Raw genomic sequence first — 1,099,708 nt, 5'->3', positions numbered from 1 at the left:
GGAGACACCCGAGCGGGCCTTCTCTGGGCTCTGGCCTCTCGTGGCCCCTCCCCGGCTGCAGTCCCGTGGCCGGGCGCAGGCTCCCAGCGCCGTCTCCACCCGGGGGCTGAGCCTTTCTCTCTGTTCTCGGTGCTGCCCAGCCAGTGCCTTCGGTCATGGGCGTTAACTGGCTACTTGAGAAAAAGGAAAGGGGTGACCCTCTTCCTCCATTCCAACTGCCTCAGGCCCCCCCACAGCGATTCCCGCTTCCCTGGTCACCGTGGATACCACCGCGAAGTTTACGTGGATCCTCGGCGGGCTGGCTCTGGAGGCCTCAGGTTCCGGCGTTTCATCTCCGCTCCCGGAGGATCCACCGCTCTGCTCTCGGCCGACTGCCGCGTTCAGCCCGGGTCTCCAGCCGCCTGCCTCCAGGAAGCGGGATCCCATCTGGCGAAGCGGCGCTGCCCCTCCGCCTTCCCTCTGGCGCCTGGGCCCCTGGCCGTGGGCGTGCACCATCCCCCAGGAATCACGGTGACATGGCGACCGGGGCAGGCCGAAACTCCTCACGGTGCTAGGACCCTCGGGGCGCTCATCCCGAGTCCTCTGGAGCTGAAGCCCGAGCCCCACTGCCTCCACCCTGGAATGAGTGGCCAGTGCAGACCCACAGCATTCTTTCCCACCTACACCCTTGCTTCTGGGTCGAGACCACTGGGATCCCTCAAAAAAGAAAAGCTGGGTCCCAGGGCTAAGCTCGCAACGCCCAGCACCTTGAGAAGAAGCCGGCCTCTCCAGGACTGGAGTGTGTGCCCTCCCCCCCCCCCCCCAGCCCCCAACTCCTTTCCTCACCAAAGCCGGCGAGCAGACCACGTGGCTCAACGCCCAGCCCCCCTTCAGGGCAGAGGTGCGGCCGCGGCCCCTCGTTCCTGGATGAAGGAGACCAACGCGTTTTGTCCAGTGTATTTGTCCTCAGCCCCTGCCTAGGCACGAAAAATAAAGTACTAGGTGATGGAGGCCAGCAGAGGACCCGATGTCTGTGTGTGTCTCTCTCACAAGAGCAGCTGACTGCTGCCACTCCCTATTTTCTGAGCTTCACCGAGTATTTTTTAAAACCTCTGCTTTGAGGCAGCTCTGCGGTGCTTATCTCTGTGTGTGCGTGAGTGTCAGCCCAGCATCTTTGTCACGTGGTCGAAGCCTCGGGAAGCTGCAGGGAAGCTGGGTTTCCTGAGGCCCTGGGGAGCCCCTACTGCAGAGTCCTTAGTGATTGACATGCTAAGCTTTGGTCACATGCTAAGCTTTGGTTCTGAATTACCAACCTTCTCACTCATCTGTCCATACTCCTTAAGGACCCAAGACAAAATAGTGATTTTTAAAAAATTTTTTATTTCTTGCTTTCTGGTTTCCCTGGTTTGGGCCTAATCTCACCATTTCTTCGCTCCTAGCTCCCTGAGACAAGAGGGGCACTCTTCAGTCTCTGAGGTCACTTTATTTCCTGTACTTTTCCAAGAGGGGGAAGAAAGCGGCGGTGACCTGCGCCTTCCCACCAGCACCTCACACACACCAACCCTGCCCAGGGGTGAAAGTTGCCTGCATGAGTGGGGCTTGGCCCCGTAAGCTGGGATCAGGGCGGGCCTCCGTGCTACGTTAGGGACCCTTTATTGCAAGGCGTTTGGGAGAGGAAGTGCACCTGTCCTAATCACACATTGACGAGGCATTCTTCCTAGGGCTAAAGTCATCTGGGTCACCAAATGTAACTTCTCATCATACTTTTTTCCCTTACCTAAGGGAAGCCTTACCTAAGCTGAAGCTAGTAAGTAGACTCTAGTCTACTAGAAAGCAACCCCCCTCAACGGATGGGATGAAATGTGCTCTTCCAGAGGGTTCACTAGTGGAACCCCAGTGCTCTCTTAGGATGACTGATAACTACTGGTGAGTTCTGTCCATGGCCCCCACCAAAGAGGCCGTAAGAAAATGGTCTTAGGGACACTGTGTTCCCAGAAGGCCAAAGCCTGAGGAGAATGCCCTTTATGATTGAATCCATTTTATATATTCATGAGCCCTCAGTCAACCTGATCAGGGGTATAGGGGGCCGCCCCCTTGGCTTGCCCACTGCTGAGGGTCCTTGTGTGCGTGTCAGCTCCAGCCACAGACCCTGCGAGAGACGGCATAGTCTGAATGTGAGGCCACCAAGAGAAATTTGGAAGCTGCAGAAATACCAACACAGTGGAAAATTAGCCTGTGTGTACTGGATCCTCCCAGTGTGGTATTTTGGTTCTTAGTGGTAATGCCACGGAGAGTTTTGTGTGCTAGGCATGGTCATGGAAGTAAGCGAACACTTGGTCCCTTGATTCATCTCTCTTTTTTTTTTTTGGCTGTGCCCCTCGGCTTGCAGGATCTTAGTTCCCTGACCAGGGATTGAACCCAGGCCACAGCAGTGAAAGCGCTGAGTCCTAACCACTGGACCGCCAGGGAATTCTCACCTCTTTCATTTTTTTTTCTTTTTTTTTCTTTTTTTGTCTCCTCTCAACTATTTATTCTGATTTCTAGACAAGGGAGTTAATTGGATAGGCCCCCGTGACAGACATTCCCTACTCAAATTCATAGCTTTCTGCCAAAACAACATATCGTGTGCTGCTATATTTTCTGCGTCGGAACTGGGAGCTGACGCCCACCTCTTTCATTTCTTAATATGTTCTTACATATGTTTCCAGACCAGTAGCGTTGGCAGCATCTGAGGACTTGTTAGAAATGAAGTTCTCAGAACCCATCCCGGACCTGTTGAATCAGAAACTGGGGAGAAGCCCCAGTGATTCGTGTTTTAACGAACCTCTTGGTAATTCTGCTGCACACTACAGTTTGCAGCTCACTGTGTTAGGGAAAGCCAAGGGTCAGAGTCCCCACACTGGGGCTTTAGGACCAAAAATAAGGTCCTCGGTTATAATTCAGACTTTAACATTAGTTTCAGAGTGTTCTCGTGCTTCCTCACGATTCTGTTCTTCCTTTCATTTAACAGAAAGGACGGGTATGTGTGCCTTTGGGCAGAAGTTAGGGGGGAATGCTTGCATCTCCTAGTCAAACACAACCTTCAGAGAAAAATGTCATGGCTCTGAGATTCCTAGGGGCTTCCCAGGGGGGAGGTAGTGGGAGAGCTCTTCCAGGTAGCTCTTCGGCTGGGTGACGTGTCTACTCAGCCTTTTTCTCGTGATATAATAGGATGAGAATGGCTTAAAAATGTGACTTGCATTTCCATGAAAACTTGTTCTCTTAGCAGCATCCCTTGCCCTTGCCCCAGTTCTAAAGGGCACTGCCAGGTCTGAGAACCTGCGAGAACCTCCTGCCCCCCCCCGCCCCCAACCACCACCACACACACACCCCGGCCCTGCTCAGTCCGCAGGAGAAAGGTTGAGGCAGCGGAGTACCAAGTCGTCGGGGTCATCCATCCTCTCCCCGCACCGGGACACACAACTACTCATGGCGACAGAATAAAAAAAAATTTTTTTTAATCTAAAAGGAGCTTCATATCTTTCCAAACTCACAGACCCCCCTGGTGGGGCCTTGTGGGAGATGAGGTGCGTACAACTGGTTTTGTTTCAAGTTTGCCCGTTTTCCTCATGAGAGCACTTGTGGGTGGAGGACGAAGAACCATCTGGCATTGGGCCTCCTGGGCTCGGGGACCAAGCAGCTGGAAGAGGACGAGAAGGCGAGTGAAGTGCTGCACTAAAGTCACCCCGGGCCCTTCGTCCAGCTCCTGCGGGCTCTCCCCGCATCCAGGCCATGTCTTGTGTCTCCAGACAGAAGATGTGGATGGGAAGGCAGGGGTTCCCATCCCAGTCCCATCCCAGCCCGTCTCTGGGCCACTGCTGTGCGAGGGCCTCCCACTTGCTGTTTTTTGGGTTTTGGTGGGTTTTTTTTTTTAACAGAACAATCTTTTTCTCAAATGAATTCCAGCCCCTGCTGGGTTCCCTTCCTTGTCCCTAACGCACCCGTCCCCGTTTTAGGCAGCGCTGTTTGTGTGATGGAATCTTGTTTCTCAAACGCATGGCGATCCTCAGGTGGAAGGTGGGCAGGAATCTTTGTAACACTTTTTTTTTAAATTTATTGTGCACAAACCCCCAAACCTGGATATGTGTGTGTGTCTGTGTTTATGGTTTTTATCACTGGCCCTCCCTCTTTCAACCTACCCCCCTTTATATCTGATGTAGAGAAAGTGAGCTGTTGTACATAGTTGCGGTAACAATCATAAAGAGAGCTGGGCCGTGCCCTCGGTGATTCATCTTAAATAACAAAGTGGTTGAAAGTTAAGTCCATGCCGGGCCACAGAAGAGGCCTTCCTCCATCACTGCCCGAGGCCCCTCACCCGGGCCCTCTGTCCATCAGGCATGTCTCCTCCCACCAACAGTCTCACCTGTTTGACGCCATTTGCATTTCAATAAAGCTATCTTCTGTGTTGCCCTATTGCTCTCTCCAGCTCCCTCTGTCTGGTTTCTGTTTCCATTTATCTTCTGGCCTGTGCCTTTGATCGGGAAGGTCATTTGCCAAACCCAGAGGTAAGAGCCAGCTGCCTGGATATCTGATCCTCAGCCCTAAGCAGGACCCTCTCGGCCCCTTTGGTTGAGGGTGGGGTGGGGTCCTGCTTGCAGACCGGACGCAGCCTCCTTCACCAGAACTCGAAACGTCCAGCCCAGACCTCGGGGCTCTTTGAATCCTCCCTCCACTGCCTCGATGTTTGAAAACATACCACCCTCTGGACTTGCCTAAGTTTTCTTCTTGGGGTAAAAGTGACTAAACCTCTGAGAAAAGAAGCTGTTCTAATAGAGTTCTGCCTCTGGCCACTGAAAGAAGGAAAATAGGAAGTCCTACTCTGCCCTACCATGGAACTGTGGTGTCCAAAAGGGCATCTTTCCCCCATGAAATTGTGGTGACACAAGCCACCTCTGCCCTCTAGTAGGAGGTGGCAAGTGGGTTTAGAGCTCTCCTCAAAATAAATAAGCAAGGAATCATTCTTTCGGAAGAATACTCAGCCGAGGTGACTTAATTCCTGTGATCAGCTTAGCCTCTGAAGTCTTAGATCTGGGCTAGGAATTGCTAACTGGTTTCCTTTGCCACTTGGGAAGGAGTCGTGGTTCCTAGAAACGTTTTCAAGGCACTTAACCTGAACAGCTTACTAAGAAATGCCTGTTCCCATTTGCTCTGACCCTGGCACTCCAACGACAGCCCCATCCCTGTGCCGCGGCGTGCTTGCCCCTGCCCTGCCTGCACTGCTAACCCCTCTCTCAACAATCCTCTCGGCTTGCGCCAGGCTTTAGGAGTGTCTCTGCATCTTGAGCCATGTCCCCGAGCAGCCCGGGATGGCCATACGAACTACTTAGCCCTCCACCCTGTAAGGTCCAGCCATAATTTCCCTGGAAAAAAACTTTATACTTTCTCAGCTAGTAGAACTTATTCTCAATAGGACTTGTAAGCGCTTACCCCGGACGGAATTCCCTTTCCCACGCTGCTCTCTCCTGGCCAGCCACGGTCCAACCTTGAGGTTGGGTTCATCCACCTGAAAAACCAATGGACTCCCCACTGCCCAGTCGACGCAGATTCCTTCCCCCGACCTTTGGATTCCTGAGGCTAAGAGATGAAGACTCTCACTTGTTTCGGGGCAAAAGCGGCTGGTTTGAAAGAGAAGCTAATTCCGACCCTCTCCTTAAAGCCTCGTCCACCCATCCCCATCCCACCCTCTCCTGACTTAGTATCTTACGCGTGCAGAACCGGTGCACGTGGAGTCAGAGGCCACGAGCTACCCTCCCGGCAAGGCTGCTCAGCCGCCGTTAAGCCGCAGGAGAAACCCCACTTCCGGGCCCCCCGGCCAGGTTCCTGCCGAGACGGTGCAGTTCTCGTTCCCGCGGCAGGTGGCGCTGTCTCCGGAGGCTCGGGCCTCGGCCCCGCCCTCGCGCGCTTGCCCGGCCAGTGCGCAGGCGCGGCGTCGCGGATTGGCCGCGCGCAGGAGCCGTCCGGCGGCGGCGGGTTGGGCCGCGGGGCTGGCGCGCGGCGCGGAGCAAGATGGCGGCGGCGGCGGCTGCTGGTGCGGCCTCCGGGCTGCCGGGGCCGGTGGCCCAGGGGCTGAAGGAGGCGTTGGTGGACACGCTCACTGGGATCCTGTCCCCGGTGCAGGAGGTGCGGGCGGCCGCCGAGGAGCAGATTAAGGTGCTGGAGGTGACGGAGGGTGAGTGAGGCGGGCCGTCGCGAGGGCGGCGGGTCTGGGCCGCGCTGACCACTGGCCGCGCTTCGGCCGGAGGCTGGGCCCGGGGAGGTCGGGGGCCGGGGAGGCCTGGGGCCGCTGGGGCCCGGCCGGGCGGAGCGCGGGGCCGGGGGCACCGGGCCGGAGCGCGAGGCCGGAGTGAGGGCGGGGGCTGGGGCGGGGGCGCGTTCTCCGCCGGACGGTGGGCCTGGGCGCGGCTGTCAGCTGGGGGCCTGGCGGGGCCTCCACATGTTTCCCCGGGAATCAGTCATGCCTGTGCGGCCGCCTCCCCTCCCCGCCGCGTCCCCGCCGGTTTTCGGAGCGGCCGGCACTGTTCGGAGGAGCCGATCGTCCTTTGTCTTTGTGTCTTTGTCCCCCTCCTCCTATTGGAAGCTTGAAAGTGATGAAGGAGAAAACAAGCCGTTGGCTTGAGGTTGTCCTTCAGTTCCTGCCGAGCGGGCCTTTCTCCAGGCCCGGGGCAGCCACGCTCCGAAGAGCATTAGATCCTGAAACAGGAGGAGGGAAATCCGCTCGGGGTTTATGTCAGGAATACGTCTGGCCTGTCGGGGCTTCAGTGGCAGAACTCCAAACCTGCGGACTCCTCCAGCTCAGCAGGACGGTCCCACCACCTCTCAGAGTGTCCGTAGGAGTTGGCTCGCCTATGGACTGAGGGTTTTTATTGAAAAGAACTTAAGACAAAGCGCACTTAAATTTAATTTTATATTCTCCCGCAGCATGAGAGAGCTCTTGAAGAACTAAATTATCTCTATTGGAAATACGTTGAGATTTGGGATCTAGCAGGTTAAGGACCATTTTGAAGGCCCAGTTGTAATTGTCATCGTCTTGTGAAATGTCAGATCCTATAAGAGGAACTGTGCACAGATTGACCTGTAGGAGTTATTACAGCCTACTAGGTGAAATTCCTTTATTCACGCTAACGTGTCTGCCTCCCTTGCGTGTGAAGGAGAAAGGGTGACAGAGGAAAGGAACCTCATCACATTCAAGTTGCTACTTGAATAAAGTTGAAGGTCCGGCACCTTCCCTGAGTGACACCCAGGGTTCCCGGTGCCCCAGGCATAGGTCTGGTGCTTTCCTACAAAAGGTGAACCTTCGCTCGTGTTTGAACTGTCCAGCAGCAGCTCCGATTGGGCTCTGATCCCTTCGACTCTAGCCAACACCATGGTCTCATCTAGGCAAAGTCAGTTATCATCTTCTTGAGATCTTCTTGAAGTTCTACTGTCCTACTTCATCTTTTTGGGTCTTAAAATAAGAAATTAAACAGAAGTGCAGAATTTTGCATTTGATCTAGGCCACAGATGGGAATAGATTCTCTCTCTCCGTCTCACACACAGACACACACACCCCACACACACGCCCCATAAGTTACCGGCAACCTGTTACCAGTGTGCTGCGAGCCGTGGAGAGGCTTTGACACGGCAGCCTGCTGTTGGTGACCCAGTAGGAAGGCATGTGACTCACGGGTTTGGGATGTGATGTGCAAGGTTGAATCAAGTCTGTGGAGTTGAACGTGGTACTTTGGACCCTTTGGGGGTTGTTTGTGTTTTTAAGTAGTCTAATTTCTTTTGTTTATTGAAAAACTATAGAAATCCACCCCTTTCAGTAACCTCTTTTTGAGATGGCGTATGGTGATCCGTTCCTCAGATACAGTACCGTGCTTCTCTCCTTTCCTCTTCTTGTGGCCTTTCACAAGTTGTTTTTAGCTGTGGGGTCCCGAGTACCTCCTGTCGTCTCTTCAGTCTGAATGTCACACATTTCCTTTGCGCGACCAGTTTCTTTTCCTTTAATGAAAGCAGAGTACATGCCTTCCCGGCCTGGCTTTAGCCAGCAGTCTGTCCTGAGGACGCACGCAGGGCATTGCTCCCACTGTTAGAACACCCTGCAGGCCTAGGCGAGCAGCCGTTCCTGCAAGTGAATGAATCTTTTCCTCGCCTTTGGAGCTGCTTCATGTTTCAGTTTTATCCTAGTAGAAGAAACCTTGCTTTCTGGTCCTAGGAAACACATTTCCTTAAAACTTGGAGTTGATGGGGGATCTGGGAGTTGGTGTCTATTATTATGTGTGTTCTTTCAATCCTTTTTTGGTTCCAAGAGGCCCCAAGATTGGATGACAACCAGATCTGGTTGTGTCTAGTCCCTCTGTCCCCTCAAATAGCCACACTGTCTTTAGGAGCCTTATTGCCTCACGTGGGAGGCTGGTCCCAACTGATCCTGAAGATTAACCCATCTATTCCCTTTGACAAAGGGAACAATTTCTAATTTAATTTGGGGGGAAGGACACAGGTCAGCTGTCAACTCTCTGTTAAGTGGACAGATAAGAGAGGTGGCCATGTTCTGACCAAATTCTGGAGTAGAGGAGATTTTAAGAAGCAGTTATCTTAGAAAATTGAGGTGCTGGAGCCCAAAGTACATCCAGGTCATTCAGTCTGCCAGCTGGTATTTTCCGGGAAATAACTTGCCTATTATCAGTTACCATGTTTCCCAGAATGGGAACCTGTCCTCTTAAGCCAAGAAACGGTATGTATGTCAGAGACCCACCTGACTTGTATAGTGGGCTGATTTTGAAAGGATGAAGATAGGCTGCGCCCACCAGCCTGCTCTCCTGGGATGGTCTTCTTCAGTCCCTGTGCTTGCTGTTTTCCCTAGTCACTTGGAATCTGAGGGAAACCCAGCAAACCTTTCTGACTAGTGAAAGCCTATTTCACAGGGCTCAGTGGCAGAGGAGATGGTGCCACTAGCCACCTCCTTCAGACAGCACTCACATCCTGAACTGAGAAACTTATTACTTGAAAGTTGGAGGTTCCTCTGCTATACAGTATTCCAACAGATCATTGGTACCCTTTTGTTTCCTTAGGAAGACTGAGAGTTTGAGTTTTATCAACAGGGTTTGTAGGAATTTAACTCTACCTCAGTAAAGTAAGAATTAGTCTTTTTGATCTGATAGAGCATTCTTCTAATTCCATTTTGTTTACTAGGTGGGATCATATCGAGCATCTTATGAACACAGTAATTAAAGAGAAGGAAAGTTTGTGAACTGCCAAAGGTCTCTTACATCAAAGTCTAATGTTCTCTCAGCTTTATGAGCTCTTTTTCGTGTGACTTATTACGAGATCGTGACTTTTGACAATGTCAGCTCTCTCTTTTTGGTGTATTTATGCTTGACTTTTTTTACATCTTAGAGCGAAGTTATTTGCTTTTCTTTCCTCTCTGTTTACCGTCCTCTAAGAGCAGCCTCACCTGAGCGGTGGAAGGTGTTGCTTTCGTTCTGAAGCTTTAATTCTCCAGGCCAGCCAGTGTAGCAGAGCCTTTCTTATATGACTAGATTTAGGCCCCAGGTCACTTTCTTCTTTTAGTCACTTCTTGTGTCTGTTAGAAATGAAGACATTTGGCCTTGACTTAGTCTCTTCTGTCTTGCTCCCAGCAGATGTGTCACAGAAGATACATTTTTTCTTTCCTCCCACCACCATTATATTGAGCTGGGGAGGGGGCATTATCTCTCCCTCGCTTTTCCTGACATCCAACGCTGCCGAGATATCTGTGTTGATTCCCCATCTTAGGTGCCTAGAGAGATGATCCTGCTGGTGGAAGTTTGCTTTCTGGTTCTCATGGGCGCTTTTCTGGCTCTCTTCCAGTGTAGCGTAAGCACTGTCACCTGCGAAGGGAGCCCTCCAGGATCCAGACGCACTCCTGGGCGTGTGGCGGGCACTGAGCCGAGCGGAAGGCGGCCACGCTCGGAAAAAGGCCAGTGGTGCAGTTTTCTTTTTCCTTTCAGCTGTGGTTTTGTGAAAAACCCTGTGAGAAAGGGGGACTTCTCCAGAGCTCTCCTCAGAACTCCCTCCTTCCCAGACAGTCCCTGTCCCCAGTTCTTCCTAGTAGGAGCCTTCCTGACTGTCCAAGCCTCATGTCTCCAGTCGACCCTTAAGACCAGGAGCATGTGTTTCTCAGTTTATCCTTTCTCCTCCATGCTCTCCTTTGGATCTTCCCTTCTCAGCCAAGTTATAGAAGGATCGTGTTTTTGCCAAGTGGGGTGAAATGAGAGAAAGAGGAGTGAGGAGAACCAGAGAGGGCGGCAGAGACTAAAAGGCTAGAGAGTGATGAAGGAGAGAGAGCAAAAGATTCCTTAGGGTGCCAGAGGCCGCCGTTTTGGGCTGGATTAAAGCTTAATCCAGAGCCACTTAGAGTCAGGGCGCAAACCCAGGTTAACCCAACAGGTCTGTCCTTACTCACCTTGGGAAAGGGGACTAGAGAAATTAAATTTCCTAACGAAAATGGCTTTAGAAAGCTGACTTCATACAGCCCCCTTGAGAATGTCCCCCTTTGGCCTAACTTCACAGATTGAATCTTAGTTTAATCTGTAATTGGTCCTTTTCAAGCAAGACAGAATAAAACAGCTCTGTCTGTCTGTGTCTCTTGTATTTTCCCTGCCTTAATCATCCCAAAGTAAGTTATTCAGCTGTTCTTTCTAATGCTTTCTAAAGAAATTATGTTAAGTTCAGAAAAACTGGAAATCCCCCAACACACACTAAAATATAAGGACTTTTTTCTTTATGGATATACTTAGTTATACTTCATCAAAGAATATCGTATGATCTCTGTTAAGTGAATATCTGTAAATAGGATTGTTCCTACTTCACAGAAGTCGTCAGTGGATAAGGCAGTGGTGTTGATCAGAAATTGAGGGTTTTTTCTGGCTTTTCATCCTGTGAGTTTTGCAGAGCACAGAGTTCATCACCTGCACACCACCACTGTCACGTCTTGTCAGTGATGCTTCATACAGCTTTTAAGTAAATTAAACTAACTAAAAATAAAATTAGATTTTATGATATGAAACTTATGGCGACTGATGTCCTGTATTTCTAATGGGTATGTGGTCTAGACAGACTAAATTAGGTTAAATAAAATAATAATTGATATTTTCCCTCATATCTCCCTGTAACCTAATGCACATGAGCTCTTTGTCTTTGAATTTGGGGGGTTTCCAAACCAGAGTTGATCGTGTCACTGTTTTTGAAACTCTGGGAGCCTGGAGGAAAGAAAATCTATTCTGTTTATCCATTCTGTTTGAAAAATTTGTCTTTAGATGATCCTCTTTGAAGATTTTCTTTCCCATTAAAGCTTTTGAACAGAGAATCATGGTTTTCGAACTTTCGAGCTTCTACTTTCGTACGTGGAGGAAATAAACTTTCAGAGAAAATCCATTCTATAATGCTTGTTGTGGGTATGGGTCCCCTGGCTGACTTAGGTTCCTGGGCTCCCACATGGATCTTAATCTTCTGATGATCCCCCACTCTCACCACCTTTTACAGTCTCAGTGATGTGTGACGCACGGTGCTTGGTGGAAGTTGGGGTGTGATCTCTGATAGGTCCCTGGACAAGAGGAATTTAAAGATTATGTTATAGAATGAAGGGCTCCCAGTTGTCGCGACCCTCAGCAGAGTGCGAGCACTCCCGGCGCTCAGACGGAAAGCGTGTATTCACACTAAGCTTTTCTTCAAAGAGAGTGAACTTGAGGTTCTCAGGTGGATGAGAAAGGACCCCTGTGTAGTTTGCCTGGTCTTCCTGCTGTAATGGCTCTTCTGGTCGGTGGGAGTCTGGATTGACGGAGAAGGCCTGCTTCCTTCTCCCTTCCCCTTCTGTGAGCCTCGGCGCGAACCCGACGGCAGCATCTGTGCTTACTGGGAGGAAATTATTCAGATTAGTTTAAGCTTTATAGTCTCCACTCGTGTTTCAAGCCCTCCTCAAAAAAAGTCCTCATTTACACCTCAGTGTCTTTTTCACACCTTATGATTAAAGATTTTTTTTATCTTGATCTCATTACTTTGTCCCTGTAGTGATGATCCAGAAATTGTACTCTTGGCAGGAACATTAAAAATGCATGTCAGAGTGGTCCATGCAAAAATTATGGAAACAGTGCTGTAAAAGAAAATACTGCATGGCCTGGATAATTTGTGAATACGTTTATAGTCATTCTGGAGGACCTCATATAGGCTCGTCAGAATTGGTTGACAGTATCCAGGGAGCTAAGCCTGGGTAGACAGTGACGTTCTTAGCAGACTTAGGGCCATAAAGTTAGCATCCATTGTCACACCAAGTATCTGAAGTCAGAGGAAGTCTGGGAGCCTTACAGAGCGTTACAAGTGCTCTTTCTCTCTCTCTCTTTTTTCTTTTTTTTTTTGGCCACGACATGCTGGGATCTTAGTTCCCTGACCAGGGATCGAACCCATGCCCCCTGCAGTGGAAGCTCGGAGTTTTAACCACTGGACCGCCAGGGAAGACCCCACACATGCATTTTGGAGTGCTTTTTTCCATTAAACTTGAACATTGGTTGGTATCCAAGAGGCCTTCCTAAGTTATGTCTGGCTCATCTGTGTTTTAGTCCATTTGGAAAGTTGATTCCCATATCTTTGGGTTGTAGGCACCTACTGTTTATTCTGTTAAAAAATGGGGTTTTTAGACTTACCAGAGGCTGAAGTTGCCAGATTAACCCTAAGAATTAGAATGGATTTCAGCATCTTTAGAGGTAATTCTGCAGGTGTGAAGTGTTTGCTTGTGATTTAATCACTTAATAAATGCTTTAGAAAGAATGTGGCGGCTTTTTCGGTGGTCTTGTGAAAATTCTCCTTTCCTGAGTGAAATGTTAGGTGCCGTAAGGTTGTATCGGTAACTGAAGCTTAAAATAAGGGTGTAATAAGAAAGAGTTAAGAATCTAAGAATTCAGTAAGGTAGCGTAAATTAAAAATACAAAAAATTAAAATATAAAAACCAATAGCCTTCATATACACAAACAGTAAAAGGTTAGAGAATATAATGGTGTTTTTTTAAAAACCCTTTACAATAGCAACAAAAAGATTAAATACTTAGGAATAAAATTAACAGGAAACGTGCAAAAACCTATTAGGGGAAGCTTTTTAAACATTCCTGAAAGCCTTAAAAGCAGACATGAAATGGAAAGGTGTGCGCTGTCCTTGGATAGCACAGCCCAGCATTCTAGATGAGTGAGAAAGGTTGATTCTGAAGTTCATAGAAACATAAGCTTGGAAGAAATAGCTCCAAAAACACCAAAAAAGGAAAACTGTGAGGAGGGACTAGTTCTACAAGACATTAAAACATTATGTAAAGCCTCTATAATTAAAATAAGCAGTGTGGCACTGGCACGCAAATAGGCGAATAGAACTGTGGAATAAAAAAAGAAAGTCCAGAAGTAGACACGAGTAACTGTGGAAATGTAGTATTGATAAAGGTGGCATCTCAGATCATTGGGGTAAAGATGGACCTTTTAATAAAGGTGCTGGGACAATTGGGTGGCCATTTGGAATTAGATCAGTATCTCACACCAGACCAAAAATTAGCTTCAAATGATTAGGAATCTAAATATTTAGAACATGAAACCATAAAAGTTTTAGAAGAAAGTATGGGTGAATTTTTCTTTATCCTTGGCATAAAGAAAGGCTTTCTAACTATGACTCAAAATCCGGAGACAGTAAAAGATTGATAAATTTGACTACATTAAAATTTTAGTTTTCATGACAAAAAACACCATATAAAAAGTCAGTACCAACAAAACAAAACTATACCTAGGACTATCATATTCAAACTGCAGAAGACCAAAGACAAAGAGAATATCTTAAAAGGAGTGAAAATAGTGCCTTACCCATAGAGGAACAAGAATTAACAATTGGGCTTCCCTGGTGGCGCAGTGGTTGAGAGTCCGCCTGCCGATGCAGGGGACGCGGGTTCGTGCCCCGGTCCGGGAAGAGCCCACATGCCGCGGAGCGGCTGGGCCCGTGAGCCACGGCCGCTGAGCCTGCGCGTCCGGCGCCTGTGCTCCGCAGCGGGAGAGGCCGCAACGGTGAGAGGCCCGCGTACCGCAAAAAAATAAAATTAAATTAAAAAAGAATTAACAATTACATTGGACCGCTCTTCAGAAGCCATATAGGCGAGAGAAGAGTGGAGTGAGATATCTCAAGTGAGGATAGAAAAATATTACCGCCTAGAATTCTGTACCCACTGAAATCAGCCTTCAAAACTGAAGCATTAAGACTTTCTCAGACAAACGAAAATTGAGGGACTTCATTACTAGCAGACCTGCCCTGCAAGAGATGTGAACAGGAGTTCCTGAGGGGGAAGGGAAATTATACAGTAGAGACTTGGATCTCAAAACAAGCTCAGAAGAAATACATAGAGATGAAATTTTTTTAAGTCAGAAGACAGCTGACAAAGTGAGAGAAATTTTCACAGCATATACCACAGACAAAAGGATAATATCCTCAATATATGAAGAACTCTTAGAAAGTGAGAAACAAAGGACCAAAACCTCAGTAGAAGAATGAGGGGGTGGGGCATGGACAGAGGACACGCCCCCAGGTGCCATTAAGGGCACTCAGACACACACAGACAGGTTAAAGTCCCTCGTGATTTAGAGAAATACAAATTAAACAACATTAAGATATCATTTCTCCCCTATCACACTAGCAAAAATTTTAAAGCACGTTCTGTTGGTGAGGTTGTAGAGAAACACTTTTTTTTTTTAACTTAGTTATTTATTTATTTTTGGCTGCGTTGGGTCTTCGTTGCTGCGCGCGGGCTTTCTCTAGTTGCAGTGAGCCGGGGCTGCTCTTCATTGCGGTGCGCGGGCTTCTCATTGTGGTGGCTTCTCTTTGTCGCAGAGTATCGGCTCTAGGCGTGCAGGCTTCAGTAGTTGTGGCACGTGGGCTCAGTAGCTGTGGCTTGCAGGCTCTAGAGCACAGGCTCAGTAGTTGTGGCGCACAGGCTTAGTTGCTCCGCGGCATGTGGGATCTTCCCGGACCAGGGCTCGAACCCCTGTCCCCTGCATTGGCAGGCGGATTCTTAGCCACTGTGCCACCAGGGAAGTCCTGGGGAAACACTCCTTAACAGTGCTAGTGGGAATGCACATCGGTGCAGTCCTTCTGGAGGGAAATTTGGCCACACCTGACAACACTACAAACGCACTTACTTTTGACCCAGCAGTCCCAGTTCTGGGAATCTACCCTGAAGATACACATTTAACAATATAAAAATACACGCTGCGCACTATTATTTACTGCAACGTTGTTTATAAAAGCAAAATAATTGGAAGCAGTCTAACTGCCCATATGTAGGAAAATGGCTGAAAAAAGTATGTGTATCCATACAGTGGTATATTATGCAGCCGTAAAAAAAGAATAAGGAATCTTGAGGAACTGTTTTGGAATGCTTTCCAGATTATAATGTTAACTGAAAAAAAGCAAAGTGCAAAAGAGCGTAATATACTACTTTTCATGTAGACAAGAGGATACAAGAAAATACACATGTATCTGCTTGTTTATGCAAAAGAAATACCGAAAAGTTAAACCAGAAACTGATTGGTTATCTATGTGGAGCGGCTGGGGAGAGGATGGAAGGAAGTTGTTAGGGATGAGGAGGGAGCATATGCCTTCTTGTGTAGCTTTAACTCTGAGAATCATAATATAGTTTTACATACCCCCCAAAATAAGTAAATAATTAAAATCAAACAATGGAAGGGTACAATTAGTAACACATGAACCTAACTGTATTACAGATGAACAGTGTAACTACTACTAGGTGTTGTGGGAGGAAAGAGCTAACCTAAGTAACTTTGGAAAACAGTATTTTGGTTTTTTGTTTTTTAAATTTTATTTATCTTTGGCTGCGTTGGGTCTTCGTTACTGCTCACGGGCTTTCTCTAGTTGTGAACAGGGGCTACTCTTCATTGCGGTGCCTGGGCTTCTCATTGCGGTGGCTTCTCTTGTTGCAGAGCATGGGCTCTAGGTGCGTGGGCTTCAGTAGTTGCGACGTGCAGCCTCAGTAGTTATGATGCACGGGCTTAGTTGCTCCGCGGCATGTGGGATCTTCCTGGACCAGGGCTCAAACCCGTGTACCCTGCATTGGCAGGCGGATTCTTAACCACTGCACCACCAGGGAAGTCCCTGGAAAATAGTATTTTGACTGTATATTGTAAGACTCAAGTCAAAAAGGACTGTACACAAAAATTATACTCCAGTTAATATATCTGTTTTCCACAAGTGTTAATAGTTCTGTAATTAGTTTCTGTGTATACTAATATTGAACAAATAAGTAATTTTATTGTAGATAATGAGAGCCAGATTTATCACTATCAGAGAAAGCATTACAAATAAGGAGGACAAGCAGAGTGAACCTTGAGATATTGGATTGGCATTTGAGTTACCAGTAGATAGATGGATGGATTGGCAGGCGGATGGACAGACAGATGTATGTGTAAGCATGGGTTAGTATGCATACATGTGTGTCGTACTGCTGTTCTCTGAGAGGGCCTAGGAGCAGTGACATCCCAGAAACAGTGAGCACACCTAGCGCCCAGATCTTGATTTCTAAATAGCATTCTCCACTAAAAAGCACCAGGGCTCCTTGGAGGAAAAGTTGATTCCAGGGTTTAGGCAGAGAAAATACAAGGTGAGCCTAGAATATCCTGTGATAACAGAATATAAGGAAGGGCTTGAAAAACGATGGGAGCATGTGGAAAGGCCTGCAAGAAGGTGTGCTGGTGGCCACAGTGGAACAGCTGAGCAACAGAGCAAATAATGAGAATGTTGGGTTAAAACTCATGGAGTGAAATGAATAAGCATGAGTCCACACGGGTTGAAATAAATAAAGGAGACAGGACAGTGCTTCCTTAGAAAAGAATTGCAAGTAATTAGTAAGTGTAAAGAGAATAAGAAATACAAAAGCACCACAGGACAAACAACACAGTAATAATTGTTGCAGGCAGGATCCACGGATGGGTGCTAAAATCAATCAGTGAGTGTTTGAAGAGAAACAGGATATGAACATAATCTCAAAGTATCTCTCTGAAGATTTTTGTCATTTGTAAAGGGAAAGACAGTACCTCTACAGTGGAAAATCCAGCAGACCGCACATTACCAAGTGGTCATGGTTAACATTACCAGTAAGAAAATTTATCAACATTATAATACGCTAGGGACACAGCATCACTTCCCTGATATTCTTGCCAAAAATGAATAACCTCAATCTGATCATGAGGAGACGTCAGTCGAATGAACATCAAGATGTGTTCTACGAAATACTGACCGTTACTTATCAAAAGTGGTCGGGTCATAAAAGGCAAGGAAAGAATAGGACTGTCACGCATTGGAGGAAACTACTTTAAGTCTAAAAATTATATCAAAGTTAAACATTAAAAAAAATAGGCATAGGGATTTCCCTGGTGGCGCAGTGGTTAAGAATCTGCCTGCCAATGCAGGGTACACGGGTTTGAGCCCTGTTCCGGGAAGATCCCACGTGCCCCGGAGCAACTAAGCCCGTGCACCACAACTACTGAAGCCCGCCTGCTTAGAGCCCGTGCTCCACGACAAGAGAAACCACCACAATGAGAAGCCTCAGCACTGCAGTGAAGAGTAGCCCCCTCGCCGCAACTAGAGAAAGCCCGCGCGCAGCAATGAAGACCTAACGCGGCCAAAAATTAATTAATTAATTTTAAAAAATAGGCATAGGGGCTTCCCTGGTGGCGCAGGGGTTAAGAATCCGCCTGCCAATGCAGGGGACACGGGTTCGAGCCCTGGTCCGGGAAGATCCCACATGCTGCGGAGCTCCTAAGCCTGTGCGCCACAACTACTGAGCCTGCACTCTGGAGCCCGTGAGCCACAACTACTGAGCCCACACGCCACAACTACTGAAGCCTGCGCGCCTAGAGCCCATGCTCTGCAGCAAGAGAAGCCACTGCAATGAGAGGCCCTCGCACCACAACAAAGAGTAGCCCCCGCTCGCCGCAACTAGAGAAAGCCCACGCACAGCAACAAAGACCCAACGCAGCCAAAAATAAATACATAAATAACATTTAAAAAATAGAGCAACCCAAATACAAAAGAGAACAATGTGAAGGAAAACATTTAAAAAGAAATAGGCATAGATTATTTTCAGTAGTTTTTCACCTGCTTACCTGGATAAGCCTTGAACATGGAACATTGCCTGGAACAACTTTTTCCTGATATTAAGCTTTTGTATTGCATATATACCCTTTGGATGGCTATTTCAGTGGAATCTAGTTATGATAGTTAGCACTTACCATGGAAAGTAACTTTAGTTACATCGATAAGAAAGCCAAACAGTGTACTCATGATGGGCAATAAAAATAATAGGACAACAACTGATTTTTTTTTTTCTTGTGATGAAAACTTTTAAGATCTAGTCTCAGCAACTTTTCAGATATGCAACACGGTATTATTAACTGTAGTTGACATGCTGCACGTTACTTCCCCATGACTTATTTATTTTATAACTGCAAATTTACACCTTTTGACTCTCTTCACCCATTTGGCCCACCCCCCCATCTCCAGCTTCTGGCAACCACCAGTGTGTTCTCTGCGGCTGTGAGCTTGTTTGTTTTGTTTTGTTTTGTTTTGTTTGTTTGTTTTAAATTCCACATATAAGTAAGATCATATGGTATTTGTCTTTCTCTGACTGACTTACTTTACTTAGCATAATGCCCTCGAGGTCCATCCATAGTGTTGTAAGTGGCAAGACTTCATTCTTCTTTATGGTTGACTAATATCCTATTTTGTGTGTGTGTGTGTGTATCTGTACTCACATACATACATACCACGTACATATTCTTTATCCATTCACCTATCGGTGGACACTTGGGTTGTTTCCACATCTTGGCTATTGTAAATAGTACTGCGATGAACATGAGGTGCATATATCTTTTTGAGTTAGTGTTTTCATTTTCTTTGGATAAACACCCAGAAGTGGAATTGCTGCCTTAAATGGTAGCTCTATTTTTAATTTTTAGGGGAACCTCCATACTGTTTTCCATAGTGGCTGCACCATTTTGCATTTCCACCAACAATGCACAAAGGTCCCCTTTTCTCCACATTCTTGTCAACACTTGTTATCGCTTATCCTTTTTTAAAAAAAATATTTATTTATTTACTTATTTGGTTGTGCTGGGTGTTAGTTGTGGCAGGCAGGCTCCTTAGTTGTGGCTCCAGGGCTACTTAGTTGTGGCATGCGAACTCTTAGTTATGGCATGCATGTGGGATCTAGTTCCCTGGCCAGGGATCGAACCTGCACCCCCTGTCTTATCCCCTGCAGGGAAGTCCTGTTATTGCTTATCTTTTTGATAATAGCCATTGTGACAGGTGTGAGTTTATCTCATTGTGATTTTCATTTGCATTTCCCTGATAATTAGTGTTGTTCAGCATCTTTTTCATGTGTCTGTTGGCCATCTCTAGGTCTTTAGAACAGTGTATATTCAGGTCCTCTGCCCATTTTAAAATCCAGTTGTTTTACTTGCTATTGAATTGTATGAGTTCTTTATATATTTTGTATATTAAACCCTTAACAGATACATGATTTGCAAATATGTTCTCCCATTCGGTAGGTTGCTTTTGTATTTGGTTGATGGTTTCCTTTGTTGTGCAGAGCTTTTTAGTTTGATGTAGCCCCACTTGTTTTTGTTTTTGTTGCCTTTAATCTTGGTGTCAAATGAAAAAAAAAATCACCAAAACCAGTGTCAAGGAACTTACTGCCTATGGTTCCTTCAAGCAGTTTTATGATTTCAGGTCTTTTACATTCAAATCTTTAATCCATTTTGAATTGATTTTTGTGTATGTTGTGAGATAGTGGTCCGGTTTCATTCTTTTTTTTTTTTTTGCGGTACGCGGGCCTCTCACTGTTGTGGCCTCTCCCATTGCGGAGCACAGGCTCCGGATGCACAGGCTCAGCGGCCATGGCTCATGGGCCCAGCCGCTCCGCGGCATGTGGGATGATCCCCCCGGACCGAGGCACGAACCCGCGTCCCCTGCATTGGCAGGCGGACTCTCAACCACTGCGCCACCAGGGAAGCCCCCGGTTTCATTCTTTTGCATGTGGCTGTTCAGTTTTCCCAGCACATTTGTTGAAGGGTCTCTCCTTTCCCCCATTGTATATTTTTGGCTCCTTTGTCATAAATTAATTGACCATGTATGTGTGGGTTTATTTTTACGCTCTCTGTTCTCTTCCATTGATCTGTATGTCTGTTTCTATGCCAATACCACACTGTTTTGATTACTACAGTTTTGTAATACAATTTAAAATCGGGGAGCGTGATGCCTCTAACTTTATTCTTTCTCAGGATTGCTTTGGCTGTTTGGGTCATTTGTGGGTCCATGCTGATTTTAGAATTGTTTGTTCTGTTTCTGTGGAAAGCGCCATTGGAATTTGGATAGGGATTGCCACGGCAGCTCAGGGCCCAGGCTTTAACCCCACTGATCATAGCTCTCAAGTCGGATGGTGAGCCTGTTGTAACCTGTGCACCTGCCACGACCAAGCAGTTCTGAAAGCTGCTGTCCATTCTCAAAAAAGTGCTGTCCGGTAGGAAGAATGTGAGTCACATGAACGTTTTAATCATCTAGTAGCTAAAGGGTAAAAAAGAAACAGGTAAAATTCATTTTTAATACTGTAATCATTTAACCAAATGTATGTAGTGTATTATTTCAATATGTAATCAATATAAACTTTACTAAAATATTCCACAGTATTTTGTTTCATACTGCGTTTGCAGTCTGGTGCGTGTCTTACATTTCCAGCACGTGTCAGTTCTCCGAGGCCGCATTTCAGGTCCTCAGTAGCCACTTGTAGCTGATGGCTGCCATATTGGATCACGCAGCCCTGGAAGGCAAGATGCAAAAGTTAGGGTGCGCTCTTGGCCTTACATTCTGCTTCCTCTTTTCACAGATATATATTTGATAATTTACTCCTTTGCAAGTATAAATTAGATCTAAATTCAAACCTTTTTTCTTGTGGTAAAATACACTTAATATAAAATTTATCATCTTAACCTTCTTGAAGTGCACAGTTCAGGATATTAAATACATTCACGTTGTTGTACAGCCCTCACTGCCAACTATCCCCATTTCTTCCTGTAAAACTGAAACTCTATACTCGTTAAACAGTAACTTTCCAATTCCCCGTCCCCCAGCCTCTGGCAGTCACCATTCTACTCTCTGCCTTTATGATTTTCACTACTGTAAGTACCTCATGTAAGTGGGTACGTACGTACTTGTCTTTTTGTGACTGGCTTGTTCCCCTTCGTGTACTGTCCTCAGGGTTCATCCATTGTAGCAGTGGTTTTAGCCTATTGCAGAATTTCCTTCCTTTTAAAGGCTGAGTAATATTCCGTTGTACATATAGACCACATTTTGCTTATCCATTCATCTGTTGATGGTCACTTGGGTTCCTTCCACATTTTAGCTATTATGAAATATGCTGCTGTGAACATGGCATACAAATAAATATCTCTTCAAGACAGTGCTTGCATTTCTTTCGGGTATATACCCATAAGTGGAATTTGCTGGATCATCTGGTAATTCTATTTAAAAATTTTTAAGGAGCCACCACTGTACTGTTCTCCACAGCACTGTACCCTTTTGCATTCTCACTAACAGTGCACAAGGGTTCCAGTTTCTCCACATCCTCTCCAATGGCACTTTTCTGTTTTTTTGATGGTAGCCATCCTAATGTATGTGAGGTGGTACCTCAGTTTTGCTTTTCATTTCCCTAATGATTAGTGATGTTGAGCATCTTTTCATGTGCTTATTGGCCTTCATAAATCTTTGGAGAAATGTCTGTTCAAGTCTTATGCTCATCATTTAATTGGGTCATTTTGTTGTTGTTGAGTGGTAGAATTTCTTTATATAACTGGATGTTAGTGGCTTATTACATACCTATTTGCCAGTTTTCCCGTTCTGTGGGTCGCTGCTTTTACGCTGTTATAGTGTCCTATGATGCACAACATTTTTTAATTTTCATGAAGCCTAGTTTTTCTTTTGTTACCCGTGCCTTTGGCGTCACATCCAAGAAATGATTGCCAAATCTAATGTCATGATGTCACGAAGCTTTTGTCCTGTGTTTTCTTCTAAGAGTTTCATTGTTTTAGGCCTTATTAGGTCCTTGACCCATTTTGAGTTAATTTTTGTTATGGTGTGAGGTAAGGGTCCAACTTACTCCTTTCGCACATGGATATCCAGTTGTCCCAGCACCATTTGTTGAAAAGACTGTTCTTTCCGCACTGAGTGATCTATTCCATTGATCTGTACGACCGTCTTTATGTCAGTACCGCCCTGTACTGATGGCTGTAGATTTGTGTGAGTCCTCCAGTTCTGGTCTTTTTCAAGATTATTTTGGCTATTTGGGGTCCCTTGAGATTCCATATGAATTTCAGCATGAGTTTTTCTGTTTCTGCAAAAATCCAATCATTGGGATTTTGATAGGGATTACATTGAAGGATCTAAATTTTAATTTGGGAGTCAGAGTTGTTTGTAGCCTCCCAATAGGCATTTCGAGATTACTACTTACGTTGCTTGTTAGAAACTGCTCACTTACAACAGTTGTATTTTTAGGACTAAGCCTGTGAAGGCCAGATTTTCTTAGACCTAATCATCTCTTCTTTGGTGGTGTACATCTGGACAACTCCTGAAGTCTCACCTTTTAATTTTCCTTTGGGGTTAGATAGCAGCGGTTTTTGGTTAGATACTACGTGCATCGCTACCTTGGAAGGCAAGACGGCTGTGCAGCGGTTGGAGGAAGTGAGAGGTGCTGGACTGTTCATCGCGAGCAGCCCTGCCCTGCTTCTCTTGCTTAGAGGAGCCAATCTAGCAGTCATCAGCACCCTTGGAGCCACTGAATCCTCTGAAATCTTTCCTGTTGGCATCAGGGTTAGAGCTCAGTAAACCGCTATGGCGTTCCTGGGCACTCTTGGACTCACAATAGACTTTTCCCTTCCAGAATTTGGTGTTCACCTGGCAGAGCTGACCGTAGATCCTCAGGGGGCATTGGCGATCCGTCAGGTAAGTCGAGACTGATTGGCCCAGTTTATAAGTAATTTCCCTTTACTTGGTGAAACTTTCTTATGGGAAAGTGAAAGAATAAGGCCACTTTATAAATAACTTAGAATTTTATACCAGATTTAGATAGACTTCAGATGAATATATCGGGCCGTGTGTACGGTTTGTATGTGTGAAGAGAGTCTTTTTCTTGCTGTGCTACTTGGCTTACTCTTTTCACAGCTGGCATCAGTCATCTTGAAGCAGTACGTGGAGACTCACTGGTGTGCCCAGTCGGAGAGGTTCAGGCCTCCTGAGACCACAGAAAGGGTGAGGAGAGGTACTCGACTTGTCTGCCTGTGGAGATGGTGAGGGCCGTTCTCTGACCACAAGGAGCTATCAGAAGGCCGTGGAGTGACTGGTAGCTGGCATTGCAGGAGCCATGCTACAGATGAGAGAGCTCGAGTGCCAGGCGGACCTGGGTGCCAGTTTGCCTTTTACTAGCTATGAAATACTCAAAAAGTATTTTAACTTCTAAGCTTCAGTTTCCTAAATATCTAAAATTCCAACTTTAAAGAGTTGTTTGAGGGTTACATGAAATAACGTTTCTAGTTAGTCCAGTGCTGTGCAACCATGCTGGGCCCCCAAGAAATTGTGAGGTAGAAGGTCTGGAGCAGCGCTGTCCATTGGAGCTTCCTGCGTCGTGGAAACATTCTGTGTCTGTGCTGTCCAGTACAGCTGCTGGTCACCTGTGGGTGCTGAGCTCCTAAAAGGTGGCTAGGGCAACTGATGTGCTGAATTGTTAACTTCATTTAATTTTAATTAATTTACATTGAAATGGCTGCATGTAGCTGGTGGCTACTGTAATGGACAGCATAAGTTTAGAGACCATAGTTAGACTCTCTGGATGAATTACTTGTCCAGTTGGCATATTGGAGTTTTCCATAGATATGCAGTGTCTTGTACACATTGCTTTTCCAGCACATGAACTGGATAGGACTCTGCCACTCACTTATAACCTGGTCTAATGGCAGGTGGGCTTTTCTCCTCTCCAGGCAAAAATTGTCATCCGGGAGCTATTGCCCAATGGCTTAAGGGAGTCGATAAGCAAGGTGCGCTCCAGCGTGGCCTATGCGGTGTCAGCCATCGCTCACTGGGACTGGCCGGAAGCCTGGCCCCAGCTCTTCAACCTGCTCATGGGGATGCTGGTGAGCGGAGACTTAAACGCAGTCCACGGCGCCATGCGAGTGCTTACAGGTATTGGAGACCATCCCCTGGTTTTGCCCCCTGGATCCCACGCATCGCCCTCCCTGCTGCTCCTCCAGCTGTCACCTCCATGGCTGTCCTCCCGAACCGGTGACACTTCCCAGGGGACGAAGTCGGTGTTGTGCTTCTGCCACTGCGAGCCCTTCCCACTCAGGAAAGAGTCAAGTGTGGCGGTTAAGCATGCAGACTTCAGTTCACAGTCTGGCTTAACCTTGACCCAACCTACTTCGTCTCTTGAGCTTGAGTTTCCTTGTGTGTAAAATTCAGGTAATGATGGTGTCCACCTCAAAGGAACATTAGGTGGTATAAGTGAGCTAATCTGTGTAAAGTGACCTGTGGTAGCACACAGTGGATTTTAGCCATCATGATTAGCATCATTATTATATATTATTTTTCTACTTGGTTCAACCAAAGCAAAGTTAAGAATAGTCAAGTTGAATTTTTATGGAGATATAAGAAAGAAGATAAAAACAGTCCCACTCTGCAATCCTGATCTTCGTTTGGCCAGCTTAGAAAAATATGTAGTCTTTGGTGTATTTTCTTTCTTTCTGTTCTGAGAAGTTGAGAGAAATACTTGAACTTTGAGTCCAAGGAGACTTAGTGAAGAGCTCTTCTAAGCTTAGCTAACCTATCAGTCCCTCATAGGACCTATCCTTAAATACCCCCAGGTATGGCCTGAGTCTCCCAGTCTCTTGCAAATTCTGCCCTGCTTCCTGTCCCCCATGTGGGGTCACTGCTCTCCTTTGCTTTCAGGGAATCCTTATGTGGACCTTAGCCACTGGGTACTGATCTGTTAGAAACCACATTGCTTTCTGTTTATATAAGTTTGCGAAAGTCTCACCCCTGTCTTACCACCTCCTCCGTGATCTGCTAGCTTACCTGAAAGGTATTCTTACCTAGTTAGGAACGCTGTTACAGCCTTTTCTGAGTGTCAGTCAGTTTACTAAACTTGGCATTTGGGCCCAATTTTACTAGTCCATCTAATATTGATAGTAGATAATACCAGGTCTATGTCCAAAAGCAAATCGCCCCTCTCCTTTTGTTTCAAATACCCTCTTCCCGTGCCCCAGCTGCCTTTTTGCACCACCCAGTGTATTTTTATTGATTACATGTGACGGGTGTTCAGGGCATAGAGCTGACCTTATTGAAAAGGTCAAATGCTCCTTGCTCAGATGCTCCCTGCCCCGCTTATTGCCCTTGTTTCTCTTGTACGGCGTATTATTCAGGCGATTTCTCCTACCCCTCTCCGTGGAATGAGCTTTCTAGGATTCTTTTTTTTGCGGTACGCGGGCCTCTCACCGTTGTGGCCTCTCCCGTTGCGGAGCACAGGCTCCGGACGCGCAGGCTCAGCGGCCATGGCTCACGGGCCCAGCCGCTCCGCGGCATGTGGGATCTTCCCAGACCGGGGCACGAACCCACGTCCCCTGCATCGGCAGGCGGACTCTCAACCACGGCGCCACCAGGGAAGCCCTCGGATTCTTTACTTACAAGCTCATGGTGCCAAAATATCAATTAACAGACCTGTTTTCTACTAAGGAAAGGAAGCCTATACCCTTCCAGTCTTGCAACACAAAGTTCAGCTTCTTTTTTAAAAACCTGGAGAAAAGAATAGTTGTACGTTTGTATATACAGTTGGCTTGCTCAAGAGCCCTTGTTGTGCTTGACTAAAGAAATCACTGTTCAGTGAGATGACCTTTCTGTCAGCCACACACCTTCACGTGAGGCTGGGCCGCGCTCCGGCAGCTGCAGCTCAGGTGTGCGTGCGGGGAGCAGGGCACTGGTGTGGGGGCAGGAGCCCGGCAGGAGAGCGGGTCTGACTCTCGTCAGGGCGGTTGAAGGTGCTGTCCCAGTCTCTCGAATGTAATAAGGCTTATTCCCATTACACTTAGCTGTTTATCAACGACAGCTAAGGCTGATGGTGTGAAGGAAATGCAGACACAGCCGCCAGGGCTTGAAATGAGTGATCCATGAGCCTCAGCTTTCTCTTCGCTCTCAAAGAGCTTTGGAGACTGATGGCGCTGGCATCCCATGCTTTTTCTGACCTGATGAGTGACTTCAGAAAACTTACTTTGGACTTCAGCTTGTAAAGTGTTGATAAATTGAGGCTATCAAGAGTGATCATGAGAGTAATGAATGTGGTTGGTTAAGCAGCAGAGGCCACTGGGACTCGAGGGCTTGTATTCCACGCTCAGCGACACAATCCAGAGCCCTGCTTGCTGTCTTGGTGCCTTGGGAGGTTTTGGAAGTGAAGGGAAGGCTGGGACCCACATTTGCCTCGCCTTCCTCAAGTCTCATTCCGCGGCCGGGGTGCTCTTCGCCACCGTCACGGGGTGTAAACCCCCTTCTCTTCCTCTGAGGAGTGGCCTGACCTCTAGGTCAGTAGACATCGTCCCCATCTGCAGGGTGGAGCTCAAGCCAGGTAAGTCTGCACAGACTTGACTGTGTGCATCAGAACAGCTCCTTGGGCAGGGTATTGAAAGTGGAACAAAGGTGAGACGCCTCCAAGTGCACCTGGATGGTGACAGTGGGCACAAACTAGATTAATTCCGAATTTTCCTAAGGCAACCTCACAAGGATTCTTACACAGTTCCGTGACAGGTTTTCTTTCTTAATCTCGTGTATTCTCCTTTATCTCTGCGTTCTCTTTCCCTTCTAACCAATAACTGGCACTACTTCCGTACGCCAGGGTAAGTCTCCCAACCAGCATCTTTCCCTGTGTGCCGCCTAGAAGCAGTTCAACAGTTTTCACGCGGAATGTCTTTGTAAAGCGGGGCTTTCTTCTCTGTAGAATTCACTCGAGAAGTCACGGACACCCAGATGCCGCTGGTTGCTCCTGTCATTCTCCCAGAGATGTACAAGATCTTCACCATGGCCGAGGTACGAGTCTCAGCTGTGCCATCCAGCAGGCAGAGCTGCTCGGGCTCTGGCCAGCCGCCCCCGCTCAGGGGGCGCCCGCTGTGTTGGCTGCCGGTCCCCAGACCTGAAGACAAGAACTGACAGAGACTGAGCTGGGATGATACGTAGGCCTTCGCTTGTAACTGCGAGGACAAGCCTGTGATGAGAGCGTGCAGTAGCTGCAGTCTCCCCTCACATCTCACCGCTGCTGCCTTGGTGCTGCCTTGCCTCTCACGGGGCAGCCCACCCAAGCTTGCTCGCCTCAGCCGAGTACTTGGAAACGATTCTACCCCTGCACTGCTCCCGATAAGCCCTTCCTTTACTCTGTATGCGTTTGGTTAACCTCCCTACTCCTCTCCGGCCCCAGCCAAGGGCTGTGTTTTGACGGAAATACGTTAACCGTGTTGGGATTTCAGGCCGTATCCAGCTTCATATTTTTGTCAGATTAACCCACAGAGGCCTGTATGTAAGGCTGATTCTAATAAGTTCTGACATCGTGCTGCCTTCCATTCTCTGGATTACAGAAGAGTCTGTCTCCTGGACACGAGTGATTGACATTTCCTGTCTCTGTACCCCCAGTCCCATGTCAGGATTAGTAGTCACAGTTTAGTCACACACACACACACGCGCGCGCGCGCATGCACGCACGCACGCACGAACGCACACCCACCAGTCTCATGGCTACACTGTAACTTGTTTCCAGGTGTATGGTATTCGAACCCGTTCCCGAGCCGTGGAGATTTTTACCACTTGTGCCCATATGATCTGTAACATGGAGGAGCTGGAGAAGGTGAGTGAGCCTTTAGGTTGGTAACAGACGGCCTGCCTAGAGGTCTTCAGCACAGCAGTGCCAGGACGGACACTCGCCGTGTTGTGGATGCAGTGAATGTTCTGGTTAAGTTCCTCATCTGCGTGTAGCTTAGTTTCCTTTCGTCTGAGCCTTATTTTTTCTAACACCTCCTCCTGCATCTTTTTCACGCTAGTCATCACCCAGAACTTCACTGCTCTTTTATCTCTCTCCCATGTGGAACCAGCCTAGCTGAAAAATACCAGTCCCTGGGATTGAGAAGCTGGCCTTATGTAATAGCTTTGAAGAAGCTCCTGGTGAGGAGCTGCCAGTGTTGGATAAGGACACAGCAGACCTTGGGGACACCTCCAGTGACCTTGTGGCCACGCCCTTCTGATTGAGGCCCGAGCCTGAAGGGGTCTGGAGACAGCGCGGGTCTCGGTGTTTGGTGCATGCACTGAGCCACTGATTCGGGCTGCGTCCAGTACTGACTTTGGTTTCTGCCGCCAGGGCGCGGCCAAAGTCCTGATCTTCCCTGTGGTGCAGCAGTTCACAGAGGCCTTCGTCCAGGCCCTCCAGATACCAGACGGCCCCACGTCTGACAGCGGGTTTAAGATGGAAGTCCTGAAGGTAAACATTTACTGCGATGGAGGTGCTGGGGGTTTGAAGGGTGCTCTGAAAGCAGTGATTTTTCCCCCATAGCACTTGTAACTCTTGGGGTTTTTCTCTTTAACTTCCCAGGCAGTGACAGCCCTGGTGAAAAACTTCCCAAAGCACATGGTGTCCTCCATGCAGCAGATTCTGCCTATTGTTTGGAACACCCTAACTGAGAGCGCAGCTTTATATCCTTTCCAGAAGGCTGACGGGCCTGCCAGCCCCTGGTTGGGAATCTAGCCTTGGGTCCTAACGTCCATGTGGTTCCGCTTGCTTAAGGAGTCTGCTCCTAGTGCTGGGGTGTACAGCACTCCCTTGTAGAGTGTGTCCAAAGCAGACTGCTGATTCTGTTTCTTTACTCTTCATTGTACTTATGTGAGGACAGAAGTAAACTACACAGAGGAAGTGGAAGATCCTGTGGATTCTGATGGTACGTGGCGTGTCTCATCTCAACAGGTGCACCACTTAGTGGGAAAGGGAGCCAGGAAAAGACAGAACAGAGGCAGGAACTTAGAGGCTTCATGCTCTTAAGAGAGTGTTCTCACCGAGTTTCCTCTAAGTGTATTAGATGTGGGGAAATGAGAAGTTGAAAATCATTGATCTGTTCCTCATGGGCATTTGCGTAAGTCTCGTGAAATTGTAGAATTTCTGAGTGGAAGATATGTTCAGTGTTTCTGATTCTTTTTTTGGGGGTGGGGGGTGGTGCCTCGCTGCACGGCTTTTGGGATCTTAGTTCCCCGACCAGGGATTGAACCCACACCCTCAGCAGTGAAAGCGCTGAGTCCTAACCACTGGACCACCAGGGAATTCCCTGATTCTTTCACTTGAAAAGCCAAAGAGTACTTAATAGCCTCAAGTTCCTTTCTTTGACTCCTCAGCCCCTTCTTCCATTCCCTGGAGAATGATAATTAGCAAGTGCTTTAACTATTCATTAACTTACGGAGATGATGTAGTTCCTTTCCAGCGTCTGTGCTTTCCTTTTGCTTTCTTGTCATTAAAAGCTTCTCTCGTGTGTTTCCTGTAGGTGAAGTCCTGGGCTTTGAAAATCTCGTCTTTAGCATTTTTGAATTTGTCCATGCTCTCCTAGAAAATAGCAAATTCAAAAGCACCGTCAAGAAGGCCTTGCCTGAGTTGATTTACTATCTCATCCTATACATGCAGATCACCGAGGAGCAGGTAACAACGTATGGGAGACAGTGACCGGCTCGCATTCAGAGAGTGCAGCCTGCATGTGGGGTCTAAGTCAGGCGACCAAGTGATTTTGAAGAATAGACACCTGAAGAGTAACTTCATGGGAGGGTCTAGAGAGCTCTGATGTCATCATGTTGCCGAATCCCTAGGTGTTGGGGTTTTATCAACTCCTGCACTAGGTAATTGGGCTTTCAGAGTACTAATACTTCTACATCTATAGGACCGCCAACCAAAGGCCCAGATAGCCAGAAAAGCCTACCTTTCTCTATAAATAGTGAGATGTAATAGAGTTCAGATCATTAGCCTGGTTGGTGAACCATTAGACCAGAAAAGAGCATTAAAAAATGTGATAATGCCTGTCTCGTGTGAACAACACAAGGGTGGACATGATTTTCCATTAAATGCCCATCAGACCTACTAGACTCAGCAGATTGACGTATCTGGGGGTAACAGCCACCTACAGTAGGAGGGGCCAGCAGTCAGCCACCTTCTGCAGCGGCCTTTGCTGCTCAGCTTGTTAAAGGGCTCGCTTCTCTGCATCAAAGAGAATAGCATTCTGTTCAAGCTGAGAACAAGAGGCTGAGCCATTCCAGTGTGTGGATGGAAAGGGGAGCACACGGAGCAGACGGGAGCCTCAGGGAAGCCTGACGTCCTCGTCCTTTCAGATCAAAGTGTGGACAGCCAACCCCCAGCAGTTTGTGGAAGATGAAGATGATGACACCTTCTCCTACACTGTCAGGATCGCAGCTCAGGACTTGTTGCTGGTAAGAGGGCCACCTTGACACTTCAGCCAGATGATCCTGAGCCGTTCCTCTTCTTTCCAGATCTCTAACCCAAGCTGAGCAGTGTTGTTGGGTGACTTTGTCGTAGACTTTTGGGGGATAAGAAGAGCATCTCGAGTGACGTCTGAGAGTCCGGAGTTCCAAAGTCACTGCTCCCGGTTCTGATTTACGTGTGGATGTTAGGTGTAAGAATTGTGCAGAGGATAGTGTTCTAATGAGTAAGGATGCTTGAATCAGGAACTTCTCAGTTTCATTCACTCTTCAGCAAGAAGCTGTAGCACAAACTAGACGTTGGCAAATTAAAAAAACTTGCCGAGAGCTTGGACACCCAGGTGGCTGCTCATGTTTCTTTGGCTCTGACTGGAGCCCAGGACTGTCTCTAGGCTGAGGGTCTGTGAAGAAGCTGCCACCTGCCGCCTGTCAGGTGCGAGGCCTGTTCTCGTTGTTTCATTGTTGGTGAGCACTCCTTGTTATCCTGCGGTGTTTCTAAGGCACCTAGGAAAGACCACGCCAAGTTTCAGCTAGTAGATTAGCCTTGTATTTCCACAGTCAGGCTCCCAGAGAATAAATATCTGGTCCCCTGCCATCCAAAGCTGAGTCTCTCATTGACCACTTAGGCTCTGCTGAATGTAGCCAGAGGGAGCTGTCCATTTTGTGAGCTTCACAGCGCTTGGGCACTGTGGAAATATGGGTACTGCTTTACCGTAGAGACCTTAACACAATTAGGGGCTGTATTTTGAGTGTACCTAATTGGGCTCAGCCGTGTGTATGGGAAGGAGTTGGAACCATTCAGTGTGCAATGAAGCTTGCAGTTTAATTTGCACAGAAACATTTGTTAGCGCCTCTCCTCCCACCAGGCTGTGGCCACTGATTTCCAGAATGAGAGCGCAGCAGCCCTGGCCGCCGCAGCAACTCGGCATTTACAGGAAGCTGAGCACACCAAGAATGGCGGCACCGGACATTGGTGAGAGTGGGCGGCGGGTGTCCCGCTGAGGGACGTGCTCTGGGCATCAGGTCGGAGGCAGGCGTGTCCTTGCTTTGCGTTATCTGTTTTAAAGCAGTTCTTCCCATCCTTAAAACAGTTGGCTAAGATGCTTTTACCCCATTTTAAGAAGGTTTGAAAGGAAGGACTTTTGCTTTGTTTTTAATTAGAGAAACCTGTTATTATTAAATTACACCGTTTTCAGTTATAGGTTTAGATCGGAAGAGCAGCTCAGTGCACTTTGGGGTCAGGCTGTGCTGAAACGCCCTTTCCTGAATTGGCTTCCCTCAAGCGTCTGTCGCTTTGACCGTGGGTGTGTGTGACCAGGCTGTGGTGTCCCTTTGGCAGGTGGAAGATCCATGAGGCGTGCATGTTGGCCCTCGGCTCGGTGAAGTCCATCGTCACCGACAGCGTGAAGAGTGGCAGGATCCCCTTCGACATGCATGGCTTCCTGACCAACGTCGTCCTCGCGGACCTCAACCTCTCGGGTAGGTTTCAGCACCGTGCTCAGGCCCACCATCAGCTCAGTTCTGTTGTTCACTTGGGCAGGTAAACCTCGGGGTGACCATTCTTCTTCCACCCTAAAGCTTGAGCTCGTCTGAACCTCTGAACTGCCCAGAGACCTTGACTCAAGGTTCACCCACTGAGAGACTAGGATTGCCTCGTTCATAGTTCTTCATGCTGTTCTCTCACACTGTTCTCCCAGTCAGCGCTCAAGTCCCGGGTGTTTTCTGGCGTCTGAATAGGGTGCAGATTTGGCTGCTCTGCCTTGAGAACTCTGCTGCAAGCTTTGTCATTGCCAAGTCCCCACGCTCTCAGGCAGCCTGTGTGTGGTTCATCCTTCCTGTGTGCTCTTGTCAGTTTTCTCAAGCTCTTCTGTCTACATGATTAAAGTGTCCGTTCCCATGTCCACGTTCGCTACTAGCCTTAAAAAGTAGCCTCGACTGCGTGAGCCTGACTTCTCAGCAGCGCAGGGCAGCGGTTGAGAGGTGGCGTTGTCTCTGTGTGACGATCTCCGTGCCTTGTTCTCACCCTCAGAGCCCCCAGTGCTGTCTCTGCTTCCTCCTTGAGTACTTAAGTCGTGGGACCCCTGCGTCGTCGAGGCCGTGTCAGTCCACTCACTGCTTCCTCTCCGTAGGATGCCCTCTGGGTAGCTTAAGCCATTGGAAAATGTTCTCCACCTCTCCTTAGGCCAGCTGTTATGGGGCATCTCAGGCCCGAGTCACAGAATTAAGATGGTTGAGCATCCAGAGCTCCGGACCCACTGAGCACGTTCCTATTGGTTCTGCATTGACCACGTGCTGCGTTATGTTGTGGTTGACAAATATGTTTTCTTTCTCCTGCTAGAATGTAAGATATTTGAGTACAAGCCACGTCTAATATATCCTTTTGCCCCACAGTGCCTGGCACCTAATGGACATAGTGTAATCACGTGTTGAATGATAGTGTTGGAATTTCTCAAACTCACCAGCACATTTTTTGTAGAACTTGCCCTAGCAAAGCTTTTCTGTACAAGCCATTCGCAAACTTTTTGGTCTCAGGACCTCTTTACACTTTAAAAAATTATCAGTGATCCCAAGGAGATTTTTTTGTGAGTCACATGTAGCAGTATTTAACATATTAGAAATTAAAACTGAGAAGCCTTCAAAATATAAGAAATGCAAGCATACGTTCCATTAGCTGTCAGAGCCATGGTGTCACACATCAGTAACCTCTGGAAAATTCCACCGTGTACTCGAGAAGGAATGAGAATGAAAAAAGACAAATAATGTCTTGGTATTGCTATGAAAACAGTTTTAACTTTGGGGACTTGCAGGTGTTCTTGGATGGTGCTCTCCATTACATGAATTAGTATGTAATTATTTGGCACCGTTTGCTAGGTTCTGTTGAATAGGTTCCATCAACTAAATGTTTATTGTACAGGTAACTAAGTTAAGCCCTATGACAGCTGAATAAGTATAGTCTCTGTCCTCAAGCATCTTATAATAGGCAAGGGGTAGTAATCCTTACACCAGTGCCTAGAATATCAAAACATATATTTGTGTCATGTTAGAAAGCTAAAGACATGGGCTTAAAGTGGCAGAGATAGTTAGGATTACTTCAGCCCAAGAGATCGGTTAGATAATGCAAGGAGAGGTGAGTGTGTTGGCTTATAAACAAAGCACAGAAATGGCAAAGGAAGATGTTAACTTCCTAGGGAGGGGTGTGTGCCTGAGTTTGGAAGGCACAAAGGGAAATGAGTGGTAATGCTAGAGTCACTGATCTGAGGGGACCTTGAATGCCGTGCGAATTTAGATGGGCTTTATTTGGTAGACTATGGAATTTGCTGACATTTTAAATAAAAGCATGACAGAGCTATAATTTACAGTATTCCAATAGTGGTCCAAGAGTAGGAAAAAACTGGCAGTGGAGAAGACATACATCTAGAGGACTGACTAGCAGTGCGGTAAGGGGTGGTGAGAACTGTGGTGGGAACAAGGGTGGGGGGCTTTGTAGTCTAGGAATATTCAAAATGTACTTTGCAAATAGTGAAAAGTGAAACTAGGGAAATGATTCTGTGCCATAGGTCATACATTTGCTTTTATCTTTCAAGATCATGCTTTTTCTCTCCATTACGTTATGTATGTTAGGTGGTATCCAGTTACTGCAACAAACTGAGGAATAGTGGTGGGGAGGAGGGTGGGCAGTAGCAGAAACTTGTATTGTTCAGCCTCTAACTGCTCTCTCTTCCTCCCAGTGTCTCCTTTCCTCTTGGGCCGGGCCCTTTGGGCTGCCAGTCGGTTCACTGTTGCTATGTCCCCTGAATTGATCCAGCAGTTTCTTCAGGCAACAGTTAGTGGTCTTCATGAGACACAACCCCCATCAGTTCGAATTTCTGCAGTGAGAGCCATCTGGGGGTGAGTACGCCACCTTAGGACAACGGAAACTGTTTTAAGAGAAAGTCGCTCAGGGTAGAAGTCCCAAACAGCAGTTGTCCAGTGGATTATGTTGCTTGGAAATTTCTGAAGATCTCCTGCAGAATGGATGTTGGAAGGACAGGGAAAGAAACCATACCAGAAACATGGCTTCTGTGAGTCCCGGATACATCCTGTTCCCTTTTACTCCTCGTTCCTTTTCAATTCACTCCAGCTCTGGAATCATCTAGACCAACTCCCTGTCTTACAGAGAAGCAGAACCTGAGGCGCCGAGAGATAACTAACTTGCCTAGGGTCGCACAGCAGCGGGCCATAGAAGCAGGCTTAGCGTCATTTGGTTGATTGATTGCCTCTGTATTGGAAACCAAATTTGGGATAATGTAGCCTGGAAACACTGCTTATTTTTTCCCAATTTTACCTCTCTTTCTCACAGCTAGTGTACTAGTGGTTTTATTAGTCCTTTATTTATATTCCTTCTCAGACCACAGGGAGTATTGATGTTTTCAGGAGTATTTTCAAGTCCAAACTTACAGAGTCTCAGTTGAATCCTAAGAATTGCTTGAAACCCTAAAAACGCAGAGTTCACCTTCCACCTGCCTGCGCTACCTCCTTACCTTTTGAAGCAGAGATTGAGGTGCTGGCATTACTATATGTCTTTAGAAAGCGTTGCTGGGGGAGGGGGGAGCGGGGGGGCGTGCCGGCAAGATGTCTGAATAAGATGTCCCTCGCTCTTATCCCTCCCACAACAACAATTTGGCATCTGTCCAAGCGAGGAGATTGTCAAACTCAGTGCCATCTCAGGGCAAGGAGAGCTGTTTTGAGAAGACAAGCACACATCCCAGCCACTGACTTGCCGACCATAGTCCCGGGTACAGCCCCATTTGGCTTTGGTTCTGTCATCGGCACTGTACACCAAGGGACCCAGGGGGAATCTCACCCACCTGTATGTCAGATAATAGAAACACAGACCTTGGTCCCAGCTGTGGGTCTTGACGTGGTCCAGGACCTCCTGGAGAACACTGACTGAGACAGTTACCCACAGATGAGAGAGCCTTTGTCGAAGTCCAAGCCCAGTGGAGAAGTTCTAGCACACCACTGGAGCAAAAGAAATCCAAGATGGGACACCTGGGAGAGGTCAGTCAGTAAAGCCTGGAGGAGGTGACTGCTACTTCAGATGTGCAGGCAGCAGTGCAAGACATAAAGGAACATGAAAAACCAAGGAAGCACGATATCACAAAAGAAACACAATAATGTTCCAGTAACCAACCCCAAAGGCGTGGAGATCTGTGATTTATCTGATGAAGAATTTCAAAACAGCCATTTTAAGGAGCTCAGTGAGCTACAAGAAAACACAGAAAGACAATTCCATGAAATCAGAAAAACAACTCACAGACAAAACGAGAAGTTCAACAAAGAGAGACATCATAAAAAAGAACCAAACAAATTCTGGAGCTGAAGGATACAGAGCATGAAATGGAAAATGCAGTAGAGAGCGTCAGTAGCGGAATGGATCAGGCAGAAGGAAGAGCCTGTGAAATAGAAGGCGGAACCTTCAAAATTATCCAGTCAGAGGAGGATAGAGAATGAAGAATGAAAAAGAAGGAACAAAATGTGAACTATGGGATATCTTTAGGAGAAGCAGTCTGCAAATTATTAGAGTCCCAGGAGAAGAGAGGGAGAAGGGGCAAAAAGCTTTTTAAAGAAATAATGTCTGAGAACTTTCCAAATCTGAGGAGAGATTTGTACCTCCTACTTATAAAGCTAATATATCACCCCAAAATTGCAATCCAGGGTCATCTTCTCCAAGACAAAATGTAGTAAAAACTATCTAAAATCAAAGACAGAGGGAATTTTCAAAGCAGCAAGAGGAAAAAACTCTTCTCTCATACAAGGGAACTCCCATAAGGCTAGCAACAGATTTCTCAGCAGAAACTTTGCAGGCCAGGAGACAGTGGGATGATATATTCTAGGTGCTGAAACAAAAAACTGCCAACCAAGAGTGCTTTAGCTAGGAAAGTTGTCCTTCAGAACTGAAGACAAGATGAAGACTTTCCCAGACAACAAAGCTGAAGGGCTTCTTCACCACTAGACCTGCCTTACAAGAAATGCCAAGAGGAGTTCTTCAAGCTGAAATGAAAGGATGCTAATTAATAATGTGACAATATATAACACACTGGTACAGGTAAGTATATAATCGATTCGGAATACTCTGATACTGTAATATGGTGGTGTGTTAACCACCTAACTCTAGTATAAAGGTTAAAGGATGAAAGTGTTAAAAATAACTAGCTAAATACTTTATGATTATCATTACGAATACACAGTATAAAAGGAGTTAGATCGTGACATCAGAAACATTAAAGGAAGGGAATAAAGGGGTAGAATTTTTGTATGCAGTCAAAGTTAAGTTGTCAGTGTGAAATAGACTGTCATATCTATAAAATGTCTTATGGTAGCCACAAAGCAAAAATCTATGATAGACGCACAAAAGAGAAAGAGAAAGGAGTCAAAGCATTCCACCACGGAAGATCACCATTCACGAAGGAAGACATCCAGAGAGAAAGGTCGGGGGAACAGGGGACTACAGAAGAGCCAGAGAACAGTTAATAAAATGGGCTTACTTATCAAAACTTACTTTAAATGGATTAAATTCTCCAATTAAAGTCAAAGTAGCTGAGTGGATTGAAAAAGAAGACCCAACTACATGCTGCCTAAAAGAGACTATAGGTTTTAGTACACACATAGGCTCAAAGTAAAGGGAGGGAAAAAGATATTCCGTGTAAGTAGAGACCAAGAGAGAGTGAGGGTATCTATACTTTTATCAAAGTAGACTTTAATTCAAAAGCTGTAACAAGAAACAAAGGTCATTATATGATAAGGGGGTTAATTCATCAGGAAGATACAACAATTATAAATATATGTGCCCCTGCCATCAGAGCACGTAAATATATTAAGCAAATATCAATATCTGAGAGGAGAAATAGACAACAGTACAATAATAGCAGGAGATTTATACCTCACCCTCAACAATGAATATGCTCATCCAAACAGAAAATCAATAGGGAAACGTTGGACTTAAACTATACTTTCAACCAAATGGACCCAACAGCATACAGAACATTCCATCCAGCAGCAGCAGAACATACATCCTTCCCAAGCATGCATGGAGCATTCTCCAGGATAAGTCATGAAGCAGGTTTTAATGAATTTAAGATTAAAATAATACCAAGTATCTTTTCTGATCACGTTGAGATGAAACTGGAAATCAATTACAGTAGGAAAACTGGAAAAATCACAAATATATGGAAATTAAACAACACACTTCTAAACAACCCATGGATCAAAGAACTCAAAAGAGAGATCTAAGAATATTCTGAGGGACTTCCCTGGGGGCGCAGCGGTTAAGAATCTGCCTGCCAATGCAGGGGACAGGGGTTCGAGCCCTGGTCCGGGAAGATCCCACAAGCTGCAGAGCACCTAAGCCTGTGAGCCACAACTACTGAACCTGTGCTCTAGAGCCCGCGTGCCACAACTACTGAAGCCTGTGCGCCTAGAGCCCGTGCTCCACAACAAGAGAAGCCACCGCAATGAGGAGCCCACACACTGCAATGAAGAGTAGCCCCCACTCACCGCAACTAGAGAAAGGCCACACACAGCAATGAAGACCCAACACAGCCAAAAATAAATAAATAAATAATAAATTAATTTTAAAAAATAATAAAGATATTCTAAGACACACGCAAATGGAAAATACAAATACCAAAACTTATGGGATGCAGCAAAAGGAGTTTTAAGAAGGAAGTTTATAGATAAAAACACCTACATTAAGAAAAAAGAAAGATCTCAAACAACCTAACTTTATACCTCAGGAATTAGAGAACAAACTAAGCCCAAAGGTTGCAGTAGGAAGATGAGAGCAGCAATAAATAAAATAAAGAGCAGAAAAAATTAGAAAAATTCAGTGAGACTAAGAGCTGGTCTTTTGAAAAGATAAACAAAATTGACAGACTTTAGCTAGACTGAAAAGAAGAGAGGGAAGACTCAAGTACAGAATCAGAAATGAAAGGGGAAACTTTACAACTGATAACACAGAAAGACAAAGGTTCATAAGAGACGACTGTGAACAGGTGTATGCCAACAAATTGGATAACCTAAAAGAAATGCATAAATTCCTAGAAACATACAGCCTAACAAAACTGAATCATAAAGAAATTGAAAATCTGAACAGACCAATAACTAACAAGGAGAGTGAGTCAGTAATCAAAAACCTCCCATAAGACAAAAGCCCAGGACCAGATGGTTTCACTGGTAAGTTCTACAGACATTTAAAGAAGAATTAATACCATTCCTTCTCAAACTCTTTCCAAAAAATTGAAGAGGAGGGAACATTTCCAAACTCATTTTACTAGGCCAGCATTTCCTGATAACAAAGCCATGCAAGGACACTACAGGAAAAGAAAACTACAGGCCAGTATGCCTGATGAATATAGACGCAGAGATTCTCAACACAGTACTAGCAAACTGAATTCAACAACGCAGTAAAAGGATCACAAACCATGATCAAGTGGGATCTATCCCTGGGGTGCAAGGGTGGTTCAACATACCATAAATCGACAAATGTCATACACCAATTAATAGAATGAAAAATTAAAAATCCCATGAATATCTTAATAGATGCAGAAAAAGCATTTGACAAAATTCAGTACTCATTCATGACAAAAACTTTCAAAAAAGTGTATAGAAGGAACGCATCCCAACACAATAAAGGCCATATATGACAACCCCCCCCCCCCCCCCCCCAGCTAACATCATATTCAACAGTGAAAGGCTGAAAGCTTTTTCTCTTAAGTTGAAGAACAAGGTAAGGGTACCCACTCTCACCACTCCTATTCAACACAGTACTGGAAGTCCCAGCCAGAGCAATTAGAAGAGAAAAGAAATAATGAACTATCACAAAGAGAAATTTAAAAAACAATCTCCTGTACAATTGCATCAAAAACAATAAAATGCCTAAGCATAAGTTTAACCAAGATGGTGAAAGATCTATACACAGAAAACTGTAAGACATTGATGAAAGATTGAAGAAGACACAAATAGAAAGATGTTTCATATTCATGGATTGGAATAATGAATCTTTTTCAAATGTCCAAACTACCCAAAGCGATGTACAGATTCAGTGCAACCCCATCAAAATTCCAGTGGCATTTTTCATAGAAGAACAAACAATTCTAACATTTGTGTGGAATCACAAGAGACCCTGAATAGCCAAAACAATCTTGAGAAAGAAAAACAAAGCTGGAGGCATCACACTTCCTGATTTAAAACTATATTACAAAGCTACAGTAATCAAAAAACAGTGTGGTATTGGCATAAAAACAGACACAGAGATCGGTGGAGCAGAACAGAGAGCCCAGCTATAAACCCACACTTATATGGTCAATTATTTTATGACAGAGGAGCCAAGAACATACACTGGGCGAAGGACAGTCTCTTCAATAAATGATGTTCGGAAAACTGGACCCTTATCTTACACCATATACTTAGGTCAACTCAAAATCAATTAAAGACTTGAACCTAAGACCTGAAACCATAAGACTCCTGGAGGAAAACATAAAAGTTAAACTCCTTGACATTTGTCTTGGCAATGATTTTTTTGTATTTGGCAACAAAAGCAAAAGTAAACAAGTGGGACTACGTCAAACTAAAAAAGCACAGCAAAGGAAACCATCAGCCAAATGAAAAGGCAACCTACTGAATGGGAGAAAATATTTGCAAACCATTTATCTGATAAGCAGTTAATATGCAAAAGATATGAAAAACTCATACAACTCAATAGCAGAGAATCTGATTTTTAAAAATGGCAGAGGACTTGAATAGATAGACGCTTTTTCTAAAGAAGACATACAGATAGCCAACAGGTACATGAAAGAGCGCTCAACATCACTAGTTATCAGGAAAATGTGCATCAAAACCGCAATGAGGGCTTCCCTGGTGGCGCAGTGGTTGAGAGTCCGCCTGCCGATGCAGGGGACACAGGTTCGTGCCCCGGTCCGGGAGGATCCCACACACCGCGGAGCGGCTGGGCCCGTGAGCCATGGCCGCTGAGCCTGCGCGTCCAGAGCCTGTGCTCCGCAACGGGAGAGGCCACAACAGTGAGAGGCCCGCGTACTGCAAAAAAAACAACACAATGAGCCACCACCTCAAACTTGTTAGAATGGCTATCATCAAAAAGACAAGAAATAACAAGGTTGGTGAGGGTGTGGAGAAAAGGGAGCCCTTGTGCACTGCTGGTGGGAATGTAAATCGGTGCAGCCACTGTGGAAAACAGTATGGAGGGTCCTAAAAAAATTTAAAAATAGAACTACCATTTGATCCAGCAGTCCCATTTCTGGGTATATATCCAAAGGAAATGGAAACAGGATCTCGAAGAGGTGTCTGCACTCCTGTGTTTATTGTAGTATTATTCACAGTGGCCGAGACATGGAAACAACCTGAGTGTGCATCGGTGGTTGAGTGGATGGAGGAGATGTGTGAGTATTCGGTGGACCATAATATAACTCAGCTGCGAGAAGGAGGGAACGCCTGCCGTTTGCAGCAGCGTGGATGGACCTTGAGGGCACGGTGCTGAGTGAAATAAGCCTCACAGAGGAAGACAGATACTGCATGGTATCACTTATATGTGGAATCTTTTAAAAAGCCCAGCTCATTGTAAAGGAGAGCAGGAAGGTGGTTGCTGAGGGTGGGGAACATGGAGAGATTGATGAAAGGGTACACGCTGTCGTCGGTCCGATGACCAAGGGCTGAGGAGCTAACGTGACATATGGTGACTGCATCGTGTAACAGGACGTAGAAATTAGTGTTCTCACCCAGGAGAAGGTAAATCTGAGATGACGGACCGTGTCAATGACCTGGACGTAGGAAATCTTTCACGCTGTGCATGTACGTCCAGTCACCGCAGTGGACATAGCTAACCATTTTATAGGTCACGCCGCAGTAAAGCTGAGAAGAATTTAAATTTAAAGAAATTTCAAGTTTGTTTAAATTTTATATTACTCTTATAATCGGAAAAAATATGTGAAGAGAACTCTCTTTTTTTTAGTAGTTTTCAATTCTCTGACTACATGGGCATTGGTTTTCTGAAAAGGTGTAACAGCTGTCTCTGGAAAAGTGACAAAAGCCATGAACGTGCACAGCAAAGAAATGGACACTCATACCTGATTATAAAATTTTACATCATGTGTGGAAGAGTGGACCCCAGGTTAAGAGCTTCCTGTGAAGGGCTGCTAGCTGTGCTTGCTTTCACAGCCAGGATTCTCCGTTTGGCCCTTTCCCTCTTGTTTTCCAGCCAGTTTCAGTCTGGCTCATACTCTCATCATGTCATTGAAGTGCTCATTCTCATGTCACCAGCAGCCCTTTCCTGGTCATCGTACCACCTTGGCTTTTCTTTCTTTTACCCCAGTTTTAATATATTCATTCGTATCGTAGTGTATGTATTATTGCAAACTGCCTTCAACCATTTCTGAAACAAGATATTGATTGACAGATACTTCCACTTGCGTCTCATTTCTCTAGTCATATTTATGCCAGCCTTTCTCCGGAGCTCCAAATTAATGTATGTGCTTACTGGCTGTGCCAGGATGGGTATCTTACAAGCACCTGAAAACTAACACATCCACTACTGAGCTTACTGTTTACCACCTCCAGGCCTACCCTACCTGTAGTCCCTGTTATAGTAAAAGCACAGATCTTGTACCTTTAGATCTTATACCTAAAGATAGAGGTCTGTACTCCCAGAGATGCCAGCTCTCTGCCAGGGCTGGTGCCTTCGCCTCACCTCCCTTCCTCCCTCTCCACTGTGGCTGCCCTGGCTCGTGTGCTCAGCTTCTTGTGCCTGAAAATTAAAACTCATGGCTCTGGTTGTGCTCTTCGAACTCTGGGATACAGGTACCCAGAAGAAAGAGTATACTGGACGGTCCGTGAGGCCACAGGATAAATATAGAGCATTTTCCTGGGATGTCGGTTTTCCCTGAAGACTGTGGGGTAGGGCAAGGAAGAGATTAGGTGTTAGGAGTAATTTGTAAAAAAAAAAAAAAAAAGAAAAGAAAAAACTTTGATATACAGTGGCTTCCAGGATAAAGTCTAACCTCCTTAGCATGGCATAGAAGATCCCATATGATCTGGCCAGATGATGCACTCTGTGGTCTCCCAGACTCTGTAAGCGCTTAGAATGAGAAGCAGCGGGAAGAGGTAGGGCACAACTCAGTCCCAGTGGAGATGGATGCAGAACCTAGTCTGACGAGCCAAGAGCTGCCCACGGCCAGATGCTGAGCCAGCTCTTAAGGAGGAGTTAGATTAGAGCACGGTGGCATTGAACATAGAGATGTTATAGATGAGGAGCTCCCTGACAATCCAGCGGTTAGGACTTGGCGCTTTCACTGCCAAGGGCCTGGGTTCGATCCCTGGTTGGGGAGCTAAGATCCCGCAAGCCGCGAGGTGTGGCTTAAAAAATAAGGATGTTATGGACCAAAAAACAAAGAATCTGAACAAATGTGAGATCTAAGCCCGCAGGTTTACTAGTCACTGTGGACCTTTGAACCCAGCAGCTGATACAAATAATATGATTGTAAGACACTTAAAAATTAAGTTAAGAAAAACCATTTATTGAGAACCTGGGGTCTGGGGGCCTTGTTTCTGCAGTAGGTTCTTTTAACATAGAGAAACAATGTTTTTTTGGTTTTTTGGGGTTTTTTTTGGTGGTACGCGGGCCTCTCACTGCCGGGGCCCCTCCCGTTGCGGAGCACAGGCTCTGGACGCGCAGGCCCAGCGGCCATGGCCCACGGGCCCAGCCGCTCTGCAGCATGCGGGATCTTCCCGGACTGGGGCACAAACCCGTGTCCCCTGCATCAGCAGGCGGACTCTCAACCACTGCGCCACCAGGGAAGCCCTTTATTGACTTTTATTACCATTCTGGAAATAACAAAAGTAAAGACTTAGATGATACATTTTTAATAATTGTATCCCATTGGACATGGTAAGCAGCACCCAGTAAATATTTATTGATTGAATAAGAGGCGAATAAGGTAGAACTATGTATAGAAAACAAACTTTTTCTAAGAAATAAAACTTCCTTTTTTTAAATCTTTAAATTTTAATTTTATATTGGAGTTTAGTTGATGAACAATGTTGTGTTGGTTTCAGGTGTACAGCAAAGGGATTCAGTTATACATATACATGTATCTGTTCTTTTTCAAATTCTTTTCCCATCTTGGTTATTAAAAGAGTATTGAGTAGAGTTCCCTGTGCTATACAGTAGGTCGTTGTTGGTTATCTATTTTAAATATAGCCACGTGTACATGTCAATCCCAAACTCCCAGTCTATCCCTCCCACCCACCCCCGTAACCATAAGTTCGTACTCTTAAGTCAGCGAGTCTGTTTCTGTTTTGAAAACAAACTTTTAAACCCTGCAAATAGTGCACCAGATTTTTGAGTATGTGTAAAATGTTTATATACATTGATCTCATCTTAGGATGCAAACAAAAAACTCCAAAAAGTATAAAATCTTTGTAACATGGAAGTTAAAAAATAGTCTCCTACTAAATAACAGTTGTATTGGAAAAGATTTAAAAACACTGTTTGGAAAATTATATATATATCTTAGGAATGTGACTAAAACAATGGTCTGAGGAATCATAAGTCATTTGACTTAATATCTTAATAATTTGGATGTAACCATGACTGGGATTTGCTTCAAAACGAAATAGAGGGATGAAAGAAATTTTAAAGGAAATAACAAAGACCAAAGCAGAAATAAATTAGAAGACGTAGAAATGATGGTGGTGCTAGTTCTAAAAAAAAAAGCCACAGAAAGATATAAAAACTTAATGAGCTCTAGAAGTAGCTTCATAAAGCTTCACATGAAAATGCTGTAACACATAATGCTGATTGGAAAAACCAGGAATTGAGGGACCCGCTGGTGAGTAGTTCTTGCTTATTTCTTGCTCTCCAGTTATTGTGACCAGCTGAAAGTCTCAGAGAGCACCCACGTGCTTCAGCCCTTCCTCCCCAGCATCCTGGATGGCTTAATTCACCTGGCGGCTCAGTTCAGCTCAGAGGTCCTCAACCTGGTGATGGAGACCCTGTGCATCGTTTGTACGGTAGACCCAGAGTTCACAGCGAGCATGGAGAGCAAAATCTGCCCCTTCACCATCGCCATCTTCCTGAAGTACAGTAACGGTATGCGCAAGGCGGGTGGGGGGCGAGTGGGCGGGGATCGCGTGAGCGCTTCCCTGGGTCTAATGGTCTTAGCATTAGAAGCAAAGAATGTGACTTTGAATTAGCGAGAGTAGGTCGCGCTATAGATCAAGCAGCACTAAACAGCAGAGATCGTATGCCTGTAACTCTTGCTGTCTTGTAAGAACCGGGAAGAAAGATAACGAAGAAAGCTAACCGGCAAGACGTATAATCTGGGACTTTGACAGTAAAGTAAGGGAACTGAGCAACTAAATCGAAAGCTTCCTGAAAGAAGAGGCCTAGAACTAAAACCAGAAAAGGGAAAGTGAAGAAGGAGGCCCATGGAGAGGTTCATGAATAAGGCGTTCATCGCGCGTTGTTCATAGTAGCAAAACTTTGGCAACGGTAAGAGGTTAAGTAATTACATCTATAAAATGGAATGCTGTGCAGCCGTTAATAATCAAACCTCAAAGGAATTGTTAAAGCCATGAGGAAGCGCTCACCTTGTAGTAAGTGAATAGATTGTTTTCCAAAATGCGTAGAATGTAACTACAAGTTTTGGTTTTGCTTTAGAAAAGGATGTATGTGTGGATATGTATATAGAAAAATTACCAGAAGAAAATGCATCAAAATGTTAAGGGTAGTTATCTCCAGGTGGTGGAATTACAGGTGTATTTTTTCCTTTAATACTTCTCTGCATTTTAAGTTTTTCTGCAGTCAGTGTGTATTAGAAATATTGAGGACATTTGTATCTGAAGAGCGAGTATTGAAGCTTGGAAGGGGGTTGGTTATGTAATGTGATGTCATACCAAACATTTTATTCAATTTGTTTTTTCACTTAAAAATGTGTCCTAAGGAGGGTTCCACACTGCACTCTTAGGTGGTCCTTGTTCTCTCCGCCCGTCACATAGTATTTATTCCATAAATGTCATCATTTATTTACCCATTCTGTTCATGGACCTCTGGCTTGTGTACAGTTTTTGTCTATTACCGACAACACTGCGGTGAACTTCTAACGTGTGTCTTAGTGCCCTGCACACTGCATACGTTGTCTCATGCTAGGTAGAGGAGGGCTCTATATTTTTCTTACACAAAGCAGGTCGAGCTGAAGTTGCATTTCTTCACGAGCCTCTGCTTTTGGAAGGCTTTACCTTTTGCCCTCCGATGGCTTTGGGAGTTCTTGTGCGCGGTGACCACCCCCAGGAGATGTGCGTGGTCCTCGTCGACACGTGGGAACCTGGGAAGAGTCAGTGCTTGGGCAGTTTCTGAGACTGATGTCTTCTTAACAAAGTATCAGTGGGGGCGTCTTTTCCCCTTAAGCATTTGTTTTCATAATCAGTCCAAGTTTCACAAGAATACAGACATTAAAGATTTGTCCCAGAAAAAGAGGCAGGTTTTGTTTTAGGAATAGCTGTTGCTGACTCGTCCCTGACTTCGTGAGATCACACACATGCTGTCTCCCAGACAGCTAGCAGCTCTCCCTGCTTTTCAGGTTACTCCGGTGGCCCCAGCAGGTCCCGGGTCAGTGATGTGTAATCAAAGCAGAAGTTGTAAACATAAGGGCACCAAGCAGGGAATACCGCGGTGAGGTGGGGATGGTGGTGTGCTGAATTGGGCGATTGGGATTGACATGTATACACTGATGTGATGTGATGTGATGTGATGTGATGACTAATAAGAACCTGCAGTATAAAAAAACAAACACAAAAAACAACTAATACTAAACTTTCTTTGGGTTATTTGTATGGAAGTATGTTAGTATAAATGTTTCAGACATTACATGAAATTTCTAAAAAAAAAAAAAAACAACAAAGCAGAAGTTGTTCACTTCGGCTAGGGCCAAACAACAGGCAGCATTAAGGCAGAAGCACACACAGACCACCAGGCGGGGGGACTCATGTTGCCTTCTCCACTTCAGATCCTGTGGTCGCCTCGCTGGCTCAGGACATCTTCAAGGAGCTGTCCCAGATTGAAGCCTGCCAGGGCCCCATGCAGATGAGGCTGATTCCCACCCTGGTCAGCATCATGCAGGCACCAGCAGACAAGATCCCTGCGGGGCTCTGTGCGGTACGGCAGTCGTTACGGGGCCGGGGTGGGGATGAGAGAGCGCGAGCGAGCCCTGCACGAGCCCCCCGAGACCCCACCCCGCTGACGCCGACCAGCAGCGTGATATGTTCACGGGGTGATGTTCCTGGGCTGCTTCACCCACGAGGACAGTGGGTGGTTCTCGAGGCTTTCAGAAGGGAGCTCTTGTTCCCAAGGTGCCCTCGGTGATTGGACAGTCCCGTGATGACACTGTCCCTGGCTGTCCAGTCAACCTCCGCCCCCGCCCACCCCCATGGCTTCTCACGTGATGAGCTGCCGCCAGGAGACTGAGAGTACCCTCTGCTGTCTTCCTCTTCCAGAAACGCGCCTTTCATTATGAGTGTCTCTGGGTTGGTGGGTGGGCTCCGCACAGTAAGGATCTTGTTGTTGGCCCCCCTCTGCCCACCCCAGAGGCAAGCCTGACTTCTCTCCTGCAGACGGCCATTGACATCCTGACCACGGTCGTGCGGAACACGAAGCCCCCCCTCTCCCAGCTGCTTATCTGCCAGGCTTTCCCTGCTGTGGCCCAGTGCACCCTCCACACGGATGACAACGCCACCATGCAGGTATCTCCGCGCAGGTATCACCTCGCAGGTGTCTGAGCCGCGGTGCATGTGCAGCAGGCTGAGCAGTTGGACACCATTTCCTGCCTTTGAGATAGAAACCCCTCAAATCCGTATTTACCCAGAGGACCCAGGAAGGGTTCCGACTGCTAAAACCAAGACGTTCTGTGCGTCTCAGAGGTGTGAGTGCCAGCCATCCTGCTCTCTGTGTCTGGGTGTTGCTGCGGCGGAAGAGCTTATAGACGTACAGACTAATGAAGTCAGCAAAGGGACCGGCCTTTGGAGGTCTGTAGGCAGCCTGGTTGGTGTGAGGCTGCTTTATGCTCACAGAGACCTGCAGTGCCCCCAGTTACTGCTGTGTCTTAGCTCTGTTTTCTCAGGACCAGAGGTAGAGCTTCACGGTTGAAACTCCGTTTGCGTGTCCATTCTCCCTTTGATGAGAAGCGCGCGCTTCTGAGCTAACCGATGCGGCACAGCAGAGACAGGGTGGTGCGCGCCTGTGTCTGCAACGGCGCGGCCCCAACTCCGGCGGGATGAGCCCCCCAGACCCTGCAGACGGAGGGCTTGTGTGCCCGCGGCTGACCTAGTCCCCTCCCTTGTCTCCCAGAATGGTGGTGAGTGCCTGCGGGCCTACGTGTCGGTGACACTGGAGCAGGTAGCCCAGTGGCATGACGAGCAGGGCCACAATGGGCTGTGGTACGTGATGCAGGTGGTGAGCCAGCTCCTGGACCCCCGCACCTCCGAGTTCACTGCCGCCTTCGTGGGCCGCCTCGTGTCCACCCTCATCTCCAAGGCGGGGCGGGAGCTGGGGGAGAACCTGGACCAGATTCTCCGTGCCATTCTCAGCAAGATGCAGCAGGCGGAGACGCTCAGCGTCATGCAGGTAGGACGGCCCCAGCCCCAGAGACGCTGGCGAGGGAACGGCCACGCTGCCCTCTGTTTCCTGCCTGGCTGCCTGAGTCCCTGAAGCAGGTGTCCTCCTGTCCCCCCAGTCCCTGATCATGGTGTTCGCCCACCTGGTGCACACCCAGCTGGAGCCCCTCCTGGAGTTCCTGTGCAGCCTCCCGGGGCCCACCGGCAAGCCTGCCCTGGAGTTCGTGATGGCCGAGTGGACCAGCCGCCAGCACCTCTTCTACGGGCAGTACGAGGGCAAAGTCAGGTGGGGCCGCGTCCTCCTCCTCTGGGCCTTCCGCCTCTTCCCCTGACTTGAGCTACCCAGCTGCCCGTTGCGTTCCTTTTCCCTCTGTTTCTTTCTGGCTAAACTGTATATTCAAGTAGCTGCCCTCTTGAAATTCCCAGAAGATAGTCGTCACAGGTAGAGCGTGTGTTTTTGATCTCTGCTGGCTAGATACCCTCCCCTGCCCGCACCTTCACCCAGCCAAGTGCTGCTGGCGGCTTCCTCTTCTTCACAAACCCAGCTTTCTGACTTTTTGTCCACGGCGTCTCATCACCCCACACTTCCTCTGGTGCGGACGTCGTCGTGCTGCTCGCCCGCTCCGGCTTTGTTCAAGGACAGCTCTCATCCGACCGTCCGTAGGAACACGAGATCCCCTTTGCAGCCAGACTCTCTTCTGTGCCCTAATTAGTTGTGAAAGCACTTGCACGCTCCAAGTGTCGGGACGTAACTGCCTGTCTCCTTGGGGTGCACTCCGAGGGGGCAGCTGATCGGCCCTCTCTGGCTCTTCCTCGCCAGCTCTGTGGCGCTGTGTAAGCTGCTTCAGCACGGCATCAACGCGGATGACAAGCGGCTGCAGGACATCCGCGTGAAGGGGGAGGAGATCCACAGCCTGGACGAGGGCACCCGCACGCGCTCCAAGGCGGCCAAGAGTGGGTGACGCTGCTCCCCTCACACACACGCACTGCCACCCCCACCCCACCCCGCCCCCGGGGCTCAGGACACCTGGGCTGGGAGGCGGTTAAGACATGGTTGTTAGCGAGAACCCCAGGTGAACAGTGGAGCAGAGCGTGGGTCCTGCTGCTGCTGCAAGTGGACAAGAGTCCCAGGTACAGGGACCCCCGGCATCCAGCTTCATTCTGGGCCTTGGATGCCCACTTCTCGTGTCTCTGTGTCTGATTGCCTTTGGCCTGTGACTCGTGATGTGTGGGCAGAGCGCAGAGCTGCCTTCTTTTTTTTTTTTTAATTTACCATCTTAAATTAAATTTATTTTTTCTGCATTGGGTCTTCGTTGCTGCACGCAGGCTTTCTCTGGTTGCGGGGTGCACGGGCTTCTCACTGCGGTGGCTTCTCTTGTTGCGGAGCGCAGGCTCAGTAGTTGTGGCTCGCGGGCTCTAGAGTGCAGGCTTAGCAGTCGTGCCTCATAGGCTTAGTCGCTCCGTGGCATGCGGGATCCTTCCGGACCGGGGCTCGCACCCGTGTCCCCTGCATCGGCAGGCAGACTCTCAACCGCTGCGCCACCAGGGAAGCCCTGGAGCTGCCTTCTTTAACTGCAGGTTTGCGCTCACCTGTGCTGTTTCTCAAACTGCAAGTCCCAGGGCCCGGAGTGCTCCACCCTGTGCAGGTCGCTGGTTTGCGGGCTTTTTTACTGGCAAAGCCTGTCTCCTTTGGTCCCCGAAATCTCTCATTTCTCCTGACTTCTAAACTCCTGTAGCGTGGCACAGAACGAAGCTATTTAATTTTCCGTCGTGCCTCAGGGCTGGGTGCGGGCTGGGCAGTGGAGAGCCGGGGGAGGTGTGGCGCACTGCCTCGCGGGGCAGCGGCCCAGGGACAGTGGGACGTGGAGCCTCCTCCTCCTTCCAGACCCTGAGCGCTGGACCAGCGTCCCCCTGCTGGTCAAGATCCTGAAGCTGATCATCAGCGAGCTGTCCAGCGTCACGGAGGCCAACGCCGCGCGCCAGGCCGCCCCCGCAGAGTGGAGCCAAGGTGCCCGCCCTCCCTGGAGGCTGGGTTGGCAGCCAGGCCCCGGGCTTGCAGATCGCTGGCTGCCTGGCAGAGTCCCCGACGGCCCAGGCTGATCTCCAGGGTCTGCCTGCAGCACCTCGGGGGTGGCCAGGAGGCCAGCGCTTCCGGCTCCGATTGTTCCGCAGAGCCTCTCGGCCTGTTCTCTCCCCCCAGTCGGACCTGGTGGGGGGATCTGGCCTGGTCCTCTACCACTGGGGCCCGCGGGGCTTCTGTGTCCCGGCCGGTCTGGGTGTGGGAGGGAGACGCGTGCGCGTGCGGCAGCTGCTTCTCGGCCCCGTGCAGATGACTCCAGCGACATGTGGGACGACCAGGAGGAGGACGACGACGACGAGGAGGACGGCCTGGCGGGCCAGCTCTTGTCCGATATTCTTGCCACGAGTAAATACGGTGAGCGTCGAGGCCAGCCCCGTGCACGCCGGCACCAAGAGCGGGGCGCCCAGGGAACGTCCCGTGGGCTTGTGCACCCCTTGACCTCAGCCGTGTGGGTGCTGCCTGCCCCCCGGGGCCTGTGCGCCCTGACCCTCCCTGGCTTGGTGTCTCTCCAGAGGAGGATTACTACGAGGATGATGAGGAAGACGACCCTGATGCCCTGAAGGACCCTCTCTATCAGGTCGATCTGCAGGTGAGGGTGTCCAGAGATGGTGTCTCGCCAGCAGCCGTGGCTCAGCGCCATTGCGGCTCGGCCTCCTCTCGCCCGGTGGGCAGGGCTGGGGTAGGGCGGGGACTCTGCACCCAGGGGCTTCCTGCCCCTGCCCCGTGCTGGAATCCAGCTTCCTGGGGCTGTGTCCTAGCGGTGGACTGCAAGGTGTGGTCTTGGGAAATCCCTGTGGAATTCAGTCTCTGGGTTGAACCTTCCCTAGAGCCAAGAACGGGCAAGCATCCCTGGGGCACTGGCACCAGTGTGAAGGCCAGTGGTTCCCGCCCTCAGGGACGCCTCCCTCCTCGTTCCTCCTTCCTCCAGGCGTACCTCACGGACTTCCTCTGCCAGTTTGCTCAGCAGCCCTGCTACGTGGTGTTCTCAGGCCACCTCAACGACCACGAGAGGCGGGTTCTGCAGACCATTGGCATCTGAAACGGTCCTCCTCCCGCCCCGACGCACACCGTTTTGCGGCCCTCACTGGCCTTGAGATGCACTTTCTTCTCAGCCGGGAGCGGCCTCTGCAGAGTGACACTGACAGTACAGACCAGGCTCACCAGTGCCATCACCTAGGAATGCTGGAACAAAGGACGTTTCCCAAAGTACCCTGAAGAAGCCCGTCTCTGGAACCTTTTTGTCCCCAGCTGTGCCCACCTTTGCTCCTAGAGTCCTCTGCTGGCCGGGCCAGAAACATAGCGCCCAGAAGGGTTTTACGTGTTCGTGGACTATTTGGCCTCGCCTGACGAGCACCGGAGGTCGCGACCGTTCATATTCTAAAGTGGACCTGTTTCCTTCCGCAGGCCGCCTGACGTGTTCAGATAGGAATACCCTCGGGAGACAGTGGTGTTTTCTGCCCCCACCGCAGACGTGCTGGGTCTCGTAGGAGCGAGGGGAGGCGGCGCCAGGGGCCCCGTTCCTCCTGCGACACTGAGGCTCCCCGTCGAAGGAGGTCGTGTTGGTTCTGCCTCGCTGCACGGCAGCCCCTCCCCGACGCTGCTCCTCTGTATACGTGCGCGCACGGGATAAGCCAGACACCTGGCAATTTGTTTTTCCTTTTTTAGAAAAAAAAAAAAAAAAATGGGGGAAAAACAGATTTTTTTAAAAAGTCCACCTGACCCAACCATATTTAACATGCCTCTCACACACATCCCCACACAGTCTGATATTCAGAGGCTCCCCCTCTCCCTCAGGAATTCTCTAAGATGGGTAAGTTGTAGCCCTCAAATTTGCAATGTGTATTTTTCTAGGAGAGTAAAGTAATCTTTACAAATGAATTTAGTCTGCATGGTATAAGGTGTCTCAGCACCTCTGCCTTCTATTCCTTTTAGAAGGAAAATTAAAATGAGGGGAAAGGCTTAGGTAGAGCCATGTAGTAGACACCCTTGTGTGTTTTAGCTGACCTAGAGGAAATGACTGATTCTCCCAGTTGGGAATTGTCTGTGGTGGGCTCAAAAGTGAATGAGGATAAGAAATCAGGAGGAGGAAGGTGGATTAGCCTGGCAGCCCCTTTTTCGGTACTGCCCACACCCAGCGCCCCATTTCTAATAGCTGCAGAGTATTCCTTTAGGGTGGTGGTCTCAGCGGGAAAATAGAATATAAACTGAATTTAACTCTCTCAAGGAAAGACCACCCCCCCATGGGCATTGATTCTGCGGGGCTGCCTTGGGAGCCTCGGGACTTGTTGCCGCTAGGTGTCCCTGCTGGTCACTGCCCCCCACCTGCAGTGGAAAGCCTGGGAGGCGGGTGGTGTGTGTGTGTTCCCAGGGCTGCCAGCCAGGCCCTGGGCTCATGCCGCCTCTGACCACTGCTCCTCCCCCCATGATTCTGGGGAGATGACGGCACGTCTGGCCACTGGTGCTCAGAGACTCGCCCCACGGTTGTAGGTCTGAAGACAGGGCTCGGCGCTGAAGGTCCACCAGGCCAGGATGTCCTGGATAGGCACAAAGGAGTGGTCTCGTGCCAGCAGCACAGTGACCGGGCCTGCTCCCTAGGAAGCCTGTCTGCATCCAGTGCCAGAGTGATCCTCCAGCGAGGTCCTTTCCTCCTGCTCTCCTCTCGCTGGTTTTGGGGAGGACCGGGCCTCCTGCCTCAGAACTTGAGTCCTGAAGAGAAGGGTCACGGCAGCATTTAGGGGGCTACCCCCGCCCCACAGACTTAGCGCTGTGGGCGAGAGCAGAGGCAGCCCTCGGCGCGCAGGCGCTTCCTCGTGCTTCCAGAGCGTTGTCACACACGTATCCCGTTTACCTCGACAGCTGCTTCCCACTAGACGTTTCCATTCTATCCTTGAGGAAGAGAGTTCAGAGACTACATCCGTTGTCAGGGCAGGAGGTGAAAAAGACCTGCTGGAGGCCCAGGGAACTGACAAAAAGTTTCTCTCTAGCTCCTCCTTTGTGTCTGTCTTTTTGGCCAAAGAGCTAGCTCCAGTATGGAAAGGGTGGGGCTACCTGTTTGCAAGGAGTTGGAGTTCAAGGTCAGACCGTTGGAGAATAAGAGCCCTTGGCTGTTCTGACATCCTTCAGGTCCCCTGACCCTGAAGAACAGCGGCCAGGACACCAGGGCCTCGCCCAGGGCTTCACAGAGCTCTCAGTGGAGAGAAGCGCACGGGTATGAAAGCGCACAGGCGGGAAAGGAAGCCGAGGAGCACACGCCCCTGACCTTCGAGCGCCCGCTGCTTGGGGAGCACGGACCAGCCAGTGACTCAGGCAAGCAAGATAAGGAAGGTGTAAAAGAGCGAGTGATGTCAAACTGGCCTCAGTGTCTAGTTTTAATAACATACCAGGTGAAATCTGGACACGGTAAAAGCAAAAGCATTAGGAAAGCAAAAGTGGGTGACTGTCCACCAGCTCTGTGCGGATCAACCCATCGGGTGGTTTATGGTGTGCCCCAGGGCACTCTGTCCTCAGCCCTCCTTTGATGTAAGTGGCTGATGAGGGTTTTTTATGCCTTACCTTCCAGAAGAGGGTTTGAGGCCATTTACGGAAGAAATAGGTCCTAGACAAGGGCGGAGGGGGAGGCACTGATCCTATTCTCAGATAGGGTCCAAACATCTCTACAAGCTGCAAAAAGTGGGCAGACTCCCTATGTGAGGTTTTCAAAGATGCGGATTGACAAGAGCATCCATGAAAAAAGCCAAGGATTCCAAAGCACCGCTGTTGCGCAGTCCTGTGCCAGTACTGAGTGTCTGCGATGCCAGGAGCTATTCACGCGTCTCTGCAAAACCCCAGTATACACGAAGGCTGGGGTCGCAGCACAGCATCCAGAGCGTCACGTACAGCAACCTCGACCTTCCTGTGCCTGGCAATGGGCCTGGAGTGCTCTGTCCCGTCTGGTGCCCAACGAGGACTCTGACAGAGGAGGCCCATCTGCAAGGGGAAGGCCAGGTGGACGACCTGGATCGTGTGGAGGAAAGAAGCTGGAAGGGCTGGGGGACTTGGGCAGACAGGACATCGCTCTGGAAGGTTGAAGGCCTGTCCCGTGGAAGACACTAACCCGGCGGACCCGTGGCCACTAAGGAGATGGTAACAGCCGATTCCTGGCTCCTCTGTTTTCCATTGTGTTTCAGCATACATCAAGCTTCTCTCACATGCAAGGCCATCGCCGGGTGCAAGGGGCTTGGCCCCTTCCCCAAGGAGCCAGTCTAGTAGGGGACGAGAAACAGTGCGGTGGCTCTGGGGTTGTTACGAGAGAAACTGGTTCTGGGTTGAGTGCCCACTGCCCGAAGGGAATGGCTGATGGCGATGGGGTGGGCTGCCCTTGCAGGGCGGCTGACAGCTGCTGCTGTTTCAGAAGCACAAAATGCAGGGCTGCTCTACGTGTCACCTGTTGATCTCGTTTAGACCGTCTGCCGTGGATCCTTGACCGTGGCTCGGGGAGGAGGGTGTTAGGGGCAGTCGGAAGCCCACTTAGGACTTACAGGAGGCCCTCGGTTCTCCGTATTTGCGATTCAACCAACCAGGGACAGGGTGATCCTGTAGTAGTTACTGTTGGAAAAACCCACGTCTTAGCGGACCCGCACGATGCAGACCCATGTTCAAGGGTCAGCTCTAACCTTACAGAGTAGGTGCTGTGTCCACCCCGTTTACAGGTGGATGAAACAGGCCCAGAGATGCACGATTACGAGGCTGAGACAAGCGACAACCTCCGGTCCTCGGTTTCCTTCTCTGTGAAACGGGGAACTGACACCTGCCTCGGGGCTGTGGTTACACATAAAGAGGACCGGCTTGAAGACCCTCGGGCTTGGGCGGGGGGCGTCTGCCCCTTGCCTCCCCACCCTGCAGTCGCAGTCGCAGTCGCAGTCGCAGGGAGCTGTGTTTGGCGGTCTCCCTGACTCACTGGGTTAGAGTGACTCAGTTTCACAGATGCTGCTGCTAAATTGGGGCCTTGGTGAGCCTTTGGGAAGACAGCTCTGTGAGGGTCCTGCTGTGGGTGCGGGGGACAGAAACGGAGGCGGCGGCGGCGGCTCCTGCCTACCACCTGCTAAGCAGAGCTTTTCCATGTTGGTCTGCGTGACATTATAAAATATCGATGTATTAATCTACTTTCACTAGGTTTTTTTCTCCACTTATTCCAGGAACATAGCCGAGTTTTTGCACTTCCTTGCCTCAGCAGCTTTTGCACGGGGAAGGCAGAACTGTTTGAGGATAAGCTGCTTCTGGATCCTTGATGGAAAGGTTGCATCAACTGAGATTAGGCCCAGGGTCTTGGAGGAAGAGAGCGGGAGGGGTCCCAGAAGACAGGAAGGGAGCTTCTAGAAGTCCGCGGGCCCCTGAGTCGTGAGGACCCTGCCCTGATCCTAGCAGAGCACCTGGAGTTGTGAGGGCTGGACACGGGGCACCGGGGCTCCCCGGAAGGTCCCCGTGCCTGGGCCGCGTTAAGTCGAGGCCGCTGGACTCGCAGGTCTCCCGAACTCACATCTGCAGAGCCCGCCCCCGTGTTTGCACTGTGTGAGGTCCTGGGACCTTTTTGGGATCCTGGCCGGGGGAGCAAACCATAGGGACAACAGACTGAACTCCCCGCTAGCTGGCAGGATAGAGACTCAGTCTGATCTCATTCGGCTGAAAGAAAGAAGCATGGCCTTCTTGCACCCCTGGTTCCCAGCCTGGCTCCCCTGCCTGACCGCGTGCTCACCGGCTGCGGTAGGAGGGCCAGTTCCGCCCAGGCCCCGCCTGTGACCTGCCAGTGACCTCCAGCAAATCCTTTTTCCGTTGAATAGAGAGAGAAGGACCAGAGTGCCACTGCCGGCTGACCTGCGATTCTGGTGGGTCTGACTGAACCCTAGTCCGTTTACAGCGCGGAAGCCGAGGCCAGAGGGGATGGGCAGTTTCTCCAGTTCGCAGAGCCAGGAAGTGGCAGAGCAGGGCCCCTGCCCTGGCCGGTAGTTTGGAGCGGGGACTCTGCATCCTGCATCCCAACTCGGATGTTCATCCCCTGGGGCCGCTTTGGACGAGCTGCTGAATCCGCAGCCGCCACCTCCTGGTCCGAGGAACGCCTCCTGCAGCGATTCTGACTGCGGGGCTGCCTCACCGCCGGTACCGTGGGGCCCATGATTAGTCTAATACTGAGCCCAGTGTCGTTCTCAGCACCTGGAGCTGCCCTCGCACAGCCGGTCTTGCCGAGGAAGACCGGCCGTTCGCATCTGCGCAGATGGTTCACGCGGGGTCAGGCTGAAAACAGACCCCAGGTGGGAAGGGTCAGTGAGCCCTTCCCCGGAGAGGGAGTGGGGACAGAGGAGAGCTGTCAGCGGAGCCTTCTTCCTCTCTTACCCTCAGTCCCAAAATAGCACTTGTCTGCCCCACCCTGCCCAGCTGGCAGGGCTGCAGGCTGAGTAAGGTGCCATTTAAAGACAACCTGGCTCTCCCCGTCTGCCCCGCTGGCCGGACCTGGACCTCTGCTGCTCCTACAGCCACCCAGGGCAGGCTGGCTACCCCTGCCTGCTTTCCTGAGACCCTGGCTGCCCAAGTTCTGCCTAGACTGTCCTGGGACTCTGCAAAGAAGCAGAAGCCCGGCATTCTGGGAGCGGTAACCCTCCAAAGGCAGTGACAAAATTCCCTCTAGAGAAGAGCGCTCCTTCCTACCTGGAGCTGGAGCAGCGGTGAGGCCCGTCCCCATTACCCGCCCCCCCCCCCGCCCCCTGCACACACACACACATCCCTCCCCCACCAAGAGGACAAATACAGGAGGCAGCATTCCGTTTACAGCAAGAGTCAAGCTTGGGGCTTCCCTGGTGGCGCAGTGGTTAAGAATCCGCCTGCCAATGCAGGGGACATGGGTTCGAGCCCTGGTCCCAGAAGATCCCACATGCCGTGGAGCAACTAAGCCCGTGAGCCGCAACTACTGAGCCTGTGCTCGAGAGCCTGCACGCCACAACTACCGAAGCCTGCATGCCACAACTACTGAGCCTGCGCTCTAGAGCCCGCGAGCCACAACTACTGAAGCCCGCTCACCTAGAGCCTGTGCTCCGCAACAAGAGAAGCCACCACAATGAAAAGCCCGTGCACTGCAACGAAGACCCAGCGCACCCAAAAATAAATTAATTAAAAAAATAAAAAGTCAAGCTAGACACCAGGAAAAACCTGATGAAGGAGAAATGTGTGTTTATCCTGGGGCAGAGGAGCCAGGAGACCCTGTTCCTTCAGTGCAATGAGATTACATCAGGCAGACAAAAGGGCTCCTGGAGGAGCTGGGTGGACAGAGGCCCGCGGGGTGGAGGAGGGCAGAGTGCCCGCAGGGCTCTCCTGAAGAAGAGCCTGACTGCCCAGAGGCGAGGGAAGGAGGGAAGGGAGTCACTCTGGTCTCAAGATGGCTCAGCTTGGACCATGGGCCAGGCGGTCGGGAGGGCAGGAACCTCTGGAGTGGAGGCCCCAGGGCCCCGGGCCTGGGGAGGTAAGGGGGGCCTCGGGGATGCCCAGGTCAGCCTGCTCTGATTTGAAGAGGAGCGTCAAGCAGCGGGGAGGAGGCCCTGGTCATTGCCCCACGGTGGGATGACTCAGCAGAGTACTGCCACAGCCCCGGGCCAAGCCCAAACTGGGTCACGGGCTTGCCCTGCCCTCCCCCCTCCCCCTCCCCGCTGCCCCTGCTTCCCACACAGAGTACTGCTGGGGATAAGGGCTGCGCACCGCACCAAGGTCTCCTCAAATACTGCTCTGGCCCGGCACGGAGCATTTTACACATGTTCAAGGAGAGGCAGGAGGTGCAATGGAAAGGCCTGGGCTTTGACGTCACAAAAGTCAATTCTAAATCCCAGCCCCACCGTGAGCTGGAAAAATTAACTTCCCAACCCAAGTTTCCTCATCTGTACAATGGGACAAACTTGAAACAGGAGGGAAGGGGGCAGGGCACAACCTTTGAAAGAATGGTTGACGTAGCCCGACGACATGACATAAACTGATTAGAGCCAAGTGGGTCCAAGATGGCGGACGAGTCGACTTCCACTAGACCGTGAGCCTCAGGACACGCTCACTGTAACACATCAGCAAGCTGAATGACACGCCCACAGGTGCCGTGACAGTTCCAAGGCCGACCAGAAGGATCAAAAAGTGGGCGGTGGCCCAATTCCTGGAAATCCCCGCCCCTTCCTGAAATAGCTGGAATGCTCCTCCCCCTCATTAGCCTATGAAATTACCCACCCCTATTAAAGCTGACAGCCCTAGGCCCTGGTGCCTTTCTCGCCTTCTGAGATGGCCCACTCTGTCTGTGGAGTGCGCTTCTCTCTAAATAAATCCACTTCTTACCTATCACTTTCTCACTGAATTCTTTCTGCAACGAGACATCAGGAACCTGAGCTTCATTAAGTTCTAAAACCAGGTGTGTGATCTCAGTTGGAAGACTGTGGGTTTTGGCCGGGTTTGAGTCCCAGCATGTGGGTTCAAGTCCCAATCCGAGGTGCATGGTTTCAAACTCACTTGCAGAGTTAGCTGTTAGTATTGCCATTATCATCACACTCAACGCACTCTGCCTCCTCAGGTCCAGGAAAGTGTCTGTCCCGCTCACTGGGGGCCGGGAGGCCAGCTTGTTGAGGGGACCATGCTCCCACGTGCTCTTGCCTGCAGAAGGTCTGGGGAAGCCCCTCCAGGCCTAAATATCTATCTGTACAACCACCTTCCAGGGCCCCCAGCTTTCCCACCCAAGCCTCTTCCTCACTCCCTCCCAGCCCGGAGGCCTGGCTCAGCATGTAGGTCCAGGTCGGTCACGGCCACAGGGCTGGCCTTAGCTCTGGGGCCTTAGCTCCCCGCCTTCAGGCTCCAGCATCCCCTGCTGAGAAGCGCCAGCCCTCCCATGGCTAGCTGTTCTCGCCTCTGGCCTGCCCGCGGCCCCTTCCTCACCCTCTGCCCTTGTCCAGTCACCTCCCATCCCCTGCACTGAAAAGTTTTCCTAGAATTTTGCAATTAGAAAATCACTGATGTCGGACTTCCCTGGTGGCACAGTGGTTAAGAATCCGCCTGCCAATGCAGGGGACACGGGTTTGAGCCCTGGTCCGGGAAGATCCCGTGTGCCGCGGAGCGACTAAATCCGTGCGCCACAGTTACTGAGCCTGCGCACCTCGAGCCCATGCTCCACAACAAGAGAAGCCACCACAGTGAGAAGCCCGCACGCAGCAACGAACACCCAACGCAGCCAAAAAGTAAAAATTGAAAAAAAACAAAAATCACTGACGTAGCTGAGGGCTGGGTGTCCTGATGAGCAGGAACCAGGGGTGTAAACTTTGAGGAGAACTGCTTGGAGAAAAGCAGGAAAATAGCTAGAAAGGGATGAGTTTTGGGAAACATGAGGTTTTGTTTTGCTTTGCTTTATTTCGTTTTAATAGGAGAGATTTAAGATCTTGCTTCCTAAAGAAGGAAGAAATAAAGACACGGAAAGAAGGGATGCTGAAGAGGAGCTCCAACAAATGGGCTCTGAGAGCACGTCGGCGCGCAGCTGGGGCAGGAAAGAGACAGCCCTTCATCTGAGAGTCACTCAGCAACCACGGGGCAGCCCCCGCAGTGAGGGCTAGGGGGGTCACAGGGAGCACAGGGCCCTATGGTCCCCACACTCACAGAGCCTGTGGTCTGGGAATGGACACACCGTCAGGCGTGAGGACCTGGGAACTCTCTCCATACATCCGTCTCTGTGGCTTTTTTTTTTGCGTTACGCGGGCCTCTCACTGTTGTGGCCTCTCCCGTTGCGGAGCACAGGCTCCGGACGTGCAGGTTCAGCGGCCATGGCTCACGGGCCCAGCCGCTCCGCGGCATGTGGGATCTTCCCGGACCGGGACACGAACCCGTGTCCCCTGCATCGGCAGGTGGATTCTCAACCACTGCGCCACCAGGGAAGCCCTCTGTGGCATTTTTCACGGCTTCTGCGTCAGGACAGATGTACGCTGCCCCCCGCCCCGCCCCCATCAGACTACCAGCCGCTTCCTGGGGCAGGAGCCGACCCTCTCCTCACTTCCACTCTCCTGGTGGGGTGCCAGCGCCCACAGGGGCCCAGGACGGGGCAGCACCTTCTTTGGCTGCCCTTCCCTAACCTGTTTAGATTCTGTTGGGTCTTCCACGCCCAGGACACTGGAGAGACTGGCTGTCTGCTGTTGGGCATGGGAGCCAACTGGATTGCTGGACTGATGGACCCTTGTGATGAGAACTCAGGCTTTAGCCTCTCGACAGCTTTCTCGTATAACTTACAGCCGTATTCGTTATATTGATCATGCTGTACATTACAGCCCTAGTGCTTAGTATCTTACAACTGGGAGTTTGTACCCTTTGACTCTTTTCATCCAACTCCCCCCTCCTCTGGTGGCCACAAATCCGATCTCTTTTTTCTATGAGTTTGTTTGGTTGTCTGTAATTGACCTACAACACTGTTAGTTCCTGTTCACAACATAGTGATTGAATATTTCTTTTTTTTTTTAAGCATTATTTTATTATTTTTAAGTTAATTTATTTTTGGCTGCGTTGGGTCTTCGTTGCTGGGCACGGGCTTTCTCTAGTTGTGGCGAGCGGGGGCTACTCTTTGTTGCCGTGTGCGGACTTCTCATTGAGGTGGCCTCTCGTTGCAGAGCACGGGCTCTAGGCGCGTGGGCTTCAGTAGCTGCAGCACGCAGGCTTCAGTAGTTGTGGTTCATGGGCTTAGTTGCTCCACGGCATGTGGGATCTTCCCGGACCAGGGCTCGAACCCGTGTCCCCTACATTGGCAGGTGGATTCTTAACCACTGCGCCACCAGGGAAGTCCTGATTCAATATCTCTGTACGTTCCAAGATGATCACCATGATAAGTCTAGTTACATCTGTTACCATACAAAGATATTACAGAGCTATTGACTATATTTCTCACACCATATTCCTCATCCCTGTGACTCTACTTTGTAACTTGAAGTTTGTGCCTCCTAATCTCCCTCACCTATTTCTTTCCTCTCCCCAAGCCCCCTCCCCTCTGGCAACCACCTGTTTGTCCTCTGCATCTATAACTCTGTTTTTGTTTTATGTTTGTTCATTTGTTTTGTTTTTTTAGATTCCACATATGGGATATCATACAGTATTTGTCTTTCTCTGACTTATTTAACTTAGGATAATACCCTCCAGGTCCAGCCATGTTGTTGTAAATGGCAAAATTCCATTCTTTTTTATGGCTGAGTAGTAGTCCATTGTAGGAGTACACCACATCTTCTATATCCATTCATCTGTCGATGGACACTTAGGTTGCTTCCATATCTTGGCTGTTGTGAATAATGCTGCAATGAACATAAGGATGCAGAAATCTTTTCAAATTAGTGTTTTCACTTTCTTCAGGTAAATACCCGGGAATGGAATTGCTGAATCGTATGGTAGTTCTATTTTTTATTTTTTGGAATCTCCATGCTGTTTTCGACAGTGGCCGCACCAATTTTCATTCCCACCAACAGTGTACAAGTGTTACCTTCTCTCCACACCCTCACCAACAAATTTGTTATTTGTTGTATTTTTGATGACAGTCATTCTGACAGGTATGAGGTGACATCTCACTGTGGTTTTGATTTGCATTTCCCTGATGATGAGTGATGTTGAGCATCTTTTCATGTACCTATTGGCCATCTGTATGTCTTCTTTGGAAAAATGTCTATTCAGGTCCTCTGCCCATTTTTTTAATCTATTTTTTTTAATGTTGAGTTGTATGAGCTCTTTGTATATTTTGGATTTTGACCCTTATCAGATATATCATTTGCAAATACCTTCTCCCACTCAGTAGGCAAAGCAAGCTGGATTTAGAATGCCTCTGCCACTTACTGGCTCTATTACCTTGAACAAACCCTTTAACACCCTTGAATCCTAGAAATCTCTGTCTGTAAAACGGACTGATACCACCAGGGAGCTTAGTTTCGCTCGTGGGATTCCGGGGAGCCCCAAATGAGGGGCCTGTCTGAGTGCCCTGAAGGATGCACACAGAGGAGCTAAGAGAAGCTTTGAATTTTTTCCACAGCTTGGTCCCCTGCATGTTCCTGGTCAGGGAGCCCCTGGAGCAGGGGCACAGCTAGCAATACTCAGTACAAATTTGCAAGGAGACTGATGACTCCCTATGGGAGTGGGGGGCAGGGCCTCCCTATGCTCTCTGGCTACCGCAGTATCTCTGCGGGGCTGCTTTGTGACGAAAGGGGTTTTCACTGTCAAGGGTGTCGGACTGGATGGTCCCCAGGTGGCCCCAGCTGCCTGCCATCCGGACTGGTGAGGCCATAGGCTGGCGCATGCCAGGGCTGTCCACTCGGAGGGGGAAGGGGCCACTCAGGGAGCCAGCGCAGCTGGCAGGGTCCAGGCCTGTGGGCCCGGCGGGGACAAAGCTGCTCTGAGCTGCCTCTCAATGGGCGCCTGTGTTCTGGTGGGGGCGGGGTGACCCCCGCCTCCTCGCTCTCCTCTCGCCGCCGCAGGATGTCCCGGGCTGGACTGGGGCAGAGGAGGTCCCGCACAGGGAAGGTCAGGGTTGGCCGCTGCGCCTGAGCACTCGGAGGTGGCACCAGGATCCGGGCTTCTGGGGGCCGGGACGCCGATTGGGCCGAGGCAGGGGGCGGGCCCGGCCGGCCGCAGCGCCCAGCAGCCACTGGTCCCGGGGGGGACTTGGAAGGAGGAGCCCGCTCGGGGCGTGTCCTGGGCGTGTCCTGGGCGGAGCCCGGACGGGCGGGGCGCGGGGGCAGGGTCAGCGCAGACCGGCCGAGCCCCGCCCAGAGTAGGCGGAGAGGAGCCGGCGGGCGCGCTGGCCCCGCGGAGCTGGGCGGCCGGCGTCGTCCTGCGCGCCCCGCGCCGCTCCCCGCGCCCCGCCATGCCGCCCGCCGGGCTCCGCGGGGCCGCGCCGCTCGCCGCGATCGCGCTCCTGGTGCTGGGGGCTCCCCTGGGTAAGGGCCGGGGGCCGGGGGCGCGGGAGAGGTCTCTGCGCGCGGTCCCGGAGACCCTGGGAGAGCCCGCGCCCCGGAGACCCTGGGGGAGTCCGCGCCCCGGCGTTGCGGGGTCCGCGGGAGGGGAGGGCGGCGGGTGCCGGGCGTGGGGCCGACCCCAGGGGCCGCTCCGGGCAGAGGCCTCTGGGCGCAGGGACCAGGGTGGAGCTCCGGGGAGTGGGAGTGGGGCTGGGCGGCCACTGGGTACCCCCGTCCGTGCCCGCAGCGCTGGCCGGCGAGGACTGCCTGTGGTACCTGGACCGGAATGGCTCCTGGCATCCGGGCTTCAACTGCGAGTTCTTCACCTTCTGCTGCGGGACCTGCTACCATCGGTACTGCTGCCGGGACCTGACCTTGCTTATCACCGAGAGGCAGCAGAAGCACTGCCTGGCCTTCAGGTGGGCTCCGGCCCCTTCCCTCCTTGTCCGCCTCCACATTCTTCGCCCACACCCAGGGCTCCGGCTTGGGCACGAAGCGGGGCTGTAGCGCCGGGGCTGGGGAGTTCCAGGAGGGGCCGGCTAGTTACCGTCATGTGGTTACCGCTGGCTGGGCCGAGCCCTCCCCTTGCTCCGGGCCTGCGCACCCGGGCCGGGAGGTGGGAGACGGGGTCTGATTCCCAGGTCTTCTGCTCACCAGCTGCATGATCTTGGGGAGGACGTGCCCGGGTGGGTCACTGTTTCCTCTCCATGAAAAGGGGGGGACACAATGAGTGGTTTTCAAACTTCTTATTGGAGGGGACGCTGACATATAGAACAGGTATAGGGGGACTGTGATTAAAGAGGGATCTGAGAAAACAGCTCTGGATCACTTCCCAGGGGGCTTTCAGGGCTCCCGTGCTGGAGTCTAACCAGTTAGGTCATGGACGGGGGCACACACTCCACATCTCCGCCGGCCACTCTCTGACCAGCAGGCTGCCTGGCCTTCCGGGAAGTGTGGTCCCCTAAGATCTACCCACACCAGTCGGGCACAGCCCCACCAGGAGACCCACATCTCGGTTTGTGGTGGCTCCCTGCTGGCCAGGGGTCCGAGCCCAGTGTTACTGTCGGCGTGGTGAGGATCCCGCCCTTGAGGTTGGAAGGTGAGGGGACCTGTTCTTTGTCTAAGTCCCAAGACCATAGCGGGCATCGCCTCCGCCGTGATCCTCTTCGTGGCCGTGGTCGCCACCACCATCTGCTGCTTCCTCTGTTCCTGCTGCTACCTGTACCGCCGGCGCCAGCAGCTGCAGAGCCCATTTGAAGGTGCGTCCATGTGGGACGGGCCAGGGGAGCCTGAGCCGGGCCAGGCTGAGACCCACGGTGGGCACCAGAGGTCAAGGGGGTGAGGTTGTGCAGCAGCGTGTGCTTCCAGACACACACTTGCCAGCATGTAACCCCGGAAACAGGAGCGTTCAGGGGCCTGTGTGAACGCTGGACTGGTATGCACGAATGCGCCTGCACCGCTTGCTGGCATGCGCGTGTGTGCCCTGGGCTTGTGCGTGCTCTTGGCTCGTAGGAAGCACTTGGGGTGGGGCCTGGAGCGTGAACATCATCGGTGCGCTCCGTGCGTGCTCGAGGACGTGTGCCTGACTTGGCGTGTGACTGGTGGGCGTGGGAACGGTGACTCCCGCCCGGGGGGGGGGGGGAATCAGTGTGGGGGGACCCCCGTTGGGGGCAGCTCTGCTAGGCTGCAAGAGTCCAGCCCCACAGCGGCCATCTCCTTGCCCAGGTAAGACGTTCCCCAGGCCGTGCTCTCTGGCCCAGGAGGTCTCTGAAACCCCCTGAGGGAGCAAACTGCTGAACCCAGACTGACCAGCGGGGACCACCCGCAGGCTCCCTGCTGGACTCGGCCGAGCAGGGTCTGGGAGCAGAGGCAGCAGGGCCTCCCGGGCCGGAGGAGGTGGCTTCCCATGGAGGCAGGGCTCTGAATACTGGTCCTTGGCCCCCAACTAGGCCAGGAGATCCCAATGACAGGCATCCCAGTGCAGCCGGTGTACCCGTACCCCCAGGACCCCAAAGCTGGCCCTGCAGCCCCACAGCCTGGCTTCATGTACCCACCTAGTGGTCCTGCACCCCAGTATCCACTCTACCCGGCGGGGCCCCCTGTCTACAACCCTGCAGGTAAGTGAGCCCTTTGCTCCCACCTGCCCGCCCCCGCCCCCTCACAACCCGAGTCCTTCTCCCAGACCTCCAGGCTGCCTCGGCCCCGTGGGTCCTGCGTGGCCCTGCGGTCAGGGGCTCCCTTGCGCCCTCCCGTGCCGCCGTGACCCTCACCCTGTCTCCTTGGCTTGCAGCTCCTCCCCCATATATGCCACCCCAGCCCTCCTACCCGGGAGCCTGAGCAACCAGCTGCTGCGTCTCTGCCGTCCCTCAGGGATGCCCCCTCCTGAACCTTCATGCGGCCCGGGGGTGGGCAGGGTCCTCTGCTTGCCAGGCCCCAGACCAAGCCACGCCCTGAGACCTTCTGGGAGCAGAGCCCCAGGGAGAGCAACAGGAGCTGAGCTGGAACTTGGCCGTGAATGAGGGGTGGGTGGGGAGGGCCTGGGATGCGTGGACTATTTTTATCCGGGGCGGGGGAAGGACAGGAAAGCCTGGGTCACAGCCCCTGCTTTCTTTTAGTCCCTTCTCCTCCCAGGACGCCAGCCGGAAGGCTGGGCCGCTCCTGTTTGCCCGCCGTGGGCTGAGGGGGCTCCACCGGCCGTGGGCAGAAGCCCTCCTGCTGGCGCCCCCACGGGCCGTGCCCCGGCTGCTGGATTAAAGCTGTAATGACATGTCATGTGGGTTGTGTCATTGGGCCATGCACAACTTCCTGGCTCTGCCGGCAGCCCCACAGACCCGAAGCAGGGGAGGGCGGGTGCCAGGGCTGGAGCACAGGCAGAAGCCCCCAGGCTGAGGGCTCCTCGGGCTGGTTCCCAGAGCCGGGGAGGCGAATCTTGCCACTGCGGGGAAGAGGGTGCTCGTTGGTTGGTTACAGATTCCCCACGAGGGGCCGGCGAGTGAGGCACCGCCGCCACACAAGGGCCCCTGCCCCCATTCAGTACACTTGGCACACTCGGGCCCCGCCCCCATCGAACCTGGGTGTGTCTGTGTCTCCCGAGGTTGCCAGGTCTCAGCTTCCTCATCTGTAGAATGCAGATGCTGCCTCGGGGCTGTCCTGAGGGTGAACCGTGTACAGGAAGCTTGGTCAGGTCTGCCCTTCTCCATCAGAGGAGGCAGCCTGGGCAGGTGCCGTCAGCTGCCTTGGAGCACCAGGGGAGCCCAAGGCACGAGGCCCCCAGGCCCAATTCTGTGTCTCTACTGGGCCAGGCAGGTCCCCTCCCCCGCCCCCCTTACCTCACCTCCCGAAGACGTAGGCCAGTTTTTAATTCAAGTGGGAAAAGTGCCAACTCAGCTTGGGAAGCCACCCAATCCGCCATCTCCCCCTTACCAAGCCCCTCGGCTCAGCCCCCTCCCCTCCATCCGCGGTCCTCCAGCCCCACTGCAACCTGCTTGCCCTTCAGTTTCCTCAGGCCTCTGGGCCCCGGCAGCCTCGTCTGGATGGCCATTGTGCTAACCATGCCCGGGGCCCACTGGAGGCTCTCGTCACACAGCCCAGGCGGGGAGCTCCTGGGCCAGCCGCTTTGGGGCCAGGGTCAGACCTCTGTCCCTGGACCTGACCCAGATGGAGGGGAAGCTAGGGCTGCTGGGGCCAGAGCTGGGACCACAACTGCAAGTCCACCTTTTCCTTGAGGATGGGGCAGAGAGGCGGGAGGGGCCGCGAGTGTCCTGGCTTCCGGTCGCAGGTTCTGCCGTCACACGCTGGGAGAGGCGGTCACCAGGTCACTCCAAGGTTCGGACAGTCCTCCTCTCTCCTGAAGCTGGGAGGTGGAGGAGGTTTGCAGGATAAGATTTCCGAGTTTCCCTAAGAAATGACGTGCAAATGAAGCAAGGCCGTGCTGGTCAGAACTAATTATCCTTATGTCAACAGCCTGGGGCCAATTAAAAATTGCTCTGTAGTCTGGGAGGGGAGTCAAGTTTATCCCAGTCAGAGCTGCCTCCCGGGACGCTGCCCCCAACACTTCCAGTCAATTAACTCTACAGAGAATTCTCAGAGAAGGGGAGACCGTGACAAGAGTGCAGCTTCCACACGTGGGGAGCAGAGAGGAGGGCCCCGTCACGTTCTCTAGTTTTTAAAACAAGACAGCAAAAAAAAAAAAAAAAAAACAAGACAGCACCCTGTCTCCAAAAGTGCCACGTCCTCTGTGGCCCAGCTCCTCACCCGGGGACGGGGCACGGCTGCCCCTGCACCAGCACCCCGGAAAACCGGCAGACACCCTACAACGTGGGGGGTGGGGTGGGGGTGGGAGGAGCCGTGATCCTCAGGGATCCAGCAAAAGTGCGGTCCTGCTAGCCTGGGAGGGACCGGCGGGGACCCTGAGGGGAGGTCTGGGAAGCCGAGATGGGGAAATGTGGCATCTTACACGAAGCCCGCCGGCCTGCACTGTGGGTGCAGCGGGGAATGCTGTGGTGCTGGGCAAAGCCCAGCGCAGGCAGACAGGGAGAGGGCTAGGGCCCAGGTACTTGGAATACAGTCAGGCCAGGAGCCAAAGGTCAGCAGGAAAGGGGAGCGCCGGTGGGGCAAGGGGAAAGCTGGAGGGCGGGTGGGATAAAGGAGGGGGTGAGGGCTGCAGAAGGGGGCCGAGGGGTGGGGGGAAGGTGCGTGGCCAGGTAGGGCAGGTAGAGCACGGGCAAGGCGGCTGAGGGGGACCCTCCCCAGGCCAAGAGCCTGTCCCCCTCCCCCGCCCTCCCCAGCAGGCAGCTGGCACACGCCTAGCCAGGCTGGGTGATCTTGGTGGGTGACCCGTGTTCGGATCTTATGCTCCTTACAGAAGCCACCTGAGTGGCCTTGGTCCTGACGCCCGGCCTGGGCCTCCTACGACAGGAAGTGGGCCGAATAGCCCTGCAGGCCCGGTGCCTCCAGGGCCTGGGCCCCAGCTTGTACACACAGCCCCCAGGCCCGGCGAGGGGACGGGGAGGGGATGCGGGAGGGGGGCACTTTTCCTGCGGGCAGGGCCTGGGGCCAGAGTCTCAGATGGACCCCTGGACGGGGTGGGGGAGAGAGTGCGGCGGCCGGAGGGCCCTGGGGGAGCCTCCTGGCCCAAGTCGGCAGGAAACCTGGGTTTGAATCCGGATCCATCAGCTGTCAGGTCGTTTGCCCCGCCTTGCAACCCCTCGCCTCAATTCAGCTGATCCCAGAGCACCCGCGCCCCGAGGACTCTCCCGATCGCCCCCCCCCCCCCGACCCCAGGCCTCCCAGCAGTTGGGCCTCGCCAGGTCCAGCTGTCCACCCTCCGGGCTCGGAACGCTGCGCGGCAGAAGGCCCGGAGCCGCGCTGTCCGCCAGGTGGCGCTACGCCCCCACCCCAGGCTCGGAGGGGATGACGTCATCGGCCAGCGGAGGCCTCGGCGGAGCGGAGAGGGGGGAGGGGGAGGGCGGTGCCCCTGGCGGCCCAGGAACAGCAGAAGCTGATTTTCTGTCGGCTAATCTTGAGTTAAGTGTGTCACGCCCTAAAGCGACGGGTCCAGCTGGAGCTCTAGGATCTGGACCCTGGCGGGCGGGGTCGCTTAGGCCACCTGAGCCCCTTCACCTGCCCTTGTCGGTGCCGGGAGGGGGCGTCACCAGGAGCAGCTCGGGGCGGAGCTCGGGATCCTGATGAGCTGAGTGGTCGCGGCCCGTGTCACACTCTCTGGGCCAGGCTTTGTCTGCGACGCGGAGGTGACGTTGGTCCGGCTCACAGAGCTGCAGCCTCGGCCCGCAGACTTGCTGCGCTTAGCTTGGGGGCGGCAGTGTGTCCCCCTCCGGCCCGGCCTTGGTTGGGTTTCTGGGGGACAGGCGCGTGGGTGGGGGGAGGGGGCAGGGTGCGCCCTGGGATCTGAGCTCTCTGCTTCCGGGACCAGGCTGCGCTCTGTTTCTGGCCAGACCTAGCTCAGGGGTCCCGCTTCGGCGCAGGGACGCCCCACCTCCGCCCTGCAGACGGCAAGCTGCAAGAAAGCCTACATCTGACCCACACCCAGGTGGCAGTTCCACAGCGACAGGGGTGCAGCTCTTTTAGCCGATCACACCAGAGAGATGCCTTTGCCTTTGCTATATCGGGGATGGAGGGCGTGGGGGCACCCACGGTGCGGGCACTGCTCCCCAGTGGCCTGGGGCTGATGGGAGGAGATGGCTGGAGCCCGCGGTTAGGAAGAGTCGCAAAGGAGCATCCAGAACGCGCCTAACATAGTCATCCCAGCGCCCTGCGCTGCCCTCTGCCTGCCACCCCGACGGCGGCTCTGCCCAATGAACCCAGGGCCTGGACGGCGGGTCAGCGGGAGCCCCCCCCACCCCCGAGTCTTTCCCTCATGCTCTGCTTTCTGCGGATGGGAGCTTGTGTGTGGCAACCTGGGGAGGCATGGCAGGGAACCTGAGTTTCTGGAGCCCTCCAGGGAGCCCAGGTGAGTATCGGGACCCTCGGGACAGCACAGAGGTGAGCACAGCTAAGCACAGCTAAAGGCTCGTATATATTATCAAAATCTTATGGAAAAACAGATACACAGCTATTTATACAGCAGCAGGTGGGTGTGAGGAAATGTCTGCTTTGGCATCAAACCTTCAGGTCCAGCTGCTGTCTGTCCTCTCCTCATGTCTGGAGCCCACTCCCCCCAGGCTCGCGGCCCCTGCCATGTCCTCTGATTAGCTGGGAGGGGCTTGGGGGTGTCCTCAGCCCCTCCTCCCTCTTCCCTGGGCCCTTGGCCCTCCAGTCTTCCAGGCTTGCCCCACACAGAGAGCCAGCAGCCCAGCGGCCTTGCCCCAAGGGCTCCTCAGAGGCCTGAATCCTGGCCCTAGCGGGGCAGTGGGGCCGGGCGGGTCACGTGGTCCCTGGGAGACATCGTTCCTGGATCCTAGGACTTTGGCAGCTTGCCAGCCGCATGGGCCCCAGGTGTGCCGTCTTCTCAGTCACGTGCTGAAAGGACTCTTCTTGTCCAGAAACCTCAGCTCCAGGTATGAGACATTTGTGGAGAGCCTCAGAGACAAGAAAAGGAAAGCAAGGAGAGAAGGCATCCTTCCCGGAGCTGGCCCAGGCCTCCAGCTCTCCCACGGCAGGGCAGGGACGTCCAGGGCAGGTCAGCCGGCGTGGCGGGCGGGGTCTGTGCGGCCCTGGGAAGCGGGGCCTGGGCAGGCGTGGCGTCGCGGATGGCGCCTGCAGCCCGGTCCTACTGCAGCAGCTTGGGCACCTCCACCTGTCCGGGCAGAGCAGAGCCGGTTTAGAGGAGGGAACCCAGCGGGGGCCTCTGGAATCCCTCTCACTTCCTTTCCTGCTGGGCTCACAAAGAGATGAAGTGTGGACAGAGGGAGCCCTTCCCCTTTTCTGTGAAAACCGGATGTCATCGAATGACCCTGGAGTTACAGTCGAGGTTGTGCAGTGTCTCAGGAGTGACCGTGTAGGGGTGGGGACAGCCGGGCAGAGGACCGAGACTCTACCACCCAGGGAGGCCGAGCCTTGAGAAGCAGGGTCTCCAGGGACGGAGTGCTTCCCAAAGACCTTTGGGATAAACTGACCTGTAGGACTTGGCTGGTCCTGAGAGGGAATTAGGAAAACAAAGACCATTTGGGTTTGGGGAATGGGGGGAGGGAGGAAGGGTCTGAAGCTTCTTCTCCATTTCTGGGAGAAACGGGTTTCACTGCTGGGTGAGGGGCTAAAGGGGGCCACCCCAGAGGAAGGCCAGACTCCGTCGCGGGCAAGGCGGGGCAGCCAGCCTGGGGCAGAGGGCGGTGGGATGAGCCAGCCCCCTCCCGGCCCCGCGCTGCTTGGCGCGGCGGCTGAGCGCACCCACTCACCTTCTTGAGCTGCTTCAGGTTGCTAGAGCGGATGGCGGCCAGCAGCTGGTCCCGGGAGTTCTTCTCCTGGGCGGGGAGGACCTTGTCGCCCATCTTCCGCTGGGTGGCCGGCGAGAGCGAGTTCTTCAGGTTCTCCATGAGGAGCGGCGGGGCCAGGGGCGGCGGCGGGGGCGGGGGCGCGGCCGGGGCGCCCCCTTTCCCCGGGGAGGTCCTGGGAGCGGCCCTGGGGGACGACTGCGGGGAGGGCCTGGGGGAGCCCCGGGCGGGGGCCCCGGCGCGGGGCACCTCCAGCAGCGCCTCGGCCCCGCGGGCCTCCCGCTCCTGCCGGCGCTCCTGCAGCCGCTTCTGCCGCTGCCGGTCCATGTTGCGGCTGAGCAGGCTGGTGACGGTCATGCGGGGCCCGGCCAGCTCGAAGTGGTAGCCCAGCTTGAGCAGCGTGGTGTTCTCCTTGAGCAGCTTGGCCATCTCCATCTCGGTCTTGCCGCCGCAGATGTGGCGCTGATTGTGGAAGCGGAGCTCGGTCAGCGAGCTGTTCTGCAGGAGGGCCCGGAAGATGGCCAGGATGCCCTTGCCGGTGATGCGGTTGGAGTCCAGGTTCAGGCTGGTGATGGTCTTGTTGGCCTTCAGCATGATGGCGATGGCGAACGCCACGTGGTCGTCCGCCCGCGTGTTGGCCAAGGCGAAGACCTTGACGGCCGTGTTGAACTCCAGCGCCTCGGCGAAGCGCACCAGGATCTCGGTGGTGATGCAGTCTGAGTTGTTCACGTTGAGCTCGGTCACCTCCGGGTCGTTGCTCTTCACCCGCTCCAGGGGCTCGTCAAAGACGCTGGGGGCCGCCTCCTCCTCAGCCTGGGCGGGCCCGTCGGCGGGCTCGGTGCGGTCTCCAGGGGCTGATCTCTCTGGCGCCGGGCTCTTGGGCTCTTCGCGGGGGGCCTCTGCACGGCGGGGCTCCTCTTTTCTGGCCTTCTCGTCCTCCGGCCTGGCACCCCTGTCCCTGCTCCCTCTCTCCACCTCCTGGCCCTCCTTCCGGGCGTCCGTGTCCTTCCTCTGCCCCTTCACCTTCTCGGTCCCCTCTCTCTGGCTTGCTTCCTTCTTCTCCTCTACCTTCTTCCCCTCTCCCTTCTTCCCCTTGTCTCCGCTCGCACTGCCCTGCTTCTCCTCGTCCTTCCTGGGGGCTGCCGTCCCCTCCTGCGCCCGCCCCTCCTTCCCGGCCTCCTTCTTGTCCACCGCGGCCCTGACCCGGCCCTTCTCGAGGCCCCTGATGAGCTTCTCCTCCTTGGGCCTCTCTGAGCCTTTGCTTTCAGCTTCGTCCTTGTCTCTTGAGAAGCTTTTCTTCAAACCGCCCCTCTTTGGCTCCTTCCCCAGGTCTGAGTCCCGTCTGGGGCCCAGGGGCTTTTTGCTGGCATCTCTGCCCCTTTCCTCTCCCTTCTTGGCATCTGTCTTGGTCTCCACTTGCTTGTCCTCCTAAGAATTCAGGAAAGAAAAATAAACATGAAGAGCTGGCTACGGAGGCAGAGGAATGAGCCTGGGGACAGCGTGGGGTCACGTATGGAGCCGCCTGGAGCCCCCGGACAGCCTCCGTTGAGGCCGCCGTGCGGGGGCCTGGGGTCACACGCAGAGACCGAGCTGACATCGGACTCACAGAACGTCAGGGTCGTGAGGCCCCGAAGGGAATTCCTGGGCAGCTGTGGCCCTTCCTCCCCAGAGGCTCTCAGACCCTGAAGCGCCCCCCTCTGTCGTGGGTGACCGGGAAGGTGGACCCTGCTGAGCCTCGCTGGACCATCCCTAGAACTGGTCGTGTCTTTGTTTAAAATTTTAGATTTTTGTCCATATTGCGTTCTTCGTGTTAAATTTGATTTTTTACAGTATTCGTTACAACATTAGTTGTCTTGATCTCTGGGCTGCTGGGCTCCCCTTGCTTCCTGTGCTCCGGGCGGGAGCCTCAGGGCCTTGCCCTGGCTCCCAGCAGTAGGTCAGTGATTCTCAGATCCTGGGGTTTTTACCGCCGAGACCTTTTCAGAGGAAACAAAGGTTGGAGGGACCCACAAAGGACTGCTTGTGTTTTATTTCATCAGTTAGGAGTATTTGTAAATTCTGTCTACCATCCTCATCTCGTCGAAATAAGGAGTCAACAATAACGAAGGAAGGTAGACGTAACAGAATAAAGGACATACCTTTGCATCAAATATACGTGGCTTTTTGAAAAGTCCACATGAATTCCCTTATTTTTTAGTAAGCACTTTGCTCAGGCCCAGCCCTCTCTGTGAGGAGCCCGGGGCCCGCCAGGTCAGCTGGCCTCGGGAGAGCTGGACCCACGCTGCAGGGGCGGGGGCCGTGGCGAGCATGCTGCGTTGAGCTAGAGGCTGGAGCGTGAATCCCGCACCTTATTCTGAGAGCCACGGGAGCAGCTGAATCGCCTAAGATGAGATATTAGATTTAACCCTGTCCAACTGTGACAGACCCCAGGGCAGCCAGGCCCCCGGGGACGCCCCGACGTCCTTCTGAAGGTTCTTAAAAGGAGGAGGCTGTGGCCCGAGTGGTGGGAGGTGTTCTGTCTCTCAGGAGCCAGGTGGCTGTGGGGACAGAAGCCCACTCGGCCCACGTGGCCCTTCCTCACGTGTGTCCCGGAGGGAGTGGGGTGCCGGTTGGCCCTATGGAAACAGCGTGCACCTGGACCACAAACACGTGCCCTCGGGGACCAGCCCCAGGGCTCATTTAGCTCTGCTGCCAGAATGCCATGAGGCAGCCACGGGGCACGGGGCCTGGTGAGCCAGGGCCTTGCAAGGCACCACTTCCCCCTCCTGCCTCGCAGGCCCAGCTCGGGGCTCGTGGGGCACAGAGCCCTCTCCCACTCACTCCAGCTCCCAGAACCGGGGTGACCCTTCAGAGCACCTTCCAGGGCTGGGCCAGGAGGGGTGGTGACCGTGCCTTGATTCGAAAGGGAGAGAGGAACTTGCAAATACGAGGCCAGCGAGGGGCCCCGTGGCTCAGCCCTTTTAGGACGTTTGTAAGAACCCACCCACCGTCTGGCCAGGGAGCCCCCCTCCCCCCGGGTTCAGAGTGGTTCCATCACAGATGCCGTCCCCTCGAGGAGCTGCGGGGGAGCTGGGGCCGTGGCCCGTCCCCCAGACGGAGGTCAGGCGCCCGGCCGTGCCCACGGCACACGGTCCCGCTGCCCTCTGCAGAGCTCCCATGCCGCTCGCAGGCCTGGCTTGGAGGGAAACTGGGGATCCAGAGGGATGATAGCTTCGCCAGCTTCAGCCAGCGTTCGCGAGAACCCGACTTCAGACCTGTCTCACTGGCGCCCCCGTGGGGCGGGGGGGGGGATGGGCAAAGGCACCACCCCCTGCTGCCCGCAGAACCTGCACGGCCCGCACCCAGCCTCTCAGGACTGTTTTCCAACATCCTAGCCCTCTCTCTGCCCCCGCGTTGTCTTCACCGGGATTCTCCCCCGACCTCACGCGCTCCCCGCACCGGCTCCTAGTGGGCTGGGATGGGCCACGTGTCTGCTCTACAGGGGGGGCGCCATCCCTTTAAAAAGAACCTAATGAAAAACAGGCCGGGGGTGGGGGCGTGCGGGGTGGCGCTGAGTAATCATCGTTGCCTCCAAATAGCCAGGAATGAGTGGGGCTGGGGCCGAGAGCTCAGACGTTGCCTTAAAAGGAGAAGCAGCCCAGCGTCGTCCCAGGGCCGGGCTTCCGCGGAGCCGAGCTTCTCGGCACAGAGCACGCTGCCTCCTTGCTTGCGTGACGCGGACGCCAGGCCGACTTCTGCTGCTGGAACTGGGGCTGCATCCTGGTGACCTCTGGGGGTGACTCTGTGTTCCTGTCTCTAGGCCCCTCGACGAAGAGGGTTTAGGTCGAGTTGAACTAGGGACCTCCATGGAGCAAAGGTCTGACGCCTCTGGATGAGACTAAGCAGAGTTACCCTCTTCCTTTGGGAAAAGCTTTCGGGTCAGGGGCGCCCACAGGCGTGGTTAGGGACTTCCTCGTGGACGCAGGGGAGTGGAAAGGGTGAACTCGGAAAATCTCTAAGGACCTGTGACAGTGGCAGGGACCTGCCGTGAGTCCAGGGTCAGGGTCAGGGGAGGAAGCAGCTCCTGGCCCCCAGCTCCTCCAGGCCTTTTGGCCTCATGACTTTGCTCTGTACCTTCACGTGGTCAGGACCCAGGTGACGCGTCTTTGGCGGGTGTGGACGGCAGGATGCAGTGTCTTTCCCCACCTTGGGCCTTGCACCACTTCCCCGGGAAGTCTCGTCTGATTGGACGGGGGAGAGCATTTCCCACTTCCACTGCCAAAGCAGGAGAGGAAAGGAAGTGCGTGCCTGTCAGGAAGTCGCTGAAAATGAGGACCCCCTCCCCGCCTGGTGTGCTGCACTGAGCCCCTGGCCCAGCGGTGCCCTGCGAGCTCACGCTGACTGCCACCAGGTCCCCTCTGTCCTTCCTGTGACCCATCACCTGAGGAAGAGTAATCCTGGCCCAAGGCATCTGCAAGGAGGGGTCGCAGGCCCCCAGAGGGCAGGTGGAGCCTGGGAAACGCCTCAGAAGGGGAGGGAGTGCAGAGCAGACCCGCTAGCCTGGAGGGGGCGGAGCCGAGGGGCGGAGCCAAGGGGCAGGGGTGTGGCCACCGCCTGGAGTTTAGGTGCATTTGCTCCTTCCCCAGGGCGAGAGCAGGGTGATGCCCACCCAGATGGTTCTATGTCCCCAGGGCTGCGTGGCGAGGCCCCTGAAGGTCTGTGTCCGGTGCATCCGGGCTGCGGGCAGGGACGCGCTGCCAGAACTCTCTCCCCAGACTTCACTGCAGTTCTGGGGGCGCTGACAGCCTCAAGGGTGTGGAGCGGAGCCCCTTAGAAGACAGCATTTCCCCTGGGCCTTGGCCGGGGCTGCTTCTTTTTCCTCCCTGGTCAAGGTTCCATTTCCCGGGACAGCATCAGGGGGCGTGTCCTGCTCCCGTGCTCAGAGCGCCCCCCCAAACACCTCTCCTTCCTGTCCTGCACCTGCACTCCCCACCAGCCCCTCCGTGTCTCACAGCCCAGCTCGCACCCCCTGCTTCTCCCCTGAAGCCGGCTGGCCGAGGGCTGGGGCCCTGGCCCCCACTCTCTCCAGGCACCTGGTGACCTCTGATGTCAGGCACAGCAGCTGTCAGGGCCGTCTGTCTACAAGGGAGGGCAGGGAGGAGACGGCCATGGGCTGGGGGCGCCCGAAGGTGCCCTGGGAGGGCAGCTCCCTTACAGGGCTGGCGGGCGTGAGGGCAGCACAGGGGCAGGGCCAGGGTTCACGGGGGCCCGGAGAGCTCACTCCCTCCAGCCTCCTGCTGCACGGAGGGCCAGCTCTCTCACTGTTTTCCACCAAGAAGAAAGAGTCTAGATTCTCCCAACAAGAAGTTTCAGCAGAGGCCATTGCCTTTGGGGGGAAGTGGTATTCCTGGGGCTGGCAGTCCTGGGAGGGGCGGCGGTGCCCGTTTCCCTTGGTGGTTCGCGGGCAGGAGCCCCTACTGAGGCCTAGGCCAGCTCACTGGACTGAGCTGCAGGTCTGTAACAACTGATCATCCCCTAGAAGGCTACCGGTTCCCTCCAGGGCTGTCGGGGAAATTCTGCCTATAGTTGCACGGGCGTTCATTGGCTTGGCAGGCAGCTTGCAGGAAACTGAGACCCAGAGGGTGGCTTGGAGCTGGGGGAGGGGGAGGGGGCACCGAAGGAGGGGGCATAGGACTTTGACACCCCTTGGTTAACATTCCCGGAAACATACTTTTTGGGGTGTTCAGGGCTCATACAGACACTCAGCTCCTGCCCATAACTGGTGTCTGGTTAGTCCCCTGAGAACGGGGGCTGGGAGTGGAATTCCCATTGCTGGGCTGGGGTCTGGGCCCCTCACTGTGAGGGCAGCACCGTGGCTTCTCGCACTCTCTGAGGCCCAGGACGCTGCTCCCAACTCTGCAGCTCCCAACACAAGGCCTGCAAGTGGGCAGTGCCTGTCGGGACGATGGCCATGCCAGGCGAGGACACGCTCAGGGCCCTCCGTGCTCCCAGTCTGGAGCCGCATGGGTGGATAGGGTTAGCGCCAGTCCGCACCTGCGAACACAACAAGCTGTGCTGGAGGCTGTGCCCCTCGACTCCCAAAAGAAAGCCTCCTGCCTGCTCAGGACGCCCAGGGACGTGTGTGCCTGGTGGGCCCTGAGCCCAGGGGCCAAGGTCAAGAGGTTAAGAGGAGCCACCCCTGACACCCAGGCTCCAGCCCATCCTGGGGACCGCACACCAGGGACGGCAAGGCACCCACTGTCCCGCCCAGTGAGGAAACCGGCCATTTCCCAGCTTTGGCCGCGTCTGGTGTGGGCACCGCGGCCCCCGCCCCTCCCGGAATGCTCAGCCCCAGTGCGATGCTCTGCAGGGCTGTCATCGTCCCCATTTCACACAGGAAGAAACTGAAACCCAAGGCCGCACAGCTACCCCGGAGGAGGCCGGGCCTCCAGCTCTGGGGTCTGAACCGTTTCCTCCACAGCCCGCCGTCCTGGGTTTCACTGAAACGCTGTGCTGAGGGCTTGCCTTGAGCCGTCCCTCCCGTTACTCCTGACCGTCTGTCCATCCATCCATCCATCCAAGCAGGCAGAGGGAGCTGAGCTCCGGGCTTAGCAGGAGGAAGCTTGGGGACGTGGGGGTGAGGGCCTCACCCGCGATGACCTTCCCTGGTGTCTCACGGGCTGCCTTTCGCTGTCCCTACACGCCTTTATCACGTCGTCAGAGTATCTTGGAAACAAACACGGAAAACCCAACGCCGCTGGACAGTGTGTGGAAGGGGAGCACGTGGGCCGGGGGCCAGTGCTAACGTTTTCCTGGCTCTGCGGACGGCGTATCGGGGGAAGTGAGAGGTTGGAGGCCAAGCTCAGATCTCCTGGGCTCTTCACTGCCCTTCCTGCCATCCGAGGAGTGGATGCCACCGCCGCCAGGAGCTCCTGGCAAGGCACGTGGAGCACACCTGACGTTCGTCCCCTGGGTGCCCGGTCGTTGGCACACACAGAGGGACAGCTCTGCACCGGGCTGGGGGAGGATGCAGGTGACCCCGCGTCCCCTGGAAAGGCTTGGCCCCTGGGGTGCAGAGAGGGCAGGCCGGGAATCCCCCAGGAGCCCGGGACTGGAGTGGGACGGGCAGCCAGCATTCCCTGGTTCCCCTGGATTTCACGTCCAGGCTGGCAGGAGGGGCCCCGTGGCCTCTGCTAAGGTAGGCTGGTGGGGAAACAGCCTCGTGGGAAAGAAGGTCAAAAAAAGGAAGGCTCCCACCTGCTCAAGGCACGCGGGGACGTGTGCGCCTGGGGGCCACTGCTTATTAGATGCTGAAGGAGTCAGCGTCTGCAACCCCGGGCCTCTCCTTCCCCATGTTGCTTTTCCCACATTACTTGGCACTGACACTGAAATTCAGAGGGCCTGTGTGCTTGGCAAGGGCCAGAAATGAAATAGACGGAGGCTTGGAAGTCAGTCCTGAGGACCCTGACCTGCCTTCCCGCCCGGCCCCAGGCCTGCAGCCCAGGACCGCTTAGGCAGACTGCTGAGCCGGGTCAGACCGGCGGGGCAGTGTGAGGCCCGGGCTGCTGGGGGAGGATGCAGGTGACCCCGCGTCCCCTGGAAAGACGGCCCAGGCTCTGCCTCCCAGCAGGGCCAGCGGGGGCCACTTCTACGTTCCCCACAGCCTCTCCTGAGGAAGCCAAGCCCCAGCCGGGGCCCAGAGGCCCTCGAGGAGTCTGCTTAGGCTCCCAGCCTCGAGGATGTCCGGAGCTGGGGAGGGAGGTGGGAGCTGAGAGGCAGCAAGACCAGCCGGCCAGCACCAGAGCCTGCCCCCCAGGATGGCCCTTGAAGGAAGGCGGTAAACAGGGAGGCGGCCCTGGGGACCAAGGTGGGAGGCTCGGGGCGGGGGCCCCTGGCAGCCACTTTATTCCACTTTTATGGCGTTACCCTCCACCTCTACCGCTTTATCCCAAAGGACGGAGCAGCTGGGAGAGGCTGCGTTTGCTTCTCCAAACCAGAGACCGGTTACCTTCAGGCCGAGACCTGACCCCCAAGACTGGCACCCATGGGCTAGTTTCCGGCTGCTTCCCCAGCGGCTTCCCTCTGGGCCACCACCTGGAACGTGGTCCTTCAGGACAAGGCTGGAGCCCCCCACTGACTACTCAGTTCTCACCCCGATCACCGCGGACGCTCTTGTTGCTGAGGAAGGTGCGTGGGTGAGAGTGAGATGAGGTCCTGCTAATGGAGGGATCACCTGCCGGACAGGGACCCTCGAAAAGCTCGAATTCAGAATTTCTTCCTTTTAAGGCTAACATCCCATTATATGTGCAGACCACATCTCGTCTGTGCACTCATCCTCGGATGGACCCTTGGGTTGCTTCCGCCTTTTGGCTGCGTGAATCAGCTGCTAAGCGTGGCTGGGCAGGGGTGTGTCTTGAGTTCCCGCTTTCAATCCTTTTTTTAAAAAATCGTTTTCACATACTTCATTATTTACTTATTTTAAAAAATAGTCCTCAAGTTTTAGGTTGTGCATTTTTTTTCTTTTAAATTAATTATTTACTTATTTATTTATTTGGCTGTGTCGGGTCTTAGTTGCGGCACGCGGGATTTTTGGTTGCGTCGCGTGTTGTGGCGCACAGACTTCTAATTGTGACCTACGAGTTCTAGAGCGCGGGCTCATTAGTTGCAGGGTGTGGGCTTAGCTGCCCCGCGGCATGTGGGATCTTAGTTACCCGACCAGGGATCGAACCTGCGTCCCCTGCATGGGAAGGCACAGCCTTAAGCACTGGACCGCCAGGGAAGTCCCCTTGCTTTCAGTCCTTTTGGGTCTGTACCCAGAAACAGCATCCCTGGAGCGAAACCCAGGTTCTGGCTTCTCTACACCAGCTGCCTGGACTGCTTCACCACCCAACCCTCCTTGTACCGAGTGTGTCAATCACATCCTTACAAAATCCTCAACCGTGGTCACAGCCACCATGCAAGCCCCGGCCTGACTCTCGCCCACTGCATGTCTGTGCTGCTCCGCACCAAGGCTGCTAGACACACCGCCTCCTGAGCCCCAGCTCTGACGGCAGAATGCCCGGGTCCAGCCTTTGCTTTCACGTGAACTTGGGGACCACAGTCCTTCCCGGGCTGTCCAGTGGCTTCAACAAAGTTGCATGGAGCTCTAACAGTGCCCAGCGCACAGGAGCTCCCGGCAAAGTCAGGCGTCCTCATTGAGCGCATGTGCCAGTCTACAGCCCCTCCTGCTCTCCTTGCCCCTGACCCGCCCGACCCCCAGTCTCAGCAGACCGCCTCCTCCACGAACGTCCCCGGAATAAACAGAAACCAACTGCGGGAATCCTCCCTCCTCCTGTCCAGGGCTCCCCTGCCTGGGGCTCTGGCTCCCAGCCCCACGCCCTGCACCTCCGCCTCCCAGAACCCTAACCTCTTCCCCTTCCCTGGCCCCCTCCCATCGCCTTGTAAAAGTGCTCACACCTCTCCCAGCACCAGGACGACCAGATCCTGCCTCAAGCCCACCGCCCCGCCCAGGTGCCCTCTGTCTCTATCCTTTTTACCCCAGCCTCCCCCAAAGAGTTCTTTTTAAATCCCTGTTCATCTCTGGATCCAACACAGTTTCGCCTCAACCCCCAACATTCCATGGAAATGTCTCACCCAGATCATCACTGACCTTGTTGCTAAATTGGATTTAGGTCTTTTATTCCTTATCTTGCTTAGTTGCTTGGAAAACATGTGACACTGTGGACCAGCCCTCCCCTCCCCCCTCGAGCCACCTCCTGGCCCTCTGGCAGCTCCTTCTCAGTCCCCAGGCCGTCCTCCTCTGCCTGCCCCTTAAACGTGGGTCTTTTCAAGGTTTTCCTTGAAGCCTCCTTCATTTGCTCTTTTAGACTCTCCCTGGGTCACCTCGTCCACTCTGATGGCATCAGCTGGGTTCTATGTCCTGGGGTCTCTTGAAGCTGTACTTCCGGGCCAGAACCCCCTACGGAGGTTCGGACCCTAGTAACCAACTGTCTAATGAACATCTCAGCTTACGAGCCCCAATGCACCCCCAAAACTCCACTTCTCTCCCCGCCACCACACCTGCTCCATCTTGGTGGGTGGGTCCCCAAACCCATCCTGATGAGAAGGGGTGGTGTAGCATGTGGGGGGCGGCGTGGACCCCTCTGCCTCACTCATCCCTGCTCCCCTTCCCAAGAGATTCATCCTCCTCACTACCTTCTCCATCCTCACCAGTGCTCCTCTGGCCCAGGCCCTGTCACCTCTCACCTGGGTCACTGCAGACCTTCTCACTGGCCTGCTCTCTGCCGGGACACTCTTCCCACCGCAGCATCGGGACCTTTCTGGAGTACAGATCTGCCAACTCACTCCCTTCCCTGAAACCTTCTGGTGGCTCCCCAGCCCCCCAGGGTAAGCCCTGACTCCCAAGACCTCACCCCAACTTGCATTCCTTCCCACCAGCCCCACCTTTGCCTTCGCCTTCGAGGGACCCAGACTGCGGGCTTTTGCGACGACGTTCTCACTGCTTGGAAAGCTTTTCCTCCTTTTTCCTGGTAAATTCTTACCCTAATTTTGAACCTTGAGGGATCTTAGCTTAGATCTTTAAATCAGCTGGGATTTATTTTGGAGTATGTTAGGAGGTAGCAATCTAACTTTCCCCCCAAACTAATGTCTGAGTTATCTAATGTCTGGATTACTTTTATGATAAGGAAAAAAAAAGTTGTTGCAGAAAAAGAAAAGGAAAGAAAATTGTCTTTAGATATTTCAGTTTCATAGCAAAAAAAAGGAAAAAGAAAAACAAAACAAAAAACCAAAGCCCCTCAGGTCAGCAGCAGCTAGGAGGGACGGATAGGGACAGAGATGGGCGTTGATTCCCCATCACGCAGCCCAGCGGCGCTGTGCCAGGACCCACCACGGAGCCTGACCCTTGCCCGGCCTCGTTCCAGCAACTATGCGGTCAGCGCAGTGATAAATATGAGGGCTGCTCAGAGGGCAGGGGGGCTCGGGCGCTGCCTCCCACCCAGTGTAAACAGTTCATCTTTACCTCCCGGGATGGGGGGTGCTTGGTGAACCCGGCACACGGGGCACTTTCTGCTGGCGTCCAGCGCGAGGCCAGGCCGCCTCTGTGTCCGCTTTGCCCTGTGCGTGGAGGGAGGGAGGCCAGCGTCTTCTGGGAAGCAGGTGACGTGGAGACTCGGTGGTGCAGCCCCTGCACCGAACACCTCACCAAACTCTGCCCCTTGGCAGCCTGAGGTCCTCGAGGGCAAAGACTTCGTGTGAAAGAAACGTGAAGTGCTGACCAGGGGAAGGACACCTGCCGGCGGGGACAGGGGAGACTCTGGGGCCCTTGCCCCCTCCTACGAGCTCCAAAAGCCACCCAAAGAAGGGAGGGGTCTGTCTGCGGTCACCGGCATTTCCCTGCGGGGAAGGGGGCGCCAGGTCAGGGGTGGGTCGCGGCTGCACTGGGCCTGCCCTGGCCAGACCCCCGCGGGCGGTGTGAGGCTGGAAGGAACCACCTCCAGGGCAGAAGGAAGGGTGTCTGGTGGATCTCCTCTGCCCCGAAGGCTCAGCGGCAGTGTCTCTGTGGGCCTCAGGGACCTGTCTCTGGCCGCTGGGTCTGGTGACTCAGGGTAGGAAGCTTGTAGCAAACCCCATTTTTGGAGAAACTGGGAAAGCACACGGTAGAAACAAACAAGTCGCTTTGGCCCTCTGCTGTCCGCCGGGCTCGGCTGCCCTGAGCGCCTGCAATTCGTCCCAGGCAGACGCAAGCCAGTGAGTCTGGAGAAGGCTGTAAAGGGCCGCTCAGATGCGAGCGTTTGCCTCCTGTCCCTCCTGCCGCCCCTGGGACCTCAGTGGGACCCAGGGAGTGAGATGAGCAGTTTGATAATTTTTAAGTAGCTTGTCTCAATTTTAGTGCTTATAATGATTATAAGAGATCGTTTCCTTCAATTTTGACATTGCTTTGTCCCAGTTATCTAGGGTTCATATTCCAACTTTCTGTGGCAACTCTATTTTACATAGTATTTTGAAAGGTAATTGTAACGTCCCTGGGTCCCACTGAGGTCCCGGGGTGGCAGGAGGGACACGCCGTCCTCTTGCCCAGCTGTGAGAGGGGGCCTGGCTCTCCCACAGCTCCTCCCGCCTGTTCTGGACAGAGGCCTGGACTGGGCTCTGCCCCAGGCCCCGAGCTCGGCTTCAGGCTTCAAGTCACCATCTTGAAAAGCTTAATTCCTGGACAAGGGGCCTCACACTTCAGTTCTGCACTGGGTCCTGAAGATTCTGGAGCCCGTGTCGGGCCGAATAGGGAAAGAGGAGGGAGGATGCAGCAGCAGGCGCCACGTCCCCGGAGCGGACCTGGGACGGCAGCCCCACCTCCCTGCTCCCTCACCTGCCTTCCTGACACCTCAGCACCCTCGGCACCGCTGTGCTGGGGCCAAGCTGGTCCCCTGCCCGCCTCACTGCCCTCTCCAAGCCACCTGCACCTGCAACCGGGGCCATCTCTCGGAAATGTCACCTGGTCAGTGGGGCCGGGCTTTTGGGATGAGCCCCAGACCCCTGAGCAGGCCCACAGGCTCTCGTGACGTGGCCGCTGCCCGCGGCTGTGCCCCGCCCCCTCCTGCCCGCACTCCAGTCACCGTGCAGGACACACGGCCTGGCTGCCTTCAAGGTGCTGTTCATGCCGCCCAGTGTCCTGTCCCCCCGCTGCCTGCCTGACTGTCCTCCTCCCCCCAACTTCTCCTCCTCTGCCTCATTCTTCTTTTTTTTAATTAAAAAAAATTTTTTAATATTTATTTTTATTTATTTGGCTGCATCAGGTCTCAGTTGCGACACTCGGGATCTTTGTTGCGGCACACGGCCTCTTTGGTTGCGGCACGCGGGCTCAGTAGTTGCGGCAGGTGGGATCTTAGTTCCCTGACCAGGGATGGAACCCGCGTCCCCTGCATTGGAAGGTGGATTCTTAACCACTGGACCGCCAGGGAAGTCCCCTCCTCCTTCTTTTTAACTTTGTATTTGGGGAAACTTCAACGGTTCATAAAACTAGAGCATAATGACCTCCTGGCAGCTCAGTCATCACTGTCTGCCCACCTGTGTTTCTCTCACCCTCACATTATTTCAGGGCAAATCCCAGGTACATCGCTTCATGCACAGACAAATCAGTGTGTATCTCTAAAAGATGGCAACTTTTGAGAAAGAGAGCTACGACACTGTTCTCTTACCTAAAAGGTTAATAATAGTTAATTCCTCGGAATGGACCATCCACATGCAGCCCAGGCCCTGGGCCGGGAGCCCCTCCCGGGTGGCTGCCCTGTAGCCCTCTCTGCGCTGTACTGGGACTAGATGGTGAGTGGCTTGAGGGCAGGACCGGCCGTTTATTTCTGTCCCCGGCATCTGGCCTGGCCCAGTGCTTTGCATGTAACAAATGTTTGCTGGGATGGAATGAAATATTTCAACCCTACCTGTAGGTTCCAGGGACTGAGAGCTCAGTTCTTCCTGAGGAAACCAAGCCTTTTTTTTTTTTTTTTTTTGAAGCTGACTCTATGGCAGGAAGCCCTCTGGCTCCACCCCCAGGGTCCCACGGAACAAGGTCCCCTCCACCTGTCATACTGAGCCCGTCATCCCAGTCTGACCAGAACTTTGTGGATCCTGATTCCGCTGTTTCCAAGTTCGCACTCCCTCTGGGCCTCAGGTAATCCACAGGTCTGGTGGGTGTGCCTCCCAGACCCCCACGCCCGCAGGACAGGGCAGAAGGGACGACAGCCCTGCGGGCCTCGGGGACCCCCCACGTTCCAGGCCCCCTGTGCCACCGTGAGGGGTCTCCCGATGCCTCTGGACGGAAGGGACCACGGGGATGAGGGACTGCTGGCTCCAGTGCCACCTCCCCCGCTGCCGACTCTTCCTGCAGGTTGTACCCCAGGAAATTGCCACACCCGAGCCTCCATCTCCCAGGCCTTGGGCACCTGCAGGTTGTTCTGGAAAGTTCCCTCTTTCATGCTGCGGGGTCGTCACGACTCCCAGAGGCAGCTCCCTTCCCGCAGTCGAGGTCAGGGAGCTGCAAGGGAGCTGGGACCCCCTTGTAGTAGAGTGAAAAGGCTGGGTCTTCCCGTTTGAGACACGCTGGTGGGGGAGGGTCAGAGCCGGGGACCAGCCTGAGCACTGAGCTGAGCCTTTAAGCCCCAGGACAGCTGGGAGGTGGGTCTAGTCCTTCCACTGCTGGGAGAGAAGTCGAGATCTAGCTGCCGGGGCGGGGGGACTTCCCTGGTGGCGCAGTGGGTTAGACTCCATGCTCCCAGTGCAGGGGGCCCAGGTTCGATCCCTGGTCAAGGAACTAGATCCAACATGCCGCAACTAAGAGTTCACATGCTACAACTAAAGAGGTGGCGGGCCGCAGCTAAGGAGCCCACGAGCCACAACTAAGGAGTCCACGAGCCGCAGCTAAGGAGCCCGCCTGCTGCAACTAAGACCCGGTGCAACCAAATAAATAAATAAATATTAAAAAGGAAAAAAATCTAGTGGGGGGAGGCAGTGAAGGAGGATGTCAAACCCTTACATCAGGGAGGCCACACACCCCCCCAGTACAGGACCCTGTGTCTATGCAGTGGAGGCCGGGCCAGGAGGACATGGGACTGAAGCGTCATCCCAGGGGGCCTCCTTCAGAGGGCTCTCCTGGGACAGGAGACACGCAAGGACTCTCTCAGCGCGAGGGTCAAAACGGGCAAAGCACGGGACTTGTTGGGCGCAGGGTGGAGGGGCTGAGACCAGAACCTTGCCCTGGGGCCAGATCACTCCAGACGCCAGAGTTCACGCATGGGCCTCACATGATGGGAAACGGAAACACACACTTTTAGGCAGGAAAGTGACGGTCAGGTTGTATTTGGAGAGACAGCTCTGGCAGGACGTGATAGGACCCCAGACCGAGGCTGACAGTGACCGCCTTGAGGTGAATTCTATGCTCATTTCTGGGGGACAGTTCATAAGATTTGGTTAAGTGGGGAAAGCCCCCAGGACTTCCAGCTCGGTTGACAGGAGAGATGGTGATGCTTTAAAACCATGACGTGGAGGATGGAGGGAAGGCGGGTGGGAAGTGGGGTGACGGCGGTTTGGGCCGGGATGACGGTTAAATGCCCAAGGAGCTGGCTTTAGTTAAGACCGACGGCTCAGGAGAGAGACCTGGGCTTGAGACGCACATCTGGGAGTGGCAGGTGTGCAAGCAACAGTGAAACCACGAGAATAAATACGGCAGGTCTGGAGAAGGAGCGTTAGGAAGACGGAAGGGATTTGAGGAAATCGCCACATTATTTCATGAAATAAACCCGTGTCCTCTGAGGTTAGCAAGACCCCAGTGAGATACACTTCACACCAACTAGGGTGGCTATGATTAAAAAAAAATAAAAACGTCAGATAATAGCTGGTGTCAGCGAGGATGTGGAGAAACTGGAACTTTCATACACTGCTGGCGGGAATGTAAGATGGTGCAGCCGCCTTGGAAAAGCCTGGCGGTTCCTGAAACAGCTGAACACAGTTACCCTATGACCCAGCAGTTCCACCCCTAGGTCCTATATATACCCAAGGTAAATGAAAACGTGTCCACACAAAAACTTACACACGCATGTTCACCGCAGCATTATTCATAACGGGCAAAATGCGGAAACAACCCGGATACCCATCAGCTGCTGTGGTGTAACCATAAACATTACTATTATTCAGCCATAACGCTAATGAAGTGCCACGCTCCAACGGGGATGAACCTTGAAAGCATGATACGGAGAAGGAGCAGAGCCCAGAGGCCCCGTGCTGTACGGTTCCACGCACATGAGACGCCAGCACAGGCGCACCCTTAGAGACAGAAGGCAGATGAGCGGTCGCCAGCGTCTGGGGGGGCGGGGGCGGGACCTGGGGAGGAGCTGCTCGTGGGTGCGGGGTGTATTTTGCGGCAGATGGAAACATCCTGGAATTAGATAGTAGGACTGGTGGCACAACTTTGTGAATTACTAAAAAAACCACTGAACTGCACACTCTGAAACGTTGAAGTTCATGGTATGTGAATGGGAAGATAATTAAAAGAGACCTTGCTCTTTATTATACAATGATGGGAGGTTATACTGAACAAAATCCTATTGTACGTACCGTGTTTATCTTCTCTTGCTTTAATTTCTAAAGGATAAAGATTCAATAAAGAACTGAAAATTCTTTCGTTCCATCGATGGAACACCGTATTAGACCAGCCCCACCCAATGGAAACATCGTGGGAGTTATACCAGCAATTTTAAATGGTCTAGTAGCCACGTTAATACAAAGGAAAAAGAAACAAGTGAAATGAATTTTAATAATGTGTTTGTTGAAGTTTCAGTGCCCTTGAATTAGAAGGGGCTGAGTCACTAACCCTGCAGATTGAATGTATCAGCACTGACTGAACTTGACCTTGAACCCATCACATCCTTCTGTTTCCCAGCGTCCCAAGAATATGCTCACGCGTGCACGCACACATGTGCACACACACCCAACGCCACGTCAGACTTCCCTCTGTGAAGATATGCATTCGGGACACACGCAGGAAGGGTTGATGACATGATTTCCTAATAAATCCTGTGTTGTTTTAAATAAAAAATACATGTTTGGAGCCCATCTGAAAACGATTTCCACATGTGATCAATGTAAACTTACTAGTGAGCCAGTTCATTCTTCCCGATAGGTCTGGGGTGTCTGTGTGACTCACGCTTGGCTCCCAGCGGCCACACCTCCAGCTCGGCAGCCCCACGTGGAGGGGTCCCCGTGCTGGATCCCGAGTGACTGCACTTCCCGTGTGGGCCGTTTGCTTCCCTCTGTTTATTCCCATTTGTGACGAGCAATAAATGCCCTAAATAGTAAGGGCTCCTGTGAGCCACAAAGACCCTTAGTGACCCAGCGTCCCGGGAGGGGGCGAGTGGAGAGACCACGGCCTCCACCGCAGCGGCTGCAGGACCTGGGGTGGAGGGGGTGCGGGGTGGCGATTCCGGGGCCGCAGGCTGGGTGAGCGAGCCCTGGGTCTGCATCAGGGAGAAGCCATCCTGGGACCACCGAGGGCAGGGTGGGCCGAGCCAGCTCCCGCCCCAGAGCGCAGAGGGCTTCCAGGCGTAGCACCTGCCCCAGGCGGGTGCACGGCAGGCATCCGCCACTCAAGGGGGTGCTCAGAAAGGAGGCTGAGAGACAGACTTTTTCTGTGAACATGAAGTCAGAAGGAGGTGTTCGAGAGCGTCCCTGGTCACCAGCTGGGTGACCTCCTCAGCCCCAGCTCCTTTGTCTGTCAAGCAGGTTAAAGCCTGTCTAGCCCTACACTGCAAGGCTGACAGGAGGGGAAATCAGACGGCGCCTGCGGGAACCCATAAGACCGGACAGGCCGGCAAGCGTGAGGTTCCCCTTTGGAGCCTGGACAGCTGGGGCTCGTGGGCGGATGTCCCAGGACGGCAGCTGAGAGCTCACCTGGGTCAGCTGAGCCGAGACACCCTTCCTCTGCTTTTCTGGGGGAGGGAACCGGTACCAGGAGGACTTGGTACCTTGGGGCGCCTTTGGGGCAGGGCCTCGGAAGCAGGAGGATGGACCAGTGCCCTCCCCTCCTTGACATCCTGCCCACACCTGAAATTTCCCAGGCTGGAGACTTGATTCTCTTTGTCAGTAGGAACAACTCTTTCCTCCCAAGTCCGAGGAAAGCCGGGCACGCCAGTTCTGCCACGGTGCACGCAGGTGACTGGTCCTGGGGGGGCGGAGGGCTGCCCTGCTTGGCAGATGTACCAACATCAGGAATTTGAGCCTCAAGAAGGAGCAGGGGTGGCCTCGCGTGTCCCTGTCCCGGGATTAGCCATCGGGGAGTCTTTTCTCCCCTTCCCTAGTCGGTCTCGCCCATCTGGCGAGAGTCTCAGCTGCGAAGTGTGTCAGTGGCTCTGTTTATCATGGGGTTTGGCTTAGTCTCTCTGGGGACAGGCGCCAAAGGCCAGGGGAAGGAGCCTGCGTCTGCGGATCCACTTGGGGACTTGGAAAGTATATTTATTGGAAACCATGTAAGTGTCCAAATATAGGCAAATGGCTTAACCCAGCCATACGATGGACCATAATACCCTCTGAAAACGATGTTCAGGAAGAATTTTTAGTGACATGGGAAAATGACTACTGTAATATGATAAGCAAACAATAATAACGAGCAGGAATCAGAATGTATGTGAATATGTGTGTTTGTGCATAAAGGTATCTCAGCTACAAAAGGAAAAGTGTGTACGCACGCCTGCACTCAGGAAACGTGACCATGGCTGACACCTTTAGCTAATAAGACAAAGAATTACTGGTTATTTTCTCTATTTCCCCTATGTTTTGATATTGTCTATAATGAGCCTTATGACATTACAATTATAAATTATTGTTTGAAGAAACAGCACCTCCGAGCTCTGTGTACCACTGTCTCCTCCTGCCTTTAAGGCAAGGATTACAGGGACGGAGAGCAAAACAGAAAGTCTCTCTGACCCCCGACCTGAAGGAACCCTGACCATTGGGACACTGGCGTCTTCAGCATCTGGGTCATCAGTAGACACTTTCCTGATGATTTGGAAATACGTTCTTTCTAAGTAATATACAGGGATAGGCACGCGGAAGACTCTGCCGTTGGAGTAGGGGAGGTGATCCATCGGGGGACACTTGGTACGAGGAAAATGGCTTGAAGTCAGCCCTCGTCAAAGGAGGTTCCAGGAGATGCCCTAAGGCGTCCACTGTATGTACTGAATTTCTTTCTCCTCTGTATTTAGAGTGGGACCAGCTATTTAGCATCTTTGGGAGAACTGAGGAAACAGTCACTCAGTTTTCTGCAGGGCTTGGTTCCCTGCAGAGCCCTGGTGAGAAAAGCTGACCGTTTATCTACAAGGACCTGCTCCCGGCTCTGCTCCGGCCTCACAATCCTGGCTTCAGGAGGGCCGGTGTGCATCTGCCTGGGTCAGGACTGGCCCATCCACGACCTTCCCAGTTATCACACCCCCACGTTCAGACCCCCAGCCGCCCACAGGTGGACCTGCGACACTGTGACCGGGGCTTTGCTCCCGCTCCAAGGGGAGACCTGCCTGGAGCCAGTTCTCTGCAGGAGCCATGTCACCTCCTCTGGATCTAGAGGCAAAGCCGCAAACTTCTCCAGACATTTTAGGGGAGAAACCAGATGGTGGGCGCTGACAGCCCCAGCTGGCTAGGTCTGGAGCTAATCATTGATATGCTCTTTAGGGTGTATCAGTGGCCCCCGAGACACAGGCGAACTGGACTGGTCAGGCTAAAAATGTCAGCCTGTGATCTCAGGTCCCTGGAGAGCCATTTAAGAGAGGATCCAGAGAAGGAAGAAAAATGGAACAAGTTAAAAATGAGTCCTTGAGTCTCGTTCTGTGCAGAACAAACTGAGGGGGAAATACGGCAGTGACCTCTCCCAGCGCTGGGGCCGTAGGGTGCAAACTTGTGGACCGATTTCAGTGGCTGTTTACAGAAACTGGAAAAAAGGAGTCACCGCCAAGTCTCTCTCCATTTGGGGATCTGGACACAAAATCATATTTTCCAGTAGTCTCCGAAGAGCACAGATTAATAAATAACTTCTGCAGGTCCAGTCAAGCAGGACGAGAATGGTATTTGCAAACTATTCATCCTCTGTTCATTCAACGTTCAGATGTGTTCTGAGCCGGGCCCTGCACTCACTGCCGGGGAGCGGGGCTGGGTGAGGGTCAGGCCTCGCCCTCTAGACGTGCGGGGAAACACGGCCACAGGCGATGCGGGAACACCGCGTTCCATGTGTGCGGGAAAGTCACGGCTGTCACCGGAGCCGAGCCTCCAGGGAGGAGGATTATCCGGGCTGGCAGGTCAGCACAGGCACAGAGGAAGGAGAGGAAGCCCCTTTGTGGGCCACCGTGGCAAAGGGTGAAAGTCAAGGGGACGAGCATTAGTAGCCGGGAGTCAGGGAGGTGCTGGCTTGCCCAGGGCGCCCTGGGCCGCCAAGGAGTGTGGGTTGGTGGTGGAAGCCGTGCGGAGCAAGGGGGTCTCACGCAGGACAGTGCTGGGGTCGAGATTGCAATCAATGATAAGACGCTGGCAGCTCGGGGAGGATGGATTCCACGGGCAGAGGAGGGGGTGGGCGGCGAGGTCATGACGCGCGATCTGAGCGACTGGGGAGGTGGACCGGAGGGGAGGACAGCGCACCAGGGTTCTGTCGCCAAGAGAAGCCGGGACACGGGCAGGGGGGCTAGGCAGCCCCCCTGCTCACCAAACTACAGAGGAGGAGGAGAGGCGGGCCCGGGCTGGGGCGATGGTTCATTTATTTTTGGACTAGTTGAACCTGAGACACTCGAGGAGCACAAGAGGCAAGTGAATGCTCTAGACTCAGAATGGAGATCTAGGCCAGAGGGAGTGGGCGGGCACAGGGGCTGCGGCCAGAGCCCTGGCCACAGCGGTGTCTGGACACCAGGGGAAGATGGGGAGGGAGCAGCTGCGGAGGGAAGGAAACCAGCGCGTTGGTCAGGATGCCAAGGGACCGAGGTGGCGTCGGAGGGCGCACAGGAGGCACGCGGGACGAGGACTAAAAAGCCAGCCCCCAAGGCTGTCGGTGCAGGGGCCAGGGAGCTGCGGTGAGATGGTGACTGTGGGGCTGCTTCCCGCAGTTTTGTTGTGAAGGAGGAGAGATGGGGCCGGAGAGAGAGCAGGGAGGCAGGCTGAGGAGAGACGGGCAGAGACAGACACGGACAGACAGACATAGAGAGACACAGAGAGACAGAGAGACACAGCGGGAGGGACAGAGACAGAGAGACACAGAGGATGGGACACAGACACAGACAGACAGACACAGAGAGACAGAGAGACACAGAGGGAGGGACAGAGACAGAGACAGAGAGACACAGAGGAAAGGACACAGACAGACAGACACAGAGAGAGGGACAGAGACAGACAGAGACAGAGAGAGAGAGACACAGAGGGAGGGACAGAGACAGAGAGACACAGAGGGTGGGACAGAGACAGAGACAGAGACACAGAGGAAGGGACACAGACACAGACAGACAGACACAGAGAGAGGGACAGAGACAGAGAGAGAGAGACACAGAGGGAGGGACAGAGACAGAGAGACAGAGACAGAGGGAAACAGAGGGAGGGACAGAGACACAGAGAGACACAGAGACACAGAGAGACACAGAGAGACACAGAGACAGAGAGAGACTGACTGAGAGAAAACCGGTGTTTAAGGGAGTAAAGGTTGCAGAGGACACAGGAGAGAACAGGATCCGAACAGTGCCTGGTCCAGAGGAGGGCCGTCTTTTCCATGCTGAGATGGGAGGGAAGGGGAAGATTACATACATGGACGCCTACACGTTTTCAGGTAGCAGAAGAGGAATTTGAAGGTATTCCCACCCGAAGCCTTCAAGGTTCTCAGTGAAACCTGGCGCCAGGTCATCCGCTGAGGGTGAGAAGAGAGCTGGGACAAGAGGGTTCCTAGAGGAAGGCTGGCTTCTGGAAGAAGAGGGGGATGTGCGGAGGTTTTCTGGGCAGCCTGAGGCCTGGCCGCGGCAACGACGACGGCAACGACGACGTACCCGCCACGTCATTCTCTCCAGGTCTGGGGAGCAGCTGTGGGGCGGGGCACATATGCCAGGGGGTTAGTCTCCTGCCGGCCCAGTGACGAAGGTGGGGGCCGAAGCATGAGAACCGAGGGTAATGCTGAGAATGACCGAGTAAGATAGAAGCTAAAGGGGAAAATAAGCAAAGCCGGAAAGCCTTCAAACACTGATGAGAAGTCTGTCCACGCTGGGGCCAAGGATGCAAGGGGCCACCGTTTCTGGGAAAGTTATAGTCTGGGGGTGGAGAGACCCGACCCGGGCCTCACTGCGGCATCCAGGTCTGAACAGAGTGACTGGTGGGCGTGTGGGAGGGCAGGATGTGTCCCAGGACGTGAAGGCAGGCGGTTGCCCTCAAGGATGGGCCCCAGGAGAAATGAAGACGGTGGCTATCACTTACTTAAATGCCTACTGTTTGCAAATTGCTATGTTAGACATTCTGCAAACTTGTGTGCCCCACCCTCACAGAGACTCCAAATTAGATAGGATCACCTCTATTCACAGGCAAAGAAATGGGAACTCCATTATGCGTTTTCTGTGTGGCAGCAATGCCACTCACAGGCACATCCCCAACAGAAATGAAATCGTAAGTGCACCCAAAAATGGACAAAAGTGTTCCTAACAGCATGGGTTGTAATAGCCCCCAAACTGGAAACAACCCCTATGTCTAAACAGTGAAACGATAAATAAATTGTGGCATATTTATACAAGGGGTTACCACATAGCGGTGCAAGTAAACAACAACAAGCAAAGCTACGGACGACATGGATGTATCTCACTAACATAAAGACGCGGGACAGGACACACACTGTGTGACTCTAAATACATGATTTCAAACGGGCGAGCTAAGCCTGGGGTTAGACGCCAGGGCTGGGCTCCTGTGGGGACGGACGGGAGGGGCGGTGGCGAGGACGCCTGGGGCGATGCCGTCAACGCACTAGTTCTGGTTCACTTTGTGGGAATTTGGGAAAGTCTGTATTTGTGTTTTGTACACTTTTCTGCATGTGTTTTATATTTCAATAAAGACGTGCGCTAGAGAAAGCATCCACTCTTGTCAATGAGACACAGGTAAGACACTGAAGAATAAGATGAAAGAAGGTAAACCTGGAGAACGCTCGGAGCTCATCTGAGGCTGCGCGGCTGCTGAACCCTCCGGCCGAGAAAGGAGCCCGGGGCCCCTGCTTGGCCTGCGGCCCAGGGCTCGTCCCACCGCCAGCCAGGCCGAGAGGCCCGGAGCCCCCCACCTCCCGCTGGGCACGATGGCCTTGGGGACAGAGGATCGGTGCCCCGGAGTGACAGTCTACTGGGTCTTGGAACAGCTCTGGCAGCTGTTGAAGCTGATGTTCAAGGCCGGGTTTCATGTCTGGGGCGTCTCGTGTGTCCCTACCTCACCAGGAAGCACTGAGCATTTCTCTTGGGACCTGAGGCATAACCTCTGACCTCTGACCACAGCCTCGCAGCTTCTCCCCTTCAATCCACCCCCGCCTGGCGGGGCGTGTCTTCCCAGAGCAGCCCGGGTACCTGGCCCCATGTGAGAGGCCAAGCTCCCCTCCCCCTCCCCCTCCCCCGACTCGCCTTCCTGACGCATCGTGCCCCCCTCCGCGCCCCCCCCCCCAGTGTGGGAGGTGAGGCCCCACCGTAGTGCGTCCCGCCATCAAGGTCTCCCTCTCTACTGACCGTCCCCAGCAGCACCGAACACGCTGTCATAGCCCTTCTTTTAAAACTCCTCCCGTGATCCGTGTTGACCTCCAGCTGCTCCCCACTAGAACAAAATGCAGAAAAAACAGAGAGCCGTGTCTGTGTGCTCCATCTGCCGGCCCCGCCATCCTCCTCGAGTCTTAACCTTCCAGAATCTCTCAGCAGGAACAGGCGTGGCGCCCCCCCGCCATGAGCCCCTTTCACCTGCTTCTAAGAAACGGCTCCGAGCCTCCGCCCTCCCCCCCAGCCTCCTTCAGGGCTCCTCCCCCTTCTCCAGCGCCTGAAGCGTGGGAAGGACGGAGACCGGTCCTCGGCCCTGGCTCTTCACCCACACTCGCTCCCCAAGTGCCTCTTCCAGGGTTTTCAGCATCACCTCCACACTTCGGGCTCCCAAACGGGCTCTCGCCGCTGAGCTGCAGACTCGCACCTGCGACCCAGCGCTCCCCGTGGGGCTGCTAAGCTCCACGAGCATTCTGCATCTGCTCAAATCCCCTGCTCACGTTGGTGAGCGGCGCCAGATATACCCGCAGCTCAGGCAGGACGGCTCACCTCACTCCTCTCTTTCCCCCAAAGCGTCAGCCAGGCCTGGCTGTGCTGCTGTGAAGTATCTCCCGAATCTGACCACTTCTCGATCCTGCCCTCCTGCCCTCTGTGCGTCCCACCGCTGGCAGAGCAATGGGTCCGCGCATTTTATTTTATTTTTCATGGAAAGGCATTTTATTTTAAATATAGCAGTGTGTACATTTCCTTTTGAAAACGGAGGTCAGACCACATTTCTCCCCTGCTCAAAACCCTCCAATGCCATCCCACCCTGCTTGGAATAAAACTCCAAGCTCCCACGGCTGCCCTGTAAGGCCCCGCCTCACCTGAACCGGCCCCGCCTCACCTGAACCCGCCCCGCCTCACCTGAACCCGCCCCGTATAACCTGAACCCACCCTGCATCACCTGAACCTGCCCTGCATCACCTGAAAACCACCCCATATCACCTGAACCCGCCTCGCATCACCTGAACCCCGCCCCATATAAACTGAGCCCGCCCCGCATCACCTGAACCCCACCCCATATAACCTGAAAACCACCCCGCATCACCTGAACCCACCCCACATCACCTGAACCCCGCCCCGTACAACTTGAACCCGCCCCGTATCACCTGAACCCGCCCTGCATCACCTGAACCCCGCCCCGCATCACCTGAACCCTCCCCATATCACCTGAACCCGCCCCGCATCACCTGAACCCGCCCCATAGACCTTGAACACGCCCCATATCACCTGAACCCCGCCCCCGTATCACCTGAACCCCTCTCCGTATCACCTGAACCCGCCCCGCCTCACCTGAACCCACCCTGCTTCACCTGAACCCAGCCTACTCCTGGCCTCATCCCCGCTCGACTGCTCCAGTTACAGGGCCTGGCTCGCCCTCTGACAGGCTACACCTGCTAGCACCACAGGCCTTGTGTTTGCTGTTCCTTCTAGACCGTCCCGTGGCCGAGCCCTCAGTCCATCCCAGACCTGCTCCCACGGCGCCTCTGGGCAGTGTCTTCCCTGACCCCTGGTAGGAATCTCCCCCCACCAAGACTATTGGTTATATACTCTTTCCTGAAACTAGGTTCTTCTTCTTTGTAACAAACAGATGTTACCTGTGATGTGTGTATATGGTCTCTATGAGTATTATCTGTCTCACCCACTAGAATGTGAGCTCAGGGCCAAGGGCCTCTCTGTCTTACTACTGTCTCCTAGCGTTTAGAAATTGCCTGTTGGGAACTCACAAAATAGCTGGAGAATCAATGATTTAGTGGAATCCGCCTCCCTACTTAGAAACACAAACATGATCCGTGAACCCTGCCTAAAAAGAGTGAAGGCGGGACAGGGCTCAAGGCCCCACCTCCAGGCCCCCAGCCCCCAGCCTGCCAAGTGCCTTCTCTCTTTTGGCCGCGCCGCAGGGCAGGGCATGCAGGATCCTAGTTCCCTGACCAAGGATTGAACCTGTGCCCCGAGCAGTGGAAGCTCGGAGTCTTAACTACCGGACCTTCAGGGTCAGGGAAATCTCCCCGCCACAGGCCTTCCGTGCCCTTGCCTAAACCTCACAACTGCCCTATGGTGGGCTTTACTTCCATCTTGTGGATGGGCATCTCGGGCTCCAAAAGGCAAAGGGACGGGGTCTGAATCCAGGTCCAGCTGCCTCTGGAGACCCTGTTCTGACCTCCAGACTCGCTACCTTCTGCGCCAGGGATGTTCTACCTTTCAGGTCAGGACGGGGTCCCGCTGGCACTGATGCGACAGCCTGAAGGGGCTGTGGACCCTCCTGGGGGAGGCAAGAGGGGGGTGGGAGGGAGAGGCGCGGGGCAGGAGGCCGTTCTATTCCTAGCTGTTTGTAAACACCCTCGGGACGACCAGCTGGTCTTCTCTGCCGGGGACCCCAGAGACCAGGAGGGTTCACAGGCCCAAAACCTCCCCCATCTCCCTTCCCCCAGCAGCGTCCAGCCCCGAGCCTCAGCCCTTGAGCCTGGGGGTAAAATAATTAGGCAGAGGCTAGAAGAAACCAGGCCACGGGCTGGGGGCGGGGCAGGAAGTAAGTAAACTCCCCCTGCCTCCCTCTTTACTGAGCTCCCGGCCACTCTCCCCGACATCCAGTCCTCACTCCCACCGGCAGTAGTTTTTAACCTCATGAGAGATTAAGAAGATTTGGCGAATACCCAGGCACGAAGTCTGCAGGATTCAGGGAGAGGAGGGCAAGGTCCCTGTGCCACTTTCAGCACCTGGTCCAATTCAACCTCACAGTAACCCTCCAAGGTCACCTGACAGGTAGCGTGGTCGACTCAGGAAGCCACGTTAAGGAGGCCTTTGGCCCAGATGGTCCTCAGCGCCGTGAGTGTGCTTCCTTCCTGAGGGGACTCACTGAGTTCTCTAGCTCGTAAGGGACAGGAGCTGGGTCACACCTGGACATCTCGGGCTCCAGACACCGGGGGCTCCCCCCACCCCCGTGTCCTGGGCCAGCAAACCGTGGGGGGACAGACCCGTCTTCCTTCTCCCGTTATGCCAGGAGAGGTCTGGTAAACAAGCTCAGGCTGGTCTGGAAAGGCTATTCCTGTTTATCCGACTTGGCAGGCATCGAATATCAACTACCCCCCCACCCCAGATGTCTGACACAGATGCTCGTCTCTTGGGTGGAGGGAGAGGCTGATGGGAGCAGATGGTGGGTGCGGGCTCTGGCCCCACCCTGGCCCCTTCCTGCCTCAGCCTGGGGACCCCGAGCCCCCAGCCTACCCGATCTGGTAGCAACCTCCCCTTGGTCAGTGGGATGCCCATCCCAGCCCCGCCCACCTGCATCCCCCAGCACTGCTGCACTTTCTGCGTGTTCGGGTCTCCATGGTCCTGCCTCCCTGTCCGCCCGGGCCCATCCAGCCAAGCTGCGTCCCTGCTGCCTCGCTGAGGAGAAGGCAAGCGCCCAGGGGCAGCCCAAGGGTGGCAGCAGGAGCTTCGCTTGCTGAAAATTCATCAAACTGAACATTCTATGCATACAGAAGAACCTATATAATACGTGATTAAGAACAGCAACTAAGACAAACACACGTGGATCCCACCACCTAGTTTAAGAAGTGCGCTTGGGCTTCCCTGGTGGCGCAGTGGTTGAGAGTCTGCCTGCCGATGCAGGGGACACGGGCTCGTGCCCCGGTCCGGGAAGATCCCACATGCCGCGGAGCGGCTGGGCGCGTGAGCCATGGCCGCTGAGCCTGCGCGTCTGGAGCCTGTGCTCCGCAACGGGAGAGGCCACAACAGTGACAGGCCCGCGTACCGCAAAAAAAAAAAAAAAAAAGAAGTGTGCTTTTTCACACTCCGGATGGACAGAGGCAGCTTTCAGATCCAGGGTGGGATTCTGAGCTGGCCGGGCCATCACCGGTGCCCGCTGGTGCCTCCCCATCACGTCTCCTGCCCCTCCGCCCGGCCTCCGGGGCTATTCTGGTTGTGTACGCATTGGGGTTAATCTCCTTAAGCAAGGAGCCATGCCGCCCAGTGCACACGGCAAAGGGCAATGGGACCTGCTGCTGCTGCTGGGCTCTTCCGCTTTCCCGTCGCTGCGGGGAGACCGCGGATGCTGGGCTGGGAGCTGAGGCTGCAGGGGCAGGGGCCACAGGGAGCTCAGAGGCTTTTTGGGCCCAGCAGCTACTGGCTCGTGGAGGTTCTCGAGTTTTCCCCGAGGGAGAACCCAGAAGGGCGTCCTCCGCCCCGGCTGAGCTGCCCTTGCTCCTGCCTGGGCGCAGGTGCTAATCCCAGCCCCCGGCAGGCCAGGGAGGAGGACGGAGAGGCAGGAGGGAGGCCTTCTTTCCCACTTGGGAAGGAAAGAGAACACACGGCTGACCCGCTGGGATCCGGTTCCTGAAACCTGAGCCACGACGACGGTTTCACTGAACCCTTGGCCACACACCTGCCAGGGCCGTCTTCCACCTGGGCGGGAGGACCGGGATGACACACACAGCCGAGGGCTCTGCCTCTTTACAGGGAGGGAGGGGAGCCAGGGGTCAGCTCTGTCAAGCCCACCCTGACCCCCTGCTCACCAGGCCGAGCTAGCACGTGTTCCCCAGAACCACACCAGCTGCACAAGAAAGCAGACTCGGCAACAATGTGACGGGAGGACAGGATGGGCCGGGGTGGGGTTGGCACAAGTGGCGTTGGAGGCCTCAGATCAGGCAAGGTGCCTGACACTGGCAGGGGCAGGGAAAGGCAGGGAAGACTCCCTGGAGGAAGTGGTACCTGAGACCCAAGGACAGATAGGAGCTGACCTGGAGGAAGCAGGGGGTGGGGAAGAAGCAGAGCGAGGTCCCTTCCACAGCGAGACCCACCCAGTCTGCATATGAACCTTGGGGACCCCGCCCCAGGAAGAGCCAGAGTGTAGCACCCACACTGGGCCCGCCTTCCACTCTTGTCTCTACGTATTAAATACAAAACCCACACTGGGCCCGCCTTCTACTCTTGTCTCTATGTATTAAACACAAAAACAAACAGCATTTTACTATGGAAGATCTGAAACATATACACAGAAGTAGAGAGATGAGTATAATAGCACAGTGCGGACTCACCACCAGCTTCAACACGTCAGCAACTGTCTACCAGCGGACAGTCTCATGTCATCTATACCCTGCCCACTTCCCCCCCGGCCGCAGTACTTTAAAGCAAATTCCCTAATCCTAGCAGGGTTTTTCCCATAAGTGTTTTAGTGTCCGCATCTAAAAGATAAGGATCCTTTAACAAGTATGCCCACGGGCTTCCCTGGTGGCGCAGTGGTTAAGAATCCACTTGCCAATACAGGGGACACGGGTTCAAGCCCTGGTCCGGGAAGAGCCCACATGCTGTGCAGCAACTAAGCCCGTGCGTCACAACTACTGAGCCTGCCCTCTAGAGCCCTCGAGCCACAACTACTGAGCCCACGTGCCGCAACTACTGAAGCCCGCACGCCTAGAGCCTGTGCTCCGCAACAAGAGAAGCCACAACAGTGAGAAGCCCAAGGATCGCAACGAACAGTAGCCCCCACTCGCCGCAACTAGAGAAAGCCCGCGCGCAGCAACGAAGACCCCATGCAGCCAAAATAAATAAATTAATTAAATAAATACAAAAAAAGACAAAAGTGCGCCCACAACACCGTCATCAAGTCAGGCGACGCCTGCTCCTTACTCTCTGCTTAGAGGCAGCTCTGGCACCGCCCTCCCAGCCGCATGGCTCCTGGGCTTCTTGACCCAGACAGCCGACACGCTGGAGCTGCAGTTTTGCCTTCGAACCAGCCCGATGGAGTCGATGGAGTCGATGAGGTGGACGCTCCAGCCTCACTGTGGGGATGAGGCGACCAAGGCAGGTCACAGTGCAGGACTCTGGTCCTCAGACCACGGGTTTCAAAGCAGAGCTCGTACCAGGCTCGAGTTCTGCTAAGGGTGCTGACGAAGCCGCGTCCCCGAGTTTGTGCCCCCTCCCCAGGTGACACGGGTGACTCTGCCCACGGCCCGGGAGCCACCGAGCTGCATGGGCCCCCAGCCTGGGGGAGGAAGCGGTGTGGGGTGTGGAGGACCGACAGCCTCCCTCCAAGGGAAAAGGCCTAGGGGTGCCTTCCCCACGGGCGTCATGTGTCCCCTGCCTCGGGCTCTGCCTGCGAGACAAGTGTCCACCTGGTGCTAACCGGCCGGCCGGGAGGGAGGCCTGTGAGGGTGAGCCCCTCACATGCTCTGCGGCCTGAACGCCTTGCTTTGGGATCAGCAGTGTTTCCTGCTTGTGTTTCACCTCCGGGGACCTTCGCAGCTGTGGGCTCAGAGCCTGGGGACTGGGTGCCAGGGGTCCAGTGGGGCGTTGACAGAGATGCCAGCCCCCGGGGAGCGTCTTGCTTCCTTCCGTGCGTCCCAGCAGCAAGTCCCCGCGTCCTCTCATTTCCCACCGAGGCGGTAGTATCTACCCAGTGCGTCGGAGCTGCACCTGGACCTTGCCCACAGGATAATAAACGGTAACTGACCTAAAATGCTACCGCTATGTGAGTTCCCGGTGCACAGCAGAGTGATTTGATAGTTCTGTGTGTTACGAGACGACCCCTACCCTACCAGGCTTTTGGCATAGCTTTAAACACAGGCCGGGGTGGCAGGGGCAGGCCGGGCGCCAGCCCCCCACTTGCCCCAGCCTCTGCCCCTCTGCTGTTGCTTCCCAACCTCGAGGGGCCACGCGTGCCCACCGGCGGGCGCTGCAGCTAGTGTCCCCGCCGGACGCCTCGCAGGAGTTTCAGGTGATGGCGCACAGGGAGGTGGCCGGCGAGGTCCAGGCCGGGGGGGTGGGGAGGCGGCACACAGCAGAGCAGTCTCCCCAGCAGACACTCCTGACCTGGAGGAAGGGTGTCTGCGGAGTCGTCCTCCAGCCGAGGCCAGGCTCCTTTGTCCCAAGAAAACCCACATATGAGCGCACGGCAGAAACCCGGGAAAACCCAGAAAGCCACTTCGCTTAAGCCCATCCTAGATGTGCGCAGACGCTTCCCCAGCGGTCACCCCTGCCCCTCCTCTGTCCCCTCCTGGTGGCAAAACACCTGGTGGCTGGGAAAGAGCTTCATCCCCCAGCCAAGGGGCCTTACCCCCAAAAGGGGGCCTGCTCCCTCAAGAGGCTCCTCCAGAAAGTGCAGACCCCACCTCCCCCGGGAATGAGACGGACGGGAGCTGTGGGTGAAGGTGCAGACCTTGGCCTGTCTCCACTGCCCTGGGAAGCCCATCTGACCAGCTGCCTCACACGGTCCACATGCCACGAGATGCCCAGAGGCCTTGAAAGCGAGCTGTTCTCCCCAAGGACTGGACTGCAAGCCCAGTCTCCCTTCCTGCCAGGAGGGTGGGATGAATGGGAAGGAAAAAAGCCAGGTGTGGGCGTCCGGGTGGAGTCAACCCGACAGTGACCACCCCAAGGGCGTTCCCCTCCAGCTCCCAAGTTGCTAGCAGCCCCGCGTGATACGTGGGTGCAGGTCCCCCCGACACATCCGACCTCTGCTTCATGAGACGGCAAATAGGGGTAAGGGGCTCACACGGCCAGTTCAGGTTATGACAATCGGTTCTGAAACATTCAATCCTTTGCCAGCGAGAACTCTTCTTCTAAGGAAAGAGCATCCTCATCGCGGCGTCGGGGTCTCCCCCCTCCCCCTCCCTCCCCTCCCCCTCTTCTCCCTTCCCCCTCCCCCGCCCCCCGCCCCACTCACATCTATGGACATCTCCCTCTGGATAAGCTTCTTGGTCTCCTTTTCGCAGAAGTTGAGCATGGCTTCCCGGTTGTACACGCCCGTGGACGACTTCTCCGTCTGGTTCCTCTGGCGCAGCCCCACGGGGACGCTCCCGTCTGGGTCCACCACGTCCAGCTCCTTCTCCAGCTCCGCCATCTCCTCAGGAGACAGGGTGGACAGCAGGCTGTCGATGTCGGGGTCCTCGCTCACCTGCCGGCGATACTTGGCTACCTTGGACATCTTGGCAAAGTGGGCTGCTGCTCTCGTGAGGGCTGCGGGGAGGTCCTGGTGGGCCGGGACGGGGTGCGAGCCGATCTGGACAGAGCAGACCCCCAGCTGGTCGAGGACCTCGGCTCCCCTGCCCTGCCTGCTGCAGGTGCCCAAGTGTGAACGGGGGGCAGCAGCCTCCCCAGTCCCAGGGCTAGTGGACCCGGGCTGGTCCAGCCAGCAGCCAATAAGGCCCCATGACGGCCCGGCCCTGAAAGGAAAGGCCAATCCCCGGGCGGGGGCGGGCCTGCCTCGCTGTCAGAGCTGTTTGAAACTTGAGGACATTCCAGGGAATCTTGGAGCGCTGTGTGACCAAATTTAGCACAGAGCATTTAGCCTTTTAAAGACAAGGGGGCCACGCAATGAGAAAAAGATATAATACAAAAATGCAGAGGCTGGCAGAAGCAGGCGAGAGCCACGGAGAGCCAGAAATGCAAGCAGACAGGACGCGGGCTTCACGAGCGGCCAGCCCCAGGCCTGCCCTGTTCGAGTGCACACGTGACGCCTCCACCCGGGGTGGACGGCGCTGTGGTCAGCACGTGCTCCACTGACTCCTTTCTACTGTATTTGGTAGTGTGCTGGGGACTCCCCAGTGTCTACAGCCCCAGGAAGGAGCTCGATTCCAGGAGCCCCGAGCCACCCGGCCGTTCTCTCCTGCCGAGGAGGGCCCAGCATCAGAGGCCCCCGCCTGCCGTGGCCACTTCTTGCGAGCGAGAGAGAGACAGAGAGAGACAGAGAGAGAGACAGAGAGAGAGAGACAGAGAGAGAGACAGAGAGAAAGAGAGAGAGAGGGAAAATAAATCCCCACTGTGTTCCTAGACTGAAAACTGGCAGGCTGTTTGGGCAAGAAACTGTGAGGTGCAGTAGGTCAGGGAACTCTGACAGGGCTGTCGGCCTCCACGAGCTCTTGGGAAGAGGGTTCCCACCTCCCTCCGTCCCGTCGGCTCCTTCCTCTGCCGGCGCACCTCCCGTGGGGGCAGCAAGAGGGGCAGCAGGACCCCACCATGTGTAAATCCGGGGAAATATAACTGGGCTGTTGGGAGAGACCCTATTGCAATGGGTCTGGCAGGTTTCGTGAAAGGGCTTTCACTGCTCATCCCTCCTGCTGCCCTGCACAAGGCGCAGGGACATTCAATCTCCTGCCACAAAATCCCTCTAGAAGCCCTGCTGTAACCCACTGCGTAGCGCCTCCGATCTTTCCTGGCGTCGGTCCACCCTAAGCCAGAGAGAGGCAGTCACCCATCGGCATCCCTGCTGACGCCAGGGACGGTCTGGGAGAAAAACTTGGCCCTGGCGTTGACCGCCGGCTGGTCCCGCTTCAGGAGGAGCTGGGGCTGGCTGGCGGGACTGGAGGGCAGAGGCGAGCAGGCGGGCCGAGGGGAAGCGGGAGGAGGGGCTTGGGGGCTCCTGGGGTTGTTTCTTTTCAGAGGCGGGGCGTCCGTGGGCGAGTCGTGAGCATGTACTGATGAGTGCGGACCACGTGGCAGGCACCGGTCCAAGAGCAAGGGATGAAGCTAAAGGATAGAACATCCATGTGGTCCCCGCCTTCCTGGAGCTTACAGTCTCCCAGTGAAGACAGTTAATAAACAAGTAACTTCGAACAGTTTATGAAAAGAAAAAGAAGAGTTTACAAAATGCCTCAAAAGAGCAGTGCAGGGGCCGCGGGGAGCACGACAGGGAGGCTGGTTTCACGGCTCAAGCTCGGGCTCCCCCGGCGGCTGACCTGCTTGGGTCCTGGGCTCCCTGCTCAGCCCACGTGGGATTCTGACCCAGCCGCCTCCTCCTCTGAGAGCCAGCTTCATCACCTATAAAACAAGGACAGCGCTGGTGCCAGGCTCAGAGAATGGTTGTGAGCGTTACACGGGAGCCACGCGGTTGACACGCCTGACGGGCAGTGGCACACAGTCACTGTCTGTAGGCGTCATCATCACTCACTTCTTCTCCCGGCCCAGGTTCTGTTCTCCACGCCCCACCTCCTCGCTCACCTTTGTCTTTCCGTCCTTCAGCAGAAACCACCTTCAACACACACGCACGCATACAGCACACGCGTGTGTATGCACACTCATCTCCTCACCTCGTTCTCATCATTCACTCATTCATTCATTCAAGGGCGCTATGTTTATATCTCACCCGGCCAGGCGCTATAGGGGGAGAGACACAAGAATAATTACAGTGTGGTCATTCTCTTTTAAATGTGTCATCTATTGAGGTAGAAAACTCCACGTACTAGAAGGCAAGGTGAACCAGGAGGGCAAGAAGCAATGGCCTAGAGCCCGAGGGAGACACGTTAACCTCGTGGGGAGGGTCAGGTGGCCCCCAGGGGGCACGCCGAGGCCTTGGGCTGGCCTGGGGCTCCAGGGCGCGTGGACAGAACTGTCTCCCCCCCAGGCCCTCACGTCTGTCGGCCTCTGCTCTCACTTCCGCCCAGAAGAGACCTGATCTCTGGGGCCACCTCAGCCAACCTCTCGACCCCGCCAGCTGAAAGCAGCTCTTTCCAGCCCCCGGCGACTCTCCCTTCTCCTCCCAAAGCCGAGTCACTCAGCCCCGGGCCACCTGGTTTCAGCAGCCAGTCTCCTCCCCCTGGTTCTAAACTCAGAAAACAAAGCCAGAGCTTCCACACTTCCAGGCAGGACTCCCGGCCTCCCAACCAAAGGTTTCTGCCCAGAAGCCCAGCATGTTCTCTGCTTCTGTCCCACGATGCCAAACAGCTGGCTCTCCTGGTGTGACTCGTCCAAGGCCTTTTGCTCCTAGAACCCAGGCTCCGGGCGTGGCCCGCAGACCCTGAAAGCCCAAAGGCATCACCTGTGGGGCCGGAGGACTTGGGCCCCTGCGGCGAGGGACCACCGCCCCACGCACTCTCCAGGGGCAATGGTTATCCACGCTCAGAATCCACTTCCACCCAAAACAAATTCATCTTGAGTATCAGGATTATGGGATGGCCTTGTCCCCAGAGAAAACCCAGCATCGCTGTGCCAGACGGAAGGGAAAGGGACCCCAAACTCTGGCCAAAACCTGTGTACGTGTCGGGGGACAGGGACCAGAAGCAATTAACTAATGCTTAGGGTGGCTCTCAGCTGGCCGAGTGGCCCCAGGAAAGTCACATTTTCAGGAATACAGGGTGGCAGCATAGTGTAGCAGATAAGGCCACGGGCTCAGGAGTCGAATGACGTGGGCTCAAATCTGAGATGTGTGACTTTGTGTCAGCTATTTAACCTCTCTGAGCTGCAGGAAATGGAAAACGAGAATCTTAAAAGTACCTTGAGAAAAAAACATACTGCACAGGGTTATGAAGGTATTAAATATATCAAACAAGGTGATGCGCACAGAGCGCGCGGCACAGCGTCAGACGCTGTAAGCACTCAGTGTTCGTGCTCAGTATACGACCACACCGGCCTTCTCCTTTTCAGGGAGCCTGGAGGTCTCTCTGGAGTAGCAGACTTTGTCTCTGAAGCAAGCCGCCGGCCTGGCCCCGCGCCTGGGATGGGCAGAAGTGGCCAGAGGAGAGCTTGGAGACAGACCACAGGCCGGACACGTCTTCCTGCAAGGAGGGCAGGGGGAGGAAAGAGGGCAGAAGAGAGACAAGAGACTGCCTCCTCTCCCCACCCATGGCGCCCCAGCCCGGCTAAAACCCCAAACAGGCCCCAGTCACACGCTGGAACCCCAGACCCAGAGCTGGCTGTGGTACCAGCCTCACTTGTCCACGGCAATCTGACGGGCCAGGCGGGGCTGGGGGTCTGGAGCCATGTACATGGCCTGTGACCTCCTGCTGTGTGGAGCTCTTGAGGTCCCCAAACCTCTGGCTCAATGGAGCCCAGCCCACTGGGGGCCAGGACCCCCTAAGTGGCAGGCGCGTTCTGAAAACGTCCACCCCTCTCCGAGGGTGCGGTCTGGGTGGAGAGAAGGGTTCCTCCCTCGCGCCCCTCACCCAAGCTGCTTCCAGCCTGTTCTTTACCCGGTGAGCTCACCGTCTACCGAAAAGCCAGCATCCTTCTGGAAGGAACTCCCTCAACTACTTGAATAAAGTAGAGAAAACTTTAATACATCATTATTACCTGGAAGGTAGACAGTCTGCTCCAGGGAGGGGAGGGAGAGAGCTGTCCCTTCACTATCCTGTAGCATAAATACACCTGCTCCAGAGGAAGTCATGTCTGGAGCTGTCCCAGGCGACCTGCTTACAGCAACGCTCTCGGACAGAGGTGAGCTTCTGATGCTCGGATGTGTAGAAACAGGAGAGGTCTGTGGAGGACTGTCTCCCAACACACAGCAGACCCTCCCTCTGGCTCACACCACCTCCACGGCCGGGAACTTGATCCCCTGAGAAAGCCTCCTTCTCCCGCTTCTTGAGTTTCCTACCCTCCCAGTGGGACCAGCAGCCCACCTGGTGACAACGCTGAGTCCTTCGTGCTCCTGCGCCTCGTCGCTGGCATCCCCTCTCCCTCTGACCCCCTCACCCAGCAGAGTCCTCCCAGTCTTCAGGCTCCAGCTTGACTGCTCTTCCCCCAGGACCCTTTTGCAAGCACACGCCAGCCGCCAGGGCTCTCTCCTGTCCGGATGCCTCTAGCACGCAGCACATTCTCCGTCACATGCTGGCATTTTATAATTTTGACCCGACAGCTATTTCTCAAGGGCTTATTCTTTCTCTCCAAGTACTTTTGAAGACCCCGAGGGGAGGAACCACATGGATACTTTTAGTATTCTCTGCACCCCAGTCCTTACACTAAGGCAACTCTGAGCACAGGGGAAGGGGCTTACAGTTGATTTGGGATTACCAATCCCTGTTACTTTCTCGGTTCAGCACAACCTTTGTACCCTTAGTATCTATCAAATGGCCCTGTCCCCAACCCTAGCCTCTGAAAGTGGTCCTTCCCCAAGAAAAGTGGTCCTTGGTCCTTCCCCAAGAAAAAAGACAAGTTCTACTTGTCCAAGAGCAGAAGACGAAGGAAAGCTCATTGTGGGGTGAGAGACGGACGGGGTGGGCAAGAGGCATCAGAGTCACTGCTGGACCCGCCACCTCACATCCCTCCACGTGGTTTCTGAGGGAGGATCTTCCTTCCTTCACTTTGTTGGGTTGGGGGAATCTCAGCAAAATGGGCCCCGGGTCACAGCTCTTTCAGTTCACACAGGGAGCTGCTTTCCCCAAAGCAACACCCGGAGGACCTGGGTTGCAGGGTTCCAGCGCAGCCTCACACTGGGCCCAGCACACTGACTTTCACCAAACGTGCCCAGGGGTGTTGGGTCACCATCTCAGACTCCCCTCCCCTTCAGGCCAGGTCCCTCTCAAGGACCCCACTTCTTTGCTCTGTTGGTCTTGACGTCATTCCTTCACGTCACTGACCGTTCAGCTCTGCAGACGTCTTGAAGACTCACTACGCTCTTTTCTTCCAAGATGGATAGGGATATTTTCCGGGGGCGTGGGGGGCACGGGGGCAGCTTCCTTCTCTAGCCAAAGGCCAAGTCCTAGGCCTTGCCCAGACCCAACTGTCTGCTCCACCCTGTTATCTGCTGCAGTTACAGAAAACAGAAGGTGAGAAGTCCAAGAATGCTTGCTGGCCACGTGAGGAGTGCCCTCCAAAATGCAAGGCTGCTCCAGGAGAGGGACTGTTGGGATGAAGTGAGCCGGGTAACCAGAGCCTAGAGTCTGGCCCTGACTCAGCTTTGCAAACTCAGCAGCTTGGTATGATCACCGTTCCTGGTGACTGCTTTGATTCAAGGGAACCAACCTCACAAGAGGTGAATGCATAAACCAATATAAACGTCGAGTGGACGGGAATAGTTATGAGCATTCTCTCTTAAAGGAAAATCCATTCAGAAACCAAATAACAATCAGAAGACTGCATAATGAATATGGAACAGGAGCTAAGGGATATTTCCTCTGGGTCCTGGTGAGACCAGAACCTCATGAGAACGCAAATCTCTAGTTACTGAAATACTTCTGCCCGCTAGGACCCTTGCTGCCTGGTGACTCTTTCCAGGTCCCTGGTTGCCCGTCTCCCACATTCTCTTCAGGCTGTCAATTAATTAGAGTGAAGCGTTCTTAATCACAGTCACATTCCAAATAAGCCCTCTTGGACTTAGGCATCCAAATCACAGGACTGGTTTGAACTGTTCTTTTCAGTATGAGACACATTTTACTGACAGTCTTCATTTGCTTCTACGGAGGGTTCAGTTTATTTGCTCACCTTATTTCCAAGATTTTGGAGGGAACGTCACTCTTCCTTGCAGTTTCCTATTATTTATTACACTCACTTTCCCAGGAAAAAAATATATACAAGTTTTAAAGTCAACCTCAAAAGTGCAGGGTGGGGAAGAGGTCCCGTAGCGGCTGTCACATGACAGGTTTTGCCGGCTGCAAGCTCAAAGGGCCCGGGGTCCCCAGCCTTTTGCTACCTCTTCTCTGAGCTAAACACCCCTCACGTCTCCCGGTGATCATTTGGAGTGCGGTCTGAAAGAGGCTTCGTTGTCGCTGTCCCTCACGTCGAGGACCCCCACGGGACACGAAGCTCCAGATATTCACAAACATTTATGGAACATCCACTACAGTCCGGCCCCGAGACTCTAAAGGACTCGGGCACTGCCCGCCCTAAAGAAGCTCCGGGTAGTCGGTGGGGCTTCACCAACTCTGACGAAGTAGGCAGCATTTAATCCACACTTGACAGCCAGGTACTAGAACAAAGAAACGTGTTCGGGAGTTCTGGGAACCCTAGCGGTGCAACACCAGGTTTGTCTTCGGCCACGCCCCGCGGCTTCCGTGACGGGTACCTCTCCGCACCTGGGCGGCCAGGGCGCCCCGCCCCCGCCCCCGCCCCGGGCGCCCCCGCCCCGGGCGCCCCCGCCCCGGGCGCCCCCGCCCCGGGCGCCCCCGCCCCGGGCGCCCCCGCCCCGGGCGCCCCCGCCCCGGGCGCCCCCGCCCCCGCCCCCGCCCGGAGCCTTGCCTTCCGCCCGGAGCCCCGCCTTCCGCCCCGCAGCCCTATTCCAGGCTCCCATTGGCTGCGGCAGGAGGCGGCGAGCCAATCCCCGCACACTTTAACGCCCTCCGCCTGGGATCACTTCCGCCGCCGGGCCAGGCCCCGCCCCGCTCGCCCGGCATCGCGGAGCGGCGGAATCAAGATGGAGGAGTATGCGCGCGAGCCTTGGTGAGCCAGCCCGCTGCCCGCCGCCTGCCCCTCTGCCACTGCCCGGCCCCCGGAGCGAGGCCGCCCTCAGCCGCGGGCTCGGCGGCGCCGGGGGCCGTGGGCACCCGGGCGTGAGCAGCCGGCTAGTCAGCGGGGGCCGCGGGGCCGCGCCGGGTGACCTTGCGGCAATTCGAGGGCGCCCCGGCTCGGCTGTGTGGCCCCGGCCCCTGCCCGGCCCGCGGGTGGGGAGCAGCCGCTCTGCCCGCCGGCGACCTTGGGCTCGTCCTTGCGCTCGGGCGGCTCGGCCTGCGTGGGGAGGGGGCGGTGCCCGGGAAGGGTCCGCGTGGGCGCGGCGGCCGCGGTCCGGGCTGGGGTTTCCCCGTGGGGTAGGGGCGGCGCGGTCGGGAAAACGGGGAGAGTAGCGTGTGTGAAAAGCCGGCGACGGGGGTCCGTTCATTCGGCATTTAGCGGGGGGGGGGTGGTGGTGGTCTGTGCCCCGCGCTCGGTCGGTCCCAGGAATGAAAGCATAGAGGAGTCAGGCACGCACACAGTTGAAGGCTTCGGAGGTCATGAGTGAAAAATCACAGCTTGTTTTTTGGGCTAACCACCTGTGTTTTTTGTAAGAGCAAGAACCAAGGTGTTGTCCAGCTGTGTGTAAGGGCCCAGGGCTTTACATTCTGACCTTCCAGCATTAGCCATGTTGCCTGCTTTGTGCATTTTTTCCTCCCTGAAATAAGATACAGAGTATGTTTCAGCGCCTCCCAGCTCTTTAAATTTATCTTCTCCAAAGGTAGTGGTCCCCCTTCCTGGGTTGTGCTCAGGTGTGCAGGACTCAGCATGCTGTACACTGCTGTTGTCACCTGCTCTTGGGTATGATATCGTGAAACAGGTTGGCATGAGGGGAAGATACTTGACTTTCTTGGGTTAAAGATGTTATGGGAATCATAAATTTTCATCTCCTACTAAATTAGGTGGCCCCTTTGCTTTCTCAGTACATATGTGCTGAAGCAGTACAGTCAGTTGTCTGGTTGGTTTTTTACTCAAAACTGCTTTGATCTTCTGGACTACCCTGTTTTCGTGAAGTCATCCGAGCTCCAACTATAAGCGTCTTTCTCCTCCCTCTGCACCTGCCCCAACACCATAGGCAGCCTGAATTCTTTCAAACCTTCCACCTTTCATTTCCTGTTGTCAGGATCTTACCTGGCATCCTTAATGCCTTTTACACTAGTTTCCTAATTGCTTTCCTTCTCTTCAGTCCTTTTTAATACATCATAGGTACTTAATCGTCCTAAATACTTTTTAATCATGTGTTTTGTTTTCAGAAGCCCTAGTCTATAGGATATAGTGGAAAGAATTTGGGGCCTTTGGCGTACTAGATTTTGTATTTAAATTGGTTCTACCAGTTATTACCTATATGACCTTGGGCAAGGTACTTAATCTGAGCTTCTGTTCAGGTATAAACTGGAGAGGAGACAGGGATACTCTTCTGCAAAGTTAAAAGATTAGGGAGTCTATAAGAAAATAAGCTAGCTTTCTTGAAAATCAGGTTATTTGCACTATAAGACACGTAAAACATTGTTGATACTTAGTAAATGATAACTTTAATCTTGTGGTTAGTTATTGGTTCCCTGTTGCCCTGTATTTGTCTGGCATTTACATTAGAGTCTGGCTTCAACCTTCCTTTTGTGTATCCGTCACTTCCCTGCAGGAACCTTGATTTAGCCAGACTTAGTTCAGAGACTGCATCTTGCCGTTGTTTTGGACGTCCTCTCTTGCAATCCTGCGGCTGCTCTCTGATCTGAATCCTGCTGTTCTTTACTGATTTTTTAAATACTCATTTTCATTCTAACTGATTATAGGATCATTTAGGGTCGATCGTTTAGAGTTAGTGACTCTCCTTTGTCTTTCCTTTTTACTTTTTTTTTTTGGTCGCAGCACGCAGCTTGTGGGATCTTAGTTCCCCAACCATGGATCGAACCTGGGCCCCGGCAGTGAAAGCACCGAGTCTTAACCACTGGACCACCAGGGATTCCCTGTCTCTTTACTTCTATTAATGTTTCTGCCGTTTTGAAGAAATTTTCCTAATCCTTTTTAGTCTCTCAGAGCACTGCTTCTCAAACTCTTAAAGTGAAATCAAGTCACCCGTGGATTGTGCTAAGCTGTGGACTCTGATTTAGTAGGTCCTGAGTGGGACCTCCCCAGAGCCTGCATTTGTAACGAGTTCCCAGCCCCGAAGCCTCAGGCTGACAGTTGGAACATCTGCCGCATGAGATCGTCATTCTGTCCAAACTCCTGATTTGTGTTAGACTTGGAAAGGACAAGGTGTTTCGTATTTCTGTCTGGCAAAGTGAGAAATTACTTATTATTCAGATTCTTCAGCAGCAACGATGCGCTGAACTCACACGGTTACTTGAGCAGTTGGATTGCGCATAGGGTCGTTACAGCATTTTACCCTTGAGACTGGAAAAGACATTTATGAATTGAATTATTCACAGACTTGTTTTTTTTTTTTCTTCTTTTGGCCATGCCGCGAGGCTTGCGGGATCTTAGTTCCCCAACCAAGGATCGAACCCGGGCCACCACAAGTGAAAGTGCTGAGTCCTAACCGCTGGACTGCCAGGGAATTCCCATTCGCAGACTTTTTAAGAAGCCAGATTCTTAGAAGAGTGGTTCTGTTCTACTGATCAGATTACTCATGTCGTCGTGCTGCATGAGTTAGGGTGCTGCATTTGGAAGCCGGGTTTACACATTTAACCTCTAATTATCAGATGTTAGAGGTTACTAATGTGTTAAGTGGATCTGATACAAACTTAAGTTCCAAATGCTAACTTGGACTCAGTAAACCCAAAAAGAAGTTTTAAAATTTAAATAATGTGTCTTCTTCTGCGCCTGTTGAAATTTTATTCTTTGGGTCTCAGCTTTAAATTTTGCTGCAGCTGGAGAGCTTTCCTTGGTCCCCCAGGCGACTGGGTCACCGTTGACTATAGTGTAATTTCCTAATGCGTGTTTTTTCACGCATTGTTTTCACGGTGCCTTTGAATAGATGCACTAGTAGTTGAGCAAATGAATAAAATGCTGTGAACAGTAGGGAGTTGAAGCCATTCAACTACAAGTTCATTCCCTGTAGCTTAGAAGACTTGGGCTGAATAGATGTGGATCTGTTTAGAATCCTTAATCTTTGTCTGTATTTTATGGGCCAGATGTTACTGGTTGCAGTGAGCCCTGCCCTGGAATCTGTTGTATATCCCTTATTAACAAAGAGGGTTTTATGGTTTATAAATGAGAAATACGCTCATCTTTTTTCTTTTTTTCTCTCTTTCCTGTTCTTAGCCCCTGGCGCATTGTGGACGACTGTGGTGGGGCCTTTACGATGGGAACCATAGGTGGTGGGATCTTTCAAGCAATCAAAGGTTTTCGCAATTCTCCGGTGGTAAGTGGATGAATGGTCTCATATCATCATTACTTGAGACCTGTTTGCTAATGTCACTTGGGCCCCATCAGTGGGTTGGAAATGTGTTATACTCCTAATGTATTTTTGGTTGCTTCCTTTTGTTTCCTTATAGGGAGTAAACCACAGACTACGAGGGAGTCTGACAGCTGTTAGAACCAGGGCTCCACAATTGGGAGGTAAGCAGAATGTTTCCATTTGTACTTCAGATGATTTTTTTCCTATTTTTTTGAAGATGAAATTCTGTTTTTTTTTTCTTCTTTTTTAGATTATACCAGTTAGCGATTTTAGTTTGGTCTGAATAACAGCTTGTCACAAGTTAGTATCTATGCGAATTCTTGATTTGTGATTTATTTGGAAAGTTAACTTGAATTGTTGCATCCATTTGAAACTCTGTCCTTCAGAAGCTCAGTGCGGTTTTGTTTCTGTTGGTTTCATTTGATTTTCTCCTGTTATCCAGACAGTGTGTCCACAGCTCAGGTTTGTGAGGGTCAGGAGTGATAGCTTCTGGGTTAGCATGAAACTGAAGAGGATGTGAACAGAAGGGTTAGGGTGTGTGAGAGGGACTGATGGAACTCACGGGGCTTCCTCCAGGTTTAGCTTTGGACATTGTGCCGAGGTCAGTGCAGGGGTGGAGAACGATTATGTCCATCACACTCTTTAAGCTTGGTAATTAATTCAGAAGCTGGGAGAAGAGAGAATAAGAAATCTGGGAGCTTATATTTGCTTGCAAAGATACAGTCAGGCTGAAGAGACCACATATAACACGTGAAATGGACTTAGCACTTTCAGTCGTTCCTTAGTGATTTTGTGCATCAGAAGAAATAATCTTCTCTCTGTTTTTATAGCATTTGTTTTCTTTAGAAGATAGTAGCCAATGTCTGTTGTTTATTCAGTGCCTGCCGTGTGCCAGGCACTCCAGGTGTTTCACAGGATTATTTTATTTAGTCCTCACAGCAACATAGGAGGTGAGTACTATTATCTCCATTTTCCAGATGAGGAAATTGAGGCTCCGAGGGTTGAAGTGATGGTGTATCTGTTTCCTGTTTTTCTCCCTGTAATAATTGTACACCCTGGAAAGTAAACAGTGACTAATTTTCCTTTGTTTTAATGGTTACCGTGTTGTTTAAGAGTGATAAGTAGTAAAAAAAAAAAAAAGAAAAGAAAAGTACACACCAAACCCTGAACCTTCGATAAATGCAGAAGTCATACAGGTTTACCAGGTTTCTTGAGAGGCTGCTTCTATCACATGCATTTTCAGTGAATAAAAAAAACAATCAGGTAACTGTCACAGTCAAGAAGAGCCTAAGGAGATAAGACTACTAAATGTTACGAGGTGTCCTGGAACAGAACAAGGACATAAAAACTAAGGAAATCTGAATTAAGTATGGACGTCAGTTAATAACGTGTCAGTATTGGGTTGCTGTGACAAGTGCACGGTGCTGATGTTAGATGCTGGGGAGACTGGATGTGGGGTATGTGGGAACTGTACCATCTTCACAGCTTTGCTGTGACTCTGAAACTAGTCTAAGAATAAAGGTTTGGTTAAAAAACAATCAGGGTGAAATAGAGGAAGAGTATGTTGTGGTGTGAGTGAATTGGAATCAGGCTTTTTAAGGAAACTACTGAGGAATCTTCATGGAGTCTTGAATTTTAAAAGTACTGGGATGGGCTTCCCTGGTGGCGCAGTGGTTGGGAGTCCGCCTGCCGATGCAGGGGACGCCGGTTCGTGCCCCGGTCCAGGAAGATTCCCCCATGCCGCGGAGCGGCTGGGCCCGTGAGCCATGGCCGCTGGGCCTGCGCATCCGGAGCCTGTGCTCCGCGATGGGAGAGGCCACGGCAGTGGGAGGCCCGCATACCACAAAAAACAAACAAAAAGCACTGGGATGGCACTTGCAGTTTAATTGAGTGGGCGTTTACTGAGCTCTTCCAGTTAAGCTCCTGGGAAAAGGCAGTGTGGGAAAGTCATAGTTGTGTCCTGAAAGGTCTTGTATTTTCATAGCAGAAATAAGACATGCTTTTGACGTGTCCCCATTATGCTTCCAGCCCTTCCTTGCATTTTGGAACAAGATGTTCCAGGCTCATCTTGTACTTTCCCTGCCTGAGTGTAGAGTCATCCGTCCCCAAGGAGCCCTGCTTCCTTCTAGTTGAGAATGGTACTTAGAAGCCAAAGTCTGGGCACTAAGTGTATCATTGCTGTGGGGCATTGCTGTTCCCAGGCCTTCTTAGGAATGTACTGTATATCTATGAACACACACCACGTACACGTACATACACAAGTTTGTATCTGTGTTTCTATATATCTATATGTATTAGGAATCATGGGTTCACACTGATACCTCTAAGTCCAGTCCAGCCCCACAGGTTCATTCTTCTTTCTCTTTTCATATGAATTCTTGGGCTAGGGCACCTTGTAACAGGCCACCCTTCCACATGGGCACACTGATCTCCATGCTTGGGAGTGTCCTTCCTGCGGACGCCTCCTCGCCCTGCTCCGGCTGTGGCTGCCCACACGGGGCCAGCCTTTTGTGTGGACTCAGTCTCCACTCTCATCAGCCACCATAGCTTACTCTGGCAGCCATTCTTGGGGTGGGCAGATATCAGATCCTTGTGAGGGAGTGGGAGAGCCTTGTTTGAAGAATTTGGTGAGATAATTCTAATATACTGGACATATCTCTCTCCCAGGGCACAGAGCCACTGAGTTAGGACAGACTATTTCATCTGTATGTAGCATGTGGTATTTAGTGTTGGACCGAAAACGAGGAGGCTCATGCATAATTTATTATTTTTTTAAAAACATACTTATTTGGCTCCTCCGAGTCTCAGTTGCGGCACGTGGGATGTTCGTTATGGCATGCAGGATCTTTTTAGTTGCGGCATGCGGGATCTTTTTCTTCGCTGCGGCACGCGGGATCTTTGTTGCCGCGTGCTGGATCTTTAGTTGTGTCATGTGGGCTCTTTTAGTTGCTACATGTGGGATCTTTAGTTGTAGCATGCGGGATCTTTAGTTGTGGCATGCGGGATCTTTAGTTGTGGCATGCAGGATCTTTAGTTGTGGCACGCGGGATCTTTTTAGTTGCGGCATGTGGGATCTTTTTTTTTGTTGCGGCACACGGGATCTTTGTTGCCGTTATGTGGGATCTTGAGTTGCGGCATGTGTGCGGGATCTAGTTCCCTGACCAGGGATTGAACCTGGGCCCCCTGCATTGGGAGCATGGAGTCTTAACCACTGGACCACCAGGGAAGTCCCTCATGCATACTTTAACTGGTTGTATCTGCTGGATTTAACTCACAGGGTGAGCTCTGGGGAAGGGTGCTGGTGATGGTCTGGTTCAGGCAGTTGGCGGAACCCAGTTTATTGTCCTTATTGACAAACCCCTGCTTCTGTGAGGTTTCAGAGGGTGAAGGATAACCTGACAAGGGCTCCTCAGTGCAGTTTTTCTTTCTTTAATCTTAATAAAAGAACTCTTCATAGAGTGTAAGTCATGTGTATTCATTTTAGAAGATTTGGAAAATAAAAGCACAAAGCAGTGAAATCGTCTTGTTATCATCTGTCACCCAGAGACGCTGACAATTAAAATCTTGGTGTTGCCTTTCTGTGTTTTGTGTGTACTTATACACGTGTACGTGTGGGTGTTTGTTTTTTATTTCACAGAATAGTCACTGTGTTTAGGAAGAGTTTAAAGTGCAAAGTAATCTGATTTAGGGTTGCTTTTAGTTTCATGCTTGAGGAATGAAGGATAGAAATGAGAGGAAAGGTAATTCCCATTCCCTCGAGGTTCCATAATTCAAACTGTTTGTATCACCCTTTTGCCCTTTATGTGTATTGGCTTACGCCTGTAGTACATCCCAGAATAGCCCAGTTTCTTTTGTTTTCACATCGGTGATTTTCGTAGAGCAGGTGCTCAGTGGCACTGACTGAAGAAAAGAAAAATAGAGGTAAGGTGACGAAAAGAAGGAAGGAGGACACTTCTTAAACAGATACACACTATTCTGAAAGGGGGTTTGAATGGGTTTAGCCCAACTCTTTTAGGCCTGGCTTATTTCTTTTAGGCTTTGGGCCCGTTGCTGATTTCCCTGCTGATGTAATACAAACCAAGCTTTATTAAAAAGATAAGTATTCTGACTCCTGTTCGGTGCTTATTCAAACTTGCTTGCATGTGTGTGTGAGAGTTTCAAGAATATAGAGAGTGTTGTTATTTAAGCTTGTTTCTGACTATTACATTTAAAGGCTAAAATATAAAAAATGAAATTTATTTGTTTTGTTTTTAAATAAAACAGGCAGCTTTGCCGTTTGGGGAGGCCTATTTTCCATGATTGACTGCAGTATGGTTCAAGTCAGAGGGAAAGAAGACCCCTGGAACTCCATCACGAGTGGTGCCTTAACAGGAGCCATCCTGGCAGCAAGAAGTAAGCAGGCCCAGACACACACATTGAAGCCAGCCCCTGCCTGCGCTTAGGGACACTGTAATAGACAGACGGAGCACTGTGTAACTTGGTGTAGTGAGCGTATATGGTGATTTGGGGGGAAGAGTAAAAGGATCTCTTAACTTGGAATGTTGAGGATGACAGAGCCTGGAGCTCTAACCAGTAATCCCCGTGGTTAAGAGCAGTTCAGGTTCTGCTTCTGCCACTTACTAGCTGTGTGACTGGGCAGTTTCTCTCCTCAGCCTCTGGAATTAATCATTGTACCTGTCACACAGCATTGTTATGAGTGAAGAGCTTAGATCCATCTTCTGGGTCTTTGGGACAGAGAGCAACCTAGGATTCCTTTGGGCATAGTGGGTGAGCCCAGGAGTCAGCACCCTCTTCTGTGAAGGGCCAGGTAGTAAATGTGTGGGCTTCGTGGGTTGTGAGGGCTTCCATCACATGTACTCAGCTCTGATGTCATGAGCGCAGCCTAGACAATACGTGAATGAACGCATGCTGTCCCAATACAACTGTATTTCCACCAGCAGGCCGTGGGCTGGATTTGACCTGCAGGCCATAGTTTGCTGACCCTGGTCCTGGTCAGCGAGAAAGGGGGTTTGGGAACGGGGAGTAGCATGGAGCCCTATGGACAGGTCTTTGCTTTATGGTGTCTTACCTTAACCTGGATTTCTGTTAAAGTAATCTCTCTGTTCTCAACGTGCTCAGACGGACCAGTGGCCATGGTTGGGTCAGCCGCGATGGGTGGCATTCTGCTAGCTCTCATCGAAGGAGCTGGTATCTTGTTGACAAGATTTGCCTCTGCCCAGTTTCCCAACGGTGAGTCGTCTTTCTGCCTGACACCACAGCTCAGACGTTTGAAATGGTTTCCCGATGTCTGCTCAAATGTGGCAGTTTGACATCTCTGCATCACACGTGAATACGCCGTGCTTCGTGAGGGTTCTGGCTCCGCACGGGTGTGGGTGCAGTTAGTTGTGTTTCATCTCAGTAACAGAATGCTTTGGCTGATGACTTGCTGTCGATCTTTCCTTAGAGTTCTTAGGTTTTATCAGTGCTCACTTGCTCATTCTAAGAAATTGCCGATCATTTCAGCGGTGCGGGAAGAAGGGTCCCTGCAGACGTGGAACAACGATGGCCGTCAGTCGCCAGCTTTTTACTGCCTGTGTGTGGGGCACTGCTCTAGCTGCCGGGGGCAGTGGGAGCGTCAGGCTGACACGCTCACAGATAAATGAGGTCATCTGGTTGTGCTGCTTCCTTGAAGAAAGTGAAGTAGCAGGAGAAGGTGACCCGTGGTTGGGGCTCACTTAGGGCCGGAAGGAGGGTTCTTCTGAGACGTTGGTGATGTAATGCGTTGCTCCTGTTGCTCCTGCCTGGTGCAGGGAAGGTGAGATGCTGGGTGGTTAGTGGTCCACAGGTGGTCACGACGTGGCCAGGGAATGTCTGCTCTGCGGCTGGCGTGTGCAGATGCTTGTAACTTAGAAAACTTGAGCTGTCTAAATGGGACTGTTCCTTGGCATTGGAAGGGAGCAGAAAGACACCGAGGGTCGTCATGGGGAAGAGCTGACCCGGCGTTTGGGGAAGGAAATACGCAGAACGGTGTGACTGGTTGGAAGTTAGTTTTGGAGCTTGGAAAGGATTCGGCGTAGAGTGAGGGACAGGTGACAGCTCCTGATTCGATTTGATTTCCCTGAGGCACCAGGCGAGGGATTCGGTGTCTTTTGGGCGCGGCTCTGAGGCCTGCTCCCTGTGGCCAGTGGGTGACCCGGGTGGCTCCTGGGCCCTCGGTCCTTGCCTCTGCTTTCAATCATTATTTCTCACTGAATACTCTGTTGTAATGGCCACTTTCTTATTTTGCTTTTTAGTTTAGCACTTTAGTGTGAAAGACTTCACATAAGATTTGAGAAAAGTTCCATGTTTGCAGAAATTCAGAAATTGATAGAACAATAACTCGGTCACACTGTCTTGTAGGATTTAGCCTTGTTTGCTGGGGTTTCGGCTTCTTTCCTCGGAAGGAGTTCTCTAAAAGAAGTGCTTTTTATTTTAGACAGGAGGAGTGTTTCCGAAAGGCTATGTGGGGGCAAAAATCTTTGAAAAGCTAATCATATTTTTCCAGTTAACTTACATGAAAGAGTTCTTAAAACAGAAAGATGAGATAAAACTGTATCGAAATGGTAACAGTGGTTATTTTTGGTTTATCTTTTTCACCCAGTGTCTTCTCCAGCTTTCTGTAATGAACAGATATTTTTAGAATATAAAAAAAACATCACTGGAGTAAAGTATTGGAAAGAAAGCCCTCTTTACCACTGTCCTCTTTCTCTCTTCCTTCCAGATATTTTTTAGTCTGCCTCAGTTTCCCTGAAGAAAAGAGGAGTGATTATTCCCATTAAAGTCTTTTTTTTAAAGAGCCACATTTTTTCTTAGGTCACAGGCCGTCCCATCCTTTGAAAGCAAATACTACAACACTTAGTTCTGCGCAAGCTAGGGGATGGCGGTGTCTTCCCATTTCAGGACCCATTCCTTACCTAGTTGTATAAATTGTATTACTGAGTTCTCTTGAAACGTGACTAAGGTACTTAAACTTTGTGAAAATAATTTTAAATAGCTACTGACAAATACATCAGGAGGTGTGAGAGATTCGTCCAGTCCTGATACGGCAGCTTGTTCAGCAGTTGCATTAAAACTGGCGTGTTGTTTCTTGCTGTAACTACTCCATGTGACTTCGCTGGCGTAGCATTTGAGAGCTGCTCGTTCTGGAGAAGGGCCGCCAGGCCGCCGGACGTTAGCACGCGCTCTCGTGGGAATCGGGCAGCTCGATAAAGAAATTCAGGTTACAGCTCTGATGTAGCACTTTGTTTTCTGAGTTGACTGATTTGCTCTTTACAGAGACTTGTCCCTTTAAATTACATAATATTCAGGTGGTGTTTAAATTCCCTCTTAATTGCAGGTCCTCCGCTTGCTGAAGACCCCTCCCAGTTGCCTTCAGCCCAGCTACCATCCTCACCTTTCGGGGACTACCAGCAATACCAGTAGGGCCTCTCTCCCAGGACTTCTGTAACAGAGTGAGCTGCGGTTCAAGGAAGGATTTCAGAAGATCAAATTCAGTCTGTTTTTAAAACTGTAGGTGGGACAACTATAGCCAAATAGGCTGTGAAGAGACATTTAGCACATTTTTCTATTTAAAGGAACGGGGGGGGGGGAGGGTCTTAAAAGATAATACATTTATTTATTCACACTTGGATTGCGTTTGTGATCAAAATAAATGTCTGAAATCTTTAGAAGGAAAAGCAGTAAGTGCTGAAGGACCAGTGGCAAACGGCAATGAAGCATGACCATCATTTCCTCGGGGACCTCTCTGCCTGGTTTTGTTCTGTTAGTCAAACAATAAAAAACGCCAGGAGATTGCTCTTTCTATTAAGATAAGTTGCAGAGTTCTACTTTTCATCCTTGAATTCAAATAATGCAGAGTCCGTTGAAAGTTGCACCTGGTACAGTCTCCAGGGATTGGTCCACAGCAAACACTTCCGGGCTGGAGGGCTGCGGGAAAGTGCTTAGCCTTCTCCTTGCGAGTAAAAAACACACCACGTCTTGGTTTCGAGGGTGTCGGATACAAAACTCTCTTCACCTCTGAGGCTACTGTGTCTTGATTCTTCATCATCAGAAAAGCTTCCTTCCGGTATACCCAGTTCCGTATGAGAAGGTTCCTGGAGGGTGTAATAGCCCTGGAAAAGTTTGGCGTTTATGGTGTGCTGGCAAGTATAATACATGCTGTTGTTCCTGTGTTGGAAGTCCCCTGAAGCTGATCTTCGTCGAGGGTGTGTTTTGGTGTATGGCCGGGTCTGGAAAATGGATTAGCATTTCGGAATAGGCCATTTTACTGGCTGTGCTGGAGATGCCGTGCGGCCTTACGGGAGGCAGGCTGTTACTCCCCGTTTACCTGCCTCTGTGAAACGGAGAGCAAATCCGTGTGGGTGTGGTGAGCACATGCATGTCTTGGCCCAATGCCACGTACATAGTGAGCATTTAATTTACTAATGCTGGTTTGATCTTTCTTTGTGTGGTAAAATGTACAGGAAATCATATTTATCATTTTAACCATCTGTAAGTGTACAGTTCGTGGAATTTACATACAGTGTAACAGTCACCATCGTGTATCCCAAAACTTCCTCCTCGTCACCAACAGAAACTCCCCATCCCACCCTCCCCCAGCTCCTGGTAACCACAGTTCTACTTGCTGTCTCTGAGTTTGCCTGTTCTGGGTACCTCGTATAAGTGGAACCGTACGATATTCGTCCTTCTGTGTCGCTTTTATTTCGTGGAGCATCGTGTTTCAAGGTCCGTCAGTGGTGTAGCATAAACCAACGCTTCGTGCGATGGCTGAGTAATATTGCGTGGTATGCAGAGATCCCATTTTATTTCTCCATTCCTCCATTGATGGACACTTGGGCTGTTCACACCGTGTGACTCTTGTGAATAACGTGGGCATACAAATACCTGTTTGAGTCGCTGCTTTCAGTTCCTTTGGGTGTAGACCTAGGAATGGCGTTGCTGGGGCATGTGGTAGTTCTATGTTTAACCTTTGGAAGAAGCACCAAACTTTTCCACAGCGCTGCACCATTTGACATTTCCACCGGCAGTGCACGAAGGTTCCCATTTTTCCACATCCTTGCCAACACTTCTATTTTCCTTTAAATAAAAACATTAGAGCCAGTCTAGCATGTGTGACTATCTCATTGTGGTTCTGATTTGCGTTCTCCTGGTGACAGTACTGCGCTTATTGGCCATTTGTGAGTATTTGGTATTTGTCTTTCAGTCTGTAGCTCTTTTGACTTCCAGGAGTAAATGTAAGGAGATGTTATCAGAACAGTTCAAAGCTGAGGGCATGTTGAATCGCAGATAAAATGCTTTACATTTCTTAAGGTCTCCTAAACTTCCTCTTAAAGGCTTATTGGTTTGGAAAGTAAGTTCCTTTCTTGGGAATTCGGAGTCTGTGGCGGGTGTGTGTATGTGATGCTGGCGTGTTTTTGCCATTTTATTGGTTAACTCAGCATATCTGAAGCAATCCTTGGTTACAGATGAATTTTCTGGAACAAGGGGTGGGGGGGGGGGGGAAGAGAAGAAGCTTGAAAAAGATGGAAAGCCAGTTCTTTTTGAAGAACTTGACATTTTATTCCACAGTATGTGGGACGGCAGGTAGAAACCCCGAAAACCTTTCCGGTTGTTTCCCTGCTTCTTGGCCCTCTCCTCCTTGGTGGATGCCCCCTTCCTCCGTCCCGCACTTAGGAGAGCTGCTGCTCCCGGGGAAAGCCTGGCTGCCCACCTACCTGCTGGGGCTTGGCCTGAGCGGAGTGGCTCCGTCTCCGTGATGTGTCTAGCGTGGAGATGGGGGGCTGGTGAGGAGAGGGAAAGGGGAAAGCAAACTTCATGCCTCTTTTCTACTGGAAGCCTTGTGCCATCTGCGTTTCCGGTCACAGGTGTTTCATAACCGCCCAAGAACGTCCTCGTGTGCTGTGTCCTCTGCCTGCCCCTGTTTGTCCAGCGGGCTGGTTCCTTGTGGTCTGGGGACCAGCTCGAGTGCCCCTGCAGCCTCCCGTCCCCTCTCCGTGTTCTGTTGTCACTGCACAGCAGGAGGAGGTGCTGAGCGGTTTGTTTTGTTTTGTTTTCTCTCCTCCACCTTTTCCCCCAACATTTTTTCAATGAAAATATCAAAACTGTAAAGTTGAGGTTCACAGTGAACATACATATATCCATCACCTAGATTCTATGATTAACTTTACAGTACTTTACCATTGTGTACCTGTTCACCTATCACCCGTTTCCTAATAAAATTGAAATTTATGAAATCCATTGATAAGCTTTATAAGATGTGATTAAAAAAATTTTTTTATTGGAGTATAGTTGATTTACAATGTGTTTCAGGTGTGCAGTAAAATGAATCAGTTATACATTGATTTTTTTTTTAAGTTTAGCAAATAATAGAAACCAGGTAGTTTAGATTCTAATAAATATCTTAAAATACCTATTTTGAGATGTTTAATACATATTCTAAAACTAACTTTGGTGTACAAGAACCCAGAATAAAAGGTGAAATCACGAGAATTGTTTTAATTACCAAGATAAATGCAGAACAAGCAGACAGGAAGGAATTTTTCCCTAGGTCTTTTTCTGGAATAATGGAGTGGTTTCCTCAGTTTCAAGGTTGAAATGCTCATCAGAAAGATCCCATCTGCTTCTTCCTTTTTTCCTTAGTATCTGACACTTTGTGTGAAATTGGCCTGAAATAGTGAATTTCTGAGTCAGGGTTGGAACGCGTGGGTTACAGCTGCATCTGTTGAAAGCCCGTCTGTTTTCTTATATGAAATGTCTGCAGATTGTGACGGCGTGGTCACAGCTCCACCCGGTGGTGCATTAGTTTCAGAACACAGTACTTTTGCTGCTGGCTTTGCTTTGTACAGTACGCTATCTTTTAGAGCAAAAGTCAACCACCTAAGGCTCAAGGGCCACATTTATCCGGCTGCCTCTTTTTGTAAGGCCTGTGACTGAAGAATGGATTTAAAATTTTTCTAATGGTTGAAAAAAAATCAAAAGAAGAAAAATGTTTCATGGCACATGGAAATGACACGAAATGAAGATCCCGGCGTCCATAAATACAGTTCTGTTGGTGCACAGCCACACCAGGTCTTCACGTTTCATGAGCGACTGCCCTCATACGACACAGCAGAGTTAAGCGGCCGCGTCAGAGACCTCGGGGCACACAGCTCCTGAGATGTTTGCCCTTTAGAGAAAAAAAATTGCTGACCTCTGTTTTAGAGCAATTAAAAATAAAAAGATTTATTTTATCTAAACTGATTCCATTTCTAGCACTCCTTCTTTTCTTTGTGTGGACCCACGTTCCTCTCTGATATCATAGTCCTGTCTCAAGAGCGTCCTCTAACATTTCTTATAGGGTAGGATTATATGGGTGGATCCAAATGAATGCCTAGGGATGTAGTGGGTGGCATTACAGGAGAGGAGCTTTTATAAAAAGCTCTTTGCGCCCTGAGCTTTTATAGTGGGCAGTAGCATTCCTGCTTTTGCCTCTGAGGGAGGCATTACCTTTATTATACTAGATAGTGAGCGTGACTTCCCTTTGCTCCAAAGCAAGACCCTGTCTCTGTCTTGGAAGGGTGTAAGCCAGTTTACCAGCCTTACCACTGTGGACGTTTAGGGCTGGATAATCAGTTGTGGGGACCTGTCCTGTGCAATGTAGGATGTAGGATCTCTGGCCTCTGCCCACTGGATGCCAGCAGCACCTCCCCTCCCAGTTGTAACCATCAAATGTGTCTCTAGATGTTGTCAAATATCTCCTAGTGGGCAAAACCGGCCCTGGTTGAGAACCATTATGATAAGCAGATTCACCCTTTGCTCCAGAGGAAGTCACCATCTGTCTTTCAGAGTGGCTCTCTATACAAGCATCCTCAACCAGATGGTCCAGAACAAAGGACACTCAGCAGCTCATTTTTGCAAGATGTGCAGAAGTGCACGTGATCCGTGGAGAATTGGCTCCCAACGTTGGCTTTAACTTAATTGCATTGTGGTTAAAGCAATGTTGTTCTGTGTGCCATCGATTCTTGTATTTGTTGGGAGTTTTTCATGGCCTATCTCTGGTTTTGTGTGTTTTCTCTGATTGTTAGGTGCAAAGTTTGGTGTGTGTTGATTAGGTCAAGATTGTGACATTTTTGTACAGATCTTTTATGTCTGTATGACTTTTGTCTGTGTGATCTGTTAATTACTGGGAGACGTACGTAAACCTCTCTGTTGGCGGATTTGCCCATTTCCCTTGTAATTCTGTTACCTTCTACTTTCTGTAGTTTGAGGCTATACTGTTAGGTACATCCCCAACATGTGAGCTAGAACACTGACGAGTAGTTGACATCTGGGTATTTATGAGCTCTGCTTCCTCCAGCCTGGGGTAAGTACTATCCTGTCCAGCTCATTTCCTTATTTTCCTTGATTTTTAAAAATCATACTACAGGGCTTCCCTGGTGGCGCAGTGGTTGAGAGTCCGCCTGCCGATGCAGGGGACACGGGTTCGTGCCCCGGTCTGGGAAGATCCCACATGCCGCGGAGCGGCTGGGCCCGTGAGCCATGTCCGCTGAGCCTGTGCGTCCGGAGCCTGTGCTCCACAACGGGAGAGGCCACAACAGTGAGAGGCCCGCGTACCGCAAAAAAAAAAAAAAAAAAAATCATACTACATATTTTCCCATTTGTTGGCTTGTGAGTTATCTTCATTTTATAGTCCTTAAGTTATTTTCTTTAAAATCTTAAAAAACACATACCTAAGAAAAAAATCTCACATTTATCCCTCTCCCTCTCTTCCTGATAATTCAAGGAGTTTAGAATGCTTCAACTTCAATCACCCCCTCTTCTTATGTACATTTAGTCTAATATTTTCATTTTATTCGGATTCCCTCATGCAAACATGATTAATATATATTTATTATTGTTGCTTTATACAGTGTTTAAATTCTCCCACTTGTTTTGCTCACCATTCCTTGTTTCATCTCATTTTCCTTCTTGAAGTAATTCCTTTAGAAGTTCTTTAGCAGGACTCTATTGATGGTGAACACTGAATTTTTGTCATCAGGAAATTTACTTGCCTGCCTTCTTGGATGATAGTCGGGTACAGTTCTAAGTTGACAGGGTTTTTCTCAGTGTTCTGAAGATAATGCCTTCTGGCCTCTCGTTGCTAATGAGAGGTCTGCCCTTGGTCCAATTTCCATTTGTCTTTTTTTTATAAGTAACCTGTCTTTTTTTCTTTGGGTCTTCTTAAGACCTTTATGTCTTGGTCTTCCTCAGTTTAACTAAAACATGTCTAGGTGTAGGTTTATTTTTATATTTTTCCTTGCAATTTGTTGTAACTTTTAAATCCTTAGAATCACACTTTAATCAATTCTAGAAGATTTTCAGCTATTATTTCAAAATGTCCAAGATACGTTGCATTCTAAGCATTCAAAAGTGAGGGAAGGAGAAAAGGAAGGAAGGAAGGAGAATGGATGGGATGAGACTGCTCTTATCCCCAGGGAGAAGTTAATGCTGAAAGGAGAAACAGCATAGTTCCACAAATGTTTGACTCTACAGCCAAGGATAAAAGGCCCTCAGGACTTCCTTGGTGGTGCAGTGGTTAAGAATGTGCCTGCCAATGCAGGGGACACGGGTTCGAGCCCTGGTCCGGGAAGATCCCACATGCTGTGGAGCAACTAAGCTCCGTGTGCCACAACTACTGAAGCCTGCGCCTAGAGCCCGTGCTGCGCAACAAGAGAAGCCACCGCAATGAGAAGCCCACGCATGGCAACAAACAGTAGCCCCTGCTCGCTGCAACTAGAGAAAGCCCGCATGCAGCAGTGGAGACCCCACACAGCCAAAAATAAATAATTGATGAAAAAAAAAATAAGGATAAAAGGCCCTCCTCCTCCAGCAACACTTACCTGGAAACATCAGGCCCGGTGTCTCCTTGCTTCCCGTAGTCCTGTTCTTCCCAGGTCACAGCACAGCACATGGAGTTATCGTGACCTTTGTCCTTGTCTCTAGGTTAAGTTGTGAGCTGGCCCGTGAGCACCACCAGGACAGGGGCGGTGCCAGGCTTGCTTCAGTTGTATCCTCAGCACCCAGCCCAGTGGCTGATGTATGCCGATGCTCAACAAAACCGCATTGCATAAGGGAATGAATAATTTGAGGGTACATATATTGAATGACTAGTAAGTACCAAGTACTGTGCTCAGTGCCACGGAAAAGTGGTTTTCCAAAGTTGTTGGATTTCACTAGCCAGTAAGTTAAAAAAAAAACTAACATTGACCTTATATGGAATTAAAAAATATCTACTATAAGCATTTCATGAAATAAAATGTATTTTAACAGTGTAAAACTAGGAAGAACATACTAGGATACTATTTCCTTTTATGAAAAACTCCCTACATTCTCTTAAAATTTCATTTCCTAGCTGATCCATAAAAATCTCACCGTCGAGTGGCTCCTAGTCACAGAAGGGCTACTGCAACCGCTGGTACAGGAGAGAAACACAGCAGGAAGTGTGTGTACCTGGCTCAAAGAGCTGTCCCATTCGGGAGTGGGGGGCAAGCGGCACAGCAGACGCCCAGCCTTAAAGGTGCAGTGCCTCTCCCCATCCCTTGGCAGAAGGACAAAGGACTCGCGCGCCCGGAGTCCCGGGAGGACCCCCATCGGCGTGGTATCCCGTGCTGTTTCCGATTGAGCTCTCACAGCTAGCTCGAGAGATGCTATAATTCCTTCTGTTTTACAGGTACACAAGGAGACTCGGAAAGAGTCCCCTTTCTTGAGGGAGGTTTGACACGGCCCAGGATGACACGGCCCTAATAATTGGGCGAGCGTCGAGCTTGCGAACCTCCAACCCGGACCCTTGCAATCGTGCTCAGCGCGGCCTGCCTGGAGGAGTAGGACACGGGAAACCTCAGTAGAGAAGGGACTGGGGAACATCCCAGTGGGATGAATTCGGGCCAAGGTGGATCAAATTGTACCCCCCCACCCCCACCCGCACGCCTGTCGGAAGTCCTGAGACGCCGGTGCAGAGCTGGGAGTGGGGGAAAGTCAAGAAGAGAGGCGTGGCCCGGCCGCGTTCCGGGGCGGGGTCTGCACGGTGGGGCGGGGCCGGCGGCACGGTCCGGGTGCGGCTGTACCGGGGCCTTGGCAATCGGCGGGGCGTGGTCAGCGCTGCGGGGCGTGGTCTGAGCTTTGTGGCTTGGTCATGCCGGTTCCGGGCGTGGTCTGTGGAGCGGGGCCTGCACCAGTGCACGGGGGCCATGGCGAACGGCGGGGCGTAGTCTGAGCTTTGGGGCGTGGCCATGCTGAGTGCCCGGGCGAGCCCAGCGCTGCCTGTTGGGGCCCACTCGGGTGCGCTGCAGAAGCTCCGGGGACCACGACAAGCGGCGGGGCGGGGCCTGCGCGGCGGGGCGGGGCCTGCGGCGGCCCGGTCCAGCGGCGGCGCGGGGCCATGGCGGGCAGCGGGCGTGGGGCCGGCGGGCGGGTGCTGCACTCAGCGCAGGCCGAGGACGTGGCGTCGGCCTCCAACTTCCGCGCCTTCGAGCTGCTGCACCTGCACTTGGACCTGCGGGCCGAGTTCGGGCCTCCGGGGCCGGGCCCGGGCTGCCGCGGGCTGAGCGGCTCGGCGGTGCTGGACTTGCGCTGCCTGGAGCCCGGCGGCGCCGCGGAGCTGCGGCTGGACTCGCACCCGTGCGTGGAGGTGACGGCGGCGGCTCTGCGGCGGGAGCGGCCGGACGCGGGGCAGCCGGAGCCGGAGCCGGTGCCGGTGTGCACGCGGCCCTTCTCGCACTACGGCCAGGCCCTGTGCGTGCGCTTCCCGCAGCCCTGCATCGCCGGCGAGCGCCTGCGGGTGCAGCTCACCTACCGCGTCGGCGAAGGACCCGGGGTGAGTGCCCCAGCCCCGCGCCGGCCCCTCCTCCCGCCCCTCCTCGTGCAGATGCGCCCCCCTCAGCCCCTCCCACCTCCCCTCCCATCCCTCCGCCCCATCCTCATCCAGATGCTCCCCCCACCCTTGGCTCCCACGGCACCGAGGAGGTCACCTCTTCCAGGCTGGGCAGCAGACGGTTCACGAACAGAACTTAGGGTTGTCGCTGCGCTCGGCCTAGGCTGGGCCCTGGTGATGAGCTGCTCCGCTGTCCTCTAGGGCGGCCTGACAGTGCTGGCTGGTTACCCGCTGCTGACTCAGTCCTTTGTTCCAGGTGCCCTCCTAATGCCGCGGGCTGGGACAGCTCGAAACTGGGCAGTTAGTAGTGTTTCCTCCTGCGAAGTCCTGGATTTGATGAACAAAAAAATCTGAGTAAAAGTGAGAACCAGAATTAGGGTGTAACAGGCTTTGTAATAACTTGGCTTTCTCACTGTTGGTTGACTCAAATCTTAACTGGGGGGCGGGGGGCGGCAAATGTTGGCGATCAGAAAGGGGAAGGTCATGTGTCCACATCTGTGAATGTCCGGGCGTGGCTGCCAGTCCTTTCTTGATGGGGTGTGCTACAGGTCTCAGCTGGCTGCCTGCCTACCATGGAAGCTTGCTTATTTGGTTGCATTTCCCCTTTTGCTGTTGGCAGCTCGCTCCAAGGGCAGTTGTTTCCATCTTTCACCATTCGGGAAGTAAATGAACCTTATGATAGAACTTGTTTAAAAAATAAAAGTCCAAAGCAATGTAGGCTGATCTCTAAGGCAGAGGAGAAACCCAGGGACCTCTAGGGATAACGTGCCATCTGGAAATGTGTTTGGTTGCTCTAGTATATTTTGGTTCCTGGTTTGGGGCAGAAATTAAATAGGATGAGTGGAAAAATTAGGCCCTCCTGGGTGTGCCTAACAAAAGTGGCACCCCAAATTAAATATCGGAACTAAACAGCTTTCATTTAAGACGTGGTGGCAGAGATACACGCTTGATGAAGAACTGTCCTTTGCCCTGTGAAGGCTGCACTGGTGGCACTGTGCCTGTTCCTTCCTCTCATTGCCACCGTCCCAGGGAGGGCTCTCACCTTGGACACCGTGGGTCGCAGCATCTCCCTGACTTGGACTCTATAGTGTGTGTCCTGCCAGCCTCCTTCATTTTCTTCTCTTCATGTCAATAAAACAAAGCCGAGAACCAAAGAAAACTCAAGCAAAGATGACGAGAAGGAATTGTGGTTGAGGGGATGATAGTCAGTGTTCATTGAGCTAAGCCTGACAATAGCTACATGAGTTGTCTTTATGTAAAGTCCTAGTACGGTGCCTGGTACCTCTCACTGCCAACTCATCACAGTTGTTTTCATTAATAGGATTTATTTTTTAAAAAGCTGTGTAGAGGACTTCCCTGGTGGTCCAGTGGCTAAGACTCCGTGCTGCCAATGCAGGCGGCCTGGGTTCGATCCCTGGTCAGGGAACTAGATCCCACCTGCATGTCGCAACTAAAGATCCCGCATGCCACAACGAAGCTCCTGCGTGCCGCAACTAAGACCTGGCGCAGCCTAAATAGATAGATAGGTGTCTAGATTACCAGGAAAACTGAGCAGATAGTACAGTCTACATAAGCCGCTTCCACACACACACTGTTTACCCTTTACTGGTGTTTTACAAGTGGGATACATTTGTTCCAGTTAATGAGGCGGTATTGATACTTTATTATAAACTGGGATCCACAGTTTTTCCAGATTTCCTTAGTTTTTTTTTTAAAAATAATAACGGATATTTATTGAGCGACTTTCATGTATAAGGTGTTATTAGTGTTTTTTAAATTTTTATTTTATATTGGAGTATAGTTGATTTACAATGTTGTGTAAGTTTCAGGTGTACAGCACCCTTAGCTTTTTGTTTTTTTTTTAAATTTATTTCATTGTTTTGGCCGCACGGCCTGCCACGTGGGAGCATAGGTCCCCAACCAGGGATGGAACCCTTGCCCCCTGCAGTGGACGCACGGAGTCATAACAACTGGCCCACCGGGGAAGTCCACGCCTTAGTTTTTCATGTGTCTTTTCCTGCTCCAGGGTCCCACCCAGAAGTCCACCGTGTGTTCCGCTGTCGCGTCTCCTTTGGCTCCTCTTGGCTGTGACAGTTTCTCAGACGTTCCTGTTGTGGTGGCCGCGATAGCCTGGAGGAGCGTGATACCCTCTATTGGAATTTGTCTGTTGTTTTTCTCGTGATTAGACTGGGGTTATGGGGCTTTGTTTGTTTTTCATAGACTATTTCTTAGAACAGTTCCGGTTTCGCAGCAAAACTGAGCAGAAGTTCACAGAGATAAGGTGTCATTTTTGTAACGTCGCATTGAGGGCAACAGTATTGACAGGATTTATGGCTGCTGTGCAAATATACCTCCGGTACATTTATTTGCTGTGCAAATGTACCTCCGGTCTCCGGGATGAGGCAGAGCTTGTTGGGTTTCTGCACCAGGACGTTCCTCTCTCTCCCCTGCTTCCGTCTGTACTGGACTCTGGAACGAGACTCATCACACACACACACACACACACGCACACGCACACGCACACGCACACGCACACACACACACGCACGCACACATTCTCAAGCAAAGAAAACCCCAGCATCCCATTGTGTCTCCCTTGTGCCTCTTAAAAATTGGTCTCAGGACTTCCCTGGTCCGGTAGTTACGAATCTGCCTTCCAGTGCAGGGGACGTGGGTTCCATCCCTGGTCGGGGAACTGAGATCCCACATGCCGCGGGGCAACTAAGCCCATGCACCACAACTAGAGGGAAGCCCGCGTGCCGCAACTAAGACCCCCCCCCCCCCGCAGCCAAATTAATTAATAATTAATTTTTAAAAGAACGAGAGACACCTCAGGGAATGTTCTCGTCCTTGAGTGTCGTTCCCAGGGGGGAGAAAATTGGTCTCAAGTGCCTCTGTGCTCAAAGCCCTTCATCACAGCTGCCGGGTGGGTGCCCACCTCTGCCGGAAGCTGCACTCCCCCGCGCCGTCCTCATGCTGCTGCCCACCTCCTGGAGGGACTCTCCTCCCTTCCTTCCTGCCGTCTAAATCCTGCCCACGTTTGAAGGTCCAGCCAGGGAGTTTTGCTTCCCCTATGAAACCCTCCTGGGGTCACCTGACCCTGTTCTAACCTCTCCGTGGTGTGCGGTGCTGACACACACCCTCCTCACCCCCCGCGGTGGCATCTGTGTTACAGGTGAACTTCTCTTCGCTGTGGGCAGGATTTGGGTTTGTAAAAATCGTTCAAATGTGCTCTTGATTAAGGGCTGACAGAAGACAAGAATCATAGCCAATGTCTGTAATGTAAAACACATTTATTCTGAAAGGGTAGATTGGAGGGATGGAGAACACGCATTAATCAGACTCCTTGCTATTAGCTTCTGCTCTTGTGTGTCTTTTATCACAAGTTCAAGAACAGCTTCTTCAGTATTTGTTTTTTGGTGAGAAGTTACTACAGCGGGGGACACAGAGGAGGGAGGCAGGACCAGGGGGTCGGAGGCCACCCCAGGAATGCTTGAGACGGCCCATGGGACACACTGAGGGGTGGCCCTTTGGTGCTGTCCACCCTGGGAAGTGGACGTCAGACCTCGGCCTGGACTCCAGGGGGATTAAATACACAGGGGGAGAGAGCGTCGCAGTCTGAGCTGGACTGGCGGGCGGAGGATCCCGAGGGTCACCTCAAGCCTCCCCTCCGGCCAGCTCCGCCTGGCCGCGCTGTGCTTGTGCAGGATGTCAGTTCCCAAAGGGTCTTGCCTCCTCTTAGGTTTGCTGGTTGGCTCCGGAGCAGACAGCAGGAAAGAGGAAGCCGTTCGTCTACACGCAGGGCCAGGCTGTCCTGAACCGCTCCTTCTTCCCCTGCTTCGACACTCCTGCGGTGAAGTGCACGTACTCCGCTCTTATTGAGGTGAAGCAGGCTGAGAGCAAATGTACCTGCCCTTGGGACTGAAAAGTTCACTTCTATCAGGTCACGTTTCAGGTGGTAGATTATTACCTCCATTGGGGGGTACCTCTGAAAAACTCCTCCACCTGCAGAAATTTGATCTGTGCTAAATCCCATCAGTTTGGCACAAGTTCAGTTTGTTGAAGCCTCTGTGCTTCCCAAGGTGGACCCCAGGCCGCTGCCGTCACCACGCGGGTTGCTGGCCATGCCGCCCTTCTAGCTGATCAAGGGCAGACTCTGTCCAGGCGAAATCTCCTGAGCCTTCTCTCTTGTCAGGTCCCAGATGGCTTCACAGCTGTGATGAGTGCCAACACCTGCGAGAAGAGAGGGCCAAATAAGTTCTTCTTCCGGATGTGTCAGCCCATCCCGTCCTATCTGATAGCTTTGGCCATCGGAGATCTGGTTTCGGCTGAAGTTGGACCCAGGTAGGAGACCGAGACCCCGCCGGCAAGAGTGAACCGACCTCTGAGCACGGAGGCCTCTGACCAGCGAGCGGACCTCCTGGGGTGGCCCTTGGGGTCACGTCGGAGGCTCCCGAGCCCGGGACCTTTCTGCGGGACAGGGCGCGGCCTGAATGGCCAGAGGATGTGTCCTTTCCTCCCCCTCCCTCCTGCCTTCCTCCCGTGTCTGCGCTGAGACCGTCGGTCCTGCAGTGGCTGCGGTCCTGGGCCACCTTCAGAGGGAGGTGGGAGCTCCAGCAGCAGTTTTAGATGATCTTTATTAGCATCTTTAAGATCTAAATTACCTTCTTGCTACTATAGTTGCTTTTTTATCTTTGTAGCAAATCTCCCCATTTTCTCTGGCGCTTGAGTCCTGGAAATGTACGGCCTTGATCTCTCTGTCTCCCTCTGGAGAGGCCCGAGGAAGCCGCCTGTCTGTCTGCTCCAGACACAGAGGCCTGGACCTGTGTTGGCAGAGGGGCCTCCGTGAAGTGAGATGGGTTTAGTGGAGATAAATAAGGATTTTGTACGGTTTCCTGAAAAAGAAATTTGACCAGGAGCACAGGTTTTTCCTGGCTGTCATCTTACCCGCCAGCGTAGCATAGTCCTGAAAAGTGAGAGGGTCGGTTTGGATGTGAAGCCGTGGCTCTTCCTGGCCCCGTTGCGGTCCTTCTCTCTGCCCGACCCTCAGCCCCTGGAGGTGCTGGATTGGCTACACGCCTCGGGCTTCACAACTGGGCTCAGCAGTGGCGCCAGGGCCGTGAGATCAGAGGGAGAGATGGGTGGGGCCCCGTCGGCATCTGCTTCCAGCCACGCGCTAGGAGAGCACCAGCCCTGAGAGACGAGGGGTCCCTTCCTGGTGGACAGGGCAGTAGGTGACCTGCGAGCATGGAAAACAGACAAGGGGAGGAACATCTTTTAGGGTGTTTACTCTTGCTGAGGTTCTGTTAGTAGGAGTAGGAGCTACTAAGGGGAAGTGAGAGAACAGTCTATTCTAAATACACTGGATCACGGAGGTTTTCTCAACCCTCTGTACTGAAGTGATGACACAGTACGTTAATCCAGGTGACAGAACCCGTTTTACTGGTGCTGATGACTTACTCCAGTCCCCCGTCAGGTGGACAGTCCTTGCCTCCTGGGTCACGTCGGAGGGTCTTGAGGGAGGGAGTCTGCCGCGTAGGAGGATCTTCCATCTAGTCCCCGTTACCTCAGGGGGAAGACCCTGGGCAGGAGAGACTGGCGGACATCCCCAGGGGCCCCTTTATGTACGGTCCCTTCTAACCCTTACAGGCAACACTGAGGGACGTATTGCTGTCTCCAGTTTGCAGTTGAGAAACTGTGGCTTTGGTAAAGAGCCTTGTGCAGTCACGTGGTTGGTAGAACTGGAATTCAGAGGCAAGGGTTTCTGTTGCAGATCCCGTGCTTTTTGCCCTCAGAATCCTGGTGATGAGATTCCAGCTTGACTGAGAGCATCCTGGTTTCTTTGACAGATATCTGTGTGCTGGCGGAAACGTCCTGGGCGTCCGCGGCCTAGCCCGTTGTCGCTGAGGACAGGGCTGAAGGCCTTTGTTAGTTGTGGTGCCCTGGCTGGGGATGGAGCAGCTCAGAGTAGTGCCTGGGGACTTGGACTCTGTGCTGGGGTCTTATTCTCAGCCTGGTGCCCTTTTTCTCCATGTGGGTTTCTCCTGGGTTGAGGGTGGCCTGAGGGCTTCTCTACCTCCTCTGCCTTCTCCCCACACCACCCCCACCCCCGACCCCCATTCCCACTCACGGCCGCACCCTGCATCCCAGGCCTGGACGTGGGTATGGCTGTGAACCGGGCGGGACCAGAAACCTCCAGCTGCATGCAGGCCTTCATTCCCTGCCCCTCCTGCTGACCTTCGCCCTCTGGGGGCCTCACTCCTACCAGGTCCTGCTGTGCCTGCGCCTCGCCCTGAAGGGCCGTGCTTTGCTCTCGGGCGGGCGGCAGCCTCTCCGGGGACTTCTCTCCCGCCTGGGTGGTGACTGGTCATCTCTCGCCCACACCCAGGCCCTCCGGCGTGTCCTGCTGCCGCCCACCTGACCCGGGCTCCTGCCATCCCCTTTCTCCACTCAGCGTCTCTCTTTTGAGAGATGGAGAAAATAATGAAGCTGTGCGTGGTACCCGTTCACATTTCTGGTTTCTTGGTGAGAAGCTGGAACGAGAGAAAAGGTGATGCAGGCGTTTGAGAGGTTTCCGTGCGCTCAGCCGTCTTTCACGCACCTTTGCATCTCGCGCCCCTTAAACCGTCTCTCCAGTTTTCCTTTCAGACGCCGGCCCCTCCCTCCAAGCACAGGGCCTCGGCTCTGCTTTGTGGAGATGTTTGGTCTGTCGGGTACGATTGTGTCCTGCACGTCCAAGGTCCCTCCGTCTGCTCTCATCCCCCCATTCGTCCGTCTGGACCCCGACGACAGGTCCTTCCTTTGTTAAAGCCAGTCTTCACCTGACCCGTTGACTCACCCCCACCCCCGTCCCCTGGGCTTTGCTTCATCGTCTAGTCCCGTCTTCAGACCTGCGGCCTCCACCCACAACTGGCCAACTGGCTCTTTCCTCTCCACCCCTGGAGTCCAGTCCCCTAAACTCGCTGAAGCTCCTGAGGTAAGAGGCCGTTGCTCAGCGTGGAAGGTGCAGGGACTCGAGGATGTGCCCTTGGCCTCCGCTTCCCGATCCCGGGCCCTCCTGGCCGGTCCTCGCTGGGCTCCTCGGGGGTCTGGCTGCCCTGGGCGCAGGTGGCCCAGGTTCGGTCCTCGCCCCCGGCTGTGCCTGGGAAAGCTCACGCCCCCTCGTATTGAGCATGTTTCCTGTGTCCACAGCTCCCTAGACACAGTCTGATGGTGTCGCCCCCTGCGCTCTGCAGGGGCAGCTGTGTCACGTGGCATCTGAGGCCCTTTGTGCCCCGAGCTTGGGGCCTCTCCCACCCCCAACCTACCCCCATCAGACCTTGGACTCTGGTCACCCCAGACCCTGGTGGTTCCTCGCCTGCACGTGCAGCTTCCTTCCCGCTACGAGGCTCCTGCTTTCGCTGCTGGGACCCCTGACGCGGGTCGCCCCGCTCCCCCTCCTGCTAGAACAGTCCCCGAAGTTCTGCCGAAAGGAAGCTCTCTTCGTCCTGGCCTCGCACCCACCCACTTGGCCGTCTGTCCCCCGACTGAGGATGTCCGTGTAGGGAACGCTCTGTGGAGCATCGAGGGGCCTTGACACAGCCTTTGGCTGCAGGGCCCCTGAACCTGGGGTCAGCTCGTCCTTGAACCCCGAGAATGGTCTCGGTCCCTCCCATCCCCTTTCAGCCTTGGCTTCCTTCGCACTGGATCTTCTTGATTTTTTTCCCCCGTTACCTCTGTTTCCTCATCTTTTTACTGTGAAAGTTTCATAATTGGAAATTCCTGCAGGACATTGAAGGAATGATGCATTGAGCACCTGTCTGCCCGTCCGTGTTGCTGTACTAGGTTTGCTTTCGTGTGGATCTGTGGGGGTTTTTACTAGACCATTTGAAAGCAAGTAGGTCCGCCTGCCTGTCCGAAGAGTGAAGACAGTTACCACTTTTCTGTTAATGTGAATTGGTTTATCTCTAAGTGTCTTTCAATTCTAAAGATTCGGTTGTGAGAATCCTTTCTAATCTCTCCGGAGGTACACCAGCATTTCCTACCTGAGCCACCGTATGAAGGGTCTTCACACCCATCTCGTCTCCTTACCGCGCACCTTGTAGATGGGGACTGAGGCTCGGCGGGGGGAGAGCCTGTCGCCTGCAGGAGCCCCCAGCCCCCCCCCCCCCAGTTGGTGCACGTGCTTTCAGGACGGGTCCCGCCGTGGCCTCTGAGCACAGTGCTGCCTTCTCTGCGCCCTTGTCTCCAGGAGCTGGGTGTGGGCCGAGCCCTGCCTCATCGCAGCTGCTAAGGAGGAGTATGACGGGGTCATAGAAGAGTTCTTGGCAACGGGAGAGAAGCTTTTCGGACCCTACGTTTGGGGAAGGTGTGGTATCATGTGGACTCTCATGTCTCTGTTGTTACAGTGAGCCGGCCCTCCCCCTTCCCCGGCCCTGATCCGGGGGGCATAGGGGAGGGGGGAGGAGATAAGCCAGGCCTCATCCGCTGTGGCCAAGGAGGGGCCTGGGAGGGCAGGCATTGCGGGGACAGAGGCGTGCCCGTGCCAGCAGTTGCCGGGCTGGAGATGGGGATGCGCTGTCGGGGACGTGGCTGACTTGTCTTTCCTGTTGCCGGCAGCAGCTCCGTACCCGTTTTCTCTTTGTCATCTTCAGACTTGAGGTCCCCTAGATAAGAGGCTCCATTAGGTCTGTGTGACCCACGTGGGCCTCTGGGGAGCTGGGTGTGATGGAGTCAAGCGCGTGCCCACTGTGAGGGGCCTGGGAGGGAGGCGGGGGCAGGGCTGAGGACCGGCTCGCTGTGCCGTGCCGCCACGCCCGTCAGTAGCCCGGATGCAGCTGGGCCCCTCACGGCAGCCTGCCTCTGGCAGGTACGACGTGCTCTTCATGCCCCCGTCCTTCCCATTTGGAGGGATGGAGAACCCCTGCCTGACCTTCGTCACCCCCTGCCTGCTGGCGGGGGACCGCTCCTTGGCCGACGTCATCATCCACGAGATCGCCCACAGCTGGTTTGGGAACCTGGTCACCAACGCCAACTGGGGGGAGTTCTGGCTGAACGAAGGCTTCACCATGTACGCCCAGAGGAGGATTTCCACCGTCCTGTTTGGTGAGCCGCCCCTGAGGACCTGCCTCCGGTCCTGGGCCTGCAAGGCTCCTTCTGGGGAGTGAAGGGAGGAGGGGGTAGTGCAGTGAGCCCGTGACAGCCAGGGAGGGCAACTCGAGACAAAGTTACACGTAAGCAACTGTGCCCACCTCACTGCATGTCACACATCAGCAGGGGCTGGGGGCAGAGGGAGTCTCGAAAATGACACACGGCGGGATGAGCTAGCGGTGGACGTGCCTCCCCCTGGGGCTGAGGCTTCCCTGCGCTTCGCCTGGGGGAGAGCGGCCCGGGCTGGTCGCCCAGGTACCAGTTCGCTTAATGAGCGAGTCGTCAGATCACTGTCCCCATCACCTTAGATTGAGCACCTGTTGTACCAGATCTGTCACGTACCACCTTCCCGGCGGCTGCGTGGAGATACTGTTATTCCCATTTTACCTGTGAGCTCACCGCGACTCAGAGAGGGTAGGAAATGTCCCTCAGCCACTTAGCAGGTGAGGGCAGACCCTCAAGTTGAGCCCAGCTGTGCTTGTCAAATACATTCTCGGGAATTCCCTGGCGGTCCAGTGGTTAGGACTCCGCGCTTTCACTGCCGCGGCCATGGGTTCGATCCCTGGTCAGGGAACTAAGATCCCGTAAGCCACGTAGCACAGCCAAAAACTAAAATGTAATACATTATCAACACAATCTCCATGTTGAAAAGCCATGGTGTATCAGGTGCTTTTGTTATGTTTATTATTTCTCTGATCAAAATCTATTTTGGCACCAGTGGAAAAGCACACACAAAAATACTTATCTGTAATCTCACCGTTCAGAGGTAATCGATGGTTATCCTTTCAAACATTTTTCTACGTGTGTGTGCGTATCATCAGACTGTACGTGGTTTTAGAACTGCCCTTTTTTTTTAATATAATGAAGTTAAATATTTTCCCAAGTCATTAAATTTTCTTCTACAGCTCCAGAGTATGGAGGCTTCATAATTTATTCAGTCAACCTCCAGTTGTTAGGTTGTTTTCAATTTTCAAACGAAATAATATTCTGACAGACATGTTTACATAGGTTCACGTGCGTCTCAGATGATTTCAGTAAAGACAAATTTCTAGAAACATCATTTCAGGACCTGAACATTTTCAAGGCTTTTTGTTTTGTTTGGCATACATTGTCTCCTCTTCCCAAGTTTACACTTTCATCCAGAGTACGTAAAGCAGTAGTGTACCGGCCGCTCGGACCCCCGCACGCAGCTGTTCGTGTGCGCCGTGCGTGCGCCTGAGGGCGCTGAGGCTGGCAGGGGCGGGGGCGGGGGGGGGGGGCGGTCACTGGCCCAGATCAGAGCATCTCGCGAGTGGCGGCGGTGGCTGGTACACACCCGGGCCCTCCCCAACCCTGTCCCCTCAGTTGTTGTTCTTTCTTTCCCACGGCATGTGGGATCTAAGTTCCCCGACCCGGGATTGCACCCGGGCCCTCCGCAGTGAAAGCGCGCAGTCCTAACCACTGCACCGCCGGGGGATTCCCTCCCTCAGTCGTCTTTAGAGCCAGAAGGAGACTCAGATGCTAGAAAAATCTTGGGTGACAGTTTCTCTTGTCTGACAGAACAGTCAGATGAAGAGATTCTATTTTCGTGGGAGATCAAATTACCGTCTCCACAGATAACAACATGCTGAAGGGAAAGGTCACTCACTGTCAGAGGGGTGGTGTGGGCGGGGCAGGCTGAGGAGTCAGCCATCCACAGCCCCCGCCACCCGCCGTGCCTGGGGAGTGCCACCCCCGGGCTTGGGGCCTCCGTCCTCTTTTCGGGGCCTCGTGGGCACCGCGGGGGGTGCCAGCCGCTTTCCTGTCGTGCAGGACCCGCCTACACCTGCTTGGAAGCCGCCACCGGGCGGGCTCTGCTTCGGCAGCACATGGACGTCACGGGCGAGGAGCACCCGCTGAACAAGCTGCGCGTGAAGATCGAGCCAGGTGGGGGCTGCTCTGGCCGCTGCCCAGCCCCCGTCGGGCTGGGCACACCTGGATCCCCCCCTCGGGAGGGAGGAGCCCCCAGGCCGCTCCTGAGCGACTCCGAGATGCTCTGTGCCTCTGGGTCCCCGTCACTTAGTCGTCCCTTTGCCGCCCCTGGTCCACGGTCAGCTCAGCCCCGCGGCGTTTCTAGAGCGAGGTCGCCCTCCCCTCACCGAGGGCGTGACCCAGCACCAGAAAGCTCGTGACTGCTCTGCGGTCATGGGTTTTTGTTTCCTAAGATTTTTCTTCAGTTCCACGTGTGACTAACGTGAACCTTTCTGTGCAGTTGAAGCGTGTGTTCCTCGATGCCTCTGACTCTGACCATGAACTTCCTGTAGTCGGGCAGTCAGTTCTGTTTACTGCAGAACATGCACAGAACCCACCCCGCCCCGGTTTGGGCAGGCGCAGCGCCTGTGGGTGACCCGTGGGGCTGGGAAGGCGTTGGGTGGAAGGGCCCCCCGCGCACAGCGCCCCGGGCAGGGGGCAGCTGCGATCCCCCTGAGCCTGCTTTCTTTGTCCTCCCACTGGGTCCATCTTCAAGTCCCTCGAGAGAGGCCAGGATGGACCCGGAACGTTCATGGCCTTGCTGTTCGTGGGAAGCTGAATTCCGGTCTCTTCCGTGGCTACTCTTTGAATCCAGAGCTTTCTCTGCAGGTGTCGACCCAGACGATACTTACAACGAGACCCCCTACGAGAAAGGCTTCTGCTTTGTCTCCTACCTGGCCCACCTGGTGGGTGACCAGGACCAGTTTGACGATTTCCTCAAGGTACATCAGCTCCGAGGTGAGGGGAGACGAGCGGGGGCCCTGCTGCCGGGGGCTCTGGGTGACCGACCGTGCCTCCCTCCTCACAGGCCTACGTGGATGAGTTTAAGTTCCAAAGTGTCCTAGCTGATGACTTTCTGGAATTCTTCTTGGACTATTTCCCTGAGCTGAAGAGAAGGAGGGTGGATTCCATCCCGGGTGAGCAGAGGAGCCGGCCCACCGCTTCCAGGTGGTCGTGGAGGGTGGGGTCTGGTCCATGCCTTGGGGGGCTGAGGTGCGCCCCCTGGGGGCGGCGTTTTGGGGCAGGCCCAGGGGCCCAGGCTCTGTCCCACAGGAGGAGCTCGCTCACCCCCTGGCCCCCTTTCTCCACTCTGCTCTTCTGCCCCTCTCTGTCCTCTGGTCTCCCCGTCCCTGGACACACGTAGTCAGACCCTTAGCTCTGCCCAGGCCTGCCCCCGCCCCGAGGGGCTCCCAGGGCAGGAATGGGGCAGCGGCCCCGCCTGGGGAGCGCGTGAGAGGCCTGCTTCCTAAGAGAGGGCGAGCACGGCCCGTCGCGGGCCAGGCAGCTCGTTAGATGTGTCCCCATTTCCTGCTGCATGCTGGGCGCCGTCCAGCCAGCTGCCTGCCAGCTAGTGAGGGGTGGGGCCGGGCAGGACCCCAGGCAGCTGGCTCCGGAGCCCAGGGGCATCAGCACGGCCATTCTGGTCGTGGGGGCTGGGCCGCGTCTGTGCACGTGGCTCTACGGCTGATTTGCAGCACAGAACACGCCCACGTGGAAAGGGGCGGCCAGGTCCATGAGACAGCGTCTAGGCGTCACGCTGGCTGGGGCCCTGTGGAGCGGATGACCGTGCGGGGCAGTGGTGCCGTCGTCGGGGGAGAGCTTGGGATGGACGGAGGCTCGAGGTCTCGGGCGCTGCCTGGGCAGGCGGACCGTGATGCTGCTGGGGAATTCTGACGGAATCTTCTCTACTTCTGCCAAACAGGATTTGAATTTGATCGCTGGCTGAACACCCCGGGCTGGCCCCCCTACCTCCCTGACCTCTCCCCCGGGGACTCCCTCATGAGGCCAGCTGAGGAGCTGGCTCAGCTGTGGGCGGCCGAGGAGCTGGACGTGAGGGCCATTGAGGCCGTGTCCACCTCTGCCTGGAAGACCTACCAGCTGGTTTATTTCCTGGATAAGATCCTCCAGAAATCCCCTCTCCCTCCCGGTGAGAAAAAGTGGGTTGTTTCTTCAAGGTTGGAGGGAGACAGACGCTCCCTCCCAGGTGACGCTCGTCCCAGGTGGCTGCGGGGCATGGGAAGGCGGGTGGACGGAAGCCCGGGGCAAGGAGCGCGTCGGCGGAGGGATGCAGGTGCCCGCGCGAGTGCCGGGGGGGCGGGAAATCGTAAAGCCTGGTGCTCGTGGAGTCCTCACCTCGTGCAGGTCATTCTTCCAAGCTCCCCCGGCTATGACGCCATCTGATCCTCGTCGCTGCTCTGTGACCCCAGGGACGGGGGAGCGAACCCGAGGCACAGACAGATCCCACAGCCAGTAGACGTGGGGCTGGGGTCTGGGCCTGCTGGGCCGCAGCTCTTCGGCACACATGCTTTGTTGCTTCTCAGCCAGTAGTATTCACCAAGGGGTGCTAACTCAGAAAAACAGAGCAGGCTGACGTGTAGCAGGTTGGCGGTGGGATACCTGAGGCAGGTGCGCAGGCTTTAGTGGGGTGACCACAGGAAGTCTGTATTAAGGGAAGGGTGGAGGAAGAGCCGTGGGAATTACAGCAAAGTCGAGACGAGGCCTGACCCCCTCGGGCCTGACGAAGCAGGAAGAGGGTGGTCGGCAGCCTCCCTGAAGTTCCTCCGGGTACCCTCGGAGGGCCTCGGGCACACACATGGCCGCCTCAGCTCATGGTGTGCTGGCGAAGTCACTAATGATCCGTTTCTTTTCTCCAGGGAATGTGAAAAAGCTTGGAGAGACGTACCCGAAGATCTCGAACGCCCAGAACGCGGAGCTACGGCTGCGATGGGGCCAGATTGTCCTCAAGAACGACCACCAGGAGGACTTCTGGAAAGTGAGGGACTTCCTGCACAGCCAGGTGGGTGACCGCCACCTGCCTGTGCCCCTTCCGCGCATGGCAGGCAGGGCCTCTCGGACCGCCCTCTCGGGAGCAGGGCTGAAGGGCCTGGCGGGGTCCTGTGAGCAGGCTGTGGTGCCGCCCTGGGGGAGAAGCCCCGGCCCGGGAGCTCCTGCAGGTCAGCCGGGGAGGCCTGTGGGGAGAGAGCCAGACGGCACTGACCCGAGGCAGGGACGGTCATGCGACAGCGGGGCTGGTCTCCGGGAGAGGCCGGAGACCAGGAGAGGTGAGTGAAGGTGAGATTGTAGGCTCCTCCTCTGGGGGAAGCCGGTGGCCTGGGAGGGTCCAGAGGCCTGCTGGACCCAGGTCACCGGGAGCGCTGCCCTGCCGGGGAGGGGCCCACGGCCCTCAGGATGAACCTTTCCACAAGATTCCAGAGCCGGGCTGTGGACAAGCCACGTGCAGACTCCCTCACCTGTTGGCAGGTACCTGCTGGCAGGTTCTCGAGCCCCTGAAGGCTTCCCAGCCTCTGGGTGTCAGGTGTGGCCGTCTCGCGCTGACGTGAAGGTGCGGGTTTCCGTCTACTCGGCTGCAGGCGGCCCTTCTGGGGCCCTGGTTTAGGCTTAGGCTCTGCAGCCTTTGCCGTGGGCTGTTGCCTCGGTGCCTGACCACTTAGAGCTCTGAAAGTTTGGAGTCTCCCATGTGCCAACCCCCTACTCGGTTTTGTTGAGTGTAGACATCTCCAGGAGGGTGAATACCGACACCTCGCCGCGTGGAGCTTTGGCTGCCAAGAAGATTCTGGAACACAAGCCCTCGTGTCTGGGAAGCCTCTCATTCCAGCAATGATACCCGTGTCCCTTTTGGCCCCTGATCACGAGGCTGTCAGATGGGCCCAGGGCAGGGGCTGGGGGCTGCAGACCACCGTGCAGGCTGACGGGCCTCGAGCACGCACGTCTCTTGCAGGGGAAGCAGAAGTACACCCTCCCACTCTACCACGCCATGATGGGAGGCAGTGAGGCCGCCCAGACCCTCGCCAAGGAGACCTTCGCGGCCACGGCCTCCCACCTCCACAGCAACGTGGTCCACTACATCCAGCAGATCGTGGCACCCCTGGGCAGCTAGAGGCTCCCACTGTGGCCTCTGTGTCTGCAGACTGCCAATTCCAGTTCTCATCAGCTTCCCAAGTTCACGTCCCCGTGGGGTAACCTGTTCTCTGGCCTTGGTGTTTGGGACTCTGGGCTTCTGCTCTGACTGGACGGCTCTGGACCCGTCGTGCGACCGGGAACCTCCATACTCTCTGGGCTGGGTGGGCGGCAGGCTTCGCCCTCCCCGCCTGGGTCTTGGGAAAAGCAGGAAGGATTTTCTTTACTCTCTTTTCTTTTCTTTCTTTCTTTCTTTTTTTTTTTTTTTTTTTTGCTGATTCTTGAAGTACTGTGCAAAGGGCTGATTTCTGGTGATTCCTTTTTCAGGTTTAATCATTATTTTAATAAATAAAGTGAAAAGTATCTTGGTGACTGTGAAATCCCTTCTCCCAGGTCCCGCTCTCTGTTCTGAGCAGGTTAGGGGGAGACCCAGAGCAGGACGCTGGCTCCCTGTTCCTAAGGAGCCTGGGCTGGAGGAGGTGGGGTTCCCACAGGAGCATGTGCAAAACAGAGGGCACGGAGGCTGCCTCTTTGAGCCGCATCCCTCCATGCAGCGTCCCACCCGCCTCTTCCTCTTTACCGTTGCTGCTAATAAGCGCGCACTGGAGTGCTCTTTCTGCAGCCTCTCGCCATCCGTGGGCCTCGCGGGGCCTTGCCCTCCCCGGTCCTGGGTGACGGGCTCCGTGTGGTCTGTAGTAGAGTCTGTTCAGAACCTGGCACTAAGCTCTGATTTCCACGTGGGGATCTAGGCAGTTAGTGACTTGGGGTGGGGTGTGGGGCGAGGGGAGGTCGCACAGAAGTATTTCAGGATCTTTGTTTTCCTAGATCCAGGGTCTCCCTGGTGGCTGGCTGCCGGGCGGGCGGGCGGGCGGGCGGTGCAGACCTCCCAGCACGCCCTGCACCGTGGGAGCGAGGACGCGGGCGCTGGCTCCTGGCTGCTCCTGGCCGCTGTTACAGGTGGGGACAACCGGGGGCCGGCCAGACGCCTCCCGCGCCCTGCTCGGTGCCCAGCCGCTCAGCTCTGCGCCCAGCGGCGTCCTTCCTGGTTCCGTGCAGACCCTGGGGCGCCGAGGGGCCCCACGGGACCACTTCCGCAGCCGGAGCCTGAGTCAGCTTCACAGCCAGGCGTCCTGAGCTGTGTCCCCCGCTGTCCCGCCAGGTGGGCCTGCGACAGCGCCTCTCCTGCCCCCTCCACAGCCCTCTCCCAGCCAGGTGCTCTCGGAGGGCTGGCGGGGAGCACGTGAGCCGTCTGGAGCTGGAGCTGGTTCTCCCACATTCCAGGGCGAGGGACAGGGTAGAGGGCGTGCCTCGGGCTGTGGGGGAGGCCCCTGAAGGGCTGGGGAGCTGCTGCCCCAGAGCTCGGCTCCCCACCGTGGCCCGTGGGAGGGACCCTGGACCTTAACGCCCTCCGCTCTGCGGGGCACCCAGCAGTGTCAGACCCCGGGACGAGAGGCAGATTCCTGACACAAACCTCTTAGTCCTACAGAGGGTTAAAGGAAGGGGGGCTGGGGCGTGGCCTTTCCCTTGAGGCCGGGCCTCCCAGGACCTTGGCATTAACCAAGGAGGAGGGGAAAGAGATGCTCAGATGCTGCATCTTTGATGCATAAAGCTCTGAAGGATCAGTAAGTCCAAAGGGCCTTGTCTTCATGGATGGGAAACGGAAGAGGCCCCAGGACCCGTCTGTGCCCCCTCGCCAGCCTGTGCCGTCCCTACGCAGGTCTCTGTGGTCTGCGGGACACGGCCCTTGTGGTTAGGGCTGAGATCGTGGAGGAGACCCGGGTAGGAGGGGTTGCCTTGCCCACAGGGAGGGTGAGGGCCTCTGGAAGGAGCGCCAGTTGGGGGATTTAAACCCCAGCCCCACTTAACTAGCTCCGCGTGGCCTGGGCAAGTCTTCAACCCTCGAGCTGCCACCTGCTTGTCTGTCAAATGGGGATCACCACACACCCTGAGGATTCTCATAAGGGTTAGACGGAGCCCTGCTAACGTGGCCTGGCCCCTGATGAGCGCTGAGCCAGCCCAGGTAGCCGGGCCTCTGACGCTAGAGGGCAGCAGGTAGGTGCCGCTGAGCCGTGTGCGTGGCGATTAGATGGAGGCCAGATAGAGGGGTAAACACGTCCACGTGGGTCCGGCCCCTCCCTCGGCAGCCCCACGCAGTGGGCTCTGCCAGGGGCCGGGTAAGTTCTTTGGAGCAGAGCCAGGTCCTCCAGAGGGGGCTGCAGCGACCCTGATGCTTGGATGGCGTCCGGCAGGCAAAGGATGCCAAGGCGTTGCCAACTAAGTGGGTGCCAGTGGCGGCCCTGTGGCTGCTGGGGACGCTGGGGCCCTGGGCAAGGCTGGCAGGCCGTGAACGTTGCCTGGTGTCTGGAGAGCCTTCCAGCCCGAATCCCGGGCGTCACGGGAAAGATCCCCAAACCTCCATATCTTCCCTCCCTGCTAGGCCCCCTTGTCCTCAGACCTGCAGACGTTTGGGGGCCAGGAGCCTTCCTGACCCAGTTCTGACCCAGATTCCCCGCCCCTCCCTGCTTCAGCCCATCCTTGGCTTGGCCCCCCCCCCCAGAGGAATTTCCTGAGCCAAAGGGTGGCCGAAAGTGCAGATGCCCACCCAGCGTCCACCTGCCACCCGCCCAGGCCACTGCCCTGTGCCCAACCCCAGAGGGTGCGGGATGACAGACCCTGACAATCATTAAACCAGCCGGGCCTGATTTCCCAGCACCGCCGGCCTGGATCCCGGCCAAGTGGCACAAAATATGCAAATCACCTGGGGCCAGGAGCCCAGTCTAAAGGCCAGGAAATCCCCTCGACCAATGAGCCACCAGCTCAGGTTACCGCGGGTGCCTATAAAGGCCCGGGCGCGGGCGGAGCTCGCAGCTTCTGCTTAGCGCAGTGGTGGGAGCGCGGCCTGCGTGTCAGCGCTACCTGGCGGGGCTTTCTCCCTGGATTTCCTCCGCCTGCTGCCCCTAAACCCGCCTGCCACACCCTCGGCTGCCAAGGTAGGACCCCTGCCTGTCACATTCCCCCGCCTGGCCCCGGGGGGATTGGGGAGGGGCCAGTGGAGCTTGGTTCTGAGCCTGCCCAAGCAGGAGTTGCAGGGCTGGGCGGTGTCCTGAGGGCCCGAGAGCCTGTCCCTGCAAAGGACAGAGTGGCCACGACTGCGGGTCCCACTCGTGGGCCCAGGAGGGCAGAGGAGGGAGCCCAGCGGGAGGCCTTGTGCCCCCCACCAGCACACCCTCCGTCCCCCGGGCTCTGAGACCCTGGAGCCCGTCTTGAGGAGAGGGTGTCCTACGAGATGTTGACCTTCACGCCCTTGGGTCCCTGGCTCTCACCGGCCTTGCCCTCCCTTCCCAGGTAGCCTCATGGCTGCAACCTGTGAGATTAGCAACGTTTTTAGCACCTACTTCAGTACGATGTACAGCTCGGATGACCCCAATCTGGCCTCTGTTCCCCCTGCCGCCGCCTTCGGGGCCGATGACCTGGTGCTGGCGCTCAGCAGCCCGCAGGTGCCCCTGGAGGGCACAGGTGGGTCTCAGGAGGGGCTGGGCGTTTGGGGAGGGGGAGACGTCCGCCTAAGAGCCTGGGACAAGTGGGGGATCGGGCAGGGGGAGGGCTGGGGTGAGCTGTAAGAAGCTGGGGTGTTAGGATTTGGGGGCTGCGCCTGGCGGGGGTGCTGACCGGGGTGCTGTGAGCACCGCCGCCCGCCCTGCTCCTGGCTGGGTGCTCTGAGAGTCCAGGCGGGACCCCCGGAATCCCCAGCTGGCCCCAGAAGGGGGCTGACCCGTCGCTGTGCCGGCCCCTTGCAGAGAAGGCCAGCTGGTTGGGAGAGCAGCCCCAGCTCTGGTCCAAGGCCCAGGTCCTGGACTGGATCAGCTACCAAGTGGAGAAGCACAAGTATGACGCCAGCACCATTGACCTCTCGCGCTGTGACATGGACGGGGCTGCGCTCTGCCGCTGCGCCCCTGAGGAGCTGCGCCTGGTCTTCGGGCCCCTGGGGGACCAGCTCTACTCCCAGCTGTGGGACCTCAGTGAGTCCTGGAGGGGAGCCCGCCTCCTGCCCCGCCCCCTCCTCAGTTAGGGAGGCTGGTCTGGGGACTGGGCCAAGGGCACCACCAGGGAGAGAGCCCCAGGGAGGGGAGGGGAGACCCCTGGGCTCTGACCACCTTCTCATCAGCTTCCAGCTTCCCCGACGAGCTCAGCTGGATCATGGAGCTTCTGGAGAAGGACAGCATGGCGCTTCTGGAACCCCTGGGGGACCAGGGCCCCTTGGGTGAGAGCCCCTTCTCTCAACGCCCCCAGCCTGTCCTGTCCCCTCTCTGCCCCACACCCCCAGCTGGGAGAGTCAGGGCCCCCTCTGAACTCTCACCTCCCCCCAGACCAGGGAAGCCCCTTTGCCCAGGAGATGCTTGAGGACTGCAGACAGGCCAGCCCCTTCTACCCGGGCAGCTTCGGCACGGGGGCCCCCTCCCCGGGCAGCTCTGACGTCTCCACCGCAGGTGAGCCCTCGGGCGTCTGCCCACAGCCTCCCCTCCCCAGATGCCCTGAGCACTGGCGCCCCGCACTAGACCCCGGGCTTTCTGGGAGGACCGAAAGGGGCTCACTCTGGCCCGCCCCTCCAGGGACTGGCGCGTCTCAGAGCCCCCAGGCCTCAGACTCCGGTGGAAGCGACGTGGACCTGGACGCCCTGGACAGCAAGCTCTTCTCTGGGGGTGAGCGGAGGGAACCTCCTGGTCCCCGTGGGTGTTCCTCTGGCAGTGCTCAGGGTCTGGCCCCCTGCCCCCACCCCCTCAGGGTTTTCCTGGAGGGGGGTTGTCCCCCAGCAGCCCCTATCCCTCCCTCTCCTGACCTTCCACCTCTCCCCACAGACGGCTTTCCCGACTACAAGAAGGGGGATCTTAAGCATGGGAAGCGGAAACGGGGCCGGCCCCGAAAGCTGAGTAAAGACTCCCGGGAGTGTCTGGAGGGCAAGAAGAGCAAGCAGGGTGAGGGGGGGCCCTGCACGGTCGGGGGGGGCCCTGCACGGCTGGGGGGCCCTGCACGGCTGGGGGGCCCTGCACGGTCGGGGGGGGGCCCTGCACGGCTGGGGGGCCCTGCACGGTGAGGGGGGCCCTGCACGGCTGGGGGGCCCTGCACGGTGAGGGGGACCCTGCACGGCTGGGGGGCCCTGCACGGTGAGGGGGGCCCTGCACGGCTGGGGGGCCCTGCACGGCTGGGGGGCCCTGCACGGTGAGGGGGGCCCTGCACGGCTGGGGGGCCCTGCACGGCTGGGGGGCCCTGCACGGTGAGGGGGGCCCTGCACGGCTGGGGGGCCCTGCACGGTGAGGGGGGCCCTGCACGGTGAGGGGGGGCCCTGCACGGCTGGGGGGCCCTGCACGGTGAGGGGGGCCCTGCACGGTGAGGGGGGCCCTGCACGGTCGGGGGGCCCTGCACGGTGAGGGGGGCCCTGCACGGCTGGGGGACCCTGCACGGCTGGGGGCCGTGGTGGGGCCGGGGGGGTCCTCTCTCCTGAGCTGGGCCCTCTACATGTTCCTGTGCACGGGGCCAGGGTGCGCGTGGTCACTGCCCGGTGGCAGGGCCTGGCTGGTCCTTCATGGTGCATGTGGCGGTGGAGCCACGGGGGCTGCAGGAAGGGTGGGGCTGGGGTCCAGGCTTCCTGCCCACCCCTCGTCCTGCCTGAGGGACACACTTGCTGGAGGGTGCTGGGCAGGCTCAGGCAGGGACAGTGGCTCGGCCGCTGGACGGCCCGTCCACCGAGGGCCACGCAGGGGTGGCCCTTCCACCCACCAAGTCCCTGCCCCCTGGCCTTGGCCCTTGCGTGGGCCCCCGCAGCTCCTTCTCATCTGCACGTGCAGCCCCTCCCACACGCACTGGGCCTGTTTGCTTCCTGGGGTCATTCTTCCCGGGAAGCCGTCCCCTTGTCCCCCAGGCCGGGGCCAGCTCTGTGGTCCTGCCCCTGCTAGGCTCTCACCACCTTTTGCTGTATCTGCTTTTTTACCGCGACCGCTCGAAACTGTGAGCCCCTCAATGCGGTCCCATGTCTCAACCGCTCTTGTATCCCAGCCAGACATTTGATGAGTACCTGAGCGACTTAAACCTCTGTGCCGTGCGAGACGTGGTCTTCCCGGAGCTTCCCCAGCTGTCCCGTGGGGGAGGCCAGGAGGGAGGCAGCCGCCAGTAGGCTGTGCGCCGGGATGGGCAGCAGTCGTGGGGGTCAGGGGTCGCCTGGGCCGCTGACTGATGGAGCCTGGCCTTGCAGCCCCCAGAGGCACCCACCTGTGGGAGTTCATCCGCGACATCCTCATCCACCCGGAGCTCAACGAGGGCCTCATGAAGTGGGAGAACCGGCAAGAGGGCGTCTTCAAGTTCCTGCGCTCGGAGGCCGTGGCCCAGCTCTGGGGCCAGAAGAAGAAGAACAGCAGCATGACCTACGAGAAGCTGAGCCGGGCCATGAGGTGAGCAGGCGGCGCGGCGCCGGCGCCGTCGGAACCTCCCCCTTCCGGCGGCTGTGAGTCCCGTGCAGCGCGGCGCCGGCACCATCAGAACCTCCCCCTTCCGGCGGCTGTGAGTCCCGGGCAGCGAGGAACCACGGGGTCTGGCCACCTCGTGGACTCAGTGGGAGCCTGGCTGGCCCGCAGCACATGCTGAACTCGGTCTGACAGCATTTCTTTGTGTCGCCTGCAAGGCTCGTCCTAAGAAAGGCCCTTGGTGGTAAAAAGGGCAGTAGCCGAGGCCCACACCATTGAAGCCATTAAGTTGCCTGTCTCTGGACCTTGGTTTCCTCGCAGACCATCGCTAAGGTTTCCTCAACCCTAAAATCACGTGGCTTCGTGATGGGCCCAGGACAGAGGCGAAAGCCACACAGAAGCCAGGGCATGGCCCGGTGCGCGGGACAGAGCAGGGCGAAGGAGCAGAGGCTGCTCCGTGCAGGAAGTGGCTCGGGCCCAGGTCGGCCGGGCTGCAGCCCAGCGGGGCAGGTCACCTGAGGATTCCTGGCAGGCGGGCCCCTGCCTGGGCACCTCTGACCACCCTTCTCCCCTCAGGTACTACTACAAACGGGAGATCCTGGAGCGGGTGGACGGCCGGCGGCTTGTCTACAAGTTCGGCAAAAACTCCAGCGGCTGGAAGGAGGAGGAGGTGGCCGGGCATAGGAACTGAGGGTCGGACCGGCCCTGCGACCAAAGCTCGGACCTGAGGCTGCAGCCCCCGGAGGGGACCACCAGGACGCCTGGGCATGCGCCCTGCGCCGTGGAGAGAAGCTGAGGCTCTGGCTCCTGTCGGCCATCGTCCTGGCATCTGGGGCAGGTGGCCTCTGCTCTCTGTTCTCCTCTTGGAATTACAAGCCTGGTGTTTGAGGCCACTTGTGTGCTGGCTGTAGCTGCGCTCGCGGCTCCTTCTGTCTGGGCCGCGTCAGACCAAATCAGACCCCAGTGGCGGACACCTCCCTCCTACAGAGGCCGGAGCGGGCTGAGAAGGCTGGGGGCCCTGGGCCCGGAGAAGGGCCCCCTCTTTCTGGACTGGCTTCCCACTCCCCACTCAGTGCTTGGACTCCGCGGGCGGGGGTCAGAGCACTCCGTAATTTATGTGCTATAAATACAGATATGTACATAGAGATCTATTTTTTCTAAGACATTCCCCTCCCGCCCCTCCCTCACCAGGTGCTGGTGGCCACACTGACTGTTCTAGGCCCTCTGTGGACCAGTGAGGAGCAGGGCAGTGCTGGGACCCTTGGGACGGGGCTCCTGGCTCCCTCCTCCTGTGAATGGGGGCAGAGACCTCCAATAAAGTGCCTTCTGGGCTTTTTCTAACCTTTGTCTTAGCTACCTGTATACTAAAGTCTAGAGCTCTGGCCCGGATGTGGGCAATGGGGCTGGGAAAGGGGATCAGGGCAGGGGTCTGCCGGCTGCAGGTGAAGGTGGAGGCTGAGGTTGGGGGAGAGTGAGGGGACGGGTGATCCTTCCCTGGAACTTGGGCTGTCCTGCCGCCACGAGGCACCAGCGGGGCGACCTGGGCCGAGCCAGGCCTCTGCAGCCCACTGCCCCGCTGTCAGGCCGCCGTGCCCTGGCGTCCACTAAGGAGTCTGGAATTGCGTGTCTGGCCTTGTGGAGTAGGTGTGCATTCCCGCCAAGCTGGCTGCAAGTTGAGTATCTGTAAGATGAATCCAAGCTTCCGTTGCCGGACGTGGAATCGGAGTTATGATCTTGCGGAGGGAAAAGCAAACAAAGCGAGATGAATGCTTGAGGACTCGGGGGAGGAAGGGCGCCTGGCCTGGTCTGCGTGGCACCGCGGGCACCGCTGCCGCCGCGCGGCCCCCTCCCCACGACGGAGACCGACAGCCCGGGTCACAGACGCAGAGGGAGGCTCGGCTCCCCGGGGACTCAGTCGTGCTCCCTGCCGTCTCCCCAGAGGCTTCTCCAGGGTTGGGGCTCCTCTGACGGTGTCCTAGGCAGACTCCAGAAGGTGCTGCTCTGTCTGCACAGAATGACACATCTGGGTTCAGGTGGGGCTGTAGGTGGGGGGGTCCTCGTGCAGAACGTCTCCCAGAGCGGAGTTCCTTCAGTCTGAGGCCTCGAGTTCCGGGGAGCACTTTAAAAAGCCATTTTGTGCGTTTGCAAGGCTGTTTAGCTGTCTTAGAAATATCAGATTATTCACCAAAGGGATGCGGGTAAGAAAGGGATCTGAGAAAAACAGGTGTGTGCTGGTGTGTGCGTGTGCACGTGTGTGCGTGGGGCTCACTCAGGAGGACAGGGCCTGGGGGCTAGGAGCAGTCCTCACTGCCCCGCGGCTGCTTTATCGGGGGTCCTGGCCTAATAGTCGCCTCATTTCTTGAAAATGACCAAGTGCGGGCGCTGTGCTCACCTCTCCGCCCGTGTTATCTGGGGTCCTCGCGCTCCCAGAGGGTCACCCACGTTGCCTGAGTCCCTTCTGAGAGTGGGCAGGAGCCCCGGGACCACAGCACACCTCCGGGACCCCAAGCCCGCCCAGGACCCTCCGCCTCCATCAGCTTCTTCAGCCCCGAAGGAGGCACCGGCGGTGAGACGCGGCCCGGAGGGTCTGCTGGGGAGGAGAGCTGCCCGCGGCCCAGCCCTTCATCCCGTGCCAAAGGGCCCGAGGCAGCAGTGCCCGCACGGCGCGCCGACCTTTGTCCTGCCGTTTTCAGTTTATGAGGTGCTTTCCTCATCCTTTATCTCATTCCTTCCGCACCACAGCCCTCGGAGGGGACTGGGCGTCCCCGTGTCCCGGCTGGGGCAGGAGGCTGGTCCAAGGTCGGCGGAGCCTGGACTCCTGCCGGCGCTTGGGGGCGACAGGGGGCGGGGCCTCGCTCCCTCCTAGGGGGCGTGGTCCTCAGTGTCTCCGTCCCAACACTGCAACCCCGCCCCCCGCCCCCCTCCCCAGGACACTGCAGGGCCCGGCAGCCCTGGCAGCCCTGCCCGTCCCCATCTCTCCGCCGGCTGGACTCAGGTGGGCGTGGCCCACCTCTTGCTGCCCCCGTGGGGTCGGGGGGCTGCTGGGCAGGTGAGGGAGCCCCTCGGGGCGTGCCTGCGGGGGAGGGGCGGCACCGCCCCTTCAGCTCCCCTCCCGCACGCGGGGGAGCCGAGCTTTCCCTGTCTTCGATTCCTTTCGCTCTGTTTACACCCTTTCACCCTCAGGAGCTGTGGGGCCTCCGGGCAAGGCCGGGCTTACTCATCTCGGTGCCTCCGCAGCGCCTGGCACAGAGAAGGCGGTCGATAAATATTTGCTTGGCTGCCCTGTGCCTCTCCCTGCCTCTCCCTGCCCGGCCGCCCCCTCCCCCTGGGCACACACGCACTCAGGCCCCCCAGCCTCACACTCACACACACACACACACACACACACACACACACACACACACACGGCCTCAGCGCGCCCCCTGCAGTGGACGAAACCCCCAGCCCCTGAGTTATCAGCTTACCTCCCCCCTCCTCTCTGAAGCGGTTCTGCTTCCCTTCTCCCCGCCAGGTGGGCTCCAGCCTGCCCCCAAGTCGGGCCCAATGCAAAATGAAAACTCAGCCCCATTGTTAAAAATTATGAACCACTCCCACGTGGCGACAGCAGAGCTGGGCATTCATGGGGCCCTGAGCGACCCCTGAGGGCAGCATCCCTGCCCGTCAGAGCCGCTGAGCCGCCCACCATGCCTCCTGCTACAGGTGCATCTGCAGCAGCAGAAAACCAGGAATACGTGGCCAACTCTTTAAAATCAGAACAATCGGGCTTCCCTGGTGACGCAGTGGTTGGGAATCCACCTGCCAACGCAGGGGACGTGGGTTCGAGCCCTGGTCCGGGAAGATCCCACATGTCGCGGAGCAACTAAGCCCGTGAGCCACAACTACTGAAGCCCGTGTGCCACAATTACTGAGCCTGTGCTCTAGAGCCCGTGAGCCACAACTACTGAGCCTACGTGCCACAACTACTGAAGCCCATGTGCCACAACTACTGAAGCCCGCGCCTACAGCCCGTGCTCCACAAGAGAAGCCACCGCAATGAGAAGCCCACGCACCCCAAAGGAGAGTGGCACCCACTAGTGGCCGCAACTAGAGAAAGCCTGTGCAGCAACGAAGACGTAACGCAGCCAAAAATAAGTAAATAAATTTAAAATCAGAAAAATTTTCACACAATAACGGGATGGTGGCTTCTCTTTAACCAAAAGATCTGGCTGTGCTGAGCCAGCTCCCCACTGGACCACAGTCTGTGGAGGCAGAACCGTGGGTCCCCGCAGCCACCATCGTCACTGCCACGCAGGGCCCTGTGGCCCGTAAGCAGGAAGTCCTCAGCCGGGGTGAAAGTGCCTGACCCCACCTACTGCTTCCGGACTAGGAGCTCGTCCTGCAGCCCCTCTACCTGCAAAACGATGGCTCCTTGAGGCTGTCAATCAATAAACAGGTGATGGGGGGGTCATACCTGGATGTGGGTTCCTGCCAGCTGCCTCTACCATGAGGGCCTGGGACCAGAGCCCCCTGATATGCACTTGGAAGCATCAGATTTTCTCACCTCAAGACCTCTTTTAGCCCAGTTGGTGTACAACATATCAAGGACACCCATACACCCTGGAATATGGGTGCCCTCTGTGCTGGGCATAGCTGATTAACCCAGGGTGCTGAAGAGCCGCCGTTGCCCGGCAGCCTTGTCCCGGCCCGGCCCCTCTCCCTGTGGAGGGATTCATCTGTGCAACACCTCTTCACAGAGTCTTCCCGAAACTGACCTCTTTTCAGGAAAAACTCCCTAGGTGAGCCGGTGAGTCCTGCATCGTGACCAAATCCCAGTGACTGAGGGACAGGACACTAGACCCAGGTGAACAAGCCCTATTTCATAGATGGGGAAACTGAGGCTCAGAGGAGGCAGGCGACTTGCTCAAAGGCACACAGCGTGCAGTGAGAACGTGAGCTCAGTGTCGACAGCTGCCCCCTAAGCAGCACCTACTGGGTGAGGGGTCACTCATCTCTCCTCTCACTGAGCATCTGCCTTGCCACCGGGCTGCGTGCGGGGGGCCCGGGAGGGAAGCGTCACCCAGGACTGCGGAGCCCATGAGATCTCAAAGAACAAACCCCCGTCAGCCTCCCAGCAGGCCTGTGAGGCAGGATGGACCCTCCTCTCCTAGGCGGGGAAACCGAGGCTGTGCAGGGTGAAGAAACAGCCTATAAGGGCCTGAGACCAGGATCTGGAGCCTGGCTTCCTGCGCCTCTTTCCTCAGCCCCACCACGGACTCCGGACTCCGCCTGAAACCCCACCGCCAGATGCACAGTTTGAGAAGCGCCTGGGGTGGGGGCTCCATCAGAGTAGGTTTCAGGATGCTTCCCAGTGACCCTGTGGGAGGATGGAGAACGAGGTGCCAGTTTTTGAGACACTCACAGTAGCCTCCTCATTCTTGTCCCGACTCCCCTCCCCCTCCTCCGCTCCTTCCCCCAGCTTGCCTCCCCTCCTCCCCCCTGCCTTCTCCTCCCCTTCCCCTCCCCATCTTCCCCTCCCCCTCCTCCCCTCCCCCTCCTCCTCTTCCCTCCTCCCCTCCCCCTCCCTCCTGCCCTCTCCTCCTCCCCTCCTCCTTCTCCTCCCCCTCTCTTCCCCCTCCCCCACCTACTCCCCTCCCCCCTCCCCTCCCCCTCCCACCTCTCCCTCCTCCCCTCCCCCCTCCTGCCCTCCCCTCCTCCCCTCCTCCTTCTCCTCCCCCTCTCTCCTGCCCTCCCCTCCTCCCCTCCTCCTTCTCCTCCCCTCTCTTCCCCCTCCCCCACCTACTCCCCTCCCCCTCTCCCCTCCCCCTCCCACCTCTCCCTCCTCCCCTCCTGCTACGTGCAGGGCTGGGCTGGGGCAGCACCAGCAGCAGTTAGCCCAGCTCAGCCACCCGTTACTGGAACCTTCGTGTCAACTCTGGAGCTGATCCAGGAGACCACACCCAGTGTCCCGAATGACTCAGCTTCACCTGCCCACCTCCACACCTGCCAGCCTCAGTGACCCAGGCCACAGCAGGAGGGGAAAGTCCCAACATCCCTTGGTCTATCCTTATCTACCCCATGGGTTTGCAGGGCATGCTGGGATTTATAGTCCTTATATTGCAGGCTTGGTGCCCTGGCTGATTTCTAGCCGTGAGGAAAAGTCAGTGCAAATGCTGGGGTTTGGAGGGTGCAGACAGAGCATGTACACTCTTCCGTAGCATCGTCTGACATGCAAGCAGCTTAAGATCAGGAGAGACACCACCTCTCATATATCAAATTGGCAAAGAGTAAAAAGAAAACCCCTGGTGTCTAGGCTGGTGAGGATGTGAAGAAACTCAAGCCTGCACAAACCGTTGGTCTAGGTGGGAATTAGGAGACACTTTCCGAAGAACAATTTGACAAGCTGTCTAAAAACCTTGAAAAGCATGCATGACTTTTCCCTAGCAATTTCACATCTGAGCACTTTTTTCCAAAGAAAATAATTGGGTAGGTGCACAAAGATACGTGTACCAGGGCTCCCTCTGTGGCGGTGGTGTAATTGGAGACAAATGGTAGCGACCTAAGTGTCACCCAAAGGGGGCTGGTGAAACTCACTGCAGTAGAGATATTTACTCACCTCCCAGGCAGCCCATAAAGTGAGGTTGGGCACCTCTATTTACCGACATGTGCAGCTGTCCATGATGTACCATTAAGTGGGAAGAAAGTGGATTTGCATTCACCGTGTGTCGAATGATACACTTTTGTAAAAATGTTAGTGGTTATCTCTGGGCAGAATCATGGAAAATAACTATATTTTCTTAAAAAAACAGATTCTGTGTATATTACTATAAAAGAACTAAACTATTTCCCATTTTGAAAAAAAACACACACACACAGAAAACCAACTTTAGGTATCAATGGGTGAGAAGAAATTTCCAAAGGCTGTTATTTACACCTACTGCCTCCACGTCTTTCTTCCTTTCAATCACTTTCAATTTGATGAGAGCCTTTGGCTCTGAGAGGTTAGGACTTTGCCCAGAGATTCACAACAAATTCCGGTGTTTTTGTTTCTTCTTTCTTTCCTCTGCGATGATCCCATGGAAGCCATTCTCCTCTCAGTGTCCTTTTTTTTTTTTTTTTTTTTGCGGTACGCGGGCCTCTCACTGTTGTGGCCTCTCCCGTTGCGGAGCACAGGCTCCGGACGCGCAGGCTCAGCGGCCATGGCTCACGGGCCCAGCCGCTCCGCGGCATGTGGGATCTTCCCGGACCGGGGCACGAACCCGCGTCCCCTGCATCGGCAGGAGGACGCTCAACCACTGTGCCACCAGGGTAGCCCCTCAGTGTCCTTTTTTATCTCTAGCATCCCTGTGTGACCTCTGCAGTTTTCGTGTCTGCTGAAATTCTACATCTGTTCCTGCTTGTTGTCTGCCTTTTCCACTAGAACCGTTAACATCTGAGTTATACATGAATCTGGTTCTATTGGTAACTTTGTTTTTTGACAACGAGATATTTTTCCTTTTTTTTTTTTTTGCAGTAAGTGCTAGACATCTGTGTAGAACAGTAGAGGATGAGATAAACAGCATATGTGGCTGGGAATGGGTGTGCCTCTTCTGCTAGGCCGTGTGTGTGTGTGTGTGTGTGTGTGTGTGTGTCTGTGTGTGTGTGTGTGTGTGTGTGTCTGTGTGTGTGTCTGTGTGTGTGTGTCTGTGTGTGTCCAGGAACGCTGAGTTAGCTGGGCAGGAGTTCAGGTCGGTCTGAGCTTTGTGATGGTGATGGTTGGCTGCCCATCCCTTGGTGCTGGGCTTTCTCTGTGTCTGTCCCTGCTGCACCCTGGGCCTTCAGCACCTATGTCCCTCTGCACCTGTGTCATGGAAGGTGCTCTGTCCATGCTGTCCTCTGCGTAGGTGGCTGTTGCTTGGTGACTGATGTCCCGGTGGCACGGTGCTGGGGGTCAGGATGTCCCCTTGTCCTGGTCCAGGCTCCTCCTGGGCAGGCCCCATGTGCCTGGGCCTCCAGGGTAGGAACTTTGCAATGACCCTCCCGTCTGTGGCAGGACTTGTGTGGAGAAGACCTTGCAGGCCTGTCACGCAGGCTTCCTTACCTGGACACTTTTGGCATTTGGGGCTGTCTGACTCTTGGTTGTGGGGCTGTCCTGGCTTTGTAGAAGTTCAGCAGCGTCTCTGGCCTCCACCCACCAAAAGCCCTCAGTGCACTCTGTCCTCCCAGCTCTGGGGACCAAAAATGTCTCTAGACTTTGCTAAATGTCCCTGGGGGCAAATTGCCCAGAACCCGCAGACCCCCAGCTGTTTTCTGCCCCTCCTCCCAGCGCCTGAAGGTCCTAGGTCTCCTTCTGTGCCCATCCCTCTCTCCTCCTCCTCCTCCTTTTCCTGCTTTTCTAGGGGCGGGTCTGGGTGGGGCTTCTGCCTTCCCCGCCCGCCCCCGGGGCGGGGGGTGGGGGGGCTCTCTCTACTCTCCCACCTGCCCTGTCTTTCTCCTGATCCCTGAGGAGGCCTGTGGAGGAGAGCCTCCCTCCACCCTTAGCAATTTGTTAAATACGTTAGCAAAATTCTCATCACCTGGGCTGTCTCCCTCTCGCTCTGCCTCAGGTGAGTCATTCTCATCCCATCTTTCCCTGGAGGGGCCCGTCTTTCCTTGGGCTCTAGGTTACCTAGTTGCCCTGTGACCTCAGCTTTCTTTCTTTCTTCCTTTCTTTTTAAATTATTTATTTATTTATTTAGGGCTGTGTTGGGTCTTTGTTGCTGCGCACGGGCTTTCTCTAGTTGCGGCGAGCGGGGGCTACTCTTCGTTGCGGTGCACGGGCTTCTCATTGTAGTGGCTTCTCCTGTTGCGGAGCATGGGCTGTAGGTGCCCGGGCTCAGTAGCTGTGGCGCGCGGGCTTAGTTGCTCCGTGGCATGTGGGATCTTCCCGGACCCGGGCTCGAACCATGTCCCCTGCATTGGCAGGCGGATTCTTAACCATGGCGCCACCAGGGAAGTCCGAACTCAGCTATCTGATTCTGTAGTTTATCTTTTTTTGTTGTTGTTGTTATTAGGGCCTGAGCTTTCTTCCTCCCGAGTGGAAACACACCCTCCATTCATTCTGTTTCCATATCAGGGTCACCCTCTATTGTATAATGTGCATATTGGTTTTTGGCAGGGTGGCACAAGGGTAATCATTGTGGACTTTTTGGAAAATAAAACTGGAAACAAAAAAGTAAGTCACTTTATTGAGCGGTTACCATATGCCGAATGTTGTTAGTATTTTACACATGCAAACTCTAAATCTTCACAATGCCTTTTGAGGTGGGTCTATATCACCCCCATTGTATTGATGAGAAAACCAAGGCATAGAGAACTAAGGCCAGTGACTCAACGTTTCACAGCTGGTAAGTTTGAAATTGTGCTCAGACTCGAGCAGTTTGATCCCAGACCTTATGCTCTTAAGCATGACGTCTAAATGTCTGCTCACGAAGAAGTGGTTAAATAAATTACAATGAATTCAAAATAATGAGGTAGCTATGTGTAAATGTGTGTGGACCAGTCTCCAAAACAGATTAAGTGGAAAAAGCAGCTAGAAAACAATGTATTTAATTAGTTATCCTGAGTGTCTCTGGGAGGACACAAAAAAAACCTGTGTTATTTCTGGAATCGGAGAGGGAGTCAAGGTGGGTGAGAAGGAGACTTTTTACAGTATAACTTGCTGTACTATTTGAACATTTTACCATATATAAGTATTACTTTCAAAATGCTTTTTGCATTGTTTTAAAGCACAATATCTCATTAACTTCACAGTAATCATGTGAAGTAGGAATTACGATCTCCAATTCACAATTGAGTAAACTGAGGTTTAATCAACTTTAGTGACTTGTCTGTGATTGCACAAACCATGGAAACAGGATTTTTGCGGGGGGGGGGGGTTGTATGCATTTTTTTTGTTTTGTTTTTTGGCCCCTTGGCTTGTGGGATCTCAGTTCCCCAACCAGGGATGGAAAATGGGCCCTAGGCAGTGAAAGCACCAAGTCCTAACCACTGGACAACCAGGGAATTCCCAGAACCAGGATTTAAATCCAGCATCTTTGACCGAAGTCCAGTATCCCAGATGCTATGTACCCTTCGTGCGCTTGTCTTCACTCACCCATCCGTCATTCATAAAATACTTATTAAACATCTACCATGTGATTATCTGAGAGTTGCTGGCCTCAGAGGTGTTCGATATTCTCCAAAGAGAATAGAAACATAAACATTTCCCCCCATCCAGGGCTGACAAAGAGGAAACACAGGGTAATACCCAGTATGGGTCTTGGTAGGGGGGATTGGTGCTGCCTTATGCTGCTTTTAGAAGTATAACAACCATCCTGGAGAACAACTGGGCCAAGGCATTAAAAATGTGCGAGCATCCAACCCGACAATTCAACTTCAAGGACTGTATTTTTTTCAGCTTTAATTTTCTTTATTGAAGTAGAGTTGATTTACAATGTTGTGTTAATTGCTGCTGTACAGCAAAGTGATTCAGTTATACATATACATACAATCCTTTTTAAATATTCTTGTCCATTATGGTTTATCATAGGATTTGAATATAGTTCTCTGTGCTACACAGTAGGACCTTGTTGCTTATCCATCCTATATATAATAGTTTGCATCTGCTGACCCCAGCCTCCCACTCCATCCCTCTCCCTTGGCAACCACAAGTCTATTCTCTATGTCAAGGATTATATTTTAAGCAAATAATTAGATAAGAGTACAAAAACATATCTACAAGGAGACTCATGGCATCTTGATAACAACCAGAACATCCAAAGAGAGGGGATTTATTAAATGAATTACCATATGCATACAGTGGGACACTATGCAATCATTAAAAAATGATACATGAATATCTAATGACACGGAATGTTCATGAGACACTGTGAAGCTGCTTATAAAACAGCACGTGCAATATGTCTCAATTTTAGTTTTTAAATGTAGAGGTAACTGAATGCATAGAAACAGTTTGCAAAGGTATACAACAGCTTGATGACAAAGGCCGTCTGGGGATGGTGGGCTTATCGATGATTTTTACTTTGTTTTTACGCCTTGCTATATTGCCTGAATTTTCTTTTACAAAATGTCTGTACTGCTCTTAAAATAAAAAAGAGAACAAATGTTTTCTCCATTTCGAAAGATAAACATTAGCAATTCCAAAAAATGTGAAACAAACAATACATCCAATATTTGGGATAGGTTAAGTAGGACTCATCTATTTATAATCTAGAATACTACGCCTTATTAAAAAGGGTGATTCATTTAAGAATCTCTGTGCCAGGCACTGATGATACGAAGGAAGCCAAGACAAGGACCCTCCCCTCGTGAGCTCACGAGTGAGCAGATGTTTAGACACACTGGATGACTCGTGCGATGAAAGTACTTACAAAGTGCCATTGAAGCCACAGAGCTCCTGGAAGCAGGAGTGGGTGGGCTCGGGGAAGGTGAGTGGGAACTAGCTGGGCACAGAGATGGGGGCGTCCAGGTAGAAGGAACATCACGTGCAAAGGTGAAGATGCATGAATTGGTCCCGTTTATACAGAGACAGGTGAGAAATTGGGTAGGATTGGAGCCCAGCCTTCCAGGCAGGAGTGGCAAGAAATGAGGCTGTGAGGTGCGTAGATCCTGAGGGTCATGGTTAAGGTGCTTGCAACAGGGTGACAGGGTCATAATTGCTTTCTGGAAACATCCTGCTGATGGCGGAGTAGCGGGAGATCGATGGGGTAAAACTGAAGACAAGGACAGCATCTAGAAGGCTGCTACGGTTCCCAGCGAGAGGGGCGAGGACCCGGGCAAAGTGATGGCAGTGGAGATTGGGCCGGGCGGGCACAGGGCCAGGCAGCCACGGGAGGCCACCTCGCGGAACTCAGCGCTGGGACCTGGGGCCAGAGTCTGGACCACCCAAAGGTCCTGACTGAAGGCTTAGGGAGGTGGGTACCGTTCTTCAGGAGAAAGGGCTGCTGCTCTGACTGCCTTGTTGGATTTGAGGGCTTGGCATGTTCAGGAGGGAGATATGGGCCCACAATACAGGTTTTAGGGTCATCAGGCACACACACACGACAGTTAAAGCTAAGGTCTGGATATCGCTCAGGGAAAATGTGTAGAAAATAGAGGGGAGGGGGTCCAAGGACTGATGGAGGAGGAGACAGTAGGATCCACGAGGTAGGAAGAAAGCAGGACCAGGAGAGGAGGGTGTCCCCGAGGCGGGAGGAGTGCACACTTCAAAAGTGAAGGGAGGGGCTTCCCTCGTGGCGCAGTGGTTGAGAGTCCGCCTGCCGATGCAGGGGACGCGGGTTCGTGCCCCGGTCCGGGAAGATCCCACATGCCGCGGAGCGGCTGGGCCCGTGAGCCGTGGCCGCTGAGCCTGCGCGTCCGGAGCCTGTGCTCCGCAACGGGAGAGGCCACAACAGTGGGAAGCCTGCGTACCGCAAAAAAAAAAAAAAAAAAAAAAGTGAAGGGAGCTTAGGTAACATTTCATCAGCAAAATGCTTATGGTTTGCAAATGGGGTGAGCAGTGCTTTCACTGGGGGCAGAGGCTCCTATAAAATACAGGACTGCCCCCACAGCAAAGACCTACCAGCCTAAAATGCCAGTGAACTGAAATTGAGCCATTGGTTTAAATTCCTGGGGCCTCAGGGCTGCCTTTCCCTAGTTGACCCCCCCCGGGGCTCTTAGAGGATCGTTTCACCCCTTCCCTTGTCCCATCCCCTCCCTTCCGCCCTCAGCCATGGACCCTGCTCCCTGTTTCCCTGAGAAAATGGAAGAATCAGAAGAGACCTCTCAGAACCTCGGACTACGGCATCCTTCACTCACTGACATCCACCTCGTGCCCGCCGCCTTCACCCCTCCTGGCCCAGATGAGCACCGCCCCCACCCCCACCCCCACCTGTGCATGACTCCCCTCCCCCACCATGGGCCTGTTCAAGGACAGGGTCCTGCAGTTCCCTCTCCCGCCCTTGAAATTTCCCCTTTTACTTGCTTAGTCCCACGGGCATATAGATTTCCTCTTTTAAATTCTTCCATCTTAAAAGAACCCCCAGGCGGTCTCTCCCCCGCATCCCCTTCCAGGACCACCCATTTCCCCCCTCCCCTAGGGTACCTGTGGTCTCCTAGACGCACCAGGCACTGACCCCCTCCGGCAACAACTCTGCTTCAGTGCCAGCGGCCACTCCAGCATGCTGAGTGGTGGCTGGTCTCAGGCCTCGCTCCGTCTCTGATCTGGTGGGAGACGCGACAGCGCTCCTCCTGGAGATGCTCCTTGCTGGCCTGCGGGCCACCCCTCCTGACTCCTTCCCCAGGTCACAGGGCTGAGCGCCAGAGCTGGGGAGTGGCCTCTCTCTGTCCTCACACCCTCTCATCGTGATGTCACTTGTCTCAGCAGTAAATGCCATTGAAGCGTTGACGGCCCCCAGCATCCAGCCCCGCGGAATAAATGCAAACGTCTTCCTTCTGCAAAGTTGATCAAGCCAAAGAGGCGGCCTTGGCTGCCCCCTTTCTCTCACTCTCTGTTCTATCCGGAAGCAAGGCCTGTGGGCCTTAGGACCAAAGTACACCCCGAATCCAACAACTTCAGCCACCTCCGCCCTCGGGTCTGCTCGCCTATCCCGGCTAACTGCTCCTCCGCCCTTTGATCCCAGCAACCCCAAACCCGCTGCAGGTCCTTCTCCTCGGAGGGAAAGCTGGGGACCCCACCTCTGGGATCACCCCCTGACTGCTCTGCTCTGCCCCCGACACCTCCTCACTGCCTTGGGCGGTGAGCAGACACTTCTTTCCCCCCCGGAGCCCTCGCTGCGCCCAGGCAGTCACTCCGCACCTCCTCCAACTCTCTGTTTAAATGTCGCGTCCTCTGGGATGGCCTCCCATCTCCTTAGTGAAAGTCGCAGCCCATTCTGCACCTCCTCATCCTCTCTTCCAGTCTGACTTTTCTCCTTTGTCCTGACCCCATCAGACATGCCGTATGAGCAGTTTGGTGTTTTGTTGTTAACTGTCTATCTCCCCACGAACGAACGCGTAAGCTCCGTGAGGGAGCGGCACTTTGCCCGTTTTGCGCCCAATGCCCGTCGCACAGCAGACCTGCAATCCATAATTTATCGAACAAATGAATGTCCCACCTCATACTTCTTAAAGAAATTAATGGCCATCAGTTATCACCTTTGACCCCCTGATTGGTGACCTCTGGCACAGCTGAAGACCTTTAGCTCTGACCGGTGGGTGAAAGGTTGGCCTCTCTGCTCCTGATGGATTTTCTTCTTTGTACTCTTGGGCTGGATGCGATGCGTGTGTGAATCAGCTCATCCCAGGCCTTCCTCCCTGAGAACCGACGGGGCCTGGGGTTTGCAAGGAACGGGTACAAAAAGGCAGAGGGAGGGAAGGTATGGGATGCTGGGGGTTGGGTGGCAGGAGCGGGGGGACGCAGGGAGGGATGTGGGCACCAGGCACGATGGCATCTTGGTCCTGTGCTGGAGCCAGCCCGCCTGGGTGGGGGTCCCGGGCTGCGTACTCCTGGCTCCCTGCCCCCCTTTTCTTGTCTCTCAGATGTGGCTCACATCCCTGCCCACCGTCTGGGCTTGTTCTGCAGATTAAATAGGGTCCTCCACGGAGAGCAGCTGGCGCATGGTAGGGGCTTAGAGCCAGAGGGAAGGGACCAAGGAACTGATGGTCTGTCCTCATTTGGGGAAGGGGGCTGGGGCCACCGCACAGGGCCAGGGGTGTGTACGGCGGAGCCGGGACTGAGGTTGGCAGACTCCCAGTTTAAGGCTTTCTGCACAGCATTTCCTGCGTTCTCTCCATCAGCGTTCAGTTCTCCGGCCACGCAGCCCGTCCCCGCCGGTGCCCCTCCGACCAGGCTGAGGGCCCTTCCGGGCCTCCGCCCTTCCTGCCGTACCAGGGCCCCAGGGCTGGCCGGGGCTTTCCACCAGCCGGCGAGGGAGGGGACTTCAGCCAGGAATGTGCCCTTCGCTTGAGCCCACTGGCCCGGCAGGCAGCAGACCCTGCAGGGTGGGTGACGTCAGCCCTGCGGTGCAGGCCCGGCTGGTTTACCCGCAGGGCCTCGCCCTCCCAGGGAGCTGATGACCTTGCCCGGGGAGCAGAGCAGCGAGATCCTTCACCAGCCCACGGGGCCGGGGCGCACGGCTGGGAGGCACGTCCATACGGTGGGGCACAGAGGGGACCCCCGGGCCAGGGCCGGGGTTTGGGGTGGCCCCTGCTTCCTTCTCTGCAGCTCCGCTCATGAGTATTGTACCGATCTGTCCGTGTGTATGTGACTGTACAGCTGCTGAGGCAGCTTCCTGATGGCAAAGCACGTTCTGCGTTTCGCACGAACTTAGGTGGATGTTTATTCGTCTAACCTTGTTCAAAAAGTATGTTTGCATCTGAACCAAGATGGAGGATAAATATTTTAAAAATACTTTTCGCCACTTAAGATCGCAGCCCTGTATGTCCCCTTTGGGTTTTACGTGACACAGAAAGGACTTCGCACCCCAGAGCAGACCCAGGAATTGAAGTAAGATACTGAAACGGTATTAGCAACTTGAAGCAGAAAGTTCTCAGCCGGGGGAAGATATAGAATTCTTCTCATTAAGAGATGGTGTTCCCCCCACCCCGGGCAATGTTGCACAGAAAAGAATTCGGCTGGAGCTCTTTTTTTTTTTTTCCATAGTGAGTTCATTCACATTAGAATTGTGTCCTTTTCAAAAGAAGATTCCTTGTGATTGTTGTGAATTTTAAACAAGGAACCACTTTTTAAGACACTTTTGGCTCTCGTGTAAATATTCTGTCTTCAGAAATAGATGTACTGACCGTAGAAATTGGTAAAGGGTCCTCTGGCAACGCAAATGCAAATTATATGTTAGAAAGCTAATATTTTTCTCTAGAAATATCACAAGATTCTGGACTTAAAAAACATATATACAGGGCTTCCCTGGTGGCACAGTGGTTAAGAATCCACCTGCCAATGCAGGGGACACGGGTTTGAGCCCTGGTCTGGGAAGTTCCCACATGCAGCGGAGCAACTAAGCCCGTGCGCCACAACGACTGAGCCTGCGCTCTAGAGATCCTGAGAGCCACAACTACTGAAGCCCGCGCGCCTATAGCCCGTGCTCCGCAACAAGAGAAGCCACTGCGATGAGAAGCCCGCGCACCGCAACGAAGAGTAGCCCCCTCTCGCCGCAACTAGAGAAAGGCCGCGCGCAGCAACGAAGACCCAACGCAGCCAAAAATAAATAAATTTATTGAAAAAACCCCAAAACATATATATATATATATATTTAACAAACTATATGCGTATACACATGCATTTTATATACAGTCATTATATATATTACATATATACTTATGCTGTATATCTTTACATAGAATATATATGAAATCTCACATGTCGACATTTCTGGTCCGTTGGGTCGTGGTGCCAGGAGTCGGCCTACTCTGGCCGTGGTTCTGGACTCTGCCTGCACCTCCCACCGCCGGGAGGATGCTCCGTCTCCTTCTGGAGATGCCTGCAATGTTCCAACCCCAGGAGCTCAGCCCCCAGGCAGGTCCCAGCCTCAGTCTTCTGTCTGCTCCAATCCTGCCCTGGGTTTATCTCCTTCACTGACTCAGATCCTTGTGATATGGACCATCAGTCACTGGTTTCTGCTTTTGCTTCTTAGCCGTGTCTGAGTCCAAGCCCTTTGGAGTCCCGGCTTGGGTGCGACCCCTTGAGACAGGTGGGAGAACGTGGGCCCTAGGTGGGGGGTAGCACGCGGATGAGCCCTCAGGCAGCTCCCCACAGAGTGAACCACCAGCCCCACAGCACACGGTGGGAGCGCAAGGTCTCCCTGGGCAGCCAGGCATCTTCTGGTCGATTCCCCACGTGGCGCCCTCCTCCTGCTTCCCTGCATCCTCTTCCTCCTGCTCCAGCACGTTTCCTGCGTTTCCCGGCAAAGCAGGTCCAGCTCTGGGCTTGTCCTTAGCAGGCGGGGTGAGCTAGTCCTCTGCCATCTCCATCTGACGATTTCCTACCTTTAGTCACCCCCGAGCCATTGCCACATCAGCAAACCTCCTCAACTGTGATTTCTTCTAATGTTTTCCCCTGTAAAGAGGCTCCCCTTGAGATAAGTGTAATACGCCAGACACAAAATGACAAATACTGAACGATTCCACTCATGTGAGGTCCCCAGAGGAGTCAAGCTCATAGAGACCGAAAGTAGAAGGGTGGGGACCAGCGGAGGGGAGGGGGAAAGGAGTGAGTGTTTGATGGGGACAGGTTTCAATCTGGGAAGATGAAAATGTCCTAGAGAAGTTGGTGGTGGTGGTTGTACAACAATGTGAATGGACTTGATGCCACTAAACCATACTCTTAAAAATGGTTGATTTCATTTTATGTATTGATATATTTGAACCACAACTGAAAAAAAAACCCAGCTGATAAACATAATATTTTTAAAAATTACTTACTTAATTTATTTATTTTTGGCTGTGTTGGGTCTTTGTTGCTGCGTGCGGGCTTTCTCTAGGTGCGGCAAGTGGGGGCCACCCTTCATCGCGGTGTGCGGGCCTCTCACTATCGCGGCCTCTCGTTGCGGAGCACAGGCTCCAGACGCGCAGGCTCAGTAGTTGTGGCTCACGGGCCTAGTTGCTCCGCGGCATGTGGGGTCTTCCCAGACCAGGGCTCGAACCCGTGTCCCCTGCATTGGCAGGCAGATTCTCAACCACTGCGCCACCAGGGAAGGCCCAAACATAATATTTTTATGTGACACTTGGAAGAATTTAATTAGACGTGGATTGAGACCCTTTTTACTTAAATTTAATTCAAAAGGAAACCTTACATCTCTGTGTCATCAAGGGTTTCCTGTGCTACGTACCATTTTCCTAGGGGATAATGTTTAGAAACGTTTAGAAATGTTTGTCCGTGTACTACGTCGGTCCCTCTTGTGAACAGCTGTGAGTCATCCCGGCGGCATGCTTGCCCACACCTCAGGGTACCCTGGCCTTCAAGAGGCAGCCTGGGGTACAAGGGGGCAGACGTTGGAAGCCTCACATCCCATCCTGATGCTTCCATGTATGAGCTGTGTAACCTCGAGTGAGTCGTCGAACCTCTCTGAGCCTTAGTTTCCTTTGCTGTAAAGTGGAGATGCTAAGGGTTCCTACCTCATGGGCCTACTGAGAGGATTAATGGATGTCGGGCATGTAAGGCATACAGCACGGCACACAGCAGCTCCACTTAAGCCTCTTCTGCTGTTATTATTATTTAATTAATTTATTTATTTTTGGCTGCGTTGTGTCTTCGTTGCTGCACGCGGGCTTTCTCTAGTTGTGGCGAGTGGGGGCTACTCTTCTTTGTGGTGCATGGGCTTCTCATTGCGGTAGCTTCTCTTGTTGGAGAGCACAGGCTCTAGGCGCGTGGGCTTCAGTAGTTGTGGCGCACGGGCTTAGTTGCTCCGTGGCATGTGGGATCTTCCCAGACCGGGGCTCAAACCTGTGTCCCCTGCATTGGCAGGCAGATTCTTAACCACTGCACCAACCAGGGAAGTCCCCTGCTGTTATTATTATTTTAATCTTTATTGGAGTATAATTGCTTTACAATGGTGTGTTAGTTGCTGCTGTATAACAAAGTGAATCAGCTATACATATAGATATATCCCCATATCCCCTCTGTCTTGCGTCTCCCTCCCACCCTCCCTATCCCACCCCTCTAGGTGGTCACAAATCACCGAGCTGATCTCCCTGTGCTATGCGGCTGCTTCCCACTAGCTATCTATTTTACATTTGGTAGTGTATGTATGTCCATGCCACTCTCTCACTTCGTCCCAGCTTCCCCTTCCCCTTCTCCATGTCCTCAAGTCCATTCTCCACGTCTGCGTCTTTATTCCTGTCCTCCCTGCTGTTATTATTGAGCAGAGGGTGAAATGGTATTTGGTCACCTCCTCCAGGGAGCCTTCCCTGACTGCCTCCTCCACTGCCCAGACTGGGTTAGGTTCTCCTCTGTGCTCCCCAAGTTCCTCGGGAATGCCCCATTGTGACATTGTGTCTGGCGGCAGTGAAGGGTAAAGGCTGCTGCATGCAGTCGCTCACAGGGATCTACCTAGGTTGGCCCCAGGGTGGCCAGCATCTTCGGGGTGAGCAGAGGCAGCCCTGTTGCACCACACCATGGCGGGTGTGCAGTGAGCAGCAGCAGGTGGCTCCGGGGTCTCCCAGGGTCCGCACACCAGGCCCCCACCCCAGCCAAGGGCCGCGGGGACCCGAGGGACTATTCCAACCAGCTGACCCAGGGACAGCAGTCACCCAGCACGTGCTGACACCCCCTGCCGTCCCTTCAGTGTCTGGAAGGAAGCTCAGGACTCCCTCCGATACAAGTGAGCACACGACCCCACCTCCAGCTGGGCAGACCTGCTGCGGCAGGATGACAACAGGCGTCCTGACCCTCGGGGTGGGTTTTACTGTTTACAGAGCGTCTGCACGTCCATCACCTGCTCAGGTCTTCACAGGATGACCCCGAAGTGGTCATGGCAGTATCATTATCCCCTTGGGGCGGAAAAATAAGAAACTAGCTCAGGGGCTTCCCTGGTGGCGCAGTGGTTGAGAGTCCGCCTGCCGATGCAGGGGACACGGCTTCGTGCCCCGGTCCAGGAAGACCCCACATGCCGCGGAGCGGCTGGGCCCGTGAGCCATGGCCGTTGAGCCTGCGCGTCCGGAGCCTGTGCTCCGCAACAGGAGAGGCCACAACAGTGAGAGGCCCGCGTACCGCAAAAAAAAAAAAAAGAAACTAGCTCAGGGAAGTGAGCAGACACAGAAGGACAAACGCTCTAAATTCCTTTCACGTGAGGTCCAATTAACAGAGACAGAAAGTAGAATGGGGCCGCCAGGGGCTGGGCAGGGGTGGGTGGGGGGTGGGTGGGGGGGTGGGGGGGTGGGGGGGGTGGGGGGGGAGGGAGTTGGTGTTCAATGGGGCAGAGCTTCAGCTCGGGAGGAGGAACCATCCTGGAGATCACTGAGGCACCTCATGCCACTGGACGGTGCACTAAAAATGGTGGAAATGGTGAATTTTATACCATGTATATTGTACCACAATTTGAAAAAATTTAAAACTAATAACGTAATAATTATGTATTAATATATAGTATACTATAGATAAGAATATGTCATCACATGTAAGTATACACATATATCCCTAACCAGCAGCCTGAGTGGTCCAGGGAATGCCTACGTCAGCTCTTGACTCTCCTCTGCTCAGACCCTCCAAGGCTCCTCTCGCCAGAGAACACTCGGAACCCCCATGAGGCCCCGGATGCTGACTCGCTCGCTGGCCTCCTAGCTGTCTCCTGGCTCGAGGCCTTGGGTGTCCTGTTCGCTCTGCCCCGACTCTCCTCGAGATGCCCCCAGGCGGCTCCCTCCCTGCCTTGTCTTTACTAGATGACCTCTCTGCAGAGGCTGCCCTGGCACCGCCCCCGCCCCTGCAGTGTCAGATGCACAGCGTGTGGACGCATTCCTCTGGTCCAGGGTCTGTCCTCTGGCTGGGATGGAGGAGGGGGGCAGGCAGGACCTAGAAGGGTCCCTGCATCTTTGCCGACTGCAGCAATGTTTTATTTCCTGTGGCCCAAGCACTCACAAGCATGTTACTTGCAGTAGCCCCGCCAGGTGGTAAAGGTGGTACCACTTTCTCATTCTACCTGGGTCCTGGCCAATGTTGCTGAGGCCCTTTTAGATGTCCTCGGTCTCCCGCCCTCCCCCTCCCGGCTCCTGGAAGTGGGGACAGAAACCTACAGCCCCTCCTCTCCCCTGAGCAGCCCCACGGCCAGGTCTGGCCAGTGACTCAGCAGCTGCCTCTCTAGCTGTGTCCTGGCCACAGGCTGAGCTGGATGGCCTTGCCTGAGGCCGGGACCCTGGTCGTGAGCGGGACAGGTGGGCCGGGGGCAGCCCCAGGGGAGGGGAAGGGGGACCCATGGGAGCCACGGGGACAGCCCGAGGCTTGGGGTGGTGCCCCTCAGTGGGGGGAGGGTCCCCTGGTCCCCAGGTGCCGGCCCCCCGGGGTGCGATGTGGGCAGCCCTAGGGCCAAGTGAGGGATAAAGACCCAGGTCGCCTTTGTCCTCCACCTGCCCCTTGTCCCCTGTTTATGTCCTTCCTTCCCGTAAGTAGCTGGGCCCTGGCCTGCTGGCCCGGAGCCAGGCACACCTGTAGGACAGGTTGGGCAGAGACCTTGGGGGTGGGGCGAGGACTGGCGGTGATTCAGGCCCTTGGGGAGCGTGCTGGGTGCCTTTTCAGGCCACCACGGTGCAGCTCCCGCCGCCCTGGGCCAGGGATTCTCAGCTGAGCCCAAGAGGACGAGGGGGTCTGCCTGGGTCGGGGAGTCATGTCCAAATCCCCAGAGACTCTTCATCCTCAGTGGGCGTTTCCTGGAGGAACCGAGGTCCGGGAGAGACAGAGTCGGGTGGGACATAGATACCACGTGAGAGCCACTGGCCCCCCCATGCGAGGCCCCAAAGAGTCGGGTGCCCTGGGCGAGGCAAGCAACAGGTCACACCTGGAGAAGCAGCGAGGGGAGAGCGCGGGCGTGGGGAGGCGTGTCCGGTGGAGAGCCGGGGGGAGACCGTCCTCCCAGGAAGGAGACTCGGGGTGTCCAGCCCGGGGTTATCTCTGGCTGCAGGTGAGGGAGGGTCAGGGGCTCGGGAGCTGTGACACAGTCGGGAGAGAAGTTTCCTCCTCCAAGGGACCGACTGCCCCGTTCACGGAAGATGCTCTTCCGCGCAGTCTCCTCTGTCTCCCGGGACCACGAAGAAGAGCAGACAGTCGCCAAGCATGGACTGACTGCGGCCGGTGGGATCCTGGCGGCGTCCGCTGGGGACGCCAAGGCCCACGGCATCTGTCCCCTGGGGGCTGGCCGCCAGCAACCCCCTTCCCCTCAACACTACTCCTCACAAGGGTCGGGAAGTCCAGCAGGACCCCCTTCCCTTTCCTGTCCAAATCTGCTCCCACCCCTTCCTCCCGGCTCAGCTTCTCAGAAGGGGCGGTCAGCGCACAGAAGCTGCAGGGCCGCGAGGCTTAGGTCAGGGGTCCTGCCGCGCCCACCACTGGGGACCTCTGGGCGGCCCAGCAGCTGGCGCTGTGCACCGAGCCCCGCGGCCCTCCCCACCCCGGCGCCCCGGGGCGCAGCACCCTGATTTCACGCTCCCCGCGCTTTGCCAGGAGCCTTTGCGTGTTGGGGGCGGGGCTTCCTCAGCAGGGCCCTGGAGCGCCCCTCTCGGGCTTCCTTCGGGCGTGGGGACGAGGCTCTGGGGTCTCCTCAGCGGCCCCGGCGAAGGGGTTCCCGCCGCCTGGTAGGGTCAGGCTCGTGTCCCCGGGTCTCCGGTCCGCTGTTCCCGTCGTCTCTTCGAGACCTCGTTTCTGCTCTCTGCTCCCTGACTGTCTCCTCCATGCCCACGGCCCACGGCCACTTCCCGGGGGCCCACAGGGCCAAAGGCCAGTGGAGCAAGTGCCCGGACCTGGGAAAGCAGCCTTGTCGCTGCCCTGCGGCCCCCGACTCCAGCCCCCGTCTCGCCTGTGCTCGGGCCACAGCTGCAGCGACTGCTCCACAGCCTCGACGGCTCTCCCTCCCGCCCCTCCGTCCACGCCCCGCCCCCCCTCGGTGCCTCAGTGGCCTGGCAGCCACCGGGAGCACGGCAGGCTTCCCACAGGGACCCCGGGAAGCTCCCTGCAAAGGACCAGCTGCTGGACGTGGGACCTCGGGCTGCCGCCCCCCCCGCCTTGCCCCGGCAGCTCAGGGTCTAACTGGGATGCACAGTCTTCCTGAACGGGCTCCCTGGGAGGCGCGCCCCTCTGCGGGCCCCTCCGCACGCCCCTCCACCAGGGCTCTCCAGCCCCGCTGCCGCCCCCTGACTCTGCCCACCCCCCCAGGTGCCCAGCCGCTGTGGCTCCTTTTCTGTCTGCCCCTGGGTCCTCTGGTGGTCAGAGTCGATGGTCCTACAAACGGCAGAAGGGACGGGTGGCAGGGGTGGGGACTGGGAGCCGCTCCCCCCCAAGATCTCGTGTGGCTCCGCCACCATCCCGTGAGCAAATCCTACCGTCCTGTCTCCGTGGCTGAGGGGGCGGGAGGTCTCGTGGCCAGCGAGTGCCCTCAGGCCGAACCGCCACCCCCAGCCTCTCCGCCTAGTTGTGCTGAGGGGCCAGTTTGGTTTTGCTTTGTTACATTTTGATTTGATTTTCAAATCTCATGCTCTTGCAAAGCGCAATGAAAATGAATGACTGGAAAAATCAGGAGGAAGAAGGGAGACCTACCAATTACAAGCCCTTTCTGTTGCTGCTCTCATTCTATCAACAGATAGAAAGTTGTTTGTCAAACTGCCGTAAACCTTTCTACACACGGGTCAGCGCTGGCCTCTGCACCACACCCCAGGCTGCACGAAGAAGGTGACCCTGGGTGACCTTCCTCGGAGCTGCGTCCTCAGGAATGACCTCTTGATGGGGGAGGGGGAGGCTCCCGGCTCAGCCCTGCACCTTGGGAGGGGGACTTGGAGTCCCCCAGGCAGTGGGCGTGGCGATGGTAAAACACTGGAACACCCGGACTTTAAATTACGCACTCTTCAGTTTCCGGGGCGTGATCGGTAATCGGGTAATCAGATAATCAGGTTGGTGTTAGGACACACCTGCTGGACCTTGCTGCCTGCAGCCCCCTGGCCGGGAAGACCCACCTTCACTCTTCAGCTCTGGAGTGAGCCCAGTGGTGGGGGGCAGGCGGGGGCTCACCCTTGGAGACCTGGGGGTGGCAGGTCAGACCTGCGACTTCTCTGAACCTCAGCTCGGTCGATGCAGAAATGGGGCAGATAATGCCTTCTTGTCTGCTGACATTCAATCGATGTTTAAAAAAACGAGAAAAAGGTATGTGCAGGAAAATGCTTTATAAATTTGAAAATTACCCAAGGGTCGAGGGAAGATGGCTTTTCACAACCTCAGAGACCCCTTGAGAGCTGTCCCAGGCTCCGATTAACTCTTTAATTTCACTCCTCGGTGTATTTATTAATTCATCCTTCCTTTGCTCATTTAATAAGGATTTACCTGCTGGCGTGTGCTTTCCGCCGGGGCCCTGCAGTCTGTTGAGGAAGCAAAGGCAGCGGTGCACAGGCCCCACCATCGGGAGGTCCCAGGTCACCGGGCTCTCCCCCTGGAGCTTGGTGGGTTGGTGCGGGGGACCCCCAGGTCTTCCTGGAGGAGGTGGCCTCTCAGGGGACAGTCGGGTGAATCGCGCGGCATCCACACATTGGACGGACATGCAGGTGGTACCCGAGCTGGGTGGAGCCCCCCGTGGTAACATGGTGAGGTGTCTGGGGTACAGGGTTGGGAGGAAAAGGCAGACGCAAGCAGGTTCCAGCAGAGCGTCTGTAACTTGGTGCCGTTTCTGTAGGGTCTCCACTTGTTCTTTGCTGTGTCAGAATCGCCCTGTGGTGCAGGGGCGGGGGAGCTCCTCCACAAACCACAGAGCGTCCCCTCCTCTCATCACAGTCCTGTCCTGAGCCGACCCCCCAGCAGAGGAAGCTTGCGGTCACACTTTCCCGACGTAAGCCGGGGTCCTGAGGCACAAAGTCAGAGTCTCGGAAAAGGCTGTGAGGGACCGTCTACCCCACGTGGGCGCCGAGTAATGTCTGGACCGACCTCACCAGTGGGTCAACGGCCGTTACCTCCAGGGGTGAGATTTAAGATGATTTTTCACTTCTTTTTCCTCTCTCGGCACAGTTTGACACATACAGTAACCATATACTACTTTGTAAAAATAACAGTTTTATTAAGATTTAATTCACAGACTATAAAATTCACCCTTTTAAACTAGACAAGGCAGTGTTTTTCGTTTCTTTGGTTTTTGGCTGCATTTGGTCTTTGTTGCTGCGTGTGGGCTTTCTCTTGTTGCGGTGAGCAGGCTTCTCATTGTCGTGGCTTCTCTTGTTGCGGAGCACAGGCTCCGGACGCACAGGCTCAGCGGCCACGGCTCACGGGCCCAGCCGCTCCGCGGCATGTGGGATCCTCCCGGACCGGGGCACGAACCCGTGTCCCCTGCATCGGCAGGCGGACTCTCAACCACTGCGCCATCAGGGAAGCCCCTTCATTCCTTTTTATTATTTCCTATTCTATTCTATTCCTATTTTATTATTTATTGAAATATTGAGGAATATTGCAACCATCTGTTATTGTTACAGATATTGTACAAAGCCCAGCAGGCCTTGACTTTGGCATAAACCTGGGGAAGGTGCCTAAATTGTAGCATCACTCGTGTCTCAGAAGTGTTTCTACTGAGCGTATGTCGTGTGACGTGTTGGAAAGGCCCACGTGAACACACGGTGCCTCGAAGTCAAGGCAGAAAGAGTTGTGTAATAAACAGGCAAAGAGAGACACTGGATAATCTCAGTGCTCTGCAGACAGGATGGCGGGGCAGACTGGGACGTGTTGGGTAAAGGCGTCTCTGCAGGGGCGAGATTTGAGCCAAGACCTGTCTGGGGAGCCGTGAGCCCCAGGACGGGGAGGTGGGCCTCCAGGCCGGAGCACGAGGCGGGTTCTGAGAAGCAGAGAAGCTGAGCACTAAAGCTGCTGGGTGCCTGGGGGCACGGGGCCCTGCAGGCCGAGTGAGGAGCTGGGGGGTCCTAAGGCAGACGGGAAGCCATCTCTTTAAACTGCGGGGTAACCCATCCCACGTATTCTTGCAAAGCTCACTCTGGTGGCCACGTGGAGAGCACAGGTGGGAGTGAGGGTTTAGGGCACACAGATGGGACCGTGGCAATGGTCCAGGGTGGAGGGGACGGTGCTGTGGACCAGGGTAGAGCCGTGGAGACGTGACAAAGGAGCAGATCAGGACTGTTTTGGTGGGAGAGCTGAACAGGATTTGCTGATGTGATGTGAGGCCCAGGAAACTGTCAGCTGTTGACTGAGAGGTAACATGGGGGTGGGGGGAGGGGGGGCGCGGCCCAGCGACCGTGGTCACTGCTGCTGTGCTGTTACCTGTAACGCTTTCCCAGCCCAGGGGGTCCAGATTAGAAGGGCTGGGGCTGGCACTGAGGCCAGACTCGGGTGTGCCCGGCAAGTGTGGACAAGCCCTGAGTGGCTGGATGAGGCCTCAGACAGTGAGTCCTGGGAAAGGGAAAGTGAGGCTGCCCAGGCTTCTGTATCCATAACAACCAGGGCTGCAGCCTGACTCTCCTGGTGACCTGGGACAGGGCCTTCCTTGCTCCCCAGCCTCCTGGGCTACCTGGGGGGTGGGGCGTGGCTCTCCCTCCCGGTCCTTGGCTGCCCGGTGACCATGGGCACTGGTGTAACCTGAGCGCCCTGTGTGTGGGCGGCGTGGCTGTGTGGCCTGGGGCCAGAGTTGGGGGCAGGACGGCCGCTCTGCTGGCGCTCAGCTGGGTGCTGCTCTGCAAACAGACCGCAGTCACGCACCCAGTGGGGCTCAGCTGGGCCATCACCTGGCGCAGTACCCAGGGCCACTGCAACCGTGGAGGGAGGGGCTGGTCACGCTGCGCTGACCGGGGGGTCCCGCTCCAGTCCGGTCAGGGTTATCCCGGGAGACAGGAGGACAGATGAACAAGATGAGTGTGGGTGGCCTGGGGACCCTGTGATTCTCCCTGGAAACACACTGGGGCAATGCAGGTGGGTGGGGAGCTGGTAGAACTGCCTTTTCTGGTTTCCTTCCCTGCAGCCTTTCGTCTGGAGAGATAGGCTCTGCTACAGCCACAAGTGGTTAACGTGCAGAGGGGCTGATGGTCGGGGCTGGGGGCTGTGGGAGGAGCCCCCTATTCTGAAGGTTGCAGGCTCCAACACAGGGAAGTCAGACCCCAGTGTCTGGTCTGCCTCAGCTGGGGGAGTGGAGGGCAGGCTGAACACAGACCCTGTGGCATCTGAACACAACCAGAGACAAGTTTATTGTCACTCAGTAAAATCCTGGGTAGCACTTACATGTGTAAGACAAAGCTGGATGAGGCACGGGTTCTGTCCCAGGGAGCTTAGAGCCCAGTGAAATTAAGCCGCGGGTAATTGATTCCTTCACAGACTGTCCCTATAGCTCCTCTCAACTGCTCTCTCTCTACTCTTCCTCTTGATCCACCCACCCACCCATCCATCCATCCACCCATCCACCACCCATCCACCCATCCACCCATCCACCCACCCATCCATCCACCCACCCATCCACCCACCCACCCATCCACCCATCCATCCATCCATCCACCACCCATCCACCCACCCATCCATCCATCCACCCACCCATCCATCCATCCACCCACCCACCCACCTACCCACACACCCGCCCACCCATCCGTCCACCCATCCATCCATCCACCCACCCATCCACCCATCCATCCATCCATCTACCCACCCACCCACCCATCCACCCACCCATCCATCCATCCACCCACCCACCCACCTACCCACACACCCGCCCACCCATCCGTCCACCCATCCATCCATCCACCAGCCATCCATCCATCCATCCACCCACCCATACACTCACCCATCCATCCATCCATCTACCCACCTGCTCATACATCCGTCCACCTATCCATCCATGCACCCACCCACCCACCCATCCAACCACCCATCGGTCCGTCCACTCGTCCATCCATCCACCCACCCACCCACCGACCCATACACCTGCCCATCCATCCATCCACCCATCCATCCATCTACACACCCACCCACCCACCCATCACCCATACATCCACCCACCCATCACCCATCCATCCACCCACCCACCCACCCATCCACCCACCCATCCACCCATCCACCCATCCACCCATCCACCCATCCATGCATTTGTCAGAGCCCTTACCACACTGACTCAGCATTGTGGGTTGATGTCCTGTCTCCTCCTCCAAAAGCAGTCAGAGATTGTGTACTCAGCAATTAGTACATGGCCTGGCACTCAGTAAGTGCTCAGTAAAAGTTTGTTGAATGAATAAATAAAAGCAAGATTGACTATAATATGACACAGTGTGAGATAAGTGCCATCAGAGGTGTTTTGTGTCTCTTGTTCACCATTAAATCTCAGAGTCTGGAGCATAGCGGTTGCTCAATAAACATTAACATTAAAATGAACAAGCAGGGAGTTCCCTAGTTGCCTAGTGGTTAGGATTCCGAGCTTTCACTGCCTTGGCCTGGGTTCAGTCCTGGGTTGGGGATCTAGATCCCGCAAGCCATGAGCCGTGGCCAAAAAAAAAGAAAAATAGAAAATGAATGAATGAGTAGAACTACGGGGAGTTCCAAGAGGAAAACTGTTAGGTCCTGCTGGCGAAAGGGGCCCAAGAACAGAGAAGAAAATTCTTCAAGGCTTTCCGGTGGTGGATTAGCTGAAGGCCTCTGTGGTGGCCAGAGTTCTGTGAACCCCAGTCTTTGGGACCCACTGCAGAACTGGCCCTTCTCACCCGTGGCCTGTGGAGCTGTCCGTGCCTTGGATCATCAGGGAAATCTTCTGATGCTTGAAGTGGGGCGAGGAAGCCTGGAAGCGGGTTCTCCGCATCGCGGGTGAGCAGCGGACACGTCAGGGACCAGGGAGGAGGTCGCTAGAAGGCAGATGTTGCCTTAGTAGAAGCATTGCATCCAGAGGACAGGCCATTTCCTGAGAAGGGAGCGCAGGGTGAGCTGCAGAGGCTCTGTCAGGAGCGACAGTCTCGGGAGCAGCCCTCTCCCTGCCGGCTGCACCGGGACCAGGCCTGCTGCGGCCGAGGCCACCCCTACCCATTATCCTTATTTGCTCCGGTCACCTCTACCCTCCCGTGACTCCCTGTCCCCACTTAACCCTCTGGCTAGGCCCAGCCCTGGGGGCGCTGCTCCCCTGGTCTCAGACTTCTGCCCTCAGGGACAGAGCGGGGGTGGACAGGCATCCCCCGCCTCAGGAGCCAGCAAGGCCACCTGCTTGCTGCGGCCCAAATTCAAGGAATTATCCTTGACTCTTCTGTACCCCTCACACCTCGTATTAATCCTCTAGAAAGTTTTATCAGGCTTCATCAGGGTACATATTCCAAAGGTACCCAGTTCTCTCTGTCTTCACCCCTCACACCCCAGCCTTGGCCACGCTCATCCCCCACCTGCACTCCTAGCTCAGCCCTTCGACTGGAGTCCTGTCCCCTCTCCCCGCCACGAACACTGTTCAGAGTAGCCACAGTTCTTGTATTTAGTTATTGACGTAGAGTTGATTTACAACATTGTGTTAGTGTCAGGTGTACAGCATAGTGATTCAGTTATATATATATATATATATATGTATTCTTTTCCATTATAGGTTATTATAAGACACTGACTATAGTTCCCTGTGCTACACAGTAGGTCCTTGTGGCTTATCTATTCTATGTATAGTGGTTTGTATCTGTTAATTCCATACTCCTCCTTTGTGCCCCCCTCCGCCTCCCCGCTTTGGTAACTATAAGTTTGTTTTCTATGTCTGTGAGTCTGTTTCTGTTTTGTAAATATAAAAGTCTCTTGAAGGAAAAAATTTCCTGCATAGAATTCTATACCTAGCCCAGCAATTCACCAAGGGTGAGAGTGGGATATACATTTTCAGTTTTTAATAATCTCAAAAAACGTTACCCCCACATTTTCTTTCTCAGAGACCTGCCCCACCAGTGAGGGTCTGAACCCGTTTTGGTTCCTGGTCATTTGTTTTTTTTTGTTTTTTTTTTTTTTTTGCGGTACGCGGGCCTCTCACTGCTGTGGCCTCTCCCGTTGCGGAGCACAGGCTCCGGACGCGCAGGTCCAGCGGCCATGGCTCACGGGCCCAGCCGCTCCGTGGCATGTGGGATCTTTCCAGACCGGGGCACGAACCTGTGTCCCCTGCATTGGCAGGCGGACTCTCAACCACTGCGCCACCAGGGAAGCCCGGTTCCTGGTCATTTGAATGTGACCGCTTTCTCTGTACGTTAGAGAAGCTGGCAGGGTCTCCTTACACCTGCCGTTCTGAAAGTTAGCTATGCCATGCCTTTGTGTATTTCTATTTTCAAACACTGTCCTGTTCACTTGCTGTACCCTTTGAACTTGGAAACTGAAGGATATTTCAGTTCAGTTTTGGGAAGTTTTCTTGGACTGCTTCAGTGATGATTTTCTTACTCCTATTTCCTCTCTTCTCTCTTCCAGGAACCCCTGTTTTTTAGAAGTTTAACTCTCCAGGACTAATTCCCTAATTTTCTTATTTTTTCTCTTGTATATTCTATCTCATTGCCTTTTAGCTCTACTTTCTGGAAGATTCTCTGAACTTTATTTTCTGTCTGTCGAGTTTATTATTTCTGCTTTCATGTGTATAATTTCCAAGAAAATTTTCTATTGCTCCATAACAAACTACTTCAAAACTTAGAAATTTAAAAGAGCAATAGGGGCTTCCCTGGTGGCGCAGTGGTTAAGAATCCACCTGCCAATGCAGGGGACACGGGTTTGAGACCTGATCTGCTAGGATCCCACATGCTGTGGAGCAACTAAGCCCATGCGCCACAACTACTGAGCCTGTGCTCTAGAGCCCGCAACCACAACTATTGAGCCCGTGAGCTACAACTACTGGAGCCCGCGCACCTAGAACCCGTGCTCTGCAACGAGATGGCCACGCACTGCAATGAAGAGTACTTGCCACGAGTAGAGAAAGCCTGTGCACAGCAACCGAGACCCAATGCAGCCAAAAATAAATAAATAATAAATAAATAGATAAACTTTATTGTCTCACAGTTTCTAGGGGTCGTGGAATCCTGGTGGGGTTTGGATAGGTGGGCTCAGGGTTGAGGTCTCTCATAAGGTTTCAGTCTAGATGTTGGCTGGAGGCTTGATGGGGCTGGAAGATGCATGTACCACGTTCTGTTCTTGTAAGTTGGGCCGCTTCTGGGCTTTCCCGCTGCTGTCTTAGCACACAGGAACCAGCTGAAAGAACTCCCAATGGCCGAGGCTGGGACGACCTGAACAGCAAAATACATAAAGTAGGATTAGAGCATAACCCAGTGTATACAGCAAGTATCCACACATCTATTCTGAGATAAATCAATGCTTGTCCTGTTGGATGGCCCTTGACCCCCAGCCCTGGGTTCCAACACTGTTGGTAATAGTGTGAGAAACGTCAGATGAATCCCAGCTGAGGAGCATTTTCCAAAATATCTAACCAGCAGTCCTCAAACTGTCAAGGTCATTAAAAACAAGGAAAGCCTGAGAAAATCTTATAGCCAGGGGGAGCCTGAGAAGACGCGACCACTGAACGTCACGTGGTCCCTGGACTTGGAACAGAAAATGGACATTAGGTAAAAACGAAGGGCATCTGCCTACAGTACAGACTTGAGTCAGTAATCCTGTAGCAGGATTGGCTCATCCACTGCGAGAAATGTACCAACGTAAGATGCTGATAACAAGGGGCGACACTGCACGCGGGGTACGTGGGAGCTCGGCATGATCTCTCAGTCTTTCTAGAAAGTTAAAATTATTCTAAATGCCACTCCTACGTGAAAGTTTATTCCAAAAAAATGAAGGGAGGCCAGCGCTATCCCTTTCAGTTTAATGTCCCCACAACTTCCGATCACGCTTGAAATCTGCATCCTTCAGCCTGGCCCAGAGGCCACCGATTCCAGTCTCCCTGGGGCTCCCGTGCAGGTCACGCCGGGTCTGGCGGGGGCTTCGCATCGACTGTTCCCTCTGCCTCCTAGTCTTTCCCTCTCAGTTTAAGTGGCCCCTTCTCAGGGGTCCCCGACCTCCTCCTGTGAAGTAGCCACCAGTCCCCACAGGGATCCCAGCCGCCGCCGCGCCCTGGTGACTGTCCGATGTTCTTGTCGTTTTGCCTGTTGTCTGCCTCCGCCCGAGGACATGTAGATCCCACGAGACCGGGGCTGTAACCCCCAGGACCGAGAAGATCCGGCACGGGAAAGGCATTTGATTATTTGTTGAATGAAGACAGGATTTTCTGATGTTCTGCTCTCAGGTCCCGTTGCTCTGTTTCGTTTAGAAAATACGGTCGCTCAGTCCTGTTCCCGGGATGATCTGTCACCCCCTATTATTTACTGCCCTGTCTTCTCAGTTATCTTGTGATGTTGCCCTAGTCAGTGGTCTTCAAACTATGCTTAACAAAGTTCTAGTTGTTTCAGGGCCATTGCCATCAGGGAGAGGCTCTGGGGCGACACTGGGCAGGGCGGCTCGAGCCCAGGTCCATTCTCGCCCTGTCACCCGCCCCAACCCCAGCTCTGGGTCTCTTTGTTTTGTGTATTAGACTTTCCTACTGTAAACTCTCATCTAAGAGTTCTAACATACGTTCACACAAAACCTTGTGCATGAATGTTCATAGCTGCATTATTCATAATAGGAAAAAATCCTTCAGTCGATAGATGGATAAAAAAAAATGTGATCTATCCATACAATGGAATATTAGTCAGGCATTAAAATGGTACTAGTCCGCGCTACAACATGGACGAAACTTTTCTTTTTTTTTAAGATTTCTTTGATGCGGACCATTTTAAAAGTCTTTATTGAATTTGTTACAGTATTGCTTCTGTTTTATGTTTGGTTTTTTGGCCGTGATGCATGTGGGATCTTAGTTCCCCGACCAGGCATCAAACCCGCACCCCCTGCATTGGAAGGAGAAGTCTTAACCATGGACCGCCACGGAAGTCCCGTGGACGAACTTTGAAAGCATTAAGCTAAATGAAAGAACTCAGTCGTAGAAGACCACGTGTTGTGTGATTCCATGGATAGGAAAAGTCCAGAACAGGCAAATGCAGAGACGGGAGGTGGACTGATGAGTGGTTGCCCAGGCCTGGGTTGCGTGGTTGGGAAATGGGGAGTGACGGCTAATCTGCATGGGCGTTTCTTTCTGGGGTGATGAAAATATTCTAAACTTGATCGTGGGGATGGTCACATAATTCTATGAATATATTAAAAACCATTGAATCGTATGCGTGCAATGGGTGACTGCATGGTATGGGAGTCAGAGCTCAGTAAGGCGGTTTAGGAAGGTAATTGTCCAGAGCACACGACGCGGAGCCTCAGTCCTCGTCTTCATGCCGTAAAGCGGCCCCGCAGCTGCGTGGCCCCGAGCCGACGATCTGCTGTCACAGACTTGACTGTCTGTGAGAGACACGCTTTGTCTCTGCTCTATGTACCTGCAGCGCCTGCAATGGTGCTTCTGGGGCAATGTTTGCTGAATGAAGGACTGTTAAACTGCCCAGCCCCTTTCAGAAGAAGCAGCCAGCTGGACATGGGGAGTGAGGTCACCAGGCTGCCCCAGAGTGTCAGCTCTGTGGTCTGCCCTGGTGGCAGAGAGCCCGGGTCACACCCTTCCCAGGGGAGCCCGGATCCAGATCTGGGGACTGAGAGAGGTGGAGGTGCAAGCACCTGGCATCTTGGCCCAAAGTGGGCCGACCTGACGGGCGGTTCTCCTCCAGAGCTGTCCGCTGGCGCTCGGCTTCCCCCGGCCCGGTCCTGCGTCCCCTCCCTTCCGTCCAGAAGGGTCAATCCCTGATCAAGTCCCTGTACTCCAGCTCGGTGTCAGCGTCTGCTTCCAGGGAACTCGGTCGGGAGCGGTCCAAGAAGCAGGGGATGAGATGGGGTTCGGGTCTGGGTGCCTCTCTGCCCAGCCAGCAACCAGGACCCCAGCGCGTGGGAAGCAGAGCAGTGGGAGCCCTTGGCACACGCTGGCATAAGCCACGCTCCCCCCGTGGTAAATCAGGAGGGCTGAGGCGCTGGCTCTGGGGAGTCATTGTGGGAAGGCTTGAAGAGGAAGGGAGGTGACAGCTGTGACCCAGGCTGAGGGGGGGTGTGACACAGATGCCACGCCGCACACACTACTGGCCCCTCATTGTCACTCCCTGTCTTGATTTAGTCACCTATAAGGTGGTGGAGATCCACTTGCAGAGGAGGTGATTCTCTCTGCTTTGAGGACCAAACAAGGGAAAGCACTTGGAAGCTTCCAGCACGCTGAGGACGCTGGTGGATCCCCTCCCGGTGTCCACCCTGCTGACCCGGTGTGACCGCCCCCTTTCAACCTCAGGTGCATCGCCATTTGGATAATAAATTACCTTAACACGCCCTCGTTCAGCCCCTGAATTCTGCGCCTCAGCTGTGGCTGCCCCAACCTGCATGTAGGGAACTCTGGGACCTACGCAGCCCCATACTTTGCTAGATGGTCAGTCCGAGTTCCTGAGGACAGTCTGTCCTTTTCCCCGAGGGGCCCCATCCCCACCTGCAGGGCACCTCCAGAACGTCCATGGCAGGCTTGCTGGGGGACTAGGACGAGGCCCCAGGGGCGGGGGTGCAGGCACTGTCCAGTGGGGCCGGAGGAGCTGTCCTGAGCCGGGCTGGCCCGGGCCAGCAGTGGCCCTGATGGGTGGCCCAGCCACACCAGAGCACACCGGAGCTCCCCCCGCGTCACCACCCCAGCCAGCCTTCCCTCCCCTCCCTTTTGCTTTCCTCAGCCCTCAGTTTTATAAATGAAAACGAATGCTATCTTCACTTCAGATCTTCTTCTCTTTGACCGCTGGGGTGCCTCATCCCCGTAAGAGCAAGGCCTTCGCGGTGCTGGACGGCGGACTTAGGGTCCGGGGCTGAGAACACTGGGTGAGGCCAGCAAAGCTCCCACTTGCTCGGCATTTGCCAAACCCTTGCCGTGAGAGACCTGACCGCGCACCCCCGTCTCCCCGGTGGAACCTATGCTGTCCTTGCCCTCACTTTCCTGGGTGGAGACAGACGGAGGCTGGCTGCAGGGGCAGCCAGGCTGTCGGTGACTGTGCAGCCAGGGCTTGGGCCCTGCAGTGACCCCCGGCGCGGAAGCGCGGGGTGCAGGGCAGAGAGCAGCGTCATCGCGCTCCGGTCACTCAAAGGGACGGCGAGGGCTTCAGAGTGTCACTCGACCCCTCACCAGCATTAATTGAGTACCTACTGTGTGCGGGGCAGTGAGAAGGGCCCACTGGCAGCCCTCCCTCCTGGGTAAACAGGGCATCGCAGAGCAAGCCGGGCGCTGGGTGCGGGGATGTGTGAGCCCCGCCGGGGCAGGGTGTGCAAGAGGGCGTGGGGGACTCCGCCGTGTGTAAAGCAAACACCTGACGGAGCGTTTGCCGTGCGCCAGGCCCTGCGCCGGGGGTGGAGCGAGACTCGGGAGTGGGGAGGGGACATCCCAGGCAGCGGGACAGAGTACTGACCGAGGTGTCGGGGCACTGGGTCCCCCGGGGGTGGGGGATGGGGAGGCAGGTGGGGACCAGCATCCCTTGTTCGCTGTGCTTTCCCTCGCGACGCTTCACAGACACTGCGTTTTTAACAAATTGAAGGTTTGTGGCAGCCCTACATTGTCAGATGATGGCTAGTGTTTTTTCTTTTAACAAGAAAGTATCCTTTAATTTAAGTGTGTACATGGTTTTTGTAGACGTAATGTACACTTAATAGAGCACAGGATAGTGTAGACATAACTTTTACAGGCCCTGGGAAACCAAAAACTGCGTGCGCCTCCCTCTATTGCGGTATTTGCTTTAACGCAGCGGTCTGGGACCCAACCCGCAGTGTCTCCGAGGTTTGCACTTTACCCTGTAGCTGGAGGCTGCCTCAGCCTTTTGAACTATGAAGACCCCCTTTTCCAAAACAGTTGAAAAACCCTGTGGGCCCTCCACTTGGTAGGAGTTTGGCTTCCAGCATCTTCACAGTGAGAAATATATGGGCATTTGTGCTTCTCCGGAGGCACCCGTCTCTCCCTTCACTCCCAAAATGTTTCCGCAGGTCTGTGTCCCTCACTCCCCTCTCGCTGCAGCCAGAGCGTCTTTCACACCTGCAGAGCTGGTGCTGGGAATCACACTCCAGCCTACGACAGCTTTCCTTAGTCCCCGGGGTCGAGCCCGAGCTCTGTACCCCAGCTCAGCGGGCCCTGTGGGATCTGAAATTCGCCTGCCTCCCCGGCCTCCCGTGCCCTTTCCCCGTCTCTGCTCCGATCACTCTGGCCTTTATGTACAGACAAACTGCTCTGCACAGGCGCACGTGGCGTCCGAGTCCTACTGCCCTGTGCACTTCTTGTCCGCACTGGCAGCCCCCTGCTTCACTGCGTGATGGTGCAGGGAAGCGGGGGTCCGGCCTGCTTTCCCGGATCCCCACACCCACACTCATGTGCATCCCTAAGCCGTGGGAGGAAGGGGGCAGGGGACGACGGCAGGTGGCACCCGTCCCTCAGGCTGTGTGGGGCTGTTCCCACCTCCTGCCCCTGCCCCGAGGTGTGGGGAGAGTCACCTCCGGCTGTGAAACTGGGCCTGGGCCAAGGCCCCACCTGGTGTGAACGGAGGTGAGGCAGATGTCAGCCTTGGCCTCCTGGACTCTGTTTGAGCTTCTAGGGGGCCTGTGTTGGCTGGGGCGGGCGGGGGCGGGGAGGAGGAGGGGGCAGAGTCCCGAGGGCCTGACCTGCGCTGCACAGGGACCCCTACCCCCTGCCCACGTGGCCGCCGAGTCCTGAAGGTGACTCGGTCCTGGGCCCGAGGGAGGTGGCTTCCCAGGGCACCGTGCCCTCCTTCTCCCTGGCAAACTTCTCTTTCTGCACCCAAGGTCGAGGCAGACGGGGATGCTCTCAGAGGAGGCCTGTTTGGGGGGCCCAGGGGCCCAGGGTAAGACCTGAGCCCAGGCTCTGTTGCAAGAGGAGGCCAGTCCCTGGCCCTTAACAGGCCAGACAGACCGGCTGGGCCCCTGGGCTGAATTTTTTAGCCCTGATCCTGCCTGAGAGATCCTGCTTTGGGGAGGTTCCACCTGTCTGCTGTCTCTCCCCAGACTTCGAGGAGGGGCCCTGGGGGCCTGGGAGTGTAGTCTGGGGATGGGAGGGGCCCTGGGGGCCTGGGAGGGAAGACACACGGCTTCCCCAGCGGCTCCCAGCAGCCTGAAGATCTGTTGTTCTAGAACCTGATAACTGCCTGGGCTGGGCCAAGATAAGAGGCAGCTGTTTGAAGTCCAGAGAGATAACGGCTTTAGAGAAAGTTGATAAGGGCAGTGAGATGCCCTGGGTTAGGCTCACCAGGCTTGCCTGTTTGCCTCTTGCCAGTTTCCACAGCCAGCACTCCACCCTGGAGCCCAGCACGGCTGGAGCTCAGTGTCACTGGTCCCATCAGTCCTGGTGTTGGCATCCCGGCCTGCAGGGCTCTGCTCTTGCCCCGCAGGGCAGCTCTGGCGGCTGGCATCGCCTTTCCGACCTCGTTTCTTTGCTACCCATTGGGCCTCCTTCCCAAGTGGACTCACTCACACGTTCATTCACTTAACACGTATTTCATGGGTGCCCGCTTCGTGCCGGCACAGTTCTGGGCCGGAGATACAGTGGGGAAGCCGCCAGGCAAGTCTCTTCTCTCGCAGGGCTTATGCTCTGGGTGTCGGGGACAATAACGCAGTGATTACAGGGAGTGGTGGGTGCAGTGGGGGAAATGGTAGGAGGATGCAGTGCAGGGGAACAAGGGGAGATGACCAGGTGGCTGTGGATATGGTGGTCGGTATGGCCTTTCTGCAGAGCCCTGGAGGATAAGGAGTTGTGAAGGGCAAACTTTTCTGGAGAGGAGAGAGCAAGTGCAAAGGCCCTGGGGTAGGAGCGAGTGCTATCATCTGGGGGACAAACAAGCAGGGCGGGGGGGGCGGGGGGCAAGAGGAGTGGACAGTGGTGGCAGGCAGATGCCTCTGAACGCAGCTGGGTGGGCCCAGGCGAGGAGTTTGTTGTTATTATATGCAGACTGGGAAGCCGTGGGAAGTCGGATCAGAGGGAATCTGACTTACGCTGTGAAAACTCACTTTGGCTGCTGTGCAGAGATGGGGCGGGAGGGGCAGGCATGGGAGGCTCTGCTCTCACATCTGTTAACTTTTTTTCGGTATGCGGGCCTCTCACCGCCGTTGTGGCCTCTCCCGTTGCGGAGCACAGGCTCCGGACGCGCAGGCTCAGGGGCCATGGCTCACGGGCCCAGCCGCTCCGCGGCATGCGGGATCCTCCCGGACCGGGGCACGAACCTGTGTCCCCTGCATCGGCAGGCGGACTCCCAACCACTGCGCCACCAGGGAAGCCCCAAACATCTGTTAACCTTGAGCAAGACTTGGCCTCTCGGGGCCTCTGTTTTCACAGGTCTAAAATGCAGCTTATTCAACCTGCCTTTCCTGAGCCCCTGCTGTGCCCCGGTGCCACTGTGGGTAGAGGCAGGTGAACGGGGCAGGCTTGGCCCTCCGCCCTCGTGGGGCTTATGTTCTAACAAGGGAGGATGAGGCTGAAAACAGCCAACCTGCAGGGAGGGTCCCGAGGCTGCAGGAATGAGTGGACACTTGGAAGAGGTGACGAGGTGTGGTCAGGAAAGACCCTGGAGGAGATGACCTCAGCCGGAGACCAGGTGCCACCGGAAGGGCCTCCAGTCGCGGGGTCTGGGGAGGGGAGGGGCTCGAGGGGTGACAGCCGAACCCGCTTCCCTGGGCTTCGGGGGTGCTCGACACAGACCAGGGTTTATGAGGGCGGCTAACTCGCAGGGGGCTGGGAAGGCTTGACTTCCTAAGCTGACTGGATGTGGGGACTTGGGGAAAAGGAAGGGTCTAGAAGGTGCCCAGGGTGCTGGCTCTCCGGGAAGTGGGAGCTCTTTAGCCAAGCACTGCGTCCCAGCCCCTAACCACAGGCTGCCCTCGCCTGGGCCCTATCTCCTTCCGAGGCATTGTGAGATCCTCCCCTGCACAGGGCCTGCTCCTGCCGCTTCCTGCCCAGCCCCTCGGCCCAGGCCCGGGGCCTGTCCTCAGAGCCTGGGGGCCCTGCCCGCAGCCCCTCCGCACCCTCCCACCGAGGCTCCCCAGCAGGGGTGCAGACCGGGGACTCTCTGAGGCCACTCCACCTTCTCCCCAGCGCCTGTCCTCACCTCTCTGGAGGTTTTGATGTAACCTCGGGGCGTTGCTCTGGACCTAAGTGTTTACTCCCATCCCAGTCTGTCCCCCTTATCTATTCCATCTCTGCTGGATTGTAAGCTTCCTCAGGGGAGGGACTGGGAGGTCCTGAGCCCGGGTGGCAGCTGCTGGCAGGGAGACAAGTCACAGAGACAGAGCAGGGACCCAGGTCTGTGGCCCACGAGCTGAAGACCTAACGTCCGGCCTCAGCTGCGCCCGTGAACTTGTGGAGTGACCTCTCCTCTCTGAGCCTCGGTCTCCCGTCCTGTGCTCGGGGCTGGGTCAGTGATTGTCATATATTCTGAAATACCAGCAACATCTGTGGATCTCCCTAGGGTGATGAACAGATGCACAAAACTTTGCATGTGAAAGGAGGAGCAGGGTCACGAGCTCTCCATCTGTCCGTCAGGCTTCTTCCCCTCTGATCATGCGACTTTCCTGGCCCAGGGAGCCTCCAACCTGGAAGGAAGGACCGGCTTTAATCCCCACGTGACCTAGGACTGGTTTTTGTTGGGTTCTTAAAAAAGTCACGTGGGCTTCGTTGATGGAGGTAGAGGCGGAATGTGTGGTCTGTATCTCGTGTGGCCTCGGCCTGGACGTGCCCCCGGGTGCTGGCTGGGCGGTTCCCATGTGGGCAATGCAGGGGAACGTGGGGTGGAGCAGAGACAGGGGCGGGAGGAAGCCGGGTTGGAGGCTGCCAGCCAGAGGGCTGCAGAGTGGGGGGTGGAAGAGACTCAGCTGTGTTTCTGGGCAGGGAGTCAGCCGGTGCCAAAGCAAGTGAGGGGAAGAGGCCCCAGTGGGCCGAGGGCCGCCCCCCCCGACTGAGTATCTGGGGGCAGGGGTAGACTTGGGCCAAGCCAGGCCCCACCTTTCTCACCAGCTAGTGCCTCTCTGCACGTTCACACCCAAGGCGCTGGCAGGGGCTGTAACCTGAGCGCCGGATGCCAGGAGGGGACCCACCCGGCCCCCCACCCGGCCCCCCAGCCGGCCCCCCACCGGCTCCCTGCCACTCCAAGGCTCATGCAGGCCTGGCCCAGGGAGGAAAGTGTGTCCTCGGAGGGGGCAGGTAAGGATTAAGGGCTCGTGACAGGCTGTCAGGGTGAGGACAGCACCCTGGTCCCCGCCCCCGCCCCCCCACCCCCCCCCCAACCCGGCTGCAGTGCCCTTTGATCCAGCCTCTGAAGGCTTGATTATGAGACACAGCCCATGTTTCCACAGAAGGGAGAACAATTGTTTGCAGCCCAGACAAAGGACTCTTTGTACAGCCCTGGGACCTGCTGGGGGAGAGGAAGGAGGCGCCCTGGGCGGGGAGGGGGGCTGGGCAGGGCAGCGCTGGGCGGGGCTCCCACCCGGCCTGCCCCTGGCGGGCAAAGGGCATCTTTGTGCCCACTGCCTGCCCCGGGGTCACGCCCAGGCCCGTGCGGGGTGGGAGGGGGCAGAGGGGCCCAGTCTCTGTCCCTGTGGGCGCTGGCCTTGGGGCGCTGAGCCGCCCCCTCCATGGGGGGGGAGGGCGGGCTCCCTGTGGCCAGGTTCCCACAGCTGAGCGCGCAGGTACGAGGCTAGGGGGTGGGGGACCGGGGTGCAGAGTGCCGGCTGAGGAGCGCTTGGAGGACCCTGGGAACGGGAAAGAGAAGGGGGATGCTGGGGGTGTAACTCTTCAGCGGACTTCACCACCTGCTCTCAAGGCCTCCCTGGGGCCTGGGCGTGGACCACCTGCAGATGGTGCAAGACAAAATCAGGCTGTCGCTGAGTCTGGCCGCCCCTGTCCAGCTCTGCCCAGCCCCGCTGTGCCTGCACCCCCACGTTTGTTGGTTCAATCCAGCCCGTTCTCTCCCTGCCATCCCTCTGTCCGTGTGTGAGCAGACCTGGGTCGGTCCTGGCCCTACACCGGCCTCCCCGTCAGGGGCAGCTGTAGGGCGGGGGGCCGGGCTTGGAATCCTATTGGGATTGCAGAGACCAGAATGTGGCTCATTTCGGGGGGGAAGATAAGTAGACAGTGCCCAATGCCCACTCCCTAGACATCACCAGCACGGCCTGCTGGTGACACAGAGTTCACTGCTCACCTGGAGAAACAGTGAGACGACCACCTCAGTGGGGTGGGGGGCTGCGGCCAGCGTGGAAGTTTGGTTTAAGATTTAAGACCAGCGTTTCAGGGCCAGGGGCCTGGAGCAGACCTGGGTAAGGACTGGTGGAAACAGCCAGACAAGTGTTTCTGAAGCAAAGGACTCAAAGACTTTGAGGGAGCATGTGTCAGTGAGTCGACGGGTCTTTTGGGAAGCTCCGCTAGTGAACGAGCTAGTGAACGAGCAGGGCTTTTCCCTGCACTGGGAGCGTCGCGCTGGCCAGACGGTGAGAGCGCAGAGTCTGTGTTGGTGTGACCTGATCACAGGCGTGGGGCAGGTGGTCTCTGCCTTAGGGGTAGGTTTAGGGCCTCAGCTCTCCAGGGTTCGGGGTGGGACGTGGTCCTGCCCAGCGGTGGCCCGGCTACCGGAAGCAGGCAGAGCGCTGGGGGACAGGAACTCTAGGTGACCCAGGAGAGGCCGAGGCCGGGGCTTGTGGGCTGGAACCAGGCCCGCAGGTGCCAAACCAGTCCCTGCCCAGGGACACGGGCATGTTGACTTTGGCAGCCCCTCCCTGGGCCTCCTCCCACCCCAGAAGGGCCTGAAACTGACACTGGGCCTGTCGGGGGCTGGAGACGTTCCCAGCCCGGTCCTGCAGGCGGCCGCCCTGGCAGAGCAAAGCTGGCAGGCGGCTGTGGGGAGGGGCTGGCCCCGGGCCCAGCTGGTTGAGGCCCGCGCTGGGGGCAGCGGGACCACACGCGCGACCTCTTCTTGGTCCCAGGCTGAAGACCCCAACAGACAAGGCAGGGGGAGAGGAGGCGAGCTTCGGAGGCATCAGTGTCACCCTCTGGGGCGCTCGTGGCAGAGCTGGGATCTAGGTGCGTGCCCACAATCCAGCACCGCAGACCGTCTCACAGATGGAGAACCCGGGGCCTGGGGTCTTCAGCAGCTTGGGCGGGCGGCTGGGATGGGATGCAGAGTCAGACTCTGGGTTGGCCGCATCCCCCCGGTCCCCAAGACCTCGGCCTGCAGAACCCGGAGGGGAGCGACCTGGGGGGGGGGAGGGAGAAGAGAGAGGAGAGGGCAGCTTGTCCACAGGGACGGGCAGGAGTCCAGACGAGGGGAAGGATGGACATGCGGTGGGGGTGGGCGTGCGCACCTGTAGGACGCGAATGGTGCTCCAAATCAAAACTCTCCTTCATCTCGGTTGTCCTTCTCGGGAAGAGGTGTGGACAGTGGGGTGCAGACCCAAGAGAGCCAGCAAAGGGCAGGGATGGGCAGAGCCGCGCGCAGAGCTGGGCAGCGGCTTCAGGGAGAGGTCAGTGGGAAGACAGGGCAGGGGGACAGAGGAGCAGGGCGCTGCGGGCGGGTGGGATGGGGCCAGATGGATCCGTTCTCCTCCGGGTCAGCGCCCCACAATGTCCTCAGGCCCTCCAGCTGGTGGCCATGGCGACGGCTGGCCCAGGACTTTGTGTCCGGCCTCTGCTGCCCACGGGTGGTCCTCTGGCCAAGCCTTGGCCTCTCACAAGCTGAGAGATGCGGTGGGATGGGCAGGGGTCTAGGGGTCAGAGACGCTGATGGGAGGAGCGGGTGGGGGGCCCTGGGGGGGCCCAGGCTCTGGGCAGCAGGATATGAGGTCTGGCAGACCAGCGGGGGACTTTCTGTCTGGGGATGGGCAACCGTAGTTTCAGACAAAGAGGAAGCCTGGCTTCTACGAACCCCCGAGGGCCACCCTTCTCGCTGAGGCCGGTTGAGGGTGAGGGAGAGCAAGGGAGGGGAGGGGAGCATGGGAGCTTTCTCAGGGCCCCGGATTCCACCTTCGCTCCACACCCTCTCTCATCTGAGCCTCGGTCTTCCCAAAGACACTTAATTATAATAAGAAAAATCAGAGCAGCTACTGTGTACTGAAAACCCACCTGGGCCGGACGCTCGATTATGTGCCATATTTTAACTTTATCTCTAAAGCTTGCAACGACCTGGCAAGTTAGTTTTTTTTTTTTAATATTTATTTATTTATTTGGCTGCCTCAAGTCTTAGCTGCGGCACGTGGGCTCTTCGAGACATGAGGGCTTCTCTCTAGCTGTGGCGCACAGGCTGCCGAGCACGCGGACTTAGTTGCCCCGCGGCATGTGGGATCTTAGTTCCCGGACCAGGGATCGAACCCCGCGTCCCCTGCATTGGTAGGTGGATTCCTAACCACTGGAGCACCAGGGATGTCCCCAATTAGGTATTCTTGTACCCACTTTTCAACTGAGGAAATTGAGTCCCAGAGAAGTTACGTGACTTTCTCTCTTGGCCTAGGATTCCTTTAAAGCCCATGGGTCCTGGCTGGGGCTGGTCCTTCCCCCAAGGCCCGTCCATCCTTCCCGGGAGGCTTCACACCGGCCGCACTGGGCCTGCGGGTGGCCACCCCCAGCTTCAGCTGCCCCGGCCTGTGTTCTCTCCCCGTGTCCCCATCCCCTGGCTGTTCTGAGCTTCCCCTCCAGACCGCTGCTTCCCTCCTTCTAGGTCTTTCCATTTCAACAGCTGAAACTCTCGACCCCTGAACAGTCTACTTGTTCAACCCGCCCCTTCCTGAGGCTCCTCCCAGGCCCTGTGGCCGCCCTGAGGGCCCCGCTGACTGTCCTGACCTCCAGGCACCATGCCCCACCCCCAACTCAGTAAGTTCCCCTCCCCCGCCCACGGGCCTCCCAGAGGCCCCTCCCCTCAGCTCTGCCATCTCTCCCCTGTTTGTCACCGCTTCCACCACCTGCTGGTTTCTTGGCCTCATTCTTTATGGATTTGGGGGCCTGCTCTGGGATCTCTCATCCTGCCATTATTTGGGTGATTTCATAGACCACGGAGAAACGCCATCCACCCAGTAACCTCCTCGTTCCTTGCCCTCGGCTCCGAAAGTCTTCCCTCCACCGTACGTCAGCTGCCCAGCTCCGTAACCACATCCTGTATTTTGTCATCACTAGGAACTGCCCTGCCGCTTAAATCTTGTATTCAAATGTCCCGTGACCACCCCTCCCCCACATAGTTCTGAAACCTCCAGACTCTGCATCTATCTGCAACTTTCTGCTTCTGTCCTTCCAAATCCAACGCAGACCCTCGGCCTGTCACTCCAGCCCCTCCGAGCCCCTTGTCCTCAGCTAGCCTTTTGCCTAAGTCTTAAGTGTTCTTAACTGCAGACAGTAGCATCCGTTCTATGTTAAGCAAGAGGGGATCTTTTGGCCGATAAAGATGGCTCCCAGGACTGTTGGGAGGGCCCAGATCAGAGTCCCAGCTCAGCTTCCAGGGAAGACCTGTCCAGAGCACATCCACATATCAGGCCCCGTGGAGAAGCTGTGTCAGCCGAGGGCTGCCGCCTGCGGGGCCCTGTCTCCATCCACCAGCCAGCGCAGGTCTGCGAGGAGCTTCTCCATGTCAGGAGAGGGACTGGCCCTCGGTCTTTACTTCAGATGCTTTAGTATTGCTCTGCTTTCAAGAACACGCGTTATTTTTATCATTAGAACCGATTTCAAGCAGCTTTGCCCGTTGTAACCTCTTTCTGTATCCAGTGCAACTTCTTCCACTCGGCACTTCCGCCCAGCGCACCGCGGTTGCCCGCTACCCGGTTTCCAGCCTCCAGCCACGTGCCTGTTCCCCAGTCCCTCCGACCTGCCTTCCATTCTGCAGCCCCTTGTGCCCCTGACCTCAGCACTCTTCCCTCGGGCCCTCTGCGGCTCCCCACTGCCCTCGGGACCGAGCCTGGATCCTGAGCGCCGACCTCTCTGCACGCCCCCTGCCATCTAACTCCTGTGAGCTTGTTGATCCCCTCTCCTGGCTCTGGGCTTTTGTAATGACATGCCCTCTGCTGGGAAGGCTCATCTTTGCCTGATGAATTCCTATCCTACCCTATGGAGGTGTCACCTTAGCCGGCACCTCTTCCAGGAAACACTCCCTGACCACACCCCCTGGATTAGCTGCCCCTCTCAGTTGTTCCACAGAGCTCCGTGCCTCGATGTTTTGTCATCGCCGGTCTCCCCAACCAGACTGCAAGCTCCCCAGTGTGAGGATTGTGTCTTGTTTGCTGCTTCAGGCCAACACCTAGTAGAGCCAGAGGACGTGCAGTGCCCGTGAAACACCTAAATTAACGAACGTGGCCCGAGTCTACCTAGGAAGCACCATATACACGCACAGCAGGTGCTTAGCTTTGTGCCAGTTTTTGTTTTTTAAACAATTTTATTGAGGAATCATTGACATACAATACTCTGCACGTATGTAAATTGTACGATTTGATACGTTTTGACATTTTTATACACCCCTGAAACTAACAGCACGATCAAAAGAGCGGACACGTCCATCCATCCCGAAAGTCTTCCGCAAGGTGAGAGGCAGAACAATGGATTTTAATGTTCCAGGGCACAAAAAGTTCATCGATACGGTTTCCGATTCCTCGTTGCAGCAAACCTCTAAGAGACTCCGTTTGTTGAGTTTTGGTGTCGTGTCAGAGGCATCCACAGTGATGCGAAAAGGCTGTTAAGATACCCCTTGCTTGTGAAGCCCCGTGTCCACGTGAGGCTGGGTTTCATTCAGACACACTTCAAACAGCCTATCGAATGCTGACTCCAGCTGTAATCTATAAAGCCAGAGACTAAAGAGATTTGGACAAAATGTAGAACAATGCCGTTATTCTCACTCATTGTTTTGTTTGTTTGGGAAAATTTAGGTCTTTAAAAAAAATGTTATTTCTGTAACATAGAGTGGGTTTATTATTGTCATTTAAAAATGGATATTTAAAAAAATTCCTTAGTTCTAATTTGATAAATAGCGATAGCTGTAACCACATAAACAAAAGCTCTTCGGAGTCTTCCATAATTTTTAGGGGTTGTAAAGGGTCCTGAGACCAAAACGTTCGATAACAGCTGACATTCAGACCAGTACTTAGGAGAGCAGGCCCTTAGGCTGGGCTGCCTGTGTTTGAATCTGGGCTTCGTTCTTTAGAAGTTTGCAATAGAGGGAATTTGCTGGTGGTCCAGTGGTTAAGGCTCTGCACTCCCAGTGCAGGGGGCCCGGGTTCAATGCTGCAACTAAGATCCCGCATGCCGCAACTAAGACCCGGCACAGCCAAATAAACAAACAAATGAATAACTAAGTAAATAGGGTTTTCCCTGGTGGTCCAGTGGTAAAGAATCTGCCTTCCAATGCAGAGGACAAGGGTTCCATCCCTGGTCAGGGAACTAAGATTCCCGCATGATGAGGAACAACTAAGCCCGTGAGCCACAGCTACTGAGCTCGCGCGCCTCAACGAGGGAGCCCACCCGCCACAAACTACAGGGCCCGCACATCCTGGAGCCTGCGCGCCGCAACTAGAGAAGAGGAAACCCGCACACCACAATTAGAGAGAAGCCCGAGCTCTGCAGTGAAGATCCTGTGTGCCGCAACGAAGATCCCATGTGCTGCAACTAAGACCCGATGTGGCCAAAAAAAATAAGGGGGGAGAAAAAAGAGAAGAAGTGTGCAGTAGAATTTTGGGTAGGTTCGTAATCTCTCTGATCCCTACTTCCACAATATGTAAAATGGGGAGATTATAATGGTACCTACCACAGAAGGGTTTTGAGGACTAAATGCATTAATGCATAGAGAACATTTAGAACAGTGCCTGCCACATAGAAAGTTAGGAATGAGACCTAGAGATGTCTATGAATGTTAGACATCGAGGGGGATCGGAACACGCCACCCCAAAATGTGCCACTTTGGCATAAAGATTACTTTGAGCTGAAGGCAATTGAAAAAAAGCAGACACAGGAAAGCTCTCTGCCTGTCCCCTGCCTGAAATCGGGGCGTAAATTCCCCTGTGAAGGTGCCCGCCTTGGTCCCAGGAAAGGAAGAACACTTTTAGTCGCTGGAAATGGAGATGGTGTCAAGATGCGTCTGCACAAACTAGATGACACTCATCTTCTGTTAGATCCCCGAGATTTACCGCCCCGCAATTTACCTCTTTCTTCTGTCTTCTCTCTTCCCCACAATTTGTTAAAATGGTGTACAAGCCCCCAAGCTAACCACTTCTTTGCATCTTCACTTCTTTTTAAAATTAAGGCAGCTACTTTATTTTGAACAAGAAAGAGGCACGAGCAACTGTAAGCATCTCCCTAATATGCCAGCTTGTCCACCACAGTGCCCCCCAGCCAGCCTCCCCCACGTTTTGGGAGAAAAGCGTCTTCTCTCTGGCCAGTCCTGTTGTCCACTGTCACACATGCACACAAGGCAGGCCTGGCCTCGCCTGGTATCTGCTTAAAGTCCAAGAATCGGGTGCAGGGACTTCCCTGGTGGTCCAGTGGTTAGGACTGCGCTTCCACTGCAGGGGTCTCGATCCCTGGTCGGGGAACTGAGATCCCACAGGCTGAGCGGTGCGGCGAAAAAAAACGCCAACAACAAGAACAAAAAATGAAGAAACAAACAAACAAAAAACAACCAAAAAGCAATAATAAACAAAAACAAAAAAACAAGAATCAGGTCCAGATGGGGCAGCGAAGCGGTTGTGTCTGGGGAAACAAAACTCACTCAGTTAGAGCTGAAGGCGTGAGCTGACACAGGGCCACTGACCACTGATACCAAATCAGAGAAAACAAGTGGATTCATGCAGATTTGCACAGGGGTTTCCATGTAAATACAAACCAGCTTTATAGCTCCTTTCATTAAAACGTATTCTGATCAAATAATCTTGCGAAGGAAAGCTCACCTAGCCTCAAGCCTACAACATAAAAGCAAGGAGAAAATGACATATTTCCTGCGGCTACCACATTCGGGACCTTCACAAGGGGGACCGGGGTGTGCGAGGCCCCAGGGCACTGGCTCTGCTGTCCGTGCCAACACCCCATGTACTGCCCCCGGGGCCTCAAACTGGTCAGCTAGCTGGCTCTGCGCCGTCCACACAAACAGCTGCATAACCTTCACGATGTTCTCATCCAGGTTGGAGCCGAAAAATTCCTGCAGGAAGAGCGACCACGTCTCCTTTTCCAGGAAAATCCGGATCTACTTGTCCCCTCATCTCTCACATCAAAGTATCCACTGCCATCCAAGATGTAGCGAGTGTCCACATCCAAGTGCCCATGCACCTCACAGAACATCTTAGTCTTTTCTTCATAATTTGGTAGTTTATCTTTGTATATGGTTATTACGTCCACCCAAGGGTAGTTTCTATCTTTTCGGATCTTTTCTAGTTCTGGATCATCCCATCTGTCAGCGTCCAGCTTCCGGGGGCCGGGCTCTGTGCTGTGGGGCTGCCTTGGGAGGTCGGCAACTAGTCCGTGTACCAGGCCGGCACCACGGCTGAGCCTGGGACGCCGAGATCACCCTGACCTGCGCCCGACTTGTACCTGTTTTGTTCGTTTGTTGGTTGGTTGGTTGGTTGGTTTGGCTGCACTGCGCAGCGTGTGGGATCTTAGTTCCCCAGCAGGGATCATGCTCTCTCCCCCTGCAGTGGAATTGTGGAGTCTTAACCACTGGACGGCCAGGGAAGTCCCTTCACTTTTCTATGAAGACCTTCATGCATATAAAAATTAAAATATTGACATCAAATAAAAGCTGTATGCCTTTTCTCCTGTTAATCTGTCTTTTCCTAGTTTAATTTGCAGATACCAGTCACGGAACCTAAGAGGGTAGAGGAAGTATTTCTCCCCCCGACACTCTCATGTCAGCAGACAGCCCAGAGAAGCAGACAAAAAGAGTCCTCGAGGTTTAAATCCTTTATTTGAAAGACCTCTCAGCAAGGCTTATCCTACCTGCTGTGGAATGAGAACTGCCCCAGTGACCGTAAAACAGAAGCACACGTTCAGTCTCTGTCTTCAAGGGGTTCGTAACAGGACCAGCCACACGCAGGACGGAGGGAGCCGGTGGGACGTGGACAAAGCTCCAGGACCGTCCCCCACTTACCTACTTGTGGCCCCTGCGGTGAAATGCTTTCATACGTGTTTTCTGACTTTACCCTCACAAGACCCCTGTGCTAGCTGGCAGGGACGGGGCTACGATCCATATTTCCAGATGCAGAACCTGGGACCTAGCTTCTGGGACCGAACATCAGTGGTAAAGATGAGAAAGGTCCTCAGGGGCCTGTATGGTGTTCCTTCTGAAACACTGGGTGATGTGCCTCAGGCAGGAGATGGATGGTCTGAACACCGGGCTGAGAGCTGTCTGTCCTGACCGCAGGGCTGGGACCTGCCAAAGAAAGCCTGCTCCACTGCAGCCGCCTGTGGACCTCACCAGCCCTCATCTCCCCAGCCCACCTCAGCAGGCACCTTCCTCACCCCTCTCCCTTCCCCAGCCCCTTTAAAGCAACCACAGGAGATGCCCGCTCTGCACACTAACATTTTAAGTGTGGCTCACGAGTGCAATCCCGTAACCACCCCACCACGAGTTAGAGCATCTCCTCAGTTGCCCTGGCGCTCTGTCTCCCTGACGTCAGCCAGGGCACCTGATCCCGGAAGCCCAGGGTGTGACGTCACAGGGCTGGACCGGCTCTGCTGGGAGGACGGTCCAGCCTCTGTGACCCAATGGCATGTCTCTCCCTCCCTAAACCTTTCTCCTCCTCAGGCCTGAGGTCGCAGGTCCGCTGCCCCCCGCTGCTGCTGCGTCTGGATTTGGGCGCTTCCCGGGCTCCCGCGACCCCCCAGCTGCCCTCGTCCCAGACCGAGGTCATCACTGCCGCGCCAGTCTGCCTGATTGGCTCCCTCAGGGCCACTGTCTTTTCAGTTCTGTTTTCTGGGGGCTTAGCCCACCCTGTGAGGCTGAATGATGGTCCTGATACAGAGCGAGGTGCCGGGGAGATCCGCCTCGAGGTCCAGGGCGGATGGTTGCCATGATGACTCATCCTCAGTCCCCCTCCCCCTCTCTCCCACCTCACGAAAGCCCCTGGGACAGGAAAGGCCTCCCCATCCGAGTGAGGACTGTGGAGCAGCAGGGCCCCTGCCCAGGGGTGCACGCAGCCCCGGGGGTGTGGGCGGCCCTGGGACACCCTGCACGTTTGAGGTTCACGTTTGTTCGTGTTTGGGAGGAGGGTCTCCAGGTCTCTGCCCCTTGACCCTGGGCACCTGGGGCTGGGGGTTCACTCCCTCACTCGCTCTGGGGGTAACAACCCACCCCTCCCCCCAGGGACTCTGAGACCCTGGGAGCTTGATTGATGGAAATTTCCTCCATGTTCCTATTGAATTTCTACTGAACTCATCTTTGTACATTTACTGCCCTTTGTTCTTGGCCCTCAGGGTCCTGGAGAGGAACTTTCCTCGCAGGGAGGCTCTGCCGCCCTCACAGCCAGCGTGGTCTTTCTCCCCGACAGGTTTCTCTCTCGCTGCCCACCCCCCATCCCCCGTGGCCCCCGCTGGAATGGAGCTCTCCATCAACACCCCACAGCACAGCTGGGAAACGACCACAGGGAAGGGTAACACGAAATCCTTGGCTGGCGAGACAGGGCCTCCTGTCCAGGCCTCTCAGCCTTGGGGAGACTGTACCATTTATTCTTCAAACGCAGACACTCTGGCGGTGACAGGGACACTACGAATGACCAAGACAGGACAGCAGCACACAGCGCGGCTGTCCTGGGCTCCTGGGCTGTGCGGCCAGCCAGGTGCTCTCCCAGGCCCAGATCCCAGAGAGCCCACCCCTTCGTGCATTCGCGCTGTGGACGTTTCCTCTTCCCTCTGCGGGGAGCTCAGACGCAAGAGGTCCCTGGCTCAGGGACGCCTGCAGTCAAACGTGGGAGGTGGCGGATGCTGGGATCAGAAAGGGGATAAGCCCCGGACAAACAGCAAGAAGGAAGGAGCAGAGGGGGCGGCCGGGAGCCCGCAGGAGGCCCTCACCCGCCGGGGACGGCTGTCCGTCTGGGTGAGCCCCCGGTATGAACTGTGAAGAGGCGCGGAGAGGAAGCGCATTGGTTTGGGGTAACACAAAGCTCCGTCCTCCTACTGCCACCCCGAGTGCCGTCTTCCAGAGGCGGTGGCTGAGTAAGCGGAAGGCAGGGACCCTACACTGTTCCGAGCTTTGGCTAATTAACGCTAGAGTCCCCTTCTGGGACATTCCATCGTCCCAAAATTGAGCCCTTGTTGCCACATGCCAGGCCCTGGGCCGGAGTTACACACAAGTCATTCCACTTGATCTTCCCAGCAGCCCTGCGGGGGACCTGTTTACACAGGAGGCTCCGTGAGGCCAGACACCTGCCCAGGGCTCGGCCGAGGTGACAGGCTGAGATCTGCTAGAATGACCCGAAACTCTGAATTCTCTGGATTCCACCGCTCCTAGCCACAATACCAGCAGAGCCAGGGAAGGCCGACTTACGCTACTCCTGACTTGGCCCGGGAGCTGACTCAGTCGCCCGTGGGAGCAGCCCCGGGAGGTGAGGGGAGCAGGAGGTGGGCAGCAGAGGTGCCTACGAAGTTTCGGGGGGCGGAGCTAGGTCGTGGGCCCACGCAAGCTCAGACCCGGATCCCTCGGCCCCCCTCTCCCCGGGTGGAAAGTTACTCCCGGCAGGGTTGGTCCAGCCCAGCCCGTGACGTCACACCACTGGGCGGGGCTTCCGGGGACGGGGGACACCCGGCTGATGTCAGCCCAGTGACCAGAGCAGCCCCGGGGCTTGACGGCATCTCTGCGATGACTGCAATTGCAAGTCTCTTTCCCCAGCGGGCAGCGGGTCTGACCCGGGCAGGGCAGGGCAGGCCTGCTGGGGTTCTGTTCCCGGCTCTGGGATCTGAACCCGCAGCTCAGAAGTCCTGGGACCACTACTATGCTGTGTGTCTATAGACAAGTCACTTGCCCTCTCTGGGCCATCTCTAGGGTGCAGCCGCCTAACTCGATGAAACAAAGAGGTTGTAGGAGAGATTTCTGAGGACCTTTCAGGAGTCCCAAAGGAGGGGGTGTGGGCCTGGTCCCCCACCCTCCCTCCCGCTCCCCTCCCTGGCAGTCGCGGATCGAGAACGTGACTCATGCGCTCCCGGCACCCAGTTTCAGCCTTGGCCGCCCCAGCCCGGGGCCTTTCCTTTGCTGTTTACTCCAAGGAGCAGGTGTACCTGGGTCACCTCGCCGTGGGCGGGAGAGAGGTCGGGCTCTGGGCCCCGGGGACACGGGCGCCATCTGACCCCATCCCTGCGGGTGGCCTGAGGCCGGCACGGGGGTCTGGGCTCCCCAACAAGGGGAGAGATGGGAGGGGCAAGCGGAGGGTGCCGCCCCCGCCAAGGCCCCTCGGCAGGTCTCACCCTCCACCCCCTCCCGCCCCTGCCCGGTGCGGAGTCCCCGGCTATCTGCTTGTAATCTCTCCCCGTCTTCCGGCCTCTGTGGCCATCGTGGTTTCAGTTGTCACACGCGCAGGGACGCACACACACACACACCCCAGAGCTGCTTCTCACGTTGAGCTGGGAAGGGCAGACCCACCCAGACGTGCCAAGAAGGGAGGGCAGGGTGTGTGTGTGGGGGGCAGGGGGCCAGCAGCCCAAGTGAACCTGGGGTGGAGGAGGGTCGGGAGAGGTGCGCTCCGGGAAGCCTGGAAGCTGTGGTCAAGGGCAGTGAGTCTGGGGCCCGGCTCGGCCGCCACCTCTCCCTGTGACCTCGGTCACGTCATTGCTCTCTGATGCCTCATTCTCCCCGTCTGTTCGAGGCGGGGGCTCACTGGGCGAGCTGGGGGCGTGCACGGCCCAGAGCCAAAAGCTCCTCATTTCTGAAGGGGGACAGACACTGTCGGCCGTCGTGGAACAAGGCGACAGCCGGCCCTTCCCGTGTGGGCGGCCCGAGACAACCCCCGCTCCAGACCACAGAGCGGGCGGCAGAGCCAGGCAGGTGGAAAATTCCCCCTGGCGTTCTGCCCAGACGCTGTGCCCGCCTGGCGGGCGGGAGCCGGGTCTAGGGCACCGGCGGACAGTCTGGCAGCCACAGGGAGCTGGCCAGGGCCTCCCCAGCTCAGCGGCGCCCCCCACCCAGACACAGAAATTGTGTTCTGCTCAGGTAGGCAGACGGAGGGCGAGGCTCTCGGTGGTTTGCTGAAACCTCGGAGCCTCTCAGAAGTTGCAGGCCGGAGTCAAGGTGGTTGTACGAGGTCCTCCCCGTTCCCAAGACGAGTGGCCCCAGGACCCTAATGGAGGCCTGGCGGCTGCAGCGGTTTGAGCAGCCAGGCGGACAGAGGGCTTTGTCAGGTGTGGAGAGGCGATGTCCCTGTGTCTGCTCCTACTGGCTGCCGGCCTCCACCTGGTGACCTTGGGCAGTGCACGTCCCTGTCGAGGCCTTGCTTTGTCCATTTGGGACAGGGGACAGCCGTCAGGCCCGCCCTCCTGGAAGGACCTGGGAAGTGAAAAGCTCTGTGGGTGCATGTGACGTGGGACTGGGAGGCAGGATGTGTCCCCTGGGCCGCAAGCCCAGGGGTACCTTGTGTCTGAAAAGCCAGGGTGCAGGACCCTTGCACCTGCCTCTCTCCTCCTCTCTGCCAGAGCCCCAGAAGATTGCCAAGTTACCATGACAACACCTCCCTGCCCATCTCCCTGGAGGCCCTTCCCAGAGCCCGGAGCTGGTTTCTAGAATGTTTACCCACAAACATTTTTATGCTGCTGGTCCGTTCAGGTGGGTCTTTGGGAACTGAGGAAACCCCTTTGTGGCTTTGCCAGGTTTCAGTCAGCTGGCAAGCTGGCCCCTCGAATGGCTCCCATGCGGGGCCGTTGGACCCGGGTGGGCTGCAGCGTCAAGGCGCAGCGAGGTCGAGGTGAACCCACGCCCCGCCAGGAAGATTACCCAGAGGGCATGTCCCACTGACCCGGAGTCAGCAGCCCGCGAGTGTCACTGTGACACGGGGAACATTGTCCGTCTGCGCCGGCAGAGAAGGCAGTAAAGATAACGCAGGGCATGACCCCGGCTCCATGACAGCCGCTCCAGGAACCCAACCGCCGTGACTCACTGAGAGCCAATCAGGAGGCTGGGCCAGATGCCTTTTCCAGCCAGACACACCTGGAACATGCCAGCCATCTGTTGGACCACACCCCTGCCCCGGCCGTTCAGGAGAGAAATATAAATCTCCTTATACAGCTGCATGTGGTGAGCTCTGTGAGTCCGCCATGGAGGGCGACACACGCTGCCCCCGTCCTGAGCACAGAGGCCCACAGAAGCATACACGCGCACCTGCACAAGTGAGATGGGCGCTCCCTCCTGCCCCTGCCAGGGTTGCCGCCATCTCCATTTCCCTCCACCCCCTGGTGGAGATGGGCAAAGGGAAAAGGTCCAGCAGGTCGCAGTGTCCAGTGCCAGCTTTCTATGGGCCGTTAGGCCAAAAGGGGTCCAGAATTCTCCCTCATCCTCTGAAAAAACAGAAAACAACCAACAAAAGCAAACAGGCAAAACGTACCTCGGCGTCGTCCGCGGAAGTTCCTCTGGGAATTCTGGGGTTGGAAGGGACTGAGAGTTCCCCTAGCAAAGCCACGTTTCATAGGTGAGGGTCGGGGGCCAGTGTGGGTCCTCCCCCCAGGGGAGGCAGGGGCCCGTGCTGTTGGCCAGGTGGTCTTGCCCAAGTTCCAGGAGCCTGGCCAGACTTTGGCCTCGTGGGCCCACCCTGGAGGGCGTCCTGGGCCGTGGCGGTCAGACACCCCCAGAGGGAGACCTGGAGAAAGGCAACGCATCCTGGGACACGCCGAGGGCCAGGAGGATGGACCTCCTGTCGGTTCCGCCGTCAGAGGTCCAGGCCGAGACCAAGCGCGGCTGCTGGTCATACGAACGTGGCTGCACGCGGAGGGATGTCCGTACAGGGAGACGGCACAATCGAGGTCGGTTTCAGAGTAACCCTGGAGGTTGAGGAAAGCCGCACTCACATGTCCAAGCCCCCGGGTTTTGGGGTGCTTTTGTTGTGAGTCCTGAGCCCTGAGCATGGCCTCGGCTGGAGGCAGCACGGCCCTGCTGTGTAGGAAGTGACACAGCGTCAGGATGTCAGGGGCTGTGCTGGGCCGGGTCAGCAGGCACCTGCCTTCCTGAGTCTGTGCTCATGTCGTCGCAGCAGAGGACCTCCTCCCAGCTCCTAAGGTTGAGGACCCAACCCAGTGCAGTCTGCAGACCCGCAGACTCTGTGCTGGTCTGGACAGGAGAGAAAAAAAGCGAGTCCAGGGGGAATCAGGAGGGGTCCAGATTCGACCCCCGCAACCAGGGACGTCCAGAGTGGGGGGGTCTTGCCTGGGCCGGAAGCCATTCTCTTCGTCCACAGGTTGTCTCACCCCAGGTCTGGGGCAGCTGGCTTGGCCCTGCTTGTTCCTGCAAGCAGAGGCTGGGCTGCGATTCCAGTTGGGAAAGACCCGGCCGCGGTGAGGGCTCCAAGGTTGTCCCTAGCCTCCCTTGCATACAGGGAGGAAATCCACCCCGTCTTTCTCCCCTCCTTTGAAGCACTGCCCCCCTCTTCACCCCAACCTGGGCAATGACTGAGTAGGGCATGCAGTGACTTTTCAGCCTAGGAGGGTCCCTCAGGTGCTGGGCTCCTGGCCGCGTGGCCCCAGGGACCTCAGCGCTCTGAGTCACAGCCCGTTTCCAGGCAGGCCGGACGGCAGGCCCAGGCCCTCCCAACACGGGGGCTCCAGGGGGACCGCGTGCACGTAAGGGTCCGGGGCCACCCGAGGGTGGCTCTTCGTGGGACCAGGGGATGAGGAGGGTGTGAAGGAAGAGGTGGGCGTTTATGAGGAGCCCACTTTGTGTCGGGAGCGCCCCTTAGCCATGCAGTTTGACGTTCAGTACAACACTTTGAGGGAGGGTTTACAGCCAGGAAGGCTGAGGGTCAGAGGTAAGGTGACTTGCCCCGGGCCACACAGCCTGAACCCTGCGTGGCTCCATCCGGGCTGTGCCCGGACCACCCTCCGACCCCAGAGGGGGAGGAAGTGAGAGAAGCTCTTGGGCTCAGAAGGTCCCCAGAGCAGAAGCCCAGCCATCCTCCCTCAGCACCCCAGCCTGTGCCCTGATGCCAGCCGGGCAGGTGCCACCCCGGGGGGGCCGAGCCCTCCTCCTCGGCTCGGCTCCGTGTTCGTTTGTGCTGAGCCTGGCTGGCAGCTTGTGGCAGGACATCAGGGCGAGAAGGCCGAGAGGACACGGCCTGGGCACCTGGCACTGAATAATCTGCTCGTCTCAGCCCCGCCGCCTGAGGCTGTGTGAGTGGAAGGGGGGCGCCAGTGCCAGCACCTGGGGGCAAGGGGCGAGGGGCCTTGCTGTCTGGAGCTCACCTGTCTCCCAGACCCTCACCACCCTAGCAGAAGCTGCAGTGGCTTCCTGCAGGCCCCCCTGTCACAGTCACAGCCGGGCCTTGGCTCTCCCAGAAGATTTCATTCCGACCCTCCCCGCCCACCCCAGGGCTCTGGAACCAGGTTCCGGACTCCAGAGAGCCCTCTAGCTGCCTGAGGATGGGAACCACGTAGAGGTTTCTGTAAGGAGAGCTACAGAAAGCGCAGGGACTCAGGTGCCCTCCTGCCCGGGATCACCTGGGGGGGGCAGACGGGGAGGAACAGGGTGGGGGGTTGCCCTGCATGGGCTTCCCAGGCTCCTCCAGCCTCATCCCACCCTTGCCCTGCCCCTCAGTCCCTGGTCTTGCAATGCTGGGGACCAGGCTCCCTCCTCCCGCTGGGTGGCCCTCTGCTCCACCAGCAGGTGCGATCTTGCAGGTGGGATCTTTCTGGAATCAACCTTTCCTCCCCACCAGCCACCTTCCTGCTGGAACTTTGGCTCCACCTCCTTTCTGCCAAAGGAGCCTCCCCCCTTCCACCCGGACTCTGCTCCAGGAGAAACCCCTTCTTCTGCTTTTTTTTTTTGTGTGTGGTACGTGGGCCTCTCACTGTTGTGGCCTCTCCCGTTGCGGAGCACAGGCTCTGGACGCGCAGGCTCAGCGGCCATGGCTCACGGGCGCAGCCGCTCTGCGGCATGTGGGATCTTCCCGGACCGGGGCACGAACCTACGTCCCCTGCATCGGCAGGCGGACTCTCAACCACTGTGCCACCAGGGAAACCCATGGGAGAAACCCCTTCTAAGGCTCGTCTCTAGGAAACGTTCTTTGATTTCCCAAGACCGGCCGGTTGGCCCCAGCATTCCCGTTCTGGTCACCCTCACACACCTCCACCTGTTCTACTCCTTATGGAGTTGAATTTATGTCTGCTGACCGCTTCTCCCACCTGGATCCTGGGTGTGTTCTGTCTCCTCCAGGGAACAAGTGGATTTTCCTGGAGTCACATTTCTAATAAAGGAGCAACTTCCACGTTCGAGCCGTCTAAAACTGGACGGGGCTGCCTGGGATAGAGTGACCTCTCTGTCAACGGAGGCTTCAAAGGTGGCCGGTTGTGCATTAGGAGCAGGTGCTTTTGAGTCTGGAACATAGCAGGCATCGGTAAACATCTGTTAAATAAAGGCCAGCATCACTCACTCACCTCCTACAGTGTATAAGTATCTCATAAAAATCTGGGATTTTGTTCTGATGGGGCCAGCCAGTTGGGTCCCAAAGTTATGCTGCTGTGGGAGGGTCCTTACCGGGAGCTGCTAACCTGGAGGGCTGTCTTTAGATAAGAGGACCTGACTGCACCACGGGAAGAGAGCCTCGTCTATGGTGAGCTCAGGGTGCTGAGTGCTGGCCGGAGCTCAGCGGAGGTGCCCTGGGGTCTGGAGGGCGGGATGACACATTGCAGGCCAGATTAGCGGTTCCTCATAACAGGCTGTGCTTATCTCACCGTGGCATCCTGAGCCCTTCCCTGTGTTTGAACATCCCAGCCTTGCCTTGGCTGGGCTGTGGGAGACAGAGGGGAGGTGATGAGACCTGATTGGAACATGAGAGTCTGGGAGAGCCAGCACCGTGCTGGGGAGAGTCCCAGGGAAGGAGCATCTTGGGGTGGTGTGAAGTCTTCCCACTGACCATCTGGGCCGCTGTAAGGCTTCCTTCTGTCGAGGAGGCCAGGGGTTTCCTCGCCCCAGCTCCTTCACTGAGGGGACGTTGGGATCCCCGAGCAGGGAGGACTTGGTGAGTAGTTCTGTGCCTCTGCTGACTGTGTGTTCTTTTTTCCTTACACACACGTTCCAAGCAACTCCTGGATGCCAGGCGCTGAGGAAGCAGACGGGGAGACAGGCCCTGCTCGTCAGAGTTGGGTGGGTCTGAGGTCCAGGAGCTCCCCACGTCAGCATTCCCTGTGTCTGCTCCCTCCTACAAGCTCAGCCTCCATTCCACCCTGTCTGTTCGATGCAGCAGGCGTTCCTGAGGCACTGCATCGAAATCCTCTGGAGGGTTTGCTGAAGCGTGGGGTGCTGGTCCCGCCCGAGTGTCTGCTTGAGCCGGTGTATCAATCAGCTCCCCAAGGCGGGCGATCCAGGGACCACGCTCATCACAGTGGAAACCTTGCCTTCACAATGCCCACATTCTACTGCAACAGTGTCCTTGTGAGCCCTCAGGTCCTGGTGATACTCCTGACCTTTTACCCAAGAGAAGACTGAAGGGCAGAGAGATTCCAGGACGGCACGGCACCGTCTCCTTTTCCCGTGTCCTTCCTCACAATTTATAGCTATGCTATTTGGGGGTTAGTTTTTTCAGTGGCCACCTCCTTCCTTGAATGTGAATCTCGGGGGGCAGAGGTCATGCGCATGTTGTTCACTGTTTCCCGAGTGTCTACGACAATGCCTGGCGCACAGTAGGTGCTCAGCTGCTCCTCTCCGCATTTGGACGAGGAATGGTGACTGATGGCTGGCTCGTCCTAGAGTTGGGAGCGGGTCCTGACCATCTGACTTTTAGAAGCACACCTAACCATGGCCCTTCACCTGTCCCCCAGTGCCCCTGGGCCCCAGGAGCCCGGAGCCCAGAGGGCTGCCACAGTGGGGTCCCGAGGACACCCCGCCCAGGTCTGGTGCCAGATGGAGGGGAAGGTGTGCGGTGGGGGAGGGCTTGTCTCAAATTTACCCCCCGCCCCCACCTCTTTGGCTGCCTCCTACCTCTCTGCCCTTCAATTTCCAAATCTGTAAAGTGAAGGTAATGACAGCACCTGCCTTGTGAGGCTGTGGTAATAAGCGAGTTACCATGGCAACAGCTTATCCTCATCTAGTGCTTCCTGTGTACCAGACACTGTTCTAGTGATGGACATAGACGAGCCCATTTAGTCTGTTACTGTCCCCTCGTTACAGCCGAGGCCCAGAGAGGTTGAGTACTTGCCCAAAGTCACACAGCTCGTAAGTGGCAGAACCGTTGAAGAAGTCATACCTGGACTGTGTGGTTCCGTTCGCTGGACAATGCTGGCGAGTGGAACTTGTTCAAGAAAACGTCAACTCTGAACTGTCTTCTCGGGCGGCACCGCCCGGGCAGCCCCAAGGCCCTCAACCCGCTCCACGCCAGGGGAGAGCCCCACTCCCGCTCCCACCGCCTCCCGCCCCAGGACCTTCCCTGGCCAGCTCACTGGGGAATTCCCAGGGGCCAGGATGGGGAATTCCGGGGATGGAGGAGAGCCCGTCCTAAGGGCTGGGAAATCTTCACCTTCCACGTGGCCTGCCTCTGAGTAGGGGACCAGCTTGGTCCAGGACAGGAGTTTCGGCTGGGGAGGCCGACCTGCGAGGGGGCCGAGTTGGGCACCCCAGGAGGGTGGGGTGGAATGGCAGGTGCATCTCCACAGCCCCCGGGGTCGGCCCGGGGAACCCACCCGGTGGAGACTCCAACAGCCGCAGGGTCTGTGGGCAGGGCTCAGAGCGCAGGCAGCCCTGAACTTCCATCTCTGAACATCTGGTTCCACCTAGTGGCCTCTGACATCCCCACTGCCCCAAAGAGCCAAGGGAGCCCAGGACTGGCAGGCGGGGTGCCCTCGCAGCGGCCAGGGTTTACAGAACTCCTGCCCCGAGGTGCAGTCGGTACGGGATATTCAGAGCAGAAGCAGCAGAGGGCTGACAGGCTGGGGTCGGCGCTGTGCTGGTGTGTGCCTGGCCCTGGCGCTCGATTTCTCTGGTTGCAGTTTCCACATCTGAAAAATACGAGAGTTGGTGTAGAGCCTCTTCCGGACCCCTTTCGAACTTCTGTCAGGCTACGCAAATGAGTGGCTAAGAATTTCAGCTTTGGAGTTGGACAAACCTGCAATTTGGATCCCAGCTGTGTGTCCTTGGGAAAGTTACTTTCCCTCTCTGAGCTGGGGTAAGAATGTAAAGATGAAGTATGATGATTCTACCAAGCGTTTACGGTGGCCTGGCACTGGTGAGTGCTCACTAAATGGCTGGTGATGACTCTGTTTGCCCGAACCACCACGAGGCATGTGCTGGGTTTCAAGGACAGCAGCTAAGTGCCGGGAGCCGCAGGTGTGAAGGCGCTGACTTGCTGCGGGGTGGGCTGGGGGGCAGCCCTCCAGGATTCGGGAAGCACATTCCGAGGGTGGACCCCAGGATGCTCAGGCCAAGGGCGGGGCACCCCGTGCATCTCCTACAGTCCTTCCTCGGCCCTTTCCTGAGGCCGGAGAGGTGGAGGTAGGAGGCCTGGCCTCCCTCTGCCGTGGAGGCTGGGGTGGCGACAACGAAGGGGCCAGTTTGGTCCTTGTCTGATTTCTCGATGGGCCTCTCATCTTCGCTGTGACACTCTGAGGCCCAGACAAGCCCGGCCCTGCAGCCCCCATGTCCCTGTTCCCACACGAAGAATAAACAAGAAGAAGGCTGAAAGGTAAGATCTTCCAGAAGTCCAAGATGCTTCCCTTATCTTGCCTGAGGGTGCATGAGGCTTTTCTTCCTCCGCCTCCTCCGTCCCCTTTCCCTGGACCCCTGTTTTCACACAGCACGTTGGGCCTCTGGGTAGGACAGAGCTTTCTGGTCAGAAGATCTTCTCGGAAAGTCAGTTCTGGGTTGGTCCCACTCCGGGAGCCCCGGCTGGTGTCTGCTGATGGACTGTGAGTGACCTTTGTCTCTGGCCACCCAGATGGCCCGCCTTCCCTCTCTGGCCTCGAGGGAGCGGGAACCCAGCCACTTCCTCTCCTTACTTTCTCTTCATTTTCTCATGAGTGTGGGAGCTCCTGGGGCCTCACCCTGCGCCCTCCCCGCTAAGTGTCTGCACAGCCCTGGGCAGCCGCAGCCCCACCTCTACCCCCGTATCTCTGCATCCTGCTGCAGCCTTTCTCTTAGGCCGCAGGTGACTCTTTCCTTCATCTCTACCCAGACCACTCACCTGCACAAGCAGAGGTTTTCGCCCAACCTCACACCAGACTCCTCACCTTTCCTGCCCAGGTGAGTGTCTCGCTGTCACCGCTTTGACCTGTCCCTCCCACGCACAGCCTTCGGCTTTCCTGGACTCCGCTTCTCACCATCTTCTAGACAGCTGCGTCTTGACAGGTGCCCCTGCCCCAGGCTGTGTGACCCCAGCCGTCGTCAGGGATCCTCCCCAGGGACGTGCTCAAGCCACGTCCTCTGCTCAGCAAGCCGCAGCCCCCCAGTTCCTCCAAGGTAAGGCGTCCGCCCCAGGCCTGGCGTACAAGGCCCTTCCCGGTCCTTCCTCTGCTCGCCTCCCAGGTTCCTTGCCCTCACGCCCCTCCCTGCTCCCTTGCTGGCCGCCTTGCTGTCCTCGCGCTGCACCCTGCTGTCCCTCCCCCGTGGCTTTGCAAATGCTGCTTCTCCCTGAGCACCCTTCCTTCCCTGTTGTCTGTCTGGGGAGCTTGAAGCCGCTCTTCAAGGTCCATTTAAAAGTCGCCCCCTCTGGGAGGCCCTCCAGATGCCTCCAGCCTCCTCCGGGCTCCCTGGGTGGCTGGTCCCTTGCCTTTCATAGCATCCATCCCTAAGCTATAATTATTTATTTACATATTTATCCCCCCCCCCCCCCGCCCCGCACTGAAGGCTCCTTGATGGCAGAGGTCTTTTAGGTTTTTGTACCGAGTGTCTAGAACCCAGCAAGTGCTCAGGAAAGACCTGTTGCTGCAAACGTCCACCCGCCTTGTGTCCAGATCAGAACGCGGTGCTTTAAGTTTCGGGCGGCCGTTCCTTTCAGGGGAACTTTGTGTGGTTCGCGGGAAGCAGGTGGACCCGTGCCCACTGAGAACAGCGATGGTCAGAAGGTCTGGAGTCAGGCCCAGGCCCCGGGCCAGCTGGGCCAGGTTTAGCTCTGGGTAAGTGACTGGCCACCTCTCCAGCCTGAGACATGGGAATGAGGGCGCTCGCCCCGCAGGGCCGTGGTGAGGGTTCATCCAGAAGCCGGCTGAGTGTGGGATCTCATCAGGTTCAGTAAATGACAGCGACAGTGATTATCCAGCCTCCTGAGGAGGGGCCGGCGCCCTGCCTCCACCCCACCCTGCCCCCGCCCCCCAGGACCCCAGCGTCTGAGGCCGGGGGTGCCCGGCCTCTGGGGGCCGCACAGGTCTGAGCGCTGCTGCCCGGGGGGCCCGGGGAGGCGTGTCCTGCGGATGGCACAGAGCGCCCTGTGTCCAGCAGAGGGCCCAGCCCTGCCCTGCCTGGTGGCTTAGGGGTGGGGATGGAGGGGGTGCCGGAGCCGGCTGGCAATGCCAGACGCCCGATGGGGGCGGGCCCACCGGCCAGCTGCCCATCGAGTCGGCCCTGCACTCGGTCCGGCCTCGCCTCCGCTTGTGGGCAGCCACTGCCGCTCATCCGGCCATGCGGTGGCCGTGGCCTCTGGCCATCTTTCTCGCTGTGGCGTTAGCGGCGGGTCCCGGCAGGGTCCCCGGGGGCGTCCCCCTGCGCCGGGGCGGGCGTGGCACCGAGGAGGAGGCCAAGGGGGTGCAGCAGTATGTGCCCCAGGAGTGGGCTGAGTACCCCCGGCCCATCCGCCCCACCGGGCCGCAACCCACCGAGCCCCAGGTGGCCGCCAGCGCCCACCCGGACCGGGCCGTGGTCCCTGGGGGCAGCAGGCAGGAGCCTCGGGGCAACACGACGGGGACGCCGGGCCGGCGGCTGCAGATCCAGAACCCCCTGTACCCGGTGACGGAGAGCTCCTACGGGGCCTACGCCGTGCTGCTCCTGGCCCTGGCGCTGTTTGCCGTGGGCATCGTGGGCAACCTGGCGGTCATGTGTATCGTGTGGCACAGCTACTACCTGAAGAGCGCCTGGAACTCCATCCTCGCCAGCCTGGCCCTCTGGGACTTTCTGGTCCTCTTCTTCTGCCTCCCTGTCATCATCTTCCACGAGATCACCAAGCAGAGGCTGCTGGGTGACGTGTCTTGCCGGGCTGTGCCCTTCGTGGAGGTGAGTGTGTGTCCCGCTAGAGCCCACGGGGTGGTGGGGGGGCGGGCGCTGCCGGATGTGGGCTGCGAGGGTGTGCGAGGCCCCGCAGGCCTGGGGCTCTGTCTCGCTGCTTCTCCCCCAAGACAAATGCAGGATTGGCTCCTGGGAGCTCTCAGGTACCCGAGCGAGCAGGCGGGTGTCAGGGCCCTGGGGTCAAGTCTGTGTCCACTCCCAGGAGTGCAAACACGGAAGGAAAGAAAGACCCTCCCTCACTGTGACTCTCGTCGCCGCCATCACCGTCAGACGTCTCCTCCATCCTCTGGAAGGAGAGAGCTGGTTCTGGGGCTGCAGCTAAAGCAGGGGCTCTAGCGTCAGCTTCTGTCCCTGGCGTATTGGGGCGTCCCTGGGCAGGTCACAGCTCCTCTCCCATTTCACTGTCTCCTGACCAGAGGGTAGACCACTTGGCCCTCCAGCTGCGGCTCCAAGGTGCCCACTGGCCCCACCTCTGGGAACTTCCACGCTGGGATGAGCACGTGGGTGTTGATAGATGTGTAGCTCACACAGATCCAGCTTAATCAAAACAGTGCAAAGATACACCAATATGTGTGCATTTACGTGGGACACAGCGAGGCCAGCATGTCTGCCCAGGAACGGGAAATCAGCCTGCGGCATTCTGCATGTTACTTACGCTGTGGGAGGAGGAAGAATGAGCGCCGGGGTGACTGTGGCCTCCCTCCCCGCAAACGCTGCTTTCCCCCCGAGACAATGGGAGATGCTGAGTGAGTGGGCAGCCGGCCTGGGTGGGGAAGGAATTAGGATCAGCGTCTGGACACTGTCCTTTTCCCAGCTCTGTCCCCGTCCCGTGACTTAGCGATGGTTTCATATCCGGACAGACTGTCTGAGGCTCAGCGGGCGGTACAGCCCTTTCCTGACCTTCCCAGCCCAGGGAGACCACCTAACGGTGGCCCCAAGTTGCTCAGACCTGAAAGAGGCCCTCCGGCTGGGGACAGCCCTTGCATCTTAGTGACCTGGTACTCAGAGCCCAGGAGAGCTGTGGGAAGTCAGAGCCAGGGCCTTGGAACTGGGCAGACTGGGTCAGAGCCCGGGCTCTGCTGAGTGGCCGTGGTTAGCCACTTAGCCTACCCAAACCTCTATTTCCCTCTCTGTGAGTCGGGGCTGACCGCCATCACCATAGCTGAGTGAGTCCCTGAAGGCTCACATGTGTGACGTCTACAAAGGGCTTAGAACTGAAATAATTCAGTACGTGGTGGATTTTACTGGGAAAGGTCTAAGACCCCTGTGAGCGCTTGTCTGCATGGAGCTGGCGGCTGAGGAGAGCCCGGCCCTGCCCCCTGCCCGACTGTGGGTCCCAACACACCTGATATGCAGGCTGCCGCCTAACCCCCTCCACGGCCTGGAGGACAGAGGTGACCCCTGAGCCCTCCCTGGAGGCTGGGATGATGGGTGAGAATGGAGGGACGAATGCACCGCCCAGCACCCTTTTGTAGGGAGGCCCCAGGAGACCCCAGGAGGGAACAGGAGGCAGCTAAATACAGCTTGGGGCCATTTTTGAGATGCAGGAAAGGAGAGGGCGTGTTGTTTAGCCTGAACCCTGGCCTGGGGCCTGCCTGGAGATGGGGCAGGAGCCAGCCGGAGAGGGGAGTGCTTGGACGGAGGGGGAACTGAGCACAGCCCTGAGTGTGCCCAGCCGTCATCTGAGCTGGGAGCACCGCCCCAGCCCCGTCACTTGTCTCTGCCACTTTCTTCCCTGCTGCTCTGGCTTCCTCTCTGCTCACAGGGTGGTTTTCCTGTGTGCTCTGTGAGCTGCCTGCGGGGAGTGGGCACAGACCCACTGCGTCCCCACTCGGGCTGGCCCTGGGCCTCTCCGGGCAGGGCGAGGAGGGTGGGAGAGTGTATGCCCTGCACCCTCTGGGCCACTCCCCCCATGGACGTGGTGGGTGAGGCCATCCAAGCACCCGGCAGGCCCAGAAGCCCTACGTCTCCGTCCATGTTTGTCCTCAGAGACGATTTCCCAAAGTCTCAGGAGCACAAGGGGCTGTAGGGCCTAGGTCGCTCGTCCCTGGGCCCAGAGGCAAGGCAGCGGGCGGCAAGAGTTGGGCGGCCGGCAGGGGAACCTCAGCTCTGCCGTCCACCAAGGCCCTGGTCCCGCCTGAGCCCGGTCTGTCCCGTCAGACCCTGGCCATGAGATCTGAAATGCCCCTGAATGGCGGTGCCACCACTGTCCTTCCCACACCTGCCGTGCGCTTCCAGTCTGAGCCAGCCCCTCGGTTGCCTGGGGCTGACCCCCGCCTCTCCCTCCACCACACCCCCTCGCAGGTCTCCTCTCTCGGCGTCACCACCTTCAGCCTCTGCGCCCTGGGCATTGACCGCTTCCACGTGGCCACCAGCACCCTGCCCGAGGCCAGGCCCATCGAGCCATGCCCGTCCATCCTGGCCAAGCTGGCGGTCATCTGGGTGGGCTCCATGATGCTGGCTGCGCCCGAGCTCCTGCTCTGGCAGCTGGTACAGGAGCCCAGCCCCGCTGCGGGCCCCGTGGATGCGTGCGTCATGAAGCCCTCCGCCCGCCTGCCCGAGTCCCTCTACTCGCTGGTCTTGACCTACCAGAACGCCCGGATGTGGTGGTCTTTTGGCTGCTACTTCTGCCTGCCCGTCCTCTTCACGGTCACCTGCCAGCTGGTGACGTGGCGGGTGTGGGGCCCGCCCGGCAGAAAGCCGGAGTGCCGGCCGGGCCAGCAGGAGCGGCGCGAGGGCCAGCTCAGCGGCACCGTGGTGGGCCTGACCGCCGTCTACACCCTCTGCACCCTCCCCGAGAACGTGTGCAATGTCGTGGCCGCCTACCTCTCGGCCACGCTCACCCGCCAGACCCTGGACCTCCTGGGCCTGGTCGGCCAGTTCGCCACCTTCCTCAAGGCGGCCGCCACGCCCGTGCTCCTCCTGTGCGTGTGCCGGCCGCTGGGCCGCGCCTTCCTGGACTGTTGTTGCTGCTGCTGCTGCGAGGGCTGCGGCGGGGTGGCAGCCACCGACAGCCCCGATGCCAAGCTCCAGACGGGGCTGTCCACCTCTGTCTACTTCCACAAGCCCCGGGAGGCGCCCCCGCTCCTGGCCCTGGGCACGCCCTGCTGAGGCTGGCCGGCCGTGGCAGGGGGAGCTCTGTCCAGAGATGGACTCGGCTCCCCCGGCTGGGGTCTGGGTATGTCGGAGCCCCTGGCCGAGCCCCTTCTCGGGGGCGGCCCGCCTGTCCTCTTGCTGGGGGGCGGTGATCCCCCAGGTCCTCAGAGCTGCCCAGAGACTCTCCATCCCACCGGCTGGGAGCCAGAACCTCACCTGGTCCCAGCCTCACTCTCCCCTCTCCATCTGGAGCCCGACTACACTTTACTTTGCCCCTCTCGGCATCGCCCATCCTGGATGGGGGCCTTGGGAGCCAGCAACCGGTCTCTTCTCTGCACAGGATGGGCCCAGCCCTGGACGCCCCTCCAGGTGCCGTCTCTTCTCCAGGAGCATTTCTGTCTCTGTCCTCCTCCTTCTCTGACGTACCCTGGTTGCCCGGTCCCCCCCAATCCCGGTCAGGTGCTCCCCTGTAGAAGACCCTTCTTGGAAAACAATAAACTAGGTGGAACTACCCCTGTGCCCACGGGCCTTTCTTGTGCCACATCCCGGCAGTGCCCAGATGCACCTGGGCTTTGCCCTCCTGGCCACCTTTGGCCCTTCCTGGCCTGTGGCTGGTGTCCTGTCCAGCCTGGGGTCCTGTGGCTTTGAGGGCAGAGTGGACGGAGGGGCTTGGGAGCTGGGGCACTGTGTCCTCAGGCTGGCCTGAGCCCAGCCGTCCCTGGGAAGTAGAAGGCTGCAAACTTATCTCCCCGGGAGCCCCCGCTGCTGTTCCTCCCTCCCCACAAAGCCCCCATTCGAGGGCAACCAGCAGCCTGGGGGGCTTCCAGCCTCTCTGAGAGCTGCCCTTGTTTGGCTTCTTAGAACAGACTGTTTAGCCTACAGACGGCCCAGCTGCCTGCCCCCCGCCCGCCCCACCTCACCCCCTTCCCGGCAGGCAGAGCTCCATCGACAGCCCCACAGAGCCTTCTTTCCTCTCTCTGGTCCCCCCCACCCCCCACGACAGGGGGCCCTTCCAGAGGCCCCTTAGCCCCGCCCGGGCCCAGGACGTTGGCATGAGGTCAAACAAAGGGACACCTTGGTCTAGGCCACAGACCACTCCCCGCCCCGCGAGCCCACCCTTCCCATCTGAAGCGCAGCTCGGGCTCCCGCGGAGCTCCTGCTGCCAGCTCTGCCTGGATCACCTGCGCAGGGCCTCGGGAGGGTCCCCAGGGCAGGGTCGGGGAGGCACAGGCATTGCCCGGTGCCCTGGGCTCCATTCTCCTCTGCCCACCCCACCCATATCCCCTGGCCTCAGCCCGGAGCCAAGCCTCCTTCCCCCACGCCTGCGGATCTTAATGGCCTTGTTCTCTCCCCCTGGCACCCACCCTCAGGACGGGTGATGCCAAGAGAGAGGGAGGCCGTTGCTAGGCGATGGCGCTGCTGGCTGCACGCTCTTTGTGCTGGAGAGACACCCACCCGTTTCTCGGCCAACCGCTGCCACAGTGACCAAAGCCCCCAGCTCTGTCTGCAGCAACTTAAGACGGTGGGGGGAGCAGGCTGGAGAGGAGACCAAGGGCAGGCTTGCGGTGCTGAGGTGACCGGGGCCCTTCCCTCTCCCCCCACCCCAGCCCCAGTCCCAGATGCACCAGCAGCCTCCTATGGGATGGAGGAGGGGGGCTAGGGTGAAGGCGGGACGCGCAGGCCGAGGATGGGAGGCTGGGGGCGGGGAGGGGGCACCGCCGCATCCTGTCTGGGGGCTCTGCCACAAAGGGGCCCCTGCCCCTCCCTGCGGTTCTGAGGCCCTGCCACCACCGCTGCCCTGGGCCCCGCCAACGTGAGTGGCTTGCAGGATTAGTCAGCAGGCCAGCAGGCCTTGGGAAAGAGCCACTGTCTCTCCGGCTAGGCCAGCTGGGGGAACAATGTGGCATTTGTTGCCTAGGGGTCCTGGGCTTGGGGTGGGGCGGCAGCTGGCAGTGGACTTGAGCTGGGTCTTTAGGGGACCAACCCTGAGCCCTGATGTCAGCCAGGTGGAAGGAGGGCCAACCCACTGAGCCGCCCTGACTCCGTCAGTATGCGCACCTTGCACTGAGAATTGCCTCCCTTGGGCCGGACTGGACGCAGTTACTGGACCCCATCAGTTAAACAGGAATAACCCCCCCTACAGAGGCCTGGAGTCATTGAATGAGACAAGATACATAAAGCTCCCGGCATGACGCCTGGCACCTTCCTTCCCTCCCTCCCTTTGGGGGTTCAATTCTCCAGAACTGCAGAGCAGGCTTGGCCAGGCGTGCAAAGGGCCCCCCCATGCTGGTGTACATATACGCAGTCTGTCCTACGAAGCACCTGCTGTGTGCTGGGTGCAGGCACTGGGGCAGGAGGATGCCTGCTTGCTGGCGACCAGCCCATCCTGTCTTATCTCCTCAGAGGACGCAGGAGGCGAGAAAGGCAGCTCATCCCTAAAACTCCCCATCCTGCTCGCCACACCATTGACTGTTGGTCCTGTCCCAGCCTCCCAGGCCGTGGCATCTCCAGCCACCTCAGCAGCCACGAGGGCCCAGGGGACAGCCCGGCCCCAGCTTCGACCTCCTCGACCAGGGGGCACGTGTCCTATCCTTTAGGGGTTGCAAGGAACCTGAAGTCATCTAGCTCCCTCCGCCAAATTCCATCTGCATTCTCTCCCCAAACTCCCCGGCAGTGGGGAAGCCCTCTCCAGGCAGGCCATTCCTCCCTGCGGTTCTGATGACCAGGAGGCTCCAAGAGGAAGCAGCGAGGAAGGGCCGGTGAGCTCAGAGCCACCAGGGAAGGTCCTGCTCCCAAGACGGTGCAAGTGGCTTCCTCCCTGCAGAGGTGCGGCGAGAAGGGGTGGAGCCTTCAGCAGGGCCGGACCTTCCGCAGGGCCGCTCCGTCTCCAGGCTGAGGGGAGCCAGGGGGCGGGGCTTACGGTAAAAGTGGGTCAAGATGGCCCCGGATTTGGGAAGCGGGGCGCAAGCCTCCGAGGCCACGGCTGCGGGCAGAGGGGACCAGCTCTAGGAGTGGAGTGGGCTGGGAGGGGCCGGGGGTGGGCAGGGAAGGGAGGGCACGGCCTGGACACCAACAGAGGAGCCGCTAAGGGTGGTAAGCCGTGGGCTCTGCAGGCCCGGCACTGCCCCCGCGCCCCCCAGGACAATTCACCGGCTCCGCCACCTCTGGCTGCAGGTGGGGGCCTGGACAGACTCCAGAAAGCGGGCTCCGTCCCGCACACACCGGGTGCAGCCGGGCAGTTCCGGACACAGACCCCCTCCATTCCCCTGGCAGCTGCTGGCTCAGAGCTGGGGACACAGGAAGGTCCGACTAGAGGAGGCGGCAGGGCAGGAGCCGGCGCGCTCGCGGGGGCTGCTCTGTGAAGGGCCATTGTGCGCCCGGGCGAGCGCGTGCCTCCCTTTGGCTGGGTGCGCCCAGGGTCGGGAACCAGAGTCCCCAGCCTGTCGGGCCGTGGACAGAAAAAAAAACCACACCGCGCACCCCCCCAACACAAAATTGTCATTTATTCTTGTTGTTGTTAGGAGGCAAAAAAATGTACAGTTACAAGAATCATTTTCCAAACAGAGGTTAAATATGAGCTGAAAAGTGTAAAAAAGGAAGAGGGACATCACTTTACAAATCATTAAACAAACAGAAAACAAAACCCAAAGAACCAACCCCCCATGCCGAGTTCTCTCCTTGTGCAACTCTGCAAAACGAGAACAGAAAATGAGGTGGCCCGTGGAGGTGAGGGCCCGGGGAGGGCCCGGAGCTGGGAGCCAGGAACAGGCGGGAGGGGCTGCTAGGGCGCTGGCCTCCTGCCCCTTCGGCCCCCGGTCTCCGGCGCCTGCTTGTGCCTGGTGGCCATGCTGAGGCTGGGGGCAGAGAAGGGCGTCTCCGGAAGCTCCCGTCAGCCTGTGACATTCAAACACTGCGGAGACAGGCCAGACTGGGAAGTGGAGACAAACGGGACGTGGGGACGGACACCCGTGCCTGGGCTGGTACCTGCCCCTGTGCCAGCCTCACCTTTCTTGATCTGAACCGGCCCCAGCTAACCCCGCTATTCTCCTTCTCTCCAGACCGCCCCCTCCCAGATCCTGACTGGCCCCTGCAGCATCAAATGGTTGATTTTAGTCTTTGCTTAAATTAAAACATTAAAATATATATACATATATATACTGTACACACAGGACAATAACAGAAGAGTGTGGGAAAGGGAAGCAGGGAGCGGGACAGGAGAGGAGGCGGGGCTGTGGGGCGGGGCTTCAGAGGGGGAGGGAAGCAGGGCGGCGGAGAGACAAAGGGAGAGGGGAGGGGGGAGGTTAGAGGACCGGAGGGGAGCAATTTATTTTACAATAAAATCGGGAGTTCAAACCTCAGCAGAACAGGACTCTGGGACCCCCAGAGGGCCCCTCCCCACACCAAGTAAGGAGGGGTGGGCTTGGGGGGCGGCGGGGGGAGGGGGCGGGAGCTCGGCTTCAGATCCGGAGGGCGGTCCCTGGTCCGAGGGGGCGGGGCCGCAGTCTCAGCTTCTCCGTGACTTTGAGTGCTGGATAAGCCACTGTAGGGTGATGTCTGCGGGGCAAGAGAGTAGGTTACAGGGCTTCAGGGCTGGTTCTCCTGAGGGTAGAGCACACACCTGGCCGGGGCGGGGGGGGGGAAGGGGGCGCGCTGCAGCTAGGGTCAACTCTAAGGGCATCACAAGCCCAGCTTCCAGCTGCCAAGCTCCGAACAGCCCCTGATGGGTGCAAGGGCGTCTGGCTGCGGTGAAAGAGACGGAGCCATAGGACGAGTCCCTCAGACCAGAAGGGTCCGACCCTACGACGTCACAGGCAGGGAGTGAGCCCCAAGGAGAGGGGGGATTTGCCCACGATCACACACCAGTTGACGGCAGAGCTGGGGTGATGCTCAGCATCGGGGCTTCCCGCTGCCTGTCCTGCCCAGGAGAGCCACGGCGCTCCGGGCTCCAAGGAGAGAGCCACCGGCTGCCTTCCCCTCCTGCCCCTCCCCGCGAGCGCAGCGACGCCCCCAGACCCACCGATGTTGTCCTTTTCTTTGCAGGAGATGGAGTAGCAGCAGATCTCTCGGTCCTGGATGGCAGACAGATTCCTGCAGGGGACCAGAGCTGTCTGCTGAGGTTGCCACTGAGCAAGGGGCTGGGGGCCGGGGGCCGGGCGCGGGGGCGGTCGGGGATAGAGGGACGGGGAGGGGGAGGGGCGAAGGGCGGGGCTCGGGCAGGCGCGCTCTAGCGCCACCAAGCGGTGGGCGCCGAGAGCAGCAACGAGCCCTCCGCTCTGGCGCCTGGGAGTTTGGGGAGCAGGGAGGAAGGACAGGGAAGAGTGGCCAACTCACATTTTCTCGATCAGCTCCTTCTCATCCAAGGCTCCCGGGAGGTCTCGCTTGTTGCCCAGGACTAGGACCTGCCGAGAAGGGAGGGCAGGGCTCGGTCCAGGGCAGCCACGGCCAGGCTGCCCCGAGAAGGGGGCTGGCTTCCGCAGCCCCGTTGCATCCACACCCCTCCCGCCCCCCACCGCCAGCAGTGTTTACCCCCACCTGCCCCCAGCGGTCCCCGGCCGGCCGAGCCCCCGACCCTCCCACTCCACTCGGGGCTGACCGGGATGCCCTGCAGCTGGGGCTTGTCCAGTAGGTTGTGGAGTTCATTCTTGGAGGCCTCAATCTTCTCTTGGTCAGCGGCATCCACCATGTACCTGGGGGGCGGCAGGTGGGGACAAGCTGACACCACAGGGGGGGAAGGAGCTGCAGCAGCTCTGGCTCGACACCCGGGGTCTCCGCCACCTGGGACGGCTCAGGCAGGTGCTCTGAGAATGTCTTCTGAACTGATGGGAGTGAGAACCTGCAGGGGCTGCTGCGGCCTGCCCTTGTCCCATCCCCCAGACCTCTGGAGAAGCTGCCGCTCCGGTGGCAGCGCTGGGCCCCATAGGATTAGACCTAAGTCCTTCCCAGAGTGACCCGCTTATGTTCTCAGGGCAGGGCTGGCTAGACAAGGGGGTGAAAACAGCAAAGGAAGCCCCAGAAGACTTTCTTGCATCAAAATGTTTTTTTAAAAATCAGGTTGGGGACTTCCCTGGTGGTCCAGTGGTTATAGGACTCGGAGCTTCCACTGCAGGGGGCAAGGGTTGGATCACCGGTCTGGGAACTAAGAGCCTTCATGCTGTGCGGCCAAAAAATTTTTTTAAATAATAAGAATAATAAAAACAAATCTGGTTACTGGGTGTAAGATAGGCTACAAAAATGTACTTTACAACACGGGGAATAGAGCCAATATTTTGATATAACTGTAAATGGAGTGTCACTTTTAAAAACTATAAAAAAAATAAAAATACATAAAAATTTAAATTTAAAAATCAGATTAAAAACAACGAAAGCTGGGCTTCCCTGGTGGCGCAGTGGTTGAGAGTCCGCCTGTCGATGCAGGGGACATGGGTTCGTGCCCCGGTCCGGGAAGATCCCACATGCCGCGGAGAGTCTGGGCCCGTGAGCCGTGGCCGCTGAGCCTGCGCGTCCGGAGCCTGTGCTCCGCAACGGGAAAGGCCGCAGCGGTGAGAGGCCCGTGTACCGCAAAAAAAAAAAAAACCAAACAACGAAAGCTAAATGATCTTTTGTTTGGGCATATATATACGTAGAATAAAATTATTTTTAAAAAGCAAGGGAGAGAATTCCCTGGCAGTCCAGTGGTTAGCACTCGGCGCTCACTGCCAAGGGCCTGGGTTCAATCCCTGGTTGGGGAACTAAGATCCCACAAGCTGTGTGGCACGGCCAACAATGAAAGGAAAAAAAAAAAGCAAGGGAATGAATCACTAAATCATACAAAATTCAGGATAAGGGTGAGTCTGGGTTGGGGGTAGGCAGGGAGACGAGGAGGGACACACAGATGCTTCAGCATGAAGTGGTCAGTCCTCTGGTTCTCAGACTGGCTGGTGGGCGTCCAGAGCGTGTGTCAAAGCAAAGGCAGCTGCACACAGGTGTGAGTCACCTGCCAACGACCACGGCCCTGCTGCACACTTACACGATGGCGCTCACTCCTCGGCAGTAGCGCTCCCACATGCTGCGGAAGCGGGGCTGTCCCCCGATGTCCCAGAGCTGAGCAAGAGAGGTGAGCGGGTGTCAGCAGCAGGCAGGCCCCCAATCCATCCTGGCTCCCACGTGCCCCCCGCCTGCCCCACCGGAATTCCTTCTCTCTCTACGTCCCTGACTCTTAAGCCTACCTGAGCTCTTTCCCCAACTATCCGGTCGGACCCAAGCCTCTGCTTTCCTCTAGCTTCTCCTCCGGAGGCCCGACACATACAGACACGTGCACACACGCGCACACGTGCACACGCACACACACATCCTCTGCGGCCGTGGGCCTGCGCCCAGGGGCCAGCTCGGCCGCGCACCTTGATGGTCACGTTCCCTTTGGTGATCTTGCGCATGTTGAAGCCCACGGTGGGGATCATGTCCTCATTGAACTGTCCCGACTGGAAGGAAGAGTCAGAATTGGAAAAGGGGCAAAAATCGCCAGGACCCAGATGCGCTGTCCGCGGCGGCCACGGACCAAAAGGCTGCGGGAATGAAGCAGAGAGGCCAGGCCGGAGCCTCTCAGGCGCCCCAGTGTCCCGGGCAGCTCCCGTGCGCCCCCTGCTTTCAAGCAAGACGGGCCATGACCAAGCCCGGTGTCCACCTCACACCCGAGCTCCCGGGACAAAGAGGCCCCTCGAAGTCGCTCGACCAGGATGGAGAAAGTCCTTCCTGAGGTCTAACCCACCTCTCTGTTGTTAGACCAGAGCCCCCTTTCTGTATCTAGCCCCCGCTGCAGCAGGTCACGTTAAACAATCTAGGTTTACACTTTCACGTGGTAGTCAATGTTCACATCAGACTGAGGGTCGGTAAGTCAGCCACGCCCCAAAGGCAACGCGCAGCAAGCAACTTCTGGGTTTCTTTGTACTGTACCCATTTGTAGGATGGGTACCCCTCACCGTGCACCCCAACTAGACCCAGAGCTCTTGGGAGAGGAGCCGTGTCTACACTGACATGGGTGAATGTTCATCCAGTAAGTAGAAGTTAACCGTAATTCTGTTTCCCATAACCCACTTTCAAATTCTAACAATTCCCACGTCTCCCCTCTAAACTGTCTCTAAGATTGTTCTAAACTAGCCACAGGACTCTATTAAGGCCAGACCAAACTCCGCTCAAGGTCATCTCCACGTTCACATGTAGGACACCTCCGCTTCTCCCCCAGACGCAAGCTGAAGGAGATGGGGCTTACTTAACCTTGAACCTGAGGGGACAGCCTTGTTCCGTTACGATGTCACTGTCTTCTACCAGGTGGGAGGAGTAATTTGCCTAAGGCCACACAGAGTGGTCAGGGGCTCTGACCATTGGCCAAAGTGTAGGACATGATGGCCTCTCATTCAGAGCCTGTGAGTCTGAATGAAACCCCCCCTGAATGAGACGGATGGATTCCCTTTTATCTTCAGGAATCACCTGAGCTCGTTCACCAAGTCCCTCGGATGTGAGCACTGAATGCCCAGGACTGATGCTCAAGAGAAGACGGATGAGGGTTCCTAACCTGGAGGCCGAAGAGGGGCTCGGAGACCCCCCGAAGGGGCGCACAGTCTGTATGTGCACATTTCTGTTTGTATGCACACGCCTCTGGGGAAAGGGTCTCTGTTTTTTATCAGATATCAAAAGGGTCCAAGAGCCTCTAACAGTGAGGAAACGTGAGGAAAAGGGAGTGCCCTGACGAGGGTTTGCTCTTGGCTAAGCAGGGAGAACCATGTATGCTTTAACTCCACGAACCCCAACAGGGTGCAGGTGGAATGGGGCACCCACTGGGCCCAAGCCCACTCCATCCCCAACCGGGCAGATGAAGAATGTGGTCCTGAGGAAGGAAGCCCAGCTCTTGTTTATCCCTCATCGTGGAGGAGCTTGGACAAGACTCTTGGACCTCTCTGGGCCTCAGGGTTTCCTTCTGTGAAATGGCAGAAAAGGGTTTTGGTTTCCTAAAAATTGGCAAATGGGGCTCACAAAGTGCTTGGAAATGGTTTCCATACATGAGGAACCATCACTGCTCTTTGGCCACCCAGAACATTCACAGGCTCCCATAGAAATGAAAAGCCCAGCCTGGCAGAATGTGATCCTGGACAAAGGAGGGCTCCAGGAGGACCCTCAGGGAGCCAGGCTCCCCGGCCTCAGTATTTCCAGTTCAGCTGTGAATCAGAGCTAAGCTGGAACCAGTCACGACTGCATTTCCCGGCTAAGGCCTCAGATCTCACAAGCTCCTCGTTCAAGGTCAGCAGGCACCCTAACGTCATCTGGAGGAACCCCTGGCTCAGACTTGAACGTCCTCTGGCTCATCCCTCCTGGGTCAGCTCCAACACTCCAAAGTGCTTTCTAGTGAGTCAAAAATCCACCTTCCCAGCTCTACCCCTTGGGTACTCCAACATTAGTTCTTCCCCTGGATGGCCGTTCACACTTGTGAGTATCTGAAAATGGCCTCTTGTTTCCCTCGGGCAAAACATCTCCTACTTTCCGGCAGCACAACTTTTTCAGAACTCAGAGAGTGAGTTCTGGGTTCTCAGATGCGCTGGAGAATCTCTTTGTGGTGCTTCCCAGCTCACATTAGCCAGAGGAGCAGCTTACACATGAGCTCAATTTCTATTTACAGTCGGACTCATACAAGGAGTAGAAAAAACCCAAGTGGGTAAAAGCTAAGACAAAGAAAGGCCACAGGAAGAGGCAAAGGGGATCCAGAAGGTCAGTGGGCACGGGCCAGAGCCCGGGGTCCTGACTCTTCACTTCTTTCTGAAAGACACTCCGCTGGGATCATACACTGGTGGGCGGCAATGCCGTGGCCCTGGAGGAGCTGAGAACTCGGGCACTCCCACTGCAGCCCACAAGGGATGGGTGTTCTGAAGAAGCCTCTTTCTAGGGAAATTCAGGCTGCACTTTCAGGATGTGTGAGTTGAGGTGTCAAATTTATGTCATAAACACGAAGGCCCGGCTGGGGGAGGGGAGCCCTCGCTGCACCCCTCGGAAACTCCTGACCCTGGCAGTGCAAGCTGCGATTCTTGGATTCCGTTTCTGACCTGCCAGAGCATCCCATTCTCTGGACACGACCAGGACACGGAACCGCCTGGGTTCCTGTGGACCCCCGCCCAGGAACACAGCTTTGCAAACGCTCTAGGAGGAGAGACTCCCTGGGGACCAGAGGTGATGCCCAGGCTGAGCCACGAGAGTAGCAGCGGCACCGACTGGTCCCCTCTCGGCCTCTCCCTGGAGACAGCTCCCGGATCTCGGCACCTCGGAGCGAAGCCACAGGCCCGCAGGACCCGAGGCCAGGCGTTGCGCTCCTGCTTTTGGAGTCCAAGTCAACACCAGGTCTAACCAGGAGCCTGCGACCAAGGGCCAGCGCCTGGGCAGACAGGAGCCCAGGAACCATCGCGCCAACAAACCCAGCCTGGGCCCGAAGAGCCTGTGCTGCTGGGTGAGCGGCCAGGAGCCCCTGGGCAGAGGTCATCGCAAACACGTTTGGGAAAGGAAGCCAGTGCCCAAACACGCCATCGTGGGGTACCTGCCCCCCAGTCTCCCTCCACCCTTCTCTGCGAGGGTGGGCAGGAGGCAGGCAGGGGAGGTACCCAGGCTGGCAGGTCACACTTCTCTGCTGACCCGTCATGTATGGCCGCTCCACAGCTCTCAGAAACCCCCGTCTGCGGACGAGGGCCGGGTCCCCGGACACTTCAGCTCTGCCCAAGCCTTCCTCAGCCCCACATGCCCAGCCCAGCCCTCTCGGAAATGCAGGCCGCAGCCACTACTGCAGCTCAGCTCAAACACCCAGGGAGCTCATCTTCCCCTTTTTCGAGGCAGATTTTAACTCCTCCCCACGACTGCCCTGGCGCTGAAAGGCTTACACTTGCCCACCTTGGTCTTGATGACCCAAAGCCCTCAGAGCCACTCTCCCCTGTGTCCCCAGAGTGGACCTGCCCCTCCACCTCCAACTCATCCTCTGGGTCCGAAGCACCTCCTTCTCCCCTGCAACTTCCGGGCCAGGCGGGGACTCCGAGCTCCCTTTAGGATGCAGTGCGTCCTCCCCGGACCCCCAGCTGGACGCCACGGTCGGGGAGAGGTTCCCCGTGGAGAAGGAGTCTGGGCTGGAGCCCAGGGCCTCTGCCGATTCCACTCCCCCCAGGGATCCCTCCCCCCCCCCAACACCCTCGTCAATAGCACCGGGGCTTCCTCTTCCGGCCAGGAGGGGTTAATCCCCCGGGGTGGGGCCGGGCCGGCCCGGGCCCCCTCCCCCAGCCTCGCGGGCATCCGTCCTGCGACCCTCCGCGCGCCGCACGGGCAGGCCCTGCACTTTCGCCCCGTCATGCGCCAGGGTGCGGGTGCCGGAGGGGGCCCGTCTCCGCGGGCGGCGGTCCCTCTGGCCTCGTGACACCCTCGGCGCCGCCGGTCCTGGGGCCCGGGCCGCGTCCCCTCGTCCCCCGCCCCTGCGCCCGGCCGTGCCATCCCGGCCCGGGCGCGCGCCGCCGGGTCCCCAGGGCCGTGCTAGGCCCCGCGCGCCCGGGCCCGCGTCTCCCCGCCGGCGCCAGTCGTGCCGGCCACGCCAGGCGGCGACCCGCTCGGCTGGGCGCGGCGGGGACCTGAGGCCCGGCCGGCCGGCGCCCCGTACCGCGATCACGTTGACGAAGGTGGTCTTGCCCGAGTACTGCAGCCCGACCAGCGTGAGCTCCATCTCCTCCTTCCAGAAGAGGGCCTTGAACCAGTCCAGAAGCTTGTTGAACAAAGCGATCATGGTCGCTGCGCCGGCCGCGCCCGGTGCCGGCTCCCCGCCGCCCCTCGTGCCCTCGCGCTGCGGCCGGAGCGGCCCCTCCCCGGTGCGGCCCGGCTCCGGACTCGGTGCGGGCGGAGGCTCGGCTGGAGCGCGCGGCCGCCAACGACTCGCTGCCGGATCGGCGCGCCGATGGGTGTGGCCTCCGCGCGTCCTTCTCCTCCCGGTCGCCGTCCTCCTCGCAGTCGTCCTCCTCCTCGTCCTCTTCCTCCGCCCGCGCGGCCGCCGGCCCTGCTCGCCCCCGAGCGGGCGCGCTCCTCCTGGCCGGGCCGGGCGGGCCGGGCTGCGGGTACGCTGGGCGGGGCGCCCGCGGCCTTCGGGGCGGGCCGGGCTGCTGTGCGCTAGGGGCCCTTGGGGAAAGAGCTCCGATTGTTTTTCGCCTTCCCGGGTTGCCGTGCCCCGATTGGCACCCGCTTCCTTCTTACAGGGCGGTGGGCCCGAGGTGGGCGAGGGCCCCGTTGAGCGGGACCATTTCCAGGGTGGAGGATGGTGGTCCGTGGCTTCCCAGGAAGCGGGGACGATGTCTCTAAGATCTTTTGTTCCCTAAGTCCTTGCCTCTGAGCATCTCTGGGTACCGGAGCCCCAGTGGAGGGGAACATCCACCTGTGAGGCCTCGTTAACCACGAGGTACCAGGGCCACTTGCTTAGGAAGCCTCTGGCCCACAGTGACTTTTACTGGGACCACCATGATACTAAAGAGAGAGAGTCCTGCGAGGGGTTTCCCGCGAGGGAGGTTTGTGGCAGATGAAAAAAGTTGGCCTGTTTTGGTAAAAACCAAAGTTTTCTTCAGGAGAGCTGGCGGTAGGAGGTGTGGGGCTTGCAGAGATGCTGGTCCTGGGAGGACCCAACCCCGGGGCTGCTGGACCCCCTGAGCCCACACCCCGCTTTGGGCGTGCCTTCCTACTTGGCCTCCACAGGCACTCACGTGGCGTCTGTGGTTTTAGTCAAAGGTGTGTAAAATTTCAATCTGAACCACACCTGCCAAGCCCAGCCCAGTTGACCCCAGATGATCTGTTGCCGAAGTGGAGGAATCACAAGGTCCTGGCCCTGTGCAGTATCCTGGGTTATTAACTTATTAACTTACATGGGCTTTCTAGTCCTTGCCCTTTGTGAGTCCCTCTCTAGCGCCTAAGGAACGCCCCTGTCCGTTGCCCAGACTGACTCCAGTGTCACTTTGTGTCACGCGGCCCTGGAAGGGCTGGAAAAGTGCACGTCTGGGGTGGAGGTCAGCAGCCTGTTCTTGGCCTGTGGATTCTCACTCTCTCTACTGATGTAAAGAGGCTCCAGAGGCCTGAGAGGAAGAGGGACAGAAGGAATGACTCAGTCATCCGCGAAGTCTTTATTTTCCCACCTGGTCGCTCTTCAGAGCCTGTCCTCAAGCTCTGGGACGGGGTTGGGGTAACAGCACCCAGGGAGGGGAGCCTGCCACCTGTGCGGTGGCTTTCCTCCTGTGGGGTCTGAGCTCAGGGAGGACCAGGCGCCTGACGGCCCAGCACCCAGCGCCACGGGCCCCGGGAGTGCCTCTCATAGGGCAGGAAAGCTTCAGGAGGGTGTGAGCCCATTCCCATGTGGTGAGGAAGGAGGAGACCAGCAGAAGCATTAGGAAGTCACCCTCGGTTCCAATGCTGCATGTTTGCCAGAAGCACTGTCTGAGGGAAAGGCCAGCTGTTCTCCGGGACCCAGCTCCTTGGGGGGTTCCTCGGAGAACTGGCCCCCGCAAAGGCAGCCCCCAGGGGCCAAACACCTGGAAGGATGGTGCCTGCCTTTCCCCCATGGGCAGCCCATCTCGGATTCAAGGATGAAGGATTTGGATGCCTCCCTGGGGTGTGGTGGTCAGCCCTGACATAGAGCTGGGGGGCCCCGGACATCACGTGGATGTGAGGTGCGGAGGGGAGTTAGCTCTCCGGGGTAGACTATGGGGGGTCCAGGTTCAGCCTGAGCCCCTGGGTCCACGTAGGTGCTTTAACCCGGGTCGCTCATGGCAACAGCCAGCCGTCCAGGTGTGCTCTGCAGGGAGGCGGCCATGGCGGGGCTGCTTGTCTGAAGTCAGGCAGTGCCCTCGGCCCCATGCTCGTCTCTTGTGTCCTCCCTGGGTACTCGGGGTCCCTTCTGGGGTCCGAAGGCAGGCAGAGGATGCTGGACCTCCCTGGAGAGTAGCTGGGGTGGGTGGCCGGCAGCTACGGAGGCAGGGGCAGCCGTCTGGGCCTCCGAGGGGTCCACACACTTTCCCTCTTCTAGAGAGTTCAACTGTCCCACCAGGTTAGCTCCATAGCCTGCTCCCCGGACTCTCGTGTGGGCACAGGGGCAGTCTGGTCCCTGCTCTCTTTGGGGGGTGTCCAGCCTCACGGATGTGGGTGAAGAGGCCCTGCTAGGATGCTGAGGACTTGGCCCAGGTAGCACCAGGCTTTTCCCAGCTCAGGTCATCGGCCTGTTCTCGGGCTGGGCCAGGGTGGGGGGTGATCTTGGGGTCACTCTCTCGCCAGCCCCAGGAAGGGGGTGCAGCTGGAGTGGCTTCTAGGTGCTCCTCTGGTGGTTCTCCCCCGGTGGCAGTAAAGCACCTGATGTCCATGTCCGAGGAGGAGACTGAGGCCCACGCGGCGTTGCAGGGACCAGGATGCCCGGGCCTCTTTCCCAGCTCTTGTGAAGGTCAGCCGCCAGCTTTACGCTCGGAGGGACGTGGGGGGCCTCTGCAGGGAGCAGAGGAGTGGGCAGTGCTGAAGGACAGTGTCTAGCCCTGTCCTCACCGCCCAGCTTCCTGTGACCCCAGACACACCCCGAGGGGCACCCTGTTCCCATGCCCACTCAGGGGGTTCCCCAGGTCACAAGGCCCACTTTCCCGAACCCACCTTCCCAGGCCCAGGGAGGCGGCCCTGCGCGGGGGCGGGTGCCAGGGTCAGGGGCTGGGCTCCTCCGGCAGCTGGGCGGCATACAAGGCCAAGGTGTGGTGCAGGAACTCGTACTGCTCCGCGGTCTGGATCATGCCCCCCCTGTGGGGAGAGGTGCACAGGCCGTGAATGGCGGTCCAGAGGGGAGAGCCTGAGCTTCCCGAAGGCCTGTCGGGCTCCTCCTTCCAGGTGCGTCCTCTCTGCAGCGGACCCCTCCCGCCGCACCCTCCCCAGCCCGCGGTGGGGGGTAGGAGGGGCCCCACGCGGGCAGGCGTCTTCTCTGACCCTTCAGCTCCTGGGGAAGAACCAGCCCCTGAGTCCCCAGGCTGGGCCAGGAACATTCCTGACCCCAAGACTTCCTCTTCCTGGTAATCTTAGAAGTAATAATTCTATATATGTGTGTAGTAGGTGCTCGTGTTCCCCAAATACTTTCACATCAGTTAACTCATTCCTTACAGCAGCTCTCTGGGGAAAGGGCCATTGTCTCTCTCTAGATAAAGAAATGGGGACCCAGGGAAGCACAGTGACAGCTCGGTGAGATGCACCCTGGTCCTCTCTCTCCAAATCCAGTGAGCTCTGTGCATCGCCTATGGCCACCTCGTTTCTAGAACCAACTGTACTCTTTCCCCCCACCTTTCCCCTGAGTAGGGAATTTGGAAAAACAGAGACAAGAAACAGAAGAGATTGAAAGCTCGGGTAAATCCACAGGGTGGCCCATTTAACTCTAGGCGCCCCACCTCTGCCCCCCGCCCCGCCCCCCGCCAGAGAGCTACAATTCTAGATAGAGATTCTCGCCAGGGTGTGAGCTGCAAAAGAACAGCTTTGAGCAAAAGGGGCCCCTTCCTCTCGCACAGGAAGTGCCTGGTGGTGAAGGGCCCCGCTCAGTCCGCAGACCCACCTGTCCAGCCGCAGCTGGCACACGATGCCCAGAATGTCCACTTCCCCTAGGGCCTTCAGCTGTTGGCAGCCAATGCGGGTGGCGATGAAGCAGCCAGTCCGGCCGATCCCTGCGCTGGGTCCAGGGGTCCAGGGAGGGGGTGGGGAGGTCACAGGGGGCCGGGTGGGTGGGGAACAGAAGGGAAATAGGGATGCCTCCACGGGGCGCGGGGCGGCCACGGGGGCGTCTGCATCCCTCGCTGGCCTCCCCCTAAAGCCGGTCCGGGTCACCCTCGGGTCCCTGTGGGCGTTTTGAGGAGCTCCCTCCTGCTCGGTGGGGGGCAGCAACTTCCTGCTGACGGTGCCTATGCTGGGCTGGATGACCCTGCGGAACGTCCTTCCCTAACCACGCCGCGTCCTCACAGCTGCTGGCGCCCGGCCCCCTTGCCCGCCTCGGTCCTGCCCACAGTCCTGTCCCTTCTGCTCTGTCCTGCCCTTAACTTCCTCCCTTCTTCAGGAAGTCTTCCCCTGTGAGCCCCGGACCTCCCAGCACTGCGTCTGGGTGCACCTGTGGGAGGGGTTTCCCAACCCCTCTGCCTGTGCTTTTGGCCGCTGTGTTCTAGTTAGAATATGCATCCCGAATGCTTTCCATATTTTAAGTCTGTCCCCTGCATCACTCCACTTCTTACCCTGTGGCCTAAGTATTCTTTGTAACTGGCAAATCCAGTTTTCCGAGCCAGTCCCGTGAGGCCCCTCGTCACTTATCTTCCAGGCTTTTTCGTCCTTGCCCCCTTCGCATGTGACTCCGGCCCCTACTCGCTGACTCTGCTCCCAGCACCGTGTCAGTTTCTAAACTGCACCCCTGGGCCTTTGCACGTGCTGCTCCATCTGCCTGGCAGGCTTCCCCGCCCACCCCCAACATCTTCGCTTCGCTAATCCACCTTTCAGGTCTTAGCTTGGCTTAGAGGTCATTTCTCCCGGAAGATGTTCTCTGGCCAAAGTCTGGGCTGGGCGACTTCGTTCTGTGCCCCCCCACACTCCCCATTATGTCCTCATGCTGCGTCCTGTTCGTTTCGTTGGCTGTCTTTCCCACCAGACCATAAAACTTGGCAGAAACCAAACCGTCTTGTTCACAGCTGTCTCATCTAACACTGTGCCTGGCAATACCAGGTTTTCAGTAAACATTCATGAGTGAATAAATGCGCTTCCTGACAGCGGGGATCATGTTCGTCTCCTGCCTCAGCAGACTGGGAGCTGCCTCTCTGGACTGTGCCTGGGTGTCCAGCCCACACGTCCAGGTTGTGCAGCCAGAGGGAAGGACAGAGCACTTGCTGAATGACCTAGAGTTTCCTGTCCAAGTAAGACCTGGGCCTGCTCTGCTTAGACTCCTTCCCAGGAGGGGCCCAGCGGGGAGGAAGGGCTTCGGGGGAGGGGGCACATACCTGCAGTGGACCACGATGGGCCCAGTGTTGGCAGCCGTCTCTGGGCTGTCCTCCACCTCGGCCACCAGGCGCAGCAGGGGCCCAGCCGACTCTGGGGTCTGGTGGTCAGGCCAGGCCGAGAAGAGGATGTGCTTCACTGACCGGCGCTCTTCCTGGTGCTGGGTGGGGACAAGGCATGAGAACAAGGCACAGGATGAGGGCATCGCCCGTCCCCTTCCCTGGTGCTGGGGCTGGAGGGAGCCCGAGCAGAAGATGCCAGCCTGGTCCCATTCATTTTGCTCCACCGCTCCCTCCTGGGACACCTCTGGGGAGGGCGGAAAGACCCAGGTTCCAGTCCTGGCTCTGCCTCCAGCCAGCACGTGACTTTGGGTGAGTCCCTTGACCTCACTCTCCTCACCTTGAAAATGGGACCATGATGCTCGGAGGAAAGAGAAACGCTTTGGAGAGCAGAAGACGCTACACAATAACAGATGCGTTTTTAGGCCCTTTTACAAGTTATTAAGCATCTTGTCAAACGGCCCGTGGTTCCTCCAGTAGTGACTCCAGGACCCCGCTCCTTCCTCCGGGCGCTTGGCACAGACAGCTGGGCCTTCCTGGCGGTTCCCACATGGATCGTTGGCGCTGCCCTACTGGACTAGAGGCTCCCTGAGGGCGGCACCCACATCCCTCTTCTTCTGGTCCCAAGCAGCTCTTTACATGTGGGTTCAAGCAGGTTTCCCTGAGTAAACCTGTGCCTCCCAGGGAAGTTCCAGAGAGTGAGGGTGGCCCGACTTCCCTGCGGACCAGAGGGCAGTACCTGGATGGTAAGCTGCCTCACGGCGTACTCTGGGCGCTCTCTCACGTCCTGGACCTGGATGCGGAAGGGCCCGTAGGTCTCCTCCTCTGTGGGCCAGTAGTGGACACACTTCTGGGGGGAGGGAGCCGGGAGTCAGGGGCCAGGGCAGAGATGGGAGCAGGGACCCCCACACACACCACCTGCGGCATTTCCACCCCGCTGCGCTGCGCTGCGAGGGCTGGGCTGTCCTGAATTTGACACCTGCAGATAAAGTGCCCCCCCCCCACCCCTGCTTCTGGCTGGGGCTGGCCTCCCTGCCAAGTGTCTCAGGAACTGACAGGTCTCCTCAGCTCCCAGGGGAGGCCCCTGCCCGGAGCTGCCCCAGCAGGGTGTGCTGCAGACGTGGGCGCAGCCTGTCCGTCTGGGTTCGCCGGGGACCGCGCCTCAGCCTCCTACCTCCTTGCCCTCTCGGAGCTGTGTCAGCATGACGATGAGGGACGTCTCCTCCTGCCACACCATCTCCCAGAAGTCTGACACGGTGTTGGGCATAGGGCCCTGGGTGGCGATGTAGGCCTTGTCCTTCCCACCGTATCCCTGCAGGCGGAGGAGGCCAGGGAAGGGTGGGCGGTGAGGCCAGGGCCCTGGGGCGGCCAGACCTGCAGGTGCCGGGCTCAGGTTGCAGCCAGGGACCGTGCAGCCCGGACACACACGTCACAGACACACACACCAGACGCCACATGGTGGACACGACACGGGCTCTGAGTGAGAACATCCGGGTTCCAACCCCTGTTCTGCTCACTGCCTGTGCAGCTGGGAGCGAGTTTCCCAGCTTCTGGTCTGTAAACGGGGAGTAATGGCCGTCCTGCAGCACGTGGTGCAGACCAAACTCTACGAAGTGTGTTGGGTTGAGTCTAGCATCTTTCAGGGCCTCTGTGACTGTCCCCTTCCTCCCCTGCTGCTCTCTATTGAATACTAGCGCAAAAGGCGAAGAAACAGTTCAGTAGTTATCGAGCGGATGTTTCCCTACGTGCTACTTTGTGCGTTTAGCAGCGAGGCGTAGCACACTCCTGCCAGCCTTTTCTCTCTCTTTCAGGATCCTCAGCTTCTTGTTCCTCAGGGGACGGTGAAATCCAGACTCCCCACACTCCCCATCACCGGGCCGCGTTTCCCCCCGCAGGCCGTCGCGGGCTGCGGGCTGTTCACCGGGGCACCCGGCCGCGGTCCCGCCCACTCTGAGCCGCTAGAGGGCGCAGTCTGCACCTGCCGCCTCCCACCCGTGCGGGCTGACGCTGGGGATGGAGCCCAGCTGGCCTCCCCGCCTCCCGGCTCCTCGACTGAAGCCGTCTCCACGAAGGAGGGGCTGCCTGGAGCAGCGAAGGCCAGAGGGGAGGGAGCCTGCCGAGCGCCCCCAGCTGGCGCTGCACCTTCCGTGCAGACCTGGGAGCCGCAGGCTGGGCCTGGCCCGAGCCGCCCTCCGCGCTGTGAGGCTAGCAGGGGCGGCGGGACGGGGTGCGCCCAGGAGACCGGGGTCTTCCTTCCGGCGTCTGACGTCTGCTCTGTGCTCCCGCCTGGCGTCCTGACCTGTTTGCGCCGGCTTGGCTCGGAAGGGCTGTGGCAGCCGTGGTTCGGAGCTGGGACACCAGGTGCCCCAACCACCAGCCGTGCTAGGTGGTGTCCTGGGGGTTCTCTGGACACAGCCCCCCCCTTCTCCGCCGGCGACTCACCCGGATGTAGTTGGCGTTGATATAATCTCCGTCCTCCCGGCTCTGCCCCCGACCCAGACAGACGCGGCTCTGGGGGTCTAGGAAGTAGAAATCAGCAGAGGCCACAGGTCAAAAGGTGACCAGCGAAGCAAACTCACGCAGGGCCAGAGAGAGGAGTCCTGTGCTTGTCATGGCACCTGCGAATAGCAGGTGGCCGATACCTATGGCATTATTTCATATGCACGCAGAAGGGAGCCACAGAATGTTCCTGACCAGCAGTGGGCCATGGTCAAAGAAGTAACTGGGAAGGTTCCCTGGCTGGTGCTGGGCAGGATGGACAAGCGAGGAGAGGGCCTTTACTGAACGACATTCTAGTTTGGAGATCAGTGAGGCGCAGAACAGGGTCATAGCAATACAAATGGAAAAAGAGATATTGTCTCCCGAGAGGCCAGACTGGAACTGAGGCTTCATTCCACCCCCAGGGCGAGTCAGCCTGGCTGGCCGTCTAAGGGGGCCTTTCTCCAACTCCAGTCCAGGCCGGATGAAGAAGCAGGCTCCCCAGGGCCAGCTGGTCTGGACGGAGGGTGCCTCGGGGCCAGGAGCAGGGCAGTCCCCCTTCCTTGAGTGCTAACAGCCCCTGGACTGGCCCAGGCAGGCAGAGGGCTGTGGCCTCCAGACTGGGGGTTCCTGGAGGTGGCCTGGCCAGACAAGGGTGCTCTGAGCGGAGCGGGAGGGGAGAGTGTCCCCAGGCCTCGTGCTCAGAGGGCCTGTGCCTGCCTCTGAAAGACAGGAGGCGCTGACCCCGGGACCGCCATCTGCAGCCTCCTCACCGCGTCCATCTGAGGCCCTCCAGGCCCCTCTCGGGGAGCCGTCCTGACGGGGCCTCTCCCCCCGCAGACCCGTGTGGGCCCTTTCCCATGTGGGAAGAAGAGGAGGAAGGAGGTTTGGTGCAACTGGCTGTGTGACCTCCAGCAAGTTACACAACTTCTCTGTGACCTGGTTTCCTCATTTGTAAAGTGGGGATAAGAACACCATAGACCGGCTTCCTGGGGTCACACCGAGCAGTGCTGGCCTAGCATCACCCTGGCTGTGGTTACTCGCTCCCCTTCCCCGGCCAGGCCCGGATGTGGGCATTCCTCTGCTGGAAGAAGAGCCTCTGCGTACGGCAGCTCTCTCCTGGCTGAGGCTGTGTTCTGCCTTCTGAACACCTCCAGCCCCAGGCCCCTGCCGCAGTCCTTACTTGGCAAGATGGTCTTGTATCGGTCCTTGGAGGCATGGCCAGGAATATCCAGGTCTTCAGGGCTGACAAAGTTTGAGGGGATCTTCTGGCGGGGGGAGGGAGCAAATGAACAGCCACCCCCCTTCCAGCCTCCTCTCCCTCCACCTCTCCTAGTAGAGCTGGGACCCAGCTGTTCCGTCCTGGCATCAGGACGCAGGTCTAGATGTGGCGGAGGGCAGAGGAGGGAGGCTGGGCAGGTTCCTTCCTGGAGACCCCGGGGTTCTCTCTCCCAGGGGCCCAAAGGGGACAGGCCCGCAGGCCAGGGTAGAGTGGTACCAGCTGGCTCTCCTGATTCAGAAGGGCAGTGACGCGGAGGGGACCCCACGTTCTTACCAAGAACTCCTCTTCCAGCTGCTTGGGGCTGGGTGGCTGGTGCTCCAGGGCCCGGCGGGTGAGGGGGCGCCCGGCTGTGCGCAGAAAGTGCAGGGTGACCTCCTGGGGCGTGCGCACCGAGCAGATGGGCTCCACGGTCCCCAGGGACCGCACATCCAGCATCAGAGCCACATTGGAGCCGCGCCTGCAGCACAGACAGCCAGTGCCCCGTGAGCCCACGCGCGCCAGCCTCTGACGGTTATGATTGTTACGGGCATCTCTGGGGGGCGGCTCCTTGTCTCCCCTTGCCCCAGAGGCCCCGGGCCCTGTGCACCTCCACCCCTTGTCAGCCAGAGCTGGTGCCCCCACTTCCCGTTCCCGGCCCGGCCCCTAAAGCTCTGACCAGCATCCAGGCCTGGAGGCCCCGGCCCCCTCCAGGGGTGCTCAACCCCACCTGGGGCTTGGGGCGCAGGTGCGAGGCTGACGCAGAGCTTGTGCCCCAGACAGGTAAAAGGCATGCAAATGACATGCAAATGAGCACATCTGGTTTCCTTCTCCTGGAGAGGTGGCGAGGGTCCCGCAGGAGGGAAGCCCCTCCCGGAGAAGGTCTTACCTCTCCTGCAGGCGCACGTGCTTCTTGGCTGGCACCTGGTCAGGTGGAAGCTGGGTCATGGCTGCCCTCAGGGGAAGGGGTGGCCGGTGGCTGTGCTCTGGAGTGCCCCCCGCGAGCCTGGACCATGCTCGGGCGGGGGGGCTGGGCCCAGGGGAGGCTCACTGGGCCATGACCTTTGACCTCTGGGCTGCCGGGTCGGCCAGAGGAGGCTCCCAGGCCCAGGCCAGCTTTCTGCTCTCTGGCACCTCTGTTTTCACTGGGGTGTCTTCCGTTCCCCAGGAAGTAGTGGTGTTTTCACCCTGGGAAGACCAGGATCTCTGCAGGGGCACCCAGGAGGCGGCAGCCTGTGTTTAGAGTGAGGGCAAGATGAAGGGTAGAGACTGTGGGTGAAGATAGGAAGGAATCGGGGGGCGGGGTGGGGCGGGGTGCTGCCCCAGCCCCACGCTGGAGGCCAGGTCAGGGAGGGCGGGGAGGAATACAGCGGTTCTGGATGGAGGAAAGGCTCACACACACCCTTCCTGGGTGTACGGGGGCCTCCTCTGGACGGGAAGGTGAAGGCCTCCCGCAGCCTCGGAGCCGCCAGGGCCCCGGGCGCGCAGGCTGCTGCCACTTCCAGCCCCAGGGGCATCCTGGCTCCTGGGGTCTCTGTCCAAGGACGGAGGCTGGGGGTGTTTCCTTCCTCCTCTGCCCATCCCCCCCCAGCCCGCCTCGGTCGGTAACCGTCACAGGAAATGGCCTCACCAAGCCTTTGAGCGACAGCGCACATGGGGAGGCAACAGCTGGGGGCACAAGAGGGGGCGCAGAGGTGGTGGTGGGCCCTCCCCTGGGGTACGGTCCCCATCTTCCAGACCAGAGTCCCAGCTTCCGAGTCCGGGAGGGGCTGTGGGGTCACCGTGCCCACAGGGGCCGAGCGGCAGAGAGGCTCTCGCAGCAGGAGGGCCTCGTCCGCCTCTTCTCTCCCTTGGGGGCCCTGCCCAGCCCTCGGGGACGTCAGGGGGTCAGCATCCGCGCCCCAGCCGGGCGCCGTGGCCCCGGGCACCCTCCTGCTCATGCCCCCCCAGATGCCCTCCCGTGTCTCCCCAGGTTCCCACAGCCCTGGCCCGCGGGGCTCCTCCCCAGCCCGCCCAGGTACGTACTGAAGCAGCTGTGTCCCCCAGCGCCTCTCGCCAGCTGTCTGTCTGTCTGTTGGTCTGTCTTTGAGGGCTGAGAAGGCTTCAGGAAGCCAGCTTCCTCCCTCCGCCCCTCCTCGCTGCCACCCACGCACGCCCCAGCTGCCTGCTGCCACCACCAGGGGTCGGCGGCCTCCCGCCTCTGCCCCTGTGGGGGCCGCTGGCCTGACCTGGCACCTTTGCCACGGGCCCGGCCCTGCTCGCGGGGAATGGCCGAGGCGCCGGGCCGTTCTTGACCACCCGGCCCCCTCCTCCAGGGCATCTCCTCCAGGTCCTGGGCGCATCCAGCCTCCGCCTGCTCGTGGGGCAGGGCTGAGCCGAGCCTAGCTCCAGGCTGCCCCGCAGAGGCCCGGGTACTCCGGCTGCCACGGACCTCGGCTGGAGACCGATTTCCACTTCTTTGCTTCTGCCTCGGAGCCTCGCCCTGGAAGCCCTCGCCCCTTCAAGCCACGGGAATCATGCCAGGCACAAACAGAAGCGGGCACAGACTGGGTGGGACAAGGGGAGGCAGGAGTTCTCGCTTCCCGAGGGGCCAGGCTCAAGGGTCATCCCAGGCCCTGAGCCGCACCCCGGCACCCAGCCGCCTCTGGCCTGAGCCAGGCCAGCTGCCCTGGGAGTCGGTAGTGAAGACAGCTTGGAGGGTAGGAGGGTCTCGGGGCTTTTCCCGTCCCCAGGCCCCCCCAGGCCTCCTGCCAGAGCCCTGACGTCTACTCAGAGACCCACGGAGAGCGGACAGCCTCTGGCTCTCACACCAGGGGACCCCCCCTGTGTCTTCTTTGCCGCTGGGGCGCCTGAAGCCTGGGCCTGGAAGGGGGGTGCCCAAGTCCAAGACCCCAATGGCCCACCTCTGCCTCACCAGCGGGCCTCCTGTTGGCTCCCTGCTCGGCTCCTGTCACCTTGAAACAGTCCCCACACCCTCTGCTCCCGGCGCCCACAATCCCATCCTTCCCCTTCCACCCACTTCTCTGATTCAGCCATCCATCAAAGGGTGACAGCAAAAACGCATGACGTACAACAGGCCCGGGGGTGGGCACGCAGGAGGGGGCGCTGGGGAAGGGCTGGCCTCCAGGTGGAGAACAGGATGGCCCTCTGGGGCTCGGGAGGTCCAGAACTGAGGAAGCACTAGGCTCTGGTGCCCAGACGGGGAGGAGGGGGCAGGAACCTGGGTGGACCTGTGGGGTGTGACCTCCGCCTCAACTGGCCCTCAAGCCCACCCTTGTTTCCACTAGTGGATGGCGGGGGCCTGGGGATCAAAAGGGGGGCAGGAGGGGATTGGAAAGAGGGCCACCCACTCTGGGGCAAGCTGTTGATTGTTATCAAGAACAGGAAGCTAGGGTACCGCAGGCGTGGGGAGGAGGAAGCGGGTGAAGCCCTCCCCAAACTGCTCTGCCTGCGCCCCCAGGCTCTTAGGGTCTGAGCCCTCTGGCTGTGAGCACGCCTCCCTCCAAGGTTTGAGGAGCCGGAGGTTGAGCTCTTGGGTGGAGAGCAAGGAAGCTGGGGGCCAGGAAATGGGGAAGGGGGGGTGGGGGGCGGGTAGTGGTTGGGCATTAAGCAAGACCCCGAGGGTCTCTCAGCTCCCTTTAGGTATGTTTGGGGTAGGTGGATAGTCACCTTGCCTCCTGCCCACCCCTCGCCCCTTTCCACTCAGAAACGCCTGGACATCTTTGGAGGTGCAGACACAGCTGCGGGGTGGGGCGCAGCACCGCCACAGGCCTCAGAGAGGACAGAGCCCTGCAACAGCCCCGCAGCCTGGCCTGGGGGCCGGGGGTCCCCACTGTGCCTTGCCTGGGGTGGACTCTGCCCCATCCAGGCTGCTGGGAGCACGTGAAGGCCTGTATGCCCCAGGAGTGACTCCTGTCCCTGAGCACCCCCCCCCCCCCCCCGCCCCGCTCCTGGCGTGAGCCTGCCCCCAACAGCTCTCGGGTTGCTCACTCCAACTGCTGACTTGCATCCAGAGCTGGGCCTGGGGTGCAGGAAGCCAGGAAGACCCCGCTGAGCCCTTGCTGAGACTGGAGAGTTACTGCTCCTCCCTGAGGCTCGGGCTCCTTCGCAGGATTGCCGCCTCACCCCCACCCCCACCCCCGGGGCCGAGGATCGCCCCTCCCACATCGGTGAGAAGGTGGAACCGGGCTCTCAGCTGGAGAAGCGGCTCCGGGAAGGCCAAGGGCGCCGGAACTGTCCCCCTCCTCACTGCTCCTTTTCCCCACCTGGCCTTCACGCACTGGGGCGCACTGTTCCTCTGCAGCCACTCCCCAGTCCCAGAGCTGTGAGCCCCAGGGTCCGGAGCCCCCCAGAGGGGCCGGTGTACCGGGAATTCCCACAGGCACTTGTTCCTGCCGCACCTGCTCGCCCCGGGGTCAAAGGCTGCCACCGATAAAAGCCCCGAGGCAGGGGTCTCGGGGACTGGGCCAGCTGCGGGGGCTCTGCACCCGGCCACGTGCTGCTCCCCTCCCCGCCTTCCGCTCCGCTCCTCTCCGGAGAAGCCCTGATCCCGGCACCCCACGAACAGCCCTCAGATCCTGGGCCAGTCCAGGCGGCTTCCATTCCGCGTGTCCCTGGCTGTGTAGGGGAGACAGAGACCTAGAGAGCTGGGATCCGCGCAGAGGACGCTGCAGAGAGCCCGGCTGGGAGGGCTGGTGGGAGGTGCGGAGTGGCTCTGGGTGCCCCCCAGACACCCAGCCCCCACCCGACCCAGTTTCCTGACACCTCTGGGTGCCGGCTGGTGCAGGGGACTTTCCATACTTTTCAAGCCCCTGGCTGAAGGACCCGCGTGTAGGCTGGCCCAGCCACCCTGGGACTCCCGGGAAGAGCCCTGTTCTTTGCTGGAACTCAGGCCCCTGTAGGAGGACTTCAGGACAGAACAGAGTTCTCTCCCTCCCAAGCCCAGAGCCAGCGAAATGGACATGTGTTCCCCAACGTGGCCTTTCTCTCCAGAGGCCTTCCTGCTCCCGCCCTACCCGGCGCCCGCCGCCTTGATGTCCCTGGATGCCACACGTGCACGTGCACCCGGGCAGGTGTGTGCACCCTCGTGGCTCACGAGTGTTGCCTGCGTACACTGTCAGGCCACATACATGGCCAGGCTGCCGGCACGCACACCCCCTCACCCCACGCAACAACCTGGTCAGACGGACCCAGGCCTATCCCCTCCCTGGGGACCTTTGCCGGGGCGTGGGAGATGCCCAAGGCCAGGCTTCAGCGGTGGGAGCGGAAGGGGCGCCGGAAGAGGGAGGGCTGCCGGGCAGCAGGGGGGAGACGGGCTGGTTCGCACTTGGGAGCCAGGAGGCCTGGACCTGTCCCCTGTCTGCCGCTGCCTCTGGCTGGCTCTCTCCAGAAGGAATCGGTAAGGTGCTCAGGGCTCTCCAGGTGGAGGATGTGGCTTTGTCTGTGGGAGGGGCTGCTGGGAGGAGACACAGCCCTTGTGGTACCTCTTGGCTGAAAGGAGAGGCTTGGGTTGGGGAGACCGCTTCTACCGTCAGGACCTTCCTGCACCCTCTCCAGGCTGCCCCTGCCCCCCAGCCCAAGGCCGCCCCAGTCTGGCTGGGGGTTGACAGATGTGCCCCTATGGCCAGGTGCCTCAGCCAGGCCCCGTCCATAGGACTAGCTGTGGGACCCCCTTTTCTGGGGAGTCTTGGGAACAGTCTGAGACCTCACCCCTTCCCTAAAGCCATGCCCTGCTGTACCTCTTCTACTTAGATTCCAAATTAGGGTGTTTCCACCCCACGTCTCCAGCCTCTGCAGGTTCACCAAAGTGAGGTGCCCAGGTGAGGGGGAGGGCCAAAGGTGCAGTGTGGCCCCCTCCTCTTGGCCAGACTGGCCCCAGATCAGTTTCCCTAGTTGTTCCCCACCCCCAGCCCTTTTGAAAGAGCGCACGTGCACTCGTGTGTGCACGCGCACACACACACACACACACACGTGCGCGCGCGCGGCCTGGAAAATCTGATGAGGCTGCAGTGCTGAGTTTCCAGGCCCCCATCCAGAGGCCGGTGGGCGGCCCTGAGGTTTGGGGCTGGGCAGAGCGGGGACGGGCAGGTAGCCCCCGGCTCTGGCCGGGGCTGGTCCCTGTGCAGGCCCGCGCTCCCTGCCAGACAGGCTGAGAGAAGGGTCCTCAGGAAGCCAGTTAGCTGCTCAGACTTTATGTACCTACCTGCCTGTTTTCTGGGCGTCCGCCTCCCCACCTGCGAGCCTGCTCCGGGGCCCAGAGCTGCTTCCTTTCCTCCATCTCCCTTTCCTCCTTTCCCCGCGTCAGCTGCCTTGGGGTGGCGGCTCCGGGGGAGTGCTTCCAGGTGAGTTGTTGGCTCCAGGAGGTGGGGGGCCTGACCTCCAGGAGGCTGCCCCGGGCCTTCGCAGGCCTGCGGCCAGGTGGGGGCGGGAGGGGAGGGGGCGGGGTCTAGGTAGAGGGGGTGGGGCAGGGGCGGGGTCTAGGTAGAGGGGGCGGGGAGGGGCGGGGTCTAGGTAGAGGGGGTGGGGCGGGGTGGGGCGGGGGCGGGGCCGGGGGGAGGCAAGCCCGCATCCTAGGGGACCGGGAGCAGGAGCTGGAGGTCCCAGGTTCAAGCCCAGCTCCCCTCCTCACGCTGGGGCCTGGGCTCTTCCCTCCCTGGATATTTCTTCCTTATCTGGGGGGCAAGAGTGTGAAACCAGAGGGCTCTTCTAGACCTACCGTCACTGGGACTCAAGGCTTTTGGGACAGACGTGCGCCTGTGTATGTCCACAAGCGACGCACACGCATAGCTGGTCCATCCACCCAGCACCCAGCCACACACACCCCCACCACGTCACCAGGACCCCTCTGCACAGGAACAAAAGGCCCGGTCCACCTCTGCGCGTGGAGGGTCAGACACCCCCTCCTCTCCTGGGGGGCGTGGTGTCGGGGACCAAGCTGTCTCTGCCCACCCGCAAGGCCGTCTCTCCTCTGGGTCTGGGTCTCGAGGGACAGTTTCCTGCCTGGAAAGCCAACAGCTGGAAGAGAGTGGAGCTGGGGGTGCAGGGGGAGGTGAGCTTGCCTGCAGCCTGGAGGCCGCAGCCCTGTGCCCCTGACAGGGCCCTGCTGGCACAGGGTCTGGGCTGGGGAGGGAGCGCCTCGCTCTCTGCCCGCTGACCAAGGGGAGGGTGGGGATGGGCTCCTCCTGCTACCACCCAGCTCTCCCTGCAGACTCGGCCGGGATGGGGCCCCCATTCCCATGCTCGGTCCTCCTGTGGCTCCCAGGCTTCCTGGCCGAGGTGAGGTGCGCCCCTTCTCTCCAGGGCATCCAGGCCTCCCCCCGCCCCGTGGCGCCACGGCTGGGCTGCAGTAAGCAGGGCAGGGGAGGCTCCTTCCCACCCCCCTGACGGGACAGCAGGACAGTCTGCTCCTGGCCCCAGGGCCTCTGCACCTCGGTGTCCTGCGGTGATGCCCCTCGGCCACGTCTGCGGAAGACAGACGAGAGGACAGCCTTTTCTCTGGTCCTGGCTGGAGCCCAGAGCCTCTGCCCATCTCTTCCCACACCCTTGCCCCCTCTCTACAGGAAGACAAGTGCCCCTCCCTGGAAGGGGGTCCGCTCGGGGAGAGTGGAGGTAGGTGCCTTCCATGGGGAGGGGGCTGGGCAAGGCTGTTTCTCTGCCCAGACCCCGCCTCTGCTCTGGCCCTTCCCGCCTCTCCTCCTCTGGGGCAGAAGGTGTTGGGAGACTCTGACCCAGCCCTTCTCCCCCGGACCGCCTCTGAGGGTGAATGTCAGCGTCCAGGGGAGGTCTGCCAGCCACACCCTCTGCCTCAGCTGCCTGAACCCCTGGGGTCCCCGGAAGAGCAGCCACTCCGGGCCCACACCAACGCGTCCAGCTTTGAGTTCCAGGACCTGGTGCCGGGAAGTCGCTACCAGCTGGAGGTGACAGCCCTGCGCCCCTGAGGGCAGAACACCACTGTCATCCGCACCGTCCACACAGGTGCATGGCCTGCGGGCAGGGGAGGGGCCGAGCAGGATGCGGCTGCCCTGGAGGGTTGGCAGGGGGCAGAGCGGCCAGAGACAGTGAGGTCTCTGAGGACCACGCCTGCTGCAGTGACTTGTCAGGGGCACTAGAAGCAGAGGTGATGCCCCGGCCCTGAACTTGGTGCCTCTCTCTGCCTCTGATGCAGCCCTGTTGACGGTCCAGGACCTGCAGCTCTGTAGCTTGGGGAGCCCGTCCCACCTGGAGGCCTTGCGGGGCGCTGTCCCCGGGGGGCAGAATGGCTACCAGATTCTCTTCTACCACCTGGAGTCGCAGACATTGGCTCACAATGTGTCCGCGTCCCCGGGCACCCTGTCCGACAATTCTAGTGACCTCTTACCCAGCAGCGAGCACACTCTGGAGGTTCCCACCTGGGCTGCCGACCTCCAAGCGAAGCCCAGCATCTATCAGTGGACAGGTAAGGCCAGCGCTCGGCGAGGCCCCGGGGGGCGGCCGGTCTGGAAGTGGGGGGCCATCCAGAGCCGCGTCCCGTGACTGGGCTCCTGGGCTGCTGCTGGTGGGGCGGTGCCCGGGCCCCGCGTCGGGCCCTCTCTCCAGCCCGGCTGTGCTCTCCCCACCCTTTCTCCAGCGCCTGTGCCTCCAGCTCAGCTGACGCTGCGTGCGCCAGGTGCCAGTGCCCTGCAGGCCTCCTGGAATGACTCTGGGGTCGCCGCCGGGCTGCGTCTCACGCTCACAGACCTCCTTGGCGGCTCCAACCTGACGGCGGGGGTCACACGGGGCATCTCCAGTCACACCTTCGCTCGCCTCTCTCCGGGAACCCCCTATGAGCTGACACTCAGCACTGTTGCCGGGCCCCATCTGGCGGCGGGGCCCAACGCCACCGAGTGGACCCGTGCGTGCTGGGCAGGTAAGGGGTTGCCACAGAGGCTCTTCAGTCAAGCAGGCAGGAGCCAGCTGGTGGGGTGGGCTTCCAGGAGTCCTGCAGGGAAGGGGTGAGGCCTGCCTGGAGGGGGTGGCAGGAGTCCACCCGCCCCCACCACAGACGATGACGGTGGTGACACTTATCAGCACTGGCAGTATCCACGTGCCAGCCCCGTGCCAGGCACTTCTGTGCGTCACCTCGTTTACCCCCCAGAACAAGCCCTTAGGTTGTGTTATCTCCGTATGGTGGAGGCATCGAGGTTCAGAGAGAGGAGGACCAGGTCCCGAGGCTTAGGAGTGTCCAGCTGGGCTGAGCCCGCGGGGACTTTGCTGCACTTTTGCTCAGGGAAGTGCTGTCTCGCTGCCACTCGCTGGCTGTGGGTCTCGGGCAAAGTGCTGACCCTCTCTGTGCTTCAGCCGCTGTATCTCAAAGCAGGATGATGACGGCAGCCTTGTGAGGACTGTGAGGTCTGGCACCGGATGTGTTATCGTTTGTCACCACGTCCTCGGCCGGGTCCCAGGACTCACCCGGAATATGGCTCAGGGTCACTGCCAGCGCCTGGATGAGGCCTGGTCCAGGGCGTGCGGGAAGAAGCCGACACGGGGGTCCAGGACCTTCTGCACGTGTGTCTCCCTTCCCCACAGATCCCGCAGTCCCCCTGGACCTGGTACTCGCTCCCCGGCCCCCAGAGCTCTGGGCCACCTGGAAGGCAGGGCCGGGGGCCCGGGATGGCTACCTGCTCAGGCTAAGCGGACCGGTGGAGAAGACCATCACGCTGGGCCCCGGGCACTTAATGCCACGTTCCCGGGGCACAAGGGGAGGGTGGAGGGGCCCTGCCTGGACCCCAGACACTGCCTGCCCTTTAACCTATCCACCCACTCGGGGGGCTGTCAGAGCTGGGGCTGGGACCGGAAAAGGCTCTGCGTGTAACCCCCTGGCCGCCCCGTCTGGCTGGGAGAGCAGTGATCGATGAGCTCACTCAGCATGGCCGGGGCTTGTGCTCTGCTGTCTGGGGAAGTCGGGAGGCGGTCTGCCTCCCCACGGGTAGAATCTCCTCTCACTGGTCACCTGAACCGGTGTTTCGCGACTGGGCCAAGGGTGGAGGGCCAAGTGGGGCCCTTTCGGGAGGAAGGAGCCATGATCGGGGCTGTGCTCTTCACCCCGCACTGGAGCTGCCCTCAGCAAGTCCCCAGTCCCCGCACGGGGGAGGCGTCCCCAGTTCCGTGGCCACAGGTCTGAGACCCAGGCTGGCAGAGTCCTCGGCGAGTGGACGGCTGTCCCTCAGTGTCTGCGTTCCAGCCCCTCTGGGTCAGGGCCCGCACCGATGACCTTTTACCTTCCTCACCTCTTTAGGGACCGAATCTCCAAATACAGTCACGCTATGAGGTCCTGAGGGTCTGGACTTCAACTTGAATTTGGGGGGACACAGTTCAGGCCATGACACCTCCCTTCTCTCCCCCCGACCCTGTTGTCCCCGCAGCCCCCCTCACCCCCCCTCTGGTAAGTGTGGCCAGTGAAACCCCCCCCAGCCCCGGGCATCCTGGGTCCACACGCCGTGGGGCCGGGACGGCTCCCGGGGGACCCTGTACCAGGCAGGCGTCCCGGTGGGCTCCAGCCCCGTGGGGGCCCAGGTGGATGGTGCCAGTCTCTCAGCTCTGACTCCGGGCACTGAGTACAAGGTGCAGGTGGTCGCATAGGCCGGGCCCCTCCGTGTGGCAACAGCCGGCGCCTCGGGCTGGGCCTGTGAGTGGCATTGGAATGGCCGGGGGAGGAGCAGCGGGCAGGGCCGCCCCTGGACCCCTGCTCCCTCCCTCGGTGGCACTGCTGCCCCCCAGTCGCCTGTCCCACCTGCACCCCGAGGGCCCTGCGTGGGGTCACAGGCGTCCTGCTCTCCTCCCCACAGCCCCACTGGTGCCCACCAAGCTGCTGGTGTCCATGCAGGCGGGCAGTGCTGTGGTCAGCCTGGCCTGGGCCAGCGGCAGCCTGGGGCACGGAGTGTGCCGCACACACCTGGACTCAACCTCTCCCTGTCCGTGCTCTGCCCGGCGGGGCCGCTCCAGGCCTCCACGCACCTGGTGCTGCTGCCCGTGGGTACGTCGGTGTCTGTCAGGGGGAGCAGAGCACCCTGAGCGCTGCCCATCCTGTCCCAGCCCTGCTCGTCTGGGTGTGTGCCGTGCCCACCCGCCCTCGGGATGCCCCTCGCTCTCCAGATGGGCGTCAGGTCCCGAGGAGACCTTATTTCTCCCTGTGGCCGCTGCCCCTTTCCAGGGACGGAAATGCCTGGTCCCTCTGCGCCTCTGACTTTGACCACCTCTTGGGCTGCGCTGACTCCCACGCGATGTGGAACCCTTGAACCCGCAGAGCCCGACCCAGTGGAGGACGTGCAGTGCCAGCCCAAGGTCGCCCGCCTGGCCCTGGCCTGGATGGTGCCCAAGGGGGACGTGGACACGTGTCCGGTGGTGGCGGAGCAGCTGGCAGCAGGAGGGGACGCCCACCTCATCTTCCAGGCCAACACCTCTGGGGATGCCCTCCTGCTGTCCCGCCTGGAGCCCGCCACGTCCTACCGCCTCAGCCTCTCCATGCGGGGCAGGAATGGCCTGTGGGGCCGGGAAGTCACCGTGGTGTGTGCCACTGCTGCCGAGGGTAGGCGCCCCCTTGGCCTCAGACCCCGTCCCTCAGTCTTCCTCCCCCATCGCCCCCAGCCCCGGCCCCGACCCTGACCCAACGCCACACTCGTTTGACACCCCCTGCGGGGCTTGTGCCCAGCACCCAGCCCAGTTTGGATTCTGTGCGTCCAGTCAGCTGCCATTGCAGGCATGGCCCTGCCCTTGGGGACTGCTGTCAGGGCCTCACTCTCCCCCTCCGCCCCCAGCCTGGCACTCCCCCCCCCGAGCTGGCCGAGGCCCCCAGCTGGAGCCTGAGATGGGGATGGACGCGCTGATATCCCAGGGCATGTTTGGCGAGGACGACGGGCAGATCCAGTACTATGGCGTCATCGCCACCGCTAACGTGCCGCGTGAGTCCCGGCCCAGGCGGGTGAGGGACCCTGGCTATAGCCTGGCAGGGGTGGCAAGGGGCCCAGGCGCTGACACGGGTGAGATGGAATGTCTGAGGCCGGCGGGAGTCTTGGCGCAGGAAGGGGGACTGGGACGTTCTGGCGGAAGGGACTGGTATACTAACGGGGGGCGGGCACGTCTAGAACACGGGCAAGCCCCTCTGGCGGGGAGAGGCCCCACCCCACTGCCCACCTGCCCCGCCCCCTCCCTGTTCCTCTCCTAGTGGCACGGCCTCCCTGTGACGCCATCAACCACACCTGGTACGACCACAACTAGGGGGGACGTGACTCCTACCTGGCCGCCCTGCTCCCCAGCCCCTTCTACCCGGGGCCCTGGGCCGTGCCGACATCCTGGATGGTGCCTGTGGGAACTGAGGACTGTGGCCAGACCCAGGACGTTTGTAATGGGCAGCTCAGGCCGGGTTCCCGCTATCGGTGAGGGCCAAGGCTGAAGGGAGGGGGAGACACTGAGAGCTTCATTGATGGGTTGTTTACACCTGTGTCAACGAAAGAGCTGGACTGATTCATAGAGAGGAAGCATGTGCTGGTCCAGGAGGGTCAGTAGAGCTATTCTGACTGAGCTTCCTGGTAGGCAAGGCAAAAAGGGGAATGCCCACCTGCCACGTGGTTCTTTTCTCAGCAAAGCAGGGCATGGACTCTCTTTCACTTTGCTAGGGCTACTGAGGATACCAGGCGCCTGTTTCTAGGGCTTCTTGCTCTCAGAATAGGGCAGTGGAGGCAGGAGAGAAGCCGGGAGAGGGTGGAGTTCGCTCTGAAGTCTCAGAAGACAGGGCGCCAAGCCCTAAACAGGTGAGGGGGCTCCTGCTACCTGACCATCTGCTGCCCTCTTTGCCTGCCACCGCCCCCCCCCCCGCCCCGCAATGGAAGGTCCTGCCCCTCTGTGACAGGTTCAGTGTTGCAGCCTCTACCAGGTACAGCTCTGAGCCCCTCATCTCCTTCTCAGCCTTCTCAGGTAGGTGGGCACCCAGCTAGGACTCCAGCTGGGTCCTGGGGTGGGGATTGGCGCTGGGACCTCCCTTCTGAGGCTCAGCTACCAGCGGGGACCTGTCCTGCCTCACAGAGCTGGGAGCCCCAGAGCCAGCGAAGGAGGTGCTCCTGGTGGCAGCCCTGACCTGGGTGGGCTGGGGGTAGTGGGCAAGGCAGGCATTGAGGAAACGGTTTGCTGCTGCTGTGATCGCTCTACCCTCCCGCGAGGCTTCCCTCCGCCATGCTGCTCCCGGTTGGCCACCGTATCCTGGAGCAGCGCTGACCAGTAGGAACATAAGGCAGGCCACAAGTGAGAGCCACCTCTGTGGTTCCCAGTAGCTCTGTTAAAAAGAGAAAAATAAATAGGTGCAGTTAATCTCAGCCACATTTTACTTAAACCAAGATGTTAAAAATATCGTATCAACATGTGATCGACGTTTTTAAATGATTAATGAGAGGTTTTACATCCTTTTCTTCTAATCAGTAAAACTTTGAAATCCTGTGTGTAGCTTATGCTTGCGGCAAATCTGAAATTGGAGCCGCTCCGGTTCAAGGGCTCAGTGGAGTAGCCCAGGGCACGTGGCGACCGTACTGGACGGAGCAGCTCCAGAAGGTGCGGGGCCAGGCCTCTGCCCTCCTGTCCTCAAGCGTGTTGGGGGGGCCCTGCTCAGGAGCTGGGGGCAGGGAGGACTCACAGGCTGTTCTCAGTGCCCGTCCAGGGTGGTCCCCCGGCAGCCTTCTCTGGCCTCGGTTCGGCATTTGGGACTTCCTTCTGCAGGGTGAGGGCTGTCACTGCGCCCTCCACCCAGGGGGTCTCGGGCCCAGGGGAGGCTGGTGTGTCTCACAGGGTGGCAGGTCGGGGCTGCCCAGCTCACCCTTCCGTCTCCGTCCACAGAGCCCCTCCCAGCAGCGGTGGGTGTCGAAGCGGGCGGTGGCCTTGCGCTTGGCACCTTGCTGGGCCTGCTGTGCTGGAGGCGAGTGCAGGGGAGGAGGTGAGCGGCGGGGAGGGCTGGGCCGGCGTGTCGGAGGAGCCCCAGGCTGCCTCCCAGGCCCCGTCACCCTCTGCAGGTCGGAGAAGAACCTGTGCTCCCAGGAGCTGGTGGCTTACAACCTGCGGTGAGTGTGCGGCCCCTGTAGGGCGGGGCAGGCGGCCGGCCCTCCACAGGCTCGGTGATGACGGGGTCTCCCGGGGCTGCGTCCCTCGCCCCCCAGCCGAGCCCGCCCTCAGCCGCTGTCACACCCTCGTCACCCTGCTCCCAGGGGCCCCTGGCTCCTCCCAGGCCCTCAGCCTCTGCCTCCAGACTCCCGTCCTCTTGGTCCCCGACTGACCACCTGGACGGTTGCGGGCCAAGTCGCTTCCGTCTCCTTCTTTCTCTCTGACGTTGGATTTCGCAATCTTCCCAATATCGCTACTGTTCTTCCTTCTCTCGGCCGCACCCTGAGCGGTGCTGCGAGCAGCTGTGCCCAGAGCCATCCTCAGGACCCGGGGTCGGGGCCTCAGACACTCATGCCCACCTCCTCCGAGTGTGGTCCTGTTTGCCCTGCCCCCTCTCTCTGGCCCCTACCGGCGCCCAGGGCAGGACTCTGCACACCCTCTTCCCCCAGGTGGACCCACTGGCCCATCCCTGCCCACAGATTCCGACAGGGCTACGAGGCCAAGGGCACCTGTGCCCACCAGGCTTTCAGGAGTTCGAGGTGAGGCCTCTGCTGCCCCCAGGCTCTGGGGGGCCCCAGCTGTGCACGACCCCGCCCCCGGTGTGGGGGTGACATGGGTCTGCTTCGGCCCCCATCTCTGCAGGAGCTGAAGGAGGTGGGCAAGGGGCAGCCTAGGCTGGAGGCCGAGCACCCTGCCGACACCAGGAGAACCGCTACCCTCTCGTGTTGCCCTGTGAGCATGGCAGGCAGGGGTGTGCAGGCCGGAGCTCGGCCCGGAGGAGGCGCTGCGTGTGCCCGCCCTGAATGCGCGGCTTTTAGCGTCTGCAGATGACCACTGCCGGGTCAGGCTGACCCCGCTGGACGGAGAGTCTCACTCCAATTACGTCAACACCAGCTTCATCCACCAGCAGGTAGAGCCGCCTGCGTGCTGGCTGCGGCGTCCACTCGGGAGGGGCCCGGTTTGCAGGACACGCTGTCCTGCCCTAGCCGTCCACGAAGACCGCCAGCTTGTGTGTCTTGTGTGTTGGTCGCTGTGCTGGGACCGCAGGAGGCAGGGCTGGGCTACGCGGATTCCCATCTTCAAAGGGGCAGGAGGTGTGTGTGTGTGTGTGTGTGTGTGTGTGTGTGTGTGTGTGTGTGACACCTGCCACGCGGCATGACAGGTGCTGTAATAAGGGCACACGTGTGGTGCTCAGCTCGTGAAGAAGGAACGTTTAGTCCACCTAGGAATCAAGAAAGGCTTCCTGGAGGAGGGGGCATTTGGTCTCTTGAAGGATGAGCAGAATCCTGATAAGTGATGAAAGAGGGGCAGACATTGCAGCTGGACAGACCCAGAGAAGAGCCGGGTGGTGCATGTGGACAGAGTGGGGCGGGGTCATCGGGCGGAGGCAGGAGAGGCAGATGGGGCTGTTGGAGGAGGGACTGAGTGCTGGCCTCGGGGAGCTGGGTGGGCAGTGGAGCCCTGGGAGAAATGCAGGTGGTGTGGGTTGGGTGGTGAAGGGGTGGCCTGGGGAGGCTACTTTGGGGCCATCAGTGTCTTGTCATCGTCCCATCGAGGTGGGGCTGTCTCCAAGTCACCCTCCTGATTTGGGTCCTTGGTGCACGTGTGTTCACGTGTGTGCACACGTATCGACCTGCACACGAAGTCCTCACTCCCAGAGATCACCCGTGGGATGCGTGGCTGTGGGCTGGGGCCCCAGTTAACGTGATCCTGCCCGCCCCCAGGGCTACACCCGCCCACAGGAGTTCATCACCACCCAGGGGCTTCTGAAGAAGACCCTGGAGGACTTCTGGCAGCTGGCGTGGGAGCAGCAGGTCCGGGTCGTCGTCATGCTGACGGTGGGCATGGAGAGTGGGCGGGTGAGCGTGCCACAGCCCCCGGGGTGGCCACCAGGTGGCAGGCTCTCCCCACAGGACCAGCTGTGGGTCTGGGAGGCCAGGTGAGGCCTGGGGGTTGGTGGGGTCCCCAGGCCGCCCAGGATGGGGCAGGGAAGGAGACCAGGAACCCAGGCTCCCAGCTGGACTCGCCTCCATTGCCTCTGCTGTTTCTCACCGAGACCACCCTCTCCTGCTCCAGGCCCAGTCTGCGTCCTTGCTTTAAACACGCCTGTGCCCTGCTCCGTGCGGGGCCCTGGGACAACACCTTTGAGCCCCTCCAGCTGGAGCGGAGAGGCCAGGCCAGGTGGTCCTAAGTAAGGCCATGCAGTTTGCACAGGCGCCCGGCAGCTGCCTGGAAGTCCCAGGGGTCACATAGAGGTCTGGGGGTGGAGGTGCTGGGGCCGGGCAGGGGGAGAGAGGCTTCCGGACAAGCAGGGTGGCGGAGACAGACGGGTGGGTGGGAGGTGCTGATACAGCAGGGGTGGCAGTGATGGGGGGGCCCACATCCCTCTGGCCCTAGGTGCTACGTGAGCACCACTGGCCAGCCGACTCCACCCCTGTCACCCACGGTCACATCGTCCACCTCCTGGCCGAGGAGCCCGAGGACGAGTGGACCGCGCGGGACCTCCAGATGCAGCACGTGCGTACCCGCGAGCGAGGGGTTGTGACTCCTTAGAAGGTCAGCTCACCTCCTGGGCCCCTGGCCTCCCCCTTGCCCAGGAGGTTGGAGGTTAGGGAGGGTAGGGAAGCACAGGGAAGGCTAAGGGTCATCCGAAGTTAGGTAAGAAGGGACGGTTTCTGCCCTGCCCTGCACCCGGCTCAGGGCCCCCGCTCACCCCAGACCTCTGGGCCCCATCCGCCATCCCAGGCTGTGTCCTCCTGGGGCAGCAGTGCCCCCCTCCCCGTTGGGCCCCCTGCAGGCAGACTTCCCGGGAGGCTGGAGGAGCTGAGGGGAGCATCCCAGTGTGGGGGGCTCCACCCCGCCCTCAAGATCTGGTGACAGAATGAGGGCTGAGCAGAGGACAGTGGGTTAGGAGGGGACGGAGAAGCAGCTCCTCTGCCCCAGCCTCCGGGCTGCCCAGCAACTGCAGTGGACAGTGAAGCAGCTGCAGTTCACCACCCGGCCAGACCACAGCGTCCCCGAGACCCCCAGCTCCCTGCTGGCCTTTGTGGACCCCGTTCAGGAGAGGAGTGGGGCCCGTCCTGGTGCAGGCAGGCGGGGCAGGTGGCGGGTGGCGGGGTGGGCTGGGGAAGGGCCCCGCTTCACAGCCCTGGGCCCTCTGATCCGCAGTGCAGGCGTGGGCCGCTCGGACACCTTTGTGGCCCTGTCAGGGCTGCTGCAGCAGCTGGGGGAGGAGGATACAGTGGACGTATTCCACACGGTGTGCTCGCTGCGCCTGCACCGGTCCCTCATGATCCAGACCCCGGTGAGGGCAAGGCGGGTGGACTGCGGACCCTGGGAGGGGGTGGGGCAGATGGCCGGGCCACAGGGTCCCCAGGGGCCAGGGAAGAACCCCGGGGGAGGGGCTCGGACACTCACCCTCCTATCGGGGCTTCTGTTTCCCTTTGTGCCGGGGGTGGCAGGTAGGAGGGCCCCTGCCAGCTCTGATGCGGAGGGGCCCCACGGGAAGGCTCCCCAAAGCCCCTCCCCTGCCCCGGGCCGTCTGGCTGGTCAGGGCCTGGAAGTCTCCCTGCTGGGCCACGGTCCCTCAGCCGACCGCCTCCCTTCCCACCTCCCAGAGCCAGTACATCTTCCTGCACGGCTGCCTCCTGAGCAGCGTCCTGGAAGGGGCTCCCCGGCACCTCTGAGTACGTGCAGCACCGGGAACCTGGCCTGGTGGGGGGCAGGGTCCCCATCCCTCCCACCGACAGGCTGCCAGCTCCGTCCACGCAGGGCCGAGGAGACCAAGAGCGGGAGCTGGGCAGCCTCCGGCACCCCCGACGCGGCCCGCGGCCCGCGCCCTGCGCCCCGCCCAGGCCGCAGCCCATCCCCGTGCGGAGCTTCCTCCCCAGGCGTGATCTGGCGACGCTGGCTTCTTGGGGGAGCACAAGGTGGCTGCGGGCCGGGCGGCACGACGACACGGGGTCCCCTCGTGCCACCACTTCTGCGGCCTGTCTCATGGTGCCCCTCTGCCCGTCACCCTCCCCAGCTTCCGCTCCAGGCCCTCAAGGACCAGGCTGGCTCTGCGATGCCCTCTCCTGGCCGTGGGCAGGACGGCATAGCCTCCCGTGAGTGCCAGTGGGCTTGCGGGTGGACGGGGCATCGGGCGTCGGCCAGGCTGGGACCTCCGGCAGCCTCACCCTTACCCTCGTCCCGCAGACGGCTGTTGTCACGGGCAGTCCCCTCCGGCAGAGGACGGCCCTGCTGGAGAGATGCCCGAAGCCTGGCTCTTCCCCGTGGGACCATGCCCTTGGGCCATTGGTGCTTCCTGGGGCTGGGGCTGGGAGGCTGGGGGTCCTAGAGCTGAGACGCGCAGGGGACACCCTGTGCTCTGCAGGGCGGGCCCTCTGGCTGCGATCCCGTCATGCTGACCGGGGCCCACAGAGCTCTGGGAGCTGGTGTGGGAGCACGGGGCTCGCGTGCTGGTCTCCCTGTGCCTGCCAGACTCCCGGAAGAAGGTGAGGGAACAGGGGCAGAGGGAGGGATGCCTGGGGGTTGGGGTGGGGCTGTGGTGTGACTGGGGCCTGGGTGGGGATGGGCTGGCCGGCCGAGCAGCCCTGACCCGGTCTGGCCCACGGAGTCACAGCCCGTCGCCACGGACGCGGTGACCATGCGCTGGGTGGCCGAGAGCAGCACTGCAGGCTGGCCCTGCACCCTCCTCAGCGTCACATGTGTAAGCTAGGGCCGTGGGCTGGGGGTGGGATCCGCGGAGCAGTCCCGGCCCCTCCAGGCACCGGTGCCAACGTCTTTGCCCAGAGGGGGAGCAGGAAGGAGGGGCCGGTGCAGAGGCTGCAGCTGCCGTGTGGGGAGCCGGGCAGGAGCTCCCCACCATGACCCTGCTGCCCTTCCTGGCTGCCGCGGGCCCGTGCTGCTCCTGGGGCTTGGAGAAGCTAGGCACGCCGCTCAGCCACTGCAGGTGCCGCTGGACGGGGCCCCGGACGAGCAGGCAGAGACCCCGCTGCCCCGCGGCTCGGGGTGCGGGTCCGGACACAGCCCCCTCCTCACTCTGCCCTGACGTCGTCTTTCGGGAGTCTGTTCCCCGACGCCCGCCGGGCCCCGTGCCGTGAAGGGGCCGAGTCGGGAAATAAGGGAAGTGGTCAAGCCAGAGGCCGAGTGCGTTCTGTCCATCCATGCCAGGGCCTGGTGGGAAACAGGAGCGGGGCTGGGGGGGCCTGGTGGGTGGCTTTCGCGGGGCAGTCCCCAGCCCCACCCTCCAGTTTCCCCGTTCCTCAGATCTAGTTTCTAGTGTCCGGGGGGCGGCCCTGGATTCAGAGCGGGTTACTCGGGGCGAGGGGGCACAGACGCTGCCCTGTGCACAGCAGGACCGACCTGGCCCTGGCCACCCCCCCCACAACCCGGCCTTCCCATTTCCCGCCGCCGGCGGCAGGCGTGGGGGGGCTCACTGCTGCGTGGCCAGAGCGGCTGGGTTTTCTCTGCCTCCTTCGCTCCACCACAGTGCGGGAGTCTGGGGAGGGAAAACCAGGAGGAGAAGCAGAAAGGAGGGCAGGAGTGCTCACCGTGGCGACACCATCACCCGCGGCCTCACCAGGGCCCATCCGTCCCCTCATCAACCAGGAGGCCCTGGACGGCTGGCACCAGCGGCGGGGCACCAACTGCTCCCGGTAGAGGGCCTGGGGGACACAGAAAGCCTGCACAAACCAGAGCAGGACGCCCCGAAAGGAGTCAGACCCCGAATCGGGGAGGGGCAGGGCTCTCCTTGGCCGCCCCGAGCGCCTCGTGAAAGGCGAGGGGTCAGAGGTCAGGAGGGCCCTCGCGGCCTGTGCAGCAGAAGCTGGAGCAGGGCAGCCTCCCCGCTCACCTGGGCCTCCCTGGGCTGGGTCACACCCTCTGCACACTCGTTCCCAGGAGTCGGGGTTGGCCCATGACGACCCTCCAGTCGGCGGGCTGGAGCCTCGCACTGGGCCCGGGCCCCGCCATGCTGAGGGGGCAGCAGGGTCCCCGCACCAGAGCTGCAAAGGAGCAGGAGGGCCGCAGCGAGTGGGGAGTGAGGCCGGGAACACGGCCGAGTGGGAAGCACCCCTGTGGTCTCTCCGGCCCTCCGTGCCCAAGGACCACCCAGGCCTTCCTGGGGGCTCATCTACGTCAGGGCCAAGCCCCACACCCCAGAGGCCAACGGTTGGTTTCCGCCTTCCTGGCCCAGCCGTGCAGCCCCTGGGGCCCGGGAGGTGAGAGCAGTAGCAGAGAATGGGAGGGGGTGATGAGTGGCCCTGGGGGGGTGACGGTCCTGGATGAAGGGCCACTGGCTGCGCTGAGGCTTTCAGGCTGCCGCTGTACACTCAGGATGGACCGTGTGGGGAGAGTAAGGTCAGGAGACGCGGCCGGCTCTCACTCCACCCTGGGCTTGGCCCGGCGCCGGGATGAGCCCAGCTTCAGCCACCGTCTCTCGCCCTCAAGCCTCCCGCCTGGCCCTTCCAGCCTCAGGCTGGTGGAGCTGCAGCTGCCGGACTGGCCTCCAGGTGGCGCCAGACTGCCGACTCGGGCCGGCCCGGACCGCCAGGCGGGCGCGTCCCCCAGCCGTGCGCCTGGCTCCATCCCGGGAGCAGGGTCCAGGGCTCCCGGGCTCCCACCTGACTGGGGCCGCGTGCAAGACGCTTTGTGAGTGGACGTCACACCTTCTCTAGTGGGGGGCCTGGGGCTCGGCTGGAAGTCTCCTCCTGTAGCCACCCGACCTCCACCCGCCCCGCGGCTCCGGCCCTTCACGGCCCACCTGGCGAGACAACCCCTCGCTCCCCTCCCCAGGAGCCAGGATGCGGCGGGTGACCCCGAGCTGTACTTCTGGGGCTGCTCCCCCCCCAAGTGGGTGGCCTCGAACAAACGAGGTGCTTCCGGGGCCCTCCTCCGATCCCCGGTGGCCCCGAGGCTGTCCGCTCTGGCACGGGGTCCTGAGCCCGCAGCCCAAACGCCTGCAGGACCCGCTCTCCGCTCTCAGAGTTGTTTGCTTTTTTCTTTCCTGGATGAAATTCCTGCCAGCTCGGAGGGAAGGAGGGAAGGGGAGCGAGAGGCGAGAAAGTTCCCTGGCTCCGCCCTCCCCTGCCAAGCCCAACCCGTGAAACCCAGGAGTGAAGACCGCGCAGCGATGCCTGCTCCTCTCTGACTGTGCGCCACCGGTGCCCGCCGCCCTCCCGGCCGCCGCGATGCCCAGCGCACCCGGGCTCCGCGCCCTCTGGCTCTGCGCTGCACTCTGCGCCTCCCCGTGCGCCCCCCAGCCTGGCCCGCGGCCCGCCTGCCCGGCCCCCTGCCGCTGCCACGAGGATGGCATCATGCTGTCGGCCGACTGCTCTGAGCGCGGGCTCTCGGCGGTGCCGGGGGACCTGGACCCCCTGACGGCTTACCTGTGAGTACCACGCGCTTCTCCCTGAGCCCGCCTGGCTGCGCGCTGGCCAGGCCGGCCTCAGTCTGGGGCACCTGCGCAGCTGGAGCCCTGAGGCCCAGGCATCTTCTGCCCTGTCCTGGACTGCGGGGCCGTGGTGGGGAGAACAGTCCCAGGCTGAAGGCCAGGCGAGTGGTGAGGCCGGGCTTCCCTGACCGGTTCCCAGTTGGCCCCTGTCTCGGGGCCTAATGGCGCGACCCCAGGCTAGGTGAGAGGTGGGTCTCCGGGCCCTGAGCAGAGGGGCCCAGACTGCCGCCCCTTCTCCTCTTGCCGGTTTCTTCTCCTGCAGAGCAGCTCCCAGGACGGTGGCCGGGGCTCAGTGGAGGAGAGGGGAGGGGCCCCGTGGGGGGAAAGATTGTCCCCAGCCGGGGCAAGGAGAGCAGAGCAGTCACTCGAGCTGGGTGGCCTTGGTGGGGGTCCCAGAAGCCAGGAGAGGGGACTAAGCCACCCTCGTCTCCTCCAAGACGTCCCTGCTGGCTCCATCTCCCTCCACTGAGGCCTCTGGCTCCCCAGGGGCCTCCCTGAAGTCACGTCCCAAGAGGCCGTGTTGGAGACACTAATTTGTGGGCAGTGCCAAGCTGAAAACCAAAGAGCTGTTTTTAGAGTCTGAGTCGGGGTGAGATGGTGTGTGAAGTGGACCCTACTGGGGGCAGCTGCCCCTCAGGGCTTGAGGGCTGGGGGCTCTGGCCTGGCCACCTGGGCAGGAGGAGGGAGTGAGCGCACGCTCCAGACCACCTGCCTCCCCCCTGCTCTGGGGAGAGGAAGGCTTCCTGGCTCAGCCCCGCCTGGGCCTCCATGACCTCTTCTCGGAGGAGGAGAGTCTGGGCCATCTGTCCCGGAGGTGGGGTCCCGGAGCTCTGTGGCTTTGGGCTCCAGGGCCTGGGGGCTCTGAGGAAACGGGAGCTCGTTTGTAGAGTCAGGCAAGTATTTGTTGAACTAAATGGGACCGGGGCAGCTCCCCTTCAGCCGTTTTACATGTGTGTGGGTGACGCGGGTAGGACATTGTCTCATTTGAAGACAGGGTTCTGTGGCTAAAAAGAATTTGGAAAAGACTTCTGTGGAGCCTTTCTCTGGGGAAGCAGGAGAAAGTTCCCTTTTCCAGGCTGAGGGGCTCACTGGTCCCACCTCCTTCCCCAGACCCATTCTTCCTCAGGAGGACTTGGGGAAAAGACGACAGTGTCGCTGTCAGAATCCACACTGCTGGAGGGTTGCCCCCACCGTCTCGTCGCTGTTCCCCTGGCACTGTCATGTCTGCATTTGGGGTTTTCTGAGCCGACCCTGAGTCTCCCTGGGGCCTGAGAAAGCCCCTCTCTCCCAGGACTCAGCCTGTGCATCCCAGGGTAGGAGGGAGGGTCCCACGTGGCCTGGGGACCTTAGCAGCAGGCCCTGGAATGTTGGAGGGAGGGGAAGACGCAGGGTCCCCCTTGGCCGCGCAGGGTCTTGTCTGGGTGGTGAGTGGAGTGTCTCTGCAGGGCGGTGGGCCTCCTTTCTCTGCCTCTCTGGAGAGTGGCCCAGGCGCAAACGCACCGTGGAAGGGTGGGCGTGAGGGCCGCCCCCTTCCCTCCTCAGCAAAGTGAGGATACGCCAGTCCAGCCCCAAGTGGCCCAGCTCCGGCCGAGGACGGCCCACACTTTCATTGGCTGCTGGGGCCCGCAGGGCCTCTCGTCTGGGCCACCCAAGCCCTGGCCCCTTCCTAGCTCTGCCCCTGACGGGCAGTCCTCTGAGTCTCGGGGTCTTCGTCTGTACGTGGGGACAAGTGGGTGGCGGGCAGGCTAAGTGAGGCGACGTGTCATGTAAACTCCCCGGCACAGTGCCTGGCACATACGAGCAGTGCCTGAACCCTCACGTGGGAGGAAATGGCACCCGGGGTGAGCGCAGAGCCCAAGGGAACAGGCTGTGGCGGGACGAGGGGAGGCGACCGCGGGGTGCTGGCCTCAGTCAGTGCCTGGCTGCTCCGGGTGGGGCTCGGGGTCCAGCCAGCTGTGAACACTGGGGATGGGGTGGGAGGACGTGGAGGAGAAGGTGAAAGGTCAGATGAGAACACGTGGATGTACAGGGGGCGGCCGGTCAGAGGGCGCCCTTGAAGACCTTCAGAAGGTGCCAGAGATGGAGCTGTAGGGGGCACCAGGGAACTCGGGGCTCCAGGAGACACCCAGCCCGTGCAAAGAGCTGCCCACCGCTGCCCCGCTCTCTTGGTCCCACTGCGTCTCTGCTCTGCCCTCACCTGCAAAGACGACACTCCCTCAGGGTCGGACGCCCGGCTGATTGGGTTGAAGGGACCGACGCCCAACACCCACAGGCCCTTGGCGTCTCTCCAACCCGTGGTCTCAGTGAGGCTCATGGGGACTTATGAGGGTTTGGATGTCCTCCCTGGAACTCACCTGGGAGACACGGACCCCCGGCTCTGGGGCACCCAGAAGGTGGGGCGGCCCTTGCTCTATCCCATCCCACGTCCGCACAGCGAGGGGACAGAGATATACGCGTGTTGTTGGCAATATCCAGGGCTGTCCCTGACTTGGAGAATCTGGGTAGTATTCTGAGTCCCTCCTTTGCCCCCAGAGTTGAGCAGAGACAGGAAGCGAGTGGGGAGCCGAGCTGCTTGTAGAAGGCCTGAGGCTCGTTCGCTTGCACTGACCCCTCCGCACCCATTTCCATCACCTTCTGCCGCCGGGACGAAGGGGGGCCCCTGCTCCGCAACCGCCGTCAGGCAGCTTACTGCCTCCTTGGGACCTTACTCCCTGTAAGGCTGCTGTGACGACCGCTGACCTCGATGAAAAGTCAGACGCAGCGTGTGTGTAGATTCTGGGTAGTTTCCATCCTACTCATCACTGCCTGGGGGTGATGAGATGGAGGCAGGGCGCTGGGGAGAGCGGGGGTCCCAGCACAGGTGCTGGTCAGGGCAGAGCAGGACCGCAGTCCTCACAAGCTGGTGACCTGGGCCAGTTTCCTCATCTGTAAATGGAGCTCATGCCTGCCTCACAGGGCTGTTGTCTGAATTCACTGAGGCGACGTTTGTAAAGGGTTTGGCACAGTGTCCGGCCCTTGGGAAGAGCCCAGTGTTAGTGGTGTTGTTATTAGGGTGACTGGGGCCAAGAAGTGTTAGTCAGGGAGGTCTTCCTGGAGGAGGAAGTGCGGGATGGGCGCGTCTGTGTGTTGGGGGATGAGAGAGGAGAGAGTGGCTGCGGGGAGCCGAGAGGAGCCCTCTGGGGCCTGGAGACTTTAGTTTTCTCCTGGCCGGTGCGGACGCAGAGCTTTGAGGGGGGTGAGGCAGCAGCGGGTGGGATACCCCAGCCCGCTCCCCAGCGCAGCGGCTGGTCCCTGCAGGGCCTGTCGTCTGAAGAAGCAGAGAAACGTGTGGCTCCAGGGAGGATAGCGGCCTTGCGGGCTGCGTCTGGGAGATCCATGGGCCTCTTCTCATTCTGGACCTCAGAGGCTGCCCTTTCCGGGCCAGGCCTCCATGTCCTTTTCTAAAAGATTCTAAGAGCCTGAGCTTCTCCCCACCCCACAAACTCGGGGTTTGAGTTCTAACCCTCAGCCCGTGCCAGAACATTTCCAGACCACAATGCGCACAGGTTTTGTTGAGAAACAGGGCCGGAGACGCCGGGGAGATGGGCTCTGAGCCTCCTGTCCTGGCGCAGGACCTCCCCCGGGGAGAGCGGGGAGCCGCTCCAGGAGGAGGGGCCCCTAGGGACTGGGTGCCAGCCTTTCTATGAAGCAGAGCCGGGGTGGGGGGTGGAGTTGGCCCATCACGGGGCAGGCCCGGTGGGGGGGGGGGTCACTGGAGGAGGGCGAGCGTGTCGGGGAGCCAACACCCCAGTTCAAAAGAAAGGCAGGAAGCAGCCCCAGGCGAAAGAAAAAGGAAACCTCTGGGCTCCGGCAGTGGCGGTGCGGACTCAGCGGGTGGGCGGCGGGCAGAGGAGAAGAAAGCCCGGCTCAGAGCAAAGTCGCCCGGCCCGCCCAGCCAGCCCCGCCTCTCCCCTTCCGAGGGCTCGACCCGACGGCTTCCGCGTGGACCGTGCCCACCAGGCAGCAGGCAGGGCGGGCGCGGTGCCGGGTGCCCGACGGGGAGGCCCTGCTGAAGCCCTGGGCTCCAGTCTTAGCACTTCGGTTTAGGGGCTGTGCGTCCTCTGGCCGCTACTCACTCACTCCAAAGTTTCTCTTTCTTCATGTTGAGAATGGAAACACCGACAGCATTCACTGGGAACGGCGGTAGGAGGAGCCACGGGACAAAGGGGCAAAGCCTTGTGTCTGCTTTAAAACGTTGACCATGGGCGCTGTTTTTCTCAACCCTCCACTGCAAAGTACCCACTGAAGCCCAGGAAGGGTAACAGAAATGCCTGTGACGGGCGCAGACTTAGGGAGACAGAGTCTAAGTTCTGGGCCCCATTGGGCTGCCTTTCCTCCCCCCCGCCCCCTCCCCCTTCCCCTCCCTCCCCCATTCCCCCCTTCCCCCTCCCTTCCCTTCCCTCTTTCCCCTCCCCCTTCCCTCCCTCCCTCCCTCCTCCATTCCCCCCTTCCCCCTCCCTTCCCTTCCCTCTTTCCCCTCCCCCTTCCCTCCCTCCCTCCCTCCCCCATTCCCCCTCCCTTCCCTTCCCTCTCTCCCTCCCTCCCCCATTCCCCCCTTCCCCCTCCCCCCTCCCTTCCCTTCCCTCTTTCCCCTCCCCCTTCCCTCCCTCCCTCCCTCCTCCCTCCCTTCTTACAAATTTACTTACTTTATTTTATTATTTATCCATTTTTGGCTGCATTGCGTCTTTGTTGCTGCATGTGGGCCCTCTCTAGCTGCGGCGAGCGGGGGCTACTCTTCGTTGCAGTGGCGGTGCGTGGGCCTCTCACCGTGGTGGCTTCCCCTGTTGCGGAGCACAGGCTCTAGGCGTGCTGGCTTCAGTAGTTGTGGCACACGGGCTCAGTAGTTGTAGCACACAGGCTGTAGAGCGCAGGCTCAGTAGTTGTGGTGCAGGGGGCTTAGTTGCTCTGCGACATGTGGGATCTTCCCAAACCAGGGCTCGAACCTGTGTCCCCTGCCTTGGCAGACGGATTCTTAACCACTGCGCCACCAGGGAAGCCCCCTTCCTTCTTTCTTCCCTCCCTCCCTCCCTCCCTCCTTCCTTGCTAATCAAGCCCCCTCCCACTGACCTTCAGGGAAATGACCTTCCCTGGAGCCCATTCTGCTCTTGGGTTCCTGATGGGGACAGGCGGGGGTGGGGACGGGGGCGGGGCGATGGAGGAAGTGACCATTCTCACAGGGTTCCCTGGAAGAGATGGGCCAGCCTGGCACCTGTGAGGACTCTTCCAAGAGGAAAAGTGGACTTCCAGGTGACTCCTGTCTGGAGAGTCCAGCTTCTCCCCAGAAGCCGAGTTCCGTGGAAAGAGCGGGTTCTCCGGTGCAGCACAAGGAAAGCTAGGTGTGCACGGCCGAGGCATCTGGCTCCTTTCTGCCCTGGGACACGCCCTGAGGGGCTGCAAGGACCCTAACGGCTGTGACCTTAGGAGCAGGGCGCTGGGCCCCTTGGGAAGGTACAAGGGACGGGAGTGTGGGAGAAATTTCCAACCCTCGGCCCCCACGTTGGAAAAGACAAGTTCCTGGAGCCAAACTGAGACAGATTTGCTGACTTGGGGGCTCTCAGAACTGTAGGGGCCCCTCTGTGCTGACTAGCCCCTTGGTAAAGGGGTGGTCCCCCATTTCTAGAAACTCAGGCCTCTCTTCCCGCCTCAGACATGGGAGAACAAACTTGGGCAGAGAGCAGAGAGTTATTTTGGAAGCAGCAGAAGGACACGGTGAGGAGGGGAGCTCGGGGTTGGCTCTGCGCCCCCCAGAGCCCTGCCAGCGTGGGCCCCGGGAGCGTTGGCGGCGGCGGCAGGCGGGGGCTGCCCCCGGCTGCCCTGCGCCCAGAGCCTCGGGAGCCGAGGTCTCCTTTGGGTCCTATTTCCTGCCGCTACCTGCTTCCTCCTCAGAGCCAGCAAGGGGGGCTCGTACCCCGAGCTCTCCAGGGCCTGGGAATCGGGGTCCCCTCTGAGTACCTGTGAGGTGTAGAGCCTGGGGCTGGGGCCAGGGAAGCAGCTCGCGCCGGGCTTTCCGTCTCCCCTCTCTGCTCCAGCGGGTGGTGGAAATGCCTTCCTGGTTGCACTTTCCCAGGAAGTCCGGAAGTTTCTTCGGGAAAACACTAGATCTTGGGAAGGCCCATGTTTGGAGCCCCGCGGATGTGCCTGGGCAGCTGCCATCACCCTGGTGGCGCCGCCTTAACCTGTCAGGGTAACAGTCGGCATTTACCGCCTCCATTTACGCGTGCAACCCCCTGAGGGGCGCACCAGCTTCATCCCCACGTTACAGGTGAGGAGACCAAGCCCCGTGCTCAGGAGCCCGCGAAGGCCGCCAGCCGGTGCTTGCTGACGCTGGGATTTCAGCCGCTGCCGCCTCCTAACCCCATGCACGCTGCCTCGTGGGGCACATCAGGGATGCTGGAGCAGCCCCGTAGAGCCTGTTTCTTTCTCTTCTCAGGAAGAGTCAGTGGTGGCCCCTATCCCTCCTGCCCGCTGTGGCCTCCGGAGCTGGTGGGCGCGGGGGTGTGTCTGGGGGACCAGCTGCGGGAAGGCCCTGGGGGTGGAGGGGAGAGGCCTAGCCTGAGCCCTGGTGGACGGGAGAGTCACACGGGTCGGTCGCGGGCAGGGCAGGCCCTCTGGGGGGAGGAGGCACGAGCCTGGGAGAGGGAAGGGCAGCTGGCCTTCTGTCCATGGCCTCGTCCGTCCCTCCCGAGGCAGGACCTTCCAGAGCGGGGCTTTCTGCCTCTTTCTCCTCAGGGAACATTAAAAAAAGAAAAAAAAACGACAGCAATTCAAGGCGTTCGGCAGCTGGGGTAAATCGTCCAGCCTCTCCAGGCAGCATCCGGCCAGGCTGGGGGCCCCTGGCGCACGCACACTCGGAGGCCCTGCTGTGGTGGGAAAGCGTGGTGTACCCCTGTCCTTGGCCTCCGTCTCCTTCGCTCCCGTGGATGGGGGGAGTTGCCCAGCTCAGTGCCGTCGCCCACAGGCCTCCTGGGGGCACTGGGGTGAGAAGCTGAGGCAGACCTGCAGCGCCCTGGTCCTCCCGCAACTCTGTGGCCGGGGCTTTGCTGGGAGCGAGACCAGAGAGTCAGATCTGGAACAAGCCCCCGGCCTCTCCCCTCCCCTTTGGCCTTTGGGGTGCTGGAGGAGGTGGGCGGCCCTGGGGGTGTCCAGACGGCGCGGCGGGCAGGGTGTCAGGGATTTGGACTTGGTCCCAGGCTCAGAGCCGAGGCATATGGCCTCCTGGAGGGACGGGGAGCGGAGGTGCAAAGGGGGTCCACCGTCCCCGTCTACACCCCAGCCCAGTGCATTGCTTTCTTAGGGGCCTATGGGCACCAGGAACGTCAAGGTTTATTCCAGTGCCCTGAGCGATTTGCAAGTTTGAATCACCCCCTGCCCCCCAACCCGAGTTACCCTTGGCTCCTGGAAGCATCAAAGACAGCCACCACCGAGGGCCTCTTACACTTCCTGTAGGAGGGACAGATGCCTCCCCAGGTGACCTGTGTGAGTCCAGTTCTGCTTCACGCTCCTCGCACGCAGGGCAGTGCGCTCAGTGGGCAGGGACGTCCCGGGGGCTGAGCCCCAGGTGCCGTGAGCACCTGTGCGCATCCTGCAGACGTCTCTCACTTGGGCTGCAGCCCCCAGCCCCGGCCCATTGGCCACTGCTTAGAGGTAAAGCCTTTGCCTGCCCCCACCCCCGGCTGTGGTGGAAGCGAACCTTCACTTACTCGTTCATTCACGGGTGGGGACTGAGCCTCCCCGTCTGCCCAGACTCCGACCTGAAGGCTTTCTCTGCCTCCAGCCTCGTGGGGCCGGACTGCTCCCCGCTCAGATGAGGCAGGGGCACTCGGGGGAGGTGAGACCAGGGCACACGTCGTACAGCCTGTGGGGGGGGGTGAGGCTGCGGCAGGCAGGTCCAGAGCAGGAGTGGCGGGGGGCGGGGCCGGAGGGGCCAAGCCTGTGCCTGGCCGCTGCCCCCGTGCAGGCCCTGGGGGAGTCACTGCAAGGCAGGCGGTCGTCTCCCCCGCCTCCGCCAAGGAAGCTTGTGTCAAGCAGGCCCTGCTTGGGGGACGGAGAGCTGACACTGGGGGTGTGTTCCCTTCCTGAGAACTACCAGGCTGCGTTGCCGCCCACGTCCGCTCGGGGGGTGCCCACCCGGTTGTCCGTCTGTCCACCTGCCTCATTGATTTAGGCTCTTGATGTCTCTCATATGGGGGGTGGGTCTCAGGGAGGGGCCAGACCTCCCCCTTCAGACAGGCAGGACTTCACTCCTGGCGCGCTTCTCCTCAGGACATCACACCTCCCTTCACACACACACACACACACACACACACACACACAGACACAGACATAGACTCACACACAGACACATAGAGACAGACACACGCACACATACATACACACAGACTCACACATAGACACACACACACGCACTCACACACAGACACACGCCCCCACCCGGCTTGGGTCTCCACCCGCAGGGGGCGCCCTGCACGGGGCATGAGTGGCGCTTACAGGACCTGCCCTCATCCTCCCCTGCCCCGGCTCAGGTCTGGGGCCACCGGGTGGGTGTTGGGGACCTAGAGGTGGATCGAGTGTCTGGGGCTGTGAGCCCCGAGGCAGCGAGGGCCGTAAGCCAATCCCCCGCCTTTGTGGTGGACGCTGATCAGGAGGCTGGCAGGACCATTGTCAAGGACAAAAGCCGGAGGGAATGGGGACAGGCCGTCGGTCCTCAGGCTCCTTGGGGAGACTCAGGAGCTGTTCTCCCAGCACAGTGACCACCCAGCGCCGGTGAGCTGGGGGCCTGGGCCGCCCCTCAGCCAGGCTGGCCCCCGGGTGGGCGGACGTGCGCCTTCCCGCCTTAGGAGCCGTCCTGGGCTCGCGCTCTGCTGTCGCCACCGCCAAGGTCTGAGTGGCTGTTGAACGAGGGCCTCATTCTTATTTTGCGCTGCTCTCGCCCTTGTTTGTGGAATGAGGGTCTTGACCTGCCTCCCATCCCAGGTGTTGGTAAATTCAGGGAGTCCCGTCCTCCGTGCTTGTGCCCTGGATCCCGACTGCTTCTGTCCCCAGGGTCACGATGAACCATGACCTCGGGCAGGACAGGCTGGAGGGTGGGGCGGGCGCCCCTTCTGAGGGACACTGTGCGTGGAGGCAGCCCCTGTCCAGACGCACCCGAGTGGGCATCACTGCGGGGGGTTCCTTGGCCTGCGAGTGGCGTCTGCCGGGCGGGAACCACGGGCTGCCGTGCTTGGGGGAGCCCCGCACACCCCCGCTTCTGTGAACCGGCCAGCTGTCGGGCTCCAGTGGGCAAGGCCTCCGCGCGAACGGGGTGGGGTCGGGTGACGGTGAACGAGTTAATACGCGGAAGCGCTTGGAAGGGTGTCTGACACACGGTAGCCACTTGGCGTGGTCTTATTTATGCCACAGTTTATTAAGTGTGTACTTAGTAGCGCCCGGCTGTGCTGGGCACTGGTATTACACTGAGAATTCTCCACCACAAACGAGGGGGAGACAAGGACTCAGTAAGTGGCTATGCGAGTCCCCCCACCCTGCCGCCACCCTGCAGACCCCTGCCAGCTCGGCCCCTCTCCTCCCGGGTCCCCCCCGCGGCGGCGGTTTTTTCTGGCGTGTACACTCAGGGCTGCACGGTCGGGAAGAACGGGGGTGTCCACAGGCCCCTCCTCCGGCTTCGGCTGCAGCTTTGGGCACCTCTCTGCTCAGTGGGATTGGAATCAGGACGCCCCGGCCTCCAGTTCTGTTTTTGCCCCCAGCTTGCTGAAAGCGTGTGGACAAGTCCTCTGGTCTCTGGGCCTGTCTCCTGCTGGGTTGGTAGTTCTGCGTCCCAGGAGACTGTAGAAGCAGAGGGGACGGAGTGGGAGGAGGGGTGCGAGTGAGGCCGAGGTGAGGGAGGGGCCCCGGTCCCCGAGAGGTGCAGCGTCCCCCAGCTCCCGGGGCTGGGACGAGGCGGGGCCATCCCCAGCACCTCCGGGGCTGTGCGCACAGCCAGAATAAGGCCCCGCATTAACCACCTGCAGCCAGCAGAAGGAGGAACCCCCCACCGGCCCCGAGCCCGCCCCGCCGCCAGTGGACGCCACACCAGCCCTCGCGTCACGCTGTCTCCCTTGCTCTGAATGCAGAAGCCCAGGGTGCCCCCCCTGCGCCTCCCCTGCTCCCACCTGCCAGAAAGCATCAGCCTCGCCACCCACACTGGCGCAGGTATGGGGGGTGCAAAGCCACCGTGCTGTGGGCCCAGGTCCCTGCTAAGCGTGGGGAGTGGGGCCGGGCAGTACTGGGCTCCCCGGACCCTGGCCTGCCCCGTGCGGAGGACACCCTAGAGCCTGTTGTGCGCAGTGGGCAGAGCGGAATGCCAGGGGTGGGTTTGGAAGCTGGGCCTGGGGGCCCTCCTGGAGTCCTGGGGCAGCTCCTGCCCCTGCCTGGCTGCACCGCCCGTGACAGATCAGTGCCCCCCACCCCTCTGCGTGCTGTAGAGTCGACACCCCAGGAATTTGCTGTCCCTCTGCCCTGCTGCTATGATCCCTCCAGTTTCCTTCTTGTTCTCCTCAGAGGGGAGAGAGGGGCAGCTACCCCCTGCTTTGTTGGCCTTGGAGACACCGGGTGTGTGGGGGGTGCAGCTGGCCTAGAGAGGCAACCTTGGAGGTGGTCCCAGGGATCCTGGAGACGGGGGTGCTGGGTGGTCCCAGGGATCCTGGAGACGGGGGTGCTGGGTGGTCCCCAGGGATCCTGGAGACGGGGGTGCTGGGTGGTCCCAGGGATCCTGGAGATGGGGGTGCTGGGTGGTCCCAGAGATCCTGGAGACGGGGGTGCTGGGTGGTCCCCAGGGATCCTGGAGACGGGGGTGCTGGGTGGTCCCAGGGATCCTGGAGACGGGGGTGCTGGGTGGTCCTGCTGCTGAGGAGGCTGAAGGCCTGGGCCTGCCCCTCGTGGGAATCTCGTGGCATTGCAGGCAGCCCACCTGCCTGCAGCCAACCACCACGCTTGGTGGCCCGACTGCGTGGGAGGGGGCAGGGCTGGAGCGTGGAGCAGGGCGGGACCCCAGCCTCCGCCCCTCCGCCGGCCCCCCTTGTCCAGGCCAGGCCACAGCTGGATGTCTCCTTGGGTCAGTCTGCTCAACACTTAGCAAAAAAGTGATGGAAAAAGTAGTTCTGAGGGGTTGAGTACAGGCAACTTATCCCATCTAGTGCCTTGGATATCCTAAAGCCTTTTACTCAACGCGTGGTCCCCACCAGACCAGCAGCCTTCCTCCTCTGGGGACGCATCTGGAGTGCAAAGGCTCAGACCCCACCCCAGACCTGCTGGGGCCACATCTGCATTTTAAAGTGTGCCTGGCACCAACCTCCAGCTTCTCCTTGGAATAAGTCAGACCGTCAGCTGGCCAGCCACTCCCTGCACCCCTGCCCCGCCCCGCCCGGGATTTTGCTTTTACCTAATTTGTACTTAGGTGGCGCCCCGTGACTATCACCGTGATTTACTGCACGGATGTGGTTAAGAAAGGCTTCAGGCAAGAAGTCTGCAGCCCGGGAAGCGTGAGCTCCATTTAGGATACGAGGGGCCGCCTGAGACTTCCCTTTCTCCCAGAGAATTCCCGGCTCTGCCCTAGGACGCAGCCCCCCTGGGTCTAACTCCTGTTGCCTCGTCTGTTTCCCACCCAGGCTGGTGGCCCCAGCCAAGCAGGGCTGGTGTCACCCTTGCACGTGGTACTCAAACACGTTGCTGGGATGAGCGAAGCAGGGAATGCACAAGTGAATGGTGGCAGCGGGAGGCATGGTGGCCGAGAGCAGATGCGCTCCCCTGAGAGACAGGCTGCGTGAGAGGGCAGCCCTCACACCTGGGGCCGTGCTGGCCTGGCTCTACGGCAGGCCCGAGGTGGGGCGTCCACCCAGACGGCTGCGGCGAGGACAGAGCCGAGACTTAAGCTGCCAGTTGGCCGGTTTGGGTTTCATGGCAGTGAGACGTCTGCTCCATAAACCCTGCCACTGAGAAGCTTTTGCCTTTCCTAGTCATTCTCTTTACCATTTCTTTAAAAAGAAAACCTCTTTTGAAGGTTTCCATCCAGTTTCCAACAAGCTAAGACAAAGAAAGGTATGCAGGCTTGGATGGAGAGAGCGCTCTAGGGACCCGAGGCTTTTGGTCCTAGAGTCTGCACTGTGTGTCTGGCTCTGAAGGTCCGAGTATGTGTCTGGCGAGATTTCAGGCTGGTGGGTCAGAAGGTACAGCCCTGCACATGCTGGGTGGGGACAGGCACAGGGGAGGGGGCAGCAGTGGGGAGGGTGTGTCCTACTGGATCCTGGGATGACCCGGGGCGCTGGGACCGATGGCCAGGGACCTCTGGGGTGAGTCTGAGAACACCGTGCCCTGCTGTGCATCACATCTCAGCAGGTGTTTATTGAGCACCTACTGTATGCCAGGGGATGCACAGATGAGTGAGGTGAAAAGCCACATGGAAACACACATCCAATTTCAGTCCCACAAGGTAAAGGCTGGGAAGTAGAACCAGGGAATCCAGAGGGAGCCCTTAGCGACACCAGGTTCACGGAGGACTTTCAGAATGAGTGTCCCCTGCCGGCCCCTAACTTTTTAAACTCATTTTTATTTAAGAAGAGAGTACACGTGGCGAGTGTGTCCTGGTAAATTTCCACAAGCTGAGTACACTTGCGCAACCAGCACCCAGGCCAGGAAACAGCATCGACCGCCTCTCCCGGTCTCCCCCAGTCACCACACGCCCTGGGGCAGCCCCAGCCCTGGCTTCAGCAGCCCCGGCACCTTTCGCCTGTGTTTAGACTTCACGGGGATGGAGCACTGCTGTGTCTGCCCCTCCCCCTCGCCATGTTTGAAATCCATCCATGCTACTCCCACTGCTGCCCGGTCCTCACTGCGGGAGGACACGGGCCGTGCGGACAGGCCCTCCAGTTTGGGGCTTTACAGGTGGGGCTGCCGCGAGCAGATCTGGATGGGTGTCTGGTGAGCACGGGCACCCAGGAGTGGAATCTTGGGGTCACAGTGGATCCTAGAGGCAGCTCAGGGTTGCGAATGCGTTTCCTGGGGCGGGGCGGGGGGAGGTGTGGGAGGGGCCTGTGGTCCGTGCTCCCTGCATCACTTCCAGTGGCTCCTGTAACAGAGCACCACAAACCAGGTGGTTTAAAACGGCAGGAATGGCTCTCTTGTGGAATCCAGGTGTCCGCGGGGCCTCATCCACCACAGCCTCCTCTAGCTCCTGGGGCTGCCCGCTCCCGGGCTTGTGGCCGCCTCACTCCAACCGGCACCGGTCACCTCGTCACTGCCTGCTCTGCGTGCGTCTCTGTGTCTCTTCTAGGGGCACTTGTCATTGGATTCAGGGCCCACCCAGAAGCTCGTCCATTTTAAGATCTTTCAGTGAATTTCACTGCAAAGACCCTTTCCAAGTCAGGTCAGGCGCACAGGACCCGGGGATGAGGACATCTCTCTGAGGGCCACTGTTCGGCCCACTGCAGCATCTCTCGCTGCGGCCCTAAGCAGCCCAGCCCAGGCCCACCCTTTGCAAAACTCTCCGTCAAGCTGCTTTCTCAGGCCTACCCTGTCCCTCCTGGCCCTGCCCCAGGAAGCCCTCCCTGACTGTCCTGGTCCTCAGGCAGATGGCATTCCTCCCACACTAACGTCCTGGGCTCTGTCCGGCTGTGCCTGTGGTCTGGAGGTGTCCTCAGACTGGCCTCCTGAGGGCAGGGTGTGCCGCCTCCCCTGTGTGCGCACGGGGACACGCACCTCCCGTGCTCGGCTCAGCTCTGCACGTGGGTGCTAGGAGCAGGACCTAAGCTGAGGCACCTTTCCAGCAGTGTCCGGCCCAGGGCACCACGCCCAGTGGCGGCCCATCCCTGAGACCCTTTTCCCCTCAGACACCCCCCAAAGGGACCGGGCTATGTCCTGGTCCCAGGGCCTCTGTGGGAGTCCTGGTTACGCCCACAGCACAGGGAGGAGGGAGCCCAGGGGACCGGGAGGCACCCAGCCCTTTGCCTCTCCTTGGAGGAGGCCAGGAGACAGGAATGCCTTTGGCTGGGACCCTGGCCAGAGATCAGAAGATCAAAGACGAGAAGATCGGGGCTGAGGTAGGTGGCACACTTTGGAGGCTGTGGAGAGAAGCAGCAGCTGGTGTCTCCTAAGGGCAGGGCTGACCCAGAATGCCCTTCCTGCCCCCTCTCTGATGGAACCTCGCAGAGCTGCTTCTCCAGATGAAGGTCCTGGGGTGGATGCTGGTGAGGGCGGGATGCTGCATGCCCGGTGGGCAGGGCTGACCCCCTGCATAGCAATTCCCTGAAGAGGGGCTACTGGATAACATCTGTAGGTGCAGAAGCCAAGGCACAGAGCTGGTATCAAGCATCTGGGAGGCGGTCGGGCCAAGGTCAGACCCGGCAGTCTGGCCCCAGAGCCCACAAACTACTTCACCCGGGGAGAAGGTCAGTGCAACCGCAGCACGAGGGGGCAGGGCTGGACCTCAGGCAGGACTTCTCCCTGGGCGGGGATGCCAGTGGAGAAGTGCTTGTGCACGAACCAGACGGCTGGGGCTGGGGAAGAGGGCAGGTGGTCGGAGTGCCCGCCACAGGGGAGGACGAAGGTGGTGGGCAGGTGACCAGCAGCGCAGAACGTGGCAGGAAACGCCCTGGGACCGGGCATCGGGGCCTCAGGGGCCGATGGGAGGGACAGGTGAGGCTCCCGCAGGCGGGACCTCCCTGGGCGGAGAGAGCAGGGTGCGCCCGACAGAGAACCTCCTCTCTCCCCCTAATCCCCTCCTTTGTTCCCAAGCTGCCACCCCACTGCCACGCCTTTCAGCCTCGGGCGGGCTGGGACCCAGCTGGGCTCAACAGAACCAGCCCCGCAGGGTTGGCTCTGCCACTTACTGTGACTAGACGGGCAGTAACTTGATATTCCCAAGTCTCCCTTTCTTCACTTAAAAGGGAATAAAGACGGCTTCACTCCCGGCCTGATAAAAGGATTAGACTAAATGAGGCCAAGGATGAGCTAGAGCCGACAGGAGGCACCCAAGCGGAGGGGGCCGGACCCGGACGGTGGCCTCGGAGGGGCCTTGCTCTCCTGAGCCGAGTCTGTACAACGCGTCCGTCCCAGCAAAGGTGGCGCTTAGATGCTCTGAACGTCCAGCCTCCACTCTTTCCTGCTAGATTCAAGCTGAGAGTCGAGAGCACCATCTGACCGTGATGGGCGAGGCTGGGCGAGGGCAGCTGCCCGGATGAGAAGGGGGCAAGGGATCCTGAGGTGAGAGGAAGGCTTCCAGCTGGGTGGGGGGCGCCTCTGAATAGAGGGCCCGCTCCCGTTTTCCCCCCAGGCACACCCGCCTCTTTATCTGGTGAAATAAAGGCCGCAGGACAGAGCTTCAGCCAAACAAACAGGGCCAGGGCTGGCTGCGGGCAGCTCCGCACACAAAGTGCCACCCCAGGGCTGCCCCGGTCCTCCGGCCGTGGCCCCTGCTCCCTGCTCCTGGGCGCCCTGGGGAGCTCTGATCCCCTGGGACGTCCCCGCCCTCCTCTCTGAGGGGCTCCAGGCCCACAGGGAGGACAGAACTCCTGCCCTCGCACCTCCACACCCCGAGGCAGAGGAGCAGAGGTCAGGGCAGGGCTGGAAGGACGCCGGGGAGCGGAGGGCACTGAGCTAGCGGGACCGAGTCCCGGAGCAGTTGCTTTGGACCCTCGGCTCCAGGTCGATCCCAGCCAGGCCGCCGTGTGGGGACCAGCCCCGCCGGGCGATGACAGTCTCTGCGGAGCCCGCAGAGGTCAGAGGTCAGTCCCAGGCGTGGGCCCAGCCCTTGTCACCGCCCACTTTTGTCACCGTCCCACCTGACTGGGCTCGGAGGGCAGGGACCCCGCATTATTGGACCCGGCCGCTCAGCACCTGGCACAGTGCCTGTGTTCAGTAGGTGCCTAATAAATGCTGGTTGAATGACACACGGCTGGGCGGTGGCGTGAGAGGCCGGAGGGTGGAGGCGTGCGAGCTGGGCCACGGTGAGCGGCAGCCCTGGCGGCGGGTTGGTCACCGCGTGCCGGATGCTGGCAGAGTGCTTTTACCAGGGAGGAGCCGCGGCAGAGAGACGCGAAGTCCCTTGCCCCGTGTCACACAGCTGGCAGGCGGCAGAGCCGGGAAGGAAAGGGTCCAGGCCAACTGCAGGGCCGCTCCGGGGGCCGCTGATAGGACACCAAAGACACACCCGAGGACACGCACTTCGTAGCCACATGTGGCCAGCGCAGCTGAGGAACCGAATTTTTACTCTGATTTACTTTCAGTGACTTGAAATGTGAACAGTCGCTGTGGGCGGTGAAGGTCTGGACCGTCTCCAGAGGAGAGGGGCGGAGCCAGCCGTGCGGCTCCCAGAGCCTCTGGCCCGTTGTGCTCATGGGCTGCACACAGCAGCCCTGACAGGGCCCAGGACCACCCTCCGGCCTCTCCGTGTGGGGGGCTCGGCTGGGCAGGCAGCAGGGACCCACGCAGGGGAAGCAGACACACAGGCAGCCTGTCCCATCTTCGCTCTGCGGTGTCTTCGCCTGCTCTGGGCTTGGTGGAGGGCCGGCCCGCACAGCGTGGCTCGGAGGGTTAGGACCAACCACCGGGGCAGGGGAAACACCTCTGATCAGGGCGGGGGCTCTGGGACCACCCCATCTTGGCCACTTTGCCTGGCAGAGCAGCGAAGTCCCCTTAGCCTGAGGCGGCCGGCTCCCCAACAAAGGGGTTCCCTTGCAGGGTTGAGGGTCAGGGCAGGCCCGGGACCCTCTGCGCCTCCGAGGCTGCCCTCCCTCCCCCAACCCGGGCACCCACACCCTCGACCTGGTGTTCCAGCTAGCACTTTCCCTTTCCCAAGAAGCAGAAGGTGGAAACAAGGGTTTGGCCTGAAGTTGGTGCCAAACCTCCGTTTCCCGAGTGCAGCATCCTTGAGTGGGAAGCACCTCTCCTGGCCTTGGTCTCCTTTCACCGCCGTCAGCTTGAGGAGACAAATCCATAGATGAGGTATCCCGACACTGTGAGCCACATTCCCTGTCTCCTGTGGTCCTACAGCCCAGGGCTAAAAAACCCTACCTTTCCCCTGTCACCGGACGTTTAGGAATGTCGCCTTCCCTTGCTCTGTGCCCCCCCGCCCGCCTGAATTGGCCGGGGCACCTGACGGCGCTCTGGGTTTCCCGTCTCTCCCTGGTTCCCTCTGACCTGCACAAGCCTGGTCTCGGCTTAGAAACCACGGGGACCCCAGTGACCCTCGAGTCAGGTGCCAGCCCTCCCCGTCGGCGTCTGTCTTCCCATCCCCCACGCCGCCTGCCGCCTCCTCAAGCCCTCCGGCCCACCCCCGCAGCCAGGGTGGAGACGTCCTTACAAACAGGGGAGCCGAGACACGGCAGCACCAAGCAGTAGCCCTTCAATTGAAAACTACAGTGCTGTTCTCACACGGGTTTGTGCAAGGCCTGTGAGCCTGAGGCTGTGCTGTTGTGTGTGTGACGGTGGATGCTTTTGCCCCGGTTGGAGCCACTCCTTTGTTGGGAAGTTTGTGAAAATTGCAGAAATGAGAGAACTCTGTGTCCACTAGTTAGGAGCCTCCAAGGAGACAGCCAGTACCAGTCCCCCTGATGAGGAGTCAGCTGACGGAGGAAGACGCGCTGTCCAGGCGCTGGTTTCAGGAGACACAGTTCTAGCCCCCGTTCCATCAGCTGGCGTGGGGCCTCGGGGCTGGGTCCCCCTCTGTGACTGTCTCCCCTCTTGATGGAAGGAGCACAGAAGCCGTTCAGGGGAGTCTGGAAGGGCAGGGGTTCTGGGTGGCAGATGCTCTCAGCGCTGCGGAGCGGGCAGGGGTGCAGAAGCCCCAAGGTGCTCGGCCAGCCCCGTGTGCACGGCGAGCCCCCCGTCTTCGGCGCCTTCCGTTCCAGACCCGCCTGTGTCCCACGTACCCCTCTTTCTGCCCCCAAGGCCATCTCTCTCTACCCTCGTCCTTCTGAGTCCGGACGGACAGTTTAGAACCCAATGGGGAGAGCGGCGGCGGGAGCAGTTGGTGACCAGGGAGCAGGGTACAAATGCGGGGTTCGTCGCTCTGTGATAAACCCTCCCCAGGAACACTGTGAACTTGGGCCTGGGGCTGGCCCCACGCCGTCCGTGTCCCCCCAGCCCGGCACTCGGAGCCCACAGCCGCCCGTCAGAAAGGAAACCAGCAATCTGGGGGGCTGGAAGGGAGGGTGACGTGGGTATGACTGGACCAGATCCGAGCCGTCTCTCCTGTCACCTGCCTCTTAGTGACACAGGAGGTCAGCCAGTGTCGTCTAGTGCCAGGGCCGCCAGCCACGGGCACAGAGGCCGGGCAAGGCTGTGGTCGCTCACTCGGTATGTAGTGCAGCCCCTGTGTGCCAGGTACCCCCAGGCCTGGAGGCTGCAGAGGGCACTGAGATAAGTCCTTGCCTGGAGGGAGCTCCTGGCCACATGGGGCGTTGTGTCCTGATCATCGTAATTCAGTTGGTGAGGGCATTAGTAAGAAGGCATGCTGAGCGAACCCCGAGTTTATTTTACTAACTCGTACAGTTTAATGACTCATGTAATTCTCACTCCAACCCCTGTGAGGCAAGTACATCGTGATCCCTATTTCACAGATGCGAAGACAGAGGCTGGGAGGTGTCGCGCGTCAGGGCCAGGCCCACGGGCTCATCAGTGCTGTGCTGGGTGGTGATGGGGGCAGGGCAGTACCAGGCACACAGCAGGAGCCCAGCTAATGCGCCCGCGGGAGCTTGAACAAAACCGCGTAGGACTCAGGACGCTGCTCAGCTCTGCCGGAGGGGGGGTGGGGGGTGGGGCGGGGCGCGGGGCGGGGCTGGGAGGGCCTCACAGAGGCGGCCTTGGGGCACCGCCACGCCTGGGGACAGGAGCTCATCTCCCGGTCACTCTGGCCGCTCTTTACTTGGCTGCAGAAATGGGCCCTGCTTTCTGGTGTCTCTTCCAACCGGTGGGGACAGTCCTCCCAGGCCCACCCAGCAGGACCCAGGGGCTTTGCCTTCTGCTGTTTCTCCCGTTTATAGGAAAAATGCAAACAGAACAAATCCCCCAGGGCCCTTGGGTGTCAGCCAGATGGCCCTGGGGGCGGGTCTCCTACTACCCCCACCCCGTCCACGTTTGGGTCCTGCTGCTCTCTGCCCCTCAGTTCCCCAGCATCTTCCTGGTCTCCATGGCGACGCCGCCTCTCCTGGCTTCCTTGGTGGTCCACTTGCTACACAGGGTCGAGCTCTGAGAACGCTTCCTGTGCTCGGGCTGCCAGCCTCGCTCATCGATCCTCTCTGTCTCCCTGCCCATGGCTGTGTCCGGCCCAGCACACAGAGCCCCTCTGCGTGCCCCAAGGGCTGCTGGGAAGAGGCCTCGGGGTGGGGCTGCAACCCAGCCTCTCGCCCCTGCAGTTGAGTTGAGAGATGCAGCGGGCAGTGCCCACCATGAAACATGGTGCCTCGCGTCCAAAAGTGTTCAGACTTAAAGCAAGCGCGCCCTTCCGAGTGGGCCTCTCTGTGTAACTGTGTAGGTCAGGCAACCACAAAGCCCGTCCCGGAGAGCACTTGTGTGCCTGTGTTTGCGTGCGCGCGTCCGTGTGCGTGCGTCCGTGTGCGTGCGTGCGCGTGCGTGCGCGTGCGTGCGCCGGCAGCACTCACAGGGCGGCAGCGGTGGGGCAGCGTTTGAGGCCAGGCCTCGGTGTCCCGCTCACCCACAAGCTGGGCCCCACACAGCCCCCCCGAGCAGCCCGCGCCTTCCCGGCCAGGGACGGAGCCTCGCTCGCCCAAGGTCACAGCCGAAAAGCGTTTCACCTGCGGGCGCGAGCCGGGTGAGTTTCTCCCAGAGAGATTCTATCTTGATAACATGTGGATACTTGGAGAATGCTTGTGATTTTCATGAATACAGCCCAAACTTGCACGTGTACAAACACACACACACGTGCCCTCCCGCGACACGCATGCATGTCCGGTGCCTCACTAGACAGGCGCTGCAGGGCCTCACGAGGCCTGACACTCGCAGTGCTTACACGTTCGCACGGCCTGCGCCCCTCTCCCTGCCTCGGTCTGGGCGAGGACGGCTGGGCGCCCGGGGTGACCTCTCCCAGGACCGCCACCTTCACCGGACTCCCGGGTCAGAGCTCCCGAGGGCAGGTTCCTCCTGAGGCCCGCGTGCTGGCCCCCTGGTCCCCAAGGCCGGCGGCCGGGCCTGGAGCCGCCGCTGCGTCTCCTCTGCGGCTCCGCGTCTTCCTCCGCCCCCCTTTCCTTGGTGCCAGCCCCAGCCTTTTCCTGCAGTGCCGACCGACCCCCCTCCTGCTCCTCACGGAGCCCTGCAGCTGGGCTGGGCGCTGTCCCGGGCAGGATGCGGGCGGGCGGGGTGCAGGCCCCCTCCTCCCCAAGGAGAACAATGAGGCTGCTCGTCGGGGGGGGGCGGGGGGCATGGAGCCACATCAGAGCCTCTGAGGTGCAGCCCCCGGGGCGACGGCTGAGTGATGGGGTCTGAGTCACATGCCCGCGAGCGCCTGTGGAGACACGTCCAGAGATGCTCGGGGTACGTGTTCAGAGGTACCTCCTTTTGTGGATCCTCACGCCTTCCTGCCGGGCCGATCGTGCCCGGGCCCGGGCCCGGGCAGGAGGGTCTGCGGCCTGAGCTCCCGTGGCCTCACCGTCCCCTCCCGCCACCGTCCAGCGTGCTTGCGGCTCTGCGGCCGCCAGCCAAGCAGCCACAGCTCGCCCGGCCCTCCTTCTGGACGGGCAGGCCGGGGATGGCCCGGCCCGGGACGGCCCCTTGGTCCTCATGTGGAGCCGGACGGGAGCCTGCCGGTTCCTCGGCTCTACCTGCCCCCGATGGCTTCCTTCCTCAGAGCATGTAGCGTCCAGAGGCCAGGCTTCACTGGAGGTAAAACACCGGAGCCTAAACAGCCTTTTCATAGGTTGGAGCTGGGCCCCGAACCCCTGACCCCCACCCTATCTCCAGCACACACGTCACACGCGTTTCTTGTGGAAAATGGAGACCCTGGGGTTTGCAGGCAACGTGCACCCCTGGGGAGGAGGGAGCTGCAGGAAGCCCCGCGGGTGGTGCCCGGCCACACGGTGGGCTGGTCTGGGTCCACCCTGTGCCCTCAGGCTGGGGGGAGTTGGCAGAGGTGAGAAGCAGCTGTTAGGAGTCTGAGACAGGAGGGATCCCAAGTGTATGAGACGCACACGTGCAGCCCGAGCGTCACTGCTCCCCGGCGCAGACTGGGAGGAAAACGCTGGGGCAGGGCAGGACCAGCAGGCTAAGGTCACGCCTTCTGCCTGCTCCAGGCCTGCTGGGCTGGGACGCTTGCCCACAGGTCACCGAGGGACAGGATTGATGTGTGTGCACTGTTAGGCAGTCTGTAAGCCCTGGCTCATTTAATCCGTACGAGGACCCTAGGAGTTTGGTGGTGTTCAGCCAGTTTTATGGATGAAGAAACCAAGGGTCATAGTGATTAAGAAAGAGCCCGAGGTCTGGCAGGTAAACCAAGGAGGGAGTTGGCCTCAGCGCTCTTTTCCTCTTTGCTTTCTTTCTTTTTTTTTTTTTTCCCCCTTGAAAATAGATTTAATCTTATTCAAATTAGAAATGTTCAGCATTTTCCTCTTTGCTGTCTTGAGTGTAAAGTGGAGGTAACATTGGAATCCACCTTGGGGTGGTTGTGAGAATTAACTGGGATTAGAGTAAGTCCCCTCCACACGAACGAGTTCAGTTCCGAGAGCGCGTCTGTAAATCCTATTTGTAAGTCCAACAAAGTTAGTCTAGGTACCCGACTTACACACTGGCTATAGAGTACTGTACTGTAGTAGGTTTATAACACTTTACACACAAACAATACATAAAAACCAAACACAAAAAATAAAGAAGACATTTTTAATCTTACAGTATAGTACCTTGAAAAGGACAATATTACAGTACAACAGCTGGTACACAGGGGCTGGCATCGAGTGAACAGGCAGGAAGAGTTACTGACTGGAGGAGGGGGAGGAGGTGGGAGATGGTAGAGCTGAAGCAACATCAGCAACAGGAGACGGAGGGCAAGCTGCAACTTCACTCATGCCTGACGTTGGTGGCACAGGTTCTGGCTCCATGCTGGATTCAATTCTTTCCACCCTCTTGAAAAAACGATCCAGTGATGTCTGGGTAATAGCTCTTTTTTTCTCATCACAGATGACAAGGTAGCACTGGATTGCATTCTGAACGGCTGCTGCCACCTTTGGGTACCATTCTAGGTTCGGGTCTTGTGCCTCATAAACTAACAGTGCTTCCTCAAATAAAGAAAACCCCCTGCCATTTCCTGCGTCCTGAATCTCTCCAGTTCCTCAGTTACTTCTTCTTCCTCCTGCCCCTCTTCATCCTTTCTCTGGGCCTCCAATTCCATCACGTCTTCATTAGTAAGCTCCTCGTGTTGCACAGCAAGGAGTTCAGTGAAGTCGTCCTCTTGCAGATCTAGCTCCAGCTTCTCGTTGAGGGTCACTACGTTGCTGAAGACCTCTTCGGACTTCTGATCTACCTTCTCAAATCCACAAAAATCATGAACAAACTGTGGGCAAGGGTTCTTCCAAACCCCATTCATGGTGACCGCCATACCCTCACACCATGCAAAGTCAATGTTTTTATGGTCTTGTAGATGTGATAGTCCTTCCAAAGTTGTCCCTAGGTTGTTCCTGATTTGTCAGTTACCTTTACTGCCTGACAGAAAGTGTGACGTAAATAATATTTCTTGCAAGTCGCTCTAACTCCCTGGTCCATAGGTTGGATGAGCTATGTAGTATTCGGTGGCAGATGCACTACTTTGACGTTGGGATGAAAGTCATCCATGGATGGGGGGTGGCCCAGAGCATTGTCGAGCAGCAAAAGAATGTTTTGCTGGAACGTCCTTCTCCAAGCAATATTTCTCTACATCTGGGATAAAGTGGTGGCAAAACCAGTCCTGGAACGTGGCCTGTGTCATCCAGGATTTGGGGTTATGCTTCCACGCAACAGGAAGAGAGCCCTTGGCTATGTTTTTAAGGGTTCTCGGGCTCTCTGAATTATAAACTAGGACAGGCTTCAGCTTCAGTTCACCGGAAGCATTGCCACCAAACAACAGTTAGCCTGTCCTTTGCTGCTTTACAGCCCGGCATCAACTTTTCCTCCTTACTGATGTAACTTCGGTCCGGCATCCTCTTCCAGTACAGTTGTGTCTCATCCACATTAAAATCCTGGCTGGGTAAATGCACAGCATCATCAATAATTTCTCAAAGTGTTTCCAGAAGTTCCCGGACAGCTACCCTATCTGCCCTTGCTGCCTCTCCACTTACTTCTACGTTGTGAAGGTTGGCTCTAGCCTTGAACCGATGAAACCAACCGTGGCTGGCATTAAAAGGTTTGCCCTCCGATTCTTTGCCGTGTTTCTTCTTCAGGTCTTCATGAAGGCTTTTAGCTTTCTCTTGAATCAGCATTAAGCTGAGCAGGACTCAGCGCTGACGTCGATCCTGCATCCGCACACTGAGAAGTTTCTCCCTCTCCTCCATCACTTTTCCACGCTTCTTCAGTATTTTGTCAACATCGTCGGCACAGCAGACTTCACATGTTCCACGATCTTGTCCTTGTTCTTTAGATTCGTGACAACGATAGAATGAGTCATGTTACGAGAATGAGCGATGTCTAACATCTTTTTGCCTCGCTCCACTCTCTCAGTTACTTTCACTTCTGTTTCCATCGTTATCGCTTGCCGCTTCTTAGCAGTACCAGCTACATCACCACTGCTTTTACGCTTGCTTTCGGACATCCTGGGCTTGAAATAAAGGTACTGTACTACTGTACTCTATACAGTACTGCAAAGTACACAAAAGCGCAACCACTTGTAGAGGACGCACGCACGTGACAATGCACGCCAGACGCGTGAACTAACTTATGTGACTGGACATGCGAACGCACGTTCACATCTTTGAAGGTTCGTATGTAGCGGACTTACTGGATTTGGATAAAGGTTAGCCTGTGCCTGACACAAAGTGGGCCTCCAGTAAACGCCGGCTGTTACACAGTCACAGTATTGTGATTCCTTTGTGTGCAGGGTATCTTGGAGGGCAGTGACACAGAAACCACCCTCAGCGTCTCTCAGATAATGTGGGAAGGCGAGACTGGGCTAAGGTGGGACTCCTCAGGAATCAGGCATCCTCAGGGATGTACCAGGGGCCAGGCCCTCTGGTTGGAGAAAAGTAGAAGGAGCCTGGTGGGGTTCGGGGAGAGACAACAGCAGAGAGACTGCAGGCCTCAGGGGGCTGTGGAATCCCGCGGGCTCAGGGACTGAGTACAAGGCAACCCCTGGTGAGTCTGGGGCTGATTCCAGGAGCCCACGGGATGGCGGTGGTCTCGGGTAGAACGTCCATGAGGGATCCTGCGCGTTGATTGGCCCTGTCCTGCTCTGACATCCTCTGAAGTTTTCTCTGGCCTGTCCCCGATGGGGCCGGCTTCCTCTGTGGGCCTCATCACAGCCCGTCCAGTGGAGGGAGAGGGGAGGAGGGAGGCGCAGGGGGAGCCACGGGGAGCACGGCCCGGGGAGGACGCAGCTCACAGCCTGCCCGCTGCCTTCTCTCCCGCAGAGACCTGAGCATGAACAACCTCACAGAGCTCCGGCCTGGCCTCTTCCTCAACCTGCGCTTCCTGGAGGAGTTGTGAGTAGATGGGGGGAGGGGGGGCGGGGGGCTGGAGGCGGGCACTGTGACCTCTGACACAGGGAACCGGGAGTCCCCAGGGGGATGGGTAGAGCCAGTGGAAATGGCCTTGGGGAGCTGTTCTGAGTGGGGTCAGCCCCACCTGCCCAGGTGTGGGCCCGAGGGGGGCGGTGGGGACAGAGGAGCTCGAACATCCAGCCTCTCCCCACCTGAAGCCGACCGGCTTTCTGTCAACGCTGCTTCTCTCGCTGGGGTCGTCCTTGACCTGCCCTTGCGCCCTGTGTCTGGCCGCCGGCCGCTCCCCAGGTCCTGGTGGTTCTTCCTCTGAAGGTCCCCCGTACCTATCCCTGCTGCTGCTGCTGCCCTGATGTCCCCTCCCCTGGGCCGGCCACAGCCCCTAAGGACAGATCACCTACCTCCTCTCTGACACACTCTGCTCACCTCAGGGTGCCTCTTACCAGCTCCACGGCCTCCTCCGGCTCCCCACAATCCAAAGGAGCTGCTTCGAGGACCCTCCCTCACCTGGCCCAAGCCCCCCCGGCCAGCTTTGCTCCAGGGAGTCCTGTCCCGCTGCCCATCCCTCGAGCCCTCCTGCATCTGAGCAGATTGCCCCTCCAGCCCGGCAGGCCCACCATCTCTCTCTCCATTCCATCAGGGCCAACACAAGGCCCACTTCCTTCAGGAAGTCCTCCCTGGTTGATCCCTCCCCACGGCCTGGAGCCCTGCAGGCTGGCCTCACGTGAGAGAGTCATCTCCTTGGCCAGAGTGCCCGCTGTCCCCTGCAGGCAGCCAGGACACCTGCTCCTAGCCCTGCCCCCCTCCTCACCCGACCCCCAGCCTGCTGGTTCTTGTCTGGGCATCACCACTGATCCCGGGGCTCTGCCGGCTTTGCTTAAACTCTCAGACTGGGGGCTCCTGGCCCTGACCCACTCCTGCACAGCCCTCCTCACCCTGGCCCTAGGCACGGCCCCCCAAGGGTGCACTCGGTCTGCCCGGAGCAGACGAGAGGGCGCCTGGTGTGGGCACCCGGGCTCGCCACGTCAGCGAGTGGGCAGGGTGGGTGGGGACGCCTTCCAAGGAGGAATTTGAAGGCTGTTCTCAAAGGAAGGGACAGAGTGAGAGGCAGCAGAGGGGCCATCAAGGTGGCGGGGCCCAGCTTGGTGGGAATGAAAAGCAGGGCAAAGGCCTAGGAGCCGGGCTGGCGATACGGGCACAGCCTGAGCCCTGTGGGCTGCCGGTCCTCCACGCCCCACTCCCTGAGGGGCTGGGTCTGTTTTAGAGGCAAGACGCCCACCTCGTGTACCCAAGCTAGTTACCCCAAAGGTCACGATGCCTTTCCATGTGTTTTTTTTTAAACAACACATGTCAAATAACAAGACTCAGTGTGTGTGTGTGTGTGTTTATTGGCCGTACCATGCTGCATGAGGGATCTTAGTTCCCCGACCAGGGATCGAACCTGCGGCCCCTGCAGTGGAAGCACAGAGTACTAATCACCTGACTGCCAGGCAAGTCCCCTAGTAAAGATATATTTTTTAAAAATAGCTTCTGAGCTGTGTCAGCACGATTTCCGCATCGGCAGTTGGCAGGCCTCTCAGTGAGAACTGATGCGCCTGGTGATGCCTGAGAGCCTCTGCCCCGCCCTCAGCAGACTCTGCTCCGCCAGGCTGAGCACTGAGAACGCCCGTCAGCGTCAGCGTATTCCTTCCTGTTCGCTCCTTTCAGAGTTGAGGGTCACGCATGACAAACGTGGAAGCGCTTAATTAGACCGCAGGGTTAGACTAATTGCAACACCCTGTTCCCTGCCCCCTGGACTAGTGGGGTTGTCTGTGTAGTTGAGGGCACAGGGAGACCCAGACACACCCGTCTGATCTAACTCCACTGGTGACGGGAGACAACGCAGGGGGATGGTGGGTAAGCAGGTCAGCGCTGTGGATGGACGTGGTGGACGTGGGCCTAGTGGTAATCGGGTCCAGGCACCCTCTGTGACCCGAGCCTCGGTTTCCTCCTCTGAAGGCCGGGGGTCCTAGTGGGCCCCCTGCAGGGTCATGGTGCCGTTGGCAGTGCAGTTACACCAGCAGCCTCCCTCCCACGTCCCAGGATGCTGACCCAGGGCCACCACCCTGCCTGGCTCCCTGCCAGCATCACCCACCGGCCCTTCTCTCTGACTTGCAGGCGTCTCTCTGGAAACCGCCTCTCGCACATCCCGGGACAGGCGTTCTCTGGTCTCCACAGCCTGAAAATCCTGTAAGTCTAAGTCCCACTTTACATGGAGATGCAGCCTGGAGAACTCTGGGCAGATGGAAGTTTTCTAGCCTGTGTCTTGGTTTGCCGCTGGTCTGCTTATTTCCTTATCTTCACTTTTCATTTTAATGATTTCCATGTCTTTGCTTTCGCCCTGTCTGTAACAAACTCTGTGATTTGTAAACAAACATATAACAGCACCTGATGCTTAGGCCACATGTAGGGAAGTGACCTCTTCTCCTTTCTGTAACGCGAATAGTGCCCGTTAGCACAGGTCTTTGAGGGTCAAGGTCAGATTCAGACCCACGTGCCCCCCCGGAACTCTCAGGCTGGGCGGTTAGGACAGTTTCTGGAGAGGAGGAATCTCCGCTGTTTTCCTCTGGACCTCCTCCCTCTCGAGCCCCAGCCTTGGTCTCTGGCTATAGCACTGAGTCCCATTCTCTCTGCAAACATGTCCCGTCCTCCAGTTCCTAGGCGTCTCTGTCCCTGAAGCAAAAGGAAAGTGAGAAATGAAAAGGACCTTGTGTTATTCTCTTCCATTGAGCCCACAGCCCATTGGACAAAAGGGGACGCTACGGCACCCTCTCCCCAACCCCAGTCCACAGCTCACCTTGTCCCAACTGCGACTGTCCTCCCCGGGCCCCACTCCTGCTCTTGTGATGAGTGTGGGTGAAAGGAGGTGGGAGAAGGGGATGCGGGGGGTCTGAGGGTGGATCAGAGAGGCTCCTCGGGAGGGCTCGTCACCACAGGGACTGGCTTGGGAAGAAGAGGAGGAGCCTGGGGGCTGATCCTGGAGCATCTGAAATTCCCCTAAAATGGTGAGCCACTCCCACGCTCTCCTGCCCCCTCAGCCCCAACTTGACCGGTAGGTCTTCTTTGTACAGTTGAGTGGGTTGTTCACTGCACAAGACCATCACCTGAGGGGTGAGAAGGGGCTGAAATCTAGCCCTGTGCCAGCCTTGGGGCTACTTCCATCTAGAAGGGAATATCTTTCTAATTTGCTCCGAGTTGTCAATGGGCTGGCAGTGGCCCTGCCTACTTGGCCCGTGAGCTTCAGGCTTCCAGCCTGTCAGCAGCCCCCAGACCACCTCCAAGCGTTCTCCTTTCTCCACGTTGTCTGACTCCGGCACTGCTGGCCTCTGGCTCCAGGGCTCTGGCCTCTCGTGCTGCCCTACTCCCTCTCTGCCCTTGGGCGCTCTGCCTCTGTCCCCTGTCCCTCCTCCTTCCGCTCTGCTGCGGACCCTGCTCTCCCATCCTGCTGGCCCTCAGTCCTTCCTGCCTCTTCTCTCGGTCTGTCTGTCCCGCTCCCACCAGCATCGCTTCCCCGAGGGTGGGGAGGCCTCCGGAACCAGACATGGCCCAGGCGGCCTGCGTGGTGGCATGTCCGTGCCCCGTGGCAGGCCCAGACCTGCAGCCGGATTGGTGAGCGGGGGATCTGTCTGCTGGGCCTTCAGAAGATGTGAGACTTGCGTCCCGTTCCTAAGCCCCCAGCTTAGGGTCGAGCCTCTTTCTTCTTCGCCTGTGTCAGCCAATTAATCAAAGCCTCCCGGAAGCCGCAGCCCCGCCCCCTGGACACCGTGCGGCCTAGCGGGTCGGGCGGCAGGAGAGGCTGCGGCTGGAGAGGAGGGCAGCCAGGCTGTCCATTCCCATCGCCACTGACCCCCAACTGCCCCCCCGAGGACACCCCAGTTCCCCAAAGCCTTCGTGTCCGCTTCTCTGCTTCAGGGATGGGTGGGTGGTCTCGGGGGATGGTGCCCGCCTACTCAGCGTCTTCACAGCAGGGATTCCACCTGCATCTGGGCAAGAAGTACCTCCTGGCGTCCGCCACGGTTTCTCCTTCTGCAGTGCCTTCCCTACTTGTTTTCAGACCTGCGAGAAAAATAGAGCAGTAAAGCCCGCCGTCAGCACGATAACCTCTTTTTGTGCTGGGAGGCGGTCACTTTAGCTGCTCCAGGGGCCCCTATCTGAACTTCATCTTCTTCTGGTGGGTGAGGCCCGGCTGTCCCTGCAGGGCACTCTGCCTCCCCCTTGCCCTTCCGGAGGCGAAGGACCAAAAAAGGGGGTTCCCTCTCTGATCCTCTCTGAGCGGCTGTGGCAGAACCCATTCCCCTGTCCCTCCCGCCCAGCCCCACACCTGACCTGGAAGTCTTACTCCTAGGGTCCCTGCCTTCCTGCGCTGGTTCTCCAAGCCTCTGGCCAGGCTTGGGTCAAGAGGGTCAGCCCCTGCCCTGTGCCTTTTCCCGCGACCGTAGGTGGGGATCCCTGTCCTGCAGAGTCCTGAGGCTGAGAGTCCAGACACACTGCCACCACTCGCCCCCCCACCAGAGCTGTCCTCAGGGAAGCCACAGTTCTTTCTGACCCAGGTGTGTAGAGAGATGCCTGGACCTCTGAGGGCACCTGCCCTGTGCCCGTCGGGGCAGGTGAGGGGCAGATGTGGCCAGAGCTCCTGCATGGGGTAATGCCTAGAGGGAGGGTGGACGGCATGCCTGGCACACAGTAGGTCTCCCTGGAGGTCCCTCCCAGTTCCAGAGCAGCCTATCCTGCAATAGGTGCTGTTCCTGGGGCTGTACGTGGCCCAGGAGGGCCCGACGGGTGTGCGGGTCAGGGTGGGGCAACTTCCTTCTTTCCTGCCCCCCGGCTCTTCCCTGACCCCCCGGGGGGCCCGCCCCACGTGCCCCCCCCTCCTCTCCAGAGGCCAGCAGGGAAGGACGTTCCAGTGGCAGCAGCCACCCAGATCCTCCCTTAGGGCCGGGCGAGCAGGACCCTTGCCCAGGGCCTTGAGGCTTCAGGGACTCCCCGAGGCCCTGGAGTGGCGTCCTCACAATTTTCTGAGCACAGCTCTGGTGGCCAGGGTTCGCTGGGGTCAGCAGTGCCACCTGGAGGTCCCAGACCCCAGTTTCTCCCCTTCTCGCTCTCTGACTCACTGCCCCACGGGTCCAGGAGGGCAGCCTCCCTAGCGGATCGTGCCCCCAGCTGGCATGTCCCTGCTTTTGCGGGGTCATGTGTCATGGCGTCACCAGATGGTGCTGACACTCCGATCTGGGTGCCTCAAGTTGTCTCTATAGACACACACACCACAAAGACAGACTTGCCTGGGCCCTGCACATCCTCCCCTTCCCCGAAGAAAACCCGGCCTCTTGGCTGCAGACGGAGAAACTGAGGCCTGGGGAGGAAATCGTGCATTTGCCCACGTCCTTCCAGAGCAGACGGCTAGAGGATCCCGCGTTCCGCTTCCCGGCCTTTTCCCCAAAGTCCCTCTGCGGCACTCTCCCAGCCCCATGCACAGCGCCCTGGACCTCCAGCCAGGGAGGGGTGGGACAGGACTCTGGGCTCTGAGGCTGGGCTCCAGCGTGGCGGGCAGGCAGGAGGGCGGGTGGGGGTCCTTCAAGCCGCCTCTTCCCCTCACAGGATGCTGCAGAACAACCTGCTGGGAGGGATCCCCGCCGAGGCGCTGTGGGAACTGCGGAGCCTGCAGTCTCTGTGAGTCGGAGGTGGGGCTGGGGGCGGGCCTGGGCACCCCTTCCTCCCTGCACCCCCCCCCCCCCCCCCGTCCCGACAGTGCGCTCCTGGCTTTTGTTTCTTCAGGGGGCTCTCATCGTCATATGTCATGTGTACGAGCGCGTGTGTATCTCGGGGCAGGAAGGCACCCAGACCCTGTGGAGGACTGTGGGGATGGGACCTCCCTGGGTGGGGCCCCCGGGGCCGCCGTCCTGGAATGTCTGGCCTTCTGCCGTGAAGTCTGGGTGGGCATTGGAGGCTGCTGCCCTAAAGAAGCGTCAGGAAGGGTCTGTCTCGTCAGGAGGGAGCTCACCTGCTCTGACCCTGGGGCTTTGGTAGCGGGGGAGCGTTCAAACTCAGACAGACGTCTCCCCGCGTCCCCGTCTCACTGGCCCCCGTGACCCGTCCAGCCCTCCATGGAACGCTGCAGTTCCTGTCCTGTCCACTAGGGGCGTCCCGAAGGGATGTCATCCAGAGCATCAAAGAGGTTTCCATGGGGGAAAAGACTTCCACTGGACGTCTCCACACTTACTTAGACATTACTGTTTTCCCTGTGACTTGCGTCTTCGGCGTGCTTGGGGACTCTGAGGGTCTTGTCTTTTACACGCTTGGGCCACACAGGCACTTCCTGCACTTTCTGAGACACGGAGGCCCTGCGGCCGGGAGACTAGACGGCCAGCTCCCTCCGTGGCCGTGCCCCCTGCTGCCCGGGGGGTCAGGGTGGGGATGGGGACACAGGCCCAGGGCCCCCCGGGTCTGAGGCCGCCGAGAGGGCGTTGCCTCTTGCAGTCCTGTGAAGACGCCGCTGGCGGCGGGCCGGCTGGCTCTGGTCTGAACCACTGGTCTCTGACCGTCTCTGTGCCCAGCTGCCCGCCTCCCCATGGGGGGCGGTTACCCCCCCGACACCTCAGGGGGTTTCACGAAGAGCAAGTACGCAGCGAACGTGGGGAGGACCTGGGGCAGCTGAGCCGTGCGGGATACAGCTGTCGCGCAGGTCATTTAGCTTGTTGCCCGCCCGTTCATTTCACACGTGTTTTTGAGGCTTTGCTGCAGAGGCAAAAGCCGAGTTTTTTGCCTCTTGAAGGATTAGTAAGTGTCAACCGGGTGAGGGGCAGGAAAGGACATTCCAGACAGAGGGAACAGCTCGTGCAGAGACTGGGAGAGAAGGAGGAGCTGAGTGGGCCGTGGAGAGTGTGCACGGGAGCGAGCTTGGCTGGCTGTGTGGGGGCTGGGGGCTGGTGGAAGGGCAGGAGCGAACGAGATCCGGAATCCACGAGAGATGAGGAGGACCTTGCCCAGGATCCCGGCGGGCCCTGGGGAGCCATCAACAGGACCTTCAGCCGGAGTTTGCATCACCGCAGATCACCCTGGCGGCAGTCAAGGAGGACAGCCTGGAGGCGAGGAGCTGGTGCCGGGCTCCTATGCCAAGGGAACGTGACAGGGCCGGAGGAAAGGCAGGGGCAGTGGCTAAAGGAGCAGCGGACTGGCTCTGGGAATATCAAGAAGCCTGGTTGTCAGGGCTCTGGGCTCAGACTGCCTGGGTTCAAATCTCAGCTCCTCCATTCACTCCCTGTAAGGCCTGCAGTGGCCTGGCCTGTGTGCTTCTCCTTTTTCAGTGAAAGGGAGGTGGTGAAAGGGTCTGTGTCCCTCGATAGGACAGAAAGGAGCTGCTGCTACCGCTGTCGCTCCTGGGGATGGTGGTGTTGACCGGACGCGGGCGCCCAGGCAGAGGAAGAGTCGTATTGACCGCCAGCTCTCTGGCCTGGACACCTGGGTGGACAGAGAGGCCGGTCAGCTACAGCCTGGCCCGCGGCGAGGACTTAGTGAGAACGTGTTGAACGAGGGGTGAGTCGTGAACCCCAGGGGATGCGCTGGGGAGGGCACAGGGCAAGGGGGACGCCGAGGCCCCTTTGGACATGTTGGGTTTGCGGTACCTGCCGGTGGGGTGACCAGGCATCTGGGATAAGTTGGAGCGTGGGTCACTCTGCCTGCAGGACATCAGACTGTGCCTGTGCCTGTGTGTGTGTGCGCGCGTGCGTGTGCATGTGCTGGGAGAAGGGGGGCGTCACCCTACCTGAAGGTTCTGTTTGGTGGGTGTTACATCAAAGTGAGACGCTGTCCACCTGACTCAGGCCCCTCCCTCCAGGAGGGTCAGGAGCAGCGGCCCAGACTGCCGGGCTGAGCGGAGAGGGGGGAATGGCCTCCGTCGAGCGCCCTGCGTGCTGGCGCCACGTGCGGCGTTACACCCACGTGATCCGATTCCATCCTCACGCACCCCTGTGACAGTGGCCATCTCTGTCATCAGATGAGGGAACAGAGGCTCCGACCGGCTTAGGGCCTCCCGCGGTCAGAGCTGGCACCTGGGGCGGCAGGTCCATGGCAGCCAGGCCCCCGGGACTCAGGTCCCCAGGGAAGGCTGTTCCTCGCCTCCCCTGGACAAACTCCCACGGACATTCCTGGAATGTCCATGGAGGTTCTGTCCCGTGGTGCACGGGACAGGAAGCGGGTTTGGGTGGGGGGAGCGGTCAGGGGATGGGCCCAGGCACGCAGCCCGATGTGGCACCCCCCCGGCCCCTGCATACACTTGCTTCCTCCCCGACCGGTGTGGGAGGGTGAGGGTGGCTGTGCCAGACATGTCACGCCAGGCTAGAGCCATGGCCAAGAGAAACCACGGCAGCCACAGGAGCCTGGGGGAAAAGGGAAACTGGGTGGGGGTGAGACAGGGCCAGGGGTGGCAGAGGAGTCCATGGAAGAGCAGAGAAACAGCCCAGAAAGACCTCAGGCCTGGTCCGGGTGGGGCCTGAGAGGAATCAGAAAGGCCCAGTGGCAGGATTAAATTAGGGGAGAAAACAGAAAACAGTCCCATCCTGGACACGCTAGGAGGAGCACGTCTCCACAGGGGCAGCCCCGTGACACCGCCGCTCTCTGCCGAGCCGGGGAAGCGCGTCCAGGGCGGTGCGGACTCTAGCCCGAGACCCCCGTCAGAAGCAGCGCAGCCCCGTCTGAGACACACCGGGGCCTGTGCTGGGGGAGGGAGGGGGAGGGGCGCCCGTGCCTGAGTCACCTGTGACGGCTGCACGCTTGGTCTCTGGGGGCTGGCACAGTGGGTGGTCCTTCTGCAAACACGCCCGTCTCCTGGGGACCTCCTGCCTGTGGGGCGAGGAGGAAAGTGGCCCAGCCATGCCACCCAGCGCACAGGCTCTTGGAGGACAGGGATCGCGGGTCTTCCTGGGGGGCTTCTGAGCAGATCCCCCTTGTTCCGTATCTCTGACCCTCCTCTGAGGCACAGCTGTCCCCCAGACCAGTGATGACCAGCACTTACGGCCCCTTCTGTGTGTGAGCCGCTGGTACTCACACCTCACTTCACCTTGGGGCTCTGTGGGATGGTTAGACCGCTAACCTCGTCACCCCATGTCACAGATGAGCAAACTGAGGCACAGCTGGTGCAGGGACTCGGTGGAAGGGACACAGACAGTACGTAGCAGAGCCGGGGTCAAAGCTCAGGCAGCCTGGCCCAGGGTCCACGCACACACCGTGACACTCAGCCACCCCCCAGGGCCATGCTGAGGGCACTGAGTGGGCAGACGATGAGCCCTGGGCACTGGGCCATCGGGGGCTCTGGGACCATGGTGTCTCCAGTGCGTCTCCTCCCAGGGCTGGCCTCGGAGCGTACGCCCCGCTGGCGGATGCCCACGGACGCTGGTTCGGCCTGCGTCTGTCTGCACCCTGGGATTCCGGGGTTGGGTGGGGCCGGTTGGGCTGATGTAACAGAGTGCCGTAGGTGGGTGGCTCAAGAGTTGTTTATTTCTAGCAGCTAGAGGCTGGCAGGCTGCGATCGGGGCCCGTGGTGGAGCTCTGGTGAGCGAGGGCCTCTTCCGAGCTGCAGACGGTGCCCTCGTGCTGGGGGAGCAGAGATGGGCAGAAAGAAGCCTTCTCCTGACTCGTGAGGGCCCTAATTCCTCCCAATTGCCTCGCCTCCTAATTCCATCGTATGGAAGAGGGTGAGGTCTTCAACATACGAATTTCAGGGGACGCAGACGTTTGGTCCATTGACACATGGACAGTGTTGGTTGCCAGGGTAGCCCAGGCTGCTGGCGCTCTGGTATCGCTGTGGATCCCTAGAGACCCCTGGTGCTGGTCAGACCCCCAGACGCTCCTCAGGAGAGGCCGTGAGGCTGCTTGTGCCTGATAACCATTGACTCGTGAAGAGCTTTAGTACTCCGTCGCCAGAAACAGCGCTTCCGACCCAGCCACGCGAGGAGCAGCCTGTGCACTACAGCCCACTGACCGACAGCGCCTGGGGGAGCCTGGCTGCAGCTTCCCGCTGGGGTAGAGGCGGAGCCGGCTGTGCATGGGAGGGGGTCCCTCGGGGAAGCGTTTTCTCAGACCTCTGAGTGCCGGGGGAAGGCGGAGGGCATCACGGGGCCAAGGACGGTGTCTTCGGGGCAGGGGCCCAGGCAGAGAACGGCTCACACCGCCTGGAGGGACCGTGTCAAGCAGTGGTTCTCCGGACGGGGGCCCTGGGCACCGGCGCCAGCGTCTCCTGGGAACCTGTCAGACGTGGCCTCCCAGGCCGCACCTGCTGAATCAGAACCTCTGAAGGTGCGGCCCGCAATCGCGTTTCCACGAGCCCCCCACCCCAGTGGATTCTGATGCCCGTAGAAGAGTAAGAGCCACTTACGGACGAAAGGACCCCCCAGCCCCCCGGGCGGCTTCAAATAGCAGACTCGGACGCTTGCACGTTCTGGAGGCCACAGGCCAAGACGAAGGTATCAGCAGGGCGGGTCCTCCTCAGAGCCTCCTCCCGTGGCTGTGAGCTGCCAGCGTTCCTCGTGGCCACATCACCCGTCCTCACGAGGCCCCTCTCTGCTTGTGTCTCTCACAGGACACTTGTCACTGGGTTTAGGGCCACCCCAATAATTCAGGTGATCTCACCTTGAGACCCCTAACTTAGTTACACCTGCAAAGACTCTTTTCAAAATGCAGTTCTTCCATCCGCAAGTTCTGGGGGTTAGGATGACAACGCACCTTCTTGGGAGCCACCACCCAGCCCAGCCAGGGGTGTGAGGGGGACAGAGGGCCGGTGAGGGTCCCGTGGAGAGTGGCAGGGTGATAGCTGGGCATTGAGTCAGAAGGAGACCAGAGGCTCAGCCAGGGTGGCGGTCCATGACTCAGCCGGGCAGGGGGGCGGCGTCTGCCCAGCGCGGCCCGGCACCAGCGGGAGGTGGGACACGGTCCAGGCCTGGGCGGCTCTGACCCTGGCGATGCCCGGTCTGCCATGGGCAAGCCCCCGAGCTGCCCTGAGCTCTCAGGTGATCCAGTGGATATGGTCAGCACCGCCCAACTTGCCTGCCGGCCAGAGAAAGCCCAAAGCCGGGCTGTGCTGTGGGGCCCACCAAGGGGTCCCCAGGGACCACGAGGTGGCACATGGCCTCCCTGGCACGGCTATTTCGGGCCCCATGATTATATGCTACTGTATTTGGATCTCCCCAAGGTTCCGGGAGTTGATTACTACATGCGTCTGGGTCAGAGGCTGCTTCGAGGTGGGTGGGTGGGCGGGCACGCGGCAGCCCCCTGCGTGTGACGAAGGTCTCAACACGGGTAATTTGGCTCCCGGAGAACTAGGAGAGTGTCCGCGTGGGCTGGGCCCTGGGATCCTGTGAGGGTTCTTTCAGCCATAAATGCTGGTCTGGGAGAGAGTTGGCCCAAGCTGGGTCACCAAGGAGCAGCGTGGTCCTCGGCCCGTGTGGGTCTCCTCAGCCCCGTGGAGCACCTACAGGCCTCGGCCTGAGAGACCTGGGAGAGGCAGGGGCGCCCAGGGCGGGGGTGGGAGCTGGCCACTCAGACTGAGATTAGGCGCACATGGGCCCCGGGCAGAGCCAAGAAGTGGGGTGACCCCCCCATGGGGAGATGACAGAGGCAAGGTTCCTCCCTCCTGCATTAGTGCCTCTTCCTGAGCAGCTGATGCCAGTGTGGAGATCTGGCCTGGGTTCTGGGTACGTGTGGAGGGCAGAGGAGCTCCAACCCCTGGTGTCCACCTGTCTGTCCATCCATCCATACATCCATCCATACATCCATCTCCCCTTCCTCCCTCCCTGCATCCACCCATCCATCCGTCATCCATCTATCCATCCATCCAACCAACCATCCATGCATCCATCCACCCATCCATCCATGCATCCATCCACGCATCCGTCCATCCGTCCATCCATCCATCCATCCACGCATCCGTCCATCCTTCCATCCACCCATCCATCCATCCACGCATCCGTCCATCCTTCCATCCATCCATCCATCCATGCATCCGTCCACCCATCCATCCATGCATCCGTCCATCTTTCCATCCATCCATCCATCCACGCATCCGTCCACCCATCCATCCACGCATCCGTCCACCCATCCATCCACGCATCCGTCCATCCTTCCATCCATCCATCCATCCATGCATCCGTCCATCCTTCCATCCATCCATCCATCCTTGCATCCGTCCACCCATCCATCCATGCATCCGTCCATCTTTCCATCCATCCATCCATCCACGCATCCGTCCACCCATCCATCCACGCATCCGTCCACCCATCCATCCACGCATCCATCCATCCTTCCATCCATCCATCCATCCATGCATCCGTCCACCCATCCATCCGTGCATCCATCCATCCTTCCTTCCGTCCATCTTTCCACCCATCCATCCATCTATCCTTCCTTCCGTCCATCTTTCCACCCATCCATCCATCTATCCATCCACCCATCCATCCATGCATCCGTCCATCCATCCATCCATCCATCCTTCCGTCCGTCCTTCCGTCCATCTGTTCACTTGCTTATTCAAGCCTGAAATGCCTGAGCTCAACAGTAAAACAAGGGCCCTGCCTTTCAGCAGCTCGTGCTTTGACGTGGGAATATCGCACACCTAGACCCCCATCCCCACCCATACACCATGGACTTAAGCTTCTGAGACAGAAAAGTCAGGGCAGGTGAATGTGATGTAAAGTCAGTGTAGACAAGTGAAGCAGAGCTGATGGACATGGTGAAGCCCAGTGTATGTAATGACAATCACACTTGTGGTTCTGGCTTGTTGAACGCCCGCTGTGGTACCAGGATCTAGGCTAATGCTCAGCAGATGTCACCTCACTCATTCCTGGTGACACATCTCTGTGGGACGTCCCGTGGTCCCCATTTTACAGCTGAGGAATGAAGGTTCAGGGAGTCGATCACACAATTGGTAAACAGTTTGCTGGGAGCTCACCACCTCGTTTCAGAATTCCATCCCACTGAAGCCTTAGAGCCCAGAGGGAGGTGAGGGGTGGCCAGATCCCAGCCAGGAAGAGGTGGGGACAGCGTCTGTGTGCCGGCCGCCAGCCTACCACTGGGGGCTCCCCTGCCCCCACTCCCCGGCCATGCAGCCGTCCGTCTGTCCGTCCGTCCGGGGAGAGAAGACTGATCAGGGGCTGGGAAGGGGCGATCTTTTTTGAGAGTCTGTGAGTAATCGTCCACCTGTTTCTGGCCTTTGGCGCCCAGGTGGTGGCCAGCCGTTCACCCGCGTGTGGGAGTCTGCACACCAGCCGGAAAAGGCCACAGGTGCCTGGGCTCCTGCTTGGGCCGCCGCAGAGGCCGCAGGGTGGAGGCTGCCCGCCCAGGCGCAGAGCCTCAGAGTACCAGGGGGAGGCGGCGGGTCACCGAGTCCAGGCAGGGGTGGGGACTCTCCTGGCGTCACCAGCGAGATGGGGGCAGGCCTGCAGATGCTTTTTCGCTCCTTTCTGAAAGGGGACCATCATTTTACGAGCCTCTGTGACCTCTCTGGCCAGATGGCTCTAAGGTCAGTTGTTCTGGAATGTGGCGCCCCCCGGGACTCTGGCCAAAGTGGCGGCCCCCCCTCACCGGCCGCAACACGCGTTTGGACTTGGAGCCAACTCCTCCCCCCGCCTGCCCCGAAATAACACCGTCCGCTCCGGCGGGACCTGGTCTGGAGGACTCCATGGCCCTCGGGAGGGGTCTGGGTGGTGGGGAGGGCGGGAGCGCCGCGCTGTCTGCAGCTGGGTGAGTCTCGAGGGGCCCTGGCAGCCCTGGAGAGGACAGCCCCTCACAGAACCACGTCTCCCCGAGAGAAAGGGCAGGTCTGGCTCCCGGCTCCTCCCGCGCCCGCCCTCCGGAGACTTCTTCAGGGCGCCCCACCCTGATGCCCTGCGCCGGAACGCAGCACCTGTCTGGGACTGGAGGTGACCTTGGCCCATCCCGCTCCTCGGAGCCGAGGCACCGCAGTTTGGGCCGAGACCGGGAGGAGAGGCAGAGAGAGGGCGGGAGCAGAGGGAGGGGAAGTGGGAAGGGGCTTGCTCTGAGCATCTCCAGGTGACGGTACCACCCAGTGCCTCTGCGGGCTTCAGGGCCCTGGGCTCTGGTGCCATCTAGGACGCTCTGCTCCAAGGCCTCTCCAGCCACCGCTTCCCCTTCACAGTGCACACGTTGTTCCGTTTGTCACCTCCAGGCTGGCCTCTGCGTCTCCCGGTCCCTCGCAGTGGTTCTCACCAAGGTCCAGATCTTCCCTAAGCCCAGCAGGCCCTGCCCAGCCCTTGTCTCACGGGGTCTCAGCTCCCTCTACCTGACGGGCCTCTCCTCAGTCTTCTCTGCAGGCCCCCAGCCCGTGCCACCCTATCGATGTCAGAATCCTGGGGGCTCTTTCCTCGTCCCTCCCGAGTCCGCGCCTGCAGCCTGGGCTGCTGCGTGGGCTGCTGGTGGAGTCTCGCGTGGGTGGCCAAGCTGACCTCGAGCTGAACACCCCCGACGCCCCTCCTGAGGGCGTTCTAGCCCCAGCCTCTGTGTCGTCACTTACTTTCCTGATCCATGACTTGGCGGCCACCCTGACCCTCTCATCGCTGCCCGCCATCGCCCTGCCCGGGGTGCAGCAGCCTCCCAGCCGGTCCCCCACTTCGTGCTGGACTCATCCCGATCTTCCCCACTCTGAGTCCGATGGACCTTAAAACACAAACCTGATCGTGTCACACACACACACACACCGCTTAAAATCCCCGTGGCTCCCGACACCCTGAGGACAAAGCTCCTTGCTGAGCTGCCACCTGCCACCGCTGGCAGACCCACTCAGCAAGTGTGTCCTGCTCCCCTGCCCAGGCTTCGGGGGGGCCATGCTGCCCGCAGGAAGCCTTTTCTGCCCCGACGTTCACTCCGCAGGGCCCCGCCACCCTGCACTGCCAGAGCGTCCCGCTCGCCTGCTGTCGTCCTCTTTCTTCCTTTCTCCGTCCCCTCTGAGTTTCATGAGGGTGGACACTGTCCCTCCTTTTACTCAGGGCTCCCCGCCGCTGGTACCGTGCCTGGCCCTTGCAGGCGCTCAGGCATCTTTGCTTATAAACGTATAAACAAACGAATGCAGAACGGGGCAGAGAGGTGAGGCAGCCCGGCCAGCGATGAACAGGGGCAAGAACGGGAGCTGGAATTTAGACTCAGGTGTGTTTGCTTCTTAAGTGGACCGTCTTTCTGCCAACACTTGCTGCTGCCGCCTTCCTCTGGAAGCTTCCTCAGAACACCCAGGAATTCGAGGAAGGAGGGCGTCCTGGGGGCCTTCCTGCCCTCCACTGGCCCTGTCGGGGGAGGCGGAGGGCAGGCCGAGCTTGGAAGGGAGTCAGGGAATGACAGCAGCCCCGGGCGGAGCCAGCAGAGCACGGTCGCAGGCTGGTGTGGACGCTGCCACGGGCCCTGGCCGTGTGCTGTCAGGGTCTGCACGTTAGCGCCTGGATCTGCCCAGATAAAACAGGTGGGAAATAAACTTGTTTTTTTTTTTTTAAAAAAAGCCATGCAATGCCTTCCAAAGCCAAGAATAACATTATTTAGGATTACCTGTCACTTAGGGATGGTCCCTGCCCCTGTGGGCAACGTGGGCCTTACTCTATGAAGCGGCTGGGCCAGGAGGGTCATAATTTCCGGAGCTCAGGGTGGGGCGGGGGTGGGGATGAAGAGTCTGGATGCGATGCATCTCAGCCGGGAGCCAGGAGGCTGGACCCCCTCTCCCAGTCCCCTTCCTTCGTGCTCCTCAGCTGGGGCTGCAGGCCTCCTCAGGGAGACCCCCGGGCCTTCTGGGCCACCGCAGCTGCCTCGGCCCCAGCCCCGGCCCCAGGCCCAGCGTGCTTCTCTGGCCCTGTTAACCGGCCCCTCAGCTGCACATCTACTAACCTGCGCCTGCAGGAAAACCCTCCCTCCAAACATCTGGAGTGGGGGGAAACCGAGGGGGAGAGCATGCCTGGGGGCCGGGCGTGGCGGTGCTGGAAGCCAGCTGTCTCCCCAATTCTTAGTCCTGCTGCTTGCTGGAGCTGAATGGGTCGGAGGGACCAGGTGAGCGTGGGCCCAAGGCTCCCCCAAGTCACTGGATAGCACCACTTTCATAATATTGCTCCTCTGATCAGAAACCACAGACCTCAGGGCCAGCAGGACAAGTCTTGGTGTGAGTTACACCTGCTTTCACGTCGGTGTGCCTATACCTTCTCTCTACCCACTCCAGCCAGGTCACTTACCGCATCGTGTCCCTAGCTCCCCAAACCTGTCCTCGCCTACCTCCAAGCCTTGGCTGGAGCTGTTCCTCAGGCTAGGATGCTTTTCCTCTTCCTTTCTGCCAGGATTTGCCTCTCTACTGCTTGAATCAATGCAACACACCTCCTCCAGGAAGTCCTCCTAGACTGATTCCATCTGACTCTGAGCCTGCTGAGTACACTGAGTACCAGAACCAGGCATCCTCAGTTCTCACAACCAGGACAGCAGGAGGGGAGGCCCTGGCCCGAGCAGAGCAGAGCAGGAAGGATCCAGGCAGAGCTCTCTTGTCTTTGCTGGTGCTGACCTGGAGCCTGCCAACTGGTACTGACTGCCGGGGCTGGAGGAGAACATAATCAGAATTAAGATCGGTGGGGAGGACAGGGTGTGGGTACAGACATAGTAAATACCCTTTAGGTATTATCTACAGATCTGTTTCAGAGCGGGGGTCAGGGCGGCATGTGGTGGGGATGGGATGTTAAGTGGTGACCTTATGGCAAGTCTGGAGAGTTCTGAGAAAGGTTGGTCCATGCCAACCCAGGCAGACGGGACCCTTCTTGGCCCATCTCTCCCTGGTGAGACCTCACCGGTGTCCTGGATCTGACTGCCCCAGCCACTTGGAGTCTGGGAGTCAGAGGGAGAAGGGAGGTGAGGCTTGGGGGGCGTGGCCAGTGGCCAGGCATCACGTATCTGCTGACCCTGGGTGGGCGGCCTGCGGGCTCAGGCTGGGCTGGGCTGGGGGCTCCCGCAGGCTCCGTGTCCTTTCAGCTGCGAGGGGTGTGTGTGATTCCGGGGTCTTTCTCTGAGATCGCTGCTGCTTGTCTTTGGAAGCCAGTTCCACCTCTTTCTAGGTGAAAGTTGTCTGCACATCCTGAGCCGTGGTTCTGTAAGCTGCGAACTGGGGATGATAAAGTGACTGCTCTGAAGCTTCATGAGATGCTCCGTGTTCTGCCGGGAGGGTTCCAAGTGCACGCGCAGGGCGTTGCTGTGATGAGGCTTATTATTAGACTGACCCACGGGGCCGGCAGACTCCAGGTGAGGGACCCTGGGACCGTGGGGGCTGGAGCGGTGGGCCTTCACCCCCATCAGGCTTTGCTGCAGAACCAGGTGTGGTCCTCCTGAGGGGCCGGTCGCCCCTGTGCAGAGTGAGTGTGAGGCCCTCACCGCTTTCCCTCCATGGCGGTCAGCACGCGCACCAGGCCAGTCAGACACCAGCTTCAGCGAGTGACCGTCAGGGGGAGGTTAGGACATGGTCACAGCAGGTCCGTGCAGCCACGAGCGTACAAGCTGGGGTTTGAATCTGAGCTCATCTGAAGTGCAGGTCCTTCCAGTCTTCTGCATAGGTGAGGAGTTTGATGACTAGTTTCTTCTGTTTTTGTCTCTCTTACATAGCTTTACTTTTAAAGGGCAAAACACCTGGGGAATTTAAATACCAATGTGTTCTTGTGTCCAGACGCTCCCAGGACCATCTGTCCTCTCTCAGTGGAGAAGAGGTCTGATACTTTTTTTTTTTTTTTTTTTGCGGTTCGCGGGCCTCTCACTGTTGTGGCCTCTCCCGTTGCGGAGCACAGGCTCCGGACGCGCAGGCCCAGCGGCCATGGCTCACGGGCCCGGCCGCTCTGTGGCACGTGGGATCTTCCCGGACCGGGACACGAACCCACGTCCCCTGCATCGGCAGGCGGACTCCCAACCACTGTGCCACCAGGGAAGCCCAGGTCTGATACTTTGTTCGTGTACATCTTTCTGATCTGCAGTGTGACCTGCAGCTTCTTGTGGACATGTTAACTTTTCCACATCCGTATCAGGACTTGCAAACCCAAATTCATCCTCCGCGGCCATGATAATCTCCAGTTGGTCCAAACTAAGGTCTCCATAAAATGGGAACCGGGAGCTTCTCTGCGTCAGTCTTGTCATAGTTTCCAGACAACACGGCCTTTGGTTTGGTCCAAAGTCAAAAGGGGCATCGCTGGGCCGGCAGCGTAGCCATGAATCTACCTGGAACCAAGAGCAAGGGCCCAAAGGACACCCTGTCGTCGAACGTAAAACGCCTCGAAATCAATGCCCAAAGCTTTTAGGGCTTTAGAGAACCCCCGGCCTCTGGGTCTAACTGTGGCCGTTAGGATACACTGAGTCACAGAGCTGCTGCTCTCGGGGGCCTGGCAGCCGGCTTCTGAGATGAGCAGGACCTTCACGATGCCAGGGTCCCTCTTGGCTGGAGGAGCAGCAGAGCCCCACAAGGAGAAGCACCCGAGCTGGGCTTCGAAGGTAGAATGAAAGGTGAGCAACAGAGAGAAAAGGGCAGCCCTGCTGGGAGGGGAGCAGGCTGGGCAGAGAAGTGACTGTGAACTGGGGGGCTGGGGGCAGCGCTGGACCTGGAGGAGGCAGCCTTGGTGCAGGCCTGGCTGGCAGCCTGGAGGAGGCCGTGCAGGGCAGAGCCTGGACCCCAGCAGTGGCCGCAGAGAATGAGGCTGCTCCTGCTCCCCCCCAATCCTCCCCTCCCCGAGCCCCACCCCACACAGGCGCCATCCCCAGCCGAGCGCAGCAGAGCCTGGGACTTAATTATACACCGACACGGTTTGTTTTTAAAAAACATGTTTGTTTTTGTTCTGACTCATTGTAGAGAATTTAGAAAATACAGAAAATAAAAAGAAAATAGAAATCACCCACAATTCTACCTCCCAGACGCGATGCTTGTTAACATGTCTGCATTTCTCTCTGAAACCACATACCCTCACAAACACACGCTTCCTTCATGATGTGTTAAATCTTTACAAACTGTGTTGGGGCCTGGCTTATTGTTCCTTCGAGACTGTAGTAACCTAGCACTGGGGTAATTGTTTTAGCTTTAAGTACTTTTAAAATTTGAGATGTAATTCACAGCGTAAGATTCACCCTTTAAACGTAGGCAGTTGAGTGTTTTTAGCATGTTTACAAACTTGTGCGGCCATTAGCACTCTCTAATTCCAGCACATTCTCATCTCCCCAAAAGAAACCCATCTCCGTGAGCTGTCACTCCCCATCTCCGCTCCCCACACCCCTGAGACCTCTAATCTACTTTCTGTCTCTCTGCATTTGCCTGTTCCGGACATTTCCTATAAATGGAATCGTACAAAACGTAGCTTTTTGTGTCTGGCTTCTTTCCCTTAGCATGTTGTCAAGATTCGCCCAGGTGTGTATTCGCGGATCTATCAGTACTTCACTCCTTTTGATGGCTGAATAATATTCCATTGTGTGGATAGACCACGATCTGTTTACCTGTTACCAGTTGGTAGATGTTAGGTTGTTTTCACTTTTTGGTTATTGTGAGTAATGCTGCTGTGAACATTTGTGTGGATGTGTTTTCAGTTCTCTTGGGTGTATAACCAGGAGTGAAATTGCTGGGTCACATGGTAACTCTATGGACAGCTGTTTGGAGACCTGTCAAACTATCTTCCAAGGTGGCTGCAGCATCTCACCTTCCCGCCAGCAATGTCTGTATGTCCGTGTCCACACTTGGTACTTACTGTCTTTGTAATTATAGTTTCCTCGTGGGTGTGAAGTGGTGTCTCGTTGTGCTTTTGATTTACACATGCTAGCGACTAATGGTGTTGAGCATCTTCTCATGTCCTTATTGGCCATTTGTTTATCTTGTTTGGAGAAATCTCTGTTCTGATCCTTTGCCTAATTTTAAAACTGGATTGTCTTTTTCTGTTGTTGATTTGTAACAGTTCTTTAAATATTCCAGATATTAAATATTCCAATTTAAATATTCCAGATTCCAGTTGTTGATTTGTAACAGTTCTTTAAATATTCCAGTTCTTTAAATATTCCAGTCCCTTACCAGACGTATGATGTGCAAATATCTTCTCTCCCATTCTGAGTCTTGTCTTTTCATTTTCTTGATAGTGTCCTTTAAAGAACAAAATTTTTAATTTTGATGAAGTCCAATTTATCTGTGTTTTCTTTCTTTTGTTTTTCTTCGTTCTTTTGTTGTTTTGTTGAAGAAACTGTTGCCTAATCCAAGGTCAGGCAGATTTATAGCTACGTTTTCCTCTAAGAGTTTTATAGTTTTGGGCCTTTGATCTGTTTTGAGTCCATTTTGTATAAGGTGTGAGACAGAGGTCCAATTTCATTCTTCTGCATGCAGATGGAGAGTTCAACAAACCATTTCATCACCCCAAAGACTGTTTTTTGAAAAGACTGTTCTTTCACCCATTGAATTGTCTTAGCATCCTTGCTTGTGATCAATTTTCCATAAATGTATGAAGGTATTTCTGGATTCTCAGTTCTATTCAGTTGACCTATACGTCTATCCTTATAGACCATCCAGTCTTTTTCTTTTTTTTTTTAATTAATTAATTTATTTATTTATTTTTTGGTTACACCGGTGTAACTTAGTTGCGGCAGTCGTGCTCCTTGGTTCCGGCATGCATGTGAGATCTAGTTCCCTGACCAGGGATTGAACCCGGGCCCCTGGAGCTCGGAGTCTTAACCACTGCACCACCAGGGAAGTCCCTACACCATCCAGTTTTGATGACTATAGTTTTGTAGTAAGTTTTGAAATCAGAAAGTGTGAGTCATCCAACTTTGTTTTTCTGTTTCATGATTGTTTTAACTATGCTGTCTCCCTTGCATTTCCATATGGATTTTTAGGATTTGCTTGGCAATTTCTGAAAAAAAAAAAGGGGGCCACTGGGAGTTTGATAGCGGTTGTGTTGAATCTATAGATCAGTTTGGGGAGGGTTGCCATTTTAACAGTCCATGAATATGTCTTTCCATTTATTTAGATATTCTTTAATTTCTTTCAACAATGTTTTATGGTTTTCAAAGTATAGACTTTGTACTTTTTATTAAATTTATTCCTATTTGCGTAGATGTTATTGAAAATTGAATTGTTTTCTTTTTTATTGAAATATAGTTGATTTACAATGTTGTATTAGTTTCCTGTGTACAGCAAATGATTGTTATATATATGCGTATATGTATTCTTTTTCATAATAGGTTATTACAAGATATTGAATATAGTTCCCTGTGCTATACAGTAGGTCCTTATTGTTTATCTATTTTATATATAGTAGTGTGTATATGTTAATCCCAAACTCCTAATTTATCCCCAACTCCTTTCCCCGTTGGTAACCATAAGTTTGTTTTCTATGTCTGTGAGTCTGTTTCTGTTTTGTAAGTAAGTTCATTTGTATCATATTTTAGATTCCACATATAAGTGATATCATATGATATTTGTCTCTGACTTACTTCACTTAGTATGATAATCTCTAGGTCCATCCATGTTGCTGCAAATGGCATTATTTCGTTCTTTTTTATGGCTGAGTAATATTCCCTTGTGTATACGTACCACATCTTCTCTATCCATTCATCTGTTGATGGACACTTAGGTTGCTTCCATGTCTTGGCTATTGTGAATAGTGCTGCTATGAACATAGGGGTGCATGTATCTTTTCGAATTAGGGTTTTGTCCAGGTATATGCCCAGGAGTGGGATTGCTGGATCATATGGTAGATCTATTTTTAGTTTTTTGAGGAACCTCCATACTGTTCTCCACAGTGGCTGTACCAATTTACATTGCCACCAATAGTGTAGGAGGGCTCCCTTTTCTCCACACCCTCTCTAGCATTTATTGTTTGTAGACGTTTTAATGATGGCCATTCTGACTGGTGTGAGGTGATACGTCATTGTAGTTTTGATTTGCATTTCTCTAATACAGGGGTCCCCGACCCCCAGGGCCACGGACCAGTACCGGTCTGCGGCCTGTTAGGAACTGGACCGCACAGTAGGAGGTGAGCGGTGGGCGAGTGAGTGAAACTTCATCTGCCGCTGCCCACCGCTCCCCATCGCTCATATTACCACCTGGACCATCTCCCCATCGTGGAAAAATTGTCTTCCATGAAACTGGTCGCTGGTGCCAAAAATGTTGGGAACTGTTGCTCTAATAATTAGCGATGTTGAGCATCTTTTCACGTCCTGTTGGCCATCTGTGTGCCTTCTCTGGAGAAATGTCTGCCCATTTTTTGATTGGGTCGTTTGTTGTTTTGTTATGGAGTTGTATGAGCTCTTTGTATATTTTGGAATTTAAGCCCCTGTCGACTGCATCGTTTGCAGATGTTCTCTCCCAGTCTGGAAATTGTCCTTTTGTTTTGTTCATGGTTTCCTTCACTGTGCAACAGCTTGTGCCTTTGATTAGGTCCCATTTGTTTATTTTTGCTTTTATTTCAATTACCTTGGGAGATTGGCCTAAGAAAACATTGGTCCGGTGTATGTCAGAGAATGTTTTGCCTGTGTTCTCTTCTAGGAGTTTTTTGGTGTCATGTCTTAGATTTGTCTTTAAGCCATTTTGAGTTTATTTTTGTGTGTGGTGTAAGGGAGAGTTCTGACTTCACTGATTTACATGCGGCTGTCCAGCTTTCCCAACACCACTTGCTAAAGATGAATTGTTTTCTCAGTTTCACTTTGGGATTGGTCACTGCAGGTGTGTAGAAGTACAGTTGATTTTTGTGTATTGATCTTGAATCCTACGATCTTGCTGTACTGATTTATAAGCTCAAATGGTTGTTTAATTAGGTATTTTAATGTTTGGGGTTTTGTTTTGTTTTTTCTTTTTTGGTATTTTAATGTTTGATAAGGAAAGTTCCCGTCCATTTTTCTGTTATATTTTGCTCATCTATTTGTTTTATAACATGGCCTTTAGTTTTATTTTATGAGGCTACGCCTAACTCCGGCCCCAAAAAAATCCCATTCAGTACATTTTCTGATCGCTTACATATTTGAGAATATATTTTTGTGGACTTCACATATAATTGTCAAAATAACTGGATATAAGATTCATGGATCATTATGTATTTTTCTCAGAATCCTGTCGATGTAGCTCAGTTTTTCCCACGGCATGTGGTGTGCCAGAAAATTGGGAGGTTGTCCTCATCGTTTTTTCCTCAGAGAAGAGCGTGTGTCTTCCTTATGAATGCTTATGGAAGTTTTTCCCTTTATCTTTACAATTTAAAGTTTAGCCAGAATGTGTCTGGGTAGGAATCACTTTTCCTTCAGTTTGCCTGGAACACAATAAACATTTATAAAATACGTTCTCTTCAGCTTCAAAGAATTTTTGAAAATTATAGCTGTGCTGTGCTTCTGCGCCGTTCGCTGTGGGTTAATCTTCTGAATACCTGCAGTTCTCAAGTTCAGATTTAATCCTCTCTCCTGCTCGGCTGATCTCTGTTTTCACGACTTTGGTCTCGTTGTTCTGACCTGTGTTCGACGTCAGGGGCAGCGTCCCATCCTGTTCTCACGGCCGCTTAACTCTCTGCGGTGCTGGCTCCGCTCACTCTCACCTGGGACGCGTGTTCCAATTTTGCTCTTTCAACTTGCCCTTCCTGCACCTTCCCTGCCCACCCAGCTCCACTCACATTTCAGTTCGCCTTTGAAGTTTACCTTCCTTTTCCCCGTTTTGTGCTGTTGTTCCCGCGCCTCCGCCCTTTCTCTCCTATGCGTGTCTGTTCCTGTTCACCGACGTCATCATTTCCTGTACCTTATTGAGAATGTTTTTATTCTCAGTCTAGTAATAAGTTATTTTTAGAGATTTGATCTTTTCCTGGGTTTCAGGATGCTATTACATGTTCATGTTCTTCAGAATTTAAAACATTGTTGCTTTAAACTTCTTCCTTTCTCTTTTAAAAAATTTTATTTAAAAAGATGTGGTTATACACAAACTGTCAATACTGTGGTACAAATGAACTTATTTACAAAACAGAACTAGAGTCACAGATGTAGAAAACAAACGTATGGATACCGGGGGGTAAGGGGGGGATAAATTGGGAGATTGGGATCGACATATACACACTACTATATATAAAATAGGTAACTAATAAGGACCTGCTGTGTAGCACAGGGAACTCTACTCAATACTCTGTAATGACCTATATGGGAAAAGAATCTAAAAAAGAGTGGAGGTGTGTATACGTATAACTGATGCACTTTGCTGTACACCTGAAACGAACACAACATTGTAAATCAGCTATAAGCCAATAAAAATTTAAAACAGAAAACAAAAAAATCGTGGTTAAATCTATATAACATAACATGTTCCGTCTTAACCATAGTCAAGTGTGCAGTTGCGTGGCATTAAGTGCATCACGTCACTGTGTCACCGTGCCCCCCATCCATCCCCAGACCTCCCTCCGTCCCGCAAAACTGAAACTCCGCACCTGTTAAGCGCTCACTCCCCAGACCCCCACCCAGCCCCGGCCCCCACCCTTCCTCCTTCTGTCTCTGTGAATTTGTTACTCTAGGGACCGCATGTGAGTGGAATCGCACAGTATTTGTCCTTTGGTGTCTGGCTTGTTTCACTCAGCATCGTGTCCTCCAGGTTCATCCACGTGGTGGCAGGTGTCAGAATCTCCTTCCTTCTAAGGGCTGAATATTAGTCCACTGTGTGTATGTACACGTTTTGTTTACCCGTCATCCAGTGATGGACGGTTGGATGGCTTCCACCTTTTGGCTGCTGTCCTCGTGCTGTGACAGTGGGTTTACGAATGTCCCTTTGAGTCCTGCTTCCGCTGATCTTTAAGGAGACAGCATCTCATCGGGACGTGGTGTTTGTCACCAGGAGGCAATGTGGATTCCCCACGGTTTGGCTCTCCATCGTCCAGGGCTGTTTCAGTCAGCTTCTCAGATACACGGATGGGAAGCAGGTCGGTGTGAGAACCCCCAGGCCGGTTCTCAACACCCAATCAGGGGCTCGTAGCTCTGGTGTCCCGCGTGGAAGCCTCCACTTCACCCAGCGGGTGGTTCTCTGATTCACTGCACCGAGGACTGCATGGTGTGAAGGTTTGCTCCCGGGCTGAACGTTAGACGCACCAGAGGAAATGTTAAACGATGCTATGCTTAGGCTCCACCCTGAACCGACAACTCAGGGGTTCTGGGTCCGGCCCACGCACCAGAGGTTTACCGGCTCCGCAAGAGATGCCACAGTGGAGCCACGGCCAGAACTGCTTTGTCTCAAGATGCCTGACTCAGGCTGTCCTCCTGCGCGGTGGCCCTGGCCTCCCAGGATGCAGGTGCCACCCCCCCCGCCCCTCCCTCCTGCCGTGTTGTTTTCGGGAATCGGGGTCTCTGAGTGGACACAGGAGTGGGGATTGGGGCGCCGGGGGCGGGGCTGGAGCCCTGGCTGCCTGGAAACGCGTCGCTTACACAGTCAGGGGAGGCGGCTGTGCAGTTTTCTGGAACGCGATTCCGAAGAAACGGGGAAGGGGGGACGTGCCTTCCGCCTTCCGTCTAAGGCTGGGGGCTCCTCTGTTTCACAGAGCAAAACAGATGAAAACCACTCATTCCTGGCTGTTTTCCTCAGTTCCACTGGCCTCAGGGCCAGCAGAGATGTCAGATTCTGGTTAAGTGTTGCTTCTGGTCAAGGTCTAAGGTTTCGTCTTTTTCTGTGTCTCCATAGGTGTCGTAGTGGGAAGGTGGTTACATTTTCCTCTGTTTTAACTGGGAACTACTGGAGAGTCTGACCTGTCTCCTGGGCCAGGGGAGAGGCCTATGGCTAGTCTCCCGTGTCGAGGGCTTCAGCGCGGGTGGAGGTGCAGGGTGCTCACGGGTCAATCCGTGAGGCCCGAGCAGGTGACGGGCGTCGGGGGCCCCCGAGGGGGAGGAGGGGGGCCTAGTGCAAGGAAGGGCACCGACCTTTACGGAGGTGCAGAGGTGAATAAACCATGAACTCGGGACAGGAAGTGGGGAGAGAGAGAGGCATACTTCCCAGATGAGGTGGAGAACGGGGGGCCCTTCTGAGAAACGAGGCTGATGCGAGAGTCTTTCCGGGGACGGGCTCTTGAAGCCCAAGCTAAAGAGTTGGGGGTTGGCCGGAAGCCGTACGTGACGGAGCAGGAGGAAGACGAGCCCAGAACGTGGGGGTGGTTCTGAGTGGATGGGTGGATGGACGGGGGTCGGTGGAGGGGCGGGAGGTAGGGGCTGGGGGGAAAGGACTGACCCCCCGCAGCTGTGGCCTCCCGGCTCCCACACTGGTCCACGGGGAGCCAGGGGCCCTCGGCAGGAGGGACGACCGGACCCTGGGTTAGGGGCGCAGAACCGGCGTCTTCTCTCCATCCCCCACGGCACGCTTTTCCGTGGCACCTGCTGCTGCAGAGTCTGGTGGGATGGCCTTTAGGACACTGGGGTGTTGCACGTGTTCCCGGAACCTCGGACATCTCTGCACCTCCCTGGACGGGTCGTCTGCCTCCTCCCCCAGCAGCCATAGCGCTCCTTGCTGAGGGCAGGCGCCCTGGCCCCAGGCAGCCACGCCTCTCAGACGGCCCAGGAAGGCCCACAGAAGCCAGCCTGGAGGCGGGGGTGTGGATGGGTGCCTTTCGGAGTCCCCACCCCGGATTCTGGGGCTGTCACCCACAGGGCTGGCCTTCTGTGTCCTCAGGGGAAGCTGGTAAAGGCTGCTCACGGAGGCTCCTCCCTGCCTCCCCCACGGAGGGCAGGTAATTATTCTTACATGTTGCTGCCGATTAAACACGCGGAATAGCCTGGAGGAAGGCTCAGGTGTCACCTTTGATGTGCACAAAGGAAGCTCTCTCTGCTCCTGGGGTTCTCACCCATCCATCACTCTCCTGGTGGGTGGAGGGGAAGGGTGGCTCGGGCGTGAGCAGAGCTCAGAGGACCGGTTGGAATCGGCTTTGTCTTAATATCCTCCCTTTGATCTGCTGAGAGGCTGACAGCGAGAGGGGAAGGATCTCATTAGGTGACATAAATCAGAGCTAATGAAACCACGGTCCTCGGACAGACGCAGACTTTCCTGTGTGGGGAGAGGCGGTGAGCCGTGTGGCCCTAACCCTCCCCTCCGCTGAGGGGGGACACAGAGATTAATTAAGGCTCCGTCTCCTGTACCCCCACCCCCGCCCCTGCAGCAAAGCTCGACTTTAAGCTTCTGGGGGCCTAGACGTCAGCGTCCGCTCTGCCCCCCCGACGCTGTCTGTCACTTTAGGACGCTTCCTCCCGCTGGGGTGCTCGGGGTTCCAACCCCCAAGAGTTTTCATTTCTGGACTCAGCGTCGTGCACACCCTGGGAGGCCGAGCAGTGGGACCCCAGCTCTTCACGAGACCTTGGCCATGACGCGGGGCAGGAGTGGCCGTCCCCCTTGGGGTCTCTGGGAGGCTAAACCGGGCCCTGTCTGTGGGGCAGAGAAGGGTGAGTGCCGTGTGCTCCCCAGTGGACCAGGGCAGGAGGGAAGGGAAACTGGCTCCAGGCCCACCGCCTTCTTTGGCTCTGCCCTCCCTTTGCTCTGTGACCTTGACCGTCCTTGACCCCTTTCCTCCTTGGTTGCGGGGGGGGGGGGGGGGGGGGGGAGGGGGGGTCCCTTTCAGCTCTCACCCTGTGACTGGTCTCTTCTCGGTAGGCAGTCCTATGAACAGTGCCTGAAGCGCTCAAAACTCCATCAAAACAAACAAAAGCCACACAGATTGAATGCCCACTTGGCAAGTTGCAGGGAGAGGACACAGCCCATGCCCCCAGGGGTCTTCCCGTCTGATCAGAGGAAAGCGTGGTAATGGTCAAAAGTCCAGAGCTGGCCTGGGCCTTCCTCCCACCTACACTGGGCATCCTTCCCATCCTACTGCCCAAAGCTCCCTGCATTCCAAGTCTGTGTCCCAGTTCCAGAAGTTTCTCTCAGAAAGCTATAATCTCCATTGAAATTAAAAGGCTACCTAATAATGTCTGCCAGATTTCTAAAAACACTATCGGCAACTTCCATTCTTTAAAAAAGGAATTGTGTCCAAGAGATAAAATTCTAATCGTCCTGAAATGCTTGTGGGCCACGGGGGTGGGGTTGGTTGCCTGAAGCCTCTACGGAAGGCTAGGCATGTGTGTCAATTAAAATGAAATAAACATAGAGGCTCCGTTCCTCAGGGGCACCAGCCTCCCTTCAGGTGGTCAAGAGCCGCAGGTGCCCCGGAGGCAGGAGGCGGCAGCCCGCATCATCAGAAGTGCTGTCTCAGAGGGGACCAGAGGCCCCGCCCCCTCGCCCTTCAGAAAACTCCTCCCTTGGGAACCAGCTCAAATGTCACCTCCTCTGTGAGGCCTGACTGGATTTCCCACAGGCAGAGGGCGGGTCCCAGCTGCAGAGTGTTTTCCACGGGCTCACTTGACCAAGTACCAGCCGTGGGTTTGGAGCCACAGACTTTGGAGTCAGACCCACGGTTTCACCTCTGAGCCCACTTTCCTGCAGGCCAGGTGAGAAGTACGAGCTTCCAACTCCACAGGGCTGGGGTGGAGATTCAACATGCAAGTGTATGTGAAACGCTAGCGCGCCTGGTGGCGACTAGCTCTCAGGAAACGCTGGCTGACGTTTTTGTGTTGCTTCATTAAATAATAAATAGTCTGAGAGCTTCTTAGTCTAAGAGAGGGGCTGTGTGCAGCTCACGCTGGAACCCAGAGCCGAGCCCAGGGCTGGCCTAGCCGTCGGCGCTGATGAGCGCTTAGTGTGTTCCGTGCACTCCCATCAGATGGAAGGTCTCAGTCCATCGGGATTGAAGTTCATCCACTCCGATGGAATCGAGGGCTAAGGGACTGATACTGGCTGAACTGAGACTCCTGTGATGAGGGGCATCTGGGGAGCCTGGTGGTTGGGGGGCTGCGGTAGTGGCTTTGTGAGAGCCCTGGGAGAGCGCAGAGGCCTTCTCGGGGGGTGGGCGTGCAGGCTGCGGTCTCCCAGGGAGCGGTGAGAGTGTCCATGTGTAGCGATACCTGGGCAACAGCTGGTCGTGTCTGCTTGGTGCCCAGGTGGTGGAGCCCTTCCGGCAAGCCTTCCCCCTGGAAGCCCCATGCCCTCCCGCTGAGGCTGGAGGCTGGAGGCCGGCACTGGCGGCGGTGTTGACGTGGGAGACTGGGGCCCACTGCCTGCGGGAGGCCCAGGCACGTCCTTGCGGCTCAGCAGGTGCCAGTCTGTCCCCGAGCCCTCACCTTCACGGTGGCCCCCCGGTGTCAACGGCTGCCTCGTGCACAGGGTCACTGGGTCCAAAGTGGCTGCTTTCTTTCTATTTTCACCTTCTTTCACCTTTCTTTTTCGTCTTTTCTGCTGGGCCCGCTGGGCCTCAGGGGTATCAGTCCCTCTCCACTCCTAAGGGCTGTGTCCTACAACCGCTGGACCTCCACGTGGCGTGGCTCAAAGTTGGAGAGACCCTGCAGCCACTGGAGCAGAATAGACCAGGGGGCCTTCCCTGGGGACTGCGCTCAGAGAGCAGGTACCGCGCCTGATCCCTTTTGAATGGATACCTGGTGACAACAAGTGGATCGGCTGATGGCCCACTAGGAGCCCCGAATCTGTCCCTCTGTCTTGAGTTTGACTAAGATCTGGTAGGACATAGGAAGGGTTAGAGAAAGAACTTGCAGAGAGGGTCTGTTCGGTCACCCTAGTGCTCTGCGGGCTGTGAGCGACCTTGGTCTCCAAGTGGGAGTGTGCCTTCTGCAGCTCAGAGAGGCGCCGTCCTTATAGGGACCCAGGCTGCTGCAAAGAAGCCCTACGCTTGAGTCCAGCCCTGCCGCTTCCCCACTTCGGGCGTTTCTCCCTCCTCCTCTGGGCTCCTGACCCTTCTGGTGAGCTGAGTGGGGCGGGAGGCTCCTTCAAGCTCTGAGGGAACAGGGTCTGCGTCTACACCCCCGCTCTTCCCGTCTCTGTCACTGTCAGTGAGCAGGGTCCCAGCTCCATCTCTTCTGCTGCCACGGGCTCCCAGCTGGGGTCTCTCCTCCCTCCCCTTCTGTCAGCGGGACCAGGCCTCTGCCTGCGCCTGCAGGGCTTGGAGAGCAGGGGCCCAGCCCTCCCTCCTGGCCTCCTGGGGGAGCACGGGGAGCCGCTTGGCTCTGGAGAGGCTCCGCGGCTTCCCCAGAGCCCAGGCAGGCCCGGACCGGCCTGTGAGGTGCCTGCTGGCCAGCAGCCTCCCGGGGAGCGGAGCCCAGCCCCCGTGGGAGCTCGGGCTGTTGGCTTTACTCCAGGGCTCCGTGGCGTAACTGCCGTCTTCCTCCCTGCCAGAGAGCTGGACCAGCTCCTCAGCTGACCCCTCCCCAGAGCAGGGGGCGCCCCGCCCACCCTCGAGCGCGGGACCCGGGAGCCGGAAGCCAGACTGAGGGGTGGGGGCTGCTTGGAGGACACCCGGCCTGCCAGGGGCTGGGCAGGGTCCGCAGGAGGGTTCCTAGAGGCTAGAGGTTGCTGGGGGCAGGGGGCCGCCCCACACAGGAGAGGGGCAGGGGGAGTGGAAGCCGGTGCCGCTCGGTTTCCTCTCGGCCCCTCCGCACTCCTCTCTGGGCGCCTTGGGGACCCTCCTCCAAGGGGGCTCTGACCTCAGGAGGACCTGAGGTCGCCAGGTGCCGAGCTCCTCCCTGGGCCCCCCAGCCCCTCTGCACAGCCTCCCTGTTAGAAAGGCAGCTGGGGGCAGCCTCTGAGCTGTGCGTTTTGTGTGCATTTCACCTCCGAGTGGTCTCGGATGGGCGGGGAGTCAGCATGTACAGCTGAGGAGACCAGCCCAACAGGTTAAATGAGGGATTTGTGAGGAGACCCAGCTGCTAGCCAAGTCCATGCTCACAGGACCCCCCAGGGCGAGAGCTGCCACATAAGGTGCAGGTACTGCACAGGACCTGCTTATTCTACAAAGTTATTCCTGTTTATTGGAAATTCAGATTTAACCGGGCGTTGTCCCAAATATTGCATGGGACCTACTTATACAAAAAACGATTTGTTATTTACCCGAAATGCAACTCTAAGTGGGCAACATGGATTATTACTGTGTGGGAAATCCAGCCCTGCTGCCTTGGGTCCGCGGCCCACACTGAGCCCACCTGTGCCAGGCCCGCCCAGACGCAGGCTCAGGCCTGACCGACCTCGCCTGCGACTGTCCCAGCTCCAACACTTGCCAGTTTGCTGGATTCCCCCTTCGGCACGTCCCTGTCCCCAAGCATCGGGGCAGGGTGGGAGGTGCTGCAGACACTTCCTCTGCTCTCAGCCTCCCCCCGCCCCCGCTGCCTACGGCCTGAAGCCTGGGAGCTGTGGACGGAGGCGGGGTGTTCTCCTTGGTCCAGCCCAGCCCTTCCCTGCGAATGGGAGGGCCGACCAGGGAGAGGTGGCCCTTCTCAGCCCTCCTGCCCCTGGGCTGCACCCAGCGCAGCAGCAGGACTAATCAGGGCCGTGGTGACCTGTGAAAGCGGGCACAGGCGTGTGTGAGGGCACACGTGTGTGCTCACACGTACGCGCACAGAGGCAGCCCCCGGACGCCAAGCTCACCGAGTGAAGGCCGCCCCCCTGCCCGGCCCCAGACCCGGTTTGCGTCCGGCTACCCGCCTCTGTCCTCTGTCCTTCAGCGGGACGCTTCCCTGGGCGCTCAGGTCCTCACCCTCCTCCCGCCCCCAGGACTGGTGTCGCGGGGGGTGAGGCACGTGGATTTGGGCTCAGACACCTGGGTGGAACCCCAGCTCTCTAGCGACCTTGGTCCCTCTGTGAAACGCACGCTCAGAGCCCCTCATGGCATTGCTGCCAGGATGCAGATCACACGCCTGGTACCGACCTGGCCGAGGACGAGGGCTTGTAAGTGGGAGCAACGACGCTGCGGGGTCACGGTTGTCACTGGAGGGGGAGCACCCCTGCCTCGGGGACCCAGGCTCCCTGGAAAGGCAGCGGCCTAGAGCCAGGTGGCAGCCCCGCGCGACCCCCCGTGTCCCAGGGGGAGGGGGGCTTATGGATTTGACCTCCTAAGGGAGTATGAAGTCCGTGCCCGCTTCGCATCCACACTGGCCCTGTGTCCCCTGCCTGAGGCCCTCATTCATGAGCCCCACCCGCCACTGTCCGGGCCTAAATCCTACCTTCCTTAAGGCCATTTGTGCGGCTGCGGTCTATGTGGTCTAAGTGGGACTCAGGGCTCAGCTTCCTGCCCACGGTCTCTGGGAAAGCTGGGACCAAGGTGCTGCCCCACTGGGGGTCTCCCCAGGCCCATGAGGAGCCTCCGGACATCTGCTGGGGTCTCTGTGGACGGGAGCGAGGTGAGGGTGAGAGCCTCACCACGGTGGAACGGGTGTCAGAGCAAGACCACGCCCAGTAGGAAGGTCTGTCCGGGTCCCCTCCGGCCACTGGCGGCTCGGCCAGCCCCAGGCTGGGGAGTCGCGAGGACACTGCTGTCTGTGAACAGTGTGTCGTGGAGGGTGTGGGAGATGACGTACCCAGGAGCGGGTGCTGGAGCCCGGGGCCTGGAGTGATGGGTGACTGAACCGCAGAGCAAGGCCCCAGGGCCAGCCGAGCACTGACCACAGGACGAAACGTCTGGCTCCCCATTCAGGCTCCCTCTCCCGTCCAGCTGTCCCTGCTGCCGACCAGAGCGTCAGAAGCTCTGGAAGGCCTGGCTCGGTGCTTGGAGACATTAATGTGCTTATGACCCAACCGATGACCTGGGAGTCAGGTTAGAATTCAGGTTCTGACCCAGAAAGTCTGGGACGGGGCCTCAGACTCTGCCTTTCCGACCAGCTCCCCGGTGGTGCTGAGCTTAGGGTCTGTGGACCACACTGCCAGAGGACGATCTGCTGCACCACTGATGCCCGGGGCCAGGGGCGGGCGGTGCGCGGGGGGGCGATGACGGAGCCGGTGTGGCCAAGCCTGCTCGATGGGGTGGAGAGGCGGTGTGTGAGTGCGGGGTGCGGGAGACGGTGGATGGGGCAGAGGGAGGAGCTCCGGGTTGGTACAGGGATCGGCGAGGCGTGTGGGCACGGGAGCGTGCTGGCGGTACGGCATGACGGTGAGAGGTGTGTTGTCTGCAGCTGGATTGCCTGAGCCTGAATCCCAGCTTCACCGCTTCCTAGACGTGTGGCCTGGCGCAAGTAACTTAACCCCTCTGTGCCTCATTGTTCTCATTTGCAAAATGTGAACCTCACAGGCTGTGAAATTAAATGACTTGATACATACAGGGCCCCGGAACACAGCAAGTGCACGCTTGGTGAACGGGGCCTCCGACTGTATGAGGATGACGCTTCAGGCGCCGCCTCCGACGGTCTGTGGTGGCGCGCTGGGCAGGGGCGTGAGGTGAAGGGGCGTCCCGTGCGGGGCACTTTGCAGGGCATGCTAAAGGCTCCTAGAACTGCCGGGGGCGGTCCCTGTGCCAGGGGGCTTGCCAGGCCGGCACCGTGACATCCCCGGTCAGGGCGGCAGGGGCTCCTTCAGGAGAGGACCCTTTGGGGTCTGGACCCTGCAGTGGTCATTTCACCCCTCGAGCTCCCACGGACGTGCCTGTCCCTCTGTGGGCGAGGTGCTTGTGCAGAGCACCTGTCTTTTCGCCCATCTGCCCGCCTCCAGGCTGGCCCCTCCTCAACACCAGAAACCTGGCCACGTCCTTCTTTGTTTACGACCCTCCCTGGCTCCCCGTTTCCCTGACACAACACAGAATCGCTGGCAGGGCCCTCAAGCTCCAGCCCTGCCTGCCTTGCCGGCTGCACCTGCCCTGCTCCCTCCGGCTTCCCCTTGCCCTTCCTGAAGCCCCGCCTGGGCCTGGCTGCTTGGGTCCCCTGCAGGATGCTCTCTTTCCCACACACCGCCCTCCTGCACTGGCTGATTCCTCCTAGTCGGCCAGGTCTCCACGTAACATCACCTCCACCTGGAGGCCACTCCCAACGCCTCCCCAGCCATCACACTGCGCTGGAATGTCTTCTGACCTTCCCACTGAGCTGTGAAGGGCGGGGACACCGTCCTCTTTGTAGCCGATGGTTATCCAGCACTTTGCAAACTGTCTGTGCATAGACACATCTAGGGTGCTCTTTAGAAAGAGATTCCAGGCCCCACCCTGGCCTTCCGAACCAGGCCATCCGGGGAAGGCTCCTGGAGCCTGTTCCCACCTGTGGTCCCCAGGTCACCAGCACAGTCAGACCATCGAGGGTCTGACGACAGTGACCGAGTGACAGGCACTCACCGAAGGGTCTGTGGCCGTCAGGTCAGGTCTGATGTGGGTGGAGGTCTTTCCTAGTTGCAGCTTTCGGGGCCTGTCCTGGTCGGTTTGCTCTCCCATCCAAGGCTCCTGTGCCTGCCTGTTCACCCACAGCTCCCCTGCTGGTGAGCCTGGGGGTTTCTCCCAGGGCTGGGAGAGACACTGGTGAAACGGCTCAGGGAACAGACAGGAGCACTGCCAGCTGTCGACACGTGGGCTCGTGCTGCTGGGACGGAAGAAAGGCACCTCCGCCACCGCCCAGTCTTCCTTAGGGTCAGCATGACGGGGCCTTCGGGCCTGTGTGGTTGAGGGCTGGCGTTTCCGTGACGTAGGTGCCATCTGCCCTCACGGAGGACCAGGCCTCAGTGCAAAGCCCCTCAAGACAGCAAAGTCCAGGGGCAGATCCACGGCCACAGGCCAGCTCGTCTCGTCCCTGTGGGACCAGCCGCGTGGGGTGATGGGGCTTCAGCCCGAGCCCTGGACCAGGAGGCGCATTGGTCAGGGACATCGTGGCTTGGGCACAGCTGTGAAAAGCTGGCGCGGGCTGTCTCCTTGTCCTGCTGGCCGCCAAGAGTGTCGAGACCTCACACCAGAAGTCCTCTGCCACCGTGGACCCTCTGGCTGTGGACAGACTGGACCGTCCACCACCCGTCTGCCTGTTCTGACATCCAGGAGCCTCCCATAGGCCATCAGCCAAGCAGGGAGCCCCGTCCAACACCCGGGCCCCTGAGCCGGGGAGCAGGGTCTCCAGGGCTGAGCAGTAGGGAGCGGCCTGTGGTTTTGAGGAGGCGTTTCCTTTGGCCACGTCCAGGGAGGAGCTGTCCCCGAGTCCGTGGTGGGAACATCTCTGTTATCCGGCCTCAGAGTGGACGGGGCTGGGGAGAACAGCGTCCCCAGAGCAGGGAGCCGCAGCACAGATGAGGAACTTGAGCGTGGCAGGGGGAACGCTGTTGTCCACAACTGGGCTGTGGGTCCGGTCTTGCGTCACCGACGGGAATGCAGGGCGGAAAGGGCCAAGAGCTGCAGCTTGGAGCCGAGGCGAACCCCGGGGTCCCTTATTCCCAGGCACCTCGGAGGCTGCACTGGCCCAGCACTGACCCTCCCCTCTCTCCACCAGGCGCCTCGATGCCAACCTCATCTCCCTGGTCCCGGACAGGAGCTTCGAGGGGCTGTCCTCCCTCCGCCACCTGTGGCTGGACGACAACGCGCTCACCGAGATCCCCGTCAGGGCCCTCGGCAATCTCCGCGCCCTGCAGGCCGTGACCCTGGCCCTGAACCGAATAGGCCACATCCCCGACTACGCCTTCCGGAACCTGTCCAGCCTCGTGGTGCTGTGAGTGCTGCCCCTCCCCCCACCCGCACGGCTTCACTCTTGGCTGTGTCCCTGAGGTTTCCGAACCTTCTGGTCTGTGTTTCCCCTCCTAACGTGAGGATGACCATCTCCTGTTGACCCCGTGGGGCCATTGTGAGGCCAGGCGACAGAAGAAGTGCTCTGAGAGGCTGGAAGAGAGGAATTAAGCCGCGATTCCCTCTGCTATTATGTGCAAATATTGTAACTATACCGCACTAATGGGAATGCATGCCCAGAATCTCCTGAATGATTTCCACCATATTTGACAGTCGGGCAACGGGTGGATGCAGTCTTGTGCTTTGGCACAGGGGTGGGATAAACTCACCTCATCCCCAGGCCTGGAGAAGGAGAGAGAAGCCAGCGCTATAATTAGACAGCAGAGCCCCGACGGGTAATTCCCTGGGAGGTAGCATCTCTGGCAGGAACTGGAGCCCGGAGAGAAGCCCGGAGTTAACTCTGTCCTCCCCCCACCATCCCCCCGGGGAACTTTGGAGTGCAAAGTTCACAGGGTAATTGCCAAGGGCTTGGAGGTCACGTGTAATTGCTTTGGGTTACATCCTAATTGCCGTGGGGACGTAAGGCCTCCCCTGCTCTTGGAAATCTGGTATGATTTTCCAAACCAGGGAGCGGACGAGGCATGAGTTTGTCTACTTCTCTGTCCTGGGAGACTGGAGAAGCGGGACCAGCATCTTCCTGAACCACATCCGCTGTCAGCACGGCCACACAGTCCTCCTTGTGGGCGCCAGTGAGGGGTACTGACTGCGGCGGAACAGAACGGGGCGGCTGATTGCAGCTTTGGTGATGCCCCGTGACATCGTGATGGTCCCTGGGAATAAACGGCGTCAGGTCTCCGAGAGACAAGACTACTGGAAAAGCGCGGGCCTCACGATGGGCCCCCGACGAGCGAGCAGCGGGGGGGTGTACGGAGCCCCGTGGGGGCCCTGCAGAGTGCAGGGGTGGAGAGCCGGCCGCTGCCTCAGAGGCTGGCGGGCCAGTCCCAGTAGCAGGGTGCTGGTGGGAAGGACAGCAGCGAGTCCTTAACTCAGGCCGAGGGGACCGGACGCTGAGTCAGGCTCGTCTCGGGGCTCAGGGCGGCCAAAGCAGCTGGAGGAGGGAAGTGGGGGCCTGCTGGGCCGGAAAGTTGGCTTCGAGTAGGCAGGTGAAGAGCAGGGGCTCCAAGCAGGTGTCAGCAAAGACCCGGGGGCGTCGGGCTGCTGGCTGAGGCGAGCGTGCCAGTGAGGCCGGAGAGAAGGCCGGGCAGGTGCGTCTGCGGGCGCAGAGTCAGAGCAGGAGTCCGGCTGTGGCCTGCATGGGGCAGGGGAGTCTGGAGGCGAGAAGGGGGTTGGGAGTCTGGTTTGAAGAACTGGCGGGAACAGGGGAGACTGGATCTAGGAGGCAAAGTCCAGCTTAGGGAGGAATCAGGCGTGGCCCTGAGGGACGTTGCGAAGGAAGAATCCATCCGACTTGAGGTTTTCACAGGGTGGGAGGCCAAGGTCGGGGGCGCGAGTGGGGGAGTTCGGCTACCGTGGATCCAGGAGGGGCCGGGGGTCCCACCGGGCACAGGAGGGGAGGGGCCCAGGGGCCCACGATGCTGAGAGAGGAGAAGGTCCAGAAGCATTGCCCCTGCCCTTCAGGTCCTCTGGCCCTGGGACGGTGACCTTGCAGGGCAGAGTGGGCTGGAGAAAGCCGTCCAGGACCTAGGGCTGAGCTGCAGGGAAGCGCAGGGGCAGAGTCAAGAAGGTGGGTGGACGGGGCTGTGGCCGGAGGCGTGAGGCAACCAGCGGGTGGAGAGGGCCTTCGTTTCATCCCGAACGCTGGGCCTTGGTCAGGCTGCTCTGCGCGGCCCTGCGCGGACCGAGGGGCGCTGAACTGGCCAGCAGTGCTGTCCTGTGTGGGGTCTCATCTCTTCCTCTGGACCATAAGCCCCAACAGGCTGGCCTGCAGAAGGCGCTCGGGACGCCTGGGGTGACCCAGTCGTCGTCTGTAGGCCTGGGCTGCAGGGTCAGAAGCTGAGACGCTGTGGACCAGAGGCGCTGGCGGGGCTGGGGGACGGGGTGGGGATGGAGATGAGCTTCAGCGGGAGGTGCGGGAAAGGGGAGTTTGGTGACAGCGAAGGAAGCATGCGGGGGGGGGGGGGGGGGTGCTCGTTCCCAGAGGCCCGGGCTGTGTTCTGTCTTCAAACCCAAGCCCCTGCGGTGGGTCTGTCTGCCTCCTGGGCATGGAGCAGGTGGGGAAGGACCCCCTTCTCTCGAGACCCCCGGCCCTGCGCACCATGTAGGATGGAGTCTGCCTGTTGCCATCTGAACGTCTTGGAGGCCAGTCTGATTTCTTCCCCATGTGCGTGATTTCCTTTTCCTTCCTGAAGATGTCTTCTAAGCCTTGAACTTTAATAGCTTCACTAGAATATGACACAGTGTGGAATTTTCTGCCTCCAGTTTTCCTGAAACAATGTATGCTTTGACCTGCGGATTTCATTCTTTATTGTAGAGAGTTTTCTTTTGTGTTGCGTTTTGAATGCGTCTTTGTCTCATGTCTGGATCCTGGCCCTCAGGGACATCAATAGCCCAGTGTTGACTCACGTCGATTAGTTTCCAGCTGTTTTAGCCTTTCGCTTTCATGCAGCCAAGCTCACCATTTTAGCTCAGGCTTTTTCTCTGACACCCATTCCACTGCCAGCAGTGTCTGTACTGTTCCTTGTCTCAAACTTATTGAGTAGCTTTTCATTATTATTATTATTTTATTTATTTATTTTTGGCCGTGTTGGGATTTTGTTGCTGGGCGCGGGCTTTCTCCAGTTGCGGCGAGCGGGAGCTACTCTTCGTTGCGGTGCGCGGGCTTCTCATTGCGGCGCCTTCTCTTGTTGCGGAGCACGGGCTCTAGGCGCGTGGGCTTCAGTAGTTGTGGCACGTGGGCTCAGTAGTTGTGGTGCACGGGCTCAGTAGTTTTGGCTCGTGGGCTCTAGAGCACAGAATCAGTAGATGTGGCACGTGGGCTTCATTGCTCCACGGCATGTGGGATCTTCCTGGACCAGGGATCTGGGAACCAGCTGGGATCCGGTCGCTGAGCCCACCTGTGGCCCCTGCATTGGCAGGAGGATTCTTGACCACTGCGCCACCAGGGAAGCCCTACTGACTGGTTTTTTACTGATGTATTTTTGGTCCTCAATTCATTTCCTTTCTCTACAATGTCATTTTTGCTTTCACTTAGAAACGCTGCGTTTGAAATGTTTTGCTGGGTGGTTTTGCAGCAGAAGGCAACTGTGATAATGTCTTGCTGCTCGTGCATCCGTTAGTTTTCTTCTAGGCTTGGGACTTCACCGGGCCCCGGCATCTCTCTTCTGCTCTTCCTGTTGTATGTTGGCACAACTGCCATGTGATTTCACTTTCTGGCTTCTGCTGGGACAGCTGCATCACCTCGGCCCCCTCGGCTCTCCCCCAAGGCTGTAGTTTGTGGGCCGGAGCGGTGGGTAAATGAGGGCCCACCCGCCTGTGGGTGCCCAGGTGCGCCGGTGCAGGTAGGGTGGTCCCTCGGCAGGGTCAGGTTGTGGTAAATGCAGGAATTCGCTCCCTCCACGCAGGAATTCCCTTGGGCTTCAGGTCGTTTCCTCAATGCATGAGGAGCCCGGAGCCTTCATTTTACTTTCCCTTCCCCTCTTCCCTGGGAAGCCAGCAGTGGGGAGGGAAAAGGACATCCACAGCCGCCTCTCTTCAGATTTGGGGGCTGCAGGGAGAATCCTCAGGATCCTGTTTTCTCACCAGTTCAGTTTCTGACGAGGACGCTTCCTTGGCCACGGTCTTTGCTGTTTATTTACCTTATGTCTCTGCCCTTGCTCTGCTGCTGCTGGTAGTATTTGGGGTGGGGCAGGGGGCCTGTCTCTGCTGTTTTTGCTCATCTCACTAGGAATAGGGAGAAGAATATTCTGTCACCCGTCTCCATCTCCGAGCTGGCCCACAGCTCACTCCGGCTGTAACGGAAAGCTCCCCTTGAGTGACACGCTGTCTGCAGTGGTTTGCTGCCGGCTCCCCCAGTTGTGTCTGGCCCCGACCCAGGCGGCTGTGGGTCCCGTAGAGGAAGCCCCAACTGGGGCCCCAACATCGGGCCTCTCCCCTCAAGCCTGGTGGGAGCCTGGTGGGAGCCTGCTTCACCTCGGCCTGTGGAATGCCTCCGGTTTTCTCCTTCAATAGGAAGTCTGAACGGCGTAGCCCCTGGCCACTCCAGCCTTGGAGATTGTGGCTTCCGAAGTCCATCTTGGCCCGTCGGTTTGTCCCTGCAGACAAAGGCTGACCCTCTGGGGTCACTGTCCATGCTTCCCCCACAAGCGTGTCTGCTTTCCCGCCCCAGCCCGATGCTGCGCACACCTGTCCTGACCCGCCTCTCCTCCCACACAGGCATCTCCATAACAACCACATCGAGCATCTGGGGACCCACAGCTTCGAGGGGCTGCACAACCTGGAGACTCTGTGAGTGCCGGGGTGGGGGCGTCTCTCCTGCTGGGGACGGCAGTCCTGTCATGGGGTGGCGGAGGGGAAGCGGCAGGACTGGGGTGCCGGGACGTGGCCTTCCTCTGGAGTGTCGCTCGCAGTGGGTTCCGCCCTCCTTCAGGGCGTGGGCTGTGCCCCCTGGGAGTTCAGGGTGGCCCTGCCCGCAGAGAGACCAAGACAATGAGATCTTAGACAGAGATGGAACTGCGGGGAGAGTGAGGATACTAAGCCTGGAAGTGGAGCGCTCGGGGTGGGGCGGGACTGGCTTGGCAGCAGTGACCCCCAGCACCCCCCACCGTGGGAGAGCGGCTGCTGACGGGGGGGGGGGGGCAGGGGGGGCGGGGGAGGGTCTCCGGCTGCTCTAACTCGCGGAAAGCCTGGCAGGAGGCGCCCGTTCAGCGCCCAAGCTGTGGACTCTGGAAAAGCCACATTATTTACCCATCATCATCCTGGAATTCAGCTGCGGTCAGAAGGCACCCAAGCCCTCAGCACCTCCTCTGCGGTCCCGCGGCCCCCTCAGAGCGGGCGGGATGCACCCCCCTGGAGCCAACAGCCGGCCCACGGGAGGGGGGGGGGCGCACCTTAGCGCCGGCTGCAGGCCTGGGAGGGCACGGGGCAGAGCAGGACCCCAGGCCAGCAAGGGTGAGCCCCCGACGCACGGTGCTGGCCCTCTCGCCTCCCCCCAGCACACGAAGTGGCATTCCTGAGGGGAGGGGTTTGCAAGCATCTGAAGCGGCAGAGGAGAAAATGTGGGAGACAAGCTGTGACCTGAGAAGGGGGGCTGGGCTGGGGCCTCTGCGCCGGGGGCCGGGCTGTCTGCCTTTGTGGCCACAGAGGGAAGCGGACAGGAGGTGGGGACCACAGCTCCGGGCTGTCCTGGGCTCTCTGGATGGGGCACAGATCTTCCAGCCTCTCCACCTTCAACCCGATGCCCGGTGGGCTGGGGGGCCCCAGCCTGGGGTCAGGAAAGCTGGGCATCTCCTTGCCACTGCACGTGGCTTGGGCTGTGTGCCCCCTCGCCCCCCGCCAGCTGTCACGGGCAGCCAGACAGTTAAACGGGACAGTCTAGGCGGCTCGGTCACATGCTGGGAAATGGATGTCTGGGGAGCTGGCGGGGCCGCCCGGAGTTACCCTCCGTGGGGACAGAGCACACCTGGGGGGTTAACCGAGAAAACCCACCGAAGCCCCAGCCAGTGCCCAGTCTCTGTGCCACATGTGACCTGTGCAAGCCTGCCGTGTGCTGGGTGCCTGGGGCCCCGGATGTTGGGGTGGCCAGCACCCCCTCGAGGCCTGGGCTGCAGCCGCCCTCCCTGGGGGATACGGAGCGCTGGGGCAGGTTTGGAGCTGCCTGGCGCCCAGAGAGCAGCAGGGAGGCCAGTGCAGCTGCCCGGGGCCGGGTGGGGCTGTTAGCTCTGTCGGGAAGTCGGCGGGGGAGGGGCACACGCTGGGTGTGGGTTGGCGCCTCTACAAAGCCGACTAGCGCTGTTTCTTCGCGGCCGGGGCGCTGCTTGATTGTTCCTCGGAGCCCTGGGCGGCAGCGCAGGGCGTTGGGCTCGGCTGGCACCGGCTGAGCTTCAGAGCCGGTGCCGCTGGCGCCCACTCACCTTTCCTCCGCGGCAGTGCTTGGCTCACTGCACAAAGCCCAGGGCCTGCATCCACTTTACAGACGGGAAGGCCAAGGCTGAGAGACCTGCACCGCGGGGGGGGGGGGGGGGACAAAGCCTGCAGCCCGGCCTCAGCCACCCGGGGGCAGTAACACCCAGTCTCCCAGCCACGGGACCCAATCTGCAATTCCCCACCCTCGGTGACTGACGCTGGATTAAAGGAGAGCCCTGTGCAGAGCTCTCCCGGAGACGGCACCCCATGGGGACCAGCCGCGCCCCACCCCCTCCTCCTCCAGGGCCTTGATCTCAGCACCCTCCCGCCCCACCCCTGAGGGCTGAGTTCTTCTTCCAACTTTGGATCTCCCAGTGAAAAGGGGGAGAGTGCATTCTTATCCTTGATCGCCCAGAGCTCGCTGGGGGGGCCGGAGGGGCAGCCACAGGTAGAGGGGGAGTGGCTGGGAGAATGAAAGGGGGAAGGTTAGGTAGCCCAACCTTGAATTGTTGCATAACTGGCCTGCTCTGCAGCCCTGCGGTTACCCTGGAGCTTTTGTGTGCGCCTCTCTGGAAGGGCAAGTCTCCCTGGGGCGGCATCTCTGCACTTAGACTCTTCTCATCAAACCCTCCTGCCCGAGCTGTGGTTTGGCTCCATCTGTGGCCTGACCCTTCCACCTGGGGAGGAGGGGCCAGGTGCAGGCACACACACACAGAGTCACGCGGGGCCGCAGCATAGCATGGGGACACCCATGGCCACGCGGCTTCTGTTGTGACCTCTGCTCTGAAGGCTAGGCTGCCTGGGTCCCACGCCCGGTTCTACACGTGCCAGCACGTGCCAGCTGGGTCAACCAGAGCCGGAGGCTTCACCCCCTCACCTGCAGGAGGAGTAACTGAGGTGAACATGCATGTGCGTTGCTCTTCTACTCCCAAACAGCCCACACACCCAGGTGCCCAGGACAGGGGCGGGCCGGGGCTCGGGCTGCTGCCCCGCCCTCCTGCCCTCCCGCTGAGCAGAGCAAAGAATGCAGGCTCCCGGCGGTGGGTGGGTGGGTGCAGGCCTCCCGCTGGGGGGGGCTTGTGGGAACTCGGCTGCCGTCCCCCCCCCCCCCACCGCGCCGCCCTCACCAGTTCAGACCCTGCAGGAAAGCCCAGCTGGAGGCCGACAGGGCAGACGCTATCCTGTACCCACACCTCCTTTCTGCTCCCACAATGAGGATGCCCAGCCCCTGCGGGAAATTTGGAATCAGAGGTGGGCCAGCGCCCTGCCTGCCAAGTACTGTTTCCTCCACCTTCCAGATCAGACCAAATCCAGAGATTTGGGGTGAGATGCCCAAGTTTCTACAGTTTGTAAGTGATGGTGGAACCCAGGCCTCTGGCCTCCTGATACATGGCTCCATTTAGTGCCAGCTCCCGTGAACTCAGACCAGTTACGGGACTTCCCAGGTACCTGGGCTGAGAAATAAGAGAAAGCGTGACCCAGAGCAACCCTGGGAGGTTTCTCCGGGGAGGTCTCAGGGATCCAGCCAGGCGCCCCGGGCCCTGAGGTCAGTGTTTGGAAATCACGCTTGGAGACCACGGGATGCTGTTCAGAACTGTCACGGATGGTCCTGGAAGACCCAGCTGCAGATGCGAATAAAATTGTGCAAAAGGAAAAGAAAAGGCCCAACACACATAATTACAGCCTGAGCACCACCCCGTACCAGCCCCCCAGATCTGGGGATTTGGGGTTTGCAACTCAGCTAGAACAGAGGGGCTGGGCTAGGAGGCGTCTGGGGACAACAGCGCCTTACCTCCTTCGGGCCTGGGTGATGGCTTCTGGGCCGCCTTATAACCTCATTAAACAAATCAGACTGACTGAGCCCCCGGGCTGGCTGGACCTCCCCGCTTCAGAGGGGAGCCTGGGGCCCCGGCAGGAACAGAAACCTCACCTCCAGGCTATAGCTCCCTCGCTAGATCAGGACCAGCATCCAGCAGAGGTCTGGGAGGCCTACAGGACGGGACGGGGATTAGAAGATTCTGCCTTATGATCCCAAACTGCACATTCCATGTAACACCTCCTCTGGTGCAGACACCCCAGGGGTCTGCTTCTGCGGAACATTTTTACTTCACCGGCAGCCAAGGCTGCAGCGTGTCCCTCTGTCTCCGCCTCACTGAAACCACCCAGGCCAGCAGATTCTGCTCTAAACCGGCTTTGACTGGGTCCCGAAAGCATCCAGCCACCTCCCAGTCCTGGGCGCGACGGTCAGCTTTAGGCCAGGGATGGACAACCAGGCAGCTTTCCGCGGAGGTCCTTCCAGGGACTGGACTTGAGTTGGTGGACCTGGATTCAGACCCCGGCTCTGCCACAGGCGTGTGACACGTGCAAGTCACCTGAGCTCTCAGGAGCCTCAGTTTCCACACGTGGAAAATGGGGCGATATTTTACAGTTCGCGGAGTGAAATTCACAGCCCTGGAGCCCTGTGGGTTCTTAATTTACGTTGGCGTCTCCAGCCTGTCGTCCCGTTTAATGATGGGCAGACAGCAATGTGCCTTTCCTCCCCCTTAGGCAATTAATGTTCTTTTCCTTCCTCCCTCTCTCCCTCATTCCCTTCTCTTCCACAGCGCCGTGTCAGAAGGCAGCAGGGAGAGTGTTGTCCGCGGGTGTCATCTCACGGTGGCCCGAGCTGTGATCACCTCCTCTGTAGGGTGGACAGGAATTCCCGGTCAGTCAGGGCACAGCCACTGTATCAGTTTCCTGTGGCTGCCATCACGAGTTACCACAGACTTTGTGGCTTTAAAAAAACGAAACGAAACAAACCAGAACAGAAATGTATTCTCCCGTAACTCCGGAGGCCGGGAGCCCAGAGTCAAGGTGTGGGAGGGGCTGCTTCCTTCTGAGCGGCTGTGGTGGAACCTGCCTGGTGCCCCTCTTGCCGTCTGGTGGCTGCCGAGGCCCCTGGTGTCCCTGGGCGGGTCAGTGCTTCCTCCAGTCTCTGCCTCTGCTCCACACGGCCTCTCCGAGCATCCTCTTCTTATAAGGACCTTGCCACTGGCTCCACGGCCCACCCCAGTAAACCAACCATCTTGAGAAGATCCTCAATTATATCTGCAGAGACCCTTCTTCCAAACGAGGTCACGTTCATAGATTCCCGGGGTCAGGACTCGGATGTGTCTGTGTGGGGCTGCAGGTCGATCCGCTCCAGCTGCCCGCTGGCCGGCGCCCAGGGTTTCCTGCCTCTGGCCCGACGTCAGCCTGTCAGGCCCGCGGCCGCTTGAGGCCAACCTTGTAGGAGTTGAGGAACTCTTTCCTCGCCAGTTTTTAATCCTCTTACATTTGTGGGTTTATTAACTGCAAATTAGTGGGGGTTTGTGGCTTATAGAAGAATTTATTATTCCATATAAAACTTTTTTTTCTGGCTTTTCCCGCAGAACCACTAATGACTTCTAACAGGCAGAAAACTGAGCTCCGGATGGGTCTGCTCTGCGTCCTAACCAGGACGGCTGTTATAGTCGTCCCCAGCAGGGCAGATCCCCCTGCAACCTCTCTCTGGGCAGTCAAGGTCACTGCGCTTATCACTGCTCCCCGCTGGCTCTGAAGGTCCTGCTCCCCCAGCCTCCGGGCCAGCTGGTGTGCAATGCGGGTGGAGGGCCCGGAACCACGGGGCAGCAGGTTCCTGGGTGGACACCGTGGAGAGGAAACTAGGAAGTTGAGGTCTGGCCCCCAGGGCCCGTGGGCAGAAGGCACCGGCAGGAATCGAGGGTAGCCACCCTCCTTCTTCTGTTTCTTTAGTTCACCGGTTCCGTGAATATTACTGGGTGTCCAGTATGTGCCAGGCCCCCACTGTGGGCTCCAGGGGAACATTTGTGAACAAGAAAGACGTAGCCCTCATCACAGAGACTACGGGGCTCTAGGCCGGGAGTCCCGAGCGCCTCTTAACTTACCACTAATTCCGGCGTGTCTGCCCCCAGCACCCTAACTCCTGACCCCGGCGACCCCAAGGCTCAGCTCCTGTCCCTCTGCGTCCTCCGCGGGCCCCACTCTCTTCCGTCCCGTGGATTTGCCGATGCCTCCAGCACGGAGGTCGTGGCTCCTGGACCCCAGACTTCCACGTCCACAGGCCTTCCTGCCACGCTCACTTGGGTGCTGACTGACATGCCAGCGGAGTCGCCCATGGAGCCCCCCCACCGGAAGTGTCCCCAGCTCTGCGGAGGCAACTTTGCTGGACCTTGCGTGACGCAAGTGCTCTCCTGTCACGTCCCGCATCCAAGTTCCGTCTTCAGCTCACTGGGACGGTCTGAGCGCTTGATGCCCACCCCCGTCCCCAGGCCGCCCGAGTCTGTCCCCAGTTGTTGCCATGGTCTCATCCTCGTCACTCTGCAGTCTGCATCCCGCGTGACAGCCACCGGGACTTGAAACACAAATCGGATCCTGTTCTCTTCTGTCCAAACGCTCAGTGTCTCCCCGTCCGACTCTGGCCTCGGGTGACGAGCCTCGCTCCCACCGGCCTCGCCCTTGCCAACGCCGGGTATGTCCCGCCTCCCAAGCCCTACCCTGGCTGCCTCCTGTGTCTGGAATGTTCCTTCCACAGTGATCTGCCTCCTGCAAGACTTTGCTCAGATGTCACCTCTCTAGGGAGGTCCTCCTCCACCACCATTTTGCAACTCCTTCCCGGCATTCTCCTTTTCCTGTTTAGTTTTCTCCACAGTCTGGGTCTTCGTTATTCGTTGATCGACGTCATCCGTGGTCTGTCCCCCGCTCTGTCCACTCTTGTACCTGCAGCGCCTGGCACGGCTCCTGGCACAGGGAGGACGCCTGGCAGGTATTTGGTGAACAGACGAATGGGCTTGTGGCCCCTGGAAAATCCATTTCTCTGAGCTTCAGCTTCTCCCTCTGAGCTGTGGGAGCGAGGGACCATCTCATCCACAAGGTCCTTCTCAGCTCTGGTCACCCGTACCCAGACCTCTCGCCGAACCAGACTTAAATATCCACAGCCCAGGAGGTAGCCCAGGTGCCCCAAGCTCTCTAACTTGGAGAAATGCCCACGTCCCTCATCCCTGCCTGACGCGAGGTCCCCTTCCCACAAGCCCTGTGGTCCGGACCTCGGGGTCCCGCCTTTAGGCCAGCTGCATTCTGCTGTGACCAGGAGCGCCTCAGAGCCTCCGGCGTCCTGCATGGATGGGCCCAGCATCCAGGTTGTCCAGGTGAGGCGGTGCTGCCGACGGGGACCCACCCACTCCTACAGGACCTGGTCCTGCTCTGAGTATCATATCTTAGAGTGACAGGCTTTTCTGGGCAGGGTGGTGAGAATGTGAAATGTCTACAAACCGCGACCCAAAGAACTTGGGAGGACCGGAGGCGGAGCGTGACTTAGGTTACACATGGGTGGTCGTCTGGCGGATGGGGTGGGGGCCAAGCGGGAAGCGAAGGGGATGCTCTAGCCCAGGATGAGGACGGCAACTTCCTTCTCAGGGCAGCCCGACAGTGGCTGCCAGTGCAAGGGGATCGAGGCAGAGGCGGAGCCCTGGCCACCGGGACGCCAGGGATGACCCCGGGCGGGTTGGACGTTCCCTCTCACTTCCCTCCCAGTCCAGGGTTCTCCGATCCCCGGCGCCTCCTGAGGGCAGGCAGCTTGTCGTCTCAGTGTCAGGACCAGCAGCTGCATTAAAATCAGCCACGCTGCTGCATCAGGGACTTTCTGGGGCTTCTTTCCGGCAAAGAAGAGGGTGTGGGTAGAGGGAAGGGGAAGGAGGGCATGCCCGTCTCTCCAAAGAAACTGAGGACAGTTTTACTAATGGCTGCACTCGTTAATGGGTGGCCTGGTCGGCAGGCTGTTTAGACAGTACAGCAGTGCTGTGAGTCTTGTTGGCTCCTGGCTCACCAGGACATCTGCCCCGAGTGTGCGGAGTCAGCCTTGGGGCCCGGCCTCAGCAGTTAGGACTGGTAGTGTGCTCACCGCGCTTAGCCGCCTTCCCTACCAGCCTTGGTAGGTAAAAGTGGCTCCGACCGTCTGGGGTTTGTGTTTCGCGTGGGGGCTGGGCCCCCGCATTCCTCCACATGCCTTTCCCTGTGATCTGGTGATAAACACAGACATGAGCCTTGAGAATAGAAGTGGAAGTGGAAACCCAGTTAATGACATTGATCTTCCTTGACGGCTGTGGGAAGTAGAGGCCAGCTTGTGTGTGCACCGTCTCTTCTGGAGCCTCGTGTCCAGGAAAAGGAAGACGGAGGGGATCGCGTCGTGTGAGCACCCCCCGTGCGGACTCTGGACCAGGCGGACAGAGTGCCTTGTGCGGTGGGCGTCCGAGTTACAGGTGAGGGAGCAAACAGCAAAGTTCAGTGACTGGTCCAGGGTGACGCTGCCGGTCCCAGACGGCAGGAGCTCTTCCGCTCACTCCAAAGCAGAGAACTCACAGAAGACCCCAGCCTCCAGCTCGGAGTCACCTGCCTCGACCTGCCTGTGAGCGTCCGGGGAAACCTGACTCCCCCTCCACTCCCCGTCTCTCCCAGTCTCGCCAAAACCTTGCCCTTGGCCCTGCTACCTGGAGCCCAGCGGGACTCGCTCTGCATAGCACGGAGCCCATGTTAGCCCGGGAGCCAGCAGGACTGGCTTCAGGGCCTGGCTCTGACGGGCAGAGATCTACCACTTCTCTCCGAGCCTCAGTTTCCCGATCAATAGAAAGACGGGGCTGGACAAGAAGACAGTAAAATCCTGCCAGCTCTGTGCTCCGAATACACAGCGAGGCTCCCGGGATTCCCAGGAGTGGCTGTTTTCCTCACAGCCCGATGGAAGGAGAAACCGGGGCTGCGGGTCCTGGAGCATCACGGAACTGGGGGCGCCCTCCTAGCTACATTTGCTGACGACGCCATCGGTCCCGGCTGGATGTGGCTGGGACAGCTGAGCAGACGACGGGGAGGATTAGCCACACGCTCTGCGCTTCCAGAGCGAGTTCTGGCTGGAGCTGGGAACGGGTTCTCTTTAACCTCAGCCCTTCCCAGCTGCAGACAGAACAATTCACTCTTCCTGGGCTTCCGGCTGATTCTGGGTTGTTAAACATAATAGGCTCTACAGCCACGGATGCGTCTTCCAGCTGAAGTTCAGGGCATCATAAATCACCTGCGACGGAAGAATCAGACTCGTGCCAGGGGACGCCTTCCCTGCCGTCCCCAGGAGCCTGCAGGTCAGAGCCTGACCCGAGGGCCGAGACGCAGCCCCACGTGGCCAGCCGCAGGGCGCTCAGACCATCACCCTGACAGTGGACCTTCATGCACGTGGCCGGTACCTGGGCTCGGGGAAATCCACAAGGGGATCCATTTGCTTCCTGGTGCCAACAGGCTTCCCGTCTCACGTGGGAGACAGTATGTACCCGGACCACCCCGTTCTGGACGCCAGCAGCTGGGGCTACAATCCTGGTGACTCCTTTCCTAGAACCGTGGTCCAGGGATGGTCTCCCTCTGTGCCTCAGTTGATCTCCTGCAGAATGGAGGTGATAACAGTACCTGCCTCAAAGGGCTGGCGTGGGAATGAGATGAATGATGATAGTAAGTCACTTAGGACCGTGACTTTTACACAGTGATTACTATTACTGTCATCATCGTTATTGTCGCCACCACCAGCGTCGTCACCCGTCTCACCCTGACCCTGTTTCTGGAGAAAACACCAGGACAGTTCTGGAAGAGCGAGTAAGTTGTCCTGACCGCAGGGACTGGGTGGGATTCAAAGGATGACTAGGGCTTTGACAGCTGAGGATGTGGGGAGAGGGCATCGGGCTGAGGGCAGAAGAGCCACAGCTAAATGCAGGAGGGGGTGAGGCTCCACGCGGTGAGACGGCAGGTGGAGCTGAAAGATCGCTCAAGGCGTTGGAGCCCAGGAAGGCACCCGAACGCCGTTCTGTGAGTCGTGGGAAGCCTTTTCTGAGGGTTCCGAAGGATGACAGCATCAGCTTTGCATTTTAGAAGCATCTTTCTGGCAGGTGTGTAGTAGCTGAGTGGGGGCTTCAGACTCTGGTTCGAGGCCGGGTGTGATGCCAGGTCAGTGGAATGATATCTAAATTGCTGTCCCCAGTAGACCAAAGCATGAACCGTAGCGCAAGTTTCTGGATCGTGTAGCAGCCCCAGGAGGGGCTTTTCCTCGGCAGGTGGCCCTTCTCCGTGTGGTGACGCAGGGATCTGGCGTCTTGGGGTCCTGCCATCCCCAGGGCCTCACTGTGCTTGGCATCTAGCTGGCAGAAGGGCGACGAGGCCGTGGAGGGGGCAGTCTGGCTGCCTTGTAGGCCCTGCTCTCGAGGTGGCAGGCGTCACCGCTGCCCGTCTTCTGAGGACCAGTGCCGTGGCCAGGCCTACCGCAGGGAGCCGGGGAGATGCCGCACCTGGCTGTGCCCCATTACAGAGGGCCGCGCTTCCGTGACGGTGGGAAGGTTCCATCTGTGCTTCTGACACCTCGGCCACCAGCCACACGTCGTGACCAAGCAGCTGAAGTGTGGCCGGGGTAGCTGAACTTTCACTTTTTCTCACGTGTCACACATTTACGCGGCCAATGGGGCTAGGGGCTGTGGCACGGGCAGCGTGGCTGCAGAGAGAGAAGAGGGTGGGTTTGGGGACACGGTGCTCTCCACCTTGGCCGGTTAACAGCTGGGTGCGGTCAGGAACCTTCCTTAATTCCTGTGCTCACTTCCCTCGACTGTGACAAGGGTGTAACGGGAGCAGCTCCCGGCGAGGCAGCTGCAGGACAAGAGGTCATTGGGGTGGATGCTGGGTGCCGGAGAGGTTGTCCCAGGGACGACCTGGAGCCAGGGCTCAGGCCGGGGAGCGCGCGGCCCCTGCCCCCGGCTTCACCTGGAAACAGTGCCTTCTGCTCAACCCGACTGCGTTGCTTGTTCTCCAAAGCCCACCCCTCGCCTCCCGCAGACCATGCTCTCTGCCCTGATATCCCTCCTGCTGCCTGCACCTGGTCCAGGGGCCGCATCCCCGTGGAGCCCTGTCTCAGCCATGTGCATCTCCGTCTCCACAGGACCTGGTGTTGGGTTTGTGGGACCCGCCACATCCTGCGCAGCCGCTCTTCCCGCCGTCCAGACGGGGTGTCTCCCATGCGTCTCTGCACCGCCCGCTCCACCCAGTGGAATTCTCTGTGTGTTTGGGGGCAGCAACAAACCCCCGTCGCCCTGAACTGAATTCCTCGGGGGCAGAGAGGGTTGCGGGGGCGTTCCTGGGCCGTTAGACCGGAGGTGACGCAGAGGTGACATCTGCGCGGCCCGGATGAAGCAGGGCGCGGCAGTTACCCTTGAATCTGTGTAGACCTCCAGTTGGAAAAAATCAGGCTACCTCTTTGGCATGTGGTTTGCAGCGTTCTTCTTGACATTTGCACCATTTTTATTCTCCCACATTTTTCTACAAGAATAGCCTTTTAGTTCACATGCCCACTGTCTGTCAGGCCGTCCCTGGTAAGATTCCTGACCAGAAACCGTCGAGGAGGGCTGGAACCAGTCGGTTTGGCTGCTGGACGTGAGTCCAGTGAAGTATATAAGGGCTCGACGACGGCGAGGTCCCAGGGGACCTGTCCCAGGCTCGCTGGCCCCGGGCAACCCTGAGGGTACCGCTCAGGACTGTCTGATGCCTCTCGACATCAGCCTCGGCATCTTAAGGCTGTCCCCGCAAATACTCCAGATTCCTGTAAGAGTCCATTGATGTTTCTCATTAATCAACTTGTCTAGACCTTTCACTGACTCACTTACTCAGACAACAGTGTTCGCTGAGCGAATGCTCTGTGCCGGGACCCTTGTGGGGTTTCAATTAGAAAACAGCAAAGTTTCTATTTTCAAGGAACTTTCACGCCAGTTTGGTGGGAAGAAAGTAAACAGATATCTGTCGGATGTCAACGTGTTCCACGAGGACAAAGCAAGCAGGGTGTCTCGTTGTTATCGCCGCATAGCAGTCACCTTCAAGCTTAGTGGCTGAAAACAACATTTGCGATTTCTCGTGAACCCGTGTGCGGGTCGCTCTTCTGCCGAGCTGTCCCGCGGGCCCGTCACAAAGCTGCCTCCCGCCGGGGCTCAGCCGGGGCGCACGGGGCCTCGGTGCCGGCCACCCGCCCTCTCCACGTGGCCCTCGTCCTGCGGGAGGCCAGCCGGGCTCTCACACGTGCGGAGGGCCCTCCCAGAGGAGGCGGAGGCTGTGAGGGCTCTTGTGACTCAGGACGGGGCGGCCCCACCTCACTTCCACCCCGTTCTGCCCGGGAGCTGGGATGGCGGGGCTGCAGGGCACTCGGGCCACGTTTCCGGGCAGCTTGATTGAGCTGTCATGGACCGTACGACGTTGTGTGAGTTGCAGGTGTGCGATGGGAAGATGTGATTCACTTATGCTGCCAAATGATGGGACCCGGGGCCACCTCCGACCGGCCACACAGGCCAAGGGAGCGGCGCCCGGCGGGTCAGGGGGGGCCTCCTGAAGAGGCCTGAGGGGGGGGGTAGCTGTGCCGATGCCCGGAGTGTCCCAGGCAGATGGAATTGTGAGCAAGAGCTCGGGGGCCAGACCCGGTGGGCCTCTGCCTTGATGAGGCCGCAGCAGTAAGACTTCTGAGGGAGGGCGCTCCCATGTTACTGTGGGAAGTCTAGCTCTGCTGGGGCAGCAGAGGAGGGTTCCTGAACGGGCTGAGCCGGGTTGAAGGGGGCTCTGCATTTGGAGACGTTGAGACGGGAGGGTGAATCGTTCGCACAATCAAAGGTCAGAAAAACAATTCACCTACCCCGCCGCTGCCTCCATCGCCAGCCCTCTCGGCCCGATTTTCCAGGCGCCTTCTGCCGCTCCTCGTAGAACCCCAGGAATCTGCAAACTCCTGCAGCACCTCTGGCCTCAGGAAGGTGCGTTGCAAACCCCCTGCCCTCGGCTAACCTTCCCCTCATGCGGCCCGGGGGGCCTCTCTGAGCGAGTCCAGGTGTGCACACAGGAGGGGAAGGTGTCTGGTTGCCTAAAGGACAGGGCAGGGCAGGGCAGAGCAGGGGTTACCCGAGGTCACCAGGGAAGTCTGAGCGGACCCCGGGAGTTGTGTCTGTGTGTGTGTGTGTCAGGGGCCAATTACCCAGCTCGACGGTCACTGCCCCTCTGGCCCCTGGGCCAGGCGCCTGTCTCTCCCTGTGGACTGTTAGGTGTCACGACCCTGCCGTGTAGAGGAATCTGTCATCGTCTCTGTGTTGACCTGTATTTACCACAAAACCTGCAAGTCACTGATTAAAGGGCCTCCCCGTGGCCCTGTCCTGGCGCTGGATGGCCTCGTGAATGCTGTCGGGGCAAGGGTGGCTTTCAAAGTCCGAAAAGGTGGGCTGGGGTCATCCTGGGGGCTCCAGAGGCATCCCTCCCCTGCCAGAGCGGGGGCCCTGTGCTCCAGCTGTTACCGACCAGGGTTCTTGGCCTCCTTTATCAATAGAAATTGATCGGAGGCCGGACAAGAAACTCAGGCCAGGCTTTACTGGGGCCCCTGCTGCAGCAGGGGGGATCGAGAACAAACAGGTTCCCTTGCTGGCCCGCTCTCTGCAAGGGGGGCGAGCTTCTTCCTCTTGTGGGGTGAGGCTAGGGGTGAGTACAGAGGTCAGGCCAGAGGGGTGCCCGCCCCTTAGGTGGTGGTGTGTGCCGGGGGCATGCGCAGTCCCCTGCTCTGCTCCCGACCCTCTGCTTTTGCTCCAGGCTCTTCAGAGGTGGCACTTGGGTTTTTTGGTCTCTTCGCATCTTCTGTCGAGAATTTGCCCCAACTGTGCACGCACACGGTTAATTTTAGTCCCACGCAGTTTCTTTGTATTTTGTGGCTCGAGGAGAGATGTGTCCAGGTGCCCGCACTGCAGCAAAGGGGCCCAGGTCCCAGCCTGGCTCACAGCCACCGGCTTGTAGAGGTGCCAGGATGGCATCCCCAGATCAGGGCGCATCCTACGTAGGGCCGAGGCGCTGGCTACTGAGTGAGACAGAAGCCAGCTTTACAGCTTTGAAAGCCGACATCCGTCCTGAAGTCTCTTGGTGGGGCGGGGGGACATCCTCTAAAAGTCCTTGTCGCGCTCGCCCCCCCCCCCCCCAGTCTCCACTCCTCAAAATGCGCACCCCTCTTCCGGCGGGGCTTCCCCGCCGTGTGGGAGCTGGGTTCTCAGTCTCCTCCGAGGACGATCAGCTTTGCTCTTGGTCGCTTGCATGTCTCCTCCCGCCCTTAGCCGCATCGCCGTGAAGGGCACAACGCCTGGCACTGCTGCCACAAGCCTCCTTTTACAGACATCTGCACCCCTGGCTGCAGACTTTTCTGTGGGTTGAATTCGTGGAAGTGGAGTGACTCGGTGTGAACCTTCTCATTTGAAAAGGTTCTGTCAAATTTTGCCTAAAAGGTTGTGCACGTTTAAATGCCCACTGAGGGTTTATTGGAACGCTGTTTCCCCCTCCCCTCGACAACCTGGGTTGCTGTCGCTTTTCAACATCATTTCCAATGTTTTCTCTCTCTCTCTCTCGCCTTCTTTCTTTGGTTGCGCCGGGTCTTAGTTGCGGCAGGCGGGCTCCTAAGTTGCGGCATGCACGTGGGATCTAGTTCCCTGACCAGGAATCGAACCCGGGCCCTCTGCATTGGGAGTGCGGAGTCTTAACCACTGGACCACCAGGGAAGTCCCTCCAATGTTTTCTGATTATACACGCGATATATGTTCACTGTTTAAATAAAAGGGGGAAATGCAGAAAAGGGTGAGAGAAAATAAAGATTAGCTGTCACGCCACCACCAGAAGGTAAGATGTCCTGTCCATTTTTGCAAAAGAAGAGAGCAGAGGCCTCAGATAGCCAAGATGGTCACCTGAGGAAGCTTCCAGAATCCCTCGTGGCGGTGACACGGTGTTAAAAATTGCCCCCTCCTCCCCCAGGCCCCCTCCCCATCCACTGGTGTCTCCAAAGGCTTGAGATGCTCTCCTCAGCCCAGGGGGCTGTTCGGAGAGAGTTGGTTCCATTATCCACCCCTAAGTGTCCCCTCAAAACAGGTCTGTGGCCGGGAAGGCCGCCGCCGAGGTCTGGGGGCAGCGATGGGAGAGGAACAGCCCAAAGTGTGTTCCGGACGTTGGCCCTGGGCCCGGCAGGCTGCCAGCCCCTCTCTCCAGCCAGCCCAGAGCCAGCATCCGTTTCCTGGAGCCTCTGACGCGCCCTGGGGACTGCCCTCCAGCGACTGTCCTGCCTTCTTTCCAGAGACCTGAATTACAACCAGCTGCACGAGTTCCCTGTGGCCATCCGGACGCTGGGCCGCCTGCAGGAACTGTAAGCTCCTCTGTGGGGTTTGGGGAGTCCCCTATGCCCAAGGGCACCCCACGCCCTCACCTCCCGAGGTCCCGACCTCCCGGGTCAGCAGTCACAGGCCTCGGAGCTGGCTCTGCCCCACCCCCCGACGGCCACTGCTCGTTTTATTCTAAAATGCAAACCAGGGGTGAGACAGACACCAGCTGTCCCCTAGGGCTTCAGGCCTGTCGAGGATACAGCGTACAGCGGCAGGACAGAGCAGCTCAGGGTCGGCATGTAACTCCGACCCTAGATCATGTCATCTTAGCTGAAATGGTCTGGGTGTCCAGAGAGCACAGGAAGAGCGCTGTGGGCTCACGTGTCTGAGGTCAGCCTTAGAGGGTGGACGGGCTTTAGGCGACAGCGGGGGAGGAGGACCAGTGGAGATGAGGACCCGGCGGGGCAGTGAGTACGCGGAGGGGCGCTGAGCCGGTGGGGAGACAGCCTTCGGGGAGGAGGGGCCGCCGTGCAGCAGGACGGGCTCTGCGCGGTGCTGAGCGGGACCAGTTAAGGCAGCGGAAGTTTACGACCAGAGCCCAAACCTCCAGGCAGCACTGGATCTGTTCTCACGGCCACCGGGGCCTTTAGCACCAACCCCATGCCTCCCCCTCGCCTGGTCCAGCCGGCTGACAGTGTGGACACCGGGAAGCGAAGCGGGTGGGGAGCTGGACCCGCGCAGGGGAGGGTCCGCGTGAGGAGCGGCTGCACGCCCCCCACTGCCAGCGAATCACCAAGGCCTGCCTTTCCCCTGGAGTGGGGTGGGGGGGGGGGAAGGTGGGGAGAAGATTTGCTGGGTCTGTAGGGCGTGGCCGGAGCAGGGCGTGCAGAGGCCTGGGAGCAGGAGATGTAAGCTGGGGGGAGAGAGAAGAGCCCTGGGGTGGCAGCAGCAGGAAGGCACACGCGTGGGGCGTGTCTGTCCACGTCTATTGGGAGAAGCAGCTTGAGGACAGAGGCTCCTGTCTCGTAAACTTCTGAATCCCTCGGAGCTCAGCTCAACCCCGGCCACGAAGCCAGTGATCAGACACGTGCCACGAGCGAACTCACACAGGAACATTGACCGAACAAAGCAGGCTGGGTGGGCGTTGGCTGCAGGTGAATTTCGTGAATGAGCGTGGAAGTGATGAGAGGAGGAAGGACGGGTCCCAGAGGCCAGGAAGACACTCAGAAACCAGGGGTCTCTGGTGAAGAAAGGACGGCAGAGGGGGCTGCTCAGCGTGGGCTGTGCTTTCCGGTCCAGCATTTACTTGGAACTGTCCTCCCCCGTAACCAGATGCACTGTTCCCGGCCTCTAGAGCCTGGACGCCCGGGGGGGCCTCGCCCCCTTTTCTCCTCCACGGTCACGGGCGTCCCCCCTGCGCCCCCCTACTCCCCCCCGGGGCTCCGCTCCTCAGTTCAGGGCCTTGAGGCCAAGCCTGGCTCCATCTGGGGACCGCTTCTCCTCCAGGGGCCCCCGTTTCTGCGCTCCCTCCTCCCATGCAGCCTCAGCTCCCCCCTAGGGGCCTCCAGGGTTCTGCCCTCCTTGGGGTGTGGGCCCAGCCTGTTCCCCTGAGTGGCTCTCACAGTGCCCTCAGCCCAGGCTCACCCTCTCTCCTGTCCACGGGTCGTTGAGCAAAGAGGGAAAGTCACAGGCAGATGTGGAACCGGGGTCCCCAGGCTGATGTCCCTTTGGGCCCATGGCCTTCCTGTCCGGCTGTTGGAGAGCGTCCTGGGGTCCCCTGTCCCCGTCCACGGGCTCTCCGCATCCTTCTGACGCCCATGTCATCCCCCAGGGGTTTCCATAACAACAACATCAAGGCCATCCCCGAGAAGGCCTTCCTGGGGAACCCTCTGCTGCAGACGATGTGAGTCCTTGCTCCTGACGCATGTTGGGGGAGGATGGGGTTGGCAGGCGGAACTGGAGAGGGGCTCCCTGCGTGCTGGTCTCCGCGGAGAGGGGAGAGCAGACACCTGCCTCGGTCCAGCCGGGAGGGAGAATGAAGGGCTTCGGTGTCTTTCCTGCAGACACTTCTATGACAACCCGATCCAGTTCGTGGGGAGGTCGGCGTTCCAGTACCTGCCCAGGCTGCACACCCTGTGAGTTGGTGCCTCCCCTGCCCCCTGGCACCACCCCCGCCCGCCAGTCCTGCCAAGTCAGGGTCCTGCCCACATAGCTGAAGGAGCAACACCCGACAAGGTTCTGGTTCTCCGGGGCCCCCGGAGCCACGCCCTGGGGCTCGCGGCCACCCAAAGGCATCCTCGTCTCTCCTGCTGTCAGTTCCCATCCCAAGTGCACCGTCTTCAGAAAACCTCCTGCAGGTGGCGCTCTACACGCAGCAGCACAGGGACGCCCCTGAGTCTTTTGGGGCGCAAGCTCCACCTTCCTGTGCGCCCCACTCTCACCCCTGAGGCTGGCGCCATGCGTATGTTTCATCGCTGGAGCCCAGGCTCTCCCGCTCAGGCCCGAGCCCAGGGTCCTCCTCAGGATCCGGCGGCACCCATCCTGCTGGGCTCCTGTCGCGTGCAGGCCCGCGTGGTCCCCCGAGGTGGGGTGACCACTGGGGGAAGCCCCGGCAGGTGACACTTAGGGGAGACCCGCTTCCCGGCTCCAACGAGCAACCCCAGCAGACAAACACCTTTCCGGAAGCACTCAAGCCGTTGCCTTTCAAACGGGGCGAGTCCCACGGTCCCTGCCTGTGTTTTGTGCGCACTGGGCCTGGGTGGCTGGGTGGCCAGGTGGCCGGGGGCCAGGTGACCGGCTCTGTCCGGGCCAGGCTGGGTGGAGCTGACCTAGGAAATGGCAGCTTGGACCCTGCTAGGCGTCCAGCCTCCACGAGGGCCTGAGCAACTGGGGTCACCGGAGGGAGGTCGGGGAAGGACGGTGTCCCCAGAAGATGGGGTCCCTGTGTGTGTGGGTCCCTGAGGGCTGAACCCCCTTCAGCACCTGGTGCTCTATCTCCAGATCTCTGAATGGTGCCACGGACATCCAGGGGTTCCCAGATCTCAAAGGCACCACCAGTCTGGAGGTCCTGTGAGTGGACGCTGGCCCCCCAATCCCCCGTCGCCCACCAGAGCCCCCAGAGCCCGGTCCCCGTTATCTGGCCTTCTAGCCTGGCCCCGAGGGGCCCATGGCCGCTCCCACCGGGCTGGCAGGTGGTTCGGGGGGGTGCTGCTCTCCCCCACTTTCCCAGCCTGGGGTTTCTCGGCGATCCTAACCACAAGCTGAGGTGCACGGAGGACCCGGGAGCGGCAGGAGGGCTGTGACAGCCACCTCCTGTGCCTCCTGGTTGCCACTTTGTCCTGGGGGGAGGGGGGAGAGCGTAGCAGGCCCTCGATTCACCGTAAGAGAGTGAACAGAAGGGTCCCGCGAACACCCAGAGCTGGAAGATCTTCCACGAGGGAAGTAGTAGTTCCCTGAGGGTGACCTCGGCCTCACGCCCTTCCCAGAGCACCCTGTCCCGAGGCCGCCGCCCTGCAGCCTGCTCGCATCCCACTGCCCCGCCCCGGACGCCCCGGCATCCTCTCTGCCCCAGGCACAGGGCACGGGCTCTGGGCTTGGTTCCCAGGGCCCCACTGGGGCTGGAGTTTCCATCCACGGCCTGCGCATGGCCCCCTCCCCTACAGGGAGCAGAACAGGGTCCGGCCCCTGTGTTGCTGGTGACACCAGGAGACGTGGGGGGACACGAAGGGGAGGGCGGGAGGGGCTGGCTGCAGGACTCTGCAGCCTCTGTCCACCCCAACCCACCTCCTCCTCTCTCCCCGCAGCCCCCCGCCCCGTGCCCCCCACTTCTCTTTTGTCAGCTCTGTGCTCCCACATCAGCGTCAGGCCAGAGGGGAGGCACGGGGAGGGACCGGGGACGGCAGGGCCCGGGTCGGTGCCAGCCCTGCTCCGTTCTCCCCGCAGGACCCTGACCCGTGCGGGCCTCCGGCGGCTGCCCCCGGAGATGTGCCAGCAGCTGCCCGGGCTCCGTGTCCTGTGAGTGCCTCCCGCGCCCTCCCGCCGGCAAGGGCCCTCTGGCCTGCGTCCCCTGGTCACTCTCTTCCTGGAGAGAGGCAGCCTGGGCTGAGACCTGCCCGAGAGGGACTGGGCTGCCCTCTCCCATTCGGGGGAAAAGCCTCTGTCGTCGAAGTCAGGGCCGGGGCTGAGGCCGAGCTCGGCCACTTCCGGCCGGTGGGCCCCAGCTCCCGCTTTGTGTCTCTGAGCTCCGGTTTCTCATCTGCAAAACGTGGGCTCATTTAAGAGGGTTGGAAGCGCCCGGCACGTCGTAGGTCCCCCCAGAATGGCTCTAATAGGCTACCCGAGTCTACACAGGGACCACCGAGGACCTTACGTGTCCCGTGAGGAGCAGGGAGTTTCCTCTCCCCTGAGTCTCACGCGGGTCTGAGGGGCTCACCACGGACCACAGCCCCTGGCTCAAGATGTGCACGACCAGCCCTGGACGGGTGTCTAGCCTGCCACCGACAGGCTGTGTGTCCGTGGGCAGGTCCTGTCCCCTCTGTGCCTCAGCTGGATGGGGGCTTGGGCCAGGGGATCCCTAGGGGCGTCGGCTCCGTACTGTGACAGTGGTACCGCCTGGGTAGCCTCGGCCAGCTGGCTCGTCCCCGTGTGGCCGTGTTGTGCGCCTCTCACCTCCTGCTTCCTGACCCCCGGGGCCCTCCCAGGGTCCCCCGGGCCTTCACATGCATGAGGCGGCCCCATCCGGGCCCCGCAGAGAGGAGGGGCCCAGCGGGGAGCTGGAGGGAAGTGCCCGGGGTGAGGAGGTCCACAGCCGTGTCCCTGAGGCCCAGCTCCCCTCACCAGCCTGGCCCCCTCTCCCCAGGGAGCTGTCTCACAACCAGATCGAGGGGCTGCCCAGCCTGCACGGGTGTCAGAAGCTGGAGGAAATGTGAGTGTGGGGCACTGGGCCTGAGGGCGGGGTCAGCAAGCACTCTGACCTTCCCCGCCCTGGGCTTGCTGACCCTGAGGTCAGGGCTGGGAGCTCGGCAGAGGCCGGGACAGGCCATGACTCGCAGTGACAGCCCATGAGATGGTGCCCAAAAGGGGTCTCGAGGCGACTCCTTGGGGGTCAAGGCAGCAGGAAACGTGACAGTGATTAGGGCCAGCGGAGGGGCAGGTGGGCTGGACATGGGGTGGCCGTGGGGGACTGGAAGTGCCCAGGCTCTCGGTTTCCATAAGCGCACACGCACGTGCACAATCGTGTCCGGGAGGGAAACCTGGGCTGCAGGTTCCACGGGGACCGAAACCACTTCACAGATTCTCCGAGCTCCCTTCACCCAGCTCCTGCTTCCCCAAATGACAGGGCCTCTGGCCCTCCATGTCTGGGCCCCGGGACCAGGCAGGGTCGGGGACGTGAGGGCCTGTCCTGGTGCCTTGACACTGAAGGAAGGAGGGTCTGCACCTTTGCCGAGGCCCAGGGTCCATCTCCCACTCAGACGCCAGTCTGTTGAGCTCTGCCTCCCAGCTTGGGCCCGTCTGGGGCCGCCAGGGGCTGGGCTGCATTCTGCTGCTGGACTAGGGTCTGGAGGGCCCGAGGAGTGAGGCCAGCTGGGCTGGGAGCCAGGGCCAGTGGGAACCCTGGAAGCTCACTCCCTTTGGGGCCACAGGGACGGCTTTGTAGCTTTGTCTCCTGACCACTTACCCAAGGCAGCCACGTCCCCCATGCTCCCTTTAATTCTGGTGATTCTGCGGGCTGGGTCCTTTCTTCCTCCCAGTGGTGGGGTCGGGGTTGGGGGCAGTGTCTGGGCCTCTGGGCTCATCAGCCTCTATCGCTGCCCTAGTGGCCTCCAGCACAACCGCATCTGGGAAATCAGAGCTGACACCTTCCACCAGCTGACCTCCCTGCAGGCCCTGTGAGTACCTAGGGTAGGGGGGCCCTCCCTGCACGCCTGCGCCCCGTGAGGACCCCCAGAACCCAGGGGCCCCTCCCTGCACGCCTGGACCCCGTGGGGACCCCCAGCACCCAGGGGGGCCCTCCCTGCACGCCTGTGCCCCGTGGGGACCCCCAGCACCTTGGGGGCCCTCCCTGCACGCCTGCACTCCGTGAGGACCCTGCACCCGGGGGGGCCCTCCCTGCACGCCTGCACCCCGTGAGGACCCCCAGCACCCGGGGGGGGGCCCTCCCTGCACACCTGCACCCCGTGAGGACCCTGCACCCGGGGGGCCCTCCGTGCACGCCTGCACCCCATGGGGAACCCCAGCACCCGGGGGGCCCTCCCTGCATGCCTGCACCCTGTGGGGACCCCCAGCACCCGGGGGGCCCTCCCTGCATGCCTGCACCCCATGAGGGCCCTGCACCTGGGGGGGCCCTCCCTGCACGCCTGCACCCCATGGGGAACCCCAGCACCCGGGGGGCCCTCCGTGCATGCCTGCACCCCATGAGGATCCCCAGTGGGGCCCCTCCCTGCACGCCTGCACCCCATGAGGACCCCCACCGGGCAGCCTCCCTGCATGCCCACACCATGGCACATGTGTCGGTGACCCAGGGTAGGAACGACGGGTCCTCCATGTGTCACTGTACCCTCCTGTCACGTCCTCTGCCCGTAGGGACCTGAGCTGGAACGCCATCCGGTCCATCCACCCCGAGGCCTTCGCGACCCTGCGCTCCCTGGTCAAGCTGTGAGTGTCCACTGCCCTCTCCTCCTGGGAGCTGGAGCACCGTGGGCCTGTGGGCTGCCCAGCGGGGGCAGGAGGGCCCGGCCTGGGGTGGGTGGGACACGCGTGGGTGTTGGCCACACGTGCTGGGGACGTGGCTGCAGCCTAACCGCGTTCCCAGCCCCCTGGACAGACGTGGGACCTGATGAGCCGGAGCCACCCCTACGAGCTCTGCGGCGCCACGCGCAGCCTCAGCCCCCGGGCAGCCAGGCCCCGAAGCCACCGGGGCGGGAACGGGGAGCGTGTGGGGCCGCCGCGCACAGGGGTGCGTGTTCTCCACTGTGTCCTGAAGGCTCGTCTGCCGGAGGCCGTGCAGCCCTGCCCCTCGCCTCTCAGGTGCTCCCCGGCCTGCGGAGGTGGTGCTCACTCAAGGGGCCGGGACCCCGGCGCTCACAGCCCTGCTCTCTGGGCTCAGGCCACACTCTCACCGCTGCTTCCCGTCTGTTCACTCTGCTCCCGCCACAGCGGTCGGATGGGTATTTTTATCCCTTTGAAAGATGAGGCCGCTGAGGCTCGGGCAGACCTGCGACACGCCTCGGCTTCACGGGGAGCTGGTGACGGGGCCCGGTTCCCTGACGTCCAGCCCAGGCCGTTTCCACGCTGCCGGTCTGTGGCCGCGCTGTCTGGTTTGGAGGCCTGGCTTCTTCTGATATTTCTCCAGGGGGAGCCATGCACATCTTCACCTCTGGCTACTAAGCTGGCCCTGAAACAGAACGGGCGACCGAACCCCTGCGTGCGGCCAGACAGCCGCGCTGTTCAGTCCCAGCTCTGGCCCCCGCGTCCTCAGAAGAGCAGGGGGCCGGGGGCCGGCACAGCAGGCGGATGCCCTGGTGGGCTGGACAGGGACTCCGGTGGGACTCAGACGGGGCCCAGCAGCTGTGGCCGAGCGGCTGTGTTACCCAGGAGCTGGGACGGCATGGCGTCACCTCCAACAGCCCCGTGTAGTCGGCCCCCGAGGTCCCACGAGTGGGGGACGACGGAGCTCTGGCAACCCTGCCGCCTCTGCCCGGCATCCGTGCTCCTTCCTCCGAGCCTTCCTTCCCTCGTCTCCTCTGGCTCCCATCCCGGGCACACTGGCCACGCCTTCAGCACAGTCTGCCTCCAGCCACCCCCTGACTGCCAGTGACCCTGACCATCCACTGTCCTAGGGACCTGACGGACAACCAGCTGACCACACTGCCCCTGGCCGGGCTTGGGGGCCTGGTGCATCTGAAGCTCAAAGGGAACTGGGCTCTGTCCCAGGCCTTCCCCAAGGACAGCTTCCCCAGACTGAGGTAAGGCTTCCTGTCTCCACTCCTACAGAGGTCTGCCTCAGGGCAGTGGCCAGGCCGGGAGGGACAGGAGAGAGCCCAGGGCCTCACCCCGAGAAAAGCCTGGAGGCCCAGGGTCTGGCCAGCCTGAGTGGGGAGGGCCCCTTCCCCCTCATCCCCGCGTAGCGTTTCCCTCTCCCAGTCCCAGCCCTGGGGGACCCCGGCGAGGACAGAGCTAAGATGGTGTGAAGGCCCCCCGCCTGCTTGGGCAGCTTCCGGGCCTGGAATCAGGGCCGAGCCCAGGGTGCTGATGAGTAGAAAACAGCCGCTCAGCCCTTGCTGGTGCCGAGGACCCCAGGCCTCCTTCGGCCCATGTGGCCCACGCTCTGCTGCAAAGCAATGGGGGTCCGGCCTCACCCGCAGGGCGCCAACCCAGCTCTGACGTGCCCAGAGGCGCGGGGTGCAGGCCTCGCGGAGGGCGAGGGTGAAGACGGGCCAGGAGAGCCCTGTCTCCTCGCTAGCGGAAGAGGAGGGCCGCCCGGAGGGGCGGAGCTCGCAGGCTGCGTGGCCCAGCTGCTCCCTGTCGGAGCCTGGCTCAGGCCTGTAGATGCGGGAGGACGAGGCTGGACGGCACTCAGAGCGCTGGGGGGCAGCGGGCGGCTGCGGGCCTGAGGAAGAAGCCCGGGAGGCCACCAGCAGGGCACTCGGGGGCAGTGGGCGGCTGCGGGCTGCCGGAGCCCCGGCCGTGGCTAAGGTGGCTGTGTCCCGCCCCCCCCCCCCCCCAGGGCCCTGGAGGTGCCCTACGCCTACCAGTGCTGTTCCTACCGCGTGTGCCGCGGCGTCTTCAAGGCCTTGGGCCGACGGACGCCCCAGGGCCCTCACCCTGACGACCACGATGCTCCCAAAAGGCCCCTGGGCCTCCCTGCCGACGCAGCCGAGAGCCACTGTGAGTGACCCGGGGGGCCGTGGGGGGGCCGGGAGGGAGGAGGAGCAGGACCCCGAGGGGAGCTGGCAGGGGCTGCTGGGGGCCCAGGGAGGGGCGGCCCCTGTTCACGCCTGTCCCCCAGGCCCCAGGGACACAAGGGCGGCGCTGACCTTGACGGCAGGCAGCCTCCCACGTGCCAAGCCCTCTGTGGCCCCCAGGGCGCGCCCCAGGCCGTGGCTCACGTGACAGCCCTGTCCTGGTGGGCCTCGTGGGCCGCAGCTCCTCCACGGCGCCCCCCGCCCCGCCACGTGAGCCCTGCAGCGGGCGTCCTCAGAGCAGACAGCGCTTTCCAATCAGCCCGAGCCAGGCGGGGTCAGGCTAAATCAATTAAACCTGCTTCTGGAAAAGAGTCCTTTCACGCCGTGTCTCAGAGCCAAAAGGAGCAGCTGGGGGGTCACTGCTGCCCCCGCCGTCTGCCCTGCTGTCTCACCAGGGGCTTCAGAGGCCCTGGCGCCCGGGGGCCTCTCGGGGAGGCCAGAAGGAACACCTACGGGCTGGGGTCTCTGGTGAAGGGCACAGAGAAGGTCTTCATGGCCTGCCCCCTGTTGCAGAGCACAAGCAGAATTAGGAGGGAGGGGAAAGGGCCCCGACTCGGGGGTTTCCCTTCAGTCTCTAACTCTCTCTTCACAATGTGTCAGTGCAGAAGCTAAACAGAAAGATCAGATCTAAACATGTAAGAACATTCACGCCAGTGTAGACGGACCCAGGTTCTAACTCCTCCAGGCCACTCACGGGTCGGGTCACCGCGGACAAGGCCTCGCGGAGCCTCCGTTTCTTATCCGTAAACTGGGAGCGGCGTTCGCGCCCCACAGGCCGTCGGGAGCATTGAAGATCCCGCAGACAGACGCGTGTGCCCTCCGTCCACGGTGGCTACTCAGGGAGGGGCCTCTGGCCGGACACGCAGGAGTGTAGCTGGGAGCCCAGGAGGCCGCCGTGGGCAGGCGAAGGGGACTGGAGCCCTCCCGGGAGAGTGTGAGGCCCGGCAGGGGCAGCAGCTTCCCTGGGGTGGTCTGGGTGTCTGCCGTCCACTCCGCAGGGATGGAAGGAGTGGAAACCTTCCTTCCTGAAAGTGAAACTCCACCAGGCCAGAGTCTGGGAGAACCACAGGGCATCAGGCTGGTGGGCGGCCATTGCCATAACGGCACCAGGGCCGGGCCCCACTTCCTGAGGAGCTGCTGAGCCTAGGAGGGGGCCAGGGCCGCGGCTACAGCCATATCCCACATCCCCCTCGGTGAAGAGCGGTCCTTAGCACTTTGGCTGTGACCTTACAGCCTCAGACGGAGTCCACGGGCCTCAGCTCTTGCATCTCATCCGTGCATTTTGATTTCCAAGCACTGCTTGAGCTCCGTTCTACAGAGCAGGAAAGGTGGCGAGGGATGGAATGCTAGGCTGTGGGCACAGCCCGGCCCCCTGCCCACCCAACAGTGCCCAGGCCATGGGCAGCTCCACAGGGCCTCCCTGCCTCCAGGGAAAGCTCCCAACTGAACTGTTTACCCTTTAAGTGGGAGGAAGGCTCCACACAGGAAGCAGACATGTGAGCTGAAGGCGGGGACAAGTGTGACAAACGGTCGCCTGCCTGGGCCTGGCCTGTACATGGTGGAGAGCCCACTGGCCCGGCTCCCTAACCTTCCAGGAGAGGCAGTTTCCCCCGCCTACCCCAACCCAACTCCAGAAACTACCCGCTTACCCCAACCCAACTCCAGAAACTTTCCAGGAACTCCCTGGCGGTCCCGTGGTTAGGACTCTGCACTCTCACTGCCGGGGTTCAATCCCTGGTCGGGGAACTAAGATCCCGCAAGCCTCGAGGGGGATCTTCCGGTGATGAATTATCGCTGCAAAAGAGAGTTTCGTCTTTATAAACTATAAACTGGTTTAGTTATCATTTATCATTTCAATATCCTTAAAGAATTTCTGGGCCCTGAGATGTCCGCCCCCGTGGAGATTGCAGGCCCTGGTTTAAGGAACAGCACAAGAGCGAATAAGGAAAATAATGCCATTTGATTCAATCACGTTTTGGAGTTTCTTTAACAAGGGATTTGCCTTTCTCAGACGAACAGAATCGCAGAGCCTAGACTTAGAATTGGAAGGGTGGTTAAAGATGATCTAGTCCACCTGCTAACGCAGTAGAGAAGCGCCTTCTCACGCTGGAGACTGCCTGCTCCAGTCTCTGCAGTTACGCACACCGTGTGCATCTGTAACGCTCCCCCAACCGTCTCCCCGTCCCCCCACCTTGGCTCTGCGGCCCAGCGAGGCTCGGTCTGACTTCCGCTCCGTCGCTCACTGGCTGTGAGACCCAAGGCGAGGTCTTCGCTTTCCTCACGTGTCGGATGACGCCCGGGGCTGCCTGCCTCCTGCAGCTGTGGGGAGGGTCGGTGAGGACTCCGTAGGCGCGGGGCCTGGAGCATGAGAGCTGGGGGAGCCCCAGCCCTGGCGCCAGGTGACCTCCTCGTGGGGGCAGCGTGCGTGCCCACGGCTCCTCGACAGCAGGGCCGCGTCTCGTCCACGCCACACGCCCCCCCGCCTGTGCCCAACGCCCAGCAACAGGGTTCTGTGGTCAGCACACGTCACCTCTGGTGGTGGGAGCTTCTTTGTGTAGGAAGAATCAGAACTTCTCCCTCTGGATCATGATTTGCCTCCTCTGTGACGCGTCTGTTGATGCTGGTTCTGCTGCCTGGGACCATCAGCACGTCGGGGTGTAGTGATGCCTGCAGGCCAGCAGCTCTTTGAGGACGGCCTTCCTCCCCTCACCCTGCCTTTTCCGAGTCCAACACCCCCAGCAGCTCGGCTGTCGTCACCGTCCCTGGTCCACCTCCTCCGAGCACATCCCGCTCGCTGCTCTGTCCTTTGCAGTGTGCAGGGCTCCCAGCTGGACACGGGGTCACAGCGGTGGGCTGGCCCGTGTGGAGGGCCCCCACCAGCAGGGCAGCCTCCCCTGACTCTGTGCAGCTGCCCGGGAGGACATGGGGGCACTCGGTGTCTGAGGGCCACAGGCGGATAACAGGGAGCTGACCAGAGGTTTGCCCCCGAGGGTAGACACACCTGTGCAGGGCCGCGGGGAGGCCCCGTGCCCAGCAGATGAGTCGGGACAACATCTCAGAGGGGTGGGGTTTTGGAGAAAGGTGGGGCTTGACCCACACCAAGACCAGGGTCTGAGCCAGTTTCTGGTCTCCCCTCAGATGATGTGGACCCAGACGAGCTCCAGCTGGAGGTGGAGGACCCCAGGCCACACCCCACTGTCCAGTGCAGCCCTGTTCCAGGTGAGAGGGGTGCCTCGGGGTGGGGAGGGCAGGGACTGGGGAAGGAGCGTTACGGAAAGTGGGGTCCAGCTGCTCGCCTTTTGAAAGCCAATACTCGAGAGACAAGGTCGGTGGAAAGGAAAGTTTGCTTTACTTTGGAGGCTGGCAACCTGGGAGGGGGAGGGTGGCCTCATGTCCAACGGCCGACTCCCCCCACCGACAATCAGTGGGCAAGAGCTTTTACGGGGGAGTGTCAGGGATGTACAGGCAGAGGGAGGGGGCTACATGCAGAGACAGCACAGTCAGCTCTGACGGTCATCTTGAAATCGGTCATCGGTGGTCTGATCAGCGTCATCTTGATTGTTTTAAGTACAGTTAGGCTTCAGTTCCAGGGTCGGTTTGTTCCCATTTCTTCAGGCTGGTTCTCAGAACTGTGGCAGCTTAGGTCATGGCTACAGCCTGGTCATCATGTAGTTAACTTCTTCCAGCTGGCGGGGGCGGGTTTCAGCATCTATAAAACAGCTCAAAGGACATGGCTCAGAATATTATCTACAGCCCTGAGGACGGACTGAAGGCCCTTGACTTTGCTCAATGACTATTATTATTTAGTCCTTTGACTCTTTCCTTTGCTTCTTCGTTTTCTCACTTCTCTAATTAAACTTACTCTTTGGTTAAAAGCGACAAGAGGCAGGCGGAGGACATGGGTGTGGGGAGGACCACAGCGTCCTGCTCCGCTGCAGGAGCCCCCGCTCTTCCGCGAGTTCAGCCTCTTCTGTCATTCCCGGGGCAGGGGCTGTCGCCCCCCTTCGGTGGCTGCTTGGGGGCAGCGGGAGCGGGGGAGGGGAGGGGAGTCAAAGCGACATTTACGAGTCGCCAGAGGTGATACAGCCAGGAGGAACTTTCTCTCAGCGAAGAGACCCCACTGCTCAGGGGGCGGGTGCGGGGCTGGCTCGTCTGAGACCCGCAGAGTTCGAGCAGGGCAGCACCCTGCAAGGCCCCCTTCTGCATCCCTCCCCACTCCATCCCAGGAGGGGTGCCGCCTCTCGTAGGTAAAGCTCTCCCGGGCGTAAAACACCGGGTGTCCCTGGGGGCTCCTTCCAGCACTGTCCGCTCCTTAACGGCTGAGGAAGCCTCCTTCAGTCTCCGCTAAATCCATCTTGCTGTCAGGAAACAAAGAAAATTCCCCTTTGGTCCAGCCCAGCCTCTGTGTTTAGCGTGAAGCCCCAGGCCACCCCGGAGGCAGCAGCGGCCACGGGAGCCGGGCCGGGAAGCGTCGGACGAGTGGAAGGCAGCGGATAGCGTCCCTCTCACCGGCTCTCCAGCCCCGCCCAGGCCCCGCAGCACACGCGCCCCGCGCTTCGCGGCTGTAGCGCGCCCTCTAGTGCCCGCAGCGACAAGCGCACCAGCGCACCTGGAGGCGCAGGTGCGTGTTCACGCGGCCTCTGAAAACCGGTGATCAGCAGCGATGACGTAAAAGGGGAAGCTCCAAAAGACAAAATCCAACTTGCACTCACTTTTACAATAGCACATACAAATGGCCAAATAAATTCCGGTGTGCCCATATTCACTGCACAGACACCTAAAACGTGTTTTTCAGTAATGGAACAATATGGGAAAGTGTGCATGATAAAACTTTAACTTAAAAAAGAGAATAAGAAACTATGGGACTTCCCTGTGGTGCAGTGGTTAAGAATCCACCTGCCAATGCAGGCGACAAGGCTTCAGTCCCTCGTCCGGGAAGATCCCACATGCCGCGGAGCAACTAAGCCCGTGCGCTGCAACTGCTGAGCCTGCGCTCTAGAGCCCGTGCTCCGCAACAAGAGAAGCCACCGCAATGAGAAGCTCGCGCACCACAACGAAGACCCAACGCAGCCAAATAAATAAATTTTTAAAAAGAGAGAGAATGAGAAACTATCTACAGTAAAGTCCCAATTTAGTTTAAAAAAATCTATATGTATATATGTATTTCTTAAAACTGATAGAAAACAGCAAAATGATGAGTTTCTCTGAGGAGCGATCATAAGCAGTTTCAATCCACGTTACATTTTCCAGTTTTTCTACCATTGACATCTATTATTTGGTAATCAGAAAAAAAAAGTGTTTAAAAAGAGCTGTCACAGATCCTCTCAAGTCCCCAGGCCGCCTAGCAGCACATGGAAGAACAGGAGTCCAGGTCAGGATGGATGAAGGAACAGAGGTCCAAAGTTACAAGGTGGTTTGAGGACAGGGCCTGGGGAGAGAGATGGACAGCGCCAGGCTGTCCGCCATCCAGTGCAGAACCAGACGGGAAAACCCCAGGGGCCACCTGCCCTCTGATGTTCTCAGTAGGCTTTGCCCCCAACACTGACCCAGTCGTGAGCATTAAATGTGGCCGAGGAACCAGGGAGAGCCCGCCTGGCCAGGCTCCTCGTGACAGGGTCCTGGGTGCCGCTCTGCGGGTTGGCCCCAGCCTGGCCCTAGGGCTGCTGCCCTGGCCGCTCCTCCAGGCCAGCCTGTCTCTTCCTTGCTCTGGACGCTGCTCCGTGGGGAGGGCTGCTCTGCCTGCTGTTTCCCCAAGGCTGGTCCGTGCTGCCTTAGTCTGTACCGCGTGTGCGTTTCTCACGTGTCTGTGCCTCCGTGTCCTGGGCTGGCGTCCACCCCCTGCAGCTCGTGGCAGAAGCCTTCCTTCTGTGTCCCCTCTGCTCCTCTCCCAGACCCACCAGGAGCCCTGAGACTCCTGGTGGCCTGCAGGGCTGCCCTGCAGATGGATGAGGCCGTGTCCGCCCCGCGGCCCCAGGCTAGAGTGTGGTCCTCTCTCCCGCAGGCCCCTTCAAGCCCTGCGAGCACCTCTTCGAGAGCTGGGGCGTCCGCCTGGCCGTGTGGGCCGCCGTGCTGCTCTCCGTGCTCTGCAACGGGCTGGTGCTGCTGAGCCTGTCCGCAGCCGGGCCCGGCCCCCTGCCCCCATTCAAGTTCGTGGTGGGGGCCATCGCAGGGGCCAACACCTTGACCGGCCTCTCCTGCGGCCTTCTCGCCTCGGTGGACGCGCTGACCTTCGGCCGGTTCGCGGAGTATGGCGCCCGCTGGGAGTCGGGCCCGGGCTGCCGGGCCGTGGGCTTCCTGGCCGTGCTGGGCTCCGAGGCCTCCATGCTGCTGCTGACCCTGGCCGCCGTGCACTGCAGCGTGGCCGTGGCCTGCGTGCGGGCCCGTGGGAAAGCGCCGGCCCCGGGCAGCTTGCACGCGGGGGCCCTGGGCTGCCTGGCGCTGGCGGGGCTGGCGGCCGCCCTGCCACTGGCCTCCGTGGGTGAGTACGGGGCCTCCCCGCTCTGCCTGCCGTACGCCCCGCCCGATGGCCGGCCGGCCGCCCTGGGCTTCGCCGCGGCGCTGGCGATGCTGAACGCCTCCTGCTTCCTGGCAGTGGCCGCAGCCTACATCAGGCTGTCCTGCGAGCTGCCCGGGGCCGAGCTGGAGGCCGTGTGGGACTGCGCCGCCGTGCGCCACGTGGCCCGTCTCACCTTCGCTGACGGGCTCCTCTACTGCCCCGTGGCCTTCCTGAGCCTGGCGTCCGCGCTGGGCCTCGTCCCCGTCACCCCCGAGGCCGTCAAGTCCGTGCTGCTTCTGGCGCTGCCCCTGCCCGCCTGCCTCAACCCCCTGCTCTACCTGCTCTTCAGCCCCCACTTCCGGGAGGACCTGCGGCGGCTCCGGCCCTGCCTGGGGGTCCCGGGGCCTCTTGCCCTGGCGGCCGCCGGCCAGCTGGAGCCGAGCTCCTGCGACTCCACCCAGGCCTTGGTGGCCTCCTCGGACGTGGAGCTCATCCTGGAGGCCTCCGAGGCAGGCCGGCCCCCCGGGCTGGAGACCTACGGCTTCACCTCCGTGACCCTCGCCCCCTGCCAGCAGCCCGGGGTCTCCCAGCCGGAGGGCAGCCACTTTGCGGAGCCAGAGGGAACCCGCTTTGGGAACCGGCCACCCGTGGACGGTGGACAGCCGCGGGGGGCCGAGGGGGCCGTGCCAGCGGGGGCGGGCCGGGCGGGGGCCGGGGCCTTCCAGGCATCTGGCTCTGCCTCGGCCTCACACTTGTAAACGTCCTCTCCGTTCCCCTACGCCCCTCCCCTCCCGCCCCCTCCGTGAAGGACGCTGCTTGTAAAATAAACCCCACCAGATGGCCCCGCCCCCGGCCCGCGCTCTCCCAGGCCACCACCGTGTGTACTTGGCCTGGGTTCCCTTCAGCCCTGCTCTGGCCTCTTCCCTGTCGCGTCTGAGGCTGAGGACCAGAGGTCTGGACGTTTGTCCGCTTCAGGTAAATGAGGGGAGCAGAGGACAGTGACGGGGCGGCGGCCCGAGCGGCCCAGGATCAGGTGCGACGGGCAGGGGACCGCACAGGGGCCAAGGAGGGGCCGCCAGGGCTTCTCCCCTTGCTCCGGGACTGGATGCACACGTGCTCTGTGCCCCGCTGGTCCTGAATATGCCGCTCAAAAGACTCCTGTGAAAACAAGTTTCTGAAAATAGGACATTGTGCCCGTTTCTTAGAGATTCAGGGTGCACGTCAGTGTGGCAAAGAGGCAGGAGAATCCCACAGCAGTGAGATCTGTTGAACTTGCTTTAAGCCAGTTCCCCAAACTATTGAACAGTAGGTTTTGGTTTGCTGCTTGGGTTTTCGTGGAATATCTACTAGCACCTCACAGACCAGCCCTCATCTCTCCCAGGGGCCCCCTTTTGCACCACCTGGTGACATCACAAGAGGCCACCAGTCTTAAAAGCCCGGTCCTGGGAGCTGGACCCTGTTAACCAGATGTGACCTTCTTGTCTCTGTTGTCCTGCCCTGAAAAGAGTGGGGAGCGGGCTGCTGCCCTGTGTTCCAGCCTCAGACCCCAGCACCGGGCAGGTGGAAGGGCTCCCAGCCACCAGAGAAGCTTCCGCCCTCATACGATGGAGGGTCCCTGGCTGCCGGCTGCCTTCCTGTGGTTCCTGTGGTTCGCCATCTGCCATCTTCTGCCCCAAGCCTGGCCCCTCCCTCTGTGCCCCCAGGCCCTGCCCTCTAGGGGGCACAGGGAGCCCCTGGCCAGCTCCTGGGGGGATGTTTGTGTTGCATGTTGGGTTGCAGGAAGCGTCACCCAGGCCTGGGACTCCTGGGCGCCCCAGATTGGCTGGGACCTTCTGCCTTTCCCGCCGTGGCCTCCCTCCCTTACTTTTTACCAGGGCACCCCCTCCCTGCCCCCAAATACAGGATGAGGAGTGAGAGCCAGGGCTCGGAAGAGGGTGAGACCTGTCCAGGGCACCCCGATGTCTGCCACGTCGGGATGGGAGTCGGAATCCGGGACCCAGCAGGACCCAGCGCTCCCCGAGTGCTGTCGTGGTCCTGAGCCAGCCCCCTAGGGCCTCCGCTCCTAGGACGACCTGGGAAGGTCCTTCTATTGATAGTTACATGGCCTGCGGCCCAGTGTCTGTCTCCCTGCCCTCCCCCCGAAGTGGAAATTCTCACAGGAGTCGCCAAAGCCACCAGGTGGGGTGGAGGGATGAGGTGGGGACCACGGTGGAACCGGCACATTTTCGATCTCATTCTAAGTCAGAGGCCAGGCTCTGAAACCAGACGTGCTGCCCTGGTGCCACAGAAGAGCCCCAGGGCCCAGGCACAGGGCCAGCCCCGGCAGGCGCTCGGTGGTGGTGGATTCATTTGTCAGCTGGTGACGTGAGAACCCCGGTCCCTGCACCTCCCGGGGTTGATCAGGGGCCTCTCGTGGAAGCAGGTTGCTCTGCTCTGGTGCTGAGAAGCAGTGACTCTTATGTGAGAAAGGAGTTCTCCGAGACGCCCCAGGGATGGACAGCAAAGGGGGTGTGATTTCGGGAGCCTCGACTTCTGGGAGGTCGTCCAGGCCCCTCCCCTCGGAGTCAGAGCTGTTGCTGGGTGGGCCGGGGGAGGACGGCCCTGCGTTGGAGCCCAGGAGTCGTGGGACCCGTACCTGCATTGGCCTCTCCCACGAGGAGGGGCTGGGGCTTCAGGGCTGCAAGCTCGAGGGCAGCCCCACCGCTGTCTGTGTTCTGTTCCCAACCGGCTGGGCATTGGCCAGGGCTCCACCTTTTGGTTGGAGGAGAGGTGTTTGCCAGGAACTGTTTTTATTATTCAAAAGCCTCGTAGATGTTGTACATTCACCCAACACAAGAGGCAAAGTAAAGTCTCTTTGTGTTCGCCTGGCTTTCCTGCAAGTCTGCGTCAATCCTTGGTTCTCTCCACTGTGATCAGTAGAACATTATGAAGATAGGTATATCATCGATTAAACCCAACATCAATTGATGACATATTCCAAGATGGTGCCCACGGGGAAGAGTCCGTCCCGGGGCCGTGGTGGTGAAGATGCTGGTTCCCGCCACCCTGGCCTCTGACAGTGCTGCTGTGGAACACCCATGGTGCCCACCCGCCTCCCCGGACCACCTGCAGCAGAGGGTCCTGAGCAGCTCTGTCCACACCGTGAGGAAACCCAGCTCAGGGCTGGGTGCGAGGCCGCGGTTACAGAGCCTCAGGCGGGGCCTCCCCTTTGCCGTGCCCCCTCCACCTCGAGCTTCGAGCCCCCTTCCCAGCTTTGCCCGTCCAGGGTTGGGGAGTGGGGAGGACTGACGACGGTTCCCCGCAGGCCCGAGTAGGTGAGGACGGCGCCGGCCGTGGGACCCCTGACCCATTCTGGCCTCTGTGCTGGTGCACCCCGCCCGGGTGGGCCCCGGGCTCGCCGAGCTGTGAATATTGATTGGATCCTTCTGATAAAGAAGCACCAGTGGGCTTCCCTGGTGGCGCAGTGGTTGAGAGTCTGCCTGCCGATGCAGGGGACGCGGGTTCGTGCCCTGGTCCGGGAAGATCCCACATGCCGCGGAGCGGCTGGGCCCGTGAGCTGTGGCCACTGAGCCTGTGCGTCCGGAGCCTGTGCTCCGCAGCGGGAGAGGCCACAACAGTGAGAGGCCCACGTACAGCAAAAGAAAAAAAAAAAAAAAGCACCAGTGAAGTGAAGCCCCCGGGTCCCCCGGCCCCTCTCCTCTTCTCTTTGGTGGGTCTGTGGGCATGGGGCGGGGGCTGTTCTGAGAGAGGAGGGTGCCCTGTGCCCTGGGCTCTGGGGCGTCGGGGCACAGCCTAGGGGGGGGTCACTGTGCCCACCCAGATTTAAGTGCCTTTGTGCACCCGGCACTGGGATAGAGAGAACGCCCGAGCCATGGGGTTTCTATCCTCAGACTCGGAGCACCCTGGACCCTTCCTGACACTGCGAACCCCAAATACTCCGCTTGCTTTTCTGTCCTTGGCTGACCGTCTCAGCCTGCTTTCTGCCCTGGGAATCTTCTCCCCCACCCTCTCTTCAGACTGGGATGGTGTGTCCTTCACTGCACTTGTCATAGACCCGTGAGGTACCTTCCCAGAAGTGGAACTGTGGGGTCAAAGGCCACTTACAAGTCACGACACCTTCTCTTGACCTCGTAGCTCCTTTTGACGAATAGTCTGTGTTTATTCATAAATTCTGCTTCCAGGGGCCTCCCTGTGAGCCCTGCTCTCCCTCGAGGCCCCACCCTGCATCCCTCGCTCCAGCTCCTGGGCTGGTGGCCTTGTTTTCTCTTGGGGTTTCCGAGGCAACGTCCTGAGAGGTTGAGTGAGAATCTGACTAGCCTGAGAGGTTGAGTGAGAATCTGACTCTCCTTCTCTCCAGCAGGCCAAATCACAGGTTGACCACTCAGGCCAGGCCCCTACCCTGGTCCCCTGAAGGGCAGTATGTGGACTGGTGTGTCTGTGGGGCCCTGCTAGAGTGTAATCCCAGCTAAACCACCTACTAGTTGACTGAATTTTGTCAGGTTAATCATCTTCCCCATGTAGAAAGTGGGAATAATAATCTCAAACTCAAACACTGTTAAAAGAATTTTAAAATAATTTATAAAAAGTGCCGGGACCTCCCTGGCGGTCCAGTGGTTAGGACAGTGAGCTTCCGCCGCAGGGGGCCGGGTTCGATCCCTGGTCGGGGAACTAAGATCCCACATGCTGCTGGGCACGGCCAAAAGATTTTTTTAAAAAAAGGTGGGGCTTCCCTGGTGGTGCAGTGGTTGAGAGTCCGCCTGCCGATGCAGGGGACACGGGTTCGTGCCCCGGTCCGGGAAGATCCCACATGCCGCGGAGCCGTTGGGCCCGTGAGCCGTGGCCGCTGAGCCTGCACGTCCGGAGCCGCAACGGGAGAGGCCACAGCGGTGAGAGGCCCGCGTACCGCAAAAAAAAAAAAAAAAAAAAGCCCAGTAAAGTATCTCATATATAAAAGAATAAATGAATCAAAATAAACGAGTACATGTAAGCAGACCCTACTCTCAAGGGGCCGCCTGGCAGGGGGATGGGAGCTAAGCCAGCCCGTCCCTGAAAAGGGCCACCCTGACACTCAGCCTCGGGTCTGTTGTCACAGCCTCGTCAGGAGGAGGCAGAGCCGCAGACGCCTCAGCGGTGAGACCAAGGGCCACCGCGTGCCCGCCCCTCTGTCTGGGGAGCAGCCCTCCGGGGGACCACAGTGGCTGAAGTTCCGCCCTGTGGCTTCTTTCTCCTTGGGGTGGGCCTGTGCCTGGGATGCCTGTTGCTCTGGCCCAGTGGCCGCTTTCCTCCTTCTGGGAACATTGCTTCCACTTCAGCAACTGCTCCCACCGCCCCCTAATGCATGCGGCTTGCAGGGGTCTCGGCTCCGGGTCCAGTGGTGGCCGTGACGCCAGCTTCTCGGCTTATTCTCTCTCTGCCACCGCGTCGGGTCTGAGGACGGGCTCCCATCTCCGGGGCTCCCAGGGACCTGGGGAAAGCGTGACTGGACCCCTCGGTTTGTGAAGCGATGACTCCTTTGCTCGGGTGCGAGTGTGAGATCTGTCGCTCGGCTAGAGGAGACCCCTCTCTCAACACCCCCCGCCCAAAGCCTCGAGTAAACCCACTCACGTCTTAGCAACCCCTGGGGGAAGAGGGCAGCCGTGAATGGGCTTTGGACAGGCAAGGAGGGTGGGCAGGGTGGGCTGTCAGGTGGGGAGAATGGTGCTGGGAGGGGGTCCGTGGGGCAGAGGGGGAGGGGTGGAGGAGGGTGAGGGCGGAGGGGCAGGAGACCAGCCTCCTGGCTTCCTCCCTGAACCTGACCCCTGCAGGCTCTCCCCTGGGAGCTCACAGGTGGCTACAGAATCACAGGACCGTCAGGTGGCAGCACGGGGGACACGCCTTAGGGAGCATCCACGCCCCCTCCTCACCGGGTCGGGGAGGGACGGCCCCACAGCTGCCCGGGGCCGAGGGGCAGAGGCACAAAAGGCAGAACAGTGTCTGTGTAGTCCGTACGTGGGGTCGTGGAGTTGGTCCAGCCTGGGTTCAACTCCCAGACCTTCCGTTGACAGCCCGCAGTCCTGAGTTTTACTTGACTTCTCTGTCTCATTATCAGAAACATGGAAATGACAACGGTACCTAAGCTCTGAAGGTTATTGAAAAGATTAAAGGAGATTTTTCATGTAAAGAGCTTAGCTTCGTTCATGACACCTAGTAAGTACTTGAGAGATGTTAGATGTTATTACTTAATCCAAAAAGCAACGAGAAACTGGGGCTCTGAGCTGTCTTCCGGCTCAGCCTTGAGCACACTTGACACAGAAGAGGAAGGGTCCCCGGAGGAGCCGCTCCTAAGAAGAAGGCTGGCAACCTGGGCTTGGAGCCCGGCAGGAAGGCTGTGGGTTCGCAGGGGTCCATGGGTGACGGTGCCGGGGACCCTGGGCCATGAGAGAGGAGTGTCCCCTGGCACGGGCCAAGGTGGCTGGTGAGCTGTCAGCAGGGGGAAGCTGGGGGCTCCCCAGAGAGGATGTGTGCAGGGGGTCTCAAACATACCTCCGGGTCTGGGGAGAACCCCGAGACTAAGCTCACCCCCAGGGCAACTGCCTCTGCTGGGGGGGGTCTGGGGGAAAGCGGCTCAGCAGGCCTTTCTCCAAAGCCGAGCTGCAAGGTCCTGCTTAAAGGGAGGCAGCGATGGGTGGGAGGACGGAGGTCCGGCCCAGTGGGAGGTGGGGTTGGGGGAGAGGCAAGCCCACGAGGGGGAGAAACCGAGGGGACCTGTCACCTGATGGAGGCTGAGAGCTGGGGTGGATGGGCGCTCGGTGGCCCCGGCAGGAGCCATGCTGACTGGACAGAAGGAGAAAGTGCAGGCGTAGCTTCTGGGCACAGAGACCTGCGCCCACCACCCCACCTGTCACAGCTGCCCGGGCTCCCTGTGTGGGATCCAAGCCTCCCAGCGGCCGGTCAGCCCGGGGGCAGGTTCTGGAGCCACAGCGCGCCCCCCCCCGCCCCCCGTCCTTCCCTCCCCCAGGCTGCCCCAACCTAAACAGGGCAACCTTGGGGAGCTGCTGGCTGAGGGAAAAATAACTTGGCTGGGAAAGGGGCTTTGTCTGTGCCGAATTCCCGCCGCAGCCGAAGGGTAAAGACCTAGTCTCAGCCCGCATGGTGGGTGGTAAATCTGTTCTTACTTAGATTTTGGGGAGCCGCGGGGGCAGCAGGAGAGGATACTTGGAATCCGCAGTGTCTCTGGGATCAGTCACGTCATCTCCTCTCCGACCCGGGGGAACGGCGTAGCTTGCCTGTCCTGGCGAGCAGCGCTTTGAGGCCGTATGTGGCTGGCCCGTCGTCCCCGCCTCCAGCCCCTGCTAAGCTCGCGGGGCCGGCCCCGTGCTCGGCGCTCTGGGTGCAGCACCCCGGTCAGCCCCCACAACTGTCCCCCGCTTCTACAGGACAAAACCAAAGCGTGGAGAGCAGGGCTCTGGGGGCCTGGGCTGGCCAGGGTCTCCTGGACCTGTGTTCACGCTTTTGATGCTTTTCCATCCTTCCCTGGGCTGCGGGCGGGGCTGGGCTTCCTCATCTCCCTCTTCTCACTTCTCTTCTCTGCCCAAGTCCCGTGTACTTGTTAACCCAGAGATGGAGGGATGGCTTCTAATTAATGACTCCTGGCTTTGGTATTTCTTGCAATCAGTGCCAAGGCCCTTGTGGCCACTATGTCCCAGCACTTGGAGTGGACACACTGGCAGACGGGTACAGGGCCATGAGGTACACCAGGTAATGGCCACGGCTCCTTCCGAGGGGCCGGACAAGGGCATCCCAAGGCAGCTACGTGGGCTGAGACCATCCAGGTAAGTCAGGTAGAGTCGGGGACGGCACGGGCCGGAGGGGCTGGCGTGCTGAGACTGGAGGGGGCCAGTGCGGCTCAGTGTGGTGTACAGAGCGGAGGGTGTGCGGGGAGGGGAGGCTGAGGGAAGGCACTGGAGGGTTTTAGGAGGAGGTGCAGTCTGGCTCTTTCATCATCTGAATTTGTTCTTGCTGCTGTGAGGAGCATGGACCGCAGAGGGTCCAGGCTGGAGGCCAGGGGACAAGGTACCGGGCGTGATGGCAGTGCAGGTGAGAGACCTGGTGGTGGCCAGCTGTCGAGGGGGCTTGTCCTTTCCCACAACGACCCCTAAGGCCATCCCGCTTCACACCTGGCCTGTACCCCCATCGGCACCATCAGCACTTGGTGTCTCCCTGCCACAGCGGCTGGCTTTTCCACTGCCGCTGGATGTGAACAAGGAACACACGACCCTGAGGGCTGCTGGTGGTCACTCCAGGAGGGGAAGAAGCTGAAGGAGGGGACAGTGAGGACGGATGGCAGGTGCGAGAGACACAGCCTCTGAACCACCGGTCCAGGCGCCCGCCCTGGCCCCAACTCCCGGTAAATAGGGCAGAGAACTTCCCGGGTATTATCACCAGCCAGTTGGATCTCACAGCTGCAAGCATCCTGGCTGATAGACTAATTGCATTTAGAAACCCCCAAATCTGACTTAAATGTGCCCAAGAATAGGAGACAAGCCTGGAACAAAATTAATTCCTAGGCTTTAACAAGAGAACAGTAGCTGATTTTGAGAAACGGGTTCAAGAATTATGTAGAAGTTGGAAATTTATGAAGTGGGGTCGGGGGGACACAGAGGAAGCTTACGTTTTCGGTTGGCGCCGTCGTCTGTCGCTACCACCCGTGCTCTAAGGCAGGCCGCTGCCGCGCGCAGGGCGGTTCCGCAGCGGATGAAGGGCGACTGCTTGCTCACTGCATGCACTCTGCGCGCACGGCGCCCAGCCTGGCACAGGACTACCAGCCTGGGATACAGGCGGGGCGCGACGGTCTGCTTCTCTGCCTAGGCGGCCCCAACATCTGCTCTCACTCGGCACCTCGTTCCACTTCAGCCGACTTCTGCCCAAATCTGTTTTCTCCGTCCTCTAAACGGAATGATAAGCACAGGCCCAAGTGTACTGTAAAGTCACGAGCAGGGATTCGAGCCTGCGCCTTAGTACTTGCCGTGAAATAAAGCTAGAGACAGAAAGGACTGTGAAAATCCATGTAAATCTGTACGATTATCTGGTTAACCCCACGCCTGATTTTCTCACCATTATATTATTCTAAAACACTTGGCACACAGCAGGTGTTCAGTCGCTATTTGTTGAACAAACGAAAGTTATACCACAGCCACGTAAGTTAAGTCACAGAAAGTGCAAACTGCAAGAAACGTTAACAGAAGGGTAATGACCTTATCCCCACACTGTGTTTAGGACTTCTGAACACCTAGAATCCCGGAAGCGTGACGGCCACCGCACTGTCTCTGAGGCTGTCTGGCCCCCACGTCCATCGTTCCGTGCCCCGAGTGATGCTGGTGGGTTGGCAAAATAAAGGACAACAATTCCAGATACTTTCACATTCTTGCTGTATAGCTCTCTGGCCGGTCTGCTCCCAGACACACATTCAGGATAAACACGTACTCAACACTAAATGACTATTTATTTTCCAGGTTTACAAGTTTTGGGATACGTATGTATGAGCTAAATAAAACAAACTGCACTCAGAGAATCAATGTAGAGCAGAACATATAAATACACAAGGTCTGTTTCACAGGATATAAAAACGATAATGTCATCAAATACAAAGGAAAACATTCCAGAAACGTAAGCAAATTGGACCATGCTGGCGAAGAACCTATTAACTGAGATGGGCCAGGACAAACCCCACCCTAAACGTCAGGGCAGAATTTCTTTTCTACGCCCCCCAGGGGCCTGGCTTTCCTCTTCTGTGCTTCGCTGTGCCCTTCTGAGTCACCCGCCTCCGGGGGGTTATCAGGCGTCTCTTCTTCATCAGCCTAGAAAGGAGCAGGCGGGGCAGAGCACAAGGTTCACACCGACTGTTCTCCCAGGTCCTTCTCTGCTGCCTCCTGGATAGGACATTCTCTCCGAAACCAGCTTCCCCAATCCTCTGTACTGTTTAATTTTTACTTCTTCTCACAAGTGACCCTAACCGCTTCGTGGCTCAGTCTGAAGTGCGGGGCAGCCCAGCGAAACCCCCATGTGCTCATCCCTGCTCCTGAACTCCGCCTTCTGTTAAATGAGGGAACTATGGACGTAAAACGGGGACGTCTCTCCTTCTCCCTTCCTCTACGTCCATTTCTCCTCCCACCCCTCCCCTCTCCTGCAAAGAGCTCCTTCTGGCCTAAACAGGAGACCTCGGCTGCCCTGTGGTGTCGTGGGTGCTGGGAAACCCTCCAGCCGGTTGAGCTATCTGCTGAATAATTATGTAGAAGGCTGCGGTAGGAGAAGATCAACCGGCCATCCTAGTGTCCAGTACGAACCTGGCAAGTCTAATAGACACTCACACACACAGGGACACACTCACTTAACAGAGCAACAACAGGAGTGCAATCAGAGCTGTACAGACACCCCACCTTCTGTCTCGCGTGCTTCTCTGTCCACTGCCTGGCATTCCTGAGGAAGACGGGCTTGTTGTATTTAAACTCTGAGGACTGAGATGGAAGCAGAGAGTCAGTGGAGAGAGGAGGGACTTGGTAACCAAGCTGCAGGCGCTACGTGAGCCTCCCCAACGGAGAGCAGGGCGTGGGGAAGGCAGGCCGCGAGCGGGGGGCCGGGGGCGCTTACGATGTCGGCCATGAGCGGGTCATCGGGGTTGGGCTCGGCCATGAGCTGCTGAACAGAAGTCAGCAGGGTCGCGATGTTGAGGGACGGTCTCCAGGCGCCCTAGGCAGACAGGCAGACAGACAGCGGCCCTAAGAACGTGCTTCTCTAACACAAGTTTTAGAGCCGAGGGCCACGGCAGGCGAGAGGGCTGGCCCTGCTCCCACCACTCACTTTTGGCGGCAACTTGAGAACATCTAAACAAATCCTTCCAGCGGAATCGATGTTGGGATGGTAGATGGGAGTCAGAAATCGGATCTGAGGAGGTTCAAATGGGTACCTTTGAAAGCACAGGAGAGTATGGAAGTTTTACTGAAATACTGCTTCTTACATTATAAACAGCTGCTGGTGACTAATTAGGATGACAGCCTTTGAGAGGCAAACCTTTGCTCTTGCCAAATTTTTATTACAAAAATTTATGAACAGTAGAAAAGTTGAAATAATAGTACTGAAACCCTCTTATACCCACCACCTGGATCAAGCCCCTTCACCCTCTAAATACTTCAGCGTGTCTCTCCTAAGAATAAGGTCCCTCTCCTATAGAGCTGCAAAACTATCAGTATACCTATGAATAAAATATAAAAATTATTTTCCAGTATCATCTACTACTCAGATTTCCTCAATTTTCCCCTTTTTTTTTTTTTTTTTTTTTTTTACAGATGGGTGTTGAAAAACAGGATCCAATTTTGATTTATACACTGCATTTGGAAAATCCCCATCGGTCTCAGAACTGACGCCCCCCGTGATTACTGAGCTGCTTCTCTCAGGACCTGTAACAAGCCTGGCCTGGTGAACAGGTATCTACAAATCACAAACTACACTACAGCTACGACTCCCCTGATGACAGCCTTACAGGAGACCTGGATTAAAAGGGGCCTTAACACAGAGGCAGAGAGAAGGGTGGCTGCCAGGTGCCGTGGGAGCCAGTGTTTAATGGATGCGGGGGTTCAGGCTGGGGAGACGAAGAAGTTCTGGAGATGCATGAGGGGGACGGCTGGATGACAATGTGAGTGCATTTAATGCCACCGAACCATGTGCTTAAAAACGGTTTAGAGATGCATGAGGGGGGCGGCTGGATGACAGTGTGAGTGCATCTAACGCCACTGAACCATGTGCTTAACGGTTTAGAGATGCATGAGGGGGGCGGCTGGATGACAGTGTGAGTGCATCTAATGCCACCGAACCATGTGCTTAACGGTTTAGACGGCCAATTTTATGTATATTTTACTACAGTGACGGGCAGGGGGTGGGGTGGGGGTGAGGCCTAGCTGTGGTCCAGCTCAGTGTTAAGAAAAAGAAATCGAACTCCAGAGACCGGAAATAACTTGCCCAAGGTCACATTAAGTCATGGTAAGACGAGGATTAAAATCCAGGTACTTGAACTCCTGCATTCGACACTCTGCGACACTGCTCTGTCTTCCAGTAACTGCGCTTTACCCTGGAAATTTAGGATATAGTTTTCACGCTGACCTCTCAGGAATGTTAACTTCCAGCTTGAAAACACCTTTTTCATAAGGTGTGTCTGCTCCACCTAATATCTCTTTAAAAAAAAAAAAAAAAGAACAAAACGTCAAGAGGTAATCAGATGATCTGAATTACCACACCCCATGGACCTAATGAAGTCTGGTCCTAACGGAACAGCTGGGTCTGGGACAGAAACTCTCTCAGGGCTTAACAAGTCCCCATGCAATGTACCAGTGTACCCAAAGTTGGTGTCAATCAAAGAATACACAGGAGATCGAAACAGAAGGTGGACAACGCTGGCCTCAGATCACATACAACCTGCAGTTCTGCTCTGGCTGGAACGCAGCGTTCTGAACACTTATGTTTCCCATCTGGCCTCACAGATATTTGAGAAGGTGAGCTTTGGTACTAACACTGCTTCAAAGCTGATACCCAGATCTTGGCTTACAAATCAGTAAAAGATGGAATCAAAGGCCAAAGAAAAAATGTCATGGAAACCTTTTATAAATGTAAACAAATTAGGTAGAAAGATGGCCGGGCACTTTGACCTTGCAATTGTCCCCTACTTTAGAGCACACAGGTGTTCAAACTTCAGCACGACCTTTGACAGGGTCGTGACCCGTCACACCTGGTGCGACACCTACGAGCTCGCAGATCTTCCATTCGGTCCCCATCCTGCCAGCATGTGATGCCCGGGGGTGGCTCCGCGGCCAGCAGGCTCAGCTCTCTCTTCAGACGGGATGCTCTCTGCATGACCCCAGCGAGAATCACCCACACACGGTTCCCGGCGCCGCACTCAACGCTGGCTGGGATCCCTGTGGAGAAAAGGGGCACCCACGAAAGGGTCAGTAACAGTGACCCCAGTTTTTAGCACACGGTTGCAATTCACTGAAGGACAAACTCCTCATGTTAATCTCTATTCTGAGAAGGAAGTCTGAGCTTTTTCTATTTCCTTCTAGTTATCTATTCAAGCAAACACATCTAAAAAAATAAAGTATAAAACAATGCAAAAATTTCTACAAAAACTCTAGATGCTTTATATTAATGTCTGTCTCCACTGATAATAATTAACTACTGAGGCAGAGCCTGGGTCTAGCTTTGCTCACCACTGCGTCCTGAGGTGCCCAGCAGAGAAATGGATGGTCAAGTACTAGCTGTGGGGGGAGAGCAAGGGCAGTGACGGGGGACAGTCATCACTCCAACGAGCGGTTTATAAACTAATGCTTCAAGGTCTGGGGTTTTCTCCACGTAGTTTGGAATCCACGTATTTCTCAACCCTTCAGAGTCCACTCCGTCAATTTCATCTTTCTTTAGTATTTCCAATCTTCTTTCCTTCTTCCCATCAACATTCAAACATGCTCAACATCTCTCTCATCGAAAACAAGCCCCTCCCCACTTCTCAGCCCTACTCCCCCCTCTGGCTACCTCTGGCTACACAGGTGAGTCAAACACCACCTCCCAGTCTGCTGCCGTCTCTACACTTCATTCATGACATTTTTGACAAATACATAATATTAATGTAATCAATTACATTAATATTTACACTTTTGTGTATTAAAATTTTCCTTACCCCCAAACTTAGATACTTTCACATTTAAGTCTTTGATCCACTAGCAATCAGTTTGTGTGTATAGTGTGAGTAGGGGTCCAAGTCTGAATTATTTCCCTCATGTGAAAAGCCAAGTGTCCTAGTCCCACTTATTGAAAAGTCCATCCCCTCCCTGCTGATGCTGGCATAAATTTCCATACATGTACGGATGGCCCTGTTTTGGGATTATCGAACTTGTTTCATTGGTCAACTGTATTCTCTTTCAGCCAATACCCCACTGCTTTAATTGTAGCTTATTATTAGTAAGACCTGGTATATGGGAAGGTGAGTTCTTCCCCCTTGTTCTTTTTCTTCAGGAAGGCCTTGGTTATTTCTTAGTCCTCTGCTCTCCCATATGAATTTTAGAACAGTTTAAAAAGTCTACAAATACACACACACACACACACACACACACACACAGAAAGCTGCTGTGATTTGGACTGGAATTCCGCTGACTGCACAGATCAATTCTGGGAGAACTGACGTCTTTATGGCAGTGAGCCTACAATTCACGAGCATGCTGTGTTCAGGTCTTTCTGGACGCTCTTCAATAGTTTTATAATTTTCTCTATAAAGAGTTTACCTTTTGTTAGATTCATTCCTAAGTACTTTATATTTTTATCTTTTTTAAAACTCTATTTTCTCCCCACTTCTTATTGATATATGTAAATACAGTAGATTTTTAAACCAAAACTTAAAAATGCTAATGATGAATCTATTTGGGAGGCGGTCTGCGGTTGGTAATTCTACATATATCATCCATGAATAATCAGTTCTTCCCTTCTAACCTTTTTCCTGTCTTCTGTTCTGGCTATAACTTCCACTACAATGCGGAAGAAAAGAGCTGACAGCTGGTGTTCTTATCCTATTCCTAACCTTAGAGGAAAAACATTCAACACTATTGCTTATGGGTAAAACTGGCCTATAATTTTCCTTCCTAATTTCGTCATCAGTAATCAAAGTTAAGCTGGCCTCCTGAAATGAGTTAGTTTGACATCCTATAGAAGAGTCTGGGCGATTATCTGTTTCTAAGATGTCTGACAGAATGATACCTGGTAATGGCGTTTTCAATGTGAGAAGATTTTAAACTACAAATCCAATTTCTTTAAATATTACAGCATTATTTAAGCTTTCTATTTCTTCTTGAGTCAATTTTGGCAAGTTAAATTTTTCTACAAACTTATCTATTGCATTGTTTTACATTTATTTGTATAGAGTTATCTTTTCAATTCTGACATATAATGCTATACATTGCTTTCTAAGTACCAGTGCATTACAAAGTTTTGATATGTAGAATGTTTATTCCTCTATTCTCAAATTTTCTAATTTCCATTACGATTTCTTTAATTTATTTAGAAACAGATTTCTCAGTTTTCAAACATGAAGAGCTTCAGAGTTGTATTTACTATTGATTTCTAATTCAGAATGCTCATGGAGCCACAAGCATGAGAAACATGAAGAAAACACCAAGACACAGCCTTATTAAACTGCAGAAAACCAGTGATGAAAAGTTTAAAAAGCATCAGGAGGGAAAAAAAGTCATATTATGTACAGAGGAACAAATGTAAAAAGGCAGCAAATGTCTCCTCAGAGACAATGCATGCCAGAGGACAGTGGAACCACATCTTTAAAATATGGAAACAGAAAACTGTTGACTTAGAATTCTATATCTGGCAAAAATTAAGGAGATAAAATGGAAAAATAATTAAACATAAGAGTAAATCTTTGCGACCTTGCATTGGGCAAAGGCTTCTTACATATGACACCAAGAGCACAAGAGACAAAAGAAAAAATAAACTGAATTTCATCAAACTTAAAAGCTTTTGTGCTTCAAGAACATCATGAAGGAAGAAAGTGAGGGACTTCCCTGGTGGCGCAGTGGTTAAGAATGCAGGGGACGTGGGTTCCAACCCTGGTCTGGGAAGATCCCACATGCTGTGGAGCAACTAAGCCTGTGCGCCACAGCTACTGAAGCTCATGCGCACCGCAACAAGAGAAGCCACTGCAATGAGAAGCCCACGCAAGGCAACAAAGAGTAGCCCCTGCTCTCCGCAACTAGAGAAAGCCCGTGCAGCAACAAAGACCCAGCACAGCCAAAAAAAGGAAGTGAGAAGACGATACACAGTAGGAGAGAAAACATTTACAAATCATACACTTGATAAGGAACTTATTTGTATCCAGAACATATAAATAACTCAATAATGAAAAGACAACCTGATTAAAAAATGGACAAAGGATCTGAATAGATATTTCTCCAAAGAAGATACACAAATAATTCAATAAGCACGTGAAAAGATGCCCAACATCATTAGTCACTAGGGAAATGCAAATCAAAACCACAACAAGCTGTAACTTCACAACCACTAAGATAACTATAACCAAAAAGACAGCATCTAAGTGTTGGTGAGGGATGTGGAGACACAAATCCTCATATGTTGCTGGTGGAAATGCAAAACGATGGAGCTGCTCTGGAAAACAGTCTGCCAATTCCTCAAAACAGTTAACAAGGAGTAACTTATAACCCTGTAATTCTACTCCTAGGTATATAATCAAGAGAACTGAAAACATATCTACTTAAAAATCTGTACATGAACGGTCACAGCAGCATTATTCATAATAGCCAAAAAATGGAAACAATCCAAACGTCTGTCAACTGAAGAATGGATAAACAAAACGGGGAATGTCCATACAACGGAATATCATTCTGCAATGAAAAGAAAGAAAGTGATTCACCAATTCCACCTCTGGGAATACATCCAAAGGAAACAACTCTAACTTGAAAAGATATCTGCATCCTCATGTTCTAAGTGTTATTAACAATAGCCAAGACTCAGAAACAACATCCATCAATGGATGAACAGCTAAAGTTGTGGTATGTATACACAATAGAATACTATTCAGTCATAAAAAAGAGGAAATCCTACCATTGGCAGCAAGATGAATGGACCTTGAAGGCATTATACTAAGTGAAATAAGTCAAAGACAAATACTGTATGACCTCACTCACTTATATGTGGAAAAGGTCACATTTCAGGATCTGGTTCTCAGTTTTGTAGTCTAAAACTTCAACTTGGCAGTAAACCTAGATTTGATAGGGCTTAGATGTACTAATTCATGCCAAGCTCACTCACAAAGACTTAAACATTAATTAAAAGGTCAATTTATTAATTTGTAAAACTACAGTAAAATTTTTAACTCCACTTATTCTCTCCCTAAGTTATTCCTACTTGGAAAACTAATTATAATCAGAAGATTACCTGGTGGTGGTCATAGATTGTAGTTAGGAGGACGACAGCAACTTATGATAATCATAAACTTAAACTGAGGCATCTATCTTAACCGTATGTTTAAAGGTGACTAAGTTTGTGTATTGGTTGGGTCAAGGTACTCTCCTGAACTGGGGTGCAAAGACAAAGCATCCTTTGGTTCTTCTTCTAATCTCCAGGGCTGTTGCTCCTCCACAATTGACACACTCAGAAATATTTAAACAGAATTAGTAATACTACAGGCAAATTAATATGTTAAATAGAATCAATTACACTACAACAGTCATTCATGTAAATTATTCTAAATTTCCTCAGCCACACCTTTAAGACCGTCCTCTCGGGAACCAGTTACTTTACTAGGTAATTAACCACTATTTTTATATACTGATCCTTACCACTTTGTCTCAGTGAGCAGACACTGGGATTCAATGACAATAAAACAAATATGCAAAAGTCACAGAGTGTCGGGGGGGGGCAGGGGTACGTCTGAGGGAGCAGGGAGGAGGCGGGGGTGGGGGGCCGGCAGGGAGAATGTCTACGGGAGAGGGAGGAGGGGGCGGGACGGCCGGGGGGAGGGGCATGCCTGGAAGGGATGGGGGAGGCCCGGGGGCTGGGAGGGGGCGGCCGCTGGGGCGTGGTGGTGGCGGCGAGATGGCTGGGGCGGCCGGCGGACAGGGTGACAGGCCGGCGGCGCGCGCCCTCCACGGCTGTCAAGACATCCAGAGCCTCCGTTCCACAGCCGATAGTCGGAGAAGAGGAAGGTCCCCCGACAGGCAGAAAGCCGCCCCCCCACCCCCACCCCGCAGACCCCCGCGGGCGGCCTCTCGGCAGAAGAGCCGGAGCACCCGCTCTCTCACCTGCGCTGACGCCCCTCGCAGTGCAGAGGCGCCGACCAGCCTGCACCACGCCTGCGCGAGCTCGACAGTTGCGTCGCCCCGCCTCCCGCCCGCGAGGGTGTGATTGGTCCGGAGCGCCCCCCGGGAGGAGCGCGGACCCCGATTGGCTAGGCTCCGAGCGGGCCACGCCCACGCGCTTTGAACAGGGGCGCGGCGCGCGGGAACTGGCTCGGGACTGGCTCCGTCTGTCCGAGCGATGGGCGTGGTAGGAGGAACCGGGAGAATCTGATCTGGAGGAGGGGCTGCGGTCAAGGTCTTTCACGCGGAGGGGCTGCCGCTCCAGGACAGTTTTACCCGCGGAGGGCGCTCCGGCAATTCAACGGAATCTGAGGGGCTGGGGATTCGAGCCGGGTTCCGACTTGGGGCGCGCGGCCCGGCGGCCCTGGCTTCCCGCGCGGGGAGCGTCCGTCGTGTTCGGACTGCACTGCCGGCCGGAGGCCGCAGCCACCCTCGCCTCCTGCTCCGGCCGCGGGAGGGGCGGCCGATCCTCCTAAACCTGCGGACCGGTACAGTCCGACCGCTGCGGGATTTGTGCGTTCAGCCCGGATCTGCTTTCGGTAGCTGTGGCTCCCGGTGACCGCTGCGTGGGGCGTCCTCTCTGCCCCGCAGACCCGCGCTCTCCAGGACGGTCCGCGGCGCTCCCGGGGCCTCACGTCGGCTGTGGGAGTGAGCCACGAGGGGAGCTGCGAACCAGAAAGGAATCCTGTTACTGTCCAGTTAGCTGTCGGGTTCGCACCTACTGTTAGCATTTACTCATTGTGGGGAAGTGTTTTCTGTCTTAATTCTGGAGTTGGCTGCTTATTTTAGTACTGATATTTTCTATTTTAATTTCTTCAATGTCTTCTCTTATTTTCCACCCCAACTGTAACTGTGTCCCAATTACAGTTCTGTCTTCGGAGCTGAAATTGATTACTTTCTCGGGTGGTTTTCTGAGAATCGAGTCTTAAAAATGTCTCTTAGAAAAACCAGGCACTATGTTGAGTCTGGTGGAAAGGAGAGATAGTATGATAAAACAAGCAAAGACCTGTAGTTTTGGAAGCCAAACCGAAAGAATTGGATAAAAGAAAAAAGAAAAACAGAAAGAACTCCATGGGCTAAATGTACAGTCTCTGTTTGTCCACCAGAGGGAGGTATGTTAACTGGTGGGAACAGAGGCCACGCTGAAAGGTTTTCATAAGCTGAACCGGTGTCATTGCTTTAAAGAATGGAGTATTCTAATTTGTAGTTCATGTTTTAAGTGTATGGGAAATTATTATTTAATAAAAGTTTCCTCACTTTATACAACAGAGTATGTGCATCATAGCTGGTGCACTTAGTACATTTAAAAGTTCAAAAATTGTGGTGATGGTTTTGTAATGTGTAAAAATACCGAATCACTATGTTGTGCACCAGGAACTGACATAGTTTATAGGTTAATTATACTTCAACAAACAAACAAATCTTATAGAAAAAGAGAACAGACTTGTGGTTTACCGCAGGCAGGGGAATTGGATGGAGGTGGTCAAAAGATACAAATTCCAGTTATAAGATAAATAAGTACTAGAGATATAATGTCCAATGGGATAAATATAATTAACACTGCCGTATGTTATATATGACAGTTAAGAGAGTAAATCCTAGGAGTTCACATCACGAAATATAGCTGTTTCTCTTTCTTTTATTTTGTTATCTATGTGAGATGATGGCTATTCACCAAGCTTACCGTGGTCATCATCTCATGATGTATGTAAGTCAGATCATCATGCCGCACACCTTAAACTTATACAGTGCTGTATGTCAATTATATCTCAGTAAAACTGGAAGAAAAAAGTATAAAAATTATGTTTTACTTATACACAGGATTATTTGTCAGGATTTATTCACTTGCATATAAAATATTTTTTTCTTTAGAATATTTAGGAAATCTAAACGCTCATGTTTGTTTAATGGCAGTAAACAATTGTATAAATTTATTGTTTAAGTGTACTCTCAGAGAGCCCTGCTTGGGGGAAGACGTTTCAGAAAAAAAACTTAGATGATTTTAATTTTGAAAAGCTTTTCATATCATCATACACAGATTGATTTGTTGTTTTATTTTTGGTGGCATAACTTTTCTTTGGCTGAGCTAGTTAAATTAATTAGATTATAATAATTATCACTGAATTCCGTAATCACATAGCTGGAAGATTCATCTCCTTTCAGGTAGGTTTGCACTTAAATTATGTAAGGAACTTAACTACTTATATTTTTCTTTAAAATCTCCAAAGAGGGTATCATTTTCTTACTACCTCAGGAAAAAAGCAAGTAAAATAGATACAGTAAGGAAGTACTACCTGGAACTTCCTAGTATTGAGACTGAATTCTTCCTATTGAGATTTAAGTTTATACCTCTTGGGAAAGTATGGATTTGACTTGGACTTGGCCAATTTTAGCTTATTTTTACAACTGGAACCAGATGTTTCTTCTTTCCTGATTCTGAATGCGAAAAGAATACAGCCAGAAGAAGTATAACATTATCGATCTATGAAAATTTTACCCTAGTTTAAAAATCCTTATTAGAAAACCGGTATGTAAAATATATGGTCCAATTATACATACTTTTTTTGAGCCGATATTGTGTACCAGGATCATAATGTTAAAATGGTGCACGTGGATTGCTGTCAGAGATCTGTTTCCTGAGATTTCAGCAATTTGCTGAAATTTGAAAACTTGCCCTTCTCTTACTTTCTTGTTTCCTTGCCAGACTAGCAGAGTTCAGCTAATAATAGTTTCCTGAAGAGGGTTAGGTTCCTAGCTAAGTATTATTTCCTATCTGGTTTAATATCAATATTTCTTTTATTCTATAGGGACAGTTCTATTTGAGAGCTTGTGAACAATTTTAATTATCAGCAAGAGGCTGAGTTGGAATACGAAGAGGTTCCATGCTGACAAGTTACAAAGTAAACCTCATACAGAATTTTTAATTCCAATAGATGATGAGGCATGAGAAGTTCTATGGTGACTCAATTAATGCAAGGAAAATATGGCTATATAAAGTATACAGTATTACATCTTTTTATGCACATTGTTCTTCACAGTTCTCAAAGATGTATGACTTAATTAGTATTTACAAAGAATTCAAGGATACCTAATTAAAGCATATATGGATAGACGTAGTATTATTAGACATAATAATTTACATTTATATGTCCCTTTTTCATTTGATTCTTGGCTTGTCTCAGGGGAAATTGAGGCACATGATAGAACATAGTAAAGTTTCCCTTTACAACGACCTAATCATTTTTGCAACATTATTTTAAATGAAAAACTTCAACCATACAGGAAAGTTCAAAGAACCTAATAATTGTATATGTTCTCTATCATAATGGAAAACAGTTATGTTTTGTTCAGGGCTAAAGCCCTGGGGACTTAAAGTTACTGAGTCAACCTGACAGGTTTTAATAACCAAGTTCACTGTGAATATGAAAATGGCCTGCGTGCTGCCTTCGGAATTTAGGACGTGCATGGTATTTTTTTTTTAAGTGAACTATAGTTGACTTCCAATATTGTGTTTGCACCATAGTATTTTTTTGTAGCTTTGGGAAAAAAATCATGGAAGACGGGATATATGTCCCACATATGCCTCCCAAGTAAACTTAAGATCCATGTAAAGGGTAGAAGAGGAGGAGAGAGACAGAAGGGAAATTAATATTTATTGTGAACTGGTATACGCACAGAGATAGTACTAGATATCCTTGCATGTATTATCTTATCCGCTCCACACGACCACCCTGTGAGTTTGTTTTTTTTTTAAATTTTTGGCCGCGCCGGGTCTTGTGGGATCTTAGTCCCCGAGCAGGGATTGAACCGGCGCACCCAGCCGTGAAAGCGCCGAGTCTTAACCTCTGGACCTCCAGGGAATTCCCTAAGGTATTATTATTCCCATCTTACAAATCAGGGTCGGAGAAGTCAAGTAACTTGTTGGGAGGAGAACTGAACTTGAATGCGCTTCCCACTATAGCTGCGAGCATCAATCCCAGGATCTCTTCAGGGCCACCTGTTAATGCGTTCTAAATTACAACGTTAATAAAGCTCTGCATTTACAACCAGGACACGGTTTTTAGAGTTTCGGGTACTTTCCGTCCAGTTTTCCCCAATAGAAAGTAGGGATAATTACCGACCCCTTTTCCACTTCAAAAGACTGACGTGATAGTTAGGGAGCCGAGATTAGCTGTAAGTCAGAACAAGAATAAACTACGACTCCCAACAAGCCCGCGGAGGTGCCTCGGGCGGGGGACCGCTCCCGCTTCGGGACAGAGGTGACCCCGCGCGTCCGCGGCCAAGCAGGGAGCTCCCCGCCCCGGGCCGCGCCTCTTTCCCGACGCATCCAGGGACTTGTAGTTCCCTTTGGGCGCGGGTGCGCCCGGGGGAAGGGGGGCGCGCGGATCTCCTACTACAAAGTCCCGTGATGCAACCGGGGCTTCGCCGCGCCTGCGTGCTGAGGCCGCGAGGGAGTGCGGGCGGCGCGGGCAGCGGAGCAGTAAAGATGGCCGCGCGCGGGTCTCCGCCCTCCGCTCCCGGCTGAGACGCTTGACGGCGGCTGCGGCGGCGGCCCGCAGCAGCGGCGGCGATGGCGGAGATGGAGCACCTGGGCGGGAAGCGGGCCGAGTCGGCGCGGGCACGGCGGGCCGAGCAGCTGCGGCGCTGGCGGGGCTCGCTGACGGAGCAGGAGCCCGCCGACCGGCCGGGCGCGGAGCTGCCGCCGCAGGCTCAGCGCGGGGGCCCGCGGGTCCGCTTCGAGGACGGCGCCGTGTTCCTGGCCGCCTGCTCTAGCGGGGACACCGACGAGGTGAGGCGGCTCCTGGCCCGGGGCGCCGACGTGGACACGGCCAACGTGGACGGCCTGACCGCCCTGCACCAGGTGAGCGCACGGGGCCGGTGGCCGAGCCGCCTTCCGCCCCCCCCGTGGCAGGGGTCCCCGCCGCCCCCAGTCGGCGCGGTGTCCCCCGGTGCGCGCCCGCGCCGCCTGCCCGGTTCCCTCTCGGAAGCCGGCTTTCCGTTCTCCCGGGAGCGAGTCCGGGGTCGGGCCGGGGCTGGCGGGTCTGGGTCCGCGCCGCGTCCTCTGGTTTGCGATGGTTCGAAGGCAGCTTCCGTGTCCCGTGGGCCCAACTCGCGAGCCCCCGACCTCACGCTCTCCCCGCCAGCGTTACCCGCGCCGGCGGAGAACCAACCTGCGGAATCACCTGGTTTGCTTGATGCTCGTGGAATAGTCTTTCTTTCTTTCTTTTCCCCTAAAGCCCCCTGTGGAAATGACACGCCCCGGATCGGGCTGTAATCTGTGGACTGTGGGTAACTTGACAGTTAGTTCTGTGCTTGGTACGAACACCTTCACTTTCCCCCTCTTATGCAACCATGTTCTGTGTGGCTGTCATGACTAACTCCACCCTCCCTCTCCACGTGGAACTCCATCAGTTATTTCGGTGAGCCGAGAGCTGGACACCCACTCTTAATCTCTTGTTTTCCTTCTGCTGTCTGTGCAAAGTGGATGTGTTGGCATGAGAATCCGCTTATAAATAATAAAGTTCGCGTCATACCACTTCCCTGAACATATTAGCCAGTACCTTAAAATTCGTCCTCACCATGTTTGCAGTCCTTTTTTTTTTTCAGGTAAAAGAACCTTCTTTTCACCCTGTTATATGCATTTCTTCATGCTCTTAACAGTGCCCCACCTAAGGTAGCAACCAACATTTGTGTAGTCCTTTGCTTTTAAAAAATTATTTTATATGTCTTACTGCATGTAATCTCAGCAGTGATCCTTTGAAGTAGGTGTGGCAGGTAGTGTTGTTATAATAACCGTTTTACAGTTGAGGAATCTGAAGCTTGGAAAATGGTTGCTTGTGCGAGATTACAGGGGCGAGAAGTTGCACTTAGGCATGGATTTTTCAGATTTAGGCTCCAGAGCTGTATATCTCACCTAATAAGGAGCTGAATATAAATAAGATGCACGCAAAAGAGTGTAACCGAAAGTGGGGTCCGGCTGCTCGCAAGCCAATAAAGAGGCAAGTTTGGTGGAAAGGAAAGTTTGCTTTACTTTGGATGCCAGCAAGTGGAGGGGGGTGGGGCAGAGGGTGGACGCCTGCCTAAAGGCCGACTCCCCCCACCGACAATCAGTGGGCAAGAGCTTTTACGGGGGAGTGTCAGGGATGTATAGGCAGAGGGAGGGGGCTACATGCAGAAACAGCACAGTCAGCTCTGATGGTCATCTTGAAATTGGTCATCGGTGGTCTGATCAGCGTCATCTTGATTGTTTTTAAGTACAGTTAGGCTTCAATTCCAGGGTTGGTTTGTTCCCATTTCTTGAGGCCGGTTCTCAGAATTGTGGCAGCTTAGGTCATGGCTACAGCCTGGTCATCATGTAGTTAACTTCTTCCAGCTGGCGGGGGTTTCAGTATCTACAAAGTAAACAGCTCACAGGATATGGCTCAGAATATTATCTGTAGCCCTTGAGGAGGGACTGAAGGTCCTTGACCATGCTTAAGGACTAAACTATTATTATTTGGTCTCCTTTGACTGTTTTCCTTTGTTTCTGCATTTTCTCACTTCTCTGATTAAACTTATTCTTTGACTAAAGTTATTCCACAGACAAAAGGCAGGCTGAGGACATGGGGGGCATAGACCATAGGGTCCTTCTCTGTTTCAAGAGAGCCACGTGCATTATTTTAAATTTCTGAGCCCTTTGAGAGGATGAATTTTTAGTTTTCAGATGTATTTGGGATGATAAGGAGATTGAGGTCTAGATTCTGAAAGAAAACACTTGAAAGGGGTCCTAGAGGCTAGAGGAGTAGAAACCTGTTTCTAGTCTCCACGTGTTCTTTATTGAAGCACAGTTTTCTGAGTATAACTCAGTAGCCCTGTTTCTTTTAAGGTGACTCTGCCAGCTGAGCCTGGCCCTTACCACACACATTTTAACAATGCTCTGAGAAAAGCACCTACTTTGAGGTTACTCCTGGTAGGTCTCCTTCCCACACCAGGAAAGCACTTTTCTGACCCCTTTTCCTGAGACTGGTCCCCTTAGTGTCTTTCTTTCTCTCTTAATTACCACCCCAGATTGTGAAGTGCAACTTCTCTCAGTTAATATTCTTTCACATTCCGCAATCTCCTGAAATAGGAGAGGAAGAGATGACAGCTGTGGAATTTTCTTTGAAACACCTGCCAGTGCACTATAGCATTCCTCCCTATTTACAGGGCTGGTGGTGAGTTGAGTTGACCAGGTATACTCAATACTAGGAAATTTAGCTAAAGATTAAGCTGCTTGAAGATGTGAGATCAAGCAAACCTTATGTTGAGAGACCGTCCCTTTGCTTGAATCAAGACAGGGGCTTATATTGGCTCAGGAATCCTTTTACAAGTCAGTTTCTGCAGAGTTACAGTATGTTTCCCCCATGTCTGAAGAACTCTGAAGATACATACAAGATTATTTTCAAAATGTGAGGCTGGAGCCGCCAGAGGCTGAACAGCCGTCGAGTGAATGACTGCTTGTCCCGTGAAGCGGAGAGTGGTACACTTCCACGAATTACTTAGTTAAAATACCCCCCTGCTGTACAAGTGTGATGTGAGCTCTCAGGATGACTGCTTCCAATCTCTCTCGTTTTGGCCGCAGCCTCCTGACCAGCTGTGGACTATTACCTGAGCACATTGGAAGAAACTCCCAGAAGATGTTGGGGGGATGAGTTTTCTTCGCCCACAAGGTTACAATAGATGTTTTGCACTTCAGGTTGTGGCGCCTTGATGCTACTTTTGACTTAGAGACCTTTCTTTCTTGGCAGCCTTTGCTTCTGCCACGAGGTGCTTGAGTCAAAGATAAGCTCCAGGGGGCCTATTAATAATGCTTGAAATAGACTGGGATAAGAAATGTCTCAAAGATTAGGCCTACTCTGATGAAAGCCTTGGAAACTGATGCAGTCTAACCAAACTTGGGCAAATAAATTAAGATTTGGTGTGTATGTAGAGCCGTCAATGAAAAGGGCGTTAATCTGATTATGTAACCCTTGGAAGCACATGTTTGCTCACAGAGGAATTCCCGTTTTATTTATGTGTATATATTACAGGGCATGAAATGTGGGCTGATAATTCTGTGTGGGCTGGTACTTTTAAAATTTTCCTTTTATTTGTTTATTTATTTTGTAAGGTCGATTATTAGCACCTATCTTGTATCCTTAGCATTATGATCTTGGGTACTGTAGGTCCAGGTACAGGCTCTTAGAACTGTATCTACCAAATTATCAGGGTACTGAGAGGCAAGTGCTTGCCTTTGGAAAGGAGGTTTTCTGGGACTTGTTAAAATGATGCCCGCTCTTCCTTCAGAGTGTATTATATTGGCACATATGTTTATGCGGGTGTGGGGAGGGCACCAATGTCAGTACACGTGTATCTTAACACTAGGTCAGGCTGATCAGTCTTCATTTGGAGGGATACCTAGGAGACTAGAATGATACTGTGCTTGACTCAGAATTCAGGTTGGTTTTGTAACAGTCTTAGAGTCAACGTTTGGACCCTTAGGGTCACCCCAGACTGGAATTCAACTCCTAGCAGCCTCTGTCATTCTAGAGCTGCCTCAACCTGACCCTGTATCCTCAGGGAAATGAAAATTATCTATTTCCCTGGAAGAGAGGTGGAGGTAGGGATAGATGAGGGAAGGAAGAAAGACAGAACAGTTTATATTCAGAGTGAGACAGAAGAACACTAAGATGATTACATGTTCAATTCAATTCCAGATAGTATGTATGTGTGCCGACTTATAAGATAAAACTTGTATGCTTTTTTTAATTGGGGTGTAATTGACATTTAACATTATATTAGTTTCAGGTGCACAGCATTTGCTTCAATATTTGTGTGCACTGTGGAATGATCACGGTAATAAATCTAGTCACCATGCAAAGTTAGTTTTTTTTCCCTTGTGATGAGAAATTTTAAGATACACTTTCTTGGCGACTTTCAAATATGCACTACAATGTTATTGAGTGTAATCACCTTGCTGTACATTACATCCCTGTGATTTATTGATTTATTTAACTTTTTGTTTTGGAGAATAGTTGATTAACAATGTTGTGATAGTTTCAGGTGTACAGCAGAGTGATTCAGTTATACGTATACATGTATCCACTCCTTTTTCAAATTCTTTTCCCATTTAACTTGTCACATAATATTGAGCAGAGTTCCCTGTGCTATTCAGTAAGTCCCTGTGGGTTATCCACTTTAAGTATAGCAGTGAGTACATGTCAGTCCCAAGCTCCCTAACTATCCCTTCCCCCACCCTTCCTCCCTGGTGACCATAAGTTCCTTCTCTAAGTCTGTGAGTCTGTTTCCGATGACTTGTTTATTTTATAACTAGAATAAAACTTGTATTCTTAATCTTTTCTCTTTTATTCCAAGTTCATTATTTACTTGTCTTATAGTTCCATGTGTGAAGGGACTTATCCTGTATATTGGTGAATTTTGCTTAGTGTTAGGGACACAAGGTAATCTGGGATTAAGAAAACCTGTTGGCGTCTTTCTTATTGTGGATCTAGAACAGTCATCCTGAGTCATTTTGGTAGTTTACCTCTTCACATTGGTTAATAGGAGGCCTTCAGAACATGTTGGCCACCTGGCCACTTGCCTTATGAGTATTTGTCTCAAGTTGCCGTGCCATAATGGAACTCAAAGCCAGATTTGGAAATTAGGTTTATTTTGATGGTGGTTTTTTTTGGGGGGGGGGGGTTGGGGGAGTACAGATGCAAGTGGCTTGTATTTGTTCCCTAGCCAAATTTTTGTTCCCCATTCTTAAAGTCCTGTAGAGTAGCTATATACTATCGTTTGGGCTTTGGAATCTTCTCAGTGAGTATTTTCCAATAGCCAAGCTGTAGTTTGTGTGTAGATGGCGCACAGTTCTGCTAAAGGTAGAGGGCTGGACAGGTCTTATTGGTAAATTAAAATTGAGTCCCTGCTTATTTTTATTTGTACATATTTTTAAATTAAAGTATACTTTATATACAGTAAAATTCACCTTTTACAAATGTAGAGTTCTGACAAGTGCACACAGCTGTGAACCCACCACAGTCATGATACGGAGCACGTTCGTTACGCCCAGGGTTGCTCTGTGCTCGCGGCCGGCTCCTCCTCCCGCCCCCAGCCCTTGGCAGCCCTTCCTCAGTTTCCTGTTCCTGTAGCCACGATGCCATGTAGACGGATCGTACAGTATGGAGCCTTTTGAATCTGGCTGCTCTCGTTTGCTGTCATGTGTTGAGGTTCATCCATGTTGTTGTGTGTGTCTGTAGCGCATTGGTCTTTATTGCCGAGAGATGTTCCAAAACGTATGGATGTACCACAGTTTGTTTATCCGCTCACCAGTTGAAGGACATTGAGGTTATTTACAGTTTCTGGTAATAATGAATAAAGCCACCATAAACATTTGCATACACATTTTTGTGTGAACATAATTTTTCATTTCTCTTGGTTATATTCCTAGGAGTGGGGCAACTGCATCACGTGGTAATGAATGTTTAACTTTAAAGGAAGCTGCCAAGCTGTTTCCCAAAGTGGCCCCACCATTTTGCTTCCAAACAGCAGTGTCTGAGTTCTGGTTGCTTCCCGTGCTTACCAGTACTTTGTGTTATTTTTTTTAAGCCATATTAATAGTCATGTAGTGGTGAGTCATTTCCAATGACAGTTACAATACTAGTAGTAGTCGTAGTGGCAGCAGCAGTAGGTGGTAGAAGTACTCATCATAGCTCCCACTATTTGTGAAGCTATTTACTCTGAGCCAGGGACTGTTCTGTGTTCTTCTGATATGTTAACTCGTGAGTAATACTCAGAAGAACTCACGAGATGTGTACTTTATCATTGTCTGGATTTTACAGAGATGGGGAAACTGAGACACTGTCCAGGGTCACACAGGTAATGAATTGCAGAGCTGGAATTTACTTAAGCTCAGATCCCCAGTGGACACCTGGAACCGCGTGCAGTGTGGAACCCTGTATGTACGTACCCCGGGTGGGTTGGAGTGCTGACCCTGCAAGAGAAAGCCTGTGTGTGTCTTTACAGCCGGTCCTGCATTGCCAGGGCTCCACATCTGTGGATCCAACCACCTGGGTATCGTCCAGTGCTGTAGTACATGTTTATTGAAAACATCTGCCTATAAGTGGACCTGCACAGTTCAAACCCCTGCTGTTCAAGGGTCCATGGTACTGTTATTTCCTTACTGACGGGTGGGCAGTGTATGCAGACTGGGTGTTCTGGACAGGGTGGGGCGGAGCGGGTGGACGGGAGAGTTCATCAGCTATTCTGAATGGCGGTCAATTTAAAACTTAGGGACTGCTTATTTCTGGAATTTTCCATTTGGTATTTTCTGACGACAGGTGACTGAGGAAAGTGAAACCAGGGCTAAGGGAGGGGAACTACTGTATATGTTTGCTGATAGGCACAGTTTTTGCCGTCAAGGAACTCAGTCTGGTTTGGAGAGAGATAAATAAAAAAACAATTCCTTTTAGAAGGGTACGTTCTATGATTCACTCCTAAGTGGAGGGACAGAGGAAGGCAGTTCAGGGTGAGAGGCAGGAATGGGTGTGGTGTGTAGGCAGAGGGCGCAGGGGAGTCCCGATGGACGTGTCGGGAGGGGTGGGGATGGGGGGGATGCAGTCCTTAGTAGAGAACGGTGGGTTTGAGCAGGAGAGGTAACCCAACCATAGCAGTGTTTTAGGAATAGGAAGCTGTAATTGGATTTCAGAATGGATGGAGGGACAGAGATGAAAGAACCAGCTGAGAGAATAGAGAAGAGAAGAGAAAAGTGTAATACAGTTCTAGCCTGAGTCTGAGAGACTTGTGTTATTCAGACAGGCATAGGATTCAGTCCAGCATTGGACTGAGCTGCTCTGAAGACATCCACATAGAAATATCCTGTCGACATCTGTGTGATTTAAGGCCCGTCATCACCTCCCATCTAGGCTCCGGTTCTCTCACATTTAAAATGAGAGACTTGGATATTAGCATAAAGGTGAGAGTTGAAGCGATGAGTGTGAAGAGGATGGGGTAAAAATATGAAAGAGGAGAGCAAAAAGCACAATTCGGTGGCAGCAGAGGAGGCAGAAGTTGCGGTTAGAGCTGTAGGGTAGGTGGTAGGTGGAGTGATGCCCCTGAGGACCTAATCCTCAGGACCTGTGGCTCTTACCTTACCTGGTAACAGGGCCTTTGCAAATGTGACTAAATTTAGGATCTCGCGCTGGGAAGATTTGCCTGGATTATCCAGATGAGCCCAATGTCATCTGAAGGGTCTTTGTGAAAGGAGGCAGAACGGTCAGTAGTAGGAGATGTGATGGCAGAAATGAGGCTGGAGCCGTTGAGGAAAGGGCCAAGAGACAAGGCGGGCGGGCAGCCTCGTGCAGCTGAAAAGGGCGCAGGGACAGAGTCCTCCCTCAGAGCCTCCAGAAGGAGCTGGCCCCGCCGGTGAGACTGACTTTAGACTTCTGACCTCCAGATCTGTGAGACGGTGAATACATGTACTTTTAAGGCACTGCGTTTATGATCATTTGTTGCAGCAGCAAGAGGAAACTAATGCAGAGGAGAACCGAGAAAGCACAGTGATACTGAGGAGTTTCAGGAATGAATGGTCAATAATGTAAAAGGAAATGGAGGAAGAGGCCTGAAAAAAACTTAGATTTGGTCATTTATAATTTTTGAAAGAGCAGTTTCAGTGGGAAGGTGTTTTGAGGACTATTCATGGAGATTATATGACATTTTTACTATTAGGGATAACTTGTTAGTCTTTCTGTTGACTTTTGGAAGGGGAAAAAAGAAAGATCTACCATCAGTGGGGTTACAACTGTAAATTAGGGCCCAAAATATATGAGAAGACTCCTAAAAGGCTGGTTTCCGGTTAGTTCAAGAGGTTTCATAATTTATGAGTTACGAATATTTTAGGATATTAAACCTGGCACTAGAGGCAGGAAGGTTGCATTCCTGTTACTGAAGGGCTGACTAGCTAGTTTAGGTTATTTTATTTCCCAGTTCTGCTTTGGCCCATTTCCCACTCATTAGCACTGTCACTGGAAGGCAGCCTTAGTGGAGCCGTGACAGAGAGGTTAGTGCCAGCAAACTGTTTCACCTGCTGTTTATTCTTTCACGTTCATTTACTGAATGAATAGATGTGCCGGACTCTGTGCTTCTTGTTACATAGCAATTGATACATCTTAGAATCTAAATAGAATTTGGGGAATGCTCTCCAGAATACCTGGTTACTGTTATCATTTATAATAGGAAATTGGCAATGTAGTGATTTCCTTTCTTCCTTCCTTTCTCTTTCTTTCTTTCTTTCTCTCTCTTTCTTTCTTTCATTTTTGGCTGCATTGGGTCTTCGTTGCTGCACACGGGCTTTCTCTAGTTGGGGTGAGCGAGGGGTACTCTTCCTTGCGGTGTGCGGGCTTCTCATTGCCATGGCTTCTCTTGTTGCAGAGCATGGGCTCTAGGCGCGGGCTTCAGTAGTTGTGGCACATGGGCTCAGTAGTTGTGGCACACGGGGCTTAGTTGCTCGGCTGCATGTGGGATCTTCCTGGACCAGGGCTCGAACCTTGTGTCCCCTGCATTGGCAGGTGGATTCCCAACCACTGCACCACCAGGGAAGTCCCATGTAGTGATTTTCTATTTTAGCATTCTGGCTTTTGGAGGTTGGAGGGGAGTATTACATTCATCAGCATTTGCAACTGTTTTCATCTATACTTGAGGATGAAAATGATCCTGTTTTCCTAAAGATGGTGGAAGAGGGAAGTTTGAGATCTTTAATTAATCTTTAGTGGTTCAATAAATCCAGATAAACGATCTTGACCCAGAGTTTTATATAAGGCAAAGAATTGAAAACACAATTGGGTTACTAAACAAAGCTCGCTCAAATTGTTGACTCTTTTTGGCTTTGAATTTATTTCTTTTTCTGCTTTTGAAGTATAATTTAAAAATGTTTCTTAGATTTTAGATTGTAACCAGTTTGAGTAAATTTGGGGGGCTTGAAGTTTTATCAGGCACGCAGAGTGTGTATTTGTTTCGTAAGTCAAGTTAATTGGAAAACTGAAGCCTTAGTTTTTTCAATATTGAAAATGGATCTGTATGTAGTTTCTGATGCAATGTTGTACTACATTGTACTTATGGAATGGGTTTATGTAAGAATTTAGAAAAGATTTTGTTCTTAGTATACTTAAACATCATAATACTGTGGCAATCTGTTGGAATCATGTTCTAATGCAATTTTCGGAAAATATTTTACAGTGCCGCGCTCTGAATATCCATGATATATCTGGAAAAACCTGGCTTTTACATATGAATTTTTGGTCTAGTGACCTACTTTCTTTTCATTTTTAAACTTTTAAATTATGGAATATTTCAAAATACAAAAATAGAATAGTATAATGAATTCTCAAAAGTTGTCAACTCATTCCCAGTCTTGTTTCATTTTTAGATCCTTCGCTCCCCATCCCCAATATACTGGATTATTTTACAGCCAATCCTAATTATCACATAATTTTATTTGTAAGTATGTATTTGTAAGAGATAGGAATTTAAATAAAAACAATTACAATTTCATTAACACACCTGAAAATTGAACACTCATTCACTAAAATCATAAGGTATTCAGTAGTGTTTAAATTTCCCTGGTGGTTCATGAATTTTTTTTTTTTTTTTTTTTTTTTTTTTACTGTTGGTTTATTCAGATAAGGTCTGCATTGGTTCATAGGTACCTTAAGACTCTCTTAATCTATAGTTTCCTCCTCGTTTTTTTTCCTCTGCATTTTATTTGTTGAAAAACTGAATTGTTTGTACTGTAGTTTCCCACAATCTTGATTCTGCTGACTGCATGCTTATAATGTTAACATGTTCCTTTGTCTCCTGTATTTTCTATAAACTGATGATAAGATCCAGAGATTTGATCTGATTCAGATTTGAATTTTTTGTCAAGAGTACATCATAGGTGGTTGTATATACTTTTATCAGGAGGTACCTAATATCAAGTTATCTCGTTGTGGTTTAGTGGCCATTGGTGGCCTAAACAGAATTTTGAAGTTTCAAGCCAGCCTTGACTAGACCTGAATTCTATTAATCAATACATTCTTCTAATCATCATCACATCTCCCTGTGTTGACCTTCTACTCGGGATACCAAATATCGGTTCAAAGCGTGTAAATTGTGAACCTTGTGAATAAAGTGGCTCATACAGGTCAGTGTAGTGTATTGACTGTTGCACGGCTTGACGTGGGGCTCGGCAAATACAGATCAGTGCCTTCGTGTGTAAAGATTTGTCAGTGACGATGACCGTGGGGTAAACTATTATCGCCTTTTCAAATCTGTTTCATTAACTCTTAGCTGAAGTTCCCCCTATTTTGATATACTGTTCAAAGTTCTGGTTCAGTACTGTGGTTTCTTGCCCCCCAATGTCACCACCAGCCCTTGAGCTTTATCATAAAAGAAAACTTCGAAGGAAAGGATCCAAAGAAAACTAAAAAGTAGAGTAAATTGGCTGTACAGGGAGGAGAGAGACTTTCTTCCCAGGGCCCTGCCTTATAAGGGGGGAGGCGGGAAGAGAGGAGTGTCCATTCTGGGTGTATCAGTCAGCTGTGGGCAGATGATGCGCTCATCTTTGAAAATGGAAGTGACATTTGGAACATTCAAATGGAGACTGGGTTGGTCGGCAAGGAGAGGTCTGCCCTTCTAGTTGAATGGGAATTTCACAGCAGGGTGTATTGTTTTACAGACTGTGTTTTATTTATATGGGGCATTTCATGGGAAGCAGGTTTACTCTCTTTCTGCTTCTCTGCAGCATTTTTCCAGGTGTCTTTTTTTAGTTAGTTATTTTTATTCTTTCATTCATTCATTTTAAAAGTCGGCTGGCCTAGCTGTGAGATGTGGCTCTAAAGTGCCAAACACATTATGTTTGGGTCCTTTGGATGCAGCTTCACAGTTTTGTGATCATGCCTCTCGTATTGAGGCATGTTTAGATTGTCCCCTCTTGACGGTAAATAGCATGGAAAATGAGGTCAGAAGAATGACTAATCTCACTGTAAATCACCAGGGGTGATGGAAATGGTTCTGAAGGGTCACCAAGCTGCTTTTCATCTGCTGAGAGCCTTCTTCCCTGCTGGAGAGCTCCCGCAGCACAGGGGCCAGGTGAAAAGGCCCATCCATTCGCGTCTCCCGACTGCCGCGCTGGGCACAGGACTGGCGTCAGGAGAGTCTTCCTGCTGGGACTCTCAGTGCTCAGTGGGTATTTGTGGCAGGCACGGACTCATGGTCATGGTTGGCACCAGTTGTCAGGTGCAAGGAGACGCTGTGTGCCTTGCTTAAGCTCTTTCTTTGCTAACGCCCGTCCCCGACAGGATCACCAAGGCTCAAGGGTTTTGAATGGGAAATAACTTTGAAGCATAAGTCAGTATCTACATTATTGTTACGAAGGCTATTACTGTATCTTCTTTTTCTTTTTTTTTTTTTTAATATCAAAAGAAGAGAAATTTCCCGTTCTGTCTCCATAACGCACTTCTGTGGTTTGGATCCTTAAAAATTTAAATGATCCTTTATTAAGTTTTTTTGGGTTTTTTTTTGGCCAAGTATTTATTGAGTACTTCTTAGATGCCAGATCCTATAGTAGATGCTGGGATACAAAGATGGCATAGTCCCTGCCCTCAGGGATTGGGAAACTCACAGGTTTAAACACACAGTCTAGTCCATATTGCTCCTGTTAAGCGTTGACTCCATTTCCTATTACCCTGTTCATAGGAAAAGTGCAGAGAGAGTGTTGATCATTATCTACAATTTGCCTTTGTATATTTTTAGATAATCAGCCTTCTCTGATCCAGTCTTCTTTATTCTGATCTAATACCCATCCCTTTATTTAAGATCAGTTTCCAAATCATTAATCATTTTGCTGTCTCTTCTGTGGATTTCCTAGCTCTGCAGCTCCCTTTGGCCTCACTGGCTCAGGGGTAAGAGTCAGTAATGGCTTCAGCTCTGGGGGCTACCAGTAGGGGAGAAGACTTGTTAGAGGGGCACTTTTTTTTTTTTTTTTTGCGGTACGCGGGCCCCTCACCGTTGTGGCCTCTCTCGTTGCGGAGCGCAGGCTCAGCAGCCATGGCTCACGGGCCAAGCCGCTCAACAGCATGTGGGATCCTCCCGGACCGGGGCACGAACCCGTGTCCCCCGCATCGGCAGGCGGACTCCCAACCACTGCGCCACCAGGGAAGCCCAGAGGGGCACTTGAATGCAGAGTTGCAGGACTGGCCATATATATTGTTTTGTTATAGGATTATCAAGTTTCAGGACACCATAGCAGAAAGAACCTTAGAGGACAACATCTTATCCACCTTTGTCATTTTTACAAATGAGCAATCTGAGGCCTAGAAAGCAGCTGAAAGAGTACCGTAAGCATGGAACAGAAATAAAACATAATGAAATGTTTTATTTATAAAACAAGTCAAATTTCTGCTTGATATTCTTTTGTCTCTGAAAATGTGGTTGTTTGCAAGATAACTTCAAGAAAAAGCAGAATGTTCTCTAACTCCTTTTGAACTTTTGAAGAAGGATGATACCATATGGTTGTATTTCTCTTTAAAAAACTTCAATATAATAGAAACATCATGGGATAATTATTCACATTCCAAGAAAATGAATCTAAGAGTTCTTTTAAGTATTGGTTTCCCATTTGACTTATTCATCTGTATATTTACTGCTAAGCAACATAACATTAAAACGAAATTATATAAAAGAAAAAACAATTCATTAGTACAAATACCACCTTAACACATTAACTGTTTTTATTTGTATTCTTTCCCAGGTCACGTTAATTTTTACAAATATTTTAACTTGGTAGAACTCACGGTGTGTCATAACTATAAGTGCTCTTTACTGAGTGTACACTGTTGAACTGCATTTTGCTGTTTTTATTATCTTGCCTCAACAGTTCCACCAAGTAGATGGTATTATTCTATTTAATATTGAGGAAGTAGAATCAGAGAAGACAATTTGCCCTAACCTAGATACCATAGGTCATGCCGGTATTGGAACCTAGATCTGTCAGACTCAGAAGCTTCTGGTTTTCTGCCTAGGATACACTGCTTTTCTGAAGTCCTGGTTCCCCTCTCCATCTAGACCTTCTGTTTACTTTCAAAAGACCTCTTAGGTACATCACTATTTTGTAGGGGGAGATTTCTTTTTGCATTCTATCTCTGCTTTGATTCTTACATAATTCTGCCTTTGCTCAATGTGAGATAATGCCAAAAACGTTGCTTCCGGGCCTCATTCATGTCGTGGCATATACAGAAGATGACAGTGTTTGTATAGCACCCTTGGTAAAGTGGAGGTTTGGGAGTTTGGTATAAAATTCATTAAATTTCTTAATATGTCATAAGAAGATCTATTAAAAACCAGACTTTGGCTAATTGTTAGCATTAAGATCTATTTTTAAAAATTGAGGTATAGTTGATTACAGTGTTGTGTTAGCACTAAAATCTATTAATAAGTAAACAGATCAAGAAGTAACAATCAAGAAATTAATAAAATCAGTTATGTTTTATTTAAGAACATCTAATAATATCAGCTGTATCCATAATGATGATGTTGATGGTCATGATGACAATCATGACAAACACACGTATCTTCTAGTTAGAAAAATTGTGGAAAATTAGAGCAAATTCAGTGGAAAACCAAAATATTTTACACGTGCATGCAAAACATAAATCTTCCCTGATGTTGAACAATGTAGACTAAAATAAAAATATAGATTAAAATGATTCAATAGGAAGAGAAAGGGCTATTTTGTGGACTCACTGTAGCATGCTCTCTGGTAGTGGAGTATGTAGCAAAATTATAATTACTAAATTTAGGAAGTTTATGGAAGGAGCCATACAAATTAAATATGATTTTACCATTTAAAAATTTTGATTGGTTGCAAAACATTTTTTAATAGCAATACAAAATTTCATTCAAAAGATCTTTGTGTCATACTTGTAACCCATTTGTAATACAATATATGACTGGGGAGATCCAATATAAAGTCCTTTAGCTTAAACATATTAATAAGAAGCACTCAGTAAATATTGGCTATTACTATGTTGAGTTACTATTGCAAAATGATTAAGATTATGAGCTTTGGAATCGGATATACCCGGGTTGTAATCCTGGTTTTGCTACTTACCTAAGCTTTGTGTTAAGCTATCTGAACTCAGTGCCTGATTCTTAGGAGGCACTTGGTGAAGTTCCGTCAGTCCTAAGACGAAGACCACGGTATTTAACGAGGCCTTACTGTGACCCACCGGGCACTGTGTGAGCTCATCCCCTGTTATCCCTCGGAACTTGTCTCCCCCTTGTTCTGTCACACTGGCTGCCACTGCAGCCACCCTGGCCTCCCTGTTTCTCGGGAACCCCAGTTGCTGCTCTCCCTAAAAGGCCTTGCATCTCTTGTTCCTTCTGCCTGGAATCCTCTTACGTCAGATATCCCCATGGCTGGCTTTTTTTTTTCTTTAGACTTCCGCAGAGTCTTTATTCAAATGTCACCTTTGTAGTGAAGCATTTCCTGCCCATCCTATCTAAAAATGACAGATGAACTGTCCTCACTTTCTCATTTTTAAAAATTGAGGTATATTTTACTTGTAGTAAAAATGCATAGATATTAAGTCTATAATTGATGGGTTTTGAGAGTGTATACAACCACGTGCCCATCACCCAGATCAAGAAACAGGACATTTTCATCGTCCTTGGAAGTTCCTCTCGAACCTCCTTTCCCCAGGGAATCATAGTTAGGATTTCTATCATTCTGCATTAGTCTTGACTGTTCTTAAAATGGATTATATTGTGTGTACTGTTTTATGTTTGGTTTCTTCAACTGAACATGTGTTTGAGGTTTATCCATTCCTTTGTATGGCTGAGTAGTATTCCATTGTGTGACTATTCCACAATTTGCTTATCCTCCTGTTGATTGACATTTGGGTTATTTCCTCTTTTGTTGGTGTCCATTATGAATAAAGCTGTTACGAATGTTGTTCTGTAAGTCTTTTCATAGACATATGTTTTCATTTCTCTTGGGCAAATACATAGGAATGAAATTGCTGGGTCCTAGAGTTGTAAAATTCTAACTTTATTAACAGCGTGCAGTTTTCCAGTGTGGTTGTAGCATTTTACACTGTCCTAGCCATGAATGAGAGTTCTGTTTGCTCTGCATCCTTGTTAATTTTTGATAATGTCAGTCTTTTTTTGTTGTTGTTTAGTCATTGAATATTAGTCATTCTTTGTGTATTGTTATCTCATTGTGGTTTTAATTTGCATTTAGTGACTAATAATGTTGAATACCTTCTCAGTATTTTTTGGTCATTTGGGGAGAGAGAGAGAGAGAGAGAGAGAGAGGTGTCTAGTTCAAATCTTTGGCACTTAAAAACATTTTTTGTCTTTTTATTGATTTGTAGACATTCTTTATATTTTCTGGATATAAGTTCTTGTTTTGATATGCATTATAAATATTTTTCTCCCTGTGGCTTGTTTTGTCATGTTCTTATCTTTTTCTTTAAATAAACCTTTTATTTTAGAGTCATTTTAGAGTTACAGAAAAGTTACAAAGCTAGTTCAGAGAGAGCTTGTATACCCGTCACCCAGCTGCCCCTAGTGTTAACATCTTACATAATGATGACATGTTTGCCCAGACAGTATTGTGTTGTTTTATTGATGTTCTGAATGGCGTTTTCCTCATATTATCTAACCAGTTTAAGCTGCTTTTTAAAAAATTAATTTATTTATTTTTGGCCGCATTGGGTCTTCACTGCTGTGTGTGGGCCTTCTCTAGTTGTGGGGAGCAGGGGCCACTCTTAGTTGCAGTGTGCAGGCTTCTCATTGTGGTGTCTTGTCTTGTTGTGGAGCACAGGCTCTAGGCGCGTGGGCTTCAGTAGTTGTGCCTCGTGGGCTCTAGAGCGCAGGCTCAGTAGTTGTGACACACGGGCCTAGTTGCTCCGCGGCATGTGGGATCTTCCCAGACCAGGGCATTGAACCCGCGTCCCCTGCATTGGCAGGCAGACTCAACCACTGCACCACTAGGGAAGTCCCTGGCAGGCGGATTCATTTGTTTTTTTCTTTTGTTGTTTGTGCTTTTAATATCATATCTAAGAAGTGATTGACTAATCCAAGGTCACAAATATTCACATCTATATTTTCTTCTAAGAGTTTTATAGTTTTAGTTACTACATTTTGGTCTTTGATCCATTCTGAGTTAGTTTTTCATATGGTGTGAGGTAGAGCTCCAACTTCATTCTTTTGCATGCAAATGTCCAGGTGCCTCAGCACCATTTGTTGCAAAAACTCTAAAGTTTAAACCTTTCCTTTTCTGGTCTGCATTTTTTGACCAGAACCTCAAAGAGTGTTGAATAATAATAGTGATGGAAGGCATCTTCCATCTGTTGTCTTTCTTTATTTAGGATGTCTGTCATATGTCTCCATTAAATATGATGTTTACTTTGTTTTTAATAGCTTCTTTTGGTTAAGCAATTTATTTCTAGTTAAGGTTTTTAAAAACCTTTTTTATTGCAAAACTTAATACACATACAGAAAAGTATATGTAAAACAAAAATATATAATCAATGGATTTTTATAAAGCAAAGGCCTGAGTTACCATCACCTTGGTCAAGAAATGAAAGATTATTTGCTAACTGTTCTAAGATCAGGAATGAATATTAATTTTTTGATATCTTTGATGTTAGAGCCATTAGTTAATAACCCTGGGAAGTTTAAAAGGTGATTGGAGTCATGTCACACATAGTATGCTTTAAAAGTGCCTCTGGGCTTCCCTGGTGGCGCAGTCGTTAAGAATCTGCCTGCTAATGCAGGGGACACAGGTTCGAGCCCTGGTCCGGGAAGATCCCATGTGCCACGGAGCAACTAAGTCCGTGTGCCACAACTACTGAGCCTGTGCTGTAGAGCCTGCGAGCCACAACTACTGAAGCCTGTGCGCCTAGAGCATGGGCTCCGCAACAAGAGAAGCCGCCACAGTAAGAAGCCCGCGCACCACAACGAAGAGTAGCCCCGGCTCGCCACAACTAGAGAAAGACCGCGCGCAGCAACGAAGACCCAACGCAGCCAAAAAAAAAAAAAAAAAAAAGTGCCTTTTCCCCCCAGAAAAGTGCCAGTTATCAACTGTAGTTTAGCTGAGCCACTGAGGCTGCCGTGATTTAACATTTCCAGGAAGATCTGTTTTTCTCCTCAGCTTTGTAAGGGCCATCCACCTGCATTCTCGTTGTCTGTCCTTGGATGGCTCACAGGTACCTCAAACACAGCATATTCACGGGTTCCTGTGTTTCCTCTCTCAGTAAATGGCACCTCCCTCTACCCAGCTGTTATGTGAAACCTGGGTAACATCTGTGGCTCCTTATTTTTCTTGATTCGCTTGTTCACGGTTACTGTGTGTTAGGTGCTTATTAGGCCTGAGGGTGCGCAGGGAACAAAACAGACATGGTCCTCTCGTGAGCTTCCAGCCATCAGGTCCTGCGGATTCATCTCCTACATGTCTCGAGTCTGTCTGCTTTCATTTGGTCTCTTTTTCATTACTTTAGTTCAAGCCTTTATCTCTCACCTGGGTAATAGAAATAGTCTGCTGAGTGGTTTCCCCGCTTCTCCTCGTTTCCTCTGTTTCCTATACTTCAGCCAAGAGTTGCTGAACGTTGCATACTTCCCTTAAAACTGTTAAGTGGTTGTCATTGCCCTGTTCTCTAGTCTCCTTCTCACCATTTCCAACTTTGGATTCTGTGCTGCAGCTACATTGATTGTCTTTCATTCCCTCAGTTATGGTGTGTTCTCTTGTCTCCCCTTTCCCAACCTTATTGTCTCTCCTCTTTGCCTGCCCATCTTTCAGGTCTCAGGTTCAACATCGTTGCTTCTAATTCCCCCCGCCACCCCATGGCTTACCCATACTCTGTTTTCCCATGTTAGGTGCTTCTCCTATGCTTTCCCTTGGTATCTTATAGCTTACCTGTCATGGCACTTGACATATAGTCTTATAGTTTCTCATTTAATTGTCTGTCTTCCCCTAACTAGACTGTAAGCTCTGAGAGGCCAGGGACTGTGCCTAACTTATTCACCATTATGTTAGCTGCATCCACCATAATATCTATTCAATTTTAGACATTGGGAATAACTATTTATTCAGTGAATGAATTCATGAGAAGAAGCTGGTGGTGGCAAGGGAGGGGCAGTGAGTTGTTCCAGAGACTAATTTAATGAGAATAATCAGAATTGGAATTTGGGTTCCTATTTATAACTTTCTTTGCTGCAAAGTATATGATTTTCTTTCTTAATAATTGATTCTTATTTTAGATATTTTTTGTTTTGTTAAACTTTGCTTGGTTAGGTTTTAGAGATAATTAGGAATTGGATATAATGTTCTTACGGATTTTAAAGACCAGCAGAGCAAGGAGGAGAGCATAAAGCAGGATTTTAGATGCTGAAAATATTGCAGCATTTAGAGCCTTGACCTGCAAGCAGTATGTCGACATGAGAAGTGCAGCTGTTAGGAGTGTCTCTGATATAGAAAGTGTTTGCAAAGTTCAGACGATTTGCTGTATTAGAAGTACTACAGCTTTTATATCAGCTTGAAGCAAACTCTAAATTGAATGAATTGGTACAAATATCAGAGTTGTAATAAGAATAAAACAGATGTTTTTTTAGCACAGTTTGGGGATTGGAATGTAAATTCGGTCTTGTACGTAAAGATAAAAGACTTGCATCCTTTTAGAAATTATATGTGAATTAAGTAAAATTAGTCTCTATTTTTATTTGACATAAAAATTACCCTGGAAGTTGTTGTATGTAGTAGAGTAATATGGAAAGAATCATTAAAGTTTTTTCAATATAATATAAAGATTAAATAATAAAATAGGATAACGGACCAAACCAGAATCCATCAAGGATGATGTGTCTTTTCTCTTTCTGAATGCTGGGCGCTGCTGCTCTGTGCCCCGCACGCGCTGCACGTCCAGTAGGGGAAAGAGTGAAAGAAACGTCCTCCTCCCTCAAGAACTTGTATGCCTTTGGGTGAGATGAGGCATTATTGCATGAGAAAATAATGACTAGCTGTTTAAGATGGGGTGACTGGAATGAATAGACCATTAGTGGGGGTGTTCTGAGGAAATAGGGGTTACTTTCAATTGGAAAGGGCACAGTTTCTGGCAGGTTGGGCATCTCATAACTGCTTCTTGAATAAAGAGACTGAATATTTTAGAGCAGAAGAGCAATGTGAGAAGGATAGTATTTTAGATGATTAATTTGGTAAGATTGGATTGGATTGAGAATGGAGAAGCAAAAATTAAGATGCACAGTAGCTTATTAGAATAGCTTCTACAGCAATAGTGAAAAGGGGTTAAGAGAACAGTAAGGTATGAGTAGGCATGTAGGCAAAACACAGGATGTTGAGACTTACTGGATGTAGAAAGCAGGTGAAGCCAAAGTCGGAGACAATTTTAAGATTGGGAGAATAAACTGAAATTCAACAAATATTTATTAAGCATCCATTGTGTGCCAGATACTGAACTAGGTGCTGGGGGAAATGGTGAGGAAGTCCTCTCTGGTGCAGCTTTTTCTCTACACTGTGCTGTGACAGACACGGGGAAGGCACGAGGAAGCTGATGAGGGGCAGAAGCAGAGCTTAGCTCAGGCATTTACAGCTTGAGGGAGGATTGTGAGATGCCAGACCACTAAGGTGCATTGAACACTTGGAATTCGGAGAGGAGTTTAGGGGCTGAGGTGTATTTTGAAGTCAGAACCGCTGGACTGGTGGGAAGTCCACTGTTATCACAGCCACCCTTTCATAAGTGACCCCAACTTCCTGTGGTGTGCGCTCTTCACAGCACTTACGCTGCCTCCTCCTGGCCCCGCTTTCCTAAGCTCCTCAGAGCGCAAGATGAAGTTGATCCCATTTCCTCTTGGCTACATTACAGACATGTGGGTGTTGTATTGAAGAAGCAGCAGAGTAGTCAAGAGCGGGACTCTGGGGCCAGACCGTGCGGATTTCAGTCCTGGTCCTGCCACTTTCGAGCTTAGGCAAGTCCCCTAAAGCCTTTGTGCCTGTTTCTCCGTAGGTAGAATGAGGATGATGAGCCTTTCAAACTCATGGAGCTGTTACGAGGAGTAATTGAGTTAATGTATGTGAAGTGCTCAGAACGCTGCCTGCCACCAAGAGTGCTTATATATGTATCGGGTAAACGAAGTGAAAGGCCTTCCTCTGGGCCTTCGTTACCACCTGCCAGCGTTTTCATCATCCCCAGGGACGCCGCATCTCATTTTCGTGCTCCAGCCACATCTTCACTTTCTTTCCTAATAAGAATGGTGACATAATCATCATTTACTCAACAACAACAACAAAGACATGTTCAGTGCCCCTGTCTGTCCCTCCAGACCCTCTCTGTTGTCATTCCTCCTTCCAGCCTCCTTTTAGAGGCTGGTACCACCCTCCCTGCCTCATCTGGAATGTACTCGGTCCACCGTCTCTTCTCGTGTGCCCCACGCTCCTCTCCCTTCCTGTCTCCTTCTTTTCTTTAAAACACCTCAAGTTGTCTCCATTCTTAAAAATAAAAATGGCCTCCAAAAGAACTTTCTCTCTTTTTCAAGCCACTGATTCATCTTTTTTTCCTTTGTCCTCAAATTCTCTTTAAGAAGTGGTGTATAACTGCTCTTCTAGTTTAATTCCTGCCATTCTACTGAGACTGCTTTCTTAAAGGTTACCACAGACTTCCTAAAGGCCTCACCTTATCATTCTTCTTAGTTTCTTTCCTTTTGGACCATTTTATAATATTTTGTCCACATGATTCCTTTTATCAGTGAAAACTCTTGTCCTTTGGCTTCTGAAGCATTGCTTTCCCAGCCCTTCTCTAACCTCCTGAACCAGCCTCCTGCACTTCCTTTACTCTAACCCTCCACTGCCCACTCTGTTCCCAGATGTCCATTCTCAGCCACTTTTCCGTCCATCATTTCTCCATTTGTAACCTTACCCGCTCCCAGGGCCTCATCCGTAGCTTATGCACGAATGGTGTCCAGATCTGTCCAACCCTGACCTCTGTCTAGTTGATCTTTTTTCTGGACTCCAGATTTATATTTCTAACTGTCCACTAGACATCATGATCTAGATGTGTTACTCAGGTTTATCTTAGTCTTGGTATTTCCAGAGCAAAACTGTTTTCATGCCAGTCACGAACTTGTTCCTCCTGTCTTGTCCTCGGGGGAGGAAATTATCATCTAAGACATCGGTTCCCAGTTGTCTGTCCCACGTTGCTGCCTGACTGACCGCATGAGAATCATCAGGGGCACGTGTTGAAGACAGAAACTCCTGAGCGCAACCCTCCAAAGCCCTTCACTTTGTAGGTCTGGGGTAGGACCCAGGGACCCTTTATTCTGTGCTTATCCACATTGGGAGTCACTGACGGAAACTGGGATTTGCTCTCTCTCCGCCTTCCCCTGTGATCTGCTGAATCATCAGGACTTGCCAGTTCTGTCTTTTAAATGTCTCCGTTCACACTGTTGGGACCCTGTTCAGGCTGTCCTCTCTCCTGCGAACTGTAGGCACATGTTTTCTGAGTGAGTGCTTGTGGAATTAATGAGTGCATCATTACTGTAGTCTGCTGTAGGTCTGCCTTTTTCTAAGTTCGCACATTCGCAGTCCATTTTAGTAGTACCTTCAGAGTTATCTTTAAAATACCAATCTAATAATGCAACTTTAATTTAAAACATTATCAGTGGTTGCTAAATCTAACTATATACCATAGTGTTCATTAAAATACGGATGCCTGGGCCCTACCTTTGGAAATTCCAATTCGGTAGCTCTGGGGCACAGCCCAGTAATCTATATTTTTACCGTGCATCCCAGGCGATTCTGATGCAGCTTTGCATTTTGAAACCCTTGGAACGCAGGTAAGAAGGTAACGACGTGGCATCTAAACTGTTTCCAGCCTGTCTCACCAGTTTCTCTCCCTCTGCTCCCCAGCCACACTCACAGACCTGCAGGGTTATCCCTCGCCGTTGCCCGCCCGCCCGCCCACTCCTCCTGAACTTTTGCTCGCACTTTTCCCTCTGCCTAGTTGCCCCCCTGCCCTTCTACACCTGTAAAACCCTCTTAATCCTTCAGGGCTCTGCTCAGATGTCACTTCCTCTGTGACATCAACCCTGTCAGAATGTGTCCTTCCTTCTTGCTCTCATAGCATCTTGCTCTTGATGTGGTTTAGCAGCCGCATGTGACAGTGTCTCCCACAGATTCATCCTTGCCTTGTCTCGTGCTAGGCCACGAGCCCCTGCCCGCAGAGCGCGTCTCAACCATCCTTTCTCCTTAGTGCCCAGCACACTGCTTGAAAAAAATGAATCAGTGCCTGGGAAGGTTCTGGAAGAAGATGGGCTCTCTCAGTGTCGGGGAGAGCAGAAGACCCGGGGCTACCCTTGGGGAATTTGCATATTGAGGAAAGGAAGAGAAAGAGCTGTCAGAGGGGGAGCCGGGCGCCAGTTAGTCCATTGCGGAAGCTGAAGAAGGAGAGAGGGGTTGTTCAGTCGTTCATTCATCTAGGCATTTACTTAGATGTATGTTTATTGAGCATTTATTGCTTGTCGGGCACGGTTCTTGGTAACAAGGAACATCATATGCTGCAGAGAACTTGGATGTGCATTTGCATCTAAAATAGAAAAACAGAAAAGTCAAAATCCTAAAAAACTTGATTTTCTGATGTGGTTTTTGTTTTGTTTTGTTTTGCTGTGCTGTGCGGCTTGCAGGATCTTAGTTCCCTGACCCAGGGATCAAACCGGCCCCGGCAGTGAAAGCACCGAGACGTAACCATTAGACCGCCAGGGAGGTCCCTCTGATGAGGTTTAGAATTGAGTCTTCTTCCTATTATGTTCTGGTCAGTTATCTCCATCTCTCAGAGGAGATAAGACTAGTATGTAAGTATCACTATCCCCCAAGTCCTTGGTCACTACAGGGCCTCAGGTCTGTATTTTTCCTTATTCCCTAAGGATGTAAAGTCCAGCTCCTGTAGGTTAGATAAAGTTAGACCCCAGTTTTCTAAACTGAATTTTCAAAAAAGTTGTAGGACCTTCTCAGCTATTTGGAATAGATTGTTAAGCTGATGTGAAGGCAGAGGGACTCCGCAGTCTTAAAAATCATAATGTTTTTCTGACGGGATACTTGGGGAAGCAACTAAATCATGGGAGAAAAGTTTAGCTGGAGTGAGAACATCTTACCTACTTTCTCTGAACACCTTCACCAGAGGGAAGTGTCCCATCCTTCCCTGTGGGGTCTCACTCACGAAGAGCCGGGTGTTGGAATGCCACCTCCCTCCCAGACCCCCTGGGGGTCGTGTGCTTGGAAGCCTGACCACATCTTGATTGGAAGCCTTGACTGGATGTTGCATTTTCATGGTTACTGTTGTTGGCCAAAGATGAGGAGGCCCATGTCTACCCTATCCTGCTTTTAATAGTTTCTGGTAGTGCCTCCAGAACATTCCTATTTTGCATCTGTTTAGCCCCATCTTAACACAATTTAATTAGGCATGAATGCCAACGATTACTTATTGCCTGGATTGTGGCTTTCTCAGATCTTATTTGTTACTGCTAAAATAAAAGATGTTTCGGGACTTCCCTGGTGGTACAGCGGTTAAGAATCCGTCTTTCTTTCTTTCTTTTTTTTTTTTTTTTTTTTGCAGTACGTGGGCCTCTCACTGCCGTGGCCTCTCCTGTTGCGGAGCACAGGCTCCGGACAGGCAGGCTCAGCGGCCATGGCTCACGGGCCCAGCCTCTCTGTGGCATGTGGGATCCTCCCAGACCAGGGTTCGAAACCATGTCCCCTGCATTAGGCAGGCAGATTCTCAACCACTGCGCCACCAGGGAAGCCCAACTTACTATTTTTAATAAACTCTTTCAAACATTAGAGAAAATAATATAACAAATACCCACGTAGCCACCAACCAGCTTAAGAAATAAACTATTAACGATATAGTTAAATATGTCTTTATATTTTTACCTCATATAAATGTATCCCCAAATAATTTATAATATTGTTTTACATATTTTTTAAGTTATATAAATGGCATCATATTCTACACATCCTTTTGCTATGTGCTTTTGCAGTTTTGATATTACATTTGTAAGATTTGTCTGTGTTGATTCACATAGCACTAGTTAATTCATCTTCACGTTGATAGTCACATGGTAGACCAGCATATGATTATACTAAAATTTATTTACTTTTCTTGTTGATGGACATGTAAGTTGTTTTCAAAATAATGTTTGTGTGTTTTTTGTTTTGTTTTGCTATTAAACATAATGTTGAAATGCAAATCAAAACCACAGGGATAGGGACTTCCCTGGCGGTCCAGTGGTTAAGACTTTGCCTTCCAATGCAGGGGGTGTGGGTTGGATCCCTGGTCAGGGACATTAAGATCCCACATGCCTCGTGGCCAAAAAACCAAAACATAAAACAGAAGCAATATTGTAACAAATTGGCCTGGGAGCTAAGATCCCACATGCCTCATGGCCAAAAAACCAAAACATAAAACAGAAGCAATATTGTAACAAATTCAACAAAGACTTTAAAAATGGTCCACATCAAAAAAAAAAAAAAAAACCCCCCACAGAGATATTACTTCACACCCACTTGGATGGTTTTAATGAAAAAGGTGGCCAGTAACAAATATTGGTGAGGTTAAGAAGAAACTGAAGCCGCATGCTTTGCTGGTGGGATTGCAAAATGGTACAGCCACTTTGAAAAAAAGTCTGGTAGCTCTCAAAGTGTTAAACATAGAGTGACGATATGACCCAGCAGTTCTGCTCCTAGGCATATATCCAAGGTAATTAAAAACACATGTCCAAATAAAAACTTGTACATGAATGTTCATAGTGGCATTATCCATAATAGCCAAAAAGTGAACAAGTCAAATGTCCATCACTGATGAATGGATACACAAAGTATGGTGTATTTATACAATGGAGTATTATTTGGCCGTAAAAAGTCATGAAATCCTGATATGTGGTACATGTGGATGAATCGTGAAAACATTATGTTAAGACCAGGAAACCAGATGCAAAAGGCCATGTATTGATTCCATTTGTATGAACTGTCCAGAACAGGCAAATCCAGAGACAGAAAGTAGATTAGTATTTGCCGGGGGCTGGAGAGAGAGAGGAATGGTGACTACTGAGGATGTGGGGTTTCTTTTTGGGGTGATGAAATGTTGAGAAGTAAATGGGGATGTTGCACAGCTTTGTAAATATACTAAAAAGCACTGAATTGTAAGCTTTAAACAGGTGGATTTTATGGTCTGTGAATTACATCTCAGTGAAGTTGTAAAAACAGTTTAAAAACTCATAATGCTACGTGAACTTTCTTGTACACGGTTCTGTGTGTACAGATTTTTCTGGGGTTTATGTGAAAGATCAGATGTTTGTGCACCTTCGCTGGATAGCACTGTTCCGGGTTATTGGCTGCACCAATTTACACTGCTCCCAACTGCCTTTGAAAGTCTCTGTTGCTCCACATTCTCATCTGCACCAGCTGTTGTCAGGTTCTCTATATCATTGACTTCTCAGGCCAAAACTGATATGGTTCCCAAATCGATTACTTGGTGTTCTCAGACAATGCCAGCAGTGCTGCATAGAATTCTTAGTGATTAGTTGTAAAATATCAAAGCCCAGGTAGCATATTGCTTGATGTTTGGGGCTTGTGCGTGACTAACTTCACATACGCTTTATGGAAATCAAGAGGGGACTGGACACGTCTGTTGCAGAAAACCTTCCTAGCTTCGCACCAGACAACCGGGTCTCAACAATTCATGTTTGCGCAGCTCCGTTTGCATCTCATCTCAACCCTGTACATCTTCTCCCGCGGCCGTGCTCCCTCAGCAGGTATTTCATGCAGTAGCAGCTCTTTGTTCCCTGTGGCTTCTTAGTGGAAGAAGTTTTATACGTTGCACTAGGTGTTTTTGTTTTTTAATTCTGACTGAACATCTGGGGAAAAAAACCCTTGGATCCTTTAAATGTATTTTCTATTTCAATCATAATAATTGCCACTTTTTCCTCTGGTTAGTATTGTGATGGTTTAAATGATTATTCCAAGAGCTGCTTTTTTTTTTTTTTTTTTTTTTTAAGTAAGGAGAGACTGTTCAAAATGATTTTTGCAAGGGAGGAAGGGACTGTAGCATTAGGGGGAGGGGGAGTTTTGCAATAGGAAGAACTCTGTGGCTATGAGATCTATGAGTGTCTTAAGACCTGTTATTTACAGTATTATTCATGACTGATTTCAGAAATGTACCTATAAATCTGAATACTTTAATGGGTTCCTGTGTATTTAGTATGTTCCGTTGACTCTCTTTGTTGGCAAACTTAAGGCACTGAATAATTGAGAATTGGCTTAAGTGCTGTTGTATCAAACACCTTGACACTTTTTTTGTTTTTTGTTTGTTTTTTAAGGGTGATATATTTATCTTACTGCCATTTGTTTTTTATAATATACTGTTCAAGAGGGCCATTTTCACGAGAACATATCTAGGCATATCTTTGCCTAAGGCCTTTTCTAAACTGCAATTAGAAGAATGGAATTACACAACTTTTCATGGCATCCTTTTTTTTTTTTTTTTTTTTAAATGAAAAGGCATGAAGAAGCGACATAGGAGTCCAGGGAGAAGAATGTTTTAGGAGACATTCAAGGCCAGTTCAAACAGTCTGTTGACTGAGAAAGTGGAGCTGATGATGTTTGTGTTTGCACGCAGTTGTCAATTTTCTGTCAGAAGCTTTTTGGCATTTGCTCTGGTCTTTCCACTGCCCTCTCGGCTAACCTGGAAAAATGACTTTGCTCTTGGCCTTCACCATAGCCTTTGAAAACAGATACTTTAAATTACTTTAAGACCTTGAATTGCCTTTCAGCCTTAAGAACTGTTAACCATGTCAGTGTGGCACATTAACAAGTAAAATTAGCTGGTGCTCTGGGAAGTAGGGTGAGCTAGTACTATTTATGTAGGCTGTCTCATTGAGTTTTTAAAAAATGTTCAGAGCAAGAAAGGTGAAACTTGGTCTCAAAAAGATAAAGGTTTCTTTCTGCTTAATTCTTAATTAAATAAAGACTTTGGCATGTCGTAATCAAAATTTCCATGAAAATTTGGCAAGATAATTCTGAAGTTTATCTGAAAGAGTCAATCAGAATGTCTTCAGAAATAGCCAGGAAAATTCCCCAAAGCCCAATGAGGTGGGTCTTGCCCTACCAGATGCCGAAACATAGGACCTATAGTAAAGTAATTAAAATCCTATAGTACTGATACGGGAATAAATATTATAGATCAGTGAAAGAAATAGAGATTCCAGAAACAGACTTAAGTACAAATGGGAATTTAATTTTGATAAAGGTGGCATTTCAAATTAATAGGACAAAAATGGACTGATTTATCAATGGTGTTGGGACAGTTGGTTCTTTACTTGGGGGGAAAAATTAGAGCCCCTAATTCTCACCATCCACAAAAATAACTTCCAAAGAATCAAAGAACCATGTGTGTGTGTGTGTGCACACGCACGCGTGCATATATATAAAATTGTTTTTAAGAAGGAAATACAGGTGAATATTTTTATAACTAGGAAAGAAGGGGTGGGAGAGAAAGGGCTTCCTGAGCAAAATGAAACTCAGAACTTCCATATGACAAAAGGCATCATAAAAAAAGTTGAAAGACAGATGACAGATTAGGAAAAAGGTTTATGATCAAAGGATTAATATCAAGAGAAATGAATTCTTCATACAAGCAATTTTTTTATTTTTAAATTTTATTTGTTTAATTAAATTGATGTATAGTTGATTAACAATGTTGTGTTAATTTCTGCTGTATAGCAAAGTGATTCAGTTATACATATATGTATATATTCTTTTCTTTTCCATTATGGTTTATCATAGTATATTTAATATAGTAAGTTCCCTGTGGTATGCAGTAGTACCTTGTTGTTTATCCATTCTGTATATAATAGCTTACATTTACTAACCCCAGTCTCCTATTCCATCCCTCCCCCAACCCCCTCCTCCTTGGGAACCACAAGTTCTCTGTGTCTGTGAGTCTGTTTCTGTTTCATAGATAGGTTCATTTGTGTCATATTTCAGATTCCACAGATTAGTGATACCATATGGTATTTGTCTTTCTTTCTCTGACTTCACTTAGTATGATAATCTCTAGGTCCATCCATGTTGCTACAAATGGCATCATTTTGTTCTTTTTTATGGCTGAGTAATATTCCATTGTATATATGTACCACATCTTCTTTATCCATTCATCTGTTGATGGACATTTAGATTGTTTCCATGTCTTGGCTATTGTGAATTGTCCTGCTATGAACGTGGCGATGTGTGTATCTTTTTGAATTTGAGTTCATACAAGCAATTTTTAAGAATTTAACCATCCAAAAGAAAAATGAAGAAAGGCTGCAAATGGGCATCTATTTGTATGGTTAACAAACATATGACATAAGATCCATATGGAATTGCCAGGGACCCAGAATAGCCAGAACGGTCTTGAACAGAAGGTAGGAGGACTCACACTTCCTGATTTCAAAATTCACTACAGAGCAGTGGTAATCAGGACAGTGTGATATTGGCGCAAAGATAGACATATAGGTCCGTGGAGTAGAATTGAGAGTTCAGAAAGAAACCCATCCATGATCAACTGATTTTTTAAAAATTATTTTATTTTTAGCTGCGTTGGGTCTTCGTTGCTGTGCGTGGGTTTTCTCTAGTTGCGGCGAGTGGGGGCTACTCTTTGTTGCCATGCGCGGGCTTCTCATTGCAGTGGCTTCTCTTGTTGTGGAGCCCGGGCTCTAGGCATGCGGGCTTCAGTAGTTGTGGCACGTAGGCTCAGTAGTCTGCGTATTGTATAATTCCATTCATATGAAAGCCCAGAATAGGAAAATCTATGGAGATAGAAAGTAGATTATTCATTACTTAGGGCTGAGGGGAAGGAAGCTCGGAGGTAGAGGGGTGACAGCTAAAGGCTATGGACTTTCTTTTTGAGATGACAAAAACTTTTTATAATTGACCGTGGTGGTGGATTCACTTATCTGTGACTATACTTAAAAAAACAAAATGCTGAAAAGTAAGCATACCATTGAATTATGTACTTTAAATGGGTGTGTTGTATGGTATGTGAATTGTGTTTCAGTAAAGCTGTTGAAAAAAATGAGAAACTGCCCACTTTCATTATTAATCAGAAAAATGCAAATCGAAACATTATTTTTGGTCGGAGCTTTAATAGAAATTTAAAAATTGGTTCTGTCAAATGTGGGTTCTGGTATGGAGTTGAGACACTGGGCACTCTTAAAACACTGTCTTGTGAATGTTAAAGCCTTTTCAGAAGGCAGTTTGGCAGAATTTATAAAAATATATGCAAATTATTTGGCTCCCAAGTTTTCTTTCCTTACACTGGCACATGTGCTGAAAGATGTTTGTACAGAAATGTTCTTTGATTTGTTGTTTTAGTGAGAAAAAATTAGAACAAACCTAAATTTATATAAATAGGGGAATGGTTAAATAAATTATGTATTCATAGTGTGACAATCTTCTGCAGTTGTGAACAAAAGAGGTAGACCTGCATAGACCTGTATTAACATGGAAGGTCTGTAAAAATATTGTGAAAGAAAAGTGCACAGAAATACATATAATATGTCCCTATTTATGCTTTAAAAAATCCTAAAAGAGAAAAATCTGTCCATATAGAAGTATTTAACTGTTTAGACAACATTTTAGAAGGATATACACCAAACTGTAGATAGTTTTCATTTTTTCTTATTCTTACAATAAAAGTATACTCTTATGTTACTGGATTACTTAAAAAAAATCAGTTGGAAGAAAAAGGCTATAGTATAAGCTGGTAGTGGATAGACCCTTGGGCTGGGAGTTAGGAACACTGCTGACATAGACTTAAGCCCCATCAAGTGATTTTATTCTCATATCTCACCTAACTCAGGATCAGGGAGGAGGATTGGTAGCCATGTTCTTCCCCATTATCACTTCCTGAGCGTTACTTTCAGTACCTCTTGTAACAATAAAACACTTTCTGCTCCTTTGATTTCGCATGCCATTGAGCTGTGCCATCTTCTCACTCCTTATTCATCAAAGACAACTCGTAACTTCCATCTAGTTATTGTCAGACCATCGGACATTCTGGCCTCTTATTAACTTCCTCGTTTTGGGTGACTTATCCCTCTGCCTTGCTCTGTCACCCACTTCCAGTCACCCCCAACACGGTTCTCACCTAGACTGCTCTTCCTCTAAGCGCCTGGCTTTTTGACCATCACGGTAGCTGCTGACTCAGTCACTCCCATTATAACCTAGTTCTTATTGGGACTCCCAGTTCCTCCCCCATCTCTCCTCACGTCAGCTTCCCTTATCTTGCTTAGATTCTGTGTGCACTCTGTAATGCTTTCCCTGAATCCTAAACTCCTTTATCTCTGAAATGTTTGAATTTATCTGGTAATGTCCTAACTCTGGATGAACCCAAGTCTCTGATTTCTCTTTGGTTCCACCGAAGCGGTGGAAAAATCACAAAATAGTACAGATTTTTACCACTTTACATTTATGGTCACCAAGTTCAAACAGGTCCTTACCATTGTCTGGAAATGCTGTTATGTTTTCTCTGGTCAGCTCACCACCCCTTCCCTGAAAAGATCATTTCACACCTCTCTGCTTTCCTGCCCTTCTCACCACTGGGCTTCGTCCTCTCTCTTCCACAGCTGATGCCGCCTCCTACTGCTCTGCCTCCTAGCACAGAATGTCCCACATGGCTTTCGTCTCCAGCGCTGCCCCAAGTAGAGCTCTTTAAAGAGCTTTGACGTGGGGCTGTTGGGGCACAGGGCTGAGAGCTGGTTCAGTGAGGAGGCCCAGGGGCAGACGGATGGGCTTGAATGCTGTCATCTTCGTTTTCAGCCTGTGACCTTGGGCAAGCTGTCTAACCTTTAAGGAATGAGAATAATAATAATATCCTCCTTAAAAGCTTTCTAGGAGGATTAAATGAATTAATGTATGGGACAGTGCTTAACCCATAGTACTAAAAAATTAACTGGTTAATATTGTTTGATATTACTATTTATTAATTAGAATAATTACTATTCTGTTCATTATATAAAATATAATTATATAAACTCGAATCATTATATTAAATATTTAATTACTAGTACATTTTATAATATATTGACTAAATATATTAATTAAATAGATTAATATTTATATGATAAACACAGTATTATGATTACTCCCACCACCACTTCCATTACTGTTATGGTTATTACTGCTGTTTCACAGATAAGATAGAAAACAGAGAAATTAGATGAGAATTTCTTTACCTTTCCACCTCCAAACCACTCTGCCTTTGTCTACAGCATTCTCTGTTCCTTCCCTCCTGTTGCAGTGGCAAAGGTGTTTCTTCCATCTAATCCTTCCATCTTCGTTTTAGAACCTTTCTCCACCACCAAACACTGTTCAGTCTTTCTTCAACCTTTTCCTTCTATTTGGACCCTTCCAAATGACATTAACCATGCTGGCCTCTTCCATTGTACAGTAACGCGCCCCCCCAGCCCCTCCCCGGCCTCTAGTTGTCGCCCTGCCTCTCCCCTCCCTTTCCTAGCTGTATTTTCCAAGGCTTATGCGTGCTCTCCTTCGCGCGCTCGCTCGTCATCCCATCCCTGCCTCGCCTCTGCCTCGCCGCCGCGTGCTGCGGGCACCCGAGGCCCGTGGGTGTGCCTGATGCCGGCATTCCTGTTCTTTCGATGCTCAGCAGCGTCAAGCACTGTCTCCTTCCTTCTTGGCGCCTTTTGATTCTGTGGCTTCCGTGGTCGGTGTCTCTCTCTTTTCTTCTCTGGCTGCGCCTTCCTTGCTTGCGTGTCCTCTTCTACACGGTTTTTAGAGGCTAGAACGTCTCACCCAGCATGTCAGGGTGGCTGAGTGGCCTAAGGCTCCAGACTCAGGCGTGCACCCTAGAATGGCTCAAAGCTTGCTGCTCGGCCTTCTTTTCACCCCATTCTCTTCCCATCTCTTGTCCACATGCCCAGCTTCAAATAGCCCTCAAAAAATATTGGCTGCTGTCGCCATTGTTAACATTATTTGCCAACCTGCCCCTTCCTTAGAGGACTGTTAAGAAGACCCCTGGGAATATATTTAAATATTGACTATTTTGGTAAAATGAATGGCATTATATTATAATTTACTTATATCTTATTATTCCACTGAAATTAATCTGGCTCTAAAACACAATAAAACCCAATCCTGTTGATCAACTTTATTACAGTAATATATTATTGGAATAAAAAAGTTGTTGATATGATGTGTCTAGAATTACCTTGTTAAGAATTAGTAATCATCAGAGTGTCCACATTGAGCAATGTTCAGACACTATACATGAATAGCCATTTCCAGGCACTGAAGAAGATGATATGGGTAATAATAGTAATAACAATGACAATGACAAGAATTCAGCATAGTCCTAACAGAAATATCTTCTATACGTTGTTTCCTGCTCCTTAAATTCAGCAGATTTTCATAGGATATGATCTCATGGCCTAAAAGAAGGAAAGAGACCTCTGGAGAAACTGACAATTCTAAGTCGGTACATCACACCCACACCCACACCTACACATACGTATACACGCATACACACACAGAGACACCCCCCTACATACACATTACACACACACACACACACACACACACAGACCTAGACACAGAGACACACATACACACACACCACATTCACACATACATATAAACACAGACACGCACATACACACACCAGAAAAAGCAAAAACACAAAAACCAAGGGCAAACAAATTGTAATGTCATTTCCATAGCAACAAGCTGGGATTTTAGAAATGTGACGTCAACTTAGAAGATGAAAGTCTTCTACTCCGTGTGTCGTCATGTTAGTGTCACCTGGTAGATGGTGATCTGGGTCTTCACTGGACTCTTTTCATAGTTGTTACAACATTTGACTGATTTTGATGACATTAAATTGCCTTTCAGAAAATGTTCATCATTTAGTTACTTTGAAGTCCCTCCCCCACCAACCTGTTCTTCCAAAACAGTTCTGACTTCTTTAAGAGATGGTCAGGCGCACTGGGCAGCCCAGTATTCCCGGGGACAAGGGTGCTTCCGTCAGAGCGGTGTTGTGCCTGGCAGAGGTCTGGGCAGAGGGGCAGATTTCCCAGGCCTGCTGGGCGTGGCATGGTGGTGCTTGGGTTTCCCTTAGGGTGCTGACGAGCTCAGAAAGCATCCCTCTCTCAGTGGCCTTGGAGACGCCTTTCGATCACTATTTGCTTACGAGTTTAAGAGTAGGATCAGAAAAGGGCTCCCCCTTTCCTTCTTGCTCCTTGCCATATGCAGTGCTACGCTGGTGCCATTTCAGAGTTCGTTGTTCAACCCACTCTCTCCCCTGGTACCAAACACAGATCACGTTGTGTAGATTGAGGTGGGAGATGAACCTCTGAATGACTAAAAGCTGGTACTGTGATCGTCACCATGTGGACTCTGACACTTCTGCTCCCGGCTAGCAGTGCCGGGACACCCTGTGTGCTCCCTGGACGTGCCTGGGGATGAATGTTAACATGACGGACTGTATTAAAATAGGATATTAGAAATTGTTTTCGTATTTAGTTAAAGTCACACATTTGTCCTATAACCAGCAGATTTCTATCCTAGTTAAGCTTGATGTGTTAGGTTACATTCTAAATAGTTACTGGTACCATTAAGCAAATGTGTACTGAATGCTTTCTGTGTGTAGAGTGCTATTCTAAGGCCTGGGGATACACTTAGTAAGTCACAGTCTCCTTGGAAGGAGTTTAGCCTGGTGGGCAAGTTGACAGTCAGCGATAAGTACAATAAGATGCAAGGCGCTTGGAGACGTGGGTGGTGGTAACTGAGTCTGCTAGGATGGGAGGGACAGCGAGGCGGGCTTCATAGAGGAGGTGATGTGTGGACTAGGTCACTGAGACCACATAGAAGCTCTAAGCAGGGAAGACATTCCAGGCAGAGGAAACGCGTGTGCAGATGTGTGTGGAAATGTGGCACGTTTGGAGACTCGTCATGGTAACGGCGTGTAATAGCTGGTAGCAACATGTGTGAGCGGGTACATTGACTGGTCCCGTTCCAACCTCCGTACACATATGAAGTCAGGTAGTCCTCATAACAACACTGTGAGAAAAATATTGCTGTTCTTCTTCTTTTAAAGGTAAGGTAGCCCAGGCAGAGAGAAGGAACTTACCTAGGGCCTTAGAGCCATTAAATTTCACAGCTGGCATTTGAACTCAAGCTTTCTGGCCAGTGCTCTAAATTGGGTGTCAGCAAACTAGAGCCCACAGGCCAGATCCAGCCCACTTTCTGGATTTGTACATCCTACAAGCTGAAAATGGATTTTGCATTTTTAATTGGTTGAAAAAAGAAAAAGAAGAACAATATTTTGTGATGTGAAGTTTATATGGAATCTAAATTTCAGTAGCCATAAAATTTTCGTGGAGCACAGCTACCCTCATTGGTATTGTCCATGGCTGTTTTCACACTGCAGGCAGAGTTGAGTGTTTGTGGGAGACTATGTGGCCTGCAAAGCCTAAAATACTTACTCTCGGGCTCTTTACAGAGAAGGTTTGCCATCCCCTGCTCTAAATCAATGCACCAGACTGCCTCATAATGCATTTTGTTTTATAAAATCACACAAAGCCCGTGTGTTAACAGCAGTACTTGGATTTCCGTACTAACCTCTTTAAACATCTACTTTCGTATTTGTTATCTCTTATGTCCTCCCATCAACCCTGCGGTCGGAGGAGGGTACAGTTTGGTGCTCGCTCTCTTACAGCTCGGAAACTTCGCTGTGGAGAGATCAGGCTGGGCTCTGGCATTTGTGTTGGATTTTCTGCTTGTGTCGTACCTTGTGCTGCCCCCCCTTCTGTTCCGAAATGTGCCCTCCACCTCTGTCCTGGATGTGCCCGTGCTCACGCTTGGGCTCGGCCCGTCCACGAATGAGGTGATGGAGACCGTTGAAAGAGCCCACGCTGCCCTTCACCTTCAACACGTCTGCAGCAGCAGCTGACCTACCCGACCTTGGCGAGGGTTGCCTAATCCTGGGTGCACTGCCCGCCAAGTGCTTCAGGAGTCTGGGGTTTGATTACAGATAAGTAAGCACTTGCCGTGAAAGGAGACAGGGACAATTCTCATTTTTATTTCCGTAAAGGGATGCCATTGCATAGCTGGGCTATGTCTTCAACTTAAGTAAATTTTTAATCCTTTTTTCAGGTTTTCACTTGTGCATTATTCTACCTCTGGAACATGAGGTTTCTTTTTGCTATTCCTGATCTTTTCCTGGGCTTAGTAATGCCTTCTCTTAACAAGTAAAAAACAGAAGCTCTCCTTGTTACCTTGGCAATACCACTAAGCTAGTCAGAGAGGGTGGAGTCTAACTCTTCCGTGTGTGTGACCTCAAGGGATGTTTGAGTTATTTATTGATTTGTACTATTCATTCCACTGCCTTACCTCCAGGACTTAGCAGTCTGAGAGTTGGACTATAGGCCGTGTTTCTTAAATTATTTAGATTGATGCTTTCAGGAAAAAAAAAAAAGTTATTTAGATTTCTAAAGTCTTAACTGCTATTACCTTCTCTTTGAGCCCCAATAGTGAATTTATATTATCAGCAAAATTGATTATCCTTAAAAAACTAAAAATAGAGTTGCCATATGATCCAGCAGTCCCACTCCTGGGCATATATCTGGAGAAAACTCTTAATTCCAAAAGTTACATGCATGCCAATGTTCATAGCAACAGTGTTTACAATAGCCAAGACATGGAAACAACCTAAATGTCCATCAGCAAGGTGTGGTGTACACACACACACACACACACACACACACACACACACACACACACACACACGAGAATATTACTCAGCCATAAAAAAGAATGAAATAATGCCATTTGCAGCAACATGGATGGACCTAAAGATTGTCATACTAAGTAAGCCAAAGACAAATATATGATACCACTTATATGTGGAATCTAAAAAAGATGATACAGATGAACTTATTTACAAAACAGAAATAGACTCACGGACATAGAAGACAAACTTATGGTTACCAAAGGGGAGGGGGGGAGGGATAAACTAGGAGTTTGGAATTAACATACACACACTAATATATATAATATAGATAAACAACAAGGTCCTACTGTATACCACAGGGAACTATATTCAATATCCTGTAATAAACCATGATGGAAAAGAATTTGAAAAATAATATATATATAAATATATATATGTATAACTGAGTCACTTGGCTGTAAACCAGGGAACTACCACAGCAGTGTAAATCAGCTCTACTTCAATTTATTTATGTATCTATGTATTTATTTATTTAGGCCCCGTTGTGCAGCTTGTGGCATCTCAGTTCCCCCAACCAGGGATTGAACCTGGGTTACGACAGTGAAAGCACTAAGTCCTAACCACTACAGCACCAAGGAGCTCCCTACTATACTTCAATTGTAAAAAATACAATACTTCTAATAAATAAAACAACAACAACAAAAATTGATTATACCCAGAGTTGGTCTGTTAAGGCCCAGCAGAAATACGATGCTGCCTTAAGAAAGGTCAACTATGATTCTGCTCGTAGCCAGCGTTTCCTTGGCCACAGGCCAAGGTGCAGAGGTCAGAGCAAGTTGGAAAGCAGTCCCTGTGTCAGGGGTCAGATGCCTCAGGGATGCAGCTCAGACACCTACAGCGATGGGCCTCACGAGTGCAGACGTTTGTCTAGACCCAGTGAGTGAAGCACATAAGGTGTGTGCTTTCCCCATGTGCAGAATCTACTTCAAAAGAAAAATAAGGCTGTGCGCACGCATTGAGCGCTAGTTAATGATATGCACGGTGGAGGGTTTCGGGGCGTTGTGGCAGAGGTCTGAGTCGGTGAGGGGTGGGTGTGTGGTACAGCAAGTCTAGTGCAGGGTTCGTGGTGGACTGCAGGCTGGGAGGAAGTTGAAGTTCTTTGAACTTCTCCGTATGTTTGAATGTTTTCATGACACAGTACCTGGGGAGAGCGGCTAGGGCACGTGGCGGGCAGGGTGGAACCCAGTGGGGATGGCGGGGCGCCAGGAGCTCGCGCTCTGCCCGGAGGCGGCGAGTGCCGCTCGGCTCCGAACGCTCGTCGCTCTGTGGGAATCTGGCCCCAGCGTGGCCAAGTGCTCTTGTTTTCTAAAAGCCTCAACCTGGACTTTTTAATGTGAAAAATCTTTTTTTGTAATGCCACATGGCCCAACAAAATGCTTTTAATTCACCAGCTCCTTTCCTATCCCAGAGATTTAAACTTTAGAGAAAAAATTGGAGGTGTTCTCTTGGTTGTAGTCACCACTGTTGTCACTAACATGTGACGTTAGAGAGATTTCAGCTGCAGCTGAGATCTGATCCGTAACCTCAGCTCCCCAGCTCTGTGGGCTGCTGTTCAATAATGCTTTGCCAGGGCCGGGCCACAGCACTCCTCACACTGACCCAGCTGGGGCTTAGCTGCGGGGCCGGGGAAGCTGCGAGGTCAGGCTTCTTGGCCTTGGTTTTCCTGGGCTCGCTTGGGGGTGGTGTCAGAGGGGAAGGGCAGCAGGCAGTACCCGCTGCACGTGGCAGTCACTGAGGCCTTGAGAGAAGTTAGCGCTGCCTGGGAACCAGGCACAGAAAAGACTTCTAAGACTTGCTTAGAATCCCTGTTTTGGCTCAGTGGTGTCACAGTCCACGCAGGGTCCTAAGCTCCTAAAAGCCTGTGTCACCCCTTTTCACCTTTGGCGCTCTGACAGGCCACCCTGTCCCTTCCGCCTCAGGAGCCCTCCTCAGACCCATCCCTTCTCTGTCTCCACCGACAGGACCTCACCCTCCCTGGCCTCGGTTGTGGTTCCCAAGAGGTGTCTCCGTCGGGAGTTTTTCCTGCCGGCGGGTCAGGCTTCATGTTCCCACTGCAGTTCTCACTCTCGGACAGTTGTTTTTTTTTTTTTTGCGGTACGCGAGCCTCTCACTGTTGTGGCCTCTCCCGTTGCGGAGCACAGGCTCCGGACGCGCAGGCTCAGCGGCCATGGCTCACGGGCCCAGCTGCTCCGCGGCATGTGGGATCCTCCCGGACCGGGGCACGAACCCGCGTCCCCTGCGTCGGCAGGCGGACCCCCAACCACTGCGCCAGCAGGGAAGCCCTCTCGGACAGTTTTGATGGTCTCACCCCCTGGCTTCGAAACCTCAGGCCCTCCCTGCCGCCTTCAGGATAAGGTTAAAGTCTTTACAGGGCGATGCGGGGCCTTCATTGCTGCCAGCCCACCCACCAGCCTCCCCCCCTTCCATGTCCCATTAGCCTGCAGGGTGAAGTCCAGACTCTTAAGTCTGGCAGATGGAAGCCCTGCTCAGAGTTTCATGTATGCCGCGCCCCGACTGAGCACCAACAGGCCAAACTCCTCGCCACCCCAAAGCTTTTGCCTCCCCTCTGGGCCTTTGCGCGCCCTGTTCCCTCTCTTCCGATTCTCTTCATCCCTGCGCTCTCAGCTGGCGGTGCCTCCTCCTTTATGACGCGGGTGAGCAGCACCCACTTGGGAGGTGCTCCCCGCCACCCCCAGACAAAGTTAGTGACACCGTACTCTGAGCTCTGACACTGCACATGCCTCTTATTTTATGTTAGAGTATGATTCCTCGTGCATGTATCATTTAACTGACTTTTTCTACCACTAAATGGTAAAGTCTTACTCATTTTTGATTCCTGCCTCTTCCTAAGCACTGTGTCTGGCATAGTATAGGCCTCAGTAAATGTTTGTTACGTGAACGAACGAGAAGTGCTTCACGCTCAAGGGACACGTCACCAAGATAAAGTCTTAACCTGTTCTTTGGTGATGTGTCAGTGTCAGGTCTGCAACTTAAATCTGTCTTCTCAGATTTTCTGCCTGTGCTAACAGCAGACCTGATGGGCCTCTACAGCAGCGACTCTGTTACGTTTGTACAACCCGGTCTGCGGGCCCAGAGCCCCCTTGTGAGCTGTTCTTCCAGTCCTGGCTTGTCGTCCTTCCTTTCCTCTAGTCCCACCTCTCGTTTACTTCTTCTCTTTCTTACTAACAGAACCCGACTTCTGTGGCCTGTTGGCATCTGTTGGAACTTACATAGAGTTTATACTATATTTGTGTTTATTTTAAATGAAGTATATAATTTTTGCCCTTTCTTGTGCTCTTAGAGACTAAACAAAAATAATAATATACTGTTAATAGTCACAGTGGCAGCTAACACTTCCATAGCATCAAACTGTATACTGGGCACTAAGTGCTTTTGTGTACCCTAGCTCCTCTGTGGCCCATGATGTAGGTACTGTGATTGGTACGATAATTTTGCAGATGAGGGAACGGAAGCATACAGAGACCACTTGTTTCAAGAACACAGAGCTACTGATTGGTCGTCCCAGGGTTTGACCAGGCAGTCTTAATTCCATAGTCCGCACTGTAGACTACCGCACTGTACCTGGTAGGGTTGTGTGATTGCGTTCCCTGCTGCCTCTGCAGTGTAGGACTCTGCCCATGGGAAGACATGACACAGACTAATATATTAGTAGCTTTGCCTATGCAAAACTCTGGATGAAAATGCTGGGAAAATAATCACTTCTTGCTTAATGTCTTCTTTTAGGAATAAAATTTGCTGTACTGATTTATACTTTGAGAGTCTGACCTTCCGTAATTTCTTTGTGGCTTTTACTCCTTACCCAGCTCAGGTCCCAGAATTGCCTGCCTTCCTTTTTTGAGGCTTACTTGACAGCGTGGAACATTGCCCGTGCCCTTGCTTTCAGACCATACTCTTGTGGCTTGTGAAACACTTGTTTATGGGCACAGAGTGATCTGGAGTTAAATAGAAAAATCGCTCTCCATGGGACAGCAGTTTACATGCCAACTGGCAGCAGGGTGGACCTTGGGCTGCGGTTAGGACAGGTAGCCAAGCTATGAGGGAGGTTTCTAATCTAGCCTCATGCTAATAAACAGAGTGGTAACCCAGGCACTTTAAGTGGGATCTTTGTGTTTTGCATTTAGTCTAGTCAGGAGTGACCAACTCACATCAACCAGTTGGCCACATTCCTCATATGAAATTATTGCAGAGCTAGACTAATGTCAGTTTACCCTGTATATGCTAAAGCAACGTCATTTTTAGGAAGATAGTGTCAGGTATTAAAAATGTTCCATCACACACACACACACACACACACACACACACACACACACACACACACACACACAAGGGGCTTCCTTGTCGGTCCAGTGGTGAAGACTCCCCACACCCAATGCAGGGGGCACAGGTTCGATCCCTGGTTGGGGAGCTAAGATCCCTCATGTCACACAGTGCAGCCAGAAAAAAAAAAAGTTCCATGGGCCAAGTGGTATCTTGAGCATGGCCCATGAATACTGTTTTGGGTGCCTCTAAATTGGTAGGTAGAAAACTTAGGTGGTTCCACAACTGAGTATGTGACCTTAAATAATTCATTTAACTTTTCTGGGCTAGTTTCTGCATCTGTAGAATGCGAAGTCATAATGCTGACTGTTCCAGCTGCCACATTCCTTCCTTCCTTCTACAGCTTTGTTATAGTCTACTTTTCCCAGGGAACCTCTTTTGATCTAGTCTGTTAAGGTGAATCATTTCATGACTTGGTAAGCCTCAGCCCTTATGTGCACAGTCTGTGAGAAGATAATCTCTCCAAGGGCTTTCTTATTGCTGTACAAGTGTCAGGCTGATTTAGCCATATACACTCTTTTGATCTGAGAGAAACTCATGCTTGGAATTTACCACAATTATTAGGCCTCATTTATTGTTCCTCAATATTAAGATTATCAGTGAGTGACAGATAGAGATTTGGAGACTGGAACTATAAAACTTCTGTTTGAGAATAATCATGGGCTTTGAGAAGATGCAGCTTTCATTTTCTGGGCCCTTTCTTCATCTTCTTTCTTCTTCTTGACTTTTCAAAAACCTGCCTTGATGACAAAAGTTAGGTCAGCTGTATATAGCCTTTATTAGTACAGAAGTTGCCAAGGTGATACCTGTAAGAGAACTTAATGGGCTTTTCTTCATTTAAATGCACGGGGAAGGTTGAGGGAAACGTTATTAGAAGGGTTAGGCTTGCGGCACTTTGAGGATGTCGTATTAGAACCCAGAATGAACATATTTTTGAAATCTGAATACGGCCAACCCTTAGACAGTATAATACTTGCTCTTAACTGAAGGAAGGTGTTCTCTGGTCCCAAATTATGAACACTTACAGTCTGGGGATAGCATGCCAGTTTATCGAGAACAAGAATCTTAGTGTACACTCCATGGAAAATTCTTTCCTTCTGATGTCTGTGTTGGCTCTCTCTCCTGAAAGGCCTCAGATCTGTGTCCAGAGCCTGCCTGACCACTGAGTACATAATCAAATACAGTTCTCACCATCTGGGAGCCAAACTGTCCATGCCAGTGGGGCTGTGAGTCTCACACAGAGCTGACAGTGGCTGGGTCACCTGCCTGTCGGAGCAGACTGCTGTTATGATTCTCACTTCAGTAGTGGTTACACTGTATCACGGGCGGAATGGAAGGTTTGACTCAAGCACTGGGTCAGGCGGTATGAACTACAGTAAGGTAAAGCCTTCTCGTGCTGATCTGCTGATGGTTGAGATTTCCAAATGTACTGACTTCTTTATCACCTTGAATCTGTTCGTCTGAATTCTTGTCACACGGTGAGGCTGCCCTGCTGGAGCAAGGGGACTTTGAGCTCAGACATGCTGTGTCCACAGTGGGCTCACCATGAATGAGTGAGTCCGCTCACTCACTGCCCCCCCGAGTGTCAGCTCCAGTCCTCGGCCAGAGCACCTGCAGCAGCGTGCCTAACGCAAGCACTTGGTCAGCTCTTCCAGGGCAGTTGCTCTTTGGGCTGAAAATTGATCGAAAAACCTTCTAAAACCTTCTGTTAAATGCAGCTGTATCTTAAGAAGTGGTATAATTAATTTTTTGACCAGCTTTCATCTGGCAAAGAAGGGTGACCCGCTGCTGTGACTTTTGTTAGTACCAGGGTGTGAGGAAGTGGCAGGCTCTCTAGGTTCTGACTTCCTGTTCCGCGCCAGTCGTATTAGTTTCCTGCGGCTTCTGTAACACATCACCAGGAACTTCGTGGCTTAAAACAACAGAAATCTATTGTCTCACAGCTCTGGAGGCCAGAAGTCTGAAATCAGGGTGTTGATGGGACCACACTGCCTCTGGAGGCTCCAGGGCAGAAACCTGTTCTTTGCCTCTCCCAGCTCCTGGTGACGGTCGGCGTTCCTTGTGGCCGCATCACTCCAGTCTCTGTCCCCGTGGTCACACTGCCACCTCCTCGTCTGCCTTTGTCAGATCTCCCCCTGCCTGCCTGCCTACCTCTTAGTTGGACACTTGTCATTGGACTTAGGGTCTCACCTCAAGACCTTAACCTCATTACACCTGCAAAGACCCCTTTTCCAAGTCAGGTCACACTCTCCAGTTCCAGGGGTTAGGACATGGACGTATCTTTTGGGGGCCACTGTTCAACACACTGCATCAAAGGAACGGAGATCTGTGAACACAACAGAATGTATGGGAGGCATCAATATACAGCGTCCTCAGTCTAGCCCCAGCCCGTACTTGGATGTGCCGTATGATTTTGGTGGGATTAGTCTGGAGGGAAGCCCTTGGTGAGTCCAGATAACCGAGAATCAACAGAACGTATAGAAAATGTGACTTTCTGCGCATTTGGGCATTCGTTCTTCTTATTCAGCAGACATCTTTGGGTGTCCTACTAGGTGCCCAGTGCTGCTCTAGGTATTTGGGATATCTCAGTGAACAAATAGTCAAAGATTCCTGCCCTTGTGGAATTGACATTCTAGCTTTGCTAGCAGTGACTTGAGAATTTCATATGGGTGATTCAGGGTGTTTGGCTGATAAATATTTTTGTGAACGACATTAGGCTCTTCGCTGTTATCTCCAGGCAGTTAGGGTTTTCAGCATAAAGTTGAAATTATATAATTTTGGGAATAATATAAACTTTGAGTTATATACACTATATGTAAATTATTGTTATTGAATTATAAAAGTTTGGGAGTGTAAAGGACAAAATAGATAAAGGTATGCGGTGGGGATGTATTACGAGCATCGTCATCTCCCAGCACTTTTGTCAGCCTGATTTGTGGAAATCAAGGCAAGCGTGGGCTGAGAAATCCAAACAAATAGGCGTCCCGCTGCCCCAAGGCCAGCGTCAGCATGTCCCCTGTGCTGGGGTGGACGGGCCTTTGTTGGGGAGACGCCGTTCTGGGCCCAGGCAGGTAGTCTGAGCAGTGTCCTGAGACACGGCAGCAAGGTCAGCGCTTGGACCGGTGGCGCTTGGTGGCGGTGACAGTTGCAGGCTGTTTTGGGAACGGAGGAGGCTTTGTTTTGTAAGGCGGCCCCTGCACTCCCAGATTAGCTCTGGCACTGGTCAACCATCAGCCCTTGCTGGAGAGAGAGCAGTGTTAGGTACAGTAGAGGGACTGTGGCGCTCTTGCCCATTTCACCGCTAAAATCAAGGATTTTCCTTGGAGGCAGCTTCTCATTGCCAGGGAACTGTGACATGCTGACTTCAGGAAGCTTTAAATTATTACCTGGCAATTTTTCTGATAGCTTTCTGGACTAATAATTAAATAATATCTCTTTTTCTCAAGGAGCTTAGAACAAGTTGTTACTTTAGTAATATTCTGCGTGTCTTTAGGGAAGGAAAATAGAAAGAAATGGACATAAGCCACAGCAGAAAGAATAGGGTTAAATGCAAAGAAGAGCTTTCCCACTGATGTCAAAAGTAGCAGCAGAAAGCTGTTTAGCCTTCTTTGCCTGTTCAAGAGAAGGAAAGACCTGTGTGTGGGGAAGGCTCCCGCAGCCCTGTGTGGAGGCGCAGCGCTGGGGGCCACGGCCCGGGCGCGGCTTTCGTAGATGGCGAGTCTGCTCATCCTGCCGGCCTAGTCCCCATGAGTCAGCAGCACAGCTGCAGACGGAGTGGGCAGAGGGCGTCTAAATTTAGTCATTGTTTAGTTGAGAAGGTTTTCAGGGACTGTTTGTCTCTCCTCCATGACTTTAGTCATATTCTTTCTTCTGGAGGGGGAAAAAAAAACAAAGAACAGAGAACGGTCACTCCAAGATATGTCATGAGAGTGACTGTCCTACAAATGTGTTGGCGGGTCTGCCCGACGACGATCCTCTTTAGTTAACTGTGGACGTACTGTTTGAGTCCTGTGGCTCCTGACCTTAGGAACTCGCAGGATCCTGGGCCCTGGAGGGAATTTCCTGAAGGCAGATTAACAAACAGGCTCCCGAACCTTGCTCGTTCAAAGACGTTTGCAACCGAGCTGCCTTCCTCCCAAAGGGCGCTGGAGCTGGAGGGCAGTGGGCTTGACAACAGCAGTGCCACACGCTCTGCCAAGGGCTCATCTCCTACACCCTCACTAAGGCCTGCGGGGTGGGCAGCATTCCCGTGCTCCAGGTGAGCCACTGGCGCTCAGGTTGTATCCTCGATCAAGACTCTGCGCGCTGGCAGGGCTGGGGCACGAGCCCAGGTCCGCCTGGCTCCAAAGCTGATGCTTCTCACGGTACACTGTCCTGCACTCTGTGGAGGGTGTTGGGAATCACCTAACAGTTGTCCTGCTTTATTTTCTCTGAAATGATTCTTTGGAGATTGATGCTTTGTCAGATTACGTCGCAGATTAGGCCAGCTTTTTGTTGTTATTGTCCCGGACATCCTCACAGTGTCATGCTTATAAAAATACTGTATCAAGGATTCAAGATTCATAGACAGAAATTATGAAACTGAAAAGGAAGAGAACTAAAGTTATGATGGGTGAAGGAGATTAAGAAAAGGAAGGGAGATACGTAAGAGGGGAGGAAAGAGAAAAGACAGGTTTTCTCCTGTTTGATACCTGGACTAGCTGGGGTTATTTTAGCCTCAGGAATTTGGATGCCATCATCTGCAAAGGGTGAAGAATCATCTTGAAAACACTGGCTTCCAAAATTCTGCCTAGTGGTGGTGTGGCCATTGGCTAAGTGTTCAGGCTGTTCTTTCAGAGCCAAATACATTTGCAGCCAAGCAAGGAGCAGTTGACCCAGCTGCTTAACACAGGTCAAGCTGGCACATTTGACCTTCCTGACACAGGAGTTTATGACTACATGGGCAGAGAGAGTACTTACCCTCTAAACCACTTTCTTCTCCTTGGACTTTAGCACCTTTTTGAAAAGTGCCCTCGGACTTCCCTGGTGGTGCAGTGGTTAAGAATCTGCCTGCCAGTACAGGGGAAGCGGGTTCGATCCCTGGTAAGGGAAGATCCCACATGCCGCGGAGCAACGAAGCCCGTGCACCACAACTACTGAGCCTGCGCTCTAGAGCCCACGAGCCACAACTACTGAAGCCCGGGCACCTAGAACCCGTGCTTCACAACAAGAGAAGCCACCGCAATAAGAAGCCCACGCACCACAACGAAGAGTAGCCACCACTTGACACGACTAGCGAAAGCCCGCGCATAGCAGCGAAGACCCAACACAACCAAAAATAAATTAATTAAAAAAAAACTTTTTTTAAATGCCCTCTTCCATCCTCACAGTTAAAGTGTTAATAGTTTTTAGTGAGGTACTCTGCAAGGGGTTGGTTAAATTTTGCCTGGTGGGATTATAGACTGGCAGACATACAGTATATGAGAGATTTAGTGATAATCATAATTATGAAATAGTTTATAATGTTATGAATAGTTATGAAATATTTTACCTGGTAAAGAAGTATAAATGGGGAAAGCTTGTCGCAATTGATCAACCTAAGAAAACATCATAGAAGAAATGTAATTTTTGGAGCTGCTTGTTGAAAAAGAGACTGTTGTGAATACTGGCTATAAAAGTCGTCTGGCCTCAAAAGATCGTGTTGGAGGAATATATTATGTGACGTCAAATCAAATCTAGGTTGAGATGTTTAGCTAATCTCACTAATCGTAAAAAGAGTATCAAATGGTTTGGGGGAAATGAGTGAAGATGTCATTTTGTAACCAAGGTTGCCTAATCAAATATCCTCTAGATTGCATCAACCGCTTGTCATCCATCCTTTGTTTCTAAGCGGGATTGACACGCGGTTTATCTGGAGGGGTTTCCTGAAGTCCTCTTGGTAGGATAGGTGCTTCTTAAGTGTAGTAGTTACCCTCTGAATTCTGGCCTGAATTCTTCCCACAGTAAACCCTTTTGCTGTTTAAACTGTCGCTCATTATCACCATAAAATATCCCTTGGTATATTTCAATGAAGACATCAGTTCTCAAACTGTTTCATCTAAGGAATCCTGTACACGCTAAAAACTTACTCAGGACCCCAAAGAGCTTTCGTTCATAAGTATTGTTATATATTACTGAAAAATCTTGAAAATATTATTAATATTATTATTAATTCATTTAAAATAGCAATAACCCATTACATGTTCATATAAATCACATATTTTAATTGGAAAGAGCTATATACTTTCAAAAACAAAAGCAAAGTAAGAAAAGTCCACTGACATGGTGGCGTGAGAAGAGTGGCATTGTTTTACATTTTTGCAAATCTCTTAGTGTCTGCATTCAGTCTTGTGTACGATACCTTGTTTTGATTAAAGTATATAAAGAACATCTGGCTTCACATGGATGTCTATTTGGAAAAGGGAGGAATATTTTAATAGTCTGTCCAGACAACTGTGGGTATTCTTCTTGGCAGTATACTAAAATGCCAGTAAGTATATAGTAGTTTCTTAAATGTTAGTTGCAGTGTGGAATCTGAAACCATGTCAGTGGACTTTTCTTACTTTGAGATATTAACATCCGGTGGTCTAACTTGTATTTTGAATGAATCTTTTACCCATGCATGATTTTCTCACACCATGCATCTGATTATGTGGAAAATATGGGTTCATTGAGTTATGCACATCTTCCAGATGTTAATACGTTTCAGTCTATAATATCAAAAGACCACATTTGTTGATAATCCCATTGACCGCATCAGAAAACCGAGTATTAGGAAGCTGTCAAGCTCATGGTAGTGGGTATGTTTCCCAAAATTCTGATTTTAATTGGATGGTCAAATTTTATCATTGGCAACAAATATTAGGTTTTTTTCTTTGAAGTGACGGGCTCACCTTGTTCGTTTTCAAGTCTTAATCATTGTAATTTACCTGTCGGTTGCTCTTTTGAGGAAAAACAGCATCTGTGGAAAAGCTGCTCCTCGATCTTGCAACTCAAACAGATGCGCAGGAGCTTTTTGCTTAGGGAGGGTGCTGTGCTTTGTTCCGTGGAGAAGGGCTTTATGTGTGCCTGCTGTTTTGTCACACACAGTATTACGAACGCTTACAGTTTAATAAAATTAATAATGTTTACTGCTTCATCAAGGTCACTCTTGAGTGAAACTGGCCTTTTTTGGGTTTTGTTTTGCTTGAGAGCATGTGGCCAGGAAGAGTACAGTCAGCACCCGCACCCTCTGGTGCCTCCCTTGACTTGTGCAAAGGCTCCAGGAGTTCTCCCCACCATGTCTTTGCATTGTTAGTGCAAATGTCAACACAGCAGAAAAGGCAAATCATGTGTTAATATCATTATAAAAATCATTTTGGGGCTTCCCTGGTGGCGCAGTGGTTGAGAGTCTGCCTGCCGATGCAGGGGACGCGGGTTCGTGCCCCGGTCCGGGAAGATCCCGCATGCCGCGGAGCGGCTGGGCCCGTGAGCCACGGCCGCTGAGCCTGCGCATCCGGAGCCTGTGCTCCGCAACGGAAGAGGCCACAGCGGTGAGAGGCCCGCGTACCGGGGGGAAAAAAAAAAAAAAAATTTTGATCCAGATAATTGTTTCTCAGCCAAAGCTTTAACCTTTGTTCTTTTGAAAAGGAGGGGGTTAAGAGACAAGTTTTAGAAAGAGGACTCTCATTTGTTTCTGGTCCTGAATTGTCTCAGCTGTTTTGGATCCACCGCAGCCTTGATGATGGTCACTCTTACCGGTGTGGGCTTTTTGCCTCCTTTTACTCTGTCGATAGTCTAGATGGCCTTTGGGTCTTGGCAGGCCTCGCTGCTGTTTGTGAGTGTTCCTTTTGGGCTTCTGGTAGGCCGGAAGGCTTTATTCAGAAAGCCTCTCTGCCTTCTCCTCATTGTTGCTGTGAGTTGGGCAGCTAAGGATGCCCAGCCAATCACAACTGCAAACATACTTTGCCATATTGTCTGCGGCTATTCAGAAGATACGTGAAAAGAAAATACATTTCTTCTGTTTGAAGGATCACTGCACCCTTTCTCACCAAAGTGGGGATAGTTTAGCAGCCCTAGAAGATAAACTGCAACTTCCCACTGAGAAAGTTGCATTTGGTCCTATATGACTGTTTTCCTTTAAAATTCATGGGCAAATTAGTGGTTCCTAACATTCCCTCTTATTTTTATAATGATGAAACAGCTCACCCATTTATAGTTTTAGAAGTCACTCTCCTCGTTTAACCCTAACAGCACTATAAGTAAGATTAAATATCATTATGTCTGTTTCACGGCTGAGATACTGAGGCATGGGAAGAATTCAGGGATTTGCATAAGGTCACAAAGCTGAGAAGTCACACTCCGGACACTTGCATCAGGATGCAAGAAATGGAAATTAGTGTTTCATCAGCGCTGCTGCATTGTCCGTGCCCAGAGCAGCGTCTGGCGTGGTGTAGAACTCAGTAAGTACTTGCTGAGTAAATGGATGGACTTTTCTTTTCAGGCTTGTATTGATGAAAATGTGGACATGGTGAAGTTTCTGGTGGAGAACGGAGCCAGTGTGAACCAGCAGGACAGCGAGGGCTGGACGCCCCTCCACGCAGCAGCGTCCTGTGGCCACCTCAACATCGCGGAGTGAGTGTCTGTGCCGGTGGGGCGCTTGTGGGACAGCCTTCGTTCCTCTTTCACTCTGAAGGATTTGAATTTCATAAATAGTAGTAATTTCTCTTTACTGCAAATTATAAAAGCAGGAAATTGAATTTTTTTAAGGAATAATTGATGCTGTGTTTTACATAGCTGCTAAATCTGTAGTTTTTTTAGTTGAAATTTTGTGTTTGCTTCTATTTTCGGGTAATTCATATTCGTTGGGATATGCAGAGGTGGCTTCTGTCTGTTGCACTGTCTGGGTTGACTTTTTTTTTTTTTTTTTTTGCGCGGTACGCGGGCCTCTCACTGCTGTGGCCTCTCCCGTTGCGGAGCACAGGCTCCGGACGCGCAGGCTCAGTGGCCATGGCTCACGGGCGCAGCCGCTCTGCGGCATGTGGGATCTTCCCGGACCGGGGTACGTACCCGCGTACCCTGCATCGGCAGGCGGACTCTCAACCACTGCGCCACCAGGGAAGCCCTGGGTTGACTTTTTGAGCAGCTATAGCTGGACACATGTGGGCAGACCTGGAGAATTTTTCTGGACTTTTTTGTAAACCTGTTTTATTGTTTTTTTTTAAAAAAAGCAATGCTTAATACAAATGAAGGTGGAGAATGCCTGGCTGCTGGTCACAGAATTCACGTAGGTAATAGCAGAAGAGTGAGAGCCAAGCATCCGAGCAAAGGAAGGGTGGGAGGGGCACGCACACCCCCCCACCCCCAGCCCAGCCCTCATTGAGACCAGCCTCCAGCACAGCCGGGGCCCCTCCCTGGGCAGAAGAATCCCAACCACATAGTGTCTGGGCTGGAGGGGGCACTAAGTAGATGTCTGTTGAATGAAGGAGTGGTCAGGGAGGTTATTTTTAAATAGAAAGAGACGTTGGCACTTAAAACATCTTTAAAATGAGGCAATTGAGTGTATTCTACATGAGAGTAAGTGTAGATTGCTAAGGCAAGTTCTCTAAATAAAATCATGATACGCTGTGGCCCTTTGAAGATGCAGTTGCTTGTCTCAAGGCCACTTTCAGTAGGATTAGAGCTCCGTTACATTTCATCTGTTCAGCAAACAGCTCTGCAGAGGCCTGGGAATGGCCTCCCACAGAAACTACTTTGCCCGGGTGTCCTGAGGGAGGGTGCCAGTGGGGGAGGTCAGACAGCGGCAGGGTCAGAGCCAGAGAAAGATCAGGCCGAAGCACTGGTGTTGACTGGGCTTCTTGTTCTAAAGAGCGGGCGGCTGGACTGGCCCCACCGCCAGCAGGAGTCAGCAGCGCGGTTTTATCCTGTCTCCGTTCTGGTTCCGTGAATCAGTCGCCTCCTCTCGCCGGGCTGCCCCTTCGCAGGGTCTCACGGGAGGGCTCTGATTCTCAGCCTAACCCATTCAGCAACGTTCCGATGCTGAGGAGTTAAGGTGGCTTCCTCAGAGGTTTCCATTTTCACTTGAAAACTGGATCTAAGAAACATTTATAGAACATGTTAGTCCCTCATCATTGATATTTGATTATTTGTTCAGGTGGCTTGTTTGTGATTTTGAGCTATCAAATCTCATCAATTCAAGGATTTCACTTTTCTCCATTGGAAGGTAACAGGCAGAGCTCACGCTTGGAATTAGGGCCCCTCGTGTTGGCGTGATCCACGGAGGCTCTTTTTTCTTCCTTTTGTGAAGCTGAGTACAGAGGATGATTGTAAATGCTTTTTCACGGTGGTTTCTTTATCTCATCTTTGTGGATGAACATAGTTCCTTTGGAAATAAGTTCACAATTTAAGTGTCTCTTGCCCAAATAAATATTACCTTGAGTGAAATGAATTGATGAGAGTTACTGTTTCCATACAGGTGATTAGTAGTCAGACATGAAAGTCTGGCCAGGAAAGATGAGCTGGACCAGACCCCCTTTGTGGTGGGGTGGTGGGAACGGCCCTCCTTACCTTCTGCTGTGCATCGCCCTTAGACGGTATCCACTTGACCATCTTTACATACTCATCTGTGCAGCAGCATTTTCTGGACAACGAAAGAACCCCGTTGCTTATGCTACTCATTTTGGTTGGCTCACCTCAGGGCCTCTGAACAGTGTTTCAGATACGATTAGCGTTTGATCATTTTGTCATTTTTCTTTTTGTATCTTTTTTTTTTTTTTTTTGGCGGTACACGGGCCTCTCGCTGTTGTGGCCTCTCCCGTTGCGGAGCACAGGCTCCGGACGCGCAGGCTCAGCGGCCATGGCTCACGGGCCCAGCCGCTCCGTGGCATGTGGGATCTTCCCGGACCGGGGCACGAACCCGCGTCCCCTGCATCGGCAGGCGGACCCCCAACCACTGAGCCACCAGGGAAGCCCCTGGGGACCCAGGTTTGATCCCTGGTCAGGGAACTAAGCTCCCACACGCTGCATGGTGCGGCCATAGATAAAAAAAATATAATAAATTAAAAAATCGTACCTCATAGGTTGGTATGGATTCTTGTTCAGGTAAAAGTGTGAAGCTAGAGATGTGTTTCCTGTTTCCTCCTCACCCTTAAAATGGTTTAGGAAGGTAGCCTTACTTAAGAAGAATCTTTTTCTGAACCAGATTACTTTCTAGAAATGAGTCTTCCTGATCATGGGTCTAAGAACTTGTCGGAAAAGGGAAAAGCAGGGGCCTGTATGCCCAAGTGACATTGTGCCTGATCCAGTAAAGAATGGAACGGGTGTCAGAGCAGAGTGGCTAAGATGTTTTATTTATTTCACGTAGTATTTGTGGGTTGCCAAGAGAGAAAAGAGCACGTCAGACCTCATGGCAGTGATAGCCATGAGAAGGGCACAGCTGTTGCCCTGAAGTAGCTTCCAGCCTGGTGGGGCAGCTGCATCGAGACCCGCGTGTGTCACGACAGGAGTGCGGACTTAGTGCTGGGGAGGACTGAGTTCACGGAAGGAGAGGGAATGTGTGGTTGGTGAGAACAGGCAAAGGCATTTTCAGTGGACCTTGAAAGATATGAAAAGTTTCTAGCAGGGAAAGGAGAAGGGGAGGGTGTTTCATCAGTCGGGAGAAACTACTCAATCTGTGGGAGAGACTGGGCGACAGTGGGGTGTGTCTGGGTTCAGTGAGGCATCAAGTTTGATTGGAGCAGAGGGTACAGTTCCATCCAGAAAGCATTTATCGAGTGCTTACTGTGTATATTATTTGCATTTTGATTTTTCAGGGTTGGGGAGGTGTAGTTGAACATCCTCTTTGTCCTGAAGGGGAGAAACCAAAAGAGAGGAGCTCTTGATTAGGGAAATGAGGGGCAACAGATGGACAGAGGACCGGGCCTCAGTACAACTAAGAAAACACGTGGAGCAGGTTAGCCTTGGAGGAGAAAGAGTTTGTTTCCGTCTGAGTCTGTGAGGGAAAGATGGAGAAAGCTGAAAATGAGATGAGTTCATATATGTGGAATCAATCTGTAAGTTAAAAACATTTATTGAAGCTCTATTTATACTAGGTGCTAGGCAATGAGAAAGCAAAAACGTGGTCTTGATGTAATCTTTGTTGATTCTCCTCTGCCTCCTTGAATACAGTGGCCATGCGTTGATTATCCTCTTAAGATCTTCTGCAGTGTCTAAAATGTGGTACCTTTAAACGCAGGAGGGGACCAGTACATGCTTACTGAATTGTTGATTCGTTGAAGTTTAATTTAAACAGTTTTTCTTTCTCCTTTAAATACTTATATTTGATAGAGCTCCCAGCATAATTGGGATTCTCACTGGCCCAAAAGTAACTTGATTTAGTGCCAAGGTGAACTAGACTTGAATTCAAAAGACTGGGGCATAACCTCTGCCATTTGCCCCCTAATAGTACCCACCTTGCCTACTTCATAAAATTGTTTAAGACTCATTATATAATTTTACGTGAAAGTACTTTGAAAATCAGAAAGGATCTATGTAAGGTATTAAAATTGTCAGACCTTTCTTCTTTAGGATCAAGTATTATATTTCAATATAGAATTTAATCATTTAGAATAGAACAGTTTGTTTCCTCAGTAATTTAGTTTCTTCTTAGAGTGTAGATTTCATATACCTGGCTGGTTGAAGGGAGAGTTCTATGAAGGCGTAATTTAGGCAGATTGATGAAAATTTTAATTCGTTCTTTATTTTTCTGTTTTCATGCCCCAACACTACTTAATATACTCTTAATGTGGCATTGGGAAAGTTTCTGTGAGAATTACTTCTTTACATGTCTTCTGGGAACTCTCATTCTCAATATTACAGGTGTAGTAAGTCCTTTTGGGAGCCTGTGTTTGGACCCCAGGGATGGTGGGTGAGCTTTAGGGCTGCATGTCTTCCTTGTGATATTTAGAGAGTCTCTTGCTGTCCACTGGGAATGAGAGGGTGGGGGTTAGGCACATGAGTGTGAAGGAAATCCCGCTTGTAGGCATTGTTCTTACCAAGAAATAGGGAAGCTTTTGATCCTCATTATTGAAGGCTAGTGGAGTTAGAAATTAACAGTGGAATACCTTATCTGGGACCACATTAAAAACTCCAGAACAGAGGCCGTGCTCTGCATTGAACCCCAGGGATAGGAGTGTAAGCTGATGTTAGACTGGAGAGAGAACCTTGACTCTGGATCTTGTCTGCACAGGTATTTCATTAACCATGGAGCCAGCGTGGGTGTTGTGAACAGTGAAGGGGAAGTCCCCTCTGACCTCGCAGAAGAGCCTGCCATGAAGGATCTTCTTCTGCAGCAAGTGAAGAAGCAAGGTAAGCTAGGGGGTAGGTGAGGCTCTGCTGTGCAGGGCCGTGCGCTGTAGTGTGATAGGAAGGTTGGGTCTACCCGCACAGCGTTAGTCATCATTACCCACATCACATACCCTCTTAATACTCACACAAGAATAGGCCAGATGCCAAAAGGAGGGCCAGTCCTTCCTTGTTTTTTCCATTCTGGGGCTGTGTACCCATTGTGCAGTTAGGCGACCTGACTGTTGTTTGATGATGGAGGTTAGACTGAGGAGGGGCATGAGCGTTTCTTACTCTGTGTACATGGTGTGGACTTTGCTCCACACTGTGAAGTCTAAAGAAAGGGTGAGATACAGTGTCCCTTTGAGTACTGGCCAAATTCTGCTTATGACTTTGCATCTTTTCTCTTGATGAGAGCTGAAAGTGGTGCTGGTTGAGGTATTTATTGCAACCTCTGAAATGATCTTTAACCATACTAATCATGAAAATTATTTTGGTAGTTTGTCACGGTAAGGAAGCTAACTTAGAAGAATAAACTCTGAAAGAACTTATTTTATATTTTCAGAAGAATCCATTTCAGAGAATAGGTCAGGATTCTGCTACTGGAGGTCTTTGGGTTCTTTTAGTTAAAAAAGTAGCAAATAACACTCGTTAGATAGCAGGGAGGACAGGTCTTAGGGCGTTTGCTAGAACCACCACAAAACTCTGTGGACATGGTTTATAGTGATGTGTAGTCTTTCTGTTAAACCACTTTACCCACAATCTGCAGTTGAGTCCAAAAGATTTCTCTCCAGTGACCTTTTCTGACATGATGCTTTAGAACAGTCAGGGCCAGTCCTGGCCATATCCGTTTGCTCACATGTTATCCAAAGCTGCATTTGCACTCCTACAGCAGAGCTGAATAGCTGTGACAGACCAAATGGCCTGCAACGCTGAAAACATTTATTTAATATCTGGCCCTAAATAGAACGTATGCTGACCCCTGCCTTAAAATAATGATGTTCTAGGGCAGAAAATACTTGTATGAATACTGTGTATAGTTTTTGTGTCCTATTGAAATGAAGAACTTTATGCCTAATTTACCATCAAGTGCCACTCAGCCTTATCTCCTCAGATTGGTGTTACAATTTACAAGTGACTTTTTAAAAATAAACTGGATTTTTAATAGTAGTTTTGATTTTAATTTCTGACTCTTCCATTAAGGAGTATACTCTGTTGGAAGAGGCATTCATATGTATGCTTACCTTTGCAGCACTGTTAACTCTTTGTGTGTGGAATTCTGGTCTGTTCCAGATCAGTTATACCCCTTTCAGTTCATCGAGAGGATGTAATAATTGTGAATACAATACATGTGCACCCAGCATCGGAACACCTAAATATATTAAGCAGATACTGACAGAGCTGAAGGGGGAAATAGACAATAATACAATGATAGTATCCTGCTTTCAACAATGGATAGATCATCCAGGCAGAAAATCAACAAAGAAACACTGGACTTAAACTATCCTTTAGACCAAATAGACCGAGTAGACATACAGAACATTCCATCCAACAGCAGAACAAACCTCCTTGCCAAGGGCACACAGAACATTCTGCAGAATAGGTCATATGACAGGCCACAATACACGTCTTGGCAAATTTAAGAAGACTGAAATCATACCAGGTATATTTTCTGACCACAGTGGTATGAAGCTAGAAATCAACAGCAGGAGGAAAACTGGAAAATTCACAGACTGTGGAGATTAAACAGCATGCTACTGAACAACCAGCGGGTCAAAGAAGAAACCAAAAGAAAAATCCAAAAATATCTTGAAACAAACGAAAATGAAACACAACATTACCAAAACTTGTGGAGGTAGCAAAAGCAGTTCTAAGAGGGCAGTTTATAGCGATAAATGCATGCCTTAGGAAAAAAGAAAGCTCTCAGATAACCTAACCTCACACCTCTAGGAACTAGAAAAAGAAGGACAAGTTAAGCCCAAAGTTCACAGAAGGAAGAAAATGACACAGATCAGAGCAGAAATAACTGAAGTAAGAGACCAGAAAAACAATAGAAAATATGAATGAAACTAAGAGCTTTTATGTTTTTTGAAAAAATAAACGAATTGACAAACCTTTAGCTAGACTAAGAAAAAGAAAGAAGACTCAAATAAATAAGAAATGAAGAAGACGTTACAACAGATACCATAGGAATACACAGGATCATAAGAGATTACTGTGAACAATTGTGTGCAAATTGGATAACCTAGAAGAAACGGGTAAATCCTCAGAAACGTGCAACTTACCAAGACTGAATCAGGAAGAAATAGAAAATCTGAATGGATCAATAACAAATAAGGAGATTGAATCAGTAATCAAACAACAAGAAAAACCCAGGACCAGATGGTTTCCCTGGTGAATACTACCAAACATTTAAAGAAGAATTAATACCAGTGCTTCTCAAACTCTTCCCCAAAAATTGAAATGGAAAGAACACTTTCAAACTCTTTTTACAAGACCAGCGTTACCCTGATAATAAAGCCAGATAGGTACACTACAGGAAAAGAAAACTCTAGGCCAATATTCCCAATGAATATAGATGCAAAGATTCTCAACACAATATTAGCAACCTGAATTTAGCAGCACAATAAAAGGATCACACACCATGATCAAATGGGATTTATCCCTGGGATGCAAGGATGGCTCAACATATGCAAATCTATAAAAGTGATGTACCAGTTAGTAGAATGAAAGATAAAAATTATATGATCATCTCAACAGATGCAGGAAAAGCATTTGACAAAATACAACATCCTTTTGTGATAAAAATTCTCAACAAACTGATTGTAGGAGGCATGTCCCTCAACATAATAAAGGCCACATACGACAAGCCCACAGTTAACATTGTACTCAGTGGTGAAAGTTTGAAAGCTTTTCCTCTAAGATCAGGAATAAGACAAGGGTGCCCACTCTCACCACTCCTGTTCAACATAGTACTGGAAGGTCCTATCCAGGCAAGAAAAAGAAATAAAAGGCATCCAAATCAGAAAGCAAGGAGTAAAGTTGTCTTTGTTTACAGATGATATGATCTCATGTATAGAAAATCCTAAAGACTCAAACAAAAAACACTTAGAATTAATCAACAAATTTGGTAAAGTTGTAGAATACAAAATCAGTATACAGAAATCAGTTGCGTTTCTATACAATAATGACAACCTATCTGAAAAAGAAGTAAAAAATACATTCCCATTTACAATGGCATCAAAAACAATAAAATACTTAGGAATAAATTTAAGGAGGTGAAAGATCTGTACGCTGAAAACTGTAAGACTCTGATGAAAGAAACTGAAGAAGACACAAATGGAAAGATATCCTATGTTCATGGATTGGAAGAATTAATATGGTTAAAACAGTCATACAACCCAAAGCCATATATAGATTCAATGCAATTTCTATCAAAATTCCTATGGCATTGTTTGCAGAAATAGAAAAGACAGTCCTAAACCTTGGTATCACAAAAGACCCTGAATAGCCAAAGAAAGAAGGCAAAGCTGGAGGCATCACATTTCCTGATTACAAACTATAGTAATCAAAACAGTATGGTACTGGCAGAAAAGTAGACACATAAACCAATGGAACAGACTGCAGAGCCCAGAAACAAGCCCTCACATATACGGTCAACTGATATTTGAACAAGAGAGCCAGGAAGACTCAATGGGAAAAAGATAGTCTCTTCAATAAATGGTGTTGGGAAAACTGGATAATCACATGCAGAAGAAGGACATTGGACCCTTATTTTCATGCTCACAAAAATTAACTCAAAATGGAGTCAAGTTAAGTCCTGAAACTATGAAACTCCTATGAGAAAACCTTCTTGACGTTGGTCTTGACAAAGATTTTTTTGGATATTACACCCAAAGCACAAGGAACAAAAGCAAAAATAAATAAGTGGCTCTACATCAAACTAAAAACTTCTGCACAGCAAAAGGAACAATCAACACAATGAAAAGGCAACCTATGGAATGGGAGAAAATATTTGCAAGTCACATATCTGATAAGAGGTCAATATCCAAAATATATAGGGAACTCATACAACTCAATAGCAAAAAACCAAACAATCCAATTAAAAAAGCAGAAGAGCTGAATAGAAATTTTTCCAAAGAAGACATACATTTAATGGCCAACAGGCACATGAAAAGATGCTCAACGTCACTAATCATCAGAGAAGTCCAACTCAAAACCTTATTGAGCTATCACCTCACACCTGTTAGAATGGCTATTATCAAAAAGACAAGAAACAGGGCTTCCCTGCTGGCACAGTGGTTGAGAGTCCGCCTGCCGATGCAGGGGACACCGGTTCGTGCCCCGGTCCAGGAGGATTCCACATGCTGCGGAGCAGCTGGGCCCATGAGCCATGACCGCTGAGCCTGTGCGTCCGGAGCCTGTGCTCCGCAACGGGAGAGGCCACAGCAGTGAGAGGCCCACGTACTGCAAAAAAAGAAAAAGAAAAAAAAAAGAAATAACAAGTGTTGGCGAGGGTGTGGAGAAAAGGGAGCCCTCCCACACTGCTGGTGGGAATGTAAATCGGTGCAGCCACTGTGGAAAACTGTATGGAGGGTCCTTAAAAAATTAAAAATAGAACTACCGTATGATCCAGCAATTCCACTTCTGAGTGTATATCCAAAGGAAATGAAATCAGAATTTCAAAGAGATATCTGCACTCCCGTGTTCAATGCAGCATTATTCACAGTAGCCGAGATAGGGAACAACCTGAGTGTCAGTGTATGCATGAATGGATGAAGAAGACGTGGTATGTGTATATATATCTATTTATACTGTAGCTAATAGAATAGTATTCAGCCACGAGAAAGAAGGAAGTCCTGCCATATATGATAACATGCATGGACCTTGAGGGCATCATGCTAAGTGAAATGAGTCAGACAGAGAAAGACAGATACTGTATGATATTGCTGGTATGTGGAATCTAAAAATGCAGAACTCATAGAAACAGCAGAAAGGTGGTTTGCAAGGGCTGTGGAGTGGGGGAGATGTTGGTCAAAGGGCACAAACTTCCAGTTATAAGATGGACAAGTTCTGGGGATCTAATGTACAGCAGGTGACCATAGTTAACAATACTGTATTATATACTGGAAAGTTGCCAAGAGATCTTAAATGTTCTCACCACAAAAAAGAAATGGTAATTATGTGAGGTGATGGAGGTATTTAATAACTGCTGTGGTGATCATGTGGTATATAGGTGTTGTACACCTTTAACTTATACGAAGTTATAGGTCAATTAAATCTCAATAAAGCTGTAAAAAAAAAAAAAAAGAAGAAATAAAATAAATCAGTTACCTCTTCCCCCCATCCATCTCCTCAAATCGGACAGATAATCCTCAGGTAGTTCCCAGGGTCCCATTCAAGAACTGAGAGGGAGGGGAGCAGGCCATGCACAGGTAAAGCCTGCCCATGAGTGTGAGACTCCTTGGGCGGGGGTGTTTGTCCTAGGAACAGGTCATTATTTTATGCAACAGGGGATACCCCACCCCAGCTCCTTTTCACTGACACAGAGGTTAGAGAGTTGTTGGCTAAAGGGAGGCACCCTGGGATTTCCTCCATAATGTTTTAAAGGGAAACAAAATCCACATTCCCTTCGAAGCTTCACTGTGCATCACCTACTCCCCGGCTCTAGGGCTTATAGCTTCAGTCCGTGTATTTCCCTACACAGGGGAATGAACTTCAGAGGCAGTTAATTTTTTTAAGTATATTATACCTGAAACTAAGATTTTTGATACCAATCCTAAGGTGTAGTGAGTGGAAAAGAGGAGAAGACGGGGACCTAGGATATCAGCCTTCTGGTGACAGCTCTGATGTGTTCTGTGGCCTTGAGTGAGGCACGTGACCTTTGTATGTTTATTTCCTCATCTGTTAAGTGGGGATAGCAGTATCTATTATATTTACCTCAAAGGATTGTAGGGAAGCTAAAATGGTATAACATGTAAAAGGACTTTGAAATGTGTACTTTGTACAAATACTGTAATATAAAATAATATTCCCTTTGGTTTTTATGTTCTTAAAACTGAAAAGACTGTTAAGTATGGTCCCTTAATGGATCTGCCATCAAGTACTATTTAACCTGGTGATTTAACGCTGATAAAACTACTGATGAGTCTGTAAATGTCATGGCTCTTCTAAATGAAGATAAATCTGAAGACGACCCCACTTGATGACTAAACTGCCATTAGTGGTTGTATTTAGGACGTGTTTTGAATCTAAGGGACCTTTGATGATGCTGGCTGTCTGGATCTGGTTTCTGCAGGGGTCGATCTCGAGCAGTCGAGGAAGGCAGAGGAACAGCAGATGCTGCAGGACGCCCGCCAGTGGCTCAACAGCGGGAAAATACAGGATGTGAGGCAGGCGCGCTCAGGGGCCACTGCCCTCCACGTGGCTGCCGCCAAGGGCTACTATGAGGTCCTCAGGTAACGTCCACGCACGTGGTCTGGGCTGCACAGACCGGGAGAAGAGGAGTTGGTTTGGACGCGGGATGGATTAGGTCTTCAGCTGTGCTGCGTTTCTTTGCTGCTTCCCTCCTGGGCCACGCAGTCTCTCCTTCTGTGTTTGCTGGTACTCTTCCCCTCCCTCCTCCCGCCACACCGCCCTCTAGCTTCTCCTGACGGGTCTGATGTGAGGCAGAGTTGAGCTGGACTGGCCTAAGGGGACCTTGCGTGGCCGCCTCCAGCTCCACAGTTCATCGTTAGCACCCCTGGCACCTCCCCTTCTGGTGACACACAGCATAGAGCAGACTCGCCATCCTTTTGGTCCTCTTTGACTCGTTAGATTAATGACACAGGTCTCGAGTGTGCAGCATCCAGCTGGAGTAGGATGGTCACACGTACACGAGGAATCTGGGCTCTTCTCTGCCTGTTCCCCTTTCCCTTTACATCCTTCCCCGCTTTGTGTGGCTCTGCTCCTGGGCTTGCCCAGTACCTGGGCTGCTGGTGGCACCGCATGTGTCTTGTCGCCAGATGCTCTCACTGCCTCCTGTTCCACCCAGTACGAGCTTCCTAGTCTGTGTGGTGAGTGTCGGTGCACCTTTCTGCCTGGCAGCATGTTCACGTGCTCGTTTCTTGGACGGCGTCTGGAGTCCCACGATGTAGGCCGCCTGCGTCCGCCCGGTGCCGCCAGGGCCTCAAGAGTCACGCTGTCCTCCACGCACACAGCTGGGCTGTAGCCTTAGCGTTAGCGAGCGGCCCCTGCACGTACTCCCGTGGAGTCGGAGGTGCGAGCGTGGTGTCCGGGGAAGACCAGCCAGAGAGCTAGTGAGAGAGTGAGAGAATCAGGTGTCCGACAGCCGCTTCCTGCACTGGAAAGCTGACAGCACCCCTGACGGAGCTGAGCTAGGCGCTGGCTGGCCTCAGGTGCCTGCGTGGTGGGACATGGGTGTGCCACGGAGCACCGCGGCCTCTGGCCGAGGGTGGTTGAAGCTTACCCGTGGCGGCTCTCAGGCAGTAGCTGGCGCCGAGCTGGGCCGTAGCGGCCGGGTGGCGGCGCAGGGCAGGGCCTGAAACGCCAGCTGGGTGGCCGCTGGTGTGGCACAGAGCTCTGCCACCGAGCACGTAATGGCTGGTTTGGGGTTTCTCCTCAGACTTTTGACTCAGGCTGGCTATGAGCTCAATGTCCAGGACCGCGACGGCTGGACCCCGCTCCATGCCGCCGCACACTGGGGGGTGAAGGAGGCGTGCTCCATCCTGGCAGAAGCCCTCTGTGACATGGACGTCAGGAGCAAACTGGTTAGTGAGCGTCACCCTCTAACGGGGCTCGGGAACAAAAGGCTTCAAGTCCCTGCTAAGTAACCAGGCTTGCTGTCCAGCCTCGGGCGTCCCTGGTAGCTGTAGTTCTTCTTCCCGCCCCGTTATCCACGCAGACACGTTGGCTTTGTAACGTAAAGCTCCACTGAGCCGCTCTGCTGCGTCTGTTTATGCTGAAGCCCCTAAAGCAAACACACAGGAAAAGAAAAAAAGATTTTTCCCCTTAGCAGAAATGAGCAGTGGGGAAGCCCAAGGCCACTATCTGTGGTGAACTGTGAAATACTTTGGTTTTACTTTTAATTCGAAGACTTAATAGCTGAGCCCTAGTCACATCCAGTTGTTAAAAAACGTTGTAATGATGAGATCCTGCAGTTTGGCTGAAAGTCTTCTTCAGCCGCGCTTGAAGCGATACAGAAGTCCTGCAGCTTCTATCCCTACATCTGCTGGTTTTCTGGGAATCCAGAGACATGGCGTTTTACTTAGTAGATGTTCTTATCTACCTCCCATCTCTCCTGACCCAGGGTTCATTCTCACATTATGGGTTAGGGTCCTTAACTGCGCTGTTTCCTAAGAGACAACCATTCTCTCACTTAAAGGGAGATGATTCCTGGGACTTAGTCTTTAGTGCACCCGTGCCCTGGACCTCCTTCTGAGGCTTCTAAGAGCCCTTTGTTGAATTTATCATAGCAATTAAGAGCATTTTAGAATAGGTACAAGTAGAGATTTCAGTTGATCATTTGCCAAGAGGCGATAAACATTAGAAATAATATGGTGATTTCCTCCATACAGCTTTACAAAATATAAAGCCCTGTATTTTAGGGTTTGCTGTTTCTTGTTGTGTTTCCTCTGGGATAGATGAAGGTATTACCACGGTGTCGAGTAGACTAGTCAGTGAAGCAGCTGTCACTGGAGTCAGAGGCATACAGTGGACATCCACTAGTTCTCTGATAAAGTCCCGTGATCGCTGCGTCTGCTTCCGATTGGTCATGGTGCCCCTTTTCTCTGCCAGGGCCAGACACCGTTTGATGTGGCTGACGAGGGCCTCGTGGAGCACCTGGAGATGCTGCAGAAGAAGCAGAGCGTGGTGAGTCTGGGGGGACAGTCCACGCCACAGGCCACACCAGCTGTAGTTTGTCCGCTGAGAGTGGAGTTGGACGTCCCTGCATTCCAGCAATGGCAGTGGTTCCCTCCAGGAATATCCGCAGAGTCTGTTAGAAGAAAATATCCCAGAAACTGTTGTTGCTAAAGTTCGCTTGTTATCTCCTCCTTATCTTAGAGCCTTCAAGCAGCTGAAAGGCAAACATGATGGCGACCACGACTCTAGTTACCCTCGAGCTCTAGAAAATGAGCGTGGTGTGTTCAAGCCAGAAGTTTTTGCAAATAGGGGTAGAGGACACCTCATAACTTTTCCTTACTGACTGAAAGGACTTCTTTGTTGAAAGAAAATTGATTACAGGGAGGGATATATTTCTTAAAAAGCAAACAAACCCACAAAAACGAAAACATTTGGCATTGGACAGTGCTTGGTCAGTGCTTCATATTTATTCCGTTCATCAAATATCCAAAATTCAGTCCTCTTCTCCCTCTTCTTTTAGATCTTTGATGGTTTGGTTGTCTGTGCCCTTCTGCTTCGTGCAGCACAGGAGGACCATGTAAGCATGGTACCCACGTCCAGACTGCAGGGTGGAAAACCCTGCCAATACTCAAGTGAACAGGGAGTGAGTCACACTCTACCTTAAAGAGAGAGGAGGAGTTAGGTGAGGAGGATAAAGTCAGTCACATTAGGGGCTTGAGAATCTCCTGTTTAAGCAGAGTAGGACAGAAAAAAATCACTAGCTTTCCTTGTGTTTTCCTTTGCGTGGGCTGTGGCTCAGGGCACATGAGCTTGAGTTCAGGAGAATGTGAGAAGCTGAGAGCAGTTCTGAATGAAAGACCCGTGTGGTTCAGTGACGGGACAGATCAGCTGTCCTGCCCTCCCCTGTGCTCAGCACCGTCTGGACTGGGGAGTGGAGACGCTCATTTCTTCAGGGCTGGCTGGGAAAGCTGCAGACCCAGAGCGCAGACGCAGCTTGCGGTTCAGTTGTCCCCTCTGATGAGCAGCTGGAATCGATTTCTGGGCAGCAGCAGCCTTCCTAATATAAGATGATAATTTGCATGGTTAGGTGTTTGTTGTTTTTTAAATTTTTTATTCTGAAATAATTTTGAAGCTTACAAAGACGTTGTGGAAATAGTAGAGAGTTCTCGTGTATCCTTTACCCAGCATGGTTCGGTCTTTGTACATGAGTAATATCCTCACTAAATAACATTTCTGTGCTACTGGGAATGGTGCCTGCCTTTGCCCCCGGCATAACTTTGGGGTCCAGGCATTTAAGTACATTTTGTCTAGAGCAAGTACCGGACAGTTTTTTCCAAGGGCTTATTTCCCATTTGGCACCTGCTGCTTCTTCAGAACCGTTGCCAACGTAATTCAGTATACGGATCATGAAGAGTTCTTTCAGAGGTACTTCTGGCGTTTTATCCTTTACACCTAGGCTTTTTGGGACGATTGGGTTTGGATATTTGATGGGGCAGTTTTCATTGAAGCTCTAACGCCGTGGATTTCCTCTTATTGAATGAGGATCTTCCTCTGTCATTATCTTCCAAGGAGACGCAGCACACAGCTGATGTGTCTCCCTTCTCCCCAGTCCTCTCCCCCCCCTTTGGTGTTGGTCCGGTAACAGGGGCCATTTTAGTTTTTCTCGTGGCTGCTGATTTTTTACCAATAGTCAACGTCTTCCCTTTGTTCTGTTTTCTCAATTTCCAGCTTCGAAGTGAAAAAGAGACACGGAATAAGCTCATTGAGTCGGACCTGAACAGCAAGTTGCACGGTAGACTCTTTAAGAAGTAAGATATTTGGGTTTGAGAAATGTGATGAGCCCTGCTGAGTGTGACACGTTTAGCTTGAGAATTTATCCAGTGAAGAGACCCCGTGTTTGTAGCCAAATGATCTTTAAACACGTGGGAATGTTTGAGGGGCAAGGAGGTGAGTGGCATTGACTTGTGGGGGGGGGGGGGGACACTGAGAGTGGGTGGGTGTGTTTTAAATTTGTGAATTAACGGAGACTGTGTGCATTGCTTTTTTCCGGCTGAAGGGTTCTTAGTCCCAACTCCTTCCCTGCCTAGAAGGTCTGAGCTCAGGGGCCGTGTCTGTTCTGTTTACACCATACTGTCGCCTGGCATGGTCCTGGCGTGTGAGAAGCACTCAGTAAACATTTGTTAAATGATTAAAAAGTGTTTACCTGCTCACTCATCGTGAAGATGCACAGCCCTCCTGTTCCTGTGTGTTAAACTTGCTGGATCTTCTTCTATCACACTCTCAAATCCAGTACCAACCCTTAGTCAGCAGAAAACCCAGGATTCAGAAGAATACGGACGTAAAGGAGGGTTTGAATACATCTCTGTTACTGCTTCCACACAGAGCTTCATAGGCTTGTCCTTCTCATACCGGATCCCCAGTGAGCGTAGGAAACGGTGTGTCCTTTCTGAATTGCGCTCAAATTGTCGTCTTTAATTTAGCAAAGAGAAGATGCTCTATGAGGAGGAGACACCAAAGCCGCAAGAAATGGAGGATGAAAACAAAGAATCCAGCAGCTCCAGCTCAGACGAGGACGAAGGTGAAGATGAGGCTTCTGAGTCAGAAACCGAGAAGGAGGCGGGTGATGCCGAGACCCTCTGTCTGCAGAGCACGGGGGGTCACTGCTTGTCACAAGGCAGGTGATGCCAGGGCCCTCAGGTGGAACCGATTCCCTAAACAGAACCTCCAGGTCTTTTTCTGTTTCCTTCCCATTATGTGACACTCCTTCAATTCCTGATTTGGGGATTGAAGAAGGAACAAAATCGTATTTACCCTTATGACTCTTATTGATGATATACATCATGTGGAGCTCCTTAAGTTTGTTATATGGCGAGACAGGAACCCCAGCGGTGAGAGTTGGGTGCTGGGCAGGGTGAGAGTGCCAGGCTGTACATTAGCCTGAGGTTTTGATACACAGTAAGGCCAACACTTAGGAAAGAGACACATGGGGCTTTGCTGAGTAGAGGTTCCCCTGCCGCAGAGTAGTCCTCGTGGGTAACTGGGAGCTCGTGATAAACTCAGGTTTCACCTGCCCACGTCCTGCAGTCACCGGCGTGTTATTTCTTCAGACTGGTGTCCACGAGAAGATGCAGTGTCTTCAGTGAGAGGACCAAGTTAGAGGGAAGAGTCCACATTCAGTTTATGTCAATAGTAAAGTCTGTGTTTCCCTCTGACTCTGCCCTCGCCGGCTGCCCATCACGAAGATGCTCAGCTCTTTCGGTTGCTGGGCCCCAGCTCTTGTAAAGTGGGTCTGCCTTCACTGACGTGGTTTCTCTCAGTTGCAGGAGAGCACTGCCTTTGTCCGTGTCTCCGTCTCTCAGAGGAAGTTAGAGACCCTTTGCTTGTGCAGAACAGACGGGCCCAGCTAGATTTGTAGTGGAGGAGACGACCTTTTGTTCACTAAGTCTTGCATTGCTGTTCCTAAGCAGGCACAGCTGGCTCTGGAAATGCCAGTGTAGTGTCTGTCAAATGCCAGTGTAGTGTCTGTCGCTTTTGAATTTGCGACACACTGTACACATTTTTATTTAATCCTTACACCCACACTCTGAGGTGATGTATTATTGCCTCCACTTTTTAGAATGGGAAAGTGACACCGCAGGTGAGGTGACTTGGGGCTCACAGCTGTGGGCGGAGTGCCCAAGCCCCCGACTTTGATCTGGGCTCCTCGGAGTAGCAGGGGCAGAAAGCTCACGCTGGGGGCAAGGGCAGGATCTCCCCAGGGGAGGGGTCGTCAGAAAAGAGCTACGTACGGGATCTGGGAGGTGAGATAGAGTCAGTGGAGGAGGGGTGGCCCCAGGGGATGTGTGTTTCTGCGTCCGGAAGGCCGGGCAGGAGCGAGGAGGAGACCGAGGCTCCAGCGGGTCAGTCTCAGAAGCTGGCGGCGGCTGTGGGCTTCCCTGCGCACTTCTGTCTGTGGACATTTTACTCCTGACTCAGAGCCTGGCTCAAAGCAGCATCCTTTGCGAAGCCCTGTCGTCACAGCTACAAGGTTTCCTCCCCTCTTCTGACTCCTGTAGCTGTGGTTGGAGCCTTTGTGTTGCTTGGACTACTTAGCGTTCGTGTTACCTCGGTTCTCCTCTTCGTCTGCTCTGCTCTCCCCACCAGCGAGCTGCGGGGGTGCTGGGACACAGCGTGTGTCCTGCTGACCTTCGCGTCCTTCCTGGTGCCCAGCACCGGGCCTTGTGCAGGGCAGGTGCTCGGCACAGCCTGGCGGGGGCGTGGGGAGCGGGTGGTGCCTGAACCTCCAGGTGCCGCCTGGCGCACGTGCGCACACTGAGCAGGCCCTTGTTGAGTGCATGTCTCCTCTTTTTAAACCTCCACAGGTACAGCCTCATAAAATGACAGTTTCCATGTGTGTTACATACAAACGTAGTTGTAAGGAATGTTAATTATATTTTGAGGTAAATGTAAGCAGTTTGACTTGGATTTGCTTTTCCCTTTCTTTTACTTATTTGACGTGTTACTTATCTACTGCTGCATAACAAGCCATCCCAAAACTTAGTGGCAGGTAGCACAACTCTTTGTACGCACCCAGTGTCACAGGTTGGTAGTTTGGGAAGGGCCCTGCCGGGGCGGCTTCTCTGTTGTCCGTGTGGTGGTGCCGGCACACTCACGAGTGTGGCTAGTTGGTGCGTGGCTGAGGGGTGGCCTTCTCCCTTCCTGGTGGCTTGCCGGGACGTCTGGGGCAAATGGGCCGTGTGTCTCTTATCATCAGGCAGGCCAGCCCCTGCTTCACACGGCAGCTGAATTCCAGCCATCATCAGAGGGGGCGAGCTCCGCGCACACGCACTCTCCAGGCCTCTGCTGTGTCCCGTTTGCTGATGTCCCAGGGGCCACAGGAAGTCACAGGGCCAAGCCCGGAGTCAGTATGAGGGGTACTACAAAGGGTGTGGACTCACCAGGAGTCAGCCTGTGACAGTGTCAGTGAGGTTTGGCAGTGAGGTCCATTTCCTGGGGGTAGAGACGTTCCGACTGTATTCAAAGACTGCCTTGAGTATTCACAGTAGCCACAAAGACAGTGACGTTAATAATAATAAACTGTTTTCTAGGGACTTAATATTGTGCAATTAATATTAATGCAATTTATTGCAATTTATTAATGCAACTTAATATTATGCAATTTAAAAACATTTTATCTCTAATCTGTACAGCAACTCACAAGACAAGAATTTGAGTCCCTGATTTATCAGTGAGAAAAATCGAAGTTCAAATATGCTAAGTAACTTGCCCAGTGTCCCACATCTAGGATGTGGCTTAAAACTGTCCCGTAGTTCATGAGTGGGATACCCTGGGGCTGTGTTTCTGGAGTCCAGGGACCAGAGGCCCAGCAGCCGCTGGACGCAGGCAGACGGGACTTCTATCAGCGCCCCGTGAGGGACCCCTCCCGCTTATGTCACCACAGTGTCCTACACGACCCTCTGGCTTTATTTCCTGTTGTGACCCCAAGAGCCCTTGTCACTTGGTGGCTGCCTCTTTCCTGACCAGCGGACGTGGGTGTTGTGACTTCCCGGCCCTTCCTCCTGCTGCTCTGTGCCCTCCGGCTTCCCCCACGGCGTCTTCCCTACGTTCCCTCCCTCAGACGATCTGCCTCTTCTCTGAACCCCCGGAGCACTTGCTGATTTAAATCAACCAGTTCAGCACCGGATGCCTTTGACCTTGTGTTGTTACCATGATTATTTTACGTCTTACGGCTCTTCTTTTTGTAACTGCCTAGAAAGCAAGGTCTATCTTATACCTTCTCTGGCTTTTCCTGCCCAACCCTCCAAACAGAGTAGATTCTTACTATGTACTTACTGATGAATTTTATATGTGACATATAGTGTCAACTATACATGTGGGGATTAGAATTGGCACCTGTCAAGACAGGAATTCCACTTGAGTCTGTTTTCTTATAAGGGACAGTGGCTGCCAGAGGTTTCATAGTAGTTTGAATCCAAGCATTACATGGCCCTAATGATCTGTTTTGATAATGGGTAAACCCTTTCTGTCAGCTGAAAAGTACACACACACACCGATAAGGTTTCCATACTTGTACTCGTTGCTTCTCTTGTCTTAAATAACAGATAAAAAGCCGGGAGCCATCGTCAACCGTTCCAACTCCGAAAGCAAGAGCAGTGCCGCCGAGCAGACACCAGCACCAGCGCAGATCATCTCCTCCACCTCTTCAGCCAGGAGAGTGAGTAGTTTGGAATTCGTTTGGCTATTTCCCACTATTGCGGTAACGTACAGTTAGAAAGGCCCTAAAGGTACATTCATGCTTCTTTTTTTTCCTTTAAATTGAGTATAGTTGATTTACGATGTTGGGTTAGTTTCAGGTATACAGCAAAGTGATTTGGTTATACATACATATATATCTTTTTTTTTCACATTTTTTTTCCTTTATAGGTTATTACAAAGTACTTAGTAGAGTTCCCTATGCTGTACGGTACAGTAGGTCCATGTTGTTTATCTATTTTGTATATAGTGGTGTGTATCTGTTAATCCCAAACTCCTAATTTATCCCCCCCTCCTTTCCCCTTTGGTAACCATAAGTTTGTTTTCTATGTCTGTGAGTCTATTTCTGTTTCATAAACAAGCTCATTTGTATCCTTTTTTTTAGATTCCACATATGAGTGATATCATATGGTATTTGTCTTTCTCTGTCTGACTCACTTCACTTAGTATGATAATCTCTAGGTCCATCCATGTTGCTGCAAATGGCATGATTTCACTCTTTTTTATGGCTGAGTAACACTCTGTTGTATATATGTACCACATCTTTATATTCCTGCTTTAGTCAGCTCAGCTGCCATAACAAAATACCACAAACAGGGTGGCTTTAAATAGAAACTTATGTCTCACGGTCTGGAGGCTGGAACTCCAAGATCAAGGTGCTGGCAGGTTCAGTTCATGGTGAGGGCGCTCTTCCTGGCTCTCAGACAACCACCTGGTCTCCAAGTATAATCACACTGGGGGTTAGGGCTTCAGTACGTGGATTTGGAGGAGTGGACACGATATTTGTGTCCATGACTTTGCCCACAGTATATTTTTAAAAAGTATAAAGCCATCACCAAACGGATTTGGCTACAGTGTGTTTAGATGACACAGGCCCTGGTAACCTGGGACCAAGGAAGTGTTGTCAGTTGCCTGTTTTCTTCGTGTCTGAAGTTGAGGTGAGCGTATGTGAAGCTCAGTTGGGCTGGGAAGATAGCCAGCGTCCAGCCTCGATTGTTCTGATGACGCTCTTCTTTTTTTACTTCTCGTGTTCCATTTTACTTTCCTGAGTTAAGTCCTTATAGTCGATGATGAATGGAGAGCAGAGGTTGAAAGCACTTGTTGAAATACGTGAGTGCCTCCGGCAGCCTCCTCAGGCCGCTCAGAAGCTGCCGGCTCCTCGCCGGTGATGCTGCGGCTCCGCAGCGTGTGGGATCGATGTTGAGGAGAACGGGCCCGAGCTCTTTGGAGTGCAGCTCTTGGACAGCTCTGTACTTCTGCAGATGCTAACTTACTGATCTTCCCAGAGCCTCGTGAATGTGCAGGTGGCATTCTGGTGTCCTTGTGGAGGCGAGGCAGCAGAGGCTCAGCTGCGCGCTGGCTCCTGGGAGCGTCCAGTCTCTCAGTCCTGCGCACTCCCCCTGCTTCTGCGCGTGACTAAATCGCCTGCTTTTTTAAGAGGAAAAGTCCTAAATTAAAAAAGATACAAACGCACACCCATACTTATTCTACTTTGCTAAAAGAATGCTGGGAAACATTTCTCCCCTCAGAACCAGGTGGCTTAGAAAGAGCTGACGGGATCGATTCTCTGAAGCTGGAAGGAGCACGTAAATATGTCCATTCAGACGGTCGGGTAAAAGACAAAGCTAAGCATGGTTTTACATTTCTTCTGCGCTTTCACTGTGCCAGGCGGTAGAGGTGGCCTGGTTCTGCAGAAAGACCGACGCATCTAGCAGAGCCCCCACGGCCCAGGAAGAGGCCCACGGCTGCTGGTCTGTAGACCAGATGTGCCCCAGCCTGGTCTTCAGGCTGACACTAGTCTGTGATGTTTTCTGTGGTTTATAGCAGGACGAGATGGTTAAGGACAATGGAAGCTTTCCGTGAAGCCTTCTTTTCTAATGTTAAAATTACTTCTCTCTCTCTCTCTTTTTTTTTTTTCTCTTTCTCTCTTTTTTTTAATGAAATGATGGTACCGGAAATGGTAATCCATTTCTGAAAGCTGTTCTGGCAAAATTTAAAAACTGGCAACTCTGTGACTTGTACCATTTTTTTTTTCTTTTTTAATTTTGCTGCTCGCTGAAATCTGAAATGCTTAGAACTGCTGCCCTCGGTCAAATAAACTATTGTCTTGAAATAAGCAGTTAGAATTTGAGTGGAGTGGCCTTTAGCATCTGTGTGTGTGTTACCTTCCATCAGCTTACCGCAGTCTCATCACAGGACCTTGAAACATAGCGACACCTTGGCCCGCCCTGTGTTTCCCAGTGTCCACGTGTTGTAAGAGGGGTAAGCTCTTTGCCAGGGTTGCAGATGGGCACGTTGAGGCCTGGAGAGGTGAGGTGTCCTGTCCCCAGGCACACAGCGGACAGGAGGGAGCGTGTCACCAGGACTGGGTCAGCACTTAGCCTGCTGTCGTACTCCTCGAGCAGCTCTGCCAGGTGGGAGCTTCTTAGGCTGTCTCTGGCCCAGGAGAAAGGGAGCCCTGCGCGGGCCTGGCCTGCCGCGTGCTTCTCCCTGCTCCGACCCACATCGCCCCACGGAGCTCAGCTGGGGACGGAAAGACCCAAAAGGACCTTCCTTTCCTTTGCTTCGTCCCTCGTAGTTCTCCGGCCTTTTCAACAAGCCGGAAGAGCCCAGAGATGAGTCTCCGTCTTCGTGGAGGCTGGGCCTCAGGAAGACCGGCAGCCAGAACGTGCTGGGCGAGGCGGCCAGGTCCAGGGAGGCCCTGCGGGACCGGGGCACGTCCATCCACCGCTCGGCCTCCAGCCCCCGCATCTCCACTGTGCTGGACACCAGAGAAAAGGTGCAGTTTCCCTCTGTGACAGTGCAACCTCGGGAACAAAGGAAAACATTTTCTAGTCCCTAATTTGATGCTGGAAGTACAGAGTCTTTAAAAGGAGACAGGCGTGTTGATTAATCATGTAGCTCTTTGCTTGCTATTACTTGCTTGGCCAAGAAAGAAGGAGACCCCTTTTCCTTTTGGCATATACCTTCTGTTCATTCTTCCTTACCCTCCTTACCTGGGGCAAAAAAGTGGGTCAGAAGCATGAAGATTTGGATACGGCCTAAAAGGTTCCTCTGAACCAGTAACAGTATTTATTCTTTTTATGTTTAGAAGCAGAGTTCCTTGGTTGAGCTTTCAATCCTAATGAGGCTCAGGCAGAGTAGCACTTAGAGAAACAAATCTTAGTGTCTCATTTTTTCATTAATTGATGTATGATCCGGCTACCTTCTCATCTACTGTTCATCGAGAAGGAGCACGTTTCTGCGTCTTCACTGTGGTTCCAGAGTTCACAGGGCTCGCTTGGTGCACCTCTCTGGGGCTGGGTCTCCTTTAACCACAGACCCCTCGCTCGGTCCTGGGTTTCCGGAGACACTCAGGCCCGAGGTGTGTGGGCTGGATTAGCTCTGGGGCCCATTTGTACCCGAGGCTGCATTTCGAGGAGAAGAACTCGAGAGTGCAGTTGCTGTCTGTGGCTCTTCAGAAGCTCCCTGTCTCTGTAGGGCTGCTGCTTCGTGTGATTGGTGCTGCTCTTTCCTGTTTGATGGCCCTGGCTTTTCCCATGAGAACTATTTCCCTACATGTTGGTTTTTAATGGAGGAGAGTTGGGAATGAGCCTTTGAATGCTAACCTTTCTTAATACCACTCAAACCGGAATTGGTATTGAATCTGGAAGTAAGATTATATAGGTATATTAAGTTCTGCTTTTTTACCCAAAATGTTTTCATCTGTGTCAGAACTCTGCCTTCCCTGTGCGTTCCTTGTTTTGATTTTACAGGAGCGAGAAAGCAGAAGCTCTTTCAGCGCACTGGGGCCGCGGAGGCTGAGCGCCGCCAGCGACCTGGAGGAGAAGGAGAACAGGTACTCCGCACCGGGGCCCCACGGCCGCCCTCCCACCCCGGAGCCCTAGCCCTCCGCCCGCGCCTTGCCGGTGCTGGGCCGTCAGCTCGACCCTCCCGTGTGGGTTCGCTTTAGTCCACAGCTGGCTCTGTGCACATGGGGTCTGTGTCCACCGGAGGCTCAGGCGCTCCTCGTGCCAGGACAGGGCCTGTCCCCTGGGGAACACTAAAAATGTGGTTATTTAATTGAATTGATCAACTTCTAATTTGTAAGTGAAGTCTTCCTCATCAGTTAAAATGAATATGGGAATGTTGAGGTATCGCTGCATCTCAGAGCAGAGCCTGGGCTAGAGCCTTGCTTCTCAAGGTGCGGTCCTCCAGCCAGCAGCACCGGGGCCACTGGAAGCCGTTAGCAGTGCAGAGTCTCAGTCCCGCCCAGACCTGCTGAAGTAGATGGGCGCTTGCACAAAGTCCCCTCGGTGGTTGAAAGGCGCGTTAAAGCTTCGGAAGAACTGCCCTGGGGGACCTCCCCGGGTTACCAGCTGTGGTTAGGAAGAGGTGCCAGGGCCGCTCCTGGGCGTCGCCTGTGTAGGGAGCTGAGGAGGCTCCTTCACTTGTGCGCACGTCCTCTCTGCCTCCCCTGTCCCACCTCTGCTTGCTTTGAGCGGCCCACACCGGGCTGACCTGCCAGGCTTTCTAACTGAGGAACGAAGTGGCCCCTCCTTACGAAAGGGCTCCAGATCCGCACCACAAGCAGTTGGTACCTACTGAGATGGGCTGGCTTTGAAGTTGCTAAAAGGAGGCAGACACGAAGCCTTAACCAGTCCCCCATCTGTGCGGGGAGACTGGTGTATGAACACCTATCTCTTGAAAAGGGCCCCGTTGCTGTCTCTGCAGCCACATGCGCTCTGCCTGCCCGGCCCCCCCTCCCAGTTTGTGCCCTGGACAGAGGGCGGGGCCAGTGTTTTGTTTTGTGTCCGTCCTGCATCCACAGAGAGTCGGCTGCTCACCTGGTGCGGAGTGGCCCCCCCACCCGCCAGCTGCGGAGGGACGGAGCGGAGGGGAGTGAATCTCTGCAGACGGCCGCCCCTTCCACCTACGTGACAACCTACCTGAAAAGGTACCAGGCTCCAAGGCTGGGAGGTGGTTTCCTTCACTCTGGCCGTGGGCAGACGGGCAGTAAATTGCATGCCTTTTTATACCCAGTTAGCACCACAGAAACGAATCAAAAACTGAATTGCTCTTAGATTTCTTGGGAGTGACATCTTAAGTAATTTTAAATCAAAGTTAATTTCTTTCCCTAACTGAATCAGAGTAAGCTAATTCCAAGTTCTCCCCACAGACAGATCTGAATATATACTCCATCCTTTCAGTCCTGTAAAATCTCCAGCCAGATATGACTTCGGGTAGACTCTGAGCAGGACTGAATTTAAGTCGCCCTTGCCCGGTAGCCAGCTCTCCTTCCTCAGCTCAAGTCACGCTTTGGGGGGAGGCAGGGAGGGGCCTGTAGGGTGTAGCGGGGGCAGGATGGGGACAGATGTTAATTGCATTAAAAAAATTTTCATATTGAAGCCTGTTAATTTAGGGACTTGAGTTGTTTTTTTTTTTTTTATGACTTTAATGGCCCTCAGATCCATCAAGATATGAAACTCGCAAGTCTGGTGCAGAGAAGGTACCTGGGTTTCCTTCCCCTTTTCTCATCTGTATACCCCTTTCTGCAGTTATCTTCTTTGCCATGTACCAGCCAGCAAGCAAGGCACCTTTGCCAGAGCCGTTAAGCTATAAGACACACTTAATTAATATTTCCATTTGAACTTCGCTGCTGATGTGGAGGAATCTGATTCTCTTTGCTTCCTCTGGATTCTTTCTTCACTTGTACTCTCTCAACCAAACCCCTCCAACTGCCTCATCATGCCACAGCTTTCATCAGTAGGTTTTTAGGTGATTCTTGGCTACCCTAGGCACAGGCTTTGGCCACAGACTGTGTGTTTGGGATCAAAACCTATTTTCACTTGATAGGAATAATCTCGTCAACCAGTTAATGTCGGAATGTGGAGACTGTGCCATAAATCAAACAGCCACTGTCACCTTTTAACGCCCTTCAGTTCTAAAGATACGTCCTGTAAGAGAGGGCTCAACTTTGAAAGGGAGCAAAGTACAATCATTGATGCCACTGAAGCTTCGTCCTACAGCCTCAGTGCTTTTGGCTTTAATGAGGCTGTTGCCTGTTTGTCTTCGAGGGTGAGGGCTTAGTCTGAATAGATAACTTATTACTCCTTGTAGCTGGATCCAAGCTGAAACCAGGACCAAGAAAACTTCTCTAAGAAAAGAATGTTCTAGAACTTAGGAAAGATGAAGGTGGCATCTTCATCTTCATCTTTAATGTTCAGGCCTGGTGTTATTTTGTGGTAGGGTTGGTGGCTTTCTGGATCCAAGTCATCAGCAGATGGATGGAGTGAGTAGTGTTTGGTTTCATAGATGTCGTTTGGCATAATCATGGTGAACAGAGGAGAGGGGACACTTCTCTTTAGGGTGGGAAGCGTGCTTAATTATGTGAGCATGTTTGAGAAAATATCTACAGCTTGCTCTATACCTTGGACTTCCAAAGCTTTTCTTCTGTAATCCTAAAGCACTTTTTTATTTTACAAATCTTATGATCTTTCACAAGGAAAGAATCATATACAATCACTGTTTCAAACAGAAAGTGTGGATAGACATTTGTCATTCTTGGACTATGCCAAACCTCAGAAACTTTCCATTTTCAGTCTCCTTATTTTTTAGGCAGAAATTCCTTTTATAACAGCCCAGTAAAATGCATCTTTTGTCGAAGAAGTCTTCCTGGCTTTTTTGGGTCACCCCCGCCTCAAGTGTTTCATTATTATTATAAGTCAAGAAGTTTTTTTAAAAATTCTAATCCAAATAATTTTTTGCCGCAGTTGAGATGGTTCCTACCTTTCTTCAGCTGAGACAGGGGAAAGCTGTCCTCTGTTGCCTGTACAGTATTACTTGCTAGACCTAAACCTTGAAATCCTCCCAAGGCGTTTTGGCCTCTGTCCTCTTCTCTACTCTTTAATCCTGAGTCTCTGCTCCAAACCCTCTGCAGATTCTCGGGCTCACTTTAGCTTTTGCAGTGTTGCTTCTGTCTCCGGGAAGCAGCTGGGGTCGCGTGACTTTGTCGGGGGTGTTGGAGTTCTTCTTTCCAGCGCGCTGCCTCTGCCGCCCGTCTGCCCCTCCCCCAGCCCCACTCCACCCGTGCGCTCCGCTCCCTCCTTCCTGTTGCTCTTCATCTCTCCTCCTCCCCGCGCCTTCCCTCTGTGGGGTGATGGACAGAGGCCTGCGTGCTGCCGGGGCCCTGCCCTGCTCGAGCTGGGCTGGGCCCCTCCGCTTCCCAGCTGTCGTGCCCTCTCTCCATCCACCTCCTTTAAGCACGTAGTCTGGGTGGGGAGGTGGTGCTGGGAGGGGGGCGAGCAGCGTGTCCTGAAGGAAGTGACCGTGTGCTGTTTTGCAGTGCGTCCTGTGGTGGACGTAGTGGCCCCTCAAGCCCCTACCTCTCAGCCAATCACAACCCACCTCCTGCTGCCTCACTCATTACCATTGGTTCCTCCAGCTCTGGGGCGGCAGGTAGCAGCCCGCCGCCTGCTCCCCTGCTCCACTCAGTGCAGACACTGCTGCATCTGTGCACCACGCAGGTAAGGCTGCTGGGGGCCGCTGGAGTCACATCTGGAGGCTCCAGCCAGGAGACTCCGGACTCCTGGAGAGTGTCCCTGAGTCAGTGAGGACGCTTTTGCTCTGACCTGTGTCGGCCAGGCAGCAGCTGCTCGTCAGGTAACCGTAGGGCATGCTTAGGCCTTGCCTCCTGGTAGCTCTCCCAGCTGGGTTACAACGTGAGGGCTCCAGCTATTGTGCTAAATCGCATGTTACAAACAGCCCACATGTCATTTATACTAATTTCCCAGGAAGTATCAGGAGGGATCTCTTCTGTTTACTCTTTTTGGAAGATGGCATTCAACCCAAATCGAAAGGGACGCTAATTCTTGTCCCAGAAGCCTCCTACAACCCCCTTCTGAGAATTTCCAGCAGTGGGTGTTTTGCGGCACCCACTGTGGGAAGGAGGAGATGTGTGTTTGTCTCCACTCTGTTGCCGGCTGACACCTTCTTGGTTTCTAGCTCATCTGAGGGGTGGCACGGGCAGAGTGTCATGTGAACCTGGGGCAGAACTTCAGCTGTGGTTGTGAATGTGGTCAGAGATATTTTCCTTTGGGTGCAGCACAGGGGCTCCTCCACTGGGTCTTGTTTCTACAGCTGACACAAAGAAAATGAAAAATGTCATCGAGGCCAGTGTTGCAGCAAGGACACGGCTGGTGGTGGTGCCCGACTGGCCACTGGGTTTCTTTTCCTGACAAAAGTGGGGCTCATTTGTTTGGCCAGGTGGGGTGGCTTATGATGGACCGCTTCTAACAATACTGTATGATTATTTATACATTTACTAGGCCCCATAACAATCCATGTGCACAGGCATGGTTAACGTTAGCCCCACAGATGGAGACACTGAAGCACAGAGAGGCTACTGATTAATTCAGAGCGAGGCCTGGGAAAGAATGGTAATGGCCACCCTTTGTTGAACCCCAGCGTGTGCCAGGCGTGGGGCTCGTACCGTACAGAATTACATCAGGACTTGCTTTACTCACACATAACAGTGTATCCAAATGATACTGACTAGGTTTATTTTAAAGGTTTATTTTTTTTCTCTCAGTTAAGACAGTCCAGAAATAGGCAGTGCTGGCACATAGCTCCAGAGCCACCAAAGGGTCTGTGTTCCTTCTGTCTTTCCGCTTCACAATGTTTAGATCGTGGCTTCCATTTCCATGGGTTGCCTAATGGTCCAAAATAGCTGCTAGCGTTCTAGCCATCATGGCTGTATTCTAGGCAGGGAGGAGGAGGAAAGGGGGAAGTATGCGAAGAGGGAATGCCTCTGAACTGAGAATTTCCCCAGACGCACTGATCTTCTGCTCGTGTCTCCCTGGCTACGTCTAGCGACCAGGGAGACTTTGAAAAGTGTGGATTTTTAGCTAGGCACATTGATGCCTTGAATAATAGGGTCTTGTTAGTAAGGAGGGAAAGGGACATGAACATGGGTGAGGCAGCTGGCTGTGTTACATGTGGTCCTAAAGAGCCCTCCAGTGTATGGAACATTATCCTCATTTTATGGATGAGGAAGCTGAGACCAAAAATATAATGATCTGCCCGAGGTCACTCGGCCAGGAAGGAGCAACCACGGCAGGATTGGAGCCTGGATTTGTGCGTTTGGGGGCTCTTTGCTTTTTCACTATTTTCTTTCCACTGAGTTTATCTTTTATTGTGGGCACTATACTGAGTGTTCCACAGACATTTGATTGAATCATCACAAGATCCCTGCACTTCAAGGCAGCATTATCCCCATTTTACAGGGAAGAGATCGGAGAGGTTACACTCAGCCCCAGGTGGTTCCAGAGCCTCCGATCCCTGCTCTGGAGCTTCCTCTGTTCGGATCCTAACAACCTCCTTGTAAAATTATATACTTCAAAATAATAGCAAGAATCCTATTCTGTAATTTGACAAATAAAATCCTTGGCGTTTCTCCAGCATAAGAAGTTGCAGAGACCGAAGCGTGTTACTAAGCTAAAAGGAACTCCATGCGCGGCTTCGACAAGCGCAATGATTTTATAGCTTTGTCCCTGGCTGACTTCATTAGCGCTTCCTATGGGCGCATACATCTTGTAAGTCTGAGGAATTATTTGCCTTGTGAAATGTCACCTTCTTTTCTGAGCTATTAATTGCTTCTGGAGAAGTGGCTTGTATTTTTTAGATACCACTTCAAAACTGTTCTAATTTTATACTGGCATCTAGGTACCATATTTGGGTTTTTATGATCTGATTAATTCTTTCAAGCTTATTATAATAATGTGATTATTTGAAAATGAGCTTATAGCTCCTTATAAGCATTCTGGTAATTCTAAGTAGGTGAAAAAACCAGATTTTTAGCATTCATTATTTTCATTTCTTTCTCCATCTTTGTGAGTATCAATTTTGGATCTCTGTTACCCCAGCAACAAGCTGTGACATCACAAATGATAGCTTTTTGGGTGGAAAGCCAATGGTTGATCTCAACTCTTTGTTAAGAAACAAAGGTCTTGTTTTCATGTAAATGAATGTAATTGTACAGCTTGCTGTTGGAAAGTCTGTAGTTAAGGTTGCGTGTAGAATCCTGTTAGTTTTGGTTTCAGTCTTTCCTGTCTGCAGTTATGAATACGGACAATCAGGCATTTGGTTCCGTGGAAAGAGAGCAGTTGCTAAGCTAGGTGAGGTTGCCGAGTGTCTGTCGAGTGTGTCTGGGTGATCCAGGAGGACGGCCGTCCACTGTGAGGCCACCGCAGGCACTCACTGCCCGGGGCTGAAGGGCAGTGACGTGATCGTAAGTGACTTCAGTGTCTGTTGTGTGTGTGTGGAGACCAGATGGTGCTCAGGACTCATTCAGAGCTCTCTCGCATGTGTCACTATCTTGCCTTGTGCCATAGCTAATCAAAAAACAATTTTTTTCTAATCTCAAGTAAAAAATATTTTCCGTAAAACATACTGCTTGGGCAGAAGATATCAGACGGAAAGCGTAATCACTGTTCTAAGATTTAAGAGCTCAGAATTAAGAAAGCAGACCAACCCCAGACAAATTCTGAGCGAGAAGATTCTCTGGGTAAACCCACCTCGAAGCGCTGTCTCTGCCACTGCGTTGTGTGCGTGCCTGACCGTTCTCTTTCTGCTTGTGTCCTTTTGATTTCAGGCCTTCTTACAAATCCCAGGCTAACTCCGCAGCGGAGAGAACAGTAGACGGTGTCTCTTGCGGCACCCCGCTCTGTGTGATCACGAATCGCCCCCCACCTAGCACTGCCAATGGGGTTACAGCTGCCGCTCTGCTCTCCACTCCTGGAACGGACTCCTCTGTGGAAGCCAGGGAGAGGAGGAGGTGTGTTACGACTGATGTCACTTGTGGGGTTCTGCTTTGAGGTAGTAGGTAGCGGGGTGGGCGTGAAGTGTTTTCCCCAGCCGCACGTACTTCTGTGAAAACGAGTCTTCATGTTACAGCGTGGGTTTTCTCTTTTGCCTCTGGGAGATTTTTGGTAGAGATCTTAATTCTTTCTGATTATTTAACGTAGGTACTTCTTCTGTTACGGATCTGTGGGCATTTCTTCTTTCTGTTTGTCTTACGAGAGAGATGGCTGTCAGGCACTGTTTCCCCCTTTTGTGACGGAGCAGCTGAGCAGAGAGAAGCGTCTTTGGTTTGGCTCTGGTGGTCCACGACGACTGCTGGCAGCAGAGAAGAGCAGTGATATGATAAAAGGCTCAGAGAAACGGAGCTAGGATGTGCAGTTTTGATGAATCTGAGACGAATACCAGAAAAGGAAGTGGATGGCACATGATGATACTGTAGAGGGATGGTGGCCAACTGTTCTGCAGGCTCCTTGGAGGGATGGTGGGAGCAGCCGTGAGCGGACCTCAGAGAGATCTAAGGCAGAAGCTAAGAGAACCTTCTGAGACCATGGAAGGTGTGACCAAGGAGAGCAGGCCATTTTCTTCCACTAGAAGAAGCGGTAAAAATAGAATGCATTCCATTTGGGAGTTTCAGATCTACATAAAGACTGAAGCCATAATTATCCCTTTTTTAAGACTAGAAAAAGAGGTCAAATCTTACCAAAATTTAGATTTCACTTTGACTTCATTTTATTTTGAATATCCAAAGGAAGGAGGTGTATATTTCCGAGTGTCTATATGTGTAACAAGGCAGCGTGTCATTTCAGCTACAAGGTACAATGAGTTAAACTTTTTAGACGTTCGTTTATTATAAAGATAGCTCTAAGACATGCATCTTGAGAAGAAACAGAAGGAAGATGTTAAGTTGAAAAAGAGTGTTTTTCTCCTTTCCTCCCTTTCTTTTTTCATTTCTTTACGTACAACTTGAAGAAATTCCATTTTCTGGGCTAAGAGATTGCAGAGCTAACAGTTGTCATCTTTTAATAGGCTTACAGCCAGGAAAGTTCTAATAAATCAATCTTCAATATTTAATGTCTATTTCATAGCTCAGACGTTACTTAGATACTGTTAGTTTCATCTAGAAACTAAATGCGAAAGCAATCTTTCATTAGCTGGGGAAAAAAACTCCCTTTAAAAACTCCTTCTGAGCTGAGACAAGTGAAATGAGTTAAATTCATCATTAAGATCATGGTCCCTGGAAGGATGCGTAAACCAGGTTCTTTATCAAACTGCATTATTAAATATTTAGTTGCATGAACCATTATTTAGAGAAATCTAGAGAAACGATTGCTGTCTTCTGGGAATTTTATAACCTGTGATCAATAACCTGTTACAGATTGTGATTTTTGTTTTAGAAGTTTTATTCAAGCCACAAATATTTATTGAGTACCAGCCGTGTGCCACATGTTTTGTAGAACTAGGATGTATTTCCTCAAGGAGCAGCAAATGTAAGAATAAAAGAATTAGGTCAAGATATTAATGAATTGTAATACGAATGGGGTATATCAAGATGAGTGCACTTTAGGGATGGCACAAAATAGGTATAGATATTTGTTAGATAAACAATAATTATTAGATAATAAAATAAATAGCTGGCACAAGATAAATAGCTGGGAGGGTATTAGATAAAGAGCTGTTGGACTCAGTCACTTGATCTGTAGCAGCGTTTATTCCTTCCAGAATTTGCTGAGCACCTGCTGTTGCCAAGTACTGTGACAAGCCCAGACCGCACAGCCATGAGCTGACGAGTATGGTCTGAGCCGCTGCGAAGTGTATACGTTAGTGAAGAGGAACGAGGGTAGTTACACTTGTGATAGATGCTGTGTGTGGTGCTTTACAGAAGATCCGCCTACTGTAGACTCGCCTTCTCGGGGTGGGGGTGTGATGCCCGAGTGGGAACTGCAGGGCAAATAACAGCCGGGGAGGGGGAGGGGCGGGCGTTCCAGGCAGAGCAGACAGCCACCGCAGAGACACCAAGGCGGGGGACGGTGCTCGATCCTTCGGAGACGCTGGAAGGAGACATGGTGGCTGGAGTGTAGCGAGTGAGGGACAGAGCCGTCTGCGGTGAGGCCCGCGGCGCAGGCAGGGCTCCGTGATGCAGCTCACCCGCAGCGAGGAGGTTGTGGGTTTATGTGCCGAGAACCATGGTGAGCCACCGGAAGAGTTTTTTGAACCGCTTTGCAGAGATGTGCTTCACACAGCATGTAATTTACCAGTTCAACGCAGCCATCACCACAGTCAATTTTAGAGCATTTTCATCACCTTAAAAAGAAACCCCGTAGCCTTTAGCTGTCGCCACCCCGTCTCCCCCTGCCCCCGAGGCCTAAGCAACCACTCATCTACTTTCTGTTTCTGTCAAGCTGCGTGCTCTGGAGATTTCATCCAAATGGAATCAGTATGTGGTCTTCTGTGACTGGCTCCTTTCCCTCAGCAGCATGTTTTCAAGATTCATCTGTGTTGTGGCGTGCATCGGTACTTTATTCTTTTCATGGCCAGATACTGTTTCGTTACGTGGATATACTGCATTTTGTGTGCCATTCATAGGGTGGGGGACATTTGGGTTGTCTCCACCTTTCAGCTATTTGAAGAATGTTATTATAAACATTCATGTACAAGTTTTTGTGTGAACATATGTTTTCATTTCTCTTGGGTGTGTACCTAGGAGTAGAATTTCTGGGTCATCTGTCAGTAGAAGATTTGAGACAAAAAAAAAAAGTTGATGTGACTTACATTTTTAAAAATTCTGCCTTTTAAACTCTGGTTGCAGTATTACATACAAAGTGGACAGGGGAGGAATGGACAGGAATGGATGTGAGATGACCAGTTAGGAGACCCCTGCAGAGGAGCGAGCGTGAAGAAGACCAGTAGCTGGCACTGAGGTAGTCGTTGGAGGAGACGGAAAAGAGTGAATGTGCTCAACGTTTGTTTAGGAGGTGGTTCCAGCAGCACGGCAGACAGGCCCACAGGGCCCTGTTCCTATTATAAACAGACGAAAGGGTGGCTCAGTTCAGAAGAATGAAAGAGAACTCCCAGCTGACAAAAATGAGGAGACCCCAGAAGCCAGATGGTCTGAGTGGCCCAGGGTGGAGTGAGACCTGGAGCCTGGAGGCTCTGGTTTAGCGCCGTGTGTGGATGTAGGACGCGTGGCTGTGGACCTGGCTAGGCTTGGATCCACCACCGAGAACCTGAGTAGAGCTGGAATTCTCAAAGGGCTGCCCAGTTCTTTGCCCACAGTCCAAAGATGTGTCAAGAGTCCAGGCAGGTATTTTTCTTAAGAACATATATAGGGACTTCCCTGGTGGCACGGTGGTTAGGAATCCGCCTGCCAATGCAGGGGACACGGGTTTGAGCCCTGGTCCAGGAAGATCCCACATGCCACGGAGCAGCTGAGCCCGTGCGCCACAACGACTGAGCCTGCGCTCTAGAGCCCGTGAGCCACAGCTACTGAACCTGCACGCCGAAGCTACTGAAGCCCACGTGCCTAGAGCCCGTGCTCCGCAACAAGAGAAGCCACCACAATGAGAAGCCCGCGCGCCGCAACGAAGAGTAGGCCCCGCTCGCCGCAACTAGAGAAAGCCCGTGCGCAGCAACAAAAACCGAACACAACCCCAAAATTAATCAGTCAATCAGTCCACTTCTTACCTAAAAAAAAAAAGACTGTATATATTTTCTAAAGAATATGTTTATATACTCTTTCTGAGATTCTTCTCCATTATAGGTTATTACAAGATATTGAATACAGTTTCCTGTGTTATACAGTAGTCTTTGTTGTCAGAAAAGTCTTTTATGGGATATTTTTACTACCCGTATAGTTTGGAAATCCCAAGCCAAGAATTTAACATAGGAAGTAGGTCTGTACTCTTAAAATTTGGGGGCCATCATGGCACAAACAAATTCAAAGATACCTTGAAGATAAACACATCTTCAACCTGGGGTCCAAGGGATTTCTGTACAACAGTCCCCACCAGAGACAGACTCACACAGAACACTGTGAACACTGGGGAGGGAGAGGCACCATGAGGGAGAGCTCCCGGGGCAGGGTCTAGATGCTCAGGATGCAGACGAGCGGCAGACAGCAACCTCAGACCGTGACTTCAGTTGGTGATGTCGACAAAGATTAGTCAGTTGATCTCAGAAAGAAGCGGAGAATCTTATTTGAGCCAGATTTGAGGATTGTAACCCGGAAGAACATCTCAGCGAGCTCCAAGAACCGTTCCTCCCCTTAGAGGTCACGGCACAGTAGCGTAAGTTCTTGAGACACAAGGCTGTACGCGAAATGACGTCTTATTGACAGGTCACACAAGCCACGTCTGAGCGTCATCGTGGCCCCATCAAGAAGGAAGGTTATCTTTAAGGCGCCGTCTCGTTGGTGCTGGGAGAACACTGCTCTTCGTGGCTGAGCAGGTGTTCCTGCCGACGGAGGTTTGGTCGATGTAAAATGCAGATTCGCCCTGCACAGTAAGGGGGAGAGTGGGGCCAGAGGGCAGAGCAGATGTGCTTATGTTTGAATTGTTCTTGTCTTGCCATAAGATATGAACTTGATCTCACAGTAACAATAGTTAGAAGTGACCAGCTGTACTAAAGCTAGAGAGAGCATCTAGAGGAGCAGTGAGGTAAGTGCATCAGGATGCAGACGCACTGTGGTATCTGGTAGAGAGCTGCTACGGGAACCTGCGTGTGTAAGGCGTCTAACAGCCGTCTAGGGAGAGGCTGCTGTGTGCCCGGCGCAGGGGCGTTACGGATCCAAGGTCAGGGAAAAGCTAGAGCGTGTCCGTGTGGAAGGCAGCTCAGAAGCTGCAGCACAGTGTCCGATGTGGGAACAGAGCGGGTCTGGAGTAGAGGGGCAGGGAAGGGGCCGCAGAGGAGGTGCCTGGGCTTGAGTTTTGAGAGGCTGGTCGTAACAGGAGGGTGGTATTTTAGAGGGACCTGAGAAATTCGGGGACAAGTTCACTGTGCCTGGCACTGGGAGGAGGGCAAGGCCAGTGCAGCGTTTCCGCAGGTGTCTTGTGTGAAGCAGATTTAGATGCAGAAAAAAACTGTTCTGTGGCCCAGCGGATTTGTGAAACGACGGCTTAAACACAGCTAAACACAGGTTGCTCCAAAACCTGGGGATCGCTCCTTTCCAGGGCGTGGGGCTGGTTAGAATTTGCACAGTTGCCAAATTTGTGTGTCCATCGATTAGTTTTGTTTTTTCACAGAAACCTGACTGGTACTCCATTGGGAATACTTTGGAAATTGTGGCGCTAGAGAGAGGCGGGCAGGAACCGCATGGTGTAGTTTCTGTCTGTGCTGTGCTGAGAAACTTGAACTTCCGCTCTCAGAGCTGTGGACTGGAGTGCTTTCAGCCGGGGAATGGCTTGATCGAATAAAACGTCATTTAAGCCTTTACAGAATTAAAGCCGTTTAATTCAGTTTCTCCTTCAGAGAAACACACGCTGAAAGAAAACAAGCACATGTTTTGAAAACAGCTAAGTTTCCCTTCTGAAAGAGCATGCTGGGTACTAATTCTTCTCGTGAAGCCGCAGCATGCTCTGTAGCCAGCTCCTTGTGGAAGCATTTTGGCTCTTGCTGGGAAGTGGAGGCCTGGAGCCTGTGTTGGCAGGTCCCGTTGGAAACAATTAGCGTCAGGCAAGTGGGTCTTGAAACTGGCCATAGCAAGCCCTGACCAGCAGAAAAGTCATCTCAGAAAGAATCCCTGTTCGCAGGGTAACTAGAGCTCGTGCATTGGGGTGTGGGTCTTCCCATGGAACCGGCGCACCTGACTTTCCCTTTCTGAGCCGGGTTTGTTCGAAGAGGGGGGAGTGGGCGCGTGTAGCACTGGCCGGGGGTGGGGTGCGGCCCTCCGGGAGGGGGGGCCCTTCGCTCAGCCTGTGAACTACACATATGATTACAGACGCATCAGGAGGCAGGGCTGGATGCAGGGGTCATTATGATACCAAACCGTGATCAACACGGAAGAGTGATCCACACGGAAAGGTGAACACTAGACTTTTCTGAGGGATGATGGGTAATTTTTATTTTATTTTTATTTTTATTTTTTTCCTGTATTTTCCAAAGTTCCAGAGTGATGAAGAATTGCCATTGTAATGGGGGTGGGGAGGCAGATGAGCTTGAAAAAAAATTAATCCTGTGGACAACAGTCTCTATTATGATGTAAGTCTGTGAAGGTGGCCACAGTCATTGAAGAGTAGACACAGGAGTCAAGCGAGTCAGGATAATTTATGCAGGATTCTAGACAATGTGTGATTTTGTTACGTAAGCTCAGGGCAGGACCTCTGAAAGTTCATTACTTTTGAGAAGGGCACAATCTTGGACTTACAAAGTTCCTTTTTAAAATTTTGTTTCTTTTTCTTTGTTTTTTTTTTCTGAAAAGCTCCCCTGTGACCAGTGTGTTCCTTTTACCTGATGGAAAGGAAGAGGAGTTATGCCCCTGTTTTGCAGATGGAAATGCCGAGGCCCTAAGAGCATGGAGTGATTTGCCTGATACCACACCTTGAGTCAGGCACAGTGGAGACCATAACTCAGGCCTCTTTTTCCTTCGCATTGAACTCACTAACCATGTCTTCTTTTGGATTAAAAAGTTTTGGTCCAGGGGCCAGTCCGTCTCCATCAGTGCCTGGAGCACGGCAGCCTCTGCCTTCATGGCACTCTGATCACTGCATCCCATTTTGGGGTTGCTCCTGAGGACGGTAGAAACCACCAGCGTCCTCCGATTGTGAAGGGGTTGACTGGGCTGGCGGACGACAGGGTGGAGAGGGCACATGGCATGCAACTGGCAGAAGGCGACAGGGTGTCAGGGCAGGCAGCAGCTGTCGCAGGGCAGGGCGTGGTGGCTGCCTTCATTCCGAAAGCCCCAGGTTTTCCTTAGCAACAGTGTCAACAGTGTCGTCAACTCCCGGGGCTAATATTGGAGTCTGCGGGCTCCCGCCTTTGATCCTCTCGCCCCAGCCCTGAATTTTACACCTTCTTTTTTATTGGTGCCCTTTCTTTTCTTGTAGAAATGGCCAAAACAGTTTTTCTCTACAAGAAGCTAAAGTTATTTGTCTTTCCCAGATAGCTCACATGCGACTTGCTTTGTTTGGTCTCTTTACGGCCGAGTCATATATACCACACGTGTCGACCTTCTTGAATCCTTTGGGGTCTTTATAAGCTGGGTAGTTATTCCACTAAGTGAAGCTGTCAGCAGATTAATTTGGCATCGTCTTTGGAATGTCAGAAATTTAAACCAAGTAATTAAACACTGAGTCAGGGTTTTTTAAAGTTGTTTGACTCATCTCCCTGTCTCCAAGCTAAAGTCAGGCAGTTGTCAATTCAAGGAGGTGTTCTAGAGAAGAGGTTCCCAAGCTCCTCCAGCCTCTCTCAGTTCTTGTTCTGAAATGAGTGTTTTCTTTCCCTAAGAGACCGCAGCAGTGCTGAACTTACCAGGCTTTTCTCTGCTGGTATAAATAGTTCTCTCTCTTCCTAACCAGGAACAGGAAGAGAGTGAAATGTATGTAGCAGTCGGTACATTCTCTTAAGTATTGCCGTGCTGGAGGTTTCTGGGTTGCTTGTATGATTAGTATTATGTTAGCTCATTAGCTGTTAAAGATTACGCTTGCTTGACTCCTTTCTTGCTATAGTTAGGAAGACAGTTTCTGCTGTTTTGTCACCGAGCACATGCCATGTCGTGGAGCGTTGGGTGTTGTTGATTCTGGGGACCGCTTTTTTCACGTCTCACAAGCTCCGCCGTCAGGACATCTCGTCATTGCCAGTTGTCATCCCCACACGTGTGTGAATTTGGTCATCAGTGCTCACGTTACTTCTACTGGGTTATGTGCATTGCTGGTACTAAATATGTCTAAATAAGTCTGAAAGATCCCTTTCAATAACTATTAAATTAAGTAACTTTTAAATGGTGATAAAAGAGCATGTGTGATTGACACCTGATTGGCACCGCTTCCCTTTCTCGGGTAAAGTGCTGGTGCGTCCTGAAGTTGATGACGGGCCAGATCTGATGGCACTAGTTAGCCAGCGGGAAAGATGCTGTTGGTCTGTATTTAAAAACACCAAGTGCGAAGTGACTATACTGCATGTGGGATTTCTTTTTGGGGTGACCAAAATGTTTTAAAATTGATTATGGTGATAATTGCATAACTGTGAATATACTGAAAGCCACTGAATGGTACACTTAAATGGGGATGTGAACTATATCTCAGTAAAGCTGTTTAAAAATAACACTCGGACCATTTCGCCCCACTCAGCGGTTCTGGAAAAGAAGACCTGGTTGGTGTCTGCTGAGAGTTACTACAGTAAGATGGAAGGGCCTGGAATTTAGAAGTCTTATTATCTTTTTTCTGTATTTCTGTTGCTAAACACAGCTACTGAGACATGAACCCTCTTCATTTCCAGAGACAGTGGCGTTTGTCACACAGTTCCTCAGCACACCACCTAACAGTTCAGGAGTGGCGGCTTAAAAATGCCCCCGCCCCCGCCCCGGGGCTTCCCTGGTGGCGGCGCAGTGTTTGAGACTCCGCCTGCCAAGGCAGGGAACATGGGTTTGTGCCCCGGTCTGGGAAGATCCCACATGCCGCGGAGCGGCTGGGCCCGTGAGCCATGGCCGCTGAGCCTACGCGTCCGGAGCCTGTGCTCCACAACGGGAGAGGCCACAACAGTGAGAGGCCCGTGTACCGCCAAAAAAAAAAAAAAAAAAAAGCCCCCCCCACCCCTACCCCGGCCACAGGACACACGCATTCCAAAGGTGGCCAGGAAGCCACAGAGCCTCTGGCAGCTCTGCCCCAGCTCCCAGCCACTTCAGAGTACAGCCAGAAGTCACCGGACACCTGCTGCTCAAAGCTCTTATCAGCCATGTGTTTACAGTTAATCTCCTTCTGATAAAGTGGTTCTTTTTTCAGAGCTGTGAGTGTTGGTGACATGTGGGAGGGACCAAAATTTTGTGCCCTCACTCAAGCCCCCCCCATACCAGGTGATTTTCCCATGTTGGAAGAAGATGGTCGCTCGTGACCACCTCACAAAACGAGCTCTAGTGTTTACTAGGGAAGGACAGCCGGAGGAGTGGGCACTTTTTCAACAAATTGGGCTTCTGCGAAAGCTGCTGCATAGGTGTGTGGCTGATGTGTCTGAGGTGCTTGACCTCTCAGCTGTGATGGTTTGATCTGGCAGTGGAGTCCTTGCCGTTCCCGGTTTTATGGAAATGGGAGGCGCAGGAAGTTGATCTTTGTGTTCTGGGTTTGCGGGCCGACTGGTGTGCCGAGCTGGGCACCAGTGAGCACTGGGCCTGGAGGGGCAGGAGCCGCAGGTGAGTGTCTGCTTGGCAGCTCTGATGGCTGAGAGCGCCTTTCTGCCCTCTGTCCTCATCTCTCTGGTGGTTCTTTGGGAAGCTGGCTGGTAGCGCACACCATTTGGGTGCTATGGTTGGGGTGGGGGATGGTAAGAATAAGATACAGTGTTTGGAATAACCAGTTGGGAACTATTCTGGTTTTTCTTCCTATTCCTAATTGATTTAAACATGTGCGCTGACTTAAGGATCCCATCCAAGAGATTAGAGTGGCAGAGGACGGTTAAGAATTTCAGGAAGTAGAAACATGCATCTCTCTTTTTTTTTTTTTTTTTTTTTTGCCTTACGTGGGCCTCTCACTGTTGTGGCCTCTCCTGCTGCGGAGCACAGGCTCAGCGGCCATGGCTCAGGGGCCCAGCCGCTCCGCGGCATGTGGGATCTTCCCGGTCCAGGGCATGAACCCGTGTCCCCCGCATCGGCAGGCGGACTCTCAACCACTGCACCACCAGAGAAGCCCCCATGCATCTCTTTTTAAGGGGAAACTGGTATCAGTAATGTTATACTTAAGTTGGATAGTAGTACACAGGTGGTGGTTGTATTGTTTATATCCTTTATAGCTTAAGTATTACATAGTATATATTTTAAGTAAATAAGATGGAAAAAATGTCAGATATTTAGGGCAATTACAGAGAGAAGCTGGTTTAGGTCTGTGAAGGCATAGATCGCTCCTTGAGTTGGCCTTTAAACAGGAAATGATAAAATGAAGAGACTAACTCATCGAGGTCTGGGTAAAAGCACTTTGCTTACTACAAACTGTACGGTCAGATTGAATCTTTTTCTATTTAATTTTTTTCATACTTTATTTTTAATTTTATTTATTATTATTTTTGGCTGCATTGGGTCTTCGTTGCTCTGCAGGGGCTTTCTCTAGTTGCGGCGAGCAGGGGCTACTCTTCTTCACGGTGCGTGGGCTTCTCACTGCGGAGCACGGGTGCTAGGCGCGCGGGCTCAGTAGTTGTGGAACGGGTGCTCAGTAGTTGTGGCTCGAGGGCTCTAGAGCTCAGGCTCAGGAGTTTTGGCGCACGGGCTTAGTTGGTCCGCGGCATGTGGGATCTTCCCAGACCAGGGCTCGAACCCATGTCCCCTGCCTTGGCAGGCGGATTCTTAACCACTGAGCCACCAGGGAAGCCCCAGTCAGGTTGAGTCTTAATGGTAATAAATGTTTTCCCATACATGTAAGAAGTTTCCTCATTGATCTTGGTTGCTCAGAGGACCAGATTGTAGACAGTTCAAAATGGGGCTGAGTCAGGCATTTAGGAGCCCCTGCTGCTGGCCGCCATCGCAGCCCCACGGGGAGACTGCCTGCTGGACAGCTGCCCAGCTGCCAGAGCTGGACTGTTCTCTCCCTGCTCCTCCTCTGCTTCCTGTGTTGTGTGCCTTTGGCGATCGTGCCACTTTGTTCCCTGAAGGTGTTTGATGTCCACGCTGACCCTTCTTTCTGGGACAGCCTTCTGCCACCTTCTCTGCTGAGCAGAGTTCTGTTCGTACCGTAGGAGCTCCTGAGGTTCACCCCCCTGCCGGCTTCCTGTTCCCCCAGCCCCAGGCTGAAGCCGGGGTTCTCTTGCCGGTGTTCTTCTGTGGCCCTGTCCTTAGGGCTGGTCCAGCTGACACCCCTGCATCGGGAGCTCCGGGAGGTGCTCTTTCTGCTGGGCTTTCATCATACCACAGAGCCCACTTGCTCAGCAAGGTGTCGGGTAAACGGGTGGGGATGAGCAAGCCGCTGTGTAGTGATCCTGGTGTCCAGAGGGGGGCAGCAGAGACACATCTGTTGATCCACTTCGCAGAAGGCTGGCTCCCCAAGACCCCGTTCTGTGTCTGGCTCCGTGTGCCGGTAAGCACACCAACCCCATTCCACTTCAGGTGTTCTAATGTAGGCAGAGAAGGTGTGTCCTGGCAGGTGGAGGTTCCTTCACGTGAGAGCAGCAGGCACAGGTGACAGCCCCCCGGGCTGCGAGGCAAGAGCCCTGGTTTGCTCTCCAGCTGAGTGCACAGCTTATGCGTCGAGGTTGCCTTTTAACTTCTGAATCGGTCCGTGTGGAGTTAGGAGGTGGCTGTTCTGCTGTTCGCGCATTCAGCGCTGTGCAAGAACTGCAGGTACGACATGAGAGAGGCCTGCCTACCTTGTGCCCTCGAGACTGAGGACGCCAGGTACACGCCTTGGAAACCATGAGGCCGCGTGGGGGGTAGACCCTCGAGGGCAGACTGTGTAGGCGGCGTACTGTGCTCTTGGAGGAGGAGGCGGGTCCTGTGAGACGGGAGGCTGTGGCGGCATCTCAGGTGGCCTCAAACATGCGAAAGGTTTAGAGTGGGTTAGAGAATTAGTGTTCTGAGTGGTTACCGTACGCCAGAACTCCCTAGATGCATTTAATCCTCATAGCTTTGTGAGACGAATAATATTATTTTCTTTAATACATATAAGAAAAGGATCAGATGACGGGCCCTGCCCACAATCAGAGCCAGTAAGTGGCAAAGCCAGGATTCAAAACTGTGTCTTTGGGACTTCACAGCCCACGTGTTCTGACCCCACCGGTCCGTGTCCGAGGAGCCGGTCTCCCCTGGGCCGTGGGATACCGTCCGCTGGCACTGTGGGCACAGGGGTTAGGCTCTCTTGATGTTTTGTTCTTTGAAGGAAATGGGTATCTGTCTTGGGAGAAACCACTTCTGAAAACAAAGTAAATTGAACGCTTTCCGTCCTCTCTGGAATCCGAATGGGGAATCCGGACTTTTGGAAACCAACTGAGGCATCGTCCTGTCGGCCATCAGGCTGGTCCAGCATTCTGTGCTGGGTGCAGGGAGTTTCCCTTGGGAAGGATCCCAGAGCCGGGGCGCACAGTGTTTCCCAGACGGAGCACCAAGAGCTCACCGGGGACGGGGACAGAGGCGCACCCGCCCACGTGCCTGTCCCCCCACCTTCTCCCTGTCGCTCTCGAGGGAGGGCTCTGACCCCACTCTGTCCCCCACCTCCCGCCCCCTCTCCAGCCCACCGAATCGGAGCCCTGCCCCCTCGCCCGTCCGGCGCCTGCACCGCGGACCCTCCGTGCCCTTGGTCGTGGGCCACTGCCTTCTGGAGCCTGTGTCTTCCACGACCTCTGGTTCCAGTCTTCCCTGCCCCTCCGTTCTTCCCCGCCACCCCTGCTCTGCGCTCTTCCAGCCCTTCCGCCTCGGCAGGCAGGCGCCTGGGGCTTCCTGGGCTTCCTCCTCTTCTCCTCCCAGGACCCTCCTGAGCTGCCCTTGCTGCTCTGCCGCCCCTGCATCACTCGGGCCTCCCTGCGGAGCTTCCCGACACCACGTGTACATCGGCGCCTGACTTCCGGCGGCCGTATCTGGCCATTCTTTTCCTTTCCCGTACATTTCTTCATCTGTTTAAAGTATTGCCGCAGGTATGCATTTCCTTTAGTTTCCAGGTCCTCTTTAGAACAAGGGTGTAAACAAATAAACCAAACCACTCCCTTCCCTCTGACCCTAAAAGGCAAGAAAGAGCCTTTCTTGTTAGTTAATGGCTAAGCTGACACTAGAACCCAGGAACACCCATTCCTAGTTAGAAACGGCAAGGTAAACCTGCACTAACGCCTGGCCGCCATGTGGGCTGCGTCCTCTGCAGGAGAATTTGGTCCCTCTTGTCACCTGTCCCTTCCAGCTTGTCCGGGATGGCCGTACTGCACGTGAATGGCAACCTCTGGAGATATGAAAGCATCCTTTTCCAAGATAGAGCGTTGATGATGGCAGACTTTTGGAAAACATCAGGGGACACTAAGAGAAGCCCAACATAAGACAATACTCCCCTCCTGGTATTGCTAGATTTGGAAAAAGAAATGTCTTGCTGCACGAATCCACACAGCTGGGGTGCCGTGGCGCTAGGTGAAGAGCCCGTTTTCGTGTGGTGTGATGTCAGAAAAGCTGTGCTGGAGCCAGGCGACCAGTCCTACTCCCTTTAGGTCTCACCTGACAACGCTGTGACCTTGGGTGGGCACTTTAGTGTTTCCTTGGGCCTCAGTCGGCTCTTCTGTGAAATGGGAATGATTTTATCCTCTCTGCCTGAAGTCTTGAAATTAGATCATGTGACTCCTCAAACTCCTAAAATCTTTAGCCGCAGGTCCGTGCTCTGCTCTTCTCTGGCCCATCCCCCTGCCCTGTAGCTGTCCCTGCGCGCTTCCAGGTTGGTCTTTAGGAAGCTCCTTCCCACCTCCCTGAAATGCACCTGTGCCTGTGCCACCTCGCACACAGGATGCAGTCCGAGGAATGACAGGCCCTGGCAGAGGACCAGTGGGCGTTCTGTAATTAATGACCGCAGCGTCCCGAGTGCTTTAAAGACATGCGCTCAACTTGGTTCCTGCCCCGTTTGAAGTTAACCCTTAAGTACCATTCCGTCTTCACAGATTTTAAATGTGGGACTCTCTAAAGCTATTCCAAAAACCAGTTTCCTGTTAGTGGGTTCTGGATGAGAGATTATCCTCTCATCATTCTGGGGAAAACAGCTTTGTACGCTCCCTGGAAATCTTCTTGGTTATTTTCCTTTCATTCTTCTAGTTAAAGTAGCTTTATTTTACTTAGCCCTTCAAACCTGCATGGAGAATATTTTCATGGGCATTAAGACCGCTTCCCAGTGAATTATCCATTTCTGGGAAAATAATTAAGGGGAACTCTTTATTTGACTAGTTGGGATGGATATTATAGCACCTTTCTTTCTTTCCCAAATCACCACGCGGAGCTATTAACGTGGGGATGGAAACGATGCAGCAGGAGTGGTGGTGATGCGAGAGTAACAGCCAGGCCGTCCTGAACACTTGCGCCTGGTCCTCACAGCAGCCCTGCTGATTTCTGCTCATAATCCTGTTGCAGCTGTTAATACCTTTGCTGCACAAGACACTTGGGTTTAGAGTGCTTAAATGTTTTATCCGGGGTCATCTAGCAAGGAAGTTGAGGAGCCAGGGTTCAAACCTAGGCGGTCTGATTCCCATGTCAGGGTACTTTATCTCCACACTGTACTTGTCAGAAGATAGTCTAGGTCTTTTATTATGATGATGATGGTTTTCTTGATGTTCATTGATGATTTGCTCTAGGCATTTTGCACAGCTTCTTAAGATAAAATTAGCGGCTGTGTAGTATGTAAAGGAGCACTGTGAACTTGAGAGGCAGAGAACAAATTATTTTTGTCTAGTCATGCTTAAATTCCCTGCTAAGTGTTTGAATTCCACTGATCATGTAACCTCAGAGTCATAGCAAATACAGAGAAAAACGCTTCCTGCCCTCTAGGAAACAGTAGACAGGCGTGGTAATTAGAGGACTTCAGCATTGGAATCCCTTCCTCTGTCACTGCATTGCGGATGTTAGCCTAGTTTTATCTGGAGGCCAGAGCAGGGATAGCTGTGAAGCCACTGTGCTTCCGTTGCAGGACCTTGTGGGCCGAGACCATCGTCTTTTCAGGGCAGTGAAGAGCCATGTGGTGCGCAGACTCACGAGGCCCAGGTGCTGTGCTGGGTGTGGGTGGGTCTGGCACGGGCGTTGCCAAGTTTTGTCTGTAAACGGCCAGGTAACATACATTTTAGGTTTTGCAGGCCATGTTGTCTCCATAGCAAATATTAAACTCTGCTGCTGTCGTTGGTGAAACTTGATTTACGGAATGTGGCAGCCAGGTTTGGCTCCAGGACTACAGTTTGCTCCCCTGTCTGGGTTTAGAAGGTACAAGGGCTCAGGCTCTACTGAAGACGCAGTGTGTCCCCCAGGAAACCGTATGTTAAGGTGCATCACTTCTGTGAATTTGGAATCCATACCTGGGTAAACGAAAGTGAATGAAAATGTTCCTTCCCTCCTCAAAAACATTTAAAACTCAAGTACTGGGGTTTTCTGGGTTTTGTTTTTATAGATTTTTTTTCTTACAACTTAGTAAAAGTTTCATATATTGACATAGGTTACAAAGTAATATACATAATATTCATTAAAAATAGACTATAATATACTATATATAGGTATAGAACATACATACATAGACAAAAATCTAGGCATACGTGTAGTAGAATAAAAATGGGCTTATCTTCATGTGGTGGAATTCAGCTTATTTTTATTTTCACGTGTTGATCTGTTTTCCAATTTTTTCTGGGAAAAACATGTATGATTTCAAATATTTAGGACTCCAAGTGAGGCAAAAGGCCCTCGATTTCACCTGCAGACCTGTTTTTACCAGCTCCATCTCTCTCATTCCGTAAAACTTGCCGGAGCAGGCAGTGCGATAAGCCAGTCAGAGACTTGCGGCTTCACTGTGGCGTCTGTTGAGGACGCAGAGAAGAGACAGCAGCCAAGAAGTGGTGCAGTGGGGTGCTCTGTGTGTTTGCAGGTGGAGGTGGTGGGTGAGGATGCTGGCTGGTAACCCAGGCAGCATTTCCTGAGGGGTTCGTCCTCGGCGTGCTCACCGACTCCAAGGCTGGTCCACAGCTTTGCAAGTTTGGGGACTCAGGTTTTTCCACTTCACCCAGAGAAGAGGAATCTATTAAGGAAAGAGGCACACATACCGAACTCACAGTGGATTGAGACATGTATGGCAATTCCAGTTTACTAATCCACGTGGAGGAAAAAAATCTCTTAACGTATAGCCTGGTTGGGCACTTCTGTTTCAGGCTATGGCATATCTTGTGATAGACAGACTCTCCCACTGAGAATAAGCAGAAAAGCTGGATAAACATAAGAAAACAAAGTCTTTGAAGGCATTGGAGAGACGGGAAGGAAGTGAGGACTTGAGGGACCCAGATCCCAGAGAGAAGGAAAGCATAGGAGGCGAGCCCAGCACCCGGCAGTGCTTGTCCCCCAAGGTGCTGGCTGACCAGCGAGGCAGTGGCTACAAGGCTGAGAAGCTGGGCAAGGTTCCCAGCCATCTCTCAGTGCTTAGGGAACAGAAATTAGAGTTCAGAAACGGGCCCCAGTGGACACCCCAGACTTCCCCTGGGACGATCAAAGGGCTGCCTTCCAGCAGAAGGGGCTTACCAGACATGGCCAGCTCTGTAAAGACTGAAGCCCAGCTTCCAGGTGGCTCAGTCTCAGAGTGGGTGAAGGGGCTTTGCCTTACCCCATGGTTTTCACAGTGTGGTCTCCACATCAGCAGCATCACCTGAGAACTAATCAGAAATGCAGATTCCCAGACCCCCTCCACACCTGCTAAATCAGGACTTATGAGGGGAGAACCTCATGAGATTTGTATTTCACAAGCCTTCCAAGTGATTCTGATGCAATGAAAGTTTGAGAACCAGTTTCTTAGCCTAACTAAGCCGGAGAAAAGAATATCCTCTCTGGAGGATGACAACATCTTCCAGAGCTGCAAATTATTGCTACATTTTTTCATTAAAAATTCTGGCATTAATTCAAAAATTACCAGACAGACTGCCTAATAAGACGGATTTACAAAAGACTAAGAGAAAATACAGACACTAGGAACAGACCCAGATATCGATTATTATCAGATGTGGACTTTAAAATAATCATAGTAAATTACGGTTAATATGTTCAAGAAAATAGAAGACAAGATAGAGAATTTCAGTAGAGAACTGCCCTCTCTTTGGAAAGATGGAAATGCTAGAACTGAAAAATAAAATAATTAAGAAATTCAACTGTAGTAAAGCAGCTGAAGAGAGGATTTGTGAACTAATTAGATTGGACAGTGGAAAACGCCCAGAATGAAACCCAGAGAGAGAGGAGAATAGAAAGTACAGGAGAAGTGTAGTAAATAATTGGAGGGTGGCCAGCGAGTTGTAATAGAAGTGTACCTGTAGTTCGAGAAGGAGAAATGAGGGCTGGCTGCTTCTCCTGAGCACCACTTCTTCCTGAAACGTGGCTGCCCAGACGGTTATTCAGACGTAGGCGTGTGGCCGACATTCTCTTGAAAATGAACAAAGCGAACCTGTCATTCTGAGTGTTGGTTGCCAGTTGTAACATTTAAAGCAGAAATTAGAACTTTGGAAAACTTGTACCTGTCACTGTGGGTGATATGTTGACTGCTTCCCAATGTGGAAAGACTGTTCTGAGACCAAAGATAATATTAGAAAATGTGGGTTTTTTTTTAACTTTTATTATTTTTTATTGATATAATTGAAATAAAACAATCTTTTTTAGTATACAACATAATGATTTGGTAAGCATACTACAAAATGATTACCACAATAAATTTAGTTAACGTCTGTCACCACACGTATTTTCCTTGTGACAAGCACTTTTAAGATCTGCTCTCTGGGCAGCTTTTGAATACATTAGTGTTGTTAACTATAGTCACCTTGCTGTGCATACATTCCCAGGACTTATTTATCTTATAACTGGAAGTTTGTACCTTTTGACCACCTCCACCCACTTCGCCCACCCCCCACCTCTGGCAACCACCAGTCTGTTCTCTGTACCTATGAATTCAGTTTTTTGGATTCCACATACAAATGAGATCGTACAGTATTTGTCTTTCTGTTTCTCTTAGCATAATGCCCTCAAGGCCCATCCATGTTGTTGCAAATGGCAGGATTTCCTCTTTTTATGACTGAATAACATTCCATTATGTATGTACATGTGCGCACGCGCGTGTGTGTATACACACACACATATATGCGCCACATTTTCTTTATCCATTCATCTGTCAGTAGACACTTCGGTTGTTTCCATATCTTGGCCATGGTGAGTAGTCCTGCTGTGAACACTGGGCTGCAGATATAGCACAGATGGAGATTGTGATTTGGTTTCCTTCAGATAAACACCCAGAAGTGGAACTTCATATGGTGGCTCTATTTTTAGTTTTTCGAGGAACCTTCATACTGTTCTCCAGAGTGGCTGCACCAGTTTACATTCCCACCAGCAGTGCATGAGGGCTCCCTTTTCTCCACACCCTCACCAGCACTTGTCATTTCTTACCTAATAGCCATTCTGACAGGTGTGAAGTGACATCTCACTGCGGTTTGATTTGCATTTCCCTGATGATGAGTGATGTTGAGCATCTTTTCATGTGCCTGTTGGCCATCTGTGTTGTACCTTCTTTGGAAAAAGTCTGTTCAGATCCTCTGTCCCTTTTTTAATCAGGTTGTTTGTTTTCTTTTGAGTTGTATGAGTTCTTTATCTAGTTTGGCTATTAACCCCTTATCAGATATGTGACTTGCAAATATTTTCTCCCATTCAGTAGGTTGCCTTATTGTTTTGTTGCTGATTTTCTTTGCTGTGCAGAAGCAAAAAGCTTGATGAAGTCCCACTTGTTCATTTTTGGTTTCGGTGTCAAATCCAAAAAATCATTGCCAAGACTGATGTTAAGGAGCTTAAACCGTATGTTGAAGAATGTGATTTTTAAAATTACTATTGCGTAATGAAATGTGTCACCATTTGGGAGATTTTACCAAAGACACGCCTGGGTAAGACATTCCATCCGAAGTACAAGATCGACCACTGGATTTCGGCATAACAGAATATGAAAATTCTGTTAACATCATTTCAGATTCCACATTGCGACTAACCTTGAAGAAATACCACTTGTGTTTGACTATAGGATCAAAGAAGACTGTCCACAATTATCTGAAAAAGCTGTTCTACTACTCCTTGCTCTTCCAACTACATATCTGTGCAGGACTGGATATTTTTTATATATTTTAACTAAAAAAACATACTGCAGCATATCGAATGCAGAAATGTATATGAGAATTGGGCTCTCTTCTATTAAGCCAACATTAAAGAAATTTACAAAAATGTAAAATAATGCCACTCTTACTAAATTCTTTTGTTTTAGAAAATTTAGTTGTTTTTCATAAAAGATAAGTTATTGATGTTAACATGAATAGGGCTGTCATTTTCAGATGAATTAATAAACGTTTAATTTCTCAACTTTACTGCCTAATAAGGTAAATATTAATAGATAATACCCCACATAAACAAAAGCTGTTTGGGGATCCTCAATAATTTTTTAAAATATAAAAGGGTCCTCAGACCAAACAGTTTGAGAACCGTTGCTATAGGTACAAGTAGACCTAATTTTATTGTGCTTCACATTATCACTTCCAGATACTGCGCTGTTCACAAATTGAAGGTTGGTGTGTGTCGAACAAGTCTCTTGGCGCAGTTTTTCCAACAGCATCTGGTCACTTCATGTCTCTGTGTCACATTTGGTTATTCTCACAATATTTCAACCTTTTTCATTATTGTATTTGTTATGATATCTGTGATCAGTGATATTTGATGTTACTATTGTAATTGTTTGGGGTGCCACACACCACACCCATATGAAACCACAAACTTAATCAACAAATGCTGTATTTTTACTGCTCTATCCAGCAGCGGTTCCCCTGTCCCTCTCCCTCTCCTTGGGCCTCCCTATTCCCTGAGACACAACAATACTGAAATTAGGCCAATTAATAACCCTACAAGGGTCTCTTAAGTATTCAAGTGAAAGGAAGAGTTGCACATCTCTCACTTTAAATCAAAAACTAGGAATTATTACCCTTAGTGAGGAAGGCATGTGGAAAGCCAAGATAGGCCTAAAGCTGGGCCTCTTGCACCAAACAGCCAAGCTGGAAACACAAAGGAAGAGTTCTTGAAGGGAATTAAAAGCGCTACTTCGGTGAACACACAAATGATAAGAAAGCGAAACAGCCTTATCGCTGATACGGAGAAAGCCTGAGTGGTTTGGATAGAAGATCAAACCAGAAACAACAAAGCCTCATCCAGAGCAAGGCCCTAACTCTCTTCAGTTCCATGAAGGCTCAAAGCGGTGGGGAAGCTGCAGAAGAAAAACTTGAAGCTTAGCAGAGTTTGATTCATGAGGTTTAAGGAAAGATGCATTCTCAATAACATAAAAGTGCAAGGTGAAGCAGCAGGTGCTGATGTAGAAGCTGCAGGAAGTTATCCAGGAGATCCAGCTGAGATAATTCCTGAAAGTGGCTGCACTAAACAACAGATTTTCAGTGTAGGTTAAACAGCCTTCTATTGGAAGAAGATGCCATCCAGGACTTCCATAGTTAGAGAGGGGACGTCAGTGCCTGGCTTCAAAGGACAGGCTGACTCTCCTGTTAGGGGCTAGTGCAGCTGGTGCCTTTCAGTTGAAGCCAATGCTCATTTACCATTCCGAAAATCCTAGGGCCCTTAAGAATTATGCTACATCTGCTCTGCCTGTGCTCTGTAAATGGACAACAAAGCCTGGATGACAGCACATCTGTTTGCAACATGGTTTACTGAATATTTTAAGCCCACTGTTGTGACTTACTCGGAAAAAAAAAGATTCAAAATATGACTGCTCATTGACAGTGCACCTGGTGTCAGCCAAAAGCTCTGATGGAGATGGGCAATGAGACTCATGTTGCTTTCATGCTGCAAACACAACATCCGTCCTGCAGCCTGTGGGTCAAGGAGTAACTGTCAAGCCTTATTGTTTAAGAAGTACATTTTGGGGACTTCCCTGGTGGTGCAGTGGATAAGAATCCACCTGCCAATGCAGGCGACACGGGTTGGATCCCTGGTCCGGGAAGATCCCACATGCCGCGGAGCAACTAAGCCTGTGTGCCACAACTACTGAGCCTGTGCTCTAGAGCCCGCAAGCCACAACTACTGAGCCCTTTTGCCACAACTACTGAAGCCTGCGTGCCTAGAGCCCGTGCTCTGCAACAAAGAGAAGCCACTGCAATGAGAAGCCTGCGCACCGCAGCGAAGAGTAGCCCCCGCTCGCCGCAACTGGAGAAAGCCCGCGCACAGCAACGAAGACCCAGTGCAGCCAAAAATAAATAAACAAATTTATGAAAAAAGAAATACATTTCATCAGGCTATAGGTGCCATAGATTGGTGACTCCTCTGATGGATCTAGGCAAAGTCAATTGAAAACCCTCTGGAAAGGAATCACCATTCTAGATGCCATTAAGAACATTTGTGATTCATGGGAAGAGATCAGAATATCCACCTTAACAGGAGTTTGGAAAAAGTAGATTCCAACCCTCATGGATGACTTCGAGGGGTTCAAGACTCCAGTGGAGGAGGTAACTGCAGATTTGGTGGAGAAAGCAAGAGAAATAGAATTAGAAATGGGGGCCTAAAGATGTGACGGAATTGCTGCAATCTCATGATACAACTTGAAGGATGAGGAGTTGCTTCTTATGGGTGACCAAAGAAAGTGGTTTCTTATTCATAGCACTAGTTACAGTAGTGAAGACATAGAAACAGCCTAAATGTCTATCCACAGATGACTGGATAAAGAAGATGTGGTACACGTATACAATGGAATATCACTCAGCCATAAAAAAAGAATGAAATAATGCCATTCGCAGCAACGTGCGTGGACCTAGAGGTTATCATACTAGGTGAAGTAAGCTAGACAAAGACAAATACCATATGATATCACTTGTATGTGGAATCTTAAAAAAATAAATAAATAAAAGATACAAATGAACTTATATACAAAACAGAAATAGACTCACAGACATAGAAAACAAACTTATGGTTACCGAAGGGGAAGGGTAGGAGTAAATTAGGAGTTTGGGATCAACATGTACACACTACTACACATAAAACAGATAAACAATAAGGACTACTGTGTAGCACAGGGAACTCTACTCAGTATTTTGTAATAACCTATAAGGGAAAAGAATCTGAAGAAGGATAGATATATGTATATGTGTAACTGAATCACTTTGCTATACACTTGAAACTAACACATGTAAATCAGCTATACTCCAATTAAAAAAATAAAATTTAAAGAAAAAAAGAAAGTGTGTTTTTGCAATGGACTCTACTCCTGGTGAAGATACTGTGAAGGTTATTAAGATGACAACAGAGGATTTAGAATATGACATAACTTAGTTGATAAAGCAGGGGCAGGATTTGAGAGGATTGACTCCAGTCTTGAAAGAAGTTCTACTGTGGGTAAAATGGTATCAGCCAGCATCACAGGCTACAGAGAAATCATGCATGAAGGGAAGAGTCAGTCAGTGAGGCAAACGTCACTGCTGTCTTCTTTCAAGACATCGCCACGGCCACCCCAGCCCTCAGCAACCACCATCCTGACCAGCGAGTCGCCAGCAACATCAAGGCAAGACCCTCCACCAGCAAAAAGATTACAGCTTGCTGAAGGCTCAGATGATGGCTAGCATTTTTAGCAATATTTTTAAATTAAAGTATGTACCTTGTTTTTTTAAGATATGCTATTGCACACTTACTACAGTATAGCGTAAACATGATTTTTATATGTACTGGACAACCAGAAATTTCACATGACTGACTTTATTGCAAGATTCACTTTATTGTGGTGGTCTGGAACTGACCTTGCAGTATCTCTGAGATATGCTTTTATTACAGTGACAATTAAAATGTATTATTAGGATATTACGAACCATTTTGTGGTACTGAATATGAAAATATAGATAAGATTCCTTGAAAAACAAATATTACCAAAACAGAACATCTGAATAGGCCTAATTCTATTAAAGAAATTGCAACCCTTATTTAAAACCTTCCCATAAAGAACACTCTAAACCCAGATGACTCTATTGGTGAACCCTTCCAATTATTTAAGGAGGAAATGACCCCAGTCTTACACAGATTCTCAAAGAAAATAGACAAGGAGAAAACACTCCCCAACTTTCATAACTTTAATTTCAAGACTGGCTGGGTTGTTATAAGGGAAAATTACAGGCCAGTTTCTTGCATGAACACGGATGGAGGAATCCTAAAGTAAATAATACTGAATCTATATAAAAAGTAAGTCTCTATAAATGGTGATACATCATGATTAAGTTGAGCTTATCCCAAGCATTTAGGGTGGTTTTATCATTCAAAACTTGTTCAGTGTAATTCTGCATAATAACAGAAGAAAGAAGGAAATGATAATCTCAGTATACAGGGAAGAAAAGCCTATGATAAAGTTCACACACTAATGATTAAACGAGGAAACAAATAACAACAAGCCCCTCCTAGTGCACTCCCATGGGCGAGGAAGGAGTTGCCTTCACCTGAGGAGCAGAGTCTGTAGGATCTTGGCCAGAAGCTGTCTCTCTGAAGGCAGGAGCGAAGCAGGGAAACGACTGTCATCAGTGCTAGCCAGAGCGCGAAGGCAGGAAACGAAATAAAAAGTCTAAGGATGGGAAAGAGGAAAGAAAGTTCTCATCTTACAGTTGCAGGTGGTGTGATTCTGCACGAACACTGATACGTTTACAGATGATGTCTTGGCTTATGTAATGTTCACCGATAGGCTATCGGGTTGAGTCGGCCTCACTTCACCTTGGCTCACAGAAACCCCCTCGGTGTGCAGACGCACCTGCTGCCCCCAGGGCCTTACCTCTGCTGTGACCCTTCTTGCCCGCAGGTCGTATCTGACTCCTGTACGGGACGAGGAAGCAGAGTCGTTACGGAAAGCGCGCTCCAGACAAGCTCGGCAGACTCGCAGGTCTACCCAAGTGAGTGTGACCTCCGTGTTTAAGTCCTTTTTTGTCTGTGTGCCTTTCCACTGGAAGTACAATTAAACCGTGATAAAATGTGTGCCTTATTCCAGCCATTGTAGTGAAGGCTTTCCTGTTAAATCTTACACTATACAGAATCAAATGAATTCATAGCTCCATATACCCCCTCTCGCTTCTGTTCTTCAGGCGCAGAGCAGGTTTCTCTCCTTCCCTCCCTAAGACTAATCATTCCACGTGTGCTTAAGGCCCACACCTTAATTCCTGCAGGAGAACAGTCTGGCACAATCTCAGAGTGTTAACCATAGAGTTACCCCGGGACCCAGCCATGTTGCTCCTGGGTGTGTACTCAAGAGAAATAAAGCAGGCTTCTACAGAAAAGCCCTGCACAGATATTCGTAACAGCATTACTCACAGGAGCCAGAGACCCAAATTCAGTGTCATCTCTGGCCAGAGTTAACTTGCTGTATAGACCAAGATTATGTGTGGAGTGTGCAGGTTCGCTGGAGGGCTGAGCCCTGGGCACCCTGCAGCGTCAAGGTCAGAGTTCTGTGGCTGGTGGTGCCCCAGCGAGTGTTGGGCAGTGGGCCCAAGCGGGGCCATTGCACAGACCAAATAAATGAAGCAGCTAACAAAACTGGAAAAAACCCTCACAAATTTCCATTGATTTGGGAATAAAAAGAAATGAAGTCCTGACGCATGCCAATGCTGCAATGTGGATGAACCTTAAGAAAAAGTTATGCTGCATGAAAGAAACCTGGCATGATTCCATTTGTATGAACATGTCCAGAATAGGCAAATCCAGAGAAATAGAAAGTGGATTAGTATTTGCTGGGGGCTGGAAAGAGGGAGGAATGGGAAGTGACCACTAAGGGTGTGGGGTTACTTTCTTTCTGGGGTGATGAAGTGTCCTGAAATTAGATGGGGATTTTGCACAGCTCTGTGAATATACTAGAAAACAGCCAGTTGTGCTCTTTAAAAGGGCGGATCTTATGTGGATTATGTTTCAATAATGATGTTAGAGGGCTTCCCTGGTGGCACAGTAGTTGAGAGTCTGCCTGCCGATGCAGGGGACACGGGTTCGTGCCCCGGTCCGGGAAGATCCCACATGCCGTGGAGCGACTGGGCCCGTGAGCCATGGCCACTGAGCCTGCGCGTCCAGAGCCTGTGCTCCGCGACGGGAGAGGCCACAGCAGTGAGAGGCCCACGTACCGCAAAAAAAAAAAAAAAAATGATGTTAGAAAAAAGAAGAGTCCCTCGGGGAAGCTTTGAAGAAAGGAAGATATGATCTACGTCATATTTTGCAAAAGTCGCTGTGCAGAGAACTGCTGGGAGTGGTCTGTGAAGCCTGGAGGCCCGTGGGAAGCTGTTCCTTAGCTGAGCTGGAGATGACAGGCATGTGGCAGCAACAGTTGAGGGAGGCTGTGATTGGGTGTCAAGGAAGCAGAGGAGGATGAGCCAGGCAGCAGAACTGAGGAGCAGTCAGAGGGCTGAGGGGTCAACCAGGAGATGGTACCCGAGGGAGTGAACGGCAGTCTCCAGTGAAGAGGGGAAGCTCCGCAGCTTCAGATGCTACAGACGCCAAGCAGGAGAGCTGAGGACTGAGAGAGGGACCTATGCGTAGCCCCCGAGTGCCCTTGTGTCGTTCCTGACCCTCCAAGGGTCGGGCAGGTGCCGTCCTGTGTAGTCATTGCCACAGCTGTTACTGCTTGTGCTTCATGGTGGTTTGTTTCCCCAGAGGATGTAACCCCCACGAGGGCCAGACAAGCATTTGTTTTGGTTTGGTTTACGGTGGCAGGCGATACGTAACATACAACTTAATACTCTAGCCATTTCTAAGCATACGATTCATCGGCATTAAATGCATTCACGTCACCGTGCAGTCATCGGCACCACCATCTCCAGCACAGCTTTCGTCTCCCCAAACGGAACCTCTCTACCCATTAAACAGCTCCCTTTCTCCCCACAGCTTCTGGCAACACCGCTCTACTTTTTATCTCTATGACCTTGACTCTAGGTAGCTCATGCGAGTGGAATCGCACAGTTTTTGTCTTTTTTGTGACTGGCTTGTTTCACTCAGTGTAATGTCTTCAAGGTTCATCCATGTGGTAGCACATGTCAGAATTGCCTGCCTTTGTAAGGCTGAATAATATTTTGTTGTATGTTTAGACCCCATTTGGTTCACCCGTCATCCATTGATGGACACTTAGGTTGCTTCCACCTTTTGGCTGCTGTGAACATCAGTGTGCAAATATCTCATGAGATCCTGCTTTTAGTTCTTTTGGGTGTAGACCCAGAAATAGAATAGGCTGGATCATGTGTTTCTGTCTTACTACTTTCCATTACACTCATCTGTGTTCTTATGTCTTTTCCATTAGATTATGGTTCTTGAGCACAGGAATCATTTGATTTGTCTTTGTAGTTCCAGTACTTAAGAACGCAGTAACTTTTTATTAAGGGAATGAGTGAACAAAATAGCTAATAGTTGCCTTCCGGCTTTGGAACTTCCTTCTTCTGAGGACATGAGCATATGACTACTTGAGTTAAGAATCAACTCACGGTTTTCCTAACCCTTTTCCCCCTTGTCCTGCAGATGTCTCCTCATTATTTCCTTTTTTTCTGTACTACTGCTCCTATGAGCCTGGGGAAAATTTTAATTGGTGGAATGTCTCTGTGTGATTCCTACAGTTACAAAATTATGTTAGAGAAAAGCTAGTTCAGGGCTTGTGGGGTTTTTAAAAAAAATTTTTTAAATGGAGGTATAGTTGGTTTACAATATTGTTAGCTTCAGGTGTACATCATACTGAATAAAAGTTTTTAAGATTATATGCTAGGGCTTCCCTGGTGGCACAGTGGTTGAGAGTCCATCTGCCGATGCAGGGGACACAGGTTCGTGCCCCGGTCCGGGAAGATCCCACATGCCGCGGAGCGGCTGGGCCCGTGAGCCATGGCCGCTGAGCCTGCGCGTCCGGAGCCTGTGCTCCGCAACGGGAGAGGCCACAGCAGTGAGAGGCCCGCGTACCGCAAAAAAAAAAAAAAAAAAAAAAAAAAGATTATATGCCATTTATAGTTATAAATTATTGGCTGTACTCCCTGTGTTGTAAATATATCCTTGTAGCTTATTTTATGCATGATAAGTTGTACCTCTTAATCCCCTGCCCCAGTATTTCCCTCCCCCTTCCCTCTCCCTCTGGCAACCACTGGTTTTTTCTCTCTATCTGTGAGTCTGTGTCTTTTTTGTTATATTCACTAGTTGATTTTATTTTTTAGATTCCACATAGAAGTGATGTCTTACAGTATTTGTCCTCTGACTTTTTTCACTCAGCATGATACACTCCAGGTCTATCCATGTTGTTGCAAATGGCAAAATTTCATGCCAATGGCTAATACTCCATATACGTATGTATGCATATGTGGAGTATGTGTATATATGTGTGTGTCTCACGTCTTCTGTATCCATGCATCTGTTGATAGACAGCTAGATGGCTTCCATATCTTGGCAGTTGTAAATAATGCTGCCGTGAATATTGGGGTGCATGTGTCTTTTCGAATTAGTGTTTTTGGTTTTTTCAGATATATGCCCAGGAGTGGAATTGCTGGATCATACTATTTTTAGTTCTATTTTTAGTTTATTTTAGTTCTATTTTTAGTTTACTGAGGGTCCCCTATACTGTTTTCCACAGTGGCTGCACCAGCGTACACTCCCATCAGCAGTGTACTAGGGTTCCCTTTTCTCTGCATTCTCACCAACATTTGTCATTTACGGTCTTTCTGATGACAGCCATTCTGACAGGTGTGAGGTGACATCTCACTGTGGTTTTGATTTGCATTTCCCTGATGATGAGTGATGTTGAGCATCTTTTCATGTGCCTGTTGGCCATCTGTATGTCTTCTTTGGAAAAGTGTCTATTCAGGTCTTCAGCCCATTTTTAAATTGGCTTGTTTGTTTTTTTGATATTGAGTTGTATGAGCTGTTTATATATTTTGGAGATTAACCCCTTATTAGTCATATCATTTGCAAATATTTTCTCCCATTCAGTCTTTTCCATTTGTCTTTTCGTTTTGTTGATGGTTTCCTTTACTGTGCAAAAACTTTTAAGTTTCATTAGGTCCCATTTGCTTATTTTTGTTTTTGTTTCCTTGCCGTAGGAGGCAGATCCAAAAAAATATTGCTGTGATTTATGTCAAAGAGTGTTCTGCCTATGTGTTCTCCTAGGAGAAATTCTGCTAGCTTTGGGTGTTGTTTATTCTTCTTTTTCTGATTCCTTTAGGTTAAGGTTAGGTTGTTTATTTGAGATTTTTCTTGTTTCCTGAGAGGGCTGTATTGCTATAAACTTCCCTCTTAGAATTGCTTTGCAGCATCCTGAAGATCTTGGAACACTGTGTTTTCATTTCATTTGTCTCCAGGTATATTTTGAATTCTTCTTTGGTTTTTTCAGTGATCCATTGGTTGTTTAGTAGCATTTTGTTTGGGCCACACATGTTTGTGTTCTCTGTGGTTTTTACTCTTGTAGTTGATCTCTAGTCTCATAGCCTTGTGGTTGGAAAAGATGCTTGATATGATTGCAGCCTTCTCAAATGCACTGTGACTTGTTCCATGATATAGCACAGATGTATCCTGGAGAATATGCCTTTGAAAAGAATGTGTATTCTGCTGCTTTTGGATGGAATATTCTCTCTCTATATTAAGTCCATCTGGTCTGATGTGCCGTTTAAGGCCAGAGTTTCCTTACTGACCTTTTGTGTGGATGATCTGCCCGTTGATGTAAGTGGGGTGTTAAAATCCCCTACTATTTTTGTGTTACGTTGATTTCTCCTTTTATGGCTATTAATATTTGCTTTATTCATTTAGGTGCTCCTATGTTGGGTGCAAATACATTTTCAATTGTTATATCTTCTTGGATTCATCCCTTGATTATTATGTACTGTCCTTCTTTGTCTCTTGTAACAGTCTTTATTTTATTTTATTTTTATTATTTATTTGTTTGTTTGTCTATTTATTTATTTATTTATGGCCGCGTTGGGTCTTCGTTGCTGTGCACAGGCTTTCTCTAGTTGCGGCGAGCGGGGGCTACTCTTTGTTGCAGTGTGTGGGCTTCTCATTGCCGTGGCTTCTCTTATTGTGGAGCTCGGGCTCTAAGCGCATGGGCTTCTGTAGTTGCAACACGTGGGCTCAGTAGTTGCAGCACACGGGCTCTAGAGCGCAGGCTTGGTAGTTGTGGCACATGGGATTAGTTGCTCCACGGCATGTGGGATCTTCCCAGATCAGGGATCGAACCCACGTCTCCCACACTGGCAGGTGGATTCTAAACCACTGTGCCACCAGGGAAGTCCCAACAGTTTCTATTTTAAAGTCTATTTTTCTGTTATAAGTATTGCTACCCAGCTTTCTTTTCATTTGCATTTGTATGGAATACCTTTTTCCATTCCCTCACTTTCAGTCTGTGTGTGTCTTTAGATCTGAAGTGTGTCTCTTGTAGGCAGCATATATTGGGTGGGCCAAAAAGTTCGTTCGGGCTTTTCCATAACATCCTACAGAAAAACCGAACGAACTTTTTGGCCAGCCCCAATATATGGGTCTTGTTTCTGTATCCTCTCAGCCACTCCATCTTTTGATTGCAGCATTTAATCCATTTCATATAAAGTAGTTATTGATATGTATGTCCTTGTTGCCATTTTGTTACTGTTTCGGGATTGTTTTTTTAGTCCTTTTTTGTTCCTTTCCTCTCTTGTTCTCTTCCCTTGTGATTTGATGACACTCTTTAGTGTTATGTTTGGATTTCCTTCCCTTCTATGTGTATGTATCTATTATAGATTTTTTGGTTTGTAATTACCATGAAGTTTGCGTATAGCAGTATATGTGTGTGTGTACACACACACACACACACACACACACACACACACACAATTATTTCAAGTCGCTGATCTCTTTAATTTCAAATAGCATTTTAATAGCCCTGCATTTTTCCTTCTCTGCCCCCGTGATTACTGGTTTTGGCATCCTATTTTATACCCTTTCATTCTGTGTGTCCCTTAACTTCTTATTGTGGATATAGTTGATTTTACTGCTTTGTCTTCTAAGCTTTCTAGGCGGTTTGTACTTGGTTGATTTACTGCCTTTACTGTGTATTTGCCTTTACCAATGAGATTTTGCCTTTCATAATTTTCATGTTTCTAGTTGTGATCTTTTTTTGTTTTTTTTCTTTTTCCTTTCTTTTGCTTAGAGAACTACCTTTAACATTTCTTATAGAGCTGGTTTGGTGGTGCTGAGCCCTTTTAGCTTTTGCTTGTGTGTAAAGCTTTCGCTTTCTCCATCAACTCTGAATGAGAGCCTTGCTGGGTAGAGCATTCTTGGTTGTAGGCTTTTCCTTTTCATCAGTCTAATTATATTGTGCCACTCCCTTCTGGCCTGCAGAGTTTCTGCTGAAAAGTCAGCTGATAACCTTATGGGAGTTCCCTTGTATATAACATGCCGCTTTTCCCTTGCTGCTTTTAATATTCTGTCTTTAACTTTTGCCATTTTAATTCCAATATGTCTTGGTGTGGTCCTCTTTGGGTTGATCCTGTTTGGGACTCTGTGCTTCCTGGACCTGGATGTCTGTTTCCCTTCCCAGGTTAGGGAAATTTTCAACTGTTATGTCTTCAAATATGTTCTGTGACCCTTTCTCTCTCTCTCTTCTCCTTTTGGGACCTCTGTGATGTGACTGTTAGTGCATTTGATGTCATCGTAGAGGTCTCTTAAAGTGTCCTCGTTTATTTACATGTATATATTTTTTCTGTTCGGTGCCAGTGATCTCCACTGTTCTGTCTTCCAGCTCACTGGTCTGTTCCTCTGTATCGTTTAGTGTATTGTTGATTCCTTCTAGTGCATTTTTCATTTCGGTTATTGTATTCTTCGTCTCTGTTTGGTTGTTCTTTGTATAGTCCAACTCTTCGTTAAAAACTTACAACTTCTCACTCTGCTCACTCTTTCTGAAGTTCTTTGATCACCTTTACGGTCGTGACCTTGAACTCTTTCTCAGGTAGACTGCCTTCTCCACTTCACTTAGTTGTTCTTCTGCGGTTTTGTCTTGTTCTTTCATTTGGAACGTGTTCTTCTGTCGCCTCATTTTGCCTGACTTGCTGTTTATAACATTGTGTTTCCATGTGTCTGGTAGCTTGGTTACATTTCTTGACCTTGGGGAAGTGGCCTTCTGTAGGAGGCGTCCTGTACGTCCCAGCAGTGCGCTCCTCTCTGGTCAGCAGAGCTGTGTGCTCTAGGGGTGCCCCCTCTGTGGGCTGCGTGGGTCATTCTGTTGTGGTGGGCTGACTGTGGGGGTGGGCTGGTTGGTTGCCAGGCCCTGCCTTGTGTGGAGGCTGCTGGTTGCCGTGACAGGTCATGAGGTGGCCGACTGTGGAACCCAGGGGGGCCCCAGGGCTAGTGCTGGCTCACTGGGAGTAGAGTCAGTGGGGCTGTGGCCTGCCCTCGTCACTGGTGAGTGAAGCTACGTCCTGGGGCTAGTGCTGGCCTGCTGGTGGGCAGAGGCGGGTCCTGGGGGTCTGGCTGCAGGGCCCCAGGGTCCAGAGCTGGTGTCAGACTGCTGATCGTTGGGGCTGGCTCGTGATACAGCTAGCTGTGGGGTCCAGTGTGTTCTGAAGCTTGTGTTGGCCTGCTGGTGGGCAGGGCTGGGGCCCAGCTGGCCCCAGGGCTGGTGCTGACCTGCTGGTGGATGGACTGGGTCCTCCCACGGCAGGCTGTGGGCTGTGACTGTCCTGGGGCTGGTGTCCACCCATTGGTGTGGTGTCCACCCACTGGCTGTGAGGCTGGTCTGAAGGCTAGAGGAGGCTTACTGGTGGGTAGGGCCAGGGCCCAGGGGTTTCTGGGGCTGGTGTCTGCCCACTGGTCGGTGGAGCTGGGTCCCAGGGTCTCTGGCTGTAGGTCTCTGGTGGTCCCGGGTCTAGTGCCTGTGCACTGGTGTGTGGGGCTGGGTCCTGGGCCCTCTGGTGGGCAGGGCTGTGTCCAGGGGGTCATAAGGCAGCCTGTCTGCTGGTGGGTGGGCCTGTGTCCCCGCCTAGTTAGTTGCTTGGCCTGAGGCCGTCCCATTCCTGGTGCCTGTGTTCTGTTGGCTATGAGCGGGGCTGGGTCCTGAGGGTAATAAGCTAGAGGGAGGACTCCACGATGGTGCCTGCCTGCACCAGTGTCCTTGCGGTTGAACCAGCTCCCCAGAGTGGCTGCTGCCAGCGTCTGTGTCCCCAACATCACAGGCCTGCCTCTCCGGGAGACTCTCCAAGATCAGCAGGTGGGTCTGACCCAGGCTCCTTTGGAATTACTGCTTCTTCCCTGGGTTGTGGAGCACGTGAGATTTTGTGTGTGCCCTGTAAGAGTGGGGTCTCTATCCCCACACAGCCCTCTGGGACTCCTGAAAGGAAGCCCTGCTGGCCTTCAAACCCAGACGTTCTGGGGGCTTGTCTCCCCCAGGCTGGGGCTCAGACCAGCCCGCTCACTCCTGGGGGAGAACCTCCACAGCGTTTGCGGGTCGCCCCTCCTACCCGTCTTGTGGTGGTTCTTTCGGTACGTCTGTAGCTGTAGACGATCTCTTCTGGTCGGGCCTGGGCAGCAGTTGTTCTGTGCATAGTTATCCTGGTGCCCTGGGAAGAGGCGAGCTCAGGGTCCTCCTGCTCTGGCATCTTGGCGGCTCCCTCAGGGTTGGCTTTGTCTGTGTTTGTGTGGGTTTGGTTTTTTGGTTTTGGTGGTGGCTCTAGCCTGGCTCTGAATTGTCACCATTTTGAGCCTGGTTCTTCTTTCTGTGCGTAAACTTAAGTTTTCCTTGTATCTGCTGGACAGTCTCTGTTGGTGCCTGTGTGCTCTTGGGGGGTCGGGAGCGCCCAGGTGGAGATGTGAGAACCATGGGTGTGGAAGCAGCGGGTGGGCATCAGTGCTGCCCTGTTTCTGGAACTCAAGCAGGAAACGCTCAAGTATTGTGTTTGAAGTGTATCTAGGCTCAGGCCTGGGGCCTCTGCGTTCTGAGGTGTTTGTTTTCAGCGTATATTGCTTGAAGCGGCCTCACACATTTCGGGAGCTTCATTTGGAATTCGGTACCATTAGATCTTTACGGAGTTTCCCTGCTCATTCACGGGGCGTTATTCCATGGTTAGGGTGAAACCTCTCTGACCTTGTGGTATTTTCCCAGGGTGTAACCCTGACGGATCTCCAGGAAGCAGAAAGGACGTTCAGCCGGTCGAGGGCAGAGCGTCAGGCTCAGGAACAGCCCAGCCCGAAGCCCGTGGGCCCCAGAGGGCTCGACGGCAGCGCCCAGAAGCATGAGCCCCTGGCAGCCCCTGCAGAGGAAGCTGGGGAGAGCCGCCAGCCCTGGGACCGGAGTCTGGAGGATCAGGTGAGCTCTCTGTGCTGAAAGCAGGTGGCTGGGGGAGTCTCTTCCCCACTGATAATTCCAGAACTGTCCTACTCTGCAGGGGACGCCTCATAGAACACGCTATTTACGTCCATCTTTAGTTGGCAGACCTGTGTAACTGAAAGAATTCAGAGGATGTTAGTCCTTAAGTGATCAATTTTTTCCTCTGGGAGTTAACTAATGCGCTTTTTTCCAGTTTTATGGAGATGTAATGGACATGTAATGTTACAACATGATTTGATGTGTGTACACGTTGTGAAATGATTACCACCACACTTTTGGTTAACTAAATGTGTCTTTCTATTCTGAAAAGAGAGATCTTGGTATAAAAAAAATGCAAATAGAAGTATAAGCATTTATTATTTAGTTTATGCCAGGCACAATTTTAACAATTTCAATATGTGTATTAAATTGTTTAATCCTCACAACAACCCTCTGAGGTAAGTATTATTATTCCTTCTTAAAATATGAGTCAGTGGAGTGACAGAGAGGTTAAGTAACCTGCCCAGCATTTTGCATGGCTAGGAAGAGGTCAAGGACTTCCCTGGCGGTCCAGTGGTTAGGAATTGGCGCCTTCACTGCTGGCCGCCCAGGTTCGATACCTCGTCGGGGAACTAAGATCCCACAAGCCACACGACGAAAATAATAATAATATTGATTTGTGTGTGTGTCTGCCTATCTGTGTATGTTCTGGTGTCAGACTATTTGGGTTCAAACCGCAGTATCCTTACTAACTAGCTGTATGGCTTTGGGTAATTTATTTAACCTTGTTTTACATAGTTTCCTAATTTGTAAAAACAGAGCTTATAATAGAGGGCACTCCTTGTGAGGTAATACATGTGTAGTGCTTGACACATTAAGTGTTCAGCAAATCTTAACTACTACGATGATGATGATGTACTTTTTTTTTTATTCTTTTTTTTTTTTGCATCTTTATTGGAGTATAATTGCTTTACAATGGTGTGTTAGTTTCTGCTATATAACAAAGTGAATCAGTTATACATATACATATGTTCCCATATCTCTTCCCTCTTGCATCTTCCTCCTTCCCACCCTCCCTATCCCACCCCTCTAGTTGGTCACAAAGCACCGAGCTGATCTCCCTGTGCTATGCGGCTGCTTCCCACTGGCTATCTATTTTACGTTTGGTAGTGTGTATATGTCCATGCCTCTCTCTCGCTTTGTCACAGCTTACCCTTCCCCCTCCCCATATCCTCAAGTCCATTCTCTAGTAGGTCTGTGTCTTTATTCCTGTCTTACCCCTAGGTTCTTCAGGACATTTTTTTTTTAGATTCCATATATATATGTTAGCATACGGTATTTGTCTTTCTTTCTGACTTACTTCACTCTGTATGACAGACTCTAGGTCCATCCACCTTACTACAAATAACTCAATTTCGTTTCCTTTTATGGCTGAGTAATATTCCATTGTATATATGTGCCACATCTTCTTTATCCATTCATCTGTTGATGGACACTTAGGTTGCTTCCATGTCCTGGCTATTGTAAATAGAGTTGCAATGAACATTTTGGTACATGACTCTTTTTGAATCATGGTTTTCTCAGGGTATATGCCCAGTAGTGGGATTGCTGGGTCATATGGTCGTTCTATTTGTAGTTTTTTTTTTTTTTTTAACATCTTTATTGGGGTATAATTGCTTTACAATGGTGTGTTAGTTTCTGCTTTATAACAAAGTGAATCAGTTATACATATACATATGTTCCCATATGTCTTCCCTCTTGCGTCTCCCTCCCTCCCGCCCTCCCTATCCCACCCCTCCAGGCTGTCACAAAGCACCAAGCCAATATCCCTGTGCCATGCGGCTGCTTCCCACTAGCTATCTACCTTACTACGTTTGTTAGTGTGTATATGTCCATGACTCTCTCTCGCCCTGTCACAGCTCACCCTTCCCCCTCCCCATACCCTCAAGTCCGTTCTCTAGGAGGTCTGTGTCTTTATTCCTGCCTTACCCCTAGGTTCTTCATGACATTTTTTTTTTCTTAAATTCCATATATATGTGTTAGCATACGGTATTTGTCTTTTTCTTTCTGACTTACTTCACTCTGTATGACAGACTCTAGGTCTATCCACCTCATTACAAATAGCTCAATTTCATTTCTTTTTATGGCTGAGTAATATTCCATTGTATATATGTGCCACATCTTCTTTATCCATTCATCCGATGACGGGCACTTAGGTTGTTTCCATCTCCGGGCTATTGTAAATAGAGCTGCAATGAACATTTTGGTACATGACTCTTTTTGAATTTTGGTTTTCTCAGGGTATATGCCCAGTAGTGTGATTGCTGGGTCATATGGTAGTTCTATTTGTAGTTTTTTAAGGAACCTCCATACTGTTCTCCATAGTGGCTGTACCAATTTACATTCCCACCAACAGTGCAAGAGGGTTCCCTTTTCTCCACACCCTCTCCAGCATTTAGTGTTTGTAGATTTTTTGATGATGGCCATTCTGACTGGTGTGAGATGATATCTCATTGTAGTTTTGATTTGCATTTCTCTGATGATTAATGATATTGAGCATTCTTTCATGTGTTTGTTGACAGTCTGTATATCTTCTTTGGAGAAATGTCTATTTAGGTCTTCTGCCCATTTTTGGATTGGGTTGTTTGCTTTTTTGTTATTGAGTTGCATGAGCTGCTTGTAAATTTTGGAGATTAATCCTTTGTCAGTTGCTTCATTTGCAAATATTTTCTCCCATTCTGAGGGTTGTCTTTTGGTCTTGTTTATGGTTTCCTTTGCTGTGCAGAAGCTTTTAAGTTTCATTAGGTCCCATGTGTTTATTTTAGCCTTCAAATTCCTCTTTTCTCTCTCCCTTTTCAACCAAATATATACGTGTATGTAATAACCATTTAGGCAGTTGGATGAACGCTTATTTTGACTTTTAATTTGATGGTGCAGTATTATAAAATAAAAGATTTTACTGGAAAAAAAAAGCAGAGGTGGAGCAAGGCGTTGGCTCCGCAGCTTGCCCTCCTCACCACTAGTACGTTGTTCTACAAACTTCTGCAGACCCAAGCACTCACAGAGCACCCTTATTCTCGGCCACAAGCTGTCACTTTGGGGTAGACGTTTTGACTTACGGTCCATTTCTCAATTGCAGTTGGTAGTCAGAGTTATAGGGTTATATTTAAGGTGATCGTAACTCCTGCTTTACCTAAGATTGTTCCAGTGACAGCTTTTATCTCTGGGTAATTATCAGTACTGTTCCTTTTCACTCTCAGAAATGTCCTCGTTGGGATGATAAACTTTATGGTCAACATAATTACAGGAGAAGAAAGTCTTCTTGCTCTAACTTTGAATGGCTAGGCTGCATAAACTAACTGAGGTTCTGTTGTTCGTTTCATTTGTTTTATCGGCTATTTTTTAAGTACTTATTACATACTAGAGACCGTTGTAAGCACATAACATACATTCTCATTTAATCCTCACAAGCCTTTCTGAGGAAGATATTATTATCCCTGTTTTATACATGAGGAAGCAGAGATCAAAACTCAAGTCACGTACTTCAGGTCACACAGCTCCTTCAAGCTGGAATTGGAGCCACGTTCTCTCAGACTCCCAAGCTGACTATATTTTATTGCTTCTGTCTCTATAATTTATAAACAAATTTATACAGTCTCTGCATTAGTAAGAATTTCTTTATCTCTGCGTGTTCAACAAGCCACATTAAGGTTTATTGTCAAGCTGTGTCTGTCCTAACTCTCAAGGAAAAAAAGAGTTCAAAAGGGAAAGTGGGAATTTTTTTTTTTAATTTTTATTTATTTGGGGTTTGGGGGCGTGGCATGCGGGAGCTTAGTTCCCCAACTAGGGATCAAACCTGTGCCCGCTGCAGTAGAAGCACGTGGTCTTAACCGCTGGCCCGCCAGGGAAGTCTCAGAAAGCGGGAATTTTTCAGAAGTGTCAGTAAGCCTAGTGATGGCAGGTTGGTAGAACGCTCAGATTTGGTCTGTCTTCAGATAACTTCTGCATTGTTTCTTCACATTCCTGAGCTTCTTTGTTTCCTACGTAAACCTTAACCTTTCAGTGCGCCATCTTAAAAAGACCATCATCCTTCCTATTTGTGGTGCACAGTCAAAGGAATTTTTATTACCAAGGTTGGTGCCCCCTAGTGCCCTTTGATCAGTTTAGGAAGAGCTGTCCTGGACTGCTGTCAGCCTGTAGCATCTTCAGAGCAGGCGTCTAGAACTCTTTCCTATCTGGCTAATTACTTATAAGCCTCTTGATATAGAAAAGCCCATTTTTAATAAACGTGCTGTCCTTACCCTTTGGTTAGACTTGACCTCTGACATCTCATCATGTGGATTGTTCCAGCCTGTGTATCGTCGCCTGAGGATTCCGGCTCAGCCAGACAAACCCATGACACCAGTGTCACCTCCTGCCCTGAGACCCTCCCTCTACACCAGTTCCTACCTGCTCCGGACGGGTAGGTCTTCAGCCCCTGATTCAGAGAGTTCAGAGGCCCCCGCCAGCCCTGCAGGGGCAAAGGAAATGGACAAAAATGGTAGGTCGAGCTTCAGAAACCGCACCCTCCTCCAGTGCACGTGCCCCAGGTTCTTAAGATCCATGCTTTGTTTTCTCTCTGACCAGAGGGTGAAGAAGCAGATTTGGGTGATCAGTCGTCAAACAGGCTGTCCATTCGTGAGAGGAGGCGGCCCAAGGAGCGACGAAGAGGCACAGGCATCAACTTCTGGACGAAGGATGTAAGTGGGCTGTCTGTGCTGGGACATCTCGCGTTACGCTGTGCTGCCCGCCGTCCTGTGTGTCGGGCTCAAAAGGAAGAGTTCCACACGGGGCCCTGAATCGTGCAGATTGTCAGGAGGCATCACCGAGAAAAAGAGCAGCCGAAGAAAGACTCCACTAGTGTGGGACTCATTTGGAATGTTCTGGCTGGGACGCCCAGGGCCCAGGACAGTGCCGAGCACACGGGAGGCAGGCAGCAAATAAGCGGGGAATTTACAGCAGCCGTGCAAACAAATACAACAAGTGCGTAAGCCGCTCAGACTTAGCAGCCCCCCAGCGGCCCCTGAGAGTCCCGTGGTGAGTCAGCAGTACCTCAGCATCGTGTGTGTGCAGGTGCTAACCAAGTATTTCAGGGGCACTGCCAGAATCTCGAGCATTTCAGAATTTCATCTGACTCAGGTTTACTCTTTTGGAGAAAAAAAGGAACAAGTGCTATAAAACAGCTTGACTTTGGCTTTGAAATGAAGACAGGGGCTGCTGTGCCTGCTGATGACGAGCACACACTCAGTTCTTTCCTTCCCCTCTGGTCTGTACCCTGCTCACTCAGCCTTGTCACTGGCATTTAACAGTCAGGTGGCCAAGATCAGGTCCCTGGTCACTAGTGACTCATTTGGAATTAGATGGACCATTCAGTGAGACAAGAAATGAGACAATGATGGTCGCCTGTTAGAGACTACTAGACGAAAGTGTTTGATTATTATAGGACCAAATGGGCTGACAGCTACTGACAAAGCCCAAGTGAGGTCCGTCTGTCTTAAAGATTCTCCTTTTCCTGCCAGGTTCATTGGACTCTTTGACAGCAAGTGGTGCTCCTGAGGTGCTGCTAAAAGCAGCAGTGACAGTGCCCTTGGCCGTCAGCCCTCACTGCCCAGGTGCATAATTGATGGGGCTGACCTTGTTGCCTCCAGGGATGCCTGTGACCGTGATCCTCTTGTCTTTTTTCTTTCTCCCTTTCCAGGAAGATGAAACTGATGTCTCGGAAGAGGTGAAAGCAGCGTGGGTAAGCAACCAGCAGTGAAGCTGCCACCGTGGGGCTCAGCGTCCCCGTAGGGCTCATCCCTGCTCGCGTGCACACAGTTAACAGAAGGAAGAGCAGGCTCTGTGCAGACTTGGGTCCAGGGAGAGTTTGGAGGTGGACGCTCCTCTGCAAGATAGGACGGGTGCTCGCTGGTATACTGTTTTCTTTCCTTTTTCTTTAAATTTGTTTATTTATTTATTTTTGGCCGCGTTGGGTCTTCGTTGCTGTGTGCAGGCTTTCTCTAGTTGCGGCGAGCGGGGGCTACTCTTCGTTGCGGTGCGCAAGCTTCTCATTGAGGTGGCTTCTCTTGTTGTGGAGCACAGGCTCTAGGTGCACGGGCTTCAGTAGTTGTGGCACGCGGGCTCAGTAGTTGTGGCTTGTGGGCTCTAGAGCGCAGGCTCAGTAGCTGTGGTGCATGGGCTCAATTGCCCCGTGGCATGTGGGATCTTCCTGGACCAGGGATGGAACCCGTGTCCCCTGCATTGGCAGGCAGATTCTTAACCACTGCGCCACCAGGGAAGTCCCCCCGTTTTCTTAAATGGTGTAACAATGCCCATGTTCTTGAATGAGTTTCCTGCATTTTTCAGTGCCTCCTGCCAGGTTCTAACACAGGTCGGGCTCTTTTGCTCTATTGTGCTATTGGATGGTATAAAGTACTTTGAAATCTTGGGAAGAAAAGTGGAGAGTGATACTGTTTCTTATGGGTCTACCTCCTCTCCACGCTAGCAGAGAGAAACACAAGAGTGAATAGTGTAAACAGTCCAGAAGTCACTTACATTTGACTTTGAAATAAGGCTTAGCTCCTTGGCTCTTGTGTAACCAGACCCCTTAAGGCCTGGCACCCAGCTCTTCTCTGCTGTGGGCACCCCAGGCCAGCTTTCCTGAAGCTCCAGGTTCCTGTAAGCCACTCACATGTGATAGAAAGTTAATGCTTTTCTAGTACCATTAGTACCATTTTTCTTTGGTTTTTGTTTTGTTTTGTTTCGTTTTGGTTTGTTTATTTGGCCTCACTACACAGGTTGCAGGATCTTAGTTCCCTGACCAGGGATCAGACCTGGCCACGGCAGTGAAAGTGCCGAGTTGTAACCACTGGACCACCAGGGAAGTCCCTAGTACCATTTTCCAAGAAGGAAGGGATTTGGTTCTGACTAAATGAATTGAGGCTCCATGTGCATTTCTACTGGGAATTACGTAAGAAGATGGCCTTTCTTCTACCCTACAGTTATGTGACAGTATGTTCTCAGAATATGTTTAATAACTCATACTGAAAATGAAAACTAATTTGTTTTTAGCAGAGGAAGTAGAAATGCTATATTATGTCATTGACCTGCCTATATTTTGGTCGAGATCCTAAACAGTCAGCAGGGGCCTCCAGAAAGCAGTGCCCATGGTGGCGTGGTGAGAGCTGCCTGCGTGCAGCTGCAGCCGGGGCTGCCTCACGGGGAGGAGTGGACGTTGGGTGCAGATGCCGCGTGGAGGCTCCCCGGGGCAGGGGGGGTGTGCACACGACAGTGACTTCATTCCACAGGGGCTTGGGGAGGCTTCAGGGGATGAAGAATGAACGCAGGAGAGCCTCTGTGGGGAACTATATTAGAAAACCCCTAACGAGAGATCCCGGGTGCTGACTACAGAGCACTGAAGTGGCCCGTCACCCATAGAGGGTCATAGAGGCCGGCGAGCTCCACGGAGGGAGTTACACAGGAGAGCTTGGTGTTGGCCACTGTCTCTGTCAGTGACAATCTTTGCCTGCACGTTTCTAAGCTACTTGGTGTGAGAAGTCCTTGCCTGGTGCACCAGGCAAGGGCCACGAAGGTGCCTCTGATGCCATGCTTCCCAGAGAAGTTCACTGAACGACCATTACAGAAAAGATTTTCTGATTGGTGAGATTTGACATAGAGTCATTTGTCAGACTGCAAAATGGTCCACTCATCCCATTGCTCGAGGCATCTGCCAGTGTTCACCGCATGTCCAGCAGACGCCAGCGTGAGTCTTCAGAGAGGAATGAAGGGCCAGTCCTCTCTCTAATGGTAACGAGTGTGTGCAGGTGCGCCAGCACTCACAGCACGCCCGGCATGTCTCTTGCCCACCACGGTGCCCAGGGGCGGCAGCATCCCGACCCCGGCCTGTGTTAGTGCAGCTCTGACTGGTCCTCTCCCGAGCGCTCGTCCAGTCCTGGCAGGCGTGATGCCGGGATCCATACGGGCCCACAGAACAACAGGCCCGTCCCTGTAAATTGTGGAAATCTAACCTCAAGATGGTCAGGACTGTGTCACAACCGCTCTCCCACTCCAGAAATCTGCTGTTTTTTAAGTTAACTCTTCCCAAGACTCTGACATCTGTTATTTTAAATTGGGATAGATTTACAGTCAGTGAACTGCACAGACCTAAAGTGTACTGTTGGATGAGTTTTGACAGTTGTAATCAGTGGTGTAGCCACCACTCAAGTCAAGATGCAGCACTTTTCCGTCACCTTGAAAAGTTCCCTCGTCCCCCATCCCCTGTCCTGAGAGGCAGCCGCTCTTCCGATTGCCGCCACCGTAGAGCAGCGTTGCCTGTTCTTGAGCCTCGTGTACATGGAATCAGTCGGTGATAAGACTTTACTTTAAGGGTAGAAAGGAAACTCTGTCTCCAGCAGAGCTGGAACTAAAATGATTCCAAATGTGCACAGATGCTCTGCTCTTCTCGAAGATTCTTCAGCCTCTCACCCATATATCAGTAACAAGAGCATGGCTAAGAAAACCTTTCTGTTGTTTAACCTTAATCTCTGTAGACATCGTGGAAATTTATTTCTTTTTGTGGACCTAAGCTAGAAAAATGTAACCAACATTTGTATACAGGTAAGGTTGATGACCAGGAACGGCCCTGATGTTTGTCATGCAGTCTGGGGGGGAGGAAGGAGGCTAGTCATGCATTTCTTTGTTGGTGACACAAGGGACGCTGAGAAGGCTGGGGGCTTGGTCGGGGCCCTGCACAGTGCGTGCTTTTAATCAAAACCATCCCCGCCGGAAAACCGACAATGAGCACAGGGCTTCATGTCTTAGCAGCCGCTTAGCCCATGTGCTTAGAGCAGATGTGCGTGGTTGTCTGCGTTAGACGGGTGACCGTCTCCAGAAGTCCTAATATAGCCTGTATCTTGCTAAGTGAAAAAGAAACTGAGTCTGGATTTGACGTGAGGAAGGAGGTACCGCAGTCAGAAGTGCCGCCCCCTGCACTGCTCGTGAGGCACAGGCGCTGGGCAGTCACGGGCACACTGCAGGTGCTGATGGCCCTTGGGCTCTTCTCGTCCTCTCTTCACTTGCGTCTTTGGCCTGCCTTCATTCTGCTTAACGCTGAGTTTCCTCTACGTGTTCTTGTCCTCTGAAGCAGACTGTTGCCCAGGCCAGTTCTGATATATGATTGAATTTATCACTAGAGGGAGCAAGTCGTCAAAAGAAAAGATGGTGAACAAGCAGAATGGTGTCTAAGGAAGCTGAACGGGAGACGGATTGCTTTTGTTTTAAAGGAATTGTTGACCATCCCAGTTCAATGCAGTGAAGTTACCCGCCTCCCAGATTTGGGCATCTTAGAATTGGGAAGGAATTTAGAAGAAACTTGGGTTAGGAACCTCGTTTTACAGTTAAGAGAACAGGCCCAGGGCAGTTAGGAAGTACTTGGGGACGTGAAAGCTCTAGGTGAGCGCCCTGTGCCCTGTGTCAGGGAGCCTTTATGGGACTGTGGTGGGGCCGACCTCACATCGCCCTCCATTCCCTATCCTTTTTTTTAAGGGATGCAGGTGAGCAGTCAGATGAAGAGGTCCGTCAGGTGAGGTGTGGATGTGTCCCAAGGTCAGAAGCTTTGTCCCCATGGAGGTGGTTGTACCACCCGCCCGGCATGTGGATATTACACCAACCCAGGAGTTCTCCAGACCTCATAGTTTAGGGATTTTTATGGAGGCTTCAACATGGGCATAATTCATTATTAACTCAATCTCCACTCCCTTTACCTTCCCCCCAGAAGATGGAGGGTGAGTCTAAAAGTTCCAAGTTTTTTTTTCTTAAAGTATAGTTAACATACAGTGTTCTGTAAGTTGCAGGTGTACAATATAGTGGTTCACAGTTTTTAACGGTTATACTCCATTTATAGTTATTATAGAATATTGGCTATATTCCGCATGTTATGCAATGTGTCCTTGTCGCTTATTTTTTACCCAGTAGATTGTACCTCTTACTCCCCCCTGCCCCCATTCTTACATTTGTTTTTTACTGAGCAGGTTACATGTTTGAATTGAGTTGCTAGTGGCATCTCGCCTCCTTGAGTAAAGGAAGGTCTTCTCGAAGGACACCTCGAAAGCCTCCTGAGAGTTTCAGGTTCAGTGGTAGAGGGTCAGCCTTCTCCTGCCAGGTGGGAGGGTACTTATGGAGGGAGGGTACATAAGTAAGTGGGTACTTATGTCTGTCCATCCTTCAAATAGGAAAATGCTTCTCCCTCTAGAATCCCTATTGCTTTTAGGCAAATCCGGTGGCATCAGTCTGAACAGAATCACGACACTTTACCTTCAAAGTCAGCAGTGTAGCGTCCAGTCCAGAGTGGAGCCTGTGGTCTGGTGGCTAACCCTCCTGCAAGAGGCCTTGGTTATAGGAGACACTGTTAAGGAAGCATTGACCAGTAGGTGTTCAGATACCGGCCGTAGATAACCGGTAGCAGCTAGTCGGGAGAGACCTTGGTCAAGTGTGCAGAAGATATAAGCGATTAAACGTTAAGACTTTCAAACTAAATCAAAGAGAGGCTCAAAGTGAAATTTGCCAGCAAAGCTTGGTTTTAAACTAAGCTTTAACAGAAAATAAAACTTGCTTTGGGAGCCATTTGGCCCCAGAAATATCTCTAATACCAGAAGCCACTAAATGCATTTCCCATTTTGTCCTGCCTTCTCTTTTATAAGCTTCTCGTGTATTCACTGAACAAGTACTTGCAGGTGCCTGTGGGCAGGGGTGCAGCAGTGAACAGAAAGCCCTGTTCTCGTAGAGTCTCCATTCTGGTGAAGCAGGCGGGCAGTGAGTAAAATGAACGTGCCAAGCAAACGGTGTGTGGAAGGTGAAAAGCCGTGTGGAGTGGCTCCAGGACTCAGGAGTGGGGAGTGCAGGGCGAGGGGCGCTGAGCATCTAAGGGGGGGTCGGTGTCGGCCTTGCCGCGAAGGCAGCACTGGAGCCCAGCGTGAAGGGAGTGAGTGGGGAGCCCCGTGGATGTGCGCAGGCAGAGGGAACAGAGCCCGCGGGGCCGTGAGGCAGGAGGACAGGCAGGACCTGTGAGGAGACGGCGTGGGCATGAGAGCCCATGGCAGAGCCCGGCGGTCGGTGCCAGGGCGTGCGAGCCCGTGTAGAGCTCTGCGCAGCAGAGGGGCAGGAGTCACATTCTGGGGGGACTCCGCCTGCTGTTTGGAGAAGACCCTCTATGTCACCCTAACCCAGGACTGACGAGGGGTTTGGGCCAGGTGATCGCGGGTGGTGAAGATGCTGAGAAGTTTTCACATGCACGGCGTATTTCAGAGTTAGAATCAGCAAGACCTCTGCGGGATTGGGTATACGGTGAGAAGAACAGAGGGGGGTCAAGGTTGGCACCAAAGCTTTTGGCTCAAGTGCCTGAGAGGGTGGCGTTTTCATGAACTGAGATGGAGAGAACTCTGGAAGGGCAGGCCTTTGGGTTTGGCTCTAGAAGCCCTGGATTTGATGTGTCTGACCGCCGTCCACAGGGAAATGTCAGGGGCGGAGTTGGAGGTACAGACTGGATGCAAACATGCAGGTTGTCTCGGGAACCATGACATCGGAGCAGCTCACCAAGAGTGCAAGTGTAGACAGAGACGCCCAGGAAACGGGCAAGTCAGAGCACTTGGCTCTGAGAATGTGACTGCAGTTTCCCCCTTTTCCGGAACAAAGTCAGGCAAACAAAGCACGCTCACACAGAACAGTAGGTAGTTTGCGTATTATTTCACCTGCTTTTCTCAACTGGTGCAGGACTGTTCCCCGTGAAAGCTGCCTGGCCTGTTTGTGGAAGAGTCGTGTAGTCGTGGAGGAGAGCCAGTTCCTGGAGCTCCCCTGACAGCTTCTGAAACAGAAATTACTGCCTCTCTGCAGACCTTGTCTGGAGGTCTCTGAAGGCCAGGAATGTCATAAGACTTTTTGTTACAGGAGAGGAATTCTACCGATTAACCGTATCTACAAATGATCTTTTAAGCTGACTCAGCTTTTGGTTCCCTTTGCCTTACCTGACTTCCCTCAGGTGATTGCATCTTTGAATAACTAGCGCTCCATTTCACTTAAGGAGAGGCTTTTCTTGAAAACCTCATTTCTAGGTGCTGCTCGTCTGTACCAAACTCTGATTTATCCCTGTGCTGCCTACAATGGCGGTCGTAGGCTTGGGGTTTTAGAACCGAAAGCAGCTCTAAACTTCTGCCCTCCCCTGCCTTCCCCTGCCCTCCCCTGCCTTCTCCTGCCCTCCCCTGCCCTCCCCTGCCCTCCCCTGCCCTCCCCTGCCCTCCCCTGCCCTCCCCTGCCCTCCCCTCCCTCCCCTCCCTCTCCCACATCACATACCTTGCAGGATCTCAGGTCCCCGACCAGGGATTGAACCCAAGCCATGGCAGTGAGAGCGCCAAGTCCTAACCACTGGACCACCAGGGAATTCCCTAAACTTCTCATTTTAGAGATCACAGCTGAGGAGGCCCAGAGAGAGGGAGCACAGCTGTGTCTAGGGCTTTGCACCGCATTCTCCTGAATCTGTATCTGTCGTGTATGTTGGGTGATGTACTGTCACAACAGGCTAGGAGTGCAGACCCAGGAGCTGGGCTCCTGGGACAACCCCACCTTGACCGCTGAACTGCTTTGGACGAGATGCTTCAGTTTCCTCATCTGTGAAGTGGGGATAATAATAGTGTCTACCTCTTAGAGTTGTAAAATGAAAATGAGTTAATGCATTTAAATAGTTAGAGATGAGTAAGAGCCACTCAAAGTATTTTCCAAATCTGTAGGTTCCTAAATCTGGATGAGAGAATGGCTTTTGGAATACTCTCACTGACCTCAGAATCATGTGATTTTGAAGTTAAGGTGTTAATTTATCCATAAAGAATGGATTCTTTGAAGAGTCAGAGGAGTAGCTCAGGCTCCGGCGTGTGCTTGTGCTCTGGAAATGAACCTGATGGGTTTTGAGAAGTAGATCTTAAAAGCACTTGCTGGGGCAGGGGCAGAAATGAGTAGAGAAGGGAGGGCCGAGGACTCAGTGCTTCCTGGTTTGCTTGGAGCCCTTTGAAGGCCCGAGGAGGACGAGCCCCTGCGCATCTCTGCGCCCTCAAGCAGGCTTTAACCCTCTGCCTAAACACCCTCCCATTTCTGTTTTTCTGCATGTGTTCCCACAGATCTTCACCACTCCCCCCACTCTCTTTCTTCGAGTAAATAATGGCCCTTTTTCCTACTCGCTCTGAGTTTTCACAGTTTTGCGTCTGGCTGTTTGCTGGATCTTCACCCCTCTGTCGAGCAAGATTTTGAACTTGTTACTTAATCTCGTGAAGCCCCTTTATCTGCTGGAGGGCGTCCAGCGATTTTCTGTCCGCTCCACCGCTGGGCAGTGTCTTCGCCATTCTCCTTTTAGGTAAAAGCCTAGGACTGTTTTGCTTTCCCTTCTCTCTGGGGCCTGATTGCCTAATATGGTAAAGTATGTCCCAGACAAGCCTGTGCTGTTGAGATAGAACCAACAGTCTAAGTCTAAAGACACGGTAGGTAAGCTCTCGGGTGGAGTTGCTTATTTCTGTAGTAAAGTAGTATTTTTCACAGTGTACCGTAAAGCCACCATAATCTTTGTTTTTTAGCAAGCCACTCTTCCTTTTAATCGAGTGAAAAGATGGTAAACTATAGATTTTCCTCCCTCAGCTTCTTTATCTTCAGCCAGATAAGAAGAAGAGGAGGAAAGGGTGGTTAGCGTGTCCCTGGAATGAGCGGGCTGGAGAAGCCCGGGAAATTTGATGGTAATGCTCATAGGAATAGATTTAATGAGCAGGGCCGTCATGAACAGCCCCCAGGGCTCGGCAGACTCTCCACGCAGGCCGTCGGGGTCCCAGCAGTGACGACGGGGGGCCGGGGGTGCGGGTGGAGAGACTGGGAAGCGCCTTCTGTCCAGGCTGCGTGAGGGGGCTTCTCCAGCTGTGACTCCATGCTCACTGGACGGCCTCTCCTTTCACTGCACACTTGCTCTTGCTTTGCAACCGTCGTTCTTAAAATACTACAGCTGCTGGCATTTGCTATATATGGGTCATACTTGTGCCTTGCTGTAGCCAAGCTGTATAAACCATCTTGAGAACAAAGTTTCTTTTGGCATCTTCCTTCCTTTTAAGGACTCTATTAATTTTGGGTCATGCCATTGCCAAGCAAATCTCAGTAATCAAAATACACATGTATTCCTTTCAGACCCTGTAATTTTTGAACCCGCTGTCCCATATCATCAGTGAATTCTGCTTCAGTCAGAAATCTTTTTTAAGATAGAATAAATTGACCTTCAAGGTATCTGTTTGAGCTTTGCTCAGTGTCTTATACAAAGATGTGAACTTTATCAACTGCTGAGGGTAGGACCGTTAACCTCTTGACCTTGCCTTTTATTCCAATCTCTTCCTTCTTCCTCCGACTGCCTTTAAGGTATCGGTTTTTGTTAGTGACCTGTAACCTTATGTCTCTTTGTTGGAGGGACGCCAGTGAGCTTGAAACTCTGCTGGAACTTGTCTTTTATGATTACAAAGGCAATGCGTTTCATTATAGAAAATATACGAAGTACAGAAAAGTGTAGAGAGTATTTCTAGAGGAGGCTGTCCTTTTAGGGGTCACCGTGATGGCTGACGTTGTGGATGTGTTTCGTGGTCAGGGGCCAGGGAAGCCAGACACCCTTGTGTGTCCCGTAAAACAGACAGTTGTCCCGCAGCTGGGCTTCTCACCGTCTCCCTGGACAGTCAGAGATAAAAGCCTTTCTGTTATCTGAGTTCAAAACCCAAGTTGATTTTATGTATGAACTCACATTTTTTGGCAGAGGGAGGTTCTAAATATCCAACCACCGTGTCAGCTGAGGAGAAACTGCACCTTGGTTTTGCTCACGCCTGGCAGCAGTGCCTCCTGCACGATGACGTCATCGCACAGCACACCCCTTCGTGACAGTCCTGTGGGGGGTCCACGCCTCCGGCTGCTCCATGGCACCTCCCAGTATTACTGGCCCCCAGGTTTACACATTGAAATACGTGTTTCATTATAAATGATTTTCTGTTTGTTTCTTCTTCGTGTTTAATTATTGATTTTTGTGATTTTAGCTGAGTTTTACATCTAAGAATTTCATTTCAGGATAGTCAAGGTCGGGGCGGGGGTGTAGAAGATATTTGTTATAAAAGGAGATTCATACCGCTATAAAGAATAAGAAAAAGTTGTCTAAGTCATTCACTCAAAAGAGATTATTGTTTGACGTTACGGTGAATCTCCTGCCGGTATGTTTCCTAAGAGTTTTTTTTTCCCAAGACCAGAGGAGGATTGTTCCCGCCCTGAGCACTCCTGGGACCCCATCATTACCGTGGCGGCAGTTTCCTGTGAGGTTGTCTTCAGAGCACTCAGTCAGTCTGTGCTGGCTTTGATCGTGGAGAGCCTCCAGGGATAATTGCTCCCCTTTCAGTGCAGTCTGGGGGTTACCTTAGTTACAGGAGTCTTCATTTCTCCTGTTGATGGTGTGGCTGGAGAGCTTTAACCATGGCTTAGGCTTAGCTAATGCCAGCATTCTAGCCCCATGATTGAGGTGGAAAGCTTAGTGTGGGATTTGCAGCTCTTTCTCAGTAAGCGAAGTGTTTATAGATCTGCCCCAGCAGGAATGTTGAGCTTGAGGCACTGATAGATGTCGCCTTTCCCGGTGTTGTTGTGGGAGGACCGGAGGGGTAGGGTGGTGGGGTGAATGGTCACAGTTTACCAGTCTTCATTTTCTCCAGCTCCGTCTTCAGTCAGGCAAGCTCAAGAATCAGAGAGCAGGCATTTAGGGACATGAATTTCTTTCATGAAAAACCATAATATTCTATCCAAACGTAACCCTGTAAGGTACACAAATGTTCCCACAGGTGTGCCTTAGCAGTGCATGCTTTCCTGTGCTTTTAACATTTTTTGTCTTCTTACAACCCAAACTCTTACACTGTGAATTATGCCAACGTTATCGGCTACTGAGAAGAGAGAAGGGACTTTTAAAAAGCCCTTTAGCCAATTAATAGCTCAAATGAAAATACTTAGTATGGTCTTGGAGCTTATAGCTCCGGTTATATTCCTGAAATATTTTTCAGGTTATAGAAGCATTTTAAGAGGAAAATAACGTGTTTGGATATCGTTTAACCAAGTGAAACAGTTCATGCGTCAAGATGGGGTTTTTCCTGGCGCTGAGGGACTTTCAGAAGTGCTTCACCAAGGTGGCGGTCACGGGGCTGTCATCACCGAGTGCTGCGGTCTCCCTTTCCCCGAGTGCCCGGCTGCTGTGGAGGGTCCGCATTCTGCGCCCTGGGGGGAGGCAGCGGGCAGGTGTCCGGGCCTATTCTTCAGCAGTGGGTGCGGAGGGGCGGCCAGCCTAGTCCTGGTCTCGGCACCTACCGCTCTAGGTCAGGGCTCAGGAGACGCTTTATGTGAAGGGCCTGACTGTCAGCGTGTTCTGCTTTGCCGGCCACAGGGTCTGTCGTGGCTGCTCGGCTCTGCTGTCCCAGTGGGAAAGCAGCCATGGACAGTGCGTCATGAATGGGCGCGGCTGTGTTCCAATAAAACTTTATGCACAAGCAGGCTGGTGGGCTGGACTCGGCCTCCGGGCTAGGCCCCAGTTTGGCAGCCTCTGCTCTAGGTTCCCGGCTCAGAAGGAGTTTGCTGACGTCAGCGTGGCTCCAAGTGCCCACTGTCCCCCATCCAAGCACTCCTTTGGTAATGCCGCATCTTGCTGACTCTGGAGCACGACTGACAGCTCATGGGCAGGGGAGTCACCTGTTGCGAGGCGTCCGTGTTGTCTGTCCTCAGCCGGAAAGGCACTGGTGGATTTTGGTCCCGCTGCAGGAAACGTGGCCAAGCTTCCTGAAGGAGGAGCCCAGGAGGGAGAGTGTCTTCTGTGTCGTCCACATGGAGTTTCTCTGCTCTGTTGCAGGTCTTTACCTTCTGAGGAGAAAGTCTGAGATGGTGGGTTCCCGGTCTGTCCCTTATCGGCGTTTCTCACCTGAGCCGTCCCTTCCTACCTCCCAGGGACCTACAGGCACGGCTGGACGCAGGCAGTCGGCAGTCGCTTGCCACGTGAGAGGTGCAGCTCTTTGTAGGCTCTGACCACAGCCGAGTTGGCGCCTGAGGCTCACAGGTTCTTAGGAGGGTGCCTGTCCAAAGGTCGTTGCTTGCTGTCACTCACTCTAATGGCTGGTTATCATTTGAATTCCTCAGGAGTAGATTCTGGAATTTATTGTCTTTTGCCTTGTTAACTTTCAGTCTGCAGAATATATGCAGGAAGAATTGCGGGCGGGGGGGCGGATTTGCAGAGGGGTTGACATAAATCTTCAAAGCTTTGACCCTGCTTTTACTTGAAATGATATTTAAAAGGAGTGGATTTTTAGAAAGAAGCTAATGAAATTTTGATCCTTCAACAATTTTAGGGAAAAAAGTGATGAAAGCTGACAGTAATCTGTCACAGTAAAGACTCCTATCAGATGTGGGAACTGATGATAGGTTAGCACAATTAATTTTGTGCCAAGTAAGCAAAACCAGACCTTCTCTTGAGAATACGGGTCTATCTACCTAACGTGTGCCTGTTGTCCAAGAAGTCTCTTGGGTCACTGGTGACCTTCGGTGCTCAGGAATAAAACAGTGAAATACCGTTCGGGCAACTGCGAGATTATTTCTGGCGTGCTTGACTCGGAGCTCTGGGCAGGCTTGGGTACTAGCGCCCAGCGAGCTGAGCGGTTCTCAGTGATGACGGGTGAAGGTAACAGGTAGAGCTTCTGCCGTCGTCGTCCTCAAGCTGGTCAGTAAGAACCAGTGCGGTCATTTGTTTAGGACATGGATTTTCGAGCCTCTCCCCACGCGATTCCGAATTGGTGGAGGGTGGAAAGCCTGGGAGCCTGCATCATACAAGCCTCCAGGGGAATCCCAACGGGCAGGTTTCACAGACACTGTTCTCGAGGTACGTGAACGTTTAGGGGTTGCTAGCATCCCAGGGAGGCCGTCATAAAGCCTAGGACTCCCTGGGGCACAGCTCAGAGCCAGCCTCCACTCCTTGCCTCCCTGCAGAAGGCATGCACTGATTGGGTGCCCGCCATGTGTCGGGCTGTGCGCCTCGGGGATGCAGGAGTATGACAGCAGGCATGCTCACATCCTGAGGGGCAGGAGCCGGTCCTGTTAGACGCCCCCAGCGAGACACCTAACAGGCCGTTGAACCGAGGAATCTGGTGGTTGTGGAAGACGTGCGACGGATCTGGAGTCACTGCCTTAGGACGGGGATTTAGTGCCCGAGGACTGGGTGAGACTGCTCAGGAAAAGGGCACAGTTAGCACAAAAGGGCCTGTGGCCACGTTCCAGATTATTCCAGGGCTGGCCCTGGACAAGACCCAGAGTATTTCTCCGATTGTAATGGAAGAACGTGTACAGATAAGTTGGTGGATCTCATGGTGGGAAAACGAAGTAGCTCTGATCTGCCTTTTTGTCACATACACACTTTATATGTACAGAGCAATCAGAGCCTGTTAGAATCCAGATGAAAGATAACGAAATAGGTCTCTAGTGCTTCGCGTGGACTGAACGGGAGAAGTCGGCAGGACTCACTGTCTTCCTGGCTGTGGGGCGGGAGCATCGCGGGAGTGTGGGGTGGTTGGGAAGATGCAGGGGCGGGGGAGACGGTGCTGGCTTTGGAGCCAGAGACCTACGTTCAGAGCCAGTTCCACCTCTTATTGGCTGTATGGCCTTGGAAAAGTCGTTTAACTTCTCGGAACTCTGACAGTGCTTTAATCTGCAAAATGAGGTCACTGTTCCTGTCTCACAGGCTTAATGTAAGGAACAGCAGTACAAATGTTTTTTACTTTAGGTAGTGCCACGCTTTTAATGAATGAAAGCTGCTAGTGTAATGGTCCTGCACGTTCTCCTCCCCCGTCTTTGAGCTGCTGTACTCCCGCTCCTTGGCAGGCTCTTCTTGCTTTACTGCCTCTTTCGCCGACTCCCCCTCCCTTTTAGTGCACATTCATGATTTAGGCTAAGCCCCACCTCCTCCAAGAAGCCTTCCTTTGATCCCTCCTCCGACCGGACTAGAGTCTCCTCAGTATCTTGAATTTACCTTTAATACACGGTGATTATCATTATTAGATTGTATTTGCCAATTAAAGTAAAATCCTTAAAGGTGTGGTCTGTTTCTTCTTCATTATTTTACCCTCAAGATCTAGTGTTTAGGTATGTTTTCTCTGAAAACTTGTAGAACAGCTCAGTTGGTGTCGTTCACATTTCTGACTTGGTGACTGTGTGTGCCGCGTGCTGGAGTGAGGCTGGGAATTCGGGAGGAAGAGCGTGTTTGGGGCGCAGGTGACGATTTTGCTTTCGGTCGTGCTGAGCTGGAAGGGAAGCGTCCCACACGCGATTGGATGTGTGGGCTGAGTGTGGGGAGGTGCGGGGCTGGGGGAAGCGAGGGCGCCCATCACCTAGGCCGTCTCTTCAGACGCGCTGCCGCCTGTGCAGCCGCCTGTGAGTGCTGAGTGACCACAGCCAGCGCGGTGAGCGTGGTGGCGCTGGCCCCGGCGCTGCAGCAGCTGCGCTGGTGGCAGGGGCGGGGCAGGAGACGGGCCGCTGCACGGAACAGCTTCCCCACGGGAAATGGGAGCTCCGCTGCCAGAAGCAGGGGAGGGGAGCAAGTGCCCCCACGCCTGCCTCGGCCACGTCACAGGACTCTGCTGCCCACAGAGGGTGCGCTCGGAGGCCCCGGGCCTGGTGACTGGCAGGCATTGCTGGCTCGGGAGGGCAGTTTGGGGGCGGGGACAGGCCCTGGAGCAGCGGCATCTACTCCGTGACTGACTGCGTGCAGGGCGTGTGATGAGTTTTCTGGGGTTCATAGTGTCTGGTTCGTAGCCATTTGCTCTGGGGGCAAAGCTCCAAAATAGTTTGCTGATTAAAAAAATCTTTTACATGCACCCCAACGTTCATAGCAGCACTCTTCACAATAGCCAGGACATGGAAACAACCTAAATGTCCAACAACAGAGGATGGGTAGAGAAGACGTGGTACATATATACAGTGGAATATTACTCGGCCATAAAAAGGCTTGAAATGATGCCATTAGTAGCAACATGGATGGACCTAGAGATTATCATACTAAGTGAAGTAAGTCAGACAAAGACAAATACCATATGATATCACTTATCTGTGGAATCTAAAATATGACACCAATGAACTCATCTACAAAACAGAAACAGACTCACGGACATAGAGAACAGACTTGTGGTTGCCAAGGGGGAGGGGTTGGTGAGGGAAGGATTGGGAGTTTGGGGTTAGCAGATGCAAACTATTATATGTAATATGGATAAGCAACAAGGTCCTACTTTATAGCACAGGCATGTATATTCAATATCCTGTGATAAAACATAATGGAAAAGAATGAAAAAGAATATATATGTAACTTTGTTGTACACCTGAAACTAACACAACATTGTGAATGAATTCTACTTCAATTAAAAAAACAAAATCTTCCTAAAGGCTGGAAGAGTTCAAATAGATCTAATCTTCCTATCACTTGGCCGACTGTGGTGACGGCCCGATTTTATGCTTCCCCCGACTGCTCCCCCAACACTCCTTACTGTGCATTGCTGCTGTCTCCTGGCCGCCCGCTCCCACGTGGATGTTCCGAGGGAATGAAAAGCAGAGTGTCTCTGCCTCGGAGGAGCTCTTTCCACAGTTGACGCCAGCTGTGAGGCAGGGGTTGGTTATTGATCCGTCGGCGGGGGGTGGCTGTCTGGCACCGTCAGGCTCCCAGCTTGTTTTCTCTGACGTGCTTCTGCCTTTTTTGTGTTTAGCTCACTCGTTTACAGTATGCTTTCAGAGGGAAAGCCTAATCCAGGATTGAGAGAGTTCTGCTTACGCCACACCGAGAAGCTTTTATAGAGCGCAGCTGTGGAGAACAGCCCTAAGAGGTTCTGGTTCATCTAAGAGGGTTTCCTCAAAGCAGAAAGCTTCCTCCCAGCCCCCGCTTCTCCCCGTCCTCAGTTGCATCATCTCCCCAGAAGGGTGCCACAGGCAAAGCAGAGCCGCTAACGGTGCACCCTGGGGAGGGTCGGGGCTGGGCTCTGACTCCAGCCTCGCCGCCTCTGGTCCACAGCAGCGCGGTGCTCTGAGGAGCTGCTCCTGTGGTGTGTTCCGTAGCCCTTTAAAGAGCTCATCTGCTGGCCTTGACTTCCTGGCAACGATGTTGTTCCACCGCAACCTACCGCTGACCTTAAAGGGGTAGATTTGATTTGGATAGTTATGATTATCAGAAAACTATTTCAGCATAGACTGGTTAAGAAAGTTAAGGAGGAGTATGTAACCTCACTGGTATTCAAAGCTATAAATGAGCATCAGGAAGTAGGATTTTATTTTTCACCGACCAAAACAGGAAAAGATGTTGAAAAGGTAATGGCCAGTTTAGGTGGGAGGAGAGTGAGATGGGTCTCCTCGTATTTCATGTTGGGAATGCAAATTAATACTTCCTTTTTGGAAAGCAAATTGCCAAACTATCAAAGGCCCTGAGCTGATCCAGAATTTTCATTTTTGGAAGTCTATCTCTAGGAAATAGTCCTGAATATGAAAAAGGAAGAAAAAAAAGCTTTATGTACAGAGATTTTAACCACAGGGTGTGTTATATATATGTGGCTCTCTAAACATTTGTCCATTCAGTAAATACTCGAGTGCCTGTTATGTGGGAGGTGTGTGTTTGGTGCTGTTGAACAGAACGAGTCCACTTAGCGATCTATAATAGTGGAAAAAGCGGGAACAACCTAAATGTCCAGTATTCTGGCAGCAGTTAAGTAAATGATGATTCGCGCACACAGTGGATGCTGTGACTCACAGCTTGCTTTCCATCCCCTGACGGCCAGCCCTTTAGGGTGTTTCCTTGGAACAGACTAGAGTAGGAGGCAGCCGTTTGGAAATGAGTTGCAAAGGCAGTGTCACGCCCTGGATAAATGCTCGTGATGAAGTGTCATCGAATGAGCTGGACCCACAGGTATACCTGTTACGTGAGCACACGTGTGAGGGTCAGAGACCGAGGACGGCCACCGTGCGTTGGCGGTGGCTGTGTTCCTGTGGTGGGACAGAGTATGACCGACTCTTTTCTGCTCATCTTTATTTTCTGAATCTTCCTTGATGAGCCCCTGTTGCTTGTGTAATTTTTTTTCCTAAATGCTTTGGCAGCACAAACTTTCAGAAAGTAGAGGCTAGAAAGTGAAGCAAAGTGGAGTAGGCTTCTGTCATGAGCTGTATCCCGCTCTCCAACTGTCGCCTGTTTCCGCTGCGTGGAGTACCGCGGGGGGATCAGGGCGCAGGCAGCCAGGGGCCTCTCAGGGCCTGTGTGTTTGGGAAGCCCTCTGGGGTGTTATCTGAACACTGCCTGGGACTGGGGGGCGGAGGGCCACCCCGTAACGTCAGGATCAGCGTGGTTTCTGGCGCCGTGCGCTGAAATTGAACGGCTCACATACAGTCAGAGTTCTGAGAAGCTGTGAAATGTACCCCTGAACCCAGCTTCACTCCTCCCCCCGCCTCCCCCTGCCCTGCTCCCCCGCCCCGCTCCTTCTCTCCACGTCTGCTCGTCTGCTCACCTGCTCGTGGGCCGCCGCGCCCAGGCCTGACTCGGTGGTGCTCGGGGCCTGCGTGCTCGCCTCCTGGGTACAGCCGCGCCGTGCTGCCTGCTTGTGCTCCTCCGGCACTTGGAGCTGGTCAGCTGGAGATTGGCTTTCGTGTCTTCTCAGCTCTCAGGGACAGACGTGTCTGGGGCTTGGGCGGGGGGGGGGTTCTGTTTTGTCTGGGCTGGCTTGCCGTGTTCTGTTTGAAGCTTAGATTGCGTCTACACCCCTCACCAGGCACCAGCAGGTGTGCTTTGCAGAGTGGTGGTCAGACAGACAGATCCCTGCGTCTGGTGAGGCTCATTCCAGGAGTGCTTGGCCCTCTCCCTTCACCTGGCAACCTACTGACTCAGCATACTTATACGCCAGCAAACTGTGGAGGTCTCAGAAAGCTCTTTCTGGAAGGCACTTTACAAACTGTTCTAGCCCAGCTCCCTTATTCTATAGATTAAGCACCTGGGCCCCCAAGGGGGCATGGCTTCACCTGAGCTGTGCAAGGACTGGGTGTCAGAGAGTGCAAGCCCTGAGCCCCCAGACCCGCTGTCCTCCTGCAGGGCTGGGTGTGCCCCCCCCCCCCCCCCGGCGCAGGGGCTGGCTGCCCTTGCTCCCGGGTGGGGAGAACGCCCTCTTCTCGTGCCCGTTGACTCAAGTATGGGAACTAGGGGTAGAGCTCATACACGAGCTTTACAGCAGAGGCTGCTGCTGCCCCCAGCTTAGTACCTTTTTAAAGTCACCTTCCCTCCGTACCTCACGTTCCAGTATACCCGTTATTTCTTTCAATCCACACAGTTTCCAAATGGCAGGAATATTCCTCCACTACAGTTGATTTTGAGTTTGAACTTTGGATATATTTGCTAATGTTTACAGACTGGTGAGGTTAGGGGAGCTGAACTGCTATTATTTCAAAAGTAAAAGCCATTAGTGATAAGGGTAATTCACAAACGGATGGTAGTCAAACTGGCAATGGTAGATACCGGAAAACAGGATAGTATCTTCAAAGTGCTGTGGGAAAACAATTATGAACTGACAGCTCTGTGCAGTGATTTATTTACACACAAGTGTAAAATACAGGCGTTTTCAGACGCACAGGGGCTAACTGCTCAACCCGCAAACCCCAACTGATGAAAGAACTAAGGAATGTTCTTCAGCAAAAAGAAAAATAAATGCAGAAAGAAGTGAAATACAAGAAACAAAGTGTTGAATAAGGTAATAAAGCTATTTTTTTTTAATGTTTAAAACACTGGATCTAGAATTCTAGAAATAATGTGGTGTTAAAGGTGTAAAACTGTCCTGTGGTTCTTGTTTTCAGCAGAAAAGATACTGATTAACTTTACACACTTTTAAAGAAAAATACTTAAATAAGTGTTAAACTATTGTGTAGGAATAACCACTAAAGTCATACAGAATTAGAAGGTACAGCTCCTAAATCAGTAGAGGAAAAACAGGTAAGTTTAAGATTCATTCACTCCATCCAATGGAAGACAGGAAAGGGGATGAAAAGTAGAAAAGGGGAAAATAGGAAATACAAAATAAAATGTGTAAGTAGTCATGATGAACATGAATTTACCTATAAAGCCAGAGGCACTCAGGTTGGATTATTCTACTATAAGCTGTCTTCAAAGTTGTACTTAGCAGTAAAAGATAAAAGTATGGGGCGGGTGGGGAGAATATATGCAAATACTCACCAAGAGGAAGCTGATCTGGCAACATTAATAGCCATCAAAGATAATTTTAAGGGCTTCCCTGGTGGCGCAGTGGTTGAGAGTCCGCCTGCCGATGCAGGGGATGCAGGTTCGTGCCCCGGTCCGGGAGGATCCCACATGCCGCGGAGCGGCTGCACCCGTGAGCCATGGCCGCTGAGCCTGCGCGTCTGGAGCCTGTGCTCCGCCACGGGAGAGGCCACAGCAGTGAGAGGCCCGCGTACCGCAAAAAAAAGATAATTTTAAGCAAAAGGCATCAAATGACAGGAAGATATTTCTTGATTGTGAAAAAGGAACAATCCCAAAGAAGTTATAAAGTAATGGACTGGAGACACTGAAAATATAGTCTCAAGATTTATAAAACAAAAGCTGTCAGAATAACACAAAGAAATAGTATATCCACAATCAGAGTTTCAGATTTTAACACACCTCTCTCAGAAACTATATCAAACAGACAAAAATAGTTAAAGGACATAAAGGATTTGAACGCCATAATTAACCAACTTGATCCAATAAATACAGAGCACACATGGCATGTGTATCATGAGGACCACACTAAATTAAAACTCAGCATTCTCTCATTCATTCATCAAGTATTTCTTGAGTGCCCAGTGTTTGCCATACACCGTTCTAGGCATGTGGAGTGCATTAGTCAACAAAACAGACAAAGAGCCTGGACTCGTGACGCTTATCTTCTCCCGGGGTATCAGGAGCAGGCAAGCAGTGGACAGCAGCCACAGTGAGGGATTGGGTGGAGAGAGGACAGGCTGTATTATCAAATAGGGTGTCTGAGTAAATCTCATTGGCAGGCTGAGATTGGGGCAAAGAATTGAAGAAGCTGAGTGAGTTAGCCATAAAGCTATCTGGAGGAAGAGTATTCCAGGCAGAGGCATCAGCTAGAGCAAAGGCCATAGAAGAAGCTGGGGAGGAGAGTAATACGAAAGAGAATCAGATCATGTGGGTGTAGGGTGTTGTAGGCCTTTTTCATTTACTCTGCATGAAATGAGGAGCCATTGCAGGAATTTGAGTAGAGGAATGGCATGGTCTGACTTACGTTTTAAGGTAATCCCTCTAGCTGCTGTATTGAGATTAGACTTGAGACAAGAGCAGAAGCTGCCGGACCGTTACAGTAATTCAGGCAGGAAATGATGGGGGCTTGGAACACATGGTAGCAGGATAGGAGGTGAGAGTTGATAAGATTCTGGACGTGAGGAAAACACGACAATCCAAAACCTGTGGGACGCAGTAAAAACAGTTCTAAGAGGAAAGTTTATAGCAATGCAAGCCTGCCTCAGGAAACAAATATCTCAGATAAACAACCCTAACCTAAAGGAGCTAGAAAAAGAACAAACAAAGCCCAAAGTTAGTAGAAGGAAAGAAATCATAAAGATCAGAGCAGAAATAAATGAAACAGAGACCAAAAAAAAAAAAAGAAAGAAAAGATCAGTGAAATTAAGAACTAATTCTTTGAAAAGATAAACAAAATTTATAAACCTTTAGCCAGACTCATGAAGAAAAAAACAGGGCCTAAATCAATAAAATCAGAAATGAAAAAGGAGAAGTTACAGCTGACACCACAGAAATACAAAGGATCCTAAGAGACTGCTACGAACAACTATATACCAATAAAAGAGACAACCTGGAAGAAATGGAAAAATTCCTAGAAATGTTCAAACTCTTAAGACTGAATTAAAAAGAAGTAGAAAATATGAACAGACCAATTACCAGTAATGAAATTGAATCAGTTATTTTATTTTTTTTATTGGAGTATAATTGCTTTACAGTGTTGCGTTAGTTTCTGCTGTACAGTGAAGTGAATCAGCTCTATATATACATCTATCGCCTCCCTCTTGGACCTCCCCCCACCCATCCCACCCACCTAGGTCTTCACAGAGCACCAAGCTGAGCTCCCTGTGCTATACAGCAGGTTCCCACTAGCTATCTGTCTTACACATGGTAGTGTATTTATGTCAAAACTAATCTTCCAATTCATCCCACCCTCCCCTTCCCCCTTCCCTCCACACGTCCGTTCTCTATGTCCGTGTTTCTATTCCTCCCCTGAAGATATGTTCATCTGTACCATTTTCCTACATTCCATATATATGCGTTAATATACGATATTTGTTTTTCTCTTTCTGACTTCACTCTGTATGACAGAGTCTAGGTCCATCCACGTCTCTACAAATGACCCAAATTCATTTATTTTTATGGCTGAGTAATACTCCATTATATGTACCACACATCTTCTTTATCCATTCATCTGTTGATGGACATTTAGGTTGTTTCCATGTCCTGGCTGTTGTGAACAGTGCTGCAATGAACATTGGGGTACATGTGTCTTTTTGAATTATGGTTTTCTCAGGGTATATGCCCAGTAGTGGGATAGCTGGATCATATGGTAGTTCTATTCTTAGTTTTTTAAGGAACCTCCATACTCTTCTCCATAGTGGCTGTATCAGTTTACCCACCAACAGCCCAAGAGGGTTCCCTTTTCTCCACACCCTCTCTAGCATTTATTGTTTGTAGATTTTTTGATGATGGCCATTCTGACCGGTGTGGGGTGATACGTCATTGTAGTTTTGATTTGCATTTCTCTAATAGTTAGTGATGTTGAGCGTCTTTTCATGTGCCTCTTGGCCATCTGTATGTCTTCCTTGGTGAAATGTCTGTTTAGGTCTCCCGCCCATATTTTGATGGGGTTGTTTGGGTTTTTTTGATACTGAGCTGCATGAGCTTTTTGTATATTTTGACCAATCCTTTGTCCATTGCTTCGTTAGCAAATATTTTCTCCCATTCTGTGGGTTGTCTTTTCATCTGGTTTATGGTTTCCTTTGCTGTGCAAAAGTTTTTAAGTTTAGTTAGGTCCCATTTGCTTATTTGTTTTTAATTTTCATTACTCTAGGAGGTGGGTCATAAAAGATCTTGCTGTGATTTATGTCAAAGAGTGTTTTTCCTATGTTTTTCTCTAAGAGTTTTATAGTGTCCGGTCTTACATTTAGGTCTTTAATCCATTTTGAGTTTATTTTTGTGTATGGTGTCAGGTAGTGTTCTAATTTCATTCGTTTACATGTAGTTGTCCAGTTTTCCCAGCACTATTTACTGAAGAGGCTGTCTTTTCTCCATTGTATATTCTTGCCTCCTTTGTCATAGATTAGGTGACCATAGGTGTGTGGGTTTATCTCTGGGCTTTCTATCCTGTTCCATTGATCTATATTTCTGTTTTTGTGCCAGTACCATATTGTCTTGTTTACTGTAGCTTTGTAGTATAGTCTGAAGTTAGAGAATGTGATTCCTCCAGCTCCGTTTTTCTTTCTCAAGATTGCTTTGGCTATTCGGGGTCTATTGGGCCTCCATACAAATTGTAAAATTTTTTGTTCTAATTCTGTGAAAAATGCCATTGGTAATTTGATAGGGATTGCATTGAACCTGTAGATTGTTTTGGGTAGTGTAGTCATTTGCACATTATTGATTCTTCCAATCCAGGAGCATGGTATATCTCTCCATCTGTTTGTGTCATCTTTGATTTCTTTCATCAGTGTTTTGTAGTTTTCTGAGTACAGGTCTTTTGCGTCCTTAGGTAGGTTTATTCCTAAGTACTTTATTTTTTTTGTTGCCATGGTAAATGGTATTATTTCCTTAATTTCTCTTTCTGGTATTTTGTTGTTAGTGTAGAGGAATGCAAGAGATTTCTGTGCATTAATTTTGTATCCTGCAACCTTACCAAATTCATTGATTAGTTCTAGTAGTTTTCTGCTTGCATCTTTGGGATTTTCTGTATATATTATCATGTCATCTGCGAACAGTGACAGTTTTACTTCTTCTTTTCCAATTTGTATTCCTTTTATTCTTTTTCTTCTCTGGTTGCCGTGGCTAGGACTTCCAAAACTATGTTGAATAATAGTGGTGAGAGTGGCCAACCTTGTCTTGTTCCTGATCTTAGAGGAAATGCTTTCAGTTTTTCACCATTGAGAATGATGTTTGCTATGCGTTTGTCGTATATGGCCTTTATTATGTTGAGGTAGGTTCCCTCTATGCCCACTTTCTGGAGAGTTTTCATCATAAATGGGTGTTGAATTTTGTCAAAAGCTTTTTCTGCATCTGTTGAGATGATCATATGGTTTTTATTCTTTAATTTGTTAATATGGTGTATCACATTGATTGATTTGCGTATATTGAAGAATTCTTGCATCCCTGGGATAAATCCCACTTGATCATGGTGTATGGTCTTTTTAATGTGCTGTTGGATTCTGTTTGCTAGTATTTTGTTGAGGATTTTTGCATCTATGTTCATCAGTGGTATTGGTCTGTAATTTTCATTTTTTGTAGTATCTTTGTCTGGTTTTGATATCAGGGTGATGGTGGCCTCATAGAACAAGTTTGGAGTGTTCCCTCCTCTGTAGTTTTTTGGAAGAGTTTGAGAAGGATAGGTGTTAGCTCTTCTCCAAATGTTTGATAGAATTCGCCTGTGAAGCCATCAGGTCCTGGACTTTTGTTTGTTGGAAGATATTTTTAATCACAGTTTCAATTTCATTACTTGTGATTGATCTGTTCATATTTTCGGTTTCTTCCTGGTTCAGTCTTGGATGGTTGTACTTTTCTAAGAATTTGTCCATTTCTTCCAGGTTGTCCATTTTATTGTCATATAGTTGCTTGTAGAAGTCTCTTACGATCCTTTGTATCTCTGCAGTAAGAGTTGTGATTTTTCCTTTTTAATTTCTAATTTTATTGATTTGACTCCTCTCCCTTTTTTTCTTGATGAGTCTGGCTAAAGGCTTATCTAATTTTGTTTATCTTCTCAAAGAACCAACTTTTAATTTTATTGATCTTTGCTGTTGTTTTCTTTTCTGTTTCATTTATTTCTGCTCTGATCTTTATGGTTTCTTTCCTTCTACTAACTTCAGGTTTTCTTTATTCTTCTTTTTCTAGTTGCTTTAGGTGTAAGGTTAGATTGTTTATTTGAGATTTTTCTTGTTTCTTGAGGTGAGCTTGGATTGCTATAAACTTCCCTCTTAGAAGTGTTTTTGCTGTGTCCCATAGGTTTTGGATCATCGTGTTTTCATTGTCATTTGTTTCTAGGTATTTTTTTATTTCTTCTTTGATTTCTTCAGTGATCTCTTGGTTATTTAGCAGCACACTGCTTAGCCTCCATGTGTTTGTGTTTTTTTACAGTTTTTTTCCTGTAATTGATTTCTAATCTCATAGCGTTTTGATCAGAAAAGACGCTTGATATGATTTCAATTTTCTTAAATTTTCCAAGGTTTGATTTGTGACCCAAGATGTGATCTGTCCTGGAGAATGTTCTCTGTGCACTTGAGAAGAAAGTGTATTCTTCTGCTTTCGGGTGGATGTCCTATAAATATCAATTAAGTCCATCTGGTCTGTTGTGTCATTTAAAGCTTGTGTTTCCTTATTTATTTTCTGTCTGGATGATCTGTCCATTGGTGTAAGTGGGGTGTTGAAGTCTCCCACTATTATTGTGTTACTGTCGATTTCCCTTTTTATGGCTGTTAGCATTTGCCTTATGTATTGAGGTGCTCCTGTGTTGGGTGCATAAATACTTACAATTGTTATGTTTTCTTCTTGGATTGATCCCTTGATCATTATGTAGTGTCCTTCCTTATCTCTTGTAACAGTCTTTATTTTAAAGTCTATTTTATTTGATATGGGTATTGCTACTCCAGCTTTCTTGTGATTTCCTTTTGATAGAATATCTTTTCCCATCCCCTCACTTTCAGTCCATGTGTCCCTAGGTCTGAAGTGGGTCTCTTGCAGACAGCATATATAGGGGTCTTGTTTTTGTATCCATTCAGCCAGTCTGTGCCTTTTGGTTGGAGCATTTAATCCATTTAACTTCAATGTGGTTATCAATATGTATGTTCCTGTTACCATTTTCTCAATTGATTTGGGTTTGTTTTTGTGGGTCTTTTTCTTCTCTTGTGTTTCTTGCCTAGAAAGGTTCCTGTAGCACTTGTTGTAAAGCTGGTTTGGTGGTGCTTAATTCTCTTAACTTTTGCTTGTCTGTAAAAGTTTTAATTTCTCCATCGAATCTGAATGAGATCCTTGCTGGGTAGAGTAATCTTGGTTGTTGTAGGTTTTTCCCTTTCATCACTTTAAATATATCCTGCCATTCCCTTCTGGCCTGCAGCGTTTCTGCTGAAAAATCAGCTGATAACCTTATGGGGATTCCCTTGTATGTTATTTGTTGCTTTTCCCTTGCTGCTTTTAATATTTTTTCTTTGAATTTAATATTTGTTAGTTCTATCAGTATGTGTCTTGGCGTGTTTCTCCTAGGGTTTATCCTGTATGGGACTCTTCTGTGCTTCCTGGACTTGGGTGGCTATTTCCTTTCCCATGTTAGGGAAGTTTTTGACTATAATCTCTTCAAATATTTTCTCAGACCCTTTCTCTTTCTCTTCTTCTTCTGGGACCCCTATAATTCGAATGTTGGTGCCTTTAGTGTTGCCCCAGAGGTCTCTGAGACTGTCCTCAATTCTTTTCATTCTTTTGTCTTTATTCTGCTCCTTGGCAGTTACTTCCACCATTCCATCTTCCAGCTCAATTATTCGTTCTTCTGCCTCAGGTATTGTGCTGTTGATTCCTTCTAGTGTATTTTTCATTTCAGTTATTGTATTATTCATCTCTGTTTGTTGGTTCTTTAGTTCTTCTGGGTCCTTGTTAAACATTTCTTGTATTTTCTTGATCCACGCCTCCATTCTATTTCCGAGATTTTGAATCGTCTTTACTGTCATTACTCTGAATTCTTATTCAGGTAGGTTGCATATTTCCTATTCATTTATTTGGTCTTGTAGGTTTTTACCTTGCTCCTTCATCTGTAACATATTTTTTTGTCGTCTCATTTTTTTTTTTTGATGGGTGGGGCTGTATTCCTGTCTTACTGGTTATTTGGCCTGAGACATCCCACCCACACTGGAGTTTGCAGGCAGTTGGGCAGAGCTTGGCCTTGGTGCTGAGATGAGGACCTCCAGGAGACCTCACTCCAATTACTATTCCCTGGGGTCTGAGCTTCTCTGTTAGTCCAGTGGTTTGGACTCAGCGCTCCCACCATAGGAGCTCGGGCCCAAGTCCCGGCCTGGGAACCAAGGTCCCGCAAGCTGGGCAGCGTGGCAAAAGAAAAGAGACAAAAAAAAAAAAAAAGGAGTAGTACAATAACAAAGAATAAGAAATGAAATAAACTTAGAAAAATAAAAAAATATATTAGGAAAAATAGTAAGTGAAACAATTACAACAAGGTAAAACAGATCCACAACAGAAAAAAGAAAAGAAAAAAAGCAGAACAATAACGAAGTATAAGGAATGAAATAAAATTAGAAAGATAAACTGTTTTTTAGAAAAAAGAAAAATATAAAAGAATCACCAACACCAAGGTGAAACAGAGCCACAATCTATTAAAAAAAAAAAAAGACCAGAAAAGGCCTTGGCTTTGGGGGGGCAGAGCTTAGGCAGAGGCGGGGTTTAGGGTGGGGGCGGGCCTTAGGCCGGAGCAACATTTAAGTGTGGGGCAGGGCCTAGGCTTAGGACCTGCATGGTGGGGAAAGGCAGCACAGCCTGAGGGGGGCTTCTGATTGCCTTGGAGTGTGTGCGGAGTTTGGGAGTTAAGAGGTAGGCCCTGGATTGGGGGTGTGTGGGCGAAGCTTAGGCCCAGCATGGTTGGAGGGGGTCTGGGAGTGTGGTGTGTAGAGGTAGGGCCCTGGGCAAGGGTGTGGGGCAGGGCTTAGGTTCAGCATGACCAAAGGGAGCCCCGAGGGCGGAGGATTAGGCCTGGGATTTCAGCAGGCTCCCTGGGGCCCAAGTGGGCAGGGGAACTGCTGGCCATGCTCCCTTACATTCCTCCACTCTCCCAAGGGTCTCCCCCTGTCCCCATTGATCCCCGAACTGTGGGTAGGCCCCATCAGGTGTGGGAACCCCTCCCCTCTCCAAGCCACCCCTGAGGGGCGCTGGTCCTGTCCATCTGGCCTTTACTTTTCCTTCCCCCTCCCTCTCACTCCCTCAGGACCCACATGGCTGGAGGGGGTCTCGGTGGGCAGAGCATCAGGTCCAGGACCTCAGCAGGCTCCCCAGGGCCCAAGTGGGCAGGGGAAATGCTGGCTATGTTCCCTTCTGATCCTCCGCCGTCTGGACTGTCTCCCCTATTTGTTACCCCTCTGGGCATGGGAGCCCCTGCCCTCCCCCAGCTGCCCTTCAGGGGCGCTGGTCCTGTCCCACCTCCACTTCTTCTCCCCTATTGAATCCAACAATACACTAAAAGGATCATACACCATGATCAAGTAGGACTCATTCCAGGCATGCAAGGATGGTTCAGTATCTGCAAATCAATCAGTGTGATACACCACACTAACAAACTGAAGAATAAAACCATATGATCATCTCAGTAGATGCCCAGAAAGCTTTTGACAACATTCAACATCCATTTATGATAAAAAAAAAAAAAAAACTCTCCAGAAAGTAGGGATAAAGGAAACATACCTCAACATAATAAAGGCCATATATGGCAAGCCCACTGCTGACATCATACTCAGTGGTGGAAAGCTGAAAGCATTTCCTCTAAGATCAAGAACAAGACAAGGATGTCCACTCTTGCCACTTTTATTCAACATAGTATTGGAAGTCCAAGCCACAGCAATCAGCGAAGAATGAGAAATAAAAGGAATCCAAATTGGAAAGGAGTAAAACGGTCACTCTTTGCAGATGACGTGTTACTCTACGTAGAAAATCCTAAAGACACAACCAGAAAACTACTAGAACTAATCAATGAATTTGGTAAGGTTGCAGGATACAAAATTAATGCACAGAAATCCATTGCATTACTCTACACTAACAACAAAATACCAGAAAGAGAAATTAAGGAAACAGTCCCATTTACCATCACATCAAAAAGAACAAACCTATCTAAGGAGGCAAAAGACCAGCACTCTGAAAATTATAAGACGCTTGTGAAAGAAACTGAAGATGACACAAACAGATGGAAAGATATACCGTGTTTATGAATTGGAAGAATATTGTTAAAATGACCATACTACCCAAGGCAACCTAGAGATTTAATATAATCCCTATCAAAATACCAACGACACAGAACTAGAGCAAGTAATTTTTAAAGTTGTATGGAAACACAAAAGACCCCAAATAGCCAAAATAATCTTGAGAAAGAAGAACAGAGCTGGAGTAATCACGCTCCCTCACTTCAGAGTTTACTACAAAGCTACAGTAATCAAAACAGTCTGGTACTGGCACAAAAACAGACATGGAGATCAATGGAACAGAATGGAAAGCCCAGAAATAAACCCACACACTTATGGACAGTTAATCTATGACAAAGGAGGCAAGAATATACAACAGAGAAAAGACAGTCTCTTCAATAAGTGGTGCTTGGAAAACTTCATGGCAACATGTAAAACAATGAAGTTAGAACATTTTCTCACACCATATGCAAAAATAAACTCAAAATGGATCAAAGACTTAAATGTAAGACTGGAAACCATAAAATTCTCAGGAGAACACATAGGTGGAACACTGTTTGACATAAACCACAGCAATATTTCTCTCAATCTGTCTCCTAAGGCAAAGGAAACAAAAGCCAAAATAAACAAATGGGACCTAATTAAACTTAAAACAAAACTTTCGTTTTGCACAGCAAACGAAACTCTTGACAAAAGACAACCTACTGAATGGGAGAAAATACTTGGCAAGTGATACGACTGATAAGGGGTTAATATCCAAAATACATAAACAGCTCATACAACTCAACATCATAAAAACAAACAACCCAATTAAAAAACGTGCAGAAGACCTGAATAGACATTTTTCCAAAGAAGACATACAAGTGGCCAACAGGTACATGAAAAGATGCTCAACATCATTAATCATCAGGAAAAGGCAAACTAAAACCACAATGAGATATCACCTCACACCTGTCAGAATGGCTGTCATCGAAAAGAACACAAATAACAAATGTCGGTGAGGATCTGGAGAAAAGGGAACCACCCTGCACTGTTCATGGCATGTAAATTGGTACAGCCAATGTGGAAAACAGTATGGAGGTTCCTCAAAATACTAAAAGTAGAACTACCATATGACCCAGCAACTTTGCTTCTGGGTATACATCCAAAGAAAACAAAAACACTAATTTGAAAAGGTAATGCACCCCAGTTATCATAACAATGTTATTTACAATTGCCAACATATGGAAGCTACATCAGTGTCTGTCAACAGATGAGTGGATAAAGAAGATGTGGTACATATATGCAATGGAATATTACTCAGCCACAGAAAAGAATGAAATTTTGCCATTTACAACAACATAGATGGACTGGAAGGCATTATGCTAAGTGAAATAAGTCAGACAAAGAAAAGGACCGTATGATATCACTGTATCTATCATCTGTCTCTAGATACATGATCTAGCATCTCATAGATACAGAGAACAAACTAGTGGTTACCAGTGGGGCGAGGGAAGGGGGAGGGGAATATTGGGGTAGGGGATTAAGAGGTGCAAACTACTATGTGTAAAATAAGGTACAAGGATATATTGTACAGCACAGGGAATATAGCCAATATTTTATTATAACTATAAATGGAATGTAACCTTTAAAAGTTGTAAATCGCTGTGTCGTACACTGGAAACTTATACTGTACATGAACTATATACCTCAGTGGGGGAAAAAATATTCTGGATGTACAGTATGTCAGGGAAAAAGCAGTCTTGGCTGACCCCAAGGTCTTTGGCCTGAGCAGTTGGAAGGATAGAGTTGCCATCAGCTGACATGGGAAGTCTGCAGCTGAAACGGGTTGGGGAGGAAAAGCAGGAATTCAGGGTGGGATCTGTTGAGTTTGAGGTCTCTGTAGACATCCATCTGGAAGATTGGACAGTCAGATATGTGGCATCTGTGGAGCGGTTGGATGATATTTAAAACCATGAGACTGTGAGGTGATGGAAAGGCAGTTTAGACAAGAGAGGGCCAAGGACTGAGCCTGGCCCACTCCCCACTCCGGGGGAACCGGGGGTACCAGCCAGTGGGCAGGAGGAGACCCAGGAAGCGGCAGTGTCCTTTCCAGTGTCAATGAAAAGAACGTACGGAGAAGGAAGCGGTTACCATGGTATTGAGTGTTCCTGATGGGTCGAGCTGATGAAGACGAAGGACTGACCAGTGAGTGTCAACGTGGAGGTCAGCGGGGACCTTGGTAAGACTAGTTCTGGTGGCGTTGTGGGACAGAAAGGCCGATCGCAGTGGTTTTCAGACGCAGTGGGGGGAGAGGAGTTAGAAACACTCGGAAGAGTCATTTTTTAAAACAAGATTTTCAGCAGAGGGGGCAGAGACATGGAGTGACAGCTCCAGGGGAGACGGGGTCCAGAGAAGGGTGCTTTGGCGACGGGGGGGCGTAGCTGCGTGCTGGCTGATGGGAATGAGTGGGGAGAGAGCGAACGAGGACAGAGCAGAATGGTGACCTGGGCGGAAGGAAGCACAGAGCCCTGGTGAAGTGCTGTCCGCGAGGGGCGGGGTCCGAGCTGCGATGCGACTCCAGACCAGCACGCCAAGCCCGTGGGCAGGGGCAGCAGGGGAGGGCCCGGCGGCTGTGGGTAAACGTGGCCCCGGGGGGTTCTTGTCTGAGTGAAATCGAAAGGGGACCAGCAGCCAGGGAAGAATGCGCCGAAGTGGGTGAGATCGATCGCTGCCCAGGAAGGCGCGTGGCCCGGGGGTGTCTGTGCTCCTGGCAGCGTGCAGTCCACCCAGGTTCAAGGGAGTGAATTTACAATGAGACTGGTGAGCGCGGTTGTGTATTTTTCTCCCAGCCACTTTCAGTGACGCAGTTACAGTGGCAGAGTAGGCAGAAAGTCTAGTTTAAATGAGGTCGTGGTCTAGCTGCGAGCAGTGCAGGGAGAGCGGGGGAAGAGTCGCATAACAGTGGACCTCTGCACTCACACCAGGTGAGGGGGGAGTGGGGCACATGGAGGGCCTGAGACAGTGGACCGTCCCTCACAGGGAGGGCAGCTCGGGGCCACTCCCGAGGGAGCAGGAGACACAGGCATGGGGGCAAACTCGAGATCATAGAGATGGTGGGACAAGAAAAGAGTATTTTGGAAACAAAAACTCCCTTCTGAATACTACACGGGTTAAGGAGATAATTATAATGAGAATTAGAAAATATTTAGAATGAGATTACTTCACATTAGCTCTTGTAGGAGTAGTTAAAAGAGAGAAAGCTATACCCTTAAATGCAGAGATATGGTTGAAAATAAGAAAGAATGAAAACAAATGAGCCAAGCTTTCAAACTCGAGATGCTGGGAAGAGAACAGAGTACGCCCAAATAAAGTAGAAAGGATGAAATAAGGAGCAGAATGAACGAACCCGAAACAAAATAGCCGCAGAGATGATTGGTAAAACCAGAAGCTGATTCTTTGAAAAAACTTGTAGGATAAGATACACCTTTGACAAGCTGATGGGGGGAGGGGGTGGGGTGGGCAGTGGGTATGAACAGTATCAGGAAAGGAAAGGGGGACAGCATTAGAAAACAGTTTAATCATAAGACCTGCTTCTGAACAGCATTATGACAGTAGGCATGAAAACTTAAGCAGATACTTTTCTGGGAAAATATAAAATATCAAAATTACTCAAGAAGAAATAGGGAAACAGAAAAGCCCAGTAACCATTAAAGGGAATTGGATAATGCTTTAACCCCACCTCCAGCCCTGGGCCAAAGGCACCAGGCCCGAGCCAACTTGAGGGGAGATTTTATCAGACCTTCAAGGCACGCGCATCAGGGAGATTTGTCCTTTACCAACCGTTTCAGAAGCCACACGAAATCGTCTTGCCTCCAAGTTGTTCAGCCACAGCGAGCGCTGCTGAGGCCTGAGGCGGGACCACAAGCCAGAGTCCGCGCGTCCCGAGGCCAGGCAGCACCGGACAGTGAAGGCGCCTGGCCAGTCACGCCTGGCGGCCCAAGGGTCCCCCTGTGGACGTTGGCCTCGTGACCCCCTGAGGACTCGAGCAGTCTCGCTTTGCCCTCGGAACTGTGATCCCAGGTTTAGTGATGGGTTGTGGATACTGTCACTCTATCTGTGTTAGGACCAAGCGCACGTTTGTGAGACAGCGGGGTCACCAGTGGTCTGGGGCGTGGAGAGGGCGGGGCATTTTAGTTTGTGTAAACATGTGCTAACAGCACTGTACAGAGATTGACTCCAGGACCACCGTTATCAGCATCCCGCTTGACCAGCCCCCGTGTCACATTACACGCGTCACGCTGAGGGCCGAGGACAGCGCCCGGGACACCCAGACGTCTGCTCTGCTGGACCCTCTGTGCCCCTAGACGCAGTGTGTGCTCCGTCAGCACGGAGCGTGGTTCTCTCCTGCGTCCTGCGCTGAACACCAGGCACCCACGGCCGTGTCAGTTTGGTCCGCACACTGGTCCCGTTCGCCGCACACACGAATGTGTTTCTTGGGGGGACGCACGTGCAGCGCCGCACCTTGCAGCGCTGTCTGCTTCTGAGGGGCGTGTCTGGGTGGGATGCGTGGGCCTTGCCATGGGGGGACAGAGCTGACAGGGCCGTCGGTTTAGGTGCCCCGTGAGTTGTTCCCGCCGCCCCCCCCCCCCCGCTCTCCCCCACGGCAGAGCACCAGCTGTGCTACCAGGTGACATCACGGTAGGGAGTGAAGTGCACTTCCTACTACATAGGACGCAGACTGTTCCTTACCTGCCATTGGCAGATGTAATCTGGACAAAAATAGTTCTCTGTGAAAGGCTTCTTCTTTCAAGTTTTCCTCTCTAGTGATTCACTTTTGGGGGGTATCTCCAGTGTCTTAGGGACAGGGAGAAACTTTTATGTCATCTTCTGAGTCACGGCTATATTTTTTAGCCAGAACCAAAGCTTAAACCTCCCCTGCAGAACCCTAGTGAAGGAGCAAACTGTTGTCCAGTGGAAATGAGAAAGAGAAAAAGGAAAGTGGGCTATTTGGAGGGTTCATTTGGCACAGAAGACAACAATTCGAGCGTAAGAGAAATGAGAGGGTTGGAAACTAACCCTAATGGTGCAACGGCATCTTCCATCTTCAGCTGTTTCAAAGCACTTTTAACCGAGAGCGTGGACGTAAAGCACATATAGACGCCCCAAAGGACTCACAAAGCATTTGGACAGGCAGTCACACCATAGGCATCAGTGGCCTCTGAGGCAGGAAGCCTGCATGCGGTTCTCTGGGGCCGGGAGGGTCCTTCGGCTTCTCCAGGATCTGCGGTGTTACAGGAAAAACAGGTGTTGAGTTTCTATGCATTTTTAATGCTAAGGAGGGAGTCTTCTCAGTAAACCCAGATGAATGGAGCAGGCTTAGTTCTGGACCAACAATAAGCCCACAACTGTGAGGACCGGTTGAAACATTCACATTTCTCCACGAACCAGATGCGTAAATCGTTTTTCTTAGGAAGGACCTTTTCCCTTAAAACTCTGCCATTGCTAATAATGAGAAATAATGGTTTTTCCTTACCCCTTGGTGGAGCATTCAGCCAAAATTACAGGCTTTAAAGAAAATGACCGGGCTTCCCTGGTGGCGCAGTGGTTGAGAGTCCGCCTGCCGATGCAGGGAAGGTCCCACATGCCGCGGAGCGGCTGGGCCCGTGAGCCATGGCCGCTGAGCCTGCGCGTCCGGAGCCTGTGCTCCGCAACGGGAGAGGCCACAATGGTGAGAGAGGCCCGCGTACCGCAAAGAAAAAAAAAGAAGAGACCAAAGTATTTAAAAAATAGATCCAGTTGATGACAGGAAACTTGAACTTAAAGTAGAAGTTCTGGACGTTTGTTTTTAAAGTTTATTTGTGTAGGCTGCTGCCCCTCATAACTCGTGCTTCTCTGATTTTATAACTTTTAAGTTGTAGGTTTCGTCTTCATCCAAACACTTGAGCCTAAATTTTAGGTACACTGCCACTCGATGGTAGTATGTTTTGCCTGACATACTGATTATAAGCACAGTCTAAATATCACAAATATCTGCATGCGTTAAACGGGTTTCTTTTAAACGTTACTCTAAAATTAATTAAATATTATATGGTACTATAAAAATGTGGTATTATTCAGCATCTTTCTCCTTGACTTTTTAAAACAACTTATTGAGATAAACAACTTTATGGAATAACTCTGAACTTTACTGAAGAGTTATAGCTTTAACAGAAGTTTCAGATAAGTCATACTCTTGTTCTCTATTCATCCCGTGTTTAAGCAGCCATGTAACCTATAGAGAGCCCTCTTGGCTACTTTTTAAGCTAAAGATTTTGATTTGCCCTGTTAGTGTTTCTGATCAGTTCAAGCGTGTTTTTCTCGTCGAGGCACCGTGAGCATTCTGGCAGAGAACTTCTTTATTGTGCCGGCCTGTCTGGAACATAGTCTGACGTCGGCATTCCCGACCCTGCCCTACTGGGTGCTGACCGCACGCGCCAGTCGTCCTGGGCACCGTGTCCCCACATACTTCCAGGGGACCCTGCGGAGGTCTTGCCTCCACTCCCACCTCCACCCTTGAGAGCCTCTGCTGAGGTTCTGCGCCGCCCCTTCTGACTCTCCTGCTGTTCTGTCCTGTGTGGCCGAAGAAAAGTGGCAGCGGGGAAGAGCTGCTGTGAGTTACTCACATGAAAAGGGGGTAGCTTTCCACTTCTGTTTTGCCTTTTTTAGCTGTTGCTAAATTTAAATTTAATTGCAAAACTAAACCCATAAACCAGTTCTAGGACAGGCTTGCAGAAAGATTTTCTTAAGAGGCCTGTATAATCCCTTACCCTGAAGTGGGTTTCTGGGATTTAAACGCTGATGACAGTGGGACGTGACTGTTCAAGTGTGCGAGAGCGAGAGTGGGAGCGCGTGGCGAAGGTTGGCTCCTGCCAGGCAGCGCGCAGCGCCTCCCCGCTCCTGCCTCGGCCTCAGGGCCCTCGCGTCCTTGTAGCGGATGCGCTTTGTCGCTCTGATTTTTAGCTTTTGTTGGTTTTTCATAAAGGGCACATGTCTAAAGCCCTTCATTTAGCGGAAAGAACTGCATGGCTTCTTTGCTCTGCGTGTCCTTATGTGTGGAATGAAGACTGACTCTTCTCTCGGGAAGGATTCGTTTCAAAGGAGCAGTTGAGGGTAGGAGGTTAGTTTTGTGGTGAGGCCCCTGATACGTCCTCCTCACTCAGGAGCGTCTGTGCAAGAGTCGCTGGAGGTGCGTTGTCGCCACTGTCCCCCCCACCCCCGGAGGAGGGGAGAGCTTCACCTCACGCAAATTAAGGCTGAGGATTAAGATGGGGACGTGGGAAGAGAAGGGGACGAGTGGCAGAGAACTTGCTGCTTCCTTCAGAGCTCCTCCCTCATCCCTTCCCCCCACAGAGCTCGTGCCCCTCTAGGTGCCCAGGAATGAAAACAGCAGGATGAACCCGTGGAGCTTCTCCTGACTGGGCCGTGTGCTGCCCACGGTCTCCTTTAAATGAAAAGAGCTTGTTTGTTTAGTAAGTTTGTTGAGTTAGCACTCAATAGTGTTTGATGGGTTGAAGGAAGGAAAGGGTGAGTTGACGGTTAAAAATACAGATGTTTTATTTGGCCCTTATATTTCATAAATAGGCCTGAAAATGATTGTTCTATTGCAAACTCTTAGTTCCAAAAGGAGGAACAGGGATCTTGAACTATTTATAGTTCTTAATTGTTAATACTTGACTCATTACCTTCTTCCCTAAATCTACACTAAAATATTGTGTATTGTGTCTTCTCAGAAGTTTATAACCTAGTTACCCCCAAAAAGTTGATTTGCAGGAAGCAGCAGCAAAATTTTTGAAATACGGAGTAATGTCTGCCAAACTTTTGACAAACCCCCTCGGGGCCTTGAAGACCTTGTTGGAAGCCACGCTCACCTTCCAGAAGGAACTTTCCTCCCCTTCTGTATCTGAAGAAATGGGCAATGATAACACATTCTGTTGGCTTTGTGCCCCCCCCCCCAAAAAAAAACTTGAAAGATTGCAGTTCTAGATGATTGGGTTTCAGGTTAGGGACCTCCAGAAGAATCTAGGCCTTACACTTCTGGCTAAAGTCTTACAACATTTGTTTATTGACTTAAATGTCTCCTGCTTAGGCTCAGCTGCAATGCTCACAAGTGCTAACAGAGAGGCTCTTTTCTGACCCCCTTGGCCAGAGCACGCCAGAACTTTATTCTGCAGTCCTGTGTTCTTTTTTGTAACAAAAGAACTTGAAAGATGTAGATGGGGACCATGTGAGATTGTGAAGCTACTTTCAGATGACTTTAATTTTGAAAGTGACCAATTCCGAGGGGTTATATGTAGCACGATAAAGTGAAGTCTCTTTGGGTTTTACAATCTAATTAGGATTATTTTTAGCAGTTGTTCGTATTTGATGTACAGTTTTGCCAGTATACCCACCCTCTTCCTATGCACACACATTTATATTTGTATATTCTACCCTCAGGAATTAAAAAATGCATTTGTCCGTGAACCAAAGAGTGAATATTCTTTCTAACCTGTCTGTTGTTTCACCTGTGCCGTCAGCTTCTCTCCTCCCTTAAATACTCTTCCGTCTCTGTCTTACTCAAAATCTTTACTAGATGAAGGTTTTTAAATATATATATATTTAAGCACTTTGATCTAGTCTGGGGAAATATCAGGACCCCTTCTGCAGGCTAGTGGTCTCTGTTGAGTGGCAAGTACAGAAAGCAGCATAACTAAAATGTTCTTCCGTGGGTGTAATAATGCTGTCGCGTTTGATGCCCCAAATGTAATCTGCTCACAGATTCTGAAGACAGGGGCAGCTGCCGTCTGCTCTTCCTCTGGTGATGGACACAGTCGGTCTGGAATTGTCAGCTCACTGGGGAAGGCGAGGAATCACGTCCTTCATTTAGGAAAAAGTGAATTGGAATCCCAGATGTTCCTTTCTCGAGACGCTGGAAGGGCTGTGCTGGTTCCTCTGCTGAAGCCCTTCCAGGACACGCGAGGAGTCTCCATTTGTGCCCTCGGCCACAGGGCACGTGCGGGGTCCGCGGGGATGGCCTGAGTGTCTGTGTGGTGAAATGCTGACCGTCTGACACAGCGGCGATTCTGGGAACTGTAGCCACCATAATAAAAAAGCTTTCTCTCCTGACTTGTGATGGTATTTGTCTGTCAGACCCCAAATTTTGTTTAAAGAGTAGTGACTTCTGTAGTAGTGACTTCTGTAGTAGTGACTTCAGATTCTCCTGACCCAGCAGTGTGGCACTGGGAGGAATCTGGTTCAGAGCACGCATCCTTTGCCTGTTTGGTAACTCGGGGACTAGGAACCGCTGTGCCCTTCTCACTGGAGAGGACTTGCACTGGCTGCAGTCTTGTCTTTTGAGCTGTTTGACTGCGAGCCAGGACGCACGGAAGGAGTCGTGTGCCGGGAGCGCCCGTCCACTCCGGAGCGCACGCGGAGCTGCTCTGCTTGCGGGATGACACCTGCATCCGCTCACAAGCCCGGTTCTCTGCTGAGCCTTTGGCCGAATCCCTCTGTGACGAGACCCGTCTCTCCGAAGTCCTCTGGGGTTAAAAGAAGTTATCTCATTCACACGGCTCATACCCTAGTACGATGAGAGAAGTGGGTTGTTTTAACTTTTTACTTTGAAACAATTTCAAATCTGTAGCAGTATTTCAAGAATAGTACAAAGAACTGTAAACCCTTCACCCAGAGACCACATTAAAACATCACCAGTTGTCCCAGTAACACCCTTCATGGCAGAAGGATCCAGTCTGACCTTCCTCTCTCCTTGGTTCTCACGACCTTGCCATTTATAAGGAGAGAGGCCTGCGTGTACTCCTGGGTGTGGGCCGCTTTGCCTTTGTACTCCTGGGTGTGGAAGCTGGCCTGTTTCTGCATGTTTTACACAACGTCTCAGAAGTGACACTTGGCTCTTCTCTTTCTGCCCTGACGGTCTGTCCACTCCTGGGGGCGCTGACCCTGAGTCCCTTGGTTAGGACGGTGTTGCCATAGGAAAGTCCCATTTTCTTCCTTTGTGATTAGCATTTGATGAGGTGATACTTTGAGATTACGCAAAATCCAGCTTCTCATCCTGCTTTTACCCACTAGTTTTGGTATCCATTAATGTTTCTTTCTTGAACTGATTTTCCAGTGACATTTCCCAAATGGGGATTTTTATCTAATTTGATTACTCCTTTTACATTCATTGGTAGGCATTCTAGTGTAAGGAAGAGCTTTCTCTCCTCCTCTGTTTTGTCATTCCTTTATTTGTATTAGAGTGTGCTTATGAATTCCTGTTTCCCTCAGTGGGTTTGTTTTTTTTTAATGTATTTTTGCCGTGTTGGGTCTTCGTTTCTGTGCGAGGGCTTTCTCCAGTTGCGGCGAGCGGGGCCGCTCTTCATCGCGGTGCGCGGGCCTCTCATCGCGGCCTCTCTTGTTGCGGAGCACAGGCTCCAGACGCGCGGGCTCAGTAGTTGTGGCGCACGGGCCCAGCTGCTCCGCAGCATGTGGGATCGTCCCAGACCAGGGCTCGAACCCGAGTCCCCTGCCTTGACAGGCAGATTCCCAACCACTGCGCCACCAGGGAAGCCCTCCCTCAGTGGGTTTTTACTTGTTACTCTTATTTATTTTGATGATCTGACTGTCCTGGGTTTGGCGTCTTAAGCAGGTCTGTGTGTCCTTCTGTCCTTCTGTCACGCCCCCGTCCTCGTCTGAGTGCTTTTCTTCTTCCTGACACAAGAGACCCAGGCTTATTTGCTTTCCTCCCCCAGCTCTGGAATCAACAGCCATTTCTCCAGGGAACCCCATTGCCGTTAGCGGAGAGTGACATTTAGAAAGTGGTCTGGCCACTGGCTGTGCAAAGGCTCCTCCACCAGTGCGGAGCCTGTTGCTTCCTAACTCCAAAACCTAACCCTACCTAACCCCTAACCCCAGCCCTAACCCCTAACCCCAGCCCTAACCCCAGCCCTAACCCCTAACCCCAGCCCTAACCCCTAACCCCAGCCCTAACCCCTAACCCCAGCCCTAACCCCCAACCCCAGCCCTAAGCCCCACTGTCTTCAGGCCCGTGACTAGACCGGGCTCCTGCCTCATGGCTGCACCTTCCCTTACACTAGGGCATTGCCTTCCAAGAAAGAGGATTGGGAAGGAGGGAACAAGGTAGATTCTTCCCTAAAGCATTTGGAAAGGAGATTCTGTCTTCATTCAGTAGCTGTTTACTAACCGTAATCTGAGCTCTTTGTTTCAGATTTTCATTTAGATCCTTGCGTGTGTTTTCTGGATGCGTGTGCGTGTTGGTCAGCACTTTGGTGATAAATGCCCTGTATTGAGCACATCCATGTGCTCGGCACTGCATAGACATTAGGCCTAAATTATAGAATAACTCTGCAAGACAGGCATTATTTTACAGTTTTTGAAGTGAGCCGTATAAGATTCAGTGAGGGTAAAGCATTTTGATCACGTCAGACAGTTAAGTAGGGGCTGGATTTCCGCGCAGGCTACCTGACCTCAAAGCCCACACCCTTCCCGAACCACAGGGCAGTGTGCTGGTGTACTGATGCTTTGGGGGTCCTCACTGGGGGACATTTTACCAAACATCCTCACTCTTAAACCATAACATTTAACTTTCTTGATTTAAATTATAAGAGGAAAAGTTAGAAATTACTCAACTGGCTCATTAATTTCTATACTAAGAAGACCCCACTGGAGGAGACTTTGGGAGAACCCCTGTGTCTGCTGGTTCTTATGTTTATTGGAGATTCTGTTGAGCTGTCTGCCCGGAACTCTTCATTCAGTTATAACAAAGAACCTCCTAAAGTTTAGGAACTTTTTTCTCTCCCTTACCTGGAAGAGATAAAACATGAACCCAACGTTCTCTCCTGCCTGTCGGAAATAGGTTATTTTCCAAACAGATGGCTGTTTGCGTAGCTCTCACTCTGGAGAGGTCGTTTACCAGGCTCCTTGGTTACTAGACCTTCACTTTAGAAAGAATGTACCAGACCCTCAATTGGGGAAGAAAAGGAGAGGGCGATTCTTTGTTACTCTTTGCTATTCCTCCATGCTGCTTGTCTGATTAAGCAGCCTCCCCGGCTGTAATGTGTGTGCCCGGGTCAGAATGTTATACTCTGTGCCAGGCCAGTGTGGAGGAAAATGCACATTGTTTTCATCTCGGGTTCCCTGACGTGGGAATGGTACTGGAAACACGGTACTACCTGAAAACTAGATTATGACATAACCAGAAGACGTAAGACTGTGACCACAGACACTCCCACTCACATTTACCTTCACGGGGATGTGAAGGCCACTTTGATGTTCTCAGGGGAGTTCATGTCTCTTCAGTAAGAAAGGAAACAACAAGTGCCTGTTGGAGAAAAAGGCTATAAATATATAAAAGAACAAGTGAACAAAAGAAAGAGCTTAGGTGTAACTTCCTGGAGAATTTTTCTCCGTTCCTCAGTTTCGGACGTGTTCCTGTGAGTGTCTCAAATAGGCAGCATCTCCCTGATGAAGGATCTGAATTGGCCGGTCTTTTCAGAGCCTTCGAGGGGCCGTTGTGTTCTGTGCCCTCTTACCGGCTGTGTGTCTTCTGCCCAGGCCCGCGGCCCCTGAGAGCTTGTCCCCTCGCCTGTAAGGTGACAGTGCGTTTCAGCACAGGTGAGAGCACCAGGTGAGACTGTGCACGCTAAAACACTCTGTACAACTTGAAGGGCTTTGCCGTTGTCAGTGCCACCGAGAAGCAGACGTAAGAGGTGAAGAGAAACAAAGAGCAGTGCTAAACAGGCTGTTACATTCCTTCCCCCGTTGCCCACGAGGAATGAAATCACTGCTCGTGCCTCACAGAGACAGCCTGGAAACTGCTCATCAGAATTGTTCCTGCCATCTGCTTGAGGGGTCTGGGGAGTGAACCGGGTTCTCGTCCTTCTCACCCCAGCCTTCCCGGAGCCAGTCTTGCTGTGGGAATGTTACATCAGTATTTCTTTTCTAAGTGAAGGGGTCTAATAGAGAAAAACTCACTCTTACAGATGGGAGTGGCTACAAAGTAGGGTTTTTATTGTATGTTTTTTAATTCGGCCACACCACGCAGCAAGCAGGGTCTTAGTTCCCCGACCAGGGATCGAACCCAGGCCCTCGGCAGCAAATGCACCAAGTCCTATCCACTGGACCACCAGGGAATGCCCCATACGTAGGATTTAGAACATAAGATTCATAGATCTGAACGCCCAAGATAACTGGCCTTTTAGACACAGTACAATTGTGGTTTGTGGTAGAATTCATCAGTCCTCCTAAGGAGTTTTTTAGATTAGAAGTGAATCAGGACCCCTTTATAAACTTTTCAACCTGTGTTCTTCAGACCAACCCCATTTCCCTTGATTCAGTTTCACAAATTGGTCATAAGAATAAAGAAGATATCAAGACAGTTGGAGGGAAAAGAGTGGCTTACTGGGAAGATATGAAGGAAAAAGGTAACAATTTCATGTGGGGAAAGGAGGGCAGGATAGAGTTTCCAAGATCCCAGAGAGAAGTGAGTTGTTACTTTGGGGATAAACCCATCTGCTTAGAAAGCATTTGGCCTAGAAGTGTTGGATAGGGTAGTGATGACACAGAGTGCAAAAGATTAAACTTGAGATGTTTCAAGGCCAAATCCAAAATCCTTCGACACCAAGCAAATAAATTCCATTCTTTTTAACTCTTGACGTTCTCTGCGGTCGTGCAGTCAGTTCCCCTGTCTCTGTTCTCTCCTTATTTCTGACCCTCCTCTCTCTCCCCTCGCCTGGCCCCCGGCCCCATCTCAATCCTCCTGATTATGGCATTTTGTAAAACTCAGCTAAGCACTGTACTCAGAGGCTCTGCCGTCCAGGTCTCTTGTGTACGGAGAGCTTCCTCTGCCGTGGCCGGAGTTTCAACTTGCGGCTTCCTCAGGGGGCGGCAGGAATGACGTGTCGTTAAACTTGGACATAAAAGGGCTGAAGGTGCTTTGACTGCTGTGTCTGTCTGGGCTTTGTTACTTAGGGACCCAGACGTGCAAAAGTCCCCGCTCTCCCACGTGGCGGAGCGTCTGAGAAGCCGGCCGAGGGGGTGGGTGCCAGGGGTGGTGGCTTTGTCCCTGAGCCCCCAGGGGGCCCCCCTGAATTCCCAGAGGCCGGCGGGCTTTCCTCTCCTCCTGCAAGTGGCAACCCGAATTCTGAGTGGAAAGTGCATCTTTGCCCTTGGCCGGTGTCCAGCATTCCTCGCTGAGCGAATAGGATTTGGAATGTCAGAGTCGGAGGGCGGGAGCGTGTGGGGCTGCGTGTTTATATGTGAAAGCAGCCTCCTCTGGCTTCCTGAGACTGCTTCCTTCTCCTAAACTCTTAGTACCTTATTTATGTGTTGTTCTTTGGTTTTTGTTTTTAAGTTGTTTAAGTTGCGTTTATCACGGCGGTTGGTCACAGGGGCACTTCCAGACCCCGTTCAGCCCTGGAGCCCGGCTCCGGGGAGGCAGCATGGTGTCCAGAGGATTTGCGTGTCTTCCCTCCGGATGAAGAGACAGGAGCTGTTCGCAGGCTCGTCCTCCGGGGGATCTGAGGTCGTCTCCTCCGGGGCGTGACCTGCTGTCCCGGAACCTGGACCCAGGTTCTGTGGGGCACAGGCCTCCGTGAGTGGCGCCCTTCGGGAAGACTGGGGCCGGGCTGGGTCGGCAGCAGAGCCCAGCCCAGCGCCTGTGCTGGAGCTGGATTGAGACACGCCTCGGCCCCCATGTGACTGTGGACTCATTGACTGGGTGGCTTCTACCCTTGATTCAGTTCAGCTCGAAGGTGCGATCTGGGGGTGCCCGACCGGCTCTGCCACCGAGGGGCCATGTCCTCCCTGCACAGCCGAGGCAAGGACCTCGCTCGGAGCAGGACGCCTCAGTCGGACTCGCCCCCGGGCTCGCCCTCCCTGACGGCCAGGACGCTCCGAGTAAGCGGCCCTCCCTCCGTCCGCGGTCTGTTGGGGGCGGGCTGTGAGGCCGGGCCCCGGGGGTCGGTCAGGGCAGAGGGGATTCAGGGCGTGTGGAAGCAGCCAGGGGGACGGAGGCCCCACCAGGAGCTGTTCTGCAGGAGGTTCCTGTTTCTGATTCTTAACGGCCTCTTAGGTGAAAGTGGACTTGAATGCATGACACAGCTTCTGCCTTCCAGCTTTTCAGCGTCACTTGTGAAACGCCTGACAGGAAGAGTGTAGAGGCCTCCTTGCCGTGTCTTACGGGCTTTCTCTGATTTACGCGGCTGTGTTTAGTCAGTGCCTTTCCTGTGTTTTATGGGTCAATACGGTGTTTCAGGAGAAGCAGCTCCCAGTGGCTGCGGAACCACGTTCAGCGACCTCAGGCACGTGTAGGCTCTGCGTGTGCAGGTTCTGCACGTGCATTTGTGCAGGCGTGTACATGCGGGGGCGTCTTTGTGATCCTGTGTGTCTGTGAGTGATAAAGAGAGAACAGGGTGGGCAGGCGTTCTGGGCACTGGGGTCCTGCTCCTCCGTGACCGTCAGGAACCTCTGCGCTTAAAAAGCCAAAGAAGTACCTCCCGGCTGTAGACAGCCGGCTCTGGGGGTGTTTGCAACGCCCCAGGCAGGTCCAGCCTGTCTATCTAGTGCGTGTTTCTGTGGACGTGGATTGCACGTGGATTCAGGTGTCCCCCGTGGGAAGCCGGCAGAAGCCCGCCGTGCTGCCGAGGGCCCTGCTGGGCACGCGGGGTGAGGTGGCAGCCCCTCCGTAGTTAGCGAGAGCGTCTCTGCCGGGGAGCAGGTTGGTCACAGCTTCCTTATTTGGAGAGGAAGCCTGAAGAAGCCCTGGGCTCTTCTGAGTGGCTTGATACCATGTTCAGTGTCTGTCTCCCAGTGTAAATGACCACGGGGTCTCTCCCGTGTGTGTATCGCCGTCGTGGGTGTGGCAGCCTCTTTGCACGTGGCCTGGGCTGCTCTCACCAGGGGAGCGCGCCCCCGCCGTGCACACAGCCGCCAAGCTGGGTCCCCAGGACGGAGCGAGCGCTGGTTCCCTTCCCTCTCAGCGGCACCGGGGTGCCTCGTGGTGTGAGGAGCCCTTGTCAGCCTCGTTCAGCCCCGTAGCCCTGGCTCCTGGAGCAGGGATGCCCCCCTTTCCCTTCCTGGGTGAACCCGTGTCCTCTCTAGAGGGGCTGCTGCTTTCTTCTCGGCCCGGTCCTCATGCCACCGCTCCCCCTACCCCCGACTTTTTAGACGGAGGCCGCAGTGGGAGAGAACTTGAGGATTTGGATTATAGGAACTGAAACTGGTGGCTTGCGTGACGGGCTGCTTCCCAGGTTCAGTGCCCGTGTCCGCGGGTTTCCGCCGTCACCTCAGCTCCGTCTGTAGCTCCCGGAGTCCAGACAGCCTGGACCTGTGCTGCAGAGACCGTTCACACTCCACTGTAGTGTTGGAGAGAGCGGCAGACACACGGGCTAATTCAGGGGCTGCTGACCCTCGGAATGGGTTACAGAACCAAGATGTACCTCCTAGGAGTCCAGTCTCGTCTCGTCTCATCTCGTGTGCTGGCGGGTTCGCGTGCTCTCTGAGAGCTGGTCTGGGCGTCGGGTGGTGGTGGTGGTGTCTTACCTGCCTCCTGATGCTGCTTCAGGACAGATGCGGGGTTATACCTGCACTGTGTGATACAGATGTCACTGCAGGGCAGGCTGGGGCACACTTCTGAGCATCTAATGCCAATAAAAACACAAGCATTCTATCCAAAATACCTAACACATTCCAGGCCTGAGACTTTCACCGCCTCGAGTAATCCTCAGGCACCTACAAGGCGGGTGTTGCCGTCCCCGTGTCACAGGTGAGGACACGGAGGGACGCAGAGGAGAGGCTCCTTCCGTAGCGTCCTCACCAGCGAGGGCAGAATCCGGTCCCACCCTCCTCGTCAGCAGCACCGGAGCTCACATCAAATATATTTGAAGGTTAAGGACACGCCAGGGTCAAAGCGGACAGTTAAGAGCTTGGGCAGCTCTGGACGTGGTGGGGATGCAGGAAGCTGAAATGGGGGGGCTGTGTCTGCAGACAGGGAGCCACACCACAGGGGCCTGGGAGCCCCCTTAGGGGCAGAAGCGCCTGGGCCTCTCGCAGCACACGTGCTGGGGTGCGTCTGCTGGGAACAGCTCTCTCCGTCCTCACGGAACCTGGGGGACCCCTGCTCACGCCGGTCCTGTCAGAGGCCACACGCGGCTGAGGAGCTGTAGCTGCCGGAGCCGGCTCCGTAATCCTCAGGGTCAAAGCACACACCAAGAGAAGTAGTGTTGTCAAAAGGGCTAAGCAGTAAATGCTTCCATGTAAGGAAAGCGTCCTCGAAGGGAATTTTAAAATAATGGCTGCTGGACACCTTGCTGTTAGATGTTCAGGAAGCAGAAAGGGCAGCCTGTAAACTGCAGCTCATACGGGTTATTTCTAACTTGAGAAAACAAGCGGTAGGATGATTTTTCAGTAATTGGAAAACCGAAACTGTCTTCTCATGCCTTTAAACTCCCAGCAGCATCTGATACTTTTAATATTATGTAATTCAGTGTTTCTGTACTTGGTAAAACTATGACCGTTTTTAAATAGATAACCTAATGTTTGCCTAGAGATTGTGCAACTAATATCCTCCCTAATGAAATAATCACTTACATGAGAAGACAGTACGTGTCCTCACCAGCCAAGGATTTTGTTTACTTTCTCTAGTTTCTAGTTTAAAAATAACAAACATTTGTCATTCTCTGAACACGAGATTATACTATTCAACATCGTTTTTAAATCCACCCCTCCCTCCGTAAGGAGGATGTCCACCACCCACCCCTCATAACCCACTAAAGCTGCTCTGGTCTCTGCTGACCCTGAGAGCGAAATACTTTTTTTAAACAATTCTTTTGACTTTCACACTAGGTTCACACTAGTCCAATGTCTCTTTATCTCTAAAAATTGGGGGGCGGGGGGGAGGGGGTACTCCCTGAGCGACAAACCTGCTCGCCTCTGATTTCTCAGGGGAAGCGGAACAGCTTGCGGTCACCCTCGTTACTGATGGGCGCCATGCCAGTATCTGTTGGTGCAGCGTTGAAGGCTCAGCCTCTCCTCACCCTGTGAGCCACTCCACGAGGTGCCAAGCTCACACGTCTGTATAAAAGCTTCCTTTTGATGTAATTTTCCAACATAAAAAAAATAATAATTCTGCACTACAAACATATTAGACGCCTCTAGCTCCTTCTTGCTTCTTAATCACTGTGAATATTATTGGGTCTCAAGTTTATAAATTCTGTTAACTTAAAAACTAGTCAATTTAGATGGTTTAGCATCTTAAAATCATCTTGAAAGCAAGAGCCAGGTAATTACTGGTCAGTCTTCTCAAATTATTATTTGCTAGTTTAACAAAACATTCTTCAATACAGGGCATATCGAAAAGATAACAGACTACTTAGGAATGTCCAACTTGTAGTGCTTAGTTGATGTTTGTTGTACTGAATAGTTTTGAAGTAAGTGGGACATCAGCTGAACCCTGGGAATCTTTTAAATAGACAGATTTTCTTTGAATTGGTTGGTATTTATGATAACAGAATTTGGCCTGCATCTATAAACCAAGATCAGTGGCATTTTTCCCATGTAACCTGGATTGTTATTCCTTTAGGACTTTCATCTCAAGAGAAAATACACAGAGTTTACATAATATTTTTCACCCCAGCTGTTAATGTAAATAAAGGGGAAAATTTACCAGCTTGTTTTGTTTTATAACCAGCTCTACAAACTAATGAGGGTACATTTGGTAGAAAGTCAGGGGACAGGATCGCTGCCCTCGAGAGCTCACCCACGGGTGCTCCTCCCTTCTAGGCCCTGGTGTGGAGTCCGTGTCTTTGCCTCCTTTGTGCTCTCCTGTGGCCAACACCCAACAGCTTTTAGGCTGTTCCTTTATCCTTTGTTCCTCTCCTCCTGCTCTCGTGCTTCCAATCTGGAATCCATGTTTTACTCCTTTATAATCCGTTGTCAGGGGACGAGAAGCATTTGTCTGGGTGAATAATACTGGCTAAGGGTGCAAGCTGTTAACCATTTTTTTTCCTCTCTAATTAAAACCACTAGTGTATTGGGTTGGGTTGGGTTTGGTTTGGTTTTTTAAATTCCACTCAAGAGAAGTCAGTAAGCAGTAACTCTTTCTCAAGGAATCTTCCTAAGCAATGTAGTGGAACCTGTAGGAGTGAAAGCAGTTCCCCACCGGGAACGGTTCCATGAATCCTAGGTGGACGCTGGGCTGGGTCAGCCACGGACGAGAGGCTCGTTCACCAGAGACTGGTTCCATGGCAGATGAACACCAAGGCCACCTACCCTGTTCTGAATCCTCCCACGATTAACGTTCCATGAGCATCTGCTACGTAAGTAGGCCTGTACTAGATCTGGAATCGAGAGATGAAAGACACAGTCCCTGCCCTCAGGGAGCCAGCAGTCTAACTGGGGAGATGAGAAGGGAACTCCAGGATTATAACAAGGGGAAGTGAATCTTCTAATAAAGGTATTGGGCCCAGGTGCTTTGTTTTAGGAGGCCGGTCAACGGGAGATGCATAAGGCTGTTGAACGGACAGTGAAAGCAAGCAGTGCATGACCAAGGTGGAAAAAAGACGAGAGGAAGTAGAGTACTACTCTGAGAGCTGCAGATCGGTGTGGCTGGGACAGGAGGTATAATTCGGAGGGTGAAGGAGGGGTGTGATCAGAAGTTCAGCTGGAGACGCACAGGGGCCGGTTCGTGTTGGGCTTGGCATGTCGTTCCGAGGGCTTGGAGAGCTGGCCTGTGGGTGAAGGACTGAAAAGTTGGGGTCAAGTTGCTGTGATCAGAGCTGTTTGCTTGTCAGAGAAGTCGCTCCGGCAGCTGAAGGCTGGACTGTCGGCGGGCCTGGGGGTAAGGTCGGTCCTCCGGTGAGAAGTGAGGGCCTGGACGGAGGCGCTGTCCGGTGGTTGGAGGACCGTCCAGCTGTTTCGAAGTGGACTGGGGCGGGGTGAGCCCATGACCGGGCAGGGGCCAGGGCGACTCTCAGGCCTCTGGTTTGGGCCACTCGGTAGAAACCAGCAGGACACGGCTCAACGGGCAGGGCAGGAAGCAGAGGGTGCCGAGTGCGGAGGCGCCTCGTGCTGGGATGTGCTGAGTTAGAGGGACTTCGGGAGGTTCGGTACTGACACCAGAGAGTAGTTGGTCCGAAGCTTGGAAGAAAATAATGGGCTGAAAATACTGATATTTATGATTAAAACCAAGGAGCAGATGTCAACGTACGGACCGAGCTGGGAATAAAGCCTTGGGGAGTAACAGCAAGAGGTTAGAAGGCTCTTCCCGCGTGTGGCCTTTTCCTCTCCAGTCACCACGGGGTTACATGAGGGAAGACAGGAGGCCTTGAGTCTTGTCTGTCTGTCTCCAGGTATTGTGGTCAACTTGATGTTCCAGTGATGAGCTGCAGCCCCAGAGAATCCAGAGATGGAGGGTCAGTTGGGTCAAGAGGTTGGGGTCCTCGTTTTCAGTACAGCCAGCGGGGCCACCGGGGAGAGCGTTTCCCACTTGAGCAGTTCCCAGATTATGCAGCATCGCTTCTCCCTCTTCCTCAGCCTCGTAATATGTGGGGGAGCTGGTGGTTAGAATCAGGAGCTGGAGGGAGCGGCTCGGGCTGGCTTCCAGCTGCCTTCTGCTGCTTTCGTTTCTGGTCCTGACTGTGTGTCACTCAGGGGGTGGCAGCTGTCCACACCTGGGGTTAGGCCTCATCCCCGCCCAAAGCCCAGCCTCCTCCTTGGGCGACAGTACAGGAGTCCTGCCGGTGAGCTGACGGGGTAAAGACATGGAAGCGTGTCTAGACTTTGACCTCCGCCTGCTTCCTTGTGAAAGCAGCGTCTTTGTGTCAGAGCGTCACAGCTCCTGTGGACTTCCAGAATCGACCTCCCGTGGTTGGTTATCTGGGAGAGAGTATAACTATGTGGACAGTAGAATAATACCCTTAAATGCCTGTGGGTTAGAAAGGGTAAGTAGGAACTAGCCTGGATAATCAAAATCTACAGACAGTCAAAACCCTTGACTTGAGTGGAAGAGTTGGCTTGAGCTGATTCCTCTGGCAGCCAGCAGGCCCCAGCAGAGAGGAGTGGGCAGTGGAAACTGGTATTTATAGAGCATCACCTGTGCTAGGTGCCGTGGCAGGCACGCGGCTCTCACTTCATCCTGCTGATAACCTTACGTGCCGGGTACCATTCCCCCGACTTTACCCATGAGGACGCTGAGGCAGAGGGAAGTTAGTAGTTGTCTGAGCCCATGTACCAGCAGATGCTGGAGCCGGCAGCGCTAAGCTGTGTAGCGGTCCAGGGAACCACTGCGTCTCCGTGAAATAGCTCCTGAGTTATTGCTAATATCCCTGACCATTCAATCTGTTTTGAAAAGAGAGATGGCGATAATAAACCTATTGTAAAGAAGGAGAAAGTTCACAGAATAATTTAGAAAGAGACAAATCAATTTAGATGAAGTCAGAATTTTGCAACATTTAAAAGTAGGTATAGTTTTGTTACTTCTGAGTATCTACATTAGAACTGTTGCTAAGGAGAAAAGATCTGCTCTACCCTTGAAGGTTGTCACCTAAAAATCATTTTTAGCGAGTGTATTAGTAAATAGTTCTCTAAAGCCATTTTTATAAGTACTCAAAAACAGATCCATTAGGTAAGGTCATTTATCTTATCTTTTTATGCTATTAATTTACTTATAAAATAATTTCTAAGCAGATGGTACAAAGGTATGCTTCAATTCAGGACCTGTTACATTATAACAAGTTCTGAATTAGAAGAGCCTGAATTTCTGAGGTTTCTCTTATCTCAGGGATCTTTCACCTGCCAAAAATCAAGCACCCTGCACACGTGTCTCCTGTCCCTAAGGCCTGTACTGTACAGCACCAGTTCTGCTCTGGGAGTGCAGTTTAGCCCCCTAAATCCAAAGAACCTGGTGCGTCTGAAGACTCAAGGTCCATAGGGGGTATAAAAGGTCAAATTCAGTGGCCGAATCAAAGAAAGCTTCAGTTCTTTACCTTTCAGAGCTGCCAGTAGCACTTGGGCTACTGATGAGGTCCCAGCTAGTGCCCGATTTCTCACAGGACAGGTCATGCAGAACAGTGTCATTCTGCACGACCACCCTGTTTCTGACTCCAGGCTGATGCTTTTCATAGGGTCGTCCTCCCACGAAGCCTTACCAGAAACCTCCAGACAGCGTCGGTCTTTCTTTTCTGGCAACCCTTTTTATCTGCTGTGTGTACCAGACAGCCTAGTGTCTGACTGCACTCAGGTGATGACTCTCACTGTTGTGTGGATGTGCTCAACTTTCCCCCACCAGAGAGGGGATCTGAGCCCAGAGGACACTGTCTGAGGCCCCCTCCCTCACAGGGAAGGGATGCACTGCCGACCCTGGTCTGGTCTCTACTCCTGGCCTGCGCGGCCCCCTGGAGGGGGTCGGCCGTGCACTGTGAAATCCTGTTTCTGTAGTGAGGGCTAATAGCCACAGGTGTTCTCGAGGCTCTTCAGATCCCCACTTGTTGCAGTTTGCTAGTGTGTCGACAGCTCTAAAATATGTGAGTTAATATTTTGGTTTCTGTGGGAACAGAGAGAGAAAGCTAAGAACAAAGGAAGTCCCTAACCTTCTGTGGAACTTACTTAGCAGAAAAAGTTTTTCCTTACGCTACTTAGGTCCCGAGTATCTGTTTCCTCTTAAGAGGTGAGGTCTGGAGAGCCTCACTAACCCCTTGGCAAGGGTTTTGATTCACAACCTAGTCTGAATAAAATTAAAATAACTGCTACCCACATAGGCTGCTGGACAGTGATATTTCCCAGGTGACAAATCCACCTCTTCCCAGGCTGTGGGCCTGGAAGGCTTGATGCTGAGGAGGCATGACGATGGCCCTAACGGGGTGGCGGGACCCACTACCCTGCAGAGCCTCACAGCCCTGGGGGCCACGCTCAGGCCACACTTGGAATCGTCTGCGCGATGTCAGGGGCTACTGCAACTTCGTGCACCGTGCACGCCAGTGCAGACCTGAGACTAAGTGAAAGTGTGTGTTCAATGTGAGTGACGTGACCCCTGGCTAGAGCCACACGCGTTAGAGCAGCTCGTCCTTCGTCACCGTCACCTGGCGTGTGAAAGCTGCCTGGAGAAGACGCCGCAGTCTGCAAGTGTGCTTACGGATCATAGGGCTTTACAGATGGCCTTTAAACACAAAGGGCTTGCCTTGGGTATTTCAGAGAAACTTTAGTACGTTCCGATATTTCCTTCTACAATAAGTACATTGTACTTATTCAGAAGCTGGGACTATCCATAAAGAACAGGTACAGGCCTGCATAGAAAACAAGAGCTGTAGAATTCCAGTAATGTTTGGGCAGCGTGGTCTATAGATATAGCAGAAGATGGGTCTCTTTCTACCATTTGAAATACAATGAGATGGACCAGAATCTGTGCGGTAGCATTCAGTCATCTCCTTTCTACGTGCAGTATTAAATTGGTAGGGTCGTTACAATCTGGCAGTGAGGTTCTTCAGAAATATTTACAGTGGAAACGGGATTATAAGTACTGTATTTCTTGACTTTCCTGTTTTTCCCCGTATGTATTAAGTACTTGGTAAAGACAAATCGAGGAGTAAAGGAAGATGAAGTTAGCTGTAACCTAATACTTCTAATGCTGTTAGAATCTGGCTTGGAGGTGTCCTCTGGCACACACGGCTGCTCGGTGGATGCACACTTGCCCAGCACCAGTCGTGCTTTCAGCATTGTTCTGATTCAGAATGTCTGTAATCACCCAGCTGCAGCTGACTGGCCGTGTACTGTGGATGTTCCTTCCTCTGAGGATGTTACAGGTAAACTAGACCATGTCTTTTTAAAGTGGGACTTTCTAAACTGGCTCGTTTCGATGCCCCGGCCTGGGCTCCAGGGCCCGTGTATGTGATGAGGTGGCCCTCCCTCGGCCTGTTACGGGCGTCACCGACCTTATGAGATGTGGGCGTGATCCAGTCACCAGCCCTGCACGCAGAGAGCTTTCTTGGCTGATGGCAGAGGAGTGTGGAAAGGAGCCCCCGTGTCACTGCGTGAAGTGGGGAAGGACACGGGGGCCTCCAGGAGCAGCGGCAGCCCCGGCGGCCACAGGCAGCGGTTCTCCCCCGGGCCTCCAGGTGAGAGCCCAGCCAGCAGACACCCGGTTCTGCCCGTGAGAACCTGAGCAGGGCGTAGCCAGGCCGATGGTGGGGCAGCAGCAAGAGAAAATGAATATCGTTGGACGTCTGGTGATATTAAGGGAATACTCATTTTTTAGATACAGGGAAGAGCACCTAACGCAGGCCTCAGCATCACTGTGCCCTACTGTCACACCTCTGCGTAAATCGTGAAAGCTTTTATCCCCCGCCCCTGCCCCCACGTGTATCTCCAAATTGTTCAGGATCCCCAGATATATTACTGGAACGGTAAGACTCAGAAAGATCCTTTTCAGAGCTGGAGCCCACTAGGCTGCCCTTCCAGGTTTCCCGAGAGCCCCGATCATTTATGTTATAGGGTGCTCTTCCCTGCAGGCAGAAGGCTTAGGAAGCCTGAGTGTGTCTGAGACGAGTATAGGGAAGGATTCTCAAACTCCAAATGTCGTAGAACGATTGTCCCCAGAGCTCAGGTAGCGTCCAGGTCTGCGGCGGGTCCTCACTGCAGCCACACCCACGCTCCTCAGAGCTCGGGCCTCTCCCAGGAACACGGAAGTGAAGTAGGAGGTTTACCCGGAGGCTTTCCCATCGCTGCAGCGTCAGGCCCATTTTGGTCTTGGTATGGCCACGTGACGTGGTTCGTTCCTTTCCCTTGGGCCCAGCTTCCAGAGCTAAGATTTTATTTTAAACTTGGTCAGAGGAGTTTGGTTTTAATTATCTGCCTTCCTGAACTCCCGATAACTTCACGTTAAAAGCTTTCGTGGGGGGTTTCCTAGCCAGTCTCTGGTGTTCGGAGAAGTCTCCACATTTCACAAATCAAAGCCAGCCCTGTTCCGCCCCTTCCCAGGGTTTCCATCTGAATTCATGGTGCTCTTCGCTCTGTTCTCTTATTAGAGACAGGCCCCAACCCATGAGACTGTTGTGGGAGGATTCAGGGGGCATGAGAGGCAGGAGCCTGCTTCTTGGTTGTGGGAGGATTCAGGGGGTATGAGAGGCAGGGGCCTGCTTCTTGGTTTTGGGAGGATTCAGGGGGCATGAGAGGCAGGAGCCTGCTTCTTGGTTGTGGGAGGATTCAGGGGGCATGAGAGGCAGGAGCCTGCTTCTTGGTTTTGGGAGGATTCAGGGGGTATGAGAGGCAGGAGCCTGCTTCTTGGTTTTGGGAGGATTCAGGGGGTATGAGAGGCAGGAGCCTGCTTCTTGGTTGTGGGAGGATTCAGGGGGCATGAGGGGCAGGAGCCTGCTTCTTGGTTGTGGGAGGATTCAGGGGGCATGAGAGGCAGGAGCCTGCTTCTTGGTTGTGGGAGCAGTTTTTAACTTATGGTGCGTCTGGCTCGTCTTTCTTTTTATTTTCTGTTTTCTGTGTTCGCTTTGGTTTCTAAAGTCTCTGCTGCTGCAGGCCCCATTCACAATGTCTGTGGCCCCCAGTTGGGCCATAAAAGCTGTGAAAGTAATTCCTTCTCTGAGCCGTTTGCCTCTAGCTCAGACACACCAGAGAGCCCGGCCTCAGTGGCCATCAGGCGTTTGTTTTCAGTGGCGGCAGAGCAGCAGTCTCCAAGCAGAAGGTCCTCCTGAGACGTCCTGACTAGAGCACGTGCCACGGGACGTTGGTCTTAACCTGTAGGCTGCGTAGAAGGCTCGGGCCTTTCCTAAAATAAACGGCGTCACCATGGGCAGATGCGCCGTTCAGACCCGGCTCGAGAGTGGAGTGAGAGTCGCTGCCCCACGTCCACGGGGGGAGCTTGCAGGGAGAGATGGGCCTTTCCCAGAACACAGGCGAGGGGAACCCCCACTCCTGGCCTCCGAAGGGCGCAGGTTGGCTGGGGCCCCAGGCCCTGTGTTCTGGGGCTTCTCCTCAGTCGCTGCCCATGGGGCCGACTCTCAGGCTCCGCTCTGGAGGGTCTTCGATGTCCTTCCCCAGCCTCTGACGCTGTCCTTTACTGCCCCCCCGCCCCGGCGAGACCACGTAGGCAAGCCCGCACTGCCCCGCCCCCTGCTCTCCAGACCCACTCCGTGCTTTCCCTGCAGGGACGGAGTCAGCTCTTCAGACTGAGACACAGTGTCCGGGTGACGGTGAACTGTGCTCAGTTTGAGTGACAGGAGGAGGAAGAGGGAAAATGGAAGTTAAGTCTCCACCAGTTCAGCCACTCTGCTCCTTTTACCCAAGAAACCCAAACTTTCTCTCCCTAAATCTAACCACTGTTTGTCCGTCAAACACCAGATTATCTAGGATATCAAGAAACCAAGCAAACCAGTAGTTTCTGGAAGTATGATCTAAATACCAAAGCCATTTTATCAGAAGCTGGGGATTGAGTCCCAGGTCCCATACACTTTTAACCCACTTGCCCTCTGGCCTCCAAGAACTGTCTTCTCAGGCTAATTTCTGTTACGACGAGAACACCATCTCCTCCAGAAATCCCAGGTGTCTTCCTTCTTTGAAATGATACTGTTTGCTTCATGGCAAACAGTGCTACCTCTACAACCTACAACCGTGCTACCTCTATGGCCCCAAATCTTGTTTTCTGAGACTCTCACTCTTCTCTAAGGAGTTAGGTCACCTTCTCGGGACGTGGCTAAGGCGAGTCCTTGAAGGCAATGATAAAAAGCCCGAGGGTTCCAGAGGGCTCCAGGATTTGGGGGGGCGGCGCGGAGGGGGAGTACTAGAAGGATGGAGGGCGGGCTTGGAGGGAGCCCTGTTTCCTCTGACACCTGGATCAGGTGACAGTCTACTCGTCACAACACCTGAAGAAAGTTCATCCCAAAGAACTTGATAACACGCATCTTACATGCCTGAAGAGTATAACAAACAGCAGACTGTCCTATTTGCGTTCAGTTACCCCTGGCAGGTAGAGATAGGAGTGCCGCTCTTGGGCAGCCCCCGTAGGACGCACCGCCCTCCAGGCTGGCCTCTGGGGTGGGCTTGCCTGGGGCTGCCAGGACCCGTGGGCTTTTTCTGATTGCTGCGTGGCAGTGCTAACCTATTTTCTGTGTCTTTAAGTTTTTGCCTGTTTGTATCTTGCATCAGCCTCCTCAGTGGAGGCCACTCAGTGTCACTGCATGCGATGCTGCCCTGTGTCTGAGAACTTCCGCTGGTGCGATGATGGCATCAGCAGCTCCGCAGTACTTCCAGGCCATCCCGAGTGGGAAAGGTTAGTTACCTGGTGCTCTGATAGGAGTCGGTTAGTGGAGATGAGTAGTATGCTTTGATACTACAGAATGGCTCAGACTGAGGCCTGGGAGAAGCCAGATTTCCCTGCCTTAATGAAAGGGAGAACTTTCTTCACTTAGAGAGGCCGCTGCCAGCGTCGGCACAGCAGACTGAAAGCTGGAGATGTAGTAAAGTCTCCCCCCACGAATCACGTTCTTACAGAGAGGATGTTACCGCACCCTCAAGTGAGATCCCACGGTCTGGGCACCACCGAGTCGGTAAACAGACACGTCTGTCGGTCACGTCGCCAGGCCCCCGTCTGCGCCCTGGGCACAGGTGTGCTTGGCTTTCTGTGGGAGAAGACGACCAAGGCTTGGGGCAAGCTGGCGAGGTTGTAAAGGGGTCGTTCTCCGTGCCTGGGGAGGGCGTGGGAGGCTCCCAGAGGCTCTCCCATGGGGGCGATGGAGCGTGAGAAAGGCCGTTCTGCCCAGAAGCCGCGAGAGAGTGGACGGGAGCCTGTGTGCTCAGTCCCCCCCCTGCCCCACCCCGGCCTCCCAGGTCCTGAGCTAACTTGCTGCTCTAACCAGCAGCAGCCAGTGTGGTGCGTTTACAGCTGCGAAGCGAGGCGGAGCTGGCAGGGCGTTGAGGAGTCACTGGTCTAGATGTCAGAACAGAGACTGGTTCCCAGGCCCAGCCGATGCTGAGGCCGGCAGGCCCCTTCCCGAAGGCTGAGCTGTTGGCTGGGTGTTTGGTGAGCAGTGCAGGCCCTGGGGGCATCACTGGGAGTGAGGCGGTGGCCAAGCCGCAGGGAGGGGGTGCGGGGAGACCTTGGATGTGTGTGTGCGCGTTTCCCAAGCATCATCTTCTCGCCCATTTCTGCCGGGAAGGGGCCCCCGGACTCCCCGTCTGCCCCGCGCTGCTCAGACGGGCCCATCGGCACTGCTCTCACACAGCTTCTCTGCTGCCCCTCCTCGGGGCCTGCCCTACGGGCCCTGCTCTCTGCGGTCCTTCAGTTCAGCAGGGCCCCTGGCGTTGCCTGGGATGGAGGTCGGCCTCAGTTACTCACGGGTCTGGGGCGTGTCCCATTGGGCAGTCCCCCTGGGCTGTGAACGCCCCCCGTGCCCCCCCCCGGGCACCACCGAGGCCAGCTCTCAGCACAGAGCTGGCAGGTGGGCATGGCCACCGGGGGAAACCTCAGCACCGCTGAGCACACTGGAAGCGTTTTTATATATTAAGTAATTCTTGAGACGTGGCTAAAATTTAGTTTCTTTTTTGACAAAAGTCTTCAAGTCAGAGAAAAACAACCCTTAGTTAATGTTGGTAAAAGCAGTGATTGATGGGATATTATAAATGTGAGACAGGAGAATTCCTGAATCCCAGACGCACACGTTTTAGGGTGCCCGATTCCAGTGTAGGAGAACGTTACAGACACAGCGCAGGGTCTCTCACTGATTCCTCCGCCTCAGATGGGACACGTCTTCACATTAAAAAGCCCATGGTTAGTGGTGCTTAACCTGGGCTGCATGATGGGTCACCTGGGGGACTTTTTACAATTCATGGAAGAAGGCCCAGCTCTAGGCCTGTGGAGAGAGAACCTCCCAGACTGAGGTTAGGCTGAGGACGTTTTGGAAAAGCCCACGAGAGGATTGATGAATGGAAGCCCCGGGTTCAAGACAGAAGTCCACGGGGAAAAGCCACCTTGCAGCGAGGTCACCTGGTTGGTCCCTCCAGCCAGCAGTGCTGGCGCTCTGCCCCCCTGGGCGGCTTCAGGGTGCGGTATGTGGGGCCCTCACGCGGTGTGACCTTCAACAGAGCAGTGTCCCCAGGCGACGGCCAGAGGAGCAGGGGTTCGCTGCTCCTGTTAGGTCATCGGGCCTGGTTTCTCGTCTTCCTTCTTTTGTCTGCCCTTGAGGATTTTGTTATTCTTTAACACCTCAAAGGAGGGAAAAAAAAAAATACATTTAAATCAATTGAGGTTTTTTTTGGCCTCAGTTCTTTTTATAAAAAAGTGGAGATAGAGGGTAAAGGTCATCTGTGATTAAAAATAAATGTAAAACAGGCATAGTCATTGTTGTTTGCAGCGACCACAGGTAACCGAGCTCAGAGGTCAAATCTGTAAACTCCTTTCTTCTGAGATCTCAGTACTTTGTTACTCTTTTCGTTTTTTTTACCACCATCCTAGGGATGGGTGTGGGCCTTTCCCCCGCTCTCCTCTCCCTTCACTGGGGACCTGGGAGGAAGTGGGGACCGTCCTGGACCTTCACAGCCGTGGATACCGTGTTCACACGGGCAGGGCCGAGGGTGTGAGTGGAGGGAGGTGGGTAGAATGGACGCTGAGATCCAGAGAGGCAGGCTGTCACGCAGGCCCAGGCAGTCCTGGGACACAGGACGGCTTGGTAGGTGGCAGGGCGGGTGATCATTTCACACGTTGCTGGACTCCAGTTTAATGAGATGTGCTCCCAAAGCCTCAAGTCTCGCAAGTTGTGGGCACAGGCGTGGGCGCTTAGCCGAGGAGCCTTTTCTCACACTGTGAGGCTGCACCCCTGTCTTCAGCCGTGAAGCTGAGACGTCTGATTTGAAGAGTACATTTGTAAACGGAAATAATAAATGTCAGTCCCTTGCTAATGCTGATTTCTTTTGTTTGTCTCTTGTTTCTCCAGCATGAACGACTTTCTAGGTAAGACCTTGCCTGCCTCACACTCGTGAGTAGACGCATGTGTGGTTGCACGTGGTTTTGCCTAGTGTAACAGCCTCTCTCCATCCTCCCGTCTCATTTCCACAGCCCCACAGTCACAAGCGGCTCCCTTCGGCCCCCGCACGGGCCCCTCTGTCCAGTCACGCTGCATCCCACCTCCATGTTGGTTCCCCGAGCACCGTGCCCGCTCCCCCCAGCCAGGGCTAGGGAGACATTAGTGTCCTCACCTTCGTGTAGCGTACAGATGACTGGACCGGCCATCTCAGGGGCGGGATGGAAGTACAGAAGGGCACTCAGGGCAGAGGAGAGGCCAGCCTGACTGGCTGGTTCAGGGAACCTGACACTGTTCCCTGTACCCACATGGGGCCCAGGAATAGTTTATCCAGTGAACCAAAGACCTGTTTTGCAATTGCTGAAAAGTTAAGCATATCAGAGTTTGGGGAATGATCCTCTGTAATTTTTCACCTAGTACCTAAGGGTACAAAATTGATCTTCCTGAAGAATAAAATAAAATAATAGAGACTGGGACTTCCGTGGTGGCGCAGTGGTTAAGAATCTGCCTGCCAATGCAGGGGACACAGGTTCAAGCCCTGGTCTGGGAAGATCCCACATGCTGCGGAGCAACTAAGCCCCTGCGCCGCACTACTGAGCCTGCGCTCTAGAGCCTGTGAGCCACAACTACCGAGCCTGCGCGCCTAGAGCCCATGCTCCACAACAAGAGAAGCCACTGCAATGAGAAGCCTATGCGCTGCAGCGAAGAGTAGCCTCTGCTCGCTGCAACTAAAGAAAAGCTCGCGTTATTTTATTATTATAAAATAATAGAGAATGTGGAGCCAGAGTTTGAATCTCCCATTTTCCACTGTTCCTCTGATGACGAAATTAAGAGGAGATTGGGAAGATGTAGTTACAGAATACCATAGGGCATAATTTGTTTAATAATTGAGCTGGTTCTACCTTATTAATATATTTTAAAATTTACAAACTTGCGTGTATTCTTCCTTTGCTTGCCCTCTCACCAAGCACCAGCTTAGGATAAATATAATTTCCAACTAACCCAGCAGAAAACTCGCTTTGCAAAATTGGTGGAGAGTGGTGTTTTGTTGGCTACAGTTAATTTCTTGTGAACTCTGTTACATTATAATGACCATTTGTGAAAATAAATTTCCCTGCAGACTTCAAAATATGCTATAAAACTGTAGCAGTTAACAGTGAGATTCTCGAACACAGTCGACAGCCCCCAAAAGTCATGTATGACTTTCCAACTCAGTGGAGAAAGAATCATTCTAATTACGTAAAATTTAAAATCTCTGCTATTAAAAGAGACAAAAAGGAAAGTGGGGAAAAACATTTTTTGCAACCTATGTTAGATAGTTTTAAAAGCCCCAGTGTATGTAGGATGCTCCTGCAATATAATGAGGCAAAGATTAACAAAGGCTACGAATAGGCCCTACAAAAACTAAGATAAATAATCAAAGGTATTGAACCTCCGTAATGATTTTAAAGCATTAAAATGAACAACAATAAGATATTTCTCCTATTGGATTGAAAAGTTTTAAACCTCTCTAGAGGGCAGTATGGTAACATATATATCTGCATTTAAAATATTATTTATCTCTTGACCAAACAGTTCCACTGCTAAGATTTTATCCTAAGAAAATAACAAATACACTAAGATTTACAGGCAAGTCTTATTGTAGCATTATTTACAGTAGCTAAAAAATTTAAAACAATATGTGTCTATCAATAGAGGATTAAACTGTCATACAGCCATACAGTGGAAGGCTACGCAGTCATTTTTTTTAATGAGGCAAATGTGTTTTTACTTCCATGGTAAGATGCCTGCAGTCTTGAGTGCGTAGGTGTAGGGGAGGGACCACAGAAGGTATTCTCTGGTTTTATTTACAGAAATATTTATTTTGACATCCCTGTTTAACATCCTGCAAGGATATGAACTGAACTGTTGGTAGAGATTGTTCCTTGGGCAGGACCGTGGGGTGACTTTCACTTTCTATTTTAGACACTTTAGTTCCAATGCTTAAACTGTTCAACATGCATGTATTGCTTTTGCAATCAGGAAAGTCAATAAAGAGATTTCTATTTACAAAAGATTTTTTAACTATAAGAAGGAAAAGAATGCAGTAGAAAATGTTGTACGACTGAGCACCTCTGTGAGGAAAAGACAGCCCTTGGTGTCACCAGCAGCTTTGCCCCCACCCCTGCTCAGCCTCTTCTGGTACCTAGTCCACCCCCCACCCCACCCCCGCGTGGCCCCTGCAGGACAGGAACGCGGGCGGAAGGTCCACAGCTGGGGCTCGTCACACCGCCCCGGTTCAGGGGTAGAGCCCTGGAGGGCTGGTTTGCACGTGGCCCTTCCGTGGGCCGCCTTTTAGCTTGGAAAGAGCAAAGTGCCAGAAAACTAGGAGCCAGTGTGAAGGACCAGGGTGCCCGTCATCCGTCCACTTAAGCAGGAGGTCAGCTGAGAGGCCCTTCCACTCATGGACCAGTCAGTACTGGGACGAAGCCACCGTCTGCCCCGAAAGTGCAGTCGCTACGAGACATGAAGTCCTGTCACAGGTGTGGCGTCCAGAGGAGAGGGTGCAACACAAGCTGTCCCGGCACCGGGTGGCGCCCCCGACACCTCTGGGGGTCCAGCCGGCCTGCTGAGCCCAGGTTGCCACCCTCACCCACCCCCGCTTGCAGCTCCAGGCCCGTGTGTTTCTGGCTCATTGGCACTTCATTGGAACCATTTTCTAAGAGCCACTGAGATCCCAGAAACTTCTGCGTTTGAAAGCATGCTCTTGAGGGAAGCTGTTTGGCCCTAAGCTAGTTTGAGAAGCTCTGCGCTTGCCGTCGGCACACAGCCACACCACCGACCTCCCGAGTCAGCTCCATCCTGGGTGGGTGCTGGCCTCCTCCCCCGAGCAGTGCCCTCGGCAGGCGGGGAGGCCCGGGCCTGTTCTGGCCAGAGCGCTCAAGCACATCTTAGGAAAGGCGCCCACTGCCTTAAGCATCACCTCCCTCCACCTTTTCGTTCTCGGAAGCCACTTGTACCTTTACTGTGTCTCCCACAGGTTGGAATTGGGAGGCAGTGACGCCAGCAGCGAGCGGGCCTCGGCCAGAGCCCGCCGGGAGGCCCGCGAGGCCCGCCTGGCCACCCTGAGCAGCCGCGCGGGGGAAGACAGCAGCAGGGACTACAGAAAGGTGGGGGCTTCCGGGTCCCCGCGCAGGGGTCGCCTCCACTCGACCCTCCTGCCTCTTCCTTGCTGAGAGGCGGGAGGGAAGGCGCCCCAGCCACAGATGCTCACGGCCAGCACGTTTACCCCCCTCTCAACCGCTGAATGAACACCCCTTCACGTATTGCTCTCAGTGCAGTAAAAATGCACCTAAATCAGACATTTAGAGGTGTAGGAAAAAGTAAGGGTTAAGAATTGTGGAAAGGGAAATAAGAGTAATGCTGGTTGCCTGGGCCCGGAGAATCACTTGATGGACTGATATTTTTAACAAACACGTGCTTTTAATGAGGTCCTGTGAACGTCAACCAGATACTTCTCGGCAACGGTAAATAGTAACAGTCTGGTTTGGGGGGTTTCCATCATTTTATGGTGCGTTGCCTTTGGTTCTTGAGGGAGAGAACCCAGCTCCAGGGACGGCTCAAAAACCTGCCCTTTCAAGTGCTTAAGATGCCAGGAAAAAACTTTTTTGTTAAGAAAATGTTTTGTTGAACGGAACTTGGCTAAGATGGATACACAGGAGGGCGGCTCCAAAAGGAAGCCTCTTTTGTGTGGGAGCCACGTCTTTAAGCCATGCGCATGCCCTCCCTGCTGGAGGTGGTGGACGGCCTTCCCTGCCCCACCCCGCCTCCTGGGCAGTAACACTGTTGACAGTGGAGCATCGTTTGTGTTCAGCACCTGGGACCTCAGGGTTCCAGCGGCAGGAGAGCCAGAGCCCTTGGCTGAATATCCTCTGTCCCTGGGCCCTTCTGTCTTCCTGCTCTGCCCACAGGGTGGGGACCTGACTCCCTCTTCTCCCTCCCCCAGCTCTACGAGAGCGCCCTGACCGAAAACCAGAAACTGAAAACAAAACTTCAGGAGGCCCAGCTCGAGCTGGCAGACGTGAAATCCAAGCTTGAGAAGATGGCCCAGGTGAGGAGGGGGAGAGGGGAGGGGAGAGGTAATCAGGTCAGCCCTCCCCCTCCCAGAGATTTGGTTTGGGGTTCACACCGCGTTGAACTTAAAATTGGAAAATGATGGTCCAGTGGACCGTTCCTGGCCCCCGAGTGCTAGTAATTACTCTTACGGGTCATCTGCTCATTTCTTAGCGGAGAGCGTGGGCCAGCGTCAGGGCTTGGTCGTGGGCAGTGTGTGCCTCCTGCCTTGTCGGTCGTGGTTTGGTCACAGCAAACCCAGGACGAAGGTGTCATTGGGACGTTGGGTTCTGTCCTGCAGCACCTGTGCCAGAACAAGGAACCAGATAAAGCTCTTCCTCTCGCTGCCAGGCCTGGTTTAATTAGTGGCACATAGCGGGCAGTGCACTCATCGCCAGGGAGATAGACCCTCACTGAAGGCTGGCGCGAGCCCTGTCTTGGGTTATTGCTGGGTCAGCAAGAAGCCGCCTGGAGGCCTGGGGATGAGAATTTGAACTGTTACCGGGAAGCTCAGATGAAGACCAGAGCTGGCTGTCGGTTCCACCCCAGGGTGGGATCCAAAAGCAGAGACGAAAACGCTGGGATCGACGGCAGTGAGCATGTGGGGCTTGGGCCAGTGCCTTCCCAACACCCCCGGGCAGGCAGGGGTGCTGGCGCCTGAGGGGCTGCGCTTTCCTGAAGGGCTCGGCCAGCGCAGAGTGGGCCTGTCCTGGGAGCTGCCCGTCCGTCATTGTCATCGTGGAAGGGCCCCGCCTGATTGTGGCGGCCGGGGCCAACTTGGTCCTGAACCAGCATGGGCTGGTCCTGCCAGGAGCCACGGCCCGCCTGCCCCGCTCCCTCCTCTGCAGAAGCCCCAACAGTGCATCCTTTGAGCTTTGGGGTCTCGGCTTTGGCGTCGCGAGCCGGGGACACAGATTGCACAGAGGGCGTTGAAAATAACCTCAGCCTTTTAGCCACTGGGGAAGAGCATTGACTTTCTAGCCACCTGCTTTGCTGGGTGTGTTGGAATATACTGAGTTTTGCCAAATACAAGTTACTAGAATTCAGAAGAAACGGTGGTGCTACAAACCAAGCCTCTGCTCTTTACCAAAATTGGACCGTTTGGCGGGACAGTGGAGGGGAGGCCTGTCGACGCCACACATCCGTGTGGAAACAGTTACCACGTGCACACACGGCATGTTCCCATGAAAGGTCCACCCGAACTCAGAGGGGTTAGGGTTAAAACAGGGCAAAACAAAATTAGTTCTTTGTCGAAGAGAACTAGTTAAGTTCTCTTTGTGTAGGTGAACCAAGTAGTGAAATCGGCATGGCTTCTACGCTGCTCAGGCTTAGGGAAGAGAGGCTTGTGGTGCAGACAGGCCGCGGCTGTGACCTTCAGAGCAGATGGTGAGAGCCCAGGACAGGAGCCAGAAATCCCAATTTACTGCCAGTTCCAGCTAGTCCTTAATTTTTTGAAAAAGAAACCTCCTCAGTAAGACCAGCATAATTTCTGTACTTATTAAATGTTTCCATGCCTGGTACTAGGCATAAAAGTAGTCACTCTGTCGTCATTAACTATCTATTGATTGTAAGAAATTCTGCCCAAAAGGGACTCAGGGGTCATTTCCCTGCCCTTTATAAGAGTCGTTCCCTGAAGCTGTTCTCTGCTTTGTAGCTGTGGCAGCTAAATGTTTTTAGCTCCTCTCAAAATCTATATTAAAAGTAGAAGATGATCCAGAATCAAGTTCTAATCTTATCTGGAAGCCCAGGGGATAAAACAGTGAAAGTTCTGTCCAAAGCAGGGCAGGTCCCGTGAATGGACCCCTGAGAGGCTCTGGCAGCCCGTCCTCCCTGAAAATCACAGCCTCGGTCCCCAAAACAGAAGGAGCAGAGCGGGAAGGGGTCACTCAGAAGAGTGCCTGGCGCTCAGGCTTTACAGGAGGAAAGGCACTTTCATTTCCTCTGGGCCTGAGATTCGAGAAAGAGGTGAGGGAGGGGCGGTGAGGGGGGAGAAGATGGTTGGCCTTGAAGTGTGTGTGTGTGGGGGGGGGGGGTGTGCGGGTGTATCTGTGTGTGGGGGTGTGTTTATATGTGTGTATGTATGTGTGTGTACTGTGTGGTCTGTATGTGGTATATGTGTATATGTGTTGTGAGGGGTGTGTATGGATGTGGGTGTGGGTGTATATATATGTAGTCTGTCTGTGGTGTCTGTGGTGAATGTATATGTGTATAAATATGTATTTTGTGTGTGGTGTGTATATATGTAGTGTGTCTATGTGGTGTGTGTGTGTTGTGTGTATATGTGGGGTGTGTGTGTTGTGTGTGGTGTGTATGTGTGTGTGTGTAGTGAGTATCTGTTGTGTGTATGTATTGTGTGTGGTGTGTTGTGTATGTATTGTGTGTGTTGTATATGTGTGTATGTGTGTGTGGTGTGTATATGTATCGTGTGTGTTGTGTGTGTATGTATTGTGTGTGTGTTGTGTATGTATGTTTTGCGTGTGTGTATATGTTGTGTGTGAAGGGTGTGTGTATGTGTATTGTATGTGTTGTGTGTATATATATTATGTGTGTGTGGTGTGTGTGTGGTGTGTATATGTATTGTGTGTGTGTGGTGTGTGTATAAGTTTTGTGTATATGTTGTGTGTGAAGGGTGTGTGTGTATATGTATTGTGTGTGTGGTGTGTATATATATTATGTGTGTGGTGTGTATGTGTGTGTGTATATGTATTGTGTGTGTGGTGTGTATGTGTGTGTGTGTGTGGTGTGTATGGGTGTGTGTGTGTGTGTGTGTGTGTGTGTGTGGTAACGCCTCTGCACTTGTGACCGTGTCACACTCCTGGGAGCACTGCTGCGGCCTCCACTCCCGGTGGGGATTCTGTGAACTCGGAAGGGCAGCGACTGCGTCTCTGTGACATCAGGACCCGTGGGTTGGGCCACATGTCGGGGCGTCTGGTGGGGCTGGACTAGACGGGCCCTCTGGCCCTGAGACACTCCAGTAACAATGTGTTCCTTCCGTTTGCACCAGCAGAAACAAGACAAGACCGCCGACCGGTCGTCGGTGCTGGAGATGGAGAAGCGGGTGCGTGTGCGTGGGGGGAGGACAGCGTCTGAAGGAGGCGGGCGCCTGCACATCCCATCCCGGGGGGCGTCTCTCCTCTCTGCCTGACTCTGGAGAGCAGTTTGGTTGCTGGTGCTTCGGTCTCCTGAGAGCTCGGGGCGGGAGGGTCCTCAGGGGGCCGTCCGTGTCGCCCTGGGAAAGCGGAACTGCGCAGGCTCGCCTGCCACGGCGTGTGGTCCAGGCCTCTGGACCCTTCCCGTCCCTTTGAACAGAGGGGGAGCTTCAGCAGGACCCTCTGCCCCAGGTCGAGGTCCCAGGACTCCAGCCCTAAGAAGAGCAGACATCCTGCTGGCCCTGACCGAGATGGGGCAGCTCCGGGCCAACTGCTGACCCCCGCTGACCCCTCTCAGAGTGTCTTTCTGGGGTTGACATTCTCGGGTTGGGAAAACTCAGATTTATCGATGAACCCTAGCTTTGACTTGACCCTGGGCGTGTGATGGGTTCCCATCTCCTCCGGTTGTGTTTAATTTGGAAAGCAGCTAAGTTTTATTCCCATGGCTTTGGGGTCCGGATAAGTCGGGGGTGGGGTGGGGGGCAGGGTTTTCACTCCTTTCCAAATCTGTCAGATGTTCAGCAGTTTGGTTGTGTTGAACAGGAGAGGCGAGCCTTGGAGCGGAAGATGTCGGAGATGGAGGAGGAGATGAAGGTATGGAGAGGCGCGCTTGCCGTGTGCCTGCACCCAGGCCTGCGGGCGGGTCAGGGCAGCCCATGAAGGGTGCGGGCATGGTGAGGACGAGGCGAGCCTGTGCGCGGCCCCTACCCTGGCTCTCAGCTCGCCCGGCACCCCTGGGGCCCCTCACAGCCCCTCTGGGGACAGACGTGGCCTTTGGTGTAAGGGGATGTCGTGCATCAGGCTGGAGGCAGACCTGAGCGGAACTCGTAAGGTTTTCTCAGCAGCAGCTTCATCCCGAGGGAGGGACGGGTGAAAGTCCGAAGCCGGGTCCTCAGCTCCTGGCCCCGGGGGAGAGCCTGGGAAGCGGAGCCAGGAAGGCACGCGGGTGGAGCCAGTCCTCCATGGAGGGCAGGCTGGTTCTGCTGTTGGTCTCGTGCCCCGCCCTTGCCCCTGGAATATTCAGCCACATCTCCCTCCCCGGGACGGTCACCATCGGGCAGCGCGTCCTGGGAGCCGCATTCGCGCTGCCCAGGGGAGGGGAGAGGGAGTGCGTGTGGGAGTGCGTGGACCCGGGCCTCAGGGCTGCAGCGCGTGGGGCCGGCCGCCGCTTGGCTGCTTTCCTCCCTCGGCGGATCTCCCCCCGTGAAACACATGCCTCTGGCTCCTGGAAGTGTGAGCAGAGCCCTCAGGCCGGGAGCCCTCTGCGAGAGACGCTTATTGCTCCCGTGGCCTGAGAAGGTTGGTTCTTTACTGAAAAGGTTGCTCAGGGCTCAACAAGGTCAAATGCCCGGGATCCTGTTGGTCTGCGCGGCTGCTGCACGCGGGGGGGCAAGCCCTGTGCGCGCTCCACGCTCCCCATCCCGGACGCGCCGGGACGCCCACACGCGGTGTCAGGCAGTGCCGCCTACGTCTCAAGAACAGCCAGAAGCAAAAATAGCTGGTGGTTTTGCTTCTCCAGCTGCTGGTTTCCCTAGGCCCACCTCACCTGCCACTCAGAGCACGTTCGCAGGCTGGACAGGTCTGAATGGCAGGTCCACAGCTCACATTGTGCAGGGGCTCCTCCATTTTGGAAGCCCTTGTGTTACACTATCTGTTGGCAGCTGACAGGATGCTCATTAAGAAATGGCCCAAACGCTGATCAGGAGCGTGGATAAGGCCCGAGCTGTTGCCTTGTAGGGTCCTTGAGGGCCCAGGCCGCCTCGTACCCTCCAGCCGGGAGGTGCTTTCTCATCCATTCAGCCCCACACGAGGGCCGGATTGCAAGCCGAGGGGGAGCAGCTGGGTTCCCCCCCACCCCCGATTCCCTCTCTGAGTACAGAGGCGCCAGGCACCCTTGGGGCCGTGGGCTGGGGCAGCTGCGTCTTTCTCTCTGTCTCATCAGCCTCTCGGGCTGAGATTTCATGAACGAGGTCGTGAGTCCTTTTCTTTCCTCAATGGAGGTCAGGTACATGGAAGCTCGTGCCCCGCTCAGCCCCGGGTCGTGTGCTGGCCCACCTCAAATTCAGGCGGAGCCCGGCCATGACTGTCTAGGCCCCATACCAGTAGGTATACTGATTGAAAGCCAATCTTCTTTTAGTTAAAAAATTTCTTCATGAGTCAGCTGCCCTTGTTGTGCATTGCCAGTCGCAGACCCCTGGGGGAGAAGCTCCTGCCGGCTCAGCCCTGAGCACGTTCGCTCAGCTCGAAGCCCGGCCAGGTGAGCAGACAGCCCCGCTCCACCCAGGGACTGGGGGGGCCGTGCCAGCCGCCCACCAGCCGACCTTCGGGTGTTTGCGCCTGGACCCTCTTTGGGGACAGAGGCTTCAGACGTACAGGCTCAAGCATCGTGAAGCTGGCGTGCTGGCTGCAGGAGGCTCAGGGGATGCTTGGTCAGCTTTCGGGCCCTGCACGCAGACAGCAGTCGTGGGGACACGCGTGGGTGCTCGGTAGCCGGCCGCAGCACAGGTGCTGGCCGCACCCGGGCCCGGTTGAGCTGAGGGTGAGTGGAGCTGGTCCAGTTTGTACAGATGCTCAGCCCCTCCGGGCGTGGCCCACAGGGAGCAGGGGCTGTGGCCTCCAGTGAGCCCTGAGGAGCCGGGCACTCAGGGACAGAGAGGGACTCGGGCCTGTTCCCCGCCTCCGGGAGCCGTAAGGTGGGCTCGTGCGTGGGGTGTGGGGCCCCGTGGTGGCGACACAGGCTGCGCCTTTATGGTCTTTACTTGGGAAGGTAGGTGTTTATGGACTCTCCCCAGGAGAAGCGCACGCGGGCTGGGCTGGAGCGGGGTCGCTTCCCAGCCTCTGCCAGGCGTGCGGGTCAGCATGCCTGCGTCGGGCGGAGAGCTTTCCCGTGGCGCCTCCTCCCCTTGCCCCAGGCCCGCGCATGCGAGGAGATTGAGATGAGATTGCTCTCGGATTTTTCAGTCTCCTTGCCCTGGCAGCCTGCCCGGCCACCCTGCTCTGTGCCCTCCCACCCCTCCCCACCACGCCTTGTTCTCAGCCTCGCTCCCGCGGCAGCTTCCTGCCTTTATGGCCACATTCTTCCCCCTCTGCCTGCCTGTGCACAAGTTCACCGGAATCGTCCTCCTAGTTTAACGTTAATTACCAGGAGGCAAGGACCGCTTCACATAAGGACCGTGACTGCCTTGAAAGCTTCGGTCCAGTGTCGACCCAGAGAAGGGTGAGAGTCAGGGACTCTCCATTGGTTCTTAAATTTGGTCCCGCAGGCTGCCCCACGACCTTCTCTGTCCTCTCCCGGCCGCTGCAGGCTGCTCAGAACGGTGTGGCTGCCCTCCCTTTTCCCAAGGTGGCGATGCTGCCTCTGTGGGGAAAGAGATGCAGCCGTTTGTCTCTGCTTGTTTTTCCTTTTCACTGTTTTCATCTTCATGCTGCCTTTCATTTTCTTGCTTCTTTCACTCCCAAACAGCTATAACTCCTCCCATCTTTCATTTCTGTCCTTCCTGTCCACGTGGGCAGGAGAGACTTCCTCTGGTGCCCGGCGACCTGTCTGTAGTCACCACAGCCCACAGGATTGTCATCTCTGTCTGTGAAGCCCCGTTCACATGACAAGACCGTTCTCTCTCCCAGAGCTGGTGGCCTCAGCTTCAGGGTCAGAGAACTCTTAGGAAGGACTAGTGACAGGAAGCAGGCCTGGATAGGACTCAGTTTATTGCCGGCTTTAGATCCTTCGTGGGACACGGGGATTGGGAAGCATGGCTTTGGGCGGGTTGTTCTGTTCCATTTGCAACACATGCTAACAGCTGGACTGGCAAGGGTATCGGTCACCGGTCCATTTTCGTTGGACACGATGCCCTCCACCTTTGTGCAGAGCTGTGATTCCACGCAGGAGGCTGTCTGTGGCAGCTTTAAGTAGCTCCCAGCCTCTCTGTGACCCGGGCAGAGACAGTATAGTCTGCCACGGGTTCCCTGGTGCATACCCTCCCGGAGCAGGTGGGGGCAGGTGGGCAGTTCTTGATCCTGGAACAGGCGTCCGGGCAGCAGAGGAGGCCTGGCGATGATACTTCCAGGAAAGGTAGAGGGTCTTCTGTAGGTGCGCCTCCCACAGAAAACACTTCAACAACAGGCCCTCTCTTCTTTGCCTCGTTCCATTTTTTTAAATGAGAAATAAATGAGGTCATAGGAAGACACAGAAAGAAAACAAGTGGGAGTAGGGGGCCAAGTATGGGGGGCGGAGGAGAGGAGCGGAGAGCAGGGCAGCAGCTGGACTTGGGAGAAGCTCCGGGCGCCCTGGCGCCCCCACCACCACCACCACCATTCCTCTGGCCTCTCTCCTTTCCCTTCTTGCATGCGAACTAAAAACAAAAACAAAACGTCAACAAAATGTCAACGTGATTTCTTTGTCCCACTTTTCTCTCCTCTGGTCCGTCTTGTCTCTGTCTGCCTGTCTGTCCCTCGTGTCTCACTCTCTGCAGAACCTCCACCAGCTAAAACAGATTCAGACCTTGAAGCAGATGAACGAGCAGCTGCAGGCTGAGAACAGGGCCCTGACCCGGGTTGTGGCCAGACTCTCGGAGGCCATCGAGGGCTCAGACCCCCAGGGGCTCTAGGCCTGCCCCCTCCTCCCCTCCTCCACTCCAGGCACGTTCCCTCTTGTTGTTGGTCCCGGGCTCTGCACTCGCCTCCCAGAGCCTGCACGCGGGTTCCTGTGAAGGTCGCTGGTCTGCAGAGGCGGCATGGGCCGGGGCGACCCAGGGCCGGGGCCTGGCCTGGGCTGCCGTTGGTTTGGTGAGACTCTTCCCCTAGAGACGGAGCGCAGGTCAGTCAGGCAGACGGGTCCACGCCTACTTGTGTGTGGACACGCACACGTTTCTGGGGGGAGGTCAGGGTCTCGATCAACAGCGATCCAAGTGCAACCTAGTCCCTGGAGCAGTCGGGTTGCGCCTGGGGTGACGGTGACCAAGGGCAGGGGCCACACGTTCCAGACGCCTGGGGGCTTGAGCACATTTGTGCCAGGCACCCCTCAGAGGCAAAGGCCCGGGTGTCTGTTCAGAGCTCCCCTGCTGGTTCTGTTGTGCAGCTGGGCTGAGAACCGCGGCCCCAGGACCTGACAAGAACGAGCGCTGGGGGGGCACTGACCCAGCCCCGCTCCGCCCACCCCCTGCTGGGTCTTTCCATCCCTCTCCCTTCTTGGTGGGTGTTGCCCTCCTCCTTGTCACAGATCTGGGCCTGGGGATGTGCCTGCTCTCCCACGGCCAAACCCCCAGCCCCACTGCCAGCAGGGGGCTTGCCGAGGAGGCGGCAGGGGAGCGGGGGCTCGTCTTCACCGGAGAACCAGAAAATGCATCTTCTGCACTTGATGCCTGTCCCTGGATGTGGGTCTGCAGACAGGCTTGCAGATGTGGCTCGTTTCCTCACCACGGCGGCGTGAGGGGTCCTCACTGCTGAGCAGTCTCACTCTCTGATATGAGTTTTTAATTTGTAGCAACAATCTAATTAGTCCTGACCCAGGCCTGTTCTTCTTTGTGCCCGTTTGCTGTGTCTTCGGGGTCAGTAGCTGGCAACTAGTACCCACTAGATCTGAAGCACCCGAATTACTGTCGGGTGGAGCGGATATCCTGCTGGAGATGCTGTGACACAGAAACTTGAGAGGGAGGTGGCCCGCGGCCCCGAGCAGCCTGCCGGCCCTCCTCGTGACAGCACGTCAGGGCCAAGCTTCACGCCAGGAGATGAGCCAGCTTTGACCTGGGGCGGACGGGGGCCCCCGGAAGATGGCCCGGTTTTCTCGGTTTCCTCCTGGTGGGGAGAGCGTGAGATCAGGAGGGCTGGTGACCCCGGAGGCGGCTGTCGTCTGAGGGCCTGTGCTAAGCCCTGTACTCGCCCTTTCTCATTTATTCCCCATAACAGTCACTTTTCCTATGGGAAAAACCAAGTCACAGAAGAAGTAACTTGCCCGAGGTCACTTGGAGGGTACGGGGCGGGCAGGCCAAGGACATCAGGCTCCGGGCCGGCTGCGCACCCACCGCCTGGCAGCCCTGGCGTGGGGCGAGGGGGCAGCCTGCGGCCCCTCAGTGCCGACTCCTCAGCAGGGCCATGCAGAGAGGCCCGCCCGGGTCACGGAGAAACCCACAGAAGGCGCGTGGGGATTCCGTGGGGTCAGGTTCCAGCATCCACAAGCGCCGTCTTCCCGGAGCCGGGCCGTTGTGTGCGCGTCGCCGTGTCTGTGGGCCCTTGAGAGGTGGGCGTTGCTCAGAGACCACGCGGCTTTGGACCTGGGCCGTCGCCACCCAGCCCCTTCCAGGAGGAGCCTGCCGTCCCCACCGACGGGCGCTCGGGAGGGCCGGCCTCCCCCCGGGGCCGCTGCAGCGTCGGGACCCCACGCCGCACGCTCCTCACCCACGGCTGGAAGAGGTGACGTTGGAGAGGAGCTGCTTCGTTCTCTTTGTCCTTCCTGTCAGACTGAGGCAAGCCGGGCACTTAGAAGCGGGGAAGCTGTGCAAGCTCGTCGTGCGCGGCGCTTCCACGGGTGTCCGTGCGCAATCGGCCCGCGCTTCACGAGCGGCTCCAAGAACCCCCTCCGCCTCCTCCTCTCCCTCCTGAGCCCGCCTTCCTCACACTTCCTCCGCGCCCCTCTCTTCCTTCCTGGCGCTCCCTGGAGCTGGCCGCGGGAGCTCAGGCAGCTGGGAAAGTGCCTTGGCCAAGTTTTTCCCAAAGAGTTGAGTCTCAACGGGGACGTAAATCTCCAAGGCTCGAGGGTGCGTTTGTACATGCTTTTAAAGGGGAGCGGTTCAGATCCAACCGGACGAGCTGGCAGCTGTGACACGCGGCCTGTCCCCATGTAGAGCTTCTTCCCACCCGGGGCTCCCGTCGTGGGAACACGGCCTGAGAGTCTCGCTGGCGCCCAGGCTGCCGGCCCCGGGGTGCCCTGGGAGGGCACGTGGCAGGGGAAGACGAGGGAGGCCACGCCCGCGGGCTGCTGCGAGCCTCTTGGCTTGAGTGTCTGGGCAGTTGAGGCCAAGGGGTGGAGGCAGAAGAGGGAGGCCGGCCAGGCTCCAACGGTGTCAGGTCAGAGGTCAGAGGACAGGCCTGCTCTGGTATTTCCTGGATTAACGCCCTCTAACTGCATGCGGTCACAGCTGTGGCCCTGTCACACGGAGCCCCTGCCTTGTGAGGGATGAGGGTGGGGATGGCTTCTTTAGACACAAAATGGAAAGCCAGAGAGGAGAGCGGTGTGCCTCCAGCGGCACAGCTCACGGACGACGGTCGCGGCTTCTGGCCCGCGACCGCGGCTGCGGGGAAGGGGTGAGCTCTGCAGTCAGTGAGGAGCTGTGCCGTGCTGCGCTAGTGATGCTGGACTCGGGCCCCCGTCTGTGGACCTGAGGATGGCTGCGTCACAGACCCTGAGGCCGTCCTGGTGCTCCAATGTTCTGTTCCCTCCATACCAGTGCCTCGTGTGTCTGTGGTGTGTGCACACGAGGTTAGGTCTCCCTTTGCAACTTAACCTGCAGCTTCCGTGAGAGACTGAGGGAACGGTTCCTTTCTTTACGGGGATCTGACTGACCCCTGGGTGCTAACAGCAGAGCCAGAACTGGAAGTAGCCCTGGGAACATGGAGGGGCCTGTAGGTTTGAATGACTGACCAGAGGACACTCGCCCCAGACAGATGTGGGTGTGGATTTTTGTCGCCTTCACAGTGAAGAAGCACTTTCCCTCTGACCTGACTCTCCCTTGCCGCCAGCAAGGCTCGCACACCAGCCGTGCCCTCGTCGGGACCCGTCGGGGCTGTCAGACACCCCACACTTTCCCAGCCTGGGCTCGGGACTGCTGCTCCCTCGCTTCACGAGTTGTGCGACACAGTGTTACGGTCCGGGGAGGCCGGGCTGGGAGAACAGACGTCTCCACCCCCATCTCCCACAGCAGAGCCCCAGCCCCCTTAGGGCATGCTCGGGCTCCTGGGTGTTGGGGGTTGACTGTGGACACGTGCTATGGCCAGCGGGGACCTCAGCGGGTTCCGGCACATGGCACCAGAAGCAAGACCCTAAGTCGTCTTGGGGGTGTGATGGGAAAGCTGAGCTGTGCCCCCCACCACGCGTTCCCGCCTTCCTTCCCTTCACCCCATCACCTCTTCTGACCCTTCCCTGTGTCCCCAGCACAAATGGCGCTGCCCTGGTTTCTCTGAACCAGAGGTGAGTTCCGGGGAGGAAACCCTGGAAGAGTTACTGGTTCAGGAGAAGGAGAGGGTGGCGCGCGGGGAAGGGGCTGTTCCTGCTGTGTGCACGGAGGGGCTGTGGCCCCGCGCGGTACCGTCACCAGCCCGTGAGCAGGAAGAAGGGCACTTGGTCCCCGTCACCAGCCGGACTGACTCGCCTTTCCCTTCCGCCGGCAGGTCCTGACAGAACTGAAATCCGACAACCAGAGGCTGAAGGACGAGAACGGCGCCCTCATCAGGGTCATCAGCAAGCTGTCCAAGTAGGCCAGGCGCTGGCTTCCCGGGACGGCGCTGGCCCCGCCTCTCCCCCGCCGGCGCCGTCCGGCCAAGAGGAGCCACGAGGACCTTTCTCTGGCCGTCGTCCAGTTGCCACCTCTGCACCCTCCGTGTCCCCTCCTCCGGGCCCCGCCGCTGGGGTTCAGACAGTTTTCATCAAAGCGCGACTGCGATCCCTCAACCGATAGAGCCGTCTGGTGGAGGCCTGGGGGTCGCCAGGCCAGCCGTGGACCCGGCCTCCGGCTGCCGGGCCACTGGTCCACGTAGCACTTGGTCCAGGCCCCAGCCCTGCTGCCACCGCCACGCGCTCTGATGTGGGACACACATGGGGAGGCCTCTGGAGCTGCCGCCACTAGATCCAAGTTGACAGTGACTCCACGTCGGGGCCCCTGCTTGTCCTTGCCTCTCAGGAACTGACTTTTCTCTGACTCCCGCCGGTGGTGGTGGAATTTTTTCTACCAGCAACCCAGTGGCACCTGACTGGTCTTAACGCCCGTTCCCTCCGTGTCTGGCCCTCTCCCCAGGGCTCAGGTGACCGGGCTTGCCTCTTCCCTTTCTGCCCTTTCACTTTCCTTCCTCCGTCCGCCCCGCGGCGCGTGCCCCGGGAGGTGGGCGCGGGGACGGCGCCGACCCCAGCGGTGTGCCCGGGCAGTGGTGCCGCCGGGCCCCGCTCCCCGCCGTCCTCCCCGCGCAGCGTCTCTCTGCTAGAACACCCGCCTGCCCCACCTCCCTGTGACCTGGTCTCCTCTCCTGAAGAGAAGTGGCGCCGCTGTGAGGAGGCGTGGGGGCGTCTGAGGCCCCCCCTCATGCCTTGTGCTGTGAGCGTGGTGGGCTTGATGGCATCTGGGGCGTGTCCAGGGGAGAGACGATTGTTTGCTCGGAAGCCAGCAGGAGGAACGAGTCTGGACTCGGAGTGGCGAGACCCGGTGGCCAAGGCTGTGTCCCAGGGACCCCACCCCGCCGTCAGGGAGCCTCTGGCGGCTGCGCCTTGATCGCTCGAAAGCTGGGCGGCTTGGATGAGAGTTGAGGTCTTCCTGAGGGTCCCCCTGTAACGTGACAGCCCTGCCGTACCTGCGGCTGGGGACCCCCAAGGTGCTGATGCTCCCCTGGGCCTGGAAGTCGGTCCCCACGTGCCCTGCTTTTCCCACCTGCCGCGTCTTGGCTGTCCTTCTCTGGACGAAAACCTGGACAGGTGGCTCCTTGGTTCAGCACAGAATTGGGTCATGAGTTCTTGATGATGCCCCAGTATTAACACTTAAGTGTTTGCTTTTTGTAGGCGCTTTATCCCTCGGCTGGTTTGAGTGTGCAGGTCGCTTTGGGGTTGCCGGAGACATTTAGTGTGTAGCGGTCCGTTCTCAACATACGCTACCTCTGTCTAGTTTCTCTTTCTTTCCAGCCCCTTCCGTGGCCCTCAGAAACGTCACAGGCTCTTTAACCCAGAGCCATGATCAAGGTCCCAGTTCGGGATAGGAGCTTTGTCTCCTGGGGCAAAACGCCTTTCTCAGAGTGTGCAAAACCTTCCATGTCCGGCCATTTCCTGCGAGGAGCGATGCCTGGGCGGGGGTGATTTGTGTCGTCGGGGCCGGGGGCGTTGCTGAGAGTGAAGTTTCATATCTTCCACTGTAGCGTTTCCTTTGTTCTGGGGGAGGGGAGCGGGCACGAGGCCTTGGCCTTGACCCTGACTCTCCGGCACACCCTGGGTGCTGGGCCAGGACTGGAAAAGGAAACTGAATTATTAGGACGTCACCTGGACTCTCTTGCATCAGGCAGACCAGGCAGAGGGGCCGCAGCACGCCCTCCGCTCCGTCTGTGCCTTTCGGGGGCGCGGGCGGCTCTCGGAACCCGGTCGGGCTGTGTCCCGCGCCTCCCTCCAGCCCTTCTGTGTCAGGCCTCTCCACTCAGGAAGCCAGGCTCTGTGGCTAGAGCCCGTGGTGTGGACCAGCCCGTGGTCTCAGGCGCTCTCTCTCTTATGCAACTAAGTCTGTGAGACAAACTCTGAATCTGGTCTCTTTCCAGGCTGTGCTGGTCCGCGAGGTGATGGTCAGGGGCCCCCTCGCTACCTCTGGGGTTGCGCCCTGTCACCGCGGTGCCTGGATGGGTGGTCAGCGCTGGGGGGAGGGCCTCGTCGGCCTTGGCCAGCCGTTTTCTGGACAGGCCGCACCTCTGGGAGTGACAACCAGCCTCTGAGAGTCTGAGTCTCTGGCTGAAGCCTCACTGCTTCTCCCCCTCGTGCCTGAGGCCCCAGGCTGGGCCTTGGAAGGGGCTGAAGGAAGGACGAGCCCTGGCCTGTCTCCTCGGCCCACTTGCAGGGCGTCAGCTCCTCTGCTTCCCTGCGCTGAGCAAATCGTGTGCATGTTAGTGCCACTCGGGGCAAAAGGCAGCTGGAATCCCACTTCCAAGCCTGTGGACCCCACCAAGGTGTGTGTGAACTGCCCGCGTGGAGGGGAGCAGCTCGTCTCTGTCTCCAGGTTTCTGGCCCTGGAGCAGGCCTCTCCCACCCAGACGGACACAGACAGAGGGGCTTCCCAGCTTCCAGGCCACCATGTGCCTCCGAAGGGAAAACCTCGTGGACTCAGCAGCTGGGCCAGTAGGGAGCGGGCCCCTGGTTCCATCCACTGGGTGAGCGCTGGCATCCTGGCCTCCAGCACCACCCCTGACTCTGGACATGGCGGCCAGCGGTCATAGGTGGTCCTGCCCCTGTCGGGGCCCAGTTACAAGTACAGAGCGTGGTCCCCATTACTGAGTTTTAAGGCAGGTTTCAGCACCTCGGAGGGTGTGTCTCCTGACCTTGTAGGAAGGCAGCTGTGGCGGCAGAACGAGGCCACTGAAAGGACCGGGCGTTGGGGCCCGGGGCCAGCGCCTGTCCTGACCCGCCGTGCGGCCGTCTGTGAAAGGGGGCTGGGTCGGTGGTCCTCAGGACCCCTTCTTGGCTTGAGAGTCTGTGATTTGTTTATTCCTAGGGAGACCAGAACATTTCTCGCTCAGAGTTTTTGCTCTAACTTCAAAAATTCTTTTCTTCTCATTCAGGTGGTTTAAGAGTGTGTCAAGGTGGGAAAGTGAATTCAGTCTGGAGGGTAGTGGCCGTCCCTCCTGATGGCCTGGTGAGAATATGCAAACCCGCGGGGGTGGAAACACGGCCTCTGGATGAGTGGTTCTCACGGGAGGGGCCCGGCTCCTGGCGCCCAGACGGCAGACCCGCTCGCTGTGTTTCTCCCCACCGGCCACTCAGTCTCAGCTCTGCCTTAAGCACCAGAGGGCCTTCCTCGAGGAAACCCCAGCCTTTAGTTTTGTGGGGCTGTCGCAAGCCGAGGTCCCTCCCCTGAGCAGGGCTGCAGGGAGTTCACACCAAAGGCTGCAGGACTGAGCAGCCCCCGGGGAGGAGGGGGAGGGCCAGGGTCTGGGGCCCGCATCCCTCAGCTTTGCTCGGCCCCCCGGATGGGTGTGTAGACTGTGTCAAGGATGGCCACTGATCGCTTGTGCTCTGATTCGATTGGGCAGTAGATCAGCTTCACTGCGGCCCCGGGAACCGTCGTTGTCACAGCTGCTTGGGAGTGAGGTGGGCTCGGGAGAATCTGGACCGGCCGGTGGCCGCGTAGCAGGCGATGCAGCCCCTCCTGTGAGGGTCGTGGTCGGACGTCAGGTTGAGGAGGGGTCCTGGGAGCCCCTCCTTGGGAAGCACATCTAGAGACAGACACGGCTGAGGGTTGGCCTGATGCTGCCTTAGGAGGTTTCGAGCTTTGGGGGTCACTCTTGCTTCTAGCCTGTGTGCACACGCGTGTTTGCTACATGGAGATTTCAAAATGCAGTCTCATCACCCAGTTTCATCCAAGTGTGTTGCTCTGTTAACTCATATCTTTTGCTTCCGCCCTCCATTCCCCAGAGGGCTTCTCTCTGAGCTTCTCCTCCAATTAATCTGCTTGTCATTTGACTGGGAATCTGCCAGAGTGGCCTTTTCTGTTACTTCTCCAGATTTTCCCCTAATGCTCCCAGTAAACTTTTCCTGGGTGGCCCTTTAAGGTGACCTCACGATGCTCCTGTCTTTGCAAAATAAACACACCTTTCACCCTCCCGCCTACTCTCATCTTCCTCCCCATTAATTTTTTGCTTTTCTCACTTGGAGCTGGTGGTGCTTTAGAGGAGAGATTGTCCACGAATCAGCCCCGACTCTTCCGGTTGCAAAGCTGACTGGCTGTGCCACTTCCCCCTCGAAGGTGAGGTTTGGCCCTAGCCTGGGCGGGGCCCGTGGGCAGCCTGGCCTCGTCTGCGCAGCTAGAGACTGAGTGAGTCCTCAGGAGGGCACCGGGCATTGTCGGTGCGTCTGGGACAGTGGCTCATCTACTGTTGCCTTGCAGGAGCGGGTTCAGGAAAGGCAGGGCCCTGGGGGCCTCGTTGAAGCCTCGATGGTCTCACAGAAGCAGGACTCGGGGTGGGGGCAGGTCCTGGACGTGAGGTGCTAGGCTGGCCTCTGAGCCTGACCTGCGTCCTCTCTCCATACCGCGCTCTTCTGGGGAGGGGGATCGGAGGGAAAGGCGAGGGGCTCAAGCCAAGACAGCAGGAGGTGGGCCGCAGGGGTGGGGGTCCCCTTGCACCCCTGAAAGGCTGGGGCTGCTGTCAGGCTGGCCCCCAGGTGGGGGAGGGCGAGACTGTGTCCCCATGTCCCGCCATGGGGGACTCTGACTCAGGCTGCAGCGCCGTGGTCCCCCCTCGTCCCCCTCCGTTCCCTCTGCCTCTGTCTTGATCGGTGGAAAGAGCTGTGAGACCCTCCCTGGGGTCTCTACACCCCCATTCCAGGGGTAGCATTTTGTCTCTGTTCACCTTACCCCCACCTGACTTCCCCTCCAAGAAAGCACCAGAGGGACCGTTTTAAGTCGGCTCCGTTGTAAATACACGTGGTGGGGATAGGGGTTTAGGGAGGGACCCAGATGCGCTTTGTGAGCTGAATGTATTTTTATGCAATTCTGAGTGGCCTTTCAACTCTGAGATGAATGATTTTGTTTTACTGATTGTTATATAGTATTATTAAGTATTCTGTGTTTGAAAGTTTGGGAATAATAATATCCACATCTACATGATGCCTGTAAACACAACAGTATTTATAAATAAGTAAATTGTGTTTTAACTTTGTGACTGTCTCCACAGTTTAGGAAATGGGGTTTATAGAACCTTACATAGGGCCAGCCTGTGGTAGTTTCATGTCACCATCCTTGCCACTGGGGGCCTCTGTCCCAGGGACGGCCACAGGGGCCAAGGAGGAGCCTGGGGGGCTCCCAGCCTCGGGGGTGGGCACTGGTGCTCTCACCCCGGGCGGCCGGGGCCCTGAGAAGGTGGCTTCCTTGGGTTCCCGGGGTCTCTGCCCGCTGCTCCGTGTAGCACTGTCTCTGCAGGGCCACCGCTCGGTTCAGGGCAGCCAGAACCACTCCATGGCTCCGAACTCTAAAGGCAGCTGGTGGGGGTCACTGGAGGCTAAGGTGCTCGGCCGCTGGCAGGGGGGCCAGGGTCGGGCCCTCCGTCCATCCTAGTGCACCCCATCTGGTTTGCTCAGACCCCATTCACACCCAGCGGAGGCCCCGTCACCGAGCTGGAGGTCGCGGAGGTGAGGGAGGGAGGCGTCTTCTCCCCTGCGGCCACCCGGCTGCTGGCCTGTGGCCCAAATCGGAGGCAAAGGATCAGGTCTGGAGTGAGGGCTCCTCTGGGTGCCCGCTGGGCCCGGGCAGTCAGCGGAGACTGGGCATCGCCTGGAGGCGGTGAGGCACGGCCCTTCCCTCCTGAAGACTCCCCAGCCCTCGTGCTGGGCTGGCCTTGCCCCCCTCAATCCCAGCCTCTGCCAGGCCAGCCTCACAGGCTCTGCCTTCTCGTCCCTGGAGCTTGGCCCTGAGCCGGACGCCCCGCTCCACCTGCGGCAGAGGGGCTGCGGGGGCCTCCCTGAGGAGACGGCCCCCAGATCGCAGTGAGGACGGGTCACCCTTCCAGGTCTGGGGGCGGTGCTGCCCTACCGTCTCTTTCCAGAAAATCCTGAAGCCCCGTCCTCGGCCTCAGGAGTCACAGACGTCTGAAGAAGTCGGCTGCGGTGAGCTAACCGAGGGCTTGTAGGAACCGTCCCTCCTCTGACCCCACCCCAGGGCCAGACGGTGGCCGCGCCCCGAGCCCGGCTCTGCTGGCAGTGGGGAGCCGGGGGTCTAGCCTCGCCCCAGCAGCTGCCCTGAGGGCCCACGCGCCCACCGCCCAGCCGGACCTGGCCTGGCCTTCTGGTTCCTCCAGCCCCTGAGGGAAGAGTCGTGTCCCCAGCCTCACCCCCCGCGCTGACCCTGGGGGCGGCTCCTGCTCCCCAACCCAGCAGGAACCACCAGAGACCGCCCCCAGCGTGCTTTCAGCTCATTCCTTTAATAAGGAGATGCCGCTTATTACAAAAGAACATGTTGACAAGAGATGAGACAAGAACAGAGTCCACGGGGCGGGGGGGGGGTGGGTGCTGGACATGGGTCCTTCCTGGGACGGCGAAGGCAGGGGTCCTGGTGGGGCTGCGCGTGCCAGGGGGCCTGGGGCCTGCCCGCCATGCTCTTGCAGTCTTCAGACCCCAGGATCTCAGAAGCAGCGGATCCCGCCCTCGGAGAGGAAGCGCCAGGGCAGGACGGCTGGCTTCTTGGAAGGGGTCCTGGGGTCCCGATGGCTGAGGGGGGCCCTACGCACCCCCGGCTCCCGCCACCCCCCCAGCACAAGGGGCCTGGCTCGTAGCGCACAGGGCCCACCTGCCCACCTGCGGCCTCGTCGGCACTCCTGTCAGACCCCCTGCATTTCCCCCTCCTCCCATCAGGGCTGGCCGGAGGGGTCGCTCCCGTGCGTGGCGTTCCTCTGCACCGGGGCCTGCGGCTACTGTCCCTCCTGGTTCAGCGAGATGGCTCGGGACCTGGGGCCCCCCGGCCCCCTTCCACCTCCCGCCCTCCCATGGGACACCTGGCCGGGGCTGGGCCGGGGCGCTGGCGAGGGTCCCTCGTAGCCGGAGCCGCCCAGCCGCAGGAGAGAGTATGCGGGGGAGCTTGGCCTACTGTGCTCTCCAGCCCCCGGGGTCCCTCCCCACTGCCACCCTTGGCCCCCCAAGCCCCCAGTGTCACGTGAGCAGGGCTGGTTGTCCACCCGGGCGGCATCGGGGACCTGACCACAGACCCGGCCACCAACAGCTCCTGAGAACCCTCGTCGCCTGCACGGGGTACCCCCATGGCCCATCCACCCCCCCACGTGGAGTCGGACCGCAACACCAGGTGAGGGAGCCGGGTCAGCGGGGGCATCTGCTGGGGCCCCACTGGGAGACCTGGACACCATCCGTCCTCGCAACGTGGGGCTGGGAGCAGAGGTGACGATGGGTGAGCCCTTCACGAGTGTCCTGAGGGGAGCCCTGGGAGGATGGCCCCGCAGGGGCCCCTGTATGGCTTTTCAGTGAATTCAGAGAGGGGGAGGAGGGGGCACACCACACACACACACAGGACACAGGGCTGGACGCAGGGCGCCGAGGGTCAGCTCTGCCCACGGTCCCCTGGTCAGACCAGGGCCAGAGGCCAACTCCCCCCCCCGGCGCGTGGCAGGGCAGGGGGGCCGGGAGGGCGAGGGGAAGGACTTTACACACAGAGTCGAAGGAGCAGCTCAAGTTGTGTAAAACGGGGCTGGGGGCACTCAGCATTGCCATGCGGTTATTTACACAGAGTTGAGACATGCATCTTGGTGGGACGAGACTGGGGTCGTGTTCACAGGTGACCACCCTCTCCGTGAGGCTCAAATGGCTTCAGAAGGTTCTTGTTGTCGCTTAAAAAATATATTCTTGTGTCTTCAAGTCACAGTGTCCCCCTTCCCAGTATTGCAGCTCAAAGAATGGGTAGAATCCTGGTGACCTGTCCCTGCCCCGAGGCTCGGGGTGAGAGCGAGGCAGAAGTGGTCGCAGGACTGGCCTGCCAGACAGAGCATGGACGGCGGGGCAGCCTGAGTTTCGGGTGAGTCCCAAACAGCGCCTAGGAGGGACTGACTTACACTTTGAAATTATTGGTTGTTTATCTGAAATTCAAATTTAACTTGGTGCCCTGCATTTTTATTTGCCAAATCTGGCAACCGTGTTGGGGGGCTGAGGGTCACCACGATCAGGCCTGGGGACCCTCCCCTGTCTGCCACCACCCAGGGCAGAACCAGGGCTCTGAGGCAGGAAGGGGGATGGAGTGGAGGGAGACCCAGGGACAGCCTCTCTGTGGGGCTGAGGGAAACAGAAGCCAGACACGTGAGGGGCGGGACGCCCTCCCTCCCCAACCCCAGGGGCGGCCCCCCCAGTTCGCTCACCCACCACCTCCCACTGCAGGGCTAGCGGGGGAGCTGCAGCGACCCCACCCCCACCCCCACCCCTCACTGAAGCCCTGGGCCAGCAAGACCATCTCAAACCGATTCTAGAAGCACAAGCTACATATGGTTCCTGGGAAGTAAAAAGACCAGGCCTGAGGCTGCGTGAATCCCTGCTGTCCCTTCCCCCAGCCGAGCGACCCGGAACGTCACTTCCCATCCGGCCCGGCACCGGTCGCTCATCATCGGGGGCTTCCCCCAGCTTCCCCCAGCCCTCAGCTTGCGCGGCCAACGTCCGGAAACGTGCCCAGAGCCCTGGCGGAGTTGGTTCCGCTCCGGAATGATTATTCAAGGAGAAAGGAGGAAACAGAGCTTTCTGGCCTCACCTCCATTTTCTGGGTGGCACTGGGCTTCGTTTTTCATGGTTTCAGTCCCTTTGTAAAAATCGCCTCTTCTACTTTCCTCTCTGCAATAGACTTTGGGAGTGAAAACGCACAGCCTGGAGGCCTCCAGAACCCCTCGTAGCCAACCTTAATTAATTCTGTCCCACTCAGGGCAGGATCCCGACACCCCAGAAACGAGCCTGGTGGCAGTGAAGGTGCTCTGTGGACTGGGTAAGGACCCTCAGGTGCAGGACACTTAGGACCAGTGTTGTTTCCCCACCTAGTTTGTGGGCCCGGTAGATGCCTTCTGCTCAGACGGCTCCTCTGAGGCAGGGGCCCAGCCAGGACCGGCCAGAACCCAGGAGAGCACTGCTCCCCTCCCGCGTCCCCTCGGCTCCGCACTGGTGCCCACACTCAACCTCCCTGCCCCTGAGGCTACCCACTCGAGGTGGGCCCAGAGCCGTAATCCAGCCGCGTCTCCGGGCCCAGGACCCCCAGAGCAGCAGACGTGCTGCGGAGCCTCTCCCCTTCCCGCCGGGAGAGAGGCGAGTCCTGGGCTCAGGAGGGTGGACGAGAATCCCAGATGGTGGAAGGTGGTCGGGAAGGGGCGGGAGAGTGAAGGTGGAGGGTGAGAAGTCAGCTCTGTGGGCCCCGGGGGAGCACCAGATCCCATAGCTCTGCAGGGGGGCATCCAGGCCGGGACAGCCCCCTGTGGTCCCCCGGGCCTGAAGCCTCACTCTTGTCCTACAGCCCGGGCCCTAGGACCAGCCCACAGTCTTCGTCAGGTCCCAGCTTCTCGGCATCAAGTGAAGAATGACTTCCTGAGGACCAAGGGCCACGAGCAAGCCTGAGCCCCACTGCCCAGCTGCTGCTCCCGGAGGAGACGGCTTCTCACCACCTGCCCGGCCGGGAAACGCAGCCGGGCAGGAACACATGCCTGCTCCTTTCTGACAGTGAAAGAGACGTCCCTCTGCCTCAGGTGCCCGCAGACGCCAGGGGGGCTCGATGGGGTGGGAGGTGCTGCCACGGGTGCTGGGAAAGAGGCGCAGCTCCGGGTCTGGGAAGCCTTGAGTGTTCTGGGCCGAGGAGAGGGCCGGGGCCTGCAGCTGCAGAGACGAGGGCGGCTGAGGGGGGCCGGATGCTCTCGCCCAGGCTGCAGGTTTGGAAGGAGACTCGGTGCACACTGGACTAACGTATATATGGCTTTTTATCGGTGCTGGGGACACGAGGTGAGTGGGGAACGAGCACAGTGACCGCGGGGCAGAACCCGGCCCACGTCCTCCGCCACCGCTCGGAATGGCCGGCCGCCCTGCTCCTCGGGATTCACAGCAAGTCCCTCAGGAGTGCTGGGCGGGGCCTCCCCGCAGGGCCCCTGGGAGAGCTCAGCTAGCTGTCCACTACCCTCCCCTCCTCACCTGGGCCTCAGGGGAGCTAAGAACATGTAAACCTTCCTTTTCAAGCCCTCTGGCCCTGAACGGATACCGTGTCTTCAGACAGCGCAGCTCCACTTTGATTAAGGGAGAAGCACAGGCGGGAGGGGAAGAGATGCCAGTGACTGCTGGCTTCCGTCCTAGAAAGGGAGCCGGCATCTGGGTCTCCCACCGCAAGGGCAAAGGCCCGGCAGTTTCATTTTGGCCTTTCTGGGAAGCGGGTCTTCTGTTCCTTTGCGGTTTGACATCACCCGTCAGCAAGGTGAGGTCGCGAGATGGACAGTCCCCGTTCGAGTCCAGCTAGTCTAGCCTATAGCTTAGGTCTGTGGTGTCCCGGGAAGCCCCTGACAGCAGGAGGAGGTCCACGCTGGCACCGGGCTTTGGTCCTGGCTCGGCACAGTCCAGTCTCCCCGTCTCGCCTCCCAAACAAACAGCCACTCCCACGCAGCGTGGGAGCTCCCCAGTCCGAGCAGGGTTCTAAGCCCTCTGCTCCCACACGGCACCCTGTCCGCGGCCCTGCACGAGCACAGAGGATGCGCACACACGCACGGATCCCTGGCCGCTGGCTGCCTTCCGTCAGGAGTCAGGAGGTGCTGCCATTGCGTTGGTCCGGAACGCTCAGAAAACAGAAAATGCCACCACTTTCTGCCGAGAGAGCCTCCCTCGGGGTAAGGGCTGGGCGGAGCTTTGGAGGAGGAGGGTGGCGGGCATGCAGTGAGGAAGCTCCCCGGGCGACGACGGGCCAGGCTTCTCTCACCTCCGAGGGGCCCTCCTCAGCCGCCGTCGGAGGGAGGGGGTCTTTAGAAAGAGGACGAGGGCACAGGAGCGAGGGCACGGCCGCACACGGGTGGGCAGGGACGCCTCGAGGGCTGCCCAGCTGAGGCAGCAGCGGCTCTGGCCGCGGCCCCTACTTGTTCTTGCCCAGCAGCGCGTCCACCTCCTCCTCGGGCTTGAGTGAGTGCCACTGGGCGATGGGCCGGCGGGGGTTGGCCAGCATGTCGGACCAGTGCCGCAGCTCCGTGCCCGTGGCGCTGCTGCCCACGAAGATCTTGCCGATGGCTTCGTTCTTGCCCAGCTTGTCGTAATCCAGCACGGTGACCACCACCTGGACTTTCTGCAGGGGGCAGAGGGAGGGGCAGTGGGCAGGAGAAGGGCCCGGCGGCCGGCCCTTCCCTCCCCAGCTCTAACTGGGCGGGCAGGCACACAGAGGTGGGGCCCGTGCCTCTGACGCATTCTTCGCTTCTACCAACGACTGAACATAGGCCCCCGGCAGTGTGCTGAGCGCCTGGGAGCAGAAGGGCAGACGCATCCTCGCAAGGTGACAAAGGTCACACCCGAGAGGCCAGCAGGAGGCACCTCGGGACCTCAGAGGGAGTGACGTCCGGCTGGTGAGTTAGGGCAGGCTTCACGGAGGAAGTGACCTGGACTGGGGGGTGGAGGGGCAGCAGGGGCAGGTGGGTGTCCACCGCCTCAGCGGCTGCAGCCTCTCCACATACGCGCCCTGCCACCACCTGGCGGCCAAAAGGAGGTGTCTGTGAGCAGCTCCCGCTCACCTCCCCAGAAAAGGGGCGGGCTGGGAAGTGCCGGGCGTGGCCGGCCGGCCGGCTGTAGCCGTCAGTGGGGGAGGCCACCCGCCCCACGTCCACCCCTGCCAGCCCAGCACCTGGATCTGCTCGAAGGGGATCTCGAAGCTGAAGGACTCGTTGAAGTACGGGTTCAGGGTCTTCTTCTTCACTGTCGTCTTCTTCTTCTTGAGCCTCTTGCCGTTCTGCATCAGGTGGATCTTCACGTAGGGGTCTGTGCGGAGGCAGCCGGCGAGGCCCTGAGCACGCGCCCGGCCCGCCAGCCCAGGGACGGCAGAGCCAGCTTCCGGGCCAGGGCGGCCAGAGGCTTCACCTCTGGGACCCGCCGTGGCTGTGGCCGCCTGGAGCTCGGGGCTCTGCTGGGACGGGCCGGCACGCGGCGAGGAGCCAGGGGGCCACTTGGTGGTGTCCGTCCTGGGCAGGGGGCACGTCAGCGACCCACCCCATCCCATCCTCCCAACCTTGTCAATGAGCAGCGAGGCCCAGAGAAGGGCACCCGTCTGCCCGAGGTCACACGGGGGCTCAGGGACAGAGCTGGGCTGGCGGGAACCTGAGCAGCTCAGGAGGCCGGGCAGTTGCACCCCCCCGGCCCCGCCCAGAGCCCCTTCCAAGGCAGGGCCGCCCCCATCTCCCCCCCCCGCCCCCCGGTAGAAGGGCCCGCGTCAGGCCGGGCCCTCCCACCGCCTGCCCTCCCTGTCCCTGCCTCACCTGGGGGTGACGTCCCTGGCCCCTTCCCTCCAGAGCCCACAGGGAGAGCAGCGGAAAGGCAGCTCTCAGCGGGGCTCCCCGCCCTGCCCTGCCCTGAGGACCCAAAGCCGCTCAGACAGCCTGTGTGTCCCGCGCATCCGAGGCCTGCTATCCAGGTCGAGGGCTCTGGGCCGCGACCGGCTGGCAGGTGCCCCCCGATGGCGGCCAGAAGCCACGCACACACCTGAAAGGCCACCCACGTCCATCTTCTTGAGGTTCTTGGCCTCCAGGATGCAGACGGTGAGCTTCCCAGCCGTGGGCACGTAGCGCAACGAGGTGCAGATGTCACCCAGCTTCTCCGGCTGTCGGGGGAAGGGGACGCGGTCAGCGCAGCAGCGCCTGTGTCCAGCACGGCTGACCCCCTCGGGGCCTCAGGCCAGGGGTGGCACAGCCCTGGCCGTGACAGGTGGACACTGCAGCGCCGAGGACAGGCTGCTGGCGGCGTGGGGTTTGCCGGGGCCCCTCCCCAGCCTGGCAGGCGGCGGAGGGGGACGAAGAGGGGATGCGGGGAGCCCCCCTTCCTGATCACAGCCATCCCACTTGCAGAGCGAGCTGCGGTCCTCCAAGCCCTCGGCATCCTTTTCCTTGTGTTAGCGTCACAGGGCAAGGACCTCGTGACTAGCAAGAGGGGGCTTCCGGGCCCGAGAGCTCGGCCGGCGCCATGGCACAGTCGAGGCTTCTCAGAGGCGGGCCTCGGGGCCCAGGCTGGCCGCCTCACCCACAGCCCGGTCAGGGTGCTGACCCTTCCTCCGGGCGCCCTGAGCCCCGAGGTGAGGAAGGGCACACCTCACATGCGCGGACTCGGCCAACACGCCCGGCTGGTGCTGGGAAGGGATGGGGGCTAAATGGGGGCTTTGGTACACAGTAGGTGCTCAATAAATATGTGGCGAATGAGTGAGTGCGTGCTGTGGCAGTTTCTAGGAAGACAGGCCCCCCCCTTGCTGAGAATCCTCTAGAACAATGTGGGCTCTCCCTGTGGGTGAATGTGGTCCCCAGGTGGGTCGCCGGCCCTAAGTGGGCCCAAAGCCGCGGAAGAAACACGAGTGACGCGTCCTGTCCCCCTGAGGTGCCCCCTTGTCTGCAGAAATAGAGCCGGGGGCGTGGGGCGGACCCACCAAGCTCTCCCGCCCTCACCTCCTCCTTCTCTCCGCCCTGCAGGTCCCTCCACTCCTCGATGGGCTGCCCCAGGTCCACGGTGTTCATGGGCACCTTCACCTCCCCGATGATGTCGTGTTTGGAGAAGCGGTCAAAGTCGTAGATGGCCATCACCAGGGTCTTGCCCCCCAGCTCCTGGTAGGGCACCTGCAGGGCACAGGCAGGATGGAGGGGTCAGGGCAGCTCGGGGCCTCTGGGGGCCCTGCAGGACACCTGCCAAGTCTGCAGACACCCGGGCTCGGGTCCAGGCCGAGCTGGTTCTGGGCCTCAGCCACAGCCCAGGACCAGGGGAAGGTCCGCAGCGGGCCAGCCTGTCACCTTGAAGGTGAAAGTCTCGTTGAAGGCGGGGTTCAGCGTCTTCCGATGGACTTTGGTCTCATATTTCTTCTTCTTGTCTGGAAGGAGGAAGACCTTGACATAAGGGTCCGAGGTGCCGCCCATGTCCAGGGCGGGCAGCTCCGCGGCCTGCAGGACGCCCACGGTGAGCTGTGGAGTGAGTGGGCGCCGGGTCAGCCCCGAGGGGGCGGGCAGGTGGGTGCCGGACAGGAAGTCGGCCTCCATCTCCCTCCCCGGGGAATCGGAGTAACACGGGGGAGACGGTCGCCGCGAGGTGACTGGTCTGCTCGAGGAGGGCGGCACGTGGACGGCGGGCAGGCTGAGCACAGCCCTTCTTCCCTACAGCCGGGGTGCCCGCCCTGTGGAGCCCTGGGGGCCGCCCCTGCCCCGCACACCTGGTTGGCCTGGAAGTCGTAGTCCAGGGAGAACTGCAGCTTCCCCAGGTTCTCCGGCTCCTCGGCCTCGCCCTCCCCCTCGCCCTCCGTCAGGCCCGTCTCGGCGTCGTCATCGTCCTGGGGGGCTGAGGAGGGGAGGGAGGGTCAAGGGAGGGAAGGCGGGGTGCCTGCCCCCGTGCAGACCCCAACCCAGAGCTGGAGGGGCTCGGTCGGGCCCCGCTTCCCCTCAGCCCCCAGCCCGGCCCTGTCCCTGCGGGGCCAGCACGGCCCAGATGCCACGCGGCTTCTTGAGTGGCGGAGCCTCCCTGTGACCCCCGCCCCGCCCCCAGCTCAGGCCACCACGTGGGCAGCACGTACCAGGCGTGCAGGCCGGGCGTCCAGGCCAGGCGAGTCCACAGGTGGGAGGAGAAGGGAGAGAGTGGTAAGAAAATCCTGCAGCTCAGACCAGCCGCATGGCAGGGCCAGGGCCCCCACAGGCTCACACGCACACGCACGTCCACGTGCGTGCTCACACATGCTCTCACACACGTGCGCACGTGCACGCGCAGACTCAAAGGCCACGGCCCCTGGCTGACCTCCTGAGATCAGCCCTCCCTCCTCCCTCCACACTGATTCCTTGAGCAAGAAATTCCTCTCAGAACAAACATGGGGAAAGTGAGGCGCCCGGGGCCTCTGCAAACTTAAAAGGAGACACAGGTACATCAGGGCGTCTTCCAGGCTGCTCCCTGAAAGATGGGGAGAAGAGCCACGTCCTTGTGGACGAGAGACGGCCCCACAGGGCCCCACAATGAGGACATGGTCCAGCAGCCCTGCCGGTGGGAAACCGGGTCACACGATGGTGGCTTCCTGGTGGGTGGGGGTCTCTCTTCCCAGCATTTTGTCCCAACGGCCTCCTTTCGGGTCAGTCAAGGACAGTCCCTGCTGACCTGAGCGAGCTCTTCCCACCTGAAGAGCATCGAGGGGCCTCTGGTCACCCGGCCCCGCCTACCTGGCCACCCTTCATGTCCTTCATGTTCATGGCGTTCTTGGCGCCCTTGCCCTTCTCCTTCTTGTTCTTCTTCTTCTTCCAGCAGCACTTCTTGCAGATGCAGAAGCAGCAGGTGAGGAGCAGAAGGCCCAGGAGCACCGCGATGGCGCCCAGCGCCCAGGGGGGCACTGCCCACAGGGAGATGGGGTCAGCGGCGCTCGGGCAGCCCCGACCCCTCAGGGATAGAAAGCTGGGTCGGGGCCCGGCCCTGCTGCTGCACCCCGCGTTGTAAACCCACGTTAAGTTGCATGCTTCGGTGCCCTCCCCTTTCTGCCACCCCAGCGGGGACAGCCTGTGACAGGGACAGCAGCCAGGCGCACACCACGGGGCCCCCATCTGGGCTCTGCTGAGATCTGACAACTTTGACCCTTGGAACTGCGGCTCACACGAAGGATGGGAGGGTCCTCATCAGACCCCGGTGGGGTAGGAAGGCCCGGCCCTCAGGCGCAGTCCTGAGAGGGCTGAGCCTGCGCCAGGAGGCCGGGCTCAGAGGGCCCGCGGGTTTGGGGAAGTGCGGGGAGGGGCCGGCCGCGGGCCGGCCGGGGCTGCTCTCCGAGGTGCTGAAGCACCGCCTCCCACCAGTGGGGCTGCTCCCCGAATCCGGACCTCGGGTTTCTCCCCACAGCCTTTACCAGAAATCCAGGAAGGAGTAGGGGGTTTTATTTTCTATCTTGCAAAATAAAGTAGTTTTAAAGTATGACTGGGAAACTTGAATATCTTCTTTTGGTTCCATCTTTTGACAGATTTCTAAGTATAAGAACCGTTTATCCCCCCTGGAGGGTAGGGCACATAAACCCCCTTGTTCCCTTCATTAGTGCCAGACCACACTGCCCCCCATTCCTGAAGGGGATCCCCAAATAATCCAGCCTCGAGTCCAAACATTAGGAAAGATCGCGGCTGTCACACCCCCATGGTGTACCCCCCCACCCTCGCCCCCAAGCTGCATACAGATCGATACTCACGAGGGAGCTTGACCATCTCATTGAAGAATCGGTCCTTCAACGTGGCGAACAGGTCCCCCTTGCCCTCCCTGGCGCCTCCACTCTCAGTGGAGTTGTCCAGGGGCTCAGCAGGCATGGTGGTGGTGGTGGTGGTGGTGGGAGCCACCATGGGCTCCTGGTTCCTCTTGAAGATGTTCCTCATGGTGGCAGAGGGACGGCTATGGGTGAAGGGGATAGGATGAGCATCCCACGGGCCCGAGTGCAGACGGCTCTGCCCACGGGCCAGGAGAGGCTCTTCCAAAAGCTAAAGACTGTTTATGAATAAAGGCCATTACAACAAACCCACAGCAAACATCATTCTCAATGGTGAAAAAATTAAAGCATTTCTTTTAAGATCAGGAACAAGACAAGGATGTCCACTCTCGCCACTATTATTCAACATAGTTTTGGAAGTCCTAGCCACGGCAATCAGAGAAGGAAAAGAAATAAAAGGAATACAAATTGGAAAAGAAGCAGTAAAACTGTCCTTGTCTGCAGATGACATGATACTATACATAGAAAACCCTAACGATGCAACCAGAAAACTACTAGAGCTCGATGAATTTGGTAAAGTAGCAGGATACAAAACGAATACACAGAAATCTCTTGCATTCCTATATACTAACAATGAAAGATCAGAAAGAGATATCAAGGAGACAATCCTATTTACCACAGCATCAAAAAGAATAAAATACCTAGGAATAAACCTACCTAAGGAGGCAAAAGATCTGTACTCAGAAAACTGTAAGACACTGATGAAAGAAAACAAAGATGACACAAATAGATGGAGAGTTATACCATGTTCTTGGATGGGAAGAATCAATATTGTGAAAATGACCATACTACCCAAAGCAATCTACAGATTCAATGCAATCCCAGTCAAATTACCAATAGCACTGTTCACAGAAATAGAACAAAAAATTTCACAATTTGTATGGAAACACAAAAGACCCCGAATAGCCAAAGCAATCTTGAGAAAGAAAAACGGAGCTGGAGGAATCAGGCTCCCTGACTTCAGACTATACTACAAAGCTACAGTAATCAAGACAGTATGGTACTGGCACAAAAACAGAAATACAGATCAATGGAACAGAATAGAGAACCCAGAAATAAACCCACACACCTGTGGTAAATAAATCTATGACAAAGGAGGCAAGAATATACAAGGAGAAAAGACAGTCTCTTCAATAAGTGGTGCTGGGAAAACTGGACAGCTACACGTAGAAGAATGAAATTAGAACATTCTCTAACACCATACACAAAAATAAACTCAAAATGGATTAAAGACCTAAATGTAAGACTGGGTACTATAAAACTCTCGGCAGAAAACATAGGCAGAACACTCTTTGACATAAATCGCAGCAATATTTTTTTTGATCCACCTCCTAGAGGAATGAAAATAAAAATAAATGGGACCTAATTAAACTTTAAAGCTTTTGCACAGCAAAGGAAACCATAAACAAAACAAAAAGACAACCCAGAGAATGGGAGAAAATATTTGCAAATGAAGCAACCAACAAGGGATTAATCTCCAAAATATACAAACAGCTCATGCAGCTCAATATCAAAAAAACAAATAACCCAATCAAAAAATGGGGTTAAGATCTAAATAGACATTTCTCCAAAGGCATACAGATGGCCAACAAACACATGAAAAGATGCTCAACATCACTAATTATTAGAGAAATGCAAATCAAAACTACAATGAGCTATCACCTCACACAGGTCAGAATGGCCATCATCAAAAAATCTACAAACCATAATGCTGGAGAGGGTGTTGAGAGAAGGGAACCCTCCTACACTGCTGGTGGGAATGTCAATTGATACAGCCACTATGGAGAACAGTGTGGAGGTTCCTTAAAAAACTAAAAATAGAACTACCATATGACCCAGCAATCCCACTCCTGGGCATATACCTGGAGAAAATCATAATTTGAAATGATACCTGCACCCCAATGTTCACTGCAGCATTCTTTACAATAGCCAAGACATGGAAGCAACCTAAATGTCCATCAACAGATGAATGGATAAAGAAGATGTGGTACATATATACAATGGAATATTACTCAGCCATAAAAAACCAAAATAATGCCATTCACAGCAACGTGGATGGATCTAGAGATTGTCATACTGAGTGAAGCCAGACAGAGAAAGACAAGTATCATATGATATCACTTATATGTGGACTCTTAAGAAATGGTACAAATGAACATATTTACAGAACAGAAATAGAGTCACAAATGTAGAAAACGAACTTATGGCTAATAGGGTGGGAGGGGGGGTGGGATGAATTGGGAGATTGTGATTGATATATATATGCTACTATATATAAAATAGATAACTAATAATAACCTACTGTATAGCACAGGGAACTCTGCTCAATACTCTGTAACGACCTATACGGGAGAAGAATCTAAAAAGAGTGGATTATGTATATTTATAACAGATTCACTCTGCTGTACAGCAGAAACTAACACAACATTGTAAATCAACTCTACTCCAATAAAAATTAATTTTAGAAAAAAGACTGTATTAGCTGGGACTTCCCTGGTGGCGCAGTGGTTAAGAATCTGCCTGCCAATGCAGGGGACACAGGTTCGAGCCCTGGTCCAGGAAGATCCCACATGCCGTGGAGCAACTAAGCCCGCGAGCCACAACTACTGAAGTCCGTGCGCCTAGAGCCCGTGCTCCGCAACAAAGAGAAGCCACTGAAATGAGAAGCCCGCGTACGGCAATGAAGAGTAGCCCCCGCTCGCTGCAACTAGACAAAGCCCGCACGCAGCAACGAAGACCCAACGCAGCTAAAAATAAATAAAATTAAATATATAGATATATATATATAGATATATATATATGTATATATATATGAGTCCCTGTTTAAAAAAAATAAATAAGAATAAAAATTTAAAAAGACTGTATTAGTCGTAATCCCTTTAAGTCCCAGGGCACTTCCAGCAGTAGCAACACCGTGAAGCAGCAACCACAGGGCCACCAGCCGCTTCTCCCCAGACTCACGCACCAGCCCGTTTCACAGATGCAAAAACAGAGGCCCAGGGCCTAGGCAGCCCCCGCCACTTAACTCACAAGTCCTGGAATTGAGGTTCGAACCAGTCACCTGAGCCGAGAGCCTGCAAAGCACGCGGCTCTCCTGCGTCGGGCTGCACCCAAGCACTCCACCCAGGAAGGAGCGCGGTCGCAGTGAGGACTCTCGAGCCGCCTCCTCCCTGCGTGACAGCGCCCGGCACCCCCACCCTCCTCACCTCCGTGCCTCAGGCTCCCTCCGCACCCACCCAGGGTGGGTTTCAATCTCTCCTCCAGGAAGATGGCACCCAAGTCCACCCCCGGAGCCCCTTCCTCCCCGGGGTGTCGGGGTCCCTTGCCAGCCCTGCCCCCTCTACACAGCGGCACATCAACTTCCTACTCAAACCAGGGCTGCCCATTAATAACAAAAGCCATCCAGGTTTACGGGGGAGGGAGAGAGACTAAAGGAGACATTCCCCATGATCCTACCTTCCAGAGATAACACAGGTTAGCATCCTTGGAGAAGCTTCTAACAGTATTTTTTTCTGAGGGTGTTTTACATGTTGCGATCATACTATATAGAATTTGGTATTCTGCCCTTTTTTCACATAAAATTTTGTCACAAGCATTCTCCTTTACCGTTAAAAACTTCCTTTGTGGGCTTCCCTGGTGGCGCAGTGGTTGAGAGTCCGCCTGCCGATGCAGGGGACACGGGTTCGTGCCCCGGTCCGGGAAGATCCCACATGCCGCGGAGCGGCTGGGCCCGTGAGCCATGGCCGCTGAGCCTGCGCGTCCGGAGCCTGTGCTCCGCCACGGGAGAGGCCACAACGGTGAGAGGCCCGCGTACCGCAAAAAAAAAACTTCCTTTGTTATCAAGTAGCTAAATAATGCCCTGCTGCGCGGTAGTGCTGTATTTGATGCTTAGATGGTTTGCAAGCTCCTGCTGGTAAAAGTATTATCGTGATGGTCTTCATTTAAGGTAACGTTCTTACGAGTTTTTAAACTCTGCTCCCCCAACCCTCCCCTCCCCACCGAGCTATTTCTGCTTCTCAAAATGGGGGTACGAGCCTCCTCCACAGGCCCTGTGAGGTCAGACGCAGGCAGCACGAGCATCCCTCTGCCCGGCGCACAGTCGGTGCCAGGGGGTGTCTGGACAGCAGCGCACACCTGAGGTGCTCCAGGTCATGGGACAAACAGCACGTCTCCTAGAAGCATCAAACACACAGCAGGATGCAAACAGCAAAGGTAAAAGTGAGGCTTTTCGCACTGTGCTTCTCCCTGCACGCAGAGCTCTTCTGAGGGCAAGTTTTAGGGGCCCCGAAGCTCCAGCCCTGCTCTAAGAATCTGAGCCCTCGCCCGGGAGCCAGCACGGCCGGCACAAGCCGCCCCGACCACAGGGCGATGCGGGCGCATTCTCCCCGCTCACACTCGCCGAGCAGTTTAGTAAGCTCTTGTTACGGGCTGGGTAAACTAGCCTTGGTCCTAAAATCCATCTCGAAAGGGAAGGTGGAGCCCGCCGGGCCTCGGGGGCTCAGCCCCATCTCCCTCACCGCCACCTCACTGACCAGGATTCCGCCGCCCGACTCTAAGAAGGCTTGAGATGCAATTCACATCCATTCAATTCACTCATTTAACGTGTTCAGTTTGGTGGGTTTTAGTATACTTACAGGGTGGTGCAACCATCACCACAATCTAATTTTAGACCATTTTCACCAAAAAGCAGCCCTACTTCATTACCAGTCACTCCCCATTCCCACCCTCCTCCCAGCCCCAGGCAACCACTGACCTATCTGTACAGATTCCCCTATTCTGACTTTTCATACAAATGAAATCATATGATAGGTGGCCTTGGTGTTCAGCTTCTCCCACAGAGGGTAGTGTTCTCAAGGGTCATCCATGTCGTAGCAGGTGTCAGCACTTCATTCCTCTCTATGGTTGAGTAATATTCCACTACATAGATAACACATTTTATTTATCCACTCATCAATTTATGGACACGGGTTATTTCCACTTTTTGGCTATAAGAATAATGCTGCAATGAACGTCTCTGTGCACGTTTTTGGACATGTTTTCATTTCTCTTGGGTAAATACCTAGGAGTGGAATTTCTGGGTCTTATGGTAACTACATTTGACATTTTAAAGGACTACCAAACTATGTTCCAAAGTGGCTGCACTGAGCCACTATGGAGAACAGTGTGGAGGTTCCTTAAACTAAAAATAGAGTCACCATATGATCCAGCAATCCCACTCCTGGGCATATATCCAGACAAAACTATAATTCAACAAGATACATGCACCCCAACATTCCTACATATACATATACACACACACACACACACACACACACACACAATGGAATATTACTCAGCCATAAAAAAGAATGAAATGATGCCATTTGCAGCAACATGGCTGGACCTAGAGATTATCATATTAAGCAAAGTAAGTCAGAAAGAGAAAGACAAATACCATATGACATCACCAATATGTGGAATCTGAAATATGCCCCAAATGAACCTATCTACGAAAGAGAAATAGACTCACAGACATAGAAAACAGACTTGTGGTTGCCAAGTGGGAGGGAGGGAGGGGGAGGGAAGAACTGGGAGTTTGGGATTAGCAGATGTAAGCTATTATCCATAGGATGGATAAACAACAAGGTCCTACTGTAGAGCACAGGGAACTATATTCAATATCCTGTGACAAACGATAATGGAAAAGAATATGAAAAAGAATATATGTATGTGTATAACTGAGTCACTTTGATGTACAGCAGAAATTAACACAACATTGTAAATCACCTATACTTCAAAAAAATTTTTTTTAAACAGCAGCTGCACTGATTTACATTCCCACCAGCATTGTATGAGCGTTCCAAGTTCTCCACATCCTGGACAGTACTTGCTATTACATGTCTTTTTGTTTATAGCCGTCCTAGTGGAGGTGAAGTGGCATCTCACTGTGGCTTTGATTTGCATTTCTCTGATGACTAATGATGTCAAGCATCTCTTCCTGTGTTTATTGGCCATTTGTATGTCTCCTTTGGAGAAATGTCGGTTCAAATCCTTTGTCCATGTTTTAATTGAATATTTGTCTCTTTATTATTGAGTTGTATGAGTTCTTTGCATATTCTGGATACCAGTTCCTTGTCATGTATGTTTTGCAAGTATTTTCTCCCATTCTACAGTTATCTTTTCACTTTTTTAATGGTGTCCTTTTTTTCTTTATATTTTTGGATGCATTGGGTCCTCGCCACTGCGCATAGGCTTTCTCTAGTTGTGGTGAACGGGGTCTACTCTTCATTGCAGTGTGTAGGCTTTTCACTGCGGTGGCTTCTCATTGCCGATCTAGGCACACGGGCTCAGTAGTTGTGGCACACGAGCGCAGTAGTTGTGGCTCATGGGCTTAGTTGCTCCGCGGCATGTGGGATCTTCCCAGACCTGGGCTCGAACCCGTGTCCCCTGCATCGGCAGGCGGACTCCCAACCACTACGCCACCAGGCAAGTCCCTTGATGGTATCCTTTGAAGCACAAAAGTTTTCAATTTTGATGATGCCCAATTTACCTGTTTCTTTTCTTGCCTGTGCTTTTGGTGTCATATCTAAGAAATCATCACATAACCCAAGGGCACAAAGATCTACTCCTATATTTTCTTAGAGGAGCCTAGTAGTTTTAGCTCCTACATTCAAGTTATGATCCACTTGGAGTTCATTTTCGTGAATGCATTTTGTGTATGGATCTCCATTTGTTGCAAAGACTGTTATTCCCCACCGAACTGTCTTCATACCCTTGTAAAATATTAACCAACCATAAATGTGAGGGATTATTTCTGGATTCTCTATTGCATTAATCTATGTCTATCCTTATGCTAATACCACACTGTCTTAATCACTGCAGCTTTGTAGTTAAGTTTTTATATCAGGCAGCGTGAGTCTTCCAAATTTGTTCTTTCATGAAGATTATTTTGCCTATTCTGGGTCTCTTGCATTTCCATATGAATTTTAAGTTCAGCTTTTTTTTTTTTTTTTTTTTAAAAGATCAGCTTGGGGCTTCCCTGGTGGCGCAGTGGTTGAGAGTCCGCCTGCCGATGCAGGGGACACGGGTTCGTGCCCCGGTCCGGGAAGATCCCACATGCCGCGGAGCGGCTGGGCCCGTGAGCCATGGCCGCTGAGCCTGCGCGTCCGGAGCCTGTGCTCTGCAACGGGAGAGGCCACAGTAGTGAGAGGCCTGCGTACCACAAAAATAAATAAATAAATAAATAAAATAAAAATTAAAAAAAATTTTTTAAAGATCAGCTTGTTTATTTCTGTAAAAGCCACCTGGGATTTTGATAGGGATTGCGCTGAATCTGTGGGCCAATCTGCGGAGTGCTGCTATCTTAACAACGTAATATTCAAATGTCTTTCCCTTTACGCTCTTCTTTAAATTCTTGCAACACTGTTTTGCAGTTCCCGGGATAAATAAAGTCTTACACTTTTGTTAAATTTATTTCTAGATATTTGATTCTCTTTGATGCTGCCTTAGACAGAACTGCTTTCTTAATTTCATTTCAGATTGTTCACTGCTCACAGATGTGAATGCAGTAGGTTTTCGTGTATTGATCTCATGTCCTGCCATATGCTGAACTGGCTTACTAGTTGTGATACTGTGTGTTGTGTGTGTGTGGAACGTGCGTGTGGTGTGTCTTCCCTGGGACTCTCCAGCTACAAGATCATGCAAAGTGAGATAATTTCACACCTTTCTTTCCAATGCAGATGCCTTTTCTTTCTTTTTCTTCCCTAACTGCCATGGTAAGAACCTCCGTGCAGCGTTATAGAAGTTGTGAGAGGGGGAATCCTCTTTCCTGATCTTCAGAGAGTCTTCAGTCTTTCTCCACCAAGTACAACGTTAGCTGCAGGCTTTCGTCAGACTCAGCCCGCATGGTCGTTGGTTCTGGATTCTGTGGTGGGCAAGAGGCAGCCCGGCAGAGAGAGGCAGACTGTGATCCCGGGATGCTTACCGCTTGCCAGATGACTCCAAACAAATCCCATTCTGAACTCGATTTCCTCATATAAAAATGGCAGAAAATAATACCCACTTTTCAAAACTGTTGTGAAAATTAAAAGAATAAATTTGATTGTGTCTGGCACGGAGATGATGTTCGATAACTGTGGTCGGATCTGAATCCAGGAGCCCCTTCGAAGGGCCTGAGTGGCCTCGGCACAGCAGAGGGACCCCTACCGGACGTGAACCTTTTCCCAAATCCACAGGACGAGTGACATGAATCATGAAACAAAAGAATCGACCAGGGCAGACGGTGCTGCGTGTGCGACGGGCTCAGGGGGCCCCACAGACCAGGACGTCAGCTGGAGAGCCCATCCCAGGGACCTTGAAGTCCAGGAAAAGGGGATCGGACGGACTCACGTCCCCAACAGGAGTGGCCTGATCTGTTTAAAGGGCAACGACAGCTCCACGGGTAGCAGAGGGGGTGAGGCTGGGGCAGGGGGCCCACAAAGGGTGAGTTCACAGTCCAGCCAGAGATGATGTGGACCCAGATAGGGTAGGAACGCCGGGTACAGAGCAGAGAGAACAATGGGGGAGGTATTTATTCATTCATTCATTCAACAAATAACTGATTGAGTGCTTCCCTGGTGGAGCAGTGGTTAAGAATCCGCCTGCGGGTTCAAGCCCTGGTCCGGGAAGATCCCACATGCATGCCTCGGAGCTACTGAGCCCGCGTGCCACAACTACTGAAACCTGGGCACCTAGAGCATGTGCTCCACAACAAGAGAAGCCACCGCAATGAGAAGCCCGCGCACCGCAACGAAGAGGAGCCCCCGCTCACCTCAACTAGAGAAAGCCCGTGCACAGCAACGAAGACCCAACGCAGCCAAAAAAAAAAAAAAAAACAAACTGATTGAACTCCCATGCGGGACTCATAAGCTGGATGTTACATAACTGCACACAAATGAATGTAAAATTGTAACTGTGAGAAATGCACAAAGGAGAGACCCTTGCTGGTGTGAGTCTGTACTGGGGTGTATCTGACCTAATCTGGGAGAGCAGGAATGCTTTCCTGAGCAACTGGTGATGGAATGGGGGGCCTCCAGGCAAAGAGGAAAGGCAGCAGCAGCACATGCAAAGGCCCAGGGGTGGGGGCAGCATCACGGGGAGCCCAGAGCCTGAGGAAGCCCAGCATGGCCACACGGAGGGGGCACGGGTGCAGGTGAGCCCGCAGGACCAGGCGCACAACCTTACAGCCACAACAAGGAGTCTAAGGATGCGGGTAATGTGTTCACATTTACATTTTGTAAATTTCACTTAGACTGAAGTGAGTAAAAGAGGCTGGAAAGGAGCCTGGCTCCAGAGGGAAGGGGAAAAACGTCAAAAACAGCCAAAATGAATGTCTTGTCATCCCCAAGTTCTTATGAAAGATCAGACAATGTTCCCGGGGGTTCGCGGCGGGGGTGGGGAGTTGACAGCTGCTGGGAGGGAGCAGGGGCCGCACACCCGTGGATCCCAGGGCCTGGGGCCTGAGGACACAGCTGCCCAAAGAGCAGGGGAACAACACACACCCTGAGAAGCCAGATGCCGGCGGAGGAGGGGCGGGGGCAGCGCTGGGCCCCGCCCAAAGCCTTGGGGTCCTCAGCCCCTCCTGCCCTCTCCGCCCAGCCGGAGCATCTGCAAACTCCCTCCTCCACTCACCACGTCTTCCACTTCAGCCAAGAACAACAGCTACGTTCTGGAAGCTTCCACAGTCCTCCACTCAGTCTAATCCCCACACGGCAGCCGGGCTGATCCACGTGAAGCCCCCAGGGCTTCTGTTCACACTCAGAAAAAAGGCCCCGCTGGCCTGGGCCCGGCTCCTACTCACTGCCCTTCCCTCACCTCTGCTCTCTGCGTGGGCCACAAACTCACCCGGCAAACGCCGGCCCCCAGTCTGGACGCCCCCGAAACTTCCTTGGCCTCGGAGGGGCCCCTTAGCCCCTCGGCTCACGTCCTCCCAGGTCCCTGCACCCTGTTTCTCTGTCTTGTTGTGAGACTCACCGGCGAAACACCAGCCCTGAAACTGCCCGGCTCGGACTGAGTGCCCGCGACCCCCAAACTCACGTGTGGATCTAAGGCTCAGTGTGACGGAGGGCGGGGCCTCGGGGTGATCCGGTCAGGGGGGTGGGGCCCCGACGGGCGGGTGGGTGGGGTTCGCGCCGAGAGCCTGCCGGCCCCGCCCTCCACGAGGGCCCGGCTGCCGCGGGGGGTGGGGCCTCGCGGGACTGCCGGAGACACTTCACAAAACCCACCGCCCAGGCCGGCGGCGACCCCTGCCAGCCGAGGACCTTCTCGCGTTTGAAGGGGACCGTCTGACCCGTGTTCCTTTTCACGCCCACCTCCGGTTCCCCCCTCCGTCCCCCCTGGGCTCGCCCCCTCACCCCACCACGCGGCTGTGAGGAGAGGTCACCAGACCCCGCGGACACTTGCGTGCCTGTCGCGCCGGACGGCCCGCGATGGCCACCCGACCGGCCCCGCACCCTGGTTTCGGCCACAACTCCGACTCCTCCGTTTGCCTCAAGCCCCTTCTCTGCCAGGCCTCGGTGACCCCGCGACCTTCCCCGCACTCGGCCCCGCACCCACCCTGCCCCCAAAGCAACCTTCTAGAACGTGTCTCATCCTGCCACCTTTAGACGCCGCCCCGGGGGCCGCAGCTGCCCCTGAAGGTGGCCTTCAGGCCCGTCGTCTGTGTCCGGCGCCCTCGCCCCCATCTCCATCGCCACCCGGCGCCTCCGCCCACCGTCGCTGAGTGACTGCTTCTCTCCGCTCGGCTCAAACGGCTCCCCTTGCTCCGGCCCGAGACCCGGCCTCTCCCCGCACACAGCCTGGGGCGGCCTGAGCAGAGGCTGCGCTCGCCTGCCCGGCCGGCGCTCGGCTGCGTGAACCGCACCCGGCGCGGCTGCTTCCCGGGAAGAACCGTCCCTGGGGCTCGGCACGCGGGGCCCAGGCCGTGGCCTCTCTGGCGGCCTTCCCGCTGCAACAGAGCGGAGTAGTTGCCACCGAGGTGTGCGGCCGAGCCTGAGATGTTTCCTCTCTGGCCCTCGGGGGAAAACGTTGCGGCCCTGCCCTGGCAGGTGTCTCGCCGTCTGGCGCGCGACGGGCACTCGGCAGACGCGTGTGGGGCGGGCAGGAGCGAGCCAGCAGCACAGACCCTCGCGTCACAGGGTGGGCAGGGCTCGGCTGCCCCCACGGCCCCCGGGCGGGTCCAGGGGCGCCACCCCAGCATGGGGGCAACGGGCCTGGGGAGCCTGTTGTGACGTGGGGGGGGGGTGCACCCCTGGGAGCGGCGGGGCTGGGCCATCCGAGCTGGGCCATCCGAGCGTCCTGACCGGCGGGGCCTTAGGCCTGTTCCCGGCTGCGCGGGCTGTGGCCCCGCGAGGGGCTGGACGAGCTGCCGGCCGTTCTCCAGCACCGCGAGGCTTCCTTCACAGCCTCCAGGGTCCAGCTCAAACCGTAAAGAGAGAGAAGCAGCCCCAGCCCTTGCACACTGTGCCTCCGGCGCCTCTGAGGGGCAGAGGGTTCCCCGTCAGGAGCCGCAAGATGGGGTCAGCCCTACCCAGTGAGGAATGTTCGGGAAAGCACCAGCCATTTCTCCAGCAAAGAACCAAGGCTTCACGTTCCCTCCGGATAAGCCTAGGGGTGGGGGTTTCACCCCCGCTTATTCCACCAGAAGCTAAGGAAGCTAAGGAAGCAAAGATGCTCGACCACAGTTCTCAAGACCCCTGTGGGGAAGAGGCCCAGAGAGGTGAAGTAACCTGTCCAAGGGCACACAGCGCGCGCTGCCGGGGGCGGCGCTGGACCCGCAGCCCCTGGAGCACAGCGGGACGAGGGGAAATGGTCCTCCCCGGGGGCTCAGGCCGCAGTCCTGGGCACGGCTCCAGGATTGAGGGTGATGGGTGAAGCTGTCTCCCGCGGCTCCCGCGCAGGAAGCGTGAAGCCTGAACTGGCACATTAGCCAGCGATGCCCGCAGAGAGTGCATGCGCAGGAGAGGGGACGGGGTGGGGCTGGTGAAGACTCGGGTCACCTGCCACAGCGCCCCACCTCCCCCAGCCACTCGGCGGGAGGGAGAGAGGGAGGGAGGAAATGGGGCCGCCCACCCCGAGGCAGGTGGTTAGGGCCGCGCTCCGCAAAACGAGGCCCTGAGACCCCGAGATCCGAGGGTCGGGCCAAGGGAAGTGCGGGCCCAAGGCTGGGTGTTGGAAGGAAAATAAGCCCCCGGGGCTGTGCCGGCCTGGACCGTCCTCACCTGCCCTCCTGGGGGTGGGGGGGCGCGGCATCACCCCCTCCCGCGACGAGGCTGTTCTGCTCAGACAGCTGAGTCAGCGTGAAGGTTGGGCCTCAATCCCCCACGGCCTAAGCCTCCAGCCCCCCCACCTCCGCGGCAGGAACAGGGCCCCATCCGTCTGTCTGTCCAGTCCATCTCTCCAGGGTGGCCACTCGGCTCTCTGACCGTCTATCCCAGGCCCTCGGACCCTGCATCTCCCCTGGGAGTCGGTCCCACGAGGGGCCGCAGCCCCGCTCCCCACCCTGACCCCACAAGGAACCTCTCCCGAGTGTGCCCGAGCGAAAGCAAAGGGACGGTCACCTCGGCCAGACCCTCAAGGGGCCCAGGCCCTGGATCCGGATCAGAGGGAGCCACGGGAGGCGCCCATCTCCCCCTCCCCCTCCCCTCGCGCTGACGCCCACCTGCTGCTTCTGGGCCCCTCCGCGTGCTCCCGGAGGAGCACGACCCCTAAATGGAGCCTGACCCCATGTGGGAGACGAGAAAGTTCTACCCCCACACCCCTGCCAAGGGCACAGGTGCCCACACCCCGACACCCCCCCCCAACATGCACACACACCCCCACATGCACACACACCCCCCACGCACTCAGGCCCGGCTTCCATCGATACGGATAACGGAGAGCTGAGGAGATTCCATCTTTGCTGACACTGTATTCGCAGAAGCCAAAGGAATGAGATGGAAACTGGTTAACCAGCAAGACGAGACTCGCTGAAGCCAGCGGCTAAGAAGGTTGGTACTTAAGAATAAGTTTGTCTTTATTTTTCTGGACCCATGCTCCAGTCCAACATTTGGTCCTAGGAGGTGGAGACTAAAATTTGAATGAATTAATTTTCTAGCTCACTTTGAAAATAACTTGCCCATTTCTGTGAGTTCCTCGCGTGCCTGCCTGGGTCGGCCGTGGACACCTGTACCTGGAGCCAGGCCACCGCCCGCGTGGAGAAGCAGAGCGTGCTCTGCACCGGCCCCAGGGCCCCAGCCTTGGGAAGTCCCTCCCAGCATCTCACTTCAATCTTTCCGGCTCCAGCCACGCGCCACTGCCTTCCCCCGCGTCCAGGCTGAGATGAGCAAATCCCAGGCCTCCGCCTGCACGCCCGAAAGTGAGGATGGTCAGAGGAGAAAGCTCCCGTGAGGCCCCACACATCTGCCACGGGCTGTTCTCCCTGGACCTGGAATCTGGGTGCAGGATTCACAAATCACAGATGAGCAGAACCCGGACCCCGAGAGCCCAGGGAACCCTGCACACCACGCGGTCCAGAACCCATGTGTGAAACGTCACACGGGGAAAGGCTGCACGCCCCTCCAGGTGCACCACAGCCACTATCTCGGGCACAGGGGGCGGGGGGGCGGGGACACCCCGTCAGGGCCTGGCAGGACCACAGCCCGACCCCACCCAGCACCCGCAGTGTCTCCCAAACCCACACGCGCCCTCATGGGCCTCAGGGTCTCAGCGAGCAGGTGGGGAAGGGTGGACCACGAAGGGTGACTGAGGGGGGTCCGTGGACACAAGGACCACAGGCTGCCGGATGCAGGCTGTGGGAAGGAGCGGGGAGCAAGGCTGGGCCTGGTATGGCCCCCCGAGTGTCAGGGGCCCAGGGGCACCCGACCTCGTGCTGTGTACGCGGGCAGGAGGGGCAGCCCCACTCCCTGGCTCAGCAGTGATAACCCAACGGCACAAACCCGCCCTGTGCACAGGACCGCAGCCCCACGGCCCATTATCCTTCCTCCAGATGCACGATGACGTTCAGTGAAAACCATTAAAAATGGACACAGTGTCTTCCTGGCTAAACGTTACGGGCTCTGACACACAAGGTCTGCTACACACGGCCCCCCCGAAGAAGCTGGGACGAGGGTTTGGGCTGAAAGCAAATGCCTTTTAATGTGAGCATAAGAGAGTGTGTGTGTGTTTGTGAGGTGTGTGTGTGTGTGAGGTGTGTCTGTGCCGTGTGTATATGGCATGTGGTGTGTATGTGTGGTGTGTGGTATGTGGTACGTGTCTGTGGTGTGTACAGTGTGTGTGCGGTGTGTGGGGGTGTGTACAGTGTGTGTGCTGTGTGGGGGTGTGTACAGTGTGTGTGTGTGGTGTGTGGGAGTGTGTACAGTGTGTGTATGGTGTGGGGGGGTGTGTACAGTGTGTGTGCATGCTGTTGGGGTGTGTACAGTGTGTGTGTGTACAGTGTGTGTGTGGTGTGTGTAGTGTGTGTGTGTGGTGTGTGTGGGTGTGTACTGTGTGGTGTGTGTACACTGTGTGTATGGTGTGGGGGGGTGTGTACAGTGTGTGTGCATGCCGTTGGTGTGTGTACAGTGTGTGTGCGGTGTGGGGGTGTGTGTACAGTGTGTGGTAGTGTGTACAGTGTGTGCATGCTGTGGGGGTGTGTACAGTGTGTGTGTGGTGTGTGGAGGTGTGTACAGTGTGTGTGTGGTGTGGGGGGTGTGTACAGTGTGTGGTGTGGGGGGGTGTACAGTGTGTGTGTGTACAGTGTGTGTGTGGTGTGGGGGGGTATGTACAGTGTGTGTGTGGTGTGGGGGTGTGTGTACAGTGTGTGTGGTGTGTGGGGGTGTGTACAGTGTGTGTGTGGTGTGTGGGGGTGTGTACAGTGTGTGTGCATGCCGTGGAGGGGGAAGAGCAGTGGGCAGGGGTGACGGGGGTGACAGGCTCTGAGAAGACCGCAGATCCCCTCACGGATCCCCGGCGTGGAGCCTGGCAGGCGGGGCCTCCACATCCGGTGGAGCCTGGGCGCCATCCCCTACCCCCCAAACACGCATACACACACGGCGGGACCGCAGGTCACACAGGAGGACGGAGGCCCCAGGGCCACCTGGGAGGGGCCTCAGCAGGGGAACCGGAGAGGCATGTGTGTGACACGTGTGTGACACCACGCGTGACGTGTAAACACCCTGTGATGCGTGTTATATGGCCAAACGTGGGAACGTGAGGCGCCCTGGGGCGAGAGGCTACACCCTGATGAGGGGCCGGGCTCCCGGGTGGTCACATGGCACAACCACAGCGCCTGGGGGCTGGGAGAGCCGCGGGCCATCCGCATCCGCTGGCGTCACTGTCACCTCTGGCCCGTCTCTCGGGCGAAGGGGCCTCTGCCTCCGAAGGTGCCAGGAGACCTGCCCCCTTCCCTCCACCCTCTGCAGAGCGGCATCCCTCCTCCCAGGGGCCCCGGGCTTGAAGACGGCACCTCTGTGGGCAGCACAAGGTGGGGAGTGAGGGGACCATGGAACCAGACCATCCCAGCCGGGCAGCCCCAGAGGCGGGCTCTGTCTCAGAGCTGATCCCTCAACTCTGCGCAGGGCAGGCATCCGTCCCCGGCGCAGCCGCTGAGATGAAGCCGCGTGTGGGTTGGGTGCAAATTGGACCCCAGGATACACGCGTGCCCTTCCTCAGTCCCCTGTGTCCCCAGAGCGAGGGGGCAGGTGCGGCCCAGCAGCCCAGGCGGCTCTGTCCAGGAAGCAGGGGAGCTGGGAGGGGCAGGTGGGAGTTTGAGGCCGGCGCCCCTCCCTCCCAGCTCTGCCCACTCCTCAGGCTGGTCACTCCTGCCCGTGTGGCAGCCTCTCGTGTGAGCAGCCCCCTGGGCCTGGCAGCAGGTAACTGAGAAGGTGGGGTCCACCGGGCACTGCCCTCTCCCCTCCGCAACCACCATCCTGCTTCAGGGAGAAGAGGGAGACCCGCAGCAGAGGCAGGCCCGTCAAGGCCAGACCCACGCACCCTGGGGCCGAGCGGCCACGGTCTGGGCGGGCGGGCCTGTGGTCCCGGATGGCCCAACAGGAGGAAGATAAGCAAGTGCTCCTGGGGAGGGGCAGGGCAGCTCAGAGCCTCCAGAGAGTCGGGGGGTTGAGGCGTGAGCACCACCTCCCTGATTACCTAGGGCAGCGGCGTCTGCCCTGTCCAGCCTTGAGAAGGACCCCTGGACGTCTGACTGTTTGGAAATCCAACCTCCACCTGACCCTCACTCTCACTTACTCCCCCAGGTGCCTGCAGGCTCCCTGCTGAGCGGCCAGCCCCTCAGCAGCTCCACAGATCCAGACTCAGGCCTTGGTGGGCACGCAGCAGGAGGGCCTCTTCCCCACGATGGAGGCCTCCCTGAGGGCGTGGACGCTGAGCTCCCAGCCCCCCCGCCAGGGCTCCTTCCCCAGCCAGCAGGTCCCACTGTGGGAGGACGGGGCGGGGGCAGGGGGAGGCTCCACGAGGGCCACGTTGCGTTTCTCTCCACGCTCAGCCCCGTGAGGTCAGTGCTTGGCGCCCACTTCAGAGATGAGCAACCAGGCTGAGCACGGGGGCTGAGCCAGGAGCCCTGTCTGCCCTCGGTGGGGCGGGGAGTCAGTGAGGAGGATGCAGTCTGTCCCCCCCATTTCCACGAGGGCCTCCTTCCTCCCAGACGCCTGGTGGGCCCTGGGGAAAAGACATGCCCAAGGCTTCCCTGGTGGCGCAGTGGTTGAGAATCTGCCTGCCAGTGCAGGGGACACGGGTTCGAGCCCTGGTATGGGAAGATCCCACATGCCGCGGAGCAACTAAGCCCGTGCGCCACAACGACTGAGCCTGTGCTCTAGAGCCCACGAGCCACAACTACTGAGCCCTTGAGCCACAACTACTGAAGCCCGTGCGCCTACAGCCCATGCTCCGCAACGAGAGGCCACTGCAACGAGAAGCCCACGCACCGCAACAGAGTAGCCCCCGCTCGCCACAACTAGAGAAAGCCCGTGCGCAGCAACAAAGACCCAACGCAGCCAAAAATAAAAATAATTAATTAAAAAAAAAAAAAAAAGACATGCCCTTCACTCTTCACACAGAGATGCCTGTTTCCGCCAATACCCCTGACAGCTCACCGTCTCGTGCGAATCCCAGGACACGATTATCCTCCCTGAAGAAGCCAGCTTCCTCCTGCCTGACCTGGGGACCAGGACAGCCAGACGTGTCCTCAGAATGCCAACAGGCCGGAGGAGGGGAAAGATGCAGCAGAATCCCAATTGGAAAGTCCCGACTAAGAACTCTGTGGATGCAAACCTAGGAAGCAGTGTCCCCGAGGACGGGAGGTCAGCCCCGCAGCCCAGACGGCCCAGCGGGAGGGCCAGAAAGGCCTCTCCTGACCACCACGCCATGGCCCGGGGCGAGCTCACACTGGGCCTCTCCCGGTGAAGCCCCAGCCCCAGCCCGGCCGCCCTCCGGGGCCCCGCTCTGGGCCAGGTCCTCTCTCCTGAGCCGTCGCCCTGTCCCAGCTGTTCCCCACCTGTGTCCAGACACTGCGAAGTCTTCCACCCCCCTCCCCCACCTCCAGCTGCCCAGACACTCGTGCCGTCCGGCTCTGTCTTGCCTGCTCGAGCTTTCAAGTTGTTTTGGGTGGGTGGAGGGGTCCGACCCCACCCTCCCCAGGGAAGCAGCAGAGTCGGCTCCTTCTCTAGGCCCCAGTCCACCCTCAGATGACAGGACCGCACGCGGTGAGGCCAGGCCGCCCAGACGCCACGGACATCCCCCCTGAACCCTCGCCGCACCAGCAACCCGCCAGGTGGTGTAGCCCAGCAGCCGGCGGGCAGGCGTGTGGCTTGGGAGTGGGGGGCACGGCAGCTGACGCCCTGGGAGTCCCTGGCACAGGTGCCAAGGGGACTAGGAGCACAGTCATGGGGAGAAGGAAGCCGGGGATGGGCTTTGGGTACCAGGGCCCGTAAAGGAGGTGCGAGGGGGAGGAGAACTGGGGTGGGGGGGCTGCGGAAATGAGACCTCAGCTGCAGTGACAGGCGAGCGTGGAGAGCAGTGATGGGAGGGGACGTGGGGGCCTCCGGGCATCTTGGGTGTCTGCACAGGAGTGCGGACCCCTCAGTCGTGCACTCTGTGCACCTCGATCAAAAGAGGACAGAACATGCAGGAGAGAAAGAGCCGTGAGCTCGGGGGCATGGCCGGCCCTCCAGCCCGGTCTGGTCCACTCCAGCCCTGCTGCCCCCGTGGTGCCAGGGGCTCTGGCTGAGGGACCACAGGGCAAAGGCAGCGAGACCAGCAGCACCACCCGGGAGGCTTCCTGGAAGAGGCGCACTGAGTCGGGATGTTTGGGAGGTGTGGAAGGGGCTGACCAGTTCCAGGCCAGAGACAGACCTGGCAGGGACGGCCATTGACGACTACAGAACAAGATGGGAGGGCTCAGAGCCACCACCCCCGGAGGCAGGGGGGACAGCTGACCCACGTGGGGAGGACACAGCAGGACGCTGCCCCCGCCCGCTGGGATGCGCTGCTCAGAGCCCCCTGGGCCAGGACGCGGAGGCCTCCAGGTGCACGCTCACGGGAACGTCCTCTACCCTGCCACCTGCAAGCACGCGGGAGAGACTGCCCTGGCCCAGCTGGGACTGAAGGCCGCGGGGCCGCAGCCCCCTGCCCGGGCAGAGGAGGGGAAGGGAGGTGGGCGGAGGACTGTCCCCTCCCTGCGACTGCTGGGAACACTGCCCCCCACAGAGCTCGGCCACCACGCCGCCTCCAAGGGTCCACACATGGCACATCCGTGGCCGAGGCCACGAGCCCCAGCAGGAGGCAGAGACTTGCCCCAGGTCACAGGGTCCGGGAGGTGCGGCCTGGCTCCCAGTCAACCGGCGGGGTCAGCAGGGCAGGCCCGACTAGGTGAAGCCCCCGCCATTGCCGAGTCCTGGCCGTGGCCCCCGTCAGACTGCGTCCCTGGAGCTGGTGACCTGGGGTGTCTGCCGTTTCCGTATTTCTAGCTTTCTGTCCCACACGCTCCAGGCACCTAACACGGTCTCTCCTAACAGCATCTCGCTCTTCGTGGTGGCCCCTTCCCCAGCAAGGTCCCCGTGGAGGGAAGGATCCCACCACGCCTCTCCCGGCCCAGACACTGCCCTGCGGCTTCCTCTGCTTCTCCTCCAACTCCAGCGGCACCAAGGGCTGGGGGCCTGACCTTCCCCAGAGGCCCCCCGCTTCACGGTGCGGGAGCACAGATTCAGGCTCAGAGTGAGGGGAGAATCTCTGCCCCAGCACTTGCCGAAATCCTGACGGGACGTTGGTTTTGTAAGGGAATGAGTGCCCTGTCATTGGGGGTATTCAAGCTGAGGATACACCACTACTGGCATGACCCAGGGAGCGACACAGTGTTGGCCTAGACGAATTTCAAGGCCCCCTTTCTAACCCTTCACGTCTCTAAATCCCTGACACCTCCACCCCACCCCTACTGCCAAGTGGCCGGTTCCCCAAGCAGCTTGTCCTCAGGAGGAAGCTGCCACCCAGTTTTTGGGGAGCCCAACGGTTCTCTTTATAACATCACTACTCTTGCAGGGACAGCCTGGCGGTGTTAAAATTAAATACAAAATAGAGACTAGACTTCAGAAATTCCCTGAGCAGACAAAGCCATTTAAGCCACGTAAGCAAAAGTAAATCCAGCTTATTTCATGAGCATAAGCAAACCTTAACCTAGGCTACTTCTTGTAAATGCCTCTGACGCTCATAAAAGAAACAAGCCATCGCCCTAAAGGCCGCAGGAGACAAAGACACACCTCACCCTACCGTGCTTCGCAGGTAGCGTGCGTTTCACAAACCGAAGGTCGTTGCAGCCCCACGCGGAGCGCGTCCATCAGCACCATTTTCCTGAAAGCCTTGCTCGCTTGTGTCTGTGTCACATTTTGCGAATTTGCACAATATTCCAAACTTTCATTATTATTATATTTGCTGAGGGGATTTGCGAGCAGTGATCTCTGATGTTACTAGGGCAGGTGTTTGGGCATCTTTTAGCAATAAAGTGTTTTGTAATCAAGGCACGTATGTTGTTTTTACAGAGATGACGCTATTGCACACTTAAAAGACTGCAGTCTGGTGTAAACGTAACTTTTAGATGCACAGACAACCCAAAAACTTTGTGTGCCTGTCTCTACTGCGGTGTACCCGCTGTCACTTTCGACCAGTCCCCTGGTGTCTGGAAACCTTGCTGCAATGGGCAACCACGGTGAAGGGTGAACGCTCTCCCGGCACCAGATGCGCCACCCTGGGGCGTCCCGCCCGAGCTTCCCGCCAGTCTTTGAATTTGAAAGCTCCCAGTTCGCAGCTGGTCCTCACATGCCCGATAAAGCCTGATGACACCATTTACTGATTTGGTGGTCTGAACTGTGCCATCTCTGGGTTTTGAACAGAGGTCAGGGTAGGGTGGTGGCTGCCCTGGGGCCTGGGCTCCGTCTCGTGTTGCCACCCCGTGGTGAGCGGGCCACAGGACAGGGCGGAGTCTGGACCAGATGGGGACCAGCCCGGCTCCTGCCAATGGAGGGACGGTGGAGGGGGTGCTGGCAGGAGAAAAGGGAGCCCTGGCCCAGCCCCCCGAGTGCGTGAGAGGAAAAGTGAGTGTCGGAGCGCATCGGGGCAGGCAGGCGGTCCAGTGGTTAGGACCCAGCACTCTCACTGCCGTGGCCCGGGTTCTATCCCTGGTCGGGGAGCTAAAATCCTGCAAGCTGGGTGGCGGCCGAAAAAAAAAAAAAAGGGCCCACGGAGCTTAAAAACAGTGGGAGGCACAGGCACGGCGTGGGGGTGGGGGGGAGCTCAGCAACTACAGGAGGGAAAGGCCACCCTGGAGACTGGACACACTCAGTGGAAAGAGCTGCGGGGGAGGCAGGCCAGGCCTGCAGGACTGCCCCGGCCTCAGGCAGGGAAAGAGCCGACACCCAGGGACACGCCAGCCGCCTGCCCAGAGACACTCCGGTGGTCCCCCGGGTCTGGGCCGCCACAGAAGCCCATCCTCTCCATCCGGCGCGCAGGCTTCTGGAGGAGACCGCCACTCACACCCTTCACCGCCACCTGCCAGCTCGCAGAAGGCATTTCCCCAGAGGCGCCGCTGGTCCCTCTGCGGGTTAAAGGCTCGGGACACAGCGCCTGGATCCAGGAGGAGCTCTGGCCTGGATCCAGGAGGAGCTCTGACCAGCAGGTTCTGGAAGTGGGAATGCGGAGCAGAGGGAGGGCCGGGAAAGGCTGCAGGACGCGGACATGCAGAAGGAAGATGCACAGCGGCCGCTGCTGCCTCTCCCGGTGTCGCCAGACTGGGCCGGCTGACTCGGAGTCGGCCAGCACACACTGGGCACCTACCGTGTGCACAGCACCTTCCCACAAACAAGCCCAGCCCAGGAAGGAGGGCCGAGCCTCAGAAGCCGGCGGGCTGTTTCAGTGGCGGGTGCCCCCTCCTCCCACCCCCGCACTCAGCCCCCACCTGGCTGGTCGGCACACTAGGTGGGAGAAGCATTGCTGGGAAGACTGCGCAGAATCTCCACGGGAGGTACGACCTGGAAGGAAGCCCGGGATCTGGTACCCCAGCCCCTGCTGCACAGCAGGAAATGAGGCCCAGAGAAGGGAAATCTCTTTCCAAGTCAGGAGGGGAGTCAGAGCTGGGATGCCTCCCTTGCCCCGACCCCAGGTGGAAGGTCCTCTCTGCCTCTTAAGAGCATGTGGGAGGCTTTCCATACTGGGGGGACACAGGAGCCCCTAAAACTGCACCCGGGGACAGAGGATGCAGGGGTCTGGTCACCTCCCCAGGAGAGCCACGTGGTGGGCAGGGAACACTCCCACAGCATCGCACTCAGGCCAGCGTGTCGGGTTCAAGCCTGGCTCCCCAGCAAGTATCCTTGGAACCTCTGAGCGCCAGGTTCCTTATTCTATAAAATGGGAATAATAATAGTACCTGCTTCACAGAGAACTGTGATAACTGAAGGAGGCTGTCCACACACAGTACTCAGAACAGGGTCAGTAAACAGCAGCTTTACAAATAAGTGCCGTTGGGACTTTCCTGGTGGCGCAGTGGGTAAGACTCCGCGCTCCCACTGCAGGGGGCCCGGGTTCGATCCCTGGTCACGGAACTAGATCCCACACGCATGCTGCAACTAAGAGTCCGCATGCTGCAACTAAGGAGCCTGCCTGCCTCAACTAAGACCCGGAGCAACTAACTAAATAAATAAAAATATAAATAAATTTTTTTTTAAGTACTGTTGTCCTCAGTCTCCATGGAAAGTGGTTTCCAGGACCCCTCAAAATCCAAGGCCGCTCAAGTCCCTCATATAAACCAGGGCTGTGTTTGTGTATAACCTAGCACATCCTCCGGCAGGCTTTAACTCCTCTCTAGATTACTGATAATACCTAATACAATGTAAATACTATGCAAAGAGTTGCTGGCATGTGGCAAATTCAAATTTTGCTTTGTGGAACTGTCTGGAATGTTTTTCAAATATTTTCAATCTACAGCTGGTTGAATCTTCAGGTGTGGAGGAGAACCCACGGATGCAGAGAGCAGACTATATACCATTTGACCCAGCAATCCCACTCCTAGGTATGTACCCAAGAGAAATAAAAACATTTGTCCTGTCAAAAACCTTTACACGAATGGTCACAGCACCCGCATTCGCAACACTCAAAAACCAACCAAAACGCCCATTAACAGATGCATGGATAAGTACACTGCGGTCCCCCCCTGCAACGGAGTATTATTCAGCAATTCAAAGGAATGAAGGACTGATACATGAGACAATGTGGCTGGACCTTGAAAATATATGCAAGTGAAAGAAGCAAGTCACAAAAGACCATGTAATGAACGATTCTATTTATGTGAAACGTCCAGGGAGACAGACTGACAGAGACGCAAGACAAATTATCTGTTGGCTGGAGGTTGGGGAATAGGAGAACAGGAGTGACCACTAACGTTTACACTTTTTCTTTTGGGTGAGAAATGTTCTGAAGTTAGGTGGTGGTGGTGGATGCGCGACTGTAACTGCACGAAACCCACTGACCTGTGCGCTGCGGCTGAGTGGCCCGTACAGTGCGTAAATTAGATCCCAGCAAGGCCGTTTTTAAAAGTAAAAAATCTACAAACCCCTGTAAGGTAAGGGGCTTCGATCACAGTTCTGAGGAGGGTGATGGGTTCAGAGAGCTCGAGCATTGGCCCGCAGCCTGGGCAGGCGGCTACAGGGTCTGACTCTGGACTCTGTGGTACTGAACTCCGAGTCTGGGGCTCTTTCCGGAAGCTTCTCCCGAGCCCGAATCCAGCCTGACTCCCAAACGCCTTGGGAAAAGCCTTCACTCCTCCTCTCCCACGGAGCCCCCCAGGAAGTCTTCCCAGCTCTCTCATCACACCTCCAGCTTCCTGAGGGAGGACTTTCCATGGGATCTAAGGGCATGGCCAAGGTCAGAGGAGACAGGCACCCGACCAGGACCCTACACTCCAGCCAAAGCCCCACACCTTCTTTAGGAAGCCAGGGGGTGGGGCGGACGAAACGCAGTGGGCTCTGGGGGCTGTGCTCGCTTTCGAGGTGACCCTGGAGGTGACCTTGGCAAAGCAACTCATCTCCAGGGCTCCTGGAAAATGATATTTGGGAAGAGGCTTTGAGGAGGCGACATTTCCAAGGCCCTGAGTAGCTCCGAAGACTTAAAGGAGCCTCTCCTCTCCATACCTGCCCCTCACCCCGATGACCAGCCAGAGGGCTACGGGGCAGTGGGCGCCACTCAGCTGGTGGCCTGGGCGCCTGCAGCCTGTCACTTCCCGTCCTCAGCAGAGGCCCTTGGCCTAATCACCTGCCCAATACCGTCAGCAGGCAGGAAGGAAGGCGGCAGGCGAGGGAGGGGACAAGGGTGCCGTCCACCAGGGCCCTGGACCTGCCTCGAGCCACCGTCTGCCCCACCCCCGCCTCCTGGCACTGCACGCAGCCTGGCCGCGGGGGAGGAGGAAGGGCCCCCCGCCCGTCTCAGGGTCACCAACCTGGTGTCCCAGCTCGAAGGAGACGTGCCCCCAACTCTCTGCTTGTACAACCGGGGACCACGTCCAGAAATACTCCTGCCCGGAGCATGCCGACCGAGGAGGTGCAGACGCTGGGAGAGGGCGGGCTCAGCCCGGAGCCACCCAGCACCCGCGTGTCCTTGTGGGGAGAGCGCCGCACTGGGGCTGGGGCTGTTTGTAGACAGCGCAACCGGCCAGAGCCTTCACCAGGAAGCCCGCCTGGGTCAGAGGTGAGACGGGAGGAGGCCAGCGCCTCAGACCGTCATCCAGGGCACCCTGGGGGACGCGAGGGAGGCGGTCGCCCTTCTCCACCTTTCGGAGGGGACAACTGAGGTCCAGGGGCAGGAAGACGCAGCTTGCCCGGGGCCACGCGCGGTAACTGCACAGCGAAATCACTGGATGCCAGGTCCTTCTGGCCAAATACCGTCACAGCCTTGCCTCACCGCCCTCCCCCTCCAGGCTCCCACGCTGCTTCTCTATCTACAAAGTGTCCCTCCGGTTTGAAGAAGCACCACAATAACAACAGCGAAGTCTTCATACTCTTACCGTTCTCAGAGCTTCACATAAATATTAACACGCTGAATCCTCATCTACCGTACGGCGTACACACTATTTCATTTCCACTTTAAAGATGAGGAAACTGAGGCGACCCGTGTTTCAGTAACTTAGTTACAGCCCTGCAGGAGGTGGGATCTGGACAAGACGCCTGGCGCCTGGGTGGCGGTGCTAGGCACCTGTGACGTGCCAGGCCCTCACACCCCACCCCGACGGGCCAGGGCCCCGGAAGACGCAGGGAGTCCGCTCTGGCTCTGCGCTGCGCTCTCGCCCAGGGCTGTGCGCTAGGGGTCCCGGCGAACAGGTTGCAGGCTGCCCCTGCTGCTGCTGTACGGCTGATCAGACCAGGTCGCAGGGCTGGCTGTGGGGAAGGCGGGAGGAAGGCGGGGGGCCCTCCCTCAGTCTCCCTGCCGCTGCCCCAGGTCCACGTGGGACATCGATCGCCCTGGCTCTCCGGTCTCCGGGGACCGCCAGCCCTGTGATCGTCTGGGGGCCAGGGGACCGGGGTTAGTCTTGGGCGGCAGCCCTGACCACCAGGAACGTGGCGTGGCCCCTCTGGGGCAGGCAGCACAGCCAGAGCGTTCCCAAGAGAGGAAGGGGGCTTGGTGGATCCACCCACAGCCTCCCGCCTGGCGGATTCCCACAGCACGCAGCCCCTCCCGCGCCCAGTGCGGCCCCAGGGCCTCGCCCCGGACGCGTTCTGCTTCCCAAAGCTCCCTTCGTTAACCTGTGAAGGTGCGATCCCAGGCAACCACAAAAGCCACCGCAGCAGCCGGCAGCTGCCATGGGTTCAAGGCTCCGGGCTCTGGCCCTCCTCCCCCGCGGGCCTTCCCCAACTTCAGGACACAGAACAAGCAAGCAGGATGCAGAGAAGGAAAATGAAAAGACAACAAAACAAAGGCAGGACAGAAAAATCAGGCACAGCCTCTCCTGACCCCACAAGGGCTTTTTCCACATCTCTCCCTGGGCTCAGGGGCCAGACAAGGAGCGAGCCTGAGCCCCGCTCGGGGGGCCATCTGCTCCGAGGCCTTTCTGCAGGAGTCCATTCCTCCAGGGAGCCGGGGGGTGGGGGGCGGGCGCCAGCTGCAAGCAGTCAGGGAAATGTATCGGGGGTCAGGCCGCGGGCAGGGTGCAGGCTCTCCGAGACACACACAAAGGGTGATTTAACACGGTGGGTCCAAAGGCTGCCTTAGAAGCCGAGTGCTGACGCCGCAGGCCCCGGGCGCCGCGACCTCGCTTTGCAGAATCACTCCCCTCACTCTCGTCCCAAATCGGATGAGATTTCCCTTCCTTTGCCACTGGGCAAATATTGACTTTCTTGCACGCGTGTCACGGATGGTACCGAGGCCGGCGGGCTGGCTATTGTCTCCTCTCTACAGGGCGGGGAGGCTGTCACGGAACAGCTCAGAAGGGCCGGCAGAGCCAGGCCAAGAGAGGAAATCTGGGTCTTGGAAGTAGTGTTTCTGCCTTTCTGTCCTCTCTCCCTTGCCCAAGCCCGTGGGGTTTGTTTTTCCACGTCTGGCTGTCCTGCTGCCGTGCAGCCTGTCAGGCCCAAGAGAAGCAGAGGAGCAGCTGGTGTCACTGGCAGACCTCGGGCCTCAGAGCATATGCGTCTCTGGCTCTGGGCGACCTCAGGCCGACCCTTGCATTCACTTGGGCCTCAGTGTTCTAACCGGCAACCTGGGAATGTTGGATTTGATGATCTCACATCCCTTCCGCTTCAGTCAAGGCCCCTGACCTTGTGCTCTGATTTTAGAAGAGATGGAAGGTAACTGCTCCGTGGTTCACGGGGAGAGTGGAAAGGGCACCGGACTGAGCGTCCACAGGGCGGGCGCAGCCCCGTCCCTGGTGCTCGGATGCCGTGTGATACTGGGCAAGATACTCCCCCTCTTTGAGCCCAGCTTCCCCACCATCAAAGTCAGAGACTGAATGAGATGACCCCCAAGGTCCCTTCCGGCGCCCCAGGCTGGGGTCCACTCACCTCACGTGGCCCGTGGGCGGTGATGCCTTTTCTCCAAGGCCCTATTTGCCAGCCCTTTCCTCACCACTAACCTTGAGCGGAGGCTGTCGGGCCTCTGCCTTGTATCCTTGTCACCAGGGGCTTCTGTCAGCCTCCCAGGTCCTCTCTGCAGACTGGCCTCCGCCGGCAGCCCCTGCCCCCCAAGGCCCTGTGACGAGAACCAGCTCCTGAAGCCCCAGGCAGAGTCGAGTGAGAGCAGGATGGTGGAAGGCGGGGCTCCTCAGCAGCTGCGCGTGGCAACACCTGCGGGACGGTGGGCTCCACCCCGCCCTTCCGGTAGCCTGAGTCCCCTCTGTGATGACGCAGAACCTCAAAAAGCCCATTCCTCATGCAGCACTCAATGCACACTAAGAACTCCCCACATCCCAGAAGTTTTACATTAATTATTCCCGTGTAATCTTCAGAAGAATCCTAAGAAGTAGGTAACCTTGTTCCCATTTCACAGATGACATAACTGAGCCTCAGTTACGTCAAGTAATTTGCCCCAATTCACACAGCTAATATGGAAAGAGCCAAGACAGGAGTTTGAACCTGTCTGTCTGCAAAGCCTTTGCTCTTAAGCCCCAGCATTCTTGCTGAGGAGATGTCACCATCTCCTCGCAGGCTGTCGCAGGACCTTAACAGAGGGGTGGTGAGAGGCAGTGCCCGCATGACTCCGCAAACCTCCCACACACCCCGCCCCCAGCCTCAGCAAAGGCAGACCCCACAGGGTCACAGGCAAGACGGTCAGAAGGCCCTTCGAGCATCTAACCCAACCTTTTACTTTGCAGTTGAGAAAACAGGGGCCCAAGGGGTGTGACTTGCCTAAGGTCACACGGCAAGTCCATGGGAACCCCACTACTCACCCACCAGCGCACCCGTGTTGACACCCCAGGGTCCCGAGCGCCCCCAGGCAGGGCCGGTGCCTCTGCCACTCTCCCGCTGCAGCCCTGGGTGCAGATGAGCTCTACCTGCTCAGCCCAGGGGGCCAGCCTCACCCCCTCTCGGCTCCAGTCGGCTCCTTCCTCCAAGGCTGCGGGCGGGGGGCGGGGGTGGATGGAGTAAAGCCCATCTTGTAACCGCAGAAGGGATGGGAGGTGTGGCAGGAGGTGGGGCCGGGGGAACCAGCAGAAAAGAGGCGACGTTACAGGGAAGTCAAGCATTTTCTTTCTTTCCCGTGAAGTTTCTGCTGCAGAATCACGCGAATGATCCCAGACAGAGACAGAGACAGAGACAGGGAGAGGCAGGCAGCGCCGCTGTCGCCATTCTGCAGAGACGCTCTGGGAGCTGCAGGGAGATCACACCGCAAGTCCAGCCCCACCCCCTCCTCCGGCCTCTGGCCCCGCTCCCCGCAGGTCTTTATATTCCTCATTGGCAGTAGCTGCGGGCTCGGGACTTGGAAGGCTCCGCACGGGACTAAGCATCGTACATGTGTTTCTCATTTACTTCTCACGACAACCTAAAACACCACAGCTGTTACCATTTTGTCCGACAACTAACTGAAGCTCAGAGACATAGAGTAACTTGCTCAAGGTCACACAGCCACTAACCAGTGAGCCCGGGCTTCCCGAGGACGCATGGCGGGGGCGCGCACTCATACCGAGTGGCCCACTCATACCGAGTAACTCTCTCCAGCTGTCTCCACTCTGCAGACGGATGTGCACTGGGAATTCCAGGGCCACCTGCCCCATCACCCAGCCAAGCCCACTTCTTACGATCAGACTCCAGCCCAGAACCGCAGCCACAGGACTGCAGGGCTGGGAGGGTCCCGGGGAGCCACCTAGTTCAACCCCTTCCATGTATAGGCGAGGAGAGCAAGAAACGGGCTTGCCCGAGGTCACACAAGGTCACACAAATGGGAGGCAGCACCTGGAATTAGACTCAGGCCTCCTATCTTAAACCCGGACCCTCACCACAGCACCCTGAGGCTCAGTGAGAAGCTACTGCGCATCTCGACTGGAGCAGAGCCAGAGGCACCCCCAGGAGGCGTCAGGTTAGACTCTCCCAGCAAGGGCAGCGAGGTGCACGGAGGGGTGCTACGGGCCATCACGGTGCAGACCTTTCAGAACCTCCACCTCATCCTGGACACAAGCGTGACCTTGGGAGGCCCCTGACACCTCCTGAACCCACAGGCCTCCTGTCCAGCACTGGGACTTTTCTCCAGGAGAGGCCTTGCCCCTACAAAGAGGGTGGGCGGTGTGGGAGATTCTGAGTCTCACAGCCCTGCTGCCTTGTTGGAGAAGGGAGCTACAGTTTCCCCAGAGGCTAGGTCACAGAAGGGATGTGCTGAGCTCACCTCACCTGCGGGCGGGCCAGGACTGAGGGGGACTTCAGACACCATGAACTCCAAACCCCCATTTTCCAGATGAGGATACTGAGGCCCAGAGGGATAAGTGAGCTGTCCAAGGTCATAGGCGGGGTTGGTATGGAAGCTTCCCGACTCCCCCCAGGCACGCTGCGAGCGCAGCTCCACACCGCCCCCCCCCCACCCCGCACCCTCCACCCCCGCCGCCCTCAGGAAGGGAGCGCTGAGCTGCCGCAGACAGGTGGGAGAACAAAGACGACTCATTTCTAAGCGCCCAGGCCCTGCAGGTGCGCCCGTGGGCTTGTTCACCCACTGCCCTGCCCCCACGTCCCCGCTCCCCACTGGGGCACCACGCACCCCATCACCCGGAGATCAGAGATGTGCAGCAGCTCGTCCAAGGTCACACAGCAGAATGAGTAGAGCCTGCTCTCCTACTGCCCTGCTGCTCCTTCCCCACCCCCTCCTTGGTCTCTCCAAGCTCCGCCGCTTGCCAGGATCCTGGGGTCCTTGCTTCCCCCGATGTACCGGGCAGCGCGCTGGCTCGTGCATGAAAAAGTTTCGTGGAGAGGAAGGGGCGGAAGACGCCGCCGCCCATCCCCGGCCCGGACGGCCGCGGCCTGGCGGGGGGCGCGGACAGGAAGCGAGCTCCGTGCTCCGCCAGGTCCCCGGCGCGCCCCGCTCCCTCACCGTCTCCGCGGGGGTCCCGCGCCCGCACTCACTCTCCAACGCGCACCCACTCCATCCGCCCCCCGCGGCGCCCTTCCCGCGGCTCTCGGAGAGGGGTTCCTGGGATAATTCAGGACACCTCCCCAGGGACCATCAGGGTAATTCCGGCGCAAGCGGACTCCCGGAGCCCAGTCCCGCACCCGGTTCATCCGCCGCGAGCGCCGAGCCCAGAGTCCGGGCGTCCCAGGTGGGCGCCTGCATCCGCCCGCGCCCCCGGCCCCGGCCGCCCCGCCCGGCCGCTCTTACCCGGGGACGTTCCGGCGCGGTGAGCCCGAGCTCTCGGCGAGGGCAGCGGGCAGTACGCCGCGCTCCCGGAGTCCAGGCCCCTCTCCGCCTTCCCGGTGCCCGGCCGCTGCGGCTCCGCTCCGCCCGCCCGCTCCCTCGCGCGCCGCAGTAGTAACACCTGCCCCGCGCCCGCCGGCCAATCAGATGCTCCTCACATCCGCCAGCACGCGGCGCGGGCCGAGCCTCCGAGGGCGACCCCCGCCGGCCGTCGCGCAGGTCCCCGCCCCGCGATCCCGCCCCCTCTCGGGCCGGGGCGGGGGCTGGCAGGAGGCGGGGGCGCGGGAGGGGAGGGGGAGAAGTTTGCGGTGAGCTGGGCCGGCCGCGCGCCCCCGGAGCCCCTCGGGGAGCCCGTCGCTGCGGAGGCGCCCCCGCCCGCCGCGCGCCCCCTGCGACACTCCCCCCAGCACCCCGCCACCCACGGGCTTGGGGATTGGCTGGGAAGGACGGCGGGCGGGGGGCCTCCCCGCGATCGGGAACCAGCTAACGGGTGGGAGGGAGCCGATTTGCTTCGGGGGCTACGGATGAAGGTTTTCCTGAGTCGAGGAAGAAAAGAAAAGGGAGGGAGGCGAAGAGGAGCGGTGGAGACAAAAGGGGCGGGGGAGGCGGGGCGTCGGGCCCAAGAGCCCCGACAGCCCCGGCCCAGCACCCCCGCACCCGTCCGAGCACGGAGTCCCGACTGGTGCCCAGGGCTCTCCCCCCGCGCCCCCCGCGTCTCGGGGAGGAGAGAACGCGGGCGGAGGGGCCCTGCGGGGGAGGAGGAAGCGTCTGGGGCACAGGATCCCGGACCGGCTCCCTCATGGGAACCCACCGCTTCTCCCTCTCGAGGAGGCGAGGCCTGGGCCCCCTGAACAGAGGCAGGTACTCCCCACACCCACAAGGCGGGACGGGCAGGGAGGACGCCAGCCCGGGGTCGCCTCTGTGCCTTGGTCTCACCCCTGAACCCCACACTGGGCCCTCAGCGCCCACCGCCCAGATCTCAGGACCCCAGTTCAGCCGCGCAGCACTTAACGCTGGTGCCAGACGGCCCCCATCCCCACCTTCCCCCCTCCCCTCCGCTCTCAGCAGCTCCTCCCCGGTTGCTCCCGGTCTGCATACTCAGAATCCTGGATCAAGTTTGGGGTTCGACCCAGGAAGTGACACCCCCAAATCTGTGTGTTGGGGGAGGCCTTACTCAGGCTTCGGGGCTCCTCATCTCCGCGGAGTCAGAGCAAGGAACCCCTGGAATTCCTGGTACCTGCAACCCCCCTTGTCTCCCTCCTCCCTGCGTCCCCAGCCCGCCAGCCACATCGCTGGGAGCCGGGCCACTGCAGTGCGGCGGCGGCACCGCTGCTCTCGCTGGGCTGCAGCCTCCCTTTAGAGCCAGCCAGGCACGGACCCTGGTCTGCAGAAAACGCTGACTCGGCGTTTCCAGGGTGCCAGCGCGGCAGAGGGCGTGTGCCACCCGCATACCTGGCTGAGGGGCACGTGGGCGGGAAGAGGGGGACAGGACTGATGCCCGAGACCCTCTAGTCAGTGCTGCTGACCCCTCACCATTCCTCCTGAGGGTCAAGGGCTCAAGGTCAGCTGTTCCGCAGGAGGACACCAGGGGGTTCCCCCCACCTCTCCACACCCCGCACCCCATCTGCGGGTCTCCCACACTGAGGGGGGAACCTGTCACCTGGCTGTCCTTCTTCTGCTTCTCCCTGGAGAAGGAAATGCTTCTCCTTTGAAATCCCACAAAAGCATCTTTTGCCGCTGGACTCAGGTCAGACACTGGGATTTCCTGATGCCCAGGGTCCCGGGATGCCATCCTGCTTAATTAGAAAGCCTGGGGCTTAATGATTGGACAGTCATGCTGCTTGGGTGCAGGGGGATGGATGAAATGGCCCTCATGGCTCCTTCTGGTAAAATGGATCAAAAGATCCCTGAGCCTCACTCAAAGCTGCCTCCAGTAAAATGGTCCAAGAATTGATAAAATGGTCTAATGATGGGAAAACAAAGCATTTGGGCAGGGCTGTCTGCTCCTCCGGAGGGTACCTGTGTTTGAGGTTTGCGCTCCCTCCACTGCACCCTTCTGCTGGGGGCTGGGGTTCTGAAGGGTCAGGTGACATGTGCACAGGCAGGGCCGGGATCTAGACGGGGAGGTGGGAGCACCGAGGCCCCTTGAGAAGAGGCAGCCTGGAGCCTCTCCAGCACCAGAGGACCCCTCTCCCGGGGCGTGGGGGGGCGGCGGTGAAAACAGCTTACAGCCTTGATTTCACTTGAGTCTTTTCAACAATCCCAGAGGCAGCGAGGCAAGGACGGGACAGGTTTTCACTCCACTGTGGCACAGGAAGTGCCCAAAGGCTTCCCAAGGTCTCGTCTCCGTGCCGAGTGAGGCACGGAGTCGGGTCCCGTGACCCCACATACTGGCCCTCCCCTGGTCCACACAGGCTAGTGCACAGCTATAGCTGCGCCTCTTCCTCCCGGGGGCTCCTTACCTCCCCCCCGCCATTGCCCCTGCTACCCTGTCTTCCCCCGTCGGCTTCCGGTGCACGTCACTAGATGTGGCCCTTACCCAGCCCCCAGCCTCACCTGGCACTGCCACGCTTGCCTTCTGTGCTCCAGCTGCACTGATCCCCTTGCAGGTCCTTAAAGGGCTGTGCTCTTTCCTGCCACACACAGAACCTCTGGCCACGCTGTCCCCTCCACCCACACTGTCACCCACCACCCCCTTCATCCTGCCAGTCTTTCCCCGACGCCTCCTCCTGTGCACCATGCTTCTCCTCTGCAGCACCTGTCACCTGTTCTTGTTCTTATCTCCCCATCCCCGGACCGTGAGCTCCAGGTGGGAAGGACCTCAATAAATCTTAGCGGTTCTGAGGCTGGAATCCTGGCACTGCCGCTCGGATGCTGTGTGATCTTGGGCAACCTCTCTAAGCCTCGGTTTCTCACCTGCACCACAGGGATTCTAACTCTAATTCTAAATCAGAGTTACTGTGGGGATTCAAGGGGTGATGTACGTACAGAGACCAGCGCGATGCCGTGGCTGGCGCACGGTGTCAGCTTCTGCTGGTAAAGAAGGAACAGAGGGTGGACACGTCGCTCTACTGCCAGCCTTCTCCCCAGGGACCAAATATATCTCCTCTCCTTGACCCCCAGCCCCCTCTCACTTAGCGGCTCCTGAACCCTAACTTCGGCCCCCGGCTTCCGGGATGAGCGGAGAGCGGCTGCAGCCACTCCTTCCTCCCCCGCCCAGGCCTGGCCTCTCCAGTGCTGGCAGCCGGGTTCTCTGCTTTGGCCCTGCATTGGCCTCGGGTGCCAGCACAGGCCGGGTGTGGAGCCCCGGTGGCAGAGCCAGGAGGCAGGGTGGCCTCTGTCACACTCTGCGTCAGCATCTCCCCGAAAGCCACGTCCAGTGAAATCCGCGTCCCCAGCCTCTGGAGGGGTCCTTTGGCGCCTCCTCTGCAGAGACCCCCGAGCTGCCCCAGACCTGGGCTGAGGCCAGCCCTGCAGGATCGGGTGGGGGCAGTCAGGAGGGGGCCCCAGGGGCCTTGGCCGTCTCCCTGGGTTGGCTTCCTGTTGCCCTTCCATGTCCTCCTTTCTGTCTGATCTGGGCCTTCGTGAAGGCCGCTGCCAGGGAGGTGGACGGCCCTTCCCCAGCCCTACGGCCTGACACCCCACAGCTGGTCCCCTGGGGAAGTAGCCACGGCGGCCTGGCTAGAAACTTCCCCCAACCCCCAGCCCGGCCAGCTCAGTGAGGGGAGAGGGAGGAGGGAGGGAAGGGAGAAGAGGCCTCTCTAAAGCCTCTTGACCGAGTTCCTCCCCACTTCAAACCTGTCCAGACAAAGTAATGATCCTCAGCTCTTCCTTCCAGAATTATAGCAAATGGGTTTCTGCAAAGAGCTTCTAAATCCTGCAGTCACCGCCGTAACCACCACTCATGCTAACAGTGGCCCTCCCCCTCCCTCCTCCCTTCCTCCCCCTGGGCTTCACTGGACAATCTAAGCAGCAGTCTGGGACCACAGACTTTGAAGGACAGGACCCTCACTGCCGTCCCGGCCACATGGTGGATGCTGTCGGGGTTAAGAACATAGGCTCCGCAGCCAGACGCTGGGAGTGAACCCTGGCTCTGCCGCTTAGCAGCTGTGTGACTTTAGGCAGGTTACTTAACCTCTCTGTGCCTCCTCTGTAAAATGAGGACAAAAATTGTTTGTGCCTCATACAATCACTGTGAATACTGCATGAGTAAAAAAACATTAAAAAACTTAGAACAGTGTCTGGGATGTGACGGGTGCCCAGTAAGTGTTAGCTCTTTTTTATATTATCTCTACAGATGGGTAGACAGAAAAGCAGCTCCTGTTTACCGAGTGCCTTTCCACGTGCCAGGCGGTTTGTATGTCATGACACAAGGGGTGCAGGATGGGCCACGTCAAACCTGAGGAGTCTGCTGACACCCTCATCCGAGAATTTATTTGCATCCACTTGTTGATGTGGGGCTAACGAGCGGCACCTGGGGGAAAAAACTGCGTCTACAGCTGGGCTCCAGGCACGGGTGGCGTATCTGCCACCCGTTAAATGGGGGTCTCGGAGGAAGAAATGGTCAGAGAGAAGGAATGCAGCTGACAGTGCGCCAGACCCCACGACAGGGCTTGAGGGCCCGAGGGAGGGGCCCGACAGCAGGGGGAGAGTGGCTGGCCCTTGACCTCCTTTGACCCGGTGACCTGGGAAGCAGGGCAGGGCCCCGGCCACCTGCTGGGATACCTACCCCCGAAAGGAGCATTTCACCCCTGAGTGTTCTCATTCGCTCTCTGAAAGAGTGAGAATGTCTCGGGGGGCACGAGACAGCCCAGCTGCAAGTGGACAAGTGGCCGCCCAGCAGAGAGGCACCCCGCCGGGCAGCCTGCGGAGGCTCCTGGGATGCTGGCCAGGTGAGGCCGGCGGGGGTGGGGAGGTTTCCTGGAGGAGCAGGTGGACAGGTTCGGGTTCTGAGATGGTGATGACAGGAGACACACCGAGTGCGTGCTTAATGTTGCTTATTCCCATTTTACAGAGGCAGACAGAGGTCACACAGCAACCTGCCCAAGGTCGCACAGCAAGGGAGCAGAAGACGCAGGGTATGAGCTCTGATGTTCTGCTCAGAGGCTGCACCCTGCCCCCTCTGCCACCTGCTTCGCTGGTCGATATTGGGCCCCTCATTCCTAACTGTAAGCTGGACGGGGTGTGGACACTTGGGTCCTACCTAATCCCTACAGCTACCTTATGAAACGGGTGTTTGTCCCCAGCTCATAGCTGAGAAAACCAAGACTCAAAAATGCAAAGGATTTGCCCAGTTCCCGTAGCTGGGAAGTGCCAGAGCCAGGGTTCAGGTCCCCCTGCCCAGGACCACCAGCGGCCACAAATCCAGTTCCAGCCCCCGCTGCGCAAAAGGCCACTCCCCCTGCCCAGGACCACCGGCGGCCATAAACCCAGTTCCAGCCCCCGCTCTGCAAAAGGCCACTCCCACATACCCAGGACCACCGGCGGCCATAAACCCAGTTCCAGCCCCCGCTGCGCAAAAGGCCACTCCCCCTGCCCAGGACCACCGGCGGCCACAAACCCAGTTCCAGCCCCCGCTGCGCAAAAGGCCACTCCCCCTGCCCAGGACCACCGGCGGCCACAAACCCAGTTCCAGCCCCCGCTGCGCAAAAGGCCACTCCCCCTGCCCAGCACCACCGGCGGCCACAAACCGAGTTCCAGCCCCCGCTGCGCAAAAGGCCACTCCCCCTGCCCAGGACCACCGGCGGCCACAAACCCAGTTCCAGCCCCCGCTGCGCAAAAGGCCACTCCCCCTGCCCAGGACCACCGGCGGCCACAAACCCAGTTCCAGCCCCCGCTGCGCAAAAGGCCACTCCCCCTGCCCAGCACCACCGGCGGCCACAAACCGAGTTCCAGCCCCCGCTGCGCAAAAGGCCACTCCCACATGCCCAGGACCACCGGCGGCCACAAACCCAGTTCCAGCACCCCCTGCGCAAAAGGCCACTCCCACACAGGCTTCTCCCAGGCATGGGAGCGATTCCAAGGTCTCTCCGGACTCAGGCCAGACATGCAGGCCACCGAGTTTGGGAGAGACCCCCAAGAGGAAAAGGAATTGGGTCTGAGCTCGGAGGATCTTCCCAGAGAGTTCGGGAAGCCCAAATAACTGACTCCTGTGACTGTGGGTGTGTAAACAGCAGTCCGACAGAGCTGGGACACAACCCCTGCCCGTGAGGGTCTGCATCAGGATGGAGCAAGGGACACGGGCTCGGGGCAGCTGTCCACCTGGAGGCCTGGACCTGGCGGAGGGTGCCTCGAGGGGGCGGAGCCATGAGAACTCCCTGGGAAGGGGAGGTGCTCAGGCAGAGGCACCGGGCAGAGCCGGGGAAGTGGGGCGGGGGGTCCACACACAGGCCCCCTCCCTTTACTGTGCTTCGCAGACTCTGCGTTTTCACTAACAGAAGGTCCGTGCAGCCCCCGAGACGAGCGAGCCCATCGGCGTCTTTTTTCCAACAGCCTTTGCTCACTTTGTGTCTCTGTGTCACATCTGGTAATTCTCAGAATATTTCAACCTTTTTCATTGGTGGTGTACTTATGATCTGTGAGCAGTGGTCTTTGATGTTCCTATGAGGAGTAGCTGAAGGCTCAGGTGATGCTTAGCATTTTTACCAACAAAGTATTTTTAAATTACAGTATGCACATTGTTTTTTTAGACATACTGCCACCACACGCTGAAGAGGCCACAGGATGGTGTAAACATAACTTTATGTGCACTGGGAGACAGGAAAACTCGTGTGGCCCGGCCGGGCTGAAGGGGCCAGCTCTGACCCACACGGGCAGCAGGGCTGTTGGGTCAGGGGAGACGACCCCGCCAGGCTAAGGGGGAGACCCCACGCTGGGCGACTGGATGGGGTGAGGGGACACGGGGGTCGGACGGCTCCTGGGTCTGGCTGGTGACTGGAAGGGGAATGAGGTCGTTCATTACAAGCAGGGGCACGGTGGGCAGGGGTCTAGGGAGGTACGAGCTGGGAGTCCACGTGGGGAGCAGGGCCAGATTCAGGAGGAAATATCCAGGAGGCTCTTGGAAACGTGGCCTGGACCTCAGGAAGGGGGTTTGGACGGGAGATGCGCCTTTGGAAGACACTGATTCATAGAACATGGAGAAACACTTGCTCTGAAGATGTTAGTAACCTACCAAGTGACAGCAACCAGCTTTGGTCCCAGACTTGGACTCAGGCTGGTCAGTTCTCACCACCTCAGTGCTTCTTTCTCTAATAGCTTCTATCTCAGGTCTGAGCAGCTGTGAAATGCCCCCAAACCATCTCCTTTCTCTTTCCTAAAGGTCTCGGGTGCGAGTTTCTAGCCACATATCGTTCTACCCATTTTACAGAATTGGAAAGTTAAGGCACATCTTTACTAAGCCACGCAAGCTGACTGTGGAGTCTGAAGTGGTGTCCATCCCCACCGACCTCAGCCGGGAGAGCGGTTGTTTTTTTGTTTGTTTTTTCTGGGGGTTTTCCCCCAAAGGAAAGCTGTATTGACAAATCAGCCATTATCTACTTTAAGGAAAAGATAAATCAGTTATTACACCTGCATCCTGCCTTCCCACCACACCCCATCTGAGAGATTCCAAACCTGAGGAAAGAGCACAGAGCAGCGTTCCTCCCAAGGCACGAGTGTGGACTGCAGCCACCGTACCCCCCACTGTGCCTGAAGTGACCAGCAGACACTCAGGTACCAGACAGCACATCACGGTCGACCAGAGAAGACACTGAGCTGACGGCTCCTCCCCTTCGAGAGTGCACAGATGCCGGCGAGGTCTCTGCCCACTAAGAGCCTGTAAGGCACAGAGCTGCCCCTCCAGGCGCGCCAGACCTGGGGCCCTGGGTGAGAGGCTGCTGGGCTGTGGCAGCATCGGAGCGGAAAGAGATCTCTGTAGCTCCTGAGAAAGGGCAACAGCAGAGTCCCAGCCGACCCGACGCCCTGGCCCTGACCTACCTGCGGGTCTGCCTGTTGCTCGCTGGCCCTGGCCCTCAGCTGAGCTGGTGCAGCTGATGCTGGGGAAGGGGTGCCTCCCCTCCGTGCCCCCCGCCTGGCTTGTGGGGAGAAGCAGGCGTGTGTCAGCGTGGTGGTGACGGCAGAGCATGGAGCGCTGGGGCCGTGCACACGCGAGGGCTCCAGCCCCCGTCTCCGCTGCCCCCCCAGGACCCACCACACAGCCCCTCAGCTCCATCTCCCACGTCTCCCTCAGTTGCTGGCGTCTGGCTTCCGCGGGACATGGTCCCAGACCAACGCTGACGCTCAGGCTGTCTTCTGTGCCTTCGGCCTCCGCGAGCACAGTGCACGAAGTGCGTGGTGACAGGAGTCTCCCCCACGGTGGGACGGCGGGAGCTCGCTGCAGCGCAGGGGTCCTCCGCCTCTCCGTCCACCAGAGTCACCCGAGGAGCTGGCAAGAAGGACCGCCAGCCCCCGCCGCAGACCCACCCCTCCACGGAAAGACCTCGACTGCAGAGCCGGGCCTGCCTCATGTTCCCGGTGGGGCTCGAATGAACGAGACGCTGAGCTCCAGGTTCTTCTCCTGAAGGAACATCCGTGGCCGGTTCCCCGAGGGAAACGCACAGGAAGCACAGTGCCTGCGGCTCGAGCTGGCCTTTGACGCACGCGCACCGCCACACCTCCCAGCTCCGCGGCGCCTGGGGGTTCCTCCCAAGCCGGTGATGCAGTCAGCCCCCGCCAGCATCTGCGGGAGGTGCGCACCTCCTGACGGCACGACGGCCTCACACCTCCGTGCTGCTGCCCCGAGGACCTTGGTGTCACCCTTTCCGGCTGCACCCACCTGAAGCACCGTTCCCAGCTCCTGCGGCCCCGCGCCCAGCGCCGACTCTCCTGAACCTTCCGCCACACAGCCTCCCAGTGCCCACTCCCCGCCTTGACTCCCACTGTCTGGCTCCCCTCGCGGCCCAGACGCCGTCGCTGCCCCCTGACGGTCCTGTGCACACGCGTCCAGCACTGCACACCTTCCTGCACCACCCCACTGGCTCAGACCGTAAAGCCCTGAGGCAGCACAGATCCCGGCACCTGGTGGGGCGTCATGAGCCTTGACCCTTAACCTCACGTGGGGTGACAAAGAGATCAGGCCGGGTGCAGAGACTGGGACAGGGCCAAGCGCACCCCCAGCAAACTCGTGCTTCAGTCTCCAGAGCGGGGGGCAGAGACTGGTGCTAAGGCAGCGCTGCTCCAGGAGAGCCAGACCTCACCGGGCCTCCACGGTACCACCTCTGTGGATTTTCTCCTCTTCTGGTTCTGATCCGGAAGCCCAGGAAGCTGGGTTCTGGGTGCCCTCATGGGGCGTTCAGTCCACTTAGGCACCTGGCACTGATTGTACAACCACAGACACACACAGCAGACCTTCGCTAAGGTCAGGACTGTGACGGAGAGTGGAATGGTGCTATAGGGCTATTAGAGGGACTTCTCAGGGAGATCAAGGACAGCTTCCTGGAGGAAGCAGCGCCTGCACTGAGGCTTGAAGGCTACCCAGAAATTAACCTGGCAGAGTGAGCAGCTTCTGCAGGACCCGGGAAAGAGGCGGCCGTGGCCGGACTGGGTGATGGGATGTCGGAGGAGGAGAGTGAAGGGTTGGATGTAGAGGCGCGGGGTAGCGGGGGGCACTCACAGGTGGGACGGGAAACCTGGAGCCAGCCCAGGCGTGGGCAGGTGGGTGAGAGCATGAGGTGGGTGTTGGGTCACCTGTGAGGCATCCAAGTGGAGACTCTGAATGCGCAGGTGGTGCAGGCGGGCTTCAAAGGAGGGGTCCGGGCTGAAGACCTGTTGTGACTCATCACTTAGAGGAGGGGGTTGAAGCTGAGGGGCCTGGACCCCCCAGGCGGCGACCCTTCTAGAGGGACACGCACCCCGTTTCACAAGGCTGTCTTGTTCAGCTTCTCCATCTCGGACTCACTTAGGTCCCCTGTTTCCTTTATCTGTTGTTAAACCAACAGCTGACCAAGTGCCCACGAGCCGTCGGTGACGAGGAAACATCGCTGTCAGCTGAGGCACGGGGTGGGGGCTCCCGCCAGCTTCGTGCTGTCTTTCCACGTCCCTCTCGGCCCTCAGGAGGCAGACATCCCTGCCCTTGTTTCCGGAGCAGGACGCTGGGGCTCAGAGAAGCAAAGCCCTGCCCGGTATCAGTGTTGGACGCCTTCTCACTTCCAGGGCTGCTTCCCCAGAAGAACGGCCCGTGCCCAGAGCGGGGGGGGCAGGAGCCCGCCACCACCTCCATTCCGACCTACTCCCGACCTGCTCGCATCCCCGATGGACCAGCCTCTACTCACACAATGCTGGCAGCCAGTGGCCCACTTCTCACATCGTTAAGCGCTATTAGAGTGGATTCCTTATCTTAACTGAAATCTGTCTCGCTGTGGCTTCCTCTGCTGGTCAGTCCAGCCGTCCAGGAGACATGCATCCTGCCTCTCTGAGAACAGCTGCCGGGCCTCCCTGGACGCCTGCGTCTGGTCAGTTTCACTCCTCTTCCAGTGTCTTCCTTTGCCTCTCACATCCTGGCCAAACTCTTCCGGACAAGACCCAGTATGTCTGTGTCCTTCTTGAAACGGGATGTACAGAGAGGCACAACCCACCCTAAACATGAGCCAACTCACCCAAAATCAAGGTTAGATGGGGGCAGGGCCAATCTCTTTACGGTCAGTGGTGCATCAGGCCCAGGCTTGAGCAGAGCTAGTCCAGACCCACTGCACAGGAGGCGCGTCCCAGGTCTTAGGGGACCACAAGAGGCGCCCAGGACTGGAGGGCATCTTTCTGCACCCAGGAGTCTCTTCCCTGCAGGAAGGCCCAGAGCCTACTTCCCGGGCCTCCCTCTGTCTGGGGGCCGGCGTACCACGGGGCCCTGGGGAGGAGTTAGGGAGGGAGCAGGCAGTCAACACAGGGACCCAGAAACCCTGGTGGGTCCCCGCTCGCCTCTCCACCCCACACAGGATCCCGGGGCGGCAAGTGGGAGGTGCCCCAGGCCCGCCCCTTCCCTGGGGCCAGCCCAGAAGCTGGTCTGGAAGCCGGGCCGGGCCAGCAGCTGAGGGTGGGGAGCACAGGGCTCCAGGGAAGCTGGGGCGATGCCAATCGTGCTGACCCCATATGTGGCGTCGGAGCCCAGCTGCCCCACCCATTGGCCACCTGGAACGGCCAACCAGTGGGTCCCCAGCCACATCCTGCACCAGCCTGGGCTCTGCTTGGGACAGCTCTGCCCCCCTTCACTGACTGACCCCGTCAGGGCATGTCCCCGCTGGGGGCCTCGGACCCCTGTTGGCCCAAAAAGCTGAGCCTAGATGGCGGCGCGGGCCCTTTAGCCCCGACAGTTCTGAGGGGTTCGGGGGGGCTGGCAGTGGGTGAATGACTGAGGCTGCCAGGCCCCTTTTGGAGGGGAGAAATGGTGAGCAAGGTGATTCAGCTAAAGGGACAGGCTTCAGCTAAAAGCACCCTCGAGGGGGCTTCCCTGGTGGCGCAGTGGTTGAGAATCTGCCTGCTAATGCAGGGGACACGGGTTCGAGCCCTGGTCCGGGAGGATCCCACATGCCGTAGAGCAACTAAACCCATGAGCCACAACGACTGAGCCCGTGCGTCTGGAGCCTGTGCTCCGCAACAAGAGAGGCTGCGACAGTGAGAGGCGCGCGCACCGCGATGAAGAATGGCCCCCTCTCGCCGCAACTAGAGAAAGCCCTCGCACAGCAACGAAGACCCAACACAGCCAAAAATAAATTAATTAATTAATTAATTTAACAAAAAATAAAAGCGCCCTCAAGGATGGGGACCCATGGGTGTTGGGATGAAGGCGGCGGAGGCCAGAGCCCCGGGAGCCGCCCCCCGCCCAGGCCCGCCCCGTTCCCCACTCTGCACACTCCAACTCTGTCCCTCGGGTCCTGCCCCAGCCCTCAGGGCCAGGAGGCCCCTGGAGCTGCACGAGGACAGGAGGGCGAGCCTGAGGCAGGAGCAGCCCACACTGTCGCATCGGCTCTGCAATGCAGTGCTACGCTTTTTCGTTAGTTTTTTTTTTTTTCCTAAAAGTCCTCATTTCCCACGGAAAATGCAGCCAAGTGCTTCCAGAAAGGGGTGGCCACGCTGCCTGGGGACGCGTCAGCCCTTCTGATTCCGGGACCTGGCAGCCGCTCCTGCCCCCCCTCGGGCAAGCAGCTCTGCCCTGGGCTCTGTGGAAGAAGTAGGAGGGGCCTGGGGCGCAGCCAGGGGAACCTCAGGGATCACGGACTGCAGCACCTCTTAGCGCCGACCCCAGGCCTCTGGCTTGGGCTCCATCACACATGCAGAGACGCCTCAGATCCAGGGGGCTCGACCCCCTCCCACCACCCCACCCTCCTTCTCTCGCTCTGAATGAGCTTTTTTTGGGGGGGTGACAAACGTCCCCCTTTGTTGTATCAAATAGCAAATCTGCTGCAAGGTTCTCTGGGGGGAAGGGACGCCTCCCCTTGCCCACTACATGACACACTTTCTGCACACACTCTGCCTCTCTGTTCTCCTCCTGTTCTTGGGTTTCATTTTAAAGGAACTTTTCGATCCAGCTCTGCCTTCCCAATTAAAAAGGTGATGGGTTCAGTCACCTACGGAAACAAACCCAAACCCGGACCAGTGGAACGGGAAGACCCTGCCTTCTCCCCAGCGGCCCCAGGGAGACAGAGAGCAGCAGAAGGAAAGGGCCGGGGGAAGAACTGTGGTTCCGGCCGCTGCCCATGGCTGGGTGAGTGGCACCCCCCGGGGGGCAGGTAAAGCTCTCGGTGCCCTGAGCTCTCTCCCCACGACCGGGAGGGGCTGCAAGGTCCCGTCTGCCCTTCTCCTCTGACGGCAGGTCTCTCAGGCACAGATGGCTCTAGCTCGGGGGCAGCCAGGCCAATCTGGGCACAGCCCAGGGAGAGGCACTGCCAGTCTGCCATCTGCCACCCAGGTGACAGCCGGTGACGCAGAGCTCCGGGCTAGGAGGTCAGAGCCTCTCCCTGCTGCCACCAGCCTCCCAGGGCCTGGCAGGAGGTGCCTCTAGGCCCTGAGGGGCAGTAGGTCTTTAAATGAAAACAAGCCAGCTCTCTGCCTGGGAGACACTGCCCTCTGCAAGGTGTTTCCACCATGGCACAGGCTGTGGACGCAAGTGACAGCTCTCTGCCCCGAGCTCGGGACAGGAAGGGGGTCGGGCCAGCCGTCGGGGAGACACCCACCGGGAGTCAGAGGGAACCCCGTAGGCAGAGTAATGCTGACGAGCCTGGACTGTGGTTCCCACCTCCTCTGCCTTCTGACCGTGGGTCCCAGGGCAAGTTCACTGACCCCAGAGCCCCGGTTTCCCCACCTGTAAGGGGATGGAATCAGCCACAGTCACGGGCTGCTGGGAGGGGCAAAAGGCCTAGCGCACCTGTGCGCTCAGCAAGTCATGCCTCCTGTTTACTGCAGATACCCCTGGACGCCCCACCTCAGCAGCTCAGGCAAACGCCTGCCAGGTTTTCACGTGCATTAAACTCTCCTGGAAGCTCCATGAAGTGCAGATCCCCTGGCCCGGCCCCAGAGATTCCCATTCAGTAGGTTGAGTTCAGGCACCCGGGGGATTATGACATTTTGAGAAGCAGAGGACAAGATGGTCCCAAGCCCACAGGTCTGGGCGCGTGCGGGCGCGAGGCCAGGTCCTCACCACATCCAAGCCCTGGCCCTGGCCCTGGCCCCGGCCCACCGCAGTCTGGCTCCTCTCCGCAGAGAGTCCCCAGCGCTTTGTTCTTCCTGCCGCGTCCCATCCCTTTGCACCCACGTTCCTCGAGTCAGTGACTCATGAGCCCCCCCGCCCCCCGGCTCCAGACTTTTTCTAGGGCTGGGGGTCAGACCGTGGGCCAAAAATACCCCTCACCCTCATGGCCCACGTAATTCTTTATTCACTGACACGTGGACTCATTCATTCTCCTCATTCATTTGCTCACGCATTCACTCAATCATTCATTCATTCACTCACTCATTCATTCACTCATTCATTTGGTCACTCATTCACTCGTTCATTCAACACTTCTGCGAGCCTACTCTCTACAAGTCACGACACTAGGGGCCAAGGTTGACATGTGCAAAGCCCCCCTTGTCAGAAAAAGGCCAAGGAAGTGATGGTCCTTAGAAGCCACATGCCCTCGGGGACCCTCAGCTCCAAACCCAAGGGCAGGCTCAGGCTGACTGCCCCCCACCCCACCCAGGAGGCGGCAAGAATGGGCCCCCTGGGGTGCCCCTGCTTGCCAGGAGGAGAAGCTGTCTGGTGAGGGGATGGCCCTCCCCAGCGCACTCACCGTCACTGCCAGGCACAAAGTACTTTTTCCTCCGATCCAGCCCTGTCCCTTTGCATAATTCTATGCCTTATAATTGCGTGTGAGGACGGGCCAATTCCCCCAAACACGGGCGCTCCCTGGATCCGCCAGGCAGGGGAGCTCGGCCATGGCCTCGATTCTTCCTGTCGCCCCGCATCCAGCCTCTGCTCCCAGAACAGGCTGCAGGCGCAGGCCACTCCACCACCCACGCCGTGGAGCTCAGAAACCACCCAACCCCCTCATCCTGCAGAAGGGCGACAGGCTCCGAGCGGGGCCTGATTTGCTCTGGGTGGGTCACAATCTAGTCCATTGCCTCCATTCACCCCTCATTCATTCATTCGCCCAACACCTTGAGAGTCTATCAGGTACCGAGGCCGTGCTGGGCATCGGACACACGAGGATGACCAAGACGTGGTCAGCACAACTGCCAAAATACAGCACAGGAAGTGCACTGAGGACGGAGAGGGGCCAGGGCTCCGGGCGAAGGCTTAGGGAGGGCAGGTACAGCACAGGACGTGCACCGAGGACGGAGAGGGGCCAGGGCTCCGGGCGAAGGCTTAGGGAGGGCAGGTACAGCACAGGACGTGCACCGAGGACGGAGAGGGGCCAGGGCTCCGGGCGAAGGCTTAGGGAGGGCAGGTACAGCACAGGACGTGCACCGAGGACGGAGAGGGGCCAGGGCTCCGGGCGAAGGCTTAGGGAGGGCAGGTACAGCACAGGATGTGCACCGAGGACGGAGAGGGGTCAGGGCTCCGGGCGAAGGCTTAGGGAGGGCAGGTACAGCACAGGAAGTGCACCGAGGACGGAGAGGGGCCAGGGCTCCGGGCGAAGGCTTAGGGAGGGCAGGTACAGCACAGGACGTGCACCGAGGACGGAGAGGGGCCAGGGCTCCGGGCGAAGGCTTAGGGAGGGCAGGTACAGCACAGGACGTGCACCGAGGACGGAGAGGGGCCAGGGCTCCGGGCGAAGGCTTAGGGAGGGCAGGTACAGCACAGGACGTGCACCGAGGACGGAGAGGGGCCAGGGCTCCGGGCGAAGGCTTAGGGAGGGCAGGTACAGCACAGGACGTGCACCGAGGACGGAGAGGGGCCAGGGCTCCGGGCGAAGGCTTAGGGAGGGCAGGTACAGCACAGGACGTGCACCGAGGACGGAGAGGGGCCAGGGCTCCGGGCGAAGGCTTAGGGAGGGCAGGTACAGCACAGGACGTGCACTGAGGACGGAGAGGGGCCAGGGCTCCGGGCGAAGGCTTAGGGAGAACGGGAATCACACCAGCACATGGCATGGGAAGGGCACCCGGGCACAGGGAGTGGCAAAAGGCTGGCGGCAGATCTGGGACCAGGCCCAGATCCTCAGGTTCCGGTGTCTTCCTCCTGCCTCCGAGGCCTCGCTGCTCCCTAAGGCTTCCTGACCCCCTCCGTGGACCTGGGCCTGCCTCGGGGAGAGCTCTGCACGCAAGGGGCCAGAAAGCTCACACCCTCAGGTTAGCAGCGATGTTCAGAGCAGCCCTTCAAGGGCGCGTCAGGGCCAAGGGCTGCCCTTCACCCACTCAGGGACAGGACAGCCAGGCTGCCCCAGGACATGGACCGGTGGTGCCCCCAGCTTCTCTGGGCAGGTGCCAGGTCACTGGAGACACTGTGCACAGAGATGACAGACGCAGCTTGGGCATCACACACTGCTTGTTTCGACCGCTGGCTCAGCCACTGACCATCTGAGGAGACGCGGCCAGTCAGGTCACCACTCTGAGCCCCAGATCGTCATCTGTGAGAGGGTCAGTAACAGCCATTTAATAAGGCTGGAGGAGTAAACAGAAGCTACACAGATGGTCCACATAAGTGCACAGGGTCAGCAGGTCTGTGTGATGGGGTGGAGGGACACGTGGCTCGTTCCTTCCCAGAGAAGGGTTAGCAGCAGAGGCTCCGGGTCCCCGGAGAGCCTGTCCTCCACCCGAGTCACTGTGCGGACCTGCGCGAGTTGCTTAACCGCTCTCGGCTTATCTCTGGCTGTCTTGGGTTTTGCCCTAGTGGAAATGGAAATACTTCCAGGGTTATTATGAAAATTAAATCCCCCTACGCACAGGAGCGCCTGCCTGCGGTGAGAGTGCAGTGAACACTTCCCTTCCTTCTACAGAACCAGGCTCCTGCGCCACCCTCCTCAGCATCATCTCAGGTCCTATGCCCTGAAGTTTTCCTTCCTGAGACTGAGGATATGGGATGTGGGGCAAGGGATGGGGTCGAGGTCCCAGCCCAGCATGGGGGGTACCCTTCGCCTGGGTACCAGCATGGGGGGTACCCTCTCGTCACCGAGAGACAGAACTCAGGCGTCCTTCTGCTCCAGGACGAGGGGCATCACCCTTGGCAAGAAGAACAATTCTCCCCATCGAGCGCCCCAGCTTTGCCTCCAAACGGGCTCCTCCTTCAGGATTCCCAGAGCCCATTCACGGCACCTCGGGCTTCTGTCTGCTCTGCTTCAAAACTCAGGGTCAACGTCTCACAAAGACATTTTATTACAGACATCATCAAACTCATGCAGAAGCAAAAAGAACGGCCTCCTGTACTTGGCCCCCAGCTCCAACATTTATGAACATTTTCCAATCTTGTTTGCCTAGATCCCTCATGCTTTTTTGTTTTTTTTTTTCTGGAGTATTTTAAAGTGAGTCCAGATATCATGTTATTTTTTCCCATAAATACTTCAGTATAACTAAAAGGCCTTTTTAAAAAATATCTCTCTCAACGAACTTATGGTTACCGGGGGGAAGGGTGAGGTGGAGGGATAGACTGGGAGTTTGGGATTGACACGTACACACTGTTATCTTTAAAATAGATAACCAACAAGGACCTACTGTATAGCACAGGGAACTCTGCTCAATATCCTGTAATAACTTAAATGGGAAAAGACTTTGAAAAAGAATAGATACATGTATATGTATAACTGAATCACTTTGTTGCACACCTGAAACTAACACAACACTGTTAATCAACTACACTCCAATATAAAATTAAAAAATTAAATATATATATATATATCTTTTTATGACTATCTGGCCATTATCACACCTAGCACAGTAAGGTTCTTTAATAGTATTAACACCCAATCCACATTCAAACTTCCCTGATTGTCTCAAATTTTGCCCTTTTTTTCTAACTCCTATATTTTCTTCTAGGTTTCAGGTCTTATGTTCAAGTCTATTTTGAGTTGACTTCAGTATATGCTGTAAGATAAGGGTTCAGTTTTCCCAACACCATTTATTGAAGAGACTGTCCTCCCCCCTTCGTATACTCTTGGCTCCTTTGTTGTAAACTAATTGACCACATACATGTGGATTTATATCTGGGCTCTATTCTGCTCCATTGATCTGTGTGTCTGTTTTTATGCCTGTGCCATAACGTTTTGATTACTGTAGCTTTGTCATATAGCTCTTTTTATAATTTTACTTAGTTTTTTGGCTGCATTGGGTCTTCATTGCTACACACGGGCTTTCCCTAGTTGCAGAGAGCGGGGGCTACTCTTCGTTGTGTGGCTTCTCATCATGTGAGAAGCCCGGTGCGCGGGCTTCTCATCATGGTGGCTTCTCTTGTTGCAGAGCACGGGCTCTAGGCACATGGGCTTCAGTAGTTGTGGCACACGGGCTCAGTAGTTGTGGCTCGTGGGCTCTAGAGCACAGGCTCAGTAGTTCTGGCACAGGGGCTTAGTTGCTCCATGGCATGTGGGATCTTCCCAGACTAGGGCTCCAACCCGCGTCCCCTGCATTGGCAGGCGGATTCTTAACCACTGCACCACCGGGGAAGTCCCTGTCGCATAGTTCTTATAAACTGATGGTTGGATCTCGAGGCTCCCTTAGCTGCAGGTTAGATCTCTGCCATGACCCACTCATCTCATGTTCACCCCAACTCTCCCTCCCAGCACCACCGGCCCAGCCACAGCTGTGTGCCCTCTACACTACGGCTTCCTCAACATCTTGTAAATCCTAGACGCAGGCTCTCTTTCACCTCTAGGCCTTTGCACGTGCCGTCTCCTTCTTCTGCTTCCCTGGGTGGGATGTAACTTTTCGGACGCAGTTCAGAGACACTTGTGTGGGTGGGTGCGTCCCCTGCTGTGCCCACTCCCCCTCACACTTCCCGGCTCCGGGCTCCTCGCTCACCTCTGTCCTTGAATGCATCCCCCACCCAGACTGGGAGCCCCTGAGCTGCAGGACTGACACTAGTCCTCTTCCTACCCCCGGGGCCTGGCACAGAACAAGCATTTAATCAGTGTTTAGGAGCGGACACAACTTGCCCAGCAGCAGCGCCGGCTCACAGGGTGGTAGGGCGGTGATGGGGTTTTAGAAATGTTCTCAGGCCGGGCGCTGGATGAATGGCTAGCACCGGGCGGCAGCAGAAACCCACAGGCCAGGGAGAGCCCGCCTTCTGCGGGCCCCAGAGCCCGTCCTGCCCTCAGCGAACTGGAGACCAGCACTCCCCAGGCTGCGCTGCGTAGGGAGAGCCTGCTCTGCCTCGGGCCGGTGGAACTGTTTGGGGACCCATATCACAGGCCTTCAGGTGCAGTCTGCACCCACAGCCAGAGAGTGAAACGTCCCCAAAGGTGTCCAGAGGGGGCGTCTTGACAGGTCACAGCAGGGGCCTGACAACATCACACGTCACGTCTTCCTTCATTTCTCTCCTTTCCGCTCATTACGGCCTCCAAGCACGTTCCCCCCACCCCCTTTGCTCTATCTCCCTTCCCGTCTGTCTTCACACCCATCACGCCATCCCTTGTTCTGTTTTTCCACATTAATTGGTCATCAGTCCAACATTTATATTTTTATTACTCGCTGTGCTTATTCAGTAGAATTTCGTGGTCACAATTCCTAATTTAAGAAGCAGATAAATGGGACACCAATGTGTTTCTTCAAAGAGCTCACTAAAATAAGTCAGTTTTGTCAGCAGCTCTCAACAGGAAAAAAAGGTTATCTGGTCCCTGGTCCTTACGATGCCAAACAATTCATTTAACTTAAATTTCCCCAGGGATCTGACAGCTTCACTGGCTGTTTCAGCAGAATCTAATCCAAGCTGCTAGGGGAAATGGTAAAATTCTCTTCACCCAGAGAACTTCCCATCCAGGAAACTGGGGCAGACTGACGCCCGCGGAGCAGCCCGATGGCTCAGGCCTCCCTGGGAATCTGCGTCTACTTTATGTCTCACGCTTAATACCAAGAGGAGGGACAGTGTGGGGGCAGGAGCCAAGCAGGGAAACTCTCCCCCAGAGGGAGGCGCTAGTAGGAAAGCACAGCTTCTCCAGCTGGCAGAGGGATGGCGGCAGTGGCAGGGGGCGGGGAGGGGACGATGAGGGCCAGAGTCTGGACCACCTGTTAGGAACTAGAGCCACAGAGGACACCCAGGTGGCTGCCGGAGCGGCCTCCTGAGCAAAGGGAGAGGGGCCTCCCCCCGCCCTCCAGCCTCAGCCTCCAGCCTCAGCCTCCAGCCTTGCCAGCGCCTCCCTTTGCGCGGAACCTGCCCAGGTTCCAGTTGGCAAAGGAGCCTGGGAGATGTAGTTCCCTGCCTTCAAGGCCGAGAAGAGGGCAGGTGGGGAGTGGGTCTCAGGGCAGCAGGCGACCAGCACAGCGTGCGTGCGAGTGTGTGTGTGCGTGCGTGTGTGTGTGTGTGTGCCTGTGTGCGTGTGTGTGCGCGCGTGTGTGTGCGCGCGCGTGTGTGTGCGTGCGCGCGTGTGTGCGCGTGTGCGGTGCGTGTGCGTGTGTGCCTGTGTGTGCGTGTGTGTGCGTGTGTGTGTGTGTGAATGTCGGGTCTGGCCCGAGACAGGCACTGACACTTTAGTGCATTCTGGTTTCCCAAGAAGCCCCACGAGGTAATGACCTGAGCGCACAGCAGGCCCCTCCCCTCGCTGTCAGGGCCCCGACACCACGAACGGGGTGGACAGCTCAGCGGGAGCAGAACAGAGGCCAGGGTCTCGGGCCCCCCGGGACGCAGTGCCCTGAGGGTCCAGCAACAGTGCAGTTGTACCCACGGACACGTGTAAGCAAACGCCACGCGCACGCCTCCTGACTCATACGTGCACAGCACACTCAGACACGCACAGGAACTGTGGCTGAAACTCCTCGCATGCGCTTTAAATCTTCTTCCTAACGTGGTCTAAAACTCTCAGATGTGGTGTGTGGGGTAAACAGGTAATCGTACCTGTGAAAGTGTTTCTAAAGTTCATGGCGCGTCTCACACAAGTGCAGAAACGGCACCTGGGTCGTACCGAACCTCTGTCTGGTCTGTGCTCCATCGGCTGGGAGTGGAGGCGACACAGATGTCACAGGTGGAGTCACTGTAAGGGTCACAGGGTTCAGAGGTGCCCCTGACCTGGGGGAAGGTCGAAGGACGGCACCGCCCCCCCGTGGAGCCCCCCAGGACCGGGTGTCTCACGGGCGTGGCTCTGTGCGTCACCGGAAGCCCCTGCCTGTCAGGTCAGGGCGCGAGCCAGGCCCCGCTGTAGCCTGGTGACACTTCCCCACAGCTGTGGGAGGAGCTCCAGGGAATGCAGCGCGCGGGCTCGGGGAGGGGCCCACAGCCGAGCAGCCCAGGAGGACGGAGGCCCAGGGACCAGCCTGGCACCGGGAGCCGGGGTCACAGCCAGGGCTTTCAGGGCTCCATGTGAGCCTGGACTTAGAACGCAGCCCCTGCAGCTTGGCACGTCCCCTGCACGACCCCACCTTGGGGCTCTGCCGGCAGACAGAGGGGGCCCAGGGGCGCCGTTACCCCCAGACCCAGGCGGGCGGGGTGCAGGGAACAGAAGAGCTCTTTGGCCAAGTTTCCTTTGACACCAGGGAGCTTCTGGCTGACGCTGGGGTTAGGTTCCTGAGACCCCCATAGATGAAGACCCGCAGACTCCCCAGATCCCCAGCTGCCATCTCAGGAAGGACATTCTTCCCCAGCCATTTACGAGTAGAAGGAAGGGGTCAGGCGGGGGGCGGGGCAACTACACCAGCCACTAAATGGAGATCAATGAAGTTCCTGCCAGGACTAATTACTGCACTCTCGAGCCGGGAGCATTTCTACTGGACAAACGGCCTCGTCTGCCTTGAACAGTGTGGGTGGGATGTGCTGGTGCCTTAACCCCCTGGCGTCTCCGGTTTGGACGCAGCTGTCAAGGAAGCAGGGTGAAGGGGGCACAGCCGGCGGCCCTGGGTCGCGCCTCTGCATTGAAATTCATCACGGTTTGTCCAGCTCCCTCATCTTTGCTCAACACAGGCCCTGAACAGGTCACGCAGCCACTGGTGCAACAGGCTGGTCCACACACACCCTTGCTCCCCGCCTGGGTCCACACGCGCCACACCGAGGCCTCCCCACCAGCTGCTCGCGTGGGCAGTGCTGGCCGAGGCGAGTCCAGTCAGGACTAGTGACCGGTCACACCCACGGGCCACTGGCTGGTCTAGAGAAGCAGCCAGTGCAGCACAGCCCAGGGGTGCCGCCCCCTCACTTCCCCGCGGCTTCCACGGCCAGGCCAGCCCTCAGCCGCAGCGAGCGCAGCGTGGTCTTCCTCCGACTCTTGAAGAAAACCTGAAAGAGGTTTCGGGGAGAACAAGGACCAGAAGCTCCGAGCTGAAGAGCAGCGTCTGCAACAAACCCCCAGCTCCAGACGCCAGCCCGGGTGTGCCTCGGGCCGAGGCAGCCGTGTGTGTGCAGGACAAAACAGAGGGACCCCCTCTCAGTAAAGGGAAACTAGGCAGCTAAGATCAACCCTCCTCGAAGGCAGCTAGGAGAAGTGTGATGTAACACAACAATCATCTTAAAAGTATCCAAGATGCAACAAGATAAGAAGGAGACACTGGGCAGCGGGAGTCCAGAGGTAAAGGCACTTTTGTCCTGAGAGCGTCCGTCCACCGTCTGGCAGGAGAATCAGCTGAGCAGCCTCCCTGGGGTGGGGCCCACCCGGCAGGGACTTTGATAAAAACGCCTCATCACGGACGTGCATTTCAGAATGGACCAGACGGACCTCTGCTCTGACCTTTCACCCTCTGGTGACGGAAACCCAAGCCTTGAACTTGAATTAAGGTGCCTGCTTGAGGAATGCCCCCGGCACCTGCCGAAGCAAACAAAAATCCTCTCTGGGGGAAGAGGGCAAACGATCTGTCACACTGGATGCTCAGCAAAAAACTGAAGATGAGGCGCAGAAGGAAACAGAAGCCTTGAGGGCAGGCTGTCAGGAAGGACAGGTGACAGGAGAGCCACAGGGGCGCCAGGGGGTCAGGATTCGCAGGTGCCGACCCTAAATACGAAGCCTGGAACTGATAAATACAATAAAACCCGGTGCACAGAGCTCACTGCAGGTCTGACGCAGCTCAGGAGGAAACTAATGAACTGGGAGACAGCTCAGAAGAAGGCGTGGCGCACAGCGGCGAAAACTCGCAAACGCCCTAGGAAGGGTGAAAGGCTGTGAAGAAGACGTAGACGTCACTGGAGTTAGAGCGAGGAAAGACAGATGACGGGGCAGAAAGGTCGAAAAGGATACTCAGGGCTGAGAAAAGACATCAGCGCACAGATTCAAGAACCCCAGCAAATCCCAAGTAGAAAAAATAAAATAAATGTGCATCTAGACATATCAGAGAGAAAACAAAGAAGAGAGTTCTAAAAACAGAGACCAAAAGACCAGGCGCAGAGTGGGAGAGAGGCAGGTGCCTCCTGATGTCCAGGAGCTGCTGGGACAGAGCTGACGAGACCCTGTCCCTGCTGGACACCCAGGCCTGTGGGTGGGGTGGGCAGAGTTAAAAAGAGCAAAGAAAACCTGGGGTCAGAAACAAACATAAGGGTCCCCCGACAGCAGGTGGTGGGCCTGGGTCCCTGTTCATTGTAACAAACCTCTGGAAAGGGGGAAGGTGCTTCTCAGGCTGGCTTAGAAACTGACGGAGAACAGAGAGCAGGACAGCCTCCAGGACAGGCCTGTGTGGCCCAACAGCTTCAGGGCTGGAACGCATAAGTTAAAAAGCGGGTGTTGGGGATGTCCCTGGTGACACAGTGGTTAAGAATCTGCCTGCCAATTCAGGGGACACGGGTTCGAGCCCTGGTCCGGGAAGATCCCACATGCCGCGGAGCAACTAAGCCCATGAGCCACAACTACTGAGCCTGCGCTCTAGAGTCCACGAGCCACAACTCCTGAAGCCCGCGCGCCTAGAGCCCGTGCTCTGCAACAAGAGAAGCCACCGTGATGAGAAGCCTGCGCACCGCAACGAAGAGTAGTCCCCACTCGCCGCAACTAGAGAAAGCCCGCACGCAGCAACGAAGACTCAATGCAGCCAAAAACAAATAAATAAATTAAATTTAAAAGAAAAGTGGGTGATGACGGCCCAAACGATCATACAAAATCATGGGCCTGAAACCTCAGTTACCTTCCAGGAAAGAATCAGTAATCTGTGCCTAAATGAGGCCCAAACAAACCAAACACCAGATCATCTTGTCCACGTACTCCAAGAGCAGTCTGCAGTGAGTCTGGACTCGACTAGCATCGAATGACGTGGCTGTTTCTGTGTCAAGAAGACCTACCCTCATGCTGGGACACGTCGGCTCCAGCCGTCCGCCCTGGGGTGACCTCAAGGGAGCAGTGTCGCCACACGCCTGGCCCCTGCCCCGCTCTTGGGTGAGCAGGGAGCCCAGATGCCGGCCGCCCCTCGAAGATTTACTGCTCTGTTCCCACCACCGTCTCCAGCCACCTCTCGTCTCTCAGCCGGTAATGCATTTTCTACATCCGTACAAGATTTATTCGAGGCGGGGAGGTTTATTCAGCACATTCAGGCCCAACAGAGAGGACGGCTCCTCCTCGAGTTCCGAGCGCGTTTGCCGTTAGACGCCTGGATGGGCGGCTCAGGTGCCGGGCGGCGGCGCAGGGTGGGGTGACGTGGGGACACGTTCACGCGGCCACGACGCTGCTCTGCCGTCCCGAGGGGACGGGCCGGCGTGTGGGCACCCAGGTGGATTTAATTACGCACGGGCCCGGCGTCAGCTGGCCTGCCGAGCACAGGGACACCTGTGTGGAAGGACGCAGAATTCCATGGACCGTGTTGTCTGTATTCTGTGTAAATACAGGGGCCGAGCTTGCAGGCTGAATGCACGTGCCGCCACCACCGCGCAAGTCCTTACCTGTGCACCTGGCGGCCGTACGACCCACCGTGGACCAGATCATCCTGCCTCTGTCCAAACCTCTCCCACAGCTCCTAGTCTGAAGTCGCATCTCCCAAATCCCACCTTGAAGGCCTTCCACGGTCCCGCCCTGCCCTCCCAGCTGAGCTCGGCCCCCTCGCACTGCCCTGCACGTGCTGCTCTGGTCCCACGGCACCACCTGAGGCCCTGTGACCACCCCGGGGTCTCAGTCTCCCCGGCTGCTGTAACAAGACACCGCAGACGGCGGCTAGTCAACAGCACTGATTTCTCACAGGCTGGAGGCTGGATGTCCAAGGTCAAGGCCCCGGCAGATTCTGCGTCTGGTGAGGACCCGCGTCCCGGTTCACAGCCGGCGTCTCCTGAGTATCCTCACATGAGGATGGGACGGGGGGCTCCAGGGCTCCCTTCTCATAAAGTCACTGACCTCAGCACGGGGCCCAACCCCCAGGGCCTCACCACCCGCAGACGCCCGGTGTAGGTCGGGGGTCAGCGCAGGGATTCGGGGGCCCGGCCTTCAGCTTGGAGCCCCGTCCCTGCCCGTCTCGCTTTCTTCGGCGCACTCAGCCCGTCCGAGGTTTTCCTGACTGTCCCATCTCCCACGGATGCGGGCTGCACAGAGAGCTGCTGCCTGTTTATCGCCAACCCCCGGGACTCTGTACGTGAGACCACACAACACACGTTGGGGAAAGTAAGAGGCAGTGAATGCCGTGCTTCTGGGGCATGTGAATGAGAATGAGCCGTGTTGCCACACATTTCAGTTCAGTCATTCATTCAACAGACCCTCCGGAGCACCCACCAGACGCTCCAGCCGACGGTGGGGACTTGCGCCAGGCCCAGCTCCCACTGAGCTGGACACGACCGGACGTGAAATCACGCGAGACTCTGGATGCCGGCCCGGGGACGTGGTTGCACAGGGGCTCCTGGGCTGCGGGCACAGTGGGCGCAGAAGGACACTGGGCACTGCCTGACCCTCACGTGTGCGCGTCCACTCGCCGGGGTCTGAGCGCCAAGCAGGAGGACTGTGGTCCTGATGAAACACGTTCTGACCCCCAGGATTCCTCTCTGGCCTCTGCGCAGTCCAGCCGGCCGGGCTGACACAGCCGAAGGGCACCGACAGGGCCGGGTGAGGGCTACTAGGCTGAGGTTCGGGCCGCCTGTCACCGGGCCTGGCTTCAGCAGGGGTCACTCTCACCCTGTCCAGACACTCTGCAGTCCCACCCCGTCACGGGCCGTGCTGGGCAGTGCCTCGGCCTCCTTCACAGACGGGAAACCAGACCCTGAACAACCCCAAGGACAACAACCCCCTCAGGGGCCTCTGCCCCTCCCACCCCTGCAGCCAGACAGGCGACCCGCCCTGCTCCAGCCTTGACCCAGCCGGGGCCCCTCCTCCTCCCCCCATGCAGAGTCCACTCAAGTCCCACCTCCTGCACCCGATACGCACTTCGAGGCTCTGGGGACTGGAGGGAGGCCGGATGAGAACCCTGTGGCCCGGGGGGCCCAGAACATCCCTCCCGAAGCCCACCTGGCCCACCCGCTCTGAGCGCCACTCAGCTGACAAGCTCTCGCCACCCCCATGGTGGTGTGTCTCTCCCGACGGGTTGCTGGTTTCTCCAGGGCGAGAACCTGCCTTATATTTCTTGTCCACCTTCCAAGTCCTGGCACACAGACCCTCCCTCAACTCATATCGACTGATTACGTTTCTCTCGGCCTTTTCTTACTGAGACTAATGCTTTAAACAAGTGGCATGAATCTTGCGTTTCATACCAGACAACCAGGCTCAGCTTTTTGGATATAACAGCTCTCATCAAAACAGAAGCTTTGGGCTTCCCTGGTGGCGCAGTGGCTAAGAATCCGCCTGCCAATGCAGGGGACGCGGGTTTGAGCCCTGGTCCGGGAAGATCTCACGTGCCGCGGAGCAACTAAGCCCGTGCGCCACAGCTACTGAGCCTGCGCTCTAGAGCCCGCGAGCCACAACTCCTGAAGCCCGCACGCCTAGAGCCAGTGCTCTGCAACTAGAGAAGCCACCGCGATGAGAAGCCCTTGCACCGCAACGAAGAGCAGACCCCGCTCGTCACAACTAGAGAAAGCCCGCGCGCAGCAATGAAGACCCAACGCAGCCAAAAATAAATAAATAAAATTTTAAAAATTGTTAAAAAAAAAAAAAAAAAGCTTTTCACTAGGCTCGCATTTGGCCTTAATGATAAAAGGCTAAGCTGAAGCCAAATTCATGGATTTGCTGCTAATCGCTCTTCCTGGCTGCCTGGACCTGAACTAGACTTGACAGGCACAAAGGAGTCAGCTCAGTTCTGAACCCCACGACGAGATGCTAAGCAGGAGACGCAAGTAGAAGAAGAACACGGACTACAAAACGCTATTTGGGTAAAGGCTGTGGACACACAGCCGGCAGCCCGTCTCCCATCAACCTCCTCTTTCCACGTGACTTCCACACTGAGAGAGGCCTCTGTCCTCCCCTCGAAACAGGGTGGATTTGTGACCGACAGGTGACGCTACACGGCGATGGTTAGATAACGAAGTGCGTTTCCACCTTGGTCTCCCGGTACACCTGCCCTCGGAACCCAGCCACCATCGCCCGGAGAGGGACAGAGGTCACCCACCTCCAGCCGACGGCAGCGCCAACTCGCCACACGTGATGAAGCCGTGCGAAGTGGACCCTCTGGGCCGTCCCGTCCCTGCGCAGGTGTCAGAGTCTCAGCAAGGCAGTCACTGCTGTCGCCGGAGCCACGGAATCAGGGCGGTTTGTTACCTGGCATCTCCCCAGTATTAGCAGGTCCTCTGCTGTAACTGATACCAAGGCCAGCCCGCCACGCTCCGTGGGCGGTCACAGGGACAGGACCGGAGGGGACGCTCCAGCGGGGACTGTGCCTTACCCAGGATGCTTTCCGTCCATCCGCACATTCTTGTGAAGGAAGAGAGCATGGGTACATTATTTGTGTTGTTTTTAAAATAGGGAAAAAAACTGACGAAACATTCATTCTGTGAAAATGGATGTTTGTTATATTTCCCTGCTATTTTAATTTTCTAAATTTCTTTTAATATGGTAGCCGGTGAAGACTGATTCTATGACCGCGTGAATCCGGATTTAGGGTCCGTGACTGGGAGGCAGAGACTGTTCCTCCCGACGTGTCTGCACCCCTTCTCCTCTCTTTCCTTCCGTTCTGAGGCTCCCCGGACCCGCCTCGTCACGGCATCGCCATCTCCGGCGTCCTCTCTGCCCGAGCCCTGCTCTCCCGAGCCTCCACCTGCACTGTCCCCCAGCCCGCTCCCCGCTCTCCCCAGGCTCTCTCCTGCCCGGCCCGGGCTCCACCTCCTCCGTGCGCACGCGCTCAAGCGCATCCCATCCATGAATTCACACACGCACCCACGCACGCCCCGCCCATCTGCACGCTAACCCGACCCTGGCGCCAGCGGCCTGGCGGCCGCCGAAGTGGTAGTTCTCGTCTGACCTCAGCTGCCCGTTACCCCCGTCCTTCCTGTGGCGCAGCACCCGTCTCCTGCCCTCCTGCACCCTGCCCCCCTCGGCCTGTCCTCCTGGGGCTGACACCGCCACCCCTTCTCCTTCCCTCCCTGCCCCGCTCCCGAGATGCCCCAACAGTGAAGACCCCGCGCCCCCTCCCGCATCCCTCCCGCACCCCCTCCCGCGTCCCCTCCCGCGACCCCTCCCGCGCCCCCTCCCGCGTCCCCTCCCGCGCCTCTTCCCACATCCGATGGCCAGAGCCAAGCTCTTCCCCACCCCTCAAGTCGCGTCCACCTTCCCCCTCCGTTTCTGGCTCAGCTCTCGGCATCGCCTGGTCCGGGGCTCGGGGCTCATCTCCGGCCTTCTCCTCCCCTCTCCCGCTACCAGGTCTGGGGCATTATTCTCCTAATCAGCCCCCAGTGCAGGCACACCCCCAGAGGCCCAGGCCCTCACCGCTCCTCACCTGGATCCCATTACCGCCACCCCCCCACCCCGTCTCCCTGCCGCTCGCCTTTAACCAGGAAGCACGTCTCTGCCAGAGAAAACTTTCTAACACACACATCTGGGCCCACCTCACCTGTCATCATCCTCGATGGGTAAAACCCAACTCCCAGCCCTCACGTCGCCTCCTGCAAGCTTGCGTGCAGCTCACGCCTCCCTGCTTTCTCCTGCAGGGCTCCCTCCGCCCAGGACGCCCCGATTCCTCAGGTGACCCCTACTCCTCCTTCAAGGTCAGCTCCAGTCAGAGTGTCCTCAGCATGACCTGAACCTCGTCTCACGCCGTTGCCCAGGATACGGGCTCCTGAGAGCAGGCGGTGGCCCTTTTTCCTGTGTCTCAGAATCCAGCATGAACATATGGGGCTCCATACATTTTGGCTAAATACAGAGCTTCCTAAAATCAAACCTGAAAATCCAGAGGATTCTGATTAATGTGGGCCGTCGTGTGACTGTTGCTGAAACCCGAGAGCAGAACACATGGCTCCGCCCCTTGGACACTCGGCGCTGGGGACGTACCTCTGGGGTCAACGAACCCGCGGAGCCAGTGGCGACGAGGTGTCACTGCTGGAACCGAGGGGTGCGTCCTGTGGGGGCGTACCCAAATCCCGCACCCCAGTCTCAGCCCTGCCCACGTCAGACACGCCTGGTGCCGTCCACCAAGTGATCCTGAGGACGGACGAGCCACAGGGGCAGGTGGACGGAGGGGCGGCATCCAGGGCTGTGTGCCCGCTGGAGGCCCCAGGCTGCAGGGCGCTCTGAGGGGCAGGAGGAGAGCCCTTGCAAAGGTAGCGTTTCACGGCGCTCCTGTGCCACAGGCCAGGGCCACGGCCACGCCGTCCAGCCGGTGCCTGGGGACCACGTCCCACACACACGTCCCTGGCCACACACGCACACACGTGCCCCTGGCCACGGCCGAGCATCGGGGCCCGACTTCCCTTGTTGCCCCCAGCCCTCCGAGCCTCCCCAAGGCCACCCGCCCACTGGCCTGACTCCAAGGCCATGGACCCTCCCTCAGGCCCTGCGGCCCCGGGGAGTTAGAGGAAGGGCCCTGGGGCGGGAGCCAGAGATGTGCCCACCCTCCACAGAGGGACCCCACGGTCCACCCGGGACGTCGAGTGGAGGCCCCACCAAGAGCCCATCAGCCTCCAGGGCTTCAGACCAGACCACAGGACCTTGGCCACGAGGGCAAAGCCGGGGCAGGGTCCCCAGAGCAGGATGGGCCCTCCCCAGAGCGGGGGCAGGGATGCCGCCCTGACCTCGGGTATGGACGGCAGGCCTCAGGTGGCTGCTTGGGGGACTGCTTCCGTCCAGCGGTGGGCAACGTGAGGGCTGAGCTATGCACCATCTCCTAGCACTGCCTGCTGTGGAGTGGGAAGTGGGGTCCTTGGTGCCGAACTTTCTGGAGGGCAGCTGTGAGCCTGGCTGAAGGGTCACATCTCAGATGGTGCCCTCGTCAGCGGCCCATCGACCAGCCAACCACGGGCCTTCTGGGTGCAGCATCCCTGACGCGGCAGGGGCTGCAGCCGGGGGGCCCCTCAGGCCCTGACACCACCCCCTGGCTCTCCGGGCCCCCATCCCATCTCCCCGCTGAGATGGCCCCCGTGCAGGGCGTGCTGGCTACCTGGGGGCACGCACAGGGAGGGCAGGAGGAGCAGAAGCTGCCCTGTGGCCTGACTCCGGCTGCCCCACCCTTCCCGGCCCAAACGGGCTCCCAGAGAGGCACCACCAGCTCGGGAGACTGGGCGCAAGTACAGAAAGTCAAACAGTGCGATACACAGCCACAGGGGTCACGGCAGAAGAGGGTGAGCTGCTAAAGGACGCCGTACACAGCCACGGGGGTCACGCCAGAAGAGGGTGAGCTGCTAACGGACGCAAACAGACAGGAAGGGCCGAGGGAGCTGTGTCAGCGTTAGAAAAGGCTTCAAGGAGAAGCGGGCTTTCGGCGGAGCCTTGAAGGTGGGGCGGGGATGTGCAAACCCAAAACGGCTCCTAGTGAGCGACGGCCCAGAAGTGGGAAAGCCTGCGGGGGGCGGGTCTGGGTGGCCTCAGTGGACCCCCACGGTTCAAGGCGGGGCAGGTGGGGGGGGGGGGAAGGCCGGCGAGCAGGGACCAGCCCACACACGGGACAGGCAGGAACCTGACCCAGCAGGCGAGGGCAGGAACCAGGGAATACTCAAGTAACCAGGCAGATCCTGGCCTCCGGACTTCCCAGCCCTTCCGCCTCAGGAAGAAAAGCACACGTGAAGGATCACAGCCCCCGCCTTCAGGAGACGTAGGGACGCCGTCCACGAATCAGTAAGGAAAAGACAGGTGACCCAGTAGCGAAACGAGGAGAAGCCTTGGGGGGGGCAAGAGGCACTGCAAGGAAGGCCAGCAAGTGCGTGGAAAGGGGCTCCACCGCCCAGTCACCAGCAAATCAAAGGAGAGACCACACACACCCACCCGAAGACGGCTGAAACGAAGACAGAAAACACCAAGGGCTGGCAAGAATGCGGGACAGGAGGAGAAACTGGCAAGAGTATTCGGGGAAAATGCATAACCACCCATGAAACACAAGACGCACACAGCCGGGTCGCAGCAAGAGGAACGCATTTATCAAAAGCATAGCAAGCGCTTTGAGCGTGGGGCGGGGCCCAGGCTCAGGATCCACGCAGCCAGCAGAGGCCTTGGCCGGCAGGGCCTGGGCGGGGCCTCTGCTTAGCGCCTGCGCGGAAGGGGAGCCGCAGCACGCGGAAACGAGGGCCTCTGCAGTGGGGGCTCCCGAGCGTGAAGGACCACGTGTTCCAGCAGAATGTGCTTCCTTTAGAACTGCCGAACAGACTTTTACAAGAGTAAGTACTGATGATAATACTGAAACAAATTCATCAACGTTTATGAAGGAGATGAGAGAGCCATCATCTATTAGATGAGAAAATGAGTCACCATAATAATGATGAATGAAAATACTGCTCATTAGAAAGTCAAGGGAGCAACCCTGTGAAACTGGGCTATCATTCGGCAGTGTTGAGTTTTCCCTTCTAAATTCAGGTTATAGGTTGTTACAAGATACTGAGGGACTCCCCTGGTGGCACAGTGGTTAAGAATCCGCCTGCCAATGCAGGGGATACAGGTTCGAGCCCTGGTCCGGGAAGATCCCACATGCCGCGGATGCAACCAAGCCCGTGAGCCCACACGCCACAACTACTGAAGCCCAGGCACCTAGAGCCCGTGCTCCGCAACAAGAGAAGCCACCGCGATGAGAAGCCCACGCACCGCAACTAGAGAAAGCCCGTGCACAGCACCGAAGACCCAACGCAGCCAAAGACAAATAAATAATAAATAAATAAATAAATGTTTTTTAAAAACATAGAAAGCAGGTTAATGGCAGCACCAGACTGGAAACTACCTAAAGGTCATCAACAGTAGACGGACGGGTAAGTGGAGGTGCATGGACGACGAAACACGACTCTGCCGTGCGAAGAAATAAACCGAATGACGGGCAGCGAGACCGTGAATGTCGCAGGCGAAGCTCTGCGTGAAGGAAGACCGTCACAGGTGAGGGCGTTGGGGGCCGCGTTATTCCAGATCAAAACCAGGCAGAACTAGTCGATGGTGCCAGAGTGAGGCTGGGGAGATGCCCCGAATCCCTGCCCACCGTGGGGCGCCGGGGATGCTCTGTCCCCTGGTCTGGCTGCAGGTGGCGCAGGCGTGTTCCGTTTGTGACCCAACCGGGCTGTCAGTCTGTGCGCTCTCCTGGACTGATGTTGTAGGTCAGGCAAACGTCTCTCAAAGGAGAGCACGTGCAGAAGCTTGTCCGGGGCACCTTCTCTCCGGCATCCCCCGGCCCTGGACGTACGGCCCCTCCTGAGCGTCACACGTTTCTTCACACGTGTGGCAGAGCCTCCAACTCCCTCTCCGGCTCCCAGCATCTTAGCTGGACCCCTCCCTCCAGCCCTGACACCCTCCAGGAAAGAGCACTTGGTTGTGGGGGCGGTGACCTGCCACGTTAACGCAGCAGTGGGCTGGGGGCTTTGCCCAGGGGCCCAGCCTGCACAGGAGGGAGACAGAGCCCTGGCGCCATTGGCTCCTGGGATCCCACCCTCTCCCAGCAAACCGCCTGCCCAGGAAGTAACTGTGGGACAAACAGCACTTTTACCTCCTAAAGCGTGAAGTAAACGAGAATAGAGCCGTTTCTGCTCACCTGGTGGCATCACTCACTCTCTGGGCAAAGTGTGTCTAGAGGTTATGAGAGGTGGGGCTGGGGGTATGTGTTGAGAGAGACTGATCTCACTAGTGACCCCCTCCACCCCAGGCCCCCATCCTCACCGCCGCTGCTCACGCCAACAGGAAGTCCACTAGCGATTAATCCACCAGTGACGCGGGGAGTCACCGGCGCCCACCTATCCAGGTCCAGGCATTCAGCACCCCATGCTTCCATACTCCCAATGCCGCCATCATTCTGGAAATTCGAGGCCCAGGTCCCCTGGTGTCTCTGCCCCCGAGGGCCCTCTGGAATCAGCCTTTCTTGAACATCCACAGTCTTCCCCATGTACTTCACCCCACTGCCCCACCTCACCCGCAGGCAGGGATGCCACGTGAGGGAGAGAGGAAAGTTCGGGGAAACGTACCCTTGGAAGCTGGTGTCTGGGTGAGGGGCCTGCGTTTCTCCTTTTTAATGCTCTGTTGCAAAATGCACCAGGTGTTTTATTTCAGTCCACACTGAAGCACATTCCAGGGCAAATTTCCTATCGCCTGTCACAGCTCAGGGGAAAAATGAACGCACGTTTCCCAGCTCCATCACCTAAGGAAACAGGCTCGCGGCAGAAAGCATGTTCCCTGCAGGTCAGGTGAGGGAATGAGGTCATCGGGAAACAGTCTCACGGGGTCCGAGGCGAGTGCCGGGTGCCCCTGGGGCCGGAGAGAGGACCAGCTCGGGGGACGTGGCCGTGGTCCCCGTTAGCACGTGCTCCCCGGGTCCTCGCTTCTCGCCCTCCTGCTTCAGCCTGGCTTCTCCTTGTCACGCCGCCTCCCATCCTAACCTCGGACAGACAGGGTCTCAGGGAAAACAGACAACTTCTCTCCTTCTCGAGGGTGGAGTCCCTGCCACCTGGGTCTCCAACGGCCAAAGAAAGAGGGGCCAAGGTCTGGGGCAGGGGCTCCCCACTACCAGGTCCCCCACGAGGCCGAGGACAAGTTACCCTGAAACCCATTCCCGACACTCTGCCGGGCGGGGCAGGCGGAGGCCAACCACCCCTGACCGCCGGCCCTGGCCCTCCGCCCGCACACCCCCCCGGCCACTCCCCCGCCCCGCACGCGACCCAGCTGCGCCCCCAGCCCCTGCAGTCTTTGTTCCGTGACCCCCTCCGGCTCTCCTTCAGGACGCCTTCCTGACTTCCTTGGGCAGAACTGACAGCCCCTCCTTTCACCACTTTACCGTAGGAGTTCATCTCGACACACCGTCCTGACGTGGCGCGGGGCAGGGACCGTGTCTGACACCTCCACACACGCAGCGCCTGGCAGCGCCTGCCCCCTGCCGAGTCCCCACTAAAACGTCGGCCACACGCATGAGCGAGGCTGGCAAGGACCCCGCCCGCCGGCCGCGTGTCCTCGAGAAGGTCCCCGGCCCCCGCAGTCCCGCACGTGCCGGGTGTGAGATGCCGCCCCGTCACGCCCTCCTGCCTGGAGCAGAGAGGAGCTCAGAGCGCGGCCCCGCTGGGCGGGTTGTGGGCCTTCAGCTGGACTGGGGGCTGAGTGACTGGTGGGCAGAGAAGGGGGCTGTGAGGGGGGCCCCCACCGGACACTGGAGCGAGAGCCCGAGGGTGGTGACATCCCGGCCCGCCTGCACAGACAGGAAGGGCTCACCTCTGAGAAACAGCCTCGCTGGCTTGTTTTTAAAGAATAGCTCCTCTTCCATGCCATTAATTCTTCCCTTTGGGAACCTGAGACATCAAAGCTATGCTTTCTTCCCACTCCCGTGCCTTCCTATTTGCCAAGTCCTTTGCACCAAACACTGAACTGAAGCTGAAATAAGGAGAACGGCCGTCTCTTCAGCCATCACAACCCTGAGGGCACATTCACGGAGGGGGGACAGCGCCCCAGACGGCCGCCGGTCAGCCAGTGCCCCTCCTGCCGCGGCAGAGGCTGGGACAACAGAGACGCCATCGTGGGCAAGAGCTCATGGCCACAGCCTCTGGTCCCCGTCACCCCTCGGACCCCGGGCTGGACTTCAGGGCACAGCACCAACGTGCGTCCACCCCCCCCCCCCACCTGCATCGTGAACTCCGGCCACGCTGCTGTGAGTCTCGGTCGCCCCGTCTGTAAAGTGGGCTGATGCACTGCCTGCACCCTCCTCCTCCACCCCTGGCACCAGCGAGGAGGACCCTGTCACTAAAACACTCTGCCCACCCTGACGGAGGACACAGGCACAAGCAGGGCACAGTCCTGGGAGACCTTCTACTGGACGGCGCCCAGGTAGCAAGGGCAGACGTGCGTCAGGCTGGCAATGAGAGAGCTACCGAGGGATCTGGCTCTGCACCCAAACCCCAATCACATGTTCCTCTCTGCCGAGCAAGCATCACTCACGGTCTCCCCTGCCCGCCACGTTACAGGAGAGCTTGCGGGGGTGGGGGAAGTGCAGACCCAGGCGGCTGCCACAGGGGGGCGCGGGCTGGAGCCCGGGAAAAACTTCTCGACCACGGAAGGAGCTTGCAGGACGTGGAAACAGATGGCCAGAGGAACCGGCCCATCTCTCGGGGTCTTTCAGAACTGGCGAGTGTGGGCCGAGTTATTCTTTGCGCCTGAAGCAGTGTCCGCAGGCAGCCCTCGCCCGCCTCCGGCAGTGATGGGAGAGCCGGGACAGCGCGGCACAGGGAAGATCAAACGGGGAGTCAGGGTGTGCAGGCCCTGGTCGTGGCCTGCAACTCTGTGGAGGGTTAAACGCTCATGGGAGCAGCTCCAAGAGGGCCGACCCCACACCGACAGAGCGGGGGGCCGTGAAGGCTCCGCCGGGGAAGGCTCTCCCTCCATCCCCACCGTGGAGCCAGGCCCCGAGCAAATCCTGGCCCAGGCTCCTCCCTAAACACGGTCTCTGCTGTACTGTGCACCCTGCAGAGCTGATCAGCAGCGGCGGGGCGGGGGCGGGGGGCGGAGGGAGGAGGCTGGTGCTGACCCCTGAGCACACACCCCAGCACAGCAGACTCTGCCCGACACACACACACACACACACACAGACATTCCCATCCGCCCATCCCCCACAGGGACCAGCCAGCCTTCTCAGTCGCTGTGGCTGTAATTCTATCCCGGGATCCCAATGACATCATTTACTACCCACCAGCCATGTGACCTTAGGCAAATCACTTAAATCACTCTGAGTGTCCTTCCTCATCTGTAGAGAAGGCCATTCTCCAGGACTGTCCACCCTCAGTGTCCCACTGCCTCGCAGACACTCCGGGGGCTGCCTGCCTGCCCCCTGCCCCGCTGCCCGCCAGTTCACTGACATTCCAAACACTGGGCAGCAGAGACACCCCACAAAGCAGGCAAGTCCTGTCCCCAGAATTAAGGACTCTGGGCCCTGCCCCTCCCGACAAAGTTCACCCTGAGAAGGCTGCCCCACCGGCCCCCTTGCACAAAACCCTGTTCCCCCCGTGGAAGAACCCCCCACCCGAGGGCTCTGAGAGTCAGGGAAAGCCAGGAGTCCCACACCTCCCAGGAGGGCAGCGGGAAACGTCTGATTACCCCAGCCTGCTCCAGCCCCGCTCAGTCTTTCATACAGGAGCAGTGGTCCATCAGTCACCATCAATTATTCATCCATGTCAGGGCCAGAGCCAGGCACGCAGCCCTGGAGCCGCTGGAGCGGGTCCCACCACCACCCTACCTCCACTCCCCCAAAGGCAGTCGATCACCTCTCCCATCCCGCCCCCCCCCCGCCCCACCCACCCGGGGTCTCACGAGCGCCCACCTCTGGAACGTGTAAACAATAGTCAGATGGCTATCACCCCGCTGAACACGGCCAGCACGTCACAGGCCAAGCTAAGGCCGGCACACAGGAGCCTCACAGCAAGGATTTCCAAGAAGCAGAGAGACCTGCTCTCTGTCAAGGTTGACAGGCATGTCTGGTGGCAGAGGTGCCGGCGCAAAAGGTCCCAGGCTCCGCGTCCCCAGAAAGATGCCCACTGCCAGCCCAGCCCCGGCCCCATCCTGAAGGTCTCCTTTCCGCAAGGAGAGGTCACAGCATCCTGGACTCCAAAAGTCAAAGACGAGGGACTTCCCTGCTGGTCCAGTGGTTGGGACTGCGCCTTCCAATGCAGGGGGTGCGGGTTCGATCCCTGGTCGGTGGAGGAGGGGGTGGTGCTGAGATCCCACATGCCTCGCGGCCAAAAACCGAAACATAAAACAGAAGCGATATTGTAACAGACTCAATAAAGACTTTAAAAATGGTCCACATCAAAAAAAAGATCTTTAAAAAATAAATAAAATAAAAGTCCAAAAGGACAGGCCCTCAGGACCGAGCCAGCAGTGCTGCAGGGCCCTCCAACAGCGCAACCACTGAACCCACCCGTGGACAAGGCCCTCCCGTCAGCATTCGCCCAGTAAACATTTACTCGGCATCTTCCAAGGGCCAGGCGCCAAACACGACACTAGTTTACACCCAGCACAGCGCAAGTCCTTGCTGACCGCCTTCCTAAGAGTGGGTCACGGTCAGTCTTTGTGGATCAGCTGCTGTTCACTGGCCCAGCAGGAGATGAGATGGGGAATGAGTTCTCCTTTGGACCAGAGCCTGGAGCTCGCAGCAGTGAGGCCGAGGCACCCAGCTTGCTCCCCCAGGGCCCCCGCCCACAAGAACACTGTACCCATGCGTGCGCCCAGCTGTCTTCTCTGCCAGGATCTGCCTCACTGTCCCTGCCCTGCCCTACTCCCGGACCTGGTTCTGCCCACGGGTAAGGAAGGCAGCCGTCCACCCGGTGTTATGAATGGCACGAGGAAGCACTGCCCCAAATACAGCCCGGGGGGCGCAGGGGAGGGGAGGCCTGGGTGGCAGGGACACCAAGGAGGCACTGGCATCTCTGAGCGGAGTTTGCAGGGAAAGGCACCAAAGGGGAGACAGCAGGTAACCGGACTATTGCGTGGATTCTCCCTTTTGTTAGGTGAGTCCTGGACGGTCCTAGTGACCCCATGAGGAGGGTGGCACCTGGGCTGCCTGCCTCTCATGACTCAAGGGATGACAATTACACCTTCTGCCCTGGCCACGTGCACTAGATAGGGACACGGGAGGGCGTGGATTATCCATTTTGGAAGGTATGTGGTGGTCCAGGTGGAGCTGTGGGTGGGGAAGGAGAGAAAGGGAAGGAACAGAGGCGGAAGAGACCTCCTCCACCTGCAGGGCATCCTGAGCTCTGGAAGCAGAGGAATGAGCCTGTTCAGATGAATCGAGAGGCCGGAAAGCAGCGCTGCCCAGCTACAGGGCCCTTAGAGCTCTGGAGAGCCGCCAGCCCCTGCCCACCTGCCCCGGCAACTGGTCCCGCCCCCTCCTACCCGGCCACGCCCCACCCCGTCTGCAGGCGGCCCCCAGCTCAGCCCTCACGCCCGCTCTGACCCACCAGTCTCGAATCCTGGCGCAGCCCCCGCTCCAGGGAGGCCCACCCCAGCCTCGCTTCCTGCTGGGTCCCCGCAAAAGCCTGCCCCTCCCACCAGCCCAGGCTGGTGTCCGCACGAGAGGAGTGGGCAGTGAGGTGTCAGGATAAGGGCCAGAGGGACCGAGTCGCTGACACTGGGAGGCTGCAGCCAGATTCCAGGGCCTGAGGTCGTGTGTCGTGTGTCCCTAACGCCCACAAGCTAACCGTCCCAACCCAGGCCACGCGTGTGAAACTGCTCCTGAAGGCCTCCTGCTAAAGGCGTCCCAGACACGGGCTCACGGCAGAGGTGCTTGGAGCCCGTGCCCCCATCTTATCGTAAGAAGTGGGACCCACGGGGAAAAGGCGGCTCGGCCACGGTCTCAAAGAGAGGGAACAGTATCCACCACACTGGCTGTCCCCTCACCCCCGCCTCTGTCTCCGCCGAAGGTTAGGACGCAGCCGGGACCCTCCATCAACCGAGGCGCGCGGGGCTCTGTCCGTGGTGCTGAACCGCCGCCGCCCCGCGCGCTGTCAGCCCCGCGCGGGCCTTGGCATTGCGGGCGCGGGGGGCGGGTCCATCCTTCTGCAAGGAGGGGGGGATAAACAGGCAGATGTCCCGGAGCATGGGAACGGGGAAGCGCAGCACTCCAACACCCACCTCTGCTCGTCACCTGAACTGGGCGTGCGCACCTGAGCGGAGATGCTGAGATACGGTCCGTTCAGAGAAGTTAAAAGTGAGAAAACAGGACTGATCTGGTGAGTTCCAGGGTTCCCAAGGGGAAACTTTCAAAGAAGGAATTCACAAGAGAAATGTGGAGGATATGCAACAGGAGAACCTTTCAAGGGTGTGGGGGGATTCTGAAGGGTCCTGCCAAGAAGCTGGAGGCCAGGCGTCAGGATCTTTCAAGGTCACACGTCCAAAGTCTAGAACCGTGACCGTGACCCTTCTGGGGGGCAGTCCTTGGAGTCTAGTGGGAGGAGTGTCAAAACATTAATGCACTGTCCATCCGTCCTCTGTTGGTGGCAAAGTAACTTCAGATTAGGTTTATTGTTTCTAGCATAAACCCTGAGATTCGTTGGGAACATTTGGAACAACATCAGGGTTGTGTTGAAAAGAAGGGGCTGAGTCTACCCTGAGCCCCAGCCTGGAGTCCTTGCTGAAAAACCGAGAAGCTGTATTCCTCAGGGACCTGGTTCTCTACTGTCCCTTCACTAGTGAGGTTGAGTGATGGTGGCCTGTTGCAGGGCAAACATTCCGCATGTGTGAATGGACCACATTCAAAAGAGCCGTTTCAGCAGGACATGCACAGCCTCCTGGATTTAAATGGGCAGAACAGGTGGTGGGAGCATCTGCGAGTTCTCCTGCAGGTTTGACTCTCACAACTGAAGTCTCCTGATGCTGAGTCCACACACAGACACACACACACACAGACACACACACACCCATGCACAGCACCCCTTACCCTGGAGATAGCATCGCGGCACGGATGAAGGGGGCTCTTACCCTGCTAAGCCCCTCTCGCCCAACGCTATTCTCCCCCCACACACACTGAGATGCACCCACTGAACATGGTGACACCGGCACATAGCTCTCCCCACACAGACCCTAGGAGGGAGGCAGTTGTGGTGGTCAGCCTACCCTCTCCTGAACCTACCCTGGCCCAGACTCTCCTCTGGGAGGGAGGACTCACCACCTGCTCGGTCTTCTGTCACAACGTCTAACAACATTTATTGTTCAGAAACTCCTCTTGCATCCACTTGAAATACTTCACACTTTAGGTTAATCCTATTGCCTTTCTGACATCGTGAATCATTTTTAAAGATGTGGAGAGTCTCCCTCGTTGGAAGTGGGGCACGGACCCCCCCGACCCACATACACACGGAGAACCTGTGGCCACGGGTAACGACAACAAAAAAGTCCAAGGACACAAAGGCCCTTCGAGAGGGCATCTGATCCTCTCATTTCCAGGGACAGCACTGCCCCAGGGTCCCCTGAGGAGAAGCCCTGGAGGAGCCTATCTCCCACCCTCGTTTCTGGGTCTGAAACGTGAAACACCCTGGCCTCCCTTAACCCCCAAGCCCAGCCCCCACCCCCACCCCAGCAATCACATCACCAGCAACTAATACACTTCTCAGAAGCCATATTTCTATTACAGCAGGACAAGAGAGCAAAGGTGTGATTGGGCTCCATGTGACTGAGTGTGACAACTGCACAGTTAGCCACACGTGTCATCAAGAGACAAGAACTAGGGACAGTTCATGCTCAAAATCTCATTTCCAAGAGGACCTGACACCTCCCCCCATCTTTTGTTTACTGTCCTGCCTCCTCAGACTGTAAGGGCCGCGAGGGCAGGGACCTGTAGGCTCTGTTCCAGCGGAGTGCCTGCTCGTGGGTGGAATGAACGAGTGAGGCTGGAGGGGCTGGGGGCCTGGCCAGGGACACACAGGGAGGGGCTGTGAGGCCGGGGGCCCTGCTTCTCTACCAGCTCCAACACTGAGGACGGAGGACAGGCAATGTCGTGACTTTCCTTCCCTGGAGAACTCAAGCACAGAAAGGATGCTTGACACGGGGGGCTGGTTTGAGAGGCCCCTGCTTCAGGCGAGGCTTCAAGCTGCTGGAAGGAGTGAATGAGTCTACATGCTTTTGTACGTGCCTTTCCCCCCTCATCCTTCCCCAAACACCTCTGTCACCGGGGCAGGGCGCCAGGTCCTGACACAGACACATCATCTCACCCACCCCGCACCAAGCCCCTGCAGCCCCTGAGCGACGCCCTCCAGGAGGAGCTGCAGCCTGGACATGCGGCCTCAGGGTCAATTTCGTCCTCAACTTCCAAAGGATGTGAGAGAGAGGAACCCGTGCCCACGGGCAGGCTGCCAGCCGTGTGTGCACAGCGGGTGTGCCTTGAGTGTTTGTGTGAAATCGTGGCTCCTTCCTACCCTGAGCCACATGCCCGGAAGTGCCGCAAACCCCAGACAAGAAGGAACTGCTCTCTGGAAAGGGGGCCGCTTCGAATCTCTCTTGTTCATTAAGGGCCAGAGCCCAGGGCCCCAGAACTGAGAGTCCTGGGAGTCCCAACCCGCCCTAGGGAGGCCCTGCCATCCTCTGAGCACCTCCAGTCACTCTTGAGTTCTCTGCCCACTAGTGCCAGCCCAGGGCCCACCGTCAGCTCCTGGGTACAAGGAGGATGAGCCGGAGGGGAGGAGAGCTGGAGAGCAAAGAACTCCCGCTGCAGCTGGAAGACCCCACGGGACACGGCCAGGGTCTGAACGCCCACCACCCTCCTCAGGAAAGGACCAACTGCTCCAGTGACCCTTCTCATCCGGGGCTGGCGGAACCCATCTTTTCCTGTCTTGGTCTCTCCCCACTCCTGGACTACGGCGGGTGTAGCCCAGGATGGCTGAGTCGGAAGCAGCCACGTGCCAGCGCGTCACTCACCTGGAGTGACCGCGAAGAGCAGGACGTGGGGCTCCACACGGCCCAGTGCGCGGGTGCAGACATCTACCCTTGCCCGAGGCAGCCCTTCCAGCAGCCTCCAGGCCTCCCCGCCCTCTGCTCACCCTCCCGGGATGATCTGACCCCAGCCTCTCAGAGCCAGAGCCCGGAAGCTGTGGAATAGACGGCAAGACTTCCTGTCCTTCCCACCCCGGACACCATGGCGCTGGATCTGCCTTCCCATACCCCCCTGCACCCCCGCTCGCCACCTACCCCTGGGGGAAGCCTGGGGACGCCTTCCAGCCTCTGCAGTGGGGGGGGGGACCTGGCTTCTGTCACCGTCCGTGACCCCTGGGCGCCCCTGGTGCTCCTCCAGCGGGAGCCCTGCTTGGCTGGGGGTGGGCCCGGGTCTCCCCAGGAAGACTCAGACCTCAGGGCGGCTGCCGACCGCGGGCTGGGCCCTGTCCCCTCCCTGCCTCCAGCAGCGCCCAGGTCCCAGCATCAAAAAGCTAATCCAATCTTGGCTGTGCTCCCCTCTGCAGGGCCAGGGCAGCCTCATTAAAGGGATGCCTTTTCCTCCCCGTGGGAGAGTCACACTGGGAGCGCCAGCCCTGCCCCCTCTCGCCACTTAACCCCGCGTTTTCTGCTCACGGCGAGCCGGCCACACCTCCACCTTCTTGGGTCCTGGCGGTGGGGCTGGGCGTCAGCCCCCAGCCCTCCTTCCTGGGAGCCCAAGCACTTGGCCCCCAGGTTCTTGTTTACCCTCCCTGCACCCCTCCCTCCAGGGGCGTACAGGGAACCCAAGGGCCTGGCCCCTGACCTCCGATCCCATCACTGGGCCTGAGGCGGGCCCACATCAGTGGGCACAAGGGACCACAGCTGACAGTGAAGGGGGAGCCAGGCGCCCCAGGAGGACAGAGGTGCAGGACGGCGTGCTGGCTTTTGTGCAAACACACACCGGAGGCCACAAAGGCCACAGAGGGCTTCGTTTTTGCCAACAGCAGGAAAGTTGCTCCCTCGGCCACTTTCCAAAAGGAGGACACGCCCGAGACTCGGGGCCATCAGTTCAGACCAGAGTCAAGGTCAGGAGGAGACACCCCACACACACCTTCCTGCCCTCGGGGAGGGTCCTTGCGGTCCAAGGCTGACCTGGGGATGTCACCTCTGCTCCGGGAGGGGACAGACAGGCAGCCCCACGGGCCCCAGGCCACACACACGTGCCCACCCCACCTGGGGCCGACAGCACAGCATCTGCGCTTCAAAGGAGCCCAAACCTAGGAGCGGGCGTGAGGAAGGGGCTACAGGGAGAAAGGGGAAGACAGGGGCTGAGAGCTGAAGGTGCAAGGCAGCCCCTCTCGCTCGCACACCCGCCGCAGTCGGTGCTAAGTCTGCTCTTTCTCCACACCGAGCAGGAAGCTGGGTGCAGGGCCATCTGCCCCCCGCCTCCCCAGCGACCAGCTGCCGCCGTCACCCCCCTGCCCCTGCCGGGCAGCCTGAGCTAAAGGGCAGGCAGGAGGCCTGGGGTGTGCTTCCGTGATTTCGCCTCCGTCCCCCTGCCTCTGCTGGGCTGTGGGGAGGGTTAAGTGCCTTCGGCCCCCCATCCTCAGTCTCAGAGCCCCTCCCACTCCTCCGTTCATCTCTGCTCCCATCCCCCTAGCGCCAGGCTCACAGCTACAGCCGCTATCCTCGGTACTAAGTGCGTGGCATGGGTGAATTATGCTCTAATTGCAATATTCCCTAAGTGCTAAATACCAGGGCCACGGCATCAGCCCAGTTATGGGAAGCCCTGCTAGGGCGCTCCGTGGGCTGAGGACGCCCTGTCCCACTCAGAGGCGCCTGGTCCCCACAAAGACCTCAGGGGAGCCTCCCCACGCCCGGCCACGGTCCTAGCCCGGTCCCGGGGTGCCCAGCGATGGGGTTCAGGCTTCCCAGCTTCTTGGTGGAGGGCACAGAGGGCTCCACTGTCAGAGGAAACCCGGCCTTGGGGGACAGCTGTCCTGGGCCAGGAGCGCCTGGAGGCCCAGCTCCCAGGCGCCACGCCCTGCCCCGCGGGGGCGCTCCCACGCTGCTCCCTTCTGCGCCGGCACCTTTTAGGAGTAGGTCTTAGCCCATCTGCACTGGGAGTGGAAGGAAGGGAGCAAAGCAGAGCCTGTGGGTGGCTCTAGCCGCCCTCGCCGGCCAGGCCGGGAGCAGGGCTGTGAGTTCCTCGAGGATCCTGCCTTCTCAAGCCCGCACGTGAAGGACGAGCAGTCAGACACCAGCTAGATCCCATTTCCCTCTGCTTTCCAAGGAGCCCCTCTCTATCCAGTTGGCCCCCACGGCCCCCAACATGCATGCGCACACGTGTGTGCGTGCACACACGTGTATACACACACGCGTGTACACAGGCCTATGTCCTGCTGCTGCTGGGAGGCAGAGGAAGCCTGCAATTAGAGAATTCGGACCTTGCGGAGGCTTCTGGTGCCAAGGCAGCATCCCACTCAGACGAGGCTACTGAGGCCGGGGCCCCACCGTCTCTCTGGCGCACCCACCACGGCTCCCCCCGCCCCCTTCAGGGCAGGCGCTCCTGAGGCTGCCCAGGCCCCATGGCAAGTCCCACGAAAACCCAGCACCAGCAAAGGAGGCCGACTCAACTTTGCCAAGCGGGCACCACCTCATCTGGTAAACATCTGTTGCTCGTGCTCAGAGTATGAATAGCCTCATCCCTGAGGACCCGTGAGCGTGTTTGTCGAGGGCTCCACAGGCGGAACTGGTGGGAAGGGGCAGGGAGGGGAGGAGAGCCCCCAGGACGCCCCTCGGTGGTGTGAGATTCTGAACAAGTCAGATAACTTCCCTGGGCCTTTGCCTCCTCATGGTGAAACGGGACAGGGATGGCTGTTCTGAGGACCGCAGTGACGAGAGATGCAAAGGCTTCGTCACAGGGGATGGACTGAGGGAGAGGAGGGCTTGATGACGCAGCGGGTCGGCACCCAGTTCCGTGTCCCCCCGGCCACGCCGGCCACTGTGGCTCTGCCCACGGTGAACGCTGAGCTCCAAGGCCCCAGACAAGTAGCCAGAGATGAGTCTGTCCTGACTTCAAAACGGCAGCCAGGCTCCTTCTTCTCCTTTTGCCCGACCCCCAATCTGGCGGCTGCCCGGTAGCACCAAACCCTCTGAGGTTCAGTAACCATTATAAGGGCCCCGGTAACTCGTACCCCACCTTCCTGAGCGGCCAGGTCTGAAAGGGACCTAGCATCCAACCTCCGGACCCTGGTGTTCGGTCAGAAGGTCCCACGGCCAGACAGGTGAGGAACTCTGGTGGAGAGTATCCGGAGAGGGGGCTTTCAGGACACCTCTGCGTCCCATGCATTTGGGGATCCTCCTTGGTGTGTAACTTTGGACCCCTGGCTGAAGTTCAGACGTCTTTCGGGGAGGGGCTGGTGGCCAGGGGCTCCCTGCAGTCCGGACTCACAATGACTGGCCAGGATCCAAATCTACCCATCACTCTGGCCACTACCCTGAACTCTCAGTTGCAGGGATGAAAATGAAGAATTCTGGGACACATCCTTCCCCAAAATTAAGCTTTGGTAAGACACGGCTGGGGAGGCATAAATAGCTACCTGCAAGTCAGATGGATGAAATGCTGGAAGAGCGCCCAAGGAAGCTATAGCTGCTCCTTCCCTTGAGTTTTTAAGAAAAGCCAAGGGGGAAGTGCCCAGTCCAGCTGCGGAACCCAGAAGGAGCCATCTAAGCGCTAGGAGGCAACACAATAATGATAAAAGCGCTTCCACGGTGCTCCCGGCGCTGTGCACTGCTCCAAGCACGTTCCTGGAATTAATTCATTGGATCCTCACCAAGAACCTGTGTCACACGTGTGAGTTTTATCTCCATTCTACTGATGGGGAGACTGAGAAACAGAGTTGGGTTAACTTGCCCACAGTCGGGGTGAGTGGCAGAGCCCGAGGGAACCCAGGCGATCTGGCTCCAGTCACCACCCGGCCTCAAATACACATCCACTGTGACACTCCTCCAGGAAGCCCCGTAGCTCCGCGCGGGCTTCCTCCTCACTGAGAGCGCAGGACCGGACCCCAGCTCCTCTGACCGAGTGGATGACGGATATCAACCCGCTGTCTGGGCAGTGATTGTTCGCGTGGAGAATTTAGAATTTTATCTGTCCAGCGGGCTACGTTAACAGTTACCAGTTACTGTGGAGTGAGTGTTACCACCTCTGTTTCATAGATGGAGCTCACCAGACCTGGTCAGGTTAGCCCATTATGTGCTCTCCAAGCATCCTGTGCGTGCGCCTAACACCTGTCACAGCCGTGATTAATTACCTATGTAATTATCTGTTTAATTGTGTTACTCACTAGACCGTAAGTGCCATGAAGACAGGAAGCAGGTCTGTTTCGTCCCCACTGAATCTCCACTGCCTAGCATAGCCCCTGGCAGATAGCAGACTCTCAGAAACTAACGGCTGAGTGACGCTCAGAGCAGCTAAGTAACTTGCCTCGGGCCCCAAGGAACGCAAAATCCAAAATGCCAGGGATTCCATCTGCTGTGCTCACCGTGGCATCCACAGTGACTAGAACAGAGCCTGGCACATAGCAGGGCTCACCAACAAGCACTTGCTGAATTCATAAAGTCACACTCTGTAATTAGTGGCCAGGAGATTTGAACCCAGGCCTGCAGGGCTCCCAGCCTCTATGCTTCGCTGCCTCCTATGTCAACCACACCGCCCCCGTACTGAGTGAGCACCTGCTACTATTCCCTCTGGCTGCCATTCCAGTTCTGAAAGAGTGTCCCCATCACCCTGGACCCTGTGTTGTCCGGCTCAAGAAAAGTGAGCCCAGCTTCAGCTAGAACCTACATCATGAAAGTCCAACTACCCAACCGCAGCGCCAGGTGAAACAGTCCCTCCTCATCTACAGCCTTGGACCACCCGTGAGGACACTCTGTCCAGGGAGGGGGCGGCGAGTCCCACTGTCCCAGCCCAGGAGCCCCAGCCTCCTCCCCCCCCCATCCCCACCGTCCCCACGCCCGCTCCCAGCCCACACACCTGCTGCCCTCTACCTGAGGGGACCCAGCTGAGCGCCCAGCGGGAGACAGAGGGGCCAGTAGAGGTCGCACTTGCCTGGGGCTGGGGAATATTGATTGGCTTGGAGAGGACAGGGAAGAGGCTTCTGCAGGTCTCTGCTGTGCCAGGGACAGCCCTGTGGCATCTGCCTGGAAGCCGCCTGAGGGTGAAAGGGAGGATGCCCTCCGGCTGCAGTACAAAGTCAGGAGAGCCTGGCCCAGCTCCAGAAAGGGTCTCCCTGCCCCTGCCAGGTCTGCAACTAGGGGCGCGCTTTGCCCAGGGATAAAACCAACACCAGTTATGAGATGAAGCCAGTTGCAAGCTCTTCTGTAGGGAAAGGGCAATGTTTACAAACACTAACACCTTTCTCTTTCCCTGGTCCTGATCGGTGGGTATCAGGTCCCAAAGCTGAAAAAATGAAAATTGTATTTGCATGATCCCCCCCACCTAAAAACTGTTGCCTGGAAAAAAGTCCTGGACTGCGGAACAAAACAGACTCTCAGTACAGCAGGCTGGGCTCTACTTCCCGGGGACGGAGTGCCCGGTCCACGTGAGGCTAGAAGTGGAACGCTTACCTCTGCGTCAGCTCCTCCTTGGACAAGGCAGGGAGGGGAGGGGGCGAGCCTCAAGCCCAAGAGGTGCCCAGAAAAAGCCGGGCCCCCCAGGGTCATCTGTCCAAGAGCCAGCAGGGCAGGGGAAGTTCACCCGCAGCGCGGAGCCTGGGGTGAGGACCCAGGTAGCACTGGTCATTCCCTGGGGCCGTGGAGAGGAGAAGGGCTGGGGCCAGGTTCTCTGGGCCAGGCTGCAGCGTGCCGGGCCAGGACCCCTGGCGCTGACTCACCCCCAGAGCCCAGACACAGGCCGCAGCTTGCAGTGCCTGCCAGGCCGCTGCTCACTAGGACGCCAGGCACGTCCCACTGCATCAGAGCTGCCCTGCCCCTCCCACCAGCCCCTGTGCCTGGGTTGCAGGGGCACTGGGCACGGCTCTTTGGCTTCTCTGGTGGTAACAGAGATGCTTCTAGCAGCCTGGAGACTGGACTTGTCGGACCTAAGCAGGGGGAGATGACTTGGGAGGATTAAGGCTGCCCTGTTCTTACGGTCACACCCTCTGATGAAGTGCCCAGGTTATGGGGAGCTGGATGGGTGGGTCGAGGACCATCTATTATACATGGGAGCCTCCCCCCAGGGCCGAAGCAGGGGTGGGGTGGGGGGAGGGAGGAGGGGGCCCCCCAGCTCTCCAGGTCAGACCCTAGCCCACCCTCCCGTCTTTCTGGGTAGCCCTGGATCCTAAGGACTTCCTGGGCCTTGAGCCCACCCCACTCCAATCTGGGCAGCCCTCTCTCCCCACTGCAGTGTCCCCTTCTGGGCCGCCGCCTCCTCTGTCCTTGTGCCGCTTTCTCTCGGCCACCACAGGAGAAAGCAGCAGTGAGTACTTAATCCTCTACCCTAACAGCGGCGGGGGGAGGATGCTGCAGAGGGGAGAGATGGGGCTTTGGCGGCCCCCCCTCACACACACACACCATGGGCTGGGGGTGTCCTGGAGGCACCTGTGGAATGTGGGAATGAAAAGGGGGAGGGAGAAACGATAAATCACCTATCTTTTTAGTTAAAAAATAACCACCCGGTGTCCTGAGACGGGGAGGGAATAGAGGCAGGGGAAGGGGGAACCCCAAGCGGGAGAGTAAATGAAGGAGCCCAGGAGGCGGGTGGGTCTGGGCGCCCAGCGGGGGCGGAGGGCTGCCGTGGGACGGGACGTCCTCGGTCTGCTGAGTCATGAGATTTGGAGGAGGTGAGGGGCGCCTCCATCCCCCTCGCGGCCCTTGTCCCAGCTCCTCCGGACCCTCACTTCCAGACAATCCCCGTACTTTGCCTCCTCGCCTTCTCCCCATCCAGGGTCTCCGCCTCCCGGAGCTCTAGGACGCTCCCCGCCCGCCCCCCTCCCCCACGACGGCGGGGCCGGCGGTCCCCGAATCTTGAGGCGGGGGCAAGAGAACCTCCGTTGGAGACCGCTCAGGCGGCAGGGGTGGGCGAGACGCGAGTGAGGGCGTCCCGGAGACGCGGGAAGGAAGGGGGGCGCAGAGGCCGGGGGTTCAAGGGACGTCGGCCGCCCCTTTGCCCTGCAGCTCGCCCCGGGGTGCCCAGGGCAGAAATCTGCCCCCTCCTCCCGCCCCAAACCGGCAGCGCAGCCGACTGCTCGCCGCTCGGGTCCAGCTCCCCAAACGAAGCTTCATCCGGACGCGTGCAAACTCCCCCCAAAGGACGGGGCGGGCGCCAGGCCCCCTTGGCCTCAAAGTTCCCCGACCCCACCCACCGCCGGGAGCAGACCCCACCCGAGGCCCCTCGCCTCAGTAGCAGAAACTTCGGAGGCGGAGGCCGGTGCCCCCCACGGCGCGGGGGTACGACTCACCGGGGTGGCCAGCCAGGAGAGACCCGGATCCCCGAAGTGAGGCGCGGCGGGCTGCAGACGACGGCCGAGGGGGCGTCCGCTCCCGGCCCGGAGTCCCGCTGCGCCCCGGCCCCAACTCGGCCCGAGTGTCTCTGCCGCAAGACTTGCTGAGCTTGCAGCCTGCGCCGCTGCCAGGGAGGCGCGCGACCCGTGGTGCGCGCTGCAGTGAGGGGAGGAGGCTGGGGGCGGGGTCGGAGGAGGGGGCGGGGTCCCAGAGGAGGGGGAAGGGAAGGGGAGGAGGGAGAGGGGACCAGGAGGAGGGGGCGGGGTCCGGGGAGGAGGTGGAGACCTGACAGGAGGGGGCGGAGCCCGGGAGGAGGGGCAGACCTGACAGGAGGGGGAGGAGTCCGGGAGGAGGGGCGGAGTCCGGGAGGAGGGGCGGAGGACGAGGAGGAGCGGGGCGGGCTGGAGGAGGTGCAGGGGCGGGCGTGCTCCGAGCAGACCCGGGTACCCCTTCGCGCAGTCCCTCTGAGCCCGCCCCCTCCCCACTTCCTGCTCAAGGTCACGGCTGCTGCTCAGGGTCAGGAAGAGTCGAACCGGAACCGGGTCTCGTAGTCCCCGCCCGAGATGGGCTGTCTCCGTAGGGCCAGCTCCTTCGCCCCAGCCTCCCCAGCCCACTGCAGTTCGAGGCTCCATTATTGGCCTCAGGAGCCCCGTAGCCATTTGGGATCTCTAAGCCCCTCTCCTCGCCGTCCTCCTCCTCCTCCTCGTAAGGCCACCTCTACCTGAAGTTGTCACCTGGAGGGAGGGGCTTCTGAGCCTAAAGGGTTGGGGAGGAAGGGGAGGATGCTTGGGAGAAGTTAAAGGTGCCTGGGGCAGGTGAGAGAACGGGGAGGGTGGGCAGGAGGAGGACCCAGAGGGAGTGCGGATGACCATTCACCACATGACAGGGGTTTCCACACGCGCTGGCCTCTCAGTGCCAAGGACAGCCCTCTAGGTGGGTAAGAGGGCGGTTCGCAGGGAGGAAACGGCCCCCGATGGTACTTTGGCCAAGGAGCCGCAGACTGTCCGTGGTGGATAGAAGGGGCAGGGGTGGCAAGCGCCAAGTGGAGCTCTTCCTTCCCGGACAGCGGGAAGGAGCCAGCGCCAGGAGCTCCTGGCAGCACGGTGCGACTATCTGAATATTCACGAGCTCATTTCCAGTCAACTTTACAACAGGACTGCGGGCACCTGCCTCTCCCAGGGATGCCCAGAGAGGTTCCCGCCAGAATGCGCCTGACCTGACATCAGTCCTCAGTACATACTTACTGAGCGAGGGATGGAATACCGCAGTAGGCGGGAAGCAAAGAGAAGGTAAGCTTCGTGGAGAGGGGAGGGGGGAGGCGGGGAGAGAAGCAGGGCTTTTCCAGATCACTTGGCCGATAATACGAGGTAGAACATGGAGGCCATCCCAGCCAGCTTGCCTCAAGGGGATGGAAGGCCTGGGGGATCCTAAATGAAACTGAAGCTGTGCCCGCCCAAGGCCTGGAGGTCACCCCCACTCACCGGGCAAGGGGCAGAGGACGAAGCCGGGAGTGGAGTCTGAATCCGCGGCCACGAGGGAGGGTGTCATCAGGCTACCCACCTCAGCCAGTGCGTCCCAGGACCCCGCTGCTTCCCTAAAAGGCTCAGGTCACTCCTTCCTGCTCTTCCCAGCTGATGGTGAATCTGCAGGACGCAGGCCAGAGAGAGGGCTGCGGTCTTCCGCCACAGAACCCGGCCAGGCCAACTGGGCCGCCTTGCCGCCCACCACTCCACTCAAAACCTGTGTCGCCTACTGGCCCCGCATCTGTTAAATGAGCCCGGGGACCTGGGGCAGAGGGAGCCAGCCTGCCTCCCAGACTATTTAGAGAGTCAAGGCTATGGTCAATCTAGTTACACGAAAAATGTGGTGTCCCTGGCCACGGCCTCCATGTTCTTTTACTTCATCAGGACCAGCAGTGTCGGCCACAAACCTGACTGGGAGCTCAGCACCCCTGGCGTCCACTCCCCGGGGCTCAGGGGCTAGAAAAGGAAAGGGTGGGAGGGATGTCCACCACCCACCCGCCAGTTATTAGATACTTCCTTTTCAACTGTTTATCCTTTGAAAGAAGAGTCCGTGGTCGTCCTAGACCACCGTCTCTGAACTGCTGCTCAACTAGGCCACCAAGGCAATCCCTCTGTCTCCGTGCAGTACCATTTGAACCCATGAAGATGGGGGAGGGCTGCCTAGTTTTGAGAGTTCTCCAGGGAGAAAGAGCCCATAAGCCCCCGGTTACGCGGCTTCTCCACTTTCTACTGGACAAGAGCTTCCTGCTGTTTCATTTCTGGTTGTTCCCAGGTCGGAGACAGGGCACAGAGGGAAGAGCCGCATCTCCCCCATCAAGGCTCTCCCAGGGGACCCAGACTCCCTGCCCCAATGTCCACCGGCCGCTGATCTGCTTAAATAATCCCATTTTTGCCCATCTTCTTCTCTTACAGGTCTGCTGGCACTTGGATTGCTCCCGCCCTCTGTTCTGGTGATGTCTTTGTCCTCACGAAGCTGTCAAAGCTCTGCTGTTGCCATCAGAGCAGATAGAACACAGCCAGAGCCGCCATAACACCGCAGGGCCTGGGCAGCTCCCGGGCTCTGCTTTCTCTTCACACCCCTCCCAACATAAACCGCTCCCAACCCTGCCCTTCCCATCCTCCCGCGGCACCCCCCCCCCCCCCGCCCCGCCCCGCCCATCCTGTCACTCTCGGGAGCAGTTTGCATTGTTCCTGACAATTCGGCAGACCTTGGTGAAGCTCTCCACTGAGACACCTGCTTTCCTGCTTGTAAGAGAGTGAAGGCTTCTAACACTTCTGTGCAATTCCTGCCACTCAGGTCTTGGCGACCTTCATCTAATCTGATTTCGTAGACATACCAAGCTTAAATGTATTTTGAATTTACTTACATCAACATATTTCACACTAAAGTCCACTTAATTTTAGCTATTGCATAAAAATGCTTTTAATACAGAAGACATTAACTCGTTAGATGGGGCCAAAAAATGAAACATGGATAAAGTTAAATATCATACAATTCACATAATATCTTACATTTTAATTAAAAAAAAACCCAAAAACCCAAAAAAGCCGGTGAAGGCCAACTCCTCCAGGAAGCTGATTAAGTGAACTATAATTGTTTATGCCCCATGCAATGAACAAAATAAAAACAATTTTTAAAAGTGAGTCCAATGAAACTTTTAAATACTACAGAATGGGGAGGGTGGAGGAGGCCTTCTCATCTCTAATTTCACACTGCCAGAGAGGGGGCATCTTACGGTTTTCAGGACCATACCTGGCATAGAGAAGAAACTAAGTCACAAAGATAACGATCTCAGATTCTCATCAGATCGAAGGACCTGGTGAACATCATGGGGCCTTCCTCTTTTCACATTCTTCCATCCCCTAACTTGGCTGAAAGTGAACGTGATTTCTCTTCTTTCTCAGAGTCAAAGGGAGTAATAATTTTAAACACCGGATTTTATCACTGTATTTCCTCCTTCCTCGGTGAAGCTCCAGTCAGTCCTGTATCCCAGGTAAATCCTCTGAGCCCAGGTTCTCACTCCCCCAGGAGAGGAGAGGTTTCTCCTGGACTAGGCTGCCCCTTCCCCAGACCCCCCGGCCCTCTTCCAGTGAATCCAGAAATGCAGGAGGGGCTCTGCACAGAGGGGCGTGCCCCCTGGCATGTGCAGGGCACGTGCTCCGAGCTGGAAACCACAGCGGGCAGGACGACTCCTCTTTCCCAAGGGCAACCATGGCTCTCAGGACACTGACCATCGAGGGGCTGAAAAGCAAATCAGTTGAGACATTTTCTGAATAACTCACCCGGGCCCTTTACCATGCCCGCGTCCATGAACTCTCTATGTGTTGAGGTCGTGTCTCAGAGCGGCCTGGTGGGGCCCGGCGAGGTGAGCGCCGGACGCTAGAGGAGAGGACAGCAGGGGGAGAGGCCTCGATGGACACAGGGCCGGCTTGGGTGTCCCAGGGCCACCAGCCACCCTTCTCCGGGCCTCGGGTGCAAATCTGGAGCAAAACCTCGACTTCAGCCTCATTCGCGTGCCTCATCTTGTCCAGTCAGAGCTCTCCCATCACTGAGGATGTTGTCTATCAGGCACCCGCCAGGGGCTGGCGGCACGGAGGCCAACACTTGCACGCCGCCCAGGGCTCACGGCCTCCTTAGAGAAGACGGTGGAAGCCATGTGCACCAACTGGAACCCGAGAGAGACCCCCAGGGGGACGGCAAGGGTCCCGCAGTGACTGACCAAGTGACTTTCCAGTGCCTCCAGGCCAGATGGCAGCAGCGGGTCAGGTGGACAGTTGAACTGGTGGGTCGGACAGGAAGCCGCATGGCCAGGGGCGCGTCTCCTAACTCTCTGAAGCTCAGCCCCCGAGTCTGTCGGATGGAGACTCCAGCACCTACCGAGGCACTGCTGTCACCACTGAGAAAGGACTTCAGAAACCCTGAGCAGGACCTTGACAACGGGCAACTACTGTTCTGACGCTTTAGGGACAGGAAAATAGCCCCACCGGGGGCCACGTGTGCTGGGACTCGGGGGTTGTGCAAGGTCAGACGCGAGGGCAAGACCACGGTGGTCGGGCTCTAGACCAGGCTGTTAGGATTTTCTTCAGAAGAGAACGGAGACCACTGAAGGCGTCTACACACAGAAGGAACCTGGTCAAGTTTGTGGTTTAGAAAAGCCACTCATGTCAGGTGGTTGGAGGCCCAGGCTGGTCCCCTCCCCTGCTGGCTTATCAAAGGGGGCCGCATGTGTGTTGCCGGCCAGTTTGGGTTCTGAAGCCCAGCCGCCTGGGTTCAAATCTCAGCTTGCCTCCCACAGGCCTGGGTCTTTAGCAAGTGAGTTCACTTCATGCGAATGAGGGGAGGATCAATGGAGGGGGTCCAAACACCCGGCCCAGAAGGGGCTCCATCGGAGCCAGGGAGTACGTCACTCTTATGTCATTCTCGTGTGTGTGTATGTGTGCGTGTGTGTGTAAGCTCACAAGCGGCACGGCCTGATGGGTCCTTTATCTGGGCTGCGGGTGTTGACTGTGCACTTCTGCCCAGATAAGGCCCTGCTACCACAGAACCCTTGCTTCAGGCCGGGCCAGTCAGGCCAGTCACCTGGAAGCCACGGCCCTCCCATCGCTAAAGGCCTTGTTCCCTGGCGCTGACTTGCTCTCGTTGCCAGGATCTCAACGGCTATGCCTGGCCTCCATCCCAAGTGATGTGCCTCTGCCCACCCCAGGAGCCCCTAAGGGCAGGGTGCCGGCACCCAGGCCTGCATCCTGAAGCAGCCGATACCCAGACCTTAACGAGGCAGCTGAAATGCATTTCCAACTTGAATTAGCCAAACAAGTTTAAGGCGAAAAACAAAAGGTCACTCAGTTCTCTAAAAGTAAGGCTTCTGTGAGCTGCACCCTACTGGTTGGTGGTGGAAGAAAACCCACAGCCTTTAAGGGCATCAGAAACTTTGCTGTGGAGTTTTTAGGAATTCTTTATTGCTCTGGGGAGCCACACATCCCAAACGCTAGGCTCAAGGATACACAGAGGCCTTCCATCTTGTTTGTATGGGTTCAGACTCTTGAATCAGACTGTCTGGGTTTGAATCCTGGCTCCTCTATACCAGCTAGATGGCCTTCAGTCTTAACCTCTCTGAAATCCAGTTGCCCATCTGTGAAATGGGTACGAGAGTACTGACCTCATTGGGAGGCTGCGGAGATTGAGCCACTTTATGCATGGCTTTCAGAGAGTGCCCAGCATGTATGAAGTGTCGGCTTTTATTATTTCTTATCGTTGTTCGCCCCACACATACATCTTGTTCTGGCCACACCGGGAGTCCTTGAAGGTGTCTTCTCTACTCACATGAGCAGAGTTTGTACCCAAGGGTCCCACTCGGAGGCAAGGCCTGCCCCTTCCCCAGAACAACGTGCAGTCAGCATCTCTGATTCCCTTAGGTGGGAACTGGGTGGCAATTGGGTCGGGGGTGGGGGGGGGGGCGGGGAAGGGAGTCAAGTGGGCCAGGCCTTCATCCTCAGCATGGCCACACGGCCAGTTTGTAGTGAGATAACCCAAGGGCAGCTCTTCTCTGACCCCGTCACAGTTGTGACGCCCATGAGAGCAAGAAATCCCAAAGATCTGTTTACACAGGCCCCTCCCCCACTGGACTTGAGGTGCTCGGGGACGGCAACCACGTTCTGTGGGCCCCGAATCTACAAGATTCGCGCGGGGCACAGAACTGGGACCAGCAGCAGCTTAGGTAGAAGGCCTGACTGCCCATCTGAAGTCCACGACTCAGTCTCCCCTAAACGGAGCAGAACCTCTAAGGTGCTCCACGTTGCAGCCGCTGGCGTAGAGGCAGGACGGAGAGGCCCGGCTCAGGGACCTGTTAGGAAAGCGGCCCGGCGCCGGCCCTCTGCTGCCCTCTGCCGCTCGCGAGACATTCCTGCAGAACTGTCCTGAGGGCCACCCGACTGTGTCGGCGCATTCAGAGACTGCGGTCGTCGGCCAGAACTGTGATTGCCATGAGCTCAGGCTAGGACAGAAAAGCCGGGCCGGAGGCACAATCTCCTCAGGAACCTGGACGTCTCTCCCTCGACTGATACCCACCTGCTCCCTATTTCCAATCCTGAAGCTCAGGATTAAGGGCACAATTTGGCATCAAAATTCCGGCCATGGCCGCACACCCAAGGGGGAATGTCAGCTCCGGAGCGGGGGTAAAGCCTTAAGAACGGCACCCGGCCGCCGTAAAGCGCTGTGCCGTGCAGCGGTCTCGGCACAGTGGGAAGGCCTGGCTGCGTTACTTCTAGGACACAGGCTTGGGGTCCGGCTCATGAGCGCCCCCGCAGTCCTGCTCAGGCCACACCCCCACGATGCTTGCTCGGGGCTCTGGAGTCGGGAACCAGCTGGGAGGCTCCCAGTCAGCACAGCTCAGTCCTCTGCCGGCCCAGCCTTTCCCTGTGGTCATCCTGTAAACTGTGATCCCTGCACCGAGGGCCTCGGTCCCCAATCCCTCCCTCCCCATTTCCCGAAGACTGAAGTTGGGGAAGGGGGCATGCGAGGCAGGGTGGAGCCTTGGTAACGTCTAAGGCGGTCAGAGACTGCCTGAGCCCACTCTGCTCCTCTCCTGGCCGATCCGACCAGGGAAACCTCCGCCCGCACCCACGAGCAGGGCTCCAGGGGCAGAGCCTTGGGCGGCGGTAGGGTCTCGCTGGGCCGAGAGCCCCGTTCCCAGGCACGCTGCCTCATTCCCGCCTCCGTCTGCTCTGCTTTCTGGGAACTGCTTGCCCTTCATGCAGCAACAAGTGCCCTCTAACTTGCTCACTCTCCCCCCTTGAGAAGTTCTTGGAGGGCGGGGGGTGGAGGTGGGAATGAAGAGAGCAGGAAACGGGCTGGGCACCCACGTCCACTACGACCTCAGCTAGTCAATGTCTCGAGCACAACAAGGTTGGGAGGCCCGTGCCCAACAGACCCTGGCCTCACGGGGAACACGCAGGCACAGTAAGGCAAGCACCATCACAGACACACCGCTGTCCTTGATATCTGTGGGGAAAAGGAAACTTAGTGAGGAATTTGGGGGGCGGCTAGATTTCAAGGCATCTCTGTAACGTAAAAGCCCCTCACAACCAGGGCCACAAAGGCACAGATGACTCATCGATGGCAGTGACCTAGATCATCACACTTGCCCCCTCTAGTCCCTGCTGTCTAGGAACAGAAAACAGTGGGGCACGGGCAGAGGGGTGCAGCAGGCTCGCCGGCCCCGGGCAGCACGCTCCGATCTTTGAGAGCCCCGAGGCTGGCTCTCACTTAGAGTAGGCGTAGGGCCAGACCAGGCTCATCCAATTCCAAAGCCCACGCTCCTAGGACTGCCGCCCCTCAGCTCTCACACCCGTGAGACAGGGATGCTCGCCACCCGCGCTGAGAACAGAAGCCCCGGTGGGCCGCACCCGGCCGGCAGGTCAGGACGGCCCCGCCCAGAGGACACCGAGCTATCTCCCAGGAGCTTATGAAGTCTTGCAAGAGCTGGACCAGGTAGCTGTGAACACAGCAGACGCCCGACTGGCCAACAGCAGCTTCTCCCCGGCTCGGGTCTTCCCTGGCCCGAAGTCGGCCCTCTTCCGGTCTCACCTGTTCCTAGTTGCCCACGAGTCAGTCTGTTGTAGCCATTATGTTTTGATTATTACATAAACCTATGAGTGTGAAGAGCTGTTTTTATAAAAACTAGATTGAGTTGCTTTAAAAAGTTGCTGTTAAATTAGGTACAGGTGAAAACTCTAACAAAAGATTGGAGAAAATAAGTATCTTGAATTCTAAAGTCAAATTCCTTCACAATGTCTAAATTCTTTATCCATTTTAAAGGAAGCCGAAACTGAAAAATCATACACAATGCATGTGATTACTGTAAAGAAAAGCCCTTGCCTCTCCAAACTAATTTTTCTCAATTTTAGTTTAAGTGGATGGACATACAACTTAGGTAAGCATATCTTTTTTCATCTGTTAACTGACTTTTTGATGAACTGTCCAACGACCTGTTCCGGCCCTATGCAGAAGGGGCCTCCTTCTGTGTATGTTCCTACCAGGATCACCGGCAGACAGGAGCCAGTGCTTTTGAACCCGCACTCCCCCCGACCCCAACATCCGGCTAGGGGAGCTTGCAGGAGCCCCACATTTCCTTGCGGGGAGAGGGTGTCTTGGGCATTTCTTTTCAACAGAGCAAATAACATTGTTCCCTGATAAAGGCCATTTAAAATTTCTCTGTGCTCCCATTCAAGGGAAACAGAAAGAAGAGTCCTTTGGCCTCCACTCACCTGCAGCAGCTCCAACGACCTCGCAATCCCATTCTTCCATCCAACGCAGCGGGTCCTCCTGAAAGTTAAGAGCACATCGCTCGCCACCCTTCATCCTAGTACAAGTAGCCCAGAACAGAAGAGGGAGCTGGGTCACCATCTAAAGGTTCCATCCTAACTGATAAAAAGGTGAAGATGTATTCCTATGTAAGCAATCTTGAAACACGAAAATGTTTACAAAAATTTGGAAGAAGTGAAAGGTACACTTTACAGATGGACTCATTATGCTTTGGAAGTGGATTTATAATGGTACGACTTCATACGAGGTCCAGGCAGCTTCTCTGTCCCACGGAACCGCCCAGAGAAGTCGAGGGCCTCAAAGGATCCACGTGCTGGGCTGGAGAGGGTGGAAGATGGGAGCCATCGCCCCGGTGCTCAAGGAAAGGCACCGGGCTCTTCATCCTTTTCCTCGGCTCTTCCTCCCAGCAGGTGAAGTTCAGCAGAAAGGAACCGTGTTCTCTGCATCTTTACGCCGAGGAAGGACCATTCTAACAGAGGCCAACGCGCAGCACAGACTAGGCACAGGTACTGAACAACAACAGGCAATGACGGTTAAAATCCCTGCTGTGCCATTCCGCCTCCTGTCCCAGGTACGTGGCATCGACAGTCCACCCCAGTCTGTGTCACGTGGCAGGAACCCCAGGTGGGGCTGAGCCCAGAAAAACACCCACAGGCACGAAGGCCTGGTGCAAGCCGAAAGCGGGTCTCCATTTGAGAGGGCGGTGAGATTAAAGGAGCGGTGGGGCCCATGATGAGAGCCCAACCAGAGGGACGGGGGGCCGGGCTTCAGCCCTCCAGGAGACACCCACCCCGTCCGCAGGCTTACCCCTGCCCAGGGACCCATGCTTCCACCGAAGACCTCAAGTCTCATGAACACCTCTGCCTCTCGTTACTAGAGAGTGCAGGCAGAACAAAGCAGGTTTCTACCAACTGCCACAACCTCGGGTGGCATCTCTGGCTTCAGATTCGCTCTGAGAGGGGTAAACAAGCGCCTCCTCCCAGGATGCTGAAACGAAGCGGTAAAGCAGCAGACCTTCCTTTTACAGCGCGTCCAAATCCCAGGCTTCCTGCAGGACAGAGGCGACACACAGGCAAGCCCTTTGCGCTCGGTGAGAAATCCTACAGCCTGATTTGGGAGGAAAAACAAACACAGCAGTCACGGCACTGAGGTGGGGGCACCAGATTCTTCACCCACGTGCCCTCCTGGCTGAGGCTCCAATCTCACTCAGCCCTTTCTTCCTCACACCTCACGCAGCTGCAAGACCCGGGACGGAACAGTGTCAGCTTGCGTGTGGTACCGTCTCGCACGTGTTGCCTCGTGCATCCACGAGGGTACAGGTCAGCCTCACAGCTCACACGCACAAGCACGGTTTGTAGATAACACACCCCACTCCGGGGTCTCGGTGGGTCCCTCACAGAAGGCGTCCATCGGGGGTCCGTGTTTCCACGTCGTGCTGGCGTGCAGGTAGGATGGAGGCTCCAGGAGAGCCGTCATCATTCACTAGCAGGATAACTGTTGGCACGTGACAGGCCTTTAACTTCAGTATCGACGTGTGTAACAGACCATGGCCCCACCTGGGTGGGAGGTGGTTTACATACACACACTCCTGCCCACCCCCCCTAACCGGGGCAGAGACTCTTCAGCACAAGGGTGCTACTGTCAGGGACCCTCCAGGTGAAGAAGAAAAGCTCGTGGGGCAGGGGAGGTGCACAACAGATGGGCAGAAGCTCCCTCCCTACAGGCAAAGGCTTTATTCCAGGAGCAAAGTCCCCTTTAACCTTATGTTCTCCGTGGAACTGGGAGAGTCAGCATCGTGCCCCAATGTCGGGGAGTCTAAGAATCGGGGTGCTTAAAAAGGCCAGAAACCAGCGGAGATTGGCACAACGTTGTGAATCAACTACACGTCAATGAAAAAACAAAGGCCAAAACCCCTGCCACTCCAGATCGGACTCTGGAGATTGCTCTTCTCCACTGGCCCCAGAAGCCCATCAGACAAGGAGAAATATGACAACTCTGGGAAAACTGCAGACGATTCAAAGTCATTCTTAAAGAGATTTAATTATCTGAATTGCATAAAAGGGGGCAGTACACATTTAAATCTCTGCTACATCACAAACTGCTGTTTTTGTTGTTTTATTAAAGACCCACTGTTTCTACCCATCTTCAGGTTTATGGCTGTATAATGGAGGGAAAACAGGTATTATTAGCAACAGGATAGCAAACAGCAAGCAAGAGTCTGTTCACCAGAATGTCTTCTCCACTGCAGAACAGAGTCCTTTAAAAGAAAAGGCAGGGAAAGGCTGTGAGCCATCCATGACCAGTAACAACAGTGAGAGAGCGAGCGAGATATAGCAAGGAAAGTGAGAGGGCAGAGCCTGGGTGTTCAGAAGTGTTTCCTCGACCCACACCCTCCTAGCTCTGTGTGAGGGTGCACTCTCCTTACATCTCCCCTTCTGACATCTCAACCCTAAACTAAGTTTCCCTGTCAATTCAAATATAATAAAGACATCATTCCCACGAGGAGGGCCGATCTGAGGACTGGAATGATTTGCCAACATTCTGAGAAAGCTTATTTAAAAATAGCATGGCTTTAAAGACAGGTTCTATTCCTTGAAGACGGGAGGAAAGAGGGGTCTTTGTGAGTGGGGACTGGAGGCATATGGCCCACCGAACAGAGCAGGATACGAAAGAATCCCCTGATGTCTGCAGGCTACCAGCCACCGCTACTGTAGCCTGGCTGGGCAGGGGCAAAAGCAAGCAGCCCCGCCGCTCTTCAAAGCCCACAGGTGGGGGCAGGAGCAGACGTAGGCTAATGGCTCTAAATAACCAGCATGTAGTGTTATATTAGGACCAAGGGTTTATTCCACAATATAAACTGCAACATTTGATACAAGCTACCAAAAAAACAGGCGAGGAGGGAAGGAGCAAGGAGAAAGCCAAAATACAGCTGTGGCAGGTACTTACAGAGCAGCCTCTTTTCTATGTCACTAGGTCACCAGTGACACCAGAAACCAGACGTTTGCGTTCTGACATCAACCAGATGCTAAAGCACCAACACACTGTTTGGAAGTTTGTTTTGTTTTAATTCCAGCCACTGAAACCAACATGGAAGTTATTGCTTAGATAAATAAACCTAGTCTACCAGGAAAAAAGAAAAGTGGATAAAAGAAACAAACAAGACCCCCAAAAGTGAAAAACTTAAGCTCCCCAATATGGTAACAGAGTAAACAAGAGAGAAATCCCTCAAATGAGGATTTACTGGAATTTCTGGTGCTCTTCTGGGCACTGAAACTGAGTTGGACTCTTAAGCCGGTAAATCCCAGAAAGAGGTAAGATTTTAATGCTGTACATGAAAAGGTGCAAGCTCCAATCCTTCCACATTGGTGGGAACCCCTGCAAAAAACAGTCAGCATTTCAAACCTCAACAATCACAAACGGCTCTTAAGGAAAAAAATACAAAAAGTGTCAAAAAATTTTTTTAGTCGTTTTTTTCTTTTTTTCAAAGAGTTCTGGAAAAATGATCCCGTAAGGAATAGAAATAGCACCGTTCACAGGCTGGTTTGAGTGCCAGGCCTGCAGCTTTGCTGCGACCCTGGAGGAGTCCTCTGGCCGGGTCCTGAGTTACAGTCAGGGTCCGTTGCTCTAGCTCCGGCCTGGCGCGCCCGGCGCCGCACAGCACGCGCACACGTAGTCCTCCTCCTCGGCCGTCTCGGGACAGACGCCAACACAGACCTGATGGAACCACCGATTGCAGCTGCCATCACACTGGACCCAGTCCACCTGGTTACAGAGAGCAGGGAGACGGGGTTTTCAGGGGGAGAACAGGCCCGACAGACACCGGGCAGGCAACTGCCCCAGCACTGGGACCTCGGGCACAGCAGCCCAAGCGACCAAGTCAAAGCCAGTCTTCAAGTGGTGACTGCTCTGGGGCTTAGACAGCGCCGCCCTGTGACAAGGAAGCAAAGGGCGTGGCAGCAGCATCCCTCCCACCTTCTTAGCGCTGGGCGGTGAAAGCTGGAGGAGCAGGAAAAGGAAAAAGGGCAGAGGAAGAGTTTCTTCAAGAAAAGGGAGAAGACCCAGGAGCGATGTGAGAGCAGAGGTACCAGTGGGGGAGGGTGAGCAATCCACTCAGATGGGCTCAAGGCAGGTAAGCAGGAGAGACCCGGCCAGGCGAGCTGCAGCTTACAGGGTTTCTGAGTTAAGGGAACGCACGTCCTCCGCGGCCCAAACCTCACTGACCTCGTCTCCCTCCGGCTGCAGGCAGCTCACGGCCGGGCAGACGGCGTCCTCGTCCCCAGAGTCCTCGTGCTCCGAGCAGGACGCGTCTGCGGGCAGGGACTGAGCGTCGGCAGAAGGGACCAGCTCATGGCCACGTGCCCGCTCTAACTTGAAACTGTTCGTGTCCTTGCGGTGGCTCAGTTTGATCCTCTTCTTTTTAGGGGTCCGCGTTTTGGCGACTCGATCCCACCGCTCACTGGAGAGACCTTCTCTTTCCAGGCGTCTCTTCAGTTTGCTCTCGAGGCCGCTGACTCCGTCTCGCTTCCCACGGCAGCCGTCACTCTGGGTGGAAGATGGCAAACTCCATTTAGCTCCTCGCCAAAACCAGTGATGCCAAGAACCGGCTGCACGAGAAGCGGGTGCTCCCCATCGACACCGACACGTGCTGCACCGCACCCCCCCTTCACATCCTACAGGACCACCTAACTTCACTGTTTAGTCTACCAAAGCAACACTGGAAAACAGAAATGTCACAGACACAATTCGTTTCAAATTAGCCAACCAGCTCCGGGAGAGGGGAGATACCACATTCTTTTGGTCAAACCCACGAGGAAGTCCCTGACGTCCACAGAGTGTTTTCTATCTAGGTGTTAACCCACAGACAGCTAAGGACCCAAGGCAATACCTTGCTTCTTTATGCACATCTCCACCCCTTATAGGAGGAAGGTGCATTAACTGAACACAACTGATAACAGTGCTACACTATTTGGTGTCATAATGAAAAACAAATCCTAAATGCCAGCGTCTGCCCTCATGCTGTTTTCAGTGAGATTCCTCCCTATCTGACTACATTCTCAGGGGCATTAAATGTTACAGGTCAGCAAGTTCACTCACAGGAAGCAGCAGCAGCAGCATCTTACGCTGCTAAGAAACAGGACATTATTAGTTATCCCCTTCAAGTAAGTCAGCACTCAAAACGGGCACCCTTGGGACTTCCCTGGCGGTCCAGTGGTTAAGACTCCTTGCTTCCACTGCAGGGGGCATGGGTTCAATCCCTAGTCAGAGAACTAAAGATCCCGTATGCCGTGCGGTGTGGCCAAAAAATACCCAAAAAACAAACAAACAAAAAAAGGGTACCCTTGGTCTAGTCACCTGGTCCTCACACCAGCTGCTGGGTTTGGTTTAGAAGAGTTAAAGCATTTGTTACATGTTGACTCCAAGAATGAAGGCTTTATCCCAAAGGCCTTTCCAGCTATAATTACATTTTCATCTCTACAGTAATTCTCTTACTGAAGAAAAATAATCCTGCTTCTAGCTATTATCACATGGAAATGATGAGAAGCACACCTTGCTAAAAAGAAAAAACAATTTCACACAGTGGCTTAAAAACCAGCATCAAAATCCAGGTTGTGAGCCCAAAGTGCTCAGTGACAGCCGTTGGAGCAGGGCTGTGGGGCAGGTGGTCTGCATCCTTTCCTGGACCAAAGACAGCATCTCGTCCCCGAGCTATTGAAGGATCATGACACTCCGAAGCACGCTGCCGCCCAGACCCCGACACCCACCTTCTCACTGCTGGGTCTCACTGGAGAGCTGCGGTCAGCTTGCTGCGCAGGGCTGGGCTTTGCGAGTAGCATCTGGTAGAGCTCCTGAATTTCAGGAAGGGACACCTGGAGCAGCTGGGCCTCCATCAACAGCTCACTCACTTCTGGGCTTAGACCTGTCGGAGACAAGACCAGATCACGGTGACACCCACCTGAGACATGAGTGGAGGAAGACCACCGCTCCCATTACCACCCTTTCCCTTCAAGTGAGGTTCACTCCACAGGCCCAGAGCCACAGCGTAGCAGGCCCAAACTGGACTGTGTAAGTCCATCAGTGACTAGGAGGACTCCCGCTGATGCAGGAGGGAGATACCTCTGCTTTCACAGAAGCACAGAAGAGCCAGGGCCTGGGCACTCTGAGTGGGCCCAAGGTTCCAGGCACAACTCATGGGGGAGAGTTGCCCTCAGGGAAGGACAGGAGGAAGGAGGCAGGGTCTCTAGAGCCCCCTCAAGTCTCCTAAGTAATGAAGCAACAAGGGAACCCATGGCTTAGCATCTGATGACCAAGATGCTTGGTGTTTAATTATCAGTTGGCATGGGACGAACCCTTTCATCCCTGAAAGCAACGGATATAAAGACTTCCTTTCTGTTTCTTTTGCATTTATAAGCCTTTAACTACGATTCTTCTCCTACCTTGCAAATACATAGTAATCCATATCCTACATATGAGGATAAAATCCTTTTTAATGGTTCCTAGTTTATCTGCAACAAAAACCTACTGCACCATCACTTTTTACTCTTCAGCCCTCAAAATCATAACAATAATAATGGTGATGATAATAATAAATACAGACCATGGAGGGGGATACAGCTCCGTCCAGCAGAGAAGGGAGAGTGTAAGTATGAGGTTCTGCCGTCCCAGGCACCGGGCAAGGAGAAGGACGTGGAGGCAGGAGGCTGAGATAGCTGGCGGAAGGAGAACATCGCACAGTGAGGCTTCTCCAGGTCTGAAGCCACTCCCACCACCCCAAGAGAAGTAGCTTGGGTTATCAGGCAGCAACCAGCAAAGAGAAAGGCTTGATTTTCCCAAACTGAAAGAAGTCTCCTGGCATCTCAGATTCGGCCAAACCAACTCATATCCACCAAGCCTTTGGTCTTCCTGGTTGTACCTGGACTGACTGCAGAGGTGAAGAGCACCACTGGGAAATAAGTCATTTTCTCTGCGTGGCAACAGATCACACAGCCTTTTAATCTCTAGGTAATCCTCCTTCTGAAGATTATAACCCGACTGACACAGACGTGTACCCGCTCTGGGTAAACCAACTGAGGAACTGCCAGAAAGCATTCACACCCACGTCCCCACCTTCACCAGAGCTTATGAGAGGAGCTGGGAGAAACAGTCCTTTGACCACAAATTACTAAGTAAATAACAGCTGTGCCTTTCCCTTTTATTAACATAGGTGAACTCCTAGCACATCGTGTGTAAGGAACACAAATGTCTCCAGCGTAGGCTGCCCAAATACCCACAACTCAACTATGAGACAGAAATGTAACACATCATTTGCTAAGTGCCAGGCACTGTATTTCAGAAGCCTGGGGAGAACTTAAAAAGACAAGGAAACAAATACAACAGAGACCAATCTTCTGTCCTCGTCCCTAATCTGTATGACCTTCAACTCCTACACTTCACACATCTCTGCTGGTGCAGCACAAGGGACGCGTAGTATCTGCAAGAGAATCTGCCAGACTTGGAAGTCACCAGGTTAACATTATGACAGGCCTGAGTACTGCCTGCCTGGCTGCACTCCTTGTCTCCCACGGAAGAAGACAGAAGCCCGGCCGTCCCAGTGACACTCAGGGGAATCTGGCTTTGGCAGAAAGACCACAGATGGTATGAAACCCACCGCCTCTGCTCTGAAGCAACTTACTAACACTCAAGACACATCAAAAGCTCTTCTTCCTCAAAAGGCAACCAGAGACAGGAGGAGGCACTTTCCCTTTCTCCTCGGTGACTTACACGAGAGGAAGCAGGAAAAAAACAGCCAAGCAAAGAATTTTAAAACACACGTATATTAAAAATACATCTGGGGCTTCCCTGGTGGCGCAGTGGTTGAGAGTCCGCCTGCAGATGCAGGGGACGCAGGTTCGTGCCCTGGTCCGGGAAGATCCCACATGCCGCAGAACGGCTGGGCCCGTGAGCCATGGCCGCTGAGCCTGCGCGTCCGGAGCCTGTGCTCCGCAACGGGAGAGGCCACAACAGCGAGAGGCCCGCGTACCGCAAAAAAGACGAAAACAAAAACAAAGAAACACATCTGGTTCCCACACATCAATGGAAAAATCACATGCGCATACGAAGAGGTGAAATCTGCTCCACAGGACGCGTGCCCGGCTATCGGGAGCAGAGGGAACTGAGGCAACGCGGCAGGTGCGCGCAACCCTCGAAGGTAAAGTGGGCGCTGGTACCGGTGGCACCACCAGAGCTACCGGCTCCGGAAGAAGGCACAGAGCTGAGTCCGATAACCAGTGAAGGAGCGTTGCAGCTCACCTTGCTTGTCTCTGGCGCCTGTCCTGCTGCGGCCTGCCGTCTGCCACATAACAGTCCTGAGCCCGTCCGCTCCTGCGTGGGCTGGAGGTTACCTGACGAGAGCAGCTGTCGGGCTCTGTGCTGCCAGTTCACGGTTCTTTCAATCATATACCGCAGCGCATCTCCCTCGGGAAGGCGAACTCGGATACGCTGGAGGGAGGCCAGCAGGGGCAGAATTTTCTCTAATGGAGGTTTCTCTGACCTCCGACAATGGGGACACAGCCAGATCCGGGGGCCCTGCGCAATACTGGGTACTGCCACACAGCCGGTGTGGAAAGCATCCCTGCAGAGTTCACACTGGATCATGGGTGCAGCTGGGGCCTTCTGACACAGGCAGACCTTCATCTCCACATCCTGGACTGGCGACAGCAATTTCCCCTCATTGGCTTGTCTGAGAGACTGCAAGGCTTCCATTTCTCGTAAGCGGGCTTCCCCAAGCGTTGCCATCTAGAAAGGAGAAAACAATCAGGGACAATGTCACAGAGAACTCAGCCTTCTCCTAAAACTAGGGTCCTGGTGGCTAAGAACACCGGGCTCCAGAGTAGACTCTGCCTGCCTCACTAAGTCAGGTGGGCAACAACATCCCACTGTGGCTAAATTTCCACACGTATAGAGTCGGTAACAGTGCCCACCTCACAGGGCCGCCATGACGATGACACGGGCTGTGTGACAGACGCTCTGACTGGCACCCAGCAAACCCTCAGTGTGAGCAGCTACCTAACACACACCATTCTTCCAAGTCCAAATTCCTCACACATTTCTCTCTTAGAAAATGTACCTCTCTTGAAAGATACAGGCTTTTCACAGTCTGGGTGTACTAATTTCTGAGGTTTTCGATTTGTTTTCAGTTCCAGTAGCTTTTGAGTTCTTCCAGAAAGGCACTTTAGATGAGAAAGTCTGTTAAACAGCCGTAGTAACCTGTGTCTCTTACTGCCTTTAACATTACACCTTACATGTGTGCTGGACACCAGAACTGTGTGTAGTGAAGCTGGGTCCCTCACGAAAGAAACAGAACCACTTCACCAGACTTCCCTTACACACATGCACACACACACACACTCACACGCTGTAAGATCACTAGGGCAGAGATAAAAGCAAGCCGCTTTTCTGCAGAAAGTGGCAAGTATACTCATTATAAAGTCTTTTCTCTCTGTTAAAACGAGAGCCATGTCTCAGCAAAGTTCTGAGTTCAGTTTATCTGTATAAGCGACTTGAAAACACAAACATAATCAGCTTCACAACAAAAAGCTGAAGTGACACTGAACATGTTTCTGACCAGTATGTGCAAGCTGTCCATACAAGGGACTTCTACGTGGACAGACCAGGCGCCCACTGCATAAACCACTCCAGGCATTACAGATTTATTCACCTCGCACCATGAAGTAAAAGCTGCCTAAGGGTGACCAATTCAAATCACTAGCTATGTCAGAGTTAGTCACTACCGCCTCGAACTTAACACATCCATCTTCCACAGCGGAAGGCTGGACCACCAAAATCCTAATACTTCACAGAAGGAGAAATACAGAGCAACAGGGGGTAAACATAGGCCTTTAAAACTGAGCCTTCCCCTTTAGAAATAAAAACTACAGGCTGCAGGAACCATTCCCTTCCCAAGTCTATTCCTATAAGCAAGTCCTTAAAACGTTAATTTGTCATAGTTAAACCATTCTCGATGATCGGATCCAGCCACCACCAGATCCATCCCGATTCACCAGAAGAGGAAGCTGAGTCCTAAGGCCAGATCGACTCTTCTGGATGAGAGAAGAAAATGTATGAATGATGGATTAGGGAAGAAACAGATCTAGAAGTAAACCACCTAACAAACCTTTGGTATATTTAAGAAACCTACTTATTTTTCTAGCTAAAAACAATGTACAGGCGGCATATACGGGTTATGTGACCACAAAGTGATCAACAGGTAATGTACAGAGGTTCACAGACTAGATCAGCAAGACCAGACAAGCAAAGATCAAGACAGTGTCTTTACAAAAACGAACCACATAACAGTGGAAAGCAGCACCTTGAAAACACCAGAATTATGCTCAGGCAGCCGCATCTGATTAGAGCCTGAAGTAAGGGACAAACATGCCAAAGTCTGTGTCAAAATACACAAACACATCAGGGCAATCCCATGTCAATCACAAGAGAGGTCAGGCAGCTACGAAGGATCAGACCATAAAGAAGGTGCCTGCACCAAGGACGAGCCCAGGCCCAGTAGCAGCTATGTTCTTGCTCTGGGATGGACAATGCTTTGTGCCTTCAAAACCATCCTGAAAGTCTGACTTCATCAAACCAAAAAGCTTCTGCACAGGGAAGGAAATCATCAGCAAAATGAAAAGACAACTTACAGAATGGCAGAAAATATTGGCAAATTATAATTTGATAGGGGTCAATACCCCAACTCAATGAAGAACTCATACATCTCAATAGAACAAACAAAACACCATCACCACTACTAAAAACAAAAATCCAATTAAAATGGGCAGAGGATCCAGTAGACATTTTTCCAAAGCAGATATACAGATGGACAACAGGTATGTGATAAGATGCTCAACATCACTAATCATCAGGGATATGCAAATCAAAACCACACTGAGATTATCACCTCACACCTGTTAAAATGACTGTCATCAACAAGACAAGAAATAACAAGTGTTGGTCAGGATGTGGAAACAAGGGAACCCTCGTGCACCACTGGTGGGAATGTAAACTGGCGCAGCCACTGTGGAAAACAGTATGGAGGGTCCTTAAAAACTAAAAATAGAACTACCATATGACCCAGCAATTCCACTTCTGGGTATACATCTAAAGGCAACGAAAACACTAACTTGAAAAGATTATCTGTACCCCCATGTCCAGTGCAGCATTATTCACAATAGCCAAGATATGGAAACAACCTACATGTCCGCTGATGGATGAACGGATAAAGAAAATGTGGTATGTATATACAATGGAATATTATCAGCCACAGAAAAGAAGAAAATCCTGCCATTTGCAAGAACATGAACTCTGAGACCATCATGCTAAGTGAAATAAGTCAGAGAAAGACAAGTACTGCATGATCTCACTTATATGTGGAATCTACAAAAACAAAACAAAACAAAACAAAAACAACCCCACAGATACAGAGAACAGACTGGCAGTTGCCAAAGGCAACTGGTGGGGGAGATGGGTGAAGAGGATCAAAAGGTCAAAATAAGTCCTGAGGATGTGATGTACAGCATGGTATGACTATAGTCATTAATACTATGTTATATATTTGAAAGTTGCCAAGAGAGTAGATCTTAAAACTTCTCATCACAAGAAAAAAAAACTGCAACCATGTGTAGTGATGGATATTAACTAGATTTACAGTGCTCATTCTGCAATATATACATATACTGAACCATTGTACTATACACCTGAAACTAATATAATATTACAGGTCAACTATAGCTCAATTAAAAAAAAATTTTTTTTTAATTTTCAAAAAGCATCCAGATCACATAGCTATCTTCTTCTGTTTTGATACTCTGCTCACTAAACATTAGCTAGATACTGCTTCACCTTCCTGAAGATGATACAGTCTTTGAATCAACAGGGCTTATGCTAAATGCAGGTCAGACTCAAGTATCCAGTACCCTTTTAGGTGTATTTCTTGTTGTAAACTAGTAAGTTGGCATTGCAGTTCACATATCCGTTAGCCTGGGTGTCCTGAGTCTGCATCCCTGGACCAAGCCTTGGGCACTGGAAAGACTATTTCTGAATCTGGGAGGCCTTCCCTGAATCCTCTGCACCTCTATGCACCTTCCATTCAAAACTTTTACAAATGACAATTCTCCCAAAGTCGTTTTGGTAAAACAGAGTACTTTTAAAGTTATTCTTCTACTTGCCTTCCCAATATGACCAGTAAGTAAGAGAAGAGTTAGAAATTATCCTGCCCCATGGAGAAAAGAGGAGGAAAAACCCCAGTACGTACAGCTGAAGCAGTCTCTCTGCTTTCAGTCAGAGCTCTCTCCAGGTCACTCAGACTCTCTACTCTGGGGCTTCTCTTCTTGCCACTTGGCAAGGGCTCCTTTAACTTTCTCTGCTTCCTCTTCAATCCCAAAAGGCCAATATCACATCGAGGACACAGCACCTAATGTGGACAAAGCACCACCGCTGGTAAAATGGATTTCAGATGAAGCATTAGGAAGTCACCAAATAAAAGCCTAAGGAGTGGGAAGGATGTGAGCTTCTTAGTATTTTCTGTGTAACATGCCTCCCTGAAGCCAGAAACTCTCTTCTACAAAGGAAGGAAGAAAGGAAGAGAGGGAGGAAAGAAAGAAGGAAATCTCACAAAAAGATAGACTTTGATTCCAGATTCAATCAAACAGTAAGTAAAAAAATGTGATACAGAATGATCCCAGTCATAATGTGTGACCAGCATCAGCTTACAAAAAAACACAAGAAGTGCAACTATAGTACTTTGAGAGGTGGATGAGATCTTTTATTGAGCTTGTTAAAAGCAAGTGGTGAAGCATGGCCAAGGTTAAACGTCCAATTTCAACAAACTGAGGAACTTCAAGGAGGAAAATTTCTTCCTTAGACAGTGAATGCTATCCTTAAACATATGCAGAAAACATTTTAAGATTCTTCTAAGTTTCAATTGAAAGTTTCAGTAGAAACTTAGAAGAATCTCCCTGGCTCCACTGAGAAAAGTAACTCCTAGAGCATAGATCAGTCAGTGATGCCACCTCTGTGTGTGAGGGACTACATGTTTTGCCAGGCTGGGGGACCCAAGGTCTTGTAGGTGGGCTAACTGCAAACTTACCTCCAAGAGAGAATAGGACGAATTCTCAGTCAGGAATGTATTAGCAGCACATTCTTTCCAAACGTGAACCTCAGCTACTAGTGACTCCAGTCTCGGTAAAGAATTCAGATGCACCGGGATAGATCGTCCTCGTGTAACAAGTTCTATCAGTGTGTCTAACACTGGCACACGTCCTCCAGCCTAATAAATCAAGGGGAAAAAAATTACTTCTATGTAAGTGGGACGAGTACCATTCGGACCGGGCCTACCCCATGATTTCAACATATTAAATTCACGGACGGGTGCTGACAAAACCTGGCCGATGGTGGTGGAGGTGGAGCAGTGTGGGTTCTTCCACTCGACAAGTAAGAAGCTACTTTGTGCTGGGCCCATGGATACAACTTTGGACCTGGCATATACTGTGCTCCCTTTGTTCAGACTGTTTATGCCCTTGTCAATTCACTTGTCATTTTGGTCCCTATGGATGGTGTGAAAAAAATTCAACAGAAATGTAAATTTGTAATAACTCAAAGGATTTCCATACTGACTTAGAGAAAGAAAAGCAACAAAACAAATATTTTACTCCAATTCACTCACCAATGATGAATTACAGTAACTCAGTATAGATTATTGAGGAAACAAAAAATGAGTTGTGAAAGCCCACTGGCTCTCCAACTTTATTATTCATTAAGAATCACCTGGGGGCCTTCTATTTATTCTCACAGGATTGAAACTGTAAGGGCATAGGTATTCTGCTGGATGCGTAAAAAAGGTGACTCACAAATTATATGCTATGCCTATGGTACTCCATTTAGAAACATATGGAGTACTCCCTAAGTGAACAGCAGAATACTGGATGACCTTTTAAAATAAATAATCCACTAAACACGAAGAGGTCCCTTGTTGTTGGTCACACCTCTCTACTAGTCCTTAAATATATGACGCAAGGAAAGACCAGGCTATTATTTCAGGAATGGAGCAAAACTTGCTTTTCATCCTTATGGACATTGTTGCAAACACCGTACTAAGTAGTACATACATTACAGCACATGAAGGGAGCAAACCCACCCAGACATGTGTCCTTGCTTCTGATTTCATATGCTCACCTCTCGTCGTCGTCATGACCTCACCTTCTGGCTGCCAGCAACCATGAGTGGAAGGGGGGACCGTGACTATACCCACTACAGTTCCAACAACCACAGACAAGAGCCTGCATCAAAAACCTCACTGGGGAAGTTTACGTACACAGCAAACACTTTCCTTGGTTTTTTCTTTGACGGGCTGGGGTCACCCCTTAATTATGTAATATTTATCAAACAATGTATCTTCTCTTCCCTATTAACAAGAATAGATGTCCAGATGTTTTGTTGAAAACACGTGGCTAAAACTGTCCTGTTTGGCATTTCTCATTAGCAATTGGTTAATTAGCACCACTTAAAATTACATAGATATTCAGAAGACCAGATGGTATTTTATTCCTAGAATCTGATGGCTTCAACAAAACAGAATTTGAGCCTCAAGAACAATATAAATTAAAATTTTAAAAACCTATCCCTTTAAATAATTCAAAGATCTTTTTTCTCAATAGGCCCGTAAGACCCACTGGTTTATGATCGTTAGAAAAAGGAAGACACTCCCACCAACCACTTTTCAAATGAAGTTATCCAGCTGAAAATTGGGAAAAACATAGAATATATTCTGTCTATACCTTAATAATGTTACAAGTGAATTTAATTTTCTATTTTAACTTATAAGTAAGTCTTAGCAAGTACAACATCTAGCACAGGGGCACAGATACTCAGTGCTGATTACTTTGGACAGTTACTTTAGAACGTGCTCATCTCACTGCTTTTGTAGGTATGGAGCACATTTAAGTCATTACTTGGTGAAAGTCCTGGGCCTGAGGGCCTAGTTTGGCCATGTAATCATGTATCAAGACTCACTGAATCTGCTACTCTTCATTATGTAAACTCCAAGTAGTCGGCAAGCCAGCAAGAGATAGCTGTACTTGTCAGACGTTAGAAACTGTGTTTCTCCCACAACTTCATTTTTAGCTCTTTTTCTTCAACCCCAACCAAGTAATTAAGTCTGTTATGGGAGGGTCCCAAGCTCCCAGAAAAGGTTGGTTAAATTACCTAAGCTTTAAATACTGAGTCAACTAGTCAGGACAGTAGATGGGGTGGGTTAAGTGCATCTACACAAGGTTGAAGAGAATCAGTAATCCGGCCAACCCAAACACTGAACCTGTGTAGTGAGATCCAACATATTCCCCTTTGCAAGTGTTTACATTACTGCTCTTTACAGATGCACTTACACACACGGGACATTTTGTAAACCTACCTGCAGGGCCTCTACGTCCTGAAGCCAGTCTCTGGCTCTCTGCACAGAGTCTTTCAGAGCCGCACCATTGGGCAGGTACGCGGGGATATCCTCGATCTCCTTAACCACCGTAGCAAGGCTGTTCAATGAATGCCGAGGCCTACAAAAGCAAAATGACACTACTCAGCTTTTACACTGTGGCTCACTTTTCTCATGGTTTACTTACCAGAGAAAATAGGAAAATCACTTCAGGGACTTCCCTGGTGGCACAGTGGTTAAGAATCCACCTGCCAATGCAGGGGACATGGGTTCGAGCCCTGGTCTAGGAAGATCCCACATGCTGCGGAGCAACAAAGCTCCTGCGCCACAACTACTGAGCCTGTGCTCTAGAGCCCGTGAGCCACAACTACTGAGACTGCACGCCACAGCTACGGAAGCTCGTGCGCCTAGAGCCCATGCTTTGCAACAAGAGAAGCCACTGCAATGAGAAGCCCGCGCACCTCAACGAAGAATAGCCCCCGCTTGCCACAAAAAAGAAAAATCACTTCAAAGGATATTCAGAATAGCAAATAACTCAGTGAAGCATTTAAGTTCTACTTATTTCTGATTTGACATTGGAATAACCATAAACTTCCACTTGCAAAAGATAACTTAGGGATAATTTACGTTATGTTAAACTAGATACGCTATCAAGACTCATACAGCTTCACTAAGAAAATGAAAAATCTCCAGGATATCAACATACCAAAAGCACAGAACCCAAAACTTTTGTACTCTCTGCTCAATGACCACTATTTTAGGATTACAAAATAATGTCTGGAACCTAGGTATTTCTTGTACTTTATCTTGTCAGTTGGAATAGTAAAGATCTGTCAGACAGAAAGCAAGAATAGGGAGGGAATCATCTTCTCCCCTCGGATGGTTAGCTTGAATCCAACCCATCTCTCGCGTATAGATAAGGTCACAAAGCAACAGCACTAATGTGGAGAATTACGGCACCATTTTCACCTTAAAGACAGTGCACACTGACTCTCAGATGTTTCTCTTTAAGACTCCTTGGGATCTTTTTCATTAACTGTGGGTTTAAACAGTTCCACTTATTTGTAAATGCTTTCTTCTCTCAAAGATGTTATCCTCGAGGTCCAGGGAAATTTCATTAAACCAACTCTAGAAAAGGTATCTCCATTTGAACCATTCATTTCACAATCGGTTACGCAAGGAAAGAAATTAATATTCTTTTGCCCAAGCTCCGAAGCAGCTCCGAACAGCTCAGCTATTTCTGCACACACAGCTCAGCTACTGTGCCCACATGCCGCCCTACTACCCATGCTCCGTGCTCCCGGACGGACGCAGTGCCAGCCTTCCCCGGGCAGAGGCATGGGCGTGCTTGTTTACCTGGCCTTGAGGAGACTCCTGGCTTTGTCATCCCAGTGCTCTGATACCGTCAGCAGTTCTTGAAGCCGTGCCATAGCCTTCTCCACAGCTGAATATGGGGCCAGACCCACCCCCAGGTCTATGAGACGTCTCATATCATCTAAGGTGAGGGAGCTGGGGTCTAGGCAAGCCTGCTGCACCTCCTCCAGCCAATGGGCCTGCTCCAGCCGGACACGCATGTCAGCAAGCTGGGGAAGCTCGACATCAAATTCAAAGCTGACGTCTAGCAAGTCTTGCAGCTCAGCGGCACTGGGCATCTCTTCAGAGAGCAATTTCTGGCTATGCTGTTGGAAATCTTCTACACGATTCAAGAGATCCTTAAAAAACACAGATTGTTGCATCAAAACAATATTTTCGGTAACTGGCTTCTTGAAAACTCAATCTTCAGTGCATGTTCAACATGACCCTCTGCCATTTCACTTGATTCTAGCAACAATACAGGTAAACAAGGTAATAAATACATAAGCCAACTGACAGTTACACAAGTGACTCTAAGAGAGACTTGTACCAACTATAGTAGCTGGTGGTCACTGTGAAAGATAAAAATTTCCAACCTTCTCTCTCCTCTGCAGGCCTGTTACAATCTCTTTATATACACGTACCACTCAACGGGTTACTAAAAGCATTTGCAAATAAACGTACAAATTAACCACAGGGGAAGACAACTTGATCATGTGACCTGGGCTTGTGTACAAAACACAGGAAGGCGGGCACCCCCACCTCCCCATCCAGGTACCTTCAGCAGTGGCGTCTGACTGAGGACACAGGGCAGGGCGTGCAGCTGGCTCACGAACTGTCGGAGCTCATTCACTGTCAACTGATTGTGGGATTTCCCTCCACCAGATCGATACCTAGACAGACAAAGGCCCAAGGAGACTGCATGAGAGCAGGTTCCCCACCAGCCCCAGACTCCAACGTCATGGGTAAAACCAGCCACAACAGGCTGCCGAAGAGCCCAAGCCAGGGCGTGCACAGTGCCCACCTCGTCTGCCTCTTGCCGTTAAGCAGCTGCTGGGCGACAGAGGCACATTTCTCCGCGTCCTGTGTCACTAAGCGGAGGTGACGTAAAAGATCGTTGTCCGGGAATTTCTTCATCTCAGATTCCTCAATCAAAGCCTTAAAGCTGACGAGGCCTAGGAATAAAGAAAGGATCACCTTTTCTGTGATCATTATGTATGAAATACTGGTATGAAATACAGAGGGGGAGGTTCGATTTGATCAGTTCTTACCTATGGATATTTGCAATGCTTTACCTCTAATAAATTTGTTCTTTTTTTTTGGCTGAGAGTGGAATACTTTAAAAAGTGCCTAGAGCTGCCCTTCAATGTGGAAATGTTTAAGAAACAAAGAACCCCTGCCTTGTCAAAACAGAGCAAATGCAATTCTTCTTGTGGCTGGAACCACCTTTTCCTCCTGCATTTTACTCTGCACCTGGCAGGGAACTGGTGGGCTCAGAGACAGTGACCTGCACCCACCCCTAAACAGGAGAGGGAAGAGTCACCTGCTGAGCGACAGAAAGGAAAGCAAATGAAAACGCTTTGAAGGGAAGCAGTAACTTTCAAATGTAATAACAAGAGACAGAGACTTTGGCTAGAACTAAGAAGTAATAAACCAGCATTTCACAGACTCTTAATTTAATGATATGCTGTCTTTGTCCTGAGATCTAGTTCAAAAACAAGCAAAACAAACAAAAACCTTTTCTAAAGGTCCATATAAAATGTGAAATACTTTTATTTCTGAGACAAAGAGGTGTAAAGGTTATTTGGTAGCAATACGATATTTGTTAAATACACGATCCTGCAAAACTCATATATCAAGACTTCACTTTGATGTAAGGACATATGCCTCATTCACTCTTGCCTTTAAAACCTCTGCTAAATGTCCAAACCTCGCTGCACAGATGGGCTAAGTCAGGCTGCTTCAAGTAATCCATTTGCTGATAACTTTAAGTTGGCTATGTTACAATCAGTCCCAATTTGCCAATCACTAAGTCACACTTTCTATATACCACATACTTTTCTTCTTATTAATCTTCGCCTCCAAAGCTTCGTTCACATTCAAGGCCCATTCGTTGTAAGATTCTGCTCGAAGCTTCAGTGCATTCATCATGGGGTAGAGATCATCCAGAGTGTATCTATACCTGGAAACAGAATAGCAGGCTTAGCTCTGAGATATGGGGCTCTGGAGGAAATGAGATGTTTTATACTAAGGATTTAGTGTTTTCCATAGAAAAAAAATCATTCTTCCTACTCACCGCAGTTTATATTTATAAGAAGGACAGGAACATAATTCCTTTACATGATGCAGGCAAACAAGCAGGCCAGGTTTACAAGAACAGGAGATGGCAGACATGAAGCATGTGGTTTTGCATTTTACACACTGACGCTCATCATCTGGCAACAGCTCAAAATCCATTCTTTCTGAATCAATTACTCCCTAGAATAAAGTGTGTACTTTAGAGATCTCCAAAGGATAATACAATCCATCAGCCCCCAAGACAAACATGTAATAGTTGAGCTTAAATTAAAAAAAAAAAAAAAAGAGCCTTACCAAAGTAGAGAGTAGAGAGTGCGTGATTAAAAATGTGTGGGGGAATTCCCTGGTGGCGCAGTGGTTAAGAATCCGCCCGCCAATGCAGGGGACATGGGTTCGTCCCTGGTCCGGGAAGATCCCACATGCCGCGGAGCAACTAAGTCTGGGAGCCACAACTACTGAGCCTGCGAGCCACAACTACTGAAGCCCGCGCGCCTAGAGCCCGTGCTCCACAACAAGAGAAGCCACCGCAATGAGAAGTACATGCACCACAACGAAGAGTAGCCCCCACTCGCCGCAACTAGAGAAAGGCCCGCGCACAGCAACAAAGACTCAACGCAGCCAAAAATAAATAAATTTTAAAAAATGTGTGTGGACCTAGCAAATGTGGGCAAGTTAATCTATTTCACCCATCTAGGGAAAACCCCTTCTGGACACGGTAGGTCCTTATGTTTGGCCATTTTGATCTGAGTATGAGAACAGTTATTAACAGGCCCATAAAACTACGGAGATTAGCTGTTTATTCTACTCCAAATTGGCCTTGTCCATATTTTGGGTCTAGATAAGAGCAAAAGAAATGCATATACTTTCTACTACAGCAAACATGCTATACAGGGCTTCAGAGTAATGTTGCTGGAGAATCCACAAAAAGAACAAATATAAATGAAAGGAAAGAAGATGGGGCAGGTAAAAAAGACTACCATGCAGGAACTGTCAATGTGAAGACGCTGAGTGGTCTATTAGCCTCTTATATGGAAAGTTCTTGGAAAAGGTTCGACAATCTGTGCAACAGAGACTGTAATCGTAACAAGGAATTTCCCAATTGATACTGTCAAGATAAATGAGGTCTTGAACCAGGAAGTTTCTTTTTTTTTTTTTTTTTTTTTGCGGTACGCGGGCTTCTCACTGTTGTGGCCTCTCCCGTTGCGGAGCACAGGCTCTGGACGCGCAGGCTCAGCGGCCATGGCTCACGGGCCCAGCCGCTCCGTGGCGTGTGGGATCCTCCCGGACCAGGGCACGAACCTGCGTCCCTTGCATCGGCAGGTGGACTCTCAACCACTGCGCCACCAGGGAAGCCCCAGTTCACCCAATTTTAATTTGTAAATTTCTACATCTGGGAAAAAAATTATGCGTGCTCAAAGTTCCAAAGACCTTGGTAAGACGCTTAAACCCTCTGGGCATTGTTTTCCCAATTGTACAATATCAGGGGAAAGTGAGCTGTTGGTTCAAGGTGAGCTCCACGGAGCCAACATTCTAAAGAGGCACATAAAAGAAGAAAAAAAAAATCAATGTGACTATTTGTGGATATGACTGTCCCAAAAGAATCTACAAAAAACTACTGGATTTAGCAAGGAGGTAGGATACAGAGTCAATTTTGGAAAGTCAACTGTATCTGTTGTGGCCTCTCCCGTCGCGGAGCACAGGCCCTGGATGCACAGGCTCAGCAGCCACGGTTCATGGGCCCAGCCGCTCCGCAGCATGTGGGATCCTCCCGGACCGGGGCACAAACCCACATCCCCTGCATCGGCAGGCGGACTCTCAACCACTGTGCCACCGGGGAAGCCCTCAATTGTATTTTTAAATACTAGCAATAAACAATTGGAAATCAAAAAAAATTTTAAAGTACCATTCATAATAGTACCAAAAAATAAGAAATACCTAATTACAAATCCAAGAAAATATGTGTAAAATCTGTGTGCTGCAGTCTACAAAATACTGAAAGAAATCAAGAACACCTAAATAAATGAGGGGATAGACTATGTCCATGGATTGGAAGACTCAGTATTGTTAAGATGTCAATTCTCCCCCAAACTATCCATAGGTTTAATGCAGTTCCAATCAAAATGCCAACAGGCTTTTTGATAGAAATCAGTAAGCTGATTCTAAACTTTATATGGAAAAGCAAAGGAACTAAAATAGGCAAAACAATTTTTAAAAGGAACAAAGTTGGAGGACTCACACTACCTCATTTCAAAACTTACTAGAAAGTTACAGTAATCAAGACCATATGGTATTAGCAATAGGACAAATGCACAGACTAACAGACTAGAACAGAGTCCAGAAGTAGCTCCACACATGTGTGAATTAATTTTCAACAAAGGTGCCAGGGCAATTCAATGGAAAAAGGAGTCTTTTCAAGAAATGTTGCTGGAACAGTTAGACAGCCATATGCAAAAACAATGATCTCAACCCACACCTTGCCATAAACAAAAATTACTTAAGAGGATTAAACACTTAAATGTAAAATCTAAACCTAGAAAATCTAGATGACTACACATGAGAAAACCTTTGTGACTTTGGTTAGGCAAAGATTTCTTAAGAAGGACACACCAAGAAAGATCCATAAAAGAAAACACTGATAAACTGAACTTCATCAAAATGAAAAACTTCTGCTCTTTGAAAGACACTGCTAAGAGAATGAAAAGACAAGCCACTAGCTGGAAGAAAATACTTGCAGAACATTTATCTGATAAAGGACTGGTGTCTAGAATAAAGGGAAGTCTCCCAACAATCCAGTGAAAAAGGGGTAGAGCAAGACATGTGAGCAGACACTTCACCAAAGAGATACATATGCAGGTAGTAAATAAATACATGATAAGATGTTCAATATATCATTAGCCATTAGAAAAATGAAAAGTAAAAGCACAATAAGACGTCAATATACATCTATTAGAATGGCCTTAAAGGAAATTAAGGAAAAGTTTCCTTAAAATGGTATCAAAGTGCATAAGAACTTTACTAAGTAACACCCAATGACATGCAGTTGGGGTTCCAGAAACCTTACCAATTTACGAACAGTTTCCCTTAGAGCCTTCTCGTCCTCAATCATAATGGCCATGTCTTTCTGAACAGTTGATGCCACTACAACGTCTAGTACGTCCGCCTTGGAGGCCATCTTGCAAATCATCTCGTCGTGGGAAAATACACAGTAGCGGTGCAGCAGGCGGTAATGCTCTACGCACTGTCGGCCTAAGGGCAGCTGTGCCAAAAGACAGGGAGGACACGTGACATTCATCTCTCTCCTTCCTGTTTCCAAAGACTCCTGACCTTTATTATCAATTACCAAATATCACATCTTGGGTCATATATTGATATCGTGTATCAATCCTAAAACTAGACTCTGACAAGCCTTGGACCTTTTAAAATCTTTGCACCTCAAGGATCTGGCAAATTAGGTACATTGATTAAAATCTGGTTTAAAAACCCAATGTATTAATAATGCAGTAATGTCTACAACAATGTAGAATCTAATTGGAAATATGAATTTACACATTTCCTGAAACAACTGTGTGGAACTGGTGTGGTTAATCTACTTCAGGGAACAATAATGCTCTAAAAACTATAGAACAGAAAATAATTATAGATGTAGGTATTACTACTGGGTACTATTTTATTGGGCCAACTATTTTGGGTTGGCCAAAAAGTTCATTTGGGTTTTTCCCTGACATGTTACGGAAAAACCTGAAGGAACTTTTTGGCCAACCCGGTATTATTTAAAAAAAAAAAGGCACTGAAGGTCATAATTTATTAGATTTAACACCACACCCACTTAAACTAGGTAGTTCTTAGGCAAATGAAAAGTATTAATACTAATATAAAAACTCCACTTTACAACTACCTGAAATCAAATGTCATTAAAAATTACTGTGTTTGGATAATTTAAGCCAGTGCTGCATAAAGTACAGTCTTAAGACTGGAACTGGTTGCTATCAGTTTGCAATGAGATACTAAGCTTCAGCCAAGACGTCACTCAGCAGACTCTTCACCAGGTCTTGGGTGACACTGCAGGGCCAGGGCCTCTCTTGCTGGGAAGGTACACAGCTGGCTGACCCGCCATTTCAGCAGCAACTGGTTTAAGCAACTAGACACATGACAGTTTCTAAGCATTCTATACCATTTCTGCAGGAAAAATGGTAAATGTGAAAAGGCTTGCTAGGTCATAATTACACACCCAATCGACAGTGCAGAAGTTAACGGCCTCAGCGAAATTAAAACCTTGATTGAAACCGCTGTGGTAGGCTCTTGGAAATGTGATCACAAACTCCCCAGCACACTGATTAGTTCGGTAAACCTAAGGAGACAGAAATTGGAGATTTTCAGTGACATCCTCACGAAAGACAATCTAGACATAGACTATCAGATGATTCTCCAGAAAGGGTAGGGAAAAAAGTATGGCTGAATATTACCTAAAGATATTCATTTCTGCCACAAGATGGAGTAGTTCCCCAGACTGCCAGGTTGGTAAGTATCTCAAGAGAAAACAGCTTACACCACAAAAATCTGGCTACATCCAGGATCAGGACACATCTTTCCAAATATTATCATACTGAAATAGGATCTCCTACCACCAATTGAAGAAATTCCACTCTATTTCAAGGATCTCATTCCACACAGAGATCTTCTTCATTTGGGCCTCAAACTTACCTCCCACCAGCAATTCCCCTTTTCCCTCTACCCGAAAAACACCTATATTGCTCTAGGCACAAAATCCTCAGACTGAACGAACTACTACATAATAGTAATAATATTAGATGTCTTTTCAATACATATCTCTCCACCAGCGGTTCTCCAAAATGTAGTTCCCATTCCAAAAGCAGCAACAGCAACTGGGAACTTGTTGGAAATGCCAATTCTCAAGCAGCACCCAGGCCACAAGGCCGTGCAACTCGGGCTGAGGCTCCGCCCTGTGCTGGAACACGCCCTTCCGGGCTCTGACAGGCCAAGTCTGCAGTCGGCAACAGCGGCAGGAGCACAGCCCTCCAGCCCTCCAACGGGAGGGCCTCCTCCTCAACTCTCTGCCACACGCACTCCCCTTCAGAGCCCACGCCTCGGTTCAAACGCCATTAGGAGCCCTTTCCAGCCCTTTCAGAGTTAATGGCTCAGCCCCCGAGTCAACACCACTGTCAAACCACACCACTCTTCCGTGATCTGTGTAAACGCTGTCTTTCCCTTACACTGTGAGTTCCCGAATGCACGAGTTCATTCACCTACCTCTCTAGGTCCAGAGTCTAGCCCCACGTGGTTTGCTCAACTATTAAAGAACAGGGCGAGAGGTCTCTTCTAAAGCCAGCGACTCATAACAGATCGGAAAGACCCATCAACGTAGGGCGGGGGGGTGGGGGTGTCAAGATGGAAAATGCCAACAACGAGGAGATGGTGGTATTTTGATGACTACTGGTCCTTATTTTCTAAGCTTTGGCCCATGAATATTTTATGATCCCTCAAAGAAAATTCCTTTCCATCTGCCCCCATTTACTGGCCTGTGAACCCAAAAGCATAAAATGAAGGTCGCAAGATCAAGAATTCCTCTTAACATTGTAAATGTATCATTTACATTTGGCTGAGCTAACTAAGATGGATTCTTCAACTTCATACATCTCAATCTGGCCTCCCAAAATGCCTTCAGAGTTTCCTCCGAAAGGAAGCCACTAAGCAAAAATAACTGTCACTTCGTAGAAAAACCTCATAGGAAAAAGCACCAATAGCATCTTTCAGTCTAGAGTGGGAACCCTGAAATCCAAGCTCAAGACACTGAAATAAATTTTCTCTTAAGCTTAATTAGGGGCAGCAGGGAGAATGTAAGATCCACCAAGCATGTCACCATGTAAATTCAATGAGTTATTTTCTAAAGTAGGGATGGAGTATGAAGGATTCTGACACAAGAGTTTAGATCTAATTATATCAATAACAGAACCTAGCCATTTTCAGAGTAAACTAATTTATACTAACAACACTTATTTTTTACCGTTTTTGTTTTGCTGTGTTGAAGGTCTGAAGTTATAAACAAAAGTTATAGTTTAGAAAGCAGGAATGGTGATGGTGTACAACCTGTGAATGTACTCTGAACTGAACACCAGAAAGGAAAGGAAGAGACAGCCTCACAGTCACTATTGCAAAGTAAGGCTGCTCAGCAATCTAGTCATCAGCTGCAACAACTCAGCTTTCTATGGTGTCTGAGGATCCAGTCCCACTGGCTTAATGCAATATTGTACTAAATGACACCAAACAGCTGTTTCTACCCAGCCAAATCAGCTTCATAAAAACGTGAGCAACAGGGAAAAAGAGAAGTGGGGAGTTAAGCCTGGGTGGCAGGAGGATTGACCCAAAACATACAGGCACTTCGTGAGTCATCAGGGTATTGGGGTTCATGATGGTGACGAGCTGGTGGAGGAGGTCGGGCTGGGAGATGAAGAGCTCCGGGGCCAGCCTTTTCATCACGGTCTCCAGCTGCTCGGCAGCGTACCCTGGGACTCCATACCAGGTCTTTGGCTCACCCCTAAAATAGATTGTAAAAGCAGATCAATCTCAAAATTCACATGAAATTTCAGTAGCTTCTTCAACTCATACACAAAATCAACCAGCAAACACCAATGCAAACAAGATGGTTAACCAGTTCCTATTTTTTAGATCCTGCTTTGTAAGGCAATGTTCAAACTGAAGAAGTATCACCAGAAATATGATCTGAACATATGTAATGCATTTTCCCTCTTCAAGGATAAAGTTTAAACATGAGACTTCCCATCTGAGGTCCCTCTTTTCCCTCCCATTTTACCTGACCCTTGACCCTTCAGAAAATGTAGATATCTAGCATTTCTAAGAATATAAGGTATTATGTTAGCTACAGGGTATGTGGTCACCACAATTTCCTACAGCAACTAGCAAGGGATGGCAACTCTCCGCCCTGACAGCGAGTTAAACCAAACTCTAAGTAAGGCGATTAGCATTTCTAAAGAGCTCCTCTTCAAAGCACATTTAACTGTCAACCAATTAATCTGTAACATCCCTGTGAGGTATGGTAAACATCATTTCACAGCTGGGAGCAATTGCCTGGGGAAGCAGGACTGACTCTCTGCACGTAAAAGGCCAGCTCCCTCTTTCTTGTGGTACATCCTCAAATTCCCTGTGTGGGAATTTAAGTGAGTTACAGATCTTCAAATATTTTTGTACTCAGAAAGCAAGGGAAATGGAGGGGAGGGAAACAGATGTGAAATAAAAGCTTAGAAAGCCCAAATATCCGCCCCAGCCCACCACACACACACACACACACACAGACACGCGCGGATGGGGCGCACTCTACCTACGGTGCACAGTGATGCTAGAACTCAGCAGGCCGTCAGGAGCGGTCAGTCCCGAGGTCCTGGAGGACCCACACGCCCCATGCCCCACTCCTCGCCCAAAGGGCTATCTGGGCCGCCAGGCCCACCGAACAGGAAGGGGTTTCCGCAGTAAAAGCAACTTGGTGCTTTCTAACCTTTCTGCGAGTAAAGACTTCTTTGACAATTAGTGAAAAGCTGTCTTATCTTCTCCCCAGAAGCCTGTTATACTTGAAAACTCATGTGCAAGTGCAGGGTTTCATGGATTTCCTATGGATTCTTAAGAACCTTTGTCTTAAATTGTTAGGATACCTGCCCCATAGTAATAAAATTTGTAAAAAAAACCTCATCACTCTTCAGACTCAGTTAAGAGATGTGTCACAACTAAGAGGTGGGTAAGTTTTCCAACTCAGCGTGCATACCATCTGTAGGTTCTCTGGAACCCCTTACCAGTGCAGGTAGTTAATGGAATAGCTCCAGTGGTCTTCAATATGCCAACAGAAGGAAGAAAAGCACATTCCCACGTACAACCAAGGAAGCTTCATGCCGCATATGTCAGCGGTGATGTGAGCGAGGACAGACTGCTCCATCACTGGCATGTTGTTCAAATTCCAGCCACTGTCAAGATATTCCTAAAAATAAGGAGAATATCTTGACATTATAAATAAAGTATAAATAAAGGTTTATACTTTATACTTAAATTCTTTATCATGCTAACATTTTGGAACTCTGCTGGTTTCAAAAAGCAAGCTGAAAAGTCTCCTTCAAAATAAAAAGAATGGCGGGGGGGCCACTATGCTTACCTCCTGGATGCCCATAGATTACTTCTGCCCAGCTCTGCGCTTTACATAAATGGACTTGTGTGTGTGTGTCTGTGTGTGTGTGTCTATATTATGTGTGTGTATCTGGTTCCAATCCCTCAGATTTTCTTCAGAACGAGAAACCAAAGTTACAGAATCGGAAGTCAAAGGGAGGTAAGTGATTCTCCCTTATCATCTAGTTGGGACTAGAATTCTTCTATGGGTTCTTTCTGCTATTCTTGAAATCATTAAAAATCTGGTAATTAAGGATTTGCTGAAAGTATCATAAATTACTTCAAGCCAACCAACAAATTTCCATGACTATCTCAAGTTCCAAGTGACATACGTGTTGTAGCACAGCTGCTACTAGCCCAGCGTGATGACCTCTGGATCAACAGTGGGCTCGCTCTAAAGGCGCCCCCTGCCCGTCCCGCCGGCGCCCCCGCAAGTCCACGTGCTCACAGCCACACCTACCTCCTCCTCAGGCGAGAGCTTCACTTTCCCGTCTCGGACTGGGAAGCCACTGCCGAACTCCTTCGAGGCGATATCAGCTCCATACTCCACGGTAACATCCTCTTCAATAGTGCTCACCAGTCGCCAAAATTCTTTCTCAACCAGTTCTGTGGGAACCATCTGCATACAAAACAAGGAAGTAAAGAGAGTGACTCTCCTCAGACACTCACAAACTGCCGGTGACCAATCTGACTAGACAGGCTAAGTGACAGGAATCCCAGGATAGCAGCCTGAGGAAGAATTGTACATGACGTCCCAAGTGTTCCTCAACTGGCCCCCGACAACTCAGACATGAACCTCATTTTCTAAAAGGAATTTTATAACCAAGAGCTGACTAAGAATTCATGTTCCTCTATCAACAACCTGGCCACTACTGTAAAAGGACTCAAGGAAAGCAAAGTGCTAAGATTTAAGAACTGGAGATGTTTTTCTGTTTTGAGGAATCTAATATACAACCTGGTTGACTTCTGTTTAGTAACAGTAGTTAGCTTAGCTGTATTTGAACAATGCTTTATCCTCTGAAATGCGTTCAAACACATCACCTGAGTCCACCCTCTCACTCTTTCCACTAGACCTTGCGGAGAGTAGTGTGGGCAGCCACGAGGAAAAGGCAGGGTGCAACAACTCTGCAGCTGCAGGCCCAAGTGTAAAGGGCTGGCCAGGCTGAGTGCTTAGGATCTGCACTAATCTGATATGAGACCAGAGGCCTGTCCCTCAAAGTGCAAAAAGCCAACCACAACTACAAGAGGCACCAGGACTGGTTAAGCGAACATATGGGGAAATAATATGTAATGCAGGAGGGGTAAAAAGAACTGAAAATTCAAAGGGAATATTACTTGAATTTATAAGTCTGTTAAATAAGGGGACATTTTAAGTAACTTAACAGTTAATGTTAGTGATGTGAGGCAAAGCAGGTTGACTCATACACTGCTATGGTCCCGTAAATGATACAGCTATTAGATGGGAAAAAAATGGATAAATATTAAGAAAATAATCCAATTAAATAGACGCATACAGGACTTCCCTGGTGGCGCAGTGGTTAAGAATCCATCTGCCAATGCAGGGGACACAGGTGGGCTCAACAACCAGATCCCGACTGGTTCCCGGATCCCTGGTCCGGGAAGATCCCACATGCTGTGGAGCAACTAAGCCTGTGTGCCACAACTACTGAGCCTGCGCTCTAGAGCCCTCGCGTCACAGCTACTATAGCCCGTGTGCCCTAGGGCCCATGTGCCGCAACTACTGAAGCCTAGAGCCTGCGCTCCTCAACGAGAGAAGCCACCACAATGCAAGGCCCATGCACCGTAAAAAAGAATAGTGCCTGTTCGCCGCAACTACAGAAAGCTCACGCGCAGCAATGTAGACCCAACACAGCCCCCGCCCCCCGCCAAAAGGAGATGTATACAATGTCTGCTATAGCACTTTGTTGCTAGTGAGGAAAAACAGCTTAAATATCCAGAAGTATGGTAGGAAACCATTCATTTTAGTGTACTCATTTGATGGAATAGTAAATGCTGAATGAAGCATGCTTATGCTTCTAAGGGAATAAAGGAGAATTTAAAATACTAACGTTTAGGGACTTCCCTGGCGGTCCAGTGGTTAAGAATCTGCCTTCCAATGCAGGGGACGTGGGTTCGATCCCTGGTCGGGGAACTAAAATCCCACATGCCGCAGAGCAACTAAGCCCGCGTGCCACAACTAGAGAGAGCCCCGTGCTCCAAAGAGCCCATGCACTGCAACTAAGACCCGACGAAGCCAAATAAATAAATAAATATAAAATCCTAAAGTTTACAGTGCTAACTTATGACAACATAACAAGAGGTAAATGTGCCCCCAGGGCACAGCACATGGATTGGCACACAGGAGTCATTCAATAAATTTTGCGAAGTTTTCTTTGAATTTTATTTGTTGAGCTGAAAGGATTGCTGGTGATTTCCTTTCATTAGTATTCTGTTACTGTCGCTATATGATTTGTCTCAAAAAGCCTATCTTTAATCAAATGAAAAATTAGAATGCATTTTGAAGTACTGTGGAATGTTAATACTACTGAACAAATTAAAGGTTTCATTGTGCAAGACACTGACTGACTATCAGAGATAAGGGCCAACTCAAACGTCTTCAGATATACCTTTCCCCAAAGTTATTAAAATCCTAAATTGAAGCAGTTATGTGTGTACATACATGGACTGGCATGTTGAAGTAATCAGATTTAAACGCATCTGCCATTTCCCCGAAAGTACGGAGGGTATAGTCCCTGGCTGCCTGTTCAAAGCCAAATGCTTCTTGTGGCTTACTGCACTCCTGTCAAAACACAAAGAAAGAAAAAGGAAAGATATTTATTTATATGTATATTTACTTATGGTTCACATATATATGTATATATGAGAAATTATATATGTTTACTAAAATTACTTGTGTAGTGTAATTCCATTTGTGCAATTTCCACTTGGATGAATATACATCGAAATATTAACAGTGATTATCTATGGACTATGAAATTATCTATTTTTTAAGTTGTTCAGTGCCTAAGAATTTTTCCAAAGAGCATGCAATGCTTTTTTTAAATGAAATTTTTAAAAATGTAGCTATTAAAATGTTTTTCTGACTCTCAGCTTGCTGCATAGCTGTGTAGCTCACTTCCAAGACCTCTTTCCTATTCAGGCCCACCCCAATTTTTGTCATGATACTCCTTATTATCAATTGCCAAATCTAAAACCGGAAGGTGAAGAAAACACCTTCTTAAGGAAATTTTCTAATGCCACCTCTGCTATTAATTCTGACCTGAGCCAAACACTTAGGACACCTCCAGTCTCCCTTGGGAACATCATGGAGTGGCGGGATCAGGCAGAAGGTGTGGTAACTGTCATCACACCCATCACACAAGAGAAGCCGGTCCTCATCGTTGCCACTGCCACACAAGAGGCAGACATACAGGTCAACCTGCAGCATGAAAATGGGCACAGAACACAGGGTCATGAGCTGCTGTTTGATTCTGTGAAACTCTAGGAATGAAATGGATCTGAGGCATAATCTAGTCTCTCCAATATGCTGCAAGTGAAAATGTTTCACCCTCTATAAGGGACATGTTAAATAAAAATGTTTCACCTTCTATTATGGGATATTTCAAAATATCTCATGCACTCCCAACTCTGAAGAGTGATCTCCAAGATTTCTCAATTGTGTGTTTTAATTAAAGTTTGTTACTTAAATATCCAGCGTTTAGTAGCTTACAGAAAGATAGTCTTCTAGAAGAATAACATGTTAGGCAATAAATTATCCACCTAACCAAAAACAGAACTAATAAAGGAAAAGTTCTATTTTGCCATGTTAAAAGGCAAAGATTTTACAGTTTTTACAAAACTTAGTTTCCTTTTAACATGGCAAAACTGAAGTTAACTAACCACATTAAATTACCACTTTACATTCTAATTAGTCATAGTTAAGAAGTTCCCCCAAATACACAGTAATAAAACTACACAGTCATTATCTACTATGCATTGTATCGTGTTTCCCCAAAATTCCTATGTTGAAGTCCTAACCCCCAGTACCTCAGAATGTGACTGTATTTGAAGACAGGGTCTTAAAGAGGTCGTTAAAAAGGTCATATGGGTGGGCCCTAATCCAGTATGACTGGTCATCAAGCTGCTCCCAGGTGCTCAGAAGGGGGCTGAGGAAGAGAGCTTGGCTTTTTGTTTCCACCTGAGTGAACAGCTCCCCAGGCCTCTGACCCTGCTAGGCCCTAGCCTCCCTCCTACCTGCACACTCCTTCCCTTATCCTTCCTTGCTGTAAAGTTGGAAAACATCATCTTGATTTCTGATCTACCTTCAGCTCGCTTGGAGGTGGGCTAGTCGCTTATCGACAATTCTCCATAGGATCGAGCTCACCAATATTCAGTGCTAAACTGAACGTCCTCCAGAAAAATGGCTGTCAACGCCCCCAGCTGTTACTACTGATTTCATGATGCATCCGTGTTTCCCTGTTTATAAACTGATACTACAAACCACCTCTAAAAGTCTCTTCATTGTGAGACACTGAGCCAGCAGTCCCAGGTAAGGCACTAAGTATAAACCGGGCTGTAAAAGTGTTTAAAGATGTCGACTCACAGCACTGGTGGTTTTTTTCGCTCGACTCCTGGGTTTCTCCTTCTCGCTCTCTGTAATACACTCCTTCCTCTCAGCAGGTTCTTGCTTGAGGCTGCTTTTCCCGTCTTTCTCTGTAGGAGGCAGTCCAGGTCAGCACTCCCTCTGCTCTGCCCCGTCAGCTCCCTCCCGTGCTCATCCCTCCTGCTGCTGGGGTGCCCCGGACACAGTTCTCTGCTCGCTCCAGCACAGCAGCACCCAGAGTTACTACGTTCAGGAGCTCCGTGCTGCCTACTTTAGGGTGACGTATAACTCTCACACCATTCAAATTCCAAGATACAAGCACAAGCTATGATACCAGATGTTGCTCAGGTCTGTATGCTTTCAAATTGCGAGCTGAAGATATGCTCTTCTTAAGACTAAGACATAACATATGCTGGTGAAAGCAAATTCCTCTTGATCTTGACCATAAGACACTGACCGTTCACCAACAGCACCCCCTCCACGTTACAGATTATCCCTCCATGATCTAAGATTACTAGCCTCTCTAGCTTCCTGGTTTCAAAGACTGAGAATTTTCTAAAACACTAGCTATCAATTAATGAGCTATTCTGCGGAAGGTATTGCGCTAAATGCTTTCCATCAATTGTTATTATATCAATCATATAACCCTTTGCAACCAATCTGTTTCAAAGACAAGAAAACTGACATTAAAAGAAGTCAAGAAGTATCTCTAAGGTCATACAACTAGTTAGTGGCTGAGCCAGGATTCAGATTCAGATCTGTATTTTTACAACTCCATCTACTTTCCATTACATTGTGCTGCCTTTCCCACTAACTCACCAGTCACTAAGAAAAGCCCATTTCAATAACTACTTCTTCATCACTAAGTGCCTGCCTATATAGAATTTCTCTCAAGACAGTGTCAAACCTACCTTTCAGTGGCTGACATCAAGCAGTGACCAGGCGAGCATCTGTCAATTAAAACTCAGATTAAGAAAGCCTGCCTGCCTGCCATGCCTGAAACAAGCCTATCAGATATTCAGGCAAAGGCACCTATGCTTCTCACAAATCACTTCTTTACAATTAATGCTACTGAACCAAATTTCAAAGTATTGGGTTGGCCAAAAAGTTTGCTTGGTTTTAAGTAAAAATAAGACACATTTTTCATTTTCACCAAGAACTGTATGGAACAACATATTCACTGACCGAATGAACTCTCTGGCCAACTCAAAAGCAACTAGTTACAGTTGAGAAATTCAATCACATTTCTAATATGCATATATTCATTTGTTTATCTCTCTTTCCAGTCATCTAATTATGAAAACAAGGATATTAATATAATAAGATTTTATTTCTCAAGGCACAACCCAGTGACTAGTATGTAAAGTTGCTCCAATATTTTCTTAACTACCAGATGAATGATTGTTTTTACTTATTCACTCTTCCTTCCTATTCATGGATGAACTTTCTTACCATTTTCACACTTTGGAGCTGGACATCCCATTCGACGTCTCAGGTTATGAGTTCTGGCTTCTGCTGTCTCTTCTGGTTCTATTTTAATATTCATGGCCTTAAAAAAATTTGTCATATACATGAATATTTCCTTTAAAAAGAAATCTTCTAAAATCCAATTGGAATCACAAAGTGCCTATAATCTTATAAATTCTCTCTATTAACAGGACATTCAAAATTCTCTCCCTTAGAGCAGAGATTCCACCCTTAATATTATTATTACTTAAGGAATGAATGAGGAAACTTAGAAGTTAGGAGTATTCTCCACTTCAACAGGTCAAAAATTTAGGAAAAAGTCAAAAGGATCAGGGATGACTTATAGGAAGTGTTACTACCCAAATTGGGAACAGTGTGTATTTCCTCCTAGAAGCTCCTCAGTTCTCATCTACTCACAACTTACAAAACTTAGCCAAATCCTGAACAGTTACATAAATAACGTAATTTCATCAGCCTAGAAGAGTTTGCTGGCTCTTCCAAAGTATGACAGCATTCAAGGAAAACTCAGCTTCCACAACAAGTTTCTATTAATTCTTGTAGTGAACTGTCACTACAAACTGCTCCCCCAACACCGCTGAGTCACGGCTCCCTCATCAGTGAGAGCCTGTGAGCCAGTCTCAGTACCTGGTGTCCACGAAGTGCTCATACTGGTTGATAAGCAAAGCCTTGTCTGCTCTGGGACACAAGTGACATTGTGGAACTGTGCCTGTGTTCATTCATGCACAATCAGGATATCTACTGCTAACACGATTTCTTCCAGGGCCATACCATCACCATGATGTGTCATCAAGACAGACCTAGGCATCCACAGCACTGGGCATGTCTTACACATTTAAAGATCAAGATGTGCTCAAACAAGAACTGACTTTAAGACGAATAAACCTGCAGCCTGCTTGTGGGCTTCAAATAACCATATATGTTCCTATTCTGAGGGATTCTCACTTCAAAAAAATGGAGTCGCTAAATTTTTTCATATCTCCAACTTACCTAAGTGAAAAGTAATTCTCTTATTTATCCATTTCCTCAGAAACCAAAATGGCTGATTTTTTTCATCCTCACCAATAATTATTAAATAACCCAACTATTGATTCAGAAACCTAACTAATGCCATGCGGCTTCCCAGTTCTAAACTGTTCCTAATATATTAATCACTGACTCTTCATACTCATATGTCCATCAAGGAACCCAAAACCTACCCAGCTCTGTGTGGGAACAAGGTAACTGGGAGAACACTCTTCTCCCTTTCCAGGAGAAACCTCTCAGAGCAGAAAAATCTAAGAGCAACTTGTCTTTCTTAAGTCTTTCACTCCTCATCTTCCCTCAGGCTTCACTCTCATGTTACCTGTGTGTTACATCACCAGCCCCCTTGCTCCCTGAATATTTTCTGGCTTAGCATAAATGTTTGCCACAGATTCCATACTCCTCTTCAGGAAGTCTGAGAAAAATAGCTTTCACTACCTTCTTCGTAACCTCTCAAAAACAGTACTTTTCAGCAAAAATCTCCAACTTCACTCCTACTAACCTTAATTCCCAATAAATCTTGCCCAACATCACGAGGGTCACAATGAACGCCTATTCACCTATTCTTCCTAGCCTCTGACCATTAACCATGCAGCAGCTGACTGTCCAGGCAGCATAAACCTAGAAAGATTTCAATTCCTCACCCCTCTGACAGTGCAATTCCCCCAAGTGTAAAAGCCAGAGTATAAACAGCATCCCTCTGTGAGGTTAGTAAAGTTCAATCTATGAAGAGCACGTGCATGAGAGAAATCCAGGGTCAGACACACATTAGCACCGGGACTTGAGGCCTGTCTGATCAACCTCACGAGGCTCTCACCTCCGCTCTCATGCGTTTTGCTCGTCGAGCTGGGGGACACGTTTCCAAGGGCTGCACAGACTGCCTCTGGGGAATATCATGGGGTTTGTACTCCTTGTCCTTTGTGTCTGTGGTCAGGTTTGGCTTCTGCAGACACTGGAAATAAAACACAACTGTACTGATGAATTCTCCCCAACCCCTTTTTTAAAAAAATAAATTTATTTATTTTTAATTTTGGCTGTGTTGGGTCTTCGTTGCTGCGCATGGGCTTTCTCTAGTTGCGGTGAGCGGGGGCTACTCTTCATTGCGGTATGCGGGCTTCTCATTGCAGTGGCTTCTCTTGTTGAGGAGCACAGGCTCTGGGCGCGTGGGCTTCAGTAGTTGTGGCACGCGGGCTCAGTAGCTGTGGCTCGCGGGCTCTAGAGCGAAGCCTCAGTAGTTGTGGCGCACGGGCTTAGTTGCTCTGCAGCATGTGGGATCTTCCCAGAGCAGGGCTCGAACCTGTGTCCTCTGCATTGGCAGGAGGATTCTTAACCACGGCGCCACCAGGGAAGTCCCTTCCCCCTTTTTTAATCTTAAGAGAATTTCACTGGATTTTTGCAGGGTATATTTTACAATAATTTATGGAAATACATAACAGGTGTGCAATTTTTAAAATCTAAATAAACACAAAGACAAGTCTGCAGTTACCAACCATATACACACACATATAGTTATATTAACAGCTTGACTTTTTTTCAGGAGGTGAATGGTGTTGCTTCAATTCATTTAATTGTTGATATCACCTCATCAGGTTACAACAGGCCACAGCAGGCTCGAGGCAGTCTCCATGAGCCAACAATTATCCCTGCTTGCAACTGTAAATTAAGTGAAGGCCCAAACTGCTAGAAAGGCCCCCTGTATGTTCCCCAAATAGCTTTCCATAATCAGAATATCTCATTTTTAAAATGTTTACAGTAATAAAATATGGAATCCAGTAATTTTTCTAAATTTTACAATCTTGTAGGTTTAAACATAATTAGCAACCTTCTATTATCAAAAAGATATCATTTGAATTGAGAGAACAGACCATGTGACTATTATCCCTTATTAAAGCTTTCCTTTTCTTCAATATATTCCTACAAAGTCTAACTCACAAGAAAAAGGTTAATAGATAGCCCACAGCAATAACTTTGGTTCTGATCATACAAGAATCTCTTCTTGCTTTGATTTTTCTTTTTAGTTCGATTCTAAGCTCACCGAAAAAGAGTATTTAATGCCAATACAACAAAACACAGTGACCACAAAATATTACCACTGAATCTAATATGAATTTCAAGTAAATACCACTCCTTTATAAGAGGTCCTACAAATGCCACAGGAAGCATTTTTAAAAGCAGGCTCCAAAATGTAACCACTGAAGGTCTACTGTATTATCCATACTTGTAATAAGATACACTGAAACTATAACCTTCTACAACTCTTGGCTCTGCGAGCACCATTACAACCATGCAGTGTCACTAACATGATTGGCTCCTTCCTCCTGACATTTGCAGAAAGAATCCAGAGAATGGGGAGAAGGACAAAAGAAAATACAGAGCAACCATCTAACACAATCTATTTCTGACATTTAAGTAATATGTACTATTAAAAAAATACTAGAATAGATTTCTTGATACTCTAAACAAGAACGAATCTACCACTGGGAGCACAACCTATAATATTAAATATTCTGCTTCTTCTAATTAAACCTACACACTGATCTGATCTAGAAACATCAACTCCACTAGTATGGAATATCACTGCCCACTCCACAACAAGTCCTCAATTGAGGGTTTAGAGTATGTTCAATGAAAACATGCAGATGGGAAAAAAACCTGTCCTCCATCTAAATTAACCTCCTTCGTGTATTATATACACTTTCTATTGAGACCTGAAAGTATGTGTGGTTGTGGAGATATGAACTGAGCTGAATCACAGACATTCTATTAAGTGGATGGTCAGAAATTCAGATGTTATGTATGTGGTTCTCATCTCCCACTAGTCTAAATGGTTCTGTAATCCATGGCCTGCTCGGCTGTATAAGGACTTTGAAGAACTAAGATAAAATCAAGCTCAGAAGCTCTTTAGAATATATATGAAGAGATTATTTTGTTTCAAACCAGGATTCAAAACATACACTTGATGTGTTTGTTTTATATTTAATGCTATCGCATGCCAACTCTTAAACCTTTGTTTGAGAAACTGGAATTTAGAGGTGATTTATATCATCACACCGTAATGACATCACCCTACAGGGGCAGAGCAATCCCTTAAGACATTTAGAAAACACAGGGATACAAGACTGAGGCTTCTGTCCCGTTATCCAGCACATCACCACACAACTTCTCTCAAGTTTCCCGAAACTTACTTTAGGCCTAAGTTTACCCTTTTGCCACAGTTCCTTCATTGTGCACTCTACCCCTGCCCCCTTTATTACGGGTTTATTCTTTAAGAGCAGTTTTAGGTTTACAGCCTAGTTGAGAGGAAGGTACCTAGATTTACCATACACCAGCTGTCCCCACACATGCACAGCCTCTCCCATCATCAACATCCCCCACCAGAGTAGTAGAACATTTGCTACAACTGATGAACCTACATTCACACATCACCCAAAGTCCACAGTTCACACATCAGGATTCACTCTTGGTGCTGTACATTCTATGAGTTTGGACAAAGGTGGAGGATCATCTAGAGTACTTTCACTGCCCTATCAATCCTCTGTGCTCTGCCTATTCATCTTACACTCCTGCCCTCAGCCCCTTGCAACCACTGATCTTTTTACCGTCTCCATAGTTCTTTTCCAGAATACCACTGAGTTGGAATCCTACAGTACATGCAGTCCTTTCACATTGGCTTCTTTAACTTTCATAAAAATATGCACTTGGGACTTCCCTGATGGTCCAGTGGTAAAGAATCCACCTTACAATGCAGGGAACGCGGGCTCAATCAGTGGTCAGGGAACCAAGATCCCACATGCTGCAGGGCAACTAAGCCCATGCGCCACAACTCCTGAGCTCACACACCTCAACTAGAGCCTGCGGGCCACAAACTACAGAGCCCACGCGCTCGAGAGCCCACATGCCACAACTAGAGAAGAGAAAAAAACCTGCACACCACAACTAGAGGGAAGCCCACGCACCACCACGAAGGATTCCGCATGCCACAACTAAGACCCAACGCAGCCAAAAATAAATAAAACAAATAAATAAATCCTAAAAAAAAAAATGCACTTAAGGTTCCTTCTTGTCCTCTCATGACTGGACAGCTCATTGTTTTTTAGCCTCCATCATCTGGCTGTACCATAATTTGTTTATCCATTCACCTACTAAAGGACATCTTGCTTACTTCCAACTTTTGACAATTATGAATAACAAACCTGCTACAAATATCCAGGTGCAGGTTTCTGTGTGGATATAAGTTTGCAACTCCTTTGGGTAAATACCAAGGAGTGTGATTGCTGCATTGTATGATAAAAGCATGTTTATTAGTTTTCTAAGAAATTGCCCAACTGTCTTCCAAAGTGGCAGTTCCATTTTGTATTCGACCAGCAATGGAAAAACGTTCCTGTTGCTCCACATCCTCGCCAGCATTTGGTGTTGTCATGTTCTGAATATTGGTCATTCTAATGGTGTGTAGTGGTGTCTCATTGCTGTTTTCCATTCTTTTTTTAAAAAAATATGTATTTTAATTCTCCTTTCCTCTAAGGATTATTTTCAAAAATCAGAAATGGCATAAAAATTTATGCACAAATAATTCAGCAAGAAGAGACATTCACAGAAGGATGAACAAAATGAAAAGGCAGAGTACTTTGTACCAGAAGAAGGAACTAATAAAACCGCAGAAAAACAATTAAATGAAGTGGAGAGAGGCAACCTTCCAGAAAAAGAATTCAGAATAATGATAGTGAAGATGATCCAGGACCTTGGAAAAAGAATGGAGGCAAAGATCAAGAAGATGCAAGAAATGTTTAACAAAGACCTAGAAGAATTAAAGAACAAACACCTAGAAGAATTAAAGAACAAACAGAGATGAACAATACAATAACTGAAATGAAAAATACACTAGAAGGAATCAATATCAGAATAACTGAGGCAGAAGAATGGATAAATGACCTGGAAAACAGAATGGTGGAATTCACTGCTGTGGAACAGAATGAAGAAAAAAGAATGAAAAGAAATGAAGACAGCCTAAGAGACCTCTGGGACAACATTTATCGCACCAACATTTGCATTATAGGGGGTCCCAGAAGGAGAAGAGAGAGAGAAGGGACCCAAGAAACATTTGAAGAGATTGTAGTCAAAAAATTCCCTGACATGGCAAAGGAAATAGCCACCCAAGTCCAGGAAGTGCAGCGAGTCCCAGGCAGGATAAACCCAAGGAGAAACACGCCGAGGCACATAGTAATCAAATTGACAAAAATTAAAGGCAAAGAAAAATTATTGAAAGCAACAAGGAAAAAACGACAAATAACATACAAGGGAACGGTTAACAGCTGATGCCTCAGCAGAAACTCTACAAGCCAGAAGGGAGTGGCATGATATATTTAAAGTGATGAAAGGGAAGAACATACAACCAAGATTACTTTACCTGCCAAGGATTTCATTCAGATTTGACAGAGAAATCAAAAGTTTTACAGACAAGCAAATGTTAAGAGAATTCAGCACCACCAAACCAGCTCTACAACAAATGCTAAAGGAACTTCTCTAAGTGGGAAACACAAGAGAAGAAAAGGACCTACAAAAACAAACCCATAACAATTAAGAAAATGGTAACAGGAACATACATATCGATAATTACCTTAAACGTTAATGGATTAAATGCTCTAACCAAAAAACACAGGCTTGCTGAATGGATACAAAAACAAGACCCATATATATGCTGTCTACAAGAGACCCACTTCAGACCTAGGGACACATACAGACTGAAAGTGAGCAGATGGAAAAAGATATTCCAGGCAAATGGAAATCAAAAGAAAAGTGGAGTAGCAATACTCATATCAGATAAAATAGACTTTTAAATAAAGAATGTTATAAGAGACAAGGAGGAACACTACATAATGATCAAGGGATCAATCCAAGAAGATATAACAATTATAAATATATATGCACCCAACACAGGAGCACCTCAATGCATAAGACAACTGCTAACAGCTATAACAGAGGAAATGGAGGGACTTCCCCGGTGGCACAGTGGTCAAGAATCCGCCTGCCAATGCAGGGGACACGGGTTCGAGCCCTGGTCCGGAAGATCCCACATGCCGCGGAGCAACTAAGCCCATGCACCACAACTACTGACCCTGCACTCTAGAGCCCGTGAGCCACAACTACTGAAGCTCTCACGCCTAGAGCTTGTGCTCCGCAACAAGAGAAGCCACTGCAATAAGAAGCATGCACACCTCAACAAAGAGCAGCCCCTGCTCACCACAACTTCGTTGCCTGCGCACAGCAACAAAGACCCAACACAGCCCAAAATAAATAAATAAATAACTTTTTAAAAAATAATTAAAAAATTTTAAAAAAAAGAGGACATCAACAGTAACACAATAATAGTGGGGGACTTTTAACACCTTACTTACACCAATGGACAGATCATCCAGACAGAAAGTTAGTAAGAAAACACAAGCTTGAATTGACACAATAGACCAGATAGATTTAATTGATATTTATAGGACATTCCATCCAAAAACAGCAGATTACACTTTCTTCTCAGGTGCACACAGAACATTCTCCAGGATAGGTCACATCTTGGGTCACAAATCAAGCCTCGGTAAATTTAAGAAAATTGAAATCGTATCAAGCATGTTTTCCGACCACAATGCTATGAGATTAGAAATCAATTAGAGGCGGGTTTCCCTGGTGGCACAGTGGTTAAGAATCTGCCTGCCAATGCAGGGGACATGGGTTCGAGCCCTGGCCAGGAAGATCCCACATGCCACAGAGCAACTAATCCCGTGCGCCACAACTAATGAGCCTGCACTCTAGATCCCGCGAGCCACAACTACTGAGCCTGCGAGTCACAACTACTGAAGCTCACGCCTAAAGCCTGTGCTCTGCAACAAGAGAAGCCACCAGAGTGAGAAGCCCACGCACCACAAGGAAGAGTAACCCCAGCTCTCTGCAACTAGAGAAAGCCCGTGCCCAGCAATGAAGACCCAACGCAGCCAGAATTAAATAAATAAAATAAATAAATTTGTTTTTTAAAAAAATCAATTACAGGGGGAAAAGACGTAAAAAACACAAACACATGGAGGCTAAATAATACGTTACTAAATAACCAAGAGATCACTGAAGAAATCAAAGAGGACATCACAAAATACCTAGAGACAAATGACAATGAAAACATGAGGATCCAAAACCTATGGGATGCAGCAAAAGCAGTTCTAAGAGGGAAGTTTATAGCAATACAAGCCTACCTCAAGAAACAAGAAAAATCTCAAATAAACAATCTAAGCTTACATCTAAAGAACTAGAGAAAGAAGAACAAACAAAACCCAAAGTTAGCAGAAGAAAAGAAATCACACAGATCAGAGCAGAAATAAATGAAATAGAAATAAAGAAAACAACAGCAAAGATCAATAAAACTAAAAGCTTGTTCTTTGAGAAGATAAACAAAATTGATAAACCATTAGCCAGACTCATCAAGAAAAAGAGGGAGAGGACTCAAATCAATGAAATTAGAAATGAAAAAGGAGAAGTAACAACAGACACCACAGAAATACAAAGCATCCTAAGAGACTACTACAAGCAACTCTATGCCAATAAAATGGACAACCTGGAAGAAATGGACAAATTCTTAGAAAGGTATAACCTTCCAAGACTGAACCAGGAAGAAACAGAAAATATGAACAGACCAATCACAAGTAATGAAATTGAAACTGTGATTAAAAATCTTCCAACAAACAAAAGTCCAGGACCAGATGGCTTCACAGGTGAATTCTATCAAACATTTTGAGAAGAGCTATCATCCATCCTTTTCAAACTCTTCCAAAAAATTGCAGAGGAAGGAACACTCCCAAACTCATTCTATGAGGCCACCATCACCCTGATACCAAAACCAGACAAAGATACTACAAAAAAAGAAAATTACAGACCAATATCACTGATGAATATCGATGCAAAAATCCTCAACAAAATACTAGCAAACAGAATCCAACAACACATTAAAAGGATCATACACCATGATCAAGTGGGATTTATCCCAGGGATGCAAGGATTCTTCAGTATACACAAATCAATCAATGTGATACACCATATTAACCAACTAAAGAAGAAAAACCATATGATCATCTCAATAGATGCAGAAAAAGCTTCTGACAAAACTCAACACCCATTTATGATAAAAACTCTCCAGAAAGTGGGCATAGAGGGAACCTACCTCAACATAATAAAGGCCATATACAACAAACCCACAGCAAACATCATTCTCAATGGTGAAAAACTGAAAGCATTTCCTCTAAGATCAGTAACGAGACAAGGATGCCCACTCTCACCACTATTATTCAACATCGTTTTGGAAGTCCTAGCCATGGCAATCAGAGAAGAAGAAGAAATAAAAGGAATACAAATTGGAAAAGAAGAAGTAAAACTGTCACTGTTTGCAGATGACATGATACTATACATAGAGAATCCTAAAAATGCCACCAGAAAACTACTAGAGCTAATCAATGAATTTGGTTTTGCACAGAAATTTCTTGCATTCCTACACATTAACAACGAAAGACCAGAAAGAGGAATTAAGGAAACACTCCCACTTACCATTGCAACAAAAAGAATAAAATACCTAGGAATAAACCTACCTAGGGAGACAAAAGATCTGTATGCAGAAAACTATAAGACACTGATCAAAGAAATTAAAGATGATACCAAGAGATGGAGAGATATACCATGTTCCTGGATTGGAAGAATCAATATTGTGAAAATGACTATACTACCCAAAGCAATCTACTTTGCTTTGCAAAAGTAGATTCAACAAAATCCGTATCAAGTTACCAATGGCATTTTTTACGCAACTAGACAAATCATCTTAAAATTTGTATGGAGACACAAAAGACCCCAAATAGCCAAAGCAGTCTTGAGGGAAAAAAATGGAGCTGGAGGAATCAGTTTCTCTGACTTCAGACTATACTACAAAGCTACAGTAATCAAGACAATATGGTACTAGCACAAAAACAGAAACATAGATCAATGGAACAAGATAGAGCGCCCAGAGATAAACCCACACACCCATGGTCAACTAATCTATGACAAAGGAGGCAAAGATATATAATGGAGAAAAGACAGTCTCTTCAGTAAGTGGTGCTGGGAAAACTGGACAGCTACATGTAAAAGAATGAAATTAGAACACTCCCTAACACCATACACAAAAATAAACTCAAAATGGATTAGAGAGCTAAATGTAAGACCAGACACTATAAAACTCTTAGAGGAAAACATAGAAGAACACTCTTTGACATAAATCACAGCAAGATCTTTTGTGATCCACCTCCTAGAGTAATGGAAATAAAAACAAAAAGAAACAAATGGGACCTAATGAAACTTAAAAGCTTTTGCACAGCAAAGGAAACCATAAACAAGACGAAAACACAGCCCTCAGAATGGGAGAAATATTTGCAAATGAATCAACGGACAAAGGATTAATCTCCAAAGTATATAAACAGCTCATGCAGTTCAATATTAAAGAAACAAACAACCCAATCCAAAAATGGGCAGAGGACCTAAATAGACATTTCTCCAAAGAAGACATACAGATGGCCAAGAAGCACATGAAAAGCTGCTCAACATCACTAATTATTAGAGAAATGCAAATCAAAATTACAATGAGGTTATCACCTCACACCAGTTAGAATGGGCATCATCAGAAAATCTACAAACAACAAATGCTGGAGAGGATGTGGAGAAAAGGGAACTCTCTTGCACTGTTGGTTGGAATGTAAACTGATACAGCCACTCTGGAGAACAGTATGGAGGTTCCTTAAAAAACTAAAAATAAAATTACCATATGATCCAGCAATCCCACTACTGGGCATATACCCAGAGAAAACCATAATTCAAAAAGACACATGCAGGCTTCCCTGGTGGCGCACTGGTTGAGAGTCCGCCTGCCGACGCAGGGGATACGGGTTCGTGCCCTAGTCCGGGAAGATCCCACATGCCGCAGAGCGGCTAGGCCGGTGAGTGATGGCCGCTGGGCCTGTGCATCCGGAGCCTGTGCTCAGCAACCGGAGAGGCCACAACAGTGAGAGGCCCGCATACAGGAAAAAAAAAAAAAGAGAGACACATGCACCCCAATGTTCACTGCAGCACTATTTACAATAGCCAGGTCATGGAAGCAACCTAAATGTCCATCAACAGATGAATGGATAAAGAAGTTGTGGTACATATATACAATGGAATATTACTCAGCCATAAAAAGGAAATTGAGTCATTTGTTGAGACGTGGATGGACCTAGAGACTGTCATACAGAGTGAAGTAAGTCAGAAAGAGAAAAACAAATACCATATATTAACACATGTATGTGGAACCTAGAAAAATGGTACAGATGAACCGGTTTGCAGGGCAGAAGCTGAGACACAGATGCAGAGAACAAACGTATGGACACCAAGGGGGGAAAACCACAGTGGGGTGGGGATGGTGGTGTGCTGAATTGGGCAATTGGGATTGACATGTATACACTGATGCGTATAAAGTTGATGACTAATAAGAACCTGCAGTATAAGAAAACAAACAAACAAACAGGAAACAACTTATACTAAACTTTCTTTGGGTTATTTGTATGGAAATATGTTAATATAAATGTTTCAGACATTACATGAAATTTCTAAAAATCTTGTATGTTCTGGTATAATGTTATAAGTCATAATTCTAGTTACTACTTTAAAATGTACATCTCACAAATAACTAAATTTCCTTGTCAATTGCATTATTATGAACTTTCATCAAATCTTTAACCGTGGTCATTTTTAAGTCTTTTGTCATTTACAGACAGTTCTGGGTGTACTCTGATGCTTTTGCAAAAATGTTCCTATAAAAGGGTTTCACCTTCAAGGAATTCATGGAAAAGACTGACAAGTACAGGTTTCTGGTAACTGACTATACTGCTGAACTGAATGAATAAGCATTTTCAGAACTCTAACGGAAAACTGATGAATTCATAAAAGTGCTAACAAAAGATCAATATGAAAACACAGTTAATTACATGGGACTGAGTGAACTGATGAGGATGATTATAATTTTTATGACTTTCTGTTTGAATAAAAAAAAAATCCCACAAGGACTCAGAGACAAAAAATATACAAATCAATTTTCACAGCAAAGTAAAGGAGCTGTTACAGTTGAGGATTCCTGAACTGAATGTCAATATTATGACATAGTGTGAGTGTGTTTCGTGTTTGGTAATTGCAATCATTGTTGCTCTTGTTGTGGTCATCCATTTACAATGCTTGGTATCAGTTGATTTATCTCTTGTAAAAATAAAATACAGTGTGGTGTGTGAAAAAAAAAACAACAGAAAATAAAAGAATAAAAGTCGGGAAGAGCAGGTGAACTGAAGAACACCATCTTTCACACAAGGCTCCACGAGGGTCCCCAGCGCTCCTCTGGATGCGTGATATGTGGCCTTACAAGAATTAGAAAAGGAAAATTTGTCCCATATCTTTACTCTCAATTAGTGTTCACATGCAGAATGCTATAGTGACTGTTCGTTGAAAACTTACAGGTAGTTTTCACTACCTGTATGTCAGGCACTGTGTTGTATCTTATATGCATTTTATCATTTCATTTCCCTACAAAACACTATAATGTTGACACTATTAATGACACATTTTACAGATGAGGAAATTAAACCTTAGTATGCTTGAGTAACTGGTACAAGATCTCACAGCTGGTAATTATGTATTTGTATGGTTTGGTTATTGCACAATCATCCCTTTGGACTGTAACCTGTATAAGGACAGAACTGTATCTGTTGATGCCTCTATTCACCCCAGAGTGCTTCAACTATCTAACAGGGTCTTCATACATATATGTTTAATAAATATTTGTTCAAACACTGAATAATAGAATAAATGAATGAAGTTGGGAAAAAAATTAAAAAATAAAAGGATCACACACCACGATCAAGTGGGATTTATCCCAGGGATGCAAGGATTCTTCAGTATACGCAAGTCAATCAATGTGATACACCATATTAACCAACTAAAGAAGAAAAACCATATGATCATCTCAATAGATACAGAAAAAGCTTTTGACAAAATTCAACACCCATTTATGATAAAAATTCTCCAGAAAGTGGGCACAGAGGGAACCTACCTCAACATAATAAAGGCCATATGTGACAAACCCACAGCAAACATCATTCTCAATGGTGAAAAACTGAAAGCATTTCCTCTAAGATCAGAAACAAGACAAGGATGTCCACTCTCATCACTATTATTCAACATCGTTTTGGAAGTCCTAGCCACGGCAATCAGAGAAGAAAAAGAAATAAAAGGAATACAAATTGGAAAAGAAGAAGTAAAACTGTCACTGTTTGCAGATGACATGATACTATACATAGAGAATCCTAAAAATGCCACCAGAAAACTACTAGAGCTAATCAATGAATTTGGTAAAGTTGCAGGATACAAAATTAATGCACAGAAATCTCTTGCATTCCTATACATTAACAACAAAAGATCAGGAAGAGAAATTAAGGAAACAATCCCATTTACCATTGCAACAAAAAGAATAAAATACCTAGGAATAAACCTTCCTAAGGAGGTAAAAGACCTGCATTCAGAAAACTGTAAGACACTGATGAAAGAAATCAAAGATGACACAAACAGGGCTTCCCTGGTGGCACAGTAGTTGAGAGTCCACCCGCCGATGCAGGGGACACGGGTTCGTGTCCCGGTCTGGGAAGATCCCACGGGCCACGGAGTGGCTGGGCCCGTGAGCCATGGTCGCTGAGCCTGCGTGTCCGGAGCCTGTGCTCTGCAACGGGAGAGGCCACAACAGTGAGAGGCCTGCGTACCGCAAAAAAAAAAAAAAAAAAAAAAAAAAAAAAAGATGACACAAACAGATGGAGAGATATACCATGTTCTTGGATTGGAAGAAACGATACTGTGAAAATGACTACACTACCCAAAGCAATCTACAGATTCAATGCAATACCTATCAAATTACCAATGGCAGTTTTTACGCAGCTAGAAGAAAAAATCTTAAAATCTGTATGTAGACACAAAAGACCCCAAATAGCCAAAGCAGTCTTGAGGGGAAAAAACGGAGCTGGAGGAATCAGACTCCCTGACTTCAGACTACACTACAAAGCTACAGTAATCAAGACAATGTGGTACTGGCATAAAAACAGAAATACAGATCAATGGAATAGGATAGAAAGCCCAGAGATAAAGACATGCACCTATGGTGCAACTAATCTATGACAAAGGAGGCAAGGATATACAATGGAGAAAAGACAGTTTCTTCAATAAGTGGTGCTGGGAAAACTGGACAGCTACATGTAAAAGAATGAAATTAGAACACTCCCTAACACCATATACAAAAATAAACTCAAAATGGATTAGAGAGCTAAATGTAAGACCAGACACTATAAAACTCATAGAGGAAAACACAGGAGGAACACTCTTTGACATAAATCACAGCAAGATCTTTTGTGATCCACCTCCTAGAGTAATGGAAATAAAAACAAAAAGAAACAAATGGGACCTAATGAAACTTAAAAGCTTTTGCACAGCAAAGGAAACTACGAACAAGACAAAAAGACAACCCTCAGAATGGGAGAAAATATTTGCAAACGAATCAACGGACAAAGGATTAATCTCCAAAATATATAAACAGCTCATGCAGCTCAATATTAAAAAAGCAAACAACCCAATCCAAAAATGGGCAGAAGACCTAAATAGACATTTCTCCAAAGAAGACATACAGATGGCCAAGAAGCACATAAAAACTGCTCAACATCACTAATTATTAGAGAAATGCAAATCATAATTACAATGAGGTTATCACCTCACACCAGTTAAGAATGGGCATCATCAGAAAATCTACAAACAACAAATGCTGGAGAGGGTGTGGAGAAAAGGGAACCCTCTTGCACTGTTGTGGGAAAGTAAATTGATACAGCCACTCTGGAGAACAGTATGGAGGTTCCTTAAAAAACTAAAAATAGAATCACCATACGACCCAGCAATCCCACTACTGGGCATATACCCAGAGAAAACCATAATTCAAAAAGACCGCTATGTTCATTACACCCCAATGTTCATTGTAGCACTATTTACAATAGCCAGGTCATGGAAGCAAACTAAATGCCCATTGACAGACGAATGGATAAAGAAGATGTTGTACATATATACAATGGAGTATTACCCAGCCATAAAAAGGAGTGAAATTGGGTCATTTGTAGAGACGTGGATGGATCTAGAGACTGTCGTACAGAGTGAAGTGAGTCAGAAAGAGAAAAACAAATATCGTATATTAACGCATATATGTGGAACCTAGAAAAATGGTACGGATAAACTGGTTTGCAGGGCAGAAATTGAGATACAGATGTAGAGAACAAACGTATGGACACCAAGGGGGGAAAGTGGCGGGATAGGGTGAGGGTGGTGGGATGAACTGGGAGATTAGGATTGACATATATACACTAATATGTATAAAATAGATAACTAATGAGAACCTGCTGTATAAAAAATAAAATAAAATTCCAAAAAGAAAAAAAGAATTCAGCAACAGGAGAAATCAAATCAAGTTCTGGGTATAAAAATGGAATGACACAGAGTCATTAAAATCTGTATCTTCAGGCTTCCCTGGTGGCACAATGGTTAAGAATCCGCCTGCCAATGCAGGGGACACGGGTTCGAGCCCTGGTCTGGGAAGATCCCACATGCTGTGGAGCAACCAAGCCCATGCGTCACAACTACTGAGCCTGCCCTCTAGAGCCTGCGAGCCACAACTACTGAGCCCGTGTGCTGCCACTACTGAAGCCTGAATGCCTAGAGCCCATGCTCTGCAAAAGAGAAGTCACCCCACCAGAAGCCTGAGTACCTCAACGAAGAGTAGCCCCAGCTCGTCATAACTAGAGAAAGCCTGCACGCAGCAACGAAGACCCAACACAGCCAAAAATAAATAAATTGAAAAAAAAACCCCAAAAGACCTGTATCTTCAAAAATATACAGTGACACGTTAAGCAGGAAAAATACTGTATACGTAAAGAATACACTTCCAATTTGTGTGTATGTGCATAAAAATAGCCTTGAAAGAAAAAACAGATGAGAGGATTAGGAGGGATTTATTTTCATCATACTTTCCTTTGTTTTTATACTTTCCACAGTGAACATGTATCAGTAGGCCCTTCAACAGATATTTATCTGTGTTGTAGATGTAATGTTTGTAAACGGTATCTTTGAATACCTGTTCCTTTCAGACTATGATTGTATAAATGCTTACCCACTTTTCAACTATGAAACTTAGGGCCCCTCTAAGTATACAGACGAGCTATTTCTAAACCCATAAAGCAGAGAGACTCTCTCTCTCCCTTTATTCTTCTAACTTCTACACCGAGATAAGAAGGTTCAAAGGAGAAAATCTATTGTGGGCAACTGTATGTAGATCTGACCATAAAACAGAGACATAAAGGCTCCATATACAACATTTTAAACAATTTCATCCATGGGTTCACTAAACATTCACACAGTGCACATTTCTTTAAACAAGTTTCTGAGTATCAGTCACATTTTCTAGGCTAAGAAGAAAGCCCACCTGGAATCAAGGGAGAGAGAAAAGAAAAACACAATGCTACGAAAACCTATAGGATTTAAGCATTCCAGATGGTATGTCTGTATCAAGACAGAGTTTTGATTAGCAGGTTTACCCTCGGAAACTATGCTGTGATCTTCCTCCCTCTCTATAGCACAGTAACGATTTCTAAAATTACAGGGCTCACTGCTCTAGTGTAGAATATCTCAAAGGGTGTAAACAATTATGACATTCTGCTTTCTACCAGGGCCTAAAATAAGTGGGAAGTTTTTATAATATTGTTTTGCTTTTAATTAGAACAAATGTTTTTATCTGAATAATTTGGCAAATACCACCTTTGTAAGGAAACAAACACAGTTACATAGGAACTATTAGCAGAGGGCTCCATGAGCTGTCCAGCATTACTGAGTCCCCTACTCCCTACCAATGTCAACATCCTATGAAAATCTCCTTGGAGACCTCAGAGACCTCAGCTGGCAAAAGAGAGCAGGCAGGCAAGTTATTTCACATGTTGTATTTTCATGTGACAACCAGGAATACACTTTAAACAGTAAGTGAATGCAAAAGCATAAGCCGCAACAAGTAGGTAATAACCAACTGCTGTAAGAAAGGAACATCTATAGCAAAGTTAATACAGATTTCAGTTTTTGACAACAAAGGAATATTTCCTCTGTAACCTTATTCACTCCAAACCTTCTTAGTATGGTTGCTCTCAAAACAGAACTAAAACATTGGAGGAAAAAATCCATAAAACAAAAGTCTTCCAAGCAAGTCTTCCACCCATAATCAAGGCTTTTTCATTCCTCCCAAAGACCATGTGCCAATAAGCAGTGAAATAAAACAGGTTAAGGCTAGCCCCACTCACCCTCAAACTGTCTCCAGACAGGAATAAGTTGTAGGGGTTGAGAATTCGCTCATAATGCCCTCTGATATGGGAGCCCACAGCTTTGCCAGGAGCAAACCCCATCTTGGTGGCAATTTTGGTCCATTTTCTATCCTTGCAAACAACTGCAAATCCACCTTCCTCTGCAACTAACTGTTAAATAAAACAGCAAAGGAAATTAGTTTTTGGCTGTGGTCATCTTTTAAAAATACATTTTCCAAGTAAAATATATATATATATGCACTATTAATTTTAAACTAGAAATTTTAAACACTGCTTTTAACAGCATATTCCATAAACTTTTTGTACCCCTCCAAAAGCTACTTCTCAGTTCCCCAAAGCAGCCAAGATTTTCCATGAGGAAGAATTAAATTAGCAATGAAATCTCTGATAAAGAAAAGGTTCTAGTAAACTGAGGAGTAGCAAGAACGGCAGCATGTCTGGTGGAAATAATGCAGGCTTTAGACTGAAATGAACTTTAAGATATAGAATTATAACTCAGCTTTTTCAGTTGGTCAACTTGGACACTGAAAGCCTCTGTTGTCTTGTCTGCAATAAAACAGACAGGAATATCTACGAGGACCATTACGAAGTTTAAAAATTACCAAAAAACAGGTGGCAGCAAAATATTTCATGAGATAAGGCTTTCAGACCAGACAAGCAGAGACCAATTTAATCACAAAACTAAATGAAGAATTTTATTTTACATATTTCAAGCAGTAAGTTTCTTATTTTAAGGCAAAGAAGATCAAATTCATGCTGTCAGAAAAATTATTCAATGAGAAAGATGGTCATTAGGCTTTTACCTTATTAAGCTGAAACAAGTCCAAGATCTTCCTCTCCACATGTGGAATTTTCAGAGTACTTCCCTGTAATTCCCAGTACTTTGCAATCTGGTCCAAGAAATTTAATTTTACACGAGTTTGAGCCTAAATGACAAAGAACTGAGTTTTACTTTTACCTAGCTTATTATAAAGCTCCTGTCTATTACCTGTGCATGTGATATTTTCATTCTTAGACTATTTAAGTGCAATACCACTTATGAATTCAATAGGGGAAACTTCCCCAGAATATACAGAATAAAACTGGTTAAATAATTATACGTTAACTCAACAAAAATTTAATTCAGCCCCTACCATGTGCCAGGTAAGTAGTAGTTACACACTCAGTAAGTCCTCTCGTAACATAAATAGGCGACCTGAGAGGTGCTTTATTTATGGAGTATCATAAGTAAGATTCTATATGCCCCTTTCGTCCTTTTACAGTTTGGGTATTTTAAAGTCTTGTTCTCTAAGAATACAAATTTTCTGATTTGCTCAAACACAAATCTAAAAGCAGATTTACAACAGAACCACTTATCTTTAAAGTCCTGATAACTTAAAGATAACAGAAAACCAGAAACTTTCTTAAATGTTATTCCCTTAACAGATTATTAATGTCACCTACAAGTCATTTTTTAAAATTTTGTCATTTTTCTTTCCGCTCATTGTGAAATTAAGTCAGACAGTTTTAAGACTTTTATCTTGCACAAGACCAAAATTGAGATCAATATTCAGAAATTCCCAACCACGTCAAAGTTAATACCCACCTCCCCATCTTTCAAGCTCAACATGAAAATACATTGAAATACTTGAAAATACATACACTAGACGCTACTACTGCCAATGCCCACAGAATTCCAGTGGGCATATGTGCCATTTAAGTTAAGAATGTTTGGTTTAGTATAGAAAAACAAAACATGGTTCAATATGAAAATCAGATTAGCAAAACATTCATATAAACAATGAACCTCTATGCTATCAATACCCAAGCCTTATTCACCCAGCACTTTAGGGCTTAAGTCGCCCACAGACTAAAGAAGAAATACTACCTCTTCTCTAGAGAATCCCCTGTGCTATTCACTCCTCCTAGGAAAAGTAAAGTGTGTTATTAAATCTAACTGAAGACATGTATTTTGGAAGAATATCAGAGCTGGAGAATCTTTTCCATTAAATGGTTCTGAAAGCACATGCCTTTCAAAACCTAAACTCTATTGGTTGTCACCTAGATTGAGAAGGATTTAAATGCATTTATTAATTAATAGGCTGGCAATTACTGACAAAAATCAGTGTTTTTAATGAAACTGGGTTGGTTGCAAAGGCTTATCGCCATTTGTTTTACCATGATTATCAGTTACTAGCCATGTTTTCGCTTCACTGAAACCACTAGATTTGTGACACAGCCTCTTTCAAAGAAGCCCCCGCTGGAATACAGGCAACCAGCATTGTAGTTAAGACATTACCTCCAACTCATTCAGCCTCTGGATACGTGGGGTAAAATGAAGTTTGTCAACATCACATGCAAATGGTGGCTGCCAATCCTAGTGGAGAAGCAAAGGTTTTCATTAGAAAAATTTATAATTCTGACATTTCAAAAATGGTTTTAAAGTTAAAACCCTGGTTAAGTAAAGCACGTTATCTCTACTGAGTCAGAACACAGGGCAGTAGTTTAACTCTTTTTCCACCAGAACAGCAGAATATGTATGATGACCCTTCTCCAAATGACACATTCTGCACACACCCCGCCTAGCACTCCTCCAACCAACAACGTCACTGAGCCTCAACCGCCGTTGAAAAATCATCAACTCAGGCAAAAAAAGACTTTGACTCCTCTATTCCATAAGTATCTCTCCTCCTACAAAATAGCTATATTAATGTCAAATTATCTACAGACTGTATTTTAATATATGTAACCCAGTTACATTAACTTTTTTTTTTTTTTTTTTTGTGGTACGCGGGCCTCTCACTGCTGCGGCCTCTCCCGCTGCAGAGCACAGGCTCCGGACGCGCAGGCCCAGCGGCCACGGCTCACGGGCCCAGCCGCTCCGCGGCACGTGGGATCCTCCAGAACCGGGACATGAACCCGCGTCCCCCGCACCAGCAGGCGGACCCTCAACCACTGCGCCGCCAGGGAAGCCCTACATTAACTTTTATTATAAAGTTGAGGATAAGTTCTTCTGTGGGGGGAAAAGAAAAAAACTGACATCCAAAACCAATTTTAAGAATCACCCTTAACATATCTACTGATACAGGTTCTTGGAAGAATTGCTATCAGGAGAAAACAGACAGGAAGGAGAATGTGTATGGACTGTTGTCTGTAAGTGGAGAAAACTGGAAACAACTTAAATGTTCATGATAAGAGAATAGTTTAAAGGCATAAAAATTATGCTGTGTTAATAGGTAGAGTTTCAGTTTGGAATAATGAAAAGGTTCTGGAGACGGACAGTGGTGATGGTTGTACAACACTGTGAATGTATTTAATGTTACTGAATTGCATGCACCCTTAAAATGGTCACAATGGTATATTTTATATTATTCAGTATTTTAATATTTCAACATAATTTTTTAAGATAAAAACGTTCATGCTGTTATATAGCTCTATTGACACTGAAAATTTTCCTTATATATATTTTATGAAAGAAAGAAAAACAGGCCGTGCAATAGAAAAATAAAACACTGGAAAGAGACAGCAAAATGGTTAACAGCGGTTTGTCTTTGGTAGGATTATAGGTGATTTTTCTTTTGCTTCCTTACCCATCTTAAATACGATCGGAAATATATTAAATACACCAAGTAATACCTATTAAATAATAAATTATTTTAGAGTAAGAGAACAAGTTAATACAAATGTTGGTACATCTGTAAATGACAATAAAATACTCTACAGCAGTAATAAAGAATACCTAGATGTTATAAACATGGAAAGATAGCCAACAGCGGATGAGTAAAAAACTGAAACATGGCAATTTGTGTTAACATATGTAAATTTTAAAGACTGTTGTAATAGGAAGGGGGAAAGAGGTTATTTACTGCAAATTTATACTGCTGGAGTTTATCACTGCTTTTAGTTTAAAAGTAAAACAGGTTTTGTTTTTGTGATACAAACACTTAAGTAAAAATGCCCACCAGCAATGCCTGATTAAATGTTATGTTAAAAAGTAAATTTTACAACTGTTTTTCAAAGGAAAAAAGCGGATTACAAATTGGTACAAAGCTATTTACTACCACCCCAAAAAAGAATAGGAAGAAAAAAAAAGAAAAGAAAAAATGGCAATACTGTTTAAGAAGTCAATGACAGATCAGGACTTCAAGAGCCTAATGCTGTCATACAGCCTCTTCAACAAAGACTATGGCTAATGTTTAAATGCCAGTTAAAGATATACTGTACTGCTAATAAACTTAAAAAAATACTACCTACGCCATCCTGGGTCAAAATGATTACAGTGATTTTTGTTTACCTTGATAACTGAAGATAAAGAAAGCAATGTGTTTAATTACACATAATACAACGTAGCAGAAGGAAATCCCATCGCTTCTTAATATTCTGTGGCAGGCTAATGGAAGACTTGATATTGCTCAGAGCTTTGCTCTCTAATACTTTATAGAAGCTGTAGGCTTTCTGAAATGAATTGATCTGGGTTGAAGGTTAGACCAAAAATATATCAAAGATAATGTGTCAGAATATACAAGTAAATGATTAACATACTGTCCAAATGACCTGCAATTTTTATAGATTAAGATTTATGAGTAATGTATAATGATATCCTCCAATGAATCAAATATGCCTTCTACTCCCAAAATACGATACAAAAATTAATCTCATCTTAAGTCTACATATTAAAGTTTTATAAATTAAGGTGAGCTGTGTCTTTGTATGTATGTATGTTATTTAATTTATACTTGTTTTAGCCTGAACCCATTTTCAAATAAAATAAATCCTAAAACATCAAAGTGAAAACACTATGTATCTGTCACTAAGGAAGTTCACACAGTGGGTATAATACGTTTAAAACTAAAACTGTGTCAGTAGATCATTCCTTCATTAAACACAGATCACTGCAAATTGTCTCCTCCTCTGGTTACAAAGAATGAGAGAAAATGGGATAAATGTCATTCGGTTTTGAGACTTTGTCAGCTGTAAAGCTCTACTCCAATAAAACGATTACATATTATTTGCAATGCTCACTGTCATATTAGAACAAAGATATTCTTGGCAAAGTCTGGCCTCTTTGGGCCATGACTTCTACATGCAGAAAAAAGCCATTTACACAACATTGTAAATCAACTAATTTCAATAAAAAGATTTTTAATTAAAAAAAAAAGCCATCAGGGCTTCCCTGGTGGCGCAGTGGTTGAGAGTCCACCTGCCGATGCAGGGGACACGGGTTCGTGCCCCGGTCCGTGAAGATCCCACATGCCGCGGAGCGGCTGGGCCCCGTGAGCCATGGCCGCTGAGCCTGCGCGTCCGGATCCTGTGCTCCGCAGTGGGAGAGGCCACAACAGTGAGAGGCCCACGCACCGCAAAAAAAAAAAAAGAAAGAAAAAGTAAATAAAGAGGTAACAACAAAAAAGTCATCAGAGAAGGAACGAGACCATATTAAAGCCTCTAAGAAGTGAAAAATTTCAAACAGGAATATAATCCTCAAATTAAGTAGTCAAAAAAACAAATTAAGTAGTCAAATAAACAATGAAAATCTCCATTTAGAAACGTGATAATTTTTGGTTTGACACTTAAGTATCTAAAAGGGATATCATGTAATCTAACCAAAACTTTTAGCCTCTACCAATAAAATGGTTCATAAAATCATTTTTTTCCTAACATAAAAATAGCATTTCCAGGGCTTCACCTGGTGGCGCACAAGTTAAGAATCTGCCTGCCAATGCAGGGGACATGCGTTCGAGCCCTGGTCCAGGAAGATCCCACATGCTGTGGAGCAACTAAGCCCGTGCGCCACAACTACTGAGACTGCACGCTAGAGCCCACAAGCCACAACTACTGAGACCGCATGCCACAACTCCTGAAGCCCGCACACCTAGAGCCCACGCTCCACAACAAGAGAAGCCACCACGGTGAGAAGCCCGCGCACCGCCACTAAGAGTAGCTCCTGCTCACCGCAACTAGAGAAAGCCCACACTCAGCAACGAAGACCCAATGCAGCCAAAAATTAATTAATTAATTAATAATTTTTTTTAAAAAAAAAACAGCATTTCCATACAAACAAGATAATAGACTACAAGGAGTTCCATGTAAATTCCCTGCTAAAATTCATCTTAATTTCCTTTAAAAACTTTAAAATGGTTTTATTTTAACCCTTTCAGAATAAAAGTACAACTATTTTATTTAAAAGCTCAATTATTTTCCTGAGCATTAAAAAACATATTCCTTGGGAAAGCAGTTAAGTAGGCCATCGACGCTTAAAAACCCTCAGAGAGGCCTGAGAAACACCAGGTAAACATTTTCCTTAGTCCTAGCACTAACCAAGCAAAAGTAAGTTACCACACATTTAACTGAGAGAAATGTTTGAAATTATAAAATTGGCCAGTATGAAAATAACTTTCATCGAGTGCTAAAGATATTTCAAAAACACCATGAAAATTCACTCTGTAAATGATCCACTGTTAGCATCCACATACTTAACATACTGGAATACTGTTTTAATCTTTCTAGAGGTTAAGACCTAATGATCAGCAAAACAAGAAAGTATACCCTCTACAGAGCTCACTACAAGTTAGTTCTCTGATTCCCTGCAGACAAAACCAATTAAAAATCAGCCTCAAAAGCACATTCTGGTTAGTTTACAAATAACAACATGAATTAAGAACCAAAGCATTTTTCTAATTGCGTATATTCTATCAAACCCAGTCATCACTGAATAAATGCACTCACAGGATTTTAATCCAATGCCAGCAGAGGTAAACTCAGTGTTGTTAATACAGGTTCTTATAGTTTCTGTGTTATCAACATTACCACAGAACTTCGGGGAAACTTTTAAGGATCCAAACAAAGAATTTATCTTAGTATTTTAAGGCAAGTTAGAAAAGCTTTCTGTTGAGCCTAAGATTTATCAACCTTAATAAAGATTTCAGTAACACATATATGAAATACAATTTAAAAGACTACTTTCTCATCAATTAAATGGTCTGTCAGTAAGATATCCTTAAGACACCTGCACAAATGGAAGAGGTAGTACATGGCACAGCATAATCATTATAAATTCCCACTTATAAATGACAAGAACAGACGTACTGTTTACGAACCCCCAGGCACCTATGCGGCTCCTGACAACACTGAAGGCGGTGTCTGTCAGGAAAGCTCTGCAATACAAAAGGCCTCGTTCCAAGTCTTCCCAAAAAGGTAAATAGAATGCTAGTGCAGCTTCTTACTTCCCTCCGGGCAGACTTGGCCCCAAGCAGCTTTAATTAGCCACCAATTTGTTCAAAGCCTGTTTAAGATCTCCGGTCCTCAGTGAGCCACTAGTAAAAACACTTTATTTTGAGGATTTCCTTTTTAGACTATGGAACCACACTTTTATACCCTAAAGCCTAGGCATTTAAATTGTAAATAGAACTGAGTGTATGTGGATTTTTCTGGGAAGGCTCACAGCTTTCACCAGGGTCTCAAAGGGGTCTGTAACCAAACAAAGGTCCTGAGAATATGTCCGGCTTTCCTTTAAAAATTTTGCACCTTCAGGTTCTTATCTCACTACCCCAACCCACTTTCTTTCAATCCCTTCTCTTTTTACTTAACCAAGCATATTAATAATGGATAAGACACTTGTTCCTCAGAATGTAAGCAGGCGATTAGTATAGGACCAAAAAAAAAAAAGAGCAACGCACTGAAAGTCAGAAGACCAGAATTTGCGATTCGTTTCTCTTACCACCACTTCAGGAATCTCAACTTTTCCATCTGTAAAGTACGAACAATAGCTACTTTCAGGACTATGGTAAGAACTGAAATTACAAATGTAAAGTTTGTTTTATTATAAAGCAAAAATAACAAGTATTACATGACATTAAGTTCTGACCACTGAAATGTAATTTTCCTCTAACAAGAAGTGAATGCAACCTCAACTTTCAAGGAGCAACTGACCTCTGAAGTTTACCTTTAAGGACCCCATCCTTTCAGCCTAACTCTAGTTAGCATCTAGTGGCCAACCAGCACTTTTCATCATAGCAATTTCAACACAGGTTAAAGAGTTCCCCTAAATAAAGCAAACATTTTACAATAACTATAAATGGAGTATAACCTTTAAAAAAGAAGAGAGCTTCCCTGGCAGCGCAGTGGTTAAGAATCAGCCTGCCAATGCAGGGGACAAGGGTTCAAGCCCTGGTCCAGGAAGATCCCACATGCCGGGGAGCAACTAAGCCCGTGCGCCACAACTACTGAGCCTGTGCTCAAGAGCCTGCGAGCCTGCATGCCACAACTACCAAAGCCTGCACAACTACTGAAGCCCACGCGCCTAGAGCCCATGCTCTGCAATGAGAAGCCACCGCAATGAGAAGCCCGCACACCGCAAGGAAGAGTAGCCCCCGCTCACCGCAACTGAAGAAAGCCCGCGCACAGCAACAAAGACCCAATGTAGCCAAAAATAAATAAATATATAATAAAGTTCCCTTTAAAAAAAGAAGAAAGCAACATTTTTTTTAATTAAATATATTTATTTATTTATTTTTGGTTGTGTTGGGTCTTCGTTGCTGCGTGCGGGCTTTCTCTAGTTGCGGCGAGCAGGGGCCATTCTTCATCACAGTGCGCGGGCCTCTCACTGTCATGGCCTCTCTTGTTGCGGAGCACAGGCTCCAGACGCACAGACTCAGTAGTTGTGGCTCACAGGCCCAGTTGCTCCGCGGCATGTGGGATCGTCCCAGACCAGGGCTCGAACCCGTGTCCCCTGCATTGGCAGGCAGATTCTCAACCACTGTGCCACCAGGGAAGCCCAAAAGCAACATTTTTTAAAAAAGAAATAACAGTATATTTGGGAGAGAAAATAACTTTTTGTTTTAACTTGCATCCTGACTTTTTAAAGATAATTATATATATTATGTATTAAATCCCTCTGTATACACATTGCTATTTTATACATTTAACTCAATAAAGTCAGAATAAACTTATATAAAATTAAAAGCAAAAACAAAAAAGGGCTCCCCTGTATCATCCTCATCTGTCATTTCTTCAGTGCTGAGTTTTAAGGCACAGTGGTGCCCTTTACCACCTCCTGTACAGTAGAACAGATGTTAAAGAGGGTAGGCTCTCAGTCACACTGCCTGGGTTCAAATCCTGACTCTACTGTGTGGGTCTGAACTAGGTTCATCTTCCTGTGCCTTAGGTACATGTAAAAAGGGGAAACCAAGAGGCTTAAATAAAATAATAGGGGCAAAGCCTTTAGACAGGTGCCTGGCATTTACAAAGTAAATGGTTAAAAAAAAAAAAAAAAGACAATGATTAGGGAATGTTCATGTTGCAAAGCTTTGTAGTTTCCAGGAAGCCTACTACAACCTTGTTTTTGTTTTTGATTGGTTATGTTTAACACAGTGGTTTTGATTCTCTAATCTTCATTATAAATCTGTATAAGATAGAATTCATTAATATATACTACTCAAGGTCCATTAATCTATTTTTTTGCTGTACTCTTTTTCCAGCATTGAGATACATGCATCTTGCTTTTTAAAGTCAGAGAATGTACTGTCATATTTCCATGCTTAAAGAGCTTCCTAGGGGATTCCCTGGCGGTCCAGTGGTTAGGACTCTACGCCCAGGTTCAATCCCTGGTCGGGGAAATAAGATCCCACATGCCGCGTGGTGTGGCCAAAAAAAAAAGGAAACAAAGAAAGAAAAAAGAGGGCTTCCCTGGTGGCGCAGTGGTTGAGAGTCCACCTGCCGATGCAGGGGACACGGGATCGTGCCCCGGTCCGGGAAGATCCCACATGCCGCGGAGCGGCTAGGCCCGAGAGCCATGGCTGCTGAGCCTGCGCGTCTGGAGCCTGTGCTCCGCAACGGGAGGGGCCCCAACAGTGAGAGGCCATTGTATCGCAAAAAAAAAAAAAAAAAAAAAAAAGAGCGCGCTTCCTATAAGATTGTCTTAGGTTTATTAATCCAAGGGTAGAGGCATGGATCTGCCAAGAGAGGAGCTGCTAGGGTGGCAATGGAATTCAGCTTCTGTAACACAAAAAACAACACTCTAGTGGGCAAGCCTACATACGGTCCCATATCAGTATTTTATATTGATCAAGCCATTTCCTGTATATCCACTACATAAAACTTCCTGATACTTTTTTCCTAATACAAAAGTAACGCTTACTGATGAAATTGCAGAAAAAAACATATAAGGAAGAAAAAATGAGCCAAAATCTCAGAGAAAAACCTGTTACATTTTGTTACACGTCCTTCCAGTATTTTTTCCAAAATGCTTATCTTCATAATTTCAAACCAAAAAAAATTATATTGCCTTCTACTTATTACTATACTGGGAACATTAACATTTCATTGTATTGATACTTAAAAAATTTCTTAGTATTTGACATTTAGGCTATTTCCTTTACTTTCCAATGTTAGTCATTATAAACAAAATATCTATACCTTCTAGGAAGCTTGTTTCAGCTCCATTCAGGGTCACATTTTACATACTGCAGTTACAGGAAAAAAGAAATCAACATGATCACAGTGATTGCAGATGCCTGCCTGAGACTGCCTTTTATTAATGATGGCGTGTTCTGCCTCTATAGAGAAGTGTAAAAATGGTTATTAAGGAAGAATCTAAAATGAAAACTACCTTCCTAGAACAGTGCAATGGATGTTCAATAAATGTTACTGAACAAGTAAAAAGTCTAATTAATTTTAAATGTCTCTGTAAAGCTAAAGATTAAAAAATATAAAATCAAAAAAGCTCTGCTAAAAATTTGCCAATGAAGAAAACCTGGTGACAAGAATTTGGAAACAAAGAGAACAATGTTTTAGTAAAAACACATCATGCGGGCTTCCCTGGTGGCGCAGTGGTTGAGAGTCCGCCTGCCGATGCAGGGGACATGGGTTCGTGCCCCGGTCCAGGAAGATCCCACATGCCGCAGAGTGGCTGGGCCCGTGAGCCATGGCCGCTGAGCCTGCGCGTCCGGAGCCTGTGCTCCACAGCGGGAGAGGCCACAACAGTGAGAGGCCCGCGTACCGCAAAAAAAAAAAAAAACACACACACACACACAAAAAAACATCATGCTCCTTATTTAGATACGGGCAACTGTATCAAGCAAGGTTCATACTGTAGCACAGGGTTTACTTTAGTTAAGTGTAATACAAAAACTCCCACAGCTTTAGTGTTTAAATCATTCCACAGCCAACAGAAAAGACTGCAAGAATAAATGTCCCTTTAAAAAAAAGAAAAAAAATTTGCCCATATACCCAGTCAGTCCTCCTCAAAACGGTCAAGGTCATCAAAACCAAGAAATCTGAGAAACTGCCACAGCTAAGAAGAGCCTAAAGAGACCTGACAACCAAACGCAATGTGGTGTCCTGAATGAGATCCTGGAACAGAAGAGGACGTTAGGTAAAACCTGAGTTCATCTGTGTAAGTTCATGGACTTGGGTTAATAACAACAGTGGTTCACTGATTATAATAAATGTGTCATACTGATAATGCAGAATGGTAAGAAACTGGGAAATGAGGTGAGAAGTATATGGGAACTCAACTATCTTCTCAATTTTTCTGTATATTTAAAACAGTTCAAAATAAAAAGTCAATCATTTGGATCAATTTTTATCTTTTGTGTTCCAAACCCTTCTGATTCCAATAGAGAGCTCTCAACAAATGAAACACAATCATATCTTTAATATAAAAAAATTTAAACTTGACAAAATGAGACCATAAAGGCCCACTTCGACAGTTCAGTTGTTACTGGCTATGTGGAAAAACTTACTGTTTGCCTTTTTGAAAACACTTTAAAATTTTCACTTCACAGAAGCAACAGATAGGTGAATAAGGGAAGTTTTTACCAAACCCTCTACTGGTGTTATAATATCCTCTTCAAAGGTTGAGCACAAAGAGAAACTGCTTATGCATAGGTCCTAGATTTATTCCTATTGAGTCAAGCCTTTGCAGAAGTTAAGTTCCTTTTTTAGTACTGCCACTCTCAAATTTTTGGCCTTAGGTCCCCTTTAAACTCTTAAAAATTGACGGCTTCGAAGAGTTTTACTTCAGATGGGTTCTATCCATTCATTTTTATTGCATTAGAAATTAAAAGACATTAAAAAAAATTCATTTAATAATAAGCAAAGAATTGGTGAGAAGAGTTTTATTTTGCAAATCTCTTTAATGTCTGGCTTAATAGAAATAAGCTGGAGTTTCATATCTTCTGCTGTCAATCAGTTGTTGTATATGTTGTTTTGGTTAAAATATATGAAGATAAGCTCGTCACAGATAAACATTTAGTTGAAAAGAGGAAGTTCCCGCGGACCTGCTGAAAAGGTCCTGTGAACTCTCCAAAAGTCCTCAGCCCAAACCTTGAAAACAACAGCCCAAACCTTGGAAACAACTAACAGACCCCTACAGGGTTCCCCATCCAATCTGCCCCTCCAGAGAACTCTGTCCACACAGATTTTAAAAGCGGCCACTTCAAGTGTTTTCTCCATTCACTAACAATGATTTCTTGACCTGCTTGTGTAATGCCAACGTTTTTAGAAAAGCATATGGCAACCCATTCTTCCCTAAAGTCCTACCACCAAAAAGAACCTGAAAATACCAATGCAATCATTTGCAAACATACACGGACTTTTGATAGTTGTACTAAGATAATAAGTACCAGGAATAAGAACATTTGTTAAAGTTTTAACTCCTATAGGTGGGGCTTGGTAAGAGCCAGTTTTCAGTTTTACACAACTTCTTGTTTAAAAGAGTGTTTTAATTTCTGAATATTAAGTATTTGGGAAGGCAAAGCATTGTTTCTATGGACCATCTATTAGTAAATGAAAATACACCAGTAAAAAAGAGACATGTCGGGACTTCCCTGGTGGTCCAGTGGTTAAGAATCCGTCTTCCAATGCAAAGGATGTGGGTTCGATCCCTGGTTGGGGAACTAAGACCCCACATGCCGTGGGGCAATTAAACCCACATGCTGCAATGAAAGATCCCGCGTGCTGCAACTATGACCCAGGATGGCCAAAAATAAATAAATAAATACATACATAAGAGGCATGTCATGGTGTTTACTTATTAAGCATTAGTCCCAATAAATTCCTTTTCCACCACTTTTAATAAATCTTGGAAATGATAATCTGTATTTATACGGCCTCTAAATTACTTAAATTTATTATTGTTAAAGCCATATGAAAATATTGACATAAAACAGTCCTCCCAATGATACTGCTTCTCAAACCTCAAAGAAATAGTTTCCTCCCCGGCCCCTCTGTACGAACAAGCTAAGTATAATCTGGTTTATAAACAGTAAGAGGGAATAACTAGATCATATGGAGGCCATCTTACTCTTCCAAAATGTCCTTAATAGATAGCTACCAAAGTTACCTGGAGTGATTCATACAGATTTTTGCACATCCCAAAAGTCTCATCAAGCCTATAATGGAAGTATCCTTTTAAATTCACAGAGGAGGCTTCCCTAGTGGCACAGTGGTTAAAAATCCACCTGCCAATGCAGGGGACACGGATTCCAGCCCTGGGCCAGGAAGATCCCACATGCCACGGAGCAACTAAACCAGTGCGCTACAACTACTGAGCCTGCGCTTTAGAGCCTGCAAGCCACAACTACTGAGCCCTCGTGCCACAACTACTGAAGACCACGCACCTAGAGCCCGTGCTCTGCAACAAGAGAAGCCACCGCAATGAGAAGCCCACGCACCACAATGAAGAGTAGCCCCTGCTCGCCACAAGAGAAAGCCTGCACGCAGCAACGAAGACCCAGTGCAGCCAAATAAATAAATACATTTATTTTTTAAAAAAATTATAAAATTCACAAGGAAGGCTTCTAAGAAAGCTAAATCCCTAGAACAAATCATCTTCCACTTAAATGGGCTGACAACATGATGGTCAATCATGAAAAGTTAACAGGAAAGCATTATTCATTTCAGGCCATTCACAGACATCTTATGGTCACTGAACGAGTCCAGAAGAAATTTCAGATCCTTCTCCCTTACAGCAATTATAACTGGTGCAAACGTTACTTCAATATGCCTACACCAAACCATATTATGATCAAGTAGCTACAGTGCCACGGTTCCTCCCCTGCAAGGAAATTAGTTAGTAAGTAGTTTTGATTGTTTTCTTTCATACCTAGGATCCCAGTGAGGAAAAGGCAATTTTCTGACAGAAAACTGAGACTGCTAAAGTTAAGAAAAGATTACATACTTCAGAAAGGTTCAAAAAATGATTTGTCAGGCTTCCTTGGTGGCACAGTGGTTAAGAATTTGCCTGCCAATGCAGGGAACATGGGTTTGAGCCCTGGTCCAGGAAGATCCCACATGCCACGAAGCAACTAAACCCGTGCGCCACAACTACTGAACCTGCGCTCTAGAGCCCAAGAGCCACAACTACTGAGCCCACATGCCACAGCTACTGAAGGCCGCATGCCTAGAGCCCATGCTCCACAACAAGAGAAGCCACCGCAACGAGAAGCCTGAGCACCACAACGAAGAGTAGGCCCCGCTTGCCACAACTGGAGAAAGCCTGCACGCAGCAACGAAGATCCAATGCAGCCAAAAATAAATAAATATTTTTTAAAAAATGATTTGTCAAAAAAAAAAAAAAGATTTGTCGGGGAAGGGGTTTAGGAACAAGGTTGAACTCTGCCCCCTCAACCTTCACTCAGCAACACCCAAACCCACCTGGGCACCAAGGGCAGGGAAAGTTAAACATCCCACACCCTAACTTTAAGGCCTCATTAGATCTGTAAACACTTGCTGCTCTACACCTTTAGTACTTTACAAACTGGTGGTCACTCCTGGAGATTCAAAGTCAGGAAAGGGACAGTAGTGACACTAAAAATCAGCCTGAGCCTCAGAGAAGATACTAAATCTTTGTTTTGTTTGATGTTCCATCTCAAGACACATTTGCAACTGCACTAAAAAAACAAACAAAAAAGAAACAAATAGTAAGCCATACATTTCACTAAAAGCAAATATTTAACAGCTCTTCAGTCCTGCTGCAATTAAGATATATTAACTATACGTCTAGCAATAAAAGTGGAAATAATTTTAGAACACATATGATCCATAGCCATATCTGAAGTAAAAGACTGAAGCTTGAACCTGAACTGGAATTGCTAGGAAGCTGCTCTGTTTATCCCACTGCCGATCATCTAATATTTACACAAGGACAACCTGATAGTCTATTCAGTATACTCTAATTCTGACCATGCTTCAAGGCTAGATCTCCTGTATGAAAGATAAAAGGGTGTACTATTACACAGGCAAGCTCAATTTAGGACGGTAGATAAATAAATCTCATGTCCAAAACTCTTAAAATAAATTTATAATGTATCTCAGTGCTACTGTTTTAGAGAGAGCACTATCTTACTTCTTTCACATTTATTGCCACATTTAATAATCAATTGGGGGAATCCCCTGGAGGTCCAGTGGTTAGGACTCTGCGCTTTCATTGCCAGGGCCCAGGTTCAATCCCTGGTGGGGGAACTAAGATCCTGCAAGCCATGTGGCACGGCTAAAAATAATAATAATCAATTTGATTTAAAAGATGACCCACTTTAACCTAAAATATGAGGAAGCTCCAGCCTGATAAAACTGGTCCTCATTTGAATGGCTGCCTGGTATCAATGGGACACACTATAAAAACTCTTCTATTACCTACTTTCCCAGATTTTAAATAGAGGATTTTACAGCTGAGTCTACAGTTGAGACTTAAGAAAATCATCACCAAGAAGTCATGTAAGTCTGAAATACAGGCTCAACAAACCAGCTTTTTTCTCTCCTTGGCTTCCCTGCACATTTCCTGCGGCCTCCAACTAGATCCTCTTTATTCCTTAAACGTTGGTGTTTCTGCGAGTTCTCATGACCCTCACTCTCATTCTACACTCCTATTTCCTCCCTAACCCAATGCTTTCCCAGATGCCCCCCGGCAGCCCCCTCTCCCCATACTCCACCCACCTCCATATTCCCCCAACCCTATTATCTTCAACCATTCTATATGCAGTTTCCATTACTTGCACACATCCTACTATATAATCTAATTACTGATCTTTCTCACCAGCAGACTATGAGTTCCTTTAAGTCAAAGTTGTAAACTGCAGAACCTTAACACAATTCCTGGCACTTACTGACATATCAGTAAATGTACTGAATTGAACCCATAACCAACCCCAAGGACCCAATCCATTTCTTCATTCACCAGAGCTGACGGAAAGGATTCCTTAGTTTCTTGTAGTGGAGCTGAGAATTTCTATTAATTCAAAGTCAACAGGTAAGAAAATTCCTTATATTAACAGCTGCCTAAACCTCATCAAGGAATTACCTAAACTAGTAGTTCTCAAACCTAGCTGAGCTTTCCAATGGCCAGAGGAGCTTCTTCCATATTCTTCCAATTGAAGCTAAGTGGTCACTGAAACTGATGAGCCAGGAGTTTCCACACAAATGAGCCAACCAACCAAAAGTATATGGAATGGCCAAGCTCATACACATTGTTTAGTTAAAAAATAAGGGCACCCGGTTTACTTAAAATTTTATAATTACATTTTACAGGCAACTATAACAGACAAAATAAAATGGTACGGTACTTTGTTATCACATAAGGGCAGCTTTCTAGTACTGATTTTCCTTCAGTGCGTTAGGATAACCAGAAAGAAGCAAAGGAAGATCACACTCTCCTTCCCCAAAAGCCCAGCTAATTTCTGGGATCTACGAAAGGAGCCACTGCCCACCACATATTAGAAAGAAGAACACTGAACTTTATCTATAAAATTGTCCTTGGAATTCACTGGCAGTCCAGTGGTTAGGACTCGGCGCTTTCAATGCCATGGGCCCGGGTTCAGTTCAGTCCCTGGTCGGGAAACTAAGATCCTGCAAGCCGCACAGCACAGGGGGGGGGAAAAAAATCCTACCTTAGCAGCAAGAACTAAGTTAACAAAAGGGAAAAGGGAACCCTCCTACGCTGCTGGTAGGAATGTAAATTGGTGCAGCCACTATGGAGAACAGTATGGACGTTCCTTAAAAACTAAAAACAGAGTTACCATAGGATCCAGCAATCCCACTCCTGGGCCTGTATCTGGAGAAAACCACACTTTGAAAAGCTACATGCACCCCAATGTTCATAGCAGCACTATTAACAACCGCCAAGACACGGAAGCAACCTAAGTGTCCATCAACAGATGAATGGATAAAGATGTGGTACATACATACAATGGATTATTATGCATCCATAAAAAAGAACGAAATGATGCCATTTGCAGCAACATGGATGGACCTAGAAATTATCATACTGAGTGAAGTAAATCAAAGACAAATATATGATATCAGTTATATGTGAAATCTAAAAGATAACAGCAATGAATCTATGTACAACACAGAAACAGACTCACAGACAGAGAAAACAAACTTAGGGGTACCAAGGGGCAAAGGGAGGGTCGGGGAGGGATAAATTAGGAGTATGGGATCAACAGATACAAACTACTATACATAGAATAGATAAGCAACAAGGGTTTACTGCATAACACAGGGAGCAATATTCAATAGCTTGCAATAACCTATAATGGAAAATTATACAAAAAAGCATATATATAACTGAACTACTTTGCTGTACACCTGAAACTAACACAATACTGTAAATCAACTACACTTCAATTTAAAAAAAAAGAATAAAAAGATTCATAATTTTCCATCTGCCGTCTCATGTAATCCCAATTTCATGTGGATATAGGCAATATAAATAATGGTTAAGAGTACTGTGTGGGCTCATATCAGGCTCCTCCACTTAGCAGTCAGGTGACCTTGAGCATGTTTACTTACCTCTTTATGCCTCATCATGTAAAGCAGGGCCAGAATTATCCTCATTTTAAAAGGCAGGTTAGGGCTTCCCTGGTGGCGCAGTGGTTAAGAATCTGCCTGCCAATGCAGTGGGCACAGGTTCGAGCCCTGGTCTGGGAAGATACCACATGCCACGGAGCAACTAAGCCTGTGTGCCACAACTACTGAGCCTGCACTCTAGAGCCCGTGAGCCACAACTACTGAGCCCACATGCCACAGCTACTGAAGCCCACGCGCCTAGAGCCCGTGCTCCGCAACAAGAGAAGCCACCAAAATGAGAAGCCTGCACACATAAGAGGAGCCATGCTCGCCACAACCAGAGAAAGCCCACGCACAAGGCAGCCAAAAATAAATAAATAAATACATTTATTAAAACAAACAAAAAAAGGCAGGTTAATGGAATAAAACCTTGAAATTCCAACCTCAAGGCTGGAAGCTCAAGGATAACATGAAGATAATGGAACACACATCAGAAGCCAAATGTTTGGATTCCTGCTCAACGATTTTTCCATGAAATCCCTATTCTCTGCAAGTTTTCACGTCCTAGCTAGCTAATACCAACCGCCAAAAACAAATTACCTTGGATCCTAAATCAAACTTTAAACCCTGTTCCCCTCAAAAAAAAATCTGATGAGCAATTATCTATTAACATAAGTCAAGGATGTATTTTACACTTGGAAGACAAGAAAAGCCACAAGGTTAGCAGTAGAAAAAAAAAGTACTTATAGAAAGAATGGCAGAATGGGCTGCCATTAAGTACAATCTTTAAAAACCTCAAACTCACACCCTACACAAATCCCCGAAGCCAGCCTTCCGCTGGAAAATCTGGTGGCTGTTCTCAATTTGTCCAAAATATTGCATAAGAGCCTCTCTGGGAGAGGAAAAAGCTTGGAATATCTGGAATTTTACAAAATGGAGGTTATAGTCCCAAAATTCTTTCTAGACCTTGCTCATCTCTATGGCCTCACCCCCGTCCCACAAATGAAAAGACACCAGTGTACAAATCCTAAGAGATCCTCACTCTCCCCGTCCAAGTTAAAGCCTGGCAAGGGTGACATGTTCCCATCTGGTTTAAATATCACCAAATGATGAGTTGGTACAACCGCACAGAAAATTGGGAGGATCTTGCCTTAAAGACCTTGAAATTATGTGGTTTTGACAGGATTTGTCCTTTGTCTCTGGAGTTAGCAGTGGAGTAGATGGCCATGTTCAGGTATCTGTACGCCTCATAGGAACGCATGCTTAACAAAAGCTTCAGCCAACTGCTAAAAACACACTCAGGTTTAAACTTAGTTCTCTAACACTACAATCTGATCAAGCTCTGAGGTGGCAAGAATTAATGTAGGAATGCACAAAAATCTGCCTAGGGCCACACAAGGAACATAGCTGGGAAGAGAAGCTCAGCCTAGCTACGTGCTCGCAATTAAACAAACACTTTCAACATTTAAAGATTTTAAAACTTCATATGTACACCACTAGACAGTGTTTTAACACATGCAGAAAACCGTATTGAGTGAATTGCTTGATTCAAGACAAAAACAAAAAAGCCACAATAGTAGAAATACAATATATACGGGTCCACCTAAGAAGCAATGTTATGAAATCCCATAACATATTTGAACAAAAAAACACGGTGGGGCTTCCCTGGTGGTGCAGTGGTTGAGAGTCCGCCTGCCGATGCAGGGGACACAGGGTCGTGCCCCGGTCTGGGAAGATCCCACATGCCGCGGAGCGGCTGGGCCCGTGAGCCATGGCCGCTGAGCCTGCACGTCTGGAGCCTGTGCTCCACAGCGGGAGAGGCCACAGCCGAGACAGGCCCGCGTACCGCAAAAAAAAAAAACCAAAAAAAACCCACGGTGAATCCAAATCTGTATGATCATATAGAAACGTTAATTAGATTAAAAAAAAAAAAAAGTCTGCCTACTTCTTAGTAAAAGAATAAAATATAATCGGGATCTGTCCTGAAGACCAAAATAAACCTTTTCCCTGACACCTCTTCTACTTTTCTCCTCACTTTACAAGCAACTTATTAAAGACTCAATCTACTAACCCTTCAGGCAAGAATTGGGACTATTTAAATTATGTTAGACAAAATATAATGCTCTCCATCTGCAGGGCTTCCACAGCATCACAGCCTTCCCACACTAGGGAAAATTAAATAATTTTAAACACTTCTTAAAGCTTACCAACCTCCTGCCTGTATAACACACATACACTGCAAAATTTCTGAAATAATTTATAACAGCTCTACCTGAAAAAACTTTTTTATTTCAACTAATTTAAAAGAACATCCAGGTACAGAAAAGCTTCATCTTAACAGAAGAATTTACACTTTGTATATTCTAGTTTTGATGTTGGGCTTTTGACTTTTCAAGTTTCACTTTTAAAAATCCCTTCGCTGTAGGAGAAGTGAGGGATATGTATTTGGCACTAACCCTCGTCTCTCTAAATCTGTCCCCAGACCCTTCTTAGCAGCAAGCAAGTAAAAGCTTTGGAATTTAAGCTCCTTGCAATCCATCAATTAATCTGGACAACAGCTCTAAGTCAGTGTCAGATCTCCTTATAGCAGATAAGAAGGCATACACTGGAAAAAAATAACTTTGTCCAAGGTCATGATGGTATTAGATTCAAGACTCTACCCACTCATTTAAAAAAATTTAGAAACACTGACTCCTTCTTTTACGTAATAGAAAAAGTAAAAATCCACATACACTCCCCTTGATAAAGCTTATTTTTATCCCTGCAAAATATTTCTTAAAATTTACATCAGTTGTAAAATAACATTTCCAAATGAAATGGAATCAACAAGTTTAAAAAAAACCTGTTTATTATGTCACCTTCTGCCTAGTGATGTTTACCTTAGTTCCTGAAAAATGAAGTTATTATTTTGGGGAGGAGAGTGCTTAGACGTTAAGGGGTTATTTACAGAAAATATTTTTCAATGGCTTGACTTTTAACTCACTTCTTTTGAACATCTGAGGCTACCTAAGTGTTCATCAGCAATTCTGCTGAAACAGGAACTGCATCATCGAGGCTGGAAGTGGAACCACCATCTTCACAGTAAAGTGAACCTAATGACATCCTGACCAGCCACTCATTAGACCCTTTGACTCTCATTTCCTTCAAACTCCTTTTCCAGAAGGGACTTCGTTCTACTTCTTGGTCACCCCCGACTCCCAGCTCTATGCTGCTGAGATGACGTCAGACAGGAAAATGGACCAAGGGCAGAAAAGGGAGCGACAGGCACCACCACCAACCACCACCTCTGACCACCACGCCTCTGCATCCAGGAGCTGGCCTGACAGCGGTCAGGTTCCCACACAGGCTCCAACAAACGTGTCACAAAGCAACAAAGACCCTGGAAAGACTGAGAAATCCAATCCCCATCCTGATTAGGCAAAGAGTGGCCATCTCTCACTAAAGGCTAGAAACCTCATTCCTAATTGCCCAAATCTCACTCACCCTGAATAAGACAAAAGCTAAGCCAAGTTGTTCTCTACACCTGAGGTCACTAGTTTGCTCTCAATTCCAACACTGCTGCTCTGCTTTCCGCCCTCTTACACCCAGGAAAATACGTAAAGGGACTATATTCTCTACACTTTTGTGTATGCTTGAATTATTTTCATAATTTAAAAAATGTCATTTATACCCTGGAAATGAAGGCTCTAGCAGAGCAAAGTAACTGGTCTTAAGTCCAGAAAGAAAACTTAAATGATTAAAAGAAATAAAACAGAGGAACAGATGGGATGACTCTAGGCCATGTCCAAAGGCATATGGCAATAATGCTTTAAGAGGAATGGTCTACAATTAAAATTCTGAATGTTTAAAAAAAAATTTTAAAAGACAAGAATACATTTAGTCAAATTCTTCCATCTTACAGTTACGAAACAGAAATGTCCCACTGCCCTAGAGGCGGCTTCTCCCCGTTAGTCTTCATAAACTTGGAGATTGAAAAAGCAAAGTCACCACTGAACTCATCTAATATTTAATGACAGAAAAAGCATTTTTAGAAGAATTTGTTTTAGGTGTACAAAGGTAATGTCTCATTTTTCTCTTTAATCCCATGCTAGGACACAGCAGTTGATAAATACTTAAGAAATCCTTGTTAAGCTGCATACAATTCTCATGTCTTAGACAAGTTTCTCACAACTCAGATTTTAAAATCCAGTTATTAGTTTCTCAAACCCTAAGTAATCGAAAGTAAATCAGAGTGGCCCAGTGATAATGGCACGGACCCACTCACCCCAAAGAGACTCACTGGTGTGCTTCAGATGATTCCTCTTCAAGGGACCCAAACTTAGAACTTTCTGAAAGTATAGTCAGTCCTTCAGTTCCCAACATTTATTCCACATTATTAAAAAAAAATTTTTTTGAGACTGCAGTGATCTTCTACACATAAAACAGGTATATTAGCATAATCTCCAAAGAATATCTAATTCTCTTAGAAAGGAAAAATCACACCACCAGCTCAATGCAAGGACTGTACAATGAGGAAAGCAAGGTCTTTCCAGGTTACTGGTTTTTAAACCCATAGATGGCCTTTGCCAAGAGATACACAAGTAGGCTTCGTGGAACCTAAATCCAGGAACCTAATTAATCAGCACTTTCATTTGGGGGCATGAGGTCTCCCTCTATCCTTTTCTACAACCAAACTTTAATGTGGCCCAATTAAAACAACGAGAGGTTACCAAAGCCTGCAAAAAGCTCCCACTTACAGCACATAAACCAGATTCCTTTTTGTTTTTATTTTAAATTGAATAGTTCACAATGATATTTTTGCCTTTCTAAAAGAAAATTCTCTCACTGGCAGATTTCTGTCTGCCTATATTAAAGTATTGTAAGCATCCTGAACTTTGTTTTTGTCTCCCAAACTAAACAACTAAGTAATTGAGTTTACTACTGATCTGTCAATCGGAAATAAAAAAAATTAAGGACCTTAGAGACAAAGAATGAAACCGAGGGTTGATCATTTTCTCTAATTTTCCTTATCAGTGTCTCTCAATAATGAACTCAACACCCCAGCTTTAAATCAGAACATTTATTAAGACTCTTCAAAGGCAATTCTCTAGTCATTCTGCTCTTTAGAAAAGGTTTAGACTGCATGTTTAAAAACAAATCCTACAACCACAGGAAAGAAAACTTTTCCAGTGGGGGTGGGGATGTAAACCTAAAGCTGTCTCATATATTTGCAATATCACTCACATTCCATTCTAAGAGTCTATTATTAACTTGTTGATTAGTTCACTAAGAGTTACAGCTAGATGGATGTCTGTGAGTGTGACCAATCTACCACTGGCAAAGTCAAATTTAGCCAATCACCCATTCAAAGGCTACAACAAATGAAGTTTGTTTTTACTTTAAGGCAGACGCATTTAAACTAAAACTGTAGGACTTAATCCAGCCTCCTACCAAGTGAGAAAAAAAAGTTCTTCTTTTGAGAGGTATAGTTCTAAATTTCTCTTTAAAAACTAGTTACAATTGGGTACAGGGTTTCTTTTGCGGGTGATAAACATGTTCTAACACTGATTGTGATGATGGTTGTAAAACTCCATGAAAATACTAAAAACTACTGAATTGCACACTTTAAATTGATGAATTGTATGGTAAATATATTATGTCTGAACAAAACTGTTATTTTAAAAAAGTAATTATAAGTTCTTCCTTTGCTCAAGGATATTTCTATTGATAAGCTTTTCCCCCAAATATTAAAAGGTTTAAGGTGGCAAGGAATCACAACTAGAGAAAAATTTCATGACACCAAAGAAACTGGAAAAACAACAGAGAGGATTAGGCCACAGTCAAGCAAACCTAACATTAGGGAGAATGATGGGCTGGAATGAGAGTAAAAGAGCTCTGTATCACTCACACCTCCCCCCGTACAAAGAGAAGTATATTTAAGTTCCTTCATGTTCTAAGGGCGGAACCAACAGGCTCAATCAAAGACACTGACTGGATTAAGACACTGTATTAGAACATTTGAAAGTTTTACACTTTGGCTATGAAGCCTAAGGGATCAAACTAATGACCACAGGAAGTTAAAGTTGAAAAATGTGTCTATTGTGCCATCTGGGGTTTGACTTAAATCTCTAACGTCTGGACACCTCCAGAGAAGAAATTTGTGGAATCTGCCTATCTATGGCCAAATGTTACATGTTTGAGAGCAACAGAGTAAATTACTGAAGCCATCAAATATATTCCTATCAAACTCGAGAGACTGAGAAAAGTATTTACTGAGCAGTCCACTATTTTTTGCCTAATAGTTACACCCCTAAAATTAATCATCCGCAAATACCACAAAGTGACATGGAAAATTTGTCCTTAAAAAGAAATCTAAGTACATCAAGAAGGAAATGAAAATTTGCATCTAAAGGTAACAAACCAGAAGTCAGATTAATTGTAAATTGGAAAAAAAAAAAAGTCCAGGAAACAAGCCTAGTTATCCTACATACTTGATGTAATTTGAAATAGGTTTGTTTACTACCCTCTTTAAACTTATAACTCAGGATCTGAATAACATCTTCTTGATTTTATTACCTTTAATCATATTTATCTTACTATATTTTCATTAACAAATTTCTGTGAACCTCAAGTTTCAGTAGCAAAGCAGTTTAGGACCATCACTAAGAAGCAGCTATAAATTGAAGCTACGTTAAGTACCATTAATTAAAGATGCAAAGTTAAGGACAAAAGCAAATAGAAATGCTTTGTAATTCTTCCCCTTATCTCCGAGAAATAAAATACCAATAAACCCAATCCCCATTTTAAATACAGTCACTTGAATTCCAAAAACTTAGTGGTAACAAATCATCTAGAAACACGGGCATTATATAGCTATCGCCATGGAAAATATTTCTTATCTCTTGGCTTGTTGTTGCTTTATTTCAACCATATGAAACCACTTGTTCACAGTTAGCTTTCTAAAAGAAAACGGTTTCTAAAACAAAGACTTGTTTACATCTCCATCTCTTAAGATCCCTTTGTTCCAACAAGACCCTTCTTCAAGAGCTACAACTTCTGGAAAGGTTTCCCTTTTTGCGGTTATATCAACTAGAAATACTCCCAAACTCTTTCCAGTTGGCACAGGAGTTTGTTAAACAAAGGAGGAAGAAGCCTCCTCCACACAAAGGAGGTCTCCAAAACAGAGCACTGGTTATGTTTGTGGATTATCTATTTGTGCCTCTTTAATACCCTTCCTCGGCTGTAGTAAGTACCACTCTCAATACAAAATGGTGGCCATCACGTCTGTCTGACATTCAGGATGGGGAAAGGCAGAAAGATCACACATTTTGCAGAGCTTACCATTAATATTCTGGCCAAGATGCTGAAATGAGTAGCGAAACCTAACCAGAGCAACACTATCTTTCTAGGAAAAGAACCCGACAAAAGGAATAGGAAAAGAAAGTAGATAAAGGGCTTACCCCAGCCCTAGTGCACCACAATACCAACATGGAGGACAACTCCCCCCCAGGAACCGACTGCACACTTGGGCTACCGAGAACTTGCTCAAGTTGCCTAGTTTCAGAATGGACGCCCATGGATGCGAACGCGGACTATTCACAGTCCCCGTCCCTAACGCTGACACAAAGCTCCGCTGCTACCTGTCCATGCCCTATTCTTCCACAACTAAAACCCTGGCCCCAATCACCGCACAACTTCTGCAGGCCTCAGCGCTCCAACCGACACGCACTTCCCTTGAGCAACGACAATCAACCTTGTCTACTTCTTGAGAGAAAGGCGTCTATTCTCAATCATCTCCCCCATCCTAACTGACCAGTTATTCCCGGAGACAGGTATTTCATCTCCATTTCAAACTAGTCCAAGAAAAACTCCAATACAGAGTCCGCATTTCAATCGGGGGGAGGGGGGACTTGGGATCAGACAGACTCAGTTGGGATCTCCCTCGACACAGCTCTCCAGGCTGAGCGGTTACGCACAGAACCCCTCAACTCCAACGTCATTACAAAGAACAAGCCTAAGAAAGAAAGGGGCGGGAGGGGGGGCTTCCTCCGAGGGAGCGGGGGCGGAGCGGGGAGAAGCTTCTCAAACTGTCGGAAAAGCAGTTAAACCTCCGGCCAACGGTCCCGGCCCATCCAACTGCTGAGGCCGCCTCGGCCGGGCCGAAAGGTGGGCACAGCCCAGGGGTCCGGAGTTTGCGGCCGGGGGCTGGGGGAGGGGGAGGGGAAGTGACGGGAGGGGAGGGGAGGGGGGAGCGGAGGAAAGGAGGAGGGGAGGGGGCAGGGGCCGGCAGGGCTTCTCCGCCGACGTTGCAGCCGTTGGTGACCGTTTCGGGAACACCCACCCTCACGCCCACCCGGGCAGGGGGCTGCGCTGGGGCCTCCGCTCCGGGTCGGGACGCGGGGCGGCCTCCGCCTTCGGGGCTGACACCGCCCGCCGCGTGCAGCTCTCGGGGCGGGGGCCGGGGAGCCTCTGGGCGGCCGCCCCCCGAACCCCACGCTCACGCCCCCTCAGCACGTCCGCTCGGCCCGGCCCGCGGTGCCCCCGTCTGGCTCCGTCGCCCCGCCTAGTCCCCGGCCCGGGGGGCCCGCCAGGGGTCCGGGCCGGGGCGGGGGGTCCGGGGCCGGAGGGTGGGGCGCCAGGTGAAGCCGCCCGGGCCGCCGCCGCCTCCACACAAAGGACCAGGGGCTCCGCCGCCATATTGAAAACTTTCCTCCTCGCGACAACTCGCGGGGCGCGCACCCCGCACCCCTGGCGCCCCGCACCCGCCGCACCCGCGCCCGGGGGCCTCCGCGCCAGCCCGCCCTCCGCCCCGCGGGCTCCGGCGCACGGCCACGACCCCGGTGCCGGTGGTGCTGCCGCCTCTCCGTCCGGATACGAACCCCGGCCGCGCTCCGTCCGCTGTCCCCTCGCCCCGCGCAGAGGCCCAGCCGCCCGCCGGCCGGCCGCGAGCCCCGCTCGAGACTCACCGGCGGCGGCCGCACCTTGCAGATTCCTGTCTGCTCGGCTATGGGCCGAATCTTGTGGATGAAGGCGAAAGGGTCGGCGAACTCCTCCCAGCTGGGCTCGAAGACCGGGCACTCGGGCGGCGGCAGGAACTCGCCCAGCGGGCCGGGGCCGCCGAGGGCCGGCGCGGGGCGCGGGCCGGGGGCCTCCATCCTCGCGGCGCCGCGGACGCGGCTGAGCGACGGTTCTTGGTCTCCTCCGGTTCCTTGGCCTTCCTCCTAATCCTTCTCCTTCTTCTTCTCCTCCTCTTCCTTCTCCTCTTCTCCTCCTTCTCCTCAGCCTCGGATCCGGTTCCTGAGACTCCGGCGACTCCGACTCCGACTCCGACTCCGACTCCGACACCGACCGACGACGCCGCGCCGCGCCAGCCACGCCGTGCGCCTCCGCCGCCACGGCGAGGAAAAGGAGTCCCACCCCACCCCCACCCGGCCCGTGCTGAGCGCCCGCCCCGGGCCGGGCGGGGCGGCCCCCGGGGGACGGAGCTCGTCCTCACGGTCCAGCCCAGCCGGCACCCACTGACCACTGACTACGTGCCAGAGCCCCTTCCCTCCCTCGGGAAGTTACAGGTCTGGGGGAAAAGCCGGGCCCACGGGTGTACGCTCCGTCCCGTCCCGCCCCGTGGGAAGCGCCGTGGTGGAAGTGCAAGGACACCTGGTCAGACCCCGAGGGGCGCAGGGTGTCGGGGACGGAGGAGGCTTTTCCAGGTAGAGGGAAGAGCTTGAACGTGACAACAGCCTGTAGGTGAGACAACAGTTAGGAGGATAATAAACTAACACTCTGATCACTTCATCTCCTAGGCCCTGTGCCACGTGCTTTCATGATTAATCTTTAATATACACAGCAACCCTACGAGGCAGGTACTCGTTTCCATTTTACAAATAACGACAGAGAGGCATAGGTTGATTAAGAAATTTGCCCAAATTCCTAGGTTAACAAGTGGTGGAGACTTCACTTATTGGAGTAGGGTGTTGCAGGGAAGTGTGGTCCGCGAGCAATACACGGCGAGGCTGGATATGAGAAGAGCGGGAGCCTTGAAATAATCCAGATGAGGAATGATGGGGCCTAAATCAAGGCAGTGATGCTATTCATTAGGAGGGAGGAATGCAAATGGAGGGCATAAAAGTGACAAATTGGGGAGGAGCGATTCAGGGGTATAGGTACATGCCTGAGTGGGTGCGGCCACTGGCATCGCTGGGGAACAAGAAGTCAGTCTGGGGAGGGAGCTCGTGGGTCCACTTCTGGCCATGTTGAGTCTGAGGTGTCTGGGACAGTTGGAGATACCCAACAGGCTCAGCGTGTAAATCAGAAGGGGAGAGATCAGAAGTGGAGATGTAAATCTGGGAGTGATTAGCCTGAATGAGAGCCCTTCTTTATCTGATGCTTACTGTGTGTAAGACATCCTTGTAAATGCCTTGTGTGTAGTGGTATATTCGCTCCTTGAAGCTTCACTCCCACCCCGCTTGGGAGGCACTGCTATTACCCCCATTTTGCAGAGCAGATCATGAAGGCGCTTTAAGAGGTAAGAACAATTTTGACACATGGTGGGGGGGGGGGGTCAGGTAATATCCTTCCCCAGAAAAGGGGAGAGAACTCAAAAAGTAGGACTTCAACATTTAAAAAGGCCTCTTTTATCCAGAAAGCAGCCAAACCCATGGAAGGACCGTTTGCCAGGGCCTCCTTCGTAGGGAGGTGTCAACAGAGTTCTAGCCCTGCTTTTAGATTCACCTGGAGTAAACAGATCTCATCCTTGAGGATTCTTCGACTAAAAGGCCGGCGAGGGGAGAAAGCTCCTCTTCAGTAAACTCTTAAGTAAACCGAAAGGTCCTTGGAGAAGGCAGGCCTTATTTGTCTAGGGCTTTGGGACCTACCTAAGCCATGACAATGGAGACTGAGGCCAAGGGCAGCTGGCATCCTAGTAGAGAAAAAGTCATCGGTGTAAGAAGGATATGAGATAGCAAGTTAGAATCTAGGTGCGGGGGATAGAGGAGTCGGCTGCAAAAGATGGTTTTAACTTTGCTGAATCTTTCAAATTTTTTCACAGTAAAACGCTGGGGAGAAAAAAATCCTCGTTGTTGCTCTTTGCCTTGGGCGGTCTGTGCTTTAGAGGGTCTCGCTAGACTTGATTTCCTGTCATGTGCTCTTTCCTAGGAGCAACGTTAAGACTATTTTCACACTTAGCATTGGCATCCGCCAAGCCAGGTAGGCATAACTTTGAGGAAAACTCTAGACACGTACGGATTACGACCGTGATGCAGGACAGCGAACCCACAGAAAACTCTCCAGTCCCCAGCTGCCCGCGGGCCGCCCCCGCCCCTCCCGGCCTCGCGTCCCCAACTTCCGGTAGCAACCCCAGCCACGGGATTTCGTGGCTCCAGACGGCGCAGCGGCTGTCGGCTCCCCGCGGACGCGTCGTGACGCTGAGAGAGGGTCGGCCGCCGGGCGGCGAGGGGACCATAGAGCTGCTCCGGTAAAAGGCGCTGCGCCCGCGGCCGCTCCTCCCGCGGGGAGGCGGAGACGCTCCCGGCCCTTTATGATGTGTGTTTACATGCGCGGAGGGATCCACCCAGCTGACAGCGGCGCCGCGCCGGTCCTTCTTTTTTTAAAGAGCCCGGCCGCGGGCGCTGATTGGCCGGCCGGCGTGGGCGCTGATTGGGCGGACGGCGCGGCGCTTGGGGGCGGGGCACGCGCCTCATTGTCTGCTCAGCGGCCGCAGGGCTCCCCAGTGGCTGTGCTGCGCTCTCGGTCGGAGGTCCGGGTCTCTGGGAAGCTGGCCGCGAGGCAGGGGCGGGCTGGCGTCGCGGCCGCGTCCGGTGCCGCGGCCGGTGGGTGGCAGTCCCGGCGGCCGGAGCGTAACCGAGCCCTGTCCGGGTGCCACGTGTCCAGGAACCCCTCCTCACCCGGGACGACACCCCGCCCCGCCGGGCTCCGTCTCCAGCCGCCGCCTGTGTGCGGCCCCGGAGCCTCGCACACGTCCCTGGGGTCTCTATCCTCCTCCTGCCCGCTCAGCCCCCAGGCCTCCCGAACAGCCTGCCCGACCCCACCCGGCCCGCGCCCCTGGCTCTGCATCCTGCACCCCGGGCCGGCCGCCCGGTGATGGGGCGCCCCCGCGTTCCTTCCGGGCGCCGCAGACTCGCAAACTGGGGGGGCGACCTGGTCCCGCGCCCTCCTCCGGACTGGGCTCCAGGAGTGGGGAGGCCGGCTCCCCGGCGGCCGCGAAGGGGGCGGCCCGCGCGGCACGTAGCGCACGTGGAGGGCACCTCCCGCCCCGAGGCCGCCGCCGCCTCCGGCTGCTTTCCTGGCGCGCGGGGTGGGCGTGCGTCTGCCCTCCGCGCGGCCCCCGGTCTCTGCGAGCGTCCTTTGCACAGCGCTCATCCCTCCCCAACGCTGCTGGACCTCCTCTCTCCTCTCCTTTCCTCTAATTTCACCGACGCACAGGCCTTTCCTTAGCCTCCTCACGAACCAGCTCGGCCCCTCCCTCTAGTCCACTGTCGTCCTCTCCCACCCCTTTTGGGGCCCGAATGCTTGGTGTCAGATGTCCCCTGTGGAGACAGACCCACAGACCTTGAGATCTCAGGATGAGCTGCCGCCTTGGTGGTCTCCGTGTTTTGCTTTATTTTGTGCACTCCCACGGCGTCTCTCTATTCCTGTTCCTTTAACCAGGCATTTGTCTTTTTCCACTGCCATCCCTGCCCTCGTGCCGTACACAGGCAAGGGTCTCCACCGGATTGTAAACCGCTGCAGGGAGGGAGTCACGGCCTCCAGCCCGGGACCAGGCACGTGGTAGGAGCTCCACACGTTTGTTGAAGGGGAAGGGAAATGGCCTTTAGTGTCTGTGGCTCTGTCTGGCCGAGGATGGAGTTTTGGACCGGACAAGGAGAAGAATCTGGTTGTCCAGGGTAAGCAGGAAGAGGTCTCACAACAGATCAGTGGCGGGGGGGGGGGGGGCGGCACGCACTGGGATGCGCCCCTGACATTCCCCAGCTCCCCCGCCCTGCTTATTTCCCTGGAACCAGCAACCCCTCCTGCTCTGCTGCACGTCTCTTTGGTGGGACTTCTGTGCTCCCGGTTCTGCCCCAGCCGCAGCTATGGGGGCTGCCCTTGCAGATCAGCTCCCACGGAGACAAGGGTCTCATCCCTGGGCTTCTGTCCCTGGGAGCATCCTCTCTTCCTCTCCAGTCATGGGACCCCTTCTCTCTGGCTCAGCCCAAAGGGATCCAGGATCAGGACTTTGGTTTACCTGGGTTTGTGGGTCCCTCCCCAGGGAGCCTCAGTCCTGGTGCCGCCAACCCTGCCCATAGGGCTGGGGCAGGGTAGCAGCGTTACCCACACTCCCTTCGGGATGTTTCCTCCCATTCAGGTTGGGCCACTTTGGAGGTTCTGGACTCTGCTGGGAAAAGGTGAGAGGCAGAGAGAAGAACTCAAGTTCCTTGTTCACACTGCAGCCGCCACCGTCACCCCTAAGGAAGGTCTCTGGACTGAGGACCCCTCTCAGCATGCTCTAGGGCCTTGGATGGTTGGAATGTTTGAAATTCTCTGCATCCAGGATGAAAGTCTTGCAACAGGAATAAAAGGACTTCTACACTAATTATATCTGAACTTCCCAGAGCACTCCCGAATCCACCGTGCTCGTTTGAAATCCAGCGTTCAACCAAATCCTGTCACATGTCCGGCACAGGGTCTGACACAAAATCCTAACGCTGAGTCCCTTTCTTCTCTCCGCTGGCAGGAAGGGATGCTATCTGCGCACCTAGAGATACTGTGCGACCAGGAATAGGACCACACCAGTGGCTGGGGAGTAATTCATAGTCTATGGGACATACCAACCCCGTGAAGTAGATGGGTGATACTGTCGCCATTTTTCAAATGGAGAAACTGAGACTCAGAAGAGTTTATTAGGCAAAATCACACAGGTAACAACAGAGCTAGGACTGGAATGGGAACACTGGAGCCTGTGATCTTCCCTAAACACCAAGCTGAGGAAAGAGAACATGGAAACCCCACCCCAAATCTGACCACCAGCTGGCCCTGCAGCTGCCAACATGTGTCCATTCTCTCCCCTCTAAGCCACGCTGGTTTCACACTTTCTGGACTGTCATCTATAATACCTTCACTTACATTCTAACGGATTCACAAAACAATACTTGCCCTTATACAGTGACGCACGTGCCGGTTGAGACTCATGAGGTTGGCTTTGTAACCTGTTATGGATTCTGGCCCTCGGTTGGAGAAATGCTGCTTGGAGGTTAGTTTTTCCTGTTGTTGGCTGGCTTTCAAGAAGATGTAGCTGCAGTAGTTTCTTCACACCCACCTCACCTCAAGGTTTGGCCATTGCTTCTTGCCATGTCTTCCCTACATCCTCCAGAACGCTGTCCACGTCACATACAAGATCAATCCCTATTGCTTGTCTCTTCAGTCTGTTTTGTACTGTTTATCATTCACTTGGCTGCAATCTTCTATTCAGTTCCCTCCTACCTCTGCCCACAGCCCTTCAACTCAAGGGGTCACTTTGTGCCCCATCTTTTCAGGTGCCCAGTATAAGACCAGGACCTAGCATAGTCTTCAAGTCTCCCAAGACCTGACTTAGAGCAAAGGCCAAAGACTCAAATGCCTTCAGGGGACAGAAATAAATGAGAGAAACCAGCCAGGTGGACTCTGAAGAAGAGAATGCACGTCCGGCGACCGGGGCCATCACTGCTCAGGCCAGGGTGGCAGCAAGTTGCAATTTTCCAGAGAAGCCAGAAGTCTAATTATTTATGCAATCTCTCCTGATTTTTAGATGTTCTATCTTCAATCAAATTTCTAAAAAACAGTGTGTGGCCCAACCAGACATGCTTGTGGTCCGAGTGTGTTCTGCGTGGAGCCACCTCCCTGGAGAGGCTGGTGGGATGATGAGTTTGCTGACCTTCAGGGAGAACAATGGTTACCAAGGGAGCACCAGAGAGAGATGCTGAGGGCTAGAAGTGAGCTCCTGCCCAGCTCCCCACCTCCCTGCCGGGGCTCAAGTTCATGCTTCTAGGCTGGAAGGAGAGCTCTAACTTGCAGCAAAGTCTGGAGCCCACACCTGGGACACACCATGGCAACAGGCACAGCATCTCAGACGGCTCACCCCGATCTGCGCTGCTGCCGAGGGACCTGCCAGGGCTTGTTTAGTATTTATTTTCATTTTACATCCACTGTGCTTCAATTAAAAAATACCTATTTTCCCCTCTTCCTCCACTGTTTGCCCCCTCTAAGGCCCTCAGAGGAGTGCGAATGAGGTGCCAAGATGCAGAAGTGTTCTCAAAGTGCTGTGCGTCTGTTTAAGAGTCTAAAAGTAAAAATTTGGGTGGGGATTTAGGAATAAAGGGAGATGGGCGTCTCAAATATGACAGAAAGGAAGGCATCGCTGGTCTCCGTGTTCGAAAAACAGTCATTGTTATCACAAAAGTGCTGACATTTATTGAGTGTTTGCTGTATGCTGGGCATTTTCCTGTGGATGATTTCTTCTCATCCTCTTAAGAACACCTGAGAGTAGCCATCGTTATCTTTAGTTTCTAGATGAGGAACTGGGGTCAGAGAGACTGAGTCATTCGGCCAAGGTCGCCTGGCCAGGAAGTTTAGCAGAAGCACATTCTGGCCCGAGTCTGAGTCTACGTCGAGAATCTGAGCTCTTAACCATCGCACACGTATTGCCCTCCTCTGTTGTACTGCCCGGTCCTCCTGGCACTGCTGTGTCCCTGGAACCTAGCACATGTGTGTGGAAGAGGTAGATGACCACTCACCGTATCGCATCATCCCGATAACTAGTGACTTGATACACACCTGTTGAGCTCGCTCTCTGGGCCAGGTGCTGTGCGAAGTGCTGTGGATGCGGCATTGGGTAAAACAAAGGCCGGGCCATCAGCCTAGTGGATAGAGACAGACAGCGACACACACAAGGAGGATAGCTTCTGGTAGCAAGAAATGCTAAGAAAACAGAATGCGTGGTGGCGCAACGGGAGGACGGGAGAGGTGGCGAGAGGCGACTTTAGCCACGATGACTGGAGGCCGGAGAAAGAACGTCTGAGCTCCGATGTGGGTATTGGGAGGGGTCGGCTCTTGGAAAGTCTCCGGAGGAAAGTTCTAAGAAGAAGACCAAATGCAAAGGCCTGAGTTGAGAAACACCTTGGTTTGTCCGAGGGATGCCCCCTCCCCCAAGGGGGAGCAGGGGCGGGGAGTGGGGGGGGAACGGGAGATGGAGTCAAAGAGACAGATGGCCAGTCAGGCAGGACCCAGGAGGCTGCGGTCTGGAGTTCGCGAAGGGATATCACTCGGTCTACAATGTAAAAGACCTCTTTGCCGCGTGGAGGGAAGGTTGCAGGAGAACACGGGTGGAGAGGAGGGACCAGTTGGGTGGTGGCAGTGGTCCAGGCAGCAGATGATGGTGGTGTGGACTCGGGTTGTAGCAGCAGAGATGGAGAGAAAGGGTCGTATTCCGGATGCATTTTGGAGGAAAAGATAACAGGACTGAGTAGATGGAACGTGGAGTGTTAAGGAGAGAGAGGCATTGAGGATTTTTCCCATGAGTAGCTGGAAAAATGGTGGTGCCATTTATTGAGATGGGGAAAACTTGGGGAGGAAAAGATTTGGGAAATAGGAAGAGTCTATAATTCTATTTGGCTCTGTTAAAATTGAGATACCTGTAATCCAAAAGGAGGTGGTGAAGAGTCAGGTAATTTGGAGCTCAGGACAGAGGCCAAAGCTGGAGGTAAGATCGGCCCTAGGAGTTCTCAGTGTGTGCATGTGTGTGTGTGTGTCTGTGTGTGCGTGCACGTATATATGAAACGTACGTATATATGAAAGGATATATGTAGATATGCACACACCTTATATGTGTATGTATGTACACACGTGTATGCACACGCCTGTAATGTACACAGCACTTAAAGCCACGGGACTGGGTCAGAACCCTGGGACGCTCGACAGTCACTGGCTGGGAAGAGGAGAAGCCAGGGAAAGAACCAGGGAAGGAAGGCCAGGCTGGCGAGCGCTGCACGGGAAGGGTGTCTCAGGGAGGAAGGGGCTGAGTGAGATGCAGGAGGAAATGGCGGCGAAGTGAGACTGATGATGACGACACAGCTTTCCAGGGGTGTTGCTCTTGAGGGCTGCAGAGGGACGGGGCAGGATTTGGAGAGAACATGAATTCAGGGAGGGATTTGCTTTTTGCTTTTTTTACCCACCGGAAGATAGCAGACGTCCTTTTTACAGTGACGGGAATGGTCCAGGAGACCGGGAGAAGTGGCAACGTTGCAGAAGTGAAAAAGGGTAACTGCAGGGGTGACAAAGTCAGAAGGTGAGAGGGAATGAGAGTCGGGAGCCAGCCAACCACCGAGGGCGGGAGGGACGGGGTAGAGGGAGGGCGTGCTGGGGGGCAGTTCCGTGCTTCTCAGGTAAGCACCGCCCACAGGTAAGTCCTGGCCGGGTGTAGCCCTGATGATGGGACAGGTGGCAGGACACAGAGCAACGTCACAGAGGAGCTTAGCTCAAGGCTGGAGAGCTGGGGGGAGGGGCCCAGTCGCTGTGCGGATCCTCAGCACCCCAACTCCTCTTTCTCTCTCTCCTGGTCTCCCAGGAGCCTGTCAAACTCAGGGCTCAGCGAGGGCAGCGCTCCCGCTGGTGTGACAGGTAAACCGCACAGGAGGGGCAGAGGGGACAGGGCTGTTCCCTTGAGGGTGAATTCCTCCGGCTATACTTGTAGAGCCTTTTATTCAGTCAGTATTTGTATCCATGTATTTATGATCTAGAAAAAAGAAGCCTATTTCTGTTACATGTAGTGGTTTGTATCTGAATGACCTATCTGACTTAAGGAAACCAGGTAAGGAAAGTTTAAGCCTTCCTACCATATATAAGTACTGTTTTTGTAACTCTTATCAAAAGGCTAAATGGTTAAGGGAGGGAAGCATGGTAACCGCTACCAAAATACTAAACTGGCAGGGAACCATGCAAATGGGGAAATTAGAGAATAGTATAGCCTTGGGGGCATAGAAATTACTACGATTTCTTTCCTTTTGTGTCCTGACTAGGCAGACAAATGACCAAGAGTGGGAGACAAGGTATATCAGAGCCTTTCCTCTGATCATTTAGAAACAATCAGAAAAACACATTCTCTCCAGAGAAAAGACACTAACAGGGAAAAAGCAGCCCACAAGTGCTTCTGAGTCTGAGCCAGCCTGAATTCCAGCAGCCCACCACTCACAAAAGGATTTTTTTTTTTTACTCTGAGTTAACAGAATCATGTTCTTTTTTTGTTGCGGAGCATGGGCTCTAGAGCGTGGGCTCAGTAGTTGTGGTGCACGGGCTTAGTTGCTCCGCGGCATGTGGGATCTTCCCGGACCAGGGCTCGAACCTGTGTCCCCTGCATTGGCAGATGGATTCTTAACCACTGCGCCACCAGGGAAGTCCCAGAATCATGTTCTAATCAAGGTCTGTGAATGAGATTAAGGATTGGGATAAATTAAGGACGCCCTTTACAAGAAGTAAGAAAGGCACCAAATCGCTTAGCACTTAGCAACACTTCAAGTTCAGCTATTTTAATAAATTGTTTGACTTTTGTTTAAAAAAGTAGGGGGGGCTTCCCTGGTGGGGCAGTGGTTGAGAGTCCGCCTGCCGATGCAGGGGACGCGGGTTCGTGCCCCGGTCCGGGAGGATCCCACATGCCGCGGAGCGGCTGGGCCCGTGAGCCATGGTCGCCGGGCCTGCACGTCCGGAGCCTGTGCTCCGCAACGGGAGAGGCCACAACAGTGAGAGGCCCGCGTAGGGGTGGGTGGTGACCATCTTTCTAAGCTAAACGGCCCTCATCACTGAAGGCCCAGCAGACTGTTATCACTTGAGCAGGGAGAGCCCTGGGGAAGTGGAATCTCCAGACAAACCTACAAAGAGAAGGCAGCACACGTCCCAGGACAGGTGGCCTCCCCTCGTGAGGCCGGGAAGAAGGCTCAGGTGCCCAGGTCAGGCAGAAAGGCGGGCCTGGGAAGTGAGTTAACCATGGTGAGAGGAAGGCTGGAATAGGGCCGTCGGGAGGGCCAGGCTCCCAGGAGTCGGGGAGGTGGAGGCATGGACCAGGGAGCACCCCCTGCCATCCTGTTGCCCTCCTGCCCTCTTGCTGTAGGAACTGCCATGCAGGCTTCCGTCCGGCGCTGCTGCGTCACCTTGGTGGGCGGTGGGTTCCTGTGACTCTCGTTCACTCTGAAAGTCCCCAGGGAAATTGAAGACGACCAGAACAGGATGGCTATCGAAGCCCAAGTAGCAGCTTTGCTCTCACTGTGGGGATTAAGGGTGTGTGGTGGGTGTGGACAGGTAGAGTCTCGGAAATGCCCTGTACCTCTCACCGGAGAGCAGGAGACTCCGAGGGGGTGGGTGCGCAGCTGGCCGGACCCACTGGCCCACAGAGAAGCTGCATTCCCCCCCATATCTGTTAAGGCAAGGAAGACAGCAAATACTGCTTGAGCCCTGGGTACTCTGGCCAGTGGTCAGACATCCTGAGAATGTGCTGGGCTTGCCCTGGGGAGACTGACCCGCTATTTCCCTGGAAAGGCTCATGGGAAACCAGTAGAGGTTAAACCCTGTTCTTTTTATGAAAGGAGGACCAGGAGTTGCCTCTGCCCAGGCCGCAGGAGGGCCGTTATAGGAGAAGGAAGGATCTGGAACCACTAGAAGACTGGCAGAATCTCACCTTCAAATATTTGGAAAAAATCCAGCAGAGAAAGAAGAGTGCGTTCCGAGGAGGGGAGTGGGCTCCCCAGGGGGGAAGAAGCATCAGGAGAAGAAGGGGCTCAGAGGGAAGAAGGGGGGAAGGTGGGGGGCATCGGGCCCGGCAGACAGTCCTCTCCCTGCCAAGGCCTTTGTGTGGAGGGGGAAGGAGGGAAGAGGTAACGCGGCCGCTCCAGGAGGGTGGGATCACGGCGTGAGAGAACCCTGGGGGGCGAGGGGGCCTTCGGGCCACGTGTCCAGTTCACCCAGTGTTAAGCTCAGGGGTACAGGGACCCGCTGGAGGCCACATAGTCAGTGGCAGAGCTGAGACAATAGTCTTGGACTCCTGACCCCCAGGAGAAGGGCTTTTTCTAGTAGATCTTCTTTAAAGGAGAGCTTTGGGAAGATGAGCTGGGTAAAGTCAAAAGGAGTGATAATGGCTGTAAAAATAGCTAATATTGGCAGTTCCCTGGCGGCCCAGCGGGTAGGGCCCGGCGCGCTCACTGACGAGGGCACAGATTTGATCCCTGGTGGGGGAACTAAGATTCCACAAGCAGAGTGGCACAGACAAAAATTAAAAAAAAAAAAAAAAAGCTAATATTGAGTACTTTAACCATGTGCCACAAAATTCCAGTTCAAAGAAGCCTCAGAGGCCCGTGGGGACGCAGCACCCCAGCTCAGGCACCTGGTGACCTTGTTAAAATGCAGACTCTGCTTCACTAGATTCTGCACGTCTAATAAGCTTCCAAACGGGGCGATGTTGCTGGACTAACGCCCACGCTTTGCGTAGCGAGGATCTGAACCTGCCCCCCGGGGTGGGAAATAGCCGAGCAGCGAGGGCGGGACGAGCATCTGCGGGAAGAGCATCTGCTGGTGCCGCAGAGCATCCACCCGGCCTGCCTGCACGCTGACCGCGCAGCTGGCCGCCCCAGCGTGGCTGACGGTCGGCACCTGCTCGAGGCCCCGGTCGGACCGCAGCGGCCTCCCGTACACACTGCTGCCCACCTGGCGGGCGCTGGCCTGGCCTGGCTCAGGGAGGCCGGCCTCCGCATTTCCAGCCTCTTCGGCCCACAGGTCTCGGCGGGGCAGCGCCGATTCCCGCCCCGCCGGAGGCCCATCCCCACGAGGGCGGTGTCGGGGCGGGGCCTCTCGCCAGGAGCCCTACTCCCAGCGGACCACGGACCACGCCTTCCTCATGAGCTGCGCCGCGAAGCTCTCGGAGTACTTCCTGCTGCTGGAGGACGGCACCTTGTGCGCCCCCAACTTCATCACCACGTTCAGTGGAAAGCGGACACCCTGGGGTCCCAGCCCTGAGCGCTCCTGGAGTTCTCCAACCTGGGCTTCCAGGGCAGGCTCTTCCGCAGCGGGGACCCCCGGTGCTGGCCCACTTCCTCCTCCTCTTCTACGGGGAGAAGCCCCTCGCCAGGCTCCTCCCTCACTTCCGCACCCTCCTGGCCCAGAAGGAGCCGATCCTCTGCAGACCGTTCCTGTTCTACCACCGAGTCCCCTACCATGCGCCGAACGACACAGCCAGAAGGCCTCGGGCACGCAGAAAAAGAGCCCCTAAGCCCCTGACAACCCACCAGGAGCCGCGTTCACAGACATGAAGGTTTTTGAGGTCCATTTCCCCTGGCAGGCCTACAGTCTGGACGAGTCCTTCTTTTGGGCCCACAGCGCAGGGAACCAGCTGACTGTCATCCTGAACCACCCAGCGGACCTGAGGAGGGTGCAGGTACTGCCGGGCACCATCGTGGATGGCAGGCACGCCCTGGAGAAGGGGCAGGTGGAGCTGGGCTACGAGCCCGAGGGGACACCGCAGCGCTGCACCAGCCTCGCCTTGCTGGGCCACCTCCTGGAAGGGCAGCCGGATCAGGAGGTGGTTCCACAGAGCGTGGGGCACGAGGTGAGCTGCGTGAGGCTGGTGGCGAACGCTAACCAGGTGGGTGGGCTCAGCATCCGGCACATCGACCTCTGGGAGGAACATGCCGGGGACATGGGGGCCGCTCAGGAGGAAGATAACTCAATAAGGCGAAGAAAACTTAAAGTCTTGCAGCGCTGTCATTCTAGCCTATCTGAGTGACCCGGGGGCGGGGTGGGGATGCCAGGGAATGAGGGGCAGAGAGGGAAGACGTGGTCGTTCTTCTGGTGCCGCCGAGATGTTAGACCTGTTCCTTCCTTTTCCTACCCAAACAAGCGACTCTTATAGGTTGTCCTTTTCTGGGCTGGATATAGCTTAGCCCAGTTTGGGACAAGGCCTTGGTCATTCCCAGAATCTATCCCTGGGATGCTGAGATCAGCACAAATACAGGGTGTTGGTGTGTGTGTTCGCACATAGTTAGAGGCCAGGGGTGAGGGGTAGCAGGAGGGGAAATCATGGCCAGGCCCTGGAATTTCCATCATAAGAAGCCAAGGAAGGGCCTCTCATCAGAAGTCGAACTCTCTGAGGCTCTGGAATGCAGCAGATGGACGCATACCAATAAAACTAAGCCCCTGACTCTGTCCTTTTAAGCCGTTCCGTGGCGCCAATCTAGTTCCCTTCTTCCCTCACAAACGAACTCGGGCACAAATAGCTTGTAACCGAAGCTTCACTTTCTCCTCCGCATTCTGCATTCTGGCTTCTGCATCCCAGCGCTGCTGAAACTCCTATCTGTAAAGACAAAAATAGTCAAAACCTAGTGGCATTTTTGTTTTCAGATCTCATTCTCCTTCACTCGCTGCAGCAGGTACACAGTACAAATCAGTCTTCTTCCTTGACTTCTGGGCTTCATCCATTCATCAGAATGACTGAATCCCCACTGTGTGCCAGGGACAAAAAAAGCTCCTCTTGGGGTTAAGAAGTACAGGGTCCTTGGGGGAGTACAGACCTGTGTTGAAACTCTGTTGGGAGCTTAGGAAAGGCTTTTTGGAAGACGTGTAAGCCTAGACCTGCCAGATAATTGGGGAAGATAGCCAGGTGATGAGGAAAGAAGGTCAGGGAAATTTTCCAGTAAAAGAAACAGCATGTAGAGAAGTGGGCCAGAGGTGAGAAGAAACCTGGCTCATTTGGGGAAAAAAATCATTTAGTGGGGCTGGCGATGGAGGGCAAGCTGGAGTAGTGGTGGGACAGAAGATGAGGCCACAGGACTAAGAAAAGACCTGCTTACAAAGGACCATGGACAGTTCAGTGGGGGAAAGAATAGTCTTTTCAACAAGTGGTGGTGGAACAGCTGAATACCTGTGTGCAAAGGAAGGAAGTGTGACTCCTACCTCACCTTGTATTAAAAGTGAACTCAGAATGGATCACAGACCTAGTTGTAAGAGCTAAAAGCTATAAAACGCTTAGAAGAAAACACAGGTGTACATCGTTGTGACCTTGGCTTAGGCAATAGATTATTAGGTATGACACCAAAAGCACCAGTCGTCAAAGAATAGATAAATTGGACTTCATCAAAATTTAAAATTTTTGTGGTTCATAGGACACTATCAATAAAGTGAAAAGACAACCCACAGAATGGAAGAACATATTTGCAAATCATATGTCTGATGAGAGACTGGTGTCCAGAATATATAAAGAAAGCCTACACACAATAATAAAAAGACAAATAACCCAATTAAAAATGGGCAAAGGGTCTGAATAGACATGTCTCCAAAGAAGATACAAAAATGGCCAATAAGCAGGTGAAAAGACACTCATCATTAGTCATTAGGGAAATGCAAGTCAGAACCACAGTGAAATCCCACTTCACACCCACTAGGACAGCTATTTAAAAACAGAAAATAAGGGCTTCCCGGGTGGCACAGTGATTAAGAAGCCACCTGCCAACGCAGGGGACACGGGTTCAAGCCCTGGTCCAGGAAGACCCCACATGCCGCGGAGCAACTCTAAGCCCGTGCGCCACAACTACTGAGCCTGCGAGGCACAACTACTGAGCCCACGTGCCACAACTACTGAAGCCCGTGCACCTAGAGCCCGTGCTCTGCAACAAGAGAAGCCACTGCAATGAGAAACTCGTGCACCGCAGTGAAGAGCAGCCCCTGCTCGCCGCAGCTAGAGAAAGCCCGCGCTCAGCAACGAAGACCCAACGCAGCCAAAATAAATGAATAAAATGAATAAATAAATAACAGAAAATAAGTGTTGGCGAGGTGTGGAGAAATTGGAGCCTCATACATGATGGTGGGGTTGTAAAATGGGGCAGCCACTTTGGAAAACCACTGAACAATCCTCAAAATGTTAGATAGAGTTACCATATGATCCAGCAATTCCACTCCTAGGTCTGTAGGAATGAAAATGAATGAAAAAATGAAAACATATATCCACACAAAGACTTACACATGAATGGTCATAGCGGCATTATAATAACCAACATGTGGAAACAATCCACATGTCCAGCAACTGATGGATGAATAAACAAAATGTGGTACATCAGATGATGAAAATGAAATACTACTCAGCTACAAAAAGGAATGGAATACTGATACACGCTACAACACGCACAAACCTTCAAAACACTGGGCTACGTGAAAGAAATCAGTCACAAAAGGTCACATAGTGTATGATTCCACTTGTATGAAATGTTCACAATAAGCAGGTCCAAAGGGACTCATATGGGGGTGATGAAAATGTGCTAACATTGATTGTGGTAATGGCTGCACTCTGCGAATATACTACAAACTATTGAATTGTACACTTCAAGAAGAGTGAATTTTAGGGTATGTGAATTATATCTCAGTAAGGCAGCTGTTTGTTTAAAAGCTGTAGAAGCAAATGAAAGGGTTTAGAACACCCTGGTGGCAACAGAGAATCACGGAGCAGTTCTGAGCAGGAGAGCGGAGTGACTGTTCGTGCTTTGGGGGGTCACCCCAGGCATCCCGGTGGGGCAGCCAGGGGGTCAGGATAGGCAGCCGATGAGAACTTGGCTCGGGACAGGCACTCCCTCCCCTTCCTCCTTCCAGCCCTCAGCTTTCTTCTCACCAATCAATCATAAACTAACCTGTTTTTCCACCTACCTCTCTGACTAGTCGTGGTCTCCATCTCCGCCATCCCTAAATGTGGGAAAATTCCGAGGTCTTTCACTCTGTCGTATCTTCTTTCTTTGATGACTTTCAATCACGGTCAGAGCCTTACCTGAAGGAACTTTGAGGCACCACCCATGTCGACATCACCCTCTGGGGTGTCCAATCTGAGCCTCCGAGTCCCGTGTCCAGCTGATGACGACACTCTCCACTTGGGTTTAACTGTCACCTCAGCCCAGCACGTCTGACACCAAATTCTTCAGCTTGTATGTGTTTCTGGCAATGGTTGCCTTACATACATAAACTCAAAATCCTAAACCAGTGCTTTGAAAAAATGGTCTATGAACCACTTGCATCAGAATCCCCTGGAATTGCTTATTTAAAATGCTTTCACCCAGCCTTGCTCATTCTCCCATCAAAGTGCTTCAACTGCTGCAAGCTCCTACTTTCCCATCCACCCCAGTCTGGGCCTGCCGCTTAGGCTCATGTCCGAACTTTTCCTGACTGACCACTACATGTCAGGCCCCGGGCACAGGGACAGAGTAAAAGCCTGTGGACTCTGGCCTTGAAGAGCTTCTAGTCCAGAGAGAGAGACAAGTGAAATACTGCATTAACGGGGCAGAGAAGGGACTTCCCTGGTGGTGCAGTGGTTAAGAATCTGCCTGCCAATGCAGGGGACACAGGTTCGAGCCCTAGTCCGGGAAGATCCCACATGTCGTGGAGCAACTATGCCCGTGCGCCACAACTACTGAGCCTGCGCTCTAGAGCTCGTGAGCCACAACTACTGAGCCCGCGTGCCACAATTACGGACGTCCTTGCACCTAGAGCCCATGCTCTATAACAGGAGAAGCCAGGACAATGAGAAGCTCGCACACCACAACAAACAGTAGCCCCTGCTCGCCGCAGCTAGAGAAAGCCCACACGCAGCAACGAAGACCCAATGCAGCCAGAAATAAATAAATAAATTAATTAATTAATTAATTAAAAGGGGCAGAGGAGAGGGATCAGGGGAGGCTTCCCAGAGGAGGTGACAGCCAACAGGTGCGGTGTCCTCAGACAGGGAAGTGGAAGGAAGCATGCGAGCAAGTGGCCTGAGGTCCCACCAGGGCCTCCCCTCCCCGCCGCGTCTCCGGGGCCCGAGGGTCTGCCGCCTTGGCGAGCCCCGTGCAGGACCCCACACCAGGGAGAGAGCTCTGTTACAGGGGCAGGGAGGTCAGGAAGGCTGGAGGCCTCTCGCTGGCTGAGCTCCTGCCAGAAGGGAAGCTCCCTGGTGGTGCAGTGGTTAAGAATCCACCTGCCAATGCAGGGGACACAGGTTGGAGCCCTGGTCCGGGAAGATCCCACATGCCGTGGAGCAACAAAGCCCGTGCGCCACAGCCAGTGAGCCTGCGCTCTAGAGCCCACGAGCCACAACTACTGAGCCCACGGGCTGCAACTACTGAAGCCCACATGCCTAGAGCCCGTGCTCCGCTCAGGCTCTCTTCCCCTGGGCTTTGCAATCCCCTGATGGCCTCCTGACTCTCTTTTCATTGAGGCTTCTGCTAATTTTCACAGCAAGCTCCCCGCTTCTTGGGGATCTTGGTCGTTAGGTGGGGCTTCGGTGCGGGTGGGGAGGAATCAAAGTTCCCACCAGCCCCCCACGCCCTCCGAGTGGTCCCTCAGCAGCCTGTCGGGCTCCCCTCAGGTCAGTCCCCGCTGACCTTTTCCCTCCCTCCACGCCTGCCACATCCTCTGCTTTGCGTCCTCATGGATTGCCTCTGTGTCTTGGGAGCTGGGCTCCTGCTCCCAAGTGCTGGCCCGGCAGGACAGGACCTGGCTTCCCGGTGAGACTGGGGAGGCCTGGACACCCATCACCAGGGAGCTGGGGAGAGCCCACTGCCTCCATTCCCCCACGCCGGCCCCAGTCCAGGACCCAGCGGCAACCCTTTGCTTCCAGCTTTTCATTCATCCAAACCTTGACTGAGTACCCAAGGGGTGCCAGGCACCTGTGCAAACTTTCCCTTCTCCTGAAGCCTTGGGCTCTATCCACGGGTTAACCAGCCTCAATGGAAAACCCGGACGGAGGCTTTGTTGTCACCAAACCTGGGTTTTAGTCCCAGCTCCGCTTCCGAGCTGAGAGATCTTAAAACGTTGTTAACCCCTCGGAGCCGTCTCCCCACTCTGACCGAGGATTCCACCCGCCACACGGCGTTGGCACGAGGGGTAAAGGGAATCAAACCTGTGAGGCAGGTGCCAGACCCCCAGGTGCATCAGCTTGTCTGCCCGTTCACTCTGGGCGCCAAGGCTCAGCGTGTAGAGCCCCCAGCCCTCCCCCCACCCCCACGGAGGAGGACCCCAGGCCTCCACTCACTCCCAGGCAGTGTCTGGGGGGCTCCCTGCTGGCGCATCCCGGGGCTCCTACTACAGGTCTGAGCTCCTTCCCTCCCTCCTGGGAGCCTCCGCAGGCCCGGGCAGGTAGGAGTTTTCACTGTGTTGCCTGCCTGACCCCAGGTGGGTGGGGAGGGGCAGACTTCCCACCAAAAGGCCTCAGGGCGCGCACCTCCTCTTTCTGGTTGGGCTGCTTTAGGATCTGGTTGGATCCCTGGAAGCAGTACCGTCACCCAGAGGGCTGACAGACAGGGCAGCCAGGGCTCCCTGCTCCCTGGGCACTGGGGCAGCTCCCTTGTGGGGCAGGAGCATGGGGTGGGGTCTGGACCTCCGTGATCCCAAGTGGTCTCATCTGTAGGACGAAGACATTCAGGGCTGCTGAGGGAGAAAATGAAGGCTGCACGTGTGAGGGGTCAGTCTCAAGAGACACACCGCGTCAGGTCCCACTGCCAGGTTAGCCCCGTCGGCCAACCTCCAGGCTTTCCCTCCCCTCCCTGCCAACCCAGGAGCAGGGCCTGTCCTGGCTGGAAGTCAGTTTCCGCACCTGAGGAACAGGAATGCCACTTCCCCAAGAAGCTGAAACCTCGAGGGACGCCATCACTGCCTGCGTGTCAGGCCGTCCAGCACCTCGGCAGTGTGTCAGCACGATGGATCCGTTTCCCTTAGAGTCCGTCGGCGTCCTCGGGGCTCCTTCCCACCCGCACGCTGGCCCTGTCAGGCCAGGGTCGGTTCAGGTGACTCTGATCCTGGCCCACAAGGCGCTGACGCAGTGGGAAGGGTGCGGCCCGGCGCCCACGTGGGGCCCCTGCGAGGCCGCGTCCGAGACAGGGACCCTCTTCTTGGCCTCTAGGAGTGAGCCCCGCCCTCTCTTGGCCTGTAACTGTTGATGGCCATAGGGACGCTGGGACCGGAGGCAGGTCCAGAGTGTTGGGAGGAGGACACAGGGACTTGCAGGGCAGTCAGGTCTGTAACCTCGGGGAGTCAGGAACACTTGCCACGCGGCTTGCAGGATCTTAGTTCCCCGACCAGGGATCAAACCTGGGCCCTCGGCAGTGAGAGCACCGCGTCCTAACCACCGGACCGCCAGGGAACTCCCGGCAACACTTTTCTCTTTGTTTTACTAAAGCTCTGTCTTGCTTGGGCTGTGTGTGTCACTGAGGAAAGTTTTTCTAAAAAGGTGTGCCCTGACCTGGTCCCGTCGTGCAGGCCCCTCATGGTCTGGGGCCCCGGGAGCAGCGCTTGTCCCCCAGCTCAGCTCTCTCAACACCAGAGCCTGGACGCCACGCCAGGCGAGCCCCAGTGACCCTGACGCCGGGCCCTCCAGGCCGCTCCCTGTGTGCTCCTGAGAGAACCTGGCAGAAGGGCAGAGCGTCAGGCCCCCACCTGCTGGGTCGGACAGTTGTCGGGCGGTGGGACCAGCAGTCTGTGTGGACAAGCCCTCCAGGAGATTCTGATCCAGGAGAAAGAACCCTCAGGGAGGCACAGTTTTAAAGCTGGATAATGAGGAAGCACGTCTTCTCTAGGATGAGAAGGAGGGACGGCTTCCCCACGGCCGCCGGCAAGCCCTCGGGGGACAGCAGGGGGTCTGCAAACACAGCCACCGCAGTGCCCCAGCCTGGACGCGGAGGGCACCCCTCCCATCCAGCGTGGCCGTCATTCCCCTTCGGTATTAGCTTGCTGGGCTGTGGTCACGAAGCGCCACAAACCGGGTGGCTTACACAACAGAAACTCATTGTCTGACAGTTCCGGGGGCCGGAATTCCAAGGTCGAGGGGTTGTCAGGCCTCTTTCCTAGGATCTGGTAACGGGGGGGCGCATAACTCCAATCTTCACGGACCTTCTCCTTTGTACGTGTCTGTGTCCAAACTCCCCCTTACATATGGACACCAGTCAGGTCGGATTCGGGGTCCACCCTCCTCCAGTTACATCCGCAGAGACCCTACTTCCAGTGACGTTCAGGTCCTGAGGAACTGAGGGTTAGGACCTCAGCATGCGGTTTGGCCGCGGGGAGGGGGGGTGGTGTTCGGCGTGTAACACGTCCCGCTGAACCTGGGCCTTGGGCCTGGGTCCTTCGAGTCCCCCTGGTTTCCGTGCACCCCCTGGAAGCGGCCGCCCGTGAACAAAGTGTCCCCCTGCTGGGGGGGGGGGCCCTGGACCCAGAGGCTTGGCAGAGGGAGGGAGGCCCAGGCCACGCCACGGTCCAGCCACCTTAGTGGAGGTGGCCCCGCCCACCCTACCTGGGGGGCAGGGGGGCGGCGGGCCACCTGCACAAGCCCTGCCCGCTCACACAGTCCTGAGCGAATACGCGGTGGTGGTTGCCCGGCACCAGATTTGGGGTGGCTTGACACAAGGTGTGAGACGAGTGCCACGAGCCTCAGGCCCGCAGCCTGGTCACTAACGCGCATTCCTTCTGTCGGAGGCCCTTCTGCCAGGAACCAGCGCCGGCCCATCACTCCGATAAAGTACGCGGGTCTCACTGCTGGCGGAGTGGCTGGGAATGAGGACAGAGCTCTGCCTGTACCTAATGAATGGCCCCTCTGACCTACGTCCAAGCTGCTGGGAGCTCGGGGGCGGGCGGCGTGTCTGGCAGTGAGAGCGCGAGCGGGAGGGGCCGGGAGTCACTTCGTGCCATGAGCCCGGACGCTCGGGGCCAGTCGCGCGGCTCCGGACACTGAGCACGGCTGGTGAGAGGCCTCGGCTGCACAAATCGGGATGATTAACCAGACAGCAAGTGTCTTCAGAAGCGCTTAATTTGGGGGAAAGGAAGAGCTACAGGGAAGCACAAAGAAGGGAGTCCTTCGACTCAGAACAGAGGCTCACTGTGTGCAGAGCACCGTTGGAAGGTGACCGCTCAGATCAGTCCCGGGGCTTGGCGGCGGGCTTCTGCTGACGGCCACGCTGACCACAGCCAACACCGGGGACCCTCGAGGTGCCCCAGGTGCTGTTCTAGGCATTTAATCCTCCCCACAGCCCTCAGCCGCGGGTCCTACTGTTTCGGTCTCAGTTTATAGATGGGAAACTGAGGCCCAGCGACTGGACAGGGGCCACACACAGTTCTTGAGCAGCAAAGCTGGGACTCACATCTGGCCAGTCCGGCTTCAGAGTGTGTGCTCTCAAGCACGAGTAACACTGCTGGATTCCCACGCGGCCCCTCACACCTCTGCAGAGCCTTAAACGCAACAAGTAGATGTGACTTGTGCTCAGGGCTAATAAAATCCACACCGAGGGGCCCGGCCACCAGGGGTGGGGCCTCTTGCCCCCGAGCTGCTCTCTAGAAGAAGACGGCCAAACGGGCCGGGGTCTGCCGCCTCCCCACTAGCTGCTGCTGCATGAAATCCTGCGTGGGACTCGCCTGCTGCCCTTCCGATGGCAGGAAAGCCGCCCCTCCCGGGAGAGGCCGGCAGTGGCCTGGACCTGCTGGGAAGAACCGCAGACGAGCCCTCCTTCAACTTCTCCCCCGTTGCCTGGGTTCTGCGTCCTCGCCCAGAGAGACACAGGGGTGTCCTCAGCTGGAGATCTAGTCCACACCCCTCAGTTTACAGAGAAGGAGAGACCCGAGGAAAGAATTCCTCCTCCCAGCAGCACACTCACCGGGCTTTCTTCCCGAGGACGGGGGTGCAGAGGGGAGGAAACCCCAGGGGGGCCCACAACGCCCCTCGGCTGGGTCCTGCTGGGTCCTTCTGAGCAGGTTTTAGGTCACCAGCTGCATCTCCCCGGGCGATGAGCTGGCCTCACGGTGAGGTGGGGCTGAGGTGTCAGGGACACAGGGAGGACCAACCTTTATGACCGCCCCTTGAACCTTAACCCCTGCACTCCTGAGGTCTCAGGTGGGGTCACTGCCCTTCTCTGCCCACAGCCGAGCACCACAGCTCCCCCTCACCTTGCCCCGAGACCTTTCACCTGGCTCCGAGCTGGCCACGTGCCTCGTGGGATGCACCCACACAGGGACCCTGGTGGCGCAGTGGTTAAGAATCCGCCTGCCAATGCAGGGGATATGGGTTCGAGCCCTCGTCCGGGAAGATCCCACATGCCGCGGAGCAACTAAGCCCGTGCACCACAATTACTGAGCCTGCGCTCTAGAGCCCGTGAGCCACAGCTACTGAGCCTGTGCTCTAGAGCCCGCGAGCCACAGCTACTGAGCCCACAAGCCACAACTACTGAGCCCGCGTGCCACAACTACTGATGCCTGTGCTCCGCAACAAGAGAAGCCACCGCAATGAGAAGCCCGCGCACCGCAAAGAAGAGTAGCCCCCGCTCGCCGCAACTAGGCCCTGCCTCCGGGGCCCTCATTCCTCACCAGGGGGCTCCTGTCTGGGCAGGGGTCCCTCTCCCGTGAACCGCCTGCTCCGTAGTTTTCACCTGTTTTCACCACCCTGCCCTGCTCCTCCAGGGAAAGCTGGGTGTAGTTCTGAGATGTCAGGCTGTGCCCTCTGCCTCATTCCTTCCAATTGGCCTGGTCAACTCCTATGCAGCCTTGAAAACCCATTCAGTCAACCCCACGGGGACCGTCTGCCCAGGTTCACAGTCACATTGTACTGTGGCCTGTTCACAGAGCTTCCTCCCCTGACTTTGTTTCTTCCCTCCTAAGCTTAGACTCCAACGGCAGGTGTCGCAGCCCCTGTGCCAGGGACCCCTTGGTAGTGGCTGTGTTGAGGCCCCAGGGTTCGGGGGGTGGGGCCACGTGGACTGCTTGGGGAGCTGACGTCATGGGCCCTGAGGGTGCTGGGGGGGTCATCTCGCTGCAGGTGTTTCTTCCCCTCCCCCCAGAAGATCAAAAGTCTTAAAGACTGTCTGACTCGTGTCTTGCATTCATGTGAATAAATAAAATGAATTCTTCTCCCAGGAAGTCCAACTTCCCACCTTCAGACGCACCTGTCCAAGCACCCAGCTGTCACCGCGTCTTTGAGCCTCGTACTCTGCACCAGAACACATCCTGTGCTCTAGCCGTCCGTGGCTCTCCTCTCGTGGCTGGGTGTCTCTCCCGCTGTGGACAGCCACACCCCGACTGTCCCCTCTGTCCTTCCACACTCCCCACAGCTGACCTCGCCCTGACCTCAGGCTCCAGAGCAGCCCCTGGGCACCTCGAGCTGAACGAGCTACTAGGGGCTGAACTATGCCCCTGAAGTCCTGGCCCCAGCACCTCAGAATGGGACCGTTTGGAGACAGGACCTTTAAAGAGGTGATGAGGACAAACTGAGGTCATCGGGTGAGCCCTGTATGACTGGTGTCCTTACAGAAGAGAGAATTAGGACGTAGGCAGAGGGAAGACGCAGGAGGAAGACGGCTGTCTGTGAAGCGAGGAGAAAGGCCTCAGAAGAATCCAACCGTGCTGACACCTTGATGGTGGACGTCCAGCCCCCAGAACGGTGAGAAAATTAACTTCTGTGGTTGAAGGCTCCCAGCCTGTGGGACTCTGTTACGGCAGCCTCAGGGGAGTCATACAACGTCCAGAGCTGAATCCATCTCCAAATCCAGATGCAACCACATGGCAGGGACAGCATCGCGTGAGGGCCGAGGCAGGAATCTAAAGTCAACCACGCTCCGCTCCACGTGACACGTCATCTGGCCACCAAGTGCCGTGACCCCAGCCCCTCCCTCCCCCACCTCACTGCTCCGAGTGAAGCCTATTCACCACCTTGGTCACTACAGCTGCCTCTGTCCCTTCACCGCCCGTGCGTGGAGACCTGCCCACCCCGAAAGCTCCCCTCCTGCAAACACCAAGCCATCCTTTGAGGCTAGGTCTTCCCAGCTCAGCACTAATGACATTTGGGGGAGCGATCATTCTTGTGGTGGGGACCTGTCCTGTGCTTTGTAGGGTGTAGAACAGCGCCCCTGGTCTCTACCTACCACGTGCCCCAGTGTGACAACCTAAAACATCTCGCGGCTTCACCGCAGGCTGAGAACCACTGTCCTGAGGACAGGTTCTTCCCAAGTGCGGCACCTGAAGATTTCATACAGGAGGAAGTTAAACTCCTTTGTTCCCCACTGGTTCCCTATAGCGTCTAGAAAAATCCATGGCACGTAGAAATGCTCGATAAATACTTGAGAAAGAAATGCAAAGCCAAGGTCATCCAGCTCTGTAAGCTTTTCTCTAGCTGCCTCTTCCTCCACCTCGAGTTTCAGCTACAAACGACTCAGCATCACCTGAGCATAAGTGTGCCCACATTTCCCGCACCTTTTCCTACACCCGCCTCTGCCACCTTCAGCACCCGGCTCCCGGAAGCCTCCGTTGGGCTGGGCCGGGGCCCCCCGTGCCCTCCAGGCTCATCCACACAGTTCTCATGCAATTCGCCGGAGCTCTAAGGATGGACAGAGCCAGCAGGTTCTCACATCGCAGCTGTCCCGGGGGAGGAGGCGGGGAAATGAGACTAGGAAGACTGTTAAAGCTTCACAAAGGAACAGTTCCACCCGGGAGCCTGTCTTCCACCTTATACGTGCGGAAACCTGTTAACGCGTCCGACAGAAGACAAACTTACCCCTGAGAGGGGTCAGATCTAAAGGCTCTGGTCTCAGGCACCCGGGCACAGCTCAGGTGTGGAGCCAGCCTGAAACCGGGCACCACGGAGAGGAACCGCCTCCCGCCCCATCCATAGGGTCTCCGAGCGCAGGAAGTTTCACTTTTGCCTGGGCTACGGGCCAGGTGCTCTAGCCTTCCCGCAGGTATGGGGCTAATTCCCTGTCGTCTTCTGCCCTGCGCCATCAGCAGGAGAACCACCAACTTCCCCCGGGGGCCGGGTCAGGGGAGGTGGTGGTGCCTGCAGGAAGCCTCCTGGGTTCGGACCTCTGCTGTGGCCAGGACCGTGGTCCTAGAGCTCCAACTGCAGCCCAGTAACAGCAGCTTTGAGAAAATCCCAGCCCCGCCGGGGAAGCGGTCACTTCACGCTCACGCGTTAGGCAGAGCACCTACTGGCTTCAGGTATCTCCAGTTCGGGCCACAACTCCGAAGGCAATGCTTTCTCCTTCCATCCTCACCCTGCCAAGGGCTCCCTACTTTGAAAGGAACCCGGGCAAGGCTCTCCCTGGGGACCGAGGGACTTGGCTCCAGCTGGGTCTTGGAGGTGGCGTCCAGCACAGATTTAACAAAGATCCTCCCTGCTTATTTAAAGACTTTGAAAAGGATGGGAGGTGGGAAAGGAGCATGACTCACATCTATTCCAGTTTAGGGCCACGAGAGGAGGAGACGGCAGCTGGGACTTTATCCAGGTGAGTCACGCGGCTTGCTCTGCCCACCAGTGACTGACTCACTATCTGGTACGGGACCGTGGCGGGGGCTGGGGCGGGGGGGCTCGGTGCAGGGTGACGTGTCTGACCCTCCCTGGCCTTTCCTCCTTCCCGTTGCCTGGGCTCCTGTGTGATGAGGGGTGGTCGCTCTCCTTGGTGCTTTGAACAAACAGAAGGACTGCTAACATTGATATGTATGAATTCATGTGCCCAGCAAGGGAAAAAGCAGAGAAAGGATGAGAGGAAAGAGAATGTCGGCTGTTGGTGTCCAGGTAAGATTCCAGCAGAGCAGGCTGGATGGACCCACCCAACATAGACCCAGATCCTTGACGTGTCCCCGGGGAAGGTTTCTCTGACCACCCCCCTTTCCTCTTGTTCCTTAACTGCCCCTCCAATCCCAGCCCCCAGAGTCCTAGAGGAACCAGGAGGTTAAAAGGTTCTTAAGTAGAAAGTTAACAGCTCTAGGGGCTTCCCTGGTGCCACAGTGGTTAAGAATCCGCCTGCCAAGGCAGGGGACAAGGGTTCGAGCCCTGATCCGGGAAGATCCCACATGCTGAGGAGCAACTAAGCCCGTGCGCCACAACTACTGAGCCTGTGCTCTAGAGCCCGCGAGCCACAGTTACCGAGCCCACACGCCACAACTACTGAAGTCCACACACCTAGAGCACGTGCTCCACAACAAGAGAAGCCACCACAATGAGAAGCCTCTGCACAGCAGAGAAGAGTAGCCCCCGCTCACCACAACAGAAAGCCTGCGCACAGCAACGAAGACCCATCGCAGCCAAAGATAAAAAAAAAAAAAAAAAAAGTTAACACCTCTAGCAAGGGAGACTCTGTTCCCTAAAATGGAAGAAAGGGGTGCAGGTAAGGAAGGCCCAGGCCAGGGCCAGAGCTGGGCTTTTTAAGATTAAGACAAACCAGTAGAATAGGCTGAGGGCCTGGTCAAGCGGGGACTGTCAGACCTCTGCCCCCAGACCTGTGGGGACAGAGGAAGCTGGGGGGCCAGAGCCACAGCCTGGGACTGACAGCCCCCATGACACGCACATGCGGGCCCCGTGGGGGTCACGGGGTGGGGCTGGGCACCATCCTCTCAGCAAACCCCTCCCAGGGGTCCATCAGGCAGGGCTCACAGACGCTGGGGTCAGTTCCTAGGTTAACGCTAGTATCTCGTCCCCACACCAAAGGCAAGGCCTCCAGTGACATTCCTAGGCAGCCCCAGGGCTCACTGGCACAGACACACATCCTGAGCTATAGGCCAGAAGTGGGTGTCCAAAAATCAGAGCAGGGAGCCCCAGGCCGAGAGCACGGGACCCCGCGCCCCTTGCCGAAGGGGCCTCTCCAGCCGCCTGGACCCCGGGCTGCGCTGGCAGGGCGTCGCCCAGCCCTTGCCTCCTGCCGTGCCCTTGCACTGACAACACACTGATCTCTCGGACCACAGACCCTAGAAAAGTAGTTCCTTTCTCTTTGGGGACCTCGTTGAGAATAAAAGCTATAGACCTCCTCGCGTAAGAGGCTCATGGGCACTTTGTAAATCATTTCAGGGGCTCGTCTTTTGGAATCCTGGTTCTTGGACGCCGTGCCTTAACAAGGTGTCGGGTGGAGCCGTGGTAAGACGCTCGCGGACCGGCCTGCGAGTGCACAGGGCCTCAGCGTCCACTGCCCTCGCGGGGACAATCTCCTGGGCCCAGGGACTGAGACGCTCTCCCTCGGCTCCCGGGCAGGCGCACCCGCAGCAGCTCCAGCCGGAGCCCCTAGGCGGCGCGGCTCACCTTTCCTTGAGGCCGGTCCTAACACCCGTGGGGCTCACCCGGGACCACGGGCGCCGCTGCGGGCGGAGGCCACCCTGCGCTACCTTGGAAGGAGGGCAAGGGCGTTGGAAGGTTGGAGACGGCCCACTGCCCGGCGGAATCCCGCATCACAGTTCCGCCCGCCCGGGGCGTGGGAACAGCGGACGGAGGATGCAGAAGTGCGGAGAGACGGCTTAACATCCGGGTCCTCACTCTCGTCCTCGCCATCCTCCCACCCTGTGCCCCTCTTCACGGCCTTCCAAGGCGGCCAGGTCCTCAGGGGACTCCTGTCCTCCCCCCTGGCACCCACACACTGGGCACCGGGGGGGGCGTGGCTGGGGCCTCAGCCGACCATGCAGACCCCCACCCCCCCCCCCCGCTGTCTCCCGGCGCCACCGCGGGGCTGGTGGCTGATGTCGAGCTAAGGAGAACCAGCAAGTAGCACTAGTGCCTGCGTCTGTGTTCCCTGGAAGTTGTCTGTACAAGGGTTCTTATAACTGGGAAGGGCGGTCACCTGCGGTTGGTCTGCCAGCCTGCAAGAAACGAAGGCACAGAGCAACGTGCTGCCCACCACCAGGGAACAGAACTCCAGAACGTGGGGCATTCAAGACGGTGAGACGAGTCCCTTCAAAATCACAGTCCAGAAAAAGGGTGGCTGCTTTATGGCAAAAAATTTAAGACACAAATAAATACAACACTTGGTCCTTGATTACATGCTGACTTTGAAAAACTGACTCAAATTTTGTGGCAACTGGGAAAGTTTGAATACTGATTAGGTATTATTTGGGGAAGTATTATTAGTTTCATTAGTCACAAAAAACAGATTTGTGTGTTATGTAATAGCTATCAGTGAGTTTAAGTGGGTCAGCAGAGCAAAATAAACACAGTAGACTCATACTGAATCCAGGTAGTGGGTATATGGGCATTAATTACACTAGTCTCACCACTTTCCTGTAGTTTAGAAAATTAATAGTTTAAAAAATATAAAACCTTGTGACAATCTCCAATTGGATCTAAACTTAACCTACTTTAAACACTGCTCTGTTCAGGATATATAAATACATTTCTTATTCAGGAAATGTGTTTTAAAAAAGGGCAACTTCGGGCTTCCCTGGTGGCGCAGTGGTTGAGAGTCTGCCTGCCGATGCAGGGGACACGGGTTCGTGCCCCGGTCCGGGAAGATCCCACATGCCGCGGAGCGGCTGCGCCCGTGAGCCATGGCCGCTGAGCCTGCGCGTCCGGAGCCTGTGCTCCGCAATCGGAGAGGCCACAACAGTGAGAGGCCCGCGTAACGCAGGAAAAAAAAAAAAAAAAAAAGGGCAACTTCATGTGGTACATACACACAAGGGAATACTACTCAGCCATAAAAAAAGAATGAAATGATGCCATTTGCAGCAACGTGGATGGACCTAGAGATTATCATACTGAGTGAAGCAAGTCAGACAGAGAAAGACAAATACCATATGCTGTCACTTACATGTGAAATCTAAAATATGACACAAATGAACTTATCTGCGAAACGGAAACAGACTCACAGACATAGAAAACAAACTCATGGTTACAAAAGGGGAAAGGTGGGGAAGGGATAAATTAGGAGTTTGGGATTAACAGATACACACTACTGTATATAAAACAGATAAACAACAAGGTCCTACTGTATAGCACAGGGAACTACAGTCAACACTCTGAAATGACCTATATGGGACAAGAATCAGAAAAAGGATAGATATATGTATAATTGAATCATCTTGCTGTACAGCATAAATTAACACAACCTTGTGAATCAACTATACTTCAATAAAAAAGTTTTTTTTAAAAAAAGGGCATCTTCCCCTCAAAGCCTCTGAGGACGGCAAGGGTGCTACTTCCTGAGGGCAGCTGCTCCGCCCCGAGAAGCCACAGCTTTCCGAACGTGCAGCCTCCCAGACACGCTGCCCTGCTGCCCTCGTGCTGAGCTACAGACACCTCTTCATTATTACCTTTGTGATCAGGAGCCCTGCCTGCCCTCCCTTCATATGCTCACGCGGGCAGCAGGGTAACAGGGTGGCAAAGCTGCCTGTTTCTTAAACGCCACAGCTGCTAGAGTCTCACCCTGGAAGAAAACCCATAAAACTTGCACCAGGTCTTAACGCCAGGTTCCCTCCGGGACTGTGAACTGACGAGAGGGTGGAGGGGAAACCAATTACTCAAAAGGAAGAGACGTGTTCTTAGACCTCTGACCCTGTGTTGTCCGTTATCTGAATGGAGGCCTTTCTGTTACCCCCACGGCCGCCCCGCCCCGCCCCAGCCCCTGTGGGAGCCACAGCCCCTGTGGGAGCCCCTGTGGGAGGCTGAAGCCAGTGCCCCGGTCCATCCAAGGCGGGAGCAACACCGTAAGGATGCAGACGGCACATCACCTGCCCAGCCCTCTTCTCCAGACAGGGCCCTTTTCTGTCTAGAAAACCACTGTGACCTAATACAACTGTGTCCACTTCTGTATGTCAAAAACAAGACTTTGAAGCATACTTTACACTTAAGTGCATATGCTTTACTATATGTGCAGTGAGCGATACGACAAATGTATGGACCTAGAGAACAAGCCAGAGAAGATATAGAAATCCCCATCCCTCTCTCTCACGCTGTGCTGCTTCACCTGTTCAGAGGTGACAAGAGAATGCCCACAGGGGCTTGGAGTCCTGGGGAGACATACGACGTGGAAGGCCGTGCTGTGCGTGTGTGTGTGTGTGTGTGTGTGATGGGGGAGGTGAGGTAGGGGAGATGAGGGCTGGGGGACAGAGGGCATGTCGTCAGAGCTTGGCCGCCCACCCTGCTGCGGTAGAGTGGGGGTGGGGTACCTTGTAGAGCATGCAGATTCCCAGGCCCCGCCTCAGATGGGAACCCAGGAACCTGCAGGTTTAACAAGCGCCCTTGGTGCCCCCTGGACTAGAAAAGCACCAATCTACAGCAGACACACAGTAGTGACAGTATAAAAATTCTCCATTTACTCGCAATATATACACGTACCAAGTCATTATGTTGTGCACCTGAAACTAATAGAATGTTGCCTATTGTATATCAGTAAAAATCAATTTTAAAAAAGAAAAGCAAAAGGAAAGAAAGAAAGAAAAAAAAGCAGGTTTTATGCAAGTTGTTGACTAAAAAAAAGAAAATTCTCCTTTTAAGAAAGATCTAAGCCTAGGGGTGTGTTATGTCCTCAGGTCACCAAGCAGCAGACAGAATCTGGACATGCCTCTAAAGGTCCAGTACCAACTGCTGGCTCCCAGCTGGCCTCACCCCTGGCTCTCCAGGCCTCGGGCAGGGGATGGGGTGACCTGGAGAATGGGCTAGAAGGTAAGCAGGAGCCCCTCCCACCTGGAAAGCCCTGCTCAGGAGTCTAAGAACAAGCAGAGCATCACGGCCAATTCCTCCCACCTGCTGGGCTAGACACGGACCAGAGTTCAAAGGAGGCTCGGATCAGACAGTCAGACGGCAAAGCCAGGAGCCAGCCGGCACGGCCTGTGTCCACAGTCTCAGGGCAGGGCTGGCAGCTCAGGCTTCTGTCCCTGATCCACACCCGGGACACACAGCAGCCCCAGGGGAAGCCGAGTGGACAGACAGGCCAGAGGAAGCATGCGGATGCCACTGGCACCGGCCACAGCCCACATCCGGTTGTTCCTCTGCTTCCACATGCATCCAGCCTCCTGGGCCAGAGAGGAGGCTCCAGACATGCTGATCTCCTGCAGGTGCCCAGGGCACATGGCCCACTCACCAATGTCCAGTTGGTCCAGCACTGGCTGGAGCATCTCCTTCCCCGTGTGCGGTGGCCTCGGGCAGAGTTGCTGGCTGCATCTTCCTCACAAGATGCCAGCGGCTCAGGGTGGGTGCCTGTAAATGCCAATTTTTACCCCATCCAGAGGCGAAGCGAGGTCCATCCCCCACAAGGACACGGGGCACGAGGACTGTGCGGCTAAGCCCCCAGGTGGAGCCCACAACAGGGCATGAGGGACCCGAGGCCCACTTCTCAGCCAGTCCTGCCTCCTGCCTGGGCAGGGAGGGGGACTCAGGGGTCCCGTACCAGCCGTCCCTCAGATCACAGACACCTCATCCTGCTAGGTGAGGAATCGGGGTGTTTAGGGAGATCTCACTTGACTTTTTTTTTTTTTTACCGTATGCGGGCCTCTCACTGTTGTGGCCTCTCCCGTTGCGGAGCACAGGCTCCGGACGCGCAGGCTCAGCGGCCATGGCTCACGGGCCCAGCCGCTCCGCGGCATGTGGGATCTTCCCGGACCAGGGCACGAACCTGCGTCCCCTGCATCGGCAGGCGGACTCTCAACCACTGCGCCACCAGGGAAGCCCCTCACTTGACTTTTTTTTTTTAATTTTTTTTTTTTTTTTTTTTTGCGGTATGTGGGCCTCTCACTGTTGTGGCCTCTCCCGTTGCGGAGCACAGGCTCTGGATGCACAGGCTCAGCAGCCATGGCCCACAGGCCCAGCCGCTCCGCGGCATGTGGGATCTTCCCGGACTGGGACATGAACCCGCGTCCCCTGCATCGGCAGGCGGACTCTCAACCACTGCGCCACCAGGGAAGCCCCTCACTTGACTTTTGATTGGGATAAGAACACAGTCTAATGTAGAAAGCCCAGGCCACAGCTTAACACCTACAACATGTCTTTAGAAAGACGGGGAGGGTTTTCCAGGAACAGGAAACTGAGGAGGATCCAGATGCAGAAGGGAGACGGCCAGGACCCCGGGAGCTGGCGGCACATCCTACCAGGGCCGCCTCAGTTCAGGCCGAGCAGGGGCCCCTGGGAATGTTCTCCTTCGGCCACGCTATGCTCAAGAGTCTGAGGGTAGGAGAGAGAGTTTCCAGGCTCCAGGTCCACAGAGGCAGCTTTGTGCGGAGCTGGCCAGGGTGGTGAGGGGCCTCTTAGGTCCCCAGGCCGTGTGCCTGGGCATGGCGCCCTCGGGCTGGCACTGCCCGCCTGGCCCCGCCCCCGGGTGGAGGTAGGGGCGGGGGAATCCGAGCAGGGCGTGGGGAGAGGAGGGGGGCCTGAGATTCTCCAGGAGTCTGACGCCTCTTAGTGCGTTACCTAGTCTGAAACCCAGAGACTGGACTCCCTTTCCAGGCCCCCCTCCCTGCTTTAAGGCCCTCGTTTTCTCTTCATGCGCCCAGGACTTGAGGTCTCCAGGGGCAGGAACTAGAGAAAACCGACACCAAGCAGCACCCCCCCCGGCCCCCCTCCCTGTCTGCTGGGTCGGAGCGGCTGGGGAGGCCCAGAGTCCTGCGTGCTTCTAGTTCCGGGCCCCTCGGAGAGGGGTCTCCACGCCGGCACCCTGTGAGCCCTACACCCCGAGGGGCAGAGGGCTGAGTTCAGGGCCGTGGGCTAACAGAGGCAGAGGCTCCGGAGCGAAGCCGGTTTGAAAGCTCGCCCACACGGTCCTCTTTTGGGGGCTGTGGCCCTCCTCTGGACACCTGTCGCGGTCCCCTGCAGTGCAGAAGAGCTAATCCAGATGAGGACTGCCCGGGGGTCACCGCGGAGGCAGAAGACTCACCCCCCATGTCAGCTCTCCTCACTCCAGCGAGTCCGGAGCCGGGCGGACTCCCGCTTCTGGTCCTGCGCGCAGCCCGCTGGAGCTGGTCGGGTCGTCTACACCCGCAGCCGTTCAACCGTTTAGTTAGGAGCTCCCTCAGGACGGCCTCAGGGCCCTGGCAGGGGCTCGGCACGGGGTGGGATCACAGGTTCCCGAGAGGCGCCGGGACCCGGGGAGACACCCGGGCTTTTCGTTCCACGGAGGGACTTCGCGTCCTGGGCACCGACGGCGGAGAGAGGGCCGCCGGGAACACCCTGGTTAGCTGGGCCAAAGGTCGGGCGCCTCTGACCTCGGGCTGGAGTGCAGAAGAGCCGGCTCGGAACTGGACAGCCCGCGGGAGCCCCGCCCACCCGGGGGCGGAGAGGTCCCGCGAACTCCCGCCGCTGCGCCCGGGCTCCTCGGCGCGTGCGTCCCACGCCACACGCCTTTCCGCGCAGCGCGCAGTCGCTGCGGACGCCCGACGGTGCCCAGCCCCGCACCGCGGACTCCGAGAACCTCAAAGCAGACGCGCTACCCCGAGCGGCGCCCCCAACCCAGGCACCGGCTGCCTAGAGGGGTCTACCTCCCCGCAGCGGTCGCCTTGCCGCCCCTACCCCGCGCTCTCGCGCTGCCCGCCCACACGAGGCCCCCTCGCGCCGCTATTGGGCGGCCGATTATGAAAGAACCCCGCCCCACCGGTCACTGGGCAGGTTGTAGCCCAAGGGAGGGAAAGCCGCGAGCGTCGAGTCCCTCTGGCCAGCTCGACCCACTTCCCCGGTGGCCTGTGTGCCGGGCTGAGAGCTTGAAGCGCTGGGCAGAGCCTTCGTTCCGTTTTTATCTTAGGGTAACACCGCAGACCTGTCGGAAAAGTGCGTAACCGGAGGGTGGTGCAGACTTGAGGTGCGCAACCACCAGAGAGGGAGAGATGCTGTGATGAGAACCAGGTGCGGGGAGGTTCGAAGGCGGGACAGAATGTGGCTGGGGGAGGGGTGGCAGACAGCTGTGGGGAGAGCATCGCAGGTGCTGGTGACTGAAACTTACCTGCCCTTGGGGGCTTCCCTGGTGGCGCAGTGGTTAAGAATAGGCCTGCCAATGCAGGGGACATGAGTTCGAGCCCTGGTCCGGCATGATTCCCACATGCAGCGGAGCAACTAAGCCCGTGTGCCAAAACTACTGAGCCTGCGCTCTAGAGCCCGCGCACCACAACTACTGAGTCCGCGCGCCTAGAGCCCTTCTTGGCAACATGAGAAGCCCCTGCACAGCAACGAAGGGTAGCCCCCGCTCGCCACAGCTAGAGAAAGCCCCTGCGCAGCAACGAGGACCCAACGCAGCCAAAAATCAATTAATTAAAAAAAAAAAAAACAAAAAACCTTACCTGCCCTTTGACTGGGGCCCCTGCTCCAGTTCAGGTGACTTCAGTCCCCCAAAGGGCGAGGGGTCCAGGCTGCCTGAGGCAGATGCAAGAGAACTCGTGGCTGGAGATGGAAAGGGCCTTGGATGCTAGTTGGGAGAGTATGCACATCATTGCACCGGCGATGGGGCGCCATTGAGGTTTTGGGGTTTTTTTTTCTGGCTGCGGCCACGCTGCATGTGGGATCACAGTGCCCTGACCAGGGATCGAACCCTCGACCTCTGCATTAGAAGCGCGGTGTCTTAACCGCTGGATCGCCAGGGAAGTCCCCAGGGGTTTTGATTAGAGGAGTGATGTGATCAGAGAAGCATTTTAGACAGTACACAGATGTACTTTTTTTCCCCCCAGTAGTGGTTTCGTATTTTTCCATGATGAAGGGCATACACACGTTTTCCCTCTCCCCAAGCTGTCAAATGAGGGACCTCTGAGATGAGGTTTTACTTCTAAATACCTAAGTGAAACTCGCTGGTCCATCTTGTAGCGTGAGAGGCTGGCTGTCGTCTGGTTTTTTTTTTGTTTTTTTTTTTCTGTTTGTTTGTTTGTTTTGCGGTACGCGGGCCTCTCACTGCTGTGGCCTCTCCCGTTGCGGAGCACAGGCTCCGGACGCGCAGGCTCAGCGGCCATGGCTCACGGGCCCAGCCGCTCCGCGGCATGTGGGATCTTCCCGGACCGGGGCACGAACCCGTGTTCCCTGGGTCGGCAGGCGGACTCTCAACCACTGCGCCACCAGGGAAGCCCTGTTGTCTGGTTTTATAAGATGATTGGGGCCCCCGCAATGATACCCTCACTATTGTGCAGCGCCGTCCAAAGGACCTCACGCACCTGTCATCTCCTGTGGACAGGTGACTGCACCCAGTGTATGTGGGTCGGCCTTGGAGGCTTGGATTCTTGACTTGGAAAACCTGCAGCGGTAATGACTTCCTGCTGGTAGAGCTCAGGAAGACAAAGTTAGAGTCACCCACCAGTGCCCCTGGATTCCTGCACCTGTTTACCCACAAGACACTAGCCATGTCATTTGAAAGTATCCTGAAATATTTTAAAACTAAATGCCCAGGGGGCTTCCTGGTGGCGCAGTGGTTGAGAGTCCGCCTGCCAATGCAGGGAACATGGGTTCGTGCCCCGGTCCAGGAAGATCCCACATGCCGCGGAGCGGCTAGGCCCGTGAGCCATGGCCACTGAGCCTGTGCGTCCCGAGCCTGTGCTCTGCAACGGGAGAGGCCACAACAGTGAGAGGCCCACGTACCGCAAAAAAAATAAAATAAAAATAAAAAAAAAAATGCCCAGGCTTCCCTGGTGATGCAGTGGTTAAGAAGCCGCCTGCCAATGCAGGGGACATGGGTTTGAGCCCTGGCCTGGGAAGATCCCACGTGCCACGGAGCAACTAAGCCCGTGTGCCACAACTACTGAGCCTGAGCTCTAGAGCCCTCAAGCCACAACTACTGAGCCCACGTGCCACAACTACTGAAGCCTGTGCGCCCAGAGCCCGTGCTCTGTAACAAGAGAAGCCACCGCAATGAGAAGCCCACTCACTGCAACGAAGAGTAGCCCCCACTCGCCACAACTAGAGAAAGCCCGCTTGTAGCAACGAAGACCCAATGCAGCCAAAAATAAATAAATTTAAAAAAACCCAAAAAACTAAATGCCCAGGTGTCTCAGGTGGCTTAAGTCCAGGGTGCCCAGCTGAACCTGGAACTCTGAAAAGTGTCATTTGGTCTCAAGTGTGGGGTTTTCTGAGGCTGCCAACTCTAAAGTGGATGTTCCGGTCAAGGGATAAGGGGAGAATGTGTGGGTGGACATTCAAGTGAGTGCTTTGAAACCTCATGTGTACAAAGCTCAGATGTAACCTATTGCCTGTCACTGCCTTGAACAAAACAATTTTCACGGGGTGTCCTGCTGAAGGTGGGCCCTTCAATGATCAGAGTGAAGCTGCCTGGCCATGAACTCAACACCATCGTCTCTCCCTTTGCCTCTTTGGCATTCATCCCACCCGCTGGCAGAGTCACCCAGTTACAGTCCTTCCATCCCCCTACTGGATAGAGCCCCTCCGACCCAGGGATTATAAATACATTTGAAACAGTGACATCCTCAGTGTTACTTGTGGAAATGACACCGCCCCCTTGACACCATGTTTCTTTACATCACACCAATTAAAATTAGTCCTTTTTACAAGGTATTTGGATTTATGTCTACTATCTAGACTATTTCCAAGTTTAGATTTTTATTTCTGACTTTTCCTCCTCCCTTTCTCTATATCTCCTGTTAACCTCAAAAATAAAAGGCAGTTATTTTACCAGCAAAATGGGTTTACTCAGGAATGGCAGAGAATTTCGACTTGGGACAGGCAAGCTGTGGTGAATCGCAGGTAAGCTGGGAGAGTGCGGAGGGACATGCTTTCACCAGGTTTAGGAGGAGCTTGGGGACATGTGTTCTGAACAGGACACAGGGGAAGAACAGGGGTCCGAGGCTGTGAGGCTTCTCATTGGCTGCCGGGGGTGGTCAGAGTGGGACCACCACTGGGTAGGGAGGGACTTTCCTTCCCTTTTTTTTTAAGCAGGAGATAAACTGCCTATGTGAAAAATGCCCTCCCTTGTACCAGAGGGAAAAAAGCAACATCTTATCTTCCCTCTTCCTGCTGGTGATGCAGGCACGAGCGTGAAAGGCCCCCCTTCCGGCCTCCCCACTCCATGTAAGATGAGGTTCCTTGATTTCTTCTCACACACACCCCGCACACACACACTCATCTCAGCTCCAGGAATTTAAAATACTCCCAAGGTTGGAGGGGAAGGCCCACGGTCAACTCTAGTTTTCAAGCCATCTGAAGAATCCTGACAAGTCTGCATCCTTTTCCTCTCGGCACCCCTGCGCCATGCTCCCCCATCATGTAGCAACAAAATGACATGTAACTGCAATGACAAACATGGTGAGCCTGGGCAGGGGAGGGGCAAAGGAAGAGGGAGAGTCTTTGTGGGAACAAGATTATCCTCTTGGTGAACAATCAGGGTACCAGGGAGACACCAGGGCCATGCCCAGGCTCATCATTCTTGAGCCAGTGACAAGGCTGTGCAGGTTGGTCCTGCTTTCAAATGACTGAATTGCTTACAAAAGTGGGCTCTGTATAGGACCATTAGTTACTTTCTTTTAAAAATCTTTTTATTATGAAAATATAACATGTTCAGAAAAGCGCACAAAAGATGTACAGCTTAATTTATGACATAACCACTATGCAGATATTTAAAAACTAGAACGTTACCAACCTTGCAGCAGCCCTCCTGACCCTGCCCTTCCAGATCATGACCCCCACCTTTGTCATAAATCAAGTATCCATATGCATGGTGCTGTTTCTGGGAGATTTTGTTTTACCCTTGTGACAAACTGTGGTGTCTCTTCAAAGCAGAAACTCTCCCATCTGGTTGTCTCTCCAAAGGAGAAACTCTCCCGTCTGGTTGTCTCTCCAAAGGAGAAACTCTCGCATCTGCTTTTTCTCCTTGACCGTCTTGGCTAGTCTTAGTCCTCTGCACTTACATATAACTTTTATTTTATTTTATTACTTTATTTAAAAAAATATTTATCTATTTATTTGGCTGTGCCAGGTCTTAGTCGCAGCACTCGGGATCTCCATTGCTGAGTGCAGGATCTTTAGTTGTGGCATGCACGTGGGATCTATTTCCCTGACCCGGGATCAAACCTGGGTCCCCTGCATTGGGAGCTCGGGGTCTTAGCCACTGGATCATCAGGGAAGTCCCCTTACATATAACTTTTAGACTCAGTTTGTTGAATTTCACACACACAAAACCTGTTGGGTTTTTGATTGGGATTTTATTAAATTTATATACATCAGTTTGGGGAAAAGTCAACATCTTTACAATTAGTCATGAGTTGGCAAAAGTTTTCTTTAAGGACCAGATAAATATTTTAGGCTTTGTGGGCTAAGAGGCCAAACTGAGAATTTTATGTAGGCAAAAACCAGCCTTAATTCACAGGCTCCTGAATCTCAGTAAATCAGATGTCAGCTTGAATGGATCTGGGCTGTGGTTTTCTGGCCCTGTGAATTTGCTTGTTTTCCTTCAACTTCTCTGGGTAACGCCGTATGAGGTCTTGCGTTGCGGGCTTGCAAATCTACTGGCAGCTCCCAATTTCCTAGTTCTCTCTCCAGCTGTGTCTAATCTTCTATTAAAACCTTCCGGTGAATTCTCACTTCTGGTTTTGGATTTTTTAGATTCTAGAATTCACTATTTTTTTTTTCTCACATGTCTGGTATCTCCTTTGCAGAGTAAGCAGTTACTTTACCGTCTACCTCTGAAAGCTCCTGTTTCCCCAGCCTCAGTGGGCCTGTTCCCATGGCCTTTTGTTTTACTGGTTTTATCATCTTGTCTCATATGCTTGGTTACATTTTATTATATTCAGTATATTGTCTTAGCAAAATTGTTTGCAGAAAGAATTTGAAGTTTAGGATGGTGACATCTTCCTCTAGAGAGGGTTTTTGTTTGCTCATGCCAAAGGCCTGGGGCAACGACCACTTGGGATCACCTTAATCCAATTTCAAGGGCTGAGATTTTGAGGCTGAGCTGCAATCCATCTTAGAAACTTTCTACTCCCCACCCTGCCTTGCCCTGCTTCCGGGGGCAAAGGACCGAGGGCACCAACCCGAAGTGAGGGCAGGCCGCCTGGTCCACACCCTGTGACAGGCCCTGTCCCTGCCTTCTGCAAGGCCGTCAGGACCACCCATCACCCTCCGAACTGCCTCCTCTAAGCTGGGAAACACCCCCAGGAGGAGAGCGTCCATCACGCTAGGCCCACTGCCCGGGGCCTCCATCTTCTCCGTGGTCCAGATCCAGTAATTCTCCAAACTTGTGTTAGCGCCCTGATGCCTCCGGACTTTTAAAGTACGTATCCAGCCTTTCGAGCTGCCCTCACTGGGATGGTCAGTCCACCAGTACTGGGAGCAGAGGTCCTCATAGCCACATGGCGGAGTTCTGAGGAGCCTCATACAGTGCGCTAACAGCAGTAAAGTGTCAGTACACCGCTGTCCACCTTTAATTCTGTGTCAAAACAGGAAGGCCCTGGAAAAATCAACTGCTCCCCCACTGCAGCTGCAGCCTCGATACTCACAGCCGCGGTCGTGGGCTCCCCCTTGTGCCCCGGCGCACACAGCGACCTGACTCACAAGGCTTTCCCCAGAGCCCACCATGTATGGGGGGCAGGGAGACGACCTTCATTCCACGACAGACACTGAAGGGCTGATTCCTCAGCCAACAGACCCCAGGGTAAATCCTAAGGCGCAGGTTTCAGCCCTCGTCTCTGTTTCCAATTATACATTCTTCCCAAGGACGTGGAAGAATCTAATTGTCACTGTTTAAATGCCTTTATTTCTTTCAAATCAAGCTGAAAAGGCAGAATAACAACTTGATATTTTGGCTACTGGAGGAACAAAGTTTGGGAATTCTCAAGAAACGAAACACAAGTGGCCAGTAAATATATAAAAATTTCATTAGAAATAAAATAAATGCAAATTAAAACAATGAGACGCTATTTTTCCTACTATTAAAGTATCAACATATTCATTTAAGACAATAAATACCCAGTGTTAGGAACTGCTGGGGAGGAGGGTAAAGCCGCACAGCCGTTCCGAGCTGTGCGCGTCAGTCAGCAGAGCCGTGAAGACGCACACACCCTGCAAGCCCGCTGCTGCTGACGCAGCCGGGGAAACAGTAGAAAAGCCTGGACAGATTCAGCCACAAGGTTGCACCTTATATCACACGGTTTAGGAGAGGCTGGAGACAATCTAACAGGGGACTGTAAAATAAATTACAGTACAGAAATACAACGGCGGAGATGGACGTCACCGACGTGGGAAGTCAGTATTTTGTTAAATGGAAAAAGCAAGTTATGAGAGTGCCACATGATCTCATCTTTGTTTTAAAAACCCTACGTTTATTTATACAGTACATACTGAAAAACACTGAGAAGAACATAACACCACACTACCGTCGGCAATCTCTGCGTGGTGAAAATATGAGTGATTAAAAACATTTTTATACCTACTTTTTTTTTAACATCTTGGTTGGAGTATAATTGCTTTACAATGGTGTGTTAGTTTCTGCCCTACAACACAGTGAATCAGCTATACATATACACATATCCCCGTATACCTACTTTTGTATTTATCTGCTATTTCTGTGATTAAAAAAGGAAAGAAAAGTAAAAGTCTAATTTAAAAAACGCCTTGCCCAGGTTTTGGCTCATGATATGAGGGGCCACACGTCCCCAGAGGCATCTACGTGGTTTTGTTCCTTCTGACCTGAGTGGATATTCTCACAGTTTTTCTGCAAATGCCATAATCATGGACATCTGACCATTCGTCTAGAAAACAGTTCTCTCATTTTCTACCAGAGCTCGTGAGGCTACGGCCGGGGACGGAAGCCACCTTTCTAGGGGAGGAGGTTGGTGGCAAAACTGTGCCCAAGGCCCGCACTTTAGTTGGGGGGCCCTTAGACCAAGTTCTGGGGAGAAGGAGGGAGGAAGCAACTGGAAAACAGGTCCGAAGGAATGCCTGTAAGGTCTCCACTTAGCCCTCATTTGCATTCTAGGTCTCCTGAGCCTTAGAGGCACGGAAGATGGGAGGATGCCTGGAACCTGGTTTCACAGATTCCTTCTGAGATGGTGAGTCATTCCAGAAGAGAAATGACAGAACTGAGAATCAATCGTACTGAACATCAAACTGTCAGAGCAACCCCACAGCTACAAAGAGAGGCATCTGGATGGAAAGTCTGTATTCTGGGTTAGTCTAGAGATTCCAACTGAATCAGAAATCTGTGAGGACCACGCCCAGCGCATGCAGTAATGATGCCACCATCCACTTAAGAAGTCTGTCCTAGGAGCAAAGAGAGAGTTATATGAGAGTCATATGAGTCCACGTAAGACAAACCAATGAAGTCATGTATGATGCGGCAAAGGCCCGCCCCCTACGTCCTGCTCTCTCCGCTGACTCCAGGAGATCTTGGGAACACAGCCAGGGCTGAGTTTTCCTCGGGGTAGCTGACAGATGGGGTTGGAAATCTGACTTTCAGCTTACAGGCTATATATAGCAGTGCGGAGCTAACACAAAGAAAAACTACATCAAGATTTGAAGGGAAGAGTGGCCACACCCACCTTGACAATAAAGTCGCTGTCAGCCTAGAGGAGAGGCCCCTAAACGTGGTCTTAGAGGCATGTCCAAAGGAATGTATTTCTGATTAGTGGTTTAAATACTGCAGTTGGGAAATGTTTTACTTTTAGAAAGAATAAATTACTGTAAAGTTAGCCACACAGCAGACGTCCGTGCACTTTCCTGAATGAGAAAAAGGCGGGTTTCAACCGTCAGCACCTCATGAGCACCATCCGTCACGTGTCATCACGGCTAAAAGTTTGCATAACTGCTCGGAGGGTGAGAGTCCCAGGGTACAGGACAGCAGGAGGCTGGGAGGGGAGCAGATCTGTGGAAGCGCCCCGTGTCCTAAACCCGGGGGGAAAGGGGGCTGAGCAAAGGCGGTAACGCCTGTGAACTAAGCAGGAGGCCGGCGCTGAGGCCGTGAGGAAGCACGTGGACGCGTGCTGGACGGGGCGGGCTGACGCCCGTGACTGACGTTAGTGCAGAGAAGGCGACGCGGCCGTCCTTGTGGGGAGTAGATTTTATAGTGGGGGTGGAGCTGAGTCCCCTCCCCTCAGTCACTCATGGGAAACCCGTTCCAAGGCCACATAGAAACTGTTCTTGTCGTCCAGGCAGTGCCAGCCGATGGGGCCGATCTCGCAGTCTGCGCAGACCAGGAACTTGATGTTGCCCACGTCCTTGGTGAAGCCCACGTTCTCGAAAGTGAACATGTCCTCCACCAGCCAGTGGTCCTGCAGAAGGTCGCCCTCAGGGCTGCCGCCGTCGGCCAGCGCCGGCTTCTTCCTCATGGGCGGGAGGCAGAGCTGCGTGGACAGAACACAGCAGAGCCCTGCTCACTCCGCACGGCCGGCCCCCGAAGCTCCCCCAGCCCAGGCGCCCGGCAGTAAGCCCCAGGCTGCCCCGGTCCTCACCCGCCTCTCAGGAGAAGGGGGAGAAGCGCCGCCTGGTTGCCGCGGTAACCGGGACGCCCTGGGTCCTCAGGACCAGCCTGTTCCTCCCCGCCCCCGCCCCCGGACCCTCCAGGGCCAGCTCCTCCCGGACACTCGGCTCCCACGTGGCCTCCTCAGGGTCCCCCCCAACCGGACAACCTGCACGAGCTTCCCATGCTGCCCACTGCATGTGTATTCTTCAAAGTGGCTCGGCTGAGGCATAGCTGACGCACACTGCACAGATCCAAAGTGGACATCTGACACATTCTGGCACACGTATACCGCACACCAACAAAGCTTTACCACGATCAAGAGAACGAGCATATTCGTCACCCCCAAATTTCCTCATGCTGCTCCATTTCCTACTCGTTGTTTTCTGAAATCATCAGTTTACTGGCTCAGTTACTTACCAGGGGGCTCCCTCCACCAGCTCACTTTTCCTGTTCATTACCACATCCCCACTGCCTGGAACAGCAAGAGACACAGAGCAGAACGCAAATATCTGGGACAAGGGTAAACACAGGATGTCTGGCTTCACGCTATTCCACCACTGTTGTTACGAAGATACTGGGTTTATCTTATAAAAGGAACATTAAAAAGGAAAATCTAGTTCTAGAATTTGCAATATTATCTCTAGGACCCTTGCATCTCCCATTCACGAGGAGAAAGCATGCGCACACACGCACGCACGCATGCAATCCCTTTGACTTCTTCCACGTGGTTAGCGGACGCCTCAGCTGCCGCCCACTGAAGGACACGTCAGCCAAGCTCCCTTCCTGCTCCAGACTATGGCTGCCGCCAAGGCGCGGAGTATTTCCCACCCCTTAATTCACTTCCAACGCACCCCCAAACTCTAATAAAATAGGACGGCCTTAATGTGCTAGCCTGGCATTGGCAATGAGGACAAAAGCAAACAATTTAAAAAGTTTTTTAAAAATTCGACTGACATCAATGCTCTGGTGGGGATGAGAACGTCAGGAAGGCCACAAGAGCCGCCAGTGTGTGAAACACCCTGGAGCCCGCACTTCTGAACTCCAGGCCTGCAGACGCTGGTAGGGTATCCCTGGCAGGGAGGAGGGAGCTCTGATCCAGAACATTCCCCCTCCCTGTCCTCCAAGCACTCGGCTTGTTAAAACACATCTGTGCATTTCCCTTTGCTGTGTCACCTGAGGCTTCATCTGAGGACATCATAAAATATGATAGTCCCTCTTCCTGTTATATTGTCATTCCAGCCACTCTTTTTGCCTCATCTGATGGTTAAATGAGTCCCTAATGCTTTGTTTTACCCTGAGTGAAAATGGGAACAGGCAGAGGCAAAGAGAGGTAGGAATCAAAATTCAGGAACCAGAAAACCTGAATTCCAGTCCTATGAGTAATTTTCTGTGGGCCTAAACGTCCCTAGGTACATTTCCAGCCTACCTCCTATACCGTCGGTGTGAAATCACATCTTAACTAAATGCAAGAGGAGTGAAATGTGAGGGGAGAAGATCAAAGACTATATAAGCGTTAGCCCTCAGGACATGTCTAGCAAAGGAGCACGAATCCCCCACACTGTCCCCGTTTGCAGTGCATAAGGCCACCTCTGCTGTCTCCCATTTGATTAGTGACTAAAGGGCAGGACTATTACTACCCATTCATTCAAGGGGTCAGTCACACTGGGTCCTGTTCCCGCTCTTCCTCAACATGCCCATTTTTACTGAAATCCTGTTAAGTCAGACCCATGTATTTGCACTCGTCTGTGTATCTGTGCCTGGATCTCAACAAAGTAGAGGACAACGCTAGGGTCACGCTGTGGGATGTATCATGTGGGACACAATGAGGCTTTCTGGACAGACTACTGGGGTGGAAATCTAGAAATCAATACCTAATTTGAGGTGGCCAACTCGGCTGTCTGGCGGCCAAAGTCACCAGACCCCTGACGAGGTGGGTTAGCTGTGCGGCCAGGGCCCCGGCCAGCACCCCTGATCCCGGCCAGCTCTCTGAGACGCATCGAACACCACGACGCTGAGATTCTGCTGATGTCTCACTGAAACTTCTTTTGCTTTCTTCAAGAACTATTAACAGTACCCGTTAAAAAATAAAATATTTTCTTTCTCTTTGTAAAAATACATTCTCATTATAGAGAACTTGGCAAGCATGCTGTACTATAGATGAGAATAAAAACTGTCACAGTACAAAGTAAACTTCTGTTAACCTTTTTTGTAATTTTTCCCCCTTCAGTGAGTACATGTGGTGGTTTTATTATTTTTTATTATTATTTTTTAAAAAATACTGACATGGGGAAAGAACCCGTCTCATATATATATATATATATATATATATATATATATATTTATTTATTTATTTATTTATCACTGCATTGGGTCTTCGTTGCCGCGCGTGGTTTTCTCTAGTTGCAGTGAGTGGGGGCTACTCTTCGTTGGGGTGCGCGGGCTTCTCATTGCAGTGGCTTCTCTTGTTGTGGAGCACGGGCTCTACGCGCACGGGCTTTGGTAGTTGCAGTGTGCGGGCTCAGTACTTGTGGCGCACGGGCTTAGTTGCTCCGCGGCATGTGGCATCTTCCAGGACCAGGGCTCAAACCCGTGTCTCCTGCACTGGCAGGCGGATTCTCAACCACTGCGCCACCAGGGAAGTCCTTTGTAGTGGTTTTAAAACCACACAAATGTCCACAGATTCTCTGGCAACCTTTCCAAGATGTGGAGACTATGCCTCTCCCCTTGAGCCTGGGCAGGCCAAGGTGGGGCAGGCTAGGCTAGGGAAGGCTGGGCCACTTTCGCAGGTTGCTCTTGGAACAGTTGCTCTGGGAGCCCTGGTGACCCTGGAAGAACCATGGCTACCCTGAGGCCTCCTGGCGTATACCGGGAGGAGCGGCCCATCACAGCCTGTCCCAGGTGCCTGAATCCTCTCAGTCCACAGGCAGACACGGGAGCGGGCAAGCTTCTGAGATGACCCCTCTAACTGCTGCCCCGTGAAACACCATGAATGAGAGAACTGCCGAGCTGGGCCCTGCCAACCCCCAAATTTGTGAGCAAAATAAACGTTCATGTTTTAAGTCACTGTCTGGGGTGATTTTGTTATGCAGCAATAACTAGAACAACACTGCCCAACACACCTGAGGCATGTTCCATTTTAATTCCTGATTTTTCACTGTGATAAACTATACATAACATAAACTGTACCATTTAAATAATTTTTAAGTGGGCAGTTTGGTGCCATTAAGTACATTCACATTACTGTGCAACCATCACCACCATCCGTCTACCCTTTTATAACCACACTTGCCAACACCCCTGACCCGCCCCCGCTTCCTAAACCCTGGCAATCACTAATCTGTTGACCATTTCTAAAATTCAAAAATGTCATATAAATGGAATGACACAATAGTAATCTTTTGGGACCAGCTTTCTTCACTCAGCATAATTCCCGGGAGATTCATCCTCATCCAAGTTGTGGTGCCCGTGGTGTGGCATCATTCACCAGCAGAATGCCTGCTGGGCTGTTTCTGGTTTTCGGCTCTTAGGAACAAAGGTGCAGTGAACATTTGTGCACAGGTTTGGTGTGAACATGTTTTCATCCCGCCAGGGATAAAGGCCCGGAGAACACTTGCTGGGTCCTATGTTAGGTGCATGCTTAGTTTGAGAATAATGTCTCGGTTTGCTCTCATTCTCACCCAAACAGTGCTCTATCCTTTCTCTCCCACAATCTCATCTTCCACCCCCCTCTCCTGCCCCAACTGCCCTCTCCCTCAAAAGGTAAGAAAGCAACTATTCCCTTCTCTAACTCATCACCCTTTCCCTACATTATCAAGCTCTTTGGTGTTTCTTTCCTCTGTGACTGTAATTTTCTCCTCTGCCCCAGACTGCAGGTGAGATTTCACAAAGGACCGAGTCGGGGGTCTGAACATTTTATAAAGAAACCGTTCACAGGACTTAAAAAAAAGGACACGTCGGGTGATCGATGGCGCCTGCGACACACGGATTCGCTCCGCCTGCTCTAACCCTTAGTCTCACGGACTGAGAACTTCACTCCCTCATTTACTTAATATTCCAAAGTCTGTGTCCTCCCTCACGCGCGCGCAGTCTCGGGGCAGCGGGCGCGGGACACGGGGTCTGTGCAGCGGTGTGAACGACACTCCTAGTGATTCACGACGTCGACGGGGATCACAGACCCGGGAGCGAGCGAGCGCTCTGAGGGTTCGGGCCTCGCCCCCAGGACGGCCCCCGCGTCCCGTCCCTCCCCACCCCGTGCCCACCCGCCCAGTCCCTGCGAACCGCCCCCCGGTTTCCCCGCCCACTCCCCCCCCCCGGGACTCCGCGCCCACTCCCGGGGCGGGGCGTGGCGGCGCAGTGGGAAGGAGGCTGCGGAACGTGACAGCTGGACGAAGGGCACCGACACCTGAGCCTGAGGAAGTAACACTCAGGCTCCCTAGAAGGTCGGTCTGCAGCGGCCCGGCGTCGGGACCCCGCGGTCGGCAGGCGCGGCCCCGGGGCGCCAGTGTCCGGTCGTGCGTCCGGGTCCAAGCCGAACTGGACCCGGTGTCGCCGCCCCTCCCCCCCCCCGCGTCCCCTCACCTGCCGGCGGGAGAAGAGCGCCGTGCCCGGCTGCAGCACGCGGGAGCCACAGCGCTGGCACAGCACCGCCTTCCGGTTCCGGCCCTCCGCCGACACCAGGTCGCTCGGCGGCGCCGCGGGCTCCATGGCCTCTACCCGGGCCCTTGGCGGCGACGCGCAGGCGCGGTCTCAGGGCGACTTCTTCGCACCGCGCAGGCGCGGTCGCGGCGGCGCGCCTTCAGCGCAGGCGCCGCTTCCCGGCCCTGGAGGCCAGTGCGCAGGCGCGGCCGTTCGCCGCCGCCCAGGCGGCCGGCGTGGTTTTGTAACAGATGTCTCCTGGGATGTGACAGAGCTTCTGCCCAGGCTCACCTGGGCGTTGGGCTTCCCTTACACTGAGTGAAACCTGAGCCAGTCCAGGTGTGCGTTTAGTCCCGTGAACGACGGGGACGTCCTGGGGTCAGACCCCCATCAGCAAATCTCAGCCGCAGTGGCTCACACGGGACGCGACCTACAGGGACACCTGCCTTGTGGGCGGAGGCAGGCGCCTGGAAGCTTCAGTTGCTGCTCTCTGTTCTCATCATACGGACCACTAACTACGTGGCAAGACGTGGTGTTGACGCGCTTCCAGAAACGTCTCGAGTCCCAGTTTCCCTATGGGTCGGTCGTAGCGCACTGAAGCGGTAGAAGTCGGAAAGGCTGCCTTCCAGGGCCCACGGGTCCAGGCATGGCCCTAGAGCCACTGCTGGGTCGTTACGCTGTGTCTCACTCTCTCCGGTTCGTCTTCGGATGTCTTACTAGTTGTAGTGCGGCAGGCGTGGCCTTCCCGAGATGGCAGGGGAGGCAGATAGAAGGGGAGCCAAGCCACCTGAGAAACGTCTCATCTACCCAGCACCCCCTGTCGGCGGCACGTTTTTCTTCTTCCTCTTTGTCCTTCATTAATTCAACATTTGCTGAGCAATTACAGAATATGCTACACCCTGAGGATACTACGACGATAGGCACTTTGTACTGGAGAACACAGTTTAAACAGGAAGACAGACCCAAACCCAAGGACATGTGATAAAGACGATCCAGGGAACAAAGTAAATGGAAGCACAGATCAGGGGTAATTCCACATGGGGAGTCAGAAAAGGCTTTACCTAGGTGACACTTGAATTGGGCATTAAAAGGTGACTAGGATTTTGCCGGGACAGCAAGATTATTTCAGATAGAAGGAACAGTGTAATATATCCCCAAGGGTGAGAACAGATTTAGGAATGGTTAAGACCACTGTGGATGAAGCACGTTGATACCTGGGGGAAGTGAGGGTGGTAGAGGCGGCAAGTTCAGAAAGGTGCCGTGAGTCCAGATCACCATGGGTCTAATGTCATGCTAAGGAATTCAAACCTTATAACATGGACAACGGGAATCTATGGACTTCTAGGCCAGAAATATCTGTTTGATATTTACTGAAAATGTGCTGTATGTTTGGTATTGTAATGGCCCTGTCCGTGCTTTAGCAAGATAACTGATGACAAAATGGAGGGGCTAGACTGGAAAGCAAGAGAAGAGTAGAGGTAAGGGTATCAGGAGACGGTGCTCCATGAGTCTGGGCAAAAGATAGGGAAAAAAAATACAGGAATGGATTTGGAACAGTTAAACTCATGTACAACCTAAAAACTAATCGGATGTCTGTATGGTGGTGGAGGTGACAGGTGACACAAGATGAAGGTAGCTTTAGCTTTCAGAGGTTGCATAACTTAGTGGCTGCCTGCCAGTTAACGGGAGCTAGAAAAACAGGAGGAACCACCAAATAAGGGGTAGCTGTGTGTAGGTCCATGAGCAGGGGAAAGCACAGAAGATTGGGGAAAGAGTGGAAAGGGATGGAGGGGGCTATTCAGCGGTGGCTGCCATCAAAGAACTATTTGGGAATTTGGTCTGAAACTCAGAAGTCAGCCGTGAAGACAGCCCAGAGCCCAGAGCCATGGGTTCTTCACCCCCTCCCCTCCTCTGCCTCCCCTGGTCTCTTCCTGAGAGAACAAGTCACATGTCTCACAGTTCGATTTAATCGGCAGGCACAATCCCTCTGCTAGAGAAAGGCCGGCCGGCCGGCCTCTTTGCTGAACCTCTCTGGCTCCCCCTTCCCTTTGCTCTGGGAGTATCAAGATTTTTGCATTTCTGCAAGCCTTCCGCATAGCTGTTTGCATCACAAACAGCTGTTTGTGGCACAAATCGAGGCAAACGGAAAAAGGACTGGGGCGACTAAAACCCTAAAATTCAAGTGGTTACAAAACGAGCCCAAGATTGCCTCTTCTTTATCCCCTGTGGTTTCTAAGTAAAGTCCAACTGTGAGAGTCCGTGAATATGCAATTCAGTTAACCTTGAATTGATGGGAGTCTCCAGAGATCTCTTACCTGTCTAACAGAGACACAGCAGAGCTAGTTGGCAAACACACAGGTGAACGGGCTGAAGAGACAGGACCTGCAGCTGATCCCTATGCCTGGTCCCCCAAAATGTCTGCAAGACAGGCACTTGAGACCACTGATTTTCAATATTTTCTTAAAAAAATACAAACAAATGAACTTGAGGTCAGTACAACTCAGGGAAAGAGGAAAAAAAGGAATTTCAGAGCAAAGGGAAAATGCATCCTTCCTTAGGTGATCACGTCCCCACACTCCCAATACCCACAGAGCAGGAATGTCACTGCACAGCACAGGGGAGCCTTGGAGGGACAGCGGGTACCGAAACTAACAAAAGGAGTTTAGTTGTCGTTGATTATTCTGTCCTGGGATGAATAAAATCCACTTGAAAGACAGGGAAGGGGGATTCTAATAGCAAAGAACTACATGTACAAAACACAGCAGTAAAAACCACACCTTAGCAGAAGTATGTTCTTAAAAGAATGAGGGAGTAATGAGGCAGCTGAACTTCTAGGCAGCTGCCCCCCGCCCCTCCCCCACCCCCTCTAAACAGTATGGACGCATAACAGTGGAGTGAGTAGCACTTGCTTCAACAGAGGAAGACCTTCCCCGTATAGATGAGTCACGGCAGGGAGGACTACTGTGAAATCACAGGAACTTCTGGTTTATCCCTGGCCCACTGAAGGCCCATTCTCCTCCACCTCTGCTCACCTAACATGTGCTGGCTCTGTCACTCTCTCAGTCCCCAGGACCCACAAGTACCAGGGGACCACGGAAAGACCCTCAAATAACACTCCCTCCTCAGCCTTCTGGCTGTCGCAGGTTCACTCCCATCCCACCACGTCCAGCTCCCTTCCCACACTCTACACCCAGCTCTGACGCCAACCCTGTCCCCCTGTCCCCAGCCCCCAAAGTTTTGACAGGGCTCTTTCCTCTGTTTCCCTCCAGATCGGAACTGTGTTGCCCCTGCTACCTGTAGACTAGGAAAGATATTTATTGTTGTGAAACAAGAGTTGGTACCCTTCCAATGATCGAGGCTGGATACCGCCCACACCCCGGCGCTGCGCTCATACCTTAATTCTCTGCAACACGCGAGGCACAACTTAAATGTATGTTCTCCCAAGCGCACGCTGAGTCAGAAACAAGGGGAGAGTGCCCCCGCGGCCGGGAGGAGAGGTGGTCTGGCCTCCCACACCCACTCAGTGTGCAGCCTCCTCCCCGAGGGTCTGCAGCCCACCCTCCTCGGGGAAAACCACCAGTGCAAGGGGCGTCAAATAAGCACAATCATCGCGGCACTGGTGCCTGTAATCACCCTGTGCACACAGTGAGAAGCAGACATTCTGGAAAGGATCCTTGGTTCCCTGCAAACTGTGTCGGACCGGTCACTTCTCGCGGAGAACACACACACCAGCGTCGCAGCGCTGGGTTCCCATGGAGGTCACGACCTCCCAGCTGTCGATGATGGGGTCGTAGCACTCGATGCTGCTCAGCAGGGAGTTCCCGTCGTAGCTGAGGGGGAAGAGGCGGGACTGAGCTCTGCAGCCGCATGGCCCCCTCCCGCACAAGGCGTCTCCCTCCCGGACCAAACCCCATCTCCACCCCCGATGCGGCTCGGATCACACCGCTCTAGATGCCTGGTTTAACCCTCACCCTGCAATTGCATAAAGTCTCCCCCGAAGCACCGTGGCCCCGACGTAGCATCGCGGGGTGGTCATGCTAGTGACCGTTGTCCAGGAATCGGTGCGAATGTTGTACGCTTCGACAGAAGAAAGGTGGGCTGTACCATCGAATCCCCCAACCACATAAATATGGTCATTCAGCAGGGCTACTCCCGCACCTGGGGAAGAAAAGGTACAGCAAATGAATACTGCTAAGCTCAGGATCTGAATTCTAGAAACAAAACACTGTCACTGACGGCTAGCTGAATTCCGGAATGGCCGAGGGATGGGGACGGGGCCAGACAGGCCTGGAAGAATCTAGTCCTGCACAGGTTACCCGCCTGTAAACCCTCTTGAACTGGCTGTCATCTTCACCTTCGTTAATTCACAGCCCAACCCTTATCAGCAGAAAAGAAGGAAGTGGAAAAAAGAAGGCAATAAAGGGAGGAAAGGGGTTGTGACTGGCTCTGGAGCACATCTTGCCCAGAGGAAGGGTGCTCTCCTTACCTTACCCCAGCCCGGGGGCTCAGGAAGCCCCTTCGCTGCACACGCACATTCCCTCAGGCAGTGTGCACCACATGCACAGAGCTGGACTGGCTGCTAGGATGCAGGGAGGGGCCCAGATGCAAAAAACGAGTAAGACAGGAAGCCTTCGCCCTCAAACTGTACCCTAGTCAAAGTTTAGGCTGCCTTTAGTCTCACTGTATTTAGAGACAACAGGCTGGAGGAGAATGGACCTGACTCATGTTCCCCTCTGTCTCCAGTGAAGACGGGGCTGCAGCCCTGGTCCGATGCCTGGCCTGTGGCTGCACCCTCACTGCACATACAAGGTTTGGACAGCTCCGTCTGTTGCCCCCCAAGATCTGACTGGTCTTACCAGAGCGCTTGGTGGCCATCGGTGTGACATTAGTCCAGTGTCCTGTATGGGGATCATATTTCTCAACTGAATTTAAGATATTCAAGCCATCATATCCTCCTGAAAGACAAAGCAGACCCCACTCCAGAAAGAATGGTAAGTCCTGATGCCCATTCCCATTCTGCCTTTCTCGAGTGTTTCAACTAAGTCTTTTAGTTCCAGTTCTCCCTCAAGGGTTCCAATAATCCAAAAAGAAATCTGGCAGTACCCTGTTTTCTGCTTCCATGAAAAGGAGAATCCCAGTTAATGAAAAATATACTGTGGCAGACCAGGGTTTTAGTGGAAGGAAGTCTACGAACTTCATTCTGGTAAAAAGGATCCCACCCCGAGGCTGCCGCCCATCAGTTCTCCCCGCGTCCCAGCCCGCACACCTAGGCAGTAGATGACCCCGCTGGCCACCACGAGGCCTGCGCCTTCCCGGGCCGTCTGCATGTCTCCCAGCATGCTCCACTGGTCGATGTTTGGGTCATACCGCTCCATACTTGTGTGACGCCTGCTTCCGTCAAAGCCCCCAGAGACATAGATCATATCTGCTCAGAATGAACAAGTCACAGCTATTAGAGAACGACAGCCTTCTAGTAACTCTTTTCTCTACAAATGTCCCACAACTCTTTCCAATGTTTGGGGGCAAAAACAAGTGTTTTTTAAGGGATAAGTCAATTAAGTCCTTTTTAAAGAGGACAGCACAATCGAGACATGTAAAAAGAATGGGGTAAGACGGAATCTTCAGAAACATTCCAAGACTAGATGGGAATTTGCAAAAATACAACTAGTGCCAATTCCCCACTCAGCACACTGGAACTTGATTTACCAACTCTGTTGTCAGCGTTGAAACACCCAGGAGTATTTCTGAAAGCAGAAAGGCGTATCTGATCTTACCAGTAGCCTCCACATTTCATAGAGAGGTATGAACCCCGATCCAGCCACCCCAAAATGCAAACACTGCCCTGTGCACCAGCCTACCTCCTAAGGTGGTGGCTCCGGCCAGGCCTCGACGGACATTCATAGGGGCCACAGAATACCAGACCCCATCTTCATCTGCTGTGTAGTCTAGACACTCCACTGAGCTGAGGCGGGAACGGCCATCATAGCCGCCAATCACGTAGATCCGGTCGTGGAGGGACACTGAGGCTACGTAGCGTCTCTTCCGAGTGATGCTCTAGGATTCAGGAGGGAAGAGGTGCCTCTGTCATTTCAGTCATGCCAGTCTTAGGCCTCACCTTTTGCTGTCCTTCCTGTTTTTATCTGCGCACCTCTGCTTCTTCACCTGCCACTGTGAAGCCTTCTGAGCAGAGGTTCATCTGCTGTCTGGATGAGAACCTCTTGCTTGTTGTGATGCTCTTACAGATTAAAGCCTTCTGTACATTTGCCTCCTTCCAAGGCTTCCAAAGGACCTAATGTCCTCCTGTCATCCAGTATCCGATTCCTCTCTATTCCATAAGGCACTGGGCTAAAGACCGGTATCCTTCCATAAAGTAGAAAGCTATTACCACAGTGCTATCTAAGGGCCAGGACCTGAAGACCCGAAAAGTTACGAGACATGATCAAAAGATTTCCAAGTTTTCTCAGAATTACTATTGTTCATTCAGCACTGAAACAGAGACACACCAAAGGAGAGAGATACAAACTTCCAAGTTCCACTGGATGCCAGTTCAGCTTAGCACAGTTTAACACAGTGTTCAGGTTAACAGGGCACGAGGGTAGCACCCTGCGAGTTGCACAGGCAGCTTGGGAAGGCGCGGGAATGGTGGCAGCCAGCTGAGTGTAACTTGGCACAGGGTCATTAATATTTCTTATGTCTAATTAGTCAATAACTAACTACTGAAACTAACTGCTGTAAGGAACACGATGCTGTTACCAGGCTTTTCTACTCTAAGGGCTGGATTCGTTATGATCTGGAGCCAGGGACTGCATTTAAGCTCTTTCCCCAGGCGTGGTTCCACCACTACTTACTGGCAAAAAGCTCCACTCCTGAGTCTTGGGGTCATACTTCTCTACCACGTCGATTGGAGACTGCTGGCTTCCGAAGCCCCCGACCACCAGAAGCACTTCGTTGGCTCCTGAGGACAAGGAAGAAGGAGAGAGGTCACTTCCCCATCGCTGCTGGGTAACTCCTCACAGGGAAGGAGAAGGAGAAACAGGGCTAGGATACCTTGTTCTCTGCAGCCCAGAGAAGCCATCTGAAATAGGAGATTCATCATAAGGCTGCCTAATAGGAAATTATTTCTTCCTGAGAACGTGAATCTCTGAAATTTAAATTTCTGGACAACATTAAAACTCCGGAAGGCAAGCGTGAACACACCCTACACCATTTCAACCCATCCAGACAACTCTGGCTGATTTCACAACAGGCTCCAAGTGCAGGCTGGAGGCTGGAGGAGCTCTCTCTGCCCTTCTCACCCCGTAAAACTCAAAAAGGGAGTTTTTTTGCCATGGCAAAGAATGCTCTCCTAACCTTGTCCCCCAAAAGTTGAGAGTTGTGGCTTAGGAACCAAATGATAGATTAAAAAAATCTTTTCCATGACTTTTATTTTTCCAAATTAGCCAACTATACAACCACATTCCCTGCTAATTCGTCAAAACTGCCAGGTAATCATAAGACTAGGCTTCTAAAGGGAGTCTTCTTCTCTACTATTTTCCCAAACAAGACATTTTGATAGCTTTTGTATCGTCCCCTTTCCCCTAAGGACTTATTTGGATAATCTTATTCTGATAATATTTCTTTTGAGGAAGTCCCCCGTGTATTGTGCTACTGGAGAGAACACTTAGCTGGAGCATTTAGGGAAATTCAGTCCCCAGGAGGGCATTTTGTTGACCTGGACTTGAAAGAGCAAATGCAGTACCTTTAAACTGACAAGGAATACAGACAAGCCCCTAATGAAGTCACGGCTGTGACAGTCATCCACAGCTGCTATGACCGTCAGGGGAAAGCTCATATACGGCTTCAGAACACTCAGCAGGAAGCACGCCACCATCAATTACGAAGTATTCTCGCAGAAAAATCGAGGCTGAATCTTGAATCTTATCAAGTGTCTAGTCTAACCACCAGTTTACAGGAAATATAGGGGACAGAAGAATGTGTGAAATGAGACTACTTGGATGCAGTCAACAGAATCTAGACTGTGGGAAATTCTACAGGTTGCTTTAACAGATAAATTGCAAAGGGAAACCAAAGCAGGAGGGAAAAAACTATGGATTAAAAGAGACTAAAGAGGACTTCCCTGGTGGCGCAGTGGTTAAGAATCTGCCTACCAATGCAGGGGACACGGGTTCAAACCCTGGTCCAGGAAGATCCCACATGCCACGGAGCAACTAAGCCCGTGCGCCACAACTACTGAGCCTGCGCTCTAGAGCCTGCGAGCCACAACTACTGAGCCCACGTGCCACAACTACTGAAGCCTGTGCGCCTAGAGCAAGGGCTCCGCAACAAGAGAAGCCATCGCAATGAGAAGCCCACGCACCGCAACGAGAAGCCCACGCACCACAACGAAGACTAGCCCCAGCTCGCTGCAACCAGAGAAAGCTCACGCGCAGCAACGAAGACCCAACACAGCCAAAAATAAATAAATAAAGCCCAACAAAAAATATGTGGAAAAAAATAGTTTCAAAATAAAATAAAAGAGATGAAAGAGTGCTATGAACTCAGTGCAATGTGTGGGCCTTGTCTGGATCCTGATTGGAGCAACTGAAGTATAAAAAACAAAGAAAAATCAATTACGGGAAAACTGAGGAAGTGTGTATGTGTGCTTGATACCTGATGAAGATAAATACTTGGCTGTGTGTTTCTTATCTTTTAGAGATACACACAAAAGCGTAATATATATGGATGGAAGTTTATCCTGTCTGGGATTTGCTTCAAAATACGTAGGCTATGAGTTGATAATTGTTGAAACTGGACAATAGGTATGGGGGAAATCTTTATATTATTCTGTTTTTATACATGTTTGAAATTTTTCTTAAACCCACACATAAAGCACGGACTTTAACCTCCCCCTCTGAGAGGGCACCTGTCTGTGAACTTGCCAAATAAAGTATGTGGCCCCTTCTCCAACGTGAGCAGCCATCTTCTTTTAGAAAACAAAGCATTTGAACAAAGGGCCCTTTTGTATGATGCAGATTTTATTTCTGAAATCCCTCCAAGCTGGGGCAGGCCAGGGCCTGCGTTGGCAGCACTTCCCCGCCATCTGCCCCTTTCTCCCCCTCTGACTTGAGCAGAGGAGGTGAGACAGTGATGAGTCCCGAAAGCACCCACCACAACCGAGGGGATTTTCTATGCTTCGCACATTAAAAAAAATACCATTGATTTTCAGCTTTAATTTCAAACTCTGGAGGACCAGTAGTGCTCCCGTTGGCTCCAGGCTTCTCAGTAAACGTCCTGGTAACCTGCATCCACAGAGGAACGTGGGCAGGGTGTCAGCGTGAGTCGCTCAGCGACTTATGGCTCTGAACCCTGGGGCTCCTAGACCACTAGAGGCTGGGGTGTCCGAACCTCTCTGCAAGGAAGGCCTATTTTCATTACTTTCCCTGAAAGATCCTGTGTTTTGAAAGACTGCCTGCCACGTGAGTTTAAGTGGTTAACTTCCCCACTGCGGCCGGAGTTCATGTCAGTGCCAACAGAGCTTTTGATAAGGACAAGAGGGCCAGTGTTTTAACACTGAAAACGTGTCATTTTAGTCAATTCTGATGTCTGTTTAGCCTGTGTAGCTTTTTCTAACACAAAAATGATTTTCTTTTAAAAAGTTTAAAAAATAACTCAAGGGCTAGTATGACTGTCATCCTCACTCACATGTTACCCACCCTTTGGTTAAAAAGATTTAAGAATATTATGTCTTGTGATTATAAAACATATAATATATAAAATACATTTTCACTGTTAAAAAGCTTAAAAAGAAAGTGTTATGAAAAAATTTAGCTATAATTCCACAATACAAAGACACAGCAAAACATAAGATTATTTCCTTCCAGCTTTGTTTCTAAATATTTATAAAACATAAATGGGACCATATTGCATAGTGCGTCCTGTTTTTATTTCATTTTCTCAAAATATTAACAAAATCCTCTACTATATGATTTTAATATTCTTAGGCATTTCAGGAGTTCATGATTTGGGGTTATAAATAATCACATATAATCCTATGATAAACATCCTTGAATATGAAACGTTTCCCAGTCATTTTCTTAACACAGTAATGGGAGGGCTGCCTAGTGAAGAACATGAACCTTAAAGAAGTCTTTGGATCTATATTATAAGATACTGAGGTTGAAACAAATTCCATTCCCACCAACACTCTAAAGGCGCCAATCCATTCTACTCTCTGTAGCACTGGTACTGTCTTTTTATTCTTTGATACTTTGGTAGGCAAAAAATTGTATTTATTGTTTTAACTCTTGCCTTAGCACTGCTAAGACTTTATAACTACTTCGGCTGAATCTTGCCCCTTTTATTTAGCAGGACTCTGCTTCTATGAGCTGCACACTCAAGTCTCTAGTGTTTCTTTCTTGCGTGCATTTTTATGAGCTGTTTGCATGCAAACGACTTTAACCTTTTGCCGTGGCTGCAGCAGATTTATTTTCCTGATTTGTCTTACAATGTTGTACATGATTTTTATTTAGTCAAGTACACTGGCCTTTTCTTTTGCAACTTCTTCTATTGCTTTGTGCCTAGAAAGTCTTCCTCCCTCAGAGGAACTCCTAGGGTTTCACTGTCTTTGGACCCTCAGCTCGGACCACTACTCCAGCAGACTTACTAATGTGAGAAAGAGCCAGGGGAAGGGCTGACCAGAAGGAAGCCTGTTTGTTCTCTGCCAAGGAATGGGGCACTTGCCAAGTTAGATTTTTATCTTTATGATGGGGAAAATGTGTCTAAAACACCTGGTAAGAGCAGTGTGAAAAGGCACATTACTCACACAGAGGCCTCCCGACAGTGCCAGTCACTGTTTTTTTGGGGGCGGGGGGAATGTGTGTGCGCTGGGGTGTTTTGTTGGAGGAAAGTGCAGACAGGCTGCAGGACTGCTAAGAACAGGTTCAGGGACCGACATTTCCACGTGCTCAGAAAAGCCAGTGACAAAGTAGGAACTACAATTTCTATTACATCTTTTATGAGAGAGTAATGGGTAAGATTAACAATTAAAACAAAATCCCCACACGTTATTTGGCATGCTATTTTTCCTCAGCTGTATATTAATTTCCTTATGCTGTATGCAAAGAGCCATCATCCTGGTAACTGACTTAGCAACCTCTACGAATAGAGACGGGCAGAGGACAGGATGGCTGGAACAATTTACTTCTAAGGTACTAACGTGGAGATGCTAAATTAAGAATCTCGTAGGGAACAGTTTCATTATTTCCTTCCTAGAACTTTTGAGAAAATGACCTCGAAACTATGAGGGCGTGTAGAGTCATATTCTAATCCCTCAAGGTCAGGACAATAAGCAAGTTCTCCAAGCAAATAGGAGCCTTCTGCTGCCTGTTCAAAGAAAAGCAGGAAATGCACTCTAAAGGACCTTCTGGGTTTGGTGGTTCACACAAATTTTTATTGGACTTCGTTCGATTTAACAAGCAATTATGTACTGGTTGGGACACTTCTGGCTCTACGAGAAAGAAACACATCTTCTGTATTGGAAAGAGCTCTAGTGGCTGAATTTAACTCCTTTCATATGCCAAAGAAGAAATGGTAATCCAGAGAAGCTGAAGGACTTGTCCAAGTTCAAACAGCACGTTAGCAGACTAACAGAACCGGGAGGAAAACATCAAAGTAAGCGAAATGTCTTACCTCCTAGTGCCAGATTCTTTCCTCTACATCACCGGCTCACCTGCTACTTACAGAATATATATCTGTTATCTTCTCTGTCAGCTTATGGTAATAACACGGAGGTATAGAAACAAAACACTAGTAGTTAATATTCCCCCGCAATCTCACTTTATTAAAGGTTTAGTGTTTATCCTGTATACATATCGTTTGTTTATGCTCAGGCAAACACACATATGTAGGAGGTTTTGCTTCCTTCTTTTCCCCCACGCAGCGTGCACAATTAATCTTACGTGTATCTGACTCAATGCTTTTAACAGTTTCGTGACATTCCATGGTACAGCTGTGCTATAATTCAGTCAACCATTAATCCCCCTTTACTTGGCGTTCAGGCTGTATTCATTTTTCTCTGGATATTAGCAATTTATAGTAAACGTTCTTATGCATATGTCTTTCCCCATATGTGCTTATTTCTGTACTGACACGCTGTTTCTACAGTACAGATTCCCGGAGGTGGGACACACAGGGTGTGCCCATTTTAAACTCCAGTGATTACCTTGTTCTGATCTGTGGTTCCAGACCTCCTAGTGGAGCATCTGCTAAGCGCACGGTGCTCCCTCACGCGTCCTCCTCTGTGTGCTACCTGTGCGCCTCCCGTGCCGCCTTCTGTGGGGTCACTGCTCTTTTTCTTGTTGATACATATGGGTTCTTTTTACAGTAGAAATGTTAGCCTTCTGTCATACATATTGAGTATATTTTCTCCCAGTCCCCGTCTTTTGACTTTACGTCTTTTGCCATCAATTAAAAAAAAACAAAAACCCCCAAAAAACTGATGCAGTCAAGTAACCTTGAAGAGTTCTAGGTTTCTCTGTTTTAGTTCAAAAAGGGGAGTGGAGAGAAGGGAGGTTGCTCTCTCATGGATACAGAATCTCAGTTTTGTAAGATGAGAAGAGTTCTGGATACGGGTTGTACAACCGTGTGAATGTATTTAACACCGCTCATCTGTACACTTAAAACGGAGAAGATGGTAAATTTTATGTTATGTGTATTTTACCACAGTTAAAAATAGAAAAAAACGGCTCCCACCCAGAAGTTAATCAAATAATTTTCGTATAATTTCTTCTAATATTTTCATGATTTTTCACTTAGCCCTTCAATCTTTTAAAAAAAATTTCCTTTTGTATTTTTTCCATTTATCTTGTGTTGATTACATATCTCTGTCTATAACAAGCGATACAGATCACATTTTGTCATCTCCCAGGAATTAACAGAACAGTATCCCTTTAAAAACAACAATAACAAAAAGTAGTATCTCTGGGTGGTGGAATTATGGATGACTCATTTATTTATTTTTTGCTTCTCTGTATTTCTAAAACTTCTACAGCTATGTACTACTTATGCGATTAAAAAATAAGATAAATCATCATTCTACTTAAATCTATCAATGAAAGGCTTAATTATCAATTAACACCTTAGCACACTTGAGTCCACAGTCAGATAAGAGCAAAAATAGGAAGTGATAAAAACAAGATACCACCCCATATACACAGAGTAATTTATAACCTATGAAATGCTATTCCATACAGTATCTAGGATCCTGGGACAGTGAAATGGAAGTGACGTAACATTTGAGCACAGATTATGTGCCAGCTGCAATGTCAGGCATCTTACATGCGTGATGTCATTGGGCCTCCACAACAACCAGTGTGATAAGACATTAGCGTCCTCATTTCAGAGGCGGAAGCATCGGCTCAGACAAGTGGACACCCTGCCCAGGCTCACAACCAGCCAGTCACTGGCTGGGCTGGGATCTGAACCCAGGTCTGTCTGCTGACATGACAGCCTCCGTGCACAGCACTCCCGTGTGCCGAGAGCCGTTCTCAGCCTTTCACTTGCTCTTCACGACAACCTTCAAGGGAGGAGCTATGATGGCCCCCATTTTACAGATGAGGCAACTGACACAGAGAGGCTGAGTTTCCTGCCGAACAACTGGCAAGTGGTAAATGGGGACCTGCACCCAACCCACAGTCTCGCTTGAGTCCAGGCCCTTGACCACTGCATGCCATTGCCTCTGACCACCCTGGACTCCTCTGCAGTTCACCACGCTGCTGCTTCCCCTTCGTCTTCACGTGGAGAAGGGCAGAGGTGGGGGAAGCAGACCACTTACCCACTACATGGCATTTGAGATATTTCTAATTCACAGGCTCCAAATATACTGAAATAACAGTGATAACTTATGGCGCATAATACTTGACAACTTATGAAGTGCTTTCACACACTTTATCTCATGTAATCCTCCAAAGAGTTATGTGAAATAGAAGGGAAGATATCCTTGGTTTATAGGAAAGAAAGCTCCGGGTGGTAAAGGGACTTGTACAAATTGACACAATTAATACAAGATGCCAGCTTACCTAGACGCGCCCTTGTCCTGGGTCCCTGCATCTGACTGCGCAGCTCAGGCCTCAGATGAAACTTCTTTGCTTCATCAACAAGGTCCCTGCACTGTAAACTACAGCGGATGAAAGGCTGAAATACAGCAGGTAGGAGAGTGAGCTGCAGGACCACCTCTAATAAAAGCATAAATGGCACATATAAAGAATTAAATTCTTAACACAGAAAACCAGTTTCCAAAGCCCTGTGGTTCCAGGAGGGCTGCTGGTAATAATTATGCTATGGGCTTCTGGAATGATTAAAAAAAGATTTTTTGAATAGACGTTACATGATTCAAAGGTATGTGTGGGGTATGTGAGTGGACTATTAAGGAAGAAATTACAAACAGGAGGCAAAGAATTTGAGATGTGACACTAAGCACCGGCATCTTTTCTAATGCAAACGACTGCAAAGCTGTGTCTGTAATTAACTTCCAAAGAGACCAGGGTTGGGCCAGAAGCAGGAGCACATGCGATGCCCGTCTGGGCCTCACCTACACATTACAAATCAGCGGCCCCGAGGGTAGCGTCCAGGTAATGCGCATGGTGAAGGTCAGAAAACGCACCACCGAGATCTCAGGCTGGAGAAACACTTATAAACAAACACGATATGATCCAAGTTGATATTATTGGGTTGACCAAAAAGTTCGTTCGGTTTTCTCCTAAGCTGGCTCTAGTAGCACTTAGCTGACTTTAACTTCATTCGAAACAATATTCTTAGATTGTATTGTGACAGCTGTCATAGCATGCATTAAAAAACACTTATCAAAATTGGTGAATTTTTCTGTAGCCATTTTAATACCGAAGATGGAAAAAAAAAAAGCAACATTCTTGGCATATCATGCTTTATTATTTCAAGAAAGGTTAAAAACGCAACTGAAACGCAGAAAAAGATTTGTGTAGTGTATGGAGAAGGTGCTGTGACTAATCAAATGTGTCAAAAGTGGCTTGCGAAGTTTCGTGCTGGAGATTTCTCACTGGACGATGCTCCACGGTCTGGGAGACCAGTTGATAGTGATCAAATCGAGACATTCATTGAGAAAATCAACATTACACCACGCGGGAGGTAGCCGACGTACTGAAAATATCCAAGTCAAGCATTGAAAATCATTTGCACCAGCCTGGTTACGTGAATTGCTTTGATGTCTGGGCTCAGTATTAAGTGGAAAAAAACCTTCTTGACCGTATTACCGCAAGCGATTCTCTACTGAAAGGTAACAAAAATGTTCCGTTTTTAAATTGTGACGGATGATGAAAAGTGGATAGTGTACAACAATGTGGAACGGAAGAGATCGTGGGGCAAGCGAAATGAAGCACCAGCCAATCACACCAAAGGCCGGTCTTCATCCAAAGAAGGTGATGTTGTGTATATGGTGGGATTGGAAGGGAGTCCTCTATGATGAGCTCCTTCCGGAAAACGAAATTAATTTCAACAAGTACTGCTCCCAATTAGACCAACTGAAAGCAGCACTCGACGAAAAGCATCCAGAATTAGTCAATAGAAAACACATAATCTTCCATCAGGATAACGCAAGACTGCATGTTTCTTTGATGACCAGGCAAAAACTGTTACAGTTTGGCTGGGAAGTTCTGATTCACCTGCCAGACATTGTACCTTCGGATCTCCACTTATTTTGGTCTTTACAAAATTCTCTTAATGGAAAAAATTCCAATTCCCTGGAATACTGTAAAATGCATCTGGAACAGTTCTTTGCTCAAAAATATAAAAAGTTTTGGGAAGATGGAATTATGAAGTTGCCTGAAAAACGGCAGAAGGTAGTGGAACAGAACGGTGAATACGTCTTTCAATAAAGTTCTTGGTGAAAATGAAAAATGTGTCTTATATTTTTACTTAAAAACTGAAGGAACCTTTTGGCCAACCCAATAAACGCATCAAACTCCTTTCATGCTGGCCTCACCAGAAGTCAAAAATAGAGACTAGGTGAGCAAAGCATCTTTTCCAAGGCAATTTGGAAAAATTTCTGTTTAACAGAGAAGAGGACAAAATTTATCATCCGATGTTACTTATGCAAAACACTGAGGAGCATGTAAAATGAAAAGACAACAAAGCACAAAATTAAATTAAGCCATAGACTTTCATTTCTGCCAGGAGACTGACCGGCCAAGCGACCGCCTGCAGACTCCCCGCCCCAGGCCCCCCGGGACATGCTTCCCAGGACGCTCGTGCCTCCTCTGAGGTGACCAGTTCTGAGTTCACGACACGAAGCTACAAGAGACGCCCACAGCCCTGGGTCCTGTGTGGCTCACCTCGGCATCTATGACATCCGTGATGTACCTGGGCGTCAGCAGGGGCATACGGACGTACTGTAGCAGGTCCGGCAGAGACTCTTCCCGCCCCTCCCTGGCGTGCTTCACCCAGTTGATGACGGCCTCGAAGACCGGCTCTTCAGAGTCCACCTGCGAGTGCGTGACCACATGGTGGGGCTGCTCTGTAACCTCGCTTCCCTTCCCTTCCCGCCCCATTCCCGCCACCGTTATTTCCCATCTCCCAGAAATAAGTAGGCTCTTGGGAAAACAATCGTTTCAGACACAACTTGCTGATATCATGAAGAGAGTTATAGTCAGATTCGGTGGAAAAAACCTAAGAGAGAGAGTACCTAATAGACCATCAGTCACAAACCGGCTTTTAATTCAGAATTTTCCCCATTCCTGAATTTTTTTCTGGTCATTTCTGAAACTTCAGCAGGGGAAGGGGGAATCTGCTGCCCTATTTGAAACTGGCTCTTTTTTTAAAAAAAAAAATTTTATTTTTATTTTTGGCTGTGTTGGGTCTTTGTTGCTGCACGCGGGCTTTCTCTAGTTGTGGCGAGCGGGGGGCTAGGCTTCGTTGCGGTGCGTGGGCTTCTCATCGCGGTGGCTTCTCTTGTTGCAGAGCATGGGCTCTAGGCGCACGGGCTTCAGTTGTTGTGGCACGCGGGCTCAGCAGTTGTGGCTCGCGGGATCTAGAGCGCAGGCTCAGTAGTTGTGGCACACGGGCTTAGTTGCTCCGCGGCATGTGGGATCTTCCCGGACCAGGGCTCGAACCTGTGCCCCCTGCATTGGCAGGCAGATTCTTAACCACTGCGCCACCAGGGAAGCCCCCGAGACTGGCTCCTAAAATAACTTATATTCATAGGTGTTGTCTAAGGACCTCCATGCTCACTCTCGGACCCCTCAGCCAAGGCTGTGAGCAGGAACTTCCCTTACGGCATCGTAAAGAGTGCAGGGTCTGCAAAGCACTGTCAATTAGTATTTGAGCAACTACTCTGTATTAGTCACCATGCTATTTGAGATGACACATATAATTAATCATTTGGGGAACTTAGGCCTAAGCTACATATGACAGACTGGATAAGACACACCCTAGAAAACCTACATTACATCCCTGGACAAGCACAAGGTACAGTAACACCTAGTACCTCCCCGAGACTGACACCTGAGGACTAGGCCTGTGTCCCTCCATCAGCCCCTGGAGTGTGTCTGTTCTGAGATAACTTTCAGAGTGTGACAGTGCCCAGACAAAGACATCACTCTGTGGACTTCTCTCAAGAGCTGAAAATACAGAAAATGTTTCAGAATGTTCATTCATTTGATGGATTTACCAAACACCTACTAGTGCCAGGAACTGTGGAGGGTAATTATACAATGGTGAACAAATCAGACATGAACCTTCCTCTTAAGTGGGGAGATAATTGTTAAATCAGAAAAACGAACAATCCCATTCTGTCATTATGTACCACATAGGAAAAGTACAGGGGCTATGAGACAGAATAACACGAGATTTCTTCATTTAGCCTGATGGGACAGGGAATGCCTCCCTGCAGGAGCAACAGGTTTAAACCTGATGGAAGAGTAGCGGTTAGCCTCGGGGCAGACAGAAAGCACTTGGAAAAGCCCTACAACTGCACCGTCCAACACAGTAGCCATGAGCCACATGTGGTATTTACATCTACATTAATTAAAATGAAGTTAAATTAAAAATTCAGCTTCGGGAATTCCCTGGTGGTCCAGTGGTTAGGACTCTACGCTTCCATTGCAGGGAGCACAGGTTCGATCCCTGGCCGGGCAACTACGATCCCGAAAGCCGTGTGGTGTGGCTAAAAAAACCCCCAAAACCCCCAAAGTCTGTCCTTAATAGCAATGAACGTGGCAAAAAAAAAAAAATTCAGCTTCTTAGTCACACTGGCCACATTTCAAGCTAGTGGCCAGTGAACTGGACAGCACAGACACAGGTCCTTTCCACCTTCACAGAACTTTCTATTGGACAGCTTGGGAAACGACAGAGGCTGGTGTGGCAGAATGAATGAGGGAGGGGACGAAAAAGGTCAAGCTGGAGAAGTAAACAGAGCATCAGGAGACTGGATTTCACTCTAAACCGTTAACAGGCTTCAAGTAGGCCAGTGTTGGGCCACACTGATGTCTGGTAAAGATTACTCCGAGAGCCACGGGAGGGCGGTTTAGAAGGGCTAAGAGCTGGGAGGCCAGTTAGAGGCTACTCTGGTCCATCAGGCAAAAGGTGATGATGCTTAGACTACGACAGTGATGACAGAATCTGTGTAAGCAAATTTATGGGAGGTCAAGCTAACCCAGCCTACTCACGGTTTACAGGCAGGTGAGGGTGCAGAAGGGTGGTCATGATGTTTTAGATAAACTTTGGTTAAAGGCAAGGATGACAGGCTAATAGTTCTGAACAGCTGCGTGCTAGACTGTGACACGTTCTAGGTTTAAATGAGACATATCCATTTAAAATGGGGTTTTCAGTCATGAGTAGAGATCCTTGATCTTACTGAGGACAGAATAAACTAGAATTGCAGAGAAACAGCTAAACTGGGAAGAAAAAACCCCCAATACTAATGCTTCACTATGGAGAAAATAGTCTCCATAATAAATTTTCCCAGAGACTTCGTTTATGTATCAGGCACTGACATTCTTATTTAACGCTCAGAACAGCCCTACGTAGTAAGTACGACTGTTATCTACATTTTATGGGAGAGGGATCTGAAGGTCAGCGGTTAGGGGACACGCGTCACACAGCCAAGCCCAAACCCCAGCGTGACCCTGAAGCCCGTGCTGTTTCAAACAACGTGACACGCTGCCACCACTGTTTCAAGTACTATTGTTTTACATGGTCCAGAGGAAGCGTTAGCCCCGGGGCCAGACATCTGGTTCCTGCTTCTGGCTGGTATATGAAAGAGAAAAAATGTCATTTGCTGAAAAAAAGCAAAGGCCAGTCTCGCTGGACACTTAAGGAAGACCGTACAAAAGAGCTCATCCCGGCTTCTGCAGAGGTCAGTTGTTTGCCCTCCCTGTTCCATCCGGTTTTATCCCCCAGTCTCCACTGTTCTAAAATAAATGGTTGCTGTGACTACTTCCAGATCTGGTCAAATAGAAACACAGCTCACAGCTCCATGGTGAACAGAACAGACTGTGGATGCAGATGGGCGACACAAGTCCTGCCCCTCCCAGCTGTGTGAGGGTGGTGACTAATCACAGCGCCAGTTTCCTCCTCTGAAAAATGGACACGGTTCTGAGAACTGAACAAGATTTACAAATGCCGGACTTCCCCGGCAGTCCAGCGGTTAAGACTCTGTGCTCCCAACGTAGGGGCCAGGGTTCGATCCCTGGTCAGGGAACTAGATAGAGCCTGCATGCCGCAACTAAGCCCCGGCGCAGCCAAATAAATAAATAAATAAGTAAACGTTTAAAGTCGTTTCTCATTACTATCTCAGGAGAATGAGAGAGGAAAAAAAAATAAAATAACTCTTCGCCTCCTTAGAGAATCGAATGTCTCCTCACTGGGGAAAACAAACCCAACAGGTGGACTCCTCCCCAGCACTTGGCTCTGCTAGGCGTCTTCCAGAAGCTCCTAACCAGAGGGCTGGAGCCCTGGAGAGGAATGCCTGGCTGCGGCGACACGCACAGCCCCCGCTGCACTCACTGCAGCTCCCAGCCTAACGACAGATCCACACGCAGCACCCCACCCCCCACACCCCACCCCCGCTCTGCTCAGCGGAGGACGAAGGCTCGCTCCCTGCTGGGCCGCGTCCCTGGGCGCTTGGCACACGGAGGCGGGACCCTACCGCTTCAACGCCTGGTCTGCAGGGCCCTCTCCTCCCACGGGCACTGATGAGCTGCCTCTGGCTCACCATCTCCAACCTGCTGCCCCGTCCTTTCTGACCCGCTCCCTTTACGATCCCGTTTAAATCCAGAAGGTTTTCTTCTTTCCTCTATGGAATTTCCTCGCCTTGAACAGGCTCATTATTCTCCTGACACTCAGTCATCATTTCTGTCTTCCTGTTTGTCGCCACTACTACACTGTGAATTCTCTGGAAACAAGACTGTCTCTTACGCACTCTTGGCTCCCCAGCACCTGGCATGGCGACGGCTATACAGGAAGACATTCTTGGTAAATGTTGTAAAATGCTTATTCCATACTGTTTAATAGTGATTCTTAACCACTGGGATCACAAATTTCATTGAGGGAGGTAGCGAACTCCCTTCCGTAAATAGGCAAATACGTTTGGCATGCAATTTCAGGGACATTTAATGAAACCTCAGAGCTTAATATGGGCCCTGCTACAGAAGTACAACAACTCCGCCTTGCTTTCTGGTCTTCCGGCCCAGTCCTGACGAGAGCTAATGCCAAGCCAAGTCTGTACCTGGATCTCATCACACTTGATGAGCTTTTCCACCTCTCCTTGACTGAGAAGAATGAATTCTTCATGCTGCACCACTTCAGGAAAATGCTTCTGGCTAAAAACCTCAGCTGCTTGCATCAGATCAACACAGTTGTGAGTTTCCGCAAAGTCCCTGATACCCAGGCAGTTAGAAGGGTCCAGCTGGCTTTCCAAGAACTCACAGCAGGCTTGCTTCACGCCTAGGACAGACAAAAACAGTGAGTCCTTGAGGACACTCGGCCAGGTGGATGGGCCTATATTCTTGGATCACAACATCACGTTGTATCAGAGGAACCCTGGCTCAACACCTGAGAACCAGGTTAGAAATTTTATGCTTTGGAAATTCAAATCCTATTTTTGTCTTATGTGCTGTCTGGCCTTCTGCAAGGACTTTACAAATGTCTGCTGCTGCATTAGAACAAGTATGGCAAGACGAATTGCTTCCGTGGACACCGCCACAGTTAAACAAACATGCCTACAAAACTCCTGGGAATCAAGCTATAAACTCAGCTTAACTTAGCACAGTGTACCTAATTTCTCCTCCACATGAAAACTTACTCAAAGACTCCGGTGAAGGAAAAATAGGAGATACGGATAACAATCTCATATTTGTCTAACTGAAAAGCTCAGAGTATAAAATTAATGTTGGAGCTGTGCACTAATGCAAAAACCTCACACTGTTTCAATCATGTATCAAAAACTGAAAATAACAGAAACAGAACTGGAGGTTAGGACAGACAGGTTGGGAACTGGAAGGGGGAGCATCTCCAATCCTGTGAAAACTTTACACTTTCATTTTTGTGTGTCAATTTAATTTTTTTTTTTTTTTGCTGTACGTGGGCCTCTTACTGTTGTGGCCTCTCCCGTTGTGGAACACAGGCTCCGGACGCGCAGGCTCAGCGGCCATGGCTCACGGGCCCAGCCGCTCCGCGGCATGTGGGATCCTCCCGGACCGGGGCACGAACCCGTGTCCCCTGCATCGGCAGGCGGACTCTCAACCACTGCACCACCAGGGAAGCCCCAATTTAAATTTTTAATAGATAATTTAAATGATTCAACAAACTAAAGGTAGAAGGGTTTATATGAATAGTCCCCCTAGCCTCCCTACCCACCTGGCCATCTAGTTCCCTTCCACGGAGGCAACGACGTGTATCAGTTTTCTGTGTTTCCCTGCAGGACTGTTGTGCACGTACATGGAAGGAAAGGCATCTATTATCCCCTCCTCCACTTTTTTAAAAACAAAAAGTAAATGCTCTCTCCCAAAGAGCCAAAGACTCACATTTGGAGGCTACTCTATACCGCAACTGAAATCTCAACCTCTGTGCCATGGGCAGTAAACATGAGGCCCACAGTCTGTCTCCTTAATTTTCACGATTAAGTTTACATCACGAATTTTAAACATCTCCAGGGTCACTGTGGCACGAACAACTTAGCATCTCTACCTTTCAGCTGAAGCAGGCAGGCTGCAGGGAGCAGTTCCTGGACATTCTCCACCGTCACGTGCACGGTCTCTGTGTACACAAAGTCCAACAGGATTTCCATGGTCGAGGCAGTTAAACCCTGGATATCTACATACGGCTTCCCCTTCTCTGAAAGCTGAAAGTTCAAAGGGTATGAAATCATGGTGGTTATAATTCCACAAGATTAAGGCAGAGTCTCATATACAAAAGCTTGAAGGGACATTAACAATATTAACTGAATATAAGGAGGAACCCTGGCTCAACGCCTAAGAATCAGATTAGAAATTTTATGCTTTGGGAATTCAAATCCTATTTTTGTCTATGTGCTGAAAGATCTAAAAAAAAAGATCGACTATTTTGTTTGATTTGTACAAAGCAAACATGGCATATATTTGTAGCTTTTCAAATGGGGGGAGCTATGTGTAACCCAAGAAGATACAGAGATGACACCTTCCTGGAATATTAATTTTACTTGTGAATAATTTTAAATGCTGCTTTCATATTAAAACAAATACAGACGTAACACCAGATAGAACCAAAAGTTGCCATGAGCATGCCACTAGTGTCCATGAGCTTCTGAGATGAAATACAAACTTCGCTGAGATTTCATGCTTGTAGATGCCCCAGGAGTTGCAGCTCCAGACCCTCCAGGATGAGCCAGCACTGTCCTATCCGTCCCTAGACAACACGCAGGTCATCTTGAGAGGGCTTCTGCTGTACCACTGAAGACAACAGGATTGTTTGATACTTTTTCAAATACTGGGTTGACTCTCTTTTGGGATTACCGAATTACTGGTGGTACATTTAGTCTAGACTATATCCTTGGAGTTATGAGTATAGTTGAGGCCAGATAATCATAGAAAATGGTTTAGCTAAGGGTAGAAATCTTCAGTTTTACAGGATAGTAAACTATCTGAAAACTGATTACCTTACAAAAATTGTATTAGATTGTAATCTTAGTTTAGAGATTCCAATTACTTACAAAATTCCAGTGCACGTCCATTATGAACTAAATGTCTTTATCATCAGCCCAGAATAATAATCAGAAAGTATTCTCTACCAAAGCCAAGAACAAAATAAATCCCTAACAATACAAAAAGTCACCAGTACATTATTTTGGAAAAACATTTTACTAACATTTAACACAGTATTTACAAACAGAAACATGAGTACATTTATGTCAGGAATTTCTTAGTCAATAAACTATATTCCCATTAGCCAAACAGCTTAAATATATAAATGAGATCACTATGTAATAACCTAGAGTAACTGTAGTATTTCGCATTAATATTTGCTTTACAACTTTTCAGGGTGCCTCTCATTTACTATTATTTCATCTGATTCTCACAGCAACCTGGTAAGGCAGTTAGGTCCGATATTACTGCCCTTTAAGACTAAAGGATCTAAGGTTCAGAGAAGTTATGTGACTTAACCAAGGCCTCAACTAATAAGCGACAGATCAGAGCCAGGCCTCCTGCCTCACCCTGTGCTCTTTCAGTTGCACCACATTTAAGGAACAATTTAGGGATGGAAGAGAACGAAGAAGCCATCAAGTTCAATCACCCTGTTCTACAGACAACCTAGTGAGGTTAGATGGTCACCAGGGTTCACACAGAATTACTAAGAGAACTGAACCTAAAATCCAGGTCTCTCCCACCTCCTAGAGAAATGAAAATAAAAACAAAAATAAACAAATGGGACCTAATGAAACTTAAAAGCTTTTGCACAGCAAAGGAAACTACAAACAAGACAAAAAGACAACCCTCAGAATGGGAGAAAATATTTGCAAATGGAGCAACTGACAGAGGATTAACCTCCAAAATTTACAAGCAGCTCATGCAGCTCAATATCAAAAAAAGCAAACAACACAATCCAAAAATGGGCAGAAGACCTAAATAGACATTTCTCCAAAGAAGATATACAGATTGCCAACAAAGACATGAAAGGATGCTCAACATCACTAATCATTAGAGAAATGCAAATCAAAGCTACAATGAGGGGCTTCCCTGGTGGCACAGTGGTTGAGAGTCTGCCTGCTGATGCAGGGGACGCGGGTTCGTGCCCCGGTCCGGGAGGATCCCACATGCCGCGGAGCGGCTGGGCCCGTGAGCCATGGCCACTGGGCCTGCGCGTCCGGAGCCTGTGCTCCGCAACGGGAGAGGCCACAACAGTGAGAGGCCTGCGTACCGCAAAAACAAACAAACAAACAAAAAACAAAAAAAAGCTACAATGAGGTATCATCTCACACCAGTCAGAATGGCCATCATCAAAAAATCTACAAACAATAAATGCTGGAGAGGGTGTGGAGAAAAGTGAACCCTCTTGCACTGTTGGTGGGAATGTAAATTGATACAGTCACTATGGAGAATGGTACGGAGGTTCCTTAAAAAACTACAAATAGAACTACCATAAGACCCAGCAATCCCACTACTGGGCATATACCCTGAGAAAACCATAATTCAAAAAGAGTCATGTACCACAATGTTCATTGCAGCTCTATTTACAATAGCCAGGAGATGGAAACAACCTAAGTGTCCATCAACAGATGAATGGATAAAGAAGATGTGGCACATATATACAATGGAATATTACTCAGCCATAAAAAGAAACGAAATTGAGTTATTTGTAGTGAGGTGGATGGCCCTAGAGTCTGTCATACAGAGTGAAGTAAGTCAGAAAGATGAAAACAAATACTGTATGTTAACACATATATATGGAATCTAAAAAAAAAAAAAAAAAAGATTCTGAAGAACCTAGGGGCAGGATAGGAATAAAGACTCAGATGTAGAGAATGGACTTGAGGACACGGGGAGGGGGAAGGGTAAGCTGGAATGAAGTGAGAGAGTGGCATGGACTTATGTATACTACCAAATGTAAAATAGATAGCTAGTGGGAAGCAGCCGCATAGCACAGGGAGATCAGCTCTGTGCTTTGTGACCACCTAGAGGGGTGGGAGGGAGACGCAGGAGGGAGGGGCTATGGGGATATATGTATATGTATAGCTGTTATTCAGCTATACATACGTATAGCTGTGATTCACTTTGTTATACAGCAGAAACTAACACACCATTGTAAAGCAATTATACTCCAATAAAGATGTTAAAGAAAAAAATCCAGGTCTCTGGAACCACTCCTTTAAACAACTTAAATGCAAGGGTATGCAGAACAGTATGGAGGTTCTTAAAAAACTAAACATAGAGTTATTGCACTCCTGGGCATGTATCCGGAAAAGATGGAAACTTTAATTTGAAAAGACACATGCACCCCAATGTTCATAGCAGCTCTATTTACAATAACCAAGACATGTAAGAAACCTAAGTGTCCATCAACAGATGAAAGGATAAAGAAGATGTGTTGTGTATACATATATTGTGTGTGTATATATATGTATATACACACACACACAATGGAATATTACTCAGCCATAAAATAGTAATAAAAACAATTGTGCCATTTGCAGCAACATGGATGGGCCTAAAGATTATCATAGTAAGTGAGGTAAATCAGACAGAGAAAGACAAATACCATATGACATTACTTCTGTATGGAGTCTTAAAAAGTGATACAAATGAACTTATTTACAAAACAGAAATAGACTCACAGACACAGGAAAGAAATTTATGGTTACCAAAGTTGGGGGGAGGGAAAATTAGCAGTTTGGGATTAACAGATACACACTACTATATATAAAATAGGTAAACAACAAGGACCTACTCTATAGCACAGGGAACTATATTCAATATCTTGCAATAACTATAATGCAATAGAATCTGAAAAAGAATATACAACACACATGTATAATTGAATTACTTTGCCGTACACGTGAAACTAACACAATGTTGTAAATCAACTATACTTCAATTAAAAAAAAAAAACCTCAAGGGGATAGGAGGATGAGTGGAACAGATGAGGGAGATTAAGAGGTACAAACTTCCAATTACAAAATAAATGAGTCACAGAGATGACATGTACAGCATGAGGAATAAAGTGAATAATACTGTAATACCTTTGAACAGTGACAGATGGTAACTAGATTTGTTGCGGTGATCATTTTATATTGTATAGAAATAATGAATTACTATGTTGTGCACCTCAAACATAGGGTTGTAGGTTAATTATACTTCAGTTGAAAAAGACAAGACCATTTGACACTTTCTTGCCTGCTGTCAGTTTTTAAAGAAAGACTATAAAATAATCACTGGTGAGACAAAAAATAAAAGAGTTCTTTTACAGAACTCCACACTAATTCCTGAACGTGCAGAGAAAGAGTGAAGACAGGATGCACAACATGTAGTGAGCAGCCAGCAGTCCGAGTCCTCAGTGCTTCCTGCTGGCAGCCATGACATTTGCCCAGTTAAATAAATACCACCACTTCTGGTGCTCCTTGGGGTACCGTACAGGACAGGGTCTGTAATGTCGCCCTGCACAGGGTCACTTTAAAATTAGCCTGGGGCTTCCCTGGTGGCGCAGTGGTTAAGAATCCGCCTGCCAATGCAGGGGACACGGGTTCGAACCCTGGTCTGGGAAGATCCCACATGCCGCGGAGCAACTAAGCCCGTGCGCCACAGCTACTGGGCCTGTGCTCTAGAGCCCACGGGCCACAACTACTGAGTCTGCGCTCTAGAGCCCGCAAGCCACAACTATTGAGCCCAAGTGCTGCAACTACTGAAGCTCACGCACCTAGAGCCCGTGCTCCGTGACAAGAGAAGTCACTGCAATGAGAAGCCCGCACACCGCAATGAAGAGTAGCCCCCCGCTCGCTGCAACTAGAGAAAGCCCGTGTGCAGCAACTAAGACCCAACTCAGCCATAAATAAATAAATAAATAAATATTAAAAGAAAAAAATTAGCCTGGGTCTACTGGGGCGACGTGTCAGGCTTCCGCATTCTCCCCACCAGCCATGTGACTGAGCGCTGGTTCAGCAGCACACACGACTCTGGCTTTACAATTAGAACAGCAAAATCAGAATCAAGCTAAGTTAATTTAGGATTAAATCCCCTCTACCATTTACAAGCTATAAGGCATTTAGCACCTGAGACCTTATTTCTTCATTTGCAAAATGAGACGGTAACAACCACCCCTGGGGTGAGTGGGAGGCGACAATCACCTAACACAGCATCTACCCATAAAAGGCAGTTACTGACATTCTCATGACACGATCTCTCCCACTCAGGTCAGCAGCAACACCTGCACTGATAAAACCCTGGTGGTTGAGAGGACTTTTAAAAAAGTGTTACTGTAATGAAATATGTCAGCCATACATATAAGTAGAGATAAACGATATAATCAAGTGGTGTACTCACCATTCAAGCTTAAAAAGAAATGAAGACAATTTATTTAAAATTAAAAAATCAGACTTGAGATATTGGGAGCTGAGGTCTGCAGTGGTCCCCTCTGCGCAGCTGAGTCCCTCACGATTCACCAAGCAGCCTCCTTCACATCTTAGCTGTCTGGCCAGGCAATTACTAAGGCAGTCTTTTTCCTAGTACTCTGAGAGCACTACCTCTTTTCTTGCCAAGCCAACCTGTTTCTAATTCCCTTGTTAAAGGCTTGTGCTCCAGAGCCAGCATATTTTTCTAGGTGATACTGCAAACACCCAGAGAGTCAGGCACTAAGCCCTCTCCCTCTCATTTGCAATTACTCTAAAGCCTTCACTGGTAGAATGAAGACTGATTTTCTCCACATATTGTTAGAAGGAATGGCATGAGGACTGAGGCTCACTCCTCTTTCCTTCCCCCCTCCCTCTTCCCCAGTATTCACTTTAAAATATTAAACTTTAGAAGAAGGAAAACAAATTTAAAGAACAGTAAGTAGCGCTTCCCTGGTGGCGCAGTGGTTGAGAATCTGCCTGCCGATGCAGGGGACGCGGGTTCGAGCCCTGGTCTGGGAGGATCCCACATGCCGCGGAGCAACTAGGCCCGTGAGCCACAACTACTGAGCCTGCGCATCTGGAACCTGTGCTCCACAACAAGAGAGGCCGCGACAGTGAGAGGCCCGCGCACCGTGATAAAGAGTGGCCCCCGCTTGCCACAACTGGAGAGAGCCCTCACACAGAAATGAAGACCCAACACAGCCAAAAATAAATAAATAAATAAATTTAAATTAAAAAGGCAGTAAGTAAAATCCAATAGCTGGTATTTGTTTTACTACATGCTAGACATTGTTCTAAGCACGTCATATGTAATTTTCTCAAGTAACTGTAACAGTAACCGTATGCTATTGTGTATTACTATTATCCCTCATTCAGAGATGAGAAAACTAAGTGGCAGATCTTATCCAGAGTTGGCCCATTTAACACCATACTATACAAATTCACTATTACATCAGACTTCTACTATTTTATTCAGTGAAATGAGACAACTGTGAAGTGACATGTGTGAGGTTCCACTTGTGAGGAGATGACTCACCACTTACCTCACTGGTGAACATGGCACAGAAGTAATCGCTGCAGGCAGCCAACACAATCCGATGGGCAGGGAAGTCTTTCTGTTCCACTCTCAGTGTCACATCACAGAGGGTATTGCTCTTCCTGAGGGAGTTCATGGAATTGAGGATGGATTTAGCATGAGTATTTGTCATTATGTCTTTGGGGGCCATAATGCCTCCCAACAGGCAATATGGAGAGAGAATTAAAGGGATCCTTGGATTCTGCAGGTACAAGAGAGAGGAAAAAAAAAAAACAATGAGCATATTTGTAGGACTGGAGAAACTAAATATATTCAATCAGCTTTACAAATTAAGGAGGCTCCATCAGACTCAAACATCCACAAGTAGGAAGCACTCCTATTCCTGGTATTACCAACACAATCTAGCCACTAATCGTCTAATTAAAAATGATCTCTTCTTCCTCTGAATTCCATTATCATCGAGTACCCAAACCACTTGACATTTACTGTAATCAGTATGCAACTGTACTGTAAGTAGAAAGAGACTATACATTTCCTGCCTATCTTCACAAGGCTGCTGTCTCACATGATAAAGTGAGAAGATAAAATTTCTTAACAGTGTGACATCGCTATTTTTAATATAACCCTAACTCTTAAGTAGATTAAGTAGGTAAATATTTAGAGGGTGGGGACCCTGTTTTATATATTTTTTTCTCTCCTAGCAAGTGTATAATAAATGGTTAGTAATTGAACACAAGAAAAGAAAAACTGCATATTCAACCTAGGGCAATAAAGGCCAGTATCAGTAAAAATAAACTTTTTTCTAAAGAAGCACACAAATAATTATTTATGATGACTTCCAACTATATCTGGATTTCTTCTTAAAGTGAAACTTCAAAGGAGGACCCAATACCTATACTGAATAATGGAAACCATGCAAGCTTATTTATGAACTCTCTCTTAAGCTACTGAAGCTCTTCTATAGAAGGGTCTCCCTACTCTATTTGTAAACATCAATCAGCATTAACAAATCAATATTTGCAGTAATTCTTCTATACTGAGAGAGAGAAACTTACTAGGATAGAAACCTATCAAAACTCTACTACTAATTTTACGGCCATAGCCAGTCACTTGTAAAGTTCACCTGTATGCATCAATTAAATGAACTCAGTAATATCAACAGGTTACATATAAAAAAGAATCAATGTAAGAAGTACTTTCGTGGTTGTTGACAGGCTTTAGTCACACTATTTTTTTGTTGTTGTTGTTTATTTGCTTCCAGGACAATTTCTGGGGAATGAAATGGGGTGGTTATTAAGAGAGTCTGTCTTATGTGGAATCCAAAATTTTCTGAAAGGATCCAAGAAAATAAAATCAATCTATGGTTTTCACAACTCACAACCATAATTTCATATGAATAGGAAAAACGAGATCCTAAATTCTCATCTACTCCTGTTTATATTTAGCGTATTATTCTATGAGCGCTCCAACCACTCCGCAAGACCCATTTTACAGAAAACGTGATTCATCAAAGCATAAGATGATTTTCAAAAAGATTTTCCTTAAGTCAACTTAGTTTCAACTCTGGAGATGTGAGAAAGGTCTGCACAGACCCCTCCCCCTCCCCCCTTTACGGTGAAGACCTTCTCGGGGGGTTACGACCTGGCTCGGCCTGTCAAACCACGCTACCCCAACGCGGCTCGGTCTCCCTCCCGGGGTTCTCGACCTCCGCCCTCCGCCCAGAGGTGACCTGGCCCAGGGCTCCCGCCAGCCTCCCGGTGGAGCGGCTGCGCCGCGGAAGCCTTGGGCGGCGTCGAATTGCGGAGGGGCCGCCTTCCCGGCGGGCGAGGAGCGATGCTGTCCTACCCGACAGCCTGCAGGTGGAGGTCGGGGCGCTGCACGCCAGTAGACTCCTCCTCGCCCGGAGGGGACGACGGTGGGAGGGGCGGGAGGGAAGGGCCTCGGCCGCCGCCCCCGGGCCACTCACCTGCGCTCCGGCCCGCGGGCTGGGCGCGGGGCGAGCGGGCGGCCCGGGAAGAACCCAAGCGCCGCCGCCCCGACCCGGAGGCTCCGGCGCGGTCCCGGCGGCCGCGCGCGCTGATGACGTCACGCCCGTCCTGTCACGTGAGTGGCCACGTCACGTGACCCGCGGGTGTGCATTGCCGGCTTCTGCGAGCCTGGAGAAAGCAGCGAGGAGGGTTTGGGTGACTGGGGGCGGGGAACTGGGGGCGGAGGGGGGTTCGGGCGCGAGGGCCTGGGTGCAGCCCCAGCCAGGTGACCGGCTGAGACGATGTTCCCCAGGGCCGCGAGGCGCGGCGGACTGAGAGGATTCCAGAGCTTTCTAAGCTAAGGGGCTGACTGCAGGGCGTGTTTTACCTGACAGGTATTCAGGAGCCCTCTTACATCGAGAAAACCCACGGAGGCTTACAATTTCTTCACTTCCATTGTCCACAATGGCCTTTTCGGGCCGACCATCGCTGTGGTGAGAATCCTCTGAGTCCTTCGACCATGGACTTCAGCGTTCTCTGCATCACAGTCGGGCCTGTCATCACCACTGGGTGGTTCTCCTCTGCTTCTGCACTCCGAGACGGTTAAGTGGAAGGAACTGGCGGTCTCTAGAAGCTGCACACTGCGAGGGAGATTGCGAAGGATCTTCTTAGAAGTCCCGGGAGTCCTCGTCTCCCTATTCCGCCTCTGCTGCCTTTCACAGCTCTTGGATGCGGAGCTTCTGATTGATTTCGGCGCACTTATCTCAGTAGCTCAGAAGGGAATGAGGTTCCTTGATTCGGTTCATGTGAAGGTCCAAACCAGTTGTGTTTGTACTGTTTTCCTCTGTGGGGCCTTTGATTCTTTAGGGATAATAAAACTATAGCCAAGTGGGTAGCAGTCTCATTTTACGTAGTGTTTCCATCTCTCATATCGTATCTCTGATCTAAAATTCTCTGATTTACATATTGTGAGTGCAGGATTGGTACAAGTTTTATGGGGGGCATTTTGGAAAAGTTCACCAAAATGTGATGAATGCAGATATCCTTTAACAGCGATTTTAATAAATCTATCCTGTGTATACATTCACACACATGTAAAATGATGTGTGTGCAAGGTTGTTTGTAGATTGTATTGAAAACAAGTTTAACGCCCATCAGTAGGGGACTGGTTCAGTAACGTATAGTACATCCATACAGTTCAATACCATGAAGTTGAGAAAAGTGTGCATACTTTGCTATTAGTTGTGTAAAAGGGTTGGGGAAATATAAATAGTCGTACTTGCCTGTATATGTATAAAAATTGCATTTGGAATAATACAAAATAGAGTAGTAACATTAGTTTCTTTGGAGAGAGGAACTGGTTGGTTGGGAGACAGGGCGGGAGATTTTTTCCTCTATATTTTTATGCCTTTTGAATTTTGCATCATGTGAATTAAAAATATGTATAATTTAAATAAAAATAATCCCTTGTTTTCGGGTTGCAGAATAGCACCCAGATGCTTTAATGATATTGCCTAATTCCTGGCTGCTAAACTGAGTTTTTCCAAATATGAGAGGGAACTTAATAAAAGAGGCTTTGTTTAGAATATGCGCACTCCTTTTCCTGAGAGTAAAAGATGGAGAAACTGCTAGCAAGAAAGCCAGCACACTGTGGGAACTAGTTCAGGCTTCTGTTTTCTTCAAGGGTACAGCCCTAGCATGTTCTGAGTGCTTAAGTTGTGGGAACACAGTCCTCAAGTGAGAATATTTCGAGTCGTTTGGACATCTGACTCAGTACGCTACAGCCCAGAGTGATTCTGAGTTTCTTAAGTCCGTTGTTGGAGGGCCGTGTCTGCATGAGGTGAGTCAAATCACCCAGGTTCCACACATTGCCCTGCCTTTTTGTTTGGACTCCAGGGATGACTCTGGGTGTTTACAGCTACTGAAGGGTTTCAGTAAGGGAAAACGGGGATGTGCTGTGGAACTCTAGATCAAGTACGTAGAATATAGGTCAAATCTCTAAACCAGCTAGGCAGAGTGCATTGCATTTTTGTGCCACCAGAGTATGGCAGAAATGAGAATGTGCCTCTTAATTACTGAATGTAATCACAGCAGGGGCCCAGCTGCTGCTTTGAAATTCATCATGAATTTGCACCCAGGCCTACCTCATGCCTCCCAAGGGCTGGTTCCTGCCCCTGACCAGTGATAACACAGATACTAAGGAAGGCACTTTCTGGGGGAGATGGGACTCCTCTGTGAGCCGCTTTTACATCAAGGACTTCTCCCAAACTTTTCCAAAGGTGCTGAACCTTTCTTAGATTGCAAGACAATAGATGTTCTATAGCTACAGATTAGTCTGTTCCCTAATTGTTTACTTATTGATAGGAAGAGGATAGAGTCAGATTCTTAGCTTTTATTCTTGGCCTCTCTTTAATCAAAACTTATCAATGTTTCTGTCATCACTTACTTTTCTCCTATATTGCCTGGCACACCGCAGGTCCTCAACAAGTATTTAGGAAGTGAATGAACGATAGCATGCAGTTAGAGAAAGAAGGTAATATTCACCTGCTGCTAGTTAGCAGTTTTGGTAAAGGTAAGGGATAGTGAAATCAGGATTTTTAAATGATCTGAGGCTTTAGAACCTGGGGTTTAAGTCAGAATGATCTGGATTCAGATACTGCAATCCTGTCATCTTGTGGAAAAGTTTTGGCCTTTTGGGGCCTTAATTTCTTCATCTGTGGAATGGGATAATACCACCTACTTAACAGGGTTAAAAATAAAGACAAAATAACATGAAAAGTACAAAGAAGATGCTCAAGACATCAAAGAAGATGTCTCGCTCAGACTGTTTCCCTGGTCCTGTCTACTGGAAGATGATGAAGCACATACACATGGGGTCTCACCAATTGCTGGGGGTCTCATATTTCCTCAAGCACAACATGGATGGAGTTGGACCAGATGTGGTCTGTTTCCTTCCAGTTCTTTCTATACTAGTGGGTGCAAACTCAGATGCCTCCGGGGGCCAAGCAGGTGACCACACTGCTGGGTAGGGCCGAGGATGAACCTGAGAGTGCAGCCCTCTGTAAAGACACAGCCGCTATTGGGCCGAGGTTGACTGTTTCCAAACAGGTCACGTTTGTGAATGTTTGCGGCCTGCAGGTCAGCAGTTTTGAGACTTCTGCTATCAGCTCCCTAAGTACTTTTTTAAATTTAAAAATGTTTTGTATTAAACAGATATACTTATTATATATGCAAGAAAAAGTGATCACAGTATAAAGAATACCCAGGTATGCACCTCCAATTTAATAAATATAAGCTTTACTTTAGAAATATCCAGTATGTTACCCTGTCCTTTCCCCTTCAGAGGTAACCATTTTTCTGAATTAACATTTCCTTTTTTAAAGTATTTACCATGTTTATACCCTTAAGCTATCATTAACTTTGCACATTTCTGAACAGTACATCAGTGCAATCACACCAGATATATTACTCCAAGCAGCCCCACTCCCTCCTCCGAATCTTGAGATTCAACCATGTTGTCATCACTGTAACTAGCTCTCACTGCTAAATAGTGTTTCATCATAAGAATAAACCAAGATTTATTTTTCCACTCAAAGTTCTGGATGGTTGGCTTGTCTGCAGTATGTTGCTACTAGGCAAAGCTACAATGAATCTGTTAGTACAAGCTAAGTTTCTCAAGGGTAATGTTTTTCAGAATGTGAGTTGTGACCCATTGATGAGTTATGAAACTTAGTGGGTCAGAACCAGCATTTAAAAAAAAATTTATTTTTGGCTGTGTCACTGTGCGCGGGCTTTCTTCAGTTGCGGCAAGCAGTGGGTCACTCTTCATTGTGGTGCACGGGCTTCTCACTGCGGTGGCCTCTCTTGTTGCGGAGCACGGGCTCTAGGTGCGCGGGCTTCAGTAGTTGTGGCTTGCGGGCTCTAGAGCGCAGGCTCGGTAGTTGTGGCACACAGGCTTAGTTGCTCTGCGGCACGTGGGATCTTCCCAGACCAGGGCTCGAACCCGTGTACCCTGCGTTGGCAGGCGGATTCTCAACCACTGTGCCACCAGGGAAACCCCAGAACCAGCATTTTTTAAATGAAGTAACCTAGGATAGATATCAGATGCATCTCACATTGTATTGTTTCATGTAATGTTTGAATGTTGTAACATGTATACTCCACCATGTCCAAAGTGGTCCTATGGTTCCACCAGCAGCATCTGGTCTGCTTCACATCCATACCAACACTCAGTCTTAGGACTTTTAATTTGTGCCAATCTGGTAGGAGTAAAATGGTTTATCAGTTTGGTTTTAATTTACATTTCCCTGATTACCACCGGAGGTAGATTTGTTGGCCTAGTTGGATTAGTTTTAAAAGGATCACTTGTTCTCCTAGTTGTACAAACTTGACCCTTAAAGTGAACCCAACTCTGCAACTCAATAAGATTCCCATCTGGGGACTTCCCTGGTGGTCCAGTGGGTAAGACTCCACGCTCTCAATGCAAGGGGCCCGGGTTCGATCCCTAGTCAGGGAACTAGATCCCACATACATGCTGCAACTAAGAGTCCACATGCTGCAACTAAGAAGTCTGCATGCTGCAACGAAGATCCCTCGTGCTGCAACTAAGACCGGCGTAGCCAGAAATTAAATTAAAAAAAAAAAAAGATTCCCGTCCAATGCCTACACTAGCTCAGAAGTGACTACTGCAGGCCTTTTGCATCCAATGAACAGAACTCGTTGTCAGGCTGGGGAAAATTTGCAAAGGCACAAAAAGGCATGGAATAACCTCTTGAAGAGACCTTAATCAGGGCAGTTTTAAAAGAACTAAAGTCTAGAGTATTAATATCATGTAGTAGACCTTTGATGCTCACAAGGCAGGTATCTTCTTTTTTTTTTAAATTTTATTTATTTATTTATGGCTGTGTTGGGTCTTTGTTTCTGTGCGAGGGCTTTCTCTAGTTGTGGCGAGCGGGGGCCACTCTTCATGGCGGTGCGCGGGCCTCTCACTATCGCTGCCTCTCTTGTTGTGGAGCATAGGCTCCAGACGCGCAGGCTCAGTAGTTGTGGCTCACGGGCCTAGTTGCTCCACAGCATGTGGGATCTTCCCAGACCAGGGCTCGAACCTGTGTCCCCTGCATTAGCAGGCAGATTCTCAACCACTGCGCCACCAGGGAAGCCCGGTATCTTCTAATTACTGAACTCTACTGCAGCACGACACCAACTTCTCCAGGAAATGTCTGTGCGCTAAGTGGAGACACGTAAAGTGGCCTGGAGCAGCACGTGCTAGAAGTTCAGTTAGGCTCATTCGCTGGCCCGCACACGCCAGCCTGTCAATACCTAGGATTCAGATTTGTGCCTCAGCAGAATCTGCAATGATTTTACTGGTTTTAATCCTTTGGACTTAATCCTTTGCAAATAGCTGAGACCACACATGTTAAATCTTTGAATGCCAAGTGTCTTCTGTACTCTTTTATTATCATCATAGTCTTTGCATCAAGATACATAGCAATGATAGCAGGTTTCTTTTTAAAGCTTAGTATTAAATATTAAATATCTTTCCCCACTTTAATTTTACATTACTCTGCCAAGAAAACATTAAAACTCAAGTTATTTGAAGCCTGGACACACTTCCATGATTAGCCAGCTGTGTAAAAGTTGGTGGCTTTGCTCTTCCTGCTGTGTGAGCAAGTCCAGGCCCTAGAAAGATGGACGAGGTTGTAACTGTTTCTCAAAAGTGTGCTACAAAAACGGATGGCCTGTTGTAAGCCAGGTTACAAAGTCAAGACAGGGGTGAGGGAGGGACAGTTTCTTCCAGAAACAGAATTTCTGAAGAGTCCCAGTCCATCATTTTTCCCCAGAACGGCTGGAGGAGGGGTAAACTCTCAACATGAGCTTCAAAGCCCCGTCTCTGTGAGGGGACAGTAGTCGCCTTACCGAGGGGCGTGCGGCCACGTCTGCCCATCCCCACTGCTCTCAGCGAGGGAATGGAGAGTTTATTGCCCAGTGAGTGTGAAGTGGGCTGAAGCTCGGTTGGTTCTGAATTCTCTAAGAGGTTTCTTCTAGAAACAAGACAACTCAGACTCTTCCTCTCACTTCAGCAAAGAAGTTATTTTAAAAGCACTTGGGAAGTTCCTGCTGTGCCCTTGCGGGGCGGCTCAGAGGAGGGAGTCGTCAGTACAGCCCCCTTCCAGGCCGTATCGGAACTCCTGAAGGTTGGAGACCCCGTAGAAGTGGACGAAGGCGGCTGCCACCACCAGGACGTGGAAGATCTGATGAGACTGGAACTGCAGGGACACAAGAGAGGGGCCTCAGGGTGACGGCACGGAAGGCTGGAGGCAGTGGAGAAGGCACTCGCCTCTCCTCGTTCCTCCCTAAAGTTTTTTACGTCATAAAAGTGATAGATTTGTTGGAGAAAAAAAATTTTTAAGCCCTGTCAGGGATACGCCAAAATGTTACTATCGGTCACTCCCCTCCCCGCCATTCTCCCACCTACATGCATGGACATGCATGTAGGAACTCGTGTGCACCCCCAGACACTACCTGACCCATGTCTCTCACTGCCTCTGACTCCGAGCTCTACCTGTGGGCCAGTCTCACCACCACAGGCCCCACTGAAGTGTCGTTTCTTACCCATATGTCGAATTTTCCAGGGAAGAAGCGCTCAGGAATCCGCGCGGCATAAAGGCCGGCTCCGGTGATGTACATCACAGCCATGAGGAAGAACCAGCCCATCTGGCCCACCGTGGTGGCCTTGACAAAGCCCTCTGCGATTGTAAAGTGCATGGTGGGCACGACGCCGCTCAAGCCAAGCCCCAGGAACACCCCTGAACAAAGCAGACACAAGAGTGTCAGGCATGGAAACAGTACCGCTTGGAAGGCACTGCTGTCTCACTCTGATGAGCTACTTTCTGGTAAACAGTACACGTTTATTGGAAATTTAGCGCAAGATGGAGAACACTCAGCAGACACTTCTTTAACATTCAGAATGGGAAGAAGGCTGTGTAGATGCTGATATAGCTATTCCCTCCTAAGGAGCGCCAAGAACAAACGTCTCACATTCTTCACTATCCGTGAAACAGCCGAGGCGACCATGTAGGTCAGAACTTCCTGATGGCTGCCTTGGGTACAGAACCGACATGGTGAGGCCTCAGGTAGTTTGCCAGCCAGGGAGGAGCAAGACAGGTTTCCCATTAAGGTCAGGACCCTGACCTCCTGAGGAGACAGAGAGACCCAGACTGGAAGTCGTCAGTGGCCACTGGACACAAAGTAAGTAAACGGACGGACAGAACGGGTGCCGGCTCAACACCACGGCCGTACACGCAACCACAGGGCAGGGACTGCCTCTCCGTTTCTGCAGACGGCCTTGGTAAAGCATCAGTCTGGCACATGGTCGGCACCTGATGAATACTTAATTATTTTAAATGAAGGTTAAAACGCAGCAGATGTTAAGTCTAAAGGGACCGAAGACTAGTGCTAATCGATGTGTTGCTGCGAGTAATAAAGCTCGAGTCTGGATGAGACAACAGGAAGATGTTTATGCTCACAGCCATCATGTTACTTGGTAGCAGTGTTTATGCCCAAGGTATTTCACTTGCCAAGCCAAGCCTTCCATCCCTTAGTAAAGTAACTTCGGGTGGTTTAATTTTAGCCCCGTGGTTTGAGCTCAGCGACCCTCAGGTTACTAAAATGACTGCTTTGTACATTTTTTAACTTCCTCAAACCAAATATAAGAGCAGTCATTTCTATACTTGTAGCTCATTGACCAGGTTGGTAATTATCTGTCCTATTAACATTTTACTGAAATAGTATGAAACCTGGGGGAGAACTGAGCTTTGAAAATACACGCTGTTTTGAAAGTTCTAAACACAGATCAGTTCTAAACACAGATCAGTTCTAAACACAGGTCAGGGCCCAGGGTTGACCCCCTTGGACTCAAGGTCCAAATACCTATGAGGTTTCCGCTCTGTCTTCCGACCCACCTGCTCTTGTCTGCCGGTGCTTAGGAGTGGCAAACCGGTCCCACTGGGCCACAATGATGGCAGAGATGCCCAGGACACAGACGCTGGAGAGGTAGATGAGCCGTGGCTGCGGGGAGCAGTAGAAGGAGTAATAGAGCCAGGGCACGAAGCTCCCCATGATGAGCAGGGCGATCCCTGAGTAGTCCAGCCTGAAAAAAGCCACAGAATGAGCGGAGCGGTGGGAGAAGTGAAGAGCTCCTAGGGCTTTCTGTTCTCCAGCGGCTCTCAGACGTGACCGCCCCCAGCCCCTCACTTCCCATACGATCTGTCCTATATCCTGAATAAAAACCCCATGAGGTCAAGCACTTCTATTTTGCAGTGGAAAAGTCTGAACTGTATCCCTTTCCCCTGGCTGTGAACAGCTACATCCCCCTCATGGATACTTAAATTCAGGAATTCCGCCATATTCCAGCCAGTCTCCAGCTTCCACGCAGGAAGGGCTCTGAGTATTCCCCAGTTCGGATAGGTTGAGTTCTAAAAACAAAACCCTTAAATTGGGAGTATTATTAAGGTGTACTGTTCTGTTTTAGTCGACTTCTTAAAGATAAAAATGTATTCTTGTTACCGGTGTTACTGAGAAAAACAAAATAACTCACCATCACCTCCAAAACCACCACCACCAACAACAAAAAAAGCAAACAAACAGAACTCCAGGCTCAGAACTGGGGAATAAGGGGAGCCTTAGAGGATGGACATCTGGGGCTTCCAGCAATAGGCGGGCAGCAAAGATAAGCTTCACTGGACCAGTGGGTCGGAGCTCTAGCAGGACGGAGCACAGAAACTTTGCCACGCCCTGAACGGCTTGGGCCACCAGGAAGGTAGGACAGGACTGGGTACTCGGTCCGAGAGAGCAGCCCACTGGTACTCCAAGTTTCACAAAGGGCAGCACTGCACAGGGAGAAAATATACCCACAACTGGGCTCCATCTGTTGAGGAGGCTGCAGTGAAACTTCTCATGAAGGACTTAAGAGAAAAGTTTCCTGATCCTCTTATACCAGCAAAACAGAAAGCCCTTCCTCTGGCACATCAGGGAATCTTTAGGAGTTGCTGGAGTTTCCAGGACGCTGCCAGGACCTGGATCACAAGGTGTCCCTACCGACGTTCTTCTCACTCACTTGGAAAAGGTCCGAGAGACCTTCTCTGAGTGACAATAGACGGTGTGAAAGAGCCAGGAGAAGCTGAGGCAGAGCACCGCGCCCAGGAAGAACATCCCGAACACCACCTTCTCCTGAAGGGGGGCCATGAAGTACATGTTTGGTCTCAGCATGGTCAGGATTCCCAGAAAGAGAAACAGCACAAAACCTACAGGACGGAGAGAAAAGAGGCCTGAGGAAAAAGGGAACGTGTGATGATTTAAGCCAGCATTAAAGCTACAGGCTGAGCTGTGGGCACCGCAGTCGACAACTTCCGGAGAAAACGGCACCCGTCACACAAACCCAGACAGAAAGAGCATCCTCTGAAATGCTGGCGTTTTGTTTCTACCGCGGGGACTGTGAAGTGGGAGGAGCTGCCTGCACCGGGGATGGTTCTGACCACAGAGGACGTCATCTCCTCCGCTTCTAGGCCCCCCCACCCCCGCCTTACAGACCAGCGACGAAGGGCCCAGCAAGCTCACTGGTAGTTTAAAGGCACGATGCCAGCTGTCAAACTGTCACAACAACGTTGCTTTTCTTTCCCATGGACAAAGGCTGTACAAGTGCTGGCGTTTAAGGAGACAGAAAGTCCAATCCTCCACCCATACCACTCACCAAGCAGGTGGGTCCAGATGTTGCCGGTCTCCGTGTGGATGCGGAAGATGCTCTGGAAGCAGGCGCGGAAGGAGGGCATGGGCGGCCTGTGGCCGTGCAACAGGTAGTCGTTGTCCTGCAGCCAGTCGGGGAGCACGTCGTATGGGATGACCCTCCAGCGCCCCTCCCAGACCTGCAACCACACACTCTCTGAGCAGGGCCCCGAGGACGCGAGCCGCCCCAAGGACAAGGGGTGAAGGAGAGCGTCAGCCTGGCTCCAGAGGGGCCCAGGGAACGGTGGGGCCAGCCTGAGGCCAGAGAAGCCAAGACACAGCACGAGCGAGGCCGCCCCAGGACCGACGACTCGTGAATGGCTTTGTTCTGTGTCATGATAGTTCACCTGGATATGCTTAGGTAAGTAGATAAGTGTTTCTCAGTCTTTAAAGAGAATATGGCAGGACCTCCCTTCAGCTACTTGAGTTTTAAAATTCAGTAGATGTAGTCAATGAAAACAAGGAAATAGAAATTATATATATGGTTTTAAAAATATACATTTACCCCTCTGCCCTCTGCCCCCGGAGACTCTGGTGGCCGCCTGTCCATCCTTTCCCCCCTTTAGATACTACGTTCTCACTGGGTTGAGCCTATGACTTTTCAAAGCAGGGCTTCTTAACCTGGGACGTATGGACAATGGACTGTGTTGGAAATTTGGATGGAAAAAAATTTTTATTTTCAATCATTTCTAACTAAATTTAACATTTCCCCCAGTTGTTAAGTGTGAGCAAGTCTAGTATTAGAATTTGTGACTCTGTCACCAATAGAAATCACAGATATTTTCATACACTAGTTTTGCAGATATCAAAATATTATTTCTACTGATTACCACTTAGAAATGATAAATTCTAATAAAATACATTATAGCTTGTCATGCATAGCTAACGTATTAATAAAGGTGCCGTGTTACTATATCACATTCTAACATTTTGATGACTGCCAAAGGGACTGATAGCAAAAACAGGTAAGAACTCCTGTTTTAGAATATATTCTGAGCAACGCCAACACAGTAGGCAGTAAAAATTTAGCCAGATTCCCCTTGATTTACTTCACCGTAAAGGAAAGCAAGCCCACGCACAGGAGCGAAAGCTCTTCCCCCCAGGGCGTGCCCGCCAGGTGCGGGGAGCCCAGGTGAGCCTGCCCTCCCCGTTCCAGGACAGGACCTTGTACACAAACTCCTCCATCTTCTCCATGGCATGGTGGGCTTGCAGGGGCAGCGTCAGCACCCGCACCTCCTCCTCCTCTTCCTGAGGCACTGCACGTGCCCGCTCCTCTTCGGCCTGCAGGAACGAAGGAAACACACACACACCCCAGGAGTTCCCTAGTCCAGAGTGAGCGATCCAGAGAAACCCCAACTCACTGCTCTCTGCCCAGCGTCTCTCCCACACACCGGCCTTGTGGCCTTTTCTCCTACGGCATGACAGTGCACGAGTTTACAACTCCGTAAATGCTGGAGCGAAAGCCCAACGCAGCACATGGGGGACAGACGGATGGAGACTGGCACTCGAGGCACACGGGACTAGCGCACCAGGCCTACATGCTCTGCAAGTCCCAAAAGCCCACCCTTATCGCTAACACTGCAGTTCTGAACTTGCCCCATTTTCCCGAATATTTCTCTCTTCCAGATCACTGAATGCTCAAAAGAATGAAAAAGACGGAGTTTCAGAGATTCCCCTAACAATTTAAATCTGTGCAGTTCTCTGTTCACTGGCTCTGGGGGTGCCACGGCGACTGAAACTCTGCACACAGCAGCTCCCAGGAGGAGCAGGGCCTCAGAACTGGTTCCGGAAAGAAGCTGCAGGCCCTCCTGAGCTGCACAGAAGCCTGACACACAGTGTGCAGTCCGACAGCCCTCGCCTCCCAAGGAGAGGCTCCGGGCCGTGTGCGGGCAGCTCCTCCTCCCGGCTGTTCTTTCCCCTGTGATGCTTCCTCTTAGATTTCGCGACACAGACTGATGCAGACCCCTCTCCCCCTCCGTAACGGAGTCCTTGGTTTCACTCAGGGTGGCAATGCTACCGCAATTTTGCTCGGGCAAAATGAAAAGACCACACCGATGTGCATGAAGCGCTGCCAGGTGCTTTCAGGAAGGGTGGGCCCTGCTCCCCCAGCCCCGCCCCTCGGTGACACAGTAAGAATGAGATGGAAGAGCAGGACAGGTGCCTCCCGGGTGCAGCGTCCATACCAGCCTGTGGCGGCTACTTCCAAAACTCTCTCTCTACGAGAGAGACTTCCACCTTGTCAAAGCTACACGTTGGCTTTTTTTAAACATCTTTATTGGAGTATAACTGCTTTACACTGTTGTGTTAGCTTCTGCTGTATAACAAAGTGAATCAGCTATACATATACATACATCCCCATATCTCCTCCCTCCCACCCTCCCTATCCCACCTCTTTAGGTGGTCACAAAGCACCGAGCTGATCTCCCTATGCTATGCGGCTGCTTCCCACTAGCTATCTGTTTTACGTTTGGTAGTGTATATATGTCCATGCCACTCTCTCACTTCGTCCCAGCTTCCCCTTCCCCCTCTCCGTGTCCCCAAGTCCATTCTCTATGTCTGCGTCTTTATTCCTGTCCTGCCCCTAGGTTCTTCAGAACCATTTTTTTTAGGTTCCATATATATGTGTTAGCATACAGTATTTGTTTTTCTCTTTCTGGCTTACTTCACTCGCTACAGGGGTTTTTGTTTGTTCATTATACGAAGCCCAGCCTAATCTTGCCTGACTGCTTCCTTGCTTCAACCACAGACAGGCACTGGCCACTTGCAGGATTTCAGGTCTTGTGCTAAGCACTGGGGTATAAGCAACCGCTTAGTGGGAAAAACAGATAAAAAGAGCTACACTACAGCGTGATGAGGACTGGGGTCGGGAGAGTCCCTTTGGGAGACCAACAGGGGAGAGGCGGGCCCTGGGGGGACAACTTACTTTGGTTGGGCTGGCGACGCCCCGCTTGCCCTGCTCCTCTAGCAGGGGGCCCAGCTCAGCCAGCTCCACTGTGTCCGCCTCCCTGTTCCCGGCAGGAGCCCCACTGCCCTGGGCCACCACAGGTCCTTTGTGAGAAGACATCTGGCTGGTACCTCAATGCTCTGCGGCTTCAGCTTGGGGAAAGGGTGGGGTCTCTCGGCCCCAGGGGGCAGAGAGTTCCTTGTGATGGAAGACACTGAAAGCAAACACAAACACCAAACACAATACACAGGGACTAAGACACAGCCCCTGGACTCACAGCCCCTCCAGTCCTCGAGGCCAGTTAAGTGCTTTTGTTCTCCTCTTAACTATCACCCTTTACTTGGAACCTCACTAATCTTAAAGATAAGGCTGAAAACCTAGTTGCTTGCCTCCAAAGGATTTGGTTTTTGCACCAAACGGTCACCACAGAAGAACAGCTACCCACCCGCAAGTCCCTCCCACGCGCACAGAGCGGAGTTTAGCCCACCAGCCCCAGAGCTAGTCTGCCCTGCAAAGTCCTGGCCCTGAGACTCAGGAGGCAGACGAGGAGGCCGACACCTGCTGTGACCGCTGCGAGGCCCCCGGCTTAGACTGAGCTAACTGCCGACTGAACTCGGTGGGCCTTACCTACAAATGCTGACACGTGTGCCTCGCACACAAAAGGAACTCGGCTGTGGGCTAGGTGCCCAGCGGTTAGTTTCTCTGCCAGGTCTACTACTTCTCTTATAGGATCACAGCCCGGGTTCGACACCTGGACAGCAAGCTTTCCACACAGCCGCCCCTCACAGCAGCAATAACTTGCCTGGATGCGGGAGGCTGAAGGCAGGAGGCAGCCCAGCCTTGCCCTCTGCCACCAAACAACCGGCTCAGCGAGTTGTCCCAGTAGCCATAGCTGATGACCTACGCCCCACTCAGACGAGTTTTTCAGAGACCTGAGACAGGCACATAGATCCTGTAAGGAAGCAGTCTTTAATCAGGTCCCAGGGAGATGAAGGCGTATGGAAAGGAGGGGAAAAGTGCCCCAAGATTTCCAGCGCCGCAACAAAGGCGTTTCCTGCTCGCAGCAGGAGGAGCCAGAATATCCACATTTTCTTGCACTGGGGTCACCTGAGCCCCGAAAAGCACAGGGCAGTGCAAAGAGAGCCAGGCAACACCTGCACTCGGGGCGAGCTGCATGACAGGGAGGAAACGGAAGCTCGGGCAACCCACACCTTTCCTATGGGCAGTCAGCACAGCCCTGCGCACCGTGTCCGTCCCCGGTGGCTGTTCACAGACATCCACCTTTGGCATCTTGTACCAGTTCTTTGTTTACCCAACAGTGATCTCAATTCCTTCTCAGGGATTATCATGCGATATATGCAGTCAGGTGAGGGCAATCCTCAAGTTTGAAAACAGTCATGCTACGCTCAACACACAAGCACAGCTGAAAGCTACTGGCAGAGCTGGTTCAAGAGAACAGACGCCCATAACTCAGTGCACGCAGACCTGTCTTCGGTGTCAACACACAGGCAGTTCCTCTTCCTCCAAATGTGCAAGACTCTGACAAGAGAGACGCCAGCCCATAGTCATAGCCAACAACTGAGCCCAAGGAGAACAGGAAATTGGAGGCCTCTGAAACCTCAAGAGATAGGCAACCCACGTAAGCAGAAACATTGGGAAATCTTTCTCAATAAGCTGACCACAAAACATATTTCCTCAAAGTGAAGTACTACTGAATAAACAGCTTAAATAAGAAATAATTTATACTGGGGCAAAAACATAAATAGCTTTGGGCATCTTGGAGAAGTCTGAAAAGGGGAATATACTCAGCTATTCTAGAATACTGCTGCCAGTATTTGAGGGGTGGCCACTAAGGCTTAAGCCAGATATATAGATACAGATATTCTCGGGTTCTGGGATACAACACTACATGGATCACAAATTTATACATATCCCTGATTTTGGTCAGAACACGTATTTCAAAATGAATGAATGAATGAATGAATGAATGAGGCAGCATTCCAGCAAGAAGCATACGACCTATTAGCTTCTGTTGCTAGCTAAGGGTTTATGGACTTGTGCTTGTAGGGCTTCCTCCTGTCCCTCTCCCCAGGGTAAGCCAACACATTCACTGAATACTTAACAAATGTATTTAGGGCCAGCACCCTAAGGCACTTTAAGGTACTGTGCAAAATACAAAGTTGAACAAGTTAAGTCATTGTCTTGGAAGAGCCTGTAATCAGATGGCATAAGGTAATTTGTGATATGTACAAAACAAGTGATACAACTGCACTGCTCCAGGAGGACAGTGGACAGAGAACCCCTAAACTAGGATGGCCACACACTAAGTTCAGTTACTTTGAGTGCTGTCATGTCACCACAGTGAGCAAAGTCCACTGCCCAGCTGGGTCTTCTAAACTGTAACAACACAGGGACAGGAAAGGGAGAGAGAGGGGTCGGAGGTGTGGCAAGAAAGAAAAACCAATGATGAATGCTAGGACCTGAAAATATCACTTGACAGCGTGGGCCACTCACAAACAGCTGGGAATTACTGCAAGCAAGCGTTTCAGTTTCTACTATATACCACCAGCCTCCGCCCCTAAAGTGTTAAGACTGACTCTGGGAACCTCAGGAGAGCCGAAGGTACTTCAGCTTTCTACTAGCCTTCCTATCCTTACCTATTTTAGAGGAAACATATTTTCCCTCAAACTCACCACACCCAATATAGCAATTATAATTGGGCCAGACTGCACTGAGTGCATTTTTGATGGGATTTCTTCAATTCACGCTGATAAATCTTTACCACTAAGCTTTCCAGCTGGATAACCCTATGACACTAGAGAATAAAGCTGTGGAGGCGGGGAGGCGCTTGTGCTCCTATAAATAAGATCATCTGGTGCCAAACTAGGGAAAGGACTGATTCTTAACTGCCAGCATTTACTGGTGAGTTTATTTAGCTCACACTTTTGGAGACATTTATTTTGTGAACCAGTTCCCAAGTTTTCCAGGCTACAGCACACTCCTTCCCTGGAGTCAAAGGCACAAAACTTCTTCTAGGAGTTTTTAATCTGGGGTCCCTGGGCGCTCAGAGGTTCCATGGGTAAGCTCCATCTTAGGGCTACATGACTCACATTGTTCTAAAGCAAGGCTAGCCTAGCAGTAAAGACAAAGAACACAGCCATCTTCTCCTCTATCTGCTCTCTTTCTTAGGGAAGGTGCTTTCATAGCACTGCTGGGGGGTAAATGAGTCAAGGCAAAGACTTATGTTTGAAAACTATCAAATTGCAGTAAGGGAGCCTCAGCTTTCCTATTTGATCACAGTGTCACTGACTTAGAGTCTGCAGCGAAAAATCACAACGTAGCTTTCTTTGTAGCTCTTCTCCAGATAAAGCTATCCCAACAGAAGGGGTCTGTTTTTTTTGATCCCAGAGACAGGTAAGCTTTTCAAATGCCATGACAAAAAGAAAAAAAGTAAAGTATACAGGAATATGAAGGCGTTTCGTACCAGTCCTTGTTTTTAATACCTGGCTTTTAAGTAAATTACACATATATGGCCACTATAGTTACACATTATAGTGATAACTTTATACTGTGAAAGCCCCGATGAAACAAAAGCAAACTAGGTGCAAGTCTAAAAGCCAATCACTTGGAATCAGTTTGCCTAGAGGGCACTTTCAAGGATCTCTTCAATCCAAGATAGCTAAAACTTTATGAACATTAATCACGTCCCCAACATTTCTGAGCGGGAAAAGGGAATCAACTTTGAGTTCAGTGAGAGGAACAAAGTCCAGTGGGTGCCACGAGGGACAAATGGACATTAAGGACAAAATGTAACAACTTTGATGAGTACCAGCACCAGAAAATACCCCACTAGTATTAATAAAGCGTCTGGATTTAAAGATGACTGTTTAGTTCACCAGCATGATCACAAGTAGATGGGACAGGAGACTATAGCAAGCGCGTTAAAGACTTTCCTTGTGGCTTTATCGTGAAGGAGTCAAGGAGATTTCTTAGGGAAAAATAGAGAAAAAACTTTCGGGCCGAGAACGAAGTGCAAATGTCTTTTATCCATCTGCGAATACCATTGATTATACACAACACGCGTGGCACTGTCCGGCTACAGAGAAGGCAAAGAGACCAGTTAGTGGCTTCGCATGGCTGCTGGCCTCTATTTTAAGAGGAGGCAGTAACTTCTGTTTTCTACTAAAACCACTACAAAGCTAAATGCCATAAAGTGCTGGAGGAATTCAGAAGAAAAGCTCAATTTTAGTTGGAATAATCAGGAAAGGTATGGTGGAAGATTTTAAGAAAGGATCTTGATAGGTAAAAATGCAATCCAGGCATTCCAGAAGGGTAGTGCTATGAACCTAGGCAGGCTTGAAAGAACAAAGTCCCCAGGGCAGTGAATAATCCACCTTCCATAAGGAAGTCTTGGAAAGGTAAAGTGAGGCCAGACTTAAGAAACTGGAGACAGCCTAAAAGCCTACCTACGGTGGTGCACTTTATCCATTAGCAATGGGGAGCCTACCGGGTTAAGGCTGCGCCCTTGTCTGAGTTTCCTTCCTAGTCGCAGGCAAAGTGTTTGCTTAAAATTTGTTTATCCCCTGGGGATCATGTAATTTCTTGGCCACTGAGCATGGAATGCTTTCAGATTCTACTCAGAAGTTAGGGATAGTTTTGTGGAGGTCTAACCCTAAGACGTTGCTCACAGGGAACAAGATTGATTCCCCAGGTATCAACCACTATAAGGTAACACAGAAGTTACTCCTGAGATGAAGAAACTTAGTGGCTGCAAGCTGGGAACTATAACCCTGACGCTGCAACCTGCTTGACACCACCCTGCCTAAGTTCCTAGTACTGTATGGATGCTACAAAACCTAAGGAACAACAGTTGCTCCATCACCGGCGCCGCAACCCCAATAAGAGAGAAAAGCTGGAGACAGATCCCAAGATCACTTCATTCCAGAAAAGAACCAGCCATTATAGCGCTCGCTTGAGTTAAGCCAGTGGCCTATATAGTCCCTGCTGTGTTTTCTAGCCTTTCTTCTACATACTGGGGGGAAACTGGTTAATCCAGCTAAGTACTTGGTAAGCCTCCTGTTGCTCCTCTGACACCTGCAACTATGTAAATGAAATTCGCCTTGTCAGTTTCCCTTTCGCCAATGTAGCACCAGAAACCGAGGAGAAACATACCTATTTTCTTCAAACTCGAAGGCTTGACCAAAAATCTCAAACATAGGATGGCATCAATGAGAGATTTCTGAGGGAATGAAATTTCGTTTCTCCCTAACGTACTTTAGGTTTTGCTCACATTGCAGCTTTTGGGACTACCTTAAACAAAGGCAAATTGTCCACCAACGTCCCCTTCTCCCCCATCAAGGTGGGCGCACACTCACGGTCTAGGAACCTTGGAGCTCCTCAGGCCACCACAGGCGGGTACTCCCAGCCGAGAGGCGGTTCCGCGACCCAGGCCTGCAGCCCCTCCGCGCTGGCCTCGCGCGGCGTTGGGACCAGGCTCAGCTCCGGCCTGGCGGGCCCGAGTCGGAGCCCAAATCCGGACGTCTCACCCCGACGACTGGGAGGCACGGCAGCCACCGCGGCTGTTGGCAGCGGGGGACGCGGCGCGCACGGGAGGGGCCACGAACGTGGACACCCGACGCGGAGTGGCCGGAGGCGCGGCCGGCTTCGGGCGGGGGTCTCGGGGCCCTGGGAGTCCTCGGGACGCCCGGGCAGGCCGGCTCCACGGCTGCCGCCTCAGGCCCACGCCGAGGTTCCCGGGGGTCCTCGCGCTCCGGTCGACCCCCGCCCTCCCACCCGCTCGCCGCGGAGCCCCGGGAAACTTACGGCGGGCGGCGGGCTCTGCTCGGGGCCGCGGACCCCGCGCTACATCCCGCGGCGCTAGAGACGGCCTGTGGCCGAGCGGCCCGAATCTTCTGCGCCCTCCCCGCGCCGGAAGGGGCGCGCAACCGCACGGCGTCACCTCCGCGGGAGCGTCACGTCATCACGGGCGCTCCGCCCCCTTGGCCTCAGCGAGGCCCAATCACAGGCCGGCTTCTCAGCCCCGCCCAGAGCGGGACCCGCCCCTCCATCTAGCCCCGCTCCCTCCAGCCCGACAATCTTTCCTCAGTCCCAATCACAGGCCCGCTCCCTCGGCCCCGCCTCCCCATCGCGGGTCCCCGCCCCTCCTGACGGCCCCCGCCCCCTCCGCGGCTCGGCGGTGCCTCAAGTCCCAATCGCAGGTCCTCTCCCCTCGGCCCCGCCTCCTGCGCTCGGGCCCCGCCCCCTCGCTCTGCTCCAATCGTAAAAACCCCCTCTCAAGGCCTTGCGGGGACCACGCCCCCAAGCTGCAAACTAGGGCGCGTGATGGGGATGGAATTTCAGGGAATTAGACCGAACCCTGCGAAGGAATGCCGAATTTCCTACCCTGCACCTTGTCCTCTAGGCTGGGCACTTCTTAATCTCTCTTTTTCAACCTCATGGCTCCTCCCTCCCTTCCGTAAATATTTACTGAGCGCCAGTCGTGTGCGAGGCACGAGGCAGGCAGGCTCCTGGTTAGAAACAGCGCGGCGGCGCTGACTGGTCTTCCTCGGGGACTCCCTGCTCCGCCCCGGGCTCCCGCTGCGGCCAGAAGGCGACCGCGGGGTGCTGCAGCCCTCGCCTGGGCGACTGACACTTCTCACTTCTCCCAAGGCTGGTACGTGACCAGTCTATTCTAGATGCAGAGAGAAGGTACTTTAGTATGATCCTGTATGGATGCTTCAGGGCAGTGGGATTAATTCTGGCGCTGGTTAAAAGCGTAGCAGGCTCTGGAGTCACATAGACCCAGGCTTCTGTCCCTGGCCAGGCTCTCACCTTGAGCACGTTACCGAACGCTCCACATCATAAGTACCTTGTCTGAAAAACAGGAATAAAATAGTGCTGTTTCACGGGCTCTTTGTCAGGATTGAGATAATTTATGCAGGCTCTTAGTTTGATGCTTGGCAAATCGTAAATGCTTCACAAACCTTAGCTATTATGTGCTGCCCGCTGTATAAAACCCTCAGAAACGTGTGCTGTCCACAGGACTGAGTGTGTTTCTCAGCATGGCGTTACCAGGCTCTTACCTGCTCCCAGGCCTCGTCTTCCTCCACTTTCCCTCTGGCATTTGGGCCTCAATGAACTTGCCTGGTTCTCCAAATATGAACTTCTCTTCTGCTCCTCAGGCTTTTGCACATGCTGGTCTTTCTGTTGGATTGCTCATGCCCCCATTCTCTGCCAAAGGATCCAAGCAACTTACAATTCCCAGTTCTAGGTTTGGCTTTGGATTGAGACAATCCTAGCTTCATATTCAGGCTCTGCCAGCCACTGACCAGCTGTATGACCTTCTGCATATCCTTAATCTCAGACTCACAGGATTATAATAAGGATTCAATTACACAATGATCATTTAGCACAGCACCTGCTACGAGGCTGTTAACTAAAAAACTTTTTTTCTTCTCTTCCTCCTTCTCAGAATCTTTTCCAAACCCTTCCCATCTGCACCTTGTATCTCTTCTATAGTATTAACCACACTGTGTTGTAATTATTTATCGCTGTCTTACTCTAGAAGATGAGTTGTTTGGGGTCTAAGAACAGTCTTGGGCATGGTTGAATCCTCAGGACCTAGCACAGTGCTTGGCATGTGGCAGGACCTTAATGTTTGTATATTGAGTGGATAAGGCAGGAACCCGTGCGAGACAAGGAATGAGCTTCTGTGTGGGAAAGTCTCTTTGCTGGGCTGCTTCACTGTGTGAGCCCAACAACCCTAGGCAAGATTTTCCTTTTTGGAGGTGAGGTAGCCGAGTGTGTCTCACAGAGCCCAGTACACACACACACCAGCTGATCAAGACATGTCTGATGGAATACCAGTAACACAATTTAGTGATGGTTCTACCCTGGGGAGCGTCCACAAGCCTTTCTTCCAGGGGCCCCAGGGGAAGCAGTACGCAGTTCCATGCAGAAAAACAATGCCGACCTTCCTCCTGACCTGATGCATTGTTCTGTTCCAGTGTGACTAAGAGAAGATCTGAAGAGGTGGCCCTGGTGTGATGCTGGGAGGGAGTGGACTGGGCCAGGCTGTTGGAGCAGGAGAAGGGCGGTCAGGACAGATGTACCTGGGGGCCAACTCTGTCCAGGCACCAACCAGTCTGGCTAGGGCTGGTGGTGTCAGGTTACTTTTTAAAGGACAAGGCTTCTCTTCCAAATAGAAAGACAATACCTTGACTTATATGCCAGGTACCCTGAAGGATAAATGCAGTGAAGAAAGGGCCAAGAGAAGGAAGGAGGGAAGGAGTGGCCAAACCAAGGACCACTGTGAGGGGTACCTGGGCTCCAAAAGCTTCCCTCTCACTTGTATTCTCCTTCCTCCACCTTAGAAGTTCTCCAGGGAGAAGTTGAGCCTCTGGCTCTGCAGAGACAGCTGCTAAGATGAGTGTGGAGTTTGGTGGCAGCTCACATTTCAGCACAGTGTACAACCGCTCAAAGGTTCTTTGGAAGACCCGGGGGAAATTCTGTGCTGGGAAACCCTTCCTCCCAAGATTCTCAGGCGTGAAAAGCCTTGGAAAAAAGGACCCCAGACACAACCACCTCTTCGGTAGAACACAAGGGCCTTAGCCCCATTTATTTGCATAAGCCAGAGGTTTCTGCCACAGTAACAGTCTTAGATCGTGGGGAGCCCTTTCCCTCCAGCCTCGGCAGGGGCAGAGGGAGACAGACGCACAAACACATCTTTCAGATCCCTTTCTCTGAGGTCTGAAGAGACCATCTCCTCCTCTCCTGTTGCCTCTAAAAGATTAGCTTTCTAAGTCTGCACCCCCCACCGCACACACAGTCTGCTATGGGTTAAGCACCAAATGTTAAATCAAACCCATTAAACAGGTTGCTCTTTAACCACAGACACAAAGAAGAGTGTGATGCCATGAAGGAACTGGCCAGTCTTGGAACAAATGTACGTGCTCCCTTCTTTCTGACCCATGGAAGAGTCTGCTCCTTGAGCCTGACCTGGATGTTTCATCACAGGGAGACTGGGGAGCCTTCCAGGAGATGACTCGGCTTTGGCCCTCTTCCATGGCTATAAGGATGTTGTTCCCGCAGGGACCATCCAGATTCCAGCTCCGGAGAAAGACGAAAAGGCTGACACTGTCGGGAAGGGCATCTAGGGCTTATAGCATTTGAGGGCTGACTGGGGGCAAGTGCCGGCAGCGGGACCAGGGAAGTGAGGGGATGCTCAGTAGGTAAATCGCATCCTTTGCGAGTAGCCCAGTTTGTCCAAGTTGGGGTGGCAGGCCAGCTGCACCATCGCGGGTGGCCCACAGAGCAGCAGCAGCACATCCTCCCCTGGGGCAGGCAGGTGCTCCTGGATCATGTCGGCAGACACAAAGCCCTTGCTGTAGGCCCAATCTGCATGGGGAGAGGAGAGAATGACACTCCAGATCCATGCTGGCAGTGGGGTGCCTTGCGGGGCCGGGGTGGGGTGGTGGCAGTCCAGAAAGGCTCCTGAGAGGGTACAGAGCCGTAGCGGCAGCTGGACGGGTCTACTCAGCCTGCTTCGGCGGCACGGCCAGCCCTGCACCCACCCGGTAAACAGGAACCGCAGGGAAGAGTCCAGGAGACCACTGTGTCCATGAGCTCAGAGTTTGGCAGTGTCGGGCAGGGTCGGTTTCGCTGAAACCAGAACCCACAGATGGGCGAGGCCCTGATTTGGGGATGTCCAGAAATGGGGAGGGTACCTTCTGGGGGGTGATCCAGAGTGAACCAGAGCGTAAAGTGGTCGGGGTGTCGGGCCTGCAGCTCCTCTAAGTCCTCCCGTAAGATTATGTCCTTTTCAGTCTGAAATGAAGAGGAGAAGCAAAGTCTTTAGGAACCTTCTCAGGTTCCTAAGCACAACAACATAAAGTTCTCTGCTGTAACAACTTTCCAACCAGGAAAGAAAAAGAAAATTGAAGTTCTAGGGAATAAGCAAGGGTTTTAGGGAGTTAGGATGCGGGGAGGGAGAGGGGAACAGCCTTTATTTACACAGTATGAAGGAATAAAGACAGAATATTTAACAAAGGAGACTCAAGGAGCAAGTTTCTATACTCAGGACTAGACTCCTTAAATGTTTTCTTTTTTTCTTTCCTTGTGGGCCAGGGAGGGAATGTGGCTCAGTGCTCTGTCCTCCTTATTGTGGAAGAGGGCCCTCTACCCGCAGGGAGGCCTTGGCCAGAGGCTGAGCCAGGCACTGGGCTAGTTTTGCCCGTTGGTACCATACCTCTCCCCACACAGTAACTCTGAAGTCCCAGAACTGAGAAAAGCAACGCAACCTGGTTGGCAAAAAGCAGAAAGCACTGGGTTGGATCTTCTGGGTCTTTCAGGATGGCCTGGATCAGCTGCAGCATTGGGGTGATTCCTGCACACAGATGCCCCACGGTGAGATGCAGTGGCCACCCTCCCCATCCCTGCTCCTTAGTTGCCCAACCCTTTCATTTTAATTCTACTCACTCACCCCTTCACTCTGTTTTCCTTTGTGTCCTAATTCTCTACACTTCCCCTGTGTCTTCACAGCACCTACATTTCTGGACAGATAGGCCCTTTACCCCAAACTCACTAAAATTCATATCTTGTGGGTGAATTGTGGTCACGTGCCCAAAATTCACATAAATTCATATTGCTGAAATCCTTCTAAGGAACCAATCCTAGACTCTCTGGAAGTCCCTTGGAGGCTAAGGCTCCAGTATCACAGATGACTGCAAGTACCTACTGATTCAATGCTGAGATGCCTGGAGCCCTGGACATGCAGGTTAAGTGCACGTGCTTTGGAACTGAGCAGAGCTGCACACTAACCCTGCCTCTACCCATGTGGAAATGATTCAACCTCTCTGAACCTCTGTGTTCCCATCCGTAAAATGGGAAGGCTTGTACCTATGTCACAGACACATATAGAGTCCAGCAGAGTGTCTAACATAGGGAAATGTCCAATGTTAATTTTCTATCTTCTCCACTGTCCTATTCTTAGCTGCTTCTCTGTTCTCACCTAAAATTTATTAGATTCATTCCATCTGAGGTCTCCGGAGAGCCCACATGATTTGTTTCTCTCATTCTGTCAGTTAAAATAGATTTTGGGGGATTTCTACCTCATTATGATTTTGTTTTGCAGCAACTGGGGAGCTCTAGGCATTGCTGGGAATGCCCTGATTAAGTCTGGCCATGATTACCAAACCTTCTGAGGGTCACCTGGAAGCTGCCATGGCAACAGTCACAATGGTGGGAGGGAGCAGGGGACAAGAACCTGTGCCGCCGGCAATCATTCCCAGTTTCCTGGCCACTCGCGGTTCTGGTGGAGACTTTTTGTTGGGCTGAATGCTAAACATCCCTGAGAAGTCGAGTGGAGAGAGGGGTGAAAGAACAGTCAATTCAGGGAACTAAGTAAACAAATGCAAAATCGAAAATACGTCCCAGGCCAGTTCTGCAGCTGCTGTGGAATCTGATCCTGGAGCTTAGGTGTTGAGCCAGCCCTGACAAGACACTTCAGGGGCAACGGGGCCAGGACTGTCTGTCCCATATTATGAGCTACGAGTCAGTTTAGGAACACACAGTGAGTCATAAGCTAACTCCCACAGAGGGTCACTCCCTGCTCAGGGCGACAGGCATGAGGCCAGGTGTGAATCTATTTTCCCAAGTGGCACAGAGCAGCTCCCAGGCTTGCTAATGCACCCAGCTGTTCCCACTGGAAGGGCTGAACGTAATCTCTGGCTCTCTGCATAGCTCGGCCTGAGGGGCGGCTCTCTGAGGGAGAGAAAGAGAGGCCCGCGTTTGCATTAGTCATCGCCAGGGCTGTCACAGTGGGTGAATTCATGTGGATGGAGAACGGATCCCTGTGTCAAGAGGGGCTGAGGAACACGCCTTTCTATAACGTCAGGGCTGTGTTTACAGGAGGGGCAGCTGGCCTTTACCCACGTGCACACACACACATGGACACACAGAACCACACTGTGTGGAAAGGACGCCGTGCACCGGAGACGTGGGAGCTAGGCCGTTACCTTTCCCAGCGTAAGTGAGCAACCCACTTGGCCCCCGAAACTCCACCATGTCCCCAGTCTTCAGGCTATCCAGGTACTGAGACATCTTTCCCCCCTCAGGAAATTTGGGGTGCACACCCTTCAGGTAGACCTGATAAGACAGAATGGAAAGTACTTTGTTTGGAATGTCCCTGGTTTCTGAGCCCCCTGCTGACTGAACCTGCCTGAAGCAGGGCAGGGATGACACACATGCTCTCTCTTCCCATTCCACATACTTTCTTCATGTCCACAAAGGACACGCATCTCCTCCTATCAAACACATCTTGGAAGTTTCTACAGGTCCCAGAGGGAGGAGGATAAGGGGCTCCTGGGGCTCCTTCCAACCTTCTTACCTTGATGACAAGATCCACATAGCCTTGGTCCTCATCGCTGGTGACGGGAGTGTACGGCCTGATGACCAGGCTGCCATCGATCCGGGCAGAGAGGTAGACATGTTGGCCTGGGGACCACGTGCAGAGCTACATAAGGGCTCCTGTGGAGGTGCTGCATTCCTGTTACCTTTCAAAATAATCTGGGAGGTTTGAGAGGACAGAAGCATCTTGCTCCGTGTTGGGGTCCCAGTGAGCAACCAAGCAGGGAGGATTCACCCCTTTGAGCCCCCAGCTGGATCCCTCATAAACTCCCCTCTGCTGAGATTCTTATCAATGACTGCCCAGGACCTTAGCAGTGAGTTGAGGGTCTGGGCAATGGGGAAAAGATTAGTGCTTGCTCAGCGGGGATATAAGCAAATCCTGCAGGAAGGAGGGAGCACTGCTGAGAGTTGAAGATGTCTGGGGGCACAGAAGCCACACCCTAGAGTGGCCCAGGGCACCTCACAGCCTGGAGGATAAGCAGCCTGGTGTGGAAAGGGTGATGGGGTGGGAAGGCACAAGACTGAAGCAGCGCGTTTCAGGAGACCCCAGAAAGGGGCTCACCCTATTAGAATACCAGGGAAAGGAGCCCACGCCGCAGTTCTTACCCACAGGCAGCCCCAGAACGTGGTGGGCGGTGGGCAGGGCAAAGCGGAACCTCTTGGTGTTGTGGTTCACGGTCTGGAGGATGGATGACAAGCGTCTCACCAGGCAGGTCTGGTGTCGCCAACTCCCCGGGGCATCCCAACCACAGCCAGGCGGAACTCCGGTCCCCTCCGCTACTCCACAACTCACTGTCTTGTCTAGCAGTCGCAGCAGGTACTTCTCATTGGGGTCCAGGAGCGTGATCCGCGGCCGGCGGGACCTCCGCACCAGGTAGGAGCCCAGAGCCAGGCCGAGCAGAGTCAGCAGCCCCACCCCCAGGGAGGCCAGCAGGACTGGGCTCTGCGGGCAGAGGGGGCAGCGTGACCGTCGCGCCGGGGAAGAGCCCAGGGCGTGGGCGGTGACGGGCCCCTACGACCTGCCCCCCGGGTGGCGACCCCGAACTCCAGCGCAGGAGCAAGCCGAGCTCAGGGGGCAGCCTGGGTGGGGTCCCCAGCCCGAGCGTGCGGTACCGAGACCCCGGCATCCAGGGCGGGTGTAAAGCCCTGCGGGGCGGGGTCGGCGGTGAGAGCCCCTGGTCCGGACCTGAGTGGGGAACCAGAAGGGGCGGAGTCCCCTGGTGCGCGATACGGAGCGAGAGTCTCACCGGCTGCAACCCCATCTTCAAGAGCCGCGTCCTCCACCTCGCAGCCAGCGCCCAGATCCCACAATGCGCCGCGGGGCGGGCAGGAGGCGGGGCATGGAGGGGCGGGGCATGCCTGGGCGGGGCCCTGTAGGGGCGGGGTCACTCCGCGCCCCACCTCTTTCCTCCGGACTCGGCTCCCAGGTACTCCTACAAGGAGGGGCTGCAGCTCCAGACCCTCCTCCCCAGCCTTCTGTTCCTGCTACTAAGACCACTTAGCGTCGAACAGGGAGGGAGTCCTGTCAAACGTAGAACCACACCAAGCTGGAACTGGAAATCTCCAAGTCTGCAAATTGCTTAGCAGGGAGGAATCTGGCGTTCAGAGAGAGACAGGCTCAAAGTAGAGCAGGAAACTGATCATTGTGTTGTCACGTTAGTTCTTCAAAGGGCAGACTTTCAACCAGAGGATTCACAGGCTGGCCAAGTCTCCTCGGGAATGACAGTGGCATCTTCATTTCCTGCTTCCGTGACTGGTTTTGCTCACATGGCCAGGCCCTCATGCCATCAGGCTCATTCAGGAGCTCCTTTTGGGTCCAGATCAAGCTTCTCATCTGGATCTGGATTCTCCAGCCCCCGGGGCCAAAGACCTGGCTTTGGGGGCAGACTGGACTGAATCAGAACCTGGACGACTTCCTCAACTTCTTTCTGATTCCTGTCTACCGATAGATAAGTGCTATGAGACATGTAATGTGCTTAACATGTGGCCTGTCATAGAACAAAACACTCAACAGATATCAGCTGCTACAATGACTCTCTGCAGACAGTGATGATGCCCGGCTAGAGATTCGAGCTGAGCCCTGCTGGCAGCAGAGGTGGGGGACAGGAGGAGACGGTAACAGATGCTGAGGGCCATGAGCCACACATCGGCCGAGATGCCCATTCCCTCTCATACCCAGTTCCCAGCCTGGTTGACGTTTGCTCTTTTTTTTTTTTTTTTTTGCGGTACGCGGGCCCCTCACTGTTGTGGCCTCTCCCGTTGCGGAGCACAGGCTCCGGAAGCGCAGGCTCAGCGGCCATGGCTCACGGGCCCAGCCGCTCCGCGGCATGTGGGATCTTCCCGGACCGGGGCACGAACCTGTGTCCCCTGCATCGGCAGGCGGACTCTCTACCACTGCGCCACCAGGGAAGCCCTGACGTTTGCTCTTGATTTCTCCTGAGGCCTCTCTCCCTAGCCTGTAGATGCCCGTCTTCTTCTCACTGTGCGTTCACATGGTCTTCGCTCTGTGTGTGTCTGAGTTGGCAACCTTTTTCTGTTTGGGTCAGATGGTAAATATTTTGGTGGCATACGGCCTGTGTAACAATTATTCTGCTTTGCTGTTATAGCATGAAAGCAGCCATAGATAATACGTAAATGAATAAAAGTTACTACGTTCTAATAAAATTTTACTTACAAAAACAGGTAGTAGATCCTCATCCAGGATTGCCAAAATCCCTCAAATAAGCTGATACGCAACCCCTCACAGACCCACAGAAAAGTACTCAGAGACTGTTCTGGGAGGCCGTCCAGACTCTCCAGTCTGGATTTGGACACAGAGAGACACCCCCAAGTGACCCAAAGGACACTGCTTAGGTGACGAGCACTGACCTCCAGCCTACCCACCAGAGAAGTCACCTGATTCCTGCCCAGGCCTGCACGTGGCCCCATCCGCCACCATCCAGCCATGTTCCAGGCCAGCTCAGAATGGTCTTCACCAGACTGGACAATGCGTGGTGAAGCTCCAGGCTCAGAAGAGCCCCCTAATTCCAGCCTCCTGAGACAACCACCCTTCTCAGTCATGTATACGTCTAAGAAAGATAAAAATTCCCATGTTCCATGCATTTTGTGTTGACCAGTAAAATGAAAGCAAAGTCTTAGGGTGAGGTTTCCGTTTAAAAATTCCGAAAAGAGCTTTTTCAGCTGACAAAAACCTTTTTTTGCATTGGCCTGGTAATTCTTCTTTACCTTGTTATTTTGCTATGGCTCTCAACCAGACGCTATGTATATATTTGTTCAGCTGTTCTAGTTGTCTTCACTGAGAAGTTTCAAATTACCTAGATTGCTATTATAAAAAAACTTTTATGTGCGACTTGAAGAGATCTTCACGACACAACCATTAAATGAAAACGCTCACGCTTCAATACAGTAGATTCACTACAAAATTATTAATTAATGCAAAAAACTACACATTTCTGTTCAGTGTAATTACAAATAAAGAAACTACAGAAGATTCTGTTACTGGTGGTTTGTCTGACTATGAACCCTATAAAAACTCTCCTGATTAAAACAACTATATATGTGACTCTGAAGGACATTGATTGTCTCTGTGTCCCACTGATTTTTCTCTTAGGTGACTTCTTCTTGGCTTCTCCTTTGAGCAAAGTGACTGTAGGGAGAAACTTCCACAGTAGGTAAGACTTGGGTTTTGGCCTCAAATAATGTGGAGGTGACTCTTAGTTTTGCCTCTTTTAGGAATTTATATAAATGGGATCGTACAGTATGTGGTCTTTTGTATCTAGCTTCTTTTCTGCGTTATGTTTGTGAGATTTATCCGTATCGTTGTGAGAGTAGTTTATTCATTTTCATTGCTGAGTAGTGTTCCGTTGTATGATTAGATCAAATTTATTTACCCGGTCTACTACTGACGTTCGTTTGGGTTGCCTCCAATTTGTGACCATTACAAATAATGCTCCTGTATACACTGTCGTACATGTCTCCTGGGGCACAGGTACTTGAATGTTTACCTAGGAATGGGATTGCCCCATCGTCAGGTGCACGATATTTGATGCAGTGGATTCTGCAAACAGTTTCCTAAAGTGATTGGGCCGGTTTGCACTTCCACCAGTAGTGATGAGAAGTCTTGCTTTTCCACATCAGAAGTTGACAAATATTTCTGTAAAGGGCCAGACAGTAAATAGTCTAGATTTTGTGAACTACACAGCCTCTGTGGCTGCTATTCAACTCTGGCCTTGCAGCATGAAAGCGGTCCTAGACAATGTATAGACAGTTGATCATGGCTGTGCTCCGATACAGCTGTGTTTGCAAAGCAGTTGGTGGACTGTGTTTGGTCCATGGGCCATAGTTTACCAATCCTTGTTCTCTGATACATCCTTTCCAACATGCGGCACTTCAGTCTTTTTAGTTTTAGCCATTTAAATTTTTATTTGCTGTTCCCTGAGGAGAAATGAGATGAGCCCCTTTTGAAACACTTCTTCTTTTGCAAAGTTCCTTGTTGAAGTTTTTGGCCCACTGGGTTGCCTGCCTTTTTCTCATTCATCTGTACTAGTTCTTTATACATTTCTGGGTGGACGTTCCTTGTTCTATGTACTACAATACTCCTCCCACTGCGTGGCTTGCCATTTCTTTCTCTTCATTATGTTTCTTCATATGCCATTAAATTCAGCCTATATTGAAGATTTCTTTCCTTATATTTTCATTGCTTTTTGTTTCTTCTAGTTTACTAAATTCTTATGATGGATGCTTACCTGTTTAATTTTTAGTCTTGTTTATTTTATAATTTATAGTCTCACTCATTTTCACTTAAGCCTATAAATTTCCTTCAAGAACAGGATTAACTGCATGACCCAACTTTTCCTATTAGTAATTCCATTATGGTTCAGTTCTAAATATTTTCTAACTTCCATTACTCTTTTTCTTTAGCTTATGAATTATTTAGAAATATGTGTGTATGTTAAAAAATATGGGTTTAAAAATCTTTCTTTTTATCACTAATTTAGAAAACAGGCAGGTTAGAAGCTAATTGTATTGTTGTCAGTGAACTTGGGGTGTCACTTCAATTCTTCGGGACTTGTTGAGATGCTTCCCAGTCAATTTTCATGTATGTTCCATGTATGCCTTTAAAAAAATTATAAAGGATGCAATGTTCTATATGTGCCCATTGGATCAAGCTGGTTGATTGTATTCCAACCTTACTAATTTTGTTTTTTGGCTGGGGAGAGCATTGTAGATCTATCAGTTACTGAGATATGTTAGAATCTCCCACTACGATGGTGAATTTAGCAATTTCTCCTTGGGTGTTTTGTTAATACTAATTCTGTCTCCTTGAGGTAAAGTCTACAGTTAAATACATTGTTTTAGCTCCCTAGGAAGGTTCATCTTTCATCAAACAACCCCAAAGATATGTCTCGATCTTCTTTATCTCTGGTGATGCTTCTTTTTTTCTCCCCCTTGATGTCTGTCTTGTCGGATATCATTTATTTTAGTGGTATTAGCCAGGTATATCTTTTTTCCATGCTGTTTCTTCCAGCTTTTCTGTTATTAGGTTATCTCTATTAGGTTATCTCTCTTCTGTTATTAGGTTATCTCTCTATTAGGTTTTCTGTTATCTCTTATAAATAGGAAAAGCTGTATATTGTTTTAAATTAAGACAATCTTTTTTAGCTAATGAGTTTGGTTCATTTTCATCTATCAGGTAATATTTATATTTATGAATTTATGCTATTACATCAAGTCTCTTCTACTTTTCTTTTTTCTCCCTCTCTTTTTGCCTTTCAGGAGACCTGGCTGAATTTTTCTTTTCTTTCTCATTACTTTTTTTTTTTCTCTCCCTCTCTCTGGTTTTGGCAGTAAACACTCTTTCTAGCCTTTGGAGTTATCCTAGAAATTTAACGTGAATATTTTAACCTAATATTTGAAGTTAATACAATAATGATTTTTTTTTTCTTCTGGTTCTCACTATGGTGTCTTATTTCCTTGTGTGTTTTGCGATTTTTTTTTTTTTTTTTTTTACTATGAGCTTCTATTCTTTAGAACTTTGTGAGGATTCTTTGAGTCCTAAATGCTTCAAAAGATTTGTATTTGCCTTTTCCGGGCATCTTGGCGGAAATTACCAACTTGAGTGGTGGCCAATTGAAAATATTATCTTGGCTGGAGATTTTTGAGATCACCTCGTAGTGTTGATTCAGGTGGCTGCAAATCTACACAAGGGACAGCTTGTCTTTGGGAATATCAGGGGAGGTATTTTCCCCTCTAGTAGATTTTGCTTCTGTCCCGTTCAGTGGTGTGTATTTTTCCCTAGTTCTCTCTGTTGAATGTGCAGCCCTTGCTGTTGCGTCTTTACGTGGTTGTCTCCCGTATCTTGAAATCCTAGGTTATCCTGACCTTTTCCCGTCCCTCGCACCCTGCTCAGCCCAGTGTCACAGGCACTTGACTAATTCCCTCAGGACAAAAGCCAGCTTCAGGCCTTATTTACCTATCTGGAGTCCTAGTTTTGTTTAATTTTTTGGTCTCTGAGAATTTCTCATATTGTTTTCATTCCAGTGATCCACATAACAACAGCTTTTAAGTGTTATGTGTAGCATATTTAGTTGTTTTAATCAAGAGAGTTTTTATAGGTTTCATAGTCAGACAAACCACCAGTAACAGAATCTTCTGTAGTTTCTTTATTTGTAATTACACTGAACAGAAATGTGTAGTTTTTTTTGCATTAATTAATAGTTTTGTAATGAATCTACTGTATTGAAGCCAGAGTGTTTTCATTTAATGGTTGTGTCTTGAAGATCTTTTCAAGTCGTACATAAAAGTTTTTTTATAATAGCAACCTAGGTAATTTGAAACTTCTCAGTGAAGACAACTAGAACAGCTGAACAAAATATACATAGCGTCTGATTGAGAGCCATAGCAAAATAACAAGGTAAAGAATTACCAGGCCAATGCAAAAAAGGATTTTGTCAGCTGAAAAAGCCCTTATTGGAATTTTTAAACGGAAACCTCACCCTAAGACTTTGCTTTCATTTTACTGGTCAACACAAAATGCATGGAACATGGGAATTTTTATCTCTCTTAGATGTATACATGGTATCCCATGATGTTATTCTGTTTCTAATGAATTGGGAGAATAAATATCCCAGTGAGAGACAATTAGTTATATTCAAAGATTTCTTTCATAAGTTTAAATTTAGGAAATATTTCAAAACCAAGAAAAGACTACAAACCTCCTCATTTATGTTTTTTTTTAAAAATATTTATTTATTTGGTTGCACCGGGTCTTAGTTGTAGCAGGCAGGCTCCTTAGTTGCGGCATGCATGTGGGATCTACTTCCCTGATCAGGGATCGAACCTGGGCCCCCTGCATTGGGAGCGCGGAGCCTTATCCACTATGCCACCAGGGAAGTCCCTTCATTTATGGGTTTTTTTTTTTTTTTTTTTTGGTACGCGGGCCTCTCGCTGTTGTGGCCTCTCCCGTTGCAGAGCACAGGCTCGGGACGCGCAGGCTCAGCGGCCATGGCTCACGGGCCCAGCCGCTCTGCGGCATGTGGGATCTTCCTGGACCGGGGCACGAACCCGCGTCCCCTGCATAGGCAGGCGGACCCCGAACCACTGCACCACCAGAGAAGCCCCTATCTATTTCTTTATCACATTTTCTTTATCCATAATAGTGTTGTTTTGACAAGGCCATCTATCTAAAAACTGTAGCCTTCTAACAGGGCATAACTTTTTGAACTAAAAACTTTTCTCCTCCCCCTCTCTTCCCCACTTTGAATCTTCTCCCAATTTTTGCTCTCTTTTCCCTCCCTCTTTCTCCTCTGGGAATCAAAAAACAAAAAAGCAAACAAACAAAAACTATTAAAAGTTTTGTATTGAAGTTAGGGTGGTTAGAGAAGATCTAGAACATTTTTTTGAATTAACAGTTATGTGTAACCTTGATGTACAATTTATTACTTTTTCCTTTTATGGTCAGTGATTTTTAAAATCCTGTTTAAGAAATATTGTATACTACAGGGTTGCAAAGATATTCTCTTATGTTTCTTTCTAGAAGCTTTACAATTTTGGTCTCTCCCCGCAGCTTTATTGAGGTACAGCTGACAAATAAAAATTATATATGTTTTAAGTGTACAACTTGATACTTTGATACACATTTACATTGTGAAATAATCACCACAATCTAAATAACATACCCATCACCTCTCATGGTTACCATTTCCTTCTTTCCTTCCTTCTCTCTCTTCTCTTCTCTTCTTTTGTTTTCTTTCTTTTGTTATTAATCTTAAGGCCCTTAAGACCTACCCTCTTAGCAAATTTCATGTATAAAATACAGCATTGTTAACTATAGTCACATTGCTGTGCATTAGATCCCCAAAACTTATGAATCTTCACATCCTTTGATAAGATCTCCGCACTTCTCCCTTCCCCCGGCCCCTGGCAACCAACATTCTACTCTGCTTCTCTGAGTTTCATTATTTTAGATTTTACACATAAATGAGATCATGCAATGTTTGTCTTTCTGTGTCTAGCTTATTTCACTTAGTATAATGTCCTCCCAGTTCACCAATGTTGTCACAAATGGCAGGATTTCCACCTTTTTAAAGGCTGCACAATACTTCACTGTATACCTTTATATACCACATCTTCTTTATCCATTCCTCTGTCGATGGACATTTAGGTTGTTTCCTGCCTTGGCATTGTGAAGAGTGCTGCTATGAACATGGGAGCGCAGACGTCTTTTGGATAACCTGATTCCAATTCCTTTGGATATATAAGTACCAAGAAGTGGGATTGCTGGATCAGAAGTTAGTTCTATTTTTAATTTTTTGAGGAACTCCCATAATGGCTGTGCTAGTTTATGTTCCCACCAACCGTGTACAAGCGTTCACTCTTCCCCACATCCTCACCAACGCTTACCTTAAAAAAAAAATTTAGTGAAAGCAATTCTAACAGAAGTGAGGTGATATCTCATAGTGGTTTTGGTTTGATTTTCCCTGATGATTGGGGACATTGAGTATCTTTTCATGTACCTGTTGGTCACTTGTATGTCTTCTTTTGAGAAATGTCTATAAAGGTCCTTTGTCCACTTTTAATTGGGCTATTTTTTTCTGCTATGGGGTTCAGTGAGTCCCTTATATATTTTGGATATTAACCCCTTATCAGATAAATATCTTGCAAATAAACATTTTCTCCTATTCAGTAGGCTGCCTTTTCATTTTGTTGATGTTTCCTTCACTGTGCAGAATATAGTGTTAGTTTTTACCTTTAGGTCTGCGTTCATCTCAAATTCATATTTGCATATGGGGTGAGGTAGGGGTTGAGGTTCATTTTTTTTGCACTGATATCCAGTTGTTTCAGCACCATTTTTGGAAAACAGCTTCCCTTGCCTTCTGAATTTCCTTGACATCTTGTCAAAATCCAGTAACTGTGTAAGCCTGAGGCTAGTTTTACTCTATGTAGTTCCACCGATCTATCTATCTTTACTATGCTGTGAATAGTATCACATCGTCTCCCCTCTCCCCAGCTCTGAGGTCATAATGATGGTCTCCTGTGTGTTCTTCTTGGAGTTACGCAGGATGGAGTTTTCAGTAGGCACGTGTGTTAGGGTTTCAGTCATCCTAGCTTCTCATGTGGATGACTACGCATCCTGGTGCTGTTTGCTCTCCCCAGGCATTTGCAGCACCATCTCTATGATAAATTAGGTTTCTCTACATCCCTATTTCTCAGGGATGGTTTTCTAAACTTGTGCCTAAACCATGGCATTTTGAAGAGAATAATGTATTATTATTTTTTTAGTTTTAAAGTCAGCTTTATTGACATATAACTTACAAACCATTTTTAGCATACAGTTCATTGAATTTTAACAAATGTTTGCAGTTATAGAACCACCGTTACCATCCTCAGGATATAGAACAGTCCTGTCCCCCTAGAAAGCTGCTTTGTGGTCAATCTCTGTCCTCCCCTGGCCCCCCCAATCCCCAGTCCCAGAAAACCACTGATACGGTTTCTATCAGTATAGTTTGCCTTGTCTACAATTTATTTATGTTAATCTCTTTATGACTTCTGATGAACATTTGAGTTGTTTCAGCTTTTGGCTACAATGAATAAAGCTGCTCTAAAAAATTCATGGGCAAGTTTTTGGGTAAGAGTGGGACGGCTGGTTTGTGTGGTAGCTACAGATTTACTTTTGTAAGAAACGGCCAGGCTGTTTTGCAGACTGGCTGCACCACTTTGCATTCCCACCAGCAACGCTCATCCACATCTTTGGCAACACCTGGTATTTCAGTCCTTTGGTTTTAACCATTCTAGCAGGTGTGTGCTGGTATCTCACTGTGGATTTTTCCCTTTTGTAAATTAAGATATAATTTACACATGGTAAAATCACCTTTAGAGTTCTGTAACTTTTAAAAAAATTAAATTAAATTTTATTTATTTTTGTATACAGCAGGTTCTTATTAGTCATCAGTTTTATACACATCAGTGTATACATGTCAATCCCAATTGCCCAATTCAGCACCCCCCCCGCCCCCACGGCTTTCCCCCCTTGGTGTCCATACGTTTGTTCTCTACATCTGTGTCTCAATTTCTGCCCTGCAAACCGGTTCATCTGAACCATTTTTCTACATTCCACATATATGCGTTAATATACGATATTTGTTTTTCTCTTTCTGACTTACTTCACTCTGTATGACAGTCTCTAGATCCATCCACGTCTCAAGAAGTGACCCAGATTCGTTCCTTTTTATGGCTGAATAATATTCCATTGTATATACGTACCACATCTTCTTTATCCATTCGTCTGTCGATGGGCATTTACGTTGCTTCCAGGACCTGGCTATTGTAAATAGTGCTGCAAGGAACATGGGGGTGCATGTGTCTTTTTGAATTATGGTTTTCTCTGGGTATATGCCCAGTAGTAGGATTGCTGGATCATATGGTAATTTTATTTTTAGTTTTTTAAGGAACCTCCATACTGTTCTCCATAGTGGCTGTATCAATTTACATTCCCACAACAGTGCAAGAAGGTTCCCTTTTCTCCACACCCTCTCCAGCATTTGTTGTTTGTAGATTTTCTGATGATGCCCATTCTAACTGGTGTGAGGTGATACCTCATTGTAGTTTTGATTTGCATTTCTCTAATAATTAGTGATGTTGAGCAGCTTTTCATGTGCTTCTTGGCCATCTGTATGTCTTCTTTGGAGAAATGTCTATTTAGGTCTTCTGGCCATTTTTTGGATTGGGTTGTTTGTTTTTTTAATATTGAGCTGCATGAGCTCTTTATATATTTTGGAGATTAATCCTTTGTCCATTGATTCGTTTGCAAATATTTTCTCCCATTCTGAGGGTTGTCTTTTTGTCTTGTTTATGGTTTCCTTTGCTGTGCAAAAGCTTTGAAGTTTCATTAGGTCCCATTTGTTTCTTTTTGTTTTTATTTCCATTACTCTAGGAGGTGGGTCAAAAAAGATCTTGCTGTGATTTATGTCAAAGAGTGTTCTTCCTATGTTTTCCTCTAAGAGTTTTATAGTGTCTGGTCTTACATTTAGGTCTCTAATCCATTTTGAGTTTATTTTTATGTATGGTGTTAGGGAGTGTTCTAATTTCATTCTTTTGCATGTAGTTGTCCAGTTTCCCCAGCACCACTTATTGAAGAGACTGTCTTTCTCCATTGTATGTCCTTGCCTCCTTTGTCATAGATTAGTTGACCATAGGTGTGTGGGTTTATCTCTGGTCTTTGCATCTTGTTCCATTGATCTATGTTTCTATTTTTGTGCCAGTAACCTATTGTCTTGATTACTGTAGCTTTGTAGTATAGTGTGAAGTCAAAGAGTCTGATTTCTCCAGCTCCATTTTTTTCCCGCAAGAGTGCTTTGGCTATTTGGGGTCTTTTGTGTCTCCACACAAATTTAAAATGCCATTGATAATTTGATAGGGATTGCATTGAATTTGTAGATTGCTTTGGGTAGTATAGTCATTTTCACAATATTGATTCTTCCAATCCAAGAACATGGCATATCTCTCCATCTGTTGGTATCATCTTTAATTTCTTTCATCAGTGTCTTATAGTTTTCTGCATACATATCTTTTTTCTCCCTAGGTAGGTTTATTCCTAGGTATTTTATTCTTTTTGTTGCAATGGTAAATGGGAGTGTTTCCTTAATTTCTCTTTCATATTTTTCATCATTAGTATATAGGAATGCAAGAGATTTCTGTGCATTAATTTTGTACCCTGCAACTTTACCAAATTCATTGATTAGATCTAGTAATTTTCTGGTGGCATCTTTAGGATTCTCTATGTATAGTACCATGCCATCTGCAAACAGTGACAGTTTTACTTCTTCTTTTCCAATTTGTATTCCTTTTATTTCTTTTTCTTCTCTGACTGCCGTGGCTAAGACTTCCAAAACAATGCTGAATAACGGTGGTCAGAGTGGGCATCCTTGTCTCGTTCCTGATCTTAGAGGAAATGCTTTCAGTTTTTCACCATTGAGAATGATGTTTGCTGTGGGTTTGTCATATATAGCCTTTATTATGTTGGGGTAGGTTGCCTCTATGCCCACTTTCTGGAGAGTTTTTATAATACATGAGTGTTGAATTTTGTCAAAAGCTTTTTCTGCATCTATTGAGATGATCATATGGTTTTTCTTCTTCAGTTTGTTAATATGGTGTATCACATTGATTGATTTGCGTATACTGAAGAATCCTTGCATCCTTGGGGTAAATCCCACTTGATCATGGTGTATGATCCTTTTAATGTGTTGTTGGATTCTGTTTCCTAGTATTTTGTTGAGGATTTTTGCATCTATATTCATCAGTGGTATTGGTCTGTAATTTTCTTCTTTTGTAGTACCTTTGTCTGGTTTTAGTATCAGGGTGATGGTGACCTCACAGAATGAGTTTGGGAGTGTTCATTCCTCTGTAATTTTTTGGAAGAGTTTGAGAAGGATGGGTGTTAGCTCTTCTCTAAATATTTGACAGAATTCACCTGTGAAGCCATCTGGTCCTGGACTTTTGTTTGTTGGAAGATTTTTAATCACAGTTTCAATTTCATTACTTGTGATTGGTCTGTTCATATTTTCTGTTTCTTCCTGGTTCAGTCTTGGAAGGTTATACCTTTCTAAGAATTTGTCCATTTCTTCCAGGTTGTCCATTTTATTGGCATAGAGTTGCTTGTAGTAGTCTCTTAGGATGCTTTGTATTTCTGTGGTGTCTGTTGTAACTTCTCCTTTTTCATTTCTAATTTTATTGATTTGAGTCCTCTCCCTCTTTTTCTTGATGAGTCTGGCTAATGGTTTATCAATTTTGTTTATCTTCTCAAAGAACAAGCTTTTAGTTTTATTGATCTTTGCTCTTTTTTTTAATTTCTATTTCATTTATTTCTGCTCTGATCTGTATGATTTCTTTTCTTCTGCTAACTTTGGGTTTTGTTTGTTCTTCTTTCTCTAGTTCTTTAGGTGTAAGTTTAGATTGTTTATTTGAGATTTTTCTTGTTTCTTGAGGTAGGCTTGTATTGCTATAAACTTCCCTCTTAGAACTGCTTTTGCTGCATCCCATAGGTTTTGGATAGTCGTGTTTTCATTGTCATTTGTCTCTAAGTAGTTTTTGATTTCCTCTTTGATTTCTTCAGTGATCTCTTGGTAGTTTAGTAACGTATTGTTTAGTCTCCATGAATTTGTGTTTTTTACTTTTTTTCCCTGTAATTGATTTCTAATCTCATAGCGTTGTGGTTGGAAAAGATGCTTGATATGATTTCAATTTTTAAAAATTTACTGAGGCTTGATTTGTGACCCAAGATGTGATCTATCCTGGAGAATATTCCATGCGCACTTGAGAAGAAAGTGTAACCTGCTCTTTTTGGACTGAATGTCCTATAAATATCAATTAAGTCTATCTGGTCTATTGTGTCATTTAAAGCTTGTGTTTCCTTACTAATTTTCTGTTTGGATGATCTGTCCATTGGTGTAAGTGAGGTGTTGAAGTCCCCCATTATTACTGTGTTACTGTCGATTTCTTCTTTTATAGCTGTTAGCAGTTGCCTTATGTATTGCGGTGCTCCCATGTTGGGTGCATATACCTTTATAATAGTTATATCTTCTTGTTGGATTGATCCCTTGATCATTATGTAGTGTCCTTCCTTGTCTCTTGTAGCATTCTTTATTTTAAAGTCTATTTTATCTGATATGAGTATTGCTATTCCAGCTTTCCTTTGATATCCATTTACATGGAATATCTTTTTCCATCCCCTCACTTTCAGTCTGTGTGTCCCTAGGTCTGAAGTGGGTCTCTTGTAGACAGCATATATATGGGTCTTCTTTTTGTATCTATTCAGCCAGTCTGTGTCTTTTGGTTGGAGCATTTAATCCATTTACATTCAAGATGATTATCAATATGTATGTTCCTATTACCATTTTCTTAATTGATTTGGGTTTGTTTTTGTGGGTCTTTTTCTTCTCTTGTGTTTCTTGCCTAGAAAGGTTCCTTTAGCATTTGTTGTAGAGTTGGTTTGGTGGTGCTGAATTCTCTTAGCTTTTGCTTGTCTGTAAAGCTTTTGATATCTCCATCGAATCTGAATGAGATCCTTGCCGGGTAGAGTAATCTTGGTTGTAGGTTCTTCCCCTTCATCACTTTAAATATATCATGCCACTCCCTTCTGGCTTGTAGAGTTTCTGCTGAGACATCAGCTATTAACCTTATGGGAGTTCCCTTGTATGTTATTTGTCATTTTTCCCTTGCTGCTTTCAATAATTTTTCTTTGCCTTTAATTTTTGTCAGTTTGATTACTATGTGTCTTGGAGTGTTTCTCCTTGGGTTTATCCTGCCTGGGACTCTATGTGCTTCCTGGACTTGGGTGTCTATTTCCTTTCCCATGTTAGGGAAGATTTCGACTCTAATCTCTTCAAATATTTTCTCGGGTCCTTTTTCTCTCTCTTCTCCTTCTGGGACCCCTATAATGTGAATGTTGTTGCATTTAATGTTGTCCCAGAGGTCTCTTAGGCTGTCTTCATTTCTTTTCATTCTTTTTTCTTTATTCTGTTCCTCAGCAGTGAATTCCACCATTCTGTCTTCCAGGTCACTTATCTGTTCTTCTGCCTCAGTTATTCTGCTATTGATTCCTTCTAGAGTATTTTTCATTTCAGTTATTGTATTGTTCATCTCTGTTTGTTCTTTAATTCTTCTAGGTCTTTGTTAAACATTTCTTACATCTTCTCGATCTTTGCCTCCATTGTTTTTCCAAGGTCCTGGATCATCTTCACTATCATTATTCTGAATTCTTTTTCTGGAAGGTTGCCTATCTCCACTTCATTTAGTTGTTTTTCTAGGGTTTTATCTTGTTCCTTCATCTGGTACATAGCCCTCTGCCTTTTCATCTTGTCTGTCTTTCTGTGAATATGGTTTTTGTTCCACAGGCTGCAGGATTGTAGTTCTTCTTGCTTCTGCTGTCTGCCCTCTGGTGGATGAGGCTATCTAAGCGGCTTGTGCAGGTTTCCTGATGGGAGGGACTGGTGGTGGGTAGAGCTGAATGTTGCTCTGGTGGGCAGAGCTCAGTAAAACTTTAATCTGCTTGACTGCTGATGGGTGGGGCAGGGTTCCCTCACTGTTGGTTGTTTGGCCTGAGGCAACCCAACAGTGGAGCCTACCTGGGCTCTTTGGTAGGGCTAATGGCAGACTCTGGTAGGGCTCACGCCAAGGATTACTTCCCAGAACTTCTGCTGTCAGTGTCCTTGTCCCCACGGTGAGCCACAGCACCCTCCCCCCACCTCTGCAGGAGACCCTCCAACACTAGCAGGCAGGTCTGGTTCAGTCCCCCCTGGGGTCACTGCTCCTTCCCCTGGGTCCCGATGTGCACACTACTTTGTGTGTGCCCTCCAAGAGTGGAGTCTCTGTTTCCCCCAGTCCTGTCGAAGTCTTGCAATCAAATTCCACTAGCCTTAAAAGTCTGATTCTCTAGGAATCTCCTCCCGTTGCCGGACCCCCAGGTTGGGAAGCCTGACGTGGGGCTCAGAACCTTAACTCCAGTGGGTGGACTTCTGTGGTATACGTGTTCTCCAGTCTGTGAGTCACCCACCCAGCAGTTATGGGATTTGATTTTGCTGTGATTGCGCCCCTCTTACCGTCTCATTTTGGCTTCTCCTTTGTCTTTAGATGTGGGGTATCTTTTTTTGGTGAGTTCCAGTGTCTTCCTGTCAATGTTTGTCCAGCAGCTAGTTGTGATTCTGGTGTTCTCACAAGAGGGAGTGAGAGCATGTCCTTCTGCTCCGCCATCTTGGTTCAGGCTCCTCTTTGTCCAGCTGATGGATTTAAAGTCGGGTCATGTGATTTAAAAACCAGTGGCAGGCGACTTCCCTGGTGGCATAGTGGTTAAGAATCTGCCTGCCAATGCAGGGGACACGGGTTCAAGCCCTGGTCAGGGAAGATCCCACGTGCTGCAGAGCAACTAAACCCATGCACCACAACTACTGAAGCCTGCGCTCTAGAGCCCGCGAGCCACAACTACTGAGCCCGCATGCCTAGAGCTGTGCTCCTCAACAAGAGAAGCCACCGCAATGAGAAGCCCGCGCACCACAACGAAGAGTAGCTCCTGCTCACCACAACTGGAGAAAGCCCGCACGCAGCAACGAAGACCCAACACAGCCAGAAAAAAAAAAAAGAAAGAAAGTGGCAGCTGATTGATTTAAATCCCGGTCATATGACATGAGGCGGGGTGCTAAAATCTTCTTTTTCATCTCTGGCTCGGAATATCATATTTATAACTTGGTTATTCTTATGACTTAGAAAATGAGCTGTCTCTCCTTGGAACCATCAGGAGAAAAAAGTATTTCAGGTTCATTCTTGAAACCAACTTCTCACGGTTAAGGTGTATTGACTAAAAGATCTTCCTTCTCCAAGAGATTCTAAACCTCTGTAGGACACTTCATTGCAATTAGAGGAAGAAGAGGAATGAAATCAGGCCAGCAGCTGCAAGAAGCCATGCAGCCCCCAGGACTAGGGAAGCAGGGGGGAGGAGGGGCTGAGAGTTGCCATTAGAGCAGACAGCCCCCAGAGGGCACAGAAGCGCCGTCAGAGCCCACCTGCGGCTCCCAATTTGGCACCCCAGGATCAGAGTTGGGTTTGGAGATGGGGTTGCTGTAACCCCAAGGAGGTGAGCAGAGAGGAGGTGTTGATTACTGGTCTCCTCTGACCTTCTGGCCCAAATTGCCTGGCTTCAAAGGGGGGACAGAGTTTTGCTTTCAGCATCTGATGGGGCACTTCCAGGCTGGTCGGTTTGCCCAGTGGCCCGGCAGCCTGACAGGCTGTCTGTGGTGTGACCACCTTTTGTTTCTCCAGAAGCTGTACATCAGAGGGTGCGCAGGTGCGGGCGCCCATCCACCCCCCCGCCCAGGGGAACGGCACCCTCCCTGGCTGTACCCTATGATCACCAGGTACTTGAAATGACTGCAAGTTTTTTGACTTCAAGGAAAAGTCCACATAACCTCTTCTGCCTCATAATGTGTGGGATTCACTATAATGGAAGGACATTATAAAGAACAGGTGGAAAACTCACCTGTCGGTCTCCATGTAGGAGTTTATTTTGCATGAATCCCTCCTACACAGTAGATAGCAGAGGATTATTTTTGTTCCTGTATGTGTAGTTGTGACAGAGGATGTAGGTATGGTGATTTGAAGCCCTCAAAGAAATATTCTCAGAACTCTCAAGACTTCTCTCGATTGGAACCGAAAGAGACCTGGAAAAGGAGGAAAAGAAAAGGAAGAGGGAGAAAGAATGACTGTTTCTCAGTAAATTCACCATCTTGGTTGATTGTTCTGTCTTCTCATTTCTTCAGTGTTCTTTTCTTCCCCTTTTATTCCCTTCATCTGAGATGTGAGGACTATCTTTAATATACATATTTTTAATTAATTAATTTATTTATTTACTTTTGGTTGTGTTGGGTCTTCGTTGCTGCACACGAGCTTTCTCTAGTGGTGGTGAGTGGGGGCTACTCTTTGTTGCAGTGTGCAGGCTTCTCATTGTGGTGACTTCTCTTTGTTGTGGATCACGGGCTCTAGGCACACGGGCTTCAGTAGTTGCGGCACGCAGGCTCAGTAGCTGTGGCTCGCGGGCTTAGTTGCTTCGCGGCATGTGGGATTTTCCCAGACCAGGGCTTGAACCCTTGTCCCTTGCATTGGCAGGCAGATTCTCAACCACTGCGCCACCAGGGGAGTCCTATCTTTAATGTTTGGATTTCTTTCAGTTTTGTGTGTGTGTGTGTGTGTGTGTGTGTGTGTGTGTGTGTGTGTGTGTGTATGATTATTTTAAGTTGCTGATCCCTTAATTTCAAATGCACATGAACAAAGCTGCATTTTCACTCTCCTTCACCACAACTACTGAATTTGACATTATGTTTTACATCTACTTGCTTTGTGTGTCCCTTAACTTCTTATTGTGGATATAGATGATTTTATCCCTTTTTTCTTTCATCCTTCCTACTAGCTGTGTACATGGTTGATTTACTACCTTTACTGAATATATTTGCCTTGACCAATGAGGTTTTTCCTTTAGTAATTTTCCCTTCATTATTTTTATGTTTCAGTCGTGGCCTTTTCTTTTTCACCTCGTGAAGCCCCTTTAAGATTTCTCATAAAGCTGGTTTGGCGGTGCTGAATTCTTTTAGTTTTGCTTGTCTGTAAAACTTTAGATCTCTCCATCAAATCCGAAGGAGAGCCTTGCTGGGTAGAGTACTTTTGGTTATAGGATTTTCCCTTTCATGACTTTAAATATACCATGCCACTCCCTCTGGCATGCAGAGTTTATCCTGAAAAGTCAGCTGATAACTTTAAGCAAGTTCCCATGTTTGTATTGTTTTTCCTTTGCTCCTTTTAATAGTGTCTTTTTGATCTTTTTTTTTTTTTGCCATTTTAATTACAATGTGTCTTGGTGTGGTCCTCTTTGGGTTCATCCTGTTTTGGCCTTGCTGTATTCACTGGACTTGGATGTCTGTTTTCTTTCCCAGGTTAGGGAAGTTTTCAGCTTGTGTGCCTTCAGGTATGTTCTCCACCCCTTTCTCTTTCCTTTTTGCTTCTGGGACCAGTATAATGCAAATGTTAGTACACTTGACGTTGTTCACAGGTCTGTTAAACTTTCCTCGTTTCATTTTATTTTATTGTTTTACTGTTCATCTACAGTGATGGCCAGTACTCTGTCCTTCAGTTTTCTGTTTCATTCCTCTGTATCATTTAGTCTACAGTAGTGTCCTTTTAGTGTATTTTTCATTTCAGTTATTGTATTCCTCATCTCTGTTTTGTTGTTCTTTAATGGTCTAACTCTTTTTAAAAAAATTCTAACATCTTGCTCTGGTCATCGGTTCTTCTCCTGAGTTCTTTGATCATCTTTACAGCCCTTACCTTGAACTCTTTCTTGAGTAGATTGGCTATCTGCACTTCTCTTAGATCTTCTTCTGGGTTCTTATCTCGTTCTTTCATTTGGATCGTGTTTCTGTGTCACCTCATTTTTCTTAACTTGCTGTTTTTATTGCTATGTATGTAGTAGGTTTGTTACATTTCCTGAACTTGTAGAAGTGGCCTTTTGTAGGAGAGGTCCAATGTGTCCCAGCAGCCCACTGTCCCCGGTCACTAGACTATATGTTCTATTTGTACCCCCTATGTGGACTGCTTGGGCTCTTCTGTTGTGGTGGGCTGACTCCTGTGGGTGGTCTGGTAGGCCTGGCTGCCCACAGACTGCTTGTTTTGCAGGCTCTGCCATGTATGGAGGCTGTCTGTGCTGCTTGCTGGGACTAAATCATAAGGCAGCTGGCTGCACAGTGCTGGGGGACACCAAATCTAGTGCTGGTTCACTTATGGGTAGAATTGCAGTCCAGGTGATATCAGGGCTAGTGCCCAGTCACTGCTCCTGGGGCTATGCTGGCTACTGGGAGGAAGACACAGGTCCTGAGCTCTGGCTGCAGGGCCCAGGAGTCCCAGAGTTGATGTTGGATCGCTGTTCCTGACACAGCTATCTGCAGGGTCTGGGGTATCCCACAACTTGTGTTGGCGTTCTGTTGGGCAGGGTCAGGACCCAGCTGAGTCCATGGCTGCTTCTGGCCTGCAATTGAGTGGCCTGGTTACACAGGCTGCTGGGCTGTGGTATTCCTGGAGCTGGTGTGTACCTGTTGGTGTATGAGGCTGATCCCAAGGCTAGAGCAGCTTTGCTGTGGGGTAGGTCCAAGCTCCATCCAGTCCCTGTGCAGTAATCACCTGCCGACAGGTGAGGCTGATTCCAAGGCCAGAGCAGGCTCACTTGTCGGAGTGACCAGGGATTCTGGGGCTGGTGCCTTCCCACTGGTGGGTGGAGTTGAGATCCAGGGTCTCTGGCTGGAAGGCCCTGGGGGTCCTGGGTCTAGTGCCTGTGCACTGAGGTGTGGAGGCTGGTCCTGGGGCTTTTGGTGGCTGGTCCATGTCCAGGGCCAGCTGTGCGTTGAGGGGGACTTAAGGCAGCTTGTTTGCTGGTAGATGGGGCTGTGCCCCTGCTCAGTTAGTTGCTTGGCCTGCAGCATGCTAGTACTTGTGTCTGTAGACTGGTGGAAATGGGTGGGGCTAGGTCCCGAGGCTAATAAGCTAGGGGGAGGATTCTGAACTTAAGCTGCTGGTACCAGTGTCCATGAGGTAGAAGGAGCTCCCAAAAATGGCTGCTGCCACTGTCTGTGACCTGAGGGTGAGCTGTAGTTGCCTCCTGCCTCTCCGGGAGACTCCAAGATGAGGAGGTAGGTGTGACCCGGGATCCTTTCAAATTACCGCTTCTGTTCTGATTTCCGGAGCATGTGGGATTTTGTGGGAATCCTTTAAGAGTGGAATCTCCATTTCCCACAGTCCTCTGGCTCTCTGGAAAATAAGCCCGACTGGTCTGCAAAGCCCAACTTTCTAGAGACTCTTCTTCCCAGCACAGGATCCCTGGGCTTGGGAGCCCAATGTTGGGTTCATACCCCTTGCTGCCTGGGAACACTTCTGAAATTGTAATTATTCTCCCATTTGTGGACCACCCACCTGGTGGTATGGGTCTTAACTATACTAGATTTTGCCCTTCCTTCCTGTCTTGTTGTGGTGTCCTTTTATGTCTTTAGCTGTGAAAGATGTTTTATGGTAGGTCCCGTCCTTTTTCATCAATTGGTGCTCTGCAAATAGTTGTGACTTTAGTCACATGCCCATGTGCCCGAGGCATCAGGCTCTGGGTCTTTCTACGCCACCATCTTGGACAATCTCTCCACTTCATTCTTAAATCATATTATGTAATTTTTCATAGTATCCTATTTGATTTGTGACAGTTTGAAATTTATTATAACTCATGTTTACTTGTCTGTTTTAAAAAATTGAAGAGTGCGTTCATTCATTTTGGAATGAAGGTAGTGACCTGTGAATTTCCATAACTCAAAAATCAAGGATATGACAAAAGACTTTTCTACCTGTTACCCTCAAACTCTGCACCCCACCCCAGCCTGGGGATTAACCTCTTGCACCCATGCTCACCCTCTGTTTTTGGACTGTTAACCATCATTACATCTGTATGTGTGTTGACAAAGTGAATTATAGTCTTTCCAGGTTTTTTTTTTTTTTTTTTTTTTGCTTTAGGGAATAGTCCTACTATGAATGTACATTTACTGGCTCTGCTGAAGTTCAGATATAAACCTGTCAAACACATCACCAGAATTGGAATTGCTTGTATATACACTTTGATAAATTTTAGAGACAGTGGTAGAACAGAATTAAATTGCATTTCAAATGCCACAATATTCTCACACCATGAAAACCCTTCCCTTTTTTAATATATTTGTGTGTGGTTCATCTTTATGCCCGTACTATATTTCCCAGAGGTGGGTAAATGTTATGTTTCTTGCTAACACATTTACTCTGTTGTTCAAAGTCAGGCTTTTAGTGGTTTTAGCATGATCATATTGCCATGAACTTGCAAGTACAAGATGTTCTCTCACACTGTCTTTTACTCCCTGCTGTTTTATATTGCCCTTCTAATTCTCAGTCCTGGTCTTTCTTTATGCTCTTCATCAACCTGGATAGATTATACTATTTTCTCCCTTATTCAAGACCAATAGAACAGAATAGAACATCCAGAAATAAACCCTGCTATATGGCCAAATGATTTTTGACAAGTTGCCAAAGCTTTTCAAAGGAGAAAGGGTAGTCTTTTCAACAAAGGGTGCTGAGAAGTCTTGTTGTCAACATGCAAAAGAAGGGAGATGGACCCTTGGCTAACATTATATACAAAAAATTACTGAAAATGTATCAAGAAACGGAATATAAGACCTAATAAGATAAAAAGTCTTAGAAGAAGACACAGGACACAAGAGCTTCATGACATTGGAGTTGGCAGTGTTTCCCTCAATATGAAACGAAGGAACAACAAAGCCACAGCTAAGAAAAAAATAAACAATTTGCAGTACATAATTTTTTTTAACAAGTGTGTATCAAAGAAATGTAAACAGAATAAAATGGCAACCCACAAGATGGGAGAAAATATTTGAAAGCCATCTATCTGACAAGAGATTTCTATTCAGAATATACAGAGAACTCCTACAACTCAACAAAAAGCAAACACCCTGATTCAAAAATGAATAAAAGACTTGAATAGATGGTTCTTCAAGAAAAGATGTACAAATGACTAAGCCCTTGAAAAGATGCTCCGTATCACTAAATGCATGTTTGTCTACTTGTGTGCGTGCATACACACGCAAACACACACACACACACACACACACAAGCAGAAAACAAGTATTGGTGAGGATGTGAAGGAAAATGGAACCCTTGTGCTATGTCAGTGGGAACGTAGAATGATGCAGCTGCTTCACAAAACAGTATGGTAATTTTTCAGATATTGCAAAATAGAATTACTACATGATCCAGTGATTTTATTATGAGGTATACCCAAAGGAATTGAAATCGGGGTCTTAAAGAAATATTTGTACTCCGATGTTTATAGCAGTAATAATCACGGTAGCTAAAATATGAAAGGAACCTAAGTGTTTATCCACCAGTCCCTGGATAAGCAAAATGTGGTATACCCATATAATAGAATATTATTCAGTCTTAAGAATGAAAAGACCTAGGAATAAGCTACAACATGGATGAATCTTGAGAAAATCTAGCTACCAAAAATGCCATTTTTGTGACTTTTAGCGAGTCATTACAATACAAGTACTTATTTCAGTTCAGTTATATGAGGCACTTAGTGTAGTCAAAATCACAGAAATTGAGAGGGTAATGATGCTTTTCAGGTGGTTATGGAACAAAAAGGGAAGTTATGTTTAAAGGATATAGAGTGACCATTTTAAAAGATAGAAAAGAGTTAGAAAGATAAATGGTGATGTTGGTTGCCCAATAATGTGAATGTATTTAATATCACTGAACAGTGCACTTTATAATAAACATGTTATATTTTATGTTATTTGAATTTACCAACATAAAAAATTGGGAAAGAATGTACTATCAGGAAAAGGAGTGGACCTGGGGTAGAGCAGAGAGTAGTCAGAAGGGTGAGACATTGCCTATGTTGAAGAAGAAGAGCTGAGAGTTTCATTGGCCAGAAGAGACTTTATAAAAAAAAATATTACTCTGAGGGTGTATTTATTATATAGATATTTATGGGTGTACTGCTATCTCCCATGCGTTATCTTTTTTTTTTTTTTTTTCTGTGGTACGCGGGCCTACTCACTGTTGGGGCCTCTCCCGTTGCGGAGCACAGGCTCCAAACGCGCAAGTTCAGCGGCCATGGCTCACGGACCCAGCCGCTTCGCGGTACGTGGGATCTTCCCGAATCGGGGCACGAACCCGTGTCCTCTACATCGACAAGCGAACTCTCTACCACTGCGCCACCAGGGAAGCCGCCGTGCATCATCTTAAAGAACCTTTAATAAAGTCCATAAGGCTTGCTGATGCTTTTTAAAAAACTAGATTCCCTATGGGATAATTAGAGGGTGGTACTTAAGTCTATGTCTAGGTTGACAGATTTTGCAGGGAAGACGAACTTGAGAACAGTGGAGACCCTGAGAGTGTAAGTACATGGAAATTAGGAAAAAAACAATAAAGAGAATTAGGAAAACTTTAGACTTCTAAGGTCATGGATTACTGAGTCAGACCTGAGATTTCTAAGCGGTTATACATTCAGTTGCTATTTGGATTACTTGTTGATAAAGATCAGTGGAAAAACTAGAGTCGTTTCCAAGTGTAGGTAAGATATAATGAGAGGTTGGAGGTGGAACGTAGGGAGGCCCAGAGAAAAGTGGGAAGGTCATATTGGGCCACGATGGTGGTAATATCCCGCAGAACAGATGGTAGGGCAGACTGTGGATTCATGTTTCTTATTTCGGCCTCCCACCTCATCCTTAATAATTCTTTGGGAATATTTCATTGCTCTGTGATGCAGGTACAGAATTCGAGTGAGGAGACTACACCCTCAGAGTCCAACTGTCTGAGTCCTCAGTGTGCTTCAAATGACGGAGAGTTATTGCTTCTTTATGAGAAGAGTTAGTACCTTGTAGCCAAGCTTAAACTGCAGCTTATGCAATATTGATTCCATTTTATATATACTGTTGGCATGGAGGTCCCTCCTCCTCTTTCCTTGACCATTATGAAATGGATCTGTATTTCTCAATATTTGGGTATATCAGATAAATACATTAAGTAAAGGAATCCTATATATTGCTTCCTGCATAGTTTGCTCTTTCTTGTTTCTCTTTTACCCTTACTAAATTAGCACAGGGAGAGACCTTGAAATGTTCTAATCAGGAGAGATTCATTTCTTAAAGAAGAAAACGTAGAAAACATTTTTATCCACTTTCACATTGAGGGTCAAGGGGAATGACATCAGTGAAAATGTCACAAACTCTGGCTTGTGTCCATCGCCAGAAACACTGACAGGTGGTAAAACCTGTCAGAAATGATCTTATCAACACATGTAAGTTTTCTTTTCTCTTCGCCATGTAGATTTATCTTTCGTCGAAACTTTACTTACTACAGGATGTGGAGAATAAACAAGGAAGTAGAAACTGTGTTTCCTGATGAGAGAATCACTAAGTCACATTAGCAGTGCTGGGCTATGTCTTACCAAGACCGTAATTAAAACAAACAAACAAACAAACACCTTTTTTTTTGTAAGTCAGTTCTGACATTTCATAGTTAAAGGCAAAGTAACAGATACAGACTTAGATTTACTAGAATTGAGTATAATTTTGATGGTACCTGTGTTGAATGTTTGAGCATGACCTGCTACAATATTTCATTATACTTATTTCCACAACTGACAAATTCCATTTTCCACTACTGATATGTTTCATGAAGGAATGCATAGGTCACTGACCCCAGCTGGTCTCAGGTAAACTCTGCTGCATGGATTATTGTGTGTTTTCCTGCTGTAAGACCCTCCATTCTCAAGTATCATGCCTGCAGAATATCTGGGCTCTTCTTTTTTTCTGGATAAAGCTTAGACAATCACCTAATTTTATGAGAAATATATAAATTGTATTTGCATATTCTTCAGTTTATTTATCTTCTCTTTCAAGTCCTAAGTGCAAATAGTAAAGTGATTTACAAGAGGGTGGTAAATAAGACAGCTACGTTTATGCTCCAAAATTAGCAATAAATCATAATACAATTGTAAATGCATTATTGTGTGATTAATATATAGATACTTATGTAGATGCAATTTTAGTAATGCTTGTGGAGAGCCTCAGAATCTAGGTATTAAAAAAAAAAAGGAGTTCTTGAAACAATCAGGGAATTATAGAGAAGTCTTTATGTCTATAATTATCAATTTGAAATAATGCATTTTCCCAGAAATAAACTAGGCATAAAATTGTAGCAAAAAGGTACGGGAAATGAAACACCATGTGAGATGGCCATACAAGAAAAAGACTATTCTCAGAGAATAATGAACCGTGTGGAGTTCAGCAGAAGGGTAAGACAGATTCAGAGAGTAATACTTTGGAGAGCCCAGTTATGAGTTCCTCATATTTCATCTTTGGAGAGACGGTAGTCATTTGAAATAGGATGTTATAAGGTGACATTAACATACTTAAATACTTTCATTTAGAAATGGCAACTTAGAACCAGAATAAATGAAAGAGAACACAAAATTATGTTTTTGTTGATTTTTAAAGACCTCAAGTGAGTGTTGATAATTTAAAAATACATGGTGTCTTGAGTAAAGTCGCATGGAATTTGAGATCTGTAAAAAAGCGTTTCCTTTCTGTAATGCTTGGATGAGAATTGGGCATTTTTGCAAGAAAGAGATTTCAGGATGCAAATCTCATGTCTCTATGGTGGGAAGTCAGTTCCTAGTGGAACATTCTATTAAACTTGTGAGAGTGGAGAAATATTTCTTTGGAGGGAAGAGGTCACGAATCCATTTTTAATAAAGTTAGTGGTTTATAGAATACAGAATGAGCAAAATGGCTACTTCTGAACTTTAAGAAAAAAATAATATAGTTTTTCTGCATTTATATTATGAAGCTGATGTAAAATATCAAAAATACTTGACTTTGGAAAACAATGTAATCAATTTGACATAATTTATATATTGAACCTGTGGTACCTACACACAAAAAACTTACATTTAGGAAATATTTTCAAGTATAGATGATTTACAATGTTGAATTTCTTTTTAATACTTTTTTGGAGTATAATTGCTTTATAACGTTGTGGTAGTTTCTGCTGTACAAAAAAGTGAATCAGCCATATGTATACATATATTCCTCATATCCCCTCCCTCTTGAGCCTCCTTACCACCCTCACTATCCCACCCCTCTAGGTCATCACAAAGCACCGAGCTGATCTCCCTGTGCTATGCAGCAGCTTCCCACTTGTTATTTTACATTTGGTAGTGAATATATGTCAATGCTATTCTCTCACTACGTCCCAGCCTCCCTTCTGCCCCCTGTGTCCTCAAGTCTGTTCTCTACATCTGTGTCTTTATTACTGCCGTGTCACTAGGTTCGTCAGTACCACTTTTCAGATTACATATATATGCATTAGCGTACGGTATTTGTTTTTCTCTTTCTAACTTACCTCACTCTGTATGAAAGACTCTAGATCCAACCACCTCACTAGAAATAACTCAATTTTGTTCCTTTTTATCACTGAGTAATATTCCATTGTATATATATGTGCCACATCATCTTTATCCATTCAACTGTCGATGGACATTTAGGTTGCTTCCATGACCTGGCTATTGTAAGTAGTGCTGCAGTGAACATTGTGGTACATGTATCTTTTTGAATTATGGTTTTCTCAGGGTATATGCCCAATAGTGGAAGTGCAGGGTCAAATGGTAGTTCTATTTTTAGTTTTTAAGGAATCTCTGTACTGTTTTCCATAGTGGCTGTATCAATTTACATTCCCACCAACAGTTCAGGAGGGTTCCCTATTTTCCACATCCTTTCCAGCATATATACAATGTTATGTTAATTTCTGCTGTGAACCAAAGTGATTCAGTTACATATATATATATATATATATATATATATTCTTTTCCATTATAGCTTATCACAGGATATTGAATATAGTTCCCTCTGCTATATAGTAAGACCTTGGGTTTATCCATCCTATGTATAATAGTGTGCATCTGCTACTCCAAAATTCACAATGTTTCCCTCACCCCCTTCTTGACAACCGCAAGTTTGCTTTCTGTATCTGTGTGTGTGTTTCTGGTATGTTCTTTTCCGAGGATTACAGTGTACTGAGTCGAGATCTCTGTGCTGTGCAATTAGGCCCTTACCGATGATCTATTTTCTCTATGGAAGGATGTGCCTGCTAATTTCAACCTCCTTGTTTATGCCTGGCCCCATTCCACCTTTCCACTTTGGTAGCCATAAGTTTGTTTTCTAAATCTGTGACTCTGCTTCTGTTTTGTAAGTTCATTGGTATCCACTGTTAGATTCCACCTGTCAGTAATATCATATGATAAGACTCTTTCTCTGTCTGACTTATGTCACTTAGTATGATCCTATCTAGTTCCATGCGAGTTGCTGCGACTGGCCTTATTTCATTCATTTCATGGCGGAGAATTATTCCACTGTACATAAGTAGCACATCTTCTTTATCCATTGTTACCTTCCAAGGACATTAAGGTTGTTTCCAAGTCGAGGCTCTTGTAAACAGGGCTCCACTAAAAGTTGGGGTGCCTGTGTCCTGGCGATTTATGGTTTTCCCACGAGATACGCCCAGGAGTGGAATGCCGTGTGCTCTGTAGCTCTATTTTGTGGATTTTTTAGGAAACAACGTACACTTCTCCAGAGTGGCCGTTGGTAATTTACATTCCCACCATCAGCGTAGCAGGGCTCCCTTTTCTCCACGCCGTCTCCTGCATTTCTTGTTTTTAAGTTTGTGACGGTGGCCATTCTGACTGGCGCAAAGTGATACCTCTTTGTACTGTGGATTTGCATTTCCCCAGGTTTGGGTGGCCAAAAAGGGCGTTCGGGTTTTTGGCCGCCCGAATCGTAGGCGATGTTGAACAGCTTCTCATCTGCTCTCACGGCGAGTCCAATCTACCTCTTGAAATACGGTTCCTGCAGTTCTGCCTTGTTTTCAAGTCTTTCTCAAACACTTACCCCATTTTTCAACGCTAGGTGTCATTTACAGTCCTGCAGGTTTGTGCATTGCAGTGCCCCTGAGCACAGGTTTTCAACTTGTTTCTGGAACCGGCCACAAAGCGGCAGGATTGCCTCAGGCCCCATTCTGCTTACTGGGGCAACCTGAGCCTTCGGGCAATTCCTCTCCTTGATTGGAGATTAGAGTGGTATGTGCCTTCCAAACACCTAGGGCTTGTGTCTCATTCCTCTCCCCGCTTCCCTCTCATGCCCTGGACAAATTCGAAGCAGCGCAGACCTGCTGTTGAGGGTGCTGACTTCCCCCGGTGGGAAGACTCCAAGGAAAGAGGCTGTGGGGGGGACCCCACGAACAGGAGATGTGGAGATGGGGTGACTTTTCCAATCTCCTCCTGCCCAGACGGTCCACCACCCTCTGTGTGTCCCTGGCATGTTTCAGCTGTAGGTAAACTCCCTGCACCTGGAGATTAGGGACCTATGCAGCGGGGACATGCACTTCCACTCCAGTGGGGTTGCATTTGCTGACCCATCCTCACCAGGTCGCTCAGCCCCACGAGTGTCCAGCCTTACGACCCTAGCCAGCTCTGGGTGTACATGACGTGACACCAGGTTGGGTGGTGGCCCCTGAAAGAATTTACTTAGAATTCCTCTCTGTCTCTCTCTCTTTATTTTTAATGTGGAGTATAGCTGAATGCTGTGTTTCTTTCTGGTGTACATCCACTTGATTCACTTACAGAGAGACATCTATGTATTCTTTTCCAGATTCTTACCTGTCTTATATATTCTTTCCCGGTGAATACAGTGTGTTGAGTCGAGTTCTGTGTGCTATACTGTATCTCCGTGTTGATCACCTATTTTGTCTGTGGAAGGGTATGTGTGCTAATTTTAACCTCCTGGTTTAGGTCTTTCCTGACCTCACCTTTCCCGTTTAGTAGCCAGAAGTGTGTTTTCTAAATCTAGGTCTCTGTGTTTTGCAGATTAGTTCATTTGTATCCATTTTTAGATTCCATCTATAAGTGATATCGTAGGAAAAGTCTCTTTCTCTGTCTGACTTATGTCACTTAGTATGATCCTATCTAGGTCCATGTGAGTTGCTGCAACTGCCCTTGCTTCATTAACTTCACGGCTAAGTACTATTCCATTGTACAGAAGTACCACATCTTCTTTATCCATTTTTGCCGTCCAAGGACATTGAGGTTGCTGCCAGGTCAAGGCTCCTGTAAACGGGGCTGCCTTAAAGGTTGGGTGCCTGTGTCCTGCCGATTTATGGTTTTCGCACGATATACACCCAGGGGTGGAATGCCGTGTGCTCTGTAGCTCTATTTTGTGGATTTTTTTAGGAAACTCTGTGCCTTTCTCCAGAATGGCTGTTAGCAATGTCCGTTCCCACTATCAGGGTAGCAGGGATCCCTTTTCTCCACTCCCTCTCTCGCGTTTCTTGTTTTTACACTTTGTGAGGAGGGCCATTTTGAGTGGTGTGAAGTGATAGCTCTTTGTAGTGTTGATTTACTTTTCACTCTTGTCTCGTTGCGCAAAAAGTGCATGCGGCTTTAAGGAAAACTCCTTAAGCCCTTTTTGGCCAGGGAATCATCGGCGGTGGTGTTGAGCAGCTTTTCATGTGCTGTAATGGCGAGTCCAATCTACCCCTTGAAATCATGTTCCAGCAATTGGGCCTTGTTTTCAAGTCCTTTTCTTAAGTACCCCGAGACATTTTTCGACACTCGGTGTCATTTACATCGCTGCAGGCTTTGTGAATTGCAGTGACCCTGAGCACCGATTTTCACACTGTTGTTACCGACCACAAAAGAGCAGGATTGCTTCACGCCCAATTCTGGTGTCAGGGGCACCCTGAACTTTTGGGAACCACCTCTTCCTGATTGGAAGTTAGAGTGGAATGTGCCTGTCCAATCACCTGGAGCTTGTGTCTCATTCCTTCCCCACCCCCTGCTTCCCCTTTATCACCCGGAATTATTACAAGATGTGCAAACCGGCTGTTGAGGGAGCCTCCTTCCCAAGGTGTGGAGACTCTATGGAAAGAGGATGGAGGGGGAAACCCCACCCCCGGGAGATGTGGAGATGAGGTGACTTTTCCAAACTCTTCCAACCCAGATGGTCCACCACCCTCTGGGTGTCCCAGGCGTGTTTTAGCTGTAGGTCGGCTCCCTGTGCCTGGAGATTTAGGGCTCATGGAGTGATGATGGGGCAGTACAGCTGCAGTGAGGCTGCATTTGCTGGTACATCCTCACCAGGTCACGCAGCCCCACGAGTGTCCACTGTTAGGCGCCTAGACAGCTATGCGTCTGCAAGATGCGACACTAGGTTCGGTCACTGCCCTTGAAGAATTTACTAAGAATTTCTCTCTCTCTCTCACCCCCTCTCTCTGTCTTCTTTAATTATCTTTTTTTTTTATAGTGGAGTATAGCTGCTTTGCAATGCTGTGTCTCCCTCCAGTGTATATGCCCTTGATTCACTTACAGAGTGACATCTAGGTATTATTTTCCAGATTCTTACCAGTCTTACAGATTCTATTCTGGTGATTACAGTGTGTTGAGTCAACTTCTATGTCCTATACAGTAGGTCCCTGTCGATTACCTATTTTGCCTGTGGAAGGGTATCTATGCTCATTTCAACCTCCTGGTTTATGCCTCCCCCCACCCCGCCTTTCCCCTTTAGCAGCCATAAGTGTGTTTTCTAAATCTGTGACTCTGTTTGTTTTGTATGTTAGTTCATTTGTATCCATGTTTAGAATCCACTTATAAGTGACATAATATGATGTCTTTTTCTCTGTCTGACTTATGTCACTATGATCCTATATTGTCCCATGCGAGCTGCTTCAACTGGCCTTATTTCATTCATTTCATGGCTGAGTAATATTCCATTGTACATAAGTACCACATCTTCTTTATCATTATTTTCCTTCCAAGGACATTTAGGTTGCCCCCAAGTCGAGGCTCTTGCAAACTGGGTGCACATGTCCTTTCCATTTATGGTTTTCCCAACGTATACGCCCACGAGTGGAAGTGCCGTTTGTGCTGTAGCTCTATGTTCTAGATTTTTAAGGAAACACCATACACTTCTCCAGGGTGGCTGTTAGCAATTTACACTCCCACCATCAGCTTAGCAGGGTTCCCTTTTCTCCATGCCCTCTTCTGCATTTCTTGTGTCTACACTTTGTGAGGTTGGCTCTTCTGACTGGTGGGAAGTGATACCCCTTTGTAGTGTTGATTTGCATTTCCTGCATGTCTGGTTGGCCCAAAAAGGTGTAAGGGTTTTTCCTTAATATTGCTTCAATCCCCATTCTGGTTACCGGGGCAACCTGAGCCTTAGGGAAACTCCTCCTCCTGATTGGAATTTAGAGCGGCTTGTGCCTGTCCAAACGTGTAGGGATTTTGTTTCATTCCTTCCCCACCTTCCCCTCCATCCCCTGGACAATTCCAAGCCAGGCATCCGGCTGTTGAAGGTGCTGACTTCCCCAGGTGGGGAGACGCTAAGGAAAGAGGCTGGAGGGGAAACCCGAGCACCAGCAGATGTGGAGATGGGGTGACTTGTCCAATCTCTTCCCGCCCATACGGTCCCCCATCCTCTGGGTGCCTGGTCGGGCACCGGGTGGTTTCCAGCGGTGTGGGCTCGGGCGCCACCCTGCAGGGAGCAGCCCTGATCCCGCGCCTAAAGCGCCACCTGCTGGTCTCTCCGTCCTCCCGTCAGGCACGGTCTCCATCTTCCCCCTGCCTCGGATGGTCCGTCCCTTCACTGTCTGGCGATCAGCCTCTCATCCCCGCCGCGCCCAACCCTAGCTCCACACCCCTGGTCCTGCCTCATGGATGGCCCAGGACCCTCCCTGGGCTCCCCGCCTGCCCACCCTTGGTCTGTGTCCTCAGTCCTCCCATGGGGACAGGTGAATGTTCCCTCTGGAAGCTCCAAACATTTCACCCCAACATCTTCCCCAGGGTCGGCCCCATATCCCGTCAGGTTGTTCCACCCTCACCAAGCCCCCAACTACATGGCGAGGGCGGGCATCAGGTCTGCTGCATGCTCTGCTGTGTGTCCTGCTGTATACACAGGCATGACCCTGCCCCAGGGGGCAGGAAAACCAGCCCTCCTGCGGGATGTGGGGAGACAGACCGACCACAGGCGGACGTCCGCTCTCGGCTCACCAGGCGAGGGCAGCCGGGTTCTCGCTCCTTGGACCCTTTCTCGCCCAGCCGGACCGTGACCCGGCTTTGTTCCCACCCCTGTTGTCCCTCCACTGGCCTCGCTCTTGTGAGCAGAGCGGGACAGTGTGGTCAACGGTCAGAGGCTGAAGAACAGTGACACTGGCTGACCTGTGCGCACCCGTGCTGACCACGCGGAACGGGCACTGCACCAGGGCCCGTGCGGTGTGGGTTCATCTGCCCACAGAGAGGCCGGGCCTCTGCTCCTGGCTCCGGGAGGTCACCTTGAGTCTGACGGGAGTGTCTGCGCTCCGTGGGCCTCGCTCCAGGCTGGTGCGAGGCATGCTGATGGCATGAGGCCTGGTGGGGCTTCCTGGGTCCCTCACGTCGACTTGACAGACCCAATAAGCCCTGTACCTCAGGACTCAGGTGGGCTTCCCTGGGCTGCCACAGCCGAGGAGGCTGGACCCTGCTCGTCCCCCTGTCCTCGCTGATTTTAACTTGCATCCTTCACCATAATAAACCCTGAGGATAACAGCTTCAGGGAATTCTGGGAGCAAGAAAAAAGAAGCCGCGGAGGGGATCTCTGGGTCCCCTACCCTGCAGTTGGGGTCAGAAGTCGGTGGGGAGGATCTTGGGGCCCTGGAATCTGAAGGGCCCCCCTACCAGGGGAGGGGTGGGAGACCCCGGGTGGTAGTTAAGCTAAGTCCAAGGCCCTCCTGCGTAGGAGGCTTCCTAGCCCCGGGGATCCTGAAGAGGCCGGCTCCCTCCTCCCCTCCACCTGCAGGCCTGGTCCCTGCTCTTGAGAGATTCCCTAGGGTGGGGTCCTGGTGCTGGAGGTGCCCCGATGCTGTGGCCTCCTGAGTCTCCAGGGAGGATAACGGGAGTGGGGGAAGACCTGTTCACAGAAAGGGAGCTTCTGCCGGAACAGAGCCTGGGTCTGCTGCCCCCGACCCCAGGTGCACTGGGGCAGGAATGTGAGAGCGAGGCTCCCTCCCCTCCCAAGACACACAGGACACATGGGCGCTGGTGGCTGGACTCCCGCACAATATTAAAATCTCCCACGCAGGCCTGATGGGTGAGAGACACTATTTAAAGACTATTAATGGGGCCAGGGGGGCCCAGGGAGTGAGGCAGATGTGGGGAGAGTTGGAAAATCACCCTAGGACACACTCTCCCTGCAGTGACCCCCCAGGTGAGCCCAGGTGGAGGTGGACCCATCAAGTCAGAGCCCATATTCGGGGTCTTTTGGGGACAAATAGTCAAGCACCCCCAGTACTTGCCTCCACCTGCTGCAGTAGGGCCTGTCCTGTCTTCTTCATGGTCAAATTCTCACCCCTCCCAGAAGCCCTCTTGGGGGTTAATGTGATGGGCATGTCCATGGCAGGACTGGAGGGTCTGTGGTGGGCTGGAGGCCTCGTGGCAGGCAGGAGGGCTCCCACCGACCCTGCCAGTCCATACCTCACAGTCATAGGTCCGCACAGAGTCCACCAGGCTGTGGATGTGGTAGAAGGTGCAGAGGTCCGGGGACCGGTCCAGCCCATGCACGTGTCTGACCACCGAGCGGTCAGTGTGGAGTATTCCCAGGGAACCCTGGCCGTGCTCGCACTCTCCCGGGAAGGACACGTCAGCATGGTCCCTGGAATGACCGGGAGGTCAGCCAGAAGCGCCCCCCATCCAACCTCACTGTTACCACAAGAAACAAGAGACAACTCGGTGCAGAAAGACAGAACATCACAGCCTGATGCTGTCCTGAGGAAGGTCGGCTGGCATCTGGGAACTGGGTGCTATGGTGGTTTGAATGGGGGGGTCACCCCAAAATTTATATCCATGTCATGCCCCCCCCAAATCTGAGAATGGAACCTTATTTGGAAGTAGGTTCTTTGCAGGTATAATTAGTTACGGATCTGAAGATGAGGTCATCCTGGATCCGGGTGGCCCTGAATCAGTGACAGTGTCCTTCGAAGAGACAAGAGGAGAGACACAGACACACAGGAGACACCATGTGAAGATGGAGGCAGAGACGGGAGGGATGCGGCCACAAGCCCAGGGACGTCTGGAGCCCCCAGAAGCTGGAAGAGGCAGGCAGGACCCTCCCCTGGAGACTCGAGAGGGAGGGCGACCCTGGGACAACTTGATCTCGGACGTCTGGCCTCCAGGACTGAGAGAGGACAGGTTTCTGTTGCTCTGAGCCTCCGTTTGTGGTCATTTGTCACAGCTGTCCTGGGAAGCTAATGCAGCTGGTGAGCAGCTCCCTGGCTGATCTAAACCCTCCCGCCTCCCGTTAGGGGCAGCCCCCTGCGCCTGTGCTGTGTGCACAAACCATGTGGTTCATGCTGAACCCCGGCTCCCCTTCTGGGCACCGGCATTTTGGAGGGTGAGGGAAGAGCACACCACGTGACCAGCCCCCAGCCGGGTGCCAAGTCTCTAGAGAGCTTCCCTGGGGTCACGGGGGTGCGGGTAACTGTCATGGTTCTGCCCTTGTCGCTGGGGGAAGAGACACCCTAGAGACCCTCGAGGGAAGGAGGGGGCATGACGGGTCACGAGGTGACCGGAGCAGGGGCCCTCCCCCCCCGGCATCCGTACTGTGTGCTGTGACCCATGTCAGCTGTGAGGACACAAGTCACAAGCATGTGCCGGGTCCTGTGAGCCTCCCAGCCGGTACCTGAAGGTGAGGGCGGCCCTGCAGACCCCAGCCCTTTCCTCCACGTCTAGTAGGTGGAAGACCCACTTCTGCTTGCCATTCCAGAAGCGGTTCTGGGGCTGTTCTGGGAGGGCTTCTGGGGTTATGCAGGCTGAGCCCCCGTTGCTAAGTCCCCACTTCCCCACAAGAGCCTCCAGAGCAAGCAGTTTGCCCTGTTGCCTGAATGACCGCCCACCAGTTTTCTCAGGAAAGAATCGGGGGTTTCTGTAGCAGCACCTGCAGGCAGCTCTGCATCTGGACCCACGTTCACATCTTCTGTGTAAACACCGAGAACCTTCCCTGACACGTGCCCCCGGCTGACCCCCTCCACATGCCGAGCACAGGCCCCAGTGCGGGCGTCAGACTGACCGCCCGTCTCAGCCTCCTCTTGCTGTCAGAGCTGCTCCAGGCCCTGCTCAAGCCCCGTGCACCCACCTTTCACAGGGCTGTCCTGCACCCCCACCTTCAGCAGGAGTTCACCTAAGTATTTAAGTGAAGGGGTCCAGAGATAAGAAAGGAAGCTACAAACAAACAAACAAACATGGAACCAGCTGGGACCAAGACGGCAACGAATGTGACCTCCAACCGACCCCGAGTCTCATCACGTGTTGAATTTACTATATCTGCATATTAGGTGACACACCCACCGGCGGCCATGACTAGACATGAAGGACCAGAAACAGGTAAAAGGAGGTGGTACCCCAGCCCCTTGGAAGAAGCCCCGCCCCTTCCCCCCCCCGGAAGGCTTCTTCATCCCATCACTAGCCTCACTCCTCCTCCCTTTGTCTTTACTCTTTAAAATTAAACCTCTCTCTCCAGGGGGGCGAGAAGGTGACCTGTGAACTCAGTTCCCGCTTCTCCATTCTTTGGCCACTGAATAGAGGCTGTGCTGTGTTGGTCTTGGCTTTGGTTCTGTTATTTGCGTACTTGAACCCACGTGGAAAAAGGAAACCTTCCCCACTGGGGCAGAGTGCCTCGCAGGCTGGGGCCCGAGCAGGGTGCACATGACTTCACCTGGTAACAGTCTGTAAGGGGACGGTGGTCTCTGCCCGCGGGCTGGGGAACACCTACAGCCACAGCACCGGCCCCGTGGACGGCACGGCCCCTCGTGGGCCTGGACCGTGTGCGCTCGTCCCCCCACGCCTGACACCCCCTGACAGTCGTGACGCGGTGACACTGGCTGCTGGGCGTCCAGTCAGGAGGGACCAGAGGCAGCACCTGGTGCCAGGTGAGACGTGCCTTTTCACGGGCAGGGGACATAGGAGATATTAGGACTTTGTGTCTAGAAAACAAACCAAGCGGCTAGAAGCTGATCTGAGCCGTGGACTTGAAACCCACGTGTGAGGTGAGGGCTCCCACTGGACACTGGCTCGGGAGCTTCTGCACAGGTGAGACCACATCCGAGCTTCCTGCCCAACCCCTCCAGGCCTCCCTGTGGGCACATCTGGGCCTGCGCCCCTCAGGCTCCCCGACCCAGAGCCTGGAGGGCTGATGCTGTCAGGGCCTGGGGACGCGAGGGGTCCCTCCACCAACGCTGCTCGGCCCCTCCTCCCCAGTGACCAGGGGAGGGAAGTCCTGGGGAGTCTGAGGCCCGGCACAGGCAAATCTCGTACCCTCCCCGGGACCCCCGGCCCCGCCATGCTTCCTCAGGCCCACCACCTGCCCCTCCCTGTGCCCGCGTCCCACCGACCCCCATTCCCGGCGTGGACGTCCACGTGCACAAGCTGCTCTGTGTCCTGTTCCCGCATGGGACACCCCCATCCCTGCTTCTCCCTAATGACGGCCTGGACCCCGAATTTTCTGGGCAGGAAGAGGGCCGAGGAGGACGCCGGCCTGTCCCGCCTGCCTCCCGGGGGCCCAGACACAGGGCTCGGGGCTGCTGGGCCTTGAGGTCTGGATGCTCCCAGGTGTGGGATGAAGCTGCCACTGCCCGCTGGAGCTGCCCCTTCCGAGACTCAGGAAACAGGGGCACCCACCAAACGGAGCCCGTCCCCAGGCTCTGCTGCCAGTCTGCTCGGCTTTGCTCTCCCGATCCTGAAGACAGACCTGCGGGAAACAGGGCCTGCGATTCCCACACTGACGGTGTCCTGTGGAATTTCCACTAGACCCCTTCCTACCCTGTTCTGAGCAAATTACTAGTCAGTCCATGCTACCATCACCCCACGAGCAGACCAGGAAGCTGAGGCTCTGAGAAGCCAAGTAATCCAGCCGGAAGCACAGCTGTGGGACCACGGAGCGGGGTCTGCACCCGCCGCCCGCCCAGGGGGACTGCCCACTCCCTGCAGCTTCCACGCCTGTTCCCTTCACCCCCTCCCGGGGCCAGCTCACAGAGCCTCCTCCTGGGGGGACTCACTTACCTTCTTCTAACAGGATCCGTCTCACTGTCCTGTTCTGGGATCATCCGGAAGGCTTGTCACTCTGAAGCAGGATCAGCCTCACGTCACCAGGGCAGCTTTCCTGAATCACACTCACCACCTGCACGTCCACTCTCAGCTCAGACCCAGAAAGGCCCCCTCGGCCCCGAGCCCCATGGCTCTGCCTGGGCTCCCACCCCCTCCTGCCTGGTCTGTCCCTCTCATGTCCCCTGCAGCGTCACCAGGAGCTCCCACCTGCCCGAGGCAGGCTGTCTGCTCTGTCCTGGGGAGGCCTCTGTGGTGTCAGGTGGATGAACAAGAGGTACCTGTGGGGCCTCCCTCACCCAGCACAGTGGCCAGCACCTGCCTACTGACCTCATCATTCTAGAGGGACAGGGGTTCAGGGGCCCCGTGGCATCTCCTGGTTCTCATTTCATCCCAGCACTGCCCACAGGGAAGTTGCTAAGCAACTCTGTGCCGGCTGCACAGAGAGGATGCGCATACACACGCCCCCCTCCCAGCCCACGGGGCTCTCGGGGCTCTCGTGGTCAGGCCCCTCCCAGGATATGGAGCTCCCCTGGGCAGACACCCAGCAAGGCTGGGCACACAGGAACCGTGCACATAGCCCTCCTTGCAGAGCACCCCCAGCCCACCTGTCGGTCAGAGCTGGCACAGAGCACCTCAGAGCAGGACCTGAACTAACAAACAGCAGCTCCGACAGGTCTGTGACCCTGGGCTTCACTCTTTGCAGCCTTCTTCCACCTGGTCTTCCAGAGACTTCCACTGCACCCGGGGCACCAGGCCTCTGTCTCCACCCACCACCCCTCCTCTCCCTGACCCCTGGGTTCCTCTCATTAGGAGAGGGTCTTCTTGAAGTTGTCTCCCACTCATGGGCCAGATAAAATGATTAGAAAACAAGCTAGAGCTGCAGCCCCTTGTCTATCCTGACTCTCAGGAGCCCACACCTGTTCTTTGGACCTGGCTGGTTCAGCAAGGCCCATTTTCTGAAGCTATGAGCCCCTGAGGGGCGAGGATTGGCTGACCTGGGCAGCCTGACCGTGCGGGCCAGCCCTCCCCAGGTGTGCCTGGGTTGAGGTCAATATAAACACCGCTCCAGGCAGCAAGAGCTCCTGCAGCCGTGCCTGACGCCATTTTCTCTGCCCTGTCAGCAGTCTCGGGGCTGGGCTGGTGGGAGGGAGTGAGCGGCCACGGCTTTGTGGGTGGCCCGGTGTGAGTGGGGCTCTGCTGGACTTTCTGCAGGAGTTGCCAGGCTGCCACCTGCTAAAGAAGAGGATGTGTCACCCGTAACTGCCGCTGGAATTTCTCCCCGGGCAGAGGTGAGGAAGGAAAAAAGCAGTGGGGGCCGGGACAGGACGGGTATCTCAGGCAGGGAAATGGAAATCTTCCAGAAGAGCACCCAGGGCCAGGACCATCCTGGCTGGCCTGCAGGCACCAAGTCGGCCGGCATGCTGTCGCTCGTGTGGCTCTATGGCCCTTCCTCTAGGCTTTCAAGTCCTTGTATATATTCAGGTGTTTTACCTGGGACGGGTGGGAACAGTTCAGCAGCAGCTGGCCTGGGGCTCAGCTCACGTTTACTCACAGACGCCTCGGCACAGTCCCCCAGCTTTGCAATGAGGACGCTCCTTGCGGGGGAGCTGCTGGCTGCATGGGAGACGATTCCCACCTCTGACCAATTTCAGAATTGTTTACCACTGGAGCAAGTGCCCTGATCGGGTTTTCATCTGTGTAACTGGTGGGTTCTTAATTAGCAACGTGAATGGTGACATCAGAGGTCCTGAATCAGGATGGAAATACTTGTCCCCAACAGGTACAGGCGTAAAGACCTGGGGAGGCCGTGTGCAGCCGGCAACCTCAGGGATGGGCTTCCGACTGACCCCTCAACAGTCTGGTGTCCAGCCTCTGCTTTAGGTTTTCTGGGCCCCAGTGCTGACTCTAAGGGTTCTGCAATCCAGCCTCTGTCGGCCTCAGTGAGACCTGAACTTCTAGGATCCTACAGAGCAGGGTCTGTGTGACTGTTCTGTGGCTTCTGTAACAAATGACAACAAGCTGGGTCGTTTAAAACAACAGGAATTCATCCCCCGCAAGTCCTGGAGACCAGACATCTGAGATCAAGGTGTTTCAGGATGGAAGTCCCTCCAGAGGCTCCAGGATAGGGTTCTTTCTGCGTTTTCCCACTTTTGGGGGCTCCAGGCGTCCCCAGGCTTGTGGCTGCATCCCTCCCGTCTCTGCCTCTGTCTTCACGTGACTTCTACTCTGTCTGTGTCTCCCCTCTTTTGTCTCTCATAAGGACGCTCTCAATTGGATTGAGGGCCACCCTAACCCAAGATGACCTCACCTCGAGATCCTTAACTACATATACAAAGACCCTTTTCCCAGATATGGTCCTGTTCACGTGTTCTGGGGGGGACACATCTTTTGGGACCAGCATTCAACCCATTATCTGTGTATAAAATACCCCTCATTTTAGGAGATTACCAAGGTCCCGTATAGATTGGCACAGACAGCAGCCATGTGGGTGGGGTCTGGGCAGAGTGAGGACCCTGGAATCACCTGGAGAGGATGAAGTCCTGGCTGCGTTAGGTGAGCTCTTCCACCATGGGGCCCGTGGAAACAGCCACTCAACTCTGTCCGTGGAAAGGGACCCAGTGCCGAGTCCAGAAGTGGTTATGTTGCAAAGCTGGCTCTTCTGGGATCTCATCATCAATAGCATCATGTAACCAATAACTACAGGCTTGGGGGAGTCGGTTTCTGGCAGTGATGACAGCACTGTCTCTTTAGGCTCATCCAGCCTAGAATAGGAATGTTTGAAGAAGACTTTGGGAGATTCCCAAGCTTGGTTGTTAAGGAAACTGAGCAGGTTTGTCAAGGTAGTCAAGGAAACGTCTCCCTTAAACTGAAGGCAGGGCTGGGAGAGCGGAACTCCAGGGGTCTTTTAAAGGGGCTGCTCTGAAGCACCATCACCTGAGCGGTGGTCTCACCGTGAGTTGGGGTTTGCGAAGAGTGTGATGAGATTGAGCCTGACTTTCTGTGACAGCTGGGAGGGGTTTGTAAAGCACCTTAAAAGTGCCTTAAAAGCACTTCGCTTTGTTGCTAAAACAGAGTGTCTCCCAAATATGGGCCGAAGCTCAAGATATCTTTGTCCCTTTCTTGTGAGAGTCCAGGGCAGGTGGGTGTCAGGTCCCAGGCTCTGTCCCCCTTGCCTCTCCTCCCTGCTTCCAGGTGAGGGCTCCAACCAGCAGGGTGGGGTAACCAGGTGGGCATCATGCCCTCCGTCCTAGGATGCAGGCTGGTCAAGGCCCTCACCACCTCCACCCCTTGGTAACACGAAGACACTGCGCACCAGTTTCAAGGGGTGGGAGGCCTGGGAGGTGCGGGTTAGCCGTGCACAGGTAAAAGGGAAATCGGTTCTGATGGGCAGCTGCGCGGCTCTGCCGTGAGGGTCACCTGGATGCTAGCGCACACACTCTGGGTCCTGTGAAGCTTCGATGCTTCGTGGTTCTGGAAATCCTGTAGTGAAGCTAATGCTCTCCGTGGAGGTGGGGAAGCCAAAGATCCGCAGTTCACACTGAAGTTGCTGATGTACGTGCAGGACGAAACCATCTTGTGTGAATGTAGATCAGACACGTTTAACGTGAATGCAGTCGTGTTATGCCTAAAATCCGTCTTGTGCCTCCCGTCACGGACCCCCTCCTCAGTTCCTGGGGTTTCTGTAACTCACATACAGGGGGATGGAGAGTGGGTTCTGTCCAGTCTGAGCCCTGAGTTACCCTGCGTGTGAGTCTGCTCAGGACCGCCGTAACAAATAGCACAGACAGGGCAGCTTGAATAACAGACCTATCTCCCAGCCCTGGATGCTGTCGGAGATCAAGGTGTGTGCACGCTGGCTTCTCCTGAGGCCTCTCTCCTTGGTGCTTAGACAGCCGTCTTCTCAGGTCCTCACATGGTCTCGCCCTGTGCCTATCTGTGTCCTAATCTCTTCTCGTAGGACATCAATCCTATTGGATTAGGATCCACCCTGTGACCTCATTTTTACCTTGATCACCTCTTTAAAAATCCCATCTCCAAATACAGCCGTATCTTGGGGTCCTGGGGGCTAGGGATTCAGCATATGAATTTGGAGGGACGTGACTGAGCCTATAGCATCCTCCTTAGGAACCAAGTGTGCTTCAGTCCTTCCTTCCCTCAAGTCACAGGAGGTGATGTAATGGCTCAAGGAGAGGCCACTCGTGCAGAGTGTGTGTCCCAGCTGGGGAAGCCTCCTCTGCTCTCTCTGATCAGGCCTGCCCTGTCCTGAGGTGAGCAGTCCTGAGGTGAGCAGTTCTGGGGTTTCCTGCCGTGTCTCCCGGCCTGCTGAGGTGCTCATTGTCAGGGAGCTCAGGAGCCAGCAGCCTAGTGGGGATGCTGGGGACTCTCAGGGCCTTGGAAGATGTCTCTCCCGGCAGATACCCTAGCGAAAGTGGGGAAACATTTGGGGGATTACAGGTAGGAGAGAGTCAGTCTCATTTATGCTTCAGAAAGACCACGTTGGGGTGGGATTGTGAAACGCACCGTGTGGGCAGGGAGCTTTGTCAGGCCTGATGGAGGAACCAGGCACAAGATCGGGCTTGGGCCAGGGCTGTGGGCGTAGAGGGGAATTAGTGTGGGAACTGGCCACAGACTCCGGAGGAGGAGCTGACAGTCACTGGGGCACAAGGAGAGCGGGAGCCTGGGAGGACCCAGTATTACCGAACCGCTTGGGTCTGCCTGCCCGAGTGCAGTAAAGCCAATCTACTGACACCAGTTGTGGTGAAGGCAAGTGCAGCTTTAACTGCAAAGGCGCCAATACAAGGAGGACAGTTGGCTTGTGCTCTAAAAGCCCAAGCTCCCTGAGGGATTTCAGCAAAGCATTTTAAAGGCCAGTTTAAGGAGGGGGGCGGTCGCAGGGTATGTGATCTGCTGGTGCACAACTCTCTGGCTGATGGTGAGGTAACAGGTGGTTAACATTATAAATTCTTAGGCGCCAGAAGCTCTGGGGCTAGCTGTTCATGATCATCAAGTAGTTAATTCCTTCCACTTGGCGGTGGAGGAAGCGTGCATCAGACACTGTTATCCAGGTACTTCAGAGAGGAGCGACAGCAGAGGATATGGGGGAGGGGTCTGTCCTGGGAAGGCCCCGGAGGGTCCTGCTCGGTTACACCCAGTGCCTGGGCTCAGCAACCTGGGAAGGTGGGGCTGCTCCTGGGTGTGGGGAGCTGCAGGATCCCAGTCCTCTGAGGGCCCTGTTAGCCCCCAAGGTGAGATGGGGGTGCAGTGGCTGGACAGAGGCGTCTGGCCTGGGAGAGGGGTCCAGGCTGGAGATGTCACTGGAATCATCACAGGGAGGGAGAGGAAAGGCCAGTGGGGGCAGGTAGGTCACAGCAGACTATGTGCAGGTGACTGCGGTCCTGTTGGAAGCAACTCAGAGCCAGAAAGGAGAGGCTGTCAGGGGCTCAGCTGCATTCTCCTGTTCCTTTGTAAAACCGCTGTGTCAGAGTTTGAGACACCGCCCTGAGACGTCTGGGCCCAGTGCTGCCATGGCTTCATCTAAGGGGCCAGGGGGAACAGAGAACCACTGCAGGCCCCGCCCATGTCCTCTCTGGGAATGAACCCCGTCGGGGCTCCTGGGCTCACAGACTTGAGGGAACCTCTGTCCTCAGGACCGGTCTTCCTCCCTCCTCTCACCTGCTGGTCAGAGGCCCAGGAACCCCCAACCTGGCTCCACCCCCAAGGCCTGGATTCAGAGGCCCAGGAGCCCCCATCCTGGCTCCACCCCCAGGGCCTGGATTCTGGGACAGCTTAGAGGTAAGCAAGACCCTCATGTTCCTTTATCTGCCTGGGGGTGAGAATGTCTTAAATGCTACAATTGACTGATTACTTCCGGAGGGCTGAATGTTTCCAGCAGGTATGGGTGGAAAGATGGGGTGTGAAGTTCCTATGTCTTCAGGGTCTTCCCAGCATGAAGATGTGTGTGTTTCCCCCGCCAGTCAGTATCCTCCCAGGAAGCCCAGATCCACGATTACGAGGGCAGAGGCTCTCTCCTTGCTTATCTGTAACTTCCCACTCCCACAGCAAGGAGCCTGGCTCCCACCACTTGCCATTTATTTACGCATTGCTCCTTTCCAGATTACATGTGCAGAGGTTTCAGAATTGTTAGCTACGACACCCTGGAAAGAACTTCATAAAATAAAGCCCTCTGTTTATGTACATGCCATTTTGCCTTTAGTCTATAGATTCCATTCATTTCCAAAGGTAACTTAGGTCAGCAACTCTTACCCCATCCCCATACAGTGAGTTTTTTCCATATATTTCTTTTTTAAAAAAATTAATTTATTTTTGGCTGCCTTGGGTCTTTGTTGCACGTGGGCTTTTCTCTAGTTGCGGCGAGCAGGGGCTACTCTTTGTTGCGGTGCGTGGGCTTCTCATTGCGGTGGCTTCTTTTGTGGCAGAGCACGGGCTCTAGGCATGTGGGCTTCAGTAGTTGTGGCTCACGGGCTCTAGAGCGCAGGCTCAATAGTTGTGGCGCACGGGCTTAGTTGCTCCACGACATGTGGGATCTTCCTGGACCAGGGCTCGAACCCGTGTGCCCTGCTTTGGCAGGTGGATTCCTAACCACTGAGCCACCAGGGAAGTCCCTGGATAGCCTCTTTTGATGCACAAAGGTTTGTAATTTTGAGGAACTCCAGTTTATTTTTTCTGTTATTGCGTGTGTTTTAGTGTCAGATCTAAGAAACTATTGCTAAATGTAAGGTCATGAATCCCTTGGTTTATTCCAGAATACTGTCATCCCTCGGTATCCACTGGGCTAGGGTTTAGGTCTGGGGTTTGAGTCAGTGTCAGGGTTTAGGGATCAGGGTCAGGGGTCAGGGTTGGAGAGTCAGGGTAGAGGGTCTCGGGGTCTGGGGTTAGGGTGTTAGGGTTAGAGGTTAGGGTTCTTTAGGGTTAGGGTTAGGTTTAAGCATAACTGGCCTCCATTGCCTTTCCCTTCTCCCCTCTGAGGCCTCCAAGATGGATAGGATTTGCCCAGTGTCAAACAGGAGTCAGGGAGCTGAGGTCAATAACTGTTTTCTGGCCTCCTCTCCCCCAGTCCTGAGCTCTGAGAGAAGAATGAAATGTCTGTTCTTGTCTTGGACTGTTTCGTATCCAACTCGACCTCTGTCAAGGATTGGGGAGGGTGTCAGAAGCCATGCGTGGTTTCCTTCTGCCCTCCTACCTGGGAAGGGTGATGCTGGCCTTACTCTGCCTGGGCAGCCCCGGGTTCCAGCACAGCCCAGACAGGAGGGCACTCAGTGGACATGTGTGGATTTATACAGGACTGGGTGCAGTGACCTGCCAGCCCCCAGATGCTGCCTTCTTGAGGGCTGCTGGGGCCCTCCTGGCACTGGAGGCATCCTTTGTCCCATCTGAGTGGGCATGAATAGATGATCAAGTCTCAGGCAGGACAGCCCTCGACCTCTGACTATCCAGGCAGGCATCTGTGGTCCTCTAGCTCAGTCCAGCCTGGGCATTGTCATGCCCTCATGTACAGCTACGGAGCTGACCATGATGCCGGGCAATTCAAGAGCTACCCGGGCAGTGTAGACATTCCTTTGAGAAGTTTCAACCACCAACATGCATGTGGCTGAGAAAAAGCCCTCCCCCTCACAGCCTCGTAGCTTGCCAAGAGAGGTAATAATCCTCTAGACATTGGAGTGTGGCTCTGACACAACACCCATGCAGCAGACCATGGCCCTGCAATCCTTTGGCCTTCCAGTTGTAGGAAACTTTTGACATTCATACTCATTAAGAATCGAAGATATGGGAGCAACTGGACCTCCCAGTGGGAGGTTTACACTGAGACTGCATTGTCCTGGAGAGCCATATGCATCCATGTGGCCTCTGGAAAGCCTGCCGATTATGGGTTCCATGTCAAGGAATAATTCTCGAGCCTCCCGTTACTTCATTGCACAAGAGTTTCCTTACCACCCTAGCATTTGGTTTCTTCCCTTAGTGAAGGAGAGAGAAGAAAGTGGAAAAGGAGCAGTATTGTTTTTCAGGGATGGGCAATTGATATGGCCAGGGAGATGGCATAGCTCAAGGGCTCCCACCTCTCAGGGGCAGGAATGAGGTGTGTGTGTCTTCTGACGGCACATGGGCTGTTCTGGGCCAGGCTCTGAGATGTGAGGACCTGATGCCCAAGGAAAGAGACTTGAGTTTACCACCACCAATTCCTGCCTTTTCAGCAAGTGAAAGAACTTCTTGCAGTCTTGGGAGGGACAGTAAGAGCCCTGGATGAGTCGCTGCAGCCCCTGACCCTAAGTGAACCCCTTTCTTCCTTTTGTGTCAGATTCTGTGCTGTGCAGTGAGCTGTGATTGACGTAGAATCTGTTGCTTTCTCCCAGCTAGCATCTGTTCTCATGCCCAAGTCTAGTGCCTGAGTTTTCCTTCGGGAATTACATCTCCCCTGCTTCCAGTCCAGACAGTTCCAGAAGGATGACCCCAAGTTGCACCCAGCTCGAAGATGGGTTTATAGCCCACATCTAGCCAGTCCCATTTTCCATTTTCTGGTGATGGGTCAAGGATAAGAATGCAACCCAAGCCAGACCAAAGGCATTTAAAACCATGATTTTTCTTGGAACCCAAGAAAAGGAGAAACTTTCTCGGAAAATGGATGGTGAGTGGTTGTCAGCCTAGAACTGCTGTTGGCCCAAGGGCAGTGAGAGAGCCTGCCTGTGAATGGGGTCCCCCAAAGGCACTGAGAGGGACAGAGGTTTGGAGAGAAGCAAGGTCACACTGAGACAGTGTGAGCCACTGGACCTGCCAGGTCCAAACCCATTCTTCAACTTGCCACTTGCAAGTATTTCTTTATTTCTACCCTTACAATAAACACTAATTTATTTTACTTCAGTAAGTGTGTCCAGTCGCTGGGAAAAGAAAAATTCCTAGTTGACACATCTGAGTCAATAATCCCTGACCCTTCCTCAGGTGTCCTCACTGGGTAGGCGTGGCTGGGGGAGGTGAAGACACTGGGTGGGGTCAGATATTAGGGGAGCTGCCAAACAGCTCTGTCCCTGTTCCTTCCCTGTCCCGAGAGAGGGAAAGCCTGGAACAGTGATAGGATAACCAGTAGGGGAAGAGTCTTTTTGTGTTTTCCTTAATTTAGGGTCCATTTTGGTAATGTGTTTTTACAAAGAAATCACCCATTTCCTCTCGATTTCCAGTTTGTTACAATAGGTTTTTCTTATTTGACTTTTAATTTTTCCCATCTTTATCTACAGAATCATCACAAATAATGAACAAATATTGATAATTTATTATCAACTCAAGTCCATATTCATGTTCCCTTTGTTATACCTTTCCTTGTCCCAGGATCACAAATGACATGTGGTCATCATGATTTTGGGTGGCCTCAGCCTGCAGTGGCTTGAAGCAGGGTTTTGGTTCGCGGCCAGTGATTGAGGTCGGGTCGCGGCGGTGAGAGGACCGTATCCTAGCCACTAGACCAGTGGTCAGTGACAAGGTCCTGGCCCTACGGCTTTGCAGAAAAGAATTCCCACAAAGATGGAAAGTATTGAGACAAGTAAAGTATTTATTAGAAAAAAAAAGAGTAGAGTACGTGTGGCTAGACACACGGGCGGTCTCAGAGAGAGAGTTGTGCTCTAGAGGCAGTTTGAATCACTTTTATGGGACATTTCTTCCATGTTTCCTTTGGCCAATCATTTTGATTTGCCTGGTTCAGAGTCCTTATTTGGTGTATCTTGGGATCTTCCCATGCATGCATGTGCATCTCTTAGCCAAGATGGATTCTACCGAAGAGGCCTATGGGTAGACTTAGCCCCTTAGCATCACTTCTCTTTTGACCTCCTGGGAGCCTTTCTGCACATGTAGTTGGGGAGGTCTCCTGACTTTAAGAATGAGGAATATGTGATCTCTTATCTTCTATCTGGGCAGGGCCCAGCCTCGTCTCTCAATTGTCTGTTATTCCCGTCTCGGAGTATTGGTTCACAGGGAATTAACTCAAACCGTTTGCCCGGGGGGCCCGTCTGTCTCCTGCCTCAGTCATGTCTGTTTAGTCTCTTCCAGGCTCTGACAGTTGCTCAGACTCTCCTTGTTTCCATGAACTTAACAGTGTGGAGGAGGGCTGCTCAGGTATTTTATAGACTGCTCTGCACTGCGATTTGCTTGGTGTTTTGGTCGTGATTAGACTAGCCTTTGAAAAAGCAAATCACAGAGGTGAAGTGCTTCTTCTTCACTATATATCGAGAGAACAGGCTCTCAAGGGAACTTCTCACTTATAATCTCAACTTTGATCACCTAGCTGAGGTAGTGTTTGTCAAGTTTTCCCACAGTGAGGTTCATTTTTTAAAATTTATTTTACCTTTTAATTTATTTTATTTATTTGGTTGTGCCGGGTCTTAGTTGTGACAGGCAGGCTCCTTATTTGAGGCTCGCTGGCTCCTTAGTTGTAGCATACAAACTCTTAGTTGCGGCATGTTTGTGGAATCTAGTTCCCTGAGCAGGAATCGAACCCGGGCCCCCTGCATTGGGAGCATGGAGTATTAACCACTGAGCCACCAGGGAAGTCCCATGAAGTTAATTTTTCCCCATGTCCATCCTGTGTGTCTTATTTAGGAAGAAGTCATAATGCAGAACCCACACTTGAGGAGAGAGGGGTTAGCTTCACATCCCTGATGGACAGCTGAGTGTCTGTATGAATTGTTTAGAAGCTTTCTGCATAGGAGATTTCTGTTTAACACCATTCATCAAAAACTATGTAATTTATTTTTACCAGCGTGGATACATGAATAATTATTGTAAACTTTTGCTTATAATCCAGCACTACGTTATTAGACTGCTTAGTTCATTCTTGCTTTGGCTGTTGAGAGCTTTTTCCATTTGCTCCTGTTTTCATTTTACATAATTTTTCTTTTTCTTTTTCTTTTTTAAAAATTATTTTTGTCCACGTTGGGTCTTTGTTGCTACGCGCAGGCATTCTCTAGTAGCAGTGAGCGGGGGCTGCTTTTTGTTGTGGTGCGCGGGCTTCTCACTGTGGCTTCTCTTGTTGCAGAGCACGGGCTCTAGGCACGTGGGTTTCAGTAGTTGCAGCACGCAGGCTCACTAGTTGTGGCTCCCGGGCTCTAGAGCACAGGCTCAGTAGTTGTGGCGCATGAGCTTAGTTGCTCCGCGGCATGTGGAATCTTCCTAGATCAGGGCTCGAACCCATGTCCCCTGCATTGGCAGGTAGATTCTTAACCACTGCACCACCAGGGAAGTCCCTTACATAATTTTTCTCTTGTGTTTTTTTTTCTTTCGGTATTTCTTTACTTTCTGATATTTTAAGATTATCTTGCTTCACATATTTACTGACTCAGCCCTTTCTTCACAGAGCCCTTGTTCCTTTTATTAGAGAATGATATTAAAAGTGTACTTGTGGTAGCTAAATTTGCTCAGCTGACAATGCTTGGAAGTATATGCACGTATCCCAGCCTATGCATTATACACATAATTATAAACATTTCCATGGGGAGCTATGTGTACCTCTGTCAGGCTAAAGAGAGTTTATACTGATGTCTCCAGCCTGATCTGTTATGACATGGATATTGTAACCTTCTCCCTTTGTCTGTGACTTCCCACTCCAGTGGTAAGAAACCTGGCTGCCACCATTTGTCATTTATTAAATTCAGTGCTTGTTCTGTTCAATGACGGATACAGTAGTTTCAGTTCTGTTAGCTGCTACCCACCATGGGCAAGAACTCTGAGTCCACTGTGTATGTATGGCACATTTTGCCTTTGGTCTACAGATTCTGTTCATTTCCACAGTTCATTTATGTCAGCCTATTTTGTCCCACCACCAACAGTGAGTTTTTTCATACATTTCTAAATCAGTTAGATTCTTTGTTACATTGTGTAGTCCAGCCTTTGACACTTCCATATCCTAAGTAACTAAATTTGAATAGATTATAATTTACTCATTGGGTTGTAAAAATCTGTGGGTGTAGACAAATGGATCGTGGCAGGTATTCATAGCTCTAAAATATCATGTGAACTGTTTCAACCACATGTTCCATAAACTGTTTCCAAAACATGTCTGTTTTGCCTTTTCTGGAATATCATATAAATGAGGTCATACAGTGAGTAGCACTTCAGACTGGATTCTTTCACTTAGCAATGTAAGTGTTAGATTCATCTTTATTTTTATTTATTTATTTATTTTTACACGGGTTGATGGTCCATTCCTTTATATCTCTGAATACTATTGCATGGCATATATATGAGAGGAAAAATAATTTTGCCTCTACTCTGTTCTTTATTGAGATCCCCCTTGTAATGAAAGGGAGGGGCCCAGCCGCTCTGCAGCATGTGGGATCCTCCCGGACCGGGGCACTAACCTGTGTCCCCTGCATCGGCAGGTGGACTCTCAACCACTGCACCACCAGGGAAGCCCCAGAGCTCTTAATGTAAGGCTGTGCATGGCAGATGACCCTCATATCAAGTGTCTTGAGTGGGGCATGACCTGTGACAACAAGTTCTTGACAATTTTTTTTTTTTTTGCCGTACGCGGCCCTCTCACTGTTGTGGCCTCTCCTGTTGCGGAGCACAGGCTCCGGATGCACACGCTCAGCGGCCATGGCTCACGGGCCCAGCCGCTCCGCGTCATGTGGGATCTTCCCAGACCGGGGCACGAACCCGTGTCCCCTGCATCAGCAGGCGGACTCTCAACCACTGCACCACCAGGGAAGCCCTCTCCTTCAATTCTGGATCATAATCTTCCTGGTAGAGTATTCTTGTTGTAGGCTTTTTCCTTTTAGCCCATTGAATATATCCTGTCATTCCTTCCTAGTCTGCAAAGTCTGCTGAAAAGTCAGCTGACAGTCTTATGGGAATACCTTGAACATAACTAGATGCTTTTATTTCACTGCTTCTATGACCCCTCTTTACCTTAAATTTATAGCACTTTAAAATATGTCTTGGTGTGGACCTGTCTGTCTTCATCTTCTTTGGGACTCTGTGTTTCCTGGACTTGGATGTGTGTTTCCTTCCCCAGGTTAAGAAAGTTATCAGTTACTATATCCTCTAATATGTTCTCTGCCGCTTTCTCTCCTCCTCTTTTTGGGACCCCTGTGATGCTCATGTGAATATTCTTGATGATGTCTCAGAGGTCCCTTTACCTATAGTCTTAATTCTTTTCACTTTGTGCTATTCAGCTCGGGTGGTTTTCACTACTCTGTTTTCCATTTCACTGATCTGTTCTTCTGTATCATATAATATAATGTTGCTTCCCTCGTGTATGTGTGTGTGTGTGTGTTTTAATCTCATTTACTGCATTTTTCAGCTGTTTGGTTCTTTTTGACATTTTGTTGCTGTTTGTTGAAGTTCTCACTATGTCCGTCTATTCTTCTCCTGACTTGGGTGAGCGTCTTTATAATCATTACTGTGAACACTTTTTTTTATCGGGTAGAACGCTTATCCCTGTTTTATTCAGTTCTTTTTCTGATGTCGTGTCTTGTTACTTCATTTGTAACATATTCCTCTATTTCCTTATGTATCCTAATTCTCTGTGCATTTCTACTCATTAGGTTCAGGTTGTTACATTCCCGGGTCTCAGAGAACTGGCCTTATGTAGGAGATGACTGATAGGGCCCAGCAGCACATTGTCCTCTGGCCAGCAGAGCCACATGCTCCAGGGGTGTCCCCTGTGTGGGCTGCACACACCTTTCTCTTACGGCAGAGCCACCTTCTGTGGACAAGCTGGTAGGCGGTATTGGACCCTGGCCTAAATGGCGGTAAGGCCCTGCAGTATGTGATTGCCGTAGCCAAGGCAGCCCTCCGTTATGGGTGGCTGTGTGCATAGGTGGACAGGGTAGGCCCCCAGTGTGTCTGGTTGTGAGGCCTTGTGGTGCAGGAGTGCTATGGACATGGTGGTAAACGGGGCAGGCCCCTGATTCTAATCAGTTCCAGGGAAGACTCTAAAATGTTGCTTGCCAATGTCTCAGTTCCTAGCGGGAGTCCCAGCTGCCTCTTGCCTTTCCAAGAAGCTCTCCGAGATTAGCAAGTGGGTCTGACCCAGGTGTCTTTCACACTACTGGCTCTGCACAGGGACTGAGAACATGTGAGATTTGTGTGTGACGTATGAGAGCAAAGTCTCAGTTTTCTTTAGCCTCCAGCTTTCCTGAAAGTAAGCCTGCAGGTTTTCAAAGCCAGACCTGCTGTGTTCTTTTCTTCCCAGTGCAGGAACCCTGGGCTGAGCAGCCTGATGCAGGGTTCAGACCCGTCCCTCCGTGGGGAGGACCGATGCGATTGTGATATCTTCCAGCTGTGGGTCACTGTGCTCGAGGCGTGGGTTCCAACTAGACTGTGTTTCCGGTCCTCCTACCTGCCTTGTGGTTTCTCCTTCCTTATATCTTTAGTTGTGGAAAAACTTCCTTGCTCGTCTTTAGGTCATTCTCAGAGATAATTTCCATGTAAGTTGTAGTAATTTGGGTGTGTCCGTGGCAGGAATGGAGCTCAGTATCTTCCTACTCTTTCATCTTAATCCCCTCTCAAGAATTCTTTTAAAATATATGCATTTATTACTGTAAACATAACTCTTTGTATTGCATTGTTTTTCCTGTAGTCCATAAATTTAGGTTCTTTGTGTTTGTAAATGTGTTTGCTTTAAGATACTTTTTAAAATTTCCCCTTTTTTTTTTTTTTTTATTTGGCCAAGCCGCGCGGCATGTGGGATCTTAGTTCCCTGACCCAGGGATCGAACCTGTGCCCCCTGCAGTGGAAGCACAGCGTCTTAACCACTGGACTGCCAGGGAAGTCCCAAAATTTCCCTTTTGATTTATTCCTGTATGCATTGGCTATTCAGGAGCTTATTTTGTTCAATTTCTAAGTGTTCTTGAATTTTCAATTATTCTTTTTAATATTGAATTTCAGTTTCATACAACTGTGGTTGGAAATGATCCTTGGTAAGATTTCAGTATTCTTGGATTTTTGAAGGCTTGTTTTGTGGCTTAACATAGGATCTACCCTAGGAAATGTTCTATGTGTACTGAAGAAGAATGGCAATTTTGCTGCTGTTGAGTGGAATGTACTGTATATGTCTGTTAGGTTCATTTGATATCAAGTGTGTGTTCAAGTTCAGTGTTTCCTGATTGATATTCTGTCCGGATGATCTATACAGTGTTGAAAGTTGGGTATTGATGTTTCTTACCATTATTTTATTTCTGCACATTTTCCCTTTCATGTGGGTTAATATTTTCTTTATATGTTGAGAGACTCCAATGCTGGATACATACATATTTATAATTGTCGTAATTTCTTGATGAATTAATCCCTTTATCATTATATGATAACCATCTTTCCTTTGAGAGGTTTGACTTCAAGTCTTTTTTGCCTGATAATATACTAGTCAGGCAAGTATGATTTTTATGGAGTATTTTTTTCTCATTCAATTTTATGCTATATATGGATTTAACGTTAACATGAATCTCTTGTACACAGTATATAATTGAACTTTCTTTAATCCATTCAGCCACCCTATGGATTATTTAAATTGAAGTATCATTGATTTACAGTATTACGTTAGTCTCAGTGGTACAACATATGGATTTAATATTTTTATAGATAATGCTCCACTAAAGTGATTACAAAATAATGGCTATATTTCCCCGTGCTGTACTATATATCCTTGTTTGTTTAGTTCAGACATAGGGGTATTGGATTTAGAGAAACAAACTACTGTCTTTCCTTCCCCACTTCACTCACCCCACCAGTAACCACTAATTTGTTCTCTGTGAGTCTTTTTCTATTTTGTTATGTACATTCCTTTCTTGAATTTTTTAGATTCCACAGAGAAGTGAGAACATAGAGTATTTGTCTTTTTCTAACGTATTTAAGGAGGTATACATATTTTAGGCCTATCCACGTTGTTGCAAGTGGCAGAATTTGATCCTTTCTAATGGCTGAGTAATAGTCTATTGTGTATAGATACCACATCTTCTTTATCCACTCATGTGTTGATGGATATTTAGTTTGCTTCCATATGTTGGCAATTGTAAATTATGCTGCTATGAACACTGGGATGCATGTATCTTCTCAAACTGGTGTCTTCATTTTCTTGGCACATATACCAAGCGGTGGAATTGTTGCCTAATACGATAGTTCTACTTTTAGTTTTTTTCAGCACCTCGACATTGTTTTCATAGTGGGTGTACCAATTTTACAATCCCACCAACAGTGTACTAGGATTCCCTTCTCTCCACGTCATGAACAACATTTCATATTTGTAGACTTTGGAATAATAGCCATGTTGAGAGGTGTGACGTGACGTCTCATTGTGGGTTTTTTTGTGGGTCATTCATGAAATTTAATTTACAAAAGAAGGTGATAGGCTGGATGTGATCTCCAGGTTGAGTTTGCTAATGCCTGGTGTAGGCTAATTTGAGGAGAATTAATACCTTTACAATGTTATTTATTGCTTAATTTTTTCAGGTTGACATTTAATGATTGGTAACTGATTAAAAAATTTTTCTCCCTAAAGGATATCTGAAGTCTGTCGGTTTGTTTCTGTTTTATAAATTAGTTCATTTCTATCATTTTTTAGACTCCACTGTAAGTGATATCATAGGATATTTGTCTTTTTCTATCTGACTTACTTCACTTAGAATGAAATAATGGCATTTGCAGCAACGGGGATGGATCTAGAGATGATCATGCTTTTTCATTTCTGTGTAATAATCGATCGTGTACATGTACCACTTCTTTATCCCTTCATCTGTTGGTGGACATTTCGGTTGCCTCCATATCTTGGCTGTTGTAAATAGTGCTACAGTGCATGTTTGGGTTTGGGTGCATTTGTCTTTTTTTGACTTTTTTTTGTTGTTGTTGTTGTTGTTGTTGTTGTTGTTTTTTGCGGTACGCGGGCCTCTCACTGCTGCGGCCTCCCCCTTTGCGGAGCACAGGCTCTGGACGCGCAGGCTCAGCAGCCATGGCTCACGGGCCCAGCCACTCCGTGGCACACAGGATCCTCCCAGACTGGGGCATGAACCCGCGTCCCCTGCATCGGCAGGCGGACTCTCAACCACTGCGCCACCAGGGAAGCCCGCATTTGTCTTTTTGAATTCTGGTTTTCTGCAGATGTATGCCCAGAAGTAGGACTGCTGGATGATAAGGTAGCTCTATTTTTACTTTTTAAAGGCTTCTCCATACTGTGCTTTATAATGGCTGTTACCAGCTTACATCTCACCAACAGCATAGGAGGGTTCCCTTTTCTCCATGTCCTCTCCAGCATTTATGGTTTGTAAACTTTTTGATGATGGCCGTTCTGACTGTGCGAGGTGATACCTTCTTGTAGTTTTGATTTGCATGTGCTAATAATTCGGGATGTTGAGCATCTTTGCATGTGGTTTTTTTAAGCACTGTGAGAAAAAGTTACATTTGACTTTGGCTTTTTGAAAGTCTGACTGTTTTGAAGTTTTGTTCGATAACTACCACAGGACATTTATTAAGGGCAGGTGTCATTTACACCCTGGCAGTCCTTGTGAATATTAAGTGCCCATAAGCACATGTTTTAAAGTTGCTGTTGCGGAAATGGGTACAAGCGGTAGGATTTCCTTCATGCCCCTCTCTGGTTACTTGGGTAACCGCAGCCACTGTGAAAGACAGGCTCCTGGATTGTAAATTAGTGTGGACTGTGCCACAACGAACACCCAAAATCTTGTGCTTTGTTACTTCTTGTTTTTTTTAAATTTAATTTTTCTTTTTTTATTGGAGTAAAGTTGATTTAAAATATTGTTTGTGATAGGCGTACAGAATCTTGTTCAGTTATGTATATTCATATGTCTATTCATCTTCAGGTACTTTTCCCATATAGGTTATTAGAGAGTGTTGAATAGACTTCCCTTTGTTTTATAGTAGGTCCTTGTTGATGATCTATTTTACATGTATTAGTGTGTAAATGTTTTTCCCAACCTCTTGATTTATTCCTTCCCCTCACCTTTCTCATTGGGTAACCATAAGTTTGTTTTCTAAGTCTGTCTGTTTCTCTCTCTTTTATTTTATTTTTTTGGCTGCACTGCAAGGCATGTGGGATATTAGTTCTCCCAACACCAGGGATCGAAACCACGCCCCCTGCAATGGAAGCATGGATTCTTAACCATTGGACCACTGGGAAAGTTCCTGTTTCTCTCTTGTAAATTAGTTCATTGGTATCAATTTTTAAATTTCATCTATAAGTGGTATCATATGATATTTTACATTCTCTTTCTGACTTACTTCACTTAGCATGATTATCTCTAGGTCCATCCATGATGCTGCAAACAGCATTCTTTCATTCTTTTTCATTTCTGAGTAATATTTCACTGTGAACATGTACCACTTCTTTATCCATGCATGTGCTGATGGATATTTGGGTTGCTTCCATGTCTTAGACATTGTAAATTGTGCTGCAGTGCACATTGGGTGCATGTGTGTTTTCCGGTTCTGGTTTTCTCTTGTTATACGCCTGGGGGTGGGATTGCTGGATCATATGGTAGCTATAATTTTACCTTGTAAAGCACCTCCATACTGTTATTTATAGTGGCTGTTACCACCTTAGATCCCAACAACAGTATAGGAGGGTTCTCTTGTTTCTACAGTCTCTCAAGCATTTATTGTTTGTAGAGTTTTTGATGATGGCTATTCTGACTCACGTGAAGTGATCCCCCATTGTAGTTTTGATATCCATGCTGCTAATAATACACGAATTAGAGCATCTTTTTAAGTGTTTTTCTTTTAAACAGTGTAAAATTTACCTATTGAAATAGGACATTGAAAGTCTGTTTCTTTTGAATTTTTTTTTGCTTACCTACCCCTGGACATTCCCTGATGGCAGGTGTCATTTACAGCCCTACGGTCCTTGTGAATATTAAGTACCCATAAGCGTTGGTTTTAAAGTTGTCATTGCAGGAAAGGGCAACCAGGCAGCGGAAGTTATTCATATTCATCTTGATTGCTAGGGAAAACAGAGCCTTAGTGGAACTCCTGTTCCTAGGTTGTAAATTAGAGTGGAAAGTGCCAGGACAAATACCCAAAAGCTTCTGTCACGTTGCTTCTTGTTTAATTTTTATTTCCTATCAGAATAAATTTGATTACAATGTTGTGTTCTAGGTGTACAGAATCTGGTTTATTCATACGTATACATATATCTAATCAGGTTTAGATTCTTTGCCATGTTGGTCATTACAGAGCATTGAGTAGACCTCCCTTGGCATCCAATAGGTCCTTCTTGATAATTTATTTTATATGTATTATTAAATGTCTGTTAACCTAACATCCTAATTTTTCCATTCCTTTCACCTTTTTCTAAGTCTGTATGGGTCTTTCTCTGTGGAAATATGTTCATGGGTATCAATTTTTAGATAACGCCAGTAAATGATATCATCGTATTTGTCTTTCTCCTTCTGACTTACTTTACGTAGTATGATTATCTCTAGGCTCACCTGTGGTGCTGCAGAAGGCATTGTTTCATCTTTTCCATGGCTAATATTCCATTGTGTACATGGACCACTTCTTTTTTGTCCGCTCATCTGTAGCTGGACATTTTGGTTGCATCCGTGTCTGGCTATTGTAAATATCGCTGCAGTGCACGTTTGGGTGCCTGTGTCTTTCTGAATTCTGGTCTTCTCGGCTAATAGGCCCATTAGTGGTTTGGCAGGATCACATAGTAGCTCAACTGTTACCTTTAAAAGGCACCTTCATTCTGTTCTGATTAGTGGCTGTTACCACTTCACATCCCAGCAACAGCATAGGAGGGTACCCACTCTCGGAAACTTATTCAGCATTTATTGTTTGCAGACATTTTTTCTGATGGCCATTCAGACTAGTGTAATGTGATACCTTTTTGTAGTTTAAATGTGCATGTCTCCAGTAATTCTTGATGTTGAACATTTTTTCATGTTCTTTTTAAAAACAACAAAAAAAACTGTGAGCAAATTTACCTTTTGAAATTGTCTTCTCGAGAGTTTGCCCTGTTTTGAATATTAATGTCCATTCCTGACCGCAGGACATTTTTTTTTTTTTTTTTTTGGTGGTACGCGGGGCTCTCACTGTTGTGGCCTCTCCCGTTGCGGAGCACAGGCTCAGCGGCCATGGCTCACGGGCCCAGCCACTCCGCAGCATGTGGGATCTTCCCGGACCGGGGCACGAACCCGTGTCCCCTGCATCGGCAGGCGGACTCGCAACCACTGCGCCACCAGGGAAGCCCCACAGGACATTTTTTGAGGGCAGGTGTCATTTAAAGCCTTGCATTCCCTGTGAATATTAAGTGACCATTAACACTGGGCTTAAAGCTGTTGTTGCGGAAAATGGCCACAAGGCGGCAGCATTTCTTCATTCCCAAATCTGTTTACTAGGGCAACAGAGCCCTTCCTGGAAGTTGTGTTCCTCGGTTGTAAATGAGAATGGAATGTGCCAGGAAAGAAACGCATAAGTTTATGTCTCATTACTTGTTGTTCGTTGTTTTAATGTAATTTTTTAATCGGAGTAATGAGTAGAATATTGTTTGTTCTAGGTGTACACAATCTGGTTCATTTGTACATTATATATATCCATGTACACATCCACTTCCCATGTAAATTATTACAGAGCGTTCAGTAGACCTCCCTTGGTATATGGCCGGTCTTTTTTTTTGTGTGTGTGGTACACGGGCCTCTCACTGCTGAGGGCTCTCCCGTTGCAGAGCACAGGCTCTGGACGCACAGGCTCAGCGGCCATGGCTCACGGGCCCAGCCGCTCCGCGGCATGTGGGATCTTCCCGGAACGGGGCACTAACCCGCGTCCCCTGCATCGGCAGGTGCACTGTTAACCACTGAGCCACCAGGGAAGCCCTGGTCGGTCTTTTTGATATATATATTTAATATGTATTTGTATAGGTATGGAAACCTTCATCTTAATTTATCCATTCCTTCCACCTTTCCTTTTAGATATGCATAGGTTGTTTTCTAAGTCTGTGAGTGTCTTTCTCTGTGGAAATATGTTCATTTGTGTCAGTTGTTAGATAACACTTTTAAGTGATTTCATAGGATATTGTTTTTTGCTTTCTGACTTACTTCATGTTCTGTGATTATCTCTAGGCTCATCTGTGGTGCCTCAAAGAGCAGTGTTTCACTGTTTTCCATGGTTAGTATTCCATTTTGTTCATGGACCACTTGTTCTGTATCCATTCATCTGTTGATGGACATTTTGGTTGCTTCCGTGTCTTGGCTATTGTGAAAACTCCTGCAGTGCAGATGTTGCAGCCTGTGTCTTCTCGATTCTGGTCTTCTCAGGTGATAGGCCCAGCGATGGCCCTGCTGCATCGAATGGTAGCTCAATTTTTACTTTTAAACGCAGCTCCTTTCTGTTCTCATTATTGGCTCTTACCACTTTACATCTCACCAGAAGCTAGAGGGTACACAGTTCTCCAAAACACCTTCAGCATTTATTGTTTGTAGACTTTTTGCTGATGGTCAGTTGACTGGTGTGAGTTGAAACCTTTTTGTAAATTAGATTCGAATGAGTCTAATAATTCCTGATGTTGAGTTTTTATCCATTTTCTTTTTTTTTTGAGAGTGAGTGAAACTTACCTTTTCATACTATCTTCCTGAAAAATTTGCTCTGTTTTGAGTTTTTTTTGGCCATTCCCTACCTCTGGACATTTTTTGAGGGCAGGTGTCATTTACAGCCCTCAGTCTTTGTGAATGTTATGCGACCATTAGCTGTGGGTTTAAAGCTGCTCTTGCGGGGAAACGGCCTCAAGGCAGCAGCATTTCTGCATTTTCAATTCTGGGTATTTGGGCAACAGAGCCTTCCTGGAAATCGTGTTAGTAGGCTGCAAATTAGAGTGGAATGTGCCAGGGCAAACCTCCAAGAACTTATATCTCCTTACTTCTTGTTTGTTTTTTAAATTTAATTTTTGATCAGAGAAAATTGGCTAAAAATGTTGTGTTTTTTCTAGGTGTACAGAATCTGGTTCATTATATCTATGTGTCTATCTATTCATCTTTGGATCCTTTCCCATGTAGGTTATTACAGAGTATTGAGTAGACCTCTCGGCATTCCGTAGGTCTTTGGTGATTATATATTTCATATGTATTAGTATATGTCTGTCAACCCCCATACCCTACTTTATCCATTCCTCACACCTTTCCATTCGGTTTACCATAATTTTGTTTTCTTAATCCGTGAGTGTCCTTCTCTTGGAAATAAGTTCATGGGTATCAATATTTAAGTAACGCCTGTAAGTAATATCATAGGATGTCTGTCTTTCAGTTTCTTTCTTACTTCAATATGTGTGATTATCTCTAGGTCCTTCAATGGTGGTGCAAACAGCACTGTTCAATTCTTTTGACAATTCCATTGTCTTCATGGACCACTTCTGCTTTGTGTATTGATCTGTTGATGGACATTTTGGTTGCTTCCGTGTCTTGGCTATGGTAAATATTGCTGCAGTGCAGGATTGCCAGCCTGTGTCTTTTTGATTCTGGCCTTCTCAGGTGATAGGCCCAGCAGTGGGCCTACCAGATCCTATGGTAGCTCAATTTTTACATTGAAATGCACCTCCACTCTGTTCTCACTACTGGCTGTTACCAGTTTACATCCCACCAGCAGCTAGAGGGTACACAGTTCTCTAAAACCCCTTCAGCATTTATTGTTTGTAGACTTTTTGCTGATGATAGTTGACTTGCGTGAGTTGAAACCTTTTTGTTGGCTAGATTTGCACGAGTCTAATTACCTGATGTTGAGCTTTTATCCATTTTCCTTTTTTTGAAAAATCATGAGTAAAACTTACCTCTTCATACTATCTCCTTGAAAAAGTTGCCAGTTTTGAATTTTTTTGGCCATCCGATACCTCAGCACAATTTTTTTTAAAACATCTTTATTGGAGTATAATTGCTTTACAATGGTGTGTTAGTTTCTGCTGTATAACAAAGTGAATCAGTTATACATATACATATGTTCCCATATCTCTTTCCTCTTACGTCTCCCTCCCTCCCACCCTCCCTATCCCACCCCTCCAGGCGGTCACAAAGCACCGAGCTGATCTCCCTGACTCAGCACAATTTTTGAGGGCAGGTGTCCTTACAGCCCTGAGTCCTTGTGAATGTTAAGTGACCGTTAGCTGTGGGTTTATGGGTTTAAAGCCGCTCTTGCGGGAAACGGCCACAAGGCGGCAGCATTTCTACATTTCCAACTGTGGGTTTTTGGGCAACAGAGCTTTCCTGGAAATCGTGTTAGTAGGCTGCAAATTAGAGTGGAATGTGCCAGGGCAAACCCCCAAGGGCTTATATCTCCTTACTTCTTGTTTGGTTTTTAAATTTAATCTTTACTAATTATCAGAGCAAATTTGAGAAAAAAATGTGTGTGTTCTAGGTGTACAGAATCTGGTTCATTATATCTATGTATCGATCTATTCATCTTTGGATCCTTTCCCGTGTAGTTTATTCCAGAGTGTTGAGTAGACCTCTCTTGGCATTCCACAGGTATTTTATGATTATATATTTCACATGTATTAGTACATGTCTGTTAACCCCCATATCCTAATTCGTACATTCCTTACACCTTTCCCTTTGGTTCAACATAATTTGGTTTTCTGAATCTATGAGTGTCCTTCTCTTGGAAATTACTTCATGGGTATCAAGTTTTACATAGCACCTATAAGTGATGTAATAGGATACTTGTCTTTCGGTTTCTTTCTTAGTTCAAGCTGGGTGATTATCTCTAGATCCTTCTATGGTGGTGCCAACGGCACTGTTCCATGCTTTTCCATGGCTAATATTCCATTGTGTACACGGACGACTTCTTCTTGGTGCATTTTTCTGTTGATGGACATTTTGGTTTCTTCCAGGTCTTGGCTATGGTACATGTTGCTGCAGTGCAGGATTTCCAGCCTGTGTCTTTTTGATTCTGGTCTACTCAGGTGATAGGCCCATCACTGGGCCTACCAGATCACATGGTAGCTCAATTTTTACCTTTAAACACACGTCCATTCTGTTCTCAGTACTGGCTGTTACCAGCTTACATCCCACCAGCAGCTAGAGGGTACACAGTTCTCTAAAACCCCTTCAGCATTTATACTTTGTAGACTTTTTTGCTGATGATCCTTCTTACGGCTGTGAGGTGAGTGTTTTTGTAGACTGGATTTGCATGGCTTTATTAATTCCTGTTGTTGAGCATTTTTCCATGCCCTTTTTTTTAACAAAAAAAAGAAAAAGAGAATACAAAGTGTGCGTAAAATATGCCTCTTGAAGTTTTTGTTTTGAAATATGCACGTCTTTTGAGATTTTTGCTCGATTTACGACCCAAGGATTTGTTTAGAGCACAGGTGTCATTTACAGGCCTGCAATTATTTTGAATATCAAGTTACCATTAGCACTGGGTTTAGAGCTGCTGTTGTGTGAAACGGCCACAAGGTGGCAGCAGTTCTCCTTGACCAAATCTGGTTACTAGGGCAATAGAGCCTCAATGGAAGTCGTGTTCTAGGTTGTAAATTAGAATGGAATGTGCCGGGAAGAAGCCCCTTAAGTTTATATCTCACTACTTCTTGTTCGTTTTGTAAATGTAATTTTCATTTTTTATCACAGCAAGTGTGATTACAATGTTTTGCTTGTTCTAGGTGTGCAAGATGTGGTTGTTTTACACACACACACACACACACACACACACACACACACACACACACACACACACATATCCATTGTTATTTGGATCCTTTTCCCAATAGGTTATGACACAATGTTGAGTACTCCTCTCTTGGTATTCCGTAGGTCTTTGGTGATTATATACTTCACCTGTGTTTTTATATCTCTGTTAACCCTGACATCCTAATGTATCCAGTCCTCACACCTTTCCATTGGTGAACCATAAGTTTGTTTAATGAATCTGTGATTGCCTTTATCTGTGGAAATATCTTCACTGGTATCAATTTTTAGGTAACACCTATAAGGGATATCATAGGATATGTGTCTTTCGCTTTCTGACTTACTACAAGTTGCGTAATTACTTCTGCACTCATCTACGGTGCTGCAAATGGCATTGTGTCATTTTTCTCCTTGGCTAATATTCCATCTGTACCTGTACCAGTTCTTCTTTGTCCACTCATATCTGTTGATGGACTTTTTGGTTGCTTCCATGTCTTGGCTATTGTTATACTGCTGCAATGCACATTTGCCTGACTGTGTCTTTCCAATTCTGTCTTCTTCGGTTATAGGCCCAGATGTGGGCCTGCTGGGTCATACGGTAGCCAAATGTTTACCTTGTAAAGGCACCTCCATTCTGTTCTCATTAGCGGCGCTTACCAGCTTACGTCCCACCTAAAGTTGAGCGTATCCACTTCTCCACAACCCCTTCAGGATTTATTGTTTGTAGTTTTTCTGCTGACGTTTATTCTGACTGCTGTGAGCTGATACCTCTTTGTGGTTGGATTTGCATGCATCTCATAATCCCTTGAAATTCAGCTTTCAGGCATGTCCTATTTTTCTTCAAACTGTGAGTACAGCTTACCTCCTCAAATGGTTTTCTTGGAGTATGTGCCACATTTCGAAATATTTTGGCCATTACCTCCCTGAAGACATTTTGAGGGCAGGTTTCACTTACAGCCCTCCAGTACTTGTGCATATGAAGTGACCCTCAGCACAGGTTTTAAAGCTGCTGTTGCCGGTAACGGCCATTGGGCGGCAGCATTTCTGCTTTCCCCACTCTGGTAACTAGGGAAACAGTCTTTCCGGCTAGTGATGTTCCTCGGTTATACACTGGAGAGGAATGTTCCCGGATAAACCCCCAAAAGGTGATGTTGTCGTACACTAAACTGTACCCTAAACCGTACCCGTTCCCTAACCCTAACCCTAACGCTTACCCTAACCTGTACCCTAATCCTAACCCGAACACTAACACTAACCCGTACCCTAACACGTACCCTACCCTAACCCCTTGTCGTACCCTAACCTGTACCCTAAACCGTACCCGTTCCCCAACCCTAACCCAAACCCTAACCCTAAACCGTACTCTAATCCTAACTCGTACCCTAACACGTACCCTAACCCTAACCCGTTGTCGTACCCTAAGCTGTACCCTAAACCGTACCCTAACCGTAACCCTAACCCGTATCCTAATCCTAACCCATAAACTAACACTAACCCGTACCCTAACACGTACCCAAACCCAAACCCGTTGTCGTACCCTAACCTCTACCCTAAACTGTACCCGTCCCCTAACCCTAACCCTAACCCTAACCCTTACCCGAAGCCTTACCCTAACCCATACCCTAATCCTAACCCCTACACTAACACTAACCCGTACCCTAACACGTACCCAAACCTAACCCGTTATCGTACACTATCCTGTACCCTAAACAGTACCTGTTCCCTAATTCTAACCCTAACCTTTATCCTAACACGTAGCCTAACCTGTACCCTAAACCGTACCCGTTCCCTAACCCTAACCCTAAATCTAACCCTTACCCTAACCCATACCCTAATCGTAACCCGTACACTAACACTAACCCATACCGTAACACGTATCCTAAATCTAACCCGTTGTCGTACCCTAACCTGTACCCTAAGTCGTACGTGTTCCCTAAACCTAACACTAACCCTAACCCTAAACCTTACCCTATCTCGAACCTTAATCCTAACCTGTACAATAACATTAACCTGTACCCTAACATGTACCCTAACCCTAATCCGTTGTCATACCCTAACCTATACCCTAAACTGTACCCGTTCCCTAACCCTAACCCGTACCCTAATCCTAACCCGTACAATAACACTAACCCGTACCTTGACACTTACCCTAACCCTAACCTGTTTTCGTACCCTAACCTGTACCCTAAACTGTACCCGTTCCCTAACCCTAACCCTAAACTTAACCCTAACCATTACCCTAACTCGTAGCCTAATCCTGACCCATACACTAACACTCACACAAATGCAAATACAGGTGTAATACATGTTTCAGAGGTTCTGTTAGTTCCTACTCACCCAACCCCGTTCCCTCAAATTCAGAATACAAGTAGACAGAAACTTCCTATTTCACCTAGTGACAAGTCAGGAAACTCTTAATCATTTTTCACAGCATTTTAACACCTAAATTCCAACACCATTGGATGTATGCAAGTTAAATTTTTCTGAATTATTTTCTGAGCTAAACCTAAATGCAGCAATTTCTTTTTCTTAACGGCCTAGGTAAATGGATGAAGCCTTACCCTGCTCTCTCACAAAATTTTTCACTGAACAGTGGCTGAAATTGAGCCCCGTCCAAACCCAAACTTGAGGCCTGAACCCCCCAGGCCCCTGTGCCTTCTGCTGCCCCCAGGGGTCTAATCCATGGGTTACCTGTTTTTCCCATGAATGTCTATTCCATGGCTTCCTGCTACTCTGTTAGCAGTGCCAATCCTGCTGTTCTTTCCTCCTAGGTTCACTTAGGACCACAGCCCCCTCTTTTTTGTACTGTCTCAAGCCCTCCCTTCTAGACTCTGTGCGCTGATGCTGGGGCTGGAACTCTGCAAACGTCACTGCCCGTTTGCCGCCTGTCTCCCTGTTGGGCTCTGCCAGGAAGGGGTGCTAGGTGGAGGCCAGGCCAGGAATTCTTCCCCTTTGCTTGCTGGTCCTGTCAGTGTCATCCCAGCCATGCTTCCTTGCCATGGCAGCAGTTGCTTCCAGTAACAATTGGTTCCAATTTCCAGTATTATTCTCCAGCTCTTTAAAGGTATTAGCCCCAGCCAACTGGTAGCTGCCTCCCTGGAGGCCTTGGTCCCAGCTCTGCAAGCCTCTGCTCATAGACTTTAGGTTCTGATAATGTCACTTTCTTCCATTTGTTCCTGCAGGCCTAGGAGTGGGCCTTGCTTCCAAGTAGCAGTGACTACCTCTGTGTTACCTCAGTCTTGCCTCCTTCTCTTCTCAGTCCTTTTTCCCCGAGTCCCTATATTAAATTATCTCTGTTAAAGTAACTGGTGTGTTTCCTCCTTTCTCAGTTGCATCTTGACAGACACTTCTCTGTTATGATTCCTCAAGCATGCCACATATCAGTACAAGGGAGCCTGGAAACATCCCTTCCAACTTGTCCAGGGTTTACTGTCCCCTCATTGAGATCTGTGTGCTTATATAAAGTGGCCCCTAAAGGCGCTCCTATGCATGTGCAGACACACACACACACACACACACACACATTTCTGTTGCTGCTTTGTGACTCCTGAGTGGATTGGCCACACACCAAGGGTTCTGCCCAAGGCTTCCGTTTGATCTTTGCTCAGAAAAACCAGCCTCCCTGCTGTGGAACCCCAACAAAGAGCCTAGAGTCTAGGACATTCCTATCGTTGATTCCATCCTTATCAGGATAACTTGTATCTTACTTCGGGTCAGTCTGCTTTCCATTCTGACTACTCAGAGAGAGCTGACCCCTCCCCAGAGGGCCATACACTAGCTGGTCAGAGGGCTCCTAGACTAGCCTAAGATGCCTCATTTTAGCCCCACAAGTCACTTCTTAGATACACTTACATTCTGACACATAAAATGGACCTTAAAATTTATCTAGCATCTATTCCAACCTTTCATCTTAGGGAGGAGTCATATATTCCATGTTTTTTAAAATGACAATTCGGGACAAATAAAACAAAAAAAATTGGTTGACTAGATAATTCACAGAATTCTCATTTCCCTCTGCCTGACGCTGTAAAGCAGCCAAAGTATTCAAAGAAATCTTATAAAATATTTAGATTGTTTTTTGATCTTTAACATGTGTCTACACATCTTCAAGCATGGGGGTTACAGTCTCAACAAGGGCCAGGTTTGGGAACATGTAAATTTTATGGAAGCGTATTAAAGCAATTTTCCCATAATTATTCAGCACTTGTCATTCCTGAAAATCGTAATTGCAGTGAAATATCGAACAGAATTTTCCCAATCATGAGGGGAGGCAGTGTTCTGTGATCCGGAGCATGGGATGCCAGTGAATGCAGCCTATCATCTGAATAGCTCGAATATGAAACGAAAATACCGCTAGGGTATATGAGGTCAACATTTTCCAGTTATTCAAAATACATTATTTTGATCCCTCGTGTACCAGTGGTCACATTCTGAAGTGACTGCATATAATCCTCTGTGTGTTCTAGTTCTGATATTTGACTATGTATGTCATTCTCACCACTATAAGAAACAGCCATGCTTATGTACGTTTAAAAAGCACTTTAAACAGTGAACTCCTTCTTTTCCGCATAAATGTAAAACAGCTGAAAAGCAGGGGTGGTTCTCTGTAGTTATGTTTGAATGTTCTCTGTAGTTATGTTTGAATGTTCTCTGTAGTTATGTATGAATATCATGAATTCCATTCCGAATGTTAGGGTTATCTGCTGGTTTTCTATTGCTACACAACAAACTCCCCGAAATCTTAGTTTAAACCAGCAAACATTTATTATTCCACCATTTCTGTGGATCAGGAATTCAAGAGCACCTTAGCCGGGTGGTGCCTCACACACTTGCCTGAGGTTGCAGTCGAGCTGTTGACCAGGGCTGCAGTCATCTGAAGATTTCCCTGGGGCTGGAAGATTGGTTTGCAGGCTCACGCAGGTAGCTATTGGCAGGCCTCAACTCCTCGTGGACTTTTGGCCAAAAGCCGCAGGTCTCCCATGGGCCTACTCAGAATATAGCAGTTTGCTTCCCTCAGAAGCAAGCAATCTCTGAGACCCTGCTTTCAATTCTTTTGAATATATATACCCAGAAGTGAGATTCCTGGCTCATATAGTAGTCCTATATTTAGTTTTTTGAGGAATTGTCACATTCTTTTCCATAGTGGCTGCACCATTTTACAGTCCCATCAGCAGTTCACAAGGGTTCCAGTTACTCCCCATCCTTGCCAGTACTTGTTATCTTCTGGTTTGTTTGTTTACATTAGCCATCATAATGGGTATGAGGTGGTACCTCATTGTGTTTTTGATTTGCATTTCTCTAATGATTAGTGATGTGGAGTATCTTTTCCTATGCTTGGTGACCATTTGTCTTCTTCGGAGAAATGTCTATTCAAGTCCTTTGACCATTTTTAATCGTGTTATTTCAGTTTTTTGTTGTTATCGAGTTCTAGTTCTTTATATATTTTAGATGTTTATTCCTTATCAGATATATAATTTGCAAATATTTTCTCCCACTCCATAGATTGCCTTTTCACTCTGTTGACTGTGTCCTTTAATGCACAGAAGTTTTTAAGTTGGATATAGTGCCATTTGTATTATTATTGCTTTTGTTTGCTGTAATTTTGGTGTCATGTCCAAGAAATCATTGTCAAATATGAAGTCCTGAAGCTCTTCCCTCTGTTTCCTTCTGAGAATTTCATAGTTTTAAGTCTTAAGTTTAGGTCTTTAATCTATTTTGACTTAATTTTTTAGAATTTTATTGAAGTATAACTGATTTACGAAGTTGCGTTTAATTTCTGCTGTACAGCAAAGTGATTCAGTTATACACATATATATTCTTTTTCATAGTCTTTTCCATTATGGTTTATCACAGGATATTGAATATAGTTCCCTGTGCTCTACAGTAGGACCTTGTTGTTTTTCCATCCTATATAGCATAGCTTGCATCTGCTAACCCCAAACTCCCAATCCCTGCCTCCCCTACCCTCTCTCCCCCTTGGCAACCACAAGTCTGTTCTCTATGTCTGTAAGTCTGTTTCTGTTTCATAGATTTGTTCATTTGTGTTGTATTTTAGATTCCACCTATAAGTGATATCATATGGTATTTGTTTTTCTATTTCTGACTTACTTTGCTTAATATAATAATCTCTAGATCCATCCATGTTGCTGCAAATGGCATTATTTCATTCTTTTTTATGGCTAAGTCGTATTCCATTGTATATATGTACCACATCTTCTTTATCCATTCATCTGTTGATCAGAATTTAGGTTGTTTCCATGTCTTGGCTATTATAAATAGTGCTGCTATGAACACAGGGGTGCATGTATCTTCTCATTGCACTATTTACAATAGCCAGGTCATGGAAGCAACCTAAATGCTCATCGACAGACGAATGGAAAAGAGGATGTGATATGTATATACAATGGAATATTACTCAGCCATAAAAAGGAATGAAATTGGGTCATTTGTAGAGATGTGGATGGACCTAAGGACTGTCATACAGAGTGAAGTCAGAAAGAGAAAAACAAATATCGTATATTAACGCATATATGAGGGATCTAGAAAAATAGTACAGGTGAACCGGTTTGCAAGGCAGAAATACAGACACAGATGTAGAGAACAATTGTATGGACACCAAGGGTGGAAAGTGGGTGGGGGGGTGGTGGTGGGATGAATTGGGAGATTGGGATTGACATGGATACACGAATATGTATAAAATAGATAATAAGAACCTGGTATATTAAAAAATTAAGTTAAAAAAATAATAATTAAAAAAAGGTAAAAAAAGGTATTTAAGACTTACCTTGATGAAGGTAAGGATACAGTTCTCTTACATCCAAGCCCACAGGTCCCATGAATTCTCCACACAGACTTGGGATTTGCAAATCCCAGGTTAACAGTCTCCAACTGTTGACCTGTATTTGCTCTTACTAGCCATTTGACCCTAACATTCTTGATTTCTTAATAAATTGGTTTAAATCATTGTGTAATGTGTAGTTCAAGGTCTCCTGAATAAAGGGTTTAGATTTTAGCATTAAGAGAAACCAACTCTGTAAACTCAGAAGGGTTATATGTGACTGCCTTGCTTACATTTTTGCCCACGTTAAATTTTCCATTTATTGACAGTAACTATATTAACCTTTGTGGCTTGCTTATCAGGCTTTCTGCCTTTTCACAATTTTAGTTTTCTACGGCTGGTGCATGAACCCAGTTTTATGTGTGTTTGTATCTAAGCCATCTTGTGTGTGTGTGTGTTTTAAACAGTGTGGTATAAATATATAAATAAGAGCCGTCGTCCTGTCACACTTGGGGCTGCAGAGCCACCAGGAGGATCTGGGGGTCTAGTTTACAGACCATGTGATCTTTCCTAGACCCCAATACCTGCTTCCTGTTTCATTGTTTGCTGGCAAAACTAACCAATAGATTAGATATTTAATCCTGGAAAAGCAAGAGTAAAAGGTCTTATTTCTGGAAACAAATGAAAATGACATATTTTCAGGAAGTTCAGAGATAAAAGCCCACAGGAGCAGGCAGGCAGAAGGAATACAATCTTCTAAGGATAACATGTTTGTCAAACCATGGGAGGAAAATCTCATTTATGCCCTCCATGCTAAAGAAAGGTCGGGATGGTGTCTCAGTATACCAGTTAGGCTTTTATGTCATCCATCCATCGCATGAAGATTCCCAGGTGCCTTGTGAAAATTCTGAAGTATTCTGAAGGCTAGCTTAGGAAAAACTGTCTATCCTGCTCAAGAGAGCACCAATGAGCTTCTCTATTCCCTGTGGAACATTCTTGAGATTGAAAATTTCACGTGGATAATCCCATCCCCAGCCCCAGTTCATTTTCCTCCACCGATTCAACCTCCTTCAAATACACACACAAACACACCCCACAAATTGGATTATTCCAGGATCTGAACATTCTGAAAGAAATTTATGATCAGGAATAAGAGTTTACCTTAAGGTTTGAGGGAGGAAAAATCCTGTTTGTTAATGTCGTATTTCCAAATATTTGAAAACTCTGGCAAATAACAAGCGTAAGATTTAGAACTAGCTTGTAGTGCAGTTGAGTATGGAGTTATAGTCCCATGGGAGAGGCTGGTCTCCAGCAGACAGGAATTGCCTTTGAAAATCAGTCAAATGCAGAATTCCATTTGGTGTGCTGGAGGAGTCCACGCCCATGTCCTGTCACTGAAGGCGACGTCAGAGGGTGAACCAGGACTGATCTCTAGGCAATGGCAAATTTCCTCTCATGTTCTAATCTTCCCACCCCCATTTAAATGTGATTCTTTTTCTTATACTGACTTCAATTTTACAACTCTCGGCTTAAGGAGAGACAACAGAAGAGTAATTTATTCATTATTTTTTAAGACCTTAGAGGGACAGCAAAAAGTCTTATTCTGATTGATTAAATTCACTGTACTGCCTGCATGATACATAACAAATCTATTTGCTGGATTGGAAAAGGGCCTCACATGGCAGCCGAGAGAAGATAGATGAATTGTGTGATAATTTTCTTTGCCCTTCTTTAGCAAATGCTATGGCGGTGATTTTCTTCACTGTTAAGCTTGAGAGTGACCATGACAATGGATGACTTCAATTTAGAGGCAAGGCCATCCTTAAATGCATTCTCCATTCTTCTGCGTCTGTGAAAGAGACGGTGACAGTACATGACTCCTCCTTAGAGGCAAAACCATCAATTGTTCTCCATTCTTCTGCCTCTACATTTGAAGCAGGAGCTACATGAATCATTTATAATGGGTTTTTTGGGGTAATCATCAAAGTCAGGTCCTTACAACTTGTGGATCTGAATGTCCACCCTAGCCAGCCAGCAAAGGCATAGGATGACCTTCAAACCCTTTAAAATGGTCCCCCCTTGGGGCTAAGGATTAAAAATCCTTTTAGTGTTCCCTTGAGAAGTTCATGACTCCAGAGCAGGCATTTAAACAGTTTTATCAAAGAACAGACAAGTTTTCTACTACTTCCTCCACCTGTTGTATTTTAAGCCTATACTCCATGTATCCCACAGATCTCTGGGATCTCATGAGAACTTGTGCCCATATAATTGGCACATTTGAAACTGGAAGAACTTAACTCATACAGAAACAAACTCACTCTACTGTCCTTCATTTCTGTACAAGACACAGTTTTTAAAGGACTTTCTCTCCTTCATTTGACAATGAAACATGGTATAAAAGCCTGCAGGGGACTGGATTATTTCGAGCGATGGTCTCCCCATTTTCTCAGATCTCATCTTGCTCAAACGCTGCTGCTCAAGGGCTTTTGAAGAATAGCTCTCCACTGCCTATGAAATAAAAAACTTAACCTTATTAGCCTGGACTCACAGCATCTGTGATTGTGGCATGTGGGATCTAGTTCCCTGACCAGGGATCGAACCCGGGCCCCCTGCATTGGGAGTCAGGAGTCTTAGCCGCTGGACCACCAGGGAAGGCTCTGTGACTTGCCTTCTGACTCATCGCCCTCGACCCTTCCCCATCACATGTTACCTGCCAGCAATACTCATTAAGGGCAACACCCTCAAAATGTCACGCTCTCTCCTCTCTTTGGACCTTCACACGCAACATTTCTCAAAATAACTTACCTGATTTGTGTGCCTGGGAAACTCCTATTCATCCTTCAAATCAGCTCAAAGCTGTCACGTCCTATCACCCCCCAGCCAATGAATCCTGCTGCCCTGTGCTCCAGACACTTCGCTCGTGTCCATCTGCAAGGGGTCTCAGCCTTGGCTGCACATCCTGAGTTCATTACATCAGAATCTCTAAAGATGAGACACAGGCATCAGCATTTTTAAAAACTCTCCTAGTGATTCCAAAAAAAGGACCACTTTTTTTCCTCCCCCAAATGAAGACTCCAGGCAAGCAGTGACCATGCAATTACTCTTATAAACTCAGTGCCTAGTACAAAATCAATAAATACATAGAGCCTGGGAAGTAACTTTCTTCAAAATGTGTTTGTCGCTGCTGAATTCTTTAGAATATAACTCCAGGGAATAGCAAAAACTGCTTAATCCAAATCTTTTTCAAATCACCTCCCATCACTTTCAGAGAAGGAAGGGGACTTTCCCTTCAAAATTGCTATTTTTTAATGGGGTTCAATGTATCTTATTCATTTAGCACAATCAGAAAAAAATATAAAAATGAGTAAAATTAGCAAGTTCCCTTCAAAAACAATCATCATCTGCAGTGGAGAAAGGAGGTATTACCTAGTAGAGTCCCTGGTCCATGCTGTCTGCTCAGTAATGGCCGCTGGTATTATGGCTCCCTTTTCCCGGAAAGGCTGCCGTATTAACTTGCCTCACACAAAGGCATCTGGAGATGACACTAGAAGAGGAAATAAGATGACTTTCCAAATGCTTCCTCTCATTAATGTACAGCCCATGAGATTTCCTGACTTCATTCATCATAAACAGAGAGGTGCTTGCAGCTTTAGAAATTCAATGGATATGTTCGGTATGACACACAGGCAAAGAAGACCCAGTTCTGTTCCACCTTTTCTCACTCCATTTGGCTACCGCTATATAAGGCCTGCTTTTCTAGACCCTTCTTTTTTTCCTCAGAATGCTGGCTCTACGTTTACCCAAAAAGCCTTCAGATTGTTCCAGGGCTAGCCAGCACCAGGTGAGGAAAGAGAAATACCAGCAGAGGTGCTGAGGTTTGTTACCAGTGACCAGGGTGCTGCATTCTCACCGGCCCCTCCCCTTCCTGGAAAGTGAGGGCAGGATTCTTGGGTACAGACCAGTGATTGCTTGATTGGCTCTGGCCCTCGGTGGCTACATAATTATACTCTTTACTCATGAAACAAAATGGAAGTGGTTGTGTAAACACATTACATGTCATTACCAAAAATCACAACATGGCTTCTTCCTGGCTGCCCAGCTAAATATCTAAATGCCCCACTCTGCCAAGGAGGGGAGAAAACTGGACCCAAGGAAAAACAGGGAAGAGAATGACTTAAGATGGGAATGTTTGTAAAACCTTTATTTGTGATTAAAGTGTTTTTAAAATATATGAAGGACATTTTAAAAATGTACATAATTCCAATATCTCAACAACATAATGATTTGCATTTGTTTGGAGTTCTTTGAAACTTTTATCCATATGGATATATTGCTTCTAAGTTCATCAAACTATATATATATTATACATGTAAAAATTTTATGCGTTTTGTAACATTATTTTAGAAACACTTTCCCTTGATTTTCACTTTTATCATAAATTTTTGATAACCATGTTACATTCCATTGTATTTATATATAATATATATACTTTATTTAATCATTTCCTTATTATTGGATGCAAATGCTGTTTTTTAAAAAAATTATTAATAACTTCTGTAAATGTCTTTATACATATGGATTTTTCTCCTTTTGAATTTACATATTTCCTCAATTCCAAGATACACATTTTTCTTCCTTTATTATATATCAGGGTACATTTTGGTATAAGGTGACAATATTCTTTCTCTTCAGAAAGTTAGTATTAAAGATGTTGCATCTTAAAATTGGTAGTCTAGGGCTTCCCTGGTGGCGCAGTGGTTGAGAGTCAGCCTGCCGATGCAGGGGACACGGGTTCGTGCCCCGGTCTGGGAAGATCCCACATGCCGCGGAGCGGCTGGGCCCCTGAGCCATGGCCGCTGAGCCTGCGCGTCCAGAGCCTGTGCTCCGCAATGGCGGGAGAGGCCACAACAGTGAGAGGCCCGCGCACCGAAAAACAAACAAACAGACAAGAGTACTTCTGTCCTCTTGAATAGCACCAAACACCGAACTTCTACAACAAAAAAGAAATACTACCATCTTTGACTTTCTGTTACATCTAATGGTAAGGTCAATGCGTATATCGGCGCCCACAAAATGGAGGCCACGCCCTCGGCACGGCCCACATCACAATTCTAACCCTAAGTCAGCCTGCACTTAGGAGAAATACCTCTCAAGGGAACCTAACACACACCAGCCACAGCCCTCCAACTCAGCTTCAGGTCGCTCACCTTACCCTAGAAAATAGTGTAACAGGGAAGAGCTAAATGGACTCCATGTTGGATCTGTTTCTTTGACTTTAGCCCTTGCTTTTCGTTGCTTTTGTTATTATAATCATACATAATGGCCTGCCGCAGGGAACCCTGCCCCTCCGCTGTTCAGCTCTCAGGGAGATAATCTGACCCTGCCGCCTGGGAATGGCTACAAGAAACTAACAGATCCCCTCTGAGGCTTGCCATTCCAGGAGATGTTTTGCAAGACTGATGGCCCTTTTACTTTACTTCCTCACTGCCTCTCCCTCTCTGATTTCATAAAAGAAACCCGCATCGAGACCCCGATAGGAGGGTTTCTCGGAGACTCTAGTCTGCCGTCTTCTCGGTCAGCCGTCTTCCTTGAATCACACCTCGTGTCCGATTCATTGACCTGTCGTGTGGTGAGCAGAGCGAGCTTGGATTCCGTAACAATAGGATTGCCCGTCTTGTAAGGAGATCCACAGCCTCCTAGCCAGCTGTGTGCTGTTCGCACGTTGCCTCTTCCAATATCCTCTAAAACTCTCTCTTGCCCATAATCCCTCAAGAAGAGCAGTCTGCTGCTTGTGAGGCACTGTACCCCTACTCCACGGATTGTTTTCCCTTGAATAAAGGGCATCAGATTCATTACTAAATTTAGTTTTGTCATTTGACACGAACAATGCTGGGTTTTATAAATATCTGTTAAATGATATACAAATCCATGTACAGTGATGTTGATATTTTTTACTGGGCCTAGAACATCTCATTGTTTGGTGTTTGCTTAAAAAGAGGGAAAGGATAATGAAGTTAAGTAATCAGAATTCATAAATAGAGTTTCATTTTTAAGATAAATAGTATGCTTAGAAGTGGCAACCTCTTCGTTCATGGTTTCTGGCTCACAGCTTCCCCAAACCCTTGGAATTTCCTGAGTGAAAAGAGTAAACGAGAGTGTCTTTTGTTATAATATCTGGTCTCCTGTCCTCAGTTCCTGAAATCCCTTCAGAGCCATAAAGGTGAAATGGGTGTCTTGTTATTCAAAACAAGGCCTTTCCACTACTACCGGGTTTGTGTTCTTGAGGTGACTTTTGGAAAGCTCCTAGGGAGGGGGGCCGGTTGCCAGGGGAACCAACCTTGATGAGGGGGTTGGAACTTTCAGTCCCACCCCCTGCTTTCCAGGGAAGGGAGAGGGGAGAGGGGCTGGAGGGTGAATCAATCGCCAGTGGCCAGTGAGTCAGTCAATTATACTTGTATAATGAAGCCTCCATAGAAACCCAGAAGGATGTGATTTGGGGGGCTTCTGGGTTGGTGAACCTGTAGAGGTGCTGGGAGAGTGGGGTGCTCGGAGAGGGCTTTGGAGTTCTGTGCCACTTCCCCATACCTTGCCCTCTGCCTCTCATCCAATTTGGTTGTTCCTGAGGTACCTTCTTTTATAATAATCCAGTGGTCTAATGAGTAAAATGTTTTCCTGAGTTCTGTGAGCCATTCCAGCAAATTAATCAAACACGAGGAGGGGGTTGTGGGAACCTCTGATTTATAGGCCAGAAGTACAGAGAACAGTCTGGACTTGCAATTGGCATGTGAAGTGGTGGTGGGGAACAGTGTTGTGAGACTGAATCCCTAACCTGTGGGATCTGATGCTCTCTCTTGGTAGTTAGGGTCAGAATTGAATTAAATTTGTGGGACACCCAGCTGGTGTGGGGAATCCCCCCATACATGTTATCATTGTTCTTAGCACCTTAAGAACCAAAATAGTAATTTTAGTAATAGTAATTTTAGTATCAACCCCTGGAGTTCCAAGCTTACATAAAATGAAGTTATTATTAGGATTTATACTAATATGTATGATATATATCATGTGTATAATAACAGCTATATAGTATTGTGATTGTATTCAGAGATAATAGTCGAGACATGAGATATATAAAGTACAGAATTCACTTTGGAAGTCCTCTCAGTCGTGGCCTGAGAGGCTGCAAGGCTGCAAAGACAAGGGTCCTTGCTGAGTCAGGAAGTGCCATAGCTGGAAGCCCAAATGCCAGACTTTGCCCTCTGTGCTGCCTACAGCAGGGCCCAGCTGTCTCTTGTTGCCCGGTAGGTGCTGATAAACACAGAGAGGCAAGCTCTTCAGTTGCTCTTTCATACTGGTAATAGATCTGACTGTAAAGCGTTTTCTCTCCTAGTGTCAAAATATAAAGGGAGAGCCCCACATGAATCTGACCCCAGGAGTTTTGAACATAAAAACCCAGTTGGTAGCACATTATAATTTTAAAGCACATTTAATTTCCTACAAGGCAGGAAATAATTCCATATGAATTCAACCAGTGCATGTAACAAGATCATTACAGTACTAGCAAAGAAGATCATCTTTTTCACTTTGAAAAAGGAAAGAGTGAATTAGGTGGGATGTAGGTTTAGTAGACAGAAAGGTGCTCTCAGGGACCCTTTGTGCCCCGGTTGCTGCATTAATTTGTCACCAGTATCGTTTCTCACGGGTGATGGCTGATCTTGGTGAGTAGAAATGGCTAGTAGCTAAGAATAATCATTAAGAAATAGAAGGTTTTCTTTATAAAAGGAAAATTGCCTGGTGGTCCATCAGTTTTTTTTTTTTTTCCTTTTTTGGTGTAAGCGGGCCTCTCACTGTTGTGGCCACTCCCGTTGCGGAGCACAGGCTCCGGACGCGCAGGCTCAGCGGCCACTCCGCGGCATGTGGGATCCTCCCGGACTGGGGCATGAACCCGTGTCCCCTGCATCGGCAGGCGGACCCTCAACCACTGCGCCACCAGGGAAGCCCCGGTCTATCAGTTTTACTTAGTGTTTATCATCTCTGTGGTCCATTTAACTTATCAGTTTTCTGTTATCAGGAAGGGTTGCAGAAAAGTGAGGGTGCAAGGAGAAATAAAGAAGTTTGAAGCTGAAACCAACCTCAACATGAGAAGTGGAGCCTTTACTAATTGCATTCTGCTTCTTTTAGCCTTTGGGCAATCTGAAGGACACAGCCATCAAAATTGCAGCCATCACGTGGAGCTTTTTTCCCCCAAGAATCACCATAAAATTGGTTCCCACACTGTGGACCTAAAACGAGGGGGTGTGGATTGCTACTTCTCTCTCTTGACATTTCACTTGATTTTCGAAGGAAAGGTGACTAAGAACTTTATGAAATTCAAATATGGTTACTGATAGAAATCTAGATTGTCATGAAAAGCCCAATAAGAAATTTAGTGGTGGGCTTCCCTGGTGGCGCAGTGGTTGAGAGTCCGCCTGCCGATGCAGGGGACACGGGTTCGTGCCCCGGTCCGGGAAGATCCCACATGCCGCGGAGCGGCTGCGCCCATGAGCCATGGCCGCTGGGCCTGCGCGTCCGGAGCCTGTGCTCCGCAACGGGAGAGGCCACAACAGTGAGAGGCCCGCGTACCACCAAAAAAAAAAAAAAAAAAAAAAAAAGAAATTTAGTGGTAAGGGAGATAAAAGATTTGCTCTGGTAAATGGGGTGATACATATATTAAATTTTATATATATATATATAATATATATATAATTTTTTGGTTAGGTGTAATAATATTTAACTATTGGGGTTTTTTGCAAATTTGTCAACTTTGGACATATTGAGATCCAGTAAGTCCCTGATCAACATTAATATACATTAATGTTGTATAAACTGAGTTCAACATTAGTATAAACTAAGTAATTTGTAATGTAAGTGTTTATCCATTTTTTTCATTAAGTATACAAATTTGGAAAAATAATAAATTTTGAGGCATATGTAGAATAAACTGACACATTCCTTCATCTACAAAAGTCACATCAGATTCATGAGAAAGCAAGATTGAGTTGTCATGTTAAGTAGTGCCTCCGTCTGTTCATTTATTACTTTATTCATCAGTACATCCTGGTAAATACCTGGAAGAAAGGGCCTGATGTGTAGCATTTGCCAGTTTCTGTGGTGTAAATACTCCACCATGGCCTATTTCAAGGCTGCTGAACACTGAGTTGCCAAGAGATGGCAATTATCAGCTCCTGTTAGATGGTAAGGGCTGGCTTGAGAATTCTACTGCCCGTAACCAGGGAAATTCAACAGTTTAGAACGTTCACATAAAGGATGAGAGGGGATGACGTGCTGAGGCTGGTGAGGCAGGCAGAGTCAGACATGAAGAGCCTTGAATGTCTAGTCAAGAGATTCAGTGACCATAGGACTTGGCAGTTGTTCAGGTAAGAGATGACAGTGGCTGTCACCAATGTAGTGACCACAGTATTTTGAAGGAATCCTGGGAAGAAATGATGGTATCCTTAACTATGTTAGTGCCATGGGATTTTGTAGATGGAGAGTAAAAAGACGGCAGAGACCCTGACTATGTTTATATCCATGGGACTTTGTAAATAGCGAGGTAGGAAATGAGGATGTTCCTACCTAGGAACATGTTCCTACAAAATTATGATCGATGTAACCATGGGAGTGACCATGGTATTTTGTAGATATCCAGTTAAGATAGAATAGTGGCCTTAACTATCAATACAGTACTGAAATCGGGATTTCTCAGGTAGGCAGGTAGAAGCTGATCGTGTCCCTTACCACATTAGTGAACATGGTGTTTTATGGTAGTCCCGGTATGATGGTGAACCTAACCACAAAAGCAACCATGGGATTTTTCAGGGGTTTAGTGAAGAGATGATGGTGTCCTTAACCATGAAATTGATGATGGGATTTTGCAGGTATATGCAGTCAAGACATGTTAGTGATCCTAACCCCAGTACTGAGCAAGGGATTTTGTAAGTATTCAGGTTAGAGATGCTGGTGTCCCTAAAAATGTGACGACCATGGGTTGAAGGTGTCTAGGTAAGACATGATGTATAGCTGACAATGGTAGTACCAAGATACTTTATAGTTACCCAGGTTAGAGATGATGTGTCCCTAACAATGGCATTTATCTGGATAATTGGTAGGTCTCTGTGTAAGATATGTTTTTCTAAACCTAATAAAGACTACAGGCTTCTGTATTTATCCAGGTAAAGATGATGTGTCGTAAACCGGTATGGTAACCAAGGTACTTTGCAAGTATCTAGTCAAGAACTGATGGTAAACCTAGAGTGAATATGGGACTATGAAGGTATTGTAGGGGAAGAAAACACATTTTCCCTCTAGTGTTCTAGGTTCTTGGCTGAAACCCTCCTGTAATAAAAGACAGATTAACAGGGGAAAAACAAATGATTTTAATTACATATGCACATACGTACATATGGGAGCCCCACAAAGATATATGAAAAGGCAGCCAGGCAACTGAGGCTTATATACATACCATCCTGAGCTAAGGGAAGAGACAGGGGTCTGGGGTTTCCAAGGGGAGGAAGGCAATTTACAGGAAGCCGAGAAGAAGAAATAGATGGTAAACAAAGTTTGCCCTGCCATGAAGGTAAGTCTCTCAGGTGAAAAAGTGATCTCCAGTAATAGCTCTCTTTCTGGTGCAAGCCCCCTTTCTAATGTAAATTTCCCTTACAAAAGGGTAACTTCTACCCTGCTTTTAGAGCTTCTATGTCTTCAGTTTCTCAAAATAACAAGCTCAAAATAATCCTTGTGCCAAGGAAGCCTATTTTGTGGTTGCATACTCTGCTACCCTTCAGTATCCATTAAGTAATGATGGTGACTTAAATCATGGCAATGACCATGGGTTTTTCAGGTGTTCTGGTAAGAGATGATATATCTCTGAGATTGTCACCATGATTTTTTGCAGGTTCCAGTAAAGAAATGAAGTTGAAATTTACCACAGTAGTAACCATGGGATTTAATATGACAAGGAAAGAATGTGGGCTTTAACCAAGTAGACTTCACAGTATTTTGTAACTGTCCAGATAAGTTATCATGGTGTCACTCACCACAGTACAGACCATGGAATTTTTCAGGTTCCAATCAGTAGACGATGGTGAACCTAATGGAGTAAATGTGAGACTTTGCTAATATCCAGGTAAAAGATGATGTGGGCCTTAAACACATTAGAGAACATATGATTTTCAGATATCTAGAAGAGTGATGATGCTGTCCCAAACTCTTATCGTAGCCATGTGGTTTTTTTGGACTATCAAATATATTTAATTTTATTTTTATTTATTTATTTTAAACATCTTTATTGGGGTATAATTGCTTTACAGTGGTGTGTTAGTTTCTGCTTTATAACAAAGTGAATCAGTTATACATATACATATGTTCCCATATCTCTTCCCTCTTGCATCTTCCTCCCTCCCACCCTCCCTATCCCACCCCTCCAGGCCGTCACAAAACACCGAGCTGATATCCCTGTGTCATGCAGCTGCTTCCCACTAGCTATCCACCTTACGTTTGGTAGTGTATATATATGTCCATGCCTCTCTCTCGCTTTGTCACAGCTCACCCTTCCCCCTCCCCATATCCTCAAGTCCATTCTCCAGTAGATCTGTGTCTTTATTCCTGTCTTACCCCAGGTTCTTCATGACATTTTTTTCCTTAAATTCCATATATATGTGTTAGCATACGGTATTTGTCTTTCTCTTTCTGACTTACTTCACTCTGTATGACAGACTCTAGGTCTATCCACCTCATTACAAATAGCTCAATTTCATTTCTTTTTATGGCTGAGTAATATTCCATTGTATATATGTGCCACATCTTCTTTATCCATTCATCCGACGATGGGCACTTAGGTTGTTTCCATCTCTGGGCTATTGTAAATACAGCTGCAATGAACATTTTGGTACATGACTCTTTTTGAATTATGGTTTTCTCAGGGTATATGCCCAGTAGTGGGATTGCTGGGTCATATGGTAGTTCTATTTGTGGATTTTTAAGGAACCTCCATACTGTTCTCCATAGTGGGGTACCAATTCACATTCCCACCAGCAGTGCAGGAGTGTTCCCTTTTCTCCACACCCTCTCCAGCATTTATTGTTTCTAGATTTTTCGATGATGGCCATTCTGACTGGTGTGAGATGATATCTCATTGTAGTTTTGATTTGCATTTCTCTAATGATTAATGATGTTGAGCATTCTTTCATGTGTTTGTTGGCAGTCTGTATATCTTCTTTGGAGAAATGTCTATTTAGGTCTTCTGCCCATTTTTGGATTGGGTTGTTTGTTTATTTGTTATTGAGCTGCATGAGCTGCTTGTAAATTAATCCTTTGTCAGTTGCTTCATTTGCAAATATTTTCTCCCATTCTGAGGGTTGTCTTTTGGTCTTGTTTATGGTTTCCTTTGCTGTGCAGAAGCTTTGAAGTTTCATTAGGTCCCATTTGTTTATTTTTGTTTTTATTTCCATTTCTCTAGGAGGTGGGTCAAAAAGGATCTTGCTGTGATTTATGTCATAGAGTGTTCTGCCTATGTTTTCCTCTAAGAGTTTGATAGTTTCTGGCCTTACATTTAGGTTTTTAATCCATTTGGAGTTTATTTTTGTGTATGGTGTTAGGGAGTGATCTAATCTCATACTTGTACATGTAGCTGTCCAGTTTTCCCAGCACCACTTATTGAAGAGGCTGTCCTTTCTCCACTGTACATTCCTGCCTCCTTTATCAAAGATAAGGTGACCATATGTGCCTGGGTTTATTTCTGGGCTTTCTATCCTGTTCCACTGATCTATCTTTCTGTTTTTGTGCCAGTACCATACTGTCTTGATGACTGTAGCTTTGTCTGAAGTCAGGGAGCCTGATTCCTCCAGCTCCTTTTTTCGTTCTCAAGATTGCTTTGGCTATTCGGGGTCTTTTGTGTTTCCATACAAATTGTGAAATTTTTTGTTCTAGTTCTGTGAAAAATGCCAGTGGTAGTTTGATAGGGATTGCATTGAAGCTGTAGATTGCTTTGGGTAGTAGAGTCATTTTCACAATGTTGATTCTTCCAATCCAAGAACATGGTATATCTCTCCATCTATTCGTATCCTTTTTAATTTCTTTCATCAGTGTCTTATAATATTCTGCATACAGGTCTTTTGTCTCCTTAGGTAGGTTTATTCCTAGATATTTTATTCTTTTTGTGGCAGTGGTAAATGGGAGTATTTTCTTGATTTCACTTTAAGATTTTTCATCATTAGTGTATAGGAATGCAAGAGATTTCTGTGCATTAATTTTGTTTCCTGCAACTTTACCAGATTCCTTTATTAGCTCTAGTAGTTTTCTGGTAGCATCTTTAGGATTCTCTATGTGTAGTATCATGTCATCTGCAAACAGTGACAGCTTTACTTCTTCTTTTCTGATTTGGATTCCTTTTATTTCCTTTTGTTCTCTGATTGCTGTGGCTAAAACTCCCAAAACTATGTTGAATAAGAGTGGTGAGAGTGGGCAACCTTGTCTTTTTCCTGATCTTAGTGGAAATGCTTTCAGTTTTTCACCATTGAGGATGATGTTGGCTGTGGTTTTGTCATATATGGCCTTTATTATGTTGAGGAAAGTTCCCTCTATGCCTACTTTCTGCAGGGTTTTTATCATAAATGGCTGTTGAATTTTGTCAAAAGCTTTCTCTGCATCTATTGAGATGATCATATGGTTTTTCTCCTTCAATTTTTTAATATGGTTTATCACATTGATACATTTGCGTATATTGAAGAATCCTTGCATTCCTGGAATAAACCCCACTTGATCATGCTGTATGATCCTTTTAATGTGCTGTTGGATTCTGTTTGCTAGTATTTTGTTGAGGATTTTTGCATCTATGTTCATCAGTGATATTGGCCTGTAGTTTTCTTTCTTTGTGACATCCTTGTCTGGTTTTGGTATCAAGGTGATGCTGGCCTCGTAGAATGAATTTGGGAGTGTTCCTCTCTCTGCTATATTTTGGAAGAGTTTGAGAAGGATAGGTGTTAGCTCTTCTCTAAATGTTTGATAGAATTCACCTGTGAAGCCATCTGGTCCTGGGCTTTTCTTTGTTGGAAGATTTTTAATCACAGTTTCAATTTCAGTGCTTGTGATTGGTCTGTTCATATTTTCAATTTCTTCCTGATTCAGTCTTCGCAGGTTGTGCATTTCTAAGAATTTGTCCATTTCTTCCAGGTTGTCCATTTTATTGGCATAGAGTTGTTTGTAGTAATCTCGCATGATGTTTTTTATTTCTGCAGTGTCAGTTGTTACTTCTCCTTTTTCATTTCTAATTCTATTGATTTGAGTCTTCTCCCTTTTTTTCTTGATGAGTCTGGCTAATGATTTATCTATTTTATCTTCTCAAAGAACCAGCTTTTAGTTTTATTGATCTTTGCTATTGTTTCCTTCATTTCTTTTTCATTTATTTCTGATCTGATTTTTATGATTTCTTTCCTTCTGCTGACTTTGGGGTTTTTTTGTTCTTCTTTCTCTAATTGCTTTAGGTGCAAGGTTAGGTTGTTTATTCGAGATGTTTCCTGTTTCTTAAGGTGAGCTTGTATTGCTATAAACTTCCCTCTTAGAACTGCTTTTGCTGCATCCCATAGGTTTTGGGTCGTCGTGTCTCCATTGTCATTTGTTTCTAGGTATTTTTTTATTTCCTCTTTGATTTCTTCAGTGATCACTTCGTTATTAAGTAGTGTATTGTTTAGCCTCCATGTGTTTGTATTTTTTTACAGATCTTTTCCTGTAATTGATATCTAGTCTTATGGCGTTGTGGTCGGAAAAGATACTTGATACAATTTCAGTTTTCTTAAATTTGCCAAAACTTGATTTGTGAGCCAAGATATGATCTATCCTGGAGAATGTTTCATGAGCACTTGAGAAAAATGTGTATTCTGTTGTTTTCGGATGGAGTGTTATGTAAATATCAATTAAGTCCATCTTGTTTAATGTATCATTTAAAGCTTGTGTTTCCTTATTTATTTTCATTTTGGATGATCTGTCCATTGGTGAAAGTGGGGTGTTAAAGTCCCCTACTATGATTGTGTTACTGTTGATTTCCCCTTTTATGGCTGTTAGTATTTGCCTTATGTATTGAGTTGCTCCTATGTTGGGTGCATAAATATTTACAATTGTTATATCTTCTTCTTGGATCGATCCCTTGATCATTATGTAGTGTCCTTCCTTGTCTCTTCTAATAGTCTTTATTTTAAAGTCTATTTTGTCTGATACGAGAATTGCTACTCCAGCTTTCTTCTGGTTTCCATTTGCACGGAATATCTTTTTCCATCCCCTTACTTTCAGTCTGTATGTGTCTCTAGGTCTGAAGTGGGTCTCTTGTAGACAGCATATATATGGGTCTTGTTTTTGTATCCATTCAGCCATTCTGTGTCTTTTGGTGGGAGCATTTACTCCATTTACATTTAAGGTAATTATCGATATGTATGTTCCTATTCCCATTTTCTAAATTGTTTTGAGTTTGTTATTGTAGATCTTTTCCTTCTCTTGTGTTTCTTGCCTAGAGAAGTTCCTTTAGCATTTGTTGTAAAGCTGGTTTGGTGGTGCTGAACTCTCTCAGCTTTTGCTTGTCTGTAAATGTTTTAATTTCTCCATCAAATCTGAATGAGATCCTTGCTGGGTAGATTAATCTTGGTTGCAGGTTTTTCTCCTTCATCACTTTCAGTGTGTCCTGCCACTCCCTTCTGGCTTGCAGAGTTTCTGCTGAGAGATCAGCTGTTAACCTTATGGGGATTCCCTTGTGTGTTATTTGTTGTTTTACCCTTGCTGCTTCTAATATGCTTTCTTTGTATTTAATTTTTGACAGTTTGATTAATATGTGTCTTGGCGTATTTCTCCTTGGATTTATCCTGTATGGGACACTCTCTGCTTCCTGGACTTGATTAACTATTTCCTTTCCCATATGAGGGAAGTTTTCAACTGTAATCTCTTCAAATATTTTCTCAGTCCCTTTCTTTTTCTCTTCTTCCTCTGGAACCCCTATAATTCGAATGTTGGTGCGTTTAATGTTGTCCCAGAGGTCTCTGAGAGTGTCCTCAGTTCTTTTCATTCTTTTTTCTTTATTCTGCTCTGCAGTACTTATTTCCACTATTTTATCTTCCAGGTCACTTACCCTTTCTTCTGCCTCAGTTATTCTGCTATTGATCCCATCTAGAGTATTTTTCATTTCATTTATTGTGTTGTTCATCATTGTTTGTTTCATCTTTAGTTCTTCTAGGTCCTTGTTAAATGTTCCTTGCATTTTATCTATTCTATTTCCAAGATTTTGGATCATATTTACTATCATTATTCTGAATTCCTTTTCAGGTAGACTGCCTATTTCCTCTTCATTTGTTTGGTCTGGTGGGTTTTTATCTTGCTCCTTCATCTGCTGTGTGTTTTTCTGTCTTCCCATTTTGCTTATCTTACTGTGTTTGTGTTCTCCTTTGTGCAGGCTGCACGTTCATAGTTCCCGTTGTTTTTGATGTCTGTCCCCAGTCACTAAGGTTGGTTCAGTGGGTTGTGTAGGCTTCCTGGTGGAGGGGACCAGTGCCTGTGTTCTGGTGGATGAGGCTGGATCTTGTCTTTCTGGTGGGCAGGTCCACATCTGGTGGTGTGTTTTGGGGTGTCTGTGGCCTTATTATGATTTTAGACAGCCTCTCTGCTAACGGGTGGGGTTGTTTTCCTGTCTTGCTAGTTGTTTGGCATAGAGTGTCCAGCACTGTAGCTTGCTGGTCGTTGAGTGAAGCTGGGTGCTGGTGTTGAGATGGAGATCTCTGGGAGATTTTCGCCTTTTGATATTATGTGGAGGTGGGAGGTCTCTTGTGGACCAGTGTCCTGAAATTGGGTCTCCCACCTCAGAGGCACAGCACTGACTCCTGGCTGCAGCACCAAGAGCCTTTCATCCACATGGCTTAGAATAAAAGGGAGAAAAAGTAGAGAGAAAGAGTTAGTAGAAGTGGGAAGAAAGAAAGGAAGAAAGGAGGGAAGGAAGGAAGCAAGCAAGAAAGAAAGAAAGAAAGAAGAAAAGAAGGAATGAAAGAAAGGAGGGAGGGAGGGAGGGAGGGACGGTGGGAGGAAGGAAGGAAGGAAGGGAAGGAAGGAAAAAAGAAAGAAGATAAAGTAAAATAAAATAAAGTAAAATCTAATAAAGTTATTACATTAAAAAATAATAATTAAGAAAAAAAATTAAAAAAACCCAAAAAAACGGACAGATAGAACCTTAGGACAAATGGTGGAAGCAAAGCTATACAGACAAAATCTCACACAGAAGCATATACATACACACTCACAAAAACAGGAAAAGGGGAAAAATCATAAATCTTGCTCTCAAAGTCCACCTCCTCAATTTGGGATGATTCGTTGTCTATTCATGTATTCCACAGATGCAGGTACATCAAGTTGATTGTGGAGCTTTAATCTGCTGCTTCTGAGGCTTTTGGGAGGTCTGAGGTCTTCTGCCAGCATTCAGTAGGTGTTCTGTAGGAGTTGTTCCACGTGTAGATGTATTTCTGGTGTATCTGTGGGGAGGAAGGTGATCTCCGCGTCTTACTCTTCCGCCATCTTCAGAACACCCTAAACCATGTGTTTTTGTAGGTATCCAGGTAAGAAATTTTAATGTCCCTAACAAAAATATCAACCATCAGATTTTACTGTTTTCTAGTTTAGGGTTGATTTTGTCTTAAAACTTAGTAGTGACAAAGATACTTGTAAGTATCCAGATAATATATCACAGCGCCCTCACTGTAGTAGTGACCATGGGATTTTTGAGGTATCCAGTGAATAGCAGATGGTGTCCAAAACTACGGTGTTGACCTTAGAAATCTCTAGATATCCAGGTAGAGTTGGTGGTTGCCATAATGGAATTGACAGATGGAATTAGCAGAGGCCCAGATGGAAAAACGTTTTCCTAACCAGGGTTGCCACCATGTGTTTTTTTCAGATCTCAGTCAAGAGATGATGGTGTTTCTAACTACAGTGTTGACCTTAGAACTAAAGGATCCAGGTTGAGATCATGATTCCCCTAATGATAGTAGTGATCATAGGATTTTTTGAGGTCCATGTAGGAGACGTATCCCTAATCATAGTTGCCATCATGTGTGTTTGTAGGCTTCAAATCATGAGATAATGGTGAAGATCATGGAATCCAGGCAAGTGATGACGTGGACCTTAAATATTATATAGACCATCTGATTTTCAGAAATCTAGGTAAGCGATGATGGTGTCCCCAACACGTGTTAGTACCATGTTTTTTGCAAATATTCAGATAAAAGAATGATACGGGGCTTACAAACACTGATAACTGTGAGATCTAGTTTAGCCAGTTTTCTAGTTTAGAGATAATGTGTGTTTAACTTTAGGAATGAATGAGAGATTTGAAGGTATCCAGGTAAGTATGCATAACGTTCTCCACCACAGTGTTGACCATGAGATTTTTACAGGTACAAGGTCAAGAGATGATGGTACCTGTAACAACAGTGTTAACCTTGAAGTTCTGCCAGTGTTCAGGTAGCATTGATGTGCCCATAAAGTTGGAAGTGACAAAAGTTCTTTGCCAGTGTCCTGCTAGGAAAAGTTATGTCCTTAAATACATCTGTCACAGTGTGTTTCTTTTAGGTTCCAGTCAGGGGATCACAGTGACCCTAACAATGGTGGTTAATGACACTTTGCTGGATGCAGTAAGTGACTATATGAGTCTTACCACGCTATAGCCCTTCTGACCTTCAGAAATCTAGGTAAATTATGATGGTGTCCCGAACATCTGTGTCACCATGTTTTGCTTTGTTTTTGCAGATATCAGGTAAGAAAAGTTAGTGCTCTCATAAACACTACTAAGAATTAGCCCTTACTGTTCACTAGGTTTTTTACAAGTGTCCAGTCAACAAAGGATATTGTTACTAACAAAGGTGCAAACAATGGAATACAGTAAGTATCCAGGAGAAAAAAGATGTGTAAGTAGAAACATTTGTAACAATGTGTTTGTCGGGTTTCAGTCAGTTAAGCATGATGAACTTTACCATGGTCATTGACAGGGATTTTGCTGGTGTCCAGGTAAGTGTGAACTTTACCATGGTCATTGACAGGGATTTTGCTGGTGTCCAGGTAAGTGATGATGTGGGCCTAAACCATAGCACAGGCCATCTGATTTTCAGATATCTAAGTAAGTGATAATAGTGTCCCTAACACTTAACATGTTTTTATTATAGCTATTTAAGTAGGAAATGATAGAGTCCTTACCAATTTTAGAGCCCATGAGTGTTTACATTTTATATTTTGAGAGAAAATTTGTTTTACTTTCCAAGTGTCCAGAGGTTACAAGTCTACAGGTAATTATGGTGTTCTTTCCTACAGTAGTAACCATGGGATGTTTGCAGGTATACAGTTAGGAAATGACGGTCTTACCCCCAAAATGATGCTGACCTTGGAATGCTGCTTATATGCAGGTAGAGTTGATGTGTCCCATAATAATAGAAGTAAACAAGGTTATTTGCAGGTACGCTGGTAGAATAAATTGTGTCCTTTGACACGTACTTCATAATATGTTTTTCAGGCTCCTATCAAGACATAATGGTAAACCTAACAGTGCTTATTAATGGGGACACTGCTAATGTCCAGGTAAGTGATGATGTGGGCCTAAACCAGAGCACAGGCCATCTGACCTTCAGAAATGTAGGTAAGTGGTAATGGTGTCCCTAACACTTTCTGACCGTGTATTTGGTACAGCTATTCCGTTTAGAATAATAGGGTCCTCACCAATTCTAGTAACCATGATCGGGGGTAGCCTATAATCGGTACTTAATGTGAGACATGGCTGGTATCAAGGTATGTGATAATGAGGGCCTAAACAACAGCCCAGGCCATCTAATCTTCAGATAGATAGGTAAGTGATGATGGTATCGATAATACTTAAGATAATTTTATCGCATGCTATTGAGGTATGAAAATGTAGAGTCCTTCCCATTCTAGAAACCATGGGTTTTCGTTTTTTATATTTTAGAGAAAATTTATATTTAACCATTAGAGTGCTGAGTGAGCATGTATTCAGGTAACAATCATGGTGTTCCACAACACAGAGGTAACGTGGGGATTTTGTAGGTGTCCATTCACCAAATGATGGCCTCGTGACAATGGTATTAACCTTGGGGTACTGGAAGTATCCATGTCTAGTTGATGTGTCCCATAATGATAGAAATAACCAAGATTATTTACACATACCCTGGTAGAAGAGGTTGTGTCCTTAAACACATTTGTTAAATTTTTTTCAGGTACCGGTTAAGAGATCACAGTTCAGCTCTCAGTGGACATCAGTGGGATTTTGCTCTTAATCAGGTAAAGAGAATGTGGGTCTTACCACAATACAGACCTCAAATCTGATCCTCAAATATCTAGGTAAGCGAGGATGGTGTCCCTAACATTTGTGTTACCATATTTTTTTTGCTGGTATCTCATTACAGTCTTTGATAGTATACAAATATGGAATTATGTTACATTAACCCATGGGAGACCTTCTTTATTTCAGATATCTAGAAATGAATGATGTTACAGAAACTCTTTTATTGACCTCTTATTTGGCATGTATGCTGTTAAGTTAATTTGTTCATAAGAACACTAATAAGCATGAGATTTTACTATCTTCTTGTTTAGAACTAATGTGTATTTAACATTCGCAGTGATAGGTTTGCAGGCATCCAAGTAATATATCTTATTCTCCATCACACCTAATTGCCCATGGGACTGATTGATTTATTCATTTATTTTTGGCCGCACCATGCAGTGTGCGGGATCTTAGTTCCCCGACCAGGGATCGAACCCATACGCCGTGCAGTGGAAACATGGGGTCTTAACCACTGGACCACCAGGGAAGTCCTCGACCATGGGATTTTTGCAGGCATCCGTCCAAGAGAGGATGATGTCTTTTTCTAAGGTATGACTCTGGACTTCTGCAAGTATGCAGGCAACATTGATGGGTCCTGAAATCGTATAAGTGACAAAGGGAATTTGCAGGTGTTCAGGTAGAATAAGATGTGTACCAAACACATTTTTCACGATGTGTTTTTCAGATTCATGTCAAGATGTCGTGGTGAGCTAATAAATGATAGTGAACATGGAATATCAAGGTAAGTGATGATTTGGTCCCAAACCACAGCACAGACCATCTGGTCTTCATATATATAGGTAAGGGGTGATATATCCCTGACACTTCTTGTTACCATGATTTTTACAAGTATTCAAGTAATAAATGACAGATTCCTAACCAATTCTTATAACCATTGGTTTCCACATCTTACATTTTAGGGAAAAATTATGTTTAACTCTGTGATCGCTGAGGTATTGTACGTATCCAGGTAATTATCATGGTCTTCCCCATCCCCGCCCCCAGGTGGTAATCATGGGATTTTTATAGGGGTTTTGCAAGAAATTATGATGTTATCTGATAATGGTATTGACCTTGAATTAATCCAAGTATCCAGATAGACTTGATATGCTCTGTAATGATGGAGTCACCATGGTTATTTGCATGTGTTCTGGTAAAAAAAAGTTGTGTCCTTTAACATATATTTCACAAGGTAGTTGTCAGGTTCCTATCAAGATACCGTGATAAATTAAACAGTGGTCATTAACAGGGGGACATTTCTGATATCTAGGTAAGTGATGATCTTCATATCAGAGACCATCTGATCTTCATATATCCACGTAAATGATGTTGGATCACTTACATGGGTTTTATGTGTGAGTGCTTAGCAGGTAGTCAGGTAAGAAATGATAATGTTTTGCCAGTTCTAGTGACCGTGTTATTCTGCGGTTTTATATTTCACAGAAAATGTATGTTTAACCCTGTGAGTATTGAGTAATCTGCATTTACTCAGGTAACTATTCTGGAATTCTGCTTCATAATAGTAACCATGGGGTTTTGTAGATGTAAAGTCAAGAGTTGATGGTGTCGCTAAATATGGCTAGACCTTGAATACTGCAAAAATCTAGTTGATGGGTCCCGCAGCGGTGGAAGTGAAGAAGGTTATTTGCAGGAATTCATGTGGGAAATGTGTGTCCGTAGATAAAACATTTGTCACAATGTGTTTTTCAGGTTCCAGTCAAGAGATCATAGTGAACCTCATCATCATCATCAAGAGACTTTGCATGAATCCCAGTAAGTGATGATGTGATCCTTAAGCACCTTACAGATCATGTGATCTCCAGATTTAGGTAAATGCAGATGATGTCACAGTAGTAACCATGGGATATTTGCAGGTGTGCAGTGAAGAGTTGATGGCGTCTCTAACAGTGGTGTAGAACTTGGACTACTGCAAATATCAGGTAGATTGATAGGTCCTACAGTGATGGATGAGGAAGGTCATTTAAGGTATCCAGGTGAAAATGTGTCTCCCTGGACACATTTGTCACAATGTATTTTTCAGGGTCCAATCAAGAGACGATGGTGACTTCATAAGTGATAGTTAACAGAGACTTTGCTTATATCCAGGTAAGTGATGATGTGTCTTTAAGCCCCCTTCAAATATCTGATCTTCAGATTTCTTGGTAAGTGAGGATGGTGTGTCTAACATTTGTGCACCATGTTTTTTTTTTTTAAAGATATTCAGGTAAGAAGTGACACTGTCTCAACCAAATCTGGTAAGCATTAGACCTTACAGGATGAGAATTTAAATATAATGTATGTTGAACCTAGGTAGTGCTAGAGGTATATGCAGGTAAGGGACCCTACAGGTCCATACCACAGTACTGATTGGGAGATTTTTACATGTGCCCTGCAGAGAGGTGGTGGTGTCTCTAAGAACATTATTGGCCTTGAAGTACTGCCAGGTTGATGGTTCCCTCATTGATGAAAGTGACCAAGATTATTTGCAGGTGTCATTGTAGAGCAAGTTGTTTTCTTAAATGTATTTGTCATGTATATTTTTTTGAGATTCCAGTCAAGGAATCATGGTGAATCTAACAGTGGTCATTACCAGGACATCGCTAGTAACCAGGTGAGTGATAAAGTGGGTCTTACTACAATGCAGACTGTCTGATCTTCAGTATCTAGTAAGTGAGGATGATGTCCCTAACACATGTGTTATCATGTTTATTGCCGGTATCTCATTAAGGTCTTTGCTAGTAAGGACGTATGATATTATGGGATATTAACTCATTAGAGACTTCAGTTGTTTCCACACATCTAGGTAATTAATTAGTGACGTTCCCATGATTCTTATAATAACCTTGCTTTTGGCATGTATACAGTTAAGAAATTAATTCTTCCTGAACAACACTAGTAAGCAAGAGCATTAACTGTATTCTTGTTTAGAAATAATGTGTTTTTTTGTTTTTTTTTTTTTTAGAAATAATGTGTTTTTTATACTCATGATAATAGATATGCAAGTATCCAAGTAATTTATCACATTGTCCATCACAGCGATATTGACCATAGAATTTTTACAGGTATCCCTTCAAAAAAAGAAGGTACCTCTTACTAGGGTTGGACCTTGGAGTTCTGCAGTTACCCAGCTAACACTGATGAGTTACAAAATGATACAACTGACCAAGGGAATGTTTTTGGTGTACAGGTAGAACAGGACATGTACTGAACATTTCCCACAACACGTTTGTCAGGTATTTCAATGGTAGTTAACAAGGCACCTAGCAGGTATGGAGGTAAGTGATGATTTGGACCTAAACAATAGCATAGATCGTGTGATCTACATATATTTAGGTAAGTGATAGGAAGTGTCTCTCACACTTCCTGTTAGAATGATTTCTTTGCAGGTATTCAGGTAAGAAATGATAGAGTTCTTACCAATTCTAGTAACCATGTGTTCATACTTTCATATTTTACAGAAAAGTTATGTTTACCAGTGTCAGTGTTCAGGGATTGATCGTGTTGGTAATTGGAGTTTCTCACCACACTGGTAAGGATAGGATTTTTGCAGGTGTCCAGTGAAGAATGATGGTCTCTCATGACCATGGTATTAACCGTGATTTAATGCTAGTATTCAGGTAGAGTTGATGTGTTAGGTAATAAGAGAAGTGAACAGGGTGATGTGCAGGTGTACTGGTAGAACAGGTTGGGTCCTTAAACACATTTTATCCATGTGTTTTTTCAAGTTCCTGTGAAGAGAACACAGTGAACCTAAGAATGGTTGTTAATGGAAGCTTGCTCATAACCAAGTAACTGAAAAGTGGGTCTAACCACAATGTAGACTATCTAATTTTCAATATCCACCTAAGTGTTGTTGGTGTCCTAACACTGGTGATACCATACTTTCGTTTTGTTTTTGGTTTTTTTTTTGGCAGGTATCCTGTTAAGGTCTTTGCTAGTATACAGATATGAGATGATGTGGCATTAACTTATTAGAGACTTCCTTATTTTCAGATCTCTACATAATTAATGTTTTCAAGGCTCTTAAATTTACTTTGTTTTTGGCATGTATGCAGTTCAGAAATTAACATGTCCCCAATAATATTACTAAGAATAAGATTTTATTATTTATTTGGAAACACTGTATATTTAACACTTGGAATGATCCTGCAACATATATGTATCCAGGTGATCTATCATATAGTCGACCACTGCTTTATTGACTCTGGAATTTTTGCAGGTATCCCTTCAGGAGAGCAAGGCGTCTCTTTCTAGGGTACGACATTGCAGTTCTGCAGGTACACAGGTAACGTTGATGGGATACAAAATGATACCGTTGACTGAGGAAATCTGATGGTGTACCCTAGAATAATATGGATATCACACACATTCTCTGAATGTGTTTTTGGACTCCTGTCAGGACATGATGGTGAGATACCAGTGGTAGATAACAGGGGACGTTGCTGGTATCTAGGTAAGTGATGATGTGGGCCTAAAGCACATCACAGACCATGTGTTCTTCACGTACGTAGGTAAGTGATGATAGCGTTCCTAACGCTTTTCGTTAGCGTGATTTTGTTGCAGGTGTTCGGGTAAGAACTTCTAAGAGTCCTTACTAATTCTAGTAAACACGAGTTTACACTTTTCGTATTTTAGTTACAATTTGTTTAATCCTGTAAGTATTGAGGACTCGTTCACCTCCAGGTAGTTGTTGTGACATCTCTCCGCTGTTATATCCATAAGATGTTTGCAGGTACCCAGGTAGGTGCCACTGGTCTCTCCTGACAACAGTGTTGACCTTGAATGGATGCAAGGAGCCAGGTAGAGTTGATGTGTTCCTTAATAATGGAGGTGAACAAGGTAAGGTGCAGGCATCCTGGTAGAACAAGTTGTGTCTTGAACACATTTGTTGCATGTATATCATCAGGTTCCTGTTAGGAGAACAGGGTGAACCTAATGGTTACTAGTGTAACACTTAAACAGGTAAGTGTTAAAGTGCGTCTTACCACAGTGCAGACCGTGTGAACTTCAATATCTAGGTAAGTGAGGATTCTGTCCCTAACAGTTGTGTTAATGTCTTTTTTTTTTGCAGGTATCATGTTAAGATCTTTGCTTGTTATGCCAGTATGAGATCATGTGATATTCACTGATTAAAGACGTTCTTATATTCAGATATCTACATAATTCCTGATTTCAGTGTCTCATATTGACCTTTTTTTTGACATGTGATCAGTTAGGAATTTAATGTGTCCCTAAAAATACTAGTAGCGATGAGAGTTTTAGTAGTCTTCTTTAGAGATAATATGTATTTAACACAGTAGTGAGAGATGGATTTGCAGATGGGACCTTGCTGGTGTCCAGGTAAGTGATGATGTGAGCGTAAAGCACAGCACAGGCCTTCTGACCTCCGGATATCTTAGTAAGTAAGGATGTGTCCTAACACTTCCTGTTACCATGTGTGTCTTTTTCAGGGAACTGGGTAAGAAATAATAGTGTCCTTGCCAGTCTGGAAAACAATCGTTTTCCCTTTTTATATTTTAGAGAAAGTTTAACACTCTTAAGTGTCGAGGGATTGCACATATGCAGATATTTATTATGGATTTCCCACCACACTACTTCCCATAGGGTTTCTCAGATGTCCAGTCAAGAAACTATGGCTTTCCAACCTTGGTGTTGACCTAGGACTACTACAGGTATCCAGATAGAGTTGATGCATCTTATAATGATAACGTAATCAAGGTGTCCTGGCAGGAAGGCCATATCTCATGTCTTTTCCAGATTCCTGTCCAGACATCACTCTGAACCTAGCGTTGGTGTTAACGGGAGACACTGTTGCTGGGCAGGTATGTGACAACGTGGGCCTCACCCAGAGCACAGGCCACCTGACCTGCGCATACGTAGGTAAGTGATGACTGTGAGCCTGACACTTGTTACCATGACTCCTTAGCAGGTATTAAGGTAAGGACACATTCCTTACCAATTCTTGAAACCATTAGCTTTCAGTTTTCATTTTTAAGAGCAAATCTTGAACTCTGTGTGTCATGAGGGAGTACACATATCAGGTATTTATCGTGATAACCCAGCCACAGTAGTGAGCATGGTATGTTGTAAAGAACCGTTATTACCTGACAGTGTCCTTGACCTCAGAGTGTCCTGGAAGTATTGAGGTAGAGTTGATTTCATGATGATGGACATGACCAAGGTGGTTTGCAGGTGTCCTGCTAGAGCAAGTTGTGTCCTTTTACACATATATCATCATGTGCTTTTCAGGTTCCTGTCAAGAGACGAAGCTTACAGTGGTCATTCTCTGGGGACATTTATGGTGTCCAGGTAAGTCATGATGTGTAATGATGTGCACCTTCACCATATCAGACCGTCTGCTGTTCACATTCGTAGGTCAGTGTTAGTGATTGACTAAAGTTACTTACCCTGTGTGTCTTTTTTCTGAGTAATTAGGTAAGAAATGATAGAATTTTACCCATTAAAGAAACCATGATACGCTACTGTTTGCCATTTCAGAGAAAATTTGTGTTTAGTCGTGGGAGCGTTGAGCAGGTTGTGGGTATCCAGGTCATGATGATGGAATTGTGTGGCACGGCGTGTTTGCAAGTGAGCTGGGAATTGATGACGGTGTGTCTAACTCTGGCATAGACCTTGGAGTACGGCATGAATCCAGGGAGAACTGATGGGGCTTGCAGTGATGGCAGTGGGCAAGATGATTTGCAGTGTCCTAGTAGCAAAGGTGTGTCCACAGACATATTTGTCTCAAAGCGTTCTTTACATGCTTGTCAAGAAGTCATGGTGAGTCTCAAAATGACCATCAATGGGACTTAGCTTGTATCCCGGTAAGTGATGATGTGGGCCTTTAGCTGCCTAAAACAGTCTGATTGTCACATACGTAGGCAAGTGTGGATGGTGTTCCTAACTGTTCTATTACCATGGTTTCATTTTGGTGTTGTTTTAGCAGGTATTCAGTTAAGAAATGACATTGTCTCATGCAGTGCTAGTAAGTATTTACCTTTTTGATTAGAATTTTGATATAACGTGTGTTGAATAGAACATGTGTTAAAATAGTGACAGAATCTGTTACTATGTTTTTTTCTTAAAGAGGTCAGTTAAGAAATGATATTGTCCCCACCAATGCTACTAATCAGTTTAGGGTTTACGTATGTGTGTTTCTCCTTAGCAGTGATGGAGGGATATGCAGGAATCCGGGTAAGGTATCCTGCTGTTCCACACCAGCACGTTGAGCATGAAATTTTCACAGGTACTCAGACAAGAGATGATCGTGTGCCCAACCGTGGTGTTAACCTTGAAGTGCCTGCAGGACCCACATTGTGTTGATGATTCCCCTAATGATGTAAATAATCAGAATTAATTACAGGTAGGCTTTTTTATTTTTGTCTTTAGGTGAAACGATTGTTTTGCCGTAAACTCCCTTGTCAAATGTGTTTCTTCATGTTATATCAGTGGTGACATTGCACTGAACCTAGTAATGGTCGTTAATGGGACCCTGCGAGTAACCAGGTAAGGTTACTGCGGAACTTAGAGCAGAGTATAGACCAACGGTCTTCAGATGTCTACATAAGTGAGGATGATGTCCCAAACCCTGAACACAGGGTTGCCATATTTTTTTCCCTGCAGATATCCTGTTACGGTTTTTGCTAGTGTAAAGGTACGTGATGTCACATGAATTCATTAGCCCTTCTTATGTTCAGGTATGTATGTAATTAATGGTATTTTGAGGACTCTTTATATTTTAACTTACAGTGACTGTATTAGCTTTATTTTTGGTTTGTACGCCGTAAAGGTATTAATTTGTCCCTAACAACACAAGTAAACATGATATTTTACTGTATTCATGTTTCAGAATACCGTTTGATACCCTCCTACTGATAAGGGGATATGCAGGTATCCAGGTAATTTATCCTATTGTTCATCCCCACAGTAGTGAGCATAGAATTTGAAATACCTCGTGAAGAGAAGAAGGTATCTCTTACTAGGGTTTAGGCCTAGACTTCTGCAAGTATCCAGGTAATTTGGATGAGTCTCACAAGCATGCAGCTGGCCAAGGGTATCTGAAGGTGTACCCTAGAAAAATATGGATATCACACACATTCTCTAAATGTGTTTTCAGACTCATGTCAGGACATGATGGTGAGCTAGCAGTGGTAGATAACAGGGGACGTTGGTGGTATCTAGGTAAGTGATGACTGTGAGCCTGATACTTGTTACCATGTCTCCTATGCAGGTATTCAGGTAAGGACAGATTACTTACCAATTCTTGAAACCGTTAGCTTTCAGTGTTCATTTTTTAGAGCAAATCTTGAACTCTGTGTGTCACGAGGGATTACACATATCAGGTATTTATCGTGATAACCCAGCCACAGTAGTGAGCATGGAAATTCTGCAGGTATGTTGTAAAGAACCGTTATTACCTGACAGTGTCCTTGACCTCAGAGTGTCCTGGAAGTATTGAGGTAGAGTTGATTTCATGATGATGGACATGACCAAGGTGGTTTGCAGGTGTCCTGCTAGAGCAAGTTGTGTCCTTTTACACATATATCATCATGTGCTTTTCAGGTTCCTGTCAAGAGACGAAGCTTACAGTGGTCATTCTCTGGGGACATTTATGGTGTCCAGGTAAGTCATGATGTGTAATGATGTGCACCTTCACCATATCAGACCGTCTGCTCTTCACATTCGTAGGTCAGTGTTAGTGATTGAGTAAAGTTACTTACCATGTGTGTTTTTTTTCCGAGTAATCAGGTAAGAAATGATAGAATTTTACCCGTTGTAGCAATCATGATACGCTACTGTTTGCCATTTCAGAGAAAATTTGTGTTTAGTCGTGGGAGCGTTGAGCAGGTTGTGGGTATCCAGGTCATGATGATGGAATTGTGTGGCACGGCGTGTTTGCAAGTGAGCTGGGAATTGATGACGGTGTGTCTAACTCTGGCATAGACCTTGGAGTACGGCATGAATCCAGGGAGAACTGATAGGGCCTGCAGTGATGGCAGTGGGCAAGGTGATTTGCAGTCTCCTAGTAGAGAAGGTGTGTCCACTGACATATCTGTCTCAAAGCGTTCTTTACATGCTTGTCAAGAAGTCATGGTGAGTCTCGAAATGACCATCAATGGGACTTGGCTTGTATCCAGGTAAGTGACGACGTGGGCCTTCAGCTGCCTCAAGCAGTCTGATCGTCACATACGTAGGCTAGTGTGGATGGTGTTCCTAACTGTTGTATTACCATGGTCTCGTTTTGGTGCTTTTCTAGCAGGTATTCAGTTAAGAAATGACATTGTCTCATGCAGTGCTAGTAAGTGTTTGCCTTTTTTATTAGAATTTTGATAGAATGTGTGTTTAATAGAACGCGTGTTTAAACAGTGACAGAGGGTAGTGCAGGTCCAGGTAACTTCTTCTACTGTGGAAATATTAACGTTGAGATTTCTACAGGTACTCATAGAAGAGATGATAGTGCGCCTAACAGTGGTGTTGACCTTAAAGTGCTTCCAAAGTCCAGGTAGTGTATGTGCTTCCCCTAACGATGGAAGTGACCAAGATTGTTTGCACTGCTACTGACTTTGCATGTAAAGAAGCATGTCCTTTACACAATTGTGGAATGCATCTCTCAAGTTTCTAGCCTTCATTGTGAAGTCATAATGAACAAAATAACCGTTGTCAGTGGGACCTTGCTAGTAACCAGCTTTGTGATAAAGTGAGTCTTACCCCAATGCAGGTTATTAGGTTTTCAGATATCTAGGTGAATGAGAATGGTGTCTCTAACACAGTGTACTATGCTTTTTTATAGGTTTCCCGTTAAGTTCTTTGCCTCGTGTACTCGTAGCAGACGGTGTGAGGTTAATTCACTAGATACCTTCTTATTTTCAAATAGGTAAGTAATTAATGGTAGTTTGAAGATTCTTAAATTAACCTTGTTTTGGCATGTAGTATGTCAGAAATGAGTTTGTCCCTAATAGTCAGCATGAGAAATTAGTCTATTTTTGTTCAGAGATCATTTTTTTACACCACTGTGTTGGTTTCCAGGTAATTTATTGTATTTTCCATACCCATGATACTGACCATGGGAGTTTTGCAGGTATCCCTTCAAAAGAGGAAGGTTCTCTTACTACGGTATGACCTCAGGTTTCTGCAGTTACGCAGATAATGTTTATGCATCCGTGAATGATAGAATTGATCAATGGAATTTGCAGGTGCACAGGTAGAATGAGGTGTGTACTGAGCATATTTTGCGTGATGTGTTTTTCAGATACATGTCAAGATACCTAGGTGGGCTTCCCAGTGGTAGTTAACATGTGACATTGCTGGTATCGAGGTAAGTGATGGCCTGGGCCTAAACCACAGCACAGGCCATCTGGCCTTCATGTATCTTGGTGAGTGATGATGTGTTCTCACACTCAGATTAACATGATTTCTTTTTTTTCGTGCAGGTGTTCTTGTAAGAAATGATAGAGCTTTACCAACTCTAGAAAACATGTTTTCGCTTTTTGTATGAGAAAAAGTTTGTGTTTAACCCTGTGCGTGTGGAAGGCTGGCACATGTCTAGGTATTTATCATGGTGTCCCCAGCCCCAGTAGTACCCACAGATTTTTTGCAGGTATCCAGCGAAGTGATGATGATTTTATTTGACATCAGTACTGATCTTTCACTAATGAAAACATCCAGGCTTGGTTGGTGTACTCCATAAGGATATTTGCAGATATCCTGGGAGAAAAAGTTGTGTCCTTTAACAGAGCTTTCTGAATGTCTTTTTCAGATTCCTGTCAAGGCATCCCTTTGAACCTAGCGTTGGTGTTAACGGGGGACACTGTAAGGGTGCAGGTAAGTGATGATGTGGGCCTAACTCATGGCACAATCCCTCTGATCTCCAGAGAGCCAGCTAAAGGATGATGGCGTCTCTCAGGGTTGTTGTTACCACAATTTCTTAGCTGGTATTCAGGCAGAAAATTAAATCAGTAAGGCAGTAGAGTCCTTACTGATTCTAAAAACAAGTAGTTTTCACCTTTCATAACTTAGAGAACATTTCTGTTGAACCGTGTGAGAGTTGATGCATTGCCATATCCAGGTAATTAACATTATGTCCTCAAGCGCAGCAGTAACCGTGGAAACTTTGCAGGTGTCCCATAAAGAAACACTGTCTTATCTGGCAGTGGTCTAGACCTTGGGATACAGCAAGTATTCAGTTACAGTTGATGGTCTCATAATGATGCAGTGACCAAGGTTCCCGCAGGTGTCCTGGAAGAAGAATTGCATCCTTTTACACGTACATCATGATGTATTTTTCAGGTTCCTGTTGTGTTACCTCAGTGACCCTGACAGTGGTCGTTAAGGGGGGACATTTCTGGTATCCAGCTATGTCATGAGGTGCCCCTTCGCTACGTGAGACCCGCCGGTCTCCGTGTATCTAGTTAATTGATGTTGATTGCTTGGACTTGTTTTACCATGTGTTTTCTTTTCAGATATTCAGGTCGAAATGACAATAGTGTTTTTTTACCAATGCTAGCAAACATCTTACTTTTTCATATTTAAGAGGAAATGTGTGTTTAAGCATGTGAGTGTTGAGCAATCCATGGGTATTCATGTAATAAAAATGGAGTTGTAGGTCACACAGGTTACCCTAGTATTTTTGCAGGTAAGTAGTTCAAACATGATGGTTTCTCACAATGGCATAGACCTTGCAGTCATACAAGAGTTCAAGTAGAGTTAATGGGTCCTGCAGTGGTGGAAGTGGAGAAGGTTATTTGAAGTGTCCCGGGAGAAAAGATATTCTGTAGACACATGTGTCACAATTTGTCTTTCAGGTTTCTGTCAAGAAACCATGATAAACCTCGTAACGCTCAATGACGGGACTCTGCTTTTATCTGTACGTAACGATGTAGATCTATCTTTATTGAGGACCCTACAAATAATCTGCCCATCTGACAGGTAGGTTAAGTGTGGATGGTTTGCGAACTTTTCTGTTACTATGTTTTTTTCTTACAGAGGTCAGTTCAGAAATGATATTGTCCCAACCAATGCTACTAATCAGTTTAGGGTTTAGGTATGATGTGTGTTTCACCTTAGCAGTGATGGAGGGATATGCAGGAATCCGGGTAAGTTCTCCTGCTGTTCCACACCAGCACGTTGAGCATGAAATTTTCACAGGTACTCAGACAAGAGATGATCGTGTGCCCAACCGCGGTGTTAACCTTGAAGTGCCTGCAGGACCCACATAGTGTTGATGATTCCCCTAATGATGTAAATAATCAGAATTAGTTACAGGTAGGCTTTTTTATTTTTGTCTTTAGGTGAAACGATTGTTTTGCCGTAAACTCCCTTGTCAGATGTGTTTCTTCATGTTATATCAGTGGTGACATTGCACTGAACCTAGTGACGGTCGTTAATGGGACCCTGCAAGTAACCAGTTAAGTGGAGCTGAGGACCTTACAGCAGAGTATAGACCAACGGTCTTCAGATGTCTGCATAAGTGAGGATGATGTCCCAAACCCCGAACACAGTGTTCGCATAGTTTTTTTCCCTGCAGATATCCTGTTACGGTGTTTCCTAGTATAAAGGTACGAGATGTCACATGAATTCATTAGAGCTTCTTATTTTCAGGTATGTATGTAATTAATGGTATTTTGAAAACTCTTTATATTTTAACTTACAGATACTGTTTAGCTTTAGTTTTGGCTTGTGCGCTGTAAAGGTATTAATTTGTCCGTAACAACACAAGTAAACATGATATTTTACTGTATTCATGTTTCACAATACCATTTGATACCCTCCTACTGATAAGGGGATATGCAGGTATCCAGGTAATTTATCCTATTGTTCATCCCCACAGTAGTGAGCATGGAATTTGAAATACCTCGTGAAGAGAAGAAGGTATCTCTTACTAGGGTTTAAGCCTAGACTTCTGCAAGTATCCAGGTAATTTGGATGAGTCTCAAAAGTATGCAACTGGCCAAGGGTATGTGATGGTGTACCCTAGAATGATATGGATATCACACACATTCTCTAAATGTGTTTTCACACTCCTGTCAGGACATGATGGTGAGCTACCAGTGGTAGATAACAGGGGACGTTGCTGGCATGTAGGTAAGTGATGATGTGGGCCTAAAGCACATCACAGACCTTGTGTTCTTCGCGTGCGTAGGTAAGTGATGATGGCGTTCCTAACGCTTCTCGTTAGCGTGATTTTGTTGCAGGTGTTCAGGTAAGAACTTCTAAGAGTCCTTACTAATTCTAGTAAACACGAGTTTACACTTTTCGTATTTTAGTTACAATTTGTTTAATCCTGTAAGTATTGAGGACTCGTTCACCTCCAGGTAGTTGTTGTGACATCTCTCCGCTGTTATATCCATAAGATGTTTGCAGGTACCCAGGTAGGTGCCACTGGTCTCTCCTGACAACAGTGTTGACCTTGAATGGATGCAAGGAGCCAGGTAGACTTGATGTGTTCTTTAATAATGGACGTGAACAAGGTTAGGGGCAGGCATCCTGGTAGAACAAGTTGTGTCTTGAACACATTTGTTGCATGTATTTCATCAGGTTCCTGTTAGGAGAACAGGGTGAACCTCATGGTTACTAGCGTAACACTTAAACAGGTAAGTGTTAAAGTGCGTCTTACCACAGTGCAGACCTTGTGATCTTCAATGTCTAGGTAAGTGAGGATGCTGTTCCTAACAGTTGTGTTTATGTCTTTTTTTTTTGCAGGTATCATGTTACTATCTTTGCTTGTTATGCCAGTATGAGATCATGTGATATTCACTGATTCAAGATGTTCTTATATTCAGATATCTACATAATGTCTGATTTCAGTGTCTCATATTGACTTTATTTTTGACATGTGATCAGTTAGGAATTTAATGTGTCCCTAATAATCCTGGTAGGGATGAGATTTTTAGCAGTCTCCTTTAGAGGTAATATGTATTTAACACAGTAGTGAGAGATGGATTTGCAGATGGGACCTTGCTGGTGTCCAGGTAAGTGATGATGTGAGCGTAAAGCACAGCACAGGCCTTCTGACCTCCGGATATCTTAGTAAGTAAGGATGTGTCCTAACACTTCCTGTTACCATGTGTGTCTTTTTCAGGGAACTGGGTAAGAAATAATAGTGTCCTTGCCAGTCTGGAAAACAATCGTTTTCCCTTTTTATATTTTAGAGAAAGTTTAACACTCTTAAGTGTCGAGGGATTGCACATATGCAGATATTTATTATGGATTTCCCACCACACTACTTCCCATAGGGTTTTTCAGATGTCCAGTCAAGAAACTATGGCTTTCCAACCTTGGTGTTGACCTTGGAGTACTGCAAGTATCCAGATAGAGTTGATGCGTCTTATAATGATAACGTAATCAAGGTGTCCTGGTAGGAAGGCCATATCTCATGTCTTTTCCAGGTTCCTGTCCAGACATCACTCTGAACCTAGCGTTGGTGTCAACGGGCAACACTGTTGGGGGGCAGCTGTGGGACGATCTCGGCTTCACCCACAGCACAGGCTATCTGACCTGCGCATACGTAGGTAAGTTATGAGTGTGAGCCTGACACTTGTTACAATGACTTCTTTGCAGGTATTCAGGTAAGGACAGATTCCTTTCCAGTTCTTCAAACATTAGCTTTCAGTTTTCATATACCTACGTACATGAAGATCAGACCATCTGTTTTTCATGTACGTAGGTAAGTGTTGATGGCATTCCTAACACTTCTTGTTAGCTAGATTTTGTTGCAGGTATTCAGGTAAGAAATGCTAAAAGTTCTTAATAATTGTAGTAACCATGAGTTTACGTTTTTTACGTTTTAGAGGCTAGTGATATTTAACCCTGTGAATGTTGTAGGTTGATCATATCTTGTAAGTGTTTTGAAGTTGCCACCACAGTCGTAACCATTAGGTTTTTGCAGGTGTCCAGTTAAGAGGTGAAAGTCTTACCTGACATTGTTGTTGACCTGAATTAACGCACGTACCCAGGTAGAGTTGATGTGTTCCATAATAATGGAAGTAAACCAGGTTAGGTGTAGGTGTCCTGCTAGAACAAATTTTAATCTTTTTCTTTTAAATTAATTCAGTTATTTAATTTGGCTGCGTTGGGTCTTTGCTGCTGCCTGTGGGCTCTCTCTAGTTGTGGCGAGCAGGGGCTACTCCTCGTTGTGTTGCTCAGGCTTCCCATTATGGTGGCTTTTCTTGTGTGGAGCACGGGCTCTAGGCACGTGGGCTTCAGTAGTTGTGGCTCTTGGGCTCTAGAGAGCAGGCTTAGTAGTTGTGGCGCACGGGCTTAGTTGTTCTGCGGCATGTGAGATCTTCCCGGATCAGGGCTCGAACCCGTGTCCCCCTGCATTGGCATGTTGATTCCTAACCACTGCGCCACCCGGGAAGTCCCACAAATGGTATATTTAAACACATTTGTTGAATGTGTTTTTTAGGTTCCTGTCACGAGATCACTGTGAACATAACAGTGGTTGCTAACAGAATCTTGCTTTCAACCAGGTAAGTGATAAAGTGGATCCTACCACAGTGAAGACCCTCTGATCTTCAATATGAAGGTAAGTAAGTATTGTGTCCCAAACGTTCGTGTTACCATGTTTGTTTTCAGTTATTAGTATACAAGTATGAGATGTTGTGATGTTAACTCATTAAAGACATTCTGATTTTTAGATATCTATGTAATTAATTTTTGAGACTCTAATACTTACCTTGTTGTTGGCATGTGTGTAGTTAAGAAATTAATTTGACCCTAATTATATTAGTACAAATGAGACTTTTTGTATTCTGTTTAGAGATGACATGTATTTAATACTTGTAGTGATGAACAGATATGCAGGTGATCCAGGTAATTTATCATATTGCCATCATTGAGTTAGTGACCCTGGGAATTTTTTCAGGTATCCCTTCAAGAGAAGATGGTGTTTCTTCTCAGGAATTGACCTTGAACTCCTGCAACTAGCCAGGTAATGTGGATGGGTACCAAAATGGTACAAGGGACCAAGGAAATTTACAGCTTTAGAGGTAGGATGATTTATTTGCCCCAACCATATTCCACACTGTGTTTTTCAGATTCATGTCAAGACATCCTGGTGAGCCTATTAATGGTAGTTATTGTGGGTCATTGCTGGTATGGAGATAGGTGCTGGTGTGGGGCTACACCACAGCACATTCCATCTGACCTTCATATACCTAAGGAAGTAATGATGTGTCCTCCTATGTCTTGTTACCATGATTTTTGAAGGTATCGAGGTAGGGAATGATAGTCTTTACCGCTTCTAGATACCATGAGTTTTCATTTGTTCTATTTCTGGAAATGTTCACTTTTACCCGTGTGAATGCTGAGGTATTATGTGAATACAGGTATTTATCATGGCGTTCCCCATCACAGTACTAGTCATAGGATTTGTACAGGTGTCCAGTCAAAGAAGGACATTTTATCTGATGTTGGTGTTGACCTTGGATTGCTGCAAGTATGCGGGTAAATGGATGCATCTCCTAATGATGAAGTGACCATCATTATTTGTGGGTGTCCTGGTAGAAAACGTTGTGTCCTTTAACAGGCATTTCATATTACCTTTCTAGGTTTGTGTGAAGAGATCTTGATTAAACTAACAATGCTCATTAATGGGGGACATTGCTTGTGTACAGGTAGGTGACCATATGGACTAAACCAGATATGGAGTAAACCAGAGCACAGGTCATTTGATATTTACATAGCTGGGTAAGTTATGATCGTTTCCCTAACAACTGTTGTTACCATTTTTCTTTGCTAGTTGACAGGTATTTGATAAAGTGGCTTTTACCCCAGTACAGGTCATTTGACCTCAGACACCTAGGTAAGTGAGCGTGCGGTCTCTTCACACAGTGTTACCGTGGTTTTCTGCAGGGATCCTGTTAAGGTCTTTGATGGTGAACAGGTATGAGATGACGTGACAATAACTCAGAGACATTCCCAATATCAGTATTTACAAAATGAATGTTTTGGAGACTCTTAAATTTACCTCATTTTTTTCATATATGTGGTTACGAAGTTAATACGTCCCTAATAATACTAGTAAGATTCTTATGTCCTTCTTTAGAGGTAACATGTACTAAACTACTAATGAAAGGTGCAGGGATTCTTGTAATTTATCATGTTGACATCACAGCATTAGAAGCTCAGGGATTATTGCAGGGAGCCCTTCTGAGAAGAAGGTGTCTCTACCCCAGTGTCTGCAGGTAGTGTCCAGGTAGTGTCCACGTAGTGTCTGCAGGTAGTGTCCAGGTAGTGTTGATGTGTACCAAAATCATACCAGAAGTGACCAAGGGAATCTGGGGGTGTAGAGGTAGAATGACATGTGTACCAACTACATTTACTGCAATTTGTTTTGCAGATTCAGGATAACACATCACAGTAAGCGCATCAGTGGTAGTGAACGTTGCAGAGTTTTGGTGTGGAGGTAAGTGATGATGTGGGTATAAACCACAACACAGATGATCAACATTCACATATCTAGGTAGTGCTGATGTGTCTTCACGCTTCTTGTTATCATGACTTTTTTTGCAGGTAGTCAGGTAAGAAATTGTAGACATCTTACACATCTAGCAACCATGTTATCCTATAGTTTTATATTTTAGAAAACTTGATATTTAACCATCTGATTGTTGAGTGACAGATATCCATGTAATCCTCGTAGAGCTATGAGTCACAGTACTAACCAAGGTTCCATGCAGGTGTAAATGCAGGAGATAATGGTCTGTGTAACAGTGGCCTAGGCCTTGGAGTATAGCAAGATTCCAAGTAGGTTTGCTGAGTCCTGCAGTGATGGTCATGACAGAGTTATCTTCAGGGTCCAGGTAGTAAGTAAACTTGTGTCCATAGGCACATTTGTCACAATGTGTTTTCCAGGTTCCTGTCTAGGGATCATGGAGAACTTCTTAATGATCATTAAAGGGACATGGCTTTTATCCAAGTAAGTGATAGTGTGCGCCTTTTGCAGGTGACAGGCCATGTGATCTTCAGATATCTGGGTAAATGAATATGATTTCCCTAACACAGTGTTATCCTGTCATTTTGAAAGTGTTTTGTTAAGTCCTTTCCTAATATGCAGGTATTAGGTTATGTGACTTTAGCTCATTAGAAAGCTTCTTATTTTCATATGTGTGAATGATGATGCTTTCAAGACTACTTTAAGTATGGCTTTGGCACGTATGCAGTTCAGAAATTAAATTCACCCCAACAATACCAGTGAGCAGGGTATTTGACTGTATTCTTGTTTAGGGATTATGGGGGGGGGGGGTTGTTTTTTTTTTTTTTTTGTGGTACGCGGCCACTGTTGTGGCCTCTCCCGTTGCGGAGCACAGGCTCCGGATGCACAGGCTCAGCGGCCATGGCCCACGGGCCCAGCTGCTCCATGACATGTGGGATCCTACCAGACCAGGGCACGAACCTGTGTCCCCTGCATTGGCAGGCGGACTCTCAACCACCGTGCCACCAGGGAAGCCCGGGTTTATGGGTTTTATATATACAGAGTGCTAGATGGATCAGTAGATGGCCAGGTGGTTTCTCATACTTCCCATCAGTGGTTGTTATTCACCCTGGGATTTTTGCCGGCATCCCTTCAAGAGAGGAAGGTATGTCTTATTAACGTTTAATCTCAGATATCCAGTTATCCATGGAAGGCCGATGTGTCTTGAAATGATAGAATTGAACAAGGAATTTGTGGGTGTCCCAGTGGAATTAGATGTATACCAAACACAATTTACACAATTTTTTCAGCTTCATGTAAAGACATCACAGTGAACCTATCAACAGCAGGTAACAAGGCACATAGCAGGTATTGAGGTAAGTGATAATTTGGGCCTAAACCACAGCCCAGATCATGTGATCTTCACACATATGAGTAAGTGATGATTGTGTCCCTAACACTTGTGCTCCCCTATTTTTTTTTTTTTTTTGCAGGTATTCTGTTCAGGTCTTTGGTGGTACATAGGTATGAGATGTGACATTAACTCATTAGAGGATTGCTTATTTTCACATATCTATGTAATTATCTGATATTTACCTTGTTTTTTGGCAAGTGTAAGCCAAATTAATTTGTCCCTAGTAATAGTAGCAAGTGGTAATTTTTACTGTATTCTTGTACAGAGATAACGTGTATTTCTCACTTGTAGTGGTAGACAGATTGCAAGCATCCAGGTAGTTTGTCATATTGTTCTAACTGCGTTATTAACCGTGGGATATTTGCAAGTAGCTGTTCGTGGGAGGAAGGTGTGTGTTACTAGGGTTTGACCTCAGAGTTCTCCAAGTATCCAAGTCATGTTGAGTGGTCCCAAAATGATACAGATGACAAGGGAATTTGCAGGTGCACAGGTAGAACGAGACACTGTACCAAGCACATTTTTCACACTGTGTTTTTCAGGGCTTGCCAAGAGATCAGGCAGCGAGCCTCTCTATGGCACTCGATGGCGGGACATCGCTGGTGTTGAGATAAGTGATGGCATGGGCCTAAACCATCCAGTCTTCCTGTACGTAGGTAAGTGATGACGAGTGTCAGTGCTGCTTGTCACCGTGACTTTGTTGTAGGTGTTCAGGTAAGAAATGAACAGGTAGTCTTTACCAAATCTAGAGACCATGAGTTTTCACTTTTTATATGTTAGGGAAAATTTATGTTTAACACCAGGAATGCCCAAGGGTTACAGGTAGACAGGTATTTATCATGATTTTCCCCACCACAGTACTACCCATAGGATTTGTATAGGTGCCCAGTCAAGAAATGACAGTTTTCCAACCTTGGCATCGACCTTGGATTACTGTAAGTATCCAGGTAAAGTTGATATATCTCCGAACGATTAAGTGACCAAGATTATTTGCAGGTGTCCTGGTAGAAAAAACTGTGCCCCTAACAAATGTTTCAAAACATGTCTTTCACGTTTCCTTCAAGAGATCACAGTGAACCTAACATTGGTCATGGATGGTGGGACATGGCTGGGATGCAGGTAAGTGACGGTATGGGCCTCAACCACAGCACAGGCTTTCTGATCTCCAGGTAGCCAGGTAAGTGATGATGATATCCCTCACGCTTGTTACCATGATTTCCTTGCAGGCGTTCAGATAGGAAATGATGGATCCCTTACCAGTTCTAGAAACCAGGAGTTTTCATTTATTATATTTTAAAGAAACTTTTTGTCTTTCTCTGTGAGTGTTGAGTAATTTCACATAACCATGTAATTAGCATGATGGCCCCAGCCATGGTAGTGACCATGGCAATTTTGCATGTGTTCCCTTAAGAAATGTCAGCTTACCTGAGAATATTCCTGACTGGGCTTACTGCCAGTATTCAGTTAGAGCTGATGTTCTCATAATGATGAAAGTAGTGAATGTTCTTTGCAGGTGTCATGTTAGAACAAGTTGTGTCCTTTTACACATATATCATAATACCTTTTTCAGGTTCATGTCAAGAGATTGTGGTGAACCTGACAATGTTTGTTTTCAGAGACATTTCTGTTATCCAGGTAAGTGATGATAGGCACTTTCACCCCATAGAGACCATCCAGTCTTCATATGCTTAGGTAAGTGATATTTGTTCCTGTTTTGCCAGGGCATTTTGAGGGCTAGGTTTTCAGGTAAGAATTGATAGTGTCTCACCAATTCTGGAAACCGTGTTATCCTCCTGTTCTTTATTTTATAAAAAATTTATGTGTGTGTAATTGTTGAGAGACTTGCAGATATCCAGGTAACTCTCATACAGCTGCGTGTCACAGTAGTAATCATGTTTTTTTTTTGCAGATGAGCATCCGGGGGTAATGCTGTGTCTAGCAATGGCCTAGACCTTGGAGTTACTGCAAGATTCCAGGTAGATTTGATGAATCCTGCAAGAGTGGTGGTGACAGGGTTATCTTCAGGGTCCAGGTAGTAAAGGTGGGTCCATAGACACATTCGTCACAATGTGTTTTCCAGTTTCCTGTTGAGAGGTCATGATGAACCTCATAATGATATGAAAGGGACATGGCTTGCATCCAGATAAGTGATAAGGTGGGCCTTTTGCACACAACAGACGATCTGATCTTCAGATATCTAGGGAAGTGTGGATATTGTTTCTAACTGTTGTGTTACCATCCTTTTTTGCAGGTATTCAGGTAAGAAATGTTGTCCCAACCAATGCTAGTAAGCATTAGCCCTTATGATTTTAGAGATTAAATATAACGTGTGTTTTTCCTTAGGAATGACAGAAGGATATGTAGGTATCCAGGTCAGTTATCATTTTGTTCATCATTTTTTTGTTTACCATGGCTTTTTGCAGTTATCTCGTCAAAGACAGGATTGTGTCTCTAACTAGGGTGTTGACATTGAACTCTTACAAGTTTCTGGATACATTTGATGGGCCTCATAATTTTTTTTTTTTTTTGCGGTACGCGGGCCTATCACCGTTGTAGCCTCTCCCGTTGCGGAGCACAGGCTCCGGACGTGCAGGCTCAGCAGCCATGGCTCATGGGCCCAGCCGCTCCGTGGCATGTGGGATCTTCCCAGACCAGGGCATGAACCCACGTCCCCTGCATCAGCAGGCGGACTCTCAACCACTGCGCCACCAGTGAAGCCCCAGAAATCTCTTGAATCCCTATACCCTAATGATGAAAAATCTGAAAGAGAATTAAGGAAATAGTCCCATTTACTATTGCAACAAAAAGAATAAAATACCTAGGAATAAACCTACCTAGGGAGACAAAAGACCTGTATGAAGAAAACTATAAAACACTGATGAAATAAATTAAAGATGATACAAACAGATGGAGAGATATACCATGTTCTTGGATTGGAAGAATCAACATTATGAAAATGACTATACTACCCAAAGCAATCTACATATTCAGTGCAATCCCTATCAAACTACCAATGGCATTTTTCACAGAACTAGAACAAAGAATTTCACAATTTGTGTGGAAACACAAAAGACCCCGAATAGCCAAAGCAATCTTGAGAAAGCAAAACAGAGCTGGAGGAATCAGGCTCCCGGACTTCATACTGTACTACAAAGCTACAGTAATCAAGGCAGTATGGTACTGGCACAAAAATAGAAATATAGATCAATGGAACAGGATAGAAAGCCCAGAGCTAAACCCACACACATATGGTCACCTTATTTTTGATAAAGGAGGCAAGAATATACAATGGAGAAAAGACAGCCTTTTCAGGAATTGGTGCTGGGCAAACCAGACAGCTACATGTAAAAGAATGAAATTAGAACACACCCTAACACCATACACAAAAATAAACTCCAAATGGATTAAAAACCTAAATGTAAGGCCAGACACTATCAAATTCTTAGAGGAAAGCATAGGCAGAACACTCTATGACCTAAATCACAGCAAGATCCTTTTTGACCCGCCTCCTAGAGTAATGGATATAAAAACAAAAATAAACAAATGGGACCTAATGAAACTTCAAAGCTTTTGCACAGCAAAGGAAACCATAAATAAGATGAAACGACAGCCCTCAGAATGGGAGAAAATGTTTGCAAATGAAGCACCTGAGAAAGGGTTAATCTCCAAAATTTACAAACAGCTCATGCAGCTCAATATCAAAAAAACAAACAACCCAATCCAAAAATGGGCAGAAGACCTGAATAGACTTTTCTCCAAAGAAGATATACAGATTGCCGACAAACACAGGAAAGGATGTTCAACATCACTAATCATCAGAGAAATGCAAATCAAAACTACAGTGAGGTATTACCTCACACCTGTCAGAATGGCCATCATCAAAAAATCTACAAACAATAAATTCTGGAGAGGGTGTGGAGAAAAGGGAGCCCTCTTGCACTGTTGGTGGGACTGTAAATTGATACAGCCACTATGGAGAACAGTATGGAGGCTCTTTAAAAAACTAAAAATAGAACTACCATACGACCCAGCAATCCCACTACTGGGCATATACCCTGAGAAAACCATAATTCCAAAAGAGTCACGTACCACAGTGTTCATTGCAGCTCTATTTACAATAGCCAGGACATGGAAACAACCTAAGTGTCCATCATCAGATGAATGCATAAAGAAGATGTGGCACGTATATACAATGGAATATTACTCAGCCATAAAAAGAAACAAAATTGAGTTGTTTGTAGTGAGGTGGATGGACCTAGAGTCTGTCATACAGAGTGAAGTGAGTCAGAGAAAAACAAATACCATATGCTAACACATATATATGGAATCTAAGAAAAAAAAAGTTCTGAGGAACCTATGGGCAGGACCGGAATAAAGACGCAGACGTAGAGAATGGACTTGAGGACATGGGGAGGGGGAAGGGTAAGCTGGAACGAGGTGAGAGAGTGGCATGGACTTATGTATACTACCAAATGTAAAATAGGTAGCTAGTGGGAAGCAGCCTCATAGCACAGGGAGATCAGCTCTGTGCTTTGTGACCACCTAGAGGGGTGTTTTAGGGAGGGTGGGAGGAAGATGCAAGAGGGAGGATATATGGGGATATATGTATATGTATAGCTGATCCACTTTGTTATAAAGCAGAGACTAACACACCATTGTAAAGCAATTATACTCCAATAAAGATGTTAAAAAAATTTTTAAAAACAAGATATATTGGGCTTCCCTGGTAGTGCAGTGGTTGAGAGTCCGCCTGCTGATGCAAGGGACACGGGTTTGTGCCCCGGTCTGGGAAGATCCCACATACCACGGAGCGGCTGGGCCCGTGAGCCATGGCTGCTGAGCCTGCGCATCCGGAGCCTGTGCTCCGCAGCGGGAGAGGCCACAACAGTGAGAGCACCGTGTACCGCAAAAAAAAAAACCAAAAAACATATATATATATATATATATATATATATATATATATATATATATAGTTCTTAGACCCTTTTCTAGGTACTTGATAGTCTGTGTCAGTCGAGGTCCTCCAAGGAGTGGATGCCAAGAGGAAATGATCAGTGAAGCGTGCTAGAGGCATATTGGGGAAACCCTTGTGCAGGATGGAGTGGAGGAAACAGTAGCAGGCCAGGGGGGTCTTCCGGCCGCGGTCCAGGTCTGATGCCGGTGAGAGGAGGCAGGGAAGGGAGCAGGCGCGCTGGGGAGGGCGCCCTCAGGCGGCGGTGCAGTCTACGAAGTCTTGGGCCATATCAATGGGTCATCTTCAAGCTCATCTCCCATCAGAGGAGTCTCTTGTCCCCCAGCAGTGGGCCTGAAAGGGTGTCTCTGCTGTGCTTCATTGTCGCCCACTTGCAGCCTAGGGGAAGCACAGCCTCAGTGCAAACCCACGGGAGGTTCCAGAGCTGAGGCTGTGAAACACTTAGGCTCCCAGCAGCAGATTCTCTAGAAGGAGCTCTGGCTGGTGCATGTCCATGGTCACCACACAGCTATCATGTTCAAAGCTCACAACCCCTCTTCCAAGCATTTTATAATCTCCAGTTAGCAAAAGGGGAAACAGGGCTTAAATAAATTGCCCCAAAGCACTTGGCCCTGATTTGGTCCAGCCAGCTTCCAAAGCCAAGTTTTAAAGACCCCCAAACCGTGTTTTTTCTTCTCTCATGTGGTAGATTAAATTATTGTTCAGCAAGTATGTAGCCTCCTACCCCCACCAACTCCATGGGAGGGATCATTCTGCCCCATTGGCGTGACCTTGGCGTGTGTCTTGTTTGGGCCATGGAATGTGGGTATAAAGGACTGTGAGCCAGTTCTGAGCCTCAGCTTTGAGAGGCATCATGTGTTTGCCCTCATCTCTTCCAGGAGAAGCCATATCAGGAGAAGATCAGACGCCCAGTCAAACCCTGCCTGAAGCAAAGCAGTGTACCCCCCACCTAGCCAGCCTGCAGATCCAAAAGTGAGCAACAACGGCTTGTAGTTGTACATCACTGAGATTTGGGTGACTTCTTAGGCAGTATTACTTTGGCAAGAGCTGACTGATACATATCATGTTGCCAACAGAAGGAGTAACTGATGCTGCCTGAGGGAGAAGGTAAAGACTTCATGGAGGAAGTAACATGTAAGCAGATTATTGTTTTGTTTTGTTTTGCGGTACGCGGGCCTCTCACTGCTGTGGCCTCTCCTGTTGCAAGGCACAGGCTCCGGATGCGCAGGCTCAGCGGCCATGGCTCACAGGCCCAGCCGCTCCGCGGCATGTGGGATCTTCCCGGACCGGGGCACGAACCCGCGTCCCCTGCATCGGCAGGCGGACTCTCAACCACTGCGCCACCAGGGAAGCCCCAGATTATTCTTAAAAATAATAAAATTCCATTTTTGAAAAAAGGTTTGTCTATTTTCATTGTCAAAATTTTGGAAAATATGGCAAGTATTAAAAGGAAAGTCAAAGAGATTACATCTGTTGATATTTTTTATATTAGAGTCCTTCTCCATGCATACTATGCCTTTATACACTCTGGGGCTTTGCCTTTTATGACCTAACTTACTATCATCAATCAGCATTCTTATTTATTTATTTATTTTTATTTTTGGCTACATTGGGTCTTCATTGCTGCACGTGGGCTTCCTCTAGTTACGGTGAGCAGGGGCTCCTCTTCATTGTGGTGCACAGGCTTCTCATAGCAGTGGCTTCTCTTGTTGTGGAGCATGGGCTCTAGGCATGCGAGCTTCAGTAGTTGTGGCACATGGGCTCAGTAGTGGTGGCTCACGGGCTCTAGAGCACAGGCTCAGTAGTTGTGGCACACGGGCTTAGTTGCTTCGTGGCATGTGGGATCTTCCTGGACCGGGGCTCGAACCTGTGTGCCCTACATTGTCAGGTGGATTCTTAACCACTGTGCCACCAGGGAAGTCCCCATTTGCATTCTTATATATGATCAAATATTCTTTGAAAACATAGTTTGTAATGGTTGCATAATATTCATGGCAGCACTAACTTGAGCTTCAAGGACAAGTTGAAGCACATCAGAAGGACATTCTTCCATTCATTTGTTTAAAATTATTTATTGAGTACTTGCTATGTGCCAGGCAGTGTTCAAGGTACTAGGAAAACAACTGTTACAAAGAGACAAAGCCGCAGTGTCTGTCAGCAGGTGGCCAATAAAGAAATCATAGCCTATCCATACAGTGCAAGACTACTCAGCAATAAGAAAGAGCTAACTACTGATATGGGCTGCAACATGGAGGAACCTCAGAAACATTATGCTTAGTGAAAAGAGCCAGACACCAAGGGCTCTATGTTATGATTGCATTGTTATAAAACTCTAGATGATTCAGACAAATCTATAGTGACAGGAAGCAGACTAACAGGTGTGGGAGAGGAGGGGACAGGGAGGGAAGAAAGGAATTATAAGGGGCATGAGAAACCTTTGGGGGGGTAGATATGTTTATTATCTTGATTGGGGTAATGTGGTCATGAATGTATACATGTCAAAACTTTAAAAAAATTTTTAATTTTATATTGGAGTATAGTTGATTTACACTGTTGTGTTCCTTTCAGGTGTGCAGCAAAGTGGTTCAGTTATACACACACATATACTATCCTTTTTCAAATCCTTTTCCCATTTAGGTTATTACAGAATATTGAGTAGAGTTCCCTGTGCTGTACACTAGGTCCTTGTTGGTTATCTATTTTAAATACAGCAGTGTGTATATGTCAATCCCTAACTCCCAATTTGTCCCTCCCCCTTACCACCTTTCCCCTTTGGTAACCGTGAATTTGCGTATGTCTAAAGTTTAAATATGTGTGGTTTATTGCATGTCAGTCCCACCTCAGTAAAGCTGTTAAAAAAGTCATAGGAGTAGGGTGGGGTCTGACAAAGTGGAGGATAAGCATCTGGGCAGCAGGAAAAGCACGTACAAGGCAAAGAGGCATTTTATTTACTAAGCACATAAAACTTACCGTCTCCTAGGCAATGTGGCAAAAGTTTTACAAATATTAACTCATTTTCTCCTCACAGCCTCCCTGGGAGGTAAGTACTATTAATGTCATCCCCACATTGCAGATAAAAGAAATTGGCGCAAAGATATTAAGTAACTTGGCCAAAGTCACGGAGTAATGGTCATAGCTGGGCTTTGCATCCGCAAACCTAGATTTAGAATCCTGCTTGAAATGTGATGACAAGCTGCCTTCCAGGAACATAGCTGGTAGTATTCACAGGTATATTTGAAGAGCCAGGTGTCTGTAACCAAAAGTGAATGGAGAAAAGAAGCAGCAGAAGACCTTGGAAATGTAGGCTGGGGTCAGTTCATTTCAGTCTGAAAAGTCCAGTCATATAACGTGAAGATGTATTGGAAGGCTTCTGAATGGTATCTGTAGTTTGCATGGACTGATTTTCATTTATCATCAAATACTAATTATATCCTCAGTGGAACTCATCTGAAAGTAACTTTTCCATCACTCTGATAAAGGACTTAGTCCCAGGTGCACAAATTGATGAGATAATGTGTTATGCTCCCCTGGTAACTTAAGGCGACATTGCTCACAGAAAGAGCTGCTCCCTTCTGGAGCGGGCATTTGGAGGCTTCCCTTGGTACCCGCTTGGGGAGATGCAAATAGAAGAGAAAGGCAGCCTCCCCATGAGCAGTGACACCACGGCTTTTGCTTTTCTCTCTGGCTTTAACGCCGCTCTCTTACAAAATCTCCTTTGCTTGTCTAAAACCCTGAGGAGGGCATGACTGGTAATTGGGCTATCAAATGCCATTAAACCACAAAGCAGGCTACGAAGGTTCTTAAAGTTTATACCAACTACGAAATACACCTCGAGCAGCAGCTGTGTTGGGGACAGGAGCATCCTGTCGCATGTCTTCCGAAATCCAGGCATTTATTGCTGCTCGTCTTGGCTGGCCTGTGTCACTTCCTCTGGGAGCCCAGCCTGCAAATAGAAGACTCTCCCCAAGTCTTTTTCTCTCCTCTTCATTTCCTGCCAAAGCATGTCTCCAGAATCCTGAAGAGATGAATGAGCCATTGCGGGGGTTGCCTTGAGGGACTCAGGAGCTCATCCCTCACAGGGGCCAGCAAAGCAGACTAAGCTCCCGGTGTTGGTCTGCCCGGCTGCCATGACAAGATACCACAGGCTGCCTGGCTCAAACATGAGGACTTGGTTTCCTCACAGTTCTGGAAGCTGGCAATCCTAGATCAGAATGCCAACAGGGTCAGGTTCTGGTGAGAGCATTCTTCCGGCTTATAGACGGTGTCCTCACAGGGCCTTCCTTCAGTGCATGCGCAGGGAGAGAGATGGTCCCCCTCTTATAAAGCCACCAATCCTATTGGATTAGGACTCCACCCTTATGACCTCCTTTAACCTAAATTACCTCCTAAAGCCCCATCTCCAGATACAATTACATAGGGAGTTAGGGCTTCAATGTATGAATTCAAGGGGGACGCAATTCAGATCATAGCACTCCCCCTCCTCCAGATTCAGTGCTGCATCCATTTGATAGAGTGGGCCCCGGCATCCGTGCCTCTCCCCGTGTGAAAGCCACCCTCCCCCAACCCAGGCACTTGAGATTGTAAACTTGAGACCCATGCGTTAGATTTCAGCTTTCACAAATACTTTGTTCAGTGCACAGTTTTTAAACGAATTTAAATTAGCTGTCAACAGTTAAAACTTGGAATATAGCAAATCATCATTTGCATTCCCAGCTTTTCTTGAAGGAGATCTGCAGTGGACTGTGTTTTAGTCTTTGTATTGCCATTGATAGCTCCAAGTCGAGCTTGTGTCCAATGGCTACAACATCAGGGCAGGACCTTATGGAATCTATGGGGGTTGGAGCCGAATTGCTTCTGGACTCATTTTATTTCTTCCACCCCTAATTAATTTTTTCTCCCCCTTTTCATCAAATTATTTATCTTTTGTTGCACCTTGGATTTATAATCCACTTCAAATTTAGGGGAAGATAAAACTAGTTATATGTATGTGTGTGTGTGTACATATATATGTATGTATGTATGTGTATATGTATACACATATATAAATATACGCCCTCAATATCTGCTTGCTGCAAGAATGAATGAATGAATGAAAATGTGCTTGTATGTATATGTGTATTCTCAAAATGTCCAAAGAGGACTCCTTATTGAATTCAGAAGTAAATATAGCATTTGAAAGGCAACTTACTGTTTAACAAAATCTTGAAAAGAACTAATACATAATAAAGGGAAAACGTCTCATTCATAAATTAATGAATCTGTATCGTAGTTTACAAGGCATGTACCCAGATACTATCTTATATATGGTTCATATCTGGGAGCCATCAGGGAGAGGAGGGCTTGACGCTTACAGCTGAGCTGTAAAAATAAGCATATGAGCTACAGCTCACATCAAGCCCATTTGATGGTTTATCCCCATTCTGACACAGGCTCGAAGACATGGGTTCATGGGCAGTGCAAAGAGAAGAGAGAGATCTTCTTGAAATATTTGTCCAAGGCTGGTTCCTGGCATGTGTAAAACACTGTATCATTCAAGGAGTCTTCACATTAATGATCTCACTAGAGGCTCACAGGAAATGTTATTTCCATTTAACAAGTGTGGAAATTAAAGAATTATGAATGGTGTGCCAAGTTCACATGGCTATTTGGTGAAAGAGGTGGAGCTAAAACCCTGGACCTGACCACAAGCCCAGTTTTACTGTAGCAAGCTAGCCCAAAGTGTAGCCAGGGAACAAAGTGCTATGGGATGTCAATAGGTATTACACAAAACAAAGTTAAGAAAAATTAAAAGCTCCATGATGAATTAGATTTAGAAGGTTTGAGATTAAACAAAGTCCAGCATTTTGCAAGACTTCTCAGAGACTTGAACATACTACCATCAATTGCCAAGTTATAATGGAGAATTTGGTATGTAGTGTTTTCCCAAATCATAAGACCATGCAAGCCATTCTTTAGCAATGTCTCACCCAACTAGTGTTCTTGAGGATGCACTTTGAGAAACATTTTCCTACATCAATCATGAGTTACATCCAACCCTGAGTGACATCACAGCCCTGTGAAATGTTCATTCTTAAGTCTGTATGTTATTGGGTCTGGGGACACAAAATTAGAAAAGAAGTTCATTGGAAATATGGAAAGTCTTCTGTGTTCATAGTCACTAGCACTCTCCAGGGAAGGATCATCCTTCTCTACCCCATTAATGTCACACTTGGTTGTATAAGTTACTTTGGCCAATGAAATGAGAGTGGACCCACCTCGTGTGACTTACAGGCAGAGGTTCTAGAGCCAGCATGTGATTTGCTATGCATCTTTTTCTCTGCCATGATGACCAGCCATGATTCAGATAGAGATAATTCCATCAGCCTGGGGCCTGGAGTGAGGACCCCATGGAGCAGAGGTGTTGACCAACCCAACTGTTCCCAACAGTGAGAAATAATCCTTTGCTGTTGTAAGCGACTGACATTTGGGGGCATTTATTACTGCAGCATAACCTATCCCATCCTGACCATTACAATTTCCAAAACACTTATTATCACATAATTAAGTATTGATAGGGTTTTTTCTTCCACAAAGACTTATTTATACGTAATATTTGAAGAGTCATTAAGACTCAGCAGAAAATTCAGTGGTCCTGAATTTAGATCTGTTTCTAACTTGTTTGCCCTTGATAATGTCACTGAACTCCCCTGAACCTGTACTTTTAAAAAATGCCTACATAGCCGTCTTCACATGGTTGATGAGGTGGTCATATATATGGGAGTATTTTAAAAGCTGTGAAGTGCTAAACAATTGTAAGACCTGTAAATCCAGCCTTCTGTCCTAGGCTGGATTTCAGAGCTCTGGCTTTGCAAATGAATGACAGTGAACACAGTAGCGTCCAACTGGGGAAACAGGAAGTTAAATGCTCTTGATCCAGGTCTACGGTTCCATTTCTTAGTACAGTTAACCCTTGAACATGGGTTTGAACCCTGTGAGTCTACTTACACACAGATATATTTTTCTTTTTTTGGCCACGCCTTACGGCTTGTGGGATCTTAGTTCCCTGACCAGGGATCGAACCCGGGCCCAGGGCAGTGAAACCACCAAGTCTTAACCACTGGACCACCAGAGAATTCCCTAGATTTTTTTCAATACTAAATACTACAGTACTGCACGATCTGTGAGCAGTTGGGTGAATTCTCAGATACGGAATGGCAAATACAGAGGAACTGTGCATATGGAGGGCAAACTATAAGTTATGTGTGTATTTTAAACTGTGTAGAGGATTGATGCCCTTAACCCCTGCTTTGTTCAAGGATCAACTGTATTTCATGAATTTTATAGCAAGAGACTTCTAAATGAATGAATATTAAAGTTTCTCCATCTTTTATCAAGGTGCTTTGGGCTCTAAGTAAAAGAAACCCTGACTCACACAGACTTGAACAAGAGAATATTTCACCTGACCAAAACCATGTCCAGAGGTTGGGCAGGTGATAGGTAATTGACAACTTGATAATGTTAAAGACCCATGCTTTCTCTGAGTCTCCTTTCCACTGTCCTCAACACCAGCTTCATCCTAAATCTGAGGTTTCCTCATGGTGACTAAATGGCTGCTGGAGGAAATCATGTCTAGCATCTTCTTTGGCCACATCAGGTGAGAGACAGAGATATGAACACTTCACTCGTACAAGCTTGTAAGTCCTTCTTCAATTTACCGAAAATATGTGCCAAGGGTTTGCTGAACTAATAGTGGAGGAGTCATCTCAGGAGCTCAGATGAGGATATCAAAAGAAAATCAAGGATTGTTAGGAAGGAGGGAAGGAGAAAGAAACAAGAAACTAATATTTTGCAAGACAGTGCAACAGGAGAAAATCTAGCACCTCGTGCATTTCCACAGACCTGTGAACTGTTTAATGTTCAGATTTGCAAACCTGATAGTTGGGCATAAGTAAGATCTCCTAACACTTAGCTCTACCATCTGTTGCTGACATAACAATTTTACATAATATGAAAAATGCCAGATGGAAGCTACGCATTAACTATGTCCAAGATGTTTTATGCTCACACAACATACACGGAATCAATTAGTTTTGTTCCATAGACTGTTGAGCGCATAATTCTCCAGTTGTAATTCTGGCCATTGATGGATAAGGACAACTCCAGAGCTTCCTAAACACTTATGTTGCCATGGTGTTTGGAGGGCCACATGAACTGGTGGCCATGGAATTTCTATGCAGGACAGACTTAGAAGCTACAATTTGTAGAGCTGAGGGCTGGAAGAGGGAAGGCACACATATTTGAAATTGTGTTTGCACAGCAAAGACACAGTTTTTAGCTTAGAATTTATATTATGGTAAATAAGAACAGTAAAGTTTTCTAAAGATGTTTTTATTTTTACTGTATATAAGATTGAGAAACTATCAGTTGTACAGGTCATAGAATAAGAAGTCAAGTAATAGCTGTTGTTTTGGAGCAAAGGTGATGGCAAATGTTTTAGGGGAAATAAGATTCTTACCATAAACTTTCTACAAGCAGGAGGAAATTTATAAAGTACAGGCAACAATTTCCCCATTTTGTTATAAAATGCTTCAAACGTATATTAATCTGGAGAGTGATAACAGACATCCAGCCACATGCTCAACACTCGGGTCTATCAGATGTTAACACTTTTACGTTCTCCATTTCCACCTTTTGATGTATTCCCTTTCTTTCTGTAGTGATTACCGCATCTGGTATCAAGCTTCTGCATATTTTATACTATTACCATATGTGCATGTATCATAATAAGACCATAGTTTTGAAAGTGGCGTCGTATGGGATGTTATTCAGCAGCTCGCCCATTCTTTCATTGTTTTGATGAGTTTTACCCTTGTTGTTCTAGTTCCCTCTTTTGAACTGCTCTATAATATTCTGTTACTGAATATAGTACAATGTACTTGCCTGTTCTTCTGCTGATGAACATTTAAGCTATTTCCATTTTTCACCATCATAAACAGTGCTGCAAAGAACAATCTGATGTGTGCTTCCTCATGCACAGGTCAGAGACCTTCTCTAGGTTACAGATCTGCAAAGGTGGAGTGAGAAATTCTTCTCCATCCTGATTTATCAAGTAACAGCTACACCAACAATGTATATGAAACCTCCTTTTTCTTCATTTTGCCAATCTGTTGGCTATGAGATAGCATTTTCCGCATAGCTAAAGGGATAGAGCAACTTTTCATTTATTTGATATTCAGATTTCCTCCTCTGTGAATTTGCTTCTTGATATATTTTGCCCATTGGGGGGCATTTGTCTTTTTCTTGCTGAATTATAAAAATATTTTTACATATTTTAGATACTAACATTTGCCGATTATATGCACTCAATATCTTCTTCCTGTCTATGACTTGTCTTTTAAATTTTGTTTAAGATGGTTTTTCATTGTATTTAAGTTTATAATTTTAGGTAGTTATATTTGGCTACCTTTTCCTTAATTAAGGGTTTTTTTTTTCTTGTGCTTGTCTATGGAATCCTCAAGATTTATTCAGGGTCATACAGAGATTTTCTTTTATCCTCTTCCAGGTGTTTTAGTGGTTTCTTTTGTACATTTAGATATTTAATCTGCCTGGAATTTGTCTTTGCAAGGTGTAAGATAGTGACTTAATTTTCTTCCCAGAAGGATAATTAATTTTCCCAGACTCATTTCTTGACTAGTTCATACATTCCGTCCTGATTTATAGGGTCCTCTCTGTCCAGCATCAAGTCTCTGTATGTGCCTGGGGCCTATTTTGTCCAACTCAAATAGCATGCTGTCTGCATTACGATTAATAAGTAGTTAATTAGTAAGTCTTGGTATCTGGTAGAGCAAGCTCTCTGGCTGTGTCTTGGCTTTTGTGATGGTTAATCTTATGTGTCAACTTGACTAGGCCATGGGGTGCCCAGATTAAACATTATTCCTGGGTATGTCCGTGAGGGTGTTTCTGGATAAGATTAACATTTGAATTGGTGAACTCAGTAAACTAGATTGCCCTCCCCAATGTGGACAGTCATCATCTAGTCCACTGAGGGCCTAAATAGAACAAAAAAGCAAAGGAAGGGAGGATTTTTTTCCCTTCCTGCCTGCGTGTTTGAGTCAGGACTTCGGTCTTCTGCTGCCCTTGGACTGGGATTTATGCCATCGGTTCCCCTAGTTCCCAGGACTGGATTAAACCGTCAGCACTTCTGGGCCTCCAGTTTGCAGACAGAAGATCACGAGACTTCTCAGCCTCCATAATTGCATGAGCCAGTTCCCGACTCCACATGATAAATCTTCTTTTGTGTCCCATTGCTTTTGTTTCTCTGGAGAATCTTATTATGGTCTCATTTCTCTCCTACACAAACACTAGGGTCAGCTTGTCAACCTCTATAGAAAACTCTGTTGGGATTTTAATTTTAATTCCATGGCATTTATAGATTAATATGGGGACAAGTGTCGTCTTCCTAATCTTGTATTTTCTTCATGAACCTGCTATATCTCTGCATATATTCAGATCAAATTTTACATTCTTCAGTACTGTTTTGTAATTTTCTCCATAAAAGGTTTTGCACATCTTGTATAAATTTATTCTTAGGTACTGTAACTATGAAACATACTTTTTGTAGCTATGAAAAATGAGAATGCTGTTTGAAAACATTTTCTAAGTGGTTACTGCTATGTGTAAGAGTGCAAAAAATGTTAGTATGTTGGTTTTGTACCCAGCACATTGCCAAACTTTGTTATCAGTCTAAAAGTTTTTTGTAAATTCTCTTGAATTTTCTATGGAGATAAACATATTGTTTATAAATAAGGACTGTTTTATCTCCTTTTAAAATATTCTTAGACATCTTATTTCTTTGCTTATCTAGAACCTCCAATGCAAAATTGACCAATGAGTTTATTCTTTCAATCCTGATGTAAATGGGAATGATTCCAAAGTTTCTGATGAAGTATGATACCTGCTAGAAAGGTTGATAACAGATATAACTTGTCAGGTAAAGGAAATTCTCTTCTATTCCTGGTCTGCTAGAAGCTTTTATCACAATTACTTCTGTTGAATTCTTTTATTAATTGAGAAAAATATAGTTTTTTTGCTCTAGTCTTATGATATAAAACATTAATTGAATTCTAGAAGTTAAAATATTAATTCTGTGCTGGGAAAAACCGTACTTGAAATTATAGACATATATTATAAAGCCATAATCTTTCTGATATAAATAAATTATATCTTCTATATAGTCAAATCTAATAATTTTATTCCTTTTCTTATTTTCTTAAGGAAATAATCCTATTTCCTTATTCTATGATAATCTTATTCCTTTTTACTTCTCTCTCTGACTTATACTTTGAAGGTCCTTCCCCACTTCAGTCAACTATCAACACTTCTCATTATTTTTTGCAATTGTTAAAAGCATTTGCATTTTGTTCTCTGTATGATGTGACATCTAACACTTTTCCTCCAGTCAATTATTTTTAACTGTTTGATGAATTATCTCTTGACCACTGGTTTGTGATGCTTCCTTTATTATATGTTATCTTCCCATATATATCAGGATTCTTTCTCTACATTTGCTTTGTTTCCATTGATGAATATATCCATTTTCATGCTAGGGTCATGATGTTTCTATTTCTACAGTTTTTTAAAATGTGTGTGTGTGTGTGTGTGTGTGTGTGTGTGTGTGTGTATGTACACACAAAAAGTAGAGCAATAAAATAATGCATCTTCTTCTAAAGGTAGTATTGAACCAGGATCCACTGACATAATTTTTTTAAATTTGTATTATGCTTTAATGTCTAGCAGCGCAGCTCAAGTAATTACTCTTGGAATTGTGTTAAATCAATACGCTAACTTGGACAAAACATGCTTCTATAATATTCATTCTTCTCGCCTGATTATATGGGGGTATATAATCATTTACTTTTATGATTTTACATATTTTTTTCTTTGAACTCTCTCAGTAAATTTTGCAACGTTCCTTATATATTCATTTTTAACATTAAGGTTATATCTGGATATTTTGAGGTGGAGCAAAACCTCACGTATTCAATATTTTTTTGTTACTTTGGGGAGGGTGGGAAAGCTTGTTACTTTAATACACGTATCTTCAACCAGCCATTTTACTAAACATCCATAAAGATAACCAGTTTTTAATTATCTTGGGGTTTCTCGATAGGCAATCATATCATCTCCAAATAATACTTTTTGTTTTCTCGTTTTCAATAATAATGTTCCTACTACAGTTGTATTAACTGATACAATGGTGGAGAGCTCCTTGTTCTCTTTCTGATTTTAATGGGATCCTGCCTCCTAGTTTTGTTATTCGTCCAGTAATGCTGGTGCTTATTAAATGACGTCATTCATGTTTTGTGTGGATTCTCTAGGCAGCTGGTAAGCTCCTTGTGAAGACAGGCCATCCTGTGCCAACACATCTAACACTCTGGATCTGACCTCAATATCCCCAGGTGCTGATCAAGGAACTTGGTCAGAGCCAGAAAGAATCTGTCTTATGCTGGATTCTGGGGAGGCAATAACAGACTGGGGCTGCTTCTCTCTGGGTGTGGCCATGTGTGTAGACACTTCTGCCCTCCCACAAGCCACAAGAAGATCTTGACTAAGCAAAGTGGGTCTTCTAGAAAATTCTGTGCAAAGATACTAATGGCACCTGTTACCCCCTGCAGCATACTTTTTTCCTACTTGCATTACAGTTCTTCACTCAAGTCAGAGCTAGTCATTGTAAAATGCCCAGTCCGATTCTAGGTCTACACAAGACCACTCAAGTTGGGAATCCAAAGGACTCAAGAGCAGTGCCAAGGGCAGGGGCGAGGGTGAGGGTGGGGGGTGGAACGCTCACAAGTCAGGGGGCTTTATTTCCCGCCCTAATCTCCATCAGATCCCCTCCACCTTGCTTATGTGCACCAACAATACTTTCTCAAGATAAGATGAATTCCTTTGCCGACATATCTCTGAGACCCTGCCAACCTTCCAAATAGGTCACTGTTCTTAAGTTCCTCCCAGCGCTGCCGTGGAAAGAACTGAAAATTTGGAGAGGACCACCTTGAGTCATTGCCCTTATGAGAAAATTTCCAGAAAGCCTCTTGAGATGCCAAAAGACCTTGAATTTGCCCTCTTTTTTTTTTTTTTTTTTTTGCGGTATGTGGGCCTCTCACTGTTGTGGCCTCTCCCTTTGCGGAGCGCAGGCTCCGGACACGCAGGCTTAGCGGCCATGGCTCACGGGTCCAGCCGCTCCGCAGCATGTGGGATCTTCCCAGACCGTGCCCTCTTTTCTTGCAAGGATCCTTAGCCGCCCTTGAGCCTGCATTAATAAACTCATATAGCGTTTTTGGAGTCAACCCAGTGGGACCAAGGAGGGCGTGTGCCGTGAGCTAATCGTATGTGAGGCCATGAGCGGGCTTTGCAGGGACTCAGCCCAAAGTCTATGAGCCAACATGTGTTCCACGAAGTAAGAGGAGGGGAAAGGGACGTGCACAGGCATTTATTCTCCCCTAACCCTCATAATCCTAGCTCCATACTGGACAAAGTGTTTTTACTAGCTCTAAAATCGGACGGAAGTGCCTTCTTGTTAGGTCAATATTCCGAAGACACTGAAAGTTCATGACAGTCCATGGCTTCCGAGGAAGGGGAAAGCAGCTGATCCGTCTCCTGGGCAATGGCCAGCTGCAAGGCTTTCCTCAATGACGGCAGGGAAGCAATACATCAGGTACTATGAAGTCCCATCCACGAAGCGTTTGTCTCTAGGAAGTGCAGTACTTCAAGTGAAATGGTCGTGGACAAGTGAACTTCAGAATGACTTAAACAGCATTTTCATCTGCTTGAACCTGGCTTCTAATGAAAATAGGGGAGTATTAGCCTAATCCAGCCCTCCACTGGGGCCAGCTCAGACGTGCTCTGGAAGATTTGAAAAGAAGCACAGCTGTGGACTCAGGTGTGAATTTCTGATTTACTGGCAGAAAACACCAAGTTCTTTTTAATCTCACTCGAGAGAGACAATTCTGTTAAAATCACAGTTTTAAATGTAGCCTGTAGAACAAGGAAGTGTCAGTTGAATGCATTGATATTTCTCAGTTTAGAAAAGAGTGAATGGTTAAATTTAGCTTATCCAAACAACCCCAAAATGCCCCACCTATTCTTGTTCAAGGAATTTCAATAACTCTAACATAGGGTCAAGCAGTGAGGCTACTCACAGGAGACCCCACGTGGCCATCGTCGGGGCAGGGGTGGTTAATATCTATGCGATCCTCCAGGTGGGATACAGGACTGATGAGAGATTTTAGAACAGATGTTTTCAACCTTGGCTGCACACTGTGTAACAGAGAAGAGCCAGATCTGCCTACATACTGGATCTGTTTCTTTTACTTTAACCTTTGCTTTCCGCTGCTTTTGTTCACTAAAAGGATACTGTCTCTGGACATAGTGGCCTGCCTCGGGGAACTCTTCCCTTCTGCCTGAATGTTCAACCAAAGTGCCTTTGTTCAGGGAAACATCCAGACCCCGTCCACCTGTGAATGGCTACAGGCACGAAGAAATTAACACATCCCCTCCCCGAGGCTGGCCGTTCCAGGTGATATTTTCAAAACGTATAGCCTTTTTACTCTACTTCCTCATCTCCTCCCGCTCTGTGTGCTATAAAAGAAACTGGCATCCTGACCCCGATAAGATGGTTTTTCAGAGACTCTAGTCTGCCATTTTCTCGGTCTGCCGACTTTCCGAATAAAGTCTTCTTCCTTGCATCAACACCTCGTCTCCGATTTATTGGCCTGTCTTGCTGGGAGCGGAGTGAGCTTGGACTCGGTAACAATTGGACTCACCTGAGGAATTTTAAAATACTGACGTTGGGGTCCCGCCCCCAGAGATCGTAATTTAATTGGTCTGGGGTGTGGCCAGAGTGCCAAGAGTTTAAAAAGCTCCCCAGGTGATTGTGATGCACAGCTACAGTTGAGAAGCAGTGTTTGGAGCGGGGCTCGCCAGCCTGTTTTTACAAATAAAGATTTTTTTTGGAACATAGCCACCCTTCATGTATATAGCCCCTGTGGCTGCTTTCCTGCCACGATGGCAGAGTTGAGTAGGTGCAACAGAGGCCTTAAAACCTGCAATGGCAAACATATTTACTACTTGGTCCTTTGCAGAAAACGTCTGCAGAGCCGCTTTGAAGAGAAACTTCAGGAGGACATTCAGTATCTGTGAAAAGCCAAGTGAGAGGGATTTTTGCTCAAGGGAACGGCAGAATTCCCTTAAGGGGATTCTGGCAGAGACAAAATATTCAGAGGACATAAATATTAAGGGACGACAAAGGTAAATGAGCCTTCACAGCTGTGCCTGTTTTCCTTGGCCTGGAGAGGCAAGATGGAGGTCAGGAAGAAGGAAAGCCAGGCAGGTTTATGCTGCAGAAGCAGGAGCTGTTTTTAGGAAGAAACAATCCTGAAAGGAAAAGGCTGTGAGGCAGAGACGAGCCAGGGGGCTTCAGGTAAGAGTTTAAAAGGTTTTGAGGGTGGAGAGTGGGGGTCGGAGGTGGAGCTGAAGCTGTCACCCTGTACGAGTGGCACTGCAGAGGTGGAGTGGCACTGCAGAGGTGGAGATCTCTGGTGATCTTTAGAAATTTGGCTGTGTGCTCTGAATCATAATGCCCTTAGGCTGAGACTTCTATAAAGTTACATATGTTTTCCATGCTTTTTTTAAACATGTTTATTGGATTATAACTGCTTTACAATGGTGTGTTAGTTTCTGCTTTATAACAAAGTGAATCAGTTATACTTGCATGCTTTTTAAAATGTTAGTTTTGGTTGTTTTGCAATGTGACTCTGTACTTATGACTGGTCCCAATGGAAGCCAGAAGTATTTGTGTTACAGCATGAATGTGTCTTAAAACCATCCATCTGCAACAGCCTTGTCGCAGTCGGAATAGAACATCTAGAGAGTCACCAGCAGGAAAGGAAAGAAGGAGTAAGATGGGAGAGGTAAAAGCTTGCAGAAGAGCCATGTAACATCACTGGGTCAGTTTTCCCAACTCTGAGCTCTAAGTAACTCTGATAGGACACGTGTAAAGGAGCATCTGCTCTGCTCCTGGTCACTGGAATCCAAGACCATTTTATTCATGCATCTCCAACTTACTGTGAGGAATGGAACACCAGCACTTTAAGTGATTGTCCAAACTAACATTATCGCCAAAGTCATCGTCTTTTAGATCTTAGATTTCCGTCACTCAGAATCAAAGCTTTTAAAAGGTGGAGGACAGGAATTGGAATGAATACAAATGCTTGCCCCTGGAGAAGGCTTCCTAGAATTACCAGCAAACACTCCACTCTTTCCCTGGTTTTTCAGTTCTCCCAACAAGAGAGAAATGGCTTAGGAACCTGCATTCCTCAAGACCCTGAATGATCGGGCACATATGGAGGTGACCTAGGATGATGTGAATCACGGGGTTGTCAGCCTTAGAGCAAGGGATCAGGTCAGATGTCAGAGGCAGGAAGCAAATCTGGGCTTCCAGCATCTTGGACAACCAACACGAGCTGGGTGTTTATCTCTAATTCAGAAACCAATCATCATTATTATCATTTATTCATCATCATCCTATCATATTCATCATCATCATTATCATACTCCTACAGGCTGAACCCTGAGAGCATCTAACTCAAAAGAGTATTGCAATAAAATATCCATAGGACATGTGCCTGCCTATGGTATATTTCAAAAGTAGAATCCTTCAGTTTCAGCCCTTCTCCCATTTCTGTCTATGCTTATCTCTCTATACACGCTTATCATATTGTTTCATAAATATTGGAAGGCTTCGTTATCCAAGGATAATATGTATCTGAAAAAGGCCATTTAAAACAAATCCACCTAAAATAGGAACCAAATGTCATTAGTAGTACTGGAAAAAAAGATTGGACCATAATTTCATTCTGAAAAAAAAATTTAGTCTTAAAAAAAGGAAAATAATTTTATACACTCTCAAATATTAAAGATTCGATACAATTGCCATATATTCTTAAAATGAACAGCAATGACACATGTTGATTTTTCTTCGGCCATAATTGTTCTGGAAAAACTGTATGATGGTTTTGTATGGCCCTCTCTTCACAGTTGGCTTTCAGGCACGGTCTCAAAGGTCATCTTATAAAAATATTTAAAGGTTTCCTCAGTTTCCCACAGAGACCTCGCTAAAGCCCTTGATATTCAATCTTTTTTTTTTTCCAAACCCCATACTCTGACATTGTAGAGGAGGAAAAGTAATTTTCCCTCTACCCTTCTAGGTTCTTGGCTGAGACCCCTACCCCCTGTAATAAGAGAAAGATTAACAAGAGAAAGACAAAGAGAAGTTTCATAACATGTGCACCTCCTATATACATAGGAGAGACCCAGGGAAACTGAGTAAACATGGTCTAAGCCATAACCACCTTAAATATTGTCTTCAGCGCGGTAAACAGGGATAAGGTTGCCTTCTCCATTGATAAGAATTTCTCTTCCTGATACAGAGGGAGACACCCTCACAAGCGGAGATTTCCTTTATAAATATACATTTCCCTTACAAAAGAGTAAGTTCTACTCTTTTTAGAGTTTCTTTCGTGTCTGCTTTTTCTCAAAAATAATCAGCTCAAAATATTCTTTATGCCAAAGAGGCACATTTTGGGGGGCCGCATTCCGTTAGCCTTCATTTGGAGGGGAGGGTGGGATTGCTGCTTCAGAGTGAGAAATGGACACAAGACAGCTGCTCTGAATAACTCATCCTGGACAGTATTCCATCCTTGTTCATTTTCGCTTCTTCCAGTGTTAACTCCAGCAGATTCTTATCTTGGCTTTGCCAACCATTTGAGCCATTCTCCTGATCATCAGCTTCGTGAAATGCTTCATGTTAGCAAGCTGTGTGACTTCAGTTAAAAACTATTTGCATTACTTTGTTAGATTTTACAATACCTACGTTCAATGACACAGTTATTAACCAGCCTCCTTCACTAGATTAAGAACTCTTTAATGGAGAGGATGTGAGTTATCTTGTACCGCCAATGACTGGCATAAAGTAGGCACCAATTAACGTTAGCTGAATTTAATGGCTTTTCATTTAAGATCTTCATCTTCAAATACTAGTGTGAAAGGAAAATAAAAATGGAGTCAGTATTGCTAAGAGAGCTCTCTAAAATGGAGCCAGGAGACCACTGAGGAAGTATGACTTATGTACATCTCAGCCCAGATGGAATCTGACCTTTTGACCACTCATTGTCTTAACACAGCCATCCACAACATCTGGACAGTGTTCCAGAAACTCAAAACACTTATTGGACCCTTACCCTAAAATAACTCATGACAGCCTATCCCTTAAGTACAAATATTTCTTGTGTCAGAGTACAGCCTTGCGTCTTTCACCTTTATAAGCTCCTGTTTCTTGCTCTTACCCAGAACACTTTTGGCTTTACCCAAATCTGTGTCTCCCAAATTGCAATTCTTAAGACCCCAAATAAACTCTTACTTGCAGCCTTCTGCAGTTTTTTGGTCGACATTACCAAAGACGCCGACACAGTAGGCAGGGATATGCCTTAGTGTCAAAGAGGGATGCTTGGCTGGGGACAAGTTTTACTAAGTAGTCAGTTCCTTGGTATATTTTTAAATGTTACATTGACTTTTGCTTCCCTGAACAATCTGTGAATATTTGAATAATAAATATTTGGACACGAGCACCACTGATACTGTTTAATTATCAGCCTTCTTAATGGAGGGGCTGTGACTTATTCATCTTCTACCTCCAATAACTACCATAAAGTCGGTATCAATGAACAGTAGTTGAATTGAATGTCTTTTCACGTAGTATCTTCATCTTCCAATAGTTCCAGGCCAAAGAGAACCACATACTAAGCAGCATGTCACCCAGTTAGATTATTGGCAGTGTTAGAAAGACAATCCGGAAGTAACTTTGAGCACATGCAATGTGTTCCATAAGTGTTCTTTGTTGTTGCTGGGTTTTTTTGTTTGTTTTGTTTTCTTTTTTTTTTTTTTTTTCTCGGTACGCGGGCCTCTCACTGTTGTGGCCTCTACCGTTGCGGAGCACAGGCTCCGGACGTGCAGGCTCAGCGGCCATGGCTCACGGGCCTAGCCGCTCCGCGGCATGTGGGATCTTCCCGGACCGGGACACGGACCCGTGTACCCTGCATCGGCAGGCGGACTCTCAACCACTGCACTACCAGGGAAGCCCTTCATTTTTAAATTTAATTTTACACTGGAGTATAGTTGATTTATAATGTTGAGTTCGTTTCAGGTGTACAGCAAAGTGAATCAGTTATACATATACATATATATATATATATATATATATCTCCATTCTTTGTCAGATTCTTTTCCCATATAGGTTATTACAGAGTGTTGAGTAGAGTTCCCTGTGTTATATAGTAGGTCCTTGTTGATTATTTTATATATAGTAGTGTGTATATGCTAATCCCAACCTCCTAATTTATCCCTCCCCCCTACCTTTCCCCTTTGTACCTTTTTCCATCCCCTCACTTTCAGTCTTTTTGTGTTCCTAGATCTGAAATGGGTCTCTTGTAGACAGCATATATACGGGTTTTGTTTTGTTTTTATTATTTTTTATTGACGCGTTTTGTTTTTGTATCCATTCAGCCAGTCTGTGTCTTTTGGTTGGGGCATTTAATCCATGTACATTTAAGTAATTATCGATATGTATGTTCTTATTGCCATTTTGTTGATTGTTTAGGATTTGTTTTTTTAATAAATTTCTTTATATATTTATTTATTTTTGGCTGTGTTGGATCTTCGTTGCTGAGCGCGGGCTTTCTCTAGTTGCAGCAGACGGGGGCTACTCTTTGTTGCCGTGCTCAGGTTTCTGATTGCGGTGGCTTCTCTTGTGGAGCATGGGCTCTGGGCACACAGGCTTCAGTAGTTATGGCACACAGGCTCAGTAGTTGTGGCTCACGGGCTCTAGAGCACAGGCTCAGTAGTTGTGGGATCTTCCTGGACCAGGGCTTGAACCCGTGTCCCCTGCATTGGCAGGTGGATTCTTAACCACTGTGCCACCAGGGACGTCCTAGGATTTGTTTTTGTAGGTCTTTATTCTTCCCTTCCTCTTTTGTTCTCTTCTCTTTAGTGTTGTGTTTGGCTTCCTTTTTCTTTTGTGTGTGTGTATGTATTGTGGATTTTTGGTTTGTGGTTACCATGAGGTTTTGATACGGCAGTTGCTGGTCTCTTAATTTCAAATGCATTTCCAATATCCTGCCTCTGTATTCTCATGATTGCTGGGTGTGATATCTTATTTGTGTGTGGATGATTTCCTAGTTTCATTGTATGTTTGCCTTACCTGGTGAGCTTTCCCACTCATAATTTTCTTGTCTCTAGTTGTGGAGTTTTCTTCTCCACCTAGAGAAGTTCCTTTAGCATTTGTTGTAGAGCTGGTTTGGTGGTGCTGGATTCTCTTAGCCTTTGCTTGTCTGTAAAGCTTTTGATTTTTCCATTGAATCTGAATGAGAGCCTTGCTGGGTAGAGTATTCTTGGTTGTACGATTTTCCCTTTCATCACTCTGGCCTGCAGAGTTTCTGCTGAAAAGTCAGCTGATAACCTTATGGGGATCCCCTTGTATGTTATTTGTTGCCTTTCCCTTGCTTTTAATATTTTCTCTTTGTCTTTAATTTTTGTCAGTTTTATTAATATGTGCCTTGGCATGTTCCTCCTTCGTTTTATCCTGTATGGGACTCTCTGCGCTTCCTGGACTTGAATGTTTCCTTTCCCATGTTAGGGAAGTTTTTGGCTATTATCTCTTCAAATATTTTCTCAGGCTCTTTTTCTTCTCCTTCTGGGACCCCTGTGATGTGAGTGTTGGTGTGTTTAATGTTGTCTCAGAGGTCTCTTAGACTGTCCTCATTTCTTTTCATTCTTTTTTCTGTAGTAGTGATTTCCACCAATCTGTCTTCCAGGTCACTTATTCGTCCTTCTGCCTCAGTTATTCTGCTATTGATTCCTTCTAGTGTATTTTTCATTTCAGTTATCGTATTGTTCATCTCTGTTCATTAAATCTTCTAGCTGTTGAACATTTCTTGTATCTTCTCTGTCTGTGCTTCCATTCTTTTTCCGAGATCTTGTATCATCTTTACTGTCATTATTCTGAATTCTTTTTCAGGCAGATTGCCTATCTCCATTTCACTTAATTGTTCTTCTCGGATTTTATCTTGTTCCTGCATCTGGGACATATTCCTCTGCCGTCTCATTCTGTCTCACTTTCTGTGCTTCTGGTCGTTTCTCAGGCTTCAGGTTTGTAGTTCCTCTTGCTTCTGGTGTCTGCCTCCTGGTGGGTAAGGTTGGTTCAGGGGCTTGTGCAGGTTTCCTGGTGAGAGGGACTGGTGCCTGTGCACTGGTCATTGGAGCTGGGTTTTGTTCCTCTGTTGGGCAGGGCCGTGTCAAGGGGTGTGTTTAGAGGGGCTGTCTGCTGATGGGTGGGGCTGTGTTCCCACCCTGTTGGTTGCTTGGCCTGAGGCATCCTAGCACTGGAGCCTGCAGGCTGCTGGGTGGGGCCAGGTCTCGGTGCCAAAACAGCGACCTCCAGGAGAGCTCACACCAATGAGTTTTCCCTGGGGCCTCTGCCACCAGTGTCCTTTCCCCCACGGTGAGCCACAGCCAACCCCCGCCTCCCCAGGAGACCTTCAAAGACCTTCAGGTAGTTCTGGCTTATGCTCCTATGGGAGTCACTGCTTTGCCCTGTGTCCCAGTGCATGTGAAAACTTGTGCATGCCCTGCAAGAGTGGAGTCTCTGTTTCCCCCAGTCCTGTGGAGCTCCTGCACTCAAGCCCCACTGACCTTCAAAGCCAAATGCTCTGGGGGCTCCAGACCCCCAGGCTGGGGAGCCTTAAGCGGGGCTCAGAACTCTCACTCCTGTGGGAGAATCCCTGTGATATAATTATTTCCAGTTTGTGGGTTGCCCACCCGGTGAGTATGGGATTTGATTATATCGTGAACGTGCCCCTTCTACCATCTCGTTGTGACTTCTTTGGTTGTAGCATATCTTTTTTGGTAGGTTCCAGTCTTTTCTGTTGACAGTTGTTCAGCAGTTAGTTGTGATTTTGGTGTTTTCATGAGAGGAGGTGAGCTCAAGTCCTTCTACTCCGCCATCTTGTCTCCTCCCTCTATCCATAAATGTTCTTTGAATTGAATAATGGATCTTTAAACAAGATAGAGAAGACTTTATTTTACCTGCAACCTTGCATGGAAGTCTTGAGTGACCATAATAGTCATATAGTCATTCCTAGTCTCTCTCTGTCTCTGTCTCTGTCTCTCTCTTTCTCTCTCTCTGTCAGCATTGACATCCTGAAGGACTAAGGGAATGGCTTACAAGAGCCAAATATCTCTATGTTGATGATAATATAACAGAGATTCAAGATGCCCCCAAAGAAAGAGTATTTGCTAATATGGGCATTGTGTGTACTCGCTTTTAGTGGAAAGATGTTTCAGTACGCTTATTCATTCCTCCCATCTTCAGGAGATTTTGTAGCCACTTGACTTACTTGGTGACACTTGCCCTTTCTGGAAACAGCCATAAATGCAAAGCTCTCAAAGGAGAAAGTCTGTTGGTCTCATTCCAAAGGCTCCGTTTAGTCAAGATTAGAAAGATAGGAGATAAAGATCCTCTCCCATCCCCCTTGATTTTAAATACACAAATTAAAAAGCACATTAACCCTTTGTTTAAAAAGAAAACCAGAATGTCACAAAAGGCAGGAATAATTCAAATGCAGTTTAGGCTAACGAGGGGACTGTATCCTTTCACTGTTTTATTCTGGGAGCTTTTCAGTCAGCATTGGCAAAGCTTCTGAACAAAGACAGTAATTACCAAATAAAAGTTGGCTTCAGTGCATTGTCTAACTGTGTTCACAGTTTGGCATGAATGGACTTATGATCCTTTTATTTCAACAGGAACTACCAGTTCTCCCTTCACTTCAAATAGCCTATTCATCTCAGCATACAAACGGCTAAAATACACCCACAGAATATTCTGCCCCTGCACACAAGCAATAGACAGCAGGAGTCAGCTTCTACCAACAGGCACCAATGTAGCAGGCTTTGAAAAACTCCATCCAAAACAGAGACTCTAAACATCTCTTAAATATTTATTTTTAGAAAACAGCAATTATTTGGTTTCACTTCTTTTAACTACTCGGGATATTTTGTTCAAAAGTAAATTCATTCCATTTTGTATAAAATGGTCCAAAATAAAGATTATAATTGAATAGTGATATGTGGCCGCTACTCAGATACATAGGTTAATACTTTCTATTCTTGGGTATAAGTGGCATAGGTATATATCTCACTATCATAAGGAATCACTTTATCAGAAACCACCTAATGGGTGGCATCATCAGGCAGTTTACTTTACTCCCAACACCCCTCTGCAAACCATTCTCTTTTGCTACCCTCTAGGTAGCTTGAGGTAAATGTGTATATACCTATAAACCACATGTCCAAATCCTAGAATAGCATTCAGAAAGGAAGTTTCTATAAAAAAAATCGAGACCTTTGCACAGAACTTTGTATTGCGGTATAATACAGGGTATGTTAAAACGCTGACCTGAGACAATCTACAGATATAATGGTTATAAATGTCGGGGAGGAAGAAATGTTCTACCCTTCTAGTTCTTCCAGCTGGTCTAAGAATTAAATTGACATGAGACGGATCAACAGGAGAAAATCAAAAGTTTAATAACTTGTATACATGGGAGAGACCCAGGAAAACTGAGTTACTCGCCAAAATGGCCAAAGCCCTCACCTTAAACAGCATCTTCAGCTAAAGACAAAAGAGGATGTTGGGGTAGAAGTTTGGGACTTCAAAGGGGAGGAAGACAATTGACATGGAGATGGAAAAGCACGTGTTTGGTAAACAAATGTTTGCTGGGTCCTGCAGAGACAGTGGGACACAGAGTGGACTCTGATCTCTGGGCCTGCCCAGTACCCCAACTACACCTAGCCCCATATTCTTTGAAGATATTTCTGGTGACTGCTCTATTCTGGGCACAGGCCCTTTATCTAAAGTCTTTAAGCAGCTAAGAGGGAAGTAAAAAGAAAACTTCCTGAGTCTTCTGTTTCTTAAAAAGAATCAGCCTAAATTAATCCTCGTGCCAAAGAGACACAGTTTGGGGTGGCAGAGTTTTCTCCCCTGTACGAGGTCAGTTCCAGCCACAACGTTTTTACTGGTCAGTATCACATCATGTCCTCATGGCATTGTGAGCTTAGCAGTTGATCCCTTTGGCTTTTGGGTTCTCAACATTGCTCCACTGGGTGTATACCAACTGTACACACTGGGTTGTCCCAAATGTACATTGGACCTGGTGACTATTTGGCTAACGTGGGTGTATAGCTATCGCAGAATGGGGTCCTGAAAAGGGCACTCTCCAAAAAGTTGGGAGACTTGCTTCTACTCTTCAATCTATCATTGCCTGTGTATAACGTCAGGTAACTCTCTTTACCTCTCTGAACTTCAGATGCTATTGTTTAAGGATAGAGGAAGGAGCTGGTCCAGATGATTCCCTTTGTCTCAAAGTGTATTTCATAGAGAAATGATCTGATGAGATACAACAATGCTTGTTACTATGCCCTTCTGTAAGAATGAAGCCTCTGGGAATCCCTGCAATAAGTGAATCTGTTTAACTTTTAAACTCAGGATTATATAAATTTATAAAACCACAGAATTCCTTCTTTTTTTAGAAGAACACTCAGGACATCCCCACTCTGATTGTTTCTAAACTACACTTGGAGAAGCCCTGGATGGGCTCCCTTCCAGACCTAATATTCTGTGTTCTGATTCTAGGCTGTCTCCACTTAGTGGACCAATGGCCGTGGACCTCCATCATGGCCAACTGCTGGAAAGCTTGAGAATTTTTAAAACTCAATGCAGTTTTTTTCTTTCCTCCAACACTTATAGGGACAAAAAAGATCTCTCCCTATGTATTCTCCATCCTTCAAGCACATGCGAAGTGTCTACAATCACCAGGCACGTGTGAATCTAAATTTTGCAAACTTACCCTTGTTTGTGGTTCCTTGGTAGATGTAGATAAGGGGTTAGCCCTGAGTAATCTGAATATATATGAAGCAATAACATTTTGCCTTGTCTAAGTCCTGTCCTTTAAAATCAATGCAAATTATACCTGAATAAAGTCTACATGGATACCAGCATGTCACTGGTCTTGTCAGGACTTTGCCTGCAACCTGTTTTAAATCCCAACTGCTCCCATTTTTGCTCACTCCGACTTTCTCATTCTGGATGCACCCAGAGAACAAGTGTCAGCTACCACCCATAGAACAGTGATTTGCATATTTGAAGTCTTATTTCCCCCTCAACATTCTTTATTTCATTTACCATTTTTTTCTAGAATTCCACCATCCGAACTTTTAATGGCTTTGCTTGCTTTTCTCTGAACTCTCTACAGCTCTCTTTTGAACTAAAAGTTCCTAATTTGAACACAGTGCTTCCATGGAGATATGACTAATAATGCATTGGATCTTAAATCTGGCTGAACATCAGAATCATATTTTTTTAACTATAGATTCCTGAGCTCCACACAGCCATGTATGGGAAACATGGAACTGTTACCATGTTGATTTTCATTGGAATGGCTTCCTTCCAACAGTCCAGGCCTACCTCAGTTGTTACCTCTTTGGGAAGCTTTTCCTCATCCATGCAACTCAAGTTAACAGATATCCCTCAGAGTTTATAAGGCCCCTTGGGCTTTGGACCATATTGCATTGCTTTGCTAGCCATATATAGTAGTATCCCTTTTGGGAGCTTTTAGATTGTAGAGACCCTTACTCTTGTGTTTCTCTTCCAACCCCAGTACTGGGAATGAATCAATTTCAGTTAGAAGCAGCACTTGGGACAAGTCCTCATTATCTTCCTCTGCACACATTTCCTACCAAACAGCAACCAAAATGAAGGTCCCTTCAAGTCTGAGCATTTGTAATCTGCCTGTCACTACCACATGACGTGGCATATAATATCTGTATTTTTTAGTTGAAAATTTTTTCCCGTTGAGATTGGAAGCATTCTGAAGGTGGGTGTTAGGTTTCAGAAAATTTTGCATTTCCTATAGGGACTGTACCTAGTAAAGAGTCCTCAGTAAATAGACCATCAGAATGGAAAAAGAGTAATTAAAGACTAAGAAATCTAATAACAAAAAAGAAGTAGGCTCACAGATATAGAGAACAAACTAGTGGTTACCAGTGGGGTGGGGGGCCAGCAAGATAGGGTGGGAGGTGCAAACTACTGGGGGTAAGATAGGCTCAAGGATGTACTATACAGCACAGGGCATATAGCCAATATTTTGTAATAACTGTAAATGGAAAGTAACCTTCAAGATTTTTAAAGGTTTTAAAAAGAAAAAAAAGACTAAGCATTCTAAACCCTCATTTTACAGATGAAGAAACTGAGGCCAAGAGAATTGAAGTGATTCACTCAGACAAAAATAGGTTTCAAACTAGTCAGGCTACCCTATTCCCTGGGCTCTTTTTGCTTATTCCATGTGCCCTCTGTTGATTGAATGGAGTTGATTGATAGAGTTCCTGGAAATGGAGCTAGGAAACCAAAGTAAATCTCTACCACTGAACCCTTGAAAGGCATGTCTTCTGAAGGCTGGAGTTTCCCATCAAGGAAACAGGGAAATGCCATAGGCAATAAGCTGAAGACTGACTTTAGTGTACTCTACTGTGCATGATTTTAAATGAGCAACTACTTGTACCCACACGTAGGCCACACCAACCTCGGGTAGATTTGAATACATTAGGTAATCGAGTATGAAAATATAAGCACAAGTGAGGCCAGGCTCAAAAACCTGACCTCATATCAGTTAAAACCGTCATATCTAGATCAGACACTTTTTTTTTACATCTTTATTGGAGTATAATTGCTTTACAATGGTGTGTTAGTTTCTGCTTTATAACAAAATGAATCAGCTATACAAATACATATATCCCCATATCTCCTCCCTCTTGCGTTCCCTCCCACCCTCCCTATCCCACCCCTCTAGGTGGTCACAAAGCACTGAGCTGATCTCCCTGTGCTATGCGGCTGCTTCCCACTAGCTATCTATTTTACGTTTGGTAGTGTATATATGTCCATGCCACTCTCTCACTTTGTCACAGCTTACCCTTCCCCCTCCCCATATCCTTAAGTCCATTCTCTAGTAGGTCTGTGTCTTTATTCCTGTCTTACCCCTAGGTTCTTCAGGACATTTTTTTCCCTTAGATTCCATATAAATGTGTTAGCATACGGTATTTGTCTTTCTCTTTCTGACTTACTTCACTCTGTGTGACAGACTCTAGGTCCATCCACCTCACTACAAATAACTCAATTTCGTTTTGCTTTATGGCTGAGTAATATTCCATTTTATGTATGTGCCCCATCTTCTTTATCCATTCATCTGTTGATGGACACTTAGGTTGCTTCCATCTCCTGGCTATTGTAAATAGAGCTGCAATGAACATTTGGTACATGACTCTTTTTGAATTATGAAAACCATCATATCTAGAATAAAAAGAATAGAAGATATCACTTGCAGTTGAATTAAGTTGGACTCATTTGCATTCCAATTTCAAGTTAGCAAGATTTCGTCAGAAGGGTTCTCCTGCAAATTGAATTCCATCTTACTGTTATTATTTGTATTCTTGGGGTGGATGTGTAGTTTTGGAATATCTTAGTATTGTTGCTACCACCGTTGTATCTATTATTGTTGGATGCTGGGACTCGTATTTCCAATCACACTTTTACCCAACTGGGTAGCCTCCGTATCAGCCCTCGCTGGTGAGTCAGATCATCTAAATAGATTCTCTAAAAGAAACACCCAGCGATGAAGGGGCAACCGAGGTGGCCGTAATCCAATCCTTGTGAGCCCAGGACCTGAGCATAAAAGTTTATCTGATACACATTTAAAGGAATTCCAGGGTGGGGGAAACAAACTTACCAAAGGGGTCTTTAACTTGTAGAATATATTCTTTAGAAGTGATTCCGAAAGCCATGTTAAACCCCCTCACTCACTAGGATACTGAAAACCCAAAGCAAAGCTTCTCGTGAGCTTCCCCTGTTTGGTAGCGGCAGGGAGGCAGGGGAATGGCTCAGGGAAAGTGTGGCTTCTTTTGCATTACGTGCCTGAAAAATTCTAGTCCAACACCAAATGAGTCAGCAGAGTTTTGTGGAATAGCCAAGGAGAGGATGCTTTCTTTAGGAGATTATTTATTTGGTTGCCACATAATACTGTAGATTAATTAGGAGTCAGAATGAGTGAGATTATTTGGAAAAAGTGATAGCAGCTTGAAAGGTTCCCTCGCTTGTGACCTCATGGAGGAAGAAACATTACGGTTCCATGCAACTCGTTATTTTGAGGGGGAGTAAGAAAGTGACATCAACCGAAATGTTATCATAAAATCACTGACCATACTAGCCCAGATATCAGCCTTACAAGGTCAAGATTTTAGAAAAGCAAATTGGTTCACAATTTCAATAAACCCTTGACATTTAAAGGAGCAAAATTTGTGCAGTGTGGCTCCCAATATGTTAAGTACATCAAGAGAAAAATCTAGCCAAAGTGTAAATTAATATGGCTTGGAAACATCTTTCCTCATCTTCTAAATGTCTCCACATCTGGCAAAATGACCAGGGTGGAGGGAGATGTTTTCAGTATGCTCAAGATTCAGGCTGAATTTATAGTGATGACTTGAGAGACTCTAGTCTCTGAAATCTACCTCCTGTCCCATTATGTCTTTTTTAAAAAATTTTTATTTTATATTGGAGTATAGTTGATTTACAACGTTGTGTTAGTTTCAGGTGTACAGCAAAGTGATTCAGTTATACATATACACATATGTATTCTTTTTCAGATTCTTTTCCCATATACGTTGTTACAGGGAATTGAGTAGAGTTCCCTGTGCTATACAGTAGGTTCTTATTAGTTATCTATTTTATATATAGTAGTGTGTGTATGTTAATCCCAACCTCCTAATCTATCCCTCTCCCCTCTTTCCACTTTGGTAACCATAAGCTTGTTTTCTAAGTCTGTGAGTCTGTTTCTCTTTTGTAAATAAGTTCATTTGTATCATTTTTTTAGATTCCACATATAAGTGATATCATATATTTGACTTACTTCATTTAATATGATAATTTCTAGGTCCATCCATATTGCTGAAAATGGCATTATTTCGTTCTTTTTATGGCTGAGTAATATTCCACTATGTATATATATATGGTGGAACCTTCTTTATCCATTCATTCGTTGATGGGCATTTAGGTTGCTTCCATGTCTTGGCTATTGTAAATAGTGCTGCAATGAACACTGGGGTACATGTATCTTTTCAAAGTATGTTTTCTGCAGATATATGCCCAGGAGTGAGATTGCTGGATCATATGTTAGCTCTATTGTTAGTTTTTTAAGGAACCTCTATACTGTTCTCCATAGTGGCTGTATCAATTTAGATTCCCACCAACAGTGCAAGAGGGTTCCCTTTTCTCCACACCCTCTCCAGCATTTATTGTTTGTAGACTTTTAGATGGTGGCCATTCTGACTGGTGTGAGGTGATACCTCTTTGTAGTCCATCATGTCTTGAATGTTTGCTTCTTAGGCTGTTTCTTCTCTCTTCTTGGTCATCAATTGCTCCAGCTGCACTGGACCATTTCCATTAGCATACATACACCTTCATGTATTCATCACCAGTTTAAAACAATTATCCACTCATGGCGAACTTTATTTCATCCATGCCCTTTCCCCTGAACTATTTTGCAGCACTTTCCAGACATTATACTGTTTTAATCCATAAATAGTTATGAATTTATCTCTAAAAATAAAGATCATTTTAAAAAACATAACCATAATGCCATCATCCAACCTAAAAATACTAGCATCTTTAACAGTCTGTTTCTTACTAAGAACTAGGAACTATACTAGAAACTGACCAGAGACAAAGATCATCTGATTCTTTTCTTGAACATTTGCTTACAAAGAATCCCATGTCCACCAAAGAGGGCCTGACCCTGTCTATTCCACCAGTAGGAGCAGCATGGTATTTGGGAATGAAAGGCAAAAACTGAAACGTCATTATCACTCTATAATGCTGCAGTCTGGAAACGCTGATCTCCGAAGGTGGGTTTTGAGGTTACTGTTCTCTTAGTTTTTAAGAGAATATATACTGATCATTTTTAAAATGAGAATGGGAGCTTACAACAACAAAAACCCTCCCTTGAACATTGGCTCTGCGGGTTAAAGTAAATGGAACTTTGTGGATGAGACTGGCTTTCTAGAAGTTTCATGGCTTAGAACGAAAAGAAGGCAAGCTGACCTATGAAGACCTTCACAAGGTCACGAGTTCCTCCCAAGCCCAGCTGGTACCACTATTAATTTTTTAGACCAGAGAAATCAATCTTAAAAGATCTTGCATTTGCTTTCTGGATCTTGCTGACCTGAAATAAATAGACTGCCGGATATTTCTCCAGGAAAGATGTGTTTATTTGGGATCAGCAGAGAATTGCAATTCAGGGTCTGCAGCCTTGGCGAGCCACAGGCAAGTCTCCGCCTGTCAAGGGAAGAACACCTTTATAGAGGGGAAAGTGTTATAGTAAACAGGGTCCATGGCTCTTCTTTGGCTGAGCCCTTGCCAGGAAAGAAGAGGAGTCTTTCTTCTTTCTGTTGGACTCTGCTGTCATCAAATGGCATGAAAGCTCCCCTTCTGGTGTCTGGACTCTATTTAATCAAGGTTTCTGTTTATTATTTTCTTTACAATTCTGTTTGCTTCTTAAGGAGTATGATTAAGCTGTACCGGGGACTATAGGTTAAGAAAATCCTTAGTCTTGGGAAAAACACTGCAGAGGAAGAGGAAGGCCTCAGGCCCCAGACCCCCACCAAAATTAAATCAAAATCGTCTGGTAGAACAAACAATCCCATCACATTATGCCAGCCCCTAAATTCTTGCTGGCAACCAGAATTTAGCCAAGGTAAAGGTACAGTTTTTGGCTTCTGGGGTGAGCCTTCACCCAGCTCAAAACATTCTGTAAGAAGGATGGCCTGACACCTGAAATTCTACACTCTTAGGCGCTCCTTTTCAAGGAGCAGGTCTTCATCAGATGTACTCCTCCGTATGGCAGTGGTATAATTAATGTATAATCCAGTAGAGCTGGGCTTCTCAGCCTGGGCACTACTGTCATTTGGGCCAGGCAGTTCTTTGCTGTTGGTTGAGGGGAGGCTAACTGAGCACTCCAGGCTGCTGAGCAGCTTCCCTGGCCTCCACCCACCAGATGCCAGGAGCGCCCTCCCCTGGGGTGGGGCGAGGTGCAGAATCACCTGTTTGAGAATCCCTGCAACAGAAGTGATATTTTAGCAACTGCATGAAGCATAAAGATTGCCAAGGGATACAAAGTAGACTATTTTAGATATCGTCTTAAAGGGAACTACTTTCATCATCATTGGAAAAAAAAACAGTGCTAAATGATTAGACATAAAATAATAAATGAAAAGTACTATTGCTTTAAAATATTCCCTCAAGGAAGTGAAGTAGTTGCCCTTTCACCCATGAAGGTGACTGTGATCGCAGGTGTGGTGAAAGACATTATTCAGAAGCTCAACCTGTGGTTTGCTGGTGAGAATAGTTCCTGGCTCGGGGCGACAGCTGCTGGGCAGAGTCTGTGAGCTGCTGGCCTTTCTCAACCACTCCTGAAAATCCCCACGTTGTTTGAACTTGAGTACTGTAACATAGTTCACAATGTCCCACTGTTACCAATGGACAGATCAACCAAAATGAAAATAAATAAGGAAGCACAAGCTTTAAATGATACATTAAACAAGATGGACTTAATTGATATTTATAGGACATTCCATCCAAAAACAACAGAATACACTTTCTTCTCAAGTGCTCATGGAACCTTCTCCAGGATAGATCATATCTTGGGTCACAAATCAAGGCTTGGTAAATTTAAGAAAATTGAAATCATATCAAGTATCTTTTCCGACCACAACGCTATGAGACTAGATATCAATTACAGGGAAAAAACGGTAGAAAATACGAACACATGGAGGCTAAACAATATGCTACTAAATAACCAAGAGATCACTGAAGAAATCAAAGAAGAAATCAAAAAATACCTAGAAACAAATGACAATGAAAATATGGCAGCCCAAAACCTATGGGATGCAGCAAAAGCAGTTCTAAGAGGGAAGTTTATAGCAATACAATCCTACCTCAAGAAACAAGAAAAAGCTCAAACAATCTAACCATACACCTAAAGCAATTAGAGAAAGAAGAACAAAAAATAAACCCAAAGTTAGCAGAAGGAAAGAAATCATAAAGATCAGATCAGAAATAAAAAGAAATGAAGGAAAAGATCACAAAGATCAATAAAACTAAAGGCTGGTTTTTGAGAAGATAAACCAAATTGATAAACCATTGGCCAGACTCATCAAGAAAAAAAGGGAGAAGACTCAAATCAACAGAATTAGAAATGAAAAAGGAGAAGTAACAACTGACACTGCAGAAATACAAAGGATCATGAGAGATTACTACAAGCAACTCTATGCCAATAAAATGGACAACCTGGAAGAAATGGACAAACGCTTAGAAAAGCACAACCTTCCGAGACTGAACCAGGAAGAAATATAAAATATAAACAGACCAATCACAAGCACCGAAATTGAGACTGTGATGAAAAATCTTCCAACGAACAAAAGCCCAGGACCAGATGGCTTCACAGGCAAACTCTATCAAACATTTAGAGAAGAGCTAACACCTATCCTTCTCAAACTCTTCCAAAATACATCAGAGGGAGGAACACTCCCAAACTCATTCTACGAGGCCACCATCATCCTGATACCAAAACCAGACAAAGATGTCACAAAGAAAGAAAACTACAGGCCAGTATCACTGATGAACATAGATATAAAAATCCTCAACAAAATACTAGCAAACAGAATCCAACAGCACATTAAAAGGATCCTACACCATGATCAAGTGGGGTTTATCCCAGGAATGCAAGGATTCTTCAATATACACAAATCAATCAATGTGATATACCATATTAACACACTGAAGGAGAAAAACCATATGATCATCTCAATAGATGCAGAGAAAGCTTTTGACAAAATTCAACACCCATTTATGATAAAAACTCTCCAGAAAGTAGGCATAGAGGGAACTTTCCTCAGCATAATAAAGGGCATTCATTTTTAAGGAATCTTTCCAAAAGTGCTGCCCAACAGCTTTCAGATTGGCCAGAACTCAGTCATATGGCCACACCTAGCTGAGAAATACACTCTTTTAGTGGAGTTGCTGCCCTGAAAAATATCAGGACTCCTTGATTAAAGGAGAGAAGAATGAATATTAGGTAGGCAACAAGCAGTCTCAGTCAGAGTGACATTTAAAGCTGTGAACTTCTGTAAGTCCATGGCCTCGTCCTCATTTATAAAATAGGCAGACAGTGCCTACTCCACGTGGTTGGTGAGGTGAAAAACACACACAAATATTCGCTGTTCATAGCCTCCCCAAAGCTAACTCAGAATCATGGGCATCCATGTGTACATGCAGCATTACTCCCTCTTCTGAAAAAATCAAGTCCCTAGTTAGAGCACAGAGACTCTGCTTTGCTTTGCTGCCTTATTCCAGTCCCAGTAACTGGACATCTGCTCTTTCCTGTGATTTCATTCCTTTCTTCATTCCCTCTTTCTAGCTCTCTAGTTCCTCCACGACTGGGCCCAGCCATGCTCTTCCCACTATATTGCCACCTACCTTTAAAACCTGATAACCTCCCACATTTTATGCAAATCCTTTCAGTGGTTTCTAAAACATCTCAAGTCTCCCTAGGATTATTACTTTCTCATCTTACTTTGTCATCCTCTTGTTGAATTACCTGGGAAACCAGACACAAGAATTTAGTAAACATGGGCAAATGCAGTGTGTATTTCTAAGTGGGGTTCATCACATTGCTTCCTAATTGGAAATGTGTTAATAACAACTAGTGTGCCTTGTTCACCACTATTCTTTCCACGTGATGTTCTAGTAAAGATCAATCTTCAAATTTTAAAGACATTTCTCCTTTAAATTCTTCAGCATTCTATAAGATATGCTCTTCAGGCATTCCATGCAGTGTTAAGAATAAGTTAATATTTTTATAAATGTTAAAATTATAGTTTAGTCAATCGATGAATGGATAAAGAAGATGCAGTGTGTGTATGTGTGTGTGTGTGTATATATATATATATATGTATATATATAAAATGGAACATTAGCCACAAAAAAGAGTGAAATAATGCCATTTGCAGCAACCTGAATGGACCTAGAGATTATCATATTAAGTGAAGTAATATGATAATCTTTCTCTGAAGACAAAGACAAATATATGATATCACTTATATGTAGAATCTAAAAAAATGATACAAATGAACTTATTTACAAAACAGAAATAGACTCACAGCATAGAAAACAAACTTATGGTTACCAAAGGGGATGGGTGTGCACAGAGGAGATAAATTAGGAGTCTGGGATTAACATACACACACTACTATATATAAAATAGATAACCAACAAGGACCTATTGTATAGCACAGGGAGCTACACTCAGTATCTTGTAATAACCTATAAAGGAAAAGAATCTGAAAAAGAATATATATATATATATGTATGTATGTATAACTGAATCACTTTGCTGTACACTTGAAACCAACACAACATTGTAAGTTAACTATACTTGAATTTGAAAATTTTGTTAGTTTAAGGGGTTAAGTGAATTGTTTCTAAATTGAAGTAGCTCATCCAAGACCTTCCAGGCTATAACCAATAGGGCTAAGATCTATATCCACTGTCTGCTTCCAAATCCATGCACTTTTCACCAGAACAAAAATGCCCAATTCCCGTTAAAGTCAGCGTGAATCACACTGCTCTATCTTATGACGAATTGAGAAAATCTAAGGTTCAAAACTTAGGGGTGTAAAATCTGCTTGCATCATGATAAACTATACTATTAGTACTCATGATTTCAAACACTGAAATAAAGAGGTGGAGGTGAGGGGAGATTCCATGCTAGTCATTAATTTGTAAGCCTTTACCCTACAGTAGTCTATTTGACAAATCTTGCTTGTCTAAGAATAGGTTTATAGCCCAGATCATGTTTTCCTAAAAGAATTATTTTCCTGTAGTAGCTTTGTAAGAATAGAGAGACATTTGAAATGTTACAGGATTTGGGAATTATTGGTGAAATTTCAAGCCACTGGGGTTAAAATAATCATTTCATCTAACTATGCCTTGCAGGCTGGTGTATAAGGTTGGTATATTGATGAGGAAAGGAAGGTTCTAACTTAATACACCCAGACATTTTATATAGAGAGGATGCTGAAGAGTAGGTGTAGAGAATTGACTACACAAACGCCTGGAACTAAATGTATTGATTGAGAAGGTCAGCGTATTAGCAGGAGCCCCAAGCCTTCTCATCCATTAACCCAAATTATTGAGTGTAATCAGGGAAACCAAGGGGAAAATGGAAAGCTCTTTTTTAAAAAAATTAATTAATTAATTTTTATTTTTGGCTGCGTTGGGTCTTCGTTGCTGCATGCGGGCTCTCTCTAGTTGTGGCGAGCAGGGGCTACTCTTCATTGTGGTGCGTGGGCTTCTCATTGCAGTGGCTTCTCTTGTTGCAGAGCACAGGCTCTAGGCGTGCGGGCTTCAGTAGTTGTGGCATGCGGGCTCAGTAGCTGTGGCTTTCAGGCTCTAGAGCACAGGCTAGGTAGTTGTGGTGCACGGCTTAGCTGCTCCACGGCATGTGGGATCTTCCCGGACCAGGGCTCAAACCTGTGTCCCCTGCATTGGCAGGTGGATTCTTAACCACTGCGCCACCAGGGAAGCCCCAAAATGGAAAGCTCTTAAACAATGAAGTGGTTTTGTTCTTCCTGCAATGAGAGCTGAATATCTGTGTCTCCATCCTTGGGGCATTTTCACTACAGCCCTAGGATTCTTCACTCAGGTGGCTCTCACTGTATGAAAAATGAGAAGTCCATTATGAAGCACAGCTAAAATGGGTAAGTTTGCTGAAGACTCACTGGCATGCATAATCAAATGAATCACTTGGTCGCAAAAATAATGAATAGTCTTTAGAGCTAAGACCCTAAGAATTTACAAATGATGACCCCCAAATGATGTTAATATTATATATTGAATGTAATATACATAGTACCTTACAAATTAACCATATTTATCCAGGTGTGAGACAGCCTACAAGAGCTGCCTGTGGGAAGCAATGTAGGCCAAGCAGTCCTGGCCAGGACAACGCCATTGAACTGACAAAGGGCCTGGTCCTTGGCCTCTCTGGTCTGTGTGAGCTCATATGGACAGGAGAGACTCACAAGACACTGCTGGAACCAAAACATGGCTTTGCTGGTTTAAGGGAAGGCTTCCCTCCCTTTCCCCCATCTTCCTTAGGTTCTAAAGACCTCGCTTTGAAAGAGTGAATAGACCAGTACACTGACTTACCATGACTTCCCAGGCCTTTCCGCCTTTCTTTTCTGCTGCTTGGATTACTCTGTCCTCTGCTCCTCCTTAATTAGCTTTTAGTCAGATGAAGTCCAAGCACCTATGTTCAAGGGTCCCTAAGTTCTCTATGGGAATTATTAAATTTTGTTCATTTCTAAGTTGGTCTTAAAGATATAATAATACAGGCAAATTCTGGGTTATGTAGTCAACCATCTGACAACCACGGGCTACCATGCAATTTCAGGGTCTACGCTTGCATTTCTATTGATGATTGCATTGGTGCCAAGTGATCTGCTTATGTGACATGTTTAATGTAGTGCTTCTCAAACTAGGGTTAGCACAGACATCTGCAGACATTCCTAACAGGAACCTCTCTCTCTCACTCTCTCTCTCTCTCTCTCTCTCTCTCTCTATATATATATATACATATATATATACATATATATATACATATATATATACATATATATATGTATTCATGTACAGATCGTCTTCCCATGTAAATTACTGCAGAGTGTTCCGTAGACCTCCCTTGCTATATGGTCGGTCTTTTAGGTATATGTATTTAATAGGTATTTGTACACGTATGGTAACCCTAATCTTAATTTTCCATTGCCCCCACCTTTCCTTTTACATAAGAATAGTTTGTTTTCTTAGTCTGTGAGTGTCTTTCTCTGTGAAAATACGTTCATTTGTGTCAGTTGTTAGTTAACGCCTGTAAGTGATATCATAGTATATGTCTACTGCTTTCCGACTTACCTCATGTTCTGTGATTATCTCTAGGCTCATCTGTGGTGCCTCAAAGAGCAGTGTTTCACTGTTTTCCATGGCTAATATTCCATTGTGTACATGGACCACTTGTTCTTTATCCATTCATCTGTTGATGGACATTTTGGTTGCTTCCGTGTCTTGGCTATTGTGAAAACTCCTGCAGTGCAGATGTTGCAGCCTGTGCCTTCTCAACTCTGGTCTTCTCAGGTGAGAGGCTTAGCGCTGGGCCTGCTGAATGGAATGCTGGCTCCATTTTTACTTTTAAACGCAGCTCCTTTCTGTTCTCATTATTGGCTCTTACCACTTTACATCTCACCAGCAGCTAGAGGGTACACAGTTCCCTAAAACACCTTCAGCATTTATTGTTTGTAGACTTTTTGCTGATGGTGGTTGAGTTCCGTGAGTTGAAACCTTTTTGTAGGCTAGATTTGCATGAGTCTAATAATACCTGATGTTGAGCTTTTATCCATTTTGCTTTTTTTTGGGAAAATCGTGAGTAAAACTTACCTCTTCATAGTATCTTCTTAAAAAATTTGCCAGTTTTGATTTTTTTCGGCCATTCCATACCTCAGCACAATTTTTGAGGGCAGGTGTCCTTTACAGCCCTGAGTCCTTGTGAATGTTAAGTGACCCTTAACTGTGGTTTTGCAGCCGCTCTTGCGTGAAACGGCCACAAGGCGGCAGCATTTCTACATTTCCAACTGTGGGTTTTGGGGCAACAGAGCTTTCCTGGAAATCGTGTTAGTAGGCTGCAAATTAGAGTGGAATGTGCCAGGGCAAACCCCCAAGAGCTTATATCTTGTTACTTCTTGTTTGTTTTTTATATTTAATTTTTATTCAGAGCAAATTTGAGAAAAATGTTGTGTGTGTTCTAGGTGTACAGAATGTGGTTCATTATGTCTATGTTTCGATCTCTTCATCGTTGGATCCTTTCCCGTGTAGTTTATTCCAGAGTGTTGAGTAGACCTCTCTTGGCATTGCATAGGTATTTTATGATTATATATTTCACATGTATTAGTACATGTCTGTTAACCCCCATATCCTAATTCGTACATTCCTTACACCTTTCCCTTTGGTTCAACATAATTTGGTTTTCTGAATCTATGAGTGTCCTTCTCTTGGAAATTATTTCATGGGTATTACGTTTTACATAGCACCTATAAGTGATGTAATAGGATACCTGTCTTTCGGTTTCTTTCTTAGTTCAAGTTGGGTGATTATCTCTAGATCCTTCTATGGTGGTGCCAACGGCACTGTTCCATGCTTTTCCATGGCTAATATTCCATTGTGTACATGGACGACTTCTTCTTGGTGCATTTTTCTGTTGATGGACATTTTGGTTTCTTCCAGGTCTTGGCTATGGTACATGTTGCTGCAGTGCAGGATTTCCAGCCTGTGTCTTTTTGATTCTGGTCTACTCAGGTGATAGGCCCATCACTGGGCCTACCAGATCACATGGTAGCACAATTTTCACCTTTAAACACACGTCCATTCTGGTCTCAGTACTGGCTGTTACCAGCTTACATCCCACCAGCAGCTAGAGGGTACACAGTTGTCTAAAACCCCTTCAGCATTTACCCTTTGTAGACGTTTTTGCTGATGATCATTCTGACAGCTGTGAGGTGAACGTTTTTGTAGACTGGATTTGCATGGCTTTATTAATTCCTGATGTTGAGCGTTATTCCATGCCCTATTTTTTAACAACAGAAAAAAAATACAAAATGTGCATAAAATATGACTCTCGAATATGTCGTTTTGAAATATGCACGTCTTTTGAGATTTTTGCTCGATTTACGACCCAAGGATTTGATTAGAGGGCAGGTGTCATTTACAGGCGTGCAATTATGTTGAATATCAAGCAACCATCAGCACTGCGTTTAGAGTTGCTGTTGTGTGAAACGGCCACAAGGCGGCAGCAGTTCTCCTTTACCAACTGTGGTTACTAGGCCCACAGAGCCTCAATGGAAGTCGTGTTCTAGGTTGCAAATTAGAATGGAATGTGCCAGGAATAAGCCCCTTAAGTTTATATCTCACTACTTCTTGTTCGTTTTGTAAATGTAATTTTCATTTTTTATCACAGCAAGTTTGATTACGATGTTTTGCTTGTTCTAGCTGTGCAAGATGTGGTTGTTTTACACACACACACACACACACACACACACACACATATATATATCCATTGTAATTTGGATCCTTTTCCCATTTAGGTTATGACTCAATGTTGAGTAGTCTTCTCTCGGTATTTTGTAGGTTTTCGGTGATTATATACTTCACCTGTTTGTATATCTCTGTTTACCCTGACATCCTAATGTATCCAATCCTCACATCTTTCCATTGGTGAACCCTAAGTTTGTTTAATGAATGTCTCATTGCCTGTCTCTGTGCAAATATCTTCACTGGTATCAATTTTTAGGTAACACCTATAAGTGATATAGGATATGTGTCTTTCACTTTCTGACTTACTGCAAGTTGCGTGATTACTTCCAGACTCATCTACGGTGCTGCAAATGGCATTGTGTCATTTGTCTCCTTGGCTAATATTCTGTCTGTACCTGTTCCACTTCTTCTTTGTCCACTCATCTGTTGATGGACTTTTTGGTTGCTTCCATGTCTTGGCTATTGTAATACTGCTGCAATGCACATTTGCCTGACTGTGTCTTTCCAATTGTGTATCTTCGGTTATAGGCCCAGGAGTGGGCCTGCTGGATCATATGGTAGCCAGATTTTTACCTTGTAAAGTCACCTCCATTCTGTTCTCATTAGTGGCGCTTACCAGCTTACGTCCCACCTAACGTTGAGGGTATGCACTTCTCCACAACCCCTTCAACATTTATTTTTTGTAGTGTTTCTGATGATGTTTATTTTGAGTGGTGTGAGTTGATACCTCCTTTTGGTTGGATTTGCATGCGTCTCATAATCCCTTGAAATTCAGCTTTCAGTCATGCCCTATTTTTCTTCAAACTGTGAGTACAGCTTACCTCTTCAAATGGATTTCTTGGAGTATGTGCCACATTTCAAAATATTTTGGCCATTACCTCCCTGAAGACATTTTGAGGTCAGGTTTCATTTACAGCCCTCCAGTACTTGTGCATATGAAGTGACCCTCAGCACAGGTTTTAAAGCTGCTGTTGCAGGTAACGGCCATTGGGCGGCAGTATTTCCACTTGCCCCACTCTGGGAACAAGGGAAACAGACCTTCCTGCCCGTGGTGTTCCTCGGTTATACATTAGAGTGGAATGTGCCCGCATAAACCCCCAAAACTGATGTCTCCTTGCTTATGTTTGGTTTTTAAAATTGAATTTATATTTGTTTTTATTGGAGTAATATTCCATTGTGTACATGGACCACTACTTCTTCCTGCATTCCTCTGTTGACGGTCACTTTCGTTGCTTCCAAATGTTGGCTATGGTAAATATTGCTGGAGTGCAGGATTGCCAGCCTGTGTCTGTTTGATTCTCATCCTCTCAGGCAATAGGCCCAGCAGTGGGTATGCTTGATTGAATGGTAGCTCAGTATTTACCTTTTCAAGGCACCTCTTTTGTGTTTTCATTACTGACTCTTACCATGTCCCACTTAGAGCCGAGGGAATGCATTTCTCCACAACCCCTTCAGCATTTATTGTTTGCAGAAGTTTTGCTGATTGCCATTCTGACTGGTGTGAGCTGATAGGCTTTTGTAATTTGGATTTGCATGTCTCTAATAATTCCTAATGTTCAGCATTATTCAACGCCTTTTTTTATTTCTGTTAAACAAAAACAGATAAAACTGTGAGTACAATAAACCTCTTGAAATTGTCTTCTGGAAAGGCTGCCCTCTTTTGAATTTTTTTGTCAATTTTCGAACCCAGGATTCTTTTTTTTCAGCAGGTGTCATTTACAGGCCTGCAATGAGTGTGAATATTTAGTGACCATTAGCACTGGGTTGAAAGCTGCTGTTGTGGGAAACAGCCACAAGGTGGCAGCATTTCTGCATTCCCAATTCTGGTTACTAGGGTAGCACAGCCTTTCTGGAAGTCGAGTTCCCAGGTTGTAAATGAGAATGGAATGTGCCAGGAAAAGCCCCGGTAAGTTTATGTCCCATTATTTCTTGTTCGTTGTTTTAATTTTTTAAATCAGGGTAATTATTAGAATATTGTTTGTCTTATGTATACAAAATCTGGTTCATTTGAACACTATATATATATATGTATATATATATATATATATACACACACACACACATATATATATATACATATATATATATATATATATATTCATGTACAGATTCTCTTCCCATGTAAATTATTGCCGAGTGTTCCATAGACCTCCCTTGCTATATGATCGGTCTTTTTGATATATCTATTTAGTAGGTGTTTGTACACGTATGGTAACCCTAATCTTAATTTTCCATTGCCCCCACCTTTCCTTTTACATAAGAATAATTTGTTTTCTTTGTCTGTGAGTGTCTTTCTCTGTGAAAATACGTTCATTTGTGTCAGTTGTTAGATAACGCCTATAAGTGATATCCTAGGATATGTCTTTTGCTTTCCGACTTACCTTATGTTCTGTGATTATCTCTAGGCTCATCTGTGGTGCCTCAAAGAGCAGTGTTTCACTGTTTTCCATGGCTAATATTCCATTTTGTTCATGGACCACTTGTTCTTTATCCATTCATCTGTTGATGGACATTTTGGTTGCTTCCGTGTCTTGGCTATTGTGAAAACTCCTGCAGTGCAGATGTTGCAGCCTGTGCCTTCTCGACTCTGGTCTTCTCAGGTGAGAGGCTCAGCGCTGGGCCTGCTGAATGGAATGCTGGCTCCATTTTTACTTTTAAACGCAGCTCCTTTCTGTTCTCATTATTGGCTCTTACCACTTTACATCTCACCAGCAGCTAGAGGGTACACAATTCTCTAAAACACCTTCAGCATTTATTGTTTGTATACTTTTTGCTGATGGTAGTTGAGTTGCGTGAGTTGAAACCTTTTTGTAGGCTAAATTTGCATGAGTCTAATAATACCTGATGTTGAGCTTTTATCCATTTTGCTTTTTTTTGGAAAAATCGTGAGTAAAACTTACCTCTTCATAGTATCTCCACAAAAAATTTGCCAGTTTTGAATTTTTTTGGCTATTCCATACCTCAGCACAATTTTTGAGGGCAGGTGTCCTTTACAGCCCTGAGTCCTTGTGAATGTTAAGTGACCCTTAACTGTGGTTTTGCAGCCGCTCTTGCGTGAAACGGCCACAAGGCGGCAGCATTTCTACATTTCCAACTGTGGGTTTTGGGGCAACAGAGCTTTCCTGGAAATCGTGTTGGTAGGCTGCAAATTAGAGTGGAATGTGCCAGGGCAAACCCCCAAGAGCTTATATCTTGTTACTTCTTGTTTGTTTTTTATATTTAATTTTTATTCAGAGCAAATTTGAGAAAAATGTTGTGTGTGTTCTAGGTGTACAGAATGTGGTTCATTATGTCTATGTTTCGATCTCTTCATCGTTGGATCCTTTCCCGTGTAGTTTATTCCAGAGTGTTGAGTAGACCTCTCTTGGCATTGCATAGGTATTTTATGATTATATATTTCACATGTATTAGTACATGTCTGTTAACCCCCATATCCTAATTCGTACATTCCTTACACCTTTCCCTTTGGTTCAACATAATTTGGTTTTCTGAATCTATGAGTGTCCTTCTCTTGGAAATTATTTCATGGGTATCAAGTTTTACATAGCACCTATAAGTGATGTAATAGGATACCTGTCTTTCGGTTTCTTTCTTAGTTCAAGCTGGGTGATTATCTCTAGATCCTTCTATGGTGGTGCCCACGGCACTGTTCCATGCTTTTCCATGGCTAATATTCCATTGTGTACATGGACGACTTCTTCTTGGTGCATTTTTCTGTTGATGGACATTTTGGTTTCTTCCAGGTCTTGGCTATGGTACATGTTGCTGCAGTGCAGGATTTCCAGCCTGTGTCTTTTTGATTCTGGTCTACTCAGGTGTTAGGCCCATCACTGGGCCTACCAGATCACATGGTAGCACAATTTTCACCTTTAAACACACGTCCATTCTGTTCTCAGTACTGGCTGTTACCAGCTTACATCCCACCAGCAGCTAGAGGGTACACAGTTGTCTAAAACCCCTTCAGCATTTACCCTTTGTAGACGTTTTTGCTGATGATCATTCTGACGGCTGTGAGGTGAACGTTTTTGTAGACTGGATTTGCATGGCTTTATTAATTCCTGATGTTGAGCATTTTTCCATGCCCTATTTTTTAACACCAGAAAAAAAGAAAACTAATAAAAATGTGCATAAAATATGCCTCTTGAATATGTCGTTTTGAAATATGCACGTCTTTTGTGATTTTTGCTCGATTTACGACCCAAGGATTTGATTAGAGGGCAGGTGTCATTTACAGGCGTGCAATTATGTTGACTATCAAGCAACCGTCAGCACTGCGTTTTGAGCTGCTGTTGTGTGAAACGGCCACAAGGCGGCAGCAGTTCTCCTTTACCAACTGTGGTTACTAGGCCCACAGAGCCTCAATGGAAGTCGTGTTCTAGGTTGCAAATTAGAATGGAATGTGCCAGGAATAAGCCCCTTAAGTTTATATCTCACTACTTCTTGTTCGTTTTGTAAATGTAATTTTCATTTTTTATCACAGCAAGTTTGATTACGATGTTTTGATTGTTCTAGGTGTGCAAGATGTGGTTGTTTTACACACACACACACACACACACACACACACACACACACACACACACACACATATATCCATTGTCATTTGGATCCTTTTCCCATGTAGATTATGACTCAATGTTGAGTAGTCTTCCCTTGGTATTCCGTAGGTTTTCGGTGATTATATACTTCACCTGTTTGTATATCTCTGTTTACCCTGACATCCTAATGTATCCAATCCTCACATCTTTCCACTGGTGAACCTATGGTTGTTTAATGAATGTCTCATTGTCTGTCTCTGTGCAAATATCTTCACTGGTATCAATTTTTAGGTAACACCTATAAGTGATATAGGATATGTGTCTTTCACTTTCTGACTTACTGCAAGTTGCGTGATTACTTCCAGACTCATCTACGGTGCTGAAAATGGCATTGTGTCATTTGTCTCCTTGGCTAATATTCTATCTGTACCTGTTCCACTTCTTCTTTGTCCACTCATCTGTTGATGGACTTTTTGGTTGCTTCCATGTCTTGGCTGTTGTAATACTGCTGCAATGCACATTTGCCTGACTGTGTCTTTCCAATTGTGTATCTTCGGTTATAGGCCCAGGATGGGCCTGCTGGATCATATGGTAGCCAGATTTTTACCTTGTAAAGTCACCTCCATTCTGTTCTCATTAGTGACGCTTACCAGCTTACGTCCCACCTAACGTTGAGGGTATGCACTTCTCCACAACCCCTTCAACATTTATTTTTTGTAGTGTTTCTGATGATGTTTATTTTGAGTGGTGTGAGTTGATACCTCCTTTTGGTTGGATTTGCATGCGTCTCATAATCCCTTGAAATTCAGCTTTCAGTCATGCCCTATTTTACTTCAAAGTGTGAATACAGCTTACCTCTTCAAATGGATTTCTTGGAGTATATGCCGCATTTCAAAATATTTTGGCCATTACCTCCCTGAAGACATTTTGAGGGCAAGTTTCACTTACAGCCCTCCAGTACTTGTGCATATGAAGTGACCCTTAGCACAGGTTTTAAATCTGCTTTTGCAGGTAATGCCCTTTGGGCAGCAGTATGTCTGCTTTCCCCACTCTGGGAACTAGGGAAACGGACCTTTCTGCCCGTGGTGTTCCTCGGTTATACATTAGAGTGGAATGTGCCCGCATAAACCCCCAAAATCTGATGTCTCCTTGCTTATGTTTGGTTTTTAAAATTGAATTTATATTTGTTTTTATTGGAGTAATATTCCATTGTGTACATGGACCACTACTTCTTCCTGCATTCCTCTGTTGACGGTCACTTTCGTTGGCTATGGTAAATATTGCTGGAGTGCACGATGGCCAGCCTGTGTCTGTTTGATTCTCATCCTCTCAGGCGATAGGCCCAGCAGTCCGTAGGCTTGATTGAAGTGTAGCTCAATATTTTCCTTTTCAAGGCACCTCTTTTGTATTTTCATTACTGGCTCTTACCATGTCCCACTTAGAGCCGAGGGAACGCATTTCTCCACAACCCCTTCAGCATTTATTGTTTGCAGAAGTTTTGCTGATTGCCATTCTGACTGGTGTGAGTTGATAGGCTTTTGTAATTTGGATTTGCATGTCTTTAATTATTCCTAATGTTCAGCATTTTCCCACGCGTTTATTAAATTTCTGTTAAACAAAAATAAAAAAATACTGTGAGTACAATAACCCCATTCTCAAAGGTTTTTCAACTTCTTTTTTGCCTTGACAGACCCAGTACAGATGCCATTCATCAGAGCAATGGAATCCTACAGGCAAAGTCAGATTCTGACCAAACTATGACTGGTCCCAATGGAAGCCAGAAGTATTTGTGTTACAAGTTGAATGTGTCTTAAAACCATCCATCTGCAACAGCCTTGTCGCAGTTGGAATAGAACATCTAGAGAGTCACCAGCAGGAAAGTAAAGAAGGAGTAAGATGGGAGAGGTAAAAGCTTGCAGAAGAGCAATGTAACATCACTGGGTCAGTTTTCCCAACTCTGAGCTCTAAGTAACTCTGATAGGACACGTGTAAAGGAGCATCTGCTCTGCTCCTGGTCACTGGAATCCAAGACCATTTTATTCATCCATCTCCAACTTACTGTGAGGAATGGAACACCAGCACTTTAAGTGATTGTCCAAACCAACATTATCGCCAAAGTCATCGTCTTTTAGATCTTAGATTTCCATCACTCAGAATCAAAGCTTTTAAAAGGTGGAGGACAGGAATTGGAATGAATACAAATGCTTGCCCCTGGAGAAGGCTTCCTAGAATTACCAGCAAACACTCCACTCTTTCCCTGGTTTTTCAGTTCTCCCAACAAGAGAGAAATGGCTTAGGAACCTGCATTCCTCAAGACCCTGAATGATCGGGCACATATGGAGGTGACGTAGGATAATGTGAATCACGGGGTTGTCAGCCTTAGAGCAAGGGATCAGGTCAGATGTCAGAGGCAGGAAGCAAATCTGGGCTTCCAGCATCTTGGACAACCAGCACAAGCTGGGTGTTTATCTCTAATTCAGAAACCAATCATCATTATTATCATTTATTCATCATCATCCTATCATCATCATCATCATCATCATCATATTCCTACAGGCTGAACCCTGAGAGCATCTAACTCAAAAGAGTATTGCAATAAAATATCCATAGGACATGTGCCTGCCTATGGTATATTTCAAAAGTAGAATCCTTCAGTTTCAGCCCTTCTCCCATTTCTGTCTATGCTTATCTCTCTATACACGCTTATCATATTGTTTCATAAATATTTCGTTTTTGGATGGAGTGTCCTATAAATATCAATTAAGTCCATCTTGTTTAATGTATCATTTAAAGCTTGTGTTTCCTTATTTATTTTCATTTTGGATGATCTGTCCATTGGTGAAAGTGAGGTGTTAAAGTCCCCTACTATGAATGTGTTACTGTCGATTTCCCCTTTTATGGCTGTTAGTATTTACCTTATGTATTGAGGTGCTACTATGCTGGGTGCATAAATATTTACAATTGTTATATCTTCTTCTTGGATCGATCCCTTGATCATTATGTAGTGTCCTTCTTTGTCTCTTCTAATAGTCTTTATTTTAAAGTCTGTTTTGTCTGATATGAGAATTGCTACTCCAGCTTTCTTTTGGTTTCCATTTGCATGGAATATCTTTCTCCATTCTCTTACTTTCAGTCTGTATGTGTCTCTAGGTCTGAATTGGGTCTCTTGTAGACAGCATATAGAAGGGTCTTGTTTTTGTATCCATTCAGCCAATCTGTGTCTTTTGGTGGGAACATTTAGTCCATTTTCATTTAAGGTAATTATCAATATATATGTTCCTATTCCAATTTTCTAAATTGTTTTGTGTTTGTTATTATAGGTCTTTTCCTTCTCTTGTGTTTCTTGCCTAGAGAAGTTCCTTTAGCATTTGTTGTGAAGCTGGTTTGGTGGTGCTGAACTCTCTCAGCTTTTGCTTGTCTGTAAATGTTTTAATTTCTCCATCAAATCTGAATGAGATCCTTGCTGGGTAGAGTAATCTTGGTTGCAGGTTTTTCTCCTTCATCACTTTCAATATGTCCTGCCACTCCCTTCAGGCTTGCAGAGTTTCTGCTGAGAGATCAGCTGTTAACCTTATGGGGATTCCCTTGTGTGTTATTTGTTGTTTTTCCCTTGCCGCTTTTAACATGCTTTCTTTGTATTTAATTTTTAACAGTTTGATTAATATGTGTCTTGGCGTGTTTCTCCTTGGATTTATCCTGTATGGGACTCTCTGTGCTTCCTGGACTTGATTAACTATTTCCTTTCCCATATTAGGGAAGTTTTCAACTATAATCTCTTCAAATATTTTCTCAGTCCCTTTCTTTTTCTCTTCTTCTTCTGGAACCCCTGTAATGCGAATGTTGGTGCGTTTAATGTTGTCCCAGAGGTCTCTGAGGGTGTCCTCAGTTCTTTTCATTCTTTTTTCTTTATTCTGCTCTGCAGTACTTATTTCCACTATTTTATCTTCCAGTCACTTATCCGTTCTTCTGCCTCAGTTATTCTGCTATTGATCCCATCTAGAGTACTTTTAATTTCATTTATTTTGTTGTTCATCATTGCTTGTTTCATCTTTATTTCTTCTAGGTCCTTGTTAACTGTTTCTTGCATTTTGTCCATTCTATTTCCAAGATTTCGGATCATCCTTACTATCATTATTCTGAATTCTTTTTCAGGTAGACTGCCTATTTCCTCTTCATTCATTAGGTCTGGTGCATTTTTATCTTGCTCCTTCGTCTGCTGTGCGTTTTTCTGTCTTCTCATTTTGCTTATCTCACTGTGTTTGGGGTCTCCTTTTTACAGGCTGCAGGTTCATAGTTCCCGTTGTTTTTGGTGTCTGTCTCCAGTGGCTAAGGTTGGTTCAGTGGGTTGTGTAGGCTTCCTGGTGGAGCGGACTAGTGTCTGTGTTGTGGTGGATGAGGCTGGATCTTGTCTCTCTAGTGGGCAGGTTCACGTCTGGTGGTGTGTTTTGGGGTGTCTGTGGACTTATTATGATTTTAGGCAGCCTCTCTGCTAATGGATGGGACTGTGTTCCTGTGTTGCTAGTTGTTTGCATAGGTTGTCCAGCACTGTAGCTTGCTGGTCGTTGAGTGAAGCTGGGTGCTGGTGTTAAGATGGAGGTCTCTGGGAGATTTTTGCCATTTGATATTATGTGGAGCTGGGAGGTCTCTTGTGGACCAGTGTCCTGAAGTTGGGTCTCCCACCTCAGAGGCAGAGCCCTGACTCCTGGCTGGAGCACCAAGAGCCTTTCAACCACATGGCTCAGAATAAAAAGGAGAAAAAGTAGAGAGAATTAGTAGAAGTATGAAGAAGGCAAGAAAGAAAGGAGGGAAGGAAGGAAGGAAGGAAGGAAAGAAGGAAGGAAGGAGAAGGAAGGAAGGAAGGAAGGAAGGAAGAAAGAAATATGCGGAGAAGGAAATAAGGCAAGAAGGAAAGAAAGGAGGGAGGGAGGAAGGAAGGAAGGAGGGAAGGAATGAAAAAAGACAGAAAGAAAGAACATACAGTAAAATAAAATAAAGTATAATAAAGTTATTGAATTAAAAAATAATTATTTAGAAGAGAAAAAAAGGAAATGGATAGAACCTTAGGACAAATGTTGGAAGCAAAGCTATACAGACAAAATCTTACACATAAGCATATATATACACCCTCACAAAAAGAGATAAAGGGGAAAAAATCATAAATCTTGCTCTCAGAGACCAAGTCCTCAATTTGGGATGATTCATTGTCTAAAGGAGGAAAGGAAGGAAGGAAAGAAAGAAAGAAAGAAAGAAAGAAAGAAAGAAAGAAAGAAAGGAATAAAGAAAGAAAGAAAGAAGATAAAGTATAATAAAGTTATTAAAATTAAAATTAATTATTAAGAAAAAAGATTAAAAAAAAAACATGGACGGATAGAACCCTAGGACAAATGGTGGAAGCAAAGCTATACAGACAAGTTCTCACACAGACGCATACACATACACGTTCACAAAAAGAGGAAAAGGGGAAAAAAATCATACATCTTGCTCTCGAAGCCCACCTCCTCAATTTGGGATGACTCGTTGTCTATTCATGTATTCCACAGATGCAGGTACATCAAGTTGATTGTGGATATTTAATCCGCTGCTCCTGAGGCTGCTGGGAGGGATTTCCCTTTCTCTTCTTTGTTCTCACAGTTCGCAGGGGCTCAGCATAGGATTTGGCTCTGCCTCTGCGTGTAGGTTGCTGGAGGGTGTCTGTGTTTTGCTCAGACAGGACGGGGTTAAAGGAGACGCTGATTCGGGGGTTCTGGTACACTCAGGCTGGGGGGAGGGAGGGGCACTGCATGCGGTGCGGGTCTGCGGCGGCAGAGACTGGCGTGACGTTGCACCAGCCTGAGGCCCGCCATGCGTTCTCCCAGGAAAGTTGTCCCTGGATCCCGGGAACCTGGCAGTGGCGGGCTGCACAGGCTCCCCGGAAGAGAGATGTGGATAGTGACCTGTGCTCGCACACAGGACCCTTGGTGGCGGCAGCAGCAGCCTTAGCGTCTCCCGCCCGTCTCTGGGGTAGGTGCTTTCTGCAGCTCGCGCCCGGCTCTGGGGTCCGCGCTTTTAGCCGCAGCTGGCGCCTGTCTCTGGAGTTCCTTTAAGCGGTGCTCTTAAGCCCCTCTCCTAGTGCACCAGGAAACAAAGAGGGAAGAAAAAGTCTCTTGCCTCTTCGGCAGGTGCAGGCTTTTCCCTGGACTCCCTCCCAGCTAGCCGTGGTGAACTAACCTCTTCACGATATGTTCAAGCCTGTTCAAGCCGCAAACACCAGTCCTCTCCCTGTGCTCCGACTGAAACCCGAGCCTCAGCTCGCAGCCCCGCCCGCCCCAGCGGCTGAGCAGACAAGTCTCTTGGGCTGGTGAGTGCCAGTCGGCACCAAACCTCTGTGCGGGAATCTCCCTGCTTTGCCCTCTACACCCCTGTTGCTATACACTCCTCTGCGGCTCCGAAGCTACCCCCTCCGCCTCTCGCAGTCTTCACCCGCGAAGAGGCTTCCTAGTGTGTGGAAACTTTTCCACCTTCACAGCTACCTCCCACTGGTGCAGGTGACATCCCTATTCTTTTGTCTCTGTTTTTTGTTTTTTTTTTTTTGCCCTACCCAGGTACGTGGGGAGTTTCTTGCATTTGAGGAGGTCTGAGGTCTTCTGCCAGCATTCAATAGGAGTTCTGTAGGAGTTGTTCCACGTGTAGATGTAATTGTGGTGTACCTGTGGGGAGGAAGGTAATCTCCGCGTCTAATTCTTCCACTATCTTCCACAGGTACCCCTTTGAAATTTATTTTTATAATGGGATTTAGCTGATTTTCACTGCTGCATTTATGCCGCTGTACACGCACTTGATTCTCTTATGGAGACATATAAATACATAGGTTTTAAGCTTCTAACTAGTCACGTATATTGCTATGCGTTGAATATGGGGTGTTGAGTCCATTTCGTTGAGCAAGGAGTAGCTCTTGTCTATTACATATTTGTCTTATGGAACGGTATCTGTGCTCATTTCAATCTCTGGTTTTATGCAGCACCCCAACTCACCTTTCCCCTTAAGCAAGCATAAGTTGGTTTTCCAAATGTGAGACCCTGTCCTCTTTTGTAATTCAGTTCATGTGTAGCCAAGTTTACATTCCATGTATTAGTGATATCTTATGATGTTTCTTTTTCTGTGTGACTTATTTCACTTAGAATTATCGTACCTAAATCCACTCATTATGCTGCTACGGGCCTGATGACATAGATTTCATTGCTGAGTGATATTGCATTGTACGTAAGTACCACAACTTCTTTATCCATTTTTCGCTTTCTGCGATATTGAACTTGTACCGTAACGAGGTTCTTGGAAACAGAGCTGTCCCAAACTTTGGGGTGGCTGTGTCTTTTTTATTTTAATTTCCCTAAGCTATAGGGCCATAAGTGGAAGTGCCCTAGGCTCTGTTGCTTTGTTTTTTAGATGTTTCAGGAAACACCATACACTTCTCCCGAGTGGCTGTTGGCAATTTACATCCCGCCCATCAGCATAACAAGGCTCCCAGTTCTCCATGGCCTGTCCTGCCTTTCTGGATTTTACACTTTTTTCAGATGGCCCTTTTGACCGGGGGTAAGTGAGACTTCATTGTAGTGCAGATTTCCTTTGCAAGCTTGCTTGGTTGGCCAAAAAGGGCGTATGCGTTTTTTCCTGAATATATTCAGGAAAAAACGCATACGCCCTTTTTGGCCAAGTGCATCATTGTGGACGTTCTGCCTCTTTTCCTATGCTTTAAATGCAATTCCAGTCTACCTCCTGAAATCGGTTTCCTGCAATTCTGCCCCGCTTTCAAGTCCTCTTGGCAGCCTTACTTCAGTATATTTTTGGACGATAGCTGTCATTTATAACTCTGCAGGTTTGTGAATTACAGTGCCCCTGAGCTCCTTTCTTCAACTCGCTTTCTTGTGAGCTGGCCGCAACACCACAGGATTGCTTCAGGCCCTAATCTGGTTCCGGCACGGCACGCTGAGCCTTTGCTTAATTCCTCTTCCTGGTGGGAAATGAGAGTTAAATTTGCCCGTCCAGACACCTCCAGCTAGTCTCTCATTGGTTCTCCCTATTCCTGTTCATCTTCCGCAGAAATTGCAAACTGGGCCAAACAGGAGGTTAAAGGCACTGACTCTCCAAGTCGGGAGAGTGTTAGTAAAGCGTCTGGAATGTTGCACCCGAGTACCAGGGGACGAGAACTGAGACATATGTGAACACGTCTCCCGATCACGCGGTTGATCATACTCTGGGTTCCACATGCATGTTTTAGCTGAAGGAAGAATCCCTTAAACCTGGAGAGTTGAGACCCGTGGAATGGGTCCCATGCAATATGACTTCAAAGGGTCTTCATTTGCTCACCGAACCTCTCCAATCCTATCACTGCTGCGTTTATGCCCCTGTACACACGCTTGATTCTCTTTCAGAGACATAGCAATCCATAGGTTTTAAGATACTTACTAGTCAGGTACATTCTTAGGCGTTTAATATGGGGTGTTGAGTCCATTTCGTTGAGCAAGGAGTAGTTCTTGTCTATTCCATATTTGGCTTAAGGAACTTTATCTGTGCTCATTTCAATCTCTGGTTTTATGCAGCACCCCAACTCACCTTTCCCCTTAAGCAAGCATAAGTTGGTTTTCTAAATTTGAGACCCTGTTCTGTTTTGTAATCCAGTTCCTGTGTAGCCAAGTTTACATTCCGTGTATTAGTGATATCTTATGATGTTTCTTTTTCTGTGTGACTTATTTCAGTTAGAATCATCATACCTGAATCCACTCATTATGCTTCTACGGGCCTGATGACATAGATTTCATTGCTGAGTGAGATTGCATTGTACGTAAGTACCACTACTTCTTTATCCATTTTTCGCTTTCTTCGATATTGAACTTGTACCGTAAACGAGGTTCTTGTAAAGAGAGCCGTCCCAAACTTTGAGGTGGCTGTGTCTTTTTGATTTTACTTTCCCTAAGCTATAGGACCATAAGTGGAAGTGCCCTAGGCTCTGTTGCTTTGTGTTTTAGATGTTTCAGGAAACACCATACACCTCTCCCGAGTGGCTGTTGGCAATTTTCATCCCGCCCATCAGCATAACAAGGCTCCCAGTTCTCCATGGCCTGTCCTGCCTTTCTGGATTTTACACTTTTTTCAGATGGCCCTTTTGACGGGGGGAAGTGAGACTTCATTGTAGTGCAGATTTCCTTTGCAAGCTTGCTTGGTTGGCCAAAAAGGGCGTATGCGTTTTTTCCTGAATACATTCAGGAAAAAACGCATACGCCCTTTTTGGCCAAGTGTATCATTGTCGACGTTCTGCCTCTTTTCCTGTGCTTTAAATGCAATTCCAGTCTACCTCCTGAAATCGGTTTCCTGCAATTCTGCCCCGCTTTCAAGTCCTCTTGGCAGCCTTACTTCAGTATATTTTTGGACGATAGCTGTCATTTATAACTCTGCAGGTTTGTGAATTACAGTGCCCCTGAGCTCCTTTCTTCAACTCGCTTTCTTGTGAGCTGGCCGCAACACCGCAGGATTGCTTCAGGCCCTAATCTGGTTCCGGCACGGCACGCTGAGCCTTTGGTTAATTCTTCTTCCTGGTGCGAAATGAGAGTTAAATTTGCCCGTCCAGACACCTCCAGCTAGTCTCTCATTGGTTCTCCCTATTCCTGTACATCTTCCGCAGAAATTGCAAACTGGGCCAAACAGGAGGTTAAAGGCACTGACTCTCCAAGTCGGGAGAGTGTTAGTAAAGCATCTGGAATGTTGCACCCGAGTACCAGGGGACGAGAACTGAGACATATTGGAACACGTCTCCCGATCACACGGTTGATCATACTCTGGGTTCCACGTGCATGTTTTAGCTGAAGGAAGAATCCCTTAAACCTGGAGAGTTGAGACCCGTGGAATGGGTCCCATGCAATATGACTTCAAAGGGTCTTCATTTGCTCACCGAACCTCTCCAATCCTATCACTGCTGCGTTTATGCCCCTGTACACACGCTTGATTCTCTTTCAGAGACATAGCAATCCATAGGTTTTAAGATACTTACTAGTCAGGTACATTCTTAGGCGTTTAATATGGGGTGTTGAGTCCATTTCGTTGAGCAAGGAGTAGTTCTTGTCTATTCCATATTTGGCTTAAGGAACTTTATCTGTGCTCATTTCAATCTCTGGTTTTATGCAGCACCCCAACTCACCTTTCCCCTTAAGCAAGCATAAGTTGGTTTTCTAAATTTGAGACCCTGTTCTGTTTTGTAATCCAGTTCCTGTGTACCCAAGTTTACATTCCGTGTATTAGTGGTATCTTATGATGTTTCTTTTTCTGTGTGACTTATTTCAGTTAGAATCATCATACCTGAATCCACTCATTATGCTGCTATGGGCCTGATGACATAGATTTCATTGCTGAGTGATATTGCATTGTACGTAAGTACCACAACTTCTTTATCCATTTTTCACTTTCTGCGATATTGAACTTGTACCATAAATGAGGTTCTTGTAAACAGAGCCGTCCCAAACTTTGGGGTGGCTGTGTCTTTTTGATTTTAATTTCCCTAAGCTATAGGACCATAAGTGGAAGTGCCCTAGGCTCTGTTGCTTTGTTTTTTAGATGTTTCAGGAAACACCATACACCTCTCCCGAGTGGCTGTTGGCAATTTTCATCCCGCCCATCAGCATAACAAGGCTCCCAGTTCTCCATGGCCTGTCCTGCCTTTCTGGATTTTACACTTTTTTCAGATGGCCCTTTTGACGGGGGGAAGTGAGACTTCATTGTAGTGCAGATTTCCTTTGCAAGCTTGCTTGGTTGGCCAAAAAGGGCGTATGCGTTTTTTCCTGAATATATTCAGGAAAAAACGCATACGCCCTTTTTGGCCAAGTGCATCATTGTGGACGTTCTGCCTCTTTTCCTATGCTTTAAATGCAATTCCAGTCTACCTCCTGAAATCGGTTTCCTGCAATTCTGCCCCGCTTTCAAGTCCTCTTGGCAGCCTTACTTCAGTATATTTTTGGACGATAGCTGTCATTTATAACTCTGCAGGTTTGTGAATTACAGTGCCCCTGAGCTCCTTTCTTCAACTCGCTTTCTTGTGAGCTGGCCGCAACACCGCAGGATTGCTTCAGGCCCTAATCTGGTTCCGGCACGGCACGCTGAGCCTTTGGTCAATTCTTCTTCCTGGTGCGAGATGAGAGTTAAATTTGCCCGTCCAGACAGCTCCAGCTAGTCTCTCATTGGTTCTCCCTATTCCTGTACATCTTCCGCAGAAATTGCAAACTGGGCCAAACAGGAGGTTAAAGGCACTGACTCTCCAAGTCGGGAGAGTGTTAGTAAAGCGTCTGGAATGTTGCACCCGAGTACCAGGGGACGAGAACTGAGACATATGTGAACACGTCTCCCAATCACGCGGTTGATCATACTCTGGGTTCCACATGCATGTTTTAGCTGAAGGAAGAATCCCTTAAACCTGGAGAGTTGAGACCCGTGGAATGGGTCCCATGCAATATGACTTCAAAGGGTCTTCATTTGCTCACCGAACCTCTCCAATCCTATCACTGCTGCGTTTATGCCCCTGTACACACGCTTGATTCTCTTTCAGAGACATAGCAATCCATAGGTTTTAAGATACTTACTAGTCAGGTACATTCTTAGGCGTTTAATATGGGGTGTTGAGTCCATTTCGTTGAGCAAGGAGTAGTTCTTGTCTATTCCATATTTGGCTTAAGGAACTTTATCTGTGCTCATTTCAATCTCTGGTTTTATGCAGCACCCCAACTCACCTTTCCCCTTAAGCAAGCATAAGTTGGTTTTCTAAATTTGAGACCCTGTTCTGTTTTGTAATCCAGTTCCTGTGTAGCCAAGTTTACATTCCGTGTATTAGTGATATCTTATGATGTTTCTTTTTCTGTGTGACTTATTTCAGGTAGAATCATCATACCTGAATCCACTCATTATGCTTCTACGGGCCTGATGACATAGATTTCATTGCTGAGTGAGATTGCATTGTACGTAAGTACCACTACTTCTTTATCCATTTTTCGCTTTCTTCGATATTGAACTTGTACCGTAAACGAGGTTCTTGTAAAGAGAGCCGTCCCAAACTTTGAGGTGGCTGTGTCTTTTTGATTTTACTTTCCCTAAGCTATAGGACCATAAGTGGAAGTGCCCTAGGCTCTGTTGCTTTGTGTTTTAGATGTTTCAGGAAACACCATACACCTCTCCCGAGTGGCTGTTGGCAATTTTCATCCCGCCCATCAACATAACAAGGCTCCCAGTTCTCCATGGCCTGTCCTACCTTTCTGGATTTTACACTTTTTTCAGATGGCCCTTTTGACGGGGGGAAGTGAGACTTCATTGTAGTGCAGATTTCCTTTGCAAGCTTGCTTGGTTGGCCAAAAAGGGCGTATGCGTTTTTTCCTGAATACATTCAGGAAAAAACGCATACGCCCTTTTTGGCCAAGTGTATCATTGTCGACGTTCTGCCTCTTTTCCTGTGCTTTAAATGCAATTCCAGTCTACCTCCTGAAATCGGTTTCCTGCAATTCTGCCCCGCTTTCAAGTCCTCTTGGCAGCCTTACTTCAGTATATTTTTGGACGATAGCTGTCATTTATAACTCTGCAGGTTTGTGAATTACAGTGCCCCTGAGCTCCTTTCTTCAACTCGCTTTCTTGTGAGCTGGCCGCAACACCGCAGGATTGCTTCAGGCCCTAATCTGGTTCCGGCACGGCACGCTGAGCCTTTGGTCAATTCTTCTTCCTGGTGCGAGATGAGAGTTAAATTTGCCCGTCCAGACACCTCCAGCTAGTCTCTCATTGGTTCTCCCTATTCCTGTACATCTTCCGCAGAAATTGCAAACTGGGCCAAACAGGAGGTTAAAGGCACTGACTCTCCAAGTCGGGAGAGTGTTAGTAAAGCATCTGGAATGTTGCACCCGAGTACCAGGGGACGAGAACTGAGACATATTGGAACACGTCTCCCGATCACACGGTTGATCATACTCTGGGTTCCACATGCATGTTTTAGCTGAAGGAAGAATCCCTTAAACCTGGAGAGTTGAGACCTGTGGAATGGGTCCCATGCAATATGACTTCAAAGGGTCTTCATTTGCTCACCGAACCTCTCCAATCCTATCACTGCTGCGTTTATGCCCCTGTACACACGCTTGATTTTCTTTCAGAGACATAGCAATCCATAGGTTTTAAGATACTTACTAGTCAGGTACATTCTTAGGCGTTTAATATGGGGTGTTGAGTCCATTTCGTTGAGCAAGGAGTAGTTCTTGTCTATTCCATATTTGGCTTAAGGAACTTTATCTGTGCTCATTTCAATCTCTGGTTTTATGCAGCACCCCAACTCACCTTTCCCCTTAAGCAAGCATAAGTTGGTTTTCTAAACTTGAGACCCTGTTCTGTTTTGTAATCCAGTTCCTGTGTACCCAAGTTTACATTCCGTGTATTAGTGGTATCTTATGATGTTTCTTTTTCTGTGTGACTTATTTCAGTTAGAATCATCATACCTGAATCCACTCATTATGCTTCTACGGCCCTGATGACATAGATTTCATCGCTGAGTGATATTGCATTGTACGTAAGTACCACAACTTCTTTATCCATTTTTCACTTTCTGCGATATTGAACTTGTACCGTAAATGAGGTTCTTGTAAACAGAGCCGTCCCAAACTTTCGGGTGGCTGTGTCTTTTTGATTTTAATTTCCCTAAGCTATAGGACCATAAGTGGAAGTGCCCTAGGCTCTGTTGCTTTGTGTTTTAGATGTTTCAGGAAACACCATACACCTCTCCCGAGTGGCTGTTGGCAATTTACATCCCGCCCATCAGCATAACAAGACTCCCAGTTCTCCATGGCCTGTCCTGCCTTTCTGGATTTTACACTTTTTTCAGGTGGCCCTTTTGACCGGGGGGGAAGTGAGACTTCATTGTAGTGCAGATTTCCTTTGCAAGCTTGCTTGGTTGGCCAAAAAGGGCGTATGCGTTTTTTCCTGAATATATTCAGGAAAAAACGCATACGCCCTTTTTGGCCAAGTGCATCATTGTGGACGTTCTGCCTCTTTTCCTATGCTTTAAATGCAATTCCAGTCTACCTCCTGAAATCGGTTTCCTGCAATTCTGCCCCGCTTTCAAGTCCTCTTGGCAGCCTTACTTCAGTATATTTTTGGACGATAGCTGTCATTTATAACTCTGCAGGTTTGTGAATTACAGTGCCCCTGAGCTCCTTTCTTCAACTCGCTTTCTTGTGAGCTGGCCGCAACACCGCAGGATTGCTTCAGGCCCTAATCTGGTTCCGGCACGGCACGCTGAGCCTTTGGTTAATTCTTCTTCCTGGTGGGAAGTGAGAGTTAAATTTGCCCGTCCAGACACCTACAGCTAGTCTCTCATTGGTTCTCCCTATTCCTGTACATCTTCCGCAGAAATTGCAAACTGGGCCAAACAGGAGGTTAAAGGCACTGACTCTCCAAGTCGGGAGAGTGTTAGTAAAGCATCTGGAATGTTGCACCCGAGTACCAGGGGACGAGAAGTGAGACATATTGGAACACGTCTCCCGATCACACGGTTGATCATACTCTGGGTTCCACGTGCATGTTTTAGCTGAAGGAAGAATCCCTTAAACCTGGAGAGTTGAGACCCGTGGAATGGGTCCCATGCAATATGACTTCAAAGGGTCTTCATTTGCTCACCGAACCTCTCCAATCCTATCACTGCTGCGTTTATGCCCCTGTACACACGCTTGATTCTCTTTCAGAGACATAGCAATCCATAGGTTTTAAGATACTTACTAGTCAGGTACATTCTTAGGCGTTTAATATGGGGTGTTGAGTCCATTTCGTTGAGCAAGTTGTAGTTCTTGTCTATTCCATATTTGGCTTAAAGAACTTTATCTGTTCTCATTTCAATGTCTGGTTTTATGCAGCACCCCAACTCACCTTTTCGCTTAAGCAAGCATAAGTTGGTTTTCTAAATTTGAGACCCTGTTCTGTTTTGTAATCCAGTTCCTGTGTAGCCAAGTTTACATTCCGTGTATTAGTGATATCTTATGATGTTTCTTTTTCTGTGTGACTTATTTCAGGTAGAATCATCATACCTGAATCCACTCATAATGCTGCTACGGGCCTGATGACATAGATTTCATTCCTGAGTGATATTGCATTGTACGTAAGTACCACAACTTCTTTATCCATTTTTCACTTTCTGCGCTATTGAACTTGTACCGTAAACGAGGTTCTTGTAAACAGAGCCATCCCAAACTTTGGGGTGGCTGTGTCTTTTTGATTTTAATTTCCCTAAGCTATAGGACCATAAGTGGAAGTGCCCTAGGCTCCGCTGCTATGTTTTTTAGATGTTTCAGGAAGCACCATACACCTCTCCCGAGTGGCTGTTGGCAATTTACATCCCGCCCATCAGCATAACAAGGCTCCCAGTTCTCCATGGCCTGTCCTGCCTTTCTGGATTTTACACATTATTCAGATGGCCCTTTTGACCGGGGGGAAGTGAGACTTCATTGTAGTGCAGATTTCCTTTGCAAGCTTGCTTGGTTGGCCAAAAAGGGCGTATGCGTTTTTTCCTGAATATATTCAGGAAAAAACGCATACGCCCTTTTTGGCCAAGTGCATCATTGTGGACGTTCTGCCTCTTTTCCTATGCTTTAAATGCAATTCCAGTCTACCTCCTGAAATCGGTTTCCTGCAATTCTGCCCCGCTTTCAAGTCCTCTTGGCAGGCTTACTTCAGTATATTTTTGGACGATAGCTGTCATTTATAACTCTGCAGGTTTGTGAATTACAGTGCCCCTGAGCTCCTTTCTTCAACTCGCTTTCTTGTGAGCTGGCCGCAACACCGCAGTATTGCTTCAGGCCCTAATCTGGTTCCGGCACGGCACGCTGAGCCTTTGGTTAATTCCTCTTCCTGGTGGGAAATGGGAGTTAAATTTGCCCGTCCAGACAGCTCCAGGTAGTCTCTCATTGGTTCTCCCTATTCCTGTTCATCTTCCGCAGAAATTGCAAACTGGGCCAAACAGGAGGTTAAAGGCACTGACTCTCCAAGTCAGGAGAGTGTTAGTAAAGCGTCTGGAATGTTGCACCCGAGTACCAGGGGACGAGAACTGAGACATATTGGAACACGTCTCCCAATCACACGGTTGATCATACTCTGGGTTCCACATGCATGTTTTAGCTGAAGGCAGAATCTCTTAAACCTGGAGAGTTGAGACCCGTGGAATGGGTACCATGCAATATGACTTCAAAGGGTCTTCATTTGCTCACCAAACCTCTCCAATCCTATCACTGCTGCGTTTATGCCCCTGTACAGATGCTTGATTCTCTTTCGGAGACATAGCAATCCATAGGTTTTAAGATACTTACTAGTCAAGTACATTCTTAGGCGTTTAATATGGGGTGTTGAGTCCATTTCGTTGAGCAAGGAGTAGCTCTTGTCTATTCTATATTTGGCTTAAGGAACTTTATCTGTGCTCATTTCAATCTCTGGTTTTATGCAGCACCCCAACTCAACTTTCCCCTTAAGCAAGCATAAGTTGGTTTTCTAAATTTGAGACCCTGTTCTGTTTTGTAATCCAGTTCCTTTGTAGCCAAGTTTACATTCCGTGTATTAGTGATATCTTATGATGTTTCTTTTTCTGTGTGACTTATTTCAGGTAGAATCATCATACCTGAATCCACTCATTATGCTGCTACGGGCCTGATGACATAGATTTCATCGCTGAGTGATATTGCATTGTACGTAAGTGCCACAACTTCTTTATCCATTTTTCACTTTCTGCGATATTGAACTTGTACCGTAAATGAGGTTCTTGTAAACAGACCCGTCCCAAACTTTCGGGTGGCTGTGTCTTTTTGATTTTAATTTCCCTAAGCTATAGGACCATAAGTGGAAGTGCCCTAGGCTCTGTTGCTTTGTTTTTTAGATGTTTCAGGAAACACCATACACCTCTCCCGAGTGGCTGTTGGCAATTTACATCCCGCCCATCAGCATAACAAGGCTCCCAGTTCTCCATGGCCTGTCCTGCCTTTCTGGATTTAACACTTTTTTCAGATGGCCCTTTTGACCGGGGGGGAAGTGAGACTTCATTGTAGTGCAGATTTCCTTTGCAAGCTTGCTTGGTTGGCCAAAAAGGGCGTATGCGTTTTCTCCTGAATATATTCAGGAAAAAACGCATACGCCCTTTTTGGCCAAGTGCATCATTGTGGACGTTCTGCCTCTTTTCCTATGCTTTAAATGCAATTCCAGTCTACCTCCTGAAATCGGTTTCCTGCAATTCTGCCCCGCTTTCAAGTCCTCTTGGCAGCCTTACTTCAGTATATTTTTGGACGATAGCTGTCATTTATAACTCTGCCGGTTTGTGAATTACAGTTCCCCTGAGCTCCTTTCTTCAACTCGCTTTCTTGTGAGCTGGCCGCAACACCGCAGAATTGCTTCAGGCCCTAATCTGGTTCTGGCATGGCACGCTGAGCCTTTGGTTAATTCCTCTTCCTGGTGGGAAATGGGAGTTAAATTTGCCCGTCCAGACACCTCCAGCTAGTCTCTCATTGGTTCTCCCTATTCCTGTTCATCTTCCGCAGAAATTGCAAATGGGCCAAACAGTAGGTTAAAGGCATTGAGTCTCCAAGTCGGGAGAGTGTTAGTAAAGCATCTGGAATGTTGCACCCGAGTACCAGGGGACGAGAACTGAGACATATTGGAACACGTCTCCCGATCACACGGTTGATCATACTCTGGGTTCCACATGCATGTTTTAGCTGAAGGAAGAATCCCTTAAACCTGGAGAGTTGAGACCCGTGGAATGGGTACCATGCAATATGACTTCAAAGGGTCTTCATTTGCTCACCGAACCTCTCCAATCCTATCACTGCTGCGTTTATGCCCCTGTACACATGCTTGATTTTCTTTCAGAGACATAGCAATCCATAGGTTTTAAGATACTTACTAGTCAGGTACATTCTTAGGCGTTTACTATGGGGTGTTGAGTCCATTTCTTTGAGCAAGGAGTAGTTCTTGTCTATTCCATATTTGACTTAAGGAAATTTATCTGTGCTCATTTCAATCTCTGGTTTTATGCAGCACCTCAACTCACCTTTTCGCTTAAGAAAGCATAAGTTGGTTTTCTAAATTTGAGACCCTGTTCTGTTTTGTAATCCAGTTCCTGTGTAGCCAAGTTTACATTCCGTGTATTAGTGATATCTTATGATGTTTATTTTTCTGTGTGACTTATTTCAGGTAGAATCATCATACCTGAATCCACTCATTATGCTGCTACGGACCTGATGACATAGATTTCATTGCTGAGTGATATTGCATTGTACGTAAGTACCACAACTTCTTTATCCATTTTTCACTTTCTGCGCTATTGAACTTGTACCGTAAACGAGGTTCTTGTAAACAGAGCCGTCCCAAACTTTGGGGTGGCAGTGTCTTTTTGATTTTAATTTCCCTAAGCTATAGGACCATAAGTGGAAGTGCCCTATGCTCCGCTGCTATGCTTTTGAGATGTTTCAGGAAGCACCATACATTTCTTCCGAGTGGCTCTTGGCAATTTACATCCCGCCCATCAGCATAACAAGGCTCCCAGTTCTCCATGGCCTGTCCTGCCTTTCTGGATTTTAGACTTTTCTCAGATGGCCCTTTTGACCTGGGGGAAGTGAGACTTCATTGTAGTGCAGATTTCCTTTGCAAGCTTGTTTGGTTGGCCAAAAAGGTTGTATGCATTTTTTCCTGAATATATTCAGGAAAAAACGCATACGCCCTTTTTGGCCAAGTGCATCATTGTGGACGTTCTGCCTCTTTTCCTATGCTTTAAATGCAATTCCAGTCTACCTCCTGAAATTGGTTTCCTGCAATTCTGCCCCGCTTTCAAGTCCTCTTGGCAGCCTTACTTCAGTATATTTTTGGACGATAGCTGTCATTTATAACTCTGCAGGTTTGTGAATTACAGTGCCCCTGAGCTCCTTTCTTCAACTCGCTTTCTTGTGAGCTGGCTGCAACACCGCAGGATTGCTTCAGGCCCTAATCTGGTTCCGGCACGGCACGCTGAGCCTTTGGTTAATTCCTCTTCCTGGTGGGAAATGAGAGTTAAATTTGCCCGTCCAGACACCTCCAGCTAGTCTCTCATTGGTTCTCCCTATTCCTGTTCATCTTCCACAGAATTTGCATACTGGGCCAAACAGGAGGTTAAAGGCACTGACTCTCCAAGTCGGGAGAGTGTTAGTAAAGCATCTGGAATGTTGCACCCGAGTACCAGGTGACGAGAACTGAGACATATTGGAACACGTCTCTCGATCACACGGTTGATCATACTCTGGGTTCCACATGCATGTTTTAGCTGAAGGAAGAATCCCTTAAACCTGGAGAGTTGAGACCCGTGGAATGGGTACCATGCAATATGACTTCAAAGGGTCTTCATTTGCTCACCGAACCTCTCCAATCCTATCACTGCTGCGTTTATGCCCCTGTACACACGCTTGATTCTCTTTCAGAGACATAGCAATCCATAGGTTTTAAGATACTTACTAGTCAGGTACATTCTTAGGCGTTTAATATGGGGTGTTGAGTCCATTTCGTTGAGCAAGTTGTAGTTCTTGTCTATTCCATATTTGGCTTAAAGAACTTTATCTGTTCTCATTTCAATGTCTGGTTTTATGCAGCACCCCAACTCACCTTTTCGCTTAAGCAAGCATAAGTTGGTTTTCTAAATTTGAGACCCTGTTCTGTTTTGTAATCCAGTTCCTGTGTAGCCAAGTTTACATTCCGTGTATTAGTGATATCTTATGATGTTTCTTTTTCTGTGTGACTTATTTCAGGTAGAATCATCATACCTGAATCCACTCATAATGCTGCTACGGGCCTGATGACATAGATTTCATTCCTGAGTGATATTGCATTGTACGTAAGTACCACAACTTCTTTATCCATTTTTCACTTTCTGCGCTATTGAACTTGTACCGTAAACGAGGTTCTTGTAAACAGAGCCATCCCAAACTTTGGGGTGGCTGTGTCTTTTTGATTTTAATTTCCCTAAGCTATAGGACCATAAGTGGAAGTGCCCTAGGCTCCGCTGCTATGTTTTTTAGATGTTTCAGGAAGCACCATACACTTCTTCCGAGTGGCCCTTGGCAATTTACATCCCGCCCATCAGCATAACAAGGCTCCTAGTTCTCCATGGCCTGTAGTGCCTTTCTGGATTTTACACATTATTCAGATGGCCCTTTTGACCGGGGGGAAGTGAGACTTCATTGTAGTGCAGATTTCCTTTGCAAGCTTGCTTGGTTGGCCAAAAAGGGCGTATGCGTTTTTTCCTGAATATATTCAGGAAAAAACGCATACGCCCTTTTTGGCCAAGTGCATCATTGTGGACGTTCTGCCTCTTTTCCTATGCTTTAAATGCAATTTCAGTCTACCTCCTGAAATCGGTTTCCTGCAATTCTGCCCCGCTTTCAAGTCCTCTTGGCAGGCTTACTTCAGTATATTTTTGGACGATAGCTGTCATTTATAACTCTGCAGGTTTGTGAATTACAGTGCCCCTGAGCTCCTTTCTTCAACTCGCTTTCTTGTGAGCTGGCCGCAACACCGCAGGATTGCTTCAGGCCCTAATCTGGTTCCGGCACGGCACGCTGAGCCTTTGGTTAATTCCTCTTCCTGGTGGGAAATGGGAGTTAAATTTGCCCGTCCAGACAGCTCCAGCTAGTCTCTCATTGGTTCTCCCTATTCCTGTTCATCTTCCGCAGAAATTGCAAACTGGGCCAAACAGGAGGTTAAAGGCACTGACTCTCCAAGTCAGGAGAGTGTTAGTAAAGCGTCTGGAACGTTGCACCCGAGTACCAGGTGACGAGAACTGAGACATATTGGAACACGTCTCTCGATCACACGGTTGATCATACTCTGGGTTCCACATGCATGTTTTAGCTGAAGGAAGAATCCCTTAAACCTGGAGAGTTGAGACCCGTGGAATGGGTCCCATGCAATATGACTTCAAAGGGTCTTCATTTGCTCACCGAACCTCTCCAATCCTATCACTGCTGCGTTTATGCCCCTGTACACACGCTTGATTCTCTTTCAGAGACATAGCAATCCATAGGTTTTAAGATACTTACTAGTCAGGTACATTCTTAGGCGTTTAATATGGGGTGTTGAGTCCATTTCGTTGAGCAAGTTGTAGTTCTTGTCTATTCCATATTTGGCTTAAAGAACTTTATCTGTTCTCATTTCAATGTCTGGTTTTATGCAGCACCCCAACTCACCTTTTCGCTTAAGCAAGCATAAGTTGGTTTTCTAAATTTGAGACCCTGTTCTGTTTTGTAATCCAGTTCCTGTGTAGCCAAGTTTACATTCCGTGTATTAGTGATATCTTATGATGTTTCTTTTTCTGTGTGACTTATTTCAGGTAGAATCATCATACCTGAATCCACTCATAATGCTGCTACGGGCCTGATGACATAGATTTCATTCCTGAGTGATATTGCATTGTACGTAAGTACCACAACTTCTTTATCCATTTTTCACTTTCTGCGCTATTGAACTTGTACCGTAAACGAGGTTCTTGTAAACAGAGCCATCCCAAACTTTGGGGTGGCTGTGTCTTTTTGATTTTAATTTCCCTAAGCTATAGGACCATAAGTGGAAGTGCCCTAGGCTCCGCTGCTATGTTTTTTAGATGTTTCAGGAAGCACCATACACTTCTTCCGAGTGGCCCTTGGCAATTTACATCCCGCCCATCAGCATAACAAGGCTCCCAGTTCTCCATGGCCTGTAGTGCCTTTCTGGATTTTACACATTATTCAGATGGCCCTTTTGACCGGGGGGAAGTGAGACTTCATTGTAGTGCAGATTTCCTTTGCAAGCTTGCTTGGTTGGCCAAAAAGGGCGTATGCGTTTTTTCCTGAATATATTCAGGAAAAAACGCATACGCCCTTTTTGGCCAAGTGCATCATTGTGGACGTTCTGCCTCTTTTCCTATGCTTTAAATGCAATTTCAGTCTACCTCCTGAAATCGGTTTCCTGCAATTCTGCCCCGCTTTCAAGTCCTCTTGGCAGGCTTACTTCAGTATATTTTTGGACGATAGCTGTCATTTATAACTCTGCAGGTTTGTGAATTACAGTGCCCCTGAGCTCCTTTCTTCAACTCGCTTTCTTGTGAGCTGGCCGCAACACCGCAGTATTGCTTCAGGCCCTAATCTGGTTCCGGCACGGCACGCTGAGCCTTTGGTTAATTCCTCTTCCTGGTGGGAAATGGGAGTTAAATTTGCCCGTCCAGACAGCTCCAGCTAGTCTCTCATTGGTTCTCCCTATTCCTGTTCATCTTCCGCAGAAATTGCAAACTGGGCCAAACAGGAGGTTAAAGGCACTGACTCTCCAAGTCAGGAGAGTGTTAGTAAAGCGTCTGGAATGTTGCACCCGAGTACCAGGGGACGAGAACTGAGACATATTGGAACACGTCTCCCAATCACACGGTTGATCATACTCTGGGTTCCACATGCATGTTTTAGCTGAAGGCAGAATCCCTTAAACCTGGAGAGTTGAGACCCGTGGAATGGGTACCATGCAATATGACTTCAAAGGGTCTTCATTTGCTCACCAAACCTCTCCAATCCTATCACTGCTGCGTTTATGCCCCTGTACACATGCTTGATTCTCTTTTGGAGACATAGCAATCCATAGGTTTTAAGATACTTACTAGTCAAGTACATTCTTAGGCGTTTAATATGGGGTGTTGAGTCCATTTCGTTGAGCAAGGAGTAGCTCTTGTCTATTCTATATTTGGCTTAAGGAACTTTATCTGTGCTCATTTCAATCTCTGGTTTTATGCAGCACCCCAACTCAACTTTCCCCTTAAGCAAGCATAAGTTGGTTTTCTAAATTTGAGACCCTGTTCTGTTTTGTAATCCAGTTCCTTTGTAGCCAAGTTTACATTCCGTGTATTAGTGATATCTTATGATGTTTCTTTTTCTGTGTGACTTATTTCAGGTAGAATCATCATACCTGAATCCACTCATTATGCTGCTACGGGCCTGATGACATAGATTTCATTGCTGAGTGATATTGCATTGTACGTAAGTACCACAACTTCTTTATCCATTTTTCACTTTCTGCGATATTGAACTTGTACCGTAAACGAGGTTCTTGTAAACAGAGCCGTCCCTAACTTTGGGGTGGCTGTGTCTTTTTGATTTTAATTTCCCTAAGCTATAGGACCATAAGTGGAAGTGCCCTAGGCTCCGCTGCTATGTTTTTTAGATGTTTCAGGAAACACCATACACTTCTCAGGAGTGGCTGTTGGCAATTTACATCCCGCCCATCAGCATAACAAGGCTCCCAGGTCTCCATGGCCTGTCCTGCCTTTCTGGATTTTACACTTTTTTCAGATGGCCCTTTTGACCAGGGGGAAGTGAGACTTCATTGTAGTGCAGATTTCCTTTGCAAGCTTGCTTGGTTGGCTAAAAAGGGTGTATGTGTTTTTTGCTGAATATATTCAGGAAAAAACGCATATGCCCTTTTTGGCCAAGTGCATCATTGTTGATGTTCTGCCTCTTTTCCTGTGCTTTAAATGCAATTCCAGTCTACCTCCTGAAATCGGTTTCCTGCAATTCTGCCTTACTTTCAATGCCTCTTCATAGCCTTACCTCAATATATTTTTTGAAAATAGTTGGCCTTTATAACTCTGCAGGTTTTGAATTGCAGTGGCCCTTAGCTCCATTTTTCAGCTCTTATTTTTGTCATCTTGCCTCATAAACACAGGATTCCTTCAGGCCCTATTGTTCTTCAGGGGCACCTTGCTGTGCCTTTGGTTTATTTTTCTCACTGATATGAAATTAGAGTGACATGTGCCCATTGAAACCGCTACAGCTAGTTTCTCACTGGTTCCCCCTATTCCCATTCATCCTCCGCACTAACTGCAGACTGTGCGATACCAGATCTTAAAGGCATTGACTCTCCATGTGGGGATATTTTTAGTAAAGCGGCTGGAATGTCGATCCGGAGCCCCAGGAGAGGAAAAATGAGGTGCGTTTTAGAAACCTTTCCCGATCATATGGTATACCAGTCGCTGGGTTTCCCAAGCATGGTTTAGCTGTAGGAAGATTCCCTTCAACCTGGAGTGTTGGGACCCTTGGAATGAGTAGCATGAAGTATTGCATGAAACTTTTGGCAGTTGCTCACCAAAGCTCACCAATCCTCTCAGCCCCAAGTGTCCAGCCTTATGTCTTATCCAGCTGTGGGTTTATATGTGGTCAATCCAGGTTGCATCACAGCCCCTGAGCGAATTTTGTAAGAATTTTTCTCTCTTTCATTGTTTCTGCGTTTTGTTTTTAAAATTTATTTCTATAATGGGGTTTAGGTCATTTTCACTGCTGTGTTTGTGCCGCTCTGCACACACTTGATTCCCTTATGGAGATATATCAATACATGGGTTTTAAGATTCTTATTACTCAGATATATTTCTCTGCGGTGTATAGGGTGTGTTGAGGCCAGTTCATTGAGCAAGGTGTAGATCTTGTCTAATATCTATTTGGTTTATTGAACGGTATCTGTGCTAATTTCAAACTCTGGTTTTATGCATCACCCCACCTCTCCTTTCCCCTTAAGCTGAAATAAGTGTGTTTTCTAAATGTGAGACACTGTTCTGTTCTGTAATTCATTTCTTGTGCAGCCATATTTACCCTCCCTCTATAAGTGATATCTTATGATACGTTTCTTTTTCTGTTTGACTTATTTCAAGTAGTATTATCAGACCTAAATCCACTCTTTATCCTTCTACTAGCCTTATTACATTGATTTCATGGTGAAGAGATATTCCATTGTACATAAGTACCACATCTTCTTTATCCATTGTTCTCTTTCCTGGGATATTTAAGGTGTACTGAAGTTGAGGTTCTTGTAAACAGAGTAGCCCTAAACTGTGGTGTGCTTGTGTCTTGTTGATTTTTAGACTTCCCTAGATATACTCCCATGATTGGAAGTGTCCTATGCTCTGTAGCTCTGTTTTTTAGATGATTTAGGTACCACCATACACTTCTCCAGAGTGGTTCTCGGCAGTTCACACACTGCCCATCAGCGTATAAAGGCTCCCTGTTCTCCATGGCCTGTCCTGCATTTCTGGTTTTTACAATTGTTTAGGATGGCCCTTTTGACCAGTGGGAAATGAGACTTCTTTGTTGTGCACATTTGCATTGCTTGCTTGCTTCGTTGCCCATAAAGTGTGTATGCGTTTTTTCCTGGATATAATCAGGAAAAAACGCATACGCCCTTTGGGCCAACTGCATCATTGTCAAAATTCTGCCGCTTTTCATGTGCTTTAAAGACGAGTCCAATCTATCTCTTGAAATCTGTTTCTTGCAATTCTGTCTTGCATTCAGATCCTCTTCTTTGCCTTACCTCAACATATTTTTGGACGTTAGTTTTCATTTATAACTCTGCAGGTTTGTGAATTGCAGTGACCCTGAGCTCCATTTTTTAAGTTGCTCTTTTGTGAGCTGGCCTCAAACCCGCAGGATTGCTTCAGGCCCTATTTTGGCTCGGGCGAGGCGGGCTGAGCCTTTTTGCAATTCTTATTCTTAATGGGAAATTAGAGTGATATGTGCCCGTCCAAACCCCTACAACTATTCTCTCATTGGTTCCCCCTCTTCCCGTTCATCCTCCTCACAATTTGCAAAATGTGTGAAACAGAAGTTGAAATGTGCTGATTCTCCAAGTGGGGAGATTCTAAGTAACGTGGCTGGAATGGTGAACAGGAGCACCAGGAGAGGATAAATGAGCTGCATTTTAGACACATATCCCGATCACATGGTGTACAGTCCTCTGGGTTTTCCATGCATGTTTTAGCTGTAGGAAGATCCCTTGAACCTGCAGATTTGGGACCCATTGAATGGGTACCAGGTAGTATTACTTTAAAGGGTGTGCATTTCCTCACCCAACCTCACATTTCTCTTAGTGCAAACAGTTTCCAGCCTTATGTCTCATCCTGCTGTGGGTCTAGATGTGTTCAATCCATGTTGCATCACCGGCCCTGAGGAAAAGTTGTAAGAGGTTTTCTCTGTCTCTCTGTCATTTATTTTTTTCAATTTATTACTATATTGGTTACAGCTGATTTTCAAAGCTCTGTTTCTTGCTGCTGTACATCCACTTGATTCACGTACAGAGAGACATCAGTAAATTCTTTTTCAGATTCTTACCAGTCGTATATATTCTTTTCCGGTGACTTGAGTGTGCTGAGTGCAGTTCTTTTAGCTACCGTGTAGGCCTTGTTGATTATCAGTTTGGTATTTGGAATGGTATCTTTGCTAATTTCAACCTCCTGGATGATGCCTCACCCCTCCCCACCTTTCCCGTTTAGCAGCCTTATGCGTGTTTTCTACATATTTGACTATGTTTTTGTTTTGTAATTTATTTCATGTGTAGCCATTTTGGATTCCACCTTTAAGTGATATCTTATGATATGTGTCTTTTTCTTTTTGAATTATGTCACTTAGAATGATCATACGTAACTCCTCCGGAGTTGTTACAACTGGCCATATTTCATTGATTTCCAGGCTGAATAATATTCCACTCTACCTAAGTACCACATCTCTATCCATGTTTTCCCTCCAGAGACATTTAAGTTATATCCTAGTCGAGGATCTTTTAAACAGAGAGGCGGTAAACATTGGGGTGCCTGTGTCCTCTCCATTTTTGTTTTTCCCAAGATATACGCCCATGAGTGCAAGTGCCGTATGCTCTGTAGCTCATTTTTTAGATGCTTTAGTAAACACAATACACTTCTCCAGAATGGCCATTGGCAATATACATTTCCACTATAAGTCTCACAGGGCTCCCTCTTCTCCTTGCCCTGTCCTGCATTTCTGTTGTTTACGCTTTATGAGGATGGCTCTTCTGACTGATCCGAAGTGATATCTTTTGTAGTATTGATTTCCAGTGCTCACCTGTTTGGTTGGCTAAAAAAGTGTATGCCCTTTTCTTGAATATATACAGAAAAAAACGCATACACCCTTTTTGGCCAACTGCAATGTTGGCAATGTTCAGCCCCTTTTCTTGTGCTTAATGGCGAGTCCTTTCTACCTCCTCAAATCCCTTTCCTGCCATTCTCCCTTGCTTACAAGTCCTTTTCTCTGACTTTCCTCAAGACATTTTTCAGTGATAGATATTTTCAACTCTGCAGTTTCGTGAATTTTACTGCCTCTGAGTTCCATTGTTCAACTTGTGTTTATGGGAACTGGCCACAAAGCAGTGGGATTTCCTCAAGCCCTATACTGTTTCCATGGGCAACCCTAGCCTTTGGTCAATTCGTCTTCCTGATTGGAAATTAGAGTGACATGTGCCTGTCTGAACACCTAGGACTTGTCTCTCATTGTTCCTCATCCTTCCGCTTCATCCTCTGGACAAATTCCAAACTGTACGCAACAGGATGTTGACAGTGCTGCCATCTCCAAGTGGGGAGACTGTTAGTAAAGACGCTGGAGGGGTGAACCCGAGCACCAGGAGATGAGGAGATGAGATGCCTTTTCCAAACTCTTCCCGATCAGACGGTATACCATCCTCTGGGTGTGACAGACATGTTTTAGCAGTAGGAAGAGTCCCATTCATGTAAGGAAAACACTAGGGCTTTTTCAAAATCAGTGTCTCCCCGAAACCCAAACTGGGGAATTTTTTAAGCTACGGCTACACATATGTTCATTAAGGGCCTTGGGAAGTAGGCAGAGTCCAAACTTTAGATGATTGAAGTCTTCAGGTTCAGAAGCACTCACCACCAGCTTCCCTTAGGTTACACTTTAACTGTCATTGATAGATGATGTCAATAAAAATATCTATTCTTTTTCAGATTATTTCCCCTTATAGGTTATTGCAAAATGTTGAGTGTAGTTCCCTGTGCTATACAGTAGTTCCTTGTTGATGATCTATTTTATACATAGCAGTGTGTATATGTTAATCCCAAACTGTTAATTTATCCCTCCTCCCACCTTTCCCCTTTGGTAATAATAAATTATAAGATTTTATACTTCTCAGAAATGGGGGAGCTGAAAGAGAGGTATCATTTTCAATGGAAAAGCATTTAAAACAAGATTGAAGCTTTAACCAAGATTATTAGATGTACATCCTTGGAAAGAAATCACTTCGTTTCTCTAATATTGACCTGACAAATAAGACAAACCTTTTCACTGAACTTGCTTATAATAAAGTGATGGAAATATCAAATGGAAGTGTTAGAAACATCTTATTTTACCCGAGCCTTATACACTGTTCTATGTTAACTACAGTTTGGCTCACACATCTGTTCATTGAGGTTACAATAGTCTCAATTTCTGTTACTGATCCTCCAGAGTGGACCCCAACAAGTGTCCCCCTGCCCAGTGTCATTGGGGCCAACAGATCGAGGCTGAGTTTGGTTCACAAGCAAAGGAAACTTTATATTTTGATCAGAGAATGGAGAGGTGAGAGCATGCACTACCCCGTGGGCTGTGGGCTGGGCTGCTGTGTAGAGATCCTGTCAGAGTCAGTGGGAGGGAGGGGGCGGAGCTCTCGAGGGCCGGGTTGGCTGCAGCTCAGGCTCTATATCGCGGAGTCTGCACTGGGCCCCAGGAGCTGAGGTGTCGTCCCAGCCATTCTGCACTAGGAAATCTGGTCTGAAGTGCCGGGTGTGGAACCTCTGCATGCGAGACCCTAGGAGTACGTGAAATTAGACAAAGCACAAAGGATAAAAAAGGTTAGACTTGACTTTATTGCCCAGATTCTATTTTTATCTCCCAGGGATTTTTAATGGGCTTTGCTGGGGACAAACCCCTCCTCTGCCTTTTGTCCCGTTCCTCATTCTTGGAGTTCTGAGGGTGCAGACCTTTCTTCTGTAACTGCTGAGTGCTGAGTTGGGAGCCCTCATACCCAGGGACGAGGGTCAGAACTTCTCCCCAGCAGCCTCCAGGTGACGTTGATTGTCCCCAGGCCCCCTGCCTCCTTGCTCGTCCGCCTGAGCACCAGCATTGGAAGCGTTATAGATTCTAATGACCTTTAAGGGTCCAGGAAAGAGATGTGCAGAGACGCTGTGGGGGCCAGTTTCACCCCGCCCCACATTTGTTCGGCCACCTTAGGCTGACCGTTTCTGCCAGCCTAGATGCTCTGACCAGTAGTCTGCGCTTTCTTCAATTAGGCCCCTGAATTAATGTACAAACAGCACCAGGTGTCAGAGCCCTGCCTGCTCAACTCCCAGACAGTCCAGGGTCAGTGGTGATCAAGGACCATGATGGCCACTGAGTCAACAGCCTTTTGAAGTAAACAGGAGTCCAGCCAGTCTTATTGGCCACTATCAGCACGGTGTCTGTAGGCTTTTCTATGGTGACAGTGTGATATACGGTTCCCCCGCCAAGATTATTAGCTCCCCTCTGGGTGCAGTAAGTCCTGCAAGCAGTAGTCTACTCTTTTGGGACACACTCTTGTTGTTTTATGAGAGAAACTCCAGGTCAAGTGATGTTCACACGAGTCGTCATGGTGCCCTGTTGCCCCCGGTTATCTCTCTGGATGTTGGAGTTGGAGGGCCTCCTCACTCGAGGTTGGTGTGCCCACGGAGCGAACCCTGCAACTTCAGGGCATGGTTGGTGGTTAGGATCACCACGTGGGGTCCTTTTCCCTTAGGAGGGAGGTGGCCTTTTGGGCTGCTGATTTCCAGGTTTTTAGATACCGCCAGTATCTTGGCCAGATGTGGCAGTAGGCCAAGCCCCTTGGTGACCGTAGTTTATCCTACCTGGATGGCATTCTTGCATTGTTCCATTTCAAGTGGTCCCAGTTTTTGCACTAATTCTCCAATGGCGATTCACCTTTCACCAGGAATGTAAAGGTCAAAGGGTTTAGCTAAATTAGGGAGTTCCAGGGCAAGGGTCTGAATTGACTGCTCTTTCCATTCTTGAAAGGCCACTTCTGGATTCTATTCAAAAGGATCATCATCTTTTCCTTTCAGTGTTTCATATAGAGGCCCAGCTAGTAGACTGTAGTTAGGGATCCAGAAGCAGCAAACCCTGGCCTCCCCAGGAACCCCTAAGCTGTCTTCTAGTTTTAGAAAGGGGTAAGGCTGAAAATGGTTGCTTCCCTTTCCTGGGATGGGCTTCTCCGACCTTCTGTGAGAATGAAGCCCAGGCAGGTCACCGCAGTCTGTGATATTTGAGCTTTTTCTTGGACAACTTCTATCCTTTATTGGCTTGGTAGTTCAGAGGCCTCCTTAGTAGGGCTGGCAATCAGAATGTCGTCTGCGTACTGAAGGAGGGTTTCCTTTTCCAGAGGTAGAACTTTTAGGTCTTTAGCTAAGGTTTCCCCAAAGATGGTGTGGGAATTTTTGCACCCTTGGTGCAAGACGGCCCGGAAGTATTGTTTTAGTTGTATGTTGAGTCCTGCCACTCACAAGCCAAAATTTCTTGTGACTCTGGGACTAATGGAATACAAAAGAAGGCATCATTGAAGACTAATACAGAATACCATGTCCTGGTGGTTGGTAGAATGACCAGCAGGGTGTAGGAATTAGGAGCAACTGGAGGTATACCCTCGGTGGCTTCACTGACTGTCCTGACATCCTTTACCAGGTCCCCAGCAGCCCATGGGGCTCTCGTGGTCAGACCAATCCCAGAATATGGAGCTCACCTGGGCAGGTACCCCACCCCCACCCCAGCCCACGGGGCTCTCGTGGTCAGGCCCCTCCCAGGATACAGAGCTACCCTTGCAGGTACCGTGGCAGGGCTGGGCACACAGGAACCATGCACATAGCCCTCATTGCAGAGCACCCCCAGCTCACCTGTCGCTCAGAGCTGACACAGAGCACCTCAGAGCAGGACTTGAACTAACAAACAGCAGCTGCGACAGGTCTGTGACCCTGGGCATCACTCTGTGCGGCCTCCCTCCACCTGGTCTTCCAGAGACTTCCACTGCACCCAGGGCACCAGGCCTCTGTCTCCAACCACCACCCATCCCTCCTCTCCCTGACTCCTGGGTTCCTCTCATTAGGAGAGGGTTTTCTTGAAGTTGTGTCCCACTCATGGGCCAGATAAAATGATTAGAAAACAAGCCAAAGCTGCAGCCCCTTGTCAATCTTGACTCTCAGGAGCCCACACCTGTTCCTTGGACCTGGCCGGTTCAGCAAGTTCCATTTTCTGCAACTGTGAGCCCCTGAGGGGTGATGATTGGCTGAGCTGGGCAGCCTTACCGTGCCAGCCTGCCCTCCCCAGGTGTGCCTGGGTTGAGATCAATATAAATACCACTCCAGGCAGCAAGAGCCCCTGCAGCCGTGCCTGACGCCATTTTCTCTGCCCTGTCAGCAGTCTCGGGGCTGGGCTGGTGGGAGGGAGTGAGAGGCCACGGCTTTGTGGGTGGCCCAGTGTGAGTGGGGCTCTGCTGGACTTTCTGCAGCAGTTGCCAGGCTGCCACCTGCTAAAGAAGAGGATGTGTCACCCATACCTGCTGCTGGAATTTCTCCCTGGGCAGAGGTGAGGAAGGAAAAAAGCAGTGGGGGCAGGGACAGGACGGGTATCTCAGGCAGGGAAATGGAAATCTTCCAGAAGAGCACCCAGGGCCAGGACCATCCTGGCTGGCCTGCAGGCACCAAGTCGGCCGGCATGCTGTCACTTGTGTGGCTCTATGGCCCTTCCTCTAGGCTTTCAAGTCCTTGTATATATTCAGGTGTTTTACCTGGGACGGGTGGGAACAGCTCAGCAGCAGCTGGCCTGGGGCTCATCTCACGTTTACTCACAGATGCCTCGGCACGGTCCCCCAGGCTTGTAATGAGGACACTCCTTGCGGGGTGGCTGATGGCTGCATGCGAGCGGAATCCCCACCTCTGACCAACTTCAGAATTGTCTATCACTGGAGCAAGTGCCCTGATTGGGTTTTCATCTGTATAACTGGTGGGTTCTGTTTTGTTTTTTTCTTTTTTGTTTCAAGGTAGGTTTTATTCCTCTTTTTTGTACTTATGGATGTAAGCATGGAAATAATTCATTCATATAAATACATGTATGTGAAGGGAATAACATTTTTCCGTTTTTTAAAAAATTTTATTTTTCATTTTATTTTATTTATTTTTTATACAGCAGGTTCTTATTGGTTATCTATTTTATACATATAAATGTATACATGTCAATCCCGATCTCCCAACTCCTCCCACCGCCACCCCCCCATGGCTTTCCCCTCTTTGTGTCCATACATTTGTTCTCTACATCTGTGTCTCTATTTCTTCCCTTCAAACCGGTTAATCTGTACAGTTTTTCTAGGTTCCACATATATGCGTTAATATACAATATTTGTTTTTCTCTTTCTGACTTACTTCACTCTGTATGACAGTCTCTAGATCCATCGACGTCTCTACAAATGACCCAATTTCATTCCTTTTTATGGCTAATAGTCCATTTTATATATGTACCACATCTTTATCCATTTGTCTGTCTGTGGGCATTTAGGTTGCTTCCATTACCTGGCTATTGTAAATAGTGCTGCAATGAACATTGTGGTGAATGTGTCTTTTTGATTTATGGTTTTCTCTGGGTATATGCCCAGTAGTGGGTTGCTGGATCATATGGTAATTCTATTTTTAGTTTTTTAAGGAACCTCCATACTGTTCTCCATAGTGACTATCAATTTACATTCCCACCAATCGTGGAAGAGGGTTCCTTTTCTCCACACCCTCTCCAGCATTTGTTGTTTGTAGATTTTCTGATGATGCCCATTCTAACAGGTGTGAGGTGATACCTCATTGTAGTTTTGATTTGCATTTCTCTAATAATTAGTGATGTAGAGCAGCTTTTCATGTGCTCCTTGGCCATCTCTACGTCTTTTTGGAAGAAATGTCTATTTAGATCTTCTGCCCATTTTTGTATTGGGTTGTTTGTTTTTTTAATATTGAGCTGCATCAGCTGTTTATATATATTGGAGATTAATCCTTTGTCCATTGATTCAGTTGCAAATATATTCTCCCATTCTGAGGGTTGTCTTTTTGTGTTTGTAGTTTCCATTGCTTTGCAAAAGCTTTTACGTTTCATTAGGTCCCATTTGTTTAGTTTTCTTTTTTATGTCATTACTCTAGGAGGTGGATCAAAAAAGATCTTGCTGTGATTTATGTTAGAGTATTCTTCCTATGTTTTCCTCTAAGAGTTTTATACTGTCCGGTCTTACATTAAGGTCTCTAATCCATTTTGAATTTATTTTTGTGTATGGTGTTAGGGGCTGTTCTAATTTCATTCTTTTACATGTAGCTGTCCATTTTTCCCAGCACCACTGATTGAAGACACTGTCTTTTCTCCATTGTATAGTCTTGCCTACTTTGTCATAGATTAGTTGACCATAGGTGTGTAGGTTTATCTCTGGGCTTCTTTCTTTTTTATTTTCCTTTTACACCTTTATTGGAGTATAATTGCTTTACAATGGAGTGTCAGTTTCTGCTGTATAACAAAGTGAATCAATTATACATATACATATATCACCATATCCCCTCCCTCTTACATCTCCCTCCCACCCTCCACATCCCACCCCTTTAGGTGGTCGCAAAGCACCAAGTTGATCTCCCTGTGCTATGTGGCTGCTTCCCAGTAGCTATCGATGTTACATTTGGTAATGTATATATGTCCATGGCACTCTCTCACTTCGTCCCAGCTTACCCTTCCCCCTCCCCGTGTCCTCAAGTCCTTTCTCTATGTCTGTGTCCTTAATCCTGTCCTGCCCCTAGGTTCTTCATAAACTTTTTTCTTTAGATTCCATATATCTCTGTTAGCACACGGTATTTATTTTTCTCTTTCTGACTCACTTCACTGTGTAGGACAGACTCTAAGTCCATCCCCCTCACTACAAATAACTCAGTTTTGTTTCTTTTTATGGCTGAGTAATATTCCATTTATATATGTGCCAGATATTCTTTATCCATTCATCTGTCGATGGACACTTAGGTTGCTTCCATGTCCTGGCTATTGTAAGTAGAACTGCAACGAATATTGTTGTATATAACTCTTTTTGAATTATGGTTTTCTCAGGGCAAATGCCCAGTAGTTGGATTGCTGGGTCGTATGGTACTTCTATTTTTAGTTTTTTAAGGAACCTCTATACTGTTATCCCTAGTGGGTATAGCAATTTACATTCCCAGCAACAGTGCAAGAACGTTCCCTTTTCTCCAGTAAATGCCTCTCCAGCATTTATTGTTTGTAGATTTTTTGATGATTGCCATTCTGACTGCTGGGAGGTGATAACTCACTGTAGTTTTGATTTGCATTTCTCTAATGATTAGTGATGTTCAGCATCCTTTCATGTGTTTATTGGCAATCTGTATATCTCCTTTGGAGAAATGTCTATTTAGGTCTTCTGCCCATTTTTGGATTGTGTTGTTTGTTTTTGTGATATTGAGCTACACGAGCTGCTTGTAAATTTTGGAGATTAATCTTTTGTCATTTGCTTCATTTGAAAACATTTTCTCCCATTCTGAGGGTTGTATTTTCGTCTTGTTTATGTTTTCCTTTGCTGTGCAAAAGCTTTGAAGTTTCATTAGGTCCCATTTGTTTATTTTTGTTTTTATTTCCACTTCTCTAGGAGGTGGGTCAAAAAGGATCTTGCTGTGATTTATGTCATAGAGTGTTCTGCCTATGTTTTCCTCTAATAATTTTATAGTGTCTGGTCTAACATTTAGATCTCTAATTAATTTTCAGTTTATTTTTGTGTATGGTGTTATGGAGCGTTCTAATTTCATTCTTTCACGTGTGGTTGTCCAGTTTTCCCAGCACCACTTACTGAAGAGACTGTCTTTTCTTCATTGTATATCTTTGCCTCCTTTGTCATAGATGAGTTAGCCATAGGTACGTAGGTTTATCTCTGGGCTTTCTATCTTGTTCAATTGATCTATATTTCTGTTTTTGTGCCAGTACCATATAGTCTTGATTAATGTAGCTTTGTAGTATAGTCTGAAGTTAGGAAGTCTGATTCCTCCAGCTCTTTTAATTTCCCTCAAGATTGCTTTGGCTATTCGGGGTCTTTTGTGTCTCCATACAAATTTTAAGATTTTTTTGTTCTAGTTCTGTAGAAAATGCCAGTGGTATTTGATAGGGATTGCATTGAATCTGTAGCTTGCTTTGGGTACTATAGTCATTTACACAATATTGATTCTTCTAATCCAAGAACATGGTTTATACCTCCATATGTTTATATCATCTTTGATTTCTTTCAGCAGTGTCTTATAGTTTTCTGAGTACAGGTCTTTTACCTCCTTATGTAGGTTCATTCCTCCGTATTTTATTCTTTTTGTTGCAATGGTGAATGAGATTGTTTCCTTAATTTCTCTTTCTGATCTTTCATTATTAGTGTATAGGAATGCAAGAGATTTCTGTGCATTAATTTTGTATCCTGCAACTTTACCAAATTCATTGATTAGCTCTAGTAGTTTTCTGGTGGCATCTTTAGGATTCACTATGTGTAGTATCGTGTCATTTGCAAACAGTGACAATTTTACTTCTTCTTTTCCAATTTGTATTCCTTTTATTTCTTTTTCTTCTCTGATTACTGTGTCTAGGACTTCCAAAACTATGTTGAGTAATAGTGGTGAGAGTGGACATCCTTGTCTTGTTCCTGATCTTAGAGGAAATGCTTTTAGTTTTTCACTATTGAGAATGATGTTTGCTGTGGGTTTGTCATATACTGCCTTTATTATGTTGAGGTAGATTCCCTCTATGCCCACTTTTTGGAGACTTTTAATCATAAATTGGTGTTGAATTTTGTCGAAAGCTTTTCCTGCATCTATTGGGATGATCATATTTTTATTCTACAATTTGTTAATGTGGTGTATCACATTGATTGATTTGTGTATATTGAAGAATTCTTGCATCCCTGGGATAAACCCCACCTGATCATGGTGCATGATCCTTTTAATGTGATGTTCAATTCTGTTTCCTAGTATTTTGTTGAGGATTTTTACATCTATATTAATCAGTGATATTGGTCTCTAATTTTCTTTTTCTGTAGTATCTTTGTCTGGTTTTGGTATCAGGGTGATGGTGGCCTCATATAATGAGTTTGGGACTGTTCCTTCCCCTGAAAAGTTCTGAAGAGTTTGAGAAGATTGGGTGTTAGCTCTTGTCTAAATGTTTGATAGAATTCACCTCTGATGCCATCTAGTTCTGGACTTTTGTTTGTTGGAAGATTTTTAATCACACTTTCAATTTCATTACTTGTGATAGGTCTGTTCATATTTTCTATTTCTTCCCGGTTCAGTCTTGGAAGGTTATACCTTTCTAAGAATTTGTCCATTTCTTCCAGGTTGTCCATTTTATTGGCATAGAGTTGTTTGTAGAGGTCTCTTAGGATGCTTTGTATTTCTGTGGTGTCTGTTACAACTTCTCCTTTTTCATTTCTAATTTTATTGATTTGAGTCCCCTCCCTCTTTTACTTGAGTCTGGCTACAGGTTTATCATTTTTGTTTATCTTCTCAAAGAACCAGCTTTTAGTTTTATTGATCTTTGCTATTGTTTTTATTTCATTTATTTCTGCTCTGATCTTTATGATTTCTTTCCTTCTATTAACTTTGGGTTTTGTTCTTCGTTCTCTAGTTCCTTTAGGTGTAGGGTTAGATTGTTTATTTGAGATTTTTCTGGTTTCTTGAGGTAGGCTTTTATTGCTATAAACTTCCCTCTTAGAACTGTTTTTGCTGCATCCCATAGGTTTTCAATCATCGTGTTTTTGTTGTCATTTGTCTCTAGGTAGTTTTTGATTTCCTCTTTTATTTCTTCAGTGATCTCTTGGTTATTTAGAAACGTATTGTTTAGCCTCCATGTGTTTGTTTTTTACGTTATTTTCCCTGTAATTGAGTTCTAATCTCATAGCATTGTGGTCGGAACAGCTGCTTGATATGATTTCAGTTTTCTTAAATTTACTGAGGCTTTATTTGTGACCCAAGATGTGATCTATCCCGGAGAATGTTCCGTGTACCATTGAGAAGAACTTGTAGTCTGCTGTTTTTGGATGGAATGTCCTATAAATATCCATTAAATCTATCTGGTCTATTGTGTCATTTAAAGCTTGTGTTTCCTTATTAATTTTCTGTCTGGATGATCTCCATTGGTGTAAGTGAGGTGTTAAAGTCCCTTGCTATTATTATGTTACTGTTGATTTCCTCTTTTATAGCTGTTAGCAGTTGCCTTATATATTGAGGTGTTCCTGTGTTGGGTACATATATATTTATAATTGTTATATCTTGGATTGATCCCTTGATCATTATGTAGTGTCCTTCCTTGTCTCTTGTAACATTCTTTATTTTAAAATCTATTTTATCTGATATGAGTATTGCTACTCCAGCTTTCTTTTGATTTTCATTTGCATGGAATATATTTTCCATCCCCTCACTTTCAGTCTGTATGTGTCCCTAGGTTTGAAATGGGTCTCTTGTAGACAGCATATATATGGATCTTGTTTTTCTATCCATTCAGTAAGCCTGTGTCATTTGGTTGGAGCATTTAATCCATTCATGTTTAAGGTAATTATCAATATGTATGTTCCTATTACTATTTTCTTAATTGTTATGGGTTTGTCTTAGTGGGTCCTTTTCTTCTCTTGTGTTTCCCACTTAGAGAAGTTCCTTTAGCATTTGTTGTAGAGCTGGTTTCATGGTGCTGAATTCTCTTAGCTTTTGCTTGTCTGTAAAGCTTTTGATTTCTCCATCAAATCTGAATGAGATACTTGCTGGGTGGAGTACTCTTGGTGGTAGTTTCTTCCTTTTCATCACGTTAAATTTATCATGCCACTCCCTTCTGGCTTGTAGATTTTCTGCTGAGAAATCAGCTGTTAACCTTATGAGAGTTCCGTTGTATGTTGTCATTTTTCCCTTGTTGCTTTCAATAATTTTTCTTTGTCTTTAATTTTTTCAATTTGATTACTGTGTGTCTCGGCATTTTTCTCCTTTGGTTCATCCTGCCTGGGACTCTCTGCGCTTCATGGACTTCGGTGGCTATTTCTTTTCCCATGCTAGGGAAGTTTTCAACTATAATCTCTTCAGATATTTTCTCGAGTCCTTTCTCTCTCTGTTCTCCATCTGGGACCCCTATAATGCGAATGTTGTTGCATTTAATGTTGTCCCAGAAGTCTCTTAGGTTGTCTTCATTTATTTTCATTCTTTTTCTTTATTCTGTTCCATGGCAGTGATTTCCACCTTTCTGTCTTCCAGGTCACTTATCCGTTCTTCTGTCACAGTTATTCTGCTACTGATTCCTTCTAGTGTATTTTTCATTTCAGTTATTGTATTGTTCATCTCTGTTTGTTTGTTCTTTAATTCTTCTAGGTGTTTGTTCCTTAATTCTTCTAGGTCTTTGTTAAGCATTTCTTGCATCTTCTCGATCTTTGCCTCCATTATTTTTCTAAGGTCTTGGATCATCTTCACTATCATTATTCTGAATTCTTTTACTGGAAGGTTACCTATCCCCACTTCATTTCATTGTTTTTCTGAGGATTTATCTTGTTCCTTGATCTGGTATAAAGTCCTCTGCCTTTTCATTTTCTCTATCTTTCTGTGAATGTGGTTTTCCTTCCACAGGCTGCAGAATTGTAGTTCTTCTTGCTTCTGCTGTCTGCTCTCCAGTGATTGAGTCTATCTGAGAGGCTTGTGCAAGCTTCCTTATGCGAGGGACTGGTGGTGGGTAGAGCTGGGTGTTGCTCTGGTGGGCAGAGCTTTAATCTGCTTGTCTGTGGATTAAATAAAAGTTTAATAAAAAGTTTAATCCGCTTGTCTGCTGAGGCATGGGGCTGGGTTCTCTCCCTGTTGGTTGTTTGGACTGAGGCGACCCAGCACTGGAGCCTACCTTGCTCTTGGTGAGGCTAATGGTGGACTCTGGGAGAGTTCACGCCAAGGAGTATTTCCCAGAACTTCTGCTGTCAGTGTCATTGTCCCCATGGTGAGCTGCAGCCACACCCCACCTCTGCAGGAGACCCTCTAAAACTAGCAGCTAGGTATGATCATTCACCTATGGGGTGACTGCTCCTTCCCCTGGGTCCTGATGTGCACACTACTTTGTGTGTGTCCTCCAAGAGGGGAGTCTCTGTTGAGACTCTGAGTCTCTGAGTGCAGTTGAGACTCTGAGTGGAGTCGCACAGACTCTGGGTCCTGTGGAGCTTCGATGTTTTGTGGTTCTAGAAATCCTATAGGAGACGGTCCACAGCAGGTGAAGCTAATGCTGTCATAGAGGTGGTGAAACCAAAGATCTGCAGTTCCGACTAGAGGTGCTGATGTACAAACAGGACAAAATCATCTCATGTGAATGTAGTTCAGGCATGTTTAAAATGAATGCAGTCATGTTAATGCCTAACATCTTCTATCTTGTGCCTCTCCTCAAGGACCCCCTCCTCAGTTCCTGAGTCTCCTGTAAGTCATGTACAGGGGAATGGAGAGTGGGCTCTGTCCAGTCTGAGCCCTGAGTTACCCTGTGTGTATCTTAGGATACTTTGTATTTCTGTGGTGGCTCTTGTAACATCATCTCTTTCAGTTCTGATTTATTTGGGCCCTCTCTTTTAAAAAAAGTACTACTGTTGTCTTTTATTCTTTACAGAAGTTTAATAAGTGTTTGATCTACTACCCTTACTCTATGTATACTTTTTGCCATGAGATTTTTACTTTTGTTTGTTTTCTTGTTACTGTCAATAATTAGTGAGAATTCTTTTAAGCTACCTTCAACATTGCTTATAAAGCTGCTTTATTAGTGATGACAGAGCTTTAATGGAAGTCGTGTTCTGGTTGTAAACTAGAATGCAATGTGCCAGCAAAAAGTCCCTTAAGTGTATGTCTCATTACTTCTTGTTCTTTTCTTTCCTTTTTTCTCTCTTTTTTTTCTTGTTCTTTTTTTAATTTTTATTTTTTATCAGAGCAAATTTGATTAAAATGTTTTGTTTGTTCTAGGTGTGTAAGATGTGGTTCTTTTACACATATACATGTATCTATACTTCTTCAGATCGTTTTCTCATGTAGCTTGTGACACAATGTTGAGTAGTCTTCTCTTGGTATTCCGTAGGTCTTTGATGATTATATATTTCACATGTGTTTCTATACCTATGTTAACCCCAATATCCTAATATACCCAGTCCTCACACCTTTCCATTTGGTGAACCTTAACTTTGTTTAATGAATCTGTGATTGCCTTTCTCTGTGGAAATATCTTCATTGGTATCAATTTTTAGCTAACACCTATAAGTGATATTATAGGATATGTGTCTTTTGCTGTCTGACTTAGTACAATTTGCCTGATTACCTCTAGAATCATCTACGGTGCTGCAAATGGCATTGTTTCATTTTTTTCCCTAGATAATATTCCATCTGTACATGTACCAGTTCTTCTTTGTCCACTCACCTCTTGATGGACTTTCTGGTTGCCTCCATGTCTTGGCTATTGTAATACTGCTGCACTGCACATTTGCCTGCCTGTGTCTTTCCAATTCTGTCTTCTTATGTTATAGGCCCAAGAGTGGGCCTCCTGTATCATATAGTATCTCAGGGTTTACCGTTTAAATGCACCATGATTCTGTGCTCATTAGTGGCTCTTTCCAGGTTACATCTCACTTAAAGTTGAGGGTATGCATTTCTCCACAACACCTTCAGCATTTATTTATTTATTTATTTTTAACATCTTTATTGAAGTATAATTGCTTTACAATGGTGTGCTAGCTTGTGCTTTACAACAAAATGAATCAGTTATACATATACATATGTTCCCATATCACTTCCCTCTTGCGTCTCCCTCCCTCCCACCCTCCCTCCCCTCCAGGCGGTCACAAAGCACCGAGCTGATCTCCCTGTGCCATGCTGCTGCTTCCCACTAGCTATCTACCTTACGTTTGGTAGTGTATATATGTCCATGCCTCTCTCTCCCTTTGTCACAGCTTACCCTTCCCCCTCCCCATATCCTCAAGTCCATTCTCTAGTAGGTCTCTGTCTTTACTCCTGTTTTACCCCTAGGTTCTTCATGACATTTTTTTTTCTTAAATTCCAGGTATATGTGTTAGCATACGGTATTTGTCTCTCTCTTTCTGACTTACTTCACTGTGTATGACAGACTCTAGGTCTATCCACCTCATTACAAATAGCTCAATTTTGTTTCTTTTTATGGCTTCAGCATTTATTGTTTGTAGTTTTCTTGCTGATGGATATTCTGACTGGTGTGAGCTGATACCTCTTTGTGGTTGAATTTGCATATGACTCATAATCCTTTGAAATTGAGCTTTAAGACATGTCCTTTTTATTTTTCAAACTGTGATTACAGCTTAGCCCTTCAAAGTGTTTTCTAAAGTATGTGTTACATTTTGAAATTTATTGGCCATTACCTCCCTCAAAACATTTTGAGGGCAGGTTTCATTTACAGCCCTGCAGTACTTGTTCACATGAAGTGACCATTAGCACAGGCTTTAAAGCTGCTTTTGCAGGTAACGGCCAGATTGCGGCAGCCTTTCTTTGTTCCCCATGCTGGTACTAGGGAAACAGAGCTTCCGGCCAGTGGTCTTCCTCGGTTATAAATTAGAGTGGAATGTGCCCGGATAAACCCCCAAAGGCTGATGTCTCCTTATTTTTGTTTCTTTTTTAAATTTAATTTATATTTTTATCGGAGTAATATTCCATTGTGTATATGGACCACTTCTTGGTGCATAGCTCTGTTGAGGGACATTTTCGTTGCTTCCAAGTGTTGGCTATATTAAATATTGCTGGAGTGCAAGATTGCCAGCCTGTGACTTTTTGATTCTCATTTTCTCAGGTGATAGGCCCAGCAGTGGGTGTGACTGATTGACTAGTAGCTCAATGTTTACCTTTTCAAAGCACCTCCATTGTGTTTTCATTAGTGGCTCTTACCATGTCTCCCTTAGAACCGAGGGTACGAACTTCTCCACAATCCCTTCAGCATTTATAGTTTGCAGCATTTTTGCTAATGGCCAGTCTGACTGCTGTGACCTGATAGGTTTTTGTAATTTGGGTTTGCATGACTTTAAAAATTCCTAAAATTCATCATTTTCCACGCCTTTTTCCTTTCTGTTAAAAATCAAGTGTGAGTACAATATATCTCTTGAAGCTCTCTTCTTGGAAGGTTGCCCTCTTTAGAATTTTTGGTGGATATTCGACCCCAGGATTTTTTTGGAGGGCAGATGTCATTACAGAACTGCAAGTTTGGTGAATATTTAGTGACCATTAGCACTGGGTTTAAAGCTGCTGTTGTGGGAAACGGCCACAAGGAGGCAGCATTTGTCCTTTCCCAAATCTGAGTACTAGGGCAGCAGAGCCTTTCTGGAAGTCGTGGTCCTAGGTTTTAAGTTAGAATGGAATGTGCCAGGAGGAACGCCCATAAGTTTATGTCTCATTACATCTTGATTTTTAAAATTTATTTAATCGGGGTAATGATTAGATATTGTTTGTCCAGATGTACACAATCTGGTTCATTTGTACAATATATATGTCTATTCATGTTCAGATCCTCTTCCCATGTAAAATATTACAGTGTTCCGTAGCCCTCCCTTGCTATATGGTCCGTCTTTTCGATATATGTTTATTATATGTATTTGTATACGTATGGTAACGTTAATCTTAATTTATCCATTCTGCCCACCTTTCCTTTTAGATAAGCATACTTAATTTCTAAGTCTGTGAGTGTCTTTCTCTGTGGAAATATGTTCATTTGTGTTAGTTATTAGATAACGCCTATAAGTGATATCATAGGATATAGGTCTTTTGCTTTCTGACTTACCTCATATTCTGTGATTATCTCCAAGCTCATCTATGGCACCTCAAATAGCAGTGTTTCATTGTTTTCTATGGCTAATATTCTATTGTGAACGTGGACCACTTCTTCTTCATCCATACATCTGTTGATGGACATTTTGGTGGCTTCACTGTCTTGGCTATTGTGAATAAGGCTGCAGTGTAGCTTTTGCAGCCCGAGTCTTCTCGATTCTGGTCTTCTCAGGTGAGAGGCCCAGTGGTGTGACTGCTGCATCGAATGGTATCTCAACTTTTACTTTTAATCGTAGCTCCTTTCTGTTCTCATTATTGGCTCTTACCACGTTACATCTCACCAGCAGCTAGAGGGTACACAGTTCTCTAAAACCCCTTCAGAATTTATTGTTTGTAGATCTTTTGCTGATGGTCAGTCGACTGGTGTGAGTTGAAACCTTTTTGTACATTAGATTTGCATGAGTCTAATAATTCCTGAGGTTGAGCTTTCACCCATTTTCCTTTTTTTAAACAAGAGAGTGAGTCAAACTTACCTCTTCATACTATCGTCTTGAAAAATTTGTCAGTTTTGAATTTTATTGTCCATTCCCTACCTCAGCACAGTTGTTTAGGGCAGGTGTCCTTTGCAGCCCTGAGTCCTTGTGAATGTTAAGAGAACATTAGCTGTGGGCTTAACGCCACTCTTGTGGAAAACGGCCACAAGGCAGCAGAATTTCTACATTGCCAACTCTGGGTTTTTGGGCAGCAGAGCCTTCCTGGAAATCGTGTTAGTAGGCTGCAAATTAGAGTGGAATGTGCCAGAGCACATCCCCAAGAGCTTATATCTCCTTACTTCTTGTTTGTTTTATAAATTTAATTTTTATTAATTATCAGAGCAAACTTGATAAAAATATTTTGTTTCTCCTAGGTGTACAGAATCTGGTTCATTATATCAATGTATCTGTCATTTATCTTTGCATTCTTTACTGTGTAGGTTATTACAGAGTGTTGCCTAGACCTCTCTTGGTATTCCATAGGTATTTTGTGATTATATATTTCATATGTATTAGCACATGTCTGTTAACCCTCATATCCTAATTCACACATTCCTTACACTTTTCCATTTGGTTAAACATAATTTTTTTTCTTAATCCATGCTTTTCCTTCTCTTGGAAATAAGTTCGTGAGTATCAACTTTTAGGTAACACCTAGAAGTGATGTCATAGGATATCTGTCTTTCACTTTCTTTCTTTAATTTGAGTGATTATCTCTAGGTCCTTATATGGTGGTGCAAACGGCACTGTTTCATTGTTTTCCATGGCTAATATTCCATTGTTTATATGGACCACTTCCTCTTTGTGCATTTTTCTGTTGATGGACATTTTGGTTTCTTCCAAGTCTTGGCTATGTTAAATATTCCTGCAGTACAGGATTGCCAGCCTGTGTCTTTTCCATTCTGCTCTGCTCAGGTGATAGGCACATCAAAGGACCTACCAGATCACATGGTAGCTCAATTTTTACCCTTAAACGCACCTCCATTATGTTCTCGCTACTGGCTGTTACCAGTTTACATCCCCCCAGCAGCTGGAGGGTACACAGTTCTCTGAAACCCCTTCAGCATTTATTCTTTGTAGACTTTTTGCTGAAGAACATTCTGACGGCTGTGAGGTGAACATTTCTGTAATTGGATTTGCATGGCTTTATTCATTGCTGATGTTGCGCATTTTTCAATTTCCTTTTATTTTAAAGAGAAAAAAAAGAAAAGACAAAATGTGCGTAAAATATGCCTCTTGACATTGTCTTCTTGAAATGTTGACGTCTTTTGAATTTTCTGGTCGATTACGACCCCAGGACATTTTTTGAGGCCCGGTGTCCTTTACAGTGCTGCACATATTTTGAATATTAAGTGAACATTACCTCTTGGTTTAAAGCTGCTGTTGTGTGAAACAGCCACAAGGCGGCAGCATTTCTCCTTTACCAAATCTGGTTACCAGGGCAACAGAGCCTTAATGGAAGTCCTGTTCTAGGTTGAAAATTAGAATGGGATGTGCCAGGAAAAATTCCTTTCAGTTTATGTCTCATTATTTCTTGTTCATATTTTTAATTTAATTTTTATTTTTTATCGCAGCAAATTTGATTACAATGGTTTTTTTTTTGTTCTAGGTGTGCAAGATGTGGTTCTTTCACACACATACATATATCTATTCTTCTTTGGAACCTTTTCCCAGGTAGGTTATGACACAATGTTGAGTAGTCTTCTCTTGGTATTCCATAGGTCTTTGGTGATTATATATTTCACATGTGTTTCTATATCTATGTTAACCCCAATATCGTAATGTATCCAATCCTCACACCTTTCGATTTGGGGAACCATAAGTTTGTTCAATGAATCTGTGATTGCCTTTCTCTGTGGAAATATCTTCATTGTTATCAATTTTCAGGTAACACCTATAAGTGATATACGTTAGGTGTCTTTCGCTTTCTCACTTACTACAAGTTGCATGGTTACCTCTAGACTCATCTATGGTGCTGCAAATGGCATTGTTTCATTTTTTTCCCGAGCTAATATTCCATCTCTATATGTAACAGTTCCTCTTTGTCCACTCATCTGTTGATGGACTTTTGGTTGCTTCCATGTCTTGGCTATTGTAATACTGCTGCAGTGCAGATTTGCCTGCCTGTGTCTTTCCAATTATGTCTTCTTATGTTATAGGCCCAGGAGTGGGCCTGCTGGATCATATAGTAGCTCAATGTTTACCTTTTAAAGGCACCTCCACCCTGTTCCCATTAGTGACTCTTACCAGGTTACGTCCCACTTCAAATTAAGGGTATGCATTTCTCCACAACCTCTTCAGCATTGATCATTTGTAGTTTCTTTCCTGATGGTTATTCTGAATGGTGTGAGCTGATATCTCTGTGTGGTTGGATTTGCATGTGTCTCATAATCCTTTGAAATTGAGCTTTCAGGCATGTCCTTTTATTTTTCAAACGGTTATTACAGCTTAGTTCTTCAAATGGTTTTCTTGAAATATGTGCCACATTTTGAAATACTTTGATCTTTACCTCCTGCAAAACATGATGAAGGCAGGTTTCCTTTACAGCCCTGCAGGACTTGTTCATATGAAGTGAAAATTAGCATAGGTTTTAAAGCTGCTTTTGCAGGTAATGGCCAGAGGGTGGAGCATTTCATAATTCTATGAAACATAACTGAACACACAATATATATTTTTTCTTTTAAATTTCCATTGTTACTTTTTTAAAGTACAATTATAATTGAAGTTCTTTGTAACAAGTGAAATTTAAAAAATTAAAGGAAAAGATAATATTTCACCACTTGCCATCCTTTCCCATTTACTGAAACGACCAGCATAATGTGTAGAGTTCTCATTTTATCCAGGTGTTCTATACATCTGGAATATCATGCTTCTCACTGTAGAAAAACAGATTTAGCTCTCACACTTTTTATAGGCTACATAACAGTCCATAGAACAGAAGTACCAACTATTTCAGACTTAGCTTTTTGAGGGACACTCAGGTTACTTTCTGTTTTATTTTGTTGTTCTTTTTCTGGGGGGGGGTAGGAGTTTATTATTTATTTATTTATTTTTGTTGTGTTGGGTCTGAGTTTCCGTGTGAGGGCTTTCTCTAGTTGTGGCAAGTGGGGGGCCACTCTTGATCTCGGTGCGCGGGCCTCTCACTATTGCGACCTCTCTTGTTGCAGAGCACAGGCTCCAGATGCGAGGGCTCACTGGTTGTGGCTTATGGGCCTAGTTGCTCCATGGCATGTGGGATCCTCCCAGACCAGGGCTCGAACCTGTGTCCCCTGCATTAGCAGGCAGATTCTAACCACCGCACCACCAGCGAAGCCCCCTATTTTGTTGTTCTGCTAGTTTGTTTTAACCCAAGAAAATATTTTTTTAAATACAAAAAAACTAAATTAAGCTAAGGGTAAGGATTAGGGTTTAGGGTAAGGTTTAGGGTTAGGATACGGGTTAGGATTATTGTACGGCTTAGAGTATGGTTTAGGGTTATGGTTGTGGTATGGGTTAGTGTTAGGGTACAGTTTAGGGTATGGCTATGGTTTAGTGTTAGGGTACGGGTTAAGGTATGGGTTAGTGTTAGGGTATGGGTTAGGATTAGGGTATGGTTTACATTCAGGGTTATGGTTAGGTTTAGTGTATGGGTTAGTGTTAGGTATGGGTTAGGGTAAGGGTTAGGGTTAGGTTTAGTGTTAAGGAAGGGGTACAGTTTAGGGTACAGTATAGGGAACAACAAAGGGTTAGGGTTAGGGTACGTGTTAGGGTACAGTTTAGTGTTAGTGTACGGGTTAGGATTAAGGTATGGTTTAGGGTAAGGTTTAGGGTTAGGGTTAGGGAACGGGTATGGTTTGGGGTACAGTTTAGGGTATGACCACGGGTTAGGAGTAGGGTAAGTGTTAAGGTATAGTTTAGTGTTAGTGTACAGGTTAGGATTATGGTACGGGATAGTGTAAGGGTTAGGGTTAGGGTTAGGGAATGGGTACAGATTAGGTTACAGGTTAGGGTATGACAACGGGTTAGGGTTAGGGTACGTGTTAGTGTATGGGTTAGGATTAGGGTACGGGTTAGGTTATGGGTTAATGTTAGGGGATGGGTTAGGATTAGGGTACGGGTTATGGTACGGTTTAGGGAAAGGGTTAGGATATGGGGTAGGGTAAGGATAAAGTTTAGTGTATGGCTATGTGTTACTGTTAGGGTACATGTTAGCGTACGGGTTAGTGTTTGTGTACAGCTTACGGTAAGGGTTAGGGTTAGGGAACGGGTACGGTCTCAGGTACAGGTTAGGGTACGGTAGCGGGATAGGGTTAGGGTACGTGTTAGGATGAGACTTCTTTGTAGTGTAGATTTGAATTTCCCGCTTGCTTGGTTGGCCAAAAAGGGCGTATGCGTTTTATCCTGAATATATTCAGGAAAAAACGCATACGCCCTTTTTGGCCAAGTGCATCGTTGCCGAAGATCTGCCGCTTTTCATATGCTTTAAATGCAATTCCAATCTACCTCCTGAAATCTGTTTCCTACAATTGTGCCTTGTTTCAAGTCCTCTTCACAGCCATACCTCAATACATTTTTGGACAATAGTTGTCCTTTATAACTCTGCAGGTTTGTGAATTGCAGTGCCCCTGAGCTCGTTTTTTCAACTCGCTTTCTGTGAGCTGGCCACAAATCAACAGGATTGCTTCAGGCCCTATTCTGGTTCCGGCACGGCACGCTGAGTCTTTGGTTAATTCTACATCCTGGTGGGAAATTAGAGTGAAATGTGCCCGTCCAAACACCTACAGCTAGTCTCTCATTGGTTCTCCCTATTCCCGTTCATCCTCCGCAGAAATTGCAGAGTGTGCCAAACAGGAGGTTACAAGCACTGACTCTCCAAGTGGGGAGATTGTTAGTAAAGCGCCTGGAATGGCGAACCCGAGTACCAGCGGACGAATAATGAGATGCGTTTTAGAAACCTTGCCCGATCACACTGTGGACCATCCTTTGGGTTTCCCACACATGTTTTAGCTGTAGGAAGAATCCCTTAAACCTGGAGAGTTGGGACCCATGGAATGGGTAGCACGCAGTACTACTTCAAAGGGTTTGCATTTGCTCACCGAACCTCACCAATCCTCACAGCCCCAAGTGTCCAGCCTTATGTCTCTCCCAGCTGTGGGTGTAGATGTGGTAAATCCAGGTTTCGTCACAAGCCCTGAACGAATTATTTAAGAATTTATCTCTCTTTCACTGTCTTTGTGTTTTGATTTTGAAATTTATTTTTATAATGGGGTTTAGCTGATTTTCACTGCTGTGTTTATGCCACTCGATGCACACTTGATCCTCTTATGGAGACATATAAACACATAGGTTTTAAGATTCTTACTAGTCAGATATATTCCTCTGCAGTGAATAGGGGGTGTTGAGTCCACTTCGTTGAACAAGGAGTATATCTTGTCTATTACTGGCTTATGGAACGGTATCTGTGCTCATTTCAATCTCTGGTTTTATGCAGCACCCCAACTCACCTTTCCCCTTAAGCAAGCATAAGTTGGTTTTCTAAATGTGAGACTCTGTTCTGTTTTGTAATTCAGTTCATGTGTAGCCAAGTTTACATTCCCTCTATAAGTGATATCTTATGACTAGTTTCTTTTTCTGTGTGACTTATTTCACTCAGAATCATCTTACCTAAATCCACTCATTATGCTGCTATGGGCCTGATGACATTGATTTCATTGCAGAGTGATATTCCATTCTATGTAAGTACCACAACTTCTTTATCCATTTTTCTCTTTCTGGGATACTTAAGTTGTTCCGTTGTCGAGGTTCTTGTAAACACAGTAGCCCTAAACTTTGGGGTGGCTGAGTCTTGTTGATTTTAATTTTCCTAAGCTATAGGGTCATAGGTGGAAGTGCCCTAGGCTCTGTAGCTTTGTTTTTTAGAGGTTTCAGGAAACACCATACACTTCTCCAGAGTGGCTGTTGGCCATTTACATCCCGCCCATCAGCACAACAAGGCTCCCTGTTCTCCATGGCCTGTCCTGCCTTTCTGGTTTTTACACTTTTTTCAGATGGCCCATTTGACCGGTGGGAAGTGAGACTTCATTGTAGTGCGGATTTCCATTGCACGCTTCCTTGGTTGGCTAAAAAGGCCGTATGCGTTTTTTCCTGAATATATTCAGGAAAAAACGCATGTGCATTTTTTGGCCAAGTGCATCATTGTCGAAGTTCTGCCGCTTTTCATATGTTTTAATGCAGTTTCCATCTACCTCCTGAAATATATTTCCTGCAATTGTGCCGTGCTTTCAAGTCCTCTTTGCAGCCTTACTTCAGTATATTTTTGGACGATAGCTGTCATTTATAACTCTGCAGGTTTATGAATTACAGTGCCCCTAAGGTCCTTTCTTCAACTCGCTTTCTTGTGAGCTGGCAGGAAAACCACAGGATTGCTTCAGGCCCTAATCTGGTTTCATCACGGCACGCTGAGCCTTTTGTTAATTCCTCTTCCTGGTGGGAAATTAGAGTGAAATGTGACCGTCCAAACACCTACAGCTAGTCTCTCATTGGTTCTCCCTTTTCCCGTTCAACCTCTGCAGAAACTGCTAACTGTGCTAAACAGGAGTTTTAAGGCACAGACTCTCCACTTGGGGAGATTTTTAGTAAAGCATCTGGAATGGCGAACCCGTGTACCAAGGGACAAAAAATGAGATGAGGTTTAGAAACGTTGCCCGATCACATGGTGTACAATCCTCTGGGTTTCCCATGCATGTTTTAGCTGTAGGAAGAATCCCTTAAACCAGGAGAGTTGAGACCCATGGAATGGGTAGCATACAGTATTACTTCAAAGGGTCTCCATTTGCTCACCGAACCTCACCAATCCTCTCAGCCCCAAATGTCCTGCCTTATGTCTCACCCAGCTGTGGGTGTGGATGTGGTAAATCCAAGTTTCATCACAAGCCCTGAACGAATTATTTAAGAACTTTCTCTCCTTCACTGTCTTTGTTTTTGAAATTTATTTTAATAATGGGGTTTAGTTGATTTTCATGGCTGTGTATACTGCTCTACACACACTTGATTCTCTTACGGAGACATATAAATACATATGTTTTAATATTCTTATTGTCAGATATATTCCTCTGCAGTGAATAGGCGGTGTTGAGTCTAATTCGTTGAGCAAGGAGTATATCTCGTCTATTACATATTTGGCTTATGGAATAGTATCTGTGCTAATTTCAATCTCTGGTTTTACGTAGCACCCCAACTCATCATTTCCCTTAAGAAAGCATAAGTTTGTTTTCTAAATGTGAGACTCTGTTCTGTTTTGTAATTCAGTTCATGTGTAGCCAAGTTTATATTCCCTCTATAAGTGATATCTTATGATAAGTTTCTTTTTCTGTGTGACTTATTTCCTTTGAATCATTGTACCTAAATCCATTCATTATGCTTGTACAGGCCGGACGACATTGATTTCATTGCTGAGTGATGTTCCATTGTATGTAAGTATGAAAACGTCTTTATCCATTTCTCTCTTTCAAGGATATTTAATTTGTACTGTAGTCGAGACTCTTGTAAACAGAGCAGCCCTAAACTTTGGGGTGGTTGTTTCTTGTTATTTTAATTTTCCTGAGTTATAGTGCTATAAGTAGGTTTAGGGTTAGGGTTAAGGTTAGGGTTAGGGAACGGGTATGGTTTAGGATGCGACAATGGTTTAGGGTGAGCAAAAGTGTTAGGGTACAGGTCAGTGTTAGTGTACCGTTTAGGATTAGGGTAAGTGTTAGGGTAATGCTTCAGGTTAGGGTTATGTTTAGGGAATGGGGATGGTTTAGGGTAGAGGTTAGGGTACGACAACAGTTTAGGGATAGCGTACATGTAAGGGTAAGGGTTAGTGTTAGCGTACGGGTGAGGATTAGGGGACGGGTTAGGGTAAGGCTTCGGGTAAGGGTTAGGGTTAGCGTTAGGGATAGGGGACGGTGACCGTTTAGGGAACAGGTTAGGGTATGACAATGGTTGAGAGTCAGCATTCGTGTTGGGTATGAGTTAGAGTTAGCGTATGGGTTAGGATTAGGGGACCGGATAGGGTAAGATTTCGGGTAAGGGTTAGGGGACGGGGAAAATTTAGGGTACAGGTTAGGGTACGACAAGAGTTTAGGGTGAGCGTACATGTTAGGGTATGGGTTAGTGTTAGAATATGGGTTAGAATTAGGGGACGGGTTAGGGTAAGGCTTCAGGTAAAGTTTAAGGTTAGGATTAGGGGACTGGGAAGGTTTAGGGTACAGGTTAGGGAACGACGATGGTTTAGGGTGAGTGTACATGTTAGGGCATGGGTTAGTGTTAGCATACGGGTTAGGATTAGTGGACAGGTTAAGGTAAGGCTTCGGGTAAAGGTTAGGGTTAGGGTTAGGGGACGGGGAAGTTTAGGGTACAGTTTAGGGTACGACAATGGTTTAGGGTGAGTGTACGTGTTAGGGTACGGGTTAGTTTAGCGTATGGGTTAGGATTAGGGGACGGGTTAGGGTAAGGCTTCAGGTAAGGGTTGGGTTAGGAGAGGGGGACAGTTTAGGGTACAGGTTAGGGTGTGACAGTGGTTTAGGGTGACCGTACGTGTTAGGGTATGGGTTAGTGTTAGCGTACGGGTTAGGATTAGGTGACGGGTTAGGGTAAGGCTTCAGGTAAGGGTTAGGGTTAGGGTTAAGGGACGGGGACGGTTTAGGGTACAAATTAGGGTACTACAACGCTTTAGGGTGAGTGTACGTGTTAGGATATGAGTTAGTGTTAGCGTACGGGTTAGGATGAAGGGACAGGATGGGATAAGGCTTCGGGTAAGTGTTAGGGTTAGGCTTATGGGACAGGGATGGTTTAGGGTACATGTTAGGGTACAACAACGGTTTAGGGTGAGCATAGGTATTAGAGTACAGGTTAGTGTTAGGGTATGGCTTAGGATTAGGGGACGAGTTAGTGTAAGGCCTCGGGTAAGTGTTAGGGTTAGGGGACAGGGTCGGATTAGGGTACAGTTTAGGGTACGACAATGGTTAAGGGTGAGCATACATGTTAGGGTACAGGACAGTGTCAGCGTACGGGTAAGGATTAGGGGAAAGTTTAGGGTACGGCTTCCAGTAAGGGGTACGGTTAGGGTTAGGGAATGGAGACGGTTTAGGGCACAGGTTAGTGTACAACAATGGTTTAGGGTGAGCATAAGTGTTAGGATATGGGTTAGTGTTAGCGTACGGGTTAGGATTAGGGGACGGGTTAGGGTAAGGCTTCGGGTAAGGGTTAGGGTTACGGTTAGGGGACGGGGACGGTTTACGGTACAGGTTAGGGTACGACAAAGGTTTAGGGTGAGGCGTACGTGTTAGGGTATGGGTTAGTGTTAGCATACTTGTTAGGATTAGGGGACGGGTTAGGGTAAGGCTTCGGGTAAGGGTTAGGGATAGGGTTAGGGGACGGGGACAGTTTAGGGGACAGGTAAGTGTACAACAACGGTTTAGGGTGCGCGTAAGTGTGAAGGCACGGGTTAGTGTTATTGTACGGGTTAGGATTAGGGGACGGGTTAGGGTAAGGCTTCGTTAGGGGTTAGGGTTAGGTAAGGGTTAGGGTTACTGTTAGGATTAGGTGGACAGGGACAGTTTTGGGTACAGGTTAAGGTACGACAATGGTTTAGGGTAAGCATACGTGTGAGGGCACGGGTTAGTGTTAGAGTAAGGGTTAGGATTAGTGGACGGGTTAGGGTTAGGGTTAGGGGACGGGGACGGTTTAGGGGACAGGTTAGGGTACGACAACGGTTTAGGGTGCGCGTAAGTGTGAAGGCACGGGTTAGTGTTATTGTACGGGTTAGGATTAGGGGACGGGTTAGGGTAAGGCTTCGTTAGGGGTTAGGGTTAGGTAAGGGTTAGGGTTACTGTTAGGATTAGGTGGACAGGGACAGTTTTGGGTACAGGTTAAGGTATGACAATGGTTTAGGGTAAGCATACGTGTGAGGGCACGGGTTAGTGTTAGAGTAAGGGTTAGGATTAGTGGACGGGTTAGGGTTAGGGTTAGGGGACGGGGACGGTTTAGGGGACAGGTTAGGGTACGACAACGGTATAGGGTGAGCGTACGTGTGACGGCAAGGGTTAGTGTTAGCGAACGGGTAAGAATTAGGGAATGGGTTAGGGTAAGGCTTCGCGTAAGGGTTAGGGTTAGGGTTAGGGGATGGGGATGGTTTAGGGGACAGGTTAGGGTACGACAACGGTTTAGGGTGAGCGTACATGTGAGGGCTCGGATTAGTGTTAGCGTATGGGTTAGTATTAGGGTAGGGTTAGGGTAAGGCTTCAGGTAAGGGTTAGGGTTAGGGGACGGGGACGGTTTAGGGGACAGGTTAGGGTACGACAATGGTTTAGGGTGAGCGTACGTGTGAGGGCATGGGTTAGTGTTAGCGTACGCGTTAGGATTAGGGAATGGGTTAGGGTAAGGCTTCGGGTAAGGGTTAGGGTTAGGGTTAGAGTTAGGGGTCGGGGACAGTTTAGGGGACAGGTTAGGGTACGACAACGGTTTAGGGTGAGCGTATGCGTGAGGGCACGGTTTAGTGTTAGTGTAAGGGTTAGGATTAGTGGACGGGTTAGGTTACGTCTTCGGGTAAGGGTTAGGGTTAGTGTTAGGGTTAGGGGATGGGTATGGTTTAGGGGACAGGTTAGGGTACGTCAACGGTTTAGGGTAAACGTACGTGTAATGGCACGGGTTAGTGTTAGCATACGGGTTAGGATTAGGGGATGGTTTAGGGTAAGGCTTTGGGAAAGGGTTAGGGTTAGGGTTAGGGTTAGGGGATTGGGACGGTTTAGGGGACAGGTTAGGGTACGACAACGGTTTAGGGTGAACGTACATGTGAGGGCACAGATTAGTGTTAGTGTACGGGTTAGTATCAGGGGACGGGTTAGGGTAAGGCTTCAGCTAAGGGTTAGGGTTAGGGGACGGGGACGGTTTAGGGGACAGGTTAGGGTACGACTACAGTTTAGGGTGAACGTACATGTGAGGGCACGGATTAGTGTTAGTGTACGGGTTAGTATCAGGGGACGGGTTAGGGTAAGGCTTCAGCTAAGGGTTAGGGTTAGGGGACGGGGACGGTTTAGGGGACAGGTTAGGGTACGACAACAGTTTAGGGTGAGCATACGTGTGAGGGCACGGGTTAGTGTTAGCATACGGGTTAGGATTAGGGGACGGGTTAGGATAAGGCTTCGGGTAAGGGTTAGGGTTAAGGTTAGGGTTATTGGATGGGGACGGTTTAGGGGACAGGTTAGGGTACGACAACGTTTTAGGTTGAGCGTACGTGTGAGGGCACAAGTTAGTGTTAGCATATGGGTTAGGATTAGGGGACGAGTTAGGGTTAGGATTAGAGTTAGGGTTAGGGGACGGGGATGGTTTAGGGGACAGGTTAGGGTACGACAACAGTTTAGGGTGAGCATACGTGTGAGGGCACGGGTTAGTGTTAGCATACGGGTTAGGATTAGGGGACGGGTTAGGATAAGGCTTCGGGTAAGGGTTAGGGTTAAGGTTAGGGTTATTGGATGGGGACGGTTTAGGGGACAGGTTAGGGTACGACAACGTTTTAGGTTGAGCGTACGTGTGAGGGCACAAGTTAGTGTTAGCATATGGGTTAGGATTAGGGGACGAGTTAGGGTTAGGATTAGAGTTAGGGTTAGGGGACGGGGATGGTTTAGGGGACAGGTTAGGATATGACAGCGGTTTAGGGTGAGCGTACGTGTGAAGGCACGGGATAGTGTTAGCGTACGGGTTAGGATTAGGGGACGGGTTAGGGTAAGGCTTTGGGTAAGGGTTAGGTTTAGGGTTAGTGTTAGGGGACGGGGACGGTTTAGGGGACAGGTTAGGGTACGACAACGGTTTAGGGTGAGCGTACGTGTGAGGGCACTGGTTAGTGTTAGCGTATGGGTTAGGATTAGGGGACGGGTTAGGGTAAAGCTTTGGGTAAGCGTTAGGGTTAGGTTTAGGGTTAGGGTTAGGGTTAGGGAATGGGGACGGTTTATGGGACAGGTTAGGGTACGTCAATGGTTTAGGGTGAGCGTACGTGTGAGGGCACGTGTTAGTGTTAGCGTACGGGTTAGGATTAGGGGACGATTAGGATAAGGCTTCGGGTAAGGGTTAGGGTTAGGTTTAGGGTTAGTGTTAGGGGATGGGGACGGTTTAGGGAACAGGTTAGGGTACGACAATGGTTTAGGGTGAGCGTACATCTGAGGGCATGGGTTAGTGTTAGCATACAGGTTAGGATTAGGGGACAGGATAGATTAAGGCTTTGGGTACGGGTTAGGGTTAGGGTTAGGGTTAGGATTATGGTGAGGGTTAGGGGAAGGGGATGGTTTAAGGGACAGGTTAGGGTACGCCTACGGTTTAGGGTGAGCATACGTGTGAGCGCACGGGTTAGTCTTAGCGTTCGGTTTAGGATTAGGGGTCGGGTTAGGGTAAGGCTTTGGGTAAGTGTTAAGGTTAGGGTTAGGGTTAGGGGATGGGGACGGTTTAGGGTATATGTTAGGGTATGAAAACGGTTTAGGGTGAGCGTACGTGTGAAGGCACGAGTTAGTGTTAGCATATGGGTTAGGATTAGGGGACGAGTTAGGGTTAGGATTAGAGTTAGGGTTAGGGGACGTGGACGGTTTAGGGGACAGGTTAGGATATGACAACGGTTTAGGGTGAGCGTACGCGTGAGGGCACGGGATAGTGTTAGCGTACGGGTTAGGATTAGGGGACGGGTTAAGGTAAGGCTTTGGGTAAGGGTTAGGTTTAGGGTTAGGGTTAGGGGACGGGGATGGTTTAGGGGACAGGTTAGGGTACGACAACGGTTTAGGGTGAGCGTACATCTGAGGGCATGGGTTAGTGTTAGCATACAGGTTAGGATTAGGGGACGGGATAGAGTAAGGCTTTGGGTACGGGTTAGGGTTAGGGTTAGGGTTAAGGTTATGGTGAGGGTTAGGGGACGGAGATGGTTTAGGGGACAGGTTAGGGTACACCAACGGTTTAGGGTGAGCGTACGTGTGAGGGCATGAGTTAGTGTTAGCGTATGGGTTAGGATTAGGGAACGGGTTAGGGTAAGGTTTCGGGTAAGGATTAGGGTTAGTGTTAGGGTTAGGGGACGAGGACGGTTTAGGGTTCAGGTTAGGGTATGAAAACGGTTTAGGGTGAGCGTACGTGTGAAGGCACAAGTTAGTGTTAGCGTATGGGTTAGGATTAGGGGTCAAGTTAGGGTTAGGATTAGGGTTAGGGTTAGGGGACGGGGACGGTTTAGGAGACAGGTTAGGTTACGACAACGGTTTAGGGTGAGCGTACGCATGAGGACACGGGATAGTGTTAGGGTTCGGGTTAGGAATAGGGGACAGGTTAGGGTAAGGCTTCGGGTAAGTGTTAGGTTTAGGGTTAGGGCTAAGGGACGGGGACGGTTTAGGGGACAGGTTAGGGTACGACAACGTTTTAGGGTGAGCGTACTTGTTAGGGCACTGGTTAGTGTTAGTGTACTGGTTAGGATTAGGGGACGGGTTAGGGTAAGGCTTCGGGTAAGCGTTAGGTTTAGGGTTAGGGTTAGGGAATGGGGACGGTTTAGGGGACAGGTTAGGGTACGACAATGGTTTAGGGTGAGCGTACATGTGAGGGCACGGGTTAGTGTTAGCGTATGGGTTACGATTAGGTGACAGGTTAGGATAAGGCTTCGGGTAAGGGTTACATTTAGGTTTAGGGTTAGGGTTAGGGGACGGGGACGGTTTAGGGGACAGGATAGCTTACGCCAACGGTTTAGGGTGAGCGTACGTGTGAGGGCACGGGTTAGTGTTAACATACGGCTTAGGATTAGGGGACGGGTAGGGAAAGGCTTCGGATAAGGGTTAGGGTTAGGGTTAGGGGACGGGGACGGGGACTGTATAGGGGACAGGTTAGGGTACGCCAACGGTTTAGGGTGAGCGTACGTGTGAGGGCACGGGTTAGTGTTAGCGTACGGGTTAGGATTAGGGGACGGTTTACGGTAAGGCTTCGGGTAAGGTTTAGGGGTAGGGTTAGGGGATGGGGATGGTTTAGGGGATAGGTTAGGGTACGACAATGGTTTAGGTTGAGCGTACTTGTGAGAGAATGGGTTAGTGTTAGTGTACGGGTTAGGATTGGGGGATGGGTTAGGGTAAGGCTTCGGTTAAGGGTTAGGGTTAGTGTTAAGTTTAGGGTTAGGGGACGGGGACGGTTTAGGGGACAGGTTAGGGTCTGACAATGGTTTAGGTTGAGAGTACGTGTGAGGGAATGGGTTAGTGTTAGCGTACGGGTTAAGATTAGGGGACGGGTTAGGGTAAGGCTTCGGTTAAGGGTTAGGGTTAGGGTTAGTGTTAAGGTTAGGGTTAGGGGACAGGGACGGTTTAAGGGACAGGTTAGGGTACAACAACTGTTTAGGGTGAGCGTACGTGTGAGGGCACGGGTTAGTGTTAGCGTACGATTTAGGATTAGGGGACGGGTTAGGGTAAGGCTTCGGGTAAGGGTTATGGTTAGGGTTAAGGTTAGGTTTAGGGGATGGTGACGGTTTAGGGGACAAGTTAGGGTACTACAAGTGTTTAGGGTGCGCGTACGTGTGTGGGCACGGGTTAGTGCTAGCGTACGGGTTAGGATTTGGGGACGGGTTAGCGTAAGGCTTCGGGTAAGTGTTATTGTAAGGATTAGGGTAAGGGTTAGGGGATGGGGACGGTTCAGGGGACAGGATAGTGTATGACAACGGTTTAGGGTGAGCGTATGTGTGAGGGCATGGGTTAGTGTTAGCGTACGGGTTAGGATTAGGGGACGGTTTAGGGTAAGGCTTCGGGTAAGTGTTAGGGTTAGGGTTAGGGTTAGGGGACAGGGATGGTTTAGGGGACAGGATAGTGTATGACAACGGTTTAGGGTGAGCGTACGTGTGAGGGCACAGGTTAGTGTTAGCGTACGGGTTAGGTTTAGGGGACGGGTTAGGGTAAGGCTTTGGGTAAGGGTTAGGGTTAAGGTTAGGGTTATGGGATGGGGACGTTTTAGGGGACAGGTTCGGGTATGACAATGGTTTAGGGTGAGTGTAAGTGTGAGGGCACGTGTTAGTGTTAGCGTATGGGTTAGGATGAGGGCACGGGTAAGGTTAAGGCTTCGGGTTAGGTTAGGGTTAGGGGACGGTGATGGTTTAGGGTACAGGTTAGGGTACGACAATGGTTTAGGGTGAGTGTACGTGTCAGGGCACAGGTTAGTGTTAGCGTACGGTTTGGTATTAGGGGACTGGTTAGGGTAAGGCTTCTGGTAAGGCTTAGGGTTAGGGTTAGGGTTAGGGGACAGGGATGGTTTAGGTGACTGGTTAGGGTACGATAATGTTTTAGGGTGAGCGTACGTGTGAGGGCACGGGTTAGTGTTAGCGTACGGTTTAGGATTAGGGGACGGGTTAGGGTAAGGCTTCGGGTAAGGTTTAGGGTTAGGGTTAGGGTTAGGGGACTGGGATGGTTTAGGGGACACAGTAGGGTACGACAACGGTTTAGGGTGAGCGTACGTGTTAGGGTATGTGTTAGTGTTAGCGTACGGGTTTGCATTAGGGGACGGGTTAAGGTAAGGTTTCAGGTAAGGGTTAGGGTTAGTGTTAGGGTTAGGGTTAGGGGACGAGGATGGTATAGGGGACAGGTTAGTGTACGACAACGGTTTAGGGTGAGCGTACGTATGAGGGCATGGGATAGTGTTAGCGTACGTGTTAGGAATAGGGGACGGGTTAGTGTAAGGTTTCGGGTAAGTGTTAGGGTTAGGTTTAGGGTTAAGGTTAGGGTTAGGGGACGGGGACAGTTTAGGGGACAGGTTAGGGTACGACAACGATTTAGGGTGACCGTACGTATGAGAGCATGGGTTAGTGTTAGCGTACGGGTTAGGATTAGGGGACGGGTTAGGGTAAGGCTTTGGGTATGGGTTAGGGTTAGGGTACAGGGACAGTTTAGGGGACAGGTTAGGGTACAACAACGGTTCAGGGTGAGCGTACGTGTGAGGGCACAGGTTAGTGTTAGCGTACGGGTTAGGATTAGGGGACGGGTTAGGGTAAGGTTTCGGGTAAGGGTTAGGGTTAGGATTAGGATTAGGGTTAGGGTTAGGAGACAGGGACGGTTTAGGGGACAGGTTAGGGTACGACAACGGTTTAGGGAGAGCGTACGTCTGAGGGCATGGGTTAGTGTTAGCGTACGGGTTAGGATTAGGGGACGGGATAGAGTAACGCTTTGGGTATGGGTTACGGTTAGGGTTAGGGTTATGGTTAGAGTTAGGGGACGGGGACGGTTTAGGGGACAGGTTAGGGTATGACAACGGTTTAGGGTGAGCGTACGTGTGAGGGCACGGGTTAGTGTTAGCGTACGGGTTTGGATTAGGGGATGGGTTAGGGTAAGGCTTCGGATAAGTGTTAGAATTAGGGATGGGGTTAGGGGATGGGGACTGTTTAGGGGACAGGTAAGGGTACGACAACTGTTTAGGGTGAGCGCCCGTGTGAGGGCACGGGGTAGTGTTAGCGTACGGCTTAGGATTAGGGGATGGGTTAGGGTAAGGCTTCGGATAAGTGTTAGAATTAGGGATGGGGTTAGGGGATGGGGACTGTTTAGGGGACAGGTAAGGGTACGACAACTGTTTAGGGTGAGCGTCCGTGTGAGGGCACGGGGTAGTGTTAGCGTACGGCTTAGGATTAGGGGACGGGTTAGGGTAAGGCTTCGGATAAGTGTCAGGGTTAGGGTTAGTGTAGGGGACGGGGACGGTATAGGGGACAGGTTAGGGTACGAAAATATTTTAGGGTGAGCGTATGTGTGAGGGCACGAGTTAGTGTTAGCATATGGGTTAGGATTTGGGGACGGATTAGGGTAAGGCTTTGGGTAAGGGTTAGGGTTAGGGTTAGGGGACGGGGACGGTTTAGGGGACAGGTTAGGGTACCACAGAGGTTTAGTGTGAGTGTATGTGTGAGGGCACGGGTTATCGTTTTGGTATGGGTTAGGATTAGGGGACGGGTTAGGGTAAGGCTTTGGGTAGGGGTAGGTTTAGCGTCAGGGGATGGGGACCATTTCAGGGACAGGTTAGGGTACGACAACTGTTTAGAGTGAGCGTACATGTGAGGGCATGGGTTAGTGTTAGCGTACGGGTTAGGATTAAGGGACGGGTTAGGGTGAGGCTTCGTTTAAGGTTTAGGGTTAGGGTTAGTGTTAAGGTTAGGGTTAGGCGATGGGGACGGTTTAGGGGACAGGTTAGGGTACGACCACGGTTTAGGGTGAGCGTACGTGTGAGGGTACGGGTTAGTGTTAGCGTCTGGGTTAGGATTAGGGGATGGTTTAAGGTAAGGCTTCAGGTAAGTTTAGGGTTAGGGTTAGGGTTAGGGTTATGGGATGGGGACGGTTTAGGGGACAGGTTAGGGTACGACAGCGCTTTAGGGTGAGCATACGTTTGAGGCCACAGGTTAGTGTTAGCATACGGGTTAGGATTAGGGGAAGGGTTAGTGTAAGGTTTTGGGTAAGGGTTAGGTTTAGGGTTAGGGTTAGGTGACGGGGACGGTTTAGGGGATAGGTTAGGGTACGACAAGGTTTTAGGGTGAGCGTACGTGTGACGGCGCCGGTTAGTGTTAGCGTATGGGTTAGGATTAGGGGACGGGTTACGGTAAGGCTTAAGGTAAGGGTTAGGTTGAGGGTTAGGTTTAGGGTTAGGGAATGGGGACGGTTTAGGGGACAGGTTAGGGTACGACAACGGTTTATGGTGAGCTTACGTGTGAGGGCACGGGTTAGTGTTAGCGTATGGGTTAGGATTAGGGGACGGGTTAGGGTAAGGCTTCGGGTAAGGGTTAGGTTTAGGGTTAAGGTTAGTGTTAGTGGACGGGGATTGGGACGGTTTAAGGGACAGGTTAGGGTACAACAAAGGTTTAGGGTGAGCGTACGTGTAAGGGCACGGTTTAGTGTTAGCGTACGGGTTAGGTTTAGGGATCGGGTTACTGCAAGGCTTCGTGTAAGGGTTAGGGTTAGGGTTAGGATTAGGGGACGGGTTAGGGGACAGGTTACTGTACGACAACGGTTTAGGGTGAGCGTACGTGTGAGGGCACTGGTTAGTGTTAGCGTACCGGTTAGGATTTGGGGATGGGTTAGCGTAAGGCTTCGGGTAAGGGTTAGTGTTAGTTTTAGGGTTAGGGTAAGGGGATGGGGATGGTTTACAGGACAGGTTAGGGTACGACAACGGTTTAGGATGAGCGTATGTGTGAGGGCACGGGTTAGTGTTAGCTTACGGGTTAGGATTAGGGGACGGGTTAGGGTAAGTCTTCGGGTAAGGGTTAGGGTTAGGGTTAGGGTTAGGGGATGGAGACGGTTTAGGGGACAGGTGAGGGTATGAAAACGGTTTAGGGTGAGCGTACGTGTGAGGGCACGGGTTAGTGTTAGTGTACGGGTTAGGATTAGGGGACTGGTTATGGTAAGACTCTGGGTAAGGGTTTGGGTTAGGTTAGGCTTAGGGTTAGGGGACGGAGACGGTTTAGTGGACAGGTTAGGGTATGACAACGGTTTAGGGTGAGCGTACATGTGAGGGCACAGGTTATTGTGAGCATACGGCTTAGCGTAAGGCTTCGGGTAAGGGTAAGGGTTAGGGTTAGGGTTAGGGGAAGGGGACATTTTAGTGGACAGGTTAGGGTACGACAACGTTTAGGGTGAGCATACGTGTGAGGGCATGGGATAGTGTTGGCATACAGGTTAGGATTAGCGGACGGGTTAGGGTAAGGCTTTAGGTAAGAGTTAGGGTTAGGGTTATGGGGACGGGGACTGTTTAGGGTCCAGGTGAGGGTATGACAACGGTTTAGGGGGAGCGTACGTGTGAGGGCATGGGTTAGTGTTAGCGTACGGGTTAGGATTAGGGGACGGGTGAGGGTCAGGCTTCGGGGAAGGGTTAGGGTTATGGTTCGGGCTAGGGTTAGGGTTAGGGGATGGGGACTGTTTGGGGTACAGGTTAGGGTACCACAGTGGTTTAGTGTGAGTGTATGTGTGAGGGCACGGGTTATCGTTTCGGTACGGTTTAGGATTAGGGGACGGGTTAGGGTAAGGCTTTGGGTAGGGATAGGTTTAGGGTCAGGGGATGGGGACAATTTCGGGGACAGGTTAGGGTACGTCAACGGTTTAGGGTGAGTGTACGTGTGAGGGCACGGTTTAGTGTTAGCGTATGGGTTACGATTAGGGGACGGGTTAGTGTAAGGCTTTGGGTAAGTGTTAGGGTTAGGGTTAGGGGACTGGGACGGGGACGGTTTAGAGTCCAGGTGAGGGTACGACAACGGTTTAGGGTGAGCGTACGTGTGAGGGCACAGGTTAGTGTTAGCGTACGGCTTAGAATTACGGGACGGGTGAGGGGAAGGCTTCAGGGAAGGGTTAGGTTTAGTGTTCGGGCTAGGGTTAGGGTTAGGGGACAGGGACGGTTTAGGGTCCAGGTGAGGGTACGACAACGGTTTAGGGGGAGCGTACGTGTAAGGCCACGGGTTAGTGTTAGTGTACGGGTTAGGATTAAAGGACGGGTGAGGGGAAGGCTTCGGGGAAGGGTTAGGGTTAGGGTTAGGGGACGGGGACTTTTTAGGGTCCAAGTGAGGGTACGACAACGGTTTAGGGGGAGCGAACGTGTGAGGGCACGGGTTAGTGTTAGCTTACGGGTTAGGATTAGGGGACGGGTGAGGGGAAGGCTTCGGGGAAGGGTTAGGATTAGGGTCCGGGCTACGGTTAAGGTTAGGGGACGGGGACGGTTTAGGGTCCAGGTGAGGGTACAACAACGGTTTAGGGTGAGCGTACGAGTGAGGGCATGGGTTAGTGTTAGCATACGGGTTAGGATTAGGGTACGGGTGAGGGGAAGGCTTCGGGCAAGGGTTAGGGTTAGGGTTAGGGTTCGGGCTAGGGTTAGGGTTAGGGGACGGGGACGGTATAGAGTCCAGGTGAGGGTACGACAACGGTTTAGGGTGAGCGTACCTGTGAGGGCACGGGTTAGTGTTAGCGTACGGCCTAGGTTTACAGAACGGTTGAGGGGAAGGCTTCGGGGAAGGGTTAGGTTTAGTGTTCGGGCTAGGGTTAGGGTTAGGGGAAGGGGACGGTTTAGGCTCCAGGTGAGGGTACGACAATGGTTTAGGGGGAGCGTACGTGTGAGGCCATGGGTTAGTGTTAGCATACGGGTTAGGATTAGAGGACGGGTGAGGGTCAGGCTTCTGGGAAGGGTTAGGGTTAGGGTTCGGTCTAGGGTTAGGGTTAGGGGACGGGGACGGTTTCGGGTCCAGGTGAGGGTATGACAACGCTTTAGCGGGAGCGTACGTGTGAGGTCGTGGGTTAGTGTTAGCGTACAGGTTAGGATTAGGGGACGGGTGAGTGTCAGGCTTCGGGGAAGGGTTAGGGTTAGGGACAGGCTAGGGTTAGGGATAGGGGACGGGGACGGTTTAGGGTCCAGGTGAGGGTACGACAACGGTTTAGGGGGAGCGTACGTGTGAGGGCGCGGGTTAGTGTTAGAGTACGGATTAGGATTAGGGGACGGGTGAGGGTCAGGCTTCGGTGAAGGGTTAGGGTTAGGGTTCGGGGTAGTGTTAGGGTTAGGGGACGGGGACGGTTTAGGGTCCAGGTGAGGGTACGACAACGCTTTAGGGGGAGCGTACGTGTGAGGGCGTGGGTTAGCGTTTGCGTACGGGTTAGGATTAGGGGTCGGGTGAGGGTCAGGTTTCGGGGAAGGGTAAGGGTTAGGGTTCGGGCTAGGGTTAGGGTTAGGGTTAGGGGACGGGAACGGTTTAGGGTCCAGGTGAGGGTACGACAACGCTTTAGGGGGAGCGTACGTGTGAGGGCGTGTGTTAGTGTTAGCGTACGTGATAGGATTAGGGTCCGGGTGAGGGTCAGGCTTCGGGGAAGGATTAGGGTTAGGGTTCGGGCTAAGGTTAGGGTTAGGGGACGGGGACGGTTTAGGGTCCAGGTGAGGGTACGACAACGCTTTAGGGGGAGCGTACGTGTGAGGGCGCGGGTTAGTGTTAGCGTACGGCTTAGGATTAGGGCACGGGTGAGGGTCAGGATTCGGGGAAGTGTTAGGGTTAGGGTTCGGGGTAGGATTAGTGTTAGGGGCCCGGGACGGTTTAGGGTCCAGGTGAGGGTACGACAACGCTTTAGGGGGAGCGTACGTGTGAGGGCGCGGGTTAGTGTGAGCGTACGTGTTAGGATTATGGAACGGGTGAGTGTCAGGCTTCGGGGAAGTGTTAGGGTTAGGGTTCGGGCTAGGGTTAGGGGACGGGGACTGGGACGGTTGAGGATCCAGGTTAGGGTATAACAACGCTTTAGGGGTAGCGTACTAGTGAGGGCGCATGTCAGTGTTAGCGTACAGGTTAGGATTATGGCACGGGTGAGGTTCAGGCTTCGGGGAAGTGTTAGGGTTAGAGTTCGGGCTAGGGTTAGGGTTAGGGGATGGGGACGGTTTAGGGTCCATGTGAGGGTACGACAACGGTTTATGGGGAGCGTACCTGTGAAGGCGCGGGTTAGTGTGAGCGTACGGGTTAGGATTAGGGGACGGGTGAGGGGAAGGTTTCGGGGAAGGGTTAGGGTTAGAGTTCAGGCTAGGGTTAGGGTTAGGGGATGGGGACGGTTTAGGGTCCAGGTGAGGGTACGACAACGGTTTAGGGGGAGCGTACGTGTGAGCGTTAGGGTTAGTGTGAGCGTATGGGTTAGGATTAGGGGACGGGTGGGGAAGGCTTCAGGGAAGGGTTAGGGTTCGGGCTAGGGTTAGGGTTAGGGGATGGAGACGGTTTAGGGTCCAGGTGAGGGTACGACAACGGTTTAGGGGGACCGTACGTGTGAGGGCGCGGGTTAGTGTGAGCGTACGGGTTAGGATTAGGGGACGGGTGATGGGAAGGCTTCGGGGAAGTGTTAGGGTTAAGGGACGGGGACGGTTTACGGTCCAGATGAGGGTACGAAAACGGTTTAGGGGGAGCGTACGTGTGAGGGCGCCGGTTAGTGTGAGCGTACGGTTTAGGATTAGGGGACGGGTGAGGGGAAGGCTTCGGGGAAGGGTTAGGGTTAGGGTTCGGGCTAGGGTTAGGGTTAGGGGATGGGGACGGTTTAGGGTCCAGGTGAGGTTACGACAACGGTTTAGGGGGAGCGCACGTTTGAGGGCGCGGGTTAGTGTGAGCGTACGGGTTAGGATTAGGGGACGGATGAGTGTAAGGCTTCGGGGAAGGGTTAGGTTTAGGGTTCGGGCTAGAGTTAGGGGACGGGGACTGGGACGGTTGAGGGTCCAGGTTAGAGTATGACAACGCTTTAGGGGTAGCGTACATGGGAGGGCGCATGTCACTGTTAGCGTACAGGTTAGGATTAGGGGACGGGTGAGGGTCAGGCTTCAGGGAAAGGTTAGGGTTAGTGATCGGGCTAGGGTTAAGGTTAGGATACCGGGACGGTTTAGGGTCCAGGTGAGGGTACGACAACGGTTTAGGGGGAGAGTACGTGTGAGGTCGTGGGTTAGTGTGAGCGTACGGGTTAGGATTAGGGGACGGGTGAGGGGAATGCTTCGGGGAAGGGTTAGGGTTAGATTTCGGGCTAGGATTAGGGTTAGGGTTAGGGGACGGGGACGGTTTAGGTTTAAGGTGAGGGTACGACAACGGTTTAGGGGGAGTGTACGTGTGAGGGCGCGGGTTAGTGTGAGCGTACGGGTTAGATTTAGGGGATGGGTGAGGGCAAGGATTCGGGGAAGTGTTAGGGTTCGGGCTAGGGTTAGGGTTAGGGGACGGGGACGGTTTAGGGTCCAGGTGAGGGTACGACAACGATTTAGGGGGAGTGTATGTGTGAGGGCGCGGGTTAGTGTGAGCGTACGGGTTAGGATTAGGGGACGGGTGAGGGGAAGGCTTCGGGGAAGGGTTAGGGTTAGGGTTCGGGCTAAGGTTAGGGTTAAGAGACGGGGACGGTTTAGGGTCCAGATGAAGGTACGACAACGGTTTAGGGGGAGCGTACGTGTGAGGGCGCGGGTTAGTGTGAGCGTACGGGTTAGGATTAGGGGACGGGTGAGGGGAAGGCTTCGGGGAAGCGTTAGGGTTAGGGTTCGGGCTAGGGTTAGGGTTAGGGGACGGGGACGGTTTAGGATCCAGGTGAGGGTACAACAACGGTTTAGGGGGAGCATACTTGTGAGGGCGTGGGTTAGTGTGAGCGTACGGGTTAGGATTAGGGGACGGGTGAGGGGAAGGCTTCGGGGAAGGGTTATGGTTAGGGTTCGGGCTAGGGTTAGGGTTAGGGGACGGGGACGGTTTATGGTCCAGGTGAGGGTACGACAACGCTTTAGGGGAAGCATACGTGTGAGGGCACGGGTTAGTGTTAGCGTACGGCCTAGGTTTACAGAACGGTTGAGGGGAAGGCTTCGGGGAAGGGTTAGGTTTAGTGTTCGGGCTAGGGTTAGGGTTAGGGGAAGGGGACGGTTTAGGCTCCAGGTGAGGGTACGACAATGGTTTAGGGGGAGCGTACGTGTGAGGCCATGGGTTAGTGTTAGCATACGGGTTAGGATTAGAGGACGGGTGAGGGTCAGGCTTCTGGGAAGGGTTAGGGTTAGGGTTCGGTCTAGGGTTAGGGTTAGGGGACGGGGACGGTTTCGGGTCCAGGTGAGGGTATGACAACGCTTTAGCGGGAGCGTACGTGTGAGGTCGTGGGTTAGTGTTAGCGTACAGGTTAGGATTAGGGGACGGGTGAGTGTCAGGCTTCGGGGAAGGGTTAGGGTTAGGGACAGGCTAGGGTTAGGGATAGGGGACGGGGACGGTTTAGGGTCCAGGTGAGGGTACGACAACGGTTTAGGGGGAGCGTACGTGTGAGGGCGCGGGTTAGTGTTAGAGTACGGATTAGGATTAGGGGACGGGTGAGGGTCAGGCTTCGGTGAAGGGTTAGGGTTAGGGTTCGGGGTAGTGTTAGGGTTAGGGGACGGGGACGGTTTAGGGTCCAGGTGAGGGTACGACAACGCTTTAGGGGGAGCGTACGTGTGAGGGCGTGGGTTAGCGTTTGCGTACGGGTTAGGATTAGGGGTCGGGTGAGGGTCAGGTTTCGGGGAAGGGTAAGGGTTAGGGTTCGGGCTAGGGTTAGGGTTAGGGTTAGGGGACGGGAACGGTTTAGGGTCCAGGTGAGGGTACGACAACGCTTTAGGGGGAGCGTACGTGTGAGGGCGTGTGTTAGTGTTAGCGTACGTGATAGGATTAGGGTCCGGGTGAGGGTCAGGCTTCGGGGAAGGATTAGGGTTAGGGTTCGGGCTAAGGTTAGGGTTAGGGGACGGGGACGGTTTAGGGTCCAGGTGAGGGTACGACAACGCTTTAGGGGGAGCGTACGTGTGAGGGCGCGGGTTAGTGTTAGCGTACGGCTTAGGATTAGGGCACGGGTGAGGGTCAGGATTCGGGGAAGTGTTAGGGTTAGGGTTCGGGGTAGGATTAGTGTTAGGGGCCCGGGACGGTTTAGGGTCCAGGTGAGGGTACGACAACGCTTTAGGGGGAGCGTACGTGTGAGGGCGCGGGTTAGTGTGAGCGTACGTGTTAGGATTATGGAACGGGTGAGTGTCAGGCTTCGGGGAAGTGTTAGGGTTAGGGTTCGGGCTAGGGTTAGGGGACGGGGACTGGGACGGTTGAGGATCCAGGTTAGGGTATAACAACGCTTTAGGGGTAGCGTACTAGTGAGGGCGCATGTCAGTGTTAGCGTACAGGTTAGGATTATGGCACGGGTGAGGTTCAGGCTTCGGGGAAGTGTTAGGGTTAGAGTTCGGGCTAGGGTTAGGGTTAGGGGATGGGGACGGTTTAGGGTCCATGTGAGGGTACGACAACGGTTTATGGGGAGCGTACCTGTGAAGGCGCGGGTTAGTGTGAGCGTACGGGTTAGGATTAGGGGACGGGTGAGGGGAAGGTTTCGGGGAAGGGTTAGGGTTAGAGTTCAGGCTAGGGTTAGGGTTAGGGGATGGGGACGGTTTAGGGTCCAGGTGAGGGTACGACAACGGTTTAGGGGGAGCGTACGTGTGAGCGTTAGGGTTAGTGTGAGCGTATGGGTTAGGATTAGGGGACGGGTGGGGAAGGCTTCAGGGAAGGGTTAGGGTTCGGGCTAGGGTTAGGGTTAGGGGATGGAGACGGTTTAGGGTCCAGGTGAGGGTACGACAACGGTTTAGGGGGACCGTACGTGTGAGGGCGCGGGTTAGTGTGAGCGTACGGGTTAGGATTAGGGGACGGGTGATGGGAAGGCTTCGGGGAAGTGTTAGGGTTAAGGGACGGGGACGGTTTACGGTCCAGATGAGGGTACGAAAACGGTTTAGGGGGAGCGTACGTGTGAGGGCGCCGGTTAGTGTGAGCGTACGGTTTAGGATTAGGGGACGGGTGAGGGGAAGGCTTCGGGGAAGGGTTAGGGTTAGGGTTCGGGCTAGGGTTAGGGTTAGGGGATGGGGACGGTTTAGGGTCCAGGTGAGGTTACGACAACGGTTTAGGGGGAGCGCACGTTTGAGGGCGCGGGTTAGTGTGAGCGTACGGGTTAGGATTAGGGGACGGATGAGTGTAAGGCTTCGGGGAAGGGTTAGGTTTAGGGTTCGGGCTAGAGTTAGGGGACGGGGACTGGGACGGTTGAGGGTCCAGGTTAGAGTATGACAACGCTTTAGGGGTAGCGTACATGGGAGGGCGCATGTCACTGTTAGCGTACAGGTTAGGATTAGGGGACGGGTGAGGGTCAGGCTTCAGGGAAAGGTTAGGGTTAGTGATCGGGCTAGGGTTAAGGTTAGGATACCGGGACGGTTTAGGGTCCAGGTGAGGGTACGACAACGGTTTAGGGGGAGAGTACGTGTGAGGTCGTGGGTTAGTGTGAGCGTACGGGTTAGGATTAGGGGACGGGTGAGGGGAATGCTTCGGGGAAGGGTTAGGGTTAGATTTCGGGCTAGGATTAGGGTTAGGGTTAGGGGACGGGGACGGTTTAGGTTTAAGGTGAGGGTACGACAACGGTTTAGGGGGAGTGTACGTGTGAGGGCGCGGGTTAGTGTGAGCGTACGGGTTAGATTTAGGGGATGGGTGAGGGCAAGGATTCGGGGAAGTGTTAGGGTTCGGGCTAGGGTTAGGGTTAGGGGACGGGGACGGTTTAGGGTCCAGGTGAGGGTACGACAACGATTTAGGGGGAGTGTATGTGTGAGGGCGCGGGTTAGTGTGAGCGTACGGGTTAGGATTAGGGGACGGGTGAGGGGAAGGCTTCGGGGAAGGGTTAGGGTTAGGGTTCGGGCTAAGGTTAGGGTTAAGAGACGGGGACGGTTTAGGGTCCAGATGAAGGTACGACAACGGTTTAGGGGGAGCGTACGTGTGAGGGCGCGGGTTAGTGTGAGCGTACGGGTTAGGATTAGGGGACGGGTGAGGGGAAGGCTTCGGGGAAGCGTTAGGGTTAGGGTTCGGGCTAGGGTTAGGGTTAGGGGACGGGGACGGTTTAGGATCCAGGTGAGGGTACAACAACGGTTTAGGGGGAGCATACTTGTGAGGGCGTGGGTTAGTGTGAGCGTACGGGTTAGGATTAGGGGACGGGTGAGGGGAAGGCTTCGGGGAAGGGTTATGGTTAGGGTTCGGGCTAGGGTTAGGGTTAGGGGACGGGGACGGTTTATGGTCCAGGTGAGGGTACGACAACGCTTTAGGGGAAGCATACGTGTGAGGGCATGGGTTAGTGTGAGCGTACGGGTAAGGATTAGGGGACGGTTGAGGGGAACGTTTCGGGGAAGGGTTAGGCTTAGGGTTCGGACTAGGGTTAGGGTTAGGGGACGGGGACGGTATAGGGTCCAGGTGAGGGGACGACAATGGTTTAGTGGGAGTGTACGTGTGAGGGCACGGGTTAGTGTCAGTGTACGGGTTAGGATTAGGGGACGGCTGAGGCGAAGGCTTCAGGGAAGTGTTAGGGTTAGGGTTCGGGCTAGGGTTAGGGTTAGGGGACGGGAACGGTTTAGGGTCCAGGTGATGGTACGACAACGGTTTAGGGGGAGCGTACGTGTGAGGGCGCGGGTTAGTGTGAGCGTACGGGTTAGGATTAGGGGACGGGTGAGGGGAAGGCTTCAGGGAAGGGTTAGGGTCAGGGTTCGGACTAGGGTTATGGTTAGGGGATGGGGACGGTTTAGTGTCCAGGTAAGTGTATGAAAACGGTTTAGCGGGAGTGTACGTGTGAGGGCGTGGGTTAGTGTGAGCGTACGGGTTAGGATTAGGGGACGGGTGAGGTGAAGGCTTCGGGGAAGCGTTAGGTTTAGGGTTCGGTCTGGGGTTAGGGTTAGGGGACGGGGATGGTTTAGGGTCCAAGTGAGGGTACGAGAACGGTTTAGGGGGAGCGTACATGTGAGGGTGTGGGTTAGTGTGAGCGGACGGGTTAGGATTAGGGGCGAGTGAGGGTTAGGCTTCGGGGAATGGTTAGGGTTAGGGACAGGCTAGGGTTAGGGTTAGGGAACGGGGACGGTTTTGGGTACAGGTGAGGGTACGACAACGCTTTAGGGGGAGCGTACGTGTGAGGGCGCGGGTTACTGTTAGCGTACGGGTTAGGATTAGGGGACGGGTGAAGGTCAGGCTTCGGGGAAGGTTTAGGGTTAGGGTTCGGGCTAGGGTTAGTGGACTGGGACGGTTTAGGGTCCAGGTGAGGGTACGACAATGCTTTAGGGGGAGCGTACGTGTGAGGGCGCGGGTTAGTGTTAGCGTACGGGTTAGGATTAAGGGACGGGTGAGGGTCAGGATTCGGGGAAGTGTTAGGGTTAGGGTACGGGGTAGGATTAGTGTTAGGGGCCCAGGACGGTTTAGGGTCCAGGTGAGGGTACGACAACGCTTTACGGGGAGCGTACGTGTGAGGGCGCGGGTTAGTGTGAGCGTACGGGTTAGGATTATGGGACGGGTGAGGGTCAGGCTTCAGGGAAGCTTTAGGGTTAGGGTTCAGGCTAGGGTTAGGGGACGGGGACTGGGACGGTTGAGGGTCCAGGTTAGGGTATGACAACGCTTTAGGGGTAGCGTACTTGTGAGGGCGCTTGTCAGTGTTACCGTACAGGTTAGGATTAAGGGACAGGTGAGGGTCAGGCTTCGGGGAAGTGTTAGGGTTAGAGATCGTGCTAGGGTTAGGGTTAGGGGACCGGGATGGTTTAGGGTTCATGTGAGGGTACGACAACGCTTTAGTGGGAGCGTACGTGTGAGAGCGCGGGTTAGTGTTAGCGTACGGGTTAGGATTAGGGGACGGGTGACGGTCAGAATTCGGGGAAGGGTTAGGGTTAGGGTTCGGGCTAGGGTTAGGGTTAGGGGACGGGGACGGTTTAGGGTCCAGGTGAGGTTACGACAACGGTTTAGGGGGAGCGTACCTGTGAGGGCGCGGCTTAGTGTGAGCGTACGGTTTAAGATTAGGGGACGGGTGAGGGGAAGGCTTCGGGGAAGGGTTAGGGTTAGGGTTCGGGCTAGGGTTAGGGTTAGCGGAGGGGAACGGTTTAGGGTCCAGTTGAGGGTACGACAACAGTTCCGGGGGAGCGTACGTGTGAGGGCTCGTGTTAGTGTGAGCGTACAGGTTAGGATTAGGGGACGTGTGAGGGGAAGGCTTCGGGGAAGGGTTAGGTTTAGGGTTCGGGCTAGGATTAGGGTTAGGGGACGGGGACGGTATAGGGACCAGTTGAGGGTACGACAATGGTTTATGGGGATCGTACGTGTGAGGGCGCGGGTTAGTGTGAGCGTACGGGTTAGGATTAGGGGACGGGTGAGGGGAAGGCTTCGGGGAAGGGTTAGGGTTAGGGTTCGGGCTAGGATTAGGTTTAGGGTTAGGGGACGGGGACGGTTTAGGGTCCAGGTGATGGTACGACAACGGTTTAGGGGGAGCGTACGTGTGAGGGCGCGGGTTAGTGTGAGCGTACGGGTTAGGATTAGGGGACGGGTGAGGGGAAGGCTTCAGGGAAGGGTTAGGGTCAGGGTTCGGACTAGGGTTATGGTTAGGGGATGGGGACGGTTTAGTGTCCAGGTAAGTGTATGAAAACGGTTTAGCGGGAGTGTACGTGTGAGGGCGTGGGTTAGTGTGAGCGTACGGGTTAGGATTAGGGGACGGGTGAGGTGAAGGCTTCGGGGAAGCGTTAGGTTTAGGGTTCGGTCTGGGGTTAGGGTTAGGGGACGGGGATGGTTTAGGGTCCAAGTGAGGGTACGAGAACGGTTTAGGGGGAGCGTACATGTGAGGGTGTGGGTTAGTGTGAGCGGACGGGTTAGGATTAGGGGCGAGTGAGGGTTAGGCTTCGGGGAATGGTTAGGGTTAGGGACAGGCTAGGGTTAGGGTTAGGGAACGGGGACGGTTTTGGGTACAGGTGAGGGTACGACAACGCTTTAGGGGGAGCGTACGTGTGAGGGCGCGGGTTACTGTTAGCGTACGGGTTAGGATTAGGGGACGGGTGAAGGTCAGGCTTCGGGGAAGGTTTAGGGTTAGGGTTCGGGCTAGGGTTAGTGGACTGGGACGGTTTAGGGTCCAGGTGAGGGTACGACAATGCTTTAGGGGGAGCGTACGTGTGAGGGCGCGGGTTAGTGTTAGCGTACGGGTTAGGATTAAGGGACGGGTGAGGGTCAGGATTCGGGGAAGTGTTAGGGTTAGGGTACGGGGTAGGATTAGTGTTAGGGGCCCAGGACGGTTTAGGGTCCAGGTGAGGGTACGACAACGCTTTACGGGGAGCGTACGTGTGAGGGCGCGGGTTAGTGTGAGCGTACGGGTTAGGATTATGGGACGGGTGAGGGTCAGGCTTCAGGGAAGCTTTAGGGTTAGGGTTCAGGCTAGGGTTAGGGGACGGGGACTGGGACGGTTGAGGGTCCAGGTTAGGGTATGACAACGCTTTAGGGGTAGCGTACTTGTGAGGGCGCTTGTCAGTGTTACCGTACAGGTTAGGATTAAGGGACAGGTGAGGGTCAGGCTTCGGGGAAGTGTTAGGGTTAGAGATCGTGCTAGGGTTAGGGTTAGGGGACCGGGATGGTTTAGGGTTCATGTGAGGGTACGACAACGCTTTAGTGGGAGCGTACGTGTGAGAGCGCGGGTTAGTGTTAGCGTACGGGTTAGGATTAGGGGACGGGTGACGGTCAGAATTCGGGGAAGGGTTAGGGTTAGGGTTCGGGCTAGGGTTAGGGTTAGGGGACGGGGACGGTTTAGGGTCCAGGTGAGGTTACGACAACGGTTTAGGGGGAGCGTACCTGTGAGGGCGCGGCTTAGTGTGAGCGTACGGTTTAAGATTAGGGGACGGGTGAGGGGAAGGCTTCGGGGAAGGGTTAGGGTTAGGGTTCGGGCTAGGGTTAGGGTTAGCGGAGGGGAACGGTTTAGGGTCCAGTTGAGGGTACGACAACAGTTCCGGGGGAGCGTACGTGTGAGGGCTCGTGTTAGTGTGAGCGTACAGGTTAGGATTAGGGGACGTGTGAGGGGAAGGCTTCGGGGAAGGGTTAGGTTTAGGGTTCGGGCTAGGATTAGGGTTAGGGGACGGGGACGGTATAGGGACCAGTTGAGGGTACGACAATGGTTTATGGGGATCGTACGTGTGAGGGCGCGGGTTAGTGTGAGCGTACGGGTTAGGATTAGGGGACGGGTGAGGGGAAGGCTTCGGGGAAGGGTTACGGTTAGGGTTCGGGCTAGAGTTAGGGTTAGGGGACGGGGACGGTTTAGGGTCAAGGAGAGGGTACGACAACGATTTAGGGGGAGTGTACGTGTGAGGTCGCGGGTTAGTGTGAGCCTACGGGTTAGGATTAGGGGACGGCTGAGGGGAAGGCTTCGGGGAAGGGTTAGGGTTAGGGTTCGGGCTAAGGTTAGTGTTAAGAGACGGGGACGGTTTAGGGTCCAGGTGAGGGTACGACAACGGTTTAGGGGGAGCGTACGTGTGAGGGCTCGGGATAGTGTGAGCGTACGGGTTAGGATTAGGGGACGGGTGAGGGGAAGGCTTCGGGGAAGGGATAGGGTTAGGGTTTGGGCTAGGGTTAGGGTTAGGGGACAGGGACGGTTTAGGCTCCAGGTGAGGGTACGACAACGCTTTAGGGGGAGCGTACATGTGAGGGCGGGGGTTAGTGTCAGCGTACGGGTTAGGATTAGGGGACAGGTGAGGGGAAGGCTTCGGGGAAGGGTTAGGGTTAGGGTTCGGGCTAGGGTTATGGTTAGGGTTAGGGGACGGTTTAGGGTCCAGGTGAGGGTACGACAACGCTTTAGGGGGAGCGTACGTGTGAGGGCGTGGGTTAGTGTGAGCGTACGGGTTAGGAATAGGGGACGGGTGAGGGGAAGGCTTCGGGGAAGGGTTACGGTTAGGGTTCGGGCTAGGGTTAGGGTTAGGGGACGGGGACGGTTTAGTGTCCAGGTGAGTGTATGACAACGGTTTAGCGGGAGCGTACGTGTGAGGGCGCGGGTTAGTGTGAGCGTACGGGTTCGGATTAGGGGACGGGTGAGTGGAAGGCTTCGGGGAAGGGTTAGGTTTAGGGTTCGGGCTGAGGTTAGGGTTAGGGGATGGGGACGGTTTAGGGTCCAGGTGAGGGTACGAGAACGGTTTAGGTGGAGCGTACATGTGACGGCGCGGGTTAGTGTGAGCGTACGGGTTAGGATTAGGGGACGGGTGAGGGGAAGGCTTCGGGGAAGGGTTAGGGTTAGGGTTCGGGCTAGGATTAGGTTTAGGGTTAGGGGACGGGGACGGTTTAGGGTCAAGGTGAGGGTACGACAACGGAATAGGGGGAGTGTACGTGTGAGGGCGCGGGTTAGTGTGAGCGTACGGGTTAGATTTAGGGGACGGGTGAGGGGAAAGCTTCAGGGAAGGGTTAGGGTTCGGGCTAGGGTTAGGGTTAGGGGACGGGGATGGTTTAGGGTCCAGGTGAAGGGTACGACAGCGGTTTAGGGGTAGCGTACGTGTGAGGGCGCGGGTTAGTTTGAGCGTATGGGTTAGGATTAGGGGACGAGTTAGGGGAAGGCTTTGGGGAAGGGTTATGTTTAGGGTTCGGCCTAGGGTTAGGGTTAGGAGACGGGGACGGTTTAGGGTCCAGGTGAGGGTAAGACAACGCTTTAGGGGGAGCGTACGTGTGAGGGCGCGTGTTAGTGTTAGCGTACTGGTTAGGATTAGGGGACGGGTGAGTGGAAGGCTTCGGGGAAGGGTTAAGGTTAGGGTTCGGGCTAGGGTTAGGGTTAGGGGACGGGGACATTTTAGGGTCCAGGTGAGTGTACGACAACGGTTTATGGGGAGTGTACGTGTGAGGTCGCGGGTTAGTGTGAGCGTACGGGTTAGGATTAGGGGACGGCTGAAGGGAAGGCTTCGGGGAAGGGATAGGGTTAGGGTTTGGGCTTGGGTTAGGGTTAGGGGACGGGGACGGTTTAGGGGCCAGGTGAGGGTACGAGAACGGTTTAGGTGGAGCGTACATGTGAGGGCACGGGTTAGTGTGAGCGTACGGGTTAGGATTAGGGGACGGGTGAGGGGAAGGCTTCGGGGAAGGTTTAGGGTTAGGGTTCGGGCTAGGATTAGGTATAGGGTTAGGGGACGGGGACGGTTTAGGGTCAAGGTGAGGGTACGACAACGGTTTAGGGGGAGTGTACGTGTGAGGGCGCGGGTTAGTGTGAGCGTACGGGTTAGATTTAGGGGACGGATGAGTGGAAGGCTTCGGGGAAGGGTTTGGTTTAGGGTTCGGGCTAGGGTTAGGGTTAGGGGACGGGGACGGTTTACGGTCCACGTGAGGGTACGACAACGCTTTAGGGGTAGCGTACGTGTGAGGGCGCGGGTTATTGTGAGCGTACGGGTTAGGATTAGGGGACGGGTGAGGGGAAGGCTTCGGGGAAGGGTTAGGGTTAGGGTTCGGGCTAGGGTTAGGGTTAGGGGACGGGGACGGTTTAGGGTCCAGGTGAGGGTACGACAACGGTTTAGGGGGAGCGTACGTGTGAGGGCGCGGGTTAGTGTGAGCGTACGGGTTAGGATTAGGGGACGGGTGAGGGGAAGGCTTCGGGGAAGGGTTAGGGTTAGGGTTCAGGCTAGGGTTAGGGTTAGGGGACGGGGACCGTTTAGGGTCCAGGTGAGGGTACGACAACGGTTTAGGGGGAGGATACGTGTGAGGGCGCGGGTTAGTGTGAGCGTACGTGTTAGGATTAGGGGACGGGTGAGGGGAAGGCTTCGGGGAAGGGTTACGGTTAGGGTTCGGGCTAGGGTTAGGGTTAGGGGACGGGGACGGTTTAGTTTCCAGGTGAGTGTATGACAACTGTTTAGTGGGAGCGTACGTGTGAGGGCGCGGGTTAGTGTGAGCGTACGGGTTCGGATTAGGGGACGGGTGAGTGGAAGGCTTCGGGGAAGGGTTAGGGTTCATTCTGAGGTTAGGGTTAGGGGACGGGGACGGTTTAGGGTCCAGGTGAGGGTACGACAACGGTTTATGGAGAGCGTACGTGTGAGGGCATGGGTTAGTGTGAGCGTATGGGTTAGGATTAGGGGACGGGTGAGGGGAAGGCTTCAGGGAAGGGTTAGGGTTAGAGTTCGGGCTAGGGTTAGGGTTAGGGGACGGGGATGGTTTAGGGTCCAGGTGAGGGTACGAAAACGGTTTAGGGGGAGCGTACGTGTGAGGGCGCGGGTTAGTGTGAGCGTATGGGTTAGGATTAGGGGACGAGTTAGGGGAAGGCTTTGGGGAAGGGTTAGGTTTAGGGTTCGGCCTAGGGTTAGGGTTAGGGAACGGGGACGGTTTAGGGTCCAGGTGAGGGTAAGACAACGCTTTAGGTGGAGCGTACGTGTGAGGGCGCGTGTTAGTGTTAGCATACGGGTTAGGATTAGGGGACGGGTGAGGGGAAGGCTTCAGGGAAGGGTTAGGGTTAGGGTTCGGGCTAGGGTTAGGGTTAGGGGACGGGGACGGTTTAGGGACCAGGTGAGGGTACGACAATGGTTTATGGGGATCGTACGTGTGAGGGGACGTGTTAGTGTGAGCGTACGGGTTAGGATTAGGGGACCGGTGAGGGGAAGGCTTCGGGAAAGTGTTAGGGTTAGGGTTCGGGCTAGGGTTAGGGTTAGGGGACGGGGTCGGTTTAGGGTCCAGGTGAGGGTAAGACAACGGTTTAGGGGGAGTGTACGTGTGAGGGCGCGGGTTAGTGTGAGCGTACGGGTTAGGATTAGGGGATGGGTGAGGGGAAGGCTTCGGGGAAGTGTTAGGGTTAGGGTTCGGGCTAGGGTTAGGGTTAGGGGACAGGGATGGTTTCGGGTCCAATTGAGGGTACGACAGCGGTTTAGGGGGAGCGTACGTGTGAGGGCGCGGGTTAGTGTGAGCGTACGGGTTAGGATTAGGGGACGGGTGAGGGGAAGGCTTCGGGGAAGGGTTAGGGTTAGGGTTCGGGCTAGGGTTAGGTTTAGGGGACGGGGACGGTTTCGGATCCAGTTGAGGGTACGACAGCGATTTAGGGGGAGTGTACGTGTGAGGGCATGTGTTAGTGTGAGCGTACGGGTTAGGATTAGGGGACTGGTGAGGGGAAGTCTTCGGGGAAGGGCTGGGTTAGGGTTCGGGCTAGGGTTAGGGTTAGGGGACAGGGACGGTTTAGGGTCCAGGTGAGGGTACGACAACGGTTTAGGGGGAGCGTACGTGTGAGGGAGTGGGTTAGCGTGAGCGTACGGGTTAGGATTAGGGGACGGGTGAGGGGAAGGCTTCGGGGAAGGGTTAGGGTTAGGGTTCGGCCTAGGGTTAGGGTTAGGGGACGGGTTCGGTTTAGGGTCCAGGTGAGGGTAAGACAACGCTTTAGGGGGAGCGTACGTGTGAGGGCGCGTGTTAGTGTTAGCGTATGGGTTAGGATTAGGGGACGGGTGAGGGGAAGGCTTCGGGGAAGGGTTAGGGTTAGGGTTCGGGCTAGGGTTAGGGTTAGGGGACGGGGATGGTTTAGGGACCAGGTGAGGGTACGACAATGGTTTATGGGGATCGTACGTGTGAGGGCACGTGTTAGTGTGAGCGTACGGGTTAGGATTAGGGGACGGGTGAGGGGAAGATTTCGGGGAAGTGTCAGGGTTAGGGTTCGCGCTAGGGTTAGGGTTATGGGACGGGGACGGTTTAGGGTCCAGGTGAGGGTATGACAACGGTTTAGGGGGAGCGTACCTGTGAGGGCGCGGGTTAGTGTGAGCGTACGGGTTAGGATTAGGGGACGGGTGAGGGGAAGGCTTCGGGGAAGAGTTAGGGTTAGGGTTCGGGCTAGGGTTAGGTTTAGGGGACGGGGACGGTTTTGGGTCCAGTTGAGGGTACGACAGCGATTTAGGGGGAGTGTACGTGTGAGGGCATGGGTTAGTGTCAGCGTACGGGTTAGGATTAGGGGACGGGTGAGGGGAAGGATTCGGGGAAGGATTAGGGATAGGGTTCGGGCTAGGGTTAGGGTTAGGGGACGGGGACGGTGTAGGGTCCAGGTAAGAGTACGACAACAGATTAGGGGGAGCGTACGTGTGAGGGCGCAGTTTAGTGTGAGCATACGGGTTAGGATTAGGGGACGGGTGAGGGGAAGGCTTCGGGGAAGGGTTAGGGTTAGGGTTCGGGCTAGGGTTAGGGGACGGGGACGGTTTAGGGTCCAGGTGAGGGTACGACAGCGGTTTAGGGGGAGCGTACGTGTAAGGGCGTGGGTTAGTGTGAGCCTACAGGTTAGGATTAGGGGACGGGTGAGGGGAAGGCTTCGGGGAAGGGTTACGTTTAGGGTTTGGACTAGGTTTAGGGTTAGGGGACGGGGACGGTTTAGGGTCCAGGTGAGGGTACGACAATGGTTTAGGGGGAGCGTACGTGTGAGGGCCCGGGTTAGTGTGAAAGTACGGGTTAGGATTAGGGGACGGGTGAGGAGAAGGCTTCGGGGAAGAGTTAGGGTTAGGGTTCAGCCTAGGGTTAGTGTTAGGGAACGGGGACGGTTTAGGGTCCAGGTGAGGGTACGACCACGGTTTAGGGGGAGCGTACGTGTGAGGGCGTGGGTTAGTGTGAGCGTACGGGTTTGGATTAGGGGACGGTTGAGGGGAAGGCTTCGGGGAAGGGTTAGGGATAGGGTTCGGGCTAGGGTTAGGGTTAGAGGACGGGGATGGTTTAGGGTCCAGGTGAGGGTACGACAACGCTTTAGGGGGAGCGTACGTGTGAGGGCGCGGGTTAGTATGAGCGAATGGGTTAGGATTAGGGGACAGGTGAGGGGAAGGCTTCGGTGAAGGGTTAGCGATAGGGTTCTGGTTAGGGTTAGGGTTAGGGGACGGGGACGGTGTAGGGTCCAGGTGAGGGTACGACAACGGTTTAGGGGGAGCGTACGTGTGAGGGCGCGGGTTAGTATGAGCGTATGGGTTAGGATTAGGGAACGGTTTAGGGGAAGGCTTTGGGGAAAGGTTAGGTTTAGGGTTCTGGCTAGGGTTAGGGTTAGGGGATGGGGACGGTTTAGGGTCCAGGTGAGGGTACGACAACGCTACAGGGGGAGCGTACGTGTGAGGGCGTGGGTTAGTGTGAGCGTACGGGTTAGGATTAGGGGACGGGTGAGGGGAAGGATTCAGGGAAGGGTTAGGGTTAGGGCTGGGGCTAGGGTTAGGGTTAGTGGACGGGGACGGTTTAGGGTCCAGGTGAGGGTACGACAACGGTTTAGGGGGCGCGTACATGTGAGGGCGCGGGTTAGTGTGAGCGTACGGGTTAGGATTAGGGGACGGGTGAGGGGAAGGCTTCGGGGAAGTGTTAGGGTAAGAGTTCGGTCTAGGGTTAGGGTTAGGGGACGGGGACGGTTTAGGGTCCAGGTGAGGGTACGACAACGGTTTAGGGGGAGCGTACGTGTGAGGGCATGGGTTAGTTTGAGCGAACGAGTTAGGATTAGGGGATGGGTGAGGGGAAGGCTTCGGGGAAGGGTTAGGGTTAGGGTTCGGGCTAGGGTTAGGGTTAGGGGACAGGGACGGTTCAGGGTCCAGGTGAGGGTACGACAACGGTTTAGGGGGAGCGTACGTGTGAGGGCGCGGGTTAGTGTGAGCGTACGGGTTAGGATTAGGGGACGGGTAAGGGGAGGGCTTCGGGGAAGGGTTAGGGTTAGGGTTCTGGCTAGGGTTAGGGTTAGGGGACGGGGACGGTTTAGGGTCCAGTTGAGGGTATGACAAAGGTTTAGGGGGAGCGTACGTGTGAGGGCGTGGGTTAGTGTGAGCGTATGGGTTAGGATTAGGGGACGGGTGAGGGGAAGGCTCGGGGAAGGGTTATGGTTAGGGTTCGGGCTAGGATTAGGTTTAGGGGATGGGGACGGTTTAGGGTCCAGGTGAGTGTACGACAACCTTTTAGGGGGAGCGTACGTGTGAGCGTGAGGGTTAGTGTGAACGTATGGGTTAGGATTAGGGGATGGATGAGGGGAAGGCTTCAGGGAAGTTTTAGGGTTCGGGCTAGGGTTAGGGGACGGGGACGGGGACGGTTTAGGGTCCAGGTGAGGGTATGACAACGGTTTAGGGGGAGCGTACGTGTGAGGGCGCGGGTTAGCGTGAGCGTACGGGTTAGGATTAGCGGACGGGTGAGTGGAAGGCTTCGGGGAAGGGTTAGGGTTAGGGTTCGGGCTAGGGTCAGGGTTAGGGGACGGGGACGGATTAGGGTGCAGGTGAGTGTACGACAACGGTTTAGGGGGAGCGTACGTGTGAGGGCGCGGGTTAGTTTGAGCGTACGGGTTAGGATTAGGGTACGGGTGAGGGGAAGGCTTCGGGGAAGGGTTAGGGTTCGGGCTAGGGTTAGGGTTAGGGGACGGGGATGTTTAGGGTCCAGGTGAGGGTACGACAACGGTTTAGTGGGAGCGTACGTGTGAGGGCGCAGGTTAGCGTGAGCGTACGGGTTAGGATTAGGGGACGGGTGAGGGGAAGGCTTCGGGGAAGGGTTAGGGTTAGGGTTCGGGCTAGGGTTAGGGTTAGGGGATGGGGATGTTTAGGGTCCAGGTGAGGGTACAACAACGGTTTAGGGGGAGCGTACGTGTGAGGGCGCGGGTTAGCGTGAGCGTACGGGTTAGGATTAGGGGACGGGTGAGGGGAAGGCTTCGGGGAAGGGTTAGGGTTAGGGTTCGGGCTAGGGTTAGGGTTAGGGGACGGGGACAGTGTAGGATCCAGGTAAGTGTACGACAACAGATTAGGGGGAGCGTACGTGTGAGGACGCAGTTTAGTGTGAGCATACGGGTTAGGATTAGGGGACGGGTGAGGGGAAGGCTTCGGGGAAGGGTTAGGGTTAGGGTTCGGGCTAGGGTTAGGGGACGGGGACGGTTTAGGGTCCAGGTGAGGGTACGACAGCGGTTTAGGGGGAGCGTACGTGTAAGTGCGCGGGTTAGTGTGAGCGTACGGGTTAGGATTAGGGGACGGGTGAGGGAAAGGCTTCGGGGAAGGGTTAGGGTTAGGGTTCGGACTAGGGTTAGGGTTAGGGTACGGGGACGGTTTATCGTCCAGGTGAGGGTACGACAATGGTTTAGGGGGAGCGTACGTGTGAGGGCCCGGGTTAGTGTGAAAGTACGGGTTAGGATTTGGGGACGGGTGAGGAGATGGCTTCGGGGAAGGGTTAGAGTTAGGGTTCAGGCTAGGGTCAGGGTTAGGGAACGGGGACGGTTTAGGGTCCAGGTGAGGGTACGACAACGGTTTAGGGGGAGCGTACGTGTGAGGGCGCGGGTTAGTGTGAGCGTACGGGTTAGGATTAGGGGACGGTTGAGGGGAAGGCTTCGTTGAAGAGTTAGGGTTAGCGTTTGGGCTAGGGTTAGGGTTAGGGGACGGGGACAGTTTAGGGTCCAGGTGAGGTTACGTCAGCGGTTTAGGGGGAGCGTACGTGTGAGGGCGCGGGTTAGTGTGAGCGTACGGGTTAGGATTAGGGGACGGGTGAGGGGAAGGCTTCGGGGAAGGGTTAGGGATAGGGTTCGTGCTAGGGTTAGGGTTAGGGGACGGGGATGGTTTAGGGTCCAGGTGAGGGTACGACAACGGTTTAGGGGGAGCGTACATGTGAGGGCGCGGGTTAGTGTGAGCGAATGGGTTAGGATTAGGGGACAGGTGAGGGGAAGGCTTCGGGGAAGTGTTAGGGTTAGGGTTCGGGCTAGGGTTAGGTTTAGGGGACGGGGACGGTTTAGGGTCCAGGTTAGGGTACGACATCGGTTTAGGGGGAGCATACGTGTGAGGGCGCGGCTTAGTGTGAGCGTATGGGTTAGGATTAGGAGACGGGTGAGGGGAAGGTTTAGGGTTACGGTTCGGGCTAGGGTTAGGGTTAGGGTACGGGGACGGTATAGGGTCCAGGTGAGGGTACGACAACGCTTTAGGGGGAGCGTTCGTGTGAGGGCGCGGGTTAGTGTGAGGGTACAGGTTAGGATTAGGTGACGGGTGAGGTGAAGGATTCGGAGAAGTGTTAGGGTTAGGTTTCGGGCTAGGGTTAGAGTTAGGGGACGGGGACGGTTTAAGGTCCAGGTGAGGGTATGAGAACGCTTTAGAGGGAGCGTACGTGTGAGGGCGCGGATTAGTGTGAGCGTACGGGTTCGGATTAGGGGACGGGTGAGGAGAAGGCTTCGGGGAAGTGTTAGGGTTAGGGTTCGGGCTAGGGTTAGGGTTAGGGGATGGGGACAGTTTAGGGTCCAGGTGAGGGTACGACAATGGTTTAGGGGGAGCGTTCGTGTCAGGGTGCGGGTTAGTGTGAGCGTACGGGTTAGGATTAGGGGACGGGTAAGGGGAAGGCTTCGGGGAAGGGTTAGGGTTAGGCTTCGGGCTAGGGTTAGGGTTAGGGGACGGGGATGGTTTAGGGTCCAGGTGAGGGTACGACAATGATTTAGGGGGAGCGTTCGTGTCAGGGTGCGGGTTAGTGTGAGCGTACGGGTTAGGATTAGGGGACGGGTGAGGGAAAGGCTTCGGGGAAGGGTTCGGGTTAGGGTTTGGGCTAGGGTTAGGGTTAGGGGACAGGGACGGTTTAGGGTCCAGGTGAGGTTACGACAAAGGTTTAGGGGGAGCGTACGTGAGAGGGCATGGGTTAGTGTGAGCGTACGGGTTAGGATAATTGTACGGGTCAGGGGAAGGCTTTGGGGAAGGGTTAGTGTTAGGGTTCGGGCGAGAGTTAGGGTTAGGGGACGGGGACGGTTTAGGCTCAAGGTGAGGGTACGACAACGATTTAGGGGGAGTGTACGTGTGAGGTCGCGGGTTAGTGTGAGCCTACGGGTTAGGATTAGGGGACGGCTGAGGGGAAGGCTTCGGGGAAGGGTTAGGGTTAGGGTTCGGGCTAAGGTTAGCGTTAAGAGACGGGGACGGTTTAGGGTCCAGGTGAGGGTACGACAACAGTTTAGGGGGAGCGTACGTGTGAGGGCTCGGGATAGTGTGAGCGTACGGGTTAGGATTAGGGGACGGGTGAGGGGAAGGCTTCGGGGAAGGGATAGGGTTAGGGTTTGGGCTAGGGTTAGGGTTAGGGGACAGGGACGGTTTAGGCTCCAGGTGAGGGTACGACAACGCTTTAGGGGGAGCGTACATGTGAGGGCGCGGGTTAGTGTCAGCGTACGGGTTAGGATTAGGGGACAGGTGAGGGGAAGTCTTCGGGGAAGGGTTAGGGTTAGGGTTTGGGCTAGGGTTATGGTTAGGGTTAGGGGACGGTTTAGGGTCCAGGTGAGGGTACGACAATGCTTTAGGGGGAGCGTACGTGTGAGGGCGCGGGTTAGTGTGAGCGTACGGGTTAGGAATAGGGGACGGGTGAGGGGAAGGCTTCGGGGAAGGGTTACGGTTAGGGTTCGGGCTAGGGTTAGGGTTAGAGGACGGGGACGGTTTAGTGTCCAGGTGAGTGTATGACAACGGTTTAGCGGGAGCGTACGTGTGAGGGCGCGGGTTAGTGTGAGCGTACGGGTTCGGATTAGGGGACGGGTGAGTGGAAGGCTTCGGGGAAGGGTTAGGTTTAGGGTTCGGCCTGAGGTTAGGGTTAGGGGATGGGGACGGTTTAGGGTCAAGGTGAGGGTACGAGAACGGTTTAGGTGGAGCGTACCTGTGAGGGCGCAGGTTAGTGTGAGCGTATGGGTTAGGATTAGGGGACGAGTTAGGGGAAGGCTTTGGGGAAGGGTTAGGTTTAGGGTTCGGCCTAGGGTTAGGGTTAGGGGACGGGGACGGATTAGCGTCCAGGTGAGGGTAAGACAACGCTTTAGGGGGAGCGTACGTGTGAGGGCGCGTGTTAGTGTTAGCGTACTGGTTAGGATTAGGGGACGGGTGAGGGGAAGGCTTCGGGGAAGGGTTAGGGTTAGGGTTCGCACTAGGGTTAGGGTTAGGGAACTGGGACGGTTTAGGGACCAGGTGAGGGTACGATAATGGTTTATGGGGATCGTATGTGTGAGGGAACGTGTTAGTGTGAGCGTACGGGTTAGGATTAGGGGACCGGTGAGGGGAAGGCTTCGGGAAAGTGTTAGGGTTAGGGTTCGGGCTAGGGTTAGGGTTAGGGGACGGGGTCGGTTTAGGGTCCAGGTGAGGGTAAGACAATGGTTCAGGGGGAGCGTACGTGTGAGGGCGCGGGTTAGTGTGAGCGTACGGGTTAGGATTAGGGGATGTGTGAGGGGAAGGCTTCGGGGAAGTGTTAGGGTTAGGTTTCGGGCTAGGGTTAGGGTTAGGGGACAGGGATGGTTTCGGGTCCAATTGAGGGTACGACAGCGGTTTAGGGGGAGCGTACGTGTGAGGGCTCGGGTTAGTGTGAGCGTACGGGTTAGGATTAGGGGACGGGTGAGGGGAAGGCTTTGGGGAAGGGTCAGGTTAGGGTTCGGGCTAGGGTTAGGGTTAGGGGACGCGGAAGGTTTAGGGTCCAGATGAGGGTACGACAACGCTTTAGGGGGACCGTACGTGTGAGGGCATGGGTTAGTGTGAGCGTACGGGTTAGGATTAGGGGACGGGTGAGGGGAAGGCTTCGGGGAAGGGTTACGGTTAGGGTTCGGGCTAGGGTTAGGGTTAGGGGACGGGGACGGTTTAGGGTCAAGGTGAGGGTACGACAACGATTTAGGGGGAGTGTACGTGTGAGGTCGCGGGTTAGTGTGAGCGTACGGGTTAGGATTAGGGGACGGCTGAAGGGAAGGCTTCAGGGAAGGGATAGGGTTAGGGTTTGGGCTTGGGTTAGGGTTAGGGGACGGGGACGGTTTAGGGGCCAGGTGAGGGTACGAGAACGGTTTAGGTGGAGCGTACATGTGAGGGCACGGGTTAGTGTGAGCGTACGGGTTAGGATTAGGGGACGGGTGAGGGGAAGGCTTCGGGGAAGGTTTAGGGTTAGGGTTCGGGCTAGGATTAGGTTTAGGGTTAGGGGACGGGGACGGTTTAGGGTCAAGGTGAGGGTACGACAATGGTTTAGGGGGAGTGTACGTGTGAGGGCGCGGGTTAGTGTGAGCGTACGGGTTAGATTTAGGGGACGGATGAGGGGAAGGCTTCGGGGAAGGGTTTGGTTTAGGGTTCGGGCTAGGGTTAGGGTTAGGGGACGGGGACGGTTTACGGTCCACCTGAGGGTACGACAACGCTTTAGGGGTAGCGTACGTGTGAGGGCGCGGGTTAGTGTGAGCGTACGGGTTAGGATTAGGGGACGGGTGAGGGGAAGGCTTCGGGGAAGGGTTAGGGTTAGGGTTCGGGATAGGGTTAGGGTTAGGGGACGGGGACGGTTTAGGGTCCAGGTGAGGGTACGACAACGGTTTAGGGGGAGCGTACGTGTGAGGGCGCGGGTTAGTGTGAGCGTACGGGTTAGGATTAGGGGACGGGTGAGGGGAAGGCTTCGGGGAACGGTTAGGGTTAGGGTTCAGGCTAGGGTTAGGGTTAGGGGACGGGGACCGTTTAGGGTCCAGGTGAGGGTACGACAACGGTTTAGGGGGAGGATACGTTTGAGGGCGCGGGTTAGTGTGAGCGTACGGGTTAGGATTAGGGGACGAGTGAGGGGAAGGCTTCGGGGAAGGGTTACGGTTAGGGTTCGGGCTAGGGTTAGGGTTAGGGGACGGGGACGGTTTAGTGTCCAGGTGAGTGTATGACAACTGTTTAGTGGGAGCGTACGTGTGAGGGCGCGGGTTAGTGTGAGCGTACGGGTTCGGATTAGGGGACGGGTGAGTGGAAGGCTTCGGGGAAGGGTTAGGTTTAGGGTTCGGGCTGAGGTTAGGGTTAGGGGACGGGGACGGTTTAGGGTCCAGGTGAGGGTACGAGAAGGGTTTAGGTGGAGCGAACGTGTGAGGGCAAGGGTTAGTGTGAGCGTACGGGTTAGATTTAGGGGACGGGTGAGGGGAAGGCTTCGGGGAAGGGTTAGGGTTCGGGCTAGGGTTATGGTTAGGGGACGGGGACGTTGTAGGGTCCAGGTGAGGGTACGACAACGATTTATGGAGAGCGTACGTGTGAGGGCATGGGTTAGTGTGAGCGTATGGGTTAGGATTAGGGGACGGGTGAGGGGAAGGCTTCAGGGAAGGGTTAGGGTTAGAGTTCGGGCTAGGGTTAGGGTTAGGGGACGGGGATGGTTTAGGGTCCAGGTGAGGGTACGAAAACGGTTTAGGGGGAGCGTACGTGTGAGGGCGCGGGTTAGTGTGAGCGTATGGGTTAGGATTAGGGGACGAGTTAGGGGAAGGCTTTGGGGAAGGGTTAGCTTTAGGGTTCGGCCTAGGGTTAGGGTTAGGGGACGGGGACGGTTTAGGGTCCAGGTGAGGGTAAGACAACGCTTTAGGTGGAGCGTACGTGTGAGGGCGCTTGTTAGTGTTAGCGTACGGGTTAGGATTAGGGGACGGGTGAGGGGAAGGCTTCAGGGAAGGGTTAGGGTTAGGGTTCGGGCTAGGGTTAGGGTTAGGGGACGGGGACGGTTTAGGGACCAGGTGAGGGTACGACAATGGTTTATGGGGATCGTACGTGTGAGGGCACGTGTTAGTGTGAGCGTACGGGTTAGGATTAGGGGACCGGTGAGGGGAAGGCTTCGGGAAAGTGTTAGGGTTAGGGTTCGGGCTAGGGTTAGGGTTAGGGGACGGGGTCGGTTTAGGGTCCGGGTGAGGGTAAGACAACGGTTTAGGGGGAGTGTACGTGTGAGGGCGCGGGTTAGTGTGAGCGTACGGGTTAGGATTAGGGGATGGGTGAGGGGAAGGCTTCGGGGAAGTGTTAGGGTTAGGGTTCGGGCTAGGGTTAGGGTTAGGGGACAGGGATGGTTTCGGGTCCAATTGAGGGTACGACAGCGGTTTAGGGGGAGCGTACGTGTGAGGGCGCGGGTTAGTGTGAGCGTACGGGTTAGGATTAGGGGACGGGTGAGGGGAAGGCTTCGGGGAAGGGTTAGGGTTAGGGTTCGGGCTAGGGTTAGGTTTAGGGGACGGGGACGGTTTCGGATCCAGTTGAGGGTACGACAGCGATTTAGGGGGAGTGTACGTGTGAGGGCATGGGTTAGTGTGAGCGTACGGGTTAGGATTAGGGGACGGGTGAGGGGAAGGTTTCGGGGAAGGGTTAGGGTTAGTGTTCGGGCTAGGGTTAGGGTTAGGGGACGGGGAGGGTTTAGGGTCCTGGTGAGGGTACGACAACCCTTTAGGGGGAGCGTACGTGTGAGGGCGTGGGTTAGTGTGAGCCTACGGGTTAGGATTAGGGGACGGGTGAGGGGAAGGCTTCGGGGAATGGTTAGGGTTAGGGTTCGGGCTAGGGTTAGGGTTAGGGGACGGGGACAGTTTAGGGTCCAGGTGAGGGTACGACAACGCTTTAGGGGGAGCGTACGTGTGAGGGCGCGGGTTAGTGTGAGCGTACGGGTTAGGATTAGGGGACGGGTGAGGGGAAGGGTTCGGTGAAGGGTTAGGGTTAGGGTTAGGGGACGGGGACGGTTTAGGGTCCAGGTGAGGGTACGACAACGGTTTAGGTGGAGCGAACATGTGAGGGCGTGGGTAGTGTTACGGTACGGGTTAGGATTAGGTGACGGGTGACGTGAAGGCTTCGGGGAAGGGTTAGGGTTAGAGTTCGGGCTAGGGTTAGGGTTAGGGTACGGGGATGGTTTAGGGTACAGGTGAGGGTACAACAACGGTTTAGGGGGAGCGTACGTGTGAGGGCGCGGGTTAGTGTGAGCGTATGGGTTAGGATTAGGGGACGAGTTAGGGGAAGGCTTTCGGGAAGGGTTAGGTTTAGGGTTCGGCCTAGGGTTACGGTTAGGGGACGGGGACGGTTTAGGGTCCAGGTGAGGGTAAGACAACGCTTTAGGGGGTGCGTCCATGTGAGGGCGCGTGTTAGTGTGAGCGTACGGGTTAGGATTAGGGGACGGGTGAGGGGAAGACTTCGGGGAAGGGTTAGGGTTAGGGTTCGGGCTAGGGTTAGTGTTAGGAGACGGGGACGGTTTAGGGACCAGGTGAGGGTACGACAACGGTTTATGGGGATCTTACGTGTGAGGGCACGTGATAGTGTGAGCGTACGGGTTAGGATTAGGGGACTGGTGAGGGGAAGTCTTCGGGGAAGGGCTGGGTTAGGGTTCGGGCTAGGGTTAGGGTTAGGGGACGGGGACGGTTTAGGGTCCAGGTGAGGGTACGACAACGGTTTAGGGGGAGCGTACGTGTGAGGGAGTGGGTTAGCGTGAGCGTACGGGTTAGGATTAGGGGACGGGTGAGGGGAAGGCTTCGGGGAAGAGTTAGGGTTAGGGTTCGGGCTAGGGTTAGGGTTAGTTGACGGGGACCGTTTAGGGTCCAGGTGAGGGTACGACAACCGTTTAGGGGGAACGTACGTGTGAGGGCGCGGGTTAGTGTGAGCGTACGGTTTAGGATTAGGTGACGGGTGAGGGGAAGGCTTCGGGGAAGGGTTAGGGTTAGGGTTCGGGCTAGGGTTAGGGTTAGGGGATGGGGACGGTTTAGGATCCAGGTGAGGGTACGACAACGGTTTAGGGGGAGCGTACGTGTGAGGGCGCGGGTTAGTGTGAGCGTACGGGTTAGGATTAGGGGACGGGTGAGGGGAAGGCTTCGGGGAAGGGTTAGGGTTAGGGTTCGGGCTAGGGTTAGGGTTAGGGGACGGGGATGTATAGGGTCCAGGTGAGGGTACGACAACGGTTTAGGGGGAGCGTACGTGTGAGGACGCGGGTTAGCGTGAGCGTACGGGTTAGGATTAGGGGACGGGTGAGGGGAAGGCTTCGGGGAAGTGTTAGGGTTAGGGTTCGGGCTAGGGTTAGGGTTAGGGGACGGGTTCGGTTTAGGGTCCAGGTGAGGGTACGACAACGGTTTAGGGGGAGCGTACGTGTGAGGGCGTGGGTTAGCGTGAGCGTACGGGTTAGGATTAGGGGACGGGTGAGGGGAAGGCTTCGGGGAAGGGTTAGGGTTAGGGTTTGGCCTACGGTTAGGGTTAGGGGACGGGGACGTTTTAGGGTCCAGGTGAGGGTAAGACAACGCTTTAGGGGGAGCGTACGTGTGAGGGCGCGTGTTAGTGTTAGCGTATGGGTTAGGATTAGGGGACGGGTGAGGGGAAGGCTTCGGGGAAGGGTTAGGGTTAGGGTTCGGGCTAGGGTTAGGGTTAGGGGACGGGGATGGTTTAGGGACCAGGTGAGGGTACGACAATGGTTTATGGGGATCGTACGTGTGAGGGCACGTGTTAGTGTGAGCGTACGGGTTAGGATTAGGGGACGGGTGAGGGGAAGATTTTGGGGAAGTGTCAGGGTTAGGGTTCGGGCTAGGGTTAGGGTTATGGGACGGGGACGGTTTAGGGTCCAGGTGAGGGTATGACAATGGTTTAGGGGGAGCGTACCTGTGAGGGCGCGGGTTAGTGTGAGTGTACGGGTTAGGATTAGGGGACGGGTGAGGGGAAGGCTTCGGGGAAGGGTTAGGGTTAGGGTTCGGGCTAGGGTTAGGTTTAGGGGACGGGCACGGTTTCGGGTCCAGGTGAGGGTACGACAGCGGTTTAGGGGGAGCGTACATGTAAGGGCACGGGTTAGTGTGAGCGTACGGGTTAGGATTAGGGGACGGGTGAGGGGAAGGCTTCGGGGAAGGGTTACGTTTAGGGTTCGGACTAG

General features: G+C 51.3%; 20 protein-coding genes across 37 annotated transcripts; 10 read left to right on the top strand and 10 right to left on the bottom strand.

The window, feature by feature from the left end:
- Positions 1-6,019: 6,019 nt before the first annotated feature.
- IPO9 (importin 9) lies at positions 6,020-52,287 on the top strand. 2 transcript variants are annotated; one of them, XM_082862977.1, is made up of 25 exons: positions 6,020-6,168; positions 9,850-9,958; positions 23,000-23,061; positions 23,281-23,367; positions 24,093-24,294; positions 27,092-27,180; positions 27,902-27,988; positions 28,496-28,615; positions 28,727-28,827; positions 29,011-29,069; positions 29,664-29,815; positions 30,496-30,594; positions 31,470-31,576; positions 31,943-32,082; positions 34,332-34,491; positions 44,517-44,743; positions 46,659-46,807; positions 47,263-47,391; positions 47,996-48,271; positions 48,381-48,547; positions 49,082-49,215; positions 50,147-50,269; positions 50,591-50,695; positions 50,854-50,930; positions 51,270-52,287. In XM_082862977.1, exons 1-25 carry the CDS (start codon positions 6,025-6,027, stop codon positions 51,378-51,380), a joined length of 3,216 nt encoding a protein of 1,071 aa, XP_082719103.1. In that variant the 5' UTR covers positions 6,020-6,024; the 3' UTR covers positions 51,381-52,287. The 2 variants fall into 2 exon arrangements, with proteins under 2 accessions (XP_082719103.1, XP_082719102.1); XM_082862976.1 differs by lacking the exon at positions 9,850-9,958 and having other exon boundaries at positions 6,020-6,187.
- A 10,854-nt stretch (positions 52,288-63,141) lies between these two features.
- SHISA4 (shisa family member 4) lies at positions 63,142-65,793 on the top strand. The gene is made up of 5 exons (XM_082834803.1): positions 63,142-63,276; positions 63,542-63,713; positions 64,420-64,553; positions 65,244-65,411; positions 65,585-65,793. Exons 1-5 carry the CDS (start codon positions 63,204-63,206, stop codon positions 65,629-65,631), a joined length of 594 nt encoding a protein of 197 aa, XP_082690929.1. The 5' UTR covers positions 63,142-63,203; the 3' UTR covers positions 65,632-65,793.
- Positions 65,794-70,522: 4,729 nt separating this feature from the next.
- Positions 70,523-102,443, bottom strand: LMOD1 (leiomodin 1; the record flags this gene model as incomplete). Its single annotated transcript, XM_082856364.1, has 3 exons — positions 102,132-102,443; positions 71,148-72,611; positions 70,523-70,549 (listed from the first exon to the last, which is right to left on the bottom strand). The coding sequence occupies exons 1-3, from the start codon at positions 102,390-102,392 to the stop codon at positions 70,523-70,525; spliced, it is 1,752 nt and encodes a 583-aa protein (XP_082712490.1). The 5' UTR covers positions 102,393-102,443.
- Positions 102,444-109,484: 7,041 nt separating this feature from the next.
- Positions 109,485-120,590, top strand: TIMM17A (translocase of inner mitochondrial membrane 17A). Its single transcript, XM_082860753.1, has 6 exons — positions 109,485-109,552; positions 112,862-112,961; positions 113,095-113,158; positions 117,261-117,389; positions 118,116-118,226; positions 120,352-120,590. Exons 1-6 carry the CDS (start codon positions 109,527-109,529, stop codon positions 120,435-120,437), a joined length of 516 nt encoding a protein of 171 aa, XP_082716879.1. The 5' UTR covers positions 109,485-109,526; the 3' UTR covers positions 120,438-120,590.
- A 7,819-nt stretch (positions 120,591-128,409) lies between these two features.
- On the top strand, positions 128,410-144,440 carry RNPEP (arginyl aminopeptidase; the record flags this gene model as incomplete). The annotated part of the gene is made up of 11 exons (XM_082832787.1): positions 128,410-128,844; positions 132,644-132,784; positions 133,097-133,245; positions 137,132-137,248; positions 137,750-137,985; positions 139,822-139,935; positions 140,629-140,741; positions 140,828-140,936; positions 141,722-141,946; positions 142,674-142,816; positions 143,759-144,440. 11 exons carry the CDS (start codon positions 128,410-128,412, stop codon positions 143,915-143,917), a joined length of 1,941 nt encoding a protein of 646 aa, XP_082688913.1. The 3' UTR covers positions 143,918-144,440.
- Positions 144,441-146,829: 2,389 nt separating this feature from the next.
- ELF3 (E74 like ETS transcription factor 3) lies at positions 146,830-151,709 on the top strand. The gene is made up of 9 exons (XM_082865610.1): positions 146,830-146,927; positions 147,283-147,453; positions 147,735-147,956; positions 148,103-148,198; positions 148,305-148,424; positions 148,548-148,637; positions 148,794-148,910; positions 150,185-150,380; positions 150,969-151,709. Exons 2-9 carry the CDS (start codon positions 147,291-147,293, stop codon positions 151,081-151,083), a joined length of 1,119 nt encoding a protein of 372 aa, XP_082721736.1. The 5' UTR covers positions 146,830-146,927; positions 147,283-147,290; the 3' UTR covers positions 151,084-151,709.
- Positions 151,710-212,777: 61,068 nt separating this feature from the next.
- Positions 212,778-216,488, top strand: GPR37L1 (G protein-coupled receptor 37 like 1; the record flags this gene model as incomplete). The annotated part of the gene is made up of 2 exons (XM_082832294.1): positions 212,778-213,365; positions 215,682-216,488. 2 exons carry the CDS (start codon positions 212,778-212,780, stop codon positions 216,486-216,488), a joined length of 1,395 nt encoding a protein of 464 aa, XP_082688420.1.
- Positions 216,489-219,979: 3,491 nt separating this feature from the next.
- Positions 219,980-228,407, bottom strand: ARL8A (ARF like GTPase 8A). Its single transcript, XM_082834195.1, has 7 exons — positions 228,124-228,407; positions 223,850-223,930; positions 223,480-223,553; positions 222,067-222,160; positions 221,805-221,872; positions 221,491-221,561; positions 219,980-221,027 (listed from the first exon to the last, which is right to left on the bottom strand). The coding sequence occupies exons 1-7, from the start codon at positions 228,244-228,246 to the stop codon at positions 220,978-220,980; spliced, it is 561 nt and encodes a 186-aa protein (XP_082690321.1). The 5' UTR covers positions 228,247-228,407; the 3' UTR covers positions 219,980-220,977.
- Positions 228,408-230,566: 2,159 nt separating this feature from the next.
- On the bottom strand, positions 230,567-238,308 carry PTPN7 (protein tyrosine phosphatase non-receptor type 7). The gene is given in 11 exon segments (XM_082832881.1): positions 230,567-230,969; positions 231,129-231,269; positions 232,066-232,179; positions 233,486-233,643; positions 234,282-234,392; positions 234,717-234,854; positions 235,985-236,061; positions 237,204-237,288; positions 237,576-237,759; positions 238,168-238,244; positions 238,246-238,308. Coding segments are annotated over 10 exon segments (1,086 nt in total). The 5' UTR covers positions 238,294-238,308; the 3' UTR covers positions 230,567-230,969; positions 231,129-231,175.
- Positions 238,309-244,496: 6,188 nt separating this feature from the next.
- LOC309958345 (receptor-type tyrosine-protein phosphatase V-like) lies at positions 244,497-256,480 on the top strand (the record flags this gene model as incomplete). The annotated part of the gene is given in 38 exon segments (XM_082834149.1): positions 244,497-244,558; positions 244,985-245,097; positions 245,100-245,212; positions 245,216-245,252; positions 245,443-245,712; positions 245,884-246,147; positions 246,822-246,977; positions 247,658-247,693; positions 247,696-247,871; positions 247,875-247,920; positions 248,081-248,178; positions 248,181-248,268; positions 248,539-248,820; positions 249,050-249,193; positions 249,457-249,506; positions 249,510-249,667; positions 250,141-250,205; positions 250,314-250,369; positions 251,115-251,335; positions 251,795-251,895; positions 251,898-251,914; positions 252,018-252,075; positions 252,078-252,107; positions 252,203-252,285; positions 253,100-253,234; positions 253,773-253,892; positions 254,326-254,679; positions 254,993-255,052; positions 255,054-255,061; positions 255,147-255,207; positions 255,210-255,245; positions 255,403-255,481; positions 255,573-255,649; positions 255,751-255,785; positions 255,787-255,871; positions 255,976-256,086; positions 256,170-256,242; positions 256,245-256,480. Coding segments are annotated over 38 exon segments (4,194 nt in total).
- A 2,088-nt stretch (positions 256,481-258,568) lies between these two features.
- Positions 258,569-354,554, top strand: LGR6 (leucine rich repeat containing G protein-coupled receptor 6; the record flags this gene model as incomplete). Its single annotated transcript, XM_082834788.1, has 18 exons — positions 258,569-258,768; positions 283,440-283,511; positions 285,684-285,755; positions 289,161-289,232; positions 318,831-319,046; positions 323,453-323,524; positions 338,313-338,381; positions 340,169-340,240; positions 340,401-340,472; positions 341,338-341,406; positions 342,280-342,351; positions 343,196-343,261; positions 344,154-344,225; positions 344,920-344,991; positions 346,176-346,301; positions 347,063-347,223; positions 350,439-350,519; positions 353,302-354,554. 18 exons carry the CDS (start codon positions 258,569-258,571, stop codon positions 354,552-354,554), a joined length of 2,889 nt encoding a protein of 962 aa, XP_082690914.1.
- An 8,952-nt stretch (positions 354,555-363,506) lies between these two features.
- Positions 363,507-366,675, bottom strand: UBE2T (ubiquitin conjugating enzyme E2 T; the record flags this gene model as incomplete). The annotated part of the gene is made up of 6 exons (XM_082832486.1): positions 363,507-363,632; positions 364,212-364,289; positions 364,423-364,521; positions 364,633-364,738; positions 365,929-365,998; positions 366,567-366,675. 6 exons carry the CDS (start codon positions 366,673-366,675, stop codon positions 363,507-363,509), a joined length of 588 nt encoding a protein of 195 aa, XP_082688612.1.
- Positions 366,676-376,070: 9,395 nt separating this feature from the next.
- On the top strand, positions 376,071-569,021 carry PPP1R12B (protein phosphatase 1 regulatory subunit 12B). Of its 14 annotated transcripts, none has more exons than XM_082857390.1 (24): positions 376,071-376,551; positions 425,412-425,542; positions 430,134-430,252; positions 436,527-436,686; positions 437,853-437,997; positions 439,025-439,099; positions 440,819-440,898; positions 441,571-441,668; positions 445,192-445,304; positions 447,921-448,121; positions 449,098-449,180; positions 450,153-450,278; positions 455,973-456,155; positions 479,842-479,932; positions 489,103-489,306; positions 493,657-493,846; positions 493,933-494,045; positions 495,044-495,085; positions 552,558-552,574; positions 555,664-555,793; positions 556,630-556,734; positions 559,741-559,794; positions 560,429-560,479; positions 568,265-569,021. In XM_082857390.1, the coding sequence occupies exons 1-24, from the start codon at positions 376,261-376,263 to the stop codon at positions 568,349-568,351; spliced, it is 2,889 nt and encodes a 962-aa protein (XP_082713516.1). In that variant the 5' UTR covers positions 376,071-376,260; the 3' UTR covers positions 568,352-569,021. The 14 variants fall into 14 exon arrangements, with proteins under 14 accessions (XP_082713516.1, XP_082713515.1, XP_082713514.1 ...); XM_082857389.1 differs by having other exon boundaries at positions 441,571-441,764; positions 493,657-493,768; XM_082857388.1 differs by having other exon boundaries at positions 441,571-441,764; positions 559,744-559,794.
- Positions 569,022-578,597: 9,576 nt separating this feature from the next.
- On the bottom strand, positions 578,598-663,622 carry SYT2 (synaptotagmin 2). Its single transcript, XM_082857516.1, has 9 exons — positions 663,536-663,622; positions 584,695-584,891; positions 583,694-583,860; positions 582,706-582,822; positions 582,293-582,460; positions 581,954-582,121; positions 581,004-581,121; positions 580,153-580,286; positions 578,598-579,603 (listed from the first exon to the last, which is right to left on the bottom strand). Exons 2-9 carry the CDS (start codon positions 584,873-584,875, stop codon positions 579,397-579,399), a joined length of 1,260 nt encoding a protein of 419 aa, XP_082713642.1. The 5' UTR covers positions 584,876-584,891; positions 663,536-663,622; the 3' UTR covers positions 578,598-579,396.
- A 10,868-nt stretch (positions 663,623-674,490) lies between these two features.
- KDM5B (lysine demethylase 5B) lies at positions 674,491-750,349 on the bottom strand. The gene is made up of 27 exons (XM_082834340.1): positions 749,985-750,349; positions 725,558-725,635; positions 724,083-724,205; positions 723,259-723,429; positions 707,640-707,774; positions 705,767-705,863; positions 704,315-704,424; positions 702,992-703,150; positions 702,392-702,511; positions 700,172-700,330; positions 699,348-699,529; positions 697,918-698,080; positions 695,756-695,875; positions 694,589-694,783; positions 691,526-691,707; positions 691,287-691,411; positions 690,254-690,404; positions 690,008-690,122; positions 689,233-689,588; positions 687,859-687,997; positions 685,540-685,719; positions 684,706-684,864; positions 680,709-681,194; positions 679,018-679,129; positions 678,185-678,339; positions 676,644-676,964; positions 674,491-676,184 (listed from the first exon to the last, which is right to left on the bottom strand). The coding sequence occupies exons 1-27, from the start codon at positions 750,171-750,173 to the stop codon at positions 676,047-676,049; spliced, it is 4,620 nt and encodes a 1,539-aa protein (XP_082690466.1). The 5' UTR covers positions 750,174-750,349; the 3' UTR covers positions 674,491-676,046.
- Positions 750,350-758,255: 7,906 nt separating this feature from the next.
- On the top strand, positions 758,256-763,538 carry LOC309958339 (alpha-1,3-mannosyl-glycoprotein 4-beta-N-acetylglucosaminyltransferase-like protein MGAT4E; the record flags this gene model as incomplete). Its single annotated transcript, XM_082834138.1, is given in 7 exon segments — positions 758,256-758,332; positions 758,612-758,664; positions 760,148-760,191; positions 761,555-762,038; positions 762,041-762,097; positions 762,100-762,308; positions 762,311-763,538. Coding segments are annotated over 7 exon segments (1,422 nt in total). The 3' UTR covers positions 762,809-763,538.
- A 25,875-nt stretch (positions 763,539-789,413) lies between these two features.
- On the bottom strand, positions 789,414-796,873 carry RABIF (RAB interacting factor). 2 transcript variants are annotated; one of them, XM_082860795.1, is made up of 3 exons: positions 796,704-796,873; positions 792,292-792,366; positions 789,414-792,006 (listed from the first exon to the last, which is right to left on the bottom strand). In XM_082860795.1, the coding sequence occupies exons 1-3, from the start codon at positions 796,827-796,829 to the stop codon at positions 791,761-791,763; spliced, it is 447 nt and encodes a 148-aa protein (XP_082716921.1). In that variant the 5' UTR covers positions 796,830-796,873; the 3' UTR covers positions 789,414-791,760. The 2 variants fall into 2 exon arrangements, with proteins under 2 accessions (XP_082716921.1, XP_082716922.1); XM_082860796.1 differs by lacking the exon at positions 792,292-792,366.
- A 3,154-nt stretch (positions 796,874-800,027) lies between these two features.
- On the bottom strand, positions 800,028-827,424 carry KLHL12 (kelch like family member 12). Of its 2 annotated transcripts, XM_082865724.1 has the most exons (12): positions 827,343-827,424; positions 825,384-825,617; positions 818,952-819,105; positions 817,492-817,709; positions 813,101-813,250; positions 810,815-810,929; positions 803,609-803,715; positions 802,619-802,814; positions 802,027-802,185; positions 801,617-801,715; positions 800,732-800,918; positions 800,028-800,590 (listed from the first exon to the last, which is right to left on the bottom strand). In XM_082865724.1, the coding sequence occupies exons 2-12, from the start codon at positions 825,564-825,566 to the stop codon at positions 800,464-800,466; spliced, it is 1,695 nt and encodes a 564-aa protein (XP_082721850.1). In that variant the 5' UTR covers positions 825,567-825,617; positions 827,343-827,424; the 3' UTR covers positions 800,028-800,463. The 2 variants fall into 2 exon arrangements, with proteins under 2 accessions (XP_082721850.1, XP_082721849.1); XM_082865723.1 differs by lacking the exon at positions 827,343-827,424 and having other exon boundaries at positions 825,384-825,846.
- Positions 827,425-832,687: 5,263 nt separating this feature from the next.
- Positions 832,688-845,987, bottom strand: ADIPOR1 (adiponectin receptor 1). Of its 2 annotated transcripts, none has more exons than XM_082860702.1 (8): positions 845,891-845,987; positions 840,047-840,281; positions 838,288-838,404; positions 837,092-837,263; positions 836,459-836,645; positions 835,305-835,492; positions 833,956-834,149; positions 832,688-833,609 (listed from the first exon to the last, which is right to left on the bottom strand). In XM_082860702.1, exons 2-8 carry the CDS (start codon positions 840,185-840,187, stop codon positions 833,481-833,483), a joined length of 1,128 nt encoding a protein of 375 aa, XP_082716828.1. In that variant the 5' UTR covers positions 840,188-840,281; positions 845,891-845,987; the 3' UTR covers positions 832,688-833,480. The 2 variants fall into 2 exon arrangements, with proteins under 2 accessions (XP_082716828.1, XP_082716829.1); XM_082860703.1 differs by lacking the exon at positions 845,891-845,987 and adding an exon at positions 840,695-840,745.
- Positions 845,988-848,686: 2,699 nt separating this feature from the next.
- On the bottom strand, positions 848,687-853,768 carry CYB5R1 (cytochrome b5 reductase 1). Its single transcript, XM_082832591.1, has 9 exons — positions 853,720-853,768; positions 853,266-853,415; positions 853,079-853,151; positions 852,453-852,559; positions 852,082-852,211; positions 851,331-851,414; positions 850,366-850,451; positions 849,793-849,892; positions 848,687-849,463 (listed from the first exon to the last, which is right to left on the bottom strand). Exons 1-9 carry the CDS (start codon positions 853,732-853,734, stop codon positions 849,291-849,293), a joined length of 918 nt encoding a protein of 305 aa, XP_082688717.1. The 5' UTR covers positions 853,735-853,768; the 3' UTR covers positions 848,687-849,290.
- Positions 853,769-1,099,708: the final 245,940 nt, after the last annotated feature.

Source organism: Leucopleurus acutus (genome assembly GCF_964270905.1).
Source record: "Leucopleurus acutus genome assembly, chromosome: 2".
NCBI classification, from domain to species: Eukaryota; Metazoa; Chordata; class Mammalia; order Artiodactyla; family Delphinidae; genus Leucopleurus; species Leucopleurus acutus.
The sequence above is the reverse complement of the archived record's forward strand: the minus strand, read 5'-3'. Positions and strand labels throughout refer to the sequence as shown.

Bases quoted from the DNA above. Each gene is read 5' to 3' on its own strand.
- SYT2 (XM_082857516.1), bottom strand. From the start codon at position 584,875: ATGAGGAACATCTTCAAGAGGAACCAGGAGCCCATGGTGGCTCCCACC. The intron at 582,122-582,292 runs GTGACAGGCTGG...TGTGCCCTGCAG, and splicing joins ACGAGACTTTCACCTTCAAG to GTGCCCTACCAGGAGCTGGG. The intron at 580,287-581,003 runs GTGTGTGCGTGG...GCCTCCGCACAG, and splicing joins GGACGTGGGTGGCCTTTCAG to ACCCCTACGTGAAGATCCAC.
- PPP1R12B (XM_082857382.1), top strand. From the start codon at position 376,261: ATGGCGGAGATGGAGCACCTGGGCGGGAAGCGGGCCGAGTCGGCGCGG. The intron at 430,253-436,526 runs GTAAGCTAGGGG...TGGTTTCTGCAG, and splicing joins GCAGCAAGTGAAGAAGCAAG to GGGTCGATCTCGAGCAGTCG. The intron at 456,156-479,841 runs GTGTGTTACGAC...TCTTGCCCGCAG, and splicing joins GAAGCCAGGGAGAGGAGGAG to GTCGTATCTGACTCCTGTAC.
- ADIPOR1 (XM_082860702.1), bottom strand. From the start codon at position 840,187: ATGTCTTCTCACAAAGGACCTGTGGTGGCCCAGGGCAGTGGGGCTCCT. The intron at 834,150-835,304 runs GTGGGTCGGAAG...TGCTTTGTTCAG, and splicing joins GCACCGGCAGACAAGAGCAG to GGGTGTTCCTGGGGCTTGGC. The intron at 833,610-833,955 runs GTAAGAAACGAC...GTGTCCCTGCAG, and splicing joins CTGGAAAATTCGACATATGG to TTCCAGTCTCATCAGATCTT.
- CYB5R1 (XM_082832591.1), bottom strand. The intron at 853,152-853,265 runs GTGAGTTGTGGA...TCCATCCTCCAG, and splicing joins TGCGACTGCTAGACAAGACA to ACCGTGAACCACAACACCAA. The intron at 851,415-852,081 runs GTAACGGCCTAG...TCGACTTCTCAG, and splicing joins GCTCACTTACGCTGGGAAAG to GGATGTTTAGCATTCAGCCC.
- SHISA4 (XM_082834803.1), top strand. From the start codon at position 63,204: ATGCCGCCCGCCGGGCTCCGCGGGGCCGCGCCGCTCGCCGCGATCGCG. The intron at 64,554-65,243 runs GTGCGTCCATGT...GCCCCCAACTAG, and splicing joins GCTGCAGAGCCCATTTGAAG to GCCAGGAGATCCCAATGACA. The intron at 65,412-65,584 runs GTAAGTGAGCCC...CTTGGCTTGCAG, and splicing joins CCCTGTCTACAACCCTGCAG to CTCCTCCCCCATATATGCCA.
- KDM5B (XM_082834340.1), bottom strand. From the start codon at position 750,173: ATGGAGGCCCCCGGCCCGCGCCCCGCGCCGGCCCTCGGCGGCCCCGGC. The intron at 724,206-725,557 runs GTAATGTCTTAA...TTTGTCATTTAG, and splicing joins AGAGGCTGAATGAGTTGGAG to GCTCAAACTCGTGTAAAATT. The intron at 707,775-723,258 runs GTGAGTGGGGCT...TTTTATTTCCAG, and splicing joins TGTCTGGAGACAGTTTGAGG to TGTCTGCAGAAGCCAAACCT.
- IPO9 (XM_082862977.1), top strand. From the start codon at position 6,025: ATGGCGGCGGCGGCGGCTGCTGGTGCGGCCTCCGGGCTGCCGGGGCCG. The intron at 23,062-23,280 runs GTAAGTCGAGAC...CTCTTTTCACAG, and splicing joins GGGCATTGGCGATCCGTCAG to CTGGCATCAGTCATCTTGAA. The intron at 48,548-49,081 runs GTGGGGCCGCGT...CTTCCTCGCCAG, and splicing joins CAGTACGAGGGCAAAGTCAG to CTCTGTGGCGCTGTGTAAGC.
- TIMM17A (XM_082860753.1), top strand. From the start codon at position 109,527: ATGGAGGAGTATGCGCGCGAGCCTTG. The intron at 117,390-118,115 runs GTAAGCAGGCCC...CAACGTGCTCAG, and splicing joins AGCCATCCTGGCAGCAAGAA to ACGGACCAGTGGCCATGGTT. The intron at 118,227-120,351 runs GTGAGTCGTCTT...TCTTAATTGCAG, and splicing joins CTCTGCCCAGTTTCCCAACG to GTCCTCCGCTTGCTGAAGAC.
- KLHL12 (XM_082865723.1), bottom strand. From the start codon at position 825,659: ATGCTCATTGTTTTTTTTTTTTCCTCTCTCTTGTACCTGCAGAATCCA. The intron at 802,815-803,608 runs GTAAGTAGTGGT...CCTGAATCCTAG, and splicing joins AGGAGTGGAGCTTTTTGCCA to AGCATCACTCGGAAGAGACG. The intron at 800,591-800,731 runs GTGAGGGTTAAA...CTTCCCCCTCAG, and splicing joins AGACTTTATGCAATTGCAGG to CTACGACGGGAACTCCCTGC.
- ELF3 (XM_082865610.1), top strand. From the start codon at position 147,291: ATGGCTGCAACCTGTGAGATTAGCAACGTTTTTAGCACCTACTTCAGT. The intron at 148,425-148,547 runs GTGAGCCCTCGG...CCGCCCCTCCAG, and splicing joins CTCTGACGTCTCCACCGCAG to GGACTGGCGCGTCTCAGAGC. The intron at 148,638-148,793 runs GTGAGCGGAGGG...CTCTCCCCACAG, and splicing joins CAGCAAGCTCTTCTCTGGGG to ACGGCTTTCCCGACTACAAG.
- ARL8A (XM_082834195.1), bottom strand. From the start codon at position 228,246: ATGATCGCTTTGTTCAACAAGCTTCTGGACTGGTTCAAGGCCCTCTTC. The intron at 221,562-221,804 runs GTGAGTTGGCCA...GGTCCCCTGCAG, and splicing joins AAGGAGCTGATCGAGAAAAT to GAATCTGTCTGCCATCCAGG. The intron at 221,028-221,490 runs GTGGGTCTGGGG...CTTGCCCCGCAG, and splicing joins CAAAGAAAAGGACAACATCG to ACATCACCCTACAGTGGCTT.
- RABIF (XM_082860795.1), bottom strand. From the start codon at position 796,829: ATGGAGCCCGCGGCGCCGCCGAGCGACCTGGTGTCGGCGGAGGGCCGG. The intron at 792,367-796,703 runs GTGAGGGGACGC...GGATCTGTGCAG, and splicing joins CGCTCTTCTCCCGCCGGCAG to TGTGCGTCAGCTATGCCTCA. The intron at 792,007-792,291 runs GTTGTCCGGTTG...CTGTCCACGCAG, and splicing joins AGCATGGGAAGCTCGTGCAG to CTCTGCCTCCCGCCCATGAG.